The sequence below is a fragment of the Syngnathus typhle genome, linkage group LG11 (genome assembly GCF_033458585.1).
Source record: "Syngnathus typhle isolate RoL2023-S1 ecotype Sweden linkage group LG11, RoL_Styp_1.0, whole genome shotgun sequence".
Taxonomy (NCBI): Eukaryota; Metazoa; Chordata; class Actinopteri; order Syngnathiformes; family Syngnathidae; genus Syngnathus; species Syngnathus typhle.
In genome coordinates, this window is record NC_083748.1 from 5,243,680 (window position 1) to 6,340,715 (window position 1,097,036).

Below are 1,097,036 nucleotides of genomic sequence, written 5' to 3' on the forward strand. Positions count from 1 at the left end.
ATTTTTTGAGCTGGTTCAGAATCTGCCTTCAGTTTTTTCTCTTAATGATAATTTAATGATAATAATAATAATAAATTCCAACATTTTTTCCTGAAACATCATAGCTATATTATTATTATCATTATTAGACAAAAAACATATACAAACAAAACAAATCTCTCAAAAACTAAAAAAGTAAAGATATTTTTTTGAAATCAGTGTAAAAAATATATTTTGATTGAACACATAAAACCATCTCTGATTATAATCTACTGTTAACCAGTGTTAGTCTTGTGTAATTCAACCTTGAAAGAAACTATAAGGTCCACTCCAGTGTTTTTTCATCAGTGTTGGTGGGTTGCAGGGCGCACAAGGGGTGTCTGCACAGGGTGCCATTCAACTCGGACCGCCACTGCTCTCAGGAACAGACCAGCGTCTCAGCTCCAAACCTTTTTTCTTTTTTCTTGTTGTATTCAACAAATCCGAGCACCGCCTCTCCACCGTCCCTCCGCCCCTGCGCGCAGGCAGCCTGTCCGCCAGGATGGGACCAGCAGCCGCCTGATATCCATGCATGCATGACCGCTAGTCCACTTCCTGGATGGAAGAATGGGACAATTCCTGCAGCAGTTTTTCTTCACATTGTGCGTCGCAGGCTCCCAGTCACGGATAAACGCCGAGTGATCGCTACTTCAAATCGATATTATCGGATCCCCCGCCTTCTCGTGTGTAGTTAAAGACAGCCATTGATCGCCGCCTGACCCCCTTCCACTCTCCGGGAATGTGGCTCTGCGGAAGCCCGTCGTGGAGTCAGAAGAGCCCTGCTTGGAAGTGTTTGCACACAGCCGTGGCGTGTTCTTATTCCTCAAAGCCCAAGGAGCACCAGCTTGGACCGACGCGGACTATTTTCTAAGAAAGAGGGGAATAAAATACAATACAAATTATTTTTGATGATTGCGTGGCCGCGGCGTCAACTTCAATTTTTTGTGGGAAAGGCTTCTCTTGCACGCGTGGGATTCTTTCTCTCCCCCTTCTCTTTTCATTTAACAAGCTAAAAGACTGGGGAAAAAAATAAACAAACAAAAAACAGCTATAAACTTTGTCACCCATCGCCTCCTCATTGCTCTCCATGAGTAGTCTAACATGCAGAGGAGACGGGAACCGAACTGCTGGTGGATTTTATCCGTAATGCTTCTTCTAACCTTGCCCGAACACGGCGACTGTCATCCTGGTAAGTAGCGGCGCTTACTTTGCGGCACACAAGCTAGCTTTCACGTTTCTAATCTCTGACTCTAGATTGCTTTGTATTTGAATTTCTCTCAATTTTTTTTATTTTTGATCGCTGCTGCACACTAGTCTTGCAATGTCGACATGAAACGGATTTAAAAATGCGGCGTTCAATGCAGCTCGTTTGCTTATGAGTGTGCACGTTCATCGTCATCCAGCTGCACAATGGCGCAAAATGCATGACATACTAATGATGTAAAATGAACTTTTTTTTTTCCTCCTTAACTTTTTTTGTCACCCTTTGACATCTCACGCCGTGCCAATGTGTTACTATTGATAACCCAGTTTTTCCCCATTGTATTTCTTTTGAAATGTAACCAAAGTTTTATTTAAACAGTCTTTAACGTGTGTTTGTGTGTGCGTGTGTCTCTGCATGGGCTGCTTGTCATGATGAGGGCGATCTGATGCTGGACAGCGAGCGAGCAGCCAGTAAAAGACTGTGACTCATTTTATACCCACTGGACAGTATAATAGGTACACCTGGAAGCTGGTTCTGTGCGCATTTCCAAAAAAGAGACAGGATGCCAATTTTATGTAGCAACCAGACACAAAAATAACTATTGTTGGGGGAATAGGTAGGTATTTGACAGCATCGATCGAAATATATAATATATGGAAATCCAGTTTCCTTTATCCTTGATACAACTGACAAGTGTGAAAATGCCCGCAGTGATATATTTTAATGTACATTCAACCAATATTATATTATGTGCAAACAATCTAATTCGATTTGGTATAAAAGCTGTGGTTCTGATCTGCAGCTTTGTTAAATAATCTGCGTGATAATGTCACTCAAAACTGAGCAGCATAATCTTTTGCTATTTTTCGACAGATCTTAGTTTGATTGAATTAAATAATGTAGTCACTGCCAGTGTAGTAGTTCACTTGGTTGATAATGTAAGCAGCGTGGGTTCAATCCCCAGTGAGATGGTCCATCAATGTGCTTTGATTTTTATTCGAACATTTTTATTTGCCTCTTATTTGATTTTGTAAGCTCACTGACCCCATAGTGGTTCACTCGGCTGATGTTCATGCAGCCAGTGCGGTTTTAGTCTCTCTGTCTGTCTGTCTGTCTGGTCATTGAGTGGCGACCATTCCAGGGTAGAACTCTATAAAAACATCAACCATACGATTGTTGCCACCCTCCATTGTGAATTTTAGATTTTCCTGTATATTTCCCCCACTCCATTCAGTGCCATGCTTACGCCGCCATTAGCTCTCGAGCTCCATCCAAAGTGTCGATTATCAATGTATCCTGCGATTTACATTAGTGCTCGGAGCTAGCTGCGTTCTTCCCTGACACACGAGCCAGTATGTGCGATATTCTCAAGAAACAGTTTTATTTTCTATTTGTTTGGTTGTCAGCTTAGTACACAGAAGTAACATGGTATCTGTACATGCGTATATCCACATGACTACTTTTCCTGCGTCTCATGTTTTCTTTGTCTCTCATGGGCAGTACCGCTTATACATTGTGGCTGTATTGTTAAGACTGAGGCACAAGAATGGGTTGAACCAGGTTTGTCATAGGAATTGGCAAGTACCAACGCCAGGGATCACTGTCTGATCTCAAGCGGCTTAATTTTAAGGTATTGGGTACTCATGGAGGCTGCAGATAACAGCCAGAGATACTTAAAGCAACCGGGAAAAAAAAATCTGCTATGAAATCCTATAGTTGGCGCTATACTGCGGCAGTTTGTCACATTCGCAAATCACCTTTGACCTGTATTGTATTATGTTAGGCTACTAGATTTTTGTGTTTTATGTTAGCGTAGTTTTAGGAATCTCTTATTATTTTCTCTGTTTTATATATAAATACAACAGGTAAGAGAAAATAGCCACATATTTCATATAATTTTAAGGAAAATTATAGTAGGATCCCGTGATCCTGAATAGAATAAGCAGTATAGAAAATTCATGCATAGCTGGTGAACCTTTGTCCCATAGATGGTGCAGTTTTTATTCTAATATCCAGCAAGATTCGTCTTAGAAATAATGTGCGAAAATTGCGATCATGCAATAATAGAACAAATGTTGGTCATTTCAGTAGCATTTTGGTACAGTTGCATGGTGGGCGGGATTAAATGTTCACCCCACAGGCCATAGGCTTGTGACATTGTCAGCTGGTGAAATGCTGCCCAATACGGGTGTTCTCAATAGCTGAGGAAAATTGAAATCTTGGCACAGTTTGTAGGGAAGACAAACAGCATTTGAACAAAGTTGCACAACTGCTGTATTATCATCGTGGGCAGCCTCGTCTTTGATTTTGATCAGAAGTCAGAAATCTATCTGGCACATTTAGAAAGCGTTCATTTTTGCTCTGATGTTCCTTATCGTTAAAAAAACAACAACAACAACAACAACAACAACAACACACATTATTGAATGACAGAAACCATAAAATCTGCAAGAATAATAGAAAAGATAATAAACTGGCAGTGGTTTTCGGTCATTACTGAGAAATTTATTCTCCCGTAGTCTCATCCTCGTATTTATGTGAAAGTTAAAAGCAGCAGTGATGCATCCTAACAGCCAAATAACATTTTCCAGTTGGAACATAATTCAGAGAGTATAATTATTTGTGGGTGTTGTCACTGTGTGGCTTAAAATGCCCTAATTAATTTTTCTCAACTTTATCGTCTCTGATCACCGTTGCTGCTCTTCGCTTCCCCCAAAACTTGCATACTGTTGTTTGATTTGTATATGCGACTGGTCACACGTAATCCATTGGTGTTTTCAATAGAATATTATTTTCTTTTTCTAATGTATTTAATTAGATTTCCATCAAACTAACACCTTCTGGGAAATTTTTCAGCTAGGACAATTAAAAAAAACAAAAATGCAAACAAGAGTGCTGACAAAGTGACCTTTGACCCCAGCCACCTTAACAATCGTGCTATCATTAGAAAGGGACAAACTGTCACTGTGTTTAAATCTATAGTCACTGAACTGTCTTTTTGCTTTTAAATGAAATAGTTTCACACAAGAAATCAGTCTGCTATCATGGAGGAAATTGGACATTATTTATTGTTGAGAAAATGAAATTCTTAATTTAATGCATCTAAAAGATGAATCGTTAAGTTAATCCATCCGTTCTAATTATCGATTACTTTGATAATAAATTCATCGTTGCACCGCAATTATGAACAATAGCCGAAAGAAAAGGAAAACACATTTGGTGAGTTCTTCCTTCAGTTGCTCAGTGAGCTGAGGTCCCACATAATATTCAGACATAAATTTCAATTCCACCTTTTTTTTTTTCTGTTCCACAAATGACAATTAAGAACAGTAACATCCAGCTGAGGCTATCTGGTGTCCGACATCATTCAAAATGAATAAGGAAATTGCTTAAAAATAGGACGGTACGCTCTGAGTGTGAAGATTGGGTGAGAATTGTCTTTATTTTTCAATGTAATTTTTTTATTATAACTGCTCCTTCCTCCAACGCAATCCATCAGTTTTCCTGCAATGCCACTTCATCACGAGCGGAGAGCTAAACACGCGTATTCCGTTTCATCTCGCAACACAGTGAGGACATAAGTGAATGATTGTACTCGTAGTGAACTGGAATAGCCTGAAATTAGTGCCACCCCCTCAATTTATTATTCAGCCATATAATTAAAATCCTCAAATGTCATCCCTCAACGTTGATAGCATTGGTAGAACGTTAAATGCGGTTCTATCTCAGATTGATGTTGTTGCTACTCGCGTGTGGCACCAATTATCCTCCATATCAGTAGCGGTGATGCACCAGAAGAACGCTTCTGTCTTAATCAGAAGCCTCTCTGCCCCCAATGCTCCCAAGTTGCCTGCTTCCCTGCCCTCGGCCTGCCGTTTTTATTGACTTGTCGCCTTACAAGCTGTGAACACAGCAGACTTATTTCATATTGCATACCTCAATGGACCTCTGACACAAAGCAGAAAGGCTGACTGCCGGACGAACCAAAGGTCAGCGGTTGAAAAATCTAGTTGAACCGTAGTCTGTTCACGTAATGGTGCTCAGTCAGTGAGGCTTTTCTATTCATTACCGATTATTTATTATTTTTAGTATTTGAAAAGGCAATACTGTAAGTCATGGTTGTCAAACTAATTTTTTTTGCGGGCCGCATTGTAGGAGGGCTTCTTTCGGAGGGCCATTATGTCAACCTAAATAAATGTATGAGCACCTCGTATTATATACAGGAAAAGCTACAAAACAAACTGACAGATAACTTGTTTTCAAATCAGGCGAGTAAAAACTGGTCAAATATTAAAATATATATATATATATTATTAAAAGTGAAGACAATTTACAATTCTGGTAATGACACACGAATTTGATGCACAATTTGTCTTTGCGGGCTGCATAAAATGATGTGGCGGGCCGTATCTGGCCCCCCGGGCCTTGAGTTTGACACCGGTGCTGTAAATGAATGGAACATTTACTTGCGACACCTCTCAACTCGGTTGGCTCAATCAAGACTATTCTTCTCTGGAGTTGGTAGACACTTAAATTGCGCTATTTAACATTGAGATTTAATCAATGTTAATGGGCCCATTAATCCTAAATCTTCTTACCTTGCCTGCAGGTAGCAGCTGTTACGTTGGTTTACATTGCTCACTTGCTACTTTGAGTCCTCTTTTGCTTTTTGTGTGAATACCTCCTCAAGTTTACACTGGGTAAGGTAATCTGGTAGATAAGATTCTGCAGTCAAATTTGTCCCATTTTATCCTTTATGACCATTTGTGCCTATTTTGGGGAATCTTCAATGTAGGCTTCACCCACTGTGAGTTTTGGGCACCCCCACAAAAATATGGGTTCTATATCAGTTATCAGCACAAGCAATTGTTTTTTTTTTTTTCATTAAAACTTCAAGTCGCGAATAATTATTTTCTTCACGATGATGTGAGTGGGCGAGTGTGGTCTGTAGCAGGAGTTCATGTTTTGAAAGACAGTTCTGGCGACCGTCTAAGACACGTTTTTACAGTTGAAACAGGATGTGTGGGAGAATAAGAAGAATCTCAGTAAAACCACTCAGTGGACTTGTGAGGTTGTTATATCACTGACATAATTTCTCTGAACTTGTTTTGCCAAAAAGACTCATGTCAAATGATTATATCACTTGTGAAGATTTTATCCTGCTATGAGAGAGTTGTTTGGAGGAGGTAAGCCCCGCCTCCAGTTGAAGGTACCTGTTTAAAAAAAATGAGGTTTTAATTTGACGCCCATAAGACATTTAGAATGTTTGCTGCTGCATAGTTAAGAACTCCCTCTGGAATCTCTTCGGATAATTGGTGCAATATGTACGTATAATGTAGGACAGCACATCTTGCTGCCTCATGATAATAAAAATGGCATTAGGACCATATGCTTTAAGTCTCTCTCTTGACTCAGCACTTTGCAAGGATGTTGTCTCTCGACCAGCTGCCTGTACAACTGGCTACATGGTCAATTGGGAGAAAACATTGCAACTTTGAGCACTTTTCATATGAGCGCATATTTAGTTTGCTTATTTTCGAGCAATGGCCATATTACTGATCCATTAGATGGAATAAAACTCATGGCGGGTGAAACTATGATAATGCTATCTTGAGATGTTCGTGTTTATTTGCCTTGACTGATATTGACAGTGCTATTGCCTGAAAGTACTATTCTATTTAATTTTTTTGCTATTGCCTGAAAGTATTATTTTAGGTTGGTTTTTTTTGGCTCTTGTTTTTACCATTGGAACAGTAGCATTGCCTGAAAGTACTATTTTTGTTTTTTCTTTGCGCTTGTTTTTACCATTTGAACACAAATAAGGAGTCCCAAACTGAGTGTAACTTTTTAAACCTAAATGAATGAAATCTGTCATGCATCCAAAAAAAAAAAAAAAAGGGAATGCTAGTAAATAACCAATATGTGGCAAGAAATTATAATGTGCTTGCTTTACTATTTGTTCAATTATGTTGTAAAACAACCAGTTTGAAAATTTCATGGAGCACAATAAAAGATATAGCATAAAACTATCATTTTGGTTCAGGAACTTGTTCATACTTGCGTATACCGTTACAGAAATGATGTAATTTTGGTAATTACCAAGGCTATTAACTTTGTCCAGCTGCAACATAAACCTTTCATTGAGTGGCGGTCTAATAAACGTGTTAAGTACCGTGTATATCATATTTAAATATTATAGAAATGTCCTTGTCTTCTCTGCAGTTATGTTAGGAAACGTGGCACTTCATATTGTCTCCTCTCCTTTGATTTGCTGCCAAGCTTCCCTGTTTCATCTTTATACAGTGCTGCAAATAGAAATTTAGCCGTTTCTGTTTTTCAGTGCGCGACTGTCAGAAAAAATGTGGCTGCTGTTGATAATAGGAATCGATAAGCTCGAAGGCACACAAGTCCGGTTAGATCGGACAAATTGGAAGCGTTGCTCGATTCGCATCCATACGGCACATCGGCTTAATGGATCCCCCCCCCCCCTCCCAAAAAAAAAGGCATTACAGAAATGTGCCAGAGGCCACTAGATTTGATCAAAATCAAATTGGCTTGCATGGCCGTGCACTATTTCTAGCGTAATGTGACAAATGGCCGAAATGGCCTGTGGACATAAGTGCGGAGTTTGCCATCTGCGATAAAGTGGTGCATCAGAGGAGTTTAATTAAAAAATAAAATGCAAATTTTTTTGTGTGCGCGCTGTACATCACTAGTTATTTTTGATGTCATTTAGCTCACCGAAAACCCGAGGCAATCTGTGCGCTGAATCTCACTTTGTGTTTTAGCCAAGAGACTGCTGGTCACAGTAGCTTTTTAATCAATTAGAAATGACTCACTGCCACTTCACTCCAAATCATTTCATCTGTCCCGGCCACAAAAGCGACGCGCGCACACATGCAAACTCCATCTCAGATTGGGCAAGGCTGCTCTAAACCAAAAGGAAAACACTGCCGGGGAATCAAATGCACTTATTTCCTTTGCTTCTTGACAAATGTGATGAATGTCCAGGCTGTGAGGCAGTGTCACTAAAGGACATATACTGCTGCACTCAAGGACTCGGCCATATCAATAAATGTCCTGTGTCCTTCGGTCCTCACATCCTCTTTCCCCTTAAACAATCTTGCCTTGATGCGATACTGTGTCAGCTTTGCTTACAGCTGAGCTGTCAGTCAGCGTTGCCCCATGGAGAGTAGAAACAATGGAACCTTCAGGCCCCTTCTTCCTGCATTGTGTTGTCGTGCATCAACAGAGCATGTGTTTGCTTTGTGCTCATTGTTGTTTTCTTTCTTTCAGGCTACATTCGCCATGGCCTGACAGTAGACGTCCCCGTCCATGAGGCTAATTTCCCCTGTCGTTACGACTACCGTCCGTCCCTAAATGTATATGACTAGGTCAGGGGTGTCAAAATTATTTTGTAGTTCCCTAAGGTGGCCGTTATGTCTGTGAAAGAGGATAAATGTAAAATATCTTTTTTTTTTCCCCATATTTAAACCATGAATTGAATTGTCAATCAAAAATTGTAAAAGTGGGCCGTGCAATATGGGTCGGTTTCACACCTGTGTGGTCTCCGTATTTGGCTCGCATGAAGTGTCTCACAATGAGTGATGAAATGATGCCACGGATCAGATCTGACCCTCGGGCCTCGAGTTTCACACAGGTAGATAAATTGGCTTTCAGGAATGGGATCCTAACCTTTCCATACATTAGATTGGATCAGCTGTAGAAAAGCTTGAAAATGCATCTTTGCCCTCATTAAGACGATTTGTCGTAAATTGAATTTTCTGCAAGTTGCTAATTTTCTTACGACTGTTTTGATTAAACAAAACGCAAACAGTATACTTCAGCGGCAGGACAGACAGTTATTGTATTTACGGAATGCAAAGTGAACTTGGAAACGATGCCTCGCAGTTAATCTTCAGATCTTTTGGCTTTTGCTGTCATACTGCCAAGAAGCAACAAACAAATACATAAAACATTCTCAAGCGTTTTCTCTGTTGGAGGCAAAATGCAAGCGGAAACATTTTCCTTCGCGTTTATACTGTACCTGCAAAAACAGACGTGAGGTGTTGCTAACACCTGGCTATTGTCTTTGGGGAGAAGTCACTCTGCAGTAGTCACATCTGGCTGTTTATCATCTTCAGCTCTGATTGGCAGGAATGGAAACGTAACACAGCCGTGCACTCGTGCACCTTGGTTGCGCTCAAAACACATCCAATATGTTCGTTTTAGAAAACAAAAACCCCTTGGATATAGTTTACCAAGACTCTTCTTTTAAAAGGAAACTTTATAATTACTCTGCTATCCGGAAATGACCTACAAAATAATTCAGACTTTTAAAAAAACAAATCACATAGTTTGATCAAATAGGTTTCTGCCTCGAAAGCTATTTCACAATTTCTGGAAAAAAAAAGTTTAATTAAACACCATCGTGTCATTGATATAGGCAATCTATATATAAAAAAAAAAAGTCAAGTTAATTGTCTCTAAGCGGCTTGACTAATTATTGTGCTTTTCAGTCATTGGTCAGCAGTAAATCTTTGAAGTTAATTTACCATGGAAGTACGTTGCATTGTTTTTTTTTCCTCTTCTTCTTTCCTTTCACGGAGACTGACATTTTGTTTGTTTGTTACTCTCACATGCTTCTCCGTCTTACAACTGAAAGAAAGCACTAACGCACCAGTAGGAAGGGGGTCTTTTTTTTTCTTTCTTTTTAACCGTACTTTGACAAAGCAATCAAAGAATTTTAAGCGACGCCGAGGCGCGGTACAGCGGTGGAGTGGTACGATTGCTTGATATAAAATGGCTACGGAGGAAATCTGGTGCGAGTTAATTTCAGAGGATTTCAAGAGTGGAGGGAAATGTGCTGAGTTGGATGGTTTTTAGGAGGGACTTTAAAGACTGCCCTATCGATCCTGTTGGCATGTCTCCCCTTGGGAAATGCAAATGTTTCACTTCTTTTACACACATCCAAATCCTCCTGGTAGGAGAACCTTAATTATCCGGGGATTTGAATACCATGGCCTTTTCCTCCGGCAATTTAATTTTCCAGAAACAAATAGTTTCACACTTGCTGAACAATGACCAACCTTCTATTTGTAATCTGCTCTGACAAGAGATAGCGTGACACCAGTCGCAGATGTTGAATTTGCTAATCGTCAAGAAAAATCCTGATCTGTTTTTTTTTTTGTAATATACAAATGTCATCGCAATACCTGCAAGTTTGCTCATCTGTCAAACACTATTGCTCACTGAAGTTGTGACAGCTGCTGCATGTTATTGTCACAGCCAATTTAAACCCCAGCCCAAGTGTTTACCGGAGCGAGGAGACCTATCCCCAGGTAACGGCTAATCACTCAGGGATTCAACACGTCATCTGTCCCACGCTTAATAGTCGGCGCGGAACAGGCGGTAGAAGGCAGCAGCTCCGCTTGAACAGCCACACGGCTCTCAAGACAACTCAATGTTATGGATGATTGGTCCAATTAAAAGGTTTTGGTTGAGCTGATGACACTGGTGGTGACTCCGCCGCTCCAGCCTGACAAAATGAGACAATCATTTAGCATGGCCGCTACTTTGAGATAAAATGTATTTTTGTGGAATTATGCTTTGGAGAGCAAAAGTTACAATAAGGGTGACCTGTTATTCCTCATGTCCAAAGATAAAACAGTTTCCAATCTCTTTGAGTCTTCTATCTCAAGTGTAAATACAAATTTCAATTGTGATCAGTTAATAGCTTTATAAATCAAAGTATCGTATTTTTTGGACCATTAGGCACACCGTATTATTAGGCGTACTATCAATGAAAGGGTTTAGTTTAATACATTTTCGTACATATGGCGTACCAGGCTTTAAAGCACATTATCTTTAATCGTTAATATGAGAGATTTAGCGTGATTACGCCAGGTTCAGACTGGACACGAATTATCGATTAACGCCTCGTGTCTCAATTGCTTTTGTTTGCTTTGCAACCACACATATTATTCTTTTGTCAAACAATCCATCTCGACTCATCCCTTCATACCTGTCCACTTTTTATTGCTGGCAGTTCTTTTGACAACCTGTCACTGTTGTGACCAACCTTCATTCCAATTCAATTGTGGGGTTTTTTTTTTTTCATATCGCATCCTGCACAATTTTTGTTCTGTAAGCATTTTCTTTGGATACTTTATGAATGCTGTCTTCTGTATATGTTGACCAAAATAGAATTGTAGATCAAGAGATTACAGCAAATGGAAATCACAGTAAATTCCTTGCTGATGCTACTAATACAAAAACAAATACTGCACGTACATTCCTAGAAAATAGAAAAAGACAGAAAGCAATAAACAGGATAAAGCGGCTTTTGGGCTAAATCTCTGTGACTCATATTTGATAGGATAGATGAGGTATTATAAATGTTCATATGAAATTATTGTTTCCCCGGTTCATCTTGTATCGAAGGTGAACATCAAAAAAATATAAAGCTAAAGTCAGTAATAGCCACCGTGGCTAACTTTTGTGTAGACAGCGGAACCTTTTTGAAAAACAGTCCACGGCATCTCGGAAAGGTCACCACTGCCGTTACCTTTTGAGTCTTCGCCATAGAAGTAGAACTAAATACTAAGGCTGGCTGTGTTGATCATAAGACTATTGGAGATTTTGCCTTTTTAAGTTTAGTACACTGCTTACTGGAAAGAAGCCTCTGTTAATACCTTTTCATAACACCTTGTCCTTTGACATTCTGCTTTGTTGTGTAGTTGCAGGACTTGAATTATTTGCAGCACTCTTCAATTAAGTGCTACTCTTCAGCTCATCCGTGAATGAGTTCCAGAGGTGTATAACGCATTTGCGCAGTGGGCCAAAGACAAAGCAAACATTTATTGAATCGACAATTTTTTTTTTTTTACAGATACTAAGCATCATTTTATTAAAGTAGAATCTGACATGACAAGACAAGCTTTACTGCATTTACAATTATCACAACGTGTTGTTATCTTGCCTCTAAAATGCGTTATTTTGTTCAGATATGGTGTAAAAGTTAAAATTGTGTTTCCCTACCTTTATTGAGCCAAGCCAACCATATAATATGTTAAAAATAAACATCTCACGGCATTTACTATGAATAGTAAAATAACGATGACCTTGTCTCAATTCACTTGCGAATTTACTTACTTTATTACTTTATTTACTGACTCAGGGCCTCTTTAATTGAACACAAAGTTGATATAATATTTACTTCTGGCAATGAAATTTGATCATTACCTGCAACATCCTTCATAATCTCATGGCAGTTATTGCTATGTTTGATTGTGGTGGTGAATCTGAAATCCTGATTTACAATGCTAGGGCAATTGAAAATCTGTTCGCTAGGATCTTAAGCAAAACATGTTAATGTGTGTGTGTGTGGTGTGTCAGTGACAGATAAAAAGTACTTGTCGCTGTGAACAGGAGAACTGGTCTTAATTCACTCAAGCTTGCTGCACTGGTTGTTTCCGGGCTATTTAACAAATTGAACTGCGGGCCGGATCTAATTGCATAACGGGCCGTTTGTGGCCCATGGGCTGGGAGTTTGAATGTTGAATCCATAAAAAGAAAAAACATCCACAGTCAAGAGGTCAGCAGCCATCAAAATGCTTTTGCTGCATGGTTTCTTTTGTCCAGCAGACATGACAACCAAATTAAATTCATTGTGTAGGTGAATATGATAACCTTGCCTTCTTCTATTCAAACAGACAGTAGTGTTGCTTCTTTTTTCCGCTTGGATGAAAATGTCATTTCAGAATTATCTCTGCAATGACCTCCGATACCACAATGTGTTGTTCTCGTCATCCTTAGCGCATTATGACATCTGTAAACTGAAATCTACGGTGGAATATTAAAAAGGTGCCGCTTGATGCCTGAGATCATAAGATTTGGAAATCTTTATTTAAAAATTGGCTCCAAACTATTAGTTGATTATTGAAATACGATGAGATTAATGTAATAATCAATTTGTCGTCGATTAATCAATTATTTATGGCACCTCTGACTGTAACAAATATTTTGCACCATTTGTAGCTGTGTAGAAAGTAAACATCCCTGGTCGATATGTCAAGAATAACAGCAGGGCAAAAGAGTACAAAAAAATAAAAATGACTGTAGAATGTACAAGTCATTTTCTTTATTTATAAAGTTTTGCCAGTTGAAGAAAAGAATTTATTCCATTCTTAACATTTTCAGGCACTGACAATAGAAAATAAAGCATGCAGGCTTGGTGTGACCTTCAGAAAAATACAAACAAATACACTAAAGGAATCATAACATGTCGACTTTGGAATGCATTGTTGATCATCAACTCGGTAAGCTCAGATGTCGATACTAATGGCTTCCTTCGTCTCACATCTGTTGTGATTATGAATGTCGCATTCTAGTTCGTTAAATCGAAGCAAAAAAAAAAAAAAAATCATGTGCAATCCAACTCTAATACTGAATAGTGTACAATCGTTTCAGTGATGTGGTTCGTGTATCGCATTGCTCGCCACGGTTTTATTCATCATTTCTAAATGCAGCCTTCAAGTATTGATCAGAGAGCAGCATCAAAGAGCATTTAAAGAGGAAGCAAAGAGTACTGACTGCTTGTATGGCCCTAGGCAGGCGTGAAGATCCTGTTTGGAAGTGATGCATGCAAAGAAGTCCTAGAGCACCCGTTATTATTTATGGCTAACACTGAGTCATTTGGCCAGTCAGCTTCGGGTTATGTATACTTATTTATACATGTTTATTTGATTTTTTTTCTTCTTTTTGGGGCTGTATCTTGGCAAGTATTAAAACTAACAGTTGGATTCAGCTTGATTTTACAAAACTTTTTAAATCTTTGAATTCCAACATGTCTGTTATTTCTCTGTGGGGTGTCAAATGTAGTATGAACATTTGTTTTCATTTTACAGGGATTTAATGCATATCTAATGTAGAGGACTAATGGAGGAAGATTCATACGTGATCTAATATCTATCAAGCGAAACGTAGAGGGGTAATTGACGAACAGATGGGTGCATTTTTCTTTTTTTATCCAATAACCATTGTGTTCAGAGGAATGACCTTGAGTGTTTGCTCCTTCAATATTCCGAGAACTATCTCAGAAATTGCTCCTACGCTACACTGAAGTTCCACACGTGTAATATATTAATATCTCTCTGACTGTCAATCAAAAGTCTGAATTATTATCTTTGTAAAGGCAGAGAGCTATTGACACAGTCCTTGCAATGGATCACTTGATGGTGAAAAGGGTAATAAAATTGTAGCCGGATGGATGGTTTGATATGCCACAGTGTTCAGACAGCTTCAAGATTCTTTATTGTATTCCCTGAAAGCAACGGGTCTACTACAGAGGTCAATATCCTTGAATTTGTTTAATCTTGTTAATGGTTTTCATCAGAGCCCCTGATGCACTTAATCAGCGGGCACTGCGGCCATTTAATGTACTTAATTCACTGTAGGAGTGTTGCCCTTGAAGTGCAGTCGACAGCGGATTGACAGAATTTAGATTTACTAAATCATTTCACTGGTTTTTGAGAAGCCGTCCTGGACTTGAAATTCAGCCACTTTTGTAAATGCTCTCTCCTTCCTTACAGGAAGTCGGGACATTTTCATTCATAAGACTTGGTTTGAGTCAGACAATAGAACAATGGTTCTTTATCAACATCTTATCAATATAGACTAAATACCAGGATGTGCCCTACCTCCTCCGCCTCATTTTTTTTTATTCAAGCTTGATTGAATGCTCTAAAGACTTTGATCTTTGTTTCAAACAGGGCAGCACATGGGATATTGTCCATGATTCATTCCAATATAAGATATAGCTACAGTCCAGTGAGATCATAATTTAAAATGATATCACTATGTAGGCTTACTGAATTTTTGTTTTGTTTTTAGTTAGCCAAACACAAGCCCCAAGAGAAATTCTTTTAGGAAAAGCAGAATAACAAGCGATAATCAAGGAAAAGGGAAAACATACCGTATGTGCGGACTAATTGCAAAATGTGCTTACCGTATTTTCCGGCCTATAAGGCGCACCTAAAAACCTCCAATTTTCTCAAAAGCTGACAGTGCGCCTTATAATCAGGTGCGCCTTATATATGGACCAATATTGAGCCACTACAGCAGGCGTGTCCAAAGTCCGGCCCGCAGGGCAAATGTATTTGGCTTATATATGGACAACGTTTTAAAATGGGCCATTCATTGAAGGTGCGCCTTATAATCCGGTGCGCCTTATATATGGACAAAGCGCCTTATAGTGCGGAAAACACGTTCTTTTCTGTTTTGTCAGGTTTTTTTTTTTTAAACTGTTACAATAAAATATACAATTTATGACAATCTTCATATCAAAACCAAAATATACTAACATCTGTGATTTTTTAAAAAAATATTGATTTTGCTTAAAATATTCTGAAATATCTTTTCAAGCCTGACTTAACCTACAGTCTCTGAGTATAAACAAACACGATTCTAAGAATACCTTTCTCAATGTGCACATGACCTTAATGCTTGACTTGTTTCATCTGATCAAAATCCACAGGAAAGGGTTTGCACGCTCTTGAAGTGTTGAAGTGGCCAACATAACATATTTGGTATTGTGTCCCGAATGCACTGAGTGGATGTAAATGCTTGATGATCCGTAAAGGCCTTCAGCTTCCACAATGCTAACTAGCCCGCGAGTTGAACACATGCACACTCAAATACACACGCACACAAATCGGTCCCAACATCATGCGGTGTTTACGGGTCGCTGTAATCCAGAGATCCCGTGGGTCGATGAGCAAGTCGGGCACGACTGTCTGGGAACGATTGACACCCCGATTAATTGATTTTCGGCGAGAAGCCAGCAGCCAGGTAGAGGAGGTGCGAGTGAACATGATGAGCGGCTGCATTCCAGTCAGGCTTTTGTTCTTTTACTCATGGATTTTCTCTTTTTAAACCTGGATGGAAAAACTTGTGATAGCAAACGTGTCAAATGAATCAACAACACTTCTTTTTTCCTTGATTACAACTTTTGACGGAATTCTTAACATTGAGCTTATCTATTTTTCCAGACTCTTGCCCACCCTAACAAACAACATAGCCGACATGCTTAAAAAAAATAAAAAATACTAGGCTTATATAACACCTTGGCGGAAATTGCGATTTTGTCAGGTTGTCAGTTGATGACGCGCCTAGATGAGAATTTAATTACAAGACCTTATCCACTTCTTCCCCGAACAGACTGCAGTGTAAGTGCAGCCTAATGAGCAAGATGAGTGTGCCTTCTTTGCCCTTCCTCCCATTTTGCTTGCTTTGTTGTTCAAGTTCCCTGATGAATCTCAGGCTAAATTCTTTTCTATTTGGACGGCAGTCCAAGGCCGGAATACACACAATGCCCAAGAGGGTGTGTGCGTAAATGTGTGTTCTGGACTTATTTCAAAGTTGGTGCCGCTCATTCTGGCATCAATTCTACTTATTTTCTCAGGAAGTTGTGTTTGAGGTTCCCAGCTCCCAGCAAGGAGTTGAAACAAACATCTCGCCACTGTTTGCGGTAGCACCAGCTGTCAATTAACATGGCGAATGAAAAGCCAGACTGGCATCAATAGGCCGTCAGACTTGGAAAAGACATGACAATGGGTTAAGGTGAATTTGAACGATTGAATTGTTTCCTCCTGAGGGTCTGTTTTACTGCCAGGCTTAATTGTATGGCTTTATTTCTCTGGCCTGGAGCTTCTTGTGTACTCTGCTGAACGAGCTTGTTTGCGTTTAGCTGTGTAGACCAAATTCTCTTCATTGCGATTTGAATAGTTGCTTTAGCATTTGTGAGCTTGACGTTGCAGCCCCTAAAGGCGAGTCTCTATGTGCCTGATCTTTGGCTGATCTTGGCATTTCACATGCTGGTAGGTTCCCTAGTGTGACTTGAACACTTAAGGGGATATCGAGCCACATCGCCCACTTCCCCAGGAATGAAAAACACATGCACATCCCACTCTAAAATTCCCCTTTTTAACACAAACTCCCTTCAGCTAGGCATACTGTTTTACATTCCGACTCATACCGTGTGATAGAAGTGCTCAAGCTCTGCGTTAGTACCGTATTTTCCGGACTATAAGGCACACCAGACTATAAGGCGCACCTTCAATGGATGGCCCATTTGAAAACTTTGTCCTTATATAAGGCATGCATGCATCATGTCAGATTTTTAATCCAAATCAAATCATTCTCCATTTTATCTTTTTTTTTATTTCAATGTCAGATGCTACAAATTACTTTATAATCACAAAATAATGATCCACAGTCTTTTTGATTTATGATTCATAGTCTTCAGCGGGCCACTTATGATTGATTTCATGACACAATGCTTCGGGCCAGTTTAAATTTAGGAATTTGGTCCATATATAAGGCGCACCGGACTATAAGGCGCACTGTCGGCTTTTAAGAAGATTTTAGTTTTTTAGGTGCGCCTTATAGTCCGGAAACTATGGTAATATTGCTATAATGCTTAACTCTTGTAGGCACCAGGAGCACAAATTTGACTGTTAAGTGTTTCAATTGACTTTGCCATTGTATGTAGACTGACTCACAATAATGCTTTCAAATGCCCATTCCTTTCATTTCTACCGAAATGAGACACAGTAAACACGTGAAGCGGCATCCGACCTAACTTGATTTTGAGCTGGCACTTCATCCACTTTGCAAGACTCAAAAATTGGGGAATCTAACTCATCCGTGCGTGATCACAGTCGCAGCCGACCAAATTTCAAACGAGCTTGAAATTCATCCAAATGTCGTACGACTGCTCGGCGTCAGCCAATCGTTTCTCATTTTCCCCGCAACATTGTGAATCGTGACGGCCGACCAGACTTGAAATTGGCCCTCGTTCAAAAGTAAGTCTGTTGATTTTGAATGATGCTCCATTTGCATAGTGTAGGCCCCAGGGCTCGAAGCTTATTTTTTGCCCAAGTTGCCCTCGGGCAAGTTGGAGAAAATTTTACTTGCCCGAAACAAAATTTTACTTGCCCTAATTTTTTTGGAGTGGATTTTTACTTGCCCGACACATTTTTGCAATAAAAAAGACAACACTATAAGTTTTGCCTTCATATGCCTTCGTATCCGCCAACCGGAAACAAGCTCTGCTGGTGCGCAGGCGCAGAAGAGCCAGGGACGGGTGAGAGAGCATGCATTTAATTACGAAGCGCTTTGCCGTTATCAATGTATTGCAGACTTACACGAGAAACTAACCGCTCCCTAGAAAACAAAATGTCGGACCAGAAGCGGCAGAAGTTGCGAGAAATTATGCACAAAATCGTCTTTTTACAGCTTGAAAACATGGTATTATGGCAGGGCAAGTTCGGGCAAGTGAGGAAAAAATTCTACTTGCCCGTCTGCCATCGCTACTTGCCCCGGGCAATCGGGCAATCGTTAGTTTCGAGCCCTGGGCCCAGTTGAACATAAAAACGGAGAACCACACATTCCTAATTGAAAGAAAATAGCATCGCCGTAAAGCCTTCGTTAAACATTTGTCAGAAAAGTTGCATGTGTTCTTGCGCGTCACTTAAAAAAACTGTTCAAGAGAAGCAGATGTCATTTGACAGTTGCCTCAATGCTTTGCTGATGAGATTGTACAGACAGCAGCTGTCTCTCCCTGCATTTTTTTTTCTTATGCCGCATATGCAAAGCAATTTAAATCGAGAGCCGTTACACGCTCGTGATGGCTGTGAAACCACCCTCAAGCTCACTCCTGTTTGGTGAGAATTCTGACAAAATGATGGGGCTGTTATTTTTTTGTTTTGTCTTAATTAGGCAATTTAATGGTAGGCCTTTTTCTTCTTCCTCTCAAACTGGAAATATGGAAATAGTTTGAAGTGGAATGAGGTTTGCCTCCCATTCAATCAAAGTATCCATGGTACGCGTTAGTTGATGAATGTGAAGCAGGCTGCCCGGCAGAAATGCCAAAGACTGATTGACATGTGAGAAATTATTACATTTCTTCCAGATGCTACGTCTGTCATCACCCTTTCTAGGCAAATACTGCATAAAGTGCTCACGTGTTACAAGTGAGTGTTAATTTTCACCTTTTTGGAGTGAAAGTCTTCACCTAACAAGGTGAAATGATGTCAGGGCACATAATATATTCCTACAAGTAATTTTTTTTTTTTTGTAAATGAAACTGAAAAGCTGTGAGCGAGCACTCTCTTGATAATGGGTGATGACACTATGGCATGATAGTTTTTCTGCAGCTATTCTGCTACCAAGGTGAGAAACGCCATACATCACACGCCAGAGGCTGGTGGAGGCAATTTACTTCCAAAATGGCTTCTTTTTACTTGCCGTTACTTATACGCAATTTACACACAGAGGTACGTCTCTGTCGAAGAAAATAAAACGTGACGAGCTTAGCAGTTTGAGACGGTCGAACCTTAAAGGTTGATCACAGTTGGAGAAAATCAAAATAATAAAAATTGATCTTAAAACCTTATGGTAGGTTTACAAACTGTACGACCATTGTGACATTCTAATTTAGAAGTTCCACTATAAATCCAATTTATTGTTTACGTACCGTATTTTCCGCACTATAAGGCGCACCATCAATGAATGACCCATTTTAAAACTTTGTCCATATATAAGATATATACATTTGGCCTGCGGGCTGGACTTTGGTCACGCCTGCTGTAGTGGCTCAATATTGGTCCATATATAAGGCGCACCTGATTATAAGGCGCACTGTCGGCTTTTGAGAAAATTGGAGGTTTTTAGGTGCGCCTTATAGTGCAGAAAACACGGCATTTATAAAATAGTCAATCCAGCGACTACTTGATGCTGTTAATATCTGTTTTGCTACTTTTAGGTTTGTAGCCAGTTCACATTATGCATCATTAAGCGACAAGTCTGGCATCATCTCAATCTCGCATTATCATCCTGTTATAATTACTCACACAATTTGTGCCTGGAAATGGTCTCAAGTTAGCAAATGTGAAAATGGTTTTGGGCGAGCGTCTCGCCTCCGACACTCATGTTGGCGCAGATTCACCTTGCTGTGTTACTAATTATTCTAGTCATTAGCTGCAATCGCATTCAGGTAGAAGCTTTCAAGGTGGGAGATCATCACTGCTTCTGCTAATTAATGTGAAACCCAAGTGCGCCACATGATGACTCGCCAAAAAATGTGTGTTATTTGAATGTGAACCGTCATAGTGACCCGATCAATCTTGTCATGTCCGAGGTTGTCTTTCTCCAGTCCAAATGAAATCGTCTCAAGGACGAGAAGCTTCAATCTTTGACTCACGATTGTTTAAAACAGGTGTCACAATAACTTGGGATCGGAACAGAGGAAGTGCCATGTTTCTTATTTAATATTCAGCACACAATTGATTTTCAATACCAGTCATTAATTGTACAAGCTACAAGAATCATTTGTTGTTGCCTCCCCCTCCAGTCAGTCCTCCTATGCCTATGCCTCTTAACAATTTCCCCATGTAAATTACAACAACAAAGATAAAAATCCCTCCTGGCCAGAGCAATATTAATTTCTTTTTTGTTTTTGTTTATTGCATTTGTTTCTTTAATCCCACTTGGGTTCAAACGGTCACATTAGCAAACCTCTTTGTTGCCCAATGTGGCATCTTACTTGCTCTGCTCAATTCGTCAGTCCACAGTGTTTGGAACCGCTATGACTTATCTGCTCATGGGACCTGTGGGGTGCCTCGGGGGGTGCTGTGAACTTTTACGCCGCCGCTGCAGCAGCAGCAGCAGCAGCATAAGGAAACCAAAAATTGCGTGCATTTGAGTGCCTGAGCATATGGCTTTGGTTATCATTCAAAGCTAGAACGTCAACAAAAACAAGCTTGGTGTTATTTTATTATCTTTCCATGCTATTGCTTAAAGCGATATAATGGATGTTGTGTAAATCAACATGTTTAAATTTAATTTTTGCATCACATAAATATAAACCACTGTAATCTTATTTAGAATTATTTGATGGCATATTAAGATTAGACCTGAATTAGCAGTGACACTGTTTGGGCAAGCAAAAGTAAACGGAATACTTTAATGGTATAACACAGGTATATTTTAACACTTTATCAAGCTGTCCATTTTCTTGCATTTATTCTGAGGTCTTGTTGCCAGGGCAGCAGGCTAAGGTAGGGAGTGCCTGGGCACCCCACGGAGGCTTGTATCTGTGATCTTGTTCTGTCGGTCACAACCCACAACTTGTGACCAAAGGTGATGATGGCAAAGGTGATGGAAAACCTGCCATTTTGGCTCAACTCCTTCTTCCGATGTCGAGCATTTCATCACTGCAGGTGCCGCACCGGTCGGCCCGTCAATCTCCTACTCCAAAAAACCCGTAAATACTTGCATCTTCCCAGCTGCTTCACACTCAGCTGCGAGCAAAAGTTAAAAGGTCTCAGCTTGATGAAGCCAGCAGGACTTCATTGTCTGCTAAAAGCAGGAACGCAATACCGAGGCCACCAAACCGGAACCCGCTTTGACTGTGTCTAGAAATTCCATCCATAAAAGTTATGAACGGAATCGTTGACAAAGGGCAGCCATGGTGGAGTCTAATCTTCTCTGGGAACAAATGGGAGTTAATGCTGGCTATGCGGACCGAACTCTTGACACCGGACAAAAAAGCCCAGATCAGGGTTCTCTCTCTCTGACCAACTCCAGAGTGGAATCGAGCTGGGAGCAAGCATTTTGTCAAGGCAAGCCCGACTCTATCTAATCGGAACCTCTCGATATTGCCTACCGGCTCAAGCTCCTTCCACGCTTGAAGGATGTCCCCGCCGTAAGCTGCTTGCAGGGAAGGGGGACCTCACCCACATTGTCTCATTGTTGCATTTGACCCCATTTCAAGGTCAAACTCCATAGGGCGACCTTGTTCTATCTAAAAGAAAACGTCTAATATATTTCTTTTCAAAGGGGGTAAGCTATGCTTAGTGTGATCGGTGTCTTTTCCTGTTTATCATTCATTTTAATTTCATGTCAGTCACTTCAGTTAATTCTTTTAAGCATAATATTATTCTAAAAATATGGTTGTTTCAATGAAGACCTGCCTCCTTGATAAAGGTCTTTTCACTACATGCACTTTATAGTATGATATTTTAACTTGACTCCCGGATGTCTAATGCAGGTGAAATGCTCCTGTGGTGGTTGTTAGGTTGTTGTTGTGTTGTTGTTTTTTTTCTTTTTTTTTACTCCCAAGGCTCCCGCGGGGAGGGGGGTGTGGGGTTTATTGGCTTGTTGTTGAGTGTGATATTATGGAACAAATAGCTCAGTAGAGCAGCAGAGGAGATTGCCCTCAGGGTGACAAAAAGGGAGAAAGGAGTTCTGTATGCTGAGACATTACATGCTCTTTATCCATAGGGCCTTTGACCGTCTCTCTTATTAAAATATAAAACTTAAAAACACAAAATGTCTGTGTTAAACCATTGGATAGAATCGCAGTTTGCAAGAGATTCCTACATTTAACTTAAAGGAAGGTTTAAGCGCAGCTTGGTTCTCGTCCGTCTCAAGGCCCAGCGCAAAATGCATTTTCTGCTCGGCTCAATCAACGATGCTATGGCTTTAATCCTTTGCCCTCGGGGGACAGCTGACGTGGATGAGAGTAAACTGTTGACATGGAGCTGTCTCCTATGCTCTCTGATCAAAGCTTGCACAGCCCTCCTGTTTCACAACCTGCCTTCAAATATGCTGCCAGTCTCTGCCGCAGATGCAGCCTCGCTCTCTGTTTCACACGCATCATTTTAATCCACTGCAAGTTGATAGATGTGATCACAAAGCGGCTATTTATGACGTTTCCTCCCTGTAACCTCTCTGACCTTCCTTTGCATGCATTGCGTTCGATTTGGAATCGACTCACGTGATAGCGACTGCCATATTTAGAGGCATCAATGTGCTGACTGAAAGTGCAAGGGAGAACTTGGCTTGATGCGGTGCTGTTTAATTAATCCCCAGTAATGATGCAACTATTAGTAACAGCCAAGATTATTTAAATGGCTGCTGGGGTGGGAAAGGCTACGAGGTGCTGGAATACACAAGAGATGCAAGTCAAAGACTTTTATCTAGGAATGTTCCGATCTGGGTTTTTAGCTGCGTAAAACCGATACCGATCACCCTTGAGCGTGATTGACCGATACCTTGCCGAACATGTGACTTTTCAATTTGAGAGCTGCAACTACTGATTTTTTTTTAAATAATTGACTAATCTTTTTTTTTCAATTAAATGATAAATCAGATTTATATATATATATATATATATATATATATATATATATATATATATATATATATATATATATATATATATATATATATATATATATATATATACATACCGTAATTTTCGGACTAGAAGTCGCGTTTTTTTTCATAGTTTGGGTGGGGGGGCGACTTATACTCAGGAGCGACTTATATACATATATATGGTTTTTTTTCACTTTTTTGGGCATTTTATGGCTGGTGCGACTTATACTCCGGTGCGATTTATAGTCCGAAAATTACGGTGTATATATATATATATATATATATATATATATATATATATATATATATATATATATGATTCAGTGGCCTAAAATTCTAGAGGTTCCACTCGATTCCACGTGGTTTTTGAAGTCTGAAGCCCTACAAAATCCAAAATCCGTTTGATGGTTGTCAAAGTACAACAAGAAAATGTGCGTTTTAATCCTGCGCAGTTGACAGTGTCACTGCTTGTGGCAGCCGCACTGTAGCGCATCAGTGGTGCAGCTGAGTTCCAGGCCAGCTGCTGCAGAAATGGATGTAATTGTTGGTAACTGTTGGAGTGCACAACACATCACAGGCTCCGCAGGCTGGCAAATCTTGTTGTCTGCAGGTCTTGATGGTGATGATCATTGCCAGCCGTTCAAGCTTTGTGTCAAACGATGCTTACTGGAGTAGAAGCGAGAGGTTTTCGTTGGCACACGTTTCTTGTTATTGCCTCTAAGGATAAGACACTGGGATGGTAGATACTGGCTAGAGTGTTTTGATCATCATCTCCCTCTGGGGTTACCACCATGCTGGGAGTTGCAGCAACTTCCATCTGATAAGATACTTGAGCAGTAATATAAACTTGCAAGCATGGAAATGCTATGAATGAGTCATATTTACAACCCACTGGCCTAGCACAACATTAACGTTTGGCAATTGCATTTTGGCAGCCTTCCTAAATGTTCTCTTCTCTTTGCAGTTGCATCAGATGGCCAGCCTCACCATGCTGGAGCAAAGCATCATGGGAGCGCAGGTCTAATAAGGGAGAGGAGGGCAACTGGGGACTCCTACTGGTCCTACTCAGGTAAATCTCATTTCAGAATCTCAGTTTGTTTGTCTTTCTCACTTTATTGGTCCCCGTGGAGAGACAATGTATGATTTGTGAGTTGTACAAGTGTTTTTTTTTTTTTTTACTTTCTTGTTTTTTAATACATTCCATCGCCTCCTGAACTCGCCTTCATTTGAACAGAAAGTCAAAGCCACTGCACAGAGATACAAGATTTATCTGCGTTATTGCCAAATGTTTTTATCAGACGCACACAGCAACAGTTGGCCCAGATGCGAAAACAGCTGTATTTCTTGGCCTCCCTCCTGCTTCTCATTATTGTTAGCATACACACTTTTAATGCCAAACAAAGTGCTTTGGGGAAATCAAGACTTGCCTCCTCCATACCCCCCCCCCCCCCCCCTCCAAAGTGACCACTCATACTGAGGCACATTTGTGTCCTTGTACTTTATCTTGCATACATTAAGGATGCAGCTGCAGTCAGAAATTGTCCAATGCTACCAGAAAGGTGACTACAATCTACAAAACCATGAAGGCAATCTTTTTGTCCTTTTAGGCGAATGGACAAAAAGAGAGGAGCCTACCAAAAAAAAAAAAAGTATTGCTTAATATAACCATCAATTCTGCTTAGACATTGTTCTCCAACTAGCTTGACTTTGAGACACTAAGATGGACATAAAGCAAGTACTTGAACACCACGGGAGTCTTTCTGCTTTGTAGGTGGGTGCTTATTTCACCGGACAAAGACACACAGACTCCACGCTTTGATGCCGGCTGAAATGAGCTCTCACATTTATGAGATTTCAACACGTGTCTGACATTTTTTACTCGAGCGTTGACATGTGGACAGTGGAAGTTAAAATGTGCTTCTGAATAGCCTTTAATAGGCAACAACTGAGGTTGACTCTAAGATTAGAAAAAAAAAATCGAAGGATATATTCGCAACATCGCACTTTGTGGGCGGGGGGGGCGTAAACACAGAAAATGCTACCATAAACATGCTGCATTCATGGCATTCACTATTTATAAATCATCCACCCACCAGTCTCACAATTTAAATTTACTGAACATCACTTTGCGATCTTCATTGGTTTACTTGTTCAAGAACATGGATTTATTTTTTTGCTGTAATATTTACAATGTATTTATTGGCACACAACAGTTTTGCAAAGCGCATGTTTAGCCTTTTTTTTCTTTTTTTCTTTTCTTGAAATTACTGCTTCATGTTCAGCCATACACATTTGTAGCAAGCACCTGAGGCCCCTGTGCAAACAAAGCTGTCCAGCGGGAAATAGAGGTTATGTGCTTTGGTAAAGGGCACCTCACTAGATGGGCCCAGGAGGTGAGAAGCACTCTGTTAAATTGTATTTACAGCTTCCAAGGTCCAAAAACAGCTTACGGAAAAAAATAACTAACTTGCTCTCGGAATGTAATGCATTTCTGTATATGATTAGATTGAGAGGGCATTTTGTATTTCATAAAACAATTGCAGAAGAAGCCGATGTTTCATATGCGGGAAATGGAGTAACGTGTGCTCGGTATGCACGATGCCACCTCAGTTCTACGTCTTTGCCTCTCCCAGTTGACCTGAGCAGGAAGTGAATTACTATTCAATCAAGGCCGCTATTCCCATTCTTACAATATGTAAACAACACGTTAAAGTTGGCTGTAATTGCTTGAAACCTGGACTTGTTTTTTTCCGAGCCGCCTCTCTTAACAGTAGATTAAACGGGATTCTAAATCAGCTCGTGACAGTGAAAAGCGTGATAATTTAAAGATTTCTAAATGCATATTTGTGAAAAATAGATTAGAAGCCCTTCTTTTTGATATAACTGACGTGGTAACGTCAAATTAATTAGTAGATGACTGCCTATGTAGGAATTACTGATTGAAATCACACATCTCCTCTATAAAAGTTAATGTTATATGTAATCAAATGTCATTAATTTTTTAATGATGGGAATAATTTCAGCCTGCCTCTGCCGTGCAGGAAATCTTATATTTGTAGCACCAGCAACCCCATTTAGCGTATCTCAATTGTGTGTGGATCGTTGATCACATGATTTATATTTCAGAGTCCATCCTAATGAAGACCAAATCCATTATTCCAGAATAATCTTCCCGACACTTTACCGAGATCACAATTGTTTTATACGCAAATTGTTTCGTAATAGGAACAAAGATGATGTTTGTGCGGAATCCGTTAATCCTTCACCAATCAGCTAGCTTGACCGCTCAGTGAAAAGAAAAGGAAGGCATCGAGGCGGCGTAGAAATGTCCATTGCCTTGAAAAGGTAATTAGCAGCTAAGGCTGTGAATGGAGGACCGACAAGCGTGCCTCAGCAGCTAAATGGTTATTAAGGGCATTTGCTCTGTGCAAGTGAGTGGAAAAAGAAATGCAGACAGCTGGGCTGAGCCTGAAGCTGGAAGGTAGTGAGGACAAGACAGGACCGCAGCACACAAACATGCAGTCTTACTTGGTTTCCCGATAACGACTCAAGACACCATCTAGTCGAGTCTTTTCAGTCCAATCGCCTCATCAGCATTTATCCAAACAGTTGCAGCGTATGATGTCACATTTGCAGGTGCTACTAAGACACTGCAATGCAATCAGATATTAAAGCCTTATATCAATAAATATAAATAAACGTTCATGGAGGGCAAAAAAAAAAATCAAGCTATTATTAAATTTTATCGCCCACCTCCGAGAATGAGGCAATGATTGCGATGAGAACTCTTATCTAACATGTCACTTTCCTGTGTGCGTTGCTTATGAACCTTGATGTAAGTAGCCTCGAAACCCACACGATGAAATTTGATTAAAAGTTATTTAAGGCGTGTGTGTGTGTGTGTGTGTGTGTGTGCGGGTGTGTGTGTGTGCGAGTGTGGGATAGAAGCATTTTTCATAAGAGGGATGATGTCATAGCAAAAGACTCCCACAGGAACAAAGCTATGCATCATTTTTCCCTTTATCTCTGCAGTTTTTACGTCTTCCCTGTTAGTTATTTCTGCTGTCTTGCTTTATGATTTGTTTAATGTTTCACCAATGGTTTTATTTTTACCTCTGCACATTTGTTTTGTATTATTTACTCAAGGGCAATGGATTGTCTGCTGTGCCCTTATACCTTATCTTATTTTCCATGCTGTGGCATTGAAAAAAAAAAGACACAGTACTGTACAGTTATTGTTCATTTGTCAAATAGCAGCCTCCTCTCATAGACGCTCGGCCCCACTTGAACAAAAAAAAAAAAAAAAGATGATGGCTTTAAAATGTAGCAGGCGTTGCATCTGTAAAGCTGACGTTTAGCAATATAGTTTAACGACATGGTGCTGCTATATGCAGAGTGGAGTGTACCAGGGTAAAAGTTGCAAAGGGTACTGACAAAATTATTATTATTTTTTTTTGGGCATATCGGGGTGATAGAGAGGAATAGGACATCATTTTATTCCATACTGAACAAAGCCAACTAAACAATCTCCAGATAAATGACTTATTGCATGCCTACGATACTCTATTAATACGTATATCCATGTTGAGCTTTTTTGAAATCTATAATGCATATGGGCAAACAAAATACTCCCACCTAAGTACTAAAATTATTTCATCGACCCTGGACACAGTCGCTAAAATACAGTTCTATTCATTTTAAAGTATCTTTGGTTGCCTCAACTTTGGAATTAAACATGCTGCCTAATAAATGCCTCACATTAATATATTCCTAGTACTCTCTCTAGTTGAGTAATACCCTGCACTGTATAACTTTTTGACGATCCCCTCAATCCAATTCATCTCTCAGCAAGATTATTTGTGTTTCGTCATCGTTCACGAGCGGAATAAAATAAGTATTGATGAAAGCACTCATCTCACTTGTAAATGACTGTGAGCTCAGTGGCGCTTATCTGCCGCACTCCAAGTGTCAGTATGTTTGGAAAGCATCGGTTATAGATGTTTGGATTGAAGCCACTTTGACAAGCTGTTTGGGCTGCTGAGAGTCTGTAATGGTGGGAGACGTGTGCATGCTATTTCCCTCGGCCTGGCTGTTTTATTCCACTTCACTCAGGTAGCTCATGATCATTCGCAATCTTTACACTCATGACTCACATAATGAAGTGAATGTCATTTTCAATCAATGGCAGTGTTGATCCAACTTAATTAGTACTTTAGAGGATACAAAGCAAGATTAGTTTAGCTGCTGCTCTTGACTGTCAGCATTTGGTTGTTTTGGTTTTTCAATGAACCGGCATTGCATTTCCTACTTATCTGTGCCAATCTATTGAATGTGTCTCCTGATTTGGATGTGTTAATGGAATTGTTGTGACTTTGAACCCAAGTGTGTAATTTATTGAGTTAAGATAGTGGACCGCATATCGTTTCAGTATTTCATCTGCATCCCCGCCAACACATTTAGTCTCTTGTGGTTTGACACCTTCTACAAAGGCAAAAGAACAAAGCCATGTCGTCATGGTGCCCGACAAAGGTATTGCCGCCTTTTGGAATTTAATCCACCGAGAGAAAAATTGCTCCCGGTAGACCCCTGTGTATTTAGTAGCACTTGACTTTAAAGCAAAACCGACCTACTGTGTGGCATTCTTTACAAGGAACCCAGGAGATGCTCCTTAGGGATAAAGATATCCAGCGTCTAAATATCCTCAGAGTCCATTTTTCTTTTCTTTTTTTCTCACAGCATGTCTGACAAGGAAGATAAAGTCAAACGTATATATTAATGTCATCTTCACAAAAGCGGATTTTTATGGAATCCACAAAGCAGCAAAAAAAATAAAAGGTCTGCTCTTGCTGCCCTGCAAGGTGCCAACCAGCTCATCAAGGGCAATTACAGCTCACCTACCTTGTCATTTACGCAGATGACGCAGCATCAGGAGAAATTATGAGTCCGCTAGCTCCCCCAAGGACATTTCAACACTGGCCACACTACCTTAGTCACCGCCACAGAAATTTCTTAGAAAACCAGAGCATTCCTTTACCGTATACCTTTTTTTTTTTTTTACTATTACTGGATTATCAAAATATGAGACGATTAATTTGATATTCGATTGTCAATTCATCGATTAATTTTAACACCTCTATACGCCAGCACACAATTAAAAGAAAAAGCAAAATGCTTCCTTAAGATGCTTACATTTCGGGTATGCGTAATTGATTAGTTTTTAGCGCCAAGCTTTTAATACATCTTTTGAGACACGTTTTTCCAGCCAATTTTAATTGAACTGAAATTAACACACACCAAAGCTGATGATTAATGTTTGAATGAAATAAAATAAATGTAACTGTCATATATAATCAGACAACCACCACAATTGATCAAAAATGGAAGAAACCAACGTGAGGGATATTTTTTTAGAAGCAAGTGAAGGTTTTAATTGCCAGCAGCACTTTGTAGAGGCAAAGCCAAAACCCCATAATCGAGCACTCGGCGGTTTATTTGAACTTGACCCAGAAACTCCAATATACAGCTTATCTCTGTCAACCAGCTCCTGATATTTCCTTCAAAGTAGCCAATGTAAAATGTACATTATTTTGCAGTTTGCCTCTACCTGTTGATGAAATGCTGCAACACAATAGCTTGTGTACTTCCTTCACTTTTGCTGATTAGAGTTTTTTTCCCCTCCAACAACCTAATTGTATCTACGCGTATTCCCAAAGAAAAATGAGAGATGCAGCAGCACTAATTGTTAAAAATGAATTTAGCGGGGGTCCGTGTTGACTCATTATTCATTGTGGTTATTGCTACCCGTTTGGCTCAGCCTACGTGTGCCGGAATGGATCCATTTGTCTCTGTCGGAGATGGGCCCTTGACAGATGTGCCAATATGCCTTGCGAAGTTCAGTGTTTGGGAGTTGGGGAGGTAGGGGGGGGGGGCGTCTTAATTCTCCGTGATGTATCATGCTGGCAGTAAGCAATGAACAGAATTGAGTTCCAAATCATCTTACTTCCCACTGCCTCTGGCAATCTGTTTCCTTTCTCTCGATGAGGTAAATATATTAAGGATGGAAATAAATTAGGGGTTACTGAGCCTTAAGCTGAGTGTATCAGTGAGTTTTTATTGAAGTTGATTGCTTGTATTGTCACATTGGCATGCCCTCGTGCCTCAAGGATACATAAAGCCAGCACCCAAAGCACACTATTGTTTTTTTTTTTGCTCATCCCATTAAGACCTGATTGATGTGTTGGCCGCATAGGTTTGCTATGTAAACATAATTTAATTTCAGGTATCACATGGTGCCCGTTGTGCCTTGAGGACGGATATTAGGCCTCGTTGGTGGCTCAGGTTCATCTTAATAAATGTGGACAAGCTTTGCCTACTGGGATTGCAATATAGAGGAAGCGTTAGATTGCCAGTGCACTAGTTTCCTCTGTAATGTGGTTATGGTGATGAGCTGGAAAGAGCTGGCGAGCAGCTCAGCAAATTTTTAAACTCATAATCATAATAATTTAGTCTGCAAACAGTACATATCAGCCCGGAGGTGTACAGTGTTAACGACAGGGGGAAGGGCTTAGATAGTGGCACTGTTGGAAGATGGGTCAGGCTTTGCTTGAATTCTAAAGCACAATGGATGAGATGGAGTTGACATAAAAAAAATGGAGAATGTCTAGAGAGTTGCAAAAGTTATTGAATGTATTTAGCACTACATCACTTCCAGTTCGTGCACATTCCCTCCTTGTTTGGTCATTTATCCTTTGCAACTATCTGGAGTTTACTGAATTACACGGCTAAATATTGATTTCTGTCTGGATTCTAAATTATTTCGACACTTACCGTGTAAACATTGGTGTTGGCCATTGTTGTCCCTGCTTAGCTTGCAGAATGACTACGACACGGAAAAGTAATGGCTTCTGAGGGCTCAACTGAGTTTGGAAAGTTAGGATTAGAAGACTCTTGAGTGTTTTTTTGTGTTTTCTTTTTTTACATCAAGCATTGATTTTGTGAGAATTTTTTACTGGGACATAAATTCAGACAATTGTGTAGAAAAATCCAAATATGTTGTGCTCGTCACCTTATGGTCCGTTACTTGCTAATCAATAAATAAATCCTCCATAGCCACGTGAGAAAATATTATAATTCACCAAACTATTTGTTTTTGTACTCGATGATTCTCTTCAGTGTGTTCCTTCAATATTTTTTAATGCCTTGAAATGATTTTGTTCCCTTCTGACTTGTAATGATCTTACCTTTGAAGAATGTTGTGGAAGCTCTCCCTGCGCTTTCTTTCGCTGTGGGATGCGACTGGGAAAGCTGACGAGAACATCTGATGAATCTGACTGCAGATTTTTATCTCCGCTTTTCTGCAACCACATTATTTATCCACTGATATAAACAATCAGAATCTCCAGCATGGTCTTGCTGTGTAATACCATAAAATGAGTAAATCGTTGGGAATACCAATAAAGCCATTTTTCTGTTCTCCTTCATAAAGCCCATATGATTCTTTTCTTGCTACACCTCCACCATTTCCCTCAGTTTGCTGCCTTGTTAACATTGCCAAGCTCATATAAACATTACACTCAGTTAACACACATTGAGGATGTGCATGCGTCTATATGTAGGCGGCTCAGACGTGTGACCGGGGGAGTCATTGGAGGAGTTTACAATTCTGTTTTTCATGGAAGTTTTATTTTGAATTTTATGCCCGCATCGTTGAGACTGGCCTACAGCAACTTTAATTATAATATGAATTTAACAGACCGACACTTGCTTCTCTTTTGAATCTATTTTCTCGCTGTGAGCTCCCCACCCGCTCCCCCCTCCTTCCCCCGGTATCCTCCTCATTTATCTTTCTTAATGCTGGCTGCATCTCAATTCCGAGCATTGGATGTGGACGCTATGGGGGTAGCGCAGACGGCAAGACACCGATTGCATTAAGACGTGATTTAAAATGGCCGCTCGCAGCGCACGGCTGAATGCTCATCTGGAGGTATAGACGTGTTATCACGCAGCTTTGGCCTAATAGGAGGTTTTGGAGGTACAGGCACCCGCTTCCTAACACGTCATGTATGCACCTACAATATGACGTTTTGGCCGTTTAGCTGAACGAGTCTGAATAAATGTATGCTAGATAAACTCAAGTCATTGTGCATAAGTCAAAAGTCAAAAAAGTCAAAGTCAGCTTTATTGTCAATCCCTTCATATGTCAAGACACACAAAGAAACCGAAATTCATAAGAGCATAGAGAAAAGTATTCAGATAACATAAGCTTCATATGGAGTTTAGCTCCCTCTTTGAATTCACTTCCAAAAGATTCCTCTTTAATTCACTGCAGAGTGGGAAAAAGAAAAACTTCACCAATGCAACAAGCATCATTCAGAATGTGGCCTTAGCCACCCAGAAACGTGCGTTTATGATTGCTCGTACAAAAGGAACAATTCACATGCAGCCCTTTAAACCAATGCCCAATTGACACTCGCTTCTTCATAATACCTGGGAACTCATTTGACTTGGCCCCATATGTAGTCTGTTTTATTTTCTTGTCGGAGAAAACCATCCAACCTCAACCCTTGGAATGATACCGGTTATGTATGCGATTATACTCCTCAAGGGTGGATATTGCGGCATGTTTTTGTATTTTTTGTTAATCTAAACTTTCCGTATTTCTAAAGTGTCGCGTTGAAGAAACCGAAATTGGTAAAATGGTAAAATAAAATAAAATTTATTTAAAATAAAATTGCATATGATGATAATGGAAGGGAAAGTACATTTTTCAATGGTGCGAACTGTAGCTAATGGTCTGCTTAGTGGTGACCTTCTTCTGTGGGAGCACCGTAAGCGATAACCTTGTGACAACCTCTGTCCCCCAGATGACAGCAGAAAGCCTGTCTTTATATACCTCTCCTGCTGGTTTCTAGGATACAGTGAATTCCCTCCGTTTTGGAAATGAGGGCTCCCCCGCAGGTATCCACCAGCGCTCTCCATTCCCAGTGATCAGCTGTATGAGAAAAATGATGACACCATGAAAAGAGTAATGCACACCGAGCCAATTTGCGCTGTACGTTTCTCTCTATTTAACCTGCAGTGCTTTCAATGATCAACATTACTTCTCCGACTAGTTACGTGCGGCTTTTATATGGGCACTCTTACGGAGGGGATATGTTTTCCACTTTGAGCAATTTGGCAGGGTGGCTCAAGGAATAGCTTTCAGTTGATCAGTTACTTAAAACTGAAATAGTGAAGGTCTTACTTGGAATGAATTTCGTGACGGGCGCCGGCGGAGCACAATCATGGCTTTCAAATATTTCATTAGCTCTCTGTTAAACGTTGCCTTCTCATACATGATATGCATCGTTTCTGCTGAGGGGTGGCTCCAGTATAAATCCTGGCCGCACAGCTGTTATGATGCTTTTGTTTTAGCAATTGGTTATTTGAAAATGTCATTATAATAAATGCAATTGTTTTCACAAATGCCTTTAGTGAAGTCGATTTTGTATCGTTTGATTACATTGAGTTAAGTGTAATTGAAAAGTGTGAAGTGGTAATAAATTTCACTTTAAGCCACTACGAAAATAGTCACGAGTTTGAAATGACGTTTCTGTGAAAGCAGGAAAAAAGGTTAAGAAAGTGACCTTGCCTGAGGATCTAAATTAATGATCAGACAAGTTACTTCTTTTGAAATATTTTTGAGTGGCGACATTTTACGTGTGATTTTAACTTGAAAAAAATCTTAAAGACAAATTTATTGATCAAGGCCTAAGGCCGGTTTTAGTTGGTAATGAAAAATATCTTGACTTGGATTGGACCTTGACACAATAATAAGGAGAACACGCAAACAAGTGAATTACATAACTAAAAAAAAAATGTTAACTTCTCAGTGTTGTTCTTCCACAAAGCATACAATATTCATGCATCTTAGTTTTGGCCCAGTGCAATTACAGGTCAGTTTTACCCTGCTACACTTGATAATGTGATTATATAATTGAATCTTTGATTTAACTTTGTGCTTTTGGAGAGGTTTAGCTGGATGTGTGGGGCCCATATTTAGGCACAGTGGATGCACAAGAATAATGAGCGCATTTGTCTGCGTAACAGCGCAATTACCCCAACAAACTTGAAATTGCCTGGCATTCTCAACACTGATCGGAATTCATCGTGGACGCAGAAAAACATACCTCCAAAAAACAGAAAGGTCACCTCAGTGTTTTAATTCTGCCTTAAGCACTGGAAAAAAATATCATTTAATATGCCAAAATAATTGTTTCATTTGTTGGCTGAGAAAATCCACTTGAAAATAAATACTATCAGGGAATAAAATAGAAAAGCGATAAAAAAAAAAAAACATTTTTGCGCTACAAATTGAATTTCAGTCATTGAGCAATGTCAGGTTTTGTATTATTTCTGGTGAGCCAGAGTGCAGTTTAGCGCTGTCGGATCTGACAGAGCGAGCCGTCCACCTGCCGCCGCTTCCTCTCTGATCACCTGCATTACGCGTCAACGGCTCAACAGCAGCTGTGCTGTGAAGCAGAACAAACCGGGACATGTCGCCGGTGATGGCGCACAAAGCGTGCGCATCCGAGCTGCTTGTGTAACACCCAAATGGTTAAAGAAAGACAAAGTTCAGAAAAAGTCGAAGGGTTCCCGGGGGTATTGCATTATTCTGCTTGAGTGTTACGATATTTAAATAACAACCAACTGTCTCGTTTCATCTCACTGACGCGCAACTTTGGAGCACAAACTTTCCTCTTGAAGTTCACTTGACAAGGTTATGCACTCACGCTAAGCATTGGAGTTCGTGTTTGGTTTAGACGCATTGGCTCGTTGCCACGTTGCAGGGGAAACTGTTCACATTTTTTCACTTGTAGGGAAGCGCTTCCTTGTGGGACGGCATGTATTTCTGTCCCTCTCTTTTCTTTACACAAGGTTCTGGAGATTATTTTTACAGACCAAGGGATGTTGTACTTATGTAGCGGCCAACACCCTGGAACAGGAAGCCACAGTTTCTATGAAAGTCCACGAGATGGAAGCAGATAGCGCAGAGGGAAAACAATATTTTGGCTTGGGCTCATTCTGCTGGCCAATTAGACTCGGAGGCCTGTATGATTTAGCACTTCCTCTGCTTGCTTTTATGTGTCGGGGCTGCTGTGTGGAACACAATGACCCCTGATTAAAGATTGAACTCCCGCTCGGAGACAGCCATGGCGCCATTCTTATCAGATGCCTACTTCTCGGGACACAGCAATGCAACTTGAAATCAGCGGTTATATCCGGTGTAACGTTCGCTCAGACGTCAATTTTTTTTTTTGTGAGAAACATGTCACTCTTACCTAAGGTGATTGATTCCACGGTTCGCTTATGAATGCCAAAATGAACCTATAGGTATAATGAATAGAAATTCCCCCCCAAAAATACTCAAGAATATTGCTTTCAAAGTGACCCAATGGCTAATGTGATGTGATTGGAAAGTTCACTTGGCAGTGTTCAGTGCAGTAAAGAGTTCAGCGGCTGAAAAAAAAAAAAAAAATGCCCTTTTTGTTTTAAGTCACGTACTGAGACATTAGACAAATGGATTGTTTATCTTTTGCTCCACCCTCTCCTGAAGACATTAGCTGGAAGTGGTGGCCGGATCTTGAAAGCCTGAGTGAGTGCTATTAGGTCATAGTGTTAAATTGTGTAATGGAATCAGTCGGGGTTAAGTAACGCCTCAAAGTGATGCTTATGTAACTGGTATGTCTGAACCGAATTTGAGTACAATGTTTCATACCGCTTTGGTTCTCTGAGGTGGTCATTGTTTTCCCCCCTTTTATCCAGCACTTGGAAATGAAACCGTTTTTTTGCGTTAGATCCTGCCTTCTTGCGGCTTTAATGTTGTCTGGGAATATTTGAAGATCAAATGCGTGTGTTGCGAAGCTTAACTTGTGTGCCGGAGACCAAAGATAAAGATGTTTTTGAGAACAGGTCTCTTATCTCTTTGTACTTTTGAAAGATGTTTTATTTTAGTGTTTCATGTTCACCCTCAAAGCCCACCATGTCCTCATTTTCTCGAGTAGAAATAATACATCACTTGTACCGCAAAAATGACCAACAACAAAAGAACATTTCAGCTTCATTTATTATCAAAATAGTCATTAACAAAAATTAATGACATTTCTATTCAACCAGAGACTTCATGTACAGTTTGTAACTTTTGAACATCACTGGCAGTCGCTAAAGTAGTTTCTGTCATGTTTGATTGATTTACTGCACTGAACATCTGAAAACACTTAAAACTACCGTGTTTTCCGGACTATAAGCCGCACCGGACTATAAGGTGCACCGTCAATGTGTGCTCCATTTTAAAACTTTGTCCTTACATAAAGCGCACCATTAATGCATCATGTCAGATTTTTAATCCAAATCATTCTCCCTTTTATCTTTTTTATTTCAACTTCAGACTCAACAAATTACTTTATAATCACAAAATAATGATCCATAGTCTTTTTGATTCATGATTCATGGTTTTCAGCGGACCACTTATGATTGATTTCATGAAACAATGCTTCGGGCCAGTTTAAATTTAGAAATTTGGTCCTTATATAAGGCGCGCCGGACTACGAGGTGCACTGTTGGCTTTTGAGAAGATTTTAGGTTTTTAGGTGCGTCTTATAGTCCGGAAAATACGGTATACAAATGTTTTCAAGCAATTCTAATTTACTGACAGAACAAGATTGATGAAAAATACAAAAATATTGTACAAACACTGAAATGGTGTGTACATCAAGATGATGCTTATAATGTCTTCTTTGTAAAAAAATAAAATAAAAATGTGTTCTAATTATGTTCCACCCACATGAGCATATAGTACAAATGTGCAACATTTAGAGCCATCGCAACCTTTCTACATAGCTGCCAATTTTGTATTTGTTGTTATGAACGTAGCTACGGGTCGGTGCTGTCTGGCTCGCTGTGTCAAGATAGCACTCAGCTAACATTCCAAAAATGCCAAAGATATCAGCAAAGTAAACAGCGTGCTAAGAGTGTGCACAAGTGGAACTGCGAACCTGAATCCTGCGATGGAGGACTTTAGCAGTGCTAAAATCTAATCACCATCATCCCTAAATGATGAAAATGGAGCTGCTGAATGTTGTACTCGTTTCATTTCTAAGTCCTTAAAGAAACCCAGAAACTGTCTTGATCTTGTATTTAAAAAAAAGGTGAATTGAGTTTGACAGTCCTCAATCTTGTTCAGAAAACTCAAACGTCAAGACATTTTGTAAATAAAATCGAAAAAATCCCTTCATACTGCTGTTTATGCAAATTTGTTAAGCAGGGTATAAAGAGAGGGAAAAAAAATCTGATTTGTCCAGTTGATTTAATTAGCTGGGCTTTTTAATAATAGTCTATTATCGTTGCTTTGACAGTTTAATTCCATTGGCACTTCTAAAGTCGTTAGTCAGTACCAACATTATTGCTGACACACCGACATAGACGCTTACCTTAAAATTTTCTGGCCGCACTTGTGGGCCCTAATGTATGTGTGCAACTGTTTCCATAAATTTTCTTTTTAGAATCGGTACACCATTTAAAAATAAGATACAAAGCCTGGAAGTAACAATTTTAAAAGCTTTATAGATTACTGTATTTGCAAATTACGTCACTTGCCTTTGAAGCCCACTGACAACCACTGGGAGGGTTAAGTCATTCCCGGCAGCCTGGCAAAAAAAATTGCTAAGAAGCTTTTTTTGAAAGTTCTATAGGAATATTAAAACACACTTGACTGACATATTGTTGCGCCTGATACCTTTTCATGCTCTAAATGTTTTTAAGATCTTAGATATTGTAGGTCACTCATCCAGTTTCATATAATGGCGCGATGGCTTTGTCACATTTTTAACTCTGCTTTGATTTTATGATGGTGTGTCGATTTGGCAGCATGACCCTCTTTAGACTCGGTTACAGTCAATCATCGAAATTGCGTGCCCTTATTTCGCCAGGGTGATTTTCGTCACCATGATTCTTGTTCGACGCAGTGTCAGACAGCAGTAACAATGTTCAGCCACATTTGGCAGCTGCAATTCAAAGTCGAGTCTCTCCTCCTTAAGTCACTGCTCTTTGCAGTTTTATCTCAGCGCTGCCATCTCCTGTCGACAATGTGGCCAAGTATCAATAGTTGCTCGTTACACCTGACAAAGTGGGTCGTGTTATCTGATCTTTTGCATTGTGCTGCACTATTCTTTAAGTCAGCCATATTACTAATTGATTTCTACACCAGAATATGTGACCATTTCTTTGCTTTAATTGCGCTTGTTAACTAATAAAACGATATCTTTTGGTCCATCTTTTCTGATCCAATATACAGTTGATGAACATAAACAAAAGGTCGAGGGTATGATTCATCTATCCCACTCATGCCGTGTATATTCTGTACTGCTAGAATGGTTTTACTATAGCATGTGAACAGTACAGTATTGTTCTTGTGGTTAAGACACTTGACAAAATGTATTTTCTGTTATGTAGTCTATTTATATTCGTGATGTGGGACTGCACTGCACACTTGGTGTTACATTAGAATAAAGTGAATACTGTGCTGCTCTCCACTCTTCATTTATATTTCACGGTCTTTGTTATATTATCTTTTTTAGTCGCCGCTATTTTGTTGTTTGACTGCAGTACAATGGCCAGATTGCATGTTTTGTTTGCGCCATAATCCCTAGTTTTGTCCATTTCCATACGGTAAGAGCTCCTAGCAAAGCAAAATGCATTAGAGCAAACCATGTGACATACCGTTTTTTTCCGTGTATAGTGCGCAATATTTTACTAATTTATTGTCCTAAAATCTGGGGTGCGTATTATACATGGGTACAAAGAAAAAAAGTTTAAATTTTTTTTTTTTTTAATTTTTTTTTTTTTTTTTTTTTTTTTTTTAAATAAAGTCATGGTACAACAAAACCAACAACAGGACTGACCGACAAAGTCGTGGAACAAAAAGACAGGGTGACATTACCAAAGACAGGAACAGAATGACAGTAACACATGCAATGATCCAACGGTGAGCGAGGGGCAGACAGGACTTAAATACAAAACACGTTACATCGATTGAGGTGACACAGGAAGAGCGGGGTGACACGAACAGAAACTATGGCAACCTAGACACATAGCAAAACTGGGGACGAGACATGACAAATCTCCCCCGAAATAAAACTCACCTTTCTTCTTGTTTGTTGTCAATCGCGCATCGCATTCAGCCATCCTGCCCAACACACTTAGTAAAATTCATAATTGACGACACATCGTTTGATGCGATGGTGCAATCCTCGATGGTGTGTTATTGTCAAATATTGTTTGTTTTTTAATCTCCATCGCGGACCGGACGTCATACGGAGGCCGCCATTACAGATGCGCAGAACGGTTGCGCAAGACACGTCAGCTATATAAAGAGCGAGAGTTCAGTTCTCCACCTATTAGTTTCAATTCACAGTTTAATTAGCAGTTTCAATCAGCAAATAACAAAATGCGTATTACAGGTAATATTTTATTTCACAACACTTTGCCTTGTTCCTTTCGTCTCTGCTGTTCATTTCAAACACGCTCCATATGACCGCAATGCTCTTGTATCAGACGCTCGCTCGATCACCTGCTAGTTTGCCGTCTGTCACAATGTACCCTACACAAATCCGAAACATTTGTTGCGGCTCCGAGTCACGACGAGGGGCAAGTTTTGGTTTCCAAGGGTGTTTTTATTCCTCTTCAACGTCTCTCCCATACAGAGCCGCCGTGTGCGCACGGAGCGCGGTGGTGCGTTTAGGGGCAGTTGGAGAAATCAACGCCAACAAAAAAAATGACATCCAGCCTAGTTAAGACCATACCAAAGACTTTAAAAATGGGACCCATTGCCTCCCTGCGTGTGTGACGATCTTTGGGACTTAAAAAAATAAATAAATAAATAAAAATTAAAAAAATTTTTTTTTTAAATTCATAAAAATTGGGTGCGTATTATACATGGGTACAAGCTTTTTTCCAGCATCAGCATGCCATTGTTAGGGGTGCGTACTATACATGGGGGCGCACTATACACGGAAAAAAACGGTAATTCTCTTTTGCTCATTGATCCACGATAGCTGCAAGATTGTATACGAGAAGGTTCGAGTGAGCATAGTACCTTGACAAATATTGTACAAGTATTCTGTAAATATTTGGAGATGTCGGTCAGGAAGGCAGGTGGCCATGTATTGACTCAAATTTCTTGCTTAACTGGTGATGTTTACTGAGAAAATAGTCTCAAACCTAATCTTCGGCAAAATGATAACAAACTGTAAGCATTTCCAATTGTTGACAGAATGTTGTACCTAGCGATGTGTTAACAATCCAAAGATGTTTTTTCAAACTTAGCAAACATCCAATTTTTCTCCATTGCAGTCTGTTGTTCCTAAAATTAGACCATCCCATAAGTCATTGAGTGAGTGAAGACAAATGCGGTTGTCATCATTGTTTGTCCAACATGGGCATTTGACACCTCTCATTGTTGCAAACTGTGCGTTCACCATCTGTTGTCGGGTCAGCGTTTTGTACCTGACAGCAGGCGTCTTGTTCAACAATGGTGTGTCATGTCAAGGAGAAAATGTGGCCTAACTGAACACTTTCATCAACTCAACGAAATTTTGACAGGGAGACATTTACTACACTGAACAAGATCGTATAAACACTAGGGGTGTAACGATTCATCAATACACATCGATTAATCGATATAATGCTCTACGATTTATTGGCATCGATGCTAAACGTAAAAATCGATTTATATCGCCGGGTTTGACCTCGGACATTAGACGCGACTTTATTTTGAAATCCAGTTCATTGTTGCTTGCTTCCTCTTTCCGGGAGCAGGGAGCGGCGTGTTGTGTTGTGAGCAGAGCAGGCACGTGAAAGGGGAGTCGACAACTAGTACGCGGCTCCTTGGCTGGTGTTATGGCTAGTGTCCAAAAAGACGAGGAAATTTGCTCCCCTTTAGGCTTCAAGTCATTCGTTTGGAAGCACTTTGGATTCCAAAGAAAAGATGGCTCAACGGACAAGACACGTGCAGTTTGTAAATCCTGCCATGCGGTGATCAAATATTCAGGGAGCACAAATCTCGCCGCACATGTAAAGAAAAAACACAACATCAAAGTTCAGTGTTAAAATAAGCACTTTGTATACTACAATACTCTTGTAATTTCCTAAATAGAGAGTTTGCAGTACCTTGTTGATTTTGCGTATGAATTGTTATAAATCAGGATATTGTTCTATATTTGTTATTTAAAAAATAAAAAATCGACCGTAAAGCACTATATTGTGATATATCGTGAATGAATTGCAGCAGGCTTTAAGATATCGGCAAATATCGTATCGTAGTTCTTTGTATCGATATGATATCGTATCGTAACAAAACCCGCAATTTACACCCCTAGTAAACACAGATAGTGTGACAAGTTAGGGTGGCGATGTGTCAGGCACATATTATATTGAGAATCCAAATTTAATGACCCCAAATCTCAAACAGAACTTGCAGTACACCCATTAACTGTAAATGATGAATGTGCGCTTACTTTCATCGTCTTTTTTCTGCCTTTGAGGTAGTTAAGCTGCTTTAACTCTGCCTCCTCATTCACCTGATGCAGCATCAGCAGCAAATAGTGGTTCAGTTTAATTAAGGACACTTCAACATGGTCACAGGCTTGAGATCGAAACTCCAGAAAACAGCCGTGATTGATTGCTACTCAAGCCCCGAGCAACTGAGATGTCCATTTTCAGTAGACAGCAAGTGGCAAAATGGCCGTTCCCTCAGATGGGTAAAAACGGGTGGAATTTGCTGCCTAACTAATACTTCACTAACATTGCTATTTTTAGACTAGTGGGGGCACATTAAATTTATTGTCAAGAAAAATTAGGAGTTGACTCCCCCGTTAAAGCTTTTGTGACGATTACTGTATTTTCCGCACTATAAGGCGCACCGAAAAACCTCAAATTTTCTCAAAAGCCGACAGTGCGCCTTATAATCAGGTGCGCCTTATATACGGACCAATATTGAGCCACTACAGCAGGCGTGTCCAAAGTCCGGCCCGCGGGCCAAATGTATATATCTTGTATATGGACAAAGTTTTAAAATGGGCCATTCGCTGAAGGTGCGCTTTATAATCCAGTGCGCCCCATAGTGCGGAAAATACAGTATACGTAGTTTGAGGCTCCAATAGACCAGCTACAACGATCCAGTTCACCACTGAAACAAACCAGAATCACAAATAAGCACACATCTTTTGTTTTAAACTAATCCACACACACAAATGCAGTATTTGTTCCAGTGTATTTTATTGTGTTTTTCATATCGTATTTTTATTTGACATTCCATATTCAATGACTTTGTGTTGGTGTAACACAGACAATATGGATTAGTTTGCTCTCAACGCTCACGGATAAACACGTTCTACTTTTGGATTCAAACCATTAAATCATAATCCGCTTAAAAAAAAAAAAATGTCACCAAGAGTTACCTGTGACTGTGAGCATCTGAATAAATAACTTGACGATAGTGGTTGTTTACATATTTAATCAATATGATGTGTTCATACAAGTGTTAAATCAGACCATGTGTCATCTGATCTCCATGCTGATGTATTAGGATGCTAGCCAAGATGAGGTGTTAGGGGTAAAAAAAAAAAATCAGGTTGTTAAATTACATTATGTAAAAATGTTCTCATCGTAGCCTCAGAGAGTGATATGGCCACAGGGTTTATTGTAGCCATGCTGATGGATTGCAAAGAGATAGATGAATTGAGCGCATTGCAGCCTTCTGTTTTTGGAATGTTGTGCTGCACGGCCCTTTCGCGTCTTGAAAGCAAAATTATCTCATCGGGATTTAATGTGTGTTTGGATAGCAAATTGAAGGAATGATCACTCTTCTTTCGTATTATACTTGAATCTGTGACAACAATGTCCAGAATCAAATTTTCTTTTACCTCTAGTTAGTTACCTCTAGTTACCGTGTGTATATATATTTTCTTTAGCCTGACCTATCTGTTCTCAAATATGTTAGTCTTTTTTTTTTATCTCTTGCAGATCTTATTTATTCTTTTTTTTCTTCTATATGTTGTAATTAAGCCTATTTATTTGTTGTTATTACCGTGTATATCTTTTTTTGGGCCTGACCTATCTGTTCTCAAATATGTCTGTCAGTGCTTTATCTCTCATGGATCAACATTTTTTTGTTTGTTTTTTTGGAGAGTTTATCACTGTTGAATGGGGAAAAATAGACAAGTAATAGAAGAGTCTTTTTTTTTTTTGCAGCTCAGAACAACACTTTGTTGGCTCAGAAAACGATGCATGTTCAAAGCGACCGGAGGCATTATAGTTCAGACAGCCAAAGAGAATTTTGACTTTTGATTTGCCTTTTTTGTATGTCCTCGATACATAACTCAGATGGAAGAATGGGACAACTCAAATGTTAACTGCTTCTATACTCAATACCGGTATATAACTGTGAAGCAATCTCGTTTAAGTTCGATCGGCGTCGATCCTTGGCCTAGAAAAATGAAGTCCAAAATGTGAAAGCTAATTTTCTGCTTTTCCTTGAGAATTGTTGTGATGTCTGTGTGATATTGACTTTTTCAGTGAAGAACTTGTTAAAAATGAGCTTTTCTGCTATGTCAGAACACAAAAAGTCTTTTCTTAGAGAACTTCAATTAAAATTAACATTCAATCTGTTTTCTATAAATCCATCACGTATAAATATGTTTGGTAAGCAGCTTTTTCTTACCTTTAGTATAAAATTGAAATGAGCTCTGCTGTTTTATGGGCTGCTGGAGCTTTGACTCTTGTATTGGTACAGTCATATCATTTTCTATAAATCCATGAATAACAAATGTAATCCTTGTCACTAATGCAGGCATGGTTTATTTTGTGCTGGCCTAACCAGAATTTTCCAGGTATACATGATGATAGGCTCTTCCCATTTTTAACAGGACATCTAAATCTTTTTAATAAGATCGACATTTCATACCTCAGAGATAAGGATTGTCCAGACTTCATCCTAATGTTTTACTACTGTCATGTAAATACTATATTATATTTTTGGGACTATAAAGTGCACCGGATTATAAAGCACAGTCGCTTAATATTAATAGGTCTATTTTGGGAAATGAAGCTGAGCCGCGATTGCTTGTGACCTAATACCTGGGAACTGTGATGTCATTTCCAGTCGACGGCAAGTGGCAAAATGGCCGCCCCCTGAGATGGATAAAAACAGATCAATTATGCTGCTTAACTCATATTCCACAAACACAATATTAAATAGAATGCCGTGTTCAGATTAGTGAGGCCACAGACAACACATTATTGTAAAGACATATGTATGTTTATATGTCTGTATGTTTTGCTTTGCCCAAGGTTTTGTAGCCACACACACAACCAGTGCCCGAGATCCCTGCTATAATTACAATAATTTCTTTTTTTCTCATTCTCCAACCCAGGATGAGGGTAATTGGAAAAGAATTAGATTGTTCCTGTTATGCGTGAGAACAACATTGGAATGGGTGGGATTGTTCTGGTTGGTTAAACAATTGATAATTCCCAAATAATCCTGGATCATGCTGTTGTTTCGGGAGACTCAAGGACAAGGTCGCTGGCTGTAAGGTGTTTATACTTAGCAAGAAGTAAATCCATTCTGGATCGAGAGGGATTCTGATGTCTTTTTCACAAGACAGCTGCAAAGTTGCCCTATATCTGTAGGGAATGGGATCATGAATATTGTGTTAACCCAGAAAAAGTTACAATCCGCGCATGCTTCCTTGTTCCCCTGATCCTTCTGCTTTTATTGTTGCATTGGCCCATTGTATCCGAGAAGAGATCAAGGGGACCCCTGTCGGTTTTGGATTATTTCTTTGTAAAAGTGCCACTGTAGGGGATAGAGGATTAAAAGAGCAGACGGCCGATGGGGATTCTGCAGGAAGTTAGTTTGCTGTACTCACTGAATTGTTTAAGTGGAGTCTTTTCTCTTAGTTTGCTCAATTGTCTATTCTGTGTTTGCTTGAACTAGGTGTGGTCCTGTAGGAAAATAACACAAGGGCTGCTTGAAGATGACGACTTTAATACCTTTTTTTTGGTCTCATTGTAGGACGATATAGTGAAAGAAATGACGTTGTTCTACTTTCCGGAAGCTATTTTAAGGCCATATTGAAAACCTAGCTGTCTATTTGCAGTAAGATTGCTGTGTCGTTTGAAATGCAGTGTCACCCGACATCCTTCAACAAAGATAGATTGAGCCCACTATATCAGCAGTTTTCATAAGCTCTTGATGTTTGTGTTTCCGTAGGAAGCCATGGGCCACGAGGTTGGTCAACCCTATACCCCGAATGTGCTGCAAAGAACCAATCGCCCGTGGACATCGCGGATGAACATGCTCTGGTTTCTGACGAATACCAGGAGCTGGAGTTTGACAGATTTAACACCGAGTCCTCCAACCAGACCACAATGAAAAACACTGGAAAAACAGGTCAGTACCCTGGAGTAGGATTTTTAAGACTCCAACAGAAATGCATCATAATAAAAGTTGGAAATAAAAGCATGTATTTCTAGGGATTGGTGTTTTGATAGATTTCACTCATCAACCTTGAGGACATTTTGGCCATAAATGTTTTTTTTAATATCTACTTTTTTATTTTTTATTGTTTGAACTCCTTCTTTGGAAGGTACCGTAATTTTCGGACTATAAGTCGCACCGGAGTATAAGTCGCACCAGCCATAAAATGCCCAAAAAGTGAAAAAAAACATATATATGTATATAAGTGGCTCCTGAGTAGAAGTCGCCCCCCCCCACCCAAACTATGGAAAAAACGCGACTTATAGTCCGAAAATTACGGTAAGTCATTTCTCACAGATAAGCCGTGAAATATGGTTTGTGGATGTACTGTAGCTCAACATCTCATTTATGTTAACCTTTAGACTAAAACTAGTAGATGAGAAATGTGTTTGGATGCTGAGAGTCAGCAGTCTATTGCAGTAGTTTATTTCTCCGTTATTGTTTTCTTCACTCCCTCACATTTGCTTTTTTTGTTTGTTTTTTTCGTCCAAGTTATATTATTGGAGCGTGTCGACACTATCTGACTTTTTTCCCTTTTATTTATATGATGCTTCACTGAAATACCGTGAAGAGTCGCCGCCATTTATTCCTCCATAGTGGAATGCATCCCTGAAGAGATATGAAGGGATATAAGAACCAGCACATGATGAATTGCAACTGTAGAGTTGAGCCGTTCTTTTATTTGGTCATCATCATAGGGAACATGAGGTTACTTACCAACAGACAAAGTGATGCCTGGTAAAAGGCAGTTCTTTGTTTACATTCAACCTTAAGCTGCAGATGCTACCGCAAGTGGCAAGAAGGAATAAAATTAGATGAAGGTTGCACTCTTCTTCTCTTCCTTGTCTACAACATGAATTCACCTTTGAGACCGCCAGCAGGACAGGTGGTCACCATGTGATGCTTTGGTTTGAAGACTGATGGGGCGCCGCGGGAGTAACATGCATGATGTTACCGACTATTTTTCAAGAATGTTATTGCTGTTCTAATTGTTATTGTTTCTGTTTTAATATGATTTTGTTTTCATGTGCAATCTTTGTATACATTTTCCATCCTGCTGTGTTTTTTTTTTTTTTTTTTTTTTGCAAGTTCTCCATAAATACATTTGGGGAGGCGGAAATAAGAGTGCCCCTGCTAATTGTAGCTACAACTGTACTCATTAATTACTTTAAGAAGTTTTTCATTCATGACCAATTGCACACAATTGACTCAATTCATAGATAATTAATTCTTTCATATTACGTAGTAGATTTTAAATATACGGTGTGTACATAATGTATCAAAGACTTAACATGACACACAATGATATCACAATGTGCAAGACAAAAAAAAAATCAGGAAAGAGAATAACATCCAAATGTCTGCCCTATAAACATAGCCAGACCACTTTTGTGTGCTTCTAAAGCCAAAATTTGAAACATTTATAAACATTCAATGAAGCGAGAAACAATCACCTCCAAATGTAATCCCTTGTTATTCTTATAAATCCCTTTCTAAACACAAGTCCAGCCTCTCACGTCGTCTTTTTACAGCCTCAATGAATCATGTACAGGAATATTTGGAAGCTTAGCACAATACAACTTGAAGCCGCCACTGACTCACCCCCCAAACCCAACGCAACCCCTCTGCTTCACTAAATCCGTGGGCCAGTGGTGTGAAAATCCTGACCTGAATTGATATCTTGTGCTGTTGGCAGTGTCTCTCTGAAAGTGGTGTCATCTTTTGCATTTGATCATAATGAGAGTTGTTAGCCTCCATGACAACCAAGGCCACTGGGACAGCTGAGCATCGTGCCGCTTATTTACACAGATGGAAATAACAGCTTTTTAACACTTGCCATGCCAGGGGGATTTTTAGACTCTTTTGCGCTGTGCCAATTCTGAAACCGGTTTTGTGACAAAATACGATATGTATCATTCTTCCGTCCCTTGGACGTGTCGCGCCACCAAGAGTAGGGTATTGCGTCACAGTTATGCCATCCTCAGCCCATGACCATGTCATCGTGTCCTTTAGCAAAAAACTGACCCCCCCAGTTGCTCCTGATGCATCAGTAGGTGAGGAGACGGTGTCCCTGATGGTAGAAAAGTGCTGTACAAGTGAAAAGCCTGTTTACCATGGCGACCAACTAGAAGCTTGCTCCTGCTCAAGCCTCAGAAGCTTTTAACCCCCGGAATTGTTCTTAAGAAAGAAATAACGCACTCGAGGCCCCGGTAAAGACATTAAAGCATTCATTGTGATTTCAATCGAGCAGGCAGCACTTTATGACAAAGCCACATAGCAATCTCAATAAGCGTGTGACTGCACACATGTGGCACACACAAATACTCATATTAGTTTGATTGGATTTTTCGGCCTCTTGCAAAAATACTGTTGGTGGAAAAAGTAAACGATAGACTCTTTATACAATTTCAAAAGTCAATACGGTAATCAAGAAGTCAGCCTTAAAAGTTCCCTGCTATCGATTTCCCGACATTCCCTGTGTGCCCGGCTTTGAGATCAAACTGATTGGGAGCTAGTCAAAGAGCTCCTCAACAAAAACATTTCTGAGTCAAATTTCAAACAACTTTGCACCAAATTCACGGCGGATCGCTTGGCCCCAGAGACGTTTGCATTGATCAGGGATTTACTTTCACACACACTCCCTTTCGTTGGTTCAAGGTCTTTTTGGCTTAGCTTTTAATTCCCGCTCTGCTGTTGGAGGGTTCAAATACACTCGGTAGCGCATTTCTAATGAAACTCCCAGGGCCAGCGAGCTCTGGCGCTCCTTGACTTTCCTCGTGTTGAGCACGGGATTACAGTGCTTCGACAGCAGCAGTAGAAGGGATTTATCATCTCTGTCAATATTTATGCATCTTTGCAAACGAGTTGCGCAATTACACTTGCGTGATTGGCGGCCCCTCCCTTGGCAGCCTGACCTGTATGCTTTGATTCTTGGGAAATCTCCCACATCTAAAAGCCCTTTCTCTGCGAGCCGTGCCATAATCTTAAACAGCACTGGCATGTTAATGCTGGCGGCAGATTTCTTTCGCGCCTCGCGACAGGGATGCGGCTCATCCTTCATCCATCACCTGATGCTCTTCTCTGGTCTTCACTCCTATTTTCCCTGAATGTCACCGTTTTTCAAATGCCTCCCTGCTTTCCGTCACAGGGTGATCCCTTTCATTTATCATGATTTCACCTAGTCTCTGTGCACAGCGTGTTCTTCACGGCTTCTGTATTGACTCGGGCGCTGCGTGCGCCTTTGTGATATGATTACAAGTGGGCCGAGAAGCTGTCTAAATCCTCCTGTAACTGGGGATCAGCCGACACAACACAAGGCCTAATCTGGCTAATGATATTAAGTGCAGACAAACTAAAGGGCTTTAGATACAGAAATGCTTTTATTGCCATCGTAATAAAACCTGATTTTTTGGAGGGGCGTGTATTTTATTCCCACAAATCAGATGGCATTGCGCTATTGTCATGGTGACTCCATTCGCCTCCAGTGTTGTGATTTAAAAATAGTGAATGCTTCTCCCATTCCATGTGAATGACCAATAATAGGATTTTTTTTTTTATCTCAGCTGAAAAATAATTTTGAGTTTGAATGAATTTGCCTTTCAATACAGTCTTAATTTTGCTTTTTGAGATTATGCTATCAAGATTTGATTTTATTATTCTGACATTCGTAAATAAAATACATTTTCCAACACGGCGCACCATCATTTTTCTATATTTGAATCTATTCTCCAAAATGTCAAGTTTGCTCTCATAACTAATCTTTTAGCCCTTCATTTTCACTAATAGTCTTTCGATTTATCTATGTCTTTGCTGTACTTAGTTGCTGTTCTCCTGAAGGATGACTACTTTGTGCGAGGTGCTGGGCTACCAGGCCGCTTTAAGGCCGAGAAGATGGAGTTCCACTGGGGCCAGAGTAATGCATCAGCCGGTTCCGAGCACAGCATCAACGGCAGACGCTTTCCCGTCGAGGTAATGCATCCCGTCAACATACTACCGAGACAAATATACTGTACAACACCATAAGGAAGGGTCAAGTGTGCAAGGCGACTCAGCAAAGTACTGTTCTAATAGACATGACACACAGTAAATTCGCACATTTAGATTTTTTAGCTCTTTCTGAAAGGCCCTAAAATTCTAAAAGATGCCACCAAGCTCCTGTTTGAATAGGAAGGTTATCGGTGTCAAGGAAGTATCTTGAGGTGATACACCTCGACTAAGAGACGAGCGTTGTATGTCAGGAAAGAACAAAGTATAGCCTGGGTTGTTAGTGGAGGTTATAGTCATCTGTAAGCCACTATTAATCTAGGCATTTATACAAATATAAACAAAATAATGTGTGGGTGTTGTTTGTGAACAACTTTAATTGAACATTTGATCAATTGTTATTGATTGTTCATTAATCCTGCCATGTTGCTATTTAGGCAAGTTGAAGTGGACTAATTGGCTGCATCCATCTGCGATGCTGTTTATTGTGTCTCCACTTGGCATCAAAGTTCTGCTGTCCCTCCCCCAAAAATAACCAGAATTGCAAAAATAATTCTAAGTGGATCACACAGATCGGTTTACTTTTTCTTTTTTCCAGATGGAAATAATTGCTAACTTGCTACATTGGGATTTATTTACTCATCATTATATGTACCGAGTACATAACCTTCTTGGTTTTATTATCTATAGGATAAAACATCAAATGTTATCTATGTCGAGAAAATGTTGTTGATCCTCATTAGCTTCGTTTAGCTTTGGTGGAGGTTTGCGTTCTACCTTGATTGCCTTTTAACTGGACCACAAATTCACTATTATAATTTCATTGAGTTATTTGAGGTAGAGAGTTTTGTGCCGAAAACGAATAGGTTGAAAGGGATTGATTGCCACTCTGGAAATGTCTTTTGTTTTTTTGTTGAAGGTCACAATATAAAATTACAGAAACAAAGGACAGAGGGGAAAAAAACAACTCCTACTGCAATAGAATGAACAGTAATGCAGGTCTGAAACCATTACCGGTATTTATTTTTGTTTTTGTTTTCATAAACTGCCTTTTCAATTCAAATGCATTCAACTTTTAAATATTCAGTATTTTACAATACCAAAATATTGCTTCAGTAATTGGTTATAAATAACAGGGCGTGAAAGCAGTGGTTACTGTGCGTCACTTTCCCCTGCAGCTGCATAGCTCCAGTCCTTGTGTGCGTCTTTCTTTGGCACACAGCTTTTGATCCTGAATGCCTCTATAATTAGATGAATTTTTGCATTGCCATTTTGCGTCCAGCGTGCTGAGATTGTATACAGCACAACTCTTTTGATCATGTCTCTCCAAATAAGTGGCTGCGTAGCTGTTAGAAAAAAAAAAAAGCTAAAAATGATGATAAATTAGATACTTCATTTCAAATATAGAATTTTTGGCACATGGTATTTTTGCTTGGATGAGCATTTTTGCTGGGGACGGGTTTCAAAGAGTTATGCATGTTTTATGTCAAACTCATATTTGACTCTTTATCAGGTTTGTAATGTGCCGGTTCTTTAAATACCTCATTAATTTGTTAACGTACTGCCATGTCTATAAAACACAGTGGTTGGTTGGACATGTTGTTATGACAGTTAAAACGAGTTGTGGGTTTCTGAATAAGAACTAAAGGCCTGTCCAATGCATCTGTAAATTAACATGCGTAGGCGTATATTAGTTCACTGCATGGAATCGGAAATGGGAAAACTGCATTATGAGCCGAGCCTCATTCATATGTTATTCATGAATACCAATACGTATGCAATTATTGGCCCGTACAGTGAGGACTTGTGTCAAGTTGGTTTCTCGCATTATAAAATAGGTGACAATGGCTCAATTTTAAAGTTAAAAAAAGGTGATTAAACAAAAAATAAATTACTCCGAAATACCAGTCAGATAACAACTACACCGAGTTAAATTCAATGTAATTCAGATGAACATACGGAGAAATCAAATTCTAATATTACCTGAAGTCATAATTTTAGGAAAGGCTTAGGCAATAGTACATCACTGAAATATTTATAAAGTGGTGCTTTAAGGGTTTAATTTCTTCGGTGACCAAACTTGCACCTCAGATCATCTTACAAATGAACGGAAATACCGTTTGTTCCAACTTTCTCGAAAACCAGACAAAAATAATATTTTTAATCAGGCAAATGGCACTCTATGTGCACTTTATATAACACACAGTAATAGCATGATCAGAATGTAAATAATGAAACTGCCTCTGCATAATAATTAATGACTCCTTATGCTGTGTGTGACTTGACCACCTGATATAATACAGCCATGACATTATTATTTTTTCACAGAAGCTCAAGAAAATATGATATTATCTGTCTACATGTGTTGATGCACCGTCTGTATTTATAGATCCTTTGCTGAAAGCGTTATATAACCACAGTGGAGAAGCAGTGCTATTTGTCTGTGGCGCTTTGCATCGTGTGTTATCATTAATCCAAAATGTCTCGCATATTCTCGATTTCTAGACTAATGTAACTGTGAATGTTGAGTTTCAAGGCTGCTATCCGCATCCACCTCCAGCCCATAGTTGCTCATATTGTAAAAAGCATTCAGATGTTTTCCCCCACCTCCAACCCCCGAGCATTAAAGCACATGTACAGTAAATTTATCCATTAGATTCTGCAGGAAAGACAAATTGTGTTGTGGTGCTATATGAACCCTGCTGGCTTTTATAACATGGTCATGTAGTAAAATAAACAAAGGGACTGCTTGGCTGGTGGCTCCTGAGCTTGACATACACAATTCAAACACACAGGCTCTTACATGAGAGCGGAGTGGACAAATCGATAGACGAGCCACCTGTTTGCTCAAACAGCACAATGAAAAATGAATCGGTTGATTTGTTTTTCCCTGTGGGCTCCATTGGGAGATCTTTTCATATAATATAGTGTGTTCATGTGTCACGCAGGTTGGAATAATTTTACATAGACTGCAAATTGCACCTCAACAATGTACTGGCCTCCCCACATATGTGCTGTTTCTATATCATACGTGTAATGTAAAGTGTGAATATATTTCAAAAGTCATGCCATCATAAGATGAAATGGAATTACAAAAAGTCCGTGTCTGGCATATCAATATTCATCACTGTAGCTGGTCGTGTCTTGAGTTTTTATGAGTTAGATATTCTGCGTTTGTGTCATGGTGCGTGTAACATAACTATAAAAAACGGTCAGCCACAGAAATAATGTGAGAAAATGAGTTGTGCTGTAACATCACTGTATTCTTTTGTTTGCAGCAGAAAATGGACATTTGACAAATTGTTATTGGTTGACCATGACAATTAGAATATGTAAGAAAATCTGAACTCTTGTTTCTATGACCGTGTCATATACCCATTTTTCAGACAATATGCTAACTGCTATAGACCACTGTTAGCATTTTGTTATTCATTTCACATTGTTGCAGCTGTATGTGACCCTCAATTCTCGGTGGAAATTGAAGTCACTGCACTGGCCAGTTGGAAGCAAAGTACATTATTATTGCTATATTATTATATATATAATGTTAATATAATAATATTACATATATACATTGAATTTTTTCCATGTCCTTAATTTTACGTGACAAATATGTTTTTCCGATCTCTTACTTCAAGCCTACTTGCGTGGGATTGAAGTAAGAGATTCATACTGTGTTTGAGACAAAAACATTTACCAACAAACCGCTCTGGTAGCAAGAGTTACAAAGAATCCAAGACCTTGCCTCCCACACACTTATTTCTTATTGTCTACTTCGTGTGCCTCAATACCTCACCATCATGGGAAATAATGCCGAGCATGAGAATCTTTTCATCCATTTCCACTTAAATTGGAACATATAATGTGGCTTTGCACACATTTTGAGCTGAGGAAAGGGTGCATCTGTGTGTGTGTGGGAGGGTTGGCAAAGAAAAACTCATAAAATGTGGGACCTTATGTTCCATTGAGTGAAGGACAAAACTAGAGGTAAATAATTGAGCCCAAATGTTTTTCTTTTTTTTCTTTTTGAAGAGGACCTGCAGTAACATACACCCACCCTCCTCCTCATAAAGCCATATATTTGTCTCGCTGCTGAGGTGTTGTGAATGCACCGTGCCGGAAATGTGCGAGTTTGGTTCGACCACTTGTCTCTGCACCTTAAAATCAACAAGTTGAAGCGGAGATTAGCATCACATCTCGTACGGTGAAACGAAGCATGCAGTCATGCGAGTCAAGTGGCGTGCTTTCAACAACTTTTCGGGCCTGAAGTAGGAAGGTGCTCTGTAATTGACTACCCTGTTTTACAAAGTACGCTGGTCACAAAAGACTATCTCTGTGGCTAAATGAAAACCCGAGGGGAGGGGGAGAGGCATTTAATTGTGTAATGTAGTTAATACCATGTGACAGCTCAAGAATGGCTAGCGCTCCTTCTTGCAGTGTTCCCGGACAACAAATTAGTTGCACTTCAGGCTGTAGTTAAATTGGAATTTGGTCACTTTCTTATTATTCTGTCTAATTTACACACATGGATCCAAACTTTTTTTTTTTTTTTGCCCTCCACTTTTTGCATATTGTCAGCACTCAGCCTCTTTGAGCACTCTCAAAGTTTTTGCTTTAAAAGCCTTGCTCTTAAATTAAATCAACATCTAGGACCTTTTTCTTATTGGCAATTAACTTGGTTCACTGACATGAAAGGCTTTTTTAAATTAAAGAGTCTCTCGACTGTGATGATGGATAGGTCCAATTACTACCTTTAGAATCATTTGCTGATTTTGAACTTCACCACGTGTCATTATGTGTCTTCTTGGAAATGAAAGCAATCAAATTCTTTTTGATAGCAAATGGAGGCTTGACAGGTGTTCTGTACTTTTTCTATCATGCTTTTCACATTTACAGCCACATTTTTTTAAGCTTTGTTCTGGAACCAGAAACAGTGTTGCGGGTGATTTAAGGTAATTGGGAGCACTGATGAGAAGCGTTTTATTCTCTTAGATCTCCCTGCAGGAAAAGAGCACATTCCTACCGTCTTGCCTGTCTCTGTAAGCACTGTAGCCCTGAGGAACGCGACGTGGTATTTCTTAAGCATCCACCAGCGGTGGCTGAACACAAAAAAAAAAGGAACGACACACATTATAGTAGATTTATGAGAGTGATAAATACACCCTCTTTTATACACCTCCCCAAAAAAGCCTTTCATCAGCTTCCCAGCAGCGCGTAGTGTGTGTGAGGAGGGATTTATGAGAGGACAGTTAGTTCTCCTTGTCCACTCCTAAAGCGATGTATGTTCTGTCTCCCACCCCAGATGCAGATCTACCTTTACAATTCCGATGACTTTGACAGCCTCGGCGCGGCCATCAAGGAGAGACGCATCATTGCCGCCATGTCTGTCTTTTTTGAGGTAAAGTACCAACAAGACGCTTGTCCTCTTGTAATAAAACAACCCTGTGCTGAGCGGAAAGTGAACAAAAAGCGGTGTCCCAATTTTGGTGGCTACATCATTCGGAGGCTGCATCTTTCTTTTCTGTAACATGGTGACAAAAGGGTATGTGTGCCAAAACGTGATACATTAGGCACTCCCGTTTAACAAGGGTTGGCACAGATTTAAGAGGTGTCTCCGTAAATTGCGTTGGCCAGGTCCTCCAAAGGCACTGCAAAACGCTGGACGTCCTCACGTGTCTGTTTGCCATATCACATTTCTCTTTGTTAAATTTATTGACGGCAACACTTTTTACTTGACGCAGCTTTCGCCGGCCTGTAGTGCTGAGTTTCCCGTCCTGTATTGAGTCACAGCAGCCATTTTATATGACAATCTTCATATAGTCATAAAATGTAAAAACTGAATTAAAATTTTAGTCTTGTTTTGCTCACAAGTTTGAGCCACATTTGCTACAAACTGGTTTGGAACCACCACTACAGCCACTCAAAATGTGGCTACCGTATTTTCCGGACTATAAGGCGCACCTAAAAACCTAAAATCTTCTCAAAAGCTGACAGTGCGCCTTATAGTCCAGTGCGCCTTATATATGGACTAAATTTCAAACTGGCCCGAAGCATTGTGTCATGAAATCAAGCATAAGTGGCCTGCTGAAGACTATGAATCATGAATCAAAAATAGTATGGATCATTATTTTGTGATTATAAAGTCATTTGTTGCATCTGAAGTTGAAATAAAAAAGATAAAATGGAGAATGATTAAAAATCTGACATGATCCATTACTGGTGCGCCTTATAGTCCGGTGCGCCTTATATAAGGATTAAGTTTTAAAACGGGCCATTCATTGAAGGTGCGCCTTATAGTCCGGTGCGCCTTATAGTCCGGAAAATACGGTAATTTAACTTTTTCCTACCGTATTTTCCTCACTATAAGGCGCACCTAAAAACCTCCAATTTTCTCAGAAGCCGACAGTGCGCCTTATAATCAGGTGCGCTTTATGTACGGACCAATATTGTGCCACCACAGCAGCCGTGTCCAAAGTCCAGCCCATGGGCCAAATGTATATATTTTATACATGGACAAAGTTTTAAAATGGGTCATTCATTGAAGGCGCGCCTTATAATCCGGTGCGCCTTATATATGGACAACGTTTTAAAATGGGCCATTCATCGAAGGTGCACTTTATAATCTGGTGCGCCTTATAGTGCGAAAAATACGGTAATTTTCAGGAGTGAGTAAATTAATGCAAGGGCTCAATTAACAGGCAAAACAAAATCAATCACTCAATAAAAATGCTGCAATGTTTCCCCCCAAAATTGTCTCAGGTTTGTTGCTTACTTACAACGACGCTATAAATTGCTCCCTTCAGGTCTGAGCGCACCGGCACTTGATATACAACAGCGGCCCTAATTTCTATTTACTGTAAGAACACCCCAGAGATTTATGTACCTTGGAAAAGCATTCACAAGGACTGACAGCTTCAGGGTCTACAGCGGTGTTGCACACTAATTTCTATTAGCGATATTTGTGCAATTGATGGTACCTGATCAATGTGCACTAACGTTCCGCTTAATGGCACACAGACAAGTGTCGGTGATCTGGTGGAGGGGGGATTTGAGGGGGTGGGGGGGTACACAATGGGAACACAGGTGTTTTGAATGTGGGTCTACCATCAGACAGTGATGGACTGTGTATGGAGCAGGACCTAAACGCCTCTGTTGGTTCCTGACAGCCCTATTGCTTACTGCAATTAGCACCCCCATACACAAACCGCTGAGTAGCATTTTACACAGCAAGGGGATTTTGTGCACTTACACGTGCACATACGTACATACACATCAGCTCAGATTTACCATTTCTAATCAATGAGAGGAGTCTTCTTGAGCCTCCCCAAAGGCCTATTAATGGCCTCTAAGGTGTGTGTATTATCCACATTCAGCATTCACTTCCACGTAATTATTCTCTTTAGACTGACCTGAATTAATGTTAAGTATGGGAAGAAAGTCCCTGCTTTTTGCACGTTTTTTTTTTGTGTGGGGGGGGGGGGGGGGGTCTATTCTCATCGCCCGATGTAGGACATAGATAATGTTGCACAAGGTACATCTGAGCACGTATGGTTACATTTTGTGACCGTAAAGAAAAGGGTAAATGCTGTTTATACTCATGAGATTTTCTATTCCTACAAGGTTGTGAAATTACAAAAGTCACATTGAATAACAGCAAGCAAAGAAGTCTCATAAAGCCCATAAAATGATCAGAAGTCTCCAAGGATACATATCTTAACTCAAAAATATTCCTACCCTTGAGTTAAAGTGAATTTTTATGGATGACAAGAAAAAAGTAGCTCGAGACTCTACAGTTGCAAGCGATCCTTTTGAACAGGTTTTTCAACTGGTGGGTCGGGACTCAAAACTGGGTCATGGGTAGGTCAGAAAAAAAATCAAGAAGTTTCTAATTTATGACGGTACTGATAAACGACTCATTGTTTCTCTCATTCATTCATTCATTCATTCATTCATTTATTTATTTATTTATTTATTATAAATGATTTTCATAGAAATACTGATTTTTTTTTAATTTTACAAGTTTACTTCTCTGTAGGTTTGATTAATACACTAACTGATAATGACACAAAGGGATTAATTAACTTGAGATATGCCTTTTATTTGTAAATTAAGATATTAGGGTAGTGTCGATTTGTTATGAAAAATATATATATATTTATAGTCTATGATGTCATTTTTTTGAAAAAGGTACAGCAAATTACTTTTGGTTGTCTTTGACATGAGAATGAATCTTTTGTGTTGTTTAGACCAAAGGGAACGACATATTGTGTGAATAATCTTTGGTGTGATACGATTAGGGTTAGGGGTTGTCACCGTCAAGCCCCTCCCATCAGTTATTGTGTTCTTATCATTTGTAATCTCTTGTGTCTGAATGTTTCTTGCAGCTCGGGCAAAAAGATAACCCAGCTGTAGAGCCTATCATCCAGGGCCTGAAAGGAGTAGTACATCATGGTAAGTAATTAAGAGTAAAAAAAAATATTGTGCCTTTTATGCAACACTCACTTACCCTCAGAGAAACAAAGAATGCTGCTCATATTTTCAGCAGCTCAGACAAATATTCCAAGTCCCAAATTAGACTGTGAAGATTTGAGCGGCGATTAACATCAAAAGGAGGCAAAAGTACCGCCTCTGCCTTGGCTGTAGTGCCTTCCACCGATCACGTCCTCCTCAGAGCTTCGCACGACGGAGCTATTTATTACGTATGGGCTTCAATTAATGGCCGTTCATCTCTCATGTAAATGCTCATATTCACGCTTAACGATTGATTGCTTGCCTTGAATGGTACTTTAAGGTAGTCTTAAATTATTGCTTCCCTGCCAGCTTTCTACTGTACGCATGAATTATGAAGACCACGAGCAGATGTGTTAGCATGACATGATCTTCACTGCAGCAGCGGGGTGCACAACTAATTTGTTTGCATTGACACATTGGACCTGTTTTACAACCTGCCGCTGATTGTCTTGGTGTCGGTACAATTGTTCGGAAACAAGGATGAGCATGTGCGAAATAATCGTTGAGTCTCTTCCAAATGGAATCTTTTGATCACCGGTGGACTTTGAGCGCAGTTGTTTACTACTAAGTAGACCTCGACTCGTTTCCATGGACTGAACAAGCTCAAACCAAATGCGCGTACACACACACACGGGATAAATAACTTTTATAAAAGTTTGACAGAGTTGTCAGAAATGGGTCAATTTGTTCCAATAGAATTTCAGCCTATGCCTATGATTTTTCTTTCACTGTTGTGATTTCTGTTCATTTGTTTTTCCTTCCATTGTTCTTTTTAAGCCTGACTGCGAAATTTACATCCATTCAAACTTGTGGAGTTGCTGCAGAATTTTTTTGTAAGATGATTGGCACACTACAAATACAGACAAAGACAATTTAGAGTAAAGTGTAACATCAATATGTGATCATATTTTTTCATTTTCCCATTTAACAATAGAACTGTAATAGTCATGGTAGAAAAGGCAGATCATCAGAATATTTTCATTTACTTGAAAATTGATTTGTCCTTTATCCTTGATGATGAAAGTTTTTAGTCATTTGCAATACAACATTTAAAGTCACTTTTAGGCTTTGACTTCACGGTCATGCACAACATAAACTGACATTAGCCATGGCTGCTAAACTACCGTAATTTTCGGACTATAAGTCGCACCGGAGTATAAATCGCACCAGCCATAAAATGCCCAAAAAAGTGAAAAAAAACATATATATGTATATAAGTCGCTCCGGAGTATAAGTCGCCCCCCCCACCCAAACTATGAAAAAAACCGCGACTTAGAGTCCGAAAATTACGGTAGTAGCATGATTTTTTTGGGGTAGTTTAATTTTAAGGCAATATGCAATCACAATGTAAAAAAAAAAAAAAACTGCTCAGGTCTCATCTATCAACCAATAATTCACGGATCGATTTAACTGCTTAATTAATATACCGTTTTTAGATGAACCGGTTGGCATAAAACATTGTAAAAAAAAAAATGTACACGACCTCCCTTTTTAAAATGTACTGTCGCATATAAAGGATGTTACTAACCATGTTTGTTTCGTTGATATATTCCGCTATTAGCATGTAACTCGGTTTGAGTGTCACAGAGGCACGTATAAGGCAGTCAGCAAAATCATGTTACGATTTCCACCAGATTATGCAGCTCAACAACAGATGTTCATGTTTTTTCTCCACAGTGTTTGTCCTCTTGCCGTCAAAGTGTGGGTGTGGCGTTTTTCGCCTCACTTCCTGCTGGCGACTAAGCACTCATTGCCTGCTCCCCTGCTAAGGCAACTTTCCACTTGCTCATTATCCCACAGCCATCCATCTATCCGCATCGGAGCGGCCCGTGAGCGATAGGGCACGTACGCTGCCTCAACACAGGGGTAGGGTGGGGGGTGGGGGGAGTACTGAATACAGAATTTGACTCTGCGCTTCCAACAGCTCCTATCAAATGCAAGCCACCGCACCCCACACTGCTGTTAAGATAAGGTCATGAGCAAATAGAAGTGCCACAAACACGCTCCTTATATGGTTTCAGAGGTTAGGACAAACCCAGCGGCATCGCCCCGGCACATCGTATTTACGTGAGATAAAGGGATCTCAATGTGTGTCACAAAGCGATTCTTGTTTGTTTGGTTTGCCTAGCCTGTTTGTGATCAGATAGAGGCCATCTAGAAATCATTGGTATCTCTCCTAATCCCCGTGTCCACAGTTGTTCCGTGGTGCAGAACAGGCTAGCGCCCAGCCTCAGATCCGTGCCAGAGCGTACAATTTTACCTGACTGAGCTCCCTCTGCTCCTCTCCCTCAGCCATCTGAGCACACAGCTCTCTGGTGATGGAGCTGCTTTCAAATGAGGGCGAGTGAGATGAAATCAGCTGAAAATAGGCATACATTTAACTCTAGACATGCATGGTATTAAAGATAAGACATTTTTAGCTGGTAAACAACTCTGTGCTTTTCTTGTGTTGTCCCCAGAAAAGGAGACCAACCTCAGGTCGTTCATCCTGAGGGACCTGCTGCCATCGTCTGTGGATAGCTATTACCGATATACCGGCTCTCTGACCATGCCTCCCTGCAGCAAGGTGGTGGAGTGGATCATCTTCTCCCGGCCCGTATATCTGTCCCACTCGCAGGTTGGTTTTTTTGCGCACACACTTGCATGCCCAGACAGATTATTCTCCACGCACGGTCAGATCCCATTTACACACTGCCAGTGGATGTCGTGGAAGGCGCATGCAGCATTTCCTCTCTCATCCTTCCGCTTCTTTGTCTGTCCCTCCCGCAAGTCTTTTTGCATAGGGAACTAACACTTTTACTGTCGCAATCCTCGGGGGACAACTTTAGTCGCAATTTAGAGCTGTGCTCAAGCTGGAAAATAGCTGGAGTTGAAAAATGCTGCTCCTTATCATTCTGACGGTTGTCTTTGTACGGTAAACACTCAGTTCATTACCTTGCTTTCAAAGTGGACCATTTTCGCCGAACTCCACTTTTGTAACAGTCATGTATACCACTCCTTAATACATACAGTGGTGCATTGATTTAAGAGTTTAATTCATTCCGTGATTGTGCTCATAACTCAAAGCACGCATATCGCAAATCCTCCATGTCCATATAAATGAGTTGTTCCAGCCTCAAGGAAACAGCAACCAAAAACCTTGTCCTTTTGTAAATGTCCGTAAAATATTATTCTTGCTTAACTCACTTCAGGCTGTTTCTGCCTTGTTTTTATTTTGACAGGCAATGCATGTCCTGCGCTGTTTACTGATCCCCTGTGCGGGCATTTTCCCATAATTCCAGCCTAATATCCTCTAGAGTCCAGTGTGCTATAGAAATTTGCAGGGCTCAGTGGAATTTTGTTCTCCAGCAGCAGTATTGACCACAGCTACAATGTTTGTGGCGCCACACGCAGTCTTTTATGAACCTGTAATTCACCTGTGCAAGCATGCATCGGGCGCATCGATTCCACACTATCTGTGCGCTGTAGCCATTATTGCATGTGATAACAGATTCGTCATGCCAATCAATGGTTGCAAATTTACCCTATTGAGAAGTTACAACTCCATAGGTGGTCATGATAATTATTAAGGCGTGTGGTTGCTGGCGCTGAGGGTGTGAGCGTTTGAGGCTCCAGTTGTGAATAGTCAACTAATGATGAGCGACTACAATTGCATGCTCTTCAGGCACACGGGGGGGAGAGAAAAATTATTTTTATTTTTCCCCTCCTTGCAGCTGGAGGCCTTCTACTCCATATTTACAACTGAGCAACAGGACCACGTCAAGTCTGTGGAGTATCTGAGGAACAACTTCCGTCCCCTGCAGGACCTTGATAACAGGAAAGTGTTCAAGTCTGCAGTGAGGGATGCCTGGCAGAAAGATTTGACTGACATTCACGGGAGCAGTCATAGCACTGAGGCGTCGAGAGGTGAGCTACTATCTACTACTGTACACCGGCTGTCAGCAGCTGTGTCTATGCTGCCATTTGTTATTTACAGTATTTGACTTTAAACTAAAGATGCCCAGTTGACTACATTTGAGCCACTGTGGAAAAGCCTTCCGACAGGTGTTGATTTTTTTGCAATACCTACCGTATTTTCCGGACTATAAGGCGCACCGGACTATAAGGCGCACCTTCAATGAATGGCCCATTTCAAAACTTAATCCTTATACTATAAGGCGCACCATTAATGCATCATGTCAGATTTTTAATCCAAATAAAATCATTCTCCATTTTATCTTTTTTATTTCAACTTCAGATGCAACAAATGACTTTATAATCACAAAATGATCCATAGTCTTTTTGATTCATGATTCATAGTCTTCAGCAGGCCACTTGTGCTTGATTTCATGACACAATGCTTTCGGGCCAGTTTGAATTTAGGAATTTAGTCCATATATAAAGCGCACTGGACTATAAGGCGCACTGTCGGCTTTTGAGAAGATTTTAGGTTTTTAGGTGCGCCTTATAGTCCAGAAGATACGGTATATTTAATGGGGTTGGTGAATTTCCCCTGTTTACATTTTGCAGATATCTGCAAAAGGTGAACATCCACGAGAGACCATAGAAACAAAAACATGCACTGTAAAGTTTGTAATTAACTGTATTTTTTTACTAATTTTATACTAATAAACTAAGTCAAGAAAATATTGTTTTACCTCACATAAGCTTTAAATGATATTAAAATTAGGGTTGTAACTAACGATCATTTTAAGGATTGATTAATATGTGGATTATTTTGGTAATTCATTGATTAATCTGATTTATAATCTGATAATGGTAATGTTAAATCAAACAAGGTCTTCAAACAGTTAAGTGAGTATCAAACATAATCAGCAATTCATCTGGTAATCGATTAGTTGTCGATTAATTAACTGTTGCGCCTCAAATTAAAACACGCTGTAAACACATGGTAAATATATTTAAACACAAAAAAGATTGAACTTTTCATCAAATACTGCTCAAATAAAGTACATGCGTTTGCGTTAGCGGTGCGTCAATTACGATTTCAAATACGATTAATCAGCGGTCAGTTCCACACAATCTATGATTACCCTGCTTTTATACATAATACAAACATAAGCAAATCAAAATCACCCAAAATCAAAAAAGGCTTCTGTTGATCATGATATTCATTATCTTAAATTATTGAAAACATTAAAAGTTTATCCTAATGGGCCGTTTTTTGATTTTCATTTTTGGCATGTACTATAATAGCAAGGTAAACACGGGCGTAATTGATCAGATTCAGAAGGGATCTCATCTATTCAATGTGTCACTGCCATTTCAGCGCACCAATGCACAATTACAGCTCTGCCTGGCCCACCTAAATGGAACAACAAGGCCATATTTAACATCGTTAATTACACGTGTGTGTGTACCCTGCATTAATGTGTCACAATGACTGCCGTGTGCCTCCGTGCTTGAAGAAAAAATGTTTCCGAAGAATCCAGTTTGAGATTTGGTTGTGTTGCAGAAAATATTTGTTCTCAATTGTCCTTGAAATATTCTTTGGAATAGCCACATTAGCTACTGTAGCAAATTTTATTTTATGTTCTTGTACTTGTTGACAATCATTGTAACCTGGCTAAAAGCTTGCAGAATGGAGAATATTCAACTCAGCTATGCATTTCTAAGAAGTTGGCTGACGATTTGGGACTTAACTATTAAATTGTTTTTTTTAATTTCATGCACCTTTTGTGGGTTTTAATAATAATTCATGAGCCTTATTAAAAAGCTTGTCAGCGAACCATAGGAGTGAAATTGATCTGTAGTATATCACTTCTTAGTTATAGTAAAAACTATTGACGGTGCAAAATATGATTACTTCCAATCAATAATGGGCTGTGTGTGATGTCTCAGGGAGAACTCATACATCCAGACTGTATATCACAGACGTTAATAATATCAAGCACGGGGCTGGGGGGGTCTTGGTGACGGTGTTATTTTCCAGATTTCTCCCAGAAGTCTTTTTATTTCCATATTTCTGTTGTGGGTACTGACTGAGCGTGACATTCTTAAAACGATTAGACTCATTTCCAGCTCTGGTTTTATATTCAGGGACTCCACTGTCACTTTAAAAGTCATTTTAATTGTACCAGTTGCCCCTTTGTTCACCCTTTGGCTTGTGTCTCTGTAAGGCTCCCATCCACGAAGCCCACTTTCTTCTGATTGGCCATCGCCTGAAAGCCTTCAGGGGACGACTTTCTGTTATTTTGTGAGCATGCATTCCCCGAGGCAGTCTTGTTTATCACGCAGTATATATTTTCTGTACAATCATCTCCCTCCTGGAACTCCCTATGTACATCCAGCATTTGTAAATCTTTTTTTTTTTTTACATCTAACTGGGGGAAAAAAAGAAGCAATCCGATTTGAGTGTGGCATACGATGGAGATTAATGAGAAAGAGTGTAAAGTGGTGTTGTCTGAGAAGATTGATTGGGAACGGTCGTGATGAAGTTGGAGCTCTCTATTGAGGCCAATCAGCCATCATCGTTAATATGGGGCACAGCTAAAATAGAGGCGTACAAATTAAGTTGTGAAATTGCTTTTGTGGTGTTTGGTCAGTGTGCAGAATGAATGTGGTGGACTAGCGTGCTTTCGTTCAGTACCAAAATCAGAAACCAGCCCCCCCCCACACCCTCCATTACCGCCTTTCCGGGAGCTCCGACTCATTTTTCTGGCTAGCTTACTCCGATTTTCTTTGTCTTTTTGGCTGCTATGGGAAAACGCGTATAGCGAGTCAACAATGTGGCAATGTGACAGCTGTCAAGGTTTTGTGCACGTGTGTTTATCTGAACTTGGTATTGTTCGGTTGACAATACATTGGAGGCAGGGCAAACCTTGGCGAAATTGCTTCGAATTTTAAAGCCAAGAAAGCTGTTCAAATTGCATTTCATAGAGGACACTTTTACTGAGCTATGAAAAAGTGTCATTAGAGCCTAATAATATGACCAAAGACAAAATGCATCTTCCCTACTCTGAAATTACAATCAAAATATATGTCTTGAAAAATTCTACAGCTGATATGCTAAATAATGAATCTAATCCCAGAAAGCCCAGGACTTCAAAACAAAATGAGATCTTCTTCTTTCATTAAACATTAAGCTTCTGACACGCAACATCCGACAGGTTCAAAGAAAATTCACACTGTCACACTTTATCAACACTGCCAGAATTTTCCCATATGCTTTTCCCCCCCAGTCACTCTGTGTGTGCGTGCGCGCGCGTATATACTGTATACTATATACGGCTTATCATAGTTCACTTACTGTGCAAATGATTGTGACAATCTCAATTTGTCACAAATCCTGTGTGCACATGATTAGTTGACATTGTTTCTTGATTGCTGTTGCACCATTGTATTGGGGAAAAATGTCCAGATTGTGTCTGCCGACTCTCTTAGTGTCCACGGCGCAGCCTCTACTGCCACCTTGAGGTTCCTGTGCAAGTTCCCCCTCCCCGACCTGAATCTTGTAAAGAGTATAGACTAGTATTCCTCACGGTAACAATGGAACTGTTGTGTTGCTAGTGCCTATAAAAGAGAGCTCCAATTATTTGGTTACATGTGATTATGATCAAGCCTTTCATCTTCACTCTTCACTGAGATGTTGAAAGCTTTCATTGTCATGTAGTGTGCAGCAGCGCCCCAGTGAGCATGAAGATCCAACCGCTGAACCAGACGGCCCTGATGGTGAGCTGGGAACGCCCCCTGACCGTGTACCACCCACCCATCACTAGCTACATGGTGTCCTACAGCTGGGTGAAGCGCGATGTCGCTGATGAAGAGACCTTCACCAAGACGGGAGATCAAAGCATGGTGAGCGCCCTTAGATAACATGCCATTGACATCTACACAAGAGAATAAGTCATCTCGATGGAGTTTTGCAATGTGGATGTTACTAACAGGATCAGTCAGTGTGAATGTAAGAGGTGACAGGTTATGAGAACCCCTGTATGTAGCCGGTGGTTGATATCAAAGCCCAGAGCGCCTCCCATCCTGTCACTCGAGTTTGGCTGAGGAGACCCACAAGCCTGTCACATTCGCTGACAGATTTATCCATAATGCAGGTCTGTGTCCACCTAGGGTCTCGCTTTTAGGATCATCTATTACATTTCCATCGGTCGTGTTTAACATTTAGACTGGTAGGTACATTGACAAGGAACCTAGACAATGAAACAAAAAAAAATGAGATGGATATTCAAGATGGATTTTTCTCTATCAACAGCTGGGGTGAGTTTTTTTTACAAGATGACAAAGTTTTTTGGGATTGTTTTAGTCCAAGGTGTTGGACATGATGGCATGTCTGCAGCACAATCTATGTTTTTAGTTTATCTTGATTATAAATATAATGAGGATGAAGATTTGTAAGTCAGTCAAATTAAAGCAACGTTTAAAAACACGGTCTAAATTATCTTGATTAATAATTGATGATATCAAAAATCTACAAGCTGCCAAATTTACACAAAGACAGATCTTTACAACATGTCTTCCACAGCTTGTGTGAAAATTGTCAAATTAGCAAAATCCATCTACTCACATTCCATCTGTCTCGTTTAAGAACAGTGTCTCGGTTTGAAGTCTAACTTCCAAGCCTCCAGTTGAGCTTTTGGCACCAGTCATCATGTTCACTGTTAACTTAAGATTGTTCTTTAGTCTTTCCAACATTCAACGTCTCTACAGAAATCTATCCTGCAGGGCTTCTACCTACAGGCATGTTCTTCCACACACTAAATATTCCGCTCCTGGCTCACATCGTCTTGTGTTTGTGGGAATCCAACAACCAGCTGCGGCTTCCTTTAAAACCCGCTGACCCCACCCCAACCCCACCACTCTCAGCTTGTGCACCGCTACTTTTTTTTTTTTTTTTTTTTACTCACATGAACAACACAGATTTTTTTTTTTTTTACTTGCCCACTAGTTTAGAAGTCTGCTCTCTGGTGACTTTTGCCCCACCAATTGCAGATGCGGTGAAAACAAGAAGCTTCAAATGCAAACACACGTGGGGGTGTAGGAACCATTTTGTTTCTAGCATTACAAGACAATCTTTGTTCATATTGGAACTTGTGTGAGATGTATATCATCAAACCTTTTTTTTTTAGGTTGAGAAAACACATGGGACACTAGTTTTTTGAGAGAGAGAGAATACAGAACACATTGTGGTGAATACTTGGAAAAACTGGAGCTGTCCTCATTTTGAGGAGCACAGCTTTTTTTTTATATCAAGACAATTTTTTTTTTTAAACTTAGATTGAACTTTCACTGTAGCTTTGCCTGCAGAACAACCTCTGCGTTGTCTGTTGACTGTTTTTTTTTTTTTTTAAAGGGATTTCAGTAGATCGTCTCGTGGCTTCCATTCGCTTTAATTAATTTCATGTGATTGTACATTTATAGCACAGACACTTAATTTGCCTGTCAGCGTCGTCGCACGCCATTAATGCTGTCACTTTACTGAGAGCCGTTTCTCAACTTCCCCCTTGGCTGTCAGTCCTTCTTATTATACGCTCTTAATATCCATTTCAAGTCTCAGTTTCTATATCCGTACACCTTTTATCTGAATTGTCTTTTGTGAAATACAAGCAGCTGCTTTTTTAAAGTGCCTCCCGTCTGCTGAGTTGGAGACGCAAGTCATACTAATTGAGCGGATACACAATGCGAAGCAGTGAATGTATTGATGCTCACTTAGTCAGTCGGTGTTCCAATTTGATCATTAGCTTTAAATGTGCGTTTGTTTGTTTGTTTGTGTGTTTTCTTGCAGAAAGCAGTTATCACTAATGTGTCCCCAGATGTCTTGTACCTATTCCGGGTACAGGCGGTATGTCAACATGACCTGCGCAGCGACTTCAGCCAAACGTTACTCTTCAGAGGTACGCTAATCGCCCTTCCGCCGAATCACACTTGCAGTTCACAAATTCACAGATTTGTGTTTTGCCAGAAAATTCTATCAATCATCTGTCTGAATAGAGAAAGAGTATGGTAATATAGAAATATGTTGAAGTGGTAATATTTTTTCCCCAGAATAAAATCCTCTGATCGCCATTTATTTTTAGAAAATGACATCTAATGAAATTGATAAATATATTTACTATTTAACCTTGGGATGTTCCAATCCGGTTTTTATGGTCATTTATTAACTACACTTTATCAATTGATTTTAGAGTTACTCACTCATTATTATTCTAGCAATCGTTTTATTTGTCATTCATCTTTTTCAATTAATTAAGATTAACAAAAAAAAAAAAATCCAAATTGCCATCCTTCTATCTTATAAAAACACGTCATTATTTCAGATTGACAGTATAGAAAACGCACAGTGAATTATGATTCAGTAACATTTCAGAAAATAAGGAAAAATAATGATGTATGCATGTTTCGTTTGGATTGCCCGTGCCGTGTTGAGGAAAGGGGGAGGGGATGCTACACTGCACACAGACTGGTGTCTCGTTGGCTTCAGGCTAAAGTATGAGCTGCGGGTGATGGGTAATGAAAGGCAGTCATCGGCATCCCGATTACTTTTTTTGTGAAAATTGGTCGACCGTCGTTGCCAGCCAATCAGACGAGCTCCTCTAGTTTAAGATATTATTATAAGCAATTATGGACAATTTTGTGGGGTGTCATTTTTTTTTCCTCCATTTGCAGTATTGACTATGAAATGTATGTGTATTTGATTAATACCATCATTAGAGTATGCATAGGATTTTGACTTTTTTAAAAATATTTTTTTACCTCCCTTGTATTGCAGCAAACACCACAAGAATATTTGAAGGTTCCCGCATCGTGAAGACCGGTATGGTAAGTTGACCCAGTAGATGGCAGTGCAAAAGATTTACAGAATGCCATTTTAATCCTTGACGTGACCTCATATAATCTGCCTCTCTCAGCCGACAGTATCTCCAGTGTCATCAGCTGACATGGCTCCCATCAGCTCCGGTTCCTCAACGTGGACATCTTCTGGCATCCACTTCTCCATTGTCTCCATGGCAACAGGACTGGGCCCTTCCTCCAGTGGCAGTCAAGCCACGGTAGCATCGGTGGTTACGAGCACCTTCCTGGCAGGCTTGGGTGTCAGCGGTGGGGTCATCTCTTCTTTGCCCAGTTCTGTTTGGCCAACGCAGATACCAAAAGCCACTCAGAGCCCACCTCACTCATCCACCCCAGCCGCAAAGCCCAGCACGGAGCAAGTGGTGCCCCAGGTCGCCGAGACCGACTCTCCCCCTGAGGAAAAGCAGGCTACGTCCAAGGGTGAGGAAGAGGAAGACGAGGAAGGGGACGGAGAGGGAGAGCAAGAGGACAGAGGTGCGGAGAAGAAGAAAAAGAACAAGACAACACCCACCTACGAGAAAACGCAAGGCAACAGCACGGCGGCCAAAGAGACCGTCCTCCCCACCCCTGCGTCCACAGCCAAAGAGAAGGCCACAGCTCAAGGCAGCACAGCGCCTGCGAGCACGGTGGTCAGCCACCTGACCCCCCCACAGGAAAACCTCACAAACATCAACGCAGTCACCACTCAGGAGCCGCGAAATGACAGCGCCGAGATGCAGATTCCGCAGAGCTCCACTCTCTCACCAAAGATCAGCAGTGATGGGAAGCGTCTTTGGCCGTTCTCCATCCACACCGGTGAGATTTTGTCAAGTGTGAACATGCTTGGTGGCTTCACAAGCTGGTTTAGCTAAATAGATCTTGATTCAAGGACCAGCTCAGTCAAAGACTGATGTAGGCTTTTGTATCTGAACAACACAGAAACCTGAGGGCAGGTGCCCGCGAGAGGTGTTGTGCCTCAAGCTTTTCTCTTTTGGTGCTGTTTGCTTCAAGAGAAAGCTGATTTAGATCTTTTTATTTTATTTTTAAGCTTAGGGCGCTGTACAAATGAATTTAGCGTATTGCTGCTGGAATTTTTCTACTCTGTAGAAAAAAAAAACGTCAAATCAAGAGCAAGAAGTGGATTGTTAGGATAATGTGTGAGAATGCAGTCCTAATATGCGAAGGAATAAAAATTATATATATATATATATATATATATATATATATATATATATATATATATATATATATATATATATATATATATATATATATATATATATATATATATATATATATATATATATATATATATATATATATATTTTTTTTTTTTTTTAACCTCTTTGTTCTACAGTGCTTTCAGTTGGTCTTTTCTTCCAATTCATCCTCGAGCGACTGGAACAGTGCAACAAACGATAACACTCACCTCATTAATCCCAATACGTTTTAATTCATTGTCTGTCGCAGAAGTCAGCATTTGCAAATGAGTCAGTTCTCAATTGGTTTACCCGGATAAATAAAATTCATCAAATTGTAATGCAATTTTGCATTAAAATACCCGACATTAAATTTGCATTTGTCTCTCGTCCCAGAGAGGACCACCTTGTCCAACGTGACCCGAACGCCTCACCCCGGCATGGGCAGGATGGTGTGGATTGTCCCTTTGGTAGTCGTGTCTGCTCTGACCCTCCTCTGCCTCATCATGCTGCTCATCGTGATGGTCTACTGGAGGTGAGACTTGCACAAGACGAAGGATCAAATTATGTCCAAGTCTGAACAAAGATGCGCTGCAGGAATAACAGGCTTGTCGCCTTCTCGGGGGTCAACCTTTTTTTTTTTTTTTGCTCTCATCATTTATGGGTCACACCTTGAGCAGCGTGCGGCTATACATTTTTTTTCTACCATCAGTGCTTTTAATTTCTGTGATGATTCCTTTGTGTGCCTTCTCGCTGCACAATGAAGGCCATCACCGTGCGAGGCTTGAGGCGGGAGACCTGAAGGCCCCGCCGTACCAACAGCGACCCCAGCTGTGTTATCATCTGCTCGGCTAATTTCCAGCCAAGCAAGTGAAGTTCCAGTAATTACCCGGGCCAAGCCACTAGCACATGTGGGATAGTTAATGAGTTACAAATGGCACTACTGGCTATTTCCTCAGCTGCTCTCATGCAAATTTATTTATTCCCCTCAAGATTCTGCATTATTATTTTATCTGTAGTATTTTAATTAGGTATTCTCATAATTATTCTATTCATTAATCTGGTAATCAAAATTACTTTTAGCCCAATTAAAGAATTGTAATGAATATGTAGAGGAGAAAGTTCTCCGCATATTTGAATAGATTTGCCGGCTTCCTTTTTGTTTCTTTAATGGGGTGCACAGGTCATGGGTTTTATTTTTTTCCTAGTGTGTTTACTCTTTGGGCTTGTATAATAGAAAATGAAATGTCAAATGGAACGGTCTTCTGATATGAAAAAAAAACCTCCGAAACTCTGTATTTAAATGCAAAAACCAAGCATGTGCTAGTCATTTCCACTTTGAGTTTCAGAATTTCATGAATATATATGAATATATTGAATGCATTGGAAAAAATAAGTTGTCCTTCACTGTGTAATTCTACTTTACCTGATGTCACAAAGTGAGAGGATGAAGCTTCCCCGGTGAAAGTTTTGTTTCCAAAGTGGTCACAGATTTTGGCAGCAGAAGACTTTGATGCAAAAGCAAGGAATGCTCCAAGATATAGCCGGGCTGACCATCCCAGCGGTTGTTATGACAACTCTCACAGTTCAGACAGTGTCAGCTCCCGGGGGGGGGGGGGGGGAGTGGCCATGATGAAAGATGAAATCAAACCATACTCTTTCCGTTTGAGCCGATCCCTGCTCGTTAGCTACTTGCGCTCTTTAAGAACAAAATCCACTATTCTTCAACTTCACACATGATCGGTTTTAGAGGGGAAAGATGTCATCAGCTCAATGTCTGTGGGAGTATTTGTCTGGTGTGTTTGCTCCTCCTCACTTGTCAAGGTCACGAGCAGAACTCCAATGGACTTAATTGCAACACACATCTGGATGCCTCTGAGGCTTGAGCTGTTTGTTGAAAGCTCACAGATGTTTGAGGCCGGAACAAATCCCGCACGGCGCGTCGGTGTTGATGCCGCTCTTTTGCAACTGTCATCCTTTTTTGGAAAAGCTACGTTCATCTCGGGTTGTATTCCCTCAAAGCGAGCTGTTGAGGAGCACACGCGGACCTCGCCGCTTAGGTAGCCGCAACGCATCTGGGGAGATTGATTGGAATTCGGAGGCTGTGACGTAAGCTGGGAACATGCCCTCCTCAACCCCTCCCCTCACTATTCAATCCCTCCATCTCTCTCTTTCCCTACCTTTGTCAATTCAAGGCAGTCCTTTTGTTTTGGTTGTGTGTCCATCCTAAAGAATGACTAGCGTCTGCAACCTTCTCTGCAAGTACAGGTAGGATCACACCTGGAATACATTTTTTAGTGGCACTGGTACTGAGATTGTCTCTTGGTATGTTTAGTCATTAGTCAGCACTTTTGTGTCAATGAGAGAGATTCCATGCTGGTTGATGAGGACTTGTAAGACGACTGTGTCTTTTAAGGGCCTCCATAAATTCTAATTGTTTCTCTCCACCCCCCCCCCCTCCCATGCACCATCCATTCATTTCTATCCATTGTGCAGGACATTTTGAATGCATGCGCAATTCATTGTAGAAGATTAATTTGGTGACGCTGCAAATATAATTAACACATTTATCATTTTTTTACGAGATGCTTTGGAAAATTGGATGTATGTTAGCTAAATGGATGAGCTTGCAGACTCTTAATATTAAATAACTTTTTTGCAGCACGTGCACTTTGTACTTCAATATGCTCCTATTATGTTGCTTTCAAAGCGTAGCGGATGTTTTTTTGAGTGCGCCACATTTTGTCCCTGAGCGGTTGGTGTTTGTTCGAGATGACACCTCTAAGCTGTTTACGTCACCTGTGGTCTATTTGGCAAAATCGGTGTGTCATGTTGGCCGTGGTGTCTTTTTTTGCATCATCTAAGGCAATATTTGCTTGTCTTTTTGATGGCAGCTCACTCGACAGTTTTTCTTTTGTCCCTGCAGGAGGTTTTTCCAGACAGCTCACTTCTATGTGGAGGAAAGCAGCTCTCCTCGGGTGGTGGCCAATGAGAGCATCCCCTTCATCCCAATACCAGGTAGACACTCGGCAGCAAATTGTACTATTTTAACACCGTCAACCTTTGTTTGTTTTCTCACTTTGTCCGTTTTTTTCTTTATATACTCCAGTGAATCGGCCTGTTTAAATTGCATTATTTAATGGGGGAAACTAATTCAAAATAAAGCAGCTAATTCCAGAGGTATTCTGAAATCACCATAAACATTTCTCAAACGGCTCTGTCTCTGCTTCTTTGATGTGCATATTTGCACAATTTAAGTTCATTTACATGTGAAATGACTCCGGGAGTCCCTTTGCAGCTGAGTATGAGGGCTGGCTTTTTTTTTTTTTTTTTTTGCTTGCTCTCTTTTAATGTTCCCGGCAACGGCGCACTGGCTGGCTGCTAGTTGATATCAGGCTTAAGTTTCTCAGTCACAAAGCTCTGTGACATTTGAAGACGGCAATATCGTAGTCACAAAGCACAGCTGATGTCGCTGTCGACTGCACATTAAAATTCCACTTTCATTGCTTGTCGCCTCCTTTCTCCCTTTTATTTGCGTTGTAGTGTTCCCACAGCATATATTGTCAGAATAACTGAACAGACGACGGAATTGAGTCCACCTAGTTCAAGGAAAGGGAAACTCGTAGAGCTGTGACCTAAACGGACCCGTAAAAGTATTTAAATGTTTACATTATGCTAAAAGATGGATGAAGAAGCGCTTATATGCTTTCGAGATCTAATTAGTTCATTCGAGGTTCTTTCAACCGCAACCGTCCAATAGGCTGAAGGACATTGTGATAAATGGATGGATTAGCAAAGATGAATCCGCTTTTACTGTGTGACCAGGTCGGCCTTTTTTGGGTCCCAGGTGCAATGGTGTGTTCATTTAAACATTAGCCAGCATCAGACGCCATGACAGCTGGGGCCCCGGGCTCTATTGTCCCTGTGAGGCTGCTCCAACAGCCGTATCAAAGATCCCTCGTGTGTGACCTCAAGATGATAGGGCTCCACGGAGACAGATGCTTCCACCATAAATGCTGAAAATAACACATTTGCGGCACCAGTAACAGCAGCTCTTCCCTGTTTTTGTACCCCGTTGACTGTTTTCAATTGGCCTTATCTGTAAAGAAAATTTAAGGACCTTGGAAAGTGGATGAGATAATGAGATAGACTGACAACTGTGTAGTAGTGAACTGTGGAGATACAAAGCCCATTTTTACTCTTATGGGTGCAGTTAGCTAGCAGACTAAGCCTAAACTCAGCCCACAGCGTCTGAAGTCTGAGATAACGTCTTGGTTTGTGATTTTCGAGGTTGATCTAATTTTTTTTTTTTTTTTTTTTTTACTCCGAGAATTTTGGTGGCCTTGTTAATATCCCTATTTAGTGTGGCGAGTCAAGATATTTCTATTTTTGTTTCACAGGGACTTTAAATGGTGTGGGGGGTTTTATGACTTAATTTAACAAATAAAATGTTCTTTCTGTCTTTTGCGCTCACCATAGATGACATGGAGGCCATTCCTGTCAAGCAGTTTGTCAAACACATCATGGAGCTCTACAAAAACAACCTGCAAGGTTTCTCTGAGGAGTTTGAGGTAATTCTTTAAAATTATTATCATTACGTAATTTCTCACAATATCATGTTGAAACTGACCGTGTAGAACTTTTTATAAGAAAAAAAGTATTGTTCATTTATTTCAAAAATCCATTATTAATTTTAGTAATACACAAAAAATCGACGTTCTTTTTTTATTATAATTTTAGGTCTGGTAATTGCTAATTACATTGGTCACGCCTCACCGTACAGCACGCTGATATTCGTTCATCATAAAGAATTGAATGGTCTATGAGTCAGCCAACCCAGGCACTCCAATATTTTCATAACGTGCACATATTGACCACCATTCATCTTTCTTCCAGAGAATTCTGCGTGCAAATGCTAATTATTAAAGAGGAACAAAATCCCCAAATTTTAAAAACAAGAATACCATACGTTTTTGTGGCCACGTTAAGAAAACATGAGACTCGTGATTAATATTACATTTATGGAATACGAATTCAACAGAATAATTCATCAACGTAAGGCGGCACCATGTTCGGAAAATCATTTTCAGCTGCAGACTGGAAGTGACTTTGCAGCACAAGTGGCGCTCGGCGGTCGCAATTGTCTCGGTTAAGAGATTGTTGAGCGTGACGGATTTCAACTTTCGATCATGCATCATCATGCTTGGGATGGAAAATTGTTGTAATTCAACTGCTTGATGGGTAGCACATCCACAAAAAAAAATCCACAATATATGTTCATAACTTTGTAAGTAGGACAGGAGTAAGAATTCTATTGCTCCATTTTGAAATGACAGAATGACAATTTGTGTAAGCCTTACAAAAAAAATTAAATGTGGAAATGATATTGACAAATCTAAAAGCAAATTAATGATGACAAAACAGTCCACTTTATTTTAAGGCATATTTTTCTGAAAATGTTGTGTTGAATTCCAAATGGAAAACCTTCAGGGACATTTGGCTTCAGATCATCACGTTCCTATTGATAGCTTTTGATCGCATGGTCACTATCTGTTTCTCAGCTGTGTTGAAATTCTCTATTGAAGCACTCAATAAGCACTAGAACAAAACTACTCATGCAAACTTGGCAGACTTTTTTTTTGGGGGGTGCATCAACCAATACATTTGTTATCGCTTCCAAAAATCAAACATCTCTTCTCACAGTTTACTGATGTCTTCTCGCTTTGCACAAATGTACCAAAAAGTCTGGCTATGGCCACACTGGAGCTTTCAGTACAGCTCTAACAAAACCAAGCAAGCATCAGAGCATTCACCCCGAACCGAGCAATGCACTCGCCGTCCTCCCCGCGGACTATTCAGCACGGTGCCATGTTCCCCTTCAAATTTGCTCTTTTTGGATGGTTATTTGGGAGAAAGACACACAGACAGATTTGGAGTTAATTAGGGTGAAAGTAGGTGGAAAAAAAACAAAAACACGAAAGCTTGGCTCCTGAAGGCTGCTCTTTAATTGGGCCGTTTGGCGTCCGGCTCATACGCTCATTTGTCATGTAAATACAACACGGAGAAGGAGGGAAAGAAAGTTGTTTGAGTTCAAGCTCTAATAGCGTTGGCCGTGCTGATACATGAACCAAATCGCTTGGTTTTTACTTGGCACTTTTTTTTTTTCTTCTTTTAGTTGTACACGCAGGATGGATTGAGGAACCTGACCTTTTTTTTTTTTTTTCCTTAACGAGTGACTTGATGTTGTGTATGTTTTGAACCAGTGGAGGCGTGATGGGTTTTAATACTTTGCAGCATCCAGCAGAGAGCACTATTAATTAAAGCCCAACTACTAACTAGAAATTAAAGCGTGGGTACAGGAAATGAGTTAAGTTCACCGCAGGACCCTTTTTGAAGGGACGTTTGGTCTAAATTTTGCTCTTGGTGGAAAATGAATAGGATGCCAAAATTATTTTTTCTTTAGCTGCTCGACTGTCTGGATGCTTTTACATAATGACGTGCTCATATTTGCCTGTTTTGTCATGCATTTCAAATAATAAAAGATGATAATTATTTTATGCAATAAAGCTAATGACACAGTTTAGTTAAATGCAATAGAAAATGATTCAATCCTGTGTTGTTGTTTTTTTTTCTTGCTTTCCCACCCCAGGAGGTCCAGCGTTCCACGGCCGACTTGAAAATCACTGCGGAACACTCCAATCATCCTGACAACAAGCACAAAAACAGATACATCAACATTGTGGCTTGTGAGTCTGCTGTGAAATGAGATTAGAGAGGATGTCTACTGCGGAGGAATCCTCTCGTGTTTGCCTAACCTACATTCTTACCTTTAACAATAATTTGTTCAAATATATCGATTACACCCCTCCCTCCCCCGCAGATGACCATAGCCGGGTGAAATTACGAGCATTGGCCGGGAAAGACGCCAAACATTCCGATTACATCAACGCCAACTACGTGGACGTGAGTTGAAACGCTTCGTGTTACGTTTTAAGTTGTCTGAACATCACTTTGATTGTGAATCATGTGACTTGCGCCAGGGCTATAACCGGCCCAGAGCATACATCGCTGCCCAGGGTCCACTTAAGTCCACCTTCGAAGACTTCTGGAGGATGGTGTGGGAGCAGAACACCGGAATCATTGTCATGATCACAAACCTTGTGGAGAAAGGACGGGTGGGCTAACATGTCGTTAAAACCATCACACTGGCAAAACTAAAATCTAAGCAACCTCATGCTTGATATTTCTCATAATTGATTCAAGTTTTTTTTTTTTTCTCCAAGTTAAAGCTGGCAAAAAATAAATCAAAAGTTGCAGTGACTCCACATCAGTTTTCAAGTTCATAATTTGCAAAATGAACTTTTTGAGCTTTGGCTGTATTTCGTGGCATTTTGATACCAATGTTTACGTTAGATGAGTAGTTTTATTTCGAGTGAATTAGTTTGCTTTCCTGGCATGTTGCTGCCAAGAAACTTGGCTGAGAAGCTTCAATTAGGCTAAAGTTTTATGTATTGTGTTTTATGTTGTCATAACTTGTTATAGAGATTTTATGATTCGTTATGAGTAGGTTTATCTTAAAATAAAAAATACCATAATGCTTCATGTGTAGGCTGTAGAAACACTCTAGTTTTATAGGACATTCATGTGCTATTGTTAGGCTAGCTGGACATCATTTTTTAAGAAAGTACAAATTTCTTTCAGATAATAAAATCCGTATATATTCTTATTTTGGACCGAAGACCAGTTTTTGCAGTCTTTATGGTCAATGTATGCTTCCATCAGGAATGATGAAATGTCAATTGCTGTGTTTTACAGAGGAAATGTGACCAGTACTGGCCAACAGAGAACAGCGAGCAGTACGGAAACATCATTGTGACGCTGAAAAGCACCAAAGTGCACGCCTGCTACACTTTGCGCCGATTTCTCATACGGAACACAAAAGTCAAAAAGGTCCATTTTTAAAATTGTTAATTATCAGCTCAACGATACAATACAGTGTGTTCTAATTCGCGGTTGATTATTATTTTATTTTTTCTCAGGGTCAGAAGGGCAACCCAAAGGGGAAGCTCAACGAGCGTATCGTTATCCAATACCACTACACTCAGTGGCCTGACATGGGCGTGCCAGAGTACACCCTCCCCGTCCTCACCTTCATCAACCGCTCATCAGCGGCCCGCACTGCAGACATGGGCCCGGTCCTGGTGCACTGCAGGTACCATCCATTACTTAAATGAACATTAATTATGAGCATTAGACGCTGGAAATGTGCTGACAGGCCTTAGCGGCGGCGGCGTGCTCATACTGCTTTGTGCTGGCCTCAGTGCAGGGGTTGGCCGCACAGGAACGTACATTGTCATTGACAGCATGCTGCAACAAATCAAGGACAAAAGCACAGTCAGCATCCTGGACTTTCTTAAACATATCCGCACACAGCGCAACTACCTGGTCCAGACTGAGGTAAGACCCCCAGCAAACACGTTATAAAAAAGTCTTCCGTGGTTTTAAATGCTTCGGGAGAGAAAGCTTGAACATGACTTTGATCACGCTTTGAGCTGACTCGTCTTATTTTATGTGGGTGGTGGGACGACTGTCTTATTTTGCATTTGGAGAAGTCAGTTTAAAATAATTTATTTAATCCCCCCCCCCCCCCCCCCACAAGGCGCCCTCATTTTCCACTAAGTGGCCTAAGGGGTTTTAATAAATTATCCCCACACACATTTTCATCAATACTGGCATACTTAAACGTTGATGCAAGAGAGGATGAAGACAAAATTGTCATACTTGTGTCAAAATGTCAGCCTAAAGCAGACTCATCAGAGTAGGCGTGTAGTTCTAATCTTCTAGTGTGCAATTTCCCGTGCACACTGTAACCTCAATTTCACCTTTCACCATCAAGTAGTTATTGGTAGTGAAGCCGATGTTTTTCTGCCGGATCCAACGAGCGACCTCCGCCGCCATCAAAATAAATGTCTTTCTTGTGTTAGCATTTTCTGTAAACTCTTCATTTACATTCATGAACATTTTGATTGTTGTATTGTGTGTTCAACTTCAGGAGCAGTATGTGTTCATTCACGATGCTCTGATGGAGGCCATTTTCAGCCGAGAGACAGAAGTGCCCGCCTGGCAGCTGCACGGCTACGTCAACAGCATCCTCACACCAAATTCGGTCAACCGCACCCGTCTGGAGAAGCAGTTCAGGGTGAGTTTATAACCTTGCGCTATTGTCACATGATCCCTATTGGCAGCTTTTGAAAAGGAGGCGGTCTCTTGATCGGAAGCTTGTTAAAACCGTGTACGGGAACAGCAGTAATCCCATTTTATCCGCCGGGGGGATAGAGATCAGGTCCTGCCGCGTGAGAGTGAATAACGGCGAGTGCAGTCGTTGATGGTCAGCTCAAATTGTTTTGTGAGAGTTCCAACTGTAAATATGCCAAAAGCTATCATCCAACATAGCATCATAGTTCAACCCATTGTGTAATAAATTTACCCTTAGAAACAGAGCTCTTATAGATAAATTGATTTGGGGGGGGGGGGGGTGCATTTCTGAAATCTTCCTTTAACGACCCAGTCTACTTAAAGATTATGTATTTGTTTCCTATTAGACCAGAATACGGCGCCCTCCTGTGGCATCTCGGACTGTTATAGAAAGAACACGGAACCATGATTTTACTCTCATCCAGTAGCTGGCGATTGTTCCAAAATTGAGCCTAAAATTACAGAGAGATTTTTTTTTCTGCAGACATGATTTTTAACTATTAATAAAAAATAAGTCAAACCATTAAAGACAAAAATCAAATTGAACACAAAAACAAAGAAACAATTACTTCTTTCCCAATTAGATTGACTCCGAAGTTTTGCGGCATCCCGTAATAGATTGTTCTGACCGGGATTGCATTTTACCCAGAGGCAGGAAGCATGTCTGTTGTACTAATTAAAAATAAAAAAATTAAAAAACCAGTGTGGGTTTTCACACTCTGTGTGTTTGATTGATTCTAACGCCATGTGATTGACTTTTCGCTTCTCCGTCACTAGCTGCTGACTCAATGCAACACTCGATTTGTGGAGTGTTTCAGTGCTCACAAAGACTGCAACAAGGAAAAGAACCGCAACTCCTCCGTGGTTCCATGTGAGTGTCTCGTCCGATCTTGCGATGCTTGTTAATACGTAAAACGAAAAAAAAAAAAAGTCTCACATGAATAAGCAACAAGGTAGCATTTCCTCATCCAACCGGTGCCAGTATCTCGGCTGTACATTATTAAAGACAATTCATGGTCCAAAATTAGAATCTATTTCCATAATCCCATAAGTTAATCGCTCGATGCATTCGTGGCGCCCGGCCAGAGGAAATGGAGGTTGTTGTTGCTATAGCAACAGTGAGAAATGGTAATGAACGCGTGTGCTATCAGCCAGTGTGATTACAGTGCTCCGGGTTCTGACTCGAGTGTGCGTTTCTGCTTCCACAGCCGAGCGAGCGAGGGTGGGTCTCACCACTTTGCCTGGCATGAAAGGCACCGATTATATTAATGCGTCCTACATAATGGTACGGCCTCGTCAGCTCCGCCCATGCCATTTATGCATCGGCTGTCCAAATGCACTCCGCACTCCTTTAAAAAAAAAAAAAAATAATCCTGCTCTTTTCTCTCCGCAGGGTTACTACAGGAGTAACGAGTTCATCATTACCCAGCATCCTTTGCCCCACACCACCACTGATTTTTGGAGGATGATTTGGGACCATAATGCACAAATTATTGTCATGTTGCCTGACAACCAGGGCTTGGTAAGCAACTCGTATACATAGTTTTGTCAAGTTTTGGAATGTTTTGAAAGAAACCTCCCAATGATAACAGATTCCAATTTATTATACGCAGATAATTTTACATCCAAACCAAAACTTGCACACCCTGCAAGCAAAAACTGTTAATTTAATAGATGCAAGCTGCTATCAAATCGGGAGGCCTGTGTTGAAATATTAAGATGTTTTTGATTAAAATAGCGTGGAAATGCGCTGACAATTTCCAGTAAGCTATAAAATGTTTTGAAACTTTACTAAAACAAAAACTCACAATCCAGATGTTCTTACTCTGATAAAACCAAAAAATTGAATTATTTTTTCTTTTTTTTAAGCCTACTGGTAATTTTAAGCTTTTTTTTTTTTTGTGCTCCATTCTGTGCAGGCTGAGGATGAGTTTGTTTACTGGCCGAGTCGCGAAGAGGCCATGAACTGCATCGCCTTCACCGTCACGCTCATAAGTAAGGACAGACTGTGCCTCTCCAACGAGGAGCAGATTATCATCCACGACTTCATCCTGGAAGCCACGCAGGTACCCGCGTTGTCCAACTGCTTTCAAATCATGTCCCTCCTCCTCGCATAAGCGTAACTTTCCTTTTTTTTTTAACGTGTGCACCAGGACGACTACGTTCTGGAGGTGAGACACTTCCAGTGCCCCAAGTGGCCCAATCCCGACGCTCCTCTCAGCAGCGCCTTTGAGCTCATCAGGGTCATCAAGGAGGAGGCCATGACTCGAGATGGCCCCACAATTGTGCACGATGAGTATGTTTTTTTTTGTTTTTTTTTTAAAACTTCCACCAAGGTTATTTTCGACCAAATAACTTTTTCTTAAGTATCGCTTTTCAGGTACTTTATCCAAGACAGCTTCTTTCAAACGTCACTTTCCACCCCCGGGTGGATTTGTCTCCTGCAGCTGCATGCGATTGATTGTTCCGCCTCCTCGCAGGTACGGCGCGGTGTCAGCGGGGACACTGTGCGCTCTCACCACGCTGTCGCAGCAGTTGGAGAACGAAGGCGTCGTCGACATCTATCAGGTGGCCAAGATGATCAATCTCATGAGGCCGGGAGTCTTTACAGATATTGTAAGTAGACTGTGGGATTGGAAAAATCATTTTAATGTTTTTAATCAGTTCAACAGACTATTTAGTGAAGCTAATTGGGTTTTAATGTCGTTTGCTACAGTAATCACCAGCCCATTCACAGTTGACTAATTGTGAATTTGCCTATTTCTGTTCTGCTCCCATTTTGTCTTCAACTTTCTTAGGGCATATAGTTTTGGTACATTACGGCATTCTTCATTAACGTAATATAAAGGATGTGGCCACCGGCGGTACATTTTCTTCTTCCATTTTCTTTTGGCAGTTGGCACATAGTTTTGGTGCATTACCGCCACCTTCTGGCCACCAGCCAAGAAAGTCAACACAATTAGGTCTTTTTTTTTTTTTTAAACGCCAAAGTCGAGATTTAATTTTACTAGTGTAAATAACAGACCCAGTCAAACTATGAAAAGAGCATGATTTATACGTACGGCATGCTTCTTGCACCCCACAAGGACACGTGCTGAATGTAGATGATAGTTTTAATGGGTACACTTAAGTTCTGCTCATGGTCAATTTTTGCCCACCAGAGGGCAATCAAACGTTTAATTCTGCTTCACCCACCTCTACACACCACTTCATTTCATGTCTGTTGCGTATGTGTGTGTGCGTGCATGGTGCAGGAACAGTACCAGTACCTTTACAAAGCCATGCTGAGCCTGGCGGCTAGCGGAGAATGCGGCCCCATGCACACGGACATTAACGGGGTGGTGGTAATGGCGGACCAGTGCGACCCTGCCGAGAGCATGGAGTCGCTCGTTTGAGGAGCAGCGTCCAGGCATTTCATTTCTACAAGAACTTCTTCTCCTTCTCCCCCCCCTGAGAGGCCTTTTTTGCCAGACTATTGATTAAATAATTGAAAACTATTACTTTTTATACTGACAAACATTTTGGGATATTTATGTTTTTGCCCCCCCCCCCCCTCCCCTCACTTTTTTCTTTTAATCATTTCTCATCCTCAAATCCCGCTGAGTTTGTATCCCGTTAAGGTGTGGAAGAAATGAGAGAGAAAAAAAAAAAAAAACAAGCAGCTCTTGTCCACTTTGCACTCAACTATCAGTGTTACTGCCCAACTTTACCCAAGGACGTCGCACGTTCAACTCGGATCTGAGCGCACCGCTGAAATGTCAAAGCGACGAATGAGGACATCCCGACGTCCTTTGTGGAACCTGTGTGTCATCAAACTTTGAGACCGCAGGTCACATGACTCTTCGTGTGCCGACACTTACCCATCCACATCAATAGCTCTTGTAAACAAAACAAAATGGCTTCTTTTGCTCGTCATGGCATCCAATGTGAACATTAATTGCTTTTTACAGGGATTTATATTGTTATACTGTTTTGTAATATATATCTCTATATATTATATCCTTAATAGCCAATCACTCTTTGCCTATTTGTGGACTGGCTGTTTTAGTGCTGTGGGTTTGGATCATGTTCGCACAGCTTTGCCAAATGTTATTATTGTGAAACATTTCAACAAAGGGACGCTGATCAGCCAAAAACTAACAAAAAAAAAAGTAAAAAAAAAAAAAAGTTTCAATTGTCAAAGTGCAGATACATTTCCTCGACTATATGCAGATTAATATACAAAATAAAAGGTTGTTAAGAAATGCATGAGGATTGTGAAGCTGTTGTACTTTTTACTGGTTTGAGGTTGGCGCTCAAATATTTTTTTGCTTTTGTTTTTTAATCTACTTCCCTGTGAATTGTGTTTTGTCTCCAGTGGAAATAAAACGTTTTTTTTGCCACTTGAGTCAACAGGTAACCTCAGCAGTTGCTAAAGGACCTCTACTGTCTCACCCCCCTTTTAGAATGATGAAGACATTCAGCACTCTTTCTATCCCATCACCTTTCTCTGCTTGTTTTTTTTATTTTAGTTGCACATCGATTGAATGTCTTAATGGATGAGTTATGTTAAGGATTTATCGCTTTGGCACTTTTTTGGTTCTGTTGATCACTATTGTTGGTTTACCTTGTCTACTGTGACTCAGCCTTCTTAAATATATGAAACATTAAATGGCCCACACTTTAGCTGCTTTCTGGCTTTTTTCATTTAAACCAAAAGACCACTTTTTCTGGTTGTTACTTTGGGCCAGACATGTTCTTTTTGTAATGGTAATATTCCAAATTTACCTTTCTTTTTTTTTTTTTGGAGGATTATGAAGTAAAACCTTTGAAATTTATTCAGTACATTTTGATCAAATTTAACTGAGCAACAATTACTCTTCACATTCCTCATTCTAACTGCATTTCTTTATTTATATTTTATTGACTTGTTTGCTTAAGGAGATCATATTTTAAAGTAATTCAATAGACGTATAACACACAAAGATTGCTGTAACCTCTGTCATATATACATGGTCATTTTCTTTCTAAAAAAAAACAAAAAACATCAGGGGTCGCATGTGAGCAGTCTTTCTCAACTAAAGAATGTTAAGACAAACCTAAGCCATGCAGCACCAAAAGAATGTAGTAACAGTAAGTAGTGATTGTTCATCAGTGGTTAGCAATAGCATAAACTTATTAAAAAGAATTAAGAGGCTTATTGTATTTTAAAAGAGTTAGTGTTCTTCCACTTAAAGTACATAGTATGCATATTGTAAGGTTACATTTAATTTATTTATATGTGCCGTTTATGGCTCAGCAAAAATGTATTTATCAAATAAGCAGTCGTAGGTGACACATGTACAGTAATTTTTATTCATAGGCCACAGCTCTTGCATATTACAACCGTTGGCGTTCAGAAGGCAAAAGAAAAGACAAAAGAAAAAGCAAGAATGAATCCACCAGCTAAATGACACGGGAAAGTGGAGAGATAGAGAGAAAAAAAGTGTTTGGGAAGGGTCGGAACCCACAAGCATGCAGCGATGGCTCAGAATGCAATGTACAGCATTTTATATTTATATATATATTTATATTATATATACAGAACAACAGTGAGACCCAAGCCAGACATCTCATTCCACACAGATACACAACAAAGACGGACCATTTTTTTTGTCATTCATAAAAAAAAATTAAAATCAGTTTTACTCTTTTCTCTGTAAAAGTGCAACTCAATTAATATAGAACCTGTTTTCTTTTTTTTTTTCTCGTTGAATGTGGAAATAAAAATAGAATCTCCCGAGTTATCAAAATGGAGCGAGAATGGAGAGTATTGCATCTCTAGAATCCCCTCGTGCTGAGGCTGAAGGTCGAAGGTCAAAGTGTATCTAAGACGGAGGCCGTCAACAAAAAACAGAGGATTCTCGTCACTCTCGAAGCAAGTTGGCGTTCACTTGAAAACAGACAAAGAAAAGGCTCCACACGCACACACACACACACACACACACACACACGCATTGTTACGACAATGTACCATGAATGAATGGAGAGTACGACAAAGAAGCGCCATTTACGTACATAGTTTGCATTGGACAGGGGGGACACACACTATTTAATCTCACTCAAATGCTTCTCCATATTGCTTAGTAACACAGAAATGAATTTAGAAATGAATTGGTGCTATCTTTATTATGACACAGCTAAACTGCCAATCAATGGTTATTTTTTTTTTATTCTGTTTCCTCAATATAAGCACTATTTTTTTTCCATTATTATTGGTTTATAGTTCCTTCATAGGCAAATCGAGCTGACAACGAGGTCCTAGAGTGGCTATCTGAGTTGGTACATGCATCGGTTAACCAGGCTAAAGTCAAAAGTGTGATTAAGAGGGCAGGGAGGGGGTCGGGTGCGTGCCCCTCTAGTCGTCCTCCTCGTCTTCTTCGTCGCTGTCCTTCATGGAGATGCCCTGCATGCCTCCTTCCCTCACCGAGGCCGTGGCCTCCTCCAAAGTCAGCCTGTTGCGCACCGTGTCGTACATCTTGCTGTTCAGGGTCGAGTCCAGTACGCCCTGCAGGCGGAAGTCACGGTACTTTTTCTGCCGGGGTGGGATCACAAAGGTTAGTATGCAACAAACGCACAGTGCATATTTGGCCCGCGGCCCGAGTCACCTTGGTGATCCTGATGAGGATCTTCAGCTGGTAGACGTGCAGCTGCTGGTCCATACGTTCGGTGAGCCAGGTGCCCAGCAAGTTCATGGTGGCAGTGTACCATTGCTGAAAGAAATAAACACAACACTCTCCAGCAAGAACACACACACATCGCACATGTGCAAAGGACGCCAGAAAAAACATCGCCAGTCAGCCGGTTAGTTTGAAACCCTAACCCTAGTTTGAGGCCCTAACCCTAGCTTTGAACCCCACTTTAAAACATTGACCCTTTTATGAAACCCTAGTTTGAAACCCTAACCCAAGTTTTAAACCCTACTTTAGACCCTAACCCTAGTTTTAAACCCTACTTTGAAAGTGGCAGCGTCCCGGAGGTTTTTCTCTTGTCCACAGGGGGCAGCTGTGAGCAGAGTGGCGGAGGACCCACAGGTGTGGCGGATCCCCACTGGTGTGGCTGATCAGGCTCATTAAGGGAAGGCTTTTAAGGAGCGTGATGCCAGCGGCTCGTCGCCCGCCTATGTGAGCTCCACTATGGCGGTGCCTTTAGCAATTATCCAAGTCAACCCTACTCGTTTACGTTGCGTCTCCTGAGTCTCTTGTCTGCCTGTTCGATCTTCGCCTTGTTTCTAACGAACTCTGACTCTTTGTTGTTCCCTTCCAGCTCTTGGATCCCCCTCCACGGACCTCCGACCAGCTCCACTCTGCTCAGACTGAAGCGCTCACGCTCCACCATCACAGCTCCAATTCCAGACCCCCCAGCGCTATTGCTTCCTCACTCCCATCAATAAAAACTCCACATCCATCTGGGACTCTTGACAGGTCTCTGCATGTGGGTCAAACAACTCTCTAAAACCATGACTGTATGAAACCTAACTTTGAAACCCTAACATTAGTTTTAAACCCTAGTTTGAAAGCCTAAACCTCTGTTAATGCTCCAGTCAATGTATTTCACTGGCCAAGTTTGTATAAACCCTTTATGCTATTATGGTGACATCAACCCCTTACCTAAAATCTTCACTTTGAATTGGATTTCTGACATCACCAAAAAAGATTTAGAATACACAAGAAACAATTTAGCTTTGACCTCACCTGCGGTGAGTGTGTCATTCAGCAAACAAGAGAACTATTCTCTCATCATAATGTACTGGATGATTGTTTTAGTGGGAACTACAGCGATTCGAAACAGCTGCAACAAGAAGCACATTCTTTTGGTTTTATTACGCGCCAACGACTTCGTTGAGTGTTTTTATGGCCCATAAGCACTGAAATTCAAATCATGTTTTTATGTATGAGCGCTTTTTACGTGGAGCAACAGCTCAACAAGTCTTTCCAGAGGTGCTGGAAGGCAACTTTCGAGAAGTGGAAGGACATTGATACTGATTTTGATCCCTCAACCAGGGAGAAGCATTTTCCCCTTTGCATTCTACTGAGAGAGGACCACCCGTGACATCGGCTCTGCTGTAGTTGCTGCCTTTCACACTTTGAATCACAGATAATGGTCAATCGGAAACACCATGTTGTATCGTATTGACTCTCACAACAAATACAAAGTATTTCCGATATGAAGTAAAATGCAGGCGGTCGCCGCCAGACGACCTCATTGGTACCGTTTCTATCCTCAGAAAAAAAAAGCCTGACATCAAATTAACTATTACATTCATTCGTTCATTCATTCGGTCATTCATTAATTTGGTCATTCATTCTTTTCTCTAATTGTCCAATTTAGTCATGCTCATCCGTTCGCTTTTAGATCAGGGGTGTCAAATTCATTTTTTTTGCGGGCCGTATTGTAGTCATAGCTTCTTTCGGAGGGCCATTATGACTGTGAACCCAAATAAATGTATGAGCACCTCATATTATATACAGTAAAAGCTACAAAACAAACTCACAATTAACTTGTTTTCAAATCAGATGAGTAAAAACTGGTCAAATATTTAAACAAAAAGATATTAAAAGTGAAGACAATTTGCAGTTCTAGTAATGACACACAAATTGAATGCACAATTTGTCTTCGCGGGCCACATAAAATGATGTGGCGGGCCATATCCGGCCCCTGGGCCTTGAGTTTAACACCTGTGCTTTAGATGAATTAAAAAATAATGCTTACTTGGCATTCCTGACTTTATGAGATATCTAAGAATTAATTGTACAAAGTAGTCCATCTATTTCCCAGACACTGAAGATGGGCAAGTGCACAAAAATGTCAAGATCCGTCACGGTGTTAATGTTGTCATAGTTTGGGTTTGCGTGTCTGTGTGTTCGCCCCTCCCCTCCTGTGCCCTGATCAATGTGATCACCCTTACCTGCCTCTCGTTAGCTGTCTTGTATTTAAGTCCTGTCTGCCCCTCACTCCTGTCGGGTTGTTTGCGTCTTATGTCTTCTTGTATTTCTAGTTGCTTGTCTGTTCTCGTCTTGTTTCGTCTTTCTGTTCAGTCATTCTCGTCCCTAGGCGAGCCTCTATAGTCTGTCTTTTGAGTTCCTTCAATAAACCCTGGTCCAAGCTGCATTTGGTCGCGCAGCTCCATTCACTTCTTGACAAAAAAAACTGCAAATGAAGCGGCGGGGCAGTGAGGGGAATGTGCTGATTGCACCAATCGTGGTAGAAACGTGGCCTTGCAATTTGGAGGCAAAACAACTAAGGTGAGCTTTTACTGGCAAAAGAAAAGTAGAAATGAGAGTGAGTAAATGGTGCGCAGGCGGGGTTGAAGCAGTGCTATTTTCATGTAGCTTGCTCTCTGCTTTGGCCCACACTCGGGTTGCATTTAAGGCTACAAGAGAACAGCATCGCAGCAAGTTGAAATCAAACCTCTAAGAAGCTTTCATTGGGTCCAAATAAAAAAAGGCTAGTTGCGTCCACCGGTCGGCTTTCACCTGAATTTGCTAAGGTGAATGGATGGAGAAGTTTTTTTTTGGACTCAAGAAGGGAGGTGCGGAGGGGAGCAGGTTCCGGATTTATGCAGATGCCTGTCCACTTGACAGTCGAGTCGAGCGTGCAGTGCATGCAGACCTGGCAGGTGTGTGCGTGCTGAGGAAGAGGCTGCTCTACGGCATGTGTGCAAAATGAGCCACAAGTCTGAGGAAGAGGGTCATGCTAGAAGATGTACACAGGAAGATTATTTGACTCCAAAAAATCATGCCAACCAACATAATGTGAGAAAACAACACAACACTAGAGATAAGTGCCACTTTTTTTTTTCCCCACCTCTTGGTTCGTTAGTGGCTGTATTGACGTGACCCTGATACATTTTTACAGCAGTTCTGCCTGCACACATTACGGGTGGAATCTTCCTCACAAACATTCCGACACCTAACTCTTAAAACTACACATTTGACCATCTTTTTGCTTCCTTATATTATCATTAACAATATATTTTTTTATTTTACCCCTCAAATAGTGGTCATCACTCAACTTGAATCAAATGGAAATACTAATTTATTCATATTGAAAATTATTGTTACCGTTTGTAATGCAGACTGTATTGCGTCTGTCTGTCTGTCCATCAAGCTGCCCAATTGATTTAATTTCATCCTGCTAATGATTTTTGCCTGTTTCAATTTATTAAAATCAAGTCATATTTTATATGTGTAGGATTTCTTTGTTTATAGTTTTTTTTATTATTTGACAAATGCAATATTGAGTATTTATATTTGTGTGTTTCAGCTGTTTTCCTTACAGGTAATGTTGTTTGGGAAACTTTTCCACCATTGGATTTATGAAGGCTTCTGATTGGCTGCAGTGGACCAAGTGATGACAGCGCCCCCTATTGCTGCAACATGCACTTGGTATTGATTCATTTATTCTCAAAGTGTGTATGTCTTCTGACACCGTAGTGGATACAAATTGCTTGTGTAAATGTGAAGTTACGGTACTCGTAAAAAAAAAAAAGCACTGCATGCAATTGCATGCAGAGTTGGAACTGCTGTAAAAATAGCATCTAGATATATATCCCGTAAATAAAGCCACTGCCGTTTTTCTCCACTAGAGGAGGCAGCAGGAATGGTGTTAATAAGAAGAGACCAAAAAGGGTTGAAATAAGAGAGATCGAGTAGAGCCAGCGTAACATTGAAGGATGGCTTTGACATGCATGCAAAAGTTGATGGATGGATGGAAAATGCATTCAGATGAGAAGCAAACAGATAAGGAACGGAAAAAACGGACATCCTAAAGTCGCTTTGAAAACACGGCTTCGACTTAAGAAGTCACCAGAGAAGGTTGAGGCTTTTTGGAGAGGCCACACAGAGGACACCAGGAGAAAGTGAGGACACAGACAAGGAAGGATTCCAGCGCGGGCCTCCTCACACACAAAAGCAGAGCCACTCCAAAAAAAAAAAAACATACATAAAAATCAAAGACAAACAAAAACAGATTCGTCTGGATCCCGCACAAAACTTCTGCGTGTCAACCCCATCTCACTTCCTCACGCCGCAGCGTCTCGACATGACGTGAAAGCACACACAACACAGCATTATGTGTCGCTGAAACCACACATGGAGGACACATTGCTGTCAATGTATCCCGTCAGGATTATGTCGGGCTAAGACAGTGCTCTCCAGCCTCCAACACATGAAAACCTGCCTTGTGAGCCCTTTACAAGTTCGCATTTCCGCTAAAGGCTCCTCATGTGTCTGCCTGGGGGAGTGCTCGCCAAGCATGCACGAAATGTTCTTTCCAGAGAGCACTGCTTCATATAATCCTTTTTTTTTTTAGGGGGGGGGGGTGCTTTTATGGACTCTTTGTAAATAAAAGCTTTTTTTTTTTTGTAATAGACAAAGGCCCAAAAGCACTGTGGCAATGCAGACCGGAATGCTGAGGGCAGCAGCTGAGCTTGACAGAGAAAAAAGAGAAGAGGACAGAAAGGACAGGAAGAAACACTTTTCCTGCTCTCAACGAAACATAAAACGGGACTTATCTCCCATCTGCCCTGTTGTTTTGCCACATTCTGTAGGGCCCCCTCCCTGCTTGAGTGGAGGAGACGGCATTTTACTTACATCAAATAACCTTTCTATATACACCTCCTCATTGACCTTATCACGCAGCATGTCCTGAGAGTGGCGGACAAAGGTCACGTAGCCGTCGGCCACGTCCATGCCGGGTTTCTGCAAGACAAACACACGGTTGGCTGACTTACTGTCGTGACCCGGAGAAGCGAGTCGACTAAAAAGTGTGTAAAGGGGGGATGCCACTTACAGGTACGTCCACATATTTGGAGGCGGCTTTCACCTGAGAATGCAAGCAAACAAATCCAAAGGGCCATTTTTTATAAAACGCATTCAGAAGATTTGACTCAGTCCAATTTCAAATCTGAAACTATAAAAATTATATATGTATATATTCAGAATTGTGAAGCGTCATCTCACCGTGAACGAGAGGAACGAAGAGAACAATGTGCCTTCATCGTATCTGGATATCTTTGCCAACACTCCCTCCAGAATGGCGACAAACTAAGCAAAAGAAGGTAAATAAATGGTTTGATCCATGCCAATGATGTCATCAAAGTAACACGTGACTTGGCACCTTTGCAACAAGGAGCTGAATCATGTCCCGCACACTTTCCTCAATCAGTTCATCTATTTGAGAGTGGATCTGTTTCTGCAGAGTAAGAAATCATGTTATCAAAGTTATTGCTTTGCATTGGATAATTAAATTAAATTAAAATGACCTAAATTAATTAATAATAATTAATAATACAATTTTTATTATAATTAATTATAATTAAAAACAATAATTTACTTTGTTTTTTTCTTTGCTTAATTCCTGACCCATCTCCATCGCACACAGTTTGGCCGACTGGTCTTTAGCATCGACCATCACGTTGAACATGGTGCACAATGTCGGAGAAATGCGGAAATCTGTCGACTTGCTGCTTTTTGCCAGTTTGGACTCGAACGCCATCCTGGTGCTGTTTGGAAGGCATTGAGGACACAACATAATTGTGCAAATGTTAATTGTTTATAATAATAATAAATAGTAGTATTATGATAAAGGCTACTATAAATACTGCATCAATTTTATTGACTGTATGCAGGGCGGAGCAACATTTTCCACTTACCGCTTAACGCAGTTCTCGATCATGTTGCTCGACATCAGCTTGATGCGACTCTCCAGGTGTTTGGCGAACTCCTCCTCGGGCCAATGGAGATCTCGGATGAAGGTCTGGAGGGCGTCCAGCTTCCAGAACAGGTCCTCAGATGTCCCGGAGCCATTGCTGCCATTGAACCAAATGCAAATATTTAAAATATTATGGCGGAAGATGGCCGGAGGGGTGAAAGGTCAGGGAAAGAGGGAGGGTGGTGTTGAGGGATGCTGCTCCTCGCCACTTGAGAAGTCAATTGACACGCATTGACTCGTCCGTCCAAATTGGTGCATGTGAGGACAATCAGTGTATAGGTGGGGAGGAGCGGGAAGTTTACAGTTACAAGTCAATCAATAATCATGCTCTCTGGTATGATTATTGATCGGGGTTGTGAGGAGGCTGCATGCGGGTTCAAATTACTGCAGCGTTGAGTCACAAAGGGAATGGCGGGATGAGAGAGGGCTTCTCAGATGGCGCTTAGTGATCGAATTCTCCCAAATGGGCACGTCCCCTCTGACGCCCCCCCCCCACCCCTCCCCGGAAGAACGACCAGACTCAACATGCGTGAGTGGAGTCTGTTGCGCAAGTGCTGCCAGGATGGACGGTGATAAAACAAGCAGCTGCCGGCCTTTTTACCGTCATCCTACTCGCTCCTTCCAGGCCGCCATCTCAGGAACCAATCAGAAGCGGTCAAGACCGTAAAACCACTAAAGCCCCACTTGGAGATGTCTGTTCTTGCAATTGATTTTAAAAAGGTTTTGCCTTGGGGAAACATACAGCATGTATATACTGTAGGCGGAAATGTACAGTATATACATGATTTATTTTTCCGGGTGGGGGGGGGGGGGGGGGGGGGCGGTCAGTGACTGCGCCATCACATCTCAAACTCAACAGCATGCATGTTGGGACAAATGACCTCATCTACTCTTGGAAAATCCTTGGCATGAACATGAACTATTTTGACATTAAAATCACGTGACATGATTTGAGCAGAAATATGTCATAATCAGACCTTGTTAACTCTTGACCGTGTGTGAGTGTGTTCAAAATTACTGCAATCAATTTGTGTGGCGTAATTATTTTACAGAATCAGGTCAAATCCTTTTTTACCATTTGTGATAGGTCCTTGCGATAAATTATCACTTTTCCAATATACTCCTAAATGTGGAAATCTTCATACCAAGGCATTCTCCATTATTTGCTCAGTAAAACTAGAGTGAACTAGTTGAATACACACTCAGAGTCATATATAGCAGCCATCCACGACGGAGTTGAAAAGCTAGGCATTTGTGGAAGGTTAACTGACAGTCCCGCTACTGGAACGGGCAGATTTGGTACTTTGGGAATTTGGAGGTTGACATTTGGTAGATTCACATTGGGCAGATTACTTGTTAAACTCCTGCAGAAGAGACAGACAAAAAGAAACAACAAGAACAAAAAGAACATAACAGTGGCGTGGGAGCAGCAGAATGCTATGTGACACTCATTACTCAACAAAAAGATTGGAAAATAATACATGCAAACAAATGCTAGCTGTGTGAAAAGACCTACGGCTGGACAAAAAAAAAAAAAAAAAAAAGCCAAACTATCTCAAACAAAAATCACTTTTTGCTATACTTCTCTTTATAGAATCAAAATGAGCGAGACTGTGAAAGCCACAACAAATGATAAACAAGAGCAACGGACTGGAGGCCTTTCGTCTCTGGCAACATGTCAAAAGCACGAATTATGAAGGTTAGTGAACACAAAACAAACAAAAAGAAATATTAGTCTCTGATGTGCTGCAGAGAAACGACTATAAGACGTTAGTCAGAGGTGACAAACATATTTACACAGCAAAATAATGTTTGCCTATTTGATCCATTAAAAAAAAAAAAAAATCCGCCCACACATGGCTTGCTCATGACGTTTGAAGGAAGCCTTGTTGTACTTTACAGATGCTCTCCCAAAATCGCCGTCAGGCTCCATTACAAAAACGAGAGACGAAATCCAAGAGACGACCTACAAAGACAGAGGCTCCTTACTTTACAGGTTCCCAGGATTCCCGCTCAAAGCCCTTGTGAATTGACTGTGCGATGGAGGACTCCATCAGATCCACATATCTAACCACCAGAGGAGCATACAGATCCTGAAGGTGCTTGTGGAATTTTCCGTTACACAGATGATCTACATAGAGAAAGACCGGAGAAAAAAAAAAGTCTTTCAGTTGAAAAATTTGCCATATACAGTATATACTTATATGCGATCCAAAACTCTTACAGTCTGTTCGCAGGAAATCGTTGAGAAGTTGAAACAGCGGGAAGCTGTCCCAGCTCTCGGGCGACTGGATCTCCAGAGCGGCGTCCATGTCGATGGCGTAGAGGGCCAGGAAGTTTTCGGCGTGCTCCACCATGAGGTCAGTCCACCACGCAAAGGCCTGCAGAGAAAGTCAGAGGAAAACGGGAAGCAGGTGAAATGGGACACAAGGAGGGAGGGCAAAGGGTAAAAACAATCAGGCACACTACTTGTGAAGAAGGAAACTTCCTGGATCCTATTCGACATATTACTAACAGATACTCGACTTGGATGTAGATGTGTAGCCCGTGTCAAAAGTACCTAAATAAGCTCTGGCAATTTTGCATTCAGTATACAATCAACCTAATCACATTTTGCTCTTCCCAAATTGACCTGTTTTAATGTACCGTATTTTCCGAACTATAAGGCGCACCTACAAACCTCCAATTTTCTCAAAAGCCGACAGTGCGCCTTATAATCAGGTGCGCCTTATATATGGACCATTACTGAGCCACTACATCAGGTGTGTCCAAAGTCCGGCCCGTGGGCCAAATGTATATATCTTATATATGGACAAAGTTTTAAAATGGGCCATTCATTGAAGGTGCGCCTAATAATCCGGTGCACCTTATAGTGCGGAAAATACGGTAAAATCTAACCCCGGAAATTCACTGAAAATTTCAACCAGTCAAATTTGTCTTTCAACACACTAATATTCCACAAGATGGCACCAAAACAGCAAATAGGTGAATTTCCCAGTAAATAACCAAGAATAGTTTTAAAAACATTGCAAATAGGTAATTTGTTGAATAGCAAAATGCAGACATGTGGCAGGACAGTGTTTATTGTGATAGTAATTTGCGGCAGTGTAAAAGTCCACTGTAGCTTTGCATCGTACTGTACTAAGAGGTGTTGTATTATTATATAGTTTATAGATAGATAGATTATATAGTTAGTAGTGATTGGACAAAAGACCTCTCAGTAGGACAGTGTTAGTGAGATGCTCCATGCTTGTTAAACAACATGCTTAGTCAAGGTGTGTAAGCGTTTGTACGAAAGCGTGGAACTGCCAAAGTGGACTGGCAAATACGTTTGAACATGCATTCGGATGTATTTGTTGAAATTGTTTACTCCACATTGGCCGTTCCATGCTTCCGGATGTGTGTGTGAATGTGTGTTGTGTAGATAAGATTGGAGCCTTCCTCCACTTTGTGGATATCTTGCAGATTTGGCACTTTTTACTCATGCAGATGTGCCACTTCCCTGCATGCTTTGCTGCCAAGCTGAGAAAAGATGAGCTGTGCCACCATTCAAATCGGCGACAAACAAAAACCTCGAATCCCTCGCCATGTGAATGCCGCTCATTACATGCACGTCGTCATCATCCTCGGATCCTTCAATTCAGCGCACAGCTTCTCCGATTAGCAAAGTCGGACCTTCCATTCCACCTAAGATGCCTTGAGATCTTTCGTGGCAGTCCTACTTACCTATCTATCCACTGAGAGCTAAAACAAGCGCTAGTGGGAGACACAAGCAGCAAACAAACTCTCCTCCACCGTGTTTGTGGAAAAACAAGAAGGCGGGATTCCAGTTTCCAAAGGTGGGGAATACTCAAAGGTGGTAAGCCAAGAGTGAGTACGGGCCTCTCTACAGTCAATGCCATCAGTCCAGAGGGGACATGCACATAACTCATTCCAGTGTTGTTATTACGTACCTCTTTTCCCTACATGGACAGGCATCAATCACAGTGAGAACACAGGAAGATGAGAAAGATTGTTTTTTTTTGTTTTGTTTTTTGAGGCAGGATTTTTTTGTGCGTGTGGTAAACTTAGACAGCAGGGGGGGTGATGGAGAAGGAGGAGCTTAGTGGGGAAGAATGCTTGGACAGGAGCGGACATTAATCGTCAGATGGAGAAGAAACACATTTATGGCGGATTAAAGTCGGAGGTTCACATGGAGCATACTCGTTCATACCGGTTCAGCATGCTGTTGGGAGAGCAAGGAAAGCTCTTTATGGCCCGATGAACATGCGCTATGATCACAGTCATGTTGTGCAAGCTTCTCTTATTGGCTTTTTTTTTGTGCGTGACAAGGACTGAAAGGAGGAGAGGGGGGGTTAAAAAAATCAAAATACTGTACCGCTTGATCTGCAGAGCTTGTGACTGCCGCCTGTCGAGCATATTCAGAGAGATACAATAAATCTGCTAGATCTGCATATTGGTATAGATGACACCGGGTCGTCATGCTTTTTTTTTTCTATGGCAGCTGTTGCCGGTGAAGCAAACTTCGTTTTGTGAATACTAAGAGTTTACAGATGCTACATTTTTTCCACTTGTTGCCACATAGAAAAATAATGAAAGTAGGAAATATTAAAAGATAAATTGTTAAGTCTTGCAGAATTCAACTTTGGTTTGTTTTATTGGTTGTGTAAAGAAAATGTGTACTATTTTTTATCATTTGAACTTTTTCTCATATCCGCTTGATTAAATTTTGAGACGATGTCGGAGCATTCTAGTTAATGACAACTATTGAAATCACTCAAACAAAAATGTAATAATAATTAGTTAACATAACAATAGAATTTCCTTCAAAAGATAAAAAATATATATTATTATATATAGATATATTATATTAGAAAATAAGTTTCATCTTTGCCCATTCATTTCATACACGAGTTAATTTAAGCATTTCTTTTGGCATCACTGTACGACCGTAAGGAAGGTCAGGCAGACGCTTGGTAATTGCAGTTTTCTTAACTTTACTACAAAGCATTAAGAATGAAATAATAAAATCTAACAAACCCACTCTAAAAATTAACAAACAAAAAAAAGTCCAAATAAAATTAAAAGGACAATGAAAGAGTCTACACCTGTATGGGAGGCCAACAAAAATGTGCAATTGGTGGCAAACATTCCCCTGACTGCATTTTGGACACCACTTGCTTGGATTCTGCTGCAGTCCTTTTTTTTTTTTTTTTTAAATCTTAAATTCATCTCAAAGAATGACTTCTTGTTTTTAGCAACGCATGGATGGAAGCAGTTTTGCTTATCGCAGACTCATTCAAGACTCATGGAGATAAGCGCCCGGGGATTAGAGTGTTTTGAGGAGCGTCTCACCCACCTCGGCGTGGTGCTCCTGGTTCTGTTGAAGGACCTCGATGACTAACTCGGCCAGGCGAATGGTTTCTTCCAGCTTTTTGGCAGGGGTGACTAAGCGGGCCGCATTCTCTGAGACAGAACCATGAGGGTGAAGGAAGGGTGGTTAGTCAAGCACAGAACAAAATACTGAGGGTGAAAGGGACTTCTGTGACTAAGATAAGACCTTTTCAAGACAACAAACTAAGCGCTTGATATTTATTCCAAATAGAAGGATGTTCTCACTTTGAGTGCATGTAGGGCTGCGGGATAAAAAGCAACACGTGACATTGACAAGGTGTCAAGCTCGTGTGAGGTCGACACGCAAAATGGAAGTGCCATGTCACATAAAGAAAAATGCACATTGCATTAATGAAGCGGTTGTATTTGGAGCTGCTTCAAGTAACCAGTCATACAATTATTATTTTTTTAAATACAGTATTGGTATCACTTGACCTCGACATCAAAAGAGGCAACTTTAGGTTTATATTTTGCAAACAGCTTCAAATGGCATGCTTATTCATTGCGGAGGCGGATGGCGTGACAGTCTCACAGTGGAATGATGTACATCATGAATTTAACATGTAACTCAAATGAGAACACATACACAAACACACACATGTAACTCAGGCCCCTTAAGAACATCCAATTGAGGGAAACTTCTTTTGTAATTTACAGTCTATTGATCAAACAGTTATGTCCATCTAGGTTTAATATATCTCCAAAACTAATTTAAAAGCCTTCACTCCAAGTGTCTACATTGCATTAAACTACATAAATTAATGACTTATATTTATTATATTTGCTGTGGTTAAACCGCAATTGATGCTGTCAACAAAAAATATTAATTGATTTGGAGAATACGCCGTTGCTTTGACAGTGAATGACATTATTTGGCTTTATTTTTGCATTATTACAGGTAGCAGTAAAATGAGATATAAAGTCATTTGAATGTGAATTGGTTAGTCTAGGGCCAGTTTGAGTGTTCATACCATAAACATGCATATAGTGCAGTATATTATCCGTTTTTATAATATACTTTGAGGAAGAAGAAGTGACACATCAATTAACTACTCAAAGCATGCAGGTATATGTTTTGTATACATAATTCAGTATACTGTATTAAATACATGTCTGGCATGCGTATTGTGTACTCTGTATATGTGCATGTATATTGTTTATATTACACAGTGGACCCTCACATACTCGTGGTTCGGTATATACATGGATTTACAGATTTGTTTTCAATATTTTTTATTTTTGGGGTGATTTATTTTTTGTTCACATTTCCCCACATTTTTGGGGGGGAAAATTAAATAGATTTCCCCACCCAAGGCAATAAAATGATATGTGGATTTTGGCTAGTCATGTGACGTCTCTGTTCAAATCCCTCGCGAATAGCGGGGGTCCACTGTTTGTGTGTGCAGTTTCGACTATAACTATGTGTTTCTAAGCCAGAAACAAAACATGAGTTCACCTGGATCCTTCTGATCCTTTTGACCTTTCTCAACTTCAGCGCGAAAGGTGGGAGAGAGAAGATAAACAGATATTTAGAATTAGAATGCTAAGTTAGCTGTTTTCGGGGAGGCGGGGGCGGTTCTTAAGGGAAGGTCTCGGCCTCCATCTGATAATATGAGGGCTTCAGCTCCAGCAAGTAAGAGTCTAGGCAACAAGACAGGTCACAAACATCATCACAACAGAGACGCTGTAACGTAACCTGTGAATGAGAAAAGTGGTAAGATGCTTGTTAACAAACGCACAAAAAGCTCTTTAAGACACACATTAAGACATCTGGCGGGATCAGACAGGACACACTGAGCGACTGGCCAAAGATCAAATTAGGACAAACAAAGCGCTTCCATTGATGTCCACAACCCCCAATTGTCCCAAGCCTACCTGTTGGGCACGGCACATCATTTGACACATGATCAGACCACATGACTGGAGGAGATATCAATGTAAGCAATGTAAAAATGCATTCGAGTCAAAGGAATGTGCATTGAAACCAAAAGAAAGAAGCTCACAGACCGGACTGCTCATTCATATCCACCCCAAGCAGATGGTTCGAATTGAAACAAAAATGGCTGATTCTGTGGTGCTGCTCGGATCTCCCGACTGCTTCTTTTGGACACTCAGTCTCACACATAAAATCAAACGGATAAATCAATACACATGGCAGAGAGAGGGAAGGCCGAGCAGGGTATGAGGTGTGAGGGTTTGGGGGTGAAGGTACTCACGGATGGTTAAATCCATCACTTGAGACGCCAAGCAGAAGACAGGGTGCTCAAACATTTCCCTCTTTTTTCCTACAAAAAAAAGGATCGGGGCATGCAAGAGGCAGGGGTCAGACGAGGGGATGTTGGAGGCGCCAAGCTGATGGGATGACGGTTGTCCGGGTGAGACCGAGAGTCAAAGGTTCTCGGGGTAATTGCAAAAAAACCAAGAGACGCCTCATGAAGACAGCGGGAGGTCAGCTGACAGAGCAGATCAAGATAGTAAGGCTGTCTCTCCTTAATATCTTTTTAGCACACTGAGCAGTTCTTTTCGAGGCATGAAACAGCAGCGGTGTGCAGTGGGGTGGCAAGACCATCAGGCTTCTGGGGGATGAAGTACTCACGCTACAGTGCATACCCTCAAATGCACTGGAATACAGAATAAAAAAATATTTGTCACTATTGTCGCTTATACATATATGATGCTGGTATAATTTCTCGATCCAGAAAAAAGAAACGTCTGCAAAGATCTATCAAGAGTGTATCGACTTGCTGGCAGGATATTTTATGGTTACGCAATCCGGCAAAACGGCAGGTGTGCGAGTCAAAAGTTCTCTGTAATTATTTTAACTAAATTATGAGATGCTAAAATGATGTGCTCAGCCAACTTCAAGTAACATTGATTCCGAGAAGTACGTTTGACTCCATGAGAGTTAAATTAAAGTACAGACCTGTAAATGAAAAATCTAATTAAGTAGAGTAACAAAATTAGTTCCCATCATTGGCCCTTTCCATTATCTGATTTTTTTTTCCCCGTAAGTTCCCTATTGTAAGATTCATCCATCACAAGCTGTATTGTAATGTCGCTTCCGGGACTTTCTCTGACTGTTCAAGCAGCTATTGAACGGTCTACATGTCAATTATACGTATATTCACATCCCCACTGCCTGGTTGCATTGCCACTTTGCTGCTTGGTTCTTGGAGCATGACTCTACCCACTGCCACACACGACATCATTGCTTTTTTATGCCACGCAAAGTGCCTGCGAGGGAATCGAGATGACGTCTCAAAGCACATGCAAGGTGGCGGATGCTGGCTTGGAGTCGATCAATCCCAGCATCCCACTTTACAAAACGTCACCCGATAGCTCACCAAGCAACCGTGTGGGAGAGGAGAAGTAAGCAGAGTCGACAGGGAGGATAGAGGGAGACAGAGGTGGCAGGAGAGCTGCTGGGAATTTCAGGCAGCAGGGGGACGGGGGGTGTTAAGGGAAGGTTGAGAGGACTTCGGGGGTGGTGTTAGTAGAGGTGATTCCTTTGGGAGCTGTGACTCAGAGAGGACCGCCATGTCCACATTGTCGAGGAGTCACCACAACGACAGATATCAGCTTGGACAGATTTGAGGGCTTTTTTGGAGGGGGGAGTTGAATGCATTTTTACTCACACACACCTCTACACAAAGGGCAAGTTGAACTATAGAACAGCACAGAGCTAAAGCGGTCCTGAAATAAAGGAGAGAGTTATTGAACTGAGACAGTGAGTGAGAGAGACATCATCTGGGACAAAGGAGGGCGGAAAAACAAGTGGAGTCTCTTGCTGTCTTTTGTTTGCTCTCAGGAATAAGTGCCAAGCAGACTGTGTTTACATTGCAGTTGGTCTAGTATAGAAGAACTGACCGGTATGATTTTCTTTCTTAAAAAACGGATTACAGATTTGGCAGCGTGAAATTCCGATAACCAATCAATCGGCCGATTAAATAAAATAAATATGGAAGGAATAAATGTAGTTTGTTGTTTGGTCTCTTAACGGTTCCAAGTCTTTTACGGTATACTGCCATTTTGTTTAAATTTACAACCATGACAAAATCTGCAAAAATCAGATTTTTTTTTAAGTGGGCGGTGATGTTTGAATGTCATAATATTCATCTAATGCTGTGTTTTGTTCATGTTTATGAGAAAAATAGTCAAAAATTATATCAGTTAGTCTATTACTTCAGGCCCTAGAACGGCATATTATTAAATATTTTATATTTTGGTGCAGATGTGGATAAGAGTGCATATTCTGCAGTTCCACACTGTTTTAGTACATTAAACACAAATACATTAGCATCATCATAAAGAAAAGATATCGACAATCATCAACAAAACACATTATTGCTGAGTTAATTTGTGTTTGATTAAAAATATACAAAAAAAAATTCATTCAGTCCACATCATCAACTTAATATTTCTGTTTAGCTAAAATATCAAATTGAATGTCGATTAATTTGCAAAGTACATTAGTGCGGATACAATTAGAGACAAAAACAGTTAGAAGAGGTTGGATCAACTTAGTGTGGAATCTATGACATAAAAATAGAAACGTTTCTTCTGTCACCCAAAACAATTACTAAACGTGCCACTTTGGATACATTTACAGTCATAATCCCCCAAAATGAAGATATTTTGATTACCTTCAATTTTAGCATATTCTTTAATGCGTTGGTAGTTGAGGTTGGCGGCCTGCTCCAAACATCTGCGGATGACCCCTTTAACGTCCTCTGGAGGAACGGGTGTCACAATGTCCTTCATCAGGACCTGAGGCCGGGTCATAGTTAAAGAGAATCGTGTGAACTGCTGATGTCCGTTCACTTGGTCTAATATCACAGACAGTGCATTTTATTAGGTACACTTATGTCAGCTATTTCAAGTGTGGGAAAAGTATGGCGCAGGGGTCCATATACGGCCTGCTCCGATCATTAATTTGGCTCACCACAAGGGTCTTGTAATATTACTCAAATTGATTGCTTCATTTTAAAATGTGTTTTGTTTTCTTACATTTAACATTTCGCTATTTAGTTTATTAACTAATTGGTTCATTTATTGTCATAACATTATGAATAAATAGTTTAGGGTTAGCAAATTACAAATTATTTCATTACCACAGTTAAAAAAAAAGAAAGAAAAGAAAAAGCACATTTACTTCTACATAAAATCTCATCGACCGGACCCATTTGACCATTTTTAATATCAAACGAGGCCCTTGAGAAGAAAAGTTCAAGCCCATAAAGTACTTTTAAGAGCCACTTTAACCTTATGCACGGATTGAACTTTCACAATGCTTAGATATGAAAAACGTTAAAAATTAAATGGAACAGTATTAGACTGAAAACGTGAAATACAACAAAATTTTACTTAGGCCTTTTTTTTGCCTACCACTAGAGGGAGTGTGTGACCACTATTTATAACAATACTCCTAGTGAGAATTATTATACGTATTCTATTTATGAACGAGTATTTCAAATTGGAACAAACCCTTTCCAGCAAAGATAAGGTGGCCTTCAGTGCACCTTCAGGACGGCCAAAGGGGAAACAATATCTACACGGAGGGGATGAGGAGAGATGTTCATATTGATTTGAAAGTCATATTCAAAGTGCGTGTATTAGTGTGTATGTCACCTGAAATTTACAATCTGGTTTTCCAATATCACACGCAACCGCTCCTTGATGTCTTCAAATCGCTCCTTTTCGTCCACTTTGACGGTGCTCAACCCGTCTGGCCTGTGAGAAGCACGCAAACACATTTGAAGAGCAATACACACACACATTCACACACCCAATGCTGTATATGTGAAAAGCCCGCAGGTCTTTTCCAGCTGAACTACGAGTAAGTAACTTCTTGGATAGATTGCATTTGTCAGAGTACAAATTTAACGCAACACCCGTTTTACTTTGGAGTACTTTTATCAATATGCAACACGGCTTTTTACCCGATTACGTTGACCTACATTCTGCTCACTACTTTTTCTCCTGCTTGCCTCAGCCTTTTTCTCATTGTTGTGGTTGGTAATATTGTTGGGCAACACTTGAAGAGGCACTTTCCTAATTCATATTTTTGTCCATTTGAACTTGTTACTCACTAATGAGTCAGTACTTGAGCATTTCAATAAATACCTATTCAGAGGATTACTTTTTACTTTTGATTCTTATGTTCCTATCAGTACTCTTGCTTGGGTACGACTTTTGTCAAATCCACGCACCTCTGATGATAATGTCTCACCTGTTGGACTCTTGAGAGACTTTGGAATCCTTTCTCTTTCTAAACTTGAATATGATGCGTGCTCGTTTCGAGACAGGATTTGGCCTTTGGGAGCTCTTTGGGCTCAATAGGGCCTCGTAGCCCAGCGGCCCCCAGTAACTGCGGCCCTCTCTGACTTTAATGGACGCATGGGAGGATGAATAATATGGACAGTAAGAAACTAGGGCAACAGAGGACAGAAAGAAAAGAACACAAAGGAAAAACAAGGAAACACGTAGAGATATGCAAATGGTTAACAACAAAAAATTAAAGCAAATACAGCGACTGTATTTATGGAGCTGTAATGTGTTTTTTGCGGGCTATTATTTGGTCAATAGGGAAAAAGACAGACTTGATTTACTGAAGAAAGAAATGTAGTGAATTAGGTTAGAAATGTAAATTTCAACCTAGAACACTTATAGTACTCTTGTGACCTCTTGATTAAATGCAACATTTTCATAATATGATTATTTTTATTCTACACTAAAGATTACTGTAATCTTGCACTGCTTCATAGTAATAGTTGCTTCAATAATTATATGGCTCAGTGCTTAGATAAGTGGGTGGGAATAAGGGAATTAAGCTGAATTGCTTTATATAACGTACTCACTATGCATATAGTCGCATACGGTAAGTGTATACTGTCCATAACACAGGATGAAAATGTTCTTACTTAAGAAGCTTAGCCAATAGACTCCAAAAATGAAGTTTTTCACACCATAAATGCGTCAGAATAACCCACAAACAACACATTATAGTCCTGTCAATAGAACCAATGCTTAAAATCAACATAGAAGCAAAAATCAAACACACACACACGAAAAAAAAAGTGTAAAGACATAAAATAACTGATGTGATGATTGCTTTCCCCGTCCTTGTGGTACAGCATTTCTTTTCTTTTTTTTAACGAACTGTGTGCCTGTCAAGAATGGAAGAAAATTGAAAAACAGAGATTTGTGCACACCTGTTCCCGTGTACGTGGGAGGCACAAAACGCAAAGCTGTAGTGAAGCAGCGTGGGATCGATAATGGCACCACTCTCCGCCCGTTCCAGCAGGTCACGCAAGTAACACAGATGCCTGTGGCAACCTCGGACACCGTTCCTGGCACAGTATTCGTCCAAGACAAACACTTGGCCCGGGCTGAACCATCCCTGCACGGCACAAAGGGCAGTCAGCAGCCCACAAAAAAAAAATACAGTTAGTTCAGTCGAGGAGCTCACCAAGCAGCAGAAGGTGTCGTTGAGCCTGTGGTCCAAGGTGAGCCGCTGCACCATCTCAAAAAGCGAGGCGTGGTCAAAGCTACAGGGGTTAGCCGAGATAAACTCATCCATGCCATGTTTCTGAGCTCTGTCAGCATCTATCCAGCCAACAGCACAGGAAGAAGCACACGGTTGAGAGGAGAGGATGTCAGTGAGGCGCACACTAAGTCTTGGACATAACACAGAAACATTAGGGAAGATCTAAATTTGTTGTTGCTGGTGAAGGGGAGGGGGGTTCCTCTAAGGGCAAATTATAAACATTAACATTGTCAACTTGCATTGTGTCAGACAGCGTAAAGAGATCTGACTTTATCGGTGGGAGAGCTCAAGCTAAGTTAGGAGCGGCAAGCGCTTCCGTTGAATGTGCATGCAGTGTCACAGTCTCTGATGGTTTGCGTGATGTCCTTAAAAATAAAAGAAAAAAATCTTCCCATCAATGTTGTCAATAGATTCTGCCATTCCTATTAGTTGTTTGCCACCTATACACTCAGCTAGTATATCAAACAAGTGTCTCTGGATGCCACAGAGGAAAAAGCAGCATAGTTTGAGTTGAACTAGTTAGCTATCAATCTTCTCAGTGTCAAAGCCAATGAGGAGACTGTTTGAGTGAAATTGAAATGAGCATGGCTGATGACTGATCATTCAATCTGTAATTGAAATCCTACTCGGTGAAAAGTCACAGCACAGAATTTGTGTATTTGCACAATCTAATGAGTTCAAATAAAGACTGTATCAATAATAATAGTAATAATAATAATTCTACAATAGGGCAATTGTACATACAATTAGTATTACTTTTGGAATCTAAATGTGGATCGAGAATTATATTTGTTCTTTTTCTCCATTTGAGTCACTATGTATTTAAAGGAGCAGTCTGCTGAAGAATGTAAAAATGAGAAAAAGTCATTCCGTTTATTCTGAATGTTGAAAACATGTCCAAGTAGCTTGCCAATTAAAAATTGACAGGAAAAACAAAGAAAACAATTTCCGCAAAACTTTGGGCCAAGACAGAACCCATTAACTTTTAGTATTGTCATTTCTCATTTGATAGCACTTTTTTTTTTGCCATCCTTCATTTCTCAGGCTACATTATCTCCATCGAGTCATTAAAAACGCGAGTGGACTGGAACTGACTTTGGGTGAGAGTCGAAATGCATTTTATACTCATGGTTAGCTAATGGCGGGGTCGGCCTACATAGGATAAACAACAATGCACACTTTTGGATGTCTTCAATGAAAAAAAAAATATACAGGTGCAAATTCAGATAAATAATTGATATGTATGGATACAGCTTCTTGCATTTGATCTCATTTGATTGTGCAGATGTACTTAATAAAGAGGCTGTGAGCGCATATCGTGGTCATATCCTATGTGTGAGTGACAGGTGTCAGGTCCGTGACACACAGACAAGGTGATGATGGCTCAGGAGGGTTGTGGGGTGGAATGGGCTGGCCTGATTCGGGGGCCGGGCCAGGAGAGAGCAAAGGGGACATCTGTCAACCTCCAAGTGGGAAAGGCTGATGGGGTCGGCGGGGGGATCATTTGGCATTCTGAGACACTCTCCAAGGGGGCTAACTAAGGACAATTACGGTTAGCCCCTAATCTAAGGAGGAAAAACCTGCGAGGCGACAAGTCAAAATGTGCACGAGGACGTCAGAGTTTTAGGACAAGTGAGCTAATGTGAACATATGGAGTGTGACAACACAAAGTGAGGATGGAGGACACTGATAGATATAAGGGTTGAAAAGACAACCAGGAAAGTGGACAATAAGACAAAGTAGAGGAAAAAGGAATGGGTTACTCATGGCCCAGTTATCAAGAGGCAATATTGCAGGGTGTTGGGCGAGTGAGACAACAAGTGTGAGCAGAAGGGAGTCTGGCCTATATGTCCTTTGTTTCGAATAGTGAGGAAGTGCACTGAGCTCGCTCAACACCATAGCACAATTCCATTTTACAAAGAATAACAGCAAGAATATAAGCCAGTACGTTTGCAAGAAAAGGAGCACATGCTTGGAGAACAAACGGTGTGAATTTTACACGCCATGCATTCCCAGGTGTTCAGATTTGATCTTTTTGAATTGCATTCCCTTTGAATTCTCTTTCTCTCTCTACGCATTTGCAAGTTGACAATACTGGAATGTGTTGCAGTGTGTTCAGTCATCTACCGAGCAGACTATCAGGCATGTCACTACCAAAGAACTCTAACAGGGTAGCAGTTTAGTGCAAGTATGGGTAAATAGCATGAAGCCAACATGGGCAGAACTCTATCATTCATTCTCTGGGAGATGAGGGGAAGGGAGTGATGAATGGAAACTCCTGAATTGGCAGAAACTAAACACAGGACACAGGACAAAAGTGTCCTCCGATTCAGGCAAACCAAATGCTAAATGGGATCTTGGCGTTACCACTGGGCTTGTCTTGACGTGTACAGGCCCGTCTACTGCAGGAGAAGGGGGGGAGTTCCGGAGTATTTCATCGGAAGAAGGGGCGGCATTAGCTACTCCTTGTCTTTGGCATTCAGAATACTCCGCATACATAGTTGCCAACTCTCGTTAAGGCAGAAAGAAGCAAAACATGGTCTCTGAGCAAATTGAGCCCTCGATAGTAAAGCACGTTGTCACACATACCTTGCATCAAATGAATTTTCCATGTTCCTTTAAGAAGATATTAAAGATTTGTTTCCAGCTCTTAATAATTCATGCGAATATTTTATATTTCAAGCCAATCCGTCTTCCTTCTAGTCATCAAATTGCTTTACTCTTGAGGGATCGGGTTACCAATGTGAGCAAGGAGAGAAGGCAATTATGCAGGAACAACTATCATATCCACTGTAACCAAGTACTAAGCAAAAAGAATCAAATAAATAAAACGTTCTTAGAATAAAGACATGCATCCTATTCTGGCACTAATGGATGCTTCTATAATTTAATCCTCAGGTGGAGGTTGTCAAAAAAGGCGGGGGAGAAAAAAAAAGTAAAAAAGTTCTCAACTAAGATCTAAAGACATGAAGCGAGACATGAAGAAGAAGCAGAGGGAGGAGAAAGAGCAAGAAGAAGAGAGAGAGAGAGAGAGAGAGAGAGAGAGAGAGAGAGAGAGAGAGAGAGAGAGAGAGAGGCAGAAAGAAAGAAAGAAAGAAAGAAAGAAAGAAAGAAAGAAAGAAAGAAAGAAAGAAAGAAAGAAAGAAAGAAAGAAAGAAAGAAAGAAAGAAAGAAAGAAAGAAAGAAAGAAAGAAAGAAAGAAAGAAAGAAAGAAAGAAAGAAAGAAAGAAAGAAAGAAAGAAAGAAAGAAAGAAAGAAAGAAAGAAAGAGCGTTGCATTTGTCAGATAATCGGCGGGGATTATCTGAGCTGTGCCGGGCTACAGGGAAGCACTTACCCTTGAGTCCAGCTAGAAGACAGCAGGGTAAGAAGGGACAAACCAGAATAACATAAAGACTAGCAACAAGGCTGGAGGAGAGCAATCACGAGAGACCCTGACTGACCGAGCAGCTAGCGGCATTACTGAAGAAGGGTAGACAGGCAAAGCATGAAGAAGAAAACACAACTGAGAAAACAACAACAACAATAACAACAACAAAACCGATACCGACACGAGACCTCGTGGCTTGTGATTACATGTGAGGACGACGTGTGACAAAGGACGCTGAGGCGATAGAGGAGGAGAGAAGGAAGAGAGCGTTTAGCATCCCCGTCACTCCACTGTAGTGTTTTGTTGTCCGTTTTAGGCCGGTACTTAAGAGTGGAGAGCTCCTGATTAGGTACCGCACCATTCTCTTTTAAAGTGGCAAAACATACCTGTCTAGAGGAAAGCTGTGGAAAGGTCAATGAGGTGCTACTATGTTCGGGTATTCTCTGCTGGCCTAATAACAGCAAAAATCTTCTCTTGTATTTCTAAATGTATATGATTATTTATTTATTTTTGCATTGCCATGTCTATTTTTTTTTGCCATTTTTTTTGCATTACCAGTAATCTGCTGGTCTAGCTGATATAAATGCAACAATATTTATTTAACAATTTCAAAGTCGCCTCATCGGGCCACATTTCCTATTGCGCATATCCGTTATATTTGATCCAAAAATATATTTTGTCATTTTATTAATAGATGATGTCCAGTAATAATAATAATAATAAAACATTTTATTCATAAGGCACCTTTCAAGGCACTCAAGGTCCCCGTACCCACATAAAATAGCAAGCACAATTAAAAGGAAAAGAAAAGTACAGTTCCTTACTTGACTCGGAAAGCATATCTCAAGGCTTACTCAAGGGTTACTAGTTTTTTTTGTTTTTTTTAATTTTCCAAAAGTCCAATCAGACCCGAGCCAGGACTGTTATTTTGCACTGCAGCGGAGTCAGGAGGGCAATGTACATTATGATCCCAGTGCCATTCAAGACCACCAGGGAGGTGAAACATGTTTGCGCAGTGTGCCACAATGTTTCAGGGTTGGGGGGGGGGGGGGGTCGAGGGATTGGTGAGGTTGCGTCACTGTGGCGAGGCTTTGAATGGCGACGGCTGGCGTCAGAGGAGTCAACTAACCACAAGAACGATCACATACTGGACAAAGAAACCAATGGAGAAACAACATAGAATTTATGAGATAGGGTTCGGAGGAGCTGAGCCAATTGAATGCAATTTGAAGGCAATTATGTGGTTAAAAGAGAAGAGGGGCTTTATTATTGTGGATGTCTTTTGTTGTCTGGGAGCTGGGTTTAAAGAATGCCAAGAAGTTTCGTTTATCATATGCTATAGTAAAAGATGCACACTGAACATTCTTATTTTATGCTGAATAGCAGGATCTATGACTAATTATTTCACCAATTGAGAGTAATAAGAATTGTTTTTATGAATACAATTTGCAGTTCAATGTAGATTCGCTTGGGGGGAAACAAGAGACATCAAAAACAGAATTGGCGACGGATACCACACGACTGCAATCTTACCTTCGGGCGGGTGTACTCTATAAAACACATCTGGGTAGTGAATAAAACTGGCCTACGGTTTGGAACCTGAGCGGGGACACGCTGACGTCAGCTCGAATCACATATCTTTCCTAAATTGGTCGTTGCTTGTGAGTTGATGGGAGAGCCTGTTGGGTTGGCACCTTTGGGAGTGAATAATCGCCGAGCCAATCCGTGTCAGGTCAAGGCGTGTGTTTGTGTACGTGTGTGTGTGCGTGCTTGTGTGTTAGTTCTACCAGCACGTTTGTGAGCGCGCATGAGCGTGAGACATTTATGAGCCGTCATTGCGTCGTGAATGGAAACTAGCTACGGTCTACATCAGCGCGGCGCGCTCCGGCCTACTTACAGAACTGAGAGATGGGAGCGTCCATTTGGGCCGAGGCGCCCCCTTTGGAGTTAAGTTTCTGGACCTGAGTGGGCGGGACGGGCTTGTGGGACTGGCCGGTGGCACGATACATGGCCTGCACCCACAGGATGCGGTCCTGCTCGTCATCGCTGGCGAAGATCACAGTGTCGCCCTCCTTCACTGCGTTGAAGAAAGCCCTTCCGCCATCCAAGCCTGACACAAGAGTGACAAATCAAGCTTTCAGCCTCTGAATTGAAGAATAAAATCTCAGGGAGGCTGATGTCCACTTACCTGGCTGCGGGTCACTGTAGTCCACCGTGTACCCGTCCAGCTGGAGAAGCTCTTGTGGTTCGGATTTCTTCTCTCTGTAGCTGCACATGGCGAATGTGTACTGGCTGACCTATGAAACAAAAATGACAAATAATTCTCTAGTGTTTTTACACACCATGAACTGTATTGTAAAATTAATTGGCCTCTTTAAATATAAATGAAATTAAAATATTTTGGTAGAGCATTTTGCTACGCGAGAGAATAATAATATCACTCACTATGATACTCTTCTCAAAATTTGAAGTGCATATTGTTTTTTCAAGCAAGAATGATCGAAAAAAAAACTCACTTGCACGAGAACAAAGAAACGTTTCTTCCAGCGCTTCCAGACATTCTTCCCAAAAGCCCACAGATACCTGCCAGAACATTCAGACACAAAAACAAAAGAAGGGCCTCAATACGACATATACCATATTTTTATAAAGAGCTGGCTTTTTCCCCTTGATCATTGTGGAACACATCAGCCAAGCGATGGGGAAAAAAAGTTCACTGTGGTGTCCACCAGAGGGTATTGTATACTTCCCAGTATTTTTTCCGCAGTACTTGCCGAGAAACGAGGCCAACGAGCTAAGAAGTCTATACCAGGACGGCATGGAAGAACCCGCACCGCAGTCTTACTTACCCGCAATGTTTCATGTTTTGAGGTTTATCCATGCGAATGGCCAGTTTGATCCTGAGGTCTTGGTCGGGGCAAGCCTTGGTCAAGCTCATCTTATGGAGCTCAGACTGTTTGGGACTGTTGGGAGTCGGATGCAGGACAACCTGTATTTTAAGCAAATCATCGAGTCATGAACGTTTTCTTTGTCTTGTCTGACGCTTGTTTTGTAAGTGAACAACTGAAAGGAAGGGAGGCAAAAAAAACGGGCTAACGTTTCCCGCTGCCTCCGTCTAATCTCTCTTTGGTGCATTAAAGAGCTTTGAGGAAGTCTGACTTCCTTCCTGCTAGTGCTGCTGCAGTGGGAGATCACAAGGCCTTGATGCTACCAAGGTCGAGTAATCGCCAATATATCACCACATTGCTAGCTTTCCCGAAGGACCGCTAGACACTAATTTACCCTTGAAAGGTAGATAGAGTGGCTTGAAAGAAGCACAAGAGCATTGGTGTCATTACAAGGACGACCTTGACAACCGACTTGTGGCACCAAGAAGACTGTTTCTTTTTTTCTTTTCCAGAATAATATGTATATAATAATTTATGAAATTGTGACTATTTTCCCCCTTTTTCAACTGAATTTAATTCATATGAGGACGTCATCTTGGAAATATACAAATTGATTTTCATATGATTAGAACAGTGTGTAAATCTTGCGCATTGTTATAATTACACTGAAATAGTAAATTATAACTTTAATCTCACAATGTTGAATTTACACATGAATTTAAAATGAATGACTAAAAAAATGGTGTATACATTTTTGCTATTTTTGTCCCAATAATTGACATATTTTTCAATCCCATGGCATTTATGGGTACACTTGGTTTGAAAATGAAATCACCTGAGTGTTACGTGTCGATCCAATAAGTTGGAGAACCCCTATTATATGTACTATGCGGAAATCTGCAAACTGAGTTTTAAGGTTTCACCGGTCGATCAAAACACAGCAACAAAGACATCGCCATCTTGGCGCATACATGTTTGGTTTTAAGAGAAACAAAGGCGTTACCCTGCCCAACTCTTTGTCCTCCAACGCCAGCACGCCGGTGCTTTCGGTGAACAGTTTCACCTTGACAGCAGGCAGAGGGTGTGTGGTGGTGAAGTCCCCTTGGGTCCCCCAGCTGAAAGACAGAAGACTCCGGAGGTCAGTTTCCATGACACCCCACAACACCAGAGACTTCATCACCTTGGAACATTATGAACTGCTGTATGGGAGAAGGTTTCACTTTTGTTCCTTTCGCTTTTGTAATAGAACTCAAATAGGAAATTAAATCAGTTCATAAAAATAATTTTGGACACCGGAGCCATCAATTTGCAACATAATTGCACACTAAATGAAAATAAAAAAGATCAGACAGTTTATTGTTTATAGACACACGCATCCTGATGCTTGCGCTAAATATATTCTGTTGTTTTTATGCCAGACACCTCAAAAGCTGAATTTGGCAAGATTTGAAGATCACAATCAACACTCACCTTGTCACACAAAGTGACTTAGTGGCTGCAGAACAGAAGGATGCCAGAGACTTGCTCAAATCAGGTAATTCATTTCGGTTTAAAAGGGATAATAGAGTGAGTTTGGTGTGTGGGGGCAAAGCTCATTGTGTCATGCATCGCTTACACTAAAACTGCTTCTCGGTAGGTGTGACCAACTTAAGACAGACTTGAGAAAATGAATTTTAACACCTACTAGAAGCCCATTACCTCACAGAACATTAACTGAGAATACCCTCACCACAAGATGCAAACACATCATTAAAAATCCAACACAAAACCTGATTGAAATTTTATAATAATGCACCATTTTGATTGTCAGAGTTCCTTTTTTGCATGACATGTGTGACCGACACGTTGGCTCACGTTGGCTTGGATGCTTCGGCTTGGTCAGTCTGGAGCTTCTCTCCTCCCTCCACTTCCATGGTGCAGTAAACAATCCTGTTGGGAGCCAGAGACTTCAGGCCCTGGACTTCCATGATCACCACCTGTAAGCACATGTTCTAGTTTAGACAAATGGGACCAGGAGAAGCGATTGAATTTAAATTGCCACCCAGAAAATGCAAGTGTCTTTTTGCAGCCTGCCATCAATGAATTATTTTTGTTTGCATGCTGCAGGGATTTCAAAGAGGCATAGCGACAGGAAATACGATTATGACAAAAATTCTGAATTTATAACCCCCGAGGTTTATAGGTTTGGATTGTTGTGCTTGTTTGTTTATGAGCAGTATTATGCGCAAGCACAAAAGTGAAAGCACACCTGAAAAAAAGGAGAACATTATTTCAGCAAGTGACAGAAACTGAGCGAGACAGGTCATTTGGGACAAAGACACGCCAAGTAAAGAGTAAATAAAGACACTTGCCGCTCCTTCTGGAGTCATAACATCTGCTAGGTGTATTTTTCTTATTCGTATTTCTCTCCCAACCAGTATATCACATCTACCGAGGAGATTTGCTGCTGATTTAGCAGCGCTATTCTGTTAAACAATTAGTAATATCCAACCTTTTTTGACATTTTTCAAAATTTTCCAGTGAATAAACAATGATTATTAATGGCATTAGGAGGCGGTTATCGCTGACACTGCAAAATTGGCAGACGTTATAATAATTTGATCCTGGTGGAAGTCTCTTAAATAAATCTGTCTACTTTTGCCAAATCATGAAGATGATTCGAGCTCACATTGTTCTGAACAAGAAATCAATTCTACAAAAATACAAAGTGCATCTGGGTATAAAATCGTTTTTCAACTGGATGCGTTGATGATTTCAGATGGAATTTAGGAGCTTTGCAGAGCCATAATTGGCCTCTCTGGAACTGTCACCCTTCCACCCACACACACGGATACACACATAAACACGCATATGTGGCCGTTAGAATTGCTCGACATTTATTTCTTCCAGCGTTTATCACAACGATGCGCCTACTTCGGCATTGAGCCGCAGGAAAAAAAAAAAAGTGTCGCTCCTCGCACTTGCTTCACTCTAAGCGGAGATAGCTCTGCATCACGAGGACCGAGTTGCGATGGCTCCTCGTTCCGAGTCGGCAGCTCAATCTCAGACAGGCTGAGAACAAGATGACTCATACCTGCCGTTAAAGAGCAGGTAAAGGGGTATTTATGACAAGTGTCAGCCTGTTCTTCACGCAGCGTCTGTTCAGATGCCTGGAGAAGTCTGCTGTCTGTTTCTAAAATGAGTCTGGAGCAGATAGGGAAGCTTTGTGCTTCCTGATTCTGACAACTGTATTGCAGAGACATGCAAAGATGTTTTTCCATATGGGGTTTAGATAACATCGATTGGCCGATTTAGAGGATGCATCATTAAAACGCCTTCTTGAGGGCTACCCCAGTTTGAAGGCTGCTTTCTTTTTACATTATTTGGAGGTCATCAATATCACAAGATATGAAAAATATTTCAATACTGTATACACTTTGGAAGTCACCGATTGAGTCACTCAAATGATTTTACCTCTAAAGTGAAGGACAGGACCACATCGGATTTAGACAGCGTGTTTTCATCCTCCTGGCCCATGTCGATGATAGAGGTGTTGTGGCCTCGCTTCAGCTTCTGCAGCTTGAACTCTCCGCCCTTGGACACGGGCATGCTCTCCAGATTGGCCATCAATTGGTTGACTGAAGACTTGAGCTCCTCAATGTACATGGCTTCCATGTCTTTTGACACAAACTTGGGGAACCTCCCTCCCTGTAGAGAATAAGAAAATGTTTTTTATTTTTATGATACAGCTCTTTGGATCTCCTTAAATCATACCACCATACCTAGTGTGTTTTTATACATCGACTTTATTAGACCGCTACTTTCTGTGGGTGGTAGGCTCACACCTTTTCAACAACATAGTAGCAATGTGACAAAGTCAAAGCTCCCCCATAGCGTCAAACTCACCCGCGCAATCTGGTCGGCCATCTGAAGACGACCATCCAGTTCTCTTCTGATCTGTGCAGCCTGCTCGTCCAAGTTATCCAGCTATCGAGACAAACATATGGGGAAACTCCATGAGATCACGTTCGAGAAATATGCCATGTGGTCAGTAGGTCAGTAAGGGAAATGAGAGCTGCATAATAAATAATAATAAAAACACTGAGTAACTAAATGGAATATTTTTATTTTTCCTCAAGGAAAAATTATATGCCACTGAGCATTGTCATTTTTTTCAACTTTGTATGTTGCTCCATGCAAGCTAGCACCATATCCAACCAATTTTCCATTGAATTACTCTGCTTCAATTAAATTCCACTGTCGTACAAATTGTTCCATCACGACATCATCATATATAACTAAGGGGGGCAAATTTACACAAACTGTCACTTCACAGAACTCCAAACACTAAACGTTGAAAGGACCTCGGTTACCATAGCGACGTCAAATCCCCCAGAGGCCCATATTAATCAACCTAATGGTACGTGACACAAGTATATGCAAATGTTATTCAAACAAAATAATTTTATCCCCGGAATGACTGTAACAAGGTAAAGAATCCCATTAGAACCCATTTGAGGACTGGAGTTACCAAATTGACCACACTAGCGAGTGATTGAAACAAATGCGGCCATGGAAACGGTGATGAGTGATTGTGGATCTGGCGAGATGTTTGCAAGAGGCTGTAGACATAGCAGCGTGTTGTGATAGGCAGTTGAAATTGAACAGATGAGAATGAAAGGAAACTCCGTCACTGTCTGGAAGGCACCACGCTGCCATCACCGTAGAGACCAATGAAAGGCACTGCCGCGCGAATTCTTATATTTCTCGTTGATTTGAGAGGCGGCTGCCATAAAATACGATCACGACGGTAAAGCTCAGACAACAAAAAGATGTTTGGACTCAAATGGAAAAACAGAGCTGTGGCACTCAACGACTAAACAAGGTTAAGAGAAGCTGCAAGTGTGGGCCCTGGAGGAATGAAAAGCAGATAAATTCATGCCTCCCCGCGCATCAATAATGAATGCGAATCTTGAATTAGCTGACGCGGAGAAGTAGAGGAGAGGTCTGATGTCTTTCTTGCTGCCTGAGTCTGTAGGTTTTTATGCTTCACTTACCTAACCCTAACCCTACTCTCGCCAAATGTGATTGCGAGCAGACACCAGTGCTTCTCAAGAGGGGGCACAAGGAAAATCTTGCGGTATCAAAACAGCTCCAAAAACATTTCCACTAAACAGCGTAGTGTGGGTTTAGGAAAAAGACAACAACTTCACCTTCAGTTTGTGCTACCGTGCAAAACTCTTGGATTTGAAGTGGGCTTGTCTCTCGGGCTTTTCCAAATTGACTTTATTCCTCCTGCAATACTTTGCAATAGAGGCACTATACCTGGGTGGTTAAAATATGATCTTAGACAAGACTCGGGTCATTTTTTAGTCAATTTAATTAAACCATGAATCGTATATGCTTCTAAGATGGTATATTTTAGTGTGACACTTTTATTAAGCCACCAAAAAGATAGAAGAAGCCAGCAGTAGCGGTAGCGCTTGGTAGATCGCTTGTGTGGATTTTGGCGACAATGACTCACTTTTTTTATCCACTGGTGTACATAAAAGTTAGAAATATAGTATTGTCGTGAAACCGAATAAATGTATATTTCCGCATGAGCTCGTATAGTGACACCATGTCTGTCAGGTGGCGTGTCCAACAGAGGCGAGTGAGTGGCAAGTGTCAGAGTATGTTGTCAATGCAGGCCAGCAAACGAGCAGGCTGCCGCATAACCCAGAGTTGTTGTTTAGTAGAGCACATAATCACACGCTGCCACCAGCTGCAGGAAAATGGCTGCACTCGCAGCGCTGAGTGCTGTCGGACAAGAGGACAACGAGCATCCTGCCGAGGTGTCTTCTTCGTCCTGTCTGTTATCAAAAATGAAGACGACCTCGACCTGAGCCACCACTCGAGTGAGTGTCTCCCTTCCTCTTTGCATGGCCATCCTGCATCGCCTGTCAAAACACTCTACGACTGGGGCGCGGCACACATCTGACCCTGGCGGTCCCAAATGAACTACTCGTGCCACGCATGGAAAGAAAAAAAAAAAAGTGACAGCAAACACAAGCTGCTATGGCCTGGCTCGAATGTGTGCATGGTCTTCTGAATTTGTTGGTTGGATGGATGGATGGATGGATGGATGGATGGATGGATGGATGGATGGATGGATGGATGGATGGATGGATGGATGGATGGATGGATGGATGGATGGATGGATGGATGGATGGACATATTGCCTCCTAAACTGGCAAACAGCCAACAAAACAATACATCTTGCTGATTGGTGGAGGTGATAAAAAAGTGAGGCATTTTTTTCAGCCTGGATGTAAAAAATCTGAAAAACAGGCCTGGCAGATGATGAAAGTGAAGCAGCAGGTCAAGCTCGAGGTCAGAGCCTGCGTGAAACAACAAGCACCCGCTGCTGATCTCTCAACACCCCAATCTTTGCAGACCAACAACTTCTAAAAGGGCATAGATGTCAGCGCGCTTGCAGGCGGAACCTAATCCGACAGGCAATCTCATGACAAATTACAGCAACTAAAAGGTACGCCGATAACTAAGCTAGCGGTAGCGGTGGGTGATGACGCTGCAGTAACGGGCCAAGCTAATGGCAGGTTAAAGGTAAAGAAGCGGTGGCACAAGATTAGCAGCCTGACTGATGTGAGCGGCCCCCCACCCCCCCTGACTCCCGGACATTAGCAGCAGGACAGCCACAGGCGTTTTTATGTGCACAACAAAGGACGGTGCGGGCAGATTGAGAGCTGAATGCCACCGAGAGGAGTTCAAGCATCTGCTCTATATTTAGACCCGCGCTATGCAATTGTTTGTGTGCGCGTATGTGTGTGTGTGTGTGTGTGTGTCTGTGGTAGAAAAATGAACTTCTCTTGTGAAGTGACAAACCTGACACGGAAATTTGGGCCATTAAAAATGTCACTTCACAGTCAGTGGCTGTTCCTTCCTCTTTATTATCTGCATTTGGTTGGTTTGACTTTTTTTTTTTTTCGGTTTTATTTCACTAACAATGCTGTGACGTCGCCAGATTCAAACCCACTAATTCCTTCCTCTGGCACTTCTCCGCCAGTCTAAAGAGGAAAGTGATACATAGGACAGCTGTGTGGGGGGAAATGGCGGGGGCACAATGAATATCAGGTCTGACTCATTTAATCGTCGTCTTACTTTGTAAGAATGAAGAAACATTCTCCTGAGAACATAAATATTGATTATTTGGCAGTCAAATAGCTATTATACAAACATTTTAATTTTAATGTTCTATTCTGGGTTTATTTCATGTATTGCAATTTAAGCCTAACATAATGTGATTTTGTTGACATTTAGAAAATATCAGCCATGCCACAACGCTACGTCCTTTGCTATTTCTTCATAAAAAGTACAATCAGCTCACTTTAATTGACACTGTTTATTTTTGTCTCATAGGGCTAATATTAGAAACAACTTTCAGTGCGAATATACGCACAGTAGTTTCCAAACCATTGCAATCTAAAGCACAATAATAAAAATACTGTGTAATCAATTATTTGCGTGGTGTGTCCAGTGACCATAATATCTATTTCAATCTATGTTTAGTTGTCCTTGGTGGTATATCGCAGCAGAGGAAAAGAAAAAGGGAAGCACGTGCAATGTCACGGCCAGTCCAGTCATTTTCAGCATCCCGCAATAATCCAAACAGCGCCTTCCTCTCGCACAAAAAAAAAAAAAATTAAATCCCCAATGATAATAAACCTCGGTTGGCCTCTGAATCTACAATCTCCCAAAACCTTCCATTAAATCCCAGCAGTGAGCCCCGCTAACGGAATTGCCTCCTAGTGAGGATTTTATCATTGAGCACGCAAGGACAATTGCTAGCGACTGGTTGCTTACTGAGGAGATGCTGAAAGTCATCATTAGACGGCTCTAATATATTCATTACGCCGGCAAATGGAATAAGAATGCACCTAAAACAGCTGGGGTAAGCATCAGGACAAGGATATTTTAAATTGGTTCTGATGCAAATTCTCTTCTATTTATCGATATTTACAATTGGAGATGGGCTTTAGCTGTGCTTACGACTTCAACTTTCTGCTTTTCGCTGAGCCTCTGGTGTTACTCCGTAGAGCCTCTGCGGATGTTCTGCATGCAGATTTGTGACCTCATAGCATCAACTCATCCAAAGTAGGTTAAGCATCATCAAAGGGATCAGAAAGGAGGCGATGGAAATGTTTTACAGAATAGCATTACGTTAATGAACCCCAGTGAGAAACCGAGGCCGTATTGATCTCATCCAAACAAGGACAATACTGAGCCATTTATTCGATTCCTTCAGTGTGCACTGATGGACACTTGGACTGGTTTATTAACTTTGAAGCCTTATTGGTGTTATCAAGCTTTGATGAGTTGAATAAACACGTGCAAGAGCGCCAGAGGTTTCCTCCAAATACAGCCGCGATAAGACTTGAAATTGCACTGCTGAAGAAGGAATTCATTAGTGCTGCTTTTAACATTCCCACAGAGAGCAGTAAAGCAGGAACGACAGCAGGATAAGAGAGTTAGTTATATGTGACACAAGCCCCCCAGTCTGTAATCTCAACATATCTACCTCCTGAGTGAAGCATTGGACATTACCAGATACAAATGGCTGACAAGTTGAAGCAACAGTGAGGGATTTTTTTTTTTTTGCTTCCGGGCTGCATTGAAAGTGGTTTGTAATCTACTTTGAACGCACCCCGGCATGCGCAAATCAACTGTCGTAAAGGAGCATGTATGTGTGAGAGACAAAGACATAGGCAGAAGTTAAAAAGCCAAGCTAATAAATGAGAACCTTTCGTGACATCATGTCTTGAAAGAATCAACGCAATCATTGCATAAGATATGATGAAGTTAGCACTTTGGCGAATAAAACATGAAAGCTGCCCCTGGTCGGTCTCCCAATATTATAGACCACCGAAATAGTTAATGGTGCTTTAGTCATGGTTGCTATGGCAATGACAGATGCGATTGTAATTATTAAATCAAATGAAGTGGTTTCAAAGCTGTTATTTCAAGGTCAAATTATTATATATTGTGCGCAATAATTGGAAAGGAAATTAAAACAAGAGTTTTTACGACACTTGATTCAGGAATATAAAGTAAATTTGCTGGCACAGTTGTGATTGTGAAACAGTTTAATGGAGCAAGATTGTGTTTATGAATGACCTAAGGTGAAATGAATTTTTTTTGTACAATTGGATCTTAAACATACCTGACAAGCTTGGTAAAGCAGTTGGTGCTCAAACTTCTTGATGCCCAGGATATTCTGGAACATCTCGTACAGCTGATCCTTGCTCAGGATGAGCTCGGAGGCGGCGCTGGCCGTCATACGCTGCTGCGCCTTGCGTGGATCCTCGTCGCCGCGGTAGATGGTGTCAAACTTGGCCATCCAGGAGCTAAGCACCGTCTCCTTGCTCAAGCCGTCGATCTCTGGGAGACTGCGGACGCGCTTCTCAATGTGCCTCTTGAACACCTCCCTGAAGTCGCTGGCCGAGAAGCCGCCGCTCTGGACCATTTTAGCCACGCGGTCGCTCTTTAAGAACACCTTTGTTGCAAGAGAATGTATTTATGTCATAATCAAGTCATTCTAGCGATTAAGAAACAACAGCTTTATGAAGTCCTTGCAGGGCCACCTGCTAATGACAGTGACGGACAAGATGACAGCATCAACCAAACAATGGAGCCCACGGCTTTGTCATTAAGACAGTCAGTCATATTTGTTGTCAGCATCCAAGAAGCAACTGTTGGGCCCATTTGGTAAGTGGCGTACATATACAAATAACAAAGCTTTGGTACCATTGATTCCCGCCTAGAGAGGCCTTTAAAAGCGCACAAGTCTTTAGGAAAATCAATGATTTAATTAATTACTGTGTCTCCCACTCATTCTGGTGGTAAAATAAAACACCAACAACCACTTCAATATTTTTTTTCAATTAGCAGAGCAATTTCATTTGTTAAAAAAAAGAAGCTCTGGATATGATTCTACTCCACATCCTTTTAACATTCAGAGTAGCTGCCTCGGTACATTACGGTCCATTCCGAAAACTTCATAAAAAATTCAGTCTTTTTTACGGTGGTAATATTTTGCAAAAGTGCCGAACTGTGCAGAATCATACCGAGAGCGTATATGTAATCTTTTCCCCCTCTTGTGTAGGTGACTCAGGTTAACACCATTTTAAAATACCTTACAAAGTCACGTCTACAGTGCAGTTCTAAACCAAAGGAAACTAATACGGTTATTTATCGGTGTCAAACTCAAGGCCTGGGGGCCAGATCCGGCCCACTGTGTCATTTTAAAAGGCTCGCGAAAGCAAATCATGTCCACTCCCATAAAAATAAGTAAATAATGACGTTGAGATTTTGCAAGATTTTTTTTCTTCCTTTTTACAGTAACTTCAACAATAATTGAGAAAAATATTATTGCTAATTTCAAAACTATTTGTTACATATATCTATTCACACGAGACAAACATTTTTTGGGTGTCTCTGTCAAAATGTCAAAATTATTTTGAACTCCCTAGTTTAAAATTATGAGAGTTTTTTTGACGCAACTTTTTGGATTTCATGATACATTATTGTGAACCTTAGGTGTGTAAATTCTTACCAAAAGCAACAATTTTCCCTCATTGGACACTTTTAAAAGACACTAGCTAGTCAGCTCATTTTTCACCATTTCATGTATTTATAAAATCCATCATGAAAATACAGTGAGGCATATTACAGCCATTTTTCACATGTCGGCGAAGCTTTAATTAGGCTGTATAGCCATCTACCGACTGTATAAAGATTTATCTACCCTTTTGCCATTATGCCTTTGCTTGTTTTTTTTTCCTCCATTAAAGAATTGACCTTTCATATCCGCTATCTGTCATGTCTCGAGCATGCACAGTAATAATGACTTTCTTCATTATGTCGATTGAAGAGCGTGAGCTTGGAAAGACGGCTGTGTCAGCCACATGGTCTGACTCATAATCTTCACAGTGAGAAACCTCAGCCACCATTTTATCACTCAGCCGCATGGATTTGAGCATTTTGACATGGAAACTGGAGCAGTTCTGCGTGGGGGCTTGGATTTATGGCCATGAGAAAAAGAAAACGTTGCTCGACTCCGTGCATAGAAATTGCTCCGGCCAACGGCGTTTTTGCACGACAATCAGCAAAAATGTACGTGGACATGCATTGAGTCAGTGATGAATTCAGAAAGTCATCCAGCCTCTGCTGTGTGGAAAAATGGCTGTGATTGATTGAGCGTGTGCTGCTGTGATTATGCTGTGCTGGTACCTCGTGGTAGCTCTGCACAGCATTGATGAAGGCTTCATCCGCCACAATTTGAGTGTCTCCGTTCAGGAAGGCTTGGAAGCGATCCTTGGTCTGCTGAAGCTGCTGCTTTGTTATCTGACGAGGCAAGGGCACACATAGGACAAGGAAGCATTAAGGCGAGATTAGACAACACTGTCCAAATGGACGCACATTAGCTGCAACAATGCTATCCCAGCCAGTCTTTAAATGTTCTTGTCAGCACAGAACTAGGCTAAGTACTCCCAGGCTAGCTGGGAGACGTGGTCCACCACTGCCTCCTCATTTGGCCTGACAAACTCTCCCAGTATAGGCGGAAGCTATTCTTGGCCCACGAAGTACATAAATTGGAAAAGGCTCAACGACACGCTCCTAAATCTCTCTGCAGCCAATGAAATCACCCGGAGAGATAGCGAAGAAGGGCGTGTTGGCTGATTGGATGCGCAATCGCCTACTTTCAAGCAAAACACGGGGGTCATGACCTCAGGAGTAAAGATTGGGCGGTACATCGAGAACTTAGCTTTACAGCTCCGCTCCGTCTTTGTGATGTAAAGCCTGCAGAGGCGCAGCCGCGCGCACCAGCAGTAGTCAATCTTCTTCTTATTTTTTTTTAAATGATGCCTCATGAATAAAACTCTAATGTCGCAGACTTCTACCACTCTGATCCCACTCGTGCCCCCACCTTAGTATAAACTTTGCCAAACCGATCCATCTCCTTGAACTGAGAGCAACAAGAATACAGGACACTGATGACAGTGAAATGGAACCGCTGTGGCATTTATTCACCTTTTCTAAAGTGCTGCGCAAACAAGTTGGCTTTGTAGGTTCTGGAAATGAAATTCTATATTAAAGTTTGACAAAACTTCAAATGAGCTTTGTAGAACATTTTTCTTGTAACAGCAGACAGTTATTATAGATTTTAGTGGTGTGTTCCGAGATTTTGCTAATATAAAACATGTGCCTTGGCTTAATAACTGTCAGGAACCTTGATTGGTTGGAGTAAAAAGAGGTTTGCATATTTAGGAGCATGGTGCATAATTCACCTTCCCTATAATTTAAAGAGTGGTCAAATGAATACAGACACTTAACTTTTAACTAATTTGCTTCGATGTTGAGGTATTTTATATGCACATAAAGAACCTAATTAAAGTAACATGCACCTCTGATCTCTTCTCCCCCTTTTTTCCGCGCACCTCACTCAGGTCTAAATGTCCTTGAATTGATTTAACACACGCTAAAAGAGCTGTTGTCTCCACATCAAGCTGTTGTGTATATCATACAAGCACCAGGATCAGCCGCTAATATGCGTGTGCGTGTGTTAGCAAATGGCAGACTTTGGTGTAGGAGGAAGATGCAAATGCATTCCATATAATGTGCCTGTGAGGCAATCTCGATAAGCCTGTCGCATCCTCCAAATTCCTTCAGTCTGCTTAAAAAAATAAAGCAGAATTAACTCAAATCTGTCAGCACGAAAGCTAATCATCTTTAGGGACGCTGACATTATTTGTCCAAAAAACGCGATATAATTTCAATGTATTCTTATTATTATTTTATTATCAATATTATTGTTATCATTCTTATTATTATTATAAAAACAACTTCATCCATTCCACGCTTGACTTTTTTGAAAGCCTCAGTGTGAGAAGCTTTGATCTTAGTAATGAATTTCATCTTTGTGAAGCAGAAGAATGCTGGTTCACGACCGCTGCAAAATTTCTGTGCCAAACAATTATGGAAGCAACCTAATGTGAGTCAATGAAGTTGAAGCAGTCAGCTGGACTGGTCAGTTGCTTTCATTTTCTCCTCAGGGTGTGGAATGATGATTAACATAAATCCTTAAAATATGGAATTTTTCAATTTAATCATTAGCTTTGGCTCTTCTGTAGCTTAGCCGGTGACAGACTATTAATCTTTTCGTCAACATTTCGCGCACAAAAGCGAGACTGCTGATTGGGGAACTGTAGTGATTAGTGACCATATTGATGGCTGAGGGAAAGTGCCTACATTTTCATCTGAACCACATTCCCAAGACATATTTTTCCTACTTGGCGCATATTGATTCTCTCTCTATGGCTCTTATCAAGATTGCAGCAGGGCCCCGTGATTCATTTGCAGCAGTGAAGTAAACATTAATCACCCCCCACGTATCAATAGAGGAGCCAAGAAAAGGCATTATGCATGGAAAACTTTCAAAACTACTTGACTGTACTGTAAAAACGACTTAACCCGAATGCTTCTGTCATTAGGTGGAGTAACTGTGACATGTTTTGAACATTTTGTCATATTTGGATTATACGGTCAGCATAATCTTGACAATTTTATTTTCCACATCTTATAGGATGAATGACATTGTTGTCCTTGCTGCGCTTTGTCGGATGGATTAATTATCGAAATGAATAAAGCATATAGCCTGAGTGGTTTAGTTTGCCGAATCACCCTTACTGGACACTTCTGAGCGATTCGTGAAGTTGCGTCACATCGAAAGTTGATGGTGTTTTCCTAAATGAAGTTCAGAACAGAGGTGTGTCAAACTCAGTGTAATTATATTTGGCCCGCAAAGACAAATTTTGCATCTATTTATCTGTCAATATAAAACTTGCAAATTGTAGTTACTTTTTAAAAAATAGCGATGTTGCTAGCAATTTTTTTATTACCATTTTTTTTTACAGTTTTTACGAGTTTCTGATTTCAAAACTAGTTATTTATCAGTTTGTTGTGTAGCCTACTATGAGACGCTCTTAAAATTTTTTGGACTGACAGTCATAAAAGGAAACTATGACTACGATGCGCCCCGCGCCAAAAATGAGTTTGACACCCCTGGCATAGAACATAAAGCATCATCTATATCTGTGGTTATTCACAGACGTGGGTACAAATTTAATTAAACAATAACATGAATGAACAGCCAACAAGATATCAGGACCGCAGGCTGGAAATACAACCATGAATCTTTCCAGAAAACTCAACAAAGTCTACACAAACAACTTCATCTAAAACCACGGCTGCATAAAATATACTGAAGATAAAACTCAATACCCGCATTAATCATTCACCGCAACATTCAATATGCCTGAATGGGATTTAAAATGAGACTTGCATTGAAAAGTTTGCCTTTAAAAAAGAATAATTTAAAGATAGAGTTTGCTTACAGCTGACTTGTGTGCATGACGAAAAATCGAAGCTTTGACGATCCCATGTCTGGAATTTCGATTCAGACCCAAAAACGATCATTCAGCCCTCGATTGTGTGAACTCAATTTGGATAATATTCTTTAATGCAGGTTGACATTATTGCTCACAAACTAACCGCCTTTGTTTCTTTTTTTTTATTATTATTATTCTCAACGCAAAGCTCATTTCACATCACGTGAGCAAACAGCACGAGTACATGACAGCTGCACAAAGTCAAACACAGCAAGTCCAACGCCATCAAGCCACTGTGGTCACAGACGACAGAAACACAAAGACAGGTGCTCGGGCTATTCTCTCCCCCCCGGGCAGACACGTTCATGTTCATTTGCAGCATTGTGTGTGTCAACGGCAATTGTCGGGGTCAGCAAACAGCCAGGTGTGCTCTCTGCTCTGCGGACACACGGCAAACACGTCGCGTGTCCGCAAGCTCCACTATGCTTGTCATAGAACACGGCGTTCGCCACCAGCTAAGCCGCTTCTCGTAACAGACATCCATTATCGCACCACCCACTCCCTCACAGCACCCGTTCTGCTCGGCCACGGTTTTCAGTCATGCAGTTACCGAGCAGAAAATGAGCCCTTACACAAGTATGACATAAATGGCATGGACATGCGAGCGTCCTGTGGTTTACAGGCTGAAATCGGGCGGGGGGCTCTTTGAAAAGGTCACGGCAAAACGAAGCTATCAAAACTCTCTGGGGGAAGGAGATCAAGAGGTTTTTAATTACATGTTGCAGTTTAGTTGATACAAGTAACCAAATTTGAGTGACTTAAATGATTGAAAAGCTGGTTTCATAACAGCAGACGCCTGTGTATATTTGAAAAACTGCATTGTAATTAGGAGTGTCAAAATTGATCGATTAATCGACAACGCATTGTATTTTGATAATCGAGTAACTTCTGATTTCTGGCTCTCTAAAGTAATAATTCCCAGATTTCTCAAGTTCTCAAGTATCTTTTGTCTTTCATCAAAATCAGACATTTGTAAACATATTTTTACTTTTTAACCATGACATCATCAATCTTTCCTGTGTGATATTGCTTAGCAATCAGAAAAAAAAAATGTTTTAATAGATTTTACTAATGGGAATAAAATTGTATCTGATTATTTGATTAATCGATTGAATAATCCATTCTAAAGATATTTGATCGTGACTGTCCCTATACCTCTGAGCAAAGTTTCTTTCTGCAAAGAGAGCAACACTTTCTAGGTGAAGGCGAGCATTCAAGTCGTCCACATACGTAGCAGTTTCTCGCCACTTTTCAGCAATGCAGGAAGGGAAAAAAATACTCCAGTGTTTGGACCTGACATGCAGGGTGATGCTGCCCCCCCAGGTGGCTCTTTGCTTTCTTGAGGCCTGAGTCAGGGAGCAAAGGACTGCAGTAATGAATCTTGCACAGCTTGGACATTTCTATCCTCTTTGCCTTTTTATGTGAGGAAAGAAAATCTCCCATCATGGCGTGCTTATATCCAACTGAAGCAATGCTTCACGTAACACTAACAGCATAGAAATGGCTCGGGGGACAAAAATGTTTTATTTTGAGATGACATCAAAGAAGGCAGCAATTGAAAAGATGAGTCCACTTCACAAAAGAATGACTCATTCATAAGAAGAGTTAATTTTATCCAAGCAATTACTGCAGTAGGACAAAAGATCATTTCAAGCAGGAAGGATGGTCCCTTCTCTGCTGCTGTTCATAATCACACATTGATTTCACACACTTATGTCAAGAGAAAATAAGGAGTACAAGTATCTTGTTTACAAATTAAATTTCTTCTACAGGTGTGTGCCAACTGCAGTCTTGTCACATTTGAAATAGTTTACCAAGAATTAGAGGAGAAAAAAATGCAATTCACAATGTTTGTACTTTGACAGGTTGCGGATTAATGATGACTTTCATAGTTTATAATTTGCACCTCATATGCCTTCGAGTCAGTTGCAGACTTCAACCAAGACCTAATTAGAATCAGCGCTCAATTACTCCGTAGATACTTCTCTGTATGCCTTATTCAAAAATTCATGCACGATAAAGCAAAGTCTCCAAAAAGTTCATATAAACGAGTCGCAAATCGAGAGAATAATCAGCTTTATGCAGATCGGAATTAAACATTTATCACATTCTTCCTTCGGCTGTGACCCTGCCTGCTGCCACAAAACTTCAGAGAAATAAATGGTTGCGCAATCCTGCTAATGGAGGAACGCCCAATGAAAACAAATGCCCTCTGCCAAAATAATTCAAGAAAATGCTCTACAGTTAAATTGCAACATTTGTAGGAATAACAGTTAGAGGAACACATATTGTATGTTTCAAGCTGTGACATCATCATTCGTCAACAACATGGTTTCCTCTCTGTATGATGTACTAAGAACATGGGATTACCTTTTGTAAATGGACTGCACTTATCTATACAGTAACCATTTCTAGAGGGAGATTGACGGGAGGGCGTAGATTAATCTTTCAGGACGGACAAACCAACTAACCTTAAACCCCTTTTAAGCTTCACGGATTTGCTCAGTCATGAAACAGTGTTTCATTCTCGTCAGCATGTCAAGGTTAGGCAGGGTGGGGGGAAAAAAAAAATCATTGCGGTCGACGTCTAACATCGGGGATCACGTGGGCTCTGCTGGGACATAAAGGTTTAATTAACACGTGCGCCACGGAAATAGAAATCAACTGGTGCAGGGTGAACGTCAGAATGATGTGAGATGCAGCTTTCGAGCTGGCTCGCAGATGCACATTGTGTGAGGGATGAAAAGAGAAAGAGCAAATCCTAAATTGTCTCGCAAAAGCTCCTCGGGGTGACATTTTCATTTCGATTGCTGTTTTTCTACTAACAACAGTGTCCCGGTGTGTTGCATTCATCAGCTACTGCTGCTTTATCATCTGAATAATGAAGCAGAAGTACGGCCAACTCTGGCAGAGTTGGAGGCAAAATATGTTGGGAATTGTTTTTATACATTAAATACTAGAATGAGTGTATTTTTTTCCCACCATATGAGTCCTGTCCACAAATTGGAGGTAAAGGATTAACCTCGGCTGCTTTTAGGCTTACGCTCTTACGTCCACAATTTGTATCACTAATGTTGTTAAATCGTTCGAAAGCCACCTTTGACCTTGACCGCAAAGCCTCTTTTATTCTGACTGGATGTTTTTTTGTTTGTTTTTTGCAGGCCAAACTCAATTTAAAGCTCTTAGCGAAGAGTGCAAATCATCCGGCATGAGTCGCCTTTCACTGATGAGTCATTCATTTTATGAGCCCCATTTACCTGTTCAAATGTAATCTTGATAACATTCTTCTCTGAAGGAAGAGTAATAAAATGTGCCTGGAGCACAAACATTCATTCTTGTTTAAAATGTTTTCATGCAAAAAAAGAAGTTGAACTTAGATGAATTAGTCGGTTACATGGCCAAGCTTTCGGCATGATGTAACCATTTTTTATTTTTTTATTTAACATTTTTAGCAGCCATACAAGTGTAAGAATCTGTCTCTCTTGCATGATATGCTAATGTCTGACTTAACATATTAGATAAATGAAAAATATCAATAAAATAAACTTTGTTCGTAAAAACTGCAAATACTGTCGTGGCAAACTGAAGAAGAAAAAAAAGATTTTATTTCCTGCACAATGTCCTCTCGGCTTTCTCCTTTGCCAAAAAGCGAGTAACAATATCCGTGAAGCTGTCGGGAAATGTCCTGCTGTGATTTTTGTCAACAGACGTGTAAATGAGAATTTATCGAGTCTGGAAAAAAAAAAAAAACTATCGTGTCCATTTTATTGATGGAATGGTCAGTCGATATAGTAATTATCGTGACGGGCCTAGACACGAGTAAGCCTATCCCAGTTGACTTGTGGGTGAGAATCGAAATACACCTTGGACTGGTTACCATCTAACCACAGGGCATGTAAAGACAAGCAATCACTCACACTCACACCTATGGACAACTTCGATTCATGTTTTTCGAATCAAAGCTGGAGCAGCCACACAAGCACAGAGACGCTCTTAGCCACGATTGAAACCTCTCAACTGGGAAGGAAAAAGGAACATTAAGACACTTTCATGCAATTATCTTTTGTTTCTGCAGCAGTTTCACTCACAATTATGGATAATTGAATTGAATTATACATTGCCTCTTTCTGTTTTGCCATTTTATCTCTCCCGTCTCACTTAGATCCAATCTTTTATACTATATTAGCTGTCTTTCATCCATTAGCTGAAATGCCACGCTTAGCTTGGTTAATATATCGCTTCAACGAGATAAAAATGTATCAGCAAAAGTTGAAGCCATTAGGTCGATGGGTGAATTTTTCCTTTGACGCATTTATTAACAAAGAAACAGGAAGATCTTTTATGGAAGTGTCTCGTTTCTAGTTGATGTGTCGGAACGATGCGCCATGGCGCTCTCATTATATTTTGTACCTGAGCTCTAATTATACACATTACAACCACAATGTTACAGCAGGTTCACTTTCACAACCACGTTTGCAAAGAATCAAGTATAATTTTGGGTTGCCACTGCTTGGTCGAAAAGGTCAAGGCCTAATGTTGTGGCTGATGAGTTTTGAGTAGTTAATAAAAGGAAATGAGTTGCCAACTTGTGCAAAATATTTCCTGCAGACCAGGTGTAATTTCACAAAGACAGTTGGTCTTTTAACAAAACGAGAACTGATCTCTCATAGCTCAATGACAGCAAGCCAATGAGAAATGTTGACAAGAAAGTCTTTTTTTTTTTCCACCACGGAGGTTGCCTTCAACCAAGTAGCATAGATTTGAATTCACATTCACATCACAGAGGCTCTCTCGCTCAGAGGCTGAATGCTTTTAGAAAGTGCTGAGCCAAGAGATGCTCTATTAGGAGATGATTGGGTCAGGCTAACTTACGGGAATAACAAATCATACTAGAGAATGAGGGGGGAGGGGGGCTAAATCGGAAACTTTTCTGTCATCTATTCACACTGTAGACTGTGAGGCCATCGCAACAGTTTGGACCAAACCAATAAAAACAAAGCGGATTGCACTTGTGGTAAAACAACCGCATTTTCTAGCTTTAAGCAAAGAATATGTGTACATGTTCTTGTACTTTTCTGTGTTTATCTTTTTCATTTTTTTTTTTTTAATCTACAGTACATATTTTATATAGTATTTATCCTTTGCAAAAAAACCAACTAATATTACAACATCTTTTTGAGTCACTTACAGGAAGTTTCCAATAATTCATGTTTGGATTTGCTGTTTACAATTAGAATAATATTACCTATAGGATTGCTAATTTGATATGAATTATTTTTAAAAACTTGTTGCATTTATCTATAATTTCCCTTCCTGCATTGGATGTCCAACCTGTCTGATCAGGACTTTCTAAGAAGCCAAAGCATGGAGAAGACTGGTAACGGGAAAGCGATTGAGCTCCACTAGTCGGGAAGACACGTAGGAAACAATCAGTCAAGAACAGAGGCGATGTCTGACACCAACCTATGAGCCTGTCATCTCCTCCAGGATACAGAACTTTAACATCCAATCACACACGCACTGTCACATCAAGACCCTTTACTAAGACCTCCACCGTCAAGGAAGTTCAGACACTCATACAAGTACTAAATGGCTAAGGTGCTGACAGCACAAAATCTTCAATTCTCTAAGTTAAGATTTAATATTTGGAATTTATATCTTCAAAACAGAATTCAAAAATACTGCTGCAATCAGCACGTACAATATTGAGATATTACACATTGAGATTAAAGCAGTAGCCTGACTCATCACTTGACCCTCACTCTCATCCATCACCTACAACACTCATAAATATTGTTCAATTGTAAACTGTATTTGAAAAAAAATGATTTCTTGTCTTGTTCTTGATTGATTTTATTCTCATTTTAGTAACCTGCTCGTTCATTCAGACATTTATGAGTTATATTTATAGTCACCTCACAACAATGTTCTATTATAGGACCAAAGCGTGCAAACGATAATCCTTGCAAGGCACACTAATGTAATGATGTATCACGAGTCCTGTTACTCCAGTAAAGAACAATATTTTTTATTTTTATAGACATTATTATTCCACCAGGCTTTCGAATGTTAATGAAAAACGGAGGACTTAAGCCGGCAGAAATAAAATATTGGGGACTCCATTCCATGTCTATCAATAACCTTGGTCACCTACTCCCAGCATCCTTTAGTGTAAATTATGCAATTAGTTTGTGTCCCAAGACATGTAAGCAGATAAAATATGAACGTTTGAATAGCGGCAGTGGCGCGCTGCAGTTTACAAGAAGATGCCAGTCGGTTAGCAGGAGGAAACATTTTCCCCGTCGCCCTTCAAAAGGCCCTTTCCCCCCTTTTGTGTCGCCCTTTCACAAGGTGACGGCGGCACATTGAAGACGCAGCAACGGGGGTGACGTACTTTGAAGCCTGGCCTGTATCTCCCCGATAGTCCATGGCTGACTGCGTGCCTGCGTGCCAGACCCTCTAATAACAGATTACCATGGAGCCGCTCCATATGTTTTGCTTTGGCTTTGAGTCTTTTCATTACCAACGAATGGCTTCATCATATTTGTGTGACTAATCCGTAATAGGCCGCACTGTGAGGAATGTGCATTTAAGAATATATGCTACTTTTCGACGAATACCGAATGACCGCTTAACAATGACATGTTGTCGACTAACATTTTAATAGCCCGCATTGTCCCCTTTCATATTTTTGACATTTTTTGACTTTGCATGCCTAATTCTCTCTATTTTTCTCCATATGGGCTTTTATTTTCCGAAATAATAGATTCTTTGAAATGGGGACAAAATGGAATTGCGCAGCCTGACTGTCGACAGTTTGGTCTGGGTTGCATTGCACGTTGGCATGTTTGTTCAGGTATTCACTCACCCACCCACAGCTCAAAGGTTTTGTGGCTGCCTGAGTTTCCAGATATAAAAGTGCATTACTAATCACGCATTAGACTGTCGGTAACCTTTGCCAAATGGGACGGCAAACAAACAAATACATGGAAACACAGTGGTTTAGCCTCCCACATACATGAGTCAGCAAAAAATGTCGACGATACGGTGTCTAAGAGAAGACGGCAGGTTAAATACAAACAAGAGTGTGCAATATCCGTAATGTTGTTTACGGACCTGAGGAGAGACAGATTGATACATTCCTGTTCAGTAGATTAGATTTTAAATACAATAATAATAAAGACTACGCATTTGTGGTGAAGTTTCATAGAATAGATAAGGATGTCCTGACCTAAAATTGGCTTCAGTTGAACATCACACAACAACCTGAAAGCACGTGAGTGATATGCACAAATCTAAAGATGAAGGCAGATTAAGGTATGTAGGGAACATTTTGAAATGAATGTTGAGTAATTCGCCATCTGTGGGTTAAGAGGCTCATTAGGGCTACTTCCAAAGGTCCGAGACTAAAAGTCACCTTGGGAGGCCAAATTGATGAAGAGGGGAGGGGGGGGGTTCATTCATTTGATTCTTCACCTTCATTTGCTGATGGCAACAAGTCTCAATGCAAATGTTTCTTTCTTCTGCTCCTTGCGTGCCCTTGCACGCTTAATGTGCTTTCTGGGCTGCACAATCGATCTCACTTGGGAGCTTTGTGCATGTGCAACACTCGAGTCAGGAGCTCTGCACCACCATGTGTCCTCCTTTTCTACTATCCGGGGGCTACTTCATCATGCTCCCACTCATGTTCGGTGATTCCTTTCTTTTTTTTTTGCACCAAAAACAAACCGGAGGTGTGCTGTGTTCCCTTGCTGCTACTAGGTAGCCGCCCCCCGACACAGCCGTACTGTATCTTATGTAGGTCATCAATGATGTAAAAGAGGAGGGGTCTCAGCAGCATGTGCTTATTAACGATGCCCTTGCACCGAGGAGGAAAGGGAATAGGGGGAAGAAGAGAAAAGAGAAAGGGGCGGGGGTGGCGGCGTGGGGGTGCGCTTACCTTCTGTTGTCGCCTCGCCATGTCTGTGGGCTGCTTGGCGTTGAATGGATACGCGACGCATCGCATGACAAACACATAGAGCTGCAGTTTCTTCTTGCGCTCCTCTTCCTCTCGCTGCAGCTTCTCCAGGTCGTCCTTCTCTTCGCTGGCGGCCGACGGGCTCGGGCTGGTCGGCCTGGCGCTGCTGCGGCCGCTGCTGGGCGCCAGTCCGCCGGAGCTCTCGCTGGTCCTGCTCGGGGAGATGCGGGATCCGGCCTGGGGGGCCATCACTTCCTTGGTCTCCTCCTCCACTATCCCGTCAGACTCCTCCTCGCTGGACGACGGATCCAACATCTTGCTCTTGAGGCGATGACCTTCCTACTAAGGAGCCTGACCTTCCAAATTAGGTCCCCCCGCCCTCCTCACCTCGAGTGCGGCCGCAGTGTGGATGAGAGTCGGGTTCGGGTCAGTGGGGAGGCCCAGGTTGCGCTCGGCGGCTTGGGGAGAAGTGAGCGGTGCGAGCGGTGCGAGCGGTGCTGAGAGATGATTGCCGCTTCCCACTGAGCATCCTCCGTTTGCGCCGAGCCCGCGTCGATGCTTACGTATTTTCTCTCTTTTATTGGCCAGTCCCTGCTGCGGATGCGAGGGGGAGGGGCACAAACGAGGGGGAAGGAGCGTGGTGAGGGAGGGCTCAGGGGGGAGAGAGAAAAGAAAGCAGGCGATGTGCTTCCACGCGTTCCACTCTGCGCAGGCGCATTGCAAATCTGTCCCCGGTCCTGAACGGAGAGCGGGGAAGGATGCGCGTCTCGGCTTCCTGGGGGCAGCAGCGGTACACCTAAAATGGCTGCCGTGCAGGAAATGCTTTGATGATGAGAGTTAGAGAGCAGTCAGAGCAAGTACTGCATGCGTGGCAGCAGTAAATACTGAGACCTATTTAGAGAGCAGGAGCGAAGCCATTAAAAAAAAAAAGCTCAGATGGGGGGAAAACTGTTTTAGTTCCTTGCCTGACATCCCTTGACAGAAAATTGAATCCTAACACAGCCACACATGCTGCACGTATTTTATTTGTTTGTATATTTATTTGTTGCGGTGGGTGAGAAGTTACGCCTCATACAAAGATAATGCAGTGCCATAAAGATTATAAAAATATTTTATTATATGCCAATTTCTGCTATTGCACAGATTCAGACCTGAGGGCTTGTATGCTGATGTCACACAACTGAAACATTGTGAATCAGCTGAAGATGAGCCAACGCAGGATGATCGTATTTCTGTAGAGACAAATACACAACGAAGCAGGAGTGCAGCAAAAAAACCTGTCGCACCTTCACTGTCTTGCTTCCTGACACGACCCGCGGCCCGGATGATATGATTGAAGTGACAATGTGTCAGCCTGCGTGAGTTAAGATGACAGTAGTGCACAACCGCTCTCCCTATGGTGGAAAGCACATGAATGGGGAGCATTACAGTGGAGCCGCCTAAGTCGATGCCACAAAAGTTGGAGTTAAATAATAAAAAAATAAGAATAAACAGGTCGATTTTAATTCATATTCCACCAAATACTTATCGAAACACTATGTTTCCACTAGTTGGGCTGCACAGAACATGTTGGTGATATGTTGCATCTTGAACAAAAATGGGGAAAAAAAATTAAGTTCAATTTTAGACGTTTTTATTGATGAATTGTTTAATTAATACAAATCCAAAACAAAATGACAATAATTGATTGGTGTGACTAGAACAATCTATTTAGCTCTTTCTGCTTTAATTAAAGGAGCCACTTAAGAATCTGCTGACACAGGCAAAATCCTATTTAACCCTATAAACCTTTGTTTCACCCCTTCCCCTAATTCTTCTTTGGAGAGACGAAGACAAAAGCTTAAAAAGAATAAAAATCCCCCCCGGGAATTGAGAACGTACTAGACTCTTGATGTCATCACTTAGAGCCTCGGGGGAAGGGATGAGACGTAGGGGGTGGTATTGGGATTGAGCCATAACTGACAATACAAAACTTTCCATCTTTTTGTACAATGATACCATTCAAGTTGATAAAGATCTCAGACTTAAGTGCAAACTCAGCAGGCACCAAAGACCGTCGCACTTCTCCGTTGAGACTAAAGTGAAGGTGACAGCTGGACTGGCTGACTGCTGCTCCACATCTGACCAGTGGATTCCCCAGAGCTAACGGCACTTGCAAGACACTTCCGCTGCTCTTACTTTAGCTGCCAATCTGTGCTCTATAGACCTTCATAAATTGACTTTTCCTGTAGGATGAGACTAATCCCCTTTGGTCTTATGTGACTGCACACTATTGGAGTACCACGGGGATATGTGGCATTCTCCAAACCTTTTAAACATGAATAATTAACTGATGTTCTCAGTCCAGCGCCTATGAGTTAACAAGAGTGTGTACACACATTAAATGTTGATGTACGTTATTGTAGGACAACAACACACTGTTTTGCCGGAGAGGAACATTTACACTACCGTGGCACTCAAAGGCTTACGAGCAATTATGTCGAGATCTTTTTATTAGGTTTTTTCGTATTTAAGCTGTGAGTCATCACGGGTTCAGATCTTTTGAAGAGGAGAAGGCAGTTCAATTTTACAAATAGGAGAATTATTTAATGCTGGATGGGTCTTCCAGATACAGCACATGTGCCAGATGGTAAAAACCACTGTGGCAGCAAAGATTAAAAGGGATAATAAATTGGCTGCTTCTTGAGATTTGCGCAAATATTAATGGGCCAAGACCATATCAAAGACTTGAACTTTCCTTCACCCCTACGCTATAAATCAATTATTAATAATCGTCGCAGAGACTTGCCTGGCTTTTGCATCCTTCAGTCTCTCTGAGTGATTTTATCCCAAAAGAGATAAATGAACAAGTATAGTGAATTAATCAAAGCAACAAGTGACTGGATCGGTTGAATTTTGTGCATTGTTGTGCTGACATCCTTGGAGCTTTGACACAGGCGGTATACATACGTGACACAGCAGACACTGCGGCAGGAATGAAATATCACACAATAACTGCACATTTATATATTCATGACTTGCCTCAGACGGCTTTTTTTTTTCCACACTGAGCATTTTTGTAATTGATTGAGAGCATAGGAGAGAGAGCTCTGAAATGGTCTTTGTTGATTCATGGAGCCTGTAATGCTGTTTGAAGTTGTGGAAGGGGGCGAGGCAAAATGTTCTCACTGTTCTAGATGCACACATACAACACTGGTAATTGGAGACAAAAGTCCCCCTCAACAAAAAATGAAAAACTAAAAATATTTTTGAACAAAGGAGAGGATCGGTGAACATGTGAATTTGTGGGTGCTAAATATGCAAATATATATATCGGTTGTAGCTTTAAATTGTAGTGACAACATTCACCACTAGATGGTGGTAGTTTTACTTATACTTTGTCTTATAGTGCCCCTAAACTACATGACTGGGCCCAATATTGTTTTGCAGATTTGGGAAAATATGCAGGCCAGACACTACCTCAGTAATAAGATTTTGCAGGTTTTTTTAACTTCCTGGTTAAGATTTACGTTGGCGTGATTGGTCCAAGCAGAAGTTTGAAAGTTGCCACAACGCACAATCACCTTGTACTAAATAGTCCTGCATCTCCCGAGCAGATCCTAGTGGAGCGGTCCAGATACTGTGAAGAACTCGCGAATCAATCTGACTCTTGCCAGGTTACGCCCTCTGAGAAGCCCCGATTAAAAATTGTGGGCCGTCCCGCATTTATATATTGAAGCTGAAGTGCAGCCGGGCGCATGCGCACGCACACACACGGTCAAACAGTGCGGCTCAGAGCTTCACAGGAGGAGCTTTTTGAAATATTTAAATGCTGCTTTTTTTTTTAATGTGAGATTGATTGAATAGGGTCAGTGTTGCAGCTCCTTGCAGTTCTCAGAGAGCAACATGACGACACACTCTGGCAAAACTAACATGCGTGCATCTGTGTAGGCTTGACTGCAGTGCCTTCAACAGCAGTAATTGGCATGTTGGTGCAAGGAGGAGCTCATTTTCCACACAAATCCTTTTACATAACAGAGTCCTCCACATTTTGCTTCAAAATGTAGCTCTAACGTTTTACACCCATCTTCAATATTGCTTTTTTAGATTAAGTTCGTAGACGAAGCTTTATACTACACACGTAGCATGCACCTGCAGGAAATGCAGCTTAGATTTGTTGGAATCTGTAACGAGATAGAGAGAGAAAGAGATTTATGCTTGTCTCTTTCCTCTCCCAGTTTTCAGGCAGGAGCAGAAAGATGATGCCAGAAAGAGATTCATTAATAATGCAACGAGGGGATGAAGCCTCGCCACTTTACCATGGCAGAAGTCCTCATACCCTCCTCCAATTCTTGATGCATCAGGAAACTCATTGCAGAGTGCAACCATCGGTGAGTTCATTCAAAAATGATGAAAATGTTACTTCAAGAGGTCACAATTGTCACATGCATTCTGGGATGAAAAATTGTTCAGTACTTCAGAAGGACTCAAATATATGATAAGGTGCTGCCCTCTTTTGGATCAGCTCTATCATGATAGCTAACAAAGGAAAATATTTTTGAAATTACATTTCAGCATTTACATTTAAGACTTTAGTTTTTTTTTTTTTTATTTTTTTTTTTTTTTTTTTTTTATTAATTATTAGGAGCCCGTACATACCGTTACTTCTTTTAAGGAAACTTTATTATTATCAGCATTTCTCTTTGTACAATTTCAACTAGTATCAATACATTTATTGAATGTATTATTTTCAGCTTTAAATAATTAGGCTGCCATCTTCATTAGCTTTTAAATTCAGTTCAAGTTACACAAGCAGCAATGGGGATTCAAAATACATCAGCTAAACATGTAACGCCCATTTAGAACCAGAAGGGGGCGACATAATTCTTTTTTTTGTACCAGTTTACTGTACATTGTTTTCTTTGATTTGAACAACACTCGTTTTTTTCAAGAGGAGAGCTATCATATAAAAAGTATCAAGCCAGTCTATAAAATTGTTGCATGCTAGTCTGAGCCTCCTCAATGCCAATTTTTGCCACCCCCCAAACAAATTCACAATTTTAGGCCTTGATAACTTGCAACTGAGAGATAACAAAAAATGATTTTTAAAGAAACTGATTGTTGAAAAATTCTGCTGAGTTCACTATGGTGGCAATATGGCTTCATTTAAATCAGTGGTTCCCAAAGTGGGCGGTTCACTGGGGAGCCAAGGGGGCGCCAGCCTGCAAAAGTTTGGGAACCATTGATTTAAATGAATACGCATCCAAAATATATCTGACTCCTCCTTTGGGAAGTTAGTGTACCTCATGTGAGCCCTCCCCTCCGCTGGATCCTCTCCTCATATTATCCACATCCCAGCCTGATGACAAACGCTGCAGACACCGAGTGGACTTGGGCCACACACTTCTGGGATTTTTAAATGTGTATGGTTATATTTGCCCCGGTAAGTATTTTCCTCTTCCTTTTTTTTTCCCCCCAAGAAATTGTATTTCATTATTATATATTTTTTTCTTTATCATACTTTTTTGAGTAGTTAGCCAGGTTGCATGCACTCAAATAGCAAGTAATGCTGTAGTGAGAGTGATTCTTGAGCTACAATATTTGTTTCCTGTATGCTGTCAGCTAAACATACTCAGTTTAGATTACATGTTGTATACGGTGCTTTGAATCTCGCAAAGGCACAGCTGTCCAAACGTTTGATGCGAAAATGAATCAGCCTGCGCTGCTGCGGCCACCCTCTCGTGCACAGTGAGCAGCACTTCCTACCTTTAAATTATTCAGCCTTTGTTTTCAAACCAATTAGAAATTGTAATAATCAGTCCTGTGATTTATTGATGGAAATACATTATGCAATAAGCCACATTCACTCAGACATGTCCCTTGATAGTCTTTCATGCTTGTGTCCTCATATTACTGCTATCATATTCTTCTCCTCAGATTTTTGCCATTTGTGCGTTTGCAACATGCGGCGGCTACCATGGACACCTCCGGGTTAAAGTGGACTGTGCAGGCAATAGACAGAGTAACAGGAGCATCAACATTGAATTTGGCTATCCATTCAGGTACACTGTGATTACTACCAATGACACATTTTTGACTATAATATTCATATTTACAAAATCATTTCACGGTGTGTGTTGCATGTACTTTTTAGCAGTAGAACGTGTTGAGCATTGGACAAAAAGACGTAAATGAAAAATTCACACTTCCTTCCGATCAATATTTAATTATTATCAGATGGGGACTTGGAATAAGTCCTACTTTCATGTCAACATTTTTAAATTGTCTTACGGACCATATGTTATTTTAAAAATAGATATAAATATTTGTAAACTCCTTTAAATAGCTTGCTGAGCTATTTACGTTTCACAACAACTTGTTGCCATAAAAAAATTGTGGACAGATGGGAAAGTGTTACATTATTCATGAGTTGACATCAAGTACATCAGTGCAAACGTTGACTCCGCTGTCCATATATCTAAATGGGCATGCTATATATAAAGATGACGACACAATTTGTCAATTTGATGTTTCAAACTTTGAAGAGTCGATACTTTCTCTTGAGGAAGACGCACCCCGTTTGAGGAGTTGATCACTAAATGAAGCCATCTCTGAGCGGACAGCCCCCAAGGCATTGTGGGTGCACGCTTCTAGACAAGATCAATAGTGGAAACATTTTGGTACGTCAAAAGGGCCCACTTAAGGTTAGAATCTGGCTCCAAGTGCATTTTGGTCTAATGATGCAATGAAGCATCTCAGACAAAGGGCCCTTTAAATTGGACTGGCGTCTTTCCTCCACATCCAAAATGAGGTACGCTCATTTCGACCAAAGTGGAATATATTGACTGGATCTCGAGAATACTTACCTATAACCTAACCAGCACTCAGGTATTTCTTTTCCTAACAAGGAATCCAACCATATAAAAATTACACAATTAGAAAATTACACCAAATTTAATGGTAGTTTCATTTGCGTGAGGGGCGCATGCAATATAATTGGATGCTGGTGTCGCTTGCGGCGCAGTGACAGCGAACATCTCACTGCCAATCACTGTCAGTCACTTTGAGGCAAGCTTCTAATTAACACTTGCAAGAAAAGCCACACCATCGACTTTGTTTATTGACTTTCTAGCATTCAAATGCTTTGAGTGTAATTAGTGGTAAAGCATCCATCCATTTTTTTTATAGCACTTGTACTCATTTGGCCTCAGGTAATTTTGGCAAGGGGCTGGTTGGTCAGACTATAATTTGCAAAAGCATCCTTTCATGTTAACCCTTAAGAAAAACTGAGAGCTAATCTCCTTTTCCTCTGCAGGTTACAACAAGTGCATTTCAGGGCTCCCCTATGTGAAACAGAGAGAGAGGAAATTCTCTTCCTGGATGGTGACTTTTCCCCCGCTGCTCAGTTTTTTGTCAGCGTGGGCGTGATCACGTTCCTCTACTCCTTACTGGCAACGGTGGTCTACGTCTTTTACCAGAACAAATACTTAAAGAACAACAGAGGCCCACTTTTGGTTGGTAACTGTTTGGCTTCTGATGTAGCAAGACCAGGAGGAGTTACAATAATGTTTTCTCCTCTTTGCAGGACTTTGCGGTGACAGTGATCTTCTCCCTTATGTGGTTCATCAGTAGTTGTTGTTGGGCCAAAGATCTCTCGGAAATCAAGGTGGCTACAAAGCCCACTAAGGTGCTACTACTCATCTCCGCCTGCTCGGCTCAGGAGAACAAATGCACGGCGGCCCAAGAACCTCTCTGGTCTCGGCTCAACTCGTCTGTGGTGAGTAGAAATAAGTCGGCAACAGCAGATCTTTCATTCTCAGCATGCCTATAATGTACACACTTTTTATTTTCTTCTCCTAGGTCTTTGGTTTTGTCAATGTCATCCTTTGGGCTGGAAATATTTGGTTTGTCTTTAAAGAAACAGGCTGGTATAAGATGGGTCAGAGGTATCCCACCAGGAGCGCTTCTGGAAAACGAGAAATGCGTCAGCGGCTCTACAGCGAGAGCAGCTTTGACCTTCAAGAGGAAAGTTTTAGTCCTCGACCGTTTAAAAACAACAATTTGAAGCCGACAAAAGGAGATATAGGCATGCAGCTGTACCGGCAAAGCAGCATCAACCAATCACAAGTGAGCCACGGCCTCCCGCAAACCTATCTCGGCCAGCCAGACAGTAAAGGAGGGGCCCCATGATTTTTTTTCTTTTTTCTTTTGCCTTATGTTTATTTTATCGCTTACATGTTTGTTTCATACATCTTACATTTTTGATGTCATCTGACCACATCATTTAAATCCAAACAAAATGAGGTCTGAATAAGTGTGAACTGTACGTGGTGGTACTATGGGTCAGATAATGTACGTAGTTCAGCTATTGTTCACTAATTCTTCGTTATATATCGCTGGGATGAAAATATCGTAATTAATAATTTCAATAGCTGTATAACAAATATAATGAGGAATAAATAATAGAGCAAACGTTATTTTGTGTTCAAGCACTTTGTTACTCGTATTGCAAAACCTCCACGAATACAATCGTATAGATATTGTTGCTACTACGTTTAAATTTGAGTGTCTTTGTATAAAATATTGCAAGATTTGATTGCTTCTCAAATCTTTGCAGAAGGAAACTTTTTCCAAGATCCCCTCTACAGAATTCAAAAATATTTCGAGCAGCACTCAATATTACAGACAATTGATCTTCTTTTTATTTATCTTGCTAGAAAGAACGTGCAGTTGTTTCCTTTATTGTTGCATTTCCCCAAGATTGTAATCACTGTGCTTTTGTCCACTTGCAAAAAGCTTCATTTTAAATAAAGTCTGGTTCAGTGTAATTGAATGTTGCAATATTGGCTTGACTGGATTTTTATTTGAAGCCAAAACTCCAAATGTTGAATACTGATACCAAACACTGCTAAAATCTTAAAGCATTTTGAAATCAGTCTTTCATTTAAAAAAAATAAAATAAAAAAATGCAATGCTCCCGTGTGTATGAGCTGGACTTAAAGATCTAAAAATTTTAGTATGTGCTTTGTAAGCAATCTGCCTTAGACATGATTATTGCAAAGGTGTGACCTGGGCTGCCCACAATGTAAAGCCAAATTAAAATTGGTATCAATAATTTGGGGCTTGACTGTTGGTCTATCTTTGTTGCACACAGACTAGATAAGAGTCACGCCCAAAATTGGTATGAATAATTTTGTGCTTGACTGTACCCATGAAAAAATGAATTAAAAATGTCATCAGGCAGAAAGCAAAAGAGGGAATGCTAAATGAATAAAACTTCATGTGGAGAACATTAAAGAGTGCGTCATGCAGCGTGCCTTGATTATCTCCTTTGCAAAGGCCAGTGGGATAATCCCTCCCAGTAGCTGTTTCATCCCATTTAGACATTCTAATACCTATAAGTCACACTAACGACTTTATTTTTGTTTTGTCAAAGGCAAAACAAAGAAGAGATTCAACTTCAATTATAAATGTTGTGCCTAAGGGCCTTACTGGTCATCTGTAAAGTAAACAAACAAGGTGCTGGTGTTTGACTAGCCCAGCTTCATGAGTGTTGCATAAAGTCAAAACTGCTTGTTGTCATTGGTAAACAGATCAGAGGATTTTGAGGAAATGCACTTAAAGATTGCGAGCTGGATCTGCCCCTGCTTTTTGTTGAGGCTCATTAAAAACAAAACAAATCCAATATGTCTTTATTTTTGCAAAATAGATGATGAATTGTATTATCTAAATTCGAGAAAATGATATCACCATAAGTGCATTTTATGTTGACTAGAGCCTCAAAAATGTCCAAAGCTAATCAGTGATCTCCATCCATCCAAGGCTGTTGTTCACAGTGAACATCAGCCTGGAATTAAACCCACTTTATTATTAAGACCTCAGTTTGCAAGCGGTCTTTTAACTGGTCCAAGTAATTAAATGGCGGGGAGAAGTGAGGCTCCTCTCTGCGGGTGCTGCCCATCACACAAATGCAAATGGCATGCAGGTGTCCGGGGCCGCCTGCCTGCACGACTAAATTACAGTGCATGTCCTCTCATCTTGACAATTACAATCAGTATGCGTGAAGGAAATAAAGGGGTACATCATGACATAGATATCACACTGATTTTTGTGTCCTTGTTGAGTTACATGCTTGTGTGTCGCATTTGTTATGAGTGTATTTTATTTATAAAAAAAACTGGCAAAAATCTCAAATATATGTATATATGGATATTTAACTGTTTGATGAAAAATGTTCTAAAACGGTCCAGTGGTACTAAGTACTGCCTCCAGAGAGCAGTATAACATTACGCTGAGTGCCACATTGCACTTCTACCCACTGACATCTAAAGCCATTATCATCAATAATCAATAATAATAATAATACTCCTAATAATAGCAAAAAAATAATCATCTTTATTATTATCTATAGAATGTTTGATACAGCGAGTCCATTGAAGTTTTGCCCAAACAAAACAGCAAATCATTTTGAATGGAGGTGGACATAAAAGAAATTGTGAATCCTTTTAAAACGAAGTAAACAAAGTCATTTCTGAACTGGTTTAAATAAAAAAACAAAAATAAAAAAAAAGAAGGCAATGTGCAGCTGGGAATCAGATGTAGGTACAAGAAAATTGTAAAACTGAATTTATCATTTTGTATTAATGTGGTTGATTATATGCTGATGAGGATGAGATAATAAAGTATATTAAATGAATTATATTTGTATATTTCGATGCAAAATTACAAATTATGTAGTGTTATATAAATTACAAAGGGTTTGGAATTTAAAAAAAAATTATACTTGTTCCTACTCCTTTTTCTGAATATGTATTAGCTTATTTTGTAAGTTGTTTTATTTATTTGTTTTTCTTTTTAAACATTCAAAAATAAATTTATTGATTCATTCAGTCAATGAAAAGAAAGCAACACCACCATGACAGTTGCTCATCTCATTTCAAGCTCATCTGTTGATTTTGAATTGTTTTAGCATCCATTTCCGGAATGCATTCATTCCAGGATTCCCAACAGATTACTTGAGTCCGTTTACCCACATTGGATTGGCACACTATTGACCTACCATTGCGTCTTAAGGAGTCTGTGATTAACCATTTGATAAACTCAGCAGCTGTCAAGTTGGCAGTCACGACTACCCTTTGGCGGAACTGAGATTATTTCAGATGTCTGAAGTGTGCCCAAACAGCAAAGAATCTAATCCTCAATGGAATCCTATGTTTCTGCTAGAGTAAAAAGAAACATATCCAAATCAAGATTACACACAAATGTTTTCATGCATGTATTTATTTACTTCAGCCTATGTTTTTTTTTTCTTCTTTTTTTTTTTGCGAAATAGTATACATAAAAACAGTCACATTGAAACAGCCCAATGAACCATAACATAATGCCATGAAAATAACCTCGCATATGATTGCACATGGGCCCACTGTTGCTGTGCCGCAGCGGGTTCCAACTTGATAGTCGAGCGTTTTGGAGTGCCGTCATACTCTGTGTTGTGTCGTCACAGTTCATTCACACTCGCACACTGATGTGCACACACAGACGGACAACACCATGCGTAACTTCTGTAGCATCTCTCTTGTACCGTTTTCTTTTTATATACATATTGACAGGTGGGTTGATATTTGTTTGCGTGTCCATTCATTTTCCGTAATTCCATTTGGCAAAAGTCCAGGATGTTGTTGTTGTTGTTGTTTTTTTCATGAGATGGTTTCCAAATCAATGAGGAAAATGTCCATAGAATTTGAGGTGTCATTATATTTAAGACACAGAAGACACTTCTGTCTTGCTGGTGGACACTGAAGTCTCATCCTCCACCATGCCGCCCATCCCAATAGTGGTCAGCATGCAGTTGCGGAACTGGAAGGGGAAAAAAAAAGAAGAGATCAGGAATGAAGTGAAGATGTAAAACCACAATCTGCTGCACCAACCTGTTTGTTCATCAGCACATAGATGACCGGGTTGTACAGAGCAGAGCTCTTTGCAAAGAAGGCGGGGAGAGCAGCAGTCAGAGGAGAGAAATAAGCTCCCTTGTTCAAGAAGATCCAGCCAGCGAAGGTGGCATATGGGGTCCAAGCGATCAGGAAGCCAAAGACCATCAGGATGCACATACGTGTCACTTCCTTCTCAGCTTTTTGGGTGGAAGCAGAGTCCTGCTGCTGGGCTGCAGCCTTGAAGCAAAACGTAGAAGCCGTTCAAGATTTCAATTTAACAAGGAGCGACAGATGGGTGATTAAGTGCGTCACGCTACTTACAGCTTTGACTGTTAGCACAAGGCTGCCGTAAGTGAAGAAAATAAGGAAGACGGGAACGAAGAAGTGGACCACAAACATGTAGATGACGTAGGATTCGTTGTTGAAGCCTGGAGCCAGAGTGTAGTAGTCGGGTCCGCAGGAGCACTGCATGCCCTCGGGGAGGTATCTGTGGAGAAGTCAACGTATTGTTGCTAAGAAGTCATCTTGAGGTTAGCGCTGCAAGAAGATCAATCTGGGTGGAGTTTAACATTCTCAGTTTTTGTTTTCTACAGCTCAGAAACATGCAAGGTTTATTAAGGGTTCTAGAATATCACAACAAAATATCAGGCTGGGGTTTAGTTGACCTTCACCAACCTTTAGATGCCTTTTGACTGGGCTGGCATAAATTGGATTTATTTAAAAAGAAAAAAAAGGTTTACCTGGACCATCCAAAGAGTGGGGGTGCGGCACATGCAAGAGCCATGATCCAGGTGAACAAAACTCCAATTCCAGCATGGGTGCCGCTGAACTTGAAGCTTCCCATAGGTTTGCAGACGACAATGTATCGCTCCACGGCCAACACCACCAGAGACCAGAGCGCAACTTCACCTACAGGACAATTTGCTTAGGAATGGATCTTCTACCACCGCTTCATTCACGCTCTTACCTCCGAGCGTGGCCATGAATCCCTCGATTGCGCAGAAGGTGGCTCCCAAGATGAAGTAGCCGTTAACAGCCGATGTGATTGTGATGGTGAACCCGAAGGCGCACATGATGAGACCAGCCACAGCCAAGTTAACCAGGATGTAATTGAGAGGTGTCTGAAGTTTCTTGTTCTGAGCCGTGACAAACAATGTCAGCGCATTGATGGGGGCTCCACCGCAGATCAGGAAGAGCATGTAACAAGCCAGCATCCTATACCAAATGGGGTCCACCATGTAATACTGCTGATATTCAAAGGGACTCCTAACAATCCCAGTCCTGTTGGACATGGGGATGTAGAAGTTTTTACCCTCTGTGCCATTCGGCTCAAGGTTTCCTTCCCAACCCATAGTTAAGGTGGTTAGAGGGAGCTTCGGTCCGTCCAAACTCGGATAGAGTGTCGTCGCAATAGGTGTCGAAAGCCAAACTCCACTCTAGCGGCTTATGTCGCCCCGGGTGTTGTTTTATACCTCCTTGTGGTGATCCTCAAATCGGGCAAATTAGATTACAGGAGGATTGAGAAGCAGCGTGCGGCTCAAGTCTGACCAATTATTGACTTTGCCAAAGCATGAAGGCAGTGTGGGTCACGTCATTAATCCTCCATTAACCGTCGCACACTTTTACAGTTAATGGGGACTTTGTTTCCTTTCCTATGACCCACATGTCAACGATAAATAACGGTATCAGCCAAAACCTGTTTCCCGCCCTTTATTTCCTTAGTCATGGATCGTATTTTTGTAGTTTTAATGCACTTACTATATAATCACTATTTTAAAAGTAAATACTCTTGTCATGAGTGATTGTGTGAAGCTTGGAATAATAAATATCTGAGTTACTAATGCCCAGTTTAAGACTTTATTTAAATGGAAGCTTAATGAGAGAGATCAGGCTACAAACCGTGAGGCTCATCACGGTACTTGCAAATGATTGGCTGCAACTTGTCCTACTTTACTCTCGTCATCTTCTTGACAGTTTCACTCCTCAACTTTGACATTCAATGTTTTACTTTACAACTTGAATGTTTATTTGGAGCCACAAGAATGTATGATAATTAAAGTCCTGATTTGGACGTAAATCCTCCACTACACATAAATAAGAAAAAAAAAATTTGGACCGGTACCGGGCAGTGGACTCGGGGACCACAAATTGATTCTACTCATCTAACAAAATCATTTACTGTAAATATATTTCCAAATATTGATACTTTATTGTCAAAATGTAATGCTTTTTTTTTTTGTCTTCAGGCAAAGTAATATGGTGACCACTGTGCATAGTTCCAGCTATTAGCTACTTGACACTGACTTGTAATACGGACACCATATGCCACTTTCACCATACGTATTTTCACACAGTTGGACTACTGTAATCTCTGCTTTCCTTACATTTGTGTGTGAACCAGTGTTAGTGTTTCATCGCATTTTTTTTTTCAAAATACTTTCAATCGTGTCCTCTCTAGCAAGTTACAGTTCCCTCATTTGATTGTGCAAATGTTAATCTTGAGTGTGTACCAAAGTGATGAAGCGGTATCATTTTTTTTTTCCCCAAAATGATTCTGTTAATCCAATATTAAACTCTTTCATAAGATCCATCATATTTATAATGTCCTCAAGCTCATTCGATTGTGCAAACATCCTTAACAATTTGAATTGTGAGTGTATAACAAGCAAAGTGACGAAGCAATATTAAGCAACAAATTCCAAAATGATGGTACCACGCACTCGGCGGACAAAAGAGTTTACTATTACGGCATCTCAATCCATGTGAAATAGGAATTAATCAACATAAAGGGGATTAAAGAAAGAGCTTCCTGTGATAATTACAGGTTATCACTTCCACAGCTTGGCGTCAACAGACACTGTGGCCTTCTAACCGCGATTTGAAGAGGAAGTGTGATCAGGTTAATCACCTTATGGGTCTACACCCGGGCCGTGTCTCATAGCTTTTTGAGCCAAGGGAATATTTTACTTTGGAAAACTATGCACGTTGTAATTATGATCAGGAATCAGCTTACTTACTGTATTGTACATTTCATTTTGACTTTATAAACACTGTAAGAGAGTGTTGATGGGTCAAAATATGGTTCACAGTTACATATTTTGCGCAGGTCTGCTCTGCAGCCTTGTGAGGTGATTGAATTTAAAATCTTCCTTTCTTTCATTTCCTCCTTTCTTGCTTCGGATCATTATCTTAGGGACGCAATGCATTGGCTCATGCACACCTGTTGGCCACCATAAGTCAAGAAGATTAAGAGACAGAGGAAGCTTCTTGTCTTCAGACATTCCACCCATTCCAATTGTCTTGGCTGGTGAATTAAAAAAAAAAGAAAAACCAAATGTCAACAAATAAAATCAATAATGTGGAAGCTAAAGTGATTAATTAATGACCCTCACCTTAGGGCTTGGGATACACAGAAGAAGATAACCTTTAATGATTTCAAATTATAATCCATTTACCCTGTGACTGGATTAGTTATGTGTTCCTTTTTCTGACCTTTAGTTATCTTTTGCTTCTTGACAATGTATCGTCAATGTTGTGTCGTTTTAACATGCATAATTAGGACACATTTTGCAAATTTCTGCAGAGATGACCACATTTATGGAGCACATAAACACTCTTCTCAAATTCACAAAATATTCATCAACACCGTCACTCAAATGCTTTGCCTCTCACCAATCCTGAGTTCCTTTCCTTCTGTCAGTTTTTCTCGATGTTTGTACACCCTGATATTCTCAAACCTTGTCTACAATATAAATTAAAATCCTCGACTTGTCAACTTGATCCCCTTGGTCAAATCCGGTCCCTTCCTCACTCTCTCCCCTTCATTCCAGCATTATACATTCCTCGCTGTCTGTCTGTCTGTCTGTCTACATTTATATAAAAAAAATAATAATAATAAGCATTTTTGTATTTGATTTATTTCATAAAAAGTGTTTTCACTGTAGTTGTTCTAATTTCCGTTTACTCAAATAGTTGTGATCATGCAATTGCTTGGCCTATAGCAAGTTACACATTATTATTATTATTATTTTTGATTTTGCCTTCTGATGGGATTTCAATGCGTAAATACATATAGCAACCACAGGAAGCCATCTGTCATCCATAAGTATGACAATACCTACCGTACAAAAGTGATTTCCGGAGCAAGGAGCTTGCGTTCATCTGCTTAGTGTCCAGAAATTGTCACGAACAAGCCTTCCTAATCTTCAATCCTCACAAATTGGATTCACACCTTGTACGCAATTGCAAGGCGTTTAGTAGGATGTCTGTGCATTGCAGAGCATCTGTGCAAACTACATTAAAGGTGCCCCCTGTTCACCTCAATTGGCAAAGGTGATTACAGCAGTATAGCAAGTCATAGCGGGTCGAAGCTCTCCTCTGTCCAGAGATCTTTGGAGAAGCAAAGGCGCCATGTGGACCAATTAGCGTTTTGTATGGTGTCAATTCAAACAAAAAAAATCTGGAGATCCGTAGATGTTCATGGATGTTTGGAGTTGTATGTTTTGTCTCATAGCATGAATAGTTATGATGGCTTGTCCATCTTCTCCTATTTTATCTTCTTGCTCGATGTGTCGTATGCTTAGCTCCTGTCCTCCCTTAGTGGTGATGATAATTGGTCAGTTAGTGCAGGTTAGAAAGGATTGGCAATGTGACAGTGTTTAGCCGCAGACGTACGCAGACAAGTGTTGAAAATGGCTTGATCGCATTGATGATGCAATGTTAAGGGTTGCAAAATAATCTTACTAAAAACTGACCATTTTGGAGGAACAATGTTGTTGCCTGACAGCAGTGATATAAACATTGTAGTAATGATTTGGGTAAGTCGGCTGTTAGTTTACAGTACCTGAGCTGTAAATAACAGCTGATAGACAAGATTTGAGCTCCTTGTAAGCTGGAAGCAGGTGACAAGTAACACATTGCTTAAATGCGATTAGCTGGCCACTGAAGAGCAACGCGAGTAGCGGATGTAAAGTGTGTCGTCTACCAACAGGAAGCGGAAAATGGACATAAGCTTTTCGTAGGTCAGGGCGAGACGTCATATAACTAATGAAGGAATAGGTTCGAAATACAAAAAGTCCTGCCTAGCTACAAAAACAGATATGCTCAAACCTCATTGAATAAAGTACATAAGCAGACAAGTATATTCACATATTAAAGCAATAAAAGGAATATTTTAAACATATAATTCTACCTACACTAAATCAATAAAGAAGACATAACTAGACATTTTTGATAGGTTGTAATGATAAAGGTTTTTATAACTTTATGATCTGATATTTCTGAGCACTGTGAAATAACAAATGTTTTTTGAGATATTGCCTGAATAGCTTAATGACGCTTAAGGAACTGTTTAATGCATGCCTGATGATTTTCTAAATCACGGACACTACCAAAGTCGTCTCAAAATGTTCAGTACTTGATTTTATCTTGTGTTTTGACTAATGCTAGACGCCAGTTTTTGATTACTAATGAACGTTCTGGACAAAGGGAAATATTTTGCCTAACAAAGCAAAGATATGGTTGAAAGCATGATTAAACTAAGAATATGATGATGTAAGCAAGTACATGGAGCATCAAAAGAAAGAACAAACAAAAACATGGTAAGAGGTGAGTACATCCTTTGCATAGTCAGGGAACATTAATAAATTGATGATGTCACAGCCAAAAGCTCACATAATTCCGTACAAAATAACAAAATTGAAAGAATGATGAATGGGCGGTGTGCGACAGTGTATGTGCAAGAATGGCGGAGAATGTTTACAGGAAGGTCACTTGGAGATAAAACCAGCAGGTGCCAGAGGGAGACAGCCAAGAACCCGGCCAAAGATGATCGTCAAGGCTGAAAGATGGAAAGGAAAACAACAGCCTCCACACACACCGAATCGCCCATAATCAGCACCCAACCCCATGGAACCAGCTCTCACCAAACCAGCACCCACTCCCATGGAATCAAAATTTCCTGCGAACTTGCCACACCCCCTGACTCATCACCCATCAAACTCGGCCCACACTGGCATGTGCAACTGAATATGAGCTAAGCAAAGAACCTTGAACGTTGCCTTTTCTGAATGGAGACTTTCTGCTCTTGAAAGGCCCAGCGCTGTATTGTAGTTTCCTGAAAGCAGACCTGTGTAAGTCTAATTTCTGCTTCAGTGTCTTAGCATTTTCCTAAATCTGAAGAAATCAAACGAGCACGCAGTGAGTAAATTAGATAACAGGTGATTGGCAATGGCTTTTGCCGTGAGGCGCAGATAGCGCGCTCCCTAAATTGTGGACAAAATTCAACACTGACCAGAAATATGAATGAGACACATTTGTTGATGCTTTCCGGTATCCACTAAATGCTGACTATAATGAAGTTCCATCATTTGCAGAGTTTTTTTTCGTACAATTATTTTACAGAGGTGCTGAATAGATATATTATTGTAATCCAGACACAGTTCTTTGTTTTTGCATCCACGTAACAGATGAGTCACTTCCATCTTGTACGACTCGTGTACGACTTGATCAACAATAATTAACAGCGGGTAAAAGGCTATGACGACACGTTAAAATAGGTCACTATCTCTCACTGCGATAAACGTTAAATAAGTGAACACTTTCCCCCTGGTTAGTCCTGACAGATCCCATTTAATTCCTGATCTGTGCTCTAATCCCAAGTGCCCAAGACAAATTATCCTCTAATACTTCCTCTCCTTCTACTGTCATGCAGTCCATTGATATGTGCATTCAGACGTTGGACTAAAACTCAGATATTAGAAATCAACCAAATGCAGCAGTGGATAAAAAAAGCCCCTGGCAATGTCATTCAAATTTCGCATTTTGGATTATTCTAACGTCTGCACTGGGCTATGGAGAGTCGATGATGAGTGGGATGATGAGCAACAAGGAAGGGCAGCACCTCCAAGAGGCCAAGCCTGAAATATCAAGTAGATGCAGGGGTGGCTCACATGGATGCTCACGTGTGCGTAAATGGAAAGAGAGCGATTCCAGCCCCCACGCGCTGGACACTATTGTTATAGAACATTGAGAAAACGGCAACAATACGCATGACATCTGTTTAAATGTTTGTTATTGCCATTAGAGCGAGGTGAATAGATGCAAAGGAACAGGTCTTGTCGTTTTGGTCTATTAGAGGAAGGAAAATAGAAAAATATTTTACAACTCAGGTACATGTACCATTTTTGGCCCTTTCTAGAGGTCACATTTTAAAAGAACTCCAAGAAATTTGATCAGATAATGTGGCTTTTTCATCTTAAGATGTTAAGGATAACAAAAAGATAAACGCCGGTGACACAGTCTTTGCAAAGAAAAATGATGCGAATATTGTAAAGTAAACCTTCGTGAACTCTTATGAAACGTGACCCGCACGTCACATTTGTCAAAATAATAATACCATCCATCCATTTTCTGAACCGCTTAGTCCCCACGGGGGTCACGGGTGTGCCGGAGCCTATCCCAGCCATCATCGGGGGACACCCTGAACCGGTCGCCAGCCAATCGCAGGGCACACAGAGAGGGAAAGCCCTGATCACAGCGCGAATAGCGCAAGACAAAAGAAAAAACGGCATGAAAATGAAGAATCGAAAAAGATGGATTTTTTTCAACCGGGGCGCAGGGAGTCCTAACCGGGGCGCCGCCCCGGCTCGCCCCGGCTTGGCTACGCCACTGAGTAACAACGTTTGTTTTTCCCCATCACAGAACAAGAACCAAATGGGGTACTGGTTGCGCTGGCCACATGTCAGTGAAAGCCATTGCACGCCAATCACAAGGAAGGAAACACTTTCGCAGCTCAAGGTGAATTTCTTTTTCATTCATATATTAATCACATTGGGTTTATCTTATGATTTGCATTTTCTTTCCTCTCAAACACAGGAAGGAGAACTGGTAGGGTCACAGGTAAACCGGCCAGAGCTGAGTAACCAGACAAAGCATTGGTAAAATGACCCTTTCATTTTGTGTCGAAATATTTTTTTTTAAATCTGGAACACATCACATATCTTTGACTTAACCTTAATATATTTACGAGGGTCGAAGGAGTGCTGGAGCCTATTCCAAAACTGCATTTTAAAAAAAGCTTAATGCAATATTTGAGAGGAAATAAAAAAACATTTTTTTAAACCGGCATTTATACTGAATTTACTGACTTCACTTCTGTCGCCAATTTGTCCCATCATTTCAAATTCCTTGCAAGGCTTTAAAACACCGAAAACCGGTTTTATTTGCTATCCCTGTTTGTAATTATACTGACAAGAATAATATAAAAGTAATACAATAATAATGGTGGGTGTGGCGGTGCCACAGGTATCTTTGGTGGCACCTTTTTTTTGAACACACTGCCAAGACTACACTACAAATAAACCGTGAGAATATCTCTGCATGCTGCGCACCTGATCGGGACCCAATCTCGGACGATCTGCGTGTGGTTTGTGAGTTCGTGCTATCTTTTTGGTCCGGTTACCTCAAACGGTGAGAAATGCTATGATCAAATACATGTTATTTAAAGTATTTAAATGAGTTCATTGTTGATTTTTTTTCCAGTTTCAGCCTCAATCAAAACGAGTATGCTTCTGCCAATCTTAACTGTGGGTTGTATTGTTGCAGTGTCATGGAAAAGCCAAATGACCCAGAGGTCAAGCTCAAGGCAAGCAAGGGAAGCACCACACCCGGACCTGTCATTGTGGCCAGAGGACAGTGGTCAAATAAAAGAGAATTTCTCCTCGCAGTTGCTGGAGAAATCATTGGACTTGGAAATGTATGGCGGTTTCCTTACCTGTGCTACAAAAATGGAGGCGGTGAGTTGAAAAAACTAAGTGATTGTCAATGACAACAATGGGTTGACGTGGCTGCTTTAGAGAGCCTCGTTGTCAGCCCGTGAGTGTACGCACATCTTGGAGAGAAAGGAGCATTGGGAGAGTTTATCAGCAAAAAAATAAAATAAAATTGATTTGGGGGTGAGACATTTTTATCACCTACCGGGGTTTGGATTATTTCAATTTTAATTGGAGAATTCTGTTGTTGTGTATTTATCATTTGTGTTGTTTTTGTATTGAATATATGTGTCTCTTTTTATTTTTCCCCTCACCAGGGGTGTTCTTGATCCCTTATGTAGTCTTCCTTTTTGCATGTGGCATCCCTTTATTTCTGCTCGAGATCGCTCTCGGCCAGTACACCAAACAGGGCGCCATTACCTGCTGGAAGCAAATCTGTCCCCTCTTCGGAGGTAAAAATGCATTTTTGAGCTTTGGCATTATGTGAAACAGTTTAAACTAAGAACAGCTAATATAAGAGCTGTGAGAAAAAACATTTCATTCTATTATGAATGGTATTCCTTTCATTTGTTTGTTGCCTTACTGCATTGTTTGGCCGGCAGTTTTGCTTAAAGGGTATGATGGTGTCATGATTTTGAAATTTACATGTCGATATTTTTTGTGTTGTTTTTCAAACTCTCATAGGGATTGGTTATGGAACTCTGGTTGTAGTTTTATACTCCAGCATCTATTACATCATTATATTGGTGTGGGCATTTGTGTACCTCTTCTCTTCCTTCACCTCTCAGCTTCCATGGGCAAGCTGCAGAAACAGCTGGAACACAGGTGTGTGTGTGTGTGTGTGTGTGTGTGTGTGTGTGTGCGTGTGTGTGTGTGTGTGTGTGTGTGTGCGTGTGTGTGTGTGCGTCCGTCCGTGTGTGTGTGTGCTGTCAAGCGATTACAATACTTCATCACGATTAATCACATTTTTATTATCAACTCATAATTAATCACAATTTGTATATACGTACTAGTATATCAGCTGTACACAATGTATGCTGTCTGTGTTTGTAACAGAGACGTGTGTGGAGTTAAATGAAACACGTGTTCTCAACTGGACTGTGACAGAAAACGCGACATCCCCTGTGACGGAGTTTTGGGAGTAAGTTCAAATGTTTCATGAAAAGAACAAGTAGCAAAGTGCCTAATGTTAACACAAAGGCCATCCCCAGGAGAAGAGTACTGAACCTGACGGCAAGTGCCCACGAGATGGGTAATGTTCGATGGGAGTTGGCTCTGTTTCTTCTTTTTTCTTGGATCATCTGTTACTTTTGTGTGTGGAAAGGAGTGAAGTCCACAGGAAAGGTAGATCATTCTTACACAATAATTATCTCGCGGTGTCTGTCCGTTTGTCTGTCAGGCTGCATTGGATCAGAATACAATTGTGCATTTTGTTCTCACTTTTTGCGTGTACAAGTATTTGAAACCTCGTCACTCTAAAGCACAGGTGTCAAACTCAAGGCCCGGGGGCCAGATACGGCCCGCCACATCATTTTATGTGGCCCGCGAAAACAAATTGTGCTTCAAATTCGTGTGTCATTACTAGAATTGCCAATTGTCTTCACTTTTAATAATATCTTCTTTTTTTTAAATATTTGACCAGTTTTCACTCATCTGATTTGAAAACGAGTTTGTTTTATAGCTTTTACTGGATATAATATTAGGTGCTCATACATTTATTTGGGTTGACAGTCATAATGGCCCTTCGAAAGAAGCTATGACTACAATGCGGCCCGCAAAAAAAATGAGTTCGACACCCCTGCTCTAAAGGATAAGTTTCAAACTCAAGGCCCGGGGGCCAGATTCGACTCACCACATCATTTTATGTGACAAATTGTGCATCGACGTCATGTGTCAACACTTAATTGAAAATTGAATTCACTTTTAAAAAAGGTGTATTTCAATTCCCTTCTAAGGAAACTATGACTACAATGCGGCCCGTGACAAAAATTCATCACATTTTATTAGAAAAATTTGGATTTGTGCCCCGTGATTGACATAACGCTAAAAAAAATATGAATTCCCACTCGGTCTGACAGGTTGTGTATTTTACGGCCACATTTCCGTACTTGATGTTGGCCGTGCTGCTTGTCCGTGGGCTGACGCTGCCCGGGGCCATAGATGGCATCAAATTTTACCTCTACCCCGAGCCATCCCGCCTGGCTGATCCGCAGGTATGAGCCTCTCAATCCGTTGACATGACACATCAAGACAGTAATCCATGACAGGAAAGCTTCACATGAAATTTAAAATGGTTGACCCTGTGTCAGGGTTCAATGTTTGCATGGAGGAGCGTGGGGGACCCAAGTGGAGGGGAGGAGGGAGGCAAAACCAAGGGTCAGGAGAAATCTTCCAAAATGGTTTCTTTACTACCGACGTTCCTCTTATTTCATTGTTTGGCAGGTCTGGATGGATGCAGGCACGCAAATATTTTACTCTTATGCTCTTTGCATCGGTTGTTTGATGGCGCTTGGAAGCTATAACAAGTATGACAATAACTGCTACAAGTAAGTTGACATTTAACCTGTTGTATCAGTCCGACTTGATGTACACCTGAACAATTGAAGACTATCTTGTCTATAGCTGTGAATGTCATTGTGAGTCAATACATATTTGTACCCCATCTTGCACTTAGTCAGCAAAGTTTTAGTTCACCCACAACCCCAATGACAATATGCCCTTTAGAAAAATGGATGAATGAAAATTTGGCAATATTTATAATGGAAATATAAACTTTTGGCTTGGACTTTAGTAGCAGAGTTGATCATTTTGTTGTTGTGCATTCTAGAGATTGCATCTATTTGACCCTGCTGAACAGCGGGACCAGTTTTGTGGCCGGTTTTGCTATCTTTTCAGTTCTTGGATTCATGGCTTATGAGCAGAACACGGACATATCCAAAGTAGCAGAATCAGGTAAAACGTCCCTCATTGTACCTGGGAAGAAATGCGATCACAAAAGCGCTCTTTTCTCGCGGCAGGCCCCGGCCTGGCCTTCATCGCTTACCCACGAGCTGTGGCCATGATGCCCTTTCCACAGATTTGGGCCATTTTCTTTTTCATCATGATCATCCTGCTTGGATTGGACAGTGAGGTTGTGTGCTATTCAATTATTTGTCATATATGCTAATTCTCGCCTTTATGGGAGAGCCCAGAATAATACATGCAAATCAACAAAGTGTATGCAAATATGAACATCGTGCCTAACAAAAGTGTCTCTTCTTCAGTTTGTTCTGATGGAAGCTCTTGCGACTGGAATTTGCGACATGAAACCTTCCGTCTTCTATGTTGGCCATCGACGCAAACTACTTCTTCTCCTCATCACTGTTGTGTGTTTCTTCATTGGCCTCTCCATGGTCACTGAAGTAAGGCAGAATTATCCTTCCTTTCTGCGGTTCCATGGATTTGCCGATTCTAAAAGTGTCTCCTTTCCCATAGGGTGGATTATACATCTTTCAGTTGTTTGACTACTATTCCTGCAGCGGGATGTCTCTGCTTCTCTTTGCTACATTTCAGTCCGTGTGTATTGGGTGGGCTTATGGTGAGTACATTTCACATTGGAATGGTTTCTGTCCTGGTCAGTCAAACCTTTTCACCATCATTTCACCACGTGACCACAGGAGCAGATCGTTTCTATGACAACATTGAGGACATGATTGGATACAGGCCTTTACCACTGATTAAACACGTCTTGAAATATGTCACTCCAGTTGTCTGCATGGTAAGTAAACAACAGATGACTTGGGGTAGTAGGCGGTTTTGCCTAAAACTGTTTGCCAACTACCCGCAAGCCACACAGACAAACATTCAGGGCTCTATTTATTTTTTATTTTTTTAAACAGGCCTTGGAGCGCTTCGCGTAAATATTGCCACATTCTCATTTTAACTAGTTTTTACTTAAAGTTTTAAATTTCCATCAGTGGCAACTTGGCAACAATGTATGAAATGAATGAAAATGAATTAGGAATAGCTGCAGTATGTTATGATAGCCTCTGTAATAAAAAACATGTCCTGTATCATAACTGCATATCGGATGTTTTTATGTAATCTTTTTTAAAGATTCAATGAGTTATGACTAATTTATTGGAGCCAGACAAAGTTACCTCGATAGAGAGAAATGCAAGAAATGACGGTGAGCGATAGGCGTGATTCAAAATGGCGGCTTGTTCTGCATGTCTTTAACCGGCCAAGGTTCTCTGTCGTTGGTTATACGTACCGTAATTTTCGGACTATAAGTTGCGTTTTTTTTTTCATAGTTTGGGTGGGGGGGCGACTTATACTCAGGAGCGACTTATATATGTTTTTTTTCACAAATTTCTACTTGATCATTAACACATCACTTACTTACAAGTATAGTTGACCACTTCACATGTTATTTTTAGTATAGTTGATCACTTCACATGCTTTGATATCTTTATCTTGAACATATTCAAAACATGAAAAATAGAGAGAAAAAATCAAATAAAGTAATTAACACTTTAAAGCGCCATATCCTCTGGACATGTCCTCTGTCACCAGGATGACATAAAGGACGAGAAATTTGATCGATGGATTTAATGATTTGGAGTGACACAAATGGTTTGATAATATTGTTGTTTATGTGATAGTTATTTAAAAGATAGTTTATATATTGTTGTATGGGCCTGTGGAATAATTTGAACTGCGGCGCGGCACACGGCATTGTTGACCAAGGACAATCGATGGATTTAATGAATTGGAGGGACACAGATGGTTTTATAAACGTGTTATTTATGTAATATTTTTTTTTAAATAACTGAATGTTACGTCAGGCCCGTTCTCAGCTCCTCGTTTGTGTTTGTCACGTTAGCATACCGTATCGTTTAGCCTGTTGTTGCTCATTCATGTCTGTTCTTGGTGTTGGATTTTGTCGAATAAATTGCCCCCCAAAATGCGACTTACACTCCGAAGCGACTTATATATGTTTTTTTTCACTTTTTTGGTCATCTTATGGCTGGTGCGACTTATACTCCGGGGCGACTTATAGTCCGAAAACTACGGTATATCGCTTTGTTTTTTCAGGGAACATTTATCTTCTCCTTGGTGAAATACAAACCTCTAAAGTTCAATGACACCATTGAGTATCCGTGGTGGGGTTATGCTTTGGGTTGGTGGTTTGTACTGTCTTCCACGCTCATCGTTCCTATATGGATGGTGTACAAACTGATGAGAACTCCCGGGACTCTTCGTCAGGTAAGGCTTTGATTTCATTTGGATTCATTATAATAATAATATTAACCCTAGAATGGATTCTGTCCACACCAAATATTTTTAAAGTAATCGTAAATATTCTACGTTCTTTCTTTCAAGCGGTTCGCCATCCTTTGCACTCCATCTGAAGATCTTTCGTCATCCAATTCGGACAACGATGTGCTTGAACAGACAGACACCATGTTGTGAACACATTGAGGTTTTCCATTGATCACTTTGAGGCACAGAAACGTTTAAATTTAATGTCGTTTAATGGTGACAACAATAATAAAAAAAAAATCACTCCATGTCATTGTCAATTTGTTATAATGTGGATTACTATTACTCTTTATCCAATCATGGGTGGGTTTCCCCAGGCCCAGTTTGGGATCCTCTCTGAGCTTTGTTTCAATCTGGGTCACCCGAGGTAAACCGGTCCTAGCTGAGTAACCAGACAAAGCGTTGGTAAAATGACCCTTTAATTTTGTGTCAAAATCATTTTTCAAAATCCGGAACACATCGCATTTAAATCTTGGTTACCCTTGACTTATAATAACCTCAATATATATGTAGTATTCTTACGACATACGTTTTCATTTATTCATTTTCTGAACCGTTCATTCTTACGAGGGTCAAAGGAGTTCTTTAGCCTATTCCAGCTGTCTCGGGGCTAAAAATGCTCTTTCAAAAATAATTAATGCAATGTTTGAGGGGAAATAAGCATATTTTAAAATTGGTATTTATTCTTGGGGCTGACTTCACTTCTGTTGCCAATTTGTTCCGTCATTCCAAAAAACGCGAATGATTGCAAGGAAGTAGAACATTGAGAACCGTTTTTTTATTCCTGTCCCTACTTGTAATGATAATGTTAAGCAAGAATAATAAACATTTTTTGGGAGCGGAGGACTAGGTGCAGCGATGCCACAGGTATCTGTGATGGCAGCTTTTATTTGCCCACGCGGCAAAGACAACACTACAATTACATTTTGAATTAAAGAATATTTCTGCATGCACCTGTCATCGGAGATCGGGACGCAATCTGGGACACGATCCGGGACGATCTGCGCGTGGTTTATGAGTTCATGCTATCTTTGTCTCCGGTTACCTCAAACGGTGAGAAATGCTGTCATCTAATACATGTTATTTAAAGTATTTAAATCAGTCCATTGTTGATTTTTTTTTCCAGGTTCAGCCTCAATCAAAACGAGTATGCTCCTGTCAATCTTAACTGTGGGTTGTATTGTTGCAGTGTCATGGAAAAGCCAAATGACCCAGAGGTCAAGCTCAAGGCAAGCAAGGGAAGCACCACACCCGGACCTGTCATTGTGGCCAGAGGACAGTGGTCAAAAAAAAGAGAGTTTCTTCTTGCAGTTGCTGGAGAAATCATTGGACTTGGAAATGTATGGCGGTTTCCTTACCTGTGCTACAAAAATGGAGGCGGTGAGTTGAAAAAAAAAAGTGATTGTCAAAAAAAACAATGGGTTGACGTGGCTGCTTTAGAGAGCCTCGTTGTCAGCCCGTGAGTGTACGCACATCTTGGAGAGAAAGGAGCATTGGGAGAGTTTATCAGCAAAAAAATAAAATAAAATTGATTTCGGGGTGAGACATTTTTATCACGTACTGGGGTTTGGATTATTTCAATTTTAATTGGAGAATTCTGTTGTTGTGTATTTATCATTTGTGTTGTTTTTGTATTGAATATTTGTGTCTCTTTTTTTCCCCCCTCACCAGGGGTGTTCTTGATCCCTTATGTAGTCTTCCTTTTTGCATGTGGCATCCCTTTATTTCTGCTGGAGATTGCTCTCGGCCAGTACACCAAACAGGGCGCCATTACCTGCTGGAAGCAAATCTGTCCCCTCTTCGGAGGTAAAAATGCATTTTTGAGCTTTGGCATTATGTGAAACAGCTTAAACTAAAAACAGCTAATATAAGAGCTGTGAGAAAAAACATTTCATTCTATTTTGAGTGGTATTCATTTAATTTGTTTGTTGACTTGCTTTGGCTGGCAGTTTTGCTTAAAGGGTATGATGATGTCATGATTTTGAAATTTACACGTCGATATTTTTTGTGTTGTTTTTCAAACTCTCATAGGGATTGGTTATGGAACTCTGGTTGCAAACCTATACCTCAGCATCTGTTACATCATCATATTGGTGTGGGCATTTGTGTACCTCTTCTCTTCCTTCACCTCTCAGCTTCCATGGGCAAGCTGCAGAAACAGCTGGAACACAGGTGTGTGTGTGTGTGTGTGTGCGTGTGTGTGTGTGCGTGTGTGTGTGTGTGTGTGTGTGTGTGTGCGTGTGTGTGTGTGTGTGTGTGTGTGTGTGCGTGCCTGTGTGCGTGCCTGTGTGCTGTCAAGCGATTACAATACTTCATCACGATTAATCACATTTTTATTATTAACTCATAATTAATCACGATTTGTATATACGTACTAGTATATCAGCTGTACACAATGTATGCTGTCTGTGTTTGTAACAGAGACGTGTGTGGAGTTAAACGAAACACGTGTTCTCAACTGGACTGTGACAGAAAACGCGACATCCCCTGTGAGGGAGTTTTGGGAGTAAGTTCAAATGTTTCATGAAAAGAACAAGTAGCAAAGTGCCTAATGTTAACACAAAGGCCGTCCCCAGGAGAAGAGTACTGAACCTGACGGCAAGTGCCCACGAGATGGGTAATGTTCAATGGGAGTTGGCTCTGTTTCTACTTTTTTCTTGGATCATCTGTTACTTTTGTGTGTGGAAAGGAGTGAAGTCCACAGGAAAGGTAGATCATTTTTACACAATAATTATCTCGCGGTGTCTGTCCGTTTGTCTGTCAGGCTGCAATGGATCAGAATACAATTTTGAATTTTGTTCTCACTTTTCATCTATTTTTCCATTCGAACTGGCTACATACTGTAGACGAGCGTGTACAAGTATTTAAAACCTCGTCACTCTAAAGCACGGGTGTCAAACTCAAAGCCTGGGAGCCAGATACGGCTCACCACATCATTTTATGTGGCCCGCGAAGACAACGACGTCATGTGTCAACACTAAATTAAAGATTGAATTCACTTTTAAAAAAAATTGTATTTCCACTCATGTTTTAAAATATTTTAACAGTTTTTGCTACTGTTTTAATACCGTACACAATACAAGGCTTTGATCGTCGTAATGGCCCTTCTAAGGAAACTATGACTACAACGCGGCCCATGACAAAAATGAGTTTGACACCCCTGCTCTAAAGCAACATCTTAACATTTTATTAAAAGAATTTGGATTTGTGCCCTGTGATTGACATAACTCTAAAAAAATGTGAATTCCCACTCGGTCTGACAGGTTGTGTATTTTACGGCCACATTTCCGTACTTGATGTTGGCCGTGCTGCTTGTCCGTGGGCTGACGCTGCCCGGGGCCATAGATGGCATCAAATTTTACCTCTACCCCGAACCATCCCGCCTGGCTGATCCGCAGGTATGAGCCTCTCACTCCGTTGACATGACACATCAAGACACAATAATCCATAACAGGAAAGCTTCACATGAAATTTAAAATGGTTGACCCTGTGTCAGGGTTCAATGTTTGCATGGAGGAGCGTGGGAGACCCAAGTGGAGGGGAGGAGGGAGGCAAAACCAAGGGTCAGGAGAAATCTTCCAAAATGGTTTCTTTACTACCGACGTTCCTCTTATTTCATTGTTTGGCAGGTCTGGATGGATGCCGGCACGCAAATACTTTACTCTTATGTTCTTTGCGTCGGTTGTTTGACGGCGCTTGGAAGCTATAACAAGTACGACAATAACTGCTACAAGTAAGTTGACAACAAACCTGTTGTATCAGTCCGACTTGATGTACACTTAAACAATTGAAGACGATCTTGTCTCTTGCTGTGAATGTCATTGTGAGTCAATACATATGTGTACCCCATCTTGCACCCAGTCAGAAAAGTTTTAGTTCACCCACAACCCCAATGACAATATGCCCTGTAGCAAAATGGACAAATGAAAATTTGGCAATATTTATGATGGAAATACAAACTTTTGGCTTGGACTTTAGTCGCAGAGTTGATCATTTTGTTGTTGTGCATTCTAGAGATTGCATCTATTTGTGCCTGCTGAACAGCGGGACCAGTTTTGTGGCCGGTTTTGCCATCTTTTCAGTTCTTGGATTCATGGCTTATGAGCAGAACACGGACGTATCCAAAGTAGCAGAATTAGGTAAAACGTCCCTCATTGTACCTGCGAGGAAATGCGATCTCAAAAGCGCTCTTTTCTCGCCGCAGGTCCCGGCCTGGCCTTCATCGCTTACCCACGAGCTGTGGCCATGATGCCCTTTCCACAGATCTGGGCCATTTTCTTTTTCATCATGATCATCCTGCTTGGATTGGACAATGAGGTTGTGTGCTTTTCAATTATTTGTCATATATGCTAATTATCACCTCTATGGGAGAGCCCAGAATAATACATGCAAATCAACAAAGTGTATGCAGATGTGAACATCGTACCTAACAAAAGTGTCTCTTCTTCAGTTTGTTCTGATGGAAGCTCTTGCGACTGGAATTTGCGACATGAAACCTTCCGTCTTCTATGTTGGCCATCGACGCAAACTACTTCTTCTCCTCATCACTGTTGTGTGTTTCTTCATTGGCCTCTCCATGGTCACTGAAGTAAGGCAGAATTATCCTTCCTTTCTGCGGTTCCATCGATTTGCCTATTCTAAAAGTGTCTCCTTTCACATAGGGTGGATTATACATCTTTCAGTTGTTTGACTATTACTCCTGCAGCGGGATGGCTTTGCTTCTTTTTGCCATATTTCAGTCCGTGTCTGTTGGGTGGGTATATGGTGAGTACATTTCACATTGGAATGGTTTCTGTCCTGCTCAGTCAAACCTTTTCCCCATCATTTCACCACGTGACCACAGGAGCAGATCGTTTCTATGACAACATTGAGGACATGATTGGATACAGGCCTTTACCGCTGATTAAACATGTCTTGAAATATGTCACTCCAGTTGTTTGCATGGTAAGTAAACATACACCCAACTATTCATTATCTGAAGCGCTTATTCTCACGAAGGTCACTGGCAGATGACTTGGGGCAGTAGGCGGTTTTGCCTAAAACTGTTTGCCAACTACCCGCAAGCCACACAGACAAACATTCAGAGCTCTAATTTATTTCTTTTTTTATGCAAACAGTCCTAGGAGCGCTTCGCGTAAATATTGCCGCATCCTCATTTCCGTATTTGGCAACAATGTCTATTGAGAAATGAATGAAAAGGAATTGGGAATGGCTGCAGTATGTTATGATCATTTCTAAAAATTCAATGAGTTATGAATAATTTATTGGAGCCAGACAGAGTTACCTCGATAGAGAGAAATCCAAGAAATGACGGTGAGCGATAGCCGTGATTCAAAATGGCGGCTTGTTCTGCATGTCTTCAACCGGCCAAGGTTCCCTGTCGTTGGTTATACCGTATAACCAACGACAGGGAACCTTGCCGATATACGTATAAGTTATACCTATATCGCTTTGTTTTTTCAGGGAACATTTATCTTCTCCTTGGTAAAATACAAACCTCTAAAGTTCAACGACACCATTGAGTATCCGTGGTGGGGTTATGCTTTGGGTTGGTGGTTTGTACTGTCTTCCACACTCATCGTTCCTATATGGATGGTGTACAAACTGATGAGAACTCCCGGGACTCTTCGTCAGGTAAGGCTTTGATTTCATTTGGATTCATTATAATAATATTAACCCTAGAATGGATTCTGTCCACATCAAATATTTTTCAAGTAATCGTAAACATTCTACGTTCTTTCTTTCAAGCGGTTCGCCATCCTTTGCACTCCATCTGAAGATCTTTCGTCATCCAAATCGGACAACGATGTGCTAGAACAGACAGACACCATGTTGTGAACACATTGAGGTTTCCCATTGATCACTGTGAGGCACAGAAACGTTTAAATTTAATGGTGACAACAACAACAACAACAAAATCACGTCATGTCATTGTGAATTTGTTACAAATAAACGGTCTCAGTGTCTGAATTACTATTACTCTTTATGTTACAAGTGAAAATTAAAGTCAAATAGGATCAAAACTGTTACGCCAATCTTGGGAGGGTTTCCCCAGCCACAGTTTGGGATCCTCTCTGAGCTCAGTGATGAGTCGATATTCTATTATCCGGCATGCATAAACAACTGACATTCCTCCTCTTGATTCATTGCTTTCATCGATGCAGGACAAGGTAAGTCTGCTGCTGGTGTGCACAGAATTTTCAGTCTCTGCAGGGATTAAAATGAGTTGGTACTAAAATGTACAAGAATCATATCACCTCCATATTGTATGTGTTTTTTTAGCAAATTTTCTTACCTGTTTAAGCGTTCCAGGAGTGACACTGACAGCATGAAGCATCTTCAACAGCACTAGAATTGGCACCGACAGAGCGAGGACACCTCCAATTGCGTATCCCCACCACGGGTATTCGTAAGTGTTCCTGAACTTGAGCGGTGTGTATTTCACTAAACTAAATACCAAAGTGCACTAAAAGAAACCAATCGATAAAAGGTACGTATGAATGTTTGTATCTATGAGACCAGCAGAGGGAGCCAGAGAAAAAAAAGTGTTAGTAGAGCAATAGAGGCCGACCTTCTTTGCGAATACTTACAGTGCAAATAGCTGGTGTCAGGTACCGCCAACAATATTTCATAAAAGCCCATGGATGATAGCCAATCATGTCCTTTATGTTGTCGTACAAACGATCTGCCCCTTCAGAAAATATTAAATGCATCACTCATTAGCATTGTGACCCCAGCTCTTACTGAACGGAACCAATTCAAGAGCGCATACCATAAAACCACCCGATGCAGACAGACTCAAGAATGGCAAAAAAGAGAAGAGTCATCCCACTGCAGCCGTAGTGGTCAAACAGATGGAAAACATAGAGGCCTCCCTAAGAGCACAATTATCATCAAGTGATTGATCTTGTCTTTTTTTTTCTCCCATTATATTTCATGAAGCTTGATTGCTCACCTCTGTAACCATCAGAAGCCCTACGAAGAAGCTGGCAATACCAATTGCAAGAAGAAGAAGTTTACGTCGATATTCATTTCCAAAGATGGAAGGGAACATGTCAACTATGTTTGCGACCAGTGCCTCTACATTTACAAACTGTGGTGAGAATACAGATACACAAACCTTTTGTTTGGGTAGGGGGGAGTTGTTATAATAATACGTTTTATTTCAACTCAGTAACTCTTTTCAGCTTGTCTTACCGCAGTATCTATTCCTATAAAGATGATCATAGAAAAGAAGCAAATGGCCCAAAGTTGAGGAAAAGGCATCAGATCCACAGCGCGAGGGTAAGCGATGAATGCCAATCCCGGACCTGAACAGACCACAAGTCATTGCCACTTGACAGTGAGTAAGCTTCTGTTTTAAATGTACGGGCAATCATCGACACCTGATTCAACCACAATGGATATATCCACACCGTGCTCCTTTGCCATAAAGCCAAGAACAGAAAAGACAGCAAAGCCGGCTACAAAGCTGGTCAACCCATTCAGCAGGCACAGATAAATACAGTCCCTATTGAGAAAATACAACAGCAAAAGGATTTGTCAAGTTTGAAAAGATTTACAGGGTACTTTGTTGCAGTGACAGGGTCATGTTAAACTGCGAAAGACGAGATGTATACCTGTAGCAGTTGTTTGTGTACTTGTTGTAGCTACTTAAATTTGTCAGAATCCCGAGGGAGACCGCGTAGGAGTAGAAGATCTGGCTGCTGGCATCCAGCCATACCTGCCAAATGTGTATATTTTCACTTCTTAAAGCAGGGGTGCCAAACTCATTTTTGTTGCAGGCTGCATTGTAGTCATAGTTTCCTTCTGAGGGCCATTATGACTGTCAATGCCTTATTTTATACAGTATAGGCTACACAACAAACTGATGATAGCTAGTTTTGAAATCACAGACGACTAAAAACTGTTAGCAATTTCTCTATTTTTCAAAAGTGAAGAATATTTCTCATTTTAGTATTCACACATGCACAATTTGTCTTTGCGGCCCACATAAAATGATGTGGCGGGCCGTATCTGGCCCCCGGGCCCTGTGTTTGACACCTATTATGTCCTAAAGCAAACCCTGCCAGTGAAAATTATGGTACCATTGGATCGCTGAGCCGGGACACATCTGGGTAGAGGTAGAACTTGATTCCTTCCTTGGCTCCTGGCAATGTCACACCACGAACAAGCAACACCAACAGCATGACATATGGAAATGTGGCGGTGAAGTAGACCACCTAGAGTAAAGCAACAAGCAATGTCTAATATTTCTTTAGTCATTAGTGTGTGAGATATCATGCATACCGCAAACAAAAAATCTGCTAGACCTTACCTTCCCAGTGGTCTTCACTCCATTCCAAATACAGAGGATACACACTAGCCAGGCAAGAAGAAGACAAAGTGCCAGGTCCCATCGAATGTTTCCTACATGTTCAATTCCCCTTGATAATTCCAAAATTCTCCTCCTGGTCCAGACATCAATCAGAAACATCCACCAAAAGACACGCTTGAGTCTTGTACGGTCTTATACTTACTCCCAATACTCTACAACTGAAGATGTGCCATTTCTGAATTCTTGCAGTGTTTGATTGGGTCTGTACTCAAAACACTTGTCTTCATTTATAAAGTGAACAGATAAGGAAATAAAGTGAAATTAGGATCAGCGCTTGTTTTCCAATTAACAGGTCTTGATACCTGTGTTCCAGCTGTTGAGGCAATTGGCCCACGGGAGCTCAGATGAGAAGGATGAGAACAGGTAACGGAAGGCCCAAGCAAGTAGGACGATGTAACACAACGCCAAGTAGAAAAGAAATAGCTGGCTTCCATATCCTACGGCTACATAAATGGATATGGAAAGTATTCATTCATTCATTCATTCATTCATTCATTCATTTATTCATTCATTGACCTTGAAACAGAGGACAGATTTTTCTCCAGCATGCCAATCCACCCTGTCTGGTGTACTGGCCCAGCGATGTCTCCAGTAAGAAGAGGGGCACACCACATGTGCAGAAGAACAACAAATACGGTACGAGGAAGACTCCTTTAAAACACAAATGACAGTTATTAGAGAATGACTGATCATTGTTTTTTATGAATGTATTTGTATGAAGGTTAAAAAGGTTGTTTTGGCAAAATACAGATCCCCCGCCCCGCTTAAAAGATAAACAGCAATATAGCAACAAAACTACCACATCAATATGCTAAATCCATTCATCTCGGAGTTCCTGGGAAAAACACCCAGGCACGGGGAGAACATGCAAACTCCACACTCTAACCCACTCTTTACCTCCTCCATTTTTGTAGCAAAGGTATGGGAATCTCCAGATATTTCCCAAGCCAACAACACCTCCTGCAACAGCCAAGATATATTCCATTTTCTTGGACCATTGCTCTCTCTGCTGCCTTTTGGGTGCAGTCACTGCTTTGGTCCTGTCGTTCCATGTGTTCAATTGTATGGGCTCCATTTTGAGCTTTAGTTTGGACCAATCCAAAGATATCATATTAGGGGGCTACAATAAAATACTCTATGACAGAGCAAAAAACTAAAGTAAAAGGGTCACTAAAAAGCAGTAAAAACTGTGATCAGCAATACACTGATAATGAAAATAATTTAATTGTGTTAATAAACCAGTGTGTAGAAAATCTATCTTGTAATGCTACAAAATAATTTTATCCTTATTTTATTTCTTTTCTCACATTATCAATGCCATGAATTTTCACATGAACAGGTGAATGCAGTTGGTTGAAATACAGGTATGACCGATTTCTGTGATTGATTTTTTTTTTTGTTACAAAATATTTACATGTCGATTATTTTATGCCAATCTCTACAGCAAGCCAATGACACAGAGACCAAATTGTTCACATACCTCTCTTTGGCACCGAGATGTTATCCGTCTGCGTTCATCCAGCAAGTTTTTACCCCACAAGAGGCAGCTGAGTCAGTGTTACTCACCTCACTTTTGTGCTCCCAGGTATTTAAAGCAGTCCAACTTGCTACCATGCAAATCAACTAAACAAGTAGCAAAGCGGAGATGGCAAAACATATATGCTTGAGTTCCTTAATAAAGGAAAGGGATGCATTCAGGTGAAGTTGATGCTTGAGGCTGAGCGTGACTTTTGTTTTTCAATGACAACATGTTAGTTTATCCTTGGGGTAATCGGATGCTATGTGTTTTGGACATCTTCTGTTTAGATACCGCTGAGGCTGACTGTGCCATCAGCCATGTAATGATAGATGAGTCTTGCTCTTGGCATACTGTAATATGCACATATTTTTTGTCAGGCAGCATTAAAATAACATCACATGACTATCTGAGTTTTCTCCATATGAATGGCTTGCTCTGAAACGCAATTAAGAGTCCCCCTTGTGTCTTTCGTCATATTCAGTCATTCCATTGCTTTCTACCCATTCCTTATTTGTGTGATCTCCAACTCCCTCATCACAACGGGGGTAATAGGATACTTTGTGGTTTGACCATTTTCTGTTTGCATTCTGCAGAGGCTGATGGTGCATATGTGTTGCGTTCCGGTGAATCGTTTACGAGGACTCCTGCAGTGCCTCACACACTGTGTATGAATATTTGGTGGTGGTCGGAGGTGCCGGAGGCAGCCAGCCTCTTCACCTGCCTCAGTTACACATGCACAACCAGAATGTGAATGTGTGTGTGAGCGCTTTGAGTACAATTGTGAAGTGTCTTTGAGTGTCCAAAAAACAAGGCGATTCTTTACATTAAAATAATACACAGCTTGTTGTGACAATTAAAACCCTGTCAGGACAAATTTATATTGCATGCTGTGCACGGAGATGCCAAAATGAACATTTAGGTAAATACATATATGGTATAATATATGAATTTGAAAATTGAAACAAGTTTGCAATTAAATGTATTTTGATGAAATTTATTTACAGTACTGTATTAAATTTTGGCACACTTAATCCTCCACAAGAGGGAGCCCTCTCACCATCCCTCCATCTGAGTGAATGAATTACTACCGCTTGTTCTGCCAGCATCGCAGTGTAACATTTGTTCAAAACATTCCTTAAATTACAGCAAAACGCTTCAATGCATCAGGTACATCATCAGCTGCTAGGTGGTAGAGTGCGGTAGGTGCGGAAAATTTAACATCTACCTTATAAAATACATAAAAAAGGGGAACCACAGAGGCTAACGTTGGAAGTGAAGCATTCTGGGACAATGAGCGCTCCGGCTGAGGAAAGTGACGTCACGTATACGCGACGTCACTACACGGGGAAAAATAAAACAATGGAGCAAGAGGAGAGAGAGTCCTGTTTTCAATCTATTCCCAGATTGTGTCAGCTAAAGAAAATATTAAGGTACGTTTTTGCTACACTCGCTCAGTCTGAAATAAGCCATATTCTGAAATGCTCAATCGATGTAAGTCTATTGGTCCCTTAGCCTGTTCTAGTGCTGTTGTATTATTGCTATTTCAAAGCAAGATGTATGCTATGCTTCCAAAACCTCTATTAAACTTAAATTTTACATGCATACTATTTAAGGAATTACAAGTGTCTCAAAACCGCAAAATAACTTAATTGTAACAAGTGTCTTATAACTCTAATATTGCATGATGAAAAAAAAAAGTCTTACTTTCAAATACAAAAAAAAACAGGTAATGCATGACTTATTGCATTTTGGAAGTAGTTTCGCACACCACCGTTTTGCCTCTAAATAACTACTTTGTTGATATTATTATTTTTGATTGCCAATTCAAAAGACAGAATGATACATGAATTATGCCAAAATGGTGTGAAAGTCACAAGTTGACCAGATCCTGTGTGTGCAACCATGCGACCTTGTTGAATAGATCCCGCCTTCATTTGCAGGCTCTGAAACACAACCATGCAACCCCCCCCCCTCCTAATTTCCCCCCTTCTTACCCCCTCCACTTCCTCCCACCTTCACCCTCCTCTTGTCTCCAGACCAGACCAGTGCATCGTGCTTTCTCTCTTTATCACATGTGCAACGCTTGCCACATGGGCTTGCCCTTATCACAGCTACACCTACTTGCACTCAGATGAGGGCCACCTTAAGATGAATGAAGTGCCACACACAAATACAGGCTGCTGACGCTGTGACCGCCTTTATCAGGTACTGTCGATGATTTTCATTCAGGCCACATGCTTTTTCCTTCTGTGAGTGATGGGTGTGCAACGCTTTCATCTTTATGGGGATAGCGACACAAACTTTTCAAGGAGCAGCTGGGCTTTTGTGCGCTTGTGCATTTATTCTTGGCGCTTGTTGCCACATTATGTAGGCCAAAGGTTACAGGCTACGCTGCAGCGGGAGCGGTTATTTCTCTTGTTTGGAATAACATCTCAGCCAGCACATTCTTTCGGAAACAAATTGTTGCTTCACTGTTAACACGTTCGAGTAGTGTAGCCAAACAGTAAAAAAAGTTATGCTGAGGAAATTGTTGTGTTGATTAAAAATAATACACCAATAGATACTTTTTATTTTATAGAGGTCAAACTTTAATGTGATGTAGTGATGCTATTCCAAGATGATCAACAGCTGCTCAACTGTGCATAGTGTGTGTGATTTGACAGTCAGAGAAAATGAAGATCATCGGCCTCCCAGGTGAGCGATGCTTGTAAAAATGAAAATGTACACCCGAACTCTGCCAAGTTCACGAAGTTTGGTTTGTGAGTCAATTGAAAGAAACAAAAGGTGATGAAGCACATGCTTAGTGGAATGTCATTCTGAGAGTTTTAAGACTGTGTTGTGTCTTGTTTGGCTTATTTCTCATCCGCACACAAAAAAGTGTAATTTATCACCTAACTGTTCATTTGTAGGCAATTGCACGTCACTCGAATTTGCTAATCCTGCAAATGATTCTTTGAAATTGTATTTTTGCGATGCAAAACATTTGATGAAGAATTTTGAATGTTTTTCAATACGGTTGAAAATGAATTGATGAGGAAAATAAAAAGGCAGCATCAGCACCGTGCATAAACAGTTCTGTTTATTTTGCAATTTTATTTTGTTATAAAACAATTTACAAATCACAAAATGTATTAATTTTAGTGAACCAATATTAAGAGAAATAGCTGAATTAATTCAACAAACAGTAGATTTGATTATGTAATTGCTGGTGGGTAAGATCATAGAACAGAGCAATCTCAATGTCTCCATGTTTGTCCCACTCCTGCATTGTTGTTTTTGAATTGATGTTCATTATTGACTGTTGTCAACTATCACTTAACACTATACCAAAAAAATGGATTTTGCATGCAATCTCATGAATGTGAACTGAAGGATATGATGGCTGCAAAGAGAGAAAGTCATCTCTCATCTCCGTGTTCTGCAGTGTCCTTTTTAGGGCCTGCTTAGCGGGAAGTCGCCTCCTTCTCGCCAAGTGTCAAGAGCATAGGCGGCTGATTTCAAAGCTTGCTCCGAGAAAGTTGTTTTCAAGCTGCCCTTTCGGATAACAGCTGCAACGCCTGTATCATGCTGCGACGTGCACTTCGATATCGCAACATCTGCGAGACCCAGATGCGATTTTGTTTTTCGCTGGAAAAAAAATAATAAACACCCTCCACACCCCCCCCCCCAAAGTGAGCCATGATGAGTGAATGATGCTAGTTGAGTTCAATCATCAACACTGACTTTTTTTTTTCTCTTTCTTCAAATAAACTAGTACTATACTCAAAATTGCTCACTGTAAAATTTACTTCATTAAGTACAAAGTTGGCTTTAACATTTGTAGCCGGAGATAGTGTTTTACTCAGATCGAAGTACCTAAGTTCAAGTGAGGCGACTCCAGACCTAATGTTTCCAATGTGGTAAATGTTTAAAATTGTACACTAGAAACTCTACTTTGACATAGTGACATTTTAACAGTTAGGATTGAAACAAGTATCGCATTGTCTTCTGTGGGTTTTATTTTTTTTATCCAATGTAGTGTAGTCATCTTCTGTAGTAGCTGAACAGAATTCAAACAAAAAATAAAATATGTTAATGATGAATTTTCCATCAGATTCAACATCTCCATGGTCCATGCAGGATTAAATACACTTGGTTGAGCTTGAGAGCAATTTCTTGGCTGCGCTCCATCTCACATACTGATTACAGTTGTCAAACATATGTCAATACACTTGAAAGCTCAATAAATAGTTTAATCAGAGAACGCAGTTCTTCCAAAGGAACTTTGCTTGCGTGTCAAGTCGGAGTACGCAGGTGTATAACAAAATTGTTTTCCATTAAAAAAATAGGAATCATTGTATCATGTTATTTTCAAGCATAGGAAGAATATGAAAACTCCACACAGAAATGTTGAAGCCCGGATTCTAATCAGCGTTATCAGAACTGTGGCGCAGATGTACTAACCACAAAGTCACTGTTAAAAACATATATATATATATATATTATCTCCAAAAATGGCCCACTGCCTCCAACGACAAAATATTTGATGATTGCTCCTTATTTACATTAAAAAAACAGGAACGACAAACAACAGTACAGTGGAGTTGAGGGCAAAACCAACTTTACATTAATTTTTAACTAACTCTAACATACCAAGTAATTTGTTCCATTTAATATTCTAACTTACCGCACATAATGGATTGCCAAAGATACATTACAACAGTCCACCACATCAGTAAATATTAGCCAATATGTTATACAGTTACATAGTTAATTTGTTTCATTAGGTTATATTCAGTCCGAACCTTTTTTCCTATTTTTTGACACCAAATGGTGACAGTTATTCCGCATTTATCACTGGGGATTACGTTTGTGACTATTGTAACTAAACGAAAATTGCAAAGTGGAGACCATTGTTGATATATTTATTGATCTATTTTATATATTTCATCACCAGCAAACAATAAACAGTATGTCGATATGAGTTGGAGGTATTATTTTTGTCAACATGTGGTCCTCATTCACAAATGACAGAAACACTGCCACAAATGACTATTTTGCTTTTAAAATAGTTTCTAGAATAAAAGATTCTTTGGCACCGTCTTGAAGGAACTATGCTGAAGTAAAAAGAGGAGGTTTAATCCAGGCCCTCCGTGTCTAATATAAAAATGCTTTATTGTCATCTTGAAGCATATGTTACGATGTCACATATTCTTTATTAGGTCGCCGTTGACCTCATTGTTGTAGTTTACGATGTCACTGCAGTCTATGCATAAATTTGTGCATTGTAGTGGCGTTGATATTTGCAAGATAATTTGCCAAAGTAGCCAAACAAAAGCAACATTGAGGAGAATGCCCCTCAGTTGCCAAGCAGCTTTGACCCACTGGTGACCCCATTGCCGCAAGACTGCAGTCATTGTGTTCACATTATGAAAGGTTCCATTTCCATCATCCAACAGAAATGACTCTTCTCCGAAAGCAAGTATCCAAGCCACCTCGCAGAACGTTCACCATTCATCTCCCAACTAAATAATCATTGTGTTGTTGTTTTTTAAATTCATTTTGGAGCAGAACTCAACATGCAAGCTGGAAACATCATCACATGACCAACAGTGGCCCGAACAACCAGTCGAGTATTTTAACAACAACAACAACAAATATGTTCCAGAGTTACAGCTCATTGAGTATAAGTGTGTGGTTGTTGTTTCATTTTAGCCTCCCAGTGTCAATTTCTTGGAAGCTTCTGGACTCTTTTTGCTTCCATGTGTCAGCTTCAGTTTGCTACCATTCCCAGTCCCTCGAGTTTCCTCATGTTCAGCTGCCGTCACTTCTCTCCTGTACTTGAGTGTATTTATAACGCTCTACTGTCATGCGTCCAGGTCCAATTTTGTTTCTTTTTGTTTTTTGTTCTTATGTAACTAGTTTCTGATTGCACGCTTACTTGCATTACTAGTAGCTTAAGCTATTGGCGTGTTATGGCTCTCTTGAGTTTGAACGTTCTCAACCTTTAGTCCATCCCACTGATGACCACTTCCTGCTACCACATAATCAATTGAAGATATTATATTATTACCTAATTCTAAAAGTTGTCCCTGGAATATTTTGTCATGGTTTTATGTTTCTTGTTGATGTTTGGGTGCAATTTAAAAAGTTGTATGCTTCTGATAATTTGACCATGGGTCATATTTTTTTGCAGTGCCATGGAAAAGCCAAATGACCCAGAGGTCAAGTTCAAGGCGAAGAAGGAAACCGCCTCTCCTGTCATTGTGGCCAGAGGACAGTGGTCCAACAAGATTGAGTTCCTTCTTGCAGTTGCTGGACAAATCATTGGACTTGGAAATGTTTGGCGATTTCCTTACTTGTGCTACAAGAATGGAGGCGGTGAGTTGGGGAAAGAAAAGTTCTCAATGAATAAAAACAAAGCCCAGAACAGCTGCTATGCTTTGGATGGCAACTACAGTACAGTTAAATGTTGTGACCTTCCAAGCTAATTTGCAATGCACAGCACAAACATACTGAATGAGCCATCATCATTAATACAATTGTGTGTTATTTTTGCATTTGATATACAATCAAATAACTTATGCCTCTCTATTTTTCCCACCAGGAGTCTTTTTTGTCCCTTACGTCCTCTTCCTCTTCACATGTGGCATCCCTCTGTTTCTACTGGAGACAGCTCTCGGCCAGTACACCAAACAGGGCGCCATTACCTGCTGGAAGCAAATCTGTCCCCTTTTTTCAGGTAAATATTCACTCCGAGCCCCAACAATTTTGTACAACTGCATAAACTAATAACACCAATCATAAAAGCTGTGCGGGAAGAAGTCTGAACCCCCAGTTGTTCCGGATTTTCCATCATCAGTAGTAGTGACTTGGAGGGATAAAGGAGAATAGAAGTCCAACTACGTTCTAAGCGGGATACCATCATTTTAAAAGTTAATGTCAATTTGGATTATCAATATTAGCTTCTTTTTTTTTTTCTCTCCAATTTCTTAGGAATGGGTTATGGAAGTCAGGTGGTAGTTTTATACTCCAGCATCTATTACATCGTCATATTGGCGTGGGCATTCTTGTACCTCTTCTCTTCCTTCAGCTCTGAGCTTCTGTGGGCAAGCTGCAGCAACAGCTGGAACACAGGTACGTCCATCCATCCATTTTCTGAACCGCTTAGTCCCCACGGGGGTCGCGGGAGTGCCGGAGCCTATCCCAGCCGTCATCGGGCAGTAGGCGGGGGACACCCTGAACCGGTTGCCAGCCGATCGCAGGGCACACGGAGACAAACAACCATTCGCACTCGCACTCACACCTAGGGACAATTTGGAGTCTTCAATCGGCCTACCAAGCATGTTTTTGGGATGTGGGAGGAAACCGGAGTGCCCGGAAAAACCCACGCGGGCCCGGGGAAAACATGCAAACTCCACACAGGGAGGGCCTGGGAGGTGGAACCGAACCCGCACCCTCCTAACTTGGGCTCGGCGATAATTGGATGTCAATATGTATCGCAATGCACACGTAGAAAAAAAAAACTGGAAGAAAACCCTGACCTTTGCACTCCCAGTCACCTCAGTGCAACTCTTGCAATGAAATCATATTGAGCCCATTAATCAAGGTAAAATGGACCTAAAATATTTGCTTATCTGGAATGTAAGCACTCTAAGGGCTCTTCTCAGATAGTGCATGAATGCGCAGCTTTAAAAACTGCAACTGCATAGTTTACCGTGTTTGGGACTTTGGCAGACAACACTGCGCCATGGTGGGAGTTTGAGCGTTATTGTCATCATTTTTATTATAGTTTAGTCTTGGCGCAACTATGCGTGTGGTCACAGGAAAAACAAAGTGCTCTTTCACTAGATGACAGATGTTAGATAATTAAAGCCACATAAAGCTACTTTTTTTGTGACTCCTTTTGCTAAATGGTCTGCCCTGAGATATGTGGATTTTGTTTTCATATTATTATACAATGGTTCCCTTAGTGTACATTGGATTTAATGAGTGCATGCCGGCTGTGTTTGTAACAGACACGTGTGTGGAGTTCAGTCAAAGACGTGTTCTCAACTGGACTGTGGCAGAAAACGCAACATCCCCTGTGAGGGAGTTTTGGGAGTAAGTTCAAATGTTTCATGAAAAGAACAAGTCGCAAAGTGCCTAATGTTAACGCAAAGGCCATCCCCAGGAGAAGAGTACTGAACCTGACGGCAAGTCCCCACGAGATGGGTAATGTTCGATGGGAGTTGGCGCTGTGTCTACTTTTGTCTTGGGTCATCTGCTACTTTTGCGTGTGGAAAGGAGTGAAGTCCACAGGAAAGGTAGATGTCTTTAAGATGTGCTTGCTTGTTTGTTGCACATATAATCTAACTACAGGTGTCTCTCAGACTGTCTGTTTGTCTACCAGCCTGCCAGGAGAAAATATTGCATCTTCACTCAATCTTGTGATCACTTTCGTCATGTGTTTTCATCATGTGATCGTCTGGTTTTCCTTCCTTTCTGGCAAATATCGCCGCATCGACGGGGAGTGTACAAATATTTGAAATCTAGTCACTCTATTTGCCGCAGGGGGAAAAAAATCCGAATTTGTGTTTTCAGTCATTGGGCTAATCCTCATCACGAAGAAAAAAAGCATTTTAAAGAAAATATGAATTCCCACCCGGTCTAACAGGTTGTGTATTTCACGGCCACGTTTCCGTACTTGATGTTGGCCGTGCTGCTTGTCCGTGGGCTGACGCTGCCCGGGGCCATAGATGGCATCAAATTTTACCTCTACCCCGAACCATCCCGCCTGGCTGATCCGCAGGTATGAACCTTCAAACCTGTTTAACAAAATGACACAGTATATCTATAATAAGAAAGCTACAAGTGGATTTGGAAATTGTTGGCCCTGTGTCAGGGTTTGAAATTTGCATGGTGGAGTGTAGAGCAGTGAAACTGATACAAACGTGACATTCAGTACTTTTGTTCTCTTCACTTTTCTGAGCTCTTGTGTAACAACCGGTGTTTAGAGGTTTAGCTCGATGTGGAAATTGCAAAAATAAAACTAACAGGGAGTAAACCGCTGGGTTATTTATGCACAATGTTTACGCCGTTATATTTTAATCGCGATTATGTATTGCACGTAGTCAAACATTAGCGAGCAATCATGAAGCATTTACCACTGATGCCATCATTGAATGTTTGCCTTTTATGTCGTTGTCTGGCAGGTCTGGATGGACGCCGGCACGCAAATATTTTATTCTTATGCGATTTGCATCGGTTGTTTGACGGCACTTGGAAGTTATAACAAGTACAACAATAACTGTTACAAGTAAGTTGACATCAAACTCGACGTACACCTGAATGATCGTTTGAGCACCATTACTTGGGCTCCATCAAACATTCTGTCGTTTTATCCAGCCACATGTATTTTCTAATTTCCTTCTTTCTAAGTGCTACCCAGAGAAATCCACATTTTTAAGAAAAGCTCAACAGATTTTAGTGGAGGGTCGCTGGAGAGCAATCTTTTTAAAGCCTTATACATAAACATACTCCTGTTTCCGTAAGCAGTGCTCATGCCGCTGTTTTGCTTCAGGAAAATACTTAGCCTCACAAAAGGAGCAGAGCACAGTACACAGAACATGACCCACTTTGCAAAGTTGGCTGATCTCAGAAGCACCACAATGCCAAAAAGGAAACTGGAAAATGTTTAGAAAGTAAAAACAGCCCAAAGGACAACAAACAGGAGCCACAAGAAAGCGTTGAAAACCATACCAAAAATGAAAAACATTTAGGAAAATTGACACAATTGTGGTTTGTTTTTACAGCCAATCAAAAGTAGTTCAGTTTGAATGGGCCTTTTGTCTTTTAGGGGATGGGGGAGAGGGCTGAAAAGCAGCAAATCGTCGTTGAGAAAGAACACGAAGAAAAAAGCATCAACAAAACGAAGCAGCTCTGAGCAATAAAGAAGCTTTTACAAATGTTAAAGTTGAGACACGGCTTGGCATGCAAAGGAGCTGCCTGGATGACAGACTGGAAGCAGGACCAGGGGAAATCTAAACAGAACCCAAACTTAATTACTAACTTGCTGTGTCGATAGGTGCGACTGTCATGAATACCGTCCCTCACCCAAAGTCAGCAAAGACTGCTTTGAAAACTGTTACCTAATGAATATATATTTTTAAAAAAAACAGTCCAAATGTAGGATGCAAATTTTGGTCTCATGTTGATATTCCCAGAACTGTACTGCTAATCAAAATAAAGTGGACCAGCAGAGTCCACATGAGACTTGCCCACTGAGATATAAATACATAAACAGCAGGCAGCCAGACCATTTCAGGCCCTTTTTCTTTACCATCACTCCTGAAAAACAAAAATATATAAGTACCTGGGATTGAATGTGTAGAGTCTGATTTTTTTTTTAAATAGAGGTCTTTAAAGTTCACCATGTGTTTTGTTGTTGCTCTTTTTAGAGACTGCGTCTACTTGTGCCTCCTGAACAGCGGGACCAGTTTTGTGGCCGGTTTTGCAATCTTCTCAGTTCTTGGATTCATGGCTTATGAGCAAAACACAGACATATCCAAAGTAGCGGAATCAGGTACAACGTCCCACGTTATACCTGCGAGAGAATGCGAACACAAAAGTGTCATTTTCCCGCCACAGGTCCCGGCCTGGCCTTCATCGCTTACCCTCGAGCTGTGGCCATGATGCCGTTTCCCCAGATTTGGGCCATTTTCTTTTTCATCATGATCATTCTGCTCGGATTGGACAGTGAGGTTGTACATTGAGCTCAGCATAGTGTATGCTAATGTGGAACATAAGTAACATAAATGTCTCTTCTTCAGTTTGTAGGTCTGGAAGCTCTTGCAACCGGCATTTGTGACCTGAAACCTTCCTTTTTCCACGTCGGCCATAGACGCAAATTACTTTTGCTCTTCATCAGTGTTTTCTGTTTCTTTATCGGCCTCGTGATGGTCACTGAAGTAAGGCAGAATTATCTTTACTTTTTGTGTTTCCTTTGATTTAGCCCCCCCCCCCCCCCGCCCCAATTCTAAAGTTGTCTCCTTTCACACAGGGTGGATTGTACGTCTTTCAATTGTTTGACTATTACTCCTGCAGCGGGATGACTCTGCTTCTCTTTGCCATATTTCAATCCGTGTCTGTTGGGTGGGTTTATGGTGAGTACATTTCACATTGGAATGGTTTCTGTCCTGGTCAGTCAAACCTTTTCACCATCATTTCACCACGTGACAACACAGGAGCAGATCGTTTCTATGACAACATTGAGGACATGATCGGATACAGGCCTTTTCCGCTGATTAAACACTGCTTGAAATATGTCACCCCGGTAATCTGCATGGTGAGTAAACATTCAGTCCGATTGGCCAGTTCTAGAAGAGAGAATTATAGTTTACTCTGTTGAAGATTAACTTTCGTCTCATTCCGCTGACCTTGATTTTAAGATAGTGAGTGAAAATAGCCTGGCTACTTAAGCGGAAAACTGTCAACAGTCTCTAGCAAGTTCGGCAAGTTTTGACAAGCAGCCTTTGCCATGCGTGTTGAAAAGAATGTCACCAGTTGGTACTTTCGTAACGATTTGTTTCTGTTTTCTTGAAAAAGGGTCAAAACATTCAGTCAGCAACCATTGCGATCCTCCTTCACTTCCAGTGAAAGAAAAACACAAAAATAGATGTAAAAATATTCACATTAAATACAAATTGTTTACATTTTTTGATAAACGTTATTCATTGATATTAAAATATTAAATTAGATCAGATATGATCGCCTCTGGCTCATTCGTGACCCTGAGAAATAACGCTATAGTAATTGAACAGATGATGGAAAAGATTGGATCAACAACTAGTTGAGATTGGCGAAACAGCGCCTCAGCTGATTGCAGCCAAGTATTGTAATTTTGCTTTAATTGTTTCAAAATTCACAGCAGCAACAATCAATTTATAATTGGTCAAGTTTAACAATTATTATGCCCATTTCTAACTAGATTTGCTCTAATTAGCCTTACTTGGATAAGATTGGATAAATAAACTCGCAGGCAATGAACAATAAGTATTCCCTGCTCAACGGGAATTAAGTTAAAGTGTATCCAAATATGACTGTTCTCAAATGCTTTCATATTTGGAGAAATGTATGCATTTGCCATGTTATGTTGGCCAGTTCATAAATTAACAGCCCTCGTATGAATACATAAACTAGACTTTGGCGCTACCTAGAGGACCATAGCAGAGTAAATCCTGAGTACTTGCTCGTATAGATTAAAAATATATCATCCTTAATAACATATACCCCTTGTCCAGTATGCTCACTAAAAAAAACTTAACTTGATGAATTGGTATCTTTTAGCTCGTGTAAGAAAAAAAAAAAAGATACCCATCCATTCATCTATCTGTCCATCCATTAAAAGCTCCAAGAAATGTTCTTACCATAGACATGTCCAGTATTTAATTTCTAGTCGATGTTCTAGACTGGAAATTGAATTTATTTTGTGTGTGTGGCTGTTTTCAGGGAACATTTCTCTTCTCCTTGGTGAAATACAAACCTCTGAAGTTCAACAACACCATTGAGTATCCGTGGTGGGGTTATGCTTTGGGTTGGTGGTTCACTCTGTCTTCCACACTCAACGTTCCTTTATGGATGGTGTACAACTTGATGACCACTCCCGGGACACTTCGTCAGGTACATTTCACTGAATCATTTGATCCCTTTATGGGACTCTGTGCGCATGAAATATTTTAATATCAAAAATTCTTTCCTGCTAGCGCTTCGCCATCCTTTGCACGCCGTCTGATCGTTCGGCGCCCAAGAAAGTACTTGAAATGCAGCACGTAATGCACAAATCAGATGTCATATTGTGAAAACACGGAGCACTTCCATTGAACACTCTGAGGCACAACTTTAACACCAAACCTGACATTTTTCACATTCACATTCAAAACAAGCTGTACCAGGTTAGAAATAACCTCAGTGCCTCATTGTTTGCCCATTCCTATCCTCCATTATTTGATGGTTTACATAAAGGGAATTTAAAAAATAGGGAAGGTTGTATAAAGTTTTGCCAATAGCAACTGCAATAATGAAAATGATATGTTCAGCTTTGAAATGTTTGGTTTTTGATGGGATAAAATCGTCTCTAGTTACCGAGAACAAGAACATAGATAATAACAAACAAAACCATTTTTATGATTTTTTTTATTACAAAAATACGGTCAAATTTATGACGCTGATTTTTTATCAGTACTATACAACCTCGAACGTGGAATAAAACAAAAGCGTTGAGTCGTGACAAAAAGACCACGTGTGCACCTCCAGTAGGTGAGCCAACTGCAGTCTTTTTAAATTCTATGAAAGTGCCTTTAAATGATCACCCCAAAAATATGTACTCTCATGGGATATGAATATGCTCTAATTTTTTTCAAATATTCATCACTTTTAATTTCTACAATCAAACATTATTCCTAAAGTTATTTTACAAATTGTCGTAAAAATTGTTGTGTTTGTTTTTAACAGAATAATGTGATCATTTGTAGCATTTGCTCAATTACTTTAAGCTACCGATAAATGCTAAAGTTGCCTTCATATGCTCACACACACTGGATCATGTGAATAGATTTTAAAAACACTGTTATGAAAGTAGCACACTAGTGGTTCTCACATCCGCCTCACAGTTTCAAATTTTGCGGTTTGAACTCTGGCTTCCTCATGCTTACTGAAAGCAGAAGACAGAAAAAGAACAAATATGCTTGAATGTAGATTTAGGTATTTTTCATTTATTTTGCCAATATTTGCATAGTTTGTATTGACTTGCGCAAATGTGACTGAAAGTAATCAAATTATATGACTTTGATATTGCGAATCTTGGATTACATTGCTGGCTACGTTTTTAACAGGTAACTAGTAAAACATTTTTAAAATAACCATTTTGTTAACAGTATTCCTAATCTTTTTTTGTCTTCTTTTAAGATAAAAAAATTCTGACTGATTTGCTTGGAATTTTGTAAATTTTGTCATTTTTGTCATTGAATTGACATGTACGATCTTTAGATAAAACTTAGGTGCTGTGATATATATATATATAATGTATATATTATTGTGCCACATATTGTATATATTGATGCATTATATTTGTGATCATACATCACAATGTATGATGGCAAATAATTTCTTAAATTATGTTCATTTGATTAATTTGAAATAAATCAATAAAGTGATTACTGGTCCCTTCAACTCTTCTATCGTTTGTTCTATCATTTAATTTGATAGTGATTTTCTTTATAGTTGCGCAATAATGAAGGTGGTTATTTCAAATATAAACAATAGTTTTATAATAGTGACAGTTAAGAGAATGGAACAAAATTAGTTTGAGGAAAATTAGAAAAAGATTTCCATCTACCGTTCCAAATTAAACCGACCATTAAAGGAAGACCCAATTTCGTGAATGCAAATGTTTATTTATGCTTTCTGAAGTGCAGAAACTGTATACAAATACAAAAAATACATATAACACTGTAACAATGGTACCTTACATCATTTCTGCCTGTAAGTGTTTGTTTTGCTTCAATGCCAAGTTCAAACATGAAACACAAGTGTGATTGCATGTAAACGTGAAGGAAAAACCCGTAGCTTCCGTTCAAAACCAATTATGAAAGTGCTTCTTTTGTTTGGTTTTATCTATTTATGCCAATTATGCACTTTGTTTTGTGTGGGGTGTTATAACGATAGAAAAGTACTTCATGCCCACATTCACTGTCGAAAATGATTATAGTCATTTCAAAATGAATTAATATTACCACTCGCACAATGATATGCAACATATTTAAGACTGTTAAGGTTTTTAGTTTTTAACATATCAATGTTTCTAAAACATCTCAAAATTATTGTCTGGTACTTTCCCAGACATTTAGTCAAAAGATTGTCTGACCAAAGTGCATTGCTATTAACATTCACACGATAAAAAAAAAAGACATCCATAAAGGAGCACTTGTTCCATCAAATGATCCCATTTCGATTTGATCTTGACTTTCCCTCATTTACTTGCATTTCTCATGCTTATCTTGAAATGTGTCCTTTGAAAGACCACACCTAATTTTGCCTTTCTTTGCTTATGTCAAAGTTAGCATGCAGAAAGTACAAATGGACATTAAGGGCATTTCTGACATTTTGCCACAAGAAGGAAAGAAATAGGCCACCTTAAATGATGCCATGTTTAGGAATTCTATTTTTCTGGACACTTAATACATTTGTGTTGAAACCCAAGTTTAAAATCAGTGTTCATTTGTTAAAGCTGCCACCAGTTTCAACTGTACTCATTGCTTCAAAATCATATTAGGATCTCGTATCGGTCCCGAAGGTGCAACGTCATTCATCAGACAGAACTGGTTCCCATTCAACAGCTATTGAATGCGTTAAATTGAGAAGATTAATACTATGCTTGGATTAATATAAATTGAATCTTATCCCGGCTAGATTTGTGAATTTGGAAAGTGGAAGGAATTTGGAGGGGGCGGGGAGGGTTAAAAGAATATGCTGTGTACTTCCGGGACCTTAAATGGTCAATATGGGTAGGAAATATTTTATTCAACTTTGATATTTTTTTTAAATTACTTTGCTAGTATATTATTCGCAAGTCTTTTTTCAGTAGTTTGCATAATGTTTAAGTAGATATCAAATGTTTGTGATAAAAATAATTCCTAAATATAACCAAAATGACTCAGCTAAATTTCTGATGAAAACTTGTTTAATGTAAAGGTTTTGCCATTTTTTTGGCTTGAGTAAATTGCCGTGATCCATAGCTTGAAAAATGGGGTGCGATACGATTCAAGGACGGTCCGATATTGAAGTGGAACGATTAGATTTGTTTTAATTTGATGCACTTGCATCTTTGAATCCGAAACCAATTTTTACACCCCTTAAATATGTTTGCTGGAGATTGCAAATAAAAGGCTATATCTTTTTGGCATCTTTCATTTGTGCTTTTTTCCTATTAGTATTAACTCATTTAGAAATAAGGCAATGCATTTTTGAATGCTTCTACGAGACAAAGGTAATTTTTCAGAAAAGAAGACAATTGTTGTGTTCAGTTTAAAGCCATTTTTGCAAACATCACTTATGGATTTGATCCAAAGAACGAATTGCACGTTATCTCAGGAGCCATGTAAGATGAAGGTAAATGGAATTTCCAAAAAAATAGTCCAAACGCCACTCACAAGTATTTTCAAACAGGTATATTCTACTCTGCTTTGGAATGGGAATATCGGAGTATGGATTGGAGGCTCCGATGCACCTCTGCTCCTTGCCTGAAGAAGTCTTTGATTTTATTTCCTCCCAGACGTCATGACGGGCGGTCCTGGCTCCGTCGCAGTTTAAGGCCCAGTTCGCCGTTCATGGTGCTCCTCACGCTATTATCGCACTTCCTCTTTGTCTTCCCATCCTGTTGCTATCAGATTGGAAAACAGACTGATTATTATTTGGTAACATGTTCTTTAAACATGTAGAAACAGTTTAAAACTGTAATGTCGAAAAGAATGCACATTGTTTCAAGCGTGACCATCAAAAGTTCATCAGGTGAACACTAGAGGCCAGTATGTATAATCAAGAGAACAATCACCAACTAACCACGGCCAAAGGCAACTCCCAATTTTTGTGGGTTGCCAACATTGCTTCTATAATAACTGTCAATCAAAACAGAACAAAGGCAAATTATTTTTATTCTACATCTCTTTTATTGGATCTCATTAAATTGACTCTGTAAAAATAACAATAGCGTATTGACCAAAGAATATATTTACAGACCTTAGTGTCACGTTCTGCAAACTTCTGGAACATATTGGCGTAAATCCTTTTGTCCACCTCGTTATATTCCTTAATCTTGCTTTGGCAGTTTGAAATCTGACTGCGAGCTGCTCGATTGGCAGGATTGACTTGCAGCACGTGTTGAAAATCCGCCAAGGCCAGGCTGAACTCGTTTCGGAGAAGACGAGCCTCGCCCCGGCGATACAAGGCTTTCTCGTTGCTTTTGTCAAGTTTGATCACCTTGGAGACAACAACGCACAGGGGTAAGTATATAAAAGCACATTGCGAGCATCGATTGAAATGTTGAATTCTGCGGACCTTGTTGCAGTACTCTACTACCAGAGAGAAATCTTGAAGGCGCAGTGAGCACAAGGCTAAATTGAGGTGGGCTGACAAGCAAAGGTCACGAATTTGCCTCTTCTCCTCCAAATTGTTATCAGACATCACCTCAAGGCAGGAAACAATACGCTCGTATTGGATGACAGCATGGTAGTAGTGTCCTGCCTAAACAATAAAATTATATTTTCAAGTAGATGACAAAAAAAAAAAAAAACGTTTCCATTCAAATAGAAAAACGAGGCTGTTCTACCTTATAATACTGATTCCCTTTTTGCTTGATTTCTAAAGCCAGGCTTAGCTTTTCCTGCTCGTCCATTTCCCAGGGCTCTCTTGCCTTGATGGAGCAAATACCACACAGTCATTAAAACTTTCCGATTTGGCAGGTAACAGATGGCTTGCCTCAAGCTTACCCTTTCAAAACTTTTGAGGGTTACCTCATATACAATGTCCTTGTCTGGCCCAATTTGAAATTCTGGCTTTCCTTTGCGTCCATAAGCATACCTGCAAGGGAGTTTGCGTTAAATGTTGACCCACAAAGAAAAAAGACAAGAATATAAATAGTCGGGATGTCTTACTTTGGTGTTAAGTAGAGTATGCAACATTCTGCTTTGTCCATCTTATCCATGGCACGGTCTACTCCCAGAGGAACACCTTTATCCACTGACTCACTGACAACAAAGCTGACGTCCCTGATGTCAAACAGTCGACCGTCACAGCTCCCCTCCAGATGCACTGAGAGTTGGAACGAGACACGGTTCCATGTCGTGTTTTGTAATATAATTACAGTAAAAAAAGATGCAAAAGGAGTAATTATTCATCAAGAGATTTACCATCTACGACTCCGCCGTCATTGGGCTTCAAGCCTCTGTCCCCTTTGACCTTTATTCTTCGGACGAGGCCGCCATCATTTGTGAGTGTCTCTCCTAAGTCGAATTTGAGCAGTTCTATCTGTTTGAATAAAAACTCAACTATTAATTTCGATGAAATCAAATACTGGCGTGAGAGGTTCGATTTGAGCGAAAACCAAAAAAAAAAAAAAATATATGGCAGAAGTGCGCAAGGGATGGTTTAGTGTGGGATGTGACCATGTACGAGTTGGCAACAAAAAAAAAATCATTTAGTCAGACATTTACTGCATTTGTATTTATATTTCTTCAAAATGTAATCAAGGAGGGGTTGTAAAAAAAAAAACACTTTTTGTCATTTGAATTGATCTGCTTCTCATGAAGCCAATCATTTGTTGACGGTTTATTCTGCTCTGTACAGAGATGATCGCTCGCTCAGTGGAATGCCAGCTCTATTCAAGGCCCGAATGTCAATGGCATACCTACCTCAAAAAGCACTGACGAGTTGGGAGGAATTTTGTCTAGATTTCCAGTGGCGCCGTAAGCGTACTCTGGTTGACACAGCAACGTGCACACCTCTCCTGTTTGCATCGATAACACGCCGAGATCCCATGATCTGAGAACTTGTCCTGTTTGTAGGCAAGGAATAAAAGTCAACATTTTTAGAAAGATAGAAGATAAATAGGTACATAACAAATCATTATCCTCAGTCACTATGGCAACGACAGTCAGCATTTGTCTCAAGTGATTTATTTGCACGAAGAAAGACTTACCCTTGCCAGCATTGAAGGAAAACGGCGCCTTACGATCTCGGCTACAGTCAAACTTCTTTCCAGTGAGGAAACTTCCAGTGTAATGGATTGTCACTTTGTCCCCCATCATTGGGCATTCTCCATGCCCTTGACGCCTGACAACCTGAAAGCAGCAAGACAAAGATATTAGAAAAAAAAAAAAGTGATATAGAAAAGAGCCAGAAGACAATCTCACACTAAGAAAGAAAAAGATGACAAACCTACCTTAATTAGTCCTTGGTCTTTTGTAGGGGTTATATCCGTGCCCTTTTCTGCAAACATAACAGCCATCGAGGGCCAATTCGTGGAACTTTCTTTATCAGTTCTCATGTCTGCTTGAGTGACACTGAAGAACAGGACAAATCATAATCTTGTGTTAACGTTTCATTAAATGAATTTTATCCTTATCGAGATGTTTTAAAATCATACCAGCTCTCCGTAATCTAAATACAAATGTAGCGCTTTTTTTTCCCCTCTACCCTTGTCTGTGGTGTCCCGCAAGGTTCCCTTTTAGGCCCAATTTTACCTTTTTTATAGCCTATATTTTTTTTTTTTTTTTTTTTTTTTTTTTTTTACTCCATTTGCGCTCTATTAGTATTTCCTGGTGTAACTGAGTTTACGCAACATGGAAAAAAACGGTAACTATGCTGCTCATCCACTCTAACCTTTGCATGTGGTGTACCACAAGTTTTGCTTTTGGACCCAATTAAACGTCACCCAAATAGTCATTAGTTAGCTTTTATAGCTAATAATTAGAAGCTTAGCTGCTGTCAAAGAATGCCTTTCGTCAGTTGCTGGATCATGAATGACATAAATATTCTCTAACGCCATAATGTAAAATCTGAAATCATTAACATTATGCACATCATTCAACGCAGCCTTGGTTTCTTTTTAGACAATATCTTTCTCTTTGGTTTTTACATTCACACATATCATTTCAAGTCTTCCAAGGTGCTTGAAAAAAATGTGCATTTGTTCAAGTCTATAGTTTAAGGTTCGGTGAAGGAGAGATAATCAAAAAAATTATGTTCCCATTCTTCTTCAGACCCATAAAAGTGTCTTAGATGGAAATAAGTGAAGGAAATAAATGACTCGGGTAGGCAAAGCCCATAAAGTTGTAGAGTTGTGATTTTGTCACAAATTTGTCTGCAAGACATGCAATTAAAGTTAGACAAAAATGGCAAAAAGTGTTTTTTGACTTTTCTTTGGCTTTTTTCCTTGCGTACAAGCAATGGCAGGTGGCAAGTGCCATGTAATGAGCTCCGTACAGAAAATCAAAAAGTCAACTCTGGCAACTTAATTGTACGAACGAAATGTACACTGCTCGCTCACTCGGCAGATTTGTCATCAAACAGGGAAGTAGATATTTACATTGCGTACGCAATTAACTTACTACACTTGTTGAGGATGTCGAAAAACAATGGCGTGTTCAGCAAGCGTCCTTACACGCTCTGAGTTTTAAATTACCCGTTAAGATGGTGACACTTTTCAGGCGCTATTCAGTTTCAGATTTCTTTCCAGTTGGAAAGTTAGCGCTCATCCTTTTAAGGTCGCACTGGACTGGCTTTAAAAAGCAAGGGAACCAAATGGCTCCTTCAGGGGTTATAAGGGGTGCAATGGAGTCAAATAAGTTTGCAAATTTTGATTGTCAGGAGAGCCTGTGGGAACATTGTCCTCGGTAAAATGAGATCAACCAAGTGCAGGAACAAAATAAAAATAGTTTTGAGATGAAACAAGATGGGCACGGCATATATGTACTGGCTTTCTGGAGAATGCTCACCACGTGACCAACTGAATTGAATTTGATCTCCAATTCATGTCTCTACTTGGACTCCTTTATTCTTAAGTCTCTCTATCTTAATTTCAGATTCTTTCAATTAATGAATCATGTCGTAATTGTCTGTGGTTTGTTGTATAAAAATAAAAAATAAAAGCTCAAACTTCCTTCTACGTGCCTACTTCTGGTTACGGAAAGAACGTTTCTTAAGGTGAGGTAAGTCCCCATGAGTTAGTGCAGTGTCCTCAAACGATATGTACCCGTACGTGTGAGTACGTGTGTGAACACAATGTTCCTTCAATGGGTTCGTCAACGGTGTTCAGCAATCTCCAATGCCCCTCTTTTGAAACCCGTTTCGTTTGAGCCAGGCTATTATTGCATTTTCTTCAATGTATTGATAATGTTAGAATGAACTAACAGTTACATAGTAATGTTACCTTGCATGTATTCAATTGCGATCATCCAAAATTGATTACATAAAGTCGCGTAAGGACTCAATATTAACTCGGAAAGCCTACGCAGCAGTGCGAGTACATCTGAGTCACGTATGTAAAATTCTGGGGGAGATAGATCAACTGATGCACCTTATCTTGTGTGTAAATTATAAAAGATCAATTATAAGCAATTGTCTTAAACCCCGGTGCAAAGCATAAAGCTTTATTATACCTATAGATGACATCCCTAGAGTAGTTTTTATTCTATTTCCTTGACCAGTCTTGAAGAAAAAAAAAAGGTCAAAATGTGAACATTTATGATAGAGCCAAACATATAGTATGATGCTTTCAGAGGATTTTCATGTTAATAGTGCAAAGTCTACACGGAAAAGAGCATAGATAAAAGCTGTCAAGATTATCTTCCAGGCATTTAGTACATGATTGGCATGTTATCAAAATCTCTGTGCTTTTATAATAAAACTTTCCTCCAACACGTTTATGTGAAGATTTTCATTTCATCATGTCATTTCATAGTTTCAGTTCCTCTGGCTTAACATTAGATAATGTGCTGGTTCATATTATTATTAACAATACTAATAATAATGTATTATCATTTCTTTATTTTATTGATATTAATAATAATGATGTTAATATTGTCTTAAGATTGAGAACACAGGACATTTAGAACCGTTTTTTCCACAGCACAGTGGCATCCTCAAATGCCCCCACACGAGTTACATCCTCCACGCATCCAACTCCTCATCCCCCATCACCAGCATAAGATAAATCATACGAACCCCATTTTTGTCCTCATAATGGACTAGTTTTGTAGGATACATAAAGTTCTCAATCATAGCTGAATCAAATAAGACCTTATTAACAAATACTCCAATTAAATCCAAGCAAAACCCGACGGGACTCACATTTTCTTGTGTTTCTTGTTGACGAAATAAAACTAATATATAAATAGAAGTATCCGCGATGCGAAAGTGAACTGCGATTCCTGCTAGATGAGTAGGGCGCGTCGCACGTCACGTCCTGGGTACGAGATGTTCCCACACGCTGCGAGCTTCTTGCACTGGATTGGTGTACTGTGTTCGGCTCGGCCGTCTCCAATGCACCGGCCACATGGAGTGCACGCGTCAAAATGAGCCGGGGGATGTACAATAAGGGAAGGGAGGGAGCAGAGAGAAAGAGCGGAGCGGAGCGGTGGGAGGGCGTTTAGTATGAAATTAAGGGCAGGTCTTGGAGAGGAGCCACAAAGTAACACAATGTTCCGGCTGTACTGTGGCTGCACCGCTGCTGATGAGAACACTGAGTTCCAAATAGACACACTGACCTGTAACCCGTTCCGTGCCGAATTTGCTCTGCCGGGAACAGGGTGTTCCGGCACAGGCTGCCTTCCTCCCAACCGCGGTCAACTGACAGCTCCGATTGTCAACCCCGCCAAGTAATCAAGGCGATGGGTACGTCGTAAACCCCAGGGGTTCCAGAGATGGGAGGTTTTTTTTTCGTTTTGTTTTTTTAATCTGATATGCAAAGAAACTTTTTTTTTAATGTTTTTTCATTTGCATCGAGTCTATAAGAAGTGTTTTGTTTTAGATTATTTGCAATAAATGATGTACATTTATTTTTCCTTGACATATTTACTAGGGGTGTAAATTGCGGGTTTTGTCACGATGTCGATATATTTGTATCGATATAATATCGATACAAAGAACTACAATACGATATTTGCTGATATCTTAAAGCCTGCTGCGATTTATTCACGATATATCGCAATATAGTGCTCTACGATCGATTTATTTATTTTTAATAGAAAATATAGAACCATATCCTGATTTATAACAATTCATACGCAAAATCAACAAGGTACTGCAAACTCTTTATTTAGAGTATTGCAGTATACAAAGTGCTTATTTTAACACTGAACTTTGATGTCGTGTTTTTTCTTTAAATGTGCGGCGAGATTTGTGCTCCCTGAATATTTGATCACCGCATGGCAGGATTTACAAACTGCACGTGTCTTGTCTGTTGAGCCATCTTTTCTTTGGAATCCAAAGTGCTTCCGAACGAATGACTTGAAGCCTAAAGGGGAGCAAATTTCCTCGTCTTTTTAGACACTAGCCATAGCACCAGCCCAGGAGCCCGCGTACTAGTTGTCGACTCCCCTTTCACGTGCCTGCTCTGCTCACAACACAACAACGCCGGGCGCACTGCTCCCGGAAAGAGGAAGCAAGCAACAATGAACTGGATCTCAAAATAAAGTCGCGTCTAATGTCCGAGGTCAAACACGGCGATATAAATCGATGTTTACATTTAGCATCGATGCCAATAAATCGTAGAGCATTATATCGATTAATCGATGTGTATCGATGTATCGTTACACCCCTAATTGTTACTATATTCTACAACAACCAATTGAATTTCAAATGACAGAAAATAGTGACCAAAACAAATGAATAAAATGTTATGGAGCACAAAAAAATGTGGCAGGCCAAATCTGCTCTCTTGGGAAGCATTGCTACATGGAATGAAAGAAACATACTAAAACAGCTCCTTCTCCCACCTTAGCTTGAGGGCCAAATCAAAGCTCTGATAAAACAAATCGTAAAACACATCCTTCTACCCACCTTGGCTTGAGGGACGATCCAAAGCTCTGGTGTGACCGTGATGCACAGTGGTACCTTGACTTAGGATTTTGTTTCTGTGGCCAAGCTCATAACTTAATTTACTGGTACAGTACATCCCCGAACACACCCCCACACACATACACACACACACTCTCCACAAAATCATAAGCTCTTTTATGTACTGCATGTCTACAGTGTCAAAGTCAAGTCAAGTTTATTTGTATAGCCCTAAATCACAAGCAGTCTCAAAGGGCTTCACATAGACAGAAATTGACAATTATTCTCAAAGCATCCCCTGATCTTAAGCTCCCAAAAGGGCAAGGAAAAACTTAAAAACCCCTACTGGGGGAAAATAAGAAACCTTGAGAAGGGACCACGGATGGAAGGATCCCCCTTTCAGGATCACCAGGTTGGAATGGATGCAGAGAGGGTACAAATGATACAACATGAACATCAATGAAATAAAAAGTGGATGTCCATGTCAGAGCAGAGGGCTACCGAAGGAGCCCTCAATTGTCCTGGCAGTGTCTACGAGGAGGTTGAGCTGCAGTTCCCCCATCCTGAATTAACCCACGAGAATCCAGATAGCCGCTGTCAGCATGGGTGCCACCTAACCACCTCCCCGGCCGGGGAGGGAGGGAGTGGAGAGGGAGAGAAAACAAACTCCAGCCGAATCGGCCACTACAGGTTAGTTAAAGGCCATGTCATAGAAATGTGTCTTTAGACGTGTCTTAAATGTTTCTACTGAGGTAGCAGTTCTAATATCCATTGGTAGGGCATTCCAAAGCTCTGGAGCCCGAATAGAAAATGCTCTAGAGCCTGCAGACATTTTCTTGGCCCTCTGTGCCACTAAAAGGGTAGCGTTTTGCGAACGAAGGTTACGAGACGGAACATAAGGAACAACTAGGTCGACGAGATATGAAGGCGCTAAGCCATGCAGTGATTTATAGGTTAATAGAAGAACCTTGAAATCACATCTTAAATGGACCGGGAGCCAATGTAAGTTGGCTAGTATTGGGGTACATAAAGGTATGTAAATAGTATGTAAATTGTGTACCGTAATTTTCCGTCTATAAGTCGCACCGGAGTACAAGTCGCACCAGCCATAAAATGCCCAAAAAAGTAAAAAAAAAAAAAAAACATATATATGTATATAAGTCGCTCCTGAGTATAAGTCGCCCCGCCACCCAAACTATGAAAAACCTGCGACTTATAGTCTGAAAATTACGGTAACTTGCGCTTTTAATTTTCAAAGCTGTTATTCATATTAATCATATTTCAGTGGGCCACCATCATTTGTTCTATACCTCTACAATGAATGCCTGAAATTTCAAATACTTTGGAAAGAAGTGTGGATATTTCAGCATGGAAGATATTTGCACATAGAAAGGTATTTGTGTAAACTTGTCCAGTGAGTCATTTTAGTGAGGGAATTTCCTTTCAATGAGTTATCTGTTGAATATCTAACAGTCAGTTAAATAAATAGATACAACCTGGTTTTCTTATGTTTTCATCAGCCTGTTTTGATGTGACTTTTGATTTTGTCACTTATTGTGCTTTATAGTGTTACACTGACAAAGGTTAATCTTCAGAGAATACTGTATGTAGCGCTTTTATCAGAAAAAGTTATTGTCATTTCTAGTTCACATCTAAGTGTGATTTAAACAAGAATAGCTAAATTAAATAAATAGATGCAGCTCACTGATAAGTGCTGCTATTTGAGCTCCTTTTAGAACAGTCCTGCGGGCGACTCACGTGGTCCTCACAGGCGACCAGGTGCCCGCGGGTACCGTGTTGGTGACCCCTACTATAGATGTTGAGAAACGCTGTATAGCTGCATTGTTGGCAGGCAGCCAGACAGCAATGGAAAAAGAACACGGTGATCTTGGTTATGACAAAGGTGACATAACATGAGTGAATTTGGATTCTGTAAGTCCACTGGGAGGATGTCACCCGGATGAGTAATATAGTGAGGCGCCAGAAGAAAGACATTATCTCACATGATGTTGGAACATTTTATTTAAAAGCGCAAAGATAATACACTGCCATCAAAGAACACACATAGCACGACGCCTCCCACCTATTGATAGGAAAGCTTTGAATGGTCGTTGTTTTTCCACAAAGGCTGATGTGGCAAGAGGAGTTCATCTGACCTTGAATGAAACGAAATGCTCGCATAAATGTTTATACTGACAAACTGTGAGGGACAGAACACACTGTCCTCAACATCTTGGATTTGTTATGGACCAAAATAATAAGCCTTCTATAAAAACACTCAAAGAATATTTGCTACACTTTCATTTCAAATATGTATTTTAATGCATGTAAGATAAATTGAAAAATAAATCATCAAAGTGGAATTATTCAAAAAAATATTTGTGATTTGTACTACTGATGTGTATTGCATGCTTTTTAAATATATCTTTTTTTTTTTTACATTTTGTTCTTAATCCAACCATGTAAAGTCAGTAAATTTGCTTTGCTATCTCTAGCACCACTATGTTATCATTCTTCAACAGTCAAAAGTCTTTCTTACTGCTATCTTTCTAGGCCATAAAAAAGAAAACCGACAGCCAGTTGCGGGAATCCGTCTGCGTCGTGTCTCGATGTAACCAGAAGCACGCGGGTGAGTTCATTCAGGGATACAGCCTGCACAGTCATCAGGAAGTGAAACAGAACAGAATGTGCTGTACTAATCGGACTGAAAAACACTACCCTGAGTGGATGTGTGAAAAAAAAAGACAAGTCATTCACAACAGCATGGCTGCAGGGCACAATGCGGAATTAGACAAATAGTACTCAGCTCTATTTATTTAGTGAAGCACAAGGTGCAGGGCAGGGCACCGAGTTTGTAGCTCCTACAAGCACTGAAACAAAAATAAGCCGAGAGACATAGGCTCTGTGTTGTAGCCATCCGTGTTACGTAGGTGTAATCTCTTGTGTGCTTCGTTTGATCCCTGAACTTTTACCCTGTGGACAAGCAGAAGCATGATTTTTTTTTTTTTTTTTTTTAACTCACAGGCGTGAATTCGCCTACGACTGCATTCAAACTGTCCTGATTTTCAAAACAATTGTGAATAGTTGTTTTGGAGAATCACAAGCATAGTGAACAAAATATGACTTTGCTTGGGCTTGCTTTGATTTCAGAGCAATTTGATCACTGCATGTACTCAACTCACTTCACAGCAAGCAGCATTTTGGTAGTAAACAATAAAGAAAAATGGCTTCAAGCTGTTTATGCCCATCCAGTTGAAGTTTACTCTCACATTAATCATAGAACAAACGTTTCATTTGTTTTTAAAGCAACCCGCTAGTTTTACTTTAGATAAGTCTATTCAGCTTAATAACAAACAGTTGTTCACTGTCACAATAAACCTAAAACAAAAGAAGTATACTTCTATTTGAAGCACCCAGCGAGTTTTCCTTTGGATAAGTACACTTAGCTTAACAATGGCAAAAAAAACAAATTGTCAAACTGAAAAAAAAATACATGGATGTATAAAAAAATAAAGAAACATAAAGAACGACTTTAATGTTGTATCTGCTCAGGAAATAAAGGGGGTTTTGCATATTGTTACATGAAAATCACAAAAGAGTTACTACAAATCCTGTTGACTTGGTGCGTACGTACGGTTTTTGGAAATTTGATAAATTGTAAGAAAATTATCTATGCCACATTATGCCAAGTGAAATTAACAAGGGGAAGGATTATTTATTTATCTATTTATCTATTTATCTATTTATCTATTTATCTATTTATCTATTTATCTATTTATCTATTTATCTATTTATCTATTTATCTATCTATCTAAATATACATCACACATAATTCAGCAGCATGTGAAGTAGAACAAATATAATCATGCATAAACAGCCTTGGCTTTTGTAGATAAATCAAAAGAATAAAGATTTCCACAAAACATCCAACAATAGCTTCCTTCCATCGGGGAACACATCATTTCCAGATACTCAACTTGGGCTATATTAAAATCTGGCAACACAGGCAGGAAAACCTCAAGAAGCACTTTCATCTATGACGCCTTGCTAATTAGAGGTTGGTTGACATGTGAAAGTGACAGTTGGAGCCTTACCTAAACATACACTGCTGTGGTGTGGCATCACTCACCAACCAGCACAAACAACAAACAGGGGAAAAGAATACAATAAATCACTTGACTGTGTCATGTTAAAAAAAAAACACACACAGCCTTCCTCTAAACACAGCTCCTGCCCTGGCCTATGTGAACACAAGAGGTCAAACCACTCAGTGGGCATATATCTGCAACAAGTGATCTCCTGTTGAGCAATAATAATCTTGTTGATTTAGTCATATTCCCTGCTGAGTAATAAGCAAACCACAGCAAAGAGTTTGTACGTTTAAGGTTGCACTGCATAATTTGTGTTCATGTTCCTGGACAGGATTGCACACTTCAGATACAATTTATGTATGGGTGCATGTGAGTCACCCCGCTCACTCTTTGTTTGATCTTCTGCCCTCTGGGAAGAGGTACAGGAGCCTGCGCTCCCGCACCACCAGGCTCACCAATAGCTTCATACTCCAGGCTGTTAGGATCCTGAACTCTCTCCCCCCTTCTGTGATTCTGACTGTATGCTGTATGCACACTTGCTCCATTTTTGCTCCTCGTATTTATTATGTTATTTGTTTATTTATTATTTATTCATCACTCTTATTTATTCACTGTTTGTGCCTTCTTGATTTTATTTGTTTGTGTTGTTTACTTGTATGTATATTGTGTACTATGTCTTGTCACCGTGGGATAGTGGGACCGTAATTTCGATTTCTTTGTGTGTCTTGGCATGTGAAGAAATTGACAATAAAGCAGACTTTGACTTTGATCTTGATTATTTTGGTTCATTTATTTCCATGAAGTGATTTCATATACAGGATGATTATGAGTTTCTTCTCTTACATCGACATTTCTTAACCTGGTACATTTTGGTTTGATTAGCTCTAAGCCGTAAAGAAAAATATCCATCCCGTCTTCCATTTTCTAGGGCGCTTATCTCATCTTTGTTTTTTCTGTTCTGGAACGGTCGTCAACCAATCAGAAACGTCATATAAATAAACAAGCATTAATGAGTATTTATGTTGACGTTTGCTTGATTTTTAATGATGAATTTATTATATTCTTAAAGGTGGTGAATATCTTTTTATTTTACACTTAAATGGGAACGCTGAAAAGAAATGTCACACTACACCTTCCATTTCAGTAGAGGGCGCTGTTTTCCAAATATTCTCTCACCTTACGAATAAGAACGTCATCGCTTACGTTGGTATATCCTGCCGGCGCTAACAACAAGTTAAGCTAGTTGTGTGGTCGCGTAGACCTCGACGCGAAGTAGGAACCGTTCCAGTCGCCCAACGGCGTTGATATTGGTGATTTTACGGGTAAACAACGTTGTAAGTATAAATAATACATTTTGTGGCTGCCACGGTGGTGTCGAATTGGTCGGCCATAACGCAAGAAGCCTCAGAAAAGTGTTGGATGGAGCGACGCGATGCTAATGTTGCTCGCTAACATTAGCGCTCGTGTTCGCGTGTTTGATTAGAGGGGGGATGGGGAGCATTAATAGATTTATTTTGGCTTGTTAACTTTCTTTGTTGAGTTCATTTAAAGTATTGTGAATGTGTGACTTTGCGTGTAGGTGTTGACGTTCCAAGGCGTCGTTGACGAATACGTTTAGTTTGAAGATTCATTTGGAAACTGGCGTGCTAACTGTTGCTAGCGTGCGTCAGCTCGACGGCAGCATTACCGCGTTCCATTCAGCTCTCCAATGTGGCGTGCAAAGACCGTGCCTTAAAGAACTATTTGAATCGAACGCTGAATTCATTTACTTAAATTACACCTTTGGTCTGAAAATATATTCCGGATGTAATTGTCAAAATTCATTTTGTGCGCAATAATGCCTTATTAATGCTTTGAAGTAACTGCTTAACTGTTCAAATTCAATTCACTGTTTTGCAAAAGTACTTGAGGGTCAATTATATAAGAAACGACGAGGGACCTTTAATTAAATTTAGGGCGAACACTTTGAAGCTGCAAATGTCAAAGCATTTCCAAGAAGTTCTTTAAATGGACAATGTATTAAATTAACAGGCTGTTACAATTTCCCAACTTTCCCTTTTCAGGTATTTCAGCAGTAGACTTGGACCTGCTGAAATGGGAGGTATGAGGAGTTCCTATTTGGCAATAAGATATAACAATGCCCCCACTGGATAAGACGTAGCAATACATTTTCAATAAATACAGTAGTATTGTCAATCATGAAATGTAGCAAAAACATATGAATATGGAACTAGATTACATTCACTGAATAAAATGCTTTGGGGCCCTTTCTGCCAATATTTTAGAGTTAAAAAAAAAATGTCTCAAATATCATACTTATCCCTCTCCTCACTTTTTTCTTCTCTTCCTATCAGACCCTTCTTTCAACAGAGACTGCCCCCTGGACTGCAAAGTTTACGTTGGGAATCTTGGAAACAATGGCAATAAGGCAGAGTTGGAATCAGCATTTGGATACTTTGGTCCTTTAAGAAGTGTTTGGGTCGCCAGGAACCCACCAGGCTTTGCTTTTGTTGAGTTTGAAGATCCAAGAGATGCCTCTGATGCTGTGAGAGAGCTGGATGGAAGGTAACACCTACTCTGTTGTTGTCATCCAGTGTCGTCATTATTTGCAATTGTACTAACGGTAAAGTGGCTTTTCTTCAAGATCCATGTGTGGATGTCAAGTCCGTGTTGAGTTATCCACCGGGGAAAAGCGTTCGAGAAGCCGTGGTCCTCCTCCGTCCTGGAGTCGATACTCGAGAGATGAGGGCAGGCGTCGCTCGCCAGCTCGACGCAGGTACGTATGTTTCTAAATCCACGCCGTGCTTTTTGACGTGCCATTTGCAGTATGTACACATGGCCGATTTCCCCATACTGTGACAAGTAAACCAAAAATGAACAAATGTTACCTATTGATAACCGAAGAAAGCATTGTGATGATTCACAATAATGTTTGCCTCACAAATTTCTGTGCCGTATATTTGGCAGTGCCAAATTAGACCCAACTGTCAAAAGCAGCATTTTGTCTGCTCCCAACATGAAACTTTTTCATTTTGTAAAATTACGGCTACTCTTAGAACTGCTTTAATTTAAACTTCGTCAACCACACACTCACAAATAGATGACTTTAGAATACATATCTGTCGGTATAAATTTTGTTTTGCTGCGTTCAGTTTTCCATCTATTAATAAACTGAACCCCGTTGCAGAGTCACCACCACGCTTCTCAACATCTGAGTCAGTCAACTAGTCCTCTTTCAGCATCATGTGACTGCTGACCAGCGATCTGCTTGGCTGGTTTTGTCACATGACCCAGGCGCAGCGCCAGTCGTCAGGTTCCACCAACCTTTTGGTTCCTGAGCAAGCAGTTCACAGCATCCTCCTCTGCTCCAACCTTAAACCAATCAACAGCGGCCCACCTCACGTTATCAACCGATCGCCGTGTTTACTCGTACTATTCGCCTCAGTATCGACGGGAGCGGCCATTGGCTTACACCCCTCCGCCCCCCTCATAAAGACAGGGAAACTCCACAGCCGTCCGTCCCCTGCAGCCAGCAAACAAGCAACTTCTTATCGGCAACATTTGCAGCATGTGGCAGATCCTCTCTGCAATTTCACCTCCCTCACCAGGGCTACCGTGCGCCATTTCTTTCTTGTCCAAAAACTCCCCCCAAAATAGTAAGTTGCTTTTATCATGCTCTTTATAGTTATGAGTTTTTTCAATTTCAAAACTCACATGTTAAACTTGACAGGTGTGTAGTTTAAAGCATCTAAAAGCATCCCAGTCGAGCAACAAAATATTAGGCGCGCTTTCTGGTGTGGTCTGGTCTTTATTTGAATGTACTTCATTCAGCTGCCTGTGTAGGCAACTTGATAGATTTCAAGGCGCAACAACTGGCCATTTAGGGTGACCTTGCAATATTTGGGTAGGTTTCCTTCTCTGTCTCAAAATTAGTTCACAATTGTCTATCAATACTTATCTGGTTTGCAGCAATGCTTCTTTTGTGCCAGGAAACGGCTTAAAACAAACGCGCGTCCCCTTTTCGTTTCCTGATTTACTTTACTATGTACTTTAATACAAATACACAATATCAACCTAGTGACACTCGGAGAATATTGTACATTGTAGTTATAAATATGCATATACCGCTTAACCATTTACCAGATTAGACCCCCCCCCCACAAGTGAGTTCCACGGTTGAGCATCGCTCTTGTCAATGATATTTGAATTGGCACAATCATTTGTTACAACAACAAGATCACATTTAACAAAAAAACTCAAATTGGGCATTTCCATCAAGATGATCCAGTTTTCCATTTTCCTCAAACACTTTATTCCTGCTTAAAACATTTCCCCCCCGATTTCACCTACATTCTAGATCCCCTCGGAGGAGAAGCCTGAGCCGCAGTCGCAGCAGGTACAAACTTGAACATGTTTTTTTTGTTTTTTTAATCTTTAAACACATTCATGAATTAAATATAATTTTTCCCTCCAGGTCTCTTTCGCGAGACAAACGCAGATATCGGTCTACTTCCAGAGACAAGACCCGTAAGCGCTCAAGATCATTCTCGCGGTCAAGGAGGTCTGTGTCACTATTGTCATGTTAGTAATATGCTCTCGCTGAAATCTTACTTGTTGCTTAATCGTGCTATTGTTTCTGCTCTTTCCTCTGCAGCCGCTCTCGTTCTAATGACAGGAAATGAGGACCTCACAAAATGGCTTGTGTGTGTGGGAACTCCTATTTTTTTTATAGTCATGCTATCTTTTTAGTTGTTACTTAACAACTCAATGTGGTGTTCGGGTTGTCTCGTAACTGTCATTACAGTCAGTTTTTGACAGTAATTTTTTTTTTTCCCCTTGTTTTTTTTGTTTGTTCATTCAGCATGATTGGTTGGGTGTTTGGTAGGTTATGATCTTAAATTCTCCTGCTATCCAATTTAATTAAAAGTTTTTTTTTAAATTTCACTGTTAATTAGTGATGGAAGGTTTGTTTGTTGATTTGACAAGGTTTGTTAGCTAAAGCAGCAACTGTTTTTCAGTTGCATCTTCAAAGCAAAACATTTCCCTTTTGAGCTCTTGACAACTTTGCTGATGGTGAGTCGTTTCATCAATAAAAGTTTTTTCCTAAGTCAGACATTGTTGAGCCTTATTTTAGATTTAGCATGTTTGTATTAAAGTACAACACAAAATCTAAAAGATTAATCATCCTTCAAGTATAAGCCACACAGGAAGCTTGCTGTAAAGGACACACCTCCCCGTGTATGATTTACTTCCCCTCTGGTCTGGACTGCTTTCATAGCTCAAAAGCTGACTACTTGACACAGGCACACATGAGGGTAAGTATATTTACTGTGAACTTGTACAAGGAATGAAATATTCTGGACATTTAGGATAATGTTTAAAATGAGTTGGCATGTATCCTACATTTATTCACATGTTTGTGCTGTATTTGTATGTAGGAAGGCACATAATGCCTGGTCCTACTGGAAAAAAGAGAATTGGCTCTCGTCGGAGGGTGGCACCACATGTTGAAATGCCAGAGGAATTGAGTGAAGGAGATCAAGCAGAAGAGATTGGTGAATCTTTCATCGGGTTGTCAAATGAAGAACATAGCCCTTTGGGAACTTATCACAAGTCAAGCAGGAGAAAGCTAGGCTCAAATAGACAACGTAAAAAAGAGAATTCTGAGCAGTCTGCAATTGAACCATTCCACCAACTTACAAAGGAAGTTGAGCAAAATGTGCAGACAGAAAATCTTCAAGCAGAAACAATAACTACTAGACAGGAAGTTAGACAAAGAGAGTTCAGTGAAGAAGACTCCTATCATTCAATGTATGGGACACATTTGTATTCAGCTTACACACCTGGTGATGCTTCTGACCCGAGCTATCTTGATTCTGATGTGGAGAGACATCAACCCATCGGTGAAAAATTGCATTTGGCGCAAGATCCCCAAGAGAGTGTCTGTAAACAGGAAAAGCAGTCAGATTTCCCAATGTCAATACAACATATTGATGCAGAAAAGGAAGATTTAAACGAAGAGCTACCACAGCCGTCTGAAGCTTTTCAGGGAGACCATGGAAATGTCAAACTGAAGGAAACAGATTTTCCAGACAATGCAGACACCCTCACTGAAAAAAGTAGCCACTGTGTAAAAAATGTGGAAAGTAAAAACAATGTTGAGGAAGTCAACGATTCACCCTCGATGGGGCAACTGCTTTCAAAAGAGGAACATGAGCCTTTTGACTTTTCACAAGCCAAAGATGCTCAGCGTCCAGATCAAAGTGAAACTGAAGAGATCAAATCACCCGAATCCGACCAAATGGACCACCCTGAAATTGTGACACATAATAAAGATATTGAGACATGTCCTGAAAATCTAACAGATAATGTATTGGAAATACATAAAGTTGATCTGAGTGTAAAAATCCCTGATTCATGTTCATATCCACAAAACAAAGAGGAACAGAAGCTTTTGGAAGAAAACACAAAGGCTTTGTCTCAGAAAGATAATTGTCAGCCACCTAATACCAACGAGGCATTGATCATCATAGAACAAATGGAACCCGCACCTTGTCGGGAAGAAGTCATCAACGACCAAGTGAAGTCTAAACAGGAACAGTGTACGGATGGACTCTTGAGCCCAATGATGGACTGTGTCTTGTCACAACCAGAGACAAGTTTTGTCTTCGACACCCACAGTCAGGACAACACTGCAAGCTCAGACAAACACAGAGAATCCTACAGCCCAGCCAGGAACAGGAGAAAACTTGGGTCGAATCGCCGGAGCAAAGGAAGCCATGAAATGGTCTATGCTGCTGAAACATACAGTAACGTTAAAGATGATGCTGAGCTGCCAAAAATAAACAATGTGACCTTTGAAATAGAAACAACAGAGAAGACAAAGATAGAGCTGAAAGACAGCTCAGACACCTTTCCAGATGAGAAAATGCATGGTCTCGACAGAGGGAATACACATTCAGACTCAACTAAACCCCAACTGCTAATTCAGCTATCAAATTTTGAGGAGATGCCTGAGGAGATACTTCCAGTTGAAGTCAAAACAAAAGCAGGGGAGGAAAATGAAACATCATCACAGAATGGAAATCTTGGAGATACCCTGGAGATACGGATGCCCGAAAGCAGATTTAATGAAGACACAAAAATCGACGACAGTCCAGCAATAGCCACTATTTCTTCACCGAAAGCGGAAACATCCTCAGATGAACATGAGCTGTTTGGCTTTTCTCAAGTCTGTGAAGCTCAACATCCCGACAGGGAGGAAAATGAAACCTCATCACAGAATGGAGATCTTGGAGATACCCTGGCGATAAGTATGCCCGAAAGCAGATTTAATGAAGACACAGAAATTGAGGACAGCCCGGCAATAGCCACTATTTCTTCACCGAAAGCGGAAACATCCTCAGATGAACATGAGCTGCTTGGCTTTTCTCAAGTCTGTGAAGCTCAACATCCAGACAGTGAGGAAAATGAAACATCATCACAGAATGGAAATCTTGGAGATACCCTAGAGATACGGATGCCCAAGAGCAGATTTAATGAAGACACAGAAATCGAGGACAGTCCGGCAATAGCCACTTTTTCTTCACCGAAAGCGGAAACAACCATAGATGAACATGAGCACTTTGGCTTTTCTCAAGTCTATGAAGCTCAACATCCAGGCAGGGAGGAAAATGAAACCTCATCACAGAATGGAAATCTTGGAGATACCCTGGAGATAAGCATGCCCGAAAGCAGATTTAATGAAGACGCAGAAATCGAGGACAGTCTGGCAATAGCCACTATTTCTTCACCGAAAGCGGAAACGACCACAGATGAACATGAGCACTTTTCTCAAGTCAGTGAAGCTCAAGATCCAGACGAAAATTTGACCCAAGAGGTTAATTCATCAGAAACGGAACAAACAAACGACTCAGAAATCTTGACCGATGGACCAAGAGGCGATGTTGACAAAACATTGAAAACCCTTGTCAATGAATTTTTTGAAACACATATGTCTGACCTAAGCGCTCTTGATTCAGTTTTAAATCCACAGGACAACCCAGAAGAACAATATATGTTAGAGGAAAACACAGAGATTTTGGAACAGACAAAAGAAAATCATGCCCATGACACCAAGGAAGCGGTCAACACAGAAAAATCAGACCCCACAAAAAGTCAGGAACATGACGAGGAAGCCCAAAGGACAACCGATGACGAGCAGAGTACTAATGGAATCTTAAGTGGAATGCCTGAGAGCAGATTGTATTCACAAAGTGTGCAATCAGAGGAAAGTTCACAAAGTGAGGACACCACTACCAGCATAGAGCAACAAAAAGACTCCTTCAGCCAAAATAGAAACAGGAGAAAACTTGGGTCTCATCGACGGAACAAAAGAGCTTTTGTAAAGAACTTTGCAACTGAGTCATACAAGGAAATTGCAGACAGTGCTGCCGGAAACGGCGGAGATGAAAAGGATCCCCCAGAAACCAAAGACACAGTGTTTGCGATAGAAACCACTGAGATGGAAAACATTGAAAAAAAAGGGCCTAGTGAAGAAGAGTGCGGGCCAACTAAAGCCACAATTTTCCTACCAAAAGAAAAAACTGAGGAACAACATGAGCTTTTCAGCATGTCTGGAGATGATCAACATTTAGACAACAATATTAGTAAAATGCCCAACCAAATGGTGAATCTTGTAGAAGTTGATCAACTAAATTCTATTGATGACTCTGCAGTTACAGAGATCTGCTCTCCTGCTGGAATCATGCAAATGGAAGCTTCTGTGGAACACGAATCCAACAAAGAACTAATGCAAGCATCACAAGATCACACAAAACCAATATTCAAAGCCACAGAGACTATAGAAGCTGTGAAAAGCCAAATAATTCAAGAGGAGGACTCAAATTCTCTAAACCCAGACAAAGATGTCATTGCCAGTTCTCAAGGGGAAGTCCCAAACACATTTTGTATTCCTACTCAAGACACAAATATTAACTCTACACCTAACTTGAGTGTACAACAATCAGAAGAAACCTTCCAGCTGTCCTCAAAGGAAGAATCACTGGAAAATGTCCTGGAAGCCGAGAAGAGTGCCTTGAAAGAAATAAGGGATCATTCAGAAGTAACAGGACTTTTAAATGTGTCTTCTACTAAGAAGAGAAGGATGGGATCTACACGCCGGTCTCGTATGAGCGGAAAACAAGCAGAAATGGACAAGGAAGATGATACAAGATCCCTGGAAAATGTAGGAGTCCTGGAGGATCTACCGCAGACTGAAGCATTACCAAGTCAAAGAGCCAAATCATCAGGTAAAGAAGAGCAAGAATACAACATGGTTGAGAATGACCAGAAGATTCACAAGAGTACCAGAGAAAGCAAGGTGATACCAACCACAGATGAAGTCACGACTCTCCTTTCAGAACAGGTGTCCTCCCACGAGGCCACACAACATGATGGAAATTTAATGCAAGATCAAGACGAGCTCATGGGCCAACCATCAAACATTCAAGCGATAAACACTGAGAGTGAAGGAGTTCCTGATCAAAACTTGAAAAGTCCTCGTTTGAACTTGGCTAATCAAAAAAGAAAGATGGGCTCCACGCGCAGAAGTTTAGGAACTAAGTCAAAGAGGGACTTGGAGCTGAAGTTGGATTTGAGTAATGAGGTAGGGGTCACAGCTCCTGTGCAGGATCTCTTCTGTCAAAGCGAAGATAAAAAATTAAATCCTAAGAGCTCAGGTCTTGGACCAACCAACCAAGAAAACGTCTGCGACCCTCCAAGCACAGCTGAGACTCTTCAGTCAGGCGAAGAAAATCTCAGTTCGGAGCATCATCCAGTTCAAGGTGACGTTATAGAAAAACAGTCTACCTCAACCAAACTTGATATGCTCTCCGAATCAGAGCTAAAAGTGAGAAAGCGGAAACTGGGATCTCACCGGAAGTCCAAAGTACAACAAACCTACGGCAATCAAAGTGAAAAAGACAACATGATGCAAAAACAAGCCGAGAGAGATGAAAAAATAATCACACACGAACAAGCGGATGACGCCATCCACGGGTCTGATGAAGCACAGGTGAGAGACCAAAACCTATTTGTATATTTTGGAAATTGTAATTAAGAAAACATGAATGCATGTCTGTTAGATCCGTTTGACATATTTCTTAAAAAATGATTAAAATAGATTTACAAGATTTTATTAGGGTAAGTGTCAGTGCATTTTACTGTACCTCGTTTATTTATTTTTTCCATATCTGTATTTGTCAAATACTTCTAATGACTGAAAATCTCACAATACACTTTTAGAGTACTCTAAGTGATACCGACCCATCAAAGTCTATGAGGTAAGAATCCTATAGTTGATATAGATTGCAGTTTTGATGTTGACAAAATGTGATCCTACTATTTTTGTTGCAGAAACAACACATCAGAGGAAGCGCTGCCACCCCGAGTCCATCATCAGGTAACCCTCAATGTGTCGGCAGGTGAAGCAGGCAACTCGAAAGCGAAGCCTTTTAACGTGGTCATGGTCGGCGACAGCAGCGTGGGCAAGACGTCGTTCATGAAACGAGCGCAAAATGGCAAATTCTTTCCGGATTTGCCTGCCTCTGCTGGTGACTTTTATTATTACACTCTTACGCGTGTCATTAAAAAAAAATATATATATATAGAATGTCGTGTTTCGAAGGCCTTGACACATGCTTGTGGACGGTGGTCGTGGATGGCAAACCTGTGGTGCTCCAACTGTGGGATACGGCGGGTCAAGAAAGGTAAGATTTGTTTAATTTTTTTAATTTTATTAGCATTTTTTTATTCCTTCCAGCGTGAAGGGTTAACATTTTATAATGTATCAACAAGGCAGCCAGGTCAACTATTTGCTCAACACCAATTTCTAGTTTTGTAACTTTCTGAACAAGGTCGGTTTATTTGTGTCATCATAGATTGCATGATTAGATTGTCCAGAGAGGAATGTACCGAGATTTTTCGGGGAATTTGTTAAACCTCAATCCTCTGACTTCAGAGTCGTCCTCTGAGCCTTCACTGTCGTCATAAACCAGTGTGACTAGTTCGCTTTGTCGGTTTGATGACCACGTGATTTTTTGGAAAACTTTTTCTGCAATCAAATGCAAACTTTCAGTGTGTAAATTGCAACTAATCGTTTTCCCGTGCTTGCGGCCTTCAAAGGTTTCGCAGTATCACCCATCAGGTATTCCACAGAGCGCATGCATTTCTCCTGATGTATGACATCACGTCTTCTCAAAGCTTCACCGCAGTCCACTACTGGGTGACATGCATTCAAGTGAGTTCTGGGAATCTGAAGAAAAAAAACATGGGGATTTTAACGTGGCTTGTGTAACCCCTGTGTCTTCTTCACTGTTTATGAAAATATAATAATAATTAACAAAAAAAAACTTGATTGGTTTCTGCATCATCTGGAGGACTTCATAAAAACTGAAATGGACCCTGACAATCATAACTCTTATTTCACCTCATTGCTTTCAGGAAAACGCCACAAAAAATGTTCCTGTTTTACTTCTTGGAAATAAAAGCGATCACATTGAGCGTCATGTTTCAACCGAAGAGGCTCAGAAGGTTGCAAAGGTATGTATCAAGATTATCACTACTTCTGCTTTTGCGAAAGAAACAAAGTTTTTTCCAATGCTGACATATCTATGAGTAGACGTTAAACACAGACTTCATGGAGTGCAGCGCTGTCTCTGGTGACAATGTGATTCAGTCTTTGGAGGCAGTTGCCAGGTAAATTATCTTAAGTACGTCTTAATATGAAGAAAGTGCGTCACTCTGCCTGTTGTTGTTGCCAGATTGCTGAGCCATAAAGATGACGTAAGAGATGAAACCCTGGCGTTACATAAAGAACCTCCAAAGAAGAAAGCAGGATGTTGCTGAACAGACAAGTGGTGCATTACGGCAGTGTATCATTGTGCATCTGAGGAATTACCAGATTAAAAAAAAAAAAAAAAAAACTTTTCTGCTCGCAAAATTAGTTAAATGACATTGAGTTCTACCTTGTATTATGATATAGAGTGTGTTTATGGAATGCTGCCTTGCCACGCTGTACTGCTTAGATTGACGAGTGCAATAATGGCTCAACAAGTTTATTTGGTTGTGAATGTAATAAAATGCTTAATAAAGTTAATTCAATGAAAATTGCATTTCTCCTTCTAAATTAACTTGTGGCTGATACAGCTCCTGACAACAAATGTTCTTCTTGTTCTTGTAGTCCATTTCAGTCTTTTGCGGGTGTTCTTTTAGACTGATACGTCAACAATATGTTTGTGATTGCCTCGTCACATGGATAACATAGAACAGGGGACATCATCCTGATTCCTTTCCAAGCCGAGCTTAACTCATCAGATCTTGTTTGTGGGATCTTGGTGGAGTGAGGCGGTCACAGCTTTGTGTCTCATAACTTGACCGGACTTCTTTGTCGGTGGGTACTGGTGTGCTTCTGTTGCTTGAAATCACAGATCGAGTCGACGGTCTGTTTTTCTTAACAGCGCGCATGACCTCAGCGGTCGTCCATTGGTGGCGGATGAGTGCATCCTGCAGCGTGAAGGTGCCGTCTCTTGTGCGCCGAACTCCCTTGCAGATGGCCGTGCTGCGTAGCTCCAGTCCTATTTCGTGCACTACTTTGCGCAGGTATTTCTGTGTTTCGTTCAGGCACTGCACCTCTGAGAACATAACAAAGGAGAACACCGGTGAGTAACAACATGTGAGAAGTGTCTGGAGGGTGTTTTAGTGACTGTTTACCCAAAGTGAAGTTGGGAGGCTGGAAGCGAATGCACCGTAAACTCATCAAAATAGGCGGCGACTTCCCATCTGGACCTAATGAACCTTGCACGGCCATCTCGTAGGCTTCCTGTGACTGCATGTCTACGTTAGCATACCTGTGAAGGTTAAACAGAATCACATCCACATGCATTCTTGAGTTTTGAAGTGTGGAAAGAGCCAGAATTGACATACGTTAACAAAGCCTTTTGATTCGCTCCCTGCAGCATTGCCAAAACTCTTTCCAGCTTATCTTGCGTGATGTGATCTGTTGAGCAAACAAGAGATGTTCGATTCTGACTGGTCAAAGCAAAGCTGTTTGTGTCCAATATGGTTTTCAAAGGTCACATTCAAACATTTTCTTAAGACTTTACAAATCCATTTTAACCACCTTACATGATTTATAAAGACACCAATCACATCTACACATTATCAAATGAATTCACAGCAAGCACATTTTTTATATTAAGGTTCAAGCCCTTTGTTGCATTTAATTTCTGGACTCATTCCTGAGCAATTTGTTGCTTAATTTTCAAGGCCCAAAAACAAACAGCTGTAACAATATTAAATAAAAACCAACCGAATAGAACAAATATAATTACAACAGTGCTGAGTGAATTAGGTTGATGTGACAGTCCAAATATAAAAATCTAACTGTACCAGTCTTGTGTAAATAACGTACAGTAGATATGACCCAAAAAAAAGCCTTGTTGAGTGGATATTGTGAAGCAAATATTACACAATCCATACCATAAGTGGATCTTTCCACAACCCGTCCCATGTGGGAGAAGTCATCTGTAGCTGTCCCAAACTCACCCTCCAATGTGTAATCCTGGGAGAACATGGACCATTCACTCTATGGGCATTGTGCACGAATAAGACCAAAGTGCTGAGGAGGTTCAAAACAGATGAAATTACCCTTGTGACTCTGGTGTGGTACAGGTCATTCAAAGCCTTGTTTCCATTCCCGACACCAAGGACTTCAGAAATCAGATGTTAAAATCAAATTGAAGGACTCCATTTTTTTTAACAGAATTAATAACATACCCAATACACCAGAGGAAAATGTATCCAAACGATGTCCAACACCAACTCGAATATGCCGGAATTCAGGACCAGTGACTGAAACAATATATTTAATTTAGTTTTTCTTAGCCCATCAAACTCGTGCATGTACTACACTGAGATGATAACATTACTGAATTGAATATATCCACATACCCAAACGATGTTTGGACAGGGCTGGGACGCAAACCGCTGACAGCACCTTGGGCGTCAGGTTGTCACCACCTGGTGGTGGCAAAAACCGGGTCTGCTCAGGAATAGGCAGCGATGGCAACGCATCTAACCCTGCAATAAATATGCATAGTTATAATCATATATATGTTTAGTATACACATTGTTGTGTGTCGCCTTCAGAAAAGTGAGACATTACGAAGTCTGACCTTTAAGGAGCTTGGTCTCAATGCCGTCCCTCACGAGTTTCCATGGGACGCCAGCAGGTTTGTAGACGCAAAACAAACCCTCTAACCTACGGAAAGCTCGAGCAGCAGGAGTTGCCATCGTTTAACGTAAATTAACCGAGCATGTCTTATTTTAGAGTACTAAATGGATCGAAAACATGTGAGCACAGCAGGACGTAAGTGAACGATAGTATTGCGAGAGCGCGGTAGCTGCTAGTGTTGGCTCGTGAGTGAACGATGGGTTTTAACGAACGACTCTTTTCAGTGAACGAGAGTGAACGAATCACTTCCTAAAATGATTCGTTCTTTTTTCAGTTCATATGACTTCCACCAGTAGGTGTCGGTAATGCCAATTGAAGCTGGTGCCACCTGGCCGTAAAACAAAACGAAGAAGAAAACGACGTCACTTCCCGTTCACGAACGAGTCGTGAATTGCATTTCCCGTTCACCAACGAACGAATCTGTGAGTGAACGAATGAGTGATTCGTATTTCCAGTTCATCGCGAGAACGGATCAGTGAGGGAACGAATCGTGACTTTCCCGTTCGCGAACGAGTCAATGGGTCAACTGCCTTCCTTCCTTCCTTCCTTCCTTCCTTCCTTCCTTCCTTCCTTCCTTCCTTCCTTCCTTCCTTCCTTCCTTCCTTCCTTCCTTCCTTCCTTCCTTCCTTCCTTCCTTCCTTCCTTCCTTCCTTGGTTCGATCCCAGGTGTAAGAATATACCTAAACAATTAACCTTTTATTTTTTATTTATTTATACCTCGTGTAGTCTCTGATTTTTGTTTTAAATGCCGAACATAAAAACAAGGAATAAAACACCAGACAAGTTTTAACATACGTTGCCGTTGTCGACATTACCGTGTGTTTACTTGATTGTTTTTTGTCTAGTGTATTGCTTAGTTGCGTGTGTTATTGAAGTTAAAAAAAAAAGAGAGAAAAAGATCAGCGTGTGTGTCGTCCCCCTCCGGGCGATTTGTTGAGCGATTCGTTTGAACGGATCTTTTGCGTGAACTGATTCTAAAGATTCAATTCACTTAAAAGAACTGGAATGCACGTCACTAGTAGCTGCCGTTTGCCACAGCGCTCTCTGCAGTACCGGATGTTGGCGTTGTTGTTTTTTTTCCCCTTGCGGTACAACTGAATGTGTTCTCGCGATATCTGGTTTACAAACGTAAATTGTCAATGTCACACGTTTGCGGAATGTATGTGTGTATACGGACGTAAGGTAATTTTTTTGCACAAGGTTCACAGCAGATACCCACGTAAGATATTCTATAAACATTTTTAAGATCATGGGCGAGGTGAGACTTTTGTGACCTTGCCACGATTTGAATACATACGGTCGTTGGGGCACTAGTAAATCCGTCGTCATAAGGTTTACATTTATTGTGTTCTAGACAGAAACACTAACAACGTATGCGCCATCGTCCGGGTTCAAGAATTTAACAATAATCTTTCTCCTAATTGGTGATGTTGGTGCATTTTTTTCTGAGTCAAGTTTCGTATTCTCTGCTTGGCTTCTTTTTTTCTTTTTTGATAAATTGTGACCCCGCAGTTTAGCCAGCAGGGGGCAGCGACATTCAGCGACACACACAAAACAAAAAAGCATATAAGAATTGTGAACAGGAATAAGTTGCTTCTTAATTATTATTTTTTTCAGTTAAATAAAAATGCTTTGAAATATTGAAAATTATTCAATTAAAATACCTTCAATCATTGAAAATTATGTCAGGTCAGGGCTTGGTACTGTAACTTTCATATATTCTGATTAAAATAAAATTTGAAAAATGCCTTTCAAATATTCAAAATGAAAATGTCAGTTCAGGAAGTGATTTTAGAATGGCTCTGCATGTTCCCACGCTGGACTTTAATTGAATTGCCGCAGGATAACAGACACATTCAGCATTATGAGCCCTGGGTTAGTTGCCCACTTTGGCCAGTTCCATGATTCAGGCTTCATACCATCATTCTCTGCCCATTAGTCACTGTCTAGACTAAAGAATTCCCCAAGAAACAATGTACTCCCTCATCCTCCATTTTTATATTGACTTTTTAAGACGTCATAGCAGCTTTCACCCATGATGAGGCTGTCAAGCCAAACTGTGTCAGTTTCTGGAACTTAAAGCCTTGTGTTACCCTGGCAGGTGCAATGCGTGGTCCTCTACGATGGGTGCTGTGGGATGTGAAAGACACCCTGCTGAAGGTGCGTTCCTCTGTGGGTGAGCAGTACTGCGACGAGGCCAGAAGAATGGGTCTGAGCCTCACGCCTACCGAGGTGGAGTCTGCTTTCCGCCAGGCGTATCGACATTATTCCAGCCAGTTCCCAAACTACGGCATCGCTCAGGGCTTGGATGGAAAGTCTTGGTGGATGGCGGTGGTGAAGGCCACCTTCTCTCAGTGCAGAGTGCAGGACCCGGCCTTGCTTAATACAATGGCACTCAACCTCTACCAGAACTTTAGCAATGCAGAGAACTGGGAGGTAAATGATGTGGTTTACGGTTACAGAGCCCAAAAGATACAACAAGTTTGGCAACTGAATGGCCAAATCCATAAATAGACCAATACATTTTTTTCTTCAGTTATAATTGGTGTTAGTTGAATAATATCTTTGTATTTCAGGTATTTCCAGATTCAAAGTCTGCTCTGGAGAGCTGCTCCTCACTAGGAGTGCAACTAGGAGTGGTTTCCAACTTTGACAACCGCCTTGAAGCCATCTTAGGTGCTTGCGGGCTGCTTTCGCACTTCAACTTTCTGGTGACATCAGAGGCAGCAGGTGTTGAGAAGCCTCATGCGGCCATCTTTGAACAGGCCCTGCGCAAGTGCGCCGTACCCCCTGCCAACATAGCTTACGTCGGGGACCATTACGTGAACGATTATTTGGCATCTCGTTCAGCCGGAATGCATGGCATTCTTTTGGACCGCAGTAATAACTCCGGGCGACATGATGTTCCTAAAGAGCATTGGCTCTCATCGCTCAATGAGTTGCCAGCACGACTTAAGCAACACATGGATGAATGCTCCTAATTATTTTGGATTGTTTTCGTCCAGTCAGAAAATTGTGTTTGGAGTAGTAAAGCCACATATGGATCATAATGTCAAAAACATGTTGACTTCCCCTTCATTTATGGTACTCTACAAAACCAAAGGACATGCATACTGCAGCTAACATGCTTTTACAATTTAGCAGTGAGAGCGAGGCAGTTTCTTAACCCTTTGGAAGTACTCTTATTTGAAGCCATCTGGTCCAAGGCAGATAGTGGTGGACTGGGAGGATCAAACAGGGCCCAAAGAGGAATCGCGTTGAAAAGATCAGAATGGCTGCGCGATTCAACACAGAGCCTCTTAAGGGGAAACGGGATTGACACAAGTCCAAGATCTGATTTAAGGAAGTCAAAAGGGATGTGTTAGGGTTGACTCCAACAAGCCTCCACGTCGAGCATTGAAATGTGACGACCAACGCGCTCCGCGCTTCACGTTAATTTGTTTTCAACCTTTAATTTCACCTCTTGATGCTGGGACATTAACTCGTATTGTAGCTCTGTTAGAAGAGCTTCTTAATCCAAAGCTGCTTTCGAAGCTCAGCCAGACGGCTCTAAAAAGCTGCGCAGAAATCCAATTGTGTCATAATGGGATCGTAAAAAGAGGGGGAAAGCCCATGAGAGCAGAACGACGGGACACACTTTGCTTTGAGGGAGCATGCCAGCAGATTTTTTACTCAACAAAACAGGAAGAAAGAAGTAATAATGGCTGACAAGCAACTTAGTATTATTACAGAAATATATAAAAAATAATAAAAAGCTAGTCAGATATTTGCAAATTTAATTGTTCATTTGAAAACAAATGGAGGTAACAAACCAACTGAGACATCCCAGATGTGACAAATCAAATGTTAGGTATCACTTGGACCCTCTTCTAAATTGGAAAAGTGTATAAATCTACAACAGTTATGTCTGTGTGTTCTGTCACACGAATGCTGCACACGATAGGAGACATACCAAAACATGCACGGCAAACATCAGGTGCTGTAAACAGAAGCAAATGTATCATCCCCATCCTCGCAAAATTATCATTTCATGATAGAAGCTGCCACATTTAAAATGTTTTTTCCCCATCTGTCAGTTTAACATTTGTGATTTTGTAATCCTTTAAGCAATTTTGGAATTGGTGTTATATTTTGTTTTTCTCTTTAGAAATATTCAAATTCATATTAGAGACAAGGCCAAAACACACCACTCAAGTAGAGAATTCAATTAAATGAGTACACCAAAAGAAAAAAAGTGCACATTTTAGGAAGAATCCGCAATATTGCAGAAAAGTGACATCAAAATTTAAGGTACCAAAATTATATTAGCCACCCAATGTGTGAGCAAGTAATGTGTTTTGGATTTTTTTTTCTCTCTGGCTTTTCAATGAAAAACACGTGACAAAAGGTTACATTCCAGGTCAGCTCAGGAACCACAAATAAAACTGACAATTCAACTCTCAGATGAATCACATTAGACGAAATGCCTGACAGACGTCTTCATCCATTCAATTTCCCATTCAGTCAAGTGAAGTGTTTTTTAAAAAATAAAAGACACTAAATATGTCATTTAAAGCGTCAGCATCATCTGTGCTTGTAGTTATGAAAAGTGCATAAAGTTAATAAAAGTCATAAATAGGAATTTGGGAGTTTTAAATCAATGAATTTGGATTTGTCCTGTGGCCACAGAGGCCTCTTTTTTTTTTTTCTCCTCCAAATCCACACAGGATGATTCATGTCCTTGAAGAAGACATCTTGTGAAGAAACGGGTATGGCAGCCTCTTGGTCCTCACAACTCCGAGGTGAGTATTCATTTCCGAGCAAGGATAAAGGGAATTTCCATATTGCCTCCTTGCAGGAAGTCCAATGTTACTGGAAAGCCATGTGAAGGAACGTCCTACCTTGATTCATTTTGAGACCTCCCTCAGTCACAGCTTCTTCGCTTGTGCCTCTTTGGAGACTTGACAGTTGAAGGAAGCACCAGGATGAGGATCCACGTTGTTGTCTTCTCACACCACTAGAAGGAAAACAAAGGTTAATTTAGAGTATAACAAATGTTTATGAAAATATTGTTTTAACCATATATAGTTACAGCATACACTTTTCTATCTTAAGTAATGCCACCAGTATTCCAGGACTCAGTCAATTGGATTAAAGAGGGCAGAGGTCAAGTGGTCAGTCTGTGTGACTAAAGATGTTGACTGAGGAAAAAAAAACAAGGTACCGCTCTCAGGAGGATAGCACGGTGCTCGGTGCTTCTGTGTGCAAGCAGACTTTTCAGGGATGAAGTGATGAGGGCGTCTCCTCTTACGGCATTCCTGCCTCCACCAGCAACTTTTGCAAGAAGCAAAAACAACAAAATGGTCAGTGTGTGTTAAGAAATGTAAACAACACAGCTTGAACGCTTCTTACTTTAACAGCGTGCACACCACAATGATGAGGACACAGCCGATCACACACAACACCAGCACGGTGGCCATTGTCTGCGGACGGTGGTTGGTGGCCACCACAGCCAGCAGGTCTGCATGCTCACATCTCATCCCGACAAAGCCGGGATGGCATCTGCAAGTAAAAGGTAAGGAGGAAAAATTGGAATGGTTCATTCTTCCAAATCTTCCAGACGACTTTAAGTGATTTTTTGTTTATTTGTTTGTTAGAATCTACTTACATGCATGCAGGTGTCTCCTCCAATATCAGGAACCGACACGTTCCATGAAAGCAGAAATGACGATGGGAGTCTGGACAGTCGTCGAAATGAGAGCGGACAGCCGCTGCCACGAACTCTGATAGGTGATTGAGAAACACACACACTTAGAACATCTGTAAAATGAATTCAGTGGCCCAAGTTGTGCCTTGACAGATAACAGTGAGTGACCCAAGGGACGATCATGAATGTAAAAATAGTCAAATAAGCCTGAGGAGGCGGCAGCTTGAAGGTATTGTTCTTTATCCTAAAGCTGACACCCACGTAACTCACCGTGGGACCGAAGCCTTTTGTCCCCAGTTGTGTGTGGATTTGCTCGGATCCACCACACTACCTGGGAGGAACAATTAGCGTGACGATAAGTCACAGATGACAAAACAAAAAATGGATGAGAGACAAGGCGAGGCTGCGCTCCACAAACGAGAGCTTCGTTTTTCACCTAAACAATGGGACAAAGACGTCCGATTACGTGAACGCCCCAGTAAGGGTGAGAGGTTGACATTTTTTTACAAGTTAGCCGTACAATAAGGCAAATTCCGACAAAGCTGACTCAGACTGATGTCGGTGTTCCGCGAGCAGCCAAACAGATGCCGCAGTGTGGTATTGAGCCGAGGTTGAGTTTAGTTAACATACTTCCATTCGTCTCTGACGCCAAATGGGTTTTGGAGCGAAGCCTACACGCATTGTCTTGTGCTGTCGGGCTCCGTGAAAGCCCTCTGTTGTCTGGGAACCGTCAGGCTCACCGCCCCTCCCCTCCCCTCTTCGATGCCATTTTCGAAGCACACTGGGACGGGATCCATCCAGCCTCTGGGGGAAGCGATGTGCTACCCGGATCATCTTGCAGCGGCTTTTGTGTTGAAAAAGCAGCTCGTATTAATGCCCCATAATTGCTGATGCACCATGACGCTGAAGGGGATCAATTAACTTGTTTGCTTACACTACGGGGGAAAAAACTCGGTTGTAGTTTGCCTATATATCTTTTGTAACTATGTGAAGCAGTTGAGTTGCTTTGGTTGCCTAAAATCTGAAAAATTCTATTTTAAAAAAAGAAGTCAAAATTTACAACCGAGATCAAATGATTGCATAAGCCTGCACACCCTCTCTGTTTAGAATTACCCAATCGGCTCACGTCACATTGATGGGTGAATTTTTTTTTAAATGATTTGTCCTGATCTCGTTTTTTTTAGGTCCCAAAAATTTGGAATTTGGACAGGGGAGCGTCTTAAATCCACTGTATGCTAGAGTGACGACTAGATATGCAAACTAAACAAAAAGCTCAACAGTTTAGAAACATACTTTTCACTGGAGGGATGTTTGAGGTGGTTGTGGTTGCAGTCAGCGCTGTAGTAGAGACACCAACAGAGCTGCTGGCTGAGGCGTACGCAATCGACGCTAGCTTGGTAGGGATGAAGATGGTCGTGTCTGACCGACTTGGCTTTGTTCCAAATGAAAATGTGGAACCTGATGAGAGGAGAAAAGTGATATAGACTCTTCTATAGCAGTTGTTCCTTGTTCCAATCCACACATTGATTTGCATTAGAATTAATAAGATGGTTTAAAAAAATAAATAAAATAAAAATCTTTAACACAGGATTTCATTTGTTCAATTACAATAAAAGCCACAGAGAAAGTCAAACAGGTCATAGTAGCGCAATAGTACATGAAAGAGGAAAGTCAATGATTTTTTTTTGTCTAGTCTTTTTTGTTTTGTTTTATTCTTTCTAAAGTCCAGTCGAACGTCTAACATTGAAGAACAGGTTTTAGCTTTTTACACTTTTTTAAATCCATGATTTATACTAGTATTGCCACTAACAAATATTTCAAAAATCAAATGCCAGAGATAAAGATAAAAAGCAAAACCAAGTTGAGTCGTTTACATTTTTTGTTTCATGTTTCAAATAAATGTTTTTTTTTATTTAAAAAAAATCTATAACCTAGACAACCCAATTGAGAACAACAATAAAAACGTCTCAAGAGGGAATATAGAAATAAACAAGTGAGTTTGCACAAGTGTGCACACCCTTTCATAACTGTGGTCAAAATTAACCAATCACATTCAAGCCCGTGTTAAACGTCAGCACACCATTTAAAGCTCCTGTGAAAAACACCAAATAAGGTTCAGATGTTGTAATTTGAAATAATTGATCTCAGTCTGGTGGTTTTTACTTTACAAATCTTTCTGAAACCAAACTTACTAGCAATCGTCAAGGCGGTTGCGTGACGGCTTCCTGAAGGGTCAAGAGTCGTCTTAGCTTTGCCTTCGAGGACTGTCAAGGTACTTTGGCCTGCTCCTATTGTAAACAGTGAACCTTTGGGGGAAGATCACACAAAGTCCTAATATGACAGGTGACACAGTTTTTTTTTTTTTGTAAAATAACCCGAGGCTCAGACCTTTATGATCATGTGAACTGGTCTTCAGTGTAACATAATACTTTATTTGAAAGGTATAACCGGAGCCCATCAATACAACAAACGGGGTCAGGCAGCCATTAAAAGGATGAGACCAAAGCACTAAAAATACATCAGCGCCTCACACGCCACCTCAGCTAAACCACCACATTGAAACAATAATCTTGACATTAATAACAACAATAATAAAACTCACTTTTGATTAACACCAGGCATTCTTTTAATTATTATAACGATGTTTCAAATAATTTGGTTCCTTTATTTACGTAAGGGTGGAAAAAAATATTTTGGATAATTATGGATACCATGCAATAAACATTGCTAAATTAATAATCACCAAATTCTTATGATGTTAGTAAAAGCATAACTGATTCTCTCGCTCCTATTGGATGTCATACACTGCAGGTGAACTTAATGTTGTGGCCACAGTGTGTCCCAAATAATCAATTAATGTATAAATAAAATGTTCTTATATCCTGTTACTTTCTTCGAAGTAATTCTAGGCCATAACACTAATAAAAGTGAATAGTAAGTGTATCTACACTTTTTTCTATTCTTAGAAAATAATAATAATTGTAAAAAAAGACAATCTAAATGGCAAAATTGCACACTTACCACTTATGAGGAAAATCGCATCCCACAATATCCGAGTCATGGTGTCCGACCACTTGTGGTCTCAACTAAGGCAATTTGTCGGCCAGTTTGAGCGAAATGTGTGCTGAGAGGGCGCACTTGGGATCCCGCAAATCAACATTTAAACTCGCTGATGACGTGTAAGCACAAAATAACACGCACACTACAGTAAATATATTACGCGAGGATATTTTTCGAGGGAAAACAAAATAAGCATGGACTAAATCTAACGCAGGACCTTGAAACGTAAGTGTGCGTTCAATTGAGGAAACTAGTGGAAGACCCTTAGAGGCAGGCCAATTAGAGGCTAGGATATTAAGAGGGTGGCACCTCATTAGTCACTCCTTGTATGTCATCTTTTTTGTTAACTCTATATTATGCGCCCTCCTCCCACATAATTTAATATCTAGTTTATTCTTGAGTGACTTTCTACAGCTCTATAATTCATAATAAAAAATAATCATAAAAATTATTCCAGCAGAACTTGTGGAATATATGAGCCTAGTTTTCCTTTTTTCGTATTAAATAAAAGGCTAAAATATAAACTTTAGAAGAAACACACAAACTAAGGCAGTAAAGAAATATTAACAATTATATATACTTCAGAAATGATTCCAAAATGATCCCGAATTTGAGATGTGACGCTTATCTATTTACAATGCGTTCGAGTGGAAAGGAAAGGAAGGAAAACAGTGACACCATGTGGATTTAATATGTCACTACAGATTTAGCAACAGTGACACCATGTGGATCTAGTATGTCACTACAGATTTAACATGGACCACACTATAATATGCAGTAAAGTGAAGCCAAAAGGATTTTGTGTGAAATCCAAATGTGTAGTCTATGTTTTGCTTGCATTTCAACTTATTGACACAAAATAAACACCATAGTTCTGTAGTGGACAGACCACGCGCCCTGCGGCTGACGTCACCGGGGAAAGGAGTAAAGCCTCCTTCGGTACCTGATTGCTTGGAGTTGGACCGAACCGACTAACCGGGGACTACTTTGACTTGACCAAGATGTCGCACGATGCGCAACAAAAGGTAAATAAATTAACAAAAATCAACCATTGATTATTTAAGAATTTTTCGAATGTTTGTGGAGCATTGTTTAAGTGCTCAAAGAAAAGCTCCCAACTCGTAATTGTTACGTCATCATATTATTTTAACGAGCCAAATAAATAATTTCAAAAGTATATGATCATTCTATTTTATTTATGACTATAACGTAGACCAATATGCAAGTGTGTGCGTCAACTTTCCTGCAAAATATGTAAAAGTGTGTATCTAATTTTGTGTATTACAGGGCAGCTCTTTGACATTGGTGCTCATGGTTGCATCTGCAGCCATTGGAGGAACTCTCCAGTATGGATACAACCTGGCTATCATGAATGCACCTAATACTGTCAGTTTATTCCTTCTTTAAAAAATGCCCAAAGCTCCTTATGTATAGTTTAATTTAATTTAATTTAATTTATTTTTTTATTTTATCACCAGATTACTACTTAACATGAATTGTACAATACTACATTTATATATATAGTGGGCTCTCAACATACTTCACAACTTCTAATTTCAAATTCAATTAAAAAAAAAAGTTAAAATAATAAAATATTAGAGCATCTTAATGCAGTATAGTCAATACTTAATATTATATCCAAACAATGATGAGTGCTGAAGCGTAACCTCTTCTTGCAGTTCATACAGACCTTCATCAATGAGACCTTCAGGGAGCGCTGGGCCATCCAGCTGGAGGACTTCCAGGTGACTCTGGTGTGGACCATCATCGTCTCCATCTTCTCACTCGGTGGTCTTGTGGGGGCTATCATCGCGGGGCCCATGTCCATTTGCTTCGGGAGGTAACAACCACAGAACCTAGAGCCTCAGAATCATCATTTCATTTAATCTTTTTTCTTTCTTTTTTTTTATTTTACAAGGAAAAAATGCCTGCTGCTCAACAACATTTTCCTCCTAAGCGGTGCTCTCTTGGCTTTGACAAGTAGAGCTGCCCGATCTATTGAAATGATCATTTTGTCACGTGTCCTGATTGGAATAAATGCAGGTTTGTTATATAGTGTCTCGTTGCTCATCGTGAAAGAACAGAACACTCCAGAGGCTTCTGTCTTTCTTGCAGGAATCAGCATGAATGTGCAACCCATGTATTTTGGAGAAAGTGCACCAAAGCATCTCAGAGGGGCTGTGTCCTTGTCCTCTGCAGTTTTTACATCCTTTGGAGTTGTATTAGGACAAGTAGTGGGACTCAGGTGAGGATTAAGAAAAGTAACAAGAGGAGCAATAATAATGATTAAAGCAGCGTGCTGACCATGTCTGTCCCAAGCACAAAAGAAAATGGATGTTTGGAATTAAATCATGTGAATATACTAACACGGGATCTTTCACTTCTAGAGAGATATTGGGCAGTGAATCATGTTGGCAGTATCTTCTTGCCAGTAACGCTATCCCTGGCTTGATTCAGCTCCTTACCCTGCCCTGGTTCCCAGAAAGCCCCAGATACTTACTCATCGACAGGGGGGACAAGGAGGCCTGCATCAATGGTTAGTACATGCTTGAAAATAACATACAGTTCATCAAACTTTCCCGATTCGGTGGTCTCGCTACTCCACAGCTTTACGGCGGTTGCATGGCTGTGAGGTCGAGAGCAGCGAACTGGCTGAGATCCTCGAGGAACAAGCCGAAACCAAAGGCATGAAGCCCTGCGGGCCATGGGAGCTTTTCCGTGACCGCTCCGTGCGCTGGCAGCTCATCTCCATCATGGTCATCAGCAGCGCCATGCAGCTGTGCGGCAACGACTCGGTATGACCTTTATGAATGTTCTAGAAGTCTGCAGTAGTGGTGTCGGTGACACCAGCGTGCTGGGTCAGATGTTGTGGCTACTGTATCCTTACAAGCAAGTTGAAGAGTTGATTGGAAATTTGAGACGATCTGGTGGTGGGTTTTGCATTTCCAAATTAAAAATTAAAAGATGCATAAAAATGTGAATGGCAACACATACAGGTAAGTTCATTTCTATTAAACAGCTGCTCCATTCCGATCCGTGACAGCAGTACGTTTTAATTCCCTTGGCCACAAGTTGCCTTCAGTTTAACTGCATACTTGATGGATTTAAAGATGAGAGTATTAACAGACTTATGTAATAAACTTAGGAAGGAGTGAACCCTTTGTATGCATTTCAGACTCACATTATTCATTTGTATTAGTTTTTTTAAATGGTATACAGTAGTTTATATCTTTCTTTACGTTCTCATCTTCTAAAAGTCATGTTCCTGTCTGTCTTCTAGATCTACTTCTATGCATCCTATGTCTTCAAAGAAGCTGGAATATCAAACGAGCAAATCCAGTATGTCACAATCGGCACGGGCACGTGTGAGTTCACAGCCTGCATCATGTGTGTAAGTCGCTTACATAAGAGCTGCACAGAAGAGTAGTTTGTCTCAAGTGTTGCTGTATAGAATTCTCCTCGCCTTGTGGTGGTGTCGAGTTGCGCAGAATCACATTGAGAGCCGTTGTGTATTTTAGCCGCAGGAGAGCGCGGATTGTAGTCCTGATATGACATGATTTCAGAACCTGCTGATCGAGCGCAAAGGTCGGAGGTTCATGCTGACGGGAGGCTATATCCTCATGACCGTCTGGGCTGTTGTCTTCACCATTGCTTTGTCTTTTGAGGTACTCAACTTACATGTAAATGCTCAGTGCATGTAGTGGATATAACCAAAAGTCTACACACCCCTGTTGATATGCCAGTGTGTAGAACTGTCCAAGTCAGACCAGATGTGATGTTCTCTTTCTGTGTTCACATGGCCTTACTTAACATTGACTGTGCACACTGTGACATCACAAAAGCACTTAATATCCTGGATGCCTTACCTGAGCATGACCTGCATCTTCACCTACATCCTCAGCTTTGGCATTGGACCAGGTCTGTGGAAATGACACCTAATAGTGGTAGAAGCATGAAACCTTAAGCAAAGTAGCCCTCTCATACAGTAGCTATTGTTGATATTTGATGGATTAAATTCAATATTTCAACCCTAGACAATTATTAGGAATGATAAGGAAATGTCCTGACTGTTTTTGATTCATGTTATGTCTAATATCTTGTTTGTGTCCACTTCTAGCTGGTGTGACTGGAATCCTGCCCACAGAGATCTTCAACCAAACTGCTCGGCCGGCGGCCTACATGATCGCCGGCTCTATGATGTGGCTCAATCTCTTCGTCGTGGGAATGATCTTTCCATTTCTAGTGGTAGGGTACATTTGTTTCACCATTGTTACGATACAGTAGTGTAACCTGACCCTTATTAATATCGCACAATTCAGAATTATGGATGAGCTGTTTTGGGTTTTTTTTTCGCATTGATTTTATTAGTTTATTTATTGCAAGATTTAAAGTATTGAAAGATATTATTATTATTATTATTGACAGAAAGCCCATTCCTATACGTGTCACAACTCGCCCCCGGTCAGTCCATCATGTGTAGGTTGTCATTCATTCTGTCAGGGTTTGTGTGCTCCCCCCTCCCTTCCTGTGTCTACTCTCAATCTATGTACTAATCACAGTGACCTGCCTCTCGTTACCTGTCGCGTATATAAGTCCTGTCTGCCCCTCACTCCCCTTTCTGATTGTTTGCATCTCTCGTTGTCGTACTTGTCTTTATTTCGTCTTTATCTTGTCTTTTTGTTCAGTTATTCTCGTCCCTAGTCGAGCTTCTTATAGTCTGTCTTTTGAGTTCTCCAATAAACCCTGCCTGGTCCAAGCTGCATTTGGTCGCCCAGCCCAAATCACTTTATGACAATACGCTTTCACGTGTAGCACCAAAGTAGTAGTATGACAGACTTCATCTCCTTTAATAGAGTTTGAATAGTAAAAAAAATCTGGAACATTACATATGTATATACCCACTTAGAGTTACTGTAATGCTCAATGACGCACTTAATCAAATCTGGGTTTTGTTTCACAGAGCACAGCACGCCAGTGTTGTTTCGTGCCTTTCGGGTCTGTGTGTCTGCTCTCTGCGCTGTATGTTGGCCTGTTCCTGCCGGAGACCAAGGGCAAGTCGTTATCAGCCATCACTGGCGAATTCCACGTGCTCAACTTTAAAAATGAGGAAGCGCACAGCAGTCAGATTCAGTATCAGATGGGCGAAGTGTGTCCATCCACTGCCTGGTGAAATTTAATCTAATAGAACTTTATTCTGTGTTCAGATAAGTCTACTGCAGAAGTGTGTATTTGTGTGCGTAAGTAAAATGATATTGTATGGTGGATGGGGTGGAGGACAGGCTTTATCATGTTGTCGGATTGTTCAGTTTGCATGAAGAGCAACAGGGTATTTGTACATTCTGCCCTCTAGTGGATGAACATTGAATTGTTTTGTTTTCTTGACATCGCTGGTCGATAGGTAGGTAAAATAATAACTTAGTATAAATCAGTGCTTCTCAAATAGTGGGGCGCGCCCCCCTTGGGGGGCGCGGTGCTATTCCTGGGGGGGCGCGTGTGACCCTGGGGAACAGGCTTTTTTTTTGGCAGTACTAGAATAAAGTGTAATTGCGCGTTTACTACAGCAGGGGGCAGTGGCGCTCTCATTGTTACTTCTGTCACGTTTGCGACAGTGCAACATTTTACGACTTACAAGACAAGTTAGGATAGTCACGGTGGGGAGGGGGGGCGCAAATAGTTTTCTTCTTGCTAGGGGGGGGGCGTAACAGAAAATAATTGAGAAGCACTGGGTTAAATAAAGGTTAACCTAAAAAAAAAAAAAAAAAAAAGTGAACCCTGAACTTTGAACCCGCGGTGACCCCGCGGTGACCCCGTGGTGACCCCTTGGTGACCCCTGGGTGACCTTTGAACCCTGAACTTTCAACTCTAGTTAAAAATCGAAAATGTGCACATGACCCCGTGAACTTTGAACCGACCTTTGACCCCTGGGTGAACTTTGAACCGTAAACTTTGACCTTTGACCCCTAGCTAATTACGTTTTTTTTTTTTTTTTTAAACCGGCATAGCAGAACGATCCATGGTCTTCAGATGCCGCGCTGTCGCCATCTCCTGGTCAGTTAGTGAAATGCTTTTGCTGATGTTTTTTTTTCTCTCAATTAAAACAAATCAATTAGCCAGTTGGTTTTCTTTATTTAATATCTATTATCAGACAAAACCAAATTGTGAATCAGTCACCTAGGCTATAGCAGAACAAACAATCCATGGTCTTCAGATGCCACGCTGTCGCCATCTCCTGGTCAGCTAGTGAAATGCTTTTGCTGTTTTTTTTCCCTCTCAATTAAAACAAATCAATTAGCCAGTTGGTTTTCTTTATTTAATATCTATTATCAGACAAAACCAAATTGTGAATCAGTCACCTAGGCTATAGCAGAACAAACAATCCATGGTCTTCAGATGCCACGCTGTCGCCATCTCCTGGTCAGCTAGTGAAATGCTTTTGCTGTTTTTTTTCCCTCTCAATTAAAACAAATCAATCAGCCAGTTGGCTTTCTTTATTTAATATCTGATATCAGACAAAACCAAATTGTGAATCAGTCACCTAGGCTATAGCAGAACAAACAATCCATGGTCTTCAGATGCCACGCTGTCGCCATCTCCTGGTCAGCTAGTGAAATGCTTTTGCTGTTTTTTTTCCCTCTCAATTAAAACAAATCAATCAGCCAGTTGGTTTTCTATATTTAATATCTGATATCAGACAAAACCAAATTGTGAATCAGTCACCTAGGCTATAGCAGAACAAACAATCCATGGTCTTCAGATGCCACGCTGTCGCCATCTCCTGGTCAGCTAGTGAAATGCTTTTGCTGTTTTTTTTCCCTCTCAATTAAAACAAATCAATCAGCCAGTTGGTTTTCTTTATTTAATCTCTGATATCAGACAAAACCAAATTGTGAATCAGTCACCTAGTATAAATGTCCACACACTATCCGTTTCAATGAGGACTGAAAATCATGATCTTTTTAAATATGTTTATTTATCTCGGCTGTTCTGCTTTGTGTTTTAAACAAAAGCCAATCAAATATTTTGCGTTATACTTGTATTTGTATGAGACGGCTTCTGCATAGTAACAAGTTGTATTTTTTTTCATGTAGTTAATTCAAATCGCGTGTGTGTGTGTCCTGTCAGCAACTTGTCAGATTAGTTGTACCAAATGTTTAAAACTCCTAGAATGTGTGGACAAACAAAATGTCTCCTGATAAATCTGTCAAACAGCTAGCTTAGTGTTTTAATGAAACTTTGTGGGATCATATAAGGATATATTAATAACAGTGTCAATGTCAAGGGCTTTTCCATTGCAATTTATTGGATCCTTGTCTCTCTGGCAACAAGAGACTGAATAACAGAGTACAAAAACAAAGATTTATACTGTAGAAAAGTATGCTGCTTATACTGAAATATGTCCAAAGACGTTATAACAAACCATGTAGCGCACATTTTAAAAGCTTTTTTTCTTTGTATGCGTGTTTTGTTTTGTATGTAACCATATAGGAATACCAAGTTGAGATACTGTACATTTTCTGTGTATTTTGTAAAAAATAAAAAGTCCCAATGCAAGTCACGGTACAATTCTCCAAAAGACAACCTTTAAATCCACTGCTGTGCACAATCAGTATGTGGAAGGCACTTTGCAACAGACCGAAAGAAGAAAGCCGAAGATTTAAAGGAAAACAAAACATCTTTTACAAAGAAGTACCAATGTGAGTGAAAGCAAATTCACTTTGTCCTCAAATGACAACACAAGCCTTCGATGGCAGAGTGGCTCACGAGAAAATGACAAATAAAAAGCGCTATGCGATGAGCTCGCACGTAGTTGATTGACTCAGCCAAAGACGTAACGCAAGATAACTTAACAAGCTCCTAGCACAACAGGACAACGGACAAAACCAAAACAATCTGCTTATGTACAGGTCCACCGGTTACAAACCTCATTGGTTGGTTCGATATTTATATATATTTATAAAATGTGCATATGGATGGTGTATATACAGTTGTTACAATTCACTATATATAATCATAAATAATATAGAATCAGTTACTCTCTAATCAAAACAGAACGTAGGAGATGGAACACACGCACTATACATGGTGAGACAAACATGTTGGTCAATGGAGACAGAAAAACAAAACGGAACTCAAAAACGTGAGAAAATGTTCTTCCTTCCCGTCTGAGCAGGAGCTCGTTCAAATATCCCCGATACAGCAGAGACGTTTTGGAGGAATGTTACATACGAAAAAGACGGCTCACTTGTTTGTGATCGGTCCAGGTGCTCCTTGATCAATTAACACACACATCCACACACACATCTCCTAAAACATAACTTACGAGAGTTTCAAAATTGAGAAACCAAAACATTTACGCACGCAAAGAAACGAGACGGCACCCAAAAGCGAGGGCTTAAATAAGTTAATAAAATAGAATCTACATTTCATAAAATATATAAATGATAATCTACCTGACCTGGGTCCCCCGTTCAGTGAATACACAAGGATTGAACACAAAAGATTTGGGGAACACAATTGCCAACAGGGGTGTTTCGAGGGTTAACATTTTCGTGCCCTCCGTCTTAAAAGACCATTGCATGCTTTGTCACTTCATCTAAAAAAAAAAAAAAAAGAAAAAAATCTTCCACAACCTCATTCATGATTTGTTTAAGCAAAAGACGTTCAGATTTAAACGCAAATGTGAAACGCAAACTAAAAAGTGCCTTTGACTTTCGTCTTCTGTCGGTGCTTCGCTTCTCTTGGTGACTAACGTGACCAATGATGTGTTAGCTTGCATTGAGCGGATTCCGATTTTGGAATCTGCCGTTGATTGAACAATCCTGTCTGGAAAACGAAGCAACGTGAATACACACTTACGCGTCGTCCATTGCTCTGAAGGCCAAGATGGTTTCAGAGGAATTAGCGAGCGATTCGGGCGCATCCGTCCATTCGTCACGTGCGGCTAAGAAAGCTGGATGAACAATCAAAACAAACGAAACTTCCTCCAAGATACAAAGAAGAGATCGCCTTCATGTCTTCTCGTTATAAAGATCGTTACAACACGGTGTATGCACGTTTCGTACTCTGAAAAAGTAGAAAAAGTAGGAATCATATGGCAGTCTGGCAAAAATATACACATTAAGCAAGAGTAGTCTTGAGGTTACTGTCAAACACGGAGCAACTTGGGTGCGCTGGGATAGGGAACACTAGAAGCCAAGCATGCGCGTCACTTTCCACCAAAGTCCACCCCGCTCTGACCCGCGTCGGCGTCCACCAATGAGGAGGCGAAGGCCGACTGGACGATCTGGAAGCCGAACGACTCCAGCAGGGACATGCTCTGCTGCGGCGAGAAGGGGGCCAGCTCGCTCAAACCCGAAGCGGACCCTGACTGGGCCCTGGGGGTTTTGTGTACTCTGTGCTGATGTTTCCTGAGGTAGGACCTGGTGCGGAAGGCCTGACCGCAGATGCTGCAGTTGAATTTCTTCTCAGGGTCCGTCTTGGCTTTGGGACCCTCCGGAGAGCCCAAAGCCCCCGCAGAGGTTCCGTTGCAGGCCAGCGAGGGGATCTCCAGCTCTGATTTGTGTGGAGATTTCATTTCATCACAGTTGGAAAGTTCCCCGAATGAAGGATCGGATTCTTCCGACTCCAGATGAGGACATTTCCCGTCGTTTCCCTGCCCGTCTAAGATAGAAAGGAAGCGGGGTGAGAAAGAGGTGGGAAGGAGACGGGGGTTGGAGAGAGGAGTAAATTAGGACGACTGGTTTACAAAATAGTCTCGTTGAGACAAAACGATTAGCAAGTGGGAAATTTTCCATCCGGCTTCAGTTCAGTCGGGTACCCTATGCATTTTATTAAGGCTGTGGGATACGATCAAATAAAGTCTTTTCCCCTTGGCTTACAGCAAAAAAACAAATGACAATTCAATTCAAAACTAATTTTGCTTGTCTTTTGTTCCCTTCTCTTGATCCATACAAGTTTTGAAAGATTTTTGTCCCAGCATCAACTACCACAGGAATCAGTAGATATTTAATTCCTTACAGAAAATAGGACAATTATTCCTCTGGGAGGAAAAATGCTCTTGTCAAAACAAACACGAGTCGAAATTAACATTTCGTGAATTTTGTTTCACAACAGTCGTCAGATGAGCCATCAAACCGCGCGCCTCGGCAGCCGCACAACGCGACCCAACGCAATTCTGTTCGATTCCAAGTGTGAACAAATCATAGACGCCAACTCTCAGCCACACCCTTGGCGATTGAGCCTCTCACATACCAAATTTCTGCAGCAGAATCTTGGTAGCAATATTTGTGACACGACATACATAACTATTTTTCTTTTTAATTGACCTTGAACAACACAGACCGCCCTTGCCAATGTAGCTTTATTATAATAATATAAAGAAACGGATAGGTAAATGACAAGTGTAGGGTAAGAGGCCTTTGGTGATTTCGGTGACAGAGACTCTCCACGCTTCACTTGTTAGCGGGAAATAAGTTAAGTATCATGCACCCGCCCCACCCACCACCTGCTGGACTGTACTGACCTGCAGCAGGCCCATGGATGGGGAAAGCGGGCACCCCACCAGAGCGACACTCCCAGAAATACGGAGTCCCGCCTGGCTTTCCTACAAGCAGCTCAGGCTGCGGACCAGCCTGGGGTAGAACTTGAAGTCCAGAGAGACCATGAAAGCGAGCCCCTGCCTCGTGCGGGGAGAGTACCAGCTGCTGACTGGCATCTACAAAAGCACCCATCCAGGAAGAGGGAGAAGAGACATAACAGGCCAGCAGACAGCACAGAAACACAATTACCTTCTGATGTGTTCGATGGGGAATTCAAAATTTTCCCATCACAATAAAACCCCTCCAGAGTCTATTTCCATAGATGCTTCTGTGATCATCAATCAACAACGAAGCCCTGTCTGTAAGAGACTTGCCACACTTGGGATGTAACCGTGACATTATTTGCATCCCATAACGAACATGCACGTGCCAGGAGCATGCTAGAAGACAAGCTCTTTTGAATGATGCAGCAGCAAACAACCATCTCTCATCTAAGTTCCCGCATGACTCCAAATAATAAAAGTTACCTGGCTGAACAGCATGGTCGAAACAGACAAGCCCGCTGGCAATCTTATTGGATGATGCTGATTTGACTATATTTACTTTTTCTTCCAATGACACGTATCCAAATGACACCACTTAAGACATTTGAATTGTTTCTTATTTTTCTCTATGGCATTTATTTGAGGTGGTACGTTTGCGTGGACAGATTAAGTGCGAGGCAGGCCACCATTTGAGGATAAGCTCAATAAATATGTTCTCTAATTTTGTCTCATCAAATGGATGTCTTGCCATTCATTTTTGCCACATGTCGGTCAATGTAGTCTTATTTTATTTTTCCCGAGGTTTGCCCCAATGAAACCAGGGCAAACAAACCATAGTACCACAAAACATGCAACAATGCGCCTCGTGGACAAGCCAGAAATGGACCAACCGAGCGACAATGCAGCCATGGCCATGCCCAACACACAGACATCCAAACTCTCCACATGGTTATTGAGAAGCCATGTCCAAAAGAAGGTGCAAAGAACTGAATTAACTGCCGGCTGTGACAACAGGAAGAAAAAGCCGTCTGTGACAATCCAAAATGATGTCGCACAGATAGCCGATCAACGCACGCACACAGTGAATGAGAAGCTTGGAGCAGCACAGATGGCCGATGTGCGCTTGTGTTTTAAGCAAAACACAAAGACGTAGCAGCACATTTGATATAAAATAAATAAATAAATAAAATAAAGCAACACAGCCAGTTGAAAGGCAGACACATGAATGCTTGGGCCGGGCGACTGCTTGCCTTCCACTGAGCACTGGCGTCCCATGTGGTAAGGGGTGCCGTTGTGCATCTGTAGTTCCCCGCTTGGCTCAGGGAATGGGTGCAACGCGCCAGAGGATGGCAGTGAGGAGCCATGGTGTGTCTTTGTATGCACCTTAAGATAGGAGGCAGTGGAGAAACCTGCGACCAGGAAGAGCACAAACAAGGCAGTCGATTGCAAAGCGGAGGCCTCGACAGAGACGGGCGATGGCCGGCCCAAGATCATCGCGACTGCTTTGAGCACAACACCAGCAGTGATTGGAGAGAACCATCCAGAGGAAATGTGGAAAAATAAGGGACTCGTGTATAGAGGAGAAATGCAACACTGCTTCTTGAGAATAGAACAACTCGTGGAATCAAACAATGGCAAGAAAACTGAAGTGATCACACCACTGCTTCATTCCGGATGACCAGCCACTGCAGCTCGCGGGATGGTCGCCTCGGTCGGCTTGTACAATTTTACATTGGCATTCCTCAGTTTATTAAGCATCACATGAATAACCCTACTCTTTTTTTCTTCATCAGAAAAAAAGGAGCAACATCAGCCGTGGGACCTCGGGTATCACATTCCGTGCCATAGCATGTAGAAATAAGTGTTGGTAAAATAAAAATTCCTCGGAACAACTTGAACATTTGGAAACAACTTGAAAGAACAACCAGTAAAATGAGATTCTACTCAAATAATAGCAATGAAAACAAAACAAAACAAAAAAAAAAACTAGTCTTTTTCCTACTATTTGCTTATTGGCCACTCGGGAGCAGTGTGGTGCCATGAAGCATGGAATAAACACTGACATGAGTAAAACAAGAAAGTTGTGACTGAGCTCTCTTCATATAGCTTGTTTTTCACAGATTAGGAAGAACAAGTGCCATTAAGTATAATTGTATTACTTTTGTGTATGTGCCTGTGCGTGTTTTTTTTTTTTTTTTGTCGTAATAGCACTCCTAGAAGTCAATGCTAATATCCTACTAGCATGCCAATACAATTTTACATTGATTCCAGCATTAGCGCTGTAAAATTAGCTAAAATGAAACATACCCTGTGTATAAATATAAAATGTGTGCATTTATTTGCATTGTGCATTTGGTTTTAAGAGTAAACTCCAACGGAGTTGTCATTAAAGAATTTAACGCACACGCAGAAGGGCAGACGCTTGCAGCACAAACAACAACTCGAATGCAACTATTTTATTTTGCATCCGTTTTTGTCAGGGCCTGTTTTCCTCAGAAAGCTTTTTAGGTACCACTGATCATAAGTTAGGAGCTTACAGCCCGGCATGAATGACTTACCTTTGTTGCAAATGCCACAGTAGTTGTGTGTTCCTTCACTATGTTTCTTGAGGTGGTCCGTCATGTAGGCCGCACGGAGGTACTTGCCGCAAACTTTGCAAGGAATTTTGTCCTCATGACATGCGAGGTGTGACCTGAGGCGATCTCTTGTCGCAAAAGAGGCATTACAAATCTGCAAGAGACCAAACAAAAGACGTGAACTTACAGTTTCAAAAGGGTCAAGCTATTCAATTCTGGTTGAATTTTTTTTGGGGTATCACCTGGCACTTGTGGGGTCTCTCTGTTGTGTGGACTTGTTTGATATGTCCATTCAGATGGTCTGGTCTGGAGGATCAAAATATACATTTTGTGTAAAGTGGAGTACATTACCCTCGTTATGGCAAACGGGCCGAAATTAGGCATGCAATCAAAAGTTAGCAAAGTCACCATTTTGAGGCCACACACAAAGCAAACTAGTGGAATTCTAACTGACCTGGAAAAGCCTTTGCCACAACTTTGGCACACGTAGGGTTTGCCCACGGAGCCGTCGTGGGAGCGCACATGATAGGACATCCTGTCTTTGCGTTTGAAGCGCAGACCGCACACATGACATGCGTAGGGCTTCTCCCCGGAGTGGGACAACTTGTGTCGATTCAGGTGGTACACGTCGCGGAACACCTTGCCGCAGATGTCACAGCCGACGTGCCGACGGGTCCTCTCGCGCTTGCGGCCATGGTCCAGCGTCAGCCCTCCGTGGAACTGCGCGTCGTTTTCCTGGCCCAGCAGAGCCAGGCCGCCCGGCGTGGAGCGGCCGCCGACGTTGGCTCCGTGTTGGGCTTCGTGGTTTTTCAGACGGGAGGCTTCCGTAAAGGCTTTGCCGCAAGCGCCGCACGGAAAGAGCACAATGTTTTTTTGCGCGTTATGATTGAAGTGGACGGGATCCTCGGAGGCCCCAGTCTTCTTGGGTCTGCCCCTGCCCCTCTTTGAAACGACGTCGTGGTGCAGCGTTGTTGTTTCAGGAGGCACAGGGAGCCCGCCGACGGGCTGCAGGATGGGCATCGATCCCTCGGCGGCGTCCTCCAGTAGCACGGCGGCAGCGGCTGCGGCTTCGCTCCCATCCACCTGATGTCCATTGTTAGCGAAGCCTACCAGCGCCGTCCCGTTCACCAAATCCTGCTGCTGGGCCACTGGGAATCCAAGCTCAGCCGCCCCGGCGGCCTGGCAAAGGCTGGCGTTCCCTCCCCGCGAGGACGGGACGAGGATTTGCACATTGGATTGTTTGATGACCTCCTGGCAGATTTCAATAATCGAGCGCATCAGCAGAAACTTGGCAGCTGTCATCAACTCCGGGAAGCACTCGAGCCGCACCACAATCCTTGACGTGTACGCGAAGTCCAAGATGTCTTTGAAAACTTTGGGACTGATGGTGTGCATCTCCAGCTCCCTGGCGTCGCCGTCCTCCGGCTGGCGGCCGAACACCGACTCAAAGTACTCGCTGCACGCCGCCAGCACCGCCTTGTGTGCGGGGAAGCTCTCCTCGCCGACGCGCAGGATCACGTCGCAGAACCTGCCTCCATCTTTCCTCTGGACGTCGAGATTGTGTAGCATCTCCGCGCTGTGCTTGCTCACCTGGTAGGTGTACGAAGAGGTCCAAGACGGCTCCGCTAGCTTCTCCATGCCGAATGCATCCAGCGGCGGATTCGGAGGAGAAAGGACGGAGTTTGCAATTTTGCAATGGAGCCGCGGAGGCCAGCTAGCTACAAAATCCCCCCGAACCGACCGACCGACCGCTTCGCCCAGTCGTTGTAGCGTCTAACGTTTACGCTAGCATTAGCGGCAGGCTAAAGATGGCAGCCCCCCAGCTTCCTGTGCACTTTGACCCAGCTTTCTCGACGGGTGGGGGGGGGGGGGCTGTTTGTGTTTTCTTTGTGTGTGTGTGTGTGTGTGTGTGTGTGTGTGTGTGTGTGTGTGTGTGTGCGTGTGTGTGGCAACAAAGCTTTATCACGCGTGCGTTTGTTATGATCTTAAACCGGCCAATAAGGAGAATGAATAACGCTCCTTCTTTTATTGATGGTCGGCAGATTATGCGAAGGTCTCTTCTTCCTGTTTGTGTGACAGACCCCTCCCCCGACAGAGCGTCCACCTTAGAGGCTTTTCCGCTCGACAATCGACATGTCGCACTGAGCTGCATCGTGATACCCGCTCGGATCCAGGTGACGCTGTTTCGACGTCACGATGTTAGGGATTAAATCATCAATTCCGCCCACAAAATAAAATTCACATTTAATGGGGACAACCAGTTTCATTATTATGATCCGAATTGTTTCATCCAATTCAAGGAAGACCATAACAGACAAGGTCATAAGTAAAACCAATTAAAAAAGTAAATCGTTGACAAGTCTTGTTTTAAATTGGAAATAATTCTCATTAATTTAAATCCAGTAAAATATTTGGTTGATCAATTACCCTGCAATAATTTATTTTAGACCTAAGAATTGTTTTTTGGGTTGTTTTTTTTTGCACATGACTCATTTTCTTCTCCATGGACGCTCATGAGAGAACAGGTTAACAACTGACTCAACGAGGTTGACTCCACGTATACAAAACTATAATTAGCAGACAGAGGCTTTCTTTTCTATGCAAGTTATGCATTTTGCATCCCACAAGTGAGATACCATTCATAATTGGGGCATGCTATTAAGTCATGCAGAAAGATGTTCAAAACGTTGCACAACTCCTACGGATTTAAACATTGGTGGGAGGGAAAGTAAAGCATACATTCTGTTTGTCACAACTTTTATTAATTCTATCTGTGCTTCATAACTTAAGAGCACAAAAAAAAAAACGGAATCCAGACACCTCCAGTAATTGTGAAACTGCCTCCTCTTGTGGCAGTTTGGATGGGAGAGGATACAGTACAAAAGGGGGGAAAACCATGTACACAGAAGGCACAACCAGCAGTCCCTTGGAGTAGTCCTGAAATGATTCTGCTCATCACATCTATCCAACTGAGCCACTAGGAAAGGAAGAGAAGATACCAAATCTCCCCATCCATTGCTTGCAATAGCTCTCAGTGCGGTTCACGAGGAAAACGAAAGTCTACAAGGAGTGCTACCAGCTCTTAGTGATGCATTTAAACTTTAGTTTCACCTCCCTTATACCTAGAAAAGGAAACCATTGCTATATACAGTGGGACTAAATTAACTTCCCATCATCTGTACAAATAGTGAATATACATAACTTACTCCCAAATTTACCACTAGTCCAATACAAAACGAGAAGGACAAAATAAAAATGAAGGGAGAAAAAAAAAAGATGAAACTAATAAACAGAAAAACATTGCTGCAGTAACATCTCCATTGCCCGGCTTACATTTTCTGTAAGAGCTTTGCCTTCAATGTTCGAGTCTCAATGACTGCCCAGGTGTGTGCTGTGGCTTCAAACTAAAGTTCACATTTAAATGTATCCATCAGGGAGAGAAAGAGAAAATATATTTCACAGTCCACTAAAGTATTTAAGTTCCTTAGGGCCGGAACTCCAACTCATCTACGCTTATAACCTTGGCTGGCATGGAAGGGAGTTGCTGATCCAGCACATCAGATCCAAACCACTTGGCTAGGCCTGGAGGGGGACTTGCATGTCGCTGGGGGCCATTCGCTCGATGGGGACCTTGGCTCTGAGATGATGGACCTGGGATGCTCTGATGCACTGCAAGGAGAACAGTTACGCTCAAAGTACACGAGCACAATGGATGAGTAAAACAAAAAGGCAGGTAATCACACAGATTCATCATATTCCATTTTACTTACTTTGTCTCTGCTGCTGAAGTTGCTGCTGCATCACTGCCAACTGCATCTGATTGTTTGCTCTGGTAGGCAGAAGCGGTGGATGCCCCCCCGTTGCACTGAGAGGGTACAGGGTTTGGCCCAGTATTGCGGGGGGCAAGCCTTGAAGTTGCGCAAGGTCAACATGTGGTGGATATATACCTGAGAATGACAGGGAGTGGCAAGACTCAGCCTTGATCAAATTTTGAGGTGCAGCATCCACTAGATTCACTCCTTAGCTTAGAATGTTCTTGGCAAACCTTTACCTGCTTGGACCAGTGCTGGGCCAAGCTGCTGGGGTTGGATTCCCTGTGCCAGCATTCGTTGGACCACACTGGGATGGAGCTGAGGAGCCGGGCGCACCATTGGCACGTGGGATAGCAGCGGGACCGGGTAGATGGAACGCGGGAACGTCATGGGTGGTCCTGGCGGTGCTGTGGTATGATGTCCGGTAGAAAGTGGCCTTAGTCGCTCCTGATCTTTGCCCGGCAAGGTCTGAGAGAAGTGCTTGACACCACCAGACTGGGCGCCATTCCCTTCAACTGCTTCTAGGTGGTTCTCTGAAATAGTAAGAGGAACATCAAATTTAGTCATCTCTAGTTCAGACGAAAGGCAAATGAGTCCTCATTTGTACCATCTTGAGAGTGGACTGCTGCCTCCTCTTTGGTCTCTAATCGACTTGCTGGATCATCTTTGCTTTTCTCTTTTGTTGCATACATTTTGCGGATCACTGATGTGGGCGTAAACGATGGAGACAGCTGTTGAAAGAGAAAAAAGAAATACTGTTTTGCTCGCATGGAACAACATTTTTAGAAGAATAAATCCCTATGCTTACCATACTGGTGACAGCACTGCCTGGGGAGTTTCTTCCAGCAGGCTGGGAGCCTGGACCAGGGGAGCGGTTAACACGCTGTGGTCTGAAACAAACGTGTACCACATCTAAGCAAGCAAGTAAAACTAATCTAGACTTTTAATTACTTGGTTAAATGACTTGTCAGCATGTGTTGCAACAATTTACAATATGCTGCTTGTGAAGTTCACTGCAGCTTGAGACGGGTCCCTCTGGAATTGATGTACTGCTGTATCATTTTAAAGTCAAGTGAGAAATCACCCACCGATTTCGAAATGATTTGTCCTGTGGTAGCCTGTTGTAGCCGGCTGGGAACTGATGCTGGGCATGTAGAGCAAGATCCTGCTGAAATGCTAGTGCTTCAAGATCTGCATGATTCACTGGCATTGAGAGCGGTCTCATCTAACAAAGACAAAAAAAAAAAAGTTGAATGTTTTTTTTTTTTTTTTTAACCCCTCAAAAAAAAAAAAAAAAGGATTTAAATGGAAAAAAGATGGTTAGAGACTCAATTCGTAAAACAAATGGTACATAATTGAATTTGTGGCACAGCACAGATGCTATCAAAAAATTAAATCGGTCCACTAAGGAAAACATCATGCTACCTGATGCTGGGCTGCAGCTGCAGGGCTGATGGACCTGTGCATGTCAGCATATTGTTCAGGTATTAAGGGCTGAGCTCCAACAGGAAACCCTTGAGATAAAATGAGAGAGGACAACCCAGAAAGTAGCCATCAACAGTTTTGTTCTCGGACTCCATCCCCAAAATCGGCTAGAACACTGTAGTTAACTTTCTACACAAGTCTCATCAAAGTCTTAGCTGTAACATGAATGCATTTATTATCCCCCAGAGGGTTCAATGTTCACAACATAGGATGCCCACATTTTTCAGACTTCAAATAATGATGGTGCATTACCGGGAGTGGCCAGAGGATGGCGGTAATGTACGCAAACTATTTGCCAACCGCCAAAAGCACAAGTACGATTAGTAGTCGTGGCAACTAACGTTTGACGTATTTCTAGATTCACATGCGGCTTCCTTACAATGTTTTCTGGAGAAAAAGTAATTTCGATTTTATGGTGTTACAATTCTACAACAAGCAGAATGTTAGAACCTTTTACCTGCTGGATGTTGCAAGCGACTGTTGAAGTAGTCTGGTGAGGGTGACCTCTGGGGGAAGAGCGGTGGTGAGGGACCCTTGTGCAGCAGACCATGTAGAGAGCTGGGAGGAGCCGAGACCTCAGAATTGCCCAAAAGGTTGCCAAGTAACACTGGGGAGCGACTACGAACAGGCCCTCCCAAGAGCTCCTACATTGCAAAACACACATTTGACACCAAAACTCACATTCAGGGATATAGCTTGTAACAGAAATGTGGGCTGGATAACATTTACAGGTATGTAAAGCTTTTAAGTCTTCAGATAAGTGTAAGGACTGCCATCTCAAATACCTGGAATATGTTTTTCGGTTGCTGAGGAGGCATCGAAACTTCAGTCAGCCCTGAAGATTGCTGCAGTTAAACACAAATAGTCTAAATTTGTGAATGTGCAAATTCCCTAACCCCCCTCCCTCAATAGACATCAAACCCCAATAAGCATCATGCAATGTGAAACTTGAGGTAGAAGTTTTATTAGGTTATGAAAGATAAATATTAGCATGAATAGATTCTTGTCAAATATGTAACGCAGTAATGACACCATGAAAATTCAGGCTAAGAAGCAAATTTATGCACATCACTGAAAGAGTTGCCAAACAATATTTTGCCATCTCACTCCAACAGTGAACCATTCATCACGCTCCTACTTGTTAGTCTAATGCGAACATTTAGCGTACTTGAGAAATACTTACATTCCTGGAGTTGGTTTTGGGATGCGTTGGCAGAGTTCCACTTGCCTTCATGCTGCTGACCAGTTTATTAAAGGCTGACATATCTGTGTCACGCGAACGTGGACGAGCACTGGGACCACCCGTTAACGCCTCCTCTAAGTGCTCAGCCATGAATGGCGTCCCGTTTCCTCTCCGCGGAGGTGCTACCTTTGGCACTTGTGGTTCTGAGGCCAGTTTCATCACCTTCATTCCCCCCTCCACTTCCTCCAGGGACAGCACTGCTCCAGAGTGAGCTGAAATTAAAGTAATACCAGTTACTTCACATAGCTTGACAAGTACACGATAAGATCAAGTGGAATGAGTGGGGAGACTTTCTTTTTTGCATTTCAAAATAAAAAGCAGACTTTGGTACTGACAAGTGAGGTGGCATTTATGACCAAAAGGAACAAAGAATTTTATTATCCTATACTGCATTTCCATTAAGTCTACAGTGTCAGATGCATTGGTATTGTTATTATAAATGTAGTGTATGGCCGAACTATGGAGCGACACTCACTGTTTTCTCGGAGGCGAGCCTTGTTCTGAGAAAGAGTGGAGAGAAGAGGCTTCAGGTCTACTTTGGCCTTGTGCAACAGCTCCAGTATGTCCACCTTCTCCTTTGATTCTGATGATTGAATGGGTGTGAAGAATGAGGCAGGGCCTTGGCCAGATGATGTGCCAAGGGCTTCAAGCCCTTTAAGAGGGGGGGGTGGGGTTTAGTAAAGACTTTTCTCATTACTTGCTGGTGGGGAAAGGGGGGAAAAAATAACAACAAATAATGAACCTGCTAGTTTTTCCAGTTCCTCGTGCGGGGTGGATCTCAGACTGCTAGAGCGGCTCCGTGAAGGGCTCACGTTGCTGGAGAACCACTGACTGAAGCGGCTTGCTGATGCAGGCCCTTCGCCTAAAACATCCTCTATCATCTATTAAAAACAACAACAACAAAAAACAGATTGTGACAGAGGAAAACCACAAACACAAGCAAAGGATGCGCACACTAAAGTCACACTTTGATTTAGGGCAGCTTTCCATAGTCATTAGATTCTACAAGACTGAGACTTAAAAAAAAAAAAAAAAAAACACCTCAGGTCCAGTAAGAAAAGTCAAGGTGATATGAAAGAATCTTAAGCTTTGAGTGACAGACTCTTTGTGCGTTCAAACACCTCAATGCATCCCAGTACTTACAGACGCCAGTCCTGGCATGGTCTTCTCCAGATTGAAAAATTCATTGAAGTCAAAGTCGCCAGTGGACTGCTCTGGCAGCACATCAGGGTGAGGAACTTCTTGATCAGCTGAAGGCCGCACAGTCACATTTTGCTCCTCTGGCTGTCCATTACATTCTATGGATTCACGGCAAATCCTAAGTAACATCATCACGGCAACTCTGTATGGTATTGGAAATTATTTCCACTTGCCTTCTTTCACAGACTCTGTCTTCTTCTTTGAGCGCCTGGACTTGCGTCTATCATCTTCTAATAATTTATCATCAAATCCAATGAGCTCGATCGTCTCAGACTGGCTCGTAGGGCCTCCAGAGAACCACTCTGGCTCCTCTTCCGCATAAGAATCATTCCTTCTGCGTTCACTAAACACACGTTTGTCTCCAAAATCTCTCTGCATGAGATAAAAAAAGAAGTCCAATGACCAAGCTGATGCAGTGGGACAACCAAGGCAATTTTAGTTTTGGCTGCGTACTGATGCAAGATGAAGTATCTATTAGATATGGGAAGGCCTGTAAAAACAGGCAAAGTGATATTTCTGTTGTCTACATTCCAATTTAGCCTCAATATACTATAGCAACACCAGTGTGAGTCTGATTTAGGATGAATGCAATGAAAACCAACCCTGAATCTTTTGTCTTTGTAGTCTCTGACATCCCGTTCCCTTTCCCTTTCCCTTTCTAGGCGGGCTTCTCTTTCAAAAGCTCGCGCAGCAATGATACGACCACTTCCGATCCTTCGTGATCCTCCTAGACGGAGAGTCTCGTTCTCCTTATTTTCTAATGGGCTGATAGGTCGAGAGGAGTGGATTGCAGGAGCAGCATTGCCTTGGCATCCACCTCCAAAGCTACGACGCTGTGGGCTCAGTATGACATCCAAGTCGTCCTCCTTTAACCTCTCACGGGGATCTGAAGAAAAATGGAGCACACGGACCTTATTCCAAATGTGTTGAATATTGGAACAAAGAAGTGTTAACAATAGCTATATATATTCCGAGCATTTCTTGATGCCTTTGTAAAGTACCTGGGATTCTTCGTTTCAGTGGACCTCTATCCTCCAAATGCTCCTTCTTAAAGCCTTCCATTGGAGAATTACGCCCCGAGTTGGGATACATTGAGATATGCCACTTCTCAGGATCCCAGACGCCGTCGCTGGATTAAAACATTTGGAATTATGAAAGACTGCAAATACATTCACCGCCGTTCTATTAGTTTGCGTCTATTCTATAAACTATATCTTTACACTCAGATAGACGCATAACATGCTTACCTATCATATTTCTCTGACAGACAGTTTGGCCTTTCGTTGGAGATGGGTAGCTCTTTTATTAAGAGAAGCTCCTCCTAAACATTGACAAACAAATTAAACATTGCTACACTTTTGACCGCATCAAACAAAGTGTGTCCCCCCATCATCACCTTGGTATATCTATGTGGAAATGGTGCTGTCGGTTCTTTCTTTACTTGGTCCACGGCAGAATCACCTGCATTCTTCTCTTGAATACAAGCATCACCGTCCATGGCAGAAACACAGCTTTGATCCAAGCGGTGACTCCGCTGGGAGAGGATTTTTTTGGGAAAGGAATTAAGAAATAAGTGTCTGCATCAAATTAAACATTCACCAGGTTCTGCTTTTACTTTGGAAAAACTTGTTCAACATTTTTGCTCATTTCCCGACGTTTATGTGGCATTTAATTTCATCTAAATGGGACCATCTCAGCATTTTGTTATCCTACTTTGAACTATGCATTAACTAACCCCACTATGGTTTCCCCGTTGTCTATGAACGGTGCTCGACGAATAAACTTGCCTTAAAGCCGTGAATTTGGTGGTCACTTAACAATGCAAAAATCTTGATGCGAAAATGTTGAAAAATGACCAAGACGTGAGTCGGAAAACAATCTGCCCAATTGTAGGAGTCGCTGAAATCACCTGAAGATCGTACCCAATTACCGAGGTAATTGATTACAGGCTCGAGACTAATTGCAATTTAGCAAATTGATAGAAGCTGCACACTAACCTGAATTTGTAGCAAGCGCAGTGAATCCAACTTCAAATCAATAATAATTAATATTTTTACCCCGCGCCAAGAGTCCGACACTCATCCGTATCTAACTAAAATCCTTTGTTGGGTACACAATTCATAGCGGTCTGAAATTGTACCCTGCAGTAGCACAGAAAGGACTTACCCGATATGACGTCTGAATGGGAACGTGGTTGACCTGGAGTTCACGTATGTCAGCTAGCTAGCTAATCTAGCCGCTTCAGCTAGCTAGCCAGCTAACTAGCTGGGAAATAGGATAATGCCCACCTACCAAGTTTTACACCTGCCGATTTTTTGCACTGATTCAAGAAAACGGACTACCCGTGGGTCACTTAAAATAACCACAAAGTTGGAAAATTCGCAAATAATAATCTCTAACACTTGACTACACGTTCTCTTTTCTGAGTCGTAGCAGCAAAATTTCTCTGATCGCCGCTTTAAGAAGGTCCTCGGAAAGCTGACACTGTGCCCCTCGCGCCTTTGTAGAATGGGAAATAGTCTGGTACGTTTACTATCTATCATTAAGAAATGTAATACTACTGCAGTACTTTAATTATAATAAATATACAAGGGATGGGTAGAAAAAGCAAAAAATATTTTGTAAGGCTGTTGCCACAATTTATGCACACCTTTGATATTTGAAAAGGCATTGGGACAGCCAGTCATAGCTTTAGAGTGTGCTCGATTTGTAAGCTTGACTCACCGGCGACCCCGCTTGGCGTTTCGCTATTGCTCACAAGAGTCGAAACTGTAAACATCAGCGCTGACTATGATTTAACTTAAACTAACCCTGGGCCTTCGTTAGATATCACGTGACGCGGAAAAACAAACGCGCGGTAGTCAACAAAACGCTACGAGCAAGCAGGCGAACGAACATTTTTCCGATACAATGGCCAATGAATTCTAATAATAAAAATACTATAGTCTATGGTGTATTTCATTCTTTCAAACGCCTTACTCTGGATTTACAGCCGTGTGGACTACACTTTTGGCAACAATGGAGAAGCAATACCGATTACCAAAGCGAAAATTACACAGCGTCACATTCAGTATTGATACCAAAGTCAGTCCAATTCCAAACAGTTATATTCCAAAAAGAACTGATTACAGTTGGGACAAATGTGGAAGAACTGACGAGCTGAGAATAAGGTGGGATTTGTTTTTGTTTCCCTCACTGTACTTGGTCAGTCTAACGACTTTCATCTTTGCAGAAACCTGGCAAGAAAATTCCTAAAAACATGGCGGCAGAACACCTTTGGTCGAATCCTTCCTCATAAAGCCAAGTACCAATTATATCAATTTAAGATCTGCGTCATTAGCAACAAATTCCGGACATTTTTGAATCATGTAACTTCTGCACTCTTTTGTCTTTAAATGTACAGATGTCATTATGACAGCGTGTTGCTGGGAAAAACATTTGAGGCATGGAAAGAGGAGTGGTGGACATTTGGGAGGGGGTGGAGTCTTTCAGTACGTGCCAAGTGTCATTACAGGTGGGTTCCTCGGACATTCACTTAAAAGTTATTCATCAAACTGAAATTGTAATGTCGGGTCTGCCTTCAAGGTATTACCTGCTCTACATGACATTCCGAAGATGGCAAACATTTATGTCACTCCAAGTGGACAAGAAAGACAAAATCCAAAAAGCTCAAGCATTCGGTATTTGACACATGAAGTTCATGGAAGGACTCTTTGACTTTGGAGCATTTTAACCAAATGTTGTGTTGGTGTTCACCAGTTGACAGGCGGCGGATGCGGCAGATGTGGGACAAGTGGAAGTTTTACTGCCAAACGCATCAACAGAAAATCAAAGCACTTCAATTAGCTCAAGAGCAACACAGGCGCACAAGTTTGCAGTATGTCAAAGATAACCTACAGATGCACTGTTCTGTGCGGTTTCATTTTCAAAAACAAATTGTACTTTTCATCTAGGTCAGCTTGGCATTTGTGGCAGGCGAGGTTTCGACAGCAACAAAACATTCCACCTATGGAGGACCAAGACTCGACGCAAGGGGCAGTAAGTTAGAAGAGATTTAAAGATGTCCTTGCAGATTCATTGTAAAAGGAAAACAAATCATAAGATCCCCCTTTTGTGTGGTAACATGCATATCTTTTGTAAAATTATTTTCTCATCTGCACTCTACTGTTTGTTCGCAGATAGAAAAAGAATCCAAAGCGTCCCTTCATTTCAGCAATAGAGTGAAAAAGAAATCTTTGTTAGAGTGGCAAAGTTACGTCTCTTGTAGTGAGCGCAAGAAATCCTTAAAAGGTGATCATGACGACATCTTGTGGAGTTTTTCGTCACAGTATTTGCCGCTCATCTTTCACTCACTTGGTCATTCAGCCGACGCCCAGCGCTTTGCCCGTCTTCACCTGATGAAAATGAGCTGGGGAGTGTGGAGGAGCGAGTGGCATCGCAAACAGAGGAAAGAAGAGCATTTGGAAGCCAGCGGGCAGCTGGCGTGTCGGGCATCACGGCGCAGAGCCTTGCTACACTGGAGGACGTGTATCCTCTATGAGCATTTGCTTTCATACCAGCTCCAATGTTTCTATTCGATTCTTTCTTGAGCTCCTCAGCAGATGTAACGCGGCACAGGCAAAAAGCAAACAGAGGCCAGATAGCAAGTCAGCACTACCACCGTCATCTGCAGGTTAGATCCGGAGAGTCAGGCCATTGGAATCAAGTCATTAAATGTCTCTGTGTTCTTCTCTCAGTGCGTCGTACTTCAGGGGCTTTCGCAAAATGTCTCCCAGAATAAAGCTAAACAGCTGATCAAAAATACGGCAGTCCAACATCATCACCAGACAGTAAGTTATTGAGACCTTGACACAATAATGATACATTAAGGAATTATTAATAAGGACATATGAATGAATTATTAACTCTTGTGTCAAAAATGTTCAAGTTACCATAATCATATCTGATGATCTCTCACTGCACACTTTTGTGCTAGCATCATGGCTGAGAATCATTTAATTAAATACATCTCATGTTTGAATTTTTTTTTCTTTTCCATAGGTCATAAAGAAGCACTGGAGACTGTGGAAAGACCGACTGGAGGAGGCTGAAGACAAATCCCTCCAAGCCCTGATAGACATGGCGGACACAAACTACAGGTGCTTTTAATGTCTCTTTTTTTGTTGTATTTGATGTAAACGTGCCCTAGTTTCACTTACGGCTGCTCCTTCACCCCCCCCCCCCCTTCCCTCTATAGGATGTACTTGATGAGTCACTCTTTTGACCACTGGAGGCGGAAACTTGTACAGCAAAGCCGCATGCAGGTGTTTAATGTTGAACATTCTTATTTAAAGCCACCTATTTTCTATACTACTCTTTGGAGTCATAAGGCGCTGGATGTTGGAGAGATGCTGCGAGTCTTTTTCCAGGAGCGGTCGAGTAGTCAGCACTGCAACGCACTTTATCGGATGTTTCTATCTTGTCGTACAGGAGTTGGAGTGGCGAGCCGATGTTTGGTTTGCAGAGCGCTGGTTGGCTCATTATTTCGGCTCCTGGTGTGAATATGCTCTGCTGAGAAGTGTGAAGAATGACAAGCAACACAAGGCAGATGTCCATAATAAGTTAGAACAATTGGTCTTTCTTCACTAGCTGCAGTCTCATCCTGGCGGTAGCACGAAAGTTATTTGCCTCCTTCTCTTTTGGCTTTAGGCAGCGCCTGTGCACATGGGTGTTGTGCACCTGGCGGGCAAGGACAGAACAACACAAGGATGAGATGCTGATGCTGCGACTAGTATGTTGTCTCCCTTTTGAATAAACCACTCTACACGGCCGACAATTACTGAGAGTTATTGCTGCTCATATCGACTGATGTTTTCCTCAGGCCATTCTTCACGAAGAGCAAAGCTGCGTGCAGAGAGCCTGGGCCCGATGGAAAGAACGGACAGAGCAGCAGAAGAAAGGAGAAGATAAGCAAAAGGAGCAGACGTCAGAAGATTGCGAGCTTCCTCCCACTTTATTGGCACAGCGGGAAGATACCAGTGCTGGCTTACAGGCCAGGTGAGGAGAAAGTGGGATGTAAATACACCGGATGACCTCTGTTACCCGAGGCAGTGTGGGGTCATGTTTTGTCCATTTAATAGTTATTTAGGTTTTGCGTGTTCTTTTTTGCTTCTATGCTCGTCAGGCTCAAAATGTCTGATCTGACTGAACGAGCGCTCTGGCATTGGGCCCTTACTCTTCAAGCCAAGGTTTCACCTACGCACTTCATGGCTTCTTTCACTCTACTCGGGTGTCTTCATGCGTTCTTTTGGAACCTTCCGCAGGTGCTCTTCGGGTGGAGGTTGTGGGTCAGAGAACAGCGCAGGAAGAAAGCGGAGGCGGTGGAAACCAAGTGCGCGATGTCTGACACCCATCAGAACAAAACATCTTACAACAGGGCTCAAAGTTCTTTGAATCAAGGCAAGAATAATGCGCACAAACATTGAAAGAATCCCTTTTTTTTTTATGTTTTTGTTTTATCATTAGCCGAGCTGTTACACAGGGAGCAAATCGACACGGAAAAAGCCCGGAAGCATTACGACTCCAAACTGCTGACTAAAGTGCTGAGAGCGTGGAAAAAGCATCAGCATACACGCCTCAAATATAAGGTAGGTATTTTTCGCTGTTTCGTAGTCGATTGAATAAACAATCCAATCCTGTGCTGTGAAATTGCTGCTTGACAATACGGTGATGATGACACAGGTCATGAAACAACAAGGAATCTTGTTGCGGAAACTGAAGATGTACGAGACCTACTTTGTACTCTGGAGGCGGAAGGTTTGTTTTTCAAACTCTAATAACAGTTGCGGATTAATTTTACACATATAGTGAAAAATGTTGTCGCTGTTCGTTAGGCAACATTTTGAATACGGTGCACAAATTAGATTATGCAAGCATGTGTCCGATGTGTGTTTTTACGATTGATCCTTCACGCCAACAGTTTGAGTTCAAAGTCAAGTTGTCCGAGCAGACGGAACAGGCACTCTGGCATTGGGCACTCACTCTTCAAGCCAAGGTACCACCTGCCTGATTCTTCTCTTCTTGCTTTGAAACTCAGCAATGACAGCTTGATTTGTCCTAAAATGTTTTTTGGGAAAATTTACTGCAGATGTTCCATGCATGGAGGCTGTGGGTGCAAACACAGCGCAAAAAGAAGACGGAGGTCGCTCAGGTGGACGACGATGAGTCAACAAGTGCGGCTGTGACGTACATAGATGACATCAGGAGCCTGACAGAGACTGAAATGCAGCGAGATGAAGAACCGGTGCGTTGATGTTCAAGTTGGCTTTCCTCAAATTAATGTGCCTCCTTCAATAGATCTGTTTCTTTTTTTTTTTTTTTTCTTTAGCAAAGTCTCCATCTACAAAGGGTGGTGAAGTGCTGTGCTATGAAGTGGAAGCAGCGGGCTTTGTTCGTGTCGTTCAAAAAGCCTGTGACCTTCCATTATCCTGATTCGAAACTCGATTGCCCATCCGACTCAAGGGAGAATGACGTAGATGATAGTGAGCTGTGAGTACATAGCAAGCCTGAAGAGGTTTATGATTGTTTTTTTTACTAATTTATTACATCATCCCCCCCCTCCCCTCGCCTAGAATCCGTCCATTAGTGCGCCGCCAGCCTCGTCGCTGCGAGGAATTGTTTGCGCCTTCATCAAATGTTGCATCGTTATCTTCATCGCGTCCAAGTGGATACGTGTGTCACGTGTCCTACCAGAAACCCCCAGCTTCCATCCTGGACACGTCTGAGACACCCTGTGAGCTGCTATTGCCTCCTGCTGCTTTCATGAACACAGAAAACAAGGTAATATTCATCACTTGGACTTTGATGCATGAATTCACCACCGAGTCATCCATCCTCTAGTTGTTGTTTGTGTCCAAGATGAGACAAGCCAACATCCTCAGCCCAACAGCGGTAGCCAGTTTGGAAAATATTTCACCAACATCATCAGGTACATCTACATTTTACTGTCTGGTTTAGAGGAATTATCTAAAAATATATCTTGTTGCCTCTTTCAAGACATACAGTCGGGAGAACCGTGCGGAGATTCGGCAAATGATCCAACTTCAACGCTGATGAGGGAGCTAATGAGCATCCAGCAGGACATGAGAAGCTTCCAGCAGGACAGGAAGCAGCTTCGGTGAGCAAGAACAGCGTTTATCTCACTTGAGTTTTCTTCTGCTCCGTTGTTTACTCCAGGCTTTTTGTCTGCTCAGGCTCTGGCAGAAAGTGAAAGACGTGTTGCAGAGTTGGCTGCAGAGCAGTGGAAAAGATGAGGAAATAGAAAAGATGGCAGTTTGTCAACAAGTAAAGGAGGTAAGTAAGAGTTGTTGGTTATTGCTGACAAAAACAGCCCTCTCAGTTAATGGTTTGCGTGTTGACAGCTGGAGGAGCGCATTGAGAAATTGTCCTGTGAGCTGGGAACACGAAGGCTGACAATGCGTTTTCATGCAGAAAGACTCCAACATTTACAAGCTGTCCTCGACTGCTCAGGATTTGCTTCGCTTTATCGACAAATACAGATGTAAATGTACTATTAGGTTAATTTATATTTTTATGTGTTGGGGTCACCGTGATGGAGTCTCAGGCATTGTATCTAAAAATATCATGTTTTTTTCCAACAGTGAATAAAAGCACTTTTGCATCCGTCTTATGTGTGTCATCTGTTGAAATGGATCTTTTTAAAAAATAATATCCTGAAAAAATATCAGCAGATTTTTATATGAACTCTACTTGCATATGTTCGATTACACTGTAATGTAAAACATTTTATTCAATGTGTTTTTTTTCTAAAATTTTGTAATTACGTCATCTAATATATATAACATCTAATTTAGATTGCATTTTTGTATACGTTCGCCTATATGACTACATGTCCCAGAAGACATTGTGCGAATATGTGCGTTGGCTCTTCAATTGACTTCCGGTTGCTCTCAATGTCAGTCGATAATGGTTCCGGGTTTATATTTTGCATAAGGTGTTTGACAAGTCATATAACAAGGCACAAACACGCTTCTTTTGAGTCATAACAACTCACACTGCTGTCGTAAGGTAATGTAGTTTGTTGCGTCTACTTATTTAGTGCATGGTTTGTTTTTCAGCTATTTATTTTTCTGTACATGTTGTGTTTACTTAAGTGTACGTGTGACAAGATAACTTGGATGTACAGTATCATTCAAGCTATAAAAAATAGTACGACTAGCTATGTAAATTATTACTATTAAATAATACGCTTGAATTATATAACATTGTGCTACCTCATTTCATTAATGTACGTTCCACTAAAGACAACAATTATTTCAAACAAAATATTTGGTTGCAGTTTTGGCCGAGATAGATGAACAAAGGTGCATTATATATCGTAAGTACTTGGGCTTACTGTATAAATATTGAACCAATTGAACGACAATTTTTTATATGCCCACTCTGATGCAGATGAGATTGACATGCAGAGTCACAACACTGCACATGACATCGTCCAGGAGGGCATCCTCAGCTCCTGCTGGGTTCTTCGTCCCTGATTGCAGCTCCATAGACACGCAGTCCCTGCAGCTGCTCCAGGATTTTGTCTCCCGGGCCACAAGGCTCTTTGCCATCAGCGGCGCTGGTCTCTCCACAGAGTCGGGCATTCCAGATTACCGCTCGGAAGGTGTGGGCCTCTACGCCCGCACTGACAGGCGTCCCATGCAGCATGTTGAGTTTGTCCGTAGCGCCAAGTCCCGTCAGCGTTACTGGGCAAGGAACTTTCTGGGGTGGCCACAGTTCTCCTCGCATCAGCCCAACGCAGCTCACAGGGCCCTGCAGCATTGGGAGGTACAGGGAAAGCTCCACTGGCTGGTGACCCAGAATGTTGATGCGCTCCATTCAAAGGCAGGACAAAAAAAACTCACTGAGCTCCATGGATGTGCTCACAGGTGACCAAAAATCATAATGCTGGTTAATTAAATAATTGATTCATCGAATTAAATAGAACCATGAAAAAAATCAGCAAAAGTGATTTCAAATCATTTCTATCCTCAGAGTGATGTGTTTAGGCTGTGGCAGTATTTCAGCGAGGGAGGAGCTCCAGAGGCGTTTTGTGGAGCTCAACCCAGACTGGAGGGCTCAGGCCGGGGCCGTGGCTCCAGATGGGGACGTGTTCCTGGAAGACGAGCTGGCTCTCAATTTCAGGGTTCCCTCCTGTGAGGTCTGTGGAGGAACACTGAAGCCTGAGGTTACCTTCTTCGGTGACTCAGTGAATAAAGACACAGTGCAGTTTGTGCACAACAAATTAGCGGAATCGGATGCAGTGCTCGTCATCGGGACATCGCTGCAGGTAAGTGGCACTCTTGACAAAAATATTTTCAGTCTTTTCTAGGAATATCGTCATTTTTGTTCAGGCCTATTTAATTATTCTATTGAACCCCAATTCTAAAACAATGTCTGACTTCCATTGGTTGTTTTTCCTTTTATTTATTATTACTTTTGTATTTCTGTGAGCACTATGAGGAGTGGTACAAACAATTTTATGCATGAATGTGCTTATGTGATTTTCCACAGGTCTACTCGGGATACAGATTTTTACTGGCAGCCAGCGATAGAAATATACCGGTCGCCATCGTGAATATTGGACCGACGAGGGCAGACCATTTGGCCCAGCTGAAAGTGAGAGGTCGCTGTGGTGAAGTGCTGTCAAGCATTCAACCTCTCTGACGGTATGTGGTAAAATTCGGAGATTCAAAGAGAAAAACTACCTCAATTCTGCTACCCGGATTGCTGAGATGCAAAGTGACACTTGATCTGACGAATCAACCCAGGGGCTTCATGAATATTTCAAAAACTACTTTTACGGTTTGTTTTTGTACCACCATGTAGTCCTGCTGTAATAAGTAAAAGAAGCTGTTTTTATTCATTTTAAACAGTTTAATGGAGTCATGAATAAAACATGATGTTGAGTTACAAACAGACTGATGGTAGAGTGACTGCAGACTGACAGACATTGAGTTCTTTTAGGATATTTTGCTCTTGGAATCTCTCTTGAAGGCCAAGCTTCCACTCCTCCAGACTGGATAGTGACTCATTTTGTAGGATGGCCGGGATGCTAAATGAGTACAGGCAACTTTTATGGCTGGTTGCATCTGCCGCCCATGTTGCAGTTGCCTTGGTCACTGTCAAGGGGGTCATAGAGAGGCAGTTTTCAAAGCTCTCACTCTGCTCAAACCAGTAGATGGCAGGGTAACCCAGTAACAGTCCGAAGACAGCGCTCAGGTTCCACTCATCTGAACCATGTGCCACAGAAATACTTTTGTCAACATCCTTTCCTGCATCAAACCCTCTGAGACAAAAAAGGAGATCTTGTGCGATGTTCTTCAGCCCAGCTCTGACTGACTCTATGATGGCGGGCTTCTCTAATGAGTGGCTGACGTCGATCACAGCCGGGCCACCGTTGCGAAGCACCTTCTCGAGATTGGACCGGGTTGCAACCGGGTTAACAATGAGGCTGTTACCATTCAAGTCCAAGGTGATAAGGGAGTCCGACACGAGCTGGGACGATTGACACGAGCGCAAATAGTGATGCACTTGCTCTCCGCTGGCGCTGTTTGCATCATACAGCAGAGCAGGTTTCAAAGCCAAATCAACGGCCAAAAGCTGAGCAGCCACATCCAGACTTTGAGGGATGGAAAAAGATTTCCTTCTCGTGGACAAATATTTACGAGCGGCAGCAAGAAAGAGCTCTCGAGTGTGCATAGCTTGACTAATTACATGCAATTTAAATGTTACAGATTCTGCACAGTTGCCATAGTTTCAAATCTAGCCAATATTCTCAAGCCTGTAGACAATGAAAAAAATAATTTAAAAAATTGAAAAGAAAAATGAATTACTAAAGAGAAGATATATTTCAAACTAAGATTAACAAAACATTTTTCTTTACATCGCTTGATTCTTCTTTTGTAGTCAAAGACCTAAAAACGATAAAACGGCATTACAAAATATCTATTACCTAACAGTAAATTGAGTACAAGCGCAATCTCACCATGTACAGGATGAGGCATTGTTACGTTGCAGGCTGAGGAGCCATCAAATCAAAATCGGAGAGATTTCTGGCAATCCAAACACCGGCCACAAACAACCCCAAGTTGACCAGAAGATTCCTGAAAACATAAATTAAAAGTTATCGCACCAAATCACTCAAAATGTCATCTTTTGCAGAGGCTTTGTCTTAGCCTGTGCAGAAATTAGTAACAACTGGAGAGTTGAAGTCACTTCTTGCAAAAAGCTTGAAATATATGTAAAATGTGCAAAGCACAGAGTAATTAGTCGTTATTTTATTTTCCTTTTGTTTTCCTACCCAAAATCAGATGCTACAGCGACCCTTGTGAGGGAGGATAAGCGGTTCAGTAGATGGCAAGGACAAACATCTAATGACTTGATGCTAATGCTAAGAAGAAACGGCTAACAGACAGACAGACACATGGTTTTAAAATCGCTTCACACTACTTTCACTCACCTCCTGAAATCATTTCTGTCTGTTGCAAATTTACAAGCCAAACTGATCCAATCTGTCGCGCTTGACGAGCCGGACGAGCTCTTCTTGCCCGGTACTCCGCTCATGTTGCACCCGGTGAGACTAGCTTAACAACGAGGCTGACCAAGGCGGAAGTAGCGCAATCACTAGCTCACTACGGCGAGCGACGAGGCTCGTAGTTTTGTATCGCGTCGTTATTCAATTGCGTATACCCGTGACGATGTCCGCCACTCGTTATCGTCGCTTTCTCAAGTTGTGCGAAGAATGGCCACGCGACGAGCGCAAGAAAGGTCGAGATTTGGGAACGTTTCTCCGGCAGCGAGTGGCAGCCGCGTTCCGCGAGGGCGAAAACACACGGGTAGGGCAACACCGGCGGCACAGCTCAGCTGCTACATATCATGAAGCTAAGCTAACTTGGGAACATTGCGCGGCTTAGTCGACCTTGCTGGCTCTTACATTCAATTAATTGTTGTGGTTTATTCACAAGTTTATTAATTCGGTTGCAATATAGCCTACAACATATGTAATCCATTTACTTTATTAATTGTATGGTTGTCCTTACTGAATTTAATATTTGCCTCTCATGAATTATATTTGCATCCCCTATTTTTTTAATTGACTATTGCAGGAAAAACCATTAACAAAGTAATTTAGTGTGTACGCCAATTATATTGTTTTTTTTCCCCTGATTCTTTTAAGGGTAAACACCGATTTTACGATATTGTTGGTATATATTCATTTTTTATATTAGTACGTGTAAAAATGAAAATATTTCTGAAATTATTCGGGTCAAATTATTAAATAAATACTCCAATTCACATTCTTAATATTGATAGTTACACATGACAGTCTGTATAAACAGAACAAGAATTTTATTTATCAGGTATTTTTACTTTTGTAAAATTGCTCCTTTACTGTCTGAAAATTTTTTGGTTCCCTTTAAACAGAAAAGTATATTTTGTTTCCTGCAGATAAATTGTGGCTTCCTGTGTCTTTGTTTGTTTCCAGATCTCAGACACAGAGAAGTGTGATCAGATTTATGAAAGTCTGGCAAGAATTAATGCAAACACATACAAACAGCGCGTAAGTAAATATCAAGTTAAAAAAATAATTTTTCACATCTTGTGTACTTTAAAGTTAGTGTCAAGTTTGCACCTGAGAGGTTGGCAACTAATAGACAAATATTCAAAGTCTTCGTTTATTTGTTTGCTCTCAGTTTCCTCGTGTGAAAGACACAAGCTTCACTGGAGTCACAGCAGAGGAGTGTAAATTAATGTTGTCAGGTAAGGAAACATGAGTTGTCATTGCTTTCTCACTCAAGGTGCTCCTGTTAACTTTTTTTTTTTTTTTTTTTTAAATCATCCAGGTAGTGGGCAGGAATCAGATGATGAAAAAAAGAGTTTCTGGAAAACATTAACAGAGAGGTTTTCCTCCAAGTCACCAGAAGACATTCCAGAGAAAGCTCCTGAAAAATAACCTTTTATGCACTTATTTTGTTTATATGTATGGAAATAAAGATTATTGCTATATTTGCTCAAGGTTATGTTTTACTTACATTTGAAGTCAAAATATGATTTTGTTACAAAACAATTGAAAGAAACAGCACACATTTCCCCACGTGTCAGGAAATCTTATCATGGACCAATTAAACCACAATTGAACTTGAAGTTATGTTTTGATGCAAACACTTTTAATCACCAAAATAACATCATACATGCGGTGTTTATTGTTTGAATGTGAATGTTCAATTTTGAACATGGCTACATCCCAGTTGTAACAAGGTATGCACTCTTGTGTAACCACAATATGTTAATCACTTCCTCTACCAAAATTGTTTCTGATTGACTTGCACAGGCTATCAATCACATTATTTAAATAAAAAAATTGCATTTGAACAGAGGCATGTAGTTATGAAAGAACTGTAAAAAGGCTGCTGGTAAAAAATAATAATAATGAAGCAATCGTATCTTTCTGACCATGTCATCAACAAGCCAATCAATTTAGGCTCAGAAAAAAAGCTTAGTGCAATATAATGAATTTCATAGAACATGATCATTTTTAAGGCCCCTTAACAGTGTGATCCACACAGAAAATGCTGCAGCGGTTTGCTCAAGGCTGTCTCCTGCCTTTTCTTCTACTCTTCTTTTTTCTCAGGGTTGTCTCTCCATATGCGATAGCTGAGGGAGGTAGCCAGACACAACCAGGCCAGGTAGGGCGCCAGGAGCAAAGTGGCTGGCCGGCTGATGGGGTACCAGGACCACATGGTGGCGCCGACAGTCCCGGTTAGAAGCACGATCTCCATGAAGGCCTGACATCGGTCATACATGGTTAGTCAATAATAATACAAATCACACGGGTCTTAAGCTTACCAATTTGAGCTTGTGTGCGCCAAAGAAGATGGGCGTCCAGGCCCAGTTGAGTGCCAGCTGCACTCCGTAAAGTCCCAGGGGGACGACCGCGTCATCAGTAAAACCTCCAAGTTCTTTCCAAACCAGATAGGAGCCATACCTGTGGGGCAGGATTCCAGTTAAAACGATAAAACAACCACTGTTCTTGTATAACAACTCCTCGCACACAGGCCAGAGCCGAGATCGAAGGCAGCAAGGCACTGGTTCCATCTCAGTGGACTTCATTTCAACCAGCGCCCAGCAATGTTGCTTCTAATAAGCGATTTTGAGTGACTCCTTTTCTGTGGTTGAAATTGGCGGTTCCGCTGTATAGAGTTGCGTGTGAGTGATCCTCACCCCATTCCTGTGTAGAGACAGGTCCACACCACAGGGAACGCTGCATTCGGGGGCCGCCATGATGGTTTCTGCAGGGTGGGGTACCAGGTCTTCACCTGGTTGCGTGTGATGTAACCGCCATAGAGCCCTCCGAGGTGTGGCAGGGCGGTCAATCCAATCATGGGCAGCCACATTCTAAAAAAAAAAAATGTATACATATGAAAATAATTATATTGATTTCCAATCCAAGTACCCTTATCCCATTTTGTGGACAAGAAGTGTTGAAGTGAATAAAGTACTCTGTGGTACAATCTAAGAAAACTGCCCTGGATTTCTTTTCAAATCCTATGACACAATGGTGACGTAACTCTTTATTGCATTAACTATAATTGTTAGGTAACTCCAAACAATAATGTTCCAAAGACGTTACAGGTAAACGCTTAGTCAGTAACTCAATTTAAAAATATATATACTTTGCATAACAAGACACGAAATAATGCAAGCCGTAGTGCATTCCGTCATCTATAAGACTAAAAATGAAAATAAACAATACGGTGTATGTCTGACCTCACGCATTTTTAACTTTCACAATTTTATGATCAGCATGCATAACGCTGATGCACCTGACAGGTATTGCACCTGTGCATTGTCCAGTCCAGCCGAACGTAATTCACCACACAAATGCTAAATTAATCGAATCAAAGCGCTGCTCCATAATCGGCAAACTAATTGCGTTGCATAAAATGCATTCACTTCTTCCGTAAATATTCAGTGATGTAAGTCAAGGTTCATTTTGTAACAGGCAAAGTTTAAAGCAGAACGAATTCGCTTACCTCTCGCTTGTGTTATTGATCTTTTGCAGTCTTGATGTTACGAGCGCAGCAGTTTTGTACGCGTCAGGCGGTTCTCAAACGATATTATGTCTTAAATGGGTAGGGCAGCCTTATCTCAACTGTCACCGATTTACTCCCAAGCTAGCATGTTAACAAAGACGAACACTCAGGCCATTAAATTTCAACTCCTGGTGCTTCCGGTTTACGCCACCCAGATAGCAAAGATGAGTAAAATCATCAAGATAGTTCACCATTGATTAGTTCACCTGTTTTTTTCTTCACCTTAGAATTCTTTAACACTGTGCATGTACGTATCTGGAAACTTACGTATCTTCAGAACCCTAACTCTACATTGAATCCCTAGTTTGAAACCCTAATCTCATTTTGAAACCCCAAATTTGAAACCCTACTTCAAAACCCGATCCCTAGATTGAAAAACCAACCTCAGTTTGAAGCCCTATACCTTGACACCCTAGCACGAGTTTGAAACCTTATTTTAAAACCCAAACCCTTGTTAGAAACCCTACTTCAAAAACCCCAATTCTAGTTTGAAACCTTAATTTGAAACTCTAACCCTAGTTTGAATCCCTAAAAAAATACATTACGTTGAGGTTATTGTATAACAGTACAACTTTATCAACTTTGTGCGTGATTTGTTCCACGGTATCACAACTTTTATCCGCTCGTAACGGTTCGGAATATGGATGGATAATATTATGAATGAAAAACAGGTTTCACTTGGTCTAAAAAGTTGGAGAAGCGCTGCCTTAACATGCATGTAAACGTTGCTTGCTTGCACTTTGACAGATAAGAGGACTATTTCCAGTGCGAATGGCGGCTGGCTGCGTGGCCCCTCCTTCCGCCCCGCCAGTTGGGCACACCTTTCCCTACCTCCGCGGTCCTTCAGCCTTTTTACCTTCTTGACGGCTACCTCCACCTCGTTGTCTGCCTGCCTGTCAACTTTGACCCGCAGCTGCTCAGCAAATGTCACACAGCCAGCCAGAGGCCCGTGCTGCAGTAGTGGGGGGCGTCATAAGGGGGGAATGAGCTAGAGCGCGAGAGAGGGGGGTGAGAGAGGAAAAATAACAACATTATTACGGCTTCCACCGCATCTCGGCTCTACGTCCCCGCGGGCCGATCTCCACATCCCCGACCGGACGCCGCCGACACCTGCCGTGCCGCGTCCACGCGCTCTCGGCGTCGGAAAGAGCAAATCGACGGTGGCAGCAGACATGTGAGTAGCGGAGCGTCGTTTCTGCACTTGGGCGCTGCTAGGTGCTATTGTAGCCTCACACAGACGCTCATTGCGCCGTTTAGCGTCACGGGCGGCGTGCTTTGGGAGCTCGGTGGGGGCTAATGGAGCGAGCTGGCTGTGCTCCAAGTGCTCCCATGGATGATGCATGCAGGGATGGATGGAGGGGAAAAGCCCATTGAGGCTCAGGCTGGGTGACACGTCTGTAATGTAGGCTAGCGCGCAGAGTCGAGCGTGTGTGTGAGCGTGCGTGTGAGGATTCCAGCTCCAGTCAGATGTGGAGGCCCGGCCCGGAGCGCTCACACTGCGGCGGGGGTGCATGTGTTCTGCTGGCCGGGCCGAGGAGCGCATACGGCGGGGCCGGGGGGAGTCTGCAGCGTGACCATTAGGGCAGATGTGACTGGGCTTGCTTTGCTTGACGTTGTGAGGTGCAGCATCAGCCGACTGCTCACATAGTGATACACAAGCTGTTATGCACATGCACTTTTGTATTTTCTGTAAGTGCACAGTGAAGATTTTGAGATTCGAAACGCCTACTTCCAGCTAAACTTGATGTCTCAACACGTTTGTAGTCATTTACTTTAGCCGCTGAGTCAAGAACTGAGTCAGCTCTTCTTAAGTGGAAAGACTAATGATGCTAAAAGAAATAACAAATGGCAAATTTGTCACATCCTGTTCCGTTCCAAGTAAGCCATATATGGGATCATTTACTGTCACGCTAACTTGGATTTGGGCTTTCATATTTCTACCCCAGTAAGCTACACTTGATTTATTTTCACTTTAATGACAACACTGTCCTGCTAACAACACTGGATGGGAATGCCATTGGGTTTCCCCCCTATTATTCTGTGTTTCAGTGAATTTGTCCCAATAATTGGGTCCAAAACGAGTCAGACAATCTCATTTATTAAACGTCTAATATTAATAAAAAAAAATCTTCATGCTCGTGGGGAAAGATTCCTGATTTACGACTTGGGTAATCAATGAAGAAGTAACCGGACGGAGGAACAAGGAAGAGAGTGTAATTAAAAACAAACATGTCTTTCCCAGGTTGCTAGAATACCAGCCGTGAACTGAATTTGAGAACTCAATTGACTATAAAGTCCTCTTCTGCTGTCCATTTTTGCAAAAAGTAGTTCAGAAAGTAGTCCAGAAACTACTACCTTCCATGTTGCGTCTCGTGTTTCTCGGTTTGAATTAATGCTATAGAAGATGGCTGAACATTTTAGTAGCATGGGTCAGTGATTCTTTGTGCTTTCAGGGACAAGAACATGATGCTTCTCATGAAGATGTCCGCCATCCAGCTAAGCAAGTGGCTTGTAACAAAGATGAAGCCCAGCAGAAGATCCTGGGACTGAAGCACGCGTCACTTCACACCGATGGCCTGGGCTGAGTAAGATGAGCGTGTTGGATGAAAATTCTGTCTCACACACGCACACACGGTTATGTCACTAATGTTGCCCGGGTCACATGTGGCAGGTTTCAGCTGGCCCGCTGAAGCCATGGGGAGCTGTTGGAGCTGTCTGTACAGGGACCCCAGCCGAGACAACCATCTCACCAAGTTTAAGGTTCGTGCACTACACTAAATCAAACAATCAAATGAAATCTCACATGATTAATCTTTTTGTGCTCAGGCAAAAGCAATGTCTAATGTAGAAATATGTGCCAAAACTACTACGCTGAAATGAGCTGATGGCTTCATTTTGTTTGCTTTGCTGCCATCTTGTGGCCGGTATATTATACGCAATTCCCAGGTCATCAACGTGGACGATGAAGGCAACGAGCTGGGCTCTGGTGTCATGGAGCTCACCCAGACGGAGCTCATTCTTCACACGCGTAAGAGGGACGCCATCAGGTGGCCGTACCTCTGCCTGCGCCGCTACGGCTACGACTCCAACCTGTTTTCTTTTGAGAGCGGGCGTCGTTGCCAGACTGGACAGGGTGAGTGAAGCTCATTGTTTTCTTTTTCAACGGTTGTTTCTATCCGGTCTTTAATTTCCATTCCAATTTGAATGAAGCGGGTGACTAACATAACAATCCAATGACGCCACACAATCAATCGGTATTCAAATTCGTTGCCAACACTTCCAATAATTGATTGTTTTTATCAATTCGTTGTTCCACCCTTTATCTGCATGTTTTTTTCATGAAGTGGCGGAACAAAATCAACCTGTGTAATTGTGCTGTTGTTGTGTTCTCCTGATTAGGAATATTTGCCTTCAAGTGCTCTCGGGCTGAGGAGATCTTCAACCTGCTTCAGGAGCTGATGCAATGCAACAGCATCAACGTGGTGGAGGAGTCCATGATGATGTCTGGCAGCGGCCACACGCCAGAGATGGAGATGTCTCGTGCACCACAGACGCCCAACAGTCAGTCACACGGCCAGCACCAACACACACAGACGTACACACACACTGCTAGTGTAAGGTGGCTTTAAAAAAAATTGCTTTCAGCTCCCGGTTTCCCTGTGCCGGCTTTTCCCAATGGATACCCTGGTTATCCAATCAGAGGGGATTCCTCCCAGCCTTCCCTTGCTGAGGATCATGGACACAATCTGATGGCTTTGGAAGACCAGGTTAGATGTCAGGTCTGGGCTCTGTGATCTGTTGTGACTTCAACGTCGCTTTGTTTCTCACCAGACCCACACTTATGTGAACACTGTTAGCATGGAAGGGGATCTGGCCATGCGTCACTGTGTGCACTCCCTACCCGAGGTGCGGCCCAGCACTTTCACCGAAACGACGCGCGTCGGGGGCCAAGGGAACGCACAGTCCAACCTACGGTGCTGTCCCCTCGAGGAGCATCAAGATCCACAGGTGTTCATGCAGCCATCGTCGCAGGAGGTCAAGTTCATGCTGGGCCCCACTCCAGCTCAGCGTCATCTACTGCAAAGGGAGCGAGAGCGGGAGAGGGAGCGGCTCGCTCACGGCCCCCGCAGCCTTCAGCCAGTAGAGGGCGCAACAGGCTCAGAGACGGACGGAGACGAGCCTTCGATGCACATGTGCAACTCCCTCTCCTATCACCATTTCCATCACCATCCGCACCGGCACCCGTGCCACGAGCACCCTGACAGTTGCCGGGGCGTCGAGCTCACCTACGAGAACATCAACGGCCTGAGGAGCGGGCGGAAGCAGCGGCTGAGTCCCAGCAGCGTGTCCCAGTCGGTCGGTTCGAGCAGCAGCAGCAGCACCGGAGACAGCCACTCCCACAGTCTCCTCCACCCGCACGGCCCATCTTCGCTTCCCCCGCAGGGCTACGGGTGCGAGAGAGCCACGGGCGGAGGTCACCGCCGGACGGCCCTGCTCAACTACGAGAACCTGCCCTCGCTTCCACCAGTGTGGGAGTACAGCGCCCTGCAGCGCGACGACGAGCAAGAAGACGACGACGACGAGGAGGCGGACGAGGAGGAATACGAAGAGGAGGAGGAAGACTTTGATGAGTACGAGTTTTCGGAAGGGCCCGAGACAAACAACGGGTACCACCCGGACGGGCGGGGCATCCACAGAGATGCCCTGCAGAACTATGTCAACACAGAACAGGTGCAGCCGCCCAGAATGCGACACAGCTGCCCCCCGCATCCACGACCATGTCAGCCCGACCGAGGAGGGGGCATATTTAACTTTGACTTCCGCAGGCGCTCCAGGTCAGGGGTCGGAGTCTGCGAGCACGGGCACATGCCTCCGTCCAGGCAGCTGAACTACATCCAGGTGGACCTTGAGGGAGAAAGTCCCTGCCAAGCTCTCGGCGCCGGCGGGGGGCCGCACCAGCGCCTGCCGCCCCAAAAGTGCGGCCCACCGGCACCCCGCCGCAGCGAATGCTACGCGGTCATCGACCTGAAGAAGACGGCGGCCATGTCCAACCTGCAAAAAGCTCTGCCCAGGGATGATGGCACTTCCAGAAAGACCCGTCACAACAGCACAGACCTGCCTCTGTAAACCACGTGGATCGTGAGCAGCAGACAAGACGACAGACGAAAGGCTCATCCTCATTTTAGCACACTGGATTCGTCACTGTCATCCGGCCATTTCCACTGCGGAGCTGACTCAGACAGTACAGGTACCAGATTAGCAACCCTACTGTATCTGTGTGTATGAAAGGGAACCTCTTGCCATTTTATGCTGTTATTTATTCACCGTGTCGTGACGCTCTCTCCGAAATTGCCACTCTGGAGTGCAAACATCGTTTGCTTGGTTTCGAACGACCGAGCGTATTGGCAATATGCTGAGCAATGAGAACGGAGGGAGGCGTCGGTGTGAAGTGGGAGCAGCCATTCCCTTTGTGTAACTTAATTATGACTCCCTCTCACCATTTCCCCTCTATTGTTGCGTTCAAGTACTTCCCCATCTAGCACATCCACGTGACAGCTACTCACTTCCTCATAAGAGGCCAGACACATACTGAGGTGTAGCCTACTGTTTATTTTTCCAAGAACTTTCTGGCCTTTGTCCGTACCTCGCGGCCGGTGGAAACAGGTTATTTATTCATATTTGCCAGTAGAGCAGTTTGCACACAATCCTATGGAATTGTATTCTTCAGGTTTTAGGGAGAGTTTTCACAATCACCCATAAGAAGAAAAAATAATAATAATAATAACCAATTGAGGTTGAGAGGTTGTTTTTTGGAGAATCCAACTAAGATGAAGGGACAAGTAGCACAAAGTGAATCCGCTGAGCCTCGTCCCTCTCCCAAGTAGCATATCACCCTTCATCGCACCTCCATCCACAACACACCATAATGCACTTTTGACAAGTCAAGTGAGGATGCTCATGATTTCAACATCCACTCCAGCTGAGCCACAGCTTTCTCATTTAAGGAAAAAAAAGGGGCCACATAACTGTACTTCATTGCCAGCATTTGCACTTCTACAAATTCACAGTGGCTTTAATCGTATTCGCCTCGCCTAAAATGTGATGATTTGGAATTCTGCCCAGCGTTAGGTACGAACGGTTTGCGTAAAAAGGTAACCAAAGCTACCTTTTTGTATTGCTAATCACTGTTATCCACGGATTAGTCTGATATTTATTTATTGATTGTTTTATCTATTTATTAGTCCTCTCGACTAATTAAGTGTATTACTATTATGTTCTGTGTGACAACCAGCATTTTTTTGGGGTAATCCAGTTAATCTGGAGACCAAAGTTTTACTCGTCTATGTTAAGAGAAGAGACTTTATTTTAAGTGCCAATATGCCAATATATATATATATTAGGAGAAAGCACGGTGCCAATTGTAGAAAACAAGTAGGGCTCTAGAAATGATAAGAAAAATAAGGGGGAGTAAAAAAAAAAAAGTGCACATTTCACCTCATCCATTCATCAGACGCCATATTGGAGTGATGTATGGAAATGTTTGCTGCTACGTGTACATAGAGATTGCATTACAAACAGACAATAGCCCATGTGAGTGACTGTCCTTGTCTTTAGGACAACCTGCTGTGTGTGTGTGTGTGTGTGTGCGCGTGTGTGTGTTTGTGCAATTTTGTTTTTGGCCATCTCTTGTAAGGTATGCTAAGTAGCATTATCATGTTCCTATGTCTGAAGAGTGTAAATTTAGTGACGGTATGATGATTTTACTAACAACTTAGGTCATCAGAGGCAAGACTCACTGGTGGGGAAATTAGAGACAACACATGCCTTTTGCGTTTCAAATTCATCAACCCTCAAATGCTTGTTTGCTTTTTGCTTTCAACCATTTTTTTTGCGTCTCATTGGTTATTTCCAATCATGATAAATTCACTATGTTGTACTTCAGATTCACCTTTTTTTATATGTCTATTAATTAATGAAATAATTCATTAATTCATAAGTCCCTGATTTATTTATTTATATATTTATTTATTAATTTATTTATTATTTATATTCAGTACCTTCGGCCCTCCACACATGTTGGGCAGTCTTGTCAAATCTTCTATCCCGTGAGTGAGGTAAATATTGTCCTATCAGTCAGAGCCTACTTTGAAGTAACATTTACGGTCGTAGAGTGTCGGTATACTCACATAATCACCTGAATGAATTTTGTTTTTACATTCATTCCGCTGTAAATGCTGTTGAAATATGCTAATCATAGTTTTCAAGTGAGCATGCAAGGCTGATTTTGCCTCCGGCTAAGCCACGCCCCACATATGACGTCACATTGTTTACAAACTCTAAAAGGGTCTTATCTTGTTTCGTCATAGTAGACCAATGTGTGAAGAGTGAAGTAGCAGTCTACAGCATATTGACCTCCATGACATCTACCTACTTGACTGTTGTGTCAATCTTCAGTCCATTGTGTTGCTGTTCACATTTCAGCCTTGATATTATTTTTCATGATTGTACGATGTGCTTAAATTGTCATTTCAGTGCCATAAACTTGGTCAGGGTTTCCAGCATTTATGGTCAGAAGTCTGTTTTTAGTTATTTATTGGTCAGTGCAGTTGTGCCTTGAGAGAGGTGTTTAACTCATCCATGACTTCATCTATCATTTTCTTTCGTAAGAAAACTAGCACCAGTCAGGGGACATTGTGGTGTTCCTTCTGGTGAGCGCTTCATGGCCACCTGGGGGCAGTATAACAAAACGTATAATACGGACCTAGCCATACATGGACCGGTCAAATTTCCTAAGAAGGCCACTGTAATATTGTAATTATTGTCATTCTTCGTAGAGGATAAAGAATATGTGTTTGTGAGTACTGTTATCTCTTCCCTAAATGTGCTACATTTTTGCCAAATGTCTATTGCTTAAAGGGTTATAGTAACTTTTAACACCACGACGCCAATGCTTTTCTTCAATCCCTATGACATTTTGCATTATTTGTTCGCCTTAAACTAAAGGGACTTATCCAAAGCTATATGTGCATGTTTTAAATGCACATTTCATTCTCTTTCATGTTTAGTTTGACAGTAAGCCTCAACTGGGAGGAGCAATAAACAGACAAAAGCTGCTTTTTAGACAAATTTGGCACTTTTGCTAACTGCTGCTTGTTGTGACGTGAGTCGAGTTAATTTTTAATTCAAAACCATCTCAAGGCATCGCTGTAAATGCTGACGTTATGCCACTGCATATTATACTCCTGCAAGTTTGGCTTTTGAGCTGAAAATGTTTGTGGAAACCCTGCACTGAGTCCCCATTGCCTAAAAATTCATCTTTGGCCTTGAGTGATATGAGGAGATGATTCTCAAAAGGTTATTCATGACGTCACCGTGTACATAACCTCATCACCACCCATGTAGCTGCAGCTAATATCCAGTGAGCATATGAATTAGTAGTTGAGGCGCATTCACGTGATCTTACCAAGTGGCTCTCGATGACAGCTGACGCCGTCAAAGCGTGTCACTTCTCAGTCTCGGGTGTTTATGCTTCAGGCATCCGACACCCCGGAGGCCCCGCGGTCACAATAGCTTCTGCCTGTGTTATCTGAAGGGCAAGATAACAACTCTCCTCGCAAAGTTCCTCAAAGTCAATTTATCAAGCGGGTTGTTAAACCAAAAGGGCTTGCTCTGTTTACCGTTAAAACATGAAATTGTATTATGTAGAAGTCCATTTCAAGAGTTTTCTCACTGTGCCTTTCATATGGATGCCGGGGCAAACACATTGATGGGGTCAACCTGTTGTCAGAAAAAAACAAAAAAACAAGTAACGGTCTGACATTTGGGGATTTACTCATTTATAATTCCACCCTCATGCCTGTATTGTTGATTTTGAAAGCTGATTCATTGAGTGGTACGGAGACTGAACGTGGATCTCTGCACCGTATAGGCTCATCTGATCCTACTCTGGTTGTCTTGTGTAAGTGTAAACAAGAAAAGATAAATACAAAGGATACGCTTGGTTTATTGAATCACAGTTTGCTAACAATGTGCGTAGACTCCCAGTAGTCGCTTTTCCCAACACATAAGTCTATTTTTTCTACTCTACTTTTCATGGCTGTTCCAATTTGTTGATCCGTGTCTGACTTAATAATTCTTCAACTATTATTTGGTTAAGAAGATAACATTTTATATGAACATTAGCTTGCCAACAACCAATTGTGAGCTAAACTGATTTGATGATTTAAATCTAAAAACGTTTTAATGAACAAATGGTCATTAGTGTTTCCCAACCTTTATTGAGTTAAGGCATAAAAATCTTTACATTACAAAAATTGCTTGTTGAACAACGGTACGTTATTTGTAGCAAATGAATAAATTCCAGGACAATGGAGTTCACAATAGTTGGGAAACACTGCCTTACTTTGCAGACAAATTAGCATACCGTAGCATTAAAGTCATTATATCAACCTGATTCCGTATCAGATAAACTTATGGGGAATGTGGCAACTACTTTTGGCATTGATTTGCCTTTTTGTTATTTTCGTTTGTTTGCAAGCACCTTTTCTATGTTGAAATGGGAAGTCAGAAAGAGAAGCAGACAAAAAGTGACAAGTCATCCTCATCAGGGCAATTGAATCATTTGGATCATTTCGTGTCATACTCGCTAAACACAAAACCCTCATGGTCATGCTACAAAATAAATACCATATATATACTATATCGATATTCTGTACGTGCTCTTTTGTTTGTTTGTTTTTAAATACAAGACTATCATTGCCACCGAGGAGAAGCGAGTGCACTGTTCATGTACGGTTCAGAACTGCACACATTTGTGTGTGCGTGAGTCCGCCTACATGATGTCTACGTTGGCCTGGTTTTCCAACTATGGGGTTACTTCCCCTTTGAAAGAGTGCCAAATATGTTTGAGCATGTAAAACGTGGGGACCAAAAGAGTATGGATGACCCCAAGAGCCCAAATTCAATCATTAAATAATATGTATTTAATCAATATTTAAAGTGTCATGAATTCATTTAATTTAGTAAATAAATAACATTGAAATATGTCAGCGCATATATATATATAATTATTTTTTTGGATGGATTTATTGATTTAATTTTGGCTCTTTTAGTCCTCCATAGGAGAGGGCCTCATGAAGCAAATCATTGTGATGCACTAAGAAAAATGTTCTTTATTTTGTCTCAGTTTGCAAATTAAAAAAAAAAAAAAAAGAAAAGACAAATATTTCTTCAAGTGTTTGTTTTATGTGTCTGTGTGCATCCATGGATGACGGTCTGAAATAGCCATTAGAAGCCCCTTTGCTTCATTTGTTGGACTGTCAAAATGGACATTAGGGTGATTTTTGCCCTCGTTAATCATTCCGCACGCAGATGACTTTTACTTGTCTGCTGTCCTCTTAATTGATCATCTCAGAACATAGTGAGCCTGATACTTGGGGACTACTATCATTTATAGCGTGTGGATTTGTCCGAGATGTACAAGTCAATGTAATTCCAATATTAAAATGATGCCATGAAAATATCTTATTGTGCATTAAACAGTGTCAACTTTGCTTTCCATACTTTTTCTGTGAATCTGTAATGTCTGGTTCTCGGGGCGAACCACCACAATCATTTTAGATCTGAAATGCAACCAAACAAGTTTGCGAAATGTTGTCTGGTAAGTTAATGTTTATACAATATACAATCTCACCAGATCACAGTTGGACATGAATTGCTTCACTTGCTTTGGTCTATTTATTGTTTTCAGAGGAAACATCGAGAACGCCCTACCAAACAGACTCGTTTCAACGTATGCTTATGGATAATCAGCCATCCTTTGGTCCAGAGGTGTCAAACTCATTTTTGTCGCGGGCCGCATCATAGTCATAGTTTCCTTCGGAGGGGCATTACGACCGTCAACAAACTGATGAGTAACTAAGTTTGAAACCGGAAACTAGTAAAAACAGTCCAAATACTTTTAAAAGATCAATGGTAACAAAAATTGCTAGTAATATCTGTATTTTTTTGAAAAGTGAAGACAATTTGTAACTGCCGTATTGGTAAATGAAGTTGATGCACAATTTGTCGTCGAGGGCCACATTAAATGATTTGGCGGGCCGTATCTGGCCCCCGGGCTTTGACTTTGACACCTATGCTTTAGTCTAATAGATGAAATACTGTAAGTTGCTCTGTGTGATTTTGTGCCGGGAGCAGGGAAATAATGGTGCCTCCGTGAAAGAAGCACCTCTTAAAGCAAAATAACCAATAACAACCAAAGTGTATATTCTCTAAGTGGCTGAAGGCACCGGATTTTAAACAGAACATTCTCAGCATGCACTTAGAGTTTGCCTGTAACTTTAACTCATGTACTGAGACAGCATGGTCTTCGTAGGTTTCAGGGATTTATATGCCCGGAATATATTTGCTTATACATGTGCCTTATGAATGTACTCAAAAAGGAGTGTTTTCTGTTAAGTGATGACTTCTTTTTTTTTTTCTTCTCTTCAATCCTCTTCATTGTAATATGAAGGTCAGAATGAGTCACTAAAAAAACCCAATTATCTGTTCGATGATACATACAGTCAACGAAAAACACATTAAGTTGCTGTATTGCAGAAAATGTTGAACTAATGAAACTCTTTATAATCCTCCCTTAGCATTTAAACCAAAAACGTACAGTGGTACCCTGACTTGGAATCGAAGAGAGAGCCTGAGAAATAATGTCGGGAGAGTAAGAAACAATGCAAAGTTAACAAAAGTTGTGCTCGACTGGTGAGTATATACAACCTCTTTGATTTTCAATCGTCCGTACATTCTTAGAAATAAAACTTCAATCCAGTTACTTTTAGTATTATACATACATACTCCATTATAAATAATCCAATGCTACAGATGTAACAACCATGGCTATCATTGTCTTGTTTGCCGTGCTAATGCTAGTTTAGTATTGCTAGTGCTGCTAATTTGTTAAAGCGGAATATTGTCACTTTACTGATATAAATGCTTAATTTATTTTGTTAAAACACATTTTTTTAGATCACACCAAAACCTGAACTAACCAGGCATGTATAAACTTAATTTCATTCTATTGCATTCTATTTCATTCTACATTTTCTATTTATTTAATGGATCATTTTTGGAAAGTACAATATTACAGAGTGCTATTTTTTAAAATAAAAACACAATTTGCTTTTGTAGTTTTGTTTGAAGGCTGGATCAGATTAACAGCGTTTCCATTCATTACAATAGGAAAAGATGATTTGAGAGATGAATGTTTTTTTATGAAACAAAAGTAGCTTGTATCTTAAGACGGTCACTCAATGAATTGACTTGGTATTAAGGGCAGTCGCGATTCCGAATGGAGATAAGACGCGACTCCTCTTTTTGGAGTAGCAAGTTTGACTGCACCAAATCAATTATTATGTCGGCACATGACGCAACCACAGCTGTGATAACATGTCGCGCCATCCAAGTGAATTAATGTGTGTGAGTGCGTGTGAGTCATTTTTCAGTCAGAATGATTATTTGTGTACTTGAACGTGTGTGTGTGTGTGTCAGCAGACAATGGACTTGGGTCACGCACATGTGAACTTTTTACTTGGAAGTCATGCTGAATGAACAATGGTTATTTACTTGAATATTTATTTTTCGGTCAAGTTTTTACTTTTATTCCCTACATTTAAAAAAATATCTTTACATTGTACTCCTTTTTATGTGCAAACTTTTCAACCTTGACCAATGGTCGACAAACACAATGCAAAAGAGATGTAGATAGAGAGATGTAGATAGGTGAAGTCAACTGTAGTTGATCTTGATGATTGATTGCGATCCTGAGAACCCAAGGAAACAACAACAACTTACAGGGACGTGAACCAGGAAACATAAACGATGATGCAACAGATTTTAGCAAGCAATTCTTGCTTTGTTGCGCCCGTCTAAAATCTTTTGGCAAAACTAAAAAAAAAAAAATGCTCTGTGATCTGAAAATACATATACAGAGAAGATATATCGTTTCACTTGTTATCATGACATAATTTATTATTATGATAATCAGAAATTTCCAGTTACTAAGTGGCGTTTGCAGTCCAAACAGATTCGTCACAGCCCTGTGTCGTAAACATTGTCTCTGTTTGATAGGAGGAGCTTGTCGTGTAGATGTCTATGTGGAACATCATCTGAATATGTACAATATATATATATAATAAAACAGATGAATGCACTTCTGCCTCATATTTCTTTGCTTGCGGACAAACGTCTTGACCATAATCAAAAACAGCAATTAAGTCCTCAAAGGTAATAATTGAGGTAATAATTGCCCGCGTTAGTCATTTAATCAATATTTAATTGTGTATAGTATAGTAAAAAAAGAATGAATAACTGAACACTTTATTTATTTTTTGTTTGAGTGGAATAAACCAAATGTCAAAAGGTGTTTTTATTCTAGTAGTTTTACATTTGAAAAATGATCTAAAACTACCCCAGTCAACATACATTGAATTAAAATAGGTTAGCATGAACTACTATTGTGATACACATTAAATGTTCAAAATGGGGTTTTTTTTCTAAATGTGTATTTTTGTTCTTAGTTGATAATGAGGGGTTCTCGTACTACTTCCTAATCTCGGCAAATTTGAGGTACTTTGACTACCTAAATACACATGTTTAGGCTAGCGGCAGTTCGGAACAATACGCACTAAACGATTAAGCGCCACGGACGAGTGCAAAAGTTCATCACCATAAAAGCTGAAAAGAGGAAGTAAGTAGTAGGACATAAAAAGAATGCAGCGGTAGTCCGCTTTAAGATAACAGTTCATGATTAACCAAAAGATACAAAAAGAAATATTCATAGTGCGATACCATGCCGCTTAACTAAATCCCACGGACTATAAAAGGATCTATGCAATACATCAAATGATGATAAAGATCTGCTATTTGCTGCGCAGGATGTTTATATAGTGACCGTGCTATTGCCATTATTTTCTTTTCTCACAATTTACAGCCAACATGACAAAATTCCCAGTTGGCAGATAAATAAAGCCTGTTTACAGCCACTGATATAACAGGCTCAGCTGATTTGGTTTAGTTGTTAGCAACTGTGCTAATCTCAGTGACTCGAGCTGCTCCTGTCTCAGTGGAAAAATACAGCCGAGCAGTGGTGTATACCTTGAACCTTTGTCAGAGCCAAACAGTTTTCTCAAGTGCAGCCACATGGTGCGGAGCGCAGCGTCTGGCAACGAGACGGCTCACAGAAAGGAACCATAGCAGCTTTGATTCTCACCTTGGCTCCGCTCATGACTTTTTCTTTGTATACAGAGCCTGCGGTGCATCCATCCGAGAGGAATACTGATCACTTTGTCGTTGCCGTAAGCAACTCTCAGGGGAGGGGGGCTTTGTGATGGAGGGGTAAGTACTCAGTCGATTTTCCTTGGATTCCTCACCGCTACATGTTGGACTTTTCATTCTAAGACGTGTTTTTGCTGTAACGGTTGCCACGGATTTTCTGAGTAAGCGCTTGCCGCCGGTGGGAACTTTCCATTGCTGTTATAATCCACTCCAAGCTCAAATTCAACCAGTAAATTTAAATAAGAGCCGGAGTGGCGCCGAATAGAAGTCAGCTTAGTGATTTGCATTTATCAAATATTTGTCTATCCCTCCTTTAAGTAGACAGACGGATGTTTGAGATCAGATTGCGCCTCATTTGTAATTAATCTCCTTTTCAATATGTCCAGGGAATTCCTGAAAGGAAGCAGCCGTGAAGTGGCCGGTCACGGCAACACTCTGGCGAAGAAGACTCAGCTGCTGGATCGTGGCAAGTGGGCAAACAAGTTGGAGTTCCTGCTGGCTGTGGCTGGAACCCTTGTGGGATTGGGAAATCTCTGGAGATTTCCCTATTTGTGCTACAAAAATGGGGGAGGTGAGCTTACCCCAGTCGCGCGCTCTCATTTCCTGTTTCCTGCTTTACATCGAGCAAACGCTATTAGTCATCATATCTATTTAAATGATAAGTCGCCCAAGTGAGGCACTCAACTGCAGTTTGTTGAGAGATGACAACACGGTCGAGGGAAATAAGCAAACAATGAAGATGTCTGAGAGTTTTCTGAGTTTGGCGTTTCCTTCCCTCAGGGGCATTTTTGGTTCCGTATGTTCTGTTTCTCCTGTCCTGTGGTATCCCAATGTTCCTTCTGGAGACAGCCATGGGTCAGTATACATCCCAGGGATGCATTACATGCTGGAGACACTTCTGCCCTTTGTTTGAAGGTTAGTATTAGAAGACGCACTGAATTTTTAAACACAAACGTACATAATTCAACAGGTGTCCAACGCAGTCCTGACAGCAGCCAACTCATTTTCATGATGTCCTGAATTATTTGCATCTTTGTTTTTATTGAATCTTTTAGAGGAGAATTACACAAGAAAGTGGCGGGCAAAAGTCATGTGAAGTGATAGTGGAAAAAATTTTATATTTTGAAGACCCATCATATCCAGTGGTGGCTCTAGAAATTTTTATTTAGGTTGGCAAAGGGGCGCCAGGAGAATGTCAGAAATAATATGTTCAGCATTAAGCCGCTCCTTGTAGGCTATGCAATAACAATTCCCAAACATTTACCACTATTTGACAGTCTTTGACATATTCACCATTTATTTGATATTGTCACATAAACCTTTAACCCAATTATTGGCAGTTATTATATTGGCCAACAAAACCATTCAACAAAAATATCTTCTATAGGTTTTTATTCCTTCAGTCAAGATTTTAGAGGGTCTTGTTATTTTATCTCCAATGCTAAACCCACTGTCTTCTATTCACGTTTGCTTATATAGTTTGAATTTTTATTTTAAATTTAGTATTGATCGATTCATTCCAAACAACCGCCGCCGTGACAAGGCATTTGATGCAGGTGGCAGCTGCCCCCCTTGGCCACCCTTTAAAACCGCCTATGTTTTCGCATTGCTTAAACTTTTTACAGTCAACCTGGCAACACAACTAAGTAAAAATGCACATTAACTCAAAAACAATCAATAAAATTGGGCTTTAACTTATACAAACAGAGACGACAGATGGAAAAGACCCCAAAACAAAAGAAAAACTAAAAACCCTCCCAGTCATGGATTAAAAGTGTTCAGTGACCTGAGAACCCTTGGAAAACCATCCCCGACTCAAAGAGCTCTATTGTGTATGAAAATGACCTCGCACAACCGACACCTGTGCGTTCTCACAGGTGAACATCAAGCCTGCGAGACCCATGTGACTGACCACACCAGGTGCCGGTCACACTGCAACTTTTAATACTATAATTCGCTCCGGCCTCTTCGGTGTCACGTTCCAAGCATGTATATGTTGACCTCGGCTCTAACAGCAGAGACATTGTTATTGCCGAAATTTGCACGATGCATTCTGTCGCCCACGAAGGGAACTTTGACAATCACGTGTATCTCACATGGAACCGTCACGCTAGTCACAAACAACAATGCTTTACTCGGACCGTGCGCCACTTGAAGTCCCTCACAAAGGAGAGACGACATGCAAATTCGAAAAGCAAATTGGAATACAAAGTGGTGGTCACACACAGGTTCACCTCAGACTTAGGAAGTAGAGCGTAGATAAAATAGTTCCCTCAAACTATCCCTCTGCACATGTTCCTCAGATAAATACTTCCTTTCATGAAACTTTTTTTAAAAGACAAATTGGCATGACAACTGATTTTTCACTTCAACTATGTTTGCTGTTCGTTTTATGCACCGTTATATGTATTTATCCATGAAGTATGTTACTTGATGACAATGAGGCCATCAAAGCTCACATGCCCGACCTCCAAATTTCTATGACGAATGGATGAAATTTTAGTACTTGGCCACAAGCACATGGGAAACACACTGTCTAGTGTTTACCCTATCATCAAAAGTGAAAACCATAAGAAAATTGAACTTTGGCCGATAATTTGTTTTTGACCGACATCCCAGTCATGATTGAGTGCCAAGGAACATTAGGGTCATACTGGAGAGGAAAAAAAGGATCATAAAATGATGACTAAACATGACCATAAAATCACATTATGATGTTAAAAAGACATATTAGATGAGATTTGACTTAATCTTTGGAGAACATTTCATAACATTTGAATATTATGAAAGTATTATGGATTAACATTGCTATAATTTCAAATGCTTTTCAAATTGGAATTACCGTTACTATAATTTACGACTCAGAGAAGTACAGTTGCTGTCTTTCGGCAATCCCGCGCATGCCGCAACAGCAAAGAAATGGAGAGAGAAGAAGACGCATGCTGTAGACCATAGGTGTCAAACTCAAGGCCTGGGGGCCAGATACGGCCCGCCACATCATTTTATGTGACCCGTGAAGACAAATTTTGCAGTGACTTTGTGTCATTACTAAAATGACTAATTGTCTTCACTTTTTAAAAATAGTAATATTCCTAGCATTTTCTATTACCATTAATCTTTTTAAACTATTTGAACAATTTTTACTGGTCTCTGATTTCAAAACTAGTTTATTGTGTAGCCTATGCTGTATGTATATAGAAGACGTTGACGGTCATAATGGCCCTCCGAGGAAAACTATGACTACAACGTGGCCTGCGACAAAAATTAGTTTGACACCCCTGCTGTAGAAGAAGACCAAGAGGAAACTAGGATATGACTCAGAAGAAGAAAAAAAAACATTTGACTTTATAAGGCTACGGTGTTGGGAAACATAGCAAGAAGGCAGAACAGATGCTGATAGCTTTTAATTTCAAAACAAAGTTGTGTGTATTGAGGATTTTGTTTTTGTATATTGTGACCACACGGTGACTGTATTCATTTATATGTATCCAGCCCAAATATATAAAATCTTCATCCGTGTTGAACTCCAGTTTGACATTTGGCTTTGTGGCTTTTGCATCATCCCATCAAAACACAAAAGCACACAAACAACTAGCAGTCACATAACTAGCACAGGTAATGATTCCTTAGAGGGAAGGGTAGAACCAACCGAACAGCTTTCAAATGTGTAGTCGTTTCCCCTTGGTGGTTCCACCCCGCCCCACTGCACCCAGCAGATGCAGCATTCTGGTGGTGTGCATCAAGCCACGGGTGATTTTTCTCAAAGAAAGGTTGCTTTGATTGCCTGCAGTTTTAATGGCACTTCACTTCGCCGTAACCTTTTCTTGCTGCCCCAAGTCGACTGGATAACAGCCACATGTTGAGAAGTAAATGCAGGAAACCCTTGTTGTCCTCACTTGCCGTTTGTTAGCACGTCTTGTTCAGACTGATGCCTTTGACCCCGTGTGGTTTCCACAGTTTCCAGCGGTACCATTTTAAAGTGGAAAACCAACCCTGTCTAACTGAGGCCAATAGTGCTGAGTTTAGCCTTTCCAGTCAAAAACAGCACATGCTATTTTTAATATATATATTTTTTTAATAGCGCCATTATAAAAGTTCCTTTATCTCCATTGAAGGAGTGTAACTTTAGAATAACTTAAGCGCAGAACTGAATGAAAGTGAAAATAAATGATAATAAATAAAAAGATATACAGTTGCCAAACGCCACTCAAACTGGAGTTTAACATGATTGAAGATAATTTATGTAATATATTATTCAATATTAACATCGGATATTTTCGGGCTGCATACCTGACTATCCTAATGTGATGCAACATAGAGGTTGGGGGATCGTTGATCTAGTGGTTAGGACACCTGCCTCACAGATCTTTATTTTTTTTGTGCCACTTGCTCTCAACTGAAAATGACATCGCAGTTGCCACAATGTCATTTTTAGTGGATAAATCACAAAATGGCCACCCCTGAGATGGATAAAAAAACCAGATGGATTTTATCACTTTAATTCATATTCCACCAATGAAACAATTAGAACACGATATTTTGACTTATTGGGCTGTACAGAACATAGTATTATTACCTTTCCCTTTAGAACGGTGTAAATTGACATAAATGTGCTGATGACATTTAAGCAATGAAAAGAAGAAAAGTGAAAAGTGGTGGATGCATTTAGTGTGCCTCGTGGCCTTATATAAAGGCTTCAAGCACTTTTCCTTTGTTTAAAATTGCCATGGGAAGTAGCTTTTCAAACAATAGTGGGCAAAGTAGTCTGTTGATCTTGGCAGTGGCACATTAGTTTTTTTTTTCTCTATTCTTAACAAGCCGACAATGTGCAAGTCTATCAACACTTCTTTGACTTTTCCATCCGTGGCATAGCGCTCAAGTTCATTCCTTCCAAATGAACACATGAACATTTTAATGGGCTATTAATACCTTACATGATTATGGAAATAACTAACCTAGCTGGTCCCTGTTTTTGGAAGGCGTTCACGCTCATAAATAGTGCACTTGTTGGAAGCTGGTTTCAGATTATGACATGTGATTCTAGAAGGTTATTTACAGCACAAGGATAGTGTATGATGGATAGTGTCCCAAACAGTACAGTGTCCATGCACATGCTGTTAAAGAAAAATCCCCGCTATAAATCAGGACTCTCTAACTGCTTTCGAGCATACTGTAATGCAGGCAGGAAGGAAGAGAACATATTAAGTAGTACAGAATGGATTTGGGGTGTCCATCCTTTGGTTTGTTGGCAACTCAATGAACAAAGAAAACAAGGTGGTCCATGTGACTGAAGGCCAAGTGAAACCGTATTCCTCGATGACGTAATTTACATGGGTTCTTTCTCTACCATCTCATGTGTCAGGAAGATCCTGAACTTTAACCTTGTGGCATTCAGCTAACATGGATAACAGATGGCACAACAAGAGGGAAAGCGGCATGGCATTTAAAGACCCAAAGAACACAATCCATGCTTAGGGATAATGCTCGTATCGGTCACACATTGACCGACCTGGTCTCTTCAGGAATCGGTTATGCAACCCAAGTGGTGATTGCCTACGCTGCTGTGTCGTACATCGTCATCCAGGCCTGGGCTTTCTTCTATCTCTTCTCGTCCTTCAGTGCTGAGGTTCCGTGGGCCAGCTGCAAGAACCCCTGGAATACCGGTAGACCACACTTGCGGGGCTATTACCCGTCCCTAATCTTTTGACCGACTAAGAATGTGTGCTTGTGGTGTCAGTTACATTATTTCAACATCTGATTGTTTCCGTAGTACATTGTGTTGAATTCGACAAAAGGAACGTGTCATCCAATTGGACAGCACCTGCTAATGCGACAACTCCCGCAACAGAATTCTGGGAGTAAGTATTTTGAAAATGTATGTTCTCATCATCATCAGATTTTGTTTTATGTCCACGATATTGGTAAGCACATGAACTGAAAACAAAAGAAAGAAAAACAAACACACAAGTGTAACTTAAGTCACCTGAAGGCGTTTTTCTACCAAAAGAAATTGTTTGCAACACTTATCAATGAAAGTTGACCAAGAATCGACCCTTGCGGAACTCCGCAGGCTGGAGACTGCAACAATGTAATGCAAACATTGTTTCTCTCTGAAAAGGAGCATCCTCATGACTCTAATGCTGGCAAAACCTTTTGTCCGCGAAGCAATCTTACATTGACCAAGGCCAAGTGCAATGTGCCAAGGGCGGATTGAGAGATCAGTGCGCATGATTCATAATTATGAACACAAGGAGAAGCTTATTCTCCAGCAGAATCCGAGAACTTGCTTTGGCTACTTTATTTGAAAAGAATCTCCCTCCCGAATGTAACCTTGCCTCCCCCATCTGTGCACTCGGTGTTGGACACCAACAAAATCACACGCTTGTGCAAATAGTAATTCAGAGTCAAAAAGAGTTGCAACGTTGGTTGTGTTGGACATTGCAACATCTAAAGTCTACTTTTGCTATAAAAGCTAACAGTACATATGGATAAAAAAATAATTTCCTTCCGAAATTCATTTTTTTCCATGATACCGAAATGTGCCAACACCGATCAAAGTGTAGCGAAGGAAATAAAATTGTGTCTAACCATCAACAAAATTCTGAAATTGTTCTTGGGGGTACACTGAGCCAGCCCTGCGGTTATGTTGAAGGAAACTTACATCGCAGAAGGCCAGTTGGCATTGGCAAACAAATCATCCGTCTTCCTGTCAACACTTTCATGTGCTGAGCCCAACATCATACAAGGCCAAAAAAGACAACGGAATGTCAAAAATGTCATTGAGAAGCTTGCAATGCAGTTGCCATTTAGTGAATGTGACATTGCTCTTTATTATTTATGTTATGACTGGCGTGAGATATTTGACATGTCTTCCTATGACAACATGGAAAATCAATGATCAATTAAATGATTCTTAGGCATAATTACCATATCAACCCATTGATGAATAAAATAGATACAATTGGGTTTTTATTTTTGTTCTGACAAAAAAAATCTCAAGATCTTTTCTTAATCGCCTGAACGGAAATGACAGAAAGTCTTGCTTGTCACATGTTTGACTGTGTCCGTTTGTGATGTTTGTATTCCAAGGAGACGAGTTCTGGGTATATCCTCGGGGATAGAAAAGATCGGCAGCCTGAGGTGGGAGTTGGCCTTGTGTCTCTTGTTGGCTTGGATTCTCTGCTATTTCTGTGTTTGGAAAGGAGTGAGATCCACCGGAAAGGTAACACGCTTTATTTTTGTACACGCATTCGAGCTTCAGAAGTGGTCACGTGGTTCCGTTTGGATCTGAAAGCTGACAAAAAGGGTACAGCTGAGTAACGGCGGATTGGTAATCCTTCTCGGATGTAAATCCTGGGATGCAATCAAACTGTGGCCTAGTTATGCTCTGTGTAAACAAATGGATTATTACCGCGCATGGGTTTGCCTTCAGGGCAGTTGAGCTTCGATCCTTTTTTATTAGATGTCACGATTCAAAGGTATGTTACGAGTATTAACCCTCACGTGTCTCTTGTCAACAGGTAGTTTATTTTACAGCCACTTTCCCTTATTTAATGTTGGTTGTTCTGTTGGCTCGTGGACTTACTTTGCCCGGTGCTATTGACGGCATACGTTTCTACCTCTATCCTGACCCGACAAGGTTGGTGGACCCTCAAGTAAGTAATAAAGTGCCAGGCCAAAATAAAAATAAAAAAATCAACCAAGTACCATGACGGGATGCCCGATCAGCTGCATAGGCTAAATCCTGTAGACTGTCTCAAATTCACATATATATTTCTATCAATCATTTAGACAGAGTTCATATTTCATTTTCTGATATGTCCATTCAGGTTTGGATGGATGCAGGTGCACAAGTCCTGTTCTCCTTTGGGATTTGTCAAGGAAGTTTGACAGCTCTTGGCAGTTACAACGAGTTTAATAATAACTGCTACAAGTAAGTTCCCATTTGTTTCCTATTTTTGGCCGCCATTTTCTTTTTGCTTAGCCTTTTCGCTTCAACAATATTTTTATTCATAGCACGTGAAGGTCATGTTGCATGTTGTTTATAAAAAGACCGGATATGACCTTCCAAGGTCAATGCTATTCAAAGTGCAGCTGCTCTAGTAGCTTCTTAAAGTGCTTCTTTTTCTGCGTTGAGAAAACTGTTAACAAGGTTTCAGGTTGAGTCACACTGGACTTTTATGCTGTATATCAAATTTGTGAAGAAGGTTCATCACGCTAAACAGGGACCTCACATTCTTGTTTTTTTCCCCCTCTCATTCTTTCCACCCAAGTTAACAGAGTGGAGTGTGCTGTCTGGTGTTACAGGGCTGTACTACACCAATCAACTTTTGATTAAACTCAAGAGCTAGCTAGCTAGCTAGCTAGATTCGATAGATAGATAGAGATGGATAGATACCGTAATTTTCGGACTATAAGTCGCGGTTTTTTTCATAGTTTGGGTGGGGGGGCGACTTATACTCAGGTGCGACTTATATACATATATATGTTTTTTTTCACTTTTTTGGGCATTTTATGGCTGGTGCGACGTATACGCCGGTGCGACTTATAGTCCGAAAATTACGGTAGCTAATAAACATATTTTTAAATTGCACAGTGTGTGACTGAAACTAATCATTCATTTTGAGTCTAATCATTTCTTTGTTTTCCTCTTAGGGATACATTTGTTCTATGTTTGGTAAATGGTGGCTCCAGCTTTGTGGCGGGCTTTGCTATCTTTTCCGTTTTGGGATTCATGTCCTACGAACAAGGATTACCAATATCAGAAGTGGCGGCTTCTGGTAAGAATCCAAACATGATTATTTCTTATTCACACGTAGCATAAATATTTTTTTTTTAGTCTCCATTCCACAAATACTGATGTTTTTCTTGATAACGGTTCACATAATGACTGTTATGTGTGTAACGACAGGACCTGGCCTGGCTTTTATAGCATATCCAAGGGCAGTAGCGATGATGCCTTTACCACAGTTGTGGGCTATATGTTTCTTTATTATGGTCATCCTGCTGGGTGCTGATACACAGGTCAGTTGAAAATATGCTTGTGAAACCTCTGGTGGATCCCTGGTTTGTGCTGACTTGTCTTTGCTTTACTAGTTTGTGAGCTTGGAGTGTCTGATGACCTCCGTGACAGATATGTTCCCGACTGTTTTCCGGAGGGCTTATCGACGAGAGCTGCTGCTGCTTTGTCTCTGCTCCGTTTGTTTCTTCCTTGGTCTTCTTCTCGTTACTGAGGTGAGAGCGTGACTCTTTCCTTATCGCATTGTTTTTTTTTGCTTTGTGTATTTAACTTATCAAGTGATGGTACTGTGGTGCACTGATTTGGTTTAATGACCGCAAATGTATAGTATGTTGTGTCATGATCTTTCGCCATTATCTTCTTCCAGGGGGGCTTGTATTTCCTTCAGCTTTTTGACCATTACGTCTGTAGTGGCAACAACCTTCTCCTCCTTTCAGTGTGTCAGTCCATAGCAATTGGATGGATATATGGTAAGTCCTTGTAGCTGGGAGTCATCATATGTTTTCATGCGTGTTCTGTTATTATGGGATGGAAGGAGAAATGCAAACATATTTTTAAGGTTGCACTTTGTGTAAAGAGTTTGACAACCCCTGGTTTAGGGAAATTAATATACCAGGCACATTTCTTTAGCTCTCTCATTCAAATCACAGGCAGTATTTGTGTGAGCTGTGTTACTTTTGGCAAAGACTACGTGGCCCAAAAAAGACAAAACAATAGCCAATCCGTTTGGACAGGAAAAATACAGGCTCTTGTATAAGTGTACTGTCAAAACACTTCTTTCCATTACCAGCCAGTATGTCAAGCCAAAAGCATTCAGACAAAAGCCTGAAAATCTTTACCACCGAGACAAACTTCGGTTTTACGGAGTGGCGGAGCCGTGTGGGCTGTATTTATAATTGCATAATCGTAACCATATTTGTTTTCAGATGAAGTTGTATTTTTAAACTTGAGTCCATCTGACCTTTGTGATTTTGTATACACTTGTGACCCTGGGGGGAAAACTGTTGAAGAGGATTTGATTTAATGTAGTGCTGCTGACCTCTAGTGGAAATCATTGAACTATGCATGTGAATAGGATTTATGATCTAGACATGTAATATTGTTTGATCCTAAAATGTATGTTAGTTGTATATTTGAGTATATTTACGGTTAAAAACATGACATCTTTTTAAATGTATATTAGTACAAATATTTTTTTATGGACAAATTGATTAAGTGTTTTTTTCTCTTTTTTTTTTACAAATCTTGAATTGGCGTTTGTAACAACTTTGATTAATTTAAAAACGGTTAAAAACATGACATCTTTTTAAATGTATATTAGTACAAATATTTTTTTATGGACAAATTGATTAAGTGTTTTTTTCTCTTTTTTTTTATTTTTATTTTTTTACAAATCTTGAATTGGCGTTTGTAACAACTTTGATTAATTTAAAAACTATTGGTTGACTTGTGACTGAAAGAGGAAAATAAGTTCCTTTAACAGGCAACACATTCCTTTAATGTATGGCCTTAGACAAATTGGCGTGGACTTCTATCCATGTATTACAGTCCCGCGGTTCTTACGTACTTCCTCTGCCAAATATTTTGTCCTCTTTTATTCCTCCCATCACTCCTGGTTAAGCTTATCCAAGCTTGAGAGGCCATTAGATTCTAAGGAGGGATTTGTGCTCTTTATTTGACACGCATTCATACTTGTTCTACCCTTTTGTTAACAGGGATTTGTTAAAAACTCAGAGGGATTTAAAGGTTGGAGCTGGAATACATTTTGTTAAATGCAAAATAACACAAACACACTCATCTGCCGCTTTGTTGAGTGCAGCTACTGACATCCAATATATTAAAATTTGCCCAATCATCAAGATAGGTTTTTCTTTTAGGTAGAAATGTTTTGGGTTTGCTTTGTTTTGTTTTTTTATTTGTGGCTGTTTTCAGTTGTATCATGTAATTAGAAGTTAGACGTTTTTTCTTTCCTAGGCCAGTATAAAAGATATTGTCGCTTTGGAGGCACATTTTAATAGGACATGACAATTTAAATAAAAATAAAAAAATCTGTATTGTGTGTATTTTTCTGTATGGTTTCATGTAAAAAATAAAATAAAATAATAATATATGTTTTTTTGTATTTGGTAAAACAGGTGCTGATCGTCTCTATGACAACATTGAAGACATGATAGGGTATCGTCCATGGCCACTAATGAAGATTTGCTGGCTTTACATTACCCCCGCTGTTTGTCTGGTGAGTGAAGACTAGTGGAAGGTACAAGTCATTTCTGTGACAACGGCAATAAATTCGTTCTTGGCAAATTTCTTAATATCACACTCATAAATTCAATTCATGTCATTATGTCTGGAGTTTTCTCACAAAGCTTCATCTTGTTGTTCTCTCAAGCTTGAAATGACATGCTTAAAATGGCATAAGAAGAGGAACAAATAAGAGGTGCATGGGAAGAAATTAAGGATTTGAACTTTGTGACGTGACGAATTTGAGACAGGTGCTGGTGTCAGTGCCAGGTGGGTTAGGATGAAGGGAACAAAGAGAACGTTTTCATATTGTTGACTGTAAGTGAGTAAGACTCATGTGACTCTTATTGTTCACTATTTGTGCTACATTGTGGTAATTGTTGAAAATTCAGACATGCAGTAAATGCGACCCAACAAATATTTTTTTTTAATGTGAAGCCCAGCAAAAGTGTGTAGGATGTAGGGTTGAAAAATTTTAAACCCGGAAAAGGACATTTTTAAAAATGAGTTGGGACAGAGTTCCGTTGCTAGGATGACAACTTTATTTGTAACGTTTGATCTGAATGGTGTCACTATAGTTTTGCAGTTTTATTTTTCAATTTAAAAATCCAAAACGGATGGTAGAGAAATGTTGCTAATTGATTGTCGGTTCTGGCATGGCAGCATTTACGTATGGTTTGTCGCAGAATCAATCCAAGTCCTTCTTTTTAATTCTTGTTGCAAACTGGAGGTGGATATTCCACGATAGTTTCAGCAAAGCTCCTCAACCCAACGTTACGTTTATGAACGTAACAGTGCAAAGCCACAGGGGTGTTCGGCTGATTGACATCTCATCAGCCTCACTTCCTGTCTCTGATTGGCAGTTTTTCCTCAGGCCCTGTGGTTTTGTATAACTCTTAATCGGGTCATCTCATCTATCAGTGTAAACATTGGTAAAAGACAGTATATGCTTGTTGAAATTTGTTTTTTCTTTGTTTAGATCTAGGTATTAGTAATCTGCGTAGGTGGAATGGAAGCAAGTAGTTGTCTACTTTTTGGAAGTTGTCGTATTTGTCTTTTTTTTTTTCTCAACACGTAACAAAAATGAGTTGTGCAATTAAGCCCAACGGTTTTATAAAAGGGCTTCATAACAGTTGCCTAGGGCCAAGAACTGGGTGTTGGTGCTGAGATGTCTCATCGGGGCTCATTACAGCTATTGAATGGACTAAAATTCCTTTTTAACATGTCATTACATCCATATCCGAGATATCGCAAACATGCAGATACTAGAGACAGAAGGAAATTACGATTTTCTTGAAGGCAAATCTGGTTTGATGTTAACCAAACCACGCTCCACCCTCAAAGAAAAAATGCTGGCATTTTTCCAAATGAATCATATAAGTTCAGCCGGCCCATTACATGTCAACGACATCTTACCCAATTCTCCGCACAAAAGGTCAGGTATGACGGTAAAGTGAAAATTGGCAATATAATATGTATAATGATTTTATATTTAGGATATCTTTGGTTTTGTAGTGGATACCGATATTTTTTTGATATTTTTCTTTTGACATTATACTACGTCTATAAGAAATTTATTGTCAGTCGCTTATTTTCTATTGACAGTTATTTTGACTTGATGTTTGTTTTGCTTTATTTAAATTCCGTGCTAACTTGTTCATGTCAAATGATATTTGTTTAAGTATTTAATTTATTTTCTGGAGTTGTCAGAAGCTGTTTGCGGTTTTCTCCAGACGCAGTATATATGAGTATTTTCAATTCTGTGCCTATCAGATCATTATCCTTTATTGTGGTATACCAAAAATGCCAAAAATGCACTTCAATGAGCCAATGGTTGCAAAATCCAGGAATATTCAAACATCTTGCAGTATAACCATGACCACTGATGTCCTTTGGTTATCATTCCAAAATGTTCTAGGGACATTTCTAGACATTTACAGGAACATTTCCAGCCCTCTGCCACTCGACTGAGGTCCTACTTATCATGACTGCAGTGATGCCGAATGTCTTAAGGCTTTTTTGTGATTTGTTTTGTCACTTGCTAGGGTACCTTTGTCTTCTCCTTGGTGAGATACAAGCCACTCAAATTCAACAAAACCTACGTCTACCCAACCTGGGCCTACGCTTTGGGCTGGTGCCTGGGACTCTTCTGCGTTCTGCTGGTGCCTCTGTGGATCCTCTTTAAAGTCATTCAGATGAAAGGCACTGTGTGGCAGGTATGTGTTTGGCAACATTTTATTCAATTTAACCCTTAATGCGTCCTGAATCATCACTTACAAGGCTGCCATTGCCAATGTTAGCCTGGGATGAGCAGACACGTTTTGGTTGCCTAGGCAACATGCAAGCTGGCCAAAAATGACTTTGCACTCCCCTGGTTTGGCACCATCACCACTGGTGGCACAGAAATGATTAAAGCTCCACCGGGCCTTTTGTGGCCCAGCTTGACGACTAAACCAAAGAACCTGCACTGCTCTGGTTCCACTGCTGTCCAGCGCCAGGAACCGAACAAAGCACCAAAATTCAAAAGGGTTACTAGAAAAATAGCCCAGCCTAAATTCCATTGAGTGATTTCAACCTCATGATTCTTTTCGACGTTCCTAACTTGCCCTACGCTCTAGTATTGCGGACTTTTTAACAAGTTGAAACAAAAATCCAACTTTTGTTCTATTTCATCATTGTAAAAGCATCGTCGGAAATTTCAGCCACTTACCAGTGACGTCTCCTTTTCACTACAATTAAGCCCGCATTAAGATCTTGTGTGACTTTACGGAACATTTGATTGACAAAGAAATTGCCAGGTTTCTAAATGTGCTGTGCTGACACGATTTTATACAACATAGGAGCGGGCCAACTCATAGCTGCAGGCAAATTTTAAGACTGATTTGTGGTTAACAGCTTCTGTCGTTCCTACATTTTTTTTTTGAATAGTTTTGAAAAGGGAAAGGTGTGAAGAGTCAATCTAAAAAAAACATGAGTGTTGTCACAGAGCTGACATTCTGCCTGTCAAGTCTAAATGGCTGGAGGACTATAATGCTGGTTAAGACAGCGGCAGTGAGCAGATTGTGTGCTTTGAGAATAAATATTGTTGTACAAGGGTAGTGTGAATGTTGATGGCTAATATTCGGCATGTCTACTTCATAGCTCTGAGGTTTACTGTTCAAATTTCAGCTCCAGCCTTTCCGTGTCGAGTCAGCATGTTCTGCTCGTGTTTGCTGGGCTTTTGGCTCTCTGGCTTCCTCCCACGTTCCAAAAAAAAAAAAAAAAAGAGAAGCTAATTGAATGTACTGCAAATTGTCTATGTGAGCGTGAATGGTATTTTTTTTTTTTTTTAATTTATGTTTGACTGGCAACCAGATGCTCGCCATCTGTCACCCAAAGTCTCCTAGGATCAATTCTAGTGACCTTTAACCTTTCTAAAGATAAGCAGTGAAGAAAATGGATGTATAGAAATATCATGGTATTTTTATTTTCATTCTCATTCTCAGACTTAAACATGGTGAGGATAAATGACACATTATATTGTGATCTCATGTAACACTTTGAGTAAATAACAAAACCTTCAATTTACATCTCAGGTGGACTGTGCAAGTTGGACAGTTTAGGGTTAAAAGATTGTGTGCTAAAGAACTCAATTTGTACTTCAAGCACGGTGGGAAACTGATAGATCAGTTGCGTAATAATACCTCCAGTAGGACGCTTTGTGGTTTTGAATGATTGATGTGTGTTGCTCCTATCTTACGGGCGCCTCACCCATTTAAACAGCTCAAAATAGATTACCAATCTCCCATCCATCAAGTCACATTCTGAAGCGTTGGGTGCATATTTTTATCCCATAAAGTTATGATTAACACATCGGTCTTGACATTTCATGGGGTGGCCACAATGTTGCATTGTATGACGGCCTGCTCCAATTGAAAAGCGCCCACACTCGTTGCCTACATCTCTTCTAAAGCCAGGCACTTAATTTACCTTACAAAGCCCACCGTGGCATGCCACTTAACATTGAATATGTGTGAAAGCGAGAGAGAACATTTGAGTAAGAGAGCGAAAAAGAAAGTCTGACAGGAATAATGGACTCTTCTGCATGTTTTAACAAAAGATCGTTAATTAGTTGTTGGAGAAAACACTATGCGATATTAAACACATTTCACAGGCCCCAGATATTCAGATTCTGGAATGCGCCCGAAGGTGCTTAAAAGTTACCTGCGTTCATATTTTGTTGCTAGTTAGCCTTGACAGAACAGCACACACAGCGGACCAAAGTGTAGGATGCAGCTGCCCCTTCCTCAAGGATGCAGTGAAAGGCTGTGAGAAAACAAATGTCCAAAAATCAAATGCCACTTTAAAGTTTTGGCTATACAATGCGGGCATTCATGTAGCTTTAAAGAGTAAAAGCCCTGGCAGACATTCGGCTGCACTTGGCGCAATACCTGGCAAAGGCACTAGTTGACGCATGACTACCGTATTTTCCGCCCTATAAGGCGCACCTAAAAACATAAAATTTTCTCAAAAACCAACAGTGCGCCTTATAGTCCGGTGCGCCTTATATATGGGCCAAATTCCTAAATTTAAACTGGCCCAAAGCATTGTGTTGTGAAATCAATCATAAGTGGCCCGCTGAAGACTATGAATCATGACTCAAAAAGACGATGGATCATTATTTTATGATTATAAAGTAATTTGTTCTGTCTGAAGTTTAAATAAAAAAGATCAAATGGAGAATGATTTGATTTGGATTAAAAATCTGACATGATGCATTAATGGTGCGCCTTATATAAGGATAAAGTTTTCAAATGGGCCATTCATTGAAGGTGCGCCTTATAGTCCGGTGCGCCTTATAGGCCGGAAAATACGGTATATAAGTCAAGTCAAAGTCAGCTTTATTGTCGATCCCTTCATATGTCAGACACACAAAGAAACCGAAATTCCGTTTCCTCCATCCCACAGTGACGAGACACAGTACACGATAAACCTACAAGCAGACGACACAAAATAAAAACAAGAAGGCACAAACAATAACTAATAAATAAATAAAATGAGTGATGAATAAATAATAAACAAATAACCCAATAAATAAGAGGAGCAAAACTGAGCCAGTGTGCGTACAGCAGACAGTAAGCATAGCGCAAAGTACAGGACGCTACGCAGAAAGGGGGGGCGAGTTCAGGATCCTAACAGCCTGGAGTATGAAGCTGTTGGAGAGTCTGGTGGTGCGGAAACGCAGGCTCCTGTACCTCTTCCCAGAGGGCAGAAGCTCAAGCAAAGAGTGAGCGGGGTGACTCACATCACTCACAATCGTGGTCGCCTTGCGGGTGAGATGGGAGGTGTAAATGTCCTTCAAGGAGGGGAGCGAAGCACCAATAATCTTACCAGCCGTGTTCACTATGCGCTGCAGGGCCTTCAGGTTGTAATGACACTTGGCCATGAAAAGTTGCAGGTGAGAGCCTATGGGCTTGGAAAACATTTTTCTAACATTTACCGCTTTCCCCTGTACTTGTTAGAACCTGTTAAGTAGTCACCGAATGAGCCTTATATGAACAGGGCAATAAAAGAACAATTTATTACCACAAATGCAAAGTAGATGAAAATCTAAACTTTTCTCAACACCTGCCAGTGAGTTAAGGATTTGTTAACATCCATCCATCCATCAATTTATCCATTTGTTAACAGTCGATTTTATTTATACAGCTCACCAGTCCGGACGTCCTCTTCCCCACACATTGTCTAATTGTAATTCTTTTAAATTTATTGATTCATGACTGTTTCTTGGTGTCTTCACAGAATCTCAAACAGCTTTGTCATCCAGAAAACAAGCCCCACAGCCCAGCAAAGCAACCTGAGCAGTACCCGCTGAACCCCAGCAAATCTCTGGCTCCTTCTGCCAATGAGTACAAGGGAAGCAGTGGCGTTGAGATGGAGGCGCAAGTATGAGACCATGAAAATTTTTCAAGAAGGTTTTGCAAGCTGTGTGGTTTTAAGTTCTTGTGCAAGAAGAGATGTTTCATAATACCAACTATTACTTCAGAAATCGTTAAGGTTAACAAGCTTAACATAAATCATACATAAATCATTTGTCATAATGCCAATAAGCAAACGGGAACACTTTCCTTGGTGCTGCTGCAGTTGTGTTCTCATCAAATTTTATAAGGAAATCAAAGCACTGAAAAACTGAAAAATGTTTTACCGGGACTATGTCCCACACAATATGTGCCTATTTAAAAGCTTGTGCACCAATGTAAGAGGAACACTAGCAAAAAAAAAAAAAAAAGAAAACACGAGATGTTGCCTGTTTTTTGGCATAAAAAGAAAATATTGGTGACAACGGGGAGAGTCCTTGCACCCCCGAAAATTAGCACTTATTTTAACATTTCATTATCAAAAAAGATTAAGAGCAAGTTTGGTCAATCATTTGTATAAAGATTAAATTGTGACATAGGAGTTCCGGTCTGATGGCAGCGATTTTTCTGGCTGCTTCACCCAAAATGTGTTTCTACTATTTCAATTTCACTTGATAGATAACTAATTTATTGTAAGAATAGGCTCAACTCCCTAATAACTGATTTGTGTATCCAGTGTCATCACTGCCAATTTGTTCTGCACAGTTTGCATTGACAATATCAGCCGGATGGGATTTTTTAAAATCTTTTGTATCCATAATTATAATACACATATATTAACTAATTTTCATACATGAATTCAGACTTTTGGTACCAAAAAGGTTGGCAGAATGGATGCTGTACGGACTACTTCCACATTTGGGATATGGTTGCCGTGCTAACTTTCGGTCGCTAGGCTAACACGTGACAGCATCCAAGTCTTCAAAGAAATACTTGGAATAAATACTTGGAATAAATCTTTAAAAAGTCACCACTTTGGATGACATTTCCTCCTTAAAAAGCACCAGCACTGATACTTTTGAAAATAATATTTATGACGTCCAAGCAGCTTGAAACATGCAGAGACCGGAATCTTTACCCTAGAAAAAGCTCCTGCGTTACCGTGCATATGGTCTATTGTTGAAACAAGATATGAATATAATCACGCAAATGTGTATCTTTTGATTAGAATCATAAATCCAACTCGTTGATTCTCCACATCTTTATGCCTTTTAAAAACTGTTTACTAAACTTAGTGTTAATCTCTCTTGTTACACTCACCAATACAAGTCATACTATGTTACTGAATTCTTCTTAAAAAATGTTTTATTTAGTTTTTTTAGCATTTACATGATGTCCGTGTTTGTCTGTCCTCTATATGTTGCTGTACGGTTATGACCATTGTGTTAGAAACACTTTCTGTTCAATTACATGCTCATTTACATACACATACCATACGTACATTTTATGTATCATTATACCTGCTAAGTTTAAGAATGCTAAAACCATGAAAATAATGATGTGCACGTAAAACAAAAGTTGTTGATTTTGAGGTTACGGAATGTCTGCAGTCCAAATCCTCATGCCAATCAGTCGATCAATTGTTTATTAAAATATCTTAAATGATGCAAGACTAATACAGTTAGATTACAGAGTGACTCTTTGGGAAATGTATTGTAAGAATAAAATTTTAACAAAGCGTGTATATTTTGGAGAAGTGCAAACATCAAATAATGTGCTGTTGAATGTACAGGTGAGAATGACTGGCTAGAGTCAGACATACATTTATAGGTACAGTGAGGACCAACAACAACAAAATTGGCTTTCAGGTGAAATTGTTTGAAAAATACCAGTTGTGAATTTTGCCGTTCAGCTCTTTGTTAGAGAACAGCAATTGTGGAATCTGCGTTAAATAGTATAAAGAAGGTCAAATAAAGTTCACATGTCGTGGTAATAACGCATTCTAGATTTAACCTGAAACTTCATCCAAAAGCCAAATATCCATTTTTTTTTTTTTTACAAGTAGGATTTCACGTCTTGATACTGAATGTTTGACCGAAAGAAATCCGTAGCCTAATTCCAGTGATGTAAATTGTAACTAAAAACCAAATACAGTACAATGATTTACAAATTAAACACACTGCAAAGAAAAAAAAAAAAAAACGTTCTAATTGGTGAACATTTAGACAACAATTAAAAGGAAAGGTGATGTGGTCAACATGATATCTCGTCAGTTTAAGTTGTATGTTTTTAGTTTCCATAATCATGCTTTATAGGACCTCTCATTCATTTCTCGATTTTAAATGTGACTTCTGTACAACGTTCAGGTAATAAATCATCTCCGCAGCCAACATATATGCACAGCATAATAAAGTTGATTCACAGGTATTCAATTTTTCTTTCTGATTGATGGCAGGTAACACATTTTTGTCCTTGCATTGATGACTATCTGCATTTGCTGTAAGTTTTGCATAGTTTTACTACATGCACTGACACATGCACTCACACCTCTTCAGGCAGTGGTTGCCCCCAGTGAGCCTTTGAAAGTTGGAAGCAAAATCTCTCAGGTTGTGATGTCAACATGGCTGATGAGTTTCATTGTTTTACTGTCTTACCTATTTCATGAAGTCATCACAAAACAGAACCCAGAATTTATGGCAATGTAGCGAAGCACTTTGTCTTTGTTGCTCAAGTATAAAAAAATGAAAGAAAAAGTAAACATGTAGTTTTAATGCGAAGCAGCAAATCTCTCTCCAAATATTCATCCTGTCACGCCTCATCGGACTAAAGGTGAGTACACCAATTTTCAGTATTACAAATACAGTTTTTCACATCTGACAAGAAAACATTATCTCAAACTCTCCCAACTTCTTTAAAGCTCGCCGTCCAAGTTATCAAAGGGTGAGTATCTTTTCTTTTTGTGTTATTCATTCTTAACATCTTTGAATACTTGTGTGACGGTTAAGAATGTTGAAATGTTACCTTGCCTAAACAGTTAATAAAGGTTTTATGTTGGCAACAGCTTGACCCTATTTGTCTGCCTGATCACATTTATCATAACAATCGAGACCTGATTGAACCGTAGCACCTGTATTTAAAATAATGCAACAATATCTGGGGGACACAACAGATGTTTTTCTTTTTTTTCCTTCAATATAGGCCTGTCTATAACAAAGACAGATGGAAGTCATTTAAATGGCATGTTTTGAGAATAAGGTGTCTCAAAAAGTGGAAATGGCTCTGCCTGGCCTGGATTCAAGATTTTCAGGTGCAGATATTGTGTGTTATTTCGCTTGAGAAATATTCCGCGCGTCATGTTCTATGGCACTTGCAGTGATAGTTATAGAGTTACACAAACTCCACCGCTTTCTCCACATGTTCTCATGGGTGCTTGTAGCCTGAAAAATGCTGGGTTAAAAAAAAACATTTCTTAAGCACACGTAATTTCGATCTCTTTGTGTGTCTCGGCATCTGAAGACGTTGACAATAAAGCAGACTTTGACTTTGAAATATTAATATTTTCTATTTATTTAACCTGTTGGTCTCACTGCATCCATCCCACTTGCAAACATTGATATTTAATATTAACTTTTAATGATTGTGCGAAGAGAGCTGCAAAGGGAATCAGATATAAAAAAAAAAAGCAAGTAAAAGCAAGCAATGATAAATTTTGCAAAGAAAAGTGGAGAAAGCATATTCTCAGAGTTAAGTCATGTAATCAATTGACTATAACAAAAATTAAGGATATATATTTTTGCAATAAATATGCTTTGTATTAGCTTTAATTGATCGTCCTTTTGGTTCCTTGACACGCGCGCGCACACGCATGCTTGTCTTGCATTTCGAGTCCCGTATCGTTTTTGTTTGTTTCACCTTTCTAGGGGTCCCCCTTGCGGCCAAACCGCTATGCATCCATTACATAGCTCCGTTATGAGACAGTTTCCCATCCAGTCCAACCTCGAACCAAGAGATTGCATCTCCCCCACGATCAGAGTACTCAGCAAGCGGCATGGCAGACTCGCTCGGAAGGATTTGCTACGTTTCTCCTAAGACATCCCCACAAAGACTTAAAGAGCGTGGCAAGTGGGCGACCAAAAGCGAGTTCATCCTGTCAGTGGCTGGTGCAATTATCGGACTTGGAAATATTTGGAGGTTTCCTTATTTATGCTACAAGAACGGCGGTGGTAAGAGTTATTTGTTTTTAATCCAGGATATAAATATAACACCTTTAAAAAAAACGCATCTCTACTGCTTGCATGAAAACAGTTTTTAAACTTTAAAATGTGTTTCTGCATTTTATTTACTTTTGATGTAAGGAGCGCGCGCGCACTTTTTCCCTTAATGAGCAAAGGTTATCACCCTCACAAATAAAATGGCTTTTTTTTTCCTTTTTCTCAGCCGACCATTAGTAAAAGTAAACTACAGCCTCTGCCAAGTCCCTGGGAGCCGTCCCCTGCAATGCTAATCTTTCTGTGTGCCCTCTGCTACACATTAGAGGAAAATTGCTTTGACAGCTTGTAAAAGACTAAAAAAATAACGTTGCACGTGTCCAAGTCACATTCTTGGCTGAACACCAAAAGCCGGAAATTTTGTATCCTCCTAATCATTAGAGTTATGTTGTGTTTTTACGCACACAAAACTTTGCCCATCAAAACTGAACTGCAACCATTTTTTGTTTTGTTTTGGTTTTGGCAGCCCATTCAGTTTATATCCAAAAGAGGAGCATCGTTATGTTTATGTCTTTTCTTTGACTGGGCAGAGCACGCAGGTGAACAAAAAACAAAACAAAAAGAGCAGGCATAAGGAAGTGATGTTAGTGGCATTATGCAGGTGGAATTTGTGTAACTGCTCCCGCGACCTCATCCCAAATTTTCATGACATAAGTTGCACAACTAGTTAAGTAAGTATCAGGCAAGGTTCCTTACGAAAAAGGAACATATCCTAAGGCAGCTCAGTGAAAGGCTGTCACGATTAGTAACTATTCAAATCCTGTCTCGTCCCGCTTACCCTTTTTACCTTTGCTTGCAGGAGCATTCTTCATTCCATACATCCTCTTCCTCGGGGCTTGCGGTGTCCCTCTTTTTGTTCTGGAGACAGCTCTTGGCCAGTACACTAGCCAAGGGGGAATCATGTGCTGGAGGAAGATCTGCCCCTTATTTGAAGGCAAAGCACCTTTTTTCTTCTCAAAAGAACAAGCAGGATAAAGAAATTGTTTTAACGTGAGTTGTTATTTCCAGGCATTGGATACGCCGGTCAACTCATCCTTTTCTATGGCTGCATAAGCTACATGGTCATTTTAGCCTGGGCGTTTCTCTACCTCTTCTCATCTTTCTCCAAAGAGATGCCATGGGCAACGTGTGATAACACGTGGAACACAAGTACTAAAATTACACGCCGCATCAAATATCGGCATTGTTTTATTTTGTTGTCGTGCTGCTAAAAATCAAATGTCTGTGTCTAACGTGTAGCTTTGATATTTTAGACTCCTGCGTTGTATTGACCAACTATTCTTCCAACTGGACTTCCAACGTGAATATATCATCATCTGTTGTAGAGTTTTGGCGGTAAGTCATTTATTTGGGGTTCAATACTTTTTAAAGTTATATAGAAGTGCACATTTGGAAGACTAAAATAGTGGAGTCCTGGGTGCTTCATGGAAATCCATATTGCAACTTCAAATTGCACTTTTAAAAGAATGATTGGAACAATTAACAGATATTGAACAGACATGGGAGAAGTTACACTGGGGCAGCTAGGGTTTTTCCTTTTGGGGGGGGGCAATGGGGTGGATAAGAATATCTCGGGAAGTCCGTAGAATATGGCTATCCACCATAGTAGGTTTTATTGATTTATTTAGTTTATTTTAGTTTTTTATTTATTCAAGAACTGATTTGCTTACAGACGACGCGTGCTAAACATCTCCCCTGGCATTGAAGTTTTGGGAAAGATCCAATGGGAGCTTTCTTTGTGCCTTCTTCTTGCTTGGCTCATCTGCTACTTTTGCGTCTGGAAGGGGGTGCGATCCACTGGGAAGGTAAGAAAGACGCAATGCTACAAATACTGAAGATGAACATTCTGTCCTGCTCAGCTTCCAAAGTTGGCCACGATCTCCTCTGAAAGATAGCTGACTTCCAAGTAGTTCCAAATCCAAAACAAATGTTCATCTTAGGAAATATGTAACACCTCTCCAAAATAATCTAATATTCCATTTTTCTCAGGGCCAGCTTGCACTTAGCTACTTGCATCTGCAGGTCAACGCCTGTTTTTTCATAGCTGACCTCAATAAAATTAAGGTTTAGTTGTGCAATTGTGGTTATTTGGTGGAGGAAAAAAAACTTTTAATATTAAATAATTAAAAGGAGAGAGAAAAAAAATCTGTGAAATGAACAAGACTTCAGTAGGCATCCATAAAATGATGCAGCTGGTCGGATGCGGTCCTCGAACCTTGGGTTTAACACCTGGGAGTCTTTTTCCACTCTGTCTTGGTAACTTCACAATATATATGGCCAGTGACGGGAAGTAAGGATGCTTGCCACAGGTGGTGGATGAATTACGGTCCACATGTCTCATGGCCCCGCCAATTCCAAAATTGACCCCTGTTGCTTAATGTGCGTGTTCACTCTGGCCACTCTTCTCTGGAGCCCCAAAGTACTCCTTAATAGTTTAGGCATAAAATCCATTGTATAGCTGTTTGCCAAATAATACTCAAACAAAAATTCAATTCCTCTTCCTCTGATGCATTGCATAATTTATGTGCACGGCTGGATATATTTTCTTTGATGTCGAAAGTTGTTGACGTGATTTTCATTTGCAGCAGTGAGATGTTTGCCGGTCATCCCTGCATGACTTCTTTCACCCGCCCATCTTTTATTATTGTGCATTCGGAAAGAATAACATGAGAAGTGGCTTCATTTTCCAAACAGCACCAGTATCCTAAAGGAGCCATAAGCAAAAAAAAAAAAAAAAAAAATCCCAGAATGTCATTATATAATCTACTCGTACAAAGTGTACAGTGTTATTTACGGGTATCCTTTTTTTTTTTGCGCTCCCTTTCACAACGACCCTTGTGACTCGGGGATTCTTTCATGGTTATCGGGCCTATTTCGTCAGGGCAGAGTTACACCCCGCTGGGGCAAGGCTCTCACGAAACTTGAAACGCAGTTCCAAACCAGATGAACTCAACGTCGTCTATTTGACGTGCAATTTCTTCACCTCCAGAAAGCTACACTTTGTGCGCCAAAGGGATTGTTGAATCGAGTCTGTTTTAGATAAAGTATCTGTGCTTTGAGGACAGTTTGTTCTTCCTAATGCTTGTCGAAACAGCAACGGCAGACACCGGCGCTGCCCGTTCACTGTCTGAGCCGAGCTGTATCAACATCAGTGGGGACATACAGCCAGGCGTAAACTGAAAATAGGCTCTGTCGCCATCCTGTTTGTCCTTGACACTTTGTGTCGTGGTAAAACAAGTATCAGCTATCACCGATTGCTGTTTTTATTTTTTTGTAATACTTTTTATTGGTCGATTTAGGCCACCTACTTCACAGCAACCTTCCCTTTCGTCATGTTAGTGGTTTTGTTCGTCAGAGGAATGAGCCTTCCAGGTGCCCTGCTTGGCATCAAGTACTACCTGTACCCCAATCCGTCACGGCTCGCCGATCCACAGGTAGTAAATAGATATTGACGCTCAGCAAAAAATTAGTGTGAGGTCATTTTGTTTATAAATGCTGTTTTTCATGTGATAGGTATGGATGGATGCTGGAACTCAGATTTTCTATTCCTACGCCATATGCTTGGGATGTCTGACCACACTTGGGAGCTATAACAAGTATAACAACAATTGCTACAGGTGAGCAACTTTTATTTTACATGAGGCCATTTTACGATACGAAGCGCAAAAGCTATCACGTAACAAAATGTTCAGGAAAATTATTATCTTGGAGTTGTCTGATTTTGGAACGAAATGAAATAAAAGACTGTGTGGTGATTTTTTTTTTCTCAAAATTACCTTCCTCATTTTATAAAAACATTAACTTAGAACACCCTAAATGCAAAAATCGTAGCCTTAACCCAAAACTGTCATTTTTAAAACAAATTTTGGTCATTTCATAAAAAAAAATGCAGATGTCTGCTTTTGCATTTGAATTCTTAACTTATTTTGTTTTGTGAACTTTTAGTTATCATTTTCAATCCTGTTATACAAATTGTTTTGTCCAGCACAGTAATTGATCAAATGTGGTTTCAAACTTGATTAGTACAATGCATTATTTGTCTGTGATTAAAATTGCTCTTTTATAGTTCACTGGCCATAAAACCGCTGCTCATTGATATTTTCTGGCACTTTCCAGGGATTCCTTCTTTCTCTGTTTGCTGAACAGTGGAACCAGCTTCATTGGTGGATTTGCTATTTTCTCAGTTCTGGGCTACATGTCCCAAAAACAGGGTGTGGACATCGCTTTGGTAGCAGAATCAGGTATGACCTCACCAGTCATGCATGCCAAAATGCAAAAGTGGCAGAGCCTCTACTTAAACTTTGGGCTGGTTTATGCAGGCCCAGGACTTGTTTTCATCGTATACCCACAAGCAATCAGCCTCCTGCCATGGCCTCAAGTCTGGTCTGTGTGTTTTTTCACAATGATCATTCTGCTGGGAATCGATGGTCAGGTCAGTTGAAACCTCGGATGGGATGTTTCTGGAGTTAGCTGACCGCTTGTCTTTTTTTTCCTTAGTTTGCTGGACTCGAAAGCATCATGACCTCTATAACGGATATGTACCCTGACCAGATCCAAAAAGGATATCGCAGAGAGCTCCTTTTATTGCTAATCTGTGTTTTTTGCTATCTCTTTGGCAATTTATTGGTGTCACAGGTAAGAAGTCAGGGTAATGAGGCTATCTTTTTTTTTTTTATATGGGAAACTGATGTTATTGAGGTGCAAAAAGTTATTCCCATCAATTATTTCGACCCTTCAATCGTACAAATTATTCACTAATTATCTGTCTGTCCCGATATTTTATCATATTTTAAATGATCCTTCCCCCATTAAAATGAATGGAAAAGCCTTAATCATCCAGAATGTTTGTATCATACTTTTAACAAGTTGATACAAAACATAGAGTAAACATTTTTTTAATACAATGAAAAGAATTCAATTGTTTTTGGAACATCTCCAAATTCTGCTGAACAACAACTCACACCCCTAAAACTTGAAAGTCGTGCGACTCGTAACTCAAGACATTGCCTAATCCCACCAATGGGATATCGCTTTGTTTTTGGCTTCAAATGGCTGCCAGGCTTCATAGACCTTTGCTGAGTTTGTTTCAACATGCAGGGTTTGCCATACCCTAATATTGATTTCATAATGGGACGCCGTCCCATTTCAAAATGTGACCGGGCTGGCACAAAATTGAATACCAGCACGATGACGTTTGGTACATAAATGAATGAAACATCATTTCCAACCTTCTGTTTGGGTTTATGAGAAACTGTCTCTTTCCGTTGTAGGCCGGCTCCTACATTCTGCAGATTTTTGATCACTACGTCTGCAGTGGTCCCACCCTTCTTTTGATGGCCATCCTCCAGTCAGTGGTTATCGGGTGGATTTATGGCAAGACATTCTTAACACTAAATAGTTATGCACTTACTTGCTTCAAAACACAATTATCATTCATCATGTAGTGTTAATAATCGAAGTATGATTTAATTCTACATTTATCTGAGTGTAAGCGACCATCATGTTATTTATTTTGACGCAGACGACAGACACGCTGTCTGATAAAAATAACCACAGGCTCTGGTATACTATTTCAACCTTGTAGAGCTATATTTAAAATAGAGTATACATATCTTTTGGATCACATATTATGGGCTCTATTTCGGAAGACTAAGCAGGTCTATTTATTCGCGCAAAATTAAAATCACTTAACGAAGAGTAATCACTCTCATCAAAATGCGTTTGTCTTTTTAGGTGCTGATCGCTTCAGCGACAACATTGAGGATATGATCGGATACAAACCTCTGACATTGATTAAGTACTGCTGGCTCTACGTCACACCTATGATATGCAGTGTAAGTGCAGCAAAGCAAAACATCACGCCTCACTTTTAATTGCGTTGATCTCATAAAACATTTTGTCTTCTTTTACAGGGAACACTTGTGTTTTTGATGCTGAGATACACACCTCTCAGGTACAACAACACGTATGTGTATCCTCGTTGGGCCTATTGGATCGGCTGGTTCCTTGCTTTGTCGTCACTCTTTCTGATTCCTTCTGCCATGATCTACAAATTGGCCAAAGGAAAGGGTACCTTTTGGCAGGTTGGTGCTTCAGTGAGCCGCCGTCGCTTTATGTTGTTGCTCCTTAACAAAATGTCACACCCTTGTGTGCCCGTAGCGTCTGAAGACAAGCACCCAATGTGCAGACGATCTCCCAGTGATGGCGAAGGAAATGGCGACTCTTCGCATTGCGCTAAACGTTCCCGATGATGGCAAAAAACAGTAATATTCGATAAAATAGCCTCCGTTGAATTGATACATATATACTGTACGTACAGTATATATATTAGATCAGGTTGTTTACTAAAATTAGGTCAGCTATTCTATGCAGTATATGGGTACGCAAAAAAAACTAAGTTAGAAAACGTTTTTAAAATTTTTACAAATGAGTCTATTGAAAGTGTTTTTATTACGCTACAGCATAGGAGTGAACCTCCGCTTATTTGTGGTTTGGCATTCGTAGATTTTTTTTAGGGGGCGGGTAAACCTGGAAAAACTCTTCTACCTGGTTTTGTGTTCAAGTGCCATAGCCATGTCTAAAATCAAAATATTGTTTTCGTGCCATCTTTCACAAACACCATTTAATCACGTTAAACCCATGGTTTGACAATTTGGAAAGGGACCAAAATTGGAAAAAAAGAGACACGGGTTTCTGATGTCTCAAAAAAGGTAAACACCAATTAAATATATTTGACTAGACCTCAGTTCAGACAACACCAAAGGTTCAACTGTTATTTTAGTGCTTTACTTCTATTTACAATTGTGTGACAGCTAGTCTTACATAAATGAGATTTGTGAGGTTTCTACTACATCCATCTCATTCCTTATTAAAGGTAAGAGATTGTTTTGTGTCTTAATCGTAATGTACTACTGTATGTTTGCACACTATTAGGACAACTTTGATTAGTAGGACAAAACCAGGCCCAGAGTGGCTAATCTGGAACACTGTGAGATCCCCACTGGGCCGTGCTATTAGAGCCGCTCTTCCAGACAGTTTAGAAGCAAAGTGCCTTAGTACCATAATTTGTCCTACTTGTCCTACTAGTATGCCATAGTCGTCATACTAGTATGTGGAAAAAGGTTGCTAGCAGACACAGTCGTACTACTAGTGCAGGGATTTTCAACTGGTTTTGTCCAAGGGACCACCATTATAACCAAAAAGCAACTCGTGGACCACTGCTTTGGCGGAATGTTATTTTAATTTGCACTTAAGTAGAATAGACCTATACAGGCTATTTGCATGGCTGTCAATTTTGGAAATCTCATCTACATTTGACATAATTTGGATGGGTAAATTATTCACAAAATTAGCTGGAAAATAAATCGAGTCTAAATACGAAATCCATTTTATTTTTGAAAATGTTACAATTATTTTCCATTTCCAATTTCACGGACCACGTGCAATATCGCCACAGATCACGAGAGGGCCGCGGGCCAACCGTTGATAGTCACTGTACTAGTGCACTGAATTGTCCTACAATAAGGACAATTCAGTGTACTAGTGTGCATCGTGGGGTGGATATGCTCAAACCTGTTGAAAGAGAGCCGTTTGAGCATTAATAGCCACTAAGGTTCCACAATTCGGAAAGGGGCCAAAATGTTGGGGGAAAATGGGCTTCTAATAACAAAACAAAAAAAGTAGAACTGCAAATATGCAAGTTACTCATATCACTCGGTCTCAGTTCAGACTGCACCAAAGGATTATCTCTGTTTTGCATTAGCGCTTAGCTTCGCTTTATTTACTACCATGTTTCAGTTACAAAAAAGACTTGGGAGGATTTTCTAACACACTGTTTTGTTGTTTTGACATTTATATCTCATGTAGAGAATTTTGATATAGTCGTATTTTTACACTGTTACGAGTGTTAATGTTATGGCTTCCGTCAGTCATTCCAGACGCAGCAACCCATTTTGGGGCAGAATGTTCTGATCTTCTCATCTCTGTGTTATACTGTACAAATGCAAATGACCTTTGCCAAAGACACTGACACACACACACACACTTTTGAGCATTTTCTGTCTTTTTTTTTTTTTTTTCTTTCCAAAAATCAGCTAATGCCCAACTGTTGGATGTGTCTGGAAGGTTAACCTGTAGTGAAGAGTGTGTTGAAGTGTGCTAAAAGGTTTGTTTTTTTCTCTTCCCGGAAATGTCAAACGTGTTCAACATTTCTGACAGTAAATCCTTACGTTTTTGTTCAACAACAATTTTGGTTAAGGTAGAGGTTCTGCAATTGTGACGTCAAACTAAATGAAAGCCAATTAGGAAGCGACCTGAAGCTAATTCTGTTGCCGGACTCAAAGTAAAGTGTTGAGTGTTTGCATTGACACCTTTTGCTCATGTGATGGCTATTGGTTTGTCCGCCATGTTGAAGGTCGAGATCGGGAGGATAGGCTTAAAATACAAAGACCACTTGACCAAGTTGTGTTTGTTTTTCCTGTATAACTACCCTGGTCAGTTAATATCAACTGTTATAAAATTTCTAGGATGTGCTACGTGCCAGAAAGTTGAGAGTGTATAAAGAATCCTACATGTTTAACATAATACCGCAGCAACATTTGGCCAATATCCAATGTTGAAGTCCAAGAAGTTTACTCCCATAAGTGGGCTAAAGGACTAACCACTCATAGATCCAACTATTATCTGCATAGCAGTCAAAGGAAATGCCGTGCTTTCTTAGACGGAACCCAGGGGCTACAAATAGAATGAAAACAGCAGGGGCTCTGAATAAGCACCGGAGCAAAACAGAAACACATCAACCTCTAACATGGTGGCCACGGACATGTCAAGAGATGTGTGACTTCATGGGAAAATTCAAATTGAAATGACAAGCAGAAAGGTTTACAACCGCTAGCTAACAACAATTCATCTACTTCTGTACTACTACTACCACCACCACTACTTCGCGTTCTTCTTTTTTGTATTTTCAGGCAGTCTGTGTGCCCTGTAGCACTATGCTGCCTCTCACAGGTCAGAGTTGATACTACACCAAATGCGAATATCTGGATTGGGGGGAGAAAAATGGTGCTCCGATTATTACATGTAAAGGGCGCTGTGCTGGTTATTTCTTGTACACCGCACACGATAAAGTCAGGAAGATCTCACTTGCAGATCCTTAAAAATCATAATGTGTGTACTGTACCCTAACTAACCTCATGTTTTTTGTGTCCTCCAAGCACACAGTGTCCGCACAGACATTTCTTTATTTGGGTTATTTTACCAGCCTAAGTTTTACCATCCCTGTTTCCATTTGAGTCTTAACTTGGCAGGCCTGATCATCAGGTATGGAATGTTGTTTTGCATTCTGTCTAAATGTGTATTCTGTGTGCTTTTCCAGTGTAGCCCGCCATTTTGATGACAGAGCCACTCTCTTTCCTAGTCACTCTCTGTTTATTGGACCCATAGGGGGTATTGCAAGACTTGGCTTAGTTCCCTGCACCATCTAGTTAGTTGAATTTGTCCCTCATCTGACCACGTGCGCACTGCTGGGTGTCACAGCGCCAGTTTGGCCATTTCCACTTCATTTCCCTCTTGGCACCTTCCCCACACTGCCTGCACTTTTGTAGAATGCAAGCCAAACAGCATGCATAAGCATGTTACAAAACAAGCAGACTAACTCATAAATTCAAACCTATGCATATTTTCTACTTTGCTATAAACGGAGTTTCCCCATCAAGCAAGCATTCTCTTCTTTATTTTTGCATTGAAAGTTCTATTTTTTCTTCATCAGGGAAGTGGACTGTTGGGGTGTCACGTTTGTGGTGGTTTGTCACTTTGGGGGGTGGCAAAAGACTAAATGCAGCCATTGGGCCATGGAAGTTTTTTTTTTTTTTGTTGCTACGGAAAAGAATCCACACAGGCGGAGGCTGTCAGAGCGTAGGCTCAGCCTCGGTTTGCTACAAACAGCGCCTCGTTTGTGCAAGTCAGAAGTTACTGCAGACTAATGGAATGCAGTTTTGAGCATTTCTCCAATATCCTTGAGACCTATCTACTAGTACACTATGTATTCACAAGTAAAACAATTCTGCACACTTGCAGAATGACTAGAAGGGACTATTAGAATCTTACTTGTAAAGCCCCCCCCCCCCCCACACACACACACACACACACATAATAAGTCATGCAGGCCATGAAAGATTGCCCAATTCTGGGTCAGTTATTATGATAGAGGATCAAACCAAATTCACTGGAAATGTTAATTTTCTTTCTCCTTTTAAAAGTAGACATCAGGCGTGAAAGTTATGCCAGCTTTACCTCTGACTAATCACTGCCATTGACGGCTATAAATGTCAAAGATCCATTTTAACCGGACTGGCAGTGAATGAGGCACATAGGGACAAATATGTTGTCTTGTATTATCTTATAAAAATTCAACTCAGATATGGCTTCCAAGTTCCAAGTCTGCCTCAAAGTGTTTAGCCTGTTGCTGGCTGTATTATTTTTAATAGTATCTATAATAACTTTAATAAAAGTTTCTTGAAGTTTTATTGATCGATTTATTATTCACTTATGTGACTAAATCTGTATGATGAAATCCAAAATTTCAAAATATTTTATGATATCGTGAATTTTCCATTAGAAGAAATTGAGTTATATAAATTATAATCCAATTTTGTTCCTCAATTACTTTTGTCTACTTATGCAGTTAAAAAATGAAAACAGAAAGTCCTTTAAAAAGTATTTATTGAAAAAAAATTAGTTGGACACAGTGGCAGAGATAATCTTTACATCATCAACAGGTCGATCTTGCCCTTTGGTTTCCACCAACCCAATCCGGCTCAGTACTCCAATCCCCTGCTGAACCCTTCCAAAAATGCTGTGCTTTCCATCCAACCACTGAGTGGGTCTGAGCGTGAGGAAAAACTGACTTCCATTTGAATCTGGTCCTGCATTGGCCATAGCTATTATACCAGCGCCTAATGAGGGAAAAAAAAGTCAGAGTACATATACAGGGCAACCTTAACAAAGGATGTTAATTTTGACGCTCTTTAGATTTAGCCGTTCACCACATTTTTGTATGTGTAAATGTGACAGAATTTCTAATCATTTATTCATAATTGATTTCTGACTAGGGCGGCTCGGCGGCGCACTGGCTAGCACGTCCGCCTCACAGTACGGAGGGTGCGGGTTCAATTCCACCTCCGGCCCTCCCTGTGTGGAGTTTGCATGTTCTCCCCGTGTGGGCGCGTGTGCGGATGGTTGTTCTTCTCTGTGTGCCCTGCGATTGGCTGGCAACCGGTTCAGGGTGTCCCCCGCCTACTGCCCGATGACAGCTGGAATACAGCAAGCCCGCGACCCCCGTGGGGATACAGCGGTACGGGAAATGGATGGATGATTTCTGACTGAACCGTGGCTTACCAGTGAATTTAAGATCTGGATGGAGCTCATCTTCAAACTGTTTTCCAAATATGGAGGCACCACCCCGACCTAGAAAAGATATACATACTATGAGTGAGTTTATTATAAGAAGCTTTGATTAAAATCTCAGTGTTTCAATTATCTCGCCATTTGCCAATGGGTAGACAGATGTCAGATTTGTATTGCAAGACAGTGATGAACCAACCTGTTCCAGTAGGGTCACCACCCTGCACCATGAAGTTTTGTATTATCCTGTGGAACTTTGTGTTATTGTAGTATCCTCTTCTAACCAGTTCAGCAAAGTTTTTGCAGGTTTTGGGTGCATGGTTCCAGTATAGTTCCAACACAATTGTCCCCATCCTGCGGTGCAATGTATTTTTGCATGTAAGAGTTACATTAACATTCATGCAAGGATTTAAAAGAAAACAACTAAATTGTTACAAACGATTGAGACGTAAAGGACAGAAGTAGAGGAAAGTATTTATACAGAACATATCAGCAGAGACTACTAAACGTGTTAGCGTTAAATTAGTTTTTAAAAAAACATACGTTGTCTCCAGTGAAATAGTGGGAGGCTGCCATGTATCTGGAGGTATCCCTGACATAATGTTATCAAATATATTGAAAACACACACAATTTTAACCACACTTCGTCCGCACGGTAATTCAAATGCTTTCTCCAGAGGATCTGCTTCCGGTTTTGCACGCCATTTCCGCCGTATGTCGAAAACAAGTATACGTTGCTGCCCCCTATTGGACAAGTGGATTTATGCACGCCAGTTAATGTGTTGTTCCTAATTTGACCTCCAGGTAGCATCAGTGCACATTCACAACTTTGAAACCAATTGCATTTCGTTCAATTGTATTTGTCATTGTAGTTTGCACTTTGCAATCGTCTTTAACCGTTTAAGATGGGCAAGAGCTACTTTTGCCGAGACAGATGCAGCCACTGCACTGGTGAACTGTCATGTGACTAATCAGATGAGGACATCCTAATCCAATTTGGAGAGGAGCAGCATACTAAACCTGAAGACAGGTCAAGGTATTTTGCGTGGAAGTCTCACTTAGGAAAGAGTCAATAAAAGAGGTGAGTCTGACATATTTTCTGAAACAAAATTTATAGCCAAGATGTTTTGCTTCTACTTAATATTACTGTGTTGATATTGTGTATATCCTTGTTAAGAGACAGCTTGATATAACTCATTCATCTTTCTCCTTCATGTCAAAGTGCTCCATCATGTCAATTCTCAAAATCCATGCCCGAGAGATCTTTGACTCCCGTGGGAACCCCACAGTGGAGGTTGACCTTTACACTGCAAAAGGTAAGAAGATTGAAAATGGTGATTTTTGTAATTTCCATAGTTCTTGTCTGCGGTATTCTTAGGTTTGTTCAGGGCAGCTGTACCAAGCGGTGCATCAACGGGAATCTATGAAGCGTTGGAGCTGCGGGACAACGACAAGACACGCTACCTTGGCAAAGGTTTGCACCTTTTAGTCCACGGTGGGACTGTTAAATGATTATTATTTATAAAGCAGACCTTTTCCTAAATACAAAAACAGTAAATGTTCCAGTAGGTGAGGTCAAAGTGTCAAATATCATAGTTGAATGTGATGCTGAATTATTGACTCAAATTTGATATTTACTTTTCGTAACCACAGGCGTCTCAAAGGCAGTCGAGAATATAAATTCATCTATTGCACCTGCACTTGTTGACCAAGTAAGAAGTTCATCATTCTTGTATTGAATTTGGTTACTATTTTTGACATCGTATTGATGTGTTCATTTGCTACTTTTCAGGATGTATCTGTTGTCGAGCAAGACAAAATTGACCAGATGATGATCGACCTGGATGGCACGGAGAACAAATGTAAATGGCAATCCTTTCTGTTGTAGCTTCTATTTTTTTATGACATTTTATTTTTAGTGTGGCCTTAAACACCCTTAGGTCCAAATGGCTAAGTGTCGTATGTCTTTTCTTTTAATTTTGTGAATAATGAAAGAAAAAACACCCACTCTAATGCAATGGATAGATAGACAGAGAAAAATGAGAACAAGATAAATCTTTTAATGACTTTTTCCACCATAAACGTGACTCATACCCTGTACAGGCCAATAGAAAAAAAAATCATTTCAACAGGGGAAGTAGAAATAAATGATTGAAACAATGTGGTTGGACAATTTTCAAGCCCTCTTATGACTGGAATGTGGCTGTGTTCTGAATTACTCAATAACATCCAGACTGATGTGAATCAAATGTGAATCAACTTGTATGGGCAAAGAATTGTACTGTATACATGCAGACTTCCAATTCACATGTATGTAATTATTTTTTTTTAGCTAACTTCGGTGCCAACGCCATTCTGGGTGTGTCACTGGCCGTTTGCAAAGCAGGCGCCGCAGAGAAAGGAGTCCCTCTATATCGTCACATTGCTGACCTGGCAGGAAACCCCAAAGTCATCTTGCCTGTACCGGTGAGACCTTGTAGTCCTCATTTGCTCACACCGTATCCCCCACCCTAAAAGCGACTCACTGTGCCCCCGATAAATCACAGCATGTCTTTGAAATTTGAAACAATTAATACAGCTCTTGTTCCTCACTGCCACCAGGCCTTCAATGTGATCAACGGCGGCTCCCATGCAGGCAACAAGCTTGCCATGCAAGAATTCATGATCCTTCCGGTTGGCGCCAGCACCTTCAGGGACGCCATGCGCATCGGAGCCGAGGTCTACCACAATCTCAAAAATGTCATCAAGAAGAAGTACGGGCAGGATGCCACCAATGTAGGCGACGAAGGGGGCTTTGCTCCAAATATTTTGGAGAACCAGGAAGGTAAGCACGCTTGACTCATGTTACATGCAGCGTCATTTCCTGTCCTTTTCTTCAAATTTGACACTTCAGCACTGGAGTTGATAAAGGAGGCTATTGCCAAAGCGGGATACACCGACGAGGTTGTGATTGGCATGGACGTGGCAGCCTCTGAATTCTACCGGGAGGGAAAATACGATCTCGACTTCAAGTCTCCCGACGATCCCTCGCGCTACATTGCTCCCGAAGAGCTCGCTGACCTCTACAAGAGCTTTGTGAAGGATTATCCAGGTCACCCTCTGCTTAACACGCTGTTTGTTTACATGCGATTCAACAGCACACATTTCTCAATTCACAGTGGTGTCCATCGAGGACCCATTTGACCAAGACGACTGGGCCGCGTGGAGCGACTTCACGGCCGGCACCGACATCCAGGTTGTCGGAGACGATCTCACCGTGACCAACCCGACTCGCATTTGCAAGGCTGTGGAGGAGAAGGCCTGCAACTGCCTGCTGCTTAAAGTCAACCAGATTGGCACCGTAACAGAATCCATGCAAGCGTAAGTTGATTTGTAACAATCTAGGGTGGCTCACCTGGAGGGAATAAATAATTTCTTCTTGTTTTTTCAGGTGCAAGATGGCCCAGGAGAGCGGCTGGGGAGTGATGGTAAGCCATCGCTCTGGAGAGACGGAGGACACCTTCATCGCGGATTTGGTGGTCGGCCTGTGCACTGGGCAGGTAGACGCCAGGAGCGATGAAAACTCAAAATGCTGTCTAAGGGAACTAAGGCCCAACACAACACACTATTTCTACACTTTCAGATCAAGACTGGGGCACCTTGTCGCTCTGAGCGTTTGGCCAAATATAATCAGATTCTCAGGTGGGTCATCCATCCTTTTTTTTTTACCATTTGTGAAATTTTAAAAAAATCTGCAAAAACACCTGTCTTTGTGGATTTCTCATAATTATAATCAACGATTATTGAACATGGTAGCAAATAGATATCAGTATGCAACACTTGTCTTAAATGTTGTTAAATGTTATTTGTATTTAATTTAGTGATACTTTTGCACACCACTAGAGGGAGCCCACATATCACTTGTTACTCTCAGATTTATAACATTGGGCGTGAATGATTTTGGACATTGAATTATTTTTGTCATTTTTTTTAGCTTCTCTTAACTATAGCTAAGCCGCCTGTCACTTAAAAAATACCCATTAAAACAAATAATGATTATCTTTAGCCAAAAATTTAGCCAATTCATGAATCACTTTAGATTTAACTGTATATTCATTTGATATAATGAATGTATTTGAATGTATTGCAGCTAATCCCTCTCGGGCAATATTCTCTCTGCTGCATTTCTTTGCTGAGCACTACTCAGAGAAAAAGGCATGTTATATAATGCCTCGTGCATTCATGCGTTACACACCAAAGAATTAAATGGCATGCATGCAGGCGGGAGAGTGATTTCAGAGTGTTATTTGCGACTGAATGGTGTTGCATGCCTGAGTTGATTCTGTGTTGTGTCTTTCTCAAAAGCACAAATAACCTGTGCGTGAAACTAATTGAAAGCATTTGTATTGTAGAATTGAAGAGGAGCTGGGAGATGAAGCTTGTTTTGCAGGGAAAAACTTCAGACAGCCATTGCCACAGTAAATTTACACCCTCAAAAACAGGATATCCAGAAATCATGACAAGCAAAGCTGAAGCACTGAAATTATTATTTTTTTAATCTAAAGTAAAAATAACATTAAGATTTATTCAGAGCTACAATTAACTAGTTATGAGAACATGTGCTCTCTGAGATCTAGTCAATAAAAAACTCAATGAGAAGATGGTGTGTTTCTAAACATTCTTATGTCTTATCTGGTAAATTAATTAGTTAGTGGGTAAGTTATAAGTTATAGTGGGTAACTTCCAAGTATAATGTTGCTTGTAGAATGGATGCTTTACAGAAGCCTTTACATAAAAAAAATGAAACACCCAATTATGAAGCGCAAATCTGTCCCTGAGCAATTTTGTACTAGTAATTAAAATTTCACAGACTTGTTTTATGATCAATGCCATTAAAGAAAATGAAACTTACAAAAAAGCTACAATTTGCCTTTATTTACGTAAACTGCATATGTATTATTGTCATTAATGTTCAGACACTGATCATGTTAATGATTGATGACAATAATGATAAACATTGTTTCAACAATGTAGGAAGTGTATAATTATCAATTTGTAACACTATTTCTATGAATTTCTGCAAGTGCTTACATGTCCAAACAATCATTCCAACATTCCCAGGAAATCAATGCCCCATTACTGGTGACCTATTTCTTTTTAGAACATGGACTCGGGGCTACAAGTTGGTGACTCCTGCAATAGACATCCGATTTCAAATTATTATTTATTGTGCAATACAAATATTATTATTACATTACAGATTGACTGTTGCAAATGTTTAGTAGAGTCGAATGTTGTATTGCACGATGCAAATAATCTTTTTAGCTTTATACAAATTCTGCCTTTACAAAGATAATTTAATGGTAATACAATATTCTGACTGCAAGTTGCACTGAATCCTAGTGATCATAATAACACAAACACAAATAAAAATGTTCTGGCGCACTGAGATTTTATTATCAGAGTGCAACACCAGATTCTGCAGATGGATGTCACATTAATAACAAATTGCATTTGCAGAGGCATTTCTGGAAAGCAATGGCCTGCATCACATTATCCATTGCTGCTCAGTTTGTACACACTCGACAAGTTTGAAGGCTGCGCGGTGTGGCTGCTGAGGTCATTGCACTGGAGAGAAAAGAGAGAGCGAGGGGGGCGAAAAACAGACCCCCTTCGCTACAGCGCCTCCATTTTGAATAGCCATGTAATAGGGGATTGGCATAGTTAGTGTGTATGTGTGTGAGTGCATGTGTGTGTGCGCGCGGCTGTCGCCCCGCTGAGCTGCGTAGTGTCAACAAGCCACAGCCGAACACCCGTCGACATGGACGACCTGTTCAGCCCGCGGAGGTAAATAACTTGTTTCTTTTTTTTCTCCCTATGCATTCTTTGCCTTGTTGTGGTCTGGATTCGCTTCGGGGTTTGTGATCACTAGCGTCCACTTTGCACGGAGCGGTTGGCGTGTCAGCAGTCACGAAGTTGTGGCTAACGAGCTAGCCAAAATAACAGCTCGGGTGCTAATGTCACGGTCCTTTGCAGCTAGCCTGCCGTTTTTTTGATGCTACAATGCAATACAAATGGCGACATAGAGCAATTAGCCGTGTTGTGATTCGATGTGTGTAGTTTGGCGGTGCGTTCTGTGACTCGGCTGTTAAAACACCATTTGCGGACGGTGTGGATTTACATACGCGGGTTGGCACAAACGTGTGACATTTTAAGTGCATGCTAACGTCAATAAGCAATATGGAGCACCGCTGCACTTAAAATGAAGGCCGACACGTTTGGGAGCACACAACAAGCGTTTGTTCGTGTAATGGTGACTACAGTTTTGGTGCGAAAATTAACAGTCCGTGACCTCGCGTGATTGATTGACAGGCCTTCTCGGCCGCTGGCGTCAGGTTTCTTTTGGCCTAATGTCAGGAAACGTCAAGAGAGCGAGGCTCCCATTGGCTGGCAGCGAAGTGTGGGCGGGGCACCGCGTTTTAACGAGATCACTGAGCAGATGAAGCGGAGATAATCAGCTGAGAGCAGCGATCGCGCAAACCTATCTCCCGTGATTTCTGCTTGTCATTTATCAAAGCAAAGTACTGATTGACTTTCATTTTTGATCTTTTTAAATTTTTAAACATTTTCTGCATGTCTTCCAGGAGCTTGAACAGCACCCAAGGCGAGATAAGAGTGGGACCAAGTCATCAGGTAAAAAAAAAAAAACGGCTGTCAGAAATAACTCTCTTGGGTGCTTTGAGATCCAGTACACCTTTCCTCATTTTATTGAGTTCACGATCCCAAAGAACATTTTTACTATATTCTCCATTTTGTTGCTGTGTTGCAGGCAAAGCTTCCCGAGCTTCAGCCTCGTCCTGCACCAGCTTCTCATTCTCAGACAGAGAGTGAGGAGCTTATGTGGACACCTGGTGTCAATGACTGCGACCTTCTCATGTACCTGAGAGCTGCGAGGTCAGTGTCGCTGACACTATTGATTAGAATTAAGTTACTTTAGTGATCTTCAGCAGTCCCAGGGCCCAGGCTGGTGTTACTTTCTTGGTGATACAAATAATGTAGTAGCATTTGAGTACAAATATAGACATCTATGATATTTTTTTTCCAAGGAGCATGGCGGCATTTGCAGGGATGTGTGATGGGGGATCCACAGAGGACGGCTGTTTAGCTGCCTCTCGTGACGACACAACGCTCAACGCTCTCAACATGGTAGGATGAAATCTCAATTTCCGGGCACTACTAAAAGATGACTTACCTTTCACTGCATATCCCTCCCAGTTGCATGCAAGCCACTACGATGCTGCAAAAGCTCTCCAGCGTCTGGTGAAGAAGCCCCTGCCAAGGCTTATTGAGAAGTGCTGGTCTGAGGATGATGTGGTGAATTATACTGCTATAACTTTGCTACAGACCTCTCTTTTTTTCTTTATACTATAAGACGGTAAACCTTCTACAAAGCTGTCATAATTTTTAAGCAGAAGCAGAAAATCTTGAAAGACAAATAATATTCATATCATTTACACTAATATATGATTTTCTCACTTTTCAGAAACGCTTCATCAAAGGCCTCAGACAGTATGGAAAGAATTTTTTCCGTATTCGAAAAGACTTCTTGCCCAGCAAAAAGACTGTAAGTGAACACTCTATAAAGTCCAACGCTAATTCAGCGCAACTGATAATATAACATCCAGAATTGTAAATAAATGCCCTTTGAATCACCAGGGAGAGCTGATCACGTTCTATTACCACTGGAAAAAGACTCCAGAGGCTGCAGGAACGCGAGCTTATCGACAACAACGCAGGCAGCCGTCGTCTCGAAAGGCAAAGACTCGCTCTGCTGCTGCTCCCGTGAGCGCCCCGTCTCGAACTTACTCTGGTGAGCCCGTCCGTGTGTGTGTGTGTGGAATTAGCTCTCTCTTTCTCCATTCATGCAAAATTTGTAAATTGACCCATTTTTTTTTTTCCCTTCTGCAGTGGATGCAAGTTCAGCCAGTGAGGATGAACTTGACAGTGAAGACAGTGAACAGGAAGTGAAGAGCTGCAGCCACTGCGGTACAACACGTACGTATGACTCTTGATTGGACTGAGCTTGTTTGTGTAACTTTTTCAGCTTTTCAGGACGTGTTCCCCTCAAACAGGTTCCAAGGATTGGCACCAAGGGGGAAGATGCAACCCTTTGCTGTGTACAACCTGCCGCACGTATGAAAACAAGCACGGCTGCCTGCCGGCGGGACAGAAATCTTCAGGCACGTCATTCATGTTCAAACCCGTGAAAGGGGAAGAGGAAGGGAACAGTAAACATGGCATGAGGACACGACGAAGCAGAGCACCTGTAAGCATGACAGCCTTTGTCGACACTCATAAACATTCACATGTTCCTCGTTTGGTAATTTATGCTGAGAGATTATTTTTTTCTCGCACTTACAGCAGTTGTCGTCGCTAAGAAGCGGCCACAGGAGACTCACTGGCTCTCCCACTGGTGAGGATCAGCAGTCCACCACCCAGAACTCCCAGAGTGGAACGAAAGCATCTAACGCAGACAGTAAGAATGACTCCACAAAGAAGAATAACAAGGTAAGCGCAGCTCTGCACGGAAGTTAAGCAAGCCGCTGAAATTCAGACAAAGGGAGTAGTTTGTTGTTGTATGTCATAACTCCGCTAAGCTTTTAACAATCGGTTAGTTTGTTTCCTAAGTTATACTGCCGCGGCATTTTATATCATTGCCTAATCAGAATCATTCAAAATTGTGCATTTGTTCTCCAGAAGGTGAAGGAAGAGGCAGCCACACCAAAGACAATGAAACGAGTCAGGGAGATTCCTCCTCAGGAGCCCAACGAGCCTGAAAAAGTCAAACCCAAAAGGCCAAAGACTCAGGTGAGAAACGTGCAACAGGTCAAAACCTTGAACACGTGTGTTGTAGTGTGTTGTAGCTGTTAGCCGTGTGTCAACGTGTCCCCCCCCCCCCCCCCCCCCCATAGGAGCCGCAGGATTCTCGTTCCGTGGAGGCCGAGGCAGAGGAGGAGAGCTCCTCAGAAAGTCGCAGCGCTCAGGACGACGGCAGCAGTGATGCCAAAGACATCGATCAGGACAACCGCAGCTCCTCCCCCAGCATTCCCAGCCCTCAGCATGGCAACGAGAGCGACTCCGACTCTTCGGCCCAACCGAGCGCCGTCCCCCCAGAGCCCGCAGCCCCACCGGCCGCTCAGGCTGATGCGACGGTCCCGCAGGCCCCTCCCCCTCAGGGCCCACAAAGCACTCCCACTTCTGGCTCACCTCCGAGCACGTCGCCCCCATCTCCAGAACCACCTCAACCAGCTGCTGCGCAGTCCGCTGCCAATATTGGTCCGAGCAGCCGCGCGCTGCCCGCCCCTCATTCTCTCTGTGGTGCACCGCTACTTCCACCCGCAGTGGCGCAGGAGTCTCCCATCTCGTCCGCATTTCAGGTGCCACCTGCTCTCAGCTCGGTGTCCTCCCCACTGCCACCGACCCAGAGACCCCCACCCTTCTTTAGGGAGTCACAGATGCCCCAGCCTCCTCTTTCTGGCCCCCAAATCAAGCCTCCTCCCACCACCCCGATTCAACCTTCCCACAAACAGATACCGCACCAGGCGGCTCCCCCCTTCCCCCAGATGCCCTCCAACCTTCCACCCCCACCTGCTCTAAAACCTCTCAATTCTCTGCCCAATCAGCATCCTCCAGGGGCACCCCCTCCACCTCTTCAGCTCATGCCCCAGCCTTTAGCTGTGCAGTCGCTTTCAGGCCAGCTTCCGGTGATTTCTCAGGCGCACCCTCACCCTGGAAAGAGTACCGGTTCCCCTCATCCCTCTGGCGCACCCTCGCAGCCTCACGCCTCCGCCACGACGGCCTCAGTCGGCCCCGTCCCCAGCCTGCAGCCGTCCTTCCCTCCCATCGGGCTGAGATCGTCGCCGAGCGCCGCAGTTGGAGCGCCTCAAATTCAAATCAAAGAGGAGCCGCTGGATGAGATTGAGGAAGTGGAGAGTCCGCCGTCTCCACCTCGCAGCCCTTCACCGGAGCCGACCGTCATCAACATAGCGAGCCACGCCAGCCAGTCTGCGCGGTGCGTTTTTACTTTCCCCACAGTACCTATAATGTGGCTGAACATGCTTCCTCTTTTGAATAAATGCATCACAAATTGCTTTTAAATATTTAATGGCCATAGTTTAGACTATTTTCCAATCCAGTATTTTATGTATGTGTATCAAACGGGGAGAATTGATAGCAAAGTTGTTTGTCATGCTGACTTTCACGCAGCTGACAGGGGATCGATACTTATTGAATGTACAATTAAAAATGACCCTGTCATTGACCGGTTGCGGTCCAAGTAGTTTCCCTTTGGATGGATGGATGGATGGATGGATGGATGGATGGATGGATGGATGGATGGATGAGCGTACATAAAGTTGGCCCAAATGCAGCAAAAACTAGAATGTATCAAGTAACGGTTTTGTGTGACTAAAAGAAAAACAAAACCCATTGCCAATACTAATGCGCCTCTGTCGTTGACATCAGGTTTATCAAACACCTGGATCGCGGCTACAACTCCTGCGCTCGGACAGACCTGTTCTTCACGCCGCTCTCCTCATCCAAGCTGGCCAAGAAAAGGGAGGAGGCCCTCGAGAGGTCTCGCAGGGAGGCGGAGCTCAGCGCTCGGCAGGAGCGTGAACGCGATCGGGAGCGAGAAAGGGAGGCGGACAGAAACGCTGTAAGTAAAACAAATGGGGCTTCCATTCTTTTGCCAAATATAGAGCACGTCGTTGACTTTGACTTTTACCATCGACTTCATCACAGTGCATAATTTTACCACCTTTGTCTTTGACATAAAACATGAAGTATGTCTTTGTCTCCAGCGGGCATGCAGCTCCTCCCACGACGGTCGCATGAGCGAGGCTCAGTTGGCCGCTCACGGACGCGCCATGTACGAGCAGCTGCCAACCACCGTGGCTGCCGTGCCCCCCTACATCGGCCCCGATACGCCGGCCCTCCGCACCCTGAGCGAATACGCCCGACCCCATGTTATGTCCCCCACCAACCGCAACCACCCGTTCTACGTGTCTCTGAGTCCCGGCGACCCCATGCTGGCCTACCACATGCCCGGCCTTTACGGCGCCGAGCCCGGCCTGAGAGAGCGGGAGCTGAGGAACCTCCGAGAGAGGGAGCTCCGCGAGAGGATGAAGCCGGGCTTCGAGGTCAAGCCCCCTGACATGGAAACCCTGCACCCCTCAGCCAACCCCATGGAGCACTACGTCAGGCATGGGGCCCTGGCTCTGCCCCACATCCCGGGGCCTCCTCACCACTTTGCACCCTTTCACCCGGGGCTCAACCATCTGGAGAGGGAGAGGATGGTGCTGGCCGGTACCCAGCTGCGCCCGGAGCTGAGTTACGCCGAGCGCCTCACAGCCGAGCGGCTGCACGCCGAGAGGATGGCCTCCGTTGCGTCGGATCCCGCAGTCAGGCTGCAGATGCTCAACGTGACGCCACATCATCACCAACACTCGCACATCCACTCCCACCTCCACCTGCACCAACAGGACCCCCTCGGGCAAGGTGAGCGCTTGAACCGTTTGACCAGCACGTTACAAACATGCCACCTGCTGTCAAATGACCCTCATTCACGGCTTCCACTGCGCTATTTTGAGTTTTTTTAAGGAACTGATTTTGGCAAGACACCTCCAAACACAACACATTTTTGACACAGTCACTTTCTGCCAACCCAGAAGTTGCCTGGCGCCTATTATTTACAAGCATTATGCATCAAGCAGTATAAAGGATTTGGGTTTACATTTCATGCTCATTCACAGGTTCAAGTCCTCACCCTCTGGTGGACCCGCTGGCAAATGGACCACGTCTGGCCCGCTTCCCCTTCCACGGGGGGCCTATCCCCAACCCTTTGCTGGCTGACCTTCCGCATGACCACGAGATGCTGCGCCACCCTTTGTTTGGTAAGTCTTTTAGGTCAGTGGTCCCCAACCACCGGGCCGCGGACCGGTACCGGTCCGTGGGTCATTTGGTACCGGGCCGCCAAGCCGCACAGGATTTATTTACTTTTTTATTTTATTTTTAGTTTTTTTATTGTTTTGTTATTCATATTTAAATATGGGATAGCATAGCAGTTAGCACGTCTGCTTCACAGGTTCTTAATGCCAGCCCGTGCCTTCCTGTGTGGCGTTTACATGTCCTCACTGTGCTTGCATGAGTTTTCTCCAGTTCCTCTAGTTCACTTTCAAAACATGCCTCGGGTGTAAATGTAGTGTGCAATACACTGGACAGCTTCCTTATTTTGACTCACTTTGTGCTCTCCGTAGGGGGCGCGTATCCTCGAGAGCTCCAGGGGCCAATTCCTCAGATGTCAGCCGCCCATCAGCTCCAGGCCATGCATGTTCAGTCGGCAGAGCTGCAGAGGATGGCCATGGAGCAGCAGTGGTTGCACGGACATCACCTGCATGGAGGCCCTTTGCCCAGCCAGGAAGATTATTACAGGTGAGGACCTCTTCTACGTGGTCAATCAAAGATGTCATACCTTGACTTCTCACTTGAATAGGTTGAGTAGGCAAGCTTTTACTAATTTACCCATTCAAAAGAAATTCCAATCCATCAAAAGACCACTAATTAAAATTATTTCCCTGTTTTTGCACAGCCGTCTGAAGAAAGAAGGTGACAAGCCATCGTGAGGTCCACGTGGCGCCTTCGTCTAAAAAAAGCTCGTACTTAACGCCCAGTAGAGAACTGTAAAAGAGTATTTGTGTGTCTTTTGTTTTCATATATTTTACGACATATTTGTCTATGGATATGCGCATTCCTTCTTCAGCACTTCACAGGCCTGCTAAAGTCTGGCTAAGATTTTCACGGGAATTTGTACTTACTATATGAATAATCTCACAGGTTCATGTGAGATTCCAGAACTTTCACCAATTTACTTACTGTTTAACAGTTTCATATACACAACTCCGACTTTGCTAACACACAGCTAGCTCTCGGAAGCTTTGCAAACAGACTTTGGCGTGTATAAACGATGATTCCTTGTACAGAATTGCATTTAAACCAGTGTTTGAATGAGTGTTAACGACCGAGCATGACTCAAGTTAGAGTAGCATCGTCTTGTTTAGACCGGAAAGCAAATAGTAGAGGTTGGTTTTACTCCAATTATGCTCAAGATTTGTCGAAATCCTAAAGTTTTATATTCAGTATCGAGATATCTTTTCACAGTACGACCTGAGCTTTATTCACTCCTTTTTGAGCTTGTAAATATTAAATGTTCACAATATTCTATATGAATGAGTACCATTAGTCGTAGACGTAACCCTCGTTTAAGCAGGAAACTTTAAGCTCTAACACTATATCATATTTTAAGCGATATAATTATTAATTGGAACCGGATCTATGGATTCATGCATTTATACATCTATTTGATACAAATAAGAGAATTGGAGACAGATTAAATATTCACCAAAAAAAACTGCCTTGAAATTTAATATTTATGTGTATAAAATAAAGTGTGTTCATTGCATATTTATTTCAATAAATATTCTGCAGTGTCACCGTAAATTCTGAAGTGCTTTCATGTGCCTCGACTCATTTCAACAAGTTTCCTCAACACCAAAGATTTCACAATTTTTATTTAATTTTTTTTGCCTCAATTAATCTGCTCAACTCAGCATAGTTCCTTGCGACCACAACACCACAAGTGTCACTGTCTAAAAGAAGCTCCCCAACTCACTTCAACAATATTTAACACGGACTCCCACTGCGTTTGTTTCCTTTTATTTTTCAAAAATATATGCTTACTTTCTCAGTATCGTTCAGGCTTTCTTCGTCAATCTGCTGAGCTAAGATTGTCTTCCGCTCCTCAATAATGGTCCAGGTACTAATAGCTTACTTGGCTAATGGATAGAATTGTGCAAACTAAAGGCTAAACTTTATTTCAACACATAAAAACATAGCACAAAAAATATATATATTAATATATATATATAATATTTTAAATATTGGGATAAAATTTCTTAGTTTAAGTTGCTACCAACCCGGAAATGCTGTCATACTGTTTTGATTAAGTGGAATAAATCTATCAGATGAATGGACCCAACTGTAACTGACTGGAATCGACATCTAATGTAAATACATAATCGTCATATTCAGGATTCTTCATCTTCACTTGATCTGTCGCAGGTACTGGATCGCTGATAGTGCACTCACATTCGCAAGCAGAGCTAGAAAAGATATTACACATTTTTGGTTATATTGTCATAAAGATGTTTGATGCACAGAGCAATATCTTTTTTTTTTTGCACATTTATTACCATTATCAAGTTTGTGATAAATGAAGTGTCTGGTGAGTGTCCAATCCAAAGTAAAAAATTATTGAAAGGTTTTTTTTACCTGCTTTCCAGGCATCAGCAGACTGAGTATCTGATGATGTCAGTACCCAGGAGGCAAATGCAATGCAGACCAAACACATGTCAGACTGCTGCAGCGTAGACAAGACGCCCTGTCGCACTGGAAGAAATATTATCGTATTATTTTTGCTGCATTTCTTTTCCCATTTGCTATGGTTACCTGGTCTCTGTATTGCTCCCACAATCCTTTGCTGTTCAGGTAGCGGAGGGGAAACTCCTCCCACCACAGGAACGATACTGTGCTCTTCACTTTGGCCTAGAACCTCCCAGCCATCAGACCTGCACCAGACGCTGCCTTTGTCTCTGAAGCGGATTTTCCCGAACGACAGTACGATCCTCCCGCTTTGAGACTCGGCCACTCGGAGAGCGTGAGAGACAATTCGGACAGGTGAAATAACGTCATCTTCCGAGAGGTCCACACTCAAGAACGGATAATTCCAGTCGGGGAGGGTGAGTTCTCTGACGGTCGGATGTGAGCAGGAGAAGATCGGGATGGGTTTCCATTTGTGGCTCTGGGCCAGTGATATTTTATGCTCGTTTGTACAAATCATGTCACATCCTGATATGCATTCGGAATCGTAGATGCAGAGGGATTCCAGATCTTCTCCTTGGACAGGTGCCGTGACTATCGATCCCAGATGGTTTCCTTTCTCATCCTGGTGTAAATGTGACTGTGAAAATGAATCCTTGAGAGCACATACATTCTGCACACTTTTCTTTTTCGTCATCGCTCTGGGGTTTGGCCTTATTGAGTCCCCGATTGGTACTGGGGTCTGGCTCCTGGTTCCACTTTCAACCTCGTCCTCTTCCTGCTGGGTTTTGCAACTCAGATCAGGACTGGGGTTCCCACTAATGCCCAAAAATTGCCAATAGTCCTCTTCAAAATCGCACACGGAGAAATCCCAGCTGGATCTGTCCGCCTTAGAGTCGTCCGGTTGTGTGAAATAGTCCGAGTCGGCGGCGTCGGACACATCCGTGAGACCTCCGTCTGTCAAATGATGCTCCTCGGGGTCCACCAGGGAGCTGCTTAGCGACGGTACGTCGGACATCTCCGTGGGAGGCGAGCTTTTCCCCGTCCTCAGCTGTAAAATATCATTAATGGTTAATTTTTCCATTTCATCCCAGAAGGCGGAGATGGCGTAGACGCACGGCGTTCGGTCTTCGGCCTGGGCGTACGCTTCGGGGCCGTCAACCACCGGCGTGATGATGACATCCGGAACCAACTGAGGACAGTCAACATCACATATTGGAAGGTGAGGTTCTGTTTGGACTCTTGACGGATCCGCTTTCTGTTGGTTGGAGCTTGGCAAGCTTTCAACAAAAGCTTGCGTACCAGAACCGTTACAGTCAGGATCCTGCAAGCTCCCAGCACCGGAACTCTGAATTGGATCCCAGTTGTATGATAAAGATGAGGAGGAGTAGGGTTGGCACTGTCTTGGTCGGTTTTCAATCAAATCCTCCTCAAAGAGCTCCCGAGGCACAGATTCCGAAGCCGAGAGATAAATTTCAGAATCAGAACTGTGAAGGGTGAAAAAGTCAACACTGTCCTCAAACTCATCTGAGTCCACCCGATCCAAATGAAAAAATTCATGTATTGTGCCTTCTTTGTTGTCCTCCATTATATGATGACTACTCAGGTTTCCTTCGCTGTTGTCTTGCACTAAATTGTCACCATGCGGACTTCCTTCGACGTCGTTTTGCTTCCCTCTATGATCTTCATCTGTGTCTTCTTGGTCGTTTTGCTCAATTTCATCACCACACGGGGTACCTTCTATTTTGACTTGCAATTTGGTATCACCTTCATGTGTTGCTTCTCCACCGTCACCCTCAGTTCCTTCTCTATGGTTTTTCGTTACATCACCATCGGATTCTTCTCGATTGTTTTTCGCTATATCATGCAGGGTACCTGGAATTATATTTTCATCGTGGATTTTTCCTTCATGGTTTTGCTTTATATCTTCACCATACAGGGGTTTTTGTCTCTGGTTTTTCTCTACATCCTGCCAAGTTTCCTTACAATCATTTTGCACTACATGACAAGAACTTTTCTGCTCTTCCATTTCTTTGCTTCCGTTTTGATTGATATTTTTATTCACCTCACTTTCATCGTCTTGAGGCTCCCGGCTGGACTTGCGCGTATGTTTTCGTAGTTTACTTCTTTTATCCTTTGGAGTTGCACAGGCCCGACCCGACCCTGGAGTGTCATTCAGCGGCAGTGTCACAAACCAGCGCTCTTTCTCTTCTCTCTGGGGAGCTTTGTTGCCGTCCTCAGACTGACATCTGGCGTTTGATTCACGCTTGATTGAATGTGACCTCGCGACGTCACTGACGGCCTCCGGTATTTGCACAATGCTTTTCTTGTTCTCTTCTGGGCTACGTTCCTTAATCATATGTACCTCCTTTCTGTACCCACTTCCTATATCATCACGTATTTGAATCTTTTCATCTTCTCGTGTGCCTACATCATGAATGAGCTCCATTTTAACACAAGTTGTATTATTCACATCTAAGCTCTGCAGGGACTGAGCAGCTGAATCCATGGGGATTGGACAACGAAGGCCCTCAGGGCGGGCGAGAAGAGGTTGCGGCAAGGAGCACTTCTCACTCTCCTTAAAGAAGTTGGACCATTCCTCCTCGGCAATGCACATGCTGTGATCCAAGTCATCCATTCTGACACCTCACATGCTTTCCTGGGAGTAGAAATAACGCAAAGGTCAGTGCGCATGTGTTTATGTTGTCCATTTGTCCTCTTGTATCCTTGATAGCTTTGAATGGTTTGGGCTAAATATAGGGCACTTATATAGCTGTCATTTGGAGACTGTATTGTATTAAGATTTAAGGACTCGGTGCAAATATGGAGTGTATTCCAGTCACAATGTGTCAACAGGGACAAAATATTTGATACATTTTACTGCAACATTAATATTGTAAAATAAAATTTAAAAAAATGTGAACGTTGTTGATGTCAGCACAATATTATGGAGAGTATCAAAGTATCTTTGCAGACCACCAAATGCTCAATAGCCACGCTGAGGTCAAATGACTGCGCAATATCAAATTACAAAATAAAGTCACATGTGAATACACAATAAACTAGGTAGATGGAGATGTTCTTTTAGCGCCATTTGTCTGTACCGACCCGTCCTAAAGTATATCAAAGTCCCTTACTTGTGACTTATATCGATCTAAAGTCACACATTAGGTTTTTTTTTCGCCACATTCTCTGTTAGTCCATTCCATTTGTCCGAATCTTGAAATCGTCAACACTGCATACTTGCAAGGCAAGGACAAACCTTCCAGTGTGAAGTCTCCTGCAGGAAAATGTCTTGTTGTCTGGCGACCTGACATATGTCAGCCTGGTGCCCTGTACCGCTCTTTTATAAATAGAATACGTTGGGTCACATGGAGCTGCTGCTGGCGAACATGTTCTGTACTCTAGGACCAGCGGTGTAACATTTCAGTACCCTCAATTATATGACATTGAGCGACAATATTATACTTCACTGTTTACATAAAGGGCCGAATCAAAAACAACATAACTGGGAAGAGGAATTTGTAGGAGCAACATCAAATTGTTTACATGCAACTATCTGCATATAATGTTTATTGATTCTGTATTACATCAAAAAGATTAGAATAGTAATTTTCGGTAAACATAATGTAACAAAAGTAAATTAAATGTTGGGAATATATAGTATCAACTATTTCAAACAATGAATTTGACTTATAATAGAACACAATTGTTCCACTGTATTATGTTTGAGTTTAACTAATTTCTAAAACCTAGACATGGGTGAGTACCCATAATAATAGAGAATAAAACTGAATCGTACTCATTGTTCAACCAATGGGGATAAAAAACCAAACAGACAAAGCAAACATTTACTGGAAGGTGCTTTATTTCCCGCAAACATTCACCTCATCGCCATCTTCATCACAAGTACACCGTTATCAAACAGTAGATCATTTCGTATAAAAACATTTATTGCGCTGACAAATCTCAAACGCATGAGGCAACATAGAAAGTCACGTAATCGCTTTTGTTTAGAAATATTCACTCGCCACATGCGCTTGTTCAAATCTCAAGTGCACAGTCGTGAAACTCAAAACTGTCGCAAATGAAACTTAGTGAGGGGCCTCATTTTGAGAGTGGTGCATACTGTAAAAGGCCACTAGCTTACGTGTGAACTATGAATCCAACATTTAAAACTCCTTATGGCACAGGCATCATTACATTGGATTTGTTCCGATTGGCAAACACGTAGATACAGTAGTTGATATTGAAGAGTATGTTCGACAATAAAATTTCATTAAAAAGCTAGCAACACCTTCTCCTGAGCATCTCTGGTTTAAAAAAAATAAATAAAAAAATTAAAAATGGCATTTTCATACAAAAGTGCAGTAACATCTTGTTACTCTGCATTTACCGTTTTCTTCATTCTAAATTGGTGTTTTTCCTCTTTCGGTCAAAAAAGAACCCTGAGTTAACAAGATTTCTTCATAATTTGCACCAGTTAAACCCAGAATTATTCAAGCCAAAGCCTAGTTTGCGCTTAGCCATTGTTGAATGTGTATCTTTTAAATAGCACAATCACACGTGAAAGAGGCAAAACGAACACTTTAAAAATAGTAAGTGTATCTATTTGTTAAAATGTCAAAATATACATTTATGCCACTTTCTCTGCTAATTTCCTGCTAAAAGATAACCTTAGTTCAAAATTAGATCGTGGTTCAAATAATTTTGCACTGCAGCGGTACTTGCACACATATCTGTGATTTCTGCCTTGCAGCAGGGAAATACATTCACTTTGGCTGATTATAGACAACTAAATAGAAAAATGTCACTCGCACGTTCTTAGTTGGCAAAGTACAGTAGAGCAATGCAAACGATGCACACAATTAAAGAACAGCCCACTCGGCTGTTATGATGCTATCGGCCAACTAGGTCACTGGCTCACTGCACGTGAGCCCTCAAATCGATGGCATACACACGGACCCGATTCGTTGCTCGGATGTGTCGAGGGAGAGGCCTCGTTTGCGGCACGTGAAAGCGATTAGTGTAACGTGAATGTCGCACGATGTCGCAATTACTAAGAATGCGAGCGATAGAATGATGATTGAAATGGAAGTTGTTTGAGACGGTAGCTGCTTCTCTTTGAAGGAATACATTACATTAAATGAGCTTGTTCATAAATTAAAAAAATAGCATGAGCTGGAATTTAAGATGTTCGAGGTAACATTGAATAAAAACTGCAAATTGGCTTCCAAGAAATCAAAACATCTTTGGGTGTCAAACCCCCACATGGTTCCTTGGCTCACTTCTCCTACGCACTGTAGACCCTCGTGGTGGATGCGGTGGGTGTGATGGTGCTACTTGATTTCGCGGAGGGACGCTCCCTTCTGACGTATCGTTGTTTTCTCGCTTCAAACAATTAAAGAACAATTGGAAAGTATTTGCAACAAGCTGCAACAAGGCTCCATTGCCATTACGCAGTCAAACCTGTTTGGCGGTAATGACGAGTCAACGGTTAGCTTACCTGTCGAATGAGGAATCATGACAGCCTAGAAAAAGAAAATGTAGCCACGGTGACGCAATGCACGCGTATATGACTCCAAAGGCCTAATTAGGTTTGCATAAACAAAGTGGACTTACCGTTTCGCTTGGTGGGAATATAAAAGCTGTAAGAGGACAGAAAGTGAAGCTCAAGTGATTTGCGACTTCCGCTTTTACGTTACACTTTCTTAGCAAGAATATAATGTATATATGCCCTCACTAGTTTAAAGATTCAATTGCGGGCACTGCCATTTTGGCAATACAAACATCACGTGAGCCCGATAACAGTTTGACATCAATTTCAGTTGGCAGCAGAGGGCGATATTGGCAAAAATGTCAAACTCTGAAATCAGTGAATTAATCTGCTTAATTCAACTAATCCGGAAAAAAACCCCCACTGATTCTAAATAACAAAAACAGTAGCAGTGAGAGATTTGAAACTGTTTGTCAAATATGGACCGCAAGCGTAAAGGACTTACCCTTGTTGCGGCGGTAGAATATATTTGGGAGTCGATGTGAGCGTTTGAGGTAGAAGAAGGAGGCGACAGAGAGTATCAAGAACAGGCTGATCAACAGCGTTCCAAAAAGAAGCGAGGCGGCCACGCCTGCACCACCTGCTCATGGACAGCAGACAAAAAGCACAATCAACATGCTGCAGCCAATTTGCACAATACAGCCTGTTGCTTGGGAAAAAAAAAAAGACTCAGTCACAATCAGTTTTCCAGCAAAATGAAAATTATTTAATTTGATTAAACGCTTGCTGTGGCAAATAATAAGAGTGTGAAAGGGGAAATGATGCTATCTAAAGGTGATTGTGTGACAGGGAAAACGTGTTGAGTAGAACTTATTATTAATTATCTTTCACAGTTCTTCAATTATTAACTGGAATATTAAAAAAAAAAAAAAAAACACGTGCACATTTAAGCCGAAGGAAAACTTACCAATTTTAGGCATTACATTTGTGACTGTTGTGTGGTTTCTCCTGTCGATTGTGTAGTCTAATGGTGAAGACAGTGAATTGATGATTCCATATTTTTACCGATTTAAAGAAACAACATGAACACTCCAAATCGCTTACTGTAGGTGCAGGTTGTTGCGTTTTCCGACTCTACGGCGCCAGGGTCACACAATATGCAAACAGTGTTGCTGCTCTCGAGGACACGCAAGAAGCATCCTAAGTAAATCAGATAATAGGATGAAACAACGGTGTGAATTCATTTGACATTGAAATACATAATGAATATCATTGAGATGACACACGAGCTTCTAACAAGGGAAATCGTGTTAGCCGTCATCGCCATAGCAACAATGAATGACCTACTTTGTGGCCTGTAAAATTGGTAGACCTTCCAGGACACCTTTCGTGTTTTGATAACGTGGTGAGCTATAACCCAATTAGAAATCACCCAATTCAATGTTTGACATCAATGTTTAGCATGTACATTCATTGGCTTGGCATTTTTATAGCTTCTTATCTTTGTTGGCTGCACTTTGAGTTAGTTCTAACCATAACGGCTTAAGTAAGTAAATTGCAATTGCTGATCCTTCAAAATCAAATTTAATCCTAAACTTTTGATATAAAACCAGATACCTGGTTTGCAGCGTGTGTCGTTTGAACACGAGTTATTTGTCTTCAGCTTCTCACTGCAGCATTCAAGTGAGTTGAAATGTAGAGCCTGTGGACAGACAACATGGCCACTTGTGGGAAACTTGACCAAAGCTGAACCAAGCATGCAGGACTGGTTAATTTTCTACCTTGGTTACGAGTGTTTCCGGTCTGATAAGAATCGCTGTTGCTGCCAAGACTAATAGGGATGACAGAGCCATGTTTGAGCCCTTTAGATACAAGGAAGAAGAATAAAAAAAAAACAAAAAAAAAACCTGTTATATAAAATAAAATATATAAAATCAGTGAAGCAGCCAAACATTTATTTTGTTGGATACAGAATATTTTAAAGCATCCATATCCTGCCATTCTACACTGTAGTATCTGTGACATTTAATGCGTGTGTTTCTTTAAAAGATGGGTCGGTCCTGTTGAGTGGCGTGGTAGTCTGGAAATGAGAATGTAGATCTGTTTGGCTGTTAACTGGAAAAAAACGTTAGCCACTCTGTTGAGGCCATGCAAAATTTGTTCAATGAAACTAAAAGTGCATCAGTGTGAAAAATCGTGCAATGCAGTTAAGCGATGACGAGGCAAGGCGCGATTGTAGAACGATGGCGTTCTCTCCACCAGGTGACAGAAGATACAGGTAACCTGTGGAAACCACCTGTTCTCAGTCATACCACAGACGTCATCGCCTTTTCCTGCAAGTACAGCCTTGAGTTCTATTAAACAGGCTTAAAGTAAATTTCTGAGTAAATTTAGACGGGATCGGCGTTATTGTAGTATTTTACAGTACTTTCCACAACATTTTTCGTTTGATTGTGTGCTGTAAGTTTTTTTTCGAATGCAAAAATGTGTGCCTGTGCTCTTAAGGTTAGGGGTAAATAACTCAGTCGATCATTTCACCGTTTGATTTTGCATTTAAATTGATCACCCCATGCCGCCGGAATGTCGTTGTGCAATTCAATTAAAAGACATCGACTGCGGTCATGAGGCAGCTCTCTGTCCTATCGTAGCAGAGCACAAACAGATCAGCTTTAGATTGCTAAATTCGAGAGGGGCAAATCACTCACCAGCAAAATTGAAGAATCTGACCAGGGCCGAAATCCAGGCCTAATTCACTTGACGTGGAATGTCATCTGTTCGGGAAGATTTATGTTGTCAGATTTGTCATCGACACACCTCCGGAGTTGGGTCTGCCTTTAACGCAGCACCTTGCTGCTCGCGTTCAATCGGCTTGTCAACATCCGTGGGGAGTTTTCACAGTAAAAGCTTCACGCAGTCAATTAATGAACTGATTGCCAACATCCATAGGGAACCTTCAAAATAAAGGCTCAACTGTCAAATACATATTACTGTGCTAGAAACTGTACAAATAGTTACCTGGAGATAAATATAAATAGAGTCTTCACCATCCGGATTTGAGTTGATAGAATCGGTGCCTTGGCTCAATAACAACTCTTTCGAGTCTTCATGTTTTCTGTTGATTTTTATTTTTTTCAACTGGAAACCCCAAGCACTGGGAGAGCATGCGATTTCCATACCGGTGTTGAATAAGCAGCCTACCTCGACTTTTACCAGTCTTTTTTCTTTCTTTATGATATTTCTGATTGACAACGAACTCTCAAAAGGACAGAGTACAGTCCAGTCAGCGAGGATGAATTGTCACATTCTTTGTCCGAGGGGACTTGAACGCACCTCAATTTCACCCACTCTGACGTTCTGTAGGCGGCAGATTTGAATGTCTTTATTGCTTATTGCTTACAAATACGCAAATTTGAGTCTGCTTTGCATTTTATCGTCAAGTACGCAAGGGAACAAAGTTAACATGACTTGTTTCCGCTTTCCTTGATAGTGTTACCTGTAACATTCTCTGAACTAAATGCTTGCTAAGCTAATGCTAACAACGAATTTAGCAAAAGCACCGAATGCTAATGGTGTTTTTTTTTTATTGCTTGAAATAAAATAAATAAATCCACATTTTGTCTTTTGGAGGAGCAGAAGCAATGAATCACACGGCGAATATAAAAGAAATACTGAACACACAGTCAGGAGGATGCAGGTGAAGTGATGCATGTTTGTTGATTCTTTTACATAAACAACTTGATTGATTTCACGCAGTGTATGTTAATACCTTTTTACTTACAATCAACAGAAATTCAGGCCCCAACTTCACAGACTCTCAGTTTTTCTTTGGGTCCCAGTTTTGGCGTGATAACCCTCAAAACTTTTCTCAGGATATGAGTTTGTCATCTAGGAACTCCCAGCAAAGTTCACAAGAGGTAAGACAATTCAGTCACTATAATAATTCAGAACTAGAATTTTGCAATTTCTGGAGAAATTGCGTGTGAAGGCGAAATGTATGAATAACTTCTTCGGGGAATGCTGCCGAACGATGTTGAAACGTGTTGAATTACTTGAGAAATGTAGAATATTTGGAGAATTTGTGGCGAATTTCAAAATAAAAGATGTGAAGTTTTTGGTAAGTGGGAAGTTGTGGAATAGGTCGAAAAATGATGAACAGTTGAAAGTTGGAATGGGTTGAATCGGTTGAAAAATGTAGAAATGAGAAGGGAAAAAGGAATTGGGTGTGAATTTCAAAATAAAAGATGTGAAGGTTTTGGGAAGTTGTGGAATAGGTCGAAAAATGATGAACAGTTGAAAGTTGGAATGGGTTGAATCGGTTGAAAAATGTAGAAATGAGAAGGGAAAAGGGAATTGGGTGTGAATTTCAAAATAAAAGATGTGAAGTTTTTGGTAAGTGGGAAGTTGTGGAATAGGTAGAAAAATGATGAACAGTTGAAAGTTGGAATGGGTTGAATCGGTTGAAAAATGTAGAAATGAGAAGGGAAAAGTGAATTGGGTGTGAATTTCAAAATAAAAGATGTGAAGTTTTTGGTAAGTGGGAAGTTGTGGAATAGGTAGAAAAATGATGAACAGTTGAAAGTTGGAATGGGTTGAATCGGTTGAAAAATGTAGAAATGAGAAGGGAAAAGGAAATTGAGTGTGAATTTCAAAATAAAAGATGTGAAGTTTTTGGTAAGTGGGAAGTTGTGGAATAGGTAGAAAAATGATGAACAGTTGAAAGTTGGAATGGGTTGAATCGGTTGAAAAATGTAGAAATTAGAGTACAAAAACGGAATTTGAGAGAATTTTGGTTGAATTTCAAAATAAAAGATGTGAAGTTTTTGGTAAGTGGGAAGTTGTGGAATAGGTAGAAAAATGATGAACAGTTGAAAGTTGGAATGGGTTGAATCGGTTGAAAAATGTAGAAATGAGAAGGGAAAAGGAAATTGGGTGTGAATTTCAAAATAAAAGATGTGAAGTTTTTGGTAAGTGGGAAGTTGTGGAATAGGTAGAAAAATGATGAACAGTTGAAAGTTGGAATGGGTTGAATCGGTTGAAAAATGTAGAAATGAGAAGGGAAAAGGGAATTGGGTGTGAATTTCAAAATAAAAGATGTGAAGTTTTTGGTAAATGGGAAGTTGTGGAATAGGTCGAAAAATGATGAACAGTTGAAAGTTGGAATGGGTTGAATCGGTTGAAAAATGTAGAAATGAGAAGGGAAAGGGAATTGGGTGTGAATTTCAAAATAAAAGATGTGAAGCTTTTGGTAAGTGGGAAGTTGTGGAATCGGTAGAAAAATAATGAACAGTTGAAAGTTGGAATGGGTTGAATCGGTTGAAAAATGTAGAAATTAGAGTAGAAAAACGAAATTTTAGAGAATTTTGGTTGAATTTCAAAATAAAAGATGTGAAGTTTTTGGTAAGTGGGACGTTGTGGAATAGGTAGGCAAAGGATGAACAGTTGAAAGTTTGAACGAGTTGAATCGGTTGAAAAATGTAGAAGTTAGAGGTGAAAAACGAAATTTTGTGAAAATTTGTCGGAATTTTTAACGTGAAAACTTGAAATTTTCGAATTTGGGAATTTTGGGAATGTCGAGAATCCTTCCGAATGTGATTAGAATGTGTTGAATGATGTGAATTTGAAATTGGAACGACGTAAATGTGAAATGTAGAATGTGCCATTAAGAATGAATGGGGAAAAATTTGTCGGAATTTTGGGAATTTTGCGGAATCGGTAAATTTTCGGAATGAGAAAAATGGAAGCGCTCGTCGCGTGAATATTTGGAATACGTGAAAAGTGGAATGGAGTGAATCGGATGAATTATGTGGAAGATGAAACGTGTCGAAAAAGTGTGGAGAATAAAATAGAAGAATAATAATAATAATAATAATAGAGAATGGTGTAGAATAACATATGTGTGAAGGCCTTCGCCTTCACACAATAACTAGAATTTTGCAATTTCTGGAGAAATTGCGTGTGAAGGCGAAATGTATGAATAACTTCTTCGGGGAATGCTGCCGAACGATGTTGAAACGTGTTGAATTACTTGAGAAATGTAGAATATTTGGAGAATTTGTGGCGAATTTCAAAATAAAAGATGTGAAGTTTTTGGTAAGTGGGAAGTTGTGGAATAGGTCGAAAAATGATGAACAGTTGAAAGTTGGAATGGGTTGAATCGGTTGAAAAATGTAGAAATGAGAAGGGAAAAAGGAATTGGGTGTGAATTTCAAAATAAAAGATGTGAAGGTTTTGGGAAGTTGTGGAATAGGTCGAAAAATGATGAACAGTTGAAAGTTGGAATGGGTTGAATCGGTTGAAAAATGTAGAAATGAGAAGGGAAAAGGGAATTGGGTGTGAATTTCAAAATAAAAGATGTGAAGTTTTTGAGGAGTGGGAAGTTGTGGAATAGGTAGAAAAATGATGAACAGTTGGAATGGGTTGAATCGGTTGAAAAATGTAGAAATGAGAAGGGAAAAGGGAATTGGGTGTGAATTTCAAAATAAAAGATGTGAAGTTTTTGGTAAGTGGGAAGTTGTGGAATAGGTAGAAAAATGATGAACAGTTGAAAGTTGGAATGGGTTGAATCGGTTGAAAAATGTAGAAATGAGAAGGGAAAAGGGAATTGAGTGTGAATTTCAAAATAAAAGATGTGAAGTTTTTGGTAAGTGGGAAGTTGTGGAATAGGTAGACAAATGATGAACTGTTGAAAGTTGGAATGGGTTGAATCGGTTGAAAAATGTAGAAATGAGAAGGGAAAAGGGAATTGGGTGTGAATTTCAAAATAAAAGATGTGAAGTTTTTGGTAAGTGGGAAGTTGTGGAATAGGTAGAAAAATGATGAACAGTTGAAAGTTGGAATGGGTTGAATCGGTTGAAAAATGTAGAAATGAGAAGGGAAAAAGGAATTGGGTGTGAATTTCAAAATAAAAGATGTGAAGGTTTTGGGAAGTTGTGGAATAGGTCGAAAAATGATGAACAGTTGAAAGTTGGAATGGGTTGAATCGGTTGAAAAATGTAGAAATGAGAAGGGAAAAGGGAATTGGGTGTGAATTTCAAAATAAAAGATGTGAAGTTTTTGGTAAGTGGGAAGTTGTGGAATAGGTAGAAAAATGATGAACAGTTGAAAGTTGGAATGGGTTGAATCGGTTGAAAAATGTAGAAATGAGAAGGGAAAAGGGAATTGGGTGTGAATTTCAAAATAAAAGATGTGAAGTTTTTGGTAAGTGGGAAGTTGTGGAATAGGTAGAAAAATGATGAACAGTTGAAAGTTGGAATGGGTTGAATCGGTTGAAAAATGTAGAAAGGAGAAGGGAAAAGGGAATTGAGTGTGAATTTCAAAATAAAAGATGTGAAGTTTTTGGGAAGTTGTGGAATAGGTAGAAAAATGATGAACAGTAGAAAGTTGGAATGGGTTGAATCGGTTGAAAAATGTAGAAATGAGAAGGGAAAAGGGAATTGGGTGTGAATTTCAAAATAAAAGATGTGAAGTTTTTGGTAAGTGGGAAGTTGTGGAATAGGTAGAAAAATGATGAACAGTTGAAAGTTGGAATGGGTTGAATCGGTTGAAAAATGTAGAAATGAGAAGGGAAAAAGGAATTGGGTGTGAATTTCAAAATAAAAGATGTGAAGGTTTTGGGAAGTTGTGGAATAGGTCGAAAAATGATGAACAGTTCAAAGTTGGAATGGGTTGAATCGGTTGAAAAATGTAGAAATGAGAAGGGAAAAGGGAATTGGGTGTGAATTTCAAAATAAAAGATGTGAAGTTTTTGGTAAGTGGGAAGTTGTGGAATAGGTAGAAAAATGATGAACAGTTGAAAGTTGGAATGGGTTGAATCGGTTGAAAAATGTAGAAAGGAGAAGGGAAAAGGGAATTGAGTGTGAATTTCAAAATAAAAGATGTGAAGTTTTTGGGAAGTTGTGGAATAGGTAGAAAAATGATGAACAGTAGAAAGTTGGAATGGGTTGAATCGGTTGAAAAATGTAGAAATGAGAAGGGAAAAGGGAATTGGGTGTGAATTTCAAAATAAAAGATGTGAAGTTTTTGGTAAGTGGGAAGTTGTGGAATAGGTAGAAAAATGATGAACAGTTGAAAGTTGGAATGGGTTGAATCGGTTGAAAAATGTAGAAATGAGAAGGGAAAAAGGAATTGGGTGTGAATTTCAAAATAAAAGATGTGAAGTATTTGGGAAGTTGTGGAATAGGTAGAAAAATGATGAACAGTTCAAAGTTGGAATGGGTTGAATCGGTTGAAAAATGTAGAAATTAGAGTACAAAAACGGAATTTGAGAGAATTTTGGTTGAATTTCAAAATAAAAGATGTGAAGTTTTTGGTAAGTGGGAAGTTGTGGAATAGGTAGAAAAATGATGAACAGTTGAAAGTTGGAATGGGTTGAATCGGTTGAAAAATGTAGAAATTAGAGTAGAAAAACGGAATTTAAGAGAATTTTAGTTGAATTTCAAAATAAAAGATGTGAAGTTTTTGGTAAGTGGAACGTTGTGGAATAGGTAGGCAAAAGATGAACAGTTGAAAGTTGGAACGAGTTGAATCGGTTGAAAAATGTAGAAGTTAGAGGTGAAAAACGAAATTTTGTGAAAATTTGTCGGAATTTATAACGTGAAAACGTGAAATTTTCGAATTTGGGAATTTTGGGAATATCGAGAATCCTTCCGAATGTGATTAGAATGTGCTGAATGATGTGAATTTCAAATTGGAACGACGTAAATGTGAAATGTCGAATGTGCCATTAAGAATGAATGGGGAAAAATTTGTCGGAATTTGGGGAATTTTGCGGAATCGGAAAATATTCGGAATGAGAAAAATGGAAGCCACCCTTTCCTGAATATTTGGAATACGTGAAAAGTGGAATGGAGTGAATCGGATGAATTATGTGGACGATGAAACGGGACAAAAAAGTGAGGAGAATAAAATATAATAATAATAATAAAGTGAAAAAAGTAGAATAACATATGTGTGAAGGCCTTCGCCTTCACACAATGACTGAGACGCACCATGAATAGCCAGTTGAGAATAAAATTCCATCAGCTAAATAATGAAATTTAGGTTGTGAATGCAAGTCAGTGTTTCTGCAGCATGTTGTCATTACCAACCGGTGCAAAAACTAATATATTTTTTTCCCTATATAATTGTCTTCCCTTTAGTGTAGTGACCCAAAGATTTCAACCCGTTATCAGTCCAAACCTCTCTTGTTTGGAGGAGACCCAAAGGACTTTTTTGGAGACTCCAAAAAACTTTTGGATGCATTTGAGGAGGAAAAGAAAAAAGCAAAAGATAAAAGTGACCGGTAGAGTTCCTTCTTTCCTTCATGAACTAAAGAAACCAAATCTTGAGAAATCATTCTAATGACACGTTGTTGTTGTTATTGTTTTATAGTGATATGCTTGCAAAAGAATGCCTTCAAATTCGTGAAACCCTAACCAAAGTAAGTCAATCATTTCTGATATTTACCTTATTTTTCTTGTAAAATAATAAACCACACACTATTTCAGGTCCAGCAACTCGTTGCAAACACGGAAGAGAACACATCTGTATGCCAAACCATCCTCCAAAAGTTAAGCGATTTGTCTTCCACATGTATGTTGCCATAATTTAGAGTTTCAAGTAACCGTAAAAAGCATTTGTCAAGTGTGCTGTAACATGCAGGCAAGTTTTATTGACCACCAGATGGCGCCATTTGCTCCTCTCACTCAACTATTCTTCTCATCCTCTAAGTGCAAAGTCTAAGCAGTATCCAGAGCGACATTTCACAGCAGTTTAAAACGTTATTGGACACAGTGAACTCCCAGAAAGAGATGATGATCGAACTGGGGGAACGTGTGCAAAAGGTGACGCCAAATTTCTTTGTTTACCTTGCAATGATAAACTCATATGTTGCATTAGCTGATTTTGTGATTTGATTTGGGTCAGAATGGAGACCGCAGCATAGAACTTGGGGCAAATATGAAAAGCGACGTGGAGTGTCTGAGACTGGAGCAAGACAAATCCAATTTGAAGCAAGAAAGCAAGCTTGAGGAGGCTTTGCAGCTGCTCAATGTTTTAGTTTCAGAGCACTCGACTAAGCACCGTCCTCTTGACGTAACTGACAAAGCCATGCAGACATCACCAGGACGGGATAAAGGGGTCCAAACGGTACAGGATACATCGGACGGGCAGGTTTCTGTTCCGGACTGTGTTGTCAGAAAGCGAAAAGAGAAAAGCATAAGTAGGTACAGAAGGCGACCTCTAGTCCGCCAGAGATCCAAGCTCACTGTCACAGATCAACCTCATACCGACAGCAGCAAACAGCAAATTGTTTCGACGGCTCCCGGAGAACCTCCTGACCTGGGCAGAATAAGCGGTCACGAGATTTCAGTCCAGTCGAACCCAAAAAGCAAATCCAGTAAAAGCGTCGGATGTTTCATCACACCTCTTAGCTGTTGGTCTCATGATAGTAGCCGCCCTGAAAGCCCCAAAAATGTCAACCCCGACTCAGAGGTAATTCTAATTGAGTCCAGTCCTCCTGATCTCCTCTGGCATCTTTTTGAAATCGATTAGGTGTGAAATACAGTTTTGTGGAAAATGGGTCATTGATGTGTATTATTGATTATTTTGTTGTGGTTATTTATATGGTTGGATAATTTTAGTCGGAGAAGAAATGCATGTGGACATGTCTCCAAAAATCTTTGTCATGATTATAGTTTATTTCCCATCATCAAGAAATACGTTCAGTTTCTTTGCTCATATTTGCATTTAACTTATTATTCTGTATCTATGTTCTTGGCTTGTCAGTTGGAAATAAAGCCTCGCTCACAGATTTACGTTTGTTCAATTGCATGGCGATATTGGTGGTTTTGGGATTATTAGTTGTGCTGAATATGAACATGTTTTCAATTTTCAGTTACCCTTCTCCAAAAGACTTAATGTACAGTCGGTTTTATTTGACTAGTTTTTTTGTTCTCGACTACGCAAGAAATAGTAACGGCACACCCAATTGGTGATGTAGATAAGATGCATGTTTATTACAAAAATAGTTGTGCAGACATTTCTCACTTTACTGCATTCATCGACGTTTGACAAAAGGGATAAGGAATCACAAAAACTGCGGGGATACGATCTCCTGTCACCCTCAACATTTTAAGCAGTAGAAAATGGCAGAAGGGGGGGAAAAGGGAATAAAAATATATATATTATATATGTACTTCAAACTAATACGTATTCATATGAAACAGGACTTTTTCCCCTCGTAAATAATTTTCTTAAAGCTTTTCGACTAAATAATGTGCGTAGATCTCATGCGAGCGTCTTTTTGTATAATTTACTACTAAGCACACTTTTGAAGTGCTTACCAATTCAATTTCATCACAAAATCCAAGATGACTTTTTTTTTTTTACTGCGAAAGGTCTGCAGGTGGAGATATTAGTCCCCTCGGATTTAAACTTGCCACCAAGCAAACGTCGTAGTTGTCGTGCATCAAAGCACGCCGAGCGACAACCGTCCATCGATTGTCCAAGGTGTCTAGTTCCAAGATGTCTTTTGTTATATCATCGTGGCGATCTGGGAGTCACAAAACAAGCATTATTATGTTAAAACATCCTTTTAAAATCCACAGTGTTTGAGAAAAGTTCCAGGATGGGTGTACAAAAGAAATAGTTCTAAACTAAATTTTCCCTTCAGAGAAATCTCCTGAACCTTTCCAGTCCTGCAACTTTTCTGACACAGCCTGTATATGGACAAAGAAGAGAATCTCACCTGCTCCTTTGTAGTATCCGCACACATAAATCTTTCCTCCTACCACTCCTGCATTTGAGGCATTTGAGCGCAGTGACAGTTGAGCACATGGTAGAGCAGGTCCATCCCTCCAGTAATCCTCATCTGGGTTGTAGATCTCCACAGCATCAAGACAATGCCTTGACTGTCCTCGGTCCACACCCTCACAGCCGATACCCCCTATTGGAACCACATGGCAACTTTTCTGAATCTGCAACGAACCACTTAACTTTCCTCTGGTCATCCTTACCCATGACAACAATTTCCTCGTTGACCACAACAGCACTGCATCTGTATTTCGAGTACTTCATTGGACGCAGGTCTGTCCATTTATTTATGTATGGATCATACTCAAGAAGACGGTTGCTAAGGCGATCTGGTTCATCATCCATTCGGTATGACTGTTTAGTCAAGAGAGGGTATGACAAAGGAGATTTGGATTGTGCCTGGTGAATTTAACACATTCAAGTTAGTGTTTTTTTTACCTGTGGAGTTCTCCCGCCAATGACGTACAGGCGATCCTTCAGCCTGACCACGCTGTGATAAGCCAATGGTATTGGTAGAGGTGCTGCACTGCGCCAAGGTCCTCCTTGAATAGACCATCGCTCCACACAGTTAGTGATGAGAAGCTGGTTCTTCAGCTTCATCAGCCCACCAATCAGGTACAAGGTATCACCCAAGGAACCCAGTCCGTAAGAATCTCGGTACTCCGCAGATGTCAGGCGCTCCCAACTGCCTTGGGCTTCCACTTTGTACCTGGCAAACCAAAGGACGATAAGTGCCGTGCATTGTTGCTCGGTCGTCTTTTCAACCTTCTCACCTGTAGAGTTCTACATCCATTTCTTTTTGACGGGACATCCTGCGGGCACCTGCCTCCCCTGACACGATAATGGTATTGTCTTCGGTTACGACCCCCGCACATACATAGCCCAGAGCGTCTCCGTATCGAGGTGAAGTGATGTAGTAAACTCGACCCGTCGTGGGGGCGTAACAGAAGCTGCGTTCGCTGTAGTTTTCATATCTGGACCTGATCCCACTGCCGTCATTACCAATACAGAGCAGCAAATCGGTGGTTTCCATCCCATATCGCAATTTTAGTTTGCGTGGTACAGCGGAGGGATGCATCTCGACAACCTCCAAAGCTTGCCTCATTATCTCCAGACATCCGAAGTCAGCTAGCAAGGCTGTGTTCCTCTTCATTGTCTCTTTTAAATAGTCTGGGTTGATCAAGGGTAGGCGAACTTTCCTGAGGAGCTCAGGGAGGTGCTTGCTACGAACTTCTCCTTCCATCAGAAAACTGTGCTTGGCCCATCGAAGAACCACATCTAAAATGGTTTCTTCTTTTGAAATATTGAGATCATCTGAGCTGATCAACTGCCCTAGTTGGTGCGCCTCGAGGTCTAAAACTTCTTCATTCTGGCATACCTGGACAAAATGCTGCCTCAGATAGCGCTGAGCATGATCGGCAAGTTCCTCTACGCCCAGATCCCGGGCAAAGTAAAAGACGCCGAGGCAGTTGGAGGCGTCCATATTGTCAGTCATGTGCTGCTGACATTGGGTGAAAACATCATCCATCTGAAACAGAAAAGCTGCAATCGAGATTCCTTGCACGTTGGTGTTGGTGAGAGGAAGATCTGAGCTGTACATGTAGTTCAGGAGGAGAGACAAGCTGTCGGCCGGGGTGTCTCGTAGGAAAATGTCTCTGTTGTTGCACTCACGGAGGCCACAGGTGAACATAACCCGAAAATAGGGACTGAAGGCAGACAGAACCAGGCGGTGACAGGGAAAGCTCAAGCCCTCGGCAATCAGCACCACATCTGTTAGGTGCTCAGTCTCCCTCATCTTCCTTAACTGCTCAAGCAGAACCTGTCCATGCTTGGCTGTGAAATCCATTTTCGCTTCGAGGTCGGAGTGTGAAAAATCAACGGACTTGTAAATACTGGGTCTAGCACTAAAACAGAAATAGTGGTAGTATCAGAGTCATTTTTTTCTTCACAGCTTAGCTTTTTGTAGATTTCGAGTGAGGCATTCTCATGATTCGTAATACGATTTCAGTATTAGAATGAGAAAATTCAAATATCTCCGTTGGCAGATCATAACATTTTTAACTACATAACATGCATATCCATTTCATACACTGCTCAGTTAACGTGATAATAGAAATAAAGCCTTACCAAATTCATCAGCTTCCCTTGCCGCCTGCCATCTCAGAAGAACATTGTAGATCTTGTTTTTTTTTGTTTTTTTTATGGGACAGCATGTGTTATTGTCATCATTCGGCAGTAGGTCTGAGTCACTGCAGGAGGCAAAGATATGTCCCCCCTCCACTTCTCTGGGCCTCTGAGCTACTGACCCCAAAATAGACGCTGTTTTGGTGGCCTATATCTCTTAAAGGTTAAAGTTCTTCTGGTCAGGGTAGGTTAGCGTTTAAAAATGTGGCATCATATACTCGTAGATTGATTTCAATTGGAATATATTTCATTTAGTTTTGGTTTAGAACCATTCAGAGTTTGTTTGCCTGGGTCACATGCGCTCTGCTCCGGAGTGACCGTAATGAGAAGCTCATAGCTCCGACTCATATTTCATCGTTGCACTTTATTAAAGGCCCAGTACATTGTAAGCATGCATGCATGCGTGTGAAAACAGACCTAACAATATTTTTATATTTTCCTTTAGAAGCAAATCCTGGAAAGTCACTTGATACGCATATTTACGTAAGGCAATTGAGATCAGCTTTTTATTTACCACCTGGTTGCCGACAGCAGAGTAAAACAAATTAAAACATAGCCGCATGTTGGACGTTTACCTAACAAGATGACATGACACAGTTCATTAGCCTCACATTTGCCTCCAAATGAAAAGTGAACCGGATAAACCGTTGCAACCAGCCATTTTCACTTCCTGTGAGTTAATATTTTCTCCTTAACAAACATAATCACATCCTTTTATGCAAAGTCTACCAATCACTGTTCCTCCCACAACATCCTGGCCGGAGTTAACCATTAGGCAACCCGATATGCATAAACAGATAAAAATGAAGCGCGGTATCAGATTTACAGATGACAGCTTTGGAGTTGTTTTGAGTATTGTGCTGTTAATAAGACACATTTTAGGTCAAATGGACTCAAGATATAGAAAATATAAAATTGAAAGGGAAGTGCTGGATGAGCAGGGACTTGACGAGTTAGCACAGAGAAAATCGTACGTTGACAATCAACCGTCTGTAATTCACCATCTTAAAGATTCCATCAGGTAAGGCAATTTTACTTTTTTTTTTTTTTAAATGTGTTTATAAATACTGCTTAGACATTTCATCAGTTAATGTACACAAATTGCAGATGCACAGTCCCCAAACTTAAACACGGGATTTTGAGTACTTTTCCCGTGTTCTATTGGCTGCCCAAATATTCTGTCTGGGATGATGGCATCCCAGATTTCATTTCTGGAATTAGTGTTGGAATAATGCATCTGCCACAAGGTTGGATATTCGCTCATCTTGACCATTTTACCGTCCTTCATTTGAATGGTCTAAAATGACATATTTGATTTTAGGGATGGCTTACGCATTATTGGCCTCACTTCCTCCTGTTTTTGGCCTCTACACTTCTCTCTACCCAGCATTAATTTACTTCTTTTTCGGAACATCACGTCATATTTCGATCGGTGAGTAGAAAAAAAACGCTATCAAGTTGGGTACTGCTTGAAATAGCACCTTGTTTGTTCCACAGGTACATTTGCTGTGCTTAGCATCATGGTGGGTAGTGTTACTGAGAGACTTGCTCCAGATGTTGATTTCCTGAAGATGAATGGAACCAATGTCACAAGTGAGGTGGACATAGCTGCTCGGGACTCGTACAGGGTGCAGGTAGCTGCTGCTACCACTGTCCTGGGAGGACTTATACAGGTATGATCAACAGGATGGACAATCTCCCCATTTTAAGGTCTTTCACCTATATTGTATTTTTGTGTTTAGGTTTTGCTGGGTTCACTCAAATTCGGTTTTGTGGGAACGTACTTATCAGAACCTCTGGTGCGAGCTTATACAGCTGCTGCTGCCCTCCATGCTGTGGTGGCGCAACTGAAATACATCTTTGGGGTGTCACCAGCACGCTTTAATGGGCCGTTGTCATTGGTGTATGTAAGTAAGAGGTACTCTGCATCTCCCTTATAAATACGTTTGAATTTAATTTTCATTTTAATTTGAACCAACCAAAACATAGCCTCCCAAATGCAACTATTTGATTACTAAATAAAAAACAAAAAACACAAATATGTATTTCTAATTCATAATATAGATGATAAATAAATAAATAAATAAATAAATAAATAAATAAATAAATAAATAAATAAATAAATAAATAAATAAATAAATAAATAAATAAATAATAGAAATTAATCAAATAAATAAATAAAAAATATCATATCAATCTCTAATTTGGATTTATCTCCCCCTATGATAAAATAAATAAATACCTGCTTCTGCTTCCCATGTATGAGGATGTAGATTCAATTTCAATATTAAAATAATAATTAACTCATACCTCAGTTAGACTATTGTGTTAATGTGTAGTATAACACACCCGCTCTCTTTCTTTCCACTAATCAGACTCTAAAAGAAGTTTGCCGCTTGCTGCCGCAGACGCACCTCCCCACTCTGGTTGTCAGTGTGATATCCATGATATTGCTGATTGCGGCAAAAGAGCTCAACTCCTTCCTGAGCCCAAGGCTGCCAGTTCCCATCCCAGTGGAGCTCATCACGGTCAGTTGACACAAGGACACGCTTTCTGGAGTGTTCGTGTTAGCACATCAGCGGTTTTAGACAGGCTCTAAGAAACATACAGAGTCAGCAGCAGAGATGAGGGCCTCTATATTTGTGCACTTGACAGCAAAAAAAGGGACAATTAATAATTAACTTCTCTTTCAGAATATGATCCAATGAGGTTAAATTAGTTAGAATTCTGCTGTGTATAGTAGTTTGATATTATTTCCCCCCCTCAGTGTTAATTAATATCAATACCTTATCTTTTTGCAGATTATAACAGCAACTCTAATATCAAACTATGCCCAGTTAAACAGGAACTTTACTATTCCAGTTGTTGGAGAAATTCCGAGTGGGTAAGCATCTTAAACATTTTTTTTGTCATGATCCTTCCTTGACCTACTTTCTGTCATCTTTTACTCCGCAGGTTAAGTCCTCCAATTGTACCAAAGGTCAACATTTTCAGTGAAGTTATTGGAGATGCTTTCGCGCTGGCTCTTGTCGCCTACGCCATATCAATTTCTCTCGGGAAAATATTTGCACTGAAACACGGATACAAAGTGGACAGCAACCAGGTGCAGCAGACTTGACAGTGCTTTGATGAGTTCTGCAAAGACAAACTATTTGCACTGTTACAGGAACTAGTGGCTTTGGGGCTCAGCAATACATTTGGTGGATTCTTCCAATGCTACGCCGTATGTGCATCCATGTCTCGGAGTCTCATTCAAGAGAGCACTGGTGGAAAAACACAAGTGAGTGGAAGAGTAGAAACAGAATAAGATGTGATTCAGTAGATTCTACTCATTTCCTTGTGCTCCTACAGATGGCTGGAATAACATCGGCTGTAATTGTTTTGGTGACTATACTGAAACTTGGTCCACTTTTCCAGGAACTACCAAAGGTTTCCTGCACGACTAATTGCTTTTAATCCTTTCAAAATTCTATGCTCAGATTTTAGAATTTGTAACCTTGTTTTATTTTTTTAGGCAGTTCTGGCGTGTATCGTCTTTGTGAACTTGAAGGGTATGTTCAAACAATACTCAGATATTGTTATTCTATGGAGGAGCGACAAGATTGATTTGGTGAGGGGATGACAACAGTTGGACATATTTTGATTTGTGTTGAATGTGGACTGACTATTGTATCGTGTCCCTAAGGTGTTGTGGTTGTTCACGTGGGTGTCCACTTTGCTCTTCAATCTGGATTTGGGCCTTGCTGCTGCCATTGTGTTTGCACTCTTTACTGTTATCTTCAGAACCCAGCTGTAAGACTATGGATTTTTTTTTCTTTATTTATTAAGCTCTCTTTAAATTATCGTGATATTAATGTGGCTAATGTCGAGCTCATTCCTGTTCTTTCATTTTTAGACCAATTTATTCTGTTCTGGGAAATGTTGAAGGTTCAGAACTGTATGTGGATATCGAGATTTACAAGGAGGTAGGACAGACCAAAAAAAATTAATGAAAGCCTCCCTTTACCTGCATCAAAATATATCATTCATATTTGTGTTTTGCAGGCAAAAGAAATTCCAGGTATTATAATATTCCGCTCTTCTGCTCCAGTATACTTTGCTAATGCCGAACTGTACCTAGAAGCGCTGAAAAAAAAGGTTGGCAGTTTTTGAGAATAGTCTTAGTAGTTTCCCGATAAATTATTCATTTATTTATTTTTCCTTCTTTTGGTTTTATTCCAGAGTGGACTTGACATCAATAAAATGATCATCTATAAGAAGAGACAGAAAGCCAAAGAGAAACGTAAACAAAAAAGAAAAGCGAGACGGGCTCAAAGACAAGGCAAGGGAGAGGTAATGTTGTAACTGTAGCCCACGTTCGCAGAAATGAAAAATTATTTAACAGGATGTATGTGTTTCTATTAAGAAACTTCCTGACCAGTCAGCAGTATTCTCTGTGGAGGAAGAGGCCAAAACCTGGAGAGAAAGCCTGGTGAGAAAGGCCACAGAAGCGGAGAACTGGACCGAGAGAAGAAATAGCAGCGTTTTTATAAAACCCACTACAACAGATGGTCAGTGTAGATGGGAGTACTTGAAGGGAGGCGATTCTGACAACACCAGTTTAGAATGCGAGCAGATGGACAGTGATGCCACCAATCGGGACTCCGGCTGTAAAGACGCGATGAGTCGTGACCTGGAACGCATCTCTCTCGGGTCTCTAGGCAAATGGACCTGGGACATCCACTCCATTATTCTTGACCTCTCCACGGCTAACTTTATTGACACAGTGGCTGTGAAGACCATGAGAAATGTAGGTTTGCAAAAAAATAATAATAATAAATTGCAGAATATTTTGAGTCCCATTCATATAAGAAGTACACAAAAGATTGTCCATATAGGCTTTTTTTTTAAAAAATTTAAGTTTGGTGAAGAATGTGAAAAAAATATGCCCAGAATAAATTCCAGATTTTTCTCGTGTATGTGGACAAATACTCCCACAGACACACAGAAAGTCTTCCAATTATTTATCACGTTTTATTAAACATGATAATTGACCAGCTGCCCCAATACTTTTGTCCATAAATTATTTTTTCAGCTATCCAAACTCCCTCCATCCATCACTGACTCACATCCAATATCCGTTTTCAGATTTTCCAAGACTTCAGCACGATCGATATTGATGTTTACTTGGCAGGTTGTCAAGGTAAGCGGTGTCACACATCTCAACCGTCCTGCCACTTTACATACCTGTCAATGGCTCTTCTCTTCAGCTTGTGTGGTCCAACAACTGGAGCTTGGCCACTTCTTCTCTGACTCCATTACAAAGCGGCATTTATTTGCCTCTGTCCACGATGCCGTGCTCTTCAGTCTGGACCGTCACGGATTTGACTCATCGACGGTGAGTGTGATCTGAATATTTCATGTGATCTGACATTTAATGGCCTGTTGCACTTTTGAGGTTCATTGTATACAAATGACCTCATATGAGCTCTTGTTCTAGGTTATGGACCGCAACACCAAGCTTTAGGAACCTTAACCAATCAGGACATCTGGTTCTCCACAAGGTGGGACTTTCCTACAACTAATGGCATTTAGTCTGTTAGACTCTTTTGGTAACTCACTCATTCTGGTGGTAATTAATATTGTGACTATGGCTTTTCCGTAAAACAGAAGGCATAGAATCTTGATTTTTATATTTGATCACACATCGGAAACACAGAGCAGTTGTATAAAGAAAATGACAAAAATAGAGGAGCCTCGTGTGTTACAATAAAAAAAAATAAAGGATTCAAGCAAGAAAAACAAGGCAACATGCGTCACACGGTGTGTGTATATTTTTGGTCGTGGTAGCAATACTTAAAATGTTTTCATCGGCAATCTCAGTCAAGTGCAACAGCAAAACATGTAGAGCTATTCCATGCAAAGGGTCCTTTGGATGACTTTTTAGTGCAACATTCCTAAAAGGGGGAATCTAACTATACACAGTCAATTAAATAGATATCAAGCAAAACTTGACAAAAGTGCCTTAGAAGTTGCATAAAGCCACCATGACCTCATTCCCTGAATACATTTTGCGGTCATCAAACGGGTTGTGTGCAGGGGAGAGGGGGGCAGGGGGTTCCATTCTGAGCTACAATTCTTGATGGATATCGGAATTCCATGTCAGATCTTCATCAACCTCATCATCTGGCCGATTGGACACCAGCTGCTCGTAGCGAGCCTGACGCTGGTAATCTGGATCGATATTGATCCATTTATTGGCGACCCACTTAGTGCCGTGGGTGACCACACAGCCTCCGTGCAGAGCATATTCATCCTGCTCGCCAACCCAACCTGCAGGGAAAAAAATACATCACCCCTGTGATTATGTTGGGGACAAATAAAATAATTCTTAGTTTTTCTATTCTCATTACTTAAACTTTACAATACTACTCATGCATTGGCGGAGCTAGGATTCTTTTTCCTTCAGATACCTAATATTCAATTAACTGGTCTGGTACCTGAGGTGGTCCAAGCATATATCAGGGGGCCAGTGGGCCTGTGGTCTCCCCTCTAGCTCCGCCACTGCTCGTACGCAACTAAAGAATGCAACTGAAATGCACTAAGGAGCACTGTACCTTTTCCGTCTGAAAGGTAGTTGTACCAGAACACAGCTTTCCCTTTGGTAGGTTTCACCCTTAGGTTACTCTTGTCACAATTCCTTCTGGTGTCCATGAGATCGACATCATTCTGAATGAGAGACTTAAAGAAAAATCTTGATCATCATCAGCCATGGTGACACTTTCCCGAATTTCCATCACCTATATTCATTACGTACCACTTCATCAAAGGTCCTATTGTCTGCCACCGGGAATGCGGTCTCCCCGCCCCCCTCAACAGAGTTCAGGTAGAAGAGAACAGTGATGTACCTGAGTGTGCGTGGAGTCATAGAAACCAACGTTGCAATGGAATACAAAAAGCTGATATCACACGGGTGAAGTGCTCTCACCTGCAGGACGTCTCGAAAGGGGTGGAGGCGTTTGCCGCCAGACGCGTGTGAGTGCAGGCGGTTTCTGGGTAGAATGGTCCGCTGTCGTGATGGGCGTGATAGTGCCCGCCCTTCTCATAGCGGACCACCTGAAGCGGCTCACTGAGGTCCACCAATGTTGTCGGCAGACGTGTCAGGCGAGTCACCCTTGCGCATTAACAATGGCTTTAACTTTTGGTGACAAAACCTTGCAATAGAATGGTAACAGAAGGAGGTGGTGCTTCATTTCTTCCTCACCTTATTTTAATATCTTGAAGGACCTGATGAGCTCCTTTTCCCTGGTATAGCCAAGTGTGCCTACTATTCCTCACCAGCTGGCTCCTTTTAACCCCCTGTTGCAGCAGAAAGCGCTGGAAGGCATCGCCACTCAGGAGCCTGAACTCTTCCAAACTCAGCAAACCTTCAGCAAAAGAAATACACACCTGTTTTGAAAACCATATTTGGTACCTTCGCACAATGTAATGAGACCTAATGTGCCAGTTGAACAATAATAATAATAATAATATTGATAATAATAATAATTATTACTACATATAATATTGATAATAATAATAACAAGACTGATTACAATAATAATATTAATGATAATAATTACAACATATAATATTAATAATAATAACAACAACAATGGTAATAATAATGATAATAATAAACAAATCAAATTTACTGAGTGACTCCTTACCATTCCCATCTTTGTCTGCATTGAGCCCGGCATAGATTTCTTGCAAATTCTCTGGCGTGAGCCAAATACCGTCCCTCACTCGGGAATGAGTCAGTATCTGTCAAAGGCAAAGGATAGGATGAATTTGACAAGTCTGTGCTAAGAGACTCCACATTGTATGTCACAATCATGATCACACCTCATGAAGCTGCAGCTGTCCGTCCTGGTTAATATCGAGAAGGTTGAAGATCTCCACTGGGCTGAGGTCCAGCTCCTTGGCCAGCTCCTCCTGGCCATCCTGCACCATTAACTGACTTTCCATTAGACCCTTCAGCTGTGCCAGCTGCATTACAATTCGACACTCATCCTCTGACAAGAACCCAGGGATCTCTGCACAACGACACACACAGTTGTAGCTACAAAAAAAAACGTTACACCTTCAAATTATTAAAAGCTTTCCCTGAAAATAAATCTTCATTTTTGTGCAGTTTCCCCAGGAACTTATTGACTTGTTACAACAAATCCTCCAAAGTTAAACACGTGTTATTAAAGGAATATTTTTCCCTCCAGAATATTTCATTTGAACTTAAAATTGTACCACTTCAGGAAGATTCCACTTTGACGATTCTACTGTACATAATTATCTAACTAAAGATGCATTGGGCCGTTTTTGCTCCAGGATACCTGACCCACTTGACAATTTGCTCATGCATTGCTGCTTCTGTTCCCCCAAGAGATGCACTTATGTCATCTGTACTCCATCCTGGGAGTATTTAGCCGAAATTGGGTCAGATGTGAAAAGGAAGCTTTATTTAGAGATTTATCGTATGAGAGTAGATATTTTTGCAGAACAATACACATTTATAATGTGCCGTGGCTCAGTAAAGCTTGAGAATAAAATAACCAATCCATCAGAACAGCTTACAGTATAATGCAGTTAAGTTCTACTCCACTGCAAACTTCAAGTTATAATAACAAAAAAATAAATTGTTAAAAGCTTTTTTGTGTTTCTGAAGACTGACTTTGTTGGTGATTTGAAATAGTGCTTACCAAAGAGCAGAGGTTTCAGACTCAAAGTTCTCATTTCGTGGACTTTTCCAGGCACTAATGACACTTTCTGAACATGTCCCACCTGGCAAATAAATGGAGATGATTATTAGATGCGCGTGTTTTTTTTTGCGATGCAGAATAATAATGGCATGGTGGTAAATATTCGTGACGCATCACGGCAGTACAGCCCAGCCTACTCACTCGGATGCCCTCGATGCGTGGGAGAAAAATGTCACGCGGCAGCGGTGCCTTCGATGGCGGACGCGGCGGCTGTGGGTTCTGCTTGTCGCGAGGAGGACCCGGCCTGGCGTCCTCCTGTCCGCTGCTGTAGTGCACGTAGAAGAGGAGGGCGATCACATTGATGATGTAGACGTGGAAGAAGACCATCACCACCACGAAGTATGAGCGGGAGCACACACTGGTCTTCGGACCGGGGAGAGGCTCGCAGGGCGGCCGGCCAAGCCGCGAGGGCGCACTGCTGCTGCTGCTCGTGGTGGTGTCCCCCGCCTCCTTCTGGTTGCTCATCGCGGGGCTCAAGTGGTGGTTAACGAGGCGTCAGCTCCGAGGTCCATCTGACGGATCAAATGGACATTTTTACGCTTCAAAATCCTTGACTAATGTCAAAGTGAGCGCTCATAGTTCTGCCACTAGTTTATACCGCAGTCGGTTTGTTTACACTGCACCAAATTCTCTTTGGCAGCGAGAGTAATGCGCATCCAGCACTGTGACGCTTGCTTGGATGATCCCTCCCCCAAAAAATGCTCGACACACCAGATCCAGCATCAACTGAGTTGTCAAATCATGGTTCAGGACTGAAACCCAATAGTCGTCTCCATGTGCGAATATCTTTACGATGGCAATGCAGGGGTGAGAGCAACAGCATCGAGGGCATCCGAGTGAGTAGGCTGGGCTGTACTGCGATGCAATGCTGACCTCTTGTGAATTGAAAAAAAAAAATATATATATATATATATATATATATATATATATATTTGCATGGGCATAGAGTAAATGGCTATAGAGTCCACAAGGTGGCACCAAAGCACTACGTTCCTTGCAGCTCCAGCAAGTCCAGTTGTATCTGGCTGATTCATATTAAAGCTATTATTAAATTATCTAAATATAAAAAAAATATATTATATATATATATATAAAATATTAAAATATTAAAATATTAAAATATTAAAATATTAAAATATTAAAATATTACAAATGAGAATATGAAAGAAGAAGAAGAATTATTAAAAATGACATTATGAAAGAAGTGGACAAATATTTGAATATTTGATGGTATCTTAAGTTGTGCTGTTTGATATCTCTTGCTACTGGAAAAGAAGGAGCATGACCCTGAGAAGCTTCCGCAAGCTATCTAGGCTTTATTGACAGAGTCACAACATGTTCAACAAAGTGGCAACAAGAAAATCATATTTTATGACTCTTGCTGCATCACGTTGATTCTCTGCTTACTCTTCAGTTACCTTGGTCTGCAATGACAGAAGTTTGGAGAAAAGGAAAAAAAGACACCGGTCAGATTTTGAGATCGGCTTAGGAGAGGGAAATTTTCTTTGACAAGATTGTTTTTTTTATTACCTTCACCATCTCGCGGCTCTTGACTCTCAGCTTGTTGACCTGGGACTCAGCAATGTCGGCTCTCTCCTGAGCCTCCTCCATCTCATGCTGAACCTTCCTGTACCTGGTCAGGTGAGAGTTGGCCTGCTCCTCCTGTACCGAGGTCCACATTTCAGTTATAACGTGGCTCGCTGATTGACAATGTTAAGAGAATCATCAGGGATACTTACAGCCTCCTCGGACTGCCTCTTGTAGACCTTGACCTTCAGCTGCAGTTTGTCCACCAGATCCTGGAGCCTGTGGACGTTCTTCTTGTCCTCCTCAGTCTATTGGAATCAGCATTGCTCATTTTAAAACCACTCTTTTGTCATCTATTGGTCACACGAGTGACATTTGCATGAGTTGATGAAGTTTCAACCTACCTGGTAGGTCAGCTCCTTGACTCTCCTCTCGTATTTGCGCACACCCTTGACAGCTTCAGCACCACGCCTTTGCTCGGCATCAACCTCGCTCTCCAGTTCACGAACCTTTTGGTGAAAGGGGTTTGATCTTGTTAAACCACAAAACTCCTGGAATAGGATAAAAAAATGTTCCGTTCTTTGGGACAACCTACCCGAGCCTCCAGTTTCTGGAGCTGCTTCTTGCCACCTTTCATGGCCAGGCTCTCAGCCTCATCCAGGCGATGCTGCAGATCCTTGACGGTCACCTCCAGGTTCTTCTTCATCCTCTCCAAATGAGAGCTGGTGTCCTGCTCCTTCTTCAGCTCCTCTGCCATCATGGCAGCCTGAATGTTGTGAGAGGAAATCAGGATTTCATGGATGTCCATTGCTGGAAATTTCATTCTGTTGCAACAAGATGACTTACATCAGTGATGGCCTTCTTGGCCTTCTCATCAGCATTTCTTGATTCCTGCACGGCATCCTCCACCTCACCCTGGACCTGGACCAGATCAGATTCCAGCTTCTTCTTGGTGTTGATCAGGCTGGTGTTCTGAAGAAAGAATTGCCAAAGATTCGTTATCCAGCTATTCTATAATGTCCACCATTGTTTGGATGTCGGCTTGTCTTCATGAAGTGTTTACCTGAGAGTGCAGAAGCGTCACACGCTCGCTGGCATCGACCAGCTCAGCTTCAGCCACTTTGCGGCTTCTCTCCGTCTGTTCCAGAGCAGCTCTGAGCTCCTCAATCTCAGCCAACATCAGGTTGTTCCTGCGCTCCACCATGGCAACCTGTTCCCTCATTTCCTCCTGACCTCTAATTGCGTCATCAAGGTGCAGTTGAGCATCCTAAATGAACGTTCAAAGATCAGGTTCAGTCCAAGTCTGTCTTTAACCATGAATAAAAAGGGATGGATGTACCTTGAGTTGTCCCTGGACGTTCCTCAGCTGTTTCTGGGCTTCAGCTGCCTGGCGGTTGGCGTGGCTCAGCTGAATCTCCATCTCATTCAGGTCTCCCTCCATCTTCTTCTTCAGTCTCAGGGCATCATTCCTGCTCCTGACCTCAGCATCCAAAGTGGTCTGCATGGACTCGATGACGCGCTGACTGTTCCTCTTGATCTGCTCCATCTCCTCATCCTTCTCCGCAAGCTTTCTGTCAATCTCACCCTTGACTTGGGTCAGCTCCAGCTGAACGCGAAGAATCTTGGACTCCTCATGCTCCAGAGTAGCCTTGACAAAAACAAAGCATGTTTTTGCTGTGGCCTCTGGATTTAAATGAAAATTCTACACACCTTTTGGTTTCCCTGAAACATACCTCTGCCTCTTCAAGAGAGGACTGCAGCTCAGACTTCTCGGTCTCCACAATCTTTTTGCTCTTCTCCAGTTCGTGAATGGTTTTGCCGGTCTGACCAATTTGTTCCGTCAAGTCTGAGACCTCCTCTGTAATAAAGCATCATAACAAAAGACTTATTTTCAATTTTCTCAGCTTTGTAAGGAAAAAAAGTGTTTGGTCAACTAAGATTCGTTAAAAAAAAAAAAAAGATTCTGGTGAATATTTTGGCTCACGTTGCAGATTCTTGTTCTCCCTCTTCAGGGTCTCCAGATGGTCCAGAGCTTCTTCATAGGAATTCTTCATCTTGAACATTTCAGTGCTGAGAGAGCGGGCCTCCTTCTGAGCTCCCTCCAGTTCAGCCTGGCTTTCCTCATATTTCTGCTTCCACTCAGCAAGAACCTGAAAGCATTTAAAAACGTGATTAATACCTTTTGGAGACCGCAACTGAAATAATCTGAACAGACCTTGTCAAAGTTCCTCTGCTTCTTGTCGAGGGCGGCAGCCAGAGAGTTGGCTCTCTCCACGTCGATCATCAGATCCTCAACTTCACAATGAAGTCTCTGTTTGGTCTTTTCCAAAGAGGCGCATTTTGCGTTCACTGCCTCGATGGACTCCTCTGCGTCCTGGAGACGCTGAGCAAGCTTCTTCCTGCAAAGACGCATCAATTGGTGTCATGAGCGCTTTAATCGTTGGGATCATTTTCGTTCCCTTGCTGTAGCTTACTTGGCCTCCTCCAGCTCCTCAGTGCGCTGGATGGCGTCCGTCTCATATTTGGTTCTCCACTGAGCCACCTCGCTGTTGGCCTTGGACAATGCCCTCTGCAGCTCAGCCTTGGCCTCCAGCTCCTCCTCATACTGCTCTCGGAGCAGGTCGCAGTCGTGACGGGAGGACTGAACGGCGTGGGCCAGGGCGTTCTTGGACTTTTGAAGAGGAAGGAATTTTTCCGAACGTTAGAAAAGTCCAATAGAGAAGTTGGGCAGAAGACCTGGATTGAAAATGTTCACGTACTTTAACCTCCTCTTCAACGTGCCTCTTGAGCTCTTCAATCTGCTGGATGTGAGCCTGCTTGCTCCTTGTCAGCTGAGAGATAAGGGCCTCTTTCTCCTCAAGCTGGCGACTGATTTCACCTAAGAGGAAAATATTGGTTTTTATACGCCTGCCATCCTTGAGGCAAACGTAGATACTGAAGATATCTCTCACCGTGCTCGGTTTGAAGTCTTGCCCTGTGGATACCAACGTCATTGAGCTGTCTCACATGTTCATCATTTTTGGACTTCAGCTCGCTCAGTTGATCCTCAAGGGAGCGGCACATTTTCTCCAGGTTGGTCTAAACAAATTTGATTTTATAAGAAACATTAGAACGCGGCACCATTGCCAAACTAAGCTGCCATGAAGTAAACGGTGGCGGTTCTTAACCTTTGATTTGGAGATGTTCTCCATGTTGCTGCTGAGGTCATCAATCTCCATCTTGTATTCGCTCTTCTCCTTCTCCAGCTTCTGTTTGATGCGCTGAAGGTTATCGATCTGCTCGCCGAGCTCAGCCACGCTGTCGGCCTGCTTCTTGCGGAGAGCCGCGGCGGTGGCCTCGTGCTGCAGGGTGGACTCTTCCAGGTCGCGACGCAGCTTCTGGAACTCGGACTCGCGCTTCTTATTCATCTCGATCTGAACAGCTGTGGCGCCGCCGGCCTCTTCAAGTCGCTCGCTGATCTCCTCAAGTTCCCTGGAGAGATCGGACCTCTGCTTCTCAACCTTTGCGCGAGCGGCCCGCTCGGCTTCAATCTCCTCCTCAAGCTCCTCAATACGGGCCTGAAATTTGTATTCCCCAAATGATGAAGTCCATCGTAGTCAAGATTGCCACCACATTGGTGCTTTTACTATCCATGAACCAACCTGAAGTTCCTTGATCTTCTTTTGGTGCTGAGCACTGAGGGATTGTTCATCCTCAATCTTGCTAAGAAGCTGGCTTGTTTCAAAGTCCTTCCTGTGTAACAATACAACAATAAGCGTTGTCATTCATCTTCCACAACAATTCTTCATTGAAGCCGTTGAGTCATTGAGAGTCAGCGTTCTCTTACTTCTTGATTTTCTCATCAGACTGCTGCTTGTCGTTTTCCAGATCCATGATGGTCTCATGGGCCAGCTTCAGATCTCCTTCCAGCTTCCTCTTGGATCGCTCAAGGTCCATGCGGAGCTTCTTTTCTTGCTCCAGGGATCCTTCAAGCTGTTTAGAGTGTGGCGCATCATTATTATTGTTTAGGAATTATTTTTGATGCGAGGCTTAATCTGTTATGACTTACATCATCCACTTGCTGCTCCAGCTTGGTCTTAGCCTTTGTCAGAGTGTTGACTTTGTCTTCCTCTGCCTGAAGGTCATCCAGGGTCTGCTGGTGGGCCTCTTGGAGGGCCTTCTTCTCTTTGGACAACTTGGCAATGGACTCATCCAGAGTGGCCATCTCCTCAGTCAGGTTCTTGGCCTGCACAAGTTACTTCACGTTAATTTCAATGACTGCAGTGTTCTGAATGCTTTGTCAAGTGCAAAAGAATGCAAAGAGCAAACCTTGTTCTCTGTGGCATGCTTCTCCTTCTCAACTTTAGCCAGGGTAAGCTCCATGTCATCAATGTCTTTCTTCAACTCAGAGCACTCGTCCTCCAGCTTCCTCTTCTTGGCCGTCAGCTCGGCGTTCACCTCCTCCTCATCCTCCAGCCTCTCAGAAGCCTCTTTGACTTTGGCCTCAAGCTGGATTTTGGCTTTGATCAGCCCCTCGCACCTTTCCTCTGAATCAGCAAGAGTTTCGCCCTCCTGGAGTCACAATGATATAGTTTGGTTAGATAATTCATCAACGCGTTAAAAAATAACTCCATGTCTCACTTACAGACTGAATCTGCAGCTGCAAGTCATTCTTCTCCTGCAGGAGAGACACCATCTTCTCCTCCAGTTCCTTCTTCTTGGCCAAGGCCTTTGCAAGGTCCCCCTTGGTTTTCTCAAAGTCTTCCTTCATGGTGGCCATCTCCTTTTCTGATTCCGCGCTCTTGAGCAGAGGCTTGATCTTGAAGTACAGCTTCATCCATGGCCAATGTTTGACATTGGTGAATGAGCGGATGTTGTACTGGATGGAGTAGATGGCCTCCCTGACAAAATGGAAGCAAAGACTCATTGTTTTCTTCTTTGAAGGGAAGTGTCAGGAGAATATGGACGGTCAGTGTAGTGTACCTCCTCTGCATCATCTTAACAAACTCCTTCCTCATGACGTAACCTCTGCAGAGAGCCTGAGTCATGGTAACCAGGATGGAAAGTTTTTCATCACGCATCTCCTCAAGAGCACCCAGAAGACCGGCTTTGAAGAACACCTGAAAAACAAGCAGCCATGCATTTCTAAATGAAGTGTTGAAGTCATATGTCGACAGGTTCATCCCTGACTGACAAATTACCTTGGTGTGTCCAAACTTGTACTGAGTCTGGTCAACATCAAGAGAGCCCAAGAGTTTCTCTGAAGCCTTTTTGTTGTCAATGAACTGACCCTCAGGAATCACACTGGCATTCAATACTTTGTATCTGATTGGAGGGAAGTTGGCGGTTACTTCATGTCATTGAACGCCATCTGATATTAATCAATACCTCTGCTTGAAGTCACCATAGAGGATTCTGCTGGGGAATCCCTTTCTGCAAATCCTGATACCCTCCAGCACACCGTTACATCTCAGCTGATGGATGACCAGGAAGTTCTCCATCAAACCTTGAAAATGAGGACAATTCAGTCTCAGAGTTTTTGTTATTGTACCGTAGTCTGAATACAACTCTAATATTAGAGAGGGCGTACCTGGAGTCTTGGACTCATTAGGAATCAAACAACGCACAAAATGAGGATGGGTGCTTCTGAGGTTGGTCATCAGCTTGCCCAAATTCTCCTGAAATGTGACCAAAAAATGGATGTGTAAGTAGTGGAAGTCATCATATTCCATACATGTGTCTGGGGGCCGACGCTTACTCTGAAAAGAGCTGACACGGTCTGGAAAGAGCCACCCTTCTTCTTGCCCTTTTTGGCACCGGCGTCGGCTGTAACGTGAACATGACGTGTAAGTTTTTATTAAGGTCTTTTTTTTTTTTTGACAAAATCTAAATGAAAGTTTATCAGTGCATTATTAAAACGATAGAAATACAACATGTACAGTTTGATAACATAACTTTACCTTCAGCGCCGCCATGTGCGGCATAGAGAAGAGCCAAAAGCTTGGTAGAGGACTTCTGGTAGAGCTGAACAACTGAGTCGTTCAGGGGGTCCTTGTTCTTCTCCAGCCAGCCGGTGATGTTGTAGTCAACAGTGCCAGCGTAGTGAACAAGAGCAAAGTGGGCCTCAGCTTTGCCTTTGGCCGGCTTTGGCTTCTCAAACGACTTGGTTTTGCCAAGATGCTGGTCGTACAGCTTGTTCTTGAAGGTGACGTCTGAAGCCTTGGGGAACATGCACTCCTCTTCAAGGATGGAGAAGATGCCCATTGGCTGGAAGGACATTTCGTCTTTTACTATCGCGTCAATGCACTTCTTTCCGAGTTTGGATGGTTTTCTCATTTACCTTCTCAATAAGCTCAATGCAGGCAGCCAAGTCCATACCGAAGTCGATGAACTCCCACTCGATTCCTTCTTTCTTGTACTCCTCTTGTTCCAGCACAAACATGTGGTGGTTGAAGAACTGTTGCAGTTTCTCATTGGTGAAGTTGATGCACAGCTGCTCCAAGCTGTTGTACTGTGACATTAAAAACAAAAAACAGTTTTGAAGTGGATGGAATTTTGACCAAGCTTTCGATACTGTATGTCCTACACTTACATCAAAAATTTCAAATCCAGCAATGTCCAAGACACCAATGTAGAAGCTTCTGGACTGCTTGGTGTCCAACATCTCATTGATTCTGACCACCATCCACAAGAACATTTTCTCATAGACGGATTTGCTCAGAGCTGAGACTGAATTGTGAACCTTAAATGATCAAGAAAAGAAGTTCGAAATGTTGTCATTTGAATGCGTGATAGCCATTTTGATTTCACACCCTCATACCTGTGGCACAGTCTGGCCCTTGGTCACATATTCATTTCCGACCTTCACTCTGGGGTAACACAGAGCTTTGAGCAAGTCAGCGGAATTCAGACCCATGAGGTAAGCGATTTTATCTGCCACTGTAAATGAAAAGCAACAGTATTTCAAAATCGATATTACAGGAAACAGAAGTTCCTTTCGAATGTCTTCTATTTCCTACCCTCAGTGCCATCGGGCTCAGCCTGCTCCTCTCTTTGCTTCTGCTTGAACTTCATGTTGCCGTGATGCATGACAGCGCCAGTCAGCTTGTACATGGCTGCCTTCTCATCAGCGGTGAATCCCAAAATGTCGATGGCAGTCTGTAAAGAAATTATATACCAGTTTTATACACCGTCCATTGTGGTTTAAGCTCACTGACAATATAGTATCACTTACATCAGTCGCGACGAATTCTTCAACGTCATCGATACTCTTGACTGTGATTTCACCCTGACTGATCATTGGGAAGTCATAAGGATTTGTGGTGATCAGGAGTCCCTCTGTAATGAGCGTGGATGTTAGGACATATGCGTGTACAGGAATTAGCTAAATGGAGTAAAGTATCAATATTCACTAGTCCACACCAATGAGATCGGGTTTGTGGCCGGTCATGAGTTGGTAGAAGATGTGGTAGCTCCTCTCAGCAGACAGCTGGAAGGTCACACGAGACTTCTCCAGCAGGTCTGCATAACAAGGCAAAAGTCAGTTCAAAATAGTTCCCTCCAGCAGTAAAACTATTTGGACAGGTTCCTTACATGTTTCAATATCTGCAGAAGCCAGCTTTCCAGTTGTTCCGAAATGGATTCGGATAAATTTACCCTACAGAAGAATGCAGGTAAAATTTAGGGAAAAAAAAATCTTTTCACAACAGTGTCTATTCTAGAGAGGAATGATTTTGCAAAGAAAAACTTACAAAGCGAGATGAGTTGTCATTCCTCACAGTTTTGGCATTACCATAAGCCTCCAGCAGGGGATTTGCTGCAATGATTTGATCCTCCAGCGAGCCCTTAAAAATAGCCATACATTGATTGGACGTTACTATCTGCAGTATGTGTTCTGATATATTTTATGAATATAGATATAAAAATAGCCACATTTATATAGATAACATACCTTCATTTTACTAGCCGATTCCTCTTGCTTCTTTGCTCCAGCAACTGCGATTGTCGCAAAGTACTGGATGACACGCTTGGTGTTCACAGTCTTTCCTGCACCAGATTCTCCGCTGGGTTACAAAATGGATTTCAAGACATTTAATTCAAAATGACCCAAATAGTGTAACAGTTGCCATGCAAATCAAAATACGCTTTTGTTTGCACTTACGTAATCAGGATTGACTGGTTATCCTTATCTGTAAGATATCAACAAGGTTTACAATTTAACTGAAAATAATAGCATAGGTTTTTATTTTGCCGTGCAGCGTGATAAATCCTAGTCGATTGTACTAAATAGGCATTACCTGCCCAAAACAGGCCACACAATTATAAGTACTTTTCAAAACCGTCTCTTGACATGAAAATCTTATAATGACCAGACCATCCAAAATACTCTTATTACCTTGGAGCATGAACTGGTAGGCATTGTCAGAGATGGAGAAGATGTGGGGAGGAGCCTCGATCCTCTTCTTGCCTCTGTATCCTGATACGACCTTTGAGTCATACACCGGGAGCCACTTGTAGGGGTTGACAGTGACGCAAAACAGCCCGGAGTAGGTCTGGAAAAAGCATATCACAAATGTCAAGTCATTCAACAATTTGCTTCCATTGTCTGTCTTTTGAAGGAAACTCACGTAGATCATCCATGCTGCGTAACGCTCTTTGAGGTTATACAGCACAGAAGCCTCGCTGAGGTGGGTCATCATGACCATGTCCTCAATCTTATCGAACTTGGGTGGATTCATTGGGTGGATATCGTCCTCCTTTACAGTCAGAGTCTGGCACAGAAGTACACGAGTGAGGTCGTTATTCAGTTGTCCATGCTTGCAATGATTTGGGAATAATTGAGGCTATTTTATGTGCACAAAGCAAGTTCCATATGTTCCTGATGTAAACATGTATGTAATTCCTTCCATCATGGATCATTTGGTTTTCCTCACCTGATGGTCGAGTGTTTCCACGGTAGCTTTACCACCCTCTTTCTTCACCAGTTTACCCTTGAGGTACATCTCTTTGGGTTCAACCACAAAGTAGGCCGTTTTGGCATCAAAGGGAGTGTTTTGAGCTTCAATTCGCTCACGTTCTGGCTTCCGGAGGTAAATGGCCGCCGGGCCAAAACATTCCATTTCTCCGTCTCCCATGATGACCTGTTACTACAATCGAGCCAAATAATCCAAATGATTTGTTTTTGTCAGCAAAATATTTGGATATGTTACATTTTACAGGGTGAGTTCTGTTTTTGAAGTCACATAAACACAGCAGTTGTCATGCAATTTAGCTGAAAGCATGATTATAACATTTTCAACAAAAGTACATTATGATGTTACGTTCATTTCCAAATGTGTAGCTAATTTACCTTTGAGGACACAGCCACGTATGAAGAAATTCAGAGAGGCTTCAGTGCAGACTGTGGGGCAAAAAAAAAATCAAAGTATGGTGAGGCTCACAAAGCCTTTTAACATACAGTGCAACTTCAAAATATTCAACTCCAACTGTTGCTTTTTTTCTTTTAATTCAATTTTTGTTATAACTTTGACTCATATTACTTCTTCTCCACCTAACATAATTATTTACTGTTTTACACAAATAGTAACGGGAGCTTTGACCAGCCTCTTGTAACACAACTGTCGCTTAGCTTTTTGAGCAACCTACCTTCGATGGATGTCTGTCATGAATGGATTCTTTGGCTGCCTTTTATACTGTAGGATAGGACGTCTTCACATGCACCTTGCTCTATTTGGTCATGTTGCTTGGCATGCTACTTGAGAACTTCTTGCATCTTGCTGCCGTATGAAATGTCTTCCTTGTTGGATCCTTGACTGACAACCTTTGGATTCATCTCAAAAGATGTTAGCACTTGCAATATATAATTATTCTATTATACATCTACACCCGATGATATAATATAGCTTGCTCCAGAATCAGTTGTGTTATTAAAAGGAGCCAACAATTTCATGTATAAAATGTTTCACAATGCATTTAAATGGTGTAACTTGCACTGTATTGTTGGTAAAAACTGCTGAATCTGCAACTCAGCCGTCTGAATATGGAGTGTGTAGATTCAGCCTTTGGTTAAGAGCAGGTGCAGACAGGTCAAAGGTGTGACTGATAGCTCGGTTTAATAGTGCCTGGCACAGCTGCGGTGCCTTGCTATGCTCTGGAGGACCTCTAAAATATCAGCCGTATACTGTTTCAGAGTCCATACAAGTCAGAAATGAATCAAAATGTATCAGTGCCATTGAGCTTCGAAGAAAGGGAGGATCGCCAAGGGGTTTATTCTCCCGACAGTGCCAGCAGCTATTCTCGTTTCTTCCTCTTAAGGGACGCACAAGGCGGTTACAGACAATCCCCAAATGTAACTCACTGAGTGACGCATTCCAGTTGCACTTTCTTAAACAGATTTGGTGGAGCATCGGGTTATTTCTTCCCACATACCATCGATATAAAGGATGCGGTCAAAGGTGGTCTCGGTAAGCCAAAGGCTTTTTGCTAAAAATGTGGCACTTAACCAGCACCATTGAAAGTAGCGTGGAGACACATTAGGGATTGCTGCCATTGCAAAACGGCTCGAGTTACGGCAGTGAAAAACAAGAGGAAATTCTAAAGGGGTTACCCGCAAGATATACTGAGCTTCTGTCTTCAATAAATATGTGTCACACGATACCCACTCGGAAATCTTGCGTCTTATTAGGGCAAAACTCAAATATAGCATCAGGCCCGTGTTGATGCTCAAGCCAAAGCCACATGCCCGAGAGGCTTATTGTGTTTTTATGGCCTTTTGATCTTTGTCTGACACGTTCTTTATTTGTCTAGGAGCCGCAACTGCGTTAAGGATAACGAACCGAGCGGTGAGCAGGGTTCCAATTCAAATTCACTGTAACATCCATTTTAAACTTTTTTATTCAGATCACCGAGTTATTTTGCGCATACACTTTTTTGAATGTTGATACAGTCTGTCATTCGGTAACCATTCGGCATTTTTTTAATGCTTGTCTTCATCGGGTAATCTTTGAGACACTCGAATTTTAAAGTCGACACACTACCGGACCGGATCCATGTTTTGGGCTCATGATTCATTTGATTATGTTCAAGACTACCTTACAAGTTTGTCGTTGGATGCGGACCTCTCGTCTAGAGTTCATCTTCTGGCGGCTCTTTTAGGATTAGTGTGTGAAAAGACGAGAGCTTAAGGGGTGAGGAGGTGTGGTCTGACTTGATACTTTGAAGGCTGATGCTTGATTTAGATGACAACTGGCCTCATAGTGCAACCGGCTTGTTTAAAATAACACATTGACCCATGTGTCACTTTGATCAAACAAGTCCGTCGATTGAATTCATTCTTGAGAATGAAACACCTTTTTACAGATGGATTGATTTGCTGTCAATCACTGATGATCTGTGTCAACAATGTGTGTGTGCATGTGTGTGAGGCCCTTCCATCTTTATAAACACCAGAGGGGCGTCAAATGGCAGAAGTGCAACACATTTCTTATGTTACTGACTTCTGTTATCAAAATGCGGCGGCACGTTAACACTCAGTGCGACTGTGCATTAAGACAGTCACACTTGCTACTGTAAGGGGATTTAATCAATGCAAACACTATCATGTTTTAAGGACTGTTGGATTATGTGTTTTAGTTGTGTGTTTTGTTCTTAGTGAGGTTGTAAAACAGGCAATCCCTCTGTTCAGAAGAAGGTGAGCCAGAGCATCACAATTATAATTACTGTTAAAGGTGTGGATATTTATTTAACGGTTTTGATTCTTCTCTTTGCTGGACCTAAAAACATAAAACCGAAATTCAATGTTGCGTGTATTTCCTTATATACGGTGGTGCCTTGAGATATGAGTGACCCAGCTTGTGTGTTTTTTTATGATTTACAATCTTTTTAATTATTTTTTTGACTTGCGAGCAAAAATGTAAGTTATGAGCGCTGTTTGTTGACAGCTGCGCACACCAAAAGAAGCAGCTATATATCAATTGAGGTGAAGCAAAAAAAAGTCGCAAAAACTCTGTATGTCTTTACATTCATTTTAGTTCCATTATTACAAATAAATAGTACATCTCTTCCTTATTAACGTGAAAGAAAACCAACGTAGACCAACAACTAACCCTAAATAGTACATCTTTGCCTTATTAATGTTAAAGAAAACCAACTTAGACCAACTTACAATGAAGAAAAACTTTCTTGACAGGTTTACTAGTGCATGAATTTGCCTGAAATAAAAATTGATAAATGACAGCACCAGTGCCACCAACTGTGCACTTACACTTGTATGGCAAAGAAACTCTGTGCCCCACCAACGGCAAATTCATATCTCAGGGCACCACTGTCGTGATTACTAAACTACAGAAAGTCTCTCTGAGTTTTTGTTTAATATGATGTGTGTACTATGAATATTTTTTTGCTGAAAATAACGATAGTTTTTATTTTATTCTGTTGTTTTTTGTTTTTTCCAGACACTTAAATTCAGACCTAATTGTTTGTTCCAATCGCTCTCTTTGTTCCTTATTGCTTCCCACCGCAGACAGCAGCACTTGTAAAGTCCACTGTGAACTTTACAGATGCCCCGTGAAGTGTGTGTGGTAAAATATGACCACTGTGACAAATGGTGGTATCAGATATAGTACCCTTGTAAAAATAATTACAACCTCCTACGGATGAAGCTTTTGTTTTTATTTTTTAAATTCAAGTGGATAGAGGTTCCTATTTGAAGATGTGGTGTTTGGTTTTACTCAGCCAAATGACAAGCATGCAATACTGTTCAGTAGAAATGACTGTAAGTATTGTCACTGTAACTCAAAATAAAGTAAAGATTCTTACCACAAAATGGAGAGGATTCCATTCCTGTTATGACAAAAAATAGGTTAGACAGGAATAGAAAATGTGTTTGAAAAGTGAACTGCAGTATGTTGTTTGAGGAATTTTAAAGCACTTTCATGTACCTAGGTTATTATCTAAAGATTTTTCCACAGACACAAAAAATGAAAATCTCACAAAACACACACATACACTAAATCATTAAAAGAGATTTTTTAATTTCATTTCTCTTCCCATCACTTTCTTCATCAGGACATAGTGGCTGCTTTGCACTAATCAAGCAAACAACATTGCTTGTTATTGACAATACTATAAACACAAAAATACAGTTAAGGATGTAATATTTAGCATTTTACTTGATTGATATATAAAAGTTAAATATTAATACCCTTTCCATCTTATCACTCAAAACTGCACATCATTGTCCATCCAGTGTTGAATAACTGCAGCTTACCTTTTCTCATGTCTGTCATCTTCTCCAAACAACTGTCAAAGTATTGTGCTGATCAAAAGGAAGACACAAACATCAGTAACTAACCACTTCTAAAATTCTACTCCTGAAGACTCAGATGCACTAACCTGAAGCAAGAATAAGACGCTTCTGGACACTTTTCCTCTGGGGTTTGCAGTGCTGAAATACAGCTGGCGTGTAATTAGGAGAAGCCTTCAATGAATTCATAAACAATTGGAAGAGTAACCTCTTGGGCATTTGTGAATTGTGCATGCTATTTGTGTTAAATCCCAATAAGACCGTATAGATGAGTCCAGACATATAGAATATCAAATTTTATTGCAACCTAATCGTAGCACATGGGGATATTTGTGCAGGCTTTTTGGTGTCTTCTTTCTTTTGGAGAGAAAGCACAACAGCATTATGTCCCATAATGGAATCTTAAATTAGCCCCAACCGAGCGCTTGGCCGCTGTGTGCAGGAGATGTTTCAAACAATGTCATTGCCAAATGTCTGTTTGATGAGATAGCGTTGTCATTTGCTGCCCACAATGAACAATGCAATGTCAACAATGAAAATGCTTTGCTGTAAGTACAGAAAGCCATTAAGCAAAACCAGGATATTAACTTTTTGGTATTTCTGTTATGTAAAATATTTCGGACAAAAACATGCCAAAAATGTAAACTGATTATAAGCGATCAGAATCTGTTCAGGTTGCCGTTCTTTTTCCCTGGACAGCAATGTGCAGTTTTGTTTTTCTTTCAGATGGCTCCCCCAACTCATCATCACAACTGGTGCGATGATGAGGTGGGGAAGCCATCTGATACCATTCTTCCAAGACAAGCTCATTGACCTAAACTGGAGAGCTGCTCCTCCTTGGTGGCCACAGATAACAGTATAAAAGTCCAACGCTCAGGCGCTTCCAAAGGTTTGGACTGATAGGCTGCCAACCAAGGTGAGCGTTGTGTCCTTCTCTTCTACTCAATTTTGACTGATGATCTAAAGATTTCCATGCATAATTACGACCAAAAAATGACTTTATTATTATTTTCCTGTTAGAGTACTTTACTATCTATAGTACACAGCAGCTGCATCACAGCAGGATAAAGGTGCGTTTGCAATCATTTGTTGTTAAAATTATTGTAAATATGCAAGGCATTCATCCATCTGTATTTTTTCTTCTGAAAGAGGCACCATGAGTGGGGACCCAGAAATGGAGTGTTTTGGCCAGGCAGCCATCTACCTCCGCAAGCCAGAACGAGAGAGACTTGAAGCTCAAAACACTCCCTTTGATGCCAAAACGGCCTACTTTGTGGTGGAACCCACCGAGATTTATGTGAAGGGTAAACTGATGAAAAAGGAGGCGGGCAAAGCCACAGTTGAAATCAAGGGTGGGAAGGTAAAACAGACTGCATCAAAATTCAATATATTCTTCATATACTCATTTATTTCATTCCTGCTGTGTCTTTTGGGATTTTGTGTCAGAATCTCACTGTCAAAGAGGAGGACATCTTCCCAATGAATCCACCCAAGTTTGACAAGATTGAGGACATGGCCATGATGACCCATCTCAGTGAGCCTGCTGTGCTGTATAACCTCAAAGAGCGCTACGCAGCATGGATGATCTACGTGAGTGGGGACTATTTGTCACCCCCAAGTTGCTGAAAGACGCGTTGGTAATAATCCCTGATCTCTCAACAGACCTACTCTGGGCTGTTCTGCGTCACTGTCAACCCCTACAAGTGGCTGCCAGTGTATGACACGATTGTCGTATCAGGGTACAGAGGCAAGAAGAGGATTGAGGCTCCTCCCCACATCTTCTCCATCTCTGACAACGCCTATCAGTTCATGCTTCAAGGTATCATTTAGTAGCATTGGCTTTATGTACAATGTACATCCTTGTATATCCAAACTATACACTATTATTTAGAATAATATAAAAAAAACTTTTGAGCTCTTAAACATTGTATGGTTAAAGTCTTCTAGCTATCTAAGGTTGGTTATTAATTTGTGAAAATAGAAGTTGACGTGAAGTTGACAAATGATGGACTTATGAGGTTTCCACTCAACGACAGGACTTGATAATTGTACTAAATTGAATAAAAAGCACATACGATTATAGAAAAAAAATAATTAACCTGTGTAACGTCATTCTTTCCACAGATCGGGAGAACCAGTCAATTCTGATTACGTAAGTCAATTTTAATATCGTGTTTTGATAGACATTAGGGCCTTGAGCTATGAGTGACCCGAATTAGATGTGTTATGAGCACTTTGTGGTGGCTGTAAATTCAAATATTTCGCAAATATCCTAAAATAAACATAAAACAATAAGGATCACATAATGTGCATTTAAAACAACCAAACTATGTTCCGTTGAGTTACCTGCTAGCTTGATGCTAACATGAAAGGAAAATCCCAAAGACATGCTAACGTTAATTGTGATAGTCACGGGAGTTGTTATGTTGATACTTTATCTGACTTGCATTCTCCATATATCTTTGTTATAGCGGAGAATCTGGTGCAGGAAAGACTGTGAACACCAAACGTGTCATCCAGTACTTTGCGACAATCGCAGTGGCTGGAGGAAAGAAGCAAGAGCAATCAGCTAGTAAAATGAAGGTAATGTGTGTGTATTTTGATATAGATATATATAAAAATGCAATATATCAGAACACAACATGCATGGTATGTAAAAAATACCGTATATCGTAAAGTCCAATTGATGTCTGGCTATTTTAAGGGCTCGCTGGAGGATCAAATCATCGCAGCAAATCCCCTGCTGGAAGCTTATGGTAATGCCAAAACTGTGAGGAATGACAACTCATCTCGCTTTGTAAGTTTTTCTTTGCAAAACCATTCCTATTTAGAATAGACACTGTTGCGAAAAGATTTTTTTCCCTAAATTTTACCGGCATTCTTCTGTAGGGTAAATTTATCCGAATCCATTTTGGAACAACTGGAAAGTTGGCTTCTGCAGATATTGAAACATGTAAGGATGCTGTCCAAATAGTTTTACTGCTGGAGGGAACTATTTTGAACTGACTTTATATCTTGTCTCGTTATGCAGACCTGCTGGAGAAGTCTCGAGTAACTTTCCAGCTGTCTGCTGAGAGGAGTTACCACATCTTCTACCAACTCGCAACCGGCCATAAACCTGAGTTGTTGGGTCAGTCGCACTTGGAACTTACATCTTTGGACATTGTTTACTTTTCCATCAATGTACTAACTGAATCACAAACATTCTTCAGAGGCTCTGCTGATCACCACAAACCCTTACGACTATCCCATGATCAGTCATGGTGAAATTACTGTCAAGAGCATCAATGATGTTGAGGAGTTCATTGCCACTGACGTGAGTGCTATGAATATTGCGAAACATCATAAGTGTATTTTGGCATACTACATTGGAGACAACACTTGTTGTTTGTGCTTCAGACTGCCATTGACATCCTGGGCTTTACTGCAGAAGAGAAAGTGAGCATTTTCAAGCTAACTGGAGCTGTGATGCATCATGGAAATATGAAGTTCAAGCAAAAGCAGCGAGAGGAGCAAGCTGAGCCTGACGGCACTGAGGGTAACGCTTAGACACATTTGCTTGACTGTCATAAGAACCCACGAATTATTTCCCAGTTGCCTCCAAATTGTAGTTTGGACCCCCCAAAAGAGCACCAGGCTGTCTCCAAACATTTGTCTGCTACTGTATGTTAAGAGCCTTCATCCATTCCTGTTATGTTCTCCAGTTACATTGTGTATGAAGGGATGTTGATGGCATTACAAGGGATATCTTTCTCAGCAGATGGGTCTTTGCATAGCCCCTGTGGTATGCACCCAAATATTACCAAGAGATCCTTGGCACATGATATCATAATCTTTTGTGCTCTCGCTTTTCGTCAGTGGCCGATAAAATCGCCTACCTCATGGGCCTCAACTCTGCTGATATGCTCAAGGCTTTGTGTTACCCAAGAGTTAAGGTCGGCAATGAAATGGTGGTTAAAGGTCAAACTGTGCCTCAGGTAATTTTGGGGATGTGTGTTATGCATCCAAGAAATGAGTCCAAATGGATCTTTATGACCATGTTTCTTGACTTCTAGGTTCACAATTCAGTCTCAGCTCTGAGCAAATCCGTCTATGAGAAAATGTTCTTGTGGATGGTGGTCAGAATCAATGAGATGCTCGATACTAAGCAACCCCGAAACTTTTTCATCGGTGTGTTGGATATTGCTGGATTTGAAATTTTTGATGTAAGTGTAGGACATACAGTATCGAAAGCTTGGTCAAAATTCCATCCACTTCAAAACTGTTTTTTGTTTTTAATGTGACAGTTCAACAGCTTGGAGCAGCTTTGCATCAACTTCACCAATGAGAAACTGCAACAGTTCTTCAACCACCACATGTTTGTGCTGGAACAAGAGGAGTACAAGAAAGAAGGAATCGAGTGGGAGTTCATCGACTTCGGTATGGACTTGGCTGCCTGCATTGAGCTTATTGAGAAGGTAAACGGGAAAACCATCCAAACTCGGAAAGAAGTGCATTGACGCGATAGTAAAAGACAAAATGTCCTTCCAGCCAATGGGGATCTTCTCCATCCTTGAAGAGGAGTGCATGTTCCCCAAGGCTTCAGACGTCACCTTCAAGAACAAGCTGTACGACCAGCATCTTGGCAAAAGTGCCCCCTTCCAGAAGCCAAAGCCGGCCAAAGGCAAAGCTGAGGCCCACTTTGCTCTTGTTCACTACGCTGGCACTGTTGACTACAACGTCAACGGCTGGCTGGACAAGAACAAGGACCCCCTGAACGACTCAGTTGTTCAGCTCTACCAGAAGTCTTCAATGAAGCTGTTGGCTCTTCTGTATTTGGCTCATTCATCTGACGGTACATATTTCTACTATAATAACACAAAGGTCATTTGCTTGTCAGATGTAACGATATGTCAGAAGGGGATCTTAAAAGGTGCTCAGCATTAAGAAATGAATGATGTCAAGGTTTAAATTATTTACAGAGGCAAAAGGTGCAAAGAAAGGTGGCAAAAAGAAGGGCGGTTCATTTCAGACGGTGTCTGCTCTCTTTAGGGTAAGCTCAATTAAAACAAATCTTCATGTCGCATAAGATAAATCTTTCATCCAGTCATTTTTACTATGCGAACAAATGACGTGTACTATGTCTCGTCACCGTGGGATAGTGGAAACGTAATTTAGATTTCTTTCTGTCTCTTGGCATGTGAAGAGATTGACAATAAAGCAGACTTTGACTTTTGACTTTGACTTTTCTCCAATTTCAGGAAAATTTAGGAAAGTTGATGACCAACTTGAGAAGCACTCACCCTCATTTTGTGCGTTGTTTAATTCCCAATGAGACAAAAACACCAGGTGAGTCCAAAAGTCTGCCATCACTACAATCAAGCACATAAGAACTGACTTGGCGGCTTTACATCGGTCACATTGAATTTTTAAGGTCTTATGGAGAACTTCCTGGTCATCCACCAACTGCGTTGTAACGGCGTGCTGGAGGGTATCAGGATCTGCAGGAAAGGTTTCCCCAGCAGAATCCTCTACGGTGACTTCAAGCAGAGGTACTAGAGCCTGTCAGTGGGCCAAAAACACGTCATATACGCAACATCTAGCTAGTTAGCTAAATGGTAGTAGCCCCAAACTACAACTAAATGTGTCTCATTAGTTTGTGTAGTTGAGGTTGCAACACTAGATTGATTGATTGATTGATTGATTGATTGATTGATTGATTGGTTGATTGATTGATTGATTGACTGATTATCGGTGATATTTTGGTTCACATTGGCTGTGTTTTGAAACTTCTAACTGCATTCGTTCAGGTACAAAATACTGAACGCTAGCGTCATCCCAGAGGGACATTTCATCGACAACAAGAAAGCTTCAGAGAAACTTTTGGGCTCCATCAATGTTGATCACTCACAGTACAAGTTTGGCCACACCAAGGTGAGGTTTTGGTTTAGCTGAACTTTGTGGCATAACGACGTCTTGTGGTAATTTGACATGGTTTGGATCTGAACCGATACACCACTCAACAGGTGTTCTTCAAAGCTGGACTGCTGGGAACACTGGAGGAAATGAGAGATGAGAAACTGGTTCAACTGGTGATCATGACTCAGGCTCTGTGCAGAGCCTACGTCATGAGACGGGAATTTGCTAAGATGATGGAGAGGAGGTATATGATGCAGTCGATGGAAATAAATGTTTTAAAGCAGAAATGGGCTCAGAGCTCAGTCAAACAAATTCACCCAATTTTTTTTTCAATGACAGGGAATCTATTTACTCCATCCAGTACAACATCCGCTCATTCATGAATGTCAAACACTGGCCATGGATGAAGCTCTACTTCAAGATCAAGCCTCTGCTGAAAAGTGCAGAGACTGAGAAAGAGATGGCCCAAATGAAAGAGGACTTTGAGAAAACCAAGGAGGACCTCGCAAAGGCCTTGTCCAAGAAGAAGGAACTGGAGGAGAAGATGGTGTCTCTCCTGCAGGAGAAGAATGACTTGCAGCTGCAGATTCAGTCTGTAAGTGAAATAGATCGAGATGTATCATGGTGACGATTGTTTACATTTTGCCTATCACGTCTTCAGGAAGGTGAAACTCTTGCCGATGCAGAGGAAAGGTGCGAGGGGCTGATCAAAGCCAAAATCCAGCTTGAAGCCAAAGTCAAAGAGGCTTCTGAGAGGCTGGAGGATGAGGAGGAGGTGAACGCTGAACTGACAGCCAAGAAGAGGAAGCTGGAGGACGAGTGCTCCGAGTTGAAGAAAGACATCGATGACTTGGAGCTTACCCTGGCTAAAGTTGAGAAGGAGAAGCATGCTACTGAGAACAAGGTTGGTATATCCATAATTCATCTTAAATGGAGTCTATGCTCTTTGCAAATTACTAAAACCCAATAAAATGTGGTGTAGGTTAAAAACTTGGTTGAGGAGATGTCTTCTCAAGATGAGACCATTGCCAAGTTGTCCAAAGAGAAGAAGGCCCTCCAAGAGTCCCATCAGCAGACCCTGGATGACCTTCAGGCAGAGGAAGACAAAGTCAACACTCTGACAAAGGCCAACTCGAAACTGGAGCAGCAAGTGGATGATGTGAGACTTGTTTTTCATATTTTAAAGTTGGGTAAGGAATGTCTTAATCTAATGTTTTACCCAACATGCAAACTCACTAGCTTGAAGGATCCCTGGAGCAAGAAAAGAAGCTCCGCATGGATCTTGAGCGATCCAAGAGGAAGCTGGAAGGAGATCTGAAGCTGGCCCATGAGACCATCATGGATCTGGAAAACGACAAGCAGCAGTCTGATGAGAAAATCAAGAAGTATGTGAGAATCACTGTTGAACACTTTTCTGTGTGTTTCATACTGGTCTAATCCAAAAATATATATAACCAAGGAGGGACTTTGAGATGAGCCAGCTTCTCTGCAAGATCGAGGATGAACAGTCAGTCGGGATTCAGCTTCATAAGAAAATAAAAGAACTGCAGGTAAAACAAAATGTAACAGTAATGTTTGCATTGGAAATGATTCGATTTAGTTTTGCTGTCATCCACAATCATGATTTATATCCAATCATAGGCCCGCATTGAGGAGCTTGAGGAGGAGATTGAAGCCGAGCGGGCCGCTCGCGCCAAGGTGGAGAAGCAGAGGTCCGATCTCGCCAGGGAACTCGAAGAGATCAGCGAGCGACTCGAAGAGGCCGGCGGTGCCACCTCGGTGCAGATCGAGATGAACAAAAAGCGTGAGGCCGAATTCCAGAAGCTGCGTCGCGACCTAGAAGAGTCCACCCTGCAGCACGAGGCCACCGCCGCGGGTCTCCGCAAGAAGCAGGCTGACAGCGTGGCTGAGCTCGGCGAGCAGATCGATAACCTTCAGCGGATCAAACAGAAGCTGGAGAAGGAGAAGAGCGAATACAAGATGGAGATTGACGACCTCAGCAGCAACATGGAGGCCATTGCCAAATCCAAAGTAAAGTTGACAAACAACTAAGCATAAGATCAAATCAATAACCAATCATCGTTCAATCAGTAACCTTGTTTTGTTTGTTTTGATTTTGTAGGGAAACCTGGAAAAAATGTGCCGTTCGCTGGAAGATCAATTGAGTGAATACAAGTGCAAGCATGAGGAGCACATGCGTCAATTTAATGACATCAATGTCCAAAGAGCAAGATTGACGACTGAAAACGGTGAGTCAAAAATGGATTGCACTTGGAAAAAAAGGAAAAGGTTATATATAGACCCACATCCTTCCAAAGGTTTTTTTGAAGTGGTCCAACATTATTTTTTTCTTTCAGGGGAAATTGGTCGTCAGTTGGAGGAAAAGGAATCTCTTGTTTCCCAGCTCACCAGAGGCAAGCAGGCCTACATTCATCAAATTGAAGAGCTCAAAAGGGCCCTGGAAGAAGAAACAAAGGTGTTGTTGTGGGGTTGTCTTGAATGTGTCATAGTGTTTGTGTATTTCTAAGCCACAATTATCCTCTCGTTGTTGTTAAAAGTCCAAGAACGCCCTGGCCCACGCCGTGCAGTCCTCCCGCCATGACTGTGACCTGCTCCGAGAGCAGTACGAGGAGGAGCTGGAGGCCAAGGCTGAGCTGCAGCGAGCCATGTCTAAGGCCAACAGCGAGGTGGCTCAGTGGAGGACCAAATATGAGACGGACGCTATCCAGCGCACTGAGGAGCTTGAGGAGGCCAAGTGAGTCCTGACAAGCACACCACTGAGCAAATAATGTTTCGTTACTGAGATCTTTGCAAAAAAACTTTCAACAGGAAGAAGCTTGCTCAGCGTCTCCAGGATGCAGAGGAGTCCATCGAGGCGGTGAATTCAAAATGTGCCTCACTGGAAAAGACCAAACAGAGGCTGCTGGGGGAAGTGGAAGATCTGATGATTGATGTGGAAAGAGCTAACGCTCTGGCTGCCGTCCTCGATAAGAAGCAAAGGAACTTTGATAAGGTCATCTTATGGTTCATCTAGAACATAAGGCAGTTTTTTTTCCAATATGAGCTGACTAAAGGCGCTTCTTTTTTTTTTTTTTTATCTGTTCAGGTTCTTGCTGAGTGGAAGCAGAAATATGAAGAGAGCCAAGCAGAACTTGAGGGAGCTCTAAAGGAAGCCCGTTCACTCAGTACTGAGATGTTCAAACTGAAGAATTCTTATGAAGAATCTCTAGACCACCTGGAGACCCTGAAGAGGGAGAACAAGAACTTGCAACGTATGTTGATTTGTGTGTGTGTGCGCACGCTTTCCCTATCATTTATTTATTTATTTATTTATTTATTTATTTATTTATTTATTTATTTATTTATTTATTTATTTATTTATTTATTTATTTATTTATTTATTTATTTATTTATTTATTTATTTATTTATCTATTTATTTATTTATTTATTTATTTCAGAGGAAATTACCGATTTAACTGAGCAGATTGGAGAGTCCTCAAAGACAATTCATGAGCTGGAAAAAGGCAAAAAGATTGCCGAGACTGAGAGAGCCGAAATCCAAACAGCTCTTGAGGAAGCGGAGGTACTCAAAATGACACATACACTTGAGTCTAATCATAAATCTTAACTGTGCAAAACAATTTCCTTAACCATCACAGGCCACACTGGAGCACGAAGAATCTAAGATCATTCGTATTCAGCTGGAGCTCACCCAAGTCAAGGGCGAGATTGACAGAAAGCTTGCGGAGAAGGATGAGGAGATGGAGCAGATCAAGAGGAACAGTCAGCGTGTGATTGAAGCCATGCAAACCACTTTGGATGCTGAGATCAGGAGCAGGAACGATGCCCTGAGAATCAAGAAGAAGATGGAGGGAGACCTGAATGAGATGGAGATCCAGCTGAGCCACGCCAACCGCCAGGCATCTGAAGCTCAGAAACAGCTGAGGAATGTCCAGGGACAACTCAAGGTACAAAATGAAATACAGTCTGACAGTGGTGAAGCTAGAGGGGGATCTAAGGGGGCACTGGCCACCCCTGAAACATGATAGATTATTGGCTTTTGGCCTGATAATTGAGTTTTTAGTATTTTCCGATTTTTTTCTCAAATTTCTTCCACGTAACACTTACAAGACATAGGACAACAGTCCCGTATATAAAAATATTGTTTCCTCAGCAGAAGCTTTATTGTCTTGAATCCAGGATGCTCAGATACACCTCGATGAAGCTCTGAGGGCTTACGCAGACATGAAGGAGCAGGTCGCCATGGTGGAGCGCAGGAACAACTTAATGCTGGCTGAGATTGAGGAGCTGCGAGTCGCTCTGGAGCAGACGGACAGAAGCCGCAAAGTGGCTGAAGCTGAGCTGGTGGATGCCAGCGAGCGTGTGACGCTTCTGCACTCTCAGGTAAACACTTCACAAAGACAAGCCGACATCCAAACAGTGGTGGATAGAATAAAATGGTTGAATAGCGACACTTTGCTAATCCTTTCTTCAGAACACCAGCCTGATCAACACCAAGAAGAAGTTGGAATCTGATCTGGTTCAGGTCCAGGGTGAAGTGGAGGATTCTATCCAGGAAGCAAGGAATGCTGAAGAAAAGGCTAAGAAGGCCATCACTGATGTAAGCAGCAGCTGACACTGTTTTAATCTACACTTATTAGTCTTGTCTGAGGCAATTTACTTTTACTTAAAGAAAAACAATTGACACAAGAAAGTGGAAAAAAGGCTCAAAATAATTTTCAGCCTTTTCTGTATACAGTCACGAGCAACATTGTTAAGGTTGATTACAAATGATAGCTTTTAGAATTAATTAAAAGATGATATTTTTTCAATATTGTAAGGCCATTGATATGAATAATTATCAGTGTAAAAACAATGGAAAAGGCAAATGATTTTGTTAATATTATTGAATTCACTTTCCTTGCTCACAGTCCCTTTTCCACTTTTGGCATTCAAAGAAATAACCATTAAACTAATCCGAAATACAAATTTGAAATAAATTGTGTTAAATGACCTTAACGTTGAATAAATGGTCAATGGTGCTCATTTGCATATTATATTACTCTTGTTGAAACAACTACGTCATGTGTAGGCTGCCATGATGGCAGAGGAGCTGAAGAAGGAGCAGGACACCAGCTCTCATTTGGAGAGGATGAAGAAGAACCTGGAAGTGACCGTCAAAGATTTGCAGCACCGCCTGGACGAGGCAGAGACTCTGGCTCTCAAGGGGGGCAAGAAGCAGATCCAAAAACTCGAGGCTCGGGTAGGTTAATACGGGAAAAAAAACATCCTAACATGTGGTGAATAGTTTGAAATACTGCAAATTGCTATGTTTTCTTTTCTTACTCATTTATTTGGGAGAAATCCCCACTCAGGAGTTTTGTTTCGAATTTCAAAAACATTTACACACAAGTGGAGTTCTGCTTCCCAGCTTGAATTTGAATTCGCCTGGCACCGCTTTGCGTGCTCTTTTGCACTTTGAGACGCGCTATTTAAAGAAGCAAAGAATCAGCACATGATAGTCATCACATATTTTATAAGCAGGCTGACTTCCAATTTAAGTTGTAACTTCATTTGCATATGCTCCTCCTTGGTTACACCCAGTTAGTAGATCAGCTTCCACGTTTATTTATATGCACAATCAAATTGGAGCAAAGCTTTAATAACTGGAATAAGCACACTCTTGGAGGACCTCCTGTCAACCACAATTCATGACCAGACACTCAAACGCAAACTCGTGAACTGGCCAGCCTCCCCCCAGCTCACCCAAATCACACGGCAGCTCGCCAGGCCTCACACATATCTAAAACACACATGCTGTCCCGTCTTTTCTATCTATTTTATATTTAGATATTTTTTTGTTGGTGTTCAATTATTTGTTGTTTTGCCAAATGATGGTCTTTTTGTGGTCAAGGTGAGGGAGCTGGAATCAGAGGTGGAGGCTGAGCAGAAAAGAGGCGCTGAAGCCATCAAGGGTGTCCGCAAGTACGAACGGCGAGTGAAAGAGCTGACTTATCAGGTAATTTATGATTTACTGTATAACGGGCTGGATGTAGAACACGTTTGACACCTCTAGAGGGCATAAATTACTCTTGTAAACCACTACTAAAAATAAATGTACTATAAATAACCACCTGGATGCTGTTTATTAGAATCCTACATTTGTAATAATACACATTTGAGAAATGTTATGTGACGAGCTATAGTCGACATTCTTCTGTCACAATTGCTTCCACAAAAACTCTCTTGCTAGTCTTAGTCTTGCTGTACCATCTTGTGTGCCACCTTCAGACTGAAGAGGACAAGAAGAACATTACAAGACTTCAGGATCTGGTGGACAAGCTGCAGCTGAAAGTCAAGGCCTACAAGAGGCAATGCGAGGACTCTGTAAGTGCTGCAAATCTAAAGTTAAAGTTAAAGTCCCAATGATCGTCACACACACATCTGGGTGTGGTGAAATTTGTCCTCTGCATTTAACCCATCCCCATGTGATTTTGATCCATCCCCTGGGGGAGAGGGGAGCAGTGAGCAGCAGCAGCGGTGCCGCGCTCAGGAATCATTTGGTGATCTAACCCCCCAATTCCAACCCTTAATGCTGAGTGCCAAGCAGGGAGGCAATGGGTCCCATTTTAATTATTAACATAGATGGTAGTTTTATTGAAGACTAGTGAAGTGTGAATATGTGTGAGCGAGAAAATGGATGTCTCTTTCTAAAATTATATTATTTATAATCAATTGGATTCTAATTAATTAAAGAAACTAATTAATTAAACAACAAAATAAATCTTAAATGTAATGTTTTAGTTCCTAAATGTTTTCCCCTACAAAATAATTAACAAATTATTTAAAATGTGTATAATTTTAAATAGATGTAAATGTACATGTAAAAAAATATTTTACAATTTTCCACATTTCTATTTACATTAAACACGTAACCTATTGCTTGAGATGATTTTTTGGTGATCGGTGGAATTAAAACAAATCAAACAAATACATGAGAACTTAAACAAAAATTAAGATAATTACACATGTAAGAAAGTTAGAAGGTCTAACTTAAAAACTTAAGGACTTAAAATCAATAAAAACATTTTAATGAACCAATTAGATGAACTGCACTGCAAGCATCAGAGTGAGGGACTGCAGGGCATATTCTAAACTTGGTTGGGGCTAGGGTTAGAGCTAGGGCTAGGATTAGGGTTAGGGTTACCGCTAGGGTTAGGGCTAGGGTTAGGATCATGCAGCTTGACATTATTGCACTTGTGAACTCTACCATCTCTAGGAGGAGCAGGCCAACTCCCACCTGACCAGGTACAGGAAGGTTCAACATGAGATGGAGGAGGCTCAGGAACGAGCCGACATTGCCGAGTCGCAGGTCAATAAGCTGAGGGCCAAGAGTCGGGACTTTGCCAGGGTATGTTTGCTTATTTTCAATGAGAGTTGAATCATCAACATTTGACTTCAATGCCTCATCATTTCTTCTCTGTTCTTCTAAAGGGAAAGGATGCTGAAGAATGAACATTAGTCACAATAAGACACGGCAAGAAATCATAAAATATGGTATTTTTGTCAAATGTGTCTCGTGTGTAATTTAATAAATTTGCCAGCAATTGGATGACCTTTGATTTGTTTGTTGTGTTTGTTGGGGCAAGATGGACAATTAATTCAAATGCCTATTTCATATATGAAATACATCATTTGGTTTTGTGGGTGGGACTAAATGTGATCAAATCTGCATTGAAAAAAATATATATGTGAATTAAAAAGACATTCATTTATCGAAGTATATACGTTAGGCAAGCTCCCTAGTTCCAAGATGATTTATACAGTGTCAACGTGTCAGCTGTATGTATCAAGCCTCCAAAATAACCCGGCACTTCAAGTGTTGCCCGTTACCACCCGAAAGACGTCTAGGTTAAGGCGACTGTAAATCTTACGCGCGTGGTGTTAATGTTCGTGTCAGTCAAGTGACCTGACAGTTTGTCTTTGGAAGTATGTGAGCGATGTCAAGGTCCTGTGATAAAAATAGACCCAATAGTAGCTCATTAGAATGTCAATTGCAGGTAGCTTACTCTTTGACAAAAATATATTGATGAAAGCAACTGTTTGAGGCCCACTTTTGATTGAGGCTGTCTGAGGAATAATGAAATATATATATATATATATATATATAAATAATGTTTAAATACCATTCAGACAATAAAAACTCAGCATTTATATATATATATATACGTATGTATCTATTTTTTATTCTCTTTTTTAGTGTTCCGTATATTTTCAGCTAGAAACTGATATCTCCTCACTGAAGTTTGGACATGTATGTCGCAAAGAATGGAGATGTTTACTCTTACAACATATGAAGCGGGACTCCCATCTTAGAATAATCCCTTTTATGAAACGAGATCCAAGTGGGTGTCCCATAACGAAGGCCGTTGCCACAAAAAGAGCCGAGACGAGAACAAATGTCTGAGCTCACTGATGAGCGGCCAAGGCTGCAAGCATTGCTGAGGAGACATCTATATTTGTATTTCCTCCATATAAGCACCCCCAGGCAGGGAATCAGATCAAGTGTCACGTTTTTATTTACTATATTGGCCTATTTTGTAAGGTGTGAAGCCCTCAGCTCCAAAGCCCCAAAGCCCCCGCTCGGCCCATCTTTGTCACTTGAGTGTCAACTTTCAACAAGGAAAGAATGCAAACTACCAAATGTCGGATAACATGATCCCCTCCTTGCGCCGTATGGGGAACAAACACTCGACTTGGGAGAAGGTCAAACTGCGAGTGTGGCCTTGTCTTCACATCATCTGTCAGCACACACAGTGTAACAAGACCATTTAGAGGAAGAGTTTTAAAATAAACCTGCGCCCTCGAGACGACCCAAGTGCCTGTCTTGAGAATCCAGGAGACGTGAAACTGGTCACCTGTTCACAGCACATTCCCCATTGGACAATTTCCAATGAATTCATTTTGTATGGCTCTAAGAAGATTTCAAAAACTGAAAAGACCCAAATTCTGTAGGTGTTGAAATGAGGCAAAAACCTACAAGTCAACTATTATCATTATTATTATTTAACTTTAATTTCTGTTGCTGACTTCTTATTATAGCTGGGGTAAAAAGACTCTTTGATGAAGTAGCGTGAACTTTATGTCAACGGCAGACGTAACGAAACTTTGGAAATCAACTATTCATAATTTACATAGCTGCACTTTAAATGCTTGGACAGTGTTGAAGCAAAAAAACAAACAAACAAAAAAAACACTTGAAACTTGCTTGTATCCATCATGGTGAGAATGCTGAATCGGCATCATTTCAAGATGGCGTCGTGTGTCTGAGCGCTTAGATTAGCACTTCCACAAAAGAAACAAGAAAAACATGTGAGTCAGGGTGTCTTTACAGACAAGTACATTCATCTTTCAATTGTAGACATCAATCAAGCAGACCAGTAAGGAAACTCAATCCGGCTTCCATTCCAGGCATCTCCCAAGAAGTCCTGAACACTGACGTGACATTAGAGGATAAATGATATAAATATAAATATAGATTTTACAATATATATATATTATCATATATCATATATACAATAATATATAATATACAATATATAATATATTTTATTTACATAATATATTTTATTTTATATATATACATATAATATATATTTTTATATATATATATTTTACTATAAAAAACAATGACATAAAACAAAACAATGCAAACATATATTTTGTACTGTTCGGACGTTTTGAAACGTTTTTCAGCAAACAAGCAAAAACCCCAATAAATATAAACAATATATATATTATCATATCATATATACAATAATATATAATATACAATATATAATATATTTTATTTATACAATATATAATACATTTTATTTTATATATATTATATATATTTTTTATATATATTTTACTATAAAAAAACGACGTATGCAAAACAATGCAAAAATAAAACATATTTTGTACTGTTCGGACGTTTTGAAACATTTTTTCAGCAAACAAGCAAAAATCCCAGATTTCTTCCTTTGATCGGCCTGCTTAGATAACGAAGCTCTGGAGGCTTTGTTCTCGTATAAATGTCGGAGGAATGTCCTTTTTGAACAATGACATCCTGTAATCCTTTGACCGGATACGCTGCTATTAATACGAGCATTGTTACATTCTCTTTTGTCTTGCAACAAATCCAATTAACTTTTGGGATTTGATCAGGCCCAGTGTGCTGGCCGTGGCAGCGGATCATTGTTTGCACAAGTTCTTCATTTTATTCCTTTGTCACAGGAAAGACTTGCAAGGCTTCTGTAACAGAATACTAGTGACACATGAGCGCTTCTCTGAGGCTAAAGTTGGATGCTCCTCACTGCCAAGGTGCATTAGAGAGATTATTGTAAAGACCCAAACAATGTCGGAACTTTGGTATCACAACATGCCTGCTCGGAAAATATTTACACGCGGTTAAAAAATACATTTTTGAAAGTCCTGCCTTTGTCTATTAAAATAATTTTTCCTCTATCTGGCACCAGGTCAAACTCACAAACTGTCATGTAATTTCTATTTACTGTGGCTTGGAGAGTTCTAATAGTTTCTATTTAAAACTAATTCATCAAATGGAATTATTTGAATGTCTGAGCCAAACACTCACAAGCCCATTTAATCTGCTGCTGACAGCAATGAAGGAGTTGCTTTATAGACCTAAATGAACAATTATCATTGCTGTCATACAAACTACATTGTTTTGACTCGACTCCCATTGGTGTCTTTCATTATTCCCCCTTTAAGATGTCATTAGCGTTCAGTAACCTTGTCCGTGATCAACTATTGATCTGCAATGAAAGACGATACCAGACAATAGGCGTAAATGAACATGACCAAAAAAAGCAAGTCGTGAAAGGCCGGTGAAGGCCCGACTCTATATAAGAAGGCTGGCCGGACGCCCTCAAGGAGTGACGGGCACTGACGAGTCAAGGTGAGTGGCTCTCGGTCTTATATTAGAAGAAAGCAAGCCAGCAGCTTTCAAAACAATGCAGGGCATGACCACTCACTGCCAAATCCTCCACACATCTTGGCCAGGACTCGGAAGGACCGCCAGCGCTTTTATTTACCACACTGAACAGGAATCCATTTAAACTAATTGTCTTTTGTTTGTCCCAGCTTTCAGAATCCTCATCCTAAACCCATCATTTACAGTTTCGCAGAGGGAGGGAAGATAGAGAGTAAGTTGTCTCTGATATTTGTGTCCGTCATCTGTCATTCTAATCAACAACCGGCGGACGTGTGACATTGTTTTAAAGAGCTCGGGTTTATTTAACATTCATTCGTCAGACATCATTATCTATCCATCTATCCATCTATCCATCTATCCATCTATCCATCTATCCATCTATCCATCCATCCATCCATCCATCCATCCATCCATCCATCCATCCATCCATCCATCCATCCATCCATCCATCCATCCATCCATCCATCCATCCATCCATCCATCCATCCATCTGTGTCTGTCTATCTCTGTCTGTCTGTCTGTTGAGCTGCCCGTCCATCCATCCATCCATCCAACCGTCCGTCCGTCCATCCATCCATCCAAATATATTCACACTTCATATCAGAGAGGATTACCATGTGACTTCTTCCTCTTTGCAGTAAAGCCTCATCATGGGAGACGGAGAAATGGAATGTTTTGGCGCGGCGGCCATTTACCTCCGTAAACCAGAACGTGAGCGAATTGAAGCGCAAAACACACCCTTCGACGCTAAGACGGCTTACTTTGTGTCCGAACCTGGCGAGATGTACCTCAAGGGCAAATTGTTGAAGAGAGAGGGTGGTAAAGCCACCGTGGAAACACTCTGTGGGAAGGTGAGAACAAACATAAATGATCAATGATGGAAGGAATTACATACATGTTTTCATAAGGACAAAGATAGAGAATGTGTCATCTGCTATATATGGTTAAAGGTCAGGGCAGGTCAAGTTATTAATTACACATCCAAGCTTGCAAATATGGAACTTGCTTTGTGCACATAAAATAATCTCAACTATTCCCAAATCATTGCTATAACTATCTCACACGTGTACTTCTGTGTCAGACTCTGACTGTAAAGGAGGATGAAATCTTCCCAATGAATCCACCTAAATTCGACAAGATTGAGGACATGGCCATGATGACCCACCTCAGTGAGCCTGCTGTGCTGTATAACCTCAAAGAGCGCTACGCAGCATGGATGATCTACGTGAGTTTTCTTCAAAAGGAAACTTTGGTTACAATGGCTCATATATCTTAACATTCATCTTTTTTTTAATTACATTTTTAGACCTATTCTGGGTTATTCTGCGTCACTGTTAATCCCTACAAGTGGCTCCCGGTGTATGACTCAAAGGTCGTATCAGGATACAGAGGCAAGAAGAGGATTGAGGCTCCTCCCCACATCTTTTCCATCTCTGACAACGCCTATCAGTTCATGCTCCAAGGTATTATGATAGATATATGTACCTATGTATAATATTTCTATTTTTTTGACAAATAATGTGGTTTTATGTTTTTTACAGATAGGGAAAATCAGTCCGTTCTCATCACGTATGTTCATACAGTATATGAAACACTATTGAGTCAGTCTTTTTTTAACAGGGAAGAAAGCTATTGCTAATTTTTTGTTTACCTTTCAGTGGAGAATCTGGTGCAGGAAAGACTGTCAACACCAAGCGTGTCATCCAGTACTTTGCGACAATCGCAGTGGCTGGAGGAAAGAAGCAAGAGCAATCAGGCAAAATTCAGGTTGAAATATATACAAATAATTACTAGTGTAATCTTGCTCTGAATTTATATCAAGCTTACCAAACAGCTTTATCAAACAGTACGTACAACATAACTTGATATAAAGCCTTTGTGCCCTAATTAATTTTCTTCTTGAAGGGCTCGCTGGAGGATCAAATCATTGCAGCAAATCCCTTGCTGGAGGCTTATGGGAATGCCAAAACTGTGAGGAATGACAACTCATCCCGCTTTGTAAGATCTATTTATCTTCTCACACAATGGTTGTCTAAGATCTTAAAATACTCACCTCCTCCTCTTTGACGTAGGGTAAATTCATTAGAATCCACTTTGGCACAACAGGAAAGCTGGCTTCTGCAGATATTGAAACATGTAAGATTTGAATTAAGCACACAGATTGGGGCTTTTCTAACATGGGTCCATGTGATCTACAGATCTGCTGGAGAAGTCTCGTGTGACCTTCCAGCTTTCTGCTGAGAGGAGCTACCACATCTTCTATCAGCTCATGACAGGCCACAAACCCGAATTACTTGGTATGAAAACATTTGGACTGTGGAATTTTGGTGTCTGGTGTCTAGCGAGAACTAACCTCACATTTTGTTCTGGCAGAGGCTCTGCTGATCACCACCAACCCTTTCGACTATCCCATGATCAGTCAGGGTGAAATTACTGTCAAGAGCATCAATGATGTTGAGGAATTCATTGCCACTGATGTAAGATGACTTCACTTGAAGGTTCTGGCTAACGCGCTGTGCACAAAAATTGTACTTGTTGTTTTTAAATGGCCACCACAGACAGCCATTGACATCCTTGGCTTTACTGCTGAAGAGAAGGTCAGCATGTACAAGCTAACCGGAGCTGTGATGCAGCATGGAAACATGAAGTTCAAGCAGAAGCAGCGTGAAGAGCAAGCCGAGCCTGATGGAACCGAGGGTGAGTCGCCCATCGTTTTGCCAGCATCAAACTTGAATCGACTATTCTAATTTCCTACGATGTCATTGAATTTCAGTCGCCGATAAAATCTCCTACCTCATGGGCCTGAACTCCGCTGACCTCCTGAAGGCTCTGTGCTACCCGAGGGTCAAAGTCGGGAATGAGTTTGTGACCAAGGGCCAGACTGTGCCTCAGGTACAAAGTAGCGCTTCAATGGTTGACGCGATTTCTTGAAAGTCTTTATTCATGTTGATTTGTGTCAACAGGTGAACAACTCTGTCTCTGCCCTCTGCAAATCCATCTATGAGAAAATGTTTTTTTGGATGGTGGTCAGAATTAATGAGATGCTGGATACCAGGCAGCCCAGAAGCTTCTTCATTGGTGTCTTGGACATTGCTGGTTTTGAAATCTTTGATGTGAGTATGCATAAAGTATCAAAAGCTTGGTCAAAATTTTGCTCACTTCAAAACAATTTCTTTTCATGTGACAGTACAACAGCTTGGAGCAGCTGTGCATCAACTTCACCAATGAGAAACTGCAACAGTTCTTCAACCACCACATGTTTGTGCTGGAACAAGAGGAGTACAAGAAAGAAGGAATCGAATGGGAGTTCATCGACTTCGGTATGGACTTGGCTGCCTGCATTGAGCTTATTGAGAAGGTAAACGAGAAAACCATCCAAACTCGGAAATAAATGCGTTGGCGCGATAGTAAAAGACATTGTCGTTCCAGCCAATGGGCATCTTCTCCATCCTTGAAGAGGAGTGCATGTTCCCCAAGGCTTCAGACACGACCTTCAAGAACAAATTATACGACCAGCATCTTGGAAAAAACAAGTCATTTGAGAAGCCAAAGCCAACTAAAGGAAAGGCCGAGGCCCACTTCTCCTTGGTGCACTACGCTGGCACTGTGGACTACAACATTGTTGGCTGGCTGGACAAGAACAAGGACCCTCTGAATGACTCGGTTGTTCAGCTCTACCAGAAGTCCTCTACCAAGCTGTTGTCCTTCTTGTATGCATCCCATGCCTCAGCAGAAGGTAAGAGATGCTCTCCATCAATTACAGCTCAACGTAGTCTTGCTGATAAGATTCTGATTCAACCAACAGCTGAGGGTGCAAGTGGAAAGAAAGCTGGCAAGAAGAAGGGTGGCTCCTTCCAAACTGTGTCTGCTTTATTCAGGGTATGATGAAGAAACAGAATAGTCACACAGTGTTCCATTTTACATGGTGCCAATGTGATGTATTCTCAATTCCTCAGGAGAATTTGGGCAAGCTAATGACCAACCTCAGAAGCACCCATCCTCATTTCGTGCGTTGTTTGATTCCTAATGAGTCCAAGACTCCAGGTACACTCTCTCTAATATTAGAATTACATTAGGACTCCGGTACAATAACAAAAATTCTGAAGATGAATTGTCCTCATTTTTAAGGTTTGATGGAGAACTTCCTGGTCATCCATCAGCTGAGATGTAACGGCGTGCTGGAGGGCATCAGGATCTGCAGGAAAGGTTTCCCCAGCAGAATCCTCTACGGTGACTTCAAGCAGAGGTCGTAGAGTCATATGCCATCTAACAGTGACTCTCAGTCAGTCAAAATAATGCAGGACAAAAAATAAATGAATGTTTCAGATACAAAGTGTTGAATGCCAGCGTCATCCCTGAGGGTCAGTTCATCGATAACAAGAAAGCATCAGAGAAACTTTTGGGCTCCATTGATGTAGATCACACACAGTACAAGTTCGGTCATACCAAGGTAGAATTAAAAGAAAATGACTCTTTGAGTATTCCAAGACCAGACTAAAGGGAAGTCAATGTCCTGACTTGCAGGTGTTCTTCAAAGCCGGTCTGCTGGGTACACTGGAGGAGATGAGAGATGAGAAACTTGCCGAGCTGGTTACAATGACTCAGGCTCTCTGCAGAGGTTACGTCATGAGGAAGGAGTTTGTTAAGATGATGGAGAGGAGGTACGCGACACTGACCGTCCATATTCTCCTGAAATTTCCCTTCAAAGAAGAAAACAATGAGTCTTTGCTTCCATCTTGTCAGGGAGGCCATCTACTCCATCCAGTACAACGTCCGCTCATTCATGAATGTCAAACATTGGCCGTGGATGAAGCTCTACTTCAAGATCAAGCCTCTGCTGAAAAGTGCAGAGACTGAGAAGGAGATGGCCCAAATGAAAGAGGACTTTGAGAAAACCAAGGAGGATCTTGTAAAAGCCTTGGCCAAGAAGAAAGAACTGGAGGAAAAGATGGTGTCTCTCCTGCAGGAGAAGAATGACTTGCAGCTGCAGATTCAGTCTGTAAGTGAAATAGATCGAGATGTATCACAGTGAAGATTGTTTACATTTTGCTTATCACGTCTTCAGGAGGGTGAAACTCTTGCCGATGCAGAGGAAAGGTGTGAGGGGCTCATCAAAGCCAAAATCCAGCTTGAGGCCAAAGTCAAAGAAACATCTGAGAGGCTGGAGGATGAGGAGGAGGTGAACGCTGAGCTGACAGCCAAGAAGAGGAAGCTGGAGGACGAGTGCTCCGAGTTGAAGAAAGACATTGATGACTTGGAGCTTACCCTGGCTAAAGTTGAAAAGGAGAAGCATGCCACAGAGAACAAGGTTTTTGAAAGTTGCTATTTTTTTGATGACTCAAGTTTCATCCAGAACATTGTTCACTCAATCATATGTGTATTTATGCAGGTCAAAAACTTGACCGAGGAGATGTCTTCTCAAGACGAGACCATTGCCAAGTTGTCCAAAGAGAAGAAGGCCCTCCAAGAGTCCCACCAGCAGACCCTGGATGACCTTCAGGCAGAGGAAGACAAAGTCAACATTCTGACAAAGGCCAAGTCCAAACTGGAGCAGCAAGTGGATGATGTGAGTCAGCTGTATGTTGAAGCGAATGTCAAACGAGATGGAACCGAAACACATTTATTCCCCACAGCTTGAAGGATCACTGGAGCAAGAAAAGAAGCTTCGTATGGATCTGGAAAGAGCTAAAAGGAAACTTGAGGGAGATCTGAAATTGGCTCAGGAATCTATCATGGATCTTGAGAATGATAAGCAGCAGTCTGATGAAAAAATAAAGAAGTGTGTATTTACTGTCTTTCATAATGACGTACAGTGATGAACCTACATCTTAAATACAAGATATTATTTCCGTTATTCACTTGCAGGAAGGACTTTGAGGTCAGCCAATTACTGGGTAAGATTGAAGACGAGCAAACTCTCGGAGTCCAATTACAGAAAAAGATAAAAGAACTTCAGGTATTTGGTGACGAGACTCACGGTGTCTTGAGAAAATAGCTACTCAAATTTGTACCTGTCAGGCCCGCATTGAGGAGCTTGAGGAGGAGATTGAAGCCGAGCGGGCCGCTCGCGCCAAGGTGGAGAAGCAGAGGTCCGATCTCGCCAGGGAACTTGAAGAGATCAGCGAGCGACTCGAAGAAGCCGGCGGAGCCACTTCTGCTCAGATCGAGATGAACAAAAAGCGTGAAGCCGAGTTCCAGAAGCTGCGTCGCGACCTGGAAGAGTCCACCCTGCAGCACGAGGCCACCGCCGCGGCTCTCCGCAAGAAGCAGGCCGACAGCGTGGCTGAGCTCGGCGAGCAGATCGATAACCTTCAGCGGGTCAAACAGAAGCTGGAGAAGGAGAAGAGCGAATACAAGATGGAGATTGACGACCTCAGCTGCAATATGGAGGGCGTTGCCAAATCAAAGGTGAGAGCATTTCACTGAGTTTCAAGCTCAAACGAAAAAAAGTATTTTTTTTTTATAAACATTTTCTTTCACCAGGCTAATCTTGAAAAGATGTGCAGGACGTTAGAAGATCAACTGAGTGAGCTCAAGTCCAAGAATGATGAGAATGTTCGGCAACTAAATGACTTTAGCGCCCAAAAAGCAAGACTTCAAACTGAGAATGGTAAGAATATTAAGGAAAAAGATCTTCCAATCTTTTATCTTATTTCCGGTTCTAACTTCATTTGAATGTCATTTTTGATTAGCTGAATTTACACATCAGCTGGAGGAAAAAGAAGCCCTGGTGTCTCAGCTCACAAGAGGGAAGCAGGGCTACACTCAGCAGATTGAGGAGCTCAAGAGGCACATTGAGGAGGAAGTCAAGGTCCATGAAATCAGCCTCACAAAAAAAACGACTTGACGATAAGTGAAACATATTCACCTTTGACCTCTTCTGGGTGGCAGGCCAAGAACGCCCTGGCCCACGCCGTGCAATCCTCTCGTCACGACTGCGACCTTCTCCGAGAGCAGTACGAGGAGGAGCAGGAGGCCAAAGCTGAGCTGCAGCGAGCCATGTCTAAGGCCAACAGCGAGGTGGCTCAGTGGAGGACCAAATATGAGACGGACGCCATCCAGCGCACTGAGGAGCTCGAGGAGGCCAAGTAAGCTACAGCGAAGAAAAAATAACGACGATTAAAGCGCTCATGACACCAAGTGATGCGTCTTTGCAGGAAGAAGCTTGCTCAGCGTCTCCAGGACGCAGAGGAGTCCATCGAGGCGGTGAACTCAAAATGTGCCTCACTGGAAAAGACCAAACAGAGGCTGCAGGCAGAGGTGGAAGATCTGATGATCGATGTGGAAAGAGCCAACGCTCTGGCTGCCAACCTTGACAAAAAGCAGAGGAACTTTGACAAGGTCTGTTCAGATTATGCCAGTTACGGTCTCAACAAATTCTTAAAAACGTTTTGATACTTTCAGGTTCTTGCTGAGTGGAAGCAGAAATATGAAGAGAGCCAAGCAGAACTTGAGGGATCTCTGAAAGAGGCCCGCTCCCTCAGTACTGAAATGTTCAAACTGAAAAACTCCTATGAAGAAGCGTTGGATCACCTGGAGACTCTAAAGAGGGAGAACAAGAACCTGCAACGTAAGATCCACACCCTGATTTTCCCAAATGACCAAAAACAACAAAACGGTCATCTGCTGTCTCACAGAGGAGATTTCTGACCTGACCGAACAAATTGGAGAGACTGGAAAGACAATTCATGAACTTGAGAAGGGAAAGAAGACACTGGAGAGTGAGAAGAGTGAAATTCAAACAGCTCTGGAGGAAGCAGAGGTAACAATTTATCATCATATAATTTCAAACCACAACAGGGAGGATGTAAAGAGAATTTGGACTACACCTTATGCCAAGGGGTTCAAGGTCCTCCTTGTCCACAGGCTACTCTGGAACACGAGGAGTCCAAGATTCTTCGCATTCAACTGGAGCTGACCCAAGTCAAGGGCGAGATTGACAGAAAGCTTGCGGAGAAGGATGAGGAGATGGAGCAGATTAAGAGGAACAGTCAGCGTGTCATAGAGTCCATGCAGTCCACTTTGGATGCTGAGATTAGGAGCAGGAATGATGCCTTGAGAATCAAGAAGAAGATGGAGGGGGACCTGAATGAGATGGAGATCCAGTTGAGCCATGCCAACCGCCAGGCATCTGAAGCTCAGAAACAGCTGAGGAATGTCCAGGGACAACTCAAGGTAGAGAGAGATCTCCAAGAGCTGCTAGGTGGTACTAAATGCGTTTCGTTGTACAGGATGCCCAGCTTCATCTTGATGAAGCCATACGAGGTCAAGAAGACATGAAGGAGCAGGTTGCGATGGTGGAGCGTAGGAACAACCTAATGCTGGCTGAGATTGAGGAGTTGCGAGTTGCTCTGGAGCAGACAGAGAGAAGCCGCAAAGTGGCTGAAGCTGAGTTGGTCGATGCCAGCGAGCGTGTTGGTCTGCTGCACTCTCAAGTATGCTTCACATGTGGTTTTCTGAGTAAAAAAAAAAAAGTTTCCAATGTGACAGTAAGCATTTGCTTCATCTAAAATAGAACACCAGCCTGATTAACACCAAGAAGAAACTGGACGCTGACCTTGTCCAGATCCAAGGTGAAGTGGAGGATGCTGTGCAGGAATCAAGAAATGCAGAAGAAAAGGCCAAAAAGGCCATCACTGATGTGAGTTTTAACTGCCTTTCAACTTTTTGTGAAGACTATTGTTGAGCCTGTTGCCTTGCAGGCTGCCATGATGGCAGAGGAGCTGAAGAAGGAGCAGGACACCAGCTCTCATTTGGAGAGGATGAAGAAGAACCTGGAGGTGACTGTCAAAGATCTTCAGCACCGTCTGGATGAGGCTGAGAGCCTGGCCATGAAAGGTGGCAAGAAGCAGCTCCAGAAACTGGAGGCTCGGGTAAAGATCTCATCACACTCACAGACTACTGAAGGACTATCAAAATGTCGATCCTTCATTTTGTTTCAGGTGCGTGAGCTTGAAGCCGAGGTAGAAGCCGAACAGAGGCGAGGATCCGACGCCATCAAAGGCGTCCGTAAATATGAGAGAAGAGTGAAGGAGCTTTCCTACCAGGTCAGTGTTCATCTTCTCCTTTGTGTCAACTGTTATTTGAAATTTGTGCTAAAAAAAAATCGATCCATGTCTCCATCAGACTGAGGAGGACAAGAAAAACGTCATTCGCCTTCAGGATTTGGTAGACAAGCTCCAGCTGAAGGTCAAGGCCTACAAAAGGCAGTCAGAAGAGGCTGTAAGTGCAATTTCCGTTACCTTGTCTGTGTGCTTAAGCATAAGTAGAAATAATGTTCCAATTAGTTGACCGAAATAAAATGTTGAACTGTCTCGCAGGAGGAACAGGCCAACACTCACATGTCCAGGCTGCGGAAGGTGCAACACGAGCTGGAGGAGGCTCAGGAGCGTGCAGACATCGCAGAGTCACAGGTCAACAAGATGAGGGCCAAAAGTAGGGAAATAGGGAAAGTGAGTATCACATTCGAAAGAAAACTTGCCGTCACGTGAAACTCAAAACAACATTCTTGTGTTTGCATTGTAGGCAAAGGATGCTGAAGAATAAAATGCAACTGAATGGAGAGACTAAAATGAGAATCATAAAATATGATCTCTCAGGACATTCTGACACATGACAATAAATTTATTTTGCATGTCTGAAGACTTGTGTTTTATTTCATATGTCATAGAGGAAGTAAAGGGTGTCTGGTTCCTGCTGAGATTGAAATCCAGAAGGCCAAGCCAGACTTTGGTGCCTCTGAAGAACAGTGCTGAAGAATATCGAGGAAAATAGATCTGAAGAAGCAGTAGTGTACATTTTGTTAGGTTAAAAGATAAAAATAATACAAATAAAATATATAAAACTAGCTGTGAAATGTGAAAAGAGCTTGCTGTACATCTTTTGGTGCGTCGACCAAAATATGAATAAAATAACATGGGTCTGCACAGGCCAAGTAAAATACCGGAAAACATGCAGACTCTTCAAATAAAACTGCCAAAGTGGGAAGTTGTCAACGCAAGATTGAGTGCCGTCCGTCATTCCGAAGGTGCAACACATGCTCAGATGGACAGCAGGCGTTTGATAGCGAGTGGGCGCCACTATGCGCTTCCTCCCCGAGGAGCGTGTTCAACTGGCATAGTGACAAACGAGGGCTGCCCTTTGACCTCTACACTCCGCTTAATAAGGCACCTGTTCTCTTTAGAATGTGAGGCATCCAGGACTACACACCCTATTCTAAATCACTCACAGCAGCGAGCACCATTTTGTAACCATCTCACTTCGTACACTACATCGTTCAGATCTGAAGGTACAAATCAATCCACTAGTCCATATAGACTAGTGTGGCCTAAATAAGTAACAAGGCACCAGTGGTTGGATGGTGTCAGTCATCTGAAGCAGATTTATGATAGCAGGCAGCATTATCGCAACAGACGTCGCGGGAGAAGCTTGTGTAGAATGTTCAGAGTCAGACTCATGTTTCTCTTCGGTGTCTTGACTGAGTGACATCGTGAGCAAATGCTAAAGCTATTTGATTGATGGATTTGTCGCCTGGTCTATGCCACACACATTTTTGTCATTTTTAAACCTTGACAGTTGACATGGGGGGGGAAAAAATCCGAAAAGTTTACTGTTTGTTTTCATCCTGTTGAGAGAAGCGCTTTACGCACTATGTGTTAAATGCATTCGTTTGCTTCTCGCTAACGCATTAGCGTACTTTGTAGCTTGACCGCAGTGCTTGTTTACGGATGTGTTCATAAATATTGTGAGGGGATTTATTTGGTTACGTGTTATGCATGTATGGACCTCAGTAGAAAAGAGGCACCAGTGATGTTATCAAAACAAAGAATTCAGACAAAAGCATGGCTGTTCCACTTTATATAGACCACAACTGAATGAGTAAAATGTAAAACAGTAAAATTTATTACCGTCATACTTAAGTTTTAAGACCTAAATTCAAAGCCGCGGGGTAAAAGCAATTTCCGTTTCTTTTGGAAGCAATGTTCTTGGCGAACCTCTCCCGACCATGCTGGGGGACAGCAAAGATGCACGACAGTAGGCCAACAATGCAAACATAAACATCCTCAACATTCACTTGTTTCGGTCATTCGTGGCAGAAAAGATGTCGCACTGGAGGAATGTGGCGGGAATGTACGAAGACGGACAAAGCCTGTGCTTTGATTCAAGGTCCGACCTCGGATTTCTTTTCCATGAGGTGGCTGCAGCGTTCTTCAACTGTACTGTGCTTTAATGAAAAGTCTCATTTGTTCTCAAGGAGCGATCAAATGTCCGCCAGAACCTCCACAAGTCCTTCGCATGACCTGCGAGATGCAGGGTGAACGTCCAAAGTGAGTGCCACAAGGCACTGCAGGCTGGAAAATCAGGCGGACGGAGGAAAAAGACAAAACGGCCATATGGGAAAATATTTGACGGAATTGACAAGAATCACAGTCACTTTGTACAAGGTGAAGCTTCAGCAACTCACTGGCTAGACAAGATGTCGCCTACTGAGTTATAATAACAACGGCAACAATGTAAAGTTAGACCAGCAAAGGAAAATTCAACACTGTAAAAAAACTAAGTTTGTACTTTTTTTTAATCCTAAAACAATCATTTAAGTTGGAAAAACTTGACGGTATAAATTACTGACATTTATTGCAACAATTAGAACAACAAAGCAAGCAAGCTGTTTGCTCCAAAATAATTTGCTTAGTTGTTTTGTTGCCTTGAAATTTTGAGTTGACCTGACTTTTTTTTTTTTTTTTTTAGTGCAGGGCAGGCAGTGCATGAAGAAATGTTTCCACTTTCTTTAGTTTGTGTGTAAGTGCAAGCTAATTTATACATCAGCAACATCTAGAGGACTGAAATGGAAATCCTTCAATTTATAATGGGGCATCTAAAAATTCCCAAAACTTGGGCTCCTTTAGTTGCCCTTCACATTGTCATTTATTGCATTTTTTTAAAAATAAAATTCGCTTGTGACTTGTATACATCAAATACATATATTTTGCTGTCATAATAAAATGCCGTGCCACAGTGAAGCGTCGCTTTCAAAAATGAAGTCGTCACATATTGAAAACAGAGTGAGAAGACAGAAAGCTGCTCAGAAGCTACATTCCCCATACAAGAAGCAAATACGTGTTGCTTTGTTATAAATTGATTTGGTTCTTTACCAAACACTTAAATAAACCAACCAACCACTGCACTTAAATCAAACTGGGTTGTGAGTATTAAAAAAAAGAAAAAAAAATCACGATCATCCCCACAGCATTATTGCACGACGCACTGTATTATTACATCTTCCTGCTAATCAATATTAATGACCGTATTCAATTTCATTTGACTTTGCCAAATGTCTTGTGCTTAATGTTTTTCCCAAATGGAAGCACTTCAAAATAATCTCAGCCGTTTAATAACAAATATTTGGTCAGCCTCACGTGGTCCCATAATAAGAAAAACATTTTTTTTTTTTTAAATGCTTGCTTTGTAAATTTTAAAGTGTCACAGAGAGATTGTAAACAGGTCACAATGTGACCACTGATAAAATTTGTACTTCTGGTTGGTCAAAGAACTTTACGATGAAGAAAAGGCAGCAAAAAAGAAGTGTGCCATTTGTCGGAATTGAGCTGTAAAGACATTTTCGCTCATGTCGATTCTTTTTCCCCATCGTGACATGCGTAAACTTTGTATGAACACTTTTTTTTGATCCGCCAGCGCACACACAGCATCAATTAATCTCTGTTATATGCCACAAGTGTTCCAGAGAGAAAGCGATGATAAAGAGTTCCACATCCTCTCGTTTGGCCCCAAATTGTCCAGTCGAGTGCTTGCTTGTTGTCCCGTTAAAGGAAGAGTTCAAGTGACCAGTAAGCCACAAAAAAAAGTTGATCCAGAAGAAGAGAGACACTTGCTTTGGGTACCTGACCTTCAGTAGACATATCAGCAAATGGCAGCACGCGTCAGTGGTGAAAGAAAGGCAGAATGAGCTGAAGGACAAGAAGGACCTCCATGCAGGGCTGCACAAAATGTGCCCGTCCACACTCCGAAGTGTTTTCCTGCAAAGAACAAAATAGATGACTCCACTTTTTAATAAGGTTTTCCATAAATTATATTTTTACTCACTAAGGCACTGAAGTCCAGGCAGGTTGTCGGACCTCTCCGATATCGTGCGTTGCTCAGTACCTCGCAAGGATTCTCCTCCTGGACTGAGGGTTGTAATTGAGGAGGCTAATGCTAATCTTAATGTGTGTGTGTGTTTGTATGAGTGAGAAAGGATACACTCCGTCTTGATTTGGCTCAGCCTCTCTATCTCACAGGAGCTGCAGGGGAGCGTCTCAGCGACCACAAAGAGGAGGTTGGTGTTTTCTATCCGCTTGGCGTGGAACAACCTGAGACGACCCGAGAAAGCGAGAGAAGGACTTAGATGCAGCATGTGTACGTTGCGGCGGGCGAGGTGAAATGAAAAAAAAACATACCGAGAGCAGTTGCCGCAATCCTGCAGTACGTTGTACGAGTTGGTGGTGTTGGTGAAGAAGAACTGGCTTTGAATGGTCACACAGCTGCTTGTCTTTATCTCAAAAGCTTCTGTGAAGATGTCATCTGGAAATAAAAGACATTTTGCAAAATGGGCTTTCATTGGTGTGGCGTTTTTCTATTTCCAAGTATTTCCAAGTGCTGCCTCCTTATTCTCTTATACACTCAAAAAAATAGCAGATAGTGGCCTTATTTTTTTAGGTATCGGGTATTCGTGGAGGCTGCCGATACCAGACAGTGATACTTAAAGAAAAAAGATCTGACATGGTTTGTTGTGATCTGTTTTTATACATGCAAAACATTGGAAGAATAAAGAATTTTAGATTTTGGCCTTCTTGTGTCCAATCAGATTATTTCGGGGGGCAACACACACCCAAACACACACGCACCTTGTTGAAGCCAGCTCATGTGTGCCAATCCGTAAAGTAGCTGCTGGATCAAAGACCTGAAGAAGAAAAGATCACATTACACCTTGTTAAAAAGTAAAAAAAAAAAAAAAAGAATGCCCCCAATAAAAATAGATGAGAGTCAGACAGAGACGCTATGAGACAGCTGACTCTTTTGCAGTTTCATGCATTGAAGTCTTGAGACAGTTGAGATTGCTGGAAAGGGCAAGCCGTTGACGTGTTAGCTGATGTGACCTTGGAGACAATATGGAAAACGGCAACCAGCACTCAAGGTGGCTCAGGATTGCCCTCCCAGCTGAGAGTGTGTTGAACTTAGGCATTAAGGGATTTCAGCGACATACGTACATACATAAATAAATAAATCAATAAATACATAAATAAATCTCACCAGGCCACTGTGGACGTCCACCAAGCCAAGCTGAGGATGTCGGCGATGGAAGGCTGCAGAAAGCATCAAGTGATTAAGTGGGCTGCTTGGACGCATCTTCAGCACAGACAACGAACGCTTCCAATAACAAACATGTCACACATATGCTATCCATAAAATATTATTTCAAACAGGCTAAACCTAGTTCCTCCCTGACACAAAAAGTCATGTACTTTGGTGGTACTTTCAGATTTAGACAGAGCTTTGGTGACATCTTGTGGCATCTTGGTGGTTCACATCAAGTGCACAAAAAATGTGACTAGATGAGTTTTTCTTTGGGATGAAATTCCTTAGGAAAAAAAGCAGAAGACTTCGTCTTACCACAAAGAAGCGTCTCGGTGCCGCCCCAGTGTGGCTGCTGCTGACCGGCTCGCATGTTGTCTGGAAGTGAAAAGTCTGTCGGCGGTTGAAGATAGAATTGTTGTAAAGCGCGTGCATCAAGTATGGATCCACCTCTCCGAAAAATTGTCCGATCTGTGAAGGAAGAAAAAAAAAAAAAAACAAGGCCATGAGCTGATATGGTTCTATGTCAACAACAGCCGCCCTTATTAAGAGTGGTGCTAATCCATTTTGATTTTTGATTTGAATTTTACACTAAGGGACTGACCTTTTTCCAGTGATCTCTTTGATTAGACATAATCAGGAAGCCACCATCATCAATGAGATAGCAAAGGAGATCCTGCAGGCAACACAGATTTTATTGTCATGATGTAATGACCACATATCGGCTCATCAGATTCTTTATTCTGTGGCTTACGTCAGTGTTGACCTCACAATCCATCTCACAACTCCTGGATGGGCCGCACTGTGTGACAAAATGAGATCATCAGATAATGATAATAAGTTCATAACATTTGAGTTGCGGTACCTTGTGTGAGCCTTGGCGGCTGTCTGACACATTACTGGCCAGGATCTTGAACTTGTCTACCCACGCTTCCAGGTCCAGCTTGACTCCCACCACTAAAAGTCACAACAAGCCAGAGAGGTCAAAGCGGGGCAACAGCTTTTTGAGAAACAAATGTTGTCTCTTTTTCTTTACCTGCAGGTTTGAGAAGTTTTCCTCCTAAATTAACTTCCACAGCTGAACTAACCAGGATTCCAACTGTACCATTTTCTGGTCCTAACATGTCATCTAAAGCTGTTCAGAAACAAAAAAAACCACAGATTTACAAAAAGAAGTTATAAATCTAAATTATTAAATTAAATTATTATTATTAAATTATTATTTTGTCCGTTAGGGGGCAGTAGAACCAAAGATAAGCAGATAGCTGAGTCATTTGCTTTTGAATACATATTCTGGCACAAACATCTACATTAAAAAAATCTTTAAATGCTCTCACAGTTTCTTGCCGGAGCTCGAAACATGTAACCTTTGTTGTCAAGGCTCCTTCTGTAGTAGTTTGAATTGAAAGGTTCCGGGTCCTCGTCCCATAACTCTGCGGCTCTTTATACGAAAAAAAAGAAGCATTTATTCATTTCAAATGTGAGATGAGAATTTCTTTACGTATTTGTTGAACTCACAAGTTGGGGAACACTCGCGTTATGCCTCCATCAGTGGACGCAAAGACGGCCAAGAAGCCGTACCTGGAGGACAGCATCAAGATTACTCAACAAGTTCCTCATCTTGTCTCACACTCTGTTTAACGTGCACTCACGAAGCCAGATCCTTGTTCTTCCACACGCGTGACGCTAGCTGCCCAATAATCCTAGAGTCCAATATCAAGTTGTGTATGAGTCCTTGGTCACCTTGAAATTGGGAAAAAAAATATTTTAACATGGCCCTTTAACAGTGATGGATGACAAATTGTGCAACATACACTCATCTGATTCAGGAGAAATATCCAGCATGAGGGAGAGAAAATTTTGCAAAAATTCGGTGTTGTTGTTGGCGAGCTCCAGACGCTTGCAGTATTCTCTGCGTGAAGGACAGAATATATTAGCATTTCTTATTTAAAGCTAAAAGGAAAAAAAAAAAAAAAAATGTCACCTTGGAGCAAGAAAGACGTGTCCTGAAGATTCAAAGGAGCTCGGCAATAACGACTGCATATCTGCGCCGTGCAAACTGTGTTATTTTTTTATCTCTGTATAAAGTTCTTTGACGGTGTTGCCTTCGGGTACTTACACTGAAGTTGAAGCATCACATCGCTGAGGTCTGCCTGGATGTAGTATTCGTTGTAGGGAGGCAGTACCAGCCCCAGACTGCAGGTGGTGTGGAGGAGAAGACACACCAGGGCCAAAATGTAATTGTTACGATGTGAAGTTCAAAAAACGAGAGCTCACCTGTAATCTGTCCCATTGACAGGAGTCCAAGTGTAACCTCTGTACATCTCATCAATGTATTGCTATGATAAAACAACATGCATGTTATTTCCTGTAGGCTTAAATGTAATCAAAAGCATTTTTTGAAATTCAGTCAAACTGGAAAATGTCAACGTTTGTGTGGCTACTGAAGTGTGTGATGGGAACTCAAATAAACGGGTTATTTTTAGACTAGACATGACAGAGATTTTACTTGCCTCATCAACTGACTTGATAAGAGTTTTGATCTGCATGTCCCCCGGTCGTCCATCAATCATCTGTCGCCGGATCTAGAGCAGAAAAACGGCAAAACATAACGAGGCTTGTCACCTAGGCCGTCATGAAATGCAAACAAAATGCTTGGGTCGATTCGCGGCCAACCGTCATGCTCGCTGGCGCGGTTATAACTTTAAACACGAGTCGGACGAGGGCAAAGGGCAGAAAGTTAAGTTTGCGCACCTCCTCTTTATTGCTATCCTCTACTTCTGCATCCAAAAAGTCCAGTGTTACGGGTTCTGGGAGATGCACCAGCTAGAAGACATAAAAAAGAATTGCATGTTACTTAACTGTTGAATATTAAATAGCGTGTCTGCAAAATCATTTTCTGGGTTCTAAATCACCTTGGGCAGCAGATTGGGATGAAGCAGAAGATATCCATTTGGGTCAATTGCAAAGATGTAACCATTGGCTCCGAGCTGATGAGGAAACAAGAACGTTAAATCCGGTGGAAGATAAAATAAAAAAAAGAGAAAAAAATGAAGTTAAAATAAAACGTCATACACTGTACTGTGGCGTCAGGCGCTTGATCTCATCCAGATGCACGTCGACTCCCATCACACCTAAAATCAGTTGGTTCTGAAAGTGCAAGCGGGATCAATCACATTTGGCACAAAACCTTTCAATAAAAAAAAAAAATACTGATTTTCCTTCTGCTATGTGTGAATATAAAAAGAATAAATACATGTGTCATTGCTATAATTTTATTACCTGTAGTTTTCCGTCCATGGTGCGATTAAATACTGGCAAAGTCCCGGTTACCACCATCCCAAGACCCTGCGCAGGCCAAAAGACAAAGGTCAGAAAATATTTAGATTATAATAAGTACAACTTAACTGTGTATTTAAAAGTTACTCAAAACTGTTTTCATGTCGTTAAACTAGGAGAAAAGAAAAAACAGTGTGAGAGAATATAGTTGAAAAAATTAGACACGGCATCTTGTGTAACAGTTCTCAATGACAGTGTCAATCAAACCCAGCTTCTTTTTTTTTTTTATAGGGCTTGTATTAGATCTCTAATGCAATAAAGACACCAGTGAGTCATTCAACCTCACCAAAGCATCCTGGTAAACATTGGTCCACTGGACCTGCTTGGCCTCGTCACCTGCGAGAACCATGGGACGTCCCAAAACATCCAGATACTCCTGACGGACCACAAAAAAAAAAAAATTCAGCTGTAACTTTGCAACACACTTGACTCTTAGATGTAAATGTGTGTGTGTTAGCGTGTCATAAGCCGGGGGAACCACCTGCGTGTTAATCCTTATGGCACAGAGGGAACGGATCTCAAAATAGTACCCTGGTGACAAAACGGAAAAATATGTAATGCTTTGGGTGATGGCATTTAACCCAACCAACATGAAAACCCAACTGTGACACTCACCTTTATTTGTGCATGCGATCCACTGTAAGGGTGTGACATCATAGTTATGTTGGCCCACGGAAAAGGTGAAAACTCGAACCTTTACGTGAATAAGACGTAATTCAGCACTGGAAACTCAAGTGTGATGGAGAAACAATGAGGAGGAGCCACCGACCGTTTTGTTGGGCCAGTTGTACTGCATGAAAACATCTTGAGCTCTGTCTTCTCCTCCATCCGTGAAAAGCATGATGATTTTATTGCAGTTGGCCCGTGGCACGTTTGTTTTCTGAAAAAGTAAGATTTACACCAACTTGTTAGAAGATAGAGTATAAATATGGATTTGTTTTAATTTGCTCTATTCAATGTATGTCTATATATGTCACTTGCATTTAAGAGCTGATTGAAGGCAAAATGAAATCCAGACTTGTAGTCAGTGGTGCCTTTTGCCTGCATCTGCTGCACGGCTTCTTTAAAGATCTTCTTGTTGCGCACGTTGGCCTGGACCAGATGTTTGAAGCAAGGAACCACTGCCTCAGCTTTTTCACTGAACTAAAACACGGCAGCGCAGTTGACATCAATGCTCGAAAGATAATAAGAGCGCCTGCAATGATGATGATGATGAACAGACACCGACCCGGGCCACGTTGACGTAATCATCATCAGACAAAGTGTCCAGCATCTCCATCACGGATGCCTTGATCAGCTTAAGTGTGAGTCCACTGACACTGCCGCTCCTGGAAGAAAAAGAACACAATGGCCAACTTGACTATAAAGTCTGCTAGTTTAATGGTTCCACGTAAGGGGACAAAAAGCATAAACAAGCTAACAAATAGCATTTTATTCTTTTATTAAAAGCAGTATATACACAAATGGTGCAGCAACACATGCAAACAGACAATCAGTCCCAGGCTTATATCATTTATTCTATATATAGTCAATTAGAGTGGTTGTGTGTACAGCCGCCATGAATTAGTCATGATATACAGTTTAATTATTTACTACCATATACTTTTATAAATTATAATATTATAGAGTGAAATGTCCCTTTTAAATCACTTATTACAAAAATACTTTGAGGGGGAATGAATTAAAGCATTTCTATTTATTTCAATGAGGAAATATGATGAGTCATCACGGAATTAATTAATCTCAAGGATACGGTTTTTCGAAGAGTATGCAAAACTTACACATCGACAAGAATGACCATGTCTTTAGGGGAGGAAGCACCCTGGATGTACCTGTGGCAGAAGAGAAGAAAGCATAAAGCTTCCCCAAATGTATTGAAAGTCGGAGGTGATTTACCAGGGTCTCCTTCTGACATCATACAGGTCAATTTTGTCCGGGGCTTTCCATGGGGTGGCTGCAAACAGCAAAAATCAAAACAGAAAGTTTGAATGTCTGGCTTCAATTCACACAAGTGACATCATGAAATCTACCAGGGTAGTAGCGCGTCACCCCGGTGGCGCTGCCAAACGCTTGCCACAGTAGTGACGGATCCTCCCGACTGTTCTCCATGAACACTTTCTCCAGCGCTTGCGTCCAGTTGAGCTCGTTGAGAATGACCGGAGCTGATGGGAAAGACACATTTTGGAATAGAAGCCATACGGAAACCTAACCTCCAAAATGTGAACTCCACTTGCCTCCTTTATAAATGTCTGTGGGAATCTGAACAGCCGTGTAGGAGTAGTTGACGTTGTTTTTGAAATTGGGGTCGTACACAAACTCCAATTTGATGTGGGAAGGATTGTCCACTTCACTCTCTCCATCCATGGAATACTGTGATAGTATATTTAAAAAAAAATATTTGCTTTAACTAATAAAAATGTTTTTCCGGCAATGCCTAGTAGCTTACTTTTTTTAGTCCTGCTCAGTTGTATTTAACTTTTAAATGCAACACATTTGAATTTAATATAGAGGAGTTTTTAGCAGTTGTTTGTAAATTATAAAGTAGAAAACTACTTACATGATCAAGCTCTGCCTTAGAGTCATAATAGGCCATGTCCAGCTCCTGGTGACACACATGTGTATTCATATTTTTTGTAAAGCACTTTCATTTTCTTCATAATTTTCAGACCAATGTTTGTACAACTATCGCAGAGTTCTCGCCGATAACGATACAAAGTACCGATCCCGCTAGCACTTGACAACATAATTTCAATCAACGCCATCAGAATTAAATGTAAACAAAGACCTTTCTGCGTTTCTAAATGAATCCTTTTTAACTTGTGTGGGGTTTTTTGGCCTTCGGTATCATTGGCTGGTATCAGCATCTTTTACAAGTACTCGATACCTGGAAACAAGGCTTGAATTGTATTTTGTATCAGTACCCGCTCGTCCCTATATTTAAATAACCAGATAAAAATAAATCATAATGAGGAGTGATAAAAGCCTTGACAACAAAGTGTTTCAAATCAGTGAGCTTAATGCTGCACATGATGAATCAGACTCAGGCAAAGTATTGCCATCTGTTAGTGTCATTTTTTTTTCCTGAGCCCTACCATAATTTAGAATAAGCATGGCATCTTCTCAGAGGCTGATATGTTCCTATTTTCAGACCACGTTTGAGCTCTGAAGATTTTTTTTTTTTTCTGAGCCTTTTAGCAGCAGCAGTGCGTGAACCATCAGAGAGTGTCAGTCACACATAAAAGATAGTGTACATGAATAGATACTGCAAAAATGATCTATATCAAAAGTTGCTTGCAGGCAAAGGGAGCTGAATTGAATAAGAACAATTCCAAGTCAAAGAAGAAAGTTCGTTTGCAACCTTCATTGTGCTCAAGCACAAAATATAGAACATGAATAGAAAAACCATGAACTAATGATGATGTTTGTCTTTGTTTACTAACAAATGTACATCCTGTTTTAAATTCAACTTTACCTTGATGCCATCCTGCCAGGTATGCTCGAGCTGGAGCCGTTCAGCCTCAGCGGCCAATCTCTACGGAAACACACAGAAAAGATGATGAATTAGATGAGCACCAAAATGAGAAATACAATTAAAGTCTTACATTTAAAGTAGCAAAATCCTCAATTTATATTTTTTTTATTTTTTTAATGTGTCAGGAGGATTTTTTGGGGGAGGGTGGACTTTTATCAATTATAATTTTGTATTATAATTTTATAATATTTGATATTATAATTTATAAAAGTCAGTGACTTACTTCGAGAGCTTTGCGCTTCTTCGCCAGAAGTTTCTCGATATCCGAAGCCGCCTTCTCCACGATCTTTCGAGGTTGATTCTTCACCAGACTAAAGCTTCTTCTTTCTTCGTTGTATATCTACAAAGCATTTTGGCAAGGTAGAATTACCAACAACGCTGGCGCATACTATATTCTATTATTCATAAATACATCAAGTTTAATATTGAAGCTTGAGGATTTGCACCACAAAGCTTCTGTATAGTTTAAATTCACAAGGCACAGGGGGGAAGTTGCTCTTTTTCATCTTGTCTCTTCACACACTTTCTTTGAAGCAATTGCCACAGAGGAATCACATTCCTGCAGATTCTATTTCGGATTGTTATTCAGACATCACGTTTAACCATTTAACTCTGCTACCTCGTTAAAAAAATGTGAGTATATACTGACAAGCTCGCCACTGCCACCTACTGTAGCGGATGTGCAACTATACTTGATTTGAAATCAATTCTTTTCCTGTTGGCACAAAACAGACGCAGTTTCACACGTAGCTACCATATGGCCTGCTGACGATAAAAATAAATTTGACAGCCCTGATTGGCTGTGTAATGCAGTGCAGGAATTTTGCACAGCGATTGTTTGGAAAACCTCCTCGTGATCATTGTCTGCAGCAGTATGAGCATGAAGGAATGATTGTGGTCCAAGCGCATCTTTTTCATCCAGGCTTTGGTGCAGGCTGACCATCTGCTCGCTGTGACACAAACAGAGAGGGCATGTGCCCACGCTCAACACACATCTTCCCCGAGCTCATCTCGCCCTCTCTCGCTTCCGCTGATCCGCGCTCCACGTTGCCAGGACGGCAGCCTCTTCCAGCCCGGTTGTCACCACAATGACACCAACGATCATATCACACGGATTCAGGAAGAAAATCCGTGTTTAGTCGTGCGGCGTGGTAATCAAAGAAAGAAATCATGTGAGCGTTGAAAATTGAAATTTCATGGTTGCGAATTTGGCTTGTCCTTCTGCACTGCTTTTTTGAGAAGATAGTCCCATAAGCACATGAGATGGAGAGTCAGGAGGTATTAATGAATCAGTGCCTGTTTTTGTTTTTTTATTTAGGATTTTCTGTCTCATTGCATAAAATGAGAATCAAGATGAATGCTCCCCTTGTGATCAAGTCAACAAAATCTAGACAACTGGATTTTACCTGTTCTAAAACAGTTCAGGGCAAACTAGACACAGCCCGCTATGTTCTTTAATCCAGCCCACCAAGCATTTTCATGAGTCCAATAAAATTAATTTTTTTTTTAAATGTATTTTTCACAAATTCATCCAAAGGTTCTTAAATCCCAATTTTTTATATCATCGCTATGCCGTAGTTTTTGTGTCAGCCCGGAATTCTTCCTCATACTTTGGTCTATGCAAAATTGATACAATATTGCATTTTTAAAACGTTTCAAGATTTTACAAAGGTTTGTCTGCAAAAGTACAGTGCAACATTATTATATTAATGGATGTTTATGGCTCTGCTAGGAAAGAGACTAAAAGCTTGCTGTCATGATATTGCACATGTGGTTTGCACTTTTTTTTGCAAATTGCTTGGTGCACGTCTTGTGGGCTTAATGTATCCTGAATGAGCTGAATTAATATAAAATAAAATTTAAAAAAAAGAGAGCTCAAGGATGACACTCACCCCTTTCAGCTGCTGAGCTCCACTGATGTGCTGAAAGACTCTGTCAATCTCCAGCTCGATGCGTCTCGCCCAGTGCATTATCCTGCAGATAAACATCACAGCCAGCCTGATTGTAGTTTCCGCTCTATGCTTATAACTCTATTACTTGCACGTGCAGAAAAGACTTTCATACACACTAGACTGGTCGACTGGTATATGAACTCACGTGGAAGAGGGAATTGTAATATAAATAAAGATGTATTTTTTGAGGTATCACATTTCAAGCAGTTTTGCAGATTTACCCCAATTTATGTATTTAGAAAATTCTCACTTGACCAGAAAAATGCAAATTTGAAATGCAAGTTCCACCAGTAATAGTGAACATCTGATCACATTGTGTCACTCCTTTTGGTTGCATTTTTTTTTGCAGGAGCAACGTGTTGTGATAAGTTGAGAAGTGGCTGTGAGAGAACAGCAAGTCGACTCCATGTGATCATGGAGACCTGCCAAAATGAGCCAGAGTTAAAAAAGACAAATGTTTATATAAGACATTATTTAACAAATGAGCATCCAAGAGCAAGAGTGCCTCCAAAATTAGACACGCTTATCAAAATATCTCTTGACTTGAATATCAACAAGCCCCCGCAAGTGTCAGGTAGGATATTTTTGAAATCCAACTTTGGGTGAAATTCGAAGAAAAACGGCTTATGATCACAATTAAATCACCAGAGGAAAAAAAAAAAAAAAACAGGATGGTCAATCTGCGTTCTCTGCCTGATTGTTCTTTTTTTTTAAGAATACATCAAAAAGGAAAAAAAAAATCACAAGCTCAATGGCAGCTGTTTGAACACAAAGTTGATAATACAGGACAAATGGCACCATTATACTTATTTCTCCTTCCTCACAGTCAGGAACATTCTGTTTTGTGCTCCAGTGTGGTATTTGTATGTTCTTCCCGTGCATGCGTGGGTTTTCTCTGGACGCTCATCCTCCCACGTTCTAAAAACATGCATGTTTGCTTATTCAAAATTGACAATTCGTCTGTCTATGTCAATATTTCCAAATCTGAATCTCGGTGGCGCACTGGGTAGCACGTCCGCCTCACAGTTAGGAGGGTGCGGGTTCGATTCCACCTCCGGCCCTCCCTGTGTGGAGTTTGCATGTTCTCCCCGGGCCCGCGTGGGTTTTCTCCGGGCACTCCGGTTTCCTCCCACATCCCCAAAACATGCTTGGTAGGCCGATTGAGCACTCCAAATTGTCCCTAGGTGTGAGTGCGAGTGCGTATGGTTGTTTGTCTCTGTGTGCCCTGCGATTGGCTGGCAACCGGTTCAGGGTGTCCCCCGCCTACTGCCCGATGACGGCTGGGATAAGCTCCGGCACGCCCGCGACCCCCGTGGGGACTACGCGGTACAGAAAATGGATGGATGAATGAATCAGAACATTCCCACTATAAAAAATAATTTGGAACTAAAATAAAACACAATAATTAAACATGACCTTACAAAAAAAATGTCATTATGATATTTTTACAAAGTAGCTGTAAAGTGTGGGTGGAGCTACTGTTTATCAGGAAGTGGCGAAATAATCAAAGGGGGGGTCCCAAAAAGAGCGACTAATGCTCATGTAATCATGAATAAATAAAAGCGTGGTTACTGATGAGAGCAGCTGCTTCAGCGTTAATGAGGAATACACGATGAAGTGCAAAGTCAGCGCTCGATTGCCAGATATTGATGAACTAACCACTGTCTAATGATTCATTAAGTAAATCTCTACTCTCATGTAGTGTTATCCTCTACTGAATTGTTCTCCATTCTGCACTGTAAGTTATATAAAGATCAATTTCTGTCCCCTTAGGTGTCATTTTTCACTACGGCTAATTACTGGACTCCGTTTGTACTCCTTGCAGTTTTTCCAAGGTTCACCTATGTCTTCAGGCTGTAAATGTGTCAGACTACAAAAGAAGAATCAGTCGCTGTAGTATGAGTCACTCTGGAAATACTTAAGAGTCTGTAAAGTGAATATAAGCCCAAACATGTGCAGAGTGAGAACGACGTAGCACTCCGTCATTGGTAGTCATAAGAAAAACTATTTATAAAGTAAGCAATCATTTTTTTCTGGTCACAGTTCGAGCATCTGATATTTGACAATCATTCAAATTTGGCAGAGGTGTTAAACAACACTCATTGCTGTGGTGTCATAGTTACGAGACATTATTTGAGACATTATTTTCATTTTACAGGGATTTGCTTACACTGCTAAGTGATTAACAAGTGTTAAGAAATCATTGGAAAAATTGAACGTAATTTTTGACAGAGCATATATGATGCCCCCCACCAAAAATAAACTATAAATTTAAAGCTGTAAAGATGTCTGACTGTTTATAAGACAATCTATCACAACAGGAGGATTTTACAAGGATGACTAATCCTCTGTGCTGCAGTATCTATTCTTAATTACAAAGGGATGTTGTGGGCCACTCTGCTTCATCAAGCCAACATGCAAGGAGAGATCAGGGCTAGAGGGCCATCTGCACTATATTTCCAAGCACTCAGCGTAGAAAAAAAATAGCACTCATGAGGTAGAAGAGGAATGAGAAGTGCACCTATTTGAAATAATTCAATTGATCATCAAATCAACACACTCCGGGGCTCCAAAGCTAGAATTACAAACATGCCCTTGCTGTCCAATTGAGACAGGTCAGGAGATGAGTGGACCATCTGGATTTTCTCCCTCAGTAGAGCCTGATTGCAGACCACTAGAAGGGGGGGGGGGGGGTGAATGCTCAAGTTGAGGACCAGCGAGAGATAAAAGGTTATAAGTTTAAAGCACAGCATCGGTGTGAAGAAGGGAGGAAAATGCTCACATTGCTTACATACTTGAGGAACACGCACATGTATTTACAGAGGTCGCATTTAAGAGCTTTTAGGAGCCCGCATGCTTTTGGGGGGTCTTACTGTTGTAAAGGGGTACGGATAAATGTGAAAGGCTACTAGTTTGGTACACACTTCTAAAATTTGCTCAAATTGAATTGTATTGACATTTCTATATTCACACTAATGTAAGTTTCATTCAAAGGCAATTGGAAGAAAAAAATTGGATGTAGATCGCAGGTACATGTAAGTGGCACAGTAAGGAAACAAAGAAATCTAGAAGCTTTTCATAGAGCTATTTTGAGAACGGGCCAGCAGGCAACTCAAGTGGGCCTTTGGGGCTTGTAAGTTCCTCATGGGCACCATGTTAGTGATGCCGGCCGTAAACCAACAAGCAGAAAGAAGATATAGTGCATTTTCTTTAACGTCTGACAACAGGGTATATCCCGATTCTGTCATTCTGCCTAAGTTTCTGCTCATCCTGACGAGGACAAGTGCAACAAATATTTTTGTTCTTCTCTAACAAAAATGATGTTAAAAAAATAAAATAAAAAATCACACACTCGCTCCTAGATGCACACAATTTTCACGGGCGGGTCACATTCCACCACTTTAACTTCAGTACACACAAAAAATAAATAAAACCTCCGAAATAGCAACCACAGCTCTTCAACCTGGCCAAATCCAATTTGCAAACCAGTCTGCAAACAAAAACACCAACAAGTCCAATAATGGAAAAACAATTGTCTTGTACTTTGCCTCTCACATTGAATGACATAAACTTGAAATGTGAATATAATGTTTTTAAGCACAAGTGATGGAAATACATATAAAGTGCTTATAATTGAATGTTTCAAATGCAAGACCAGTCTCACACCGTTCGGCACATGCACGCACGCACGCACACACTGCTGTAATCAACAGAACACATTACATAACATCCTTAGGCTTGTGTTTTGTGCCAAGGAGGCGGACAAGCCCCAAAGTTGCTCCACGGCTTACGTGTACTGCTGTGGGAAGGTGAGCCCATCGGAACCAGGCCACGCCGCGCTGCCGAGCATCAAGATGATCTGCAGAGATACCAAGCGGACGTCGCTGAAGCACCACACGCCCCTCGCCATCTTCCATTCAAATGAGCTGGGCGACGCTTGGATGAATGGATGCGAGTGAGAATGAAAAGGAAAAAAGAAAGGAAGGAAGAAAGGACGAGGGGAGATAGTCCGAGCTGACCAGTGTCCGGCTCAATTTGCGGGCGAGTTCATCTTCGCGTCTTCAAGAGTGGACGCGGGGGAGGAGGAAGCCTTTGGCCGTGAAGGCATCACGGGCGATGGGAGATGCACTACAGTAGAATGCAGCTGCCAAGACACTGCAGAGTCTTTGCTCCCGCTCACACATACATACACACACACACACACACACACACACACACACGTTGCCTCCTCCTTTTCCTCCAAAATACGCACTTACACACACGCACCAGCCGGCGCGTCCACGACACGCTCGCTCCTCACTGGACGGACGAGAGAGAGCGCGTTCACGTTCACCAGGCAACAGCGAAGAATCAAGTTGAGGCTTTATTTATAACTACAGGGCCACGTGGGGTTTGCATAAATTGAGCTTCTTATTTTTCTTCTTTTTTACCCCCATGGGTGAGCTGCAACGAGGAGCATCTGGCTGCCAGAAGTCAGTGAACGCAACACAAGTTTCAATTGTGATTACCACTGTCAAACGGGGGGAAAAAGTGAACAATAAGATTGTTGTTTTTCCAGTGCGGGGCTGTCAAGGTCCACCAGAGCTTTCTGTTATCCTGAACAATGACAGGAAATGCCTGACTTCACATTGCATTTAATCATGAATTTTCTATTGAAATAAGCATATTTATAAGGCTCTACAGTGTTCATGAATATAAATTAGACAGCGGCAATGGCTGGCCTGATGGAGGTTCGGGCTGCATGATTATTAGGCCTATAGAGGGAAATATTGTGATGCAGAGGCTGGCATCTCGCTAACCGTGCAGAATCAGCACAAACAGAGCGTGGAAATCAGCCTGCAAGACCTCACGATGATGTACCTAACACTGGAGTATTTGCTTCTTTTGTGTGAGTAAAGGAAATTAAGGGGGATAAATGCAACCTGCTAAAGTTTACATACAATTTACATGGGGCTTACACTTTCTATCTGAGGGAGGCAAGAGGAAGAATATTAATATGACATTTTCTGCATCATTGGTTATAGTCTTCCAATGTGTTAGTGGTACAAAAGAAATAGTAGCTGTGATGCAGCATTGTTATAATGATGCATGCGCAGCAGCACAGTTTTGCGTCTAGCTTATCGAAACTGTTGGCAGCCTTTATTATAAATTACGTTGAATTCATGTATGGGATTTCACAGTTGAAAAAATCCAATATTGACTATATATGTTAGCACATATGTATGTATTTGATGTATGTATTTGAGATTTATTCCTGCATAGGCCTGTGGACAGTTGAATGCAGTGACTGCATGACATTTCATAGAGTTGTTGTTTGTGCTGTGGCATGGCACAGCGGGCCATCACAGTGGAACGAAATGCCACGCAGTTGGAAGACTTACAGTACGATAAAGAAGAGACTATATGAGTTAAAATCAACACACCTCATTTTGTTTTTATATCATATTTTTCTAACTCTTTCATCCTAAATATATATATTTTTTCATCCTGACATTTAGGCGCAAAAATACCTGTTGGCTATCCTCACGGAAAAAAATAGGGTGAAATACAACAAAAAATCTGTATTATTTTAATTTATGCATTATTATTGGAACTTTCCTTTGTCTGTTTTTTTTAAGTTTACAGTGGATTAATTTTTGTATGAAGCACTACTAAATTCTCACAAGTACAAAGCTGAGGTGTTGACCTGACATAACCCCTGGGGCTCTCCTGAGATGACTCATGGTGGAAGAGGTGGGTGAACCCTCTATTGATTTTAAATGAAAGGCAAACACATTCAATTATTGTGAGAAGTCATGAACATGATCTCTATCGTCAGATAGATGGATGTCATTAAAGGTCATTTGTGCATGTTTGTTTTTTTAGAAGTGCGTATGAACTGTTGGCCATTTGCTTCTCAGTTTCAAACAGGTTGGTGACCTTATTTTTATGTATTTGAGTTCAGCTTTAAGTCGCGTCTCCGATGGCTCCCCCATGTGCTAATACAGCTGTCATGTCCTGGGGAGAGCCAAGTCTAATTACTGACTGCGCAGCCTTCCTGCCAGTTTCCCTTGGAGAGACAAACGCGGTTAATTGGACGAGCCCACCAAAGGGAGCTGAACTGTGAAAATGAACATGTGCGTCATGTAAACAGGACTGCAGATAAAATAAGTGGCGATGACATCACCAAAAAGGGTCTTGCAGCTACTAGTATCATTCATTATTATAAATAAAATAATTCAATCATTTGTTTAATTAACTCTGCAATTATTGAACACATTAAAGAAAAATGTTGAATACCTATGATTTTTTTCCATTAAAAATGTACAATGTATAATAGGGGTGTAACGATACATCGATACACATCGATTAATCGATATAATGCTCTACGATTTATTGGCATCGATGCTAAAGGTAAACATCGATTTATATCGCCGTGTTTGACCTCGGACATTAGACGCGACTTTATTTTGAAATCCAGTTCATTGTTGCTTGCTTCCTCTCTCCGGGAGCAGTGCGCCCAGCGTTGTTGTGTTGTGAGCAGAGCACGCGCGTGAAAGGGGAGGCGACAACTAGTACGCGGCTCCTGGGCTGGTGCTATGGCTAGTGTCCAAAGAGACGAGGAAATTTGCTCCCCTTTAGGCTTCAAGTCATTCGTTTGGAAGCACTATGGATTCCAAAGAAAAGATGGCTCAACGGACAAGACACGTGCAGTTTGTAAATCCTGCCATGCGGTGATCAAATATTCAGGGAGCACAAATCTCGCCGCACATTTAAAGAAAAAACACGACATCAAAGTTCAGTGTTAAAATGCGCACTTTGTATACTACAATACTCTTGTAATTTCCTAAATAAAGAGTTTGCAGTACCTTGTTGATTTTGCGTATGAATTGTTATAAATCAGGATATTGTTCTATATTTTTTATTAAAAAAAAAAAAAAATCGATCGTAGAGCACTATATATCGTGAATGAATCGCAGCAGGCTTTAAGATATCGGCAAATATCGTATCGTAGTTCTTTATATCGATATTATATCGTATCGTGAAAAAACCCGCGATTTACACCCCTAATGTATAATCAATCAATAAGATTATTAATAATGGATACATTTTCTTTAAGCAATTTTTGGGACAAATTGGTTGCAACAAATTATACTCAACCTAGCAGAGGATCGCACAAATAAAAAAAATTAAAAAAGGGTTTAAACGATGACGTACTTTACATGACATTTGCTATGAATATCAGCGATTTATTAAAGCAGATGGCTGGCTGGAGGTTAAACATTGATGCTGAGGGTCGGTGAGAAACTCGCTCTAAGTTCATGTCAGCGTGAAAAATAAAAAATGACGATTTGCCCATGTAATCAGATATATTTATTAAATAAAACACTAGTGGTGGAAAGTTGATTCAGTAAGTCTTTTTCAATTATCTGTCATTTATCTCGACATCTGTGCCAAATGAGTTTAAAAGAGTCAGACAAACAAATTGCCATAGCGGATGCATCTTTTAAGTTAAGCACATTAACTGTGAGAATGAATAAAAAAAAACTATAAACCTGAGATTGAATAAAGCGATCAAGATTGCCAAGGCTTGATTTGTGGTCTATGTGATCATTCTTTGGTTATCCTTAGGCCTCATCTGGAGAGGCGGGTACATTGGCAAGAGCTGGGATGAGCTTTTTGTACACGTCGATACCTTTCAGGAAGACGCGTTCGTTCAAAAATTCGTTGTGGTCGTGCAGCAGGATGGGCGTGTGGTTCATTGGGGAGAAGCCAATGGCAGGAATCCCGACCTAAAAGACAAAAAACGGGATCAGCAATAAAGAAATGATAAAGAACAGTCATAGGGAGAGGGTGACTAAATACTCACAGCTCGGATAAAGCGGCTGTCTGTAGCAGCGGGAAATATCTCCTTCTGAAGAGTCCAATCCCTGCAGCGTGCCATTTTCAACACATGATGCCTTGGGTCAAACTTTACAGAGCGCATTTTTGTTGTTATGAGGTTCCCTAAATACATTGCCACCTAATCCAGACAAATGAGGGTGAAATATATAAATGTCTGTGTGTGGTTTCCAGGATTAATGATAAGATAAAAGGTCTTACGCAATGGGGAGCCTTAAGTAATTAAATTCCTGTGGTGCACCTTTAAATGTGCTGATCTTGCGGGAAATTAACATGAGTAATTTACAGAAATAAAAATTGTGTGTGTAAAAAAGGTTTGTCAGTTGGGGGGTGAACATGAAACTCACATTTCTTTGCAGGCTTGACTAAAAGCACTCCACCAGGGGTCATTTTCACGTGTGGACGTAATGTTCTGGTCCATGTGTTTCTGCACAAAACGACGGCAGTCAATTGAGCTGTCATGCAGCGGCAGCCACAGCAGTAATGAATCTCAGGGCTCACCTGAGCAAAGTCATACGTGATACCATCGCCTGCTTCTTTACACCACCCCTGGATCACTTTCTCAAACTCCTGAAAAAAATTACCATGTTACAATCACAGACCTCGACCAGCATATGAAAAAAACATTTACCTGTAGATTTACTGTTGGTGGAATTCTCAGGTCGAAGCTGACATCCATTTCAGCTGGAATGACATTATAGGCCACACCCCCTTTCACCATGGTCATATTAACTGAGGTGACGTCACCGAGCGTGAAACACTGGCTGGTGTTTAGCCTGGAAGTGATGAGAGATGAGAATGATACGCTTAAAAAAAAAAAAAGCATTTTGGACAATTCAAATACAGTGGTGTCTACCACCAGGGGGCAGTACAATACAGGCATAGAGACACAAAAAGAAGTGTTTCACTTTGTATTGGAATATTGCCTATGTGTTGCTTCACTATTTGTATTCAAATAACCACTGCCTCAAGATTTATAACAAGAATAAAAATAATCACTTAAAAAATAAATAAATCATCCACTCTTGCCTGTGTTTCTCTTTCTCTCTGAAAGCCAGGAAAGAGTTGATGATGCAGCGCTGTAAAAGAGATACAAATAGTCAGCATTGCGCACGTCTGTTTCAAGAAACGTCAATACAAAATTCAAGACACTCACAAGCTTCTCAGCTGCCGTGTTTTCCACAAACCTCGAACCGTGACCGGGATTACCAGGACAGTGGATGGTAATCCCTGGAAAGAGGATGACGCGCTGTTTTGATTTAACTTGGGCACCTTAGAACTATTCATTTTTTATTGTAAGGTTGAATTTTGTACTCACACCAGGGATTCCTTTCTCCATAAAAGACGGTGAAAGCATTACCGGGGTTGGCCAGACCTACAGAGCAGATGTGGAGTAGAAAGTATACTAAAGCAGCATCTACTAAAGAACCAACATAACTGAACCAAGCACTTCCTTTGGGTATCAGAACTGCTCATCTAATGACTGAAATCCATCCAAATCATCTAGGTCACATCATATCATATTTTCAAATTGGCTTACAATAAAATCTGTGGATAGCAATAACAGCGAGATAATGGAAACGAGTGGGAGGCCACCGCTAAAAGTGACAACCATTTGTTTTAACGATTATTACGTCACTTCAATTTAAATCGTCGTGTGACGAATGCTTCGCGGGAAATTGGTTAGGCAGCATAAGGCGCGTTTTAATTGTCTCCTACGATACGAACTTCATACAGTTGTTTAATCAAGTATTTCTATAGTGTTAAAAATATAAAATGGGGTCACAGTGAGTTGCTTAATATACATTTTCTTTATACATAAGCATCTCAATCAGTAACATCTCACTGGGATCAAATTCAAAATTTCCAACTCGGGTAGATAAAAGCTTGCATCAAGATGAAACGTCATTCCAGGAGAAATACGGCAGCACGTGGCGCCATGATGAAATTCAGCGCCGTGGTGACACATTAACCTAGTTATCTTTAAATAAGTAACTGAGCACTCTCAGAGGGGTGAAGCTTGGGGTTGGTGTTAACTCGCCGTGTTACCCATTTACCTTCATCTAGGGCAAAGCCAATGTTTAATTTCTGGAACTCGGGATGCTTCACAAATGTTTCCATGCCTTTCTCACCACCAACCTCTTCATCTGCATGACAAAAATAAATACACATCAAAACAGGAAAGGAGGTCTAATAAATGAAATCCAATAAAAGTAGAATACTTACCAGGAACAAACATTAAGTGCACAGTCCGCGCAAATTTCTGCCCCTCCGCCTTCAGTTGTCTGACAGCCTGAATGTACCTGCGCAGACGCAAACAGGAAGTCTGCAAAATGGTTGACAAGAACTAGAAGAAGAATATGATTTCTCTGTCATGTGTAGGAAGAGTTGTCCAGGATTTGTTTTTATACCCACTGAATTGACACACATTTCATGTCCTGCGAGCCACGGGCGTAAATGTTGCCGTCTGCATCTTTGAAAGCACTGAAAGCATCGTATTTCCAATGCTCCTGGAGAAGAGAATGACAGATCGCTATGTGAATATGTCGAGAAACAGTCATGAGCTTTCAAATAGATTTTCTATAGCGCTTGACCTGGAAAACAGGAACGACATCTGTGTGGGAATTCAGTAAAATGGATTTCAAGTTGGGGTTTGTCCCTTGCCAGGTCAAGATGGACACAACTTTGCCTGGAAAAACCTGTCAAGAGAAACAAAGTCTGCTCAAAACATTTCTTCGAAGGAATTATGATTGACAATCGAGGGGGAAATTGCAAATCATTTATTAATTGGTAGATTCTACATGAACTTTAGCTGTCGATAAGTATCACGTCTGGCAGCTGAGACGCTCGCAAACTTGAGAAAGATCACAAAACCTCACCTCTATCTTCTTAATGGGCAATCCGAGTTCCCCTGCAATTCGATCCAGAAACCTCAGCGCACTATCTATGAGAAGAACAATTCATTTAAAGACAAACATCTACATTAAAAGGTACAATGAACGCCAATATTGACAATTTTGTTAATTTCCAGTGAGGGGCGCACAAACCTTTTGCGCCAGCTCTTTGACATTTCCTCCATGTCAACTAAAACAAGTTGAAAACTCACCATAGTCTGGTTCTGGATGGACTGTCCTGAGGCGGAGGTATTCTCTGAAGAGACTAACAGATGGTTCTTCGCCCTCGGGACATATTTGTCTACCTGCTACCCCTGGTCCGTCTTTGTCAGGTAGCATGTTGACGTCTTCTGATAACACAGACGAACAACGTGGAAAGTAACAGGCCGGTTGGTTCGAGCTAACTCTGCTAGCAGTGTATTTGATAAGCTGAGGAGCGACAACCTTAAATTGACATCCCGATTGGTTTATGTTGTTTGCAAGTAAACACAAGTACATACCAGACCGCCTCACTTGTTAATTGACTACCGGGCGCCTAACCAGGAAAGATACGTGTTAAGACACAAGCACGCAGCTAGATTTGCTTCACTTTTTGTTTCAGCTGTACGGTAAAGGTAGTCGGAAAACACATTTCAAAATAAAAGCTAGATTGATTAAACACTAGTCAGACGACTTGCGATCAATGATTAATTTTGAAAAACATTTATGTGTAAGATATTTTGAATTAATTAGCACCCCGCCGCCCATAAAAATAATGGACAGTTAATGTTCGAACTGTGCACAATGTGTCACACGGGGTTATAAATTTGCTTTTATTTTGAAATCATCCCAAAATCCTGCAAACGTTTTACCGTAATACATGGTTCTGATGTACCAAACACTATGAGAGTCTTTAGTATAACTTGCATAACACACAAAACTAGTTTTCTAACAAGTCTTTTTTTTTTTGGGACATGTTTGTAACAAGCAAAACTTGTGTATCCACTGTATTGTCACACATCTTAGGTCCTGTGAATCCAGGGTCATAAATGATGCCCTCAGCATCTCTGAAAGCAATTAAGTTTATTTCCTATGCTACCGGTGAAGAAACATAAAATCTGTTTTCTGCAAGCTCGGCACCCGTCGTAAAACTATTTCATCATACTGTAATGCTCAATAACATGCATAAAAAAAATCTTGAGTTTCTAAGTTTGTGTAGGTGTAACTTAAAAAGCGACTTATTTAGGTATCCTAAAAATAACTGTCCACACTGGCTGCAAATACTGTATATTAAATGTTATTTTATTATCAGAAACATGTTTTTCAACATGAACTTCCTTGCATTTTCCATTGTCGAGAGCATTGGTTTTGCTTTGTTTTACGTTTGCACACATCTGGAATGTCTAAAATGAAGAGTGACCACTAGCTTTTCCCAGAGCACATGCATTTGCCGCGGCTACATTTTGCACAATTTACAGCAGTAATTTCTCATGTCACCTACAAAAATGGCAACACTGATGCAAACTCAATCCTTTTATTTTTTTTGGGGCATGCAAAGAGAAATGTCACGCAACTGTACAAGTGGGGGCTTATTGCACAAATTGTTTCATGAAAATGAATAAATTATATATAGTCTGAGCTTTCTTTGCTTCAGTTTTATCCACATCATATAGCTTCTTCCTCTTGCAACAATAACGACTTTTTTGTAATCCTATTTTGCCAAAGCAAGCTCATGCCAGGCCAAGTCAAGTACCTCCTCATGTTTTCCCGTCCATCTTTGCTGTAGCACATCTCACTTCAATTTTCCGAGAAATTCGATCAGCCCTTGGTGAAAGTCTCTCGGTTTGTCCATGTAGCACGCGTGGCGAGCTTCATCCATCTTGAGCACAGTGTGATGAGGAAGTTGGGCAAGGTTTTTATGAGACTGGGCGCCCAGATTAGTGTCAAGGGCCCCGAACACAATCAGGGTAGGTGTCTGGAGAGTACATTACAAAGTCAAAATGTGTCAAAAATTATTATCTATATTACGGCAGAATATCGAATGAGATCCCATTAGATTATTGTGTTGCTCACCTGGATATTCTGATACTGTTGTGGCGTGTAACTTCGAGTACCGACAGGCGCTATGGGAACAAAGCCTCGCAGCTGTCCGCTGTTCTTCATGAGGAATGGGATGGAGTAATGGCCGCTCATGGACGGACTCACAAGCACCGCCGCCCTCACACCCAGTGACTCCATGAACCTGGAGAGCAGGTCCACTCGACTTTGATCGGTCTTGAGGGTCTCAGAGTCGGGCGACTTACCATACCCTGGCAAAAAGGTATTAAAGAAAGATTACAGACATACAGGTAGGATTTATAAGTGAAATTGAGTGTGAGCATTGTCGTCTTATTTTAAACCACAAGAGGGCGCACTGCAAATTGCTGAGCCAATATATTTATAGTCATACCGTTACTGCTTGGGTATGACTGTACAATAATAGTGATAATTGCACACATTAAAAAGACTGCTGCAATGCCTTTTTACTGGAATTTGTGGTGTCGGTAACAACTCAACTGAATTCAGCATGGACAAAACAATTATCTCTCAACACTTGACTATTGTATTATTACTAGGGTTGAGCAACTAAAAATTTGAAAATAGAATAGAAATATGCCATTATTTTTTATTTCAATTTTCATAATCTTAAGGGAAATTAGTATCTATATTGGGATATGCAGGTCTTTAAAATTATCAGACAGTTTTGGGGAAAGATGTTATGCATGACGAGTGGTATCTGTACTTAGTATCGGCGACTACTCGAGAATTGAGTGCTTGTACTGGTTTCAGTCAGAAAAAAGTGGTATCAAAAATCCCTAATTATTTCTGTACCTGGCAGGTCCATGGCTAAAGCCTGATATCCATTAGTAGCAAGAAGGGCCATGGTACCAAGTTCTTCCCATGTTTTTGATGTAAAGGCCTGGCCATGCAAAAGTACCACTTGTAACCTGCAATCAGAAATGACACTGTATCTCTCATCTGGGACTCCATCTGACTTTAATAATTAAAGTTTAGATGATTTAAAGAACCGTTGCTAGATGTTAGTCAGCTGTGCTATCGTGAGCTCACCTGGGCAGTATCTGTCGTCCAGCTCCGTCGATGGGCAAAGCTTCACGGAAAAAGAGCGGCGGGTCCCCAGGCAGATGTCCTGTGCGAACAGACACGTTCACGTTGAGAAGTGGCGGTGGGGATGTGGCCAAGAGCCCGAGTCTTTGTGCGTTGAGGGATGGCTCCATGTTGCCTTGACGTATGGAGGGCAGTAGCAGGTACAGTAATAAGGTGGCCAACAACACCATGCCCAGGATCACCATACGATTGCGCAGGAACATCCTTTTAGAGTTTGAACCTGGAAAGTGGTGGGAATTGCATACAGATATGTCTTATTCATATCAAATGTACAAAACGTGTCATAACTCCAAAACAAATGTATGAATTGGGAAGGAAATGAACGTTGTTACCTATGACATATTTAGGACAATGCTAACATCCAGGAATTATTGGCAATTATTTCTGACCACAGAAACCAATTCCGATATAAAAATAAATTTATGTTCTTTTTAAAATACTAACAATAGATATGGTTGTAGTTTGCACTATAACCGCATCTACGGGTTAAGAGGCAAAATAGTAAGTACCAAAATGATCCGGTGTATTTCGACACCACTGAAAAATACAACAATAATGATAATTATATTGTTAAAAACCTCAAAGGCAGCTAACATTACATCAGCTAAGCATGCTATGCGTCTCAATGGGATGTTGAAGATTAATTAGTAGAACCTCAATCAAACATACCGAAACACAGGAAGACACTGCAGGACACTCATTGACGAAAAAACAATGTTGTCTTCTTTGCCGTCATGTCTCCCGAATCAAATTTGTAGGGTGAATTTAAGCAGTTTTTAGTCCGCAGTATTGACGTCGGTTAGCAATGTGAAGACCTCTAAATAAGCATTAATGCCAGCTAGCCGATATTCGACGTGAGCTTTGTAATGTACCTGCGTATTAGTTTCTTTTGTAAAAGAACGATGAAAAACATTTGTGTTAACTGCTGTCATATACACACAATGACGAACGTAAAATAGCTCTATATTAAATATATCCTGTGGTGTTTGAAAAATGTTCTTTAACGCTTTGTTTCTGGACGAACAATATTACGTGCTGCACATAACAACCGGTTGAGTGAGACACGTCATTTCCTGTACATATTGCACAAACCTGTAAAATAAAATAAATTAAATGGTTGGGGAAAAAATATTTTGTTCAGAAAATAATATACGCAGAAGTACGCAGAGTTAAGAAAGGAATACTGCACAAGTCACATTCAGATGCGTTTTAATGTAAAAAAAAAAAAAAAAAAGATCAAATGAGAACATTAAATACTAAATTAAAAACATGTAATCAATCAAGCCTGGTTTTTTTTTTCTGGTTTGGTTCCAAACACTGACATCGAAGTATGTGAGGAAAACACAACTTGCAAACACTCCCCCAAAACAATGTAAATACTAAATGAAAAGGCCGTACACAATGCACTGTTTGTCGTCCCTGTACAAACTTTACACAGCAGCCTCTTGTTCAACAGAAAATGTGTTAAAGTGCAGCATTCCATAAATCATTGTAAACATTTTGTTCCATAATAGCATTTGAGATATTCCGTTCGCTCCTAACGCATTTAGGCGACTAAAGACTCTTTGCCCATTGACATCACGAACAAATCCAGAACTTGTGTGTGTGTGTGTGTGTGTATATATATATATATATATATATATATATATATATATATATATATATATATATATATATATATATATATATTCATCATTGAATAGCTTCATAACCTTTAATACAAGGCTGAGATGAACACTGCATTGAAAACTCGAATGGCATCTGTAAACAAAGAAACTCGACTGCAACATCACACTTCTCAAATACAACAGTTCAGGCCCAGCCACATTATTTCCTATTATTAATAAAAAGCACCTACAGCCATGTCATGGTCAAGCATTTGTTTTCTTCCCGCCAAACAAAGGTAGATATAAAGATTTCTTTTTTTTTTTTTTAGAACTATTACTCATGTTGACTAGCAGGAAAATAAGTTGGAGGCGAAAAGATTGCGGGGTGGGGGCTGCGGAATGGGAGGGAGTGTCATGTTACCATAAAGGACAAAATGATAATGCAGATGTGTTCTCTGAAATGTTGAAAATATTCTATGCTGCATAGTATGATTTGTAATAATTCGGCACCTTCTGGCATAATAAATTGTTTTAGACAAAGTCAAAGTGATTAAGCAACAAATTGAAATGTACTGTAGAAAACGAAGACACTGCGGTCGAGACAGAGAGTACGTATCACCATCTGGAGGTCAAGGACAGCATGGTGCATGCGGCCTGAGAGAAATGTATGAATTTCAAACAACGTTATGAGCATTTGGCTGGAGAATGTGGTCGAGCATTTGGAGAGCTTCTCGTGAAGCTTGACTCACACTCGCATTATTCTGTTGGAAAGATGCTCGGGAGGGGGCATGAAAAATAAGACCACATTTGGAAAATCTGGCTCATGTACAAGATAAGTCATCGGCGAGTGATTCAGCAGTATTTGTATTGTTCAGGAACTTGGAGTGACTTCATGTCAAACAGCCCAACTAGAATCATTTGAAGTTGCTTCTTTTCCTCACTGTAACAGAATGAGGAGTCCAAGCGGGAGTAAAATGCAAAGCGGCCATATTCCTAGAACAGAGGGGGCTTTATTCTGCCCTTTGGCTCTCAGAGCACAGGCTTCCCCCTGGTAACCAGTGTAGCACTGGCACTGGAAGTGTTGACGGAAAACCGCCAGCTCGGCCTGACCGGGCTTTCCGCTCACCTTCAGGCGGCCGTTCTGCCGAGTGATGCTGTGCGCGGACGGGCTGAGGTGCAAGTACGTGTCGTCGTCGGGATGACTGCGCAGGCAGCGGCCGTGCAGGTTGCAGCGTGTGCGACTGCACTCTTCGGCCGCCGTGGACACGTTGAGCAGGTAGCGGCCCAACGCTCCGTTGAGATAGTCTTTAAGGGTCAAGCAGCCGCTCTCGCTCGAGTAGGACGAGTCTCCCCAGAAGATGACTCCCGCCGCTCCCAGTGCAACGCTCTCACCGATGGTGGACACCAGATCTGTCTGTCAAATGCAGCCACACGCAGGTCATACATTGGGCGCTTGACAGCTACGAACCTCAAACCTGGCACGACTCAAAACACCGGAACCTCAAATGCCCTCCGGGTTGGGCGAAATCTACTCGCTCACTTACATAAACACTTCTGGACAAATTAAGCAGTAACAAAGATTTTATGGCGCCGCACCCTTTAGCACTTGTGACTGTGATGTAACAGGATTCCAACTGACCTCAGTGAGGAGATCCATCTGATTGATGTACGTGGGGCGGGTGTAGACGAAAACCGGGCGCGCCAATCCGTCCCCAACAGATGCCAGGCGCATGGCCTCCTTCACCCTGTTGCGCACAAAAAGGCGGCCATAACGTGTGGAGCGCAGCACGGACCCCATGTATATGGAAGGGAAGAGCGCCGTGCACTCCATCCACAGCCAGTTGAGCTGGTCGTTACGGGCCATCTCCAACTCGGGGCAGCGACCCGTGTAGTTCTTCAGACCATTCCTGTAGTCGTGGTTGTAGCAATCCGGGAACAAGTAGAAGCCCCACACTTGATTGGGCCTCAAATTCTTTGCAAGTTTCAGCGTCTCCAGCATGAATTTACGAGCCGACAGCTCAAACTCCTGCTTGGCCACTTTTGCAGCTTGCTCCTGGCTCCATGTTGGGTTCTTCTTCAGAACCATTTCCCGCGATTTACTTCGATAGATGTCTTTAGATTCCCAATTCCTGATCCACAGCGGGCGCCACTCTTCCCAGTCGATAACAGCCAAACCTTTGGCCTCTGGTTCCCGGATGTATTTCTGCACACCTTCTGGCATCTTTTCATAGTGTTCAACCAGGCTGGCAAGCTGCGGAAGGCCCTTGTTAACCGCAGTGCCATCATGATCGTAATAAGGGTAAAGGCCGAGGCGCTCCTTGTAGAATATGGTCAGGTTTTGTCGGACAAAGCCCTCGTTGGGCGAGGCCACAATGTCAAACTGGTCCAAAGGTAAAGTGACACCGTGCCTCGGGAAACAGTCCTGAGTGGCAGCATTCCAAACCTGGAGAACTGGTGTCTGGGAATATAAAGGCCATCTTGTTTGCTTAGCGTGTGTTGCGCATACACCCGTCCATGTTGCTGTGACCGTCAGGATCACGCAATTCATCCAGAGAGCCTCCATGGCCAACCCTCACCTTTTCTCCTCTGACTCTGCCAAAATGAACATATAGAACAAATATTCCTTTTGTCAAGAGCTAATTCCACAGCGGACAGATTTGTTGCCATTTGACAAATTCAGCTAATCACTATTTTCTTTTAATTGAAGAAAAATCTCACCCATTTGCATTTCAAGTAAAAATATTTTAAATTTAATTACAATTGTGGTAAATCTATCTATAGTTTGTAAGTGCTTGAAAGGCTTTGAGCCTCTGTGGTATATGTATGGTTTACTTTAAATTATTTATAAAGACAGTTTTAATCACATTTAAGGGATCAAGTATTCGCAGATTTTAGCTAAATATGGTCGGGGTCGGTTCCTATTTCCCATGAATACCGGGGTAGTTGCTTTCCTGATTTTTAATAAGTGCAGTTGACAGAGTATTTCATACGATTATGAAGCCGTAAAATTAATTAAATCCAATATGAAGATAAAATGATCTTGTATGAATTAATAGAAGCTACCGTAATTTTACGAAAGTACTAAACGTTAGTCATCAGTAGTACATGAACGCATCATTTGCATTTTGGAAACAAGCTGAGATTTAACATCTTAATATCTTTCACTATCCTTATCTTTACAATAAATATTGATTTCGATAGCTTTAGTTTTAAATGGACTGACCACCGGATTTAGTTCCGAGCGCGATCTTCCAAATGTGCTGAGTTAGCTCAACGCGGACGTCCTCTTTTCCCGTCAGATCTGTTCAAGTTCCTTCTACTCACCGATGGATAAATGACTTTTCCACGGGCTTGCCATGAGAAATATGACCGTCATAATTCTTCAGTGCATGCTGATCATAATAAAGGGAGGGGGTGGAGAGTCAAACTTTGGATCCTGAGAAAGAGACCGCAGCAGGAAAGCTGACGGGAACTACATTGTTCATTAACAGACGAAATCTTCGATCTCCAAACTTGTAGGGGGGTAAAAAGTAGAATCAAATTGATAAAACTATTATTTCAACTCAATTTGGGATTATAAATCGTTAGTTTTAGTAATTGCAAAATACTTTCCGCTAAAATATAATTTTCGACTCATATAAATCAATATTTCGTCAATTATTCATACCGCCATGAGAAGCGTTTACCCCCTTACGATAAAGTCAATCGTTCGTTCCTCAATCGCCGGTGTCCATTGAGTAACCAGAAACAGCTTCCGGTCACGGACGCAAACTAGCAGATGTTGAATGGTTCCCACTAGCGAATTTTGTTATTTAGTTTAAACATGGTTTTCTGTCAGAAATTAAACGTTATATAGCGAATTATGTACGTATATTAAACAGCACATAAATCAATGTATGGTTTAAGATTAATTCACATTTTTGAAGGCATGTCATAAAACTGTATGCCTTTTGATTGATAAAAACAGAAATAGTTTTGCATAAATAAAAAAAATATAACATCTTAAAAGTACATCTTACCTTTGAGTCTTAAAAATCAAGATAATGGCAATAGCTTTTAGTGGTTCTTTGAGGGTTTTCTTCAAATGTATTAAATGTAAGCGACTCCACCGAAGAGATGAAATGAGTGAGTAGAATTGCCCCTTTGGCTCTTTACATATGCATGAGACTCCTCCTCTGATTGACTTGAGTCTGGAGACTATGAACTTCAAAGTTTATAGCGTACAATTGCCAGTTTTAATTATATAATTGTCACTGGATGACTGGATGATCATCAAAGTATTACAAACATAATCACAATTCAGTAATTGTACTTATGCAGAACATAGCCACGAGACAAAAAGTCACAAATAATTCAGAATCGTTTTGAAAATGCAATTAAATGGGGTTTGATTTCAGCACGGTCCTGTTCATCTCTTTATCCCTTAAAGACAACAATATTGAGGGGATTTGCAGAAGGCATTTTCCCAGGCAAACATTAATGACCTTCACAGATCTCTTCCTCCTTCCGCACCACTCAACCCTGCCCTCAAGAAAATTGCTTGACATTGCAATTTCCTTTGGAGGTGGATTAGGTCAAAACATTAGATTTTGTTACACTTCAATTTGATGTTGTTTACTTCGGTTTACGGTCAAATAGCTCGATTAAGACACAGACAAGTTGCATGGGAATTTTTGGTCTGATAAATTACTAAATTTCTTTCGATATGCCCCATTTGAACTGGATGTCCTGAAAACTGCATTAAACAATTTTTGTGTAAGAAGAAAGGCCAAAACACAATTAGGCATTTAAATCTGTATTTAAAATGAAGAAAAATGTTATAATAAATTAAAAGTGAAATATCGTATGCAGAAGCAGGTCTCGAGGCGGACTTCTCTACTCCTGTTGTAACTCCTATTTGACATCACGCCAAAATCATTGAAGCATTTCAATTTAATTGGAGGGCAACTGATTGTCAACTCTCTTTGTTATTACAAGCAATCATCTGATCCTTTCCCCATGCATTGCAAAGTTGAGATGAAAAAGAAAAAATGAACAATGCTTAAGTGTGCAACTACTTTACTTCTGTAGATAATACCACGTGAGGGGAGGACTCTGTAATAATCCCCTTAAAAAGTTCCATACCTGAAAATAATCTGCAGCAATCAATTCAGGAGTCCAACCTATCCCATGTCTGCAACAACACACTTAGCGTACATGCATACACACACACAAACCATGTAAACCGAGTTCTAACTTGCCACCATCTCTCCCATAGGTGATCTATAAAGCGTCGCTAGCAACAGATCACATGCAGAGGCTCGGCCCACATGACATCATCTTGACCACAGACGCACTTTAAATACATCAAGAGATGTGTAGTGTGTTAGCGGAAAATTTCTGGTCTCCTGGTTGCAGGGAGTGGGGGGAAACCACGGGACGGCGCTGACACAGCGTGTTTGTCTTGGACGTCGTCAGACTTCGCAAAGGACGACAGGGAAATCTACATGGATGCACGGGAAGTCCAGCTTTATCATTCCCTGCAAGAGACAAAGACTGAGTGCGTGTAATCTTTACGTCGCGCAAACTACTTATGCTAATTTCAACCTTCTCACCTGAGGTGTCAAGTTTTTGTGAATCCTCTTCAGCTTGGCTTTTTTACGCCCATTTTTGGTCACAATAGTCTCTTCATAGAACTCGTGGGCCAGGTCGCCATCTTCGTCGAAGAACAGAGAGCTGCAGCGAGCGAGAGAGAAGCAAGAGCAAACCTTTCGTGAGGTTCCGAGGAGCACTAAATTGAGAAGATTCAAAGGCTTTAAGTGTGTTTATCATTCGTGTGGGGCGCAGGTGGACGCAAAGCAGCTTTCAACCCCTGGACAGCCTGAGCAAGCAAGATAATCCTCATGAGCACAAGATCAGGGTAGCTGGGGGTCCGAAGCTTTTCTTACTATTATTAAAAATATACAGCCATGTAAAGCGGGAGTGGGACCCACAAACTCCGAGAAGGCTTTAAGACGTCATTAACTAGCTAGTTAATTTGCTTTTTAGAGAAAATGAAGCTTCAAATTTGTGTTATAAACCAGTTGTATTTTTTTGACTTCTCTAGTTGGCACTCTTGGATTAAATAAAGGGGTTTAAGAAATGGCACGTGAATTTATGCTAAACAAAGACTGCCATCTGGAGGAGTTAAAAAAATACTACAACTGGTTTGTGAAACAAATTTCAAGCATCATTTCTCATCACTACCACTATCCTCATCTATGTGTTCATGTGGGTAATTGTGAATGCAGTCAGACAAGAACATCAAGCTGCTCCTAGATGGTCTCATAACTTTGAGCTTTAACATGCTTATTTCTTATTGTAACTTTCTCTTTCGCTTTCCGTGGTCTGCGTTCAGCCAACATAAGTAGGCTACAATAATTTAAGCGCAGCATTTTGAGTTAGTTTTAAAAATAATCCCCTCCAGGTTCGCTGGTGCTTTTGTTGAATACACGTGATAGAAAAACAATGGTGCCCAGGAGTGCCTTACCTTCGCCTGGTAAACACAAATGGAGTTGCGCTTGGGAAACTTCGTGTTCTTGCCAGTGACTGTTCATTTGCATCTTTGGCTTGGTCATCACAACTGCCTGAACCAGAGAAAGGCCAAAATCCTTTGGCTTTGGAGCCGCTGCCACCCATCTTCAGCTGCAGCACATAATTTACTTGGGCGTCGCTCTTATCCGTTGAATATGACACCTCTGGATGTGATACCTGGGAAACTAACAAATCCAAGAGAGGTTTTGATCATTGACTTGAAAACTCAGGTGCATACATCTGATCCTGAAATTGCCCTTTTATCATTCATAGGTGGGACATTATAGAAAACAAGCGAATGCTAACCATAATAATATGTTAAAATGCAAAATCCTGATTGATGTCGAGTATTTGAGTGTTTGCTTCGAGTCTTTAATTTGAAATTCTCAAATATTGTCTGTGGCAGGGCCCTTAGCTACTAAGGAACTATCATAACTAAAACGGGCATCCATTGGACGCAAAAAAGAAATAAAGTCCTCTTGCATTTATATGTAAAAAAAACAACTAAAAAACTAGAATAAATGAAGCACGTGGGTGTGACCCGAAAAGCACAAAAACATTAGCCATAAGATAAACAGGCTATCTCGGCATGACTAGAAATACTATTATAAATACTAAGACTATTGATAACAAAATTATTCCACACGTTCGTTCTTACTGACACGACCACAAAACTAGTTATACCGTATGACATTTAGCTCAGGTCAGACTGGCACATTAGGCAGAATGACGCTGTCAAAAGCTACGTTTTAGAATTGATGACAGCAGTGGAATTCAGCTTTCTCGACAACATACCGAGCGTGGCTCTTGATCGTTTCCGAAAAAAATGATGTTTTTCCTAACAAACTCGATCTAACAGGGCACTTAATTTGGGTGTATTGTGCTGAACCTAGCAAGAGTAGTTGCTAGCGTGAAAACCCATCGAACGTTCTTATTCGCTCTGAGTCTGAACTGGTGAAGGCGCATCAGGGAAACGTAGCGCCCCCTGTGGGACAAGAGTCGAACTGCTCAATGTACCATTAACAGTGCTGGCCAGCCACTCGAACGTATTGATTATGATGAAGACATTTATGTTTTATATATATGGCAAAAGAACATCTAATCTTAACACATCTATTATCAAACAAACTCACTATCAAGAATAAAATAAACAGATTAGTTATAATAATAAGTTTATTAGACACACAAGCACACATTTCCACAGGTTCTCTAAAGTGCCAAGTTGCGAGGAGTGTTGTCCAGAATCAAAACACAACTACAATGAGATAAAACATAAATAATCTAAACAAAGCAGCATTGTTCACTGAAAAAAAAGTAATGCAATTAAACTATTCACAATGGCGTGTGTCAGCAAAAAAATGTCTCTCCCCTTTTAGTAAACTTTATTAAAACATTTCTAAGTCTGATAAATTACCCTTCATTTCTAAATGCCCGCCATCATCGACCCTAACATCAAGCAGGAGCAGTAATCTTCGCCATGGCCTGCTTCATCATGTCCCTGGTACGAGCATATCGTCTCACTATCTGCCGGACATGTTCCTCTTCCTCACGCTGTAGAATACGCAGGAAGTTGCACAGCTCAGGAAAAGTGAACGCATCCCACTGTGAAGGAGAACACAATAAATAAAATAAATAAAAATAACAACGTATCGGTTTATCGTATGACCTTACGTTCACTTCGCCGGTCTCGTTCTCTTTGAGGACCAGACTTAAGACTTTTTCACTTGGTCCTGCACACAAGCGCAGCCGGAGGGGATGTTCATCGTCGCTCAGTTTCCGCATGGACACTATCGAACAAACCACAACAATTGTCAACTTATCGTCAAGCAGCGTTTGTTTCGGGTCGAATAGCTTACCTTGGCTTTGCCTATCGGAGCGCTCAAACAGGGCAAATTTTGCCGGGTTGTCCACCACTGTGAACTTATTGAGCAAAGCCTCGATGACTTCCCGTACCCTCGTTTGGGAGCTTATGTGCAAGTGCTTCGCAGCGTCTTTGGGGAGGTAGAACGATGTCCGTCGCGTCAGTCTCCGGCCGTACTGGTGCTCCTCCTCTGTTGGGCTCTCGGGAGGAGGCAGGGTGATGGGACGGATTAGCTGAAAGTGGACTTTAATAAAACCAGTGTAGGAGCCATCTTTATTCTGAAAGGAGGACAGATGGAGCAGAAGGGAAGTGGCAGCTGAGTTTAGGGTGACACAGAGTACACTCAGAAGGTTGCAACAGAGATACAAAGAAATTACACAAAAGCGGACATCCTTGGAACTGTACTAGTCAGAAAGTACTAAAACGTTGAACAGTTGGATAAATTCATTGTGACCCACCATTTGTTTTCCATGTAAGAATCGCAAAAACAAAACTGGGGATGCCATGAGAAAAAGAAGTAAATTGTCTCACCGCCATCATGTAGAGATTGCTGTTAATCTGAGCATTGTACTCCTTGACCTTCTGATGAACTTCACCAACACTTAACTCCTGTTTGCGCCAGTCCGTCTGCTCATCCTAATAAGAAACCAGCAGCTCCATTTTAGTAAAAACAGAAAACATGTTTGGATTTTTTTTTTTTTAGGTTTGGCAGAAGTCTACTAATAAAAACAAATGAGATTTTTGTTTAAAAAAAAATCAACACAAAGCTCACCTTTTTCCTTTTGACCCTGTGACAAAAAGATCCACAGGCAGTAAAATATAGCGCTGCTCGAGAGTCACTAAATGCTTGCCTGCTTTCCAAACTCATCTCCAAGGTGCAACTTCTCCTACGAAAGCGCGACGACACAAACTACTCTGAGCTCAGCGTTTTATTTCTCACTTATTTGTGCGCCACATTTACATTTGCTCCGCCCTGACCGTAAAAACCCACCGTAAAAGAGCCAGTTAAACAGCACATTATTTCCCATCGTGTAGGAGGAGATTGAGTGATAATGGATGTATCAGTTCGAAACGAGCGCTTCATTTTGTTGTGACCTAAATGTACAATCTATTTAATCATCAAATATAATGAATGTATCAACCATTTTGCTTTTAAAAAGAGATTAATATTTGATTGACATTGTCAATTTAACACTGTAGTGTTTATAGAGCGGATATAAAAAGTCTGCACACCCCTCGTTGAATGCGATTTGTTTTTCGATCTAAAATAAACAGACCGAAATAAACTTTTTCCACTATTAATGTGGGTATTCAACATAATTATATCTTTTTGAGACACTAATTAAAAATAAACAGAAATAATATTGTGGTTGCATAAGTGTGCACACCCTCTTATAATTAGAATGTGCATTTGCTCAGAAAAAAACAATCACAGAAACAAATGTAATACAATTCATCTGATTTGAAAAAAAACACAATAAAAATTTATTTTCAGAATTCTCACCACGTTGGTGTCCGTCTCGATGGAGTCGACTGAGAAATCCGCCTGCCCTGCTGGCAAACTTCCGTCTGCGCTGCAGTCTAGCTGGATGAGCGGTCGGCATTTGTGGTGACAAGTGTAGCTGCAATCTACAAAGAGGGTGTATATTTTAATATGACAAAATTATTTTCTCTTTTTGGCTCATGCTGAGTGTCGCTAAAAGGCTTGTGGATTTTGTTTTCCTGACAGATCAAGTGGATGGAACACATCCCTTGGCTACAGTATGGTAACAAGGAGCATCCTGCATTTGAGTGATAAGACAGCTTTGGCTGTGGAATCCTTATGTTTCCTCTTATTTAGTAACAGAAATGCATTGAATTCATTTTGAAATGCTCCAAATCAACTCACGCATGTTCTCATGATGCATCATCATCGTCATCATCAACACGGCTCCCGTTTGCAGGAACATGATGACTCAACACAGGCTGACAAACAGAGCTGTCATCCTGCCCAGTTTGATACAGATTTAGTGCTTTCTGCTTTATAGGTCAGCGCCTCCAGTGTACTACTGCTAACTATTGACACACAAACCTCATATGCTGGTGTGATTTGATTTTTTTTCAGTCAAAAAAAATCCACTATAATAGACCAAAAACTTTGAAAATAGCTTTTCTTGTATGATATTGCAATAAAAAAAACTAATTGCAGAATACTCACTAATGCAGCGTAAAGCCTGTTTATAGAGACCCCAGATGAATTCTCCACATAAGTCACACCAGGTAAGATGAGTGTGACCGTAAGGCCGGAAGTCGTGACCCACACCGGCTTCTCTGGACGGGGCCTCGATGCTGACGACGTCCCCAACCAGCCGGACAATGTGGAAATGCCCGACCTGACTCGGAGGGGCGCGCGGCTCGGCGGCCGCCAGTTCGATGGGATCATTTACACTGAGGTCCTTTAACTCAATCAGCTCACATTTAGACATCCTGCTGGAAACCCAGTCATGGACATGTCTTGCTGTGGCCGTATTTGAGAACTCCCTGAATGTAGTTCAGCATGACACATTCATGTGTTTATTTGGGTGGAAAAAGTTCAAGGTTTGGCTCGGCCGCCTTGCCAGCTTTATGTACTGCAGAGGTCACCAGCAGCCCTGAGGAGATGAAACAACTGCTTGAAATCACACTTCAATGCAGAAACCTCAATGTGATCTTTCACTTCTACCTCGGTGACAGCACGGTGCAGTTGAAATATTTGTCATTTAGAATGTAAGAATATGCAAAACAAGAGATTAACTTGTGTTGACTGATATCAGGATTCATGCGAAAACATCAAAAAGTGGGACATGATGATGAGGATAATCCAGCACAATCCCAACGTGAGTCTCGATACTATTCGCTGCATATGATTTATTGAAAAAACAGCATGTGTTGTTAAGAACACAACACCAGCAGGAAAGCAGGTCAAAAAAATAATCATCACTTCACAAACAAAAAAATAGACCCCACTGTCAGAAAATTTTCAGCACTACTCAACCTTATTTTAATACTTTAGGAAGAAAAAACATCATTATAGACATTGGCTATATTCTCCATTTGTTGAAAAGTAATGCGATTGTTGTTGTTTTTTTAATCTGTTAAGCAATTCTGGGAAAACTACCAATGTATCGCATTTGAACAACCGTCTACATTCCCAAATTTAATGTGTTCTATCTGGCCATTGTGCATGTGAAACTTGCGGCATAGTTTTGCAGTGGAGCTGCATGGTGAGTTGCATATGAACAACCCGGGATCTATTAGTGCCAAGTGGGTCACTGCGCGGTGCATTTAAACCATTCAACAAAAGAACATTGTAGTCCAAAACCACTTTTTGTGTGCAGAGTATAAGAGTTTAAACTCTTAAATACACACTGAGAAACTTTACAATATTCTCCCCATCGTCGTTTAACAAACCGGATTAGGTTGAAACAGATAGACAGTAAAACACACAAAAACGACATTCTACAACGGGATTACATAAAACCACGTTACCTTGATGAGTTGATCAATTCATCCCCGGAGAATTGAAGTGAGAGGAGACGCAGAGATTGAAGGCGATTTGTCGATGAGTCCCCTTCCGACACTCACTCACCTCATTTTGCGCATGCACAATGCGAGAGTGTGGGATTACTTTGTAATCCCGCATGGCTGTCCAGCATCCAATATAGAGAAGAATCCCCTCTGTCGGAAATCCCAGTAGACAACACAGCGTCTTGTCTGCTGCTACTTGTATCATCTGCAGCAACCAGTAAATATTGTGGAGCCCGTTACTAAATATAAATGCATAAAATTCTAATTCTGGAAGAAAAGATTTTAAATCTGTTGAATATTTTATTCTGCCCCATTTGGACATCACACAGAGAGAAATCCCCTCAAGGCTCCAATATGGAGATCAGATAACTATCAGCTATGCCTTTTTATATATGTATTGCAAATTGTCACAAACATATTTGACAGTAATTGGAGCACAATAAACATACCCAGAGGACAGCTGACTGGAAATGGTTTATTCAGTCCAATCTAACGTGCAGTAGCCTACAGGCACCAGGGCTGAATTTTATTGATATTTTTGTGAATGAAGCACATTCATCATGTGGTAATTCAATCAATTAATATATTAATTCATTCAAATACGCACATAGGAAACAGGATGTTGTTAAACATGGTAATAGTCACTGCCATGACCTTACTGGTAGAAGTTAAAATTGGGAGATTATGAATTGAGATGTACTGTATCTACTGTTCAGTTTACCTGGTTGAATAAATAGATAAAAAGAGAAACGGACAGATAGAAAGCACTGACCGGAAGTAATAATACAAAAGTCACTTTATTATGAAACGCTAACCGGAAGTACTTCGATTAGGTTTAAGACCGGTCGGCATGGCTCTGCCAACGCAACAAATTAAATTATGTCCATTTACAATACCAATTACGCTGCTGTAATATTTCCGTTGTTTGGTCGTGTAGATTTAATTGAAAAACCTTTCTTGATACTGTTAATGGTAGTATTTGTCTTTCGGAGGTATCTTTGATTCCTGTATCGTTTTCTGTAGGAGCTCTGGGTGACACGGAGACGTGTGAGGATTATCAAAAGCCGTCAAAATTAAATTTTGTCGTCACATTTTTATTTTGTCGAACATGACCCAAACCAAAGAGGCAGAAACGGAACCTCGATTGCTCGCTTTCGCCCGAGTAGCTTCCGCAGTGCTGACACACTTTGTTGTCGTCATCCTCACGGTCTTTGTCGCTGTCCTGGCACGACCTGGTACAAGTAAGTGAGCCATTTACCAAACTAACACACGTTCCTCTTTATATGTATTATACGTATATTTGACCGGTTGGTGTAACTTTCTACAGGTTGGTTTTCCTGGCATCCTTTCCTCATGACACTAGCAGTAAGTTGGATCGCTTCAAAATAAAGGTTCAAACACGTGACACATTTGCATTGCTGTGATTGGCCAATGATGATTTGGTGCGCCTCAATACAAGAATGTCATGAGCTTGATGATGACTATTTTTTGGACAAATCGGTGATGTAGTAATTACCATACATGATTATTATTGCACTACGTTGCATCATCTTACTATATTTGAATGCACCATGAAAGGGGTAAAATATTAGAAACACATGATTCAAAGCAAAATAACATTCATAAAATACATATCAGTTCTGCATTTGACTCATCATTAGATTGAACAGGTGGACCTGACAAATGCAGAGCTGAGTATTGTTTTCCTTTCCACCAGTTCTCCTTCTTCATGACAGAAGCCGTCCTCCTCTTCTCACCCCATGGATCCCTCATGAAGAAGTTTTCTCACAAGGTGAAAGGTCGGGTGCACTGGATGCTTCAGTGCGCCTGCGTGACGTGCGCTACGCTCGGCCTGGCAACTATCTTTTACAACAAACACCTGCACGGCAAGTCTCACTTCACTAGCTGGCATGGCCTACTGGGCGTGATCACGGTGTGCGCGGCAGCAGTCCAGTCGCTGGCCGCCCTGCCCCTCATCTACCACTCTCTGGTCAAAGGCTGGTCACTTGCAAAGATCAAGAGGTACCACGCGACGGCAGGACTGGTCACCTACCTGCTTGGCAGCGTCAGCCTGCTCCTCGGCTTGACTTCTGGGTGGTTCACCAAATCGGTCGGTGATGCTGCTTGGTACCTGGCGGCACTCTGTCCTGTTCTTTGTGCCCTCGTCATCATGAATCAAGTCACCAGTGCTTACGTGGCAAAGAAACGTTTCCAGTCCTGAGTAACAGAGTTCAAATACAAAGCTTTGTTGATGTGCTTTGTTGATTTTTCAAATACCTGTAGTTTACTTGGTATTTATTTTTCCTGATGACTTTATACATTTACTCCCTACATTTGAACAAAATTTCTTTCAAATTTATTTTATTTTTTTTAAAAATGTTCACGGTGTACTTGACTTCTTAAAGAATTGTGTTTTTTTTGTACATTTCTATGTACTTTCAAGTACAGCAAGAGTTGTTAAACCACGTGGGACAAATGAAGGCTGCAGTATAAATTAAAAATGTTAATGCCGGCGTTATGTTTGGCACACCAAGATCTTAAATTTCTGACAATTCTCATGAATACATTTTTATTCCACAAGGACCTTATTTGAATTTTTGAGTGGTTCTTCATTATGGTATTACGGACCAAGAACTGAACAAGCGTGGGCAAAAATTACGTTTTTCAGATGCCATTCTGTCATTTAATTAAAAAGAAAACACTGTTTATTCGCACAATAGAGTGTTTTAATTTTAAAATAACATTGATAACAGCCATTTTCTGCTTTTGTCTGTGTGGCATGGATCAGCCACCTAAAAGAACATAAAGGTGACTAAAAAAAAATACATTTCAGACACTGAAATGAGGGAAGCTACTATTAGGAGTACATGATGAAATTATAAAAAGTAAAAAAAAATTAAATATCCAATCCATGAGGATATTACTACACATGAAACAACAGATTTAAACATAAAGCAATGATAGCCAACTTCAAGAGTACAAATATAGACATGGGATTTGCATCTTTTCCATTATCCACCTTTCAGAGCCACTTTACAAGATTCCAAGACTGGCTGAGAAAAAAAAAATATTGAACCCCCCCCCCCACCCCCCACAATCAATCTACTGTAAAACTATCTTTACAGTTTGTTTTATAGTCCCATGCTCTCCCATCTTTTCTAAAGGCTAATAAAACCACCATGTCAGCCTGTTTTGCAAACAGATTCCTAAATCTAAACACCAGTGCAGTGTCATCACAACATAAAAAAAGACACATGGCTCGAGAGCAGAAGAGACCTAACACACCACTAACAGGAACTACTTACACAGGAAGCCATTGCAACCGGTTAGCTGGCGAAGCCCACAGCGCCACCTGACCACCGAGTGTGAATGTTCTGATGGAGACCTTGACATGGAATACACGCATACCATGATTGGAAATGTTTGCTTTCCGCAAGGCTTCGCAAATTGTTGCTATTGGTTCTTGTTGTAGGAAACAAGAGCGTGTTCACATTTGTTATCACAATAGTAAAAAAAAAAAAAAAAAGTACCGAGTTAAAAATCAGAGCACTCAAGACCTCTTTGTGTTATTTAAGGCTAAGTATGACAGAACACTAGAGTGTGTTACTTAGGGCAAGTTAAGATACATTCATTTGGGTGTTGATGAGAAAAAAGTGACCCCCTCCCAAAATCATAATAAAACCAACGTATCGGTTATCTTCATATATGCTGTAATTACACACCTTCCTACACACTGAACAGAATTTAACTTGAGACAAGAACTGTTATCTACAGATATCTACATGACGAGTCATGGAACCACAATTTTTTCAACCGGGGATGCTACACATTTCGGCAGACTGAAATCTTTCAGTTTTTGGATGTTTTTTTTTATTATTTCCCCTCAATATCTGGGCTGTCAAAATAGTATATGACCTTCGGTGAGTTTTTGCGTGGTTTGAAATAAAACCTGAAGGATCAATTTTAGCAGGACTATAATTTGTCAAATCACATCCCATTTTGATCAGTCTCACCATAATTAAACTTTGTGTCCGTCGGCTCCTGTGTGAATATTCAGTGTCCCGTCACCTCTATGACATCATCATCTGAACTATCACCATTCTCCGCACTCTGATACCTGTCAGGTTGGGTTAGAGCCGCTCCTAACAGGCTGGATGTTGGATTGCTGTAATGTGAGAGGAAGCCGGACGTATTCAAAGCCGAGTTTGCTGCGGGGAAGCCCGCCGACCCGGAGAGAAGAGGGCCAGGAAACATCCGGGGCTCGGGTAGCAACGACTGGCTGTAGTTCATAGGGAAGCCTGATGAAAGCAGGCCCGCCACATTGGGGCTCATCAAATATGGTGGCAGAGAACCTGACGGCAGTGAGGAAGTAGTCGCCGAAGATGATGCAGACGGTATTGGAATGGTGTTGGAGGACGGGGAAAGCGCTGTGGGTAGAGCCGATGACGAGAGGGGAGGAAGTTGTCCGTTGCCCGGTGCGGAAGGGAACATGTTCTGTAGGTCGGCCAGTGTTTGTCCCGGCGTCTGAAGGAATGAGGACCCACTGCTTCCACCCATCAGAAGAGGGTGAGTCATATGCCCCAGGTTCCCCAACAGTGAGGAAGAGTTCAGACTCACTGGTGGAAAACTGAGCCCACTGGAATTCAAGGACAATCCGGGAAAATGCGATGCGGCCGAAGTCCGTTTGGCCGTGGCGCCTTGACTTTCAGTGTGCTTACGTTTCACCGCTTGCGTCTCAAAACTGGAACTCAGCAGGTCGTCGTCGAGCGGAGGCCGGAGATCTGGAATCAGGCTGCCTCCATCTCCCGTGGCAGCGACGGACACATCGGAGAGTTGGTTTCCCGCGCCGCCGGCGCTGTCGCTGGTGGATGCCGCGTAGTGGCTGAGCTCACGAAGAAGCTCGGCGTTCAAGGGGGACGAGGACTGCTGCTCCACGTCGACGTCGCTGTCAGGTGAGTGCTGCAGTTGCTCCCCGGGGGATGCGCAGCCATTACTGAGTGGATGGATCACAGATCGCTGGCCATCTGCGGAAAGGAAGGACAAGCATTTTCCTAAAGCTACATTTAGCAAAATAACAATCCCATCCGTAAACATGAAGAAAATGTATTGCGGTCTGATCATTTATATTCTTCAGCCACTGGTGCGAAAAAACTCCACTCGCCTCCCTCTACTCAGAATAACAACAGGCAAAACCGGTTGTTTAATTGCAACAATAAATCACGATGCGTGTGTACCTCTTGAAACAGTGGCGCCCCCGGCGAAAGGCCGACTGATTTTTCCAGATCTGACTGCAAAAATTCTTCCATCATTCGTCCTTATGTAAGTACCTGTAGCAAAAAAAAAAAAAAACATCAGATGATGGACGCAGTACACGCATAACAAACATGATTGTTACATCCACCTTTCGATCCTCTGATCACATGGATGCTCTCGCCAGCGCGAATTCGAGCTTGGACATCTGTTGTGCTGTTGGTTCCCGGGATGAGGATGTCTGGAGATTTTTACACAGAACATGAAAATACATTTTGGAACTCGGGCCAAAAATGATTACCAAAACTACATATTGAATGTTAACCAATTGCATGCTACGATGGATTTGACACAGTACCAGTTGTGGTGACAATGCGCTGAACGTAAACTCCGGCCTTCTGCAGGAAATTGACCGGTAAACTGCCAGGAGAGCTCGCTCCCGCCATGCCCATGACAACTTGGCGAGGCATCATGGGGATCGGGGTTGACTGGATGGGCCTCACGCTCGCTACTGGCTTGTCGTCAGGCCGGGCCATAGCACGCCTGGAAATAAGAACGTTGAAAAACGAACGCAGCCACGTTTGCGAGCTGCTCCATCAAATACGACAAAAGGCTGACTTGGAACTCACCAGCCGCGTTGACTGAAGGCAGGTAAGTTGGCGAGCGCGTGGTTGCTGCTTGGATAATAAGGCGCGTAGGAAGGACGAGAGTAGGGCACCGAGGCTCGCTTTTCATCCTCGTAGCTTTTTTTGGCCGCTCTCTTCTCCGCTTTGGTCAGTTTGGATTCCTTCCGGTCCACTAACAGAGATTCGTGTTGGAAAGGTTGCTGTCGCGACAAAAGGAGAGAAAGAGACTCTTCTAAACGTATCCGACAAACCGTCAGCTCAATCACACAACAGGACGGTCATCGTACTTTAGTGATGAAGTGCGGGTAAAGCTGACAGGCTGCATAAATGACCGGCTCTTGTTCCAAATCTCTCATATCGATCTTGTTAGCTTCAGGTTCCTCCTCAACAAAATGCAACAGTGACTCCACTTCCTTTCGAGTAAAGTTCAGCGTCGGGTTCAGGTCATCCACGACGCGGTCTGCAATGAACGGGCGTTTCAAGCATTGAACTCGGCCAGTGCGGGGAAAACAATTTCGATTGCTTACCGGACATGCCCTGTTTGGAGACCTGTCTATCGTAGATCTTCTTCTCCAAGGTAAAATCACAAACCAGGCGGTAAATGTAGCAAGGTTTCTTTTGACCGTACCGGTACACCCGGCACACCGCCTGGGCGTCATGACACGGGTTCCAGGAGGCGTCGAACACAACGACGCGGTTCGCTCCAATCAGATTCACCCCCAGGCAACCCGCTCTGGCAGAAGGAGCACATTTGGGACAAAACATTTACAAAAGAGAAGTGACAAAAATGATGCAGGAAGAAGTGTGACACACACCTGGTAGACAGCAGGAAGAGGAACGATTTAGTATTCTCTGGGTCATTAAACAGATTAATTAGCCGCTCTCGTTCAGAGGAAGAAGTGCTCCCATCCAGTCCTACGCAAAGACATTATTTTGTTACATTCAAACAGCAGTTCATCTATTTTTTAATGATCAGTGCTCCTCCTAGTGTTGTACGCTGCTACACCGTCAATTCATTGTGACTTGGAAGAACGCAAAACTTACGATAATAATTGACATTGCGAACCCAGTTGGGGTTCTGAGACTCGGCGGCGTCTTGTGATGGAATGGGTCTCTTTGATAAGAAGTCCTCAATGACTGTTAGGGTGGACAAGCTTTGACTGGCAAGGCAGGCAGGAGATATTAGACCAAGTGAATGAGCTTATTTGAGCAACAAATTCATTTCAAATCTTTACCTGAAGACCAAAATCTTGTCTCCTCTTCTGACGCTTTCATCGATCAAATGAAAGAGCAGCACCATTTTGGCAGAATTTTCCAGAAGTCCTATCTGGTAGTTTGACATGATTTCCTTTGCCTGTGACAGAAAGAAGAGCGTCTGTAAATGACAACTGGGCGTTTTTCAAAGGAGTCGTGGCTAGAGCGAATGCTTATGAAGGTCACGTGGTACCCATTCATAAGTGATGACTTGATTGCTTCGATCCTGCAAGGGATTGAGCAGCGGCGGAACGTTACTGGCTTTGCTGTTGCCGGACTCCGACACTTTGCCTTTGGGACCGCCGGCAATGTCGTCGAGGTCCAGGTCTTGCTCGTTTGCCTGATTCTCTTTTTGTACAGCTTCATAAAGCACGTCTGGGTGATTCCAGATCTAGTGTGAAGACAGAAAAAGAAATGTATTGATCAAAGTCACATGATGCAATCCTGCATGGCGGGGAACGTTTGATTTGAAAGTCTTACCTTGCAGCATACGCAAAAGGCTTTAAGGGGGTTTAGACCAAGCCAACCATTATTTCCTGCCTCTCTGAAGCGAGTCATAAACTCGGTGTAAAGTGCTTTCTGTACGGGAGATAGCCGCACCAAGATCACGTGCTCCATTTTGATGGGAAGCTGGTCCTGCAGAACATCGTGGCCTCGTCTGTAAAGCCGGAAATGAAAAAAGACAATGGACGTGCGCGCTAGCTATTTTTCTTCCAAAAATAGACTGCCGAGGGAACCTGCTCACCTCTGGACAAAACCCTCCAGCAGGCTGTGCAGCACATGGCTACGGTACCGCATCAAGCGAACGTCTTGAGGCGTACTGTCCATACATTGCCCGTTCAGAATGGGCCGCTCAAACATGTTGCTGAACTCCTGCCGCGTGCCTAAGAAGTCCGGCCTGACAAAATCAACCATGCACCAGTATTCAATGAGATTGTTCTGCAACGGATAACCAGTCAGAACCACTCTGCGCCTCGAACGGATATTCTTCAGAGCCTGTGACGTGCTGGCGTGGTAGTTCTTAATGCGATGGCCCTCGTCACAGATCACCACATCCGGACCGGGTCGTAGAATGGACCTTTCGATACCTAAATATAAATTGAATGTATTGATTTGCACTTGTATATGAAACATACATTGATGGGAGTTCTGCCCACCTTTCATGAGTTCTTGTTGTCTATCTTCCTCATCTAGATCAATGATGACAGGCCCGACAGGCTTCTTTGATTTCCTTTTCTTGCCTGTGACAAAACTCTTCTTCATTGTGAGAAGGCGGTACATCTCGTAGCCCATTAGCAACACGCCTCCGTTTTGGCTCCAGTCCTCCACCACCTTGGCCCGTGCCATGGTAGTTCTGTCGGACACACGTGGACGATGACAAACAGAGCAAACATCGGGACGTGTCGTGGCGTGCTTACATACTTGTGCTCATCGTTTAGAATTTGAACTTTGAATGAACGTCCGAGAAACAGATTGGGGTCGGTGTCGGGGGAAAGCGCTTCCTGCGGTGGGAGCCACAGGTTGAACTCTGCCAGCCAGTTCTGAAGTGTGTTCACCTAGAATTTCGGCAACATGAGTTGAAGCTAAATCATTTTATGAAGGTAAAAAAAAAAAAAAGAGCCAAAGTTACGCAGTCCCCACTCGAAATACTCACAGGAACAATTGTCAAAACGGTGTGAGCCTCGGTATTCCGCAGCAGGATGTCAATGAAGGAAATGACCTGCAATGTCTTGCCGAGCCCCATGCTGTGAGCGAGGATGCAACCAAAACCACTGCTGCTCTTGTAACGCTCCAGCGACTCAATCAAGTTATCATACAGAAACCTGATACCACCAATCTGGGGGAAAGATAAGTGGAAAGAATGTCACAGTGACACACTGGAGGAAATTCTTGGCATTACCTGGTGAGGTTTGACAGCCTTGGCCAGCTGCGGTGCGAGATAAATGTCCTTTTCCTCCGCGGGGTGGTTGATATTAACCATCACGCGGCCCTGGGCATCAGGCAAGTTCAGAGCGTCATTGATGTGCGCTCCGCTGCTCTCCTCTGTGCCGCCGGGGCTCTCGTCGTCCTCATCGCCCGACTCGCTGCTTATCTGCAAGGTGTCTTCGTCCCCGGAGCTCAGTTCAATTATATCTGCGCCGTCCATAAACAGAGCCATGAGTCAGTGTCATTAAAATAGAATTATTTCATGAATTGTTTTTCCAAGTACTAGTCAATCTGAGGTGCGGTATTTATTGAGTAAAGTAACACACACATACCACATACATACGGCGCCAAGAACTACTATCTGATTTACCATCTCTAATAGCCAGCTCAGGGAGTTTTGGTTCCATGCTTTCATCTTCATCACCGCTGCTGTCCAAGCAGATCACATCCTGCTTGCCGAGAAGGGCGGGGACCAAGTGAGAGACCTCTCCAAAAAAGGATGTTGGGCCCACTATTGGAAGGATGGCATTTCAAAAAAATAATTAGTTGAATTTAAGGACTCTGAAAAATGATAAACAGTGATGTGAAATAATCGTGAACCTAGTTGGGACTCTAATAAAGTTGGAGCAGGTGTAGGGAAGTCTTTCCTCTGTTGCTCCAGACGCTTCCGCCTCTCCATCTCTTCCTGTTGAGCAGCCTTGGTTCCAGCCTCAAGCTGGTCCTCCTTCAGTAGCTTTCTGTTGGAGTCAAACCATAACGTCAGCAATGGTTCGGTATCTCCAAATAGGTTAAGAATCGCTACAGTCATGTACAGTTACTATGCTTCAACCTCTCAGCTAACTCATCATCATTATATTTATAAAAGCACGCACCTGATATTTTTCCTCATGTGTGCAGGCTTTGTAAGCTTGGAGCGTTTTGAAAGCTTGGAAGATTTGGTTACTTTAGAAGCTTTTTGTTTCTTTGATTTGCTGGAAGGTGTCTTGCTTTGACTCGATTTGCCAGGGCTGCCCGGAGGTTGAGAGCGAGAGTTTGGTCTGGAGGGCGCCCTGGAGGACGGCTGGGATCCGGGGCGTGACTCCGAGGAAGGATCTCCAGAGGTAGCTGAGGTTGCACTAGCAGGTTTTTCTTTGAAGAGAACAGTTAATCAGGATTATACCGATTGAGTCTGATTTCAGCGGCATCTGTTTTTGTGTGACCTGAATTGAGGACATAATCAGCTAATTCAAACTGCCCATGAGATCTTGAGGAAAAGAAACACTCACCCAAACTGAGATCCTCATCATCGTCACAGTTTTCATCCTCCCCATCCTCGTCTTCTTCCTCGTCCTCCTCGTCTCCCTCCTCCGTATCGCCATTGTCGTCCTCTTCATCATTTTCCTGGTAATCCTCTTCACTGTTAAGGCTACCCTCCAGGTCACTTTCTGAAAGGGCCTCTTCAGACATGGCGTCTTACGGGGCTCTCAAAGTATTACCTGCACACCTTCATCAGGGGTCTTAAAAGAACCAAAACATTTGAAAGAAAAGTTGATGCGACATACAACTGTGACGAATCCAAGTCAAAATCGTTTTGTTGATGGATCTATGCCTAGAATATTTTACTAGACGTGTGAATTGGCATGATTATTTGACATTTGGGCTATACCCAAGTAACACACTTGAACCTTACTTTGATACCAGAACGTTTACATTTGTCGTTAAATTATTTAATTTAATCTCATTTTCTCCTGATTCCATTTGAATAAACAATCCACAATGAAATCGCTGGAAGATACAGCTACAGCAAACTATACGTCACAAGACAGCTGAAGAACAACCACACTTGCTGCACTTAAATAATTCAACTCCAGTACAATTGTTTCCTGCCTCAAGCAGCAGACGAATACGCGTTATGAAACGGCACGTAAATGCAACCCCCCCAACTATTCGTGTTTATTGAAGCAGTACATCAATCCAGCCTTATTTTGCAGAAATCCACATTTGCTCAACCAACGAGGCTCATTTGCCATTGTGACAATGAAAATGTGCTTGTGCTGTGTGTTACGCTGAGACAGATAACGTTAGTCGACAGCAATGCTTGCTAATATTCTCGGCTAGGCAGACGCGCTAACTATATAAATAATGACATATTTGATCAACTTACCGTGAGTGGAAATGCCGATGTTAATACGCACAGTGACCGATCAATTCACTTGCAGGCTAATTGTAAAAATAAAGCGATTGGATTTTTCTCATTTCCAATTTTCTCCCCCTCAGTGTTACAGTGTAATCCTTCCTTCGAGTGTTCCATGTAACAAAGTAGTGTTCCGCCGATGTTTGAAAAAAGAAAAAAAGTCTTCAGTAATTTGTGCTCACTATATTTCATGAGGGAATCTTGAAATTTATTTCTGACTGCATATCTATCATTTTATTTTGGTCTTTCATTCCCATAAAAAAAAAATGGATTAGAATTGTTTTTGTGTGACAATCCGTCGATTGTTGATGACGCAATTTGTAGGCGGCCGATTCTTGTCTTTTGTGTTTATCTTCAGCTTGTAGTTGTTTGGCGAATAGATCGACGCGATCAAGATCGCTCCTTCTTCGCCAATGGACGTGAACAATAAAACCGCTTAAATGGTAGCTTGCATCAAGTGCAAACGTAAACATGAACAAAGGGTGGCTGGAGCTCGAGAGCGACCCAGGTGAGTTATTTCAACAGATTCACACCAATGTTACGATAGCGGCCGTTTGATATTTATTCAAGATGCTCATCTCCGATTGTATGATGATACGGACACGACTATGCATCAAGCGTAGTTTGGTTTATTTAGCATTCGTTTAGGGAGCAATCGAGCTCCATCATCTTCCCTGTTATACGCAATATACAGTGATCTTATTGTCTTTCTGTCATGAGTTATCAAACTTTGGGTTAATTGCATATTCCCCCCCATTATTAGGATTGTTCACTTTGCTAGTCGAAGATTTTGGTGAGTAGTTCAACCTTTATGTTGTCTTGCATTATATTAAAGACAGTACTGCAACAAACCCGTTTCATTCTTTACTCAAAAAAAGGTGTCAATTAGGTGTTTCACGTTTCTTGCAGGTATTAAAGGTGTACAGGTCGAGGAAATATATGATCTTCAAAGCAAGTGTCAAAGGTATGTGTTCTGTAAGCAACGTGGGTTAATGAATTTGTACAATGAGAAAAAATTGCTCTACCTGAGACCCTCATGCAATGCTAAGATTCTATGCGGTGCATCACGAAAGTGTCACAAATGATCTAGTTTGGGTTTGAAATATGTATCTGGTGAAAACAGTCCTGGAAACCTCTCAGACACATGTAATACATCTCCTATATACCCATATGTAAAAGTTTGTCATTTTGAACATTTGAGGAATGTTTCATTTTCTTTTTCAGCCCAGTTTATGGCTTCATCTTTCTATTTAAGTGGATTGAGGAGCGCCGATCCCGGAGGAAAGTGAATACTTTGGTGGATGAAACCTCTGTCATTGATGAGGAGATAGTTAATGATATGTTCTTTGCACATCAGGTATCACAAAAGCAACATTTTGAATCGCATTAGCGAAATAACATGAATTCTCACTTCCTGTATTTTTTTTTTCTTTTCTCTCTCACTTTAGCTGATACCAAATTCATGTGCCACTCATGCTTTGCTGAGTGTGCTTCTGAATTGCAGCGGTGTCGAGCTTGGCACCACCCTAAGTCGCATGAAAGCTTTCACAAAAGGTTTCAGCCCAGAGGTATGTCAGATTTATTTTTATTCATTTCTTTTTTATTTAATTGATCTATTTTCAAACTGTCCCCCCCGGGACCACTTTAAATGGAAGAACTTTATTCATATGACATCCTCCCTTTTTTTTTTTTCTTAAAAATGCAATTGAAATGAAAGCATTTTAAAATACAATCATGCAACTTCTTGAATATCAATAATTAAATTATGGCATCGGAGTGTCATTTCATGTGAGTATGGGTCTGAGAGAGTTAATTCATTCACTGTCATTGGCGGATATAGACGTCAAAGATCCATTTTAATTGGGCTGGCAGGAAATGAGTTCATGTGCACGACAGCTCGAAAATGTTCCAAAGAGAATCTGTAAGTGTGTTGGACAGCATGTGATTCCTCTTGCTAACATTACGTAGCAGTCTAAAATAGCATCTAATTTGCAGAGTAAAGGTTATGCCATCGGAAATGCCCCAGAGCTGGCCACAGCACATAACAGTCATGCCCGGTAGGATATAATATTACACTTTGCAAATGATTTGGTCCGATGTTGTAATCTTTTTTCTTGAGAACGGTTTCTCTCTCTCTCTCCCTCTGTTTCTATGGAGACCGGAGCCTCGGCACCTGCCAGAGAAACAGAATGGGATTAGCGCAGTGCGAACTATGGAGGCCTTCCACTTTGTGAGCTATGTCCCCATCAAAGATCGCCTCTTTGAGCTTGACGGGCTCAAGGCCTACCCTATTGACCACGGTAAAATTGCTTGTACCTATTTTACTTCTAGCACTTGGAAGGTTGTAAAAAAGAATGTATATTGCTGTTTGCTGAACTCTTTAAGGCCCATGGGGAGAGGAGGAGGAATGGACGGATAAGGCTCGGCGGGTTATCATGGAGAGGATCGGCCTGGCTACTGCCGGGTGAGTGTTGAAAGCAGTCGATGCTAATAAGCGTCTCCTCAAGCTTCACTGCCAGCGCTTCTGCTCCTCTCGTTCTCAGCGAGCCATATCACGACATCCGCTTCAACTTGATGGCAGTGGTGCCGGATCGTAGGATGAAGTACGAGTCCAAACTGGAGGTGTTAAAGAAGAATCGACAGACTATTCTGGAAGGTCTACAGAAGGTAGGAAATAGATATTTTTTGCACACTTTCTCCTTTTGGACCTTATCAAAAGCATTTTACATGTAAGAAAATAATGAATTTTGTTGTGTCTGCAGATGATCCGACTTACCCAACCTGAACTTGTCCACGACAAGAAGCAGCAGGACTCTTCCGCACTTGACAGCAGCACCAATTCAATCAAGAAAGAAGCAGAAGTGAAGCTAGTAACATCGCAAGGGGTTGATCAAGCTTCTCCTGGTGCCTATTCTTTGAAATTGTTTTTCTTAGACACCAAAAGGAGGAATTTTAAATACAATACTATCTCCTTTATAGATTCCGTTGATGAGTCAAGAGGGAAATCAAAAGCTGCCCCCATTTCTTCAGGAAACACTAAGGCCACAGGAAAAGCACCCGGAGGAGGCTCACAGCAAGTCGTCAATCCAATCGTTCAACGCTTGCCCGCCTTCCTCGACAATCACAATTACGCCAAGTCACCGATGCAGGTGAGGGGCGGAGGGGGGTTGTCCAATGCGCTTAAATCTTTAATGCATACTCACTTTTTGCAAATATGGAGCAACAGTTCTGTATGATTAGGAACCAACAAATGGCATGCAGTGACACATGGAAAAATAATGGACTGATATGAATCTGAATGCCAGATCAAGTATTTATATGATAAATACTGCCATCTATAGGACAATGTTAGCCAATGTTGGGAATTTTTTTTTTTTTTTTTTTAAAGCATCTGTCATGCGTTGAAAGCACTTCAGCTGCACTTCAGCTGTTGCAAGCCATAAAATGCGGATGCTTTGATTGACAGGAAGAGGAGGATCTCGCTGCCGGCGTCGGACGTTCTCGAGTGCTGGGACCCGTACGAGCAGCATACTCCGAGGACGAAGATGACTATGAGGATGAGGAGGAAGTCACGGAACCTGCTGGAGCATCAACAAGGTTACTCTCCTCCTGATTGATCCTTCCTCTTCTTTGACTCTTTGCTTTACAGATGTCCCATTTCACTTTTTTTAAACGTTCTCCTTTTAAGGTTCAGGCGAAAGGCAAGTCTGCGATCACGAACAGCAAGGGTCGTAACCGGAATGGAGAGCCAGATCGCTCTCGGTGTCTTGGCTGAGAAACTGAAGAAGGAGGCCCAAAAAAAAGAATCCCTCAACACACCGCTCTCTGTGCGCACCGAAGGCCGCACGGGCGGCATTTGCATCACGTCGGCTTCGCAGCCCTCACCCACACCCAGCAACGAGAGCACCGACACGGCCTCGGAGATTGGCAGCGCCTTCAACTCGCCTCTTCGCTCACCCGCACGCTCGCAAGCCGCCACACGTCCGTCTAGTCCCGTAGCATCCCATCTGTCACGCGTGCTGTTCGGAGAAGACGAGTTGCTCCGACTAGACTCCCGACATAATCGTGCTGTAAGAGAACTGGGTCCGTCTGTCAGTATGGCCTTGCTACATCTACTGGAGGATGGAGTCATCTATTCTCTTCCACCATCTGGTTAGTATTCATGTACTTTAGATATCACGTCAGCTTTACTTTTATACTATACAGTATGAGCTTGCATGGAAAAAAAAACCCCACACGGCCATTTATTCTCGTCTCTGTTCTCCTCAATTGTTCAACGTTACATAGTCCAAATTTTTTCTATAGATGTGGCTTTAGATGCAGTTAAGCCGCCTTGCAGTCCTGAGAAGATAAAGGACAAAGATCAAGTTGAGAAGGAAACGACAGATGAGAAGGACAAGGGACCATCTGTGGCGGTGAAAAAAGAGGAAGAGGAGGAAAACAAAGATGGCAAAGATGTGAAACCTAGCAAGGAAAAGCTCGACGCCCCCGAGCCTGCCGCTGACAGCAAGCCCCTGGGGGATAAGTACTCACCCAAAGTAAGTCCAAAAATGAGCATTTCTGCTGTGCGTTTAGAGCGCAATAACATAACAAAGACACCATTCTGTCAATTGCAGGAGTTGCTTGCACTGCTCAAGTGCGTGGAGGCAGACATTGCCAATTATGAAGTCTCTCTAAAGGAGGAAGTGGAGAAAAGAAAGAAATACAAAGTGGGTTTAATATACTCACAACCGCTTGAGTGTAATTTGGCTGGCAGTCCGTATTGGCTTTTCATTCAAATGTTTGTCTTCCTCTATGCAGATTGACGATCAGAGGAGGACGCATAATTATGATGAATTCATTTGCACCTTTATATCAATGCTGGCCCAAGAAGGTAAATATCGTCCTCTCGTTCGTCTGATTCCATCCATGTGAATGTTACTGCACTAACTTGCCTCACGTATCCAAAAATATGCGCACTAATGATCATTTGAAAACAATTTGCATCCTACAAAAAACAAAACGAGTCCTATCGTGGCCTTCTGCTGTTTAATTTCACTTTAAATTGGTTGATCTCTGCAGGGATGCTCGCCAGCCTGGTTGAGCAGAACATTTCGGTGCGTCGCCGACAGGGAGTGAGCATCGGCCGCCTGCACAAACAGAGGAAGCCCGATCGCAGGAAACGCTCCCGACCTTATAAGGCCAAGCGCCAGTAATGTCAAGCTGTAAGAATCAATCGCAATTATCATGGTAAAACAGAAATCGCCACCCTCCTGAACTTCATCATGTTGTCAAGTTCATTGTGGCGTTTTAGTCCCAGTTTCGTAATCTTCATGGAACTGAGCTAATTATTTGCTCAGATTTTTTTAAACAATGTGAGTATAAATGCAAGACCTTTTTAGTGACAATGTAAACTGACATTTACCATTTGTACATATGAAAGCAAAGAAAATGAATTTAGTGAACTTGAATGCTCTTTTTGGTCACACAAAGTTTTTGGACACAGCTTCTCCAGACTCATGATCATAGTCAGATTTTCTTTTTTTTCCCCAAATGTAAAATATTCAATGTCTATACATCATGAAAATGCTTCTGCTAGATAAAAAAAATAATGCAATCCTTTATGGATATTTTTAATTAATAAGATATTTTGGGGAGACATTTTCAACTTGCAATATTCTTATTTTTCTGTAAAAAGTCAATAATATCCTGTCATTTTTTTTAACCTAAAATATATCTCAGAATGAAGTAAGAATGTGCATATTTGTATGTGTGTGTCTTGTGCATATTTATATGTAACTCTGAGCAGCAGGAACTACCTGAGCTCAAGTGTTATTACCGATGTGGGTGCCATTTCATACTGAAATAAAGTCAATTCCAACCGTCTGTTCTTTTTATATTTCTTTTTTTCTTGGTTTTCTAAAGAGTCTACGTTTTATTTATTTTTAAAAATGCATGCAGATCAAATGCTTTAAAGCACAGGTGTGAAACTCAAGGTCTGGCTAGTTTAAGTAATTCATCTACTTGATGTTTCTTGTATCAAAATGGTCAATTTTCTTCCCTTATAATAATGTTGGCATTATCATTATTTCTCAACAAACACGTTTTCTTGACTTATAATTTGAAAACTAATTATACATCAAGTCCTTTATAATTTATAGTAGATGATTTAAAAGTCATATAACGGCCCTGTGAGGGAAAAGATAACTATAATGTAGCCTGTGAAATAGTTCTCGATTTAAAGAATGAAAAAGCAGATCATGCGTAAAGAGGCAGTCTGACTCGAGGAGGTGTTGGTGGATTCCGATCATGTGCCACGAAGAGCTCAAGAGCTATTTGCGTGTGGCCTAAAATAAGCCAGCCTCGCGAACGCGCACGTACTAGGCACTCACGTTCCCACCCATTGCGTCAGCGCGCTCCCGCGCCCTGTCCGCCAGCGCGCGTGCTCCGTGCGGGATGCTGAATTGTAGGCGATGATGGCGGAAGGGGAGCACCACTGACTTTTATACGAGTTCTTCCCGCGGCCGAAGAACCGTCTACGACATCGTTTCTCTCCCTCCGAACCTTTGCCGACACGATGGGGAACGAGGCGAGCATGGAAGGAGAGGGACAGGCGGGACAAGGCGGCCCATGCACCGTTCCTGCTGCGGGTACTCCGGCTTCCATTTCAGCACCAGCCGACTCTGGACAGCTCACCAAGCCGAGCAATGGAGCGCCTGCCGGAGGAAGTGGCACTGGACCCGGCCCGGGAATTAACAGGTAGCCGATCGAGCTAAAAAAGTGTGGTCAGATGACAAGGGAGGTTACGCGGCGAGTGGTTTGCGTGGACTGGAGCTGTAGCACCGAGCGACTGCGTGTGGAGATAGACTTGAATGGGTGCTTAATTATTTATTTCAATAACCTTGTCAACTCAATTCGCCACCCACCCTGACATGAAATTTGCTGTCTTTTCGCCCCCCCCCCCCCCCCCCCCAAACAACCTGCTTATTAGCCATCGCTAACGTGTTAGCATACAGGCTCTTTCGACTTGAACATCAGTACAACGTAAAACAGTTTGGCGTTCATACGGGCATTTCTACGCCCCTTTTCACGGCGCCTGTCCTCGGGCTTCGCTATGGAATCATGAATGAATGAGCCACATTTGTGCAGGTGATTTCCGCAACGATGTGACGCGATTTCGAGTAAAAGTGAGCGTTCAGTTTCCTTCATTTCCTCGGCAACATTTCCATAAAATGTCAAAGTCATTCCGAGAACTCTACCTCGCCTGCTGAGGCAACGTCTGGATCGTTGTGTCACTGCTGTGTAAGATGACAAATGTACAAGTCTGACAGCATCATTGTTGAGCACATGCCAAGGCTGCTTAATCTATCAACTCACACTCCAAATTATTCTGCATCCACTGGGAATTGTTTACCACCAAAGCGCAGGAATAATGGTTTTATGTGAAATACACCATGTCTGCACAGTAGTCCTTAAAATCAATTATTGTTTGCGTTTAATCATGCATAGCGCTCTAGTTTGTGTGGGTGTGTCAGAGAGATAACCCTCGCTTATATAATCTGATGTAACACATATCAACAAGACGGCAATGAAACACTTGCATCTCATCCCGTGGTTTTTCATAGCTAGTAATGGCTTGATTGGTGTCAAGTGAGGTGTAACATTATCTCATGGGGGGCAGAGAAAGGCGGATATCATCTCTTGAATGGTTTTTGGAGCTCTGCATATATGTGTTGATTTGGAAAAAGGCCGCTTTAAGGGCCGCTACGCACCAGGCAAAAGGGCCGAATGCGACTGAACTGTGGCGCTGTAGGCTACAGTGTGCTGCTATGTGTGATTACTTTTTATGAGTGGCCAACTGTCAGCTACTAGTTTTGCTGTAATTAGGATTTTTTTTCACGCGGCGGCCCAATGATGAAAAGAAACATAACTTACATTGTGTTTACCGGTGTTGTTAGTGTGAATGGTTGTGCTCTGTGATTGGCTAGTCCTGGTTGGATCTAACCTCTTTTAAATCACCTGGGATTATTATTTTTAATATCAAATGTAAGTAAAGCAATGTTATATTTTACAAACAACAATTATGGATGTGATCTTATTTCAAGGCAGCTCATATTTAATTGAAGTCACGCAATGAAAGCACTGTCCCGAAGCCAAATGTTAGTCACAACTCAAAGAAATAATGCAAAAGCAGTTATTATTTATGACAATATGAGGACGCACAATAGATATATCAAGAAGATTATGTAACACCTTCCAAACCAGTTTATGGAAGGCAGTATTAATTTTGCTCTTTAAACGCATTGTTCCAAATGCGCATGATAATTTTAGATTGCAGATGGCCCAGCTCGTATCATTACAGAAAATGTTTGTCCAAGTTTGGGTTTTGCCCAACTGTCCACTGCCAAATGTCACTATTTTGACTAAACCGTGCTGATACAAATCGTGTGAGCAGAACAATCGTCTCAGTGAGGCCGGTTAATTCCCAATAAAAAAACAACAACAACATGATGTAACATGATATAATTAAAAAACAGCCAGAACTTAATTTCAAAGTCTTGTTCAATTTCAAATTGCTCAGGACCTGTGTCAAATTAGTTCCAGGATTGATATATTTCAAATCCAAACTGTAAGCTACAACTTTTCTAATTGGAAGTAAGCTTGGAGGATTCCAGTAAACATCAAAATAAGAACATCTTGAAAAAATATACATTTGAAAAATTGCTTGCCAGTCGCCCCCCCACCCAAACTTTGAAAAAAACGCGACTTATAGTCCGAAAATTACGGTATTTTTTTTCCCACCCTTTTAAAGTAAAATAATGGTTCTTTCCTTGCACCTTTGCCCTATAATACAGTATGTGGGAGTGAACATATGAATTTGATACTGGTAGAATAATTGTAATGCACTCAACCAAAAAATGCATTAGTCTTTCATCAAACTGTTTTGAGGCTTTTGAGTGGGTCCGATGGGCGTTTGACTCACTGCGGGTTGGTGGCTTGGCTCGCAGCACTTTACCAAACGACCTGTAAATGCATTGTCAATGTACAATGTTGTGTGACGTATACAAAAAATGCACCGTCACCTTAGCGAGACAAAGAAGGTTCACTCCGCTTGCAGACAAGAGCACAATTCATTAACGACCCCCCATTACAAGAGTGGCGGTTTTCAAACCTCTCAGTAAGCACTTTGCTATGAAGCAATTTGTCAAACCATAGACATAAAACTATAGACATAAAATGAGATGTTTTCCTATGTGGATTCCCATTTGCTGATGGATGGAGGAACGCTTATCACCGCTTCCTTTTATATCATATTTCATTTTTACTGGTCAAGTGTCTTCTCATTTTGTCAAAATCAAATATGTGAACATATAAAATGTAGACGTCATTCTCCCCTCATAATATCTGTCTTCTCGTCAGTTTGATCTTCTTTTATCCAGTCCAGTTGTAGCTCGGAGCAGATATATTAGTAATGGTTACCCTGTCAGTGTGAAATGTAACAGAGCAGTGATGGTTTGCAAAAAGTTGTGCAGCGACCCAAGTCGCTCAGTGACAGTGACTCACAGTGGCTAACGCTCTATTTTAATTCCTTTATTCCTGCCTTTATCTCCACTCTACTCAGACCACGGAGCCTCAACTGATACTGAGAATGTCTTTGAAGATGACGGCCATGACAATATCATATCTAAGTTGTTATGACAAGCAAATTCCTCCATACTTGTTTGAGAATACCGTAAAAAGCCCAAAGGCCAGACTGACAAAGTCACCAAACATTTTCTTTTATGTCGTACTGAAGTACGGGGACAGGTTGAAAGAGTTCTAGCGAGATGCAGAAAACCTGTTGAGGTAGTCCTGATGAAATGAGTTTCCATTATCATGTTGCATAATGAAGCTTCTCCCGATTTGTTATTTTCTGTAAATTGCCAGACGAAATGATGTTTATTGTAGACGCCACAATTTATTCTGCTGTGACCATTATGAGTTACATCATCAATAAAGACTAGTGAGCCCATTCCTGAAGCTCCTTTTCCACAAATTACTGTCAAAATAAGCGGCGCGGTTGTCGTAAACAAGTTCTGATTGGAAGTGAACAGAATAAATGCAGCTTGCTACAAGTGTGCGCGTGTCAATTTATGGGCTGTGAGTTTTAAAATGCAATAGTACGAGTGTAGAAGCAATTTGTCAAACGTAATTGTTCTAAAAACAGCAAGGATTTATTCTTTCCACCCATTACTCCTTCTTGCACTTGTCATTTTTCCCTCGTAATTTAAAACGGTTGCTATGGTGATGATTTGCAGTGACTTATGAAGCCCCGCCTCTTGCCTAACCGGGGTAGGCTCTGGCTCACATGTATGTTCTCTTTCAGGCCACCTGCGTCAGACCAGGGGCCAAAATCCGGAGTCCACATCAGTCATGGGACAGGGGACAGACTAGCCTCCCATGACACCCCACAGTCTGCCCCATCCTACGGGGAGCAGGGTCACGTGTCCAGGAAGAGCCTCCACGTGGACGTGGGCAGCGGCCGGACTGGGAGATCTCCTTCGGTATCCCCGGACCGAGGCAGCGTCCCTACCTCTCCTTATTCTGTGCCTCAAATAGCACCCATGCCCAGCAGCAAGCTGTGCCCCGTCTGTAAGACGGCCGACCTGACTGGCACTGGTGACGACAGGCCAAGCTTCAACACGTGCACACTGTGCCGCTCCACCGTGTGCAACCAGTGTGGCTTCAACCCCAACCCTCACCTCACTGAGGTAAGAACTACAACTTGTTTTTCATCATACCCAGCCATCTAGATAGTCATAAAATAAAGTAGATTTTCCAAACTGAATTTGAGTGAGTATGAATCTAATTTCTTGGATTCTAGTAAAAATGGTCGCCTCAGTTCTGGGAAATAAGACACAGAAGGCATATTGAGGATTTCCAGCATACGTCCACAAAAATCATAATGCTAGAAAAAGTTTCTCTTGACAATTAGAATCTTCCGTTGACATAAATAAAATCTACTCACCACCAATCATATGTCTAAGGTTACTAAAAATAATGTACTGTACGTAACCCTTGGAATTGGTAGCGCTATCCTTCTTGAGAGACACTAATGAGCATCCAAATGATGCCCTGAGCTTTGACCAAATAAAACTTTTTTTATAGCCTCACTGAACAGTTCCTCATTGAAATGCATCTTGAGCGTCATTCCTGTCAACAGGTAGAGGACAAAGACTTTCGCCTTCATCCGAAAATAAATCACTCGGCTAATTTGAATTAGACTATGCTTCACTGTGACTCCAAGTCAAGTTTGGCTGTGTCGTCTGTCTCAAAGTTTTACATCATCCCCAATGATTCACGCTGAACATTACAGCCAAGATCCGCCGTCACTTAAGTTGACCTGAAGGCTTCTAGAGCAGCTGCAGGTTGAATAAATATGTACTTGATGTGAAGTGTGAAAGGTTGCCTTTGCAAACCATAGATTTACTGTAAACAATTGTTATGACGTAATATGCGAGTGTACGGCTTTGCAAGATCGTGATTACAAAGGTCTGAGGATATATTTGTTTGCATCAGAATGGGTTTTTCTATTTTTTGGGATGATTCATATAGATCTGAAATTGTTCACGCATCGCTTTTGCAGGTGACAAATGTTGGTGAAGGTTGATTGCACTTGGTGTAGTAAGTGTAGGGGTTGGCGTTGTGCGAGAAATGGGCGAAAGGGAGACAGTAAAGAATAGCTCATGGCAGGCAGAGGAGGAGAACGTGGCAGCGTGGAGGACTGCGGAGGTGGATGTTATGCCGCAGCTTTGGTGAGCTTGTCAGATGCCGAGAGAGCAACACAGAGTGAAAGCGACCTTCCTCTGGAAATCTGAAGATTAACAGTAGCGCTCTAACCTACTGTACCTAGAATGGATTTGACTTTTCTCTCACTGAAACATATCTTAGTAGCTTTAATCTTTGTTGATGAAATTGGCCACAGTTTCACTGGATCAGAAAGAGAATACTGAAAAAAACTGATAACAGTCCATTCATCCATTATTTTTACTCTAATAACTTTTGTGGTGTCCCTAAATATTTGTGTGACAAGTTAGACCAATATTGTTGCCGCTATTTTATATGCTTTGAAATTCAAACAAATCAGAAATCAACTAATCTTACAACAAATTGGGTCAAAAGTTTTTTGCAGTAGTTCCACTGTCATGTACAGATATTTACTTGACATGCTTTAGATTACAGAGACACTATGTACCAATCTGTCCGGAAGAGGATTTCCCTTTCAATTTGCCGATTATAGTGCCGGTAACCAAAGGGACATTCCATATTTTGGATTTTCTTTATCTCCATCTCATGATTAAAAAATAAATCAGTTTCTTTTGTATTCATCATGTCACAGCATTCTTGTGAATAAGGAAGAAATAAAATAATCCAATCTAGAGATTTCTACTGGCACTTTGGGGTTTATTAGTCACAGCGTCAATGATGTGTCTGCAGACCCAATTGCCGATAATGACGACGTATTACGTAGATAGCATCAAGGTGTAGGTATGAGTCATAGGTATATTTACAGTATAGCGCGTTTGCACGCACCGGGGAAGATGGTGCTTTCGGAGTAAGAGGGACTTGGTCGTTATTTCAGATGGGAAGTATGATCGAGAGCCAAGACCAAACGAGATGGAGAGAGAAAAAAAACAATAGAAAACCAAAGCTCAGCGAGATAAAGTAGTGCAGAAGGTCCCTAATGACAAAGTTCCCCTCACTATAAGACAGGAGAACATGTGCTTCATAATTGGACCACTTTCTAATAATAGACTTTACCTCGCAATGGTGGCTCGGTTTCAAGGTGGAAAGATGTGGATGGAAAAAGGTGACCATGCAGTTATGAGTTTAGAATGTGTCTGTTTGAAGGCTGTCTTGGAACTGCTTCTCGGTCTTTTTTGGGAGAGTAGGAAAAAAAAAGCTTGCTATGACGAATCCACAGGAAGCATTTCAGAGATGTTATTTAATTAAGTGTGTTGTGCCTCAGGGTAGTTCAGCAAATAATTTCCTCAAATTCATTAAAATGTCGAACTTCACGCCTCTCCAGTTCGCAATGAGAACCTGTGAAGAAATGATGTGCCGTAATGTTGAGTTTCACATCTAATCAATTGTTTTGTTTACTCCATGTGTGGCAAATAGCATACCATACATTTGAATATGAAATGATAATTATGAGTTTGATTATTTGTCCCAAATGTTTTCTAGCTAGCCATTCTAATTTACTGAGAATTATTTCATGGCAAGTGAGAAAAGAAACTTCAAAGTAAATATTTACATAATTTATGACCGTCCATGTTACGTCTTAAATTTGCCTATAATGTCAAGCTGCAGCTTGAAGTGGACAAACAGTGGGAACTGGGTCAAGAATCCATCTGAGACTCTTCAGTCTGAATTTTGCATATACTGAAATATGTTGCAAGGAGAAGTGGTAGGAAATAAATCTGGGACACTGGTTTAATTATTATCTCCTAACTCACTGTATTTTAGGTTTCTTCATGGTATAATTACTGCCAGGTTAGATACGTCTCTCAAAGAAGAAATTTAAAAAAATGATGTATTCTTTGCATATTTCTTTTTGCAGAGTTCGACATTTTTGACTTCGCCTTCCAATTAGAATTAAAACACAATGAATTAAGAAGTTGCGAGGTGTTTTTTTTTTTTTTTTTCCCAAAATGGGAATTACTCAATATTACACACAGAGGAAAAAATTAATCTCATAAACCGACGCCGCTCACAGGACCCCAGCATAATTCCGAGTCATTTCATTATTACACATTGACCGTGCCTATTTTCACACATAAATCAAGACTGTTTAGTTCAGCAGCAAAAAAGAGATTAACACAGTCGGAGATTGAAGGAGCATCAGGAAGAACGTCAATGTGTTTTGGCCTAATTTGAACAGGATGAATGGGTTTTTGAATCAGTATTCAAACTGCATTGTGATCTCAAAGAGGGACCTTCTTCACATTTGAGTCTGTTTCAGTTTGTTATCCAATTAGCTACCTTGAGCAAGTACGTAATGAGTCTGAATGAGTCAAAAACGTCAACATAAATATTAGTCAGAAATAATTCCAAACCCTCAAACATTAACAACAGCAAACCACCTATGGCAACAGTATTTTATTTTATTTTATTTAGTATAAATAGTTTTTGAAAATCCAATAGATTGATGCTATGGGAGAAGTAGCATCTGGAAATATTTATACATTCATTTTAAAGGAAAAATTGATGTCATTTTTAATTCTTGCTATCTGATTATGGCTACATTTTCTGCATTTTGACATTATTATTATTTTTTTATGATGAATTAAGGAACTGTTTTCTAGTTTTCAGGTCAAAAGGCAGACCATCGTAGGAGAGAAGGGACAGTGAAGGAGGACAGAGAGCTGTTATGTGCAGAGTGCTGTTTTTTTTTCTCTGATGGAGATCAGATTTCATAAAGATCCACATGATTGCCTCATAACAAGGGGGACGCGGAGAGAAATGAAAGAGAGAGATGAGGCGGAGAGGAAGCCAGAGCCACAATGAAAGTGATAAATAGTTCCTTGCTGTCCCTGTAGCGGCATTCTTTGTTTTTCCGCTTTGTTTTTTCCCACCCCGCAATAAGCTTAACTTATTTGATTATCCCAACAACTGTAATTTGGAAAAGGAAAATACAGACCATGGCAAATGACAGAAAGAGGATTTTCAATTTGTGAATATCTGATTGGATAATGTTTTGTTGCTCCACATTCTCTCCACATTGCTTCACAGTTTTTTTGTTGACTGACAGAGAAAAGCACGACCTCATCCCTCTTTGTATTTAGGATTGGCAGGAGACCAGACGGGGGCTCACATGCTGCTGTGCGTGTAACTTACTCTGTCTGTGCTGACCTACTGAGTGAGAATGACTGTCACATGTCACTCCTCATTTGCATTTAAAATATTGGACTCATAGCATATTACTTGTCTGAGAAGGTTCGCTTCTGTTAGCATATATATATATATATATATATATATATGTATATATATATATATATATATATATATATATATATAAAATAATGTGCCTCGATGGAGCCAAGCAAAAAGTTTCTGCAGCAAAACTGTAAAGAAAATGACCACAGCCGAAGAAAAGAAAAATAGAGTGGGTAGGAGGATTTTAATGAGGAAGGCAATACGCAGTGAGATGAAATGGTGGAAGAGATGAGATACAGAAAAGGCACAAGGACGACCTTGGTTCTATTAAGACAGCCCAGAAATCATTTTGCTGGTCAAATTTATCTACTTGATGTTGTTTCTGGCTGAATGTTGTTTTCTAGTAAATTTCCCTTCTGAGGCAAAGGGCAGCTTTAATCGTTACGTAATTCAATATTTGACAGTACTCATTATTTAATTACGTCCTCTTCCATACAGTAAAAAGTCTGTCCTCGCATGCGTTGGATAAAGTATTGAGAAGAAACTTTGTATGTCACATAAAGGAAGAAAACGAGGCAGTCAATGAAGTCGGTAGAAACTGTCGCTGACAGATTGGATATTATCTTTAACAACTTTTTGTGTAGATGTGGAGCGCCCCTACTAGTAAATTTGGAGGATGTTTGTGGTCGTCTAGGGCCTAACAGAATACAGGGCATCTTGTATCATCATTTCCTTATGGTTCTATTTTCTCTGTTTTTATTTTAGGTCCAGGAGTGGCTATGCCTGAACTGTCAGATGCAGAGAGCGTTGGGGATGGATATGACCACACCACGTTCCAAGAGTCAACAACAGATCAACTCTCCTTCTCATGCTGCCAAACCAGAACCTAAACCCGATGCTTCTCCTCAGCCCGCCCCTCAGACAACCCCTCAGACTCGGCCAGGACAGACACATCCGGCTTCGGGCCCTTCTAAACAGACGGGTCCAGCTCAGCACCCAGTAAAGTTGCCTCCAGGGGCGGTGCCGCTCCCCGGCATGGCCAAAGCCCCGTCGCAGCCCGATTTGTCCCGCAACTCCCCTGCCCACCAGCCCCAGCACCCCCGCCAGGACCAGACGCGCAGCGCAGGCAGCTCTCCTTCACGACAGCCTCCACCCCCTGAGCAGACTTTTGGGAAATTATTTGGCTTTGGTGCTTCTCTCCTTAACCAAGCCAGTACGCTTATATCCGAGACCACTCAAGTTCAACCACCACCCCCGAAACAGGCCCCCAAACCAGGCGGACCTCACGGTCCAGGACCCGGGACACCCAAACTTTCAGGACCTCCATCTGCACAACAAGGGTCTCGAGCTCCACCTCAGCAGCAAGCCGCCCCTCCAGATTCCTCCAAACCCAAAGCTTGTTGTCCTCTTTGCAAAACGGCTCTCAATATCGGCAACACAAGCGAGCAAGCCAACTACAACACGTGCACCCAGTGCCACTCCAAAGTGTGCAACATGTGCGGATTCAACCCCACTCCGCACCTAGTCGAGGTAAGATTTCGAGCGGTGTTCTGCTGACTGTTTACTTTTCTTCTTCTATTTCACAATCTATCAATAAGCCTCTGTAAGAAATGCTGTGTCGTATTATTGTCGTGTCGTTATGAATTTGCGGCTGTCTTTCTTCGGTGAGAAAATGTCCAAATCCTTGCGTGGATGATGAAGTGTTTGGCTTGAGGTGGCGTAAAAGGCCATCAATCGCTTCTTTTCACCTCCCGTTGCTCCGGCTCGTTTCATGCTCCATCATAAAGCCTTTTGTGGAACTTGATGATTCATGTTTCAGCATGTACGACACATCTTTTCAGTCGGAATCTACTGGAACCTGATCACAATGGATGGAACTGATATAGTATAATTGATCAAGCATTGTCTTTAAAATTTGAGACCTATTTATTTATTTTTTCGGTGGAACCTAATGCTTGATATTTTGCTTCTACTGTAAGCTATCGATAACTTTGTGGAAGTAACAGTTTGGGTAAAGTTTCTGTTCCAGTATGGCAAAGTCCATTTCGGCATTTGTTTGTCTGCCATGTTGGAGGTTGAAATCGAGAGGATAAGGTAGGCTTGGAATGTTTCTCCGTATAACCGTTAAATGTGTTCAAATTTCCTTAGATGTGCTTAGATGAAGACTAAAAAAAAAAAGTTGGCATAAACATCTGCGATCCCTACGCAAGTCAAACATCTCTCACTGCCAAACTGTGTGTGAAGACAATTGGATATAAAAGCGAGACTGTTTCACTTAACGACCCGGAATAGTTGCCAGTTTGGCTTACTTCAGCAATGACTTTGCTAAACATTAGCCAGAATGCTAAACGATGGTTGGCGTGGCGGCAAAACTGGTGCCGGTGACTATTTGTACCTCTCACCTTTATTGCAGCAGACGAACACCCAAAACTGTAAGTCATTATTTTTTTTATGTTGGCTATCAAATTCTTCTATTAAAATACTCAATAAGCAGTGGAATAAAATCAACCTGGAACCAAACTAAGCCAGGTTATCGCATCATTTTGCCAATGTCATAAATGTTTTTTTCTTCCAGAGCGGGTCGTCAAATTACGCAACTGAATTCCAATAGAATGACAAAAAGAATTTTTTTTTTTCATGGCCAAAACTTGCCTTCTTAGGCGTCTGATTGTCACAAGCTCCAGTGCAGGCCATTCATAGATTGCTATGGAAACAGCGAGCTGCTTTGTTTTGCCAGACGTCCCTTTCATGCTTCATTGTCTATGGAGCTAACAATCTACCAAACTTTTAGACGACTTTTACAGTTTTGACGTGGGTTGTTCATGGTCCATTCGCTACATTCCAAAGCTCATTGCAGAAGAAGGTGGATTTTACAAAGCTGTGAACACATTTTGTGTCCGTTCCAAGCAAATTGGAAGGTAGAAAGATGGCGTTTTCGAATCCAGCTTGATTTCCACAGTGTGTTTGACACAGTCCTCATCTGCTTCCCAACGCTGCAAATTTGATTGCTCTGTATCTCGGCATTATACCAGCAACCAAGTTTGCATCCGGAATTCAGCTGCTTGTCTCACCAGGGTTTTGTTCAGGCCAGCTAACAAACTTGAAAAGTGCCACTAGGGGCATCTTGTCTTGTCTTAACCCCATTCCCATTCATTTGCATGGATGTGATTATTCATGAATATAATGTGAGATGGACATGATTATTGATGCATATATAGTTACTTCACAAACGACAACATGCATAATTCATCCTCAAACATAGATGCTCCTATTTAATCTGTGACAAAACAATGAGCCAGCGTCTGTGTGAAAACGAGCGGAGGAGGAGGAGACAACCGACCGAGGTGATAAATGGAGAGAGGAGAGTGAAAATAGATAATGAGTGCACGGACGCCAACTTTGTTGTGTCGTAAAATATTCCTCATCAATTAGTGCCCAAAGTCATGCTCGGCTCATATGTGAGATGTCCTTGCGTGGGGAGTTTCTCCTCCTCCATTACGCCGCTCAAGGAGATTAAGAGCAACCTTGTCCCGTTTTTCTTTTCCCTGGAGTTTACAGGGGACTACATGCATCTTCATCTCTCGCAGGAAGATAAGCGAGCAAAGTCAAAGCTTGAATGTGTAAATATGTGTCTGACATCATTTATTGTGTTCAAGTGAACCCTCTGTAACATTATTTGTCCATATTTGTGCACAGATACATTTATAGTTTTAAAGATATATATACACAGAGGCAGGGGCGCTTAAAAGATCATTAGTAAAAATATGTCATTTTTCACAGAGCAATAGAAAATGTGTAGAGAAACATAGCCCATCAATTATTCAATGAGGGAGAATATTATAAATAGTTCATGCAGTGTGGAGCAGCGAGAGAGCTGCGTTTGATTTCTCGTGCCACATAAGGTCAATATGTTGGTGTGTGCGCAGGAGGAGAGAATTCAATGCTGGCACCTCTTGTGAGATGTCGAAACATCAGAATTAAGATATTACATTACCTCTAAACCCTCATCCTTAATGAGGATCAGCAGGACAGAAAATATCAACAAAAAGGAGAACATTTCTCCATCCTGTTAGCTTCAGATACATATTTGTTCCCCCGACAGCGATACATATTTGTTCCCATGACAGCACATTGGGGACTTACTATCCATCAATCAATTTTCTATAGCGCTTATCCTGTTCAAGGTCGCTGCGAGCTGGATTCCATCTCATCTGACTTTGGCCAAAAGGCAATCTAGACTGGTGGCAGACATTTGACAAAACTTGTCTTTTTAGCATCGCTAACTCAAATGAAATTGACATCATAATTTCTAGCAACCAATATGGATGTGACATTCACTTGTGTTTTTTTCTTTGTAGTCTTGTAATTCCAGTTCACCAAAATCTCATTCTTCAACATGCTCAGCAATTATAGTCTGCACTTTTTATTATTTGCAAAACCATCTGCAATAACTACGCTTCAGCTCATTTTGTGTGCCAGCAACTCAGGATGCACTCAAACGTTTAACGTTTAGCGCCGGATGAAATGTAAAGAGCAATTGCATATACGTAAAACATTGCGAGGAGAAAAATATACCCTGCAAAGACAATATTTATTTCAACGCCATTAACATTTCTCACGACAATTGCTGCTGTTTTACTGTATAGTATACTATAAAAGCAAGGCCTATATTTGCAAATATGTTAGCTGCTCTCACATGTATTGATGAACATGTCATTCTAATTCTCCAACACGCTGGAAGTGTTTTCTGAAGGTTGGCAGCGGCCCGCATCTCCCTCAGGAGTTCCTTCCAAAGCCAGATGGCTGTCGGCATGTCGCGTCCAAGCCTGCCGCGCGCAGCCTGGCTGCTCCCAAAGTGACGTTGGTACATAGCAAGCAATTCAAACAGTCATCCTTCCCCCCGGTCAGCTGCTTGACGCCTTTTAATATGTCCAAATCCCTTTGCGTTACTTATTTTGCAAATCACGTCCGCTACGGTAATTGAAGGAGCCATGTGTATTTGAAGAATACCAACAAATGAATTTGAGTGGTGGGTTACATAAACATGAAGATTTCAAATGTTGTATTTGTAGTCATTGTAAAATGGCAATTAGACAAAAAACAAACAAAAATACTGCATTAAAAGTAACCCAAATTGGACCAAGTTAACACTGTGGTTAAAAATAATTCAAATTTTATTTCCAGAAGAAAGGGGTGATCAGAAAAACGTCCTCTTTAATTGTCCTTTTTGCTGCGATGCTGTAGTTGTTTGTCTCTTTCTCACTTGTCGACATCCTCACATCGTCTTCTTGTCAGCACTCCTCTTCCTCCAAATGCATTCCTCGCTTGAAGACTACTTTCAGATGACATTGACTGAGTTGGCAATTACTTGTGGTTGGATCGCTCTCTGTTGACATTGCAAAGTAGATGTTGTTGTTTAGCCCTCTTGTTCTTGCGTGTGCAGGGAGAGCATTTTAAAACCTCTGCACATAATACGATAACGTTCCAGGAGCTGATTGGGATATAATAGAAAATAACAGAGGCAATGAGTATAATGTATGTGTGTGTGTGTATGTGTGTGAGTAGGGATGGGCGGGGGGGGGATTTCTGATTTAGGAGCTAATAGCCGAGTCTTTCTTAATCTGTTGAGGGAGTGCAGCGATCCCCTCGAGTACACAACATTGTAATGCTCCACCTACACAAATAAGCACCGTTGGAGAATAGTGTGCCTGCTTGTGTGATTACACAAATACAAAGTCTTGAAAGTAAATATGTTTGAGTTGAGTCTTGGAATGGTAAAGCAAAAATTAAGTGTAACGTTTGCATTTCAGGTTGAACAGGATAATTGCGAATGAAGTGATGTCAAATCAACAGAGAAGTTAATGATGGATTTTTGTGTGTGGCTCAGCTGTAGACAGGAAGTGGCAAGCGGTGACCGTTTCCTGTTGAGATTATGTGGCACCCAGCACAGATGGCATGCTGGTTTGGTGGCTTAGACGACGGTCACTCTCATTTCTAGACTGGCTTGGCAATAAACTGAATTCACGGTCATTTTATCGAAATTGCTATTGCAACAATAACAGTAAAATACGGTAATACTAAAAGATAGGATGATAACAATTTGTACGTTTTTTAGTGCCCCGGGTCATCTTAATTGGTTTGCTTTCTTGTAAATTCGAGAGTGAGACGAAAATGCCTAAGTAGCACATTTGGACACAGCAAATGCATTTTTATGTGGTTGATTCTGCTTAGCCACCATGCAGCATACAATTCATTTTTCACAAGATGTCTCTAAAGTCAGCCTCCACCTGTTCCCACTTTTAGCTGCACCAGCAGCCTCTTTTGATGAATGACTATCCGAGAAGCGTATAGAACCTCAATGACCGATTCCTCCTCAATCCTTCACTGTGGTGTTTTATGCCTCCGCCATCTTTCTTTTACCTTATGAGTGAACGAGGGTTCTCAGCATTGCCTTAATCACCTTTTCAGATCACATCATCTTCAAGGCCCGGTGGCTATGCTAACGAGTTTTAGCGATGCTCCGGGGGGCACCCGGCAGCGTCACGTCTATTCTCGCCGCCAGAGCCGCGGAGGTGGGCTGGAGCACTCCTCCCACCTCAGCTTCTGGGTCGTCCTGTCTCAACACATCATTTCACCCGCCTGATGGGTGTACTCGCGCCATCCTCTCTGCACCCCCCCCCCCCCCAAAACCCCCTGCAGACAAGCAACTACTCCCTAATGCTCGCATTAGGGAAGAAGGGGCCTTCATTTTGAGTGTTCTCTTTGCTCGGAGGTCGCTAACACTAAAAGGCATGTGACATAAATTTTAAGATTATAGATCGGAGGCGAGGGGTTGTATGTCAGCGACTAGTCAGACAGCGGTACAACTCAGGAGACTGACAGACAAAATGAAAGAGATAAAGCTCAGTGATCGCTCACATATTACATTTAACCCCTTGGTAATCTCTCTGTGCCGCAGCTGTCGGGCAGCTGACCAGATCGGTTAGCGAGGGGCCGAGCGTCGCTCCGAGCTGCTGACTGACAACAATAACACGGCAAGCAAAAGTTACATGAGGACATTCTGCCCAGCTAGCGAAGGCCAACCCGCTGCCTCCGCGTAGCCGAAACATTTTAGCTTCACTCGCTGCCGCAAGCAAGTGCAATGTACTTAAATGGAGTCACTGTCGGTTGCGTGTTTGAATGCTGGATACTGAGTCTGTCTCAAAGCCATTTTGGGATTTGTTTGCTTGCTCGACACAACCGTTGAGTATTTGGAGGCAATTGTCAGTTTGCTTCTTCTTTCTCTTGAAGGAACAGCACCTGTCAACTATTGTTGTTGTCCTCAAAGCCTCTTAAATAATATTGCTCTGCAATTATGAAGTCAGGGTTTTTTTTCTCCGAGCTGGCATAACTGGTAATAGTTTGCAAGCTATAAATATGAACGGGCGTACATGCCGGAAGTTAGTTTTAGAAGCTGGTTAATATCAAGCAAGGGTACAAGAGACAGGCTGATGAATATATCCTGGGGACACACACATGTGCCAAGACAACGCCTGTCTGGATGCATCTGCCCACTACAGCATAAGATTGCTTTGCAGCTTTAATAACATTTTCAAAATGAGATAAGCGGATAGAGGCTTAGAGAGAATATAAAAAAACAAAACAAATTTGAGTCTTTCATCTTGTCACGTCGCTATGGGAGAACTAGCTGTGCTTAGATGCTACTGAGAAACTAGCCAATTATTGACATTTGCACATGCCTCATTAATTCAGCTACATTCGCTTATCGGACTGCCATTTTGCCCGAATGCTAATTAAAACCCGCAAAGGTGGAGAGCAGATAATGACTCATGAAATGTGACTGCATGATCAATGAAATAGATGGATTGATTCCGAACACTATGCGGTACTGGTTGCTTTTCAGAGAGACAATTCATCACACAAATTCAAAACAAATCCAGACATTCTTTAAATTGTTGGAAGTTGGGTATTATTGTTTTCACCTAGTTGAGGAATGCAGTGAGTTGTGTGAAAATGTAGTCGTGGAGGTCATAATGGTGGTATAATTGACCTTATAGAGTAACATACATTTTGGTTCCTACAGTATTAAAAGTTCCAATGCAAATCGCATGACAATCGTAGCTGCAACAGTCTGAAATCATTCATTCTTTGAAATTCGACCTTCACAGTCTACAGATTACATCGTGTTCCTCTAGATGAAGTTATGTTCAGTCTATATACAGTACAAAGCATCTATTTGGAAAAAAAAAACAAAAAACTATTTTCTCAGTGTGTGATGAGGACAGCCTCAACACCTTGGCTGGGCTTGTGGGCTGCATGCAAAAACAAGACACCTGTTGCTCCTTCCTGAAGCCAAAAGACATAAATAAGCAAAGCTCAGAAAGAAAACTCTTGCTTACTCCCCGCAGGGAGGGGCAGACACACACACACACACAATGCTTGACACACACTTAATGACAGATGACTGCTCACTGTCTTGCAGCAGCACATTCAGTTTGACGGATAATCAGTTCTCATCTCACAAAGTGATATCGTGCACAGATTGAAACTGCACTTGAAAAATGTTTGGCTGAATTGTAAAACCTGAATGAATTGATTTGCGTCAGAAAAGATTTATGATCACCGTAATCCCAATACTCCCTAATTCTCAGAAGGTTCCTCAAACTGTCAATGAAGGCATAATTGTACATGATTTCATATTCACCTCAAATGAGCCTGGCCACGCTGCGTGGAAGCGACCGTGACTGGACTGGAGTGCCGCTCGCTCTGTGGATGATCCTTCATTTCCGCTCTAATCCACAGGCCTGATCACGTGTCCCCATTGAAGGAGTCGTGGGGGATTGACCTATATACCTGCTGACTCCGGGCAACCTGTCACAGCTATGGCATGGCGCGCCGTGGCGTGACCTTTAACATGTGCTCTCTCACGCTTCACACAGCGCACTTGCTCGTCCCTAAACCGCTGTTCATTCAGACTGCAATTGGCGCACTTACAGGCTGGGGAGAGTTTCCCACGCTTGACTGATCGGTAAAATATCACTGGATTCAAGTGAAAATCTAAATTGGATTTTTTGCCTAGATTCCAACTTGTTATGTGTCTGGTTTATTATGTAGCCTGCTCATGGCATCAAATTATTGTGCTGACGGAGGCAAATGTATTTATTCGCACACTCACCTGAGTGCATCCCCAAGATCACCTTCACACGCTATGTCCATGTGGTAGTTGTAGTGGCCTCCTGCTCTCCTGACCTTCACTTTTTAAATTAATTATGATCCCCTGTGTTGCATGGCTCACGGCTCCTTATTCTTTCTTATACACAAAATGTGAATCATTCTTTTGAGTTGCAGCTATTGTGAAAGTTGAGTGCTTTAAAATAGACAAGGATGAAAAAAAAGATCAGAAAATTGTAAAAAAAAAACAACAAAACATTTGTCGCTTCTACAGGGTGATGGCTCCGTTTTGTTTTCATCTCTAATTGGGTTCTAACCTATGCTTATTTTAAATGTCAACTTTTTACTCTCCACTGATGTGACACACCGGCAAATTTGTTTCTGCCAGTGCCGAGAGGATTTTTGTTGTCCAGCTCTTGTGAGCAGATCAAATGTTCATTCTTACTGGCTTTGCAAATATCTTCAACATCAGTTGACATTTCTTACTCACAGTTTGCTGTTGTCTGATTCCTGACAGAAATCCCACGCAGGATGGAGCTGAATCTTGCTGTGACTTGACTGACAGTAGGAGGGCAACACTGAGTTTTCTCTTTTTTGTAACTGCCACTCAGTCTGCCTGCATGTTTCCTATAAACCCATACACTTAGCTTCCATAAAATCATGTGTGCTGTAGAGCTGTAAAATGACCCGGCAAGTATGACAACAAAATAAATCAATAAAGGCCTCTCCTGAGTATAATATTTAGCAGGTTGCTCAAATGTGGCTCAGCCACCCATGAGTTTGTCATTCTGCACAGTGCTTTCATGTTACTGTGTGGGCGTGTGCTCCCACAGGGCTTCACATTCCCTAATGGCATTCTGCACTCTCTGGCACCCTCTATGGGCGGGAAGTGTAAACACTTTCCACACTCCCTCCTTCTGTTGTCAGTGGTGCTTTTCTGCTCTCAGTAGTTTTTAGTTGTACCGTGTTTTTCCATGGATAATGCGCAAAATTTAACTAATTTATTGCCCTAAAATCTGGGGTGTGCATTATGCATGGGTACAACAATTTTTGAAGAAAATCTCCCTCGAAATAAAACTTGAAATCACACCCTTCTTCTTGTTTGTTGTCAATCGCGCATCGCATTCAGCCATCCTGCCCAACACACTTAGTCAGTAAAATTCATAATTGACGACACATCGTCTGATGCGATGGTGCAATCCTTGATGGTGCGTTATTGTCAAATATTGTTTGTTTTTTAATCTCCATCGCAGACCGGATATCATACGGAGGCCGCCATGACAGTATGCGCAGAACAGATGCGCAAGACACGTCAGCTATATAAAGAGCGAGAGTTCAGTTCTCTACCTATTCGTTTCAATTCACAGTTTCAATCAGCAAATAACAAAATGCGTATTACAGGTAATATTTTATTTCACAACACTTTGCCTTGTTCCTTTCTTTTCTGCTGTTCACTTCAAACACGCTTCATACGAACACAATGCTCTCGTATCAGACGCTTGCTCGATCACCTGCTCGTTTGCTGTCACAATGTACCCTACGCAAATCCGAAACATTTCTTCGCTATGGAGTTTGCTAGCGCATGGGCAGTGATACTGACCGTCAGAATAACATCCGGTTGTTCCCAAAGATGATCTGTTTTATGAAATAATTTTACGTTTACGGACTTAAGTAAGAGTCAAAATTTGGGTGTGTATTATACATGGGTACAGGCTTTTTTCCAGCATCGATATGCCATTTTTAGGGTGCGTATTATGCACGGGGGCGCATTATGCATAGAAAAACACGGTATATGTGCAAATCTTTTTGCAGCCTTTACTTTCTTATCTGCTACCTTTAAAGCATTTGGTGTGTATTGGATTATTCCAAACAATAACCCACCATGTATTATGAAATCAGAAACCTTATGGATTTACCGTTTCATTTTCCAAACCTGTGTTTTGAGTTATTTGTCCTTCTGGAGGGTATAATCTGAGTATTTGTTATAGATTTCCTCCATGGCTGTCGACGTGTGCTGCATTATGTAATGTTGATGAATATGGAAGCGAGCTGATATGTGCAGACACCTCATAATGCGTTTTTGCACCTAATTACATGGCTACCCTCTGGTCGCACATATGCAAAGACAGACGCAGTTGCACACGTGTCCTCGGGTGGCTGTAGTGTCTCAGCAGAAGCCACTGGGAGCCATGGGATCAATCTGTGAGAATGGGATCAATCTCTCTGACCTTTTCCTTGTGGTAACCTGCAGTGTTCACTCGCTCATTATTTTGAGAATAAAAGGGCAGCTTTTACGCAAGTCGCCTTGGATGGATGGTTTTTCACGTTCTACTTTTGTCTCCCATGCCAGCAACCACGTTCTGCTTTGTCGACTGAATTTCATAAAGCCTCCAACTGAATTTACATTTGCTATTGCATCACAATGCCTCCACAGAATGCATTCTGCTCTTTTTCACAAATCAAGTCATAAATTAGGCTTGGCCTGCATCTGCCGACAGCATTTAAGCTCATTTTATGATTATATGGTGTATTATCTATGCTAGAGACTTATTATGATTGTGGAAAAAAAATGCAAGAGAAGGTTCACATTACCCCAGAAAATATACTGAGTGCAGTTTAATAAATATTGCATCTTTGTAAAACATATAATGGTTAGTGCAAAATTTAGAAAAATAATAAATAAAGTTCTGACCTGCTTTCTTAGTTCGGTCATGTGGCATTTCAAATCTGAGCCGTGATATTTTCTTACCTTAGCCCTGAGGCACTGTGATGTCATTTTGTAGCTAACTAAAGCACTTGAACGGATGCTCTTAGTAACAAACTAGTGCTGATGTTTTAGCGGCTAGCGATAGGCACGACACGTTCCAAACTTAACGGACAGATTAGTACGTAGTCCTGTCAGCTACATCTGAGTTCAATTTGCGAGCCAAAGTGATGTACACTCTCCAGTGAGCAGACGAGTTAACCTGCCGCCATTTAACGACTACCAATTCACTAACGAGATCTCACTCACGCTGCTCCCTGAATCCTGACCCAATGACACCACTGACACAAACAAACGCAAAAAGTCAAGTGGATTACAGTTAATGGCGTCAAGTGATTCATTGAAGCATTTCTTCAACTTTATAGCTTTGGTTTGAGTTTATTTCCACCTTATGTGCTGTAATGGTGCTGCGCTCGAGCCTCATATTGAGTTGTTTGGTTTGTTCTAAAGGAGTTCAATGGCTAAATCTCAAACAACTGCTGTTATATACCAGCTTGATTTTCTGCACAGAGTGTGGGAAGAGGTGGGAGGTGCAGCCCATATTCCGTACCAGCTAAAACACTCCACATAAATAATTTGCCACTCTCAGTTTGGTCTTTTCATATCGCCACTTCACATTTTGCTGATTCAGTATCTGGCATCTCAGGAAGATGGATCAAATATTTCTTTAATTAAATTAACTCTACTTGGTTGCCCAACGAGAACGTTTAAAAGGGTGGATGTTGAAAGTGAATATTTCTGGGAAGATGACATCATTAGTTATATATACTGAACACACACACAGAGACACACCACAACAGTACTGTAGCATCGGTTGAATGTATTTGGTTCCCGTTGAGCCCTAAGTGAAAGAGCTCTACCAGGGATGGGCAAGAACTGATACCGGCTTTATTTCACTGTATCGAGTAATCACAAAAGCCACCGATACCAGTGACAAGATACTATTGCTGTAAGTATGTATAAAATGATGTTTATATTAATTGATATTAATAATGTTAATATTGAATTAATTTTAGAGTACATTATTAGACTATTGCTATCAAAATCTTTTTTATTTGCTACCTCAATGCCTGCATTTTTCGCTTTTAAGTTTCATCCATCTCCATCCTCTATTTGTTACTTAGTAACGGTATTAGTGAGTACTTCAGACTTGGAGTACTCAGCCTTAAAGTGATATTGAACAAGTTGAACTATATTTCAAGTGAATTCTTTTTCCCAATAAATGTCAAAAAAAGACAGCGTCATCAAACATATGACATAATGTACCTTTACTAATCATGTGGGTCACAAAGCAGTAGGGGTTTACCGGCATTTCTACACAGCCTTTTTTTTTTTTCAAATGTGTGAAAGTACTGGGACTGGCAGATGGTTGGTTCAGAGAGTGCACCTGTTTATATATAGCTTTTCAGTAGCGCGCTTGAAAGAAAAGAAAACAAAGCAAGTCTGCCTGTATAGCCTGTCGGTTGCTCGATCATCACACTATGTTCTTAGCTGAGACTTGTTCGCTTGTATTAGGGAAAAAAAAGACTTCTCTTAAAGTCCCAATGAAAATAAATATGTCTCGTAAATTTGGCACACCGTATAGAAGTGTCGCTAACAACCCTGCTAAATTTGAATCATTAGAATCCCTCAAGTATGTATACAAAATGAAGCTTCAAAATGATGAGCTGTATTGAAGATATGAAAGCAAGTCAACCAAACGCTGGTCGTTAGGCGCTACACACTTTGACACGGGCACTCAATTCTGTACTTTTATGACAGCTTTCATCTACAGGACCTTTGATCCTCATGTACTGAAAAGCAAACTGCAGCTCAAACTCTTACAACAAACAACGTGACTTTCGGATCTCCATTCAGGAGCCAAGCAGTCAGTCAAACAATAGACAGTGTCTGTTTTATGTATCGTTACGGAAATCCTATTACCAAAAAGATCCAATTGTTGGTAGGCCCCAGGAGTCTCAAGATGGTGCCAATCAATGCAGATCTGACATGTTCCAATTGATTGAACCACCGTCAATCTTGACTCATTATTTATCTTGCATGTTCTCTTCAAAATGCCATGGTACTGTATTTGAGAAAGCAATGACCCTAATTACATTTTTGATCTAAAACATTTGTCAAAAATTGACAGTCGTCAATTTACAAGAGTCCTCATCAACCCTCTGAATAATTAAATTTATGTTGCCGTGCTTTGTTTTGTATTATTATGCAAGTCTTGACAGACTGCCTCTTCAGACCTCAGGCAAACGACGAGAGCAATTAGAAACATGGTGCTACCGCCTCTCTTTTCATCTTTCATAACGTGTAATATAAGCATCCCATTTCATTGAGCCGCCTCATCGATCTGCCGCGCTGACCTGATATCTAATCCGTGTATGTTCAATTTGCTGCCTACGATGGTTTTTCTGCTAACCTTTCAGTCGTGTCAGTGTTTATATTTACATATGAAGATAATGTTCTGTGCAAATAATGGAAGACAAATTGCAGTCCTTGCTGATAGCGGAAGCCATATGCGTCATAGACTCCGTTCGAATGGCCGTTCTATCACGACAGATGTTTGAATTTGTATTCACGGCACTTTCCATCTGTGTACTCAGATATTGTCAAATTAGTCAAGCATCTCACATAGATAAAAAGCCACGTTTGGACAGATTCAATACAGAAAAAGATCATCACGGAATACGGAAAACGTAACTCGAGTTTCTTAATTCTAATTCCTGTTGTCTTTTGTATTTTAGAAAAAAGAATGGCTCTGTTTGAACTGCCAGACACAGAGGGCTCTGTCAGGAAGTTTGGGAGATATTCCAGACCCTGCCACACAAAGCGCCGTTCCCACCATGCCACCTGCAGCATCTAATCAGCAGCCACCACAGCAGAAAGAAGCGGATCAGCGGTCAGGGCCAAGGCCCTCAGGTCCTCAGCAGCAACAGAAAGCATCGGGTCCCCAAGTAAGTGGCCCTGCCTCTCCTATCAAACAGGCGGAGCATTCCCCTCAAAGCAAAGGGATACGCCAAGCTTCCCCTCAAATCAAGGGTTCTGCCAACTCAGCTAAGGGTTCCGCTCAAACCAAGGGTCCAACACAACCCCCAGTCCAAAGTAAAGGGCAATCTCAGAATAAGGGCCAAGGTCAAAGTAAGGGTCCTGCTCAGTCTGGTAACCAAGCAAAAGGTCAGAGCCAGACTAAAGGGCAGACGAAGGGATCTGTTCAGCCCACTGCTCAGGTTAAGGGTCCTTTGTCGAGTGCCAAGGTTGCATCCACCCCTAAAGCAGCACCCAATAATTCCAAAATCTCTCCCAGCTCATCAAAAACAGCACCCAGCCAGTCTAAACCCACAGGTACGTCTCAGGTACGCAAACAGACGGCGAGCCAAGAGAAGACAAAAGTCCCACCCAAATCTCAAAAGGAGGATTTCAAGGCCTCACCAAAGAAAGCCTTGTCAGAGACTGTCACTTGCCCAAAAGACTTGAAGATAGCAGAAGATGTGCAGAAGTCAAGACACCGAGAAGTGAGCTGCTTGAATCTTCGCCTTCTCGTCATTTTGAATATTTTTTTCGTTTCCTTTGGTTGCTTGTATACATCTTTTTCATCACATCGATATTATTCAATATTTGTCCTATCATAATATTGTCACTGTTATTCTTGTAATAGTAATCGTATATTTTTCTGTTGGATATGGGTTATCAATGTTTATTTTCTTAATTTGTTTATCATAATCACCATCCATTCTTTATTCTTCAGCAACATGAATTTTACACTCATAAAACTGCTGGGTCACAAGCAACCCAATTTGGGGGAGAAATTGAACCCAACGTCCTGGGTTGTCTTGCGCAGAACAAGTCATTTTCTGTACAAAACAACCCAAAGTTGGGTCAGATTGACCCAACTTCCTGGGTCAGACTCATTTTTAACCCAGCAACTTTAGGGTTGTATATGTACATTTTTTTTTATGTCTCCATTTTTTGTTCCTATTCCCTCTTTTGTTCGCTGAAGCGTTTTGTTACATGTAACAAAATGGTGACACTATTTGAAGCATTCAACGCATGATCATAAACATCTCGAAGAATGTATTAGAGAATGCACCATGGTAGCAATCAAGCATGTAATGGAATGAATTGTCTGTTGAAGTTTGTTTAAAAGTCTGTTTTTATGAACAGTGCGTTTGAATTGATCATTTGTCTGTATGCAACACTAAAAGGAAAAATCAACCAAAACATTCTTTATTCTATCACAAATTCAATTGGATGGACAACCTGATCCAACTCATAACCACTTCTGGATTTTGCTGGTGGCATCTATGTAGAATACATTTGATCCGTAAAGCCTTTTGGTTGATTGACTTTTAAATTGTTACTACGAGGAAATGGTTGTTCACTTTCATGTACTGTAACATGCTCTCATATGTTGAATTACGAATCCCATTTGTATTTGACATGGTGCATTTTATTCCTTATTATTGAGAACTGCTCAATAATAATGACTGTTTGCTTAAATAGCGGGATAAAAGCTATGCACTAAAGCTTGTAATTGACTTTACAACCAGTTAATTGAAGAAAAAAAAGTCACGTATTTCATTACGTCTGACTCCTCTCTGTTTCTTTCTTTCAGGATCATGTTAAATCAAGTACACAGAGTTTAAGTGACACCGGATACTCCTCGGATGGAATCTCGAGCTATCAAGGGGAGATTATTGGTCGGATTCATGAAGATGCGGTCAAGCTCAATGAGAAGGGTGTGTCCATTTCCTCTGAAATGACAAAGTTAGAGACATCAATGAAACCTCTATTGGAGTCGAAAACCACATCGGACCAGAAGCATAGGCCTCATTCATTGTCTGTTGGACAAGGACGGGACATCAGTCCAGAGGACGACGCAGCAAGAGATGACTCGGACGACGAGCTCAGCTGTAAGCTTCGTCACGATTATGTGGAAGACAGCAGTGAAAGTGGTCTCTCGCCATTACCAGTAAGACAGAAGAAGTCACATAAAGACTTAACAGATGAAGAGTTTATGAGGAGGCAAATTATGGAGATGAGTGCCGATGAAGATGAGTTGGAGGAATATGGCGAGCAGAGGACTAAAAAAGGGCATAAAACTAGTGGAGATTTGAACAAAGAGAGACGACGACTCCCGCACCATTCCAGTAGTTTTGAAGAGGCAGCCAAAGAATCAGCAGATGTGGAAGAAGAGGAAGATGTCGTAATGGCCGGGGGTCTTCGCCGTTTTAAGACGATTGAGTTAAATAACACAAATAGTTACAATAGAGACATGGAACTTAGTACTGAGCACGACCTACGAGAACCAGAACTAGAGATGGAGAGTCTTACTGGTTCTCCTGAGGAGAGGTCTAAAGGAGAATATTCATCCACTCTACCTGCTACCACTCCTAGCTACACTTCAGGAACATCACCAACGTCAGTGTCATCCATGGAAGATGACAGTGACAGCAGCCCGAGTCGAAGAGCAAGACTGGAGGAAGCAAAGCAGCAGAGGAAAGCTCGACATCGCTCACATGGGCCATTGCTGCCAACAATTGAGGACTCCTCTGAGGAGGATGAGCTCAGAGAGGAAGAGGAGCTGCTGAGAGAACAGGAACAAATGAGAGATCTGGAGCAACAGAGGATTCGAAGTACTGCTCGAAAAACAAAGAGGGATAAGGAGGAGCTGCGAGCACAGAGACGTCGGGAGAGATCCAAAACTCCGCCCAGTAATCTCTCTCCCATCGAGGATGCGTCACCAACTGAGGAGCTGAGACAGGCTGCAGAGATGGAAGAGCTCCACAGGTCATCGTGTTCAGAATACTCACCCTCAATGGACTCTGAAGCAGAAGGCTTTGAGATCATCGGTGGCAAGCTGTACAAATCCGGGAATGAATATAACCTTCCAACTTTTACGTCACTATACTCTCCAACAGAGAAGGCACCATCTGCTGATAAAACACTAAAAAGTGCAGAGGAGGTCTATGAGGAGATGATGAAAAAAGCTCAGCTCCTTCAGAAGCAAGGAAAACATGCCACACAGCAGAAACATTCACTTCGTGACAATACAAGTACTGCCTTAATCCCCGGCTCAAGCCCAACCCAGATTTCTTCACCCATGTCCTCCTCCACAACTGGAACTGACCCACGAATTCCAGGAATTCATGCAGCACAACACCTTTCAAAAGAAACTCAAAATAGGATGGTGTCACAGAGTGCCAAAATTGAAGGTGTTGTCGGAGGAGTCACCACAACCAAAATTCCAGTTAGCCACACTGCTACAACTCGAAATGCAGCCGGTGCGGGCTCCCAACGGCCAGCACAGGCATCACCTGACTCGTCCTCACTAACCTACAAAGTTTTCTCCCTTTTCAAAGGGCCCAGCCCACAAGCCTCACCCACGGCTTCTTCCGTGCAAAGCCCAACACATCCAGGAAGTGGCGGCAGGCAGTTGCCGACACTGCCTGGCGGACCATCGTCAACTCAAAGGTCGAATTCACCACGTCTTGTACGACAACAGTCCTCTCAAGATTCACCGGTAATGGTAATAACACTCGGATCTACAACAACTAATCCCACTAAACCTGTAACGGTAAACTCATCCACTTCCCCTTTATCATCACCAACACAGGCTAGCTATAAAATCCCGTACAGCTCCCAGCATCCATCAGCAAGTTCTCCAACTTCTCCCCAAACATATTCGTCCCAGCAGGCCCCAAAACATTCTTCACAAATGGCTCACCATGTTGAAAAACCAAACGTCGCTATTGGCACACAAAGTCGAGAATCGCTTTCTATGGAGAATATATCTCTTTGTAAAATCTCAAACATTTCAGGCACGTCAGTGGTCATGGTCCAAAGCCAAACCCATCCGACGAACATTGTGGATCTTCGAGCCCCGATGAGATCTGCCCCGATTATAATGACAGATCAAGGGATGGATCTAACATCCTTAGCTTCTGACGCAAGAAAGTACTCCTTGGGAGCAGAACATCCATCTGTTCGACATACAGCTGTCCAACCACTTATTATGAACCTGAACGCACAGGAGCAACCACATGTATCCGTTTCAACGCCAACAACAGTTAGTGTGACAGTTGCAGGTTCTATGTTCATCTCTCAACCCAAACAACCCATTGTCTATGGAGATCCTTTGCATAACCGTGTAGATTTAGGCCAGGGAGTGGGATCCGCTGTTTGTTTATCCCAGGGTAAGACGCCAGTTTCCGACCCATCTATTCCAAAAATCGACGCCTGCCTCGAGAATTTAGGTATCCAACAACAGCAGCTGCAATTACAACAACAAAAGCTCTTGCAGCAGCAACAACTTCTTGAGCAGCAGCTGCAGCAGCATCAGCAGCATTCTTCCTTTGCACGTTACAATTTAGCCAATCAAATCCCTCCACTTGTGATGAAAAAAGATCTCGTAGTAAGTCAGACAACCAGTTCCCAGCCTACAGTCACTGCAAGAGTAGCTCCACTGTCTTCCCAACCTGTTTGTAATGCCCCGCATGATATCTATGGGGGAGTTGTTCTCGAGCTACAAAATAAGCCAACAGTTATGAACCTGTCCACAGGAAAACCCCACGTTATGATGGTTCAGCTCGATGAGAGTAAACCATCCCAGGCAGCGGTGACTCAGTTACTCAAGAAAGAAGATCCTCCACCTGTGCCTCAAGTCTTGGATTTGACTGGGCAGATCAAACCAGAAAACCAAGTTGCTTGTTGCGATGTTGTATACAATTTGCCATTTGCTGGTTCCTGTGCGGGGTCATTTACTCAGAAGCCCACAACAGTATCACCAGATAAAAAAACTACCACTGAGACCTCAAACGCACCACCTCCTCCTCATCATATGCATTATAATATCAATCAACAGCAACAATCTCAGACCGCGCAGGGCGTAACGGACGAGCATAAACCATACCAAACGCCGATAGTCCCATCAGGAAGAATACAACCCTCCATGTCTGATAATAATCTGCCTGCCGTGACTGAAGCTGGTCACTACCAGAGGAACATTAAGGGAGGTGTGGCAGTAGATCTTAGCAACACCAATCAGACTTACGACAGTGGCTACCTCGGGATGGGAGCCCAGTATGGCTCATACACAGACCTGCGGCACCAAGGAGACATTGCAGGCCCAACGTTACCCATTCGGCGTTATGGGTCAATGTCAAATATCAATTCTGACTATTCCTGTGGGTCAAATGAGTTAACAGGACCACAGGATTCCAATCTATCACAATTCAGTGCAACCACCGCAAGGGAAATTAATCAAATGTGTGCGGCTCTTAACACAGTAGATCAGTTTGCAACACGGTATGGAAATAATCCCGAGGTATTACCTTATGGGATTGGAAGAGGTGCACATTTAGGTAGGCTGAATCTCCATCAAAGTTTAGCGTCAATCAGAGCAAGTTTGATGTATGGCCCAGATGGAAGACCCTTGTCCAATAGTCAAACTTTAACAAACTTGATCAATGCAAGACAAGCAAGTATACGCGCCTTGTATCCTGCTGCTTTAAGAGGAGGCGATGGCATGATATATTCGACCATAAACACTCCAATAGCCTCTACCTTGCCAATTACGACCCAGCCCGGCCCTGTTCTGCACCCCATGCCTCGAGGTATTTACAGGCCGTACCCCGCAGGCGTAACCGCCGTACCTTTAGCTAGTCTTACCAGGTTGCCTCAAGTGAGTCAGAGAACTCCACTGGCCACCCAAGGAACATATCCATACCCTCCTTCAAACCAGTACCCTGTTTCAACCACAACTTCTAGCACTCTAAGCACCTCACAAAATGAAACTCCCATGTATCTTGGAAGGCCTTCGACTGCAGCTCCAAGCATCCCACCAACCCAAGCCAGCACAACGAAAAACGCGTTAGGAGCTGGTATGCAAACGACGTTAGTTCAACAGGCTGATCAGACTCAACATATGTCACAGATGATCTCGCAAGGTCAAGGACAGCCTCCAACTGCCATGACGGCACAAGCCCAGATGCAGCCACAGCAACTACCTGTTCAAACCGAACCTTTATCATTAACCCAAAGCCATCCTCAAGCTCAATCCGTCAGTCAACCCCAACCAGTCCCACCCAGTGTTACTGCCCCAACATCCAAAATATCTCCTGTCGAGTCTCAGAAAAGCAAGGAAGATGAGCGGCTCAGTCAACAACAAGAGCACATGCTGCAACTAGAGCGAGAGCGTGTGGAATTGGAAAAACTTAGACAGCTGCGCCTTCACGAGGAGCTTGAGCGAGATCGAATGGAGCTTCAGCGACACCGAGAAAAAGAACAACTCATTGTTCAGCGTGAAATCCAAGAATTGCACACCATCAAGCAACAGGTCTTACAACAACAGCAGGCAGAGCGGGAGACTCAACTTATGATGCAAAGAGAGCAACTGGCCCAACAGAGAATGCAGCTTGAGCAAATCCAGTCTCTGCAGCAGCAACTCCAACTGCAGTTGGAGGAGCAGAAAAGACAAAAGACAGCAGCGGTGGAGGCAGCGGCGGCCACCGCAGCGGCGGAGGCCGCGGCGGCATCGGCAGCCGCGGCTGCGACGTCTGCCCAGGGCGTCATACAAGGGGTGGTGGTCGGAGGAGGGCCTCCTCAAGGCTTCCTGATTTGTGATCAAAGTGGAAGGGTTCTACAGCAGGACGGGCAAACTGTGAAATTCTGGCAAGACGGACAAGTGGTCCAAGCTATGGTGGCCGCTAGACCGATTCATAGTTCTGTGTCAGAAATGTCTTTGAGAAGCACTGACAAACAGGCTGAGTCCAAGATTATGAAGAAGCAAAACTCCATGCCCCGTCTTAGAGACAGCACCGAGGATGATTCTGGTAAGAAGATAGCAGACAGTTGCGTGCAAACAGATGATGAAGATGGAGAGGACCGGTACCTAAACCGGCGTAGAAGAACAAGGCGTATTGCAGACTGCAGTGTGCAGACTGATGAAGAGGACCAAGGCGACTGGGACCAGCAACCAGTAAGGCGCCGACGTTCTCGTATATCAAAGCACTCGGAATCCAGCGGTGAGACGAAATCGGACGGGTCATCCAGAACGGTATCTGCAAGTATCGCTATTCAAACCTCAAATGACTCGTCATGTCAGACTGAATCTGAGCAGCTAGGTAGGGTTTCGCCAGCTATTCATATCACCATGGCAGAAAGCTCAAAGGTTGACCTGTTACATTACATCGCAGCACCTGAGAGGACCCACAAGGGAGAAAGTCTGGCTTGTCAGACTGAACCGGAGTCACAGTCTCAAGGCGTTGTTGCTCCCCAACTCAGTGTCCCTACAACAATTAGTCCATATTCCACAAATCTGCACATAGCAAATCCATCTGACCCAAACTCTCAGAGACATCAAGGAGTCACTAAGTTTGAGAGACGAAAACCCGACCCACTGGAAATCGGTTACCAGCAGCAACCCAATGAATCTCCTCGCCAGCCCCCCAAATCCCCTCAGGTTTTGTACTCCCCGGTTTCGCCATTGTCTCCTCATCGTATGTTGGAGACAACATTCGCCTCACAAGAAAAGCTTAATAAAGCCCACGTGACGCCCCAGCAAAAGGCCTTGACTGCTGAATCGCCGCAACGCCACCAGTCTCTACCAAGGCCCATAAAAAGTGTGCAGCGCTCCATGTCTGATCCGAAGCCTCTCAGCCCCACCTCAGAGGATCCTGCCAAGAACAGATTCTCTCCATATTATCAGCAAGCTGTGTCCAACAGTCAGGTAGGAAATTCATTTTTTTAATCACATTAAGGGAAAATAACAGTGGCATTCTACACTATTAACTACTGTAAATTAATAAATCTTTTCTCGCAAGTACTTCTAATTATAGGTGTTCCTATATGTTATCCATTTTCCAATTTAACTCACACAAAAATTACTGTCCCTCGTAAAATAAAGTAAAACGTGCCATATAATTTGCAATGCAAAGATACACTGAATCTAATATCAAGTATGCTTGTCGTGCCAGAATCACATTTCCCTTTAGCCTTTTCTCTACTTTTCCTTACTTGGCATCTCCACCCCCTTTTCCTCCTTTCTCTCTCTCTCTCTCTCTCTCTCTCTCTCTCTCTCTCTCTCTCTCTCTCTCTCTCTCTCTCTCTCTCTCTCTCTCTCTCTCTCTCTCTCTCTCTCTCTCTCTCTCTCTCTCACTCACTCATGCTTTCTGGCTATCAAATGCTTAAGAGTTGCCAGTAGGACACACATTATGGATACATCATTGTTATGCTTATCTTTCCTTCAGCCTTGTAAAGTAATATTGCTTTGAAAATGATCTAGAATAATTTATGAGAGACAAATATAAATCTTATATCTCGACTTTTTAATCGTCGTCATGGATTTACCCATCACAACTAAATTGTAAGTAGACATAAAAAAAAAAAAAAGAATGGTCTTCTCGTCTTACTGCATGCCACTTTTAATAATTGGAGGAATATGAAAAAAATGACAACTGTACAGATTTGTAAGATAACAAATTAGACTATTGCGGACCAATTTTAAATGTCTAAAATGAATCTGTGCTTTCTCCTTGTTAAAATGTAATCGAGGGCTCATATACTGATTCTGGATCGCTCAGACAATCTGACTGTCATGATTATCCGCCTTGTAAATTTATATGTTCACAGCACTTAATCTTTCCCAAACACAAAATCAAATATTTTATTTAAAATTCAGTAAATAATGCTCTGGCTCTGCATGTAGGTCAATTAAAATGAAGTACTTAATTTGACTATATATCAGTCAACGTAATTCTTAAATTAGGATATGCAGACCCTTTTGTGCATACTGAGGTTCATTAATGAGCCTAATTTACATAAACACATTCTGTTTATAGCTCATTCTGCTGATGTGTCTCTGCCTCTCTCAGCAGATGGCCTCCCTGCAGCAGCAGCAGAATGCTGTGATGAGGAAGGTAAAGAGGACTCTTCCCAGCCCCCCTCCAGAAGAGAGTCCACTCCCCATAGTTACTCCAGCACAAATGTACAGTTCTCCCGGGATGCCTCAGAGGGTTTTGCCGAGACCTGCGCAAGGAGTCACCAAGGCAGGCTTGCTGAGTGAACTGAAAGCTGTCGAACAAGAGTCGTCAAAGCTCAGGAAGCAGCAAGCCGAACTGGAGGAAGAAGAGAAGGAGATTGACGCCAAATTACGTTACTTGGAATTAGGCATTACTCAACGTAAGGAGACCATGGTGAAGGAAAGGGAGAGAAGAGAGTTGGCTTATCTTCGCTGTATGGGTGATGCTCGAGACTACATGTCAGACAGCGAACTCAATAACCTCAGGATGGGAACTGCAACGGCAACCTTTGATGCTAATGGTTTGCTGACAAGGCCCAGCACCGCACCGCTCAGTCAGTTTACTAATGATCTCAACGCAACATCGCAGTATTCCTCAACCTCAGGCTACATGTCTTATCCTTACCCTCAAAATCAAGCGCCAACACAGCAGCCAGGCTCATCTTACCATCAGATTGGGTTCCAACCTCCCCAGTACTCTTCATCCTCTGCTCCCCAGCCTGGGACATTCCAGCCCCACCCCCCTCCAGGCCCCGGCTACCAGACCCAGGGAACTTATTCTTCCCGTATGTACGGCCAACCCTCTTACCAAACAGATCTCGGCATGCAGCATGGTCACCAGGCCTTCCATCCACCCAGCCAGCCTATGCCAGGCCAAAGTCTCCCTTATCCCAGCCACAGCTCCTACCAACCTGGACTTCCTTACCCGACCCAAGCAGATATCCTCACAGTACACCAAAGACCAAGGCAAACCTCTTTGGCTGATCTGGAGCAGAAACTTCCCACCAACTATGAGGTCATCAGCAACCCAGCAGTCTCTGTGGCCACATCAGCGCCGGATACCTCGTACGGCCCCGCCTACAGCAATGCATATGGACAATATCGCCCCCCTGAGCCTGGCCTGACACACTCTGGTGACAGCCCAACATCTGCGTACGTTTCAGATGAACATTACACCTCTAACTTAGAGCAGAACATCCCAAGGAATTATGTAATGATCGATGACATCAGCGAATTGACAAAAGACAACAGCGGGCAACCGGTTGATGCTCTCGGTCACCCGGTAGGAGGGCGATACCGCAGTGAGAATGGCCCAGGACGTGGCAGCACCTATAGTAGACCTGAAGATGAGCCGGTGGATGCATACGGAAGACCAACTAGCACGGTGGCTTACCAAACCCCCATGGACGGTCGTACTACCACCACGGTTAGCGGAGGAGCTTATTACGATGACTACAAACACACATCACGGAGCAACTCCAGTAGCCACAAAGTCTCAGCCAAAAATCTCGCTCCTGCCGTGGTCTCTTCTAAACGTAGTAAGCACCGAAAACAGGGAATGGAGCAGAAGATATCCAAATTTTCTCCGATCGAGGAAGCTCGCGATGTCGAGGCAGATCTGGCATCCTACACTATGACCACCTCGACGGGAGGCAGTTGTACTGTGGTGTCCCGATCCAAGAATCAGGACGAACTGGCATACGGGATGAAGAGGAATGCTTACGACCAGCAGAAATATTATGGCACCAGTCGCGAGGGTCTTGAGGAAGAAGATCGCATGTACGGCTCCGGTAGGTCCAGGTCCACCGGCTACGGCATGGATAAGATATCATCTCGAGATGCCCCAGGTCACAGAAGTAAATCCTACGAGAGGGATGCCATGGAGCGTTCTCAGAGGAGCGGCCGCAGTGGAAAACCACCCATCCGCAATCAGAATTCAGAGGAAGAGAGTCCAATCAGTCCTGTTGGTAAACCCGTAGGCATCGGACGGAGCTCTGCTGCGGCCAACGCTCACGATGTGAGGAACCAGTATGGGTCAAGTCATTCGCTTCCAGATGTGCAAGACCACCACAAGAAGGACCTTCCAAGGAGTCACGTGTACAAACCAGATGACCCTTACCTTGTAGACGACATGCACTGTGCTGTTTCAGACAGTGAAGGTAACTGGTGCTGAATCATTTCTGCTGTCTTACTTGTTTGTCCCACCTTTGAAGTGCTGAAAAGAGACTGCATGCCAAGTGAAGAATGTCGAGAAGAATGCCATAGCTTTTGTTGTCTTCTCTGATATGTGAAAAGAAGTTATTTCATGTTTTTGTGTTCTGCATGCTTTTTCTGTGTATAAGTTGGCTTCCTGTCTTTTTTTTTCACTGGTTTCCTGGAATGTGCATGGCTGTACAAAGTGGAGTTTGTTTTATCGCATGGCTTCTATCTACATCACACTTTGCAAGGAAAAACTATTGACTGATACTCTTTCTTCTGGTTTTAAAAAAAAAAAAGCGTATCATTTGGGCCAAGAGGAGACAGATTGGTTTGAAAAGCCTCGAGAGGCTCGTTCAGAACGTTCAAGACATCACAGAGGTGGAAGTCAGTCGTCTACAGGTAGGCGCACAAAGCACACCTACCATGACTATGATGAGCCACCAGAGGAATACGGTCCCCAGGATGACAACCATCAACGCCATTCCTCCTCCGCATCGTCACGGGACCAGCGATATCATGGCAACAGCTCCGGGAGGCACAACGCTTCCCGACACAGCTCCGAAGATCCCAGGTCCTCTCGTTCTAACAGGACACACCCCAAAGACAATTCGGGTCGATATGATGGCAGGGGCACTTCCTCTGCACAGAGGAGGGCTGGCCCGGACTCCCGTTCTAGCCAAGGAAGTCCCCGGAACTCAGGAGAATTCTCCCGTGACCCGGCTTCCGGTCACCACCACGGCACCGGAGGACGAAGCCAGAGACAAGCGGGAGAGCGCACAAGAAGGCAGGATCCCTCTGCTACAGGTTCCAAGATGCAGCAGCAGGGCCATGCTGGGCAACAGCGTTCAAGTGGTCAAAGCCAGTCGGGGAGACATCCTGGCTCGGAAGCGCTTGATGGTACTCAGCAAGTCCAGCAGCAGCAGCAGCAGCAGCAAAATGTACAACAACAGCAGCAGCAGCAGCAAAATGTACAACAGCAACAACAACAGCAGCCGCAGCAGCAGCACAGCCACCCCCCTCCAAGCAGCCAGCCAAGTGGACCATCACAACAGCAGCAGCAGCAGCAGCAGCAGCAGCAGCAGCAGCAGCAGCAGCAGCAGCAACCCAAGCCAAGCCAGACACAGGGACGCCCAGGAGGAGGTTCTGCAGCAAGCCAGCCAGCAACTACAACGGTTAGTTAAGTCAACAGTGGACAAACAGCTTCTAGTAAAAACAGCCTGCTACAATTCAACCCACCACAACTTAACACACAACAATATTAATAAGATCTTAGGATTAATAAGTCCAAAATTGAGTTCAAACTCCTTTACTGTGGTCTTGTTGTAAGTTGAGTTGTTATTTTTCCTAGGTCAAAATGGATACCACACCATCAACAACTTCCATAGGAATGAAGCCTACAATGGCAGTCCCAAGCATACCTCAGACTACCAAAACGACTCCACCGCCTCTAACAGGCATTGGTAAGTCTCACAATTTTCATCAATACAAATAGTACAAGGTGGTCATGTTTTTTGTGTCTACAGGCTCGAAAGCCGCCCCAGTGGGGATCGGTAGCAAAGCCGGCGGTATTGGCAGCGCTGCGGCTGGACAGGCACCTGCTGAAGGGGAAAACGTTCTGACCAAAATTCTGCAAGGGGGAGCAGCCGAGCAGGCGGGAAAACTGGGAGACGGTATAGTCGCTGATAAATATTATTTGGATGCTTTTCAGTTTTTGTTTTTTTCGTGGTATGGAGTAAAGTGCAAAATGATTGAGTCGCAGTGGTGCGTTGATCTTTTGCTTTTTATGTGTTGCTCACAGCTTTGTCCGGCCTTGGGAAGAAATTCACTTCATTCTTTTAAGTTGAAGAGGAGAGGGTGAGTGAAAGCCTAAAATTTTTATACGAGTCACATTGTAGGATGTGAGGCAGCAGATGGCAACCCAATTGTCAGCTAAAATTAGCAAATAATTGTAATTTAGATGTTTTGGAATGTTAGCATGTAGCGAATGTACTAATTGTTATCGTTCGATTCTCATCAAAGAAAATGTCTCTCCTGCAGGGTCTGCGTCGTCACAACAATCCAAAATGAGAGTCGTGGTACCAGAAAAACCTATGAAACTACATTTATTACTTTTTACCATCATGGTGATGTCAATCCAGAGCATGGAATCCTCTGAGCATCAGTAAGTGTTTTGGTTTTTCTGTTCTTTGTCTTTTGAGATGAATGCACTGTCACCTGCTCACTTAAGCGTTGAGTTATTGTCAAGAATCATGACAATAATCCACTTTATATATATATATATATATATATATATATATATATATATATATATATATATATATATATATATATATATATATATATATATATATATATATATATATATATATATATGATTTTTTTTGTTTCATTCTTTTTTTTTACAGATGAATGAAAAATTGCAGTTCAAAGTCAAAGTCTGCTTTATTGTCAGTTTAAGTTCATTACGGTTTTAAAATTTCTGCTGTTGCAAAAAAAAAAAAAAAAAAAAAGGAAGAGCACAGGATCTGAGTGCTAATCTTACCTTGTGCCTCCCTCACACTTCCAATAATCCAGGCCAGGCAAACCGGGTTAAAATTAGCCGGAGAAAGCTAATTGTGGCTTGGATTTAATGTCACTCACGCAAAGACGCACGGGAACAAGAGCACACACACAGGCTCGCACATTCGTGACTCATGGTTAGCAGTCCTCATTACATGCTGCAGTGAACTAATGGGCTAATTCTGCTCAATGATGCAAAGCCACTGAGGAGCAGATAAAGTGAATTAGAATTCATTTGATTTTAGCTTCTGTCCAAGCAGCTTTCTCAGGGTTAACCTGATGGGGTTCTTCATTCAGATGCCACAAATGCTGCGCTGACAAGTCTGTCAATTTGAGTTTGTGGCCAGTCTGAGGATTCATTAGGAGAATGTACAGATAAACCCGGCTCATGGTCCCAGTGGATTACTACCGACATCATCAGGCCTGCGATTGGCTCAGACAGAGATGTGATTTAAACTCATTGATTGGTTTCATTCGGATTGATCTGGTCCATGTCAGGGGATCTAAAAGCACCGCCCGCATGAGTGAGTTAGCTTTTACATGAGCTCTTCATTTGGTTTGTCTTCTTATTCCGGTCAATTTGATCTGGCATGGATGTACTAATCTTCAAGATATATCTGTCTTCATTCCAGGAGGACTTGTGTTCTGCTTCTTCTCCTCCTTAAAAAGCTTTCTGGGATCTAAAAGAAAGTTCAAGGCCCACTGAAGGGAGCGTTCTGGCTGCGCTCCAATTGAGGAAAGCCTCATTGCGCCCTCTACTGGATGTTCTTCATATCTGAGGATTACACATCTGGCATGGATAATTTATCCCACGTTAATGCTGATTCTCAAAGCATGTCAAAGGTTTTTCTGGTACCAAAGAATCATATCGCTCGCAGACAACTCCAGCAAGAAACCTGAACGCTCGGGTTCTCCGATCTCTACATTCCAGAATGGGAACGTAACCCTGTCTTTGAATGTGTTCTTACTTCTCCTTTTCTTTTCAGTGTCTCTACAGAATGAATTGTGTAATTGTGTACATGCACGCACAAGTATATGAAAACTAAAGAAAAACAAATTCATATCTGTACTTTTCCAACAGCCACAATTAGTCATGAGTTTTATTTTTTGTTGTTGTTTTGTTAGGGGGGGAAATACTGCCAGTGTGCCCATAAGTGTGAGATTCACACCGATGAGAGGACCAAACGAAAGAGTGGCAGTGGCTCGATATCTCGCCATCACAAAGCCATTGCTATTGTCTGCGTGGAGCTTTCATACCTCATCTTTTAGTTCCTTTTCAATTTGCCTCATATTCACTGATTGGACGAGCCTTATTCAGAACTTTTTTATTTTATTTATATATATATATACCTCGTATGTTTTCAAATGTCCATATCATGACGCATTTATTTTTACGCAGCTGTATACTACTGTATGTACAAAATCTTTCAAGATGTCATTATGTAAATTTGTCATTTGTGTATTTACGGAATAACATTTTTACCTTGTTGTTTTATTTGGTACAACTTTATATTTGAAGCTTTTTATTTTGTTAACTGTCACTTTTCTCGCATCAAATAATTTGCTTGGTGACTTTCAAAAAGAAAAAAGAAAAAAAGCAATAGCATGCAGATAACTGTATATAGCACAATGGTATAAATGTTGTGTACGTAAGCGATGGGGAATTTATCCGACGCTTCTTGTTGTACAGTTTGTCGAACGGTTTACAACCATCGTACCAGATGTCCAGACGTGCATGTGTGTTAGGTGCAGATGCATTCGACTCTAATGCTTAGAGCATGCGGAGTGGTAGGAACACATACGAACGCACATATTTCGCCATGTCAGAGTTCCTTTCTGCTCTATGGTTAGAAAGTCATCAACAATCTTACGAACAAGCTGGGCCCACTGCCTTTATTCTCCGCGTTCGCACACGCACACACGAAGTGTAGATGAGCAATTCAAATGTTCTATGCAATGACTCCTTTTGAACCCGGTAGTGACGTCATCACAACAAACCAACAACACCGCGTCAAGCAGTTTGAGGTCTGTTTTCACTGTTTGAATCGATCGAAGTCGAGATGTTTTGTTTGTTGCATGTTTCTTGAGCTGTCCCCACCCTCCGCAGGGACTTGTTGCCAAAGGGTAAACTGTGTCTACTGTCCGTTTTTTTGAATGTCCACCATCATGTTGCTTCGTAGCATGGGTTTGCTTGGCTGCTTCCTTGGCTGTTTGTTAGTTCCTCGACAGTTTTGCCTGACCTGGGCTTGCAGTGACCGTCTGTGCTGCTCTGAACCTGTGACACAACACATGGTCAGCACTTCATTTGTGTCAATATAATTGTGTACATATTGTGTTACTCGAAACCCGCGGGGGTGAATGGAATGCTTCTTTTTTTTTATATATATATAATTCACCTTTAAATGAAATCTCTCTGCAGCCAAGCCTTCGCGGTGGTTAAAGGTGCATGACTCGATCTTTATATGCTTAAATGCTTGATTATACCCGAATGATGACAACCTGGCATGATTTCACCTAGGTTTGCAAACAGGCCAGTGAGCAGAAGATGAGCAAAAAAAAGAAAAAGTTCAGCCAGTCACTCACAAATCAGGGCATGTCTTTATTCTATGTTGAAAGCACAAGCCTGGCTGGTTGTGGTCGCCGCTGGAAGACAAGCAGACACATGGACGTTATGTCACAGTGCCTCCGAGATCGCCATCCAAACGCGAGATGGAGATCCGCTTGATGCGAGGCACGTAAGACTTAACAGCTTTTAGTGCAGCCATCCTCATTCTAACTGTAAATACACGTTCATTCGACTGTACAGCTTTTGTTTGCAGTACGGCTGTCATGTGCATCCCCATGCCGTATTTGATGCCAACTTTTTGTGTATAAAAGAACATTTATTAACAGTAACAAGGAAGATGATTATGGTACTTGCTTATGCATAGACTATGTGGCTAACCCGTACTGATTGTTTACAACAGTGGAACAAAAACGGAACACAAATTCCTCTTCAGAAACATATTCAGTCTATGTCGAGATTCTATCCTTATTGTATTTTAGAACCTCCACGGCAACAAGTTGCCTTCGGTGTCCCACAATCAGGAGGTTTCCGTGGTTATGATCTAGGATGTGATCAGATTGTTTGGATGAAGCAGGGCAAAAAAAAAAAAAGGAAAAAAACAATAAAACATCTGGAAAATGTCATTCACTGTTGTAAGTGCAATGGGGAAAAACGTCAGTCGTGTATCCATCGTGAAACCTTGTGCTCTATTCGGTGTATTCCTGTAAACTGATAAATTAATTAGTACATTTTGGTGCATCATGTCCAGTAATGTGATTCAATGAAAATATTGATCCTGCAATTTCCAAACAGAGAAAAAGAATAAACATTAAAGAAATATAATGTTGTCTTGTACATAGGTCTCCGTGTCAGCTTATTCCCTTAGCGCAGCTGCTTTCCAAGGCTTCGGGGGGGAAAATGTCAAGCAGATGTAGGCTGCCTTCATCTGGTTTCACTGCCACTTATCAGACTTGGTCCGGTTCACCCTCAGGCTTATGCAGACATTTAGCAGTCCAAAAGTGTCTCAAGGGAAGAAATAAGCCTCAGGTGGGAAACCTCTTTAGCTTAAGTCATTATTATTTTTTATTAAGTGGTTATCATGCCTTGTAGGGATTTCTACCTGTTGCATTTTTCAAAAAAATTTTTTAGTTATAATTCTGATGGCACCTCTGTTGTTCCGATCATCTAGCTGGTGTCATGCTGAGAGCCAGTCTATCTCTCCGCTGCCCTTTAAATATCAGTGCACCTCTGTGGTCCGCACCTGCTCCTCACCACCCAGCAGTCGCTTGTATCAACATCATCTTTTTGTATCCCTACTTGAAATTCAACATTGGAATCACTGACAGTGATTGACATTTTGATATTTACAATGCTTATCTAATCATCGTTGTACTCGCTGTTGTACTCCAAACACAATTTCAAGGACGCTATAATCGACCGTCAATCTATTCATATTTCAAGGACATATTCCGTAGGAAAACAATAAGTAAAGACAATCTGTTCTAAAATCAAACTGTTGAATATTAATACCTGAGATAACATTTGCACCGACTTACTAGACTGTCATATAATTTTGTATGACAGTAGAGTGCAACATACAAGAAGATAAAAGCCCCTTTTGTGTCTTGACCTTAAGTTAAATGTCAAAGAATTGACCGATGTTGATCTTTCTTCAAGGGCCCCATCCTCTGCCACTGAGATTTAATGGGTTGCCTTATATATCTTGAAAAGCTTCTATCTGCCCTATTCAAATGAAGCAAGAATTGAGTATTAATATGAACATTAATATGGAATAAGATGACTTGATTGACCTTATTAATTGATACGAGCCACCAGAGATGGATTTATGGGTGCGGCAGCCAACTACAAAAAAATCCATCCAAATGACATTTCAAATGGCTAATGACATTCACGTCGCCTTTTGGAGATCTGCTTTCTTTTCTTCGCAACTGCTTGTCTGAAGGACCCCTCGCGCTTGACATCAATGTCGTTTTATTATTAAAGACAAAGTGTCAGCTCATAAAGTGTAAGCACCAGCAATCTTCAGTCATTTATTTCCCGAAAACCATGTTGGAAATAGACTCCCCACCCGTACCCGTCTTTCCTGCAGTATTAACCCATCATTTCCAGCAGCCATGACCTCACAGGCAGTGTGACTCATCCACGAATAATGGGAAGCGTGACATCAATTATTGGAGGGAAGCAAGAACTTACTCATCTGTATTTGTAGCTCGCTTTTAAGAAGGTTGAAATCATTTGAAATTAGCAACCACTCGATTTGAACTTGACAATTTAGAACATGATCGTTTTTTTTAATGAAACCTTCCAGCTGAATTTATTCAAATCAATGATCTATTTCAAATGATTAGGGAGTCATTTCAATGAGTAGCGTCGTATCACCACTGGAGGTCAGCAGAGAGCACTAGTCATCGTTTCCCACAACCAATCAGACTGCTGTGCAAAATGTCCATTGAGTGTCTGAGACTGGCTTTTACTGGTGAGTCATTCACATTTTCTAATCAATCAGTTATATTGACCACAGTCTTTTAAAGGATGTCGCCTTGAGTGACTAACAATATCTTCAGTGGGGAAATCTGCACTGAACCTAAAATGATGTTACTCGAGCCAATCCTTGAGGACCAAGAATATAAATTCTTTCCTTTTCGTACAATGTATTTTTTCGTATCATGAAGCAACCATCCATTTGTTAGCATCCATCGAACTGACAAGAAATAAAGTGACCTTTCAATTATCGGGAGGATCGATAGCGCTCACAGACACACGCGGTAAAAAGAGGCTAATACACTGTATGACCTTTGCCCTCTGTTGTCCTGCGTAGTGATGAGATGAGTGTGCTGCCTCGCTGCCACTTACGTTGAGTATGAATTTAACCAAGTAGAACACAAGTGTTTGTGTGTGTTTGCAGTTCACGAGTCAGAATTGCTGATGCTTCTCCTTTGGGCCCTGTCAAGCACACTTAGCGTCAGTGCATAGGACGTAACGTGGGACAAAGTCTCTGTAATTTGGGAGGAGAGAAGCAAGCAGCCACGGGGACCTTTTAGTTAACACTGGTGAAGGACATGGTCAAACATCTGTGTGATTTGTGCAATATCGGCCTCAGGTTTGACACATACTCTGCCTCAATGCATTGCCAGGTTAGTTCAATTAAATATCTCACTGCAAATAAACAAAGAATAGTCCACCATCAGTTTTCCTTGGCTTAACCTGGGGTCAAGTCACAGGAGTAGCATCTTAAGCAGGGAAACTCAGACCTTGATATACGTATAGATAGCGCAAAAAAATAGATAGGTCAATGGTGTTTTGAGATACGAATAACCCGAGTTGAGTTTTTCAAGATTTAGCTGTCATTCTGTTGATTTTTTTGCTTTGACTTGCAAGCAAAAGTTTAAGCCGCGAATGGAGTATGGTGGCAGTGACTTCACGTTATCTTAATACAATCACAGTAGCAGCACTTCAGCATGGAGTTTTTTTTCCCCTCCATCCTTAGTTTAGTCTGACATGCTTGAAAGCCCCTCCTTCCCTGGGATTAGCAACCTCCGTGCCTTAATAGTATGGAGAACTGCCATTAGCCATCTTTAAACGGCATGTTGGGGGCGGTGCATAGTAGACTGCACAGCATGAGAGAAAGTGCTCCCTTTGAGACCAAATTCAGGGCGAACATAAATCGTTCATCTACATCCACTTCTTTGTGAGATTTCTAAATTCCCTATGTTAGTTATTTAGTTGAATTAAGAGCCATGACGATGTGGGAATACGTAAACACACATACACACACACACACACACCTCCCGCCGTGCATGCATCTTGCCACTTGCGGTAGTGACGCTGATGATGCTGGCGTGCAGAGGAGGACCAATGACAGAGCAGGATGCTGAGGGAGGCTGCTCGGCTGAATGGAGGCGACGGGATGCCGTCCGTGTAGCAGCACAAGAGAGGAATTGACATCGAAGGAGGTGAGTGTCTTTCTGCACGTTAATTCCACCCTAATCTTTCCTCTTGAAATCACTCGCACGGTCCGTGAAGTATCTTTTTTTTTTTTATCTTCTCGTGCGCGGGTTGAAGGGACACTAGCTCGGACCCAGCCGGCCATTGATCACTAGATAGCACACGATTTGCGTCCCAACGCCGTGTTCAATTAATAGAGCAGCGATGGTGTTTTTTGGGGGGGGTTTTTTCTAAAAGAAAGGTTTCATTTGGTGCATGTCTAATGTCAAGGTGGTGCGTTCAGTGGCTCGACGCGCACCACGCCGGGACCATCAAACATGGAGGCCCACTGAGGTGTCAGTGGGTTCGTGCTCCTTCTGCTGCATCACATGCAATTTCCTTGGTGCAACATTCACATATTTTTATCTGTGGTGTTAGTGCGAGATATTTAACATAACAGCATTCATTCAATTCCATCCCTTTGATCGTCATTTCTTAAAAGAAGGTAAGGTGGGAGGGGGTGAATGGGATCCATTTGGAGCGTTTGAGGCTCAGTAGTAGAATACATGATGAGGAGGCTTGATGTTGCAGCACACTCCAAGGGATTGGCGCTACTTCTCGTGTGAAGTGACTCTTATCAACCCACATTGAGGGCTAATTTTAGAAAACTGTCCTTCTTTGTCTGCTTGAGACTCTGACCTCAAATGGAGCGCGCCATTGTCTCCTTTCGACCACTTGTCTCCCCTCCCTCGTCGCTGCTGTTTCATTGGAACACCGGCGATGTGGCAAAATGTCAGAATGGTGCCCACCTTTATGCAAAAAGTCCTTGCAGACACTCAGCGGTGAAATGTTTTTAGTATGTCATCCGTGTCCTCTTTGCTACAATGCTCAATAAATTGCCAGAGATGATTTCTGCACGTGGCCCTAGCTTAATCTAATGTTGAAACATTATTTTAGCCAACCTTTATTTGGTCCAATTGAGATTTTTCAAAAAACACATGCATCATAAGGTGTTGATTATACCAATTTGTTTTGTGAATTGGGTAAAAAAAAAAAAAATTAATTTGCGGTTCCATGCTAATTTTCCTTAGGGATATTCTTTGACACAATTATCTGATTGAGATCTATCTAAATACATATAACTTGACTTATACAGTAGTTGTTTGGTTTTGCAGCACCATTCAATAAAGCGTGATTACCGTAATTTTCGGACTATAAGTCGCGTTTTTTTTTTCATAGTTTGGGTGGGGGGGGCGACTTATACTTAGGAGCGACTTATATACATATGTATGTTTTTTTTTCACTTTTTTGGGCGTTTTATGGCTGGTGCGATTTATACTCCGGTGCGACTTATAGTCCGAAAATTACGGTAGCTGTCTGCTAGCAAGCCTAAGCTCTACTTTTGTTCAAATGTTTCTGTGTTGGAACTTCATTTGGCTAACTGAATGTTGAATTATGATGTAAAACAAAATCATTTACATAAACTGCGGTCTTTCTTATTCACCTACAGTTTGTGCATTAGTGTTATGAAAACAAAGTAATGAATTTGAATAGGGACACTGTTAACCATTTCAATGACACTTAAAGACAAGGCACATTATGAGCTTCACTTTTTATTTCTGGCTAGGAATTTGTAGTTCATCCAAGGTGGGGACAGTTTTGTCTGCACAGCCAATTTGTCTTGAGCTGTTGAAAGCTGACCAGTGAAGATAAGCGCAGCTTGTTGTGTAGGCCCAAGTGTGTTAAATTGGAATTTAATTTACCAGCTGCATCTCAGCGGGACTCCACTGAATGCGCAGAAGAATTTTACGATGGAGGAATTTGGATTGTCTAGCTTCTTCAGCATGCTAATTCAGTTTTGGAGAGAGGAGTGTCCTCTCTGACCTCCTGGCCTCCAAAATGACCTTGCAAATGTCTTGCTCGGTGGAGATCTGATGTTAACTTATCAGCCCTCCAAAAACCCCGGCAACAAATCAAGGACAACCATGAATTAAAAGGCTTTCATCACGTCGTCTTTTGCCTCCGGCCGTCAGATTTGGTAAACGACGTCTGGCGACAGAGGTGCTTCATCTCTGTTAGCCTACACGTCATCACCATGGAAACTGGGCCGGAGCAGTAAGTGCCACCAGAGAGAAAGTATGGATGCTTGAGTCCATTTTTGGGATGTGTTTCTCGTGGAATCATCACCACTCGGTGAAGTATTAGTGATAGTCCGATATGTGTTTTTTAGGGCCAATAGCGATTATGAGTAGTCAAGGAGATGGATGATATTTCCAGTGTTAAAATGTTTCGAATGTAGCCTCACTTCACTCGCTTGCGATCGTAGGAAAGCATCAGCAAAGATAACAAGCTGACGCAAGCCACATCAATTCCGTTGTTAGCTCAAATATTTTGGAAAAAAGTTTTACTTTAATGGAATGGCTTTATTCACCGTAGACACCTGCGCCGTAGCGCAAACGCTGATTTATCTAGTGCAAGGCTCACTGTGCATGTTTGCATTCTGAAGTTGGCTGTGACCACTCCCACAGTTTTGCAGCCCTCCTTCTTGCAGATCCCCCAGCTTGCACTTATCTGTAGAATTTAGAAAATTTCCAAAATGGTGCCCTGAACGTTATCGCAGGTAGCACAGGCAAGCCAGGCGGCCGCCTAGGGCGCCATCTGCTGGAAAGGATACCAAATTGCTGTTTAAAAAAAACGCTTTTCATCTACATTTAATATGCATTGAATTTTCTTCTAAATAGGAAAAAAGGGGAAATTTAAAAATATTTATATATATTTGCACAACTCTGTTTGGATGCCCTCCTGGCGCTCTCCTCACCTCCACCTCACCTGATCAAGTAGGCTGCTGTTTTGTTTACATTGCAAGATGAGCGTGGCATCATGGGTAGTTGTATTGCACACAAAACGTCGTTGTGCTATTATTGACATTGTCAATGCGTTTTTATGACGAAAAGGCAGTCCAAATTGTAAGGGGCTGCTTCCAGAAAACGCAGACAGGAAAAGGAGGAAAACGGGCGCAAAGTAGAGGTATGTCGAACGCTAAAGAATATAACATTGCGTGCTTGTTGATTTTTTTATTTGGACATTTGGCAAAGGTCAGGTAAATGCAGCTACCACCATCTCCTTATGCAATACGCATGCATGAAATAAATTTAAGATAGATAACGTGGAAGGCGAAGTTTAGAATATCACGATATGTTCATAATCCTTTCAAACATTTGGTTGGAACTGAGAATTCCCGGGGTCACTACTGTTGTGACTGTAGCAGCTGCAGAGAAGCTTTTCCAATTTTAAGTTGATCAAAAATGGTGTGAGGTCGACAATGTCACAAGAGCGCCTCAGAGCAATTATGAGCATCAAACGGGACATAGCCAGACATATTTCACATGATGAAACTATAGATGCCTTTGCTGCATGAGATGTGAGAAGTTTTAAATGTGAACATTTTGGAGAAATGATTAGTTTTGGCTTGCTTTTTTTTAAAAGTTGGTCGTCTTAAAATTAAAACGATTAAGTATGAATATACCCGTTTTTTTTTTTTTTTTTTTGCATGTCGCTTCTGAACCCTCTCAGCTGCCTGAGGCTCCTTTGCACTACCAGTCTTGGGCCCAGTTATTTTCTTAGGTGGATATTCCGCCATAGTTTCAGCAAGTCTCCTGAAACCCAACTGCACACATTGCAGATGACAAAACAAACATGTCTTGCAATTATTAATTGCTTAGATAGCCGCAGCCTCATGTGTGATAAGACATTAGTGCATCCAGGGCTTTGATTCGTCTATTCATTTTGTGCTCATAAAGCTCTTCGAACTGGATTAGGAGCTTTAAGTGGATTTTCGCCTTGTATACAGTCAGCGGCCGCTTCAGTGTGCACACCTGAATAAGCTAATGAGATCTAGTTAGTTGGATGTTTTTAGAAAAGCATTGTATTAACAATCTTTATTGTAGCTGTAATGTGCACTTTTGTACAACGGCACTGCATCACCTCACTAAGGGGCTTTGTTTAACATTTTTCATTATTTGGAAGGAGGACAATATTTGTAAATTATTACAGCTATTCCTTATAAAATGGAAATTTTATGGACCCATGTAGCTGAAAATATGATGAAAATGTTCCCATCCGTGCACTTCTTTATTTTAACCAAAGTGATGATCCTTGCAAAGGCAAACTATTTGATGCAGCTTTTCTATTTTATTAAAATGCGTCAGGCATTTTCTTCTTCATCTTATGCATTCACTTTTAAAAAATGTGACTCATCAAAATGTGTGGCAATTCATTTTGCCGGACTTCATAGGGCTCATGGGCTGCACAGGCAAACCTACAGAAAAACTTTGTTTTGCTCAGGATGTCTTTTTTTTTTCATTTGCGTGTTATTCACCTGACAAGTGTTTTTTCTTGTTCCTTTTCCAGGCGCCTCGCAGTTGTTCCCTCCGAGTTTGACGTGCTCCACCTGCCAAGAAAGCCACCCATGTGCGGTTCAGCGAACCTGTGCAGTATCATCGCAGCGTGCCCCCGTTAAGGACCCCCCTGGTGGCCGCGCGGCCGACTCACGGGACATGTACGGCAGTGCCAGAGCTGTAGGTCACTTAGAGAGCAGCCCCGCACGCTCCCCGCGCCTGCCTCGGTCCCCCAGACTGGGCCATCGGAGGGCCAACAGCGGGGGCGGGAGCGGTGCGGGGGGCAAGACGCTCTCCATGGAGAACATTCAGTCTCTCAACGCTGCCTACGCCACTTCGGGGCCCATGTACCTGAGCGACCACGAGGGCGTGGGCTCCACGGCCACGTACCCCAAGGGCACCACCACTCTGGGTCGGGCCACCAGCCGGGCCATGTACGGGGGCCGCGTCACAGCCATGGGCAGTAGTCCCAACATCGCTTCAGTGGGACTGCCCCATGCTGACCTTCTGTCTTACAGTGACCTGGGCTCCATCTCCATGCTGCACGCCCACCACCACCATCACCACCAGGGGGTGCCCTCCGCCCTGCTGAGGCAGGCGGTGCGGAGCAGTGGGGGGGAACTGCTGGAGATGCAGGCCCAGTTCAGGGATATGCAGAGGGAGAACGAGATGCTGCGCAGGGAGCTGGACCTGAAGGACAGTAAGCTGGGCTCGTCCACCAACAGCATCAAGAGCTTCTGGAGCCCGGAGCTGAAGAAGGAGCGCATCATGAGGAAGGAGGAGGCGGCGCGCACGTCTATCCTGAAGGAGCAGATGAGAGTCACTCATGAGGAGAACCAGGTAAGACCCGGCCGGCTGCCCGGCTTTCATCATTCACTGCAGCGAGAGATCCGTGGTGGTCTTTTGTCCTTCAAGGTTTTATCACGTTCTATCTTTTCAAGACCTTTCTGGAAAGAGTTACTCATTTAGCAACATTAATTCCTTGTTAATACAGAATATATGTATTAAAGTGCAATTGGCTATCCTCAGTGTGTGGGATTGTAGACACAGCCTAGTTAAGTCAACTTCTGACAAGAGTGGGCACCTCGCTCAGCTTCCCGTCTTTTAATACCTCTGATCATCTGTCCGCCTCCGCCGCAAAAAGTTCATCTTTTACTAAATGCATAAAATCGCCCAAAGCGCAGATGTCTTTTATTTGCTTATATACTTGTTTCTAAAAAAAGTAAAGTCATTACCGACCGAACATAATGTAGCGTCCAATTTCCAGTCCGCCTTGAGTCATGCACATTTTCTAGCTTGTCATCTTCATCTCATTATGCAAATTGCTAATAAAATGTAGCCAGAAGAAGCGTAGAAGCTAGGTCGGCATTTTGCTTCTTGGAATAACCCAATGTGTTCCAGAGTGTGGCATGAGGCAACTACATGCTCAAGGCAAATAAACGGTGTTACCTTTATTGTTCTTGTCCATTTTACGATCAACCAAAGCAGCAGACGCAGAGGATTGGATGGATGGATGCAACGTTGACTTTCAAACCAAAACGTCTGTTGCTTCAACCTCGTCGGCGTCTCCGAGTTTTAAAGAGACGGCGGCTTTTATTCTCGCTCACGCTTTGATGGTTTCGCCTGCTGCAGATCCCTTGACAAAAGCCACAGGGACGTTCCTTGTGTACGCTTACCATTGTTCAAGTCCATTAAGCGCTCAGTGTGGATCATTTTACATATATGTATAACTTGGTTGCATGTATTTCATCCAGTAGAATATAAAAAGGTGCGCATTTTGGACTTCCTACTAGATTCAGACCATTTCTCGCTCTCTGTGTTATCTCGACCGCTGCACTCAATTATGTTCACAGGCAGATGTAGCTGGCTGCCATAATTGCTCTTTTTTTATCTTGATTTCCGGGCTTTTTAAAATGCACACGCGTGGCCAGACCTTGCCGACAGAATGACTTTAACCAGAGGTGTCAAACTCAGTAGCCAATATGACTACGTTGTCTTATACATAGTATAGACGACACGACAAACTGATGAATAACTAGTTTTGAAAATAAAGACCAGTAAAAATTGTTCAAACATTTTTAAAAGATTGCTAGCAATATCTCTATTTTTTTCAAGTGAAGACAATTTGTAGTTGCACAATTTGTCTTGGTGGGCCACATAAAATGAGGTGTCAGGCCGTATCTGGGCCCCGGGCCTTGAGTTTGACACCTATGACTTAAACAATAACGACTATTGTAAATGTGATTTCACATCTTCTATCAGGAAATTATAAAATGTAAAGCTGCCTCTATTCAACTTAAATGACTCAACTTAATTCCACTGAGGAAAATGGAAAGCAATTTAATTTAGTTACTACCATGTTCCAATTTGCTGATTTACTGATTTATTGAAAGAAGGTAATTAAAACAAGAAAGCAAGTGGTGTCATAAAATCTCGCACGCCGCTGTATGCGTTACGCCACGTCTCTCACAGCAGGTGCTTCGGGCGTTTGCGAGCTCGAGCAAATATCATCCATCTGCTTAATAAGACGAGGGAATAAGGGCCCGCGTTTACCACGTCCAAACAGCACAATTGTCTTCGAGTCGTTCAGGCGGCTGCAACAACACACGGCTGTTTGACTTCAGCACATTTTCCTGAGCCACTGAAGCTGGACACAATCTGCTGGCAGCAAAGATGTGAGCCAGAGCCGGTTCCGTCTGACTGAGTCACGACGTGCAGTGACGCTCACACAGCCAGCCAGCCAGCCCTTATCAACATGCGGCCCAAAATGGAGGCTGAGCTTCATACGTCGCGACACACAACATGTTTGTGTGTTGTTTGTTCTTCAGGCTAAGAAATTAAAAGAGTAGAATTCATCATTAGACCTGTTCCATCTTTTTGGAACCCAGTTTTAAATTACGCGCTGTCTTCAATATCGTAATATACATTTTAAGATTCTGTATTAATATAATAACTTGTGTTTATTTGTTTGAAGATTGGAGTTAGGTTATATCAAGTCAAATAAAAAAACAGGATATGTCCCCAAAACCTGATCAAGATGATAAATAGTATATGATGAATTAGAACTTCAAAATAATTACGTCCCAGATTTCATTTATTTGATTTAAATGAATTTAGTGAGCTGTGACTCAACAGTTTGGCTCCGCATGAGCGATGCACTCGCCCACGTTTACACTTCATGTTTGTTAGGGCCACCTGGGTAACCGACCTCTTTGTACCACATTGTGAGGCCACCTGTCCAATTCGACCCGACAATAAATTCCCAGCGTACACCAATGGCACCTTCTGACAAACATGAATCAAAATTTGTCGGCGACCAGAATCATGTCAGGTCCTCCGACAATATTTTTCTAGACGGGCTTACAAGGTGTTACCGACTGAGGTGGCATTAATCTAGAGAAAACCTAGTACACTCACGACCACGGCAATATCAGATGAGTCTTGCCTGACACAGGAAGTGGTACACTTCTGTAATTGATGGGTGGGTCAGTCTTTTTCAACCACAGTGCAATTATGCAAATGGCCTCATTGACTGCACTAAGCACTTTAGCTCCAAGACGGAAGGCTATTGATCAGAATAGAACATGAGATGAAGAGGAAGCCAAGATACTGGACTGACATGCTGAGAGGGGAGATTTATCACTCTTTTGTCATTATTGATTAACCAATCAAAATTGGAATATAATTTGCATTATCGTTCCTTATTGAAACGTTTTCAAATCGTCATGATGTCAAAGACTACATGGGAAATTACATGAAATGGAGGCTATGACAGCAGTGGATGGATTGTGGTCATGACTCACGCTTGGAGTCTGACTACAATCGTGGTACGTGGCTGCAGCTTCTCACTCAGCGGCAACCTTTAGGTTTTATGCCAAGAGAAACACTGCCGTCTAGTGGCCACTACCAGTATTGTGTTGAGTGAATCCATAAAAAGGGTATACACACAAGATATGGATTTTCAAAAAGTATGTATTGGGTTAAACGTTTAGTATACATTCAGAGGATCTTTTAAGGATACAATAAATAAATTAAAAAATGATTAAAAATGTCTGCCTTCACAATTGCAATTTACTGTAATCTTCTAATTTAACAAAACATTTATTGTTTAAAGAAGAAAGAACATCTTGTGCAGGACAGGCATAACTAATGAGATGCCTGATGAGAATAATTTACAATCTTCTTAAATAAGCCTGACAAAGTCCACTGACATAAGAAGACATGCGTATCGAAATAGAAGAGCTGATGAGGGCAACAAAGATTGAAGACGATCATTTGACTCAACAGCAGTGCTAACCTGGCCTAAATCGACATGGACACAGATGACAAACGCCATGAAATACATTTCAGTCCAAAGCGGCAACCTAAACACAACTTAGCGACTGTGACGGCTTGTCTCGTCATCTAATTCACTTCCGCTTGCTCACATATTAAATGTGCTGCAATAATTTTTCTGTATATTATTTGTGACTCTCAACTCTCTCCAGAAAGGTCAACAAATTCTTATTTCATCAGAAGGAATCTTGTGATTAAAAATGTGGAGCGGCTGCCAAGTGGCTTCTTTTCCTCAGACGAGTCAGGTTTATGTTGCTCATCCCGTCTCTGTTACGTCACGCTCTTACACTGACTGTTTTACCATACATTTGTGTTTTTTTTTTCTGTTCATTCTGCCCATGCTGTGCAGCTGCTGGATGCCAGGAGAACAAAGGTTTGTCCCTATGTTTGCACCAAACGTGGCGTGCACAACATAGAGTCACCTTCAGTGTGATGTGTACTTGCAGCAACCTGGCGATCCCTTTTCACCTTTTCTCCTAATGTGAGCACCAAGAAGAAATTAAAATGATTCCCTTGATGGACACCGATAGCATTTGAGTCATGCTGCCCCAAATATCCTCCTATCGATGGTGTAAAGTTGTTTTTTTCACTCCAAATGTGTCTTCCCCCGTGTAGCACCACAACTCAAAAGGCCCGATTACTGCGTCGGTGTATTTGTGTCATTGGAGTATTTATCAGAAGTATTTTTACTAACATTTTTTTAAACCATATAATTTCTAATACTGCTTTCGTTTTTTTGTTTGGTTTTAACATCGAAAAAATTCTGTGTACAGTATTTGATTTTCCACAGTTGTTTACCTTTCACCAGTAGAGGAGGCTAACGGACATGATCCTTGACTTTAGACCTTTAAGTCTGGTGGCAAGGCACTATTTTGAAACAGTTTTAAAAATAATAATAATAATTTACCACATTGAAAATCTTAACTCTGAATTTTAAGATGACATGGAAAACGATTTTCAGTTTGAGAAATTCAATATTGTACACTGAACTTTTTGATAATGAAGTTTAGTGTTAGCAATTCAAACTGATGGCACGGGTGTATTTAAAGTTTTTGGACATACAGATCTTGCTCATTAAAATTGACATGGACTAAATGCTTTATATGGTGCAGTGCAATTCTACACCCGGATCCTATTATAAGCAATATCATTGAATAAATATTATTATTATTATAACATTATTGAATAGGTGCAGTATTCTGCCAAATCTTAAATCTTGCTGTTTCGAGTTTTTATTTATAACTCTAAGTAAAATGAGTCAAATTACTCAATGCAATATTTTGATGTTTTTTATTCTGTCAGGGCGTATAGATATGAAATAGAATATGGATTTAATGGGATTCTGTATCCATGCTTTTGGAGCTCTCCTGTTGATCAGTCTGGTGTCACTTGACTTTCTAAGTTGATAACACTATTAGCTTGTAAAGAAGGTAAGAGCTGCTCCTCATCTTTGTCCATCCACGGTTGCTCCACTTTAAAAGCATTCTCTCCAACATTTCAGAAGTGTTTGTCACCCTCCCGTCTGTTGTCCTACCTGCAAACACTTGTCCTCCTTCCAACATGTGAGCCTGTGTGTGTCTGAACCTCATCAGCATCTCCAGATGACCATCCAGGCTCTCCAGGACGAGCTGCGCACGCAACGCGACCTCAACCACTTGCTGCAGCAGGAGAGCGGCAACCGCTCGGGCGCCGAGCACTTCACCACCATCGAGCTGACCGAGGAGAACTTCCGCCGGCTGCAGGCCGAGCACGACCGGCAGGCCAAGGAGCTCTTCCTGCTGAGGAAAACCCTGGAGGAGATGGAACTGAGGATCGAGACGCAGAAGCAGACGTTGGGAGCCAGAGACGAGTCCATAAAGAAGCTGCTGGAAATGCTGCAGAGTAAAGGGCTGCCCTCGGGGCCCGGCAGGGTGTCTGACGAGGAGGAGCAGGAGAGGAACAGGCGCATTGCTGAGGCTGAGGCTCAGCTGGGACACTTGGAGGTCATTCTAGACCAGAAGGAGAAGGAAAACATTCATCTGCGAGAGGTATGCTGTCACTGAATCAAAGATCAGATCAAAGAGTGTGTCCTGTTTCTTGCTAAAAAGAGAATTCTTGTTTGTTTCTCTAAGGAGCTCCACCGAAGAAATCAGCTGCACCAGGATCCGAGCAAAACCAAGGCCCTGCAAACCATCATAGAGATGAAAGTAAGTACGACTTCCAGCCTTGCTTACTCATCTGCTTACTGTCCAAGCGTAGGCTCACACTGATGTGTTTTTATGAAAATCAGTTGTTGTTCTTGTGATACTCTGCTGAGTCAACACACTGGCAGATTTCACGAGAATTGTGTGATAAACAAGCGCGTGTGTTTACGTGCGTGTGTGTCAGCGTGCATACGGCTGCTCCAAAGCAAGCTGTGTCAACATCAAGATTCAATAACACCTTTCAAATGTCATGCTTGCACAAGTGTGCACTCATAAACAACAACAAAAGGAAAGTAATTACTGCAGATGAGCAATTTGTAAAAAAAAAAAGTACAATTTGTTTTGTTCACAAAATCACACAATATGCATGTTTGGAAACAGTAAGAATTTGAGTTGAATGTAATATTTTGGATTTTTGGATTTATATGAAAAGAGAAGCAGATTTTGTATGTTCTCTGCCCCCTCCAGCCCATATTCCAAAAACGTGCATGCATAGGTTTAAATCTTTTTAAAAAAAAGTTGATTTCTTGTTCAGCAGTTTTTTATGCAAGATAGGCCTTTGCACTGGAAAAAAAATATGTGGTTATTTTCTGGTTTGCTTCAAAGCCTTGTTGTTGCTGGGTTAGGGTAACTGAGGTTTTATGCATGCATTCAAAAATATATGCTTAAAAGTGAAATCTTTTAAAAACATCCCTTTTGCATGCATGTTTGTGTTTTGTTCATATTGAAAATAGCAGTTTTCTCATGAATCTGGTTAGGAACTGCTATGAGCCCCTTCCCCCCACCCACCCCACCCCTTCATCATCCAAGTGACCTCCTCAGAGACCACGCCCACAAATTGTGCACATTTTATTATACTCGACATAAATCTGTGATTGGAATACAGTGTAGCTACATCATAGAAATATGTGAGCTGTGCTCCAAACCAGCAAATAGATCTGCTCCGATCCGGAGACTGGATCTGACAAGCGGAGAAATTCAGGCCACGCAGCAACTGAATCTCCAAAGACGCCAGCAGCCTCACTGCAGAGGCCTGACATCACTTCCTTAAAATAAATCATGACATCACCGCTGAGCAGACACGGCCGAACCCCCGCCCCACCCCTTCGCCTCGGACGGCGCGGCCGTCACGTGGTACGCAAATTCTAATATCCTCGTCGATTAGCGCGGCGAGCTCGGGGAAGACCCGCCTCCTCTCGCTCTCGTGTGGAGGAAGACCCCGCGCCGCTCCCCTCCTCTTACCTCCCCCGTTGCCTCTCCATTGCTGTGATGCTGATGGAAGCGCCAATAATCCTCCCTCCCGTTCTCCCTCACGCCCTCGCCGAGCCGAGAGCGTGTAGCCTGCCTGCTGCCGCTGCCATGGAAACAGGTGTGGTTGTTTATGACAGTCAGAGGCCAGTATGCAAGCGCACCCAGCCAAAGGGAGACGGAGAAAACGTTTAGCGAGCAAATGGATGCCCCGAGATCATGACATGTGGACGGAATAAAATCGCTCGCTCTTGAAGGTACGACGACTTAGTTGATGGACGTCGGCTTGAGGTGAGCTGTAACGTGCATGGGAGTCTTCACTTTGCTCCGGTGAGGATTCATTGGAGCTGTTCCTCCTCAGTGGTTTTAGTGATAAGTTCATAAGTTCAAGCCACTTGGATGAAAGGAAGTGACCAAAAGAGCACCGACGCGAGAGCACCGACGGACCTTGGCTAATGCTACATTGTATTATTTATTCAAAAAGCTGAGGTGCACTCACAGTCGCAGTCCTGAGCTCGGAATCTACAAGCAGCAAAATCTGCAGTGTGTTACTTTTCTTTTTTATTCCACCGCACGATTCTCTCCCGTCTGCTCGTGCTGAATGTTTGCGCAACGTTTCCCCAACGGTGATTCGTCCTCCGAGCTGTAGCAGCTTGAGCTTTGCAGATCTGTGACAGATGCGGAGATCTTCTGTTTTCCTCTCGTTGTCACGATCTTGCTCTATTTTTCTCATCTTTTTTGTCCTCCCCATGCTAAAACCTTCTTCAACCTGCTTTTGTGGACTTTTAATTTATCACCGACAACTTGTGAGCATGTCTGCGTGTCTATGCACAGGACACCAAAATTGCATCACTGGAGCGCAACATTCGCGACCTGGAGGATGAAATCCAAATGTTGAAAGCAAACGGCTTGCTGAACACGGAGGACCGTGAGGAGGAGATCAAGCAGATGGAGGTCTACAAGAATCACTCCAAGTTTATGAAGACCAAGGTAGGTCATGCAAAGAGGTGAATACTGATGAGTGAGGCTGCCGCGCTTAGCATTTAGCACCATCAGCAAACTGTCTTGTCGGCAGTAAATTCATCAATGCTGTTTTCTCAAAAGAACTGCATGCATGGGAATACTAATCAACCCCCTCAAAAAATAAGAAATATTATTCAGCTTCTTTAATATGAAGCTTCTGCTCCTTATCACACCAATACGTCTCTCTCCGGGGGACTCATCTGTCTCCTGCTTCTTGTGTTAGCGGACCAGCCGCAGACCAGTTCACAGTTTTGTTATGCTATTTTTAGACTTTTTTTTCCATCCATGATGAATAGGGATGATGTATAATACATGATGAATGCAGGGAGGGGGAGTCAGTCTCAAATGCATTTTTAATGATAGCAACTTGTGTTGATGAAAATAGCGCCAGAGCTGTACTCAGGAGATTGAGCATTGTGATTCCAGTGTGTGTGTGTGTGTGTGTGTGTGTGCGTGTGTTTGTGCAGATTGACCAACTCAAGCAGGAGTTGTCCAAGAAGGAGTCGGAACTGCTGGCTCTGCAGACAAAGTTGGAGACCCTCAACAACCAGAACTCGGACTGCAAACAGCACATTGAAGTGCTCAAAGAGTCTCTCACTGCCAAAGAGCAACGGGCGGCCATCTTGCAAACAGAGGTAACGTTAAAACTGTTGTGGCAGTAGGTCAACAAGATAAAACAAACAAAATGACCTTTACTAAGCAAAATAAAATGGCCTTGCCTTGAGCCTGAGGCAAATAATGTCAGCAGGTCCTACAAAGGTCTGACAAAAAATCCACTAACTTAGCACATAAGGTTCAGGCTTCTACTGGAAAGCAAATCACAAGAGGGTGTGCACACTTGTGCAATCACATTATTTCACTTGCTTCATTTTATTTCCCCTCTAGAAAATTCAACTGAGTTGTCCAAGTTTTTTAATTATTTATTTGGCTTTGTCTCATTTTTTTTTAATATCACTAAAACTTGCCATTTGAATAATAAAAAAATAATAAAAATGCCCTTGGCCTGAGCCCTTTTTTCGTTTTATTCATTGATATTTAAAAAAGAAAAACGGTTTCATTTTCCAGGTGGATGCTCTACGTCTGCGTTTGGAGGAGAAAGAGTCCTTCCTCAACAAGAAAACCAAGCAACTGCAGGACTTGACGGAAGAGAAAGGCACCCTTGCTGGCGAAATCAGGGATATGAAGGACATGCTGGAGGTCAAAGAAAGAAAAATCAATGTGCTACAGAAAAAGGTATATTATTTATATTTTTTTTGTGATGCTTTGACTTTGCCACCAGGTTACAGAATATTTTGTATATATGGAATACCGTATTTTCCAGATTATAAGGCGCACCTAAAAAGCTAAAATCTTCTCAAAAGCCGACAGTGCGCCTTATAGTCCAGTGCGCCTTATATATGGACTAAATTCCTAAATTCAAACTGGCCTGAAGCATTGTATCATGAAATCAAGCATAAGTGGCCTGCTGAAGACTATGAATCATGAATCAAAAAGACTATGGATCATTATTTTGTGATTATAAAGTCATTTGTTGCATCTGAAGTTGAAATAAAAAAGATAAAATGGAGAATGATTTGATTTGGATTAGAAATCTGACATGATGCATTAATGGTGCGCCTTATAGTCCGGTGCGCCTTATATAAGGATTAAGTTTTAAAATGGGCCATTCATTGAAGGTGCGCCTTATAGTCCGGTGCGCCTTATAGTCCGGAAAATACGGTATATATGGATGGAAATGTGTGTGTGTGTGTGTGTGTGTGCGCACTATAAATACTTCCAGGGATAGTTTCTCAGCCTGACCTGCTCATGCTTTCTCTATTGTTTCCTTCTGTTGTGTTATTCTTTGTTTCTTGGTCTGTGTTAACTTTAAAATTTAGCACCTCCTGCTCACTATTTGGTGTTAATGTTATGTTCCTCCTCCTCCTTCAGATTGAAAACTTGCAGGAGCAACTGCGGGACAAAGACAAACAGCTAAGCAACTTGAAGGACCGGGTCAAGTCTCTGCAGACCGACTCCACCAACACCGACACTGCCCTGGCCACTCTGGAGGAGGCGCTGTCAGAGAAGGTAAAGCGTTGTGAGGTTGCTGGTTTCACAAGAACACAAAATGCCAAATGAGTAAGTTTGCTGATTATTTTTTTGTGTCATCAGGAGAGAATCATAGAGCGTCTGAAGGACCAGCGAGAGCGAGAAGATAGAGAACGTCTGGAGGAAGTAGATGCCTACAAGAAGGAGAACAAGGATCTGAAGGAGAAAGTCAACAGCCTGCAGATAGAATTAACCGAAAAAGAGGTTGGCGAATCGGATCCTTGCGTTTGCTCTCGTGTCTTTACGCCTCAACGTTCCTCTCTGTGCACCTTTCAGTCCAGCCTCATCGATCTCAAAGAGCACGCATCTTCACTGGCGTCTTCCGGCCTCAAGAAGGATTCCAAGCTCAAATCCCTGGAGATCGCCATCGAGCAGAAAAAAGAAGAGTGCAGTAAGTTGGAGACGCAATTACAGAAGGTAAGTGTGATGATATTCCCTTTGGGCTGATGCCAAAGGTTTCTTATGTAATCTTGGTGAATTGGGGGCTTTTAATGAGCTCTTCCATCCCGCCGCTATCCCCTCGTGCGCTCCTCTGCATTTGTCTACGTCGTGTTCAGATGTAACCATGTAGAACAAAGTGCTGCTGTTGTCTCCTGCCTCACTCTGACTCTTAACACATCCTCTCCCATCCCTGACTACTCCCCCCCCCCTCCCTCCCCTGCTCCCTTCCTCTTGCAACGTAGCAAGCTGAGCAGCTTTTCAGTCACGTGAACAATCCTGTAAGTTCCTCCCTTTTCGTTTGAGCCACCACACGGAACGCATGAGGACGCTCAAAGATTTTGGGATGTTACACATGGTGCTCATCTCGGCACACGTGGCTCTGCTTACACCCAGATGCATGTCGATGGTTGCACTGTACATGGCGCTGAAGGAGCTTTTACATTGGGCAGCTAGTCTTTGTGTTTGTCACATCTGTGCTGAATCTGGTTTATATTTTCAAATAGTTCACTCAATATACTGTGAAATGATTTATGCTCACTTTTGCATTGACGCCATCTTTTTTCCGGCACGGTGGGCGACTAGGGTGTGCCTGCCTCACAATTTCAGTGGTTTTGAATCCAGGCTGTGTTAATCCTGTGTGGTGTTGGCATGTTCTCTACATTTGTGGGTTTTCTACCGAGTATAGATGTGCGATTTTGGTTCAATGAAGATATGAATAATATGAATGTGAATGGGAATTGTTGTTTGTCTTCATTTGCCAATTGGCTGGCAAGGGCTTCACATAGACAAAAAATTGACAATTATTCTCAAAGCATCCCCTGATCTTAAGCTCCCAAAAGGGCAAGGAAAAACTCAAAAGAAATCGACCAGGGGAAAATGAGAAACCATGAGAAGGGACCACAGATGGAAGGATCCCCCTTTCAGGATCACCAGGCTGCAATGGATGCAGAGAGGGCACAAATAATACATAATATGAAAATCAATGAAAAAGGGGATGTCCAAGTCAAAGCGAAGAGCTGCCGGAGGTGCCCTCGGTTGTCCTGGCAGTGTCCTGGCAGGAGGGTAAGCTGCAGTTCCCTCATCCTGAATTGGTCCACGAGAATCCAGATAGCCGCTGTCAGCTTGGGTGCTACCTAACCACCTGCCCGGCCGGGGAGGGGTGGGGAGAGGGAGTGAAAACAAACTCCAGCCGAATCGGCCACCTCAGGTTAATTAAAGGCCATATCATAGAAATGTGCCTTTAAACGTGTCTTAAATGTTTCTAGTGAGGTAGCAGTTCTAATATCCATTGGTAGGGCATTCCAAAGCAGACATTTTCTTGGCCCTCTGTGTCACTAAAAGACTAGCGTTTTGCGAACGAAGGTTACTAGACGGAACATAAGGAACAACCAGGTCGATGAGATATGAAGGCACTAAGCCATGCAGTGATTTATAGGTTAATAGAAGAACCTTGAAGTCACATCTTAAATGGACCGGGAGCCAATGTAAGTTGGCTAATATTGGGGTAATAATATGTATGAAGTGTTATTGTTGCTTTGATTTCAAACTAATTTATTATGGTCACATTTGCTATTATAAAAAGCTGACATTTGAACAGGGGCTGACTTTTTATATCCACTGTGTAAATGTGTACAGCATAAGGATAGTAGGAAATATGATAGTATTTTCTCGATACTAGTGTACAAAAGAACGGAAAATGCAACATAAAATAGTTACATCATCTTTTTTTTGACAGTTTTCAATATTTTATATTTCTTTTCAAATTGCTCAGCCTTTCTGTATCCGTATCTTGGTTGATTCCTCATGCTTAACAAAAACATAGTGTTGTTTCAAGCGGCCGCCGCAAAGATTGTGTAGCTTTCCTGGTTTTGCATGACACGATCAATGGACTTTGTTGCATGTTGTCACTTCAGTGTTGCCAAGCTTCTCGACTGCGCGGGGGTGGTTAGCTGCGGCCTTAAGCGCGGACGGCCTTCGCTGCTGCAGCGGTTGTCGTGTATGATCTGTGTTGACGTGTGGCTGTTCCCCTCACGTGTACTCGAAGGACTCATGATGCTTTCTTTGTCTTTGTGTGCTACACAAAACCCACTCCACTGTGTGTGTGTGTGTGTGTGTGTGTGTGTGTGTGTGTGTGTGTGTGTGTGTGTGTGTGCGCGTGCAAAAAATGACTGGGAGTCTCATATTGGCGTTAAGTTGTGCTAGTTTATTGCTCCATTCAAGTTAATGAGCCAGGGCCACTAATGACACCCTTGTGTTATTTACTCCACAACTTACTTTCTGTAAAACAGAAGGGGACGAGATAAGGAGATGAGATAATATGGAATTTTGTATCGCCCAGTTAATTGAGTCCATCTTTGTGTGTTTTATTATGTGTTATTCAGAAAGCCCACGAAGTGGAGCATCAGTCGGGCTCGAGAGGGAACCCGGAGTATGTGGACCGAGTGAAGCTGTTGGAGAAGGAGATGGGCTACTATAAGGATGAAGCCAACAAGGCTCAGACGGAGGTGGAGAGGCTCCTGGACATTCTGCGGGAGGTGGAGACTGAGAAGAATGATAAAGATAAGAAGATTGCAGAGTTGGAAAGGTAACATGCCGCCATATTTGGACTGTGTGCTAATGACATAGGAACATGATCATCTATGACAGAGTTTCATTACTCTCTTCCAATCAAATCCATTCTTCAACCTGACCTGCAAAACTATTTCTGCCAACAATTGATAAAACTCAAAAGGCTCAAAACTTTAAAGAAACTTTCACATCAAGAATTGGGTGTGTCTGCAGTCAAGCAAAAGGGGAAACTAAAAAAACTTGACCTGGTTGTTTGGTTTGGTGCCTTCAAGAACATTTTATACAATTCTCCATCTCCATTTGTTGATGGTGAGAAGCAGAGTAATTTGCTGCAAAGGTAATATCGAGGAACTTCTAGGACAGTGATGCGCCAAAGTTTTAAAAAATATTCGTCATGTTAGCGCCATACAGTGGATGCAAGGAAATCATAATGAGTGATTCCAACAGTGAGGAGCATTTACTGTTTCATGTGAAACCTGGGCCAATTCTGATTATTTTGAAAATGGTCGGACCCTCGTCGCTAATATTTTGCTTTCCTGTAGGAAAAACGTGCCTTTGGAAATATCAAATCATTTTGAACAGTGCATTGTTTTGGTTTTTTTGAACATCACATTTTCTGAGACCGCGATTGCAGTGGGTTGTGGGTGTATTGTTCCGACTGGATCTTCCTTGGAGGTTCAGCTGCAGTCAACAGCTTTGTTCTGCAAAATTCATCCATTCACATTTCACTGTGGAGCTAATCATGATTGATGAAACAATGATCACTTCCTGCTGATTAATTGGGTGTTCTTCTTTGCCCACTTTTCTGCCCTGCTCCTTTTTCTATCTCCCTTTCTTCCTTCCACTCTTGACCACCTCTCCCATTGAATATTTGTCCCTTTCAATTTCATCTTCCTTGCAATGCCGTGTTGTATTGCCACAAATCTTCCACAGCCCCCCTCACACCGCCCCTCGGCCCACCCCCCGTCTTAGCGGCAGAGCCCCCTCTGAGCCGCTCCCCTCTGTGTCCGCCGCCCCTCAGCAGATAGGGGGCATGGTGTGGGACTTCCTGGGAAAGTGAGTGCTCTGCCTAGGCACTCAAGCTCGGCGGTGCGGTCGGTGGAACGATTGAAGGATGCTTGCGTCAGTGACGTTCACCGTCACATGACGCAAACATCCCCTGCATTGTTTGCTTTGATTTTTTTTTCTCGACAATGTGCTTGCTTTGCTGCCTTGTATTGATTTTTGATTGCTTGAGACAGGTTAGTTTATTTGTTTCCTATCTAATTCATATCATAAATTGGCCACTGCTTGTTTATTTGCTCTTTTTTTTTTTGCATTTAGCATTTGAAAACCAGAAAAGAATTTTGAGGAAGGTCCACTATGAAAATTATTTAATTTGCGAACCTTGACTTACATTAATAAATGTGTAAAAGTCTTGGGACACGCTACATTTCATTCAACGACCTTTTAATTCCGTCTGAATCTGGATTTTTGGGAAATTTTAGACGTGAGTGGATGATATTGGCGAAAAAGAACTTGACCTTTAACCCCATTAAACAAAACTAAGAATAGCAAAACTATCTGACCAGTAAAGTTGTCACACTTCTTCCTGGTTCAATAGCCAGGTGTCTCAATACTTTTATCCATATAGTGTCACTCATGTCCAGACTTGCGTCTGCATCTATAATTAGAATAGATGGAGTTATAAACAAATCACACCAGGTTCGAGACAATAATATTTTGTAATTATTTAAATCCATTATTTTTGTTTTTAGACTGAAAGAATAAGATGTCTATTGCTTGCATTTGTGTTCATCTTGGTGTGATTTTGCCTTCGACAACTTTCAAGCATTTTAGCCTTATTGTTTTTAATGTTTTACACGCAAGCACACCTCATAAATGTGCTGTGCGTGTGTCTGCGCGCGTGTGATGTTGTTTTTGTTTCCACACGCTGCTCCTTTTAATTTCCTGCCACCCATCTGTTCACCTCAACACTCCAGAAGCATCAGCCACTCTCCTCTCCAAGTGCTGCCCACCTTCCCACTTCCTCCCACTTGGCCGAAGCCGCCTTAGCAGATATTAAGTCCCAGTGGCCTGCATGCAAAGTGTTAATTCGTTCGTGAGGGGCTCTTGTAGGTACGGTCCAGATTCAAATCCTGGTCCCTCAAACGTCAGGTCCGTCCAAGCCTGCATCCCAAAGCGGTTCTCTCCCCAGCGCTGTCTCACTTGTTGAGTTCCATTCCTCTGCACCCAAAGACCTTTTTCCTCGTCTTTTCCCGGGCTGATCTTTGCTGTCTGATTGCATGTCTGCTTCCCTCGGCAGCAGATGCACACGGGTCAGAGGTCCCGAGTCCAAAGTGCATCACGCGATGGCCGCGCCCGCTCTCGCAGACGGGGTGGCGGTCTCCCGTGTTTGTTGACGATGAACTTAAGCAACTTTTCTACCGAGCAGTACAGCTTAGTTCACCGTTGTGAAAACTTGGGGGATGTACTTGTGTAACCGTAGCAACGGTGAAACTCAAGGGTGGAGCTTGATTCACCGTTGGTGGGTCAGATCAGGTTGCAATGTAAAATTGAGGATTGTTACTGCTGGGTGGAAACATGACTTGAGTGTGTTCATTGTTGTTCTTGGTCTAATGTCTTGTCTTTCATTTTTCTGAATTTCCTTTACTGCTTCCAATGTGTTTTCCACTTGTCCTGTCGTCTATTTTCTACTATCCCCCTCCCTCACCCCCCCATCTGCAGTTTAGCGCCCAGGTAGGTGACATTCTTGCCCACCTAAGCCCTCTTCTAACTCCGGTGCTCCGACTTGTAAGTTTGTTGCCATTGCTAACGTGAAGCCATCAAGTCATGTGTGACGTGTGCTTTCATGACAGGCACCATTCAGAAAGCAATTTGATTCCAAATGTAACTCATCCTCCACTCCACTGCTTGGATGTGTGTTACGGTTTTTGTTCTGTGAGTGAGTATATCAAACGCTCCTCCCACATTTACTTAGCTTTTACGGAACTCCTCGAGAATGTTTCTTATGGGAGAGTAGTTAGCGGACGAGAGGTGATTGACGGCGCTTAATCGTGAGTACTTTTACAGACAAGGAGGCAAAGACCCGACCAAGAAAGGCTCAAACATCAAACTGGGACCCCAAGGGGACAAGAAAGGCTTGGGACAGGATGGCCGTAAGGACAGCTCCTTGGAAGGCGGCCATCACTCAAAGGTGTGTTTCTTGCTCGGATTTATTTTCTGAGTTTGGTCATGTGACATTCACAACTCATCCCGTCAATCAGCTGGAGGACCTGATGAACACACTTGAGAGGACGAGGCAAGAACTGGATTCCACCAAGCAGCGTCTCTCGTCCACTCAGCAGTCACTGCAGGAGCGGGACAGCCACCTCACCAACATGAGGCAAGAGCGCAGGAAACAACTGGAGGAGATTCTGGAGATGAAGTGAGTGTCATCACACAGTCGCTGCTACTTTTGAACTCAAATGACTTTTGCTCATGTCACTGTTTAGAACAATCATACGTGTTGTCTAGATGCAAATCGTGACAGTAGAGAAGAGCTGCTGCACCAAATTTTGCATTCATTTCACCAGCCCGAACATTTTCCATCAAGCATACTTAGTTGCCAGGCAACCAACAGAGACACCGGAAAGGATGGATAATTAACAAATCCTGTCATATTACCTTTATGCAGACAACAAGCTCTGCTGGCTGCGATTAGTGAGAAAGACGCTAATATCGCCCTGCTGGAACTGTCTGCCTCCAACAAGAAGAAGACCCAAGAGGAGGTGATGTCCCTGAAGCGGGAGCGGGACAAACTGATGCACCAGCTCAAACAGCACGTTCGTATTGCAACACGCAACTTGAATGATTCAATGAATAATACTGGATGCTAATCCGGCCCTAATCTCGTCCCGCAGACCCAAAGCAGAATGAAACTGATTGCAGACAACTACGAAGACGAACAATATCATCCGCACCACCCGCAGCCCCAGGCCCCGCACCCTCCGCAGCAAGCTCAGAGCCAGTACGCCCACCTCCCCCACGGCCAGCAGGTCCCGTACGGGCACGTCCCTCACATGCAACACCCGCAGGCCGCCCCGCAGCACCCGCAGCAGCTGCAGTACCCTCACTCTCAACATCCACAGCAGCACCCGCAGCAGCACCCTCAGCCGCCCCCCCAGCACTCACAGCACCCGCGCCCCCCGCAGCCCCAACATCCGCACGTCCAGCACCCGCCGCAGCAGCATCCGCATGGACATCTCCCGCCGCATGCCCAGCACCCGCACGGCCCTCTCCAACAGGGGCCCCACCCTCAGCACCCTCAGCACCCTCAGCACCCCCATCCTCAGCATCCTCAGCATCCTCAGCATCCTCAACATCCTCAGCACCCTCAGCACTCTCAGCATCCTCAGCCCCAACACCACGGGCAGCATCCACGCCACCCGTCGCCGCATCATCGCGGAGGTCCGGGCAGAGGACCCCCACATGCTGGCCACCGCCCTTCCCCGGACCAGGTTAGAAGTCACTCACGGTCTCAGGTGCTTGTCTGACTACGCTTCTGTACTCGCCTACCTTCATTGTATTCAAATAGTAAAGAAAAATACAAGAAATTATTGTTTAAATTTGACTGTATTCATAGTTTAAACCAGAAATAAAATAAAATAAAAATGGCTTACGAGATGCTGTATAATAATGTTTTTTTGTCTTTTTTTCCCCCCGAATGCATACCTCGAACGACAGGATGATGAGGAAGGCATATGGGCATAATCATCGCTATGACAACCAAAGTTCAAAAGTTGTTTTGAAGGGTGAGATTTTTTTTTTTGATGGTTCCAATATTTTTTTTCTGTTTTGCGGCTGACCATGTAAATGTTTTGTTTTTCAGATGACTCAGCCACTACTGGGGGAAAAGCAGCCAGAAGATGATGTTGAAATTTGATGACACTGACAAAACTTTTTTTTTTTACCTTACTCAGCTAGGAGACCTTTTGTTTTTTTTTTGGGGGGGAGGAACGGGGTTCCCCGAGATGCGCAAGTCAGGCGTTGGGAAACTGACAGTCGAGCGGGTAAGTTCAAACCATAAATCAGGATAATCAAATCAAGTATTCTGCTGCTACTTTGCCTTTTGTGTCTTTCAGGTGACCTTGGAGCAGATCTTCTCAGCATGGAACGGCTAAATAGAGACCCCACACCTCCTCTTCCTCACTATCTTCACTTCATTCACCCCATGCTGAACATGGGACCTCCTCAGGATCTTGCAAGACTGATCTCCACCTACTCCGAGATCCTTATTCTTCCATCCTTACTTCCTTCTCATGATTGCTTCAAGGTCATGGCTGCCATTGCTGTCTGCTTCCCTCAAGCCTGACTGACGGGCCACCGTCGTCACTGCCCCGCCCCCAAATCATGACATCATAGCGACCATGAGCCCTAAATATCTGAGATAACACACAAACGGACCTCTTTTGTACCTTTTTAGTGGTGTCACCTTCTTCGAGGAGCTGATAGTCAACGTGCCGTGTTCCAATTAACAATAGATCGTGCCACCCGTGGAGACTTAATGTGATCATTTTTGGAAGAGGTGCCTTGAAACGAACATAAGGGTCCTCCGGCTCGTTTTTGCTTGATTTTGCCATCATCTTCATATTACCTCATTTCAATCCAACAAAGTGGGGGAGAAGAAAAAAAAACAATCAATCTATGCAGACGTCAGTGTTGCATGAATTAATTTCACTCACCATCTGTATTCAAAGTGTCAAAGCAGACAAAAAAAAAGTGAGATTACGAAAGAGACTATGCACCTACGCACCTCTTGTTTTTGCAGGATATTTTTGTTTATTTTCAACTCATGGTGCTCCTGCTGCAGGTGCTCGATATAAATGGTGTCAGTGAGTCAAGGGATTTGCTTCTTCTACCGCTGAGTCATCAACAACTTTGTACATATGTCACAAGGGGCACTTTGCGATCAATTGAAGAACCCCAAAGAGGATGAAAAACTATAAATACAACAATTAGGAAGAGTTGTCCTGTAGTAGATGTTTTTCCTGAAAATTCCAGCCACCAATACTCCTCGAACCCGTCCGTCTCTTCCACATCTCCTAAACGTAGCGACCTAGCTGTCCCTCTCAACAAGGTGGCCTCCTTCAAAAAAATGTACACATACAGTATATGATAGATATGCATATATTATACATAGAGAGAATCTATAGAGTGTGTCTATATGTGGTCAGAAAATGACAAGATTAAAAAAAAAGGTTTTCTTTTTTTACCGAAATGGATGGGAGAGGGTGAGAAGTGTATTATAAGTGTTTTTTGTATATCTAGAGAAAAATCCTGAGTGGAGAAATGAACATTCCCTGTCTGAAAATACAAACAGTGCAAAAAAAAAAAAAAAAAGAAAAAGGAGGAGAGCAGAAATGCTCATTTGTTTAAATCTTTGTAGAAAAGAATTTCACATTCCTTTGACCTGTTTTACATTCCTGTCTTTGTGCGGAGGTTTTCAAAGTGTGAGCCAGAGGACTGCTTGGGAAGAAAAATAAAACAATCTATTTTTAAAGCTGTGAAGACAATTTAAGCATGTTGGAGATTTTTTTTTTTTTTTGGACATGAAGTGAGTAGAGACTGTATGTTCAACTATGTTTCCAACTTTTTCCACATGTCAATTTCTGCAAGAAAAATGCTGTGACAACTTTTAGGCTTAATTGTAGATCTTTTTTTATTTTATTTTATTATTTTGTATTATTATATTTTATTTTTTTTAGGGGAGGCTCACTGTTGCACACTTTGAAAACCTCATGCTTTCACACTCAGTTGGCTTGTGGCGACAAATCAAATCAAGAGGAGAAAAAAAGAAGACGAGAGAGAGGGAGCACTTGTGTCCGGATCTGCATTTTCTTTCTCGTGACTTTTCTTATTTGGTCGTCTCGTAAACGCAAGTGGTGACATGTTGTTACTGAATTAGACTGTTACTGAACTCCATTTCTCCCTCCCTGCCCATGGTGTCCTCCTCTCTATTGGCCAAGTGTTGGTTGGTACTATATATGTATAAATATAAATGTATTTTTCCAATCTTCCACAATTAAGACGTCATCTGCTTCCTACGTGAAGCTTCCATCGTCTGTCACTGACCAAAAAAAATCTCCAAATTGTGTTTATGTTTACAACTAAAAGACAAATATAATCATAAGTTTGTGTTTTATAGGGGGAAGACAATGCAGACAGAGGAGCAAAAAAAAAAAGAAAGAAAAATCAATCAATAAATGAAATCCTCTGACTTTACCGTCGGGAGGACAGAGTATCCTCTCTTTTCAGGTCCTTATCCACTGAATACTTGAAGTAGGGGGTTCTCCTACCGTGAAATATATTATTTGCATTTCAAATGTGCCCATTTGTGCTGATTTATTTATTTATTTATGTATTTATTCATTTATTTTTAACATTACGTGCCAATGGGAGTGTTGATGGAAGGAAGGATGCAGCCAGATGCCTCCAGAAATGCAGAGCCTAAAAAGAGTTTCACTTTGTTGCTGTTGTTGTTGTTTTTTACTTTAAAAAAAGAACATTTATCGAACAAATCACTGTGACCAATGCCAGAAACATTTTATTTATTTATTTATTTATTTGCATTTAGTTCGCTTTTTTTTCTCTCTATGATTTCCACTGGTCACCGATGCCAGTTGGAGGCTGTACTATTTGTAAAAGTCAATGTTGTTGAGCTGTACAGTGCCGACCTATAGGAGCAAGTTTAATGTGAGTGTCCAGCATGCTGAATGATTCCTCGTGTGAGCGTGGAGCGTCATTCCTCACTCTTGCATCGTGGCGGTGTGATGTCGGTGTTTGAGAGTAATGTACGTCTCACTGTGTTAAAAACTCCGACTCCCTTCCTCAGTAGCCAGCCTGTTCAGTTTTGTGAGAGTGCAGCATGTTTTTAAGATTGCTGGTGTAAACGTTACTCAGAAAAAGAACGCGTGGGTGAATGCGTGGCCTTTTATGATTTGTACGGCAACGAGCGTGGGTGCAAGTGCGTGTGCTTAAAATACTACATAAGAGGAAAAGTCATGTAAAACAATTTATTAAAGGAGGAACCTATAAAAGAAAAGTGAAGCATGGATCCTCTGTGGTGTTCCCTGTTTTTAAAGCTAGGAGGACTGCTGTCGTCCTCTGTGCCCTGGTTTGCTATTGTATGTGCTGTAACCGAATATTACTATTGAGTGTTGGCCAGCTTGTTTATATTCATCAAATAAAAGTGACTTTCTTTCTGTCAACGCACTTCATTAAATCCTTAACATGGCTCCATGTTATCATTTTATTCTTATACCATAATATCTACAAAATGAACTTAGTTGCTAAAATTGAACTATGAACTGAACAAGTTCATTTTAAAATTTCTGAACTGCATTTTGAACTAGTTTGTGTAGAAAATGAATTTTCCCAACAATGGTCCAAGGTTACCCATTTCCAACCATTTTTTGTCTTTCTACATTCTGCCTTTCTTTTTCCTTCTCTGGCAAGCTCACACAAGAGAGTTTTCATCTGGGAGGGAAGCCGGAACAGATGAAGACCGTGAAACAGCTCAGGCAAGCCGCCAGGGGTCTGCACCACGTCGTGGTCAAATGTGACCAGAAGAAAACGTTCTCCAGTCCTGCCTAGCTGTTTGTCCCCAAGGATGAGGCACAACGAGGCCATGAACACATCCGAGTACGGAGACTGAGGCGCGTTCCCGTCTCCTCCATCGAGTGCTTCCCGATGCCATTCATTCGCCAGCCCCAAAGCTTTGCGAGTCAGGACGAGCACCGCTCGGCCTCCCAGGTTCTTCACGTGAAGCAGCTGGGAGTGAAGCCACGGAAGGGGCCCCAGCTTGACCTGCTCCATCCTGCTCCACTGGTCCACAGACACACTGAAGCCCTGACTCTTGAGAAAAGAGCCCAAGCCACAAACCTCGGAGACGCCGTCGCGTACATCTGGCGGACTCAGGAGGACTATGTGACCTTTTCTGCCAACTTAAAAAAAATGAAAATAAATAAAGCCAAAAAGATTGAATGCAATCTAGAAATGTAAAAGATAATATGATCGCTTACTCTGCATACATCCTCTTTGGAAAGATCGGCTCGCCAATTCTGTGAAATAAGATGAATAATAATCAGCCACATACCTTGAAGAAATTACAATATTAAAAGCATAGCTTGAACCTACTCTTAACAAAGTTATGGAGAAGACACAACATGAGTGCTGTCAAAGTGATCACCAACAAACCAGCCACGGCCAGCAGATTCCAGCGCCACCTGGCCGCTGCAATGATAACAACAAAAAGAATAAAAGGTAAATCTGCATATTTCATATTCCTGCCTTAATGTATGCAAACTTACTTTGACGATAGCAGAACGGTCCCAGTTGAAGGTTCCCTCTCTTTAAATGCACCTGTGCACAAAAGTTTAAACTAACCACACAGAAAAAACCCATAGCTAATTCAATTCAGACAATGGATCAAAAAAAGAATGCTTGAGAAAATTCTTTACCATCACACATGGTGACAGCTGCAGATTGATGTATTCAAAGACACCTAATCTCACCTGCAGAGACACAATTTCTGGGTTTAGGGTTAGATTACAATTGGGTTTCAGTCAAATGTTTTGAAATAGATTCAAAACCGAGGTTCAATTGTATACATATTCACACATACATGGACAGACAGACATCAAAACATACAAGAATATATGTAAGGTGATATCTTACCCATTGGTTCTTCCTGTTTTGCTCCCATGTTGTGTTCTCCAGCTGCTGCCGAAAGCCTTCAATCTCAGTGCACTGGTGACCCCCATTCCACCCACAGGGCCACACTTCCCCCTCCAGCCTACAGGGGGCAGAGAAGTTCCACAGCAGCATCTGCCCCTTGTCGTTCATTCGGCCTTGACCCACAGAGACAGTCAGGTTTTGCCATATGTTCTTCTGAAGGAACCCTGATGGTGAGGTCCAAAATTAAACATACATTTTATTTCCATTATTCACTATGATGGTCCGATTTTGAGGTGAGTTTTTTTTACCTGTCTTTTTAAAGGGGCAGCTCAGAGAGCGTCTCGGCTTGTCGTCGTCATCATCCCAAACCTGCCAAGGCATAATTTATGTCACACATACAGAATAATTAACCATGCATGGACATGTTTGAAATTAAAGTTGCAGTACCTGGAGACACAAGCAGGGGGTCACAGAGTACAGTGGGATGGTTTTACGCTTCCAAATCTAAAAGAACACATAATATCAGAAATCAACCATCCATTCATGCATGCATCCATAAATAAACAATGGCAATATTTTTCACACAGTCTGTTGTGCAACGCTGACCTGGCATCTTCCATCTTCTTCATACTGGAGGCACACTTGGGTCCTTCTGGCAAAAATCAGCTCCACTTGATTTCCTTTCTGGTTAATTACACTGCTGACTGTGGGCACTGGAAGGAGGAGTTCATTGTTTATTTTCCTGCAAAACAATTTCAAGTTGAACATATGTGCGCTCACTCACCGTAACACTCTTTGATGGATATCTGCAGGTTTTGGGAGCAAACTGCAGAAAGGTGAGATCAGTCAGTGTCATAAAAATGTTGTGGGCAAGTTTAACATGTAGTTCAAACCTTCATTGAGAGAAGGAGCCACTACTTCTCCAATGGGATGCATCTCTTTGGAAGGATAAACGTACACAATACTGCCGAAGGTAACTCCAGATGGATTCGTAATCACCAAAGATACCTACAGAAAAAGGAAATACTATGACCACACTATTATTAAAGCATTTAAAAAATGAGAAAAAAGAAACAAAAAATACCAGTAGTCATATTTTACATTTGCAACTTTCTGTTTTGTAGGATTGACTTTGAAGGCCACTTTCTTGCATGCTGGAAAAGTCGGTGGCGTTTTGTAACATAACGTCACGGATGCTGCTGCAGAGTGAGAAGAACGCCAAAAGTAATGCAGTCATTCTAAAAACAAATAAAAATTAAAAAAATATGAATCTCTTGAAGTCGATTGCCACCTATTGACATTGTTGCGTCCATTTCAGTGTCAGAACTTGACTGGAGCCTTTTCGCCACGTCTTCAGTCACATGGATGGCGAGTTCAGCTCCAATCAACAGACAAAACTTGCACGCCGCCGTGTCCTTGCAGCAAAGCTCCACTTTTGCTGTCACCTTCCGCACATCCGCTGCATCGCTCTCCAGGATGCCGAGCGGCAACTCAGCCGCCACTGTGCACTCAGAGAGACCCTAAATGAGTCCACAAACCACAAAGAATAATAAAATCATTTTTTGTTCAACTAAACACGACAAACCACACGCTCAATTAGTGAGTAAATAGAAGCAAGATAAAAAAAATTCACTACATGATAATTACGACTGTCAACTTGTCTACACAACAGTGAGTCACTCACATTGTTTATGTAATACAGTTTTTCTTTCTTGTTAACATAAGCCACCAATTTCTTACTTGATACCGACATACAACGAACGCAGAAAATACATCAGTGATAGGTGAACCACAATATAGCGGGGGATATATACTTTTGTGACGTTTGTTTTTGGTGGCGTTCTGTCAGAGTTCTCGAGTTTAAAATATGTGCCTTGGCTAAATAGAATTTAGATAACACTAGCGGACAATATGAGTGAGAAAAAATCAAAAAGCTTACCTGTGAGCATATGATTTCCGAGTCGTCATATTCCACCCACCCACAGGCCGTGTTATGAAAAGCCAGCAAAAAACAACAAGAAGGCCAACGAAAAAGAAACATTTTGTCAGAGTCAGCATGAAGAGCTAAATATTTTTCTTTCCATGTGTGCGCTGGGAGTGTCACTCGTTGGTTTCCACTGCGTGACTTGAGATTGGAGATTAACAAACTGGCTCTGAGTCAATACAAGCTCGATCTGCTTGGTTTCACTTCCATCTGGGGAAAAGGGTCACACAAAAACGGACAGGTAAAGAATTTGCTGTCTATTTTGCCCTTCAGTTCAGAAAAAGAATAGACAAAGTCAACTAGCACAAGTTTTTGAACATCCAGCAGTTTAGATCAGAGTTGTGGATACTAACACATTTGAAAATATATAGAAAGTAAAAAAAAAACCAAGGAGGTTATTTACCCTTTTCCGTGACAAATGATCAACGTCCGCATTTGATTTGTCGTGGGAAAAAACTGGAACGCAAGAGAACTCACACCCTCTGCCTATTTTTTTTTTAACTGTAAGTGGTTCAAAGTCCATGTTTATGATGCATAGCGCAGCTCCACCTTTGCAAGCATCAATAGCGCCTCCTCGAAATCTTGGCAACATAATCGTCTTGATTGGGCAATGGCATTTCAGTCTTAGTTGAAGAACTTGTTCATCGTGTTTGTACGTCATGATTCTTTTTTACGAGACAAACCCTCAGAGAAAATTGCTCGGGACTGGTTGGAGCACATCTTGTTGCATGTACAGTATAGCTCACCTGAAAGTGGTGAACGATTCGTTCAAAAGAATGATTCCTTTCAGTGAACGAGAGGAAACGAATCACTTCCTAAAATTCGGGGGGAGTGGGGGGGTTAATATGACTTCAACCAGTGAGTGTAGCAGAGGTAATGCTGATGACCTTGAGTTCGGTCTATTCGCTTGAGCTGCTCCATTAAACCATATAGTGTACGCACCTTCCATGATAAAATATTGTCTTTGTCCCACCGGGTCTTGAACACAGGTCACTGGGGCGAGAGTCCACCAGTATGGAACCCTCGCTGAAATTGAAAGGAAGGTACGTACACTATATGGTTTAATGGAGCAGCTCAAGCGAATAGACCAGAGACTTGTTGAACTCAGTTGAACGATTTGTTTGAACGAATCTTTTGAGTGAGCTGATTCCAAAGATTCGGTTCACTTAAAAGAACTGGAGTGCACATCACTACCTGAAAGAAAGTCGACTTTGGAACCAGGGTCAGTTTGAATGTTGTTTCAGACAGTGTAATGATGAGGCGTGTATCATTCCATTCTGAAAATTTGCATATTGATCCGCCTAGTCCTTCTTCCACCCACATTCCAAAAACACAATTCATTAACCAGTCATTTATACTGTTTAAATGACCCATAATTAAAAAAAGACTACACCCCGTGTGACATTCAAGTCACTTTCACATGTGCAATTGTTCAATTAACTAAAACTGGGCACCAATGTTTGACCTGATTTGACTAACTGCTATTGTATTTGTTGATTTGAGTGTTTTATGTTGCATAGTTATAAGTTATGTTAATCAGAAGTAAAAATGAATGTGTCACTAGAGCACTCATAATTGTATAACCATACAAATATAAATGATGTATATGAATTATCTATAATAATGATCTAAAGGGGATTACTGCAACAAAAACTTGATTAATCTGAATATTTGAAAGAAAGACCATGAAATCCAGGGTTTATTGTTTCTGATATTAAGAATGTGTGCTTGCACATAATTCTCATGAAACATATCTGGAAGACTGGCTCTTGATTAAATAGAGAGGACAGTGAAATCGCTGAGCTGTGATTGTAGCGCTGACTCAGCAGGCGTGAGCCAGCAGGGCATTATCACAGCCGGGGAAAAACTGTAGTCAGCAGCCATGGTTCTAGGAAACAAAAACATTGTTAGTGCACACACTGACTGTAAGCCTTTAACAAAATTACAAATATATTATGTAAAAATGATCGTTACCTGGAAACTATGACTTCCTGGTCTTTGATTTTAAGTTTTAGGAAATGTGTCGACACGTCTTCATAAACTGCTGGCTTTTGTGCTGAAAAGAATAAGAGGAATCAATGAACTAGCAGAACATGGACTCACGCTCATCAAACACAAGCACACTCGAGGATAAAAGTAAACAACTAAGAATGTGGTTTTACAAGTTTTCATTTTCTTTTTGGTAAGCAAAAAACATTCAAACTCCCTTGCCAGCATTTAAAGTCCCTCGGATTAACCCCAAATTAATCAAAAATATTCAAGTAGGCTGAACTTAGTTTTGATTTTTCTATCAGACACCTGAAGACTTTTAAGGTGGGATCTATATATATATATTTATTTTGGTAGCTCAAAAACTTGCCATTTGAACAGAGGGTGTGTAAACTTTTGAAACTATATCCACAGTCGAGAAAAACCCACCTAAAATTCCTCCAGCGTTATCATCTGAAGGCCGCTGTCGTAAAACCGGCCAGAGGAATTCTTCCCCAGCGCTCCCATGATGCAAGATGATCAGGCGCGTTTCTCCAACTGTGATGTCAACTTCCAAGTTCCGTTTAATCACTGTCACACTATGAAAAGCATTTTTTGACATCAAACATCAAATGCAAAGTTCAGTTCTGAATCAAGCGTCCATTTTCTTAAAGCAAAATCACCTTCCAAAAATCACCCTCTCCTCCTGTCCCGCCTGCCACGGTATCATCTGTTCAACTTGTCCATCATTAGCAGTGACGCCATACTTGTTAACAGTAATCGTGATGTCCGGATTGAAGTGGACAACTATTACACGGAAGCCTCTTTTTCCATCTAGTGCACCATTCGCAGAGAGGCCTAGTGCAGAAGAGACGCACAACAACTTCATTTTTGATTTCTAATCAAAGGGAACATTCTGCCACGTTGGACCGACCTGTACTGGGGACGTGAAGGAGTCGAAGTGCAGTGGAAGCGGTGATATCAAAACACAGTGGAAGAGATTGATTCTCAGCCGGCAACAAAAAGCGGATTTGAGGTTCAACTGTAAAAAAAAAAAAAAAAAAAACAGACAATGAGATGTTGCATTAAAGGACACAATTGTATCACGCTTACCAGGTGGTGATGTTGCAGGAACGAAAGGAAAGTATCCAGAAAGGGTGGGACTTCTGGGCAAATGAATTACAACTACACACACAGTTTATGTTATCTCTTGGGCAAATCAACTACAACGACACACACAGTTTATGTTATATCTTGTAAACATACAATTATGTATATTAACTAATCCCTTTATTTTAAAACACCATATTTTACTGGCACTTGATCAATCTCATGATGCTTGCCTGGCTCGGATTGCTCTATGAAGTCCTGTGCAATGCTTGGCATGAAATCCCCCGGATGCATAGAACCTGGAGAGCAACAATCAAACTTGGAATGAAAGAAAACAATGACAAAAACAGTAAAAGGCAAATATATATTTTGGAAGAACAATAGCCACAATATTACCATTTTTTTCCATGTATAATGCGCAAAATTTAACTAATTTATTGTCCTAAAATCTGGGGTGCGCATTATACATGGGTACAAAAAATATATATATATATTATTATTTTTTGTTTTTAATCCGGATATGGTACGGAGGCCGGCATTACAGATGCTCTTTCTTCTCTGCTATTCACTTCAAACGCGCTCCATACAAATACAATGCTCTCGTATCAGACACTCTCTCGATCACCTGCTCGTTTGCTGTCACAATGTACCCTACACAAATCCGAAACATGTCTTCGCTATCGAGTTTGCTAGCGCATGCGCAGTGATACTGACCGGCAGAATAACATCCGGTTGTTCCCAAAGATGATATTTTTTCTGAAATAATTTTACTTTTACGGACTTAAGTAGGAGTCTAAATTTGGGTGCGTATTTTACATGGGTACAGGCTTTTTTCCAGCATCAACCTGCCATTTTTAGGGTGCGTATTATACATGGGGGCGCATTATACATGGAAAAAAACGGTAGGAACATCTCAGTCAATATGATACAATACATTTCTAAACCATTGCAAATGATGACAAAGCACATCATAGCGGATTTGAGGTTCAACTGTAAAAAAAAAAAAAAAAAAAAAAAACAGACAATGAGACGTCGTATTAAAGGACACAATTGTATCACGCTTACCAGGTGGTGATGTTGCAGAAACGAAATGAAAGTTTCCAGAAAGGGAGGGACTTCTGGGCAAATCAACTACAACGACACACACAGTTTATGTTATCTCTTGTAAACATACAATTATGTATATTAACTAATCCCTTTATTTTAAAACACCATCTTTTACTGGCACTTGATCAATCTCATGATGCTTGCCTGGCTCGGATTCCTTTATGCTCTCCCGTGCAATGACAACCGGAGAATTCATATAACCTGGAGAGCAACAATCAAACTTGGAATGAAAGAAAACAATGACAAAAACAGTAAAAGGCAAATATACCGTTTTTTTCCATGTATAATGCGCCCCCATGTATAATACGCACCCTAAAAATGGCATGTTGATGCTGGAAAAAAGCCTGTACCCATGTATAATACGCACCCAAATTTTGACTCCTACTTAAGTCCGTAAACGTAAAATTATTTCTGAAAAAAGATCATCCCTGGGAACAACTGGATGTTATTCAGTATCGGTCAGTATCACTGCGCATGCGCTAGCAAACTCAATAGCGAAGAAATGTTTCGGATTTGTGTAGGGTACATTGTGACAGCAAACGAGCAGGTGATCGAGCAAGCGTCTGATACGAGAGCATTGTGTTCGTATGGAGCGTGTTTGAAGTGAACAGCAGGGAAGAAAGCGCATCTGTAATGGCGGCCTCCGTATCATATCCGAATTAACAAAAAAAAAAAAAAGATTTTTTTTTTTTTTCTGTACCCATGTATAATGCGCACCCCGGATTTTAGGACAATAAATTAGTTAAATTTTGCGCATTCTACATGGAAAAAACGGTATATTTTGGAAGAACAGTAGGAACAATATTAGGAACATCTCAGTCAATAAGATGCAATACACTTCTAAATCATTGCAAATGATAACAAAACACATCATATGGTGCCTTGAAAATAGCAATAAATTAATGTGATGCTTTTTATCACTCGTTTTGTCATTCGTTGTGCACATTAAGGTGTTTGTGTGCATTGGCCACTTGGAGGCAGTATCTTACTTGGTGTGAGACCGGTGGTACGCCATATTTAGTAAGTAATGTGCTAGTCTTAACTGTTGTTTTGGGTAAATAGTATTGTAACAAATATGAGCTTTTAAGTCTTGTTAGTACTTCAGCAATCATTTGTTGTGACATCTTACCATGAAAATCTGGAGTAGCTGTCAGAAAAACAAAAAAGGCAATTAATTCATGTTTATATATATATATATCATTGTAAGTTAGTTCAGCAATCATTTGTTGTGACATCTTACCACGAAAATATGGAATCCCTGTCAGAAAACCAAAAAAGGCAATTAATTTGTGTTTTTATATATAGTTGTAACTTTGTTCAATTTTGTTGAAAAATGACAAAACACATGGAGAACATGTTGTCTTGTAAATTAGTTCAGCAATCATTTCTTGTGACATCTTACCACGAAATCTTTTACCTGTCAGAAAAAACCAAAAATAAATTAGTTCCTTTTTTTTAAACGCAACACATGTCGTGTAAATATTGTCATCATTAGTGCTCATGTCATACCACCTGGTAATCCGCTCCTGCCTGCCACAAAAAGTAGCAAAAAAAATTATTCATATACCTAATGCCATAATATGGAAAATGATACTACTATTACTCATTCTTTGCAGAGGACAAAGCATATATGAATTCTGTTCTACATATTATCAGTCAACATGTGTTGCTTCACCATTGCTTTTTAAATATCAATTTCTTAAAGGCTTATAAGGCTGCAACATACTGCAGATGCCTTTTGACACCTCCTTATATTTACCTGAAACAGGTCTGCGCTGCACTGCAAAGACAGAAGACAATTTGTTGAATGCGTTCCACTCTATTTTAATCCACATGAATAATACTCACACATACTCACATTTTGACATAGAGCCTTTTAAACCTGGACTGGCCGGAGGACCCCTCCCCCCAGAGCCTCCGCCGGGGCTTCTCAATACTAAACTGGGACTCTCGGGAGGCGGCGGACCTTCCTCGCTGGGTTTGTGAAGGACTTCCGTCTTCTCCTTTGTTGGCTTGGTGACCACCATGGATGTAAGCGGGGTGACAAAGTTGTACTTGAGTGACAGCCTCAAGGTTTCATTCTTCATTCTCTCCTTTTCATCTCCCGAATACTGCAACCTATGATGAAGATTGCGTGTGAGGATAACTCACAAGCAAATCAAATCTTTTTTTTTTGTTACAGCCCTATTGAAAAGTACTGACTCTTTCTCCAGGAGTTGTTTGACTGTCAGGTAGGCCCAAACCCTCTGGATATTGCTGTCCGTTGACTTTGTTGTGCTGCCCTCCTCAGAGAAAATTATACCCAAGTTTTTCTGCGGCATAAGATAGAATTTTGAGTCCAAGTCACTTTTAGACAATCACAGCTGACATGACACTCACCGAATTAGCCAGGACACGAGGGATGAAGGCGTCGATGTTGTTGTCGGTGAGCTGACCGGCCACCACGATCTCGGAACCGTTATAATACTGACTGAAGTTGGTCTGGGTCAGATTGGTGCCACCGATATAGATCATCACCACATCTGTCAAAAGAGGAGTGGCCACCTCGTCATAGAACCCCTGTTGGAAAAGACACCTTCTTAGTCTTGGCCACAATCAAACAAATCTTTAGTTTTATCATGTGTTTTATCCAACACTTACTTACACTTACCAAAATAAAGATAAGGAGATTTTTAATATGGAGGATGCAGTTTGAAAAATGTACCTTCAGCTGCAAATCGGCATCAGCGTCAGGATAAATACGGCGCGCGACACCATTGTTCAGCAAAGACAGCTTCTCAAGGAAACTAAATTCAACATCAAAACCAAATCCAAGACAGTAGAGTGGGAATTTGTTTTGAATGGCCTCCATCACGTTGGAGTATATAGTGTCCAGATCGGTCACACCTGCAGACAGGGCAGCAAAGAGAAAAACAATTTTGTTTCAGAAAAAAAAAAATCAAACAATGTGAAATGACAATAAACAAACTAATTTTAGAGCATTTAAAAAAAACACACACAAGTTTGTCATGTGATTTTAGTCAGGAAGTAACCCACTATAATATTGAACATCATAAAAACATATTTAAATTGAACACAGTTTGCTCATCATGATTGATTCATTTCCTGTGTACTAACCTGAGGTTGGATCTCCATCAGTGAGGAGCATGAGGATGGACGCTGAACCATTCCTGGGGTTCTCATTCAACATACGTGACCCTTCCAACAATGCATCATTAATATTTGTACCTAAATGAGGCAAAACAACATCAACACAACATTACTTTGAATGGCAGAAGCACACAGTGGTCAAAAAGAAAAGATGAAACTACCTCCTTGCGCTCTGATCTTCCCTGCGAATTCTTTGGCGCTTTTTACATGTTTTGGGGTGGCCTGAATAAGTTCACGCTTCCAGTAAGACACTCCGTTATCAAAAGTGATGAGGCCAAAGAAATCGTCTTCGGCCAGGTCATTCAGGATACGGATTAACGCTGTGCGGGTCTGAGACAGTTTTGAATTTTTAATCGTTTGGTAGTTTTAGCCCACTAAAAAAAAAAAAAAACTTAAAAGCCAGTACCTGCTCAATTTTCTTGCCATGCATGGAACCACTTTTATCGATGACAAAGACAACATTCTTTGGAATGCGAGAAAGCTCTGATGGCGCAAAATGATGGACGAAATATCCACTTGATGTCTGATGAAAAAAACAAATTGAAAAACAATCTCTTGAAGTATGTGACATCATATGCACAAAACATAACAGAACAGACATGGCTTCCCAAGTTTTTGTTTTGTTGTGCAGGTGTACCTAAGGAATTGTCTGGAAACTATATTCAATATTGATAGTTCCTTTTACCTTGACATCCCCCAGTGACTGGCCTCTGTTGACATCATAAACGATAACCAGATCGCCGTTCATACCCGCTTCTCCACAATTTTCACATGATTTCTGTTGCTCCACTGTCGGGTAGAAATTAACCGTAGCCTGCAAAAGTTAAATGCAAAAATCAGAAAACGAATAAAGACGAACTGTGAAAAAAACTATTCTCTTTTATTACAAGTTCTGTTCTAATATATCACTTATCCAATCAGCTAGAGTTTTTGTGCTAAGAAAAATATTAAAAACTTTGAAAATAGGATTTTATTTATCATTTTATTTATTTATTTATCATACCTGTTGGTCTGAATGTGTTTTGGTGATGGCGTCAGCCAGAGCGCCTGTGCTCAGTCCTCCTTTAACATCGATGAAACTGATCCCTGCATTTTCTTGTATGTTCACATCCACCTGAAATTTGGGATGAAGAAATCGGACCAACGTGGCGATGTCAAATTATTGAACGGACTGTACGTTTGAACAGGAGACACACACCTTGAAGTCTTGGACAGGCTGCATGGGTTGAGCGTGGATCAGCAGCTCGTACTTGCCGAGCGTGCGTTTGAGTAGTTCCTCGTACGTGAGTTCAAAGGTCACCTTTTTTAGAGGGGCCACCGTCACTGAGGTTTTAAACTCCTCGAGAGTCCTCCCAACTGAGCTGTGAAGGGTACACAAAAAACACTGAACCTGCCCTTTAATTATTTTCTGTAATGTTCAAAGTAGAGTTTAAAACTCGGGTTATGGTTTCAAACCAAAGTTAGAATTTTCAAGTAGGGTTTCAACTAGGGTTAGGGTTTCAAATGAGTGTTAGGGTTTTGACTGTGGGTATCACTTTCAATAATCCTGTATTGTACCTAACGATGCCAGCACTTTCACCGCGGGACACGGCGTCACTGTACTGCTGCTGAGCCGCTTCTTTGGCCTTCACGACACCATCATACATCTGGCCGTCGATAAGCCTGGAGATGGTCAAGAACATTTTAAGGTCAATCCCTAATTGTTATGTTTCATTTTACATTTTTCGTTTTCCTTGAATGACTTTGCTGTTACTGATGTTGTGCGCACTGTCACCACCTGGGGGCAGTATAACGCAGATATACATACTGTGGAAATTGCTCCTCAGTAAGCTGCAAAATATTCTTCATTTTTCACAGATAAACAAATATATCGCATTAAGTCTTGTTTTATTATCTGCCTCATGTGTTGTGTCTCATTGTGTTCAACTGCACCCACATCCTGAATTTGGTGATGAAGGCATTCTTGGGAATCCGGACATGGAACTCTATTTCTTGGGATTCATCCTTACGATTGACCACACGGCTGGTGATGATGGTGGTGGCGTAACGGCTGCTCACTGTGCAGTTGATGTGAAAGTTGTAGATATCCCAGTCATTCTGTGAAAACAGTTAGGGAGGGGAAACAAGGCCTCATTGGTCTGCCGGTCAGCAGAGCAAAGATCAAATTGTTGTGGGACAACAAGAGTGGTGTGGTGAACATGAACTCTCATTGGTGGAAGGGAAAACTCCCTAATTTCTTTTACTTTTCACCGAGTGTAGGCTGAAGCAATGACTTTATGTCCATACATTAGACAGCACGAGACACATGATAATTGTGTACACACGATAAAACGTCAACTGTGAAAAAATGCCTGTGAAATTTACAAAACAGTAAACAATAATACCGAGGTGGAGAAAATGCAAGACTTCATTTGCACCAATATTAAATTACCTTTTACAAATGTGATTTTGAAAGAACAAATATGTTAAAATTATTTTTTTAAATTATTTTTTATTATTTTTATCTTTATTTTTATTCTTTATTTTTGATTGTGTATTTATATAACCTTGTTTTATGTATTTATTTATTTTTTAGCACTCCATCCCCCACCCCCCTTAAAGTGCCATTGTTCTTTGGGTCAGGCCGCAGTTGTAAATAAGAACTTGTTCTTAATTGTTTGCCCGGGTAAATAAAGGTTAAATAAAAAAAATAAAATAATTAAATTTTTTTAGAATAAACATAAAGCCTGATTGTGGGTGTTATGTTTATCTGTGTAGTTGCCATCAATCATCCTACCTTGGGTTGCGTGATGCCAAAAGCCAAAAGTAGTCCAAAGATGCTGACTTGCAGCGCAGTTCTTTCCATGGTTGCGCCAATCCCAGTGGAGGCGGGACATCCCAGAGCTACCTCTTATACTCAAGGTGTGGTCAGCAGGGATGTGTACATAATGTTTAGTTTACTAAAGGGCAAACTCCTCTCGCTCCCTGGTTCACTTCAAACAACTTCGGACCACTTCTCATCATTCTCACCAATTGCAAAAAAATGTTAAAGCTCAATTTTGATCTAAAAATGTAGGAAAATATGGTGGCGAAAAGATCAGCTCTAACCTGTTCTGCAAAAATAAAAAATAAAATTAAAGGCATACATAGTGATACAGCTCGTGTACAGAGTATTGTTGACCTGCTGTGCAATTCCCGGTAGCAGCATGTCCGATAAAGACTTTACCAAAAATGGAATTGTGTTAACATTACAGCCTGACCAAAGTCCCTGTTCATTCAAAGAAAATCGATCATTCAGCTTACTCGTGTATTATTTGTTGTAGCTTGTTATGACTCAGTCCTTTAAGCCCTTGAGTTATGTTTGATGCATTGAATTTGAAATTCCTCAATCTTGTTCAGTTTGTTGTGAGCTCAAAATAGCCATAAAATCAAAAGTTCCAATTGCATAAGTATGCTAAGCACTGTACTGTACGTACACAGTATCATTTTTATTTCATTGTGTGCGGTTCAGTGCGTTTGTCACCAGTATGGGGACGCGACAGGCCAAAGCATTCATACATTGCAAGCATGAATAATGTCAAAAGTTGGGATTTACTCATGTTACAGAGAGCGCAAAATTAAATATTATAAAAAGAAATATGCATTTAAATATACAAGTTTGAAACCACATCAGGAAGTTTATCACCTTAAACTCACTCTAGCCTTCCACTAAACATTCGTCATGGACGCAGAGTCTGCAAAGTGCTTTTTAAATTTGCAATTATTCCGAGACTGTATATCAGTTGGGCAATGTTGAAAAGTGAATGTTAATGGAAACTATGTCAAAGGATGGCCACAACATTTGTGAGAGCGCTTCCAATGGAGTCACTTTGAAAACAAAAAACAACAACGCATTGCATAAATGACATTGCAGTAATTCACTTCTTGGTGTGCTTTATGTCATCACCAGCAACCTCACAGTAACTCTTAAAAGTTTCTCAAAGGCAACGCTATGTAACGCAAGCAGCTAGAAGAGATTCAGAACTTTTAAGGTTCGGTTGACCTTTTGAGCCCAATGAGTCAAAGTGAAATTTCTTCCCGAAAACCATTTCCCCGCCATTTTGTGTATGTTCACTAGTAAATATTGAAGTCAGCAAGTGGGGCGAAACTACAGAAAAGTTTTATGCACATTCTACAGGTATAACCCTCAGTGATTATTTTGATTGTTATTATTATTTTAACAATCCGTGGTATTTTATTTCCTGCAATGCGATGAGATGATAGCCTTTGTGTAATCATTTTTTTTCCTCCTGTCCATTTTTGATGATTTGAATCAAGAACATTAACCCATGGCTGCTTCGGACCTAAATGCTCATCTTCGGAAATTACAATACAAGGCACACTCGCCGGTGTTTTTCAAGTGAAGGTAAAGTCCCTTCCAATGTCTCATCAAAATTCCAAGAGCTTGTGCTAGAAGCGTTTCATTGATGGGGGGGTGAAACACTTGACCTTGGACTGAGAAAGCAGGTCGGTACTCGTCTAGTCCAGAAATCTTCACAGTGGCGGCTAAAGGCTTGCACTGAGGCACACATACGGGAACTGAAGCAGCAACCTATGCATCATTCGTTGTGAACTGTACAAACACACAACCTATATACAGAGTTCTTATATTACACACACTTGTCTGTCAGCTGTCATGAGCAACGCAAACTATTCATACTACCAAATGTACCATTGCTCTGCACTCAATGATAATATGGACGCCACGTACGCAAATGAGAGACCGGAGGATGCGCCAATGGTGACGTGCTGGTTAAATACACTATATACAGTACAATGACATTGCTTTTTGGTACAAGACTTGGAAGACACATTGCTACTCTGATTAAAGAGTTCTTGCTTTGGGGTCCGGCGGTTGATATGACGCACTTGGGATGGAAGCATCCTGGCTTGCGGGAGGAAAGGCAAAAATTCCGGAAGGAAGGGCGAGGGGCACCCCAGGTGATTGGCTGAAAGCGCGAAGAGAGGAAGAGGCCCAGAATGGGACAGGTGAGACAAGCTGGCGAACGGCGCCAGGTCCGGCGGAGGACACGTTGATCACCGCCATGCCGGGGCTGTCGGGCCAGGACGGGGGGAGGTGGTCGCTTTCTACGCCGGGGGTCATCCATGATGTCACCTTGTGGGTTGGATGATGGATTAGATCAGGGGTGTGGGGGTCTAATTTTTCATCAGTGCTACATGGGAATCATCATCTATGACAAAAATGTACAACCTGCGCTTGAATATGTGGAATTATTTTTGTCAACCTTGCGTCAACGTGTGCTATCTAGTGGTGAAGAGCGATATAACAACTTCAAGATATCCTCACACTTGAACACATACGAGCGATACATTGCAAACTCACCTCTGAAGTACTTGCAACTTGAGTTGGGGCAACCATCTGATCCAAAACCTGCTGCCCCCCGATACACAGGGAGTTGGTACGCGGCCTGTGAGTGACAATAAGAACCTCCTGAGTCCAGTCGTCCAGAAGTCGTTGCAGATCTTCAGGCAGGTTGATTTCAGTGGCATTGATGGATGAAGCGGCGTAGCTGGCTGTCTTGTTGTTGCTGTTATTGGCTTGAGCTTGTGCTAGTCCCATCACTGGCTGATGAGGAGGGGGTGTAGCGCCAGTAGCCGGCTGCTGTGATGGATTAACAACCCCCAACCCAGCACCGGGCCCTGGCACGAGTCAAAAAACACGCACAGAGGGGAAAATAACCTTATAATGAGGACGACATTGAGGAGTTGTGAAACTCTTCTTTTGTTTGTGTCCGCATGATTGTATTACACTGCTCCTCACCCCGTGGCCGTTTAAGTAAATGTTGGGAAACATGATTGCAAAGTCATTGACATATATAAATGAAATACCATACGTACTGTTGCCTCGCTCTTTGCCAAGACACAATCGCTTCAGTGTTGACCCTAAGAGACAAAACAGAGTTCATAAAACTTGTCTCAGACTCACGTTAGAGAACAACAGTGCACAGTACGGGACAAGATGCAATAACAAAGCTGCTGAGACACAAAGCAAAAAAAAAAAAAAAAAAAACTGAAGTTGATAAAGAAGCAAAATGATCCAGCATTCGCATGTCAAACTGCGTTGCATCATACCGAGAATTGTTTTGTAATTTGTTGCATGCCTTAAATAGCTAAACAAAGCAACGGAAACATTAGAAGCAGCAGCAGAACCTTTGATGCCGTGGACCTTATGTTGTGGTCAGTGAGGGTCTCAACCAAGATGAATCTTGGTAGAGAATTCATGCCAGCAAATATTGTGTTTATCCAAACCTAGGATGTCATAGTTGTCTTTTCTCTTTTCATTTCATTTGAATGAAAATATATTGAGCTCGCCCAATCATCAATCATATTGATGTCAAATTACAAATGTGTCAACAGTTTGAATAAACCAGACAAAATGGAGAAATCGAAGCAAAATGTGGGCGGAAAAAAACAAGCTGTGTTTCAGAAGAAAAAGTCAAGTCGGTGTTGTGAGTAAGAGAAGAGAAAAGCACGCAAAATAAGGGAAGCAGAGCAGCAAGAGAAGAGATACAAACAGATAGATAAAGGCACAGGCCCACTGAGAAATCGAGCTCGGGGCTTGCTACTGGATTTATAAGTCACTCTCTCGGTTGGTTGAGGGTAATTAGCCCAGCCTGGATAGACACCAGAGTAAGGAGAACACATTTGAAAAAAAAATGCCACAATATGTTGCTCAATGGTACAATACAGTATTGTGCTGGTTTGGAGGCTCTCACCCAGTCCTGGTGGTGCTTGTGTGTTGGTGCCATCGCCGGCATATAGTCCGGCATAAATGTTATCAGAGGACAAGGAGCCCTTGAGGGAGCAGGGCTGCTGAGTTTGCACGGGTTCCGAAACGGAGCTCGGAATGTGGCCGGGGCGGGACGGGTCCCGGCCCTGAGTGGCGACGGACGCCCTGCCTGGAGAGCCGTTTAAACTCACGGTGGTCTCACCGCTTCCCGGGACAGCTAAGAAATAACACATACATTAAGGAGGAACTTAATGCCGGGTCAGATTGACCCAGCAACATTATTGCAAAATTGAATTGTATTTCATCTTGTTTTTGTTGACATATGGCTTTTATTGGGAAACTTTGCAAACATTACAGTTCCGCCTTGGTTTTGGTTTCACATCAAAAAGGAGATTTTTTTTTTACGTCACGTTAATGTATATTTTCGGTTCAGAAATCACAGAAATGCCAAATGGATATTTTGATACTCACTAGGTCTGCTGGAGTCACCAGATTTACTTGCGACCTGTCGGAATTGTTGAACAAGAGGGCTGAGGAGCTTGCCAGGTTTCAGCCTGTGCTTGCCGGACCTTTTTCTGCGACCTGTAGGGGGCGCAACGTGCGAGTACGTCAGGCCGGAGGGAGGGACTTTGCCAAGTCTGAGATAGAGCAGCTCTATTTCTCCTCTCTGATGGGCTTGCAGCTCCGAGATTTCTTTCAAATGTCTAAAGGAATTGGAGCAAGAAAATAAACATTATTTTTTTTTACAATGCTTTTTTTTAGAACCTATCCCATATGATTTGTACATCTGGGAATATGTTTCGTTGTCATCATTCACAAAAAAAAAAAAGGTATTGTATTGTTCACCTCTCCCGGAGTGTCTGAAGTTCTCTCTTCATGTCCGACGAGTCCTCCATCTCCGAGTCGTTATCGCTGCTGGCGTATGCCGACCCGTGCACGCCTCCGTGCCTGCTCGGAGAATCCGAGCTCTGCACGCTGCTACTGCGCCCCGAACGTCTGAGGAAGGCCACCGCCCTCTTCATCAGGTCGCTTCCTCTGCGCTCGGAGCGAACGTGTTGACTCGGGGTGGCAGGGGCCGCTTTGGCGGGACTGCTCTCGGCCCCCGAGTCCGAAGAGAGGAAGCGAGCGTGGACTGTGATGTCGACAGGTACGGAGGCTGAGGTGATGCTGTGAGGCAAGGAGCTCTGGGTAGCCACAGAGGAATGCGTGTCCAAATAGAAGTCAGGCGGTGCTGAGTAGCGACTGCAACGTGTCCTCTGCGTGACGTCGTCCTCGGCGCTAACCACGGAGAAGCGGCCGATGGTGGTGGAGGGGGTCATGGCCTCTGTAGGAACGTTGTAACCTGCAGGATGTGGTGGCGAGGCAAAGCTGCTCCAGCTCCTCTGCTTCACGTCACGCTTGTTGGCCACTTCAGGAGGAACTGACATGATCTGGCAAAAGAAAGGCTCATGAGCGTACGTTGCTGCACTCCATACACACTTTTTGTTTTTTTCTTCAAACACACCTTAAAGCGGCCTCTGGTCCCAGAGCAGGAGACAGAGTGAGAAACATGCCTTTTGGATTGGATCGCTGCAGACAAGTTAAATTTAGCACAAAAAAATGAATTAAAAAAAAATTAGGAATACATGGACAGTGAAGCACAATGTTTGGAAATGAAGTACATACCACACACGGCTGAGTCACTCAAAGTGCTCAAGCTATCCATTCGCTCAGGAATTTGAGGCTAAAGAAGATGGTGGACAAAACAGATAACAGTCATTAGGGTTTGTTGAGTTGTATCACAAGAAAATCCAAAATGATAAAAGATATGCTTATATAACTTATATTGTGTGAATACAATAAATTAGGAAATAAAATTGCCAGATGCAAATTTTCCTTCTTGCCAATTTGTGTTTACATATGATAACAATTTTGGTCTATGGGGCAGTTAGGATTGAGCCCTATAAACTCTGCCTGACAACTAGTGACTGAGGAAAATTGAGCAATTCCCTTAATGTGAATTCTGTTTTTTTTAAATATTTTTTTATAATAATAAATAATAATAATAATAAATAATCTGTTATGAGTTATGAAGCTGCAGTTGGAAGAGAAACTGGTATAAAATAAGCGCATCAGTCAGCAAATGCTTGCTGCCCCAAACATAAATATAACCGAAATGCAGGATTTATATTTGATCTAGAATTACAATTTTAAATGTTTTTCAAACCTACCAGTTGTTCTCCTGCTCTGTAGCGACTCTCCTCCATTGGACCTGGTGTACTGTTTCCTGACCCGCCAGTGGCACTGTCTGGACCAGGAGGAGATTGGATGTACTCTGTCCCGGAACCCGGCGTCTCCGCCATGCCTCCCGACGGATACATGGGAGCGTATTCTTGGTAAAGCAAGTTCCGAAGTTTCTCATCTAGAGTTTTTATGGTGCTGTCCACAAAGCCTCCCCGACCTAGTCGTCCTTCGCCGTCCGACTCGGCTGGTCCTCCGCCGTGCTGCGATGGTGCCGGGCTCTGGGGAAGCGAGGACGCTTTGGCCCCGCCCACACTGGAGAAAGGCTGGTGGAGCACCACAGGCTGCTGCGGGCGCTCACTGCGTGTGGCGGCGGCGGCATACGAGAGAGACAGTGACTCTTTGGCTGAACCGGGCTCCTGGGGTGGAAGAGGAGTGAGAGGGGACCCACTCGGTGAGATGCTCACATCCAGAGAAAGCGGCATGACCAGAGGGCAGCACGGAATTTCGTCCACCGCAGAAACAGGACAAATGATCTCCGCCATTGGTAAAGAGGAATGAATTGGGGAGGAGGCGGCGACAGGGGAACCTTGCGGGTCATCCATTTGAAAAGAGGTTTGCGGAGATGATGGTGGCAAAGTTTGAGCTCTGGCAGGTTGTGCTTGATGGACACTGCTTAGTTGCTCCATTGACGGTACCGTTTGTAGAGCCGGCGGGGCGGACACTGGAGGAGACAGACTGGCCAAGAGGAGAGGGTCAGTGTTGGACATAATTGGGGGACTACAGAATCCATACACATCATGGATGAAGCCTCCGCTCCCACCAGACATTGTAGACGATGAGCCCTCTTCAGCTACAAAAAAAAACACACACACACAGGAGTCATAAAAATATCACCTTTTTTTCCAGTACTGCTGCAAATTGCAATGCCATCTGATTTTGCGCAGCACAGTGGCGGACTTAGGATTTTTTTACTTGGGGGCGGCCAAACATAATTTTAGAAAAACCTATTTTTACAACCCCTTCCAAAATATTTTGCAAATTCGGATGAATATTCATTACCTCGCCTGCCAGGCAGTTGTGTGTTGGCTGAACTGCTAGGAGACTGTGAAGTTGTCCCTTCAGACGTGGGCTCCTGGCTGGAAAAGGGCGTCTCCTCCACAGGACAGATTATGAACCATCGCTTTCCCGTGTGAAGAACTGCAATTCCCGTGTATTTAGAAAATGAGAATTATGAAGATGCTGTGGGTGTTAAAGCGCTTTACCATTTTGCTGGTAGACAGGCTGGGATGCTCCAGATTGTTGACTCTGTAGTAAGAAAAGATACTTGTGATAGATGCAAATCAGTATTTTTGGCAAAAATATATCTGCATTACTCTAACCTCCCCTACTTGTCCATCCGAGGTCTGGCCTTGTTGCGGGCTACAACTCAAAGTAGACACCCTCTCCCCCTCCGTGTCGTCATTGAACATGTCTTCAGCTTTATCCACAATGTCCTTTAACTGGTCGATGAAGATCTCTTTTTCTAAAGGAAGGATAAATCCATTCTCCACCTGAAGGTAAACAATGCCACATGTTTTTCAACTACGAGTAAAGACATGAAGATCAGGGTCGAACCAACCATGTAAGTGGCGATTTCCTCGGGAGCATCGCCGTCCAGATCGAATTTAAACGTCACCATTTTGTGATTGTGAGTCTCCAGCTGACATTCAACCCTTTTATCACCTGTGTTGCAAACCTGGCAGGGAGGAGGCCACACGTTGCAATAGCTTTAAGGAAAATGCAACTGGAAAAGAAAAAATAGGAATCCTCTTTCTTACATTGAGCATGCTCAGTTTGGGTTTGCTCGTCTTTTCTTGCCGAGAACGCGTCCGGGTGGACTTGCGGTGATGTTTCCTGTGTTTCCCTTCCCCCTTCCCTCCACTGGCCAAGCTGTCATACCCATCACTCGCTTCTTTACCGGATGCAACATCAGAGTAGGGGCTGAGAGAAAATGGAAAAAAAGAAAAATAGCCACGTTGTGGCACACAAATATATAACATCCATTTTAGTTCATGTACAGAATCAAAAGATTGCTACAAAAATGCACACATACCTGTCATAAGCATGATTGGGCAATGATCCTGTTTTTTCATGAAACACATCCTGAAAATGTATGGACATTTGTTGATGTGCAGGGATGCAGCACTCAAAATCAAACATATCACGTGTCTGCCATACCTCTGTGCAGGGATCTTGCGCTAAAATGCAAGCGGCCGCCACTTCTTTTTTCTGGCTTATACATTCAGATGTCATTGAGACTGCGGTCTGGATTCCAGCAGACTGCAGAACTGAAGCTGCCACAGAAGTAGGAGCAGGAGGACCAGTCTGAGCTGGTTGCGGGACGGAGCTTGGAACTGAGACCAATCCCGGTACACAGGTTTGTCCTGATGCCGAGGAATCATCCAAACCTTTTGGTGAACCTGATGTTTGAATTGCAGGTTCAGCTGTAGCTTGAAATGAGACAGAAGCGACAGACTGAGCCGGTATTTGTCCTGCCGCTTGGCTCTTTAGCTGGATTAAAGTTCCGCTTAGTGCTGGGGTTTGGGTTTCCACATCCACTGCAGCTGAGGGTGGCGCTGAGGTGTGAAATGCAGAGGCTACATTTAAGTCTCCAGCACTTTCTATATCCGTTCCACTTCCCCAGAGAGGAATCTGAATAGTAGGTAGAACAGGTTGAATCGGGGCCGAAAGTTGATCTTCTAAATTTCCCTGTAGATTGTTTGTCTGCGCCTAGGAAACCCCAAAAAAAATGGAGGAATTGATTAATAGATAAGCCGTTCATAGTTTTGAAATAGCCCATTGTATGAGCAGTGCAAACATTGCACCATCGTCCACCTCATTTCCAATCATCACAGTTAGAACTACAAGGCAAATATTCACCTGTTCAGCCAGTACTTGCTCAGGGTGGGGGACGGGGTATGGGGTGAGTTGTACCTGGGAGAACGCTAAGGAAGGGGTGTAATGGAAGCTGGAAGTGCTCATGGAAGGGAGTGCCACCTGCTGAGGTGTGGACTGATGGGTGCTAAAAGCAAAATGAGGATTCAAGGGAATGATGGTGGGGTGCGGTGAAGGTGAGTAGTAAGAGCTAGCTAAGGGAGCCGAGAAGATAGGAGGGGGATTGAGGCCCCCTGCTTGAACACAATATGGTGAGGGAAACTAGGAAAGAAAAAGGGAAAATGATATACAATGATGATATACAAAGTCGCCTATTCAATGCAAATTGTATTCACGCAGGCGTCCTGGGTCAAAGAGATTTAGAACCTCATGCCACATACCGAGTTCCGATTACACACCTGTGTGGTGATGCGAAGGGGTAGTAGAGGAGGGGGCGCACTGGTCTGTGAAAAACTGGTCGATAAGTCAGGAGGACTCAAGTGAGCTGTCGTCTGCTCAGCAGATAATTGCTAAGGAAGAAAATTGAATTGTGTTTATGCAGGAATACAAAATAATAGCACAATTCAACTGGCATCATGTTGTTGATTTTTATGTATGTGTACATCTTATTTGTTGACAAGAAAAGAAGTAAAATCAACATGACCAAAATACAAAAATATAAAGTGTAAAAAAAAAGTCTGAATGTTTAACTCACAAGTCTTATCTCAACAAAGGATGAGTTTGGCTTTTGATAGAAAGTTGCGTGGCTTCTCGTTATGTTTTCTGTTGTGTTAACATCCCACATAATATTCATGTACCTGTTCCTGGCCAGCTTGAGCAGTAAGATTCGTTGCAGCCGGGAAGCTCTGTGCTGTCTGTCTACCGGGATGCGTAGGAGGGGATGGAGCAGAAAGTGTCTGTCAGAAACAAATATGACAGCCCACGTTAACCAATAACTACACGATGACTCATAATACCAAAAAGTGTTTGCGAATGTTAACTCGAGTTCAAGGTCAAAATGCTCTGTGTACTGAAGCAGGCGAAAGCTCGTCTATCTTTTTGGGCAGGGATCCAACAGGGGAAGCTGGATGGGAAAAGTGAATTGCAGTGGCATGACTCACTAGGGATGCATATTATTTTTGGTGCGCCATTGCACAGTGCTCGATCTAAAATGAAGCCATCATTTTTTTTATTTTTTGATAAGCAGGAGCAAAGGCTATTTGTTGTACATTTCTATGGAGATCCTTACAGCTTGCGGGATCATAAAAAATGCAGCAGGCTGCCGCAGTGGCGGTGTTTGCCTTACAGCTTGCTTCTCTAACCTACCAGTGTTTCTGCTCTGCCTTTGTTGTCACATGTTGGTAAGAGGAGCCTGTTATCCAGACCGGGGTTAGGTGACGACAGTGGAACTTTAAGGCTCTGAGTCTTGTCAACATGATCAATTAAAGGAGATGCATGACGGTTAGCGCCACTCTGTGACAGCGTAGGCGAACTTGTTCTGCGCCCGACGATGTGATGGAGACAGTGGTTAAGAAGACCGAGATCTCCACCCTCAAATAGATTTGAAGGTGGCCAATTGAGTGAAGGTAGACTGAGCGGACAGGATGTGGGTGAGGCAGGTTTTGAGATTGAGGTAATCTGAGAAGATGTGAGCAAGGAGTGAACGTGGGCGTGTCCCGCAGAACCTCGTCTCTTGGACCGGTGGAGTGACAGGCAAGTCTCACAGTGGCGGTGAGGCTGCGGCCTGCATGGGAGGCTGACTCGTTGGTTCGAGGAGCGGGGCGGCTTCAGGGGCCGGAGAGGTGAAGTGTAAAAACTCGCTGAGTCATGATGAGAAAATCGATGAGGGGACAGGAGGACAGATGATAAAGACGAAGTTTGGGAACAGTTCGAAAACAAGCTGCCTCTGCGACATGAGCAGGCTCTTGACTGAGTCCTACATTGCAACATCTCAACCTGAGATGCACTTTCACATGTGGGGCAAACAGCGCCCCTGGTGGTGATGTCATGCTTTACAAAGGGATCACTGTGGTGACGCTGATCAGATATCATTCCAAGAAAGGACATAAAAATGTGTTATTATAACTCGCAAGGAGAATTGACGATAAGGAGAAAAAAATGGGAGGCGGATTTGTGTTTACTTACTGTTTGAGCGTCATCTGGCCCTAAGTGCAATTGTGCAGCAGGTTGTTGGTAGGACCCAGCATGTAGCTGACCTGTGGTTTGCTGGTAGGTTCCCTGATGTAGCTGTGTGGATTCTTGTAGGTATTGGTCCTGCGAGGCCTGTGCTGTGGTTTGCTGGTAGGGGCTATGCTGCACTGGAGCCTCCAGCTGCGCAGGAGGACTGTAGACCGACTGAACCGTGCAGATTGTCTCAGGCGGTGACTGGTAGCAGCCATTTTGCTGTTTGCTGAGATTGTCCAATTGGATGGTGGAGCTCACACCGCTGTCAACTGTAAGAGAGTGAACTTCAAAATCAATAAGTGGATACGTGAGTAGTATTTCATTTTAAAATCACCACAGAGTGTCTTGACGGGTTTTCATTTCATTTGCACATTCTCCTCACGTGTAGTCGACGTGGTGACGGGGACTGTACAAATCAAGGTCTGGCACTCCGCCTCCTGGTCGTCATACTCGGTCGGCGCCAATGTGGTCCCCTGTTGTCCGGGTATCTGTAGGAGGTTCTGCTGCGTCTTCTTCACGGACGCCTCGCCGTTCCCTGCTGGGAAGGTGCGCTCCCGTCTCCATTTGATCAGAGCCACTCGGTCCCGAATTGACTTCCCAACAACCTTCGCATCGCAGTCCAGAAAAAAGCCAGACTCTACCTATGAGACACATGAGGAAACACTAAGTACATATATTAAACATACCCTATGCTTTATTGTTATTATTATCATTATTATTATTACTATTATTATTGTTATTATTATTTTAATGTGTTGAACTGGTTGTTGCCTAATTGTGAAGTAATTGAGGTATAATGAGGTGTTCTACTTGGGTGCAACCAGCGGAGGCGCTGTTGATTCATTTTGAACTCGGTTGTGACCTAAAGAAGAACAACCTGAAGGAAATGACTTGGCAAAGGATTTTATGTTTCAAATCAAGCTAGATTTTCTTAATATGAATGTAGCCCTAAGATAAGGTGTAAAAGAGCACAATTGCAATTATGTTTACCATTTCTTGCGCAACAACTTCTGGGTCCTCGTTCACCAAGTTAAACGTGAACTCAATCGCCCCAGTGTCCTTGTATTTCCCTTTTAGTTTTTTCGGATCCTCAACCCACAGCTTCAATGCGATTGAGCATTTTTTCCCGTCATCCTCTTCATTAAGCTCCACCCTCACCCCTGTATCCTCTGCAAAGAAGGCGTGATTCAAAAGGTCCTTGATGGAGTACCTGCGGGAAATGAACAGCACAACAGCGACTTAGGTCAATGAATGACGCACAACACACAAACGTGAACCGTATCACCGCCAAATACTGGCAGTAACGTCATAACACAGGAGCAGCAACATGACAACAGACTTAAGGTTAAAGGTCAGCCTCTACCGACACATATGACAGTTGTCACATACTTACCTTTCCTCCCATCTATGACAGATGCACTCTCCAATTATTTCCTTAATTTCTGGGTCGCTCACTTTGCTGTAGCTGGCAGGTTTTACGCCCTGGGTGGAGAGAAAAAAGCAAATTACACTGCAGTATTAATAAACAGATGTAGGAAACACTTTGCAACTCCAAAAAAAGTACTTTAATCATTAATCAAGATTTTTTTATGGAGGCATACATTTTGAAATTTTCCATTTTGGAAGTAAAATAATCTTGCACTGGTGAATAAAATATTGGAGAAAATATTAAAGATGCTGAATGTACTGCCCACACACTGAAGGTGGCAGCAGTGTGACACTAATAGTGTTGTTTGATAGTGTCAAGAAGAAGTAGACGGCCAGTAAAGTCAATTAAAGTTTCATCAGTTCTAACTTTTAGTATGGTTGTATGTTAAACATGTTTATGTTGCTGACATTTTTATACTAAAGGACCAGATGCTTGATGAGCGTTTTAAATGATTCAGACTTCAAATTCAGACTTCATAAAAATATTTTTTTAAAAACTCAAGGAAACTCACGCTAGTGACTTTGCGGTAGATTTGTGCTGCGTTTTGACATTCCGAGTAAGGATATTCAGACGTGGCCATCTCCAACATGCACATTCCAAAGGCGTAGACATCCACAGCCTCATCATAGTGCTCCTCGTACATCTCTGGGGCCATGAACTCTGGTGTGCCTGGACCGTTCAAACAAAGTGAAATGTGAATAGAGTCTCACGTACAGAAACAATACTGCTATGAATTCAATTAAGCGCTTAAAGAAACCAGTCGCTAAGGCCCGACTGATTAATCTGCCAGCCAATTAGAGCAGCTATTATTGGGCCTTTTCTGAAACTAATAATAATCGTCCAGAGTGTTGCCAAATAATTGGCTATATAATCTTAAAGGACATAGTAACGGAGCAAAAGAAATTTGTAAAAACTAAAGGGCATCATGCATAAATCATTCAGTTGCATTTTAAATATGACGCTAATGGATCAGTGCATGTGTCGAGCGAGCAGCTAACCGATAACACTTTTAGCGAAGGAAGCCCTCTTCAGAGTTGCCAAGCCCAGATCGCCGATTTTGACGGAGCCCGTGGGGCCTGTGATGAAGATGTTGTCACACTTGAGGTCTCTGTGAATGATTGGGGGCGTCCTGGTGTGCAGGAAATGGAGGCCCTTCAGGATCTGTCTACACCAACTCCGAAGAACTTTGGGCTTCATCACCTTGAAGCGCTTCAAATACCTGAAGGAGAAATTTAACAGAATCGTGGCAAAACGCTGGAGATGATTTTTTGAATGTGAAGCGTTTGCGCTCACGTTTTGAGTGTCCCTGAGGTCATGAGCTCTGTGACCAGAACTATGCACTTCTTTCCTTTCAATGGCGACTCCCAGAAATCATAGAATCTCACGATGTTGGGGTGTTGAAGAGCTTTCAACATCTCAGCTTCCTCCTTGAACCTTTGCCTCTCCACCTTGGACAGTTTCCGCTCCTTTGGAACATTCAAAAAGACAATTATTTTGGTTGTAGATGTTAATTCGTTTTTCTAGCAGTGTTTGCGGTGTGATATCGGAAGACATTTGTAATAATAAACAAGTCAGAAATGACCTTTCAAATCGTTCTTACTACCTGCTTGAGTAACTTCAGGGGGAAATTGTGAATAGCCAGCGGCTCATGTTGAGAGTGAACATGACTGAGGCATGAAGAAAAACATGCGGGTTCTTTTCAGCCCATTTGTTTTTTTGTGTGTTGAATAAAAACAACAGTGTCCATATCCGACCCATATTTTCAAACAGTACAACATACATGAGAACAAGTCACACATGCAAATCATGAAATGATGCAAATTTTTGTTCCTGGATCTGAAATGAAAGATGATTCAAGTATATATGCTCTTCCTGAATTGATGTGGAAAAAAAAAAGGAAACAAGCTGAACATTAATTTCCTTGTCAGCATATTACAAACACGCATGATGTCTTTGCTTTCTTAACTGCACTGTTCAGGTAAACGATGAGGCTCCTTTCTAGCAAACACACACACATTGTTACACTGCACTTTGTGTGCATCAATTATAGACCGATGCTGAGGGATCGGATTTCAGTGGGCCATTGTGACCTGAGCAGTCTGCAGCCTCATGCATCTCGGATTACATTTGCTCCGAACCGCACAATTTGAGCTTTGCTTCAGGAGAATTGAACGGCATTTTATTTAAATTTCGGGATGATATATCCACTCCAAACAGGAAATTTATTTGAATTATTCAAAGTCCAAATCTAAGTCCTTAGAAATTATGGTAAAATATTCAGTTTTGCATCATAATTCGTCACTGCAGGGTTTTCTCATTGCGCATATGGCGTGTGCAGGTCCAGTAACAGGCACATTGCTCGAAGATAGCAAGTTTTGAATTAAATAAATAATCCTGATGTGTAAATGTTTTTCGCCACCATACAGAACAGTAATTTGTTGTTGAGATAATGGCATTAACAATTAAATAAAAACTTGTACATAGTTAAGTTTGTCATGTACAGTTCTGGTAATGCTACTGAGGTACATGTATGTAAGTGACATGTGAGGTCACATAAGTCATGACTTAGTTCCTTTCTTCTATTTTCTTTTAGGTATTATTCGGAGCGACATGAAGCCAACAAAAGCTTAATTCAGCACATTTTTCAAGGAGTCATAGAGGTTATGAAAGGTTTCGAGTAAAGGTTGTTTGATATCACTTTTTTTTCCAGACCCAGTAGTCCTTTTGAGTACTCACCAATATGGAGTACCGATATTTCTAGTATTTTGGAGGAATAAAATTTCAACGAAGACCTTTGTTTTCAAAGAAGGTGAAGTCAAACTGCCATAGTATAGCGCCAACTACAGCCAAGGAGGACTTCCTCGACGTCAGACTGTCTGCCTTAAGTATTGGTGGCTGATATCGGCAGCATCCATGTCAATACCTACGCCTACTTTGAACGAAATAGGAATGGACAAAATGTACAATACTTGCCACTTCAGCTTTTTATCTTTTGCAAATGAACCTCAGAACTGTGAGGCAAATTTTCTGCTAACCTCAAGGTCAACCATGTTGCCACTGATCATTAAGTGTTGCTAAAATAAGACTTTTGCCTCATTACTGACTTCTCAGGCAATTTCTTCGAGCTGTGTCAATAGAAGAGAGAAAAAAAAAGATGCAACACTGATTTGCATGTTTTTCTCAGATTATTTTTTAACAAGAGTGAACATACTAGCATACATTGTTATCTCCTGGAGCCAACCTTTCCTTCTCCCCTCTCTTGCTGCAGAGAGCTGCATCAGCAGGATTTACTCCCCAGGCGCAACTGTCTTGCAACACTTTTGAGGGGGGGGGCTCCATGAACTGATGTTTAGCATTCAGCGCAGCCTCATCATCAATCAATTGACGATCTGTGGAATAGAGCTGTCAAAAAAGGTGTTGCTATTTCACTAAATGGCTGCTTCATTTGTTTAATTTGTCTGCCTCAGCATTTGTTTTTGGGCATTTGGCAGCCAGGCCACCTTGGAATACTTGCGAGCCTCTCCACACCGCTATGAGTTGGCCACCTTTTTCTGCTGTGTCATGCTGTGACTTATACAACAGCGTCATAAGAGAGGTGCGTAGGCAAGGAAGATCTAAAGGGCAGGCCCTGCATGGTCTCAAGGCACAGAAGGGTTGAATCATCACTGGATCTCTCCTAAGAAGCTGCTCAGACAATATAAATACAATCACACACGCACGGCCATGCCTGATGCATAAGAGAACGTCGTCCCCTGTGGCACATCCCACGAATGTGCCCCACCCGCCCTCTATTGTAGTGCAGTTAGTGTTTTTTCTTTCGGCAGATGGAAGGAAATTAAGATTTAAGCCTTTTTTGGGAGAATATTTAAATCCGTCAAAAAAAAAAAGTAGATTTGAATGCACTGCGCCACTATTAAAAATGGCAATTTTGCAACAAAAAAATAGATTGTGTTAAGAATAAACCAATAACAATTCAAACTTAAGTTAAATGGGTGTCACCACATTCCTGCCACCATTTAAAGTGACAATGATGCCCTGAATAAAGTTCAGATGTTGTAGAATATTTTCTTGATATTTTTGCTTACTTTCTAACAGAAGTCTGAAGGTTTTGTTCTTAAACTTATCACTATTCTGAACTGCTCACATTTTCTTCCGCATTTCCTAAGGCCCCAGTTTCACCTGAAGAAAAACGGCCCTCAAAGCACAACGTTGGTTTAAATGGCCCTCAACCAAATTATATTTATTATACGTCACAATAACAGTGGAAAACAATTTGAAATTACTTATCTTTGTCTCATTTTTTTTTTAATATACATAACCTGATATTTCAACAATGGCGTGTATACTTTTTATATCCACTACATTATTATCATATTGTGTTATCAACATGTTTAACCCTTTTCAATTTATAATTATACTATTAGTTTATATTACTTAATTATAAACATTGCATGTGAATCCTCTCCAAGACTAGCTCATTTACCTCCAAGAACCCGAGTGGATCAATAAAATTGAAATTGCCAGTCAGTGTGAGCCTAAGTCACTATGTTAGAACCATTAGGAAGGGAAATTATTGTGAATTACAAGATCATAAAAATGAGAGAAAATGCTGACTCAGTCTTGATTTTACGGCCCACTGCACCTGCACCACAGTATGTTCCATCTAAAACCAGGTCACGTATTTAAACTTAATCAAAGTACATATTGAGTCAGATTGTTATTTTTAGGCTTGGAAATGCATTCCCCTAGAACATTTTAAATTGTGAAAGGGCATCTGAGATCTAGGCTAATCTGCTCATCACATGGATGGCATTTAGACTGATCATTAGATTATATTCACACAAGATACAGATTAGTGATATGTGAAATTACAGTTCAGTTATCAAGCAGCTATCTTACTTTTGGACCAAAATATTGTATATCAGTAATAAAAATGCAATTCTAAATTCTTGGTGCGTGGCATTTAAATTGAGCTGGTCATTCCAACTATAACTGGGATTCTGACAGATTTTTTGAGAATTTTTTGTTACGTTGCTTTACTTTTGAAAAAGCTTTATAACAAATGATGGAGTTTGTGACGTCACCAGCTTCTTTAAACCCACCTGCAGTTCGCACCATGCAACCTCCACCCAAGTGTCCGTGTCGAGCCCCTTGTAGACCGTCTTGAAGGAGCCTCTCCCCAACTCAATGTCGAACTTGAGAAATCGGCCCCCAGGTGAGGTGGACACGGCCTTCACCCCTGGCTCCTCTTCGTTCTCATCGCTTCCTGCTTTGCTAGTGACGTCACATGAAACGCCCTCTTCCTTGACCTCGCTTTGGCACGCTTCACGTTTCTCCTCGCTGGCACCGGTGTCGTCCTTTCCTTCCAAATGACTCTCCGACCTCGACTTCTCCTGGTGACCCAGACGCGTGGCGTGTAAAGTCCGGCTCCGAGACTGGCCGACGATGGAGCGCAGGTCGATGATGAGCGCCGGGGCGCTGGTGGCACACTCTGCCGTGTCCAACATCTGCTCCTCGTGATCCGACAGCCACAAACTCCGCCGAATGAACCTGTGACGGACCAGCCCGCGGTAGTCCGAGGAGGGATAGGCGCTGGGGTCGCTGGCCCCTCGCAGGGCTGTGTTGTGGACGTTGACATTGTCATCCGCGCCGTTCTCATAAATGGGCCTGAAAGCATTGGCGTTAATATCAGAGTCCAAACCGGGCGTCGAGGAAAACGTTGATCCAAGTGGCGGATCTTTGCTCGAATCCTCCGCCGCATGCATCACCGCTGATGTGTTAGTCGCTCGACATTGTGTGCGGAGGATGCGGAGGGGAGCGGTCCTCTCCGGTGGTGGCTCGCCTACCTGCAGCCGCACTTGCATGCAGTGACGCAGTTCGGAAGCCCACAATGTACGGCCTCGGGATTGTTTAGGATCCAGAGCATCTCCGCCCCGCTAACCCCCCCACCCTCTAACAAAAATGTCCAGCTGGGATCTTGCGCGCTTTACTCCGTGCAAGTCTACCTCAACGCGCACCTTGTTGCGACTGCGTAGCACGCATGAATCCACTTGATGCCATTGCACCTGCAATTAAAAATACATTTTTAAAAAAAACGCAGGAAAATGACCAGCACAATGTTTACGATGTGCTATTCATACTAATCCCTGCGTAGGCTATTTCATGGGACAGGTCACGTGCACAGATGCCAAGCTCCGCGAGCGACACGCCCGCAAATAAATAGCCGGCATCCGGGTGCAAATAGCACGAGCTCAGTATTCCCTCCCCCGACCACACGGACTTTTCTCCCGCGAGTGACATCCCGGAGCGCAGTGCAGGATCTTGAATAGAACAGAAGCGCTTATCAGATTATGCTCACTGCGGCACACTTCTCACCCCCTCCCCGCACGGCACAGCCCAGGGTTCTATTTATCCACGATGTAAGCGAAAATGTGGACAAGTTCACGGCACAAAAGCCCACGCCCCAACTACAGCGCGTCCAACTGCAGGTTTTTAGGCGACTCCCTCTTGTATTGTCAACCCATGATGCTGGACCATGTTTGGGAAAGTAAGGCAACGCTACATTCACTAACTCCCCCTCTCTCTCTCTCTCTGTGGGTTGTGCCATTGAGTGGCACAACCCACGTGGAAAACGTGTGGAGTGAATGATTTTTTTTTTCTACACTCAGCATCTGTCCTAGACACACAGAAAGTGGCGTGTCCGTCTGCAGTTTTATCAACACTTCTGAATACACAAAGTTGCTCAAATTAGCTTTAATTATGTTCAATTGATAATTAGTTATATTCCTGTATGAAAATATAATGATCATTTTAATGATTTCGAAACAGAATTGCCAGTATAATGTAAGAAGGTATGAAATAACAAATATCAATATACAACAATTCGTTTGTCTAAAAGGCTGCAAATGTTTATATTTTCAAATGATCACTTTGACAATTCCTAGGAAATCACAATGTGACCTCCCATCATTGTGAGTTATTTTTAGGGCCAGACCAAAAAAAACCACACTACCAGTGGTGGTACTAATAACTAGTGGTACATAAGCTCCCTCTAGTGGTGCGTGAAAGAATCGCTGTATTAAACGTTCAAATTGGGTGCACTACATTATTTTTCGCTATTTGACTCAAATTATAATTTTTTGATACTTGGCGTTGCAAAATTTGAGAACTACTGTAGGCTTACAGGACATAATGCCCCCCAAAAATTAATCGGCAGCTTCCACCGACTTCCAAGTTCTGCTATTAATGAGTGTGGCTTACAAAAAAGCTAACGCTCCATTGTCTGCTTTGACATTTCTCACCTTTACATTATTAATCATGGTAACCCAAGCCACGGGCCACACACTATTTTTTTCCCAAGGGCTCTTTACATTTTTTTACTTTCTTGTTTAGATCACCTTGGGACTAAAGGAATTATGTGATCATCTCATTGTCACTCAGCTTCCATAAAAGTAACAATAGAGTGAAAGTGAAATAATAATAGTAGTCTAACTAATAGTGACTTATAATAGCTTACAATTTCCACTTAGATGAATTAATATTAGTGTATATAGGCATAAGAATCTTTTATATAGATTACCTATCATGTTACTTTCTCCTCTTAATCCAAACAACGTCATAATAAAACATTTTCAGCATCTGCAATAGTGACACTTAGACTGCAATACCGCTTGATATACACTAGGTGGGAGTAAAACGCCGTATGTTGGTTGTAAACGCTGCAGGGACGCAAGTCAAGTTCATCAGCTGCTTACTTTCCCCAATGGAAACATTACTCATCTTATTTTCACTTTTTCCGACTGTGGTGAGAGAAAATGGGAGCAAAGCTCGAAGCATGACAACTAAACTAGTGGGTGTAGTCCGCGGGTCTTCCTGCCCTCATGTCGGTAGAGGGGCGGGAGCGTTGGCATGACTTCCCCTCTTTCTGTCGTCACGTCAGGGTTGTAATTCCACAGACGGTGATCGCGTGTCCCCCAACCCACACGCTCGACCACCGCGGCTATTACAACATTCCTGGATTAATCCACGTCCTATCGGGTGCTGGAAGGGCACAACATTAATCGGAGATGGTAACAGATGACATGGAGATGAACGGCGACGCGGACCCGAACGGCGAGACAGAGGTAAGGCGGTGCCGTTAGACCGGACCGAACCCCTCCTATTATAGGCTACTTGTGATGGGCTAAGCCGCGATAGAGATAAACCAGTCGGGCTCCGCAGAGGGTGAAAGGAAATAACAACTCAGCCAGATTTTTCCCATCATTCACTACTTATTTAAACCAATACAAGCGTTTACATTTGACGACTGGGATAAACTAAGGAGTTCGCTTGAGCGTCTGACAGCATTTAGATGATGTTGCGGGGGTGGGGATAAATCTGGTCAATGTGAAGAAATGGGCCTTTAATGGTTTTATTTACTGTATACTGTAAGGACTGTGTGTATATAGTAAACTAATACTTCTTTATAATAGAATACAATAGGTCCTACTCTTATTCTTATATGCCACGTACACGTGCGTTTAAACGGGCCGAATAAATTAGTTGAGTTAATGTGTGAAATTAAAAAATTAATGGTAATTAAGGTTAGTCTAACATACAATATTGTTGGGGTAATGGGAAAAAATATTGTGACGGGACAATGACGTCATCACACGAACGACTGGAATGAACCAGATGATCATGCAGTCAACAATTCTCAAAATTAAACATCAGCTGATTAGTCAAATGTGTAGTATCGGTTCTGATGTACTTCTAAAGAACAGTGGGGGAATAGAACTTCTTATTGACTTTTATGGGAGCCATGACCCATCACAACGTCCCAGAAGATTTACAGGCCCACAGGAAGAAGCCAGTCCAAGTTCTTGAGAAAGGCTCTCAACGCCGATAAAGGAGCGAAGCAATTGAAAAGGAAATAGTGTCATGATTGTGGCACTCTGGTCCACAACTTAGCGTTGTCAGTCGTAGCACAAGGCAGGCCCTTGTTGAACCGCTGTTGTGTGCTTTTTTGCAGATGAAACCTTGACAGTGATCTGGGTTTCCTCTTATGTAAGGTTATGGGCATACAAAACAGGGAAGTCTATGAATGGCCACTTCCTGGTTGGAATGACCTATCCATTCCAATCACGCAACTTGTCAAAATGGGCCTGATACCATTTCTAATTTGCTTTTGTAGTTTGTTTGCTGTTTGGCTCATTCCCACTGTCTCTGGGTAAAGACCACTTAGTATTAAATGAACCCACTAAAGTCTAAAAAAAGGATCAGGCTTTATGACCTTTGCAATGAAAGCAGAACCGTGGCCATGTAGGTCATGAAAAAGTTCCAAGTTTTGGTTTCAACTACTAAGTAAGCATTTTGACTTCCATAAGAGGTTTCCCCTTCAAGAAAATATACACCACATTGGGATAAAAATGCTAATGCAATGTCGGAATCTACTGTGATTATTCTTAGTCAGATTTCTTCTTGCTTTGGGGCCGTTTTTTCCTCAACTAGAACTGGGGCCCTCTGTAAAGGCATTGTAAATAGTGGCAACTGCATGCTGACTTCCATTTAACATTATAACACAGCCACATCTTTGTTATGAGAGGGTGTGCTCACTTGTGCAACTAGATTATGTCGGTTGTTGTTGGTGTTTTTTTTTTTTTTTTAGTTATACCATAGGTCACATTATTAGTGGAAATTCTTATTCTATATCACAAAACCGATTAGAAGGTAGGGGTGTGTAGACTTTTTACATCCACTGAAGAATGTTGAAGCAAAAGAAAAAAAACATGTCACCTGTTATGGCTATGTTTTGCCATTGTTTGTGATACTGTAGCTAACTGACGACACAGTACCAGGTCATTTTGACCCATAAATACTGGAAGGGACAAACAACTGTCAACCTCAGCACAATGCGAGGACCACATGATATTACACGCACGGAAGAGACAAAACAATTCAGCATGTTCTCAACAAGTGGGAATACTTGAGGAATGACCAAAAAATATCGATTAGCTTGATTCAATTACCTACAATAGTACTTGACGGGAGGACACACTTCAAAATCTTTCATTCATTCAGTTTGCCGTAGCACCCCTGCACAATTTTTATTTTGAAATGACAAATGTACTGTAGAAAAAGAGGCATTTCTCATTTTAGAGCGCAACAGAAGGAAAGCATTTGGTTCACACTGTAGGGAACTAATAAACAGGTTTCTAATACTGAAAGTCATCATTTGTGCCAAGAAACACACATGCTGAAGGCTCTTTGGAAATTCCATCGTGCAAAGAAAATAATAATCCCCAAAGCCCCGATAAGGAAATGAAAGTAAAGTATTTCTTAGTCAAGGTTTTAAGTGAAACACTGTGTTGGATGTCATTCATTTCATCTTAATGGCACCATTGAAAGCTGATTTGACAATGGGCACAGTCTCCAAAGGTCAAACGATTCAAGTTAATCAAATAACAAATCATCCACAACATCAATCTGAAAACTTAAAATAATAACTCAAAGCACGCTAGCTTTCTTATTGTAAGATGTCACAGTTTCAGTTCCTCACGTTTTTTGCATTCCAGATTCCGCTCCGTGATCCCCCGAGGAGACGCATGAACATGAACCATTATGCCAACAAGAAGAGCGTGGCGCAGAGCATGCTGGATGTGGCCCTGCTGATGGCCAACGCCTCGCAGCTGAAGGCCGTGCTGGAGCAAGGCCCGTCCTTCTCCTTTTACACACCGCTCATCATTCTCATCGGCGTCTCCCTCGCCCTGCAAATCTTAGTGGGGATAATGCTCATTTTCATCGGTAGGATTATCATCGTTTTGTCGTACATGTTACTTTCACTACCCTAACCCGAACGTTACTCAATGGGGCCCCTCGGCGCCGTGTTGCCGTGCCGAGCCTGTCAACGTGCGTCCTTATCTTATCCTAACAGTGCATGCATGCTATTGTGAAATGCTCCTAAATTCAGAGAGCCTCCACAGAAACTGCCTGTCAATCATTTGAGAACGCTAATAAGACAGGGTCATCACGAATTAAAAAAAAAAAATTTTAAGTGGCATTAGCCTGGTCCTAGTATTAAAAAAATAAGTGCAAGCTAATAATTAATCAGAAGGCAAAACACTAAGTTAATAAATGTTAACGTCCTCCATACCGCTGCTTACTTGGTTCTCTGCTGCACCCTAGTGGAAAATGATAATAACGCCACATTTCCTATCTTTTGCAGTTAAGTGGAACCTGAACGACGAACACATGCACTACAGGTTGAACATCATGGAGAACATGACCACAGCCTTTGTGTTTGTCATCGTCGTGGTTAACGTTTTCATCACGGCCTTTGGCGTCCAGCGGCCCAACGATGACCACAAGCTGTGACCACCTTCATCTGAATGCCTTGTGGATTTAGTCGAAATGCATTTACACTCACGGACAGCTTATCTACTCTGCCTACAAACTGTGAGGAAAATGGATACAAAGATGCTTATGTCCTGGAATTTGACCTCGCGGGCTCGAGGAGAGCAAATGTACGCCCGCCTAGAATCAAATGACTCAGTGAACACGATCCACGTTACAATGACTGTGTTACTTTTCTAACTGTGGTCAGTATTGAGTTTAGCTGTTTTCACATACCGTAATTTTCTGACTATAAGTCGCACCGGAGTATAAGTCGCACCAGCCATAAAATGCCCAAAAAAGTGAAAAAAAAACATATATATGTATATAAGTCGCTCCTGAGTATAAGTCTTCCCCCACCCAAACTATGAAAAAAAACGCGACTTATAGTCCGAAAATTACGGTAAATGTATGGTTGTTGTTTTTTAAATATCATGCTCAGGTAGCTGTGGCTTAGCAACTGCCTTATTACAAAAACATCTTTTTAGCAATACTAAGTTTTGATGCCATCATACTGTACAACCCATACTTCCTTCCCAAAGGTTTGCCTTACTGCACATCTCAACTAAAGAACCGAACAAGTTCTTGAAGAACTTGACATGACTTAAAAGCTTTATTATTGAAAGAATAATTTTCCATTTACATCAACAAAGAGACAGAGCTACTTATTTTATTGTATACTTAATGTGCTATGCAACCACTACTGTGTATTTAAGAGAAGTAATCTGCATATTTTAGTTATATACATTAAGGGTCTGTTCAATTATTATTATTATTTTTTTATAGCATTTTCTAAAGACTAAAGTCTCTTTTGGATTTTACTATGACATAATACACACTGTGACCACTATTTTAAATTAAAGGTATGATCAAAACAAACAAATGGTACCATTTTGTTTATTGTCAGATTGTACATAGTTCAGAGGACCAAAGTGGCACTTTGTTTAATCGAAGGCATCTTAACATGACAAAAATAAGAAAATGGAAGCAGCCACACAAAAGTTAGGATATCAGCTAACATCACTCAGACTAAAAATATGAACACACAACTGCACAGAAATATAGAAAAATAAGAAACACAAGGTTATACGTATTTGCACGATAGTTTTACAAACCACCATACCGTAGCTACTGTTATGTCCGCAAGCCCTTTTTTATTTTACTTTACAACAGCCTGAGATGTACTACCTCAACAATACCTGTTTGATTGGGGAATAAATCTAGTCATTACAAGGCACTATTTGTCATCTTCTTTTTTTTTTTTTTTAATTGTCTAAAGGCACTCGAGTGTAAAAATGTCCAATTAATGTCAGCAATAAAGTCCATCAATATTTTGAAAGGTGATTTATGACATTAAAAATATGTGTTGCCTATTTTTATTATTACTATTTTTATTTTTTTTAGCAGGTCACTAAATATTAAGAGGGGGTACAGAAATGTACAACATATTCAAGCTTGAGTTCATTTCAATTAGTGCTTTTAACCTCGTTGAATTCTTATTAACTGCTAAAATAAAGATTAATGGCATGAAATTCTATTGTAGATATTTTTATAGAAAAAAACTTGGTCAGAGATGCCACGAAGTAGGTGGCAGTGCCTTAACCATATATGTGTTGCAGGCCACAAGGGCCATTTCCATCCTTGTCAAGGGGAGTGCTAACCTTCTCTCCTTTCATACAACACGTCAGTTACATGAAACAATATGGCTACTTATAGTGACAACCACGCAGTCCCTTTACACTCACGGTTACAACATAACCAAATTCACTGCTTCTACGATGTTACGACAATGGAATTGTTTCTTTATTATGTAGTTCTTATTAGTTGGAAGGCGTTTGTGGTTTTTATTTGGGCATTGCTTCGCTTTTCTAATTTTTAGACTGGGACCCATAAGGCACCGCGCATCAACGTTGGAAGTGATTGGCTAGAGGAGTCACGTGAGTACGCATCGTGAAACAGTATGTCAATTGAAATCCAAACAACGAAACCAATTGATAATGCGTTATTACATCCGATTACATGATCGAGCATATACAAAAAAATAACCGCATATATCTTCGCGAGTCGATTTTTACCCTCTCTGAACACTATTGTTCTTGTACTCTATCTTTACACCACACGAGGGCGACAACTACCAGCTTGTTTATGTTTGCACAGCACACTGCATTTTTTTGACGCGTCAAAAATAATTTCATCCAACAACCAGTGCATGGCAAATACTCTGAAATACAAAGATAACAGATCTAGTTATCATTATATAGCAGGGCTTTCCATTACAAAAAACAACACTGAATATTGTATTCATAATCTTTGAAAATGTAACACATCCCTGTTAATTTTAATAATTCCTCTACCTCGAATTAAATAGCTAGTAAGCAAGTATAGGCAAGGTGCCAGTTGTAGACCCAAATGTTCCCCATCATTTCTATTTTGGACCCCAAAAGTAATAAATAAAAATGTGTTCATCTTATTTTGAAAGGCAAAGTATGGTGCTGTGCTTTGGTTCAAATGAAGATTCCCTGAAGCCCATGCCCACTGAGACTCAGTTGTTCCTTACTTCATGAGGCTTTCTTCTGTGTACCAAACAAGGATCTCGCGAGCTTTTCTTTTCAAACCCAAAGCCGCCATCCCAAGGGCCCTGCTTCCTCCAGTCACTTTGGCTTCTACAGAACAAGCATAGCCTCTGTGGTCACACTTGACCCCACATAATCAACTTGGGGGTCATTTTTAAACTGAATGAATGCTCCTGAGATTATATGCATGCCATACTGAAAATAGATCCTTACCACCAAAGTAATAGACTAATGCCATTCCAACTGCAACACTGAAGCAGCCTAAAAAGAAGAGTGGACCTAGAAAGAGGTAGTTTTGAATGCCATTGCTGAACCCATACAGTGATTTAATTGAGAATAGAGTCCATTCGATTGTATTTCTCTTACTTTTGTCGTTCATGACATGTCTCTCTTTGTAGGCACTTGGATATGCGATGGGATCAAAAGAATCTGGAGAGAAATTTCGAGGATATAAACTGTAGGAATACAATGAAATTTATGTATAATAATGTTCAAATGTTGCCTGTAAATGATTCATGATAGTGACAAATTGTGATCAACTTTGTTGGTTCAACTGAATTCACGTTATATTTTCCATTAACTTACTAAACAAGGAATTGGACCTACATGACAAGCGAAATATCTGTTGCTAACCTCGGAGGCGGAGCCGTGTTGGCAAGCTGTAATAGACGTCCTCAACATGCAGGTGAAGAGCCCTGTAAAATTCCCTGCAGGCTTCTTCTCCTTTTGCCTGCAGGTGCGTCAGGAGCTCACCTAGGCGGAGGCACGTGGGCACATCCAAGTTGCGAAACTAATGACACAAATGTGAAAGAAGATTGCTATTTTTTTTAACTTCTAAACTAATTATCCATCATAGAAATAGTTAATACAGTTATTGTCCATGTGCGGTGCCACTATTTGGTATGTGGGCTCCCTCTTGTGGTGCATGAAGGAATCACCAAATTATTGGGAGACCCAGATGACAGACATCATAAGGTACTTATGAGTTAATACTACAATAATACTAATAATCCATCACACTTGCTGAAATGCACAGGCAGCACATTTGATCCTTAAAATCCCACAGCAGTGACAGTATTTACATTTCTATCCTTGTGGTTTGACAACAAATACTCAAGTCAAGTTGAGCACTTGATGTGTAATGTGTGCACATGCCACTTGCCTTGGTGGCCTCCTTGTCTGAGAGTACTTGCGGGTAGATTCTGTTGAGCTGCAGAATAATTTTGTCCACCAGCTCTGTGTCCAGTCTCCTCTCTGTTCTGAGGAAGGCGCCATCCTCTGTCAGCTGGTCATGGAAACTGTCTGTCCACGCACAGGACAAGAGTTTCATTCAAGGCGATGCCAAAGCCGAGACATTGGCAAAAATACAAATATGTTGCTAAGCACACTTTTTTTTACATGAACTATGTTGTATTAGAGCAGAATCGAAGAGAAACACAGTACATTTCCGTCTGAGTCGGCGAGTGACCGCAGTAGCTTTGACATATATGAAAACTAAACTTTTAGGACGCCTCAACAGTATTTATCTCGGAACAGTGGTCATTAGCAAGTAAATTGTGCATCGCGCTGCGTTACTACTCGTGATTAGAATGTAAACATTCACTATTATAGCGCAAAAAAGGCACGCTAAGGGGATAAATGAACATTTTTCCAGTCATCGAAAGGAACGTACCTCCCATGGTCGAGTCCCTTCTGTCCTCTTCGAGACACGCCCCCTGACGTCATAGTTTACGCGACGCTACCGGAAACGGAAGTTAATGTAGCTGTCATTTCGTAAAATATTGACTGAAAAATAAATGTCGAGGAGGCTCGTGAATGAATGTATATAATTAATTAATTAAAATAAATGTTCCGAATGATGTTTTTATTTTTCACTTATTTCAAACGAAATGGACAAATTAGTAAGACTGCAAACATATTTCCGGCACTGAATTAAAAAAAATGAATTACTATGTTTCTACGACTAGAAATATGCCACAGCGCTCACTCGGGATCTCATTAGATTGTGCAAATGTAATTAATTGTGTAACTACTGAGTACATTAGTCCAAATAGATGACAAGATCAGTAACATGGATTGCTTGAACAATAGTTTATCAATAATTTTATTTTTAGTCTTCACATTTGAAATTCTAAATATAAAGAAACAACTCTTCAAAACCATGGGAGTTAGAGCATTTTATTTGTTTACCAGTCAAACTAACAGTTTTGCAGTCATGATGACTTTTTGCTAGTGTTTTACCACAAGTCTTTGTGAAATTGTTTTGACTATCCACCTCTGTTCAACACAACTGAACAATAACTGTTATGTTATAATGAAATACAACTCAAGTAGGAGAAAGTGACAAACACCGTGTAACATGATTTTCACTTGGTATGACCAAGGGTAGGAGTTATCCCATCTTGGAAATTGCACTTACAACCATCACATGAAATGGCACTGGAGGCAAACTTTTTAAAGAAAAGTTTTTTGTGTTTTTCCTATCTTATACAGTACAACACAGACGCACGACATTTTTTGTAAATAAAATTCATGAATATGCATTATTATTATTTGACATTAACTTAGACAGCTTTAAATAAACGTTTGCATTTAATACCCTTCCTTACTGATGACAAGCATAATTTGCTCTGCCATGGTTACAGAGATCATTTACTCTTAATTCTGTAGTTGATCATTATGCTGGAAACTATTATTTTCCTTCCTGTTATCTAACAGAAATTGTCATTTGTTTATTTTTTTTTTCATGATTTCAAGCAACAGGTTGAAAATTAAGGTTTTCCACAAGGTGACCTCTTGCTATAAAATAAATACAAATAAACAACAAAAGCCAGTGAATATCTTGGAAATGATGATGAGCCTGGCAGATTAAAAAAAATGCACTTTCTGTAAAAATATTTCACAATATTAGAAAAGTGGGGTGGATAAAATATTTTGAAAGGAAGTGGCGACAATTAAAATGCAAAGTGCTCAGTCAGGGTAACACACACACACATAGGCAGTAAATTTGATCATCAATAATGGTGCTCTTCCATTGACTCGTGTGTTGTCGTCCAATCTTGGAAACCTGAAGGACTACAGAGACTGCTGATGTGGTGTGTAACAGTTTACAAAACCTTTTGGCACTATAAAACAAGGCCCTTGTTGGGTATGCATAATTTGGAATGCAATTAGAGGGACGACATTAGGAGCACAGATGTCTGGAAACTGCACACTCATCGGACGCCTCAAGGACACTTGACTTGAGAGATTCACTGTGGATGAAAAGATGACAATGGAGTCAGTCTCGTAAAAATATCATCAAAATTGCAGCTGACTTTCAAAACAGGATGGTTGTTCTTTGGATGTACAAAAACGGGCTGTTCGGAGCCAGCCTGACTTGCCGGGACTTACGCGAGTACTGGACGGGGCTCCCTTGCCCTTAGTCTTGCTCTTTCCCACCGCCATAGTGGCAGTGCTGCGGCGCGCCTGCTCGTGGTCAAACTCCAGGTCCTCCAGACGCTGGGTGAGGGCCAGTTTCTGCTGGATGGCCATTCGCAACAGAGAGTTCAACGTCTTCTTCTCGTCCTCGGCCGCCGCCAGTTGCCTCTGCATTTCGTCGAGCTGGGTCACATAATCGTCGCACCTGGCAGGTAAGAGTCGAAAATGAGAAATGAGTTAAAGGAAGAAAGGAAGTAATCAACCCTATCGACACTAGAGGGTGCCATTTAGCCGTTGCAGAACTACCAAATGCTCTAATGTACTTTCCAGACAGAAGGACAAGATTACATCAGACGGGTTCCCACAATGCTTTGTGCCTCGTCCACATTCATGTAAGAACAGACTATTGTTCTGTTCAAATGAATGTTACAAATGTGATTATTTTTCCAAGAAAGATGTAAATAACAAAAATGACATACCTTGAAGCAAACATGGCTCTGAGGGAGGAGAAGGTGGCAGCGTCTTCTTTTAAAGCCTTGAGTTCATTGCGGAGCTTCAACATTGTTTCGGTCACAATGGCCTTCTCGCTGTCGTATTTGCTCTTCAAGTTAGCCAGTGCGACTTCAGCCGTCTGTATAGAAAAATTGGGATTATTTTTCCCCCCCCCAAAATATTTTGTGTACCCAATATTGCATCTAAAACAGTGAGCTCAAATAGATTAAATGAGGTCCTCTGACCTGTTTGTTGGCTTTGAGCACAGCTCTGAGCGTGGCGATCTGTTCTCTCTTGGTGCTGAGCAGAGACTTTAATTTGAGGATCTCCTCCATGCAAGCCTCTTTGTCCTTATCCACCACCGCGCTCAGCTCAAGGTTGGCCAGTCTTTGGTGGGACAACTCAGTGGTCCGGTCCACCGCTTGCTGCAGGTGGCGGATCTGGTCTCGGATGATGGCGACCAGGTTGTAGACGTTCATGGGCTCCGGGCGATGCTCTGGGACCGAAACGACGGCGCTGTCTGCGGAGTCCTCCTTTTTAGCGTCGGTTTCGGGAACGAGACCGTTAGTGAGAAGTACAGAAGAGGAGGGTGCCTTTGCTTCTTGTCCTCGCCTCACCATTGCTTTGCCCTCTTTGTAGTAGTCCAACATAACACGGTTGGGGGTCTCATTGTTGCACATGCAAACGTGATGGTAAAGATTAGCCAGCTCCTCGCTGAACACTATGAGCTCATCCTGGGCCACGTTGAGACTGCCGAGTGATTCCCCCGCGGTCTGGGTAACCAGACGGAGCTCCTTCTCCAGACGGGCCATCTCCGTTTTATCCGCTTGGCTAATCTTCTCCAGGGACGCTAACTTTGTTCTGAGCTCATGGAGGTCACTCTCCAGACGCGCCCGCTCGTCTTGGTACTGGCTTCGACAATTCTCGTACTGCGCCCTAAGCGTCTTTAGCTCCTGCCTCAACTCGCCGGCTTCAGAAACAGCCACGGTGTATTTACACTTGAGGATCTCCGGCCCGTTGATGTCCAGCTCGTAGTAGTCTCCGTCTTCGTGGCTGTCACGATCTTTTTCCCCGTCGAGGGCGGACTGACGCTCCTTGCTGGCCTGAAGCTTCCTCATGGCGCTAAGGTTCTCAGTGAGTCTGTTGACTGTTTCCTTTTGCTCGGATACGGTTCCGTAGGCCTGTTCAAGATGCTTCTGGTTCTCCTGCAGAGTGTTGATGAGGGCCATTTTCTCCCTTTCCACCTAAGACACAAATCCGTGCAGTTACAGTCATGTAACATTTGGACATTTCTCATCAAATATTTTTTGCAACTGAAATCCATATTTGAATATAATCTGCAAATTTGGCTGCAGTTTCCTTTCAACAGTTTTATGGCTCTCCTACCTGTCCAAGCTGTTGTTTCAGTTTCTGAATCTCAGAAATGTTGAGCTCGCTCAGCAGGTCGTCCACCAGGCTCGGCGCAGGCTTGAAGGAGTCTCCTCTCTGGCCTGCCGAAGAATCGTCGTCTTTATTGCCTTCGCCCGCCTTCATCAAGCCGTTCTCAAAGCCTCGGATCAAGTCGTCGTTGTCCAGATCGGAGATTGCGGAGGGTTCGTCGTGCAGTTTCAGGTTGTCGAAGGAGATATTGAAGGAGCCGTTGTAAACGGAGCCGCCGATGGTCACGTAGTGCGAGAGCTCCTTCCGTAAAGTGGCCTTCTGCTCACGTTCCGTTTTAATCGTCTCTAAGGCCTCGGTTAGCTGGCGCTCGGCAATCTCCCTCAGTTTCATGGCATCCTCCAGCTGGCTGTTCAGGCACTGGGAGTCCTCCTCCAGACGGCGGATCTCGTACTTGAGTCCTTCAAATTCCACCTGAACGGGGATTAAGATATACGTTAAGATATATGTCAAGTATTGTGTTGAAACTTAAAAAGCAGAAGGTCAACCGACGGATGAAGCAAGTTTTTTATATTATTCGCAACCACACCTGGTTCTGTCGTAGCGCAGACACTTGTTTCTGCAGAGAGATGTTCTCCTCTTCCAATTCACTGCAGTCCTGCAGCAGGCGGGCCTCCCGCACCTTATACTCTCGGATGTCATCCCGCAGCTGACTGCGCTGCAGCTCCACCTGGTCAGAGGTCTACTCCGTGGTGCAGAAATAAGAAAAAAATACGTCTGTCACACATAAATGAACAGACATAATAAAGCATTTTGTACTATGAATATTATTCACCTCTCTCATTTCCAAAGCGATGTGTGACAGGCGCTCATTCTCAGTTTGCACACTGGCAATTGAGACTTTGGCCTGGCGAAGCTCATTCTGCAGCTCCAAAATTTTCTGCTGGTACTGCGCCTCCTTACTGGCCGACTCCAAGATCAACGATTCCTCCCTGCTCTCTCCGTCTGCTGCTACTTTCCTGTGGGCTGAGTGCGCTTGGCCGAAGGCCTGAAGACAGAAAAGACAGATAAACATAGCAATAAACATGGAGTGAATATCAGATAAGAAGCCAGAATTTCAAGTCATTCATTCTCAGGAAAGAGAAGTTTCTCATCAATATGAATCTGTTGCTATCAAACCAACACAATGAAACTTCTCCTTTTTTTTGTTGTTGTTGATCAAAATCTTTGACGCATTTGTGTGGCTCCAGCCCTGACATTCTCACTCAAGAAGGAAGTAGGTCATCATCATGAGACCGTCCTGAGTCAACTGACTGTGATTTACGCCACAAAAGATTGCATACAGATGACCATTACCTACCATTGACCTATTATTGGGAATAGGTTTCACATTCAAAAAAAATGTTGGTGGGTGACAACATGTAACAGAAAGGACTGCATCCCCAGCAAAGGGAAGTGGCTGGGGGTGGGGAGGTACAATATCTGTGCTCATGCAGGATGTGGGAGTTGTACAAATGCATGGGAGGAATTTGTCTGTCTTCAAATTGCACCGCTGTCTTTCAGCATGCTGGGAAAGTCACTGTATTTCAAATTTGCTTGGATAGAAATACACGGCGTAGCATACCGAGGCGAACAAGTCCAGACGCGACATGACACGTCTCTCTTTTATAATGAAGTAATTATTCCAACACGCTGCATACAAACATGCAACGTAAGCATGTCGAAATAATAATCACAGGATAGTTTGTACACCAGCGCATTCTAATGAGATTCAATAAGCAATAGTAAAATAATGCTGAATGAATTGACAGAGGCAGCATGATGGTTAGTATGTCTGGTTCAAAGTTTTGAGGTTCAATATTGCCTCGAGACTATTTGGAATAGACTACAAAATGTGCTAACCGGTGGATCTGTAGTTTGGATGTCGAACTATGTGTAGATGCAAAATATTTGAAACAGTGAGATGCAATGTAGTTACACCACTGTATTACAAAATTGAAATACACGACCACATGCATTATGATTTTTCAAAAAAGGATGTTTTATCAAGACGAGCCACTCTATTTCAGCTCAAGAGATCCGTGTGTAACAGATGCAAAACCTTAATAATTCAAGACAAACGCAGGTTTTTCTTAGCTCGCTTTTACGTAACACTCAAACAAAAACTGAATGTCTTAAGTTTTATCTTCAAATGTTTCAAGGCTGATCTTAAAGTACCTCTCTAAGCTGATCCAGCTCCTGTCGGACCACCTCATGCTCGGTCTCCAACTCATCGAATCGCTGCTTGAGCTGCTGTTTCTCCTCCAGGACCGCCAGTCCATATTCCGCCGCCTGGATCTTTTCCTGCGTTGTTTCACGCAGCTCCCGAGAAAGGCGTTCCACCTCGACTTGGAGCCACTGCGGCCCGGCCTCGTTCACCAGTACCGCTTCAGGATATTCCTGGTCCGCCATGGAAATGTTGGCGAACCGCAACCTCCCAGCTGTAACGGGACCCAGCCCTGGCTAGCCGGAGCAGAGAAGAAAAGCGAGCAGGACTTCAAATCACTGCACTCTCCCTTTAAAGCGCATTGTTGGAATTTAGCCTCAGTCTGCTTTATTCGCTCCGTTAAACATGCAGAAGGCTCACGCTAACCGACACCTGTTCCATTTTCGGTGACTTTTCGTGGGTTGCTCTATTCTTACAGTTGACAGACGAAACTTGAGTTGAAGATAATCGAGGAGAGGAAAAAATACCCGTGCATGACATTCAAATCAGTGGAAAGGGAAATGTAGTTTCTTTCACGTGACTTTGTACGCTTCATTGGGAAAATGGACTTTAAGTACCATAATGCATTGCGCGGCAATGACTGATGACGTCGCATATATGCTGAATTAAATTCGACACTGCCATCTACAGGCTCACAACGAAAGCCACAATTGCATTTGGCATTTAAAACGTCTTTAAATAACTCACCTCTAATAACTCCTGACATTCAATTTTCAGGATGTCATTATTACAATCAATTTTCAGGATGTTATTATTTCGAAAACAAGAGCTTTTTTTTACCTTGTCAGATTTTTATATGTGTTCTATCCCGAAAATATCTATTTTACTGGAATATATAAAAAGAAATCTATTTATTTTGGAAGAATGGTTCAAATATCATGCAATCGACTTTGCAATTACTCTTTATGGACTGAGATTGACATAAATAGGAGAACTAAAACTTTCAGTAAGCCTTTGGCTCAAAGGAGAAACAACCAAGAACTATCCAATGGCTTCAATACAACCTTTGCAGCTTTTACATGCAAAAAATATTCTCGGCAGTGGGTACAAAAAGTAAAACAAACATCCATACTCCAAGACTCAAATGTAGAGGGCTTTATTCCATGAAAGAATGGTTCTTACAAAACTTCAAGTAACAGTTCTTAGGTTCACAAATCAGACCTGCACAGTCACAATCAAACTTCTGCATCACTGCATGGGAGGAACCAAGCCGCCGCATAAAAAATGTGTCAATGGTCACATCATAACGTATACTGGTCTGGTGGTGTGGTCCAAGTGTATGCTTGATGTGTGGTGCGTATGGTAAATGACATCAACAACAATAATGAGGAATAAACAATTCAACATTTGAATCGGACTTGACCTGTGTTTTTGTGCAACGTTTACCCAATCTACATTTGTTTTTTTAATTGTTTTTTTCTCCACTAACTTCTACACACAACAACTCATCTTGTTTCTTTCTGACACCGTCGTCACGACAACTACTTTAATACTAACCACCCACCCGATTTCAAGAGCTACATTTTGAATAATATATAAAAAACATTGCCATCTTAATGACGTGACTGAAAAAAGCATTGCAAAAACACATGGAACCATTACATAATACTCCCGTTGAACATGTAAAAAGTGTAGGTTGTTGATTGGCCACATTTGGATAAGATGGGATATGTAGTGCATGAGCGTGTGCGTGTGTGTATTAGTGTTTAGTGTGTAAAAGATAAGCAAAAGTGTAATTCTACCTTGAAAAATCACAAAATCACAATACTTGAAACACTCACAGGGGATTCACAGTGAAGAAAAGGAGAGAGCTGGGTGTGGTGTGACTCGATTGGTGATAGATTTGGTGAGAAATAAGTTTGGGCAGGGGGGGGATTGAGATTTACTTGGCGTTGGTGGAGGTGCTGAGCATCTTGCGTATGGCCTGGGCGATGGCGTCACGGTCGATGCCGTAGATTTTGAGGAGGTCTTGCGGTTTGCCGCTATGCGGTACGTGAGACACGGCCAGACGATGCAGATTGAAGCCAGTCTCGTTTACAACTGCTGAGCACACGGCCTCCCCCAGGCCACCTGTTAGACAAAAAGATACAATAAGATAGCACATGAAAGAAATGTCAGGTCAAGTCATGTTGTCACTCTAGAAAAGAGAGGAGGTAAAGTATAGCCCACGGGGGCTGATATGGCCAGCATTTGTGCTTGTTAAGATGTCATGAAAGAGATTTATTCATTTTATGACGTATTCATCTAATGTAAAAAAATATATTGATCTATTGTAACTAATACATTTTAAAAAATTTGTGAAATAAAAACATTTAAATTTAACAGTTATTTTATTTTGTTGTTATTTATTTATTTATTCTTAAATTTTATTATTATCGTTATTATTATTTATTGCTTGTTTAATTTATTTATTCATTTTTTTATTCTTTTAGATTTATTATTGTTGTTATTTATTTTTATTTATAATATTTATTTATTATGTTTTTTTATTTATTTTTTATTTTATTCACTTGGTTCATGAGTTATAATTAATATTATAAAACTGACAAATGAGCATCAACTGTTTGATTATTAAAACAAATATTTTTGTTGTAGGAATTTGAGATTTTCCTCCCTAAATGTGTTCAATTTAAAAATAATAGATAACTTTTTGTATATTTTTTTCTCTAAAAGAATAGTTTAGTAATGTATTGTAAATACAAAAAAATGTTTTGCATGATTTGTGCATGTCAAATGAATAGAAGAGCTGGTATTTATTGTACAGTCAAGTCATCCATCCCCACTGCCTCGGCGGACAGAGGGTATGCCTGCCTGTGCAATCTAGGTCACAAAGTACCCCAAGGACACGTACATGCTCAGCTAAGGCAATGTGACAGCGCACTCACTGCCGAGTTGACTTCCACGTTTGGCAAAAGCGCCATTATAACTCGCCTAAAACGAGGGCGCACTACTGCCGGCCAATAAGCGAACTCCACCGCATTGTGATCTTTTTCTCCAAGCCAATGGGATCATGCCACCGCCACACACATGCAAAACAAAAGTGCCCCAGCTGCACAGAGCCAACCAGGCCAAGATTCCTTTTTGCTGAAAGCTTGGCTCCCTATCATGCAATATGCAAAAGCTAAGAAACATCACATACCTTCATAGTAATGGTCCTCTACAGTAAGGATTCTTCCTCTGGTGGCACGCGTGTGGTCAATGATGGTCTTGGAGTCAAGTGGTTTGATTGTGAACGCGTCAATCACCCGCACGTATATCCTCTCTGCACCATCACAGTTGGAGAAGCAGGATTTTTTAAAATTGATTTCCACGTTCTTAAATATAAAAGGTTAGAGATGAGAATGAATCTTGTATTGACTGTAATACCTTTCTTGAGGTGTTCAGCTGCTGCCAGAGCCTCATGCAGAGTCACTCCAGCAGCCACCACAGTCACCTGATCCTCTTTGCTCTGGTAGACCACCTGGCAAAAAGATTCTTTTCCAGTAAACCCATCAAACAGGCGCATCAGAGAAATTCCTACCTTAGCCTGTCCAACATGGAAATCTTCATTGCTGTTGTAAATGATGGCATTGTCTTGACGGCTTGTTCGGATATAGCAAACACCCTTTGGGAAGCAAAATAAGAAAGACAGGCCAATAAATTATTATTATTATTTTCCTATGAAGCACACCCGTTTTACCTTTGTGGATGCGGCCAGTTCCACAGCCTTCTCTGTAGACACTCCATCACAAGGGTAAAAGATGGTTGTTCTAGGGAGGGCCCTGAACATGGCCATGTCCTCCAATCCCATCAAGGAGGGCCCCTCCTCTCCTGTATTAAACACATTTAGCTCTGTAATATTCGTTTGAATACAGAAGACGATCCTTACGCCTCATAATCTGGGCGGATGAGAAGATGCATGCAGGAGGCATATCAAACATGACATGCATGAGGTGTACCTGCGCTAAAAGAGGAACGCATGGTTCCTCGCAGAAGGCTTCCAGGGCAGACGGGAAGGAAGGAAGGAAGAGGGGAGGAGTGAGGGCTCGTAGGGCATTGGTGAGGAAAAGATAGGATTAGACGAAGGAGACAACGACAGCACATAAAAATAGGAGCGGGGTGCTCGGTGCGAGGGAAATAAAAGGTTCGTGAGGGTTATTTTTTATTTTATTTTTTAGTTCTTACTAACCAGTGGACAGGCCGCAGTGGGAGCCACATAGATTGACGTTGCTATCTAAAATGGCTGCCATGCGGAGCTGGTCGTAGGCACGTGTGAAAAAGGATGCCAGGGTGCTGGCAAACACAACGTTCCTCTCACGAGCCGTACATCCCATGGCAACATTGACCTGGAAACCAAAAAAATTGTTTCTTAAAAAAGATAGGATTTCAGATTTTTAGATTAGGACTTGAATTAATCACCATTATATGCATTTTGCTGGATCTGCCCTTTCAACTTTCCATCAGCCAGATGGCTCCACCCTCTCTACTAATGAATATTTCACTTGCCGTGACTGTTTACCGTCACACAAACCCGTGACCTAGATTGGAGTCGTCCGTAGTGGGAGACACAACAGCGGCGCCGTTTAAATAACTGTTCTTCCTAAGTTAAAAATCTCGTAATGATATTAATAAATATATCATGACACATGGAGAGGAAGAATCTGATCAGTGTGTAGACCGTGACCATCATAATAAATGAAAAACGGGTCACGTCTTTACCCATCCTTACATAATAGGCCGGCAACTCATCTATAATTTAATATCACATATGACCAGCTGTCAAACGTATACTCAGAAACAAAAAGCTATTCATTCACAAAAGAGAAAAAAGATTATGAGGCAACAAGCCAGTCCAAAGTGGAGCTTCCTGAGATATCCTACCATGTTCTGCTGGGCAATGTAGCATTCCACAAAGCGATTAGGATGCTCATTCTTGAAGAGCTCCGAGTAAGTGAGGTTCTTCGTGTCTCCGTCAAGAGCCACGACACGGTCGTTGTAGCGAGCTAACTTAGTGATGGCCATCCCATAGGCCTTGCGTGTGGAAATCTGTAACAACAAATCATGGGGCTATTATGGTTGCTAACTGGAGATGTTGCGTGAAATACTTAGCACAGGTGGACAACCTTTTCCCCAGGCTTGTAAGCGGGTGCGCTGGCCATACGGATGTTCCTCAGGCTCACAGGAGGTGAGTCTTCGATCGGAGCAGGAGGGTACAGGTGCTTGCTGGTGCTCATGATCCGACTCTGCAGATCCTTCATGACCATCTCGGCCATGTCTTTGGGCAGAGTTTTGGAGTGCCATCCCATCTTATCTTCTGCGGCTTCAAAGACATCATCATTACGTTAGATGTTGCCGAACATTTTTATTTATATTTTTCAGTGAGTGATCATTACCTGGAATGCCTTTGCCCTTGATGGTTTTGGCAATGATAGCTGTGGGTTGATGGCGTGGCTGGCTCAGAGCCTTACACAGCTCCTCCACACTGTGTCCATCCACAATGATGGCATGCCAGCTGAAGATAGACACAAAAGAACTACAATGAGACTCGGTAGAACGCAGATATTTTCTAAAGCCGAAAATATTTCACGTATGCTTTACAGCGCATCAAACGCATGGATGAGCAGGTTTGTGTTACCCGAACGCTTCGCAGCGTCTCTGGTATTTCTCTGCATGATGCTGCAGAGGCGCAGAGTCACTTTGGCTCAGACGGTTGATGTCCATGATGGCCACTAGGTTGTCGAGCTGGTAGTAGGAAGCGAACGACATGGCTTCCCATACGGAGCCTTCTGACATTTCACCATCCCCCAACAGGCAGTAAACACGGTAGCTGCAGCAGAAATGAGTTGCGGCATTAGCGTGCATGCGCTTGTGTGCGCCAAGCACGAAAATGCTATCTGACACTTTTCCAGTTAGATTGATTCCTGATTTGACAGCTCACTTGCTAAGCGTGAAATGGAAGAAGTTTCCTGAGGCTTTCTGTAGGTGTGGCTGTTGAATTTCACACCTGCAACCGCCAACTTGCCTTCCATTTTTCTCAAATATTACCAGCTAGCACGCAGTTACAAAAGAAAAATGATTTATGACTTGGAATTGGTTTGCGACAATAAATTAGAACAATCGACTGTAAAAAATTTTTTTTAAAAATCCACGGTTGAAAGCACAATATTATGATCTTTTTAGAGAGGAAATCTGCAAGGAAAAGATGTGAAATACGACTGCTGGGCTTGTGATTATTAGAGCAGAAAAATCAGGACAACAGAGCGTGGAGCAGCCCGACACACATCCATTGAGTGGGCAATCCTAGAATTGCTCCAAAGAAGCTACAATACAGATCTCATTAAAGCGTTGAACTGGTGTGTACACTTTGGAACTAATCTGAATCTGTAGATTTGGACCTTTTGTGACTAGAGCTGTTTACGCTTGTGAGGGCTTACCTGGCTTTGTCAAAGTATTTCCCAGTGTACGCCATTCCGCAGGCCACACCGAGTCCCTGTCCCAAATAGCCGGTGGTTACGTCCACAAATTGCTGCTTCTGAAATGGGGGGGGAATCCATTAATAAACAGCTGAAATGATGGGGTTGCAAAAGTATGCACACCCTTGAAAATATTTATCTTTATCTTTTTTTTTTATATCACCAAAAAAAAAAACATTTGGACTGTGTAGACTTTATATAGACTACATATTGGGCCAGTCGGCATCTGTTATTTCCTTACTGGGATGAGGTGGCCCTCCAGTGAAGAGTCAACCTGGCACATACTCAGCAACTCACTCTCCTTTAGGAAGCCTGTTTCAACCCACATGGAGTACAAGGCTGGTGCAGATTGAGCCTAGCATTGTGGAAAATTAGGAAATCAGTACTGTATCTTATTTGTAAATATATATTTGATCCTTAGGAGCTATGGGACTCCACCTTGGACATGAGGAAGCGATCGCTGTGGAAGTTTCGTGGGTCGTCGGGGCGGTACTTCATGGTGTGGAAGTAGAGCACAGACATGATTTCGGCCACATTGCAGCATGATGTAGGATGTCTGAGGGAGGAGGGGTAGAGGAGGGGAGAGGGTGATTTTATCCAGCTGTCACATTTGCACAAGCACGCGATGGACTTGCCACAAATCTCTCCATGAAAAGAAGGAAATGAGATTTTGCCGGGTGTACTATATCGTATGTCTGGCATTGTATTGTCATGCATAAATGCAATATTTGTAAAAAAAAAAAAAAAAAGTATTTCATTGCTAGCGTAACAACATGATAGCAGAAATGTAGAAACTGAAGATAGCAGGAAGGCAAAATATGGTCAAGTAAAACAGCTTTCTATTTCTTTGTTAGGGGTTAGCCATTGTCTTTTGCAATCAAAAGTAAAATAATACTTTTTGATCATTAAACATAATTAATCTAAACGTGAAACCAAATGTACAATAAATATTTTGTTGGTATGATTTTTTTAAATCATGTAAAGTATGCAATAAAGCAGGATTAGGCTGTTGCAGAAGCCATGATGTGTAATGTTTGGTTTTTAATTTGATGATAGCATAGACGAGAACATTTGGGGTTGGAAAATATCCAGAGGAGCAGAACAAAAGCCTTTATCAGGCCCTTTGCTTCAAATCTCCTTTGGTGCGCACAAAATACGTATACACACACGAGATTGACTTTTCTGTGGAGGAATATTAAGTTTGGTTCTTTTTTTTTTTTTACATTGGAGCACCTGTTTTGATACATCCCTATGTGACAGTCTACTCACCCTGTGCCAGCTGCGGTAGTCGCCTTGATGGAGTTGATCCTTAGGCGATTGGCGATGTTCCTCAACGCCTGCACTGTCTGTTGGTCAGGTTTGTGGTAATCCTCCATGAAGGCAAAATGTTGAGCTCCAAAAAATCCTTGGTTTGTAAACGTGTGAGGACGGGCGAGGGTGACCGAACCTGAGAGATGGCGTTGGGGGATAGATGGCGTTGGGGGATAGATGGACAGAAAGACAATGAAGGAGAGTCCGGATTGATCCTATCGGGTATGCAGACGCATAGATGTGCAAGAACACACTAAATACACACGAGCAAAAATCACACACACATGCACGCACGCACAGAGGAGTGGCAACAGAGTGACGTACACTGCTAAAATTGCATTGCAGGCTTTTCATTGGATGGCCAGGGAAAGGGTGACAGAGGTGTGTCACTGCAGTGCGTGTGTATGTGCATATAAGCAGGGAGGAGGAGGGGCTGAACATTTAGATCCTAATTCACTTTGGCTTTTCTGTCAAATCGCATAATTCAAATGTGGTGGCTTATCGTCTTTTGTTATTTAATCCCAGCCAAATGCTACTCTTATTCTAGTTATAATATCCTCAATAGTTACACGTTTTAGAATAATTGAAATTCAAGAAGAATGTTGAAAGTGAGTGTTTAGAGATTACGGTGGACACATTTGTAGTAGTACTGGGCTCCTCAAAAAGGGGAAGATTCCTGATTTAAAGTTCTGAAGACCGTTGTCACTCGGTTCCATTCTCTTTCTCACCCTTATGTTCTCCTCCGCCCAACATGATGATGCTCAGTGATGTTGAACTGATGAGAAGTGATGAGAACACGGTGTTCTTTCCTCACATGTTCCTTTGCAGCCACCCATTCAGGACCATGAGTAGACACCTGAAGCGTAAAAATAGGAAACATTTTCGTTTGAACAACTCGCTATATGCAAAACGCGCGAACACAACTTTACAAGAGCTACAACGCCTTTGTCTTTTTGTCGCGTGAGAGACAAATACAAATGCTTAAGCCACATTCTAATCCCTAGGCATGTGCGCAAGAGCACTGATGCATGGTTGTCGTGCAATCTTTGCATGTAATGCACGTCCACGCCAGAATAACTGCGCTGGCCTGCCATCAAGAGGATAAACCTTGATCGTGCACAGGACCTCTGTTTTTTTAGCTGCTGTACAAGCAAGAAGGAATGGACTAAATAATTACATATAAATAATAACTTGCGTGAGTGCCCCTGCAGCTAGTGCAGGGTGGCAAAGAAAATATTTTAATCTCCCTTTCACTTTGTCACAATAAATATTATGTACTAGCATGTCACTTATATGGCAGAAATTATAATGATAAACCTGTGCTGCCTACAATTGTTGTTATTATTCATTGCAGGCATTATTTCTGGCGATCATATTAACTTTGTGTCCAATTAAACAAGCTTAGATTTTGCACTGTCAGTGTGTGGGTGAAACGAAAAATATTATACTTATTTCAGTACAGGATTCATATTTTTGGAGACGTTTTTCTGCTATAAAATTTCAACACCAAGTGGCACTGTTCCCTAATGATTTTTATTTATTTGTTTATTTATTTTTTGCACAAGGGCTATCTATCATTGCACATCGCGGTCGTTGACAATTGACGAATATTTCAATGTCAAACGTTTTCATCAGATGTATTCATTATTATACAATAATGTATGTGTATTATTTTTCATTTTATTGCTATTTGTTAAAATGACATATTTTAGACAGTGGATTAATTGGATAGCAGTTTGACAAATTGAATGTGATTATTTGAAGGTATGTGCGACGTGTTTTAAATCGAACCCTCTCCTGTCCTTGGCTCATTCTCCTCAGCCATATTATCATTGTTGCGGGCGGCTGAAGCATCGAGAGCGGTCGCATCACGAAGTAGCCACCTCCAAGCTCGATGCCGGGGCTATGTCATCTCTCCAGCCCGCTCGCACACCGACCGTGTCTTTTCTTCTCCCAGTTTCCAGCAAGTCCTCTGGGCTCCTGGCTGCTGTCATAAAAGCTTTGGCTCACGGTGGCCCACAGGTGCCAGCCAATAGGAGGCAATGAAGGTGAAGCCACGTGGTGGATTGTAACCAATCGTAGAGCCCTGCAGCTGCACACTTCCTGGAGGGCACGTACATCCAGAGAGCACGAGCGTTTCTATTTTTAAATCTCTGGCAGAAAAAGAGGCGCAGAGCAGCCACTTTTGAAACAATGGCTTAATATAGCTCTGATAAACTACCAAGATTAAAAAGAAACTCTTACAAGTGCCCGTGTCCGCATACAACTCGTGCATATCATGCAGAGGGGGCATGCAAAGCCCTTTGGAGGGGAAGGTGCTCAAGGTCATAGAACGTGTGCAAAAGATGCTAAATTGTGGCCAGACAAAAGAAGGAAATCAAGAGACTAGTGGGATTAAATAACTACGATTTAATCCAACAACTATTAGAATTCTGTTTGTAAATGTAGGTCAGTGCTATTAAAATGTTTAGGCCTCAGAGAAGGCCTCGTGAGCCCTAACTGATAAAATCACACACGTGGATGTTTTTTCTTTTTTAATGCCAGTTACTCCTTCAGGCCCGAGCCTGCGACACGTGCTCTTATCACTCCATTTCCCTTTAATCGCGGTGTAGTCACCACGATGACATAGCGCTTGCCCTTCAATCGGAGAGATGTCTGTCACTTTGAGGTCCTCCTGATGGTGCAACGGGGGACAGGATGGAATAATCATCTGAGCGCTCTATGATTTAGCCATTCACCGATAGATTGGATAATTGCAGTCTTCGTTAAGATGAGAGCAAACATGAGAAGAAAGGCGTGAAGAGGTCTGTGGGGGGTAATTATTTAAAAATGTGTTTCAAGACAAAGAAATACAAATGGGGAGAAAGATTGAGGGAGAGGAACGTATGTGCTCAGTGATGATGGCCGAGCGTGTGCTTTTCTGAGCTCAGCAGTGAAGTTGACGTTGCGCTGGGAGAACCGCTGCGCTGCGGGGCTTTCGGGCTCCATCACTAGTGCTCTCCTTCAAGCTGCTCCACCAACACACTCACTCGAATTCCACACATGAACGTGCACCTGCAATAATCACCGATTGTCGCTTCAGTGCGCCGGAATGTGCTGCAATATAGCCAGGTTTTATAAACATGGTAGTCACACCGGGGTTTGCAATTTTTAAAGGAGCATTATTTGCAGTATGGTGCGCAGGGTTTTGAGACATTTGGGGAACAATATTAAAAAGTGTGGAGCCTCATATGGATTTAATATTTTGGAAAGATCAAGTGCATTTGGGGAGCAATGGAGCATCTTAGAGAACATCTGTTCAGTGTAAACTCAACAAATCAGACTACAAATCCTTTTATATGATCACCAAACACGCCCAGAAAAATAGTGCAGTGACTCCCAAATACCTAAATAGCCAAGAAATGACAATGTAGAGTTGGTGGAAAACAATTCAATGTTTTTCCATTAGATGGCAGCACTAATGTGACCCACCTGTTGCCAGTCTCAACAGAATAAGTCAACTTTGTGCTCAACTAAACAAGCCCACATTTCACAAGTCATCAATATTATTTCGTAATATATGCTATATTTTTGAGATTTTTACTTGGTGGAGTGCTGTGAGGCTTTTACTGTGATAAAAATGAATACGCGCCTTAGGCTCAATAAAGGTTGGTAATGTCTAGTATGTTTTAAGTACCACTTCTATATTCATTTGCATGTAGTGTATGTAAATATATTTAGCTAGAGAGGCATATGAAATGAGGTGTATAGGGCACCGTTGCCGCACTGAGTCAAATGGCATCCTCAGTCCCTGGGGCCCACTGCACCCTCTGTCTGTGTTTTTACTCCCTTTTAAGTGGAAATAACTGCATTGCGCTATAATCCTCAGGACTACAGATGGACTTTGCAGAGGAAGGGAGGTGCAGAGTTGAACGCCTTCTCCGATTGTTTTAAGATTTTGCTCAATTTTCATCATTCTTACTGGTGTTGAAGTCATCAACAGAGGGAAACAAGGCTACAAGCAGAAATATGCCTTTAGTGTGTAATTCAAGGGAGCGACATAATAATGTAGAGTAATCATGAATTTCACATGAGCTTGTTTCTAAAAAGAGCGCAAATACGATCAACACAAAACCACATTGCACACACGGGTAAATAATTCAGGAAGGTTCTAGAAGAAGAAACCGTTACCCTGAACAGACAGGTAAGCTGATAGCTCGGTATTGTCTAGCGACTGTCGAGTAGTGGTTCTTCTCTTCTCTCTTAGAGTCCCTTGCCAGCCTTGAAAGGAAGAGGATGTGCATTTTGTGCTTTGTGTTGTCAGCCTGGACAAAAAGTTGAACTGTCCTCAACCACTTCACTTTGCCAGGTAGGTTCATCGTTAAAATATGTGCTCACCCTGCCTCTAATACATTTTACTGTCTGTTGTGACAATCTCTTTATTTTGATATGACAATTGATCATCATTTTTGCCATTTTGTGTATCACAGTTTTATTAGGTCTTTTGTTTTTTTTTCCCCATGCTGATCACTGTGTACAATTTCTACCAGGTTTCCATTGCACGTATCCTCGTTAAGAAGGACAAACTCAATTAATCCTCTTACAATATACATTAATAATCAAGAAAGCTTGGCAAGCAAAATATCCCAAGATGCATGTCGTGCTGCTATCATGGAAAAACTTGAAAGTTGGGAAGGATTAACAAGACCAATTCCTGTTTACTATTTTCTTAAGAAGAATGCGCTCGCCTACGTTATAAGCAAAAATGAACTTGGCGGGTTCACGAGACCATCCTCTGCATTTTTCATATAAAGAGCCATTTGGCAATGCTGCAGACTTGTATGTATTCATTCAATTTCACATCATGGCAAACTAAATAAGTGTGCTGCCATCTAGTGGTTGATAGTGGAATTACACTTCAATATAACAAGCGTCTGGAATTGTTATATTAAAAAATCTATTATTTAACCAATGAAACTAGTTAATAGTTCTCCTGGCATGCAGAGACCAGGAATTTAATGTAGTGAGTCAGTGACAGGGTTTCTGGTTGTTTTAACTGTTGTGGGACGAAAAGGGGGAGGAGGAAGTGATTGCACCGAGCGCTTGTGACGAGCACAAGCAGCCAGTGGACGTGGATGCTCTGTTTGGTTGGCCGCATTTCTCCACTAGCACCATGGGAGAGCTTCATTAGTCCTCAGCCACATCGTACCTCTCGTGTGTCCTGCTTCTTACCATTGGAGCCGATGAATTTCAAAGCGTCGTTTGAGAGGACACAAGCAGCACGCCCAAGCGTCGGAGCAACGATGCCGAGCGGCTAAAGTCTCCTCATTTAACAACAACAATAACAACAACAAAAAGGTCCAGTGAGCTCTCGTCTTGTCACAATGTAGCGGCTTTAGCATAGCATCGCTTTTCTGCTTTCATATGCATGCAGGGGACGGTGACGTGCGCGCGCGCGCTTGCTGGCTGTCTCTCTCTTTTTCTTTTTTTTTAAACCACAGTAAAGAGAACAGATCTTATTGATAGCCAATTTCCTCTCGACGAGTGTTTGTGGATGAGCTTCTCCATCATGTCATCAACAATAAATCCATTTTAGTTGTCATGCAGGCGCGATACCTTTGCTCTTTATCTACACGCACGCTCAGGTTGTCTGTGGTCATGTGGTGTCCACATTATCATCTCGAGCGCGCGTGTGTTTGTGCGAGACGTTAATAGAGGTTACTACCGTGTGTGTGTGTGCGTGCGTGCGTGCGTGTGTGTGTGTTGCAAGATTTGTCCTACCTTGTCATGCTCAAAGATGCGAACGTGCACAACTGACGCCGTCGATGCAGTGTACATGTTTTATGTGAGAGCCTCTTTTTGTATGTTTGCTGCATAAACAAATGCAACACAAAGGGTGATGCCGTGATGCTCACTGTTAGTTGTGTAATTTGACATGGCAATGTGCATCACATGTGACTGCTCAACTGGTTTATGTAGATTGAGTATGGAGTAAGGAGAGCATTGCTGCAATGTGACCTTTTTCTTTTCCTTGCTCTGTCCGCTCTGGGGCCTGCTTACGGTTCAAGGACTTGTGAGGAGACCAACTGGTTTATTTTCCTATTTGGACTGGGCCACAATGTCATTTTTTATTTGTATAAAGAGACGTTGTGCGTCTTTCCGCCATCTGTTTCTTAATGTGAATTAGTTCAGTGGTTCTCAAACTGAACCTGAATCATGTCAATGAGTCTAAGATTTCAATTATTTTTCTTAAGTCCATTTAGTAAATGTTCTTAGAGTGGTAATGCTTTCTTTCATCTCATTATAGGGTTGAATGAACCACTGTATCAAATATTAGTGATTTAATCTAATTATGGCTGTGCTCTCGATGGAGCAGATAAAAATAGCAGAAATGGTCTCTCCATGCATTTTCTGTACTATCGGTCTTCATTTGGGTCAGATGGGTACACCATGGACTGCTCGGACATACTGTACTGTGTAAACAAACTATTCACACTGTCATTCGCATCGAAGGACAATATTGCATCTTCAGTAAAGTGGACCTGTCCAAGGAAGCCTGGGCAACCTGAAAGAGAAGTTTTAAAACATTTTTCTCCCCAGATAGCATCTGTATGACAACAGAGTACATCTGAGCCTCAATCAGTTAATCAAATGCATTATTATTATTCCCTATTTGTTTTTCAGAGGCAAACTATGCCAGCAGCACCAGAGTCACTTCCCCTGGTGACTTGCCAGCTGATTCTGACCCCAACTAGCGTCGCCGTCCACACTGGCAGATCCATGCCACTGGATGCCCCTAACAGAGGCACACCCGCACCATGAGCGCCAACGGGCCTACCCCGGACCCAGCCCCAACAGCCCCAGAAGCCCCTCCGACCTCCACGCCTGCCCCGGACCTGTCTCCGGCACCCGCTCCGACCCCAGTCCCCGCCCCCGCGGCGCCGGCCGCTCCGCCCGCCCCGCCCGCCCCGTCCACCTCGACCATCCCGGTGGGTGCGTTGGCACAGAAGAAGCGGCAGCAGTATGCCAAAAGCAAGAAACAGGGCAGCAATGCCAACAGCAGGCCACCGAGGGCCCTGTTCTGCCTCAACCTCAACAATCCCATACGCAGGGCCTGCATCAGCCTGGTGGAGTGGAAGTATCCTTTACGCGTTGACCAAACATTGCACCGGGTGCATGTTGAACATTCAAAATTGATGTTAATTAGGATTGTTATGAGGCTCTGCAGAAATGATGTTTTTTGTTTCTTGCAAGATTATCCCATACACATTTCCTTAACTTCCTTTTCCAGGCCATTTGATATCTTTATACTAATTGCTATATTTGCCAACTGTATGGCCTTAGCTGTCTATGTCCCGTTTCCCGAGGATGATTCCAACTCCACAAACCACGACCTGGTGAGTAGTCCGTATTCATTACGGTATTTCAATCACCCGTATATACGTTCGGAACACGAACTAAGGATGTTGTGGAAAAGGTTTCATTCAGGAGAGTGTTTCTCCTCTAATTGCTCTTGTCATTTGCTGTGTTATCGTGTACGTTGTGATGCAAGAGTTTCGAGTGCTGAAGCGTGAGAAAGAGGACAGTCACCCAGCTTGGTTTAGCTTGCAGCGGCTTACTCAGCTTCACTGATGGCACTTTGTCACACTACGCTCACCTTTGGAGAAGTGCGGGCAGGCTCTTCACACACACAAACACACACACACGTGTTTGTCTCACACGAGGTGGTCAACCTCCCTGCCGTGTGACTCACACTTTGGCAGCATGCTGATGCCACTTCTAATAGTATAACAACCTTGAAACAGCACACACAGGGTAGAAATGATGGTTTATATTTCCATCATCAAGCAATTTCATTTTTCTTGGGTGACGCTTCCGTTGTTGCGCGGTAAACCGAGCCGCCGAGCATGAGCGCGTCCTCCAAAAGGCAAAGCGACACTCAACGCGTTTCTTACACCGGCGCAATTTAGTTGTAGTGTTCAGTGATGCGTAAGAAGCTTATACGGTCTGTCTGCAGACGTTTGGAATGTTCTTGAAAGGTTTAAGTGAGAGCGGGAGCGAAATGAAGGTTACCTGCCAGCTGTTAAGACCCAAAGGAGGGTCCCTGTGTTTTTTTATGTAGCCCAACCCGCTGTGAAAAGATTGGCTATCGCTTTGGCGTACTTAGGAGAAGCGAGGTGTGTTGCTTTTCCTGCTTTTGACCTCCCACTGGTTGACCTCAGGGTGTTTGTTTACATGGTGGTGGAAAGTGGGCCATCAAGGAGATTAGCTTATGCATACGGCGCGATGTACAGTATGAAGTCAGGTTGTACGTTTGCGGGAGATGGCCTCATTGCAGGTGACAGCGGAACGAAGCGTCGACTCTTTTCTGAAAAATTTACAAAAAAAATTATCTCTTTTTAAAATTATGAGAGGAAAAACACGGACGCTTTAGCCTGAGGGGATAAATTGTGTTTTGTTTTATTAATATATCAATAATAATATATCAATAATATTAATATAAACTTATAATATAATGTATAATAATATAGAAATAATAATCATATAAAATTGGTTGACTATGGGGAAATTAAATTCAATAAATTGTATTTTCTATAATGGGAGAGAGTCTAAATGAATTAATTTAATGAATTAATCCTGCCCGGAATACTTTCTGCATTGATATCGTTCAACTTCCCCTCGTTGATGTCACTTTGCCGTTTATTATTATTAAATATCACATGCCAATGATCAAAGTGAATGAACAGCTTAGGCGATTGTCAGTCCCCATGTCGCGCATGTAAAATATTCCCCATCTTGTGAACATCTTATTAACTGATAGGCCTGAATGTCATCTGCCAGCAATGTCATACTGATAAATATTGCAGCCTGAGACAAACGCACCATGTGTCAGAACCAGATAAGATACTTTGAGCAAACAAAATAAGCAATCGTATTAAAACACTTTGATTTTATTTTTCCAATCAATTTCTACCCCATTACAAATTATGTTAATATGTCAATATGCTATTTGTGCATATGTGTTGACTTTCACGTGTTCAAATAATTCCCAAGGTCTCCAAGTATTTCCATGTGACTATTTTGAGTGGCGTCAAACTTAATGGCAAAAATTGAAAGTAAGTCAGTCATAAAGTGCGATTAGTTGTTTCACATTAATAATTATTTCATTGTTTCCTCTGCACAAGTAGAGGCAGACTCGTACGTTTTGCACTCCTTTGCCAATTCTCGCCGCTTGCAATTTGGCTTTGCTTCCCTTGCTGTTGTTGTTATATTGCATCTTTTTAAACACACTGTAAGTGGTGACTTGCCCATTTCAGCAGTATTAACAGTGCTTGCTTGCGCAGGACTTTATTTTAATTCTGCAGTGTCAACACCGATGCGCATAATAAACGAGGGGATAATGCAGCAGAGGTTGGAGCAGTGAGCGCAGGTGCGGCGGCGGCGGCGGCGGCGGTGGAGACTCGGTTAGATGTTCTGCTCTGTAGCCTTGCAGGTGGACCGAGCCATGCTATGAAACCTGCAGGGAGCAGGTGGGAGGTTTGATGAGCAAGGCAAGGATCACATTACATGACAGGCGAGACAAAAGGTGGCGTGCTGTAACTTTTCATTATGATAGACTTGCGGATGTGTCAATTATAATTAGCGATATTGTCCATTCTAGGATGCTTGTTTGTTCCTTACATGATTTTAGCAATAACAATCATATGAATAAAATGGATATATATGTAGGAAATATGAAGACATACCAGTGGAGCTCACTTTTGAATTTTTTGAGCTGCTGCTAAGTATCATTGCAAAGTCTGTCAGTCTTGTTAGCCCGACCTGGTTAAATGTAGCGGCTCTATATAAATAGACAGTAGCTTCCTCCTCTGGCAGAACGCAGGGCAAATGATGGAGGTCCCGCGACCACCAATGCACTGCACACGCGAGTAACAAGCCCTAAGGATTGACGGACAAATACACATATGAAGACGACAGCCGATGTTTTTCATTCCTCTGTTTGCTGCTCCTAAAATTTCACACACAATCCCTCTTTCACATCCACTTCGTACCTTCACAAGAGGGCAGAGAAATTGTCTTCGACCCTTCTCGCCTTTAGTGTAAGGTCATATCTATCTGAGGACTCAACGCCGCGGGCAGTTCTTGATAAAGGTAGCCGAGCTAAACAATGACCTTTTCGTGGCGAATATGATTCATGCGTCTCATCCTTTTGTGAGACAGCGGCATACAGCCAGCTCATTGCATCTGGTTTCATGTCGTCTTTGCCCGTATCACTGTTATTGCATAACTGGCGAGCTGCAGAGCTATTTATTTTACTGGGGACAAAAAGGACGAAAGCACGGAGAGACGGACATGTCCTCATTCGGCGTACTGTCGATGACAGCTGTACAGCACGCTCCGTTGTTTCCATTTTAGTTAATATTCTAGTCTCCCCTGGTCATAAATGCATTTTTATGCAATCAATGTTCAGGTTAATGGCTCATCCTTCAAGCTGAGTGATAACAAATTAGTCCTGTGGCCAGAGATCATTAGGACATAAATAAAAGTGTCACTATTTATGTCATAATGAAATGTGAATTACATCGAGGATGGCAACCGGGCCAGCTTGCAAAAAACACGTACAATTAGCGCCCGTTGAAATGCACTGGGGGGGGGTTGGGGGTTAAAGAGATAAAACCCTAAAAGTTCCCCGAAAAACAGTGATAGACATTTAATTTGCGGTTTCTATAAAAAATGGGGGCGATGGGGGACTATAAAACTAAGCCTCGGTGTGCTTCAATATGACAACCAAACACCAAGAAGCATCCTCCACATTACTGAAGCTCTTGTCACAAGTGATCAGTCGCAATGCAATAAAGTTCTCACGAGTGATTCCAAGCACTCAGGTGGCTGGAAAAATAAAGTCGTTTGTGGAATCTGCAATCCGAGCAGTTTCCTAGTAAATGTTATTGATAATAACCTGCAGTGCAGCATTGTTCAGTGAGTCTTGTTTATGCTCATGTACAAAATGAGTAAAGAAACAAATCAGTCAGAAAAAGCTTTACATCTATATTTTATTATTTAAAATTATGCATTTTGTTTGTGATTGTATTTTATCTTCAAAACATTCCACATAGGTCTTGTTGGAGCAGCCGATGACGTGTTTCCACATGAAAGGTGTTGTGTTGGAGCGACGTCGTGTTACACAAACATGTGTGTGTGTGTATTTGTGTGTGCTGACAGATGGAGGGCTCGTCCGCTTAATGGTTGGTGCGAGCAGCAACGTCTGCAGACTCCCCATAGAGCTGATGCTTCAACTCTATGTTTAGTCACTTAACGTAGCTGTTCATTTATGGCTCTCACTAGCAATGTCCCCGCTAGTTATCTCGAATTTGCGCGAGGAAATGGGGGGTGGGGGGGGGAGAGCGAGTGCTCCACAGCTTTTGTGCGGATGCTGAGTGTCAGTGCAACCGTGCTAACGTGCGTAGAGACGACGTCAAAGCGGCCCTCTTAAAAGCCACTGGCAGACTTTTTTAAGAATTCTCTCATTTTAGCTTAGCAGACAGAGCAGAAAGAATATGTCAGCGTGTTTAATTATTTAACACACATCTAAAGTGGCGTGGCTGTCTTGCATTTGGAATATTTTAAGGATCAACTCCCGGTAACCTCTGTAATACTTTTCAGAGAATAATTATTCCCAAGGAAGTGTTTGAAATAATCCATTCCTGGCTTGCTGTCGTAAAATGTTTATTAAATGCACAGCAAATGCTTTAGCAGCATTCTTAATGGTAATATTAAACAATGGATGATTAATGAGTTTTGTCTAGTCTACTATAATGTGTTTAAAGTTGTGTAGTAGTCGATTAATCGATGATACTGATATAATATCGTGTTGGATCTCAAGCATACCAAATGTTGTGTTGACTCACTCGTCAGTTACAACTCGACAAATTCAAACCAATGTTTGGATGTGCAGTGTGGGCATGGTCACCCACTGAAAATAACAAAACATGAGAGCGAAACACACATCCTGGCGAGTATCAGTGAGCGAGTGCACAAATTTGCTATTTTCGTATCTTTTGCTATGAGGACCTTGTTTAGGTTAGAACATGTCACTGAAGCATAATAAAATATGTTTGTGTTTATCCTTTCTTTGTATTTGGAAAAAGGTTCACTAGATAGTGTGGGTATACTGGAGTTGACCTGCTCTTCAAACCATCTTTGGCAGACTCCTGCCCACCCCCACAGCTCTCACTTCAGTTCACACACACAAACACACGCAAACACACACACACACACACACACACACACACACACACACACACACACATTTATACTGTATACTCACAAGCATATGGGTCCCACTGTACACAGTGATAAACACATATGTGAAAATGAAAACATGTTTTTGGCTCGATCGGCTTTATTTTTCCTACACTTGGTAATAACATTAATTTCATTTTAGGGATTATATTTTTTTATTCATATTAATTACATTTGGAATATCAAGTGTAGATTATTAATTGACAAAAACATTCTCCTTGTATTTTTAAAAAATTGACTTTTTAAAAAGTGGGGATCACCGTTTTTTCCGGGCCCTGCGGGCACAAGCGTGCGCGTGCTTAATAGCTTTGCATTAGTGCTGTCCGCCTGGCTCAGTCACATGTGTAGCAGAATGCATGGTTCAGCCAATTAGCATCCTTTGTCATATGGTCGGCTGCGCTGTGTGAAGCGAGCGAGTTGTGCCCGTGGGCACGACGGCATCCCGTACCTATGCAGCAGGAATGTATGTATGTAGAGCAACTTACCACAGTCTATTGCACTGGTCAAAACAGTAGACACTTTTCACGTGATATTTTACCTAAAGCAAACGAGGAAGCTCACAAATACCTAATCATGTAAAACAAAAAGGCCAAACATATCAGAGTGTGTCTTTCTAGAGTGCAAATAAACTAAGATGACTCAGAGATATTTATGGTCATCCCCAAAGGCCTCTTTCCTCTCTCTCTTTCTCTCTTTTCCTGTTTTTTTCCGTGCTGTCTCTCTCCGAATCTTTGCAGATCCTGGTGCCGATGAACACATTTACTGCTCATTATCTGAGGAGGGATGGCTATCACATGACATTATATTGAACACATTTCTATTTACATACACTAGCTACCTGAATTATACAATTAAGATTTACACTGGGCTCTCGATTTTGTTCATTAAAACAGGTCATTGACTTGACAGATCAAGTAAAAATATTTTACATTTTGCTAACTTAACTGCAAATTGTTTTTCTTTGGTTCTTAACGTGGAGCTGTGATTCTGGTGACAGTTTTTAGTATGATACATAGGACTGCAACTTTCAATAATAATCAATTAATTGGGATTATTTCGTTATAATTGGCAAGAATTTTGACTATTGTTTTTCAAGCGTCAAAGATGTCTGCAAATGTCTTATGTAAAAAAATAAAAAAATAAAAAATAAAAAAAAAAGTGCTGCATCGTCACTGAGGATTTGTGGCCTCACCACAGCTCTGTGATGAACACAAGCGCCTCAAGCTTTTCTCAACCTTTTACTCGAACATCAAAGCAGCCCGTGTCTCTTATTCTGGCCTAAGTGCTCCTTATAATCTGCAGTAAACTGTTGGGAAAACGAGCCCCGCAGCACTCGCCGCTCTCGCATTTTGTGGCGTCCACTGAGAACACACAACAGCACATTCAAGAGGCCCTCAGGCGGAAAAGAGTGTTATGTCTTCGACATATGTTCTATGCGTGTGGTTTGTTAACATTTTGTCTTGGCTTCCCTTTGTGAGATATTAAAATCTTAATATGTTGGGTTGCTGCAGCATCCACACTGCTTCTGGCCATGAAAGGGACATTTCACGTCACTTAGCATCAGAATAGGGTTGAAGTGTATTGCGTGACAGATATTAATAATACCAGCCCGGGTGCAGTTTCATGCATAAAGCATGGCGGTTGTTGCTCTCTGGTTTCATGCCAAACAGCTGAGTCACCCGTGGCGTGTGCGCATCAATCATGTCACTTTTTTTTAAGACTGTTTTTATTGGAAAGTAATCAATTTTAATCAATTGTCAGAAACACTTAAAAAAACAAAAACAAGAAAGAAAATGCAAGTTAATAGTGAGATACATTTTTATGATGAGAGTGCGAGGACAAAGTAGACAAAAATCTCCAGAAAAATTACTTTAATGAATGTAGATCATAAAAGCAGTTACATCCAATGTTGAGACAATGATGTGAAAATAATCACTACGCGCATGTATGCACTGCTATTAGTCAGTCACCTATGGATGCTGCAGAGTATAATTAATTTGGTCACTCATATAGCAAATCATGTGAAGCAATGCATGGAGCGAGTATTAATCATCATTATATGGTCATTTGAGATGGAGACGTAGAGGAGCAAACGGGATGATGATGAGGAGCTGTGGGCGTTGTGCTATGTTGTTTACTGCTCTACTACGGTCTATATTTTTTTATTTACTGTATGTTGCTATGATTGTTTGACTTTTGTTTGAGAGCTTTCACACTTTCATTTGCCGTCACCCATATCACTCACCACACCTGGCCTCGCCTTTTAAAGGGGAAGTCGCCCCAAGAATTTTCTTTACAATATTATATTAGATGTGGCCCCACGAGTCTAAACACGGCATTCTGATAAATATTGCATTTGTGGAATATTATTCATCTCAGAGCGGCCATTTTGCCACTTGCTGTTGACTGAAAATGACATCACAGTTGCCAGGTCACAGGTCACAAACAATCACGGCTCGGATTTAGAAAACTTTGACTGCTTTATATTTATGGCCGAGAAGTGTTTTACATGCAAATATTTTCTTGACTACTGCATTATCATAGATTGGTAATTGATAGATTATGGGTCGAAACGGAACTTTTTCGGAAACTGAAGACCAGCTCTGTACACTTTCAGCCATTGAGCCTATTTAAAGTGTTATGGTAATGTTATTGCTCTGTGTTTCATGTGTGTGTGTGCGCAGGAGACAGTCGAGTATGCCTTCCTCATCATTTTCACAATTGAGACATTTCTGAAGATAATCGCTTACGGTTTGGTGATGCATCAAAACGCCTACGTGCGAAACGGTTGGAACATGCTGGATTTCGTCATTGTCGTCATTGGGTAAGTCCCCAACTTTATTCACCAGCATCTTCCCAAAAAATCACAACGATTTGTTTTCGAGCGACAATGAGGTCTGATGATTCAACAATGCCTGGTGATGATGCTGTTAGGATTTGCACGTCCATATTGTTAGTTGTACTCTGAAAGAGGCGGGTGGATGTGCCAAAGTTAAAGATGCTTAAGCCTCTGCTCCGAGTGGCCCGGTGCTAATAGAGACCCTCGTACGCCCACACTATATGACCCAGAAAAGACAGAGAGAATACATCAGAGCTTTACCACCACTGGAATGAGTCACCATCCCTCCATACTCCATCTCTCCTCCAGCACTACCTCCCTCCCTCCCTCCCTCCCTCCCATCTCCGCTTTCTCTCCTCTCACTTGCTGTCTTTCACTTGCAATCACCCATCATGCACTGGTTCGTCTTTATCAGCGGCCACTTCCATTTCCGCTCCAATGTATTTTTTCTCCTCTATCTAACTACCCTCCCTGCCAACCCTTTTGCACTTTGCTATCTTCATCTTCTGTGGCCTCCATCTTCCCTCGCATTTCTTGCCTTGTGACAAGCTCTCCTCTAATATGCACAGTCCACTGGGTAGTTGGGTCACATCTCTTGGTTGATCCGCCGTGCACTCACAAGCGAAGACGCGCCGCTCTGCTGCCAAGCGTTGCCGCTCATTCTGTGCCTTCCATGTCAACATTTCTAAACATCAACGTCTACCTCCCCAAATTTCACAAACATGCTTGAAAGGATGGGTTAGAAAAAAAGTCTGCTTTATTGTCAATTTCTCCGCATGCCAAGACACACAAATAAATCAAAATTACGTTCCCACTATCCCACGGTGACAAGACATAGTACACAATATACATACAAGTAAACAAAACAAAAAAAGAAAAAAGAAAGCACAGATAAGACTGATGAATAAATAATAAATAAACAAATAACATAATAAATAAGAGGAGCAAAAATGGAGCAAGTGTGCATACAGCAGACAGTCAGAATATAGCGCAAAAGTACAGGACATTTATTTCAGTTTGACTGCTCACGTTGCAACGTTTCCTTTTAGCTTCTTTAGCATTTGTTGGATATACTATTATTTTGTCTTAAAGTGCAATTCAAATATAAACAAGGAATTGGGGCAACTCATCATATCATACAATATGTGAAGTTGTCCTGGTAAGTGATAGTTCATTTATGTCCCGCTGATGTCAGTATGGTTTGTGGGTGGTTGTTAAAAAAACAGTGTTAACACTGTTAAGACCATAGTTACTGAGTGGTGTTAACAATATTAAAATGAATTGTTTGAAATTGGCAAGCGACACGCGCGAAGGAAAAAAATAGCATGTCACAAAAAAGTGTAGGCAACTTTTAAATCATATGTGTGGGCTTACCCGCAGTCTCTTCAGTGTCGTCTTGGAGATTCTGACCAAAGATGAGAAGGCGGATGGCGAAGGAGAGGAACCCCTCCCATCCATGCACGGGCACAGTGGCAAATCTGGTGGATTTGACGTGAAAGCCCTTCGCGCCTTCCGTGTGCTGCGTCCCCTGCGGCTGGTCTCAGGAGTACCCAGTAAGTAACGCGCCATGTCATTAGCTTTTTTCATGCTTTTGCAACACGGTTAAACTGCAAAATATCGAGTGATAGGTCCAGATGGTGTCACCATACTTTGTACCCTTGGGACTATTTTTATTTATTTATTTTTTTGCACATCATTAGAGCTCTATGAGGACAGAGCAGTTAGTGTGCTAACTGCAAACGCTATCAAAAGGGATTAATGTTGCAATATTATTAGGAAGAAAATCTGTACATAGTAAGGTGGAGCAATGGGTAGCGCATCCGCCTCACAGTTCAGGTTTGATTCCAGCTCTGGCCTTTTTGTGTGGAGTTTGCATGTTCTCCCTGTGCCTGCGTGGGTTTCGTCCCACATTCCCAAAAACATACCTGGTAGGCTGATTGACCACTCCAAATTCTCCATAGGTGTGATTGTGAGTTTTGCCGTATGTTATTGATGATTTCTACCTCCTTGTTCAGGTTTACAAGTGGTGTTGAACTCCATCATTAAAGCCATGGTCCCTCTTCTTCATATTGCCCTCCTGGTTTTGTTCGTTATCATCATCTATGCGATTATTGGCCTGGAGCTTTTCATCGGTAAAATGCACGCAACCTGCTACCTTCCTGGCACAGGTATGTCACATTTAGTTTTTGTTTTTTTCTTTTCATCGGACTTGGTTTTCCAGTAACTAATTGCAGGTCTGTTTGGAAAGTTGTCTTTTTTGTGGTTTTATCCGATTTTTTTTTTTTGCATAGACATGATAGCAGAGGAGGATGCTGCTCCATGTGCGATCTCAGGTCACGGGCGGCAATGCCCCATTAATGGCACCGAATGCAGAGAAGGCTGGCAAGGCCCCAATGGCGGCATCACCAACTTTGACAACTTCCTATTTGCCATGTTGACGGTGTTTCAGTGCATCACCATGGAGGGCTGGACGGATGTGCTCTATTGGGTGAGTGAGTGTCTTCGCGTTGACTGTCACGCGGCTTCAACCCGAATGTCAGCTCGGATCACACGTGTGACATTGTGATGATGATGCCGCTGATAATTTCCAGAGGCGACTCGTGTGGTTGACTGGTGACTGAGAATACTTATGCCTCTTTTCAAACTAACTATCTTGTTTCCTGATTTTTTTCTCTCTTTTCACTCCTTCCTCCTCTTCTCCTCAACACGTACTCCTCCAGATGAACGATGCTATGGGCCTTGAGCTTCCATGGGTGTACTTTGTCAGTCTCGTGATCTTCGGCTCCTTTTTCGTTCTTAACCTGGTTTTGGGTGTGTTGAGCGGGTAAGCACTTTGTCCCTTTTTTGTGTTTTATATCTGTTGACCGGCTACTTCTGGATCCCTCAGGTTAACGACGCCATAGGATGGGAAACACCTTGGATTTATTTCGTTAGCCTGATCATACTCGGCTCCTTTTTTGTGCTGAACCTCGTGTTAGGTGTGCTTAGTGGGTAAGAAGCAAACGTGTGCGGTGGCATTTGCTTTGCTGTGTGCAACTCTTGTTTTGCGTGTTGTGCTTTGGGAAAACCCTCCTTTTGATTCACAATTACAAATCCAAACACTAAGATATCAAGTGTGGTTAACTTATACAAAGTAATATGCTACAATTTAAAATGTATTCTTGTTGTGTATTTTCGATTGGCCGGTGTCCTAATATGATTCCATTTACCCGCGTCGTGTATTCCAACACTTGGCATGACACACTTGCTTCCTTTTTATGGGCAGCTGCAATGTGAGCATCTCCCCACCCCCACACCCCCTTATTCCAGCCAAAGCGCCCAACCCTCGAGAGAGCAAAATTAATCGTATTCCTCGCCTTTCAGTCCTCTCTGTGCTTCTAAGCTCGTTCCAACCCTACTTTGCTTTCCCGTAAGCGTCGGATGGGGGTGGTGTGTTGTTACAGTAGAATTAGCGCAGTGGGGAGCTTGACCAGCCAGAACAGCCAAGTTAACAAAATCATGACCTTTGACACGATGGCTGCCATCTTGTAAGTGCATGAGAAACAGCTTTACAAAGCAGCAGTGGCTGGCATATTTCCCCCACTGTTCCATTTAGTGCATTTTATTTGCTGCAGCAGATGAAGCAGCAATTTTCTGCAATCTACAAATTGAAATTCCACTTCTCTATTGCATGACTCTCAAAACCATCTGTCTACCTCAATTTCCTACTCTTTATGATGAGGATGTTGGCATGCAGGATGCACACACTATGCCAACGAGGGATCTAAATATAGAGCAGCCATCATTTTCCAAAGTGTACATCTCCCTCCAGTGGCTCGGGATGAGAAAAACACACAAGTTTTAGAAAGAGATTATGCAAAAAAAAAAAAAGAAATAAAAATGCTTAGCTGTTAGACTAACAAATCCTCTTATTGTCGATGAGTCATTGGAGAGGAGTTGACTCATTTGTTTCCTTTGTACTGTGAAAAATGTGTTCATTGTCTTCTCCCCGCGTTGTGATTTTCCTCAATTTTCTGCTTCTGTGTTTGCTCCGTCTCCCGATTCTGCCTCAACCAGAGAGTTCTCCAAAGAGAGAGAAAAGGCCAAAGCTCGCGGAGACTTCCAGAAGCTGCGTGAGAAACAGCAGCTGGAAGAAGACCTTAAAGGTTACCTGGACTGGATCACTCAAGCTGAAGATATCGACCCTGACAATGAGGACGAGGCAGACGAGGAGTGTAAACGCAACCGTAAGCACATCCCATCACAATTTGCATCCTCTGCAGCCGAAAACCCTTCAAAGAGTCTTTTCTGATCCCCCCCCCCCCTCCCCTTGTAATCAATGTATTAAAAAATGAAACACGTTGCGACTATTGCTGGAGTTCAGCTGAGAAAGGGAGAGGGGAATAAAAAAAGCACATTACTTGAGCAATATCAAAAACTCTTAATCCAAATCCTCTTTATATAAGCAGCACACATGAACTCATTCACCTTGTCGTTTAAATTTGAGCTCATTCTCCACCATGTCATAAAATCCTGACGCGAGATGACCTTGACCAAATACGCTCGACACTAACATGTTTTTAATGTGTAAATGCATTCATTTGCAGTGTAGCATGTTAGTGCAGGCTTATCATGACCAACAGTGACCTCCCCTCATCACCTCCACCACCACCACCACCACAACCTCCATGTTCTGCTCTCCTCAGCCCTTACGTGGCTCCCGCTGCTCTTTGTCACTGTTGGATTATTGATCGTTGGATTACGGTTGTTGTCCGGTGTTGCTTGTCTGCTCTGACCCCATTTTGATAGTGGCGCATTCTCCTCCCTGACTTCCCCCCCCAACCCCGCCCCTGCTGTGCCATTGTGTCTGAATGCATGGCCTTGCATGCATTGCACATGAAGGGGTGACTCTGGCTGACCTCACTGAGAAGAAGAAAGGAAGGTTTGGGTGGTTCAGCCAGTCGTCCGACACTCATGGTAAATCTTGCGTTTGCCCTCCTTTTTGTGCTTGTGCGCGAGAGTGTTTTTGTGAGTCAGAGGTGACCACTGGAATATTTATTCCGGTAGTTCTCAACTGTAAAAAACAACATTTTTTGAGAGGATGTAAAACAGGGATTTAAGTTGGAGCAACTATCAAATATAAATGATTGAAAATGAGGGGAATAATGTTAGTTAGAACAACAAAGCAAGTTGTTTGCACCGGAAAAATAAAAAAATATATATCTTTGAGTTGGGCAACAATACAAGTGACCTTTAATTAAAAATTAATTTGAAATTAAAAGTCACAACCCACTTTTATAGAAGTGAAGAACAGTAAACATAACATACTGCCTAAAGAAACCTATACAGTATATTATATTTATAATTACAACATGTTTTAGTTTGTATATATTTTTTTCACGTCGGTTTCTGGCTGCAAAAATACTATTAGCGACTCTAATAAAAATGTTGCTGACTTATTGTTTTAATGGCAAGTAGGTGGGATACAATTAATGTTTACAAAAACCAGTTCTTAATAAATAATAAATGCATACTTTCTTACTAGAGCATTCTAAACCACAACTGAGTGTGTGTGCATGTGTGTGTGTGTGCGCGTGTGTGTTTGTGCAAAGCCTTATGTAATGCCGACTCACTTCTTTATGCATCGTTAATGTGTTAAACCCCTCGTGTGTGAGCACTGCACCACAGTTTTTGTTTACCTTCAAAAGGCCACCGTTATCATTTTCACATGAAAGGAGTGGAATAAAAAAAACATGATTTAATAGCGACACCGCCCCGTTTTTTTTGTTTTTTTCCCCCCTCAAGACTCCGAATGTAGGAAACAAGGCTAAACCCAGATCACTACTTGGGCAATCAGCACGATTTCCAGAGCTGAGAGCTTTGCGACCACTCGGGAATCAAAGGCAACACATACTGTGCATAAGCTGAGCGGCGCACACACACACCGAAAAATGCTTTAGAAGACATCTCACACATCTAATCAACACCGCACACTTAAATTGCATGTTAATTTCAATTTTTTTGCTTAAACGTCTTCTTTTTATGGGTCTGCAGCAAGCGTTCCGGCCAGCGAAACCGAATCTGTGAACACAGAGAACCAAAATGGGGAGGATGAAAAGACGCCATGTTGCGGACCTCTTTGGTTAGTTTGCACTTTTCAGTTTTCATTTAACTTCTCAGTTCCAAAAGATTCCTTGGTGTATTTTCCTTTTTGAATCAAATCAATTCCTTCCTGGCTTTTTGCAGTTGCATACTTGTTTTGATTTATCTTTTACTTCTGTCGTGCCTTTCATCTGCCAACTTTGACAAATTCTTCTTTCTTTCAGTCAAAAAATCTCAAAGTCAAAGTTCAGGTCAGTATCTTTCTTTTGCATGTTAAATTGCACAGAGGTCTCAGTCTGTATTATTGTTGTTATTTAAATTAGTGTTTTTTTTTCTTCAATATGATCTGAATGAGGAGAAGAAATTACAATCAAATTTATGATAGAAAAGGTGTTAAATTCTTTGTTCACACGGTTTTCCCGCAGTCGGCGCTGGCGCCGCTGGAACAGGTTCTGCCGCAGAAAGTGCCGGTTGGCTGTCAAATCGGTGCCTTTCTATTGGCTGGTCATCATCCTGGTTTTCCTCAACACCCTCACCATATCATCAGAGCACTACAACCAACCTTTGTGGCTGACACAAGTGCAGGGTGAGCCCACCACATTTGAATCTATCAGCAGACTTTCACCACAAATTTGTTTTTTTTCCAGATGTGGCCAACAAGGTGCTGCTAGCCTTGTTCACTTGTGAGATGTTGGTGAAGATGTACAGTCTCGGCCTGCAGGCCTATTTTGTTTCCCTCTTCAACCGCTTCGACTGCTTTGTGGTGTGCGGCGGGATCACCGAGACCATCCTGGTGGAACTGGAGATCATGTCGCCTCTCGGGATCTCCGTGTTCCGCTGCGTGCGCCTGCTGAGGATTTTCAAGGTCACACGGTAAGACCATGAGACTTTTCTGTTGTGATTATGTTCAAGGTGTGTTGAATGATGATATTTTTTTTCAGCCACTGGCAGTCACTCAGCAACTTAGTGGCTTCGCTCCTCAACTCCATGAAGTCCATCGCTTCCCTGCTGCTGCTGCTCTTCCTCTTCATCATCATCTTCTCCCTGCTGGGCATGCAGGTGTTTGGCGGGAAGTTCAACTTTGACGAGACCCAAACCAAGAGGAGCACCTTTGACAATTTTCCACAAGCGCTACTTACCGTCTTTCAGGTATTTCGAGACGTGTTTTGATTTTAAATTGAACTCGTGGACATGACTTATACTTTTCTCCGTTAGATCTTGACTGGAGAAGACTGGAACGCTGTCATGTATGATGGCATCATGGCGTATGGAGGCCCTTCCTCTTCTGGGATGATTTTATGCTTTTACTTCATCATCCTCTTCATTTGCGGAAACTGTATCCTCATTCACGTTATTGGCTGAATGTAATTAATGCACTAAACTTTTAAGTTGCCTTCACTGACGTGCTCAGACATCCTCCTGAATGTCTTCTTGGCCATTGCTGTGGACAACTTGGCAGATGCGGAGTCTCTCAACACAGATGAAGCTGATAAGAAAGGGTAAAAGATGGACTATTTGCATTTAGCTCTTTTTGAAGATGCTTTTGGCAGCCTGGAACGGATTAATGGTATTTCCATTCATTTTTACCAGGGACAATGTTTTGACTACCAAGCAAGGTCGTTGAATAAATTAGATCCCTGCCTCAAGGCACCACTGTTTTTACCTCGTAAATTTTATAGCACATACTTGCGTGAGTAATGTTGCTGTCTGTTCCAGGGACAAAAAGGGTGAGAAAGATGACAAGGTATGTGACTTTCAAACAATACGGTTTTAAAATTGTTTATAGCACAAGTTGCAGTCTGAAGAGTTGGCACGTACAATTTAGGATGAAGAGGAGGACAATGACGACACGGCGGCGGAGGACGAAGATCCAGAAGTCCCGGCGGGACCTCGGCCGGCCATCTCCGACCTGGTCAAGAAAGAGAAGATTACTCCGATCCCAGAGGGAAGTGCCTTTTTTATCTTCAGCAACACGAACCCGTAAGATACACTCACACACACCGACATCGGTTTTCTTAGGAGTACCGCATTGATGAATTGGCCTTGTATTGCAGGTTTCGTGTGTTTTGCCACAAGCTCATCAATCACCACATCTTTACAAACCTCATCCTGGTGTTCATCATGCTCAGCTCCGTCTCGCTCGCCGCAGAGGATCCCATCCGAAACTTCTCCGCTCGTAATATTGTAAGTCTGCTCACTCTCGCCACATAAAGTCATTCAATCACACACAGGGCTGGGCAAAAATTTAGTAGACACGATTATTTTGATTGATATTGAAATCACGATTATTTCAAATGTTCGCATTTACAATTGAATTGCCAAAAGTCTACTTTGAATGTAACTTAAAAGAAGAACCACAAAATGAAGAAGTAGCAACATACGTTTGTTAAAATGATTGCATACGGTATAAGAATAAAATTGCGGTGCGTGCGCCTTGGCCTCCTAAAAGGCAGTGTGCTGCACATAAGATTAGAACGAAGCGCCAAACTTTATCTATCTAACTTGTTTTGGACATATTGCAAAACAATATACCCGTGACTATTGTCACATCTCCGTGTTACAGCATTTGTGTACAGCGTTTTCATTATCCCTCACGTGAGGTCTCATGCAAATTTTTGCTAGCTCGTCAACAAGGTTTATTAATTGATTGCTAGCAGTAAGCAGCTGGCAAATTTTTCCAAAAATCACAATTGAATTTCAAAGAATTGCCCAGCCCTAATCACACGTTAGTGTGAGCCCGTGAGACTTGGCAGTACTCTGTGCCTCTGGAAATTCCGAGCATGGTCACAGGAAGACTTAAACTTGTATCTCAAGGTATGACAGTTATTTTTTTTGTTTTTAAGAAAATATAAAAAATTTAATAAATATATATATATATATATAACTATTACACCTGAATTATGAACTCAAAATTAAGTCAAATAAAATCATTTATGGAGCCTCTTTAGGCATTTGGTCCTAAACCAGCTTCATATATAGAATACTTGAAGAGCACAAAATAATCTACTCCAGATTATAAATACATTGAACTTGAAAAATAATGCTTTTTGTAAAATGGTACAATTACCAAACAATTTATAATTACATGATTACAAAATAATTAATGGAACTCTCTCATTTTAATACTTAGATTTAAATGATATTTTTACATTTAATTTTATTTTACTTGATATTTTTCTACATTCATTTTGATACTTTGACATGAACATCCTATTTGATAAGGTAAGGTTATACATTCCAGGTAAAACAACAAATACACTGGGTATGTCTTTGTGTTCTATTCAAAGCACTGTACAAGGATGATGCTATCTGGGCAAAAGTATTGGGACATTTATGTGTTCAGAACACAAGTTAACAGTACTCATTTTTTCTATGTCCATTTTTGACAGATTTGGCCTTTTTGTCAGTGGTTAAAGGGTTCATAAATATTTACCACATGTAAACTGTACTCTTGACAAAAATCCACAAGAAGTCTGGCAAGGATATTATGGTTGTCTATAACCATACATTTCAAGATAATTTAGTAGTTCGTCTCAATATTTTTGTCCAGTGTACCTATGTTTGCGCCGCAGTATTCATTAAATAAATACAGTGGAACCTCTTCAGTTCAAACCCGATTGATTCTTGAATGCTGGTCTGGACCGCCTGATTCATTTCGATGTGATAGATTACTCCTCTTGGTTCTCATCCCCATCTTTTGCTTTTCGGGTTTTTGGCAGTCCAGGGTGCACTTCGGAAAATCTATTCCGTCTGCGTTTATTCTGCTATTGTTTCAAAATTAGCAACAGTGGTCAGCCCTCCAGCGAAAATGGGAGTCCGTCAGCAACGGATTCACGGACCTTCCGTCGGTACTGACGGACTGATATACAGATATAGTAAATGCCTGGAAACAAATGTGAAAGGTGAAATAACCGAGCAGGATTCTAGCTTTGGCCACAATGCAATGCGGGATTTTAATTAAGGTAAGCAAATTTTGGTCAAATAGTACTTCAGAGGTTCCACTGTAATGATTAAAAATACTGCCATTCTGCTCAGTTCTGCGTACAAGAAGCCGTCAAGTCTCAAGTCCTTTAATACAAAAAATATTTTTCCAAATTTCCTAGTTAAAAACAAAAATAATACTAAAATAAAACAATTGATCTTGTTTTCTAATGATGTATAAAGCTGCACAATGAACTGTCTTTGTTAAACATCTACGTTGCTTTTTGCAGATACTTGGTTACTTTGACTATGCTTTCACGGCTATCTTTACTGTTGAGATCGTTTTGAAGGTAAATGTCCTGTGTCCCCTGTCCGTGCTGTACTAACCACCCACCCAATAACCCTGCACACATGTGGTTGCCTTCCAGGTCCTAGGCTATGCAGATTATGTCTTCACTAGTATGTTTACATTTGAGATCATATTAAAGGTAACCCCTTTAGTGACAGCGAGAGCCTTGCTGCATTCTCTCCTTGTGTGTCACCCGCCACTCAAAACAACCTGGCTTGTTTGTTTCCTTTCTCTTATTTACTTTTTTGCTTCCTGGCACCTCTTTTAAATATAAGAATACATCGCAGAGATCTTTATTGGACATCATAAACGCAAGAGAGAACTTGGGGGAAGGAAACATAACATCAGACATTACATTCTACTACCATGGGTGTCACATCATGGCTGAAAAAGTAGTGAAGTGTAAAAAAAAAAAAAGAATGCAGATGATGTTAGGTCGTTGTTAAATGCAACTAATTTGAACGGGCTGCTCAGACATTCTTGAAGCATTGGCTGAAGTTGAGTCAAAGATGATTTGTTTTGGAGGAGCTGGGGATGGGTACTCAAATGTCCAAAGTCAACTCCAGTCAAAGCTAACTCCACGCCTCCTGTAAAGACTAGGGGTTGAACCGCTGCACGGCACCAGTTGGAACTTGAAATCGTTTAATCGGCAAGCACGGAAATCAACAGCTGCAGCAAAACGAACCTCAAATGTGGACATGTTTCACAAAGATGAAACCATGAGCATGACCGCTTGGAACACGTGACAAAACAAAGACAAGTGGTGGAAGAGTCCAAGTCCAAGTTAAGGACTAAAACCTTGCATTGGAAAAGACATGAGACGATAACAAAGTAGCCATCAGAGGTAACTACGATTCTGACACAATTCAAATATCACTCAACTCATAATATTGTTTAGTAGAGTCGAGTCACAAATCACACTCAGATACCTTCACGGTCGGATTGTTCCACGTCGCAAAACTGCTGCAATACATTATTCCAAACATTTACAACTTCCTTATTTAAAAAAAAACAAAATCTGAACTATTTACCGTAGTGAGCAGCGTCCCTGTAGTTGTAATAGTTTTACAATTTCTTACTATCTGGGAAGCCATGAAGGCATCTGAATGTGATTGGCTGAATGAGTGTCAAAATCGAATAAGTCGGGGCGTCGCACTCGCAAAATAAATCGGTGACATCAAAAAAATCCCGAAGTCGTTCAACCCCTAGTACAGACTGCTTTCCGGCCGCATAAAAGAGGGGGCAAAGTCAGCCATGTTCCAGCATGGTTCAGTCTGCTTACCCGGACTGAGTGCATTGAAAAGTGGAATCGTCTCTGCGGTCATTTGAACACCATCCAGGCCGCTGCTATTTGACCCTCACAATCTCCAACGTTAGCGTCTCGCTGCGCGGGGGGAGACTCCACCGTTTACATGCACTCTGAGAATTAATTCTTCACTTTTATGATTTGAAGATCGAGTCATTTGGCTGTTTTTTCTTCTCTGCCTGTTTTCTAATTAAGAGCCGCCTTCCCTACATCGGGCGCTATTAAAGAACATGATAGAATGGGCTTTAAGAGGACGGTCCACATGAATGTGACAGTAAGCTCACGTTCACTTTCCAATCTCTATGACTGGAGCTCTTGCAAGTACTTACTAAATTACTGATGCCATGGCAACAAAATGCATGTTTTTTTTGCCATAGTAGATTGAGAAATGAATGACTTACTACTACATTCATGTCATTAATGGCCGTGGGGGTGGCGACAATAGATTTTAGCTCCCTTTTTTTCCACCGCTCTAGCTCGCCACCCTCAATCAGAGTGAATTACAAGAGTGTGGAAAAGTGTGTGCCTGTTGCAAAATGGGGGAGGGTAATATGAATGGGAATAATTGATTGTATAATGTTATTTAATATGTTTGCATTTTGTGTACTGTATGTCTGGATGGGAGATAGCTACTTTTTGTAGTCGTGTGTTTGATAGAGTGTGTGATATTGTAGAAAGTGTGTGTGTGTTGATTGTAGTATAGAAGGTGTGTGTGTGTGTTGGATTCTGTTTGTGGTGTGTTTTCATTTGTCACTTGCTCCCCTGAGACCATGTGCTTTCCCCTCAGATGACGACATACGGAGCTTTTCTCCATAAAGGAGCTTTCTGCAGGAATTACTTCAACCTCCTCGACTTGTTAGTCGTGGGGGTGTCTTTAGTCTCCTTTGGCATACAGTGAGTCGAAATCAGTTATTTTCTATTAATGATTTTTTTTTTTTTTTTAATCTACAACCCGGTGTGTGTTTACATCATCCAGGTCATCCGCCATCTCAGTGGTGAAGATTCTCAGGGTCCTTCGTGTCCTGAGACCCTTGAGAGCCATCAATCGAGCCAAAGGCCTGAAAGTACAGAATGGTTGTCTGTTGTGTCGCCAATCCGGATAGCTGCATTTCTTTTTTTTTTCTTCCCCAACAGCACGTAGTGCAGTGTGTGTTTGTGGCCATCAGAACCATCGGCAACATCATGATTGTCACCACTCTTCTCCAGTTTATGTTTGCTTGCATAGGAGTGCAGCTCTTTAAGGTCAACACTTGGATTACAAAAGTGACTTCAAGCATCTGGCAGAAGTTTAATGGTGCAAAAAATCTTGTTTACACAGGGAAAATTCTATCGCTGCACAGATGAAGCCAAGTCTAGTCCAGAGGAGTGCAAGTTGGTTTTCATCGTCTTATACCAGCACAACGATTTATTGGTTTAAAACTCATGCCGTGTTTCGCATTTTCAGAGGCACGTACATCCTTTATAAGGACGGCGACGTGAACCAGCCCACCATCCACAAACGAGTGTGGCACAACAGCGACTTCAATTTTGACAACGTGCTTATGGCCATGATGGCTCTCTTCACTGTGTCGACTTTTGAAGGCTGGCCAGCGTGAGACTCTTTTTACACCTACCTCGCTTTATAATTGCCTCTGGATGTAGCAATATGGCGGCAAAGCATTACTTTTATCTTAGACAGGTGGTTCTGTTCCGCTTTTGTTTTTTTTGTTTTTTTACCAGGACGAGTATCGATTATTTAGTAGCCATAATAGAAAGCACCGATACCAAGCACCGATTCCACTTGTACTTTTGATCCATGAAATATCCCACAAATAAAACAATGACTGATCATTTTCAAGAAAGACCTACGACACCATTTTTCCCGTCTTCTGCTCTCAGGTTACTCTACAAGGCAATCGACTCCAACAGGGAGAACCTGGGGCCCATTTACAACTACCGCGTGGAGATTTCCATCTTCTTCATCATCTACATCATCATCATCGCCTTCTTCATGATGAACATCTTTGTAGGTTTTGTGATCGTCACGTTTCAGGAGCAAGGAGAGAAGGAGTACAAAAACTGTGAGCTTGACAAGAACCAGGTCCGAGACGCGGCGCTGTTTTCTTGCCCCAAAATTGGAATCAAGCGAATGAAACTCAAGTTGCTGCTTTTCTGCTTCCGTGCAGCGTCAATGCGTGGAGTACGCCCTGAAGGCCCGTCCTTTGAGGAGGTACATCCCCAAGAACCCATACCAATACAAGTTCTGGTATGTGGTCAACTCCACAGGCTTTGAGTACATCATGTTTGTGCTCATCATGCTAAACACACTCTGCTTGGCCGTACAGGTGAGACAAGTCAAAATACTAGAATAAAAATACATCTGCTGAAACGTCTTCACTGTGCTTCCCGCAGCACTACGGCCAGTCGGCGCTCTTTAACTATGTCATGGACATCCTCAACATGGTCTTCACTGCTGTTTTCACTGTGGAAATGGTTCTCAAGCTCATTGCTTTTAAACCCAGGGTGAGTCAGCACATAAATCTCTTAAATGGCCGCGCCAACACAATCAAAGGACACAAACGTGCTTGCTCATTTTCATTGTTGTTTTTCTTTTCATAATAAGTCTGAGTATTACTTTTTTTACCTTACCCTTCACTGCCTGCCCATCAGCTCTTTGTTGCCAAGAAGGACAGGATGCTAGTAAGAGCGTGTGTGGAGTGCAGTGGCCTCAATGTTTGCATGCATGCTATCGATGTTAATACTAATTTGGTCCAAACGACAACTCACTGCATAAAAGGCGTTAAAAGATTACAGTAAGATGTGATTAAAATGGAGTCGACATTGATTTTTTTTCCAGCACAGTGCCACACACTGGTTTCATTTAAAGACATATTTGGATGGATGTAAATCTGTAAAACTAGCTAACCATTAATGTCATCCACAACCAGCTTTTTTTATTATTATATAGTTATCCATGTAAAGTCGATTAATCGTCTGACACTGAACTGGGCAAACACTTGCTCAACCTCACTTAGGGCTATTTTGGAGATGCCTGGAATGTGTTCGACGCCCTGGTTGTGATTGGCAGCATAGTTGACATTGTTCTCAGTGAAATCGATGTAAGTAAAGTCCAACATTTGTGCTGACTCCACTTGCTCTTTCAATTCTTCCAGCTGACTCCGGTAGGGCTTCCACCTTTGACTTTTTTGGGGGATTCTTGCTAATACTTCTCCTTTTTCTCTCTCTTTGTCTTCAACTCATCCTTTTACATGATCCAATCATTCGACTTGATCCCCACCGTCTTTCATTTCCCTCCTCCCTTCCATCTTCATGTTGCACTTTGACTACAGCACTATTTCGCTGATGCTTGGAACACATTTGATGCCTTAATTGTCGTCGGTAGCGTCGTCGATATTGCGATCACTGAAGTGAACGTAAGTACGACTTTATTCTGACTCTTAGGTCAAACTGAAGCTTTCCTATATATTGCCTTTAAACAATGCATCTTCTACTTTTGAGGCCCGGTGATTATTTTTGTGGCACTTTTAAACTTATACAATGAACTAAAATAATAATAATAATATTGACTAGAAAATATGAACGCATATCTTATTGCTTTGACTAGGTTGTTACGCTAATTACAGCCATGCAAATCCAATTTTGTCCAAAATGAATTTCAATAAGGCCTTTTATGTAAAACTTCAGTTTGACGGTTTTTTTTTTCTCTTTTGTTTTACTGCTTTACTGTCCAAATGGCTAAATGATGTGATGATAAAACATCTTTTTCTAGGAACTGAGGTCCAGTTTTTGTTTAGTACACTTATCTAATTCTCACTCCTGTTCATTTTGTTTCCATAGAAACTTGTAGAGGCAAGTATGAGGAATGAAAAACAATATTGTTTGTGTGTTCCCTTTTGTTCAGAACAACTTTATCGCCGTGACCCCACTTCACAGGGCAGATTTACTAAATGCAGCTTTTTGATTTAAGGGATTTCTTCGTTGATATTTTAATGAGTGACTGTGCAGGGCTCTATTTGTTAAAAACAACACAAGAAACAATTTCAGTGTTGCTTTCTCAGAAGCAGTGCTTGTATCATTAATATTTATACATATCTGGCAAAATATTTAATTTTTTTCATTACTTTATAAATTCTCACCATATTTCGACCTTATTCTCTTGTTTTGAGTTTGCACTCTATCAATTTTTTTGCCTTGAATCTGGGCCTAATCTTTGTGTATTTTAAATGAAAGAAAATATAGCTGATGAGGTTGCTCATTTTTAGTTGATAAAAAAGTGTGGAAGTTGCACCCCACCCTCACCCCGCCAACCCCCCTCCCACTCTCGAGTGCTATTTTCTGAGCTGCAGTGCTGTTTTTTTTGGAGACATATTTCACGTTATGTTCTGTCATTGTGTCTTGCACGAGTGTACAAAGGATTATTCAATTTTGGTGACTTATTGCTATGCATGTACAGTATTGGTGTGTGAATTTAATGTGTGTAGTTTTTAAGTGTGCAAGTGTGTTGTGTTTCTCAACGGTAATTGTTTTTAAAGGCTTTTGTAATGGTTCCTCAGGCAGTTTTCCGTTGATGTGGCTCGCATTGCATGGGGTTCTTTTTGTGTGTGTGGCCTGATCATACTGCATCGTGTAGTCGTGCCTCATGGCTGATTTCAAAGGTAATGAGGTTTTAAAACAGTGGACCCTTGGTAGTCGAACATACCGGTCGGTAATCAAACCAGATGGAGCAGCACAATGTCCATTGAAGTGAAATTGGGAAAAAAAATTGCAAAAAGAATTTCATTCTTTTTCAGTCATCTCATTACTGTATGTTTTTATGAGGTGCTAAATTTTATTTAAAAGGCACATTGCAAAAAAATTCAATGGATGAATATCTATTCCTTTTTAATAATGGCTTGGCTTCCCTGTACCCACTGTATTTTTTTCTCAAGTTGCCTGTTGCAATGTATTCCAGTCATGACTTGATGTTTGTGACCTCACCAAATGCATGCTGGAAGCGTCAGCTAACATCATTAGCTAACATCTTTTCCATGTGCCGCCTCTCCCAGATGGCCCTTGGCCACCCGCTCCATTCCCCTCCGGTCAGTGTTTTGTTTGTGTGCCGTTTGTCCTTCCCTTTCCTCGCCACTATTTTCAAATGTGACCTCCAGACAGAATGGCCCTGAGCTCAAAAGCTGCGAGCGGAATATCAATCGACATGAATCATAAATTGTAATGGGATCCAACACAAACAATAATAATGCAATCTAAAATAATTTGAGATAAAAGAATCAGGAAAGTGATAAATAGATTATATTTTGTAGATTTTCTACCGTTTTGGATCGCGTACCTAATTTAGTGTTTGATAAGATCATACTTTGGTGGTATGATAAATCAAATTGATCAGAAAATGTTAGTTAAAAGTACCAATACAAGCATTTCTTCACAGGTAAGAGTGGATTTGTCCTTTAAGGCAAGGGTTGAGTTTGAGGTTCTTTGCCGAACTTGTGTTTGTGTCTCTGTGAGTGATTGTCTGTGTTTTGTTCTGTCGTCCTGTAGTGAGCTCTTAAAGCTCACAATGGAACTCATGTGTAGCGCAGGTGTGTAGACCCCAGTCAGGTGCATGAATGCCTCAGTCACTCACTCACCCACAGCCTTCTGCCCCCTCCTTTCCCCAAGTTCAGCCCAGTTTCTCCTCTCGTGCTCCTCTCGTCTCAACCCCGCCCCCCTCTCCGACTCGCTGCAAGGCACGTGCATGAGTTTGCTGCATTGCTATGAGAGGATCAGTCGCTCTTCATTGTGTGTATGTTACGGCTGAACAATTAATCAAATTCATTATGTTGATTCATTGACGTATGTTTAGGCCACACCTCTAGAATATTGTGAAGTTGTCATCATACCACGCTTATAAGATCGAGTCAAGGTGTTTATTTATTTAACAACTCTATTTGAAGTAGATAAATAAACCAAATAAAACGTTGTTCATTTGCCTTTATTTTACCGTAAGCTTAAAGGCCAAACATTTTATTTTGATTTATTGATTTATTGCTTGTGTATGTTGAAAAAAAAACATGGGGAGAAGACCGAAAAAAGAATTTCTTAAAATACATTTTTATTAGTTAATTTTTCCAAATTGTTCAGCCTTAGCGTGCATGCATTGCTTCTTCGCGGCAAGGCGGCTTGCATGTTCCATGGATGCCGTGGCCAGAATTACCTAAAGAACCTCCTCAAGCTAAATTCTTGAAATTGACTGCTTTGAGTCATAGTGCTGAAGCGATTGAATGATGCCGCATCTGTCTGGAGGGCGTTTTTGCTCTTCATATTATTGATTGATTTGCCTCGTTTGATTCAATACTTCCTTTTCATGGCATGGATTGCATATATTGACTGCGTATGAGTGTGCGTCCTGCGTGAGTGTTGCTGGATGTAATCGTTATCTAAGGTACATTGAGACTTAAGGAGGTAGGCAAAAATGTCAGCGTGAAAGTGGTTTGATATTTATTGTTATAGTCTCAAACACCTTCAAACTGACCTATTAGTAATATTTTATTTATCCAATTAAAATACAGTTTAGTGTTTCTCGCTCTTGGAACGAACAAATCAGTGAGTAGTTTTATAAAATCCAACTACTGCCACAAGATGGCGGCAAAGCACGAATTTTGTCTGACTGAAACAAAGCAACTCATTTCAACGTCGTTCCAGTTAAAAACAAAATAGCAAAATTATTTACGCAGCTCTTGGAAGGAATGCAACTGGATTGCAAGATATTCCAGATGACGGCTGGCAAATGTTTTCGAATACAGCTATGTATCAAATAAACACGTGTCAGCTCATGGAGTCATTCCGGCGGGGTGATAAAGTTGTGTACCGGGCTCACGGTTTCAAGTGTTGTTTGTCTTTGTGACCTGCTCTGGTTCAGTCCCATATAGAATACGAACCTGTGGTGTGCCAGTCTTCCATAGTGCTTACAGAATGTTGTTTGTCCAATCTTCTCAGTCCTGTCGGTTTACAGGCTGTGTGCGAGGCCAGTGGTGATTGTGTTCTGTCTCTGTCATGTAAAAACAAAGGGAATTTAGTTTGTAATCATCTACCTGTGTAAGTGTTTATTCAGTTCAGGTTCTGATGAAGTCATTAATGCAGGTCTTTGATTTTAAAGCCAACAGAGACTCCTCAGGTGGATGAACTGGGGGTAAGATGCAATACCTCCAACCCCTTTTTTAGGGACTTTCCATATATTTATTTCTTAGGTTTCTTTTCTTATGTTTTCATGCTAAGGTTTTCATTTCCTGTATTTTGATTTCTTTTTTTTTGTTTTTTGCTCATGTATCCTCTAGAATTGTTATTTTTTTAACAAGGAGTCACTCAAACGTGGCGCCGCGCGTGCGTCTCCTTTCGTGAGGTGACAGCTGGTTTCATATCCCAGCTTCTCACGTTTGTAGTGTTGACACTTCTGACATGGTTTCTGCCTCGCGCAAATGTGGGGTAGTTACTCATGGATGAACCCCCTCCCCTCCCCGGGCTAAGGTCACCCAGTTCTGACCTGGCAACCTCCCGGCCGACCCGCTTTCGGGTCGGTCCCACTGTGACTCTGCATGCAGTGACTCTGGAGTGAGGGTGCCATGCTTGCGCAGACGCGTCCTGTCAAGTATGGCGAGATTTTCTCCAGCATGCCTGCCTCCTTGCTTCCTTTCCTTGTAGGTCACTGCTGTGACACCAACGCTGACAGCGCTTTGGACCCGGGCCGACAGAAGCATATGAGCTGAAGTTCCACTGCTTTTCACCAAATCTAAAAATGTAGCCACGTTTTCATCAAGTGGTCCAGTTGTGTTTCCGTGTAGTTGCATCAGCGACATCAGTGACAGGCGGAACAATTTATTTGACCCAACTGTACTGTTTGATGAAAACATGGCCACATAAAAAATTCATTCCAATTCTAATTTCAACATGCAGTACTGCTCTTCCAGCCCACATGTTTCTGAAGCTGAGTTTGCAACTTCTCAACCTGCTCTGCAAAGCCAGGGCTCCCGCGTCCTGTGCTGTGGCCACGCCCACTTCTGATTTTGCAACGCTTTCTTCCCAGAACACGGAAGACAGCGCCCGCATCTCCATCACCTTCTTCCGTCTCTTCCGAGTCATGCGGCTCGTCAAGCTGCTCAGCAGAGGGGAGGGCATCCGCACTCTTCTTTGGACCTTTATTAAATCCTTCCAGGTGAGGATAAGTTTGCAACCAGTGACAAAATATGACGTTGTTTATTTTCTATTTGATGTACTATTATTTTGTTGTTTTTCAGTTATTCTTACTCTTTTTATGTTTTTCTAGGCTCTGCCATACGTTGCTCTTCTGATAGCTATGCTGTTCTTCATCTATGCTGTCATCGGGATGCAGGTTGGTACCACGTGATGCCACAATGATTTTTTTCCCCCCTTTCACACTAATGTGTCCAATAAATGGCTTGTTAGGTGTTTGGGAAAATCGCCATGGTGGATGGCACGCACATCAACAGAAACAATAACTTCCAGACCTTCCCTCAAGCTGTGCTCCTCCTCTTCAGGTTTCATCAACATTCTGAGCTGGTCTTTGAATCTTGATTGCATGTCACTTATATATTGCTTTCCCAGATGTGCCACTGGAGAGGCGTGGCAAGAGATCATGTTGGCCTGCATGCCGGGGAAACTTTGTGACCCCGAGTCGGACTACAACCCCGGGGAGGAGATGACATGTGGCAGTGGATTTGCAATCATTTACTTCATCACCTTCTACATGCTCTGCGCCTTTTTGGTATGTTCCAGCCATTGCTAGGACTCTTGACTGCACTTCTTGTCCAATAGGATTGCAGCATTTACTCCATATGATGTCATTGTTAATTCAATGTTTGGATACTTCAGATTATCAATTTGTTTGTGGCCGTCATCATGGACAACTTTGACTATTTGACACGGGATTGGTCCATTCTTGGTCCACATCACCTGGATGAATTCAAGAGAATTTGGTCCGAGTACGACCCGGAGGCTAAGTATGACTTATTACTGCAGCTATTTTTACTTTTTTTTTTTACAGGATTTATATATTTACATATATATATTCTGTTTATCCAGGGGAAGAATCAAACATCTAGACGTGGTAACACTTCTTCGTCGAATCCAGCCTCCTCTTGGCTTTGGTAAACTGTGTCCTCATCGAGTGGCTTGCAAGGTCTCTTGTTACTCTTAATTGTTTTGGTTCTAATTGAGATAACATGCATGTTTTAGCGATGTGCAACATGAGCGCAGAATCTCACAACAGGGCAAATGGTGTTCCAAATGTTGTGACAGTTTTATCATGAGGCATTCTAGGCTTGATTATTTAATTTCTTGCCTTCTCTCCCATTTCAGAGACTGGTGGCCATGAATATGCCTCTCAACAGTGATGGCACAGTCATGTTTAATGCTACTCTTTTTGCACTGGTGCGAACAGCCTTGAAGATAAAAACCGAAGGTGGAATAATTAAATGGTCAAATATAAAGGTCTAAATTTATTGCCCCTAGTGATCTCATGTCTGAAGGAATGGCTTGACGTTGTGCTTCAGGTAATCTGGAGCAGGCCAATGAGGAGCTTCGAGCCGTCATCAAAAAAATTTGGAAGCGAACCAGCATGAAGTTGCTGGATCAAGTGGTGCCGCCTGCTGGTGGTCAGTCACAATTACCTTATATGCCTCTGCCAGGAAAACTATCCAAAACCTTTCTAATTACTCACACACAAGCAAGTTCACAGACATATGGGAGGGCAGATGCTCAAGCACCCATTGCCCAAATTATTTATATAATTATAATAATTATATATTTAAAAAAACAACATTGTATTTATTTAACTTGTGTATTTATTTCAATGCACAAACTCAATGGAGTCAATAATAAAAATATTACGCTTTACTTTATAGATACAAAACAAATCTACACTTTGATGATCAAATGGAAGATTTTTGTGATAAAAATTTGACTAAATATTTTTTTTAATTTCGCATTATTATTTAACGGCAGGTGCTTGAGCACCACCTAACGGCTAATTGTGCACAAGCAGATTGTCTCCCAAAGTCATGTTTATGTACAGTATCATGGTGTTGTTGCTCATCTTCTCCTGGTTGCAGTGTGTCCATACGTTTACAACTCACTCTTCGGTCTGGGATCTTGATGGAGGCTACCGATGCGCGTGTTCTGGTTTTTTTTTTTGTGTCGCTCTCAGTTTCTCTCATGTGTTTCTCCTCACTCACTTATCTCTCTGTGTGTGTCCAAATCTCTGAAGTACTTCAGAATATTCTGAAGCAGTTCTGTTTTAGGGTGGTGGCATGGAACTAGAGTTGCCTCTCGCTCTCTCTCTTTCTCTCTCTCTTTTGCTCTTTCTCTCTCTGATCTCTGTCCCCAGTGTGCTTGCTTAAAGTGATCCAGACCTCTGCTTCACAATGATTCTCACACACTGTTGCACACCAATATCCAAATTAAATGAATCTAAGTTGTAGTTTGTTCCAGCGATGTCAAACTGCACAATTTCACGTGGTTGCAAAAAAAAAAACCTCAATTTACTATACTATACAAATAACTCGCAACTATGCCAATTAACCGGAGCAGTTTCTTATCAATATTTCTTATCAATTTGACAAAAAACATTTAACAGTTTAAAAAAAATACTTTCTGGCCCTGTGAGGAGGAATTTGAAATTAAAGACAAAATCCTCAAATAGCTTAAAGTTACTTCAGCCAGCACCACTGATTCTCAAGACACTGGGCAGACGAGATTGAAATGCAGACATCTGATTGGTTAAAACAATCCAACGTACACATACTAAGAAAAACATGAACCTCTTTTGCTGCACGAATCCACAAACAAACCTAAGACTAACGACAGTGTAAATTTTGCGCACGTGCTTTTGTGTGTTCTGACCAGCTGACACAGGAAGCGTTTGTGTGGTCTGTTCACTCAGATGATGAGGTAACGGTGGGGAAGTTCTATGCCACCTTCCTGATACAGGACTACTTTAGGAAATTCAAGAAACGTAAAGAGGAAGGCCTGGTGGGTGCACACCCGTCCCAGAACAGCACAGCTATCGCACTGCAGGTGAGTCTCTACCGGATTCAGCGAAGGCAGACACGTGTTGGTGTGATCATCATTAAGTGTGCTAATGTCACAGTTTGTGATCCAGCAGGAAGTTCATCTCGCTGTAGAGTCTAGATATGTTTTGTTATTTATGTGGACTTGTACTTTGTGTCCTTGTTTCTTTAAATGTCACACATGTTGATGTTAAGGGTGCGCCATCGTCTCACGTGATTTCTGGCCAACACAATTCACCCATCAGCTCATGAAAATCACTTCCTAAGCTTGTTTTCTTTTTAACACAAGTGCACAGTATACACTACAAAGCCATAGCTTTAGGTGCACATGCACAATCCAATGACATTCAATACAAGCGCTCTCTCGATAACAATGCCTTTGTGACAATACATAATCCCAAACCCAGTATTTTTAAAAGTGTAAGTTTTTGTTGAACACTTGGTCCTACTACACTACTGTATTTTAATGCCAGTAATAATGGTCGCATTTTACAGTTTTTTTAATAGATAAAAACTATACAACATTATTGATATAGCACATTTCATGATATAACATAACTACAAAGACTAATTCAATTTAAACGAACTCGTTGTTCAATTCAATATGTATGTATTAAGTAGCCACCAATAAAACAACATCAGATTGTGCCGGTGTACCTAATGAAGTTGGCGATAAGTGTATGGCTGCTTTCACTCTCACCATATGTCAACATCAGGCAGATAAAACTGCTCTAAATCCATCAATTAAAGCGTCTTGATGTGTCTTTAAGGGATTGATTGGACTGCGTTGTCAGAGCGAATAAAAACAGTATACCAGAAATTCTTTAGCTATGAATTAATTACATCGGGTTCCATTCAGCTGAGCACATCTCTGTCTGTCTGCACCGTCAATGTCACAAAGTCGAGCAGGCCGTGTGTGTGCGCTTTTGGCTGTAAGATGTCCCTTTTTCAAAGTCCTCCTCAGCAGTGCTTAGCCCTTTTGTTGTCGTGGTTACAGGCCGGCCTCCGCACTCTCCATGATATTGGGCCCGAAATTCGCCGAGCGATATCATGTGACCTGCAAGATGATGAACTAATAGACTTTATACCAGAGGAAGACGAGGAAATATATAGGGTAACTGATTTATTTTACCCAAAACGGGGATGATTGTGACATGACACTTTTTAAAAATAGAATACATGTTTGAAAAAAAATGTTGGCATTAGTTATTTGGCGCGAGTTACTTAGTTATTATTTGTAGGCCCATTTCTACCTGTAGAGCATGTTAGCTAGCTATGACTACAAGCCAAAAAGCTGGGGGGGGTTTCTTTCTTTTTTTTCATTTTTAATTCAAGACAAAATTCAACTATTTTGTCCACACAAGTCATGCGCCCATAAGTCAGCTTCCTATTTTGCTCATATCAATTCTGAAATCAGACTTAACATCAAACCTTTATTTTTCTGTATTGCAAGAAACAAAAATGTCAGAGGTGTCACTGTGCGTATTCGTTGGCAGCGTAACGGAGGACTATTTGGCAACCACCTGATGAACGGAGGTCACCGGCGATCCGAAGGCCACCAGACCAACGCCACGCAGCGGCCGCTGCAGGTGCAACCGCCGCCTCACTACGCTCACATGGAGCAACCGGTGGGCCGGCTGTCTCGAGCCAACGCCATGTCCCACCCCAACCACCGTCACCACCACCATCACCACCATCACCGCCACCGTCATCACAACAACTCCTACGGCAAGTCGCCCAAATCCACCAACATCAACCTCAACAATGCCAACAAGTCCGGTTTACCCAACGGGGGGCACCATCGCTACTATGAACACGCCCCTCCCAATGGCTACCCGGGTCATCGCGGCTCCTACTATGACTATGAAAAGGGCCGGACGCCACAATCTCAAAGGTACCACCAACATATGCATCCTTTCCACAGCAGACATTTGTGTACTTGTGTTGTCTTGGTCCTATCACCAGATGGTCATTTAAATGTGTGGATCACTCCCCTTTTTAATGACAGCTATTAGAGGCACTGATCCATTCTTAAAAGCATATTTTGGGGCCATTACCGGTTAATCAGTTCATTTGTATGCCGTCGTCTTAATTTGTGTAGTTGCATCATAATGAAACAATGGGAATAATTTCTTCTGATCGAATAATTTGATAGTTGTGTAGTAGTTCATCAAATAGTGGCATGTATTTATTCAACTGAAGAGAATAGCAGGTATTAATTTGAAGGTGGCTTTATTTCTAGCAAAACTGGACTTTGATTGTTGATTTAGTCCTACAATAGTACTGGTTGGTTTGGATTTCTTTTATTGAATGTCTTCTGTGGTTTGTCTAAAGAAATAACAAAGTCATGTTTTTGGTATCAAAACATCCAGTGGCATCATTTTTGTGTTGCAGTTGTTAATTACAGGCCTCAATTACATTAGTTAATGATTTTGGTTAAGTTAGTGAAACTATGGGTTTTTAAAGTAAAGCAAATATTTACCTTCATCCTATTCCACTGTGCAAGCGAGATGGAGCGAATTCTGCTCCCATCAGCCGGATGACTATTAGTCTTCAGGCATCCGGGCAGCTTCTTATCAAGCCTCCCCCATTTCCACCAACCTTTATTCATTCCCGAGTAGATCACACTAACACTTCATTTCACATGTGACCATCTTTTTTTGTTTACTTGGCACCAGGCCAATTTCATTCACACCATTTTTTTTCAAAAAATATTTTCTTATCACAGGAGAAAAAAAAATGGGATTGTCAAATACACTGAAGTGTATGTCCGCCATCATGCTCTTGTATTAGAATGCTGTATATGTTCTTTATACTGTATGATATACAGTAAAGTGCTGTATGATATACAGTATATATCACTCTTTTCCTGCCTTTTCTCTCTTTGTTCTCTCCCTTTCTCCTTCCTAACTGAAATGCTTTCTCTTGGCCACCCCCTCTGCCGTCTTGGACAGAAGGCGCTACTATGAGACCTATGTTAGGTATGTTGTTTTTCCAGGTTTGGCACCAGCAGTAACAAGCAAAGAGGGTTTATTTGCCAATATTTTGTTGTTTGGATCAGTGAAAGGCTGCAAAGCTCGTTTTCTTCTGCATGTGGTTGGCACCCAGGCGTGTTTGATGAAGTCCACTAGTGGCCACTGTTTCTCATTTACTGCTTTTTTTTTTTTTGTCTTTGGGATTGGCTCACTTTCACGCTTTGGATGAGGTTTTTCAAACATTGTGTAGGCTTGCGTCTGCATGGCAGTGCATGACACAAGTCCAGAACACTTGGTGAGTCTTGAGCCGTATAACTTGATTTCTCGTCAGGTCCAATGGTGGGGATAGACGCCACCCCACCATATGCAGAGAAGAGGAGGTGGATGAAGATCGTTTGTCTGGCGAGTATTTCAGCGGAGAAGAATTTTATGAAGATGACAGCATGCTCTCGGGGGACAGGTAGATGAACAACATTAACATTGAAGATGACTTCAATTCTGCTACTTCTGTGACACATCAAAAATGTGTTACAAGGTACCACAACAGCGATACAGAGTACGAGACTCCCAAAGGCTACCATCATCCAGACAGTTACTATGACGATGATGAGCAGCCCCTCTACCACGACTCGAGGAGATCACCAAAAAGGCGTTTGCTCCCTGCCACACCTGAAGCTTTGCATGGTATTGACCTGCTGCATAAGTTGTCTTCATATGTTGAGTCTAGAAATGTGCATAACTTTACTTTTCCATTACAATTTACATGAACTGAATATTTTGCCTGTGTTGCCGATTTCATTTTTCTTGAGAATATTTTACAAGCCGTTGTCATGTTTGCACAGGTCACAGGAGGCCGTCTTTCAACTTTGAGTGTCTGCGCCGGCAGGGTAGCCACGATGAGCTTCCACATCAACGTACCGCTCTACCACTGCACCTTATGCAGCACCAGGTAACGCCTAAAAAAAAAAATAGAAATGAAAAATCTTAGAAATGCTTCTGTGGCCTCGCTGCAACAATTCATCTTGGATGTCCCCGCTTGTCAGGTGATGGCCGTAGCAGGCCTGGACTCCAGCAGAGCCCACCGCCTCTCCCCAACACGCTCCACCCGCTCCTGGGCCACGCCCCCTGCCACCCCGGCCAGTAAAGACCAGTCACCGTACTACACCCCCCTCATCCGTGTCGACCACCCGCACAGGGATAGCACCGCCAGCAGCCACGTATCGGTGCGCAAAAGCTCCTGGTACTCGGATGACCCCGAGTTCACGCAGAGGACGTACTCGCCCATTCACCTGCAGGTGCCGCCCGAGTACCACAGCCAGTACCACCAGAAGCGAGGAAGCGCCACCAGCCTCGTTGAAGCCGTATGTTTTTTGTTTTTTTTGGTGTTCTTGAATTACACTTTCCCATAGTTCATTTCAGTTTCAGAGTCAGTTTTATTTCTGTAGCCCACAGAAACATCTCAAAAGGCTTTCCATAACGACATTTGATATATTTAATATTTAGCCACTAAAAGCTCTGAAAAAAATCTGACTATATACACAATCTTCCTTGTCCCGACTTTGTTTTCCGAGCAGGTTCTGATATCAGAAGGCCTCGGAAGGTACGCCATGGATCCCAAGTTTGTCGCCGCCACCAAGCACGAGATAGCGGACGCCTGCGAGATGACGATAGATGAGATGGAGAGCGCGGCCAGCCACCTGCTGAACGGGGGCATGGCGCCGGTGATCAACGGGGTCAACGTCTTTCCTCTTCTGACCGCGGGGGACTTTGAGATGCCGGACCCGGCGGCCAGCTACAGCGATGACGAACCCGAAGCGGAACCCAGGCCCTCCTATGAGGAGGACCTGGCTGACGAGATGATTTGCATCACAACTTTATAGCGGTAAAGGACCCTTGCCCGACTACCAACAGTGAAAAGTGCCTTTACACTGAACAGAAAGGCAAAGAGAAGAGAGAGACCCACACACATAAGTCGCGAAAGAAAACCTCTCTCGCTGCCAGCAAAGGACGTCACAGCACGAAGCCCTGCGGAGCACACGGGGGCCATTCTGACCTTCCTGTCAAAGGGCTTGACCTGGGGGTCCGGGCAGAGACCATCCAGGATAAGTGGCGTGGACGTGCCATGCTCTTTGAGGGCTGGCGTGTTAGGGTGATGACAATCAGATGTATGATGTCATTACCTGGGTCACTTTATTCAAGGTTTGGCATATCATGCAAGTTTTCAATGCAAAGCATAGAAAGGCATATCTTATCTTCCGTCCCCCCCCCCCTCCCCTCCCCTAGGCCCCTGCTTTCGTCTGATTTGATCCCTTTGTCCCGTAGTAGTGTCGCGGCCGAGCCACACAACAAAAGTTGCGGAAACCAAAATATGCAGAAGCGTTACTTTTGAGACATCTATAAAGAATTTGAGATGCAGTTTATTTCAAACAGTAGAATAGCCTGGTTAATATTTCTTAGTTGAGAGTAAATTGTATTCTATAATATGAGACACTTTGTAAAGAGATCTTCTATATTTTGTAATTATGTATGATTTCACTGAGCAGCAATATGGACCATGTGCTATAAAATCCGACAACCGTTTATTAGCTACCATTTGCTGCGTTTCATTTGTCTTTTATGTTCCGTGCGATTACATAGCCTTTATTTTTGTCTGCATTTGAATTTTGCCTTTGGTCACAGTTTTAAGAGGTGGAGATTTCGTGACCAACATTAACTGCACAAGTCGAGCCAACACTTCGGATGATCTTAGCACAAGTGTGGTACTCACTATAAAAAAAAAGCCCCTTCTTTAAATGGGGCTCGCCCCGTGGCCCCCGTGCTGGCACGTCTTTATTTATAATGAAATCGATGCTGCTTTTCTTCAAAATCTTCTTTGGGTTGGTCCTGATTGAAATGCCTTTTTTTTTTTTTTTGCTGCTGCTGCTGCTGAAGGAAGACAAAAGATGGATGGTAGGGCAGAAATAATGGAGGTCTTATTGATTAGCAATCAAAGCTGGTGCTGGGGGTTTGGTTAATGATTGATGCGTCCTTGAAGACTTTCTGTGAAATCTCATGTTGAGCGTGTGAGGCCCGCATCCATTTTGGTGGCAGGAGGCGGCCAAGTGGAGAGGCTAAAGCAATACAAGAAGACCCCGCCCCCCTCCCCTACTTGACCCCCACCCCTTTCTCTGTCTACCTGGCGTCTCGTATACCTCTTTTGGCAAAGGTGACAACATATCATCGTCTCAGTGTATCTGTGTCGCGGTGTTCCGCAGAGGAGTCTTAAACAGGGTTTAACTATGGATGTGCTTGTATCTAATAATGTGACAAAAGGCTGAAACTGGATTGCCACGAGTTAACTTCATTTACAGTCGACTTAAGAGCTGAATTAAGAACATTGGAGGTTCACGTGATCCGTTGTACATGTTTGGTCCGTCGGCGTGTGCGTGCTTGTACGCTACTTACAACAATGTAGATTTTCCATTTTGTGTGCACATTGAAAGGGCTCTTTGAAATGTTTGTGCGTTTAAAGAAAATATTATAATAACAAAAAATAATGTGTTCTAGTCCTTTTGCAGATGACAAAAGGAATGCACATAACTGGCACATTGTACTATTGGTAGCAATTGATGAACTGAAAATATGCATTATTTTTTAAACACTTTAAAATATTGAGTTAATCTAAAGATGAAAAGAACTTACTTTTACCTCAAGTCAGGGATTCCTGAAAAAAAAGAGTAAATAGTAACTTGGTTGAGTCTTAAATATTAGCACATAGCTGTTTGTCTTTGCACAAGTACGTGTATTGTGCTTCTGTTTCTCCTTTTTCTAAAACTGATTTGTGTATTAAGGTGAGACAATTTTGTACTTTTTTGTGACTGTGTGTATGGTTTAGTGGAATCTATATTTGTCATTCACACCTCATCTTACAATGCTGGGAATGAAAGAAAATCAAAAGAATATTTTCAAGGTGCGTCATTGCTCTGTTGGAAAACAAGAAAATGGATAAAATACCAGTTTACAGAGAAACGTGCTGTTTCTATCACATTTCTTCTCATGGTTAGATATATAATTACTTTTATTACCGTTCTTAAAGCTGTATTCAAAATGAATATGTAAAATGTGTATCAATGATCGGAAAGACCCATGGTAATGTTCTCTACTTGAAAGTCTTGATCTTTGCTCTTAAATGTTTCTTTTGAGTTAGCATAAATCTCCGAGTAGCAAATGCTTTAATATATAACAGATTGGATTTTGTAACTATGCTTTTTTGTATTTTTCATTTCATTTGGGCCTTGTCTTTATTTCAATCAATTCTGTTTATTTTCTATTGAGCATCATTGAATAAACTTATGCTGAACTTATGCTGAATTGATATCAGGCAAAGTGCTTGTTGTATGATTGTTGCAGGCCTTTGGAGGTGTCAGGCTGGTGATACGGTGTTGCTTGCCATCTCCACCGTGGTGGTCGCCTCTGCTGCCTCATCTTCCACCCACAGCATCTTGCCACACAGGAGGAAAGGCACTGCGTACTTACGGAACTAAAACCAACAAGAAAAGGTATCAGTAGAGGGACATTGAAGATAATCATTAGAATGTTTATCCACTGTAAACAAATGATTTATGGGTTGAGTAATTAACGTTGAAACAACTTAAACATGTCAAATATTCGGATTTATGGCAACCATGTTCGTTGGCACCAGCAGGTTGTTTACTTCAAAACTATTTGCCGATTTATTTTAAGTAATTTCCAACGTTACACAAGCTTTTTCATTTATTGACCACTAGATGGCAGAATAGTAAAGTTAATGGGCTTTTCCTTTCTATCGACGTCTCAAGCGTAACCTGGAACGTGAACCAACCAATTGGTACAGTCCAATTTTTCCCCCTCACCTGTCTGTTACAGTAGATGTAGATGATAGGATTGTACACGGTGCTGCTCTTGGCCAAGTAAACGGGCACTGTTGCCACCAGTGGGTTTATCTCTACTTTCGGGTTGTAGACCACCAGCATGGACAGGCCAGCATAAGGCATCCAGCTTATTAAGAAGGTCAGGACCATGATGATGACCATGGACGCCACGCTCAGCTCCGCTTTAGCCACCGCGCCGCCTTCCAAGCAGGCCAACTTTGATACCTGAGGTAAGTCGGTGGGGAGCGTAATAGTGTTTTAATACAGTTGCATTTTGATTACAACCAGCAAAAACGAAGTTATGTATAACTAGGATTAATTTTTTTCAAAATGTTGTCTGGGGAGTCGTAGATAAAAAAAAGTGTTTGCATTTGTTGAATTAGCTTCAGTGCCATATGTGAATTTAATATTCCAATAATCTGACTCCCCCCATAATGATATCAACAACAAACCAGAAAAATGTAAGTTTCTTTCAATATGTGTACCTAACATCGGGCATGTGTTATTTGGCATTACCGTTGTGTAAAAGCCCACCTGATGCAACGTCCACAATAATTTAGAGTAGGACATCAAGATGATGGCGAAAGGAAGAGCAAAGCAAACGGCGAAATAAACCAGGATGTAGGACACATGGTGAGGTTCTCCACTGTGCCAGTCCGGGGCGCAGGACGTCCCCACGCCCTCCAGCTCGTACCTGCCCCAGCCCAGAAGCGGGGGTACGTTCCACATTAGGGACCACAGCCAGGCCAACGTGATGCCCCTGCATGCGTGCTTCTTTTGAAAGGTCATCTGCCCCAAAGGTTTACATATGACAAACATCCTCTCCACGGCGATCAGGGCGACGGTGCACAATGATGTAATGCCTACAAAAGTACGATGGGATCACTCGGGGTGTTTTTAAAAGTCGCTCGCTCGTGTCACCGTGTTCACTCACCAAACAAGGACACGGCGAAGCCCTCCATCACGCAGCCTGTTCTTCCAAAGGAGAAGTACCCCTGGGCGTTGTTGATTACAGACAGAACCCCCCCGGTCATGGCCGTGCCCAGGTCTGCCACAGCCATGTTCACCAGAGCGTAGTTGAGCGGTTGCCTCAGCTGCTTGTGCATGAGGGACACAATGATCACTGTAGCGTTGAGAACGATGGCCGGCCCGGTGAAAAGGGCCATCACCACGGAGAGGATCACGAAGCCTGTGCGTGACAGCGGGGGCTCCCCGTGCGGGCCAGTGTAGAGGGAGGAATTGGGGAGAAAAAACGAGTGGTGCATGGATGCGGAGATTTCAACGCTCGGGTCCTCGCAACGCTTGATGTGGGAGCTCTGGAGAGAGTGCGAAGATTACATGCCAGCAGTCAGAGTAAATCCTCAGGGACTGGATTTAACGGGGATTAATCCGCGCCATATGATCATCTGTGAATCCTCACCTTGCTTGATTGAGCACTCACTTTGGATAACACAGTTTGGGAAGTCACACTAAGCAGGTGTCAATAGACCGCAGCGTGTAGAAAATGCTGTGTAAGCAACTTTTTAAGTGAATTCAATTGACTCATATTAGGGCTGTCACTATCTTTGTTTTTAAAATCCATTAAAATCCATTAGTCAATCCAATGCAATTTTATTTGCATCAAATCATATATTTTTGTTTAAATCCCCAATTGTTGTTTAGTAACTGATTATTTTCATTTCTTTGGTATAACTAAACAGATGACAATGACGCAACTTTCTATTCTATTCTGGAGGTGCGGTCTACTGCGATTAAACTCCTTCAATGGCCTCCAGGATTTATCACGATAAGAGGTGTCCCATAGTTAACCTTCTAAGAGGTTTAGGTCCAATCAAGTCAAGATGGAGATTACAACTGTTTGGGTTGAGAGTTCATGTCCCAGTGATGAGCCGCGTTAAGTCGTGACAGCACCTTTGCTTCTCATTGTGTTTACTTACGCGTATAAATCATCTGGTAGCATTTTTCTCAGGACTTCATGAGATGTAGCACCCAAAGCAATTTAATGAAGGCAATTTTATTTGACGCACTGTTCAAACAAATTGTCACTATGAGTCGCCCAAAATGGATTGTAAGACTAAAAAGGGACTTGCTCAAGGACACTTGGGCAGGTCTGAGTTAAGGACTCCTTTCAGTTTCATGCCAGAGAGCTGCTTTATTGGACACTTAATTAAAGCATCAGAGCAGTCAGCATGGTGAGGTCACAACCATCCGAGCGCCTTATCGCCGCATTCCAGACAGATCGGGGCTCCTCACAACTTTGATGTACGACGCAATTACTAAACTAATAAAAGCTTCAGGTTGAAACACAGCTGCTTGTGGTGGTTCCGCCACTGGCGGTTGCGGTCACTGGACATGTGTCCAAAAATTTGGGGGGGATTAATCATGTTTGGGATTATTCACTAATTTGCATGGCTCCATTTTGGAGTGGGTGAGGTTTTTTTGGGGGGGGTGAAAAATAATTTAACGAATTTGCAACCACATTGTTATACTGTACTTTGAATCTTCCGTGAGAAACCTTTGTGACACCACACTGAAGTTTGTGCGATCCAGTTCTACCAATCCTCCCATTGTATTGAATAAGAACAGTGATTATGGAAGGAAGAGAGAAATTAATAAACAAGAACATCTTAAAGCGTCCATCTTTTGTATCTTCTATACTTCTATTCAGGGTGCTCAACCCTACACCCTTAAAACTGCCTGATCAAAAGATCTTAAAAGTCAGCAGGCCGCCCTCGCTTTAACCGCAGTACGCCAAAATGGTTTTGCACACAGGTGATTTTATCTTGCATATTTTGCATATACTCCTCCTCTTGGATCTTCTTAAATAACAGTACAATCAAGTCACATCTTAAAGCTCATTTAGGCGTAAGGAATTTTCCCCTATTGCACCAGTGGGTTGGCACTTTGCTTCATAGCTGCACAGAATTGGTTTAAACGAGGTATATAACATTTCAGATTATCTGAATACGAAATTCAAGGGTTTAATCTCTCCACCAAATGTTGATGCCCCCCCCCCCCTCTCTCTCTCTGTCGCTCTTTCTCTCTCGCTCTCTCTCTCCCTCCTCCCCTCCACGATAGGGAATGGCGGGGAGGAGGAGATCTCCTGTCACAGAAGGATAACGGCAGCTCAAGAAAAATCAGACGGCTCACCGGGGTGCAAGAGCAGATTCCGGCATCACTTTTGGAGCCGACCATGATGCTTCTTCGGCGCGCATGCTGCGTCGTCAGCCTGCCGCTGTGCATGCTGGCGGGCTTCAGCGTGCTCCTACTGGAGGTGGCCGCCGCTACCCAGCAGGGGATCCCGCTGTCGGTGTGAGTGACAAGTCACTTTGGAGGGAAATGTTGACTTCGGGAGGGGAAAAAATGATAAGATACAGAACATTTTGTGGAGGGATTTTCTGTGCATGCATCTGGTCACATGACATTCTAAAGTGGTTTAACAGCGCGGCCAGGCCGCATTTGTTGGTGGATTAAATAGTGAAAGAAAGGTGTTGCTAAGGGAACTGTTTAATTAACTGTTTTTCTTAATGTTGAACAATATTTAAGTGCTCAAATAAATGAAAGAACGCATGCATGAAACAAAAGGATCTGTTTTGCCATTGGGAAAAGCGTTATGCATTAACTATACGTCGCAAAAAAAGATTAAAATAAGAACGAAAATAAATGCAGTTTTTTCGCCCGTCAAAACAGAAAGCAATTGTTATGATGCAATTGAAACATTTAAGAATATCGTTTTGACCATTTTCCCTACCAATTAGGTTTTGTTAAAGTATTCATCTAAGAAAATCATGTCTGATGAGGAGTTTAATTATTTGAAATCACTGGCGTCATAAAACTTGAGCGAGTTGAAGAAAAATAAACGTCAATTTTCCTGCAGACTTTGAAAAAAATTATAATGGTTTAATAATAATAATAATAATGTCTACATTGTAATAGCTTGTTTTTTTACTAAACAAATGAGTTGTGTCTATATGCAAGTATACATAGCCTATTGGTTTATTAACAATGTAATACATCTTTATTTGTATTGCGCTTTCACAATCATTTGTTATACATATCATTGACTGAAATTGTTATTTCCCCTTTTTTTTCAACTAGCAGCAGTTTATCAAAATGCACTGCAGCATCTATGCAGTATGATCCCATTTAACTGAGCAAGTATTGTGTGTGTCAAGCAAGTTGAAGCGAAGTATCTGCAGGTGTAAGATATTTCATAGATGTTTTTAGGGGCGGGGTAACATAAAAATGTCAATTAAAAAATGTGCTTTTTTTCCATATTTTGAGAGAGGTTTTTTTTTTATCTTATTTTGATGATATTTTGTCCTTTGTCAGTGTAAAACTGTGGGCTTCAGCTTTTGGAGGAGAGATTAAATCCATTTCTGCCAAATATTCTGGATCCCAGCTGCTGCAAAAGGTATTTATATGACATTTCAATATACTTTGTTTGTAGATCATGCATTGGCACAGTTGAAAACTGTCATGCCGATTTCCATCTCTGATGCTTGCTGTGTATGAGTGTGTGTGTATGTTGGGGGGGGGGTATTCCGTGCTGTTGATATGGCCCATTAACCACGGCCCTGATTCCACATCCCTCCTGTCCTCATCCCTCCCATGAACTCCCTGTAGTCAAGAGCCTTGGTTATGGATGTGACAGGCAGATAGATTGAACAAGTGTGCGGTTTAGGCTTATAATGTGAAAGGTGGAGGAACTGAGCAGCCATTCAACAAAGGCCCATGCGGTAGATGTAATGACAACGTTCGACCACTTGTGAGCACTCGGTAACTTGTGATGAATGTCAGTCTGGATTTGAGTCTGACAGACTTGACTGTTTGCAATGGGGTGGAAGATGTTGAAGAGGCTGGTGTGAATGCTTCATTATTATTTTTTTTAAATCCAGACATCCTTATATCCTTGCTCTGCTTCATTCTTTTAGGAACTGTGGGCCATCACAGTACCACGTCCCGGGAGCAACTCCAGCTCAGAGGCCTCCTCTCCCCCAACCAAAGGCAGCGGCAGGATTAATTCTCGAATCTCATGTCCCGGAGTGTGGGAGGAAGGCGGAACAACCCGAGTAAATCCACGCAGATACGGCGAAAGCATCCAGACAGCGTTTCGAAAGCGACTCCAGGCTCAAAACCAGGGACCACCTTGCCCTGAGGTGAGGAGACATTTTACCAAATAACAAATTCTATATTCCAAGGAATATTTGATGAACGTAATATGCCCTACAGATTTCTCCCTTCTTTTGTGCGGATGTAAGCACTTTGCCTGCGCTCATGGAGGCGTGTCTGGTGCCAGAGCGGCACAAAGCAGCAAGCTGTGAGGAAAGTGAAAGGGTCGTTAGGCCCTGGTCATTAAGGCTGAGCATCAGATACTTCTACAGTCAAATGTGCGCTTTCACTAAAATCTCAGAGAACACAATGGCCCGCCGCCGGGGCTCCCTTTCTACACTTGCCATTGTTTTGATCAATAATCATGATCACTGCTGATTGTTGATGGATGGCGCTTAATCTTATCTTGATGTTGTGGGGAGGGTGCGGGGGTACACTGGGCGCTGAGGCGAGGAGGACAGGCGTGAAATGAACTGTTCTGCTCCAGCGCGAGCCCGCACTCCTCCATTCAGTAGGTAATTTGTCGCCTCATGTACCAGTGTGTGTGTTTTTGTGTGCGCGTAATCCGCAGTGTGTTTGAATGAGCTCCAAGCAGCTGCGGCCGTGTTTATCTTTTGATAGCATTATCCCAGGCTCTGTGTATGTGCCTGTCAGGTGAGGGATTATGTAATGTTATATTCCTCTAAGACGTGGAGATCGTCCCGTATCAGGGGAGGTCCAGTGCTTCCGGCGGAATCGGCATTATTTGGACTGTAGTTCATTACCCAGAATCAACCAGGCTTGACACGTTATTATCTTTCTCCTCTGCCCTGACTCATTTCAATTACACTCTTACCATGCGTAGCCTTTCGGACGCAGCCCCGCCCCTCTGCGGCCACCCAATTTTGCCGTCTCCGTCCAATCAGACAGAAGACTGCAAACTGATAAAGACCATTATTCATCTTATGTGTCGAGATGTGGATCTTATCAGCCGTTCATCTGAGAATTGCCTTCCTGCATCTTGTCAACCGGCATGCGGGGAGACCTTGCTAAGAATTTCCCACCACGCCGATGTGACACAGAAAAGCACACTGAGGATGTCTGAATATTCTTACGATGTATTTTATTTGCTTTTGATCACCCTAATTGCTCAACATTTGAAGTAGTCCAAACGTGTATCCGTGAGCTTTTAACAATTGCTTCTGTCGCCGCTTGTTTGTTTCCAGAAGTACAAGCCACCAGAAAAATCAGTCCGAGTAGAAGAAATCGATGGTGTCAAGTTGGTGAAAAACCTGGCGGTGAAAATGGAGGAAATGTTCCGCAAAAAGGCAGAAGCCACCAGGGTAAGTAGAGTTATTCTAGAGAAAAGACAAAAAGTTTGTTTCTCTAAATGGAAACGCCATGCCTCGCTGAGTCGCTACATGTGTCAAATACTTTAACGGCTAAACCCCTCTACAAATAGATTCCCCTTTTTCTCGCTGAGGAAAAAAAAAAATACAAGTGGTGTCACAACAGACTTAGTCAGCGCCCATCTTTTATTTACTTTGAAATTGTTCTTAAGTAAAATGAGTGCTTTGGCTCAATAAAGACTGGGGAAACAAAACATCAGGGAAAAGCACTCGATGAAACTTTGAACGACTGATCAAGGTCTTACAGTAGCCATGCAGCAAACCCAAAGAGATAAAATCAATGTAATGTTTGCACCTTGTAAAACTGCCTCGGTCAAATTGCTTCATTGGAGAGATAAGTCTTTGTATTGTAACGCAGTTCTCAGCCTTACACAAGCACAAAGGCCTCTAAAATACTGTAAACGCCCGCTCCTGTCTTCAGATGTGTAAATAACCCCCTTGGGATGTTGCTTGAGCAAATGCGGGGCTATCACTTATTTCCCTACATGATGAGTGATTTCAAAATTGAAAAAGCAGATTGATGTTCTGCGTTCACGGCGTTATCAGCGGCGAGAGCCGCCGCAGCAGCCTGTCGACGACCTCTGCGCAGACGCTTCCCAAGAGGCTGCATGCCCCGACATGATAACGTTTATCTCCGCCTCGCTCTGCCACAATTTCTCCTGTAAATGACACTCTGAGCAGGTGGCTTCATTTGGCGAACACGAGGCAACATTCTAAAAAGCCAAATGCAACATTTTGCTAATGAGGAAGAAATGCTTGCCGGAGTTTGTAAACTAGAGGTAATTAGAATTGTAAAAACGGATATTTTCTAATTTGGTCGGCCCACGCGTAATTTCCCAATTGAATGCGTGCAGCAAGCCTCAATTGTGTTAATGTAGCAGTTATTTTGACGCACGTGATGGATGTTAATTACCTGCTCGTTGCATTTTGCCAGAAACACAGAGCCAAGCACATTTGTCGGGGGGAGTTATTATAGAGGTGACTGCTGCTCGCTGCGCTGCGTGAAATCCAACGCCGGGCTCCCTCCATCAATCACTGCCCAGAGCTTCTCTGCCGCTATGGGCCACTTTTTGCACTAAGGGATAAACTGTTTGGGAAATTGGGAGCCATATATTACCGGACACCAGGGTGGCAAAGTGAAGTGCAAGAACCAACTCTGGGGAAACCCTCGGGCTCCCCAGAAGAAACCAATTTAATACTATAAATGCTTTGTAATATTTATGGCCAATGAGGTCATTTCTTTTGTTTTGTTTCTGTGCCGGTCCGCCAAAATATGTCTTTACTTAAAACCGGTGAGTTGCACAAAAATAACGTCGGGGGACTGCTATAGCTGGAAAAATGTAATGACATCATCGCTTCATCAAGTTTGACTCCACTACAAATTACCCATTGACAAAATGGCCGCTGATGGTTGCGGCCAAGTACTGTCAGCCATTTTAACTCGGTCGCAAGAATAATCAATGTTAAATTCTGCACAAACAACAAACTATTGGAGTTCTAAAGCAGTGATGCGGCAATGATGTCATTGTATTTCTGCAAGACAGCAGCCTCGTCCAATCAGATTGCTGCCATGTCTTTTGCTTCTATTCACTAGGTGTTGATGTTGCTATAATGGATTCAACAATGATATTAACCAGCATTACAGTCAATAGTAATTTGGAATTTTAATTTCTAGTCTTCACACAAGTTGTACGTTTCTATGCAGAGGCTGGTGGAGGCTGCAGAAGAGGCACATCATCAACACAAAGAGAATCCAGACCTGCAGGTGAGTCTTTTATTTCCACACAAAATGGAAGCCAATCATTAGCATTGAGGTTAATCTCGTGGCGATGACGGTGGATTAGAGAAGGTGACAAGAAGGCTTCTGTTCCATGATGTCACAACGCATCACCAAGAGAAAATGTCATGCTTATAGAAGATCAGGATTCAGGTTGCCACTTAGTGGGTGGAATCAGACACTTTGCTTTTTTTTTTTCTATCCAAAGGATTTATATATGTAGTTGATTGTGTCTGGGACATTATAGCGGCTCCCATTGCGGAACTTCAAGCTGCATTGAGTTTCCTTGGTCTCTGCAGAAGGAATGCAGTATTTTTGTCGTTTATTAGACCCCCTGCCTCTCTCCCTTTCTCTCTCTCCCTCTCTCTCCCTCTCTCCCTCTCCCCCCCCCTCCCCATCTCTTTCGCTCTGTCCAAAGAACAAAGATAAATGAAAGTCTTTTTGGGAAAGCGTTGCTTCACGTACATGCGTCCAGATTGGAAAGCCAGTCAAGCGACAAAACACTGAAACAACGGCAGTACTTTAAAGTTAATAGAACCGTTAACAACATTTGAATAAGTTTCGCTTGCCTTGTTTCCTTCCTGCTTCTGAGCTTTTCTGACAAGCCAGAACAAGACAAGCAGCTCCCTCATTGAATTCAATATCGCAAAGTTTCAAGTTGACAATTAATTATACTCCTAACCGTATTAAAGCTGTATTACATTTGGTAGATCTACACAATTCAATGAGATATAAAAAAAAATCAAAGACATATGCAAACAACACTAAAGATATTAATTCTCAACATTAGTTTACACTGCAATTAGGTGATAATGAATCAATAATTCACAATATTTTAATGAATGTGATTGTGGCGCTGCTCTGAAAATTACACTTCAAAGTATCGGATTTGTCTGTCAGTACGGAGTGGAATTTACCTATAATGTTTATAATTATTAAAAAAAAAAAAATCTATCGTTTGAGAGCCTTTTGAGTGGTTGTGGGAATTGAAAATATTGTAAGCGACACAACTTACCAATGTGAATGATAGTGGACCTCATTTTATAGGACATAAAAAAATAATAACAATCCAATATCAGTGTGCGTTAATGATGTGATGTCATGACATTGCTCCTCGTGGCATCATTTCCTTGCCCTCGCCTTCTCTGACACCGCACATTTTTCACGGCCCATTTCACTGACCCGCGGTGCGATAAAGGGGCCTTCTTATCTCAGCTGCTGCAAGTCAGGACGAGTGAGGTTTTCGCATTGACCCCGAGAGGATTCACAAGTTCAAGGGAGCACCCGTCAGGGCTGAGGTCTCTTATCGGGTATTTTCAGTGTTGCATCAGCAGGTTTATTAACATCATTTTTGCCTAGTACTTCATTTTTAAAAAAAATGTGATCAATTGAAAATGTAAACATAGGCCAAATAGTATAATTGCAATTTTTCAATCTTTTCACACAACAACAAAAAAATATACACAATATTTTTCTATGCCATGGCTAGGATGTCAGAGACTCACGGTCATAAAGAAAAATGATGATTTTTATCAAGCACATTGGTATTATTAATGATACTGTGACGGTACATCTAAAATACTACACTGTGTTTCAATGATAAAGATCTATTAAACGAATGCCTCTGCGGAGAGAAGACATCCGCCTGGTGTGTAGGTGGACTCTGCAGCACGGCCTAACACACGCTGCTGGATGGAGAGCAGCTCTCTGCAGTGAGGCCTACAGCTGACTGCAGTGGTGTAAAAGTCAGCGTAGCATAGCGGCAGTGTCCCATGGCCCACTATACAGTAATAACCCTCACGCTTAACGGGCCTCTATACCGCCAGCTCTGCTGAGGATGCACTATTCGTCTGCGGAAAGCTCCTCCCCTCCCTCCCTCCCTCCCTCCGCCCCTCCCTACCTCCCCCGCCCGCCCGCCTCAGCTCGTCAGAGAGTCGCTCAGGCGTGGTATGAGCTGTCACGAGCTGCTTGATGGCCATGCCCACATTGCCTCCCCTTGAGTGCGAAGCCTTCGACTCCACCACCCATCTTTTCCTCCCTTCCCTCCATCCACAATCTTCCTGCCTCGGCACAGGAGGCCACAAAGAGGCCACTCAGGCAGGAAGAGGTCGTCTTTCTTCTGAAGTAGCAGCAACTGGAGGACAAGGCTGACTAACTGTTTCCCTTTAGGGAAGCAAGACCTTTCACTGGTTGTCATATTTTCCATGACAACGTTGTGTTAGGACCAGAATTTGATTTTTTTTTTTTTTTTGCCACTAGAAAACGATTTCCCTTCCTCCCATATGCATACATATACAGTATATGCACGGATTATTGATTATTCTATCGATTAATCGGATAATCGGATTCAGTTTTATTGCCATTAAAGTGTATTAAAAAATACATTCCCCAATTACCGTTTATTAACCAATTATTTATTTATGTTTATTTCTTATTATTTAGTGACTAAAAAACAACAACTGTTTTATACGCAACTGATTGATGGTCATTACTTTTCAAAGTAAAAGTTGGCGTTTGCAAATGTCTTATTTCGATTAAACACAAAAGATAAATCAGTGCGCTTTCATGAAGGATTAGAGAAATTACAGAATTATTATTTTGGAGAGCCTGAAATAAGAAGAATTTGACAATCATTAATTAAAATATGTCTCTAAACAATTACTCGATTATTTAAATACAAGGCGATTAATTTGATTATTGGTTTGTTGTCGATAAATCAATTAATCTTTCCACTTCTACTCCAAACTTGTCTTCAGTACGAGTACTTCAACGCTGTGCTGATCAACGAAGTGGACAACGAGGGCAACAACGTAGAGTTGGGAGCAGAGTTTCTCCTGGAGCCAAACGACCACTTCAACAATCTGTCCGTCAACCTCAGCCTCAGCGTCGTGCAGGTGCCCACCAACATGTACAACAAAGGTGAGCCAAAAGCAAGTTTTACCTGGAGCCGATGAAATCAGGAATAAGTGGTTTCGCGTGAAAAACGGCCGAGGCTGAAGACGGGGGGATCAATAGCAAGTCAAGGGTATAAAGAGAAGCGTAACTCCTGAGCCGCTTTTGTTTGCCTGTAATGGACTCCTCATAAGTCTTATGTTCAGCGCACAAAAGGAGGCTGCTGCCAGCTTGTCCACAGGAGGAGGGGAGGCCATGATTTAGTCAAAGGCATTGTGTGCCCTCCAGGGGAGGGGTCAATAAGGGTCAAACGCACACTTGGTTCCGTGAGCAGGATGATTAGTTTCATGACCATTTTGATGTACATGACTTTTTTTCTCACTTATTTCATCTCGGCAGATCCGGACATAGTCAACGGGGTCTACTGGTCCGAAGCTCTGAACAAAGTGTTTGTGGACAATTTTGAAAGAGATCCCACTCTTATTTGGCAGTACTTTGGTAGCGCGAAGGGTTTCTTCAGGCAGTACCCTGGTGAGTGAGCGTGTGTGTGTTTTTGTTTGGTGTGGGAGGGTCTCAAGGGAGCCATCAGCCTTCGGTGCAAGAGAAGCATCAGAATAAATGACATCAAATGGCTAAAAGGGTAATTTGGCTAATGTTGTAATTTTACAGACCATCAGAGAGGTTGCGCGCATACTGAGTGTAATTAATTATCATTTGCCATTCGGGGTCTGCGGGCGCACCGAGAGGCGCCGGGCTGCCAGATCCAAAGTTATCAGACGTCAATGATGTGAAACGTGTAGTTGCTTCGCAGCAGTATTGGAACAAAACAACAGAGGCAAAATAACGACGTAACACAGACAATGGCTCGGAATGTTTACCAGAAGCACCGATTTGTATTTCAATGTTTAGTAATGAGCTGGCGGGGTTACGTGCATGCCGGCGCTTTTCAGTACATGGTTTTATAGCCATTGTGTAATCAAAATTGGATTTTTTTTTTCTGTAGGGGTGAAGTGGCACACGGATGAAAACGGGGTGATAGGCTTTGACTGCAGGAATCGGAAGTGGTACGTTTTCACATTGTTTTAACCCCAACTGTCTGTTTTTTGTTTTGTTTTTTTTAATCACCGCTGCATTAATCACACGACAGGTACATCCAGGCTGCAACTTCACCCAAAGATGTCGTCATCTTAGTAGACGTCAGCGGCAGCATGAAAGGTCTGAGATTGACCATCGCCAGACAAACGGTCTCCTCGATTCTCGACACGCTTGGAGATGATGATTTCTTTAACATTATTGCGGTAAGCGAGGCAAGGTACAATACAGTGCATGTTCTTTTTTTGTGTTTACATTGATCAGGATTGAGCTTGTGTGTTTGCAGTATAACCAGAACATTCATTATGTGGAGCCTTGTTTGAATAGCACTCTGGTGCGGGCAGACAGAACCAATAAAGATGTGAGTTCTGGCCAAAGTCACGGTTATATAAGAAATAGTTGGGAGATGTTTTAAATCATTTGCTTGATTTTCTTTTTCTGCCAGCATTTTCGGGAGCATCTGGACAAGCTGTTTGCCAAAGGGATTGGACTTCTGGGGCAGGCGTTGACCGAAGCGTTCACAATTCTCAGTGAAGTGAGTTCAAATGCAATTTCAAAACAAAATGAAATACATATTTTACAGTTAGTATCAGATAACTTAATATTTGGATCATTGTCTACTGAGTGTTGGTACAGCTTGTCTCCCATGCTAATTATTTCACTGGGGATTATTTTATTTCTTTTTAGTCAGAGATCTGCTTGAAAGAAAGCCTAAATTGTTTATTCTGTCAGATGAGCATAAAAAGCATCAAATTGTTATTGCGTGAGTGCTTCGGACAAGATTTGTCGAAATACGCCCGTGCAATCCCAACACACACACACATCTCTTGTGAAATGTGATTAATGGTTCTAATTAATGGCAACGATTCATATCGAGCCTGATTGGAAGACTAAGCAGATAAGGGCAAGAGCCACGCCACATGCTTTTTATCTCGCCGCTCTCAGGCGAGTGAGTGCCAGTGAGGTACCGCCACAATTGTCAGATTAATTAGAGTTGTGCAATGAATATGATAATCAGGTGGGCAGCGCACAAGTGCTGTACTACTCAATGTTGATGCTTCACTGAGAGAGAGTGGAAAATAAACATTGCAAAAAAAAGGAGGTCAATTTATGTATGGTGACTTTTTTTTTATAACATGAGGCAGCAGCTATCAAACTTTTTTAAAACTGACTATCCTATGATCCTATTGATTCATAATTAGGTGATTAATTCTTATTATTAAACAACAGTGCCAAATAATTCAAAATGAATGCCTAATATGAGTTTCATCTAATATGTAAAACGGTCTGACTTTTTTCCTGACAAGAAGGTCAAGCACTAATGTTGTTTATTCTTTTTTAGTACAACGATTGCATTTGGAATAATGTAATAATTTTTAGCAGTGTAATTTCTGGGCCGCTCAGTTTGCGCTGTCTCTCCGCAGTTACGGGTCAATAATCTACTTACCGGTAATTACTGCAGTGCATCTTTCACAGAATTTGGGATCAAGAATCGCGGCACTCCTTGGGTCGATTAACTAGCAGGCTGGCAACTGTATTTTATTGACTGATGGCTCCATAGCTGCCATTTTATCAAATACAGTGTGCTGTTGGTTGCCTCTGTTTGTTTAATGTCTTAACTAACAACATCTCTTGACATATTTTGAATAGGCTTTTATTTTTTTTTACTGTTCTGCTACTGTATATGAATTTGTGTTTCAATTTTTTATTTTGTCTGTATAAATAAAGTTGTATTGTGTTGTATTCTTAACACTGTTGTGATGTGTTCCTGCTTTGACTGCAGTTCAATCAGACTGGCCATGGGAGTGTGTGCAACCAGGCCATCATGCTCGTGACAGACGGGGCAACTGAAATGTACGATGATGTGTTTGAGAAGTACAATTGGCCCGAGAGAAAGGTGAAACCCGTCGCACATCTGCCCCACATGGAATTTGATGTGGAATAGTTTGTTTTCATATCATTTTCTAGCTTGATAAAAAAAAATGTACATTTTAATACTACTTGCCAAGCACACCTCAACTTTTGACATCTGGGGAATTGTTTTTTTTTTTATTTTACAGCAATTCCATTTATAGCTCTCAAGTGAAATCCAAATCAATATGATATTTTTCAACGTGCTGGTGCATTTCAGAGCACCATTATTCCCACGAGGAATAAAATATGGGAAATTAACTACGTTCAAGGGCAGTGCAGCTCGTTCGCCATGACTCTGGTCCCCCCCCCCCATTAACACGTCTACCAGGATTTCACATTCGGTCTTAATGAAATAAAATTATTTGCTCTGCGATTCACAGAGCAATAAAAACATCACCTTTCTTCATTCTTGTCAAGCATCCATGTGTTGGCAGTGTTTGGCAGAATGCAGGGCAGTGTGAGCCAGGGTATCCCACACCCCCATATCCTCCTTCACACACCCTCGGGGCTTTTATTCGGCGACCGTTCGGTTTTCTATAAGCTTTATGCTTAGCAAAGCATCTGGGAGCAATGAGCCATGCATGCATTGGCAATGTCACACAGCGTGCTTTGAAAGGACAGTGCAACGTGCCCTCGCGCGCTGTGCCTGAGGGCAAAAAAGGGCTTGAACTGCATAACGGGTGAAATGATAGAAGATTAGGAGTTATTAAAAAAAAAAAGGAGAGAGAGAGAGAGAGAGAGAGAATTTTTTGTTCTTGACTACAGCCTTTCTTATGCCCAGGTACGTATATTCCCCTACCTGATTGGACGGGAGTCTGCGTTTGCCGATAACCTGAAATGGATGGCGTGCGCCAACAAAGGTTCGACTTCTTGATAAACACTTGCCAGCGAGAAGTTGGAAAGATGAATTCAGTATCGAATGTGTGGATAACTGCTGGATTTCACCCTAAATGTGTGTGCGCGCGCATACGTTCGGGTGTCTCCTCTGGCTTGTTCTGCCAAGAGGCAATGAAGTGGCACTTGGGGGGGGGTCAGAGGTCAATGTGCTCTAATCCCTCTTCCTGTCAGTGTGTCCCTCCTGACTGCTCACCGCTCCCATGTGTCGACACCTCTGGTCACCAAAGTCATTGTCAAAAAAAGAAAAATGGAAAGGGGAGGGGGACAACCCCACTACGCATTAATCCGACTTGTGTGTTTTTATTTCAGGATATTTCAGTCAGATTTCCACATTAGCGGACGTTCAAGAGAACGTGATGCGGTATCTGCACGTCATGAGTCGTCCCAAAGTTATTGACCACGAGCACGACACCGTGTGGACCGAGGCTTACGTGGACAGCGCCGTAAGTGCGCCTCTTAAATTCTAGAATCTACTCAGTAAGTGCAGCTTAACAATTTGCAGCCATTTTAATTAAGTGAAATTAAATCATACTTGATTCGATACTGCTAGCTAGCTGTAATTGCGCTTGTGGTTTTCATTTGTTACTTGTGATGTCGCCGGAGTGATTCCTCATTACGTGCTTCATTAAGTCGTGCGGATTTCGGCCCCAGTGCACAAATGCTTTCAGTCAGTGTAAAATTCGCAAACTTCAATTCATTTAACACACTATCTGTGTGATTTCTCTCCCAACAGCTTTCCCAGGCACACAAGGTAAGTATATACAAGTCTTCTTATCATCACGTCGAGACAAAGGAAGTGTTCGCACATCATTTATTTAGTAGTTTACTTCTACAAAGAAAAGCACATCGAATTAAACCCAAACTAGCCGTAATCAAGAGAAATTATACAAAATAACTTTGGAGGCTCGCTTTTCGTTTCCCCAGACTTTTTAAACAGCCATTCCTTTATATTTCATTGAAAGTTTTTGATTGTCTGTCAGAGCAGCCAGAGAAGTGTTTACTGTACTTACACATACTGTATGTAAGAACATACACACAAACACACAGGTAAGGGGCTGGGAAAGTGGAATGCGTATGCTCCTTTATCTCTGCCTTGGACAGACCATTCATCATTCTTTGCGCCGTTGCATTTTATCTGCTAAAGCCCATAATAAAAACTGACATCGGAGGAGACTCGCACGTGTGCCTGTGTGCGTACGTGTGTGTGCACCCGTGTGTGTGTGTGTTGACCAAGGCATCCCAGTTTCCACTTCCAGTGACTAGTGATGAATCTTCGGGCCAACCATTCTTCATTTTGTCACATAAGCTGGTACATGGCACACTTTACAGCTCGTTGGCTTCATGCTAATGCACACGCACAAATAAGCATTAACCTCACACACGCTCGCAGCTCAGGCGCAGGCTGACTCGGTGAATGTTATTTATTTTATTTCATTTTATTTATTTATCAATCTATCTATTTATTCTTTTTTATTTGTTTGTTTGTTTGTTTATTGCCAGCCTTTGTTCTATAGTAGCTAGCTGTTCCTCTTGTCTGAAAACAAGACCGTGCGGCGATTCGTCTCGTAACGTCTCCCGAAGTCTGCAGTTAAACAGCTTGTGGCGGGAACAAAGTGAAATCTATTTTCTTTGCCTCGGTGCAGTGAGATTTTATGCGATCTTTTCATCGCCGGTATTGTCTGCTTATTTGTGAGCGCTGCAGCTACGATGGCACTCTGGAGAACCTCTATAAAATTTTAAGTGGTGTACTTTACAGGGTGGAAAAAAAAAACTCACACACTTCTACAATGGCACTTGGTACAACCCTCTGCCACAGTCTAAACTTGACCTCCTGTGTATGTTTTTTTTTTTTTTATTGATTGGTTGTTTAGTTTTACTGATAGATTAAGGGAAAATGTAAGGAATTCCTCACACAAAATCTTCAGGTACCTTTTGTTCTTTTTTTTCCAGTTAAATGACAAAGCGGGCCCAAGTCTGACCACCACAGTTGCCATGCCTGTCTTCAGTACTAAAAACGAGACGGTGAGTAATTTATGCGACTGTCTCTCCTTGCTGTTGTCTTACCATGTGTGTGCGTGCGAATGCCCTGATGCAGAAGAATCAGGGTATTTTGTTGGGGGTCGTCGGAACAGACATCCCTCTGCAGGAGCTGATGAAGCTCATTCCCAAACATATGGTACAAACCTCAACTTGACATCCAGTCAAAGAAACGACCGGTCGGATTATTAACCCTATATGTCGTCTGCTCTCCAGTTAGGCATCCACGGCTATGCCTTTGCCATCACAAACAACGGCTACATCCTCACACATCCCGACCTGAGGCCTTTGGTAAGATGATTTGCCCAGGCCAAAGTTTGCCTGACTTGACCCTCTTTGGTTTTTGGTAGCCTCCGTTGGCGAGGGCGCACAGAGACAAATGTGAACTCTGGTCAGGAGGCAAAAGTGAGCATGTATGATCTGTAATCCCCACCTTTTCCTTTGATGTATGCATGCAGGGATAAAGGCCACTCATAGGGCTGGCTGGCCTGAGGTTTCCAGAGGTAACTTAACACTCACTGGCAGAGACCACAGCCGCTCGCTCGCCCGAGGGCCAGCTACGGCTTTGCTAGTGGATCCGTGTGTGCCAGTGTTAGTGCTCTTCCTCCCTGTGCAACTGTGCTTGTGTCGTGTATTGTATGTGCGTGTTGGTTCATCTCTGCTCTTCTCCGTGTGGCTCTCTGTGGCTCCAAACTGTGCCGTGATTGTTGTCATTGACTGGTCGTTGTTTCTTGTGTACCGACTGATGATGTCAAGCAACGGGATTTCACATGCGCCATTTAATGCATTCATGTCGAGTTATTTAGCCGTGAATTCCCTGTCAGGGGTATTAATTATTTTCCATTTACCTGACAGTGTTAATTTCACAGACGATGTGTTCAATAATGATCTAGCACGAGGGCTATATTTGGGTTTTATGCATTCGAATCAATCTTCACTAAATCACAAAAAGACAATAACGCTAGTGATAAGATCATCGTCCAAAAAGTGGATCACTCATTTTATTCATGGCTTTCCTCTGTGCAGTATCAGGAGGGTCAGAAGAGGAGAAAGCCCAACTACAGCAGCGTGGATCTCTCAGAGGTGGAGTGGGAGGACAAAGACGACATTGTACGGAGCAACTTTGATTTACAGGCAAAAGCAATGCAAAAGGTTTCTCACTCTTCCACCTGGTGCGCTTTATCTTTAAGCTGCGCAACGCCATGGTGAACAGGCGGACGGGGACCTTCTCTATGGAGGTGAAGAAGACGGTAGATAGAGGGGTGAGCAAGCAGATGAATTATGACTCCGACAAAAGCTCTCCCTAATTGAATCTCAACCCGAACGTGTCGTTGCAGAGGCGTGTGTTGAAGATGCACAATGACTATTACTACACCGATATCAAAGGGACTCCATTCAGGTAGTGGGAGGACTTCATTTGAAACTCTTAACGCACTTGGGTCAATTTGTGTGTGCTCTCGCCAGTGTCGGGGTAGCACTCTCGAGAGGACACGGCAAGTTTTTCTTCAGAGGAAACGTGTCCGTTGAAAAAGGTGAGAAGGAGAAGAAATGTCTTACTTGACAAAATAAGCAAATTGTTAGGTTGCACTCCTGCAAGTCTTAACCAAAACAATGAGCATATCATTTCATCAGGTTTTATTCATTGTATTGTTTATGTTAAGCAGGACTAAGACAGCTGAAGCGTGACTGTCTTTTGTTTTTCAGGGCTCCGCGATCTGGAACAGCCAGATGTCGCCTTGGCAGATGAATGGTAATGTAATGCATGGTTTGGGGAAAGTCAAGTGGGCATCCATGCGTTATGTAGGTTAGGCCTTTTTTGTTCGCGAGCTACGTCGAGGGCCGTGATGTAACAATGTGTCAACGTTTTTTGGGCCGAAGGACGTACTGCAACACGGAGGAGCAGCACGAGCACCGTCACCTGACTCAGATTCAAGCTATCAAGCTCTTCATGACGGGTCGCAGGCCCAACCTCATGTGTAAGAAACAGGAATTTAAATTTACTGACTGATCATTTTGGAGGTAGACTGTGTGCATTTATAGCAAACTGCTTACGCAGGCGACCGAGAGCTGATCAAGGAAGTGTTATTTGACGCTGTTGTCACCGCTCCACTCGAGGCTTACTGGACCGGACTGGCTCTCAACAAGTCAGAGTAAGAATTCTTTGTCTTGTCAAAAATATACAGACATGCTGCAATGGAGGAGGGGAAAAGACTCCAGATTGTGACCAGGTTTTTGCATCTGTGCTCATATGGAAGGAAGGGGATTTTGGCCTGAGGCTTTGGGGGAAACGTGAACTTGCACATCTGTGACAGCAACATGAGGGCATGCAGGTTTTGGCTCAACATATGTTGCTATACAGATGACAGATTGGAGCTTTTTTTTTTACAGCAAGCTGTATTTACGACATATGACAATTGAGAGATCCCAAACATTTGACCAAATCAGGTCCATTATGTGTCCAACCATGTAAGTCTACAATGACACATAAGGCTCCTTAATTGGATCTCGTCAGTTCACGTGGTTGTATTTGCACATTCTGTAATCTCTGTGTAATCAGCAGCTAATACGATTAATTAAATGTGACTTTGTGCCGGCGTGCCTGTTCTTTGAAAAAAAACAACTAAATACAACCAGGAACTCGGACAAAGGAGTGGAGATCGCCTTCCTGGGCACGCGCACCGGCCTGTCAAGAACCAACCTGTTTGTAGCTGCAGATCAGCTCTCCAATCAGTGAGTGTCACTGTTCACGTTTACACTTGTTTGCAGCATGAGGCAATGCGCTGATTGATCCTGATGAATATCATCCGTCTCTGTGTCATCCTCAGAGATTTCCTGACAGCCGAGGACAAGGAGGGCGTGTTCAATGCCGATCACTTTCCTCTGTGGTACAAGAGAGCGGCGGAGCAGGTCCCAGGGACATTTGTTTACTCCATCCCCTTCAGCACAGGTGGGCTGCATGAAAACAAAAACGTGCTCAATATGTTGTTCTTTGTAGCATTTTCTACCAATATACATGTGAGAGAAATGAAGCCTTTCCAGCTGATTTTTGGATGAGAGGTGGTGTGCACTTTGACTGCTTTGTTCAATCACAGTGTTGTTTCAGAATGGCCAAACTCATTTGGCTAGTAATGACCTCATTACATTACGTGTGCTGTCAAATTGTGTAATGTAGCAGAGTAAATGGCGTCATCTAGTGGAGAATAAACATCTGTTCAGTGAATCGTTATTATCACAGTAACGTGGATTTTTTTGGTCTTTCCTTCACTTCCTTTCTAGCTTTGGAGAATAAAAGTGTTGTTTTGGCAAGCACCGCAATTCAGCTCCTTGATGACCGAAAATCACCAATTGTTGCAGGTATTGTTTACCTCCCATGTCCTTGGTAACATCATGAATTATTATTATTGGATGAGTGTGGCACAAAATTATTTTTTTATATATATTTTTTTGCATTCAGCTGTGGGGCTTCAGATGAAGCTTGAGTTCTTTCAGAGGAAGTTTTGGACCGCCTGTAGACAGGTATGAGAACGAACTACAGCATCTGTTATTTAAGGCACAGATAAACATGGCAATTGGTATTACATATGCAGGTACTTGTAAATCTCTCTTATGTGCTCAGTGTACAGCTCTGGATGGGAAATGCAGCATTAGCTGTGATAGCGAGGTAAGAAGAATCACACCATTCTGATATTCAAGCCGTTTTCATTTGCTGAAAGAGTCTCTTTTGCAGGACATCAACTGTTACCTCATTGACAACAACGGCTTTATTCTTGTCACGGAGGAGCAATCACAGGTACTGATTGTGCATGTGCATGTTTGCTCACACTGGAAACACTTAATGAGGTGCTGGCTCTGGTGTGGCATCCCTCATTGCGTGTTGCTGTAACAACGCAGCAATCAAACATTATGCATGCAACCCGATGACCGAATAAGTGTTGGATCAAAAATAGAAGAAATTGCTTACCTTATGCAGTAGCCAGTTCCTCATAATGAAAAGGGACCTGGAAAGTGTTTGCACAGTGTCACCTAGTGGCGTTTTGGGAGTATTGCAGGCAATAAGTGTTAAGACACTAAAAGAAATCAGGGTGATGGGTTGATGTTTTGTTTGACTTTTGAGTCATATTTGGTATTATAATTCTCTTTCTGTTCAACTTGTTCAACTTGCTGAACTTGTTCAATTCCGCTTTTTCGGGACTATTTAATGAAACTGATCTCCCAGACAGGGCTCTTCTTTGGCGAGGTGGAAGGTGCCGTGATGAACAAACTCCTCCAAATGGGCTCGTTCAAAAGGTCTCACGCCTAATCCAACATGTTTACCTACTGTGCGTTTGAAGTCCAATGTATGTTGCGGTTCCATTGTAACCTCCTGACGTTTGTTGCCGCAGGATCACACTTTACGACTACCAGGCTATCTGCAGAGAGTACGCTGGGAGCAGCGACAGCGCACGCACTTTGTCAGATGTAAGCACAGTACGGAAGGTGAAACACTCCTCATGCATTCATTGCAACTACTTGATCATTATGTTCCTGTCTTGCAGCCTTTCACTGTTGTCAAATGGCTCCTTACCGAACTTGTGATGTAAGACTTCAATATACAATGTAGAACGTTGTGGCCTGTTTATAACAATATTTTGAATGTTTTTGAAATTAGATTCAAATAGTAACTTTGTGTATCTCCTTTCAGTTTTCTCCTGGAATTCAACCTGTACAGCTGGTGGAATGTCGATCTGTCGGTTAAAGGTAACAACGGCTGATTGATCCTCGCAAACTTAGAGCACAATTACTGGGGGCAACCTAATTTTGGTTCCATTTTGCTATTTTTATAGACATATTGCTTATCCCTACTGGGGGCAGAATAATATAATTAGACAATACCTGGAGACAGTAACAATTATCAGTATAAAAAATGTATGCCTGTGAATATTATCTGTCTACATGTGTTGCTCCACCAGTTGTGTTCAAATCTCTACTGCTTAACATAAACCTGTTGCAGTACCAAGACATTATTGAAATCTTAAATCACAGTTATTTAAAATAGATATAAGCGATTCAGATCATGGATACTGTGATTGATCGTTTGAGTGATTTGTGCTATGTGACAGCTCAGAGATCTCCGGGTAAGACTACGATGGTGCCTTGTGACACAGAATACCCCGCCTTCGTCTCAGAGCGCACTATCAAAGAGACCACTGGAAACATTGAATGCGATGGCTGTGTCAGGTACAAAATTCATTTCTTCACAGTAAAAATAATGACTCAAATGTTGCACCGCTTGACTGCTCCGCAATATTACTGTGTATTATGATCATGTCTGGGGGCTGCAGATCCTTTGTCATACAGCAGATTCCCAGCAGCAATCTTTTCATGGTTGTTGTGGACAACAAGTGCAACTGCAACAACGCTCCACCAGTAACCATGGATCCAATTGAGATCATGTATATCCTTATCACTTCAACTTGTCGTGAAGCGCATTTCTGAAACACTGAACTTATACATCGTAACCTTGACAACGTTGAACATAACGAATCCCTGAAGTGTGACCGACTGAAGTTTCAGAAGGACAGAAAGAAGCCGGAATCATGTCATCCTTTCCACCCTGAGGTATGAGTAAACCACACAAAAGTTTTAAAATAGATCATATATTTCGTATTGGGTCTCAAAGGGCCGTCAAAGGATACCTAATGGAGTTGATGTGGTTTGATTCATGTATTTCTTAGGAAAATGCCATGGAGTGCGGTTCAGCTTCCCGTCTCTACAGTCCTCTCACAGCAGCTTTGCTCCCTTTAATAGCAGCCAGTGTCAGCAGGTGACCATCAGCAGCAGAAGTTTGCAGCAGCCACGAACGGACTTAACAACAAAAGGCATCCAAACCATTAACACGTAGGAAACAAGGCCAATCACAAATTATTTCTGCAGGAAGCGCTTTAATGAGAACAACATTCTTACTCACACTGAGACTCATCAATTCATGCAGAAAACGTTTTTTGTAGATTATGCCACTGACAGTTCACTGTGGTGATACTTGTTATTTGTGGAATAAATACATTTGTGGTTGCTGTGAGGACTTGTGATATATTTAAAAAAAAAAGAATGCCAAACAGTCAAGAAAGTAGTTTGGGCAAAAGATCGCTGAAACACTCATATTTATTTTTGTTCACACTGTATATTTAAGATTTATCCACAAGAAACATGTAAAATATCAAAGAGTAGTACGAGCACTTTAACTTGCTTTATTCTGCCATTTTGTTTGCCATTGTCAGACACACTATTGATGCATGTTTTGACTGTGTGTTCAAAGAATGTTAAATGAGTATGTCTCATCAAAACGATCACGAATAAAGACATATTTTTCCTTGACATGTGTTGAGTTGTTTGGAATCACGTGGTCCGGAAGTATGGAAGACCGAAAGTGCCAAAATTAATGGAGTCATACAGAAGATCCTGATTGTTAATTGTTTGCAAGGGCTGTTGGAAGATCATCACTTGCTGCCTCTTCGCTAAATAGTCAGAGATGTGCGCCATTAGCACGACGGGCGGCTTTCTATGTTTCTACATTTTGCATGATCGTCGATATTATTGTTTTTTATTTTAACTGACTTGAGACAGAAACTATGCCGCCTAGAAGGCGAACGTTGATTCTGAACAAAGTGAAGGCCGCCAGCTACTCGCCACTCCCCAAAAATGTGGCGAGAAAGTCCGGTAAGAATAACAAAAAACGTGTTCTTTGACATCCTAAGCGGCCGTGGTTTGGTTCTTGTTAAACATTATTTTCTTGACTTTAGGCCTCGTGACTCTGCGGAGAATAACGACGCATCCGGGCACGAGCATCATGATGGTCGAGGCGCTCAAAGAGCTGGACTCCCGAAAGGGAGTTTCCAAACAAGCCATTCAGAACTTCATTAAGCGCAAGTACCCCACTGTGGACCAAATCCGTCTCAAGTATTTAGTCCGCACAGCCATCAAGAAAGGCCTGGAGGATGGCACCTTGGTTCGGCCTGCCAACTCTACCGTCACTACCGGCGTCATTGGCAAATTTCGGGTACAGTAATGAAGCATGTTTTTCAATATTTTCTCGAGGAAGGCGTGAATTTTATGGTCGAAAATGTCACCTAACAAATGTCAAATTTAAGGATACCGAAAAAAATGTTTGGGGGTTCGGCCATTGGGTCGAAAGTTTCTATTGAATGAATGTCAGCAGGTGGAAATTTGCACTACCTTCTGCCATCTAGTGGTGAACTATAACTTTACTTCTTGCTCGCACAACTATAGCTTGACTTAATGTGATAACCAATTTTGGTAGTGTAATTGTCCTTGATGAGTAATTTGATTACACTGCAGTAATAGAAAATATTGACAAGTGCGGAAACGGCATCAATTCTTATTTTTCCTGTGAAGCTTGCAGCAAAGCGTAAAGAGCCCAAAGCAAAATCGGAGAGCATGGAGCCCAAAGCAAAATCGAAGAGCGTAGAGCCCAAAGCAAAATCGGAGAGCAGGAAGCCCAAAGCAAAATCACAAACCGTGGAGCCCAAAGTTAAATCCGAGAACGTGGAACCCAATGTGACAAAAGCTCCGAAAGTGGCAAAGGAAACCTCGAAGAAGACTAAAGCTAGTAAGTCAACCTAATTGGCTCTATTGAAACTACCATAATGTAAAAATAACAAACATTTTGTGTGTAAGGTGGCTCAAAGGAAGCTCCTGCAGTGGAAAAAGTAAAACCACCAAAGAAAGAGGTGAGAATTAAATTGAAGTGGGCTTTAATTGACAATGCAGGGTTTTGGCTTTTTTTCCTGGCATTTTTCAGATGTTTTAATGCCATTTGTTTTCATTTAAGGCTAAAAAGAGTGCCAGTAAGTTAACAAAAAATGAGGAGGCTCCCCCCTCCAAGTTGCTACCAGTTAAGAAGCCCAAAGCTAAAGTTGCCAATGAGGACAGTGAGAAAACGAAAGCAACAGTGACGAAAAAAGCCAAGCCCAAGGATGTTGAGGAACCTGCGGCTGCTGAGAAGAAAGCAAAACCCAAGGAAACAAAAGTGCCCAAGGGTAAAACTGCCAAGGATTCTGACAAAGCAGCCCAAGATTCTGACAAACCTGCTCCAAAACCAGCTGCTAAACGAGCGAGGAAAAAGGATGTGGTGTGAATGTAGTTTCTAGAAGATTTTAATTTATAATATTTCAATAAAGAATATAAACTTTTATAGCTTCTGACTATTGCTTAACTACTGGCTCAGGTTAGGTTCCATGTCTATTCAAATCAATTAATGTACTTTGTAAAACAAATCAAATTGGCTCCATTTCAAAAACCAATTTCCATGAACATCCCTGACACTTGTCCTTTGTGCCAAAGATTCAATTGGACAGGTTATTAATTTGGGCGAGTTTTCTATTCAATTAGTTTTGAGTACAATTCGACACCAAAATGAAAGTGACCGCATCTTGAATTACACCAGTGCTTCTCAAATAGTGGGGCGCGCCCCCCTTAGGGGGCGCCGTGCTATACCTGGGGGGGCGCGTGTGACCCTGGGGAACAGGCTTTTTTTTTTTTTTTTGCAGTACTAGAATAAAGTGTAATTGCGCATCTTCCCAGCAGGGGGCAGTGGCGCTCTCATTGTTACTTCTGTGACGTTTGCGACAGTGCAACATTTTACGACTTACAAGACAAGTTAGGATAGTCACGGTGGGGAGGGGGGGGGGGGGGGCGAATAGTTTTCTTCTTGCTAAGGGGGGGCGTAACAGAAAATAATTGAGAAGCACTGAATTACACCATTTAAAAGAGGGACTTTATTGATCTTTCAAAAAAAAAAAAAAACAGGTCTAGACTATTTCATTGTCACTCATAGAAACAGTACGGAAGCACTGAGTCTTTTGAGCACTTCAAGTGCTCTTCAAGTATGTTAGTTAAGTTCATAGTTCATCTTAAATCAGCAGTGAAACGTCCACTTGACTTGCACAATCCATACAAAGCCATGATGATCGTTTGGAGCCAGTGTTGTAGAGCTGCTGTGCAAACGCTCAATTCTTGAGAAATTAGTTACAAAAGCTCATTTGAACCAAGTAGAAAAAAAAAAAAGCAGGTGAATAGGCGACTTAAAACTGGGGCATCTGCAAATAACAGTTAAAAAAATAAATATGCCTTCAAAGACCTCAAGGAGTCACGTTAAAAGCAATGAAAAGTTCAAATGTCTTGTGGGGGCGACTATGTAAAGTGGTCCACATGTAAACAAACGGACTCAGAGAGAAATAGTGTGCGGTTCTCTCAAAGCCACAATTGCACCAGAGACGAGCCGCCTAGCCTCTCTTGAGCGATGAAGTGATGAGCGTGAAGAGGGCTGCCGCACGGGAAGTCGTGTGGCAGGTCCAAACGCTCTTAGGTCCCGTGCGCCGTCGCGTCATCTGGGGTGCATCAGGAAGCGATGCAGGTACTCTGAGAAAGCGTACCAGTGCCTCCACAGGAAGGCCACCAGGATGACTAGGAGCAATGTGGTGAGCGTGCGGCTGCGCGTCTTCATCAGCGGCACAACGCAGTTAGCCACCGTGGACACAAACACTAGCAGCACGGCCATGACGGCCAGCAGCACGTTGATGAGCTTGCCCAGGAGCGTCCGTGCCGTGGCGTTCTCCAGACCCTCTAGCTGAACCACCTGCTGCTGTTGCTGCTGCAGCTGCAACTCCATCTTGGAGATGCGTGTCTGGCAGGCCTCCAGCGCCTCCTATAGGTTACAAATAGCTTCTTAAGCACTTATATTATCTAGACGCGATCTGCCATCTTGATTTAAATTTAATTGATCAGGTTGGTTTAAAACTGACAAATAATTTTAATTTATTCGTTCAGCCTTTATTTTTGGCTGGAATTGTGCCATACTTTCTGATGTAAAATATATGCCTTAGCTGACAAAGGGTTGGAAACAGATTGTGTAAATGAAGTGGTTTGATTCCTGTAGATGAGTCTTGTCATCAGCACTCCCTATTTTGTTTTGGGATGGCCAGCGAACGCAAAAGTTCGGCACACCGCGGGTGACGCACCGTTTGTTTATCAAGCATGCAGCCAGTGTCGCTTACCTGGATGTCTCGGGCTCGTTCGTTGGACTGGTAGGCGATCTTCTCCTCCATGCTGGCGAGTTCCTGTTTCAAGTTGAGGATTTCATTCTGGTGCAGCTCGGTGAGATCGTTGAGCTGCTCCTCCAAGCGTTCGCACCTGCACAGCAGCAACACCGTCGTTGACGTGTAGTTTGTGAACTGTTCCATGTACTCGTATAGTCCTCAATAATAAAGCAAACCTGAATCGCTCCTCTTGTAGGGCCTCCATGATCATCGTGTAGTCGCGCTGATAGTGCGACTTCAAATTGTCAAAGGACTCTTCAAGTCGGCCTTGGTTATCCCGCAGTTCTTGGATCTCGTGGATTATTGCGTCGAAGCCCGTTGCCAGAGAAGGATCCAGCGTGTTCCCTCTGGAGCTGGGAGGGCCCCCGGGTCCTCCGGTAGTGCTGTTGCCCCCCGCCGAGCCCGAAGTGGCACTGGAGCAGTCGTCCTCGCTGCCGTACTTTGGACTGGGGAGGGTCCTCATGCCCGCGGGGCTGACCCCCTCGTCGCCCGGCGTCTCGTCCAGAGAATCTTTGAGGGCGGCGATGTTGTCGGCGCTCCCGAACTTGTTGCGGATGAGAAAGGCGAATTCCCTCGGCTTGGACACCACAGCTCCGGCGGCGGAGTGAGTGGCTTGGGAAATGCTGGAGAGTCCGCCCGTCACCTGCCATAGGTCAAAGGTTTTTCCAGAGCTGTTAATGAGGTGGCTGGGGTGGCTTTCACTGATGGTGATGGTCAGTATTCATAGATAAAGTCTGGAGCACACTTCTGTTTAGTGAATGCTAACTAGACCGTTGCTTAGAAAGCACTCCTTCAAGACATTTGATTGAGGAATATTTAATGCATGAGCTTGGAAAGAACGAGAGGTAAAGCACACACCTTGGCACCGACATCTTTCAGGCCCTGGTGCATGTCCCGAAGAACGTCTTTGGGCTGGCGCGGGATGCCATTGTGCTCCACCTCGCGAAGCTTCCGGTGGTAGTTCTCCAACTTCTTCTGCAAATGTTGGATGGTCTGTGAAGACTTCTGATTCTTCTTCTCAAACACCTGCTTGATCCGCACGCTCTGCAGTTTGTCCGCATTGTTGGCTAGTTTCAGGTACTCGGCCACGTTGTCGTCGCGCGCCGTCTGCTCGATTTTGATTTGCTCGGTGAGTTTGAGGATCTTCTGCTGCAGTTGGGCGATGGCCTGCTTTGTACGCTGAGGGTCCGGCGTGCTGTCTACCACGTCGTAGCCGTCTGAGCCGCAGGAGACGGCATTCGGAGACCCGGCAGGGGCCGATCCATCGTAGCGATCCGTCTGTAGCGAGAGAGGAAGGGTGAAAAAAATGCTCCAGATCAGCAGTACACATTTTTAATGTATTTTTACCACTTTTGCTTTGATTGATTTTCTGACCACCAACCTTGTCAGGTTCCTCGGTAGAATGGTAGCCGGATGTGATCAGCATGTCTGCCAGGGCGGGGCTGCTGGACGTGTCGGTGGTAGAGGAGGAGCGAGGGCGCCCAGCCTGCAGCAGGGCCTCGTGGGTGCTGCGCCGGTGAATCTGGGGGCTACCTTTCTGGGGGGCGTCCCCGGCGCCCCCCGCCTTGCTGCGGCGGCTCTGCAGGCTGGTGCCTCGCTTCATCATTGGCGGAGCACCTCGGATTTGCTGCAGCACCCGGCTCAGCGCTGCGGGAGGGGCGGAGGCGGCGGGGCCGTCAGAATCCAAAGAGAGAGCCGAGGGGGCTCGAGCTTCCCCGCCTTCCGAGACTACGTCGGTGGTCTCGGAAACATTGGAGCTCGCGCAGGAAGCGGCGGTGTCATGCGGGGACACGGAGGAGCGTCTGCGCTGCGGCTGGAAGAGCTGCTTCAGGCCGTGACCCAAAGATCCCATGTTCTCCCGGGCGCTATGGGTGATTTTGGACAAACCATGCTCGGACTCTGACGCCCTCCGACTGCCCTCCGGCTCTGCCCGGCCTCCTGAGTCCGCTTCCTCTGGACACTGCTCGCTACAACCCTGATCCATCAGAGGCCTCCAGTTCTACTCAGGGGAGGGGGGTGCACAGGGCTAGCAAAATGGCGTCGACACCGCCCGCCCCTCCCCTGTGTGAGGCTGCTTGGACGGCGCTCAGTTGAACTTTCTGAGTGGGCATGCATCTGTGTCTTGGCTCAATGTCATGCTTGTCTACCACAAAAACAAATGATAGAAAAAAAATGAATTATAACATGCCGAAGTGAGTGATCAACAGAACATGAAGCAGAATACAAAACAGTGAGGAACAATAAACAAAGTTGGTGTAGAGACATCCATTTTCACCTGAAAAAAAATCTAATTCTTACAAATCCTGCATAGAGGACAGTGTGAGTTCTGATGACCAGCGGCACCAACCTGCTAAAACCAAATAAAATAAAATAATAAAAATAAAATAAAAAAAATATTTTGATAACAGTTTCTGAAATGTTGAATCTTGCTGATGACCAATTTTAGACCAACTCTTATTTCGACATTTCTGGGATCTAGAGGCAAGCTTCCATTTCAGAAATTATTCAAATGTCTGTTTGTGGAAGTGGATGGTGCAAACAAAATATAAATTGTGATAAGATACAAATTAAAACCCAAAGTGAAAATGATCTGCCGATTAGGAATTCATGAATCACCGGCGGCCTCGTTCCCTTCCGCTTAATTTTCTTTGTTTCTAAATCAAAAACTGCAATAAACTAAAAGTAATGGGGCTGATCCAACAAATTTTCTAATATTTGACAATATATGATGGACACCTGCAATAAAAAAGCAATAAAGGATTCATGATCGCTTACCATCAGCCCGACCTTTCCTCGTCTGACTCACAAAGCAGGATTGGCTAAAGAAAGAAATGAAGAAAAATTAACACAGTCCCACACACGCTCACCTGCCACAACTGTGTCATTATACAAATGGCGTCTGTTACACATGCTGTGTGATTTGCAGCAAACAAGTGTACCCAACCCGTCACATAGTGGCATCGGTGCCAGAAAAGGACGCACATTTAAGGTGTGGGAAACACACCCAGCAAATTAATTGTGTGAGACAATGACAGCAGAATGATCCTCAAATTTCTCAGGATACAAAAACTGTTAATTACAAAACGAAACTGATGATTCACAGCATTTCTTTAGCTTGCTTTACCAGTCAGACCTCTAATATGTCAAAACAACAAATGAGGGTGGGAATGAGAGCAGAAAGAGCGCTCAAAGGAAGTGTCAGTGTGCAACTAGTGACATACAAGTTGGGGGTTTCGCCTGAAATGCTTTGAAATGTTTAACCTTAGTTTGTCACATTTTTAATGACGTCATCCTACCACCATGCCTGCTGTGTGTGTTTGTGGACACCTAAAATGCAACATGAGGAGGAAATGTTCCTCACGGGCTTGCAGCAAATATCCTCCAAGGGCAATGAAATGACAGCAGCGTCCGTCTCTAAGCTCAGGGCAAAGTGATCTTGCTGAAATGGGTCAGCCAACACTCGCCTATCTCTCTTTGCACATTGCAGCGCTACAAGGTCACACCAGCTGAGTGTTGTGCGTGTTGTGAAGCATTTAAGCTTTAACTTGTGATGTAGACCCATTAAGCAGGCAAGAGGCAATTTGTATTCTAGCATAATTGTTTCAGAAATCTGCACTAATTCATTTGAAGTAGTCAAATTTGTTTTGTACTGGTGGGAAATATATTTGGATGAAGACCACAAAAAAAGGGGGGGGGGGTTCTATCGGGAATTATTGTACATACGTAGAGCAAAACAACATTAACATACCTTCTGATGTAGTCATCAGCAAATGATATGGCAGGGTAGAAGGATTAAAATTCCAAGCAAATGTCCAGCTCCACCGCTGGGGAAGCACTCCAAATGAAAATCTGACAGTGGCTCTTGGTTTTTAGTCAGCTGTCTTCATTCACGTTTAGAAAAATGACATGCTGCAAGATATTAAAAAGAGTCAAGAATAAATATTGTTCCCTCATGTGAAAAAATATTCATTAATATTCACGCATGAGAGTCTCTTGTGCTCATGGCCAGTTTCGGGAACTGCAGGAAGCTTATGTCAAACAGAAAGGCTCTTGTCGAAGTTGAACTTTTGTACAAAGGTTGTTTATTTAAACCAGAACAGAAAGGTAACGCAAACGTTTCATGAGTGTGTACTCGTCAGGTGGATGACGAAGGACACACAAAGGACAGCAGCAGCTCATTACACGTGAGGTAGCACACAAGAATGCATTGTAGCTGGCTGACCTGCTCTATGTTCTAAAAGGATGTTTTAATTATTCTCACAGCGCTGACACCCAAAGCCCTTCACTAGTAATTACACACGTTAATTAATGAATGGATGGATGTCCCCTTTTGGGAGCACTGCAGGCTTGCCGAAGATTAAATAACAGTTGATACAAATGTTTCATGCATTCTTTTAGGACATGATGGGTAAATACGAGTTACAGGTGCATTCAGTGTCGAAAATGGGTAGATGTTATGAGAAGCACATAAGCTGCCTTACTTGACAAATATGTACAAGACAAACAAGCGATTGTTTGACAACAAATCGCCTGAGCTCAACGGTTTAGAGTTAAGAAGAGGATGAAACAAGCCGCTTGCTAGCTAAACCCTGTAGGCCTCCCTTACACGTTGTAAACAACAACTATTAACTAAAGAACAAAATACCGATGTAGTTTGTTAATGGAACACAATTTGGAGCTAACCGACGTGGTAGTTAAGAGTTGTGTACATTGCTGTGCCCATTTTAGGTCGGCTCGTCTTGTCTTTGGACACTTTAGCAGGACAAGCTAAGTTGCTGCGCCGGAGGGTGTTCATTTTATTTTACGGGGCACACCGGTAATGTTGGAGTGTTCCATTACTCGCGTGAAGACACATTGGGGTCATTCGCCGTGTGTTACTTTCGCCAGTGACGCAAAACTGCGGATTTTATTATATTTTAAGATAACTAAAACGTGCATTTCAAACCATCACCCTAGAGAAACTTCACAATAAGATAGTAACCGTCATTGTTGTAAGACAGTGTTCAAGTGTGCAAATCCAGTCCGTTTGCAAATCACGAGTTTTAAGACCTGAATAACAAGTATACATTTAGGCTGTACTCCACCTTGAGAGTCGGATCCTCACTATCGTTATTTACATATTTAAGATATTAACCTGTTAACCACACTTACAAGACGATTTGGACTGAACAAACCTCGCCCCACCCCGACTAGCTGGGCCCGCAAAACAGGCGCCCACTGAGCGCCTGGTTGACTGGCCAATCAGCCTGTCACTTAGCATGCTGGCTAGCTCCGCGGCTAGCGACTACGGCGGCTAACTGGCTCCAGGCGATCAGACGCGTCGACAACCGCCCAAACAAGCCCAAGCGGCTTTCACCCTCGCACAGTTTCGTACGACGGTACACCGAAGCGGATTTCACACTGAGAGTAATTGACAAAGTCCGCGATTTTCTCGGCGTCAACTTACATGGGCGCTGAGAGGATTGTGTTTGTGACCGTTCATCTCTCCCGATGGAGGAACACTCCCACGATGACGTCATATAGCGTGCTCGGCGTCAAAACACACAACAACGCCTGAACCACGCAAGACAAGAGTACTGTAGTCTGCGTCATAACTGTGTAATAATAGACAAAGAGACAATTTAATGACAGTCTAATTATACAAGTGTAACCTGAACAAGAATATTTATTAAACTAGTATTTTATTAACATTTATAATAAACAACTTTATCCAATATGACACAAACTGTGCCCTTTAGACTGCAGATTCATGTTCATGAACGATCCTGGCTACTCATTAAACCAATTAAACAATTGCCAGTGTACACTCATTATGGCGAAGCAGTTTTTCTGACACATTCACTCACAAATTCGTATATACCTAAAAAAATAACGCTATTTGCTGTCTGCTAATGTATGAATGAAATAGGGCATATCACAGATCCCTCTGGTGTATATGAGTCAAGAATATTGTAATTTTGTAGTTAAATGGGGGAAAAAAAGGGAATTACCCACATCGAGCTCTGACGCTACTGGATAACCGTTCATCACTAGCTCCTGCAGCTATGACCTTAGATGACAAGGTACACACATGCATGGCGTGATACCCAGGATAATGCTCCTGCTTAGCTGGAATAGACTATGATGGATTGTCGGCGGGAGAATCTGAAATTCCACACGAAGACGTCTTTTGAGGGGCACAGTGGACTGGTAGATAAGGGGTAGGAAAAGGTCCTGTGCTGTGAAGAAAAACATTTCCCAGGGGGATACAAAACAGGGATCTGATTAGCACAAGGTTAAATAGTCTGAATGCGTCCATCTGGCATCTTCAGTGGGAAGGACTGGTGAGATTGTAAAGGAGGATTATGAAATTGTGACTTTGAGGAAGAAATGGTCTTCTCTTCATGAGTTGGGACTTGTGTGGTTAGCTTGACCTCTGTGGTAGCAGTGGTGAGTTTGGATTTTTTTAATACTGCTACATATCGTTCTTAATTGTCCACAAACATTCATGTTACATTCAGTGAATTTAGTTTTTATAAAATTGTCAGATAATGCGAACAAGAGTGTGATTGGTTGTTTATCTTTATGTGCTCTCCGATTGGCTAGCGACTCAGCAGTTGTAGCCCCGCCTCTGACCTAGTCAACTGCGACATACTCCAAGGTCATGCGCGATTGACATTCTGTAATATAAATTCAACATGGTTGTCAAAGTAAAAGAAGTTTCTTTTATTGAAAGCTTCAAATTCTGTAAAAAAAAAAAAAAACATACATTACATGGCATAATTTATAACATGTAAATACTCAAGTTGTAAATCATCATTTCATTCATAATACTATAATTGAAGGCTTATGATAACTAAATTATATTACAAATATTGCAAAATCAAAATATCTGTCCTAAAAAATGACTGGACTATCTTTTACAAAATAACATTTTAAATACTTTTTTGTCACTTTCGCCTTTTCATCTATCTTTTCACTGTATTATTCAGCCTTTTTTCAAGTTTGGCTTCTTTGTACAATTTCCTACATTGGTTGATGTTGGGGTTTTTTGGGGGATAAATATCTGTCTCTGTTATCTGTTAAAGGTCTGTGACATCCTCATCAGACCAATCATTCTGATGTGTCGACAATGAGAACGTTGAAAAAAGTTCTTCTTCCTGAGATCTTTTTGGTGATTCCCCATGATAATAGTGACCAGTTGCCGCGTTATTTGACTGCGTTGGCTCTCTGGCTTGGAAGTGGTCTAGCGATGCAGAGATGGAGTCTGTATCCATCATCCAGCCGTAGCCAACATAAGCTGGGGGGAATGTCACTATGCCATTCTCTCCATCCGACTGCGTCCAAGAGGGAGGAGGAGGTGTGAACAGGCTTCCGGCCAAAAGTTGTCCGTGATGGAGAGCGCCGTCAGTGCCGCGCCTCAGGTTAATGGGAGACGGGGGCCTCGTGTCGAATTCTATAAGCGAGAGAATACATTCTCGCTCGCCAAAGCTTTGCCATATATTAAGTGTAGCCTGTGAGTCATAGTTGATATTGCCAGGAGCATCCTGCTTGTATTCCGATACAATAACAGATTGTTGATCTTCATAAGGACTCCTCAAGCCGTTGCTGAAACTTGCTGGCGAGAAATTATGCTTCGCCAGGTTATTTGGCATCAGTCTTCTCCATTTCCTCTCAGTCCTTTTGAGTTGCCCTTTTCGGACACTGGCCAAGACCTTATCCCACAAGCTGCTCGTCATTGTCCCTCTGTTAAACACCTTACGCCTGCTCCGCCTCCTGGAAGGCATCCAGAAGATCCAGGATCCCAAGACCAGCAATGATGAACCCCAAGCTAACTCAATGATCCTGGCCCAAAACTGGCTGAGCCACCAGCACCAACCGAATCGCCTCCAGTTGCCCATCAGGCCGTAGAGCCAGAGAAGACTGCAAATCTGAAGATTGCAGCTCATAATACCAAGGCAGGCACACACGGCCATTACCCGCTTAGCGCACCTCTCGACCTTTTGTAAAGGAAGCCCGCAAGGAAGTGAGGACTTGAGGAACATATTTGAGTAGCAAAGGGACTTCAGGAGTATTTCTAAGCAAAATGGAAGGCCCCAACAGAGTGACAAAGTCTGCAGCATAAGAGAGAGAAGTGGAAAGAAAGCAGTGAAATACAAATCGGCTGCAAGCAAAACGCCGCAGTGTGATACAACCAACGCCACCAACACCTGAGGCTGGTGTAACACGACTGGGAAAAGGAATAATTCGAACCTCCTGGGAGTGACAAGTGTGAGGGTGACCTGAGCCCACAGGAACAGCTGCATGGGAACGTTCTGCAGTGCTGCCAGCGTAGTGTGAGACACGATCTGCCGAGTACCGTAAGGATCCAGTAGCAGGTGAATGGCCCTCAAAGCGCCACTCACAATCAGGGCGCTGTTAGCCAGCATCAGAGCACCGCAGTGGGGGTAAGACAGAGTGGAGGCAGCGGCCATTCCTAAAACGGCCACGGACGCCATGAGGATGAAGAGGCTGGCCGAGCCGAAGACGTGGATTTCCCAGGCGAACGCCAGCGTCCGCCTCATGTCGTCCCATAGCAAGTCAGTGCCGTTGTAATTGGCGAGAACAACGCAAGGCGTTTGAACGCAGGGTCGTCCGGATCCTGATATGTTGGTCGCAGAGGAAAACACACGGGTTTCCACAAGGTGGTCCACACCTGTAAGGGAGGACAGAGTCTTTATCCTTTTATTCACCTTTTGTTTTAGAGACTTTTGATTTTCATTTCTAACGGCATGGCACTCAACACTAACTTACCTGTTTGAGCATGATTATCAACTCTTGCACGGCTGCCTTCCAAAAGAATCTCCTGTGATTTTACACTGGAGTGATTGAGTTTTGTAACTGAAGAATTGGTGTTAGCTGTTCCACTCAGTGAGTGAGGAAGAGTAATCACTTCACTTGACGTCAACTTTTTTTGCTTTCTGGTTTCCTCTGTAACAGGAGGGATTGCACGATCCAATCTACTGCTGTTGCCTCTGAGGATGTCACTCACTGGATGGATGATGGAATCTGTGCTTTGAGTCCTTCCAATTAAATCACCATGTGAATCTGAAAAGCTTCCAAGTGAATGACACAATGCCAGAGTAATGACGAAGAGCAGAGAGGAACACTCCATTTTTACCCACCCTGTTGAATCAAAAGTCTGTAGAATAAAGGGAAAATATTTGATATGAACTGTTATATTACGCAATACATCAATTTGTTATGAAGATGATTGCATTATTCCAACATTTAAAACCATTTTAATAGATGGTTAAGTAGACAAAAATAAAATCTCCATAAGAGGGATATTTGGTAAAAGAAGCATTCTCTAATCCAATTCATTTATCCACCCCACAACATCTGTGCAAACAAATTGTAACATTTTTTCTGAATTTCTCCTCTACAAAGGCTGCAACATAATTTGTCACTATTGTTTATATTTGTTTTCAAAGAAACACTGTTTAGCGCATAATTAAATTACAGTGCAGGTATTACCAGATGCTATTTTAAAACCAGATCACTATTTTTAAAATAATTTTCACAGTTCTACATGCACACATAAGCACACTAAAAGATCTGAATTGACCTGACACGACATGACTAAAACAATCTACTGACACTTTTAAACAATTAACAGGATACCTGGGAATCTTTATGGCTTCTTTTAATGCATCAGGTATAGCTGCTTCGTAGGCGGCTGATGAAGTCCATCAAAGTGAGCTTTCAACAATGTGGACCATCACATCATGCCTTCAAGCTGGCATCCTATTCTTATTACTGCACCGGCTGCTTACTTGGCAGTGTCCCATAATGGGTCAGCTCCTAAGACCCATCAACGAATACAAAACTGATGTGAAGTAAATGCATGGGTGCATCCTCAAAGCTCATATATTCAGGCAAAGATTAACCAGAATAGAAATGTAAAAAACGTTTTAAAAGGATATTCCAATTTTGAAAGTAGTTCCTGGACCCCATCTGCCACTGTCTACAACAGTTATGTTCAGGTAAATCCTTCCCAAAAGGATTAGATTAAGATTCTTACGGTAGCGCACAGTCACATGAAGTTAAAGTGCACATCTGACTATACGCTCACACTCAGAGAAATTCATTAATTCTAAAATGTTACTTTACATGGCATTTTAATATTATTAGTTTGTGCATGAAACTGCAATAGAATTGTGTAATAATGCATAAAACGATTTTTTTACAGAAATATATCATACAGCTCTTATAAAAAGAGAACCTCGCAGAGTACATGGAGACTCGGAGTCTGAGCATCACAAATAGTTGCAGAAAAGCACTGGCAACCAGGCACTAACATAAGAATTAACTATTTGCTGCCCATGTTAAATGCACAGGGTCTATGCATGGGGTACATCTATCCCGGTCCACCTTAAGAGGAGCGGAGAGGCCGCATGAAGAGGACCTAGCAGGGGGGCGGCCTCCACTGCACACGCCGGGCTCTTTAAGGGGGACTGGCTAAGTTAGATGCTGTTAAAGGGACATGCCTTCCACATCGACAAGAAGCGCTTCAATGTACAGTAGAAAAAAATGGTGCCCTCTATAGTTTTTGCATTTACATTTGTTGCCATTTCTTTTAATATAGCACATTTTATAAATCGTATATATATTATATATTTTTTAAAATAAACATTTTAAAACACAGTGTAGTTGCAAGATAAAGAGTCACATTTATTGCTCTTGACTGCCATCATTTATTTACACATGCACAATTTAAGGAGATGCAATATAACGGAATATTGCCAATGTGGGAGCTACTGAGAGCCTGTTTCTTTTAACACAAATATTACAAACTGTTCTCTGTATGATATTATGCAGTTCAACATCAATATTGCTGCATTACAATTTATTATGCTGAGTCAGGAATATGAAAAATGTATTTAATCAAATGAGAAAATCAGCATATCAAAGCTATGCCATTATCAGAAGTGCTCGTAGTATTAAATTATTACTGATAATACGCGAAGGGTTCTGCGGATTGTTGCCCTGCACAGTTGGAACAGAATCTCCCGATTTTCACATCAGGGCCTGGTCTTCCGTCATTTCAAAATCACACTGGATAAACAAACAAAAAAAAAAAACACACAGTTGAATGTCTGGTCGTTGACAAACTTCAGGCTTGTGGAAAAGGTTTGCTTCTTTGCGCGTCCACGGGTTCCTCGTTTATCGACATCGAAAGCCGCCTGGATTTCTGCGCAGACGTCAGACAAGAGACCGCCTGCTTGCCTCTGCCCGTTCACCACTGCCGTTGTGAAACAGTTGTTGCAAACTAATCGTAGCATTATTGGTGGAATTGCAGCGTCTGCCCTGCATGGACTGTGCGACGGGGTGGATAGCATGCTGATGGTAGCTGCTGGACGATTATCGGCTTTTTAGTTTTTAAACACCGTGCCTTGGCGGAAAGGAGACGATTTCTTTTTATTTAAGGTAGCATGACAGGATCCGAACGTTAGCACTAGCTAGCGTCATGTTGTCCGATTTAAATTTGGAGGCTTGTTGCGTTATAAAGTAACGATCTGTGTAGTTTAGTCTTGATATTTTTCAATCGACGCGACCATGTTAGGTGATAAACATAAGTATCTGCTGAGGTAATCATACGGACCGAGGATATTCAGTTCGGCTAGCTATGCTATGCTAGCTTGCTAACAGTTAGCTTAGCTTATGTGCATTCAATTTGTACATGAGCCCAGGCTACCGTATCTTTGGTGCCTTTATGTGTATTTTTTGTACTTAATGGTCAATGTTTAAGAAACAAGCACGAGCTGATCGCTGTTGTTTCAGGAAAAATACAAATCATAGTAATTATTCAGACCACAATTACGGCGCCACTTCGTAATCTGTTGAAATACCAAATTTTCTTGCAATTTAGGTTATGTGCGTAAAATTATTTCAAAAACGACTTGCATAAAACTCCAGTGATCAGGCAGATCATTTAAATTCGATTTTGTAATATCTTTTGACTAACCTCAGGGGAGTTATGGCTCTCTAAAATTATTCGCCAACGTCTAATTACAAAGACAATTGGGTCGAGATTTTCTTTTCTTTATTTTTTTAAAGATGAGTTTTATAAATAGGTACCTATTCTTTAACATCTCATCTTATTAGAAACCCTGCAAAACACAGAAATCATCAACATATAATGACATTGACATAAGTTATTACAGAAAGCCAAGGGGGCTAGGTTTGCATAAAATCTTCTAAAAATAGTTATCAAGAGCAAAACAGCGATGCAGTTGACTGTCAGATGATGTGTGGAAATCTAAACATGTCTAGAAAAAGGCTCAAGAATGAACCAACACATAAGTTGTGAAAATACATATCACACTTAAGAGGCATTTGTAATTGATCCAGTTTAAGCCCCTCTTTTGATTGTTTTCTAGGTCCAGTGACAATGAACGAGCAGGAGGCCGGTGTGGTCTCGTTTGACGAATACGTGCGGCAAAAAGCCCGAACTGTACCCCAGCACAGGATGAAGGAGTTCCTGGAGTCCCTCTCCAAAGGGGAGTTCAGTCAGCAGGGAGGGGCAACCACCACCACTACCACCACCACCGCAGCTATGGTCTATCAAGACCAGACCAACAACTGTGTCTACACTGACAGCACAGAGGTCGCTGGCTCTCTCTTGGAGCTGGCTTGTCCAGTAAGAACTGACTTTATTGACTTATATCATGGCTTAGTTTGAGTTTGATGTGTTAAAAATTGCTGCTCATGACAGGTACAGCTGACCTCGGCCGAGATTTCACCTCAGCTTTCCATGCATCCAGAATCGGAACAGCAGCTTCAAGTGCAGGTTTGTTTATCTGAATTTAACCTTGTGACATCATGCGCAGACGTGAAAATGAATGGCTCTCTAATAAGATCAAGGAAAATAAAAAATATTATTATCATTTATATATCTACCGGTGTTGTTTGTGATAATTTCGCTTGTTGATAGGTTGATGATCTTTTATTCTCTTCTTCTCTGCTAGGTCCAGATCCAGGAGCAGCCGGTCCTGCAGATGGCTACGTCCACTCAACAAGACATGCAAGGAATGTCAACTTCTCAACTTGTGCCACAGGAAGAGCTGACAGAAGAGCAGCAGCAGCAGGTAGCATATCAATAGCGGTGGAATCTTAAGATTGGAGGCCACTGTACCAGTTCCACTATACACCTTCACTCACATCCTACAACTGATTCATTCTGATCACTTGTTGTGGAACATTTTCTATTTGAATAGATTCAGGCACAGCTGGTTGCAGCTGTGAGCGGAGAGCAACAGATTCAGTTGGCAAGTGGTCACCAAATCCAACTGCAAGGTACGCAGCAGATACAGCTCGCGGACGGCCAGCATATTCAACTGGAGGCCGGACAACAGATACAGCTACAAGGTGGACAGCAGATTCAGTTGCCGGGCGGCCAGCACATTCAGTTGCAGGGCGGGCAACAGATTCAGATACAAGATGGACAGCAGATCCAACTGCCGGGCGGACAGCAGATCCAACTCCAAGACGGACAGCAGATCCAACTGCAGAGTGGACAGCAGATTCAGCTGCAAGACGCTCAACAAATTCAGCTCCCGAGCGGCCAGCACATCCAGCTGCAGGGCGGGCAACAGATTCAACTCCAAGATGGACGGCAGATTCAACTCATGGGAGGCCAGCACATCCAGCTCCAAGATGGACAGCAGATACAATTACCAGACGGACAACAGATCCACATCCAAACCATTGAGGCTATATCTCCTCCGCAGCAACAGAACTCTCCCAGGGAGACCGAGAGACGGACCGCTACCGTCTCGTCTGTTCTTCCACCCGCCAAGAAGCGCAAGGTGGACGCTCCCTTGACGGTGTCCTACGCCGTTCCTCAGGGGCAGCAAGTGGCCACTGTCATCGCCATCCCTCAAGGGCAGCAACAAAACTACGTGTCCCTGAGGCCTGATTTGCTCACCGTCGACAGCACTCAGCTGTATAGTGCCACGGGAACCATCACCGGGCCCACAGGGGAGACGTGGACCATCCCCGTGTACTCCACCGCTCAGCAGCAGGGCGTGACTCACATCGCCATACCGCAGGAGACGTACAACACGGTGCAACTTGCCGCCGCCAACGGCAAGGCCGGTTCCTCTGCGAGGTCCACCGATGGGCAGTCTGTGTCGAGCGGGACACAGGAGGAAATAGTACAGACGCTGTTTCCCGCCCAGTTCATGAATGGGAACATTCACATCCCAGTAGCTGTCCAGACTGTAGGTGGGACTTACAATACAACGCAGTCGGTGCACATATGGGATCCCAGTCAGCAACAGAACCAAGAAGACGGAAATGAGCAACAAATCCACCTTCAGGTTAGACTTCTTTTTTCATTTATTTTTTTATTTTTACTTTATTATGTACACTGACATTTATTGTGCAATGTTGTGGTCCCTTCCGTGTTATTGTGAAGTGTTTATCAAGTTGAATCATGAAAAAATGAATGTTAACCTTTACTTTGACATACAGTGATTGTTTAAAATAATAATAATAGTAGTAATGGTAATAATACATTTTATTTGGTAATGTCTTGAGGCCTTTTTTAAATTCCTCCACACACTGTGGAACCCTGAGGAACTCTGGAAAGGTGTTCCAGAAATCATTCATTGTCTTGTACAGGAACAAGGAGAAGGCGAGGCTAGTGCTGAACCGTCTGCAGAAATTTTAGTTCCCATCTCTCTGAAGCCAGACGAGGGTCTGGAGGTATGGCGCCTGTGGGTCAAGAGGAAAAATATCGAGCTAAGCAAGCAGGACAAGACAAAGCTTGCACCCATTGGCCGTAAGTCAACTTCTCAACTCCCAGCTAGCGTACTTTGAAAAGAAGTCCTGCAGCGACAAATGCCGACGATCTCTTTGCGTGCAGGTCGCCAACCGCTGCGTTTTCAAGAAGACTTGATCTCCAGTGCAGTAGCCGAGCTCAATCTCGGGCTTGCCCTCATGACGCAGGAGGCCCGAGGATCAGAGGAGGAACAATTTGCTCCAGATGTTCTTTATTATGTCTTCTTGTGTATACAAAAGGTTTGTAATACTTGTCCTACAGCCTCGCAATCAAATGCTGTATGAGGTCATCCATTGCTTCTTTTTTTTTTCTCCCCCTTTTCAACAGTACCTCTTTGAAAATGGACGCGTGGATGACATTTTCTCTGATCCATACTACACTCGATTCTGTGAGAGTTTAAATAAAATCCTCACTGGTTGGAAGCCCAGTGTTCATCCTCTCGGTAAAAGACAAACTCCCATCACTCTTTATTGTCATTATTTGTTTACGTAAGACGAGGAATTAATTTTTGTTTGGTCACGTTGCAAGGTTACATCATTCCGAGTCATGTGACAGAGGAGATGCTGTGGGAATGTAAACAGCTTGGTGCACATTCACCTTGGACTTTATTAACAACTCTGATGTACTTTAACACCAAGTGAGTTTTTTTTTTTCCATTTGCCCTGTGCTCTATTGGACTGCAGGTGTGTCATCCACCACACCTCAAATAAATGGTCAGGCCATAGTGGTGTGTAATAGAAAAGTAGTGCTTTGGTGCCATCGATGACTTGCCGGTTTTCTCGGGCCTGATGGGTGTCGATTCTTAATGGTTACAAATGCTTTTGCCCGCAGGTGTTTTCGTCTGTTAACACCTGAGCAGCACCTAAAGGTGGCCTTCTCCAAGGTCTTAAGGCACACCAGGAAGAACCCTACCAATACCAAGGACAAAGCAACTACTATCCGCCTTCTGAAAGGGCAGAGCTCACATAAAGGTACGTTGCTTGCCACTCGATTAGAAGAAAAACACTTTGCTCATGTGACTTAATTTACAGGTCCAGATGACCTATACGACGAGCAGATCGAGGATCCAGACAATCCACTCCGTTGTCCGATCAAACTTTACGACTTTTATCTCTTCAAATGGTGAGCTTGCACTCAAAACAAATATTCTGCAGATCATGTTTCTCCTTTTCCTGTAACCGCCTTTTTCCCTCGATGCAGCCCTCAAAGCGTCAAAGGTCGAAACGACGCGTACTACATGACCCCGGAGCCCGTGGTGGCGCCAAACAGCCCCATGTGGTACTCGTCTCAGCCTCTCACCACTCAGCAGGTGGAGCAAACGCTGGCGCGCATCCTGGTGGTCCGAGAGATCCAGGAGATCATCGGTGCCGCTTCCGAGAGTTAAGACGACAGACGAGAGGAAGATTGTACGATTCATCAGATTCTTGACTGCTGCCCTTTAATTGGCTCAATAAATCGCAACAATCACATGGAGAACCCAGTGAACGGGTTTGAAGCCTGCAATGAAATTGTCCTCTTAAAGTTCGCAGGAATGTAAGACTGGACTATGGGGGAAAATGGAAACTGCTCCGGGTTCAAGTATTTTCAAGATGAGGGTATTTAACCGTTTACTCTTCTTTATCCTCTTATGTTTTGTTACCATGCCAACCTCCTTGCAGGGACCACTGCTCACTTTTTTTTTTTTTGTATTGTGTTGATATGTACAAAGATGACCTTGTGCCTGTATTCAAGTATTTGATCCAAGTTGTCCCAAAAGTAAAGTGCTACATTGTAGTCTTTGGGGAGACTAGAAACTTTCTCAGGTCAAAGGTTATGATTGATTGAGAGACTCAAAGAGATTTCCAACATCTTTGTGTACAGATGATTAAATACAAGAAGACAGTCCTTGCGGCCGAAGTAGTGTTGAGCACGCTTGATTTATTTGTGCTTTGTAATGTCGTTCGTATTCTCATGAATCAAAACAAAGCACTCAAGTTTAGATGTATTTATTGACATAATAGTACACTTAATAGTAGATACTTTGAAAAGTCGCACTCAATCACAAAGTATCTTTTTCCTTAGGAAAAGTTAAATTCAGTTGTCGAAGTGTTTGCGTGAAGAACTTCGGCATGGGGCATTGCACGCTGATAATTCCACGACCGACTTCAGGCAGTGTCAGCTGACGAGCGTGCAAGTGAAGCGGAAGATGTCGGATTTTGCTCTGTTCCAAGCCGAGTTTCCCCAGCACCTGCTCTGGTAATTTCTGCGGATCAAAATGTCAGTGGTTTACAAGTGAGAACGAAAATCTAGATTGCAAATGCGAGCTTGGAAAATCTGACAATTTTCTTGGTAGGTATTCTGAGGACGAATCAGACTTAATTTTAAAAAAGGTTTGAGAAAAAAATGTTATGCTTAAATGATGCTACCTGTGGTGCCAGTTTGCTCCAGTGTGAATATTTGTGGTCGCCTAAAATGAGGCATGTCAATGCAGATGCCATATGGACCCTCATCTGGTGCTTCACTCCTGTGAAAACAGTACAACTCAATTTGATAGATACTTAACTAGATCCAGTCCTCCTCACCAGTAATAGGCTGCAGCTCCACAAGGCTACATCCAGCGTTGCTGTCCAGAACTTTGTATTTCGTGACGGCAGGAAGGGATTGGCGATTGGCTCGAACTTTAGTTAGTCCACTGCCTGAGTCATTCATTCTGTAAACGGGGCTTAAAGCCATCTGCAATTTAAAAATAGATACAGAAGAGCTAGGTTAAATAATAGCAGAATAAGAAGCAGAGATGTCTACCTTGTAGTGAGGCTGAGAACCAGTGACTTCTCTCTCTATGATGGGAATGTCAATCATGCCTTCAGACGGCACTGGGACGCCCACTGTGACAACCCTGAGTACACAAATTGGTTTATTTCACTCACCATTCCATCAAACAAAAAGCCTCTCTTGTGACCAGTGAGAAAAGAGTACTGTGTTAACATATTCACTTACAAACTTACCAATATTTTCTGTGCACTTCACTACTTTTATTGAGTTTCAATACGTGCTCTGCTGCTTCTTCGCTCCTTGCCAGCAAGAGAGCACCCGTCATCTCCTTCTCTAGGCTGAGACAGGGCAGTAGCTGAGACTTGCATTTGACCTTCCTACCTTCGATCATTTTGGAGAGGACAGGAAGCACAGATGTGATGGAAGTCCCCCCAGAGGAATCTGGAAAGGGGGGAGCGTTCCGTTTCATTTCATATCTCTTGAAGTACTCGTTTGTTTGGTTTTACCTCTGACAGGAACACCATACGGTTTGTTGATGATGACCACATTCTGATCCTGGTAGAGCACTCCTTGGCTTAGGTGCTTGGCCAGCACATTGGGATGGACATTTTGAAGCTGCAGACTGAACCGTTTTAGGTCCATCACCCTCTTCTGTTGGGGGGACACATTGGGCTCCGCTGCCCGAGTATTGGACTTCTCCTGCCGGAGCTTTTGAGCCAAGTCAATGGCTCGTAGTGGAGGTTTCTCTTCTTTCCCAGCATCTGGAGCTTCCTTTGCGGCCGTGGTCTGACCCCTACTCAGATAAATAAGAGCCGTTCTCGAACAAGGCTGGCACTTTGTCCGTGTTTTTCTTGGAAACCGTAGAACGAGGTTCCAGTCAGCAGTGAAAACGTGTCTTGTACAGCGGTTCATAGTTCGATTGGGCGTTAAAAAGATAATTTTAAAGAGTAGACAATTGTAGCATGGAACGCATGCGAGTGTCACTTCTAAATACTTCCGGGTATAGTTGTTAAAACACACTCGTTCCAGAAAACAAAATAAAAAGACTGAAATCTATATTTACATTAAATATTGATTGATATCAAAAGCACTATATTAAATCATCTAAAAAGCCCTGCAATTTGAGTAAAATAATTGAGAAGTATAGGAAGAATTTCTGACCCAAAATTTCTGACCTAAATATTCAAACAGGGTATAACTTCCGGGCTTGCAGTGTGAGTTCCGTAAATGTTGGTGCGTTTCTTTTATGACTCCGTAGTATCTTGCTTTTTCATGGGTTTATCGCAATGTCACCGGAAAAACCCGCCTGTTTACGAAGTTGCTTTGCAAGAAATAAACGTACTATTTCTTGAGATTCTGTGCGATGTGTGGTAGTTTCCGTTTTAAAACGAGTTGCTTTCAATTGCAGCATTAAATGCAAGTCGCACTGGCGTGATGGGAATAAATGATCGAGTTACATCCAGCTTAGGTTTAATGTACATTTAATAGTCACGTTTCTGTAGCGATTTTGCGAACATGAAAATCACGGACAGTGTGTTGAGGAGTTTCAGGGTTGCGAGAAAATATCAATGCAATTCAGATAAAGTCAATTGTTTTGAGTACTGTTGGAATGGTGAGAGCGCGATTTCAAGCAGCAACGACGACAGCATTGTTTTGTATGATATGACCCAAGGAACGTAAGTATGCATTCGAATTTTGCATCACTTTTCAATTTTATTTGCAATGTGAGTCTTGCATGTGTTATCAATTCTAATAGAGAAGGTCAAACATTTGATGACTCGTTAGACTGCACAGGTAGACCGACTTAATTTCATGATTTGCATTTTTTGGTGGTGTTTAACTTTGCAATGATCTCATCTCAGGCCGCTTGATCGTCCGCTTTACAGCAAGAAGTATGGAGTCGACTTGATCCGTTACACATTTGGAGATCCCGAAAAAGTCATCTATAGTTCCAACAAGTTGGATGGTAAATAAATCCACACTGTGAATGAGGAAATGTGGAATAATTTAATAAGTATATTGTGGAACCCAATAATACATCGGCGCCTTGACTTACGAACAACACAGAGGGCATCTGATCAAATGTTGAATTGTATCTCAGCAAACTTGTAAACTAGGACACTCTTAATTTTAGGTAACACTGCATTATTTTATTTTTTTTTTTACTTTAATTGTAGATACAATACGATATCTGTCACTGACTAACAACAATTTCATCACATACTTCTCCGGCCACACCGCAAAGTGAGTAAAAGCACAACACATTTATTTCGGTATGTACTTTTGAATGTTTTACGTCATTCAATAATTGCTTTACAGAGTTACAGCTCTCTCTATGTCGCCTGTGGACAGAATGTTCATCTCTGCTTCCTTGGATAAGACAATCCTCATCTGGGATCTACGGACTCCGCATGTTCAGGTGATTCACTTGAAAAAAAATTTGAAAAGTTTGAGCCTATACTGTATTTCGACCTATACTGCATACATAGTACATATCACAAGACATATTTGGTTTGTGTGTTCCAGGGTCGAACCGACCCCCTTGACAGACCCCTTTGTTCTTATGACCCAGAAGGGGTCATTTTTGGTGCAGGGGTCGATTCAAAGTCCATTAAACTGTACGATGTCCGCGCTTTTGCCAAGGTACACTTGATACGAGTTTAGTCTGTGTTAGCTTGTAACTTCTGCTCTGATGTTCAACAGTTAATTCTGATTGCATGTTTAAAAACTTACAGATAGGTTTGTGCACCTTTTTTTTTAAAGGGTCCATTTAAGTCCTTTGAGGCGACGCTGAATCGTCACTGGACCGGACTGAAGTTCAGTAATGATGGCAAACTCATTCTCATCTCTACCAATGGGGGAATGATCGGCATCCTCAACGCTTTCACTGGAGACGTGATTCACATATTTTCTGTAAGAGCCTTCCACTTCTGCTATGGAACCAGTCAGAATCTGTATTCTATTTGAACTTGTGTCTTTTTGCTCATTCAAGGGCTACAACAACAGCACAGGCTTAAACCTGGAGGCTTGTTTCACCCCCGACTCGCATTTTGTCATGATCGGTAAACATTTTTTTCTGTTTCTCTCTCTTTCTATGAGAATTGCCATGTGACTTTAACATACCTTCCCTTCTCCTTCCAGGCTCAGAGGACGGGAGAGTTCACGTTTGGAGCACAGAGAACGGGATGAAGGTCGCTGTGCTGGATGGGAAACATCCGGGACCCATCAGCGTTGTGCAATTCAACCCATTGTACATGACTTTTGCCACTGCCTGCACTCACATGGTGAGATAGTAAATTGTTGGATCCTCTGCTCAAATGCTAATTACACGTTTGTGTCGCATATAAACACAAAGATTGGTGCACAATAGAGTTTAATGGGGCTTCTTAGTGTTTAGCATGTCTGAAGGTCTGCAGTTCTAGAATTCTGCCGTTTGTGTTGTTGATGTCGAAATACATTATTAATGGCTCGTTGCGCAGTAGTTAGGGCGACATGTCAACTTGTATCCACAGCAACCTACATTTGTCCACAAGGTCTCTCTAATAATGTGCTTTTCTTGTCCTCTCTGCAGAAATTCTGGCTCCCGAATGTTGACGACGTGTAAAGATTTCAGTATGATTTTAATCAATACCTCTTTTTATAAATTTGTAAAATGTATATGTCACTATATATTTTTTTATCTCTTAGCACAGTTTGCTATTTCATTTTTAACAGTGTTTCTTCATTTTAATGTTCGAATTCATACTTTTTGATAATACCCCGTTATTAATTTTAGAAAAATGCAAATTATACATTTTCAAATCATTACTACTCTTGGACCGTTTTTACAGGGGCAATTCAGTTATTTGTACTTGTCCACAAACAAATGAGCCACATTTGATTTGTATGAAGTCTGTTATTTTATAAAAGCTGAAACAATTTTAGGCCTATTTTTTTCTTTCCTTTAAAATTATTGTTTTGGTGCAAGATCCGTTAACATATCTCATTAGCTTGAAGTTTTTTATGTAAGTGTAATGTGTGTGAGTAGGGGTGGGAGGCTGGTCATATAAAAAATGTATGAATGCTTGGGTTATGTACTCAGCCCTAAATAAATAATACACGATCCTGTCAGGTAACCTCACTACTACACACTTTTGTGTGTGCTCATGGATGTGAACTAGCACATTGCATTCATTCATAATTTGTTTCTTAGATAGAGATGCTAATTTGCAAGGCATTTAACCCCAACCTGTTAGTGGTACGGTGTCTGTGCGTGTATGTCCATATTGAAATTATGTCAAGTGCATGTCTTTGTATAGGTTTTAAACAGTGTAACCTATTTCTTGAAAAAAACTCAACCATTTTTTATTAAATAATTAAAAAAAAGATGCCTTTCAATATCGTGTGTTTCAATGAATTTGGGATTAATGAGAAATTCTTGTCCCTTTTAACACCACAGAAGGTTGTTACTGATGGCAAAAAGAAAATGGAACTCAAACAACTAGAAATAGATGTACTCAGCTCTTTTGTAAATTGTGGCATCCTTATAGACATATAGACATCATTAATGGGCTAGATAATAACTACTAAGTAACTCGGAATTCTGCTTCACAGGTCAGCTACACAAAAACAACACCCACGGCCCACCAAGCCAGCAGACTTGAGGTTGTGGTCAGTGATCCACAGGGGGTTTTAGATCAGTGGTCAAGCTGCCATATCCACTGACAGGCACAATATTATTCATCCGCCTCCCAGTTCCGCAGATTGCATTTCAGGTGTGAAGAATCTCCAGCGTCCGCCTGGAGAGCTGGTGTCACTCTGTGTGCGTGGGTCCATCTGTCTGCCATCAGCGGCAACCGGACAGGTCGACTTCCTGCAGAACCAGACGAACGAGGACCGAAGCAGATCTGGAGCTGCTCCTTCCATGAAACTGACATCTGACTGCCAAAATATGTCACACCAAACTGGGATCAATGGTATGCATGTTTTTATATGTTTGCTTAGTTACCTGTTTTGTACTGTACTATTTAAAATGTAGGATTTTAACCTCATAACTAGTGATCTATTTTATGATGTCTGTTTTTTTTAAAAATAATATCTTAAATGTTAAATTCACCATTTTAAGGATTTTGCACAGAATAAATGTTCTGGCGTTTGGTAACAGGAGCACAAAGGGACGGTCGGCCTGAAGGACACCTTTCTCACCTGATCATATATTATTCACGAGAGTGCTGTGTTTGGTATCTATGGTGACACATAACACAGCTCCAGATCTAATTTTCAAGACCAAATTGAAGCGTTCGGGATTTAGGGATTAAAGAGGGTGTTTTTCTTGATAGATTGATTTTTTATTTTCCTAATTTAACATCTCAGTTTGAGTCGTTTTGTGGAGGTAGTATGACTCCGGGCTGGATCATATGTTGTCACTGTGGTGTCTCAGGTTCTTTTGGTGTCACTAGCTTCGCCCGATATAATAATAAATAAATGCATTTACATATTCTCTATTTACGTTTTTGAGTTGTCAGAAGCAGTTCAATGTAATTGTGTATTTTTTTTTAAATGTTCAGCACCATCTGGTAGAGCTTTTTTACATTGTCTGCTATATTTTGGATGACTTTAGCTACATCGGAGCTTAAAGACTTCCTGGCCCAAGCAAGGGGAGGTGCCATCAGGATAATGAAGATTGTCATCCAAAATGGTAATCTCGCCATGTGTATTTATTTGGAGACATGGGATAACTTAAAATTTTACTTTTGTCTGCAGAGGAGTTGATGCTGGAGTCATGCGGACAGCCAGTAGAAAGCTGGGACAAGGACTATGACCACTTCCTGTTACCTCTGCTCACGCCACAGCAGCCATGCTACATCCTCTACCGACTGGATTCGCAGAATACGCTGGGATACGAGTGGATCTTCATCGCTTGGTCACCCGACCAGTCACCAGTACGTCCTGATGTACAGTACGCCAGGAAGGAAGGGAGGGGAAGTAAACATTAGCAATTCAAATGATATGGTTGCATAAGTGTGCACACCCACTTCTAACTGGGGATGTGGCTATATGCTCAGACTGAATGAATCAGATGAAACTTGTGCTAATTGTCAGTCGGCACACAACTGCCTTTGATTAACCCCGAATAAATTTCAAGGAGGCTTTTCGTGACATTTTTTTGGTCGCATTTTATAATCACCTCTGTACCACGCAGGTCAGACAGAAGATGGTTTACGCTGCCACTCGTGCCACATTGAAGAAAGAATTCGGAGGAGGTCACATTAAAGATGAGTTGTTTGGTACAATGGAGGTTAGTAACAAACAAAAACAAATAAGTATCCTTCAAGTAACTTTCTTCTTCTTTTGTTTCTATCGGCAGGATGACGTGTGCTTCCAGGGTTACTTGCGTCACATGACCTCCTCCTGTTCTCCTGCGCCACTCACAGCAGCCGAACAGGAACTACAACGAATTCGAGTCACAGAGGTGAAGAAGTGATTTTGAATTTTAAGTAGAAATGTCAAATCAACTTTGTGTTTCCCTTTTCCCTGCAGGATAAAGTTGTATGGGTAAGTTTATGTTTTTGCCTGTGTGTGTATATATACATGCATTTTAGTTTTTGTCTATGTTTTTTGTGTGTGTGTATTTTATCAATTACACAAGCTTTATTCTGTCATCCACAGGATGAGCGTAGACGTATTGGGATTCCACGTGCTAGAGTATGTACCATTATGTAAAAGTTGTATTTGATTAAACAAAAATATCTGAATTTTATTTCACTACTTCATCATTTTTTACTTCCTATCCATCCACAGTCTGACATGAGTTGTTATATGATTGCTTGCGGGTTAGGTTCCAGTGGAGTTCGGTATAGACAAAAGAGTCTCTCAGGGTCTCGCGTTCCCTTTACAAGAAGAGGCCAAGCGAGCTCTTCAGCAGCTGAAGCAGAAACGCATCAACTACATACAACTGGTCAGCTCTGATGCAACCGTCCATTCAAAATGTCGCAAAACTAGTGCTTGAGTGACTTTGTGTCGTATTGCAGAGGTTGGATGTGGAGAAAGAGACCATTGAGCTGGTTCACACCAAACCAACGGAGACCCGCGAGCTCCCGTACAGGATCCCCACGGATTCCCCCAGATATCACTTCTTCAACTTCAAACATTCTCACCAGGGCCGCACTCAAGAGGCACTGGGTCAGTATGCAACCATCATGGTGCTGCTCGTATTTCAAAGATCTGGAGCATAGTTGAGTGGACCGTACACTTGCTGAACTGTGTTGTTTTTGGCAGCTATTTCAGTTTTAATGAAAATACTTAAATCACGGTGAAATCAGAAGTGAAAATTGCAAAACAGTAAGTGCTGTGATTGACTTCTCTTCCAGTGTTCATATATTCCATGCCCGGGTACACCTGCAGTATAAAAGAGCGAATGTTGTACTCCAGCTGCAAGAACAGGCTCCTGGAGGAGGTGGAGAAAGATTACCAGCTGGAAGTGACCAAAAAGGTACGGAGTTTTGAAATTAGAATGAATATGAATAACGAAATGCATGGGTGAATTGATATATGTACAGATGGAGATCGATAGTGGTGACAGCCTGACAGAAGACTTCCTGTATGAGGAGGTCCACCCGATGGAGCACGCCTTGAAGCAAGCGTTTGCTAAACCTCGTGGACCAGGCGGCAAGAAGGGCAACAAACGTCTTATCAAGGGCGCGGGAGAGAACGGTGAAGAAATTTGAACACACAACACACACACACTTGATGGGGGGCTCACACTCCGGACATCCAAGTGTTTGTATAAAATTGAAAAATACCATTTCCATTATATGTCTCCTTTAACTTGCAGGCTTGGATGTATTGCTCTGCTATGCTTTCTTCATCAATGATTCACATTAATCATTCTTGGTGACAGCAGGAATGTCTTTGAAGTTTGTTGTATGATTGATTATTATCCTATTTTAACATCATGGCACCTGTCCAAGATTGAACACAGTGCATGTGTTTGTTTCAATCACACACACGTTTCACGAGGATGATCTTCACAATAAAATATATTCTTTATCCTCTGGTGCATTTGTGTACTTGTGGTAAAATAAGTCTCCATCATGTGGATTCAAAGACTTGCTTCAAGTTTGCTACGTGTCGCTCTTTGTGTGCGCATGCTTGTATTCCGAGAAGGATTTCTTCAAGCAAATTGTAACGCCGCCACGGTTGCGAACTAATAGAAGCATTCACATTATTCTGCAACATACTGTATATGTATACTGTCTAAATACTGTATAATGTGTATATATATATATATATATATACACACACACACACACACAGTATATACGTATATAGATAGATAGATAGATAGATAGATAGATAGATAGATAGATAGATAGATAGATAGATAGATAGATAGATAGATAGATAGATAGATAGATAGATAGATAGATAGATATCATAATTTATTTTTCCATATATATATTACAGTATTTATACAGTGTACACATACAATATGTTGCAGAATTAGGATTGATCAAGTTATAAGTCAGACACATCGGAACTATTATGTCATCTCTTCAAAATAAAGCTGGGTTGCAGCACGGTTCAAACGTAGACAAGCTGAAGAGGAAATAGTTTGACAGGCAAACAAAATATTTAGGAATGAATTATAATGCTTGATGTTGAACCTCGGCTTGAAGACATTTTCCGGGACCAGACTTCTTTCATTTTCAATTGTGGAATCTAAGATTCGTTATCGTGCAAATTTGACAGACAAAGAAACTGTCAAGTTAAAAAAACAGTAAATACTAAAGGGTCCCGATTGTCTATTGTTTGTTTGCAAAATAATTGCGTCCATGTTTTATTTTGAAGAGCGCAAGAAGTGCAGTTAAGGCAGCGTTGCAGTAAATCGCGTGTCAGCTGCACTGAAACGCAAAACCTTTCTGGCAAAGCAGATTCCTGGAACCTCTGCTAGTTTCACGCAAACTCACTTGTTTTCTGGGTCCGAGCTTCAGTGAAATTAGGATCCGTACGGGCGATTTCGCTGGATTTTGCCTTCAATTTTTATGATTAAATTGTGATCAAAGGTGAGCGCTTCGCCAAGAAATACATGTTAATGCTTTTTCTTGTTTATGTTCAAGTCGTTGGTGGTGTTTGTGAGACGTGGATCGTTGTTATCGCACTGTATTCTTTGGTGATTTTCATCTCTGCTGATTTTATTGTTATTGATAACAATTGTGGTGCTTAACTTGTATCATTTAAATTTAAATACTGAATTGAATTAGGTCATGACCTCATATGTAGTTGCCTATACACAGTAGCGCGATTGTTTCTGAACTTTTCTTGAATCAAGGCACATATTTTACAGGATTAAAAATCGCATGATACACTACTAAAATGAAAATGGGTCTACATTACTTGCAGTAAATTAAGTGAAATTGGATGATATCCCCCCAGTACACGAAATGATCTGTGACGGCATTCGAATTACTAACATGTACGTGTGTCCTGTCAGACATGGTTTCCCCGGCTGTGACCACAACCCATCATGTGGACCCGGGTCCGTGCAGCACATATCCACCCCAGACCCCCTGCAATCAAGATGAGGATCTGTCCTGCATCGCCACCACCTTCCAATATTTACAAACCTCAGGTGCTTTGGGCATTACAGTGCATTTAAATCTCTATTTCTACCATAAAGCAGTCATTTGGTATACAGGCAATATATCATAATTTCTTAACTTGAAGTTGAATTACCTCAGTTTTCCACACATTTTTTTGTCGTCGTTTACAACAACATTAAAATATATTTAAGAAATATAATAACATGGTTAATGCCTACCTTTAAATACAAAATTATCATTGCAGGCTGGTATTGGGGTTCCATCTCGGCAAGTCAAGCTCGGGAAAAACTCTTGGCAAAGTCTGAAGGTACGTTCCTGGTGCGGGACAGCAGTCACCCTCAGTACATGGTGGCGCTGTCAGTGATGACCCACTGTGGTCCGACCAGCGTCCGAATACAATACAAGAGCGGTTCTTTCTGGCTGGACTCTCTCAATCCCGAGCTGCCTCACCTGCAGTCCTTCCCCGACGTGGTCAGTCTCGTCCAGCGCTACATTAGCTCGGGACACACACCCCAAGGCCGGACGGCATCTGAGAACAATCACCTCTCCAAGATATCCCCTGATCACCTCCAGTCCTCCCCTGCCAAGGACAGCGGCGTGATCCTGAGGCTGTCGCGTCCACTTCACAAACCAGAGACATTCCCGCCATTGCAGCACCTGGCACGACTCATCATCAACAGAAATACAAACTGCCCCCAGCAGCTGCCCCTCCCCAAGCCTCTTCTGAACTACTTGCACGACTACCCTTTCCATATATGAGGGTCTCTGAGACAGGTCTATGGGTGGGATCAGCAACTAAGCAGGTGTTGAGAGATTCACGGAATGTAGGATGACGGAATATTTTTGTCCTCCACAATGGCCTTATGACACACAAGGCTTCTGTTTTCATCTTCCTCAGGCTTAGTGTTTTCCAAAAATTCAATTTTAATGACTGTAAAGAGTGATCGTCTTACTGTACAGTGTTTGAAGAGGAAATAAAGGAGGTTCTGTATTCATCATGTGAGGTATGTCTTGAAGAAAATGAAAAAAAAAAGATTGCTCATGCAAAAAACTTCCTCAAAACGGCTCATATTTCAGACTTTAATCCTAGTTGATCCTTCCAGCATAATTTAATTTTTCCATCGGGCGTTTTTTTTTTTGGGGTCAAAATTTAAAAAAAATATAAAAATGACTAATCTAAGCAGGATCATCCAGCCTATGACTTACTGCAGAAGTTAAATAAACCTGTATGTAGAAGTTCTTCTTTTTCTGACATTGCTATCTTTTTTTTTAAATAATCAAATGTACTGAACCAAAATGATTGAAAAGCACATTTATCATGATGCCAAATTCATATTTTTCATGTATTACTTTGAATTCTTGCACAATGTTTCAATAGTTACTAAATGTTATGCTTGAATAACAAAATGTGTCAAATATGTGTGTAAAATCATATTCACAGTGATTCACTGATTCACAGATTCACACTATGAATCTGGGAGCATATTTGGGACTCTGCCAATCATCTTAAACGTGAAACATTGTGATTTCATACTTCTTAAAACTACCATTTTATTGCTGGAACTGGCAGAAAACAAAGCCATCTTGAGGTCATCACTGTTTGTACGAAATGAGACTCACATGCCCCGAGATTTCTTAGAATTACTATAGGCCTCCGTGTTGCTCATGTTTTTCCTTTTCCCCCGCTGTTGAACTGCAGCAGAGTGAGGAAATTGCTGATGTGTGTGTGTTAGCGTTCTAAGTGGTAAAACTGAGCAGTTCTGAGAAAGCCTCTTAGCGGGATTAGTTATGAGCCCACGGCTCGCTTCGCCAGCTGTGAACAAGCCATGACCTGGCTCGGCCCAAAACAAATTTAAATCACCTCACACACCCCGACAAAATAATCATCATGTTGTAATTGTACCGTTTTTTTCCGTGTATAGTGCGCCCCCATGTATAGTACGCACCCCTAACAATGGCATGCTGATGCTGGAAAAAAGCTTGTACCCATGTATAATACGCACCCAATTTTTATGAATTTTTAAAAAAAAAAATTTTAATTTTTATTTTTTATTTTTATTTTTTTTAAGTCCCAAAGATCGTCACACACGCAGGGAGGCAATGGGTCCCATTTTTAAAGTCTTTGGTATGGTCTTAACTAGGCTGGATGTCATTTTTTTTGTTGGCGTTGATTTCTCCGACTGCCCCTAAACGCACCACCGCGCTCCGTGCGCACACGGCGGCTCTGTATGGGAGAGACGTTGAAGAGGAATAAAAACACCCTTGGAAACCAAAACTTGCCCCTCGTCGTGACTCTGAGCCGCAACAAATGTTTCGGATTTGTGTAGGGTACATTGTGACAGATGGCAAACTAGCAGGTGATCGAGCGAGCGTCTGATACAAGAGCATTGCGGTCGTATGGAGCGTGTTTGAAATGAACAGCAGAGACGAAAGGAACAAGGCAAAGTGTTGTGAAATAAAATATTACCTGTAATACGCATTTTGTTATTTGCTGATTGAAACTGCTAATTAAACTGTGAATTGAAACTAATAGGTGGAGAACTGAACTCTCGCTCTTTATATAGCTGACGTGTCTTGCGCAACCGTTCTGCGCATCTGTAATGGCGGCCTCCGTATGACGTCCGGTCCGCGATGGAGATTAAAAAACAAACAATATTTGACAATAACACACCATCGAGGATTGCACGCACCATCGCATCAAACGATGTGTCGTCAATTATGAATTTTACTAAGTGTGTTGGGCAGGATGGCTGAATGCGATGCGCGATTGACAACAAACAAGAAGAAAGGTGAGTTTTATTTCGGGGGAGATTTGTCATGTCTCGTCCCCAGTTTTGCTATGTGTCTAGGTTGCCATAGTTTCTGTTCGTGTCACCCCGCTCTTCCTGTGTCACCTCAATCGATGTAACGTGTTTTGTATTTAAGTCCTGTCTGCCCCTCGCTCACCGTTGGATCATTGCATGTGTTACTGTCATTCTGTTCCTGTCTTTGGTAATGTCACCCTGTCTTTTTGTTCCACGACTTTGTCGGTCAGTCCTGTTGTTGGTTTTGTTGTACCATGACTTTATTTAAAAAAAAAAAAAAAAAAAATTAAAAAAAAAAAAAAAATTTTTTTTTTCTTTGTACCCATGTATAATACGCACCCCAGATTTTAGGACAATAAATTAGTAAAATATTGCGCACTATACACGGAAAAAAACGGTAATTGTGTCAGTAAAAAAAATATCTAATATGAGAAAAAGACATAAAGCAATTTAGGGAAACTAATAAACATAAGACAAAATAAAACACACTTTCAAACCATTTCCATATTTTGAAAAATATAGATTATAATGTATTGTAGAGTGAATACATTTTAGACTACTCAAAAATCTTGTACAAAGTAGTCAGACTGCCAAAGCACAGCAAAAAATGTTCCTGTGCCAGGAGGAAGCAAAGTTCTCGAGTGGGCCATTCTCAGCAAGCTCTGCAAAACAAATCCTCATCATTAAAGTCAAGTGTACTGATGGAAGTAAACGTCTCAAACTTGCAAAAGAGTGGATCGGCGATATTATTGCAAACTATCTTGAATTTATATTGTGACAGCACATCCTGGAGGCCCCAAACAATGTTGTGTTGGATCCTCAGCTCATCCTGTCGTGTGCTCTCCCCTCCCTTCCCCATCCCCACCGCCTCACTTCCCTTCTCTTCATCCTCCAGCGGCGCACTCAGCGACGGAGGCCAACAAAGCACAACTCGGAAATCATTTGGATACATTTGAAAACAATCACTGGGTAAGCACGTCTCAACTAGAAAACGATCGACGCAGTATTTTCAGAACGATGTATTGTTATGCGTCCGGTCGCCGATGTTGCGTAAAGTTGCGTTTGCTGCCCTTTACACGGCTGCTAATATTAGCCAAAAGGCTAACAGACCCGTTAAGTCCCATTGACTTCCGTTATGCTAAGCTAAGCAACTAGCCAGCTAGCTCCTCGCGCACTGAAAAACTATTTTTGACCTGTTATTTTATAAAATGAATCCTTGCGGGAACATTATTTCAAGAACGTTGCTCTTTTCCCCCTCAAACGGCTTAACGATTAAACATAAGCGTGTTTTTCTTGAATCCAGCGTCGATCCTTTAGTAAACATAACAACTTCCTCCTTTAGTCAAATAAGGCCCGCTGGGATACTAAACGGCACTTAAACCCCAAATATATTCTTTCATTCTTCGTTTTACATCACAGTAATTGTGCTTTTAAATGTGATTAGGAGTTGTATGAATGCTTAATTTCCCAAGATAGCTGCCGGGGTCGGTGAAGGAAAGGAAATTATGTTGGAAGATGGTTTGAATTCCTTTATAGCAAAACGAAAATGTCTGTTGACATTCCTTACTAGACTTACATACATCTTCTCACCATGTGGTAATTACTTGTTGTGTTGATGGTCACCAATAGAAAACTAAGTCAACTTGAAGCTTTCTGTTGGGCTGCTAAAAACAACTAAACGTCACTGCACAATTTAGTTATCTGTAGTGAATGGCATCGCACAGCAATCGATGGCCAATCAAAATGCCACGTTATGATCTTTTGCAACAAAAACAATGCATCAGATTCAGCCAACACCACCTCGCCGTAGCAAGGTACACATTTGCTGGAAAACTCACCTATTTGCATTTTGGTTAGTAAAAGAAAAATGTAGGCGCCACTTTTTTCATTAAGTTTGCTCGTCAAATTCTTTGTCCACTCTGGTTTAACGCACACACCTCTCATCTGCAGCTATGGCGGCAATCAGGAAAAAGTTGGTCATAGTGGGAGATGGTGCATGTGGAAAGACCTGCCTGCTGATTGTGTTCAGCAAGGACCAGTTTCCCGAGGTTTACGTGCCCACTGTGTTTGAGAACTACGTGGCAGACATTGAAGTGGACAGCAAACAGGTATGGAGCCTTTCGCTCTTGTGTTGTGGTTTGTGAATTGAATTCTATAAAATGTGTCTCCGTTTAGATATGTTGGAATTTTGATTTTGAAAATATATTTTTGTCACATGGTTAATTTGGGATTCTTTTGGCAGGTGGAGTTAGCGCTGTGGGACACAGCAGGTCAGGAAGACTACGACCGACTGCGTCCACTTTCATATCCAGACACCGATGTCATTCTCATGTGCTTCTCCATTGACAGTCCCGACAGTCTCGGTAAGTCAGTGATTGTGCAAATGCCTCGTGTTTTCTTTCGCAGTCACGTACTGGATCACGTCTTGTGGGTTTTGTTTTTTTCTCTTCAGAGAACATCCCAGAGAAGTGGACTCCAGAGGTGAAACACTTCTGCCCCAACGTTCCCATTATTCTGGTGGGAAACAAAAAGGACCTGCGCAACGATGAGCACACCCGCAGGGAGCTCGCCAAAATGAAGCAGGTAAATGTCTGCCAAGGTGAAGTGGCACCCAAGTTGAGCGGAAGGAGGATGTCTGGGGCAATTTAGTATCAGCTTTGTTCTTAAACTGTGTACATGTTTAATAATATCTACTATTCCCCCCCCCAGGAACCCGTGAAGCAGGAGGACGGACGGGACATGGCCAACAGGATCGGTGCCTTTGGATACATGGAGTGCTCAGCCAAAACAAAGGATGGTGTGAGGGAAGTCTTTGAGATGGCCACCAGGGCGGCACTACAGGCCCGGCGAGGAAAGAAGAGCAATAAATGCACCCTCCTGTGAAAACGGCTGACACGGAACTGCTTCCAGTTTGGGGGGAAAAAGAAGCAGAGGGTAAAAAAAATCCCCCCGCCCTCCCCCCTCAAAAAAAAAAACCCACACAAGACTGTTCTCTCACCAGTTTTTACAAAAAGTGCAAGGCTTTTACTTGTTTTTCTTTCTTTCTTGTCTTAAGATGAAGTAGGCTCTGTCAGTATTGGAAATCTTTTTTTGTATTAAAGCATCAGTCAATCAGCCATAACGAAACTTCCAGTATCAGCACGTAGTGTCATGAGAAGTCAGAAGACCTGCCAACTCCAGTCAAGTGCTGAAGCCCTGCCTGCTGACCCAACGAATGTTTCCACAGCTAACTAGGGTAAGAGTACCTGATCACTGTGACTTCTTCGACAAGCTAACGCACACGCCAAGTCAACGTTTTGTTTGGTGCGCTCCATTGACGTGCATCGTGACAAACTTACACGATATGAGACTGGAAACTCAATTTTGTTAACACGCAAATGGAAACTTAGTGTTTTGTGTAATAAATTACTTTGTAAGAATCTGGCTTCTAGCCATTGATTTCAAGTGCTGATTGGACACAAAAAAAAATGTAATAGCATTTTGAGAGATTCAATAACATTGCACAAAGGTTCCTCTTCTGTGAGCCTTTTGGATTAATTTATTAATCTTCAAGTAGAATCCAACGCAACACAGAAATATGTAGAAATAACAAGCACTTGTATCATATGTACTAAAGTCTTTTCGGGGGCGGGGTCCAAAGAAAGTTTTTCAGTGATGTTTATACCAGAGAGTGAAGTATGGAGAAAAAGAATAATGCAAGTATGGATGGATGTTTGGCCAAACTGCAGATTTTATCCAGCATCGAGAACTATCTCACCGCTCATGTCCAGTTTTTCAGTCACTGATGCTTTTTGGCTGGGAGTCGCGAGCGTGCAAGCAACACAGGAAGAAAAGCCAAAGCCCCCAGAGCGAGCGCCATCAAAGGTCTGTTAAAGAACCACCCGGCTGCGATGGTGAGGAGAGAGAGCGAGGAGGACATGCACAAGGCGAAGATCTTCAGCCCAACAGAAACGAGGTCTCTCAGGATAGGAACCCAGTCCACTGTGGGCACACAACAATGGGACATTAAAAGGGCCAGGTTACATCTCTGGACCACCAGTCCCGCCTCGGAGTATTGTGTGAGCGAGGGCTTACCCAATGTGTAGATGATGCGCATGGTCAGCTGAATGGCGAGAAACATAAGAGCCCATCCCGCAGCTCGGAGACCCCACGTCTTCATGCTGTTATGCTGCTGCTCCTTAGCAAACACCTCCTGCAAATCACATGCAGAACACATCAGAATCCAAGCAGGAATTACTTGAAAAATGTCCAAGTCTAGCAAACCTCTGCTGAGAGCTCCTCCAGATACAAGATCTCCAGAACATCTCCTGACTTAGTTTTGAAGGCCAACAGCTTCTCCCCACTCTGCTTGGCCACAATGCTGACCTGGAAATTGTTTTTGTCTTTTTTGACTCCATTCACCTGCACTTCTACTTTCCATTTTGACTTGTTCAGAACTCACAGTTTCCCCACTGAGTCCCGCGAAGGAGAATCTCACGCGGACATCTCCAACCTACCAAAGTGTACAAATGATGAACTTAAAGCAAAACTGTGTGAAGAGCATTTGCCAGGTGTTGCCTTCAAGGTGCTCACCTCTGGGCTCTTTGGCTGCTGAGTGTGATAGAAATAATCATCACTGATGGTGAGGAAAGGGTCCAAGTCGAGAGACGTGAAATCCTTCAGGCTCAGTGTCCTGAAGTTACTAATTTGTTCCACCAGTCCTGGGAAGGAGCAAATGATGAGTCGTCATCCAACCATGTGACCACGATCATGTCAATTTTATTCCCGCGCTGTGTTGATGCTGCTTCTGACTGATTACCATTTGACAGAGTGAAAGGGCCGACCTGCACTTGAGGAGCTACGACTGTCACACTCTCAACCGCCATGGCGCTGAAATGCAGAGATTATATGAAACAAATCTTGTGATATGGACTATTTATTATAACAGAAGGATGAGGCACCTTGGGTTCTGATGACCAATTTCTTTGTCAAAATGCCGACTGTTGATCAGCTCTGATTTCCACTCCGTGTCTAAGGAAAGGAAATAGTTAGATCCAAACATATATGGACAATGATGCTTTTATGGGGCACTACAGTGGGTATGTAAAAAAAGAAACAAATGTAAATAAATACGATTTAAGAGGAGGGTAAGATTTAATCACTTGTCATCATTAGGGTGGCAGGGTCCTATAAATTAATTATTATCCAAATAATTCTGCTGCACACTTAACTGTATTTCCAAGTACTTACTGTAGGTGTATGTAGTCTCGGTTTTGGTACTTCCGTTCTCTTCATAGTTCCTAATATGAATCATACAAGGAAGCAGACGGATTACTACTCTGTATTGAAGACAAGAAATGTTGAGGCCACACCCTAGGAAACATGTTGACAAGACTCACTTGCTCTCCTGGTACTCCACCCATTGATACATCTCCACCTGCCTCTTTAACTTTACAGCCTGCACTTCGACTCTGTAGTTGGGGTCATGTAAAGGCTGAACATTCAAACACACAATATAACATAATTTACAATTTTGCACAAACAAGGTAGTATGTTGAATTACTGTTAAGACACTGTAACAAGATGCATGAGGTACTTGACTTGTCCCTCATTATGAGACTCAGTGGCCTAAGTGATGTTGGAGTAGTAGCGGAGTATGGTCTACCTTAGAGGTCTGCAAAGGTGCAGACAGATGAACCAAGCTTTTGTCGTTCTGCGGGTCGAGGCTGGCAAAAGTGTCCAGTGACACTACCTGAGCGAGTCCTTCATCCAGGGAGGACGCAGTCTGCACAGCCCGTCCCTGAAGGGAAGAACAAACAGCCATCCGTTTTCCCTTCTTGTCCTATACACCGGTGGTCACTAACCCAACCCTGGCCCTAACTCCAGCCCTAGCCCTAACCCTAGCTCTAATCCTAACCCTAGCTCTAACCCCGAACCCCAACCCTAACGCCAGCCCTAACCCTAGCCCTAACCCCTAACCTTAGCTCTAACCCTAGCTCTAACCCTCTAAGACACATGAAACAAGCGAATATACACAATGCATTATCACCCATGTGTGATTCTCACCTCATTGGTAAAGAGAATATATATAGAGAGGAAAAACAGTCCAACGCCAACAAACGTTCCTCCTGCAGTGTCACTTAATCGTTGCAGGAATCCTGGGTTGGTCTCACTCCTTACACGCTTATGTGAGTCTTTACCTGAAAACTGAAAAACTTTCTTCATAATGACAGCAAGCTCGGATGTTAACAAAACGCTAATTCCAACTTAACTACCGTATGGTAAACAGTCATTATTGATAGATAAATAACGATCAAAAGTGTGTCAGTGTGAAGAACTTACTGTTGTCGCCGAAGACATTTTTGTGACAGTATAGCAAAGAGCTGCGAATGATCACAAAGCAGGCGGAGGCAACAAACTACCAATGACGTATGTTGGCTCGTGAGTGAACGACTCGTTCAAAATAACGAACTTCTTTCCAGTGATTCGTTAAAAAAAAAAAAAAAACGTTATGCCGACATTTGTTAATTTTGGGGACACCAACTCATATAACATAAAATACATATTGTCATATAAAGCAGTTAACCAAATGTCTGATTTTTATGTTTTGATTGGCGAATATAAAAACAAGGAATAAAACACCAGACAAGTTATAACATAAATGTTTATTAATAATAATAATAATAATAAAAGTACATCTCAAAACAGCAAAGCAAAACATCCTAAAATGATCCAAAAGTGAGTGTGCGTGTGTGTGTGTGTGTGTGTGTGCGTGTCATTCAAAACAATCAGTCAATAACTTCGACTAATCCAGTGCTTCTCAAATAGTGGGGCGCGCCCCCCCAGGGGCGCGTGTGACCCTGGGGAACAGGGTTTTTTTTTGGCAGTACTAGAATAAAGTGTAATTGCGCGTTTACTACAGCAGGGGGCAGTGGCGCTCTCATTGTTAAATAAAGGTTAACCTAAAAAAAAAAAAAAAAAAAAAAAAAAGTGAACCCTGAACTTTGAACCCGCGGTGACCCCGTGGTGACCCCGTGGCCCCGCGGTGACCCCGTGGTGACCCCGTGGTGACCCCGTGGTGACCCCTGGGTGACCTTTGAACCCTGAACTTTCAACTCTAGTTAAAAATCGAAAATGTGCACATGACCCCGTGAACTTTGAACCGACCTTTGACCCCTGGGTGAACTTTGAACCGTAAACTTTGACCTTTGACCCCTAGCTAATTACGTTTTTTTTTTTTTTTTTTAAACCGGCATAGCAGAACGATCCATGGTCTTCAGATGCCGCGCTGTCGCCATCTCCTGGTCAGTTAGTGAAATGCTTTTGCTGATGTTTTTTTTTCTCTCAATTAAAACAAATCAATTAGCCAGTTGGTTTTCTTTATTTAATATCTATTATCAGACAAAACCAAATTGTGAATCAGTCACCTAGGCTATAGCAGAACAAATGGTCCATGGTCTTCAGATGCCACGCTATCGCCATCTCCTGGTCAGCTAGTGAAATGCTTTTGCTGTTTTTTTTCCCTCTCAATTAAAACAAATCAATCAGCCAGTTGGCTTTCTTTATTTAATATCTGATATCAGACAAAACCAAATTGTGAATCAGTCACCTAGGCTATATATAGCAGAACAAACAATCCATGGTCTTCAGATGCCACGCTGTCGCCATCTCCTGGTCAGCTAGTGAAATGCTTTTGCTGTTTTTTTCCCCTCTCAATTAAAACAAATCAATCAGCCAGTTGGTTTTCTATATTTAATATATGATATCAGACAAAACCAAATCGTGAATCAGTCACCTAGGCTATAGCAGAACAAACAATCCATGGTCTTCAGATGCCACGCTGTCGCCATCTCCTGGTCAGCTAGTGAAATGCTTTTGCTGTTTTTTTTCCCTCTCAATTAAAACAAATCAATCAGCCAGTTGGTTTTCTTTATTTAATCTCTGATATCAGACAAAACCAAATTGTAATCAGTCACCTAGGCCAGTGCTTCTCAAATAGTGGGGCGCGCCCCTGGGGGGGCGCGTGTGACCCTGGGGAACAGGCTTTTTTTTTGGCAGTACTAGAATAAAGTGTAATTGCGCGTTTACTACAGCAGGGGGCAGTGGCGCTCTCATTGTTACTTCTGTCACGTTTGCGACAGTGCAACATTTTACGACTTACAAGACAAGTTAGGATAGTCACGGTGGGGAGGGGGGGCGCGAATAGTTTTCTTCTTGCTAGGGGGGGGGCGTAACAGAAAATAATTGAGAAGCACTGGACTAATCTAACGACGGATTTACCATGTCACGTCAGTCTAAATCTGGCACCGTCTGCTGGTGAAATTTGGAACTGCAACAGCGCCAAACTGCCCTTTTAATAAGAGTTGGTTTTGAGGAACTATCTTCCAATTGAGCGTTTGTCACTCCTGGTGAGATTCGGAATTGCGCTTGAGCCAATTTGCCCGGGCCAAATCCGACACACATTTGCGTAGCGCTCATCAAGTAAGATGGCGGATGTCGGGCAGCACCCACGTGATCCCACGGGGATGCCGTTCCCAGGCTCCGCCGGCCGACCGCTCACTTTCTGGGCCGGATCTTCATCTCCACGAATCTCAGGCAGGTATGCTTTGATGGCCCCAAACCATTCCAGACTACATTGTGACCGTTGCAGGTGCCGGTTGCCTTGTACAGCCCGTTCAGGTTGGACCAGTGACAGTACTCGTACCACCAAGCGCCATCCCACCTGGTGGCGCAATTGCCATTATCCCACTTGTCTTGGTCGCGGTCGTTGGTGGTGAACTTCTCCCCAGAATGCGGGGTCAAACCATCGCCTGCAAAGCACACAAACTTGCTTTTGAGCACACGCAGGCGGCGTGTGCCCCCTCTCGAGTGTGCCCCCCCCGGCAGGAGTCGCTACCTGCGTTTCCAGAGTAGCCGCTCACATACAGCGGGTAGCCGTCCTTGTCGGGGTCCATTGAGTTCCAGCCCACCGCGAACTCGTTGTACAGAGCGTAGTATTTGACGCCGTCGAATGCGGTGAAGTCGATCCGCAACTGGTAAGCGCCCGAGGCCGTCAGAGCGTGGATGTTTTGCAGGCCTGCAAACACGCAAAGGCGGCGGCGTCACGTCACGCAAACCACAAAGGCTTGACAAGAAGGATGTCTTTGTTTCAGACCGAGCCAGTGCTCTCCGGTGAGGCGTCCAAAGCCCTTTCGATAGTCGTTCCAACCCCGAGAGAAGCCGACGGTGCCGTCCTTTCTCCTCTGGATCACCTGCAAACGCATACACACGCACACTATCAGCGGAGCAAACGAGCATGACTGGCCAACTGGACGTTCAGCGTTGAAGAAAAGTGCCAACTTTATTGGGGAAGGCTTCACGAGGGGAACTTTGGGGTGTTTTTTTCAAGCACTTACGGTCCAGCCTCCCCCGCCCTGCCACATGTTGCAGTAAGCCTCGAAGCTGTTGGACCCCCTAAAGATGGTATAGACTCCACTTTGGGACTTTCCCGCCGCCATGATGTCACTGCAGTCTCTGGGGATGAGACCTGAAGCAAAAAATAAAAAACATGTGAGAGCGCAAACTAGATGCCCGCTTTAAACAAACTGGACACGCTCGCTCGCTCGCTAGCTAGCTACCATGGAGTGCCCTGTTAAGTGTGGGCTGATCCACCACCTTCTGCCGCAGGCTGGACAAAGCAGAAATTAAGTCCTTGTTCTCTTGTGACAGCGCCTGCGCACCAAAGCGTTTGAAAGAACGGAAAGGAGATCTTCAACTTTGTTTGCATCTTTCAACAATACTTTTGTTCTTATTCAAAGGAGATAGTAGTTTGTGTGTAAGAGGAGGGAGGGAGGTTAAGTCCTGAAATGTCCACCTCACCCGAGACATGCTCTTGTAGTCCGTCTTCAGGTCTTTCAGTCTCTGAATCAGAAGCCCTTTGTCGCTGCTAATCTCCTGCCAGACTTTGGCCAACAGGCTCTGACCCGCGTTGTGACTTGCCTTCAGCTCTGCCAATGCGGTCAGACTCTTCTCCAGGTCGCTGGAAATCGCGCCGTGACCTGCCTTCAGCTCTGCCAATGCCGTCTGACCTGCCTCGTGACCTGCCTTCAGCTCTGCCAATGCTGTCTGACCTGCCTCGTGACCTGCCTTCAGCTCTGCCAATGCCTTCTGAGCTGCCTCCTGACTTGCCTTCAGCTCCGCCAATGCCGTCAGACCTGCCTCCTGACCTGCCATCAGCCTTGCGAATGCGGTCTGACGCTTCTCCAGGTCGTTGGCAATCGCGGTGTAACTTGCATACAGCTGTGCTAACGCGGTCTGCAGCGCCACCCAGTGGCAGGCTAAGTCGGTGCAGTTGCGGTCCGGGATGCTGTTGGGCAAAGTCGCCACCAGCGCGCCCAACTTTTTGCCGATGTCCTGAGGCCTTGGAACACATATAGGGTATACATGAAGAAGGGGGGGGGGTTGTAACTTGTGGTGGTCAAGTGTTAGTTCATTGCGTGCGCACCTGTTCAAGTGGAAGACGACGATGCTTTGGATGAAAAGCATGACCAAGAGAATGGAGCTCCAGCGTACCTGAACAAACTGAGCGCAAACGACGTCACAGGCGGCGGCGGCGTCTCTCTCTCTCTGTCTCTCTGTCTGTCTCTCCCCCGACGGAGCGAACGACTTGCAAATGCTTTCAACTCGACCTAGCCATTCGTCAAGCGCGTGTGCGCGCGCGCGCGTCCATGCGTCCGATGCGTACTGTAGATAATTGCTATGGTGCTTGCTTCGACGCACATAACGACACGTACTTTGCGCTTCGGTGGTTCGCCGATCAGCTTCTGGGTGCTTTGGTTCATCTCGAACCACTTGTCATTTGACATTTTGCGCTCTCCTATTCTTGCTTACTCCGTACGAATGTCCCTCGCTGTGTACGTGTTGTCTGTTCTGCGTGCGTCTAATGCCGTATTTTGTGTTTAGCCAAGTGACGTGAAGTTTTCTTTGTACTTGACGTTGGTTTTGACCTTGTTTGCGGCAACGAGACGGGACGTCACTTCTGTCTGGGCCGAGCAAGTTCAAGTTGTCAGTGACAAGATTTCTTTGATTAATTGATTGATTGGTTGGTTGATTAGTCTTTATCGATCTATCTATTTCTTCATGTATTTTTGGATTGATTGATTCATTCCTGTATTTCTTCATTTATCTATTACACTTACACTAAACACTTGAAAGATTTGAGGGAACATTGGTGCCGACACCGTGAGTTCGATTCCCACGTTTGACGCTGTGAATGCGTGCGTGTGTGCGTGACCAAAAACAAAAAGCGCATGTGTATATGACGAGTGCGCAAGAAAGAATAAAGAGGAGCAATACCAAACGCCACGATGGTGTGGTGAGCAATACCAAACGCCGCCATGGTGTGGTGTCTTGTCTCCGATCAGAGGGACGTTGAAACTGCGAACCAAACAGACTGAAACACAAGAAAAAGACAAGAGCTCTCAAAGCCATGTAACGTCGCGAGCCCGGCGCTATTTCAGAAAAAAAGGACGCAACTCCAAACGGCAGACTTTGTCGTCGAGTAATCGTAACACTACATTTGATTGATAAGGCGCCTTTCAAATCACTCAAGGTCGCCGTACGGACATCGAATAGCATGCCCCCCCCCAAAAAATAGGACTGAAGCAGAGTGATAGATAGGTAAACTGACTCACGTCTTTGACTGGACGACGACCACAGACTCAGATGCTCCTTCGGACACGCCGTCGTCAGTGGTTCTGGAACCGTCCTAGGGTCCAGATGAGATATTTTCGCGGACGGGCATTTATATAAATAAATAATACATCTAAATAAATAAATAATACATTTATAATAAATATATAAATACGATGAAATAAAATGATACGACTGACATAAAAACAAGTACAAATGACAGAAATAAAACTCACCATTACGTTGAATTAGTGGGAGCACTGAGTTTGTTTCTCAGAAACGAGCCGGTCCCATCTAGACGTAATCGGAGACAATGACACCCGAAGTGATTAAGGTTCGTATTTTATTGCAGGATGCTTGATCTCCCTGGTTGAAGCAGTTTGAATGCTTTATTGCCTGGTTAATTAGCCTGTCGTCACATAGTCAGAGTCGGAGTCAGCTTTATTGTCAATTCCTTCATGCCAAGACACACGAGGAAATCGAAATGACGTTTCCTCCATCCCACGGTGACGAGACAGTACACGAGTAACATACAAGTAAACAACGGGGGAGAGAGTTCAGGACCCCAAAAGCCTGGAGATAACAAACTTCGCCAGAGGCGAGCAGTGCTTGCATCCCACCACAGAGTCCCGGCACCATTCGCGCATTCCACCTCCTCGCGATGTTCCCCCTCGTACAATGGCCCGGTCCGCCCGATAGCACGCTAGCCGCTCCAGATGCACAGCAGTTACGCACTGTCCAGTTCGTAGATCTCAGCAGGCATGTTGATGCCCAGCGATCGAACGTTCGCCAGAAGAAAGGAAGGCACGGCCGGGCGAGCTGGGTTGGCCGCCACCCTGGCCCGGACGCCCCCCCTCTCGCCCCTCTTCAGCCTAATTCTAAAGATTCATTTCACCTAAAAGAACTGGAATGCACATCACTAACGTAGTTCGACTGCTTCTTCTTGTTTAATTTGAACGGCATTTGGAAACCGGCAACAAAAATACATTACCGCCACCTAGTGGACTGGATTAATATAAATCTTCAAGTGAACCACGTGAAAATTAAAGGATGCCCCCCCCCCTCAAGTCCATACAATGATGTCAGTTAGTGCGGATATTAACGAATGATCAGAGATGTTTAAAGTTATGGCTCATTTGGAAATTGAATTAATAGCCCGAGTTATATTTTTGTTATATATAGAATGAATAAATGAATGGCACCCCTTCCGATGCTTATAAGCCACTATAAAAACATTAACAACACTCTTCTCATTGTCACACACACAGCATGTTTAAATACATAATTTAGAAACATAACATGGTTTATGTACAAGCAAAAAGTTACACATAATGCCAGTATTGGTGTCTTGCAAATGTTCAACCGACCAAGTTTTTTCAAGCGGTGTCATTTCAGTTCATCATGTTTTTTTTTTTGTCTTTTTATCTTCAGATGACGGCTGTCTGGTGACTTTTCCTTTAAAAATCTTGGTGACTAAAGAATGAGACATGCTGAAGAGGTTTCATGAATCTCCAATGTCCAACTGCTCTTCACGCAAGGCTACCTAGTCCTTCTTCACCTCCAGTGCAGTGCTAGTGGACGGAGGGATAAGACCGGCGGCTGCTATCCTGTTTTCACTTATCAGGAAATTAAAAGTGGCACAAGCGTTGGGCTGAAAACCAAAACAGCAGGGATGTAAAGATTATTTGGTTACAAAATCTACTAATGTCTATCCACAACCTCCCCCCTACACAAATCTTAACTTCCTATATATGGTGACTAGAATTTCTTCCTAACCCTAAAGGACACCAGCACTGCTGTGCCAATCTTTACCGTGTCTTGCACTTCCACAGCGATGCCTTTGCGCTTAAGGAGAGCCAGAACAGACGGATGAATACGTTCGAGTCGTGCACCCGTGCCCAGGACGAGAATCTCTACAAAAGTAAAATTGGACATATGATGACACAGCCTTTTAGGAGAACTTGTCAAGTAATAAACCTGAATTGTTACCTATGTGGGGTACAATCATGTGGAAAAGTGATACACTTTCTTCTGTGATATCGTTAGAATTCCCAACCTGTAAATTATTAAATATTGTTTATATTGATGATATTAGATATATTTTAATAAAGAGCGAAGTGATTTTAGTTCACCTTCCACTGCAGGATGGAAGGAGGGAGCACTGCACAGGGGCCAAACACTTTGTTGCCATCAATGTTGAATCCTTGGGGGCTATAGCTGTAGATCATGATGCCGCTTCCTGGCTCCCTCTTCATAACCGACACTGTGGTACGCTGATACATCTCATCATCACTCGGGCCCAAACGGTGACCCCGGGACAGAAATGGACTGCAAGAAACGTGGTGACAACAGCCCAATTCCATATGTCAGAACAATGCTGTAATGATGTTCCATCAGTCGCTACTTTGGGGCTATTGCAGAAAAAATGCTCTGGATTGAATGCACTCATTTAATTTAATTAGCATGATAAAAAAAAAATCTGGATTTTAGAACAACTTTCAGAAACAAATGAGTTTTTTTTGTTACCTTATAATCGCCAAATATATAAATATATCTGTTGAGTTTTGTTTTATCATTGTCGCTCATTGGGAAGTTTTATAACAACGTGAGAAGGTTCCGTAGAGGTATAACAAAATGACATCGTTGAGTTAATTCTTCCTCCCGTGTGCCTTAAAAGCTTGATGAAATCGTTTGAATAAATACCGTTGTACCTGAGGAAACCCGGTTTTGTTCTGCAGGACAAGATTAACCTTGGTGATGATCTCTGAAGGAGGATTTTGGCACACACCACACCGGCCATGTTGACAGCAGTGGGGGACGATAATCAGTGTGGGACCGTGGCGCAGATCTATTCCAGTATTGTGTAAGGGAAACTAATCGATCAATTCACGTTTATCAATGACGCTTTCAGCTATAAAGAACAGTCATATAATATGGATTTCGTTTTTAATAATATAAGGACGATGCACATTGATATGTGTATGATGGACTGATGGTATGCTCATGTCCACAAATAAAGCAATTAAAAAGACGAATATGTCTGCTTTTGACTAGTAGGACTAGGGGCGTTTCTTATCTCAATAGCACCCTCTAGCGACATTGAACGGTAACAGTCTCAGGTCAGGTGATCAGATCTGAGCTGCATTGTAAATAGACAGCAGGGACCCACCGGGGCAATGCTTCCTTCGTAGCCTCTTTAAAAACACTCCCCGAAGGTCACTTATTCCCCCCTCAGGGACTTGTTATCGCCACACTAAAGGCTTCCCCTTCTGCTCGGCTTCCTTTTGTGGCTGATCAACATGTACCGCTCCCTGTACGCCTTCCGATCAGCGGAGCCCAACTCGCTGCACTTCGCGGCCGGAGAGAGCTTCCTAATCCTGGAGAGGAGCAACAAACACTGGTGGTTGGGCTCACGCTGCAGCTCGGGGGAGACCGGCTATATCCCCTCCTCGTACATCGAAAAGGTTCAGGTAAATCTGGTGAATGAAGAAAAGATGCGCTGGCGTACTGGATCGTTCCTGGGAGGGGTTGGGATGCATCGGGACTACTTTTCGAGGCGGCTTTGCGCAGTAAAATTGCAATGCTTATACATCTGGCTATTATAAATAAATATCACTCCAAGAGTACAACGTTTGAAATAAAGTGTAGGTAGACGTGCAGTATTGTTTACAGACTAGTAGGTAATATGCATGTATAGGTAATAAATGGTGGAATTAATTGGAAACATGTAATATTTGTCAAATGTGGGTCAATATGTCAAACCTTTGCTGTGCTTCTTGCCATTATTATTGATGCTCCTATTAGATACCACAAGTCTTCTTTAAAATTGGTTGCATTTAAAAGTGCCACAAAATATAATGAAATAACTGAAAACAAAGAGTTAGAAAAGATTAAGAACTTTTGAGAACTACTGTTTGTTTCCCCTCACCCCAAGTCAAATGGGATCGGTTCCAGCTCAGCCACAGCTCTAACAGGGCAAGGACTGTAAAAAATGGATGACTGTTACATTTAATTCATCATTTCATCTGTATATCTCAGCCAAGTAGCCTCCTTTTCCTAATTTTTCATGTTTTCCATACAATCGGTCCCTCCCACATGTGCGGTGTTCCAGGGATGCACTCATCAGTGAACGAGTCCCGGCATGTGACCTGCGCCACTCAGGAATGAATGCTTCTGCCACATTGGCTTCAATGAGCTCCAATTGGGAGTCTTGTTGAGCATGTGTGACACAGGCTGAAAGGCTGCTTTTTGTTAGATAACCGACCCAGTTTCTCTTTCCTCCAGTCTCAAACAAACTCACACATGCACAGTACATAGCCATCGGCAATCATTTTGCTCCGTTGTGTTTAAAGTTTTATGCAAGCATGAGTAAATATTTAATTCCTACAGCTCCTCATTTTCTTTGCTTTTTCTTTCTGTTGACCAGGCTCCAGAGCAGGATGAAGTGTTGCAGTCCATTGACAGAGCCATTGAAGGTATCCACAATGTTGCCTTAAAGAACGGAGGCAAATATAATCTGGAACAGCGGGATGTTCTCCAGTGAGTAGAAATTTCCATTTCCTTCAGTTGCATGCGCTTGTTTAGAAATAGGACGTCCGGACATGCCAAAATGTCATGGAAAGAAACTGAGAATGTGACATCACTAAAAAAAAAGCAACAGGTTAAGGATAAGGTCAATTTGTTCATTATTAAAATACATTTCTAATGAGAAATAATGTGAATTGAAATAATCCCTTCCAGTATTGACCCTTTAGTCCATAGTACAAAAGTGGCTATAAAAAGTCTACACACCCCTGCTCAAGGTATTTGCGACATTAAAAATAAGACCCAAGATAAAACATTTCACTTCATTGATGTGACTTATAACCTGTGGAACTCAATTGAAAACAAAAATATATCTTTTAGAGAGAGGGGTGGTACAAATAAACAAAAGTGCACATCTTCTGTTGTAGAAAGTTGATCCATCACAGAAAGGAGACGCTTGCACGGCGGAGCATATCAGGACACTCGCAAGGTCTCCCAGCATCCAACAGTGAAATCTCTCTCAGCCAAACCCCTCCGCTGCCCAATGGCCTTCATCGAGACCACGGAAGACAGGGAGGTGTCCCCTTATCGGGAAGCATGGACAACATGCGTGGAGAGACGGGTTTCTATCAGGTGACATGAATGTTTCGCAAAAGCGGATGTTGACATCATGTTATAATGTTTCTGGAGAATTACAACAACAAAAAAACAGCATATTAAACAAACAACAAGAGTCCTAGTCTATATCAACCTGCAATACTTGATTTCAAATAATCTCTTGTGCACAGTTCTGAGGAAATCACAATGTCCCATCACTACCTGGTTCAATGTATTTGTAACCATGTTTGTTTAAATATATTACTGAATTCCCACTTTGGTGTTTGTTCACACTCACCCGCATCCCTCCATGCAGGTGCCCCCGCAGCCTCGCCGCGCGGCTCCAATCACGCCGCCCCCTCCTGAGAAACAACGCAACAGCCGGCGTCCAGGTCAGTAGGCGGTGGCATGGATTTATCAGCGGCGATCGTATTAGAATAATCAGGATGAGTCCTGCAGAAAATGTTTTAAAATAAATGCAGGACGTTTGCTGTATCATTTGAGATGTAAAATGCGCTTATATTTTTATTATTTATTTTTATTATTTATTAATATATATTTTTTTCTTATATTTATTTCTATTGATTGTACGGTTGCCTAATTGGAGCTTGCTCTCTCTCGCCTTTTTCTGCAGAGCCAGACATCCCCTCCAGATTGACTTCTCTCCCGCCATCCCCGGTCCCCTCCCTTACAATAAGCAGCACCTCTTTAGAGTCTGCGTCGTCCTCCGACGTCAGCCTCCCAAGTGTTTCCAGCACACCACCTCCCCCTATACCGTCCCGCGTCAAGCTCGCCGCAGCTCCATCCGAGCCCACTGCTCAGTCAGTCCCGGCCAAGAAGAGCCCGGCCCCGCAGCCCCCACAGACCCCGCAGACCCCCGTGACAGAGGAAGAGGCTCTGGAGAGCGAGTGGCCGGTCGCCCCGCCGCCGATGGATGAAAACAGCCCCTCTTCCGCCGAGCCGGTTCCCCCGACCATCGGTGCCGAGCTGATCGAACTGGTGCGGAAAAACACGGGCTTAAGTTACGAGCTGTCGCGAGTGGCCGTCGGGGTGGTGGTGGGCCACCTGCAGATCACCCTGCCTCATTCCTCCTCCGCCCTGGAACATGTTCTCCTGTCGCTGGTGGAGAGCAAGGTTAGACTTGTTTTCTTTGTCCCACGTGCGCTCAAAAGAGAATGCCGCGGACGTCTAGAATGTCAGCTGAAGCTGCTTTTAGCTGTGAGAATGTCGGGGGGGGGCGTTTATCATGTCAGTCACTCGTTTCCTGTGTCGAGCTTGATACATGAAACGCTTGACCTCCACCAAGGCTTAAACATTTGTCACCTGTGGTTCCAAGGGAACAAGATGTTACGAGATCCTACATATCCACAACACATTACAACTCGATCTTATGACATTTGATATCTAAACATATTAAGAATATATTTACTTTAGCCATACAAATCTGAGTTGTTCTTTGCAGATGATAAAGAATATATGCAGTTTAGTATTATTATATTTTCTGTCCTCAACATTTGGATTCAAGTATCATCATTTCATCACTACTTTTTGTTCTCTGGTGATTTACGTTGTTTGTTAGCATTAAGCTAAATGGACATTGAAAAGCCAATGTTAGGTTGTTCTAACCACACAACATGTAGTTGATATCCACATCATGGGACCATATCCGTGCAGGATCTTGGCGCTGCCCTGCCACGAGGTCAACTGTGTCACGATGAGCAGCGGCTGGAAGTCATCTTCGGGGACTTGACCCGCCACCGGGATGACTCCCAGCAACGCAGTTGGGCGCTCCACGAAGATCACGCCCTCATTGCGTGCTACCTCGAGGAGCTCCTCAAGATACTGGTAAAACGGATGAACAAAAGCGCGTGATTGTAACTGCTCAGTAACTTTATGGCAGTATTGCATATTCAAAGTTATTGTGATTAGTACAACTGTAACTAATGATAATTTCAAAAACCGATTTATTTTGGGGGATTATTTTTTTATTCATTGATTAATCTGTAATCGGTGAAACATATTTTATAAAACCACTTCTTAAAAACCAGAAGATTATTTCAAATTGACAGAGCAGAGATGGTGTTTTCCTGGTGAAGTGTAGTGCCCCGGCAAAGCTAGTTCATTGTTGACACAATTATTATTCCTCGCACAGCGTAATGAAAGAGTTTCAGTCGGATGAATTTATAATCCGCACACAGCACTCCGATCCAGATCCTGCCGGAAATACCAGACATGTCTGATGGGATCAGACAGGCCAGTTTACAGATCCGACCATGTTATTAAAGACTGACTCAGTCAACTTGACAGCCTGCCAAATCTTTTAGGTTGGCATTTTCCCTACCGACTAAAACCCACAATCAAGCTGGGGCTCTCAGATGAGCTTTTCATGCACCCAAAGATCCCCTGGTGTGTTCAGGGACAGCATCCAGGGAACAGATTACAGAGGAAAGAAAGCGCTATGTATTGTTGTTGATACAAATAAAATGTGTGTCTGTTTTTTAGACTGATGCAGATCCCGAAGTGTCTAAGAGGATGTGCAAGTCCGGCAATTATGAGAATGTGCTCTCCCTGGTTTCCTATTATCAGATGGTAAGGATACTGTTTTAAAAATCATCTTTGAGAACCATGAGTGAAAAATTGGTCGTCACGGTCGCTATCACATGACCCGCGCAGGAGCTTCGTGTGTCTTTACGGCTGCTGCTGCTCAAAGTGTTTGGCGCCATGTGCAGCTTGGATGCTTCTCTTATCTCCACCCTCCTCAACTCCATCCTCCCTATGGAACTCGCCAGGGACTTACAAACCGACACGCAAGGTGGGTGATTCTTTTTTTGGTCATTTGTTGGATACGCATATTCATCGCTCTTGTGTGTTGTCTGTTTGTTGCTCAGAGCACCAGAAGATGTGTTACACAGCCTTGGTACTCACTATGATTTTCTCAATGGGGGAACAGGTGCCATATCACCACTATGGTAAGACTCTTGGTAATGAGAAACATGATGTAATGGGGCAACTTAGTAAATGACGAGAAAATTATTTAGTATTTACTGTGACCCCACATTTAGGATACCGTAGCATTGGTCACATACAGAGTTAAAAATGTATCGTACATGCCTGCTATCATTTTGACATGGTCCTCTCCTCTCCCTCGCCGCGTTCAGAACACTTAAACGGCGACTTTGTTCTGTTCCTGCTGGATGTGGTAGAGGACGGACATCCCTCCGACCCAACCGAGCAGCTGCCCGATCTTTTCCTCAACCTGCTGCTGGCCTTCAACCTGCACCACACAGGTGACTGTGAAACACAATGCTCAGTGCATGAATTCACACCGTTTACATACCATCACGTCTACACAGGCCACAGAACAGATCAGGGGTTTACCTCTCGACTTTACTCTGACTCATTTCCCGGCATGTCTTTGTCACGCAGCGCCGAGCAACAACATCATCATGCAGCAGCTGAGGAAGAAGAACGTCAAGATTCTGACTGAGAAAGTGTTGCTGCTTCTCAACCGAGGAGGTGCCTGATTGTTGCACACGTATCCGTCCTCCTGTCTTACGCATCTCCGTCACTGTATGTACACTCCTCCGCAGATGACCCCGTGTGTATGTTCAAGCACTTGCCGCCCGCACCGCACGCCGTGCTCAAGTTCCTGCAGGATGTTTTAGCCAGTCGAGAGACAGCGGATATCTTTTACCGTACTGACATGATGGTGATGATTGACATAGCGGTGCGGCAGATCTCTGACCTTTCACCTGGAGACAAGGTGAGCAAGGGAATCACTTATGCTTAGGATCACTTTGATGATTACCTGGCCTGCTTGTATCAAAATTAGTTATAGGAAGATGAAGCTTCAAACTTGCTTCATGAACCAGTATTTATACTATTTGACTCCACTAGATGGCACTGTTGGGTTAAATGAAGGGGTTTAAGAAATGGTATTTCCCTGTAAATAGTTTCCACTACGTTTCTCTTCTTCACTATCTCCATCCAAAGCTCCGCATGGAGTACCTCTCCCTCATGCACTCCATCGTGCGCTCGACGGATTACCTGGACCACCAGCACCGGCTCTCGGACCTGCAGGGGGCGTTGCAAAGGATTCTCAGGGAGGAGGAAGACCCCGGGGAAGATGAAGGGAGCGCGACGGCCAAACAGATGGATAAGCTTATTGTGCAGCAGATCTACAAGGAGTTCCCGCAGATCAGCATGGGTCAATACTGACCATAGCAGTATCACCAGGGCTGCCGCCAAAAGTCAAGTACTACATTCTAGGGCCCTATTCAATATCACGCATATCACACACTGTAGTCCACTGCAGAGAGGTGCGGTAGGGAAAAGTGATGCCCTGAATGCAGAGAGACGCAATCACTTATATGCCAGTGTTTCCTTGGACTTGTTGTCCACTGCTGCAGCATGCATGGGATGTGGTAGAATTGATATATTTTCTTTGAGAATGGTGTGTTTTGATAATTGAATGAGGGGGGAAAACATGACAAATGCACAAAAACAGCGAGGTAATAGCTTGAGATAACGAAATAGAGGCCAAAATAACATGCTGTTTGACTTGTAAGCAATAATTAGCCTCAATAAATGCGTAGTTTTCTTCTATTAACGTATCAGAAAAAAGTAGGTCATTCTAACCAAAAATGCAGTCAGGTTTCAACCAGTTGCAATAATGCCATGTAATTACAATGTGCTCAGAGCAGTATTTTCCTTACAACATATCTATATATATATCTATAGTCTATTAAAACTGACTGCATACTTTACCCAACCCCAAGGCACTTCATTGTTTCAAACGCCATTGAAATAAAGACGAACAGGATAAACAGGTTGAGTGCTCTTAACAAATTTGCTTTTAGCAAAGTAACTTGTCTTGTGTGCTGATTTATACAAAGCTCCTCAAGCATCAGGGTCAGTGACTTCATAGCTTAAGAAAATACAGCGTATTAAACCACGATGCAATTTACCTGCAATGGAGCTTTGTAGCTTTAGCTGATGTTCTGCAGTTATTGTCTTGAGAAAACGCTGCTGCGTTTCATTTAGTATCTACTGAAATTCATATCTAATAATTTAACAGAAAGAAATATTCTTGATTTATTTACATTGTGTTGTCATTGGTTGTGTCCTCTCATATTACATGTTAATAGATGTCTGTGACATGGTTTATTTGTCTGGAAATATCTCTTAAACGCTAAACATAATCCTGAAGTGATGATATCTGATATTTTTTTGTATTGTGTTCCGAGATCTGTTCATCAGTTGTGTGTTTGTTTACAGCCATCGTGAGCGAGAACATCTCCCCTTCCTTAACTAAAATATCATTCTAAAAGAAACTAATAAAGTTATTTTTAAAAGTGAAAGTTGTTGGAATAGTCATGTTTTTTTTTAATACATCCATAAATGTCTAATGTTCTAATTTAAGATAGTTTAAATCAAAAACACAAAACATGAACAGCAATAAGAATTGGGGTGTAAAAAATAGATTTTTTTGTGGCCTCATTTAGAAATCCCTATAATAATTTGCAATAGGCCTACAATCATTTTAATTGTAATAATTACAGTATTGCATTATATTTGCATTCCTTTGGTAACTGAATGAAATAATTTATTTACATTTAAAAATTGAAGAAATTAGTAATATAGAGTATATGTGAAGGAATATTTACGATTGATTCAATCAAGAACAGTGGTTAAGCCGGACAACAAACGCTACCGCACTGGATTTGCTGTGTGTTACAACCAAATCCGTCCGGGTCCATATGTGGGTGAAAGGTTCAGCGGTTAGAAAGCGACTCAATTGCCAAAGATTCCTCTCGTAGCTGCGTCCGACTAGGTGAGCAAATGTTCTCCTCCTTTGTGTTACTACATGCATAATTATCCTCACAGTCTTTGTGTTTTTCTTCATAGCAGAAAGTCACAATGTCAAAACAGCCGCAGCCGATCAGCCCAATGAAGAACTTCTTCGCTGGCGGTTTCGGTGGAGTCTGCCTCGTCTTTGCGGGTCACCCCCTAGATACCATAAAAGTAAATCGTGTGTGCATGAGGCAAAACATTCGCGCCGTGACTGGCAACTTTTATTTAGCTGCAAATGTTCATGCTGCTAAAAAATCGAGCTGTACCTTGACCTACATTCACGTGCACGTCTCATCCCAGCACACTGCAGACTTTGCATAGTATGAATGACTGTAATTGTGAGATGATTAATGGAGCAGTTCCCAATGAATACCAAGGCACCGAATTCACAGCCTGCCACCAACATCTACACCTGTCAATCAAACACAAGCTCTTTGTAAAGGCACTTCTGAGATGGATTTATATTTCTTCCCTCAGGTGCGTCTCCAGACTCAACCAAAGCCCAAACCAGGGGAGAGCCTCTTCTATAAGGGGACAATAGATTGCTTCAAAAAGACCTTAGCTAAAGAGGTAAGCATTCGTGCAACTTTATCTTGAGTTTAAATCCTGTATTTGCTTGAATAATGGTCAGAAGCACAAAGTATCATACATAACAGGTGTCTTCCTGTGCATACTATGCTAATTTTTGCAGGGAGTAAAGGGGCTATACAAAGGCATGGCGGCCCCCATCATCGGAGTCACACCCATGTTTGCTGTCTGTTTCTTTGGCTTCGGTTTGGGCAAGAAATTGCAACAGAAAAGCCCTGATGATATCCTCACGTAGGTCACTAATTTGCATCTGTGGTACTTTGGTAGTTGCCAGCACTGAGGGGGATGATTTTTCTAACCCCTAACCCTAACCCCCCCCCCGACAGGTATCCACAACTGTTTGCTGCAGGCATGTTGTCCGGCATCTTCACCACAGCCATCATGACTCCTGGCGAGCGAATCAAATGTCTACTGCAGGTTAGCTTCTTCTTCCTGATCTTTTATTCATTTGTGGGCAGTATGTTCCAGACATACAATAAAGGAAAATACATCATCTTGAAGATAGATCATATACCCACCAGGTGGTGCCAAAGTCATGCTTGAGTTGCCTTACATAAAAGAGAGACTAGCTTAAAAAATATAAGTGATCAGAAAATCACATTTAAAATCATCGTTTGATAAATGTGCTCGTGTCTGTGTGAAGATCCAGGCTTCGTCTGGGAATGTGAAGTACGCCGGGCCGATGGACTGTGTCAAACAGCTCTACAAGGAGTCGGGAATCAGAGGAATCTACAAAGGCACTGCGCTGACTCTATTGAGAGGTGCCGCTTTATTTTGCCTTGCGATTAAGTTTTGCCTGCGGGTGTACATTCACCGTTATTGAGTAGCATTGACTTGTGAATGTGTGTGATTCAGACGTTCCTGCAAGCGGCATGTACTTCATGTCCTACGAGTGGTTGAAGAATCTTCTCACACCGGCAGGAAAGAGGTGAGGACTCTCGACGGCTCAAACGACAGCTCGTTAAATGAGACGGAACCCCAACGTGTTCTCTCCGTCTCCCTCCCTCACACCCGCCTAGTCATAACGAACTCAGCATTCCCAGCGTGCTGTTTGCCGGAGGGATGGCAGGAATATTTAACTGGGCCGTGGCCATCCCCCCCGATGTGCTCAAGTCTCGTTTCCAAACAGGTACATGCCAGTTTAAAATATCCACCAGAGAGAGTGTTTGTTTGGTTTTTCTTCTCCTTTCTTCAAAATGTTTTGTTTGTGCCAATCACTATAGCGCCTGAAGGAAAGTATCCCAATGGCGTCCGGGATGTTCTGCGTGAGCTGATCCGAGAAGAAGGCATTGGCTCCTTATATAAAGGTTTCAATGCTGTCATGCTTCGAGCTTTTCCTGCAAACGCTGTGAGTATCAAATTATTATTTTTTTGACATATTCATCAATATACGTGTGTATTGCAATAATTCTCAAAATGTGGCACAGACAGTTTGATTCATTTAAAAAAAAAATTAACATTTAATTCAATTGAGCAACATGCGTAGTTGACTTAGAATCTAAGTCACTCTAATAAATCTTTTTTTTCCGTTTGTGTTCCCAGGCTTGCTTCTTAGGATTCGAACTCGCAATGAAATTCCTGAACTGGCTGGCACCCAACATGTGATGGAATCGCTCTTAGAGTGCATTAAGTAGTACACACACACACACACACACACACACACACACACTAGGAATCTATAATTTTTCACCGATTTCCAATTCTCTACTTGATTTTGTCTGGGAACTGTGGAAGTGGGTTTTGGAGCAAATCTTATTTCCTCAAATAGTGGCCCCATCCTGATAGATGCTGTGTCTCAGTTAATTAGTGTTTGTCATTTACTTGAAACTATGAATATGCTCTTCTCCATAATTCCTCCTTTTTGGTAAGATGGATAGCAACTGTATTTAACTCAGATCTTAGACACACGGGCATTAAAGGACCCAGTTGCTAAACAAAACAGCAGCACCTACCAAAGCACGAAGACTTTTCCTGGCTGTCACTATGTGGGTTGTCAAGGAGGTCTTTCTACTGTACCCAAGATTTGATTCATATGTGTATAACATTTTAATCAAATATTTATGATATGATGAAATAATTGTGACCCTAACTACATTGTCGGTTGCGTGGAATTGTCTATTAATAATGTCTTTAATTATCTGTAATGAACATTGTAGACGTCAACAATGTTTTTGAGTATTTGTAATTCCATTCGTGATATCTACAATTCAGTTCCAGATATTAGCAAGTTAATTAAGGTTTCTGAACTTCTATATTTAGCAAAACTGTAGTTGTGGATATCGGAAATGTTCTTTTTGACTAGACAAAAGAACAGCAGAAAAAATCCACATGGCACAGCTCCCTGCATTATTCTATTGAATACATCATTGGCTTTGAAACGGGAGTTCAGAACACTCCAGATAAATTCTCCCAGTCCATTAAAAAACACATCTAAAATATATATTAATGAATTCTTTATTTTATTCATAGTTGACCAGGAGAATGTATGTAAATGTATTGAAAAAAATCTCTTTAGCCACTATATGAGGAAATAGGCTCACTCCTGTTTATTTTCTTCTGCGTCTTTTTTTTTTTTTTAATAGAAGGCAGTGATGGAGTGATCTGGATATTTTGTGCCTTACCTCTCTGCCTTACGTGAACATATCAGGGAAAAAGGTGCATTTGTTTTTGTAGCGTGCCCTCACGTTTGCGTCAATGTCTCAGTATGTTGGATGGGACATTAGTGCAATTGTGGACTGTGTGTAGTTTACTTGCCGTGCGTACATAAAGTCCAAAAAGGATTGTGTCATTTCTTTGGCCTTTTGTTTCACTGGGATGTGTCCAGTGAGCAGGCATTCATTCATTGGGAAAGGTTGAGGTCAATACTTTCCAACAGCCTGGGTTCAATAATGAAATCAATAAAGTGAATGTGACGAATGCAGTAGAAGGGAGTCCGTGTGTAATCATTTGGGGCGAGGGGGAGAGGGCCCGATTGATGCTTTGTTTTACGGGAACAACACAGGAAACCTTTGGACAGCCTCTAAACCTCAAAGATGAGCAATTACGAGATCCCGGCAGGTCTGAAGGAGCTACTTCAGGGGTACGCGGTGCAGGTTCTTCGCAACAGGCCAGCAGACTTGGTGGAATTTGCCGTGCAGCATTTTACGCAAATTTTGGAGAACCAAAAGAATGACAAGACGGACAGCAACGCTGCACGGAAAGGGGTGACTTTTGCAACAAACTCTGATGAGACCGAGAGTACCCGGGATGAGAAAGAGGAGGAGGAGAAGCCAGTTAGTGAGTATCACAGTAGGCTACTACCGGAGTACTTAGTTAATTTGCATAATTTGTAAAAAACGTGTGTATGCTTGTCTACAGAACCCACCACTGGCAAATGCAACCGTAGAGTTTCAGGTCTGTAAACTGTAGATTGTCCGATTCTAAAGCCTTACCGTTAGGGGCAGGTTTTTCTTTTAGTTTTCTTATTGTCTTTAACCTGCGTGTGCAGTTTGTGCAGAGCCGTACAACCCTGACGACGACAATGACGATGACCAGCCTGAACCTCGAGTTGTGCACCCTAAAACGGACGAGCAGCGTCGTAGGCTTCAGGATGCCTGCAAGGATATTTTACTCTTTAAGACACTGGAGCAGGTGGTTGACAAAAAAAAACCAACATGGGCAATTTAACTTTAGATATTATTATTAAGTTGAGTTATGCAAAGTCAATGGTCATCTTACAAAACAACTCAAAAGCCAACCCAGTTAGAAAACCAACCCAACCTATTTGTGTGTGTGAGTATTGATTACGTGCAATCATTTTGCTAATCAATCTTGTGTCCTTTAGGAGCAGTTCTCAGAGGTTTTGGATGCCATGTTTGAGGTGCAGGTCAAACCTCAGGAGCACATCATCGACCAAGGAGATGATGGCGATAACTTCTATGTCATAGAGAGGTGAATGAGTGGTTTCGATATTTATGATTAGAAATAAATAAAAACTTTTATGATGTGGTTTTGTCTCCTACCAGGGGTGTTTACAATATACTTGTGGCGAAAGAAGGTGTGAGCGTGTGCGTGGGTCAGTATGACAACAAGGGCAGTTTTGGCGAGCTGGCTCTAATGTACAACACGCCGCGAGCTGCCACAATCGTGGCGACACAGGAAGGCGCCTTGTGGGGCCTGGTGGGCTATTTCTGCTTGCACGCGGCGACTTTGTAAAGTGTAACATGAAATGAACGTTTTTGCTTTTGTGCTCTTGCAGGACCGAGCCACCTTTCACAGGTTGATTGTGAAAAATAACGCAAAGAAGAGAAGGATGTATGAGGCCTTTGTTGAGTGTGTTCCTCTACTGAAGTCTTTGGAGGTTTATATGACAAACTCTAGGAACGCGATTACTGCATTTCTAACAATATCATACAGAGAAATCTTTAAGTCTGCCATCTTAATGCCAATGGGAAATGACATAGAAATGCAAATGAATAACCTCCATCTTAACATTTATATTTCATATGACATTATTTGTGTCCTATGTGCAACTTTCGACATTTTCTTCAGAATTCGGATTGTGACTTGTATGACTTCAGATGCTGACGTTTTCATGTTTAACAGCTCTCGGAAAGGATGAAGATTGTGGATGTTTTAGCAGCACGATCTTTCAAAGATGGAGAGCGTATTATAGCACAGGTAACATACGTACATGATGTGAAATTGCAACAAATCAGTTTAAATGGACTAAGGGTGTCGTCACTCGCATGGCCACAGGGAGACGAGGCCGACTGCTTCTACATGGTGGAATCAGGACAAGTAAGGATTATGATCAAAAGCAAAGTAAGTCTGATGAGTTTCCATGCACTTAATGAATGCAGCGGTGAGAAGCAAAGTACAAATACATCATCAATATAGCACAATTAGATTGTTTAGTCATCTGTACTTTAGCAAAGTACAATTGTGATTCGATTTGAGTGTTTTAAGATACAATTTTTGCTTTGGGTTGTGGCCCAGAATTTGCGAGCATTTCTTCACAAGAGGCTTCAAGCTGTTTCCTAAAACTCTTAGATTAAGTTTACTGTCACCATAAACAAACTGTCTGCTAGCTTAAAGCTAATACTAACAAATCATGGGAAATGCCACAGATGTGCTAACAAATAGCATCTAAGTGTCAATTTTGCATATTTACTGTTGAGTTTTCATTGTTGACAAATTCAGATACTCAATATTACTTTTTACATTCACTTCAGTATTTGAATCAGAACATTGTATGCCTACTTTTGCTACCTCTGAAATACATCACAACTTACATTTTTCAATATCAGACAAAAGCAGGCCAGCGGGACGACACGGAGGTCGAAGTGGCCCGTTGTTCTCGAGGACAATACTTTGGGGAACTCGCACTTGTCAACAACAAACCTCGCGCAGCATCTGTTTATGCTGTTGGAGAAACTAAATGTTTAGGTAATTTGTTTTTAACATCAAGCTACTGACCTTTCCTTTTATTCATCAGGTTTACCTGTTTACCTTACTCTGCTACAGGGGTGGCCAACCAGTCAGAGACCAAGAGCCACATTCTTTACTGTTACCGCAAAGAGCCACATCATAAGAAATTGACTCCTACAGTACTAAGACCACAGACTAAAGACCACATTTTCAACAACAAACATTGTGCACTGTCTCACACACACAAACTCTAAGTTCAACAAAGTCCACAAACAAAAACATAATATGCAATAGCGTTTTTTCACTTACTATATATGTTGCTTAGTGTGACTTCTGGCATTCCTTGCCTTGAACAATCCTCTTCAAATCTGGCTTCCATTCCGTTGTTGCTACTCGAAGCAATTCTTTTAGTTGGATATATGATTCCATTCGTTCAAACGAATTTGAGTTTGTTGTTTTCAGGAGACAAGATTTCACGAACTCCCCTTCATTGTATGGCTTTTTCGCCCGTGCAATGTTCCAAGCCAATTGATACGATGCAAGCGTGACAGCCTCTGAGTGCTTCGTAGTTTTTTTTGAAAAACGACCTGTTTTTCTGCCTGACTTTTCAAAGTGTCCAACTTTTAGCATGAAGTGAGCCAAAGTGGCACTGAAGCTTTGAAATGCGCTAATAACGTTAAAAAAAATTTCCCACCGTGTTAAATACGTCCTGTGTTCGTCTTCATATTTTCGTTTAGCTGTGCATTCCCACCCGCCATTTTGAAAGGGAAATTGACACTAATTGTTTCCTCCAATGGGTTTGCCCCTCCTCCTTTGCGGGATTTCACCTGATGCGCATGCGCGTTTGACGAAAATCCATATTGAACTCAAGCGAAGTGAACACGCACAAAAAAAAACTACACAAATGTTGATATGAACGTAAAAGAGCCGCACGAAACCCGGCAAAGATTACAATAATTCTTGGTAAAAACATGCTAATGTGGAATTACTTTTTGTTGCAGTGATTGACATCCAGGCATTTGAGCGCTTGCTGGGCCCTTGCAAGGAGATCATGAAGAGGAACATCTCCCAATATGAAGACCAGCTTGTGGCATTGTTTGGCTCTAGCGTGGATTTAAAACACTAGCATAAACTGTATAGGTTTTTCCCCCCCACCATTTCTGTCAGTCCATTGTGTGGAACTCAAAAATATGAATTAAAAAAAAATAATGCCCACAGTAAGACACCCTCATGGCTTTGACTGTCCAATACTGCTCTCCACAATAAAAAATATTTCCTTGTTATAAAAAATATAAATATTTACATTTCATTGAAAGAAACAACTACTCATACAACTAATGTTTTTGTTGTATCATTTTAAGTATTTTTTATTTTGTCTCAAAAGAAAAAACAATAACCCAAAATAAAGATTAGAATTTAATATCCCCACATTTCTGTTGATTTTTTTTTTATTTTATTTGAGTTACAAAATACGAAGTGCAATCAGCAGACTCCACAGAAGAGTTTGCTAAACTTCTTGTGTTACAAGTATTTACACTCAAGGGAAAAAAAAAATGAAATCAAGAATACCCATCTATTTTCATTCTGTGTTCTGGTACAATCCCAGAGTTCAAGTCTCTGCCAGCTTTACCAAGTTCCATTGTCCAAGTTTAAATATTTAAAATATTTACAATGTCCCATGTTCCAAATTGTTCAAATGAAATTGTTTGAGCAATGCAAATGTAGATGCCGGAGGTGTAAACTGTTTCAGTAGTGGAGAGAAGAGAAGAAGAAAAAAAACCTGCACCAAAATGGTAGAATTAAAATCTGTGGTCCTCTTGCAGGGTCTCTTTAATTAATCCCCCCCCCTTAAACAAGCACAGTAGAGGAGAGGCAGTCTGTACATATTTAAAATAATACAATGATATGTCTCTTTTTAATATCCACAATCCTCTTGTGTGGTGGGGAGACCAAAAAAACAAAAACACCATCTTGTGAGTCAATCATTGTTGTTCCTCAATCGTTCTGATTTGTGTTTTTTTTTTCAAAGAAAAGTCAAACTCCAATAAATAGAAATACAGCAGAAATTGTCAAAAAGAAGACGAGCCGTGATTCTGGTTTGGTCCATCCCTGAGTTCTTTTGAGAAGGACAAAAAGACCAGACACGGGATGACAAAATGGTTGGAGGATCAAAGACTGACAAGAAAATGAAAAAAGTCTGGTATTCCTCTGGTTTCCTGAGGCCCATCTGTGGTTCTTCCATCCATCCATGAGACAGAGTCTCTCGCATTGAAGGTCACACAGAGGTGATGACAATCATGAGGTGAGGAGAGATACTGGAGATTCTGTTGAGAAGATCGGGGGCCAACTGAGATAAGTGGCTCTCTGAAAATTCACATGGTGGGAAAATCTGCAACACGTAGGCCGGCTGGGGGAAGTAAGCAAAATATACAAAATAATTATTCAACTGCAAATAGTTGCGTAAGAAAAATTCTGTGCCTCTATACATGGTGATGCCAACATGGGGACTTCATGTAAAAGCTTCTAAATATGTTCAATCAGAATCTGTGCTATTGCAAACAAGGGTTGTTTTTCCCAATGAGCGGATGACATATTAGACCTTGAACACATTCATCTTCTATACAGTAAATGACAACATTACAAAACAACAACTCGGCTTTACCTGATTGGAACCTGGATTTGGGATATTAATAATGCCAGCCGCCAACTTTGTCTGCAAGTAGTTTATAAAGGCGGACTTGAGAGCTTGCGTCTGGTTAACAACGTCATCTTGATCTCGTCCACAAGGCAAAGCAAGCAGAAGGCAGAAGTCGCACTCGCCCTGTCCCAACACAAGCGCAAGCATGGATCAATGATCGAAGGAAACAACAGGTATGACGCGCCGACTGGCAAGTGAGGAGACTGCGAGGACATACTGTCATTCTTCTGGCGACGCTCTCCAGCTGAGATGCCTCAAGTCTCATCCTTTGGACAATTCGGAGGAAGGCACCACCTTCCTGCAGGGGCAGTGATCGGTGAGCCAAAGCTTTGTTTCCACACACAAAATGCAACTGGACTGCCGCTGTGTCGTTTTTTAGCGCGAGGAGCCCTTGCCAAATGATTGGATGTTTCTGCAAAAAAAAGACAAGAACGTGTTAAACAAGAACTCTGTGGATATCAAAACAAATAAATAAAAATATGTTTTCTCTTACTATGAGCAGCTGCACCATATTAGGCTGTGCAATCTTCCCATCGGGAACAACATGCGTTGTTGAGTCAGGCATGGGGGAATGGACGCCTCTTGGGTTGGAGTACATCTGAGAATACTCCGGGAAGGTGCTACTTGGTCCTGGTGGCATGAGCGGCGCTCTCTGGGGAGACGATATTGTCGGTCCTGGCTGCCGGATTGCCATTAATCCGTCTTTAGAAAGAGGGGAGTGGGGCCTCTTTGCCTCTAACGGCTTTGCTATGTCCTTCTCGGAAACACCTTTAGGAAGAATGTGCGCCCTCGGAGACAAAGACATGGGTAAATTGGAAGGTGCGGAGGTGGGAGGGTGAGTTTCTTGAAGGTGGCCCGAATGAGGGTCTGCGGATGAACGCTCTCCTTGTTGTTGGAGGAGCGCACGCATCTCTCTCTGCGCCATCAGCGCTTCAATTGGCACACCACTTCGGAAACTCCCCCGAGGATCAGACTGCATGGTCTCTGGTTTTAACTGTGCGGCAGGTTGTCGTCCTTGTTGGTGGAAGCGTCTGGAGTCGTCTTGGTCTATGTCGTGACTCCTCAACGCACTCGGGTTCACCTTGAGGACCTTGTCTCTACCGACAGTTTGGGGTGAAGTCGGCCGTTGCTGCATGGAACCGGACCAGGGAGATCCGAGAGACTCACTATGCATCCCGTAGCTCATCACCGAGAGCGGAGGAGTATTGACCCGAACGTCTCCCTGGACCAGATGTCCCACCGGGATGGACTGGGTAGCAGGGTGCGGTGACATTCGGCCCAAGCCTCCAGGCACACTATGAGGAGGCATGATAACGGACTGCTCTGGATGATGCACACCGGAAATAAACTGTTGCATGGCGGGAAGCATCACCGGGATGCCTTTGGGTGATGAAGAATGCGGATGACTTGACTTGCGTGGGGATCGCGGTTCCTGTTTGTTGCCACTGAGATGTGAGGGAGTTCTGTCCCCAGCGGCCGTGACAAAGTGATTTCCAGGAGGAGAGGGCAAATGTGGACTTATTGCAGGACTTATGGCAGAGGCCCACTGTGCCTTGGAACCGTCGATGCTATGCGAATCTCCGCTATCGATTTTCTTTTGATGTTTTGTCGGCAGGTACTCCTGGTGGTACATCGAGCTCATACTTTGATTGCCCTGTGCAAGACGCTTGACGACTCCTTGAGGACCAGAGTGATAAGTAGGCTCCATTTTCTCCAAACCTGTACCTTCTTGTTTATTAGAAGAAAAGGTCGACTGTGTCTTAGCAGAATGACCGTGATCTGTCTGGAAAGACCCTTTTTGGAGGCCTGTCTGTGGGTGACTGTACATGTCTTGTTTAATTTGGGGCATGGAAACCAGCTGCTGAGATTCCATGTCACCCGCTGTTGCTTGTGGAATTTGACTGATTTTTGCACTTATCCGTTGGGGTCCCTCTGGTTTTTGTCCCGAGTGGCTGAGTACAACGACTCCTTCAGATGTATTTACCCGGAGACCCGAGCAGGAGCTTGTACCAAGAGTGGAACTTTCCACAATGAAGCGTGTAGCACTTCCCCCTTCATCACCGATAGTTGGTCCATGGTAGGGTAGCGTATCATCTTTGCTAGGCCTGTAGTTGTGTTTAGGTAAAGTCATGTCTGAACCTTGATTACCAATATTTAGTTTCACGTCTTCGTTCTCTGGAGGGATGCATACACGACTAATAACAGAGGAGTGCAAGGCAGTGGATGCAATGACGGAGATCACAGACTTGGTCTCAGGGGACGGTTGTGTTGCTGGTGTTCGAACTGACTGAGACGGCATTCTGCAATCGGGTAGGGGCGATTTAGTTGGCACAACTGTTAAAGTGGTATTACGCTCAGCGAGGAGCTGATCTTGGACTGCCGGTTGCACGTTAGCCGGTACGAAACTGCTCCCAGGCAGAGACATGGTTTTGTGTTTCAAAAGAATCTGCCTCAGATCGCTTGAACCACGATCAATTTCTCTATTTTCAGAGTCAGGTATTGGTTGATTATCCTTGGGTGAGACTGGCAAGGCTGGTGAAGAAGGAACCCCTGAATCGGCAGGGTGGCGGAGCCAGTCCGGTGGCGAGACAGGCGCTCGACTGTTTTGAATGGGTTTGATATTTGGTCTGCACGCTAATGGTGACATGGAGGGTGATTGTGGCTTTGGGCACACCGGACTTTTGGACTGGGGGTAAACAGGTTTGATATGTTGAATCTGCTCTTCAGTAGGTGATTCAGACTCTTTCACATCAGGTGCCTTGATGGCCGAAGGTTCTTGTTCAGGCTTCCATGTAGTGGGGGTGATAACAGCAGCTGTCGCTGCTGCTGACGGGACAATTTCTGGGACAACCTTTACACTGGATGCTAAAAGAGTTGGCGTGGCTTTCTCTTCACTTGGTGGAGGTTCTTTTGAATCTTTCCGTACTTGCTTTTGGCCTTTATGTTTGGGAGTTTTAGGTCTTCCCTTGGTGGCCTTTTCAGGTGTGGCTGTTTGGAGAGGCTCCTCTTGAATATTAACAGTGCTCATTTCAGGTTTGTCTTCCTTGGGAGGCTGAATTGAGTCTTGCATCTCTGGTTCTGAACTTATATCAACGCCAACAGGTGGTGCTTGGGGTAAAGGGACGCTGGCTATATCCTCAGCAGTGATGGAGTCGATAGCAGCAATGAGTTCCGTTTCACTAGCTGGATTAGGTTTTTCATCATCTGAGAAACTTTTCAAGTCTGTGATTGGGCCAGTTGGTGTTCGAGGCTCTCTTGGAAAAGACGGATCTGTGAGTTTGGCAATGTTCTCCACGGCCTGTTCCAATTCCATCTCATGGGAACTTAAACTTTTTGATGTTTCCAAATGGTCCTTCTTTTCCAAAGAAGAAATGTCACCATCTTCATTGCTGGCCCCTCTGCTGGTGCACTTTGAAACATGATCTTTCACCTCTTTGACATTCAACCTGATCTTTAGGTTCTTCAGAACAGGAGACTTTGGGGTCCTTGGTGTCTTGCTTTTTCCTTTGATGGGCTTCTCCTTTTCTGTGGTCATTTTGTCTTCCAACACAAGTGGATATTCCTCTTTGCCGTTTGATTTACCATCAAAATTCAAAGTATTGCTGTCTTTGACATCTCTTTTGTATTTGTCCTCTTTCTTTTGTTCAACTTGAGGTGATTGGGCTTCTTTAGATGACTCTACCAAAGTCAAGGTACTCTGATCGGTGCAATCCATTTGCTGATAATTGTCCTCAGTCAACTCCAATTTTTCTCCTCTCTTTGTTGATCCGCAGAGTTGAGCTGTGGGCAACTGACTTGTTGAACCTTTCATGGCAGTAGGGGAGGATTTTCCTTTCAAATTTTTCTGGATTCTGTCACAACTCTCAGATTCATTTGGATCTAGGTCTTTGTTATCCATTTTTATTTTATCCATTTTAACTGTCGAGACTTCTTCACTCTGCCTACGATTCTTGGGAGGCCGGCCACGTTTGACTGGAGGAGCCGGTGCGGGTACATCTTGCTCATTGTTCTGCTGCTGCGTCAGATCCTTTTCTGTGCCCCGTTTTCTCGCATAAACGGATTTCACGTTTGTACGTCTCGCTCTGCCTGACGATATGCTTTGCTCCGAGACATCACCGTCCGAGCCATGAAGAGGAGACTTGCCTGTGGACTTCGATTCGGCCCTTGGGGAAGAGCCACGTTTCAATTTCTCTTTGTCAATGCGTTCACTCTTGCGCGTGGCTTGCTTTTCAGGAGCCAATGCAGGCACGACGACACTTGAAGCAACTTCAGCTGGGGTTGGCTTGGTCTTTTTAGTTTTCATTTCTTTTGTTTTATACTCCTTAGGGGCAGAGTTTCCCTCAGTGTTAGCGTCATCGCTGAACTCTTTACTAACTTTAAGAAGTGTTTCTTCCTCAGGCTCTGAAACCGTGGCATATGGCTCTTTCTTCACTATAGCGTCTTCACGAGTATGAGGTGAAGACCTTTGGGCTTGGGTGACTTCAGTGTTCCCTGCCACAGAAGCAACCTCTGCTTCTGAACTACTGACAAACCCCTGCAAATTGCAGCTACTTGGCTCTTCTATACTAGGTTTGACATCTATAACCTCATCCACTTTAATTTCAGAAGGAGAAAGTTTAAAATGAGCTTCTAAATAATTGGCTTCTTGTTTGATGGGTGGAGCTTCTGAACCAGTGTTAGTCTCAGTTGGTGGGTATTGCTCAGGCAGATTTTCAATTTCTTTTTCCTGTTTTATGAAAACCACAGTAGGAGATGGCTCAGTGGGTAATTGAGGTGGTTGTTCTATTGGAGGAAGTTCTTTTGGCACTGCATGTGAGACAGGAGGTGTTACCGTGGGTTCAGATACCAACTCTTCAGCTGGACTGATGGGCTTTATTTCTGGATCGGGGAGAGATTCCTTTGTTTCAGGTGATTGCAACATTTGTGGCTCTTCCGTTGATGCTTTGTCATCTTTTATCTCATCTCCTATTTCTTCCGGTTGGGTTTTGTTCTTTTGTTGCTGCAATCTTGTGAGTTCCAAAAAACGACTATGGAAAAGAACAACTGGACCCGAGTCAAGTTCGCCATCTATGGTTCCATGCAGATTAATTTGCTGGTTTTGGGCATTCTCAGCTTCTTCATATTTCCGTTCCAGATGCTGAAGTCGTCTCGAGTCCAACTCAAAAACAGGGCTGTGAAGGAAGCGAGAAGCAAACAGCTCTCTTCGCTCGTGTTCCTCTGGCTTTGGCTCCTCTTTTCGATCATCGAGTTTATCTTCAGATCCACTTCGGATCTTTTTCTTTTTCATGTACCACGATGGTGTAGGCCTTGGTGTTGATTCTATCTTCTCTGTATCTTTGCGGCTACGGAGACTCGCAAAGTGAGAATCATAATCTAAGAAGGACCAGTTATCTTCTCTGGAAGATGAGAGGGATTTTGCACGCTCAAGTAGAGCTTTCGTATCTGGTGTGATCGTCTGGTCGAGTGCAAATGAGTAGAACTTATTTCTTTCGAGATGTGCTGTTTTTGGGTCGGAAAATCTCTCACCCCTCGGTCTGTCAGAAAAAGACTTTGAAGTAGACGCCACGGGAGACCGTGGTTTGGCTTCTCGATCCTCTTCAGAGTCTGATCTTACCTCCCCTGGCTCTATATCCTGCCAAACGCCATACTCCAAACGTTTGCGGTTGTGGACATTTTTGTTGAGATTTCTAGAAAAGTTTAGGTCAGGTAGCGTGTTTTGTTTTACTCTGCTCTCCCATCGTTTTTGTTGCTCCTCTTCTGTATTGAGTGTGGTGGGTTTGTTGACGTGTGCATTATGTGTCCTTTTGACAAGCGGCTCCATATCAGGGTTAGTTTTCTCACTTTTTACAAGCTCTTTCTGCGAATGATCAAAGTCCTCCTCTGTATGGTGGGCAAACTGGTGTCCTGGAGAGGAAGTGTTATTCCATTCAGGATCTTCACTTTTTTGCCTGAAGCTCCTATACACCCGCTCTCTCTTAATTCCTTCGCTGTCAAACAGGTCGAGCTTCTTTTGTTTGTGAGAGGGGAAGTTATCTGTGACATCCTCAGGTGGTTTACCAACTTCATGCACAAGACTGCGATGTTCCAAATCTTCAGTTTCACTTTCTTGTGGACTTCCTGGTTTGGCATTTTTTCCAGATTTGTCCGACTCTCGATGTTGCTGCTGATGCAAGCGTCTATTTTGCTCCATTTGCTTGCGGTAACTTTGAGACAGGTCAATATCAACATGCTCCTCCTTAATTTTGATGCCTTTGCTAGTTTCGGGCACCTGACCAGTAAATTTGAAAATCGCACTGTGTTCCTGTTCTCTTGAAGAGCCTTGGTCTGGATTTCCATCATGTGAAAATCTTCGGGATGTAGTGTGGGCTGGGAGCCGTTTTGACTCAGAAGGTTCCAACAATCCCTCAAATTTCTCTCTGGGCACTTTAATGTCCTCTTGAACATCTTTCGAAGTTCCACTTTTAAATCTTGAATCTCTACGTTGGGCATCTTTGTGCTTATCTGAGTCTCTCTCTTTTCCACTCGGGTCTTGCGATTGATTACAATCCTCTTCATCAAGCCTGCTTCGCTTTTGAAGAACAGTCTTCCCACTGGAGTCAGCAAAGCGCCTTTTTCTCGCAGCAAGGCGATCTGAATCCATGGACGAATCTTTCCCATCATTTCCAATCTCAGTTTTAATATGCTTTTTGACTCGACCTTTCCCATCCATATCAGAATTATCACCTTTTGCCGTTTCAGATCTTTCGCTTTTCGCCGAGTCATGGAGCGCAGTTGAGCACTGAGTGTCACTATCTCCCTTATGTTTCTGCCTGTCTTGGGCATCTTGTTCAACTCCCTTTCCTTTTGCATGGCCTGCTTCCTGTGCAGCATTAGGCTCCGTGTCTGCTAGCGTATTGGATGGAGATTGCCCTTTTACTTTCCTTGATTTGACTCTCTCGGCTTTCTCGCCTTTCTCTTTTCGTTTGGGCCGCTTGGGTTTCTCGGGGCCTACAACTCTGTCAGCTTGACTGCTCTTTTCAGTCTTGTCACCCTTTGAGGCGTGTTCCAGCAAAGTCTTTTCAGATTTTTCAAAGTGTGGCGGGGAGAGTGAGCTTACACTACCACTTCTTTCAGACGACTGGCTATAAACTCGGCGCTCCGATTCTCTCGGCGCTCGCTCGCTCGGCGATGGCGACACTGCAGGGGTAATGGGGCGCCGATGATGAGAGGGACTCCATCTGTTTCGGTCAGCTTCAAAACGTTCTCGCTCTCTTTGAATATAGGTGTATTTTCTAATGTCTTGCTCAAAAGGATCTCTGTAATCCCTGTAGTCCCGTGGATCTTCATGGTAACGTGGGTCATAATGTTCTCCTTGAAAATGTTCCAATTCAGGGAAACGGTCCCGACTGCGAGCTGCATACTCTCTCCGGGCATCCTCTGTGTAAAGGCCAGGCGTTCGTAAAGTTTCATAATAAGCTCTCTCTGCTGTAAATTCATGGTACAGGGGCCTGCGATCCTCCCTGTTGCGTGAATAGGGAATCAAAGAAAGGCAAATTAAAAGTGTTCCCGAAAAATGATGTGACAAGTTTGTAATTAACAATGTGGACAATTTACCGCCGTTCCGCAGGAATTTCATAAAGTTCTCTAATGTCTTGGCCAGATGTCTGCATAGATCTGAAGAATGCCAGCTGACTCTCTTGGCTTGCAAAGTCCACCTATCATAAACAAATGTCATGTTAAACTTAAGTCTATGTTTGTACTAAAAATACCACAGTCCACCAATTTGTCCACCTTAATTTTGCTGCCTCCAATCTTCCAGCCTTTGGTTTCTCTCACTGCATTCTGAGCAAAATCTGTGTTGTTGTAGAAAATCAGGGCCATTCCTTTCATTCTGTCAAATAAAACCTAAAAAAAAAAAAAGGAAACGAAAATTGATGTTTTTGACAAAAATTGGAACAAGACCTGCGTAATATAGTAGACCTTACCTTGACAACATGTCCATAACGACAGAAATGGCGTGTGAGGTATTGCTCTGTGATATTGGTTGTTAGCCCATCAAGCCAAACACACGCCGTAGGCATACTTTTCCCAAAACCAAGCTTTGAAGAAAAAAAAGACAAAATAATTATTATGCAAAACGTAAGCATTTGATTGACATAATAAAAAAATAAACAAATGTGTTGTTTGCAGTTTTACCTTTAGTCTGTTACTGCCAAGATACTCGCCATCCATCTTTTTAATGGCCTTGCAAACACTGGCAATATCAGAATACTGTACAAACGCATACTGGGGAACTCCATTTATTTTTTTGATGTCAATGTCCTTGTAGAGAGCAAGAACAAACAGTTTTATAGGACAAGAAAATACACACAGAACAAAATGTTCAGAGTAAGATGGTATCTTACGACAATTTCTCCAAAGCGTTGAAAAATTTCAAAAAGTTGTTCACGGCTGGTTGTCTTCTCAAGGTTGCCAATAAATAATGTTCTGGTGGCCTTCGGGTGGAATTCATCTATTCTACCATCAAGGGGCCTGAACTCATTCTCACTCTCAGTTTCTACAAAAAAGAAAAAAAAAATCATTATTAATTCCTATTCTGGTCATGTCTAGTTGAGTCACATCTGTGCGTGCAGTTTCACTACTGGCTGCTATATTGGCTTGCCGCACTGACCACAGACTGGTTGGCTGCCATATGGTTGTCTTGTGATGAAGTTTTTTTTTTTTTTTTTTTTATTCCAGTGGTTACATTACACAGATAATTTGCATTGCCGCGATTGCAACAAATTCAAACACCCATGAATTACACACTATCTTGCAATTTCATCCAGTTACCATCTGCTCCACATCTAACAGTCATTGCTTCACACCGAAATGCAGCACTGAGTATTTCTTCATCATCATAATCAGATGAGTTTTGTTTTGTTTTTTTTAGGCGTTATTGCTTACCAGGACCATTCCACGCTGTGACTTCAATCAACATGCCAAAGAACAGTTTTCCTTTCGGGACACTCAGGGCTTTCTCTTGATCCTCTTGTTGTCTAAAGAACACCAGACCATAGCGGTCTTCGGATGCTCCATGGATCTGCACGGAGGTCACTTTACCATGTTTCTTGAACTCATGGAATAGTCCATCTTTTAAGCTTGTGTCTGAAGAGAAAATGATTAAATTTTTGTGAGTAACTACATTGGCAAAAGCATTTCTTTCAATCTCCATTCCATTTGATCAAACATCAACAGCTGGGACAAAGCTCACCTGTCGATCGTGCGGGAAGGTTTTGCACTTTAATCCCAAAGCTTCGACGTGGCTCGTCCGAGTCGAGCACCATCGACGACGACTGAGGTGGCGCGTGTGCAGCTGATGACTGAACAGAACGCGCTCGCGATCCATCACTTGAGCTGCTGTTGGAGTCGCTGAAGTCAAAAGGGTAGTTTATCACACATTTGCTCGTCTGACTGGTAGATTATCAAGAATATGATTTAATGTTGAAAACAGATGCAGTATCAATGGCCGCCTTCCTTTAAATTGTCCCACCTGCCGCTGCCTGTACTGCTGGTGCTGCTCACAGAGTCAGAACTTGAGGATCTGCTGCAAGATTGAGAACGTGGGCCTCTTCCAGGAGACAAAGGCGCACATTTAGGGGAATGAGCACTTTTGGAGGTCTGTCCAGTTGTCCGCTGGGGGGAAGGGTGTCGAGACTGGGAGGAATGGGATGATCGGCTCCGGCGGTGATGGTAGGTTCTATCAACGCGGCGTCCTCTGTCATCTCTGTAGAGGTCGCGACGAGTGGCCGGCGCGAGAGCGAAGGGGTCTCGTATTCTAGAGTCAAAATGAGGGTCTGATGCCTCAAAGGTTCCACTGATGGCACTGCTCCCTGGACCGGCAGCAGCAAACAAGGAGCGCTCCCTGTAATAGTCCGCATTGTAGTGCCGCTGTCGGTCAAAAGTCCCGCTGCGCTCATGGTGTCCGTAAGGGCTGTGGTCATATGCACGGTCGCGGGTTTCTGAACTACTGCAAAATGACAAAAGGATAGATAGAGAGGGGGGTAACAGGTCAATGAGATTCTTGACATGCAACTTTGCATTTGATATTCCTTGTCACCAACCAATGAATTTTTGGCACTAAGGCGATTTAATTTGAAAACCTCGAAATGATTGTTCTACATGTTATCACGTCATTAAAAAAAATGTTTTGCTTTTTATTGGACAGCATCAGAGCAGCACTGTGTCTGCACGGTTTGTCCATCTGATTCACAATCTGGGGTTAATGGGTTCGAATCCAAACTTTGGCTCCCATGTAAAGTATGCATGTTCTCACTATGCTTGCGCTGGTTTTAGTTACATCGGCTTCCTCTCACATTCCAAAAACATGATTCAATTAATTTGAGACTCTCAACAGTCCATCGGTTTAAGCGTCAGCAGTCTACACCACCAAACACCCGAAGTAAGCAGGGATGGACTCCATAGCACCAATGACCTTAATGAAATGGATTAATTCCAACATTACAAAGGTTACGAAGGCCTAAAAAGACAAGTCCTTCAATAAACATGCCACACTTAATATTCAGAAGGGGAGTGTAATCTTTGACATATTTTCCAGAGTTTCAAGTTTCAATGCCGACACTGAGTAAAAGTCTGACTATTATTTATCTTCATTGAGCCACATATGACATACAGCTCATGTACATATTCTGTGCAGAAACATACAACGTTGTTAGAATGTTCCCAGATATTTTGGGTGAAAAAAAGGGGGAGGAGTCAGCACTGGTCTGGTCGCTAGTCAATCGCAGGGCAGGGGTAGCCAAACAACAACTCATGTTTTTGGAATGTAGGAGGAAATCGGAGTAGCCAGATAAAACATATGCATTGATGGGCAGAAAATGGAAGTTTCATAGAGAAAGCCAAAGCAGACTCAAACCACTTAACTCTGTGGCAGCTGTGCTACCTTTCTTCCACTGAGGTGCATATATAGAATGACATAATGTACATAAGTATATTTTATTTGCTCTTGTCAGGTGTAACAATTTCAGAGAAACATAAGGAAAGAAGAATAAGCAAAGGACAGAGAAATACCAACCTTTTCTGAAAGAAGTTACTGTAACTAATCCAAATCAAATCTAGGTGGTCAGAATGTGACAGCCGGAATGAGAAAAAAAAACAACTGGAAAAATCAGTTATTCTAATGTGCCAAAAACGGCTTTCTTCGATCAGACTGCGAGTAATCTTCAATTACTGTGGAGGGAGCATGAGGCCAGCAGTTAATCCACTGTTAGGCAATGGAATTTCCTTCGCGGGATGAGGGGAGGAAAAAATAAAAAACTACAGATTTTAATGGATTTCTGAACATGTAGAGGGAAAAAAAACAGAGGAACAGAAAGCTAGTTTAAAAAAAAAAAAAAAGATGAACTTCTGGATAATTCAGACAAGTCCATGCCGCCTTAACAGAACATCCAAATGGATGAGATAAGCAAAAAAGTATTTCCCCAAAATTCCACTTTAAAGGAGTCAAAAATGTATTCCTTGGTTGTTTTTAACGGTATTAGATAATATGTAAAATGGGAACACACTACTCCGTAATAACCGGCTATAAAATCCCAGTCGTTGGATATGGCATAATTCCTCGCTCCATGGATCATTTCCGATGTGCCTGCTGGCTGGCTGGCTGGAGGTTGCGGTATTACTTTGGAAAAGTTGTCTTCGGCTCTCTTTTCACTGCAAATCGGTCGGGGAAACCTCACACAGCTACATCCACACATAAGTAATCCAACTGAATGGCAGCTACACCAATCCATACTTGGATTGAAGCGAGTACATCCAACGCATAGGATACGTCCAGTGGTGCAGTCTTCTGCCATCTTCGGGAATAGCTCCATCAGCCTCCCTGGATAGTAAATTGGATCCTCCATGTTCTAGTGAACTCTTCTTGGGATAGCTTCCTTATTCACAGGAAATGTAGCTACTCTGTTTCATCTTGTGCTAAAATTGGCTTTAAAAAATGTCACTAAATTTAATGTACTTGGATTGTCTAATGATTCAATTCCACATTCAGAACAAGCTGTATCCGTGGATTCAAAAATGGTTGGGAAAAATAGTAATCCAGCTATCAGCAGTTGCCAAGATAGACAAAAGGATAACCAGATGTAGGTAGTCCTGAGCAAGGTTACGATCAAATACTCAATACCTGTGAATCCACCATGGGGGGTTATTTACTTCCAGTTTTCGGTCTTGAGTGAAAATAAAAACTTAGATCCACATCCTGGAGAAAAATGGGCTTCAAAACATCCAAAGGCTCCCAGGAAGGGGTAATTTCCAACAAAATAAATCCAGAACTCGCCAGGATATTCCTTTTGGGTGTAATATCCATAAACAGACCTTGTATTAACACAACCATAAGAAATCATAATGTGTGGTTAATTTACTTAATCCCATGGGCACTGCAAGTCAATTATGATGATAAGGAACAATCCCGAGATTACCATTGTGAGAGCACCATACATCCCTTCGGAATAAACCCAACTATGCGATTAGGCGTTACACCGATCTCATACCGAGATTTCCACGGATTGGTGACCATGTCCACTTACCCATCTATTCTGCGTTCATAACGTCCCTCTCTGGTGTGAAGGGACACAGGGGGGCCAAACACAGGTCCAACTGTTCCCCTAGAGAATCCTGTAACGTCTCGACTGCTCGACGGGGAGCTGTCATCAAGGCCCCGAACAGCACTCGGGACTGACCCAGGTTCATTGTAGTCAGTCCGAAGGTCCCTGTCCCCCATCTTGTTGACGGCATTGTGAGCTTTCTGAGCACTTTTAATATCCACAAAATCCACAAAGGCCGCAACGCCGCCCTCTGATCCTCGTTTCCGCAAGACCTTAACACTCTCCACACGCCCATACCTGAGAGAATCAGATGGAAGTGATTAACTCAAGACAAGAGAGTTGCGTAATCTTTATACAAACGCTCCAGGAAGCAGATATTACCGAAACTGTGTGTGTGTGTGTGTGTTGGGCGGGTGAGTAGCAGTATGCAAGTAATTGAACATGCTACATTATTAAATAGGGGGAATACTGCCTAAACTAAGGAGATAAGTGAAAATTGACACTAGAACGACTGGAATATATGACTTGCAGGTGATGCCGTTGAAGTAGGGATGGTGTTTGTTTTCTTGGAGAAGCGTTTGCTGAGTTCCTCGAGTGCCCCCCCCCACACACACACACACGCACGAACGATAATGTTGCATTAACCTTTAACGCATAGAACAAAAGAACGCCTCGTTATCATTTGAGCCGAGTTCATACAAGATAAGCAACAGCTAGACAGAGAACGTCGATAAGGCTGCCCAACAACTAGCTAATATTTAAAGATGGGCCCGATCGGATCGCTGATTTTTCCGCAAATTCGGGCTAGAGTGTTTTCTAAACTGCAACATTCTAGCGATTTAATTTGCTACTTAACAAGCCAACACCAACGATGCAAAGCAAATTCAGATGTATGTGTCTGTGAACGTGTGCAGCAGAGTCTTTTAACGACCATTAAAACGCATTGACTTGCCACAAAATGGTTGGCTGGGTGGTAGAGCTTGGTGGCTAGGGACTTGCTTCTCGGCATTAGCAAAAGTTATCGAAATTGCCAAACATCGTTCACAACAGCGTTAGGGTGGGTCCGTTTCGTACGACGGACCCTTATAAAACGCGACATTGTGTGTTCGAACCCGAGCAGAACCTGAAAGAACAAAACACTCAAAAGTTTACACAAGCTAATGTTAGCAGCGTTAGCATCGACCGTGGGCTAGCCAGCGACATATGGCGCGCTGCTCCGCCACCATAGAAGCCCCTCTTGCGTAACATACCGTTTAAAATGTTCCACAATCTTCTCCTCTCGGACGTGTTCGGGCAAATTTCCCACCCAAAGGTGTCTGGTTTCCCGGACCATCATGCGCTATGCTTTCCCCCTTCACACACATATGTAATAGGGCGCATTTGAAATCCCAGCCGGCCGGAGGGTCCGTCTGTCGGAACAAAATGAACGACGACGTATTTATGCAGAGCAGACGAGGGCCTACTCGCCCGCTGCTCTTGTAGCTTTAGCCGAAGCGTCCTCGAGTCACACACGAGAGCGCGCTTCAGTGTGCGAGCTGCGCGTACACAGGTTGCGCGCGCCTCTTGGGAGGGACACTTTGCGAAATGTCCCTTTTCCGCCCTCACAACCTCTTGACTAGTACACACACGCATACATACAACACCGATATGTATTATTATTGAAAAATGTATTGTAAAAGCTATTCTAAAACTTAATTCTACTCACATAGCGAACAATCAATCAAAAAGAAGAAATGGCTTGCTAGTTTAATGCTAACATATTCTGCACAACTACCACATGTAAATGTTTGTTTTTTTAATTGTCGGGAACAACTGTTGTCTTTTTCTGTAGATCTACATGAAGTACAACTTAACAAGTTCACATTTAAGTTCATGTGTTTTAATACAAACTTGATTAGATAGAATTGGAGATGCAATTAATTTGGATAAAAAGACAACAAATTGTGACCTAAAGTCTAATGCTAACTTCACAGTATAAAATAGTTTTATATGTTTACCTCAGTGTCAGGAAGAAGTACATAGGAATAAATTGCAGTCCAGGATTACACATTCATATTTTTGGCAAAGGTGCACATTCATTAAAGAAAAATACATCCAGTCTCTTATTTTCTCTTACAGTATACACAAGTATCAAATATTTATATTATAGCTGTACAAGTACTTGATAATGATTTAGATTTTGCAATAGGATGTGAGTCACAGAATTCTGACTGGGTAATTAAACGGTCAATAATACATATTCTATTACATAGTAATTACACGGTGGCCGTTTAAAATGAAACATCTAAATTATCACCCAGTGTTATGATATTATTGGCAATAAAGAAAAATATTGCATCGTTAGTTATTCAGAGATTCCCACGCCGTCCGTGTGCACACTAAAACAGTCTGGCGAATAAACAAAGCATTTAAATCATTTCATCCACTTGTATGTTTCATCCTTTCTGTGGTTTTGGTTTCTTCGTCGATAGTGAGCCCAGCGATCTTATCTTGTCGTTACTCCATGTTACGAACAGCAAGAGCGACAAAGCCTTTTCCCATCCTTGGTAAAGCAGCCAACACCATCGTCTTTCCCCACAGAGAACTTGACGTTACAAACCTGAGGAAAAATGTGAGTTGACTCCGGCTTGCTCATGCGCATGTATGTACTTTGTAGTCTTGTGATGCCAATACCTCACATCTGTAGCACTCTTTGTGGAAGATGCGTCCCTCGCTTTCAATATGCTCTGGCAAATTCCCATCACTGCCCATAATTAGCTCATGGCAGGCACTGCACTTCTTAGCAAACTTCCTTAATATATAAAAATCAAAAGCAAACGTTAGGCATGAAAAATGAACAATTGAAAAAAAAATGACACCTCAATTTATAAATGAATGCAAAGCTACAGTATTCGTCTGTTATTGTCATACCTGGCATAGTCCAGTTGACAGTAGAGTTCTCCAGTATCCACCTGTATGAAATTTTCAAGTTGCTGTTTACATGTCACACAGGTAAAACAAGTAGGATGGTACACTCGTTGGAGTGCCCGAACTTGTCTCTCTCTTATCTTTTGTCCACAAGACCAACAACGTTCAAGAGTTTTCTGCAAGAATGAAAACAACAGATATTCAACCCCTACATTTAATGTGGCTGAAAATATGAATCCAAATTTTGAAATTCTTTCACTGTATGTACCGAAGACTTGTCTTTACCTCATGGCACTCTTCACATTCCGGAACTTCTGCTTCGTGGTAGAAGGTTTTTCCAGCCAGAAGGCAACTACAAGTCTTGCACTTGAAGCAGCTTTTATGGTAAATCCTCTTCAAAGCAGTCGAAGCTGGTTCTGAAAAAAGTATGGGCTTCTGACAGAATCCACACAAGCCTGCAGTGCATGTAAATGAACAAAAAATTAGTTTGTGTGCATCATCCATGCCTGAGAGTTGCTAATATAGATCAGGAAAAGGTCACCTCTGCTCTCACTGGGCTTGTCCTTCTTGATCCCATTTGGCTGTTTATTTGTAGTCATTCCATTAGATGAGGCTTGTTTTTCCACCTTAAATGCAAAGTACAGAGTTAATGTAAAAATCAATCAACTCATTATAACTCTGGAATTGAAAAGCGGATCGATGGAATTTTGGCCACGATGGAAATGTTTACCTGTTTTTTGGGATGTGGCGACTGGGGTGAAATCGGAGGTCTTGAGAAAGGTTTTTGGACAGAAAGAGGTGATGGTGTGGGGTGCGGTTTTGGGGGATATGAATGCAGCTCAGGAGGAGGAGAAAGTGGAAGAAGTGGAGAAGGAGAAGGAGGTGAGAAGACATCAGTTGAACCTGAAAGGCAAAAAAAGAAAGGTTTTCGATCAATAAATTAATCAAGCATGGCTGTGACCAGTATCAGTGTCAAAAGTATCAAGTCTAAAATAATACCGGCAAGATCCCTGTCTTGATTTTCCCCCTGCGTTCTCATGTCGTGTCCCGATTGGACAGATGCACGGCTCGCAGATGACGAGGTCTTTTGGGAAATCTCATCGGATGTTGAGGTGAGAGATCCCGTGCTCTTTCGGGAAGGCCCGACATGTACCCAGCCCTTTTTGGTCCCATCTTTTTGCTGTACCTTGGTTTGGTGAGGAGTTGCCAAGGTGATGAAGACAGTGGACACTTTCCTGTTGGATTTTTCCGACGCCATGCTAAGAAAGAAAAAAAAAAAACATCGATGGTCGGCATAAAGTTCGCATTGAGCAACCGGGATATTATAACTCGAGTGAACAGTCATCAAATGACCTTTTCAAGCACACAGTATTTTATTTTAAAGAAATAAATTAAAATAAAGAATAAACAATAAAAAAAATAACATAATATATAAATAAATAAATACATCAATAAATAGATAAGAACGAAACACTCAGTTGTCATTACCTGAGAGGTGAAGTGATGAAGTTGTGTCTATTGGCAGCTTCCCTTCGTCGGCGTCCCAACAGTACTGTGTGACTTGTTGATTTTTCTTGATGGACTTTACGCTAAAGTCAGTGATTATATCGACAGAAAGCCACACCTTGCTTCCTTCTGAACTGCTTCCTTCTTTTCTCTCTCTACCTGGCAACGTCACTTCCGTGCTCACCGTAAAAGGCAAACGAGGCGAGAGACCGGTTACACCCTTGGAGTTATCACCTGTAAGGCACGATGTGTAGGTCTACTATGAAAACATGGTCATAAACAATTATTGCTTGATTCACGTCTGCCTTTAATGAAATGGAATATTTATGATAAGGGGCGGCGCTACACTGGGGCTTAGGGGGGGCTATTCAGAAAACTTGAAAAAGTCCTGTATATTTAGCTCACAGTTATGATACCATTGAAAGGAAATATATAGAAAGTACTGTAAAACAGAAGATAAAGCAATGCTTGTGCAATACATGAGCCCACTTTTTTTTATGAATGCAAGAGTCATAAAGTATGTGAAATTTGACCGCAGCGAAACGTAGTCTCACCTTTATGCTATCTTCTGGTAAGTCCCCAGGGTGTTTCCAGCAACTTTATATAATTTCCCAGCATTACTTGTTTTATACTGCCTCAGTTTTCTCCTCCTTTTCCTCATTGCACAATATTTTCCAATTTGGCATGGTATCGGCACATGTTCTGTCATGTACATGAGGTTCATGCAAATAGAGAGCAGAGCATGAAAAAGATGGGTTGTTTTCTTAATCAACTCGCTGGTTAGCTAAGGATTTTGAGCAGATTATCTTACTTTCAGGTTAATTATTTTGACCAAGCTGATTGGGTTGAAGATTAGCTTTGGGCAGGCTGAAGCTGGTCGCCATTTTGGACGGGTTACTGAAGTTGAAGTAATATAACAAACCTACTTTTTGTCATTTTGACTGAAATGAAATCAGAAACTATCGATAATGTGGTCACAAGTTTTTTAATTTATACCAAACATAATTATGTGTTTTTTGATGATGTTTTACTTATGCGTTCCCTTTTTCTGTAACTGGAGTTTTGGCCATTATTGGTCATGTTGGTGTCCTCTTCTTCCTAGAAAAAGGAGACATATCCATATTAGTTAAAACATTTGGATTCCCTTGAATGCAATGGGGAAAAATAACATTGCAGAATACAAACATTTTTTTTTTTTTGCACAGACCTTTATTGCAAGCTGCAGCAAGTCTTGAGAGAACAGGAGGCAGACACCTTCTCCCAGGAAAGTGACAAGGACGTGGAGGACGTCAGACCAGTCTCCCATTGTCAGCATCAACACCAACAGGGCCCCCAACCGTAGCACAACAGTGTGCAAAAGGGCCTCTGAGCCCGTCTGACGTTTTTGATCCTCTGGGTAAAATGAAAGGTTCATTTAGTATTGGGACACCCATGATGTTTAAAGGTGCATATAAAATCTTTCATGGACCCAAAAAGTCTTTCCTGATCCCCACCTTGATTATAGACCACCAGCATTGTGTAACAGAGTGTGAGGGGAGTCCAAAACTTGAGCGCCTCTTTCTGGGACAGGAAGTGCTCATAAACTGTGGCGAAGGAAGCCACCACTGCCACGGCAAAAACCAAGACAACCAGTCTCTGCAGAAAAGCCAGCAGGCTGTGTCCTGAGGATAGGAGAACAATGCACCTCCCACAGTAACGCTCAGTACTGTGTAATGGATAGAGGCGGGCCACGTGACTCCACAGAGCGTTACAAAAGCTTGCCAGGGCCCAACTGAAGGCGGCGGCCAGGAACAAGCTTAGGGAGCTGTGTGGCGCTCCCTGATGGAGAAAGGAGAGAGTACAGGTGATGCCGCAACCAAGGGAAAAGTGGCTTTGGACCAGTCCTAGGCCTCTGCCACTAGAATCCTAGGGGGGGGGGGGAAGCACATCAGCGATCGGGCTTGACCGAGAATATGATATCTGCTTCTCTGTCTTGACTCACCAGTCGAGCTGATATCCAGGCAGAGACGGCTCGGAGGGAAAATTCCAGCACTATCAGCGAAGAAACTCGAGGGCCAACCAAAGAGAGGAGGCCAGTCAAAGCCCAGAAATGGACAAATGTTCTCCAATTTGTGCTGAGCGGCCTTTTTGATGATGGCGTCGTCTCCTTGCTCTCTGTTTCAGAATCACTGCTCAGAAAGATGTTGAAGATAACTTTGCGGCCTCTAACCAAGGACAGCAAGGGTGTCCACATTTTTTTTCCCCATCATTTTTTGTTGTTGTATACTTTATCCCGAAAGACACTGTATCAATTCTATTTCATTTATCAGTCAGACGTGAAGCCATCAGTGCTTAATTTATTCTGAAGTAACAAATGATATCTGATTGGTGGAAAACAAGGAAGTGAATGAGACATTTTCTCTTCTGTTCTCCTGCCTTGCCACCCAGTGTAGAAAGTAAGTAGTACAATAGCGGCATTGAAAGAGGCCGTCCATACATGTCAGTTATTCCTTTTAGCAGGCCGCTAAATACAGACGACAGGCTGCAAAAGTTTGGACATCCCTGATGTACATTACTAAACTATTTCTATTGCAAAAAGCTCACCTGCACATTTCAGTGAAGTAGTACACTCTCATCAGGCTGCACAGCACTGTTATTCCGCATGCAGCTACGATGCCTTGAAAACAACACACACACACACACACAAGTAAATCAAACATTGAGTGTCATAATTTACCCACAAGTCCCTAAGTATTAACTCACCTTGAAAAAAGCAGTCAACTGGATTGGATTCAGTAGGAAGGATCTCCAGGATCAAAGAAAAGGGAAAAAACATGTTTCTGTTTTCCTTGTGGATTATTTACGCTATAACAGTGACATTTAGTCTGACAAACTCCACGCCTGGTTATGGAGGATTCCTGTAAGCCAAGCCTCTGGCTAAAGATTAAATGGATCTCCCCGGTGGCTGCTGTTCATTGTGAACACCACTGATACGGAGTTCCAAAGGTCAAAAGTGATTTGACGAGGATTGTCAGTGTAATCGCTGCTTGATGAAACAGGTTGAAAATCCCCTCAGAGACTGTGAATATCAATCAGGCAGATTCAGATTGTGTCACACGAAATATTTGATATACATTGTGCAATTTTTGTTTTCAACAAAGAAACATGATGAATGTAATTAATTTATTATTTACAGTTGTTAAAAAGGCATTCATTGGATATTTGTAGAAAAGATCAACAATCTAATTGGTAACAGCAGCACAGTAAGGTGATTTTTTTTTTACATTTTGTGAAAAAGTTCCATGTCCAAAATTATTTATACTCCAATCAGCACATGCATAGCAAATGTTCTAAATGTATAATCAAATTAAATCATATTAGACCTGAGGTAAGTCCCTGTTAAGTGGAAAATAAATATAGTATGTCTTGTCATTGATTACCATTAAGATGGTTTCAAAACACACTTCAAAAACTTGACAGGAGCTTCTTGTCTGAGCAGCATGTGTTCATTGTTGGTCAAGTAGTTTATGTTAATCCTTCTTACCATCCTTCATGGGATGTTTGTTCTCGTTAATAGTAAAAAAAAAAAAAAAAATCATCTTGCAACATTTGCTGCGTGTACTTGAGTGCATTCAGGCCTGTCCTTGTGTGTGTCTGTTTTTCATTGCTTGTTGCCTCATCAGATCCCAAAATAGCATGCTGAGAACTGTGTGTGGAGCCAAGCGGAGAAATACCGGCCCCATGCCTTTGTACAGACCGAGCAGGCCTTCAGCTTTGCACACCTTCAGCATACAATCGAAAAAGCCATTGTAGAGACGGCCCTAAGAGGGAAAACCAAACAAAGTTTATATATTCAGAATCAATATCCTATAAAGGTCAAACCTTGAACCTACCCTGTGAAAATCATCCACTGGTTGGTTGTAGAGCCGCGTACTAATGACATCAAAGGGTGTCATGGTGATGGCCACGGCGACCCCGCTGATGCTAGCTGCGATTAAAGCCACAAGCCAGTTGGATCCAGGACTGAACCACTGCAAGGGAGGGAAAAATGGTAAAGGTTTGCACCTGTTGCGTCGGAAAATGGCAGCTGTTTATAGCGGCGGCTACTGTACCTGGGAATGTAACACCCACTCCTTGGCCGAGGTGAAGGTTGCTAGTTGTGCAGCTGAACCAACCATGACGCGAGGCACGGCCCCATTCACACCTCTCCACAGTCCAATTAAACCTTCTTTTCTATAGATAGTAACAAAAGCATCAGATACTCCCTGGAATGAAAGGAAAAAGTCACTCATTAGTTTGTTTTAAAAAATCCAATGTTTTAAGCATTGTAACACCACCACATAGATATGATACATTAGCCCAACTATAGCGTTTCCCATGATGTGTTAGCATCAAGCTAGCAGTAAACAAACGGGCAAATCTGTGCGTGTCGTACCACATGGTTATGCTGATGGCCCACTGCTATGGCTTCTACAGTTTGAGCCTGCAGATGTGTCTTCACCTACAAATGGAGGAAAACATTTTTATTTCGTTCTCATTTTTTGATATAGCAAAGGCTTGGGATTTGAGCGGGGGGGGGGGTAGACTTTTTGCATCCACTGCACACACAGATAACGTCAGTCAGATTTCGTTGGCTTTGCATTACATATGCTCTACAAATCTTGTAAACTAGGGCAGAGGAAGGGTTGACACAATGTGCAGGCTATATATAAAGTCGATAAATATACAGCGGCAACATGTCATCACACAATATTGCCTTTCCATGACAGTGCTAAACCCTCATGACCGGCAAGTAGGGAAGAACAACATCATGCTCAGTAATTCCAGGACTGCGATGTCCAAACAAATGAACCTTTTCTGCTATCATAGTTTGCACATGATTCATTGATTTGGCCATTCAGCAGGAATTTGCTGAAAAACGTATGTCATCTTAAAGTTTCAATTTAATGCACAGCAGCACAGTGAGCGAGCAGGAAAAGAAAGTTTCTTCGCTTACCAGGTAGGCAGGAGAGGCAACGAATGCCCCAAGAGCCCCGGCGCCCGCTCCTGATAGGACACTTCCTCCATGGTACGACGTGATACCCAGAGCTTCACAGTAGGAATAGCAACCCAGCCTCACGCCGTTCATCAACCCCTGGTAGACCAAGCCGACAGAGAGCCCCTTCTGAAGACCCCGGAGTCCGTCCGTACGGCCCACCATCCAAAGGGCCTGGAGGACCCCGCGGTAGTGCCTCTGATAGGTACCCCGTGCACGAAGCTCTCCCTGAAGCTGCAGACGAGTCTTGACCACTTCTAAAGGGTTGGTGAAGACACAAGCTGCGCAGCAGGCCAAGGCACCCAGGGCAAAGTCCAGAGATGGGGGAGGCGAGGGGGTCAACACGGCAGGAGGCACAGGTGCCACTGTGGATGCCATAATGCGAGAAGGCTACTAAACTTCTGTTAGGAAATCTGCAGAAGAACAATTGTCATGTCTCAGAGGAGAGAGTTACACTTTGCCCTTTGAGATAACAGCCGTCTTCATCAGGAAGCTGCTTGATTGGAACATGGAAGCCAGAAAGAAATGTTGTCAACCGGTCACATGCTCCTCCTCTTTGTAAACGGCTTCCTTGTCTTCTATTAAGAGAGGTGTCATCTGCAACAGGAGAGTGTTTGCTTTTAATATAAAATGCATTGTCATGGGCCATATTGTCATTGTTTCCCTTCGGAGAGCCGTTAGTTACAACTGCAAATCCTTATAAATGGATAACCTCCTCCTCATATTATTCCAAACACAGATTGATGGACCTACTAGGTTTTAAATTAAAGAGGTTCTGTGACATGCACACACTGTTATAAAAATGAAGACATTTTGTAAACTTTGTACATGTTTTAGCAAGAAACAAAAAATGTGATTTGACACAAAATGGTGACGTTTCCTGAACCTCACACCTCTGGATTAAATGATTCAGTGTGTGTTACATGGATATATTTTTCATGTTGAGTGGAAAGAAAGTTTTAGTTGCTTGCACACTTGCAAAACAACTATTTACAAATAAGTCCTATTTCTAGTCTAGTTCTAATAATTTTGCTCATGTGGTAAGTCATTCAAACTAGCAAACAATCGACACTAAATACGTCATTGCTGCAGAAAGTTGTCATGCTTCAAGAGTAAATCCAATTTTATGCAATGCATGCAAGTTTATTATCTGAATACTTTTTGACGAGTGCATTCATTTAAAGCAAGATTTGGCACTAGCAGTGACACAATTGTAATGCTGGGTTAACTAGCAAACAAACAGATGGGTGAATGACACTCACGTGATAGAGTACCCCCGGTCTTCGCAGTGCTGACTTCAGTCTCACTTGGTCGAGTGTTTTGATTTCGCATTCGGCTCCATTCTTCGCTCTCCCAATGTAAACATGTGCTCATACTCATTGTCAGTGACTCCGCCCAGCTGCAAGGCCGCAGCCAATAGGGACGCGGCTCAGTCTGCCACCTCACCACTGTACAAATCTCCACCAATCAAGTGTCTTGCATGGTCTCCCCGGTGGGAGCTGTGTGGGTAAAAGGTGAACGATGGCGAGACTGGGGGACTGGACACGGTGGAAGATCTCGGGTGAATACGGGCAGCACAATTGGTGCTGACTCAAGGTCAAGATTGCGCAAACAAGTGTGATCATCAAGGGTTGCAATTTTGTATTGTGATGAAATTTATAAATAGAAAATACGGGCAGTTTCTAAGAGTCAAACTGTACTGAACAAAATCCACCAACGTAATATACCATTAAAAAAACTATGTACGCATGCTTACTGGTAATGGTGTCGCTATTTTCTGGAGCCGATAGAGGGCGTACTTTGACAAGGATACAATAATATAAGCTTAAAATGATTGATCACCAGTTATGATGATTCTGTAAGTCAAGCACAGCATTAACAGAACAAATAGATTCATGGAGGCCTTTCTGTTTTACTATGTTTATAGTACAGTGCCACATCTCTCACAACTTTTAACCACCACCGTGCATTAACACGCGCATACACATACACACACTCACACATACAATTGTCAATGTAAACATTGCAGGCTTAAAGAGTGATACCAAAAGCAAGGTAGTCGTCATGTTTCTGTCAATAACATCCTTTAAGAGTTCAGAAGACGACAGAAGCGGAAATGTTATGGTCTGGTTGATCAGCCTTACAGGAGCTAATGTCTTGGCAGTCACGGTTTTATTCGGTGTGGCTAAGATAATTCGTTTTGCAGAAGCCAGGAGGAAGTAAATTGTGAAGCGGAACATCTAGATTCCCCAATAGTCCTTCCTACAGAAAAAGGCCTTGCGTGTCAGTTCCCTTGTGTGGGTCATGGGCTGAACCCCTAAAATCCCAACCCTGGCGTCAAGCTCCATTATTACCTCTTTGCACGGACAAAGTACAAGGCGTTTGTCTTAGGGTAGTACTTCACATTCTGTTTCTTGTCCATGAGGCCTCCAAAAATAATAAGCTCCCCCCTGCCCTGCACCACAGTGTGCAGGCTGGTCTCCGGTGGCCCCGTAACTGCAGCAGGGGTCCCGTTTCCATAAACTCTCCAAGCCACGGTGCCAGCGGTTTTGGCGCGCGACACATCCAACACGTACATCTGCATTGGCTTGCAATTGATGCAGACCGACTGATACAGAGGTTTACCTACGTTCAGACTCTGGGGCGGATGATGGCCCAGGCGCCGGGCAATCGGCGGGATAGGGTGTCCGTCTGCTCCGGCAGCCTGCGGGGGGCTGGAGGAGGATGACGGGGGAGTACCGGGGGGAACCGCTCCACCAATTCCTCCAGGAGAAGCTCCCTGCGTTTGAAAGGAAGGCGACGATAACGAAGACGGTAAAGATAAGGAAGATGTATTTTCCACTGCCTCCAGGCCTCGTCGTAAGGCAGAAGGGGACACGGCTCCCGGTGGAGTACGCGGGGAACCCGTGGGAGGTGTGTGCAGGCCGTTAGTGCTGGGCACTTCGGGATGGTGTGCGGCCTCCCAGCTGTAGTCTGTAGAAGCAGGCGGATGGGTACGAAGGGGCGGAGATGCAGCCTGAGCAGGACTGGTCCGCGGCGACGGGGAGGAGCCATTCAATAACGGCGGATGGGGAGCTAGAGGCGGGCTGTCGGGACATTGTGAAGGAGACGGCTGCTGGGAAGAGGATGGGCTGCCATCTCTGGCACTTCCTCGGGCTGAGGGTCGGGGCCTCAGCGTGCCCCATCGGCCGTTAACGCAGGGAGCCTCTTCGACAGCTCCCAGAACGACGCCGGCCGCCCCGCTCCGCACAGGGGACTGAGAGCGCAAAGAAGGCGGTTCCGGGCCCAGTGGGGAGGGTATGGCACTTATGGGGGAGGGCCGAGAGTTAAGACTTGGGCTGAGTGGTGCCCGGCCCGAAGGGGCCTGTGAGAAGACCACCACACACTGGCCCACCTTGAGGGAGAGTTGAACGACACACATCAGGACATTGTTCATTTAGGATTTCAATCAATTGCCATTCATTCGCGAGAATTACTCTGCAAGCTGGGTGACACCAAAGCTCCGGGGCACCGTGGTCCTCGTTCGCCACCTGCAGCTGCTGCCACCTCCACGCGGGTGCTTCTATATGAAGCAGCCAGGCATCCTTGAGGAGCTTTAACACACGGTAACACTCAGGTAACTGCATGGGCAAGGCTGCTGAGACAAGTGGCAAACTGGCGACTCAAATACACTTACAGCATTGGGGCCTCCACAACCTCCCAAGATAAGCAGCGTGTGATCATCAATCACAATCTGTCAGGAAATCATCAAATCAGAGATGCTTTGCCGACAATAATTAAAAAACAGAATAATTTGGTTCTGGTTTTTCTACCTGTGACTGGCCACCTCGTGGGTGTGGGCACGGACCAGCTATGGGTGGTTTGGACCAGGACCATTGTTCCAGGTCCAAAACCCATACCTCATTACTCCTGTTGAGCACACACACAAGTTAACAGCCATACAATGAGGCGTAAAAATATGTAAATCATACGCTTTGTTTAATACAATGCATAAATAAACCCAGGATGAGAATCATACATTTGCCGTGCTCCTAATGAGCCTCCAAACACCACCATGACATTTCCAATAACAGATGAAGAGTGGCCGGCCATGGGCGGCGGTCCTTGTGTTGTCACAATGCAGTTCCACCTGACATAGAAGGATTGCACATGTAAATAAATACAGATTGTTTAAAAACAGTCCATTTCTTCCCACTCACCAATTCTTTGAAGGGGAGTAGGTGTGGATTTCATCGAAAAATCTCTCAGGTTGGTGCAACGGGTAAGGACTTGGTCTAGTCCAGCCTCCAAACAGCACTAATAGATCTTTATGCATCACCAGAGTTGCTCCAGCTTTTGGAGATGGATATGAGCCTGGAGAGAAAAGAACATTGAAAACATCACATGGACCCACTTTTCTATTCTTTCCACTGTCTTACCTGAAGCTAGCGGGCGAATCCATTCCTTGCTGTTCAGGTCCAGTCTCCATAAATCATTAAAGGCAGCATTGCAGCTACTCTGGGTGCAGCCCCCGAACACATACATGGACTGGTTGGAGTCATAGTAACATGCACCTGCCAAGAATATTTAAAGAGACTTGAAACAGAAAGTGCACAAAAGAATTTCAACATTTTACAGTGTACTTAAAAGGAAGTATACTGACTGTGTGAAAAGCGCTGAGTGATTGGCGTTCCTGGATACGGGTATGTTCGACTTTCCCACTGAATGTTTCCCTCCTGGACAGCTCTCATGAAACCATGATAACACTGATAAGCGACACCTAAAAAAATATTTGCAAAAGAAGCCCCTTTAATATTTAACCAGTCTTCCTCGTCGGCTGTGTTATTAAAATAAAAATCACTTACCTTTGATGAGGCGATACCACTGCTTGCATACAAGTGCAGCTGTTTTGTGCTCCTGGTAAGGCGACAGGAAGGACAGGATGTATTCAAGGACTTCTTCTGGCAGCTCCATCATGGTTCTCCCTCCAGCTTTGGCACAAGAATCTATGTTCCCTTCTTCCCGATAGGACCCCATCTTTGATTCGAGGGCCTCTATTATTCCAGCGGGGTCGGCGCCGTCGTCCTCTGTGTCCATGGCAACAAAGCATCTGTCATCATGGTTGGTTGTTTGGGACATTATGGTCTGTTGGGACAAGGAAGAGATGATGGTGATACATGTGCGTGATGTTCATTAAAGGACCCAAAGTAAAGCCTGGTCCATAGATATTAAGAGGTCAACACAGTTCTGGCTCTACACACCACCACAATGGATTTGTAATGAAACGAACAAGAAGCACTTTAACTGCAGACGTCCGGCTTTAATTTTAATAGTGGCACTTCAATTATTTATGGACACGACAGCAGATGTGCAACACTTGCAGTTCTAATACTGAGGTTAGCACTGGAAATAAATCAGGTATACTATTTGTACTTTGTAGTGGTAGAGTATTAAAGTGCATTCAAATGAACAAGCCGGTGACTTAAACTGTGCCCGTTGAAACAGTGCAGGTTTAAATTTTGTTGTTTGTGATGTGTGTTCCCCAAACACACATCCTTTCCACTATCTCGTTAGCAACAACAAACTACTTTACCATCACAACATAACAGAAATGTTGTAGTACTCCTTTTTTTGGGAGGGTCGATGACTGCTGGGGACGTTCAAAAGCAGTATTTACAAGAGTGCCTTTCATATCTCGTGTTTTAACGGTCTCTCGGGGTGTTAATGCTAACAACACTCACTACAGCTGGCTAACTTAACACTAGCATCTGGGCTAACGCCTAGGACTGTTTGGTTAGCGAAGGGTACCACAGCGTTTTCATTCAATGCACAACCAACAAATTGATATAAACCTTCAAACCACTTCATGGTACAATGTTCCAACTACTCAACAGTCTCGGTGATACGAGTAAACGGGTGCTGACTTCCTTGTGTACTGCTGATAATCTGCGCTAACGTTAGCTTCAACAGAATCTGGGCGCTAACTAGCTGGTCCGGCGGACACATTTTATAGTCGGCTTTTTTGTCAATGACGCTGTCACTTTCAGGCCTTTTTTGCCGCGAGAGCGTCAACAGTACCGCCGTTTAAGACGTGCTCTTCCGTGACTGTGTTTTAAAGGTCGCCTCGTTCCCGGGTATCAGCTCCGGCGTGTCCTCAGCAGCCTCCGAGCGGTAGCCATCTTCCATCTACCAACGGCGTCCTCCGAAGTACACCGAGCGTACAGCGACACTCCGGCAGCGCCAACAGCCTCTGGACTGCCCCATTGGCTGGGTGGGTCCCCCGCCTGGGCGGTCAGAGGCAGACAAGGGAACAGACAGTATGGTACCAAAAATAAAAATAAAAACACAAGTTTTCCTTAGGAAAGTGTGTTTGCATTCTGGTTGCACAGAATAGAAAATTGACCCAACATTTTAAACGAAAAAACTATTTATAGACTAAGATTACATCGTTCTTTTTATTGTTAGTTATGGCCTTAAATACTTAGGCAGGAATTTATCCCAAAATAAATTTCATCTGCTACACACAGTCTCAGTGGGGTACAGTAATTTCGGTCCGGGTTTATAAAAAGACTGGATTATGCGGGCGGAGTACACTGTAGGGTGCAGTTGCTATTCCTGGGATGTTGCGTTCAAAGCCGTTGGTTATTTGGTCATCAGGTAAAAAAAAAAAAAAAAAGGTTTCGAGTAGTATTTTCACCAGTGCCTGTTGATAAAATGAACAAACTGGAGTAACCCTTACAAATTCGTGTCCGTAACCCCTTGCATGATGCTGTATTTGACTGCAAGTCATTTTAAATAAAGAATCAGAATGAAACTAACCTTTAATAAAAAAAATACACACTCACTCACCCTTGTGTTCACAAAGTTGAGTACAATCTTTGCTTTATGTGTAACAAATAAATGCGATCGATCTCCAATGTCTTAGCAATCACATTTGTGGAGATTTAAGTGTGAGAGGTGCTTGGAAGATGCCGAGTGGACGTGACGCCAAACATAAGTATGAGCTGAGGCACCACTGTAACCAGGAAGGGTAGGTCGATAGCTGGGCTAATGAAAAGGTTGGCAGTCCTGTGTAGTCAGTTTCTTTCCTAACATCGTCGAAAATTTCGAGCAGATTTCGAGTGAAGCGAGCAGACGTTTTTACTTAACCTTACCCGCCCCGGAGCCACACATTGCGCGGATGGGAAGTCGCAGTTAGCTGGGGTTGAGGAGCCAAAGCTGGGCGTTTGTGGGCTGTTAAAATGGAGGATGAAGAGGTTGCGGAGAGCTGGGAAGAAGCGGCAGACAGCGGGGTAAGAAACGCAGATAGGGCAACCTTTACTCCAATTTTTGTGTCGATCTCTTACGTTCCGGTGATCGGCAGCGTTCGGGTACTTTATTTGATATCGATTAAATTTTGTTCATTGTAAATAACTAGCCTATGATTGCCCAACAGGCCTCGATGTCGAGCGACTACATTGGCCAAAAGGAACTGTCATTTCCCAGCACATTTGTTATTTTCCTTGGTGTATGGTTTTCAGTTTAATTTGGTTTGTGCGTAAAGAAATAGTTTAGAGCCGCTCTTTGCACAAATAAGGGCCAGGGCACACTGCAATGGAACGTCATAGTCGTGTGGCTATTAATTAGTCACGACAACTTCAGTCTTAAAAGCCTTCGTTACTATTAACGATTTTGATTGTAAACGTCCATATGTGTTCGTAGTGTTGGAATAAATTTATAATTCATGTCATGGGTCTCGGTTCGATTTACCACGGAAACTAGGAACGACGTCACTTCCGTGATTCCGTTAAATCGGAAATCCAAGATGGATGCCTCCTGTTAACGTTGTGTACCCCCTTGCCTCAGGAGTCCTCTCCACTAATATGAAAATGATAGTTCTCTCACCAAACAGGCGTCAATACAAAATAACATGTCAAAAATTTTGCATTGCACACGAGTTCATATATGACAAAACTCTTAGGTCCTTATTGGATGCATTGCATTAGTCACAGTTAAATAAATCACAGCTTGGTTGTACTCTTATGTTTTCAGGAAATAGAGAGAAGACTTGAGGCAAAGTTGAAAATAAACCAGCAGGCAAAGTAAGTAATTTATGGAAAGTATTTGAAATGGATACAAAATAATAATATTGTTTCTTGGGAAACTTTATCTGTGCAGGAAGCCCACTTCAAGTTCACCTGTGAGAACTGCCATTGTAATCCAGGACGAATCTCTTCCTGCAGCGCCACCACCACAAATTAGAATTTTAAAGCGCCCGTCAAATAACGGTACTGCGGGAAATCCTGCATCATCGTCTCGGCCTTCCCAGCAGATGAAGTCTTTGGCACAGCGAGAAGCGGAGTACGCGGAGGCTCGTCGGAGGATTCTGGGTAGTGCTTCATCTGATGAGACACCTCAAGACAATCCAGGCCAAGAGAGGTATGACTTTTGAGCAAATAAAACCCCTGACATATTGGTTCTGCTCTAAATGAGTAATTTGGCTTTCTACATTTCTCCAGGCCAGTACGTATGGCTGCACAGCAACCAGAACCAGTTCGTCCCAACAATCACGCGATCCGCCAGCCTACCGGGCCTGACGGTACCTCAGGCTTCCGACTCGGCAGATAAACCAGATCCTCCTGCTGTTAAGGTCAAACGTGTTCCCAAGAGCAGTGTGTGCGGTATTATGAGCAGAGTGGTGTGTGACCATTTGAAACACAAAGATAAACAATGCGCTGGTCCACCCGCTCTCTACCCAACTTAACTGGCATGGTCTTTGCCATCATCTGCCTTTGTCTTTTCCCTACGTGGAGCAATAGAAGGGGCTGGCAGAGAATAGCCACATCCTTGTCTGTTCTACGCCAGAAGGAGGCTTTTGCTTAACATCCCTAAACACTGTGATACTTTGCTATACCGTGAGGTGCCCTTTGACGCTTAACTCGTTCGCAGGCGAGTGCCGGGATGGCCGGGATGGCCGGGTCGGGCACTTCTGGGTGAATTCAGTAAGTCTCGGAACAACCCCTGGAAACGAATGAGCTGGCCTTTTCATGGGAAGTTGAGCAGGTCATGCCTTCCGATAAGACGGGTTCAGGCGGTTAAGTATTTGATTTAAATTAGTACGATATGAGGCACTAGAACGTCAACCTGGTGTCCCCCTGAAGTCACGCACGTTGCTTTTTGTGTTTTAACACACAAGGGGTGCAAAGGAGCTGTCCACGCACAATAGTGTGGTGGCGACTGCCCAATGGTCAGGCAGATAAAATATTCAAAGGTTTCATTATTCAAGCAATAACAAATGTTTTTCTTCATTTAGTTTTCAGTCATTGTCAGTGTTGAAGTGGGCTGTTTTCTTTGAATTGCATCCTGTTTTTGTTTCGCAGTTTTTTTTTGTCAAGAAATTTATTAGATTATAGTAGAGTTCAATTAAACACAAGAACTGCCACATGAAATTGTAGAGACTTTAAACAGTCTAACTTGCCATGCAAAGCATTGTTTTTTAAACGGTTGACCCATTTATGCCTTAAATCCTCAATGACAAATTTGCTTATTCATCTAGTGCTTATTGCACTTATGAATGTCGCATACGTTTTAAGAAAATAGGGGGGGGGAAAACAAGTTGTGTGAAGTACTCTATAATTTACTTTTAAAAGAAATGAAATAAAATCATACGTTTTGTATTCTAAACCATTGTAAAAAAAAAAAAAAAAAAAATCCACTCTTCTGTTTTACACAAATGAGAGAACGATTCATGAAATAAATATCACAAATCTAAAAACAACTTCATACTGAAATGGCAAAACAATTTGTTAAGTCAAAATGTCAAATTTGTCCCTACATTTTCTCAGTCTCCCTTGATGGACATTAGAAATACAACACCTTTCAGTTTGATTATTACCTCGCTTAGAATTTATTTAGGTTGAGAGAAAATCTTTTCACAAATGTCATGTAGGAGAAATCTGTTATGTGCTAGATAGAGTTTGTGTCTATTTTGATATTTTCTCTGTTCTGCCTGTGAATGGCATGGCCTCTTTCTGTATGCATTGCTCTCACTAGGTTTCTAAATGACAGGCAGCAGTCACATTAAACCTGGGAAAGGTCACAAAGGTTAGTAGTAGCAGATGCTACTACTAAAGCTCTATTGCTATCACGAAACTCAGGGTAGCATATATATTTTCAAACCGCTGAATAGTATGATGCAATGCCATTTATTTGGTACTCTTGCTTGCCTGCATTTAAATGCTTTAAATAAGGCACAAATTTGGATATCCCTGATAAATTCCTAAAAAAAATCAGATTTGAAAGGGGAAGCCAATTAATAAAACTGAAATTTGAAAGTGGTGCTCACACTCTTGGCAATTGTCAGAAACATCGTGTGACTATTTGAGCTCATGAAGCTCAGTTCTATCACAGCATCCGTATAGTGTGAAGCTTACTTGATGTCATATTTGGAATTCTGAAAACTGATGGAAAAAAATCCCTTTAATAAACCTACCATAAAATAAAATGTTTTGTGTTTTATGTGATTCGGATCATTCCTCCTGTGGAAGTCTGTGATAACGTCATGTGGTCATCACTTCGATTCTCGAACTTGACAGGCTTTGTTTACAAACTACATCGTTAATCCTCCTGTACAGTAGGGGCGCTGTAGGAAGCACGCCTAGCTTCTTTCTCAGTCTCGTACTTTTCAAGCAAGAGCGGCTGAAGTGTGCAGTTGTGCACTGTGCAGTGAAAGTCGGAAGTTGGACTTTTACCAAGTGACACTGGACGAAATGGCAGAAGACAACAGTTATGAATCGATGCTTTGTGTGAAGCCCGAGGTCCACGTCTACCAGATTCCGCCACGGGCGTCCAACCGTGGATACCGGTAAGATAAATACTCGATTCACAGGATATCCCGGAACTGTCAAGTCGCTAGGTGAATATTGCTAATGTTTCCATTATCGGACACCCACTTCGCAACGACACGTTTATATTTTCTTTAAGTCACGTCTTCGCCTTTCAAAACAAACTGAAAGCCAATTAACCTAATTTGAAGGTCGATTCGCAAACCTACATCTTGGTTGTATTAAGATGTATTTTACAGCACTACTTTTTTCACTGGTCGTCATTATTTTTGTGCAAACTTTGATGATTGTTTTCACTAGAAGCAGTAAGCTATTGATTTTCCGTCTAGAGGTTTAGTGCACACAGTTTATTATATTCGTTATATCAAAACTGACATTTTTGTTCATACGCTTAGCTTTTCCCCCAACATATGGAAAACGGAGACCCAACTTCCCTATTTTAGTTAAGTTTTGTGCGGATTGAAATTGTGAGGTCACAAGAACACCAAACAACAACAATCACCGGATGCCTTTACCTTTTATAGGATTAGTTCTATCCAGCTGCCACCAAAGTTGAGGATTAACGGTTCTGTTCTGAATCTTTGATTTCACTTCCTCTTGCTGAACGAAACTTGTGTTAAAATTACCCCTTCCATTTTTCTTCTAGTGCTGCCGATTGGAAACTGGATGAACCCGCATGGACTGGGAGAATGAAAATCACAGCAAAAGGAAAGCTGGCTTACATCAAGTTAGAGGACAAAAACACAGGTTAAAAAAAACCAACTCATTAGTTTGACATTCTTAGTTGTCAAACAAGTTTGAGGTACAATTATATCCTGTTTGTGTTTTTAGGAGAGCTTTTTGCCCAAGCTCCAGTTGATCAGTATCCGGGCAGTGTAGTCGAAGCTGTCACAGACTCCAGCAGGTACTTTGTTATCCGGATAGAGGATGGAAACGGTAAGACGCTTAAATAGTCTGCCATAATGCAACAAGTCACATATTAATAATAATAATAATAATAAATTATATTTATAACGCACTTTACATTTGGGGGAATCTCAAAGTGCTACATGGCAGATAAAAAACAAGAAAACAAAACAAGGACAAGTTTAGAACAACTGGACGACAACCAAGATATGAGAAAAATTACGGAAATGCTAAGGTAAAGAGGTGAGTTTTAAGTCCAGTTTTGAAAGTGTCAGTGGATTGGGGTGCTCTTAGGTGGTCGGGGAGGGAGTTCCACAGTGTAGGGGCTGTATAGCAGAAGGCTCGGTCGCCCATGGTGCGCAGCTTGGTTTTAGGAACGTGGAGAAGGTGAGAATTGGATGAGCGGAGGCTTCGGGTGGCAGGTTTTGGGGCAAGGAGTTCTTTGAGGTATGGGGGAGCATGTCCAAGGATACAATGGTGAGTGAGGAGGGCGATCTTATAATCAATTCGGAATTTGATGGGGAGCCAGTGCAGAGAACGGAGGATGGGTGTGATGTGATTGCTTTTCCGCACCCCCATCAGGATCCTAGCAGCGCTGTTTTGAATGTACTGAAGCCTCTGGAGGCTCTTGCTAGGGATCCCGATGAGGAGTGCGTTACAATAGTCTATCCTTGAGGAGACAAAGGCGTGGACAAGTTTCTCAGCATCCGTCAGGGTAAGTGTGGGGCGGAGTTTGGAGATATTTCTGAGGTGGAAGAAAGAGGTTTTGCAGATGTGTTTTATGTGTGACTCAAGGTTGAGTTGAGGGTCCAGTTTCACACCCAGGTTGGTGACAGTGGCTGAGAGGGGAATAGTGAGACCGGCGAATAAGATGCTTGTTATTGGGCAGGTGTGGATCTGATGGGGAGTGCCAATTAATATGGCTTGGGTTTTGTCACTGTTAACTTGCAGGAAGCTGAGATTCATCCACGCCTTTATCTCCTCCAGACACAGGGAGAGGATGGATGAGGGAGATGGAGAAGGCTGGGTTATGGAGGGCGGGGGGTCAAGTTTGAGGTATAGCTGGGTGTCGTCCGCATAACAATGAAATGAGATGCCGAACTTCCTGATTATATTGCCGAGGGGTAGTATGTAGAGAGTGAAGAGGGTAGGACCGAGTACAGATCCCTGGGGGACACCGGAGGTGACAGTGTGAGTGTCGGATTTTTTTCCCCCCAGGGAAACGTACTCGGTCCGGTTTGAGAGGTAGGACTGAAGCCAGGTTAGAGCAGTGCCAGAGAATCCAGTGGAGTGAAGCTGGTTAAGGAGGATATTGTGGTGGACAGTGTCAAATGCAGCGGACAGATCCAGCAGGATGAGAAGTGACGGGGAGCCTGCATCGGCAGCCATGAGAAGGTCGTTGGTGACCCTAACAAGTGCTGTTTCAGTGCTGTGGCCAGAGCGGAACCCGGATTGAAATTTCTCAGCGATGTTATTGCGGGTAAGATGAGTGTGAAGTTGGGCAGCTACCACTTTTTCCAGAACCTTGGAGAGGAACGGGAGTTTAGATATTGGTCTGTAGTTGGCAAGGTTGTCCGGGTCAAGTGAGGGTTTTTTGAGCAGGGGGTTAATAATGGCAGTCTTCAGTGCAGGGGGTACAGAGCCAGACTGGAGTGAGAGGTTGATGACATTGGTTATTAGGGGACTAATGGCTGAGGTTTGTTGTTTAATGAGGGCTGTGGGGAAAGGGTCCAGGGCACATGTGGAGGGTTTCATCTTTTTGATGATGTCCTCTACCTCCGACTGCAAGATAGGAGAGAAGCAGCGGAGAGGCTGGACTGTCCCGGGTGGAAGGAAGGGGGGAGGAGGTGAAGTGGTGGGGCCAGAAGAGGAGAGGAGCTGGGTGCGGATGTTGTTAACCTTAGCGGTAAAAAAGGTCATAAAGTTATTGGACACTACCTCTGAGGATTCTGTTGGAGTGGTGTGAGGTGGTTTGAGAAAGTGGTTAATGGTTGAAAAGAGTTGTTTTGAGTTTCCAGGGGTATTGTTTATGATATTGGAATAGAACTGAGCACGTGCAGTCCCAAGGGCTTTTGAGTAGGCCTTCTGGTGTTCTTTGTAGGCCTGTTTGTGCACGGTCAGTCCTGAGGCTTTAAGACGACGCTCCAGGATGCGCCCAGTTGACTTCAACAGACGCAGCTCACTGGTGTACCAGGGGGCTGAGTGTGAAAAAGTGACTGTTTTGGTTTTTTGGGGGGCATGGATACTTAGAAGTTTGGCCAAAGAGTTATTGTAATAGTCCACTGCCTTGCTGACTGATGTAAAGGTTGCAGAGGAGGAGGAGAGAAACTGGAGGTCCTGTGCTATAGTGTCTTGATTGATGTTTTTGAAATTTCTGAATGAGATTTGCCGCTTGGGTTTGGAGTGGGGGCGTGGGAAAGGAAGTTCCATTTGAATAAGTTTGTGGTCAGACACACCGACCTCGAGAACTTGCAGGTTGCTTATTGCCGATGAGGAGATGACAAGGTCAAGTGTATGCCCTTTGTCATGTGTGGGGACATTTACATATTGGGTGAGGTGTAAACAGTCCAATAGTTGCAACAGGTCAGAGGCAGGGGGGCTGGAGGGGGTGTCGACGTGGACGTTAACATCACCCAGTATGATTAGATTAGAGGAAGTGGAGGTACAGAGGGTAGTGAGTAGATCGTGTAGTTCTGGAATGAAAGAGGAGTTTGGTTTAGGAGGGCGGTAAATAAGTAAAACTGTGATGGGATATGGAGGTTTACATTTGAATGCAAGGGATTCGAATGAGGAGTGATCAGGTAGAGGGAGGGGGGACAGCTCTAGATCAAGACGGTGGAGTACAGCCAGGCCACCGCCACGGCCAATGCTGCGAGGTTTAGTTATGTATCTATAACCAGAGGGACAGGCTTCATTGAGGGATTGATAGACATCAGGTGGTTGCCAGGTCTCAGTCAGGCACATTATGTCTAGGCCTTTGTCCAGGATGAGGTCGTGAATAAATGATGATTTACGGGTGAGTGCTTGGATGTTGAGGAGATCCATTTTGATTGTGGCTGTGGGGCTGTGTTTAGGTAGGGGGCGAAGTAGAGAGAAATCCACTCCACGTTTTCTGTGCCGCATGCAGTGCAGTCCACTCTGGGTTGGAGTAAGATCCACTCCGTGTTGCTGTCCGTTCCGTACTGAAGAAATTAACACTCCGTGTTTTCCCGGCGACCCGGTGTCCGTCTTGTGTCGGAGTCCGCTCCGTGTAGGAGTATAGTCCGCACCATGTTTTCCAGGCCACCTGGAGTACTGCAGCCCCGCATGCTTGCTAAGATAAGTTCCAAGTGCGCCAGGTATCTGATGACGTGTTTTACTTGCGACGGGGTGTCGGGCGCAGGAGGAGCAGATGGATGGTACACTGTTATGGACGGGTTGGGAGAAAACAAAGTTACGACGGGTGCTTCTGTGGATGTAACGTGGTCTGCGGAGAAGTCCAAGTTGTTTGATGACTGAGACACACCCTGGAATGGTGTGATTACTCAGCTCCAGCAAGCGGGGGATGGAGTAAGTTAATATAGTGCCGGTTGGAGAACACTGAACTTGAGTGTTAGCCATTGGCTAGCCTAGCCAGGATGCCTTGGCGGGGGGGTGGTGGGGTGGGCGCGCCGTAGTAGGTAGCCGGCTCTGTGGAGGTTCGCCGCGGTCCAGGCGCACTGCACACTAAAACTAGAAGCTAAAAACTAAACTTAATAATGGCTAAAAAATAAATAAATAAAAACACTAAAACTAAACTAATTCTGGTGGAGAAGCGGCGAACAAGCAGCGCCAGCGTCCTCTCCCCAGATTACTTCCGCCTTGGTCCACACGCAGCTCATATTATATTCTTTGCGTTAAATATGCGATACAGAAGCTTTCAAATCAATGGGTGTTTTCATTGTAGGTCGTCATGCTTTCATCGGTCTGGGCTTTGCTGATCGGGGAGACTCCTTTGACTTCAACGTTGCATTGCAAGACCATTTTAAGTAAGTTGTATCCAAAATCAAATATCCCTATATTGAAGGCATTGAAAACAATCAAAGATATAATTGGCCATATGCTTTGAAATGATCCTCTTTAGTTATACAGACACATACTCTTATTTCTAAAGGTGGGTCAAGCAAGAAGGCGAGCTGGCCAAAATGGAAGCAACCCAGAGTGACGCCCCAAAGCTTGACCTCAGCTTCAAGGAGGGTCAGACCATCAAGATCAGTATCGGGGTGAGAATATGTTCCTCCAGCGTTAGTTAATTGGATAGACAATCATTTTAGCCATGGGTTGCAGAATAGGGACAATGGTAACATGGTATTTTATCTTGCGACAGAACATAAAGAAGAAGGAGCCATCTGGTGCTAAGCCGCGCCCCGCGGCTGGAGGTCTGCTCCCACCGCCACCTGGAGCCAAAGCTGGAGGCGTCCTCCCACCTCCTGGTAGCCAGCACACCGTCATACCTCAACAACAAAACACTGGTGATTACATTTCTGTTCCCAAATCTATGCAGGAGTCGGGTTACTGAAAAAAATAATAATCGTTATTCATTCATACAGTACATGCGATAGTGACTAAAAGTAGATGTGACCATGCTTGTCTAAGCAGACCCTTACTTCATTTTGAACACTTATATTTGAGCTGTCCTTATTTTAGTCCTCCCATCTGTGGTCTCTTCTCAAGGTTTCTCATTTCCCCTAGCTGGAGTTTTTCCTTGCCCTCCTGGGAGTTTAAGATCAGGGGATGTTTGAGAATATTTGTCATTTTTCACATGTCCTGAGTGTTGTTAGTCACCTAAATGTTGAACAGAGGCTGTGATGTACCGAAGTCAAATTCCTTGTTTGGCATGCTCAAACATGGCGAATCAAAACTCTTGAATCTTGAATCTCCTAGACTTTGGGTCCCCTATCTCTGAAACCCAACCCAGCGCTGACTTATGGGGGGATTTCACATCTGCTGGCTCCAAGTAAGTTTTATTGCGGGCTACTAGCATAATTTTCCAAGTCGTTGTTGTTGTTTTTTTAAAATATTTTTGGAAACCAAGAAAAACAAACCACAACAAATATGACAAAGATGAAGAGTCATTTGTCTCAATTCAACTTGTGCGCATAACCACAATTTTTTTGCATGCACATTGGTATTTTATTGTTGTTGTGACAGGTTAGAAATTACTTGTGTAATTATGCTTTAAATGTAATATCACATTCATTCCCATTTTGTTCATGTTTCTTCACTGTCACCCCTGTGCATCCCTTTCGACAGCTCCAATAAAGAAGATGCTGCAAAATCAGGCTGGGTGCAGTTCAGCTGAGTGGGACAGATGTGCACACACTCCAGTTGCATACATTCCATGGAAGGGATGATTGAAAAAAAAAAAAAGAAAGATGAAATGGGGCAAAGTGGTTTGATTAACTCACAGCACCCACCCACACATACCAACCTGCCCTAGAGGAAATATGGTCAATGTATATTATGTATTTACAATCATGCTTTTTCATGGAGCATCCTTCTGTGTTTTTTGTAGTCATGTGACCACAAAATCTATGCTTGGTTGGAGTTCTTCCCTCCATTTTCCCCTTAAATCAAACCACCTCATTTTGTGTTTTATTAGGACTCTCTCAATGAATTCCTTGACAATCTGTGCAGAATCCAATTAGATGTATTTTTGCCGCAGCCATCACACCGTCTGTCACGCTATTTCTTTTTTTTTTTTTGCAGACCAACCCAGTAAAACTGTTTACCTTTAGATTTTTTTTTTTTTACAAGGATAGTCTTAGTTGAAGCTGCAATACTGAGCTCATTAGTGGTCAATATGCAATTTTGATTAATAGTTTTGCATGGCATCAATGTCAATCTAGAGTTTTTAAACATAACCATTTCTTGTTTTCAGGTTTGTCTTTGTTGACCCCAAGTTTGTCTTTGTTTGTTCTTTTAATGTGCCTTTTACCAAAAAAAGAAATGTCCTCAATCTTATTCAAAGCTGCACCGACTATTGATTAAGTGCCTCTTTGGGAAAAAGAGTGTATAAAATGTAAACCTCTTTGTAAATAAAAAGTATATTTCATGTTCTGTTTTTTTTTTCCTCAATAATAAAATACTTTAGTTTTACAGATGTATTTATTTATTCACTGAAAATGCTTATTAGCTGCACGGGGGCTTTCCCCGCGGATAACGAGGGACACTTTTCATTGTGTAGAAAGTTGCCAATAAGTTGATAATGTGACAGCTCAATGTGCATTCTTAAAAAAGCGAATAATTGGTAAGTTCACCCCCCCCCCTTTCTGTTAGTTACAACACCACTAGCTTTCCTTTTACTGTGCATGCAGAATCTTATAACTCGTCCATGCGTGATCTGTGGAAGTCCCTCCCCGGAAAAAGAGGTCAATTCGGAAGCAGACGATTGCGGCAGTGAGTGGCTGCAATTCTACCGCGGATGTTACGTTCGTTGGCTGGATGTGATTTGCTGCGGTCCATTCCCAAGAAATTCGGAAGGTCGACGTTTAAATTGCATCAATAGGTGAGCAACGATGATGTCTGCGACCTGCCTGCACATGCGCATTATCGAGCAAGGCTAGAGCGCGTTTCCACGATGCTTTTGTTTCAGTCCATCGCTAGCATCCACATAAAATAAGTTAAACTGAAGTTAGGTGATCGCCACATGGTTTCATAATTACAGCTCAGCTCACGCTGCATCTTTTCACTTAATGAACGCGTTAACTACATTTTGGTTGTTACCGATTAGATGCAAACCCATATAGTTGCAAACCCATAATGTTGTTCCCTTTTGTGCCATGTTTCATATGGGAAGTGCACGCCCAATGCAACGTTTTCTTTTTTTTTTGCTTCTCAATGGGGTCCACAGATGCTTACATTTGAACGTGTCCCACATTGTTGTGTTTTGGATCCTTTGCTATTTCCTCTGCAAATCCAGTGTGGGAGTACACTTCTTACACTTAGTTGGGAACCTTTGGATTGTTATATTAGATTGAGGGTGGTCTTTTCAACCTTGGAATTCAGGGTGCACGTAGTTGTGATAGTGAAGTCAATTTAAATAAAGAGGCATGCTCACAATCAGGAAAAGTCAAATGCATGCAAGTGTTAAAGCCAAGCGGGGGTCTAGGTAGGGGGGGGTCTTGTATTGACACAATGATCTTTTGTTGGTCACTATGACAATCCGAACAATGTGGTGTAGAGATCCTCGCTCTTAACTTCACATTTAAGTTCCTTTTACAGAGAACTGTTAGAAAGTTGTTGAGGCAAGTATTGATGTACATCAATGGATAGATACTTCATTCATTCCTTGAAGGAAATTAAAGTGTCACAGTAGCAATACTGGCAAATATAGTATATGTACTAATATATTATTGTAAAGAAATATTTGTACTTCCACTTTATGCAAATGAACAATAAAAGAATACTAAATGATCATCTCACCGAAAAAGTCAACATATCAGAACAGAGAAATATTTGCACTAGGAAAATAGCTCACATACCTTACATACCAAAATTAAAAAAATACATTCTGTATTTGAAATAAAATCTTTTTCTACTAAAAGATCGTCTGGTAAGTGTGACCCAAAGTTATTTCTATTCTAGTTGAACCCTTTGTAGTGGGTCTGTGGGCTCGTCCATGCACGGCAGGAGAGGGGAAGTGTGGGGGGGGGTGGAGGTAGAGGGCTGTGTCTTTTAAACCTGCTAATCCTGCTGCCCTCAATCTGCGTGGAGGAGGCAAGCAGGACACACACGTCTGCTTCTGACACTCTTGGCTCGGCTTCAACACCTGATTCAAATCGATATTTCTTTCTTAAATCCATCGGAGTTAATTGTTTTGGGGAGGTTTAAACATGTCTGCTGCGACGAGTGCAGCAGAAAACACGGACAGCGACGCCAACAAATTGGAGTCGGTGATACAAGTGAGCGCCACTTGAACCTCACATGCACACACACGCACGCGGCAAGCATGGCTTCATACGTGTGTACCTGATTGCATTTGTCGTTTCATTGCAGCCTAAATCGACATTCCACTGTCATCATCACTATTCTGTGTTGCTTTGCGTTGCCCTGAGCTACATTGCTCAATGTTGGCTGTGTGTCAGATCTCCAGCTCACAATTTCATTTGCAAAATGTTCCTCATCAGAGGCTGGAGGAGAGCGTTTTATCCGAGGAGAAGCTGACTGTCCGCGGCCCCTCGCCGGATGCCCCCCCTACATGTCTACCGGCAAGAGTTCGTGAGATTGTCACAAAGAACCTCAACGAGAACTGTGAGTGCTCTCCATTAAAATGAAAACGTTTTTTGTTTGTTTTTCATGTACTTGTTCTGCTCGTTCTAGCTACAGGGGCCATGTCCTCAGTCATGTCCCTTCAGGAGGAGAACCGGGTCCTTCAGGGAGAGCTGGCCAAGCTGGAGGACCTGCTGGCACACAGCAGAGCCGACCGCGACGAGCTGGCCATCAAGTACAGTGCCATCAGCGAAAGGGTAAGAAACCCGGCGGATATCTATGCGTGACTCCGAAAGTGCCGTATGTGAAAATAACATTCTCTGCAGCACATTGTTTAGTGTTTTTTCTTTTTTTGCTCTTTCTTTGTCTGAGATTTCGTGGTCTCCCAGGTAATGGTGCCTGGAATGAACTGAAGTGCACTGTTGCTATGGTGTTTGTTGCCAGGGGCGACTATAAACAGGGGCTTCAAGTCATTTTGATGGTGGTCTCTTGTTGGGAGGGGCACAGAAGCTAATTTTGAGTTAAACATCACCAGAGGGAGCATTCCGACAAATGCTGCATGCACAGGCCTCAGTGTTTGAACACACTTTACATTCAAATGAGATCCTAATATTTTTTTTATTGGCACTTTGAGTTAAGTGACATAAAAATAATGAAGTGAAAATGTGTATTTCTTATTTCTTCCTCACGACATACAGCTGGAGCAGACGCTACGTTTCGATTCAAGTGACGGCGACCGCGATTCCCCGGAGTCTCGCAGCCTGGCTCAGCAGAATGTGGACCTGCGCAGGCGGCTAGATGAAGAGCAGGTGGCCTACAAGAGAAAACTCACCGCATATCAGGAAGGTCAGCAGAGGCAAGCGCAGCTCGTGCAGAAGTTACAGGCTAAGGTTTGTATTAATATCTAGCTGCATCTTTGTATGTGATGTGGTTCTGAAGGCCGTTGCTGACGGATGTGCTGTGACTTTAGGTGCTTCAATATAAAAAGAGGTGTGGAGATCTGGAGCAGATGCTGCAGCAGAAGTCGGCAGAGTTTGAAAAACCTAGGCTAAGTGTAAGCCGCTTCACCACTTCTATTATATAATATACAATATTTTGTGTTGTTATTGCTATGGGCTTCATGTTAAAAAATAAAATAGTTGTAATAATTGCAAAAAAATATTCAGACAAATCTTGGTTTTATTACCAATCACACAAATGTTCTATAGGTGCACATGCTTTCCTTTAAACTTACATTAAAGCAGTGCTTCTCAAATAGTGGGGCGCGCCCCCCTTGGGGGGCGCGATGCTATTCCTGGGGGGGCGCATGTGACCCTGGGGAACAGGCTTTTTTTTTGGCAGTACTAGAATAAAGTGTAATTGCGAATCTTCACAGCAGGGGGCAGTGGCGCTCTCATTATTACTTCTGTGACGTTTGCGACAGTGCAACATTTTACGACTTACAAGACAAGTTAGGATAGTCACGGTGGGGAAGGGGGGGCGCGAATAGTTTTCTTCTTGCTAGGGGGGGGGCGTAACAGAAAATAATTGAGAAGCACTGCATTAAAGGGACAGTGTGTCAATTTTCTTTGCAACCTAGTGGTGAACTAATAGAATGCAACCACCTAAATTCAAAGCATCTGCATTTTTCTACATTTCACACGCAATTGAGTAACGTAAACCACAGCTAAAATAAAATCATGTTTTCCCAATTAGGATACCAGTGAAACATCAAATGGTCGCTCTCCAGACGAATCAAGCAGCAACCTGGAGGATGCCTTAATTCGTCTGGAAGAAGAACAACAGCGGTTGGTGTCTATCGAAGACTCACTTCTATTTCTTTTCAACCCTGTCTCAATACATTTTGCGAATTCTATTCTCAGGAGCAGCAGTCTATCTGCGGTGAATGCCATGCTAAGGGAGCAGCTGGAGCAGGCCAGTTTGGCCAATGAGGCACTCAGCCAGGACATCCGCAGGCTCACTGCTGATTGGACGAAAGCCCGAGAGGAACTGGAACAAAAGGAATCCGACTGGAGGAGAGAGGAAGAGGTGGCGCAAGGATGCTTACCAAGCATGTTTGATTTTACAATAAGCGACATTTTTCTTTCTAACTTCTGTGATTCTTCTCTCAGTCTTTCCATAGTTACTTTAGCAGCGAGCACAGCCGCCTGCTGACATTGTGGCGCCAAGTGATCGGATTTCGAAGGCACATCTGTGACCTGAAGAGTGCCACTGAAAGGTATGGAGATGTCCATGCAAGCCTTTGCACCATCTCCACCTCTGTCCATCTCTCCACCCCACAGAGACTTGTCCGACATGCGCCACGAGCTAGCTCAGGCGTCGCACTCCGCTCAGTTGTCCTGCACGGATCTGTCTGCCACATTGAACGCCAGAGAGGGAGGAACCGCGCTGGCCTTGGAACGCGAGAAGGCTCTCAGGATCCAAATGGAGCTGCAACTGAGGGAACGAGTGTCTGAGATGATGAACCTTCAAGCCAGGACGGATGCAGAGAGAAGCGAGGTCAACCTCAGGTCAAAGGCTGCTTTCAAGTGCTATCAAAAGTGAGGAACCTGTTGTGGATTTAAATGACCAATTTTGTTATTTCGTATCCCAATTAATAGATTGTCGGACTCCGTGCGCGAGGGGGAAAGACTTAAGGGCAAAATTGAGGAGAAGGAGAGAGAGCTCGTCCTTCTGTCCAGGAGGCTTGAAGTGAGTGGACACTGCTGCAGACATTTAATTAAAAAGATTTACCAGTTCCAGGAATCTATTTGGGGTTGGATTTGTGTAAGTAAAAACGCATATAAACATTTTTTTTTTTAAATATTTGATTTGTTTTCTAAATAAATGACATTTTTTAACAAAATCCATACTGAAGAAAAAAATATATATATCATTTTTAATATCACAAAATATTTATGAAATCTTTAGATTGTGATTGTACCTTCTCGATGATTTTGCCTCCAGGAGCAGAGCAGCAATGACGGGAGTGACATGCAGCTGATGAGAGCTCACACTGAGACTCTATTGGACACACTGCGTGACATCGCTCAAGTGAATCTGCTACACACATGGCCATGTCATCACACCATTAGGATGAATCTTCATCATACTATTGATTTTTTTTGTTTTTGTTTCTCTAGACGGTGTTGACAGACGCAGAGTCATCAGAAGCAGATCAAGACAACTCTGTGGCCCCGCTGGTGGCCTTTATCCACAGCTCCTCCCCTGCCGCTTCTTTTCGCAGGTCATCTTCTCCATCAAGGCTGACAACGCTTTCTGCTCCCTCGGAGGCGACTCTGTCGGCGCTACGCTCGGCGGTCACGCACAAGACGCTCCAGCTGCAGGTGACATGGTGACGTACATGGTCGCAACATTAGGTACACTTGCAGACATTTATGGGATTCAAAAGAAGAGCTGTATCAAATTGCGTATTCGCACTCGCATATTGGTAAATGAATTTCTCTTTGAAGTAACATTTCGTAAAAGAAAAGGACATTACTCGTTTTTGCCTTACGACCTTTTTGTCATCAGGATGCCCGAGGGCGTTTGCTGTCTGCCCAGTCCTCCATACAGCAATTACGAAAGCAGCTCGCTGAGTCCGATTCAGCCCGACGAGAAGCTGATCAACGACATCAAACGCTTCAAAGAGAGCGAGACGCTGCTCAGCGAGACAAAGACACCACGCAGCGAGAAAAGGATCGCCTCAGGCAGGAGAGAGACACGCTGGCCAGGTTCACACATTTCTTATCAATTTATTCCAAGTCTGGGTTAAGTCAGAATCCTAAATCAAATGTATCATCACTACTCCAGTGAGAAAATGAGCTTGGAGAAGAGCATGACGGCAGCTCAGAGCAACAATCAGACTCTGCAGATGGACTGTGAGAAGCTGCAGCTGCTTCTGACATCCACTCAGCGGGAGAAAGACCACCAGAGGGAGGAAAAGGAGGCTGCCTTCTTGGAGAGGGACCGGGCCAAAGCTGAGGTTCAGAGGATGTAAGTAGGCCAATTGAAAGTGAGACAGTTTTGCGCCAATCCGCAAAGTTGTAAATGGTCTTTTTTTTTTTTTATGTGTCTGTTAGTCAGAAGCAATGGGACCAGAGCGAAAGCCGAGCGTCTGCCCAGCGTGGTGAGCTTTCTGCAGTGAGGGAGACTCACCAGCAGGCGGAAGTTACCAAGCAGTTGCTGGAGAGGGAACGAGCCCAACTTTCTGAATCACTCGCTCGGGTATGCACGTGATTGGGCCATTTTGGTGATCCTGTTTCTAATTCTTGTTTGGTGTCTTTCAGGCTGAGAGCAGCAATGCAGAATTCTCTCTGTTGATCAATAAGCTTCAGTCTGAGGATGGAGCGCTCAGGGACTCTTTGGCCAAAATGGCCAGCATGAATGAAGCGCTGTCTCAAGATAAAACCGATCTCAATACCTACATACTTCAGGTAGACCACAAATTTATTTATTAGGATATCCCTTCATGGAATGTTGATGAAGATCTCTCTGACTAGCTGGAGAGCGAGAAGGCCCTGCTGCAGACTCAGAAACGTGAAGCCGAGCAGGAGAAGCTAACTATCAGAGATGAGCTGGTCCGGTTGGAGCAGGACCGGATGGAGCTGGACTCCTCCCGCATCACTCTGCGTCAGTCCCTGCAGGATACTGAGATGACCCGTGTGGGGATGGAGGCGGAGCTCCAGAGCCTCAGGAGTGAGAGACTTAAGCTCCAAGAGAAAGTCACACAGGTATAGATTCTGTCCTTCAAATTGATAAATAATCAAGATCAAGTTTCAGTCAACATCATCAGTTTGGCCTTCTACTTCCTGTCAGCTTTGCAATGAGGTGACCTCCTTAGGTTCTGAATTAAGCCTCGCCAGAGGAGAAGGCCAGAGGAACGAAGCAGCCTTGGAGGAAGCCGGGCGCAGTCGAGTGGAACTAGCCCGAGACAAAGCATCTCTCCTCGTCCAGCTGACGGCGTCTGAGAGAGAAAACAGCGCGCTGTCTGAAGAACTGTCCTCTTACAGGTGCGTGCTTACAATCTGGGAATAATTTTGTCTTTTGTAACCTTGGTGTTTGATTTAACCCGGGTAGGTCGGAGCGGGAGTCTCTGGAGAGCAGCTTGTTTGAAGCGCAACATCAGCTTGCTCAGATGGAGTCCCGCAGGGAGCAGCTGGAAACAGACAACCAGAACCTTCGAATGCGCGCTGACACGGCAACAGGTGAGCTTTTTGCACTTAGTGGGGATAGACTTCACATTTTATTTTATTTATTACATAATTTCCAGTTGAGCTGCGGCGTGCTCGTTCGGAGGCAGAGAACGTCCTGGCTCAAGCTGAGCGCGACAAACAAGTTCTGACTCAGACACTGAACGCAGCACATCTGGAGGCTCAGCAAGCTTTGCGCAAGGCCACCTGCGAACATCAAGAGGAGGTGGAGAAACTTGTCGCCGAAAAGGTGAGCTCATTTACATGTTGATAAATAATGTAACAAATCAGTATTACTGAATATCATCATCATCGTTTGTGACATCCACAGGAAGCCATTCGGAACAGCCTGACGGTGGCCCATGACGGCGCTCTGAGGAAGCTGAGGCAAGAGGTGGAGGAAGAACTTCGGAAATCACAGAGAGAGAAGGAAGAGCTGCAGAATGATCTGAGGAGTTTCCTGCATGATCGAGATCAGAGTCTGCTGCAGGCGGAAACGGAGAAACAGCAGGTTAGTTTTACACTCGGACACGTAATGGTGGCTGTAATTATTTTGGAAAAAGGGAAGACACCGTTTTATGTTCATCTTTCCAGGCTCTGTCGCTAAAGGAATCTGAGAAAGCAGCGCTGTGTGAAAGAGTATCCAGTCTACAAGCCGAGTTGTCAGCTTTAACTCTCGAGGCCGAGCGCAAAACCAGAGAAGCGGCTCTTTGCAAAGAGCAGGAACAGGTTAAAAAAAAATTGCATTATTGTGATTTTTTTTTTTTTAAATACTTACAAATAATTTTCATTTACTGCAGGTCAGAGTCAGCACTCTAACAAGCGAGTTGCAGGAGCTTCGGTCTCAGCTGGAGGATGCGTCGGCTCTCCATGAAAAGGATCTTCAAAGTCTGCGAGAGACTCTTCACGACTTTCAGTCACGTGCCGATGGTGCTGTCAAAGAGGTAGACAAAGTCACTGAGGAAAAATTTTGCGTTCGACTCTCGCCTCGGTGCGTCTGTTCATTTTCTTTCCTTCTCTCGTCAGCTCGACAAGTGCAAAGCTTCTCTGGCCGTCAGCGAGGAGAGTCGGGACGAGCTCAGACGAGAGACGCTGGAGGCCGAGCGGCGTCTCAACCAAGCGCTGGACGAGGCGGAAAACTACAGAAGGGAAGGCACGGAACTGCGTCGCAACCTGAGCGACGTCTCCAAGGAGAAAGAAACCCTCAGCCAGTCCAACTGCCAACTAAGAGAAACGCTGCGGGGGGCAGAGACGGAAAGAATCAGGTGAGCGCAGAAAAGAAGGTTCCTTTTTGGATATTTGTGTCAGTATGAATTTTTGTTGGTCAGTGTGAAGCGACAGTGCGAGGAGAAGGAACAAAGACTGCTGGTGCTGCAGGAGAATTTCTCATCCTCTCAGAAGGAGGTGACGGAGCTTCGCAGCTGTCTCAGGGAAGTTGAGAGGTCACGGCTGGAGGCGCGACGGGAGCTGCAGGAGCTGCGCAGACAAGTGAGAATTATTTGATTATTATTTACATAATAGTTAAATTCAGTTAAATTGAATTTTGTCTAACTTTGAAGGCTGTATTCTCATGCTGGGAATCCCCCCGCCCAAAATATTCAAATGGCTTGTTGACAGGAAGTTAAAGACAAAGAAAAGCATTTTAATAATATGTCTTTCCAGCTGAAAATCCTGGATGGAGAGAAAGATCAGAAAGACAGGGAAGTGGCCGAGCTTCAGACCCGCTTGTCCTTGGAGGAGCAGCGTGAGGAAGAGCGAGCGAAAGACGTTTTTACACTCAAGCACAAGTTGACTGAAGCTGAAGCTGTTCAAGACTCCCTGAGGAGAGAGGTGAGGATATGGAAATTATTTAGTTTAGACTATACAGTCAACATCCTTAGCGTCATCTAGACACCAGGAAAAAAACATCTTTACGTGTTCCTTTCAGCTCACCCTGTTTCAGAAGCGGCTGGCCGAGTCCGAGTCCGGCTGGCGGCTTTCCGAAAGAGAATTGACCGCTCAGCTCCAGGAGGCCCGAGGCTGCGAGAAGAAGCTTCAGGACGAAGCCAAGAACCTGACGTTGCGCGCACAATCGGCCCAAGACTCTGCCGGCACGTACAGCCTGCAGCTGAGTGAAGCCCAGGGCCGCCTGGCCGCCACGGAGGCGGAGCTAATGCGGGCCGAGGCCTCCAGGAGGGACCTGGAGTTTCGTCTGAACGGCCTCCAGTCGGCGCTGACCAGAACGCTGGGCATTGGCGCCGGAGGAAGAGGGGTCAGAGGGAGGAGCCCTGGAAGCAGCTCTGCATCACCCAGCCCCATGTCACGCCATCACAGCATCTCACCGTTGCGCTCCTCTCTATCGCCCCCCAAAGGTATCAATGTGCATTAAATCAGATGAACCTGCATCATTTTCAGCGATTTAAATGTCGTGTTGAATTATTACAGAATTTAAGACAAGCACCCCTGACAATACTCTGGGCTCCGGGGCTGGTTCTCCTGAAAGGGGTGCCACACCTCTTCCACTCTCCCAGTCAGAGTTGGACCCTGACAGTCTACGAAGTGGTCTGAAGGAATTCCTCTTGGAACTCCGTGAAGCACACAAAGAGCGGGTAAAGGGGGAAAAAAAATCGACTTGTTCCGATGGATAGATGGAACAATACGCCAGTGGTCACATTGTTGAAATACACATCTTGTTTTAAAGGATGACGCTCTGTGTCAGTTGGGCGCCATTCAGCGAGAGGCGGATGAGTTGAGGGCCGATCGAGATTTGGCTCAGAGTCGTCTCGCTCATCTACAAAAAAACTTGCAAGACTCCCAAGAAGGTGTGCGTCTGCTTATCACTACTGCCTCTTCATTTCATAAGCTCACAAACAAATGTTGCCTCGGTGTGTGCATAGGCAAGCGAGGCGTGGACGAGCGTCTGACGCACGCCCAGCTTCAGCTCCATCAGCAGGAGGAGGCGGTGAGGAGAGGCGATAGAGAGAGAAGGATGCTCGCCGACCGGGTGAAGGAGCTGGAGCGTGTGCTGCAGGCCTGTGAGGCGGAGAAGAAGCACACACAGGTACACGCACCGGATGAACACCACACGACACTCAACAACAATATGTGATGAAGATTACACAATAACAGCAGATGGCTTTCACCACGTGTCGCTTCATGCTATGCTCTCCTTATGTCTTCTTGTGATGCCAGAAAACAACAAAAATAGATTTTTTTGTATGTTTTATGAGCTTAACTGGAAATTAAATGGATTGTTTGGTCATTTATGTCCTTCCAGGAACAACTGGATAAGCAGCGAGCGACCGAGGTGCGTCTGGAGGCTGAGCGGAGGCGCCTGCGGGAGGCGCTGGAGGCGTCCGAAGCGCGGGCCACCCGGGTGGAAGTGGGAAGGCGGAGTCTGGAGGGCGAGCTGCAGAGACTCAGACTGAGCCTCGGAGACCGGGAGGCCGAGAGCCAGGCCTCCCATGATCGCCGTGACGCTCTGCTCAAGCAGGTGCAGTTAAATCCTTTATTTGTTCGATAAATAACATTGTTATTTTTTTTATGTTGTTTGTTGCTAATATTTTAGCAGCGCACTTATGTATACAAATAAGGTAGCCAAAATATAAAAAAAAAAAAAAAAAATTATCTCTCAAACTTTATGGTTATCTTATCTCAATTACAGATAGCAGATGGAGAAGGCCGAGTGTCCGCGCTTCAGACGGAAGTGGAGCGACTGAGTCAGGCTCTGCTCAAAACCGAGGAAAACGAAGCTCTGCTGCGGGAGAAGAACGCCTCCCTCAACCAGAGTCTTCAGGAATTGGTGGCTGCTCACGGCAGCGCTCAAAGCCGCCTGACTTCTCTTCAGAAGGCTTTAAGTATGACAGAGCAGGAGAAACAGCACCTCCAGGTGGTTGCAAATAAAAGCTGTGAGGACAAAAAAAAAAGTTGCGCACGTGCTCATCTGATCATTCAATCTCCATCAGGAGCGAATCGATGAATCCCGGTCGTCCTTAAGCGAAGCCAGGCGGAACATGACCTCCCTCAACGAGCGCATGCACAGCCTGCAAAGTGAGCTGCACCAGAACCAGCTACAACGAGAGCAAGTGGAGGCCGAGTTCATCAAAACCCAGGAGGTGGAGATCATGTTCACTCATTCCATCATCGTGACCTCCGTGTTTTATCTATATAACTTCTCAAATGTCGTCTGTGTTAACGTTCATTGCGCGGCAGTCTTTACGTCAGCGATCGGCCAGTCTCGCTGAGGCTCAGCGCGGCGCCCAAGCGGCACAGATGGAGCGAGCCACGGTGGAGGAGCGCCTACGCGCTCTGCAAAAGGCCGTGGCCATGCTGGAAACGGAAAAAAAGGATGCCGAGAGGCAGGCTGTGAGATTGGAGAAGGATAGAAATGCCCTGAGGAATACGCTTGATAAGGTATCGTCTCCCGAGATGAGGCTTTTGCAGCTATTTCTGTATGAGAAGTCTTAGAAATGAAATGCATCCCGCCTCAGGTGGAACGTCAGAAGTTGAAAAGCGAAGAGGGCACCATGCGGCTTTCGGCCGAGAGAAACCGCTTGGATCGCTCCCTGAACACGGCAGAACAGGAGCTGCAGGAAGCCCAGCAGCAGATCCTCATTCTGCAGGTACATTTTCATGTTCAGGTCGGAATGGAGTTCAAAATACACACTTCCTGGGTGTCTCAGATGTCATCAACCATTTGTCCATGTTAATAAACTTCAGTGTCACACATTTGTGCTAATAGTACGCACCAAATGACATCAAGTGTGAAATGTAAACGACGGACCTCCTGTTTTATTCAATACGTGTTGATTAAAAGAAAAAAGATGGCAATGTCGTCTTATATGCCGAAGGTGGTTCACAATGGCTGGACTGTAACACAATTCAGTCCTTCTTCTTTATACTTCACAATGAATCCCCCGGGCCTTCATTAAGGATGATGTCATCCGGCCCCTTTTTTTGTTTTATAGACTCGCTTAATGTTCTGCCTTTGACGCCAGCCTTTGTCTGCCTTCTCTTTCTCAACGTGTGTGGGTGTGTTGTCATGAGTAGACACAGATGGCTGACATGGAGCATTCCCAGAGCGTGTGTGAGAGTTTGGTCAGGCAGCGTGATGAGACCCAGCAGGAGGCCGAAAGACTCAGGGCCAGTTTCAGGGACCTGGAGAGGACTCTGGGATCCCGGGAACGCACGCATCGACACCGGGTTAAAGGTCTCGAGGAGCAGGTAGAGTCATTTTGTCAAAATGAAAAAAAAAATACATTCTTTAATGGATGATGTAGTGACAATTCTTCTTGTCTATCCTGGAGGTGTCGACCTTGAAGGAGCAGTTACTACAGGAGATGAAACGGCGACAGCCTTCACTTCCGTCCTCATTTCTTTCAACGACCACCTGAGAGAGCAGTAGCAGCGGCCCGATCCGGTCACCATCAGGGAAAAAAACGTCTTCACCGGTGACCCAAGGCAAAAATGTGCACTCACATGCCACAATATTAGGTACATTTGGTGTACCTAATGGAGTGGGCGCTAAGTGAATTACAGCCTACCTGCCATTTGAATGAAGTATAAGCTATTTATCTTTCACATTCCCATGAATAGAAGGAAGAGCTGCAATACCATTATTTTAGTACTAACAATAAAAAGTCATGTGCTTTGGATGACTATAAAATCCTATTTTTTTTTAATTATGATTAATTCAATGGTATTGGCTCACTGTGTAAATTCTGCAAGGCTTTCCCAAATTTACAGATTAAAGCCAGATGGTTCCTCTCCGTGACATAATTTTAGAAATATACATCCTATGTTGTCAAAAGGAAATCTTGCTAACAAAAAAATGGGAACTTTTTGGGTCCCAACATTAAGTTTGGGGAACTCTGTGATGATTAACACTGACACATGTACAGTATATATGTAACATTGAATAAACACTCAGTCACAAGCCAAAAATCAAAACAAAAAATATCTTTTATTATCTTTTAATCGTGATTTTCAAAGCAGCAGTATAGCGCTTTGGGAGAAGTTTTCTCAAAGCATTTTTTGCACACTTGCTGCAAAAAGCTGAGGTCATCTTCTTGGCTGATGTCAGTGACTGCTTTGAGTGAATGACTTCTTTTTTTTCTTTTAAGTACAGTATAAGAAAACAACAAGCGATTAATACGGCCGGTACAGTATGCCAAAAAAAAGAGATCTCCGCAGCTGGTCGCATCTCTAATACAGCACCAGTGTGATGAGTTTATAGCACCAGTGATTTGTACAATCATCAAACATTCTTTGGAGTATATTGATCCCATACAAACAGTTGTACATGTGAGAGAAGGGGCGGGGCTAAAGATGGTGCGTGACAAATGGTATGAGACATTATAGCAGTGATTCCCAAATACAAGCTCGTACGGAAGAAATATTTGATCAATCCAAAAAGTATTACTGACTTAGTAGAAATTTGTTGATCTATTATACCAGCGACCTATCATGACAGCCAAACTAAATTTTTCCGTGAGCCACGTGACAAGTAAGCTAATATGTGCCTTGGGTTAAGAAAGGTTGGGAAACACTGCTTAAGGTGAGGAAGGAAAAAAGTGGATTTAATGTCTCCAAGGGGGTCTCCATCAGCAACCACCACCGCAGCTCTTCCCACAGCTCGCCCCCACGGACCCGCAGTGGCCGCTCACCGCCGCCACACCGCAGCGCGAAAACTGGTCCCGGCATAGATCCGCTACACACGGGTGAGTTAATTCCCAGTCAGAATACAAAATTAAAAACCAAATGTAATGAACTGACCTCTGAGCAGCTCTTCATGTGCACACACGGTCCTCACACACACCTCCCTGTTGATGACGTACACACGCCTCAGACTGCAAAAGCAAAGAGAAGAGATCAAAAATCCGGATGAAATTTTGTTGATGAAAAAGGATTGTCTTATTTTGAAAGCTGATTAAATCAAGAAGTCGTCTTAAGAATCCGTGGATGGAAGGTTTCTAACTAAATTGGTCTGTGTGGCGTTTGCATCTGTGACTATTTAGTTTCCATCCAAACTGAAATCCTTGAGGCCATGTCGGCTGACTGAGTTCAGATGGACTTTCTGGCTAATAAATTGAAAATAAATAATGACATGGTTTGGGGATGCTCGGCTGAATAGCTCATTGTGGTTAAGCGTTTCCACGTGCGACCTACCTGTAAAAGCAGAGACTGTTCAGGCATTGCTTGCATGGTTTGTGCACGGAATAAAGTCTAGTGCAAGGATACTGCTCCTCTCTGCAATCTGGAAGTCCGACATACACAACGTTTACTAAGAAAAATTCCTCCATGCATAGTTGATAATTTTTTTCTTTTTACCAAGAGGTCCGGGCTCTGTGGGCTCCGTCTCCAAATCATTCTCTGATATCCATATGAAAAGAAAAGAAATCTCAGAGTCTTTCTCCAGATGGAAATTTAAAGCTTTAGCAGACATAGTACCTGTTTTTTCTGGACGGATCACGGGATCCACTCGAACCTGCTGCTGGAAATTTCCGGCAACAGAATCGTGATTCTCAGAATAGGAATTCTCTGAACGGAAGGAAACAAATTATTTTTAGTTACCATTTGAACTGTACTTGCACAATCTAATGACAATTTGAAACTCATACATAATATTATTGAGCACTTTAAATCAAAAGTTAAATATAATCGCATAATGCATGGATGATTCAAATTATGCTTTACCTGGGAAATAATCACCGTAGTCCTCTGAAAAAGAAAACAACACATAGATCAACACTTTTGAAAGCATTTGTGTTGCCAAAGTACAATCAATTTTGATTACAGTATTTCGTAAACTCACCAATAAAAGGAATTGGTTCCTGGTACTGGACTTGGGCAAGCAGCACAACTGTTGATGATTCACAGACAGGAGTGATCAACAATAGTTTATGATTATTTAAATTCATTAATATTTCTGAATCAGTTGCTCACTGTGAGTGTGTTTGACTCAGAATGATCATAGAAAACATGATTTATTTCAGTAGTTCAATTTAAAAAGAGGTATTACAGGAATTAATTTCCTCTAATATTACTTTTGTCACTAAGGCCAATTCTTACCTCATTTTTTACATTACAGAACATCATGACTGATAGTGATGAAATATTTAAATTTATTGAGCTATTGAATTTTTGTTTGTTAGCTGTGAGCTAAAATAATAAAAAATTATGACAATCTACAAACACGGTTCCGGTACTCAATTGCATGAGTAGCTCACGGGCCTATTCTAAAAATAGAACTGCGCTTCAACATACTAAGAACTGTTTGCAATACTAATTAGTTGTTCAGTTCCATGAGAAAGTCAAAATATCAAAATAATGTTTTACAGTGCTTGTTTTGAATCTCATTTAATTTTGTGAGTGTAGCAAATGTCCTTCCTGTCACTTTATTAGGAACAAGGTGTCGTTACCTGGCATGCAGAACAAGAGGAGGGCTCTCATGGTCACTCTGGGAGGAAGTCAGACTCACTGTGGAGAAAAACAAAATGGATAAACGTAAGCAGCAGCAGTTTTGATTTTTGCCTTTGTGTCCTTTGTGACCCCCAACTACACAGAGCCCCCCTTCACCCCCTCTACTGGCCCCAGCTAAAAAAAAAAAAAATTAAGGGGGGTTATGACAGCAAGAATGTCGAAAGTCTTTCCTTGCTAAGAACAATCGCTCTGTTTTCCCACTTTCCCCCCTCTCTGCAGCAGACAGTCTGGGGCTGCATTCCAGGAAAAGAAACAGTGGACCCCGTCACCCACTCTCTCATCACCCCCTCCCTCCCTCCTTCTCGCCGTCTGCGTCCACATCCCTCATTTCGCCCCCCTCCCTGTGTTTGTCCCCCCCATTTTCTTCATGCAACCAAATGGTCTCCTGTTCGGGTAGAGAACCTAAAAACACCAAAGGCACCAACATACGTGAATGACATCATTGAAATCAATCTAAGGCTGTCTCCTCCTTCTAACGCTAATGATGTTGTTTTTCTACAATGTGGAAAAATGTTGACGCTCCTCCTACAGTTTCTCCACTATACTGTACGTCATCTACGCTACATTAAGCATCTGGGATTTTTTTTTTCTTCCTCATTGGATGCTTGTTGCAAATTTTGGAAAGTTTTTTTTAGTTGTGTTGTCGACAATATTGTAATTGTGGGATGCACAGGTTAAGTAAAATCTAATGTTTTGGACACACTAGGTAAGCACGCACAAACGGGCAAATTCCAATGGTGCATCACAGTGGCATCAAAGGCCATATGCTTTCACAGCACACATCTGGGAGCTATTAATCCCCCGCCCGTCCCCCCTTCTCCATCCCCTTCCTCACCATAGACCTCCACAATACACCCCCCCCCCCCCCCCCACATACACTTATGAACTAAGTTCTCAGGACAGAAACCGAACATTGAATACGCTGAAAGTGAAGCTTTTCTTTGTAATTTCCAGCTAAATGAATTAAAACCTGACTTAAAAATCTCTTTCCCTCCCACCCCATCTATTTGCCCTCATTGACCCCCTTGTCTGGTAGTTTTCCCCCCTTGGCAAACTGGCAGGGGCTTAACTGTAGCCCCTCCTCCCTGCACCCTCCCCCCCCCACTCCCCAATGAAAACACACGCCCACATGACCCCAGCACCTCCATGCAAAGCAGTGTGAAGAAGTTAAATTTATTAAATAAAACACACAATCAGTTGATTTCGTTTTCCAACTTCAGTTGAGTCAAGCACACTACAAACTCCAAATGCATGCAGATGAGATTAAACAGAGGAGAAGTGCCCACTTACCAAAACTGGATCAATGTGCTGCGACTGTCCTCCACCTTTGTGCACCCCGTGAGTGCTGGAGGACTTTACAGCGCCACATTGCACCACCCCGCATGTCGAGTCTCCTCCCCGTCCAGCCTCCCTCCCGTGCATGCATGCGAGCAGGCCCCGCATCTGGATGCACCAAAAGCTGCACCTAAGCAGCTCATTGACAGACCATAATCAGTAAATTTGAAAACAGATGTGAACCAGGGGAAATTAACTTAAAAAAAAAAAAAAAAGTTTATAGTCATCCCAACTGAATCCTCTGTTAGATTTGCATATTCAGAGTCACTGGTTGAAAACTTAAATTCTGCCAAAACGAGCAGCTGATTATCTGACGCTCACTCTGAACAATGTTGTCATTTCTCATGACAATAGTTTGGAATTGGCATTTTTACTGCTGTTCTGCATAAATGGGACTGACAATTACGTGTCAATTTTCCCTCTTTGGCGGCAATTTCTGTCGAAACTCACTTCCACTCGCCCCCCGCCGAACAAAAGACAACAAGAAAACAGCAGCTGCATACTATTTCATAAGATTTATTTTCAGGAAAGGGAGTGTTGTATGATCTGGAAAAAAACATTCACACACTATGTCCCTAGCAGCTGCAAAGTCAAAAAACAAAACCAGTTATGCCCCACAGACACACTTAGACAAATGTCAAAAACAGCTGCGCATAAATTTCATCAAGCAACCTTTGTGCGTGTTTGAGAGATGAGCGTACAAGGTCAACAGACATCAAGAAGCACGTTTTGGAATCAATGACATCATTTAATGATATACAGAGAACACCTGAGTGTTCAAACAGCAGCTGCGTTCTTCTCTTTATAGGTGGCCATCATCTTCTTGATCTCCGCTATGGCTTTCCCGGGGTTTAGACCCTGGGAGGACGACACAGGAGGCAGTTAAGTGTTATGCTGTCTTTAGCCCGAAGGTTAGCCGCATTACCTTGGGGCATGTCTTGGTGCAGTTCATGATGGTGTGGCAGCGGTACAGAGAGAAGGGATCCTGGAGTTTGGAGAGACGCTCCTCCGTGAAGTCGTCCCGCGAGTCGATCATCCAACGATACGCCTGGAGAACGACAAGTAACGGACACCACATTCACATGCATGAGGCGAAATGTTCTTCCGCGAGAATCAAGCAGAGCTTGACGGGACAGATTTTGGCGGCGGGACCATAGGACATACCTGCATGAGCACGGCAGGTCCAAGGTATTTGTCCCCGTTCCACCAGTAGCTGGGGCAGCTGGTGCTGCAACAGGCGCAAAGGATGCACTCGTACAAACCGTCCTGTGCGAGACAAAAGGACATGAGATCCAGCGTCATTGGACTTGTGCAATGTGAAAGCAGAAATGAGGAAGGACTTGCCAGTTTCTGTCTGTCCTCCACAGACTGCGTGTACTGCTGCTTCCCCTCCTGGGACTCGTCCTTCTTCTTCAGGTAGGGCTCAATTGACTTGTATTGAGCGTAGAAGTTGCTCATATCCTGTGGAGCAAAACACGGTTACTTGAAATATTGCCTTCCATTTAATATTTTTAATCTATAGATTATGTTCTACTTTATGTGTACCTAAATGTGGTTTTGATGCCAATTTAATTGTTTGCCTTTTTCCTAACACATCCGGCTTTCGAGATGTGATCATTTTTACTATAATTCAGTGGACGTTGCGTGACTGCTTCGAGCATGCACACAACTGACTCCATTATTTTAAGAATAGCTATAGTTGCATGCGTCTCTCTACTAAATATTCATTGCTTGAATGATTTTAACTTACAGGCACCAGGTCTTTGACCACATACATATGTGGAAGGGGGTAAATCTTGGTTGGTTTGCTGATGTTACTGTCAATCTTGTTGAGGCAGGCCAGCGTGTTTCCACCATTGATGTTCATTGCACACGAACCACAGATGCCTGCATTGCATTAACAAGGTTTTCTTTGTTGTTCTCCCCCCCCCCCCCAAAAACAATGAGGAATAACAGACACAATGTTTATTGTGTGATGGCAAACTTAAATCTTCAAAAGACACACCTTCTCTGCAGGAACGACGGAACGTCAACGTGGGGTCCATTTCATTTTTGATCTTGATTAGCGCGTCAAGTACCATTGGGCCACATCTGCAGGAAAGAGAAAGAAAGATTTTAAATGCCAAAACGTCTTGCATGTTCGGAACCATTATGGCACAGAACTGTTAGTGAGTTGCCAAGTGGATTTAAAAAGCTGATGAAAAGGTCACAGCGTTCAAAGCTAAATTCACATGAACACTTCTTCACCTTGACAGTTCATGCTTCAATTTCATAATAACTCTGTGACAAATCAAATAATTGAACCTCTTAGGCCGATTACAACCTGTTCAGCGGGGTGATTTCTGGGTGAGACCAAATTTGGATGTTCCACTGTATGTAGGACAATACTTAATGCTCTGCAGCTGTCGCAGACTCGGATCTGGGTCACCTACGTACGTGTTTAAGTCGATGTCGAAGGTCTGCATGCGAGGTTTGTCTCCTGGAGTGTCTGGGTCCCATCTGTACACCTGAAACTTCTTAATCCGCGGCTGTGCTGCTGGAGCGGCAGCTGTCTGTGCGTAACGCACCGCCTGCCATGACATTAGGCAATAGTTATTACAAATAAACAACAATAAAAAGTAAACGGTGGGATACACTAAAGACCAACTCTGAGTGAATCAAGACTAATACTTTATATTAAAACAATATCCCTCCAGACGTGACTACAAACCAAAAAGCTATCTGTTGAAACTTGGGTTTAGAAACCCCCCCCAGATATGACAAAGTGCTAATTTGGAGTCTAGACAGCACATAGGCTAAAAAGTACGACAGGCAAAGAAAACAGTAATTTACCTATATTAATATTTAATATTGTCCAATTATTTAGAGATCAAAAAATTATTATGCATTTAAAATTCTGTGTTCCCCCTTACTTTTTCTTCTATAAATAAAGAGAATGATGTCAAGCTAAAAAGAAGTTAATGGTAGGTTAGCTAATGGCTAGTAGCAGGCAGCCTGCGTAATCAGTATTCCACGATTGAACGGAGTTACACAAATTCAAGGCAATAGTCTCTAACTTGGAGGGATGGAAAATAAGACATTTGTTGACAATTATGAACATACCACTAAACCAGCTGAGGAGCGAAACGTCAGGACACCACAGCGGCTCAAGGACGTGAGACTACCTACGGACATTTTGGTGTTTCTATTTTGACCTTAACTTCCTCGATGTCCCACATTGCACCGCGGCATTGTCACGAGGAAGATGGGAGCGCTTGCGTTGGATGACGGCATCGCCCAGATTACACAAATAAACATCCTAATGCAATAAAATACATGGATATGGAAGTTTATCTGTGCCATCGGATTTTGAATTCGAATTTGTAGCACTGAATTTTTTTACATCCTATTTTTAACACTGAATTTTTTTTTGCATCTAAATCAGACTTTGAATTTTAAAAGCCATCGAATTTCTAGCACTGAATTTTTTTTTCCTAAGACATTTTTTTCAATGTCTCAAAAAATTCAGTGTCAAAAAATTCAATGTCTTAAAAAATTCAGTGTAAAAAAATTCGACATCTCAAAAAATTCTATGTAAAAAAATTCAATGTCTAAAGAAATTCAGTGTAAAAAAATTCGATGTCTCCAAAAATTCAGTGTAAAAATATTCAGCGCGGACATCCGGGGTAACCAAGGGAGAAGTAATCGATCCCTGTATCAAATCATCCAACGTTCAGCCAATCAAGTTACGCTTCATTGGTCATGTGACGTCGAAACAGGAACGTCGTGAAGTTCAAGTTCATTACAGTATTACAGTATTAACTGTTAGTATTACAGTATTAACTGTTACTGTTACCTTTGAACTTCACGACGTTCCTGTTTCGACGTCACATGACCAATGGAGCGTAACTTGATTGGCTGAACGTTGGATGATTTGATACAGGGATCGATTACTTCTCCCTTGGTTACCCCGGATGTCCGCGCTGAATATTTTTACACTGAATTTTTGGAGACATCGAATTTTTTTACACTGAATTTTTTTAGACATTGAATTTTTTTACATAGAATTTTTTGAGATGTCGAATTTTTTTACACTGAATTTATTAAGACATTGAATTTTTTGACACTGAATTTTTTGAGACATTGAAAAAAATGTCTTAGGGAAAAAAAAAATTCAGTGCTAGAAATTCGATGGCTTTTAAAATTCAAAGTCTGATTTAGATGCAAAAAAAAATTCAGTGTTAAAAATTGGATGTAAAAAAATTCAGTGCTACAAATTCGAATTCAAAATCCGATGGCACAGATAAACTTCCATACTATGGACTCAATATATTGCGGGGTAACAAGAGCAACGACGGGGTATTTGCACTTTCGGCAATCTGTTGCATTGAATAATAATGAATGCAATGAATTTACCATGCAAAAAACAGATTTCCCAACCCAATCCGAATGTATTTATACAACTCATTTAAAAACCAGTTAGCGCCTGACGTGTTTTACGGGGTTTCATGGCATCAAAAACAAGCGCACCTCGCCGTACCATTTGCGTGCAGCTTGTCTCTGTAACACAGTGTAGCGCGTGGATTTAGCGTAAGGTCATCTCAACACCGTGGCCTCGTTTTGTGTAAGACTTCTCTGACGATCCAAAAATGGTATTCCTGTCATTGTCCAGATGGATTAGAAGCCGCGGACCCGACAGATATTGGAAAGTTCAAGAACTTCTCAAGCATGCACGGGTAAGACAGCAACGTATTCGATTTACGTTTGTTACACGTGCCTGTGATCGTCCTCTTGTTAGTTGTCCCCAGAAATGACGCGCCGAGACTCAAACATGTCTCTAAAATGGGCGAAATCATCATATATTCTTGACGTTTTTTTTTTTTTTTTTAGCATTTCAGAGGAAGAAAGAACCGTTGTTACAGTCTGGCTGTACGAGCTGTCACGAGGGCGTTTGTTTACGCTACTAAAGGACGCCAGCTGAAAAAACGCAACATTAGAAAGGTGAGCTCTTCATATTTCGTTATTCAACTTTGGGAACCGCCCACTGGAATCTATGACAAGATTTCTCTCAACAAATTATGCCTATTCATCCTTATAAATGAAGACTTTTTGGGATTCTGTATGTATCTCGTGAGTGAAAGTGGTAATGTGTGCGAAAGTGCATATTGCAGGCAGCTAGATGACTTGATGTGGGTTTGTATCAAACAATCATCCGTCCTGTTTTTCCTACTTCAGCTTTGGATCACCCGCATTGCCGCAGCTTCCCGGGAGCACGGAATGAAGTATCCTGTACTCATGAGCAATTTGACTAAGGTTAATCTTTTTGAATTTCACGTTTTTTTTTCACTCCATGAAATAGCACTCACAACTGTTTAATTTTTTTCCTAAATACAACATAAAACCACAAACATACAAAATGTATGACTCTTGTCAATGAAAACCGTTAATTTTTTTAAAGCCATAATATAAAGCAGGGGTCCTCAAACTTTTTCCTGTGAGGGCCACATAACCTTTCCCTTCTCTGATGGCGGGCCGGTGTCAGTTTGTAACAGAAAAAGTGTGACGATCGTAGGGGAGCTTAAAATTTTTATTGTTTTACAGAAAGCCACCCATAACCAAATAACGGTTATTTAATAACCCTTTCCAGGTTCTTTACAGAAAAAAAGTCAGGAAACAAATAATAACACTATTAATGAAATAAATAATAACTAAATAACCCTCTCTGAGTTCTTCACAGAAAAAACAGGAAATAAATAATAACTAAATAACTCTCTCTGGGTTCTTCATAGAAAAAAAAACATGGAACATTAACTTTCTGTTGTGCCATGCACAATCTTAACAGATAAAAGTTCAGCTCAGTTGTCAGAGCAGAACCTCTCTGACACATATGAGCAGTCTCTTAAAGTTCTTGTGTTGATTCCTTATAATCCTTTTGTAGGTTCCAGTAGGCTTGTAGACACCGCTGTCTTTTTTGTTAAAGTTTGATAGTGCGTCATAGTCTGGGGTAAAATTTGTTGTGGCAATTCTTAGGCGAGATCCGAGGTGTTGGTCCGTTTACCTCGATCTTTGAGGGTAGATGTTGACGTTCATGTGGCTGAACGTCACGTCGCGTACGTCGAGCCAAATTGGCCACTCTCTTTTAAACGCTCGGCACTGTGTTCACCTTGCTTTTCCTTGGGCGACATTTTAACGGAAGGATTCCAGGGGAAGGTTTGTGGGTGGCTTTAGCGCAAAACTGCATCTGAAAGCTCAGCGCGCAAATTACAAGAATGCTGTCGTCACAGCCCACGCTCTAAATTCGGGACTGATACAAATAGAGCGCGAGTGCACCATGTCCGTACACGCACTTGTGAGTGTGCACCGAGCTTTCTGACACGGCTTCCGGTAGTAAATGCGCAGGCGAGCGCTTCCCCATCTACTGGGGAAACGCAGTCATTGCAGGCAAAATGAGCAAAAAAAAAAAAAAAAAGTTTAATAATACAATTTGTTCAGGGTTGGCGGGCCGGATTAAACGGTCCGGTGGGCCGTATCCGGCCCGCGGGCCGTAGTTTGGTGACCCCTGATATAAAGTATGATACAGCTCTTTTATTGGATCTCATTATATTGTGCAATACTAATGTTATGTCTGATCTTTTATCTACAGAGCAGCGTTCAACTCAACCGACGTGTTATCAGCGACCTGGCCATCACAGAACCTCGTTCGTTCCTGGCCTTAGCCAAGCTCGCCAGGACCCGGCAGCAAGAAGGCTTCTTTGTAGCGTTGGGTGACGGCAAAGAACCTCCTGGTGTCTTCTCCCGTGTTGTTGTGCAACAGTAATGGATGCACTACTGGTCCCAGTTCTGTGGAAATGTTTAGTGGATACATGATTTATTTAATTTAGTTTTTTTAAGTTGTCATTTGCAGCATAAGGGATTTAAAAAGTTTTGTTTTGTGAAACTATCAATAATGCAAGTGTATTATTGGTAAATGATGAGATGGTGAATTTTTACAACTCTTATTTAGAAGCCTTCTCACTGCAATTGTGTTTAGGAACAATTTGATGTCATACCAAATCATGTGTTTACTTAAATTCAACAATTACTCTTGATGGTGCAAACCTGAAATGTCTCGTCATCATTTTTCTCCTTATGTAAATATTTATTTCTCAGGATTGTCCTTTGAGTGTTCAGTTATTATTAAAAACATTTTGATATACACTGGAGTGTTTGTGCATTTTTAATGGCAGTTTGTATTATACAGCTTAACACTAGGATACTATTGTTGAATTGCTTCACACTCTGAGTCGAAATCAAAGCGACATATTAATTAAATGCAAACAAAGCAGCTACCGAGCACAGCAGAACCAAGGGCATCACAAAGTCGAATGTTTGACTTTCAGTCAACCGGCCTGATGTTCAGTTATATATACTAACGTAACGGTAGTTCGTCCCACTACGCTTGCCGTATCCTGTCTGGGTGGGGTCCACCGTATGACCTCCACACATAACAACCACTGAACAGAAAGAATACTGAATCCTAGCCAATCCTTGTCGTTGTTAGTTCATGATACCGGCCAACTTTACTGCGCATGCGCAGAACTCGCCGTAGCATGCGCGTGGAAGCACTGTGACAGATCTTTTGCAGCCTCCTCCCGTGACTCAGCTCAGAACTGGCCGGTTTTTACCGTATTCATCCCCGAAAATGTCGTGGCTGTTCGGCCTGAACAAGGGGCAACCGGAGCCTCCCCCCGGTCTGCCGGTTCAACCTCCACCGCCCCCGCCGCCTGCCGGCGGCTCCAGTGGCGGCGGAGATAAACCCAAGGACAAATGGAGTAACTTCGATCCCACCGGTCTGGAGCGTGCTGCACAGGCGGCCAAGGACCTCGACAAGTCCCGTAAGTCCTCAGAAAGGAGGGCCTTCCTTATACTTCTCACTAAACGCCATTATGATAACTTCCAGGTTTCCTTTTGGTTTAGTACTGTGGATTCTTTGATATCGAGGCCCAGCATTCCAGACGACTATTGACATCTTGTGCAATGTGTGCCAATTCAATTCAATGCCTTTTCCACCTTTAGTCTTCCACTGACATTCAAACACACAGGCATGGGTTAAAGTTTCTCATTACACTCAAATCCAATCTATGTGCCTTCAAAAAAGGCAACATTTGCTTCTGGTTAAGCATTAATTTGTCTCTTGGTTTTATGATGTTAAACACAAGAGTATCGAAGGGGTTCACATGCTAGACTGAAGCCATCTAGGCAAGGAAAATTACATGCAGAAGAACTTGCGTTCTGATGTCCTGTCCTATGCCTCCCCGTATTGTCACATGTAGGACATGCCAAAGAAGCTCTGGAATTGGCTCGCATGCAGGAGCAGAGCACTCATATGGAACACCAGAGCAAAATTAAGGTACAGACAAAAAAATAAAATTTAGCAATGATCACCTCACTCTTGGTCCACTTCCAATCACATTCATTTTATTCTCGATTCCACGGTGACAGGAGTATGAAGCAGCTGTGGAGCAGCTAAAAGGCGACCAGATAAAAATCCAGGGTGAGGAGAGGAGGAAAACTCTAAATGAGGAGACCAAGCAGCATCAAGCGGTGAGTTTTGTGCCACCTTCGTCCGCCATTTTTTCCCCCTCTATGAAAGTAATTCTTCCCGTCTTAATCAGAGGGCCCAGTACCAGGACAAGCTGGCCAGGCAGCGTTATGAGGACCAGCTAAGACAACAGGTGAGCTGGCCCCATTTACCTTAACATTCGTGTAAGGTAAAGAGTTTGGCTATCAGTTTGTGTTTTTTTCCCCACTCAGCAAATGTTGAATGAGGACAACCTTCGCAAGCAGGAAGAGTCGGTTCAGAAACAGGAAGCAATGAGGAAAGGTGCGTGACTTTCTCCCCGGGATCCGGCGATCGGAGCTGGACGCATTTTGATTTTCTCCTGCAATAGCGACCATTGAGCACGAGATGGAGCTGAGGCACAAGAACGAGATGCTGCGCATCGAGGCCGAGTCCAAAGCGCGCGGTCGTGTGGAGCGAGAGAACGCCGACATCATACGCGAGCAAATCCGCCTGAAGGCCGCCGAGCACCGACAGACTGTCCTCGAGTCCATTAAGTAAGATGTGCTAACTCGGGCCGCAACATACTGTTGCTGCACCTTCACAAAGGAGGAAAGTTGAATTTTAACCATTTAATAATTCTAATTAGGACAGCAGGCGCAGTATTTGGAGAAGGATTCCGAGCCTTTGTGTCCGACTGGGACAAAGTCACGGCCACGGTGAGTCATCTACATCCAAGCCTCAAATGTTCAATGTTGGACAATTTGATCAAAATTGTTAGAAAGTATTCCAAACAGACGAACTAGCTGTCTAACATTTTTTTCCGTGCGGCAACCAGGTGGCCGGACTCACCCTTTTAGCAGTGGGCGTGTATTCTGCCCGCAACGCCACCGGTGTGGCGGGTCGTTATATCGAAGCGAGACTGGGGAAGCCGTCTTTGGTGCGAGAGACGTCCCGCTTCACTGTGGGGGAGGCCATCAAGCATCCGGTTAAGGTAGGACCTATTTACTAAATCCGGTCTGTGATTCATCTCAACATCGTTTTCATCTTTGTCAATCTTGCGCTACTTCTTAGACGGTCAAAAGGCTGAAGAGCAAACCTCAGGATGCCTTGGAAGGAGTTGTGCTCAATGTAAGAATGCAAACAGCCGCAACAAACGCGTGTCAAGCAAGTACTTTTTGTCGTAACTCTTTGTTCCATCTTCAAGCCTACCCTGGAAGAGCGTGTCCGTGATATTGCCATAGCAACAAGAAACACAAGGCAGAACAACGGCCTCTACAGGAACATCCTCATGTACGGACCACCGGGCACCGGCAAGACGCTCTTTGCTAAGGTACAAGCTGGATGATGACACCTTTTCTAATTAGATGACATGAGAAGAAGCTTTGGCCGTAAAAAGCGTTTGCCTGTTTTGAGCAGAAGCTAGCTGTGCATTCTGGGATGGACTACGCAATCATGACCGGCGGGGATGTGGCACCTATGGGCCGCGATGGGGTGACCGCCATGCATAAAGTCTTTGACTGGGCCAATACAAGCAGACGAGGGTAAGAAGGCTCACACCCGGGAATGAAACGTACAAATGTGTTCATTTCATTTTATTCCGAGAATTCTAATTTGGTTTGTTCTCTCACAGTCTGCTGTTGTTTGTTGATGAGGCTGACGCATTCCTTCGCAAGAGATCTACTGTGAGTTTGAGTTGTTCACAATCTAAGAGCTTTTTGTAACTTAATGTGTTTAAAACAGTCAAATCAGCTAACTTCTTCTTCCGGACGTTTGCAGGAGAAGATCAGTGAAGATCTGCGAGCCACTTTGAACGCGTTCTTGTATCGCACTGGAGAGCAGAGCAACAGGTTAAATCCATTTAGTATTTGAAAAGTATTCCCCTTGTCACGTTTTTAAATTATGCTTTTTTGATGATTTGTTTCCCCATCCAGATTCATGTTGGTGTTGGCCAGTAACCAACCCGAGCAGTTTGACTGGGCCATCAACGACCGGATAGACGAAATAGTCAATTTTGCTCTTCCAGGACTTGAGGAGAGGGAGAGGCTGGTTCGCCTGTACTTTGACAGATACGTGCTGGAACCCGCCACCGGAGGGAGGCAGTGAGTACAAAATATTTTCTTGGACAACAGATAGTGCCTGTGGAAATCATTCACGTGGACAGATCAGCCGTTTGCTAACAAAACACTCCATTTTGATTCATATTGAACCATCCCCGAGAATCCACAAACATCACATATCCAGGAAAGCCTTCATTTGCCGTCAAAACTCACCTGCTTATGACTTGTGTGTCTTCCTGCAGGAGGATGAAGCTGGCGCAGTTTGACTATGGTAAAAAATGCTCCGAGATAGCTAAGCGGGCAGAGGGCATGTCCGGTAGAGAGATTTCCAAGTTGGGAGTGGCCTGGCAGGTGTGTCCTCTAAAGTTCTAAAACGATCCCTTTATCGTCATTGTGTTTCCAGTTGTAACGCAAACAACTCGTCCTCACAGGCAGCGGCGTATTCCTCTGAGGACGGCGTACTGACAGAGGCCATGATCGACGCCCGCGTGGACGACGCCGTCAAGCAGCACCAGCAGAAGATGGACTGGCTGCGTGCAGAAGAGACTCAGACAAAGACCCTCACGCCTCCGCCAGCAGGGGGCGCCGCTAGTAGCTCCGTAGGTAAAATGGGCTTCAATCTGCCGCCTGGTGATACACCTCGGGCTCAGGAGGTAATCGCCCCACTCCTTGCCCATGAGATGAAGCAACAAGAGGACAGTCTACCTCAAGAGAGGACAGCAGAGTCTCAAAGTTCTCAAGAAGCCAGCAAAGCAAGTTTCGAGCAGAATGCTGAAAACAAAGTGGACAAGGCTGACTCGCCTCCAAAAGATGGAACTCCAGTTTGAGTCAGATTATTCCCATGAATTAAAAAAATGCAGAATCATGTAACGCAAATGCGTTTATCTCTATGTCTACACACTTGTTGGACCTCAAAGTCTAACCTGTGTAGGAGTACTTGTCTGTAACAACATAATGGAGTCAAGTCTGATTAAACTATGTTTTTACAATCACTAACCAATCCATCTGCTTTGCGTGTACATTGTCATTGCTAGAATAATAAAGATACTTATTTGCCCTTCATGAATGTTGACATATGTGCTCATCAGTAATTCCAACAATGCTGTGACATCATGTACAGCAGTGGTCCCTAACCACTGGGCCGCGGACCGGTACCGGTCCGTGGGCCATTTGGTATCAGGGTGCACAGAAAAAAATACATATATATTATATCTTATAGACGCTCAATTAATTCAGGTGAAGACGCTCGTCTCGATCACATGACATGTTTCCCCAGTCGAGCCCGCAAAGTTAGCAAAAATGAGTAAGAATTTATTTTGAAAAATATATCAAATTTGGGGATTTTCTCCCAATCACATCCGTCGGTGCACCTGTGCCTCTTGACACAGGTGAATTCAGGTCAAGACGCTCGTCCCGGTCCCGTCCCGAAGCTAGCAAAAAATGCGCAAGGAAAAAGAGATGTTTGTGAGGAAAAGGCCCAATGTGGAGACAGAAAAAGAGGCTACAACTTCGAAAGAAAAGTGGATTAAAATCAAAGCAGAATACCCCGAGATCGCCACGAAATCACTGAAAATCCTGCATCCCTTTCCAACGGGATTTTCTGCGGTTACAGCGATCAAAACAAAGCTACGGAGCAGATACTTAATGGTGAGTTTTATTTTAATGCGCTTTGTATTTGTTTTTATAACAGTCATTTAATTTCATCGTATCTATATATTTATTATAAATTCATTATTTCTATAAAGGCTGGTCCGTAAAAATATTGTAACCGGTCCGTGGCGCAAAAATGGTTGGGGACAGCTGATGTACAGGACTTGATTCATGGTATAGCACATTTAAATTAAAAAACACAAATGCACCTCAACTAATGATGAAATGAAATAAAGATATGTAAAAAAAATAAAACCCAAACCGACAATATGTGATTTTACCAGCAATAAGACAAGGACTGAATGTAGAAAATAAGTTAAATGTATAATACATTTAAATATATATTTTATTAAATAGGTTACATGAGTATTAATGCTGAAATTTTGGTTTCAATTAAAATATATTTTAAATTGCTCTATAATATACAAAGATTTCTTGGCATAATAGCATGAAAGTTCCAGATGAGCACATTAACAGACCTCCATGTAAGGTAAGTGTTTGCAAGTCCTATAAGAAAATAAAGAGCCACAAATGGTTCTTAGATTCATTTAGTATATTTCTATGTACAAATCAGGCACTCTGAGCTGACAATGCATCATTTTTACACATACAAAGAAAGAAAAAAAATGCCCTGAAGGACATCCACATTTGAGTATCAAGTCAACAGCATACATTGTCTCAGAGAGGTCGAGCTTAACTTATTCAACGAGCTCAACCTATAAACTTAACTCCCCTAAAACAACAAAACAAAAGCATTCTCTTCAGCTCTCTTCCTCCTGGCTCAATAAAACACAGCTAGAGTTCCAGGTGTCAAATAATATTAAAACTGAACAAATTACTCAATAGATCACATGGAGGGGAAAAAAACACAGACAAATTATGTTTCTGCGACGGGAACTGAGTAAAACAGTGGGACCGGGGCGTCATGGCACTCCCTGAGGAGGTGTGGCTGACCTTGATCAGGAGGAATAAAAAGGCAAGAGGAGCAGCTCCTCATGGAGGCCGACGTGTTTGTGCAGATTTTTCGTTGGGGTTCTGCACGTGTGTGCCTTTCTACGAGCCTGTCATGTAACTGTCACGTTATTTGCTGTTGGTTTGCGGGGGTCCCGCGTGCGCTTATTGCGGCCGTCAGTAGAAGCAGACGGTGTGAAGGAAAGCCCTGGTGCTCTTGTCTTCAAACTCTTGCAAGAGTTCGTCAATTTCGTTCTCCATGTCGTCTGCGTGCTGGATCTGTGCAAGAGAAGAAAAACATGGCTTAATGGTGTGGAAAAATATGGATTGAAATCAAGGAATGAGCTATATTAAGTTTTGGCGCCGTGATTGTGGAAGTCTTCTAGAAAGAGCTCCAAAATACGGAATGGAAAATGGAGGCAAGGTTAAAAACCAGCCAAATAGATGACTTGTTCCGATACCGGCTTCGGCCTTCCTGTGTGGAGCTTGCACGGGTTTCCTTCCACGTTCATTGAAGGCTTACATGCATCCTCACTAGGATAAGCGCTATAGAAAGTGAATGGATGGTGTTGAAAAGGGAGGGAGGTTGGTTCTATCTATGGCAGAACTCTTTTTGGGTATAAATATGCAAGAAATGAAAACTAGGAGCCTGAGTGTGCCTTTTGGTACCACAAACACCCGTGCCATCCTGTGATTTTTTTTTTTTTTTTTTTAAACTCGCCATGCAAAATAGGTCCATTAGTCACCCATTGAGAATCATTGCACTCGGTTCCGAGACCCCCAAGTGGACATTTCACCCCCCATTCATCACCCCTGAGGAAATTACAAGATGCTTCAGCAACATCCTACAAGCTAGACATCGATTCTACCAAAGCTAATCTAGCCACACTCGCTGGACTGGATACAATGAGACCCAATACAAGCTGTGTACTAAAAACTCTGCTCAGTTGTGCTTGAGATTGACAAAGGTTTATTACACAACCATAAGCTTTTTCTCACTCACCTAAAACGGTGCATTTAGATTGTAATGCTCATTTTGTGTTCATGACAACGCCACAGATAAACAATCTCAACATTAACATGAGTGACTCTTGTTCTGAACAAAAGTGAGCATTATGAGCTTTTTTTTTTTTAAAAAAAGGATTCCTATATTTGATAGGAATGGGCTTCAAGTGTAAAGAATAACAAAGTGGTCCAGTGCTGAACTGGTCAGTGCAAGTCATTCCAAACCAAAGTGTTCTTCAGAGTGACGCCTCCGCCTAGCAGACACTCACACATTGACACAGCTCGCAGATGAGGAAGGCGCCCAGCGTGGCTTCCTCGTGGTTGTCCTGAATGTCCACATTGATGACGTGCACGGGCTGCATGGTCTCCTGCTCCCGTGAGTTCAGATCTGACAAATGAACCACTAAATGTGAGTGGGGCACTTAAAAAAAAAAAAAAAAAAAGCCTAGCTCACCCTCCAGCACTTGGTCGTAGACACGCTCCTCGCAGGTGATGACCAAGTCAAACTTCTCCTTGCAGTTCTGGAAACGCTCCGGCTTGGCCTTGATTCGCTTGTTTCGGTCCAGCATGTGGAGGATTCCGTTCTGTGTGTATCTGAGCAGGGGGTTGGGTCAAGGAACATAGCAAGCCTGTAACGGACACTGCGTATAGCATTCGAAGTTTGACCTCAAGTCATGTCAGTGAGTCATGTGTCGTCAGTCTGTTTGAAGCGAGCAACAGCACCCTCTAGTGGTAAACAAAGCAGACGCAGCCAGGGGAGGCGAGTGCATAATCCTCATGAAAGGACAATGTGACGTCAGCGTTTAAAACCAATCAATGACGTCAACTTTTACTGTAAGCTATTCTAATTATGAACTTTTACTACTAGACCAACACGCCATCCTAGACCTAACAATGCAGTCGTAAACTGACCATAAGGTAATGACAAAATGTTAGGGATATTCAATTAGGTGAAATTTCAGGATAAACCTCAAAAGTTTTGAACACATGTAAAACTGTTACAACTTTGTGTTCTATAAAGAGCAGCTGAAGAGCAAAAACCACAACAGGTTTTTATTCCAGGATTGGTGCAATTATAATTGCAGTCCATTTTGTCGTGCTGCTCATATTTTGCCATCGTGAGCCCAAGATGACAGCTAACAATGGTTGAACAGTACCTCGCCGCTGCGAGACTTCAAGCAGGAAGTGGCCACTGAGTTTAAAGTGTCCTCAGCAGGCTCCAACAGAAATACAGGGAGATTGGAAGAGCCACAGAAAGGCATAGTAGTAGACATCCTTAGGGGACAAAAAAAAAAGCGTGAATTTTGCCATTCAGCTGTTGTGAATACTCGAGTGTAAGGTCCCCTGTAGAGGTGAATGTGCATCCTGAAATTTCACCAGTCCAATACTTGTGAGCAGTGAAAAATTTGGTGCAGTTTGCACAATAAGCAGACACTTCATTAGGTACGCAGTCTAATGACATCCAGTGACGAGCTGACTAGGCCCCTGAAACTCTGTGCAGCAGGAGTCCGCAAAGTTGTGTCCTGTAAGTGTGTAGTTAAGCACAAGATCAACAGATTTTTTATAGTGCGCGGGGGCACCTTACTATAATGTGGAATCAACTTTTAAAAGCCAGAATCTAGTGCCTGCATTCATTCATCTCCACCTATTTTTTTTTTTTAACCAAACTGCCATTTACTTCAACACAACAAGCAAAGTGCATTGTTACACATCTAAATGTTTCCTGACATGCAATTTACCCATCGATTCAATTGCGTCCACCTTCCTGATATCCGTCAAACGTAATGAGTCGTATGAAATACTTAGCCCGTGATGTGTTTGATGGTGTGTGCATGTGTAAGACGGGGATACAGTTCCTTGTCCTTGCGGACCAAGTCGTTGTACATCTGTTCATATGTTGTTTTGAAGTCGTACACATTAGGCTTGTCTGGGGCAGGACCGGGCAGCTTCACGTGAGTACCAGTCCCAAATGAGCGCACTTCAAATCCACGTTTACTGCAGAGAACAAACATAAGAGAGGGGAACAAGTCAATCAAATGACAATGTAAAACCACACTGAAATTCAATGAGTAGACAAGCAACCACCGCCAGAGCCACACCCCCTCTTTCCAATTAATGCAATCTCTCTTTCCAAACGCAATACCGGTTATAATAAACGTTTAGTGAACCTGAATGGACCTTAAGCGGAATAACAAATGTTCAATCCGCTTGTCTAATCAATTTCAACATTTATTTTGCAGTGCACTAGTAGGCTTGGGGATTGAATTAGGTATTCACGAGCTTACTGGTGCACTGACGTTTTTAACTAGAGAGGAAAAAGATCATAAATACATGGACCTCAAAAATGAGCTATTGTAAAATGCACAAATGACGTCCCACAGGTCATCCACGTTAATGCAATAACGCTCGTGACCAAAGGGGGAGGCACTGAGCAGTTACGTCATCAAATACTGCGCAGCTGCAGTTTCTTTCTTCCGGAATTCTTCCACCTAGAGGGCGCTCTGTGAGTGAGCATGAACGGTGAACAAAAAGAAAAAAAAATCCAACAAAAGTCCGGGTATTTCGAAATCCCGGACTCGGTTGGAATTAAAGGCTGTGTTCAACTAACAAATAAGGCTGGAAACAAGGTTTAAAAGAAGAGCTCGACATCCGGCGTGACTCTGCACTCTTGAATCCATTGTTGGGTCTGCAAAGGCCCGGCAAGTCGTGACAGCTGATAACCGCTTCACAAACACGACGCGATAAGGCACAATTCGTTCACGTCGTCGTCGCGTCGTTGTCGTCTTCCCCTGGTGGCCAATGTTTACCTGAGGATATTGTGCGCTTCCATACTGCGGTTCTGGTTGCTCGAGCACACAACCGCTACTCTCAGCGGGTGGCTCGGCATCGCGACTCCCCGGCTGAAGCTAACCTACTAAGACGATCAGAAACCAGTTAGTATAGTTTGTTTGCGGCCCTTTTAGAAAGAAAATCAAAACAACCCCCTTCAAATAACCTAAATCGTAAAGCGCTACGAATACTGTTCGAGGGACTGCTCCCCTTTGAAAGCAGGAAGTTAAAATGGCGGAAACTCTGCGCTCGGAAAATTATTTATCTCCGCTGCGTCATCAGAGGGCGTGGCCTCGTTCAAACGTATTTGTGACGTCAGTGTAAATCTTTGTCTGCTCTGATTTTTGACGTTTAAAAACAATTTATGCCCCGTGCGTATTACAACGTAACATTGTTCTATCTTGCATATAATTTTGTTTTAATAATCTTTTTTTCCTTTCCTTTGTATTTCTGTTTTTGTATTGATTATCAAATTGACTATTATTTTATTGCGTTTTTGTTGAGCACTACAAGTGGTCCTTATATTTCTTAAATGTGTTTGTTATGCCCCAACAAAGTTGAAAAAAGACGTTAAATAAATGTTCGTCATAAAATTGTATCAAACCTATTAAACGTTACCAAGAAAGAATATCAATTTGTTTTCTAAATGGCAATTTTTAACATTTTTCATGATACTTCAAGTAAACACAAGCTACGCAGAAATGAACCAAATCAGACCAATTTCATAATTATCAAACGTCATTTATGAGTTAATGAAGTCGTCAACATGGCCAACTTCTCATGCAAAGTCAATAAAGAAAAGCTGTAAAATAGTTTAAATAATCTCATGATACTTTATTGACTGACAGCAGGACACAAACGTTTGTGGATAATTTTGTTTGTTATAGTATTTAGTGATTGTATTGCCCTTTACCAAATGATGTATGTATACAGACCTACGTTACAAAACAAGTCTGATGGACGCATGTAATTCACACCAGTATTTTTTTGTTACAAAGACACAAGGTAGCGGGACACTTGTGTGAGTGAACATCAGCTAATGGGATACACTCAAAGCATTTCATTACTTACTCTGTTCGTGTATATTGCAGCTAATTTACAAATTCACTATTCATCACTGACAAACCAATGAAAGCAACACATCTTAGTGGATCACCGTCTACTCTGTGTAAAGTGTCGTTAAACCTCCAAAGTTGAATACCATTAGGTCGTACAATAAGGAATTCACCCTGAATTCTTAGGATAAAATGAGTCTAAATTAATTCACAAGACTTCAAGATCAATTCCTCGAGTACATTTTGTGTTTTCTTTGGCTCTTTTTGTCACAACAAAGTGTATCAGTGATGGCAAATACATGAAATATGGTATATATGGGAATATGGTATCATTTGTTTGTTGAAGCTGCGAAGTACAATAATAATAAAAGATATGTATGGCACATGTATGTCAATGCCCAAATATCACCTAAAGCAGTATCTAATTTTTTTATGAGATTTTTGTTTCAGCACATAGAAATCAAGGAACGAAGACAAGCCTTTGGAGTTTTTTTCCCTAATACTATAAGACTACCTCAAAACCCCAAAATTGATAACAGTTTGCAAACGACACATTAGAACTCAACAGGGATGTATTTGACTCTGTGCAAGATTGGGAAAGTTGCTTTAGCTCTTATTTGCAGAGGTTGAAAGTTTTATCTGTTTCAGAGACACTATTGTGCTTCACACACAAACACACTGGACAATGAAGTGAAGGTCATCAGGCGAGGTCTTTTTGGACCTTAGTGTTTGGGTCGAGCCTCAGTGACGTGAGTGATTGCGGTAGGAGTATGTGTGCTGTGTTGCTGGGCTCATGATGTTTTCCGTGATGTACGCCACCAGCAAGCAGATGATGACTAACATCACGCAAATGGCCCCCCCGACTGTCGTCATGGCGATCACGATATCCTGCATCCCGGACGGCGGCAGTATAAATTCCACGCAGTCCTTGTGGTCTGATCTCTGGGCGGCGGAGCGCAGGCAGATGCGGTAAGGGATGTTCTCGTGCAGCTCGCTCAACAGGAAATCCCTGCACCCGGACCCGAGATGGACCCCGGCACACTCAAACTGAGTGTAGCTGCCGTTCCACCAGCAGCTCAACTCGTAGCCTCCCCGTCTGTGGCGCCGGCCACTAAAAACACTATTTGGTTGTTCGCTACTTGACGAGTTTGTCCAAGCAGATGACCTCTGAACCCCCTTAACCTCCCCCCGTTGGCTCCACTGAAGTAGCACGCTGCCGTTGATGAGAATATTGGCAACCAGGCTCCCTGTAGACACTGCTGACCTGCAGTCTCCCTTGTGGCATTTGTAGCCCGCCAACATGTGTCGAAAACAGAGCGGCCCCCCGACCCCCCCCTCTAAGACTTGGTAGGCACATAGTGGTGATGATGCCCAGCTCAGCGGGCTCCACTTGACTGAGTCCACAGCGGAAGCATTGAGGCTTGAAGCCTTCTGCCGCGGCCCGCTTTCCTGACTGCTGTTGCCATGGTTTTTGAGCCACCTGCGCTGCATCCCAGAATCCTCCCTGCCTGTCACCTCTGATGGGGATGCAGATGATGATGTCGAATCGTTGCCGTGAGTCCTGTGCTGTGCTGTGCAGATCAGAAGTGCCGCTAAAGCGAGCACCGACGGCCGCTGTTGGCTGCTCATCTCCTCTGCTCACACTTGCTGCTGACGGCCGATCAGCTCTGCTTCAACATCCGCGTGGAGGAGGGATCAGCGTCCAAGAGCGAGGACACTTTGGATGAAGCATCAGCGACAGAAATCACACAACCAGAGAGAAAGGAATGGGGGGAAATGACATTTGCGTCACCGATCGACTCACTATTTAAGATCGTCACTTACTTCCTGGGTTACGGCGCCAGTGAGTCTCCCGGACGTCTTCCCCTTTTCGCTCCCGCTCTGATGTCCGCCGTTGGCGTGTGCACGCGAGGGGCGCGCGCCGCACAGTGCACGTGTGCAAAAAAAAAAAAAAAGTGGCCCATCAACACTTCTACGAGTGAGTCACAAACCCACGCAAAGACAAAAAATAAAAAGCAAACCAGTCCCCAGCACACATGGGCGTAGGAAAGGTGCGAAGCATCCCGAATCTTATTTCCAAGTCCAGATGCCCCTCGACTCACTCACACATACACAAGGAATTTATTTATTATAATTGAGAAAAAAAAGATTCATGCACTAACAATGTGTATGTGTAATGAAAAACCGAAGCAGAAAATATTCTATTTGATCCTTGGAGATATAGCAAGGAAATTAGCCCCAAGGGAATAGTGATGAACTGCTGACTGATAAAAAGGAAAATGCTGATCGGCGCCTCCTTACCCCGAGGGGTCTTAAGTGAATTCAGTCTCAGGTAGACTGCACATGAAACTTTATAACATAACTAACGGAGATTACTAGAGGTCACAAAAAGATTGTGAAGTGCAGTGACATTGCTGCGTTTTATTTTGACTCGCTAATTTTTTAAATCTGAGATGATCTTTAGCCGGCTGCTTGGTGATGTAGAAAAACGTGATGGAAAATGTCTGCACATCAAACTAAATGAACCTTGAGCATTGTCAGCGAGCGTGAAGCTTTGTGTGCGTATATAAAAGCTTAAGAGGAGCATCAGCTTCTTTCACAGATGACATGAAACCTCCACGTTCCACCCTGAGTGCGACAACAACGTGACCGTGCACGCCAGGCCATGTCGGCCGAGCTCACTGTAGAAGCTATTCTGTTTGGGATGCTCGTCTTTTGCGGCATCCTGGGGAACGTCTTGGTCATCTTTGTGGTGAGACAACAAACGCTTGTCTTGTTGTGTGGTTTACGTTACTAACTAGCATTTTTTTTAAGTAGCATCTTTTTTCAATGGGACATTTTAGGTATTCAGCAAACATGCTAGCAGCGTTTGAGAGCGGATTTATTTATAAATGTTTTTTTTAATCTCTACTATTTGAGCACAGAGAGCACTTTTGCAACCTCTGGTTAATCCTCCACTTGTTTTCCTCGCAGGTAGTCCAGGCCGCCACTGAGACTCCATCTCGGAGGCTTCCACCCTCAGACACAATCCTGGTGCATCTGTCGCTGGCCAACCTCCTCACCTCACTTTTCCGCACCGTGCCCATTTTTGTCTCAGACTTGGGCTTGGATGTGAGTCTCTCTCCAGGTTGGTGTCGAGTCTTCATGCTGCTGTGGGTGTGGTGGCGAGCTGTGGGCTGCTGGGTGACTTTGGCGCTCAGCATTTTCCACTGCGCCACCCTAAAGAGACAGTGCGTGACCTTCGGACCTTTGGCCCTGCAGCGGGAGAGACGGCGCGTTTGGATAATCCTCGGAGTAGTTTGGGTAGCCAACCTGGCTTTTTCTACCCCTGCGCTGGTCTACAGCACTCACGTTCACGGCAATACCACCGTGGAGCTGATGGTGATCAGCTGTACCACCAGGCCCCTGCTGGGCTGCATATGGGAGTTCCCTTCCAACCAGCAGGGAGCGGTATTTGCCTCTATTTCACTGGCTTTCAATGAAGTGTTGCCACTCGTGCTGATGGTGAGCACCAACTTGGCTACGCTTCACTCTCTGGCCAAGCACATCAGGGCTGTGACTGCCGGGGGAGAACACGGGGAGTTGGACAAACACGTGTCAGGCGAGCGCAAGGCGGCTCACGTCATCATGTTGATGGTGACGCTCTTCGTGGTGTGCTGGGTGCTGCAGGTTGCCGCCGTGACCTACTACAACCACAACAGAGGGCATCACGCTGAAGGCCTGCTGACTGTGGCTCATTTCTCTGCCTCGCTGTTTGTGGGCTTCTGTCCAATGGTGGTGGCCCTGGGGCACGGCAAGTTGAGGAGGAGAATTGTGGGCATGATACCGGGCTGCATGAAAGCTTTCAAACGGCACCGTGCACAAAACGAAGGCGGGGCTAAAGGAACAAGGGAAAAACAAATCATCTTTGTTGTTCAAAAAGAAAAGAAAAACATTCATGGCAGAAAGTGTTAGAGGAAGAAGATTGAATGTTGAAAGTATTTTGCACACATTGAAATATAAATGTCTGATAAGGTGAAATGTTCAGTGAATGGCAATGACGTTTTTGTGCTTGCCAGCAGCCTTTCAGTGGGAGACCAAAGATTTAATAAAAGAGCGAAGTCGGCGGTGGCCCACTGCCAGAACCATGGGGGACAAGGCGATGAAGATGATGTTGGCGAAACGAGCGATGACCAGCAAAAAGTCTGCCGAGGAGCCCCGATTATAATTGAAGTAGTTGACGGAGATTATGCTGGTGCCCCATGACACGATGAAAAGCATGATGAGGGCAAGAATCACCTAGAGAAGAAAAAGTAAGGATTTAGTCCAGTAGTTGTTCACCCAAAATGCTTAAGTTAAGTCACATTGAAACTCATTAAAAATATATATATATAAATATTAAAAGTATTTTTTAGCACCGTCATACCCGTTTTGCAACAACTACTAACAAAAACACTTCCCACCTTGGCTGCTCGTCTCTCAGCTGGCACCCTTTTGGTGACAGGCACCCCTTTCAATGAAGCCTTGCCGTGTGTGTAGAGTGTGTACAGTGAGCAAACGTTGGTAAAGACCATCAGGAAGATAGGAATGGTCTCGTGGATCACCATGGAGGTGGTGGCGTATGACAAGCCACTGAAGGAATAAGGGAAGTTCCACACGCAGCCCAGCAATGGTCGTGTTGTGCTGCTCACCAGCATTAGCGTCTGGCCAAAAGGCAAATGACGGTGAATATAAAAAGTCTACACACCCCTGTTCAAATGAAAATCTCAACTTTTCTCAGAGGGTGAAATGTTGATTGTAACTCACATTAGAATATCAAAATATCACATTACAATATTTTCAACAAATAAATCTGAAATGATTTTAATCTTTTAAGATTAAACAAACAGACGCTCACCTCCGTGGTGTTCACATTTCCATTAGTAGAGAAGATATATGCAGGAATGGAGTATAGAAAGTTGAGGAACCAGATGATAGCCAGATTGAAAAGGAGGATATTAGGAGCCCTCCGGGATGTACGAAGGGTTGTAATATTGGGAGCCACCCTTCTTAAAGTCTGAAGGTGGAAGGCACTGAGGAAGAGCGTTGACCACACGTTGACCGAGCGCATCCACACCCACACACCCATGAGAAACTGACACCACTGCTTCGATGAATACAGCTGTGCCAAACATGCACAATGAGGTTAGAAGATAAAATCCCGACCATGGAAATCAATAAACATCCACCTACCTCCAATCCAATATCTGAGATGATCAGCAGAGTGTTCCTCAAGATTGACACCAACAAATTGGACAAGGCCATGTTGATGATGATGATGTCCGAGTTCTGTCTGTGACTGTGTTCCACAAGCACGCTCCTACCGATCACCCCGATCACCATGGCGTTACCCAGGATGCCCAGCAGCACCAGTATAATATACGTAGCAATCTGGATCGGGGACACCGAGACACGAAGTCCCATTCCCACCAGCTCCATGTCCATATGGGCGTCCATTGTAAGCCGCTTTCTCCTCATCTGTCAAAATCCTGCTAAAAAATAGTCTCACGCACCAAACGATGCTGCAGCTTCATTCCTGCTGATTATCATGAAAATGTGAAGTCATCCAAAGTGTCTTTCCCGGTCAGGGTCAGAGGCTGTTTGACTCATTCCTTGTTAGGCTGTCACAGGAAAAAGGATGTTGCCCTTCAGGGACCTCGAGGTACATGTTAATGAACCACAAGTGATTAATCAGTTCACCCTGAATGAAATGCTTCATTTGCACTGTATTGTCCTCAGGGAAGAGGAAGCCTGTTGATATTATGACCCAACTCAGATAATCGCAATAACTGTCCAGCATATAATGTTCAAGATTCTCAGTTCTGATGTGACGGATTCAAATGTCTCAACCATTGTCAGCATGAGTATAAAGAACCTTTCAGTGTGTGAGAGCATTTCCGGCAATTATATTAGTCGTGAGTGAGAGCGTTTCATCAGTGCCATTTGTTGTAATTCCCAACAATAACCGTTAGATGGCGCCATAAGCAAGCAAAGGAAGTCGAGGTCTGCTGTAAATGTGTGATGGTGGATGAGCTTAATCGACGTAGAATGGCTGATGAAGGTAATAATGTAAAGCACTTGTACTCGTGTTTAATCATACAAGAGCTGAGTGTAACTTCACGTACATTTGCATGCATTACATGTTAGTCTACTACTTGAGCCTGATTTTCATAATTAACTATGAAACATGATTGGTTTGTCGGAAATTAAATTATGAATAGGTTTATATTTATGTGGGATGAGTATGATATTTTTTTTATTGCCAAGCCACACGAGTCAGGACATATTGTAGTGTTCTGTCTCTAATCCATTAAAAGGGAAGAATATTCAGTATTACAGGCTGCATATGGAATCTTGTGCCTCCAGCACTACAAACACATAATGTTCACCAGCTGCTTGATTGCCGCATTTTCCCGTTAAGCCAGGAAAAGGGATATTGCATATTCACAAAGGAGCAAAACAAAAATGAACTGAAGAGACATTCAGCTCCGTTAACCCGTTTACTTTTCTGTCGTGCAGCACAGGCCGTCTCCTCGGCCCGAGCTGTAGATGGGGGATACGCACACGCGGCTGGTGGGCGCAACGTGTGTGAGTAGCGTTGAGTGCGAGGATGACGGCAAGAACGTGGAAGTGGAGTCATAAGTGTTCCCTTTCTCCCAGCTGAGCCAGAATCCTCTCAGGCCCTGCTGCCGGGCCTTCCATTCTACCTGTACCTCGTCATGCGTCGCCGTGGTCAGCTGAAGGTCATCGAGGGCAGGCAAAGCCGCTGCTGCTGGTGCTTGAAGAGAAGATACAAAGCCATTGGAATGAATACACAGAAAACCTTTTGGTGGAAATGTTGACACACCTTCTTGAGAGCATGCTTTCACAGACATGGCTCTTTCTTTGCCGTTCTTGTACAAAGCACTGACTGTGACGAGGTACTCAATTCCTGGCTCCAGCTCGGTCAGCACAGTAAAGTTCTGGTGGCTCTGTACTATCACGGTGTGGACTGTTCCGCTTGGAATGGCTCCATATTCCACCCTGTATCCCCGAACCAGAGCTGGCTGCAAGGGACCCCAGCTCACTTGCGTCTTACCGGAACCGGAGTCGTGCACTGAGACCACTGCCGGGCTTAAAACACCTGAAAGTGGTATAGGGTAAAGTAACTTGTCAATAACAAACTTTAATTTGGAATAAAAGAAGACTGATTGCAAAAAAAGTCTATAATTTTTCAAGCCGATCAAGAATTTAGATTATTTCATTTTTTTAAAAATACATTTAATTATCAAACAAACTGATCTCGACTGAAGCAGTCATTCTTTTGCATGCCACCAGAGGAAGCCCCATGTACTACTCAGGCTGCTCTGACCACTGAAAATTAATTACATCAGTTTTAAAAAAATAATAATAATAATTTGAGTTTTTTAATTAATTACACAAGATTAAATGTTCAGGTCACCATCCTTCATTCTCACCAGCAAGCGTGGTAAAGGTCACAGTGAGCGTGTTGAAAAGCCTCTTGTTGGACTCCGGCCGCAAGAAAGCAGAATAGGTGGTCTCAGGTTGTAGTTTGGTCAGCTCCATTGAGCTCGATTCTCCCGGGATAATGCGTCTCTCCTCTGCATGTGTTTTCCCAACGGCCTTATACCACAACTCGTAATAACCACTTAGTGTGCTTAAAACAGGACGCCACTGCAGTACAGCACTATGGGATGTGACATCAACAGCACGGAGACGCTCTGCTCGAATGATCCCTTAAGTTGACACAAAGACAGGAATCATATTGAAAACGTCATTAGAGGTGGGATGTACGTGTATATATCTTCATACATACTGATAATGGCCTCTCTCAACTTCTCTGTGATGATGTCAATGTTTTCTATGTCCACAGAGTACAGGTGGGACTCCAAAGGAGGGGAAACAGCCCGCTGCAGCACATGGAAGTTGCCGTGCACGGAGGACACAATTAACATAGAAACCCCCTGCGCCTTCAGCTGCGCTATGGGCTCGTCCACCTCCCCCAGCTCTACGCCATCCGTCAGCCAGAGCAAAACTTTCGGCACGTCTGTGTTCGTCAGGAGCCGCTGGGCCACCCGAAGCGCCGCCTCCGTGTTGGTGTTGCCTTGCAGATGCGTGATGCTAAGGAGAGCTTTCTGTAGATTATACTGGTTGGTGTGCTCATCCAGCCCGAACTTCAAGTCTGGTTTGGTCCCCACCTGCAGCAGCCCAATCCTCACGTGGCCGCGGCCTAGCGAGAAAGGCCGAAGTAGCTTGGCGGTGAAGTCCAGCATGCGTGAGAATTCGTAGTTGGCGATGCTTCCTGAAGAGTCCAGCAATATGAGAATGTCGCCCTCACAGCAGTTTGACACTAAACAGGAGAAGGGAGAAAGCAAAGGCAATTAAATCTGAAGGAGTCACACTTGAAGTAGTTGGGCTTGTGGAATCAAAATGATTGAGATGGAGGCTGATCTGAAGCCCATCCCAGCTGACCTTATGTAAAATGTGGACGGATGACAAGAACATTGTGAGAGCTACAAAAACAAAGACCTTCAGACGTTCAATGCAAACCAGTGGCCAATGTATGTGCAATGGCGCAGAGTGTATCAGATGCGATTGTAAATAAGAGGTGAGCTATATCTCATGCTTACAAATTCATCTTTTGGAGCTTGAAGGCCTCAAAGGATTTTAGAGCGTCGATTGGCCTCACTGGTCCAATTTCTCTAATTGATATTCTGCATTTTTGAAGCCTCAGCAAAACCGCTGAGATTTTTTTATTGCCGTAATTGCCCGCGATCATTAATTTTTTAAAGGGAGAAAATAAATCTGCAGGAAAAGAGTGAAAAAGCAGACAAAAATCGATAGTAAATACCTTTGAGAGAAGACGCTGGGTGGAAATAAAAACAAGACAGAGACACAACAAACTAGCTGATGAGGGTTGGACTGACTCTTTTTGATAGAGATGCTTGAATGAAATGTTGCAATCATCCAAAACCGAGGCGGAATCTGAGCACGAATACTTGTCTAGAAAAGCCTGGAAATTCCACTGGATGGACAAAAGTATTGGGACACTCACCTACCATAATCTCTACAGACAATAAAAAAATACTCACAGGCACATATTACTATCCTCTGTGAAGACGTATTAATTCTATTGCGCCTTACAATTTGACAATATGTATGTCTTGTATTAACAAAAACCAAATGTGGGGGGGAATTATTTTTTTAAATTCCCTTTAATTCAGTCAACACTGACTGCTTTTATAAAGGAAAAAATAAACTTTTATTCGGTTTTCTTCCATTTATTTCAATAGTCAATTTGAAATATTGTCATAAAAAATCAAGACATAATTACACTTCTATTTAAAATGAACAGATTGTTAATGCCAAGCTCTGTGCAAGTGTACCTAACAGAGTGACAGAGGAGAAAGACTTTTACACATAAGCGATTAAATAGAGCAAATATAGACCCGTAAAATATTATTTGCGATTGAGCGTGAGTGACTGCTGTGTGCTTGTTCTATCTCACCTGAGTCAGGTAACACAACAACCTGCAAGTTACCGCGCTGCAACATGGCCCACAGAAAAACACAACCAGGTAAAAAAGTCTTCATTCTCATTCGATGGTTGCACTTGGCATAACTTTTCTCCTCTATGTTTGTGGAAGCGTTGATTATAGCAAGGCGCGGAGTCACCTTCATCGTCTTCCTCCGTCTCTCCGCCCCTCCCTCTCGTGTTCATCCAGGAAGTCGCATCATCGTTCTACGGCGTCAGGACGCGCCGTCTCGCTGCTCCAACATGTAACAGGCAAGGTTGTCGTTGCCCGCGGTCGTTCCGTGCGTGATTCATTACACTTCTAATGGGCAAATAATGTGCCGATTGCAAAAGTGCGATAAAACAACGCCCCACTATAAATGCATTGTGAAATATTTAGAATGGGGCGTATGCGTCAACGTCACACGTGGGAGACGCGCTCAAGTATTGCTGTTTTTTTATTTGCTTAATTGGGGCTACTCCTATTTGGTCTAGACGTGTTTTTCATACAAATATTATGACATGTCGAGGATATGAATGGCATGCAATGAACTAATATGTTGTCACGTGACAAGTAGCCGAAAGTAACAAAGTAGAAACATTTCAGTTCAGCAAGTGAGTTTGCAGAGTTAATAATGCTAGGAAGCTTTAAATGTAACTTCACTAGCGATCCCACAAGACTTAAACGTGGACTTTTAGGATGAAATATATGGGATTCATTAATTCACAAAAGTCATACTAACCATTGTGTACTTCTTTTTTTTTTCCAAGTACCCATTTCAAGTGGATTTTTCAGTAGATGATTCTCTTTCGATTTCTACTTGACGTTTTAATTTTTCTGATGACTTTCCAATAACCCCAATGCTGCCTGGGGACTGTACCGGTTAATACATGACAGCATGTCAGTAATTCTCAGCAAACATGCCCCCTAGTGGCTGTGAATCAGTAAAGCTGTTAGATCTTTGAGGTTGATGTTGGAAAAGGAAGACTTAAGTCTTGTCTAAGTTTTGTCTGACTAGCACATGAGCCCGCAGAGTGTGAAGAGGTGCATGGTGGGTAAGAGGAGAGATGTCCTGGCAGGTCGATGTAATGATAACACTTCAAATAGCTGCTGGAGTCTGTTGATACATGGTTAAAAAACATCAAGAAAATCTTGCTCACATATCTGGTTGGTATTTCTTTGCTCACGCAGGAGACGCCTGCTATGTTTAACCATCTTGAAAGCTCCAGTTTCAGCTCTCTACTTGACTCTTGAACAAATTATCACAAGAGTGACACAATGAAATGAAACGCCTCCCTCTCATGCCAACATAGTGAGTTGGCACCAAAATGCTACAAGATAAAAACAGTAATTTGATATTACACAATTTTAGCTGGAGCAAAAAACGGAGGTATGATTTTCCCCAAAAAACTAGAATTGAATAGTGAATGCCGAACGGTGACTATGTGGGGGATCATGACGAAGTAGAAGATTGTTTCCATGCTTAGTATCGGGGGCAAGGAGAACCCTCAAAGACAACTTTGAAGGGATGAGCAAAACAACTTTTGCAGCACTTGACTTGACTTGACTGTTTAGACAGATGAGTGCGAATGCGGCCGTCTTTCGTGCGCATTTGTAGACGTTTGTCTGCTGCGTGTCTGGGCCTGTGGCATCGCAGCCGTATCTCTAAGTTAGAAAAAGTGGAGTTTCCCAATGAGGAAGAGTTTTTTTAAGACTTCCTGTTTGCAGAGGTAAACATGGATTAGAAAATTACTGTAGTACCGCAACTACTTTGTTCATCTTTCAATGCGAGTGACATAATGACAGGAAAAAGAGGAAAGTGCTTTTCCACTAGATAGCAAATTCCATAAGGACTATGCTAGGCACATCTCTGAATCCTAAATAGTGACTCATTTCCCTCAACAATTTTTCAAACTAATTTACTATCCGGGACAAAATCTCAGTGTTGCCAATTCCACCTCAATTTGCAACATTAACCAAGACTGGAATATCGGCACAAAGTTAATATTGTGATGCTTGTGTTCCATTTGAGCTTCAGCATTAGACAAACTTAATGATGATGAGTCATGTCTCTGCAAGTTCAGTTGGTATTAATAGATAAGCCAATGTAACATTTATAGTTGGCCAGAGGGCAAAAAAAAAATTGTTAAAATTTCATGAGGATGAACTTTGGATTTGTGCAACTTGAAAGTCAGTGATTATTTAAAAAAGAAATATTTAAAGAAAAAAATTATTGGTTAAAAAAAAAATCAATGACTTTGCTTTGATGTCATTTTGGTACTGTACTTTCATTTTTCCATGCTCCTGTTTGGCATAAAAAAACTGAAATATTAAACTTTTGGACAATATTTAAGTTAAAGTGACAAGGACGAGCTTGTCAAGTAGACTGGTAAATTATTAATTTATATTGACTCACAGTCTACTAAATGAAAATTATTAGCTTTACCCCGGAATCAGAAAAATTATTTAATCAAACATGAGCTTCTGATGTTTCCAAATGATGAGCTCCACTTTTGCTGGTTTTGCAGTTTATCTTAAATGCAATTTAACCTCACACATTTAATACCCATATTTGGATGATCCACGTTTAAGTGGGCTTCTATTCATCAGGGGATGATAATAGCACTTTAGGAGGGATTATATTTATTAACATTTCCACTTGTGTCCTTACATCGATTTGATTCCTCAGTGTGTTGTGCTGACTTGTAAGTAAAAAGAACAAACATATATACACACGCGCGCACACAAATACACACAGTCGACACTTTGCTGCTGACTGGAGCAATAATCACACGGATTGGAGGATCAGACAGGTGATAAAAGATACTCTGCGGTATTTGTGAAAATCTGCAGATTGAGAAAACTCTTTAGTGTGACCTTTTGTAGCTGCTATTCTTCAACTTGTTATTCCTCATACTCACCACACAGAAGAGAAGAAAATTAAAAAAAAAAAGATTATTGGGACAAAATTGCCCCTGGATGGATATGATTTCCTGATTTCATTAAGTCTAATGGCTTGGATGACCCAACGTGTTAGCGTGCTAGCCTTTTCGGACTGACGCAAGGTTGTGTTGTACATGTTGGAAGCAAGCTTAATGAATAGATTTCTCTTTTCATGCTCACACCGCAGGCGACAGGTTGTAATGAGATAGAAGTGGAACATGGAAAATGGATTTTCGATGTGACAAAATAGGAAGGACCCGTAAGGAGCCCTCGCTATTATGCTGGGAACTAAAGGGGAAGTAATGAGGCAGAAGCTGGATAAGAAAGGGAAGATTGTTTCTTGGTGGGAGCTCGCGTCTTCTCCTTATCTCTGTTGGCAGACGACAAGAGGCAGATTTGACACATCTGTCAAGTTTATTTTGAGGAGAATTAAAACGATGACAGTTAAAAGCAGGTACAGACAAAAGAGTTAGACATTTAAATAAAAAAAAAGATAAAAAGCAGATTTGTTTCTAAAAGAGTGCATGAACAGAATTTTGGGAATCTATTTTGAAAAATGCTTTGAAAATTCTGAAAGAATCTTTTCATTCTCCTACATTTAAAAGCATTTACAATTTTTTTGTAATCAGGAAATTATGGCATTAGAGTTTCTGCTAAAGGCGCACATAAAAACCTGGCAGCAGAATACTCTGGAGATGACACCATGGTGTCAATTAAATATTAAGCTAAGGAATCCAGAGAGGCTGATGCTGAAGTAAACAACCCAAAAGAGATACGTGTATCCCCGGGGGAGTGCTAATTAGGAACAATGAGGCTGGAAATGAAAGGTAGAGAAGGGACATTGTAGTGGCCAATGTGTGTGTGTGTGTGTGTGTGTGTATGTGTATATGATGACAGTATACAAGAGGGAAATGAATTGAGAGCCCTAAATGGCTTATAGATTGAGCTTGAGTGCTTCATAAAACAGCAGCAAAGCAGAGCCCAGATGAGACGCTGTTGTTATGAGGCAAAGGCGTATATTGTGCAGCCAGCTTGAAATCAAGGATACTTTAGGAGCGATAAGAAACACATCTGCACTGACATTCATCTAAAATTGAAAGCATTTGTTGTTATTATTTTGTTTTGCACTGAAGGAGGATAGACCTATACAGACTATTTATTTGGATCTGTATGTTTATTTTGGGAATCTCAACTACATTTGATATAATTTGGATGGATAAATGAGTCACAAAATTAGCTAGAAAATAAATCAAGTCTAAATAATAAATTAATTTTATCTTTTAAAAATTATTTTCCAATTTTAAATTATTGCGGACCACCTGCAATACAGCCACAGACCACTAAAGGGCCGCCAGTTCACAACCCCTACAAATAAAGAACACAATATTTGCAATTGCTTGGGTTGAAAGTGCCTTCAGGGTGACTGCATGTATTTTTTATTTAGCAACATTAGCAACACAGTTCCAGCCTTAATCTGTGGAGTTTGCATGTGGTAGCAGATGTGGCGCTGGTGATTTCAGGCTCACAGTCAAGGAGCATATCTGACTCAAGGGGCATATTAAGAAAACAAAAAAGCCCTGCTGGGTGAGTGTCGTCACATAGGCGATAGGACCGGGCCGGCGAGCTATGTCATGGGCCGGCTCATTATAATCCCAGCAGCGGCTGTACCATCTCCATTGCATGCTTGGTGCCTTTGCCCAATGCTATCAAACCCAACGGACATAAATTTGACTTGAAGTGATTTGATATGGCAAAAAGCTAATTGGTTGAGTGTCTTTAAATGAACCATAAAAAGAGAAGATTCATATTGCACTAATTAAAAGTATTTGCTACCCCACGCCTACAGCCTGCCCTGGAAGTGTTTTTCCTCAGAGAGCTTCGCCGTGCCTCACTGACTGCTGGTAATTATACACTTGAGTGCTTCATCATCCACATTTGTTGGCTGTGTAGAAAATGTGCAAATCACACTTTGTTGTAACCATTATCCCTCGTCTTGAAAGGATGTTATTAGCTTGGCCACTCGTGCCCTGAAATAGTTTTTTTTCTTTCTCGGGAATCGTATACAAATTGAACAAGCTTAGTATGGTTGTAGGTACGCACACACACAGACACACACATGGACACAATAGCTATTGTATAAAGTCAATTCCAGATAATGCAATTATTCACTTTACACTGAACATTGTTCTTGAATTGGAATCACCCTGTTGACTCAGCGCGGCTGTGGCACGTATGCCATTTTTCTAGCCTGATGTTGACGTACGTACTTGACACACTTTGGGCATACAGAAAAATCTATTACCTCAATCACTTCAAATTGGAACATTGTTTGAGTAAAAACGTGTGGGCTGCTAAATTGTCAGTGGTATTTAAAGGCTAGCTTGATATTCAGAAATGCACAACTTTTGTTTTTGTCGACTGCTTTGGCTGGAATGCTCGAAATATACAGTCTTGTAAAATATTTTTGCCCGGTGATAAAGTTCTTTATTGAACATGCCAGGCAGATTATGATGCTAATAATACACATGGTTCCAGTAGAATGCGGTAATTCCTCAAAATTATGTATTTGTCGCTAAACGCAATACTCGGGTGATTAAATGGGCCATGAACATCGCCACGATAGATTTTCAAACTTGATTAGCTGATTACCTCGCTTGTTTTGCGCGTGCTTGCATATTGTTAACATTGATTTGAATGAGAATTTATTGGATACTTTGTCTTCCAATCAGACCCATGTTGTCCTTTGTGAGTGTCTGCCTTGTCTGATTTTAATGTCAAGCAATTACTCACTGGAGTCAAATCAGTAAACTTTATTTGATTTTATTTAGTGGATAGGTCACACCACAAAAGAAATCTACCAGAATCTATTTGTATTGACGGGAATAGTCAACATGACAATGTGTGTTTATGTTGTTTGGCTCAAGCAATAAGGCAAAAATATTTATTTTCCCGCTACTGAAATATGCTCTAAAATTTACAATCAACATATAATTTACTGGATGTGTAGCCTACAGCAATATTTGAGTAATACTTTTTCTTCTATACTTCCAAGATAACAATAATACAAAGCAAGATGAAGAAGATGCTGGGCATGCAGACATTAAAGCAAATGACTCGAGAGCAAGCAGAATGAGCCAAAGCAATCTGATGCTCAAATTCTACTTTAACACTCGGCACCAACTAAACAAATAAAACCGGCATGGCGGTGATATAATGTTTATAACAGTAGCTATCTGAACACAAGCGTTGCAGCAACACATATAGCCAGACAATATAACAATACTCACAGGCATACATTCTTTATCCTCTGCAAAAAACAACTATTATTCGAGCTTAATGAGGTAATTAGAGTAGATGTGAATTTCTGTCCCCGATATTATGTCATATTTTGTTTATTAAATACACAGCATTTTTTTGTAAACTGTCAAGGAACCGCCGTAATATATTCCATGTGTAACATTTTTTCTGAGTGGTGTGCCAGGAGGTTTTTCTGATATGAAGTATATGCCTTGGCTCACAGGGAAAAACACGAGGTATGAAAAGGCAACCTTCCTTTCACTCAGCATGCCAGGCGTTTTATCCGGCACCTTAATGTAGCAATCAGACCCAAGCGTGAACGCTGCCCACCCAGTCCATCAACCTCCCTCTGTACCATGCGCGACTGATTGGCTGAATGAGAAGCAGGAGTCGAAACCTTCGCAGGAGACCACAGAAAAGTGCCGCCGCAAGCACCACGAGCGGTGACATCATCACAAAGCCCAGGATGATGAGGGCAGAGCAACTGTTGTCGTCAAGGTAATTGCAGATGGCCGACGAGCTGCCCAGGATCTGTGTTAGGACACACACATAGGAGGGTATTTCTCTAAATGATTTTATTTTAGTCTTACAAGAACACACAGCAGACGTATGAAAGTGCCACATGCAACCCGAGAGGCACAAGTTGAAAACCTGGACTTTTGATTGATGTCTACCTATGTACTGGAAATAGGAGCGTTTGCATTTTAATATTTGTAAAGGAGAGCTGTCGTGTGGGCAGTGAACTGTGACACAACTGTCTCGGAGTTCTCACCAAGTCTCTCAGCTATCAATCAATGAGGGCAAAGGGGAAGTTCATACACAAACACAAACGTGCAAAATTTCTGTCGCACCAGAAATGTGACAAACAATCCAGCATTTAGCATTTTTTATTGTCGTGTTCACAAACAAATGCAGCATCCCATAATCTGAGAATTCTTGTCGGACTGCAACAATCGCTTTTGATGCAACGATCGTACCGTGTTAAAGCACCCTGTCTCAGCATTGCGGCATTCCTGACTCTGTTACGGCTCAGACGATCTCTTAGGAAGCGTAAAATTTCTCTGTTTTTACTTTGGACAGCTCCCAGGCTACACTTTACTGCTTGAACGGCTCACGGTTGAGACCTGAGCGGTTGCATGCTGTGCATAAGGAGGCAGGAAGTCTCGCCACAAATAAAGCCATCACAAGTCCCTCAATAGCCAACTCATTTGCAAACCGGCTCCTCTGAAGCTAATGACTATTTTTTTCACATTCTTGATATTTGCAAAAGGAGAGAAACATTTTTCATTGTCAGCATTGAATTGTTCCTTCAGATTTAGGAAATGTTATAATAAGTAATATACATAATTATGCCTAATTAACCTAATAGAGCTGGTTTATAAAATAAATTACAGTGAGGAGGAAAACAATGAACGCGCCTTTTGAAATGTCTGTTTGGTACGGTAATCTGCCACGAAGGCAACTGGATTTATATATATATATGTATTATATATATGTATATATATATGTATATATGTATATATGTATATATATATGTGTATATATATATATAAAAAGCTGAGAGCACCTCTTAGTTCTTTAGTACTCATACATTATTTATAGATGACTTCAAGCACCATTTATAATTTCCTACACATTTGCATATGCGCATTTCAAGCGCCATTTATAATTTCCTACACATACATGCGTATGCACATGGAAGGCCATCAGGAGGTTAATTTGTACAGCTCAGGTCGTGCGGCTTACATTTTGAAGGGTTGGAATACCGGCTACTCACACTCCTTCCCATTAGGTGGTGACGATGCCCTGTAATACGAATGGCAGCCAGCTGTTTCACAAATAGAATAATATTTGTTTGTTTTGATGAGATATTAACTAAACCCAATAATGGTCAATGAAGTTGAAATGCATGTTTTGGGAATGTGGGAGCAAGGCAGAATACTTTTACAATTCACCTCAGACTTGGGAGGCAGACACTGTGCTGCATCACAATTGCGGTGCAATTGATTCAGTTATTAGTTCCTTGATAGACAGGACGATGTTCCCCAACCTTGATTGACTAAAACTTGGACCATGATTATTTTGCTCTCAATTATTTGGAGCAGAATATTTTACTGCTTTACTCTGCTGATTGTCCACACTGCCATGCAATGATGAAATATAATATCTGCAACGGTAGCATGCGAGGCGGGGATGGCTTATTCAAGGACGTAGCTGTAGATCTTCACAGGAAGATGTGACACCAAGACCCATGCAGAACAAAATCTGCTGATCCCTCAGGGTTTGTGTGACGTGATTGATATTTAGCTCCTTACAGTGTTTGCTTATACAAATGTGCAATAATTTAACAGCAAACAAAAAGATTACAATATAATCCACTTGTAAATAAGTGAGGTATTTGTTATTGCCATGGCAACCACAAATACTTCAGTTTTATTGTAGTGGACTCGCCCGGAAAGTAGAACCATTCAAAATTGTAATATTGTATTCAAGAGCAAGAACAGCACAGGCCTTTTGTGTTTGGCAATGTTCATGGTTCGGACCCACTCAGTCCAAAAATATCGTCATGCAAATCCCTATCTCAAGTCACCACTTTAATTCCAGACATACGGAGACAGTACGTTGGAATCAACTCACCCTGGAATGGCACAGGAATCCAGCATAGAGCAGCACCACTGCGGGCAGCAGCACCAAGGAGAAGACCAGCGTCAGGAGCACAGCACCAGCCAGGAGCACACATATGTTCCAAAGAACCAGAACCACCCCACAGACCACGCAGCCCGCCCTGCCTCTTTTGGTGCCCCACGCGGAACCCCCGCTGTGGGCCACGGGAGGGGGCAGCATCTTCACTCGTTCATCCAGCCACAAGTCTTCATCCTTCTCCTCTTCAAGTGAGCCTCCATCATCCAGGTCAACATCAGTGCCACACATTCTGAAGATGGGAGGTGAGTAGGGGAATGAATATTTAATTAGGAAGTCAAAGTCATTACAGGTCCCCTTTCAATCCCATTCTTGGTCAGAAAATCATTACGGTAAATGCAAATGAGGATCATATAGCTCTTACGCGCGCGCGCGCACCTTTGCATCAATCATTTGCCCCTTCATCTTGACAGTTGGTACAGACGATCCATTTTAATCTTAAACGTGCAGAATATGCAAGCGATTAAACGCTCATTTATGCATAGAGCTTCGTTTTAATACACTTTATAATCATTTAGCGACGTTTCCTCTTACTATATAAACAATTCGGATGTATTGAAGTAGTAAATAGTGCTTACCTGCAAGTGTGTTCGTATTCCAACGAGTCCACTCAGTGTAATTCAAGTGTTAATGGTGTGAAACGCGCAGAGCTGTTCACAAGAACAAATAAGACTTGTGGAGACAGTTTTTCCAAATGATGTGCCTCACCTGCGAGTTGCGGCGACGCTGAAAGCGAGGACGACACTTGGGGCGCGCGACCCGTGTTGTGGCTTTATGCTCTGATACACTGTTGTAGTGTTGTCACTAACCGTGGGTTGCTTACTGGTTGTTTCACCAATAATACACGGAGGCAAGGATGCAGTACAAGTCGATCTTTTACTGCCCGCTCAGTCCACATCTCCCCGACTCTCAATACAGACAGACCACACAGTCGAGCACCGAGTGCTCGATTCCAATCTACCACAACCCGAGCCCACGAGCACGAGCGCATGCACGCTCACGTGGCGAAAGAGCTGTGTGTGATATCTTTCCCGACATGGATAATCTTTTCAAGGGAAATTAATTATTTATTCAGTGGAATTTCTTTAACCCTTTAGTTTCATCCAAATGAGTTTTTTTTTTGTGAACATCCAGTCGTTTAACAATCATTTTACATCGTCAACTGAGTTTTTTAGTCTGTCCTTAATTGATTTATAACTGATGTATTAAAAATGGAAGGTTTTGAGTTTCTTTATAAAAGTCTCCAGTCAGAGTCCTCAGGGTGGTCGGGGAAAGCAGCCAAGCAGAAGACGCAATCAAGCCACGAAGTGTAGATTGGTCTTGGGGGGATGGACGTTGTTTTTGGAACGAAGGTTGCGTGGATGAGGAGTAAGGGGAGAAGCATTGCCATGGATACAGAGATGTGTTGACAGCAAGATTTTGTATTCAACGCCATGGGGTAAAGGGAAGCGATTGAAGTGGGTGCAAGCAGATAGGAGGGCTCACGTGTTTCTGTTTTTGCTGTCTGCTAAGAATCCTTGCAGCAATGTTCCGTGTATTTGGAGTTCTCTGGACTTTTCAGCTTCAAGGGGGAACACAGGCAGTTCTCCCGACAAATTTATTGCCCGGTATTGTGCAGGCGCTCTAGTAAGATATTATGGTCTGCGGTTTGGAGGAACGGTAATGATGGAGAACCAGCATCTGCTGCCATCAGCGGGTCATTTGTCACCTCGACCAAAACGGTTTCTGCGCCGTGGGCTCAGTGGAAAAGCAGAGAAAAAGGTTTCAAAGATGTTAATGCCCTTGTTTCTGAAGCAATGTGGCGAGTTTTTCCGGAACATTTGAAAGAAATAGGAGACTTGCTGGTGTTTTGTAGTTGGCAAGGACTTCTGGATCACATGAAGAACTATAAAAGAACCTTCTTTTGCAGGGCATTTGCAACATGTAGTCTTATAGTCTTGGCCGCTTTCGAGTGCCTCATTGTTGGCCATGAGTGCACAAACATCTCGCAGAGAAAGGAAGGAAAAATTAAAGGGAAAAGAAGAATAGCGTGCACAAAATTGATTAAATAAAATACTATGCACTAAAAGTACACACACAAATTAAATCAGAATTAATTTCTCACAAATAGTAGCACTTAAACCTAAGGAGGCGATCGATTCTAGAGAGACCTCCACAGAGGTCATCATAATCCTCTGGACAGAATTTTCCTCGAGTGACATTATCACAAATAGGTTAACCAAAAAGAAGCTATCGCTCAAGGATTACCGTTGCCATGACGCACAACACCCGGAACCGTACAATCATGCCCAATCTCCAGTTTTGATACAATAACCTATGACGTGTGCATCAACGTCTGTCAGCTTTGTGGCCGTGAGATAAGGCGGTGATCAATTTGTCGTGGGGTGCAGACTGTCTGTCGTTGCTCAAATGAAATTACATTGAAGAAAGAGAAGATCCGGGAATAGATGACAAGTACTGATTGAGGTCTTCGAGTAAAAGATTATCTGAACATTTAGGTAGCATGCGGTGTTCCTGGTTTGTAGCACATGATTGGTGACCTACATGTAACCTTTCAATATGTCCTCATGGCTTTTTAAAGAACATCCGTACCTAAAATAGTATTGTTTAAGGAATTATGTAAAAACGTAATTATTCATTTTGAAGAATTATTGAGCATATCGCAGTGAGGCTGAGTCTGACACCAAAATAATTTATCATTGGGCACTAGCCCAGTATCACATGGTACATGAAATATTAATACCTGCGCTTAATAAGAAATGGATTTTCTGGATGATCATTTCTACGCTCCCCAGATGGTCTCCTCTTTTGTACAATAAATTAATCAATTTTACCTTTAATAAAACCGAAGCTACCTTAACAGGTACATTTTTCTCAAACTGCTGCCCCTTATTTCAATAAAAGTTCAACACTCATAACGGAAAGGCGCTACAAAAATAATAAGTTAGCATTGAATTTAATTTTTGTATTTTTTTTTTTTACTGGCGCTTCTAGGTCAGTTAAAATCAACTCAAACCTTTGTTCCCTCTGCTTGAGCGCCTAAGGCTGCTTTTATTAAAGTATGAGCGCCCTCTTGTGGCAAACCGACATGATATTCAATTGTAACAGATACATATACGTAAAAGACTGAAAACAAAGTATAAAGTACACATCTTTCATTTTATAAACAAATACATCAAGTTATCGCAACAATAGATTTTATTGTATTCAATACAGATAAAAAGCACATACCACAGTTCAATGTGGTTTTGTCTGGGTACACAAATGCACATGTATGTTATCGGCAAACAAAGGCATTTATATATATTTATATTTGTTAACAATCTATGAAAAATGGCTAAAACGAAATTTAATTTTTTTCAAATAAAATCAATCCATATCTTCAAAGTGCTTCTGCAACACTATCCCTTAAGAAGGATGCAAAGTAGGGGAGGGATGGATCCAACCTAGCCTACATCTGAAGTATGTGGAAGAGGGTGAGGGCCTGCGTGAGCGTGCTTGGGGTGTGTGTCGGAATGGGGCGGCGGGTGAGATTGGGTCTCGCTAACGGTGAGGGGTAAAGATGGGGGGTCCAGGCTGTTGTCTGTCGGATACAGCTGCATCATGGCACCCTCCTGGCCGCCTTCTTTGCCGCAGGACTGGCAGCTGCAGTAGAAGATTCTCTCCACTAGCTTGTCTACGCGAGGTGTCTCTTCATTCCCTGGGCACTCAAGAGTCACCTGCGTGTTCACAAACACAAACAATTGGCTGTTTGGAACTATTTATAATTCCTTTCAACTTGACTAGGGTCCACCAAAATGATCCACCTGTAAAAAAGCTGATATATTATACTGCTAATGTTTACATCGTCTACTTGAAATTAATTTATTAACTGAATAACAAAATGAATTATTCGACATAAATATTTTCATTTCTTTATCTATACCTCACTTAGAGAACTCCCGATCTAGCTATCTTTAAAAAATGTTAAAAAAAACATATTTTGTGTAGAACATTTTGACGGAAGCCCGAATTTTACCGCTTTTGCTGCTTCCTTCCCATTGTATAAATTCCTCGCACAAGCTAAACTGGCGCTCCGGACCTCACACAACGTCCCTTCACTCACTGTTTGCATTGTGCATTGAAAACGATCACTCAGCGGTTTGATCAAGATCGAGTTGGAGGGCCAAAGCAACTGTGAGTGGGATCCTCTTTCAAGCGCTCTGCCTTTGTTATTTCCTGCTCTAGTTAAAGTCATGCAACAATAATCATAACCACGAAGACAAACATCCATTTGAGCATAATTAAAAAGGAGTTGAGTCGGACTCACACGCACACATACGAAATCTGAGGGCCGAAACGACTCGTCTATCAGGTATCGGCTATTTTATAATAATATTTTCCTCTGCAACATGAGGTGACCTCACCTGTGCCCCCACCCGTCTACTCAGCCCTCCAAAATACTTACTCCAAAGCCTTTGTTGAGGCAAGACCGGATTCCTGTCACGGAGGTACAACCAACTGCCGACAAACGCGGATTAACATTGTCAACATTGAATGAATGCACCATTTTTTTGTTTGGACTTTTGTGAACACGCTCGTCTGGACCTTGTGTTTTCTTGTCAGCGTGTTACGTGAGCTAACAAACATGCAAGAAGTCTTACCACTTCCCACTGAGTCTGGGCAGGCATGCAGGAGTCGCAGTGCACCAGAGATTCGGTCGACTGCGGGAACGTGTTGGGAACGCTGTAGCTGAAACATTGGCCCAGGCAAGCTCTGTAAGGAGGACACAGGCCGTTAACTCTTGTCACATTCCGACGCACGCATCCAAGTAACGCTAAACCATCAACAAAAAGTGGATTTACAGGTTCATTGTACTTTCTGCCATCTAGTGGAAGAGCGTGTCATTATTCTGCCGGTCAATGTATGTAGCTGGTATTGATGGATGACTTAAAAAAAAAGAATAGTTCAAAAGTCTCCTGGTGTTTTGTGGAGATTCCCATAACATAAGATCATTTTTTATACTGGGAACCTTTTAAAACATGTCGTGAGACTCCACATTGGAATTTGAGTTTTTACCCGCATCAGTGGTCCTGTTTTGGTTAGTATTTGAGTTTAAATAGGTTCAGTCATTGAGTTATAAATGTCAGCATGTGAAAGACAATCTATGAATTTATTACAAGCATTTTCCCCCTGATAAAAGGGAGATATGATTTTAATTCACTTGTGACATTTTTATAATGATTCGCAAATGGGGTTGGTCAGACAGTTAGAGCGAGTACTATAGTTTTCCTGGTATGTAGCCTACCTAAAAGTAGCAGTTGATCCCCCCGCCATTTTTTATATAACAATGCATGTGGTAAATGGTTAACATATTACAAATGCAACATGATTTTGCTGGCGATTTTATTTGAAGAATCAAAGAAGCCATAAAATACTTTTATGGGTTTTTTTTTTTTCTTAATTGATTGTTTTTTGTTCTGCTAAAAACACTTACAGAAAACACGTTGTGGAAGACACTGAAAGGTGATTTTTGTATGAAGAGATCATCAGATAGAAGCGAGGGAAGGGAGGGGTCTCATTCTGACCTGTTTTGAATAGAGCGAGGCTGACATCCAGTGTGCCCGACTATCTGCGTGATGTTCTTGGCCTCGCACCAGGCACTCTTGTCAGGGAACAGCGCCAGGCGGTTGATGTGCGCGGGCGGTGCCGCAGCACACGATGGAAACATGGCGCAGCAAATGAGAATGCTCTGCCACATGACTGCACCTAAAGAGGCACAAGTATCAGCAAACTTTTTTCCGTCTGAGATTATTCACTCTCAACGAACCTGCTGCTAACTTTCCAAAAATGTCCGTCCTTGTTTGTGATGTTAAAGAACGGACACAGGCATGCTGATGTAAATCACCAGCTGCAGTGAGAACATTAGGGTGGACTCGACTCCCATTGTCCCTAAAAAGGCCGATAGTTGGAAGAAGGAAAACTTCACCTCCCTCTTTAAAAATGCCTCAGCCTGTCAAGTCCTTTTAGAAGCTAGAGTTTTAACACGTTTCGCCTGCTGTGCACTTTTTGGTTTTCTTCTAAGAGGCAGACACGGGGAAACCAATTGTAAATTTGCTAAAAAATATGAATGCATTGCTGTCTTGATAAACAATCCTATTAAAATGTAGATCATGTTTTACATGGATGTACTGCAAAGTGTGCGTGTAAACTAATTTGGAAAAAAAAAGATGGATAGGATTTGAGGTCAAACATTAATTACAAAAACATTTGCCAAGTTGTGTGCCTGGTTGATGATCAGTAAAACAGTTCACAGTATTTTATTTTTATTTTTTTTCTGACAATAGTCTACTCCCTCTCCCCGCATTACAGCAACCCATTTTGGGCCCTCAACCTGAAGTTTGGGAAAGTAGATCTCACGGAATGTGTTCAGCGACAATAGTTGACCTATAATTTCATGTTTACTTTTCCCATAGCAGGTAGTGAAAAGTGAGTTTCAGGAATATATTATTAAGCCTTTAGATTAGCCGTAGATTTACTACGGTAGTAGTCGTCACATGCTTTAAGAACCACCTAAAAAAATTCTAAAAAAAACAACCTCTGCCAACAAATATGAGGCAGAGGTTTTATTCTTAAAATGTACATTTAATCTATTTTTTTTGGAAGACATTGCAACATTATGCTCTGCTTGAGTATAGGAAAATTAAAAAAAAAAAATGTACCTAATGTTCTAGCGCCAAATGTTTTGGAAAGAACTGTTAAATAAAATGCCAGTTACAGTAAATACATTTTTATGTAAACAAAAACATCTAAATTTATCTCACCCTTTGAAAACGCCTGACGGAGAGGAAAGGAAGCTGTTTTGTATTATTGGTAATACTGGAATTTATACAGCCTTACTATAAAGTACTTAGTCGGGCAGCATTTGACACTCATCTTGAGTTTACACGGTTTTCACTCGCAACGCAGATAAACATAATGAGATTACATTTTATTTATAGGATTTGAAAAAAAAAAGTCACGCCAAATTGGGTTTCCTGGCGTCGAACTTTGATATATCACCGAATAAAGAATGAAATAATGTTGGGATGACATTACAAGTTGGTAATTTGAAAAAAGTAACGGTCCACCGATCTTACCGTTGCTGCGCGTTAACGCCGTCTCCCAGGAATACAAAAAAAGAGATGTGTAGATAGTCAAGGGAAATAAAGATCCTGCTCTGTGGTGGGAAATCCAAACCCGCTCTGTCATTTAGCGGTCACATCATCCAGGAGCGGCAGCGGCAATAGCGTGTCCGGGGTTCGAGGAAGGAAGTAGGAGGATGAGGAGATAGATGGGCTGTGCGCTGCTATCTCATGTCAAACTCCATCAGCCCGGAGCGCCCCTCCCCTTCTTTCTTTCTCTCGTCCTCCTCCAGTCCGAGTTTAGTCCCACGTTAAAGGCCACTGAAAATCTCTTTCCAAGCTGTGGTTGTGAGGGGGAAAAAAACGGAGCGCCTGCTGTGAGGGGGGCTTGCATGTCCAGTTTGAAAAAGGTTCTTTGAAAGTTAAAGGCGAGGTCAGGTGGTGTTCCGGCCAGATAACATGGATTAGTCACGCTTAACAACATGGGACGGAACATGTTTTATATGCACCACTCGCGTTTTAGCCCAAAATATGAAAAGAAATCAAAACTCGACAAAATTACTGGACAGTTTATTAGGTACACTTTCACAATCTACTTGCATTTAAAACACGAGCTAACAAATGATTCTCTTTACAAAACAAATAAATCAATTCAAATGTTTGTTTTATTCTATAATTGTGCTTATTTATCTATTACACGAGAAAACTACAAGTAAATTGCTCACCTTTGGAGAGCTAATTTTGATCAGCAAAACTATTCAGATGCCAAACAGAACTACAACTCGAGACATGTAGATACAGTAGACTCTTAATAAATGTTATAACGGGCCAACAGGAGGGGTGTGTAAAAGGGGGGGGGGGCATCCATATTAACAAAAATATTCCATGAGGAATCCATATCCAGCCTAACAGCAACAAATTCACAATACATTTCTAAATCTGCCATCTGTTGACAATTTTTTTTTTTAGTCAGTATATACTGAACTGCTTGACCTGGGCATGAACCTGCAGGCGCTGCACAGGTGTATAACCTGGCTTGAGTCCATGAATGGCCTTATCAGTTTAATTAGCAAAGACATATTTCAATGAACAGGGGATGAGCGATAGGCTCAATATCTGACATGCTTTCTGCGAAGCACCGCTGTTGAAGCGTGTGACCTTTAAAAGCTTCGTTCCTTTGTGCGCTGGAATGTGTGGGCTTCAACCGAAAGACATGATGGAGAAGGAAAACGAGCACTTTGTCAAGAACTCGTTTTCTTAAGATGAAAAAGTGTTGGACTCACCTGTTAGCAATAAGACCCAAGCGCCGACTTCTACATTCCGCGGATTCTGCTTCAGCAGGGGGCCAAACGTCAACTGACGTCCACACTAACATTTGCTCTTTGTCTTCTTCCTCTTCAATCGGACTAGCGTGCAATCGCAGGAGTGGTCCGAGCACATGCACTCAATCTTGATGATGAGGGCACGCTGCTAGTGATTACACAAGCCACGTCGACCTTGTGATGCTTTGGGAAATGACATGCAGACGGCAATTCTGTCTTCACAATAACCTGAAGTGTACATAGAGGAGAATTGGGACAAGGCCCCAGATGTAGTGTATTGAATCTTCCTTTATGTCTTTGTTATGGAAAGCAGTTTAATCGATGTTGACGCTTCTGTCTTTGTAGCAACACTTTCAAAGTGAAATAATATCAAGGAACTGGAAATGGAATGGATCTAGCTGCTCGGTAAGTAATTAATTCCCTTTATTTCTGTGTATTAAAAAAATCCACAAAGAAGCCCCCCCAACGACCCCAGTGAATATTTTTCTTTGTCTCTATTTCATGATATTTCTCTTAAACGCTTTCTCCTCCTACTCTCCAACCGGGCTGCAGATGCTGAACCTGGCCCTCATTCCAAACCAGCAGGCGGTCAAGTCTCAGAGCTCATTAACACACAATCTTACCTCCCACACCCAAACCACAGTTTATTGGTCTGAAAGAGACAAAAGGAGTGGCAAAGAATCTTCTTGACTCACTTTATTAAATATACATTGAGTGCCCTAAGCGGGGCCAAAGTGGGCATAAGTGACACAGCCAAAGCGCAACATGAAACAGATGCTTATGTAGTGAATCCGCTCGCATCCTCTTTAATCCTTCACTGCTGGTCCTGAGAGGAAAACAAAAATCATGTAGCCTTAGGTGTGCATGTGTGAACAGACCTTCTTCACGCTCACCTTAACCACGCGGCCATGAATCAAGTACGGTGACCTGAAGTCATTCTGGCAGTTGGAGTAGCCCATGCCCAAACCCAAACCGGCACCGAACGAGACAGGCCATGTGCGTCCTGGCGGGAGAACAAAAACATTCATTCATCAGCTAAATGAGGAGAGCCTGGTTCTCTTTACACTGATGACTTACGTTTAAAGAGAAGGATGGAGAAGACAATCCCTACACCCAGGCCGGTTACTGCAAAGGGGAAGAAAAATAGACGGCATTAACAACTCGACTGCAGTGACTCAACTCAAGCGCTGAGGTGGGGTCATTATGTTTGATCCACTCATAAAGTGTCTGGCACGGTGGACGGGAAACAGACGTCCTGGACTTGGAATCATACAACCTTCCGACCTACGTATTTATACTTTTTTTAACATACCAGTGTTATTTATATATAATACAATCTATACCAAAATAAAAACATAGTGCAACATAAATCAAAACAATTAACTCCAAGTAGACCCTTAAAACTGCTAGGTTAAAAATGAGACTGACCCAGGAGATTGGGTTGATTTGACTCAACTTTGGATTAAAAAAAAAAAAAAAAAGTCTAAATTTTTAAGCATATAAAACACACGTCAAGGATAAATGTCCTTATAGCTTAAATAATGCATTGTGCCATGCAAAGCATTCTATCAATTGAAAAGGAGAATTATTTTAAAAAATATATATATATTTATAGTCGAGCCCCATGATTTGCGGGGAATAGGGACCTGCTGCACATGTAGTTAAAGGAATTGAATGCTATGGTGTCGGTCCCATGCAGCGCAGCCATAAGAATTGTCGGGCAGTGGCACAAAAATCACCACGCTTGTTTTGTCTCGGACCGGAGAGGACCTAGAGGAGGAATGTGCAGGCCACGCCGCACCCAGTGGCAGGCCAGCCAGCACAGAAAACATATAAAAAAAAAATTGACAATAAAGCTGACTCTGACTCTGATTTGGGCCCCTCTTGACTCTTAATTGGATTCAGAGAGCTATGCAGCATGACCGATGTTCTTCAACCAGAACCCGTGGACTGTTTTCCATTAGTTTTAGTAAAGTCAAACAAGAAAAGCTCATCTTCATTATCAGTCCGGATCGACATTAAACCATATGCATCATTTTCGTCCAAATATTTTGCTCAAGTTAAGGCTGCGCGTTTAGTTCGACTTCGCTTTGCTCTCGTGCCAGGCGCTGATTTTCATAGCAAGACTCGTCGGGAAATATGAGAGCAAATCAACATGTCCCTTTGAATCAAGCTTGTCTTTGTCTGGCTATAATGAAAAGATTTGTGCGGCAACAAAATATATACAAACCGCAGGCCCGAAAATCCACGCCAGGCTCTCAGGGGGCTATTGTTAGATATTTGTTTATCCTCTCAAAATTCCACCAATATGATGTTCGTTTCACAACATGCAAATTCAATTGAACCGATATCCAAAACAACTACTCTCGAATACGAAGCAATATGTAGCTAACCCAAAGCTAGCGACAATCATTTCGTAAATTACATAACATTCACCATATCTACCTCGTACTGACGGCATTACCAACACATATTCGACAGAGTTAGGCCACGAGAGGCACTTACACACAGCTGGCAGTTTGCGAGAGTGAGCTCAAAGAATGCAGATGTTTTCCTCCCGGCAAGAAGCGAATTTTATTATGCTGATGGTGGCGTCACACAGAGTCAAGTGGATTGTTTGCCAGTCTTTGTTTGTTTCCAAGTATTTCACCATTTTCCATTTGTCACAGCATACGCTGGGCTTGTTCTAGCATCTTTCGTTGACCTGGTGGTGGTGGTGGTAGTGCTGGCGCTACGTGACACTCGTTTGGCGCCATTTACAAGGACGATAGTTAAACCACGGGATGTCCGGGAGATTTGACCTGGAGTCATCCCAGAGAAGAAAAGGAATTTATACAAGCAGCTCTCATCCAGGAAATATGAATGATTCATTCTTTGAATATAGTGTCCAAGATAAAGGCGTACACTCCCTTTGAAAAGTAAGCTTGTTATTGATTCCTCATTGAACATGAGAACTAGTTTCAACATTTTTACTGATGATTAGATTATTATTTTTTTCTAAAAGTGTGGCTTTGCTGGACTTAATAAAAAGTGTAAAAATCAGTCCTGCTAATGATCAAACAAAAAAGCGATTAGCAAGACCGTGACCTCCATCGTGGAGGCAATCACAGACCGCAGCCCACTCTTCAGGCCACTGCTCTAAAGTGCACATAGAAGGCAGCAACAAGCCAAATGCTAATATTGTCTCTAGTGGACAAGAAGTATGCATGTGATTCATATTAGATTAGGGATGGACTGTTTGGGGGTGGATACAGCCTTCAACAAGTTTATGGTTTAATTACATCCAGTGTCATCTGAGATTAGTTGCACAGTGCTTCTCTGTGAGGACACTTGAGGAAAGTAAGTACCATCTGGAGGAAGGCCCCCATTTGACTGCTGGACCTGATGCAAATAGCGCATATGTACTTAATCTACGGTGCAAGGTTGTTAAAAGAATGTGCATTTTCAATTCAACTGACATCAGACACAAGGGAGACTTAAAAGAAGAGCTTGTTTTGAAGAACGATATGTATTCTTGAATTTCAATCTTCTGTTAAATCCTCAGCGAATGCATTTGATTGAATATTTATTGATCCCCAGGGGTGGGGAAATTCAGGCCCCAGCAGTATCCATACCACAGAGTGGGTATACAAAAAACACACAGATGGCATGAGCGCAACTCAATAGGCTCTCACAAGGCTGCCACACAACGGCGCCACAAAGAAAGTCAGAAAGTGCACAAGATAAAAGCAATCAAAGCAAATCAAAGCTAAAAGACAAAGGAAAAAAAAAGCAACAGCGGCCACCTAGCACCCCATGAAGTTGACCTCACTGTCACGGACGCACGCACGCGCGCAGTAGTTAAGCGAATGTCCTGCAAAAGGGCATCATTACAGAACTGTATTTAGATCGATCACAAATTATTTTCCTGATAACAGACACAATATTAACATACAATATAAAATATTTTAAAGTAATAGTACGTTTGCGATGTTACAAAAATGATATTCACCCGTTTTCACCGCGGTGTCGGCCAGGCACCGGTCCCACTTCCGTCCATGTTCGTCCGCCATGTTTACTGATCTTCGCGAAATCTCGCGAGAGGTACAAAGGTTACGTGATGAACGCCTCACTTAAAAGTACTATAGTTTAGCACCAATTTTGCAGATCAGTATGCATTTTGTTCATATTTCAATTATTCGTCATGCATCTATTTTGGAAGTGCGTGCCTCCCACCCTGTATATTATATATACACTGTATGTATGTGCTACACGATGCATGTATGCGTAAAAAAAGTCGTAATAGTAATATTTAGCAATATTTAACTCGGTCTTAAAGTCTAGTGGGGGAACAAAAAAACGTGTGCGCCCAAGTGCACCACTCCTCTCTTGCCATACTTGGCAATGCCTTTCTTGCTTCGTCCCTATTGGCTGGAGCAGAGAAGGCCCCGAGTGACCCGGACATGCAACCGAGGCCCGTTTTTTGACTGCAGCCTCTCTTTCCTGTAAGACCGGTTGAGGAAGTGAATTTCGCTGACAGGGCTGGGTTCACTGAGGGAGAGGCGAACAAAACATCTTCCGCGGGGGACAGAAAAAAAACAACAAGAAACAGAGAGGAGCGGTTTGACAAACCATTCGAAGGCTATAAGGCGTACAGTCACCGGTGAAATCGTGCCCCCCCTGCCCAGCTGAGACCACCGCAGACATGGTAAGGGTCGCGCGGTTGGAGCGAGGAGAAGACTTTTGCTGGGGCTAGCGGCTAACTAACGGCTAGGGGTGCTACGCCAAGCTACGCTAACGTTAGCATCAGCTGCTAGTAACCTGAGAGGAACAGCTGGAGTTGGTCCAGGAGTTGACAATAACTTACATTCGCGTTACTTACCACTACTGTTAACTTACTCACGTCGTGAGCAATATTATTTAATTTACATCCAAACGATCAATAGCTTCCTCCAGCTAGTTGGCCAGCTAGCTGTTAGCTTAGCTCGGTGCCCCGTAGGCGTAAAGTTAGCACAGGATGTTTTGGATTTGACACAAGTTAGTGAAGTGGATTTGAGAGGAGTCCCGATTTAACACGCGATCACAACTCAGCCCTCTACTCGTGCACCACCCACGTACACGCAGATTAAAATAGTCTAACGTGGTACACGTTGCTATATTAAGACTGACTGCTCCCTCCATTCGCTACCATGACAAGCTGTCAGTATCAATTGATCAGTCGCTCACGTTGACTTGGCTATTTTGTTCTCCGTTTTCTTATTTTGTTTGTTTTTCTCAAAGCCAACTTCCTTCTCAAAACAATACTTTTGGAGGGATTTAAACGCATGGTCATTGCATTTCATATTTGGGTGTGCATTGGAACCCAAAATGTCAGCTAGTTTCTGGAAAGTATTCTAGTCTTCATTAGGACTAATGTCGAGGTGCCTATGAGCAAGACAACCCTCTCACCCTATTCACATCACTCTGTGCATGCTTGCACATGAGCAATTTGGTTTTCTCCGCAGTGTGCAACACAAATTTGCAGAAGTATCAGTGAATCTCCCTTGGGGGATTTTATTGAATATAACACAGCACAGTCATTTCTCAAAGTTTACACTTCTATGTGGTCTTAAATGTCCTCTTCTTTGAAATGGTGCGAGCAGCTGTCCCTTCTCCCCAGTCGCCCGCTCTTCCAGGCCTCACTTCATCCATCTTGCTGGCTCGGCTCCCCTCTGACCCCAGAGTTGTTGCTCGAGTTAGTGTTTACTCGGAGACAGGAGCACCGCTAAACACAACGTCAAAGGAGGCGCAGGTGTCTAATGGGTCAGCCTGACCCCATTGGCTGAGAGCGATTTTAGATGAGGCGAAAAGAAACATTGCTCTGACTTAACATGACCTTGAAACAAGTGTTTTGTTAAGGGGTCAACTTTGGCGAAAATGTTTACAGGAAGTAGGCCCTCCTTTGGTCGGTTGCCAGCTGCATGTTTGTACGGAAGAAAGTAAATGAATTGAGAGTTAGAATGATTCGACATGCACATATTTTGTAATGTCATGAACCATTGTGAAATAAGGATGCAGCAAATCTCATTTTAGCAAGAGTCGCTCAATCAATTCACTTGGGGTCTCTAAGTTATCTGTGTCTTATTCATAACACTAATTCCAAAAGATGGCTTGGCATCGTATGATGACGTCTCATATTACATCAGCATATCGTGTGAGACTTCCACTTACAGAAGGTCTTTCATGAGGAATTACAAAAAAAGTGCTGTGTGTTGTTATTTTTGTGTCTTTTTGGGACGCCAAAAAAGGCATTGCGAAAAACGTATCGAGCAACATCCTCGAACGGGTTGTGATAATCACTGTTGTGTATTTTGCTCTTTCATCGTTCCGTAACCACCTACAGTTCGTCTTCCTCCACATTCCCCAGGGTTTCATGTTGTGGCTGGTCTGGCCTGTTTTCGACTGCATATTTAAAGCAAAGTCTCTCCCCGGGGGGAGACTTTCCTGTGTATTCCTCTGTTCTCACTTCCAGTCTTAATAGACCCTTTTCAATCTGATCTCCCTATTGAATTGTTTCAGAATTGATTCCACAAATGACTCTTCCATCTGATATAATCAGAGTTTACTGAGTGAGCAATGTGTTGCCAATAAAGCTGTCTCAGGCTATGCTAAGCTAAGTTTAGCTTTTTTGCATTCTGTTTGTTTGGTGTGCTGTGGTGACCAAGGCATGCTCATCAGAAGGACGAAGTGGTCAGATGCTATCCAAGGGAATGTTGGATTGCTGTCAATATTAATTCTTATTATTCATTAATGTGGTCTGCCATGCAAACAGTCATGACAATGACCACATTGGAATGATTAAACTGAAACCCCACTCTAGGAGATAAACAGGAAAGCTGAGCTGCCTCACCAATACTAGTTTAAAGGAAATCCTGACCACTTTATTCATGTTCCAAGTAAGCAAACATAAGAAAATAAACATTTGCAAAAGTGACCTAAAAAGGAGTAGGCTGTAACACGATTAATTAAACTAGGCATGTCCCATTTCAACTGTTTTGCTTTGCATCTTCACTCAGCCAAAATTGTCGGACTAAACAAAAAAACGCACACTCAATCGTACCTTTTCTTTTTGTGCAGCCTGGAGTATGCTAAAGGACTGCTAATTTCTCTCTCTTGGTATGGCGCCGTGAGTGGCTGCCTCCCAGCAGTGTTCTCTCTTTTCCTCTTTATTTCCTTATTTTCTCCTTTTTCTTTCTGTCTTTTTGTCCATTCGGCGATGCTGGTGCCTTCTACCGCACCTCGGTACCTCTTCGGATCGGATATTTTATTTTATTTATTTTTTCTTCCTGGGACCGGACCGGGATCATCGGTCGAGGCCAGCGTAACTCTACGACGGCTTCCTGCTTATCCGACCAGTGATGACCGGGTCCCTCGCATTGGCCTTGCAGCCGCAACACCTGTGGGGAGTCCGCTCCCTCGTGCTCGTCGGAACCGACGACCTTCGCCATGCTAGCCCCGTGGTGGCCATCTGCACGTCCCCCGACAGGGTGCCCGGGACGCTGCTCACACGTTTGCCTGCTTTGTGATGTTTTCACCGATTCACCACCACGGTCCATTGGGCGCCGTTGAACTGGACTGCCCTTACACCTGTCGATGGACCCCATGGAGGCTATTTTGTGTGTTTTGGGGTGTTCTCTTGTATTGAGGGGTGCTAGGTGGCCGCTGTTGCTTTTTTTTCCTTTGTCTTTTAGCTTTGATTTGCTTTGATGGCTTTTATCTTGTGCACTTTCTAACTTTCTTTGTGGCGCCGTTGTGTGGCAGCCTTGTGAGAGCCTATTGAGTTGCGCTCATGCCATCTGTGTGTTTTTTGTATACCCACTCTGTGGTATGGATACTGCTGGGGCCTGAATTTCCCCACCCCTGGGGATCAATAAATATTCAATCAATCAATCAATTTATTTTTCAGTTTTTTGTTTTTTTTTAACTTGGAAAATTTTCACGTGACATGATGTGAGTGCTATTTATGCTGAGCTGTAAATGTTCTGAGTGCACTCTAGCAAGCAGCACTTGGTCTGCAATGGTTGTGCGTGAATAATTTCTTCACAGAAAATTGTATAGACTGTCGCAAGTCATTTACGACGAAGATAACTAGCATTCCCCTTTGTCAATCAAGTACAAGTTTAGCTTACATTACTTGTGTTAGCAGAGCTTGAAATGCAAACAGTATTTTTCTTTTAAATGTTTGTCTGGAAACTGACTGAGTCATTTGTGTGTTTTTCAGAGTGAACAGCAGTTAGACTGTGCCCTGGATTTGATGAGGCGTCTGCCGCCTCAACAAATTGAGAAGAACCTCAGTGACCTCATTGACCTGGTGAGTTAGTCTGTTTATTTTGTGAGGGTGGTGTCGGATCGGTGTTAGAGTACTGCAAAGATAATCCACAAAAAATCCCACTGGCTTTAACAAGAATGAGACCACTCACCTGATATAAATGTGAGAAAAAATATATTGGAAATTCTTCCAAAAAATGTTCTTTTCAAGTATGCAAGTAAATAATTCTCATTTGGACCTGCTTGTTCAGTGATAAAGCTGACCCTCCCCTTTTTTTTTTTTAAATAACCAAACTTGAACCATCTTCACTGAGAAGAATTTATTCTTTCTGAGACCGTAGATGAATAACAAGAAAATTGACTCCCATATTTGGCGCACTGCTCTAAAGTCAGAAGAAGGAACCTGGGGGCGGCAATCCATGCCGAGCGTAATAAATGATTTGAAAACAAATGCAGTCATACTCCCAGTGTGACATCTTGTTTACTGTGGATTACATTCCGAGACACCCCCCCCCCCAACCCAACCACCCACCCACCTGCTCACCGTATTGGCCCTCACCTTTGACCTCGCTACCCCTGGGCATCAGTGCTCTCCTCTCACCCGCTCCACTGTGTATGGTAGTTAATGATTATTATCGTTGCTGCCAATCACTTTTTTGGGCCAACGTTCTTTTAGTATCAGTCACCTGGAATCGCTTCTCTTTCCTTTTCCATTTTTGCCCAGCCGACTGCCAGGTGTGTGCGCGTGTGTGTTTGCTAGTGGGAATGTGGGATCCCCTTTTTAAAGGAAAACAAGAGCCTCTTTTGTGTTTGTGCAGTGATGCAGTGGACATGCAGGGTCCATGTCAGTCTGTGAGAAGTAATTTGTACCCTCTTATCCTCAAGCTATCTTGTTTCCTACTGATATTTTATTCCTCCTCTGCTTATTAGGGGAAGCTGGAATGTCAGTAAGAGACATTCAACCATTTCTTGCCTTAAATGGAGGTATTCTTTTCTGTTGCGTCTAATCTGGTCACTGGAATCCCCGGGAGGATTGGTTTGCCTTTTAACTATCAGTTTGGCCCTTGCTCTCTTTAAGGATCTCGCCATATTGGTGTCTTTGAAATTCTACAAAGCCTTTCTCTCCGGATTTGTGTCAAGGTACCCAGTCTGTGCGAGGACCTTCTCTCCTCTGTGGACCAGCCCCTGAAGATCGCCCGCGACAAGATGGTGGGAAAAGACTATCTGCTCTGTGATTACAATCGGGATGGCGACTCCTACAGGTAAAAAGCGTAACTGCAATCTGCTCACGGGTGAAACAAGACTTTGTACCAGACTTAAAAGTACTACAAATACTACAGAAATGACAAATTTGAATGTCTAGGAGCATCATGCATTCATATTCCTTGATGTACTTCCAACACTTAACATGTTCCTGTAGATCCCCGTGGAGTAATAAGTACGACCCTCCCATTGAAGACGGTGCCATGCCTTCATCTCGCTTGAGGAAATTGGAGGTGGAAGCCAATAACGCCTTTGACCAGTACAGAGACCTGTGAGTTCAAATGAAGTTCATCAGGCGATAAATCAAACACGCACATACGTTCCACACTCTTGCAACTCCCAAATTTGTCCGCAGGTACTTTGAGGGTGGCGTCTCATCAGTGTACCTCTGGGATCTGGACCACGGCTTTGCTGGCGTTATTCTCATCAAAAAGGCTGGAGACGGATCCAAAAAGATCAAAGGGTGTTGGGACTCCATCCATGTGGTGGAGGTGCAGGTGAGTTTTCAAGTCACCCTTGTTGCAACTTGCAGAACAGAGGGGAAAACGAGAGCGATATTAAAGATGCCGCATTGAGAAAGTGATGATCTTGCCGTGTTCAGGAGAAGTCCAGCGGACGCAACGCTCACTACAAACTCACCTCCACCGTCATGTTGTGGCTTCAGACGACTAAGAGTGACTCTGGCACTATGAATCTGGGCGGCAGCCTCACAAGACAAGTACGGTGTCAAACTTGAGCGCCAGCGACTTGACCTTCCACACGTCAACTCGCTTTGTTTCCCCTCCGCAGACGGAAAAAGACGATACGGTTGGAGAGTCCTCACCTCACATTGCCAACATCGGACGCCTCGTTGAAGTCAGTATAGCGTCCGACTGGCTGATTCCTGATCCTTTTTTTTTTTTTTTTTTTTTTAATCATTCATTTGTCTTGTTGCAGGAAATGGAGAACAAGATTCGCTCCACACTGAATGATATCTACTTTGGGAAGACCAAGGATATTGTCAACGGATTGAGGTAAGATTAGAAGGGCATCAGTGTGCTCTTGTTTTCTTTGGAAAAAGCACCAGCAGCAACCAAAACTCCTATTTGCAACACGCTGCTTTTTTTTTCTTTTTTCTCCCCCCCCCTTCCTTTGTTTCTTACCTTGTATCTGCTTAAAGTAAATTTTGCAGAGATGCCGAATTACTGGAATGGCCAGGAGTCAACTTTACGGACATTTTGAAAAATCCATCTGTGAAATGCACGGATCTATGTGAACATGACTTGTTTTTGATTAGGTTTTTATGAATACAAACTGTATGAACAACTTGTGTCATCACATATTGTACACATCCGCCTACTTTTTTTTTTTACTGCTGATACACACAGTTGATATAACAGACGGGTATCCCATAACAATTTATCCTTTTCCTAGACTTTGTTTTTAATCCTTGTTTTCCTACCATATAAGCTTGCTGAAATGTTTAGTTAGAGAGTTTGTGTTAAAAGCTAGCTCTCCGTTAGAGATCAGTTCCGTGTGCTCTGTTTGGAAGCCTTCGAGCGGGCCGACGATGATGTCACTGCACATTCACAGATGCGCAGACTGACAACATTCCGATTCACTGTTTATATGATCAAAATTGATCAATTGAGCAGCGTGAATAGAGCACCCTTCTGAAACCAAATTAGCTTCCATTTGGTCTCGGCCTGTTTATTCTGACTGAGGTGTTTCTATGGAGCATTTTAATTTGTTTTGAGCTTTTAATCCAATTCCATGTAAACCAGGCGAATGCGTTTTTAGGTAAACACGAATGATAATACTTTTAGCTGACGTTCTTATTGTTAACGTTGAGAGTTCTGCTGAGCCTCCCCGGAAATTGTTTAGCATCTCTGCATTCATTTGACCTTTTTTTTTTTTTTTTTTAAATAATGTACAGCATCTCACTTTTTCCTGATCTCCTCAATCTTTCTGTCTCTTCTTTATTTTTCTATTTATCTTTTCAAGCACTTCTTATTTATTCTCAATGTGTTCTGCGCACCTCCCACTCCACATTTTTTTCCCCCTATGCTCCAGATCTATTGAGTCTTTGCCCGATAACCAAAAGTACCGGCAGCTCCAGAGGGAGCTGTCGCAGGTTCTCACCCAGCGTCAGATCTTCATTGACTAGGGTCGGAGGTACAGCCTGGCATGAGGAGTGTTGCACGTGCCTAGAAAAATGTATGAAGCTGAGCGCTCAGTTTTGGTGTTCCTATTTAATTGAAAACAAAATACTAGGGCATGAACCAAAATGACCAAGCAGTCCATTATAAAAAATGTTTTTTTTATGGTTAATCTGTCCTGAATTTACAAGTGTGTGGCCATATGAAAATAACGGCATTGAATGTCTTCTTGCGTAACCCTGCATAGTCACAGACAGTTGGCACCTGTGAGGAAGCAAAAATCACTGGCTGTGGCACGTGTTGATCTAAAACGCACTTTACTAACTCATCGTAGCGACAAACCACAAAGTTGTCTTTCCTTTTAAATGCGATGCATCTCCTCATCTACCACATGAGGCACACTTGCGTAATCCAATTATATAAGAGCAGGTTTGTAACTTCCTCCGCAGCATATTCAATGTTCCATTGCGATTGACACTTGCAAGAAACAGCTTGCTTTTGTCACGGTGGTTCAGAATTGCTCAACGCTGACGTGTTTCTTGTTGAAGTTGTTTGCGGTGTGTTCTTGCGAATGCTTCTTCTTTGCTCAGGAGGAGAAATGGGACTGAAAAACACCTTACTAACGTTTTGACACAGATTTATTTATTTGTTTGTTTTCTCACTCTCTTGCGTGTGTGTCACCCTTACAGGAGTGTTACATCTCTGGCCGACAAGTCAAAGCAGGAGGCTCTCCAAAGCGAACTGTTCAAGGCGCTCAAACTGAAAAGCCAAAGCTAGAGATGCTACTGTTCTGTCCGTTTTGCTCCGCCATCTCGTCTCTCCTTTTTTCCCCCCCCTTTTTTTTTTTTCTTCTTCTTCCCCGTCTCTCCTTCACCGCCTCCTCCTCCGTGCTGCACTCTTGTTTATTTGTGGGAAAGAAAAAAACAACACACAAATTAAAAAAGGAGAAAATGCTTAGCTTTTCTCTCTCGCCCTCTCTCCTGTCACGTTTTGTTGTTTTCATGTTCTCTCTCCATGTTCGGAAGCCATTCACTCACACTCCCTTCCATGTGATAAAACTAACGATAGCGTTATGACGGTTAACGATAATCTTGCGGTGTGAGGGTCAGTTTAGAACTAACACCCCCCCCCCCTGCAATGTCCTCAGTCATTGGGAACTGAACGATCTTTATTTCCTCTCAGTTGAAGAGACAAACTTGCACAGGCCGTGTTCTCTTCTAGGTGGGGGCGTCATCATGATGCACATCATATTTCTTGCACCCCCCCCTAATCTAACCTTACATTTATTTGTCTGAATTAATGACTGTCCGTTTAGTCTTCCCTTCACGCGGAGGCTTTTGCCTCGTGTCGGAAGATTTTTTACTCGTCATCTGTCGGCATGCATGTGAGCCCGTGTGTGAGCGAGGAGCTGCATTCAATGGAAATACTTCCCGCCATAATAATGACCCCCACCCCGCCCCCCCACCTTGCCACAATGTGGATATCATGATCATGAAAGTATCTTAACTCTTCTGTCTGCTCACCTTCTATGTCTTTGTTGGGGGTCACAATTTTTGTGTCAGTGGAAACCTTTGACCGTTTCCATTTTGGAGGGGAAACTTTGTATTTTGTTTTTGTTTTAATTTTGTAAAGCTTATGATTCATATTGTATTAGAGCCTCCAGCAACAATAAAAAGTAAAAAAAGATACTCTTCTTCTGTTTCTTTTCAGGAGAGATGATTAGGGATGGAGATTGTTACCCATTTATTGAATTCTACAAAATTTAGTCGATTGCAGTTAATTAAAACCCTGATGCAGATTATGTGATTTGTATTTACAGTATCTTAATAGATGCATTGTCCTGTTCCTGACCTCGTTTTCTTTTTTGCTTTGAAGGGAATAACTCACTTTTGAGCAGAGAGATTTTAGTATTCTGTCAGGGTCTCTGAGTAGAGTAAACTCAAGATTGAGCCTCAGCTTTGATAGTAGCTCTTGACTGAAAATTCAAGGACGAATAGGGCAAAGTCATGGTGATGAACAAATGTGATTGAAAGTAACCTTATATTTTTTCAAAAAGGCTGGGTTCATCTGGATATTGTATGTATTTGTTTACTTATATTTTTAATCATTTCATAAAGTTAAACAAAGTTTAAATAAGTTTAGTTTTAGTATTAAAGCGTGTCTGCTGACGACTTTTCTGCTTTGTCCGTTAGGTGGCAGTAATGTATCAAACGAGACAAGGAACATATTTAAGCGTTTCATAGCATCACTGTGTATGTTGATCTATATTTCTTTAACTTGTATATTTTTTTGTTCACTTGTTTATTTATTTAGCTGGACCTCCCAAAAAAAAGTCCTCTGAAATGCTGCACATTATGACCCATACGATGAAAATTATTCTTAGGCGGTAAATGTTTACTTGATTCACTTCACTGATGAATGATAGATGCATGTTTAAAAATTAGAATAAGCTTGAAGTCAAGTAACTTTGAAGTTTCGGCTAACCACTTACAGCCAAACATTTCACGAGATGCAAAACTTGCTTGATAAAACCCAATTAATTTAATCTAATTTACTCCATCCATATATAGATTACAAAAAGTGCAAGTACTAACTACTGACCGTGTAGTGTGCTACACGTTAGTCAAACATTGAGGAATGCCATCAATTAATGAGTAAACCACTGTTTTTGGAAGGGTCACACAAGTTTGTCACTCATTAATTCCATTACACATTGTGGGACATCACCACTTGGGTGCCATTTGCATTTGAAGAAAAGGTAGAATAGAGCCAGGCAAAATATATCCAACCTAGATAAGAGAATGAGTGAAATAAATGACCTTTACGGGCTAGAGCCACTGTTGACTTGCCAATGTTTCCGTTTAATAAATGAAGCCCCGGGAGGAAGTCTTCATTTATCTCCAGTACCAGGGTTTGTGAACCCCTTCACAGAACTGTCCAACATTTGCATACACGCGCACGCTCGCACGCACGAACGCGGCTTTATGTTAATGAGCCCGAGTGCGTCGGAGCCATTTTCACCATTCAAGTGAAGTTGCGCAGGCGGTCAGGATGTGCATGCGAGCTCGTCGGTGCGCGTGAATGTGTTTGTGTTTACGCTTGAGTGAGACAGTCCGCCCCGCAAGGCTTCATCCTTACCTTGAAATACCATTTAAATCCAAAAGGCACCCGGAGTGAGAAGTGCGCCTGCCGCGAGAGAGCATGGCTCTTCCGCAACAAAAGAAAAGTCACTGGTGGAAAGTTTAAGGAGCTCCACGTTTTGAACTCCTCTTCGAACCCTTGGACGCACATCGAGGAGCGATGCACTTCATTCAATTGGATTTTCTCATTCTTTGCTGCTGGTGCGAGCTGGTTCCGCTGGTGGTGTCCAGTTACGCGGTTCACCTCAGCGAAGATGCCCGGCCGGGGACTGTGCTGGCCGGCGTGGAGCAGCGCGCAAGGTGCGCCTTGGATCAGGTGCTTGCTCCCAAAGCCACTGAGCGCTTCCTGGATACAGACCCTGCGACGGGAACTGTGTTACTTTTCGACTCTATAAAGTGCGCATCGCTGCGCAACAACCCGTTTACGCTGTTCGTGGTGGTTGACTGCGTGGACTCCGTGGGTTCCGGCTACCGGCACCTCATCACCAGCCGCTACGATGTCCACGTCCACGGGAGAAACTGCTCCAAAAAGCCCACAAGGCAAGCCGAGTGGGATATGGAAGTACTCAGTTTGTTTGTTAAGCCCGCACAGTGCCACCAAGCAGGTTTTGCTTTATTTCCGGTGAGAGGGCTGCTACCCGGAGAACCCACCCGTTGTCGGGTCACCAGCCGGGGTCACTTTTATTTCTCAGATGGGGACTTGTTTGTGTCTGAGACTCTGTGCTGGAGCCAGGACACTCTCCTGGAATTGGATCTCCTCTGCGATGTCATCGTAGGAGACGGATCCAGACGAGTGGATCCCATCTTCATCCACTGGCGCGTGGGACGGGGCCCCTTTCTGCAGGGCCACATCAAGAAGCTGCTAGTGAAGGCAGCTCGCTCCAACTCGGGAATTGTGGGTAGGAGGAGGAGAAGCATCAACAGCAGCCCTCAGTTTCAGCCCCCAATGTACCAGGTGTCTGTGCCAGAGAACAAACCAGCTGGGACCTCTGTTGTTGTTTTAAAAGCAGTCGATGCAGATGAGGGTGAAGCGGGCCGGCTGGAGTATTTCATTGAGGCTCTCTTTGACAGCCGCTCTAATAACCTTTTTGCAGTGGATCCGGCCACCGGCGCTGTGTCCACAGTGGAGTTGTTGGACCGCGAGACGAAAGAAACCCATGTGTTCCGCGTGACCGCAGTGGACCATGGGACACCTCGGCGTACGGCCATGGCCACGCTCACCATTACGGTCAGCGATGCTAACGACCACGCTCCCGTTTTTGAGCAGCAGGACTATAAGGAAAACATCAGGGAGAATCTGGAGATTGGCTATGAAGTTCTGACAGTGAGGGCCACTGATGGCGATGCGCCAGTTAACGGTAACATCCTTTATCAAATCCTGAATAATAACGGGTCAAATGATGTATTTGAGATTGATTCCAGGTCTGGTATTATTCGCACCAAAGGCCTTGTAGACAGGGAGGCGGTGGATGCGTATATGTTGTTAGTCCAGGCAAACGACCAAGGTCGTGACCCCGGGCCCCGTAGTGCGACGGCTTCTGTTTACATTGTGGTAGAAGATGACAATGACAATGCTCCCCAGTTTAGTGAGAAACGTTATGTGGTCCAGGTCCCTGAGGACTTGGCCCCTAATACTGAGATTCTGCAGGTGACCGCCACAGACCAAGACAGGGGGAGCAATGCCATGGTTCACTTCAGTATCATGAGTGGCAACTCCAGGGGGCAGTTTTATATTGACGCCCAGACGGGTAAAATGGACCTGGTGAGTCACCTGGATTACGAGGCTAGCAAAGAATACACCTTAAGAATCCGAGCTCAAGATGGGGGCCGCCCCCCTCTTTCCAACATCAGCGGCCTGGTCACGGTGCAGGTGCTGGATGTTAATGACAATGCTCCGATTTTTGTCAGCACCCCGTTCCAGGCTACCGTGTTAGAGAACGTGCCACTAGGCTACTCGATCATCCACATCCAAGCCGTGGATGCGGACTCTGGTGACAACTCCAGGTTGGACTATCGTCTTACTGAAACCATGCCAGACTTTCCTTTCACCATCAACAACAACACGGGGTGGATCGTAGTGGCGGCTGAACTGGACAGGGAGAGTGTGGATTTCTACAACTTTGGGGTAGAGGCTCGAGATCACGGCTACCCTGCCATGTCCTCCTCGGCCAGCATTAGCATGACCATTCTCGACGTCAACGACAACAACCCGGAGTTCACTCAGAAGGCGTACTACATGCGACTGAATGAGGACGCGGCCGTAGGGATCAGCGTGGTGACCGTGTCCGCGGTGGACCAGGACATCAACAGCGTAGTGACATACCAGATATCCAGTGGAAACACTCGCAACAGGTTCTCCATTACGAGTCAGAGCGGAGGCGGGCTTATCACACTGGCGCTGCCTTTGGACTACAAACTAGAACGCCAGTACGTCCTGACTGTGACCGCGAGCGATGGTACGCTCTTTGACACGGCTAAAGTCTTTGTCAACGTCACCGATGCCAACACACACAGGCCCGTGTTTCAGAGCTCCCATTACACGGTCAACATCAACGAGGATAGGCCGACGGGCACCACCGTTGTCCTTATAAGTGCCACGGATGAAGACACGGGAGAGAACGCCCGCATCACCTATTTTATGGACGACAGCATTCCGCAGTTTGACATCGATCCTGACACGGGGGCCGTCACTACGCAGATGGAACTGGACTACGAGGACCAGGTGTCCTACACGCTGGCCATCACCGCCCGCGATAACGGTATCCCGCAGAAGTCGGACACCACCTACCTGGAGATACTGGTGAACGACGTGAACGACAACTCTCCGCGCTTCCTCAGAGACAACTACTTGGGCTCTGTAATGGAGGATGTGCCGGTGTTCACCAGCGTGGTCCAGGTGTCCGCCACCGATCGAGACTCTGGCCTCAACGGACGCGTCTTCTACACCTTCCAGGGTGGCGAGGACGGCGAAGGAGACTTCATAATCGAATCCACATCAGGGATTGTTCGCACGCTACGTAGATTAGATCGAGAGAACGTGCCCGTTTACAGCCTGCAGGCTTTTGCCGTGGACAAAGGCGTTCCGTCTCTGAAAACGCCAGTAAACATCCAAGTGACGATTCTCGACGTGAACGACAACCCTCCCGTGTTTGAGAAAGATGAGTTTGACATTATGGTGGACGAAAACACCCCCATTGGCCTTGTGGTTGCGTTTATATCAGCAACGGACCCAGATGAAGGCAGTAACGCACAGATTATGTACCAAATAGTGGAAGGAAACATCCCGGAGATGTTCCAGCTTGATATCTTCTCCGGAGAACTGACGTCGCTAATAGACCTGGACTATGAGACGAAGTCTGAGTACATCATAGTAGTGCAGGCTACCTCCGCCCCTCTGGTCAGTCGCGCCACAGTCCACATCAAACTCGTCGACAAGAACGACAACGTTCCCGTGCTCCAGAACTTCCAGATCATCTTCAACAACTATGTAACGGACAAATCCAGCAGTTTCCCCGCCGGAGTGATCGGCCGCATCCCCGCCCACGACCCGGACGTTTCGGACCAGCTCCTCTACAGGTTTGAAGTGGGCAATGAGTTGAATCTTGTGCTACTGAACCAAACCACAGGGGAGATCCAGCTAAGCCAGGCCCTGGATAACAACCGTCCTCTGGAGGCCTCCATGAGAATCTCAGTGTCAGGTAAGATGCACACAGCACTCACTCAGATGTGTTCCGACTCCATTTCCATTTTCGCTTCACTTCACCCGATAATGGAAGTGAGCTTAAGTATGACTTCTTGTGCTTACAGAGTGATTTTCAATGCAATTGAAATATTCATGGGGGAGGATTAACATTCTCCATAGGACACGTTGAAAAAACAAGACATTCAAGCATTTAAATTGGGTCTCGAATTTGAATTGTTTGATGCGGGGCAGATTCTGTAATTACTTGTACCCTCATTAAGGAATTGGCTTATTTATACGAGTGTGATTTGTTGCCGTCCATTGTGGAGATTTAAATAGCTACCAGACAGAGCTTGTCTGTATCCTGCGGGATCCACACTCCAGTGGACAGACTGATCCGGTGCCATAATTGTACACCCCCCCACCCCTCCCAAAAACAAAGAAACGTCTTAATTCAATTATAGTAGTCTGTTTCTGGAGCTTGTTTAGAGTGTCAGATGTGAGTTGATGTCCTTTAACTGTTTTATTGTTCAACTGCTGCGTATTTCTTTTTCAACTCATTTAAACAGAGTGATTTAAAAGCAACCGTGTGTTTTGATGACAGACGACGGTGTGTTTAAAGACAGCGGCTTAACAGAGTAGATTTACTTTATGGTTTTGGCTCTTCTCTCGTGAAAAGCTTCAATTCCGTACCCAAACACAAATGAGGAGGTTCCCTCGCTCTAAAAATGGGGTTGAACATGAATTACACTCCCAGAATGTGGGAGTGCAGTGTTCCCCCACTTATGTGCCGCAGTGTGAGCTGCTGTAAATTTGCCTTCTGTTTGACCTTGGCAGAAGTAAAGAGAAAACACAACACAACGGGGAACTCAATTAAGAGATTGGAAGGTTAAATTGGACTTGGATGTGGATTAAAGCTGATGGGCGTTTTGGGGATTTGTCTGAGCTGGCTAAATGGGTTGCTGATTGACAGTGCAGTCAAGACCGTATCAGTTTGGGTTCATAAGATGATAAAAATGGCAGTCATAGATTTAAGTGTCACTTCTGAAATTCCCAAACCTACATATGGCTGGATTGAAGGTGTTTTCCAGCCACTGGGGAATAATAGTGAGTGAGTCGATTGACAAGCTGGTTCTGAAAGTCATAGCAGGTTGGCGGTTGTGGTCAGGGCACGACAGCTGGGACTGACCAATTAGAGTACATGCCCCCCCCCACTGTTCTCGCGGGTTCCGCACCTTCTTGCTGGAGTGTATATATGTCAGCTCCCCTGCTAAAGGCTCAGGGGGTCGAAGACATGGATGTATGAACTGGAAGTTTGATTAAAGATGCAGCAAATAAAGAAGCAAAAAGGGAAAGTGTCCTCCTTTAGCTGCTGCTGCTGCTGACCCCAAATTTCAAAGGCTTCCCCCTCCAGGGACCTCCCAAGTCTTCCCCATTATCGTCCTCTCCATGCTGCATTTGAAGAGGCCCCTTATGATCGACGATTTGCGATGGGCTCTTTTGTTTGTAGCTGGACTGTGATGAACAGAGCCGCTCTCCAGCAGTGAAATGGGTTGAATGAAGCTACACTTGGCTAATAAGCAGTCAAAGTCAACTTTGAGTCCACAGCAGCTTCTCAATTTTCCGAAATGTTTTCGTGTTTGAGCGAGATTTGTAATACCATCGCTTTCACTCTCAAAGCTTCAACGTGCACTAGGACTGATATTTAAATGAGCTGCTCCCTCTGCAGCCTCATCTAAATAAAACGCCTCAAGTGATGAGGATGTAACCTATTTTAAGTCAAATCCAGGTTGTTGTTTTGTTTTATCTTAAATTGTCCCGAAAAGTGTAAAAATATGAAAAATATAAAATAAAAGTTCTATAGAGAGGCCATTGCCAAGCCCAGATCCAAAACCCTCACCCCGACATCATCAATAATGACAATTACATCGCTTTAATACATTAATAATATTTCAACTGATACCAACCCCCTCCATTGTAATTGACCTATATTCATAAATAAATTAACCATTAGAGCAGACTCCATCGGATTCATCGGGTAATAATCCATTTCAAAAATGAAGCAGGTTACACTTGCTCATCAGCTCTTTATGATTTAATGATCACGAACAAAAACAATGATTGGATCATTGTCTATGTCACAGCACAATTGGACACGCGGCCAATCCAAATTCTGCTCACAACAAGCCGGTGCGCTCCTTGTCATGCGTGGGATTAAATTGACTTTTTCATCTCTTTCCCGAGATGTTGTCAGACCAAATGTTGACATACTGATGTCTGATCAAGCGTTCCCAGGCATGCGTGAGCTTGCATTAATAGGTGCCGCATTTTGTCCTTTCATTGCATCCTTAAGCCCAGCTAACGTTCCTCCGTAAGACGTACGATGTGTGAGTGAATTGTGGCACGGCCTGCTTGTGACCTGATTAGTTTAACCCCCTTTGTTGCAAATAATTTATACATACCATTTAATATGCAACAAGGACACTCTGTCCTTTGTTTGAATTCAATTCCAAACCCAAGTTGGCATATTGTCGCAGATGCCACTGTCGTGATTCCGCCCCCCCCCCCCCCTCAACCACAGTCGCTAATGAAGGCAGTTTGATTCGACTCACATTCCGCTGAGCAGATACTTCACTTGCACGGTGGACAACTCGGTTTTTTTCTGTGGGCAGTGGTGAGCTAGGTAGCGGAGCCCTTTTAAGTTTCAAGTGTACAGCTGAAGTGCATGAGGATGAGCCAAGGTTACGGGCTCCTATTTTGTTTCGACTGACACTTGCACAATCTCATGAGATCCGATACAAGATTTGATGCAAGTCCCGCCTTTACAAAGACGACAAAAGCATTTGAGTGACATTATTGGAGAGGTGTTCATTCCTTTATTGTGTGTTGTTCTTTAGTAGCACCAGTAATAAAATATGACCTAATTTTGACAGTAGCACTTGTTTTTTCTGACAGCCTCTACCTGTAAATATTGGAAACCAAGACATACCTAACACTTTCTATCAGGTATTTTTTTTATGGAAAAGAATAAATATTAAATATTTAGATGTTTCTTTTACTGTCTTGTAGGAGCAAGACGTGGTTATCCTTGTGTAAGACAATCCTGCCTGCATGTGTGGCTTGAATTTCAATGGAACACGCTGTGCTTGGCATTAGTGTCGTTTCATTATAATCCATACAAACTTTTTAAGCTGTTTGTAACTCTGGAACTTTTTCATAGTTGATCCTTTCAACACTACTGAACCATTAGCTGCTTAAATTATATATATTGTGTGTGTGCTTGTGTGTGTGTTTGTCTGTGTGTGTGAGAGAGGCCAGCAACAGCTGGGGACTGCTTTCATCACTCGCCGCCACCGTCATATAATTATCTCAATCAAGCAGTACGCTAATTTGTTTTGAGTGCTCAACCGATGGAAATTGGTGTTGACTTGACAGTGTGTATGTGTGAATTACGCACGTGTTTTTGCTTTCAAATGAAGCTAGGATGACCATATGCACTACTATTTTTTTTTTCTACGTTCCCTGTATGTAATCACTCCTCTGTTTGGAATATTTGAAGCGAGAGGTGGGGGATTATTATTATTATTATTATTATTATTATTATTATTATTATTATTATTATTATTATTATTATTATTATTATTATTATTATTATTATTGTTATTATTATTATTATTATTATTATTATTGTTATTCATTCCCTCATCTGATCTTAATACTACTAGTTCTATATGCAAGTGTCCATAAATCCTTCGATTGATATTCCCCATAATGGTCATGTGTGTCCTGGAGCTTCTAAACATATCCTGTAAACAACCACATTGACACCCATAGGGACAACAATGAACATGCCTGTTTCTTGAATAATTAATTCATCACATCATATGATACTGCACACTGTTATCTTAAACACCACGATGTGATGAGATAGATGACTCCGGAAGACTGGTGCATCTGTTCTCGTCGGTTCGTTCTTTTGTGTCTATCAGTCTGTTCCGTCAGACGCTCGTGTCTCGTCCAGATTTTCCTCATAGTCATGTCGGTTTTTTTCCCCCTCGGTTGGGTCGCAGTCATGTTCTCTCAAGTTATGTTTGGTACTTTAACTCTTGTTCTTTGGACTTTTCTCCTTGTTTGCTTGCCTTTTTGTTGTTTTAGTAAAGTTAAACTCCCTTTCTTGCCTCTCCTCATTGCTTCCCTGCACTTTGGTCTTCAACCAAGCAAATCTGTGACAAGTGTCTCATATCTCCTTTTTTTTGGTCAATATGTCACTTTTTCCCATGTTGTTCCAATCTGGGTTCATATGACTCTCACCCCCTGCAACCTCCTGTGTTCCCTCTCATCGTTTCAAACTCCTCCGTCCCGTCTTTTCTGAGCCTCTCCATCCTGCCGTCCCCCATCTCCCCCTCCCCGGTCTGTGAAAGGAAGAATGCCTAAGAGAAATGCTTTGTTAAGCGCCCAGTTGTCATGGTGAACCCAGCAATGCCTGAGAAATTCCTGGTGGGTGGGGAAGAGGGGTAAGGTCCCCTTTTGTGGGGCGAAGATGCGGGGGAGGGGCTGGCACATAAAGTTCTAAAGAGTAACTGTCCCCGTCTCCGTCTTTGGCAGTGAAGCATGTCAGGTTTCCTTTAAATTTGCACTACTTCGGGACACGCCGACCTGTCCCGCCGGGTGCAGACGTTTTTATGGAGCGTGCGGCGAGGTGGCCGACACCTGACCTCAGATATAAACCATCTCTTAGTGATGTTGCCCCCCCCCCCCAACAAAATGGCAGACTTCAGAAGCTTAAAAACACCTGAGACTTCTTGTTGATAGAACCAGGCTGCACTCAGTATCCCATTTCTTCTTTTTCCTCAGTAGCAGGACATCGGCTTGTTTCTCTCCACTTGACTGCATGATGGGGGTCCCATGGAGGTGCTAGAAGGGGGGGGGGGGCATCATGACATCATCTGGGAGACAGGAGTTGTTTGGGATTAAGTTTGCTGCATGTCCCGCATTGTGCTCATCCTCCCAGCAGACAATGGGAGTGGCCACTGCCAGTTTGGGGCGGAGACTTTCTGCCTTTGTGTCCACTTGTTTTGGGTTTCATTACTTACTGTAGTGTACAGTTTAATGGTGACACTACTACCCTAATGAATCACTGATTGCCAACACTCCAAAGTATTTAATTGGGGACATTGAATACATTATTTTTTCCAAGTGTTTAAAAATGCTAATGTTATCTTAGCCACTTAGCTTGTGATGTTTATGCATGAGACATTTCTCATCTGTTGTTGTTTTCCCATACACATTCTGGAATGTATTTGTGTTGAAGCTACAAAGTGGTGACCCACATCATATTTTCTTTCGTGTCCCATCATTTGTGTCCATATAATATATTTGTCATCTCCTCTCAGCATGCAGGCCTCAACTGAACCTTTCTGGCAGCACAACAAGCGAACACGTCCAACATCTCAAATGTGACAGCATCTGATTATTTAACGGCTTGTTACCTTCACGCTACATTGCTCCCATTTAGCATAGAACCAGATTGAGATTTCACAGTGACCTGGTTTCATATGCTGTGGCTGCAGAGCGTAAACTGTCAACGTTAAACTGTTAGACGGGAGGTGCGATGCCACTTGCGGTGTTCTCTGACATGCGGCGAGTTTCAACTGTTCCACCAGGGCCTTGAATTGATAGTGACAGGAGGGCGTCACAGTAGTCAAACAGATGGTCCCCCCCACCCCACCCTCCTTAAATCCCTACACTGGTGTGACTGGGATTTCACAGTTTGCTGGCAATGTGTGAGTGGATGCAGGTTGTGGTTTTCACTTTTAGCACTTTTGGAAAGAAAATTTTAGAATCGGGAAAGCAACTTTTGTCAGCCAAGTTATTATATGTGAAAAACCCTGTAAAGTGAATTCAGGAAGTCCATTGTGCCAAACTGTGGCGCTATAGTCTAAAATCCAATGCACTTTTGGGTCTGACTCTCAGAATTGAAATCCTTGAGTTGACATTGAGCTGCACAAGCTTGTGTCAGTATTGACTTGCCTTTCACTGTTGTCTTTGTTGTTATCGCTGATCTATGCCTCTTTTTTTTTTTCCAATTAAGAGGCTTTTTTTGTCTGCAGATAAAACCAAAACAACAAAAACAAGGTCAAACACTTTTTTTTTTTTTTTCCCTCCCTGCATAAACAGAGTATGCAGTGTTAATGGCACATTATTTCCCGGCTTTACCTTGGCTCAGATCGAGACAACAGCAAATGTGCTGCGTAGGAGTCGGAACGTGCGGTCTGTCTGCTCCCTCTCCTGAGGATAAGAGCTTTTTTGTTTCACCTGAGCTGTTTGTGCTTAGATCAACTTGTGTGGCTGCTGGCCAACAACCAAAGTGCTGCTTTGCTTCAGTTGTTGACAAATTGTTTCGTCATAAGCACCTGTGTTATTTCTAACCCTTTTAGCTGTGCTGTGATATTGAACACAACAATGTAAGATGTCACAAATGACTTCTAATTGCCTGGAATGTCTTGACTTCATCGGAAAAAAAAACAAAAAACTGACGCATTCTGTTAGTAGCAGTTGTATTGGTGGCGATGGTGTCAGCGTCAGCCGTTGCTCTCCTCCCAAGGGTCAGGAAGAGGGCTTTGAGAGGGGGGCAGGGTCCAAGTGAAATGAAATGAAAAAGCGACCTCCACCCATTTTTATAGCCCCCGCTCGCCTCCCCAAGCAGTTTGGGTTCACCTTTCAGCCCAGTTCATTCATGCGGGCCGCTACCCGGCAACATCTCACTGTGAATGCTGAAGACACACCTCTCCTGCTAAGATAAGACATTTTGGCCTCTTGTTTTGACAATACTTTTATTTTGAGGGGGTTAAAAAAAAAGACATATTTCAGGTCGACCGTATCTATTCACAAATGACAGAACACACGGCTATTGTTGCGTGTGTTCTGCTTAGGGTAACCATAAAACTCTTCCAGTGACTAGACGTCACAAAATGGAGACATATCGAATCAAAACCTCATGACAACACTTATCTAGAGTGATATGGAACTTATTATCTTAAGCAACACAAATGCCGTAACAACATTGTGGTTCACCACTATTGTTTTGGAAGTGACAGACTAGCTCATGCCTTCCTAGAACTCTTCAAATGCATAACCAAAACAAAATTGTGTACAGTTGTGGCTCATTAATTTGAGTCATAATGATAATCAATACACTTCATTCAGTTAGTTGACACAGAGATGTAAAACTCCCGCAATCTTTAACCTACATCTTCCCTCATTAGTGATGGTTCAACACAGAAATCTTCTTTCGTGCTCTTTGCTTTTAATTGAACATCCGCTTGCCGGCTGCCGCCGCTGCTACAGAGATGAGGGATTAGCTCGCTCGCACCGCTGCAGGCTCTCTGCTCCTCAGTGGCAGGCTAGAATAATTAATTTCATTCCCGTGAAATTAGACATGATTACAAGGCAGAAATAGAGGTATAGAAATACTAAGCATGATTTGCTTGAGTAAGGTGAAAATTCTGCCCAGTTTTACATTTTGACAGTCAATGTTAACAAGGTCCAGCACCTGTAAGCTCAAAGTAGCCATAAACATGTCATGTGTGCACTGTCCATTAAGAAATGTTGCATCTGTAAGGACACAGAGCACTCCCGCTAAGTAACGAGTGTACCGCATTAGAGGCAACCTCAAGTATTTGATTGTAATTAAATCAAAAAGGCCCCAAAGGAACTGTCAACACTGTTTGGGCGCATGACAATTGTCAAAAGAGGTTAACCTGGAGGTTCTCCTTAGTGTGACCATCTTGTGCAGCTGGGTCCAAAGAAGATACTATTACTATTTACTATTATACTATGTTAAATGTGACATCCACGTCATGGTAGCCGGCGGCATCAAGGAGCTGAGATTTGTTATTCAGTGTCATCATGATGAATAACATTATCCTAGTGCTTTCCACTGTGGTTTATTGTGTAAAATGACATTTATTTTTCTAATCCAAATCAAAACATGAAATACTGTTTTAGTTCAAATGTGTTTAACAAGCAAGACATAAAAAAAATAAAATGATGGCAAGAATTTGTTCCGCCGACAAGAATGTCTTTCATTTCTAACAGTTCGACCACCACCACCAAATTTATAGCGTCAAGCTTCAATAATTGACAACTTCTTCGAAGAATGAGCTTTAAAAAGATGCCTCTGGGTTACTATGGCGGCCGCTGATGTCTCTTTCCTGTGCCGTTTGCTCACACTGCCTTTCTGCTCCTCATCCACCATGACTTTGTTGACATTTTCTGGGACTCCGCTGAGAGTTTGGACGCTAACTTTGTGGTCTAATTAGGCGAGTCACCCCGATTTCTTTTCTCTCTCTCTCACTGCCTGTCCCTCAGCAGGCAATTATCACGACCATTTAGACCTCCTGAAGACTTAAAAATTCAACATTATGCACAAGGATATGTGTATAATATTTGTTGACTTGCTGCAATGAAAATGCTGTCCTATTTATTAGAATGCAATTCTAAAATTTAAGTTTCTCAGTTTGTTTACTTTTTAAATGATCTAAAAATGACCCAGGTGACCAGAACTTGAATTCGGTCAATAACAAATAAAAGCAGTGTTTGACATCACAATCAAATAGTCACTTAAATATCAAATAATCGTCTCTGCTTACATCTGCTGACGTGTACATTAACACAGGCATGCACACACTCGGTTCTGTGTAGCGCCGTGGCCCAACCCGTAACCACAGTGTGTGTTTAATCTTTTCCTTGGCGCCATCTCCTTAGCTGAGAGGCTCCCACAAGGGTCCGAAGTGAAAGCGGTGTCACACTCCAGGTCTGGGACCTAAATGTTCCTCATTTGGCCCAAAAAGGCCCTCTCTCTTCCTGCGCGGAGAATCCTTCCATGGAGAATGACCCATTTGAGGGATGGTCTGCTTCCTTTCAGAGGAGATTCTCCTCATGCTCACTTTCCCAGCGTTGCATCCACGCCTGGAGCTATGCCCGAGCTCCCATCCAAGAATGCGAGCTGGCAGAGGGCATAATTAAGGCCATGTCTGTCCTCATACTTTAAAAGCGCCTCTTTAGTGAGCGCTGTTTATCTGGCTAATGTCGTTGCAGAAACGCGGCCAGAATGGGCATGAATGGATGAAACGGGGTGAAACGTGCGGCGGCGACTAAACTTTTGTTGCTTTGCACTCACTTACTGATGTTGTAATGTGACCTTGTGATACCTGGGCAAGCAAGTGACAAAACTGAATTCTGATTCAATATTAGCAAACATATTAACAAACACTGACTAATGTGTTTGTTTAATTATACACAAAATAAAACGTCTAAAAAAAAATTCTCATTGGATTTTACAAGTGTACCTAATAACGTAGCTTATGTTCGTCTCACATGCAGCTCAGCTGTTGAAATTCATCATGAGCAATTTCTACTGATTTTCTTCTATTGACACGACATGCTGCTTTGCTTGCTGTGGTCATCAATCCTCGGAAAATTGAGCAACATGGATGCAAGACCTCCTCGTGCTTAAATAAAGACGTCAATAGCCAGTAAAAACGGTGTAAAAAGACAAATGGATTTATTTGGATTATTTGTAGACTGAAAAATGTCAGGAGTTGTCTTCCATTAAACAGCAAAATCAAGCCATTTATATTCATCTCAGGGGGCGGACATTTTGTAAAAAAAATAAATAATGGCAGCCATGTTTCAGCATTCAGTTAAACCTGTGTGTCCGTTGTGGGGTCTTCATTCAGTATTCTGTTGTTCTATCAACTTTTCTTTATATGCAAGAATTGTCTCGCGTACACAGCTGTGTGTGTGTGTGTGCGTGCACGTACGTGTGCATGTGTGTTGACAGTACAGTGTGAATTCGTCCCGCTTGTTTCTGTACTTCCTCCACTTGGGTCATGTATTATTGCTGTGTCGGAGGTTCTTAAATGAAAACAGAGGGATTAGAACCGTGTCAAACATGCTTCTCTTTCGCTTCCTCTATGACAAACGCTCCAGCCCCTCCTCGTCCTCGGCCTCTTCCTCCTCGCGGTTGGCATTCGCCTGATGCCAAATGGTGATCTGGTAACTTTGGGAAGTTTTCTGTTTGTTTGCGCGAGTTGTGCACACAGGTTCTGCCCTCTGGCCTGCGTCCAGGCTCCTCAAACAAAGCGGCCCATTGATTTTGGGGGAGAGGGGAGTCGGCCGGCCTGTTTTCACCACACGTTTGTGTCGATTGAGCTGGTTTTGTGTTTTCTGCCTGCAGACGTGACCGATGGAATATTATCAACATTAAGTTGGCTGACAACAAACATGACAATACTACCTATTTGAACAAACGTACTTTTTTTGTCTTATAGACAAAAATTAATTATTTTTTTAAAAACATTACGCACTATATTGAAATTTCATGGCAGACTTTCAAAAACTCCGGGGGGGGGGGGGGGGGTAAACAAGAGGATACAAGACAAGAGATAAGCCGGGCTGAGAAATGCTTCAACTGTTGAACTTGCAGACTTGGCATGTAAAATGAAGAAGCGTTTCTTCTTCCGGAGAAAGAAAGGAGGAATTTTACGCTGAATGCATTCTTGATTAGGAGTTGGGATGTATTGAATGGAAACATAAGCTTGTTCTTTTGTGGACCTGGCGTAAAGTCTATTATTATGTGTAAAAGGCATAGCAGGAGGTAAACTCTGCTTTTGAACGGAGAATTTTAAGGAAAGGGTTTCATATAAGCGTCCTTCTATTGTAGGCTGTGTTTACACTTGGCAGGTGCGCTTGGAACTTTAGCGCCATTGCTTCAACAGTGCAGTTCACTCGGTCAAGTGGGAACAGTATCACTTGAAACCTGCTACTAAGTGCAAATGTAAAAAGAATACTATTTTTAATAAATGTGGGAGATGACATGCAGATATTTAAAAGTACTCCTTTAAGCGTTAACACAGTTAACTCTTTGTCTTTTTGTGCGTGTAGATGGCGTCCACTCCGTGTCGGCCCAGTGCCTCCTTCAAGTCACAATCATCACCGATGAGATGTTGTCCAACAGCATCACACTGAGGCTCGCCAACACTTCTCAGGAGCATTTCCTGTCCCTGCTGCTCGCTCAGTTTCTGGACGGCGTGGCTCGCGTGCTCTCGGCAGCTCCCGAAGACGTCGTCATCTTTAACATTCAAGACGACACCGACGTCAGCGCCCGCATCCTGAATGTCAGCCTGTCGGTGGCGGTGCCGGGCGACGCCCCCCAGCGGGCTCCGGGCCTCGGCGAGCGCGGACAAGACGGCGGCGGAAGAGGGGAAGAAGGAGGAGGAGCGGAGTATTTTGGCTCCGAGGAACTCCAGGAGAGGCTGTACCTGAACCGCAGTTTGCTGGCTCAGATCTCCTACCAGGAAGTTCTGCCGTTTGACGACAACATCTGCCTGCGCGAGCCCTGTGAGAATTACATGAAGTGCGTGTCCGTGCTCAAGTTTGACAGCCTGGCTCCCTTCGTGGCGTCCGACACCATCCTCTTCAGGCCCATCCACCCCATCGCCGGCCTGCGTTGCCGCTGTCCCACCGGTTTTACAGGAGACTACTGCGAGACCGAGATCGACCTGTGCTATTCCAAACCCTGCGGCGTTCACGGCGTGTGTCGCAGCAGAGAAGGAGGCTTCACCTGCGAGTGCATGGACGACTACACAGGTGAGAGGCCTCACTCACAAAACTAGCAATGACAATGTGACTTTATTCAGAAATCGGTGGACCATTTTGGGAACATGTTCCAGACCCACCCATGTTCGGTAGAAATCTGTGATATAGAGAGACCATATTATTATTATTTCTTTTTAATCGTTCTACCGCTCCAACACACTTTGAACACATTTTAATTGATAAAACGCACTTTATAAAGTATTTCCTTAGCTATCAAAAAAGTGCATTAGCTTATGCTAACGTGTAATACAAAACAGCCACTTTGATAGGCCAAGATTGAAGTCACCAATGATCACGCCCACAGCAGCGCACGCCTCCCTCCCTCACATCCACCACCTTTGTGCAGCGTTATGCCAGACCACAGATTTTCACTGTTTATGAGAATAGAGCCCCTTGGCTAAAAAGAGTCACTCGGTTATTATTGTCGTTGTTCGCTTGCAACTCATTTTGACAAATAGTGTGGGCTAAAAATCAAGCAGTTGCAAGAAAATTCTAATTCCATTACAGAAGGTTTTTTTATGCGGAAAAATGTTTCATGAAAATTGAGAATTAATAAACACAATTTTAATCCAAAAAAATATTTTCATTCCAATGAACTATTGCTAACAAGAAAAGCAGAACATATGAACAAAACCGTACTGCAGAGTGATGTCCCAAACATTTTTCTCACCCACACACTGTTCCATTACACCATATCCAACATTCCAATGCTTTCTCTCACCTGCCGTAGCACCTTAAATAGCGTGTGGGCCCCCCCACCATCAGGTTGAACGCCACTTACATCTTCTCATGCACGGCCGTGGGTGTCAGAGTTGAACTGTGGGCGCTTTTAACGGGAGTTGTCATGTGAGTGGGTGAAAATGGGCGGATTTTCACTCTGGAAACAGCAGACTGTGCTATATTCACAAGTTAGTGGGGGTAGGGGGGGGGTTGAAGCTGTCATACTGTCACAGTCACTCACGCAGGTTTTATTCCGTGCATTTATTCTCTCATGACTTGAAATTGTGTTGATCAAAGCGCTCACCTTTGATTCACGTAGCTGCAATTAAAGGGGATGAACAATGTGAGTTATCGTTGAGCTCTTTACGGTGCACGGATGTGTGAATGCAATGCGTGTGCGTGGTTTGGATCTGTTGGACCGTAGGCGTTTGCCAGATGGTAGTGATGGGGGGAAAAAAAAAACATTTTTAACACTCTTCCGAAAGACAGAGTGAATGATTTTGATTGTCTGAGTTGATTTTTTTGGGTTGCTGAAGAGATGGACAGAGAGATGAATGGCCTTGCATGGTTAAAAAAATATATATAACCACATATGTAGTCTACTTTATTTTGTGCAACCACTCAAAAGGTCAACATGTTTTTTTTTTCCCAGTAGAATAATACTGGTGTTACTTATCAATAGTGTCCAAGATTAATAGTGCCTCATTAATAATGAACCAAGTTAAGTGTTTTGATTGTATTATTAATTTTATTCAAAGGCAGAATAATACATCTAATAATAAATATTACAAATACATTGACTTTCTGCTAATGTGTATTCAAAAATCCCGTTTTAGCGACAAGATAACAAACAAACGAATGACAACAACGTTCAAGCGCAAGTACGAATTTGCAATGGTGAAAATGTTGCTCACAACAACGCAAGTGAGTGAACAAACAAGAACACAGCGAGTTGTGAGAGAACACCCCCACTTTCCACACAGCCTGCTGGCTGGCAACCTCGCTTGTTTTTGGCATGCCGTTTGCGTTCATACTTTCATCCAGAATTCATTTATGGGCTTTAAAAGTGGCTGGAACAAATCTTCTTTTCAAGTGCATATTCACACTGTTGCCAGAAAATGACAACAACTTCAATGTATCTCTGAGAGAAGAATACAAAAACATGACAAATCTTGGCTGATCATTTAAGAGACAACAGTTTCTGCAGAAACAAATAAAACGGCTTGCTAAGAGGGAAAGGGCCAAAGTTTCCTTGTAGCGATCATGACCCAATCACTGTGACCTCATTACAGGTACAAGCGTGTAATTAAAAGTTGAGCTCGGCGCTTCTTCCAGAGGGACGTCGATGCTCCTGTTACCTAGCAGCCTGACAATGTTCCCCGAGCGCGTACGTCTCGGAGAAAATGTCCTCTCTTGCTTCTTTGGCTCATTAAGCCAAGCCTGATACGTTTTTGCCAAAGGTGTAAGTAAATGTTGGAAATAGCTTGTGAACAAAATTATTTACTCTGTCGGACACTTGAAGTGTTGTCGTTAACGTTTGAGTCGGGCTCACTCTCATGAATACCAAGTTGTGGTCAAATGGAGTATTTTGTACATTTTAAGCAGGCAAGGTTGTTTTCTTCCGTGCTGACATATAAAATTCTTGAATATTTTTCGCATAAATATTGACTCTTGTTTGTCAATGTTTCATGGGTTTATGCTTGTTTCATATCCAGAGATTAGTTTATGGTGCTTTAGGAAATAACAAAATGACATTTTTAAAATACATAATTTAACATAGGCTCATATTCCAATTGCATTGATCATTTATGCATGTGTCAAGTAAACTTTAAAGGCATCTTACGCCCATCTGCGAGGTGTCTGTGCAATTTGCCGTCTTAATGATTTATGCCGGCGGAAAGTGCTCACATGTGGTCGCTGCTTATATTAACAAGTTTGAATTATTAATCGGGAGATGATGAGTATTTGTCACTCTGAGCTCTGCACCCTGTTGTTGCACCCACTTGGCAATGGAAGCTTAGCAGCATTGTTTTGTTATGGTTCATCATCATGATTTCATTTTTTTTATGTCCTAGGCGAACGCTGTGAGCTGTCTTCGCGCTCAGGCCGCTGTGCTGCGGGAGTTTGCAAGAACGCCGGCGTGTGCGTGAACCTCCTGGTGGGCGGCTTCAAGTGCGAGTGTCCCTCGGGCGGCTACGAGAAGCCTTACTGTGAGATGACCACACGAAACTTCCCTCCAAACTCCTTCCTCACTTTCAAGGGTCTCCGCCAACGCTTCCATTTCACCGTCTCGCTCACGTAAGTTGAAATAATCGCATTTTATAGCTAGCTACTTTGCCATTAGCATTAACGACAGTCGCATGACACACAAATGGAGCTCATTTCGAATGCAGGGTCATGTGTGGGTCTCCCTCTGGTGGTATGTGAAAGTATTGCTTAATTAAATGTTCAAACTGTATGTAAAAGTGGCAATTTATTAATCCAGTCAAGTGGATTTGTTAAATGCAGTTCAATGGTATGTCACGTTAGTGTCATAAATCCGCATTTAATCTGTAAACATTAGTTTAGGTACTATTCCAAATTAAAATTTAAATCTAATACACTTTAATTGACTTTGGCCTCCTATGCAACTTTATTTTCAATGTCATTATTGTGGTGCTACTTGGAAAGCAAAGCATTTAATGAGATGCTAATAGGTTTCATATCAGATAGTGATTTTTGATTTACACACTGAATCATTACCTAAATTTGAGTATATTATTTATATCAACAACATCACCTCTGTTACGTGTACCATCCACATTACCTGTATCCTCGACCTTGTATGACTTATATTATTTCTAGCAGCCCCATTACTTTTTGTGCAATGTGACTCAGTTGCTCATCCACCTCCACACACCTCTCAGGCTATCATTGAACATCCAGGCCTCTTCCGTCAAGCCGCTACAGTGTCACATTCTAGCAACTGACCTAAAAATAAATGCAAAACCATTGCTAAACAACAGAGCACATGACATCTGTGCACTTGCTGGCTTTTTCGTGGCTAGTGGAAAGAAGGAAAATAGAGTTGAGATCCTGCAGTCAGTGTGGGAGTAATGTGAGTGCATTCACCTTAGAACTTAGTTTTCAGCCATTTTCTTTGGCCTCGAAAGTTGTTCGGTGATGATCAGAAATGGAATCGGCAATAAAAGTGTGTCAATTTGAAATGGGATGTTGCCAAATATCTAAGTTTGCATCATAGGGAATCAGGGGTCGACCCTCACAATGTCCGCACTTGAAAACGATACCCCCCTTGTGATCCTTCCGGGCCCGGCCCTCTTTTAAGCCCGGCTCGGATGTCGGCGTCTTTTTTGATGGAGAACTGCCCCGACTAGTTTTGAAAGCTCTCTTCATTTCAGTAGCAGGTCACCTAAAAGGTGCCGATATACCAACCCCCCGAGGCAGGTGAAGGAGAACAAGTGGCGGTGACACCTAAACCGACGCCGATCGGGTTTCGCTCGGGATCAATTTGTGTTATGATGGACGGATCAGAATGCGAATAGGTTGGCTTAGGAATCACATTGGCAGGGCCCATGTGGAAGTGTTTTTCAACCTTGTTGTGGAATGCTCACATGCACGTTACTCTTGATTCCTCCTCAGTGCTCACGTCTTATCCATTGGAACATCGCGTGACATGGCCCCCCAACATAAGGGCAGGCTGGTTGTTTTTTTTAACTGATGGGTGCCTAATGCGACACAAAGCGATGTGCGTGGTTACTTCCAGCTGATTACTCTTATGGTTCCAAGGGCCCCGAGGGAGGTTAAGGTAGTGGAGCCTTTTAAATTGATAAATCAAAGACGAGAAGGGCCTGTCGAGGGAGAGAGTCCGAATTGTTATTTTAGTCGGCATTTTGTGGATTTAGTAGGGCGTTTTATGAATTCATTTTAGAAGAACATTTGACTTATTATTTTGTCACTTAACTTTGCAACAGAGGGAGAAATTGGCCATTTTTTGTGTTTTATTTTTTTGCTATTTTTTTATGTGGTTATAGTTGTCCTATACAATGTGTTAATGTGGAGAAAAAGAAAAAAACACTTTGAATTATTGAATTTGATATTGTTAAGCTTGTTTGCCCGTCACCCCTTGGTTACCCATTGTGATCCAGATGCAAACATCGACTCAGTAATCTGCCGATGCCGACTTCTTCCTCCTCGCTTCAGCCTCCGTGCACTAATAATGTATCCCCCCCTCATCCTCCTACTCACTCACTCACTCACCGCCACGTCCGACCCACTCCCCACTTTGACGTCGGCCTAGATTTTCTCATGTCTGTGTTGTTTAATGTGCCCATCGTTATTCATGGCACACTTCCTTTGTGTGTCTTCGGCCATCTCTCTGCTGTAAAGTTCTCTTGCTCGCAGTCATGCTTATCGTTTGTTATCGGTTATGTGTAACGCGTATTATCATCACTATAAAAGAAGCTGTCGCAGACCAAAACAAGACTGAAGTGATTCTCTGCATTATTTCTCGAAATTAACACTTTTTTTATATAATTTTGTTTTGATCACATTTGTAAATACTTGACATCATTGATTTCCTTTTATGTAATAGACAACAGAGTTGACCTTTTTTGTGTGTGTGTGTGTGCTAGATTTGCCACGAAAGAGCCCAACGGTTTATTGCTGTACAACGGCCGCTTCAATGAGAAACATGACTTCATTGCCATGGAAATCATCAATGAACAGATTCAAGTCACCTTCTCTGCAGGTAATAAATGTTTGTATTAGTTTAAGACTCCTTTAGATTTGTAAAAAATCTCACCAAATATTGACAATATTAAAATTTGAGGTTACATTTTGCACAACAAAAATCCTCCATAAGCAATCTCATTTTGACAAATGTCAAGATTTGTGAAGTCTGTAATATTTAAAAGGGGGCATCTGGAATTGAACCAGAGACCTCTTGATCTGCAGTCAAATGCTCTACCACTGAGCTATACCCCCACATAAAGCAACTTGTCAACTGTCTCTGACTGAGCGTCATAATGTTATCATTCTTGCTCCTGATTGTTTCCAGGTGAAACCAAGACCACCGTTACACCTTTTATTGTGGGCGGCGTAAGCGACGGCCAGTGGCACGTGGTGGAGATCCACTACTACAACAAGGTATGTTCTCAGCCCACGTGCACTTCCCACCTTTGAATTATGGCAGCGCATTCAGCTGACAGAACCTAAGACACAAGAACACAAACAATCCAGACAAAAGTTAATGAGTGGAATCCTGCTTTATCTGCAGCAAAATGTCAATCAGAGGTCTGATTCCATTGAAGGCTGCATGAATGAGTGACAAAGCGGGAGTGAAGCCACTTTGTTGGTCCGTCACATCCATGTCGCTAAATAATAGTTGCTGACAAAATGATCATCCAGAAAGCTGCCACAGGTTTTTATTTATGTGGGCGGCGGACATTTTCTTTGCAGATGTTGCGACTAACGAATTTCTCCATACCAACAAGTCAACATCTCAATCAGTGAGGAATGTGCAAATCTGTTGTCTGTCTGTGCTTTCCCAGACGGAATGTCACATTTTAAAGCATTGAGGAAGCCACTTTGCATTATAAAGATGCCCACCACCCCCCGACCCCACTCACCCCTGCAGTTCACATTTTCTATTCAATGTCTGTGATAGCATGTCTCTGCCCACAAAAGTGATGAAAGGGGCTGGGAAAACTTGTCCCCTTGCCAACGACCTATTATGGACTCTTTAGTCAACTTGCTACAAAAAGTTGACTTTTTTTTATGCTGCAGTAACATTCCCATGTCTTTGTACAGTAAACGCTCTGTGGTAAGCGTCTGCGGTCTATATGGTCAAAGGTTTTTGGACACCTTGTATTTAAAAATACATGAAGTGAAGGAGGAAAAACAATTTTTAGCCTAATATTAGTTGGCTAAGTCATATTTGTATGTTTCTGGAAACACAAGAAACATTTTTTTGTTATAGATTTGGTTACAGTAAATTAGAAATGACTGAGAAAATTAGGCTAACTCGATCTGTAGCATAAAATAAATATCATCTTTTGGTAATTTGATCATTTACCATGGCTATAAAATGCTTTCACAGCAACTCAAGCACCAAAGCACAGTTCTTAAGGATTGCGGAATTATTGTTGTTTTGTGGAAAAAGAAAAATCTCTTAAGTCTTCCTGACTGATTCCTTGACTTTTGGACTGATCCATCCCTCCTCACATGGCGAGAGGCATCAACGTGGCTCCTCCTCCTGGAGATATCCCACGATGACGCGGCCCTATCAGCAGGGGGTGGGGCCTAATGCTTGGGAGGGGTGCATTTGAGATTGAAATGTGGCTTTCATGGTAGCCGGGGCTGTGGAGAATGGCAATGACCGCAGCCTTTGTGCGTGGCTCTGCTCCCTTTGGGACCGCGGGCAGTGAATGATGCGCCCCCGGGGAAGGTTCCTCACTCTGTGTTCTCGAGCGAGCAGGAGAGCAGCGGAAGAAAAGCGGCGAGAAGTATTGACTCGGGTTTTGAACGCTGCGCTTCATGGCCCAGTTCTCTTGTTGCTATGGTTTTTCCAGTCAATCTTAGATCACATATGCGCGTGTGACTTCTCTCATGCTCCTTTTGCCCACCTTCTGTCCCCCTTTTGTATCAAGAAACTCATATTGCCATAATCCTCCCATCATGGACATCCAAAGTCGGACTTGAGCAAATATGTACATTCCAATCAGGGTTGACAGGACGGGCCTTTGTGTGACCAAATGTCATCCTGACAGTCAGTCATTATTGGCGAGTCAACATCCGTGACTGATGACAGGAGAGGTCAGCGAAGGAGCGTCCAATCTGGAGCGCTGCCTGTTCCGGACCTTTCACAAGCGAGGGGAGGTGGGAAGGGAGTGGGGGCAACACCGTGAAGGAAAAAAAAAGAGCATGTCGGATGATTTCACCGTTGGCCGATTCAAACGCCGTGTTTGCCTTTTTCATCATCGACGAATTTGTAACACACTGGCTAGCTGAAAAACTAAATAAAGAACCAGTTGACTTAACAAGCTGGGGATGAATGGCTGGGACTTGAATGGACTAAATGTATGAAGACATTTTGGAAGTGAAACACACTCGGGAGACACTAGCACAGTCCAGTACATCCAATACAAAAGATACTCTATCCCAAAAAAAAATCAGAGAAGGGTGCGATTAAAAAGAATGGCGGGACAAAATGATATATATTATCAATTAATTATATAATATATAAACGAAGGCTTAGTTTCAACAACAGGTGAAATTTTTGGGGTAAATTTCATAACCTCAAATTACAACGCATGGTCAAATCTGTATCGCGTAAACTATAATAAATCAATTTGAAAAACAATTTTTTAAAAATATTTAAAAAATCTGACATGCAAGAAAAAAACCATTCTCTGTAAACACTTTACAGTCTTTAACATTTGTACAAATTTGTAGGCTTCAGATTGCCAAGCTTTTTATTTTTTGGAAACCACCATGTGTTGTGATGTGGTCTACAAATGAACTGTGTCCTCTTCATTGTCACAAATAAGAGTAGACCACAAGTCATTTTCTGTCCCCACGTGTACAATTTACACTAATATAACACATCTGCAAACAAGTGCTTCATGTTTTGATGCAATAAAGAAAATAGAGATGGGACACGAACGGATCCATTTCACTTGGAATGCGCTGTATGACAGTTCCATATTTTTCTTGCTTCATTTAGCGACATCAAAAGAACGAGAAACAGTATGATGAAGTGTGAGACATTTTCACAACTGTTAGCATCACACGCTAAACAGCGGACCTCCACCACGATCTCACGATCGTACATTTAAAGAATGTAACCAATTCATGTGGTAACGTGGTGGTGGCGGTTAGCGAGTCGACCTCAAACATAGGGTTCAGAGTTTGAAGCTTGGCTCCGTTGAACATTTTTCTGGTTGGCGTGCGTCTGCCGCATTGTCTCATCTTTTCGTATGTGATGGGCTAAATCCTGCTAAACCCTGTCTGACCAGCTGACGACGCAGCGCCGTGCCCTCTCCTGCGGTCGGTCAGCTGCGCAGCGGGGGGAGAGAGCGGCTCTGTGTTGTTGGCCATTTCCTCGCTTTACCTTTACTGCAGCAGCTTGAACCCGTGCTCAGGGTTAATATGAGCTTGACGTGACCTCAGAGAAACTGCCCAGTTTGAGAAGAGGTTGTGACCTTTATTCATAGATCATCATTCTTGGCCTGGGCTGACCACACCCCCTCCACCCCCTCCTAGTTTTGTTGCCCCTCAGAGCCTGCCTCCTCACAATTGGCTCCTCAGACAATGAAGACGACCCTTTGTTGACAGGGATGATGTCCTGCCGAGAGCCGGCCATTTTAGCGCGTGTGTGCGTTATCTGGCCATACGCTGCCGTTAGCTGTTGTATTGTTGTGCGAATTATCCAAATGCACAACAGCAGCTGTAATAAGCAGATTTTGAGAACTGAACGGGAGGCTGAAACAGGCTCAAGGCAAAAGATCATTCGGCTGATCTCTCCCAGTTTCAAAGCTACGCCGCCTAATCTGCAAAAAGCTTTGCACTGGCTGGAATTTCTGCTGATTTAATAATCGAATAATCCTTTCCTCATTGTGGCAGGACAATACAATATTTTCTTAACACTGCTATTTATGATGGCTTGTTAACTCCAAAATACTGCATTGTCTTAAAATAGCCGTGTGATTCTACTTGTGCTTCCTTTCGTACTTTAATCTGTCAATCTGAAGAAGCTATTTTTGCAGTTGAACGGACGCAAAATTCTGCATGAACATAAAACAAGCCTAGAAAGGAGCCACGGACATTAGGAAGTACTTGCACTAAAGCACTCTGTGGTAAAAAAATGTAATTGGGTAAATTCTCCCAGTCACTCAGTAAAATCATTAATGATAGACATTCACAGAGGATAAAGAATATATGCCTGTGAATATTGTTGATGTCTGTCTACATGTCTTGCAGCACCGCTTGTGTTCAATTATCCATTCCATAAACGTTTACAACACTGCCACATTAATGCTATTCATTAGTCTGTCTATAGCATTTTCCATTACATTATAGCATTAAGATAGGAATTTGTGGTAAAGTTATGTGGTTTTAAATGCGTAATTCTCTTTGTTTGAGATTTAGTTTGACAGTTCCAAACGTCTTGAGAACACTCATGTCTCAAAGCACCCCTATATTCTTATATTTATGGATATATTATCGAATATCATCAAACTTAATATCATAACAGACGTTCCAGGCCTTGAGGCTTGTCGATCACTTCAAATTTTCACATACATTTTTTTTTTTCTCCCACAGCCCATCGTAAACCAGGCCGGCCTGCCGCAAGGTCCCTCCGACCAGAAAGTGGTGGTGGTTACCGTGGACAACTGCGACAACCCTGTGGCTCTGCGCTTCGGCCATGTGATTGGACACTACACCTGCTCCGCTCAGGGAAGCCAATCAGGGAGCAAAAAGTAAGAACGTTTGAGGAAATTCTCCCGCAGTGGTGTTATAAATAAAAGTTCTTGCCGAGGCATCATCTCATGATTTTGTTAGTGACGTCCATAATTTAGCACATTACTTCCTTTGCAGTGGGCTCATTAAGAGTAAACTCGTGAAATGAAGTTCCACATCTCCAGGGTGTTACTTTTTCCAGGATGTTTACTACTTTTCCGATTTTATCTGCAGGCACTAATTGTAGGACTGCGCTCTATTTCTGTTATGAATTTTTTAAGCCATTTCTCCTTTTATGAGAACTGCTGATGTTTTTTAAGAGGCAACAGGCAATGCAAAACTGCGCAACGTATTAAATGTTTATGCGTTGTGTGCCATCAGATCACTGGACCTGACCGGTCCGCTGCTCCTCGGCGGGATCCCTAAACTTCCAGAGGACTTTCCGGTGCGCAACCACCAATTTGTGGGCTGCATGAAGAACCTGCGTGTGGACAACCAGCGCGTCGACATGGCCGGCTTCATCGCTAACAACGGCACGCTGCCAGGTATGTGGCGACGCTGTCCGAGAATCAATAGCTCAGGCGGCTTTGCTTTAGTTGAGTTTTGTAGTCAGTGTGTGCTGCCAAGTGAGAGAGAGTAAACACTGATTAGAATGAGCACAGCAGGGAAGACGAATCAGGAGGAAATGACTGCAATAGTCTGCTACCTTCCCTTTTTTGCTGCTCTGATGAAATAATGAGGTCGGAACACATCAAGCATGAAGATGAATCTTTTTCTTTTGTTTTTTTTCTCACCTTCCCAGGATGTTCTGCCAAAAGACACTTCTGCAACATTAACCCTTGTCTGAATGGAGGGACCTGCGTCAATCTGTGGGGCTCCTTTAGCTGCAACTGCCCGCTCGGATTCGGGGGGAGGAACTGTGAAAGAGGTAAGGCGCAAAGTGCAAGTGTTTTTTTTTCTGCGCTAAGAATCCGTCAGGTCATTAAACCATTGGATGGACAGACGACTGGATAGAGAGAAGCAGCAAAGGGGCGTTTGCAGTGTTGTGGGAGTGAACACAGCCGACTGACTTCCTGCTCAATAAAAGCGCCTCCACTCATCCTTTCAATTTGAGTGCCTTTCGAGATTCCACCAAATATGAATATGATTTGTTCTCCACAGCGATGGCCAACCCGCAGCGTTTCCTGGGCAACAGCCTGCTGCAGTGGAACAACCTGGCGACGACCACCTCCGTCCCCTGGCACGTAGAGCTGATGCTGCGCACCCGTCAGGCCAGCGCCATGGTGCTGCACATCTCCGCCGGCCTGCGACACAACCTCACTCTGCAGGTGAGATCGTGCTTGGCTTTAAACACGGAGACTTGAAACACAAACCTAAACGTTCATGTTTGCTGCTTGTTGCATCAGATCCTATTTTACTGATCGTATGTTGCAATACACAGAAATTTCAGTTTATGGTGACAAAGTTGACTGCTACTTTTTGAGCATGTCTTTTTCCTACTCCAAATGTGAATGTTTTCTGCTTTTAATAGTCTCCTGCTCTGTGCTTTTCCGTTATTGATTCACTCCCCTCCCTGCTGCCTGTGTCCTTTTCTTCACCTTTGCAGCTGCGTGGTGGGAGCGTGCTGATGGGCCTGCACAGGGGGGAAGACTCCACGCTGTCCCGCGTGGAAGAGGTACTGGTGAACGACGGCGATTGGCATCATTTGCAATTGGATATCAGCAGTTTGGGCGGGCCGGCGGGCCACCATAAAGCGGTTCTATCAGTAGACCAAGGACTCTACCTGGTGAGAAAACATGGCAATATTTATTCATGACAATCTTGTTGCCGGGCAGACCTGCAATGAATGTCGTCTGTGTGTTTCAGGCCAGTATGCTGGTGGATGGGCAGTTGCAGGAGTCCAAGCTGAAGGCTGTGAGTGTTGGAGGCTTAGAGATGCCTGATGGGAAAATTCAGCATGGCTTCCGAGGATGCATACAAGTGAGATCCTTCTCCAAAGAGAATATATTGGCTCACACTCCTGCATAAGTTCATTTCCAGCCTGTGACGGTCTCTGTCCAGGGTCTGCGGGTTGGTGGCGCTCTGAGTCTGAGTCAAGCCAGGAAAGTGAACTTGGAGGTGGGCTGCAACGTGCCCGACCCTTGCAGCTCCAGCCCGTGTCCCGCCAACAGCTACTGCAACGACGACTGGGACAGCTACTCGTGCACGTGTCGTGCTGGTCAGCATCATTTCACGCAGACGGAGCCATTCATCACATGAACCCGCTACAGGATTGTGTCATTTTCTTGTGTGCAGGTTACTACGGTACCAACTGCACGGACGCGTGCTCGCTCAACCTGTGCGAGCACGATTCCACGTGCACCAGGAAGACCAGCTCCTCCCGCGGGTACACATGTGACTGTCCGCACAACTACTTTGGCCATTACTGCGAGAAAAAGTAAGGTGACACCACATTAAAATCCCGCCGTGTGTATGCTGGGATATTTTAAAATATGTGCTTGTGTCCCTGCAGGACTGACTTGCCCTGTCCCCGAGGTTGGTGGGGTCACAAGACCTGCGGGCCGTGTAACTGTCCAACCGAGCGCGGGTTTGATTCGGACTGTAACAAGACCAGTGGAGAGTGTTGCTGTAAGGTTAGTGTATGCATGTTTGAGGTTAGGTGAATTATTATTATTTTTTTTCAAATGCTTCCACCAGGTCAATTTTACTGTCAAACTAAACATAAAATAAAAAGAATTACATGTGAATTTAAAGAAAGGAAGAAAAGTGTGCTAGCTGAATGCTAACACATAATGGAAAACAGCATACACGGGCTAACGATTAGCATCAATGTTGCAAAGTCTTTGACGAACAGATATTTGAACACAATCGGTGCATCAAAACATGGAGACAGACAATATAACAATATTCACAGGCAGATATTCATTGGCTGCAAAAAAAAATTACTTCTTTGGTTTGTGACTGGATATCTGTATTATATTGCCCTCTGGTGGACCATAGTTACAATTTGTATTTATGCCCCTTGCAGGACAATCACTACCGTCCCGAAGGCAGCGATACTTGCCTGCTGTGTGACTGCTACCCGGTGGGCTCCTTTTCCAGAACATGTGAGCGCGAGAGCGGTCAGTGCCAGTGTAAAGCAGGCGTGATCGGACGGCAGTGCGACCGCTGCGACAACCCCTTTGCCGAGGTTTCTTCTAACGGTTGCGAAGGTAACAGCCCATCAAATTTACACTCAGGTTCATCTCCAATTCCAATGTTCTGCATCCTGAATATTTTTCCATTTTGCCCACGTTCTGCTCCATCTGTGCCAGTCATTTATGACAGCTGCCCTCAGGCCATCCAGGCTGGAATCTGGTGGCCCCGGACCAAGTTTGGGCTCCCTGCAGCGGTCCCCTGCCCCAAGGGGACTTTGGGTAGGACGTATTTTCACTATCTTATGTTCCGATTAGCATAAAATAATGGCAATGCACGGAGGTCGCTTGGAGGCTTTTTTTAAGCTGCAGTCTATTTCCCCACCTCATGTAATAACAAGTCACACCTCCTCTTTTTCCTTCCCAGGCACGGCCATTCGCCACTGCGACGAGCACAAGGGCTGGCTGCCTCCTAATCTCTTCAACTGCACGTCGGTCACCTTCAGCCAGCTGAGAGCGCTGGTGTGTGATTTCTCTCTATCGTTGCTCCTTAAAGCAATTGTTAATAATTCAAATATTTGTCATACATAGCCATTTTTAATTCTTTTTCCATATATGATTTAGAGTCTTCTTAAAATAATGGCCTAAGTCAAATTTTGACAAAAAACATCTCTTTGGGATTCTGCTAAAATCAGCGACTAACCCATTCTACTACCCCTGATATTAAACAACTGGGTTCAGTATTTCTTGTTTGACAGATTTCTTTCCATCTTCTCCCAGTCTGAAAGGTTTTCCCATAATGCATCACTGTTGGACTCAACCCACGTCCAACAAACAGCGGCCATGTTGGCCAATGCCACTTTGCACACAGAGAAGTACTACGGCAGCGACGTAAAAGTGGCCTACGGACTGACTCAGAAGCTTTTGCAGCATGAGAGCAAGCAGCAGGGATTCAACCTCACGGCCACGCAGGACGTCCATTTCACCGAGGTAACAAACGAACACCACCATGCCTCTTCATCCTTTTCAAATATGAGGGTCCCTGATCTCCTCTGGCTCTCACCCTGCAGAACCTGGTCCGCGTGGGTAGTGCCATTCTGTCTCCAGACACTCGTCCACACTGGGAGCTCATCCAGCACACGGAGGGTGGCACGGCGGCATTGCTGCGCCACTACGAGGAATACGCCAACACTCTGGCGCAGAATATGAGGAAGACCTACCTCAGCCCTTTTACCATCGTCACACCGCATATTGGTGAGCTTCTTTACTAGGGCTGTATGATTTTCCTAATTTGCAAGTTTTACCCTTAATAATGCAATTACAATTAAATATGTCATTCTTTTTTACTTCTTGAGTGGTAAGATGGTGCCATAGCGCCCCCTGTTGGTCAGCTCACTGATCTTACAACTACTGACATTCATCCAGCCAGCCCTTTTCAGTTCCACTCATTCTTTGACAAGTCAATAGTTATAGGAAACTGTGATTTTTTTATTTTAATTGCATACATTCATATATGTAGATAATTTGAATTCTGAATAATAATAATAATAATAATAATGGCCCTATTTAATTTTCTCCTGTACAGTCATCTCGGTGGACCGTCTGAAAAAGATGAATTTTGCCGGAGCCAAACTCCCCCGATACCAGTCGCTCAGGGGCCCCCGCCCCGCCGACCTGGAGACCACCGTCACCCTGCCCGACTCGGTTTTCCAGCTGCCCGTGGACACCAAAGGCCACAAGAACCTGGACGCTTTCCCGGAATCGTCGCTGAGGAACCTCTCCGCCAACAGGAAGCGACGGCATCCTGACGACAACCAGCCGGACGCCGTCGCCAGCGTGATCATCTTCCACAGTCTGGCGTCTCTGCTGCCTGAGCGATACGACTCTGACAAGAGAAGTCTCCGGTAAGACTCGTGTGCATATGCTCCCATATCACAAAAACATGCAATTCCAAACAATTTGTTTCCCCTAGTGTACCAAAGCGTCCCGTAATCAACACCCCCGTGGTGAGCATCACTGTGCTTGACAACGACGAGCTGCTAAAGCACCCGCTGGACAAACCCATCACCGTGCAATTCCGCCTGGTCACCACCGAGGAGCGCTCCAAACCCATCTGCGTCTTCTGGAATCACACCATACTGTTGAGTGCACAAACATACAGAAAGAGAGGATGCTGTTGTTGTTGTTGACTTGCTTGATTGTTGCCTTTTATATCAGAGCTGGAGCAGGCGGCTGGTCATCAAAGGGTTGTGAGGTGGTCTTTCGAAACAACACTCACATAAGCTGTCAGTGTTATCACATGACAAGCTTCGCTGTGCTCATGGACATCTCCAGGAGAGAAGTAAGAATGCAAATTATATTCGGGCAGAAAAGTACTTGCAACATGCCAAAAACCGACCAAGCCTTTTATGAAACTATGGGGGAAAAATTGTCTCCATGTTGTTTTCATCAGAACGGTGAAATCCTGCCTATCAAAATCATATCGTGGAGCAGCGTTGGAGTCACCTTGGGCTTCCTCTTCCTCACCGCGGTCTTCCTCCTGAGTCTGAGAGCCATGCAGTGCAACAAGACCAGCATCATGAACAACGGCGCCACTGCCCTCTTTCTCTCTGAGCTCGTCTTCATCCTGGGGATCAATCAGGCTGACAATCCAGTGAGTCCCCACCCCCCTTTTTTTTGTTCAGTAGAGTCTTCAACTGGTATTTAAAAATCTTCTTCTCCTGCCAGTTTTTGTGCACGGTCATCGCCATCCTGCTGCACTTCTTCTACCTGTGCACATTCTCGTGGCTTTTTCTGGAGGGTCTGCACATGTACCGAATGATCAGCGAAGTCCGAGACATCAACTATGGGCCCATGAGGTTCTACTATCTGATCGGCTGGGGAGTACCTGCCTTCATCACAGGTCCGAAAACTTATATTGTCGGAAAATGCATCTACTGTCCCTTTCTGCCTGACTAAAAGTTGGGGTTATGGCAGGTTTGGCAGTGGGATTGGACCCCGAAGGCTACGGCAACCCAGACTTCTGCTGGCTCTCCATGTACGACACCCTCATCTGGAGCTTTGCTGGACCCATTGCCGTGGCGGTGTCGGTGAGTTCTGTTCGATTCTTCAAATTCACTGCCCGGAACAAGAAGCAGCAAGGCAGTTTGATGTTTGTCTGTGCAGATGAACGTCTTCCTGTCCATCCTGTCGTCCCGAGCTTCTTGCTCACTGAGACGTCAAAGCTTGGACAAGGAGCCTCGTGTGTGAGTTTCACACCAGTTCACTGACTATACACAACAGTATGTTTTTATTTATAAATATTTTGTCTCGTGCAGGTCGGGCCTGAAGACAGCAGGTGGTGTCCTCTTCCTGGTCTCAGTCACTTGCTTCCTGGCTTTGCTCTCTGTCAACAGTGACCTGATCATTTTCCATTACTTGTTTGCTGGCTTCAACTGTCTGCAGGTGTGCCCTTTAAATCAATGTTACTGTTTATTATTAGTATTGGCTAGTGTTTTTCTGTCCTTCAACATTGACTTTGTTCTCATCCAGGGTCCCTTCATCTTCATCTTCCGCATTGTGTTCAATAAAGAGGCGAGGAACGCCATGAAGTACTGCTGCGGACACAAACATCCCGATCACATGATTAAATCCAAATCATCAGTGAGTCCCTCACCACTAAGTGACAGTCACACAACTCGGTATAGGCTCCAGATCTTTATGGATGTTATGGATATCAGAAATCAAATACAGCAAGGATAAATATTTGAATACAGCTCCTAATTAAAACACAATTGAATATAAAAATCATTGTCCATGTAAGAAAAGACGAAGGTCAAGCACGGACCCTTGAGGCACACCAAATGTGACGTAATGATAAAATGAATGAAAAACACTTGAATTAGCCAAGACCTAAATTTAAACTATCATCTCTGCTCTTCCAGGACTACAAATGCCACACCACCTACATGGACGGCAAGTTGTACCATCTTCCCTTCGGGGAGTCCAGCGTGTCTCTGAACGGCACCATGCACAGCGTCAAGAGTCAGCACAGCTATGTGCCTTTCGTCCTCAGGTAAGGAACCAAGAGCGGGCACAAAGAGGTGGCGCTGGATGCCACTTTTACAGGTCTCGTATCTTTTCAGGGACGACGGTCTGAGCACCAGTCAGGCGCACATCGCCCTCAATGACCAAACGTCGCTCTTTCATGAAACCAACGAGCGTGCGGATGACGGTAAACAGAATCTCACCCACCACCACCATGTTCTCTATCATCATCATCCTCCAACTCTCATATATGTGCAGACCGTGACAGCGACTCAGACAGCGACCTGTCCCTGGAGGACGACCAGAGCGGCTCCTACGCCTCCACGCACTCCTCAGACAGCGAAGACGAGGAAGGTCCACTGCCTCCTGAGGAATGCTGGGAAAAATTGGCTTCCAATGGAGTCAAACGGCCTCAAGCACACGGTACAATTTTCTTATTTGCAATATCAATCGTCCCAGGCTAAAAACGTTTTTGTTTGCAGACAGTAGCAGACTGTACTGGCCTGCAACCGTGAGTGAAGACGGGCCAACAGACGGGCTTGAGATGAATCCCGAGTCATCAGATGAGCGCATGCACAACGCGGTGACCGTGCAGCTGCCCTCCTTGCCCAACGTTCACGCCCACCCCCACAAAGGTAAATGGCCAAATAATTGCTTCAAAATGGCTTCTCCTAAAAAGGATTTTGAAAGTATTACATCCACTGATTCACATGTGGCCCACAGGCATCTTAAAGAAAAAGCAACTCTCCCCGATCATAGAGAGAAACGGATTCAACCGCATCCACAACGAACTGTGCGGCGGCGCTCCGGGCTCGTCATCCCCTCACGGTTCTGCGTCGCCTCTCGGCTCGTCCTGCAGCGAGCGACTGGTCGGTGGCGCTAAGGCCGGCAAGCCTGAGCAGTTGAACGGTATCGCCGTGAGCATCAAAGCGGGAACGGTGGACGGTGACTCGTCAGGGTCAGAGTGAGTATCCACCTACGTGATTGTCTTAGTGTTGATATCTGTCTGACTATGACGTGTGTCACCGTCTTTAGTGTTTGTCCTCTGCCTCATGTTTCACCTTTTGACACACGATATTGACGAGGGCCCGTCAATAAAACACTGAATGAAAGTTAATTATTCATCTTATATTTACCAATATACCAAAGCAGATTTATAAATCAATTTAGCTTTGGTGGATGATAATGAGCAGCATCCCAGTAGACACAAATAATAATAATCTCACTTTCTCTGTCTCCCCTGCCTTTCCAAATTATTACATCAAGATTTTTATTCTTTAATTTTATACCCTGAAGCACGGATCCTCATTCCGATCGATGAGGATCTTCTGATTGCTTCTTCATTTAAGCATCCGTCACCCACACCCACCACCTCCGTTTGTGTACGTGTGTCTTTCATTGTTCCTTGTTTTGTTTTGGAGTTACGACTCTCCCTCCACCGTTTTGTTTTTCTCCCAGCAGCCACTGCAACACCGCCATGTGAGCGCATTGTCCGAGGGGTGTGTCTTTGCAGGTCATAGAGCCTCCTTCCTCGACGCTGGGACTTCCCCTTTAAAATATTTCTGAAGGATGGATTGTATGTGTCTGTATGTGTGTGAGCAATGAACCATAATGAGAACTTAAGTGGGCCAACTCCATTTATGTCATTGTGCCGGATTTAAACTTTTATACCTACAATAACATTTGTGGGATTTAGTGGTGCTTTGAGGCAATTGATATTTCCGACATATTTTGACATTCAGTATTAATGGTACTCACTGTCATTTATTCTTTATCCTCTGTGGGGACCTGTGATGAGCTGAGCAGCTCAAACAGCGATACACTATAGCACAATGGCCAGTCGATTGATGCAAAGTGTGACAAAAACAGTTTCTTTTTAATTCGATATTATATCATTTTGTAATTACTATGTTTTTTAAGATTAAAATATGAAGTTATAGAGTGCATTTGCCTCATTAAAAAAACACAATTTTTTGGGGGGGGGCTGGAACAGACTAATTCATTCATTTCAATGGGGAAAGAATTACTTGATATTTACAAGTGTTTTGAGTTGCAAGCGTGTTGAAAGAACAAATTCAATTCATGTCTTAAGGCGCCATTGTATTTAATTTTACTGAAGTTGTGAAAGATTTTTGTCATTCCAAACATTTGTTGAATCAATTGTTCACTTATGGTGACATACAGATGCACCGGCACTCAAGCTAAAGCACTACCTACTGTCTTGTCCTCACTCTGTAAAATGTTATTGCGTGAGGTGAAGACTGCTTTCATGGGTGTCTGAAAGACCTGAATTTTCTCCGTTAATTTCTGCACTTAACTTTCAAATTATTTTCAAAATGGATTTAGCCCACTCTAATTCTTAATTGCTCACGTGTGAGTGTGTGTGCATGCCAAAGCTCAGGCTTGAGCACACTGACAGAACATACTGTATGTATCTCCCTTTAAATCATTTTGTTTACATACTTGAATTTTTAAATATGCACTTTTTGTTTCATTTGTTGCCCTGGTTGTCTTTTTTCCCCATTTTCTATTATTTTCTCGGTGCACATCTGTGGAACAATAAAGATGTATTGCCTCTGTGTGCGTAGGATTACGAACATTCAGGGAACACTTAGTTAAAACGACATGATAAGATTGGACTGCGCTCAGTGGATGTGTGTGTGTGTGTGTGTGTGTGTGTGTGTGTGTGTGCGTGTGTGTGTGTGTGTGTGTGCGTGTGTGTGTGTGTGTGTGTGTGTGTGTGTCCAAGCAGCACTAACAATCAAGTGAAGGTCATTATTCCTGTGTGAGTGAATTTCCCTCCACGATGGTTCAAACAAGGGCGGCACATTGCATGTGTATGTACACTTATTAAAAAAAAAAAAAAGAAGACTTTTGATACTATTTTTGTCATTTTGGAAATCGACATTTTTATATGGACTTGAAGCTCTATTTGTTTTTGTTTTTAAGCCGAAGGGAGGAGACATGATGTCCATCCATGAATTAACAGCTTTTTTTTTTTTCTAGAGTAGCTGTGGAACATGTGTGTTTTGTAAAATAATTGAAATCCATGAAAACTGGCGGTGTAATCTGTTTTACTGTACATTGTGTAAATGAAAGTAAATATGTAAACTAGGGAAAAAAAACAGCAAAAGCATTTCACTAGCTGACCAGGAGATGGCGACAGCGTGGCATCTGAAGACCATGGATTGTTTGTTCTGCTATAGCCTAGGTGACTGATTCACAATTTGGTTTTGTCTGATAATAGATATTAAATAAAGAAAACCAACTGGCTAATTGATTTGTTTTAATTGAGAGAAAAAAAAACATCAGCAAAAGCATTTCACTAACTGACCAGGAGATGGCGACAGCGCGGCATCTGAAGACCATGGATCGTTCTGCTATGCCGGTTTAAAAAAAAAAAAAAAAACGTAATTAGCTAGGGGTCAAAGGTCAAAGTTTACGGTTCAAAGTTCACCCAGGGGTCAAAGGTCGGTTCAAAGTTCACGGGGTCATGTGCACATTTTCGATTTTTAACTAGAGTTGAAAGTTCAGGTTTCAAAGGTCACCCAGGGGTCACCACGGGGTCACCACGGGGTCACCGCGGGGCCACGGGGTCACCACGGGGTCACCGCGGGTTCAAAGTTCAGGGTTCACTTTTTTTTTTTTTTTTTTTTTTTTTTTTTTTTTTTAGGTTAACCTTTATTTAAACCAGTGCTTCTCAATTATTTTCTGTTACGCCCCCCCCTAGCAAGAAGAAAACTATTCGCGCCCCCCCCCCCTCCCCACCGTGACTATCCTAACTTGTCTTGTAAGTCGTAAAATGTTGCACTGTCGCAAACGTGACAGAAGTAACAATGAGAGCGCCACTGCCCCCTGCTGTAGTAAACGCGCAATTACACTTTATTCTAGTACTGCCAAAAAAAAAAAGCCTGTTCCCCAGGGTCACACGCGCCCCCCCAGGAATAGCACCGCGCCCCCCTTGGGGGGCGCGCCCCACTATTTGAGAAGCACTGCGTTATGCCGACATTGATGTTTTAATTTTGTATTTGCTGGATTGTAGTTGATGTTATTATACCGAATGTGTTTGTGTTTGAATAAAAGGAGAAAAAAAAATGTTATGCCGACATTTGTTATTTTGGGGGACACCAACTCATATAACAATGTAAAACATACATATTGTCATATAAAGCAGTTAACCAAATGTCTTTTATGTTTTAATTGGCGAATATAAAAACAAGGAATAAAACACCAGACAAGTTTTAACATAAATGTTTATTAAAATAATAATAAAAAATAATAATAATAGTGAATTTCAAACCAGCAATCTAATGTGAACTTGCAGTAGATATATTGGATAACAATATTTAGGCGTATATATACATACACGTTATTTAAATACTACTATAAGTGTTATAAAATAAAGATGACCCAAAGAGAAGCATAATCTCCCTGTTTTTGCATAACGGCACATCCCTTCATGCAATAAAGTTAGCCGTTAGCTTGGAGAAAACGTGCATAAAAGAAGTGGTGTGTGTGTGTGTCAGTGAGTGGTTCTTTCTTTCCTTGGCAAATCCTAAATCTACATTCTGGCAAATGCAATTCACGACTCGTTCGTGAACAGGAAGTTACGTCATTTTCTTCTTCGTTTTGTTTTACGGCGAGGTGGCACCAGCTTCAATGCGCATTACCGACGCCTAGTGGTTGACGTTATATGAACTGAAAAAAGAACTAATCACTTTAGAAAGTTATTCGTTCACTCTCGTTCACTGAAAAGATTCGTTCACTCACGAGCCAACACTATCGCATGACAGCTGATGCTGAGCTCCCATCAGGCAATTGTTACGCTCCCCACGCAAACTATGGAAAAAAAAACAGCCACATTTTGTTTTTGTTGCAGTTGAAATGAATTGTTGAGCAATTTGGGAGTTTTGCATGTTTAAGGCTTAACAAAACCCTTTAAACTTTAAATAGAACAAGTTATCAAACCAAGTTTTATTTTTTCCTCTGCAGAAGGATTTAACCTTTGATCTTGAGGTCAGCTTCTCACGAGCTTTGCTCACCTCCGACCCCTGACCGACGTATATCCACATGTGCTGCATCTTAGTTTTTCTTTTGCTACATAACCACTTAGATCAACAAATTAGAAATAGTCAGTGGGAGCTTAACAGAAAAGGAATGGGGGAGAAAAGAACAACACTTGCAGTACATTCATTTGTTCCAGTGGAAAACACGAACAAAGAAAATATCTGTTGAATGTTGGCTGTCACATGACAAAGAGCATGTAAAAGTATTTCAATCGCAATAACATCTGACTTGTAACAGACCCTTTTATTTAAAAAAAGGTGTTTGTGTAGATGCAGACATTAAATATGAGCTAAAATGTATCTTACATTTTTTTTGTGCACAATACTTGCAACGAACGACATTTAAAAGTTGCATCTAGTACCATTTTCTGTGAATGAGTGGTAGCATGACAAAGTGGAGGACCTCTATACAAATAAACAGTAAAACACATCTTTGCAAACATCTGTATCCCCTTATAAATTACATAAATCCCACATGTGAGCAAGAAGTACATCGTCATGAGTCACAAATTGTGGCCATCGAGCATCCGTTCATAAATACAACAACAACAACAAACACGGATGATGACTGCGATCCCAGGGGCGTGTGCGTTAGTTTGTCGGGAGTGCTTTCAGTTCGAGTCCTCCAGGCTGCTGCTTTTTTGCTCCGAGCCGTAGCTGCATAGACGGACCATGATGCTTTGAAGGCCGGGCTCCACGATGCCGAGGAGAGGCCGCTGGGAAGGGTCGCCGTTCCAGCACGCCTCCATCAGCTGCCAGCACTCCTCATCGAACGAGGACAAGCGTTCGGGTCGGGCACCTGGACACCGTACGGGTTCAAAAGTGACCAAACCAGCCGCTTTCCTAAATAACCTTTTAATCATCATCTATCCATCTATTGACCACGTGATCACCTTTTTTCACGTTATTCCACAGTTGATCCTTGCTGGAGCATTTTTCGAAGGCGTCCGGGAGTTTAACAGAACCGGTGCATAGGTACCAGAAGAGGATCCCGAAGGCGTAGACATCGACAGAGTTGTCATATTTCCCTGTGAAGAGCGGTCATAGTGATGAGGAGTCATTAACAGGGGCTTGCATGTTCTTTGTATGTTCACCATACCTGTAAACAGCTCTGGTGCCATGTGGATGGGCGTTCCGACAATGCTGCCGGACATCATGGCTTCTGGTTTACAGAAGCCCAGGTCGGTGATCTTAGCTCGGTTTTGCTTGTCTAGCTTCAATATGGCAGGAAGGAAGGAAGGTAGGACAGTAAACACAATGAATACACTCGCAGAAGCTGCAGTGGCCCGCAGCTCACAGCCAGACACTCGCACGCAGATGTCACACCACCAGGTCCTCCAGGCACATCTCCAATACATTTGTTGTCGTGTTTAAATTACACAATACAAAACAATTGGACCAGTGTGCAGTTGAATAAAAGCAGAAAATAGATTCTGACATCTGTTTCTAAAAATAGCAAATCAAATGTTACAAGTTGATCTTGTTTGCACCTACCAGAACATTTTTTAGCTTTATGTCTCTGTGCAAAAGGCCCTGACTATGCAGGAAGCGGATCCCCTCCACAACGTCCAGCGCTATCTGCAACCTCTCCCTCAGTGACAAACCAGCCTGACATAAACACACACACAAAATAAAAAACAGGCACACATTAAAATAATGTTACTTTGCTCAAATGAATGAGTGACTATAAAAAACTAATACATTTCCAAGAGAACAAATCAGAATCATAAAAGCATAAAATCATTTCTTCTGGCATGTTGCAACTGTCACACAAGTCCATCAAAACCAAAGTTTAATATAAAAAAAACCTTCATCAATTCAACAAAAAGAAATTAAACTGGTACTGGTTTGTGGGACATTTAGTATGGCACATGTGATATGCTTGTAGAAAAAACAGAAGAAAAAGAAAAGCCTGCAAGCAAAAATCATGAAAAAACAATCGTCATTGAATTCTATGAAGAGAAAGAAAGAAGGCCAAATTGTAAGCGTGAGGAAGAGCCTTAAAATTTCAAGGAAAAGAAGCTCTGCATTTCAGGGGATCCTACTTAGGATACATGTGATTGTCACACACCGAGCCCACTTTGTGTGCTGTTTTGACAACCTCGCAAATAAGGCAAATTAGCCTTCAAAACACCTCCAAAAAAGTAAAATATCCAATTTTCTACAATTTTCTGAAATGACACCGCCTGGAAACAATTAGTAGTACACTTGGAGTTTCATTGTCTCCCATTACCGCAAGATGAGACTGACTCATTCAATGGAAATAAACAAGAACTATTACATTTCTATTGCTGTTATTCAAAATGTTGCTTTGTAGGAAACCAGTTTACGGCCCACGATTGCTGCACGGAAAACGTTTGTCATGGCTCCGATGCAGCAGCAGTGCGTCATTGTCACCTTGAGGCCGGTGTAGAGGTCTCTGTGCAGCCGCTCCATGATGAGCAGCACGGCAATGCTGGAGCCTTCCCCGTACGTGTGGTCGATAACGGAACCGTGCAGGTCGACGAGCCGCTCGTGCTTGGGCAGCGACCTGAGCACATCGTGTTATTCGGTGTCACTGATCTGTGCTCAGTCCGGCTCGCGCTGGCCTCGCATTTCTCTGCTTTGTGATACTTCAAGCAAACACGTGCTAGGAAGACACTTGGTACAATACACTTGTGTTCTCAGAAAAGCATCAACAGCCCAAAATGGGGATTCTTAGAAAGAATTGTAGCCCAGGGGCATTTATCACATGATGTGAAGAGGTGCTTTTAAATCGCTTAATTCCAAAGAAAATCTGGACTTGTGGATATTCAGCGAGATGTTACTCATGCACCTTGTGTAGTGAAACTCCAAAGCCAGATCGTTCCAGTGTTTATCATCTGGTGGCACCACAGACTTTAAGGCACATGGATAGCGGCCTCCCCAACTGTCGCACAAGTACACAACTCCGTACTGGCCACGGCCCAGCTCACGGCCAATCTTTGGTTTGCCTGTTGAAAGACGATTGTGATCAGTTACACGTAAAAAACACACAAATATGAAAGTGGATGTCAAGTCAAAAGATTTCTTTCAAATAACATGCTCTAAGTGGAACCATAAGTCCAAACACAGCATTCAAATTAATATTGCGTTTGTGGAATATGACTTAAGCAGCAAAATCCACCCATTTTTATCCATCTGATCGGGCGGCCATTTCGCCACTTGTTGATTGAAAATGACATCACCGTGTCTAATGGCTAAAGTAACAACCAATCACAGCTGACCTATTTTCTGGGTTTGGTCATGTGACATTCACAAGATGGGTTAGGGTTAGTTTAAAAGCTTTAGGCAGGCGAAGTTACTAGCAAACATGTTTCTGTCAATCAATATCACACGTGAGTGTTCCTTTCTAATTTATTTAATTTCAGTATTGTCAAACTGCCATTTGAGAATTGTAGTTGACTTCATTTCATTACGCATGAAGTGATGACTTTTTTTGTCACAAACACTCCATTTAAAAAAAAAATAATAATAAATAAAAATCAAACAAAGCCTTTTCCCAAAAACGTGTCTCAAAACTAAAACTCACTGAATTTTAAAAAAACAAAATCCAAAGCTCACCATGTAGCAGCACGTCTCGGAGGGAGCGGCTTTCCAGCGAGAGGCGTGCCAGCCGTGGGGCGTGGTCTTTCCTCACACGCAGCCACAAGTCCTCGGTGCGCTCCAATCGCCCCGTGTGGCCTTCTTCCAGCTGCAATCCCACAGGCACAAAATGCCTCATGGTTAGCGTTCACAAGTCTGTCTTTGTCATTGCGACTTTCATTCATCAACCCCTCCAGTTCGTTCTGGGAACAAAAGATTAACCACGTTTGGTGGCCCGGCTGGTCGGCTCCTTTTATCAAACAAATTCATTGTAACTCCATCACCCCGGCCCCGCCATTTTTCACTGGCAAGCAGCATTGACCTCGCTGACGTCGTTGTCATTTGTCAAATTAATTTATGCGACTTCCCTCGCCAACACAAACTTACGGGGCTTATTTTTCTGCCACTGTGAATCAATGTTTATCCAAGCATCCCTTTTCATAAATTCCCTCCTGCAGGTTTGTGCACTCATTCGTCTTTCGGCGAGACCCTCAGGGTTGGCATGAGAGCGGCCTTAAAGCCAAGTTCACACCGCCACTGGATCTCAGCCATGTTTGCGCAACTCCAATGACAAATCTTTCATCATTCAAGGCAATATAATCATTCTTGAATTTTTTTCTCTTTGAAATGACCAAAAAAAAAGTTCCTTTTGAATCGCATCAGAGGTAAAGCAGACCCCGTTACGGAGCGACGCTAAAGTTTTCCTTCCTCTCTGTCAAGCTCACAAATTGTAGTTGCTGATTAAAGTAACTTAAGTGTGATTTCCTACACCTCCATGATAGCATGCGGGATATGACTGACATACCTCACGTTGATTTTCTGTTCTTACTAACAATGACATGATGACAATATCACTTCTTGAAAACTTGGCTTCAGTTCCCTCGACATCTCCTAGGGGGTAAAATATGCCAAAATGTCTATTTGTCAAATGTGTGTTGAAGCATCGTGACATTGTTAAAGAGCAACACGATGCCTCATGTGACGATAGCTTTTGTCAGGCCATTCAAGATGCGCTTTTGAATCAATTCAATCATTGCAGAGGACTTCATGAGCCACAAGAGATGCGAAACAAATGACGACTTACACGGATGCTGGATTTTCATAATTGATTGCTGGGTGACTCAATGGTATAACGAGCTATAATGAACACGTGATTTTTTTTTGAACGCTTATGACAGTCAAATGGCAAAATCTGTTGTGCTTTCATGTCCTCATCTTTGGTGAAGGCAAAGACAAGATTGTCACAACCATTTTTAGATTCATTGAAATACTTCACAATGTTAGTAAGAAGCATTTTGTTTGATCCTTTGTTTTCCCCATAAATAAATATGCCAAGTGATCTGTCGTATTTGAGGTAAAGGAAGAAAGTAAACCTGGCGCAGGGACACCGCAAAGGCCTCATGGGAGCTGTTGAGACGGGTTCTGAACTGGGAGCAGATGCTTCGGGCCAGTTTGGCGGCGCTGAGACTTTCGATGGCATCCTGGGCCACTCTGCGCTTCCACTCGTGCGAGATGGCAGGCGGGTTCACAAACGTTATCCTGTGGATGATCTGGGAGGGGGGGGCAAATAATCACTCAGAAGGCACCCATGTCAAGGAAAAAAAGAAAATACTGGATTCTTTAATTTACCTGTTTGATTTGCTCCCAGACGAGTCGGGTGACGGAGGATCCTGAATGAAACGTGACCTCAACGTGATAGGCGGCGTTTAATAACTACAACAGATGCACAGAAAAAGGAGAATTCACAATATAAATTCATTTCAATCATCCATGATTCTTTTTGGATTGTTCTTCTCTGATGTGCACACCTGTTTGAGGTGATTGGAGGTGATGTGTGCGGACGATTCGATGTGGGACTTCTCCAGACTGCTGAGACATCGCTCCAGTGTCCCGACGAAACTTTCTCTCAAATAGTCCACAGAACTGATGAGTTTGTTGGCCACGGCTTGATTCAGACGCAACACAATCAGCTCCTGGATCTGGTGGATGCAAGATTTGATCTCCTTTGAGGTCACCGGCTCGCCGTTGGTTGTCACGATTATGTCTGCGGTCAAAGGGGGGAAATATAAAAAAAGAGCACACTAAATATAATATAGATATTTTTATATAAAATGAACATGATAAAAAAATAGAAGGCAACCAGCACAAGTGATTATGTTTGACCATTAAGAGGTTAGGTATGCTAAAAAACAGCAAGCTCATGTTTTTTTCTCTTCTGATCTTACATCCACCTTCCTCTCTCGGAAATATTATGGCAACTCGTAATGGCATTTTCCTCCAGGATACCTGAGAGGATTAGTCTGCCATGTCACAAACACCCTATTATAGGGCAAAGTTTTTCCATTGTCCGACAGCAAAAACACTCACTGGTAAAACAAATAATATTTTTTCATAAATTTAGAATGAAAAATGGTAACATATAGTAGATCCCCCAAATCTCGTCAACGGTTTTGATTGGCTCATTTTGGTCACAAGAGATCTTACAGTCTGTGACAGTGGATTGGGAGTGAAAAAAAAAGTTCATGTGACAGCACACATAGGGTACTTTATCTTTATTTAACGGCAAGCGACCTTGGATCCACATGAGACCTTGGCTCAGTCTGGACCCGTACCGCAGTCCGCCAAGATGGCCACGCTAGACATTTTTTTTTAATCACAGAAAAGAAAGATGTGCAATAGGCAAACAAACTGTGATATTGCAAGTCATTTTTATGAGACTGCTAACATGAGGACAAGATGTGCTTTTCATAACTTACCTGGTGCAAACTAACTCACCCGCAAATTCTAGATTGGCAGCATCTTCAAGCAATTGCTCTTTCATGCTGCCGAGTGTCTCCACAATCATTTCCTTCATCTCCTCTTGTTTGCGGTTCGCAATCGCCATGAGGGAGGTGAACAGTTCCCCCTCTTTCTCACGGGTGTATTCCAGCCTACGGGGGGTTATTTGCAGGTCTCTCTGCATGTCGAAGGCCTGCAGGGGGCGAGAAGGAGCGGGAAGGAGACACGCTACTTTGTGTGTGGTTCTTGCAAATTTTAAAGACAAGCTCTTGAACCACCGCCACTAATAAATCATAAGGCGCAACTTATCTGACCTGATTGATGAAAAGATCCAAGGAGCGACAGTGGAGCCCGTTGAGCAGGCTGGCAGCCTCCACCTGTTGGTTTTGAAGCACCTGGCGAGTGAAAGGCACCAGCAGCCTGTGGAGTCTTTCAAAAGCTTCCCCGAGCATGCTTTGCGGCTTGGCGCCCGGGGTGGGCATTTGCGTGGGCGCTCCGCAGGAGCAATTTCCCGTCGGGCCACTAAGAAAGTCAAGGGAGAGAAGCTGTTTATGGAGGGCGCTCTTCTCCCGTTCCTTCTCCTTGTCCGGGCGGCGACTGGGCTCCGGCGAGGCTGCGGGCATCGTGTCGGGCAGGCGGATGAAACAGATGGGATAGGAGAGCATCTCTTTGACTTTCCAAAGTTCGGCCACTTGATCTGTGCTTAAGGAGTCCTCCTTGATGGCGTACAGTATGATTGGAAGCACATTCCGAGTGCAGTCTTCTAAGGCCTCCTCCATGGGCTGGACGCTTGCACATGGCACCACCATGACCTTTGCTTCCTGATGATGAAACACAAACATTTCGGGATCATTTGCAAATACAAGTGACAAATGACAGCCAGGAAAGCACAGACATTCTCAAAGCTGTTAGCTCGCAAGCTAATTGGTGGCTAGCACCGCTCGTTGGACCAAGGAAAATGATGTGATGATATTGCAAACACCTTTAAGTGTATTGTTTGTTTTTACAGAAGAAATTCATTTGCGGCAGTCGATTAAACATGTGCATAAAAATATTAATAAAATAAAACACAAGATGATATGTGTAGTCTATTATTTTTTTATGGGGTTTGTTTTAGCTGCAATTCTAAGATATCAAATAAAAACAGAATGAAATAAATGGTATGTGCATCATGTGTGTGATGACACACCCACATTACATTCTTCCACGATCTGTTTTAGCTTACTGTCATTTTATGACTCACCGTTTGACATTAAGAAGGCATTTGAGTGACAAGCCTCCAACAAAGCCCATGTCAGTAAACACGCAGCTAAAGAACAAGATTATCTTCTTTGGCAAGGGAGTGGAGTGCAAAATGAGGACATCCAATGCATATTTAGCTTTTCAGGGTTTTTAATTCTATATTTACGTCTCCATGAGACAAAATGTTCACGATAAAAACGTTCACAATAAATGGAACTTCATAGAATGTGACTGTTTTCACTGTGAATTCATGTTGTATCGATGACTAATATGTTCTGTTGATTTGTCTGACCCTTGAATAACTAAATAACAAAAACGAGCTTGGGAGGGAGGTCGTGATGGTAAAGGGGCAGACATTGCAACACAAAGGAGACAGTCAGTCCCATCACCAAGAAACACAAACTGAGCCGCCTTTCTGAAACAAAGATAGCCTGCAAGCATTCAGATCAATACAGTGTTTTGACTCTGTCGATTTCAAGAAAGACCCTGCGAGAAAGTCAGTGTGACTGGCTTTTATTAAGGCTTGGGGGAAACAAATCCAGCTAAGTTGACCTAGTAAAGCAGTAGAGCCCAAAAAAATGAATTTGAAAATATTTTCTTTGGAGTGAATATTGTGTTAATATGCATGAACATTAGTAAACTGTTATTAGCAGAGGCGTACTTATCACCTATATTTGGATGAATCTATAGCAGGGGTGCCCAATACGTCGATCGCCAAGCCACTATTGGTCGATCGCGAGATATTAAATTGTCAGAACTCTGTTTTTTTCTCTTAAACTTAAGAAAGGGTATAAAAATGAGTGGGGCAGCTGGCCATAGTAAGAAGTATCACTTTCATAAGGAATGGGAGTAGGACTTTTTTTTCACAATGACATATATACGTACATATATATATATATATATATATATATATATATATATATATATATATATATATATATATATATATATATATATATATATATATATATATATATATATATATATATATATATATATACATATATATATATACATATATACATATATACATATATACATATATATATATATAATACATATATATATACATATATATATATTTTTTTCTTTTTTTAGAGGGTAGATCTTTGTGACTTGGTCATTTCATTTGGTCAGCTCGCGAGCTGAAAAAGTTTGGGCACCCCTGATCTATAGGATAGTCGATTCAAAATAGATTTGTTAGTAACAGCCATATATTTTCTCTTGCAATATGACCCAATAAGATAATCGAGCGCTTTAAGAAACAAGACGACTCGATTTTAACAGCATGAAAGTCGGAGGCATCTGTTAACAAGTCTTAGGCCTTGTGTGAATTCAGGGAGCGCTGACAGGTTATGTGCCTTTAAAAGAAATATGGTGACAGATTTGCACCCTTTGTCCTTTGGGTCCCGAAATAGAAACGTGCTGGGATGAGGACGACTAACTAATTAGCAAGTGTCTGCGCGTGTGGCAGCAGTGTGTGAATGCCACAGTCAGCAGAGAGATTCTGTACCTTTTGCAACACTGACCCAAACACTAATCTCTCTTTCATTGAGCAGAAACCTCAGGCTGCTTTAGTCCCTAAGAAGGAACATGTGCTCATGAACTGGCGCGTGAAAATCGTCCACACCTTCCATCAGCGGCGGCTGACAACATTCATCAACTTCAAATACGCAAAATCAGAATGTTATTCTGAATCTCTGATAAAAGATATCAAAGCGAAGATTAGCCGTGACCCAAATAAGGGATCTTGTATTTGAAGCAACATGTGATTATGAATAATGATAAAAACTATTTCTGAGTTTCAGCTTATTTTTCGTCGTTAAGTCCCTCAGGCAAAGAATGACGATTATATCCGGCAATTTGCACCATGACAATTTTCATGCTGCTCTGTTATAAAACATTTTTTCCAGATGGCACGGATTCAGTTGTATCTATGGTAACTTTTTCCATAGCAAAGGGGGGGTTGGGATTTTCTTTTTCCCCCTAGTCATGTGAATCGCACCAGACCAGCAGCATTACGTAAGGGGGTTAGGCGGCTGGGCTGCCCTGAGGCAGGTACCAGGCCTGGCGTCTCGGAGTTTGACATGAGGGAATTTTTTGGGAGCGAGTGGATGACAAAAAATTTCCGCGTCGCACGTGACTGAGCAACGACTGTCCTAAAATCGATTTACTCCCTTTCCCAGCTCATTTGGATTTTCAGCTTTTAGGAGAGGTGTGCACCACTTTGTCCTATTTTTGTTTTTGTCAAATAAATGCATTGTGGGTCAAATAAAGTTTTGAGATGATGTAATAATAATCATAATTAATAATTCATTAAATGTGTATAGCGCTTTTCAAAAACCCAAAGACGCTTGATGTATTTTTCCATATCAGAAAACAGGGGTGTGTAGACTTTTTATAGCGTTCGTGTATATCCCATCGTCAGCTATTTGAGAGGATTATCAGTCTAGTGAGAAAAGACTCACCTTCCGGGCACACCCCTCCCCCTTTCTTGTCCGTTGCCTCAAAGAGTGAGTGCATATGCGATTTTCTGCAGTTGTTGGCAAAGTTAGACTGCACAGTCCACGGTGCATTATTGATATTTATTTTCATGTTTACTCTGACACGTGTACTCAGAGTGAATCTTTTTTTTGTTTGTTTTGTTTTATTACACTCAGGTAAACAAACGTACGACAGACAGCTGCCAACAGGGGTTAGGATTTTTGGATGCCGACAGTCAGTCCCGGAAAAGATTTATTCGGAGAAAAAAAAAAAAAGGTTTTCAGGCTAAAGCTAATTGAAACGCACACAAAGCTTTTTGTGTGACATCAAATGCACTTTAAGAGAAAAAGTCCAACTCTTCAAAGAGCCACTGAATTGAACCCATTGCTTGCAAAGTGAAAAATTCCAAACATTCTTGATATATTGACTTTTTCAAGATAACGCTTATCAAATCTAATGAGATTTTTTTTAAGCCAGTTCATTTGATTTGCAACAGTAAAGGGAATGTTATTAAGCGCTGCAGATTGTGTTCTTGACAACCCACCTGAAGTAGAGGGTGATGCAGGGTGATTTCCAGCTCGGCGAGCCTATGCGCCGGGTCTTCGCATTCCTCGTGGATCTCCAAGTCTTCACGGGGCACCGTATCCCAACGGCCGCGGTTGGCCGCCAACTGGTGCACCAGCTCGTACTGGCCGGGCAGCGCCAAACTGAGTCGCGTCTGTCTCCCATGGGTGAAACACAACTTGCGCCTCTTGCACGGGGTGCCCTGGACGCCTCCGCAAGGCTCGCCGGCCTCGGGGCCCAGCGGCAGCAATCTCTCTCCTAGCAGGCAATTGAGCAGCTGGTAGCGGGCGGTGCAGTTCTGGCCCAGCACCAGGATGTATGGGGCAGCGCCCACCGTGTTGCGCAGGAACTCTTCTTCGTGGCTGGGGAAAGCGATGCAGCTCAATTGCCCTGTGGAGATAAAAAAAAAAAAAAACAAGGCTGATTTAACCATAATTAATAATCAGATACTGCCACGTGGAATTACAGTGGAATTTTGCAGGATCCCTATGTGAACGATGCCATAAAAGTCAACGTTGTCCAGTTTCCACCATGCTGACTTAAGCGTCAGCGTGACTCAGCACTTTCAGTTAAATAAGCGCAAAACTACAAATTTGTCTGCTCGGCTGCATTACTTGGCCGTTTCTTGGAATTTGTATGCCTTGATGAAGCTAAAAGAGCACATAAAATGTTAAGGGCGGCCCACGCATTGCCATGTCAAGCTTCATAAACGTGACTGAAGCAAGCAGACTAAATAGTAGAAACAATCGCTTGACATCATGTGGTGCAAATTTATGTCGAGATATGTAAGGCTGGATGAATCTCCCGTTTTGTAAAGTGAGGACACGTGCTTGGCTGCTTCCATGAAAGGGAGCATTCTCCCATGCTCTCTGTTGTGCATGACTCATCTAATGTTCAGGACTGTTCAGTACAAGCTGAAGAAAGTGTTGTCGGTCTTTTGGGTGAGTATGATATCAGCAAGTTTGAAAATGAATATCTTTTGAAGTCATTATCTCGTAATCACAATACGTCACATCATGTCTGTAGGAAATTACTAAATTGGTCACAATGGAGCTCACATGGGCAATCTAATTGACGAAAAAATTAAATAAATCGACTTTTTGGCACAGGAAGGCAAGATCTGGATTGGCGGCCAACAAATCACAGGCCACATTCAGACAGCAATTCACCCTCACACCTATATGGACAAGTCAGCCTTTGATCAAATTTACATGCATGTTTTTGGAATCAATCTGAAAACAGAAGGCAAAAATAATGAAATGAAGAGATAATTAACATAACAAAATCAATTGAAACGACAATAGAACAGACCATAAATGAAAATATCAAAGAAAAACATTTTAAAAAATCTAATTTCAATAATTAAATAACAATACTCATTAGGTGTCATGTCACGCTTAATTTAAATGTGTCAGAAAATACTATGAGGCTGTACAATCAACTCAGGTACTCATATCTCAACGCATCACTGCATGAATCTCAACAGATGCATACAGGTTAACTGTACCTTCTGCCCTGCCACCTGCTGGAAGAGCAGGTCTACCTGTCACTATACGTCACTAACATAGATAGATGCACAGAGGTAATGATCCATTTTCAACAAATCAGAACATTTTCCACAATAACTGGCGAAGACAAACTCAATAGGTGCTTGAAACGTTTGCAAGGATGCTGAAGGATGTTGACCCACCTGCCTCCAGAGACGCTGACTCTGAGCTCATGGCTGATGCACACGCGTTGCTGTAGTTCTGTCTGATTTCCCGGAAGAAAGCATTGGTCTCCTTGAGGTTCTTCTTGAGCAGAGCGGAGTGCTTGTTGTAGCTGTTGAATATCCGTGTGAGCTCCCGAGTTAGCGGAGTGTTTTTTTGCTGCACGTTCCCCTCCATGGCCAACTTGTGTGCTCCTAGCTTATGCGACATCGCATCGACAATAAGAGCTAATTTACAGACTTCAGACCTCCTTAGGTTTGCATTATGTGTTGGTGCTTGGAGGCCAGTAAGATGTGCTTTTAAAAAGCAGGGAATTCGAGAAATGTGCTAAATAATGTGCACCCACATGGTAATCCCCCGGTTAGCGTTGTTGTTAGCCGGTTGGCATCGCCTGTCCGCCCTCGTCTGGTAAGCGCGCCCTGGAACAACTTGACGGCAATACAGCTCGAGGATAACCACCTCTCTGACCTCCCGGTCTCCGTACCAACACCCCGTCTAGAGATGAAAAAAACAAGAAAAAGGAAACGTGGGAGTCTTCCGAGTGACGCCTCGGGGAAAAATATCCTCCTAAAGTCTCGCCGATCACGACGAAGCAATGTACATCTTGCCGACAACGCCGCAAGAGTCAAAGTATATTTCTCGTCTCTCCGGGACGATGAGGAAGCAGAGGGTGGTGTAATGTGGTGCAGGACGAGGGAGCTGATCCTGCGGCTGCCCACAAGCCATCGAATCACAGCAAAACAAAAAAATCTGTCAAACTGAAGTTATGGAAAGTAGAGGGCGGAGTCCGGGTAGAGACAAGCACCCTGGGAAATGTAGGTTAATTCCGTTTTTTGTTTTTTGTTTTTTTTCCTCCTCATTTCTTCATTTAGCAAGAAATGTAAATAAGAACGTTTCTATGACCTAATTTAATCGTTGTAATTTACAGCAGAATTTTGAATGACTGAAACATTTAGTTCGTCCCAAATGCTGTGACTATCTGGAACTCAAACCAATCACGCACACAATCATGCCAGTGAAAAACGTTATCCTCCTTTGCACATCTTGCTCAGCTTTACATTAAACACGCACTAAAACCGTACGAACAGTTGCGCCATTGCGTCAAGTGTAGTGTTTAGCTCCCTCTACTGGCTAACCAGCCCAATTACAAAAACAACACATTCAACGTTCTGAAAGATCAAAAGAGCCAAAGTTACATATCAGATGACACCGTAATTCATGTATTTCCTTACCATGGGAAATTAATACATAAATGGGAAATTCTAGTTGTAATAAATACAATGTACGGGTTACGGTTTTAACTGTTTAGTTATATTATGAATTAAACATGGACGTGGGGTTCAACTTCATTTTTTAATTTCAATTGGAATATACGTGTTTGCTTTTAATAGTCTGATAAAAGCGACATGTGTTATTCCATTTTGGTTGATAACATGTATATATTTCATTCAGGCCGAAAACGTATGCACTTCTACTATAGTCCACTAGATGGCTGTGTAGCACAAATAATTCAGGCTGTGTTGAAATTCAGTAATAGGTTAAGATGGACTGAACAGGCCCATATTTTACAATAAAAAAGTTTGTGAATAAATCTACATCATTATTTCATTATGCACTATTGTGCCTTTTTGCCACCTTTTTGAGATGTGCCGTGAGCTTTTTCTAATGTAAAATATGTGCCTTAGCTGTTTAGGTATAAAGACAACCTACTAAAATTAACAGAATAAAGTGGCTTGAACGGCTTAATGCAACCAACAATCAAATGATACGCTTAAAGAAGTTGGTTTTGTGTTATTGAATTGAACATGTTCATGAGCCTGTGACTTAAACAGTTTGTCTACTATTGTACATTTTCTGTGCACAGTTCAGTTGTGTTTAACTTGATACAACACGATACAATAACGTAGAAACCATCAGGATTGTGTTTGGATTAATTCGTTGGAATGAAAGTTGAGCTTTGTGCCGCAAGAGTATCCGTGCGCTTAAATTTCACTCTACGCACTCCGGTGGTTTACAATAGTAATAGTAATCAAAATACAAAAAGGCCACCATTCATTAGGACGTCACCCAAGGAACACCATGAGTGTTATGTTGCTACATACACATTTTATTTATTTATTTTTAAATCACAACAACAAACACCCAGTGTAATGAAACCCCTTAATAATTCAAATTTATTTCAATCCATCCACTAATCGGCACTGCCTGTCATCATAATCCAACGCTCCTTCACACGACGGACCCCGCCCCCCGCCTCTGTGACGCGTCATGAAAGAGCACGCGTCTCCCAACCCGCTGTAGTGTACCTGTTAGGTGGCAGGCAACGTCCTTGCTTCCAAGTTGCACTTTTCTTTCTGCATTTCGTCAGGTCAGTATGGAGGACTCTAGCGTTGGCCGCACCTCGTCAAGATCTTGGCCGTCAGTCGAGAATCTTTCATCCGAAACGAAAGCTCCTCTTCCGCCGGTCCAGGTGAAGAAACAAGCTGTGAAGCGACACCACCACAAGCACAACCTGAAACACCGCTATGAATTCCTGGAGACACTCGGGAAAGGGACATATGGCAAAGTAAAGAAAGCCAAGGAGAGATCTGGCAGACTGGTAAGCTTTAATGACTGAGAAAAAGAGTAATAATCTTAAATGTGCATTAATTGAAGATTGTCTGACTTGGCCACCTATCAAGAAATAAAAGTTGTTTGGTGAGCAGCTGTTTTGCACTAAAGTACTTCCATAGGGACTAGAGATAAATGTGCACCCGTTTTACATAAAATCCCAAAAAGAGAATATGTGTGAATGTTGTGGATGTTTGGGAAGCGCTGATCTTTCCCACTTGGTCACAATCTGAAGGCAATTCTTGTCCTGGATCTTAGCAGCAGACTCTTAAACGTGTGAAGAATGTAGTGCTATCACAAAAGACTACACTAAAAGAGATTGAATGCTTCTTGTAAAACTGTCAGTGCACACAGCCTTTCTCAGCTTTAAATTTCTCAGTGGCTTGTACTCAACAGGGAAAGGCCTTTAGGTGAGTGAGTGAGGCACTTGAGAATATATTAATGAGAAAGTGTTTATTCACGGAAATAAATACCACACTACTGGGAAGTTTGGGAGATAAGAAAAGCAGAATTTAATATAAGACAATTTACCTGGTTTTATCAACAGAAATCATGAGATGTAGTCCTCTGTAACCATTCTATGAAAAAATCTGGTGCAACAAGTGTTCCATATGAATACTGGGGGATGCAAAAGTACAGCATTGCCTTGAGATAAAAGTTGTTGGACGAGCTTATTTGAGATGTTATGCCGATTGTTTTCTTAGTTGGTTGCTTGTTTGCCTTGCATTGCGATCAAACATTCAAGATACAAGTACTGTAAGGTGGCAGTGAACTCCATCGGCCAATGGAATGCCCTCGCTATCTTAAACGCCATAGGCAAGACTAACAATTAGCATTGTAACTCGGACAAACGTGTACCAACTTTATCATGTCACTGTATTTTCCAGATTTTCATGTTTTTGGGCTCTTCAGAACTTTTTAGGTTTTAGTGAATATTTGTGTCACAATGGCAGCCCAAGTCTGCAACATGTGCAACAATGTCAATTGCATCTTCCATTTCCAGAGCCTTTTGTCTCTACTATTTAAGTTTGCTACGCTCTCTCTCCTAGCTACGCCTGGAATGCGAAGGATTTTCCCACCCGTGCCTTTTTCCAGACAAACTCTCTTCTTGATCAGATGAATGACCTAAATGTTTCGTGGGAGTGTCTCTTGAGTCAGAGAAGCAAACGTTGTTTATCGCCAACGCTCTTTGTTATGAGTTTTCAGCGTGAAAGTGCAATCGAAGACGGAATTTCCCTCCCTCCGACTGCACTCGTCACTTCACAACGCCACAGAACATGTTGAGTCGTGTCCACGCACGCACTGCAGGATGTGAGTCGGTGTCTGAGAAGCACCCCTGCTGACATCTTGCTGAGCTTGCTGTCATAATACTGATAAGACCCAGTAACTGGCCACTCTAAATCAAAGTGGAGCCTTTAGCATAGTTGTAAATACAACATTCCTCTGCTTTGTGTTTATTTACCAGCTCTGCCACTGATGGCCCAAATGCGCGTCATCATATGTTAGCGTCGTCTTTTGTACTGGCCGCCACTTTGAACTTAACTACATTTTATTAAGTGCATAACCCCACATGAGAAACTAGAATGACACATTCCAAACCTCCATCAAGGCATAACAATCCTAATCTGGATGAGATCCAAATGCTCCACCCTGGTTAAGTGTTTACCTGACCTTTAATGAATCAAATGAATTTATCCAAATTAGAGTGCATCACTTGGGTGCAAATAGCAACATTTATTTTTGAAAATCAATCTTTTCTGAAATTTCAAAAATACATGTATTTGTGTAAACCTGCAAACGCCAATCAAAACAACAACCTAATAAGGTCAAGGGTGCCATGCATTGGTTCTTCTACTTTCCGGGTGGTAGCGCGGAGCCTGGTTGTGTTTGTCCTGGAGCCCAAAGATTTTTCGGCTGCGGGTGCCGAGTGCGTAGAACAAACTGACGGTGACAAAGGGCGCACACACACTCAGATAACCTCACAGGGGTGTGAAGTCATCGTGAGTCCAGCAGGCCCCGTCTGACAGCTATTCAAACAAACGCAGGAAATCTGAGTTGGCCCGAGTCAGGAAAGGGACTCTAAGCGGCGCGAGCCCCCACACTGACTCACGCCGCGCGTCCAGACCAGACGGTGAATCACACACGTCAGGTTTGACATGACGAGTCTACATTGTGACCGCTTGTCTGTCGGGTGGCCCCGGAGGCTTTGCAAAGAGAGGGCTACCCTAAACACCATCTGGTGCCTCACTGTGACGCTTCTTAGCCTTGAGGCTGAGCAGCAAGGAATGTGTGGATCCCACACAGGCTTGTCAAAAGATCCCCCCCCCCCCCCCCCAAAAAAAAAAAACCCTGATTCAGTACTTTTGCTGATGAACGATAAAGAAATTTTGGGGGTAACTTGGCACTTTAAAGTGTTATTTATCGTATTTATATTAGGGGTGTAACGATTCATCGATACACATCGATTAATCGATATAATGCTCTACGATCTATTGGCATCGATGCTAAACGTAAACATCGATTTATATCGCCGTGTTTGACCTCGGACATTAGACGCGACTTTATTTTAAAATCCAGTTCATTGTTGCTTGCTTCCTCTTTCCGGGAGCAGTACGCGGCGGGTTGTGTTGTGAGCAGAGCAGGCACGTGAAAGGGGAGTCGACAACTAGTACGCGGCTCCTGGGCTGGTGCTATGGCGAGTGTCCAAAAAGACGAGGAAATTGGCTCCCCTTTAGGCTTCAAGTCATTCTTTGGAAGCACTTTGGATTCCAAAGAAAAGATGACTCAACGGACAAGACACTTGCAGTTTGTAAATCCTGCCATGCGGTGATCAAATATTCGGGGAGCACAAATCTCGCCGCACATTTAAAGAAAAAACACGACATCAAAGTTCAGTGTTAAAATAAGCACTTTGTATACTACAATACTCTTGTAATTTTCTAAATAAAAAGTTTGCAGTACCTTGTTGATTTTGCGTATGAATTGTTATAAATCAGGATTTTATTTAAAAAAAAAAAAATCGATCGTAGAGCACTATATCGTGATATATCGTGAATGAATCGCAGCAGGCTTTAAGATATCGGCAAATATCGTATCGTAGTTCTTTGTATCGATATGATATCGTGACAAAACCCGCGATTTACACCCCTAATTTATATATATAGTATATATATATATATATATACATACACACACACATTTCCTCCTTTTATGTTTTTAATATGTTCAAAATAAAGACATATCATCATAAAAAATATTAGCGTCTGCCTCAAATCATCTATTCTCTCGGCTTCTTTTCAAAGGTTGCCATTAAGTCCATCAGAAAGGAGAAGATCAAGGATGAGCAAGACCTGGTTCACATTCGCCGGGAAATCGAGATCATGTCATCGCTGTGTCACCCGCACATCATCACCATCTACGAAGGTATGCGTGCAATTTTTGTGTTGATCCGAGTTCATTTGTTAAGTCGCGCACGTGAAGAGCAAAACGTGATACTCGTAAACAGAGCCATCTCCATCCGAGTGCACTCACGCAAGTCTTTTGTGGAAACCGATGATCTGTTACATAAGTGCTGACTCCACGTTGCATCACAACAGCAGTGTTGTGGGCGGCAAACACGGAAGCCCTAATGGAGATCACCTCATTGCGCACTTGTCACTGCCCGTATGGTTCACCCCAATTAGTTTGGCCTGCTGTGGGGTCCGATAGAAACAGAATTAAGGATGCCAACAATCTAATGAGATGTCAAGAATAATTTTTCAAATGTAAAAAAAATGAATGCCAAAGATCCAGGTGTTAGAAGTTATTGCGACTTGGAGTCAAGTTGACTCGAGTCACTTTCAGAGCAGTTCAGATACAAATTTGTGACATGACTTGCTCAAGAGAAAATGACTTTCGACCTGAAGGTAAAGACTGAAGACTTACATGTGTTTAAAATCTTCATTTATAAAAGTGCAGACCTCCTCAAATGGTCAGAAGAATCCGAAACGTGAAAGACAGTGCGTGTTCCCCTCCAGTCCTGTAGGGGGTAGTAATGAGCAGTAGGAAAAAATGGCTGCCTCTGATAGTGTTAATGACATTTATATATAAAGTCTTATCACTCAGTATTTTGAAAACAACTAACTACTTTCATCTGTCCTTTTCAGTCTTTGAGAATAAGGACAAAATCGTGATTGTGATGGAATACGCCAGCAGGGGGGACTTGTACGACCACATCTGCGACAGGAAGCAGATATCCGAGCGGGAGTCGAGGCACTTCTTCAGACAGATTGTGTCCGCTGTGCACTACTGCCATCAGGTAAGAAAGAACAGCCCACGTGTTGGAATAGCTGGACTTTGCAGGTGTTGGCTTGACCCCATATCCCTTCCAAGCGCTTCCTCACGGCAATGACATAGAGCTCCCCTCGGACTATTGGCTCAGCTCGTGCTCTTTCCACAGCACCAAGCTCCCCCGCCCCACCCGCTGTTGCGTAATAACCGTTATTAACCGTCAGATGGCTGATTGGATGCTATGAGAACAATGCGGAGGAAAATGAACACGGGGAGGAGAGGCGGCGTCAGGGCCGAAGGCCAGCCGTCCCAGCACACACATTCACGGTCACTAATGAGGGCGTGATGGAACAGAACAAGCACACTCGCACACCATTGGCCGCACTTCACCAGTCCCAAAGCTAAGGCTTCAGCGGAGGTGCTTTCCATGGAGGCTGGATAATTATTTACAGAGTAAATTACCCCATCATGTTCAGTGTCAACCGTCGCTTTTGTTTTTTTTTATTGCCCCCCTCATATAAAGGGACACATTTGGCCCAAGTTTGAATCATAAAAAGTGCAGATAATAAATCTTGTACGCCAAATTCACATTGCACCACCCGGAGCATGACCCTGGCCGCAAGTGAGCAGATGACCTGCATTTTTGAAAAGGCAAACATTAGTGGAAGGCATGCTCCCCCGCAGAGCCAAGGACAATACAGCATAGCTGACAGAATGTGTTCCAACTTAATCCTTTTATGTAGTGTAGACAAACGTACACATCAATGAGTAAGATTATGTGTGGAATTTCACAAATGAATGTGAAGATAATTGATATGGACTACTTTCATTTCTTCTTCTAGAATGGAATTGTTCACCGGGATCTGAAACTGGAGAATATTTTACTCGACGGCAATGGCAACGTCAAGGTATACAGCTCTCTGTAATTGATTACATAGTTGTGTCTAAGACTAAAAATAAAAGTCATTGGTTGTATTGATCAACTTTACACTAAATGGGGGAAAAATGTGTTGGGACACCTGGTAATTAAACTTGAACATGAGAGGGAATGTATCTGCAAAGGACAGTTGTGTTAGTGGTTAATTTTTGTCCATTCATGCTGTGGGGTCAAAGGTCATTTATGTTAGGGACCTGGCTCACGCTCTGTTTTAGTTTAGTGCTTGGGGCACATAATCAGCAAGCTTTTTACAGACCTTGCGGTGTCCAACGAGGAAGAGACGTATCTATTTCCCACTTTTTGTTACAGATTGCCGACTTTGGCCTGTCAAACCTTTATCACAGAGACGAGTACCTTCAGACGTTCTGCGGCAGCCCCTTGTACGCATCTCCAGAGATCGTCAACGGTCGGCCGTACCGTGGGCCGGAGGTGGACACGTGGTCTCTCGGAGTGCTGTTGTATACTATGGTTCATGGCACCATGCCCTTTGATGGGAACAACCACAAGGCACTCGTCCAACAGATCAGCACCGGAAATTACCGCAAACCAAACAAACCCTCTGGTGGGTGTTTGACCATTTCTTGACAAGGAGGGGGGGGGGGGGGGGGGGTGACAATTCAACCTCGGGCTCTTCTAGGATGACTTAATGAAGCAATTTTTAGTGCTGTAGACAAATCATTTACTCCTCTTGCTTCCTAACAGATGCGTGTGGTCTCATTCGTTGGATGCTAATGGTGAACCCTGAGAGCAGAGCTACAATTGAGGAGATAGCAGGACACTGGTGGCTTAACTGGGGTTACCAGCGGTGCCTCCTGGCTGAGACAAAGCCTAGCCAAGTTGAGGAGACGGCAGCCACCTCTCCGTCAATGCAGCACCCGGCCGGGTTGGCCGGCGTCGCCAGCTGGCTGCGGCGTACGTCGAGGCCTTTGCTGGAGAACGGCTCCAAGATGCGCTGCTTGCTGCGCTCGCAAGGTAGCGGCGGGGGTGATGTGGTGCGCCAACGCTCTTTGCGGAGGTCACGGAAAGAGAATAATGTCTCCCAGCCCGGCCATGAAGGGAGTACAGACACCCGGCCTTCCAAAGGTATTTTAAAAAGAAGAAACAGCGCCAAACAGAAGGTGATGAGCGAGACTCCCGTTGAGGTTTCAGCAGAGCCGAAGAACATTTTGGGTTTGTCCACTTCGGCCAGTGAGCCCTCCTCTGCAATGCAACCTCGCAAAGGTATCCTAAAGAAGCCCACAGAGCAGGAATCTGGCTACTATTCCTCCTCTCCTGAGAACAGTGACTCTAGCTGGGTGCAACAATCCAAAGCGTGCCCCTCGGCTTCGACGCACAGAAAAGGCATCCTCAAGCGGAATGGAAAGTTCTCCTCGGGTGGGCTTCAGGAGTTCGGCTCATTGGATCAGCTGACCGTTTCGTTACCCGGCCGAAGCACCAGGCCAAGATCAGGTGGTGCCATCAGCGAGGACAGCATTCTGTCCTCAGAGTCATTTGACCAACTCGATCTTCCAGACTGTGTAGGACTTCCTGCACGCCCAGAGAAAGGCGGTAGGCCCACCATGAGAGGATGCGTTTCAGCCGACAACCTGCTGGACATTCAAGAAGAAGGTATTCTCGGAGATGGGCTGCAGAGGCGGTGGAACTGCTACGACGCCGGCGTGGCCGACAGCGCCTTCTCCATTACAGACTGCGATAATGTCACTCAGGCTTATAAGCAGGCCTTGATGATTCACAGCCCCGCTCCAAGCTGAACACAACGAAGGCTCTGTCGCCATCATACGTGGCCCCTCTGCCAAAGTACATTCGGACAAGTGCACTTTAGGCATTATCTCAGTGGCCAACATCAGGAATTGCACACACCAAAAAAAGGGAAGCGGCGGAGAGAATTCATGGCTTGGTCATGTTCAAAAATGAATGATTTTTTGTAAAAGAAAAGGCAAGATGGAGTCTCAGGGCCTCAAACTTGGCGTAATCAAAATTCACCCTCAAACCAAAACACCTTGAATGCAAGTTATTGTTGGATGTCAGTCATTTGGTGGTCTCTGGGCCTAATATAAGACTTTTATCAATTAATGTCCTAGTCAGCCAGGTTCAATATGAGTAAAGCTTCTCAGCTTTTACTGCATTCAAACTTCAACATTACAAAATACCAAAGAAAACTGCCCGAGCGCTCAGGTCAGATTACTTACCATCCATGTTTTGCTTTGAAACGATATATGGGCATATTTGAACGATGACATGACGAACAATTTAACACACATGCGTAACCTGTTGGACCTGCTGCTACACCCAAATTTAATCCCACGCATGCACGTGCACAGGCGGCCACTGTCTTTCAACAGGTGACGTTTTCCAGTCACGAGCCGGGAAAAACGGCAGCAATTGTTTGACGTAAACACTGGGCTTTCTTAGTTGAATGTTAATGTGTAACTGCTGAAGTAAATGATGGCGCATGTTTTTTGGGTATGACGCAGGTCTTCCATTTCATGAGGAAGTGCTATGGGGATTTTGCTAAAGCCTAATAAGAGCTGCTATTCTTTTATAGCTTACACGTGAACAGACCGATCCAAACTGCGTCATGCTATCAAAATGCTTGATTAACAAAAATTTGATAACTACGCTTAGTGTTTGTTTTATGGCATTCAATTGTGGTTTAAGAAAAAGACATTTCTGTGTCTCTTACTTTACACTGGAGTTTCTGATATTACTTTCTAAATCACAACAGTAAGTTATACCATCAGAAAGTGATGTCATGATAAATGGTGGTGAAATTACTGTATTGAGCAAACGTAAAAAGAGGATAAACACAAAACTCTTCTAAAACTGGAATGTTGATGATGGCAACGGTTTTGTTTCAGTTTTTTCTTGAACAAACTGAAGCTTATCGGGAATGTAAAGCAGATGTAAATGTGTGTAGATAACATGCAAAGTTGAATTGTCAGAATTTCAGCTCATTCTTGTCATTTCAATAATTAAAGGAGCAGTGTTCATGAAAGCAGGTATTGGTATTTTTGGTACAACTTCATGTGCTTTTAATTATTTCAATACCTTTTGTTGTGCCAAAGTTATTGTCTTGTCACTCTTGTTACTGGGATGAGGGCCTCAATAAATATTTTTTTAAGTATCTAAAGTGCTGCTTCGTGCTGTCAATCATGCCGGCTTTTAATGTTTGTAGTAACAATGAAATTTATTAAACTTAAAGATCTTAAACATGCTTTTCATACAAAATACAAATGAAACTCGGATATTACTGCATGTTTGATACAAGTAAATGTGCAACAACAAATTTGAAAGCTGACTGCAATAAGATTTGGAAAGTACCTCAAAACAATCTTCAACACGGTGGTCATTAGAAAATGAAAAACATTGCAGCACTCTGCTGTTGCAAACAACAAATGTTTTTTGCTGTGTGAGCAGAAAGATATTTTGGCCTGCTACATTCACACTTGCCTGTGTTGGCAGGGAGGAGTTTCCAGTTGGTTTTCACCAGGCGTCACTGACGTCAACGAAAGGCTGACAACATCGACGGGTGTCTGACAGACCTCTGATCTGCAAACAGCGGCTCGGACAGGGGAAAGCAGGTTGAGCTCCGCTACTCTCTGAAGCTGGCTGTAGCAGAGGAGGATGGAGCCCTGTCGCCATGGTAACCCACAAAGAGAACAAAGGTTCAACTGCGGGCCTCGGGCAACGTGCAATGATCAATATTCCACTGCAATACAATCACAAACATTGAGTTTCGACAATAGTTGAAAGTGAAACATGATTCGTACCAGATCAATGACCAGGAGATTGGCTAGAAACTTGAGCAGTGACTCTGGTGAGTCTGCCAATTTGAGCTGCTGTGTTGCCATTGTCACACAGGCGCAAGCAAGGGTGGAGGGCAAAAAGTCAGAAGACTTAAATTCTGCAAATCAATGAATAAAAGATACAAACAACATAAAGATGACAACTCGGTCAAGTAAAGAAGTGTTAAGCCGCATTTTAATCTAACTTGTAAAAATGCTCAGCAGAGATCACAACATAAATCACTTCATACTTTCGTCACTCTTACCCCCAACACATTTTCAGATATTTTTAGGCATTTCCTCCAGATAGAAAATACAGAAATCATATTCAAGAATGCAGAAGTACAATTGCAAAAATGCAGAACTTTCTTTTGTTTCCATGTTGAGGACAAAAACAGTTGGCTTCAACTTAATATTCGTTCTGTAGCCGACAGGATGAAAACATTTTCATTGTTCTTCTGGTCACGCACTCATTCGTTCAACCAACACATTATTGTAACACATTGAAGGTTATCGAATCATATTAAAAAAAAGCAGGCAAATATTTTTTCTTTGAAATACTTACATTCTGATTTTCATGTCAGTTTGTCACACTGAGTTAGTTCCTCATTAATGTATGCAAACTTTTCATTCTGATCAAATAGGACGATCTATTATTCTCTTATATTTTATATATTATCTTTATGTTGGTCGATAATATCAATAATAATAGTATCTTGCAGTTAAATCTATTGCGGTTCCCTAAATAAGGAATAAGTGTCGTAAGAAGAGGAGGACAGATAAATATGACAGATGCTGCTATTGTCGGCACACCCGCCTCATGAAGAAAGCACTTTAAAAGCTGTCATCCGCTAAAACGGAACAATCAGACATATCGTCTTCAGCGCCTCAGGGAGGAGAAGTGCCGAGACGCTGAGTGTACTTTTCAATCTTTCCTCGCACACCTCTGTGAATGGGTCACAGTGTCAGGGGGCCGGGAATTATCGTAACTTTTTGTGAGGTTTTATATGTCAGAGTGCTGGGACCTATCGCCTGGGGCAGCGCCACATAGCTTCGTGAGAAGCGTGGGCTGAATAGAGGGACAGCGGTCATTCACTGCACACAATACTGAATTACACAAACTCAGCTCACTGTCTCCTAAATGAACTGCTGACACGACACAGTCAAACTTATAGCTGCATTGTAGCCACTGGTCCCAGTGGTGGAAGTCACTTCATTTCCGCAGCTCAATTTGGGAATGACTATCGGTAGCGCAATGTCAATTTTAGAATCTAAACTAAACAATTTCATTTTAGAGACACTCTCCTACTGGACTCAGATCTAAATTTTTGCCCAAGATTTCAGACATAAAGACAAATGTTGCATAATGCACGCACTGTTTGATGGCACATCAGGCAAGCTCTGAAGGTTGACGTAAATATTGTGTGACAAAGTTCGTGAGGCAGATAATCGACTTTTGGGTCATTTCCAATCTTTTATTTATACCCGGGTGTCCACCATAGGAAATTGATGATTAAAGTTTATCAGCATTTTTTGAGAAAGAAATTGGGTTTGATGACCCCCTGATGTCCTTTGCTACTTAAAATTGTTTCACTAAATTGGTACTGGTGTCTTCTGGCCCTAGTTGGAAACTGAGCAGCAGTTTTTTTAAAGACAGTGCAGCTTTAATTTTTTGGAAGCAGGAGTCTAGTAGTTGACAACCTTACTAAGAAGAAGACATGATGAACCCCACCACATAGTTAAATATTTACCAGAGTAAGTAGGAAAACAAACAGAGATCAAGATATCCCTGGAGGATATAATGATAAAACCTGTTAAAACACATGCGGTGAAATGTCAAACAATAAAAAATAAACATTACTTGGCTCTGTGGTCTTATCACCACACAATTCCTATTGACATTTGCCGGATTTTATGTAACTTAGTTATGCAACTCACCGATGGCTGCCAACGCGACGTAGGTGTGGACATGTCGGCGCAAGTTAGGAAGGTGCTGGGTCGGGAGAAAGGACAGTGCATGAAGAATGGGTTCCAAGAAGTCAGAGGGGAGCACGGAGGCCAGACGCCAGCCTAGCCTGGACACCACTGACACCTCAAACTCCTGCAACACACACACACACACACATTTCTATGAGTTCCCCAAGTTATACTGTACTTGTTGCTTTTTAGTTTAAAAAATTACAGCTGACTATGAACCATCAATAAATGCCTGTTGTGGCCTGTGTAACCAAAGGGGGTAATTTAAAAGATCATTTTAGAGATCTGAAGAGATAAATGATCCAGTGTATCAAAGGGACGAAAAAAACAACACTGGGGGAATGTTTGTGCAGCTCAAATATGTTTTTCTGCGGTTTTGTCCTAATAACCCCTGTGGCAAGTTGCGTAACAACTGTGAGTGAACTACTTCGGTGAAAACAGGTAGACCAAATGAGTTCTAATTTTATAGAGCGGTATTAAAAATGGTGTTTCTACACTGAAATAGTTTGGTTAGCTTGCTGAACTACAAGAGGCACAGAAATGTTTCAGTACTACAATTAAAATACTACATGTTAATGGATAAATGAAGTGTGCACTGATTACATATCCAGGGAACACATTTACCAGGATTTCTGGCAATGTAACGGAGAAGTCTGTGTAGATGCACAGCTTGGTGGTTGTCAGAGGAAAAGTCTCTCTCATTTTGGAAGCCAGCAACATGGTGACGACGCCTAAAAGCTGCAGCGTTGAGTCTGGCACAACATGGTGGCTCAGGTATGAGTCCAGGTAGTGGGCTGCCAGCGGGAACACCTCCTCCTCACATTTCTGCTCCTCACATACCTGGAGGAGAACTTAGTTACCACTACAGAATCTGTATTAAACTCACATGGAAAATTGTTGGAATACCTTGAACATCCACATGATGAGTATCTTCCTCTTGAACTGGATGTTCTGCGGGATTCCAGGCATGAGAGAAGACCCCTGGCTAGTGGTGCCCACCTCTAGGGCCCGCAGGTTTTGGACAGCCCGGAGGTCTCCAAATAATTCCAGGTTGTAGCCCGCCCGTACAACGACGTCATAATCAAATTCCAGTTCAGGGACACAATATTCCACCTTGCATGACTTTAAATTAAAAACAAACACAAAATACAGTCAACAAATAAGCAAATGGGTATGGCAGAACAGCGTTTCCCAGAAATTGGAAGAATTGTTGAATATTTATAGCTGGCAAACTAAAATAAAACGTAGATTAAAAATACATTTAATATTAATGTTGGTTTATTTCTTATCAAACAACTGAATATTAAGTGATCTCATTACTCCTGATCATTGGGATACTTTGTTAAAAGCGTGCCAGATAATGCGAGGGAATAATTTTAAATTGTGAGAAAATATGAAACTGAAACTTTGCTTTTACACATCTCGTTAAAATTAGGGTAATGTTATTTGACTACGAAGTTAACGCTTAGCATTTAGCTATTTTAGCTTTTCTGCTAGCATGTTGAATTTCTTTTAATATTATTGCTGTAAATTAGCACAAAATATCTTAATCTCGTTATAGCAAACATGAAATTAATTACTGAGGCAGTATCTTATCGTCGACTTATTCTGAAATGAATAAATTTACCGTGTTAACGGGTTGGGTGTTCAACGTGGACATTTTAGCATATTGACGTTAGCATTCAAATGCTGCTCAATGAACAAACCCATTGGTGCAAATTTACCTCAAATAAATTGGACTGTTCCAAATTGGAAAACACTGTAGATAAAACTACTGAACTGCTACTTTTAATGAGGTGGCTTTTCATGCCCTTAAAAGTAAGTATGTTTGACATTTTTTTTTATGTCTATTTTTATTCTATTATTATATTACATTTATGATATAAATCTGATGAGCTAGAGTAAAAAATAAGGGCAGGTTCGGAATCTGCACAAAATTTATCTAAGAAAAATTTACTTGATTAGCTGATTTAAAAACAATTAGTAAATAATTTGTGTACCAGTATGATTCAAGATAAGTTTTTTTTTTTAGTTGATCACTTGAAATTATAAGAAATGCTGTAAGGTATTAAAAGAAAAACAGCAAACCAGTAGTGTAAAATATGAATGTTTTGCTCAGGAAAATTGGATTTGCTGTGGTCCACTTCACGGGAAAAAAATTATAAAAATACGTACATTCCTCACATAGGTAGAGTTCTATATTTGGGAATGGTTAAACGGAGGAAAGAAATAAAGTGATCTCCATTCCAATTTGTTGTGGATTCAGTTTTCTTTTAATACTACAAACTGCTGCTTTGAGTTGTAGTCATCATCAAATACACAGACAGCATTTCTTAGCAGACACTGCAACTCCGGTGACATTAATGCACTTTTTAAATACCAAAAAGTCCAAGTTGAAATTCTGCCTGACATACTGTGTAGGGAAAAAAGATTAACACATTTTCAGTCCATATCAATGTTAGCGGGGATTCCGATTTCAATATCCCGTGACTCAGAGTTTTGCAGTTCTCTACGAATCTCTGCCGAGATCTGAGGGTGGGTTTGTATCTTGAGCAGCTCCAGCAGCGCTGTCTTCTGTTCGGAGGCCAGGTCGGCCTTGTAGCGCTGAGCTAGTGTGAGTAAACTCTGATGCCAGAGCACAGGAAGCACTCGTTTTTCGCTGCGGAAAGACAGGAAGTGAGCCACCAAGGCATCCAGCACACGGAAAGGCAGGGCGTATTTCTTGTCGAGCAACAGACGCAGGAAAATGCTGTTGGCACCGTTATACTCCATCTCTGCCAATTTGAGCATCGTGGCACTGAAAGGTAAAAAAAAAAAAAAAAAAATCAATAAAAAAAAAGTATGAATTATGTAATCTTTCACCTCATGCAAACTGACCCCACCTACATTCATATTGCAAAGTGCTCATTTTTAAATTAAAAAACTACAGTGCCTGAAGCTATTAAGAGGCATTTTATTAAGAACTGTTTCAATCTTACAAAATAATATAAATTTAATCATCTATAACTGTGGTTGACAGTAGGGAGGATTACATAATAGTGTAACGTGTGATACCATGTCTGACACAGTAGAAGGCCTTTTATAGACGAGACAATAACGTTTGTCTCACGTGAGACAATGCTTACCTGGCGTGGAGCACAGGAATAGAACACTTTGTCAGGATGCTTCCAATGATGATTGCCTCTCTGAGAGTGCATGTCCCAGATTCGCACAGCGGTATCAAAATACCTGTGGGACAGAGGAAAAAAAAAAGATTAAAATCAATTTATTTTATTTTTTTCATGCAGTATACCTTTCTGAAAATAAAAAAGGCTGCACCAATTCATATTTCTGTGGTCTCAGTACACATTTGACTTTAAAAAGCATATACTGTATTTTAATACTGCACATGATTAACATGAATTATGCCTTCATTGGAAACTACCAGCAGCAGCAACATGTTTTTCCGTGTGCAACACTGCCACCAAGTGGATGTATTACGCAACGACGCTTCCAAAATATGAGTCATAGTGGAAAATCCCAAAAATTAAATTATTATGTAACCAATTTCCGTGATGTATCTATTAGTGTCGGAAACTTTGTCAAGGACATACTTTGAATAATTTGGTATGATTTGAACTCTACACTTTCAACTACAGTGGGGAATTACAATACATTTTTAACTCTGAAGACACCCTAAAACTAAAGTTAAAGAAACTCCATTTGTAATATGTAAAAACTGTTAGTGCAGTACCACAGAAATAAACATTCCCCTGACAATGTCAATAAAAGTGATGATTAACTCTGGAAAGACTGGATTTTTGAAACACCTCATTATCAGATGTCATGAGACTAGCCTTGTGTAAACATCTCACCTTTAAACCAGGCACCCGGTTTGAACAAGGCTTTCTTCAGAGCACTATAAAGATGAAAGTTCAGTCTCTTGTACTCTGCAATATCATCCCGAACTCTGGGCAACACCACCAAATTGTAAAATCTCTGGGCCATTCGCTCTTTCAGATTAGAGGAGAAGATTCTGCAACAAAAGAAGATCAACACACTCAAATTCTGATCAAACGCTTATTTGTGTCCATTTGGGAAACGGACCGTGTCGCTTGATACATGGCAGCTGCCGTCCAGGTCTCAGGCTCAGTCAAATACAGGACCTGCTCCCAGTTCGAAAGCGCTGGTATTATTTTGAAAGCCTTTGGCAACTTTCCACTGCGATATTTTGACAGGACCTGAAGTGAAAGTAATACACATTTAGATTGTGCCTGAACTCCTCTCAGGGTGCCGAATGCACTTGGATGAAAATGAATTCAAAATTATTCTTTTTTTTGTGGTTGTCTAATTTGAAGACAATTCACCTTATTGACACCTCTGTACACTTCTACTACTCTGGGGTCAAGTTGTTTCATTGGACAGCCAGATACTTCTGACATCACTGTTCCCACTTCGGTCTGTTTTTCTGTTATCTTCTCCATTATAATGTCCGCTAGTGTTCGCCTAGAAGACAAAACACATGCACACATGCACAATTCATTTATTTGTCTATTATTTTGTATACTTGAAGCCATTGTTGTACACGGGTCTTGCCTCATTGGGGGATTCTTATTCATGAACATCTCAATCGCTTTCTCGTCATCAGGGTCGACCACAACTTCGGTGTCATACACAGCGTTGGCATCATCTTTACCAACTGTTGCTCCCAGCTCTGGCCACTCCTCATCTGAATCTGCATCCTGAGATGAGGAACCTGAATAATAATTCCAAGGATGAAAAATAAAATAAAACACACATTGATAAACACTTTGTTGCTGTCACATTTGACACAGGACAACAATACTTCTTTCCCAAAAGATTTGAAAACCGTGCAGAAAAACTGTAGGTTACAATAATACAAGCAAATTTGTACAAAGACGGAACATGCCAAAAATATGGTTAATATTTATATAAAAAAACACTTGTTGGTCATAAATCTAAAACAATCCGCTTTATTCTCTGGTGATTGCACTCTCTCTGACAAAATTAGCCTACATCATTATTGTGCTTGATTGTTTTGGACTTCTTTTGTATTACTCAATACAAAGCAAATAACATAAACAGAGGCATAAAAATACTAAATACTACTTACCAAGAACAGTGACGGGTGCTTTCTTCTTTGGCAGCAGGCCATATTCGCTCTGGAGTTCCTCTTGTTGAATCCTGGCTTGTTGCAGGATTTTCCTGGACAGACGTTCGTTCACGTACTTGTCTTCGCTCTCAATCCGATCGTCCCGAAGCTTTACTCGGCTTTTGTCTTTCCCTCGAACCGTGTCGCCCTGTAGCATCTGGTCAACCAGCGTGTCCGACTGCCCCCGGTTGTCACCTTCTCCTTTAGATTTTCTCACTTTAGGCATAGTTGCACTTTGTTTAGTGTGTAATAGAAATGTTCATATACTTGTTCGCGCGTGTTAATTGATGTGTAAATGCATTGAATCAGTGTAAACAGAAGTTAGCTAAACACGTGCAAGTGTATTTCATGAGGGAAGTAGTCACAATACGTCACATCCGTCACATCCTTAGTAAATTCGTGTATTTAATTTTTGTTTGTCTCGTGGAATTTTATCGTTCGTATTGAGCAAAAAAAAAGTATCATAAATATTGTTTTAATGTTAGTATACTTTAGTTTATGTTTGTTATACTTGTTTTATTTTACCGGAAGTATAAATTTGATCCCTATTCACCCGGAAGTATTTAACCTCCTACGAAAACGGCATCAGACGATAAATAATAATAATGGGAGTTACTTGGTGAGATTTTACTGTTTGTTATTGTTTCAATATACGGTGTGCGTTGCCACCTTATTAACCATATTGCATTTTTTTGTACGCCATCTGAAATATTATCACAGCATCGCTTTATCTGTAATTGTAACTAATTCACAAGCTCTTGTCGGTCAACTTCGCATATTTTGTTTTTACTTGAGAAAATCGTTTGGTCCAATACCAAACAAAAATGTAAAAAAAAAAATAATATTGCACGCTGAAATAATATTTGTCTCTCAGTCTATTCGTAAATGCACTCTTGCCATGACTGATTCTGTTACATGAATGGGATCTGATTACTATAGATACTTCCTGCAATATAGTGTGGGGGTATTTGATTGTGCTAGTAGTCACATCATTGGCATAAAAAGAAGAACCACGGAACATTATTCGTATTGACCAATTAATTGAAATTGGATCATCCTCCGAGGCATACCTGATGATCTCTGGTGGGACACTAATGTGCTTGGAATAGTTGCGATGTAGTCAATTTGCTGTTCGTTGAATGTAAAACAATGTTTGTTTGTGACCCAGTGTGTGCCAGGTGCCGGTGGCAGAAGGGAAGAGTGTGCAGCAGACTGTGGACATGGTGCACAAGAAACTAGAGCAGCTGGGAGCTGCGAAACAGGGCAGCTTCTGTGTCGACTGTGAGACGTACCATGCGACTGGAAGTGTCAGCGGTAATACTTAACGCTATTATTTAGTTTAATTTAGCTACACGCCAAATGTGTGCTCAAATGTGCAGCAGAATACAAAACTGCTGCTATAGTCAGTGTTACCTTTGTGTTTCAGGTCAGCCTTCCAAGCTCTTATATGTGATGCACAACTCAGAAACCCCCCTAAGTTGCATGGCTCTATTTGAGAACGGACCCTGCCTGGTAGCAGACGGCAACTTTGACGTTCTCATGGTGAAGCTAAAGAGCCACTTCCAGAATGCCAAGGGCCACAAAGTAGAATGCCGAGGCTCACGATTCCGCTACTGCGACTTTCTCATCAAAGTTGGCACAGTGACCATGAGCTCGAGTGCCAGAGGAATATCAGTAGAGGTATATTTGGACACACTCCCAGTGTATTCAAAAAAGAGAAAAACAATCCCCCAGCTCACTTTGTTGTAACTGCACTCACTCCCGCTGCAGGTGGAATATTGTCCCTGTGTGGTTCCTGGGGACTGCTGGAATCTAATGAAGGAGTTCATGCAATCATTCCTGGGCCCCAGCGTCCCAGAGCTGCCATCTGCGTTTGCTGCTAAGCCTGAAGGCATTTTTGCACCAGCCGACTGCGTTGACACCATGACGCAGTACCTGGAGTTGTTCAACAAACTGCGGAAACTGCAAATTCAAGGGAATAATGTGCGTTGAATTGCCGATCATAAGGGAGAAAGATTGTTTTGTTATATTCCTAAAAATGTTCATCAATTCTGGTCCTGTGGATCAAGATGCTATTCTGGTGTCTTTATTTTTATTGCTCTAGCCTTAACATCATTTATAAATCTTTTTGGTGGACATGTCTTGTATTAAAAAGACTTGTGAAGAAAAAAAAAAAAATCAAAACTTTGAAATAGTCTTGTATTCAGTTATTCTTTTACAATAAGACACTATAGCTAAAGACTGAATACTAATTTGGTAATAGGGTGGAGGCGGGAGAGTTGGGGTTGAGATTGTACATACGATGTATTCAACTACTAAAAATGCTTCAATGCAAAGACACTGATACCATTTTACCAGCCTGACTTTAACCCTTCAGGCTGGTGGATTCAAAGCCATGTGGTATATTAGTAACGTGGATAATCAGTACCATGGACAACAATAAATTTAACAGTATAAGGATGATATACTATGCTTGGGGCAGTAATAGGGTTGGGAAGTCGCAGAGACTGGGTGGCCGAGAGTCTTTCTTCAAGCGCCATTTGCCACTCCGCATGGCTCGGCTCTGGCGGTCAAAACCCCGCAGTGAAAGGCCTTGGGCTGCAGACCCTCCCCCACCCAAACGCCACTTAAGTTTTCCTGCAACCATTTTGCTACAGCTGCAATTAAGGGAAATGTGTGGAAAGACTTCATAAATCATGCATTTGGGTGTTACATGTGCATGAATGACAGTGATTACCAATAATCGATACTTGGTAGGCTTACCTGGATGGATATTTTTCTAATGTTTTGGGGCTTTTTAACAAAACCTTTGAGGCGTGTGTGTGTGTGGTTTTTAGGTGAGGGGTTACTTACATGGTGTGTCAATGCAAATTCTGTTCAAATTGCCTTTCATTGAACTACTAACAACTGATTTTCGTGTGCCCCCCTTTTTACAATCGGGGATCGACAATAAGAAAATTGCAAACTGTCTGATGTTTGACCAATAAGATCCAAAACATCCAGTGTTCACTGTAATAAATAGTCTTTTGTGGGCTCTTTTTTTCCATAATTATCATCAGAGCCCAGAATATTGCAGCTTCTTGAAAAGGGAACATCTTTTAAATCGTGTCATAAAATGAGCCCAAACCACAGTGGTGACACCGAGGTCAGGCTCCTCCTCGCCCAGTTTGGGGCTCCAAGGCTCGGTTATTGTTCCATGTGGCCTTGGTGGGTGGGTGGACGGACGGCCGGTCCATCCTGCTGCCTGTTGTTCCGCCACTCGGCCAATGGGAGGCCGGCTGCCGCTCAGCCTCGGTCCAATGAGAGCGACGGGGTCCGGGCTCGCATCGAGAGTTGGGTTGTTCAATCTGAGTGAGGACAACAAGCAGATTTTTTTTTCTTCCTCTTCGGTGTGCCGGATGGATGCGTTCTGGCGATGGTAACGTTACCTCCGTTTTCTACCTTTTCTCGCAAACTCGTGATTCACGAACAAAGCGTGGCTGTCCCCCTGTGTATGTCAGCGGGGAGTTTGTACTCGTTTAGCGGCGCGGTGTGTTAGCTAAGTGGGTAAATCAGCGTCGGCGACCGATAACTGCGGCTAGGTCAACTTCAATTAACACAGGGGAAATGCGATCTACACTCCCACAAACTAGCCACTCGCGTCTTTCCATCCCCGACAAAGTCATTTCAGAGACGCCGCCTCGGCTTCTTGTCGCCAGGCTAACGGCTCCGCGGCGTCCCCCTTCTCCAGGTTAGCACGGAGCGATCGCGAGCTAACTTGGTGGCCGCGCTGGCTCAACAAAGTTGCTGGATGTTCTCGGCAAGAGAGGGAGAGGGGCTCTTCTTCACGCCCCTTTGTTCTGCCGAGGTGGAGGCGGTGAGGTAGCCTAGCATGGCGTTTACGAGCCGGTTGCAAAGAACCGTTCGAACAATCGGGATTAAAACAAGCACGGTAGACGTGTGGTCAATCAGATAACACGCAGTACTGTAATACAGCACGATGAGCGACTGCGGTCCACGTAAATCTGTTTTTTTCCTCTTCTTTTGGCATTGTATTAAAACATCAACATATCGGTGTCGAGCTATACAGATGTTAAGTACTTCTTAAGAAAAAGGTGATTAAGTGCTTTAAATAACGACCCAAAGAAAGCACACTAAGCACATTTTTATGACCAGTCCTCATCATCTAGCTTTGTGTTTTCATGTTGTTTGCATTGTTTTTGACAACAATTGGGGTCATCTGAATTTTATCACCAAAACTGATCAAATCGACAATAACAAATATCAGCTGCATAAAAAGCGTCAGTGTAACCCAAACATGAAGCCAAAGTATTCGGTGCCGTCCAATCTGGCGTGCATCAAGTGGTTATTTGTGTAGGAAAGTCAGCAGCTGTCTCATTTGCTTCTTGTATTTAGCATTCACATCAATCGTTTCCATATTTCGTAGTCACAGTCATTCCGAATTTCCTTTTTAGTTCATCTGAAAACTGCAAACCTGTTAACCGGACTGACTCGCCATTTAATAAGAATGGCGTGCGTACTTTTTCAGTTCCTTCTCCCTTGCTGAAGAAGGCCAAACTGTTCAGCTAAATTGCTGTGCACTTTATACAATAACAGCTAATGTGAACCTTGAAGTGGCCACATGATAAGCCGCATGAGTTCAAACTAGTTTGTTCAAATCCTGTTTGAGATTAAACTCGGGATTCCTGGAGAACACAAACGCTCCAACAGGAAGCGTGACATGTGCTTGACGGCAGGAGGGGGGGACATGAATGCCATGAACCTCTTTTGACTTTGTGTGCATTTCAAGTTCCATAACGCCTTCTCACTTCTGATTTGTATCTCCCTCAGAATGTTCCAGTGGGTGCTGCTGACGACGGTGGATATGGATGAAACAGAAAGTTGCTGTTCTCTTTGAACTTAGTTTTCCCTGAAATCTGACCAAGCCAATTATTTGTACAGTAAGCACATCTTTCCCTTCTGCTCTGTGTACACTTGTCCGTATTTTTCCAATTCAAGAGCTTTGCTAAATTACAGGGCTCGCTTCATAGACAGATGAAACGTACAAAGATAGCGTTTCCCAAAATTCTGTGGAATAATAATGAAGCAGCAAAATCAACCCTTTTTTATCCACCTCAAAGGGCGGCCATTTTGTCATTTACTGTCGACTGACAATGACATCACAGTTGGTTAGTCCTCGGGTAACAACCAATCATGGGTCAGCTTGCAAATATCACATGATCAAAATTAGAAAGCAGATGAGAAATATGACTTGACTTCCTTGTTTTTAAAAAGAATTTGGTTCCAATTTTTATTAAACTTGCATAATATGCAATACATTTGAAACTCTCTTACCTTATAGTTAAACAGTATACTAATAAGGTGTATATGTTGGGCTACTTATTTTTTTTTCTCCCGGCGGCACTACGTGTAGAACATTTCGGAAGCACTGATCTAACGTAATGGTGTGACTGCAACCCGCAGAATGACTTGCTGCTCAGCCAGAGGACGTGCGTCCTACCACTGAGGGCCCCCCCATGTGTATGCGCAGAGATGGAGCGCTGTAAGCACGTGGTGCGCCTTCGCCTGGGCCATGACCACTCCATCCTCAATCCACAGAAATGGCACTGCGTGGACTGCAGCACCACAGATTCGGTGTGGGCCTGCCTCAAGTGCTCCCATGTGGCCTGCGGGCGCTTCATGGAGGAGCACTCGCTCAAACACTTTCAGGAGTCCCACCACCCGCTGGCCATGGAGGTGCGGGAGCTGGACGTCTTCTGCTTTGCTTGCGGAGACTATGTACTCAATGACAACGCGGAGGGAGACCTCAAGCTCCTCCGAGGGGCCCTCTCCACCGTCCGCAGCCCGGGTACGCGCTCGCTGCGTTCCTCAGCCTGGCGGGCGTACGCCCACCGGGGCGGGGAGTGCGGGCCGCAGCCTCCCATGCAGCTGGCCTTGCGTCATAGGAGGAAAACCCTCCTTGCCAAGATGCTTCAGAGGTGGACGAGCAGACATCAAGAGCTGCAGGCGGAGCGCCGAGAGAAGCTGGAGGAGGCGAGAAGACAAAAGAAAGAGGTGAAAAGGAGATTGTTAGAAGAGCTGGTCAACGTCCCTCCCAGAAAGAGCGCTCGGCTTCTCACTCAGGCGCCACGTCCGACCATCGCACTCATTCCTTGCAAGTTTCGAGACCCTCCGGAACGCCTACCTCCTCCTCCCAAGAAGCCTTCCCTCCTCACCTTGTCGCGAAAGCCGCCTCCAAACGGCAGGGCCGCGAAATTGAGGCGCTACTACTCGGCCCACTCGGCTACCCGCCGACGGCTCGCCCCGGGAGTCACCGGTCTGCGCAACCTGGGGAACACATGCTACATGAACTCCATCTTGCAAGTGCTGAGTCACCTGCAGAAATTCAGGGAGTGTTTTCTCACTTTGGACCTGTGTGAGACGGAGGAGCTGCTGGCCAAGACCAACCACTCACAAGGGGTGAAGGCGGTAGCTGGAAGCGTGGTTGGCAGCGGAAACATGCCGCTGACCTCACACCCGCTGGGACGCGTTGGAAATCTGGCAGTGGGCAAAAAGGAAAGCACCCCGCCCGCCCCGCAGACTGCTGAGTTGGTCCAGCCCAAGGAGACGCGTTGCTCCACCCGCCAGCGGATGTCTCTGTGCCACGAGTTGCATACGCTTTTTAGAGTCATGTGGTCGGGCCGCTGGTCTTTGGTGTCTCCTTTCGCCATGCTGCACTCGGTGTGGAACCTCATCCCAGCTTTCCGCGGCTACGACCAGCAGGACGCCCAGGAGTTCCTGTGCGAGCTGCTGGACAAGGTGCAGCAGGAGCTGGACACGGAGGCCTCCAAGCGGCGCATCGTCATCCCCATCACCAAGAGGAAGCTCTCCAAACAAGTGCTGAAGGTGCTGAACACCATCTTTCACGGGCAGCTACTCAGCCAGGTGAGCGTGGCACCATGTTTAAGGCATTTGGAAAGTTTTACACCAGCTTTGTTTGCATCAGATGAAGGTAAAATTCCAGACTGGGTTCGCATTTCACGGCTAACGGGAAGCTCTGGTTTCCGCTCTTCTTTCCAGGTGACGTGCCTGTCCTGCAAGCACAAGTCAAACACAGTGGAGCCATTCTGGGATTTGTCTTTGGAGTTTCCCGAGCGCTATCACAGCGTCAACAAAAGCTCGGGCTCCACAGCCTACCAGCGCAGTTGCACTCTCACCGAAATGCTGTCCAAATTCACCGAGATGGAAGCGCTCGAAGGGAGCATTTATGCCTGCAACCACTGCAACAGTGAGTGCAGCCTTTCGACTTGATAATGTTTCACTTCTCCAGCGTCGCCATTTGAATGCGTTTCTTGACGGCCGTTATATAGAATTGCGAAAATAACCAGTCTAATTGTTCTCGAGGCTGGTTTTACACTACAGGTCTAAGTTTGAATTTAGGATTTAAGGCTTTATGCAAGATACAAAAATAGCTTGAGTTTGGCTGGCACGCAATTGAAGTAAACGGAATGGACGTATGCTTTTGGAATGTTTTTCCCTGCTTTGTCACATTCACGCTATACTTTGTCTACTCTCATGTGGTTTGTCAGAGAGAAGAAGGAAAACATCCCACAAGCCTTTAGTTCTTTCAGAAGCCCATAAGCAGCTTCTGATCTACCGTTTACCTCAGGTTCTACGGCTGCACCTCAAGCGCTTCCGGCAAGTGCCTTTATATTCCATGGAAATGTTTTTTTTTTTTTTTTTCTAAGTCCGTTCTTGCATCTAGTCCAAGAAATAACCCCTCCCTTCAGATTAGGTTGCCGCCGACTAACAACAAGCTCTGTGTTGCGCGGGCAGGTGGTCGGGGAGGAACCATCGAGAGAAAATCGGCGTCCACGTGGCCTTCGACCAGGTTCTGAACATCAAACCCTACTGCTGCACGGGCTCAGGTCACTCTGTCCACAGAGGAGGCTACACTTATGACCTGTCGGCCGTGGTCATGCACCACGGCAAAGGCTTTGGCTCAGGGCACTACACCGCATACTGCTACAACACCGAAGGAGGTGAGTGCGCCGGACCAACGCGCCGGGCGACGAGACAACAGCCGAGCTAACCTCTTTCGTGTGCTCCTCAGGTTTCTGGGTCCACTGCAATGACTCTGAGATGAAGGTTTGCAGTGTGGAGGAAGTGTGCAACACTCAGGCCTACATTCTCTTCTACACACAGAGGTCTGCTTAGGGACTTCTCGCTGTGAGCCTGAGCTGCATTTATGAAATCGTTTCACACTCTTGGAAGTAGCAATAGGAGCAAATACATTTTTCTTTCTGCGTTTTGATTTAGATCACCAATAAAGGGCTACATGGCGAATTAAAATACAAGAATCAATCTAATGGTCCATTCTAGTAGTCCTTCATAATAACATTAAATTTGTGTTCTGCTTTTGTGACACAGAGACATGAATCAATCATTTTGGTAATTTTAGCGGTCAGAACAATAGTTAGTACTTGGCGCAAGTAGTAATTAGCCACTTGTGTTTTAAATCTCATTTTCACGCGCCCGCAAAGAAACGTTTTCATAAATGAAGCTACAGGTCGGTCCGCCGATGGGACCAGCAGACTGTGCGCGCAGGTTCGATTACGTCCTGCTGAATATCATGTGGTGTGCTCTCATTCAAGAATTTCAATGATAAAAAAAATAGCTCATTTGTTTTGAGTGTGGAAACCAAGCTGGCACACGTTCCTGAAACTACGTTTTAAAATGATTACAGGACAACATAGATTCTGCATTTTGGGACTTTGTTTTATCCCTAGAGCTGTTTTATTTTGTAGCTTTACGTACGATGAGAGGGGGTTCAACTCTTCCCGAAATGGCCCGGTTTACTTGAAAGAAGTTTCCAATAAGTCCAGATTGTTTTGCTTCTGGTTCAGCTTTTTCTTTTAGATTTTTTTGTTTTGTTTATTGTAAAATGTCACTTTTCCAACGTACATCTTATTGTCTCCAGATTTGTATGTTCTCTCGGCGAGTTCGCTTGAGTTCATTCTTTGTTCGGCTGCCACGAAAGGACACTTGACTGAGAAGTGAAGGAGACATTTTTTGGGGGCGGTGGGGGGTGTTTCTCTTCTAGCTGTGATTGTTTTTGGGTTTTTTTTGCTCGTGTATTGTTACTACATGGCAGCACCCAACCCTCTTTGAGTTTTTGTGTAGACGAGGCCGGCGATGGGGGGGAGGGAAAAAAGCCACTGCAGAAGTGATGAATGTTTGCTTTTATTCTTTTTAAGAGACATTTGGTACCTTACTTTTTAGCACCTGAAAGCAATATATTGTAAATCTTAAACCTCGACAGGAATTTAAGATCAAATCAGGAATTTTTTTTTCTACTCTGCTGTTTCTATCAAAGTCTTTAGAATTTGCTAGCTAATCGAAAAGAAACTTGTGTTTGATACGAGTCAAATCCACACAACAACCATTTGTCAACCCTAAGTCAAAAACAATCTTAATGACGATGAATGTCCTACTGCTTAGAGGTCAGGTGAGTTCTGTTGTGTGCTGTAAGAATACATGTCATCAATGTAATGGTCATATGAGTTTGCCTGACAGTTATTAAAAACATTAAGCAATTTCCTGTGAATTTGAGCCGTGTTTCTCATCACTGTGTCAATTACACTCTCAGCTGTGTCTTGAGATACGAGTGACTTAGCTTACAATATTTTTGAGAACTGAGCAGTCATCTGGCAAATGTTTGTCTTGCAAGAGAACAACATGTAGGTTTGCTATATGGTGGCGGTCAATATTCGCAGGCATAGATTCTTTATCCTCTGCCAAGAATGACTAATACTTTGACCATCTCCATCTACTGTAGTATATCTCATCTGTATGTGTGGAATGAGTATTGGCGTTCCTAATTCTTTAATTCACTTTTAAAGATTTGAATCCTCAAAGAAATACAATCTAGTCTAGATAAAGATTGTACTGACGACAGAGGATTAATTGAAAATAATCCCCTGAGATTACATCCCTTATTAAACCTTTTCCGTCCATGAGTGCTTCGCTTCAACCCATTAAACCTCTGTGTCTCAGCGAGGTGGGGAAAGTATATTTCTCACAATTTGTAATAAAACAGCCATATTTATTTGTCGATATTTTGTTTTTTGTAAACTGGATAAAAACATTGACACAAATTGACATGCCAGTTCATTTGACACTGTGGGTGAAAGCAGATCTACAACAGTGGTTATGAAAGATATCAACTATGGAGGGGAAAAATAGTTTACAGAGCAATGAAACATTTTAAGCAGTTAAACGCTTTGTTCAACGGCAGCTAGAAATGTGTTCAAAAAGCTTCCCTGCAACACAGCAACAAACTGGAGATGACACTGATTTAACAAATGGACAATTCATTAGATAAACCTGCACTCGCGAAATTGAAAACATTTTAAATTTACTCACTTCGGATGGATTATTTGTAAAGTAAAAATAAATGCAAACTCAAATACACACGTGTGTGTATAAATATATATATATACTATATCTTGTATTAGGTCTCATGCAATTGTGCAGATGTACCTAATCAAGTGTCCAGTGGGCTGGCATAGAGCAAAATCCATATTGTCATTAATTGAAATGTCAACTGGTGCCAGTGCACACATGAAGACATGCATGATGGGCATATAAACATTCATGAGAAAAAAAAAAAATCCTCCCAAATAAGCTTCAACCTGAAGGTCAACCTCGTGAGTCCTGTCCTGCTAATTCATCATAAGTACATCCTAAAAGAATCTTTAGAAAAAGATGAAGAAGTTTTTGGTGACAGCAGTGTATGTAAATCAATAAAGTTTTCCACACCAACGATTGGCAAGATGTTATTTTGTTTACGTCTTCATGGGTGCTTCATTTTGTCAGTCAGGAAAAAAGAGCAGCTCACATTCTCTTGCAGGCCTGAAAAAAAACATTCCAGGTGAACTATCTGCTCGGGTTTCTCTCTCAGAGCAGCTCAGCTGGGTGGAAACCAAGGCTCCACAAAATCCCAGTGCTTCCACAAAACAAAGAGCAGCACGGTGAGCAGGACAGTGGCGCCCACCCGCGCCCGCGTCTTCATCAGCGGCGTAATGAAATTGGCCAGCGTGGATACGAACACCAGAAGCACGGCCATGAGCGCCAGGATGACGTTGATGAGCTTGCCCAGCAGAGCGCGGGCGTTGGCGTTTTCCACGCCCTCCAGCTGGACCACCTGTTGCTGCTGCTGCTGCAACTCCAGCTTGGTGACGCGTGTCAGGCACGATTCCACTGCCTCCTGCCAGCGCACGTGAAAAATGAGCAGACCATCCATCCATCCATCCATCCATCCATCCATCCATCCATCCATCCATCCATCCATCCATCCATCCATCCATCCTTACCTGAATGTCTCTCGCTCTCTCGTAGGACTGATAGGCCACTTTCTCCTCCATGCTGGCCAGTTCTTGTTTGAGATTGCTCATTTCATTCTGATGAAGCTCTGTCAGGTCACTCAGCTGCTCTTCTAATCGTTCATACCTGAATTCAAGACATTTACCAAGCTTTTCAGGGATAAGGTATTTATTATGAAATCATTTAAAAATATATTAAATATATTTACAAATATTATTTGAAAATAACCAAAGAAATAATTAAAAATAAATTTATTTATTTATTTATTTATTTATAATAATTTTACAATTTGCATACCTATATCTCTCTTCTTGCAGGCACTGTGTCATGTAGGAGTAGTCGCTCTGCAGTTGGCCCTTCATGTCCTCGATGGTGTCCTCCATGTGCGCCTGGCTGGCTTTGATCTCCTGCAAGCCCTCGAGGAGGGAATCCCACGAGCTGTGCACGTGATGATGGTGGTGGTGGTGCCCGTCCAGCCTGGGACTCCCTATCGTAGGCCCCAACATGCCGCCTCCCCCTCCACCCGCCCCGCCGGAGTTGCTTCCCGGGGCCGAGCCGGACGTGGCGCTGGAGCACTCGTCGTCGCTGCCGTACTTTGGACTGGACACCAGAGTGGCGCTTCCGCTGAGGGCGCGGGGGGTCGGGGTGACGTCGGAGTGGCCCCCAACTCCGTCCTCCATAGTATCCTTGAGATGGGCGATGTTATCTGCGCTGCCAAACTTGTTCCTGATGAGGCTAGCAAACTCTCTGGGCTTGGAGACCACGGAGGTGTGAGTCAGGGCCGAAACGCCACCTTTCACCCCTTCCACTACGCCTCCTCCGAAACCGCTTATCCCAGCACGGACGTTGGCCCCCACGTCCTTGAGTCCTTGCTGCATGTCCCGCAGGACATCCTTGGGCTGCCGGGCCGGTCCATTCTGGACAGATAGGAATCTCAAAAGTTTAGTCTTGAGATGTAAACATTGGAGGAAAATGTAACAATAGCTGAGAAACAGAAACTGCGATTGGCAGTAGCTCATATCTCGAAGAAACTCAGGTCAGGTCATTCGTAAGATATAACTGTATGTTAAATACTTTGGTCCAAAATTTTCTAATGAGGACAAAAGACACAATACAAAATGGATGGCTGGATAGACGTGAGAGGTCTTATGTGACCGATGGGTTTATATTTAGAACCAATTATGTCTGTGTGCAGTAATGACTCACCTGCTCTATCTCCTTTAGCTTCTTGTGATAGTGTTCTAGCTTCTTGTGCAAGTGCGCGATGGTCTGTGCCGACTTTTGGTTCTTCTTCTCAAAAACCTGCTTGATCCTAGATGCCTGCTGCTTATCGGCATTGTGGGCTAGCTTCAAGTATTCGGCCACATTGTCGTCGCGGGCCTCCTGCTCCACCCGAATCTGCTCCGTCACCTTCAGGATCTTCTGCTGAAGGTGCTCCAGAGCGGCTCGCGTCCTCTGGGGCTCGCCGCACCCCGCCCCGCCCGCGCTGCCTTCGGCACTGCCACCGGCAGCCACGCTGGATGCTGACCCCGCTGCGCCCTCTGCGCTAATGTTGCTGTCAGAGCCTCCATGGCTGGCAGTGGACGGGAGGCCAAGAGTTGTCACCTCGCTTTTATCCAGCTGGCATGACGACAAGGAGATAAATAAAATCAATCTGATGTTCAATCATCCTTCCCCATTGAAATAAATGGAAAGCCGTTCATCTATTCTACCTTCCCCTAGATTGATAAAATGAGGATAGGAGAGGATAAAGAATATATGCATGTGAGTATTTCTTTTTATCTGTCTACGTGTGTTACACCTTTCAATGAAGTTTTGTTTGTTTTGTTAAATTTGGCAGCAAACATTAGGTGGGAGTGGCGATAAAAAGCTGAAGCCTCTTTTTTAGCATGTATAATAAAGTCAAAGTATCCTTGCATTTTTCCCATTTTCTCTATGTGACCTTCAGAGGATGAAGTTTGGACACCTCAGTGTAACCTACAAACAGCAAATTAATGTAAATATTTTGGGTGACCACTAATGTGATGATTGATCTAAGAGGGGATTCCCTGCACGGGTATATGGGTGGCCTGGCAGATGGCGCCTCTTAATGCTCGCCTGACGTCAAAACAGTGTAATCGGAATCTGCAAACATGAGCTCAGGGAGACACATAACACCGAACATCTCGGATGTCGTGCTCTAATTTCTCTGGACGGGTCAGTGGAAGGATTTATCAGCATTTGACTGGCATAGCGGCGTGATACTGATGGCTGTCATGACTCCCGGGGGCCATTAGCTACCCCCCCCCCTCTTGCCCCTCTGTGAAAGTAGGTTACAAACACGTTGTAATAGGGATGAGGAAAAAAACAGACGACACCAAGCGGGAGAACGTGGGTTGCGGGGTCGCTGTAAAGCTGACACAGCAGAAGATGCACTGCCTGTGTGATGCTTCATGACTGCGAAGACACAACAATGCAGCAAAGGATGACGCTGTGACCTGACTCTGTCTTTTCATAGCGCAAGCGAGGGGATGGAAGTGACACAAGACTGGCAGCACCGGCACACGACGGGGGTGGATGAGGACATGAGGATGAGGATGAGGAATCAAACGAGAAACGTTACCATACTGCTTTAATCCAATTTGTGCGGTTTGAGTTCCAGGCCCATTCTGCTGCTGCCCACCACCACCACCTCCTCCTCCTCTTCCTCACCTCCTCTTCCTCCCCCGAGCCCCCCACCCCACCCCGCTCCACCTATCTTCACCCTCAGCCGACGCCTGGCTGACGATCACCTCAGGAGGTCCTATGCGGCTCCATTGTTGACGCCGTCGACATCTGCAGTCTCGTCGTCTCCTCTTCCTCGCACTCTCGGCCGCTCTGATCTAGTTCTCTCTCTCCTTTCCTTCTCCTCTCCTCCCCTCCCATCCCCTCCTTTCGGTGCAAATGCTCCCTGTCCTGCCCTGTAATGGAGGTGGGAGCAGATGATGGCGGGGGTGGGGATGGGAGCGAATTTAGCGCAGGCGTAGCGCCGCCACTGTTGGAGTAGAGGTGTGGGAGGGGCAAAAGGAGCGCAGAAGGGCCTGTGGCGAAGAGGGGGGGGGGGGGGATAGCTGCAGTAGAAATTTAAACAATCTGCTCCGTTATCGTTAAGAATAAGTTGTTCATTCATTCATTGCACAAGCCATGTTTTAAATGGTATAATGCACAAACATAAATTGTTCATGATTGAGATACTTTTAGTTCCAACATGTCAGAAAATTGCTGAACATGTTGATCAATTTTTCCAAAGCAAAAGCATGTTTGCAATGGTTTGATTCAATTGCACGCTATGTTTTTAATGACATTTGCATTCCTTACAATGAGGAATGATTTGAGTTCTGCTTATAGATCGCATAATGTTGGCTGCAACTTAATAATATTATTATTGTATAATTATAAAAATAATTTCGTGGTTAAATAAATAAATACATACATAAATACATAAATAAATACATAAATACATAAATACATAAATACATAAATACATAAATACATGAATACATGAATACATGAATACATGAATACATAAATACATAAATACATAAATACATAAATAAAACAATACTGCACAGAGACCTACAATGCAAACGTAGTATAACATTTGGAGTCAATTACTTTAAGTGCTCTTTCCAACGATGCACTTTTATTTTGTCAAGATAAAAAGGTCCCCATCCATCCCCGTCTAGCAAGGACGCGAGAGCGATGGCACTCTTATTATAAGAATTGTGTTTAAAATAGAAGTCGGATTGACAGAAATCAGGTCAAGTGCAGGGAAACATCAAAAGCAGAGACACCGTTGATTCATCTGGGTGGTAAGAGGTTGCCATGGTGATGGTTAGTGCTATGTTGCCCAGGAGACCATGACTCATGACTTAGTTCAGGGACACAGGTGGGGAACCTGCAAGCCATGAGAAGCATAAGGTAAGTAAGATTTGATCCAGCCTGTGGTGTCCAACTAACCATTTTCTATAGTGCTTGTCCTCATTATGGTCACAAATGAGCTGGTTTTGGGCTGGAGGCCGGGTAAATCCTGTACTAGGCAAACATACTATGGACTACTTAGTCTTCACTTAATTATGAGGTTATTATCGCTAACAAAAACAAATAGCTACAATAGCTAGCTATACATGTATAATAATATAATATAAATATAATAAATATACATATAGCTACTATTGAAAAACACTTTTGTTAATTGAATAATATGTATATTTACTGACGCTGTTGGGCCAGGGTTTAATTAAATGTGACTAATCGCCCCTTTAAAGCACCAGATTCACTCAAATGGACATGAGTCAAAATGAAAACTGTATTGGTTCACTCTCTATTGTGTCCACAATCACCCAGTGTAAATGACAATTTTTAAAAAAAGGAAAATAATATGGATTTTCTCATTTTACGTTCTGTACCTTTATTGTGAAGAGCAGAGCTCATTTTCTACTACTTCCTGTTTTGGTGACTCCAAACTTCCTGCTCACGTCTCGGTTTACGACAACTTCACCTTGCTTCAGTGTGGTAAGACGATGTTTTTACTTGTCATATTTTGTGTTGAAAATCGTTTAATGTGCCTTTTTTTGTTGTTGTGCCGTTTGCCTGTTATATATAAAGACGTACTGCGAGGTCAAGTCGGAAGCTAGGCTGGAAAAACAACTCAAACTTAGCGCCCTTCGAAGCAGAAGGAGGGATGAGGAAACTAAGTGTATTATTTATTTGTCTAACAAATGTCATTATTTTCATTTTAATAAGAGCTGCTGTTTGTAATGTTTAAAAGTTCATTTAATAGTTTTCACGGTGCCATGACGTTGGTGAAGAGAATTAAAGTGCACCAGTCGAAAATCTCTGCAGTGCGCCCCTACTATTGGAAATGACAACAGACTTATTTAATTCAGATATTTTATTTTCATTTTGAAGTCAATGAACACAACTTACAGTACAATAAATAAAGGGTGGATTTTTCATTTGTAGCTTTACACTTAAAACAGTATATAGCAGGCCCTGTGCACGAGCATCAATAAGCAGGAAGTACAGTCAATATTTGGGCTCATCATCTCCAGGCTGTCACTTTGTGAGCATTGAAATGACCTTTTTCCACACCAGCTCAAATTAACCCAAGCAGCAGGACTGCCAAAATAAGATAGACATAAATAAGAAGGATGCAAACGTTTTTTTTTTTTAATCTGAGAACAACAATTAGTGTAATACATTGCACACATTAGAGCAATAGGAGAGGATTGGCACTTCATTCTAGCTTAGTAAATAATACGCTAACTGAGGGTGAAAACATTTTTGCGATCACATCTAATCTAAGTAAAGCAAAAAAAAAAAAAAAAAAAAAACACCTTAGAACGCTTTCTTGCATCGAACAATATAAAGTATAAACACACGGTAAGTGGTATTTGGGGTAGAAAAAAAATACAAAACATGATGACTTGTTCCCATCAATGACAAACAACAAAGTAAAAAAAAAAAAAAAAGTGTAAAAAGTGGATTCCAGCAAAGAGGAGCCAATGGACTTTCCATCCTCCGTCATTGTTGATTTGGTCGAGGCAGATTGGTGTGAACCCTGATGATGTCTATTTCAAGTAACGGTCATCCTACATTTCTCCGCTTCCGTGTGGCTGACACGTGAAAACTGTCCGTTATTTCAGTCGACACTTGGGATATTCACTTGATCCAAATGATAAATCCACTAGTGCAAAGATTAACAGTTATCTCTGCAGATCAATTGTTAATATCTTGATATCCCCGCCCCACATTTACAATGAATACAAGACCCAAAATGAACGTTAAAAACATGCACGATGGCTGAGGTCCCTTATGTTGACTCCCTAGAAGCAACTGTCCAGTCTTTGCCCAATTTGGCATTCTTGAGTGTTCTTGTTGGAATATTGGCACTCTTTTAGGAAGGCTGCACCAATTGGGGGAGAAGGGTGTGAATCACTCACTGGATTTTAGCGGCATTCCAACGACTCTTCTCTTTGTCTGATAGAAATCTGTTGAGGAAGAGAGAGGAGAACATTGAGAAGGCAAATCTCAGCAAATCAAACTGCAGATGGCTCATGAAGATGCTCAGTTTTCTCAATTGAAATGAATATAAAGCTATTCAAAACCCTCCTTGCTCACACCGACAATGAGAGCGCCACTGCCACCTAATGAAGTGGATGAGCAATTACATATTAATCTCGTATAAAATGGGGCTTGACTGCATGTCACATGCATGTTTTTAAAGTGTGTAAAAAATACCATTCTATAACATTATAAAAACATGGTAATGACAATAAAAAATTCAAAGGTTTGTTAAAAATAGCCAGGTGTAAATATACCTGTAATGTTTGTTTGCCTCCTCTTGAGTCCTCCATTCTCCATCTTCCTTGGCGTTCTCTCCATATTGAAAGGACATTTCTCGGACTTGTTTTCAGGGATGTTCTCCTTCTCGTTCTCTGGGGGCCCCGCCCGGACTCTCTTTGGGTGGACCGTCACCTCTCTTGCCCTTTGACCCGCTGCCTTGCCCAGCATAGTGGATCTGTAGAGTCGTGGCACCTTGGCGCCTGGGACGCTCTCCCACTGGAAATTGCCACTGGCCAGAGGCTGGTTGGATATGAAGTCGAAACCCCAGCGCTGCGACGCCTCCTCCAGGTCTTTCCTCAGGGCGGCCTGGTAGTCCGCCCGCAGCTGCGCCCTGTCAACTGGGCCGAACAGGTTCCGCCGCGCAGAGCGTTTCCCCAAGGGGTTCGAGATCCGCTTGATGTTTGCCATCATTCGACACTAAAAAAAAAACACACACACAGAAGGTGGTAAAGTCTCAAACTGTACCAAAGCTCAATATTTGCTTAATACAAAAAGTGATTTCTCCATGAGCAACATTTGAACTTTCTAAATCCAATACTACAGTTCGAAGCTATACCTTCAGACATTTCAAAAAGTGTCTTACCATTGTTGTAAGCTTCCTCAGTGAGTATAACAGCGCATCTGAGATTGGTGTTAGTGTGGACTCTATTTATAATACTCAGCCTGAGACGTGACTCACTAGCCCCTCCCACACGAGCGGGACTTGTACATGTCCGGACACAGTTTCACTCAGACATGTGAGGGCAAGTTCTCAGGCTAAAGTTGGATGACTGCACCACTAGGAGGTGCTCTCAGGCCATCTGCATTGAAAGGACCGCAATGGTCCACTTGTGAAGATCACACAAGGGGGCATGTAGGGCCAAGTAAATTGAGCGAATAAAGCAACATCATGATGATGATCGTGATAACCAATTCGTCGAGGGGGAATACTGGCATGGTACGTTTACCCTAAAAGCTACACAGGAAGGAATCAACTGTATCTTGTGAGAATAATGAGTCATTACACCCATCCAGGAAGGGTTGGGCAGGTCCTATGGTCAATTTAGAAACTTCAGTAACATAGAAAGACATACACATCAAAACTGAACACAAGCTCTGAACATACGGGGATGCCAGTATTGAGATTCGAACCCAGACCCTCCCACTGCGATACTCTGATAAGCTCTAAAATATCTAAAGACCTCAAAATCGACCTTTTTTGGGTACCATTTTTTGTGTTGATAGTGTAATGTTTGACTTTAGAATTTAAAAGACACTTTTTATTCACAAATATTCATTGGATATTTGCCAAAGGTTCTGGTAGAACATCTGCACTACTCAATCTGGCCACAGGAGGGAGTCAAAGAGGACTGGTGCAATGTGCCATTTTTCCAGGAATTGGGGCTCATTCATTTGAACTCGAGAGACCGTTCTCACGTGTTTTGAAATACACACGTCTGACTCAGACTTTACTGAGTCTGAAACAGTAAAGCTATACATAGGATCATTGTACTCACGGGACTCATAACTTCACTGACCCCACCCACCCATCTTGACATTTCCAAATGTACTTCAAGAAAATTCAACTGTTCCTGTAGACCAGGTCTACGATTATGGCAGTAAGAATCGCAATTCCATATAAGGCATATGAACGTATAGGTGGCTTGTAATGGACTTAAGAACATTCTGAGAATGACTTTGGAAAAGTTGACTTTTGACCTCCCACCCTCTTATGACATAAATGGTGACTTGATTCCTGTGAAATGTATGTTTTAATTGGCTTTTTAAATAATTGCTCTACAATTTAATCTATAGGCATTTCTACACCAATTTGGAAAGAATGTGACATTTTGGGCGAGTATCATTACATTTGAAATGCCGCCGCTCCCTTTAAAACGGAAATGACGCAGGAGGACTGCTGGATGGGAGGACCGAAGCGAGGGATTCAAGGCTGTGGCGGGAGAAGGAGAGCCAGCCCACTTACTATGCCGGTACACGTGAGTACCAAACTCGTGTCGGCCTACTATGACCTGTCAACTAAGACTGACACGCTCCCTTTGCCAAACAACTCTGGTAAGTAATTTTATAACAAATGAAAATCAAGACTACTGTATAAATCACTTAAATGTTGGACAAAGGCTGAGATTAACCGGAGTCAAATTTCCTTTTTGACATGTACAAACCTGCTCAAAAAAGCTGATTCTGATAATGTAATAATCTACTACTACTGCTATTACTTCAACTACTACTAGGACATCACTCAACCAGGTGGAAGACATTCTTATTTATTCCATAATGCTAATTAGGTCACTTTTAAAACAGACAAAATAGCCCCAATTTAAAGTCAAGAACAATTGAAAAACACATAAATCGCTTTACTTACAGTGACAGTCTACAGTCGTCTGATTGAAGCCTTGTTCTGTGCTAGTTCAAGCCCTTTGGCGTTAGCCTCTAAAAAAGGATGACAAGCTTTGTGAGGTTACCGACAGACAACTTGGTGTCTCAAGTTTTCTCACACGGAGGTTAGTCAGGGGCTTTTAGACTTGCGATGGGCGGGGAGCTCAGTTTCTTGTGTGGGGGTGTGGCTTGCTGGGTTCCCACACGTGTATCGAGCCCAGTGACACGTGACACTTGGATCAGTGCTTGAAGGAAATTCCAGCACCTCAATGTCTGTAGATGCGTGGAAGGTCATTTTGTCAGCATTTTCCCCTCATGGAGACTGACAAATAGTATCCCTTTGAGGGGAAAAAATATGACAAAATTGGAACATAGGAGGTTTGGCCCACTACCCTTGATATAACCCAGAGGTGGGCAAATTTGTGCTCACCCAGTTTAGCCTCGGGAATTGAAGATGTTGCAACCTCAGTGCAGTTACAGTGGTGTATTTGCTGTATACTCACGCTGTGCTCTTTGACCTTCCCCACTCTGCAACATTAACTACAGGTTCCTAGGTTCCAGTTTAATAATAATAGGACTAATACATCCAGTCCTCATATGTACTGAAATGAGTGTAAACACAAAGATACGTTTGTAAATGATCAGCATTTGAGGGGCTGGCTATACATTACAGTGAAGGTTTGTCAATATGTGCAGCTGAGCTCTGCTGCTCGAGGCCTTTGCGCTGCAGCCACATACATTCAATGGTCACAACACTGCAGGTGTTAAACTTAAGGATTTGGTTCACCACACCTAAAGCAAATCCTGCATATGCTTCATTTGCCTGGTAAAAATCGGTGTCTTTAAAAAACAGCAAGATATTGCAAGTATATTTTTATGTTTGTTGCAAAATTTTTGTTTGTTGAAAATTGAATGAAATAGTCATGTTATCCTCAATTAATTATGTAAGTATAATGTAATGATATGATGAGCAGATTAAACATTTACAGACTTGTGGTTTGTGAAAGAATCGATCTTATATATATTTTTTTACAACATTTAAAAATAGAATATGTTGAAATGAACACTGCAAGCCATGCTAACGGCTTATTCTTTTTTAATCCATTTTATGTACTTTTCAAATGCAGTTCTGTTGTATTTAACTTTTAATTACAACAGTGTAGACGTTTTGTAAATGGCTCCCGTGTTTTCTACGTGTCACCTCTCCGTGGTCGTCACATGACATTCACATCCATCATGTTTATTACATAACAGTGGGTGGGTTAGATACCTTAACTAAAGTAACTGAGTGGATTCCCGCTAATTCACGAGAGCCGCCCTAGCGGAGACCCGTGAGTCACGGCCCACGAACACGTCACAAGTTCGACCCATCTATAGAATCCTTTGCGCAAATCGTGGAAAGGCGCGCGCAATTTTGAGAGGCCGGCCCCGCTTCTCCACGTGTGTGTGTGTGTGTGTGTGTGTGTGTGTGTGTGTGTGTGTGTGTGTGAGCGCGTTATGCCTCTTCACGTGGAATGTATGCGTGAACATACCAGCCGTGGGACTGCAAAATGTAATTGGATAGTGGGATGAGCGGGTGGTGTTAGTGGGGAGACCTCCCGTGGGTCGCGAGATTTTGATCTCAGGGAAAAAGGAATTTCTGATTATCTTTGAATAAACTCTTCATTAAGCACATCATGTCCTCTGCTTTTTACAGCTGCTTGCTCAGCTTCTTTAAAATACAAACACCCCTTTTATAATTATTCCTGATAAGTATTATAACAGTTTTATCTGCAGCATCAATATTTAGTGTGTAGACTTGCATATCTGTTATTTTTTGTACATATTTACCATATATGTAACATGACTTATTCCTTGTACAAATGTGTGCAGGACTGCACCGATTATACTCATGCATTCACAATTTTATCAGCCACACAAGGACAGCGTTATTTGGATGTCTTATCTTTTTTTGGGTATAGGGTTAAAACACTCAAACAGGCGAATTAGATAATTTAACCACAAGAGCACCTAAATAAATTTGTAACCTTGAAGTGTGTTATTGACAACACTCCCGGATTAGATTCATACAGTATTATCTTCTATGATGGTGCCCACTGTTATGACATTAACCCCACAGGTTATAGTGAGTGTAATAATCTAGGGGTGGAGAACTTTTCCCGATAATATTGGAGTATTGTACTAAATTCACAATTACGATGTAACCAACATGATAAATATGCAGATGACCCCAACCTGAATCAAGGGAGAGCTCAAATGTAAATCAATTGTGTAGTTTGCTGCAGAAATCCAGAAACCAGTGTCGGGCGAAATCTTCCTACCTCCAAAACCATCACCTTTCAGGAGAAACCCAAAAGTGGCCAATACAGATGAGTAAAGAAATTTACCAGTTGTGCAGCTTCGTTAGCAATATGTGAAAACAGCGCCATCTGTATTTCCTCAATAGGCAAATTTATTTGTAATGCTACACTTGTCCTATTAAACTGAATTAAAACCAAAATTAACCAACTGAAGTTTCCCATAGCATTTTGGGAGCACCTAAATAAAAAGATGGCCTCTAATTGAGGAACTAGAGTTTGATTATTGGAACTTACCACATATGAGCAAAGATAGCAATGAGAGGAAAAGCAGTGTAAACTTGTTTGAAACAACCAGTCTCTTTAATTGAGGGACAATTACACATAGTATCAAAGTACAGAAAATGAAAAATTGATTCAGGTCAACGGATAGGTTTTATTCCTCTTAGATCACCCACCCACACATGGATGGAAATCTTCACTATTTCGTAAGAAAGTAGCATGAACATCAGTTGGCCTTCAATATCGCACTAAGGAATGCAGCGCGCAAATTTCTTCCTTCCAAATCCAAACACAATGAAACTATGGGTCAAACTACACATCCATTTATAAAAACAGAAAGACCAACACATTGTTGGGTGATTACTGGTGGAATGCTAAGGTGGTGCACTTTCAGGACTGGTATGAAAACATCACTCCCGTGCACACCCAAAAATTTATGTAAAATGACCATAACAAAATCAGGGAGCCTAAAACTCTTGACGGATAAAAAACAATGTCTATCAATTGAAAACAAAGTACAACCGTTTTCATCATCTCTCATCCTGTTCTTCTACTTTCTGTCATTAGATCTGGAGCGACTGTGAAAAGAGAAAGGCACACAAAGTTGCGATTTAGCTGAAAGCTACAATCGTATTTGAAAGGATTCAAGGCTATATACCTCCTTGACCGAGAGAAGGACCTTGAAGGTTTGTGGTTCCTGTCCCGAGAGAGGGACCGCTCCCTCCTCCTGTCTCTTGAGAAAGACCTGCATAAAAGAAACAAACAGCCCATTAAATCTACTACCATGTTTGGTTGAGCGAGACTTGAGTAGCTCATCTCGATAATATCCTGTTGCCACAAAAACATGACACGGTTATCACAGTAGAAGCCCGGGTTTGAACGATCATGTCGAAAAGTGACATACCTGCTGCGGCTGCGACTGAAGCTCCTCCTGCGTGGAGATCTGTGTGGGGAAAATACGAAAATGTTAAAAACCTCAACTGATGCATCCCTCATGGCTAGACCTTTACACACAACCCATGTTATAGTTTGTGGACCCCCATCAGGACTGGACTAAGGTTTTACAAACTATACTAGGATTAGGCCGTATACCAATACACCCTTCCGAAGGTCTCACCTAACCCACAGGACAAGGTCCATTCAACAACTACCGTTAGAATTGCAAATAAAGCCAAAGCCTCGAGATGAGCCAACTAATAACACCAACTGGCCCTACGTGAAGATAGGACGCCACCCCATGGACTGGCACTTTTGTAGGATTAACGTCTTACTGCTCCACTGCATGCTCACCACGACAACGTTTGGAAACAACCAAGTAGCCAAATTAATTCAGTATAAATGAGTTGATAACTACGCTCAAACCCCCTTATACGTCTAATTTAATGTCTGGACAAGTTTCCGGACATTTGATGGTGGGCCCTTTACCTTTTAGGGAAGGGGGAAAAAAAAAAAAAAAAAAGAAGTTACAGTAATGGGTGAGGACAAAAATGACAAAGTTGTCTGTTAGAAAAAAAAAAAACCTCTAAACCAGCTGTCTCTTCACTTTTAAAACTGTTATCAGTGTACTGAATGAAGCAGGAAAACTTACTAGTATTTTTGGTTTTCAACAAGCTAGATATGACGAAAGGGAGGCAGACTGTAGGCCGGGTAGGAAGAATTGGCAGAATAGGCCTGGCCAGATGCTGCGAGGTGATAAGGCGGCAGGCAGGCGGGGGGGCTGGCTGCGGCTTTTTCCCTGCTTTAATTGGTTAGCCGAAGGCTGCCGCTGGTAGGTTGTCGACATTTGGAAACGCGATACGCTGATTGGAATGTGAGGTGGGCCGCTGCCGTTTGGGTTAAGGTTGAAGGAGGAGGTGGCTGAGACGAGCATGATGAGGAACCAATGGCCTGGTGCAACCTGACGACTGGCCATGCCTGGGTCATGTGACAGCGCCAGTCAAGCTGATTGAGGCACGATGGTCAGCAGTCACATGATGCTGAAAGAGGACTAGTTGATTGACTCTGAGGGTGGTGAGAAGAGGCATGGTGGTGGCTCTGCAACGGGTTTCATTCTTATTAATATATATGGAAAATAAAAAGCATCCTCAATCAAAAAGGAAATGCATCACATTTGGCACTCTTACCCCTTTTCCCAGTTTAACAACTTTTGGGTGATTTCATACAGTCAATGTAGAAACAACCTCTTGAGTCGATTGGTGCTTTACTTGGTGCTTAAAGCTTACGATCTACATTTAATCTAGAAAGCTGCTAGACGATGCAGTCCCAGCAAAGTGATTACGTTAACTTTGGGTAAAATATATTAGAAGTTAAAAAACAAACAAAAAAACTACTAGTCTGAAAATGTTACTTACTCCAAGAAATATTTTTGTCCAATTTCGTTTTAGAACGGAGCTTCCAGTGCATTGGAAATAGCAACGAGACCATCTCCATCCTCCAGACTTTTAAAATTAACAAGGCCTTGCTTGCTAGGGGACGAAGCACCAGAACATACAGTATGTAGTCAAATCACTTCGCAGGGACTACAAAATATAATGGAAGCTTCTATTTTCATCCTATACTAATATTGTCTCTATTTAATTGTCCCTATAAAACGATACTGTCACCGATATTGATAACAAGCCTTTACAAATGGAACAATCACACGTAAAAAGACAAAAGTAACCCCAATTTGGAAAGTATCCCGCGAATGACAGTGACGGCAGAAATTGCCATGATTACAAATGTAGGCTATGGCCGACCAACGTCAAAAACATCTCGCAGTGTCACCTCCGCCTTGCCGGTGGACTACGCCGCCTGTAATCATCTCGGTCTCGGGGACGTCTGCTCCACGATGGCGGGGCGCCGCGGGAGCGACTGCGTTTCTCCCCGTTGGACAGCTCTACTCGCACACGGCAACCACACAATGTTCTAGACAAACCAGAAAATATGAAATGCGACAATTAGTTTCCATAGTCCTGATTGTATCTCACGTTTAGTTGGGCTCAATCCCTACCTTCCGTCAAGCTCTCGCACCGCATCAGTAGCATCTCTGGGGTCTTCAAATTCGACAAAGGCAAAGCCTGGGGGGTTTCTCGCCACCCACACGCTGCGGAGAGGCCCATAGTAACTGAACGACCTTTCTAACTCTGTCTTGTTTCCATTGTTGCCCAGATTTCCAACGTAGACTTTGCAGTCAAGTGGACATTCACGGTGCATGGCTGGATCTGTAAAAGTGGGATGTTTAAAATTAAGGTTATTTTACTGGTTTAACTTACAATCAATTGATCACATTGGTAAGGCAGTTTACATGAACATATATGATATGATCAATTGTTTCGAGCGGGAAATGGAAAAAAGAAAAATCGCAACAGGTATGTGAGAGACAAAAACACGTCGATCGTATGATGCATTAACGTTTACCTTTTACATTACATCCATATTGTGTTACAAACATCCTTCATCGCATACCGTCTTGGAGGGAGGACAGTCAGAAAAGGCCCCGGCCCATTTTTCAAGATCGGCTATGCTAATGTTAGCGCAAAAGGGGGTTGCTCCCGGAGTCTCACAGTTAACAAATCGTCCATTGGTAACATAATCAACAAAGTGGTGTTGCACCATCTCAGCCATTTAAATGTGTAACTCGCATAAAACGCCATTGTTTCGTCCCGTCGAAGCTAACGGCTAGCGACGAGAAGAGCTAAAATGGCCGTCGCCTGTTTCAAGGCCTCACCCTTCGGTCACAGAAAGCAAACAAAGGATCAAATATTTGTCTCCAATTATAACACGAACAATGATGCAAGGCTACATGCTCACGTACATGATGATGATGAAAATACTTCCTACCTTATCGATGTTGATTAGGAGTTTGATTTGCTTTGCGCTTTCTTAGAACGTAATGTACTTTTCCCGCTGTCGATGGAAAATGGCGTGTTGTATCGTCCGCATCCAGTTACCCTCGTCGATCTGGGAGGGCGGGGCAATTTTAGGTCCCCTAGCTCCGATTTAAAATGCAACTGGGTCATTTCCATGTAATACCAATGATAACGTTAGACATTTATATATATTTTTTAATTAATCAATTTTTATTGTCGTAATTTTATATGGGTTGTTTTTCCTATGCTGAATCGGCCATGCTTGAAGTCCTACTTAAAAAACAACAACATTTTGACGGTTTGGATACATTCAAAGGCATAAAAAGGAAAAGCAAACAAAATATGCAAAGTTAGGAGCATGTCTCTGTCTTGAACATTTGCAAATTAGAATCATCAAAATATTAGGAGTTACAGAATTCCAATACTCGTGAACGCTTCTTGTCGAGGGAAACGCCCCCACAACCCGTTCGCCACCGCCCACAAACTCACTCAGCTGGGGCAGCAGGTGACAGTTGAGCTCGTCCGAGGAACAGCACGACCTCACTCAGGCTCCCAACATAACAGCGACACTCACAGCGCTAAAGAAACAAAAAAAACTCTATACTTTACATTATACGCTGCGTCATTTGAGAATCCTTTCCCCCCTCGTCGGTACGACAAAGCTCGCAAGCATTTGCCCAGACATCGTCTGACGTCGACAGGCAGAGAGACGAAGGACTTAATCGGCACGAAGTCAACCGAAGGCTTTCGTTCTTGTCCTGGTAACTACTGACAGACCGCCGCCGACCATGTCAGAGCCGACCGCGGAGGTGAAGCTGGAGGTGAAGCAGGCGAGCAAAGAGGTGAAAGAGAGCGAAAACGTAGCCGAGAAATATTCTGTCATGACGGTGAGCAAGAACACCGAGATGAACATGGAAGAGTTGTCGTCCGCCTTCAGCGCCGTGCCCACTCACAAGCCGGTTAAAAAGGTAACTACGCTGTCATAAGATCGAAACACATCGAGGCTTGGTAGTGCCGCATTTTGTGACCTATTTCAGGCAATAATCGTTTAATGTGTGTAACACCCAGCTAATCTAAACTCCGCCAACTGGTCTCTTTAAGCCCTATAACTAGCTTCTGGTTCAGTTTAGCCAATAGATACCGTTCTTTTCCATGTATAATGCGCCCCCATGTATAATACGCACCCTAGAAATGGCACGTTGATGCTGGAAAAAAGCCTGTACCCATGTATAATACGCATCCAAATTTTGACTCCAACTTAAGTCCGTGAACAAAAAATTATTTCAGAAAAAAGATCATCTTTGGGAACAACCGGATGTTATTCTTCCGGTCAGTATCACTGCGCATGCGCTAGCATACTCAATAGCGAAGAAATGTTTCGGATTTGTGTTTGCATTGTGTTTGTATGGAGCGTGTTTGAAGTGAACAGCAGAGAAGAAAGCGCATCTGTAATGGCGGCGTCCATATGATATCCGGATTTAAAAAAAAAATTTTTTGTACCCATGTATAATGCGCACCCCAGATTTTAGGACAATAGTTAAATTTTGCGCATTATACATGAAAAAAACGGTATTTAAATATCTACCTTTTCAGGAGCATTATTTTACTTTAATTTTATAATGTGTCTAAATATTTCTTCGATTCCACTATTTGAATTGAATGACTTCATCAATGCATCAGCTACACAACAGCCTACGAATTGAGCAAAATGTATTTTCATTTCTGGCAATGCCACATCCATCCTTTGGCCTTTTCTTCTTGTCTGCTAGACTTTACACATGAAGGTTTCGTGTGACCCCAAACAAGATCACCGTGGAGACACTTAGTCTGACAGTACACTGAGCAAAAATAAGGGGAGATCAATCCAAGAAGATGGAGTGTCTTGTGCACAGGCACACTGTAAACACTACAGTTGGGACATGCGTGACAGCTAATACGAAGCGAACACTGTGCTTGTTTGTTCCACATGATCAAAGAGTATAAGGAAGTAAGTCCATGAAATATTGTAAAGCCAATGGAAAGTATCTTTGTTGAAGCTGAAGCGTACCAGAGAAGACCAGTTTTAAAAAAAATACACATTAACCAGGCTCATCAGAAATCTTTGTCCAATCTTTAACCCAGCAAGTTTGTTCTGGACTTATACTTTCACATCCTCTTTCCTTTTTCTTCTTTAAAGTGACACAATGCATTGCATCACAGATCCCTGAACACAGTTCTTTTGCTTTTTTTGTTTTGGGGAAAACATAGTTTGAATTAAAGATTGTCATTTAACTAAATTACCTTAACTAAATTTGAGGAAAATATTTTTTATTTACCGTATTTTCCGGACTATAAGGCGCACCGGACTATAAGGCGCACCGGACTATAAGGCGCACTTTCAATGAATGCCCCATTTGAAAACTTTGTCCTTATATAAGGCAAACCAGACTATAAGGCGCACCATTAATTCATCATGTCAGATTTTTTATCCAAATCAAATCATTCTCCATTTTATCTTTTTTTATTTCAACTTCAGATGCAACAAATCATAAAATAATGATCCATAGTCTTTTTGATTCATGATTCATAGTCTTCAGCGGGCCACTTATGATTAATTTCATGACATAATGCTTCGGGCCAGTTTAAATGTAGAAATTTGGTCCATATATAAGGCGCACCGGACTATAAGGCGCACTGTCGACTTTTGAGAAAATTCTAGGTTTTTAGGTGCGCCTTATCGTCCGGAAAATACGGTAATCCTTTCCCTTATCTCCACATAACTCTTACTTTGGGACTGTGCCAGCCTGTGTGTGGTGAAATATGCCTGTGTCTTGTCAGGTACATCTCAAGGAAACCACTTTGTTCTTTGTTGCCACGGTGTGTTATTTACACTGGTATGCAGGCAGTTTAGCAGTTGTGCCTAGAAACCAACGATGGATCACGTTTGAAAACCCGGGAGGTGAAGCGCAATGACTGGAATTGCATCCGAAAGCTTATACTCTTGCTCAGAATGTTGCGTCATGGTGTGAATATTCCAGTGTCTGTTGAGTTTTGGAAAGGTCATTTCCTTTTCGAAGGGTCTATCTGCAGTGCTAGCGTCGAGACTGGCATTAGCAATCGCACATGTGAAGATGTTGACAATAAAGCAGACTTTGACATTCTTTGAGAAATCTGATTGCTGTTTAGATCCCAGTTTTTCATTTGTTCACGGATCAATTTTTATGATCAACTTTCAGCAAATCCAGTTTGTGGAGGACAAGCAGGAGTTCAGCCGGTTCCCCACCAAGGCAGGCCGTCGTTCCCTGTCCCGCTCCATTTCCCAGTCGTCCACCGACAGCTACAGCTCAGGTAAGAAGCTTTCCCAGACCCATCTAATTTTTGTCCTAAAAGGTAAACAGTAATGACTTTGTTTGTCTTCTGTATCTTATTTCCCAGCTGCGTCCTACACAGACAGCTCAGACGACGAAACTTCACCTCGGGACAAAACACAGATCAACTCCAAGGGCAGCAGTGACTTCTGCGTCAAGAACATTAAACAAGCAGAGTTTGGGAGACGTGAGATTGAGATTGCCGAACAAGGTAGGACACCTACTAGCATGTCATATTTTTATTGTTGTGGTTTGTAGTTTGCCGTGATATTGAGCAAATCGGGATTTGGGGATTCACCAAAGCCATAACTTGGATGCCCACCAACTAATTTGCACAGGAGCAGCATGAAAATAATGCAATCAATCCTCCCTCGCTTTGCTTTGGGTACTTGTAACTCTCTCACACTGCTCTCACTCGTCTCTCTTAACGTTCTGTCCTCAGACATGTCGGCACTGATCGCTCTCCGGAAGCGAGCGCAGAGTGAAAAACCATTGGCAGGTGCCAAAATTGTGGGCTGCACTCACATCACCGCACAGACCGCAGTGAGATATTTCATTTGAGCCCAAATCGAGACTTTTGTTCCATTTTAATTCTAGTTAATCAATTGTGGTGTTTCTTTACATAGCGTCGAGCATCACTTTCTCAAAGCACTCCCGTGTGTGGTTTTAGGTGCTGATTGAGACACTGGTGGCTCTTGGGGCTCAGTGCCGCTGGACCGCCTGCAACATTTACTCGACACAAAATGAAGTGGCCGCTGCTCTGTCGGAGATAGGTAAACACTCAGAACAGATTACATTCATTGAAGGTCATTGCTATGGGCCCACAAATGCTCTGGCTTGGATACAGTACAAAAAGTCACTGTCCCATGTTATTACTTTGGAGATAAAAAAAAAAGAGTCTTAGTTTTGTAGACAACGGGACCTCCAATGGGCTTGAACCAGGGAACTTAATGAAAACATTAAACATTATCAGGTGGTTGCTATGCGGTGGTCAAACTAAGTCATTTATTTCACTTCTATTGATTTGTCCTCTGGCGTGTTAATGGCTTGCAACAAAGTTAGGACAAGCAACTCGAAGGGTGCAAGAGTAGCCCTGCATATAACTCACCAAATGTAATCATTGTGGGAAATTTGGATGTCACCTATGTGCTACATTTCAGGTGTAGCCGTGTTTGCCTGGAAGGGGGAGTCTGAGGATGATTTCTGGTGGTGTATCGACCGATGTGTCAACACTGAAGGATGGCAGCCTAATATGGTAGTCGAACAACATCGGAGGCTGGAGTCGAAAATGTATACTGTTCAACTGAGAAATCGTTTCCTGCTAGATCCTGGACGATGGAGGCGACCTGACACACTGGATGTACAAGAAATACCCAAATGTCTTTAAGAAGATCCGAGGCATCGTAGAGGAGAGCGTCACTGGGGTTCACAGGTTATCTGTTGCTAACATCAATACACAAGCGCAATATTCAAACACAGCAGGGCTGTCTGTCCGATGTAAAGACAACACATCGTGTCTTCTCTTTCCAGGCTGTATCAGCTCTCCAAAGCGGGCAAACTCTGCGTGCCAGCCATGAATGTGAATGATTCTGTGACTAAGCAGAAGTTTGACAACCTTTACTGCTGCAGAGAGTCCATCTTGGACGGGTGAGTGGGTCTGATGTGTGAGTTTGTGTAGGCTGAGCAAGATAGTCATGTCCAAACAATTGGACAAAATGTTTGTTTGGCAGCTCTATAGAGACATCAGATGCCATTATCACTTCTAAGAAAAATTGACAGCACTCCAAAGTATATTAGCTCTGTTAATTTTCACCAAGGCCTCATAGGTCTTGCGCAACGCGTCTACGGCTCTGTAAGCTCTCAACTGTCCTACTGCCGGCCACTTCGCAATTTATTGTTTCCCTCTGATTAATAATCGGCCAGAGGGACTTGTAGCAATTGTTCCATCATCAAACCCACTCAAAGGCCACACTGGAAAAAAACTCATTTATGGTTTTGAAGGTGAAGGCCATTGCATTTAACATTTTTAGAGAACACAGGACTGTCATTAATTGCACCGCAGTACATTCAGTGCAACAAGACAGACTGTTCAGTCGAACGCTGACTCAGCTGATTTAGATTCACTGACAGGCCTTTTCCCTCCTCCACACAGTGTGATCATGTTCTGCCTCTGTTGTTTTCAAGCTTGAAGAGAACCACAGATGTCATGTTTGGAGGCAAGCAAGTGGTTGTGTGCGGTTACGGTGAGGTGAGATGCGTCATTTCATCTTGTGTAATAACCTCACGCCGACGTATCTTCATAACGCGACGTAGAATGCATTCTTTTTATCTTTGTAGGTTGGAAAAGGTTGCTGTGCTGCATTGAAAGCTCTCGGGGCGATTGTCTACATCACAGAGATCGATCCTATTTGTGCCCTGCAAGCTTGGTGAGAAAAACAAAGAGAGTATTTATTGGAAACCAAAATCAGAAATGGGGTCAAGCTCGCCAAAACTATGTATTGCTCAAAACATTTCCAACCGCATTTTTTCATTGTGGTGATGCAACCTCTTTTTGTTGCGTGTGAACAGCATGGATGGATTCAGAGTTGTCAAGCTGAATGAGGTCATTCGCCATGTTGATATCACCATCACATGCACTGGTAACTCCACTCAACACGAGGCATCGAGCTGTGTTGACTGTGTACGCTCACAGTTGGGTGTACTTTTCCACAGGAAACAAGAATGTGGTGACCAGAGACCAGCTGGACCGCATGAAAAATGGCTCCATTGTGTGCAACATGGGGCACTCCAATACTGAGATTGATGTGGTAAAATAAATATCTAGTCATAAATGGAGTATTCTAACTGGATATTTATTCGAGATGTCAAACGCAACTCACTAACCGTGTATGATTGAAACTCCCTCCAGGCAAGCCTTCGCACTCCCGAGCTGACATGGGAGAGGGTGCGTTCGCAGGTCGATCACGTCATTTGGCCCGACGGCAAGAGAGTCATTCTGCTAGCTGAAGTGAGCGGACATATGCAATAGATACATTCATTGTTCTTATTTATAGAGTGGAATTTGAAAGTATGTAGTTGTAGGAAAGGCAATACAAAGTTTGAATGCTGTTGCTTTTTTTTAGGGACGCCTCCTCAATCTCAGCTGCTCCACTGTTCCAACCTTTGTGCTGTCCATCACCGCCACCACTCAGGTAACAACAAGGGGTACAATACTTTTTGCCAGGCATCTTTTTCATCTGTTTTTTTTTGGGGTAATTAAAATATTGTAGCTAGTAGCCAACCTGCAGTTGAGTTACATTTAGGCATTTTTTTTTATACTTCCTTTTTTTCAGGCACTGGCCCTGATAGAGTTATATAATGCTCCAGAGGGACGATACAAGCAAGATGTTTACCTGCTTCCTAAGAAAATGGGTAAGGGCGATTAAGGATTCTACCTTACTGAAATGATAAATTCGACTTTGTTTCAACATAACTTTGAAAACCTGCCTTCCAGATGAATACGTGGCCAGTCTTCACCTAGCAACTTTTGATGCCCACCTGACGGAGCTCAGTGATGAGCAAGCAAAATATTTGGGCCTGAATAAGAACGGTCCCTTCAAACCCAACTACTACAGGTAAGTGTTGACTATCTCTTTTAACGAAATTTCTTTGGAAATTGCTTTACATCTCAATTGCATAAATGTGCAAAATGTAAGGAGTAACTTTTCCCCCATTTGTTCGACACAGGTACTAGCTTGCAAAAAGCGACACCTCGGCACGCCCATGTGTTGATGACAGCCAAGACACAAGACCTGTTAGTGTATGTCCTATTTTGTAGTCTACGCAAGAAGACATTTTAGTGTATGTTCATATTCGTGTCATCTACTTTATTTCACAGAAATGTTTGTGGTAGAATTTTGTGCCAAATAACTGTAAAAGGGAAGGCTCACATATTTAAAATAGTAATGGTTCACCTTATGTGATGGAAAGAAATTAATTCCCTGGGATGTGATGTTTTATAACCTTGTGCAAGGGAATCTATGAAATATTTTAATTGGCCATCAACATTATGTATGAGACATGGCCACTGTCGACGGCAAGTCTAACCTTGTCTAATTTTATCAATAATGAGTCATCGATAGTATATGGACCAAACAACAGTATTGGTATGCAAATATTATTCAAAAATTCATTTTTTTCTTACTTAGTCCCTTGTAGCACTTACCTGCGCTTCTAAATGAGCCATAACATCCACAAAATACGTTGGCATTTGATACCGTCCTGCAGGCAGAAAACTTTGGTTACTTGCTGACTGAATCACATTCCAAATGATAAGCTAGAGAAGAAATGTCCTTGCCTCTGTAGTGTCAAGTCTCTGTGAAGAATCACCACCTGTATGTAAACTAAATCTCGTACTTGATGATCCCAGAAGACGTTGATTTGTTCGTAAAAAGAATGCTAAGACGGTGCATGCAACTTAAGGCGGTTAAAAACAGGGACGTCTATAGCAGGGGTCACCAACTTTTTTGGAAACTGAGAGCTGCTCTTTTGGATACTGATTAGTGTTTGTTTTTGTCCAGGTTAAAACATGATTTCTAACATGACTAAGCATGTTGGAATTTTTATTATTATTATGCAACACTTTATTCCTATTAATCTAGCCTCCGATTGTTTACGTTTTCAAAGGATCACTTCTGCAAAATTCCGAGGAAATTACTGGTGGGCAAATTTTAAACAGGTCCATGAGCTCCTCACATTGGTGACCTCTGGCCTATAAGCGTTGATGTCAGTCTTAGGATGTAATCAAATAGATGAAATGAAGTAGTCCACTGTGAAAGCACGTGAGTCACACACTGCATGCTCTGCAAAGTCTAGAACATTGTTTTGTACTGTATACACAGCCACCAATAGATCATCTCGGTGGAGTTTCTAAAAACACAACACACCCATACACAAAATATCCGTTGTGAGATTTGTCTATAGATTTTTCTCGCAATATTTTTGTAACAAAGACATCTGGAACAATGATGAGCTTTGTTATCTTTTTAGAGATGTTATAGTTAGCTGTGAGGCTTCTTATCACACGTACAATATGATTATTTCTGTACGTCTCGTGTTTTAAATTTTAAAGACCATGTTGAATTATTTAGCTGAGATAGAGTCTTGCTTTTATGTGTTCCGACATGCATTCGATCTTTACTATGTGGGCCACTTAATTACTATCCCAAATGATAAAATCGACTCATTTGGCCTTTCATTTTAGCACCTTTTTGCAGATTTGTGCATTGAAGTTTTTCTTTCTATCCACTGGATTTAATTCAAAAGTAGCCTTGCGTGAGCTACTATGTCACCGTTGCATTTGTAATTTCAAGAGCATATGAACCAAAGGTAAACTTATCTATGAGGACATCATTGTCAGGAAGCTGAGGGCCGTAACCATGGTTACGGCGCAGCTGACAGTGCCTTGTGACTCAGTACAGTTTGTATCTGTTTTTGCAAGTATTGCTGATACCAACATGGTGTTCCGCTATGCAGATTTCGTCTGTTAAAAATGATTTAATCCTGCAGTGGTGGTGGGGGGGGATCTTACTCATGTATTCATAACAGTAATTTTAAGTGAATACACAATGTTTTGTTCTCTGTTATCGCCCTTGTAATTTATTCCTTTGATTGTTTTCCATGTAATCACAATCAAGACTTTTTTAATGATGTTTTCCTTATAGCACTTAAACATGCATTCAATGGTAGATTCATGTCGCTTTGATCAATAATAATGCGTTCTAATTTGTGTTATGTCAGATAACAGGACGTATGAATGTGTTTTTTTGGCTGATGGTTGTCAACAGGATACATGCACACCACTGTGAGTTTTAGTTGCACACATGTAGTCTTTGGCGTGGAAGTTATGGATATGATTTATTAGCTTTAAAGTAGGCTTTGAGAGCACAGTAACTGTATTTAGTTTTAAAATGCAATCACAACAGAATACTGTATGCTGTGGCAAATCCATCCCTTTAATAAACTGCTGGTAATTTAGCAAATGGCTATGGCAAATCATTTCATAATGAGTAACTAAAGCTTTGGAACATTATTAATTGGTCATTGGTCATATAGCACCAATAAATGACATGAATAATAAACAGGGTGGTCATATGCACTTTAAAGAGACATACAGTAATCCTTCGCTATTTCATGGTTTAACTATCATGGCCTTGCTTCTTCACGGATTTTTTTCACAGTGCGTTGTGTTATGGCTTCAGGAGAAAAAGACATTACAGAGCGGAGTCAGGCCACAGAGGCGCACTATATAGTACGTACTTTGTATTGATGTTTAAAATTACTATTTTACTGTTGTTATCTGGAAGAAAGTTAAACAAATGCTTGGGCCTGAAAACATGTTTTGTCCTTATGGTTTCAATGTTATAAGACTGGTAAAATAATAAAGATTTCTACTTCACGGATTTCACCTATCACGGGTTCTTCTTGGAACGTAACCCCAGCGAAAAACGAGGGATTACTATATTTAGACATAGGGGCGTTGTGTGACTGTGACGTAGCTGGCTGTGGGAGGAGTTTTACCGTTCTACGTTCTCACTTGAAAAAAAAAAAATGGAGGTCGGAGGAAACGGCGCTGGGCTAGTTGTAAACAATAAACAGAGAGCTATGCTGCCAAACAAGAGTAGGGGAGAATTCACTCGTAACCAGAGAAAGGATTCAGAGGTAAGCATATTCAAAAGCGAGTCATTTTATATTATTACGTCTGTAGTTGTTTTCACAAAAGACTACGAACGGACGTAGCCAATTCTTAGCATCGTTAGCTACTAGCCAGTCAGTTAGGATAGCTTGACATTTGAACCATTTAAACTCCACTAAAATAAAGTGTCCATTTCTTGTCTACTGTCACTGCTGATTTAAGTTCTCTGCCATTTAAAATGAATGTCATACTCGACGGTATTTTAGTTTAGCCTGTGCTAACGAGCTACAGTTAGCTGGGCAGATTGGATGTAGCAATGGAGAGATTCAGCTGTCACAGGGTGGTTTCTGATTTGTTATCATTTGGCGATTAATAACTATATTGATGATGATTAATGAAAGTGTTATTTGTATGCAGTATATCTTATTGTCCATTATTTTTCATTGTCTGAATGGACAAAATGTTTCTTTTTGTACCTAGGGCTTGTCTGAGTCCCCAGACCTCGAGTTTGAATATGCTGATACCGACAAGTGGGCTGCAGAGCTGTCAGGTAAAAAAAAAAAAAGAAAGTCTACTTTTGTGTATCTTAGTGTTTTACACTTTATTCTATGGGTTCTAGAGTTGTACAGTTACACTGAAGGGCCAGAGTTCTCCCTCAATAGAACATGTTTTGAGGAGGAATTCCAAACACATGGTATGTGGTCAAGTATCTGCTTGATAAAATTCTGTATCATCCAGCTCATTAAATCAATGATAAAGAGTGATGCTATTTATGTTCTATTTTTTCCAATGTGACTCAGTGTGTGATAAGAAGTGGACAGAGCTTGATGCACCCCAGCACAGGGCCCATGCCATGCGGATGCTTGATGGACTGGAGGTGACTGCTCGTGAGAAAAGGCTGAAGGTTGCAAGAGCAATTCTGTACATGGTGCAAGGTCAGTCTTTATTGGCAGTATATCGTTCCAAAATGAAAACAATCAAACATTGTTATTGCGTTAATATTTAATCCTACAATGTAGGAACCTTTGGCGAGTGCAGTTCCGAGGTTGAAGTGCAGCATTGGATGAGATACAACACATTCCTGTTGCTGGAAGTTGGAACTTTTTCCGCTCTGGTGGAACTGCTCAACATGGAAATTGAGTAGGTCATTCACTTTTTCTTTTAATTTCAGTCATGTCAGCTGCTTTCACAATCAATAGAGAAAAAAGTAATAATGTCCACACTAATGACATTTTTATAAAATCAGCCCATGAGAACCAATTTGCTTGCTGCTAAGCATATGCCTCGGCTATTGTGAGCGGTTTAAGGTCATTTCACTCGAGTAAAAAAAAAAAAAAAAAAGTTGCGCTACTCTTGAATATCACTTTTTTCCTCTTTTGCTCAGCAACAGCGCCGCCTGTAGCAGCGCTGTGAGAAAACCAGCCATTTCTCTTGCTGACAGCACAGATTTGCGGGTGCTGATCAACATCATGTACCTGATGGTAGAAACCATCCAGCAGGACGACCCAGCTGACCTGGCCGAATGGCGAGTTATCAGGGAAACCTTTAGAGCCGAACTAGGTGGGTATAATAAGAAGCAATGTGACACCTTGATGTGCTTTATAATGTACATTCCAGCCGTAGCATTAGGAACACCTGCCAAATCTAACGGAATCCAACAGAAGAACGGTATCATCAATCATATTGTTGCCAATCCGTTCCATTTCAGGTTCTCCTCTATACAACAACGAGCCAATTGCTGTTATGCTCTTTGGGATGGTTACTAAGTTCTGCAGTGGCCACGCACCTCACTTCCCTATGAAGAAGGTGTTACTGCTTTTGTGGAAAAGCATAGTGGTGAGTGAGGAGGACATCTGTATTTGACGTCACATATTTCAAATCGTATACGTCGCCTGGAGAGTTACAAGTGATAACCCCTCCTTCATTCTTCAGTTCACACTTGGAGGGTTCGAGCAGCTTCAAACCATAAAGGTCCATAAGCGTGAGAATCTGGGCCTTCCCCCTCTGCCAGAAGATAGCATCCGGGTTGTACGCAGTATGAGGGCCGCTTCACCTCCTGCCTCTGCCTCTGACCTCATAGAGCAGCAACAAAAGCGGGCGCGGCGTGAACACAAGGTACCTGTTGTTGCTGGCCTTAGTGTAAATGTCAGCAAAAACTAACCGTGTGAAGAAAAAAACCCTCAACAGTTGGCATGATATTCTTGTCAAACCACTTTTCATTCTGTAGTGTGTCAATCATAAAAGAGGATTTGATGCCAATTGTATTATCCTGCGGACTCATCCGTCCACTCTTATTCACCTCACCTGTTTTCTCTTCATCCAGGCATTGATAAAACAGGACAACCTAGATGCGTTCAACGAAAAGGACCCTTACAAGGCGGACGACCCCCGCGAGGACGAGGACGACAACGACGACAATGACAACTCATTAGAGGCCGAGACTTTCCCACTGGAAAGGGATGAGGTCATGCCGCCCCCTATTCCTCATCCTCCATCAGAGAGGGTCTCCTTCCCCAAAGGATTGCCGTGGGCTCCCAAAGTCAGGTACTTGGGTTCACATTTTCCATAGGATTCGTTTCACAGATTTCGCTGATACCACATTCATTGTTTTTATTAGGGAAAAGGACATTGAAAATTTCCTGGAGTCAAGCAGAAGTAAATTTATAGGTTACACACTTGGATGGTAAGCACAATAAGAATTTTGCTGTATACTCATAAAATCGCAGTAAGGCAACCATCATTTTTTGTGCGTCTCCCAGTGACACCGACACGGTTGTCGGCTTACCCAGACCTATTCACGAAAGCATCAAGACACTAAAGCAGGTATTGCCGCACTTCATATGGTTCTTCAAAAATCCTCCCCTACTATTGAATTCTTTGTCTGTAATTTTTCCGACATTATCTTCCTTTCAGCATAAATACGTCTCCATAGCCGAGATTCAGATCGCAAAGGAGGAAGAGTATCAGAAAACCCCTCTGTCAGGGGTGAGTGAATTTAGGAGAAAGAAAAAAATATCTGATGAACACGCATCATGTTTTTTTGTGTATGTGCTTCCTGGTTTATAGGGAGAAGAGGAAGTTGAGATGTGTGCCACTGAGCTGCTCTATCGGGGAATCCTACCCACATTACCTCAGTACATGGTTCGTGCACTCACAGCGGACATTTTGTCACCATTTGTGCTGTAATTGATAATGTTTTTATTTGGACTTATCCTTCTTAAAAACAGCTATTTGTTTATAATTTAGCACCTGAAGGCAGTTACTAATGCATAATTGACTTGAATTCCTATCTTGTCGGCATTCAGATCGCTCTGTTAAAGATTCTCCTCGCAGCAGCTCCGACCTCCAAAGCCAAAACGGATTCCATCAACATTCTGGCAGACGTACTGCCAGAGGAGATGCCGTGAGTGATGCATAATTGTAGTATCGCTTTTGAGAATTTTGATTGGATTGAGGCAAATATGGGCAAAAATTCCAAAGTACTATAACATTTAAAATCACAGCGAACAATAGCCACAATAATAAAACCGTTTTCGAAACTTGTTTTCTCACACATTGATGGGAAACCAATTGGTCCTATTGCAGGACCACCGTGTTGCAGAGCATGAAACTCGGCGTCGACGTCAATCGACACAAAGAGATCATCGTGAAGGCCATCTCAGCCATCCTACTGCTGCTCCTCAAACACTTCAAACTTAACCACATCTACCAGGTACAGCTCACTTCAGTTTTGCATGTGCCAAATCTGAATATGGTGAGGTATCCATGCAATTTGAAGTCATTTAAAAATATTTTGTGTTTTTCTCAGTTTGAGTACATGTCTCAACACCTGGTTTTTGCCAACTGCATCCCCCTCATTTTAAAGTTCTTCAATCAGAACATCATGTCTTACATCACGGCTAAGAACGGGTACTTTATATTTTACAACATAGCGCACTTTAAACTATTATGGAATATCATCCTGTGTTTCATGTTTTGCAGCATCTCAGTGCTGGACTTTCCGTTCTGCGTAGTGCACAAGCTCCCAGAATTAACAGCGGAGAGTTTGGCAAGTGTTTCCATGTCATTCCTCTGTAGGGCATTGTTAGGTTGAGCAAAATGCTGTTTTTCCATCAGCGTTGAATACTGATGACATGTTTTTGTAGGAAGCGGGAGACAACAACCAGTTTTGCTGGCGAAACCTGTTTTCTTGCATTAACCTGCTGAGGATTCTCAATAAACTGACCAAGTGGAAGCACTCAAGAACAATGGTGATGAGACACTCACGAGTCTTCAAGTCACATGATCCTTCCTCACGCTCACTTCCTTATTAGTATCTCAGACTGGATGTGGCATACTGGCAAACTCACATTTTGACCAAACATAACATCAAAATAGACTATTATTATCTAATCCAAAGTGAATATACAGTGAGTGTAGACTAGCCGACTCCAACAGTGACAGTGAGACTTCAAAGATGAACATGATCATAAATATTTGCCTCCTGATAGCCGTTCTAAAGTCAGTAAATTGAATGATTCTATCCGAGATAATCAGACACGCTCACGAATCTGTCACCCAGATGCTGGTAGTGTTCAAGTCTGCACCCATCCTGAAGAGGGCGCTAAAGGTGAAGCAAGCCATGATGCAGCTCTACGTCCTCAAGCTGCTCAAAGTGCAGACCAAATATCTTGGGCGCCAGTGGCGGAAGAGCAACATGAAGACTATGTCGGCCATCTACCAGAAGGTCCGACATAGGCTTAACGACGACTGGGCCTATGGAAACGGTGAGATGACGCCAAGTCTCTGAATTCATTTCTCCACAATGAGATACAGTTTGGTTACGTTTCATACCATATGCGTTTAACTTTTAAAATGGTTCTCCAAAGATCTGAGCTATACTGTACAATTTGTCAGTACCACTAGTTTCTGTGGTACTCTTCACAATGTCACAAACTATATACAGCCACGGTTCACTTTTCCAATTTTATTTATTTTTTATTACATCCTGTCCTATTTATTTTTTGTGGTTAGATCTGGATGCTCGTCCCTGGGACTTTCAAGCTGAGGAGTGTGCCCTGCGTGCCAACATCGAACGCTTCAACAGTCGCCGGTACGACAAGAATCAAAGCAACCCGGACTTCCTTCCCGTGGACAACTGCCTGCAAAGCGTCCTGGGGCAGCGGGTGGACCTGCCTGAAGACTTCCAAATGAACTACGACCTCTGGCTGGAACGAGAAGTCTTCTCCAAACCCATTTCATGGGAGGAGCTGCTGCAGTGAGAAACGGCCACCGTCCTCCATCTTTGATCGAGGATCAGACTCTCTCTCTCTCTCTCTCTCGAGTGTGGGGTTCAGGTAACCCGGCACCGAGCACTCGTTGAACAACCTTGATAAATGAATTTTCAGCTTGAGTGATGATGGAAAAGTTTTTGTCCGTCAGTCTTCATAGTCGCCAACAAATTATTTAATCAAATGCCTCGAGGAGTTTGTATGATGGCTAATGTAATGGCTTTAATAGTAGATACTATTGATTTTGTATTAAGGTTCTGTGAGATGCCTCCGCTCTGATGCAAGTGTACAAAAGCAGGTTTGTTTGTGATCCGTTACCTTTGCAGCCACTTTCCTCCGTGACCATATTTCACTACTTTGCTACGCATTTTAAATACATTTGTGGGAAATAAATACAAGTTTTAACTGTACAACTCAGGCCGGGGAATGCGGGCTGTTTTTAGATGTTTTACATTTTAATAATTGTACCATTCCATGTCTAGCATAACTTTCATTTTATCAGACTGATAAAGGGATTTTTTTTAGCATGTTGATTTATGGAAATAAAATATATTTCAGTTATTGCCTCTAGAGGTAGAAGAAGTATGTTTACCAATCTTTTTAATTTTATGTTTGTTACAATTCTCGTATATCGTCTTGGTCCCGCGGAGATGGAGGCAATCACAGATCCAAAGGACATAACGAGTACAGCCTTGGTTGAAATATGCTTTGTTTTGCAGAAATATGTCTCGCACATTTTCACTTAAATTTCTATTTACAGTAAGTAGAATATTCTATGCTTTTTGAAAATATAGTATTTTTAGGTTGGTTGCTTCACTCAAAGAAATAACAAATATTAAAAATCTCCAGGTCAATGACTTTTCTCCTATCTCTACTCGTGGTCTGTTTTGTGACAAATGTGGAAAAATGGAACATCACAGTTTTATTATACTTAAAACAGACTTCCATATTATTGTCATTGTTGTTTTATATCATGCTATTTTGTTCTTTTCTAAGCAACAGCCATGTAAATCAGGAAGCGACATGGCATGACTCAGTTGTTGCAATCAAGGAAAAGTAAGTGAGCATCTTTCTCTCTGTGCACAAGAACACAAACACGTACAGGCCTCTCTGGCTCTACCAACATCTTTCTTGTTGATGTCATTCTTTATGCTTCTCATAGCCACCAGGGGGCAGTCTTGGATTGCAGTAGTACAAATAAATTAGTTTATTACAATGTATTGAAAATATCCTCTTGCATAGACATGTTCTCGTTCTGGCATCAAAATTTAAAGCTGCTCAGAGACTCTCCTGTTTACCTAGAGAGACACTCTTATTTCTTTTAACAGATAAATATGAGCCTACTCTCAACATCTTCATAGCCGATGAAGACCTGGTCCCATCCAAACACCTCAAAAAAGGTTTTGCTGTGACCCACAAGTGGAAGGAAGCAAGAAGTACAGCCACCCCCTGACCAGGTAGAGATTGCCCCCACTTATTAGGAAATAGAGCAGAAATTATGTTTGAGTAGTAAAAAGTTTTTACTGTGCTTTACTTCATACAAAAATAAAGCGACATGACATTAAATGATCCTTAAGCAATATTCTTATAATATTTATTAATATTTGTAGTGAAACCACACTTTCTTTGTACAGTAATGTTCATAACACAATCATCATCACTGAGGAGAATGTAACTTAGGGGACGTGTGCTCAGCAAGTCCCTGGACACACAGGGGATATTCTATAAAGTGCACAAAAACACACACACTGGAGCATATGTAGGTTAAAGATCGCAATTTAGCTGTGATTTAGACATATATATTTCCCCCCTAAGCCACATTTATTCTGCAGTTTTTTTTTTTTATTGCTTGTGCACATATGAGGACAACATAAAACACTAACAGGTTTCTAGGTCCTTGTGTATTCCTAACATTCATTATTCTATTATGCAAGACTTAGCAATAAATGGTGATCTGATGGGTCCCGTAATCAAATTAATATTTTCAACAAAACGGTTACATGTCAGTATTTACATTATTGCAAACACATTGCCATGTTTTTCCCCCAGACTTGCAATGAGAAGCAAAAAATATATATATTTTTTTAAAGCCACACAAATGTGCCTCATGAGACTATCTTCACTATAACCACAACAATGGAAGAGAAACAATGGATGGAGCAAGTAAATACAATCATTGCCTTCGTTGGATCTTGACTCGATGGAAAAAGTATAGTTGGGCTTGACTGTGACACTTTCACCAGCCAACAACAACGCAAACTACAAAATAGTCTTTAAATGTACAATTAAAGTGAAAATATACATCGTCTATCAGATAAATCTCCTTTTGCCGCAAATATACAGGAATATAAATATAATCCTTTTAATAATAGACCAGCTTTAACTATGAGTTAAGAAAATAAAGATATCTAACAGAAGATTTAATTAGCTTTTTTCTTTTTACAATCATCAACAATGCAGTGTGTACAGAAATTTAATAACCATTCCAGCTTGACATGTTTGTGCTAGTTGGCGACGAATGCATTACGTATACACCAGATTTAAGTTGTCGCTTGAAGTGTAGTAATTTGTGTACATTGATCAAGTTTTTGAAAACGTATAGAATGTCATCTACGGTGACTGCTGTAGTGTGTCTGCGCAGAGCATTAATTGTGCACGTACTGAATATACAGTGCTCAGTAATTGTGCCTCATAGTTGGATTAAAAGACAAAATCAGTGCTTTGAGAGTGTCATTCGTGCATTTTAGTGTGCGGGAAAACTTTCTGTGCTTTTTGAGCACTGTATATTTGAACATTCACATTTCAAGTGTTTTGCTGTGTGCTTGTAATTCTTTGGTGTGTATAAAATAGAATTAATGAGTTCTGACTATGATGATGTGTAATGGATTATACAACACATTATATTACAGTAAGTCCCCAAATCCACATTGAACAATAGACTGGACACAGGAATGTGATACAAAATACTGTAGTTCATCATATAGCGGCCTCTACTTTAATAGACACTCCATTTGAATGCAGAATTTGTCATCTGCAATGATATGCTCTTCCGCTAGATGGCGATTATCTTTTATAGCTTTGTACAATTTTTGTTTTAACAGGACCAAATATCACACTTGATGAATTTGTAGATCAATACAAGCTCATCATTAATTATGTATAGACTTGTTTTTGTTTGCTGATGTGCCTTGAAAGTTCTCAAATCTAAAATATGTGCTTGGCCACTATTTGAGGAAGTACAATAAATATGAGTACAGTACAGTAGTTTATGATCCACAAGAGCTTTGCAAATATATACATTAATTTTCATCTGTTCAGAGGTGCTACGACATACGCACACACTGACGTCGCTGCAGTGATAACCTCGACTGTGTTGCAACACAAAGCCAGCCTTTGTCTAGGGGCTGTTTGCCTCGGTACTAGTGAGTGGTGCTTCATTGATGTCTGAGGTTCCTTGTGCTAAGGCAAAGGAAATTATGATGTTAGGTGCATGGATTCAGTGATTTGCAGCTATATAAATGTGTTTTTACGGTGGGCAGTGGTAGGGACTCTTGCCCCCCTGACGGTAAACTGGACTAGTGATGATTCAGTCAAAAGTCTGACTCAGGTGTGGTAGGAGTTGTCGGTGTGGTCGGGCTGATAGCGGCATTTTGGTAACCCGTTCCATAGCAGCTTTTAGGAGATAAGGAGTTGGGGTCCAGGGGTTTGTTTCCACCGGGAGCCAGGTAGGCTTTACCAGCCGCCAGTGAGCCTGGCACTTGGCCAGGTTTGGTGCCGAGTATGAACCTGGACTCGTTTTGCTCGTCCAGGTTGGAGATATCCTTCATCATGCTCTTCCGGTAGGACACGGAAAGCTTGTTGGAGCCGTCTGACATCAGGTTGAAGTGACGGGCGATGAAGACGATGGGGAGGGGAAGCATGGCTACCACTATGAGAGCAAAGCACATGACCAATGCCCATGTGGGGTAACTCTGGAAGCGCTCCTGGGCCTACGCACACACATGGATGGACACAGCGATGAGTCATTACCAGGTTTGGTAGAAGCATTACAATTTAAAAGTATTCCGTGATTTTATGTCAAACAATGTGTAGAAAAAAAAAACATGGCTGACCAATTCTTGCACCCACGCGTTGTATCCAGGCGGGCTGATCGCCATTTCTACGACAGAGGCCGAGATGAGCACAATGAGGCAGATCGGGGAGACGTACTTCCATAAGTAGAAGTAGATGATGTTAGGCCGGAATCCCAACATGTCTTCCAAATCCTGCATGAATCTGCCAGCAACAGAGGAGCAGAAACATTAAACGGTATATGCGGGATCCTGCCTCTGTAAACAATCCCCCACTCACCTACCTACACTCATCTGCAGTTGTTGTACCTTTTAGTGCCATAAATCCAAGCCACCGACACATTTTCCAGGATGACCACCACAGTGAGAGGCAGGCCGGCGGAATAGTCGTCAAACATGGTGACAAAGTAATTCCCTGAGCGCTGAACAAAAAGCAGGCCGCACAGGAAGGCCACAATGCAGCAGCACACTGGAGAGGTGAGACAAAAAAAAAAGGTTGGAAAGAACTCAAAGTTGGATCACTTGTATCTCAAGCTACCACTGTGTTGTTCACCTGTAAAAAGCTCCTTTTGGACCTTGTAGGTGTCGAGGACAGGCGTGGTGATTCCGGTCATGGTGCCGATCATGCTTCCCAGTCCGAGGTTGATGAGCATGAAGAAGAACATGACGGACCAGAACGGCGAAGCGGGGAAATGAGTCATGGCCTCCGTGAAAGCGATGAAAGCCAAACCGGTGCCTTGAACAGCCTGCATAGAAGAAGGTCAAGAGGTTGAGTCAAAGACAGAACCTGCTGTGGACGCACATCAGGACCAGTTCTGGCTCACTTTGTTGAGCTCGTCCTCCAGGAGGCAAGGATCCAGACCCAGCTGGGAGAAGCTGTCCTCTTTCACCGTCTTGATGACCTGATACATCTCGGCGTAATCAGAGGTGGTGAGGTGAGAGAAATTGACGTGCGGCGGGATCAGATCGTGACTCAGAACATTTGAGTCGAGGTATCCGACAATCTTCTCAGCGTTGCTATAAAGACAAACATGGAAATATATGATATTGTGTGAGTGACTACACATTTTGACTTTCTGGAGGAGAAAGGAGAAAGTTCCCGAACGTACTCTACGACGCATTTCTCGTTCATGATGTTGGCCTTGAAGCCCAGTACGGCAAACACCACCAGCGTGGCCAGTATGGACGTGAGAAAGTTGATGACGGAGACGAGCACGGCGTCAAAGTGGCAGTTGTTGTCTATTTTATTGTAGCTGGAGAACGCGATCACTCCTCCGAAGCCCAGACCTAAAGCGAAGAACACTTGGGTGGCTGCCTCTCTCCACACCTGGGGCTCCAGCATCTTCTCCAACTGGGAGACATGACAATATCATTTAGCATTTGGCAATTTTGAATGTGAAAAGGCATTTGTAGTAAATGTTTTTGTCCTACGCAACATTTGATACAGTTCCCGTGGGCTCACCTTTGGAGTGAACATGTGCGCGATGCCATCCACAGATCCCTTCAGCATCAACCCTCTAACCAGGAAGCAGAAGAGCACCACGTAGGGGAAAAGAGAGCTGAAGTACATCACCTGTGATGACACATAAAACACACGATGCAGTGCGTTGCAGTCGTAACATAACATTGTCCCTCCCGTCTCCTCTATCCGACCTTCCCAGAAGAGGCAATCCCTTTAATGACGGCGAGGCAGACGATGATCCAGGCGGCCAGCAGAGATAAAGTCATTTTCACATTGAGGCCACCGCTCTCTGCGATAGTGCTGGTCGTGTTCAGGGTCTGGCGGTACCAGAAGTAAGTGGTGGCCGAACTCTTCTCACACTCCGGCTCCACGACTGAATTGTGAAAGCAACATTTTTGTTTAAAATTCAATAGATCTTCAAAATATTACATTCTTATGATGGTATGGTGTTGTGGGTCAAATCCAAGCACCTTCTGCGTGAGGTTTTCATGTTTTCAAGAAATTGGAGAGTAACTCACTCGCAAGTGTTCCATTCTTCCTGATAGGACAGTCACTCCATGGCAGAGGATACTGGAAGGACTGGAAGAAGTAGAAGATGCTCCAGCCTATAATCACGTTATAGTAGAGCCCCACAAAGCCACACACCTAGATGGACAGAAAGAAAAGGTATGAATTTTTCTATTGTGTCTGGGAAAAATCCAGTGTGGTGTAAATCTGAAGACTCGTTAGACTCAGTGTTAGTGTTTTTGCCAATGGCAGAATTACAAAAAAGGTGATTTGCGCCGTTGTGGGTAGGAACACACATTATGATGACATCCATGTCCATAAGGCTAAGAATTCTGTCTGCATAACACCAAATTGTCCTTCCACCGGGAATATCTTCAAGGACCTTGCATTTGGACGAAAATCACAATATACCAGTGTATTTGCATTGGACGGCCGATGAAAATAGAACCCGCGCTGCATTGATCTGCAGCGATGCAGGCACAATGAGCCTCATGTTGCTGCCAGTTGTGTCGTGTTGAAGGGAAGCATGAATTATTAAAGTGTTCTCTTTTCAACTTAGATACTCTCAGAGATATTTTTAGCTTCATCTGCGCTAGCCGTGTGACTCGACAGGAAAGCTCCCTTTCATTGCCAAGCACGTCAATACCTCCCATGTACTCAGGAGGCGGAGGGGGGTTGTTGCGGTGAGGGAGTAACTTCATCCTGCGTGCATAGTTATGCAGCCGCAATTATGAAGCCTTTTTTGACTACAGTACAGTGGTGCAGTTTTTTTGTAAAGGACTATATGTGTTGCTCCACCGTTTGTGTTTAAATATCCATTGCTTCCAAAAAACACAACTATCAATGCTAATCGTAGCATCTCAATAGCGTTTTACATCGATTTTACAGAGGCTCCAGTTTCCCGCAAACCGTTTGAGGAAAATAATGGATGGGCGTGGTTGTAGTACCATCAAACTAGACATCCCGATCCCGCCCAGACGTGGGCACACATAGTTCCACACCCCGATACTCCCGCGTCGGATCTTCTGACCCACTGCGAGCTCCAGGAAGAAGAGTGGGATGCCGATGACAAGCAGGAGAATGAAGTACGGGACGAGATAAGCCCCTGAAAAACATAATCTTTTTGATTTACACGGATGGAATAAGACACGCATTTTAATAAAGCCGATTTACGGATGGTAGTTTACCCGCACGACATGACAGGCAAAAAAACAGCATCTTTCTAAAACGAGATATATTTACCAAAATCCCCCGCCTCAATTAGTCTTTCAATCTGTAGTCTAAATGTGTCCCTTTGCAAGCTTAATCCTCTGACCTAAAATCAGGACGGGCAAAAACTGACTCATCATCTGGAATGTAACCACTTATGCACTGCATCCAAAATAGCAACCGTATATTCACATGAGGTGGATGGATGAAGAGGAGATGAAAGGATGGAGAAGTGAGGAAGGATGAGGAGGTGAGAGAAAAAAAAAGGAAGCATAAGAAGATGAAAGGTGAAATAGAGAGGAGTCTAAATAGTGTTGGAAGTGAAAAGAAAAGAAAGGGAGGGGTCGATATGAATGAAAGATTTGATGCATTTGAAATTAACCATGAAACCGTATATATTTAACCATGATGAGAAAAAGTGCATTTTCTGCTATAATTGTTTTTTTTTTTTTTTTTTTTTAATTGAATCCATGAAAAATGTTTATTTTTATTTCTAGTTACTTTGTTAGTTTTTGATCATTACTAAGCTTACTTAGTCAATCCACGATCCGACTCACCTCCTCCATTCTTTTGGCACAGGTAGGGGAAGCGCCACACGTTCCCCAGGCCCACGGAGAAGCCCACCTGCGCCAGGATGTACTGCAGCTTGCTGTTCCAAGCTGGGCGGCCATCATTTTCCGGCAACTCTATCTGCGGCGCTTTCTTTCCGGCTGCGGCGCCGACGTTCAGCGAGCTGTTCTTGTAATCCACCGGCTCCTCGTGCGCGAGCAGGTCAGCCACCGACTCTGTGACATGCTCTTGGCTTTGTTCGCGCTGCGTCACCTTGCTGTTTTTAGGCATCGGGGAGGCCGAGGGTCGGGAGGGGGAGTCGGGGAGGAGACTGGTGGGAATTGGAAGAAGTGAGGGCTTGAAAAGCTTTTAGGGTGATGCTAAAAATTGATAGAAGCTCTTGTGCTTTGGTTAGGCCTCAGTCCTGCAATTGAAAAGACAGAATACGTCAACTAACAACCACAAAAAAATCGAAACTTTAATAACACGACGATATGAAAAAAATTGACACGTGTTCAAAAGTACTTCAAAGCTTCCTTCTCCTGCTTGTGATCCATAAATAACGCTTTAAGTAGTAACCTCTGTGCTTTGTGAGTAACTCAAACATGTCATTATGAAGAAACAGGAACTCAGTCTGCATTTCATAGCACTTATCAAAATTTCCACTTGTGCAAATTGAAAATTTAATTTCCCTTTTCTGCGAGCTTAACTTTAGGGAAGCTTCCCTCCCACCCGCTATAAATCCCCTAATCCCCTCAAGCCAAGTAGACATCCCTCTCCGCTCGCTCACCCACCCATCTAACAGGGAGATTCTGCCACATCCCAAACTAATGGAGCACAGGAACACGACATTTTGGATGGACAGCCTTCATGTGCCTTGCTTATGTTGCCTCGTACTTCACAAGCCCCGCCCCCAAAGTCCTAATGGTCCATCTCTGGATACCGGAAAGCAAGATCATCAGATCCAAGTTAAAATTCATCTCGCAAGTCCCTTCGTGCTTCTATACAGCTCAGTTTTTAATGCTTATTTATTTCATCCCAACATCTGCATGCATGACTCACTCGTCTGCATGTCAACATGAGCCTATGATGTAATAATCCACAGCCATTCACAGGTCTGCGTAATCCGACATGCATTAACCGGAAAGCCTTCATCCTGATTTGTCATTCAATCCCGCGTGACGGCACACGAGACATGTACAGGCCGCGACATCCCGGATGAAAACATCAACTTTGCCATCCAATCATCCACATGATGACCCCCAGTTGATGGTCTGACGAAGTAAATTTGTTTACCGTGGCAGGAAAATGACTTCTGTCGCCCTTTTTAGTGTGCTATCAAAATGTTAATTACCCTATCGGTCATCCTGTCCTCTGAACACCCAACAGATGTTATCATATTTTGATCCACCTTTTATGGATTGGGTGCGATATAATACAGACACACACTAACAAGAGTTTCACTACTGGCTCGGTAAGATGCAGCAAAAGTTTTTTTTTTGTTGCTGCAAAGTCAAGTCAAGTCAAGTCAAGTTTATTTGTATAGCCCTAAATCACAAGCAGTCTCAAAGGGCTTCACATAGACAGAAACTGACAATTATTCTCAAAGCATCCCCTGATCTTAAGCTCCCAAAAGGGCAAGGAAAAACTTAAAAACCCCTACCAGGGGAAAATGAGAAACCTTGAGAAGGGACCACAGATGGAAGGATCCCCCTTTCAGGATCACCAGGTTGAAATGGATGCAAAGGATAAAGAATATATATCTGAGTATTTTTGTATTGTCTGTCGTCATGTGTTGCTCCACCGTTTGTTAGGTTATAATTGCTTACACAATTCATTAGCCCATCTATAGTGTTTAGAATTGTTTGTTAGCATAAAGCTGAACGATTAAGGCAAGGCTATGCTATGACTGTATTTTAAGACTGTATCTTAAAGACAGATTGGAATTTTATATCGTTTCACTGTACATTACAGCTATTGTTTTCTTTTTACTCATGTGTGGCACCACGATGAAGTTGACTCACCATTATTAAGCATCAGCTGCACTTCCTCAAATGTTACACGTCCTCTACATGTCATTAAACGGTGAGTATGTTTCTTTTATTATTATGTTAAAATTATCTTGTGGGAATACATAGTCTCTATTATCATTACTATTTTGTGTCAAATACTTTTTAAATATGAACAAAACAGATCTCAAACAACATCCCGGACTGTTTGACCTTGAACATTCTTCTGTAACACATTTGGACTTTTTTTTTTAGCACAATTTGGAAAGAGTGTGACAGTCATCAGTTTTTAAGTGATATTTGGTGATTTGGGAAGAGTTTCAAGCATTTTTAAAAAAGACAATGATACGGGACAGTGACACTTCCCTTGTCATAAAAATCAATAGTCTCTCATCAATAATTCACTTATCAGTCTAGCTTACATTCTATCTCGAGCAAGGTCACAGGCACAGACCAATTAAGAACATGTCGGAGAGGACACCACACATATGAACACGAACTACATAGTAAGTCTGCTGAAAGCACCCACCCTCGAACTTGAACCAAATAATTGAAAGAATCCTTTTTAATTGAATTTCAATAAATAAAACTCATGATAAACTGCTGCACCACCTTGTCAAGCATCTGCTTGCTTCATTAATAAATGCACGAAACACCAAGCCCTTTTCCCCCTTTACAAAACAAATATCTAGATATTTTTCAAATCTGAAACACAACTTTAACTGAATCCATCAGAAAATGATTTTTAAGCTTTTGTGCTGATGGCTGCCATTGAGTAAAACAAGCTTACCGTTAGTCGTTTGCCAAGGTTGGAAATATCCACGTATTTGTAGAAACTGCCAAAAGAGAGGAGCATGGGTAGCACATCCACTGTGTGCGCCTTTGAGTGGGGCGGGTGGATGACTGAGGAGAGGGGAGGGGGAGGGGACAGGGGCGGGATGCAGCATCACGCGCGGTGGGACAAAGCCGCGCTGTGACGCACACAATTTACGTGCATTGTCCCCACAAATGACTAACAATTACCTGCCATTCATTTGTGCTTGGATGGAGACGATTCAATACTTAGCGGGAGGAAGTGTCTGTATGGGGAGGGGGGGTTGTCAAGGTCATCACTCCTACTTGAGGACGTGATGGAGTGACGCAGGCTTCGTCTTGTAGGTACGCGATATGATCTGTTTTTGTTGGTAGAAATGAGTATGTCAGTTTCTCACATGCAATAGTGGAATCACAAAAACATGACAAATATATCATGAGAACATCAATTTGCTACTTCCTCCCACAATACAAAAACATGTTAGGTTCATCAAAAACTCAAAATTATATCTGTGTGGGTGTTTGCGTACATGTGCGCTGGGATTGGCTAGCGACCAGTCCAGGGCTTGAGTGGACTGGTCGCCAATCCATCGCAGGGCACATATCGACAAACAACCATTCACTCTTGCATTCATGGACAACAGACAAAAAAAACACCTTCTGAACTTGGATGTATGTTTCGTGGATTATGGGAGGAACAGCTGAGATTCAAACCCAGAACCTCTGAGGCGAACGTGACAATCATGCTATGTACCTCAATGCAAATCTATTTTTTCCATTTTCAATCCACTCCGAAATTGCTATGCGTTGTTCTTCACTTGTTATCTGTCCCATCACGGTCCTGTAATATTTAAATCTCACCAATGAGTGATCAATCATGCCTTATCGTCTCTTTTTTTAATACTCCCTCTCAGATGATCATCATAGTAAATAGGTTGTGTGTTATTTTCTCGCATCAATTTTCTGCAACCATTTTGTCTTCACCTTGTAGGTCTTTTTTTCTGTAGAGATGCAAGACAGCAGCGGACAGCGACCATAAATCATGCACCATCCTTAAAAAAAAAAAAAAACCTCTCCCGACACTAAGACAGAGAGAACACGCCCCGTTCAAATACCTTGACCGCCAGCCACCATTTTTTATGTGGGAAATGGGCTGCAAAAATTAAACATTTACAACTCAATTAAACAAAAAATCTAAAATGTAAGTATCCTTAATAACATGCTTTCACACATTCTCAGGTTATTGAAATCTGATATCCTTTTCTACCTCTTGCCCTAACTTGGTGACACCTTCTTCAGGCTGACTTCTGGGAACAGTTGCCACAGCAACACTGAGGTCATATGACACTCATCGCTCTGCATCACTTCATATGAGGAGAGGAAGATAAAATAAAAAAAGGATCCTTTCGGGTGCAGCCTGCATAGCAAGGAAGCTAACCCGATTAGTATACAAGTCCTGTATTATTTGATTGTAATGGTCTTTTGTCCGCCACCAGCATGAGCACAATTTCCGCCATGTTTGTGTTATCAGACCAATTTTTAACTTCTCGCCTTGAGAAAGCAATGCTAACCCCTCGCCCACTGTGCCACTCCCACTTTTGATATTCATAAGGCCCAATTGGATTTTAATTACATAATTAATGATCGCAAGTTGACGTTTAGCGCATAAACTCTATCTGAGTCAACGTGTAAGAAAAGGTCAATCGTCTTGGTCAACTGATTTCAAGTGTTTTCATTATGTTGAACGTTGGTCGGGTAGTAGCTCATTTGCCTCAACGTTGAGAAGTTCCAGCTTTGAATCTCATCTCGTCCTTCAATTAGGAGTTTGTGAATATACACGTGGACATGCACTGTAAAAGAATTACCGTCATGAGATGAGAGCTCCTAAAAGACTTTACTTAACCATTGATCCATCTCCAACAATGCTTCCATCTGCTTACTACGTCTTCTCTGTCGCCAGCCATCCATCTCCATTCAATTATCGATTGATCCCTTAAAAGGCACCTTTCAGCAAGAGGCTAAACTACTGAATGGATGGAACTCAAACATCATGAAACCTTAGACACTAGTCCAGACTTTATCTCTGAACACAGCAAGAACGTTATTTAAGCACGTTTAATATTGTCACATTTTAATGATGCGTTTGATTTTCCTCCGATCCAATCTCCTGGAGGGACAATCTTGAGTTGCGAGTCTCTCTCCCTCTGGCCCGTTCTCAGCGGGGTGACGTCAGCACTCCTTCTCTGCTACACCGTTCACCTTGGGCTGCCATGTGATGCTCTTTTTTTTCTTTTCTTCCTGAGCTTTCCCTCACGCCCACTTACACTCACGTGAGCGTTCTGCATCTGCACCACCACATCCGCCCAGTACTTTTCCTTCACTCCGGTCTCATCTAAATTCCTCCCTCCCTCCATCCTTGCTGTTTCTCCTCTTGTGTTTGCACTGTCTGGGTCAGTCTCAGCTGCTAAAAATAAGCCTCAAGCCTGGGCTGTGCGATCATCACATATCAGAGCCGTAATCCTCTGTGTGAACACTTACACAAACATAATAACAGGAATGATTTTGCACAGATAACTGATTTGGTATATTCTTTACCAGCAGTCTTTCTCATACCAGTGTGGTTTTTAATATTTTTCTTTAGCCATAAAGGGCATGCTGGTACTGGGCAGGTGTTCAAACCAGGAAGAAAGTGTGTCAGGTACTGTCATGACACACTGCAGTGCCCCACCAAAGCTCGCCGCAGGAAGATGTCACGTGCCCTCAAACAGGTTTTTACTACTGCACAATTAGAATGACTCATTTGTGATGATCTGTTTTTACCGTGTTGTGAAGGGATTTTAATTATGCACATTTTGGTTACTGAGTTATGCCTAGTTGCGTTCACAGCCTCTCACCCAAAGTCATCTAGAGGAAGCTCTAACATGTTCTTTACAATATGTTCCAGAGGAGTCTAAATACAGCATTGGGATTAATGTTGCACGCCCTTTATTATCCATCTGGCGGCTGCCATTTTGGCACTTTCTCGGAGCTCGCATAACGACCAACCACGCCAACCTGGTAAGATAAAATATCTTGGCTGACAAAACACCCCCAAGATATTTCGTCCTGATTTGATATTTGAGTTATACTTTACTTTTTGCAGTTTTACGTTTTCTCCAACATTTTTTCACTGTTTTCTGAGTGAATGATGTGCGTGTTTGCGATATACTTGGGTATATTTTAATGCTGGTGGCAGATTGCATCTCCCACAACAACATGTGACCATCCATAGAGGAACTTCACCAGATGGTCTCTCAAAGAGGGGCCAGCCCAGGGCAGCACACAGGGCTGAGGCCAAAGCTGCTGTCCCCATTTTTTTGGACGCTATAATCCCTTGAAACGATCTCTTTGCAAATGATAGTGAAGGGTCTTCTTAGTGATGCAACAAGTAACTGGGTCAGATTGATCCTACAAAAAGGAATTTAATTAAAAAAAAAACATTTATAATGTGTGGGCGTTTATTAAGAATAAAAATAATTTATTAATAACACCATGAATATTTCTCACTATGCTGCGCTGCAAGCTGTAATCCTTGTGTGGGCGTGCCCTAGATACATGCCTTAACATTTTAACCCCTTAAGAATCACAATTAAACTAACGCATCAGTAATTATGCAAGTGGCCACGAACCATATTGCAAAGTAAAACTGCTAACATGAAGTTTATTCAAAATGAGTAACAGGCAAACAAAAAGTGATGTCACTGAATTTGTTTTTGCACGTTTATCCAGATCAGGATTAAAACAAGAAAGTCCCTCTCAGAACTGTGTACATATAGTTTCCATCTATCTGTGAGTTAAATATTTTTTGAAAATGTACTGCCAGTTCAAAAAATTAAACAATTGACCAATTAAAAAGATTTTTTAAGGCAAAGTGAAAACGGTACAACAGTCAGCTATAATTTAGGTTTGGGTCTGTGTTATAAAGAATTGCTGCGCTCTAGTGGTAATTGTGTTCGCAACAGCAACCAATGAGCTTGGACAGGAGTTTAGAAACAAAATACTACTAATTGATGGGGCAAAACTACAGAAAAATAATTTCTCAGTATCTAAGGAAATGCACTTTTTTGTGTGTGTGATTTTGGGGAGAATTTGAGAAAAAATATGTTTTTTGCCATTTTTTAAAATAAAGGAAACATTTCAACTTAAATTTTGAATAAATTGCTTTATTTAAATAAACTACAATAAATCTAAATAATTCAAAGTAATTGGTCAAATATTTCATTTGCGAATAAATGTACATTTTTACATGTGATTTGCTTGTTTTATGAATGAACCAAACTATTGACTTGTTTTAATGCAAATCTCTATTCTTTTTCCTTTTTACCTCTTCTACGAGTGACCTGCCCATCCGACTGTTTCAAAAGTCTAATGTAACATTTTTACAAGAAAGTTTGCCCATTCCAGGGCGAGACAGAACACACACACACACTTCAAACAAAGTGTGTTGTGCATTTAGGCAAATAAATATTGCCCGTGCTACCTAGCTGCTAAATTGTTGAAAGCCTTAAACGTTATAAAGAAAGTAGTAACCTGTGCTTCGTGTCACAATCGTTATCTTTGTACCATTTTCAAACATCCTTTCATGGCGAAGCCGGAGCCGCACCCTTGTTTGTGATAGGCTGACGCACTTCCTCTTGGTTTGATCGACGACCCTCTCAAGCCAATCAGATCACTCCACAAACACAAAGGCGTGACTTCCGCTACAGTAGTAAAGTATTCCAACATGGCGCCCGTGTGTCTCGAGTGAGGAGTCTCCTTCGGCCTAGTTTCAAGTTGGGAAAGTTGAGTTAAATTTCTGGTAGGAAGACGCCGTTTTGTGGTTCACCACGTGTATACTGGCGTTTGGAAATGAAGGAGAAAGACCGCTCGCCGGCGAGGAAACGCTCACGGGTGCCAGATGACGCCAAAGAGCGCAGAGGAAGTCTCCCTAGCAGGAGGACCGGAGAGCTGCTAAGCGTCGCCAGCAACAACGGCAACAGCTACGTCCCCTGCGGCGCCTCGTCCAGGAGAAGCTTACCCGGTGACAAAAGAGACAATTACTCGGACATTCGGGCCGGTAATGGCTATGACTACGGGGCTCCGCACGGTGGCGCTGTCCTTGCTTCACGCAGCGACCCGCGATCTCCCGAAAGTGAGTACAAGACTCTTAAAATCAGCGAGCTGGGCTCGCAGCTCAACGACGAGGACATAGAAGACGGCCTGTTCCACGAGTTTAAGAAATTTGGAAACGTGAGTGTGAAAATGAGTCGGGAAAACGATGAGAGGGTAGCCTTCGTCAACTTCCGGAAGCCTGACGACGCCCGGGCGGCCAAGCATGCTCGCGGCCGACTGGTGCTCTTCGACCGGCCCCTCAAAGTCGATGTGGTGTACATGAACCGGCGGAGGAGCCGCTCTCCGCTTTCTAAAGACAGCTTCCCACCCGGGCATAGACACGTTCCCCCCACCAGACAGCTCTCCCCCACAGGTTTGGGCTACAAAGACTTCCGGTTGCAGCAAATGGCGCTCGGGCCCCTCCCTCCTCCTCCCCTGCCTCACCTCACAGAAGTGGAAAGAGATGCATATTATTCCCTGTACGACGGCAGGAATCACGCCGCATTCCTTCCGGAATTCCACAACGACAACTCGTCCGATGAAAACCAGAGGGCAAACAGGACGTTGTTTCTCGGCAACCTGGACATCGGCCTGACCGAGAGCGACCTGCGGCGAGCGTTCGACCGCTTTGGTGCTATAACTGAAGTGGACATTAAACGAGCGGCGCGTGGCCAGAGCACCACGTTCGGATTTGTCAAGTTTGAAAATCTCGACATGGCCCATAGAGCTAAAGTGGCCATGTCGGGTAAAGTGCTGGGCCACCACCAAGTTAAAATCGGATATGGCAAACCGACGCCCACTACCAGGCTGTGGGTGGGAGGCCTCGGCCCGTGGATTTCCCTTGCCGCCCTGGCCAAAGAGTTTGACCGCTTTGGCACCATCAGGACTATAGACTACAGGAAAGGTGAGGCGTGGGCGTACGTTCAGTACGAGAGCCTGGATGCCGCTCAGGCGGCGTGCACGCACATGCGAGGCTTCCCCCTCGGCGGTCCTGATAGGAGGGTCCGGGTGGACTTTGCTGACACCGAACACCACTACAAGCAGCAGCAGTACACGCAACCCCCTTTGCCGCTCCCACACTTTGATTTGGTCCGTCCGCCGTTCGATCACCGCTTCGCTGACTTGATGAGGGAGCGTTCGCCCCTGCTGCCGCCGCCGCCTCGCTTCCGGGAGCGGGATCCCTCCTCCCCTGCCGAATGGTCTGGCTTTGGAGTCCACGAAAGAATGCGAGGCTCCGGTTTCCCACCCGTGGCTCACCTGGAGAGACATTCCCGTGAGCACTGGCCGGTTGACCGGGAGTGGGAGTTACAAAGAGGAGATGCAAGCCGCCGGAGACGACACTTGGAGCACGGGTGGCGTCCGGATCGCTCGCCTGACAATAACGGCGTGCCGCGTGCCGGCAGCCCCGCCGACCGCAGTCCCGCAGAAGGAGGAGGCGATAGTGACGGCGAACGACCTTCTCGTCGAGCCTCCCCGACTAAAGAACGGCCAAACAGTCAGGATAGGAGACGGAGAACTCTTAGCCCGACCGCGGCGGCCTCATCCTCCGAGAAGGAGCGCAAACGCAAACCCGGCGACAAACCCAAGAGCCCGGCGGGGAAGGAGGACGCCTCGGAGCGTGCGTCCGCCCAGAAGCTGAGTCGGGTGTGGCGAGGTGTCCTCCTCTTGAAGAACAGCAGCTTCCCCACCGTGCTGCACTTGCTCGATGGCGACGCGGTGGTGGTCTCCAGACTCCTTGCCGACGGCCCCAAAGGCAGCCAAGCTGCGCAACTGAAAATCAGCCAGCGCCTGCGGATGGACCAGCCCAAGCTGGAAGAGGTCTCCCGTCGCATCAAGGCCGCCGGACCGAGCGGCTACTCCGTCCTCCTCGCCATGCCGGGCAAATCGGATGACGACGCGGCTGCGGACAGCAAAGACTCGACGGAGCGCCCGCTGAAGAACCTGGTGTCTTACCTGAAGCAGAAGGAGGCGGCCGGCATCGTCAGCCTCCCCGTGGGGGGTGCCCGCAACAAGGAGCACAGCGGCGTGCTTCACGCTTTCCCTCCATGTGAGTTCTCAATGCAGTTTATGGATGAGTCTGCAAAAGCTCTTGCTAAATCAGATCATGACTACATGGTGATGGTGATTATTAGAGGAGCATCATGAGGAAAAAACCCAACTAAAGTTTCACCAGTGCGTCAGTGTGCTTTGTCGATGAGGTTTCCTAAACTGTGTCTCGTGCGAATTTCTATGAACAAATGTAAACCGGTAACGTAACGTGAAACTTGTTAAATTGCTCCTTTTGTCGTTAAATGACAAATCTAACTTGAGTACAAAGGGTTCGGGGGTGAATCCTACAGAGAAAGTCTTAATCATTGTTTTTCCTTTTTTAAAAAAGTCAACCCCCACAAAAATGTGACAATACCCGAGTGTTACTTTTGATCCCTTAGCTCTTTTTTGAGACACGTCACAGTAGTATAGTAAGTAGTATGCGCATCAAGTAGTCAATCCCCAATAGACAATTGCAGGAATGCTTCCACTCATTTTTATTTTTTTCGCTAGATATTGTGACATAGCATGTTTATGGACAGTCTTATCTCATCATTTACTTTCATTACTGCTTAATTCACAAATGTCCTCATAAGATTCAACAATCAAAATCAACAGTGATAGTATGAACATGCTCTCTTTAGCTTTGCAACATGTCAGAATTTCTTTTTACATTTGTTGAGGTCAAAACTACCTTAAAAAAAAAAAAAGACATAATCAAGGTTGTCATTTTTTGTGTGTAATTAGTAACAAAGTGTGTAAGGTAAAAAAAAAAACAAAAAAAAACTCAAGAATGTGTGATTGAAACAATTTACTTTGTTGGCTGCAACGGACTCAACTGATGAATCAAAGTGGGGGATGAAGCGCCCAGCTCTGCTCCCCTCTGAACGGGACTTGTCATTGTTGCTCTCCATGTCTCCTTTTATTGTTTTCAAAATGGAACATGTGTGTGCAGTGTACTGAGGATATCTGCACACCCACACGGAGAGCGGCCGCGCTCATGGGGAGTAAACGAAGTGCACTTCGCAGATTGTGTCTCAATAAATTTGCTCATTCGTGGGAACCTCAAGGAAAGACTACCTTTGTGACCTTTTCTGTTCTCGGATTTGTCTATCCAGCTCCAAAGCCTCACGGGGGCTTTGACGGCGGGAAGTTTCCCAGCAACCAGGAGAGGAAGTGTTGAGTTCCCAGGAAAACCAACCACTGTGTTGTGTGTTGAATACAATTGATTGACCTCTTTTCAAAGCGCTTTCCAGTCCCTCTGCACGGCCTTTTGTGGGGCTCGGGTCTCAACGGGACCACCGGCGCAGTTGCCCCGGTTCGACACGGAGGGCTGTTTATTCGCGTTGTCGCGTTCTCGCATGGAGAACCCTCGTGTGAAGGCGACACTTGACACAACTTGTCTACGTCAAAGAGCAGCGCTGCCTGTCTCTGACATTAACTGGAATGGAACAAAAGCATCCATGTAACTTTATTACTTGGGTGATGAGTTACATAATCTTCCTTTTGCAAAGTAGTCCAATGACATTGAGGAAAAGCTCAAGAGCAGGACCTCAGACATGGCTCGTCCCTCATCTTCAACACGTGGGACCAGACTGACTTCACAGGGACTCGAGAGTTCCGGTTGCTGTGAGTTGATGCATCCACTTCAGTTCTGCAGGTAAATATGGACTCGCCATTTTTGGCATACCCAAATTGCTCATTTTTTATTGTTTTCGAAAGAAGCAGCCCAGTTCAACCTTTGCACATTTGCATGACCTAGAGGACTAATGTCATTGTTATGGGTACTTGAGATCCACGATGAGATTTGTCTTTATGAATACAATCATGCTCAGTTTAAAAAAAAAAAAAATGTGTGAAGTTTTTATTACTTTGTTGTTCATTTTTTCTGGGCCTAATCAACTTCAGCAGTAATCACCTCATTATGGCTAAAATGTCAGATTTTGAAAATATATACACTTCGTGCCAATCCATCCAAACAGTCGCAAAATTTAGTACAGGTTGGTAAATGTTTGAGGGACTAACACTAGCACTTTTTTGCAAATCTGTTGTTTCTCCTCTACACAGGTTCACACGTGCATCGCCCATTCTGAAGCTCCAGCCGGGTTTTGGGACCTCACAACTGCTGCGGAGACCCGACAGAAACCATTAGCAGAGGTAAGCCAACCACTGGAGAGTTGACCTCATCTTCCTGTTGTCTTCATCCCTTTTCAGTGCGTGAGCGAGCGCAAGACACGATTAAGATGAACAGACGAGACAACATCAGCAGAGCACTTAAGGTAAGTGGAGTTCGGCTTCATAGATACGTGATCCTGCAATGGGCAAGAGGGAAATCATGGATCTGGTTTTCAGCCTCCACATACAGTATATTATTTAAGGAATCACAAAAAAAAAACCCTGCAGAACCAGAGTCCAACAGCAGCCCACTCATTAAAACTAGTTACCAGCTTGCGGTGGGCCTAACAGTTTAGCTATTGATGATGATGGATCTCGTGGTTTTTATGATGGAAATCAGTACCAACTCATTTCTAGTGAGGTAATTTGACTCCTCGTGCAGTTTTTGTAACATTAGACCTGCCTCTTGTATTGAATCTGATTCGATTCTGGAGTACACTCAGCTCTTAATAGTAAAGAAATTTTACTCGTGGATTTAACAATTCTAGCTCCGCCAGTGACTGGTAACCACCAATACATAACATTCGGTGGATTTCATTCTGGAGGGCAGAATTGTTTTACTGAGTGTGATCCAGTATTGATGTACAACGTAAAAATATGTAAATTACTATCGTGTGTATATTTGTTATTTGTTCTGCAACCGATTTGTTAATAAAGTCAGTTGTTGCTGAGGAAGAAATGATCACATCATGCTGCGTTTTCTTGTGGGTTAAAATTATATTTTCACAAGATGTGCTCTGGTGGATGTTGAGGGGGAAAAACATGTTAGATCATGTGACCAAATAGCCCATGAGATTGGTTGCCGACCTTTGTCGGAGATCTGCAGTGTAGTTTCCACTAAACTATCTCCAGTCCAAACAAATTCCTTTTTAGGCCACCCTAGTTGAGACAAATTCTCCAAATATTTATGATTCATCTTCATGGTATGGGGTGGCGTACGCCCTAGAGCCCTGCGTATTGAATAAACCACCGAATCTGAAATTTCAATGTCATTGGAATCCTCTAAGCTCCCAAGTGTATACTTGCGTGCATTTAGAAGTGGTCGCCGCTAGACGGCAGCACACTCACACTTGTGTACCTTTTGATGTGAGAGTCTTAGGAGGGGCTTTGGGGAAAGGATGAGTCACCCTATTTCAAATGTCAGGACTTTCAAACACAACAAAGCTTCCATTATTCATAGACTACATGTGCCAGTTTGACACTTAATGCAGTCTCTGCCTCTCACTCGTGTCTCTAAGTGAGTTACTGTCCTCATTTTTTTATTGATCTGAATTATTTTTTTCAGCCACATGATCGACTGTGGTGTACAGCTACTGTGTGTTGTGAGTAAACATGGTAACATGAGAAGCGGAGACCGCTTCAATCATTAAGGGTGACGTTTCACACTCAATTAAAATTTGCCGCACCGGCCCCTTATATTGTCACGGTTTATTGGTCGAAGGCAAAAGACCCGTACTAGAGTACTATGTGAGGGAGGATCATGTGATTTACACTTCAAATAAGACATAAGGATACTTGACATTTTGCACTCCATCCATCTCCGTGATCTCCCGTTTCACTCTCAAGTCATCAAGTAGGTCTGTATTAGTGTAATACAGTAACATGAGCCAGAAGGCGTCTCTGCCACTTAGCAGATTGAAGTCTGATATACACACACACGTCAGGTCAGCTTTGCTGTGTAACATGATGCTTATTGGTCGCGTTTTGAAATTCTCTGCAAATCTGTCGTCATCGGGCTTACGGCATTCCCAGTTGGGACATAGAGAAGAAATCGTATTTCTAAATCATGTCTTGAGGTAAATATATGTTTTCTTTTGTCCACAGAATGTAAACAATTAATATAAACAGTATATGGATGGATTAGATAACATTAATATGAAAGAACAGGAATCATTTCATGCCTTGACATTTGTTTTTGATTCCAGAGTTATAATGTCGAGAAGAAAATACACAGGGGAGTAGGTCTGAAGTGGGAGTGAACACTGAGCGGCAATAATGTTCTGCGACAAAACACAGTGCTGAGCTCTTCCACCGAAATATTGCCAGTGACCTCTTAAATATTCGATGTGCTACTCGCCAAGCCTGCCCCCCCCCCCCTGCCACTGCTTCTATTTATACGAGCCGCCGTAGAACCTCTAGCCTTAGCCACAAGGTCGCATAATATCGCAGGCATTAGATCAGCATTAAAGTGAGAGACGATGATGTCATCTTTTTAGCAGGTAGCATTTCATGGCTATAGTAAAACAAGGAATACAGATCCTCCGTATTGGTTACTTGCATCATTTATGTTGTCTTTTATAATTGATGCATCATAACAGGAACAACAACTTTTACACAACATTTACATTCAGGAAATATGTTTATGACTCTTTGCTACATTATAATGAGGGACCATTCAAGTTTAAAAATAAGCACCATGAGAGTTGAAATGCTACTAAAGGAAAGTACGTACAGTAAGTTGTAATGTTACGACGACGATGAAAAAAGACATGTGACAGTGTGAGATGAGGATTCACTATGGTTTTATATTCTCATAGTGTTTTATTTGTTTTTCTTTTTCAGTGTGATCCTAACGGCAAGTGCAAGTAAGGCAAATTAATCAAAAGAAAAGAAAAAAAAAACATTCAATCCTATAAATTTTCCTATGTGACAATTGCTCGGCCATTTTTACTGTATATGTACTTTGTAGCTAGATATATTTGCTATTATTACTCTTTAATGGTAAAGTTCTTTGAGTCTTGACATTATTTATGTCAGGTTTTACTTATCTGCTGTCCGCTCTATTGTTGTCTGATGTGACGCTTCCTGCTTGTGTGTTGACCGCGCTAATGTTTTTGTGCCCATCTGGTTTACTCAGGGTTGGGCAATAATGGCTAGAACCTTTCAGGTTCTTCCATTTGTGTCCCCTGAGCAAAGAAAGCTTCCTGGATACCATTAGGAGATTGGATACATTGCCGAGAATATTCAGTAGAATCCCTCTTGCTCTAACTGGTAGAGAACATAAAATAATTTTTTTGCGCATTTTGTACGATTTTTTTTTTCTTTTTTTGCCGCCTGCCAGAGATATCTGTGCCACCCCTCAAAGAAAAGAAAAAACAATTCTAGCTCCGCCAGTGACTGGTAACCACCAATCACAAGCATGCATAGCAGTTTTTCCACTCCCTCAAACAGTTTTACACCATCATGGGGGTGTCTGAGCTCACAGAGCTAACAGATGCCTTCCTCTTCTTGTTCCCCTCCTTCCAAACGTCTTCACCTTTTGGGTTCCCGTTCTGCTCTAACAAGTCCTTGGTGTCAAATGAGGTGTCTTTACCGCCCTCATTCCCTCGTTCCGGTCCAGTCTCTTGGTGGCTTTGGGCGTTGCTGACGTTGGAGGAGTGGAGGCTGCCTGTCGGGTCATTTTTCTCCAGTTCCTGACCTGGACAACAGGCGCAGCGGCAAGGTGTGAGGTAGAGGTAGATGAAAACCATCACAATGCTGATAAGGCATGCTATGAGGGTGGTGTATGCAGTCTTCAGGTTCTCCAAGCCGGGGATCATGGTTGAGTTAAAAACCACCACGGTGATGTTAATCGTCTCGTGAAGGGCGTCTCCGATGGCGTAGCAGGTGTACACGCCCGAGTCGTCTTCCCTCAAAGGTCCGAGCTGAAGGTTTCCGTCCGGAAGTATCCTTGTGCTTTTGTTTGCTGAAGATACCGGAATGTTCCCTGGCAAGGCCCAGGTCTTTATCATGTCTTTCTGCTTGGTGTCACAGTCCAGCACCACAACCTGCTCCAGATACGCTTCTCTATCCGTTAGCTTGACCTCGCTGCAGTTCAAATAAGCTTTGTCCAGGTCAAGGGTGAGCACTTTTTGTTTGGGCCGACCCGCAAGGATACAAGTGTGCTCATCCTTAAAGTCCACGACCGAGCTGAGATCTTTGAGTTGCCAGTGTGCAACCACGTCGAAAAGATCACAACTGCACGGCAGGGGGTTGTTGTGGAAGTATAGGCCGTTTTTGATCCACGCGGGCAGAGCTCGAAGCTCGTCTAACGTCAGCGCTTTGATCCGGTTGGACGAGACATCCAGCAGCGTGAGGGTCTCCATGCGGCTTCGCTCCTTCACCAGCTCCAAGGGGAAGCGCGAGATGAGATTCTGGCTCAGGTAGAGCTTCTGCAGGTTGGCCAGACCCGAGAAAGCGGCGAAACGTTCAATCTGCGAAATGCTGTTCTTATAAAGCAGCAGCACCTCCAAGTTCTCCAGCGGCTCGAACATGTTTTCATCCAGCTGGCGGAGCTGGTTGGCAGATAAGTCCAGGTAACGCAGCTTTGTCACGTGCACAAACGCCTCCGAGGAGAGGAAGGAGAGAGCGTTGTGGCTGAGGAGCAGCGTGTGGAGTCGACTCAGCACGACGGGCGTCCACTCCGCCCGCAGTCTGCCGATGGAGTTGAAGCTGAGGTCCAGCACCGTCGTGTATTTGGGAAGGGGGGTAGGGGGGTTGGTGAGATTCCCTTTTGAGCAGCTGATGATGTTGCTTGCGCACACGCACAGATTTTGGCAGTCCAGCCGGCCTCCTATCAACTGTCCACTGGCGTGAAGCGACCAAAGCAGAGGCCCAACAAGGAGAAAGATGCTCCTCCGATGAGGTACGTCCAATCTCCCCATTTTGTCAGCAGTCTTCACAGTGGAGGAGAGTGTTGGACCTGTGGAGATAATCCAGTTTTTGATTTTTGAGTTGAACTTCTAATTCAGGACTTGTGTATACTTTGACATAATGGTTACTAACAAGCAAACTTCAAGAATCCATTACTGATATGCGCACTAGAATCTCATTTCAATTAACGTTATATAAAATGTACCAACTTTCCAATCTGTCCTCCACTGTCCCTCATGTAGATATGGTAATAAAGAATGGATTTTAATATTAAATGCAGTCAGCCCAAAAGTTCCGGAGCTGAAAATAAATCAGCATCTATTATTATTATTTTTTATTCTAATCTAACATTTATCTTACTCTTTTTTTTTTTTTTTTTTTTTTTTTACCAAAAGAAAGGAAAAAACATGTTTACCATGTGGTTGCTCCTTGCAACACGCAGAGTCCTGGGTCCAATACCCCGCGAGGCGCTCCTGAACAGGATCGGCCGGTGTCTTTCTTTCTTTCTTTCTGTCCCCGACAGCCACTACATCACAACAAACGAGTGAGTAGCACGGCGCGACGGGCAACCTGTCCGCAGTCCTCGAGTGCTGAAGAGAGAAGGCACCATGTGATAGATCCAGTTGTTGCAATGGGTCGGTGTCCCGGACGTCATTGCTCAATTCTTGCTCTCTCTCCTTCCGTTCTCTCTCTCTTTCTCTCTCTCCCACGTAGCATGCGGCGTTAATTTCAGACAAAACCTTGCGATTTCATCTCATGCGCTTTTTTATTGTACTTATTGCTCTACTAATATAGCGGGTGCAGAGAGGTTAAGTTTGGTCCCTGTTGTAATTGATTTATGGGTGCAGTATTTATTACACATCATCAGGTTGTTGTTGTTTTTTTTAGCTGGTACGTTGTGATTATGCGACAGACGAGACGAGAATTTAAAAACTAGACCTGCGGTCATCAACTTGAGCGACGTGCAAAGGCACACTTAATATATAACAAATGTATTGAAAAAAAACTTTTATTAATTTCATTATATATTAGTAATTAATTTTATTCATGTGACGACACTGATGACGTTAACGATTTCTCATAATCATTTTGAAATATACGATGTAGATATCAATCTGTAAGACTAAGTATATAAACTTCTCTTACTAGAATTTTCTATGCAATTGGAACAGAGCTTTGTCATCAACCGAGGAACCTCGTGATCTTTTTTTCAGCGAGTATCAACTCTGCAAGGGGGAGGAATTGATTAGTGGACTGCTTGGTGCAGTTTTCTTAAAAGCAAAAAAAAAATAAAAATCGAAAACGCGGGGGGGTGACGGCTTAATGGTTTTGCATTGCCCTTACATTGCAGGCAATGATGTCAGTGTCATAATGAAGACCTTCCCTTTAGCCCACCTTGTTACTGTGGTGAAGGACAGGCCGGATGTGCGCGCGCGTGCGTGTGTGTGTGTGTGCACTGCAGTAGTTTTTGCTGGACGTGATGTGCATACAGCTGTGTGGGGTGAATCATTGTGTTTGCAATAGAAATTGGCTTCTCCAGGGATTTTACGTTACATAAACTTGTCAGAACTGTGATCTAGAGGTCAGCACATACTTGGATCTGAAAAATGTGGGGTCACATCTGGGATCTGGCCTTGAAATTTGCACGTACCAGTTAGGGGTTAATGTTAGGGTTAGCCCCATTAGTGTGTTAGCTGTTTCCCCCAATTTGGATGACTTTTTCCAGCATTTTTATGAGTGAAGGCAGATTTCTTGGCAGGGACCTGTCCATTGGAGCTCATTAGCTTGCGCAAGTATAAAACTGAATACACAACCCTCATGTGACATGGAAAGGCTTGTTAAATTGCTATGAGGTTGATATCAAAAGCCACTATTGGAGCTATTTAAGCCCGTCGCCATCTTGAACCAGAGTGGTTGTTAATGTGACAGCGTAAACGCTTGAATGACTGCCGACGCCGAAAGCGCCGAGATAATTAGAATGGAGGAAAGTCTCCAGTGTTGAATGGAATGCAAGATGGAGCGAGGGAGTCTTATAGGCAACTGAATACATTTCATCCATACATTACATATCTGTTTGAATTTGCATACATTATTTTGTATCTATAGTTTGAAGATGTACTGCAGTGTGTCTTACTGCATAGCTGAGTTGATTTAGTCAGCAGCTTCGCAGAAGGACATTACGCCCGTCAGGAGATTTATGCTCCTCTCCTGAATTATAAACGAGTTGGTCCGAGTGGGGGTAAAGTAAAACCAAACAAGGTTGTGTTGATTGCCACTGTTGTCAAACATCTTTTTGCCACTGACTCATAGATTGTTTTGCACCATTTTGGCAGGTGTTTTTAAATATTTATAATATTGGAGACATCTCTGTGGATAATGCAGTAAACGACTACAACCACAATTTTTACCTCTCTGACAACATTGATCATCTTAAACTCACGTGAATAATGGGACACTTTACATATTTTGTCATAGAATTAAGATAACAATACTGCATTTCTGTTCCGTACAGTACAGCGCTTAATGCGCAATATAGAGGAAACACTGCCCCCTTGTGGCGCATCTAGGGAGGCTTGCTGTTTTTTTGTTTTCCTACTGCTCTACTGAACATTTTTATTTCAGGTGCCTTTCGTGTCCTTCAAGCTCACCTTACAGAATGATGTGATATAAAATACAGAATAATATAAATAATAAAAATGTAAAGCCGTTCATTAAAGTAGTATTAATCACAAAACAAAAATACAAATATAATTTGAATGATTATAGCCAAATCAATCACAAATAATATTCAAAGATTTCATTGTCATATGCATCAAGTTATTAGCAATGAAAATAATTGTTTGGAAAATAATAGTGATAATAATAAATAAAGTGCCAAGTCTGCAGGTGTGAAATTTGAACGCAAGTGTAATGATGTGTGACTTTTAAATTTAATTAATTCTAAATCTGAATTATGGTTATGGTTTCAGACAAGGGTTAGTGTTTTGACATAGGGTTTCAAATTAGGGTTAGGATTTGAAATAAGGTTTTGCAATTAGGGTTTCACAATAGGGTTTCAAACTAGGCTGTTTTAAAGTAAGGTTTCAAATTAGGGTGACATGCATGGGGACCATAATCTGATCACTAGGGCAGTGCTTCTCAATTATTTTCTGTTACGCCCCCCCCTAGCAAGAAGAAAACTATTCGCGCCCCCCCCCCTCCCCACCGTGACTATCCTAACTTGTCTTGTAAGTCGTAAAATGTTGCACTGTCGCAAACGTGACAGAAGTAACAATGAGAGCGCCACTGCCCCCTGCTGTAGTAAACGCGCAATTACACTTTATTCTAGTACTGCCAAAAAAAAAAAGCCTGTTCCCCAGGGTCACACGCGCCCCCCCAGGAATAGCACCGCGCCCCCCTTGGGGGGCGCGCCCCACTATTTGAGAAGCACTGCACTAGGGCAACACATTTATCACTTTTTGAATTGTTTCGCTGCATTACAAACCTTCAACATTGCGAGTCTCCAAGGGAACATTCATTGCTCTACGCCAGGGGTCATCAGTTCCAATCATTGAGGTCTGGTGTCCTGCAGGTTTTATAGGTCTCGCTGCTGTGGCAAACCTGATTCAAATGATCAGTATTGTGATCCAGCTTCTGCAGACCTTGCTGATTATCCGATCATTTGACACTATTGCGTTGCACCAGGGAGACATAAAACATGCAGGACACCTGACCCCGAGGACCGGAATCGGTGAGCTCGGTTCTATGCTTTCTCCCCAGCAACTTCAATACGTTTACATTTGAACTCACTTTAACACGTAACACGCCTCCTGCTCCTGTCCTGTGTATAGCTATCACATGCTCCTGTGTGCATGGATCACATTAATCAAATTATCCACACAAGAAGCTTTTTTCTCCCCTTTTAGTGATGCTATCAAACAATATGCAGGTCACTATGATCCCACTCAGGGCACATTTGCCGCTTCGGGGCTGATTGTTTGTTTGTGTAGGCGTCAATAAATCCATTTGGGTAAATGCAGTGGCATGAGCTCACGCATGACTGCAGCTGATATCGGTGCTCGTTGTGATTGGCAGTGGCGGCACTCTGGGCTTGGAGTGGCGTCAGTTTTCTATTTCTGAGTGTGATGGTGGAGTCTATTTTCACGGTTGCTACGGAAACCATTGTATTCGTGGTGGCAATGATAGGTGCTGCCAGCCGAGTGAGGATTCTGCTATTTTTGTCATGAGTCAACAGTGCACGCTTCGCACTCGGTCACGTGCTGACACACAGAACACACACACACACACACACACACACACACACACACACATTTGTGCTTGGTCAAATTAAATAATTTGCACATGTCACTGATATTCAGTTAATAGTACTGGTCTGAGGCAGTGGTGGCTTAGTGCAGTGATTCCAAACCATCATAGAAAATTGTAACTCATACTTAATTGAGCTTAAAAAACAAAATATTAGTAGAGTGGTCCCAGGAAACATATTTTGGGAGGAGCTACTATGTAGAATAAAGTGTAATTGCACATCCACTACACTAGATGGCGGTGGCGCGCTCAATGTCAGAGAGCGCACAAAGGAGTTTTGGCTTGTCTGTACTTGCGACAATTTTATCGAAAATGAATGAAAATGCAGCAGGGTGTTCGGGGGTGACATTTGTGCCACCTGCCCATTAAAAAAATATATTACATGCACACACATATGCAGCAATCATTTAATGTACTATATTTAAACAAGCATGTGTTGATGCCACCTTTCATCATCAGACATCTTGATACCATGACAACCGTTGTAATGACATTCCACTCCAATGCTGCATGTTGTGTGTTCTGCTGTCTGAGCCATGTTTGTGCGTGTCTGTTACCCGCATGACTAATTGGACATTTGACACAGTGGTGAATGTTCATCCCTGGACAAACTAACACACACGCACACACACACACACGCACACACACACACACACACACACACACTTGGGTTTCTTAAACTTACCAGCGGACAAAAATAATTTGCGATACAACAACAATCACTTCCAGGAAAGCTGTGATATAAAACAGTGTCATACTGAAACCAGAGCAGCTGAGATGTCACTCTGACATTATTCTAATAAGTCTATTAGTAATTGAAATGAATCAGTCACTGCATGTGAGGTGTTACATGAATGATGCGCAAGGTGATTGTCATTAAATGCAAATGGTCGGGCGACCTTACAAATTCAAATAAAGAAAGCAGTTGTTAGGAGTATAGTTGTATCCATCATCACACACATTTCATTGTCATCCCATAGATAGAGCAACGAGATGGACTGTATATGAAAAGGATCACCGTGGCAACAGAAGCCCCACTTTGAGAAGCTCGGGTGATGGAGGCTGAAGGCCGGTCTCATCACTCACCTCACCTTCTCAATAAATCTTGTGCTGGAGGCCGTGCCGATCCATGAAAGTGCTCAAATCACCACAAAATAACAAAAATGAAGAATAAACATGGAGGAGAGTGAGAACATGAGGGACTTCAACTTGTAGGAATGTAAATATGGGACTGCAAATTTTGATACCTGTGCTCTTGTTCTCGACAGTTCACCATGAACATCACAGACGCTAGGACCCTGCGGAGACACGACACGGAGGTCCTCAATGCAACCATGGGAAGGAGGAGGGGAGTGGGAGAGAGGAGAGTGGGCTGTCTGCCTGGTGTCTTTGCACACATTCCCATCAGCATCTTTTGGATGGAACCACGGCCGTAGTCAAGCAGGATGCACAAAGCAGAACAAGGGAAGACGAGCGAAGGGGGCCCGCGTTCGTTGCAGGTGCATGACGCTACTTGAGTTGGAGATGCACCGCATTCTCATCCTTCAAACCCAAAGCAGCAGTGTGAGGAAATATTCTGATTCAGGTACATCATGCTCTCTGTCCACCCCCCTCCCTCCCTTTATTTGCTTTACACCCCGACTCCTGTTTGTTCCCCTTCTAAGATTAAAATTATGAGGGTAAAATGAACCACCTAAATTTATGATGACAGGTATAATGTCCTGTTTTACACAGTGGGTGTAATATAATAATGATTAACATACAAACGAGTGGGTGGTAAGACATGACTAAACCTGGCAGGAGGGTAAAACTGAACTGGGGCACCCTGTTGTTTGATTTAGACACATAGTGCTGACTGAAGCCAATCACTCAGAGATTCATTTTGATTTTAATTCCTGGTGTTATAATTGTAAACCATCCAGTATTTTTTGTTTACCGCACATCAGTAGATCCTTATGCATCTTTGCGCTTAGTTAGATAGATCTGCATGGGCATGCAATAGAAAGTCCTTCCAATACAAAAAGTACACACTATTCAGACACTTCATTAGGCACAGTATGATAACATCCAAAACACGAGACAAAGCGAAACAAATATTCCATTCCGATTGGGGGATCATTTAACGATCCGTAGTTTGCAGAACTGCAGCGCCGTTCCTAATAAATTGGATTATACACGGTTTATACAGTATAAGTAATGCAGACATTTATGTGTACAGCGAAATACAGATTGGATAACATTGGCCATTGGATTAGTGCACATGTATTTTTCTTTTTTTTTGGGGTCAAATGTATTTGTTTTCCTGCAATACATGATATTTTGAGGGTGTCCGTGAGAAAGTTGAACACATGTGCAATGTGTCATTCATTCTCTTTGCCATCCTGTGGCTAAAATGAGTTCTTTTGTACTATTTAGTTCATCTGAGGCTTGACTTGAGATGATCCCAGCAGAATAAACTCACAGTTCATTGTTCTCTTTCCTCAGGGGTGTTTATGACTGCGGGCACAAGGGAGGATTTTTGTAAATGAAAAAGATTGTTGAGAACCTCCCCCGAGCATCAGACCAGCATCACAACCGCGGGGTCTACCTAATTTCCCAGCCGCTGTCCTCTGGCCGTACTTCCTGGCTGTGAAGGATGGGTGATGGGCCAGTGACGGACCCTGCCCGCCCGCCTCGTCCCACCCTCCAATGGAGCCAGCGTGGAACTCCTCCCACCCGCCTCGGCAGCTCCCGTCCAACACGTCTACCTCCGCTCCGGCTGAGGACTGGCCTCCGTACCAGTGGGTAGCCCTAGCGGCCATGCTGCTCATGGATCTGCTCGCTGTGGTGGGCAACGTGGCCGTCATGACGGTCATCGCCAAAGTCCCGCAGCTCCACAAGTTTGCCTTCGTCTTCCACCTGTGCTTGGTGGACCTGCTGGCGGCCTTGGTGCTGATGCCTCTCGGCATGGTCTCCAGTCGAGCCTTCTTCGGGGAGGCCCTGTGCCGCAGTTACCTCTTCCTCAGCGTGTTCCTGGTTAGCGCCGCCATCCTCTCCATCTCAGTCATCAACGTGGAGCGCTATTATTACGTCATGCACCCCATGCGCTACGAGGTGAAGATGACCGTGGGCCTGGTGGCGTCAGTGCTGGTGGGGATATGGGTCAAAGCGTTGGCCATGTCGGCTTTGCCGCTGCTCGCCTGGATCCTGCAAGGTGCGAGGACTCCCCTTCTGGAGGGTAGCGGGGGAGGCGGGGGGGTCCCCTCTCCTCCCGCTCAGGGTCAGAGGCGCTGCTCGCTGCACTGGACGGGGGGCGGCTCGAACCGTTTGGCGTTCATGGTCCTCTTCACGCTGCTTTATTTCCTGTGTCCGCTGCTGGTCATTTTCGTGGTGTACTGCAACATGTTCAAGGTGGCTCGGGTCGCCGCCATGCACCACGGGCCTCTGCCCACTTGGACGGACACGCCTCGTCGCCAAAGGTCGGAGTCGCTCAGTAGCCGGTCCACGATGGTTACCAGCTCTGGAACAGGGACCGGGAGGGAGACACCGGTGCGGCCATTCGGTGGGGGGAAAGCGGCAGCCGTGTTGATGGCGGTTGGCGGGCAGTTTCTGGGTTGCTGGCTGCCCTACTTTTCTTTCCACATGTATTCCGCTCTGGCCGCCAGCCCCCCGGCCACGTTGGCATCTCTCGAGGAGGCGGTCACCTGGATTGGCTACTTCTGCTTCACCTCCAACCCCTTCTTCTACGGCTGTCTCAACAGACAGATCCGGGAGGAGCTGGGCAAACATCTGCCGTGCCTGTTTCGTCGAGCGGGATTCGAGGTGGAGGAGAGGCTGCCCAGCCGCGAAGGCTCCATAGAGGAAAATTTCCTCCAGTTTCTTCAGGGCACCGGCTGCAACTTGGAACCTCAGAACTCGCAAAGCACCTCCAGTCCTAAAGGAGAGGCCTGCTGCCCCATGGTTCAGTCGCAAGCATCTGAGCCAGCACATCCGCTACCTGTCGATTTTCGTATACCGGGACAAATTGCAGAGGATACCTACGAGTTTGTCGATACTCATCAGGCGAAAAACAACCACGTCGATATAGACACTTAACGCTTTTTTTTTATTTTTCTTACACCATTGTGATTGTGTGTTGAAGACATCAAGAAAGTTGTTTGGTTCTTCTTCTTATTATTTTTTTTATCACCATTGCAAATTACAACCAAAATACAAGCATAATGTTAAATTAGCACCTCGCTGAACGTGTCAATCAAAACTGAGCATTGTCTTTGAAAAGGTGAAAGTTTTTTTTTTTTTTTTAACAATTCTTGAAATTAGTTCATTAGGATAACTCAGGGCCAGGGGGCTGCAGAACCAAACCCTCCAAAATCTTCAAATTATAAAAATTCATTATTAATTCCCTATGTGTGAAAATGCTGAATGTAGGGGGTTCCAAGCATGTTTGGGAGGGGGGGAGTGACCCCATTCCCCCCCTCTTTAGCTGTCATGGCTAGTCGGGGTAGTTCACTAGATTCCTGTCAGTTTTTGACAATATGGATAAATGTAAACAAATGAATGGATTTAACAGTTTGAAAAGTTTGGGGAATTCAATTGAAATAATTCAGTTCCGTGCAGTGAATAATGATTTTACAAAATCTGGAACTGCCGGTATCAAGCTAGATATCAAGCTAAGATGAGTTTGCCTTTGATCACCATCTTTTTCTCCATGGATTACGCAATTATTGTGCTGTGATCTTCTGCCTTTAAAAATCACAAATGAAGACTCAACGCTGTCGTACAAACGTAGGATTTTGTTTCTCTTGAGTTTGACAGTCGGGCTTTCATCAATAATAAAGCCCCCTCTCAACTCTTCAAAATCAGCCTGGCACGCATCGTGTAACCCACTAATCACGCTATTTTTTATTTTTTTCGGACCAGCGAGCCAGATGTGTTGACTATAAGCTGATTCTAGAATTGGAGGAAATAGAAATCTATACTCTCTTGATGCACAGCATTTGATCAGTATGTTCCTTTCAATTCATTCATCTGCTAAATGATGTGTTTGGTAGACTTGTAAAGTGTGCTTTGTGTATACTGTAACGCTTTACACAATCTTTTCTTTGATTTTTTTTTTTTTTATCTTGGTGTCAAGTACACGTTTCGAATTTGTTAGCAAGGTGCCGGGAATGTTTTGACCTGCCGCTGCCTTCTTTGTGAGTCGTGGAGATTATCATCATGGAGGAGAAATGTATATAATTTCTTTTCCTGGCCTCATCAGGTTTTATGTACAGGATAAACCTTGAATATGAAAACTAAATGCAGAAATGATCGAAATAGCAGGTGCTTTACTAACGTGGATACAGGGTCACTAAGTGAGTGAGTTAAAACCAGAAATGAACTTGATGTTCATCATGTATGTCCTCAATTGTGGATGATGTGGAGCATTTACAATTGGGGTGAGGGTAGTTTTTCCTTTCTCTTTAAAATGAAAGAACTGCTTGCACATGTGTACTGTACACAGCTAAACGTTCATTGAGAGCTACGGTTGTAATAAAGAGTTTCTATGTTTTTGAAAGAATACTGACGCCTTCTTATGAGTTAAATCACAGTTAAAAAGCTTGGTCAGGTCTCGAACTTCTGTACTTCCACCTCCAGATAGCCCACTCTGTCATCTTAGGGACTTCCACAAATCTTTTATTTATTATTCGTCATCATATGAGTACGGTTCATTTTACAGTACATTACAATTACATGATTCCCACATGCTTCTGACACGTTAGCACATTCAAAAAAATATATTTTGGCTTTTCACAGGATGATGCGGCTTCCGTGTTGAAGTCTGGAGGATGGCGGAGTGTGGCAATCCTCACGCCCCAACAATGGATCAACTCGCCTCCAGATCCGCCAGGCTCCACCATCCCCATGGCAATTTTTACCTCGTGACATTTTTCTGTGCTGCTGTGGGTGGTGGGAGGAGCTTGCTCTTTTTATCTGTGTGTCTTCTCTAAATACTGTTTTTTTACAGACTATACCAGACGCCTCCTCACATTTGTTTCACTTATTGTATCTGGGACGGATCGCGTGAGTATTCATTCAATGAGTTGTATTTCATGACCTCCTCTTAGCTCATTTAATTAAGAAAAATATAGAACTGAATACAGCAATCAACAATGAAAACAACCCTTGCTCTATACAAACACCCAACAGCAGATTGCTTTTTTGTTTACTTTTTTTATTCACCCTTTGAAAACTGTAACTGTACTTAGACGGCTGTGGAGAAAAGCACATCAACATCTTGGCATGGCTGGTATACCTGAAGCAAATTTTTAAGGCAGCCCGTTTCAGAAGACGAGTATGAATTTTTGCTGTGGCAGTTGTAAAATAAAAAAAGTCGAGTTTTCAAGTTAGTGTTTTGTACTGACTGCCTGTAGGAGGGCAAAGGCCATTGAAGCTGAAGTGCTATTATGCAAGAAGGCCCTGGAGAGTGCGGGGGCAGATGAAAAGCGCGATAAGGCGAGAAAGAAGATGAATTTTCTTCATGCCCTAGAAAGACATTTGATTTCATCATATACTACAAGCTAATTTAAGATCATAGTAAAGGTATAGAGTAGACCAAGACATTTTATTTTGTCTTTCAATATAAGCGACACCGCTTATTTTCATCTAACTGGTGAACCTTTGTTTACTTACTTTAATTGGTCGGAATAATATTATTTTATTTATATTTACTAAAAATAATAAATGCTGTTGTTGATCTATCTATATTACCGTCTTATAGACAACAGTTAAACTTGGTTTCATCAGATAGTGGAAGGTAAATCGTTAACTTGTGTATTTCAGACTTTACTATTTACACTAACTTTGCGTTTTGTGACCGCCGTCTGCTCTCAGTTGTGTATGACTAGCTTACTTGAGAGGTTTAAAAAGCACCCTGCAATCTACTTATTTGATAATAAATTATACATTATGACGCTGTCATCAAATTACAATATGTCAGCAAAATATTGCAGCTATAAATGACTTTTTCTAAGAGGCTGTTTTCCCCTGTGAGTACATGTACCATTTTGTTTTTTTAAAACCATCATCACCTTACTTTTTTTTTTTTTTTTAAATAATTTAGTCGTGGGAGGAATGATTTATTCGTCGAAGCACACAGCAGGAAACACTAAACAAAAAAGACACGCCTACGACTGGATGACTTCCGTTCAAGTTTAACCACGCAAATGCTGACGTTACAAAGCCAAGGTAAAAACAAGACATACTTATTTGAACAATAACTTATTTAACTTAGCGGTGCCGTTAACACGCTAACGTGAGTCGAGAGAACACAAAGCTAAGTTGTTGCAGCTAGTTAGCTCAGTCTTCGAGGTTGAAGGGATATGATTCCCGTTTACGCTAGCGAATTTATGTTTTGAATCGGGGGAATAAAAATACATCAACTATTTGTCGTGTTTTGACAGGCAACTTCCTGTTTTAATGAGCTGCTTCACGAATTCCGATTCATCTGCAACTATGTCGGGTGGTGGTGGTGGTAAGTCATCAATTTCCCATAATATATTCACCAAGTTACATATAACATGGCATTTTTCATTCGAAATATTTTGTGTTTTCTTTAATTTAAAGTTTGGTTGCTTCAAGTACGATGTCACGTGATCTCCACATAAACGTGAAAGTAAAAGTGGACGAAGTGATCAATGACTGCACTGTCTAATGTTAAAGAAAATATATGTACTGTCCCGAATGGTACATCATGTAACTTAATATTAGAGAAACTGATCTACATATTTTTTCTTGCATTGAATCCCCTTATTGGACTTGTGTACCCACTGTATGTGTTGGCTGGTGTGTGTCCACTTTATCACTATGATACCCTGCTGTCTGTAATACATAAATATTTTAATTTAAATCTGCATCTATCTACACAAGACCAATAGTGAGTGAGGTCGCTGTGTATGGCATCGTGGAGGATTTTCACTTCTAGCTGCATAAATAATTGTCGTCACTAGGTGGTGGTGTTGGGTGCTCTTGCTTCAGTCTCACTGCAAAAAGCACTTGACATTAAACTGAGGCTTCATCTTTCATCATCAGCTAATACTTAAGTTTATAAAATGTCACAGGCTTTGACAGATTATTATTTAGAAAAGGCAAAAGAATAATGTCATTAGCAGTGCTACAAGATGTATTATGTGTAACCGTTTCTCTCTTAATATAGATACTATAATAAAAACTTTGGTACTAAACATTAAGATGAGCAAATTATGTGACACAATGTTGAATTGTTGACATTGTTTAACATTACTTGTCGCTGTTACTAAATCTCGAGTAGTGTTTGGGCTGTGTGTCTTGTTTTGGAACTTTTCAGATGATTATTTGGGGACTGCTTTCAAGCTGGTGTATTTGAGTAACTTCACTCACCTTTCCAGCATTCCTTTTGCCTTTTGCGGGTCTGGTTGTATATCTGTGCTATTTTTAGATCAGTGTGGCGGAAAAAAATCTTTTGTCCTTCGCTCACCTTCCAGCCCATCTTGAGGCAAGCTGCCCGGTATGCTAGCTGCACTCTCGCGACCAGTGTCCTCCTACAGCTGGATCCCCTTACATTAGCTGCTTGACGCTTATCTTACGGTTGCTAGGGCAACCAAGGAGGATGGCCCTCAGCAGGAGTTGGGCAATCTTTGCTTTTAGTGTCTCGATTGACCTGCGGCTGGTAGGGAGGAGGAGGAGCCAAGTCTGCAGAGGAGCCTGTCACAGTCTCGCGTGGGTCCAGCTGCCTGGCTGCCCTAATGTGAGACGGAGCTCATGCGTCGGAGCCGTTCCTCCTCCTCCCCCCTCCCTCTTTTGGTCACTGCGCAGCCCTAATGGTCTTCGCTCCACTAGCGGCATGAATGCAGGCAGCAAGATGTCAGCATCTTTCTCCACTGGTGACAACTCAGGGAAGCCTAAGTCCCCGCTCCGCAAGAGGGGCAGCCTGCAGAGCACCACCAGTCCTGGTGAGTGAGACTCAATCGGGGATTCTTTAGAATCTGTGAGAAAAGCTAAATATTTGACATTGTGTGTCAAAGAAGTGAGGTGAAGGAGCTTCTTATAACCCAGAGGAGACTGTTAGAATGAATTGCCATGGATGTACCTTTTTTAAAAAAGTTTTACAGTCCTGAGAAATTACTTTGAGTTGTGCAAAATGCATTTGACTGAGTTTGGATATTGGAAATACACATCTATGTTCACTTGCCCTTCTCTGGTAGTGATGAGAGTTTTATCATTTGCGCCTGGCTAAGCATCATTCTTATCTCTACTTCTGCACACCTTTCAACCATTCTATCTTGTCAGCTAACCTCTCCCAATACAACTTCAATTTCTAGATGAATAGTACCTAACATCATATTGAATCCTCTTTTGCTTGTGCTTGAGTTTCTCTGGCTTCCTCTCACGTTACCTTCCCAACAAAACATGCTTCTTACTTATACGTGTAAAATAGTTGTTGGTATGTGCCCTGCCAATCGCTTACAACCAGTCCCAGATGTGCCTTGCCTTTCTCCTAAAGTCAGCAAGGCAGGGTTAGGCTCCAGTAAGTTAAAATTAGGCTATCAGTAAGACCTGAGCATCCCTAAGATGTCATTTCAGCAAATTTCAGAACATTGATGGTGTGGATTTAACCTTTTCGGTGGCTCTTGTAAAATTTTTTTTTAAAAAATGGTTGGGAGAAGTTTTGTGCATGGTGAAGATAAGGACTCTGACGTCAACTGCAAATGTAAACATTAGCGCCAGCCTCTATGCGACTTCTCCAGTTCTTCAGTTAATTTTAAAATGTAAGAAACTGTTGTTGTTAACTTTATTTTAAGCGCAAATATTATTTAAAACATTGCCTGTTCCCCTCTTAAAGGTTTTGGTGATGTGACAGTTTGACCCAGGAGGAATTTGGTTAAAAGATTATTTCTGAGAAAATATATGTCCTTTAAAGGTTTTACTGTATTATTTCTTTTCATTGCGTCCATGTCATGTCAACAATACAATATTGAACTGCATATCTATCTGTTGAATACAGAGATTCTTTACTTAGTTTGACGAGTGACTGCCTGCTGGTGATGGTAAAGCAGAAATAATTACATTTTGAAGCAATTACATGTTCATAGTGATTTTATTATGTAATCACAGTATGCTGTCGCACTAGCATGCTATGACCAAGCACAAATGTTGTGTGTTTAAAGGGGCGCTGCTGCTGATACTGAATCATATTTGCTGAGGAAACCCATCTTTGCTGCAGTAATAAATAACTTAGAGGGCTCTGCAGCCATTTTTGTGCTCTCACTTGGTCGCTCGGCTGAACCGCCTGAATGCGTGATCCGTCATAAGAGCCACATGCAGATCACAAAAAAGCCTTTGTAATAATTGTAATGACAAATTGCCTGCTACTCGTATAAAAATAAACTCAACTCTACAGTATCGTACCTTAGAGCAACCCTGATAAGCTTCCAAATAAATTCCCATCTTTGATGCCCCAGTGTTTTTGAAATGCTTCTTTTATATGAGTGTTGAAGGTTTTTTTTTTTTTTTTTGAGGGAAACATGGATTAACCTGTCAGTTTCTCCTTCTGGAGGTGGCTCCCTCCCACCGGACCCCTTCGGCGTCACATGAAGTAGAATATATAATGTAGCACTGAAGATTTGCCGACTGGGCGACATTCTGTGATATATAGATGCTATTAAAGTGTCTGCCAGAGAGGAGGAGTGAATTTTTATATTCCGCTTGATTGACTAAAGCGATCACTCCCTTATACTGATAATATGCTGAAGAATTTTAAACACATCTGTCTTCGCTTGACTGAAAAAGCATGAGTTGCAGGCCATGCTGCACCCGTACAATCCTATGGGTGGCGATAATGTGCTTTAAAATGGCTACCCATTGCCTCGTACAGTACAGCAGCGCCATCTGCTGGATGTAGAAGGTCACTGCCCCACCAGGCTCACTGAACTTGAATTTAAAACTACTGATCCATTTAAAAAAAATATTTGCTTTGCGCTTTGACATGTTACCTTAGCAGACATTTTTTTGTGCAACCGGTCTGTCTGAGTCACGTACTGTAGCCCTCAAGTATCCAAGACTGAGTATTGAAATTTAATAGAATCGTTTTTTTTTTTTTTTTATCATATCTAGTTGTCTGCTTTTGTGATTATATGATATCAAGACCTACTTGAAAGATCTTTTCCCCCCCAAAAATTATTGGTTTCTTTGAATTTACTTTGTGCCTGTATGGAAAATTCAATGCCTTTCTGCTGCTATGTATACCTTGTGTCTAACCGTGGAGGTCTGTCAGTAGTGGAAAAGGGATTTGGGGAGTGCCTCGGAAGCCATCACCCCAACAGGTGGGACAGATAATACAAGGTCGAGCAGATTCTCTGCAGAGCCACAGCATGTGTCTAATCACCCCCGCGGGCCCAAACACCCTCAGCTTGAGACATGTTAATAAATAAATATGATGAAAACAAACTCTTAGCCAGTGAGTATTCTCTGCCAGCAGTTGTTGAGAATCCAGTCTTTATATACATTTATTAATCTACTACTTCACACACAGCATGACAGTGGAAAGAACGCTCCCTGCTGGATCACGCGGAGTATTAAACCAACACGAGTTTATGTCAGCACAGATGATTTATGATGTTTATGAATGTGATGGATTCCATTGCACTGCTTAAGTACAATGCTTAGCTTTATCCCCATCTCGGCTTCTTTTGTAATATTGCAAAGATCCAGTTTAATTTTGCTCCATGTGGTTTGATCCCAAATGAAGCCATGTCGACTGAAGTTCGACTTTTTTTTTTTTTTTATCCCTCAGCAGGTCGAAGAAACTCAAACTCACCACCACGATGTTTAATACAAACACGCATAAGCCACTTCACTGTGACATCTGAGCTCCCCTCCAAATTATTAATGTTTCAACCATAAATATACAACTAACTGTGATCCCCAAACACATTGATATGATTTGAAATTCTTTTTACATTGCCCTTCAAACAATCCCCATACCATGCATTAACAACCCAGGCTAATCTTATCTCCTCCCCGACATAAAAATATCTTTCAAACAATCGAGGTGTAGCATTGGTCCGTCTCTGTAGCAACATTCTTTTTATTGCGTCCACCTTTGGACTTGTCACTGTCATGTATGTACCTTAAACAAATGTCATATAACATGCTTGCAATATTCCCATATTGTGAAAGCACATGAAACAGGCGCTATTTGAAATTTGACTTTGTAATGTATGAACCTTGGTGTGGATTTGCCCTGCTAGCATCCATAATATAGTTTGTATTTGTGATGAGTTGTAGAGAAGATAAGAGCTTCTGGGAACCCATCTGTTGAGTTTGACAGTAGTGAAGAGTCAGTGTGTGTGCTATTTTGCAGTAAATTCACATGGGAATTTTATACAAGGTCACAGATTAGCTCTCTGCTGCAATGCCTGTTTTTGTACCTCGTAGTGGGAAACAAAACGCACAGCTACTCTCATGTGCCACTCATTAGCTCTCTGAAAACACAATGTCCCGCCCGATCAGTGTTTCCCACTCTTAAGTGAGCCAAGGAACATATTTGATATTACACAATTCTCATGGCACACCAAGTGGTGGGCACATAGGTTAACTGTACCTTCTAAAGGATGAGCTACTTCTACTTGCATTTCACTATTTGTTGCTGTCATAAAGTGCATGAACATATACTTAGATAGATAGATTGATACTACACTTCATGTCAGCCCTGTGTAAATACTTTAAGGCAGCCTTTCCCAGCTTGAGTGCATTGTACACTGTTTTTCTACGATCATATTTCTTTTTTCTGACAGAAAGAAAGGTGCAATTAACCAAAGTAGGTGTTCCTAACTGCTACTTTGGTTGGGTTGCAGGGATACGCGACTCGTCAAATATTTGTGCCCCTTAAGCTGTTGATCTGCCACTCGATTACTGTTAACTGACATTTTCAGTTTATAAAACCTTCAGACCAAGAATTGAATTAACCTTTGGAGTACAGAGACATTTTATGTCAATGTTAAAGTCACGCTTTGTTGCGTTGAAAATCATATTGACAATTTATTTAAATTGTGTTTGCCCATCTGAGTCATAATGTGTTGGTGTAACGCCACAGATAGTAAATGAGCTTTTGGATTAGTTGTCAGCCAGTCACAGGGCACATATAGACAATCAAGCATTCACATCAATTGAACAGTTAATTCAATTCAAATTAACTACAGAATATATTGGAATGCAAAATTTAAGTCCAAAGGTTGCCATTTGGAAAATAAAACAAAAAACAAAAATTGCTTTATTTCAATCATCAGTAGGTTTTATGTATGTATATTTTACTTATTTTATATAATCATAATTACCATAATATATATAACCATAAACTAATCATAATTATTCATTATTTACATTGGAAGATTATTTTTAATGAACTTCACACACACGCTTATAATATCAAATAATATCCTGTGATAGAAATTTGAAATACATAAATATTAATTAATACATTCCAATTTTCAAATAATACTTCAAAGTTATGATATTTGCAAACATCGCCTACTTAAAAGTTTGGCTCCATCTTCAAAATAAAAATGTTATGCATTCATGAGGCAGCTGTTTATAAGGAGGAGGAGGAAGGAAGAGAGCAGAGTGGGCGTGGCCACAAGGCGAGAGCCTCCTCCATTTTAAAGCACAATGAAGGGTGAGGTAATTTGTCCGGGTACCTCCCCCCCCACCACCCACCCTTTTTTGTCCACGTGGTATGTTCCAGCCCAGTATTTAAATCCGGTCGCTTCAACTCCGGGCTGTTTATCCTCTGCAAACCGGTGAAACCCAGGAAGAATCCGAGAAGCACGCAGGGGAAAAGAGAGCGAGGCAGAGAGAGAGAGAGAGGGGCTCAACCAGAAAAGAGGGGGGCAACTCGATCAACACCGTACTGACAGCACAACAGCAGAAGCCTAGCGGAAAAAGAAGGGACGTTCTGTCATCCTGGTGCTAGAGCAGCTTACGCTGTAAGAATATCCCCATCGCTCTCTATTTACTGACATTCTCTCATGTACCGGGCCGACGGGGGAGAGTACAGCGACTGTCCCAGGCCTAGTTAAATGTCCCAGCATCCCGCAGGAGCTCCGACCAGGCAACTGCGACATTAACTGTGAAAGCAGGACAAGACAGCGCAGAGGAGGTATTGTAACTTCCACTCATTCACGATGACTGACTTGCTGCGTTGACACGAATACTGTTCTATAAGTTTCAGCACCCTCTTTATGGTCGACACAGAAGGTTCTTATCATGCAAGGAAGGTTGCACAAGTCCCAAATGGGGTGTTGGGAAACTTGTTTAGCGTGTAATATGCTGACAGCCTGTTTTTCTTATGGGGAAGGACATATGGAAGAGGCGGCTGCGTCATGCATTTGCTCGGCTGCTCTGTTGCTACGATGCTGATCTTAGCAAAGCTTGATGAGCTTCAGTTTATTGCGGTGGGTGGACATTCAGGGCATCTGCTATGGAGCTGTAGTTTCCCCCCCAGTGGCTTAATCACTTCAGAGCATAATGAGAGCGCATGCTGCAAGAGTCTGCAGTCAGTCAGTCAGTCAGTTTGCCTATTAGCTCAATGTTGTCATCACTCTCATTAGAGAGGAGACGCATTAGTGTTTTGTGGGGCAATGTTTCGGTGTGAGCGGCTTGTCTTGTGATGTCGTGTTGGTTGGTATTCTGACAAAACGGCGGTCTACTGTTTCCTCAAAGAGGCTGTCACGTTATCCGTGACTATGCTCCCTGCCAAAGTCCTCTGAGAGTCAACAAAATGACCTCAACATCATCCATTTGTTCGCCTAATGAATGTTCAAGATGAGGAGGACCAAAAGTGGAGGTTTATTCTGGTCTTTGGTTGCTAAGGAGCACCTGTGTCTTTTCTTGGCTTCTGAGGGAAGAAAGAAAGTAAAATCTCAATCATAAAACTACTCCCAAGACTAAACTGATTATTAAACTGAGTTTTTGCTGAGTAACCAAATAGAATTGCAAAAATGCTTAAAGAAAAATAGATTCAAAACCTTTCCCATGTATGTTCATCATCAAATTTACAAATAAATGTAATTCCTTGGTTTGTGCCAATAAATTACTTTGCATAATGGTAGTCAGCACAGAGGTAATAATTATACTATGATTTGTTTTGCATATTTAAACGAAATGGTAGAACAGGCCAAGTGACAAGGCAAGGGTGTGCCGCTTAAGTATGCATGGCAACACATATGTGGAATAAACACTAACATAGAGTTTGGTCACAAATTGGTTTTATAGCTCATAAAACGCTGTGGGCTCTCATGTCCTCGCATGACTCCATCCACCACAATACTGCAAGGCTTCATGTTTGTCAACATGACAACACTCTGTGGCTATTCTTGACATGTTCATTGAGCAACAAAGTCACACCTTTAGTAAACGTGGATTGAATCAGTCACCGTAAACCAATCACTACCCGAGTGGAAAAAGAGATAAGGGAGACTTCCTGTAGTAGAAGTTTTTTTTTTTCCCCTCTGCACTGCCTTCTGAATCGCTTTAATTCTTTATGTAATCATAATAAATTTCTCTGGCATATTTTTTGCCTTTACATAGTTTGACAAATATAGCAATTTGAGCAACTTTGAGGACATACACTCCATTCAGAAGTTTTACATCAAATAGATTTGACATGGCCTTTTCGGCTTGAGCGTAACGACGGACGGAGGAACTGGAGAATTTTGTTCAAAAATACACGCTCACAAACAAGTAACAACATTTTTGAGGTGAGGAACTTCCTCGACACCTGGCAACACATTCACACCAAGCAGGATTTCGCCATGGCTGTCGCAAGAAGAGGAAAGAAAAACATTCAAGTGTTTAAACTGCTCTGTTGAGGCACCCCCCCAAACTAAACCAATGCCAAGGACGTCCTACATGTCTTGTTTACAGACCAGGCCACGTCTTTACCCACACAGAACTTTTCTACTCAACGATTGGGAAAAACATCCACCATAGATTGAGATTTGGAAGCCAGCCATCCATTAGAACCACAAAAACAAGTTTGTTTTTTTGTAGGGTGCCTGTTGCTGGGATGGTTGTGTGTCCCCCTGGGTACAGTCACATGATGCGACCGAGATAAATAGTTTCTGGATTGCTGGATTAAGAGTCATCTGTGGCAGGGGAGATTGAAGGGATTACTGCATGCTAAAACCGAGGAGGGCACTATGTGTGTTGACATGTTTCACGGTGTCACTGTCCTCAACTCATCATTTGAGTGAACTTCGAGTGAGTGAACAGAGCACACATCTAAGGATAGGCTTTCTCAGAGATATTAGTTTCTCTGAACCATGAAGACAGCAAATGTGCAGCGTTGTCTTGTTTGCTTGCAGCGTGTTTGCTTTGGTCTGGAGTGGCCGCGGCCATCTGTTTGCAGCAGGTCCAGATAACGGAAAAGTCCTCTGTCAAACTCAGGTGCCTGTTGTGGCTTGGCCACATTTTTTTTCCCCCAAGTGAGGGAACGAGTGGCATTTAGGATACTTCATCCGGATTTCCCTTTATGTGTTGCTGTGCTTCGCGGCCCCTTTAAGGTTTCTGTTGAAAGCTACTTTACGCTCTCTAGGTAACCGCACGTTTACACGCCACTTGGAATATTTTCAATATTCATCACAGTGGCTCAGAATGAGACTCCAATTTTAGCTTGCTAACACACACACTCTGGAATCTTGGGGTCAACCACTTTTCTATTTGTGTCTAAGTTGTTTACTTTGTCTGATGTTGCGTTTATGCACAATGTCTGATTAAGCTGTGTCAACCTTTGAGTGAAGCGAGTAAAGTGATGGATGTCATTGTTTGGGATCTAGCATGGGACGCGGCTCATATGCATCTACACCCCATTAGCCCTCGCCTTCACAAAGACGATGTATTTTGGCGTGTCTGCAGATCTGTGCGGTGTATCTGGGTCCAAATCCCTCAAGCCCCAACGTTCCCTCCCGGGAACGCCCGTCTCTCTGAAACACTTCCCGGTTGACCTTCGCTCCTCCATGGAAGAGAAGTTCAAAGAAATTGCAGAGGTGAGAATGAATCCGCTTAGATTTCATTTAGGGATCTAACTGTTAGGGAACAATCGTATATAGCGTCGCTTAATTTTCAATGACGGTAATTAAGTTATCGAATCAGTGGACTTAAGTTGTAATTAAAACAAATTGACATGAGAATGACGTTCAATTTTGTGAAGATAATTCCTTTATATTTTTTAATAATGACAGTAAAGTAAAACCATGAAGGGATAAAAATCCCAACCCATAAAGACATTTTACAACAAGTACACAACTAAAAAAAACAATCTATGGATTTTTTTAAAAAGTAGGCAAAGACATTTACAAGAATAAATGTATAGTTTGCTAGCATAAAGTTTGCATGTTTTTTGTGTTAGAACATGGCGGCTCATAAGAGAGAGAGCAGCAGACGCCGGACTTGGACTGTTTGATATCTGAGTGGGAATTTTGAAATCACCCCGCTATGCTCGTGATCTTGCGAAATTCTGCACGGAGATGACACTTGAGCTTTTTTGAGCTCAACACTGACCTTGCCAATGATACACGGCACCGCCTCAGCCGAGGTCGCGTTTGTTTTTCCTGTGAAAGCTGACCCAGATGTTCCCCACACTGACGACTGTGTTCTTGACGTCAGGAGCTGTTCACGCGCAGCATGGCAGAAAGTGAGATGCGCAGCGCCCCCTATGAGTTCCCAGAGGACAGCCCCATCGAGCAGCTGGAGGAGCGCCGGCACCGACTCGAGCGGCAGATCAGCCAGGACATCAAGTGAGGAGCAAAAGTTGTCAATTGCAGTCTTTGATATGTCAGACAAAGTGTTGGCTTTCTCCTGCTTACTTGCTTGGACGCACTCACACACACACACACACACACACACACTCACACACACACACACGGACACGCGTGCACGCTACACAAGGAGAGTTGCTGCTTCCTGCATCTGCACCACTCAATCTGATGATCATGTCTCTGAAAATCCCCTTGATTACTTAAATGCTAAAATGCTGTAATCAGTCTGTGTATGTATCTGTGTGTAGTGCACACACTATTGTTCACTGTCTGTCCGTGTGCTCAACCTCAAATTTGCCCCCTGTCCTTCGCCGCCCTCTTCAACACGCTTCCCTACGCTGCCCCCGCTCACGCCAAGGCTTGAGCCCGAAATCTTGCTCCGCGCCAAACAGGACTTCTTGAAAATCGACAGTGCCGCAGATCTCGAGTGAGTGTGCTCTGCTTCACGTTGTCATTCGCTAGTTGATTTCCACGTATCAATGAGTCCCCGACTGTTATGATGCGGCACGTTAGAAAGACCCTCGGGTGCGCCCTGTGAGATCGACTAATTTAACGTAATGGCGCTGAAAATTACACACATTTTTTTTTAACTCTCAACTGCCCTCTATTAAGGTTAATGAAGGAGAAAAGTGTTGATGCCGTTGATAATGGCATTAAGGAGCGGGAACTGCCGATGGAGAGAGAGTATCAGCGGGTTTCAATATCCGGAGAGGAAAAATGCGGGGTGAGGAAGTCTTTGTCGTGTTTAAAAAAAAAATTGTAATCTGAAGCTTTTTCCAGCTAGCCCATTTCTCTTATATGTGGATTTAATATCTGCTCAGGTGCCCTTCACTGACCTGGTTGACGCTGCCAAGTGTGTGGTGAAGGCTTTGTTCATTCGAGAGAAGTACATCAACAGATCGCTGCAGTCCTTTTGCAAGACCACGGCTCACGCCTTGCAGGACCTTGGCTTGAAGCCACTGGATTTGGGAATCTATGACAAATTCCCCGAGACCCCCGTCGATGCTGGTATGCGTTGATTCGCCGACGGGTTTGTGTCATATGGAACAATATTTTGTTTGAACGACTCTAGCTCAAAAGCCAGATCCATTTGCCTTGGTGGGAAAAATCCGATCATTCAAAACGTAGTCAGCTGACCTGATTTCGTTTTTGCTCAATCTGGACTCATCTGACCACATGACCTATTTGCTGCTGCTACAGAGTTTAGTTTTCATGCCCCCTAGCAAATTGAAGCCCTTTTTTTTTGCTTATTTATTTTTAGGCTACACTACACTTTTGTGCTGATTTCAAGCTTAGTTAATCCTTCCATGTTTCTTTTTTTGCATCCTTTAACCTTTTACTTAGTTATTATACATTTCTGAATCATTTTAAGGGGCTCATTTGAATACAGCGGTCTCCCACTGAGCAAAAGGAAACATTTTGATCATTTGAATTTCGATGCTTTGACTGTCCTCGAGCGAGTTCCATGTTGAACATAATAGTCATGTGTGCGCTGCTTCACGTTGTCATTCGCAGTTGAGATGATGCAATTTCTCCACACTTTTTGTACAGATGCCCCCGTCCACCCACCTGTTTCTGAGACGCACCCTTATGAGAATCTGGACCCCAAAATTCTTCCTTCCGATACGGAATATACCTGCAAGATGGTAGATGGAGTAATGCATGTTTATACCAAGAACACGACAGAGAAGTACGTGGCCTGGCAAAGAGTGTTTCAACAGTACTTGTGTCATTGAAGTTTGACCATCAAATCTGTGTTTACAGAAGTACACTATTAGACCTGCCATATCCTGACCTGAAAGAATATATTGCAGATATGAACGTAATGATGGCCCTCATCATTAATGGCCCTGTGTAAGTATTAGGTTTTCGACTCTAGGTGACAATCCACATATTGGTAACTTAATATAATTATTAAAATAAATGTATAATTAATATGTATATTTTATTTTATTTACTTTTATTTTATTCATTATCGTTTATTGTATATTTTTTTTATTTTGGCAACCGCAAGAGTTCATATAATTTACATGTCTTGCACTATTTTTCTATAATAGACTATTAAGTAAACTTTATTTTATTTACAATAATATACTTCCTCCTTTTTTTTTTTTTTTTAAATCTCCATGTGCGTTCTAACAGGAAATCGTTTTGCTACCGGCGCCTCCAGTACCTAAGCTCCAAATATCAAATGCACATCCTCCTAAATGAGATGAAGGAGCTGGCGGCCCAGAAGAAAGTTCCTCACAGAGACTTTTACAACATACGCAAAGTAAGATCCAACAAATTGTGCTAGCTCAGCTACAGTAACCAAACTTTATCTAAATGACTATTATAATTTATAAATGGTTGATTTAATATTGAAATAATGACACGTGTGTGTGGCTCCAGGTCGACACACACATACATGCGTCGTCCTGTATGAACCAAAAACACCTGCTGCGCTTCATCAAGAGGGCCATGAAAAAATACCCCGGGGAGATTGTTCATATTGAGCGCGGCCGGGGTCAAACCCTCAAGGAGGTGTTCGAGACCATGAACCTGACAGCCTTCGATCTGAGCGTGGACACGCTTGACATGCATGCGGTGAGAAATTGGAGCAAGGAGGACAAAATATAGTAAATCCGTGTGTGTGAGGACATCATTATAACTTTTTTTTTTTTACAGGACCGTAACACGTTCCATCGCTTTGACAAATTCAATGCCAAATACAATCCCATCGGAGAGTCCATCCTCCGAGAGATCTTCATCAAGACTGACAATTGCGTTGAGGGGAAATACTTTGCACACATAGTCAAGGTTTGGAAGAAGCTTCATATGGCCTAATTTACTGAAGGTTTGCTCGTGCAAATGTTTCTTTGTCAAAACTGCCAGCGCTATTGTAGCTAAAGCGCAAAGACATTAGTAAACACAGAAAATCAGACCCACAGACTTTTAAGACTTTAAACACAGACACAAAATCAACAAACATTTGTTTCTACAGGAGGTTATGTACGATCTTGAGGAGAGCAAATACCAGAACTCAGAGCTGCGGCTGTCCATCTACGGTCGCTCTAGAGACGAATGGACCAAGCTGGCCCAGTGGGCCGTCAAGCATCGGGTGTATTCGGATAATGTGCGCTGGCTTGTCCAGGTGCCCCGACTTTTGTAAGTAACACCACCAAAGAACCCAGCCGCAGCCTTTTTTTTTTTTTTTTAACAAATTCACACAAGCATTCCATTTCCACAGTGATGTGTATCACACAAAGAAGCAACTGGCTAATTTCCAGGAGATGCTGGAGAACATCTTCCTGCCTCTATTTGAAGCCACCATCAACCCCCAAAATCATCCTGAGCTGCATCTCTTCCTGGAGCATGTGAGTGTCAATTTCAAATTTTTAGCCGTGACTCTTACTCGCACAGACTAAATTCCATGGGGCGTTCTTCTTCATACAGGTGGTGGGCTTTGACAGCGTGGATGATGAGTCCAAACCTGAGCACCACATTTTCAATCTGGATAGTCCTCTGCCAGCCAATTGGAGAGACGAGGACAACCCGCCCTACTCCTACTACCTCTATTACACCTACGCCAACATGACCGTGCTCAATCACCTGCGCAGGTGACGTCAAACTGACAACTTTCCCTCTCATTAAAAGAAAATTATTTAAAAAAAAATCTCTGTAAAACAGGAGGCGAGGCTTTCATACGTTTGTACTGCGACCTCACTGTGGGGAGGCGGGGCCAGTCCATCACCTGGTTTCAGGTTTCATGCTGTCTGAGAACATCTCCCATGGGCTGCTGCTCAGAAAGGTCAGCACCACATCACGTAATGAATAAGCTAAGACTCAACGCTCTCCTCTATTAATAAATGTCTTTGGCATTTTTCTCCTCAGGCTCCCGTGCTGCAGTATTTGTACTACCTGGCCCAGATCGGCATCGCCATGTCCCCTCTTAGCAACAACAGCCTGTTCCTAAGCTACCACCGCAATCCGCTGCCAGAGTACCTGTCAAGAGGCCTCGTGGTGTCCCTGTCCACGGACGATCCCCTCCAGTTCCACTTCACCAAGGTCAGCGTAAGGACGCTTCAGCTTGCGTAATATAATAGATGGTCAGAAGTAACAATGTGTGTGTCCAGGAGCCTCTCATGGAGGAGTACAGCATCGCCACTCAGGTGTGGAAGCTGAGCTCCTGCGACATGTGCGAGCTGGCAAGAAACAGTGTTCTCATGAGTGGCTTTTCACACAAGGTAAAAACTGCTGTCTTGATTTTCAGCCGGTGTCGGTTTTATGTTACTCGTCTGTAATTGTGCATAGTTGTGATGTGATATTTAAATGGGATTGTATATGACTATTAAGTGACAGCAGCGTCCTTGTTGTCTCCCCAGGCCAAAAGCTACTGGTTGGGCCCCAACTATTACAAAGAGGGCCCCGAGAGCAACGACATCCGCCGCAGCAACCTCCCTGACATCCGGGTGGCTTACCGCAGCGAGACTCTCACAGAGGAGCTGCAGCTCATTACGCACGCCGTGCGCACCGAGGAGCTGGAGACCATCAGCGAGGAGGACACGCTGAGCATGGGCCCTCTGCCCGAGTGCCGCTAAAGCACATTGAGCGTCAGCCATGTCACCTGACACCCGAGGTTATCGTAAGGAACTAGTCCCGCCTGCACACTTCCAAACCTCACACATATTTTCATCAGCAGCCGGCGTTAAGAAGGTCAGCTGGGCATCCATCCATTTTTGCATCCATCCATCCATCCATCTATGTGTACTCACTGTGATGCATCGTAGGCCGAATCTTCATTGTTCTTGATGAATATCAAAAATCGCACAAGTAAATGTTTGCGGCTCAAAGCACAGCGACAAGCACGATTATTATTCCTTCACGCTTCTATCAGAACATTCCACTGAGAGAAAGAGATTGAAGGCGTTCTTGTGGGACCTCAACCGTAAATCAAATGTACGTCCCAGCATTACCTCACTGTGGCCATGAAGAATTTTCTCCACACTTTATTGGCCTGAAAGTTTGTTTTCAAAATTAACATGATTGTTCCTTTGCATGCATCGCACTGTACATATGCACCAAATGTTCACAGTGCCTTGTTCATTCTTTTTCACGCAGCATTACCTGCAGCTAGAATTGGTTGTTCAAATGAATGGAACTGAAGTCACCTGGCGGCATGCACCTGATTTGTAGGGATTTTTTTTTTTTTTTTTTGCATGCCTGCATGAGGCATGTGAGGCAGCATGCCCACCAACCAGCTATAGAATTAGCATAGAGATAGGCTACCATTCAAAGAGTTTGGGCTCACTTGGAACATATTTTGTATAAAAATAACCTGATATTGTCAAAAACTGTTTAAAATGCGTGTGCTGTATCAACAAAAGCATATCGCTCGCCATGACGTCCGCTAGCCAGAGGCTGAGCTGCGCTGTATTTGTTTACGGAGTAAACTAGCGGCTAAGCTGATGAGTTAATGTTCCATGTGGGAACTTGGTACACCTTTATACAGTAGTGGGAAAATCCAACTAAGAATACATGTCATGATTTTACCATGTCCCCAAAAAAGTGTTCTAGTATTGATATTTCTAAGTGACACCCAAACTGTTGAATTGTATATTTAGTTTTTCTATTAGCCCATTGACCATGCTAGGTCGTGGTCCAGACTGTTGCTTGGCTCTTGTAGCAATTCAAACTTGACATGTTACATCTCAAATACTTGTGCATCACCTAAAGAATCACCTATAACCTTACATTGATAAATAATCTCATTTAGGCCACCAAGCATTTTATATGAAGGATTCAATACCAAGTGCAGTGGTGCCTTGAGATATGAGTGACTCGAGTCACTTAGCAGTAGTTGTGAAACTCTTCTTCGTGCCTGGCTGTCTAATACACTGTGCCCTGGTGGCCAAGTGCACATGTACGCCAGAAGGAATTAATCTTTTTGTGTAACTGTTATTACTGCATGGGTTTATAAAGTACAATATTATGGAGTACTATCTACTATCTGAGTTTTTTTTTTAGGGGGCTGAAACACTTTCATTTAAATATAGAAAGGTGATTTGAAACATAAAAATTTCGAGTTGCAAGCATGAAACAAAGTCAACTTGTATATCAAGGCACCACTGTGCAGTGTTCCCCCATCTTGCGGAGGTTCGGGACCAAGCCCTGACTTGCAAGTATTTGATGTTGCTGCTACAAATGAAATATAATTGCCTATAGATGTCACAAATTGCTGACCAAGCACTACTTTTCTATTATACTATATCCTGGCTTGACTTTAATAAAGACAACCTCATTAAAACACAGTACCTTGGCACCAAGATGACGTAAAATCAATATGTTTAGGTTGGACATCACACAAAAATGTCAAACAGGTGACTGTTTCAGCAGATAGAAAGATGGGATGAATTTGCGTGAGAACACTGTATACTGAAATTTCAAAATAGCGGCCTCTACTCTAATTGACACCAAGCTTGAATGCTTCAATAAATAAGCACATCACTGAAGACAGCAAATTACAGTAATGAAATACCCCCCAGACAGTATTAATCAAAATGGATCATTATTGTCTTCACAGGGACAAAACTTTCAATGTAGCCCTTTGTAGATTGTGCAAGTGTACCTGAAGATGTTGCCTATTCTCTTCATTTTGTCTTTAGTTGCTACGCTAAGCTAAGGAGGTGCACCGCAGATATGCTGTGAATGTCCTGCAAAGTATAAGACTGTTGACCTTATTATACAAAGTGTATTTTTAAAAGCCTGTATTGGTGATTTTTGTATTCTTGTTAATCTGATTCTGTTAATGTTTAACGTAATTATGATGCTGCTTGGCCATTGTGGAGGCGGGTCATTATTGCTTAACTCATTCTTTTATTGCTTGTTTGATTAGACATAATCTCTTAAGGCACTGGTGGGGAATCACTGCATTACACCAATAAAAAATTAATAGAAATAATGCAAAATTATTTTTAAACTATATTTTGACTTGCATAAGAGGTTTTATTTGGCGGTATCTCATGTCGCTTTGGTTGGCTTGAAAATAATAGTTGGTTTGCCAGTATTTGGCGACATAGATGGTCCAAATTTGTGTTACGTATTAGGTGTCACGTAGCAACAATTAATAATTACACACGCTCTGACATTCATGTTAATATCAACTCTCGAGTAGTCGTGTCGTTTTTTTCAGCCCAGGGGGAAACCTTAACGTGAGCCATGCCTAAACAATCTATCTTTCCATTGTTTACCACAATCTAACCAGCAGTTTCCCCATTTCACTGTCAGTGTCCACATTTAAAAAAAAGATATAAATTCTGAACGTTATGTCAAATTTTAATTTGGTTGATTGTCTGATGTTAATTTCCAGAGTAATGTAGCTCGTCCTACCTCACAATGCCTAATCCTGTAGTTATTAATATTCCATTTGAATTTATTACACAAATGAATGGCATCTTTTCAAAGTATTCAAATGTTAAATCCGAGTAGTTTCTATGATTTTCTTTGTTCAAATTCCTTAGTTATTGCTGCCTACTGTCGGTCTGTATTGAGATTATCAGCACACAATATATACACAAATCTTTGAAGAAAGCTAACATGTCTGAGCAGTTCAAATAAAGCACGATTCTTCATCACCTATTGCTGTGCCTGTTTTTATTCCGAGGTTTCTCCTAATCTTCTCTGTAATTCATTTTCTATCCAGTGGATGTCGCCATAGTTCACCTTTTCGTTGCGAGGAGGTAAACAATACTACATTCAATGGCGTTTTGTGTTGCAATGTCTCCTTTTTTGGTGTTACTTTTACGTCTTCACACGTTTTGGTGATGATTTGAAACAAATGCTACGAACACACATGGAACAGTAAAACAACATTAATGGCGACATATAGAAAATCCACTATTTTACCTTTTAAATACATTTTATTGCGTACTTGGAGCCAAGATTGTAAAAAAAGCTTTATCTATCTCTCCAGGTGTTGCAGAAACACCTTAATAATGTGTTTGGGGGATATTTTTTACTCCGTTCAGTTTTATCAATTTTCTAGTAATGGGTGCGTGCAAACTGTTTCGCCAATCCGCCATCTTTATTACTTAGTTCAAACAATTCAAGGATGCCGAAGTAGAGATATCAAAATGTTCCGTTGTTGGTTGCATTAATCCACACAACTCATTACACAGCTCAAAGAAGGGCCTGGTCAAGTTTAATTTTTCAGGACGAAGTTCCCACAACTGTGGAACTTTGTGCTTGTCTGTGAAAAGCACTTCAGTGTTTCACAAATCTCGTCAAGATTCGCCCAAAGACTTCGGGTCATTGAGGGTTCAGTTCCTCCAATCTATAGAAACGACGGACACAGTAAAGTGGTAAGTTTGAGATGACACAAAAATAATAAACTATTTCACTTTCATACTATTGCATGTCTATGATGCCCTCGTTTTCATAGCATTAGCATAAGTCTTTCTGCTGATTCTAGCGCTGTGCGCTCTATGTTTTCACTTCTTGTAAATGTATTTTGGCTAGTTGTATCAGATGAATTGCATCGGAGGTGCTGTTTTATTCTTGGGGAACACAATATGTTAAATACATTCGTTAGCTTCTCGCTAGCGCTAGCATTAGCTTACTTCTTAATTTGACTGCAGTGCTTGATTACAATACGTGTTCATAAATATTGTGAGGGGATTTATTTTGTTACGTGTTATGTATGTGATTCAGACAAAATATTTGCTGTTCCACTTTATATTGAGCACAACTGAGTAAAATGTAAAAAGGAAGGATTTATAACCATGATGTCAGCTTTATTTAAATGACATTTATTTTCTGTCATAGGTATCCAATGTAAATTGGAATTTTAAACTCAATTTATACCCGTAAGATGTTTCCATTAATGGAGTTGGAGGTTGAATACTTTCATACTCTTAAGGTAATATTTTGCTCTTATTGCAGTATTAGAGGACTATGGTCCTACAGTGTACTGTAGTAGAACACTGCAAAGTAATAAAATTACAGAATTAAATTGACAGCTTACTGACACTGTCATTCATAGGATAGCATCATCATTGTAAACAAAGTCATTTAAAAAGTAAAATGCCCAGTGTTGTGTTACGTGTGCAGTGACATATGTCAAAAGTGCCAATGTGAAAATGATAGAGGTTTCTCTGCTGTGAGCTGAAGGTAGACCGCGATCTGGTGATGTTTTCGTCCATGACAACTCTCCAATTCAGTTTGCTGCCTACTGTTGCAAGAAAAAGTAACAGTGTAAACATCACACACACTATTGGTGTCCATGGAAACAGATGGAAAAGTTGCCACCTACAGTCAAGGAGGCGGAGCGGACTGTTTGTAATTGAAAGAAGACCCTCCCGCCTTCTTCCGGACACACCGTCTTCAGTTCCTCTCGGGTCATGCTCAGTAGCATGGAGCCGCTCAGCACGCCCAGACAGCGCACCGTGCTGCAACCACAGAAGAACAAGAGCAAATCAGACGTCTGAGGTAACCGACATGGATTTAAATGCAATGTGTACGAAAGTCATCCAAGTTCTCTAGACTTTACAAAAATGATGTATGTACTCACATCTTGGTGAAGCCCATGTGCTCAAGCCAGGCTTTCACCTCGGGTGGTTTGGACTTCTTGCTTAAGACAGGAATGCTTTCAATGGGCTGAAGAAGAACAGAGATTTAATTAAAGGCTCATGGGGAAAATATGGAATCAGCAAATTTCAAGATGACTTTGTGGTTCTATATAAAATTGCAATCACCACGTCGTCAGCTTTGTTTTCATTTTCCGTGAGGACGTTGTTGGGGACGAATCCTTCTTCTCCTTCACTGTTCCTCACTTTCCACCACAGCTTGGAAACGTCCAGCAGCTACAGGATGTAGCGAGTGTACTTTTCATTTGATCTTTATTATTTCATCAGAATTTTGTGTTTCAAAAGGATGGAACGACATTGCACCTCCACGACTTCGCCTTTCCTGATGGTCAGCTCTCTGTTATTCCGGGAGATGAAGTCGTGCGTGACTCGCATGCGACGCAGCTTCTTCTCTGGCAGCCTATAAAAAAAAAAAACACGTATGGACACACAAAATTGTAATTAAAGCGCCGATAAATGGGCCCGCCCGTGACCCTCGCGCCCAGTGGTGGTCCTAGAATGGCGGCCTGTGCAAGTAGGGTTTCAAACTAGGGTTACATTTTCAAAGTAGGGTTTCAAACTACGATTACCGTTTTAAAGTAGGGTGTCATATGGGCATAACGTTGGAGAAAGTTCCATTTGCACCATATGTCTAATTGAATGGAAACTAGGTTAACTTTTCAATAAATAATGAAAAATAGATTAAAAAGCACAACTTGGTACCTCGCTGGTATCCTCGCAAACTGTTGTACTGGTGCAGGAGGTGACGCTGTCTCCTCTGTGCTCGTCTGCACACACAAAGCAAATGTCCTCTCGGGGTTTTGTTCGATTTATTTGTCTAGTCCTTAAAAGAAAGGAAGCGTGAGGGTTCACCTGACTGGACGGGGGTCGTGGAACCTGTTGCGGCTTCATTGGGATCACACTGGAAGTTGCAGGGGCCTCCATAAGCTCGGGAGGCTGCTGTGGAACCTGCTGTGGCTTCATTGGGGTCATACTGGCAGCTACAGGGGCCTCCATCAGCTCGGGAGGCTGCCAGCCATCAAAGAACTCCAGCGTGTATGTTGGGATGTCTTCGTCATCCTCAGGCCATTTGGTGCTGTGCCAAAGGAGGAAATGCTATTATCTAATCTACAGTCGCCTCGAACATAGGTTAGGTACGCAATTTGGGACTGTGACCTACCTTGGGATATTCCACGCATCTCCCAAAGACTGCCACAGCTGGTCCTCCTCTGCGGTCGCCTCCTCACTCATGAGGCAGATACACTGAGGTGTCAGCAAAGGCGCCACGACGCTCGAGGGAACGCCCTCAGAGCAATGACTTACAATCTGGTGAGCGTATGTCATGGGTCACAGAATGAGGTACACCTGAGGAGATGTGGCTATTTTTGTCAAAGTTAGTTTGTGTAAAAAAAATGTGGTCTTTTGATTCCAACTTACAAATGCTAATGCAGAGAAGAAGGAGTGCACAAATTCAGACACACTGGGGTTATCAATCTTTTCCTTCAGCTCCACCTGAAGACATGAAATTGATAATGAAGACAAGCAAAAGTGGGGGGAGACAAAAGAAATTATGGGATATTTTTGAGGACACGGACTAGAAGGTTGAACCCATATTTAATCTTCTGGAGACACTCAACGAACTCTTCTGTTGGGGGCATGCCGGACATGGCTGACAAACAAAACAAACGTATTTTAGCTTTATACTTGAAATCTGAAATCGAAGCTGGCCTCGTAAAGAATACGTTGAAATATTTGCATTTCCACACCTTTTCCTTTTTTCTTTTTCTTATTTTTCTTCGCATTTTTCACCGCAAAGGCAGCCACCTTTCCCATGAAGATCTCAATGTCACTGATGATGTGATTCAAGATGTCCTGTGCCGTAAGAATGGGAAGATTAACAATATCATCAAACGACTTCAAAACACAGTAGAGTTCACACAAAGGCAGAAAAAAAAAGTGTTTAAAAATTGCAAACTTCTTGATGCTTACGACCTGCACGTGACTTATTCCCCATAATGATTATATACCTCATTTTTTACATACCACATTTCTGTCCAACTCTCTGTAAGGTCTTGGAGGTCGCAAAGGTTCAACTATGATGGAGGCCATCTCCTCCTCCTCTTCCTTCAGCTCCTCCTCGTCCTTGAGCTCCTCTTCCTGGTCATCAACATCCTTCCGAGCTATAACCAGGTGAGTGTCCTCTAAACGGGCAACCAAAACCAGATTTAAACAAATATATCTCATTACTATTGTCAACGCAGCGTCTTAACAGCCTCACCATTGTAATCAGGAGGGGCCCACTCGGGAGTTTGCTCTTTGGGTTCAATTTTACTTTGGGTTTCAGGTTCTTCATGTAATGCACTGTCGAGTCCAAATTGTCACCACATTCAAATCCAAGGAATACCCAATGAGCGGGTTTTATTGCTCCTACCTTAAACGCGCTTTTGAAATACCCCTTTGGACGTAATCAGCCTGGAAGCAAGACATGAAATTTCATTATCAGGTTGGTAGTCTAAATTAGTTGTGTTGGAGGAGTGAAACGTGTAAAATGAATAAAAAAATAAGCGTGGGGAAAACCCGCAGACCCCTCGTGGCCCTCGTGCCACACTTTGAGAACCTCTCAAAAGGCTTATCTCACCCTGACATCTTCGCAGTGGAACAGGAAGACACTTGTCATGTGTTTCTTGTTTGCTTTGACTGTCACTGCCAGGAGTGAGTTTGAAGCAGATGTGTCCAACACAGCCTTCAGCTCCACGATGTCACCTAGATGAATAGACTCCAGCACCTCCTGAGAGAGAAAGTCCAACATTGTTATCCTGTGATGAAAAGCCCGATAAAAAATAGATGGATTCCGGCACGAGCGCTTGCAAGTGACCTTGGTCTCTATGTCGGTGAGCAGCAGGTCAGGCTCTTTGACCTCCAGCAGCATGTTCTGGCCCCATACTCGGCCCATCTTGTCGAGCAGATTGAGCCTGTCCACACAGTCTGTGAGACCTCGCAGCTCCTTGCCATCCAGGTCGCATGTGAGGAGATGCTGACAAGCAACAACAACATAAAATTATCCCCTTAAGACCTTTGTTCAATTTTAGTAGCTTTTCAGGTTGATCGTGGCCAATTTTAGATATATTTTAGATTGCTGACAAAATCTGTCAAAAATCACCAGCCTTGGTGAAATTTCATCACACTTGCATTAACACTTCTATATATATTACTGTAAAGGTAGCGAGGAGGATAAACATGGCTAGCTTAGAGGCTTGCTGGGAAAGATGACTCGGGACCTTACCTCCACTCTGTAATGGAAATACTTTATGGTCTTGGTCATGGAGGCGGCGTACTCCTTCCTTCGCACTGTCGAAACAGTGGATCATGAAAGTGATCCCACATCGCTCAAATTGTACGGTGCGGTTACTTACTGTATATCGACCTTGCACTGGGCCTCGACATACATGACACCTGCGACGACACGTCGTCTGTGCCCGAGTTGCCACTGTCACAACAAAGAGCAAATGACTGGAGGCCATTGGTAGAAAAGGTTCTCACGCCTTGTACTTACATTTTACTTCAATTTAACATTAGCTGAACTCAAATATTTTTTAACAAACAAAAGTCCTATATTTCTTTCAACTATTGAAATGTGTTTGCAAGCACTCCCCTTTTGACAAGGCAACACCTCCACCACACGGACGTGGCATGTTAAGATGCTGATTAGAAAGCACGATTATTACTTAGGCGTGCCTTTGGGCCTTTCTGAAATGTGCGGTTTAGGCACACGTAATTTTTTTCAAGTGTAGAAAAATTCAACTTCTGTACTTGTGTTACAGTTAAAAAAAAAAGACAGGACCTGTACTTAGTACAGTGCAGTATTTGTCGTTACTTTGTACATTTGCTCAAGGTTGACTGTGGGCATGATGATAAAATAATGGACCGGATGACGCACATACTTGGACAGGATGGATCCGGCATAACTGCTGGTGTCATTCGCCAGTGAACTGTCGCTCCGGAACATCCTCACACACACACCTGTCGTGTCACATGAATGTCACAAAACAAGGCGTTATAGTATTGTATGGTACTATATTTAGTTTTTACGCCTTATTATAGAAAAACCCTAACGGATCAAAAATCCAAAGTACTACCTAATTGAATTTCTGTTTTACTCAGGTCCACATATAATTATTTGCCATGGTCAAAAATGCTAACACTAATGTTAAAAATAAACACTGATTAATACTTGTATTGATTTCTTTTGTAATTTTCAATGTCCATTCAGGTTCACGGAATGCTTTAAATGGACTTTCTTTTATTTCAGTGAGCACTCAAAATTTTAGTATTTTATGCAGCAATAAAGAACTTCCAACTGAATCACCTTGTACAACCAAAATTACCATTATGTCGACAAATATAGATACATAAATACAGATACAAAACTACCAGCATCACTTGGGTTCTCGTAATTCTGTTATAGTTAAAAGATACACTTTGGAATATACCGTATAAACAAAGTTTTGGACATTTTCCGTGTTCTTACCTTTGTGTTGAATGCAATTTAAGATCTCCCGTATGGAATATTTAAAATCCAGCTCAGATTCCAAGTCATAGTTGAGCAAACACTTAAGACCTTCCCATAAAGACAGAGCACAAAGTCCAGATGCTGTGACACAACGAATGTGTGGAAGAAGTGAGTCGCATTTCCCAGTGTGGTATCCCGCCCGGGCAAAGGTTAGACTTGATATGAAAACATATTGTGGAGATGACATGTTTAATAGTTGCCAAGGCGATAAATCCACTTGCGGGGTCTACTCAACTTGACAGCTTTCTGTGATAATTGGGATCGTGAATAAAAGCACAAGCCTATTTATCTAAATTTTATTTTGAGAATTATTTATTATAAATATATTGCTTAATGATGTCTCCCCAGTGATAAAGCTGTGATTGCCTTAGAATGTTGTAGAAGTGATCATTTGAAAATAGAACACTATGATTACTTGCTTGTGCTTACACTGTTCAACCACAAGAGCGCACCAGTGAGGCACCGCTATATTTAGAGATTTTGGCAACATAAATTGGATTTGTTACCGGTCAACTTTCACACAGTAAACAAAGGCGATGTGTTGAAGTCAAAGTAATCCATGAAATTAAAGCGAGTGTGACGTTTTTTTATTGTACATAAAATCAGAGCGTAAAAAGGCACCGCTGAACACCTCACCGATGCAAAAGCGTCCATCTCAGAGCCATAAAATGGAATGATGCATTTTTTTTTCTTTTTTTTTGCATACAAATAGTAGATTAAAAATATCTGTAAAAACACACACTGAATCTAAAATAAACAGATGACAAAAACAGAACCAGCTCAAATAATTAACACATCTCTAACTATATATTTGTTTAAAATGCAACTTCTTAGCATGGTCGAGTAAAAGTTTTTTTGGCAAGCTGTACAATATAAAAGATTCTCCAAAACATTTAGATCACATGCTTTATGTGTAGCATTCAACATTGTGGATAATTACTCTGACACATTTAGGATACACAAGGCAATCTCTGTCAGTCATTAACTATGTTAAACTATATTTTGAAGCAAGCAGGACTTTGGCCCATCCATGTTGTGCTTCTGCATAAACTGTACAGAGATGCAGAGCACGAGAAACAAAGGGGGGGGGGACACTATTGAGTAAAAAAAAAAAAAAGGGTTTACTTTCAAATAGGAATACCCGAAAATGTTTGCTAACATGACGTGTGCTCATTGACCTTGCAGAGTCTGGACGAGGTTGAAACCTGAGCCAGGAGGCAAAACCCAGCCGTCCTGGCCCTGGTTGGTGTGAAGCAGGCAGTAGAGCTGCTTCAGATGGGTGACTATGTTGTCTTTGATATCGGGGATCGAAATCTGGAGTCGCACGCTGCCGCTGTCGAAGGATCGCGTGTTGTCTCCAGAAAAAATCTCGGTGATCATGCGAGCCACCACTGGAATGATCTGGAATGAGATGAACATTGTCTGCTTAAAACAGGGCTGACAAAAACGTTTTGTAGATGGGCTTTGTCCTGCCTCCAAAATCTTCTTTTGGTCAGGTTCTACTTGAGGTGTCCAACATTTATTTGTGTGATCAATGTGGCCCCTATAGATGCCACAAGATGGTGACTTTCCTTTTATCCGGCGTTCAATTCTCACCCGAACCATGATAAGTTTCCTCTCGGTCGGCCTTCCATCAGGCCACTCCTCTCCAAAACATAGGTTGATTTCAAATCGCGGAGGAGTTGGGGTTTGGCCACGCTGGTGGGCAATCACGCCTACGTCGCACAAAAAACATTCCAATTATTAATGATGCCACTCATCAAACTGGCAGAGAATGAACTATAACGACAGGAACAGGAACTCACCACTGAGAAACGACTCCAGGCAGAACAGTTTGACTTTCGCCTGCCGCTCGATAGGATTTGGCGCAGAGGCATTTGGCGCGCAGGGGCCGGACCAGTACACCTTGCACTGGCACAGACGGACGGCGTAGATGTCGTGGCCGCTCACCTCCAAGATCAGACCTCTGTCCATCACGTCCAGCAGACGGTTGGTGAAGAGTCTCTGCTTGTCGTTGGTGATGTTGTCCGTGGTGGGGAAGCGCAACTGTTCTAGGCTGACCGGTCCAAACAGCTCCTCCTGGTTGACCATCGGACCCAGATCGCCGTAGAAGAGCCTGCAACCCTGGGGGTTGCTGACGGTGATCGTAGGACACATCTCCCTCCCTCGGTACAGGAACTGCACCTCCAGGTCGGTCACTGAGTTCAAGACGCATTCCGAAAATTGGTATTTTGCATTTGAAGTAAGAAGTACTTGTTTTGCTAGTTTGCTCTCCTTGTTGGTGACACTTCATTTAGAAAAACTAGTTTGGCAATTTTTAGTATGCTGTAACTGTCAGTGATCATTGTGGACATACTTGGGAGGGAGCTGATCCACATCTCTGGAGAGGCAAATAAGGTGTCGGTAATAGTAGGGCCCTGCATCGAGGGGTCGGCCAGGGCAGCGGAGGGCATGACAGCCATGGGCGTGGGTTGCATCTCCACATCCTCAGGCTCCTGTTTTGGCCAAATTTTAACAGATTCCTCTTTGGGCCAGACTTTATTAGGTTGAGGACAACTTGTACTTGGTGGCATGGAGGACTCCGAGCCCATAGGAGACCACAAGAGGTGAGGAGACGGACTTGTGCCTGGTTGGGGGAATCACAATGTCAGCATCAAAGTTTCTTTCATTGCTTGTTCTTTTATGGATGTAATAAAAGTAGAAGGAAGATGAAGTCCTTACCATTGGATGGGTAGGGAGGAAGAGATTCTGGTGTGTCTGGAATATCTTCTTCCGCGCCATCTTCCTCACCTGGAGTCCAAGAACCAGGATCTGAAGAACCTGCGGTTTCATTGGCAAGTAGTGGTTTTAAACCAGTTGTACCAGCCATACGGAAGAATGGGGGGTCTCATTCATTTACTCTACCTGGGTTGCTTAAAGGTTGAAGGATATCACAGACATCATATATCTTCAAGGGATTCATCGGGACCTCTTTGGTTCCGTCGTAGACGAGGTTGAATTCCCGGCTTTTGTTCAGGGCACATCGGAGCTGGGCTTTCCACTTGGCAGGATCGGGTTCATCAGACCCTTCCTGGAATTTTCCAGTCTCAACAGCCCATGCCTGTGGTAACATGTATGAAAGTATTTCTAGTATTGAGTCTATATTTTATGGGGGAAAAAAACCAGGCTCCCTCTACAACTGAATATTTCTCATCAATGACACATTTGGGACAGACTATTAATCTTGACCTGCTTAGGTGACTGGTTACCTTAAATATGGTGTCCTCGTCCTCGTGTTGAGGCGTGTGTCGCGTGGCGTGCTTCCACGGGATCCTGAAACGCATGGCGTCACGGTCGATCCACTCCAGACCGGGATATCTCCCGCTGTCCACCTGGGCGACTAGCCACGGCTTCAGGCGGACACGTCGCGGCGTCACCGACATGGCGACTGGCTGAGAAAACACAATGCAGCAAAGGTGACGATCGTGCGAATGAAGCTGCTCTTCCAATAAATTCTGTTTATTACTTTAAATAAGTTGAACTGATGTTTTACACAAGAGACCAATTTAAACGTGATCCATATGTTCTGTTTATTTGAAAAGGAACAATAAAACTTACCTGCGCGAACCAGGAAGTCGCTGTTTTGTTTTCCAGTCGGTCTCTGGTCCAAACCTGTCCGATCTCCCCCCCCCGCCCCTAGGCGTTTATTGCCTTCGCGCCACTATACTGACCCCAATAATGTAATGGTCACCAGCTAACCTTGTTGATAAACCACTAACGTGACGATAACAAATCTAAAAGTTTGTCCCAGCCAACTCCGACCTAATGCTCTTTGTTTTTTCCCTCAGGCTCACCACGCCCACTTCCCCTCAGCCGAAACTCAGGTACGCCTGTGACGTCACACTGATGACACACCTTTTCCAGAATGTCAAACTCACGAGTCGTGTACGCTCCAAGTACATCGTAATTTCATATTTTCTATTTCATATCGTCTCTGCTGGCCCAAATACTAATAGAAACACTGACGAATTTGAATGTTGGCTCAGTAAAATCGGGTTTATTTATGCCCAAGTGTTTGTCTTGGCTGCATTGCTTTTGAGATTTGTAACAACCTTTATGAACCTCAAGATAAAATTGGCCACAAAATGCCTGCACACTGTCATAAAATTGCGTAGAAAAAAAAATACAATGGGGAAAAATGTACCATAGTAGTATAAAACAAAAGGGCTGAACATCACCACCAACTCAACTTCTCAGTAGCTGTCTTGACAACTGAAACGCTCTTCCTCTTATTTCTCAGAGCATCACAGCAATTTGTAGATCCTGTTGGATGGCTAGGGAGTTGGTGTCATCCATAAAATGAAGATCTATCATTCACGGTTAACATACAGTCCTTCAATTATATGGGAAATAACCAAGTGATCAGTCCTGTTGTCATGATTCTTGACCTCTGCCCTCACGGTGCATGTTGATGTTATTAGCAGTCATTTCTCCTTGAATCTTCTGAACAACGTGTGAGATGTCCAGATTTTGCGTGAGCATCTTCAGCAACATCTCGTCTTCTTGAACCCAGCTGATGAACTCTTCATAGGACAGTTCACCATGGCACAATAAAACCAATTAATTTGGATTTAAAATTAAAGTCCCAATGATTGTCACACACACATCTGGGTGTGGTCAAATTTGTCCTTTTAAATTTTAGTCAAACTTACCATCTCCATTTATGTCAATCTTGTCAAATACCATATTAGTAAACTCCTCTGCTTTAACGTCATCATGAATTCCATTGATTGCATCAATAGACTAGCATAAAAAAAGAAATGATTTTACTCATAGCTTACTTTGATTCACCAGTAGATGTCGCCAAAGTATCACAAAATAATAATATACTAGCGTCCCTCTCACAGCTTCATCCCTTGTCTGCTTTAATCCAAACCAATAGGTCAGTAGGTGGGATTTCTACCATGTCCGGATTTATGCAGTTGAGCACCTCTAGCAAGACTTATGTAGATCAGAAGCAGCTCGTCACGGCCAATGCAGCCACTTTCGTCAATATCGTAGAGTTTGAAGTACCAGCGAAGTTTCTTTTGTACTGCTCCCTTAAGAACGAGGCTGAGAGCAGCTACATATTCCATGAAATCAACGAAACCATCCTAAAAAACCCACAAATAATTTTCCCATGTTCCTAATAATGGCGTGTTCATATAACCAGAAAAGGCAAGATGAACCGACAGATCATTGAAGAAGTCTGGATGGACTTTTTTTTTTTTTTTTACAAAATCTTGCTTTATGTAAATGAATAACATTCAGTTTCTCAGAAAGAAATAGAGCAATATAGGTGATAGCAGTTTTTCTCATGGAAAAATTCATCAGCAAACTAATAGTCACAAAAATGGCCAGATATTGATGATACAATTGATAAATAATTAGGAGTAATGAATATACTTAAATCTTTCAAATCAAAGGTTGCAAACTGAGCCTTAACATAGGCATCTGATGTTTCCGACAGGTTCCTCAGCCCAAAAAACTTCTTGAACTCATAGAACGAAAGAAGTCCTGATCGGCACTCAGTCATAAATTTTCTATACCACTGATGACTCTCACAAGTTTGTAGATCCTCCACAGTCGAGTCGTTGTTTCCCATGCTTGTTTTTGTCACATAAAGTCCTCGGCAAAATCCTTAAAAAGTCAAATGTACTGCATCCAATCACAGAGGCATCGCAAGCTTGTTTGTTGTGAAAAGGCTAGACATATTTGTTTGTTAGCCATTCATCCTTCTGAAGCTCTCAAGTAGTAATCTACTTTGCTTGCCCATGAGACTTAACTATTTCGAGCGCTCGTAAGGGCAGAAAGACCCATTTAGAGTTGTATTTACGTACATGTTCCTTGCTCCTATATTCAATAATAGAAAAGGCTGTCGGGAAAGCAGAGGTTTTAGCCCAGCTGCAGTTTTTTTTTCTTATTAAAAAAAAAAAAGACAACACCAATTTTCCAGTTCAATATAAAATCATAATTCAATTTAAAACCCAAGTTCAAGGCTGCTGGCTTTAAATATCAGTGTACTGTACAATAGACATGGAGAAACAAATGCTCTTTCTTCATATTATATTTCAGATGGCTTAATGAATTCCTACTGAGGAACTGGATAAACCAGTCTTGGTTGTTTCCACATATTTAAGGCGTGATAGAAAACTGTTGTTTTGCTTTACAGGATTAAAAAAGATAACATTTAGGAGTATAAATACTCCAAATAGATCTTCACTTATCACTCATTATATGTACCTTCTACATTTTGGAGAATAAAATACTGTAAAGTCATGCATGGGCTGGTAGCTTTCACTTTTAAGAGCAGCTGATGGATGAAAAAACTTGCATTATTAAAGCGCAGCAAGGTAAATGTTCGGCTTATTGAATCAAAACTTGTGAGTATTGCTTGTCCACTATGGGACAATTAAATTATTCCTAAAGTGAAAAAATACCAACTTAATTTTTTTATCTTTTGTAAAAAAGTTTGTGGGGGAAAAAACTATATTGATTTAAAAACAATTGACTAATACAAAGCAAGTGATTTTTGGTTAAAAACAGTTTGAAGACAGATAAAAGAAACAAAAATGGCTCTCCAGAAAACACACACACATTGACAAGAGATGAGTCGGAAAAAAACAATAGGAGCTTTAAAGTTTCTGAAACAAGTCATATATGACCCAAGCAGTATTTTCCCAAAGACGAGGAATTCCTGTAATACAAAAATTTAACATTGATGAAACTGATCAGCGATGAAATCTGTGAGCTCATTGTCCGGGTAAAATATGGTTAAAAGAAAGAGCACAACCACAACCTCGATTAGTGTTCTAATGGAACATATCTTAGCAACGTCTAGAAGCCAAGAGCCAAAGGTTCTGGTTTGATTGTGAAGTCTGCCAGATGCGGACGTCGGGTGCACCTCGCTCAGTTCGTCCACATTTGAAATGTTGCCATGTTCCTCATCCATTTGACTAAGTTCGAGCAGTCTTGGAGGATGGCACGTGGTTTGTTTTGAATTCATAATCAGAGTCTTCATTTCCTCTGTAACTTTCGTTAGCTTTTCCAACTCGTCTTCTTTACTATCCAGGAGAAATCTGGCCTCCTCAACTTTGAGTTTATTTTGTTTCAACGCTGCCTTCAACTTTGTAATCTGTTGCTTTTGTTGATCTCGAGTAGATTTAAGCTCTTCCATCTCGGCTCGAACGTCGCCGTGCTGTTTTTTCAACGAGTTGTCGTTTTCTTCAAGCTCCCGCAATTTAGTGCTCAACTTTTCCTTCTCTGCCAAATCTTTCTCCATTTGCGATTCGGCCTGATCTATTCGTCTCCGTAGGTCGCTTTGATCGTGTAACTGAGACCTGAGTTTCTGAGCTTCTGTCCTCAGATGGTTGAGCTCGGTTTTATACTGCTCCAACTCAGCCAGGAGGGTCTCCGTCCTCTGCTTTATTAGTTCCTCGTTCTCTTTGAGATCCTCAACTTGCACTCTTAAATCTCCATTCTCTGTTTGGAGATCAGACAGTTTTTCATTGAGGTGGTTCTGCTCGGTCAGCCTGTCCTGGTTTCCTCCAAGATCTTCTTCTTCTGCCCTCAAATCTCCATTGGCAGCCCAAGATTCAAGATGGGCCAGCTTTTCATTGAGGGTCTTGTTCAGCTCGGTAAGATCTTTAATTTGTGTCTTCAGGTCTTCGATTTCCGTTTCCAGCTTCAGACTTGGAGAGTCAAGCAAAGCCAAGTTGTGCTTGCTCAGCGTTTTTGGCTGAATGGAGCAATTGTTTAGATGAAAATCTTTTATTTCCACGTTCACGTCTTCTACCTCGGTCTTCAAACCTAGTTGGTTTTCATGGGTCGGCTTGTGCTCGGGCACTGTCTCCAAATGGCCTCCAGGAACATTATTTAATATCTCATCCGTCTGCTTGACTTCCAGCTGGACTTTAAGCTGCTCCACTTGTTGTTTAAGACTGCCAACGTAGGAGGTCAGCTCCTCCGTGATTTCATTTAAATAAACAATTTTCCTGTTTTGCTTGGCTAACTCGTCATCTTTTGTGAAGAGTAAAAATGTAGCCTCTTCATGTTGCCGTTTACGCTCTTGTAACGTCGCCTTCAGTTGAGCAATCTGCTCGCTCTGTTGTTCCTGAACGCATTTATTCTTCTCTAACTCCACTCGAACGTCATCGTTTTGCTTTTGAACAAAATTGCCTTCTTCCTCCAGCTCGCCCAGTTTGTTGCTCAGTTTTTCCTTCTCTGCCCACTCCTTCTCCATGAGCGATTCGGCATCGTCGATCCTCCTCAATAGTTCCTCTTGATCTTGTAATTGACTCCTCAACGTCTGTACTTCTCTTCTCAGACGATGAATCTCGTTTTGATCGTTTTCCCTTTGAAATTTAAGGTGGGATAATTCACCCACCAACGTCTCCACCTTCTCATTTAAGTTGAGCTCCGATTCTTTCAGAGTCTTCACCCGTGTGCGCAAGTTTTCGTTTTGTTTGTCGGTTCTCATGTTGCAGCTTTCGAGCTGCGAAACCTCATCCTTGAGTGACTCATTCTGCTTAATCAAAATCTCCTCGTTTTCTTGAAATCCTTTAACTTGTGCCCGTAAGTCATTATTGTGAGTCTCTATCTTTGCTAGCTGAGACTGAAGCAAAGCCACCTGATCATTGAGGGACTTAAATTCATCCTTTAGTTGGTTGTTTTTTTCTTTAAGGGCTTTAACTTGTCCCTTCAAGTCACAACTCCGTGTTTCCATCTTGTCTTTTTGAGTTTGAGCTTGAGCTAGTCCAACTTTCAGGCTTCGAATGTTATCTTCCAAACAGTTCTTGTCTTCTTGAAGGGCTTTAAGTTGTGGCTTTAAGTCTTCTTCCTGCGCCTCTTTCACTTCTTTGTTAATGTCCTCATCTTGGAAATGTTTCGTCTCAGTTTTCATTTTCTCTTGATGAAATTGAAGTTGCGCCCTCAAGTCATTATTTTCTGTCTCCAGTATTTTTATTTTCAAATTCTGTGATTGTAGCTCAGCTGCCTCATTTTTTAGAAAAACATTCTGTGGAATCAGTATGTCCTCACCTTCTTTAGGATTTTTAACTTGTGTTTTTAGGTCGACAATAGGATTTTTGAGGGGCTTAATTTGCTCAAACGGATTGTTGTTGGGAATAACTTTAGCATCTCCTGTAAGGCCTTGGTTGTTTGAGTTCAAGTCGACATTTTGCGACCCAAAATGAGACCACTCCTGACTGGCAAGGTTATTCGTCCCAGAAAGTATCACCTTCTCTTCAACGTGCGATCGTAAGTCTTTATTTTCTTCTTCAAGCTGAGCAAAATGTCTCTTCATGTTTTCGTACCGTGTTTCCATCTCCAAACACCGACATTCGAGCATAGCCATCTCGGTGCGAGAGCCGAACTTTACCATGTTAAACTTTAAGAGGTTATTCTGCTCACTGAGAATATCTTCTTTTTGTTGAAGATTGAGCAACGCCAAATCTTCATTCGCTGTCTCCCCCATGAAATTTGAATATGGAAGACGACCCAATGTTTGGGCGCTTAAGTCATTTTTCTCTGTTTCCATCTTGAAAATTTCCGACTCCAGATTAGCCAAATCTTCCTTGACGTGGTGCCGTCTTTGCTCAAGCAACATGGTTCCTTTATTTTCCAGATCTTTAACGTGTTCCCCGTAATTGTCATTGCTTAGTAGTTGCCTGTTTGTCCAGGACATCCTTCAATCCTTATTTAGAAATTGGAGATTCGGAGTTATCCTCTCATGATTTGGATGGCTCCTAAACAGTTTCTTTGGAGGTAGAATGGAAAACATCCTTACTGATAAGTAGTACAAAAAATGGATGGCTCGATCCTTAACACCTTTTCAAAATTGAACACGGTGCCTTAGTTTCCTCAAAATACACATTTTTTTTGACCTTTGGGTTTGTCAAGATAAGAAAATGAATAAAAATGTGTGCAGAATAGTGCTTTTCAGCTTTATGACACACAAGGCGACTGTTGCCGGGATACAAGGGCTAGTTTAAGACCTGGTTAAAATTATTACATCAAAATAACATATCTGGCTTGTGATAATAGAGATTAAGTCATTTAACATTGATAAGCTCTATTGCAAAGATGACATAGATGGTGACGGTGACACGATGACAGCGACTTGAAGTTATGACATCATCAAAGTTCCTCCAAGTATGTAGGTCATTGCTACCATACAATATAATTAGTGGACATTTCCATCTCCAGTGATTGCTGTTACAAATAATTAAATGAAAATGTTTTTGTTTTTTTAATTCAGAAGACTTATGTCACATCTATTTCTGCACTTTGTAGAAAGGCCCTTTATGAAGTTCAATACATTTGTGATGTGGAAATGTTTTACAGACTAAATATGGATCGTCAACAATGTGTATGTACAAACCAACGAAATATTCCTAGATATAATAAATATTGTTAAATTAATACATTATTATATATATATATATATATATATATATATTGTCTATATATTCATAATGAAATCGAGGTTTAAGGGTTTTGTACTTGTTCATACTTCTCTTTGAACAGCTAAATAATAAACTATGTGTAATTGTGTAACGGTAATTCATTAATCACTGTCACTGATTATTTATTTATATTTATTGGATATTGGGTTTTTTTTGGTCAAGTTTGGGTTTTAGTAGTCATGTTGGTCACATTCAAAATGGCCGACCTGCTGACGTAGGCGAGTAATGCACCCGCTTACTCAGTACGTGGTCTATATATGTCTATGATTTTTTGTTGTTGTTGTTGTAATTTGTACCTGTGGCAGTGCCACCAGCGACAGATGAGTTTATGCAAAAGTTATGAAGAATTAAAAAAAGCCACAGATGCAAGTGTTAAAATGTTTTGCTAGTTTGCAAGCATTGAGCCTTTCAAAGAAGCAGTGGATCTAACAACTAAAATCAGAGATCTACGCACCAAGTATGTAATTAAAGACAGAGATTAGTGCTGGAATGTCTGCGGAAAGAGCAGAGCAGGTTGGGGCCTCACCTGTAGTCGGGAATGTAACTTGAGCACGGGAGGCGGAGTTAATGCATTTCTTTCCATGACTTTCCTTGCAAGATCGCGCTTGAGTGCGTTCTCGTTGTCCCACAACGGACTCACGAAGCATCTTGTCAAAATGTGTGATTTGTGATCATCACACACATTAACGCTAGAAGTCAAGATGAAGAGGGGAACCTTGGCCTTTTTGGGTCGGAAGGATCATTCTCTCTTTGACACCAGCATCAAAATGAGGGAAATGGGTGAGTATTTTGCAAGTGCGGCAGGTGCATCGGGGGGGTTAGGATATTTGCGCTCTAGTGGCACCTCTTGTACAGTAACCTATAACTTACAAATTGTAGCAAAAGTCCTCACACTGTACATTTAAAAAAGTATTAAGCTTCAGATAATTGTGCCCAAAAGGTACAGATTCATTTAAAATTAGAAATTGAAACACATTTAAACAAATGAATATTGTCAATCACATAGAATACCCAAATCATGTTCGATATTGCTGCTTGTTTTAATTTTAAATCAAGAGCTAATCTTGGCTTGACCTTTACGCTATCAAAACACATTTACGGAGTTTGCTTGCTAAATAACAAATGAACATTGTATGTTTTTTTTTCAGATTAAGCAGACATTTTGCTGGTGTTATTCTTAAACTATGCATTTGTTAAAACATTTTCCCCAAAAGTACAATTCATTACATTTTTCTAAATGTAGACTTGTGGAAGTAACAGGCACAATAATATATCATATACTATATAATATATATGCTACTATAACAAAATGTCAGTTCAAACAATTCTCTCAAGTAGACAAATATCTTATAGATAGATAGATAGATAGATAGATAGATAGATAGATAGATAGATAGATAGATAGATAGATAGATAGATAGATAGATAGATAGATAGATAGATAGATAGATAGAGCTATGGTGACATAATTGTGGTATTCATTTATAATTGCAGTTTAACCTCAAACAGGAAATGTCAGTCAATGCTTTTTTGTATTAGTGGAAATGAAAGACAATAAAGAGCCAGACTAGTAGGTGGTGTCTTAAAACAGCGTTGACTTTGGCTGCTATGTGTCTCGTCGTTTGACATAACATCTAGGCTAAGTGCTTTTGTGCGACATCGTATGTCTTTGCTCCTCATCACTTTCATACTTGGCAATCTTAAAAAAAACTGCTGAAGAGCGTGATCTTCCCACATCACAGCTATTTTTTTTTTTCCTTCCTCCTTTTCTCAGATCACGTCGAGCTGGTGCTGAACTCACCAACTTCTCCAGAGTCGGGTACCGCCAGTGTCCGTGCTAGACCAACCGTCAAGCATTACACAGTAAGTTACTCAACTTGCCTTGAGCAAACTATGTTGATTGTTTTCTTTAGATGGAACACTTGCCTATCTGGAACGTCTGTTAGTTACATAATAACCTTAACTGACACCTTAACTTCCAACAGAGATGTTCAATACCATTGATTACCATTAGCCCATAGGCAACTCCTCATGTGTCTGATAAATCATAAAGGATAAAAGACATCAGAGTAATTTTAAGTTCAAGTTAAGGATACATTTATTTGCATTGAGCAGTCTACATAGCTGTTTTACAAAAACAAAAATACATTACTAAACACTCCGGTTCACACACCCCAGTGTTATGGGAGTGGTGAGTGGTTGCGTCTGAGGCATGTTAGATGTGGCGCACCCAGAAGTGCATGGGCAGGAAATGTGCTTTAAGAAAAAAATCAGAGTGCAGCAGAGCGTGCAAACGGTGAGCCTCGTCATGCTTAACCACACGCCCACGTCATGTCTTTTTATCCAAGTGTCACTCGTCGCATTTCCCTTCACATGGCAGATTGATTCTTTTTGCCCAGTGACGCTAAAACAATTTAGGAATTTTGTATCATGGAAACAAAATGTTTGTTTATTATTACTGGCGTCTGAGTTGTGATCAGAGTAGAAAATATTTGGGCACAAACAATCAGGTTTCTAAGCGACGGCTTGGAGGGAGGACGAGACAACGTGGTGAGCAATAAAAAGGTGGCACCGTTTCATTCTGATTCACCAATGCGTAGGATACGAGGTGTGTGCAATGTAAGACAGCGCTCAATGGAAAATATTACAGAAATTAAAGGTTGAACAGAGATTGACCTCAGAACACCCCATGATCCTTTTTTAGAACACAGTTGAAATATTTAATTTATCGCACAAGCATCTGACATGCTTCCATTCTCAGCAACTCTAAAACAGGAAAGTTTTTATCGTTGTTCACAGGTGCATGTATTTTTTTTTGGTCACAGTTTGTGCAATATTTGCTTTCCCCTCCAACATAGACTTCAGAGAATTTTCAAGCATTTGCTGTCCCAACACCGAAAGTGCCAATCCTCCCCCCTATCAGTGGTTCAAAGGTCAATAGTGCAGGTTAGTGCCTCACACATATGCTTTTCACTATTTCATATTCGACCCCAAAGATTTGACCTTTTTGGTACTGTGAGTGTTTGTGATCTTGGATTGAAATCAGTTTTTAACGGGTTTATTTTTGGTTAGTCTGTTGGTCAGTGGCCTCTCTAAATGTGCCGTCAACCACATGACACATTTGTTTAAAGAATGGGAGTGTTCTTGGAAACAAGTCCATTTCTTTCCTCTGATTTGACCTTCTCAAACTATAAATGTCATCTGTAGTCATTTACAATCCAAATTAGTTTGTGGTGCTGGAGAACAACCCATTGTGTCTTTCAAGACACAGTGGTTTACTTATCAAGTAATCTAGTTGAAACACTTTTAGTTTTCGTTCTTGTACTATAAAGAATTGTCAGAACTTCTTGTGCTTCAAAATTTCCTAAAGCGCTAATTTTCTACAGCTGATGAGAATATCTCAGTCATTCTGTTTTTTCCTTCATAGTCAATGGAGATGTGTTCTCGTATGATTTAGCGGAGGAAGAAATAATAGTTCCGCCTCCTCCCCCCATGGCCCCTCCCCCACCTCCAGAGACGTTTATCCTCCCTCCACCAGACTTCATGGGCTACCTAAGCAGTTTAGAGATGGCCTCCCTTCAGCCTCCCTCAACAAGTCCTCCGAAGCCACCCATCAAGAAAGACAAAAGTCGTCGCGTCATAAAACCCCCAACTGAGGCCCCACCGGAGCCTCCGTCCATGGATTCCAGTGAAACTCTCATTTCAAAACCGTCCCCGGCTAAAGTTCCCAAACATCCAAATTTCGCCCCACCACCGCCTCCGACTAAAGAGCAGCCGAAGACCGCAAAGATTCCCCCTCCAAAACCAATTAGACTTTCATCTATGGCCAACACCGATTCCCCTCCGCATATTCCCGCCCCATCGCCCCCTGTGAAGACGCGCACGCAGTCAACGTTCAATCCTCAAAACTCAGCAAAGCTTAACCAAGTTTCCAACACGTCAATCCTCAAAGGCTACGTGGAACAAGACACAAGACCCAAGCAGATGTTACTCTTTGAAGATACTGGTCCTGCCAGCCCAATGCCAAAGTTGGTCCAGGTGAACGGGAATATTCCCAGGGAGACGCCAACCAAGCCAATTCGCAAAGATCCACAGCATCACAATGAGACTTTACAAAGTCGGACACCTCGACATGAGCCTCCCAAATCAATTCCCAACGATGTTCTTTATTACAATTTAGAGAATTTACAAAATACTCTGCCCGCTCAATCATCAGTCCCTGAGGTGACGACACAGGCTAATGCGGTAACAGTTTCAGCACAAAATGAAATGGTCAAACCACGCGGGGTGCCATACAAAATCCCAAGAAAGCTTCAGACATGGAACAAAACTGTCTTGACCTCTGATGATATCCAAGGAAAACTTAATCCAAAACCAGATGGTAAATTTAGTCCATCGTTAGCTCATAAACGATACAGCCTCAAGAATGATGAAACCATTGCGGCTCAAGATTCTTCTTCGGCTTCCCCGCTTTCGCTGCTAATGGCGGCTAAGGAACGTGATAAGAATAAGTCTTATGAAATTGCGACAATGAAGATTAATCAGCGCAGAGGAAGCACTCACAATTCGATTGCCCAAACTTTGCCGACAATGTCAAGATCCCTCTCAAGCTCTGCACTCTTTCATCCAGATGAAGTCCAAGACAGTCCAACTTCTGACAATCCCGTCCAGTATTGGGATACAAAATCAGCAACCATTGCACGGATGACTACTGGACAAACATACAATTCACCAGAACCAACTTCATCAGATATGAGGAAACTGCTTGTGGAGAGGAATTATTCCTATGTTAAGTCTGGAGGGGACAAGGTACGCTTTTTTCTTCCTCCACCTCCAGAATTTGAAGATTTTGGTAACATTACAGAGCCCTCTCCTTCCATTCGTTCTCCTGAGCCACTGTTGAAAATGGCACCACAAACAAATAGAAATTCTCTTCCACCTGCTCACGTTCCACCTTCACCGGTTCCCAAACCCTCAAAACAGCCGTCTTTAAATGCCAATGTCCAACCGAAGCCGCAGTTCCAGACATATTCGACGGTGAACTCCGCACAACAGCCAACATCTCTATCGCCGAGTCAAACCACACTTGTGAGCATCTTACAAAAAAAAATGTTGGAGATGGACCACAAAATTACTCCCACGGACGAGACAGACTATGACGCTCAAGACTGGAGTGTCCCACTCTCGGAGGAAGTCAAAGTTCCTGTCATCCCAAAGACCACACCACAGGTCAAAAGTGCTTCCACTGGAACCAACCAAACAACAACCCACAAGCAGGAAGTGAAAATGGTTAGCAAACTTCCAGTAATTAACAGGTAAGACCTCCAGATCACGTTTGGATACATCGCAGTTTAATGATCAATATTTTCTTCTTTCCAGCAATGAACGGCACTCAAGCTACCAGTATGGAATGACTTATCGAATTCGCCCGGGAACACAACAACCCATTACTCTCATTAGAAAAGGACCATCATGAGTAAACAAGATCGGTATTTTTCCAATACACATGGTCGATTTGGTATCATACTTAGTGCTAAGACGGTATGCTGCACAGAATGTAGAGGGGGGAAAAAAACAACTGAGGTAATGCCCACTAACTGGAAGGGTAATATAGTTTTTAGCCACAGTTTAATCACAAATCTGAGATAGTAAATGGGCATTTGTTATTAGATGTGAGAAGCAAAACAAACAGTTAATGTGTCATGCTAAACGAGAACACAAAGTTACAAGTTTTACAACCTTACGATGAGGGCTACAATTTTGACAGTATAGACAAACGTAGGAAGTTGCGGACAAAAAGCTGTGACTTTTTAAGTGTAAAGACGTGCAGTAGTGGACAGCTTGGCATAAACCTTTTGCTATCAGATTGATCTATTTAAAGAATCTTGAATGTAAGTTTTAATCATGTAAACTGAAATTAAGCACATCCCAAACAGTATATTGTAGCAGTAATCTTAATTTTCTGTCAAGCTGTATCTATTGCCGGATCTTTGCAATCAGACTGCCTTGCGTAGATCTTTCATTTGTATTATTTCTTATTTTAATCAATGAAGGAGATTTAGTTTTAGATTGTTTTTGTGCAGTACAAACTAAGTGTACTAATGCTGACAGCAGCAATATTTGTACATATATTTATGTTAGGCTAGGGTCTAAGAAGTATTCATCACCTATGCAAATTTGGTTTTACCAATCTCAATCTGATTAATAAATTCCGATTGATAAGGAATATTCAAAAGTGTCGAATTTTGTCTTTGCGCCAAATGATAGCACGTTTGAATATTTTCAGTTTCTACATCACTAGAGCTCCTGATTTTGCTTGGTATTCCTTGTCTTTTGATAGCCAGCTATCTGAAGCCGGAGATCTTTAGTCCCCCTCATAATTTACTCATTGACAGCCGGTAATCTTTATTTCCGCTCTCTTCTATCTCTCGCGTCATACTCATAACAGAAGCACTACTGAATCCATTGACACTGAAATTTTTTTATTTGACATGGTTTATTTGCTAAACATAACATGATTTGCAAAGACTATAGAATTGAAAGTTTACAATTTCTAGTGGTTGGGTCTAAGACGAGTTCGGGGCGCCCCCTGTTGGCTCCACGGTGTGGTGAAGCACAAGGTGATCCCAGCCCACAGTGGTAAGTTTATTCGAGCCTGCGTGGAGCCAGCACACGCCCCTGACAAAGTCTTGATGGCGCCGATCTCTGAATCTACAAAAGGAAACAGGAAAAATTAAAACTTTAGTAAACTATTTAAAATCTCAGAAAGGCAGGTCTGTGCCATGTTGCCAACACTCACATTTCTTGGAGTTCTGAATTTAAAACAGCAATCGTCGCTAATGGAAGCCAGCAAAGATGCGCTGTAATGAAAACAAAACAAGTATAATAAATACTAATAATTAAGATAAGGAAAAGAGCATTTTTCCTTACCTCTGTGTAGAAAATGCCAGGCTGTTAACTCTGCGGCTGTGGACGCTCGCCACACGGCCCGGCTCTGTCCCGAGGAAATCCTTGACGGTCACTCTGCCGAGCTCGTCGCCTGAGGCACATGGAATGTTATAGAGGGTGGGAAAACAGATTACAAAATCCGGCTTCCTTGAACAAGCTGGGACATACCAAATGCAATGGTGCTTCTTTGCTGAGGATGCCAAGAGACAGTGGTGGGCAAACAGTTGGAAGTCTCTGAAAGCAGAAAAATAGCAGATATACTATAAAAGAAATATGAGAATACACAAAAAAACAACAACATCATCCTCTGCAACAAATACAAAACTAGTGAACGTTGCTCACCTATTCTTGTGGCAGGTTTATTTGGTGTCCGCGTGTCCCACATAAGCACGCGGCCATCCTAAGCGGTGAGATAAGACACACCTTAGAGGAAATAACTCTACAGTCCTCTTTATGCATCAGCTAGACATTTAATATTGATTAGTCAGACATAGATGAGAACAAAGTAACTCAAATGATGAACAACATCTTACCTGACCACAGGAGACAAAAAGAGAATCGTCTGTAGGACTGCAGGCAACGCAAGTGACCGCTTGTGTGTGAGCTGGAGGATGGAAACAAACATTTTGAAAATGGTAAGCAACAATACACTTAATAGACATTTTTGGACAATTAGTGTTTGCATTGTTAAAAAGAGGGTGATTTAAAGCTTCTAATGTATGCACACTATAAAGTGCATTTAGAGTGCAGTGGCTTTTCACCATGGGAACATTGTCCTTACCACTGTAAGACGTGACAACCATCTCCTGATTCAGGTCCCACACTTTAATTCTGCAAAAATTAAATAAATGTTCTTTCAGAGAAAAAAAAAAAAAGGATCCTGCAGTGTGAATGTGTGTAACACCTTCTTACCTACAATCCATACTCCCAGTGATGGCGGTGTTTCCTGCAGCTGCAGGGCTCACACTGGTAACAATATCATCATGCTCATGCTTGGTGAAACGGTTGACAAGGAGGCGCTCATCCTCATCCAGTTCCCAAAATTCCAAGGCACCTATGACAGTAAACCCACCACAGGTTAGCTCATCATTCTCCAACAAAGGCATCATACTTGTCAAGGTATGTTCTTACCTGAATCCGCTGCCACGACAAAACCCTTTTCTGATGCCCACTTGACGTCCGTTACTCCAGTCTCAGTCTGCACGCCAGCTTTGCAGAAGCCCTCATTTGGGGCCTGCTCGGGGTTACTGTAGATCCACACAGAGCCCTGCCAACTCCTGCCAGACAGACTGGAAGAACCGAGCAACAAAGTGCCATCTGGGAGGGAAGATGATAGAGGGAAAATCATTATGTTAATGACGACAACAGCTAAACTCAAAACAAAAGCACAAGGAAGAAGCATTTATTAGATTTGAATTGAGGTTCACTTTTTGTATTGAAGTGGTTCACATAATAGGACATAGCTTTCACTCGATCTCCATTTGAGTTTATCATTGACTTCATTGACTTCATTGAGAGGTAGAAAGCAGAGGGAAGAATCCCTTGTCAGCTCCTTCACTTCCCGGACGTTGAAGGGATGCTACCAAGCATCACCTTTCAGACTTTAAACACTGCGTCAATACTTCGCTTGAAACTTTCCTCTGACTGGGCTGTGATACATGATTCGGGTAGGCGGTTCCAGCTATTAACTACACGGGTAGAGAGAGTGGCGTCACCATGGATGCGTAACCTCCTCGGTTTGTATAGCTTCAAACTGTGACCACGTGTCGATGTATCATTATTTAAGATGAAATACTCCCTCAGGTCTTCACCAAGTTCGCCTCGGAGAATGCGCCGGGTATATATCAGATCTCCTCGGTGACGACGGTAGGCCAGAGAAGAGATTCAGCTGTTCCAGTCGATCTTCGTAGGAAAGCTGGTGAAGTTTTGCAACTGTTTTCGTACCGCGACGTTGAACTCGCTCCAGCATATCGGATTCGTACTTGGTCAATGGGAATACTGCAGGCAGTCCGTACTCAAGAATGGGACGCACGTGAGAGATAAACAGGGGTCTGAAAATCGCAGGAGTCATACGGGCAAAAGACCGTCTGATGGATCCAAACATCCTGGTGGCAGCGGTGACCTTCTTCGTGGTGTCAAGACTAGTCTTTAGGTCTGACGACACTATGACACCAAGGTCCTTCTCACTTGTGGTGTTTTTAAGGAGATATCCTCCAATATGGTACGCCCCGAGTGGATTCTGAGTTCCCATGGAGAGCACTGAACATTTGGCATGGTTTATTGGAAGCAGCCATTTTTCCGTCCAACTTTGGAGCCTATCTAACACGTCTTGGAAACGGTCAGCATCCTCGACGCTAGTAACTTCAGCCCAAAGTTTTAAATCATCCGCGTACAGTAAACACTCAATGTTCAGTTCTTTCGGGAGATCGTTGACATAGAGCTTGAAGAGTTCGGGTCCAAGGACCGATCCTTGTGGCACTCCACTAGACATAAGCACAGGCGCTGAGTATGCGTCGTTGACTTTCACTCGCATATAACGTCCTTCCAGAAAGTCAGCAATCCAGGATAAGATCTTCCCAGTTACACCAACCCTTTGGAGTTTAAGCAGGAGACGCATGTGAGGTACTCTGTCAAAGGCTTTGCTAAAGTCCACGAAAATGACATCAAGGCATTTACCAGCGTCGACGGCAGCTACCCACTTCTCTCTGGCTACTAAGAGATTCGATACACAGGAACGTCCTTCCTGGAAACCATGCTGAGCAGCAGTTAGCACGTCAAGCTCGTTCAGGTGATTTTGTAGAGCCCGCTTTAGTAGTTTTTCCATGACCTTACAAACGATCGAGGTCAGACATATGGGTCTGTAATTTGTCGGATCATGGCGAGCTCCTCCCTTGAATATTGGTTTGACTGTGCCGATTTTCCAGTCGACAGGTAGACGTCCGGTTTCCAAGGAAAGCTGGAGTATGTGTCGGACGGGTTCTGCAATATGCTCGACAATAGTTCTGAGGAAAGCTGGGTGCATCTCATCTGGCCCAGGAGAGGAGTCCGGCCGTAACTCCAGAAGTGCTTTCATAACATTTTCTCGCTCAAATACAAGATGGTGGAAGCCTGAGTCAGGAACAGGAATATGGGAATCCAGGATCTGCGGCTCGACGGTATACACAGAGGCGTATTGTGAGCCGAGTGATTCAGCTTTTTCGGCATCCTGGAGAAGGAGATCCTCAGAACCCGGGGAACGAAGGGGAGGTATGCCGCTTCCTGCCTTGGTCCTTCTCTTCAAATAAGCGAACAGGAGCTTTGGGGAAGTCTTGGATGTCTCCGCCAGACGCAGTTCATATTCGGTTCGTTTTTTCCGCTTCATTTGTGTGCACCGATTTCGAACTATTTTGTAGCGATCATAGTCCACGGGAGATTGAGACAGTTTGAATCGATCCCATAGTTTATGACGACTTTTCAGCAAGAGTCTTAGTTCACCATCAAACCAAGGAGGACCTTTGGTGAAGGTTCGTTTCCGAGAAATTGGCACATGCTCCTCCACAAGAAGTTCAAGTTTGGAACGAAACAGGGTCCAGGCATCTTCGAGTTCGAGATGAGACGGAATACTCCAGTCTGTTTGAGCAGCAGCTTCCTGAAGAGTGGGTTGATTTGTACGCCAATAATTTCGACGAGGTCTACCAGAATCGTTAATTGATGCACAACCGCTCCAGTGAAAGGAAATTGTACAGTGATCACTTCTCCCGATTGGCAGCGAACATTGCAATTTGTCGATGTCAGTTGGGGACGCTGTTAAAACAAGATCCAGGATGTTTGAGGTTTGACCAGGAAACATACGGGTTGGAGACATGACATGCTGGGTCAAATTGCAGTCGAGAATTGTATCAAGCAGTTGGGCATCGAAAGTTCCTTGATCTAGGTTACAGTGGAGGCTGTCCCATTCAATAGCGGGCGCATTAAAGTTTATGTTTTGAATTAATGTACACAACTAAATAGTCGACACGGCCTCAACCCATTTCTCTGGCATTGGCATTTTAGCTCAGAAAAGTTGTTTACATGTGGTGAACAGTTGAAAAAAAAATCACATTTGCGTGAGTCGTTAACTTGTTGTCACCTACCTGCTTTGTATTGCGCCGCACACAGATGCTTCTCCATGCATGCTGGAGCATTAGGAGGTATATTCCAAGGATTCTCCTTTAGCATCGTAGTTTCCAGTCCTGTATATTTTTTAATCCAAACAATCAATTTACAGAAGGACGAGATTAGCCTCAGATGATTGAGCGCAACAAAAAATCTAATAGCAAGGAACAGGGTTGTTTTAGCCAGAGCACACAGTGCAAAGGATACTCAACTGGAGTGTGTTTATCTAAAATTAGTGTACAAAACACAATAATAAGAAAGTAGAGCACGCACGCGGTGGCTTGTTCTTCTTCCGTGCTTTTGCTTCCTGTTTTCCCTTGGTGGGTGCTTCTGCAATATTGCCATCTTCAGGACAAACACGGTCAGTCATTTAATTGTAGACGTCACTGACGTTAACCATGACCAAAAGCTGCCTTTTTTGGACACTTTTATTTTTCTCTTCTGAGTTTTAAATTAAAAGAATGTTGCTGCTTATTATACATATTATTTTTTGCATGCCAAACGAGTGGCAGCCTAATTCAACCATCTAAAAAAAAACTGTGTTCTATGTAAAGTTCACTTTATTTAACAGGAAATGAGTGGCATGATAGTTTGCTCGTGTCAGAAAAATTCTGTTACTGGTGTCACAAGCGATGTCTTTTAAACTCAACCTGCAAACTCCAAGTTATCCCTTTTAATGTGGGCCAGTCGATCAACAAGCATCTCAACAAACATGTGGCAATTGCTTTATTCTGTGCACAAGGGTGATAAAAGAAGCAACTAATTCATGTACAGGAAAAAAGACGTTATAAGTTATAAGCAGTGGAAGATGGATAGATGAATAATAATAATGATAATAACAATAATGTTGGCGTTGTTGTTGTTACACACCATGTACCTGCGCTTAAAAAAAATGCAGTTCCCGATAATGCTTTTGTTTTGAAGGCGAAAAGCGGCGGAATTAACGTTAACAATAGCGCTAACTTTACACTCCTGTCTGCATATGGAAAATCGATGAGTGATTGGCTGTCTTCTCGGTCAAGATTCTGTGGGTCTATTAATGCGAAAGGTAAACGCCAACCATGTCAAGTGGTCGAAGTCAAGTAATGTTCTTATTACAAAACGATCAGTCCTCGGGGTAGTTCACGCTAGCTATGTGACGTTCACTGTCACAATAATTGCCTTTGTCTCGGTTTTGGCGTTTTGAGATTTTTGGAAGGCTCACCGATTTAACGGTGTTTTGCTAACGGTAGCTGTATTGCGCGCGCCTAGAGGATCACCGCAGCTCAGGTGTACAGACAGCTGTCATACGTGCCGACTGCCGAGGCCTGGATTGGGGGGGGGGGGGGGGGGTGCAGAAGGGATGAAGTGTCATTAAGGAGGCAAAGGAAAAGACAAACTATAATACACCTGACAGCTGCCACTAACGCCTGCTGAGTTACTGTTGAACAGGAATTGCATCTTTTCGCTGCAAACATGTGTCTTTGTAAAATGTTCATTGTCTTTAATTTCAAAGCTGATGTGTAGGCCTGAAGAAAAAGTATATTTTGGTATTGATTTGACCAAACTCAGATTATAATCCCCCCACGTTTCATTTTTAACAGGCACTATATTAGTGTTTCTTTATCTACACACAGCCAAAGCTTTTATACCACTCACAAAAAGTTTTGAATTGTTATAATTTTAGAGTTATTATTAGTTTGTATAAAAGGCAACAGGTGTAAGCACGTTTGTTGGCCTTTTTGCCATCTAGTGCAGTATATATATTTTTTTTAACTTGCGTACCCCCTGAAACCTTTTTCTCATACCACTAATGTGTAATTTTTGATGATTCTCCAAAAACAAAACATACACTCTAATCTGTTAATGTATTAAAATAAAAAATGAAAGGGATTGAAAAATGTACTGAAACTACAACATACGTTTATAAAACTAACGAAAATTAGCATGTCAATTTCCAAACTGTACAACACTTTACGAGATACCATTCTACTGAGGTACAGTATGACTCTTGTCTCTTGACATGAAATTTTGTCCATGAGGTCAAACCTCATTTGGCCTTTGCTTCAGGGGTTCGTCATGGCCTTGAAAAGGAGAAGGGCGACGTCCCCGTCCAGCAGTGTCAGTGGAGGAGATTTTGACGATAGCCAGCCCTCATCCTTAGTGACTTCAAGTGGCCGAAAGAGGAGAAGGACTTCAAACATTCCAACTGTGGATCCTGTAATTGTCATTTTTCTTCTTTTCTCTCGCAATCCAAATGATGTCATAGCTGATATCAATTGCATGCGAGTTTTGCCGTGTTGCTTTTCAGATTGCTGTGTGCCATGAACTCTACAACACAGTCAGAGACTACAAAGATGACCAAGGCAGGATGCTGTGCGAGCTGTTCATCAGAGCCCCGAAACGAAGGTGAGCGTGAGGTTGCGCTCTTTTTTGACAGTGACCTACATTTCATCCACTTTGCATTTCAAGGAACCAGCCAGACTATTACCACGTCGTGTCTCAGCCTATTGACATGATGAAGATCCAGCAGAAATTAAAGATGGAGGAATACGACGATGTGGAACAGCTCACCAGTGACTTTCAGCTCCTGTTTCAGAATGCCAAAACATATTATAAGGTAACATCCCGTCATAAACAAGCAGTCGGGCCCACCTCATAAACAATCAAGTTGTCCTCATAGTTAAAAATCACCCTTCAGTAAATAATGTAATGAACTTCTCTTTTTTTCTGACAGTCAGACAGTGCTGAGTTCCGGGCAGCTTGCAAACTGTGGGATCTTTACCAACGTACCAAGAATGAATTTGTCCAGCCAGGCGATGACGATGAGGAAGACGAGGCCAGCTATGATGCGCAAGATGTCCCCAGCGGGTCTACTGAAGATGAGGTGAGTCGAGGGCTACTTAATCAGCAAGGGTGAAATGAAAACATTTGAGGCCTTAACTTTTGACGTGATGCCAGAGTACGTCGACCTGCTTGAGAGACCTCCTTGAGCATCTCCTGGATGCCGTGGTGACATACGCTGAGCCCTCAGGCCGCCTGGTTAGCGATCTCTTTCAGAGGCTGCCGTCCAAAGTGGTACAAAACATTTAGGTTTAAATTTAAGGGGGCTTGAATGACTTTTGCTTTGACGTGCAATCTTTTCTGTTTCGTTTAGCAATATCCAGATTATTACGCAATCATCAAGGAGCCCATAGATTTGAAACTCATCGCTCAAAAGCTTCAGGTATTCTGCTTCCAATTTGCACTTGATAAGTTATGATGCTAATGCTAATGCTTATGATATGCATTTGCTTCAAGATGGGCCACTACAGGAGCGTTAATGCCATGGCAAAAGATATCGATTTATTGGTCAAAAATGCCAAAACGTACAATGAGCCTGGATCACAGGTCTTTAAGGTGAGTGTAGCAAAGACTATGCTATATAGCACGTTGACATTTTTAACTTCTCAGATTGCATTTGTGTTCAGGATGCAAACACAATTAAAAAGATTTTTGCACAAAAGAAGTCAGAGATTGAACACGGAGATTCAATCAAGTCCAGCATTCGTATCAGGTATGAACCCCAATGGAGTGAATGATGTGAGTAAATCGTTGTCTTTCTATTCAAAGTGTATTTTTATCTCCAGGAATAGGAGGCACGCTCAGAGCGAGCGCCTTTCGGCAATCAGCATGGCTCTGCAGTATGAAAGTGATGAGGACGGAATCCTTTCTGGTACATGTTGGCATCATTTCAAGTAGACGTGCAGAATATCAATATATGTAAATAGGATCCGTTTGCCTCTTCCTCAACGCTCAGGGTCTGTTCACTACGACGAGGGCGAGTCCGAGGCAGAGAGTTTGACCACAAACATCGACATGAGTAACCCCATCTTCCAACTGTATGAAGCAGTACGCGGTGCCAGGAACAACCAAGGCCTCCTGATCTCTGAACCTTTCCTGGAGCTGCCCTCCAGGAAGGATTACCCTGACTACTACCATCAGATCACTCAGCCCCTCTGCCTCCATCAGATCAAGTATGAAAACAGCTATCACCAAATATTACAGGCTTACCATTTAGGAATTTGTGTTTGATATTTGTAGACATAGTTGGATGGAAAAATCTGGTTTTCTCCAATGATGTTTTTTTTTTTTTGACTTTATTTTGATCCCTGTAAAAAAAACTATTCAGAGGAAAGAAGTAAATATTAGAATTATATTTACAAGGTTTATTGTCCGATAATATCCTCCTTCTTTGGCTTGGTTTCCAGTACAGTAATTGTGTGCCTTCCTTCCCAAATGTGAGAGCCCTTAATTCCCCGCAGGAACAAAATGAAGAATAACGAGTACGACAGTGTGGAGCATTTGGACTCTGATCTAACACTGATGTTTGAGAATTCCAAACGTTATAATGTTCCTCACTCCTCCATCTACAAGCGGGCGCTCAAATTGCAGCACATTCAGCAGGTCAGCCTCCGCATCCCGTTCTCACATTTTGAAGTGACAACTGTACATAGATTTATTTTATTTTATTTTTTTAGACAAAACGAAAGGAGCTTTTACAGCGAGATGATGACGATGGAGACAGTATGCTTTCCTGCGCCGCCTCGGACACCAGTTGCACGAAAAAAAAAAGGTTCTCACTCTCCGTACGTGCCGTTTTAATTTTGAAGCACGTGACACCTCTTTGTCGCCCTCGTTGCAGTCACAAGAAGAACACGAAGAAAAATCGAATGAAAGCGCTTTTCGCTTCCGTGACCGACGCACGGGAGGCGGGCACTGGCCGGCGACTGTGTGACCTCTTCATGGTAAAGCCGTCTAAGAAGGACTACCCCGATTACTATAAGGTCATCCTGGAGCCTATGGACTTGAAGACCATCGAGCACAACATCCGCTCAGATAAGTATCTCAGTGAAGACGCCATGGTGGAGGATATGAAGCTGATGTTCCGCAACGCCCGACACTACAATGAAGAAGGCTCACAGGTTCACCACTTTACTTGCTTTATTGATTATTTGAAGCTGAATTTTATTTATTGTTTTTTTTTCTTCCCCCCAGGTCTTCAATGATGCTGATGTACTGGAGAAAATCATGACAGACAGACGCAGGGATCTCGGACCAGTGACAGATGAGGATGACACGGTGTCTTCAAAGATGAAGATAAGTAGGTGGTATAAAACTTGAAGCAAATGCTGGATGGACAAACTTCCAAATAAAAAATAGTGGAGTCACCTCTGGTGTCCTCGCATTTTCAAAATGATAACTTTCAAGGGGAAAAAAATGACATGGTTGTTGAGCATTGTCAAAGAGAGTGAGCTATTTTCAAGACTTTTAATCAATAATAGTCAATAATTTGTTAAAACAACCAATAGTATGGATTCCTGAAAAGACTAAATTGACTAAATTTGGACCTAGAAGCTTTCTGCCTGACGCCAAACATATAAAAAACCTCTCCTTAACCAAGCATTCATTTGAAAGCCATCTATTCCTCCCAAGTGTGTTACTCACCAATTCCCTCACTTTCAGGAAAGACAAACATGACTCTGAAGAAATCCAAGTACCTCACACCCTTACAACAGAAACTGAACGAGCTGTACGAGTCCGTCAAGAACTACACAGACAAGCGCGGACGTCGCCTCAGCACCATCTTCTTGCGTCTTCCGTCCCGTGCCGAGCTGCCAGATTACTACATAGCTATCAAGAAACCGGTAGACATGGAGAAGATCAAAAGCCACATGCTGGCCAATAAGTACCAAGATGTAGATGCACTGGTGGAGGACTTGGTGCTCATGTTCAACAACGCCTGCACGTATAACGAGCCCGAGTCTCTGATTTACCGAGATGCTCTGGTGCTGCACCGGGTTCTGCTGGAGACCAGGCACGCCCTGGAAGGAGGGGAGGACGCCTACGTGCCCGACGTGCCTCGCCTCATCCAGGAACTCATCCGCAGCCTCTTTGTCTCCGTGCTCGGCCACCAAGATGACGAGGGGCGCTGCTACAGCGATTCTCTGGCCGAGATCCCTGCCATTGACCCTGCAAATCCGAACAAGCCCCCTCTTAATTTTGAGATCATTAGAAAGAATGTGGATGGAGGACACTATATGAGGCTGGATGTGTTTCAGGACCACATGTTTGAAGTGTTGGAAAAGGCCAGACACCTAAATAGGTGAGATATTGTCACCAAGTCTACACAGAAACATCTCGCGTGCCCTCGGGGATTGTTTAGTATCATTTGTCGTTACAGGACAGACTCTGAAATCTTTGAAGATGCCGTCGAGCTGCAGCAGTTTTTCATCCGGATCCGCGATGAGCTTTGTAAGAACGGCGAGATTTTGATGACTCCTGCTCTGAGCTATACATCTAAACATCTGCACAATGATGTGGACAAAGAGAAGAAACAAAAGCTCCCGAAAGAAATTGAGGAAGACAAAATCAAGAGGGAGGAGGAGAAAATGGGTAAAACGCCTTTGAAACTACTGTGGGTTGTAGTTAGCGTTGAATTTGGTGTTAATTTCCAGAAGCTGAGAAGAGGGAGGAATCCGTTGGAGGCTCGTGGCAGCTGAGCGCACAGCGCACATACAGCCAAGACTGCAGCTTCAAAGACAGCATGTACTGCGTTGGAGACTACGTGTACGTGGAACCAGCCGAGTCCAACCTCCAGCCTCACATCATCTACATCGAACGCCTGTGGCAAGACGACACCGGTCAGTCCCTGAAATCCAGATCATTTTTGTTTGTGTACCTGCTCGATTATCGTTCTTCAATACGTTCAGGTGAGAAGTGGCTCTATGGCTGCTGGTTCTATCGGCCAAATGAGACCTTCCACGTCGCGACACGAAAGTTCTTGGAGAAGGAAGTATTTAAGAGCGACTATTACAACAAGGCACGGATCAGCAAGATCTTGGGCAAATGCGTGGTCATGTTTGTCAAGGTAACCACTCCGCGTGTCACCCGAGCAACTATTATGTCAAGTCCAAATGCATGTTGCCATTTTTTTTTTCATGCGGGATTTCAGGAGTACTTCAAACTTTACCCAGAAGGCTTCAAGCAAGAGGACGTCCATGTTTGCGAATCACGCTACTCTGCCAAGTCCAAGTCCTTCAAGAAGATCAAATTGTGGACCATGCCCTTGAATTCAGTTCGCTTTGTCCCAAGAGGAGTGCCTCTGCCAGTTGTACGGGTAGCATCGATATTTGCCCCCAAAGAAGAAAAAGTAGACAAAGAGGAGGAAGTAACAGAAAACACAGATGAAACCAAAGTGACAGATTGTAGCAGCATAGACAAGGTTGAGTCCTTTTTTCGTGCTCATCAATAAATACCACATGTCACTTTTAGGACTGTTTTCTATTTTATACCTGCAGGAGAGGGAAGATGCTCCAATGGAGATGACCAATGGGGAAGCGGGATGCCAGTACTATGAACAACTTTGCTACAATAACTTGTGGCTGAAAGTGGGCGACTGCGTCTACATTGCATCTCATGGACTTGTGCGCCATCGTGTGGCCAGGTGGAGTAAATGCATATTTAAATACAAAATTATTTATATAGTGCATTTTACAGCAGCTGTTTCACATAGAGCCATGGGACAATTACAAATATAGCAAAAAGTAAATTGCTCTCTAACAAGAAACTTAAACTTTGCTGCACAGGATTGAAAAAATGTGGATGCGCGACGGAGCCGGCTATTTTTTCGGTCCAATCTTCATCCATCCAGAGGAAACGGAACACGAGCCCACTAAAATGTTCTACAAGAAAGAAGTTTTCCTGAGCAACCTTGAAGAGGCTTGTCCCATGACCTGCATCATAGGTGACCTTCATCTCGACAACGTAATTAGTCCGATATTAATTTCAGTTGTGCATTCCATATGCATATTTCTTGCCTCGCAGGGAAGTGTGTGGTGTCGTCCTTCAAAGAGTATCTCTCTTGTCGGCCAACTGAAGTGCCTGAAGCCAATGTCCTGCTCTGTGAAAGTCGCTACATTGAAAGTGAGAAGCAAATGAAGCGGTTCAAAGGACTGAAGCGTTTTTCATCATCTGCAAAGGTGGTGGAGGATGAAATCTATTATTTTAGGTAACAATAACAAAAAGATGTCTGCGTTCATATACACCAACAGTACTTGAGATCTCAAAAATGGCCAAAAGATTCATTTGTTGATGACGTTTTCAGCGCAGTAGAATATTGGCTTTGTTTTGCATCATAGTTTTTAATTTCATAAGACAACAAAAATCTATTTTCTTCCATTCAGGGATTTGTACTGTGTGATTATATTGAGCTATGTTTTTCCCACGTAGGAAGCTTATAGTTCCCCAAAAGGAGCCATCACCATTGCTGGACAGGAAAATTGAGGAACTGGAAGCTAAGTTTGCCGATATGACTGATGAGGAACTGGAGGAGCTCGGTGATGATGACAGCGAGCTTGATCATTCTCTTCCTCGGATGCATTCTTCCTTGTGTGGCGACATGGATATCATGACATACGCTCCGCCGCAGGTCAGGCCTGTTGTGGGTTGATTAAATGCATCAAAGAATGAACTTTTTTTGTGATTTGATCTCCCGTGTGTACACAGTCAACCAAAACTCTAAAGGGTCTTTCCAAGAAGGAGGGCTCTAAGAGGAAGATCAACATGAGCGGCTACATCCTGTTCAGCAGCGAGATGCGAGCCGTCATTAAAGCTCGCCACCCGGACTACTCCTTTGGCGAGTTGAGCCGCCTCGTCGGCACAGAGTGGCGGAACCTGGAAGGTTCCCGGAAAGCGGAATATGAAGGTGAAGAAGGCCGTGAAGGAATGCGTTCAATGATTGCTCAGATGTCACATTTGTTCTTGATGCCGTTGCAGAGCGAGCAGCCAAAGTGGCCGAGCAGCAGGAGCGCGACAGGAGCCAGTACGTGACATCCCCGAGAGCAGGTACCCCAGTAGGGGCACTGATAGGAGTGGTGCCTGCTCCAACCCCCATGGGGATGCTAAATCCCAGCTTGATGCCTGTGTCAGGTAACCCCTCAAAGATGCAGATGGATTCCCAGTAAGACCGTAGAGGGCTGGAATAACAAGCTTCCCTGCTTGATTTACTCACATTGTATTACATCATAATTGTTTTTCTTTATCCAAAAGCTAGGAACATGTTAAGTGTTGTTGCATGCCTCTCTTCATCCTGCTCAATAACACAATCATCTCTGAAATTATCCCTTGGCAAGAAGGGCTTCAAAGTAGTGCTTGTGATATTTGTTTTCTTTTTTTTTCATATTCATTTTGCATTCACTAAGGGTAAAGGACATACAAGTGCATATTAATTAACATGATGCATGCTTGCATGTTGTCTGTGTTTTGTTTTGGTGCTTTTCATTTTTAAGACACTATGACGAGTGCATGTCGCTCGGCTGGAATGGCTAGTATGACTGGCATACCAGCACAGCTCACAGGGGAGCCTTTATATCCCCAGCATCCTCTGCTTGTTATGCCTGAGTTCCCTGGAATGCCATGTTTCGGTAAGAGTGCTGTCCTAGCCACCCCGCTTGCCGCACACTTGCTTCCTGTCTGCCAATCTGACTTTGCCGGAGGGGCTACCTGTACCAATAGGCCGTGACCTTTAGTTAATGATGACCGACTGATTACAGGATGTTATTTATTCAAACTCATTTTTTTGATTACCTCAATCTTATTTCAAGGAAATTACCGAGCAAGCATTAAATGTTGATTATTGGCGTTCCTGAGATTTGCGATGTTGCCAAGACAACATTGATTGAATTGCGGTCATGGGTTTTGTGAGTCTTTGTTTTTGTAATGAATGTCACAGGCATCAACGGTATTGGGGGTGAAAGTGGCGCAGGGAACATTCTCGGATCTCAGGTAATGTATAAGCTCTGAAAATAATAATAATTTCCCTTCTACTGGTGGTAAAGAAATGTTGTCTTTGCGCATTATTTCATTGTATTGATTTTTAGACGGGTCCTGGTCAACAAGCTCCACCGGCGTACCCAGGACAAGGCCAGATGGGGCAGGCTGCCCTTCAACAGCCCTCCACCCCGTTGTTTGTGTCCCCTCCAGCCAAGTCTCAGAGGCTTCTCCACTCTGATGCTTACCTCAGCTACATAGAGGGTCTAACAGCGGAATCATCTACCGTGAGCAAGTGGGACCATACACTTTCAGGTCAGTCTTTTTGCTTGTCATAAATCCATAAGCGATCAACTCGTATGACTGTATATTTGCCTTTTAGTTAAAAAACAAGATGTGCGCCTGACAAAAGAGCAGGAAAGTAGACTGCCATCCCACTGGCTGAAGAGTAAAGGGGCCCACAAGACGATGGCTGATGCACTTTGGCGACTGCGTGACCTGATGCTACGAGATACTTTGAATATTCGCTACACACACAACTTGTAGCATGCTCACAATTTGAGCCTCTGTTCCCAGACCTGTAAAACAGGGATGCGGTTATGCTCACTAAAAGTGTTGACTTTTCTTGTTATGATTAATGAGATGTGTTTATGTTTGTAGAGGTTGCTTGTGGAAGCAATTTTTCATTTAACATTAAGATGTACTGTTCCAAGTGCAATATTGTTCAAACCATCATTCTGTGATGAATGCCTTTGTGATTTCGCAATTATAAAGCGTTACATTTGTCTGTTTTCATTTCATGTTTGTTTCATGGAAATGGATTAAAAAAAACAAAGTTGCCTGGTTGTGACCAAGTTTCAGTTTTATTTGTTATTTAATTACCTCAAATTACAAGTGCAAGTTTTAGTATTACATGGAGTGCCAACAATGACACTCTTGTTTCAATTATGAATTTGTGACATTATTTCTCATAGTCACTGTCATAACGGAAGAAATATAATCAAGACGCGAGTCATTGTGAACTAGGGGCGTAGCTATCTCCAATGGTTGCCATGTGCGCAGGCGCAGTTGTGTGACCGCGCAGTTCCTTTTTGCTCAAGACGTTTGAAAGCTGGCACGGCGAGCACGAACGTGCAGTGCAGTGTGTGTGTGTTATACCGCTGCATCTCACACTGACAATTCAAAAGAAATTCACAGTGACGGTAAGACTGTATTATCTTTATTAAGAGTGACGGAGACGTCAAAAACATACACTGAGCTCATTGGCGATTAGATTGCTATAAAAGGCGTGTCGCTGAGGAATGAGCTAACTTTATCCCTTGTATTAGCAATTTAGCGCTATGGCTAGCCGTGGTTCTATTTACAGGACCTGACACTCCATGCTGCTCAGATGTTTTGTCTCGCGGGATTGTAGCATTGCATTCAAATTAAACATAGTTTAAAATCTTACATTTTCACACCACCCTGTACAAAAAGCCTTTTCAGTCTCGATAACGTTTAAACGTGAAACTGATCTGAAGTCAGCAGGGCCAGCTGAATGACTGCAGGAGTGTAGCATGTTGCTAGGTTAGCTGCTAGCAAGCTAGCGTCAGATCTATAGGTTCAATGTTTGAATGATAAGTTGTAATCAATGCTTAGGGGTCAAAGGAACTGTACAATTTTGGCCTGATCCTGCGTGTATTTGAGACATTGTGTTTATTTAGATAAACGCGAGCCTTAACGTTGAATTGAATCAGCTGTGTCTTCACGCAAATGCCGCTATTTAAGGGCAGTCTGGAGCCCTGAACAACTTAATACTGACACCAATGGATAACATGAAGTATTCTATTATTGTATTGTGCTTCATAGTGACTCACTCATGATCTTCTTTCCAGGAGCAACCATGGAACTAAATGATGCTAACCTACAAACCCTCACAGAGTTCCTCAGAAAAACACTGAACCCAGACCCAACAGTGCGTCGCCCAGGTAAGACTCAGAAACTGTTAAAAGCACAGTACAGTCTCATACTTTCATGTGAATACATATTTACATGATTTACTATGCTCATTGAACAGGTCATAACACCTACTTTGCATTCTTTCTTCTGTCATAGCTGAAAAGTTTCTTGAATCCGTTGAGGGAAACCAGAACTACCCTTTACTCCTCCTCACTTTGCTGGAAAAGTCCCAAGACAATGTTATTAGGGTCTGTGCTGCTGTTACATTCAAAAACTACATCAAAAGGAACTGGCGCGTTGTGAGTTTTGACAACTAGATTGATTATTTTGTCAGTGATGCTGCTGCGTCTGCTATGAACGTTATGATTTATTGTGTGATATTTCTCAAAAGGTTGAGGATGAACCGAACAAAATTTCAGAACAAGACAGAACCACAGTCAAAGCAAACATTGTTAATTTGATGCTTAGTAGTCCGGAACAGATTCAGAAGCAGGTAATCCATCACAATGTGAATTAAGGACTACCATTTCATCTTTTCTGTTTTGAGACCAAGCTTCTGTCGGTTCTTCTTTTTCAGTTGAGTGATGCTATCAGCATCATCGGACGGGAAGACTTCCCTCAGAAGTGGCCTGACCTTTTGACAGAGATGGTGACCCGTTTCCAAAGCGGAGACTTCCACATTATTAATGGAGTGCTCCGCACTGCACACTCTCTCTTCAAGAGGTAAAGCTCATTTCTGGCTGGCATTCTAATCCAATATGATTAGCAAATCCCACAATCATCAATCCATGTACAGAATCTTGCACCTTAAGTGCAAGCTTTTATCCAACCGCATTGTCCTCTCTTTGTTTCTTATTTGTTTATCCCTCTCAGGTACCGTCATGAATTTAAGTCAAATGAGCTTTGGTTGGAGATCAAACTAGTTCTTGAAACATTTGCCTTACCGCTGACGGAGTTGTTCAAGGTTTGTTGTGGCGCACAAAATTTCCAACCAGTCATGTCGGGAGTTACTTTAGAGACTCTTCTTTTGGGTTGCAGGCAACTATCGAGTTGTGTCAGACTCATGCTACTGATATCAACGCCTTGAAAGTCCTCTTCTCCTCGCTCACGGTGATCTCCAAGCTTTTCTACAGTCTTAACTTTCAGGTTTGTTCACTTTATATATCTGAGTTTAAAGGAAACTTGTCAGAACAAAGTCTTCATTATTTATGCAGTGCTTTCTTACGAGACTTCAATGTATTGATTGTCACTGGCTCCAAATTGTGTGTTTTTTTATTTTTTTCTTCAATAGGACCTTCCAGAGTTTTTTGAAGATAACATGGAAACCTGGATGACCAATTTCCATGCACTTCTGACTTTGGATAATAAACTTTTACAAACAGATGTAAGCGTGTCGAAAGTTCCGACTTAAATTCACATTTTACTCCCCGTAAAGGAGATTAAAAGTGTCTGTTTCGGTTTCTTAGGATGAGGAGGAAGCCGGTCTCCTTGAGCTCCTCAAGTCACAGATTTGTGACAATGCTGCGCTTTATGCTCAGAAGTACGATGAAGAGTTCCAGCCATATCTTCCTCGGTTTGTCACTGCCATCTGGAACCTTTTAGTTTCTACAGGCCAGGAGGTTAAATATGACCTGGTAAGGTTACACACTAACATTTGGTGACATTTTTGTGTCAACGTTCGACTCAGTTTTTTTCTTGTTGCAGCTTGTGAGCAATGCCATCCAGTTTTTGGCATCAGTCTGTGAAAGGCCACACTACAAAAATCTTTTCGAGGATCAGAATACACTCACGAGCATTTGCGAGAAGGTCATCGTGCCTAATATGGAGTTCAGGAGTAAGGGACTGTTTTCTTTTTATTTTGGACAAGTGGATATTTTATTAATGATTTTTGTCCACAACATTTTATTAGGTGCGGATGAGGAAGCTTTTGAAGATAACTCAGAAGAATACATCCGGAGGGACCTTGAAGGCTCTGGTAAAGATTAAATTACTGCTTTTTTTTTCCATGTATAAAAATTTCTTATCCAATGGATTGATGTTTGTCGCCAAATGTTATTTTTATTGCTCATTAACCTGACCTAAAGTGGTGATTCAATGCATTTTTTTTCCTGTACGGCCCTCTTCCCTTCTCAGACATCGACACTCGTCGTAGGGCAGCTTGCGACTTGGTAAGAGGCCTTTGTAAGTTCTTCGAGGCCCCGGTCACCGCCATCTTCTCTGGATACGTGAGCTCCATGCTGGGCGAGTACGCAAAGAACCCCGGTGCGAACTGGAAGCACAAAGACTCCGCCATCTATTTAGTCACATCACTGGCATCTAAAGCACAGACGCAGAAGGTATTGGTGGTGCTTTTGTGAATGTTTTGTTGAATGATTTCATTTACATAATGGACTTTTTTTTCCCCCCTCAGCACGGAATAACTCAAGCCAACGAACTGGTGGATTTAACAGAGTTCTTTGTGAATCACATTCTTACAGACCTAAAATCCCCTAACGGTATGTGGTCTCCTTATAATGCACTTGTACGTGTCTGCAATGCCCAAGTTTTGTTACTTTCACCGTCTTAATACTTGAATAAATAGCGTGGCCAAAATACAATTCTTACTGTCAGTCTTTTGACAAGGGGCTTGATGATGTCATTACAGTGAATGAATTCCCAGTGTTGAAGGCAGATGCCATCAAGTACGTGATGATCTTTCGAAGCCAGGTATGGCCAAACTTGCTTTCTCCTTGGTGTGTGCACATCCCCCAATGCTGAATAACTTACCCCTTGCTTCTCTTTCAGCTTCCTAAGGAGCAACTGCTGCAGGCTGTTCCCCTCTTGATAACGCACTTGCAGGCAGAAAGCACCGTGGAACACACGTACGCCGCGCACGCCTTGGAGAGGCTGTTTACGATGAGGGGCCCAAATAATACAACACTGTGAGTGTTGAGTCATGTGTGGCCATCTTCCATGTCCTGGTAATAATGTTAATGTGGTTGAAATCCTTTTTTTCCGACTGCTTGCTTTTCAGTATCACCTCTGTAGAGGTGGCACCGTTTAGCGACATGCTACTTACCAACCTGTTCAAGGCAATGTCTCTTCCTGGTTCATCAGAAAATGAATACATCATGAAAGGTATCCTCAACTTGATCTTCTCTATACTCTCACCGCGTAGGCATCGGCACAGTTATTTGATGCTGCTTTTTTTTTTTCTTTTTATTAAGCTATTATGCGCAGCTTCTCCCTGCTCCAGGAAACCATCGTTCCCTACATTCCCACTCTGATTGATCAGCTCACTCAGAAGCTGCTTTTAGTCAGCAAGGTAATCTGTTTTATGAACACAGCGCTTGTTTGGATTTGCAGTACACTAAAGTTTCCTTATGTGTCGCTTTCAGAACCCCAGCAAGCCACATTTTAACCATTACCTGTTTGAGTCTCTCTGCTTGTCTGTCCGGATCACCTGCAAGGCTAACCCCGCCACCGTCGGCAGCTTCGAGGAAGCACTCTTCCCAGTTTTCACGGAGATCCTCCAGAACGATGTTCAGGGTCCGTTTCCTCCATCGACGTTTCCGGTGTGCATATTTGAGGCTCACCTTCACTTTTTGTGCTTTGCCGCAGAGTTTCTGCCGTACGTATTCCAGGTGATGTCTCTCCTCCTGGAGATGCATTCCAACTCCATCCCCGCTGCCTACATGGCGTTGTTCCCTCACCTGCTGCAACCTGTGTTGTGGGAGCGCACGGGCAACATCCCCCCTCTGGTGCGCCTGCTTCAGGCCTATATGGAAAAGGGGGGAGCCACTATTGCCGCATCTGTTGCTGATAAAATAGTACGTAACGGCCGGATAACCAGAATGTTGCATGTCTGTCCCCTCTGGCCCCAAAGACAAATATTAATGATCTGACTTATTTCATTCATTGACTTTCATTTTTTTCTCCTCAGCCTGGACTGCTTGGTGTTTTCCAAAAGCTTATTGCCTCCAAGGCCAATGACCACCAAGGATTTTACCTGCTCAACAGCATCATCGAGCACATGCCCCCGTAAATCGGCTCAGCCTATTTGAATGTTTGAGTGGTGACTCTGATTGACTGGCTGTGACACTTTTTTGCTGTTGTTTTGCCAGGGAATCCCTCACTCAGTACAGAAAACAGATCTTCATTTTGCTCTTCCAGAGACTCCAAAGCTCCAAAACCACAAAATTCATCAAAAGTGAGTAGAGTCATCAAGCTTCATTCATTTTATTGAATGGGGTTCTAAATTCTTCCTTTCTTTGTCATACTCACAGGTTTCTTGGTATTTATCAACCTTTATTGTGTCAAGTATGGTGCTATTGCACTCCAGGAGATTTTTGACAGCATCCAGCCCAAGTAAGTCTAATTTGAACACCATTGATGTGACTCTGGTAGCTCCGTTTTTGTTTAGAGGTGAAAACATCCGTCAATAATTATCTTGGTGTCTCAAAAGATTCAAATTGACTGGATCACGCTGCCTCTATCATGTTATATTTTCTACGCAGTACATATCGGGCTGACTGCAGCATTTTTACGCTCGTGAGCTGCAGCCCAAAAATATTTGAGCCTTCAATAGCTGAAGGTCTCATTTCTCAAGATGACATCTTGAATTGTGTTCACAATAACCTCAACTCAGCTCTCGGTACAAAATAGAATATCAATTGATGCCATTCAATGAATCCTGAAATCTTGTCTGTTTTTACCAGAATGTTTGGTATGGTCCTGGAGAAAATCATTATTCCAGAAGTACAGAAAGTGTCTGGACCAGTTGAGAAAAAGATCTGTGCTGTTGGTATCACAAAGGTCCTCACCGAATGTCCTGCCATGATGGACACGGAGTACACCAAGCTTTGGTAAGCGCTTATTTGAGTCTTTTTCCTGAAATAATGGCTGCAGGAGTAACATTTGCTTACACTGCGAGATTTTGGAAAAATACTATCCTTTTAAATGTACAACCTAGTTATTTGAGTATGTGTTGGGTCAGGCCTCCACTGCTCCAGGCCCTCATTGGTCTCTTTGAGCTGCCTGAAGATGACAGCATCCCCGATGACGAGCATTTCATTGACATCGAAGACACGCCCGGCTATCAGACGGCTTTCTCGCAGCTGGCTTTCGCCGGGAAGAAGGCGCACGACCCTATCGGAGACGCTGTCAGCAATCCGAAGATTTTGTTGGCACATTCGCTCCACAAGCTTTCTACAGCCTGTCCAGGAAGGGTATGTTTGTCATGGAGCGGTAAATATTTTGATCAGGTTTTCTGTAATTGATTGTTCTTTTTTTAATTTTTTTTGGCGTGTAGGTTCCATCAATGCTCAGTAGCAGTCTTAACGCAGACGCCCTCCGGTTCCTGCAGGCTTATTTACAGGGAGCCAATGTGCAACTGGTTTGAACGCTGTTCAATACAAAAAGACGCTGTAATCTTCACACACACACACGACTGCCGTCAAACAGTGGAATTCACCCCAGAGGTAATCATTCATGAATATGGGTTTCCTCAGACTACAATTAGGTTTTGTTTTTGTTTTTTAATATTTTAAAGACCATGACCAAACGCTAGCCTAACACCTACAGATTTGTTTTTTGAGCTCTTGCGTTTGTCGTGAGTAAAAAGTTGGAAAAGAATTAGGTGCAGAAGTCCATCAGTCACTTTTTCCTACAACAACTCTAGCAAAGGAAATTGAACAACAGCTTTTGAATTTATTTAGGCTTTTTTTTTTTTTTTTGAATTATGTGTTGCATGTTTCCCGTAGCTTTTGTCATTTCTCGTTTGTTTTGACACTGTTTTTCATGTGAATAAAAAAAAAAAGAAGAGGCATTTGTATAGATTTGGCCTCCGTATCACTTTGTGGTTCCTCCCTTGTGTCTGCGCATCACAATCTCAAATGTAAATTATCATTTGACATTCTCTAGTACTGGCTTGCTCAACGTCAAAGTATCTTAACTGTCTTTTACAGACTTTATTGACATCCAACTGTTCGTTTTATAATCTAGACCAAAATGGAGACCGCAAAATTGCTGTTTTATTGCTATCAAGTCCTGAGATGTCGTGTAAAAATAGAGGTCACTTAAAGTCTGTTGTAATCACATGTTTCATTCCAACACAAAATACACATTAAATATTGTCGAAGCAACGACGGGAGTCTCATGATGATTTTATATGGCCATTACATGTCCTCTGTTCAACGTTCTTGATGAAGGGCAGCATACATTTGTCTCCTCCCATGAAGCGATATGTGGCAAGATTTGCATCCCATGGTAATAAACTACAAAGGGAAAAGAGTACAACACAATCAATTGTTGCCTACTCCTCAAATGTTGAGCAGGTTGTGTGAAAAGTGGACTGCACTTACGCTCGTGTCAAAAACGGGATGTACATAAGGCGAGGGATGCAAATCATTTGCTGTTCTGCCAAAATGGCTGTCATGGACTGCTGAACGGTGTACAGAGGCTCCAATGGTGGAATTAGACTGCGAAGCTCCTTCCTAAAAATCGGAGATTAGATCTTAAAATAACGGTCAGATGGACAATAGAAGCTTATCTGTAGTATTCCACCTTATTTCGCAGCCTGCAAACATCCCCGTGTCCACAATGTAAGGGCAAATGAGCGTGGTTTTAATTCCATCCAGCTCTTCTGCTAACAACTCGTGGGTCAGTGACTCGTGGAAACCGACTGCCCCAAATTTACTGGCACAGTAATCCTGTAGGAAGAGCATCAATACATTCAAACATTTCTTGTAATGTACAGTCAGAACCTTTAAAATCATCGGTACGACTTGAGCACATGTTGAGAATCCTTGCTTTACTTACTTCCACACATGCAGTGCTGAAGAGGCCAAGAGCACTTGCAACGGTTACGATGTGACCGTGGTTCTTTGCCTTCATCTGAGGCAGGAAGGCCTTGGTCATCTGAGTTTAGAAAGATATGATTGTCATTTGTGAACATGACATGAGAAGGACGCCATTTTACTGACACTCGTATACACGATAGTGCTGCTGTACCTAATGTTGTGACTGCTAAATCCACTATGTGAATATGTTGTGCTGTTATAATGAGCTTCCATATTTGAGCACGGGGCTGTAAGCGGATTAACAATAGACTCACATGCTTCGACTGGTTGTTCTCATGAGCACCAGAACTGTACAGCAGAGGTGGGCAACGTTTACCCATGAGCTTTGCTGAACAGAAAAATGTACACATTGACCATTAAGGCCTCTTGGGGATGTGATGGAGTTGCTGCTCCCTTCACACTCTGATGCACAAATACCGACTGAATAGATGTTATGTAACTCACGTCAGGCGAGTAAATGCTGCATGTGGCTTCCCCAACATGAAACCACATTACATTAATGCCTAGGAAGATTCTTCAGCTCTTTCCTGATTGCATTTGGCTTTTAATCCCTTCAATTGTGTCAAAATAGAAATTGCCCATGCATGATATAAAAACTAAAAGGTTGTCAGAAAATAAATATTAAAACAAAGCACGGATACCTTAAAATACATAACGCTATAAACAGAAGCACGTGTCACTTTTAGTTGAATTTGTACTTTGGCGTTCAGCAGAGTGCATGACATGCATCACGCCCTTTTTTGGAATCAAAGTCGCGTCTTACCCAGAACAAAGCGTGGCAGTTGACGAGTAGGGTGCGCTCCAGAAGCTCATCGGGGCATTCCAGCAGCCTCCTGCCAGCCACAACGCCCGCGTTGTTGACCAACATGGACACGTCCCCGACCTCCGTCCTCACTCGCCCCGCCGCCTCGTAGATGCTCTCCCGCCGCGACAGGTCCACCGTGTAGGCGTGCACCTTGACGCCAAGATCCCGGGCCAGCTGGGCGGTGCGTTCATTGGCAGCCGCGTTGCAGTCCCATAGAACCAGACGGGCGCCCTCCTTGGCGAACTCCAGGGCGAACAGGCGGCCCAGGGCGCCCCCGGCCCCGGTGATCAGGCACAGCTCCCCGTCTATGCTCTTCAGCCTCGGGCGCAGAAAAGTCTGGACAACTGCGGCCAGGATGGCGTAGGTCAGGTCGATGAGCATCAGAAGCAGGTCTACGATGATGATCATGATGTTGCCGCGAGGAGAACTTTGTCGTGTGGTGTGGTGCGGATTGGATGGACATTTTATATAACCGGATTAGGATTTCGAGTTAGACGCTTGGCGGCACCAACAGAACAAGCATTTTTTTTGTGTCTGATGTCAGAAAGTGAGTGACGCTCACGGGTTCAGAACTCCATTCAGGCGAGGCGGAAGATTATGATTAGTAACCATAACCCCGACAATCGAGCCCCGCTGTTCACGGGTTTGTGCCTGTCCCGGCGAAAATCCATGCATTTTGATTTATTCCAGTGCGCTGTATACTCATAATCTCCAAAATCTCACAATAGAAGTCTGGTCATTCTGATTTAAATTCTGGTAGTGTCCAATCAATGAGCCATTCACATGGTGTATTGAGAAGACATTTATGATTTCATTATCTAGCCCAGAGGTGACAAACATAGGCCCAAAGGGCAAATACAATGTATTTGTACAGTTGTCGAAGACAGGGTACATTGTCACAACTTCGTCACGCCTCTGCTCTCAACCAGTCGCAATTAATTCAAATTTTACACAGGTCAGTATTACGTGTGCTTTCCAAATCTATTCTGGAAAAGCTCCTTTTGTAGTTATGAGTTATGAGCAATTGATGATGTAAAGTGGATTATCCCTCCCAGACTAAAAATGTTAAGGTGATAAACGTCTTAGCACGTGTACACAAATCCCAAATATTTTGAATTTTTCTCATGATCAATCCAGAAAATATGTACTGTTTTTACAAACAACAACGAAAACATTTGTGAAATCTTAAGTCTGAAGTTGTGACTGGAGTGAACTGTGTCAATTTTTTTGAAAAAATGTGGATCATGATGGATACAACAATAATGCAAAAATAGCTGTGAGCAAGTCTTGTACAACAACTGGACGGGACATATTAGATACACCTCATGGACACTTTAATAGGTCCACCACACGAGGTGAAAAAAAAAAAAAAGAATAAATAAATAAATAAGAAAGTGTAGCGAACGATTCTGTGAACGATTGTTTTGAAAGAATATTTTGAGTGAACTAATTCTAATGGTTCAGTTCACTTAAAAGAACTGGAATGCATATCCCTAGTGCGCTGCCATGTAAACCCACAAGAGGGCGCTGTTGTTTTAGATTTCCAGTCACGACCGTCACCCACGACCATTCTTAAAACTTCCCTTTTATACTCTCAAATGCGATATAGTCACTTTTTTAAATTAAAAAAAAAACGATGTCACAGAGTAAGGCTCAGGGGACCCAGGCTGGAATATCTTCTTTATTATTCAAGAGACAATTGCTTCAAAATTGCTCACCATCAGACAATTTAAGACTACATTTGACAATATATTTACAGTTTGTCAATCAGCACTACATGCATCAAACTCGAACGTCAACTTGTACAATGTTTGTTTTCTTACAAACATTTGGTCAGACACATAAAGGGGCATTTCAGATAGACACAATTAGGGTCTCGAAGAGGTTTATATCCTCAGGCCTGAAGCAGAAAGGGTAGTATTGGTTCAAATGTATCATTTGCTTGTATTTGGCTTAAACCTCTTGCGTGGCATGTTGTGCTTAGAGAATAAGTTACCTAATGACAGTCCTTCAGCCATCAGGGACCAAAAACATATAATGGTGCTCAACAACAGGACATAAGGGTATAAAAATGAGCAAGGACGCTGGAAGTTAATCCATCAGAGAACTAAATAATCATTAGACCATGTGTTGTTGAGAAAAAAAAAAACTTATGCTGCGTGCTCATCTTCACACAGATTTTTCACAATGTAAGGTGACTGAATACAAATGAAGCTTCACTGTCTGCCACACCAACCTTTTCTCATTACGACTGCTTTCTCTGCTTGACGTGTGGACTAAACCAGCGGGAGACCAATTCATTACTCCTCCAGGAAGTGAACATGGAAGGAAAATAATGGCGCTACAGTACTGCTAAAAAGTCTACACACCCCTGTTATTTTTATATCAACAAAGAAAAGCTCAAGATTCGTCATTTCAAACCATTAAATGTAACCAACAACCTGTGCAACTCAATTGAGAAAAAAAAACAAGTTGAAGAAGGGAAATACAAATATTTATAGTGTTGCAGAAGTGTACACACCCTTCTAACCCTTAGATGGGATACCTAGCTTGCATGTCTTGAAATCTCTCACATCAGTGACTGCTCTTAACATTTCCTGTAAGTTGAATAGCTCGTTAATTCAGAAAGTTTGTTCCACGGAACTACATGACGTCCATCGGTGTAACCGAGTCTCCTCTGCTGTCCCAGACCGGCCAGTTGCATACATGCCATCATATTTATAGAACGATCACAGATCCTCACAAAGGATGTCTCAACCCAGAGGCGATTTTTGCATCGTCATTCCGCACAAAGGACCCGAGCGGTTTTGATAATGAAAAATAGAGTGCATGAGTGCTGTGTATTATTGAGCTATACTTCATGCTGACAGTACGTTGGCCCGTGTCTTTCTTTCTAAAAGAGCACGAGAAGTGCAAGCGATGGCCTCATGATTCCAAGAAGACTGCACTGCACACATCACGGATGTCAGTCGTAATTAAGCTGACAGCTCTGCTTGCTCCAGTCCCCTTCCCATTTCACCTCCGTTGCCCCTATGTGGCGAGGTAAATATTTAGAGTTTGTGGCTGGATAAAGCTCTGGTTGGCCACTTAAAATGATGTTTTGGAGTTAGCAAAAATAATAAAATTAAATAAGACTGCAAAACTTGATGAGAGCTCATTATATATATGTACCATTCATTTCCTGACATTCTATGACAGGGGTGTCGAACTCATTTTTTTCACGGGCCGCATTTCAGAGGGCCATTATGACTGTCAACCCAAATAAATGTATGAGCACCTCATATTATATACAGTAAAAGCTACGAAAGAGACAATTTTCAATTCTAGCAATGACACACGAATTTGATGCACAATTTGTCTTTGTGGGCCACATAAAATGATGTAGCGGGCCGTATCTGGCCTTGAGTTTGACGCCTGTGTTCTATGATGTTGAAGAACTTCATCACTGTAAGACCCCTGCTCGCATCAAAAGTGAGCAATCCAGTCGCCATGGAAACAGGGATTGTCCACTTTACCGAGCATGTTTGCACCTGTATGTGATTGAAGCCACTTTTGTTTTAACTGTGAAATGTTAAAACGTTGTTCAAGGATCCTCAAATCACTGCAAGTCGTATATCTGAACATTTTTGAAAATTCTTTTGAACCAAAATATTCAAATCATTATTATTTTTATTTCCATTTTCTTTCTATTTCTTTTCATTTTTAATATTTATGTACTGTGCCAGATTGGTGAGGATGTTGAATCTTCATCAGTGTGACAGCATGAGGGAACCTTTTGCCCGTTTGCCAAGGCACGAGAACAACATTTGCCATGGCTGATCATGACCCCGCTATTGTTGCTTTGAGTGTGAATATGATGAACCACCTCCAAAATAGATGCACAAAAAGCATGGCGGGATAATTTGTTTACAATGTTAAAATATTATGCTGGGCTGATCAAAGCCGTGTTGTTTTTCATTCAGGCGTACATATAAAATAAAAAATAAAACAAATCATGTACATGGTGTTTCTTTGCAACTCACATCATGAAAGCTTCTTGTTTACATATCGAGAGCCTTAATTTAAATAATCAAGTGAGCTAAATAAATTCAAGTGCGGTGTCCTCTAATGTGTCTGTTTTGTGCCAAAGAAATCAGCTCCCTGAAGTAAGTCATACATTTATTCTACTGTATGTTGCAGACAGAGTTGTCTTTGGTTCTTCATATTGCACAAAAGATAAAGGGAGAAACGTTTACACAAAGAGACATAAGCAAATGTATCTACTGCTTAGTTTCGGCTAATAAATGCAACTTGAAAATAATGCATTTCATAAATTGAAATGCACAACTATGAGGTTAGGACAGCATATATCTAAGAGTCCATTCTTTTATAAAATCTCTTAAAAATATAAATTCTTTTCTTTTCCTTGTACAATAAACAGGCATTGTTTGTAATATGCTATTTTTTTTTTTTAAGTAATACATTGTACAGTATCCCCACAATACAATTTCAGCGTCGCCTATCCAGCTAAAAAGTGATGCCCACGAGCATCTGCCAGCGTGAACACGTACAGTGGACGTGACATGAACGCGAATAAACAGCCATCTGCACCGTACGCTGACATCTAACACAAAGAATGAAACGAGTAAATAGAAATTCTCTCTTTTTTTTTTTTTAAATGTTAAGGTGCCATCTTTTAGGGGACAAGTTAAGCCGTTTCTCTTACATGTGCAAAACAAATATGAACACAAACGGGCAGAAACACTCCTCAAGATTACATTTGAAAGACAAAACGGACAGAACAATAGGTACATTGTTTACAAAAGATCATTATTGCACACACTCATCCGTGCTGCATCTGCTTAACTTAGACGGACAGTGAACTCTGGACAACATCAACTAAGGCCGGGTTTGAAGGAGGCTAACAGAGGCAAACTATACATTTGGACAAATTAATGCCTCATTTAAACATTTCATCGTCATCATATTTTCCGCCGGCAGAAATCTGGGTCACTGTCCAATGATAACATGTCAAAAGATACACAGTCAATCCTAAAATGTTTCATACTTTAGAGACATTTTTAGAGAAGCTTCAAATTTATTTGTGTGAAACATCTGGCTGTAAATGATGCAAAAAAGTGACATAAGACTAAGTGGTTGTGTTAGAGATGAAAATAATTATCAGTTTTTAATTTTTTTAAACTGATTCATATTTTGAGGAAATAATATTTTGCAAAAAAAAATGTAGCAAAAGCTTGAGCATTCTAATCAATTGTATATTTAGAAAATTTTATGTGTTTTAAGAAGTATACAAATATAAAATAAATAAGGAAACGGGTAAGTAAGTATTGTCATTTCCAGAAAAAAATAAAATAAACAATAAATGAAAATAGGGACTTTGATTTGCTTGATCTCAAATCTTGACAAGAATATTAAAAGTACATTTTGGCTTCACTGTACATTCTTTTGATTGGACAGTTGAAGATGTCATGTTTCAATGCCCATGGATTGTTTGTGATCAAAATCCATTTTAGTTCATGTCCTGGGATTTCAGAAAAACAAGCATTTCTTGCCTTTTAGCATGTTATCGTGAGAATTTATTGGAAAAACAGTAGAAAACGTTATGTACTGTTCCGTTTGAGCTTTTAGTATGTGTTTTGTGCCCAACACACAGGTTAAAATATATTTTTTAGAATAATATACAATGATATAGTTCACAAAAATGAAAAATAATTCATTAAATACAGTGGTGCCTTTATTTACAAGTTTAGGTCATTTTGTGACCACGTTCTGTTCCGGCAACGCAAAATTGTTCCTTTTACGTGTGTGCCTTCGCCACCAGGGGGCAGTTTTACGCAGACATAGATAAAACATGAAGAAAAGTTTCACAAACGACGTTATAAGCTGCAGTGATAATATTCATTTTTATCAGATACAAAAAACTATGCCTGTTGGGGAACTTTGTTGTTCAAATATCCCTTGTTTAAATCTTACAAGTAAAGGCAAAAAAAAAATCGTAAATCAATTCAATTGTAAATGAAGGAGCCACTGTCATTCTATAAAACAGCATTTTGAAAATAGTCCTTAAACTGCCAATCTTCTACTAATTACGGTGCATTATATTTTGTACAAAAATTCTACTAAATTCTTGTACAAACAGGGTGGGTCCGAGCTAATGAATGAATGTAAGCGGAACATAAATAACATCCAAAAGTCTTTTGGTGGAATATATTGTGCTCTATCCTTCGACTACCCCTTCGCGTTTGAAAAGTCAGTCACATTTGTTTTTATCAGAGTTCACTGTGCTTCTCCATTGTCTCGTTTCCGTGTGCACTTGCTCGTGTCAAGTTTACGTTTTTGAATTACTCTTATCTCCCTGAAGTGGCCGTACTTCAGCCATGTGGTTCTCCTGGCCGTCTCGCCTCCAGGCGCTATTACTGCCCAGCTTCCTCTGGAAGTCCTCCATGTGGTTGACTCCCTGTCGGCCGAATCTTGGACTGGTCCTGTGTAGGAGTCTCTGCGCCGGGCTGACCACCGATGTGTCGTGCTGGTGCTCCTCGTCGTCCGTGTCGGCGTCGATGAACTTGTGGATGGAAGCGTCGTGGAACGTGAAGATGTGCGGAGGTAAGTTCTCCGGACTCTTGCTGGGCGTCCTGCTGCTCGCAGTGGTGTAGATGGACAACTCTGGGCTCTGGATTGACGATCCATCGGAGAGCACCCCCGTTCCCGAATCCCGTCCTCTGAAACTAACCCTGACCGAGGGTCCCTTGAGTGGATTGCAAAGCAGATCCTTGTGGCCCCTTCCTGTCAGGGGTGTGGCACAACCTTCATTCTCATTCTCCAAGGTGGGTTCCAGGCTCGGGTTTGTGCTGACCTTGCCGAGAATGTTATAACGGGCGCTTTCGGGGAAGTCGGTGGCACAGCTAATGAAGCTGTCAATGCTGGACGTGCTCCTCACATCCGTCACAGCTCCCATCGCAAATTCCGCTCTGTGCCTTATGGCTTTAGACAGCTGCAACTTTTCCTTGTTATTGAGGTCGGGTTGGGACTGCGTCTTGGCCATGTTGTCGTACATCTCCTCCAGAGTGTCGGCACTGAGATGCTGAGGGCTGCCCGAAGGCTTGGCTTGCTCCCCGTGACCTGATTCCAGGTTGTGCTTGGTGCTGCTGGGACTTGAGTTGAGGTGGGCCTTCCCTTTCAGTGGGCTCTGAGATACATGATTCACTTGAATTGTTTTCCCAGCTTTGTCATCCTTTTTGTCCACCATGATGTCCATGAGCTCTATGTTGCGGCCAAAAGCGTCCTTCATGTTCATGGAGATAATGCTGCCATTTCTCTTTGCCCTTTCCAGTGCCTCCCTCCTTTTGATGGCTTTCTCCTGCCTCTTTTGTTCTTTGTAGAACTCGGAGAAGTTGTTGACAATGATGGGGATTGGCAGGGCAATCACCAACACGCCTGCAATGCAGCACAGCCCTCCTACTATCTTTCCTAGTAACGTTTTGGGATAAATATCTCCATATCCCACTGTGGTCATTGTAATGGTAGCCCACCAGAATGAGGCTGGAATGCTTTTGAACTTGGTGTCCTCTTCATCCTTCTCAGCGAAAAATACAAGACTGGAGAAGATCATGATACCCATGGCAAGGAAAAGGATCAGCAGGCCTAGCTCATTGTAGCTCCTACGGAGGGTGAAGCCTAGCGATTGAAGACCAGTGGAGTGCCGAGCCAGCTTCAAAATACGCAGGATGCGCATGATCCGGAAAATCTGCACCACGCGTCGGACGTTCTGGAACTGCAGAACGCTTTTGTTGGATTCCGTCAGGAAGATGGTGACGTAGTAGGGCAGGATGGCCAGCAGGTCGATGATGTTAAGAGGACCCTTGAAGAACTTCCATTTGTTGGGGGAGGAGAGGAAGCGCAGCAGGTACTCCATGGTGAACCAGGCGATGCAGATGGCCTCGACGTGGGCCAGCTCGGGGTTATCGATGGGTTGACCAAACTCATCGCTGTCCTGCAGCTCCGGCAGGGTGTTCAGGGACAAGGCGATGGTGGACAGCACGATGAAGAGGATGGAGATAATGGCCAGGATCTGGAAGTAAACACACATTAGCAAATCAACTGAGAGTGAAGCCATACTTATTCCTATTAGTCCATCAGGGGACCCTGTTGGTCCTCCACATTGATTGCATTCTATTCGATTTGATTCTACTCGATTTGATTACATGGGAGCAGTACGGTGCCACACCGGTAAGCAAATGAGCCTCCGGGTTTGAAGGTTCGGTGAGTTTGCATGAGCTCACTGTCTTACAAGCTTGCTTTCGGCATACACACAATAAACAATTTGTCAGTTTGACAGATCAGATGCAACGTCTGCATTCAAATACGTGTCAGGTACCATAAAATGGATATCTTACTGTGATTCCATGTACTAAGTCGTTTACATGAAAGCAACAATGTCAGATCATTTCTCGTGTCTCTACAATACAATACAATACAATACAATACAATACAATACAATACAATACAATACAATACAATACAATACAATACAATACAATACAATACAATACAATACAATACAATACAATACAAAACAATACAAAACAATACTATATAATATAACATAATATATTATATTATATTATAATATAATACATATACATATGTATATATATATATATATATAAAATATAATATATAGAACAAATAATAAAGAAGGGTTAAAAAAAGCTGTCTCAGCTGTTACCAGCCTTCTGTGTGAAGTGTTCAGCGTGTCCTTCTCAAAACCTTGAACTAACGCTCTAAAAGCCGTCATTTTGAAAGCCAAATTTATCACAAACACAAAACAAGCAAGCATGTATGAGCAAGTTGTGCATCATGTTGGATAATGAAGTATCTTAGTGCATGCATTTGGACACGTATGATGACCCTCAACTATGAAGTTGCACAATGTCATAAGAAGATGGAACATTACGGCAGACACTTTGAACTACACTTGTAGCAGTCAATCCAATTTGTGATGGCCTCTAAAAAAGTCATTCATTAGCTCATGCCCTATTTAGGTTCTCCCTCTAAAGCATTGATCAAACCCAAGGTCTGCATTTCAAAAGAATCACAGCTAAAGCTAATGTTGTCTCTTGGGCACCTGCATAATGTATTTTTTATTTTTTTTTGCTCCTCGGTTTAGAGTAACACTCAAGGACAGCGATAGTGAGTCAGGAGGAAAAGAGGATGCTTACTGATTTGAGTCAGAGAGAGTCAGCTTTATTGTCAATTCCTTCATGCCAAGACACACAAAGAAATCGATTGTATTCAAATATGCTGCATAATGTACAATACTTCACCGGTATTTCTAATTTGATTCTTTAGCTGACAAAGTTTGGAATACCTACCAGAGTTGTCTCACTCCCGAATTGTGTAATCTGCTGAGCACAATAAGGTCACGGTGCCAGAGGTTAAGCAGGTTACTGAGGTAATATAGGCCACGCCCTTTCGTCCTGTCCTCAGTCTAGACTCGAGAGTGTAAAATCCAGCACAAGGTCATATTGGATGGCTGCAACCCAGCTGCGGACAGGATTATTTCCACTCATTAACACTTACACACTTTAATTAATCTTGACAGGTGAATCCTTACGCACCCACCTTGTCCTTTGCAAGAAGCGGGCCTAAAAGCAGGGAAGACCTTGTGGAAGGGAGTGCAGACTCAGGGAACTCTAATAGCCATTAAAGGGCCAGCGCAGCATTTAAACTCAAGCAGGACATTCCCTGAAAATAGCTCGCTTGGACTCCCAGGAGAAACAAGTGATGGATGAAAAGGCTCACATTTGACTCATTTGAGGTCGCTCTCCAGCCACTGAATAATCACACCAGAGGGAGTAAAACAAGTCGAAGTGACACATTAGCGGCACCCCGAAAGGTGACAGGCCAGACTCTGAGTCATCATTGCGGGCAATATGTGCCATTGAGGAAGTTCCAAATCCTAAAAGTCCCAAAAGAATACATCATGCAGTATTTTGCAACAACAACAAACAAACAGCTGAGCAGCATCTCCTTCAATATGGGCTGTGCGATGGAACGCTCGCTCATCACTTCGGATCTAATCAAGCTGAACGCAGGGAGCAAGCCGCCAAGCTAATGAATCACGCTGAATGCAAACGACAGCGGCAAAACTCAGCTGAGGCGTCTTGTGTATAGAGAGCAGACCGAGCATGACGGGCAACAAAACACCTTCACCTTCTCCACTCCCGCCCGCTTTGTTCCCCCATGCTGGTAGAAGACATAATAGAGACGTGATGACACCAACAAGATGCAGATACACTTCACCCATTGTGGTGTCAAATCTGATGAAAATGTGGGAATGAGGCACACCCTTCACATTGCCTTACTTGTGAATTTTCTCAGTGAGGCAATAGCACCGGTGTGTGATTGCAAGGCGCCTATGTAAATGGGGAAATAGCTTTTCACTCTCACACCATTTTCTTCAAAACAAATGCTGACTTTGCTGGGATGAAAATGCTCACTTTTGATGTTTTTTACTTCGTCAATTGAGTGTTTATGCTTATTTCCTTGTGTCATTATTTGCCCTGTTTATAAATAAATATATTGAGACATGGGGGAAAACAGGAGAGAAGATGAAAGAAAATTGAATTGGATAAAAAAGAAACAAAGCACAAATTGTGACACTATATCCCTGCAAGTGCTGTTCTCTTGGTAGCCTTGCCCCGATAATGCACAATTCTTAACTTGTGATCTGTAGCACTCCATCTTCCATGACTTCATCCATCCATCCATTTCCTGTAGTGCTTGTGGTCAATTAAGTTCACGGGTGTGCTGGCGCCTATTGGAGCTGACTTTGCAGAAACAGTGAACACACTGGCCTGATTGCCATTTGCCAACCAATGGCAGCTCGACCACATATAGACAAAGACGATTAAGAGTCTTCCATTAACCTAAAGTTCAACCTCAAAACAGTGAGGCAGGCCCTATGAATACACAATTCACAGGCAGTGCCTGTTTTAGATCAGTGTCTTGTGTTACTAAATGATTAGCTAACTAGCTAATTAGCTCTTGACGATGACTTTTGCAGACTCAGGGAGAGCCTGTCTCGCTACCTGTTCAAATTAACTACAGTTGGATCTCCCGCCAACGCTGATAACAAGTGACAAACACACAGCTACGTTCCCACGCTTGCTTATTTATCCGAACATAGCCAAGCTTTGCCCTGGTGGCTGGAGAGAGTTAATATTTAATATCCTCCCACAAAATATTCTGTCCTGGAAAAGGTGTAAGCAAGCAGGCCTTGTGTTCTCTTTGCTTTCATTATATAGACGTGATGGAAAGAGAGATGGACAAACAAGGAGAGGATAATATGTAGAGAATACAGCAGGATGACGCCTCACATTAGGATCCACATTTTATTACTAACTATAAGACGTCCACTCATTACTGTGAATTATACTCTCAAGTAAGATGATTTTTTCTGGCCACTCAGGGCTACTTACTAGTATACTTTTATTTATAAGGCAGTAGTGGGGCTACGACCTTCATGTATTAGTGCCTTAATTACTCTGAAAAATGCCCAATCCTATTCTCTTTGGTCACAAGATGATTTGTTGCATTCGGTGCGCTATTCTCAGGGAGCAAGGTAAAAGAGCTTTTGTTTATTCTGCTCCTCATGCATGAAATATGCAGAGAAAAGTTTGGAAGTTCCGGGAATCGTTTTCAACATTTCTGCCCATCCCCTATAAAACCTAATGAATCATTTGATGTATTTTCTGAAGATTCTTTTGGCTTTGTAATAATAATTTTAAAAAAAACTGCGATAGCTAACCCCCCCCCCCCACTCCCAACAGCCCCCTCAAGAAAAACATCCTAGCTCCGCCAGTGACGATCAGTGCATATACATTCCATTGTGATTAAAATTACTTATGTACCTTGTGTGTAGTCCTGTAGCTAACAAACTTTGATGAAAATAAAATATAACGTCCTTGGTGGAAGTAATTATAATCAAGTGCAAAATGAACCAGCACATTAGTCGGCATTTTTGTGGCAGCTGCAGCTTTTCAGACCAATTTCCGGCTGCAAAGTTCCGCTCTACTTAATCCAAACTTTTATCAGGATCAGCACTACGTTTTACAGATATTAAAACATTAAATATGCCAAAGTTTCCCCTTAGGTGTATACAACAGTATAAATATTCAAACAAAAAGACGGTGACTCAGATTGTGCAGTTGCAATGAGGCAACGCAGCGATACAAAGAATAAACACGCATAAACAAAACAATGACATTTGGTGGCGCAAGATGATGAACAAAAACAAATGTCACTGTTGTCTTTTGGGTTTTCCACCACGTCACACTATGTGAAATGCTGATTCACGTCTGCTCTGGAGTCACACTTTGCGCAACACGAGCTGAATCAATAAAAGGATTAAATCACTTAGTGGCTCGCCTACTTTATTTTTTGTCAGGTGCAAGGTAGCGTGTTTAATCCTCTTACTGTTCTCCATCTTTCCGTGTTTTACCAATAAAGGGCTGACCTTTCTCCCAGTGGAAGGTTGGCTGCCAGAAAGGGAGTTCCCCCTCTGGAATACGCCGTCTGTATTTTATTCAAGGCTGCTGCAGGGGGAAGCACAGATGGAATTACGCTCCCCGTACACAAAAGGCCTCGCCTGATAAAATGGTAGTTGCGGGATGATCATACACCTCTGCTTGGTGTTCTAATCTACTTGGAAAGTTCCACTCAGGGCTTAAGGTGCAATAAAAGCAAGAGACTGTGAACACAAATCTGTCTTCTTGTTTTTTCTCTAATGTTGCGACAAGATAAGGATGGCATTATCGCAAAATGCAAAATGTCACCCTCATGGCAAATCCCATCCAAAGAGGGACTATTATCCGTATTGCATTATTTTGCTTCTAAAGTCTCATATTGTAGTGTGTGACTCATTGGCAGGGCACAGAGAAGAATGTGCAGTTAAGCCAAAAATTATTCAGACCTTCGGCCAAATGGTGTTTGTTTGGGAAGCTTCTAGCTGGAAATGATGCAAAATACAGCAATTGTTATTTTTTTTTTGAATGAATGAAAAAAGGATTTATATATACCTTAAGGATATTCATTATTCTAAAGGAGTGCCATTGCACTACTCGAAAGCCGTCTGAGAGAAAATTTTGTATTTTTGCAAATTAATATAACTTAATGTGCTATTTCCAATTTCCCCGCTCTGTAAAAGGTTTGTGTGATGTCATCATGTTTCCTCCTGCGTTATAAAAACATGTGTCGGGTTTTTAAAAAACTTGTCCATAAGGTGCAAGTGTGAATGACTGTTTGCCTAAAGGTACCTTGTAATCATTCCAAGCGGAAACTAGGAATTGGTTTTTTGTAGCATTATACAGGAGCTAGGGAACAAGCTAATATACCAGAGGCAACAATGTATCAATCTTAAACTAGCGGTAGGGCTCTGTTTTTTTCTTTACTGTTGTGTCCCCAAAAGCAAAATGTTAAATGCGACACAATATAAATGGTGGCAGAGATGTAGATATACATCACAAACAAAATATTTGACCAAATTTAGAAAGGATAAGACTAATTGAGCACTAAACCTGCTTGTATTATTCATAACAATTGACAATGTAGTATGAACAACATACAAATCAAATGAAGTAAAACCATTGTAGAAATATTACAGTGACATAATAAATCACATAAATATATATACTTTCAATTATTTAATACTCGGCAATACGCCTGTAGAGCAATATCATTTTTCAGATTAATCACACCAGGAACACTTTCCAGCCCGAAGACACAATGTTCTTCAGCATGTCTCTAATGGACAAGCGCTCCAGTGACCCACACAGATGTGCCCTTCTCTTCACTGGCACCATTTTCACCTTGGCCGGCACCCACCTTTTGTGTCCCACACACAATTCTCGTCCTCGTGTGCCCGAAAGGAAATGAAGGAGATGGATGACTGAGCTGCAGGCTGCGCACGCCATGCACACCATGTGTCCTCTTACAAGTGTGAAGGTGGTGTTAAAATGAGGCAGCGTCAGAGTGTATGTGGGTATGATTTTGGGAGGATGGTGTGAGTCTAAAAATAATCTGTGAGAAGAACATTAGAATGGATTTAGATCAGTGATTCCCAACCACTTTACAATAAATGTGACTTAAAGTTGAAGGTTATTAAGAATGAATCATCTTTTGCCACTAACTTATTATGCTCATTCTATTTGTTGCTTGTGTGCTGAGTATATCAATGGCTTCAATCTAAAGCTAATTTCCTCACTTCCTTCTTTTTTCATCTCTGTTGTAAAGTTAATTAAGGACAAAGTATTTTAAAAGAGTTGACTATCCTACTTGTAATTTATATCTTGTAAGCGACCATAATTTATTCCTTATATGTTTTAAAGATAATGGTCTAATTAATCGATATATCAAAATATTTTTTTCCCAAATATTGGAATGGACTTTGGCCTAAAAAAACCCGACTCTAAATTATGTATCTTTGTTCTTCAAAGTGTCAAATTCCAGCTGCCTTGTTGCCATGGTCTTCGGTCTCCGCCTGGAAGTGGCAGCCGGCAGGAGTGTTGGAAACCATGATAGCAGAAGTGATGACTCATCATTAAATCTGTCCAGCCTTTGGCTGCATTCTACAAGGAAATCTTTCACTCTTCATTTTTTATTGAGCTCGATTTAGTTTATGAAGCCCCAAATGATAACAGCAGGACCAACAAATCTCACATGAGTAAGCGCAGTGGCCAGAAAAAAAAGTCCCCAAAGGGAAGAAGCCTTGAGCGAACGATGAGTCAGGATGGCCATCTGCCTCCAATTTCGACTATGGGGAGGGGTGATTAACTGCAAATGGTTGCTGGTGCTAAGATTGTTACCATTTGTCCACCTTAATACTAATCATTGCACAAGTGGAGAGCCTTTAGAATGCACAACTAATTTGCTAGTCCATCATTGGCAGTTTAATTCCAGCCAGCGGCAGATTAGAGGGCCAGCAGCGAAGATTACATCCGAGTTCATGACCCCTGTGAGGAAAAGTGATTTTTGAAAATCAATGATTGGGTCGAGACTGACTCGCCAATAAAAAGTGGCTTGACTTTTATTTGGTATTTACACGGGTCACCTCCTCACGTGCTCCCCGGATGACGTTCGAGCGCGGTAAGAAGCATCATGTAGATCTGGTGTCTGCTAACGGCTAATTAACGTTCACTCAATTTGTCTCCGGTGACACGGCGGTCCTGCTTTGGCGTTTATCACAAAGAGCAGATGTTATGAGCTTCCTGTGACAAGATTAGAATGTCCACCCTGCAGAGACAGTTTTGCGGGCAGCCTAGGACACGTGTAACGGGAGGCAAAGTGAGCTGATATGTCACGTCTCGCCCCCAGCCGTTCCACTATGTGTCTGTTATCATGGTTTCTGTCTGTATGCTCGCCCCTCTCCTCCTGTGTGCCCATGATTCGTGTGATCATTCTCACCTACTTCTTGTTACCTGTCGTGTATTTAAGTCCTGGCTGCCCCTCACTCCTCGTCGGATCATTAATGTCTTCATGTCCTTTGTTTCACGTCCCTGTTGGTTCGTCCTCTTGTTGTGTTGTTACGTTATGTCAGTTTGCCGGGTCTGTTAGTTTGTTTTGCTGAATAAACCCTGGTCCAAGCTAATTTTGGTCGCCCTGCTCCATTTCTATCCATGACATGATGAATATCAACAAACAACCACCTTGTGTTTTTTTCATGATCACGCTAACCAACAAGGCTTCAGGTTCCCTTCCTTGCTTTCAACTCACAGGTTCAACTCAAGGAAGGCCCTTGAGCCACTTCTGGCCTTTTTCCTTGACTTTAGAAAATGTCATGGCTATACCCATATACTATATATTAAATTAAGTAAACGTGTGACACAAATGTAACATCCTCTACTGAGTTCCACAAAAGCCATTGGTCTGTTTTTACAGTACGCTGAGGCCAAACTAGCATGTCAAACAAAGGTTTCAAAAATATTTCTAGATTGTTGACTATTTATAATGACGTATGGGTTTGTGCTGATGATGTTTCTCTGCTGTGTTGAAAACAAATCAAATGAACTTAACAGGTCCCAGCATGCTAGATCCACCACACTCACTGTCGCCATGACAACCCATTCACCATGTTGTAGTTACAGTTCTGTCTCAATGAGAGCTTGACAGCATCCATTCCGCATCTTTTCTCTTTCACGCTCTCTAATGCTGCATATGTGTGTGTGTGTGTGTGTGTCCTTCTCTATTAAGCAATGATTACAGACCAGTGAGGCACCCGCAGCCAGATGGCGATGAACTGCACTCCAATCAGCGCTCGCTAACGAGCGGCCGCAACGTGCAAGCACAAAAATGGTTGTGTTCTAAAAGCTTTCTGCAGCGTCTCTTCCGCAGCGTGGAGTCTGCCTTTCACCTTTGAGGAATTTATTACCATTTATTTGAAAAAATAGTGGAGGCACCAACCACTCAGACATACAAACCAAGAATATTGTTGACTCTGCTTTTATGCTTTCAATTTCTCCTTCAATAGAGTGTAAAGCAGAAATGCGTCCTTTTTTTTAAATAAAACTTCACAACAAATATAAATGCTAGCTAAGCAAAACAGGTCAACAGATTGGATTCATCTTCTAGGTTACTTCCACTTGGTGGTCTGCAGGATTAAATATTGCCCGTCTTAAAAATTATTGAATAAAAAGAAAAGTGACAATTGTCATCTAGCTGCCTGAATGAAACACACATATGCATCGCAGTAACTTAGTGCTGTAGTTAAATTGAAAAATATATCACTGACAGCTGTTTTGAACTGTTCAGAATTCCCTCCACTATTTTTATCGACATGGTGAATAGTCAGACACAATTGTAGGGATGACCTGAACCCAAACTGAGTGTAACATAAAACCATCCATTTTTTTATTTTACAGAATAAAACACCTGCTGTGTTCTCAAGCCTCCTTCTGAATGATTCAGTTGGAATGGAAGGGTAGGCTGAAGATCCCACCGGACCACTGAGGATATCTCTGGTGTACACTGTGTGTGTATGTGTGAGTACATTGTGTCCTCACCATCAATGTCCCTCCGCTATATCTCTGCATGTCTTACTCTATGCCGTAAAAGCGAGTGGCCGGCCCTGGAGGCCAGTGAACTCTGAGAAATCCCGCTCGGTGCATGGAGTGGGGTCACAGATGTATAATGCAGAGAGACACCGAATAGCAAGTAATGTATGCAGCTGAGGTGCGCAGCCACTTCCAAGAGCCCACGGCAACAGACAAAAAAAAGTGACCTATTTTTTTACGACACACCTCAATGAAAATGCTAGAAAGAGTGCTACAGTATTCACGCCCTTCTAACATCCGACGGAAATCAGACGAGAGCAGGTCGAGAGGGAGCTGACCTTTAAAAGACGAACATTCATTGTGAGCTGGCAGGAACACAAATCAAAAGCAAAACGGCGGAGGTGGAACTCACCGAAACCTGTGTGTCATCTTCCATTAGTTTGCGCTGACATGTTACAGCAGGACATTTTTATCTTCTATGTCACTAATGACCAACGCAATATCTTTTCTTAGATCCTGACAGTACATTCTGCACACAATCCAGTGAGATCCAAGCACAAGTACAAGGACCCAGACCTCCAACGAGGCAAAAAAAAAAAATCCTATTTAGATTAACAACACATGTAGTATAAATGAATGAAAGCTTTATTTTTTTTTATATTTATTTTTTCATTCATATTTAAATTTCTTATATTTATATTTATACAAGTCATAGTAGGCGTTATTTATATATTTATTTTTTATTAATATTTGTATTCATTTTTTATTTTTTAAATTTATACAAGTTAATTTGTTCTGGTCCAGTGAAAGCATATTTAATTTTTTTTACCATTATTTAAAAGAGTGCATTGGAGATTTCGAAGTGCTAAAAACTGCCATTTAACTCAAGTTTGAATGTGATTGGTTAATTGTGAATACAATCATGTTCCTGAGGGTGTGCACACTTGTGCAACCACATGATCTCATCTATTTGTTTTCTCTCCATTTTTCCCCCCCCGCTAGATACAGTATAGAGAATAGTATGCAGTTGTACTAAAAGAAGTGTGTAGTGAGGGCACATACGTTTGCAGCGGTATAAATAACACAACCAAAGCAGGCGTCACACGTTTAATATAAACACACATGCACAGAGCCTTCTCATGGGGTGAGGAGTGGGGGGGGCAGACTGCAGTGTAGCTCAACTGATAGTTTCCATGGCAATGGGAGGTTCTTTTAGCATTTGTGAAAGAAGTGCAGCAAAGCATTCACAGAAACAGTGCGCAGCCAGCTACAGCAGGCGGTGACAAGTGAGGCGGGCGCTCACAGGGGGAGATACACGCACACACGTCAGTGCAATTTTCTCTGGTTTCAGGAAGCCAATTTACTATTTCTAAATATCACTAAGAGTCTAGTCTGTCAAGTTGATGCCATTCGACGTTTGAAGCCCACTTTTACAGTCGGATAACCGGGTTTTTATTTTTTGACACCTTGGAGGGTTAGAACAGAAACAACTAAGCTACTTTCAAGTCACCTAAGACCAATTTGAACAAAACATTCTGAACTATTGATGATAATTCTGTCCGTAACAAAATAGGAAACACATTTAGAGAAGCATCAAGTCCATTCACGTTGTAAAAACTCATTTTGTTGTACCTTCTCGAATTGAGCTGCATCATATGAAATTTGAATTTTAATCCCACTGAATCAAACTCAATCAAATCCTAAAGACTTTAAAATGAACAGTCCATGAATCGTATCGCCGCTCATATACCGAGATCCGTAGCGAATCATCTTTTAGTGGTGAGATGGCACACCCCTAATAAGCACATGCGGATTAAAGCGGCATGATTCATGTGGATATGATTTAATTATGAATCACTGTATACACTATCAGTTTCAGTAAATGCTGATTTCCACCGCTTTAAATTACAGCTGAGGCTTAAAGAGCCTCTGAGATGAAAAAAAAAAAAAACTTGCTTTGTAAGCATAAAGACGTGACAAGTTGGGTCGTTGAAAGACGAATAAAACATTTATTGGGAGATGAACCCAGTGAGTCTGCAATCTGTTCCAGCTTAAAGTGCTGAGCCCCAGTGTGGAATGACCAAACATCCCAGTTGTATAAAGTGGAAATGACACTGGCAGTAATTTGCAGGTGGAACAAAACCCTAAATTATCTCAGGGCAGAGTTGAACACTGCGACCTAATCATCTGCGTCCTGCAAAAGAGGCAGTGAGAAGGACATTTGCTCTTTCAAAAAACTTAATCAGCCACAATTTCCTTGTGCTGACATAGTTGTCTAAAATGAATAATAATGAGTCTGTTTCCCAAGCATCAAGTTGAGAGGTCGCTAAGAGAAGGAAGTAAAAACAATGAAGCACATGCCAGACTGGTGCCTGGTGCAGCACACGCCTCTTCCATCCATTCAGGTTCTTGTAAACCAGCTGACAGTCAAGCACGTCTGCAGCCAATCACAGCCATACAAGGACATGCTGACCCCACATTTGAACGCACGCCACCAGAAACCGACTCGAGACCTTCAAATCGACAAGAAAATAAAATTCTTTTTTTTATTTTTATTACTGATGTTTTATCATCAAGAGTCCAATTATGAATATGAATTAAAGTAAACAGTGTGTACTTTTATTCGTCGGTACAATAATTCGACTTTTTATAATCACACTGTGGCTCCCCAATGTTTTCCTACAGATTTTTTTTTTCCTCTTGACTATACAATTAATTGTCGATTTGCTGCATATTTTTATGAAAGAAGTCAGCGTGGGACGTTTTTTTTTTTTACTTCAAATTTGCTTCTCCGTTCTCTTCCTCTCTATTAATCTTCCTTCTCTGCAAGCAACTAAATCTGTTGTTCTTCCACTGTGATAAATTGAAGAGCAGCAGCAGCAGCAGCATAAAGAGAAACGGTCTTTCCCCACATTGAGCGAGCATGTTTGTGTGCCGGCTGGCTGGCCGGCCGGCACCCTGCTGTTCTCCTGCTGCAACCTCACACGTGGACGTCAAGCCAGAATACTAATGAAAGGAGATTTCTGATCAATAATCCGACTGCTTGAGTGACCTCCCATTTTCCACAAGTGATAAATACAACTGTCTATGTTTCTTTTCTTTTGTTGTCATTACTCTAATCCACATGACTGGAAGTTCTAGATCTACATTCAATGCTGGCAAACAAAAACATGGCTATTTGTCCAGAGGGAGACATTTCGCGATACTTTCCATATCCACTTTTCAACTTAAATTCAAGCGTGTGAAATTGTAATAAAAAGGAATAAAGAAAGAAAATCCCACCAGATTTAGCCTCACTGTTGTTGGTTTTTATTGACGGTAGCAAGGTTTGCGAGGATTTCCGCTCAGCACCGAATGTGATCCGTGCAGAGGTTTGATAGAGAGACAGTAATGAGCAAACGTTTCGGCTGTCAAAGTCTGGCCCTGCTTCAAATCTACTGAGCTGATGAAAAAACTCTCATGCTGTCTTCTTTATTACCCGAGTTATCTTATCACACAGTGGAAGATGCTGGGCTGTTTTCGGAATCCACCATTGGTTGTGGATTCTGAGGAAATTGTTCATTATTTTGACTCGGCAGATTTGTGTGGGCAGAGAACCAAACTATTTCACCCAATTTGGGTTACTTTTGACCCAGTAGTTTGAATGATACACTTGATCAGCAACTATGGAAGCACGTGAGTGCGGACAGAAGAGTCAAATTTCCCACAGACTTAAAAGTAACCTTTTCAACCAGCATGACTGGGCTCACTTTACAAGTCCTCCATTCTCAGGTTGTCTTGTCACACAAAGGTGCAAATGGAGGATACTTTTTCAGCAGATTTGAATACCTCTCCTCCTCAACTGCAACCCACTTCGAATCAAGACAACATATCTATTATCTCAGTGGCCTATATCTCAACACAGACAGACGAAAGGTGATGTGCTGGCGGCTGGTGGGCGGAGGTAAAGAAGAAATGAGAACAGCGGGAGGCAGAAGGGAGAGAAGAGAGGCTCCCGAGGGCCGCTGGCTGGAGATTAGTGTGAACCTGATTGAAATTCGCTCAATCCCACTTGCTGCCAGAGCAATTAATGCTACCGTTAATGCTACAGTAGGTCGCTTGATTAGGTACTCCTGCAGAATCCAGTATAAAATAAAAATGCACTCAGTGGACTGCAGACTTCTGATGACTCACAAATCACATCTCGCTATCTCAGTGTACTCATATAGCGGATATACTGTATGACACTTTTATCCATGTCAAGGCTATTATATATTCCCATTTTGTGGTAAGTGGTCTACTTAATGCAGCCACAGTTGATCTGTAACGTTTTATTTTTGCTGACTCTTTGGTGCCGCAGTGGGTAAAATTGTGTTTCGGAGAAACTTCAGAAGTCCATTTGCTGTGTTCCATCAAGAGAAACTCAAATAGCCATTTGATGAAAGCTCAGCAGCCTTTTCACTAACAACTAAAGCGGGCCTGGAAAGAACGTTTGAGCGATACTGGACACTATACTCTCTCTAACGGCTGGCACAAAATGCTACATGCAATATTTTTACGCCCACTTAATCCAATTGTAGAGTTGTATTTCTAAAATGTGTACTTTCTGAAAATAATTCAGTAAAAGCACAGTATTAATATAAAAATATAATCTGGCTGGAAAAATTCTAATCTACATATTTTTGGATAATACACATGCTAAAATCAAAAGCCGAGCAGGTGAAAATGATGCAAGCATCCCTCTCTATAATCCAATAACGTGTTTCCTCTCTCATTTTTAATTTCATCATCCAATACGGTTTAATTAAAAGTCAGGACTTAATACATTTAGCGTGATATTAAAACTTGATTTTATTATTATTCAAAAGGAAAGATTCCATCTGATGTCGTATGCATGTAATGTGATTTATTTAATTTTGCTTTGTTTATACTTACATCCTCATCAGTATGCCCAACAGGGACAATTTTCCTCCAAAACTCATCTATAATTCACAAAAGAACAAGAGCGCTCTGTAAACTGCCAAACAACAATGCCAGATAGTGGTTGATTTCTCAAAAATGTTGTGCTGTATAGAAGATAAGCTAAGAAGCCTGCAAACTTTTATTTGGACTGTTTGATGTCACCAACTAATGCTCAAGTGACGTAAGGCGATACGGCAAGAAACGTAAGGCGACACTTTGTTTGACTGAGGTCATCTACCGTGTCTGATGTGAGCCACTCAGGGTGGTCTGGCGTTGAATGAGCCCTCTTGATGGCCGTTCGTCCGTGGACCTTTGGGTATTAGGTTGGAGATCAAGTTCAGAAGGTAATTATTGCTTGTCAGTCTGACGGCAAGCACATTCATGTGAATAGGACACTTAATCAATAAGCGGCGTTTGTTAGAGCAACAATAAGTCGTAATAATAAAAAAAGAAGAAGAAGATAAAGGAACTGGTTTGCTAGTGCAAGGAACACAAGCAAAACTCTGGCTCGCTGAGGTTGGCAAACACCAGTGAAGACAGATTGAGAGAGGACGCAAGCTAGGTGTGTTGACTGTCTGTCATCCAGTGAGACAGTTGAAAAGAAGCGAACGCACGTTTCTGAGGATGTAGCTTGCTCGGACGAAGGGGCAAGCGGAGGCAGCTCCGCCGTCTGCTGCCAAAGCCAAACCAAACATCGCCGCTCTCATTGGAAGTGTGAGGTGATGACTCGGCTGAGTAAACACGTTCAAGGACTGCTTTTGTTCTGCTGTCATCGACTGATGACGAGCACCTTAAAGCATGTTTTGCATTCTCGATTTTAGCGATTGCCGCACAGATTGCCACACAGTCAACCGATGAAATATTTGGACTATGATAGGATGCCTTTGTTAAAACAGATCTTTTCAAACTCAGACTGCTGAGTGACTGATGCAAACATCAGCGAGCTGAACGTGTGATCGCTTCTGTGGACTCTGCGTAAACCTTCGCTTTCTACTGACCACTTGTCATCCCATATCTCCCTGAGTGATGCTCTATCCCTGACAGACCTGTCTAAATAATGAATGAAATCGCACAGTAGAAGTAGTCGTACCGTCATCCTCTCGTCTTCTTTGACCCTTCACCTTTTGAAATGCCAGCTGCCTAAATTCACAGCTGCACAAATGTGCACGCAGGAGAAGCAAAAGTCAGATAAGACATCACGCTAAAAGTAAAGCATAGCTTTTGTCATCTGTCGAAAAGAAATATTAAAGCCTGGGGAAAGTTGTGTGTGTGTTATTGATGTGCAGCCTGTCTTTCTAAAGTGACTTTCCATTCGTGTGTTTCTTCACGCTGATCAAACGTCATCAAAGTCATGCTTGCGATCAATAATGCTAATGTCTCTGTTTAGTGCACAGCTCCATTAGCTTATCCATTTGCCAATACACACTGCTGATTGCTTTCAGCTACTGCCACATGATGATGAACTGGGTGCAAAAAAACAAAGGGGTTTGTTGGTAAATGCCACAATGTGGAAAGACTCAAAAAACTTTTAGAGTGCTTGAGAAACGTATTATAGTAGAGCACCACACATGAAAGCTTCACGCTGCAGCTGCCTTTAGATTTAAAGCTTTGGTGATCCCGCTGAAACAAACATAGATCTATAATTTTTATTCGTAGCCGTGAATTGTCAAGTTTTGAGTTTTAGCAGCAAAAGTGGAAAAGGCACCCCCAAAATGTAGATTCCATTAACAGGTCAATATAGACAGGACCCTTAGAATAAACGGCTGGATAAATAAATAAATAGATGAATAAATAAGACTGTACTGCTCAGTGGGAAAAATAAAAATAAATATTTCACAGAATTCAATGAGTCACACACGGTCAGAACATTCAGAGAGTAGCGGCGAATATTTTTGAAAAGAAAACATTGTCATTGTTTTTTTATGAAATCATCTCTTACTGAAATGTAGGCGAGTTCATTTGAGTAACAAGACAAGGAGAAGGACTGACAAAAGAGAGAAAAAGAATGACAAAGAGTGAGAGGTGTTGTTTGCGACTTACTTTTCACAAGTGTGTGAAGCCACCGGGCGGACGGAACACATGGCCCAGCCAGCCACCAGTCAGTCGGGCCAGCTGGGAATCAGTGGTGTGCCATTGATTGATGCTATTTCAAGGCAAGTGGTGGTGTCGCTCGGCAACACGCTCATAAAGCACACCCAGTTGCCTTGTCCCATGCTTGCTTATTAACAGTGGAAGCTACCGACAAGAACTACTTTGCTCTATTACTCGAGATTGGTCTGCTACACTGGGATCTTCGTGACACAGCGCGACATGCTTCAGTGCTCATGTTGGAAGTCGCACGTACATCCGGGAGATCCCCCCCTGTCCCTCTCCTCTCTCTTGTCAGCTTGCCTTACAACTTAATGCCTCCGCCATCAATTTTTTTCCCCCATTCTCACCCAAAAAGGGTTCACGCAACCGACAGACCTTTTGGAGCAACGCGGCAGTTTGTGCAAATGCATCTCGAACTATGAAAACTACGATGTGCAGTCAATATGCAGGGAACTGCCTGCAGTCAAAAAAAAAGGGGGGGGGGGGGGTCAACTTGCACAACATAAAGAATGTCAGTTTTTACAGCTCGCTACCTTGTTCCGGTCCAAAGATTGTGAGGTGAGCAGTCATTACAGGCAGAACCACCGATGCACACTTTGAGCTTTCATTGGGCAGACTATGCGTAAATCATTACAATTCTATCTGTCATTAGCCGTAATACAGTTTACTGGAAATTCAACTCACGGTTGGTAATATGACTTAATGTACAGTCGTCGAAACAGTAATTCATGCCTCCATTACATCTCGGCTGCATTATTGTAATGCACTTTTTCTTTTTTGGAGTCAGCCGGTTTTCCCTTGAGCATCTCCAATTGGCACAAAATGCTGCTGGGCTGTCAAATGTCCATCTTTCAAACTAATCTTGAAGCGTATGACTATTCTTTTGGGTTTTAACTCAGCATGAGTCTCTGCATTGTTGTAATACAATTGTGTTTTTTGTTAAACTAAGTGTTGTCTTTATGATTTTTACTTCAAGTACAGCAATTTATATGCAGTTGCAGTTACTTTAAAGCGCTCTATAAATAAAGGTTAGTTGAGTTGAGTCATATGCTGGACTACATGTATACATGCATACAAGTCGACTGTGATTCAACTTCTATTTACCTGTTTCATGTTTCTTTCCTCCCAAACAAATCGATATGACTAAAAGACATCAACCAGGAAGACTAAATGTGTGACTTCTGTGGTTACATAAGTTCAAAAGTTCAATAAATAGTTGATCATTCAGCTGTAGGGCATTAGTGGTTCTGCAATGTATTTTTTGGGGGGGCTTTCAGCATAACTTTAGTTGATCATCCTCAACACCCTCGCACGCGTTCCAAGTGTTCTTTTTCATGAGTAACACAAGCACAGCTCACACAGCAGAGTAATGTTCTTTTCCGTTGAGTGTGCACTGGAGAAGAACGGCCATTTGGGGCCTGTGCTTGCATGAAGAAGTGAGTTTTGGGACGGTGTTCATTTCAAGGGAGCGATAGACGCTCATTCTCAGTCATACTGTACATCTCAGCGCTCCGAACTAAAGTATCAGACACTTAGCATGTGCCGCATCAACAAGAACTTATCTTTTATTGATGCACTGATTACCTGCAAGTTTGCCTTCAGCCCATATTGTTTGTTGAATTATTTAGCGGGCTGGCCCACGGTGGATAGGCAGACTCAAGTGAGCCTAAAACTATTCAATAACGCTCCAACACTTCAAAACTGGGAGTCGTGCGAGCAAATGCGGCATGCACAATGTCCTTTCATGCTGCTTTGGTGTGAAAATGGCTCATTTGAGTACAAGCGCTCCCGTCAGTTTATATATTGTACTTGACAAGGCACGTGGGGTTATATACATTCCGCATTGCACAGACTTCTTCCTGGCATGAAGTGAGGCCTTATTAATGGGCAATTAAAATTTCATCAGTGCTGAAAAATAAATGAGGCAGAATCAAGCCATTTCAACACTTCAATTAAACAACAACACCTTTATGGGCCACCAGGTAACCTCAGTTTAGCACTTTTTTTTTTTCGCCATCCTTAATGGAAAACAAAACATGGGGTCGTGGCTCATTGAGCATGTCATGAGCCGTGGATTCTAACAGTTTTGATGACATGGGACAAAGACTATGGAATTCACATAGCTAATGTATGTAACCAAACTACGAGTGATTAAAAAAAATTAGATAGTGCTATGGTTTCCCATGATATGTAAAAACACGTCCACTATTGCTGCTAATAATTACAACTCTGCTTTCTGTAGCTAGAATCAAATCCATCTCCAGGGAGAGATGAGGGCCAGCAAGTGTCACAGACAGGAGCAACGTGATCTATTTAAGAAATCATAATTAGGAGCTATTCAAGGTCACGGATACAGCGGGTTATCTCACTAGATGAGCTGGATAAATTATGCAGAAAGTTCCGTGTACGGAGGTGTTTGAAGCTTAGTCTTGTTTTGACCGAGGTGTCTTGTTTCGGAAATGCTGAGAACCTCCGCTGTCTTTCCGACACATTTCAAAATGCACTACATGGGCCAACTACCCATCTGACTTACACTGGTAAAAAAAATAAATAAAAATAAAAGACTCGAGGAGTATCGCACTGAATATAAAAAAATATCCTTGGTTCTGCTCCCTGCTGAATGTGGAGTACAGTCATGAAAAGGCTAACCTCTGTGAACATCTACACTCCCTGAGCTGCTGCTATTGTAATGCTAACACATGCAACGGGGTCTAGTGAATCCACATTTTAATTGAAAACTGCTTCATATACTCTATTAAGCACAGCCCGTGTCCATTGATCCCCAGTGAAGCGCTGCAAAGCGTGGGCCGGGAGCGTGTTAATGAGCGGGATGATTGAGTAGAGGATAGAAAGGAAGTTGGTGTATAATGAAGATGTGCGCTTCTATAAATATGTGACATTCAATTAAACAAAAGGTGCCAGTCGTGGCGTCGTCAAAACAGGCATTCATTAATCACCTCGAGACTCGAGTCGCTAACGAATCCAATAATGGAAGACAATAACGGCTGTCGTATATGCATCTAAAAATGCGTCATTAGGAAAAGACAGCTGGTGGACATTATTGATTATGCATAGTCGCAAAATTAGTTCGCAAAGTCCATTTTAAACAGAATAAGTTGCACTTAAAGGAGCATTTTTCACTTTTGTGTGTAACATTTTTTTTCTCATTATTTCTCCCTCCTGCAGCTCACAAAGGAACAGATGAAAAGTACCAATTGGGGCAAAAAAGGAATGTCAGACTGTTCGTCAAACTGCAGAGATTTATAGCCTCCAGATGTAAACTGAAAGACTCCCTCTACCCCACCCTTCCATTTCGTGTCTTAACATTAGACACCTTCATTCCACATGATGGAAAGTCATTCATTGGATAAATTCAATGACATCCGACATAGGAAATGATTTGCATTTGATTACATTCTTTTTTGGACTATGAAAGACGTTAATGATCAACCAATTAAATACATTTTATTTTACTTCCACTAGGTGGCAGCCAATCCTGTTCTATGCAAGCAATATATGGTAACCGGTGGCCTAAATAAAATGTCTTCCACCTAATGGCAGAAGGTACAAGTTGTGTACGCATTGCGAAAACCCACATGTCTGAAACGGATGTGTGCTGTGAAATAACAAACCTTCTCCTTTGTATCCTGCGCGTCCACGAAGCCAATTTTGCTATAATAATGACACAGTGCGGCGCAAAAAGGCCCACAGTTATGCTCATTTGAGCCACCCACTGTTGTTTGGAATTTCAAAGTATCCTTCAAGTTATATTTTCTAGCAGCTAAAGCACTCCACTTTTTCTGCCTGTCAATTTTAAATAGACAAGGAACCTAATCAGAAACTAACTTGCTCATTACTGCGGAGATTGGAAGGACTTCAGCGCTTTATAAAGCTTTATAATTGCCTACAGATTCATCAAGATGGCGGCAAAGCACTACTTGTGTCCAAACAAAGCTCCTCAACTGACTTCAACAGAGTTGCTTGGCAACCAAAATTCCCTCAAATTGAAAAGTGCATATGAAAATTTTGGACTTTACCTTAGCAGCAAATGATGAGCTGGGTTTCTCCAGGAGGTCCCAAAGTTTCTTCCTCTTCTCCGAGCAGCATGTGGTGGTAAACTCTTCACCTTCTCGCTCCCTCATGTTCTCCGCCTCCCTTTTGAGCTCCTCGTTCATCTGCTCCTTCTTCTGGTGGTAACGGGCCTGGCAGCAGGACTCCAGGTAGATCTCGTCAATGCCCCAGAAGTCCAGCTCTTGGCTGAAGGACAGGGCGCACATCTCCTCCATCATGTGCAGCTTCCCCGTGCGGTAGAAGTTCAGGATGGACGTGAAGGCGCCGGGGTGCCTGTCGAAGAAGTACTCATTGCTGTCCAGGCTGTAGTCGTCGCAGATCTCCATGATGGACTCATGGGTGTGGCAGTCCCGCAACTTGCCAAGTCTCGTGCGGGGCAGGCGGTCCAGCGTCCTCCACAGGACCTCGTGAAGGAGACCCCCAACGTTGAGCCTTACCCGGCGGGTGTGCTTGCTTCGAATGATGTCCACCGCGTCCGCCGGCTGCGCTACGGACGACCTTGCCGCCACTTTGATCATCTTCGCTCGAGCCGCTCAGTCAGTGCCAAAGACGAGAGCACTCTCTTCCCGTGGCTGCAACAACAACAGCAACTTCAAATAAAAAATGCATCCAAGTTTGTTGCCTTGAAATTTTATTTATTATGATTATGTGCTTGTTTATTATTACATGATTTGGTTGAATATTTTGGTAAACAATAGACAAAGATTAAGTCTCTTCTTGTGGGTTTGGGAAAAATGGGACAAATGACAACTTAAAATAGCACGCTTTGCATTTTATTTGGAGAACTGGCCCGATAGTCTTTTCCTCATAGTGATTTCTCTCATTTCTTGACAGTGAAAGAAAGAATGCGGGTGCCAAGGACTAACTTCCAAAGTGTGTTTTAATAAGTTTAAGTGTGTTTTAATGTATTTAAAGAATGTGAAAGTAGTATAGTAACAATAAAAAAATATATGACTTGTATATTACCAATTTCCACCTATGCTGGGTGGCTCTGGTATGAGAACAGGGTGCTTATGCTCAAAGCGCAGTCGGTGCACTGTCCTACAGCAGAAATGTCAAGTGGTTTATCCACTCATCAGAGAACAGAATAGATATTTTAATCTGCTTTAGTAGGCAGGGACGCTATTCTTGCTGACGAGGGAAGACGCGGGGGATCCCTGTGATAAATTGGATTTAAATGTTACATGACTCAAATTGGACTAATTTGCTAATATGACTATTGTTATGGAGACGTTTTAATCAGATTCAGTACAGGAGCTATACAGTATCAAAAACTCAGCCTCTATAAATATTCCAACGCTATATTTTGTTTAACAATGTTTAAATTGCAATCAAGTTTTTCTGTGCCTATTTTTATTTATTTTTTAAATACTTATTAGATCAATAATGCCAGTGACACCATGTACAATCTGTTTATCTGGTATGAGCATGAGGCTTTACAGCCAGAAGGATCAAAATTATTTTAAAGTATTTTTAAATAAATTAATAAATTGATTAATCAATCCAAAGCTCGTATACGTGTAATTGTACTTATTTTAAACATATGCTTTGTTTAATTGCCCACGTTACTAATAATCAACTAATTATACCTTTACGAGGAAGGATTGTTGGATTTTTGGACAGTGTGAGCTGTCCAGTGCTGATTATTGTGTCGCTGTCTGGTGCTGAAACTATGCTTTAAATGGAAATCATCGTAGTTTTGACAGGAAACACTAACTTCAGCAACGAGAAAGAAAGTGTTCGTACGTGTCTCCCGTGCAGCCCGGATCATGTCATGGACGTGCGGCGGCTTCATTTCAATCAGACCCACGTGTAAAGGTGGCAAACCCGTCCGGAGCTGCTGCGCTGGGCTTGGATGTGATGAAGGCATCATGAGCAGGATGGAGACATGATGGAAATGTTGTTCCCTTTTCCTTCCCCTCTTGCTCTTCTTCTCTTTTTTCCTCCTTAACAGACACGTCTTCGTCAGCAGCCCCTCCCCCAGGTGAGAATCAACAAGTCGACCCGCGGAATATTGTGGGTTCGGTTCGGGGGCTCCCCCTCGCAGCGTGCTGCATCCAGCTGGGCGCTGTGTAGGAGTGTAGACTGCTCCCACTGCCAGGCTTCCTTTCTCTCAGGCTCCTCCAGCTCACTTTAACCCTCACTCTGCCAGACAGCTGCACAAGCTAAAGTCAATGCGTTATGTGCGACCGGGCAGGGCACCAGACCACCAGGCGGCGCTGTTTTTTCTCTTCACTAAAATGCATTTTTTTTAATGCAGAACAGTAATAATACACAGGTGCAAGGTTGATATAAAATCCTCCCAAAGTAGACCTTTTGCTATGGAACAAGTACTCAGTGGTACCTTGAAATAAGAGTTAAATTAATTTTGTGACCATGTTCATAACTCAAAATAGTTCACCTTTGAAATGAATGGAAATGCTGTTTTCGTATTCTACATTTCCATATGGTGTTCATCATCAGCACAGCCTCACAAATTGTTGCAGTTGTCAGAAAGTGATCAGCAGCTTCCCGGGTCCTATACAAATCTAAACTTTCCACTCGCTTTCCAAACAGTGCGCATGTATGTCACTGTGACATTGTTTAAAGTACAGACGACTTTGCTCTTCATATGAATTATCACCAGTTAACATGAAGGAACATGTTTCATACATGACGTAATGTAGGAGACGTAGTGTCAGAGCAGATCTTGGAGGGAAGGGGCATTTGGTCAGTGCTTAGAGGTTGAGGATGGCAATCTTCCGTTCAATAAAAAAATATTTAAACATTGAAAAATCTTGAAAAGAAAAAGTACAAATATGCAAATCAAATTAAAAGGTGAATCAAAAAGTGCTCTCCTCAGTAAAAGAACAGAAAAGACCGATACTTCACATTTATTTATTCTTAAATAAAAAAATATAATTATAAAAAAATTATAAAATTCTCATTTTAAATATAAAATACAAAAGTATAAAAGGCATTTTGACACAATACTATGCTAACATGTACATACAAGTACTACAAAGACCTAGTTCGTCTTCCTGGCTTTCATGTGCACCAACAAGTCTCCCTTTGGTTGGAGCATACCGAATCCATAACGGCTGGTGTTTATCTCCGGCATCTGAGCATTGATGTCACACAATTCCAAATCCATATCCAACACCAAGTACACAAACCTGAATGGGGGATACGGAAAAGACACAAAGTGGGTTCCAAAGTTAGATCATTGGAGGTCTAACTGTGCTAATTCCAGCATACTCACTGTCTGATGGTATTGATGGCAAACTGCTTTCCCACACAGCCATTGGCACCTGCGCCCCACGGCATGGTGTAATATTTCAATTTTCTGCCTCCTTTGTAAAAATCCTTCTTAGCCGATCCATCCTTATTTAGAAAGCGGTCAAACTGGAACTTCTGCAAACACATTTTCACAGCAGTGACGCGTCGGATTTGTTGACACAAATCCCCTTCAACGTGTGCGTCACTACAAGTTTCCAAGTGACCTTGCTATGTTTTTCCCACGCTAATTAGTGGTGATTTTGTTTCACTGCCATACTAATCCCTCAGAGGCGCACGGCTGACCTCTTATTGGGGGAAAAAGAACGGTCAGATATGTGTGGGAGTTCAACCCCCCCCCCCTCCCCTCATGCAAATGCTAACCGGGAGATTAGAAACACTTTGAGGAGGCGTAAATTACTCCCTGTTTCCACTGTAGGACTCCATCTCTATTTATTCAATGTCAACAAATGTTTAGATGGAGTGGGGACAATTACACAAGTAATAAGAATACCCACCTGCGGCTCTGGGTGAATCTCAGGGTCCATTTGAGGGCTGGTGAACGGGAACAAGCACACCCGGTCTCCTTTTCGCAGATGGTACTTTTGACCATTAGCCATTTGAATGGTTTTCTCCTGCACTACCTCTCTGGTGATAAAGGGGGCAGCAGTGAGTCGAAGAGTCTCCTCCAAGGCACTGTCTACAAAGGGCAGAAAGAAGAATTACAATTAACACTAGAGCAGCAGAGGTTCTTTGTGTGGTCATTCATCAAAAAGGTATCGGCTCTTTTAGTTAGCCCAAAGCTAAGTAGGAGTAATTTGTTTGGTGTGTTTGTTTTATTGGCGCACGGTTTCCAAGACTGTACAGGATTTAGGTATGGACTTTTTTCTTTTTTTTTTTTAAATGATGACATTGTTCATTGCAAATTATTTTTGCCGCCCTCATGGGTCATTGAGCCAAGTTTGAGAACAACTGGTAAAGAGGAAAGCTTTAAACGGCCATCAATAAATGAAATGTTTCGGTTGTGTTTCACCCACCGAAAACTGGAGTGTTTCCACGGGAGTGGAGAAAAGAAGTTCCTGATGTTTCCATCTGGGCAATGTGCTTGAACTCGCTCCTCACAGCACTCAGCGCTTCAGGATTTGTCAACAAGAATCCTAAAAGCCAAAAGGCAGCGGGGCCGACGTTACCCTGCGAGCAAACAAAAAGAGGACAGTGACCACGTTGTCCTTTTTGTCTCACTCTGCTGTTGCATAGCGACAGCACAGGTGCTTGTTTGGCAAAGGCAAACAGGAGCACAATGTGACATGCGACAATCGGGGCAGAAAAAAGAAAAGGGGAACAAATCAAAACACGCCAGTAGAGACAGATTGTTCTTCTATTACAAGAGTCTCTTCTTTTGTTTGTATCCATTTGGACAGAAGCATTAAATAAACATTATATCATTTCCAAAAGACAGTTATGAATATATTATCGAACTAAGTTTCATGATAAATGTGAGTTTTACTTTAATATTAGTTTTACTTTATTCCCAGGATGACAAAATGAATATGCCCAAACGCAATCAAACAAGCAAATTCAACATAAATGCTCCAATAACTTCTTCCCTTAAGGCAAAAACAACATGAGAAATGCAATTTAGAATTATTACAAACTCATCAACACCATTTCTGGTGTGAAAATGGTCTTTATGATTCAAATAGCATGTTTGTAATGAATGCCTGACTTGTACAAGTGTGACTCAGCGTCTTCACAGTTATGATTCAAAAGTTGGAAATAAAACGAAGGCGACAAGTGCAGAACAAAATGATGAGTAAGCTGCCTATGGGGCCAAGTTGACTTCTGATCAAACCAGCACGTTGAATACAAAGAGGGCCTCCAGCAGGGCTGTAGGCAAGATGGAATGAGTCAGAATAGAGGTTAGGTGAATGTGAGCGGAACTTGCCTCCAAAGTGGCAATCGCTCAACCTCAATTATTGATGAGTGAAAAGTTGGAAATGATCTTTTATTCATTGTTGATCATTTGTTTGTCTCTCGGGCGAGGAGTGGACATAAAATTACTTACTGTACTAATTTTTGAGCTACTTTATTGAGAAAGTTTCTAATGGCTTTTTACATTTGAAAACGGATATCTGCACTTTCTACTCCTTCGTCGAATAAATGCATTTTTTTTTAAGTTAGCAAAATGGCTAATGCATACAAAATGTTATAAATTTAGCACATTTTTACTTGAGGACATTTTAGCATTTGTAGTTTGTTACTTTGCCTTAAGTACAGGAGTGAAAGTCATCTACCAGAGCCTTTTTTTTTCTTTACACAAATAGATGGACTACATGAATGCAAAATTGTGAGTCCCCCCCCCCCGCATAAAAGCAGAAAGTGAACAGTACCCTCATGTGGAGAGAAGCCGAGTACTGCAATTCAAGTTCGAGCAAGTTCATTCGATAAAGCAGATAACTCCGGCTAATCTCCATCAGCCTTCCAATGTTCCCTAGACACAACACACACAACATCTCCCATCCAGATCTCACACTCACTTGAGTGGCCCAAAGTTGCATCAGTACAGCCCGCTTCTGCATCTCCTCGTCCACTCCTTCACGCTGCAGAAGTCGCCTATAGGCGTAAATCCACGCGTGTGACCCAGAGTCCTCCGTCTGACCCGCCGGGGTCAAAAGTTCCCACAACCTGTGATGAGCATTCTGAACTGTCCTGCTTTCATCTGTTAACAAAACCAACAAAAGACTTTCAATGATATTCTAATATATCGGATGCATCTGTAACTGTTTTTGTAAGGGAAAAAATGACAAAGCGCTTTTATGTGAATTTGAAATATATTTACATAAAAAGTCATAGGGGCTTCTTCACTGCTAGGAAATCAGCACATCAGATAGCTGTGTAAGCTCAGTAAACAAAATGACATCAAAGCAGCAAGACAGCTTGCAAAGACTTGTCAGTGAGTACAACTAGGGGTGTAACAATTCATCGATACATCGATATAAGGCTCTACGATTTATTGGCATCGATGCTAAACGTAAACATCGATTTATATCACCGTGTTTGACCTCGGACATTAGACGCGACTTTATTTTAAAATCCAGTTCATTGTTGCTTGCTTCGTCTTTCCGGGAGCCGTACGCGGCGGGTTGTGTTGTGAGCAGAGCAGGCACGTGAAAGGGGAGTCGACAACTAGTACGCAGCTCCTGGGCTGGTGCTATGGCTAGAGTCCAAAAAGACGAGGAAATTGGCTCCCCTTTAGGCTTCAAGTCATTCTTTGGAAGCACTTTGGATTCCAAAGAAAAGATGGCTCAACAGACAAGACACGTGCAGTTTGTAAATCCTGCCATGCGGTGATCAAATATTCGGGGAGCACAAATCTCGCCGCACATTTAAAGAAAAAACACGACATCAAAATTCAGTGTTAAAATGAGCACTTTGTATACTACAATACTCTTGTAATTTCCTAAATAAAGAGTTTGCAGTACCTTGTTGATTTTGCGTATGAATGGTTATAAATCAGGATATTGTTCTATATGTTTCATTTTAAAAAAAAAATATATGTATCGATCGTAGAGCACTATATCGTGATGTATCGTGAATGAATCACAGCAGGGCTTAAGATATCGTCAAATATCGTATTTCTTTGTATCGATATGATATCGTATTGTGACAAAACCCGCGATTTACACCCCTAAATACAATTTTTCAATCTGAAAATATGATTTGAGATTTGAATCAGGAATTAGAATTCATTTTATAGTGTATGGAATCAATGGAAAAATATCATGGCTATTAAAATCTACAATTTGTGATGCTGCTTGCTTTAATTCCCCCCTTGAGTTATTACTGGAAGTTATTATAATCATTAGTTAGGTGTAGATCAACAACCACTGCACAGTATTTCCACTCTGAAACTTCGCTATGGAAACCAGAAAACAAGTACAGCAATGATGTCGAGGCAGCAGAGGTGAGGCAAGCGCACCCAATGAGTCATAGCAATATATAAATGGGGGCGGCACCTCCCATTCACTACTTCATTATTAATGGGCGGTTACCTCGCTTCAAGGTTCTTCTTGCAAGCTTGGTTAGGAGGTTGTCAAACTTGCGGTACTCGTCATAGACACTCGTAGGATCGGCACTATTATTATTCTGTTCTTCTCCAAAAAGAGTCAAGTAACCCGCCCTGTAAATAAAAAAGGAGACATTTAGGAATCATTTTCAACTTCAGGTATTTTTCCACTCATTTGCCCACACAATTGCGCATCTGGACACGTCTCGGATGCCTCATGGCCCGACGTCACGTTTGCTTACTTTTATCACGCAAGCCGCATTTCGACGCGGGCGAGCGGAAAGGGGTCATCAAACAAGTCATCTTAAAAGTGGAGCCATCCTGAGTTTATCTTGGGATGTTTACAAACAAAGCAATGCAGGCTGGTATGTAAGCAGCAGTAGCTTTGAAAAGCCACTCAAGTGAAATCAGAGATTTGTTTATACGTGTTGGAAGACAACTGCGAAAAACATGCAATCACTGAAATACTAAGAAGAAAAGAAAAAAAGACTTGTCAACAAGCTAGTAGACCAGGAAAAATTGAGGTAAAGACATTACTTGAAGAGAAGGCCGTATGAGAAGTCGAAGAGTTCCTTCTGTTTCCAGTATTTCTGGTTCGGAGGGATCTCGGCTTTCAGCAAGGCCTCCAGGTGTCTGCACATGGTTTTGTTAACGGTGGCCAAATTCATTCCTTGGAAGTGCCTGCGGTGGAAAAAAGGCGGGTTAACTGCCGCGTAATAACGAGAACCTCCTGATTGATGGCGTTGTGACAATGTGGAATTACTCACTGTCACAATGATGCAGTTTAACCTATTGACTTTGCCCTACCTATATTTTCCCTCAGTTACTATAAATAACACTGGGATTTATTTTCCACATATCTACATCTACAGTATAGAATGAAAGAAAAATCAGTGCTCCTTAGAGAATCACTGTACAATGTTCTTGGAACAAGCGCTCTTTTTTTTTTTTTCTTTAGTTTTTGTTTTATCTTTTTAAACAGTAATATTTATTAAAATGTATTTTATATTCCCCGATTGCAAGGCGGGGCTGGAATGCATGTCACTTGATAAATGGGTGTTCACTTTCATTCAGATGGACTCAAAGTGAGTAAAAGTGAAACCATAAGTTCTAAAAATAGAGAAACGTTAAGACACAGTGTTTATAAGAAACAAACCCATCAGAAATGGAAATGAGCATGAAAAGGCTACATGGCCTCAGGCCCTCGGGCAGAGGAGGCGCAAGGAGAGTAAAACGTACTGTTTCATCAGGGCTTTTGTGTGAGCGAGTTGGCGATGCGGCAGGCGCAACTTGAAAATTCTCTCCATGAGCACATCGGCATAGCGCTCAAAGTCCAGCGAGTCGCGGTCGTTGATCACGCAGTCGTATGAATGAGGATCCAGCAGCACGGTCACGTAGCGCCCTACGACCCGCACCTGGACAGCACCGACACAACACGTTTCTCATAGTGAGTACAAACGTGTATTAAATGTGGAGGGAACTGTAACGCACAAACACGGTGAGCACGCACGCATGCAGAAGCTGCTGTTGGCCATGGCTCACGTGTTGAAACTCACACAGATGTCAAAAAGACAAGAAGTATTTTCTAAGCATGTGAAGCAAACAGTTCCTTCACAAATGAATTTCTCCCTGTATTAGTATTGTCAATAAAGAAATCCCAGTCCCATGTATAATATTTTTTTACCTAAAAGTAATATCCATTTGTATTTAATGCTATTTTGGAATACTGTTACAGAGGTCTATTTCAAAGTGAAGTGTACTCACTGTAAAGATGTCGCCATGCTTCTGTTTCATTCGATTCAAGAACTTGGCTGCGTCTTTTCCAAATTCAATCGCATGACCCAGCCACGGGATCGCACCTTTGTCAAGAGGTGGATCACTCTCGGATCTGAAGCATAAAGTCAAATCAGAGCGCTGCAACATCGTGTGAAAGTTCGGATAAAAAAACAAACAAACTCCAACCTGGATCTGTGTGTGACTAGGAGGTAGAGTAGCACCGCTTGAACCAGTAGGAAGACAGTCCAGATCATCTCGTGTGGAAGTTGCCCTTGACGTTGTCGAGCGTGTGTGCTCGTGCCGTGGGCTGTCACTTGTTTTAAAGGCACTTCCGCCATAGCAAAGTACCGCCTGCGCATCTCGATGGGGAACTGCAAGAAACTTCTGCACAAACTTTTTGGGATCTATATGAGTTTGGGAAACGTGACTCGAACGCGAAAATTAGCCAACCCCCCACAATTTTATTTTTCTGCCAGGTCATTTTGTCTAAATTTTTGTTACTTTTTTTTCTCTTCTTCTTACTGTTGCTTTAGTGTTTTTAAGGCCAGGTCTTGGAGAACTTTTGGAGTGATTTAAAGTGTAAACAACAATAGGTAGTATGTCTGCTAAACAGTTCTGAAATCTCAGGTTTGGTTTTGCTTTTTTTTTTTGTGTGGGGATTTTCTCCAAGTACGCCAGCTTCCTCCTACATTCCATAAACATTGAGGACTCTAAATTGTCCTTGTGTGATTGGTGGATTTTTTTTATATCTTTCACAGTGCAAGGTGTTTAACACAATGTAGTTTTTTTCTTTTCTTTGAAAGGGTTGTACAAAATGAGAAAGAAGCACCCCAACATGCAAATTCTTCATTTACATCATTGTGGTAAATGTTTCTTTCCTGCTTCAAAGTTGTTTAATTATTTACTAAAGAATGTGTCACACACAAACTAGTCAGTCGAGAGTATCGACACAATGACTAGTTACGAGAAACTGAGACCAAGCCTTTGAAGCTATGCCCAATTTAGGACTTTTCTGACAGCGGCTTTTTTTGTCTTTGAGTTTTTTATTGATGCACCAAAAACATCTGCGATAACCTTTGCTTCATTGTCATGAAATCAACTTAAGGCGGTAACAGTAAACTAGTAAGTCACTTCATTAGGTACAGCAGCAACCAATTTGTTACCGTTTGCTCTTGAATTAGAAGTGAAGTCAACAAAGGCTTTTTATGCTTTGGCTGTCCAGAAAAATGAGACTTGGCCATTTGACATGAAAACTTAAAAAAACAGTTGATGAAATCAGCTAAGACAACCAAAATTATGTTGATCCAACATATATATGATGGGAACTGCAATCTAAGAACGCTGACTGTCTTCTTGATCTCCTTGCGTTCGTGTCATCCCTTGTGATTCATACACATCTTCAGGAGTTTGGCCAAACACGGCGCCGGTCCGCCTGAGTAGGAACACTCCAGCGTGTAAACCGCCAACGTTGACCCAAACAGTGTGCTGCTTCCTCCACAATCCCCCCATTCTGGACACGGCCTGCAGAGCACATAAAAAGAAAATGGTGATCAACCAGCAGACATATACAGCAGGCTAAAACTGGGAAAGACTATTGCAAAACAGTGTCTTCAGATTCACAGATTGATCATTTTGTGGGAGGTCATGCAGACGGGAAGGAAGAAGGAAGGCACGTCAACAAAAAATGTGACGCAACTTTCCATAATGAGGAAGAGCGATACCTTTGAAAAGCATTTCTTGTCTTGTGTCAACAGCACAGCCTTCCCAGAGGTCGGTTTGCATACGCGGGCCATTTCTCTCAGGCAGGATGGGTAAAGGTCCCAGTTCTTCTTCCTGGAGCCCATCCTTTAAAAGTAAACATCTCATTGGAGCAAAATGACTTACTTGACTTTTGACACAGCTGTTTTAAAACATTTTGCGTGTGCTTTGATTCAATACCTCTTGCCAAAGGGCATGTCAGTGATGATGATGTCAATTGAGCTGGACCTCACGGGTAAAGTGCACAAATCCCAGCGGACAGTGTCAATGGGCAGCCCAGGGGCACTGTAAACACAGACACTTCATTACAATATTGTCAAAACAATTGTCAAGCACTCCCCAAATCGAGTTTCAAACTAGCTAATACCTTATTTAGTCGATCAAAAAAAAAGAATGCTATCTTGATGCTATAAATAAGCAATTTGCAATACCTAAATGTGAGTACTTATTTAACCTTGAAAATACAGCCTCAAGAATTTTGTGGCATTTCACACACCTATTCATTAGCGGGCTCATTAACTACAGAGCCCGACAAACTGCCTTTTCCACCGGTTTGTGACAGGCAAACTTGCTCTTTACGAAACAGTAAATAAACTAAAGGTACTTTGACAGCATGTCTCGCTGCGATAGTGGACTGCAGTGATGGAAAATTTCCATCCACCAGATTTAAATAAATGTAAATAAGGCTCACCTGCCCTTGTCCGCCTTCCTTTTTTGAATATGGCACACATTGTTGACCGTGCGGTTTACAGCCATATCATTGTTGTCTCCAGAAATATAAAAAGATGCCGGAAACTCTATTGCCCCCTGGAGGCACACACATGCACAAACACGACAGATGGCAAGTTAAATCATTGTCTAAATTAATTGCATTTCTCCAAACTGCGTTGTTACCTCCAAAGGGATTGCACCAGTCCCACACATTGGATCAAGGATAATATCGGATGGTTGAGGTTTACACAGCCTGTCAGCACATAATCAGATGAGTACAAAGGAAAAAGGGGGAGGCCCTGAGGGAATTTACAAGCTAAGTCAAGCACCACTCCATCTTCACTGCCATGTATCTGCCTGTTTGAAAGCTTATAAACTCTAATCAGACTAAATACCTGCATGTACATGAGGTTTATAAACTATCTCATGGTACACACATTTTATAGTTATATATAATAATAATCCCTTTGTAAAGTACAACGTAAACAGCAGAATGTGGTTTATTCGATCGCTTGGCAGTGAGTACAAAGCTCACTTCCGCCATCTTGTGGCACAAAAATGAACTGCTTGGATTAAAACTCATTCCATTCGTACTAGACTGTAATTTAAATATTACTCAGTTTAGGTTAAAACGAAGACCTGGAAAACTTTTCCTTTGGACTTTTGAATAAACACAGAATGAGTTCATCTAATTAAATAATGTTAGCAGTTAACATGGCAGACTGTACCTGAGCATGCCATAGCACAAAGTAGACCGGAGTGTGGTGGGTCCAAAGTGGCTGATGTTTCTTCTGTGAAGACTCTCCTCGGTGAGTGCGATGCCAATCACCACTTCGGTATTATGTATATTTAATAAGACCTAAAGAAGGAAGCATTGGCTCGGTGGTCAATCAAATACACTCATCAACCACTTCAACATCTATTCATATTCAAAATAGAAATAGTGTAGCAGATACTCTATCAAATGCTCAGTTTTGATTGACATACAATTATTATTGAGGTAGAAGGGTTGCAGCGATGGGATATTACTTTGCACCGCACGAAGAGCGTTTTGCTCGCCTCGTGTGACTTAGCCAAAATATTATCAGCAACTCGCCAAACGACACGCTGCAATTCAATTTGACAGCCCAGAAATCAAATCAGTTCTGCTCTACTTTAAGTCGCTTCATAGACCAGCATAGGGGGAAAAAAAAGCTATTTGATAAACTGCAGCGAGTGGCAGACTACTTCCTATTTCAGTTCTTCGCTTACCTCAATGTCAAATTTGGTCATGTCGGCTTTCCACTGGAAAAACTCTTGCACCGCCCCACCAAAATCTCGAGCTGCCTCATTGGAGGAAAAACTGTGCTTGTCACCGGCCCGGTTACAAGTCACACGGAACTTTGTGACTTTAGCGTTGGGTGCTGCTTCCTCAGAGTCCTGAATGCTGGTCTCGGCGTCAGGCGCCTCTTCTGTCGTGTTTGGGTCGTCAGCTAGAGGCGCTCCCTCTGTTTGCTCCTGCGACTCGGCCTCAACCACGGTTGTGTCTCCGACGTCGTCGCTGGGTTTGACTTTGGTGCCATTGGCTCCTTTACGTTGGCTTTTTCTTTTTTTCAAAGTGCGGTTTAATTTCCACACCTCCAAGGCGTTGGTCCATGGGAGCTTGGAGGCAAGCTGCTGCAGCTCTGCCAGTGTCTCGTCCTGGATAAAAAAAAAACAAAAAAAAAACATGCAGATCTTAACAGCAATAAAGATGAATAAGATGAATGCAAAATTCTGGCTCCAATAGAATATTATTTAACAGAGGTCAAACATCTGAACATGGTATAAGCCACAATATTATCAATTGCTTTTTTGTTTCTCATTTTTTCCTGCTTTAGTAGCCTTGTCTCTAACATAATAATAATAATAAAAAAACGGCACTGAACCAGTACTGCACCAGTTTTGGCACGCGATTGTTACCTTAGATTCTTTAAATTGGTACTGATCATATTCCTCTACAACCACAAACAGGTTGTCCACAGACCTCAGCTGATGAACCTACGGGGACATTCAATTCACATTTAGCTGTCGGAGGCGTGTGGCAAACAACAGCATTTTCCTCCTCAATCATCCATCTCACCTGGAAGAGCTTGTCAGTAGTAACGGTGAAGTAAATACGACCACGGTCTTTGCTTATGCGCGCTTCTACACCAATCTTCTCCTGAACCTCCTCTGCAGCCGTGTGTTCGAACCCAGTGGGTACCGTCGCCCCAATGGTGGCGCTGATGATGGACTCAACTTCAACGGGACCGCCGTCTTCAGAGGAGAACATGGCCGTGGGTATCCTGTCATGAGACATGAAGGGAATTATGATCACTCCATCAGTCTGTTAGGAAAAATACTAATTACTACTTTCCTAACAACCACGTTTTTGACTCAGTGATACATAGATCCAGTATTTCACCGCTCTGTCTTTTCTAATTTTTCACAATGCACTTTTAGGCCGTTTTTCTAAGAGTAAACACGAACACAAAGACAATCATTATGTGTTTGAAACGTGTGGGAAGTGTAAAACTATTTGTTCTCATTATATCTGGAACACATTCCCATTTTAATCCATACTCCGTTATGGAGATCTGTCAGTTTATATTTCCAGTGCGGATAAAAAAAAAAAAAACAATTTGCAGTTTACAAGATTAAAATAATACTGTACTGTAGAGCTTTTTTTTTTTTTTTTTTTTTTTTTACAAGTTACAATATCTGGCTAATGCTAGCTTTGAAATGCTAGGAGGAAGTTTTCACGGCAAAATCAAGACGCCGACTCATGTAATAAAGCACTGGCTTCACCGATAATCGTGTCAGTGCAATGAATTCACCGTCTGGAGTCGTCGATGCTGAAAATAATCTTTGAAGCGTGTTGCAGGTAAATTTGCCAAATCGACGTAGTCACACACCGCCAGACGTGTCTGCACGGTGCTGCTGTTGTTGACGGAAATAGGTGACATTTTCCCGGTTTTAGACCTACACAATAAAATAGACTTTATTACGAAAATAAATAATCTTTTATGTTCGGGTTTACTGTAGATATTACTATGTATATGATATAGAAACTAGTTATCACCACACAAAATTTGTTTGAAATGTTTTTATAATTATAAAAAATATCAAAATATATTTTTATTATTAATTTTATCTCCACTAGAGGGAGGCATTGTACCGACAGTGTCACACTGACATTACCTGCCTTGGGTTTCTGCTTGATAAAACAAATGTTTCAAAGTCCATCCATCCTTTTCCAACACCGCTTCTCCTGCAGGAGAATATTAACTGTATATATTAATAACTTGATAGTGCATATTTTCATTAGTGCATATTTATTTCTGTTCATTGGGCATTCACTGAAAAAAAAAGTGAATCAAAATTTCAGTATATTTTTGTCTATCCTGCACACCTCAACGAATACCATCAAACGTACATGATGATTACATTCATTATATTTCAAATGCAAGGCGTGGGTAGGTCCATCAGGTATGTACTGATGTGCCGAGTGGCGTGCATGTACGTGAACGGATTAACCACGTTTCTCTCTCTCTCTCTCTCTCTCTCTCTCTCTCTCTCTCTCTCTCTCTCTCTCTCTCTCTCTCTCTCTCTCTCTCTCTCTCTCTCTCTCTCTCTCTCTCTCTCTCTCTCTCTCTCTCTCTCTCTCTCGCGCGCTCTCTCTCGCTCTCTCTCTCGCGCCTCTAAATTGCCTGCAGCTCAATTAGTCAGACAGCCGCGCTGCGTCTGATCAATGTGAGCTTCTTCATAGTCGCACGCAGGGGACAGGGAGCTGACTCCTCACCATTTCCCTCTTTAACATGCAATGCCGCTCCTTTGTGGCTTTTGTTTCTCCCGCTAACTCCTCTCACCAGCACCCGCTTGCTGCTGGATCAAATTGAAAAAAAGAAAAAAGAAAAAAAGAGAGCAATGCAACATCGGACCCGAGTGTTCTCCCCCCATTGATTCCAACGATTGTCGCACGAAGTGCACGCCGCTTTTGTTCAACAAGGAAACGTCGCAAGGTTCTGCAGCCTCTGCAAGAAACGCGGAGCCGGAGCTACTGGAGCGCTTGACTTGCAGGCTCTCAGCCATACAAGCAGGAGCACCATGTCCTCATCCAGGTTCAAGAAGGATAAAGAGATCATTGCGGACTACGAGACCCAAGTGAAAGGTGAGCGTGTGTTTGCGCACGTCACGCTCCTTCACGCTGACAGAAAGCGCGCACACGTACACACAACATCTAGTGGCTTGCACTTTTGGTTGTCATTACTTTTATGAAAGCATCCACTCCCCAAAGCAGTGACAATGCCATCACACCCCGAAATCTAAAAGGTTCCTCTCGTGCATATGCATGTTCTCATGTATTCATGCAGGCATTTGGATTTTTGTGGCGTATGATGACGATGTGGTTAGGATCCTGCCTCTGCACGCTTGTGTTGCCGGGTAAAATAATCCCCGTGTTGAAACGAGCAGGGTGGCTACATGGCTGCACCTTCTTCACCACATCTTGGGGCCTCTATTTGGCTTTCAGCTCTGATTCAGGCAATGTTGAGTCAATGATTGTAAATAGTGACTGAAATGTGACTCAGATTTTATTTCATTAGAGCTCTGAATGGCTTTGGGTGGGCCACGAAATAACCCAACTCTGTTCACGTTTGGACTTGTTCATTGACATGTACTGCTTTATCCTTGTGAGCTCAGTCAGAAGTCATCTGATTAATTCTGATGGCACAACTTGTGTTATAGACACTAACAGGTGCACAAGTGTGATCAAAGGTGTTTATTACATTGGCAACATGGATGGAAAATTTTTTGGACACCTGCAATCTGTCTCTATATTTAAGTTGTATGATAGCACTTAATATTTATAGACTCATTAGATGTGGTGAAAAATAAGACTGCATGCGCTACAATATATAGACCTGCAGGGATGGGCAATTTGGAAAGGGCCACAATTTTTTATCACTACTACTGGGGGAGCAAAGGACTGAGATTAATGACAAAACCTGTGCATGAATCTTTTTTTGAACCAGAGTATAGAAGACTATCTTAAATATTAATGCAGAAAATTTCCCATTCCGGCACTCTCGATGAAACATTGAATATGTCCATATTTTTGGAGGACACTGATTTCATAACTCCTCATGCATTTCAAAGGAACTACCAAAGGGCTTTGGGGGGGTCATTGCTGTTTGTGTAGTGTTGTATTGACGATTTGGGTTGGAATCTTCTGAAATCTAGCGTCTCTAAGCAAAAATTAAATATTTTCATAAGACACCATTTTCTTGACCTAATTTAGTCCTGAATCCTGCCAAATTTCCAAGATCACATTCCACAGTCCTTTTGGATCTTCCCAATCTGTTCCCATTGTGGTCCGATCAACGTATTGGGGTTTGTCTCCACCCTACCACCATCGTGGTTTAGCCCCTTCAAGGGGTCCGAAAATGACCTATACTATTTTGCGGAGACTTTGTATTGGAAATGATTCTGAATGAAGTGATCTTGAGCTCCCCAAGTGGTGCTTGGATGTAATTTCAATTTTAGTCTCTTGACTAAAACCCAATGGTTCCAGCTCAGGGGCTTTTGCTCATCATCCCACAGGTCGAGCTGTAGCATCTCATAGGGTGAGCTTGGGTATTTTCTTTCAGAAAGCACCACCATGTCAATATCCATCTTATTTTCCCCTTCACTGTTTGACCCGAGGCCAGTTTTTGTCATCCACGCATCAATAATTCAGCTCAGAGACCACCACGCTTTGGATGTATCGCTTTTGTTTTAATGCCAGACCCGGTTTGGCCCGGTTTGCATTAGCCAGGGTCCTTGATCGGCATGAGGGGATTTTAATTTATGGATAATTTGTCATTCACCGCTCGTGCTTTGCATGGACTGCAGACAGGGCTCTATACCTCCTCACAACAATGACCACGTTTGAGATGAACCAACCAGCGAGTGAACACTAATGAAATTCACATTGGAAATTGCACCTGTCGTATTGTGACTTATGGCTTAATAGTTCATGTGGACATGGCAGAAGGGGCCCTTGTCATCAGAGTGGCATTGATTGGGTCATTCCAAGATCACAAGCTTGCTTTATTATGGATGAGGCCGAATACATGAGCCGTATGAACAAAGAAACAATGTGTAGAAGTGAATTTCATAGTAAAGTGTAACAAAATGATAGAGTCAAAACCTCCTTGGCTTTATTCAAGCTATTCAAGCTTTCATTTCCATGTCAATGACGAGGCGAGTTTACTGTGACTAGTTTGGAATTGTGTGTGCTTGTAGCACTATAGCGCTCTGCTCACTTACATTTTAGCTCTTAAGCTGCACACACTTCCTCTGATTTACTGGTGTCAAATTCAAGGTCACTTGTTACAATTTGTCAAAATTAGCCATAAAAATAAGAAGAATTATGGATGATGTCATTGTTAGGGTTCACACATGGAACATTCACAGAAAAAAAAAAAAACTAGCTTGTTTCTTTAAGTTTGAGCATTACATTTGCTCAAGGTTGGGTTAATTATTTTGACCTCGAAGTTGTTGTGCCAGGACATCTTTATTGTAGAGTATTTCACTTGAGGTTAGCGGTTATCTGTCTTTTTTTTTTTTTTTTGTATCCATCATTCATTTGCTTGATTAGAGTGGAGTCCAATTTGGCTCCACTCAGGTTTCCTGGCACACTATACCTCTGGGACTAGTGTCTGTCTTCTTTTTTATTTATTTATTTTTTAAAAAGCTTTTTAATCAAATGTAAAACTACATTAGACTGCAAGTTACTTTGCATGTTTTTATTTTGAAGTCAGACAGCTTCTCTGATGTAAAACGTGAAAGGTGCTGTAGTTTGTAGTTTACGCACGCACGCATACACACACAGACACACACACGAGGTGTTTCTGACAAGGAAGCATGTTTTGACACTTTTACAGTTCTGCGTGACATTTTTTCTGCTTCGTCTCCACAAACGACAGAGGAATTATTTGGTAGCACCTTCAGGAATCCTTAAGTTGTCAAAGCAAAGCCATTTTAAAGCCTGTCGGGATATTAAACACTTTTTTGGGGGCGAGGTTTATCGTCTCCGTTTGCAGTTCATAGAGCAGCAGCACTCTGGCCCATTATTGCATTTTAATGTTTTGCTGGGAGATTAACCTTGCGCATGCAATGATGCTGATCAGAGGATTTAATGAGTCAGATAAAAATGCTCACAGTTTACTGTGTTAACAAAGAGGGGACAGCCTGTGGTCACTTTGCTGACAGCATGCAGAGATGTCACCTTATGTGTGTTGCTGTTACGGAGCCGCTGATGTACGTACTTGCGTGGACTCTAGCCAAACAGCTAGCAAACGTGCAAGCAAAATAGTTCTGTGGTGGACCAGATTGTTTTTTTTGGGAGGGGTCAAAAAAAGTTTTGGAGTTCACCTAGAGTTGGTTAGCCTGCTCACCAATTCAACTGGAAACACAAAATAATTGATCATTGTAGCTCCATTCACTGGCTGCACTTGTGCATTTCAACAATAGAGACTCTCCACACTTGGCTTTTTAGCCACAGATATAAATGACATGTCAAATAGTTAAATATTAATTCAAAACGTGAAATCCATTCCACTGAAATACATTGCAGATGCTGACAATTGGCCACTCATTAAATCTAGTTTTATAACCGTGAAGATTGTGTAATAATTCAGTCACATTCGGTCGGTTGTGGCGTTCAGTGTGACGAAGGCAGCTGCCGCTATTTAACTGGATGTTTGTCCCACACATAGTCGGCCCTTTTCAGTGAACGACAAAGATTCGCTATTCACACGGTCTCAATCATCTTTGAATTTGTGTGCCAGCATTCACAAAGTAGAAAAAAACGGCAAGTGGTTTCAATCGCTTTCTATTTTTGGGTGCCAGTCGGTTCGTGATCACACTTTCACTTGTTTGTGTTGAACTAATTCATTGAGCACTGCCTGAAGAACTGTTTTGTTCCTTCAACATTATGACTGTTGAGGCATCACAGTTTCAAAACGAATCTGCACAATATATATTCATGTGCTCTCACCCCTTCGGCAATGCTCTCCTAAATAATGGCAACTCTTGCCTTGACACACTCGACAAAGAGGGCGGACAATATGCTGTGCCTGTTTAGACATGACAGTATTCTGATAGTATTCATTGATGGGGGAAAAAATGTCAATTATTTTGGTGTCTTCGCACATATTACAAAACATTCAAGTACAGTGATTTATCATAAATTGGGCACAGTCCTTTTCATGATTCTGTTCAACTGCTGATTTATTATAAACTACTGTTTTTTTCCATGTACCGTAATTTTTGGACTATAAGTCGCGTTTTCTTTTCATAGTTTGGGTGGGGGGGGCGACTTATACTCAGGAGCGACTTATATACATATATATGTTTTTTTTTCACTTTTTTGGGCATTTTATGGCTGGTGCGACTTATACTCCGAAAATTACGGTATAATGCGCCCCCATGTATAATACGCACCCTAGAAATGGCATGTTGATGCTGGAAGAAAAGCCTGTACCCATGTATAATACGCACCCAAATTTTGACTCCTACTTAAGTCCGTAAACGTAAAATTATTTCAGAAAAAAGATCGTCTTTGGGAACAACCGGATGTTATTCTGCCGGTAAGTATCACTGCGCAGGCGCTAGCAAACTCAATAGCGAAGAAATGTTTCGGATTTGTGTAGGGTACATTGTGACAGCAAACGAGCAGGTGATCGAGCAAGCGAGAGCATTGTGTTCGTATGGAGTGTGTTTGAAGTGAACAGCAGAGAAGAAAGCGCATCTGTAATGGCGACCTCCATATGATATCCGGATGATAAAAAAAAATAAAAAATTGTACCCATGTATAATGCGCACCCCAAATTTTAGGACAATAAATTAGTTAAATTTTGCGCATTATACATGGCAAAAAACGGTATGTGGTAACAATAAGCAGCACTTTGATGGATAAATATAGTCCCAATATGTTAAAAAAATTACAAATTGAAGGAATACTTGAACATACCTCAGGCCATGCTTTTAAATCCACAGTCAAATGCTGCACACACCCAAGTTTGACACAGGACAGGTCAATACAAGTCTAGAAAGCTGAATTCCATCGACTTGTCTCGAAGCTTCGAGAGTGCTTGTTTGCTGATTTTTTTTTTTTCTTTCTTTCTTTTTGTCGTTACACATTTCTGCCAGGAGTCGACAACATTGCTGCTCACTGAAGGCGATGCTTAGATTCAATTATGTTAGTTTACAACTAAGTTGTAACTAGTCAATTTGCTTTTCTTCTCGAATGGGACATTTTATGGACAATTGATCAAGCTGCAACAAATAAAGTGCCAGGAGTCTATAAATCGTTTTATTGAAGCTGTTAAATGCCAGAGCATATTGAAAAATATACGTTACGGTTTGAATTCCAGTAAATAAGGTAGATTATTGCGTGTGTGTGTTTATTTATTTATTTATTTTTTTACTGTTTTAGTCAACAAGATGAGCAGATTTTGTGCGCTGGTGGTGATTAACAAAATGGCCTGTTAATTAACTACCTGCTAATTACGGTCGGTAATTAGCTACTGTAATCAAGTTGCTTGAGATAGTATCCACAGCCTATTAAAGTTAACTAGATGCTTTGACATACAAACTTGCACTTGTTAGTTTTCAAAAATCAGTTAAAATTTCCATCAATATATAATTTCCTTCTGCCTTTGGTGTTGAAACAGAAGTAGATGATTTTTTTCTTTTCTGTTTCCACATTTCGACTCACCTTTCCCTCACACTTTTCATGCGATGCTGCCACCGCTCCTTGTAAGACAGACACACCATCTCTTCTCCAATAAAATGCTCCCGAGGGGACTGGTGCACACCCACGTTACCATGGCGACATGTTGCCTGGCCCCGCTGAGCTACATCCTGGATACAGCGGTGATGGACAGCTTCGAGGCGTGTTCCGGGTTTTGGCTCACACACGAGGTTCCCTGAAGCATCGGGCTCATGTAACGTGCTAACGCGCTGACGTTTCCGACGAGAAAAAATCAATGTGAAGCAGCCCGGGTGGAAAATCGAGGCGGATTCTTCTGCCCTTGCACCAAAAAGCCATACAATTAAAGGCAGTACTGCAATACTTTAAGGCCAATAAGTTCATCACGCATCCGCTAATGAGGAAAGGCCAAAGATTAGCTGACATGCTCACCTCTTGCCGCTCATTGATTTGGTCTCGGCCGGTTTCATCTTCGAGAGCACGTTCGGCAGCTAACGATGGAGTGACACGTCAATGTGCAGCCCTTTGTCAATCCAACAATGCTTTTATCATGGTGGGATTAAAAACAGACCAGAGAAGTAGAGGATTAGCTCAAAAACTCGTATTGTCAGATTGGTTAGAAGAGGTGCAGAAAAAGAATTAAAGGTTCCTCTTGCATATGTGGCGTCTTTTTCATGTGAATTTTACTCTGCAGTGTAAAGCTCAAAAACCGCAGTGCTGAGTTGAGGATTAAAATGGTGAATTTGGCTTAGGGTGGCTTGTCTCTTATTTGTATGCGTATTTCTAAAGTCTTTCCGTAGAATAATTTACTAGTCTTTTTCACTTTTTTGAAATCATGGAAATTGAATTAATGACTTCCAGTTCAAAGTGTCACCTTCGTAACACCTTCATAGTGTGAGCAGGCTATGTTTAATTACACACCCCGCCATTATTGACTGCCATAAAATAAGTTTATAAGTCGGGGAATAGTAGAGCGAAATTGTGTTGGAGGTGAAGGAAAAGAAAAACTCATCGAGTCGGTGTTCACTTTACTAAAACTCTAAAGACTCCTATTGGTAGGCTTTTGTTTCAAACTCAAATTATTAAAAGATATCTTTGTAGTGAGGTAACTTTGTGTTTCGTTCAAGTCATGTCCAATTAACTCATCAGTGATTAAAAATGCAACACTTTTGTTTTGCTTGGCTCACTACAAAGCATTGTTGATGCTATTAATCATCAAAGCTCTAGATTGTGATTTTGTTCTTGACATTTGACAGTATCTTATTGTCACACTAAAAATCTATCACTTCATTGCCACTGAACTACCTTCATTGGTTTTATGATGATAAGCAGATCACTTGAGCGTTTTATCATTTCTTCTGACATCCGCGAGAAAAAAAGCAAAACAATTCAAAGACCACTACGACACTGATGCAGCTGCCAATACAAGATTCTCGTCCTTGAAAGTCAAAGGTCATGGAGTTGATACATCCTGCCTTTGTTTCCAAAGGTCTTCCTGTTCTATGAGGAGACCAGTGTCCACCATTTCCTGCCTCTATCAAGGAAACATTGTTGTGGAGAAGGTGTTGGACAAAAAGGGGGCAGGTTATCAAATAAAAATATATTCTATAATCAAATAAATAGATGGACGATTTTTTTTCTTTTTCTGATCTACAGCACAGTTCAGGCAACTTTCAACCTCACCAGTCTCCTTCTATCCTCCCTCCCCCCTTTTGCCACCAAACAGATAGCAGATGGCTCCATCTCAAAACAGAAACACAGCAAGCCACATAGCAGGCAGCTTAATCAACAACTTCAAATGTTTGTGCAAATTCAATGAGGCCTTCTTTTGAATACTGAGATCTTTTAGAATCAACTAAATTATGAATTGATGAATTCGCAACTTTGATTGATTTTTCATTCCCCAGAGAAGCTTTAGGTACATTTAATAGGGTCATTTCCATCTATATTGAGATGTTATTTAAACAAATTTAGAAATGTTGTCGACTCCTCCTCCCTCTTGGGTGTTTTAGTTTTAGTTGAAGTGCTGCCATCATTATTGCAAAGCACACTTTAGGGACAAGCAGCGAGCATTCGGCACTTTGTCGAAACCGCAACCAATGAAGATCTGGGGTTCCATTCTCCACACTGGCTCAGGATTTCTAACACACTTTTTAGTGTGGGTGACCTATTTTTCCAACGTTGTGTTAAATGTTGCGCTGCAGCTGGTAGTTCAGAGTTCCCTTTTTTTGTTGTTGTTGTGGCTTGTTTTCTGGCTTCACCGCCGTCACATTTTCCCCTTGGCTTCTTTGGAGAATAAAACCCAAGTGGGGAATAGATCACTTGTGGGAATAGGAGGCATTCCTGTGAAGCTGTGAAGTTGGATCCCCGGAGAGTCTCATGTACTACTGCAAAGTTGTGAAGGGATAAGGGAGGCCCCCTCGCATTAAAAAGCGGGCTGGGACGGTGGTTAACCGCAGGGTTGAAGCCGGCTGCTCCGAGCTGAACATCACAGGCGGGAAGCCTCACTGTTGCACCTCAAATGACAAGCTTCTTCCTAGCCTGCGTTTATCCACGGGAGGGCTCGGCGGACCAAAATGACACCCTCAGCAACGTGGGTCACTTCTGCTTGCCACTTAGAAACTCGTAATATTCATATTAAAAAAAATTCGCATCCCACTGCCATGGAGGTGTATTTTCTGTTTAATTTATTAAATTATTATTTAAAAATTATAAGTATGGTTTATGTGATAGCAAAAGACTATCTACTTCTTAGTACAGGAGGTTTTGTTCTGCAAAATGGACCTTTCTGGGACGGGATCAGTGATTGCGGCTGCAAAGTGGGTTCAGGTTTCTCGGGTGGGTTCCCACTGGCATACGAAGCTGCAGCCTGCCTGCGGGGCAGCATCAGGTTCCTCTTGAGGAGAAATTTTACTCCACCAAGCACATACGCTTCTCATTACATCTCACATGTTAAATGAGTAGGCTTTCTTTTATTTTCAATTATGCATGGGAGGATATTTTATAACATGTATTACGGTTTAAAATTAGAAGTGTTGCCCTACTTCTACAGTTCATTATAGGCAAACAGTGTAATTACCACCATCTTTAAATTTGTCATTTCAAAGGACTATTTCATGTATTTATTGTTTTTCTTTCTATGAAGTATTAGTAGCCGGGCCAAAGGCATTTATATCCTCAGTTGACAGAATGGAAATGAACTGAAATTAGCTAAAGGACACAAGATGACTTATGTTTTGTGTTTTTCTTGGACAGAAATCCGTAACCAATTGGTGGAGCAGTTCAAATGCTTGGAGCAACAATCGGAATCACGCATCCAGTTGCTGCAGGACCTGCAGGAGTTTTTCCGCCGCAAGGCAGAGATCGAACTGGAATACTCCCGCAGTTTAGACAAACTCTCCGAGAGGTTTTCCTCCAAAATCCGCAGTTCTCGGGAACACCAGCAGTTCAAGTAAGTCCGCCGTGGCTTTTCACCTTTGTCCTTGGGGGGGGCCTGTCCTCCTCCTGTGAACCGCAGCACTTATAGCGCTGCCTTATTTGACTGCAGTGCAGAAGACAAAATATTAAATCATGTTTATGTGCTGTAGTGGACTATCTGGTATAATAACCAACATCTTTAAAAGGTCAGCTCGCCGGGGCGTTGTAAGCAGGTCACGGCTCATTAAAGAACCAAAGGATGGACAGACCGCATTCACTGTGCTTCACTTCAGCACTTGACATTGCCCGGAAAAAGCTTTTCACGTGTTGTATCAAATCACATTTTCCATCTAAATATGTAACAGATGCTCCACATTAGAAGTTGTCAATTGCTTTTGCCTAAGTACTAAAGAGCATCCCAATCAAATCATCATGTCATTCAGTCGAGATAACAACAGCTTGCCGTCTGCACAGAGACACACCGACGATGCCATTTGATGCCGTTGTGCCTTAATGATGCCGAATTGTGAGGGACTAGCGTTCACACTCGTGCCGTCATGCACTAAATATCGTAGTTGTCTATCTGACAACCATAGTAATCAAAATCGAATTACACTCTTATCAAAACTGAGATGTATTGACTTTATTCACTGGCGGAGATAAGATTATTTTTCTTTTGGGATGGATGAAGATCTAGGAAAAATCCCTGAAAAAAAATCAGAATATACCCTAAAGTCAATTATCTGGTCTGGCACCTGGAAGGAGGGGGTCCACGCATATTTAGGGAGGGCAGTCCCCCCAAGGTCCACCCTCTAGCTCCGCCACTGCCTTTTTTAAGACAGAATGTTTAATAACATTGTCCAGGTAGTTCTTGAGATTTCTTGTACTCTATCCACCCACTTTCTATTAGGTTTGTACTTTTAGGATCACAGTTAGGTGCAAAAAGTAAACATGTTATTATAAGTGTTTTATGCTGTCATGTCATTCCAGTTAGATGCAATGAAATGAGAATTTGCCCTCACTGGCGAATCATAACACTTAGTCTACCTTCAATCAAATTGCTGTGAAGTAATACCTGATCAGGGGCCTATTTGTATGGTGCCAAGGGATTGCTACGACATGATATGCTAGGCTACATGATTTATTATCCACTAATGTAGTCCTCATTCCATTTATTTTATTGCCGTTTAGGTTTGGCAACAGGATCTCTCTGCATGCTCTTTGCATTTCTCAAGAGTATTGCAGTTCAAAAATAATTTAGTTGAACTACATTGAACAACAAGGTTTCTACAAAGGATTCTTACAACTAAAAAGATGAAGGTAGTTGTAGGCGTGATCATATTGATCATCTTCTCACAGGGAGCCCTAGCAACACATTGACACACGACTCACGCACGGCATGAAATTAAGCCTCTGCCGCTCCCAGAATCAAACACCTCAGGGCATGTCGGTGTGCTTCGCTCTGAAATCTGGAGCAGTAACCCAGCTGAGTTCTGGCAGCAGATCTCACCCCAACCCGGCACCAACCTGTCATTTCACTCCCTGCATCTGATCGTAGCGGGAGGAAATAAGGCAACTTGAACGTTGTCATATTGACGAGTTCTGAATGTGAGCACCTCCATCAATGTTAGTGTGATGTTTCCATCCATCCATCCATCCATCCATCTTCTTCCGCTTATCCGGGGTCGGGTCGCGGGGGCAGCAGCTTCAGGAGGGACTCCCAGACTTCCCTCTCCCCAGCCACTTCATCTAGCTCATCCCGGGGGATCCCAAGGCGTTCCCAGGCCAGCTGAGAGACATAGTCTCTCCAGCGCGTCCTGGGTCGTCCCCGGGGTCTCCTCCCGGTGGGACATGCCCGGAACACCTCCCTAGGGAGGCGTCCAGGAGGCATCCTGATGAGATGCCCAAGCCACCTCATCTGGCTCCTCTCAACGTGGAGGAGTAGCGACTCTACTCCGAGTCTCTCCCGGATGACCGAACTTCTCACCCTATCTCTAAGGGAGAGCCCGGACATCCTGCGGAGAAAACTCATTTCGGCCGCTTGTATCCGGGATCTCGTTCTTTCGGTCACGACCCATAGCTCGTGACCATAGGTGAGGGTAGGAGCGTAAATCGACCGGTAAATTGAGAGCTTTGCCTTTTGGCTCAGCTCTCTCTTTACCACGACGGACCGGTACAGAGTCCGCATTACTGCCGACGCTGCACCGATCCGCCTGTCGATCTCGCGCTCCATCCTTCCTTCCATCCTTTGTTTCCTGAGAAACAAATTCTTTTTTCTTCAGGCTTTGTAGAACAAAACTGCTGTGTGACAAAGAAAATAATAAATCTTCCTCTGTAGAGTCACATAAACTGTCATGAAGTCTCAATGCATTCAATCCCTCTGAGGCAGTGATGCTAATGTTAATTGGTTTTATTTAAAAAACACTTCATTGATTGATTTCAATAGAAATGGTAACTTTATATAAAACGCACATCACCTTGGCTTGTCTTTTCACTCTTTGTGATATGTGGGAAAAAAAAAACTTACTTTTTGACATGTGCATTCAAACTGTGGATGACTAATGTGTTCTAAAGCACAAGGGGAATATTGTTAGATTCTTCCTGAATATGTTATTTGGGCATTCTTGGCAGTCCTTATTTGTAAAGTTGGCGTAGAATTTGCACGCATGAACTGGGGCGAGCATTTCACTGGATAAATGAAACCAGCTGTTGCGGCAGGTTACATTCTGGCATCTTGAGAATCTCCTCTCAGTTGACACAACGCTGCCGGTGCAAACTGACTGGCTTAACCTTTGCGCTGTGCCACAGAATAACAGCAAAAATAATTAAATTGTGCAAAACAACCAGAAATTGCAATTCGCACAGAAATTGCATGCAAATATCGTCGCTTAACGGAAAAAAGTATTGAGAGCAGAGAACATCATGGCTGTTTCAGAGCAGCGTGAGGAATATCATTGGAGCCATCTGATCAAATGCTAAATAATTACTTTGATCTTCATAAGATGCCGAAAGCTGATCATTGCCACATTTGTGGCGTACGCGTCCATTATTATGCCTTTCATCTATTGCAATGCCACTGGGATTGGAGCTCACCCTAACAAGCCCTTCAACAAAGTGTGATTCCATGAAATGATTTAAGCAGGAGAAGAAAAATCGACTATTTTTGTCAGATTTCCTCATGCGTGTTGGCCTCGCAGCACCTCCACGCGCATTTCAAGGCATTGTGCTGTCACCGCACTTGCAGCTAATAGCAATTAAATGGTGGCTATAATTAAAACTTGAGCACAGAACGCCACAAAAAAAAAAAAAAAGACAATAAATTGCTGTGTGCACTCCTGGATCAGGCAGGAGGGCAATCACAAATCCACTTAATCAGATGTGACACGCCCTTTATGCTTCTTTCCTCTCATTTTGGTGTAATTAGGTTGATGGTGAACTGGAAGAAAAACACTTTGTTGGCGCAAAGCCAACTAACGGAATACTAGATTGTCTATATTGTGCACTGTTATTATTTTGAGAGTAGACCAGACTTTAGTATGAGTCGAGCTGGCACCTTTCCAGTCCAGAATGTTTATGTGATTTACAGCTACTGCAACTACAACACACTGACCCAACAAACACTATTGTGCTCCTCTAGTAAATCTCATTTGGCACATTGAGGAAAAAAAATCTCTGAAGGGTTCATGTTTTGACTTTAACTATGACCTTTCAGGAGTAGATGATGTGGCTCATTAAACTACAATCACTGCTGAGTGTCATAAGTGTCCATTTGGATGGAAGAGATAAGACAGGGCTATGCAAAATTGCATTGTTTAAGTGTGTGAGTGTGTGTGTTACGCTTTTTGAGTGTGTGTCCAAATGATTTGTTGAGGATGATTTCAATCTTCTTCCCCAGCTGATGTCTCAGGGAAAATGTAGCAATGCATGAGAATTCATCTTTAATTGCTTTATGCAACCAGTGGGCCATAAGCGTGCTTGTCACAAAATAATGAACATTTGTCAGGCTATTATTTAAATGTAGGTTGTTAAATGTGTGACGTTTGCTAAGCTGTTAGGCCACACTGAGCAGTTTGAATTGTCTCCAGGCTTGCTGCTGACAAGCAAAATGTTTCCACATCTCACTCTGCTATTTTCTTTTTATTTATTATAATTTAACGAGCTGCAGGTGAGTGCAAAATGTATTGATATTTCAAAATGTTATGAACATTTTTTTTTTCCTGCTGAATGACAAACATGCACTCTAGGGATTGGGAATTTTTGGAAGGCTCCGCCCATCTACAGAAAGGATCAGGGCTGTTACTGTCCCTCTAAATGGTCGCTATGGCAACTAACTTCTATGGCTTTAGTCCCACTTGGTTTTGTAATGTTCTCAATTCATTCTTCCTTTGTGGCGCTTTGACGGTCAGATGTTAAACTAATCCATGACGTCTAGTTTACAGGCAGCAGTCAAAAGGCCGCCATTTTCCCAATGCAAAGTGCAGCTGGTGGAAGTCGGCGCGTCACGCATCAATAGATGAGCTGCTTCACACTTTGCAACTTTTGCAATTCTTTACCAAAGCTCCGCCCCTTGCCGGCATGTAGCTGCGCATTAGCAAACATTGGCAGTCTTCCTCAACAAGCAAAACTGCTGCATGATGTGCAAAAACCCGGTAAAAGGGAAATGTGCAGCCCGTGTACCATTTATTTCTTTTTTTCCTTTTGAAACAGTTTGGCTCTTGTTGTCTGGGCTCTTTGGTCGATAAGCAGCAGGCAGGCAGACAGTGTGTCGAGGATTAGGAGCATTCAGCAAACAGTCTTTGCTTTGATAGATACACGCTTCCTTCTGGGATTCCTGGCCGGGACACATCAGAGTGATTAAGACGATGCCATCCAAGCATGAAGCTTGCTCGTTGTACACAACGGTGGCATCTTGCAATAGCTGGTTTATCATCCAATCAAATTACTCTCCCCAATTAAACCTCGGTATTCCTTTTTTTTTTTCTTACAGAGCGTGTCAGAGAGGAGAAATTGACAAAAGCACAGAAGCTTCTCCATATTAATGATATCTGTATAAATACTCATGACGTGATGCATTTGATATCGACCCCACCCGCTGCGCTCTACAGAACATCTACTTCCTTGTTACAGGCCCAGTTGGAACAAGAATTGTAAAAAGATAATCTTTGATGTCTGATAGACCTAAAAAAAAACATCTTTTAAGAGGTTGAAATATTTCCAGAGATGTGGGTCAGGCACAAGCCTAATTAGCGGCCTCCTGCTACTGTGAAACGAGGGCAGTGGCATGGGAGACAACATCTTGTTGCTGTCAATTTTGTGTAAGTAAAATTTAAAGAAAAAAAATAACGATATGATCAACAATCTGACCACTTTTTAGGGATTATAAGAATTTCGAGGTGCTTGGTCTCCAAACAGCACAGAAGACCCATCTGCAGCCCACTGAGGCAATTAGACAGCTCAAGAGGGAGCGCTACAAAAGGACTCATGATGAGCATGTAGAAATAGGCCGTCCCACAAGTGGGAATCACAAAGTGGGCTACTTTAGATCCGCTTTTGCTAGGAAAGATGTAATTAGTAATGTGTCAATTAATGTTACATTCCTCAAATCTTTAAAATGACTTTATTTATATTTATCATGTATTTTTCAATTTTCCTTTTGAAAGCATTGGACTACATTTTATACCAATATGGTTATTTAAATGTTAATAAATAGCCTCACTATTTTTCTCAAAGAATTCCAAAGCCACTTACTGTAGATACCTTTATGAGCCTCAAGGTGGCGGTCTTCAAGTGACTGAAGTGTAGAAGAAGAAACTCGGACAAAAGTTGACATTATTTTGCTAAATATGATAATGTGAGTTAGTTAATGATTCCCAGTACTTGTAGCTCAGTATCAGCCTCATAAAAGGCGATTAGCATTAGTATCATCTCCAGAGGGTCTTCTTTGATGTTGCTGAGACTGCAGAGCGTAATCCGCCCTGCCAGACCCCCCCCCCCCACCACCACCACCACCAAAACACTGCACTCTGGTCCTGCTTTGCTCTCATTTCCTTCTCTGTTTCTTCTTCTTTGGGGTGGCTTGTCTGATGAATTCACAGATAAAAATGGCTTTAAAAGCATATCGTCCAATGTGTGTATACGCAATGCTCTTTGGATTTGAAAGCGCCCTTGCCGCCGAGTCATTATGCGGCAAATCAGGCCCATGCATCATTATACATTTAACCAGCTGAGAGTGCAATGTAGTTTGGAGTCTATCATGTAGAAGGATTTGGATGGAGTGATCTTACTGTAGGCAATGAGGCAGCCATGGAATGAATGAAGAGGGAGAAAGAGATTCAATGTTTAAACTCTCCTGCGTAATTCGACATAATAAATATGACCTCCAAATTTAAAACACAAATATCCTCACCCTGTGTTTCCCAGGAAAGACCAGCATCTGCTGTCCTCTGTCAACTGCTGGTACCTGGTGCTGAACCAGACCAGGCGTGAGAGTCGTGACCACGCCACCCTCAGTGACCTCTACACCAACAACGTCATTCAGCGCTTGGCCCAGATCAGTGAAGACGTCATTCGCCTCTTCAAGAAGGTCAGTCAATCATTTATCTCTTCACTTCACAAAAAACGTACATAAGGATTTCCGAGGTAAATATTATCGAATCTCAATATATTGTGGTGGTGTGTTACGAGTTCTGGGTGAAGTTTGGAGCCCTGTAGGACTGTAGAAGTAGAAATATGCTGAGGGCCAGACACCCCTGGACAAATATTTTGTCGCCTCCCATTCAGTGTTAGCAGCATCTAGTCAGCACATAGCTGAGATGATTGAGGTCGTACCCAAACACCAAAAAGTGTGCATGTTTGTGTGTGCGCCAACACGGACCAATGGAAAGCCTTCATTTGAAAAACAACTCCACTTACTAGGTCTGTTCTTTTAAACATACTGTACATTCAAAGAATGATTACACAATATGGTTGCATTTCTTTTCTATGACATATAGGTTCCAAACTGATTCCAATTCTTACAGAGTGTTGCATCATATTTGTTCATCACCCCCCCCCCCCCCCCCCCACGTCAGAACCGCCGCTGTCTGCAGTACATGCTGCAGTCGGTCTCACTTCAGAGCCACTGATGCGCACTGATGCTATTTACCGGCTGCCTGAGCCCTTGCGGGAATTTAAGGATTTATCACATCGAGTTTGACAGTTGTTTGAATGCATAAACAATCAAATCCCATTAATTCACCGCCACCCCTCCATGCACCCTTTTTTTTTTTTTAAACATTGGACTAGATTCAAAGAATTTTTTTTTCTCTGGAGTATATTTACCAACCACAATATTAGGAACATCTATAGACTGAAATCATCTGGCAGAAAATGATGCCTATCCTGTGACAACACACAGATACCTTTTAAACAGACGCTAATTTTTTTGTCACGCTGTCGTCGTTCAGAGCAAGGATATCGGGATCCAGATGCACGAGGAGCTGGTGAAGGTGACCAATGAACTCTACACTGTAAGTTACAACATCTCTTGTCTCATCAAGCCTTTTCATGGGTTCTTTCATTCTTTTCCTTCCTAGTTTTATCAACTTTTAATTGTTTTTTCCAATAGTAATTCAAATTCATGATGATGTAAAAAAAACAAAAGTGATGAAGTGGTTCAATATTTTCTTGCCTCTGCAATTTTTTGCTTTTAGGTTCACAGTTTGTCTGTGTGGATTCATACCCAAAGGTGTCATTTTGGTTTTATCTACAAAATGCAGCT

General features: G+C 42.2%; 122 protein-coding genes, 10 long non-coding RNA genes and 2 other non-coding genes across 208 annotated transcripts in view; 61 read left to right on the forward strand and 73 right to left on the reverse strand.

The window, feature by feature from the left end:
- Positions 1 to 489: 489 nt before the first annotated feature.
- ca16b (carbonic anhydrase XVI b) lies at positions 490 to 84,415 on the forward strand. Its single transcript, XM_061290912.1, has 29 exons — positions 490 to 1,207; positions 24,411 to 24,515; positions 45,756 to 45,935; positions 49,843 to 49,991; positions 55,309 to 55,404; positions 58,391 to 58,457; positions 60,977 to 61,134; positions 62,231 to 62,423; positions 66,130 to 66,314; positions 68,254 to 68,362; positions 69,238 to 69,287; positions 69,377 to 70,112; positions 70,892 to 71,030; positions 73,422 to 73,513; positions 74,975 to 75,066; positions 77,145 to 77,241; positions 77,376 to 77,458; positions 77,536 to 77,670; positions 78,311 to 78,445; positions 78,535 to 78,707; positions 78,817 to 78,952; positions 79,548 to 79,694; positions 80,528 to 80,621; positions 80,959 to 81,035; positions 81,144 to 81,272; positions 81,670 to 81,816; positions 81,904 to 82,046; positions 82,231 to 82,366; positions 83,005 to 84,415. The coding sequence occupies exons 1-29, from the start codon at positions 1,120 to 1,122 to the stop codon at positions 83,143 to 83,145; spliced, it is 4,212 nt and encodes a 1,403-aa protein (XP_061146896.1). The 5' UTR covers positions 490 to 1,119; the 3' UTR covers positions 83,146 to 84,415.
- On the reverse strand, positions 70,730 to 72,555 carry LOC133162030 (uncharacterized). Its single transcript, XR_009716162.1, has 2 exons — positions 71,922 to 72,555; positions 70,730 to 71,036 (listed from the first exon to the last, which is right to left on the reverse strand). It is a non-coding gene; the product is annotated as an uncharacterized LOC133162030 (long non-coding RNA).
- A 364-nt stretch (positions 84,416 to 84,779) lies between the features above and the next one.
- cadpsb (Ca2+-dependent activator protein for secretion b) lies at positions 84,780 to 134,660 on the reverse strand. Of its 3 annotated transcripts, XM_061290913.1 has the most exons (30): positions 134,105 to 134,660; positions 122,948 to 123,061; positions 120,879 to 121,211; positions 115,565 to 115,645; positions 115,133 to 115,366; positions 113,534 to 113,655; positions 112,683 to 112,794; positions 111,641 to 111,780; positions 111,308 to 111,374; positions 110,980 to 111,088; positions 110,689 to 110,901; positions 105,345 to 105,481; positions 105,088 to 105,275; positions 103,505 to 103,606; positions 103,361 to 103,424; positions 102,520 to 102,643; positions 99,333 to 99,365; positions 97,842 to 97,948; positions 96,861 to 96,890; positions 94,707 to 94,863; positions 94,472 to 94,613; positions 93,685 to 93,846; positions 92,424 to 92,579; positions 92,105 to 92,273; positions 91,889 to 91,963; positions 91,732 to 91,815; positions 91,562 to 91,594; positions 91,363 to 91,470; positions 86,377 to 86,481; positions 84,780 to 86,303 (listed from the first exon to the last, which is right to left on the reverse strand). In XM_061290913.1, exons 1-30 carry the CDS (start codon positions 134,435 to 134,437, stop codon positions 86,127 to 86,129), a joined length of 4,011 nt encoding a protein of 1,336 aa, XP_061146897.1. In that variant the 5' UTR covers positions 134,438 to 134,660; the 3' UTR covers positions 84,780 to 86,126. The 3 variants fall into 3 exon arrangements, with proteins under 3 accessions (XP_061146897.1, XP_061146898.1, XP_061146899.1); XM_061290914.1 differs by lacking the exon at positions 99,333 to 99,365; XM_061290915.1 differs by lacking the exons at positions 93,685 to 93,846; positions 96,861 to 96,890; positions 99,333 to 99,365.
- Positions 134,661 to 139,460: 4,800 nt separating this feature from the next.
- Positions 139,461 to 143,101, forward strand: synprb (synaptoporin b). The gene is made up of 5 exons (XM_061291212.1): positions 139,461 to 139,544; positions 140,039 to 140,163; positions 141,417 to 141,615; positions 141,687 to 141,878; positions 141,962 to 143,101. The coding sequence occupies exons 1-5, from the start codon at positions 139,521 to 139,523 to the stop codon at positions 142,289 to 142,291; spliced, it is 870 nt and encodes a 289-aa protein (XP_061147196.1). The 5' UTR covers positions 139,461 to 139,520; the 3' UTR covers positions 142,292 to 143,101.
- A 2,297-nt stretch (positions 143,102 to 145,398) lies between these two features.
- On the reverse strand, positions 145,399 to 147,383 carry LOC133162194 (green-sensitive opsin-like). Its single transcript, XM_061291211.1, has 5 exons — positions 146,999 to 147,383; positions 146,772 to 146,940; positions 146,353 to 146,518; positions 146,029 to 146,268; positions 145,399 to 145,957 (listed from the first exon to the last, which is right to left on the reverse strand). The coding sequence occupies exons 1-5, from the start codon at positions 147,381 to 147,383 to the stop codon at positions 145,859 to 145,861; spliced, it is 1,059 nt and encodes a 352-aa protein (XP_061147195.1). The 3' UTR covers positions 145,399 to 145,858.
- A 6,974-nt stretch (positions 147,384 to 154,357) lies between these two features.
- On the forward strand, positions 154,358 to 160,342 carry LOC133162659 (sodium- and chloride-dependent GABA transporter 2-like). Its single transcript, XM_061292013.1, has 15 exons — positions 154,358 to 154,500; positions 154,636 to 154,826; positions 155,120 to 155,254; positions 155,487 to 155,627; positions 155,859 to 155,943; positions 156,014 to 156,146; positions 156,881 to 157,015; positions 157,245 to 157,348; positions 157,630 to 157,754; positions 157,820 to 157,932; positions 158,066 to 158,203; positions 158,277 to 158,379; positions 158,459 to 158,559; positions 159,879 to 160,049; positions 160,167 to 160,342. Exons 2-15 carry the CDS (start codon positions 154,640 to 154,642, stop codon positions 160,254 to 160,256), a joined length of 1,761 nt encoding a protein of 586 aa, XP_061147997.1. The 5' UTR covers positions 154,358 to 154,500; positions 154,636 to 154,639; the 3' UTR covers positions 160,257 to 160,342.
- Positions 160,343 to 161,202: 860 nt separating this feature from the next.
- LOC133162660 (sodium- and chloride-dependent GABA transporter 2-like) lies at positions 161,203 to 166,076 on the forward strand. Its single transcript, XM_061292014.1, has 14 exons — positions 161,203 to 161,486; positions 161,778 to 161,912; positions 162,138 to 162,278; positions 162,528 to 162,612; positions 162,683 to 162,815; positions 163,370 to 163,504; positions 163,736 to 163,839; positions 164,121 to 164,245; positions 164,311 to 164,423; positions 164,557 to 164,694; positions 164,768 to 164,870; positions 164,950 to 165,050; positions 165,570 to 165,740; positions 165,855 to 166,076. Exons 1-14 carry the CDS (start codon positions 161,300 to 161,302, stop codon positions 165,942 to 165,944), a joined length of 1,761 nt encoding a protein of 586 aa, XP_061147998.1. The 5' UTR covers positions 161,203 to 161,299; the 3' UTR covers positions 165,945 to 166,076.
- On the reverse strand, positions 166,070 to 169,501 carry LOC133162663 (sodium- and chloride-dependent GABA transporter 2-like). Its single transcript, XM_061292019.1, has 13 exons — positions 169,381 to 169,501; positions 169,000 to 169,134; positions 168,786 to 168,926; positions 168,626 to 168,704; positions 168,424 to 168,556; positions 168,194 to 168,328; positions 167,726 to 167,829; positions 167,492 to 167,616; positions 167,304 to 167,416; positions 167,062 to 167,199; positions 166,879 to 166,981; positions 166,697 to 166,797; positions 166,070 to 166,572 (listed from the first exon to the last, which is right to left on the reverse strand). The coding sequence occupies exons 1-13, from the start codon at positions 169,466 to 169,468 to the stop codon at positions 166,360 to 166,362; spliced, it is 1,608 nt and encodes a 535-aa protein (XP_061148003.1). The 5' UTR covers positions 169,469 to 169,501; the 3' UTR covers positions 166,070 to 166,359.
- Positions 169,502 to 171,302: 1,801 nt separating this feature from the next.
- On the forward strand, positions 171,303 to 184,859 carry LOC133162653 (sodium- and chloride-dependent GABA transporter 2-like). 4 transcript variants are annotated; one of them, XM_061292005.1, is made up of 16 exons: positions 171,303 to 171,432; positions 172,039 to 172,207; positions 176,178 to 176,362; positions 176,589 to 176,723; positions 176,978 to 177,118; positions 178,000 to 178,084; positions 178,155 to 178,287; positions 178,638 to 178,772; positions 179,176 to 179,279; positions 180,421 to 180,545; positions 180,611 to 180,723; positions 180,793 to 180,930; positions 181,023 to 181,125; positions 181,207 to 181,307; positions 182,471 to 182,641; positions 182,725 to 184,859. In XM_061292005.1, exons 2-16 carry the CDS (start codon positions 172,155 to 172,157, stop codon positions 182,818 to 182,820), a joined length of 1,818 nt encoding a protein of 605 aa, XP_061147989.1. In that variant the 5' UTR covers positions 171,303 to 171,432; positions 172,039 to 172,154; the 3' UTR covers positions 182,821 to 184,859. The 4 variants fall into 4 exon arrangements, with proteins under 4 accessions (XP_061147989.1, XP_061147988.1, XP_061147990.1 ...); XM_061292004.1 differs by lacking the exon at positions 172,039 to 172,207 and having other exon boundaries at positions 171,309 to 171,432; XM_061292007.1 differs by lacking the exons at positions 171,303 to 171,432; positions 172,039 to 172,207 and having other exon boundaries at positions 176,354 to 176,362; positions 176,978 to 176,997; positions 177,075 to 177,118.
- fkbp5 (FKBP prolyl isomerase 5) lies at positions 184,393 to 189,069 on the reverse strand. Of its 2 annotated transcripts, none has more exons than XM_061292018.1 (10): positions 188,955 to 189,069; positions 188,712 to 188,853; positions 188,425 to 188,567; positions 187,924 to 188,041; positions 187,669 to 187,825; positions 187,528 to 187,594; positions 187,344 to 187,427; positions 187,073 to 187,258; positions 186,755 to 186,994; positions 184,393 to 186,398 (listed from the first exon to the last, which is right to left on the reverse strand). In XM_061292018.1, the coding sequence occupies exons 1-10, from the start codon at positions 189,057 to 189,059 to the stop codon at positions 186,294 to 186,296; spliced, it is 1,347 nt and encodes a 448-aa protein (XP_061148002.1). In that variant the 5' UTR covers positions 189,060 to 189,069; the 3' UTR covers positions 184,393 to 186,293. The 2 variants fall into 2 exon arrangements, with proteins under 2 accessions (XP_061148002.1, XP_061148000.1); XM_061292016.1 differs by having other exon boundaries at positions 187,504 to 187,594.
- A 9,778-nt stretch (positions 189,070 to 198,847) lies between these two features.
- On the forward strand, positions 198,848 to 202,772 carry srsf3a (serine and arginine rich splicing factor 3a). Of its 2 annotated transcripts, none has more exons than XM_061292040.1 (7): positions 198,848 to 198,995; positions 199,725 to 199,762; positions 200,016 to 200,226; positions 200,306 to 200,437; positions 202,019 to 202,057; positions 202,136 to 202,222; positions 202,316 to 202,772. In XM_061292040.1, the coding sequence occupies exons 2-7, from the start codon at positions 199,756 to 199,758 to the stop codon at positions 202,341 to 202,343; spliced, it is 504 nt and encodes a 167-aa protein (XP_061148024.1). In that variant the 5' UTR covers positions 198,848 to 198,995; positions 199,725 to 199,755; the 3' UTR covers positions 202,344 to 202,772. The 2 variants fall into 2 exon arrangements, with proteins under 2 accessions (XP_061148024.1, XP_061148025.1); XM_061292041.1 differs by having other exon boundaries at positions 198,862 to 198,983.
- Positions 200,481 to 203,825, reverse strand: LOC133162678 (uncharacterized). The gene is made up of 2 exons (XR_009716259.1): positions 203,688 to 203,825; positions 200,481 to 203,604 (listed from the first exon to the last, which is right to left on the reverse strand). It is a non-coding gene; the product is annotated as an uncharacterized LOC133162678 (long non-coding RNA).
- Positions 203,054 to 209,808, forward strand: rab44 (RAB44, member RAS oncogene family). Its single transcript, XM_061291997.1, has 8 exons — positions 203,054 to 207,715; positions 207,946 to 207,983; positions 208,057 to 208,253; positions 208,328 to 208,409; positions 208,825 to 208,939; positions 209,143 to 209,241; positions 209,321 to 209,397; positions 209,463 to 209,808. Exons 1-8 carry the CDS (start codon positions 203,054 to 203,056, stop codon positions 209,545 to 209,547), a joined length of 5,355 nt encoding a protein of 1,784 aa, XP_061147981.1. The 3' UTR covers positions 209,548 to 209,808.
- On the reverse strand, positions 209,741 to 212,137 carry trub2 (TruB pseudouridine (psi) synthase family member 2). Its single transcript, XM_061292030.1, has 8 exons — positions 211,875 to 212,137; positions 211,651 to 211,779; positions 211,477 to 211,551; positions 211,348 to 211,409; positions 211,180 to 211,261; positions 210,625 to 210,697; positions 210,412 to 210,548; positions 209,741 to 210,332 (listed from the first exon to the last, which is right to left on the reverse strand). The coding sequence occupies exons 1-8, from the start codon at positions 211,990 to 211,992 to the stop codon at positions 210,004 to 210,006; spliced, it is 1,005 nt and encodes a 334-aa protein (XP_061148014.1). The 5' UTR covers positions 211,993 to 212,137; the 3' UTR covers positions 209,741 to 210,003.
- A 156-nt stretch (positions 212,138 to 212,293) lies between these two features.
- hdhd3 (haloacid dehalogenase-like hydrolase domain containing 3) lies at positions 212,294 to 214,994 on the forward strand. 3 transcript variants are annotated; one of them, XM_061292035.1, is made up of 3 exons: positions 212,294 to 212,355; positions 214,035 to 214,369; positions 214,510 to 214,994. In XM_061292035.1, the coding sequence occupies exons 2-3, from the start codon at positions 214,040 to 214,042 to the stop codon at positions 214,912 to 214,914; spliced, it is 735 nt and encodes a 244-aa protein (XP_061148019.1). In that variant the 5' UTR covers positions 212,294 to 212,355; positions 214,035 to 214,039; the 3' UTR covers positions 214,915 to 214,994. The 3 variants fall into 3 exon arrangements, with proteins under 3 accessions (XP_061148019.1, XP_061148018.1, XP_061148017.1); XM_061292034.1 differs by lacking the exon at positions 212,294 to 212,355 and adding an exon at positions 212,976 to 213,115; XM_061292033.1 differs by lacking the exon at positions 212,294 to 212,355 and adding an exon at positions 212,996 to 213,152.
- A 698-nt stretch (positions 214,995 to 215,692) lies between these two features.
- On the reverse strand, positions 215,693 to 220,946 carry tgfa (transforming growth factor, alpha). The gene is made up of 7 exons (XM_061292037.1): positions 220,641 to 220,946; positions 219,812 to 219,925; positions 218,913 to 219,077; positions 217,581 to 217,695; positions 217,325 to 217,474; positions 217,137 to 217,246; positions 215,693 to 216,929 (listed from the first exon to the last, which is right to left on the reverse strand). The coding sequence occupies exons 1-7, from the start codon at positions 220,678 to 220,680 to the stop codon at positions 216,922 to 216,924; spliced, it is 702 nt and encodes a 233-aa protein (XP_061148021.1). The 5' UTR covers positions 220,681 to 220,946; the 3' UTR covers positions 215,693 to 216,921.
- A 656-nt stretch (positions 220,947 to 221,602) lies between these two features.
- On the forward strand, positions 221,603 to 226,362 carry slc2a11a (solute carrier family 2 member 11a). The gene is made up of 12 exons (XM_061291806.1): positions 221,603 to 221,704; positions 221,967 to 222,065; positions 222,359 to 222,519; positions 222,598 to 222,722; positions 222,795 to 222,924; positions 223,067 to 223,215; positions 223,287 to 223,474; positions 223,960 to 224,070; positions 224,243 to 224,344; positions 224,522 to 224,597; positions 224,797 to 224,924; positions 225,640 to 226,362. Exons 1-12 carry the CDS (start codon positions 221,681 to 221,683, stop codon positions 225,847 to 225,849), a joined length of 1,503 nt encoding a protein of 500 aa, XP_061147790.1. The 5' UTR covers positions 221,603 to 221,680; the 3' UTR covers positions 225,850 to 226,362.
- A 1,591-nt stretch (positions 226,363 to 227,953) lies between these two features.
- patz1 (POZ/BTB and AT hook containing zinc finger 1) lies at positions 227,954 to 235,699 on the reverse strand. 2 transcript variants are annotated; one of them, XM_061291804.1, is made up of 6 exons: positions 234,292 to 235,699; positions 234,080 to 234,143; positions 233,820 to 233,991; positions 232,512 to 232,670; positions 231,202 to 231,393; positions 227,954 to 230,339 (listed from the first exon to the last, which is right to left on the reverse strand). In XM_061291804.1, the coding sequence occupies exons 1-6, from the start codon at positions 235,473 to 235,475 to the stop codon at positions 229,885 to 229,887; spliced, it is 2,226 nt and encodes a 741-aa protein (XP_061147788.1). In that variant the 5' UTR covers positions 235,476 to 235,699; the 3' UTR covers positions 227,954 to 229,884. The 2 variants fall into 2 exon arrangements, with proteins under 2 accessions (XP_061147788.1, XP_061147789.1); XM_061291805.1 differs by lacking the exons at positions 231,202 to 231,393; positions 232,512 to 232,670 and having other exon boundaries at positions 234,292 to 235,695.
- An 878-nt stretch (positions 235,700 to 236,577) lies between these two features.
- Positions 236,578 to 244,077, reverse strand: eif4enif1 (eukaryotic translation initiation factor 4E nuclear import factor 1). Of its 2 annotated transcripts, none has more exons than XM_061291363.1 (19): positions 243,744 to 244,077; positions 242,974 to 243,111; positions 242,825 to 242,898; positions 242,579 to 242,706; positions 242,180 to 242,463; positions 241,751 to 241,949; positions 241,521 to 241,675; positions 241,120 to 241,258; positions 240,853 to 240,960; positions 240,318 to 240,589; positions 239,920 to 239,979; positions 239,592 to 239,778; positions 239,075 to 239,163; positions 238,738 to 238,874; positions 238,458 to 238,539; positions 238,257 to 238,380; positions 237,889 to 238,182; positions 237,608 to 237,784; positions 236,578 to 237,506 (listed from the first exon to the last, which is right to left on the reverse strand). In XM_061291363.1, the coding sequence occupies exons 2-19, from the start codon at positions 243,073 to 243,075 to the stop codon at positions 237,322 to 237,324; spliced, it is 2,796 nt and encodes a 931-aa protein (XP_061147347.1). In that variant the 5' UTR covers positions 243,076 to 243,111; positions 243,744 to 244,077; the 3' UTR covers positions 236,578 to 237,321. The 2 variants fall into 2 exon arrangements, with proteins under 2 accessions (XP_061147347.1, XP_061147346.1); XM_061291362.1 differs by having other exon boundaries at positions 240,853 to 241,029.
- A 239-nt stretch (positions 244,078 to 244,316) lies between these two features.
- On the forward strand, positions 244,317 to 250,241 carry sfi1 (SFI1 centrin binding protein). Of its 2 annotated transcripts, none has more exons than XM_061291360.1 (27): positions 244,317 to 244,747; positions 244,810 to 244,881; positions 244,981 to 245,091; positions 245,163 to 245,257; positions 245,337 to 245,454; positions 245,531 to 245,615; positions 245,756 to 245,867; positions 245,943 to 246,104; positions 246,179 to 246,249; positions 246,314 to 246,406; positions 246,618 to 246,715; positions 246,814 to 246,880; positions 247,047 to 247,177; positions 247,266 to 247,347; positions 247,438 to 247,613; positions 247,741 to 247,804; positions 247,880 to 248,015; positions 248,082 to 248,203; positions 248,298 to 248,372; positions 248,536 to 248,610; positions 248,704 to 248,859; positions 248,944 to 249,104; positions 249,188 to 249,395; positions 249,456 to 249,543; positions 249,612 to 249,732; positions 249,809 to 249,908; positions 249,977 to 250,241. In XM_061291360.1, the coding sequence occupies exons 1-27, from the start codon at positions 244,596 to 244,598 to the stop codon at positions 250,118 to 250,120; spliced, it is 3,075 nt and encodes a 1,024-aa protein (XP_061147344.1). In that variant the 5' UTR covers positions 244,317 to 244,595; the 3' UTR covers positions 250,121 to 250,241. The 2 variants fall into 2 exon arrangements, with proteins under 2 accessions (XP_061147344.1, XP_061147345.1); XM_061291361.1 differs by having other exon boundaries at positions 244,318 to 244,747; positions 249,474 to 249,543.
- Positions 250,242 to 250,505: 264 nt separating this feature from the next.
- On the forward strand, positions 250,506 to 252,903 carry sirt4 (sirtuin 4). Of its 2 annotated transcripts, XM_061292031.1 has the most exons (5): positions 250,522 to 250,643; positions 250,915 to 250,953; positions 251,028 to 251,506; positions 251,613 to 251,907; positions 252,132 to 252,903. In XM_061292031.1, the coding sequence occupies exons 2-5, from the start codon at positions 250,930 to 250,932 to the stop codon at positions 252,282 to 252,284; spliced, it is 951 nt and encodes a 316-aa protein (XP_061148015.1). In that variant the 5' UTR covers positions 250,522 to 250,643; positions 250,915 to 250,929; the 3' UTR covers positions 252,285 to 252,903. The 2 variants fall into 2 exon arrangements, with proteins under 2 accessions (XP_061148016.1, XP_061148015.1); XM_061292032.1 differs by lacking the exon at positions 250,915 to 250,953 and having other exon boundaries at positions 250,506 to 250,643.
- lg11h1orf74 (linkage group 11 C1orf74 homolog) lies at positions 252,474 to 253,321 on the reverse strand. Its single transcript, XM_061292036.1, has one exon. It carries the CDS (start codon positions 253,317 to 253,319, stop codon positions 252,528 to 252,530), a length of 792 nt encoding a protein of 263 aa, XP_061148020.1. The 5' UTR covers positions 253,320 to 253,321; the 3' UTR covers positions 252,474 to 252,527.
- tomm6 (translocase of outer mitochondrial membrane 6 homolog (yeast)) lies at positions 252,598 to 254,183 on the reverse strand. 2 transcript variants are annotated; one of them, XM_061292047.1, is made up of 3 exons: positions 254,080 to 254,183; positions 253,606 to 253,723; positions 252,598 to 252,739 (listed from the first exon to the last, which is right to left on the reverse strand). In XM_061292047.1, exons 1-2 carry the CDS (start codon positions 254,181 to 254,183, stop codon positions 253,627 to 253,629), a joined length of 201 nt encoding a protein of 66 aa, XP_061148031.1. In that variant the 3' UTR covers positions 252,598 to 252,739; positions 253,606 to 253,626. The 2 variants fall into 2 exon arrangements, with proteins under 2 accessions (XP_061148031.1, XP_061148030.1); XM_061292046.1 differs by lacking the exon at positions 252,598 to 252,739 and adding an exon at positions 253,446 to 253,534.
- A 134-nt stretch (positions 254,184 to 254,317) lies between these two features.
- On the forward strand, positions 254,318 to 256,044 carry LOC133162676 (ubiquinol-cytochrome-c reductase complex assembly factor 2). The gene is made up of 4 exons (XM_061292045.1): positions 254,318 to 254,455; positions 255,106 to 255,180; positions 255,314 to 255,380; positions 255,464 to 256,044. The coding sequence occupies exons 1-4, from the start codon at positions 254,318 to 254,320 to the stop codon at positions 255,571 to 255,573; spliced, it is 390 nt and encodes a 129-aa protein (XP_061148029.1). The 3' UTR covers positions 255,574 to 256,044.
- On the reverse strand, positions 255,766 to 258,680 carry tspo (translocator protein). 2 transcript variants are annotated; one of them, XM_061292044.1, is made up of 4 exons: positions 258,570 to 258,680; positions 256,842 to 257,015; positions 256,467 to 256,605; positions 255,766 to 256,405 (listed from the first exon to the last, which is right to left on the reverse strand). In XM_061292044.1, the coding sequence occupies exons 2-4, from the start codon at positions 257,012 to 257,014 to the stop codon at positions 256,232 to 256,234; spliced, it is 486 nt and encodes a 161-aa protein (XP_061148028.1). In that variant the 5' UTR covers position 257,015; positions 258,570 to 258,680; the 3' UTR covers positions 255,766 to 256,231. The 2 variants fall into 2 exon arrangements, with proteins under 2 accessions (XP_061148028.1, XP_061148027.1); XM_061292043.1 differs by lacking the exon at positions 258,570 to 258,680 and adding an exon at positions 257,654 to 257,836.
- A 70-nt stretch (positions 258,681 to 258,750) lies between these two features.
- Positions 258,751 to 271,588, forward strand: frs3 (fibroblast growth factor receptor substrate 3). Of its 3 annotated transcripts, none has more exons than XR_009716258.1 (8): positions 258,751 to 258,887; positions 260,167 to 260,298; positions 260,385 to 260,473; positions 260,660 to 260,846; positions 261,113 to 261,274; positions 261,359 to 261,480; positions 261,545 to 262,961; positions 269,353 to 271,588. XR_009716258.1 is itself a non-coding variant. In XM_061292008.1 (7 exons), the coding sequence occupies exons 3-7, from the start codon at positions 260,408 to 260,410 to the stop codon at positions 262,838 to 262,840; spliced, it is 1,833 nt and encodes a 610-aa protein (XP_061147992.1). In that variant the 5' UTR covers positions 258,751 to 258,887; positions 260,167 to 260,298; positions 260,385 to 260,407; the 3' UTR covers positions 262,841 to 268,271. The 3 variants fall into 3 exon arrangements, 1 of the variants encoding a protein (XP_061147992.1); XR_009716257.1 differs by lacking the exon at positions 269,353 to 271,588 and adding an exon at positions 265,081 to 268,271; XM_061292008.1 differs by lacking the exon at positions 269,353 to 271,588 and having other exon boundaries at positions 261,545 to 268,271.
- Positions 271,589 to 271,757: 169 nt separating this feature from the next.
- Positions 271,758 to 291,562, forward strand: LOC133162657 (sodium- and chloride-dependent GABA transporter 2-like). 2 transcript variants are annotated; one of them, XM_061292011.1, is made up of 16 exons: positions 271,758 to 271,906; positions 272,009 to 272,098; positions 272,425 to 272,609; positions 272,819 to 272,953; positions 277,561 to 277,701; positions 277,809 to 277,896; positions 279,128 to 279,260; positions 279,559 to 279,693; positions 279,868 to 279,971; positions 280,694 to 280,818; positions 280,950 to 281,062; positions 281,135 to 281,272; positions 281,425 to 281,527; positions 283,193 to 283,293; positions 285,344 to 285,514; positions 289,080 to 291,562. In XM_061292011.1, the coding sequence occupies exons 2-16, from the start codon at positions 272,091 to 272,093 to the stop codon at positions 289,227 to 289,229; spliced, it is 1,830 nt and encodes a 609-aa protein (XP_061147995.1). In that variant the 5' UTR covers positions 271,758 to 271,906; positions 272,009 to 272,090; the 3' UTR covers positions 289,230 to 291,562. The 2 variants fall into 2 exon arrangements, with proteins under 2 accessions (XP_061147995.1, XP_061147994.1); XM_061292010.1 differs by having other exon boundaries at positions 271,774 to 272,098.
- A 1,501-nt stretch (positions 291,563 to 293,063) lies between these two features.
- On the forward strand, positions 293,064 to 303,118 carry LOC133162658 (sodium- and chloride-dependent GABA transporter 2-like). Its single transcript, XM_061292012.1, has 14 exons — positions 293,064 to 293,358; positions 294,203 to 294,337; positions 294,412 to 294,552; positions 294,657 to 294,738; positions 295,076 to 295,208; positions 296,703 to 296,837; positions 296,917 to 297,020; positions 297,520 to 297,644; positions 297,723 to 297,835; positions 297,901 to 298,038; positions 298,674 to 298,776; positions 299,137 to 299,237; positions 299,316 to 299,486; positions 299,563 to 303,118. The coding sequence occupies exons 1-14, from the start codon at positions 293,184 to 293,186 to the stop codon at positions 299,668 to 299,670; spliced, it is 1,764 nt and encodes a 587-aa protein (XP_061147996.1). The 5' UTR covers positions 293,064 to 293,183; the 3' UTR covers positions 299,671 to 303,118.
- Positions 303,119 to 304,107: 989 nt separating this feature from the next.
- On the reverse strand, positions 304,108 to 305,515 carry ppil1 (peptidylprolyl isomerase (cyclophilin)-like 1). The gene is made up of 4 exons (XM_061292042.1): positions 305,350 to 305,515; positions 305,006 to 305,160; positions 304,801 to 304,869; positions 304,108 to 304,358 (listed from the first exon to the last, which is right to left on the reverse strand). Exons 1-4 carry the CDS (start codon positions 305,403 to 305,405, stop codon positions 304,138 to 304,140), a joined length of 501 nt encoding a protein of 166 aa, XP_061148026.1. The 5' UTR covers positions 305,406 to 305,515; the 3' UTR covers positions 304,108 to 304,137.
- Positions 305,500 to 309,444, forward strand: eno1b (enolase 1b, (alpha)). Of its 2 annotated transcripts, XM_061292021.1 has the most exons (12): positions 305,500 to 305,887; positions 306,029 to 306,122; positions 306,185 to 306,280; positions 306,460 to 306,518; positions 306,599 to 306,668; positions 307,139 to 307,272; positions 307,408 to 307,630; positions 307,700 to 307,897; positions 307,965 to 308,166; positions 308,237 to 308,345; positions 308,429 to 308,487; positions 309,198 to 309,444. In XM_061292021.1, the coding sequence occupies exons 2-12, from the start codon at positions 306,038 to 306,040 to the stop codon at positions 309,265 to 309,267; spliced, it is 1,305 nt and encodes a 434-aa protein (XP_061148005.1). In that variant the 5' UTR covers positions 305,500 to 305,887; positions 306,029 to 306,037; the 3' UTR covers positions 309,268 to 309,444. The 2 variants fall into 2 exon arrangements, with proteins under 2 accessions (XP_061148005.1, XP_061148004.1); XM_061292020.1 differs by having other exon boundaries at positions 305,500 to 306,122.
- A 921-nt stretch (positions 309,445 to 310,365) lies between these two features.
- On the forward strand, positions 310,366 to 318,342 carry rereb (arginine-glutamic acid dipeptide (RE) repeats b). Of its 3 annotated transcripts, none has more exons than XR_009716256.1 (17): positions 310,366 to 310,632; positions 311,430 to 311,478; positions 311,615 to 311,739; positions 311,892 to 311,991; positions 312,061 to 312,159; positions 312,329 to 312,409; positions 312,502 to 312,655; positions 312,754 to 312,840; positions 312,918 to 313,111; positions 313,207 to 313,353; positions 313,543 to 313,653; positions 313,758 to 314,857; positions 315,310 to 315,502; positions 315,648 to 316,344; positions 316,599 to 316,739; positions 317,103 to 317,338; positions 317,435 to 318,342. XR_009716256.1 is itself a non-coding variant. In XM_061292000.1 (17 exons), the coding sequence occupies exons 1-17, from the start codon at positions 310,607 to 310,609 to the stop codon at positions 317,466 to 317,468; spliced, it is 3,510 nt and encodes a 1,169-aa protein (XP_061147984.1). In that variant the 5' UTR covers positions 310,366 to 310,606; the 3' UTR covers positions 317,469 to 318,342. The 3 variants fall into 3 exon arrangements, 2 of the variants coding, with proteins under 2 accessions (XP_061147984.1, XP_061147983.1); XM_061292000.1 differs by having other exon boundaries at positions 313,546 to 313,653; positions 317,103 to 317,277; XM_061291999.1 differs by having other exon boundaries at positions 310,367 to 310,632; positions 317,103 to 317,277.
- On the reverse strand, positions 317,102 to 321,859 carry LOC133162650 (PPARGC1 and ESRR induced regulator, muscle 1). The gene is made up of 3 exons (XM_061292001.1): positions 319,351 to 321,859; positions 319,174 to 319,290; positions 317,102 to 319,004 (listed from the first exon to the last, which is right to left on the reverse strand). Exons 1-3 carry the CDS (start codon positions 321,857 to 321,859, stop codon positions 318,946 to 318,948), a joined length of 2,685 nt encoding a protein of 894 aa, XP_061147985.1. The 3' UTR covers positions 317,102 to 318,945.
- On the forward strand, positions 321,766 to 335,507 carry LOC133162665 (interactor of HORMAD1 protein 1). Of its 7 annotated transcripts, none has more exons than XM_061292028.1 (8): positions 321,766 to 321,903; positions 328,352 to 328,412; positions 328,506 to 328,632; positions 333,856 to 333,998; positions 334,088 to 334,136; positions 334,204 to 334,288; positions 334,427 to 334,539; positions 334,622 to 335,507. In XM_061292028.1, the coding sequence occupies exons 2-8, from the start codon at positions 328,357 to 328,359 to the stop codon at positions 335,246 to 335,248; spliced, it is 1,200 nt and encodes a 399-aa protein (XP_061148012.1). In that variant the 5' UTR covers positions 321,766 to 321,903; positions 328,352 to 328,356; the 3' UTR covers positions 335,249 to 335,507. The 7 variants fall into 7 exon arrangements, with proteins under 7 accessions (XP_061148012.1, XP_061148013.1, XP_061148006.1 ...); XM_061292029.1 differs by having other exon boundaries at positions 321,813 to 321,903; positions 328,346 to 328,412; XM_061292022.1 differs by lacking the exon at positions 321,766 to 321,903 and adding an exon at positions 326,797 to 326,996 and having other exon boundaries at positions 328,346 to 328,412.
- On the reverse strand, positions 323,072 to 327,583 carry lg11h1orf159 (linkage group 11 C1orf159 homolog). Its single transcript, XM_061292038.1, has 9 exons — positions 327,424 to 327,583; positions 326,500 to 326,580; positions 326,336 to 326,420; positions 325,823 to 325,918; positions 325,686 to 325,742; positions 325,224 to 325,358; positions 324,844 to 324,869; positions 324,728 to 324,752; positions 323,072 to 324,612 (listed from the first exon to the last, which is right to left on the reverse strand). Exons 2-9 carry the CDS (start codon positions 326,569 to 326,571, stop codon positions 324,515 to 324,517), a joined length of 594 nt encoding a protein of 197 aa, XP_061148022.1. The 5' UTR covers positions 326,572 to 326,580; positions 327,424 to 327,583; the 3' UTR covers positions 323,072 to 324,514.
- A 177-nt stretch (positions 335,508 to 335,684) lies between the features above and the next one.
- Positions 335,685 to 338,778, reverse strand: kbtbd12 (kelch repeat and BTB (POZ) domain containing 12). The gene is made up of 6 exons (XM_061292003.1): positions 338,636 to 338,778; positions 337,282 to 338,412; positions 336,947 to 337,217; positions 336,712 to 336,862; positions 336,444 to 336,641; positions 335,685 to 336,248 (listed from the first exon to the last, which is right to left on the reverse strand). Exons 2-6 carry the CDS (start codon positions 338,352 to 338,354, stop codon positions 336,082 to 336,084), a joined length of 1,860 nt encoding a protein of 619 aa, XP_061147987.1. The 5' UTR covers positions 338,355 to 338,412; positions 338,636 to 338,778; the 3' UTR covers positions 335,685 to 336,081.
- Positions 338,779 to 338,985: 207 nt separating this feature from the next.
- Positions 338,986 to 344,464, forward strand: slc26a6l (solute carrier family 26 member 6, like). The gene is made up of 19 exons (XM_061292002.1): positions 338,986 to 339,713; positions 339,800 to 339,939; positions 340,014 to 340,124; positions 340,190 to 340,365; positions 340,435 to 340,599; positions 341,068 to 341,220; positions 341,494 to 341,576; positions 341,648 to 341,795; positions 341,859 to 341,972; positions 342,044 to 342,121; positions 342,207 to 342,302; positions 342,378 to 342,484; positions 342,588 to 342,657; positions 342,737 to 342,829; positions 342,914 to 343,024; positions 343,098 to 343,481; positions 343,820 to 343,874; positions 343,942 to 344,069; positions 344,172 to 344,464. The coding sequence occupies exons 1-19, from the start codon at positions 339,409 to 339,411 to the stop codon at positions 344,196 to 344,198; spliced, it is 2,544 nt and encodes an 847-aa protein (XP_061147986.1). The 5' UTR covers positions 338,986 to 339,408; the 3' UTR covers positions 344,199 to 344,464.
- On the reverse strand, positions 344,348 to 348,228 carry p4htmb (prolyl 4-hydroxylase, transmembrane b). Its single transcript, XM_061292015.1, has 9 exons — positions 347,611 to 348,228; positions 347,410 to 347,491; positions 346,559 to 346,749; positions 346,381 to 346,477; positions 345,936 to 346,098; positions 345,660 to 345,845; positions 345,489 to 345,579; positions 345,289 to 345,412; positions 344,348 to 345,004 (listed from the first exon to the last, which is right to left on the reverse strand). Exons 1-9 carry the CDS (start codon positions 347,932 to 347,934, stop codon positions 344,802 to 344,804), a joined length of 1,461 nt encoding a protein of 486 aa, XP_061147999.1. The 5' UTR covers positions 347,935 to 348,228; the 3' UTR covers positions 344,348 to 344,801.
- A 537-nt stretch (positions 348,229 to 348,765) lies between these two features.
- LOC133161855 (myosin heavy chain, fast skeletal muscle-like) lies at positions 348,766 to 358,485 on the reverse strand. Its single transcript, XM_061290545.1, has 40 exons — positions 358,325 to 358,485; positions 357,909 to 358,121; positions 357,603 to 357,746; positions 357,371 to 357,527; positions 357,137 to 357,164; positions 356,927 to 357,038; positions 356,727 to 356,819; positions 356,569 to 356,632; positions 356,398 to 356,496; positions 356,210 to 356,313; positions 355,995 to 356,133; positions 355,796 to 355,914; positions 355,568 to 355,717; positions 355,316 to 355,486; positions 354,936 to 355,242; positions 354,734 to 354,801; positions 354,566 to 354,653; positions 354,364 to 354,481; positions 354,177 to 354,300; positions 353,959 to 354,095; positions 353,621 to 353,876; positions 353,305 to 353,547; positions 353,045 to 353,221; positions 352,823 to 352,968; positions 352,638 to 352,728; positions 352,164 to 352,553; positions 351,948 to 352,074; positions 351,756 to 351,874; positions 351,471 to 351,667; positions 351,212 to 351,395; positions 350,981 to 351,146; positions 350,730 to 350,854; positions 350,336 to 350,644; positions 350,060 to 350,263; positions 349,843 to 349,968; positions 349,592 to 349,762; positions 349,401 to 349,505; positions 349,209 to 349,304; positions 349,000 to 349,131; positions 348,766 to 348,893 (listed from the first exon to the last, which is right to left on the reverse strand). Exons 2-40 carry the CDS (start codon positions 358,107 to 358,109, stop codon positions 348,873 to 348,875), a joined length of 5,808 nt encoding a protein of 1,935 aa, XP_061146529.1. The 5' UTR covers positions 358,110 to 358,121; positions 358,325 to 358,485; the 3' UTR covers positions 348,766 to 348,872.
- Positions 358,486 to 363,088: 4,603 nt separating this feature from the next.
- LOC133161854 (myosin heavy chain, fast skeletal muscle-like) lies at positions 363,089 to 375,797 on the forward strand. Its single transcript, XM_061290544.1, has 41 exons — positions 363,089 to 363,194; positions 363,299 to 363,348; positions 363,428 to 363,638; positions 363,725 to 363,868; positions 363,941 to 364,097; positions 364,403 to 364,430; positions 364,750 to 364,861; positions 364,983 to 365,075; positions 365,168 to 365,231; positions 365,310 to 365,408; positions 365,491 to 365,594; positions 365,678 to 365,816; positions 366,137 to 366,255; positions 366,334 to 366,483; positions 366,565 to 366,735; positions 366,809 to 367,112; positions 367,240 to 367,310; positions 367,519 to 367,606; positions 367,692 to 367,809; positions 368,068 to 368,191; positions 368,284 to 368,420; positions 368,516 to 368,771; positions 368,838 to 369,080; positions 369,159 to 369,335; positions 369,416 to 369,561; positions 369,636 to 369,726; positions 369,818 to 370,207; positions 370,299 to 370,425; positions 370,534 to 370,652; positions 370,735 to 370,931; positions 371,006 to 371,189; positions 371,283 to 371,448; positions 371,636 to 371,760; positions 371,837 to 372,145; positions 372,378 to 372,581; positions 372,673 to 372,798; positions 373,270 to 373,440; positions 374,092 to 374,196; positions 374,469 to 374,564; positions 375,457 to 375,588; positions 375,672 to 375,797. Exons 3-41 carry the CDS (start codon positions 363,435 to 363,437, stop codon positions 375,690 to 375,692), a joined length of 5,811 nt encoding a protein of 1,936 aa, XP_061146528.1. The 5' UTR covers positions 363,089 to 363,194; positions 363,299 to 363,348; positions 363,428 to 363,434; the 3' UTR covers positions 375,693 to 375,797.
- A 3,391-nt stretch (positions 375,798 to 379,188) lies between these two features.
- Positions 379,189 to 388,818, forward strand: LOC133161853 (myosin heavy chain, fast skeletal muscle). Of its 2 annotated transcripts, XM_061290543.1 has the most exons (40): positions 379,189 to 379,387; positions 379,815 to 380,027; positions 380,258 to 380,401; positions 380,483 to 380,639; positions 380,718 to 380,745; positions 380,835 to 380,943; positions 381,082 to 381,174; positions 381,249 to 381,312; positions 381,375 to 381,473; positions 381,550 to 381,653; positions 381,735 to 381,873; positions 381,950 to 382,068; positions 382,140 to 382,289; positions 382,364 to 382,534; positions 382,606 to 382,912; positions 382,982 to 383,055; positions 383,133 to 383,220; positions 383,305 to 383,422; positions 383,503 to 383,626; positions 383,701 to 383,837; positions 383,920 to 384,175; positions 384,242 to 384,484; positions 384,566 to 384,742; positions 384,810 to 384,955; positions 385,042 to 385,132; positions 385,195 to 385,584; positions 385,660 to 385,786; positions 385,869 to 385,987; positions 386,068 to 386,264; positions 386,334 to 386,517; positions 386,581 to 386,746; positions 386,814 to 386,938; positions 387,043 to 387,351; positions 387,408 to 387,611; positions 387,692 to 387,817; positions 387,879 to 388,049; positions 388,119 to 388,223; positions 388,303 to 388,398; positions 388,497 to 388,628; positions 388,702 to 388,818. In XM_061290543.1, exons 2-40 carry the CDS (start codon positions 379,827 to 379,829, stop codon positions 388,720 to 388,722), a joined length of 5,811 nt encoding a protein of 1,936 aa, XP_061146527.1. In that variant the 5' UTR covers positions 379,189 to 379,387; positions 379,815 to 379,826; the 3' UTR covers positions 388,723 to 388,818. The 2 variants fall into 2 exon arrangements, with proteins under 2 accessions (XP_061146527.1, XP_061146526.1); XM_061290542.1 differs by having other exon boundaries at positions 382,606 to 383,055.
- Positions 388,819 to 390,016: 1,198 nt separating this feature from the next.
- LOC133161856 (voltage-dependent calcium channel subunit alpha-2/delta-2-like) lies at positions 390,017 to 406,672 on the reverse strand. Its single transcript, XM_061290546.1, has 38 exons — positions 406,140 to 406,672; positions 402,289 to 402,370; positions 400,620 to 400,736; positions 400,337 to 400,396; positions 399,422 to 399,466; positions 399,099 to 399,234; positions 398,895 to 399,026; positions 398,761 to 398,818; positions 398,646 to 398,696; positions 398,093 to 398,192; positions 397,846 to 398,007; positions 397,634 to 397,744; positions 397,480 to 397,558; positions 397,346 to 397,395; positions 397,151 to 397,240; positions 396,808 to 396,873; positions 396,601 to 396,675; positions 396,441 to 396,515; positions 396,280 to 396,351; positions 396,039 to 396,110; positions 395,803 to 395,864; positions 395,645 to 395,721; positions 395,510 to 395,570; positions 395,340 to 395,437; positions 395,178 to 395,268; positions 395,044 to 395,106; positions 394,863 to 394,966; positions 394,562 to 394,660; positions 394,391 to 394,482; positions 394,280 to 394,327; positions 394,130 to 394,201; positions 393,844 to 393,996; positions 393,484 to 393,536; positions 393,078 to 393,133; positions 392,631 to 392,754; positions 392,434 to 392,543; positions 392,278 to 392,360; positions 390,017 to 392,210 (listed from the first exon to the last, which is right to left on the reverse strand). The coding sequence occupies exons 1-38, from the start codon at positions 406,256 to 406,258 to the stop codon at positions 392,115 to 392,117; spliced, it is 3,294 nt and encodes a 1,097-aa protein (XP_061146530.1). The 5' UTR covers positions 406,259 to 406,672; the 3' UTR covers positions 390,017 to 392,114.
- On the forward strand, positions 392,109 to 392,784 carry LOC133161859 (uncharacterized). The gene is made up of 2 exons (XR_009716139.1): positions 392,109 to 392,249; positions 392,472 to 392,784. It is a non-coding gene; the product is annotated as an uncharacterized LOC133161859 (long non-coding RNA).
- Positions 406,673 to 409,686: 3,014 nt separating the features above from the next.
- LOC133161857 (aminoacylase-1A-like) lies at positions 409,687 to 413,762 on the reverse strand. Of its 4 annotated transcripts, none has more exons than XM_061290549.1 (15): positions 413,624 to 413,762; positions 413,336 to 413,473; positions 413,109 to 413,173; positions 412,824 to 412,928; positions 412,645 to 412,739; positions 412,456 to 412,532; positions 412,287 to 412,376; positions 411,548 to 411,604; positions 411,386 to 411,459; positions 411,259 to 411,308; positions 410,861 to 411,005; positions 410,731 to 410,799; positions 410,577 to 410,656; positions 410,198 to 410,258; positions 409,687 to 410,120 (listed from the first exon to the last, which is right to left on the reverse strand). In XM_061290549.1, the coding sequence occupies exons 2-15, from the start codon at positions 413,460 to 413,462 to the stop codon at positions 409,956 to 409,958; spliced, it is 1,260 nt and encodes a 419-aa protein (XP_061146533.1). In that variant the 5' UTR covers positions 413,463 to 413,473; positions 413,624 to 413,762; the 3' UTR covers positions 409,687 to 409,955. The 4 variants fall into 4 exon arrangements, with proteins under 4 accessions (XP_061146533.1, XP_061146534.1, XP_061146532.1 ...); XM_061290550.1 differs by having other exon boundaries at positions 413,568 to 413,729; XM_061290548.1 differs by having other exon boundaries at positions 413,336 to 413,729.
- Positions 413,763 to 414,383: 621 nt separating this feature from the next.
- On the reverse strand, positions 414,384 to 417,306 carry abhd14a (abhydrolase domain containing 14A). The gene is made up of 5 exons (XM_061290552.1): positions 416,937 to 417,306; positions 416,211 to 416,487; positions 415,974 to 416,089; positions 415,176 to 415,411; positions 414,384 to 415,077 (listed from the first exon to the last, which is right to left on the reverse strand). The coding sequence occupies exons 2-5, from the start codon at positions 416,468 to 416,470 to the stop codon at positions 414,895 to 414,897; spliced, it is 795 nt and encodes a 264-aa protein (XP_061146536.1). The 5' UTR covers positions 416,471 to 416,487; positions 416,937 to 417,306; the 3' UTR covers positions 414,384 to 414,894.
- A 153-nt stretch (positions 417,307 to 417,459) lies between these two features.
- hyal2b (hyaluronidase 2b) lies at positions 417,460 to 421,605 on the reverse strand. 2 transcript variants are annotated; one of them, XM_061291981.1, is made up of 3 exons: positions 421,199 to 421,605; positions 419,514 to 420,466; positions 417,460 to 419,288 (listed from the first exon to the last, which is right to left on the reverse strand). In XM_061291981.1, the coding sequence occupies exons 2-3, from the start codon at positions 420,435 to 420,437 to the stop codon at positions 418,812 to 418,814; spliced, it is 1,401 nt and encodes a 466-aa protein (XP_061147965.1). In that variant the 5' UTR covers positions 420,438 to 420,466; positions 421,199 to 421,605; the 3' UTR covers positions 417,460 to 418,811. The 2 variants fall into 2 exon arrangements, with proteins under 2 accessions (XP_061147965.1, XP_061147966.1); XM_061291982.1 differs by having other exon boundaries at positions 421,098 to 421,605.
- A 467-nt stretch (positions 421,606 to 422,072) lies between these two features.
- On the reverse strand, positions 422,073 to 425,365 carry tusc2b (tumor suppressor 2, mitochondrial calcium regulator b). Its single transcript, XM_061290659.1, has 4 exons — positions 425,222 to 425,365; positions 424,383 to 424,611; positions 423,469 to 423,589; positions 422,073 to 423,393 (listed from the first exon to the last, which is right to left on the reverse strand). The coding sequence occupies exons 2-4, from the start codon at positions 424,529 to 424,531 to the stop codon at positions 423,328 to 423,330; spliced, it is 336 nt and encodes a 111-aa protein (XP_061146643.1). The 5' UTR covers positions 424,532 to 424,611; positions 425,222 to 425,365; the 3' UTR covers positions 422,073 to 423,327.
- Positions 425,366 to 425,603: 238 nt separating this feature from the next.
- Positions 425,604 to 429,963, reverse strand: rassf1 (Ras association domain family member 1). Its single transcript, XM_061290657.1, has 7 exons — positions 429,795 to 429,963; positions 428,485 to 428,917; positions 427,792 to 427,916; positions 426,819 to 426,923; positions 426,283 to 426,565; positions 426,098 to 426,213; positions 425,604 to 426,028 (listed from the first exon to the last, which is right to left on the reverse strand). The coding sequence occupies exons 2-7, from the start codon at positions 428,750 to 428,752 to the stop codon at positions 425,879 to 425,881; spliced, it is 1,047 nt and encodes a 348-aa protein (XP_061146641.1). The 5' UTR covers positions 428,753 to 428,917; positions 429,795 to 429,963; the 3' UTR covers positions 425,604 to 425,878.
- A 685-nt stretch (positions 429,964 to 430,648) lies between these two features.
- Positions 430,649 to 432,550, forward strand: LOC133161923 (transmembrane reductase CYB561D2). The gene is made up of 3 exons (XM_061290658.1): positions 430,649 to 431,074; positions 431,161 to 431,198; positions 431,551 to 432,550. The coding sequence occupies exons 1-3, from the start codon at positions 430,942 to 430,944 to the stop codon at positions 432,052 to 432,054; spliced, it is 675 nt and encodes a 224-aa protein (XP_061146642.1). The 5' UTR covers positions 430,649 to 430,941; the 3' UTR covers positions 432,055 to 432,550.
- On the reverse strand, positions 432,538 to 441,328 carry rad54l2 (RAD54 like 2). The gene is made up of 22 exons (XM_061290655.1): positions 441,033 to 441,328; positions 440,155 to 440,385; positions 439,762 to 440,017; positions 439,490 to 439,626; positions 439,260 to 439,400; positions 438,864 to 439,096; positions 438,618 to 438,800; positions 438,386 to 438,519; positions 438,121 to 438,317; positions 437,709 to 438,051; positions 437,444 to 437,621; positions 437,157 to 437,354; positions 436,945 to 437,063; positions 436,754 to 436,869; positions 436,525 to 436,624; positions 436,237 to 436,442; positions 435,997 to 436,169; positions 435,713 to 435,909; positions 435,442 to 435,626; positions 435,235 to 435,324; positions 435,068 to 435,160; positions 432,538 to 434,857 (listed from the first exon to the last, which is right to left on the reverse strand). The coding sequence occupies exons 2-22, from the start codon at positions 440,333 to 440,335 to the stop codon at positions 433,887 to 433,889; spliced, it is 4,431 nt and encodes a 1,476-aa protein (XP_061146639.1). The 5' UTR covers positions 440,336 to 440,385; positions 441,033 to 441,328; the 3' UTR covers positions 432,538 to 433,886.
- Positions 441,329 to 441,370: 42 nt separating this feature from the next.
- On the forward strand, positions 441,371 to 446,927 carry bap1 (BRCA1 associated protein-1 (ubiquitin carboxy-terminal hydrolase)). The gene is made up of 17 exons (XM_061290656.1): positions 441,371 to 441,570; positions 441,826 to 441,855; positions 441,972 to 442,026; positions 442,287 to 442,419; positions 442,511 to 442,630; positions 443,058 to 443,119; positions 443,220 to 443,362; positions 443,448 to 443,526; positions 443,606 to 443,729; positions 443,825 to 443,966; positions 444,042 to 444,211; positions 444,529 to 444,659; positions 444,751 to 445,214; positions 445,368 to 445,600; positions 445,679 to 445,771; positions 445,863 to 445,935; positions 446,124 to 446,927. The coding sequence occupies exons 1-17, from the start codon at positions 441,534 to 441,536 to the stop codon at positions 446,255 to 446,257; spliced, it is 2,223 nt and encodes a 740-aa protein (XP_061146640.1). The 5' UTR covers positions 441,371 to 441,533; the 3' UTR covers positions 446,258 to 446,927.
- Positions 446,928 to 447,486: 559 nt separating this feature from the next.
- Positions 447,487 to 487,844, forward strand: bsnb (bassoon (presynaptic cytomatrix protein) b). The gene is made up of 13 exons (XM_061292057.1): positions 447,487 to 447,800; positions 451,408 to 451,792; positions 456,726 to 457,490; positions 470,634 to 470,843; positions 472,502 to 478,615; positions 479,763 to 481,845; positions 482,183 to 483,057; positions 483,234 to 483,345; positions 483,409 to 483,555; positions 483,684 to 483,739; positions 483,923 to 484,046; positions 485,077 to 486,736; positions 487,061 to 487,844. The coding sequence occupies exons 1-10, from the start codon at positions 447,619 to 447,621 to the stop codon at positions 483,722 to 483,724; spliced, it is 10,914 nt and encodes a 3,637-aa protein (XP_061148041.1). The 5' UTR covers positions 447,487 to 447,618; the 3' UTR covers positions 483,725 to 483,739; positions 483,923 to 484,046; positions 485,077 to 486,736; positions 487,061 to 487,844.
- Positions 487,845 to 495,469: 7,625 nt separating this feature from the next.
- erc2 (ELKS/RAB6-interacting/CAST family member 2) lies at positions 495,470 to 517,487 on the forward strand. Its single transcript, XM_061290971.1, has 20 exons — positions 495,470 to 496,171; positions 500,016 to 500,039; positions 501,259 to 501,693; positions 501,778 to 501,852; positions 503,932 to 504,087; positions 504,588 to 504,755; positions 505,186 to 505,353; positions 506,050 to 506,187; positions 506,272 to 506,412; positions 506,485 to 506,625; positions 509,031 to 509,233; positions 510,151 to 510,273; positions 511,945 to 511,956; positions 512,290 to 512,413; positions 512,484 to 512,644; positions 512,894 to 513,041; positions 513,120 to 513,716; positions 513,943 to 514,010; positions 514,088 to 514,268; positions 514,341 to 517,487. Exons 1-18 carry the CDS (start codon positions 495,491 to 495,493, stop codon positions 513,967 to 513,969), a joined length of 3,522 nt encoding a protein of 1,173 aa, XP_061146955.1. The 5' UTR covers positions 495,470 to 495,490; the 3' UTR covers positions 513,970 to 514,010; positions 514,088 to 514,268; positions 514,341 to 517,487.
- On the reverse strand, positions 517,258 to 521,010 carry il17rc (interleukin 17 receptor C). Of its 4 annotated transcripts, none has more exons than XM_061290970.1 (14): positions 520,874 to 521,010; positions 520,226 to 520,454; positions 520,036 to 520,130; positions 519,828 to 519,942; positions 519,719 to 519,760; positions 519,541 to 519,647; positions 519,382 to 519,438; positions 519,243 to 519,303; positions 518,935 to 519,158; positions 518,718 to 518,771; positions 518,568 to 518,619; positions 518,395 to 518,490; positions 518,280 to 518,318; positions 517,258 to 518,201 (listed from the first exon to the last, which is right to left on the reverse strand). In XM_061290970.1, exons 1-14 carry the CDS (start codon positions 520,973 to 520,975, stop codon positions 517,576 to 517,578), a joined length of 1,899 nt encoding a protein of 632 aa, XP_061146954.1. In that variant the 5' UTR covers positions 520,976 to 521,010; the 3' UTR covers positions 517,258 to 517,575. The 4 variants fall into 4 exon arrangements, with proteins under 4 accessions (XP_061146954.1, XP_061146952.1, XP_061146953.1 ...); XM_061290968.1 differs by having other exon boundaries at positions 519,520 to 519,647; XM_061290969.1 differs by having other exon boundaries at positions 520,036 to 520,133.
- Positions 521,011 to 521,090: 80 nt separating this feature from the next.
- Positions 521,091 to 523,884, forward strand: LOC133162058 (uncharacterized). Its single transcript, XR_009716168.1, has 3 exons — positions 521,091 to 521,159; positions 521,908 to 521,961; positions 523,795 to 523,884. It is a non-coding gene; the product is annotated as an uncharacterized LOC133162058 (long non-coding RNA).
- On the reverse strand, positions 522,589 to 531,138 carry LOC133162054 (inter-alpha-trypsin inhibitor heavy chain H3-like). 6 transcript variants are annotated; one of them, XM_061290962.1, is made up of 27 exons: positions 531,030 to 531,138; positions 530,190 to 530,350; positions 529,811 to 529,915; positions 529,452 to 529,614; positions 529,257 to 529,367; positions 528,939 to 529,067; positions 528,660 to 528,776; positions 528,415 to 528,583; positions 528,221 to 528,331; positions 527,808 to 527,989; positions 527,483 to 527,662; positions 527,306 to 527,415; positions 526,962 to 527,221; positions 526,863 to 526,883; positions 526,616 to 526,633; positions 526,506 to 526,520; positions 526,344 to 526,361; positions 526,233 to 526,250; positions 525,248 to 525,304; positions 525,062 to 525,127; positions 524,230 to 524,295; positions 524,000 to 524,071; positions 523,821 to 523,928; positions 523,570 to 523,744; positions 523,337 to 523,485; positions 522,893 to 522,974; positions 522,589 to 522,806 (listed from the first exon to the last, which is right to left on the reverse strand). In XM_061290962.1, the coding sequence occupies exons 1-27, from the start codon at positions 531,096 to 531,098 to the stop codon at positions 522,692 to 522,694; spliced, it is 2,847 nt and encodes a 948-aa protein (XP_061146946.1). In that variant the 5' UTR covers positions 531,099 to 531,138; the 3' UTR covers positions 522,589 to 522,691. The 6 variants fall into 6 exon arrangements, with proteins under 6 accessions (XP_061146946.1, XP_061146945.1, XP_061146947.1 ...); XM_061290961.1 differs by having other exon boundaries at positions 526,613 to 526,633; XM_061290963.1 differs by lacking the exon at positions 526,616 to 526,633.
- Positions 531,139 to 531,682: 544 nt separating this feature from the next.
- wnk2 (WNK lysine deficient protein kinase 2) lies at positions 531,683 to 550,388 on the reverse strand. 4 transcript variants are annotated; one of them, XM_061290957.1, is made up of 28 exons: positions 548,874 to 550,388; positions 545,065 to 545,237; positions 544,770 to 544,990; positions 544,283 to 544,440; positions 543,736 to 543,824; positions 543,333 to 543,552; positions 542,725 to 542,983; positions 542,304 to 542,611; positions 540,977 to 541,075; positions 540,578 to 540,688; positions 540,165 to 540,440; positions 539,463 to 540,014; positions 539,338 to 539,387; positions 539,063 to 539,225; positions 538,864 to 538,980; positions 538,634 to 538,795; positions 538,508 to 538,550; positions 538,305 to 538,442; positions 537,233 to 538,095; positions 536,688 to 536,745; positions 536,527 to 536,591; positions 535,869 to 536,452; positions 535,494 to 535,726; positions 535,009 to 535,239; positions 534,808 to 534,906; positions 534,131 to 534,175; positions 533,616 to 533,932; positions 531,683 to 533,387 (listed from the first exon to the last, which is right to left on the reverse strand). In XM_061290957.1, the coding sequence occupies exons 1-28, from the start codon at positions 549,633 to 549,635 to the stop codon at positions 533,097 to 533,099; spliced, it is 6,687 nt and encodes a 2,228-aa protein (XP_061146941.1). In that variant the 5' UTR covers positions 549,636 to 550,388; the 3' UTR covers positions 531,683 to 533,096. The 4 variants fall into 4 exon arrangements, with proteins under 4 accessions (XP_061146941.1, XP_061146943.1, XP_061146940.1 ...); XM_061290959.1 differs by having other exon boundaries at positions 534,832 to 534,906; positions 538,625 to 538,795; positions 548,874 to 550,367; XM_061290956.1 differs by having other exon boundaries at positions 538,625 to 538,795; positions 548,874 to 550,367.
- Positions 550,389 to 551,610: 1,222 nt separating this feature from the next.
- ninj1 (ninjurin 1) lies at positions 551,611 to 556,514 on the forward strand. The gene is made up of 3 exons (XM_061291249.1): positions 551,611 to 551,894; positions 554,325 to 554,553; positions 554,975 to 556,514. Exons 1-3 carry the CDS (start codon positions 551,838 to 551,840, stop codon positions 555,121 to 555,123), a joined length of 435 nt encoding a protein of 144 aa, XP_061147233.1. The 5' UTR covers positions 551,611 to 551,837; the 3' UTR covers positions 555,124 to 556,514.
- card19 (caspase recruitment domain family, member 19) lies at positions 556,023 to 559,451 on the reverse strand. The gene is made up of 6 exons (XM_061291248.1): positions 559,387 to 559,451; positions 558,877 to 559,016; positions 558,348 to 558,504; positions 558,081 to 558,143; positions 557,928 to 557,993; positions 556,023 to 557,804 (listed from the first exon to the last, which is right to left on the reverse strand). Exons 1-6 carry the CDS (start codon positions 559,391 to 559,393, stop codon positions 557,695 to 557,697), a joined length of 543 nt encoding a protein of 180 aa, XP_061147232.1. The 5' UTR covers positions 559,394 to 559,451; the 3' UTR covers positions 556,023 to 557,694.
- LOC133162923 (U6atac minor spliceosomal RNA) lies at positions 556,697 to 556,824 on the reverse strand. The gene has a single exon (XR_009716301.1). It is a non-coding gene; the product is annotated as a U6atac minor spliceosomal RNA (small nuclear RNA).
- Positions 559,452 to 559,876: 425 nt separating the features above from the next.
- Positions 559,877 to 565,767, reverse strand: bicd2 (bicaudal D homolog 2 (Drosophila)). Its single transcript, XM_061291672.1, has 8 exons — positions 565,221 to 565,767; positions 563,839 to 564,051; positions 563,593 to 563,745; positions 563,013 to 563,477; positions 561,872 to 562,870; positions 561,614 to 561,765; positions 561,108 to 561,339; positions 559,877 to 560,968 (listed from the first exon to the last, which is right to left on the reverse strand). The coding sequence occupies exons 1-8, from the start codon at positions 565,452 to 565,454 to the stop codon at positions 560,966 to 560,968; spliced, it is 2,451 nt and encodes an 816-aa protein (XP_061147656.1). The 5' UTR covers positions 565,455 to 565,767; the 3' UTR covers positions 559,877 to 560,965.
- A 599-nt stretch (positions 565,768 to 566,366) lies between these two features.
- On the reverse strand, positions 566,367 to 575,042 carry LOC133162466 (transketolase-like). The gene is made up of 16 exons (XM_061291673.1): positions 574,916 to 575,042; positions 573,761 to 573,888; positions 572,991 to 573,168; positions 572,160 to 572,277; positions 571,963 to 572,076; positions 571,683 to 571,780; positions 570,884 to 571,075; positions 570,642 to 570,760; positions 570,372 to 570,568; positions 570,130 to 570,294; positions 569,438 to 569,594; positions 568,949 to 569,079; positions 568,790 to 568,873; positions 568,636 to 568,729; positions 568,409 to 568,531; positions 566,367 to 567,339 (listed from the first exon to the last, which is right to left on the reverse strand). Exons 2-16 carry the CDS (start codon positions 573,783 to 573,785, stop codon positions 567,152 to 567,154), a joined length of 1,983 nt encoding a protein of 660 aa, XP_061147657.1. The 5' UTR covers positions 573,786 to 573,888; positions 574,916 to 575,042; the 3' UTR covers positions 566,367 to 567,151.
- A 3,084-nt stretch (positions 575,043 to 578,126) lies between these two features.
- cacna1da (calcium channel, voltage-dependent, L type, alpha 1D subunit, a) lies at positions 578,127 to 618,146 on the forward strand. Its single transcript, XM_061292051.1, has 47 exons — positions 578,127 to 578,369; positions 579,696 to 580,149; positions 580,303 to 580,408; positions 587,999 to 588,138; positions 589,534 to 589,706; positions 590,169 to 590,321; positions 590,445 to 590,641; positions 590,874 to 590,977; positions 592,210 to 592,379; positions 593,035 to 593,109; positions 594,187 to 594,274; positions 594,660 to 594,820; positions 594,882 to 595,107; positions 595,176 to 595,383; positions 595,450 to 595,570; positions 595,646 to 595,733; positions 595,951 to 595,978; positions 596,060 to 596,214; positions 596,289 to 596,418; positions 598,446 to 598,505; positions 598,584 to 598,643; positions 600,598 to 600,704; positions 600,787 to 600,874; positions 600,945 to 601,052; positions 601,129 to 601,181; positions 601,255 to 601,401; positions 601,689 to 601,890; positions 601,976 to 602,134; positions 602,202 to 602,312; positions 603,140 to 603,223; positions 606,943 to 606,975; positions 607,867 to 607,995; positions 608,107 to 608,172; positions 608,247 to 608,338; positions 608,406 to 608,565; positions 608,673 to 608,800; positions 608,883 to 608,979; positions 609,159 to 609,261; positions 609,353 to 609,454; positions 610,741 to 610,874; positions 611,865 to 611,981; positions 612,364 to 612,761; positions 614,174 to 614,302; positions 614,378 to 614,526; positions 614,685 to 614,791; positions 614,886 to 615,203; positions 615,417 to 618,146. The coding sequence occupies exons 2-47, from the start codon at positions 579,830 to 579,832 to the stop codon at positions 615,720 to 615,722; spliced, it is 6,390 nt and encodes a 2,129-aa protein (XP_061148035.1). The 5' UTR covers positions 578,127 to 578,369; positions 579,696 to 579,829; the 3' UTR covers positions 615,723 to 618,146.
- A 98-nt stretch (positions 618,147 to 618,244) lies between these two features.
- Positions 618,245 to 619,996, reverse strand: LOC133162688 (parapinopsin-like). The gene is made up of 4 exons (XM_061292061.1): positions 619,666 to 619,996; positions 619,266 to 619,594; positions 618,714 to 618,956; positions 618,245 to 618,361 (listed from the first exon to the last, which is right to left on the reverse strand). Exons 1-4 carry the CDS (start codon positions 619,994 to 619,996, stop codon positions 618,245 to 618,247), a joined length of 1,020 nt encoding a protein of 339 aa, XP_061148045.1.
- Positions 619,997 to 621,820: 1,824 nt separating this feature from the next.
- cacna2d3 (calcium channel, voltage dependent, alpha2/delta subunit 3) lies at positions 621,821 to 642,194 on the forward strand. Of its 2 annotated transcripts, XM_061292229.1 has the most exons (39): positions 621,824 to 622,043; positions 623,064 to 623,145; positions 623,666 to 623,890; positions 625,049 to 625,165; positions 626,937 to 626,996; positions 629,765 to 629,927; positions 630,300 to 630,431; positions 630,904 to 630,964; positions 631,048 to 631,198; positions 631,279 to 631,353; positions 631,438 to 631,527; positions 632,776 to 632,889; positions 633,688 to 633,766; positions 634,113 to 634,246; positions 634,537 to 634,554; positions 635,754 to 635,825; positions 635,899 to 635,979; positions 636,057 to 636,131; positions 636,867 to 636,950; positions 637,031 to 637,102; positions 637,178 to 637,239; positions 637,305 to 637,372; positions 637,545 to 637,590; positions 637,719 to 637,816; positions 637,897 to 637,990; positions 638,475 to 638,570; positions 638,666 to 638,787; positions 639,117 to 639,194; positions 639,295 to 639,356; positions 639,457 to 639,501; positions 639,568 to 639,630; positions 640,057 to 640,127; positions 640,223 to 640,298; positions 640,376 to 640,416; positions 640,522 to 640,577; positions 640,940 to 641,057; positions 641,162 to 641,279; positions 641,361 to 641,438; positions 641,555 to 642,194. In XM_061292229.1, the coding sequence occupies exons 1-39, from the start codon at positions 621,925 to 621,927 to the stop codon at positions 641,645 to 641,647; spliced, it is 3,489 nt and encodes a 1,162-aa protein (XP_061148213.1). In that variant the 5' UTR covers positions 621,824 to 621,924; the 3' UTR covers positions 641,648 to 642,194. The 2 variants fall into 2 exon arrangements, 1 of the variants encoding a protein (XP_061148213.1); XR_009716273.1 differs by lacking the exons at positions 640,522 to 640,577; positions 640,940 to 641,057; positions 641,162 to 641,279; positions 641,361 to 641,438; positions 641,555 to 642,194 and having other exon boundaries at positions 621,821 to 622,043; positions 640,061 to 640,127.
- Positions 642,195 to 642,255: 61 nt separating this feature from the next.
- Positions 642,256 to 643,974, forward strand: LOC133162378 (protein B4). The gene is made up of 5 exons (XM_061291531.1): positions 642,256 to 642,536; positions 642,620 to 642,876; positions 643,233 to 643,446; positions 643,515 to 643,567; positions 643,669 to 643,974. The coding sequence occupies exons 1-5, from the start codon at positions 642,449 to 642,451 to the stop codon at positions 643,972 to 643,974; spliced, it is 918 nt and encodes a 305-aa protein (XP_061147515.1). The 5' UTR covers positions 642,256 to 642,448.
- A 613-nt stretch (positions 643,975 to 644,587) lies between these two features.
- tmcc1b (transmembrane and coiled-coil domain family 1b) lies at positions 644,588 to 651,516 on the reverse strand. The gene is made up of 8 exons (XM_061291428.1): positions 651,381 to 651,516; positions 649,683 to 649,843; positions 648,710 to 648,753; positions 647,316 to 648,077; positions 646,793 to 647,212; positions 646,111 to 646,577; positions 645,893 to 646,028; positions 644,588 to 645,543 (listed from the first exon to the last, which is right to left on the reverse strand). Exons 4-8 carry the CDS (start codon positions 647,916 to 647,918, stop codon positions 645,223 to 645,225), a joined length of 1,947 nt encoding a protein of 648 aa, XP_061147412.1. The 5' UTR covers positions 647,919 to 648,077; positions 648,710 to 648,753; positions 649,683 to 649,843; positions 651,381 to 651,516; the 3' UTR covers positions 644,588 to 645,222.
- Positions 651,517 to 657,057: 5,541 nt separating this feature from the next.
- LOC133162305 (transcriptional regulator QRICH1-like) lies at positions 657,058 to 662,537 on the forward strand. The gene is made up of 12 exons (XM_061291422.1): positions 657,058 to 657,382; positions 658,336 to 658,595; positions 658,671 to 658,745; positions 658,924 to 659,043; positions 659,173 to 660,276; positions 660,581 to 660,740; positions 660,825 to 660,979; positions 661,068 to 661,182; positions 661,269 to 661,377; positions 661,572 to 661,711; positions 661,772 to 661,862; positions 661,941 to 662,537. The coding sequence occupies exons 2-12, from the start codon at positions 658,347 to 658,349 to the stop codon at positions 662,122 to 662,124; spliced, it is 2,502 nt and encodes an 833-aa protein (XP_061147406.1). The 5' UTR covers positions 657,058 to 657,382; positions 658,336 to 658,346; the 3' UTR covers positions 662,125 to 662,537.
- Positions 662,538 to 662,709: 172 nt separating this feature from the next.
- On the reverse strand, positions 662,710 to 664,549 carry LOC133162318 (pseudouridylate synthase RPUSD4, mitochondrial-like). Its single transcript, XM_061291436.1, has 6 exons — positions 663,998 to 664,549; positions 663,725 to 663,932; positions 663,522 to 663,615; positions 663,302 to 663,452; positions 663,146 to 663,243; positions 662,710 to 662,982 (listed from the first exon to the last, which is right to left on the reverse strand). The coding sequence occupies exons 1-6, from the start codon at positions 664,401 to 664,403 to the stop codon at positions 662,779 to 662,781; spliced, it is 1,161 nt and encodes a 386-aa protein (XP_061147420.1). The 5' UTR covers positions 664,404 to 664,549; the 3' UTR covers positions 662,710 to 662,778.
- Positions 664,550 to 664,690: 141 nt separating this feature from the next.
- Positions 664,691 to 671,526, forward strand: LOC133162319 (twinfilin-2-like). 6 transcript variants are annotated; one of them, XM_061291443.1, is made up of 17 exons: positions 664,691 to 665,167; positions 665,354 to 665,457; positions 665,669 to 665,735; positions 665,811 to 665,910; positions 666,018 to 666,134; positions 666,255 to 666,404; positions 666,484 to 666,553; positions 666,633 to 666,775; positions 669,239 to 669,412; positions 669,673 to 669,768; positions 669,838 to 669,942; positions 670,011 to 670,025; positions 670,140 to 670,175; positions 670,309 to 670,428; positions 670,502 to 670,652; positions 670,841 to 670,962; positions 671,030 to 671,526. In XM_061291443.1, exons 1-17 carry the CDS (start codon positions 665,007 to 665,009, stop codon positions 671,195 to 671,197), a joined length of 1,899 nt encoding a protein of 632 aa, XP_061147427.1. In that variant the 5' UTR covers positions 664,691 to 665,006; the 3' UTR covers positions 671,198 to 671,526. The 6 variants fall into 6 exon arrangements, 5 of the variants coding, with proteins under 5 accessions (XP_061147427.1, XP_061147426.1, XP_061147423.1 ...); XR_009716204.1 differs by lacking the exons at positions 669,239 to 669,412; positions 669,673 to 669,768; positions 669,838 to 669,942; ... (4 more) ...; positions 670,841 to 670,962; positions 671,030 to 671,526 and adding exons at positions 667,063 to 667,103; positions 668,085 to 668,135; positions 668,226 to 668,365; XM_061291437.1 differs by lacking the exons at positions 664,691 to 665,167; positions 665,354 to 665,457; positions 665,669 to 665,735; ... (3 more) ...; positions 666,484 to 666,553; positions 666,633 to 666,775 and adding exons at positions 668,310 to 668,446; positions 669,091 to 669,168 and having other exon boundaries at positions 669,234 to 669,412.
- Positions 667,810 to 673,432, reverse strand: LOC133162344 (uncharacterized). The gene is made up of 3 exons (XR_009716205.1): positions 673,291 to 673,432; positions 669,222 to 669,419; positions 667,810 to 668,411 (listed from the first exon to the last, which is right to left on the reverse strand). It is a non-coding gene; the product is annotated as an uncharacterized LOC133162344 (long non-coding RNA).
- LOC133162333 (cytokine-inducible SH2-containing protein-like) lies at positions 672,356 to 674,067 on the forward strand. Its single transcript, XM_061291459.1, has 3 exons — positions 672,356 to 672,535; positions 672,964 to 673,101; positions 673,317 to 674,067. The coding sequence occupies exons 2-3, from the start codon at positions 672,966 to 672,968 to the stop codon at positions 673,829 to 673,831; spliced, it is 651 nt and encodes a 216-aa protein (XP_061147443.1). The 5' UTR covers positions 672,356 to 672,535; positions 672,964 to 672,965; the 3' UTR covers positions 673,832 to 674,067.
- Positions 674,068 to 676,765: 2,698 nt separating this feature from the next.
- Positions 676,766 to 679,295, forward strand: LOC133162336 (rho-related GTP-binding protein RhoA-B). Its single transcript, XM_061291463.1, has 5 exons — positions 676,766 to 676,845; positions 677,827 to 677,984; positions 678,119 to 678,239; positions 678,329 to 678,459; positions 678,586 to 679,295. The coding sequence occupies exons 2-5, from the start codon at positions 677,829 to 677,831 to the stop codon at positions 678,757 to 678,759; spliced, it is 582 nt and encodes a 193-aa protein (XP_061147447.1). The 5' UTR covers positions 676,766 to 676,845; positions 677,827 to 677,828; the 3' UTR covers positions 678,760 to 679,295.
- A 90-nt stretch (positions 679,296 to 679,385) lies between these two features.
- LOC133162317 (transmembrane protein 43) lies at positions 679,386 to 682,311 on the reverse strand. The gene is made up of 12 exons (XM_061291434.1): positions 682,198 to 682,311; positions 681,922 to 682,062; positions 681,521 to 681,655; positions 681,255 to 681,349; positions 681,106 to 681,155; positions 680,817 to 680,886; positions 680,675 to 680,745; positions 680,449 to 680,576; positions 680,318 to 680,368; positions 680,140 to 680,241; positions 679,951 to 680,068; positions 679,386 to 679,857 (listed from the first exon to the last, which is right to left on the reverse strand). The coding sequence occupies exons 1-12, from the start codon at positions 682,213 to 682,215 to the stop codon at positions 679,655 to 679,657; spliced, it is 1,182 nt and encodes a 393-aa protein (XP_061147418.1). The 5' UTR covers positions 682,216 to 682,311; the 3' UTR covers positions 679,386 to 679,654.
- Positions 682,312 to 683,770: 1,459 nt separating this feature from the next.
- On the reverse strand, positions 683,771 to 688,475 carry LOC133162312 (fibrinogen C domain-containing protein 1-like). The gene is made up of 11 exons (XM_061291430.1): positions 687,922 to 688,475; positions 687,762 to 687,819; positions 687,528 to 687,601; positions 687,190 to 687,286; positions 686,339 to 686,415; positions 685,714 to 686,254; positions 685,473 to 685,566; positions 685,251 to 685,381; positions 685,010 to 685,106; positions 684,752 to 684,931; positions 683,771 to 684,665 (listed from the first exon to the last, which is right to left on the reverse strand). The coding sequence occupies exons 2-11, from the start codon at positions 687,762 to 687,764 to the stop codon at positions 684,412 to 684,414; spliced, it is 1,548 nt and encodes a 515-aa protein (XP_061147414.1). The 5' UTR covers positions 687,765 to 687,819; positions 687,922 to 688,475; the 3' UTR covers positions 683,771 to 684,411.
- A 297-nt stretch (positions 688,476 to 688,772) lies between these two features.
- On the reverse strand, positions 688,773 to 690,392 carry ndufaf3 (NADH:ubiquinone oxidoreductase complex assembly factor). Of its 2 annotated transcripts, none has more exons than XM_061291465.1 (5): positions 690,237 to 690,392; positions 689,658 to 689,853; positions 689,515 to 689,581; positions 689,338 to 689,438; positions 688,773 to 689,176 (listed from the first exon to the last, which is right to left on the reverse strand). In XM_061291465.1, exons 1-5 carry the CDS (start codon positions 690,323 to 690,325, stop codon positions 689,069 to 689,071), a joined length of 561 nt encoding a protein of 186 aa, XP_061147449.1. In that variant the 5' UTR covers positions 690,326 to 690,392; the 3' UTR covers positions 688,773 to 689,068. The 2 variants fall into 2 exon arrangements, with proteins under 2 accessions (XP_061147449.1, XP_061147448.1); XM_061291464.1 differs by having other exon boundaries at positions 689,503 to 689,581.
- Positions 690,393 to 690,624: 232 nt separating this feature from the next.
- LOC133162307 (NCK-interacting protein with SH3 domain-like) lies at positions 690,625 to 698,006 on the forward strand. Its single transcript, XM_061291425.1, has 13 exons — positions 690,625 to 690,995; positions 691,952 to 692,064; positions 692,478 to 692,682; positions 692,963 to 693,038; positions 693,281 to 693,780; positions 694,321 to 694,491; positions 695,149 to 695,235; positions 695,320 to 695,458; positions 695,535 to 695,615; positions 695,805 to 695,933; positions 696,073 to 696,162; positions 696,237 to 696,409; positions 696,640 to 698,006. Exons 1-13 carry the CDS (start codon positions 690,825 to 690,827, stop codon positions 696,862 to 696,864), a joined length of 2,160 nt encoding a protein of 719 aa, XP_061147409.1. The 5' UTR covers positions 690,625 to 690,824; the 3' UTR covers positions 696,865 to 698,006.
- On the reverse strand, positions 692,602 to 693,488 carry LOC133162347 (uncharacterized). The gene is made up of 3 exons (XR_009716208.1): positions 693,351 to 693,488; positions 692,945 to 693,099; positions 692,602 to 692,733 (listed from the first exon to the last, which is right to left on the reverse strand). It is a non-coding gene; the product is annotated as an uncharacterized LOC133162347 (long non-coding RNA).
- A 318-nt stretch (positions 698,007 to 698,324) lies between the features above and the next one.
- On the forward strand, positions 698,325 to 702,013 carry slc25a20 (solute carrier family 25 member 20). 2 transcript variants are annotated; one of them, XM_061291450.1, is made up of 10 exons: positions 698,325 to 698,479; positions 698,557 to 698,670; positions 698,977 to 699,069; positions 699,191 to 699,318; positions 699,414 to 699,504; positions 699,731 to 699,848; positions 699,943 to 700,015; positions 700,107 to 700,216; positions 700,311 to 700,435; positions 700,630 to 702,013. In XM_061291450.1, exons 2-10 carry the CDS (start codon positions 698,566 to 698,568, stop codon positions 700,690 to 700,692), a joined length of 906 nt encoding a protein of 301 aa, XP_061147434.1. In that variant the 5' UTR covers positions 698,325 to 698,479; positions 698,557 to 698,565; the 3' UTR covers positions 700,693 to 702,013. The 2 variants fall into 2 exon arrangements, with proteins under 2 accessions (XP_061147434.1, XP_061147432.1); XM_061291448.1 differs by having other exon boundaries at positions 698,328 to 698,479; positions 698,554 to 698,670.
- A 76-nt stretch (positions 702,014 to 702,089) lies between these two features.
- Positions 702,090 to 706,869, forward strand: prkar2ab (protein kinase, cAMP-dependent, regulatory, type II, alpha, B). Its single transcript, XM_061291445.1, has 10 exons — positions 702,090 to 702,363; positions 702,445 to 702,480; positions 702,575 to 702,717; positions 702,911 to 703,017; positions 703,092 to 703,245; positions 703,325 to 703,426; positions 703,672 to 703,746; positions 703,825 to 703,890; positions 704,376 to 704,514; positions 705,498 to 706,869. Exons 1-10 carry the CDS (start codon positions 702,120 to 702,122, stop codon positions 705,620 to 705,622), a joined length of 1,191 nt encoding a protein of 396 aa, XP_061147429.1. The 5' UTR covers positions 702,090 to 702,119; the 3' UTR covers positions 705,623 to 706,869.
- si:ch1073-335m2.2 (msx2-interacting protein) lies at positions 705,927 to 721,324 on the reverse strand. The gene is made up of 14 exons (XM_061291416.1): positions 721,023 to 721,324; positions 719,755 to 720,069; positions 716,706 to 717,182; positions 716,427 to 716,584; positions 716,120 to 716,320; positions 715,579 to 715,730; positions 715,370 to 715,495; positions 715,159 to 715,272; positions 714,965 to 715,078; positions 714,788 to 714,888; positions 707,688 to 714,693; positions 707,412 to 707,606; positions 707,159 to 707,317; positions 705,927 to 706,903 (listed from the first exon to the last, which is right to left on the reverse strand). Exons 1-14 carry the CDS (start codon positions 721,106 to 721,108, stop codon positions 706,772 to 706,774), a joined length of 9,336 nt encoding a protein of 3,111 aa, XP_061147400.1. The 5' UTR covers positions 721,109 to 721,324; the 3' UTR covers positions 705,927 to 706,771.
- Positions 721,325 to 721,825: 501 nt separating this feature from the next.
- Positions 721,826 to 724,864, reverse strand: fblim1 (filamin binding LIM protein 1). The gene is made up of 9 exons (XM_061291444.1): positions 724,740 to 724,864; positions 724,168 to 724,419; positions 723,679 to 723,938; positions 723,410 to 723,582; positions 723,221 to 723,305; positions 722,965 to 723,134; positions 722,683 to 722,855; positions 722,446 to 722,563; positions 721,826 to 722,371 (listed from the first exon to the last, which is right to left on the reverse strand). The coding sequence occupies exons 3-9, from the start codon at positions 723,935 to 723,937 to the stop codon at positions 722,279 to 722,281; spliced, it is 1,071 nt and encodes a 356-aa protein (XP_061147428.1). The 5' UTR covers position 723,938; positions 724,168 to 724,419; positions 724,740 to 724,864; the 3' UTR covers positions 721,826 to 722,278.
- A 2,469-nt stretch (positions 724,865 to 727,333) lies between these two features.
- slc25a34 (solute carrier family 25 member 34) lies at positions 727,334 to 730,753 on the reverse strand. Its single transcript, XM_061291446.1, has 6 exons — positions 730,462 to 730,753; positions 729,161 to 729,796; positions 728,600 to 728,665; positions 728,277 to 728,429; positions 728,058 to 728,195; positions 727,334 to 727,985 (listed from the first exon to the last, which is right to left on the reverse strand). Exons 2-6 carry the CDS (start codon positions 729,575 to 729,577, stop codon positions 727,797 to 727,799), a joined length of 963 nt encoding a protein of 320 aa, XP_061147430.1. The 5' UTR covers positions 729,578 to 729,796; positions 730,462 to 730,753; the 3' UTR covers positions 727,334 to 727,796.
- Positions 730,754 to 731,103: 350 nt separating this feature from the next.
- On the reverse strand, positions 731,104 to 735,872 carry fbxo42 (F-box protein 42). 2 transcript variants are annotated; one of them, XM_061291423.1, is made up of 10 exons: positions 734,772 to 735,872; positions 734,044 to 734,323; positions 733,842 to 733,958; positions 733,618 to 733,752; positions 733,399 to 733,552; positions 733,218 to 733,328; positions 733,012 to 733,108; positions 732,876 to 732,932; positions 732,676 to 732,792; positions 731,104 to 732,593 (listed from the first exon to the last, which is right to left on the reverse strand). In XM_061291423.1, the coding sequence occupies exons 1-10, from the start codon at positions 734,868 to 734,870 to the stop codon at positions 731,550 to 731,552; spliced, it is 2,211 nt and encodes a 736-aa protein (XP_061147407.1). In that variant the 5' UTR covers positions 734,871 to 735,872; the 3' UTR covers positions 731,104 to 731,549. The 2 variants fall into 2 exon arrangements, with proteins under 2 accessions (XP_061147407.1, XP_061147408.1); XM_061291424.1 differs by having other exon boundaries at positions 735,257 to 735,866.
- A 294-nt stretch (positions 735,873 to 736,166) lies between these two features.
- On the forward strand, positions 736,167 to 739,661 carry LOC133162341 (SUZ domain-containing protein 1-like). The gene is made up of 4 exons (XM_061291469.1): positions 736,167 to 736,470; positions 737,210 to 737,259; positions 737,336 to 737,596; positions 737,677 to 739,661. Exons 1-4 carry the CDS (start codon positions 736,420 to 736,422, stop codon positions 737,783 to 737,785), a joined length of 471 nt encoding a protein of 156 aa, XP_061147453.1. The 5' UTR covers positions 736,167 to 736,419; the 3' UTR covers positions 737,786 to 739,661.
- A 171-nt stretch (positions 739,662 to 739,832) lies between these two features.
- necap2 (NECAP endocytosis associated 2) lies at positions 739,833 to 747,024 on the forward strand. Its single transcript, XM_061291456.1, has 8 exons — positions 739,833 to 740,021; positions 740,648 to 740,748; positions 740,833 to 740,937; positions 744,833 to 744,914; positions 745,040 to 745,148; positions 745,253 to 745,397; positions 745,810 to 745,882; positions 746,179 to 747,024. Exons 1-8 carry the CDS (start codon positions 739,927 to 739,929, stop codon positions 746,225 to 746,227), a joined length of 759 nt encoding a protein of 252 aa, XP_061147440.1. The 5' UTR covers positions 739,833 to 739,926; the 3' UTR covers positions 746,228 to 747,024.
- Positions 747,025 to 747,293: 269 nt separating this feature from the next.
- Positions 747,294 to 760,685, forward strand: LOC133162303 (rootletin-like). 2 transcript variants are annotated; one of them, XM_061291420.1, is made up of 37 exons: positions 747,294 to 747,433; positions 749,055 to 749,178; positions 749,248 to 749,393; positions 749,835 to 750,026; positions 750,107 to 750,190; positions 750,832 to 750,923; positions 750,999 to 751,164; positions 751,248 to 751,354; positions 751,419 to 751,646; positions 751,737 to 751,827; positions 752,083 to 752,169; positions 752,259 to 752,462; positions 752,650 to 752,849; positions 752,929 to 753,111; positions 753,198 to 753,342; positions 753,405 to 753,551; positions 753,618 to 753,848; positions 753,934 to 754,127; positions 754,195 to 754,322; positions 754,388 to 754,557; positions 754,639 to 754,818; positions 754,902 to 755,036; positions 755,108 to 755,251; positions 755,334 to 755,572; positions 755,636 to 755,795; positions 755,970 to 756,137; positions 756,235 to 756,658; positions 756,732 to 756,895; positions 756,988 to 757,108; positions 757,184 to 757,347; positions 757,564 to 757,779; positions 757,951 to 758,175; positions 758,252 to 758,401; positions 758,499 to 758,699; positions 758,777 to 758,908; positions 759,336 to 759,509; positions 759,593 to 760,685. In XM_061291420.1, exons 3-37 carry the CDS (start codon positions 749,259 to 749,261, stop codon positions 759,677 to 759,679), a joined length of 5,868 nt encoding a protein of 1,955 aa, XP_061147404.1. In that variant the 5' UTR covers positions 747,294 to 747,433; positions 749,055 to 749,178; positions 749,248 to 749,258; the 3' UTR covers positions 759,680 to 760,685. The 2 variants fall into 2 exon arrangements, with proteins under 2 accessions (XP_061147404.1, XP_061147403.1); XM_061291419.1 differs by lacking the exon at positions 747,294 to 747,433 and adding an exon at positions 748,625 to 748,829.
- On the reverse strand, positions 760,230 to 764,174 carry mfap2 (microfibril associated protein 2). Its single transcript, XM_061291468.1, has 9 exons — positions 764,058 to 764,174; positions 762,707 to 762,764; positions 762,100 to 762,147; positions 761,982 to 762,005; positions 761,736 to 761,825; positions 761,616 to 761,657; positions 761,454 to 761,541; positions 761,061 to 761,134; positions 760,230 to 760,995 (listed from the first exon to the last, which is right to left on the reverse strand). The coding sequence occupies exons 2-9, from the start codon at positions 762,735 to 762,737 to the stop codon at positions 760,889 to 760,891; spliced, it is 504 nt and encodes a 167-aa protein (XP_061147452.1). The 5' UTR covers positions 762,738 to 762,764; positions 764,058 to 764,174; the 3' UTR covers positions 760,230 to 760,888.
- Positions 764,175 to 764,598: 424 nt separating this feature from the next.
- sdhb (succinate dehydrogenase complex, subunit B, iron sulfur (Ip)) lies at positions 764,599 to 767,361 on the reverse strand. The gene is made up of 8 exons (XM_061291452.1): positions 767,205 to 767,361; positions 766,539 to 766,672; positions 766,108 to 766,193; positions 765,853 to 765,989; positions 765,447 to 765,563; positions 765,267 to 765,368; positions 765,028 to 765,150; positions 764,599 to 764,960 (listed from the first exon to the last, which is right to left on the reverse strand). Exons 1-8 carry the CDS (start codon positions 767,274 to 767,276, stop codon positions 764,880 to 764,882), a joined length of 852 nt encoding a protein of 283 aa, XP_061147436.1. The 5' UTR covers positions 767,277 to 767,361; the 3' UTR covers positions 764,599 to 764,879.
- A 1,245-nt stretch (positions 767,362 to 768,606) lies between these two features.
- mrpl20 (mitochondrial ribosomal protein L20) lies at positions 768,607 to 771,278 on the forward strand. Its single transcript, XM_061291470.1, has 4 exons — positions 768,607 to 768,817; positions 768,972 to 769,082; positions 769,317 to 769,394; positions 770,725 to 771,278. The coding sequence occupies exons 1-4, from the start codon at positions 768,731 to 768,733 to the stop codon at positions 770,896 to 770,898; spliced, it is 450 nt and encodes a 149-aa protein (XP_061147454.1). The 5' UTR covers positions 768,607 to 768,730; the 3' UTR covers positions 770,899 to 771,278.
- A 363-nt stretch (positions 771,279 to 771,641) lies between these two features.
- On the forward strand, positions 771,642 to 775,742 carry atad3 (ATPase family AAA domain containing 3). Its single transcript, XM_061291427.1, has 16 exons — positions 771,642 to 771,955; positions 772,394 to 772,470; positions 772,563 to 772,664; positions 772,736 to 772,795; positions 772,875 to 772,944; positions 773,012 to 773,177; positions 773,270 to 773,339; positions 773,459 to 773,614; positions 773,695 to 773,751; positions 773,828 to 773,953; positions 774,040 to 774,164; positions 774,254 to 774,305; positions 774,400 to 774,470; positions 774,555 to 774,722; positions 774,923 to 775,031; positions 775,112 to 775,742. Exons 1-16 carry the CDS (start codon positions 771,763 to 771,765, stop codon positions 775,505 to 775,507), a joined length of 1,998 nt encoding a protein of 665 aa, XP_061147411.1. The 5' UTR covers positions 771,642 to 771,762; the 3' UTR covers positions 775,508 to 775,742.
- A 1,120-nt stretch (positions 775,743 to 776,862) lies between these two features.
- Positions 776,863 to 781,358, reverse strand: ssu72 (SSU72 homolog, RNA polymerase II CTD phosphatase). The gene is made up of 5 exons (XM_061291462.1): positions 781,094 to 781,358; positions 780,138 to 780,281; positions 778,741 to 778,880; positions 778,556 to 778,674; positions 776,863 to 777,560 (listed from the first exon to the last, which is right to left on the reverse strand). The coding sequence occupies exons 1-5, from the start codon at positions 781,171 to 781,173 to the stop codon at positions 777,459 to 777,461; spliced, it is 585 nt and encodes a 194-aa protein (XP_061147446.1). The 5' UTR covers positions 781,174 to 781,358; the 3' UTR covers positions 776,863 to 777,458.
- Positions 781,359 to 781,923: 565 nt separating this feature from the next.
- Positions 781,924 to 784,118, reverse strand: fndc10 (fibronectin type III domain containing 10). Its single transcript, XM_061291451.1, has 2 exons — positions 783,995 to 784,118; positions 781,924 to 783,887 (listed from the first exon to the last, which is right to left on the reverse strand). Exon 2 carries the CDS (start codon positions 783,797 to 783,799, stop codon positions 782,912 to 782,914), a length of 888 nt encoding a protein of 295 aa, XP_061147435.1. The 5' UTR covers positions 783,800 to 783,887; positions 783,995 to 784,118; the 3' UTR covers positions 781,924 to 782,911.
- Positions 784,119 to 784,835: 717 nt separating this feature from the next.
- LOC133162379 (olfactory receptor class A-like protein 4) lies at positions 784,836 to 786,124 on the forward strand. The gene is made up of 2 exons (XM_061291532.1): positions 784,836 to 784,922; positions 785,144 to 786,124. The coding sequence occupies exons 1-2, from the start codon at positions 784,836 to 784,838 to the stop codon at positions 786,122 to 786,124; spliced, it is 1,068 nt and encodes a 355-aa protein (XP_061147516.1).
- Positions 786,125 to 786,235: 111 nt separating this feature from the next.
- On the reverse strand, positions 786,236 to 788,131 carry LOC133162324 (olfactory receptor class A-like protein 4). Its single transcript, XM_061291447.1, has 4 exons — positions 787,382 to 788,131; positions 787,047 to 787,310; positions 786,613 to 786,852; positions 786,236 to 786,448 (listed from the first exon to the last, which is right to left on the reverse strand). Exons 1-4 carry the CDS (start codon positions 787,664 to 787,666, stop codon positions 786,236 to 786,238), a joined length of 1,002 nt encoding a protein of 333 aa, XP_061147431.1. The 5' UTR covers positions 787,667 to 788,131.
- A 296-nt stretch (positions 788,132 to 788,427) lies between these two features.
- On the reverse strand, positions 788,428 to 792,002 carry LOC133162313 (von Willebrand factor A domain-containing protein 1-like). The gene is made up of 5 exons (XM_061291431.1): positions 791,697 to 792,002; positions 790,005 to 790,538; positions 789,646 to 789,924; positions 789,036 to 789,311; positions 788,428 to 788,966 (listed from the first exon to the last, which is right to left on the reverse strand). Exons 1-5 carry the CDS (start codon positions 791,866 to 791,868, stop codon positions 788,689 to 788,691), a joined length of 1,539 nt encoding a protein of 512 aa, XP_061147415.1. The 5' UTR covers positions 791,869 to 792,002; the 3' UTR covers positions 788,428 to 788,688.
- A 3,902-nt stretch (positions 792,003 to 795,904) lies between these two features.
- Positions 795,905 to 810,939, forward strand: LOC133162345 (uncharacterized). The gene is made up of 5 exons (XR_009716206.1): positions 795,905 to 796,546; positions 798,166 to 798,440; positions 800,547 to 800,887; positions 809,413 to 809,472; positions 809,620 to 810,939. It is a non-coding gene; the product is annotated as an uncharacterized LOC133162345 (long non-coding RNA).
- LOC133162338 (transmembrane protein 88) lies at positions 798,246 to 801,404 on the reverse strand. Of its 2 annotated transcripts, XM_061291467.1 has the most exons (4): positions 801,351 to 801,404; positions 801,221 to 801,292; positions 800,580 to 800,874; positions 798,246 to 798,473 (listed from the first exon to the last, which is right to left on the reverse strand). In XM_061291467.1, exons 3-4 carry the CDS (start codon positions 800,871 to 800,873, stop codon positions 798,246 to 798,248), a joined length of 522 nt encoding a protein of 173 aa, XP_061147451.1. In that variant the 5' UTR covers position 800,874; positions 801,221 to 801,292; positions 801,351 to 801,404. The 2 variants fall into 2 exon arrangements, with proteins under 2 accessions (XP_061147451.1, XP_061147450.1); XM_061291466.1 differs by having other exon boundaries at positions 801,221 to 801,398.
- On the reverse strand, positions 803,823 to 809,175 carry nbl1 (NBL1, DAN family BMP antagonist). Of its 2 annotated transcripts, XM_061291457.1 has the most exons (5): positions 809,029 to 809,164; positions 807,761 to 808,085; positions 806,210 to 806,390; positions 805,286 to 805,397; positions 803,823 to 804,361 (listed from the first exon to the last, which is right to left on the reverse strand). In XM_061291457.1, the coding sequence occupies exons 2-5, from the start codon at positions 807,870 to 807,872 to the stop codon at positions 804,089 to 804,091; spliced, it is 678 nt and encodes a 225-aa protein (XP_061147441.1). In that variant the 5' UTR covers positions 807,873 to 808,085; positions 809,029 to 809,164; the 3' UTR covers positions 803,823 to 804,088. The 2 variants fall into 2 exon arrangements, with proteins under 2 accessions (XP_061147441.1, XP_061147442.1); XM_061291458.1 differs by lacking the exon at positions 807,761 to 808,085 and having other exon boundaries at positions 809,029 to 809,175.
- On the reverse strand, positions 809,749 to 813,140 carry LOC133162343 (MICOS complex subunit Mic10-like). The gene is made up of 4 exons (XM_061291471.1): positions 813,059 to 813,140; positions 810,145 to 810,192; positions 809,961 to 810,070; positions 809,749 to 809,893 (listed from the first exon to the last, which is right to left on the reverse strand). The coding sequence occupies exons 1-4, from the start codon at positions 813,117 to 813,119 to the stop codon at positions 809,882 to 809,884; spliced, it is 231 nt and encodes a 76-aa protein (XP_061147455.1). The 5' UTR covers positions 813,120 to 813,140; the 3' UTR covers positions 809,749 to 809,881.
- Positions 813,141 to 813,531: 391 nt separating this feature from the next.
- Positions 813,532 to 822,440, forward strand: capzb (capping actin protein of muscle Z-line subunit beta). 2 transcript variants are annotated; one of them, XM_061291453.1, is made up of 10 exons: positions 813,532 to 813,754; positions 817,307 to 817,396; positions 818,494 to 818,615; positions 818,774 to 818,887; positions 818,972 to 819,113; positions 819,218 to 819,334; positions 819,406 to 819,471; positions 819,553 to 819,629; positions 820,669 to 820,770; positions 821,444 to 822,440. In XM_061291453.1, the coding sequence occupies exons 1-9, from the start codon at positions 813,752 to 813,754 to the stop codon at positions 820,760 to 820,762; spliced, it is 825 nt and encodes a 274-aa protein (XP_061147437.1). In that variant the 5' UTR covers positions 813,532 to 813,751; the 3' UTR covers positions 820,763 to 820,770; positions 821,444 to 822,440. The 2 variants fall into 2 exon arrangements, with proteins under 2 accessions (XP_061147437.1, XP_061147438.1); XM_061291454.1 differs by lacking the exon at positions 820,669 to 820,770 and having other exon boundaries at positions 813,533 to 813,754.
- A 1,351-nt stretch (positions 822,441 to 823,791) lies between these two features.
- Positions 823,792 to 859,852, forward strand: celsr2 (cadherin, EGF LAG seven-pass G-type receptor 2). Of its 2 annotated transcripts, none has more exons than XM_061291417.1 (34): positions 823,792 to 827,592; positions 838,524 to 839,228; positions 842,033 to 842,255; positions 844,589 to 844,704; positions 845,014 to 845,102; positions 849,279 to 849,436; positions 849,798 to 849,961; positions 850,219 to 850,344; positions 850,578 to 850,744; positions 851,023 to 851,202; positions 851,283 to 851,396; positions 851,478 to 851,634; positions 851,712 to 851,853; positions 851,929 to 852,049; positions 852,445 to 852,628; positions 852,731 to 852,832; positions 852,978 to 853,072; positions 853,331 to 853,540; positions 853,621 to 853,804; positions 854,136 to 854,454; positions 854,523 to 854,690; positions 854,768 to 854,891; positions 855,003 to 855,203; positions 855,278 to 855,452; positions 855,527 to 855,639; positions 855,716 to 855,795; positions 855,868 to 855,994; positions 856,082 to 856,192; positions 856,474 to 856,604; positions 856,675 to 856,763; positions 856,835 to 856,999; positions 857,059 to 857,211; positions 857,300 to 857,540; positions 858,035 to 859,852. In XM_061291417.1, the coding sequence occupies exons 1-34, from the start codon at positions 824,055 to 824,057 to the stop codon at positions 858,057 to 858,059; spliced, it is 8,997 nt and encodes a 2,998-aa protein (XP_061147401.1). In that variant the 5' UTR covers positions 823,792 to 824,054; the 3' UTR covers positions 858,060 to 859,852. The 2 variants fall into 2 exon arrangements, with proteins under 2 accessions (XP_061147401.1, XP_061147402.1); XM_061291418.1 differs by having other exon boundaries at positions 858,038 to 859,852.
- Positions 844,869 to 844,940, reverse strand: trnac-gca (transfer RNA cysteine (anticodon GCA)). The gene has a single exon. It is a non-coding gene; the product is annotated as a tRNA-Cys (tRNA).
- Positions 859,853 to 861,867: 2,015 nt separating the features above from the next.
- Positions 861,868 to 874,810, reverse strand: dstyk (dual serine/threonine and tyrosine protein kinase). The gene is made up of 14 exons (XM_061291421.1): positions 874,004 to 874,810; positions 872,294 to 872,703; positions 868,338 to 868,844; positions 868,021 to 868,216; positions 867,054 to 867,289; positions 866,875 to 866,958; positions 866,619 to 866,795; positions 865,225 to 865,354; positions 864,458 to 864,614; positions 864,040 to 864,172; positions 863,137 to 863,250; positions 862,742 to 862,856; positions 862,536 to 862,670; positions 861,868 to 862,441 (listed from the first exon to the last, which is right to left on the reverse strand). Exons 1-14 carry the CDS (start codon positions 874,230 to 874,232, stop codon positions 862,254 to 862,256), a joined length of 2,811 nt encoding a protein of 936 aa, XP_061147405.1. The 5' UTR covers positions 874,233 to 874,810; the 3' UTR covers positions 861,868 to 862,253.
- Positions 874,811 to 876,291: 1,481 nt separating this feature from the next.
- On the forward strand, positions 876,292 to 884,968 carry nuak2 (NUAK family, SNF1-like kinase, 2). Its single transcript, XM_061291429.1, has 6 exons — positions 876,292 to 876,621; positions 879,935 to 880,055; positions 880,778 to 880,929; positions 881,744 to 881,809; positions 882,148 to 882,400; positions 882,541 to 884,968. Exons 1-6 carry the CDS (start codon positions 876,397 to 876,399, stop codon positions 883,587 to 883,589), a joined length of 1,866 nt encoding a protein of 621 aa, XP_061147413.1. The 5' UTR covers positions 876,292 to 876,396; the 3' UTR covers positions 883,590 to 884,968.
- On the reverse strand, positions 884,310 to 889,699 carry ccnd3 (cyclin D3). Its single transcript, XM_061291455.1, has 5 exons — positions 888,507 to 889,699; positions 888,225 to 888,440; positions 887,562 to 887,724; positions 885,609 to 885,742; positions 884,310 to 885,470 (listed from the first exon to the last, which is right to left on the reverse strand). The coding sequence occupies exons 1-5, from the start codon at positions 888,567 to 888,569 to the stop codon at positions 885,279 to 885,281; spliced, it is 768 nt and encodes a 255-aa protein (XP_061147439.1). The 5' UTR covers positions 888,570 to 889,699; the 3' UTR covers positions 884,310 to 885,278.
- A 151-nt stretch (positions 889,700 to 889,850) lies between these two features.
- On the reverse strand, positions 889,851 to 893,117 carry bysl (bystin-like). Its single transcript, XM_061291433.1, has 7 exons — positions 892,714 to 893,117; positions 892,176 to 892,335; positions 891,947 to 892,085; positions 891,687 to 891,820; positions 891,455 to 891,615; positions 890,726 to 890,828; positions 889,851 to 890,397 (listed from the first exon to the last, which is right to left on the reverse strand). Exons 1-7 carry the CDS (start codon positions 892,976 to 892,978, stop codon positions 890,043 to 890,045), a joined length of 1,317 nt encoding a protein of 438 aa, XP_061147417.1. The 5' UTR covers positions 892,979 to 893,117; the 3' UTR covers positions 889,851 to 890,042.
- Positions 893,118 to 893,273: 156 nt separating this feature from the next.
- Positions 893,274 to 894,936, forward strand: med20 (mediator complex subunit 20). The gene is made up of 4 exons (XM_061291460.1): positions 893,274 to 893,371; positions 893,921 to 894,066; positions 894,179 to 894,432; positions 894,523 to 894,936. Exons 1-4 carry the CDS (start codon positions 893,358 to 893,360, stop codon positions 894,742 to 894,744), a joined length of 636 nt encoding a protein of 211 aa, XP_061147444.1. The 5' UTR covers positions 893,274 to 893,357; the 3' UTR covers positions 894,745 to 894,936.
- A 1-nt stretch (position 894,937) lies between these two features.
- LOC133162346 (uncharacterized) lies at positions 894,938 to 896,699 on the reverse strand. The gene is made up of 2 exons (XR_009716207.1): positions 896,181 to 896,699; positions 894,938 to 896,099 (listed from the first exon to the last, which is right to left on the reverse strand). It is a non-coding gene; the product is annotated as an uncharacterized LOC133162346 (long non-coding RNA).
- usp49 (ubiquitin specific peptidase 49) lies at positions 896,021 to 902,328 on the forward strand. The gene is made up of 7 exons (XM_061291426.1): positions 896,021 to 896,170; positions 897,583 to 897,692; positions 898,216 to 899,676; positions 899,812 to 900,019; positions 900,321 to 900,429; positions 900,568 to 900,773; positions 900,845 to 902,328. The coding sequence occupies exons 3-7, from the start codon at positions 898,285 to 898,287 to the stop codon at positions 900,946 to 900,948; spliced, it is 2,019 nt and encodes a 672-aa protein (XP_061147410.1). The 5' UTR covers positions 896,021 to 896,170; positions 897,583 to 897,692; positions 898,216 to 898,284; the 3' UTR covers positions 900,949 to 902,328.
- A 515-nt stretch (positions 902,329 to 902,843) lies between these two features.
- Positions 902,844 to 906,781, reverse strand: tmcc2 (transmembrane and coiled-coil domain family 2). Its single transcript, XM_061291432.1, has 5 exons — positions 906,719 to 906,781; positions 905,323 to 905,736; positions 904,414 to 905,033; positions 904,107 to 904,242; positions 902,844 to 904,000 (listed from the first exon to the last, which is right to left on the reverse strand). Exons 1-5 carry the CDS (start codon positions 906,719 to 906,721, stop codon positions 903,701 to 903,703), a joined length of 1,473 nt encoding a protein of 490 aa, XP_061147416.1. The 5' UTR covers positions 906,722 to 906,781; the 3' UTR covers positions 902,844 to 903,700.
- Positions 906,782 to 908,590: 1,809 nt separating this feature from the next.
- LOC133162757 (uncharacterized) lies at positions 908,591 to 915,854 on the forward strand. The gene is made up of 2 exons (XR_009716270.1): positions 908,591 to 908,649; positions 910,554 to 915,854. It is a non-coding gene; the product is annotated as an uncharacterized LOC133162757 (long non-coding RNA).
- cdkn1a (cyclin dependent kinase inhibitor 1A) lies at positions 909,011 to 911,152 on the reverse strand. The gene is made up of 3 exons (XM_061292175.1): positions 911,066 to 911,152; positions 910,458 to 910,899; positions 909,011 to 910,127 (listed from the first exon to the last, which is right to left on the reverse strand). The coding sequence occupies exons 1-3, from the start codon at positions 911,066 to 911,068 to the stop codon at positions 910,072 to 910,074; spliced, it is 501 nt and encodes a 166-aa protein (XP_061148159.1). The 5' UTR covers positions 911,069 to 911,152; the 3' UTR covers positions 909,011 to 910,071.
- Positions 915,492 to 919,409, reverse strand: srsf3b (serine and arginine rich splicing factor 3b). Its single transcript, XM_061292176.1, has 6 exons — positions 919,260 to 919,409; positions 918,430 to 918,640; positions 918,204 to 918,344; positions 916,342 to 916,380; positions 916,096 to 916,182; positions 915,492 to 916,015 (listed from the first exon to the last, which is right to left on the reverse strand). The coding sequence occupies exons 2-6, from the start codon at positions 918,630 to 918,632 to the stop codon at positions 915,988 to 915,990; spliced, it is 498 nt and encodes a 165-aa protein (XP_061148160.1). The 5' UTR covers positions 918,633 to 918,640; positions 919,260 to 919,409; the 3' UTR covers positions 915,492 to 915,987.
- A 350-nt stretch (positions 919,410 to 919,759) lies between these two features.
- Positions 919,760 to 929,075, forward strand: LOC133162753 (S-adenosylhomocysteine hydrolase-like protein 1). 2 transcript variants are annotated; one of them, XM_061292173.1, is made up of 17 exons: positions 919,760 to 920,256; positions 922,504 to 922,615; positions 922,703 to 922,846; positions 923,078 to 923,178; positions 923,306 to 923,408; positions 923,796 to 923,890; positions 923,961 to 924,067; positions 924,166 to 924,282; positions 924,820 to 924,883; positions 924,973 to 925,061; positions 925,204 to 925,274; positions 925,348 to 925,442; positions 925,544 to 925,642; positions 925,758 to 925,826; positions 925,968 to 926,046; positions 926,129 to 926,249; positions 926,362 to 929,075. In XM_061292173.1, the coding sequence occupies exons 1-17, from the start codon at positions 920,077 to 920,079 to the stop codon at positions 926,366 to 926,368; spliced, it is 1,653 nt and encodes a 550-aa protein (XP_061148157.1). In that variant the 5' UTR covers positions 919,760 to 920,076; the 3' UTR covers positions 926,369 to 929,075. The 2 variants fall into 2 exon arrangements, with proteins under 2 accessions (XP_061148157.1, XP_061148158.1); XM_061292174.1 differs by lacking the exon at positions 926,362 to 929,075 and having other exon boundaries at positions 926,129 to 926,253.
- Positions 929,076 to 929,192: 117 nt separating this feature from the next.
- Positions 929,193 to 935,446, forward strand: strip1 (striatin interacting protein 1). Of its 2 annotated transcripts, none has more exons than XM_061292171.1 (20): positions 929,193 to 929,334; positions 929,789 to 929,858; positions 929,928 to 930,002; positions 930,109 to 930,243; positions 930,328 to 930,448; positions 930,693 to 930,868; positions 931,017 to 931,144; positions 931,241 to 931,423; positions 931,632 to 931,852; positions 931,926 to 931,991; positions 932,068 to 932,131; positions 932,222 to 932,293; positions 932,375 to 932,449; positions 932,614 to 932,711; positions 932,894 to 933,020; positions 933,117 to 933,217; positions 933,290 to 933,360; positions 933,458 to 933,558; positions 933,870 to 934,074; positions 934,322 to 935,446. In XM_061292171.1, the coding sequence occupies exons 1-20, from the start codon at positions 929,224 to 929,226 to the stop codon at positions 934,567 to 934,569; spliced, it is 2,448 nt and encodes an 815-aa protein (XP_061148155.1). In that variant the 5' UTR covers positions 929,193 to 929,223; the 3' UTR covers positions 934,570 to 935,446. The 2 variants fall into 2 exon arrangements, with proteins under 2 accessions (XP_061148155.1, XP_061148156.1); XM_061292172.1 differs by having other exon boundaries at positions 930,699 to 930,868.
- Positions 935,447 to 936,155: 709 nt separating this feature from the next.
- Positions 936,156 to 945,273, reverse strand: LOC133162874 (sodium-dependent neutral amino acid transporter SLC6A17-like). The gene is made up of 12 exons (XM_061292358.1): positions 945,175 to 945,273; positions 942,384 to 942,799; positions 941,565 to 941,722; positions 940,629 to 940,755; positions 940,302 to 940,483; positions 940,111 to 940,221; positions 939,758 to 939,999; positions 939,473 to 939,665; positions 939,202 to 939,394; positions 938,958 to 939,117; positions 938,691 to 938,853; positions 936,156 to 938,567 (listed from the first exon to the last, which is right to left on the reverse strand). Exons 2-12 carry the CDS (start codon positions 942,664 to 942,666, stop codon positions 938,169 to 938,171), a joined length of 2,211 nt encoding a protein of 736 aa, XP_061148342.1. The 5' UTR covers positions 942,667 to 942,799; positions 945,175 to 945,273; the 3' UTR covers positions 936,156 to 938,168.
- A 4,545-nt stretch (positions 945,274 to 949,818) lies between these two features.
- Positions 949,819 to 955,217, forward strand: LOC133162913 (RNA-binding protein 15-like). Of its 2 annotated transcripts, XM_061292440.1 has the most exons (3): positions 949,819 to 954,015; positions 954,423 to 954,512; positions 954,570 to 955,217. In XM_061292440.1, exon 1 carries the CDS (start codon positions 950,085 to 950,087, stop codon positions 952,470 to 952,472), a length of 2,388 nt encoding a protein of 795 aa, XP_061148424.1. In that variant the 5' UTR covers positions 949,819 to 950,084; the 3' UTR covers positions 952,473 to 954,015; positions 954,423 to 954,512; positions 954,570 to 955,217. The 2 variants fall into 2 exon arrangements, with proteins under 2 accessions (XP_061148424.1, XP_061148423.1); XM_061292439.1 differs by having other exon boundaries at positions 954,423 to 955,217.
- Positions 955,218 to 957,493: 2,276 nt separating this feature from the next.
- LOC133162914 (amphoterin-induced protein 1-like) lies at positions 957,494 to 959,796 on the reverse strand. Its single transcript, XM_061292441.1, has 2 exons — positions 959,578 to 959,796; positions 957,494 to 959,211 (listed from the first exon to the last, which is right to left on the reverse strand). Exon 2 carries the CDS (start codon positions 959,171 to 959,173, stop codon positions 957,704 to 957,706), a length of 1,470 nt encoding a protein of 489 aa, XP_061148425.1. The 5' UTR covers positions 959,174 to 959,211; positions 959,578 to 959,796; the 3' UTR covers positions 957,494 to 957,703.
- Positions 959,596 to 968,967, forward strand: LOC133162915 (G-protein coupled receptor 61-like). Of its 3 annotated transcripts, XM_061292443.1 has the most exons (4): positions 959,605 to 959,706; positions 964,448 to 964,653; positions 964,736 to 965,052; positions 965,952 to 968,967. In XM_061292443.1, the coding sequence occupies exon 4, from the start codon at positions 966,156 to 966,158 to the stop codon at positions 967,539 to 967,541; it is 1,386 nt and encodes a 461-aa protein (XP_061148427.1). In that variant the 5' UTR covers positions 959,605 to 959,706; positions 964,448 to 964,653; positions 964,736 to 965,052; positions 965,952 to 966,155; the 3' UTR covers positions 967,542 to 968,967. The 3 variants fall into 3 exon arrangements, with proteins under 3 accessions (XP_061148428.1, XP_061148427.1, XP_061148426.1); XM_061292444.1 differs by having other exon boundaries at positions 959,596 to 959,797; positions 964,448 to 965,052; XM_061292442.1 differs by having other exon boundaries at positions 964,448 to 965,052.
- Positions 968,968 to 970,548: 1,581 nt separating this feature from the next.
- Positions 970,549 to 988,890, forward strand: LOC133162912 (AMP deaminase 2-like). 4 transcript variants are annotated; one of them, XM_061292434.1, is made up of 20 exons: positions 970,549 to 970,673; positions 970,889 to 970,959; positions 972,059 to 972,415; positions 980,376 to 980,506; positions 981,126 to 981,256; positions 981,636 to 981,704; positions 981,890 to 982,001; positions 982,099 to 982,285; positions 982,829 to 982,967; positions 983,042 to 983,131; positions 983,420 to 983,549; positions 983,669 to 983,863; positions 983,945 to 984,076; positions 984,261 to 984,424; positions 984,507 to 984,633; positions 984,713 to 984,876; positions 984,947 to 985,067; positions 985,151 to 985,324; positions 985,393 to 985,503; positions 985,642 to 988,890. In XM_061292434.1, the coding sequence occupies exons 2-20, from the start codon at positions 970,905 to 970,907 to the stop codon at positions 985,855 to 985,857; spliced, it is 2,805 nt and encodes a 934-aa protein (XP_061148418.1). In that variant the 5' UTR covers positions 970,549 to 970,673; positions 970,889 to 970,904; the 3' UTR covers positions 985,858 to 988,890. The 4 variants fall into 4 exon arrangements, with proteins under 4 accessions (XP_061148418.1, XP_061148419.1, XP_061148420.1 ...); XM_061292435.1 differs by lacking the exon at positions 972,059 to 972,415; XM_061292437.1 differs by lacking the exons at positions 970,549 to 970,673; positions 970,889 to 970,959; positions 972,059 to 972,415 and adding an exon at positions 977,206 to 977,619.
- A 1,185-nt stretch (positions 988,891 to 990,075) lies between these two features.
- eps8l3a (EPS8 signaling adaptor L3a) lies at positions 990,076 to 994,338 on the reverse strand. Its single transcript, XM_061291863.1, has 18 exons — positions 994,293 to 994,338; positions 994,163 to 994,227; positions 993,755 to 993,913; positions 993,518 to 993,667; positions 993,311 to 993,351; positions 993,158 to 993,240; positions 992,923 to 993,080; positions 992,646 to 992,751; positions 992,475 to 992,548; positions 992,317 to 992,391; positions 992,060 to 992,205; positions 991,753 to 991,975; positions 991,603 to 991,667; positions 991,204 to 991,300; positions 991,009 to 991,116; positions 990,825 to 990,910; positions 990,567 to 990,702; positions 990,076 to 990,485 (listed from the first exon to the last, which is right to left on the reverse strand). Exons 1-18 carry the CDS (start codon positions 994,321 to 994,323, stop codon positions 990,483 to 990,485), a joined length of 1,806 nt encoding a protein of 601 aa, XP_061147847.1. The 5' UTR covers positions 994,324 to 994,338; the 3' UTR covers positions 990,076 to 990,482.
- A 1,676-nt stretch (positions 994,339 to 996,014) lies between these two features.
- On the reverse strand, positions 996,015 to 998,871 carry irf6 (interferon regulatory factor 6). The gene is made up of 7 exons (XM_061291701.1): positions 998,698 to 998,871; positions 998,354 to 998,549; positions 998,171 to 998,269; positions 997,806 to 998,075; positions 997,255 to 997,647; positions 997,046 to 997,164; positions 996,015 to 996,850 (listed from the first exon to the last, which is right to left on the reverse strand). Exons 1-7 carry the CDS (start codon positions 998,869 to 998,871, stop codon positions 996,620 to 996,622), a joined length of 1,482 nt encoding a protein of 493 aa, XP_061147685.1. The 3' UTR covers positions 996,015 to 996,619.
- Positions 998,872 to 999,812: 941 nt separating this feature from the next.
- Positions 999,813 to 1,002,049, reverse strand: LOC133162492 (guanylyl cyclase-activating protein 1-like). The gene is made up of 4 exons (XM_061291702.1): positions 1,000,878 to 1,002,049; positions 1,000,434 to 1,000,581; positions 1,000,144 to 1,000,233; positions 999,813 to 1,000,032 (listed from the first exon to the last, which is right to left on the reverse strand). The coding sequence occupies exons 1-4, from the start codon at positions 1,001,070 to 1,001,072 to the stop codon at positions 999,863 to 999,865; spliced, it is 603 nt and encodes a 200-aa protein (XP_061147686.1). The 5' UTR covers positions 1,001,073 to 1,002,049; the 3' UTR covers positions 999,813 to 999,862.
- Positions 1,002,050 to 1,002,057: 8 nt separating this feature from the next.
- LOC133162490 (early endosome antigen 1-like) lies at positions 1,002,058 to 1,005,660 on the reverse strand. Its single transcript, XM_061291700.1, has one exon. It carries the CDS (start codon positions 1,005,150 to 1,005,152, stop codon positions 1,002,180 to 1,002,182), a length of 2,973 nt encoding a protein of 990 aa, XP_061147684.1. The 5' UTR covers positions 1,005,153 to 1,005,660; the 3' UTR covers positions 1,002,058 to 1,002,179.
- An 819-nt stretch (positions 1,005,661 to 1,006,479) lies between these two features.
- LOC133162044 (uncharacterized) lies at positions 1,006,480 to 1,012,159 on the forward strand. 2 transcript variants are annotated; one of them, XM_061290946.1, is made up of 5 exons: positions 1,006,480 to 1,006,713; positions 1,007,708 to 1,007,796; positions 1,008,792 to 1,008,879; positions 1,009,361 to 1,011,248; positions 1,011,313 to 1,012,159. In XM_061290946.1, the coding sequence occupies exons 1-5, from the start codon at positions 1,006,635 to 1,006,637 to the stop codon at positions 1,011,407 to 1,011,409; spliced, it is 2,241 nt and encodes a 746-aa protein (XP_061146930.1). In that variant the 5' UTR covers positions 1,006,480 to 1,006,634; the 3' UTR covers positions 1,011,410 to 1,012,159. The 2 variants fall into 2 exon arrangements, with proteins under 2 accessions (XP_061146930.1, XP_061146931.1); XM_061290947.1 differs by lacking the exon at positions 1,008,792 to 1,008,879 and having other exon boundaries at positions 1,006,697 to 1,006,713.
- Positions 1,012,160 to 1,012,396: 237 nt separating this feature from the next.
- Positions 1,012,397 to 1,017,370, reverse strand: wdr77 (WD repeat domain 77). Its single transcript, XM_061290949.1, is given in 12 exon segments — positions 1,012,397 to 1,012,644; positions 1,012,733 to 1,012,759; positions 1,012,761 to 1,012,793; positions 1,012,864 to 1,012,972; positions 1,013,050 to 1,013,115; positions 1,013,224 to 1,013,281; positions 1,013,415 to 1,013,485; positions 1,013,663 to 1,013,712; positions 1,013,794 to 1,013,935; positions 1,014,013 to 1,014,198; positions 1,016,994 to 1,017,092; positions 1,017,289 to 1,017,370. Coding segments are annotated over 11 exon segments (972 nt in total). The 5' UTR covers positions 1,017,079 to 1,017,092; positions 1,017,289 to 1,017,370; the 3' UTR covers positions 1,012,397 to 1,012,499.
- Positions 1,014,204 to 1,016,766, forward strand: LOC133162046 (uncharacterized). Of its 2 annotated transcripts, XR_009716165.1 has the most exons (3): positions 1,014,353 to 1,014,617; positions 1,014,685 to 1,015,669; positions 1,015,806 to 1,016,766. It is a non-coding gene; the product is annotated as an uncharacterized LOC133162046 (long non-coding RNA). The 2 variants fall into 2 exon arrangements; XR_009716164.1 differs by lacking the exon at positions 1,015,806 to 1,016,766 and having other exon boundaries at positions 1,014,204 to 1,014,617; positions 1,014,685 to 1,015,540.
- Positions 1,017,371 to 1,017,954: 584 nt separating the features above from the next.
- On the forward strand, positions 1,017,955 to 1,027,643 carry pbrm1 (polybromo 1). 6 transcript variants are annotated; one of them, XM_061291845.1, is made up of 30 exons: positions 1,017,955 to 1,018,063; positions 1,019,065 to 1,019,214; positions 1,019,306 to 1,019,403; positions 1,019,467 to 1,019,614; positions 1,019,732 to 1,019,881; positions 1,019,956 to 1,020,072; positions 1,020,152 to 1,020,220; positions 1,020,295 to 1,020,393; positions 1,020,465 to 1,020,550; positions 1,020,624 to 1,020,709; positions 1,020,794 to 1,021,010; positions 1,021,299 to 1,021,440; positions 1,021,515 to 1,021,609; positions 1,021,679 to 1,021,958; positions 1,022,032 to 1,022,137; positions 1,022,500 to 1,023,139; positions 1,023,218 to 1,023,429; positions 1,023,492 to 1,023,677; positions 1,023,747 to 1,023,904; positions 1,023,989 to 1,024,258; positions 1,024,335 to 1,024,480; positions 1,024,623 to 1,024,780; positions 1,024,861 to 1,025,044; positions 1,025,266 to 1,025,464; positions 1,025,542 to 1,025,740; positions 1,025,812 to 1,025,964; positions 1,026,324 to 1,026,458; positions 1,026,767 to 1,026,819; positions 1,026,915 to 1,027,119; positions 1,027,187 to 1,027,643. In XM_061291845.1, exons 1-30 carry the CDS (start codon positions 1,018,055 to 1,018,057, stop codon positions 1,027,348 to 1,027,350), a joined length of 4,914 nt encoding a protein of 1,637 aa, XP_061147829.1. In that variant the 5' UTR covers positions 1,017,955 to 1,018,054; the 3' UTR covers positions 1,027,351 to 1,027,643. The 6 variants fall into 6 exon arrangements, with proteins under 6 accessions (XP_061147829.1, XP_061147828.1, XP_061147830.1 ...); XM_061291844.1 differs by having other exon boundaries at positions 1,021,515 to 1,021,958; XM_061291846.1 differs by lacking the exon at positions 1,026,324 to 1,026,458 and having other exon boundaries at positions 1,025,812 to 1,025,880.
- Positions 1,027,644 to 1,027,880: 237 nt separating this feature from the next.
- cse1l (CSE1 chromosome segregation 1-like (yeast)) lies at positions 1,027,881 to 1,034,571 on the forward strand. The gene is made up of 25 exons (XM_061291838.1): positions 1,027,881 to 1,028,006; positions 1,028,679 to 1,028,771; positions 1,028,899 to 1,029,041; positions 1,029,134 to 1,029,235; positions 1,029,320 to 1,029,465; positions 1,029,616 to 1,029,706; positions 1,029,781 to 1,029,888; positions 1,030,034 to 1,030,126; positions 1,030,209 to 1,030,376; positions 1,030,447 to 1,030,576; positions 1,030,652 to 1,030,717; positions 1,030,876 to 1,031,078; positions 1,031,153 to 1,031,237; positions 1,031,387 to 1,031,448; positions 1,031,527 to 1,031,663; positions 1,031,756 to 1,031,859; positions 1,031,949 to 1,032,046; positions 1,032,120 to 1,032,270; positions 1,032,343 to 1,032,551; positions 1,032,665 to 1,032,762; positions 1,032,846 to 1,032,931; positions 1,033,008 to 1,033,089; positions 1,033,440 to 1,033,586; positions 1,033,718 to 1,033,949; positions 1,034,033 to 1,034,571. The coding sequence occupies exons 2-25, from the start codon at positions 1,028,687 to 1,028,689 to the stop codon at positions 1,034,120 to 1,034,122; spliced, it is 2,916 nt and encodes a 971-aa protein (XP_061147822.1). The 5' UTR covers positions 1,027,881 to 1,028,006; positions 1,028,679 to 1,028,686; the 3' UTR covers positions 1,034,123 to 1,034,571.
- A 72-nt stretch (positions 1,034,572 to 1,034,643) lies between these two features.
- On the reverse strand, positions 1,034,644 to 1,036,963 carry LOC133162567 (retinol dehydrogenase 10-B-like). The gene is made up of 5 exons (XM_061291839.1): positions 1,036,345 to 1,036,963; positions 1,035,541 to 1,035,639; positions 1,035,286 to 1,035,431; positions 1,035,084 to 1,035,215; positions 1,034,644 to 1,034,996 (listed from the first exon to the last, which is right to left on the reverse strand). The coding sequence occupies exons 1-5, from the start codon at positions 1,036,792 to 1,036,794 to the stop codon at positions 1,034,876 to 1,034,878; spliced, it is 948 nt and encodes a 315-aa protein (XP_061147823.1). The 5' UTR covers positions 1,036,795 to 1,036,963; the 3' UTR covers positions 1,034,644 to 1,034,875.
- Positions 1,036,964 to 1,040,231: 3,268 nt separating this feature from the next.
- LOC133162867 (potassium voltage-gated channel subfamily B member 1-like) lies at positions 1,040,232 to 1,065,102 on the reverse strand. The gene is made up of 2 exons (XM_061292348.1): positions 1,064,504 to 1,065,102; positions 1,040,232 to 1,044,454 (listed from the first exon to the last, which is right to left on the reverse strand). Exons 1-2 carry the CDS (start codon positions 1,065,053 to 1,065,055, stop codon positions 1,042,715 to 1,042,717), a joined length of 2,292 nt encoding a protein of 763 aa, XP_061148332.1. The 5' UTR covers positions 1,065,056 to 1,065,102; the 3' UTR covers positions 1,040,232 to 1,042,714.
- Positions 1,065,103 to 1,067,399: 2,297 nt separating this feature from the next.
- LOC133162442 (prostacyclin synthase-like) lies at positions 1,067,400 to 1,073,982 on the reverse strand. The gene is made up of 10 exons (XM_061291632.1): positions 1,073,821 to 1,073,982; positions 1,073,623 to 1,073,746; positions 1,073,098 to 1,073,273; positions 1,072,396 to 1,072,539; positions 1,071,845 to 1,071,972; positions 1,070,330 to 1,070,511; positions 1,068,830 to 1,068,983; positions 1,068,311 to 1,068,492; positions 1,067,779 to 1,067,930; positions 1,067,400 to 1,067,692 (listed from the first exon to the last, which is right to left on the reverse strand). Exons 1-10 carry the CDS (start codon positions 1,073,970 to 1,073,972, stop codon positions 1,067,545 to 1,067,547), a joined length of 1,542 nt encoding a protein of 513 aa, XP_061147616.1. The 5' UTR covers positions 1,073,973 to 1,073,982; the 3' UTR covers positions 1,067,400 to 1,067,544.
- A 280-nt stretch (positions 1,073,983 to 1,074,262) lies between these two features.
- Positions 1,074,263 to 1,079,061, reverse strand: thumpd3 (THUMP domain containing 3). 2 transcript variants are annotated; one of them, XM_061291635.1, is made up of 10 exons: positions 1,078,941 to 1,079,061; positions 1,078,205 to 1,078,409; positions 1,078,045 to 1,078,122; positions 1,077,355 to 1,077,783; positions 1,076,832 to 1,076,962; positions 1,076,287 to 1,076,356; positions 1,076,084 to 1,076,199; positions 1,075,573 to 1,075,677; positions 1,075,356 to 1,075,479; positions 1,074,263 to 1,075,155 (listed from the first exon to the last, which is right to left on the reverse strand). In XM_061291635.1, exons 2-10 carry the CDS (start codon positions 1,078,394 to 1,078,396, stop codon positions 1,074,967 to 1,074,969), a joined length of 1,434 nt encoding a protein of 477 aa, XP_061147619.1. In that variant the 5' UTR covers positions 1,078,397 to 1,078,409; positions 1,078,941 to 1,079,061; the 3' UTR covers positions 1,074,263 to 1,074,966. The 2 variants fall into 2 exon arrangements, with proteins under 2 accessions (XP_061147619.1, XP_061147617.1); XM_061291633.1 differs by having other exon boundaries at positions 1,078,912 to 1,079,057.
- A 696-nt stretch (positions 1,079,062 to 1,079,757) lies between these two features.
- The window catches only part of srgap3 (SLIT-ROBO Rho GTPase activating protein 3), a 33,218-nt gene continuing 15,939 nt past the window's right edge, over positions 1,079,758 to 1,097,036 (forward strand). The window contains exons 1-4 of one of the 2 annotated variants that reach the window (XM_061291762.1): positions 1,079,758 to 1,080,274; positions 1,089,116 to 1,089,311; positions 1,095,698 to 1,095,860; positions 1,096,723 to 1,096,785. In XM_061291762.1, coding sequence (XP_061147746.1) covers positions 1,080,211 to 1,080,274; positions 1,089,116 to 1,089,311; positions 1,095,698 to 1,095,860; positions 1,096,723 to 1,096,785 — 486 coding nt within the window. In that variant the 5' untranslated portion in view covers positions 1,079,758 to 1,080,210. The remainder of the gene's footprint in view (positions 1,080,275 to 1,089,115; positions 1,089,312 to 1,095,697; positions 1,095,861 to 1,096,722; positions 1,096,786 to 1,097,036) is intronic. The other variant, XM_061291763.1, reaches the window with a different exon arrangement.

Coding starts and splice junctions, on each gene's coding strand:
- ca16b (XM_061290912.1), top strand. CDS start 1,120: ATGCAGAGGAGACGGGAACCGAACTGCTGGTGGATTTTATCCGTAATG. Junction 61,135..62,230: donor TATATCTGTCCCACTCGCAG/GTTGGTTTTTTT, acceptor CCCTCCTTGCAG/CTGGAGGCCTTCTACTCCAT. Junction 82,367..83,004: donor CGGGAGTCTTTACAGATATT/GTAAGTAGACTG, acceptor TGCATGGTGCAG/GAACAGTACCAGTACCTTTA.
- cadpsb (XM_061290913.1), bottom strand. CDS start 134,437: ATGTTGGATCCGTCGTCCAGCGAGGAGGAGTCTGACGGGATAGTGGAG. Junction 94,614..94,706: donor CGATTTCCTGCGAACAGACT/GTAAGAGTTTTG, acceptor TTCTCTATGTAG/ATCATCTGTGTAACGGAAAA. Junction 93,847..94,471: donor GAATCCTGGGAACCTGTAAA/GTAAGGAGCCTC, acceptor TCTCTTCTGCAG/GAGTTTAACAAGTAATCTGC.
- synprb (XM_061291212.1), top strand. CDS start 139,521: ATGTGTATGGTTATATTTGCCCCG. Junction 139,545..140,038: donor GTATGGTTATATTTGCCCCG/GTAAGTATTTTC, acceptor TCTTCTCCTCAG/ATTTTTGCCATTTGTGCGTT. Junction 140,164..141,416: donor GAATTTGGCTATCCATTCAG/GTACACTGTGAT, acceptor TTTCCTCTGCAG/GTTACAACAAGTGCATTTCA.
- LOC133162194 (XM_061291211.1), bottom strand. CDS start 147,383: ATGGGTTGGGAAGGAAACCTTGAGCCGAATGGCACAGAGGGTAAAAAC. Junction 146,941..146,998: donor ATTCATGGCCACGCTCGGAG/GTAAGAGCGTGA, acceptor ATTGTCCTGTAG/GTGAAGTTGCGCTCTGGTCT. Junction 145,958..146,028: donor ATGTGCTGATGAACAAACAG/GTTGGTGCAGCA, acceptor TTCCCCTTCCAG/TTCCGCAACTGCATGCTGAC.
- LOC133162659 (XM_061292013.1), top strand. CDS start 154,640: ATGGAAAAGCCAAATGACCCAGAGGTCAAGCTCAAGGCAAGCAAGGGA. Junction 157,933..158,065: donor TGCTTGGATTGGACAGTGAG/GTTGTGTGCTAT, acceptor TCTCTTCTTCAG/TTTGTTCTGATGGAAGCTCT. Junction 158,380..158,458: donor GTGTATTGGGTGGGCTTATG/GTGAGTACATTT, acceptor ACGTGACCACAG/GAGCAGATCGTTTCTATGAC.
- LOC133162660 (XM_061292014.1), top strand. CDS start 161,300: ATGGAAAAGCCAAATGACCCAGAGGTCAAGCTCAAGGCAAGCAAGGGA. Junction 161,487..161,777: donor GTGCTACAAAAATGGAGGCG/GTGAGTTGAAAA, acceptor CCCCCTCACCAG/GGGTGTTCTTGATCCCTTAT. Junction 161,913..162,137: donor AATCTGTCCCCTCTTCGGAG/GTAAAAATGCAT, acceptor AAACTCTCATAG/GGATTGGTTATGGAACTCTG.
- LOC133162663 (XM_061292019.1), bottom strand. CDS start 169,468: ATGGAATATATCTTGGCTGTTGCAGGAGGTGTTGTTGGCTTGGGAAAT. Junction 168,927..168,999: donor AATCTGTCCTCTGTTTCAAG/GTCAATGAATGA, acceptor CCATTTATGTAG/CCGTAGGATATGGAAGCCAG. Junction 166,982..167,061: donor GGCTTCTGATGGTTACAGAG/GTGAGCAATCAA, acceptor TTGTGCTCTTAG/GGAGGCCTCTATGTTTTCCA.
- LOC133162653 (XM_061292004.1), top strand. CDS start 171,362: ATGGAGCAAGAGGAGAGAGAGTCCTGTTTTCAATCTATTCCCAGATTG. Junction 178,288..178,637: donor GAGTGAAGTCCACAGGAAAG/GTAGATGTCTTT, acceptor CCGGTCTAACAG/GTTGTGTATTTCACGGCCAC. Junction 181,308..182,470: donor TCACCCCGGTAATCTGCATG/GTGAGTAAACAT, acceptor GGCTGTTTTCAG/GGAACATTTCTCTTCTCCTT.
- fkbp5 (XM_061292016.1), bottom strand. CDS start 189,059: ATGAGAACTGATAAAGAAAGTTCCACGAATTGGCCCTCGATGGCTGTT. Junction 187,428..187,503: donor CCCTCAAAAGTTTTGAAAGG/GTAAGCTTGAGG, acceptor TGCTCCATCAAG/GCAAGAGAGCCCTGGGAAAT. Junction 187,259..187,343: donor AAGGGAATCAGTATTATAAG/GTAGAACAGCCT, acceptor TTTATTGTTTAG/GCAGGACACTACTACCATGC.
- srsf3a (XM_061292040.1), top strand. Junction 200,227..200,305: donor GTGAGAGAGCTGGATGGAAG/GTAACACCTACT, acceptor CTTTTCTTCAAG/ATCCATGTGTGGATGTCAAG. Junction 200,438..202,018: donor CGCTCGCCAGCTCGACGCAG/GTACGTATGTTT, acceptor CCTACATTCTAG/ATCCCCTCGGAGGAGAAGCC.
- rab44 (XM_061291997.1), top strand. CDS start 203,054: ATGTATCCTACATTTATTCACATGTTTGTGCTGTATTTGTATGTAGGA. Junction 207,984..208,056: donor GACCCATCAAAGTCTATGAG/GTAAGAATCCTA, acceptor TTTTTGTTGCAG/AAACAACACATCAGAGGAAG. Junction 208,410..208,824: donor GATACGGCGGGTCAAGAAAG/GTAAGATTTGTT, acceptor CGGCCTTCAAAG/GTTTCGCAGTATCACCCATC.
- trub2 (XM_061292030.1), bottom strand. CDS start 211,992: ATGGCAACTCCTGCTGCTCGAGCTTTCCGTAGGTTAGAGGGTTTGTTT. Junction 211,552..211,650: donor CCTGTCCAAACATCGTTTGG/GTATGTGGATAT, acceptor ATATTGTTTCAG/TCACTGGTCCTGAATTCCGG. Junction 210,549..210,624: donor AATCAAAAGGCTTTGTTAAC/GTATGTCAATTC, acceptor TAACCTTCACAG/GTATGCTAACGTAGACATGC.
- hdhd3 (XM_061292033.1), top strand. CDS start 213,032: ATGTGTTCTCGCGATATCTGGTTTACAAACGTAAATTGTCAATGTCAC. Junction 213,153..214,034: donor GGTTCACAGCAGATACCCAC/GTAAGATATTCT, acceptor TTACCCTGGCAG/GTGCAATGCGTGGTCCTCTA. Junction 214,370..214,509: donor GCAATGCAGAGAACTGGGAG/GTAAATGATGTG, acceptor TTTGTATTTCAG/GTATTTCCAGATTCAAAGTC.
- tgfa (XM_061292037.1), bottom strand. CDS start 220,680: ATGACTCGGATATTGTGGGATGCGATTTTCCTCATAAGTG. Junction 219,926..220,640: donor TGCGATTTTCCTCATAAGTG/GTAAGTGTGCAA, acceptor CTTCCCCCAAAG/GTTCACTGTTTACAATAGGA. Junction 217,247..217,324: donor GTGGTGTGCACGCTGTTAAA/GTAAGAAGCGTT, acceptor TTCTTGCAAAAG/TTGCTGGTGGAGGCAGGAAT.
- slc2a11a (XM_061291806.1), top strand. CDS start 221,681: ATGTCGCACGATGCGCAACAAAAG. Junction 223,475..223,959: donor AGCTGTGCGGCAACGACTCG/GTATGACCTTTA, acceptor TCTGTCTTCTAG/ATCTACTTCTATGCATCCTA. Junction 224,071..224,242: donor TCACAGCCTGCATCATGTGT/GTAAGTCGCTTA, acceptor ACATGATTTCAG/AACCTGCTGATCGAGCGCAA.
- patz1 (XM_061291804.1), bottom strand. CDS start 235,475: ATGGAGAAGCTAGCGGAGCCGTCTTGGACCTCTTCGTACACCTACCAG. Junction 232,671..233,819: donor CTGTGGCATTTGCAACAAAG/GTAAGTCATTCA, acceptor TCCTGGTCGCAG/GTTTCTCCACTGCCTCCTAT. Junction 230,340..231,201: donor CATCCATGGGCCTGCTGCAG/GTCAGTACAGTC, acceptor TTTCTATCTTAG/ACGGGCAGGGAAACGACGGG.
- eif4enif1 (XM_061291362.1), bottom strand. CDS start 243,075: ATGGACGGTGATGCTTGTATTCAAGAGAAGAATGCAGGTGATTCTGCC. Junction 241,676..241,750: donor GACAGAGTCTGTGAAAGAAG/GCAAGTGGAAAT, acceptor GTGAATCCATAG/AATGTAATGGACAGCCAGAG. Junction 239,164..239,591: donor TCGCTTGCAACATCCAGCAG/GTAAAAGGTTCT, acceptor TTTTATCTCAAG/GGTTTCCTGTTGGAGCTCAG.
- sfi1 (XM_061291360.1), top strand. CDS start 244,596: ATGGAGAAGCAATACCGATTACCAAAGCGAAAATTACACAGCGTCACA. Junction 247,348..247,437: donor AGATGCTGATGCTGCGACTA/GTATGTTGTCTC, acceptor TGTTTTCCTCAG/GCCATTCTTCACGAAGAGCA. Junction 247,805..247,879: donor CCCTTACTCTTCAAGCCAAG/GTTTCACCTACG, acceptor AACCTTCCGCAG/GTGCTCTTCGGGTGGAGGTT.
- sirt4 (XM_061292031.1), top strand. CDS start 250,930: ATGAACAAAGGTGCATTATATATC. Junction 250,954..251,027: donor ACAAAGGTGCATTATATATC/GTAAGTACTTGG, acceptor ACTCTGATGCAG/ATGAGATTGACATGCAGAGT. Junction 251,507..251,612: donor CTCCATGGATGTGCTCACAG/GTGACCAAAAAT, acceptor TTCTATCCTCAG/AGTGATGTGTTTAGGCTGTG.
- lg11h1orf74 (XM_061292036.1), bottom strand. CDS start 253,319: ATGCACACTCGAGAGCTCTTTCTTGCTGCCGCTCGTAAATATTTGTCC.
- tomm6 (XM_061292047.1), bottom strand. CDS start 254,183: ATGAGCGGAGTACCGGGCAAGAAGAGCTCGTCCGGCTCGTCAAGCGCG. Junction 253,724..254,079: donor GACAGAAATGATTTCAGGAG/GTGAGTGAAAGT, acceptor TTATGTTTTCAG/GAATCTTCTGGTCAACTTGG.
- LOC133162676 (XM_061292045.1), top strand. CDS start 254,318: ATGTCCGCCACTCGTTATCGTCGCTTTCTCAAGTTGTGCGAAGAATGG. Junction 254,456..255,105: donor GCGAGGGCGAAAACACACGG/GTAGGGCAACAC, acceptor GTTTGTTTCCAG/ATCTCAGACACAGAGAAGTG. Junction 255,181..255,313: donor CAAACACATACAAACAGCGC/GTAAGTAAATAT, acceptor GTTTGCTCTCAG/TTTCCTCGTGTGAAAGACAC.
- tspo (XM_061292044.1), bottom strand. CDS start 257,014: ATGTGGCTGCCCATGATTGGATTGACCGCCCTGCCACACCTCGGAGGG. Junction 256,606..256,841: donor TGTCTCTACACAGGAATGGG/GTGAGGATCACT, acceptor CCTGCCCCACAG/GTATGGCTCCTATCTGGTTT. Junction 256,406..256,466: donor GCGCACACAAGCTCAAATTG/GTAAGCTTAAGA, acceptor GACCGATGTCAG/GCCTTCATGGAGATCGTGCT.
- frs3 (XM_061292008.1), top strand. CDS start 260,408: ATGGGGAGCTGTTGGAGCTGTCTGTACAGGGACCCCAGCCGAGACAAC. Junction 260,474..260,659: donor ACCATCTCACCAAGTTTAAG/GTTCGTGCACTA, acceptor CGCAATTCCCAG/GTCATCAACGTGGACGATGA. Junction 261,275..261,358: donor TGCACCACAGACGCCCAACA/GTCAGTCACACG, acceptor AATTGCTTTCAG/CTCCCGGTTTCCCTGTGCCG.
- LOC133162657 (XM_061292011.1), top strand. Junction 281,273..281,424: donor GTCTTCTTCTCGTTACTGAG/GTGAGAGCGTGA, acceptor ATCTTCTTCCAG/GGGGGCTTGTATTTCCTTCA. Junction 281,528..283,192: donor AGCAATTGGATGGATATATG/GTAAGTCCTTGT, acceptor TTGGTAAAACAG/GTGCTGATCGTCTCTATGAC.
- LOC133162658 (XM_061292012.1), top strand. CDS start 293,184: ATGGCAGACTCGCTCGGAAGGATTTGCTACGTTTCTCCTAAGACATCC. Junction 298,777..299,136: donor GGTTATCGGGTGGATTTATG/GCAAGACATTCT, acceptor TTGTCTTTTTAG/GTGCTGATCGCTTCAGCGAC. Junction 299,487..299,562: donor GAAAGGGTACCTTTTGGCAG/GTTGGTGCTTCA, acceptor GTGTGCCCGTAG/CGTCTGAAGACAAGCACCCA.
- ppil1 (XM_061292042.1), bottom strand. CDS start 305,405: ATGTCAGGGATACCTCCAGATACATGGCAGCCTCCCACTATTTCACTG. Junction 305,161..305,349: donor ACTATTTCACTGGAGACAAC/GTATGTTTTTTT, acceptor ATTGCACCGCAG/GATGGGGACAATTGTGTTGG. Junction 304,359..304,800: donor TCCAGATCTTAAATTCACTG/GTAAGCCACGGT, acceptor TTCCCTCATTAG/GCGCTGGTATAATAGCTATG.
- eno1b (XM_061292020.1), top strand. CDS start 306,020: ATGTCAAAGTGCTCCATCATGTCAATTCTCAAAATCCATGCCCGAGAG. Junction 306,281..306,459: donor GACACGCTACCTTGGCAAAG/GTTTGCACCTTT, acceptor TCGTAACCACAG/GCGTCTCAAAGGCAGTCGAG. Junction 307,631..307,699: donor TATTTTGGAGAACCAGGAAG/GTAAGCACGCTT, acceptor TTGACACTTCAG/CACTGGAGTTGATAAAGGAG.
- rereb (XM_061291999.1), top strand. CDS start 310,607: ATGGACGACCTGTTCAGCCCGCGGAG. Junction 316,345..316,598: donor ACAGGACCCCCTCGGGCAAG/GTGAGCGCTTGA, acceptor GCTCATTCACAG/GTTCAAGTCCTCACCCTCTG. Junction 316,740..317,102: donor GCTGCGCCACCCTTTGTTTG/GTAAGTCTTTTA, acceptor TGCTCTCCGTAG/GGGGCGCGTATCCTCGAGAG.
- LOC133162650 (XM_061292001.1), bottom strand. CDS start 321,859: ATGGATGACTTGGATCACAGCATGTGCATTGCCGAGGAGGAATGGTCC. Junction 319,291..319,350: donor GGGAGCAATACAGAGACCAG/GTAACCATAGCA, acceptor TATTTCTTCCAG/TGCGACAGGGCGTCTTGTCT. Junction 319,005..319,173: donor TGCTGATGCCTGGAAAGCAG/GTAAAAAAAACC, acceptor TATCTTTTCTAG/CTCTGCTTGCGAATGTGAGT.
- lg11h1orf159 (XM_061292038.1), bottom strand. CDS start 326,571: ATGGCTCTGTCATCCCTATTAGTCTTGGCAGCAACAGCGATTCTTATC. Junction 324,753..324,843: donor TATTCCCACCAAGCGAAACG/GTAAGTCCACTT, acceptor TTCTTTTTCTAG/GCTGTCATGATTCCTCATTC. Junction 324,613..324,727: donor CATGATTCCTCATTCGACAG/GTAAGCTAACCG, acceptor AATTGTTTGAAG/CGAGAAAACAACGATACGTC.
- LOC133162665 (XM_061292022.1), top strand. CDS start 326,933: ATGACGAGGCAAGGCGCGATTGTAGAACGATGGCGTTCTCTCCACCAG. Junction 328,633..333,855: donor CCCAGCAAAGTTCACAAGAG/GTAAGACAATTC, acceptor TCTTCCCTTTAG/TGTAGTGACCCAAAGATTTC. Junction 334,137..334,203: donor TTCGTGAAACCCTAACCAAA/GTAAGTCAATCA, acceptor ACACTATTTCAG/GTCCAGCAACTCGTTGCAAA.
- kbtbd12 (XM_061292003.1), bottom strand. CDS start 338,354: ATGGATTTCACAGCCAAGCATGGACAGGTTCTGCTTGAGCAGTTAAGG. Junction 336,863..336,946: donor TTGGCGGGAGAACTCCACAG/GTAAAAAAAACA, acceptor TTGACTAAACAG/TCATACCGAATGGATGATGA. Junction 336,642..336,711: donor CGAGGAAATTGTTGTCATGG/GTAAGGATGACC, acceptor TGGTTCCAATAG/GGGGTATCGGCTGTGAGGGT.
- slc26a6l (XM_061292002.1), top strand. CDS start 339,409: ATGCAAAGTCTACCAATCACTGTTCCTCCCACAACATCCTGGCCGGAG. Junction 342,658..342,736: donor ATATCGAGATTTACAAGGAG/GTAGGACAGACC, acceptor TGTGTTTTGCAG/GCAAAAGAAATTCCAGGTAT. Junction 343,025..343,097: donor AAAGACAAGGCAAGGGAGAG/GTAATGTTGTAA, acceptor GTTTCTATTAAG/AAACTTCCTGACCAGTCAGC.
- p4htmb (XM_061292015.1), bottom strand. CDS start 347,934: ATGAGCAACCAGAAGGAGGCGGGGGACACCACCACGAGCAGCAGCAGC. Junction 347,492..347,610: donor CACGCATCGAGGGCATCCGA/GTGAGTAGGCTG, acceptor TTTATTTGCCAG/GTGGGACATGTTCAGAAAGT. Junction 346,750..347,409: donor TCTGAAACCTCTGCTCTTTG/GTAAGCACTATT, acceptor GTCGTTGTGCAG/AGATCCCTGGGTTCTTGTCA.
- LOC133161855 (XM_061290545.1), bottom strand. CDS start 358,109: ATGGGAGACGGAGAAATGGAATGTTTTGGCCCGGCGGCCATTTACCTC. Junction 354,482..354,565: donor TAATGAGTCCAAGACTCCAG/GTACGCCCTCTC, acceptor CTCATTTTCAAG/GTTTGATGGAGAACTTCCTG. Junction 352,075..352,163: donor AGAACATCTCCAAATCAAAG/GTTAAGAACCGC, acceptor AAATTTGTTTAG/ACCAACCTGGAGAAAATGTG.
- LOC133161854 (XM_061290544.1), top strand. CDS start 363,435: ATGAGTGGGGACCCAGAAATGGAGTGTTTTGGCCAGGCAGCCATCTAC. Junction 365,595..365,677: donor AGGAGTTCATTGCCACTGAC/GTGAGTGCTATG, acceptor TTTGTGCTTCAG/ACTGCCATTGACATCCTGGG. Junction 367,810..368,067: donor TACGGTGACTTCAAGCAGAG/GTACTAGAGCCT, acceptor GCATTCGTTCAG/GTACAAAATACTGAACGCTA.
- LOC133161853 (XM_061290542.1), top strand. CDS start 379,827: ATGGGAGACGGAGAAATGGAATGTTTTGGCGCGGCGGCCATTTACCTC. Junction 384,956..385,041: donor TCTGATGAAAAAATAAAGAA/GTGTGTATTTAC, acceptor ATTCACTTGCAG/GAAGGACTTTGAGGTCAGCC. Junction 385,133..385,194: donor AAAAGATAAAAGAACTTCAG/GTATTTGGTGAC, acceptor TGTACCTGTCAG/GCCCGCATTGAGGAGCTTGA.
- LOC133161856 (XM_061290546.1), bottom strand. CDS start 406,258: ATGGCGAGGGGCGTGTGGTGCTTCAGCGACGTCCGCTTGGTATCTCTG. Junction 395,722..395,802: donor GTCAATGGGACAGATTACAG/GTGAGCTCTCGT, acceptor CACCACCTGCAG/TCTGGGGCTGGTACTGCCTC. Junction 394,661..394,862: donor TCGAGCTCCGGCAAGAAACT/GTGAGAGCATTT, acceptor GTTTCTGAACAG/CTTTAGATGACATGTTAGGA.
- LOC133161857 (XM_061290548.1), bottom strand. CDS start 413,621: ATGTACTTGTGTTTACTTGCAAACAACATAAACCAATCGGGATGTCAA. Junction 413,174..413,335: donor CCATCCAGAACCAGACTATG/GTGAGTTTTCAA, acceptor TTCTTCTCATAG/ATAGTGCGCTGAGGTTTCTG. Junction 412,377..412,455: donor GCACTTAATGTTTGTTCCTG/GTAAGTATTCTA, acceptor TTTGTCATGCAG/ATGAAGAGGTTGGTGGTGAG.
- abhd14a (XM_061290552.1), bottom strand. CDS start 416,470: ATGTTCCTGCGCAATCGTATGGTGATCCTGGGCATGGTGTTGTTGGCC. Junction 416,090..416,210: donor GGACGACAGATACTGCCCAG/GTGAGCTCACGA, acceptor TTCTGATTGCAG/GTTACAAGTGGTACTTTTGC. Junction 415,078..415,175: donor AACAGTATCAGAATATCCAG/GTGAGCAACACA, acceptor TGTACTCTCCAG/ACACCTACCCTGATTGTGTT.
- hyal2b (XM_061291981.1), bottom strand. CDS start 420,437: ATGGAGGCTCTCTGGATGAATTGCGTGATCCTGACGGTCACAGCAACA. Junction 419,289..419,513: donor AGATGGATCTCCTCACTGAG/GTCAGTTGGAAT, acceptor TGCATTTGACAG/ACAGATCTGGTGTCCACCAT.
- tusc2b (XM_061290659.1), bottom strand. CDS start 424,531: ATGGGTGGCAGCGGCTCCAAAGCCAAAGGATTTTGGCCTTTCTCTGGT. Junction 423,590..424,382: donor TTTGTGTTTACCAGGCGAAG/GTAAGGCACTCC, acceptor CGCTCGCTGCAG/CTCTCTGTTCTTCGACGAAG. Junction 423,394..423,468: donor ACAAAAACTTGACACCTCAG/GTGAGAAGGTTG, acceptor TGTCTCTTGCAG/GGAATGATAAAGCTGGACTT.
- rassf1 (XM_061290657.1), bottom strand. CDS start 428,752: ATGTCTAAATGTGAGCTGATTGAGTTAAAGGACCTCAGTGTAAATGAT. Junction 426,924..427,791: donor TCGAGACGGACACCAACGTG/GTGAGAATTCTG, acceptor GTTTCTTATTAG/GATGAGCAGACGGACTGGCG. Junction 426,566..426,818: donor GCAATCTCTACATGATGGCG/GTGAGACAATTT, acceptor TCCTCCTTTCAG/AATAAAGATGGCTCCTACAC.
- LOC133161923 (XM_061290658.1), top strand. CDS start 430,942: ATGACCCAAACCAAAGAGGCAGAAACGGAACCTCGATTGCTCGCTTTC. Junction 431,075..431,160: donor CCTGGCACGACCTGGTACAA/GTAAGTGAGCCA, acceptor AACTTTCTACAG/GTTGGTTTTCCTGGCATCCT. Junction 431,199..431,550: donor CTTTCCTCATGACACTAGCA/GTAAGTTGGATC, acceptor CCTTTCCACCAG/TTCTCCTTCTTCATGACAGA.
- rad54l2 (XM_061290655.1), bottom strand. CDS start 440,335: ATGTCTGAAGAGGCCCTTTCAGAAAGTGACCTGGAGGGTAGCCTTAAC. Junction 438,318..438,385: donor ATTCTAAACGATGAGCACAA/GTATGTAAGCAC, acceptor TGTGTCCGACAG/AACTACCATGGCACGGGCCA. Junction 435,627..435,712: donor GCCTTCAGTCAACGCGGCTG/GTGAGTTCCAAG, acceptor TCTTATTTCCAG/GCGTGCTATGGCCCGGCCTG.
- bap1 (XM_061290656.1), top strand. CDS start 441,534: ATGAACAAAGGGTGGCTGGAGCTCGAGAGCGACCCAG. Junction 442,027..442,286: donor CTTCAAAGCAAGTGTCAAAG/GTATGTGTTCTG, acceptor TTTCTTTTTCAG/CCCAGTTTATGGCTTCATCT. Junction 444,660..444,750: donor CCTGCTGGAGCATCAACAAG/GTTACTCTCCTC, acceptor TCTCCTTTTAAG/GTTCAGGCGAAAGGCAAGTC.
- bsnb (XM_061292057.1), top strand. CDS start 447,619: ATGGGGAACGAGGCGAGCATGGAAGGAGAGGGACAGGCGGGACAAGGC. Junction 457,491..470,633: donor CCACTCCGCACCTAGTCGAG/GTAAGATTTCGA, acceptor TTTGTATTTTAG/AAAAAAGAATGGCTCTGTTT. Junction 481,846..482,182: donor TGCTGTTTCAGACAGTGAAG/GTAACTGGTGCT, acceptor AAAAAAAAAAAG/CGTATCATTTGGGCCAAGAG.
- erc2 (XM_061290971.1), top strand. CDS start 495,491: ATGTACGGCAGTGCCAGAGCTGTAGGTCACTTAGAGAGCAGCCCCGCA. Junction 500,040..501,258: donor TGGATGCCAGGAGAACAAAG/GTTTGTCCCTAT, acceptor GAACCTCATCAG/CATCTCCAGATGACCATCCA. Junction 501,694..501,777: donor AAAACATTCATCTGCGAGAG/GTATGCTGTCAC, acceptor TGTTTCTCTAAG/GAGCTCCACCGAAGAAATCA.
- il17rc (XM_061290967.1), bottom strand. CDS start 520,975: ATGTTTCTTTTTCGTTGGCCTTCTTGTTGTTTTTTGCTGGCTTTTCAT. Junction 519,439..519,519: donor TCAGCGTTGCACAACAGACT/GTGTGAAAAATA, acceptor GTGTTCTTTTAG/ATTTGGAAGCGTAAAACCAT. Junction 518,202..518,279: donor CCAAAGAGGATGTATGCAGA/GTAAGCGATCAT, acceptor ATTTTTTTTAAG/TTGGCAGAAAAGGTCACATA.
- LOC133162054 (XM_061290961.1), bottom strand. CDS start 531,098: ATGGAAAGAACTGCGCTGCAAGTCAGCATCTTTGGACTACTTTTGGCT. Junction 529,368..529,451: donor AGCCTGTCCAAGACTTCAAG/GTGTGTGTCTCC, acceptor CCCAAATTTCAG/GTGGATGTGAACATACAAGA. Junction 529,068..529,256: donor AAACACATTCAGACCAACAG/GTATGATAAATA, acceptor TAACTTTTGCAG/GCTACGGTTAATTTCTACCC.
- wnk2 (XM_061290956.1), bottom strand. CDS start 549,635: ATGCAAGTGCGGCTGCAGGTAGGCGAGCCACCACCGGAGAGGACCGCT. Junction 543,553..543,735: donor TGTCATAGATGGGAGGAAAG/GTAAGTATGTGA, acceptor CATTTCCCGCAG/GTACTCCATCAAGGACCTTT. Junction 535,240..535,493: donor TGGTGACTCCAGCAGACCTA/GTGAGTATCAAA, acceptor GTTATTTCTTAG/CTGTCCCGGGAAGCGGTGAG.
- ninj1 (XM_061291249.1), top strand. CDS start 551,838: ATGGTAACAGATGACATGGAGATGAACGGCGACGCGGACCCGAACGGC. Junction 551,895..554,324: donor ACCCGAACGGCGAGACAGAG/GTAAGGCGGTGC, acceptor TTTGCATTCCAG/ATTCCGCTCCGTGATCCCCC. Junction 554,554..554,974: donor GATAATGCTCATTTTCATCG/GTAGGATTATCA, acceptor TATCTTTTGCAG/TTAAGTGGAACCTGAACGAC.
- card19 (XM_061291248.1), bottom strand. Junction 558,505..558,876: donor CAGACAAGGAGGCCACCAAG/GCAAGTGGCATG, acceptor TTGTGTCATTAG/TTTCGCAACTTGGATGTGCC. Junction 558,144..558,347: donor AACACGGCTCCGCCTCCGAG/GTTAGCAACAGA, acceptor ATTTCTCTCCAG/ATTCTTTTGATCCCATCGCA.
- bicd2 (XM_061291672.1), bottom strand. CDS start 565,454: ATGGCGGACCAGGAATATCCTGAAGCGGTACTGGTGAACGAGGCCGGG. Junction 564,052..565,220: donor AGCTGGATCAGCTTAGAGAG/GTACTTTAAGAT, acceptor TTCTGTCTTCAG/GCCTTCGGCCAAGCGCACTC. Junction 563,478..563,592: donor CTGCGCTACGACAGAACCAG/GTGTGGTTGCGA, acceptor ATCCCCGTTCAG/GTGGAATTTGAAGGACTCAA.
- LOC133162466 (XM_061291673.1), bottom strand. CDS start 573,785: ATGTTGGGCGGAGGAGAACATAAGG. Junction 570,569..570,641: donor CAAGGGCAAAGGCATTCCAG/GTAATGATCACT, acceptor ATGTCTTTGAAG/CCGCAGAAGATAAGATGGGA. Junction 570,295..570,371: donor CTTACAAGCCTGGGGAAAAG/GTTGTCCACCTG, acceptor TTGTTGTTACAG/ATTTCCACACGCAAGGCCTA.
- cacna1da (XM_061292051.1), top strand. CDS start 579,830: ATGAGCGCCAACGGGCCTACCCCGGACCCAGCCCCAACAGCCCCAGAA. Junction 595,734..595,950: donor GATGAAGCTGATAAGAAAGG/GTAAAAGATGGA, acceptor TGTCTGTTCCAG/GGACAAAAAGGGTGAGAAAG. Junction 615,204..615,416: donor CCACCAGCCTCGTTGAAGCC/GTATGTTTTTTG, acceptor TTTTCCGAGCAG/GTTCTGATATCAGAAGGCCT.
- LOC133162688 (XM_061292061.1), bottom strand. CDS start 619,996: ATGCACCACTCGTTTTTTCTCCCCAATTCCTCCCTCTACACTGGCCCG. Junction 619,595..619,665: donor CTTCGCCGTGTCCTTGTTTG/GTGAGTGAACAC, acceptor GTACTTTTGTAG/GCATTACATCATTGTGCACC. Junction 618,362..618,713: donor ACATCTACTGTAACAGACAG/GTGAGGGGGAAA, acceptor TGTTGGTTTTAG/TTCCGTAAGTACGCAGTGCC.
- cacna2d3 (XM_061292229.1), top strand. CDS start 621,925: ATGATGCTTCTTCGGCGCGCATGCTGCGTCGTCAGCCTGCCGCTGTGC. Junction 637,817..637,896: donor TCGCAGGCCCAACCTCATGT/GTAAGAAACAGG, acceptor CTGCTTACGCAG/GCGACCGAGAGCTGATCAAG. Junction 640,299..640,375: donor GCGCACGCACTTTGTCAGAT/GTAAGCACAGTA, acceptor CCTGTCTTGCAG/CCTTTCACTGTTGTCAAATG.
- LOC133162378 (XM_061291531.1), top strand. CDS start 642,449: ATGCCGCCTAGAAGGCGAACGTTGATTCTGAACAAAGTGAAGGCCGCC. Junction 642,537..642,619: donor AAATGTGGCGAGAAAGTCCG/GTAAGAATAACA, acceptor TCTTGACTTTAG/GCCTCGTGACTCTGCGGAGA. Junction 643,568..643,668: donor TAAAACCACCAAAGAAAGAG/GTGAGAATTAAA, acceptor TTTTCATTTAAG/GCTAAAAAGAGTGCCAGTAA.
- tmcc1b (XM_061291428.1), bottom strand. CDS start 647,918: ATGGATCAGGGTTGTAGCGAGCAGTGTCCAGAGGAAGCGGACTCAGGA. Junction 647,213..647,315: donor CTACCGAGGAACCTGACAAG/GTTGGTGGTCAG, acceptor CTCTCGCTACAG/ACGGATCGCTACGATGGATC. Junction 645,544..645,892: donor AACGAGCCCGAGACATCCAG/GTAAGCGACACT, acceptor TGTAACCTATAG/GAGGCGCTGGAGGCCTGCCA.
- LOC133162305 (XM_061291422.1), top strand. CDS start 658,347: ATGAACGAGCAGGAGGCCGGTGTGGTCTCGTTTGACGAATACGTGCGG. Junction 658,596..658,670: donor TCTTGGAGCTGGCTTGTCCA/GTAAGAACTGAC, acceptor TGCTCATGACAG/GTACAGCTGACCTCGGCCGA. Junction 661,712..661,771: donor AGGGCAGAGCTCACATAAAG/GTACGTTGCTTG, acceptor CTTAATTTACAG/GTCCAGATGACCTATACGAC.
- LOC133162318 (XM_061291436.1), bottom strand. CDS start 664,403: ATGAACCGCTGTACAAGACACGTTTTCACTGCTGACTGGAACCTCGTT. Junction 663,616..663,724: donor GAAGTGCACAGAAAATATTG/GTAAGTTTGTAA, acceptor TTGTGTACTCAG/GGTTGTCACAGTGGGCGTCC. Junction 662,983..663,145: donor GGAGCAAACTGGCACCACAG/GTAGCATCATTT, acceptor TTTGATCCGCAG/AAATTACCAGAGCAGGTGCT.
- LOC133162319 (XM_061291443.1), top strand. CDS start 665,007: ATGAAAATCACGGACAGTGTGTTGAGGAGTTTCAGGGTTGCGAGAAAA. Junction 666,405..666,483: donor ACGTGATTCACATATTTTCT/GTAAGAGCCTTC, acceptor TGCTCATTCAAG/GGCTACAACAACAGCACAGG. Junction 670,429..670,501: donor GCATCAACTACATACAACTG/GTCAGCTCTGAT, acceptor GTCGTATTGCAG/AGGTTGGATGTGGAGAAAGA.
- LOC133162333 (XM_061291459.1), top strand. CDS start 672,966: ATGGTTTCCCCGGCTGTGACCACAACCCATCATGTGGACCCGGGTCCG. Junction 673,102..673,316: donor CCAATATTTACAAACCTCAG/GTGCTTTGGGCA, acceptor TTATCATTGCAG/GCTGGTATTGGGGTTCCATC.
- LOC133162336 (XM_061291463.1), top strand. CDS start 677,829: ATGGCGGCAATCAGGAAAAAGTTGGTCATAGTGGGAGATGGTGCATGT. Junction 677,985..678,118: donor TTGAAGTGGACAGCAAACAG/GTATGGAGCCTT, acceptor TTCTTTTGGCAG/GTGGAGTTAGCGCTGTGGGA. Junction 678,240..678,328: donor TGACAGTCCCGACAGTCTCG/GTAAGTCAGTGA, acceptor TTTTCTCTTCAG/AGAACATCCCAGAGAAGTGG.
- LOC133162317 (XM_061291434.1), bottom strand. Junction 680,369..680,448: donor AGCAGCCAAAGAGCCCAGAG/GTGAGCACCTTG, acceptor ACACTTTGGTAG/GTTGGAGATGTCCGCGTGAG. Junction 680,242..680,317: donor CGGGACTCAGTGGGGAAACT/GTGAGTTCTGAA, acceptor AACAATTTCCAG/GTCAGCATTGTGGCCAAGCA.
- LOC133162312 (XM_061291430.1), bottom strand. Junction 686,255..686,338: donor GTCGTCTTCCACTTGAACAG/GTGCGCACGCAA, acceptor ATGTGTTCCAAG/GCCTCAGGACATCGGCAAAA. Junction 684,666..684,751: donor CGGCTACTCTGGAAACGCAG/GTAGCGACTCCT, acceptor TGTGCTTTGCAG/GCGATGGTTTGACCCCGCAT.
- ndufaf3 (XM_061291464.1), bottom strand. CDS start 690,325: ATGGCCGGTGTGGTGTGTGCCAAAATCCTCCTTCAGAGATCATCACCA. Junction 689,582..689,657: donor CTTCCATCCTGCAGTGGAAG/GTGAACTAAAAT, acceptor AATAATTTACAG/GTTGGGAATTCTAACGATAT. Junction 689,439..689,502: donor CCACATAGGTAACAATTCAG/GTTTATTACTTG, acceptor TTACTTTTGTAG/AGATTCTCGTCCTGGGCACG.
- LOC133162307 (XM_061291425.1), top strand. CDS start 690,825: ATGTACCGCTCCCTGTACGCCTTCCGATCAGCGGAGCCCAACTCGCTG. Junction 695,616..695,804: donor GGTGCCATATCACCACTATG/GTAAGACTCTTG, acceptor CGCCGCGTTCAG/AACACTTAAACGGCGACTTT. Junction 696,410..696,639: donor ACCTTTCACCTGGAGACAAG/GTGAGCAAGGGA, acceptor CTCCATCCAAAG/CTCCGCATGGAGTACCTCTC.
- slc25a20 (XM_061291450.1), top strand. CDS start 698,566: ATGTCAAAACAGCCGCAGCCGATCAGCCCAATGAAGAACTTCTTCGCT. Junction 698,671..698,976: donor ACCCCCTAGATACCATAAAA/GTAAATCGTGTG, acceptor TTCTTCCCTCAG/GTGCGTCTCCAGACTCAACC. Junction 700,016..700,106: donor CTCACACCGGCAGGAAAGAG/GTGAGGACTCTC, acceptor ACACCCGCCTAG/TCATAACGAACTCAGCATTC.
- prkar2ab (XM_061291445.1), top strand. CDS start 702,120: ATGAGCAATTACGAGATCCCGGCAGGTCTGAAGGAGCTACTTCAGGGG. Junction 702,364..702,444: donor GGAGGAGGAGAAGCCAGTTA/GTGAGTATCACA, acceptor GCTTGTCTACAG/AACCCACCACTGGCAAATGC. Junction 703,891..704,375: donor GGATTATGATCAAAAGCAAA/GTAAGTCTGATG, acceptor TTTCAATATCAG/ACAAAAGCAGGCCAGCGGGA.
- si:ch1073-335m2.2 (XM_061291416.1), bottom strand. CDS start 721,108: ATGATGGTCCGGGAAACCAGACACCTTTGGGTGGGAAATTTGCCCGAA. Junction 715,273..715,369: donor TTGGCAGTAACAGACTAAAG/GTAAAACTGCAA, acceptor TTTTCTTCAAAG/CTTGGTTTTGGGAAAAGTAT. Junction 714,889..714,964: donor TTGGAGGCAGCAAAATTAAG/GTGGACAAATTG, acceptor TGTTTATGATAG/GTGGACTTTGCAAGCCAAGA.
- fblim1 (XM_061291444.1), bottom strand. CDS start 723,937: ATGGCGTCGGAAAAATCCAACAGGAAAGTGTCCACTGTCTTCATCACC. Junction 723,135..723,220: donor CAAGCCCAGTGAGAGCAGAG/GTGACCTTTTCC, acceptor CATGCACTGCAG/GCTTGTGTGGATTCTGTCAG. Junction 722,564..722,682: donor TGTCAACTGGACTATGCCAG/GTATGACAATAA, acceptor TTATATATTAAG/GAAGTTTGCTAAGAAGTGCA.
- slc25a34 (XM_061291446.1), bottom strand. CDS start 729,577: ATGGCATCCACAGTGGCACCTGTGCCTCCTGCCGTGTTGACCCCCTCG. Junction 728,666..729,160: donor TTGCCTCTCCTGCCTACCTG/GTAAGCGAAGAA, acceptor CTCCATTTGTAG/GTGAAGACACATCTGCAGGC. Junction 727,986..728,057: donor CAGTGGATGATTTTCACAGG/GTAGGTTCAAGG, acceptor TTTCCCTCTTAG/GGCCGTCTCTACAATGGCTT.
- fbxo42 (XM_061291423.1), bottom strand. CDS start 734,870: ATGAAAGGCACTCTTGTAAATACTGCTTTTGAACGTCCCCAGCAGTCA. Junction 733,329..733,398: donor TACTCCCCTTCAAAGAATTG/GTGAGTGGGAAG, acceptor CTTCTATGTCAG/GTGGAACTGCATTGTGACAA. Junction 732,594..732,675: donor GGTGTCACCCAGCTTGCAGA/GTAATTCTCGCG, acceptor CTCTCCCTCAAG/GTGGGCCAGTGTGTGGTGGT.
- LOC133162341 (XM_061291469.1), top strand. CDS start 736,420: ATGGAGGATGAAGAGGTTGCGGAGAGCTGGGAAGAAGCGGCAGACAGC. Junction 737,260..737,335: donor AAAATAAACCAGCAGGCAAA/GTAAGTAATTTA, acceptor TTATCTGTGCAG/GAAGCCCACTTCAAGTTCAC. Junction 737,597..737,676: donor GACAATCCAGGCCAAGAGAG/GTATGACTTTTG, acceptor ACATTTCTCCAG/GCCAGTACGTATGGCTGCAC.
- necap2 (XM_061291456.1), top strand. CDS start 739,927: ATGGCAGAAGACAACAGTTATGAATCGATGCTTTGTGTGAAGCCCGAG. Junction 744,915..745,039: donor GCATTGCAAGACCATTTTAA/GTAAGTTGTATC, acceptor TTATTTCTAAAG/GTGGGTCAAGCAAGAAGGCG. Junction 745,149..745,252: donor CCATCAAGATCAGTATCGGG/GTGAGAATATGT, acceptor ATCTTGCGACAG/AACATAAAGAAGAAGGAGCC.
- LOC133162303 (XM_061291419.1), top strand. CDS start 748,761: ATGTCTGCTGCGACGAGTGCAGCAGAAAACACGGACAGCGACGCCAAC. Junction 751,828..752,082: donor TTCTGTCCAGGAGGCTTGAA/GTGAGTGGACAC, acceptor TTTTGCCTCCAG/GAGCAGAGCAGCAATGACGG. Junction 756,896..756,987: donor GTGAAGCACACAAAGAGCGG/GTAAAGGGGGAA, acceptor CTTGTTTTAAAG/GATGACGCTCTGTGTCAGTT.
- mfap2 (XM_061291468.1), bottom strand. CDS start 762,737: ATGAGAGCCCTCCTCTTGTTCTGCATGCCAG. Junction 761,135..761,453: donor AACAGTCTCTGCTTTTACAG/GTAGGTCGCACG, acceptor TTGCTTTTGCAG/TCTGAGGCGTGTGTACGTCA. Junction 760,996..761,060: donor ACATGAAGAGCTGCTCAGAG/GTCAGTTCATTA, acceptor ACCCGTGTGTAG/CGGATCTATGCCGGGACCAG.
- sdhb (XM_061291452.1), bottom strand. CDS start 767,276: ATGTCCGTAGGTAGTCTCACGTCCTTGAGCCGCTGTGGTGTCCTGACG. Junction 766,194..766,538: donor TTCGACATCGACTTAAACAC/GTACGTAGGTGA, acceptor TCTTTCCTGCAG/ATGTGGCCCAATGGTACTTG. Junction 765,151..765,266: donor GACCTGCCGTGCTCATGCAG/GTATGTCCTATG, acceptor GTCGTTCTCCAG/GCGTATCGTTGGATGATCGA.
- mrpl20 (XM_061291470.1), top strand. CDS start 768,731: ATGGTATTCCTGTCATTGTCCAGATGGATTAGAAGCCGCGGACCCGAC. Junction 768,818..768,971: donor AACTTCTCAAGCATGCACGG/GTAAGACAGCAA, acceptor TTTTTTTTTTAG/CATTTCAGAGGAAGAAAGAA. Junction 769,083..769,316: donor AAAAACGCAACATTAGAAAG/GTGAGCTCTTCA, acceptor TTCCTACTTCAG/CTTTGGATCACCCGCATTGC.
- atad3 (XM_061291427.1), top strand. CDS start 771,763: ATGTCGTGGCTGTTCGGCCTGAACAAGGGGCAACCGGAGCCTCCCCCC. Junction 772,796..772,874: donor AGGACCAGCTAAGACAACAG/GTGAGCTGGCCC, acceptor TTCCCCACTCAG/CAAATGTTGAATGAGGACAA. Junction 773,752..773,827: donor TGGAAGGAGTTGTGCTCAAT/GTAAGAATGCAA, acceptor TCCATCTTCAAG/CCTACCCTGGAAGAGCGTGT.
- ssu72 (XM_061291462.1), bottom strand. CDS start 781,173: ATGCCGAGCCACCCGCTGAGAGTAGCGGTTGTGTGCTCGAGCAACCAG. Junction 778,881..780,137: donor GTCCGCAAGGACAAGGAACT/GTATCCCCGTCT, acceptor CCCCCTGCTCAG/ATACACACAGAACGGAATCC. Junction 778,675..778,740: donor CTACGACCAAGTGCTGGAGG/GTGAGCTAGGCT, acceptor TTCATTTGTCAG/ATCTGAACTCACGGGAGCAG.
- fndc10 (XM_061291451.1), bottom strand. CDS start 783,799: ATGAGCAGCCAACAGCGGCCGTCGGTGCTCGCTTTAGCGGCACTTCTG.
- LOC133162379 (XM_061291532.1), top strand. CDS start 784,836: ATGTCGGCCGAGCTCACTGTAGAAGCTATTCTGTTTGGGATGCTCGTC. Junction 784,923..785,143: donor ACGTCTTGGTCATCTTTGTG/GTGAGACAACAA, acceptor TTTTCCTCGCAG/GTAGTCCAGGCCGCCACTGA.
- LOC133162324 (XM_061291447.1), bottom strand. CDS start 787,666: ATGAGGAGAAAGCGGCTTACAATGGACGCCCATATGGACATGGAGCTG. Junction 786,853..787,046: donor GAAATGTGAACACCACGGAG/GTGAGCGTCTGT, acceptor CCTTTTGGCCAG/ACGCTAATGCTGGTGAGCAG. Junction 786,449..786,612: donor CTGAGAGACGAGCAGCCAAG/GTGGGAAGTGTT, acceptor TTTCTTCTCTAG/GTGATTCTTGCCCTCATCAT.
- LOC133162313 (XM_061291431.1), bottom strand. CDS start 791,868: ATGAAGGTGACTCCGCGCCTTGCTATAATCAACGCTTCCACAAACATA. Junction 789,925..790,004: donor GTTGAGAGAGGCCATTATCA/GTATGTATGAAG, acceptor TGTCAACTTAAG/GGATCATTCGAGCAGAGCGT. Junction 788,967..789,035: donor GAAAGCATGCTCTCAAGAAG/GTGTGTCAACAT, acceptor CTTCTCTTCAAG/CACCAGCAGCAGCGGCTTTG.
- LOC133162338 (XM_061291467.1), bottom strand. CDS start 800,873: ATGTGTGGCACTGATGTTGACCTGGATGATGGAGGCTCACTTGAAGAG. Junction 798,474..800,579: donor GATTCCTGTGCCATTCCAGG/GTGAGTTGATTC, acceptor GTCCTAACACAG/ATCCTGGGCAGCTCGTCGGC.
- nbl1 (XM_061291457.1), bottom strand. CDS start 807,872: ATGACAGAGCGGGTTTGGATTTCCCACCACAGAGCAGGATCTTTATTT. Junction 806,391..807,760: donor GGCGTTAACGCGCAGCAACG/GTAAGATCGGTG, acceptor GTGCCTCTTTAG/GTGCAGTCATGTGGCAGAGC. Junction 804,362..805,285: donor CCCAGACTCAGTGGGAAGTG/GTAAGACTTCTT, acceptor GTGAACACGCAG/GTGACTCTTGAGTGCCCAGG.
- LOC133162343 (XM_061291471.1), bottom strand. CDS start 813,119: ATGGCGGACGAACATGGACGGAAGTGGGACCGGTGCCTGGCCGACACC. Junction 810,193..813,058: donor CGACACCGCGGTGAAAACGG/GTGAATATCATT, acceptor TCCCCTTTGCAG/TAACCGGCCTGGGTGTAGGG. Junction 810,071..810,144: donor CTCCATCCTTCTCTTTAAAC/GTAAGTCATCAG, acceptor TTCTCCCGCCAG/GACGCACATGGCCTGTCTCG.
- capzb (XM_061291453.1), top strand. Junction 819,114..819,217: donor TCCATGTGGTGGAGGTGCAG/GTGAGTTTTCAA, acceptor TGCCGTGTTCAG/GAGAAGTCCAGCGGACGCAA. Junction 819,630..820,668: donor GATATTGTCAACGGATTGAG/GTAAGATTAGAA, acceptor CCTATGCTCCAG/ATCTATTGAGTCTTTGCCCG.
- celsr2 (XM_061291417.1), top strand. CDS start 824,055: ATGCACTTCATTCAATTGGATTTTCTCATTCTTTGCTGCTGGTGCGAG. Junction 855,204..855,277: donor TCAATCAGGCTGACAATCCA/GTGAGTCCCCAC, acceptor TTCTCCTGCCAG/TTTTTGTGCACGGTCATCGC. Junction 855,453..855,526: donor AGTACCTGCCTTCATCACAG/GTCCGAAAACTT, acceptor GGGTTATGGCAG/GTTTGGCAGTGGGATTGGAC.
- dstyk (XM_061291421.1), bottom strand. CDS start 874,232: ATGTCGCATAAGCTAGGAGCACACAAGTTGGCCATGGAGGGGAACGTG. Junction 867,290..868,020: donor TGCCAATCTAGAATTTGCGG/GTGAGTTAGTTT, acceptor CTTTGACCGCAG/ACATAATCGTGACAACCAAC. Junction 863,251..864,039: donor ACCTCTACACCGGCCTCAAG/GTGACAATGACG, acceptor TGTTTATGTCAG/GCTGGTTTGTCACTGAGGGA.
- nuak2 (XM_061291429.1), top strand. CDS start 876,397: ATGGAGGACTCTAGCGTTGGCCGCACCTCGTCAAGATCTTGGCCGTCA. Junction 880,930..881,743: donor CTGTGCACTACTGCCATCAG/GTAAGAAAGAAC, acceptor TTCTTCTTCTAG/AATGGAATTGTTCACCGGGA. Junction 881,810..882,147: donor ACGGCAATGGCAACGTCAAG/GTATACAGCTCT, acceptor TTTTTGTTACAG/ATTGCCGACTTTGGCCTGTC.
- ccnd3 (XM_061291455.1), bottom strand. CDS start 888,569: ATGCCTGGAATCCCGCAGAACATCCAGTTCAAGAGGAAGATACTCATC. Junction 888,441..888,506: donor TCATCATGTGGATGTTCAAG/GTATTCCAACAA, acceptor GTTCTCCTCCAG/GTATGTGAGGAGCAGAAATG. Junction 885,743..887,561: donor CGTCGCGTTGGCAGCCATCG/GTGAGTTGCATA, acceptor ATTGATTTGCAG/AATTTAAGTCTTCTGACTTT.
- bysl (XM_061291433.1), bottom strand. CDS start 892,978: ATGCCTAAAGTGAGAAAATCTAAAGGAGAAGGTGACAACCGGGGGCAG. Junction 892,336..892,713: donor AGCACCCGTCACTGTTCTTG/GTAAGTAGTATT, acceptor ATTATTATTCAG/GTTCCTCATCTCAGGATGCA. Junction 892,086..892,175: donor AATAAGAATCCCCCAATGAG/GCAAGACCCGTG, acceptor TTTGTCTTCTAG/GCGAACACTAGCGGACATTA.
- med20 (XM_061291460.1), top strand. Junction 894,067..894,178: donor TGCGACTGGAAGTGTCAGCG/GTAATACTTAAC, acceptor TTTGTGTTTCAG/GTCAGCCTTCCAAGCTCTTA. Junction 894,433..894,522: donor CCAGAGGAATATCAGTAGAG/GTATATTTGGAC, acceptor CTCCCGCTGCAG/GTGGAATATTGTCCCTGTGT.
- usp49 (XM_061291426.1), top strand. CDS start 898,285: ATGGAGCGCTGTAAGCACGTGGTGCGCCTTCGCCTGGGCCATGACCAC. Junction 899,677..899,811: donor ACGGGCAGCTACTCAGCCAG/GTGAGCGTGGCA, acceptor TCTTCTTTCCAG/GTGACGTGCCTGTCCTGCAA. Junction 900,774..900,844: donor CTGCTACAACACCGAAGGAG/GTGAGTGCGCCG, acceptor TGTGCTCCTCAG/GTTTCTGGGTCCACTGCAAT.
- tmcc2 (XM_061291432.1), bottom strand. Junction 904,243..904,413: donor CTGCAAGAAGAGAGATATAG/GTATGCAAATTG, acceptor TCTTGAATTCAG/GTATGAACGATTAGAAGAGC. Junction 904,001..904,106: donor AGAGAGCGAGAGACATTCAG/GTAAGGATGGAT, acceptor GTGCGCTGGCAG/GAGGCAGTGGAATCGTGCCT.
- cdkn1a (XM_061292175.1), bottom strand. Junction 910,128..910,457: donor GAGGCAAACAAACATTACAG/GTATATTTACAC, acceptor CTTCCTCAACAG/ATTTCTATCAGACAAAGAGA.
- srsf3b (XM_061292176.1), bottom strand. CDS start 918,632: ATGCACCGTGAATGTCCACTTGACTGCAAAGTCTACGTTGGAAATCTG. Junction 916,183..916,341: donor TTCAGTCGCAGCCGCAGCAG/GTATGTCACTTT, acceptor TCTTTTATGCAG/GTCTTTCTCAAGAGACAGGA. Junction 916,016..916,095: donor TCCTTCTCTCGGTCAAGGAG/GTATATAGCCTT, acceptor CTCTTTTCACAG/TCGCTCCAGATCTAATGACA.
- LOC133162753 (XM_061292173.1), top strand. CDS start 920,077: ATGTCAGAGCCGACCGCGGAGGTGAAGCTGGAGGTGAAGCAGGCGAGC. Junction 920,257..922,503: donor CTCACAAGCCGGTTAAAAAG/GTAACTACGCTG, acceptor ATCAACTTTCAG/CAAATCCAGTTTGTGGAGGA. Junction 923,409..923,795: donor CGCTGCTCTGTCGGAGATAG/GTAAACACTCAG, acceptor GCTACATTTCAG/GTGTAGCCGTGTTTGCCTGG.
- strip1 (XM_061292171.1), top strand. CDS start 929,224: ATGGAGGTCGGAGGAAACGGCGCTGGGCTAGTTGTAAACAATAAACAG. Junction 930,003..930,108: donor GGAGGAATTCCAAACACATG/GTATGTGGTCAA, acceptor AATGTGACTCAG/TGTGTGATAAGAAGTGGACA. Junction 933,559..933,869: donor GGAAGCACTCAAGAACAATG/GTGATGAGACAC, acceptor TCTGTCACCCAG/ATGCTGGTAGTGTTCAAGTC.
- LOC133162874 (XM_061292358.1), bottom strand. CDS start 942,666: ATGCCTAAAAACAGCAAGGTGACGCAGCGCGAACAAAGCCAAGAGCAT. Junction 941,723..942,383: donor GTGCCAAAAGAATGGAGGAG/GTGAGTCGGATC, acceptor TATGTTTTTCAG/GGGCTTATCTCGTCCCGTAC. Junction 940,484..940,628: donor GAAGAATGGAACACTTGCGA/GTGAGTTACTCT, acceptor TTCACAATTCAG/TCGTGGAGCCGGAGTGTGAG.
- LOC133162913 (XM_061292439.1), top strand. CDS start 950,085: ATGAAGGAGAAAGACCGCTCGCCGGCGAGGAAACGCTCACGGGTGCCA.
- LOC133162914 (XM_061292441.1), bottom strand. CDS start 959,173: ATGGGGAGATTGGACGTACCTCATCGGAGGAGCATCTTTCTCCTTGTT.
- LOC133162915 (XM_061292444.1), top strand. CDS start 966,156: ATGGAGCCAGCGTGGAACTCCTCCCACCCGCCTCGGCAGCTCCCGTCC.
- LOC133162912 (XM_061292434.1), top strand. CDS start 970,905: ATGAGCTGCTTCACGAATTCCGATTCATCTGCAACTATGTCGGGTGGT. Junction 984,077..984,260: donor ACTTTGCACACATAGTCAAG/GTTTGGAAGAAG, acceptor TTGTTTCTACAG/GAGGTTATGTACGATCTTGA. Junction 985,068..985,150: donor ATGGGCTGCTGCTCAGAAAG/GTCAGCACCACA, acceptor TTTTCTCCTCAG/GCTCCCGTGCTGCAGTATTT.
- eps8l3a (XM_061291863.1), bottom strand. CDS start 994,323: ATGTCGAGGCCCAGTGCAAGGTCGATATACA. Junction 993,241..993,310: donor ATTTCAAAAGCGCGTTTAAG/GTAGGAGCAATA, acceptor TGGACTCGACAG/TGCATTACATGAAGAACCTG. Junction 992,549..992,645: donor GAAAAAGAAAAAAGGAAAAG/GTGTGGAAATGC, acceptor TTTGTTTGTCAG/CCATGTCCGGCATGCCCCCA.
- irf6 (XM_061291701.1), bottom strand. CDS start 998,871: ATGTCGGTGACGCCGCGACGTGTCCGCCTGAAGCCGTGGCTAGTCGCC. Junction 998,270..998,353: donor TCAACCTTTAAGCAACCCAG/GTAGAGTAAATG, acceptor ATGAAACCGCAG/GTTCTTCAGATCCTGGTTCT. Junction 997,165..997,254: donor CCTGGAGTCGTTTCTCAGTG/GTGAGTTCCTGT, acceptor TGTGCGACGTAG/GCGTGATTGCCCACCAGCGT.
- LOC133162492 (XM_061291702.1), bottom strand. CDS start 1,001,072: ATGGGAAACAACGACTCGACTGTGGAGGATCTACAAACTTGTGAGAGT. Junction 1,000,234..1,000,433: donor CGAGCTGCTTCTGATCTACA/TAAGTCTTGCTA, acceptor TTTTTTTATGCT/AGTCTATTGATGCAATCAAT. Junction 1,000,033..1,000,143: donor CAAGATTGACATAAATGGAG/ATGGTAAGTTTG, acceptor TTTTATTGTGCC/ATGGTGAACTGTCCTATGAA.
- LOC133162490 (XM_061291700.1), bottom strand. CDS start 1,005,152: ATGTCCTGGACAAACAGGCAACTACTAAGCAATGACAATTACGGGGAA.
- LOC133162044 (XM_061290946.1), top strand. CDS start 1,006,635: ATGAAGAGGGGAACCTTGGCCTTTTTGGGTCGGAAGGATCATTCTCTC. Junction 1,008,880..1,009,360: donor TTCAAAGGTCAATAGTGCAG/GTTAGTGCCTCA, acceptor TTTCCTTCATAG/TCAATGGAGATGTGTTCTCG. Junction 1,011,249..1,011,312: donor AAACTTCCAGTAATTAACAG/GTAAGACCTCCA, acceptor TCTTCTTTCCAG/CAATGAACGGCACTCAAGCT.
- pbrm1 (XM_061291844.1), top strand. Junction 1,024,481..1,024,622: donor GTGCGCCATCGTGTGGCCAG/GTGGAGTAAATG, acceptor TTTGCTGCACAG/GATTGAAAAAATGTGGATGC. Junction 1,025,741..1,025,811: donor CCGGAAAGCGGAATATGAAG/GTGAAGAAGGCC, acceptor ATGCCGTTGCAG/AGCGAGCAGCCAAAGTGGCC.
- cse1l (XM_061291838.1), top strand. CDS start 1,028,687: ATGGAACTAAATGATGCTAACCTACAAACCCTCACAGAGTTCCTCAGA. Junction 1,030,577..1,030,651: donor GCCTAATATGGAGTTCAGGA/GTAAGGGACTGT, acceptor ACATTTTATTAG/GTGCGGATGAGGAAGCTTTT. Junction 1,032,552..1,032,664: donor CATCTGTTGCTGATAAAATA/GTACGTAACGGC, acceptor TTTTCTCCTCAG/CCTGGACTGCTTGGTGTTTT.
- LOC133162567 (XM_061291839.1), bottom strand. CDS start 1,036,794: ATGATCATCATCGTAGACCTGCTTCTGATGCTCATCGACCTGACCTAC. Junction 1,035,640..1,036,344: donor ACTGCCACGCTTTGTTCTGG/GTAAGACGCGAC, acceptor TTCTAAACTCAG/ATGACCAAGGCCTTCCTGCC. Junction 1,034,997..1,035,083: donor ATCCCGTTTTTGACACGAGC/GTAAGTGCAGTC, acceptor TTCCCTTTGTAG/TTTATTACCATGGGATGCAA.
- LOC133162867 (XM_061292348.1), bottom strand. CDS start 1,065,055: ATGATCAAAGTGGCGGCAAGGTCGTCCGTAGCGCAGCCGGCGGACGCG. Junction 1,044,455..1,064,503: donor GCTCATCATTTGCTGCTAAG/GTAAAGTCCAAA, acceptor GTTTACTTCCAG/ATCCTGGCCATTATCTCCAT.
- LOC133162442 (XM_061291632.1), bottom strand. CDS start 1,073,972: ATGGCGGAAGTGCCTTTAAAACAAGTGACAGCCCACGGCACGAGCACA. Junction 1,073,274..1,073,622: donor AGCATGGCGACATCTTTACA/GTGAGTACACTT, acceptor GGTGCTGTCCAG/GTGCGGGTCGTAGGGCGCTA. Junction 1,070,512..1,071,844: donor AAGAAGAACCTTGAAGCGAG/GTAACCGCCCAT, acceptor TTTTGTTAACAG/ATGAAAGCAGGACAGTTCAG.
- thumpd3 (XM_061291635.1), bottom strand. CDS start 1,078,396: ATGTTCTCCTCTGAAGACGGCGGTCCCGTTGAAGTTGAGTCCATCATC. Junction 1,077,784..1,078,044: donor ACCAATTTAAAGAATCTAAG/GTAACAATCGCG, acceptor TTTTTTATCCAG/GACGAGACACTGGCAGAGCT. Junction 1,076,963..1,077,354: donor TGACCAAATTTGACATTGAG/GTAAGCGAAGAA, acceptor TTCCTTCTTTAG/GTCTTATTAAATATACATAA.